This window comes from Ambystoma mexicanum, chromosome 13 (genome assembly GCF_040938575.1).
Source record: "Ambystoma mexicanum isolate Mex_15411 chromosome 13, UKY_AmexF1_1, whole genome shotgun sequence".
NCBI lineage: Eukaryota > Metazoa > Chordata > Amphibia > Caudata > Ambystomatidae > Ambystoma > Ambystoma mexicanum.
In genome coordinates, this window is record NC_090938.1 from 691,211,608 (window position 1) to 692,365,040 (window position 1,153,433).

At 47.7% G+C, this 1,153,433-nt stretch overlaps 1 protein-coding gene across 2 annotated transcripts; it reads left to right on the forward strand.

The window, feature by feature from the left end:
- Positions 1-53,386: 53,386 nt before the first annotated feature.
- ZPBP2 (zona pellucida binding protein 2) lies at positions 53,387-907,534 on the forward strand. 2 transcript variants are annotated; one of them, XM_069634766.1, is made up of 8 exons: positions 53,387-53,567; positions 227,774-227,845; positions 333,753-333,878; positions 389,668-389,829; positions 429,690-429,908; positions 487,659-487,744; positions 678,243-678,420; positions 906,314-907,534. In XM_069634766.1, the coding sequence occupies exons 1-8, from the start codon at positions 53,444-53,446 to the stop codon at positions 906,409-906,411; spliced, it is 1,065 nt and encodes a 354-aa protein (XP_069490867.1). In that variant the 5' UTR covers positions 53,387-53,443; the 3' UTR covers positions 906,412-907,534. The 2 variants fall into 2 exon arrangements, with proteins under 2 accessions (XP_069490867.1, XP_069490868.1); XM_069634767.1 differs by lacking the exon at positions 678,243-678,420 and having other exon boundaries at positions 53,395-53,567; positions 906,314-906,588.
- The last annotated feature ends 245,899 nt before the right edge of the window (positions 907,535-1,153,433 follow it).

Genomic DNA, 1,153,433 nt, shown 5'->3' on the forward strand with positions numbered 1-1,153,433 from the left:
TCCTCAATTCACACGGCTTTGGTGGGTGTCACGCCCGCCTTGCAATCAGCGGACTCTTCCGCCAAGCCTTTTGTACGCCCTTTCACTTCGGTGGGCTCTTACCCAACCCCGTCAAAAAATCCGGTGTTTTCACCCGCCCTTTGAAAACAAAAAGTTGAGAATTATGTGACAGCCTGGTGAGTGTCCAGGCAGGGTGAAGTCAAATGTTTGGGAGGGTAACTCTATTGATGTGTATTTTAGCGTGATGATTAAGATGATCCTTTTGAAGTTTACAGACGTCACATTGCATTTTGTGAGGCTGTTAATTCAAGGTGGGTGACAGCCTTCAGGTGAGGGTAAGTCGGGAGTACTCTGGCAATATCTCAGAACAGGCCGCTGAACAGAAAACATCACTTCCTGTAGCATAATGTAGGTAACTCATAATAAAATGTAAGGGTCGCTTTGCCACAAGCATACAATGAAATAAGTAAACCTCTGCACTATGTTGATGTACAATAAAATTAAACACAACACTAATATATGTGCACAAAAAGGTCTGGGTGGGACCAGACTGATATGCAAATGGGTATTTCTTCTCTGTCAAGGGGGCAGTGAGCTAAAACGTGGTTGTAGACCTTCATGAATGAAAGACATTCCATAGAACTAGGTACTTGACCCATGTTAATATCAGCAGAGGGGCTCCCACACTCTTGTTTAATTTGCAAAACTTGGGGTTTCACACTAAGTAAACCAGAGCAATCTAGGCGTGGCCCCCTTGCTCATTGTGCTTCAGAGAGGCTCAGCTTCACCTCACTGAGGAGCCTCAACAAAGCCGAAACACAATGGTGATGGTACTCTTGTTTAGAGGAGAGTTGCCTAGCACTTTAGTGCTGGAGTGCCCTTGTTGGTGGGACCAGACTGATATACACATGGCTATGTCTTCACTGTGAAGGGTGCAGTGAGCTAAAATGTGGTTGTACACCCTCCTCAGCGCAAGAAATGCCATAGGGTATTTGTCCCATGTTCGTTTTCAGTAGAGGGACTCCCATGCTCTTGTTGAATTTGTGACACTCATAAGAGAAAAACATATTATTTATTTTTATTAAATGTAAGTAGAAAGGTCATTGGAAATGGGATTTATGGAAATATACACAAGGTGATGTGCCCTGTAAGTGTTCTAACTGGAATGTATATAACCGGTTTCCTTTAAAAAAGACTTTGTTCCTCTAGGGACAAACACATATACAAAGTCACCATTTTAAAAATGGCACCTACTTACCTTATTGGTCACTTCTCATATTAGCTGACGTTTCTGTCCCAGCTGGGGGACACATCTTTTCGTGAGGTGAGTTATTTCTAATGCTGTCACCCTTTCGGGGGCAGTGCCTGAAGGCGCTGCACTGTGTTGTGTGCTTAGTGATTTCTCACAAGTCTGGAAAAGTTTTTATTTTTTTAGTATCAAGGATAGAAAAGGGGACCCTGCCTTGCCCTGCCTCAGCTCACAAACTTCCACCTTCGAATCCCTGTCAGGTTGTCTCATGGCGCAGGACTGTGACACCACTAGGTTCCATGGCTCATGCACCACATACATGTATCAGACTACAACACAATCTTTCCCATAACATTTTAAATGGTGAAACCCATGTGCAGAACAATAATTAAACCATAGCTAACACACTATGCAATGCATACAAATCTAAACTAAAGGAATTAAAACTACAATACTAACATTGCTAAAACTATATCACACTAAAAGAAACTAAAACTACATTGCTAAACTACGTTGCAATAGTATACATATAATCTACTATTTTGAACTGTGAGATGGTTTAACAATCTAGGTAGATCATCATGTAATGGCGAAATCATGGAATTTGTCAGGCATTCTCCTGTTGCGCTTAATTCTCTTCCCATCTTCCTTTTCTCTACCATCTCTGTCAGTAAACCTAACATCGCTAGATTATTTATCTTTAGGTGTCTCATCTGCAACACTGCTTGCAGACTCACACGGTGCATCTGATGATAATGTGTTGCAAGGTAAACTAAAAGACTCATTGGATGGCACATTCCATCCATCACCCCAAATCGCCCATCTCTGATCTTCTATTTCTCTACACACTGCTAATCCTTTGCTTTTCTTTACTCTATTAAAATTCCGCGTGAGTCCATCTTGTACTCTTACTGCATCAGTAAATACTTCTGTGATTTGTTTTGGCTCAGTAAACTTAGCTTGGACTCTCCCATAAATCTGGGTTAACCCTTTTTTATTCTGACCCGACCCCCTGGCACAACATTCTTGGTAAATGGATTTTCCTACAGTCATGGTACTTGTACTTTGCTTGGGCATCACACAACAGTTCCTTTATAGTCTGATCAGAAATCTTTACTTTACCAAACATTTATTTACCCAATTCAGATTAACAGGGTAATTCATAGATTTCAGCGCAGAGGCAGCGCATGCGAGCAGCGCAGAGAGCTAGCGTGCGCCAGCCGTGTGCGCTAAACAGCGTTCTGGTGCACCGCGTATTCATGCAATATCAAAGCCATTTTGAGCTCTGGCGCAGAGAACATCCCGCAGCGCCAGTTACGCCCCCAAGAACGCCCCTTGCGCAAGGATAAGGCATTGAAATCCCCAATGCAGTGCAATTGGCCGCGCTAACCCTGCACCAGTTCACAGGACCGGGACAGTGCATTTGGGGGGTGCGCGATAGGCTTTGTGCGAGCGGGGTACGTGTATTCCGAGGGGTGCGCGGGGAGACTCACACGCGATAGGCCTTGTGCTAGCGGGGTACATGTATTTTGGGCATGCGTGTGAAGTATCACACGTGATAGGGCTTGGGCTAGCGGGGTACGTGTATTCTGAGCAGTGCGCGGGGAGAATCACATGCGAAAGGCCTTGTGCGAGCGGGGTACGTGTATTCCGAGGGGTGCATGGGGAGAATCACATGCAATAGGCCTTGTGCTAGCGGGGTACGTGTATTTCGGGGGTGCACATGAAGTAACACACGCGATAGGGCTTGGGCTAGCAGGGTACGTGTATTCCGAGGGGTGCGCGGGGAGAATCACACGCGATAGGCCTTGGGGAGCGGGGTACGTGTGTTCCGAGGGGTTCGCGGGGAGAATCACACACGATAGGCCTTGGGGAGTGGGGTACGTGTATTTCGGGGGTGCGCGTGAAGTAACACACACAATAGGGCTTGGGCTAGCGGGGTACGTGTATTCCGAGGGGTGCGCAGGGAGAATCACAAGCGATAGGCCTTGGGAATGGGGTATGTGTATTCCGAGGGGTCAGCGGGGAGAATCACACGCGATAGGCCTTAGGGAGGAGCGGGGTACGTGTATTTCGAGGGGTGCGTGGGAGAATCACACGCGATAGGCCTTGGGGAGCGGGTTATGTGTATTTTGGGGGTGCGCATGAAGTAACACACGCGATAGGCTTTGTGCGAGCGGGGTACGTGTATTCCGAGGGGTGCGCTGGGGGACTCACACGCGATAGGCCTTGTGCTAGCGGGGTACATGTATTTTGGGCATGCGTGTGAAGTATTCCGAGGCGTGCGCGGGGAGAATCACACGCGATAGGCCTTGGGGAGCGGGGTACGTGTATTTGGAGGAGTGCGCGGGAGAATCCCACGCAATAGGCCTTGGGGAGCGGGTTACGTGTATTTTGGGGGTGCGCGTGAAGTAACACATGCGAAAAGTCTTGGGGAGCGGGGTACGTGTATTCCGAGGGGTGCGCAGGGAGAATCACACGCGATAGGGCTTGGGGAGCGGGGTACGTGTATTCCGAGGGGTGCGCGGGGAGAATCACATGCGATATGCCTTGGGGAGCGGGGTACGTGTATTCCGAGGGGTGCGTGGGGAGAATCACACACGTTTTCGCTGCCACGGGAGGGGTACGTGTACTCCTGGTGTGCCCCAACGCGAATTGGCAGTGTGTGTCCTCCCAGGTGTGCCCTCTCACCCCTCCCCAGGCCCTGCAGACAGCCCACAACACAGGGGACTACCCTGCACCCCTGACCATGCCCCGCAGGCAGCCCATCCACCCTGGCCATGCCCCCCAGCCACCCCACATGTCACCAGGCACAAGTGAGCACCGACACATGTCCCCCTGCACCCCACCCACCCAGCAGTGACAGGCACCTGCCAGCAGGCCCTGACTCATGTCCCCCTGCACCCCCACTCACCCAGCAGTGACAGGCACCTGCCAGCAGACCCTGACTCATGTCCCCCCACCCACTCACCGACCCAGCAGTGGCAGGCACCTGTCAGCAGGCCCCGACTCATGTCCCCCCACCCACCCACCCAGCAGTGACAGGCACCTGCCAGCAGGCCCCGACTCATGTCCCCCCACCCACTCACCCACCCAGCAGTGACAGGCACCTGCCAGCAGGCCCTGGCTCATGCCTCCCTGCACCCCCACCCACCCAACAGTGACAGGCACCTGCCAGCAGGCCCCGACTCATGTCCCCCCAACACCTCATGACGATCCACACTCATGGGCCTTATGGCCACCCAAATCACACCCCACGCCACCCCAGTCCAAACACACAACCAGGTATTACATCCACCCCACAATTAAATCCCCATCACATGATACATCCCAAATGGCAAGTATGCACATCAACATATTTCCGTCACACCCACACAATGGGTGCAGGTGATTGAGAAAACACACATTGTGACATGCATGAAACCAAAGAGAAAATACCACACATTGAAGTAGGAAATAAAAATGCATTAAACACAAAAGCAAGGGAATGAAATGAAACACACAAAAATGGAAATAAATAATGAAAACCTGCATGTCCAAAATATAAACCAAAATGCATGATAGCAAAATCCAAATCAATCCAAAAGCACATGTCCAAAGTGTCAGTCTGGCAAAACAAATCCAAAGTGCAAAAACAAGAAAAAACCATTGATCCATGGAAAAAAAGAAATAAGAAGCCAAATCCATTGTCGAACTATTTACCAAGTAAAAATCCAGGGTCCATGTGCCCAATCATTGAAATGAAACCTATAAATAAAACCCCTACCTACCACAAAAACGTGGGGCATTGTCCAAGCTCCCCAAAATAAATAAAAACAGAAAGGAAACCTAACACTAACTAACTATATACAATGGCGGCGGGCAAGTCCTACGGCTCACTCTGTGATGTTCCGGACCATGGCATCATCGAACTCCATGTCGATGTCTCGGAGGCGGGCCTCTGTCCTGGCCCCGAGGTCTCACAGGGATGCAGTCATGGCCTGTTCCAACTCCCTGCGAGTTGCCTCGAGGCACTCAGCCCGCCTCAGCGCATGGACAACTCCGCCCTGACCATGGTGAGCCGCGCCTCTTCCGCCCGCCGCCGCTCCACATCTATCTGCTGGCCCAACCGCTGCCACACGGAACACACTCCCATTCCAGGGTCCTCCTGCCCTCTGGCCGATGCCTGCCCCTCTGATGTTGATGGTCGCGAGCCATCATTGCTCCCACCTTGAGCCTGCTGCTGCTGTCCATGTGCCCTGCCCGATGAAGCCGGCACATCCTCCATCTGCTGGTCTCCAGTTGGTGGGCTGTCCACCCCTGCTGGACCTCCGACTCCCGACTGTGGCAGGGATGGGAGCTCCACCAAGCTGGCTGCGTTGGTCGGGCCAGGTCCACAGGGGGCCCTGGTGGAATCTGGGCCGGAAGACGGCAGGGAGAACGACTGGCGCATAGTCTCCACAGAGGAGTAGAGGGCCGCCAGAGTGCTTGACACATGTAGGAACCCTCCGACCAGGGCCCCTCCCAACTGTGCCACGTTCCCACGCAGCTCTTCGTGATGGCGTGCGTGGTACCCCCAGGAAGCAGGCACGTCAACACGAATGACACGCGTGTGCAACACGACACCAATCAGGACGGAACCCACACGGTCAGGGGTAATGGAGTTCCAGATGACGTAGGCCTCCCCCTACCTGCGGACGAGCCTGGGACGGGGCATCCCAAGTGGTGCATGGTGGTGCAGTCACAGGGTCAGGGACAGTGACATGCACAGGCCCCTCCGCGGCAACCTGTGCTGCCTCCTGCCCATGGCCCTGGACGGCACCACTTGCACCAGTGGTATTACCCCCACCAGGCCCCATGTGCGGCTCAGTAGCGGCCTCCTCCTCCTCTGTGGAGACCACCAACCTGGATGTCTCAGTACCGTCTTTCGCCATCGCAAGCCCATGTGGGGGTTCACCCGGCCCTTCTGCTACATCCGTAGTGGCAGACGCGGCACCAGTCCCCTCGCTCCCAGATGATGGCAATTCCTGGGAGGGTGGCTGGGCCTTGCGTCGCTGCCCGGTGGAGGCATCCCCGCCGTTTTGCTCCACAGCGCCGTCTCCACCCTCTTCTTCACTCGACGCTGTGTAGAGGGAGACATAAAACACAAGCATCTGGGTACTATACAATAGTCCCCTAGAAAGGAAGCAATAACACAGGGTCATGCATCAGGGCTTGTACACCACAGACACAGTGGATACAAGGATGACTAGACTACATAAGTGAATCAACACATCGTCACGGACATGTGTCATGCATCCATGGCGTTTCAAAATCACACACACGCTACTCAGACACACAAACATATACACCATACATGTACATGAGAGCAGCACCCATCTCTCACTCCCCATCCATGTCCAAGAACAGAGACAGGCATGCATTCATGTGTGCATTCCACATGCTGCTCCCCATGTCGCATTGGAACCCATGCACCATCCATGTGGTTCATGCATGACTGGTCTCACATGCGTTACCATGATGGCCCTGCACACACACATCCATACATGGCCTATGTCACACATACAGGCAATTAGCTGACTACCAGCATACTGCAACATGCCCTGTTTCACATAGCAATGCATGGCCACTTACCGCTCAACTCCAGACGGGTCTGCCTCTGAAGGATCTGGACGTGGAGTGCTGGGCTTATGCGTTCCAGGACCCTCATCTGGATGTTGGTCAGGCTGACCCGGCACCCCTCTGCATCCTCTGCCTTCAAGAGGCGCCGGGCCTTGTTGAGGGTCCTGGACCTGAAGTCCTCCCAGCGCTTCCGGACGTGTTTGATGTCACGGGTTGCCACCCCCTACGCGTTGATGGCAACCACTACGTCCTCCCAGATCCTCTCCCGTCCTTCCTTGTTGGTGCGCAATGGTGTGAAGAGGGCATCATAATGCCCCAGAACTTGCTCCACCAGGGTACCAACTACCTTATCGGTGAAGCTGGTAGCCCTCTGCCTCTCTGGCTGGGGGTCACCAGTGGTCTCCGATGGTGTTTGCCCCGACATGGCGACCCCCGAGGCAGGTGTAGGTGGGCAACTGGGTGCTGGGGCTGGGCTGTGGAGCGATGGTATCCCAGTCGGGAGTCTTCTGTTCCAGCAGGGGTGGACACAGCAACTGGACCCCTGCAGATGCTGATGTGCAGGCAGCAAATAGCAGGGCACGTGGGCAGCAGACAGGCAGCAGCAGATGGCAGGTGGGAGCGTGCTCAGGGCTCTGGGGGGCAGGAAAATGGCCTTTTGGGCAGGAGCGTGGTCTTTCGTGTGTTGTCGCCTAAGTGATGTTGCACGTGTGGGCTGGCTCAAAAGGCACGCGTATGACGCCATTTCTTGTACGTGCTTTTTGTGGAGAGCGAGCGGGTGATTCTTGTACTTCTTGTCGGTTCACACGCGATTACTTCACAACGGTTCCAGTTCGTACTCCCTGTTTACTCAGACAGCGTTCAATTCTTCTTTTGCCGGGGGTGTTGCCAACGTGCATCTTTTTCACGTTCTTTTTCCAGGCAGACGGTGAGTCACGCACGTATTTTCCAACTGTGGTTGCCCCCGTGTGTCGCGTACCCCTTCAGAGGTCATTGTAGGCTGTGTGTATCACGCGTATGCTTATTTTTGTGTTTCTGGGTGCCACAGTGTAGTGCGGGTTAATTTTTCCACGCACGTGGTCTACCAGGGGTTGCATGCACGTTTAATATTGTTTTTGGGGTGCCTGTGCATTGCGTGACCCGTCATCTTCCCCCAGGGGTCACAGACAGCTTTGCTAGAGCACTAGGGTACAAATTCCATCTAGTACCCTACCCCTTTCACCCCAATTGCCCAGGACAATTGTTAACTGCAACTCCCATACGCACAACAACATCAGTGCCATGGTTGGGAGGCGACCAAGCAGTAAGGGAGGCAAAGGCGGCCGAGCTCAAAGAGGTGTGCGCGATAGGGGACGTGGCCAGGATGTGCAGGGTGGCCCAAGAGGCCAGTGTGTGGAGGACCAATCGGGGACACCTATGCCCCCCCCAATGGTTGGGGGAAATGTAGCTGACACCATCCCAGCTCAGCCCTTGTTAAACCGGCCAGTATTGTCAACTGAACCGGCACAGGATGACTCCCAGGTTGACGTCCGTGTCACCAAGTCTAAGCCACGTGTGGCGGTGAAAGTTGCTGTCACCAGGCCACGTGGACCTGGGGCAGCAATGTCCTCTGCTGCCCCAAGTAGCCAGGGTGAGGAGGCTGCAGGGGCAGCTGCAGCTCAATCCACCCCAGCTCTGAGTCTCCCAGCCGGAACAGTGTCGGTCCAAGTCCATCACACTGAGGTTGGTCCTGCCAACATCACCCTTCAGCCAATGCCTGCAGTGAGACCTTTGGTCATTGTGCCTTTGGAAACTTCCAGTGCCCAGTCCACCTGCGCTTCTGCCCCTACCAACCAGAGCGGCATAAGCCACTCAGGGTCCGCACCACCTTCCAAGAAGAAGAAGGGTGCTCTTGCAGTACAGGCTGGGACCCCAGACACGGCTACACACTCTGGCACGTCAAGGAAGCCTAGTTTCAATGATGCCGAACTAGATGCACTCGTGGCCTATGTGTTGGCACATAGCCGCAAAATGGTGGTGACTGCAGGGTGCAAGACCACGCCTGCTCAACGTAGGGCCCACTGGCAGACCATCGCGGACCACATTAGTTCCCTTGGATTCGTGAAGCGCACAGCTGATGATTGCTCTAAGCGGTGGACTGACCTGAAACGCAGAGCAAAGAACAAGCTGGCTTCCAATCATGCCTCTACTCTGGTGACTGGCGGTGGGTCTCCACCAGAGGACGACCAACTCACTGAACATGAGTCTGTCGCTGGAGGCTTCATCACAGAGGATCAGATCCGAGGCGTGGGAGACCTACCAGATCTTGAAGCATTGTCCGGTGAGTGCCCATGCATGTGTGTGCAATCCATGTGTATGTTGCTTGGGTGATGTGTTCTGATTGAGTGCCAGGTGAGGCTGTGTAGTCATGACTGGTATGGGTCACCCATGTGGTCCCTCCAAACCATTCCCCGGCCTTGGGTCTGGGTATGACAGTATCCCTTCTGAGCACAGTTGCCAATTTTCACCAGATTATTGCAGTTGGCCTTCAACTGTCATCTTGCAACAACATTGTTCAAAATGTTTTCCTGTTCATTCAGCCTGATTGTTTTAATCCTTGCCATTTTTACCACGAATTTATTTGCTGTACTGCCACAAATGTAACATACTTCTGTCATAGATTACACCCCACAATGGCCCACATTTATTACCTTGTTATGGGAATTATTTAACCATTCAGGCTGATTGAGTAATGGCCTGCACAGAATCATTTTTGGGCCCTGTTTGAATGTTGAACATGACTGTTGTCGTCTGTCATGTTGAAGTGACCAACCATTGATGTATCCATCTGCCTGCCATCCCTGCATCAGTGAACACTGGATTTGTTGCAGCGTGTGGCACATGCGTGTTTTGTCACACTGTTTTGCATGTTTTATCTCATGATGTCCATCTCACATGGATGGGTGACAGTACTTATTTCCTACCATATGGCTGTACTTGTCAAATGTACCATGGCTATGCTACCTGCCATCTGTGTGCTGGCATGTGTCGTGTATGTGTATTGGACATGCCACTCACAGGCTAATGTGTGATGCCAGTGCTATCCAGCATGCAGCACATGTGTTTCATTTCCATCTTGGAGTCCTCAGTGTCTGCTTTTTCCCTCCCCTTCCAACTCATTGACAGTGCATGCATGCCAGGGTTATTGTCATGTGGGACATGTGTAATTTATGTACTGGATCTCTGCCTCGTCAGGCCTATGTGTGTGTGCTATGGTGCTCATGCCTGTTTCCATTTGTCATCTTTCATGTTTTTGCAGGTGATGAGGCACTTGATGCTGTTGAGGAGGAGGAGATGGTGCAGACCCAGGAGGAATCACAGCCACAACCGGGCACAACTGATGGACGTGGGGTGGTGTTAGGGGAAAACCCATTTCTCCTACAGACCATGCTGTCCACGGGTCTCTGGGTACACCTCCGGAGACCTCTATGAATCAGGTGCTGAATCGGACATTGAGACATATGTGCCGTCGCAGGTGAGTGTTTCTGGCAGGGATGCTGTTCTGTCCAACCCACCTGCACCGGGGTAGACCCCTCTATGGGGATTTCAGTGTTGGAAAGTCCGCCTGTGGCGGTTACGGATGCAGGATCACACTCCACATTATTTGCCCCTGTTCCTGGGCCAGTAGATCAAAGGAGGAATGCAGTCCTGCTGCCTCAGGCAGTGCCAGCACAGCAAGGTGCACATCGCCTTGCCCCAAACAGGTGCGGTGCCCGCCAACCCGGTGGCCGTGCGCCACCATGCAATACTGTGAGGGAGAACTCCATGTACAGTATAGCAGCACAACAGGGGGCATCGTGTGAAATGATGGCTCAGGCAATGGATAGGGTGGCCACTTCCATTCTCCCCCCTGAAAGGCAGATGGAGCTCCAGCAGCAGGCAACAGACTCCATTTGACACTCACACAGGGAGGACATGTTGGCGTCCAACAGGGACCGACGGGCTGGACTGGAGACTCTGCGCACAGCCATATCTGTAGAGTCACAGGCCCACAGGGCAGCCCTCAGGTTAGAACACAGCTCCCTCAGAGATACTCTGGGTGAACTTGAGGTGTCCCGGAGTACAAGGGCAGAACAGCAGCTGGAGCAGCTGACACGTACACTGTCAGCTGAGCTCCAGGCAACCCGTCAGGAGATCCGGGCATCACGCGAGGCCATGCAGGCAGAAATGCGTGCTACCCGTGAAGTGCTGCATGGGGATCTCCGTACCATTATCCTCCAGAACCAAACCTTCCACACCTGCATGCTTGCTGCCATGCAGGACCATACTAGGGCTTTGCATGGTCAGCCTCCCATTTCACGGCCACCTCCTGATGTAGCAGCAGAGGGTGATGACAGCGACGACAATTCTCCCACTGGAGCGTAGCCGTGCAGGCCTTGAGCCCATGGAGGGTTTTTTTTTCTCTCAACATCCACGCATGTGGGTTTTGGGGTGCACCCTGTACCTCGTCCCTCCTGGGTGGCCTACCCCCCTGGTCCACACATGGCTATTTTGATTTCTTTTAAACATTTTTCTACAGTGTGTTGCTTTGTGTGGCTCCCGTAGGCATCCACTGTGTATTCCAGCTGGGCACATGCTTGTCCTGTCTTTGGGTTAGATGCTTGGGTTCCTGACACACCCACCCCTCCTGCTTCCCCTTTCCATGGGCTTGCAAAGGGTGTGACCAAGTGACAGTAACTTACACAGTGACATTGGGCTCCCATGAGTTGTGTGGCCAGTCTGTAGTGAAAACTGTGTGTACATCCCTAGTGGGGATTTTTGTTCTATTCTCCACTGCATGGGGGATTGATATTTGCTTGTGCATCCATGTCTTTATCCTTATATACATGTAGCTTTTTCATGTCTTAACAAGCCCATCACCTTTGCAGATGCAGTTCATGTTGTATGTAGTACACTGACACATTTGCCTGACAGCAACACTCTGCAGTTGGAAGGGGTCGATGTGCTGCCTTAGTCAGGTTGTGACACTTGCAGTACTTTTTACTGTCATATATTGCCACTGTTTCATCCTGTACTGATGTTTTGTGTTGCTGGTAAGTATATGTTCATGTGTGCTGTTTCTTATTGATTACTGAGAGCATATTGTCTGTGGCCTGTTTACATTAGGGACAGTGCACTTTGTGACACTTGTGTCATGTGTTGTGCATTCATTTGATTGCTTTCATATTGCATGCTATGCCATGGTGTGTTGGGTAGCTGAGATGGGGAGGGGTTGGGTGACATGGCACTATTTTGATGTGGTATTTTGCAAGGGGGTAGTCATTCATGCTGCATGAATGTGTGTCTTTTTGTGACACAGCATTGGGTGTCTTTAAGTAGCTAGGGATGCACACAATGTAACACTTCCAGGTGAACAATCACAGGCTGGTATGGTTGTGACAGTTGACTGTCCCTTTTGCCATCATCATTGATTGTCAGCTGGTATGTGCCAGGGCTGTGTGCACTCCGCAGGGGTGGGATTTTAGGTGGAGTAATTTGCCACCAGCTGGGTACGGGCTGCCTCACCACATGCCCTTTCACCTCCCATGCGCAGCAGCCGTGCATGTGGTTGGGGATATGGGGTCACCACCATGTCCACTGGCACGCCCCGGCAGGTTGCAACGTTGTGCAAGACACATGCTGCCACTATGATCCTGCACACTACTGGGGGCGCATATAGCACCTGCCCACCAGAGCGGTCAAGGGAGGGAAAGCATGACTTGAACACTCCAAATGTGCGCTCCACTATGCCCCGGGTTGCAATATGGGCTGTGTTGTATCTTACCTCGGGTGGTATAGTGGGGTTCCGAATTGGCGTCATCATGTAGGTGCCGAGAGGGTAGGCACTGTCCCCTGGGGAGGTGATAATGGCTATCATTAGTGGGGTTTTCACATTACTCAGTGTCTGACATGCATGCATGTGCAGAGGCATTTATACTCACCAATCAGCCATGTGTCGCCATGCCGGATAGCTTCCAGGTCCCGGTTTAGGGGTGACATTCTGAAAATGAAACTATCATGGCTTGACCCTGGATAGTTGGCATATACTGAAGTGATGATTCCCTTGGCATCACATACTACCTGCACGTTGATTGAATGCCAGTGCTTGTGGTTTTGAATGCCAGTGCTTGTGGTGCTCAGTGGCCCTGGGAGGACGTAGAGCCACATGGGTGCAATCAATGGCACCTAGCACTTTGGGGAAGTGTGCCGCCCCGTAAAAGTCCTGGACCATGGCCTGCCTTTCTGCAGGTGTTCTGGGCATGTATATGTGCCTGCGGACTGAGGGGCGTGCGGTCATGATGGCCACCACCTGGTGTAGGCAGCGTGACTGCATGTCCTGTGACACACCCCCCACTATGGCACTTGTCCGCTGAAATGAACCAGTAGCCAAGAAGTGCAGTACATTGAGCACCTTTTCCAAGGGGCTCAGTGCTTGCGAGCACAGGGTGGGTGATGTGAGGTCATCCTCCCACTCCCTCACCAGGTCTAGGTTTATGTGTGGTGGAAACCTGTACCTCCCATACACCTGGTCATCAGGCATCCCAAAAAGGCTGGTCCTGGGTAAAAAAATGCGGGGCCTGGCTATCCTCCTCCTCCTGCGGTGTCCCACGACCACTGCTGCGAGGAACGGTATATTCATCGTAGCGTCTGAGCTTGTTCGTTGTTTGCGCACACTTTTATGCTGCGCGGGGCCGCTTACGCCTGCTTCCTGCTGGCGTACGTGTTTCCGGATTAACGCTTTTTTTTTGGTGCACGCCTTTCCCCTGTTCAATTACACGAATACGTGTTGTTAGCGCGCGTGTGGGCATTGCAAGCATTTACCTCCTGTACTTCCCCCTTAACGCCCACATTTTCATGCGTTGTTCCCCATTCCGCGTGTTTCGCCCTGTGTTCCGCCCACTTTTCTTCTGTGTGCTGCGCTATTTGCGCTTTCCCTGTGTGTGTAGCACACGCCGTTTAGTGACGTGTGCGCCCCCGTGTGCCACCAATGAATTTAGCGCACATCCCAGGATTTACACGCTCACTGAATTCCATGAATCGATGTGCGCGGCTTTGGCACGCGTGCGCTGTGATTTTCAAGCTTGCGCTCCCCTTTTCGGCGCACATTTATTCTATGAATCGGCCCGCATATCTTTTAACGCTGGGTGGATCTCAATGTTGTTCTTTAATGCCTGTTCTATGGTTCCACTGATTACTTGATTTAACCTTCTATGATTGAACCTTTCAACTAAACCATTATACTCTGGACTGTAATTAGATGTAAACTTCTGTTTATTCTTAGCATATATAGATACATTGTCACTTCAGAATTGTGGCCCATTATCACTCATCATTACACTGGGATATCCTTCTCTCCTTAAAATTTGCTCCACAAACTGTATTATTTCATATTCTGTAAATGGCTTAATTATTTTTACCTCTGACCGTTTAGAAATATGATCCACTATTAGCATGATGAATATTGTGCCTTCTTTAGCCATTTGATATGGCCTGAGTATATCAATCCCCAAACGCTCCCATGCATCGCTAGATGGAACTATGGGGCATAGTTCTTGCTTTTGTAATTGTAGTAAGTGGCCAGTAACGAGATGAAACTTCAAGGTACGTAGAAAGTCTTTATTAACAGACGACCCAGCGCTCCCTCTCCAACCACCTATCCACCTCCAACCATCAGCTCACTCTCACACACTCCACCTGAACCTTCGATTCCAGCACCCCACATTCTCAGAATCCGCACACTGGAGGAAGCGCTAGCCCAATAGAAAGAATAACAATGAGAACACAACACACCCCTACCCCTTTTCAACAAAACAACAAATTGAATAAAAACAACCTGAAATACAACTAAGAAAAATTATGAAGAGAAACAAAAAAACTGGATACTGCATTTCAATCATCATCAGTTCATGACAGAGTCTCTAGAGCATACCTCGTACCAGCCAACAAAAACAAGTAAAGAACTAAACAAAATATGATTGTTCATCATCAGTTCATGATATTGGGCCTCATTACGAGGTGGGCGGTAAGGGATTACTGGTACCGGTAAGGGCACCGGTACCGGTAATCCCTTACCGCCCTATTACAAGTTCCCTTTGCGGGTCCTCCCTTGACGCCTAGTTTTACCAGGCGTTAAGGACGGGACCCACAAAGGGACTTTGGTGCTAATAGCGGTACCACAATTTGCGGTACCGTTATTAGCGCCTACCCCATTCGCATTGAGCCCTATGGGGGCTCAAATGGGAATGGGGAAGGGCCCTGGTGAATGGGGAATTACCGCCCCCGCCAACCTTGGAATGGGGCGGTAATAGCTCCATTCACCAGGATGGAGTCGGTAAGGATTTGGAGGCAGCCAAGGCGCTAATAGCGCCATGGTTACCTCCAAACTCCTAATGAGGCCCATAGTCTTTAGACCACGCTGGAAGTTTCCTAATCCTACTCCTCGATATACCTGTCTTCTCGTTCACATTATCCACACCCACTCCTGTGGACTCACTAGCATGCTCTCCTCTACTCCAACTTCCTTGCCTTCCACCTTCTTCTTCAAATAACTCAATGCCATTCCTATTTCTTTCCTCAATCCTCACAGTCTCTCCTTGCATCTCCATTTACTTCCACAATCCCAATTCCATATGGAACTATCTTGGATCCTGACTGCATTCTTGAACACTTCTTTGACCCTCACAGGCTTGGTGTACTTCGACTCCCCCTTTCTCACCATCCTCCCCTTTCTTATTCTGACAAAATTACCGGGCACTACTCCCATTCTACAGGAACGCTCAGTCTCCTTATAATCCACACTCTTACCGTCATTGATCTTTAATTTCCTATGATTTACCCATATCGGATTCAATACAGTATTAGGTTCCCTACCTCTCATCAACTCGAACAGTGATTTGCCAGTATCAGCACTAACCGATGTTCTGCAACTCACAACTTCTGCTCTAGGGCCCTTTCAACTGACACATTGTTGCTCAAAGCTTGTTCCACAGTTTCCACGATTAATCTGTTACACCTCTCCACTAACCCATTAGTTTGGGGATGATAATTGGCAGAAAATCTCCATTCAATACCTACCAATCTGGCAAATTCCATCATCTCTCTGCTTCTGAACTGCACACTATTATCACTGATTATCACCTTAGTATATCCTTCTTTTCTGAACACATGCTGCATGAATCTAACCATTTCACGAGTGTCCATTATATTTACCAATTTGATCTCCATCCATCTAGAGCAATAGTCCACCATGACAATCAAAAACCTCCTTTTATTCGCTAGATTATCGTAAGGACCCACTAGATCAATACCAATCTGCTCCTATGGCTGCTGGCTTATGCATGTTAATATGCGATGTTTTCAACACCTCGCAACTTTTATATCACAATTTTGGCAAGGCCAACTACACCTCAAAAACCTCTCCACCATGAGATCAACTCCAGGCACCCAATACTTGAAACGAACATTGCGTTTGGTGCCTGAGGAACCCGGATGTCCCTGATGGGCTTTCTCTACCAACCCTTCTCGCAAACTCCGGGGTGTTATTAATTTGTCTCCCCTCAACAATAAGTCATCCTCCAAGGAACTTTCGTCTTGATTTCCCAAAATGGAAGACACTCTTCATCTACTAGTCTCTTATCTGGCCAACCATTTCTAGTATACACAATAAGTTTACATAAAACTTCATCCTTTTGAATTTCCTGAATCCACTTTTCTCTCGGAGTGACTCGCAAAACCACAGCTACACCTCCCACATCTTCACCCTGTACTGCCTCCTCCATGTCGAGCGGCAATCTTGCAAGAAAATCTGCTACTTGGTTCTTTTTCCCAGGAACATATCTCACTTTCAAAGTGATAATCTTGTAGTTTCAAACTCAACCTAGCTATCCTGGGAGATGCCTTACACATTCCTCGCACTGATAACACTTCCACCAATGGCTTATGGTCCGTACAAACTACAAACTTACTTCCCCATACATACTTCCTGAAATAATTTACTGCCCACACACAAGCTAGCATTTCTCTCTCAATCAGAGAGTACCTGCTCTCTATCTCTGTTACTGCTCTTGACGCATGACATATGACCTTCTCACATCCACTTCCAGAAACGTGTGAAAGAACTGCTCCCAAACCAACCCCACTAGCATCGACAGTTCTTTTGGTTTGGTTCCCAAACACGAATCCACCTAGCTCAATAGACTCACATTTGCCTCTCCTGATGCATTCTGCTGACATTTCGCACTCAGCATCCCACTCAAACTTGGCTTCCTTTTTAAGTAACCTTCACATGGGTTCTGCTATACTGACAAAATGCTGCACAACTTTGTTATAGTACTCACAAAGACCCAAACATGATCTGAGTTCTTCCTTACTCCTGGGATCAGGTGCCTCTTTGATAGCTTTCATAGCCTCTAATTTAGGTGCATACCCTTTTCCACTAACCACATGTCCTACATACTCAACCTCCACCTTTTTTAAACTTACATTTGCTCTTCTTCACTTTCAATCTCTTTTCATTTAACCTGGACAACACACTCTGTAACCTCTCATCATGTTCACTTTCCCCTCTTCCAAACACAATGAAATCATCTTGGTAAACTAATGTGCCTTTAACTCCTTTAAGTACTTGGGTCATGACCCTTTGAAATACTGCAGCCGCAGAGGCCAGTCCAAACGGCATCCTTTTGTACTGGTACAATCCAAATGGTGTGATAAACGCAGTGTGGTCTCTACAGTCTTCAGTAAGACTAATTTGATGATATGCATTTGATAAGTCTAACGTGGTAAATGTATCCGCTCCCTCTATGCAGTTCAACATCTCCAAAATTATGGGCAGGGGATACTTGTCCACCCATATGTTCTTATTCCCATTTCTGAGGTCCATACAAATCCTCAACATGCCGTTCTTTTTCACTGCCACCACAATGGAACTTACCCATTGAGATGATTCAATTTTCTCTATTACATTCTCCCTTTCAAGTCTGTTCAACTCTTGTTCAGCTTCATCCACTAAAGCCAATGGTATGGGTCTAGCTTTGTTATGCGCTACATGTCTTGCTCCTTGTTTCACCACTATCTTGTGAGCATAATTTTTCAATAACCCCAATCGCTTTTGAAACACATCACCAGTGTCTTCTCTTGAGTTCCTTTCCACTCCAGTGCCTTAGCTGCTCTCTACTAACAAGACAGGTTCCTTTTCTCATGGATCCAGTCGTATTCTCAACGCTGCTTGATCCTTCCAACCAAGTACATTCACACCCCTTTTGGCTACTTAAACCTTGATGTCTGCCTGGCGATTCTTGAATTGAACTGTACTCTTAAACCAACCTCTGGTGTGAATTCTCGATCCTTCAAATCCCCCAGGATTCTTGATATCTGGTGAACGCATCTTTGCTTTCAGTCCTTCATACACCAACCTTTCCTGTGTCTTGCTCGTTATTATGGTGTACGGTGAGCAACTATCCACTGTCACAGAGAGCTTCCAATTCTCCAATAATATATCACATCGGGGACACTTTAATTCATTACCAGGTGGTTCACAATCTACCACTACTCTCTCCTCGTCAGACTCCTCATCATCCTGTATCACTGACACCCTTTTCTTGTTCCTACACACCACAGCAAAATGTCCTCTCATTCCGCAATTTGCACAGGTCTGATTGATCGCCGGACAGTTCCTTGAATTTGCATAATGCCCCACTCTGCCCCACTCTGAAATGGGAATACGAACTATGGGTGGACAAGTATCCCCTGCCCATAATTTCGGCTCAATTTAAAGCACGTGTCTTTTTCTCTGCCTTCATTCCTGAACCAAGGCCTTCTCATGTTACTCTTGATTTTCTTGCGATCTTGTTCTCTAGGCTTATGGTTTCTCCTATTTGGATCATCCATTTCTTCCTTTTCTCTTTTGCTTCTAACTAAACTCACAGAGGAGTGCTCTCCTGACTCTTGGGCCAGCTTAGTCATACTTTGTCCAACACTTTGAGTTTGCATTGCCTCCAACTTTCTGCTCTTCATCGCTCATGAACATAAATGCATGTCTTCCACTCTTTTAGCTATGGCTATAGCTTCCGGCAATGTGGGATTTCCCACCATCCACAATCTGTCCTGTATCAGCAGATCTCTGGTGTGTATAATTATTTGGTCTCTAATTAGCTCATCCAGTGTTATGCCTGTGACGAAGCAGCAAGTCTGAGACAATTTCCTTAGAGCTGACACTCTTCAATTGAATCTTCCTCCTTTTGTACTCTTGTGTAAAAGTTATATCTGTTTATTGCTACATTCACCTCTGGAGCATAGTACTTGTCCAATTGTCTCAATGCTCTCTCATACTCATCCACATCACCTGTTTCATCTCCCGACAATTCAGGCAACTCTCTATACTTCTGCTGACCTTCAAGGCCCGATGCATCTAACAGCAGCAACCTTTTCTTTTACGGCAACAACCCATCTTGTTCCACTGTCTTCATATAATTCTTCCAGTACTCCCTCCATTCTGGCCACACTACACTCGGCTGCCCTGGATTCGGTAAAAAACTTGCTGGAGGATGTACTGTCATTCCTTGCATTTGTTGTCTGTAAAAAATATTCTCTTCCTCTTAATGTTCAAGTCTCTTCTTATTTTATATGAGCCATATTTGAAATCAATTAAGAAGAGAGAAAAAAAACTTTTCTTACAATGCCAACACACTCTCGCTACTCTTTCCACCTGCATGTCAACCTGAGGTCACAAATACCTATGTGTCACCTTCCTCTGGGTTCCTGTAATGCCTGGATGGCCTTTGTGTGCCTTATGTATTAACTTGTTTCTGAGTGACATAGGTACTACTGCTCTCTGATCACACAATAGTATTTCATCTTCAATAGACAATTCGCCCTTAAACTCCCAATATGGATTATCTCTTTCTTCTACATCCCTTTCGATGGCCATCACTCTTGGGTCTACCTCAGAACTTGTTTTGCGACTGGGTCACTTTTGAGCTCATTGTCCCATTCTATCTTTCAAATGAATCCATACATCTCTAATTCAGGATCAAACAACCTGGCTATTGATATTGATATTGATATTGATATTGATATTTTATTCGCGCTCATACACATGTGTTTCAGAGCATGACAAGGCAAGGGAGGGGAACAAGTAAGAACAAAAACAACGATCTTACTAGGTCCCGTGACAATGAGACCGCTCAAGTGGGGGGGGAGAGGGAAAGGGGGAAAGTGCAGGGGGGAGGGGGGAATTGGAAAGTGATGAGCATAGCCGGTCAAGTGGCACAGCAAGTAGAGCGCTCGCTTTGACACCCGTGCAGAGCTTACTAACGCAGGTTTGAATTCCGGCAAGGCCAAACTCAGCCTTTCATCCTTCCGAGGTCGATAAATGAGCACCACACACCGTGGGTAATAATAAGCAGTGCTCAGATACCTGAGGGTTCATAGCACTATATAAATACCAAATTATTATTATTATTATTATTAAATTATTATAGGAATAGAAAACAAAACAAACAAATGGTAGTGCAGCCAGCAAGTGGCAAGTGCTAGGTTAAAGGTACAGATCAGGGGTGTCTGATAAGTGCAGGGAAAGGGGGGGACTGTAGGGTTACAGAGACAGACCCAAAGTGCAAGGGTTGCCAGGAGCCAGTGTGGGTGCGTTGCAGGGTGGGCAAGTACCTGGGCCTGAAATCAGAGGATAACCAGGTGCACGATGCCTAAGAAGAACAGGTCGACGGGGAGAGGAGGAGAGAAGGCAGAAGCAAAGCGAAAGGTCTTGAGGTGCTTTCGGAACCGGAGATGGTTCTCCTCAAGTTTCAAAGTGGCAGGGAGGCCTTTCCAGAGGGAGGCCCCAGCCAAAGACAGATCTACCCCCAGCATGTTTCTTTGAGAAACGACTGACCGTGAGAGAGTTGGAGGTGGAGGAGCGAAGCGCTCTAGAGGGAAGGTATTTGCGGAGGGAGAGTTGAAGATATTTTGGACACAGGCCCAGAAAGCCTTGTGGACAATGCAATGGGTCTTGAACTAAATCCTTTGAATTTAATGGCTATCATCATTTATTCTCTTTCATCTTGTTTCTCATCCTGTAACTGTAATCTTGATTAAAAGTTTGCCAAAAATGTCTTCACTCCTGGAATTTTTTCAATCTTAAACTCTTGTAACTTGAAACTTCTTCTCGCTCTCCTCTAAGTCCCTTTGACATCCCTTCAACAGACAACACTTCTAATAATGACTTATGATCTGTTTGTATGACAAAAGGTTTGCCCCATATGTACTTTTAAAAAGATTCAACTCCCCATACAAATGCCAATAGTTTCAGCTCTATTATAGCTTTACAGAACTGCAGCAAGGGCTGTACCAGGCATTTTGTGCCCTGAAGACCGAGTTAATGGCCCGAGCGAAGGTATGAGGGCCCGTTAACGACGGTACAGCACGAGGGTGAGGTCTATAAAGCTATTATAACCCATGGGCAAACACACAAAAAGTTTATGTAAAAATATATATTTTTAAAATATTCGTTTTTTGGGGGGGAGCTTAAATATTCCATGTGGAATATTTAAGTTTATAAATGGGCACAGTAGGGGGGGGTGGAAATATGCCGTCAGAGGGAGTAGTTACCAGGTGTGAGTGTGGAACAGAGCACAAAGAGTGGTGACCGGAGGAGTACAGGGGTGGCAAGTGAGGTCCACCGAAAAGTGAGGGATAGCAGAGAAAGGATAGTTGAGGGGGCACAGGGAAGGTAAGTGAGGGAGCACAGCCTGAGGTGAGTGCTCGGGCTCACGTAATGTGGGGGAGTGAGGGACAAGTAAAGGGTTCCCTCTCTGACTTCACTGAGACCCCCATCCATCATGCATTTAAAGAAAATGAAAAAGCATGGTATTTGTAGAAAAATGTTATTTTAAAGAAGGCCACTAAAGAGGGGGTGAAGCACCGTTACTGCTCGACTTTCCAAGCTACAAAAAAGCAAAGGCCACATTTGCAGGCTATAATGAAATGGCAAGCTATACCGTTTCTTATAGCTCGCAAATCGACCAATAGGAAAGGGGTATTCACTGGCCCAGGGTTCTAATACCGAATATCCATATTCCGTTTTTGATAGTGCTCTCGAGGGATAGCAAACTATTTTCTCCTCAGCCATGTTCAACTGCACCTAAACCCATCAGGTTCACATCAACGGTAGTGATTACCTTCCTTCTAACATCAAATTCCTGTAGATTTAGAAGCCTGTAGTACCTCAGTGAACCAGGTATGGAGTCAGAGGTACATCTAAACTCTTTATTTATGCCAACGACCCTGCGCTCCCTCCGCATCTACTCTCAACCGTCCTCTCTCCACTTCTCCCGAGCCTCTCGTTCCATTCAATCTCCAAACGCCAAATTCCATCCACACGCACACCGGAGCGGAGCACAGGCACTAGAAGAACACAAAACATCCCCCTCCTTCCAAACCTAATAAACAAAATTACAACCTAATTGAAAAGGCCTTAATGAAACAGTATAAACTGAAGTTTTGCAATGTAAATAACAAGTGATACATTTGGTAAAGATTTGATTCTTCACCATTAGTCCATGACGTATTCTCTTGATCACGCCAGGGGTTTCCTAACCCTACCTTTCGAGATGCCTGTCATCTCATTAACATTATTCTCCCCCAGTTCACTACAATTATTGCCATTCTTTTCCCCCAACTCTCTTCCACCACATCTTCCTCAAACAACTAATTGCCATTGCGCTTTACTCCTTCACCTTCTTCAACTCCCATGGTCACTCCTTGCCATCTCCATCTACTCACTTCATCCAGATTCCATGTGGAACCATCTTGAATCCTAATGGCATTTCTGAAAACCTCCTTAACTCTCACAGGTTTGGTGTACTTTGATTCCCCCTTTCTCACCATTCTCCCTTTTTTTATCCTGACCAGATCACCAGGTGCTACTTTTACTTGCAACGGACAGTCAATCTTCCAACAATCCAACTTTCCACCGCATCCAACCCTTGGTTTCCTTTGATTCACCCATACCGGATTTAACACAGTGTTAGGTTCCCTGCCTCTCATCAACTCGATTGGCGATTTCCCTAAATCAGCTCTATCTGATGTCCTGCAACTCCACAACATTTCCTCCAGCAGAGCCCTCTCCACTGACATATTATTGCTTGTTCTACTGCCTCAACAATCACCCTGTTGCATCTCTCCACTAACCCATTGGTTTGGGGATGATAATTAGCTGAAAATCTCCAGTAAATAATCAACGATCTGGCATACTTCATCATCTCTTTACTTCTGAAATTCATGCCATTGTCGCTGACAATCACCTTGGGATATCCTTCCCTTCTAAACACTTGTTTCATGAATCTAAGGATTTCACATGTGTCAACCGTATTCACCATTTTAATCTCCATCCACCTTGAACAATAATCCACCATCACAATTAAAAACGTCCTTTCTCTCACTAAATTACCATATGGACCCACTATGTCAATTCCAATTTGTTCCCACGGTTGCTCTGGCTTATGCATGATAATAGGCACCGCTTTCAACACTTTACAGCTCTTGTCAGAATTCTGATAAGGCCAACAACACCTCAAGAACCTTTCGACCATAAGATCTACACCAGCCCACCAATATTTGGAACAAATATTGCGTTTGGTGCTGGTGGAGCCTGGATGCTCCTGATGTGCCCTCTCAATCAACCCCTCCCTAAGACTCCGGGGTGAAATCAACTTGTCTCCCCTTAGTAACAAATCATCCTCAATAGAGCACTTGTCCTTAACCTCCCAAAACTGAAGACAATTCTCATCTACTAATTATCTGGCCAACCTTTCATCGTATATTCTATAAATTTGCACAAAACTTCAGCCCCTTGTATCTCCTGAATCCATTTTTCTCTAGGAATCACTTCTAAAACTACAGCAACACCTTCCACATCTTCAACCTGCTCTACCCCTTCAACATTGAGAGGCAATCTTGAAAGTAAATCGGCAACCTGATTCTTCTTCCCAGGCACATATTTCACTTCAAAATGATAATCTTGCAATTTCAAACTCAACCTAGCAAGTCTGTGGGGATGCCCTGCACATCCCTGGCACCGACAAAACTTCAACCAAGAGTTTATGTTCCATACACACTATAAACATATTTCCCCACACATATTTACTCAAGTAGTTCACTACCCACACACAAGCCAACAACTCTCTCTTGATGACAGTATCTACACTCTATATCAGTTACCACCCTAGACGCAGGGCAGATGATTTTCTCACATTCTTTCACAAGACTTGTGATATAACCGCTACCAAACCAACCCCACTGGCATCAACCGTGATCTTGGTCTGGTTTCCAAATACAAATGCACCCAGATTCATTGACTCACATAAACTGTTTCTGATGCACTCTGCTGTTTTTGCGCACTCTGCATCCCACTCAAACTTGATCTCCTTTTTTTAGTAACCTTCTCATGGGTTCTGTTGGACTAGCAAAATTCTGTACAAACTTGTTATAAAATTCACATTTTTTTTATACTGTGAGGAGGAAGAGCTGGATGAATGCTGATTTCCGTCTGACTTCTTCCTTAATGTATTCAAGATGGCGGCACGTTTTGTGACATTTTAGGTCTTTTCCTCTAGCATCTAAGACAACATCATAGAGTTTTAAATGATGCAAGTACACTTGCACTTTCTGTGACAATTTATGCAAGAAGACTTCATAATTTTTTTATTTCTTGTTGCCGCCTGCCACCTATGTAAGTGATTTCAACCCGGCACTCCACCTAAGTCAATGCCTAGCGTGTGATGCACAGCTGGAACCCTTAATTATTTATTTATGTCTATAAGTTCTTTTATTTCTGATTGATATACTCTTATATCACGCCCCTCTCTTTTAATCCCCCCGCCCCCCGGTCACACTGAACCAGGAAGCAGGCTGTTTTGCAAAGTTAAAAGGATTTATTTTATGGATTTCACAATATATATATATCACACTATTTAATATTTACACAATGATCACCAATGGGGTGATGTCGCAATAAATCTCTTTAATCACACGGAGTAATAATAAGGAAAATAATGCAGCATAGAATAATACTTTGTGTGGGTTCAATCAAAAATGTAATGGGACACTCTTTCCCCCTGCACACTACTCAATCCCCCCAATATGCAGTATAAAGAGATGGAAGGAGAGAAAACAGGTTTCTGGAATACACACTCAACAAATACAGTATCAATCCCAATTTCCCCCAGCAAACACAGTGAGAAACAGGAATGATTGCAACTTGTCAAAATGGTTTTGAATGTGGCTTTAAATGAATGGGAAAAACAATGAAAATGGATTTAATTCACTAAAATTAATTCACTACTAGTGGGAGCCGCTTTGTATGGTTTCAGATAAACACTATCAATGATTATTGAGTAACTAGCAGGTTGAAAACTTAATTCTGAGGTCAGATACAAAGAACAGCTATTTCACACGTGATGGATTCGAGCCAAACGAAGAATTTGCGGCAAACTTTTCCGCGCGCGGTATGCGCGTATGCGTAAAAACTATAAGGAGTTGGAATACGGTTTTAGGTTTGTTGGAAAGCTGAGTATGTTAGCTTCAATTTGACACTTGTTTCTAGCATATACGGTGAAGAAGTTATGAAGGTTTTTGTAGAGGTCGTTTTTTTTTCAGAAAGAGTCAAAATTTGTAAAACAAGGTAGCGCTTTTTTTAAAATTACAAACAATGTTTCTTATACTAAGGAGACTATGAAGCCACACGCTATACGACAGCACAGCCACCAGTCCAGCAACGCCTCCAGCTGGGTTTTGCCCACCGAGACGCTTGTCTTTCTTCAGCAAATATATTAGCGCAAAGATGATTTTAACACTACTATTACCAAAGGACTATAGGGATGAGAGAAAGATTCAGGTAAGACAAGAGATGTTCTACAATGCAGTTCTGGATATAAGAAAGTGGGTTTGGATAGGATTACTTATGGATCAGATATTTGCTAGCGACAATCCTATGCTATGGATACTCACTACCAATGTTTGGAATGGACCCGTCAGGGATCTGGTCAAAGATTTCTGAACTGGAATTTCTGCTAGCACACCGGACTGGACTCAAGGCACTCTGGTTCTGCACTAAGCACGGCACTCTGGACACTGCACGGCGGGATTGGACTGGATCTGACGGGTTGGTTCTGGTTCACAGCTATCTGGTCATAGCTCTGCTCTACTGGGATGGATCTCTGGATTCTGGCACAAATTCTTAGCAAGAAAGCAGCACAGCTCAGCCAGGCTGTTCTTTTTGTTATTCCCCTTGGAGGTCTGGGGTAAAATCTGGTTTCAGGATTTATTAAAGGCCAAGCTGAGAATGTGTCAGCTTTGGAAGTGGGCCTTTCTGCTTTCAAAGTTCTGGAGTCTGGAATATGGATTTCTCTCGCCAGCAATCAAATGGTGGGTGAATGTGTGTTCCTCTGGGTCCTAAGCTATCTCTATTTATGTATTTTCTAAAAGGGTGGGTATGCTGACTTCTACTAGGCACCCCCCCGAGTATTCTATTGATTAGGGTCTTTCCTCTCCCCTGATTTGAGAAGAAAACATGGTGTCATGATGACGCTGTATTTTGTAACCCAGGGAGTACTTCCCCTTTGTTTCTGCACATGAAATCTATTTTTCATACAAGACATATTTACAATTTTACAAACTTGCTAGCAAAAGCATATTGATATCACAGATTTGGTGGAGCAAGTATTCATCCCAGCCCCGTCTCGGCGAGAGCCTGGGTCTAGATTTGGCAACTTTTCACACTTTTGGTTCGGTACCCAATGTCAGATTTGTCCACATTTATACACATATGTACGCATGACATCTGGGCATAATCATGTGAAGTTTCATGTTTCTGGCATCACCACAATTGCTACAAAACCACAAATTCTGTAGGCATGTCCCTGAACATCACAGAGAGTTCTGAGTAGTTTTAAAACGTGACTAGAATTTTCATATTAGCAATACTGTCATTTTACAAATTTTTACAATTTTGCACAGTCCTCTGTCAGTCCTTTTCAAAAATAGACTTTCTTGTGCTTTAAGAATACACATAACTGTCTGTCCCGCCTCCAAAGTTTTGGTGGGTCAAGAGCAATCCCCCCTGTGTGTTTGGCAGGAGTTTCTGTTGACAGTGACATCTGCATATCTTTTCAATCAAGGCAGTCTTTTGTCTCTCCACAGAGCAGCAGAGCAAAATCTCCTCCCCTCTTCATTAACACCTGACTGGGAGTTCCTGGGCTTTAATGAGAAGCAGGAGAGATGCCTTTTGTTGAAGCAAACTGTGGAATTTGCTTTGAAGCTCCTTGGCTGGCATCAGAGGTTGACTTTAAAAATCCACTTTGTTTAAAATTTTCTTTGATGAAAATAAACTTACATTTTCAAAATAGGCAAACATATCTCCAATTCCAGTCTTTTTAAACATAGACATTAAATAGTGGCAACCTATATTGTTTTTGATAGCAAGTCCCTTAATTTCATCCATGTGATTTTAACTGCACAAGTTAAGCTTCCAATGTAATTGACAGCTTTCATACAGGCGGCCGACGGTACTGCGCCCATATCTAACAGATTTTCCCAGGCAAGCACTTTTTTTTAATGTGGATATTCTTGTGATGAAATCTGCTTCTCCTGACATTGTGTGCTTATGGGGATTCTTTAAATAAAGTGACGGGTAACACCCAGCAAGGATGTTGGATCTTTTCTGATGTCTGGGGACCATTATTTTGTAATTTCAGCAACCAAGGAAAAACGGATTTCAGAGCACTTCTGGGTTTCCTTGCAATGAAGCACTGCCTTTCATGTAGTTTCCATTTTCCCTCTGTGGGCAGCCTAATGACAGGTTTTGACAGTGTAGTCTCCTGTTCCACCACTGACACAGGCAAAGTAGATTGTCAGCCAACGTTCTGGTTTCGCAGAACAATTTTCATAGGTTTAGCGTGCATAGGGCTTCTTGCTGCCATTTTGCTGGTTCTGGTGCCACCAGCACACAGTAATGTCGCAGAGCAGAGCCTAGTGGGTCAATGCATCCCACAAGCCCCCCCTCGCTATTTGGCTTTTGACCATCCGTCAAGGGAAATAGCGTGATTGGGATGATCAGTTTCTTTTCTTTATGGTCCAAATGGCAAAATTCATCAGCGGTGGATCGACCGGTTCTCCTCGCCAATTCCTGATGAGAGTATGGAGTGATACCCCGGGCCCCTTGGATCTTTGCTTCTGGTCCCTGGGTGGTCCTCCTTGGTTTTGGTCTCCACGGTTTCCAATTCTAGAATGACAAAGCAAAAGCATATTTGTAGACATTTCCCCACCACTATTTATGTAGTGGGGCAGATACATACATTATGACAAATCAGGACAATTCCTTTTTTATTGGCAATGTAGTGATTATGTGGATGGAATCATTTTTATAGTTGGAATTCTAGGGAGCTGGAGTGACCCCCTCTAGTTGCTGCAGAGTGTGCCTAGGATGGTAACACTTCTGTTGGTTGATATGGACCCACTTATCTTCCCCCTCTACCAAACTGCCTTTGGGGATACAGATTTTGTAGGCGACTGGTGAGATTTTGTCTACAATTTCAAAAGGACCCCTCCAGGTAGGCAAACATGTGTGCTGTTTGGCCTTGTTCCTTTGGAAATTGTATAAGTAGACCCGGTCTCCTACATGGTATTCTTTTCTAGTCTTCTTCAAGTCATAGTGGGTCTTCATGCTGTCTGCAGATCTTTCTACAATTCGCCAAGCATAGGCAAAAGCATGTTGAAGGTGTTTTCTCAGATTTTCAACATACTCATGAGTTGTGGAGGCATTGATCAATGTCTGCTCTTGGGTACTGTAGAGCAGATGCTGGGGAAGCAACATCCTTTGTCCAGTCATCAGCTCAAACAGTGACATTTTAGTTGCAGATGAAAGGGTAGATCTGATGGCCATCAGGACAAGGGGTAATCGAATATCCCAACTTGGCCCAGAATCTTTAATATGCTCACAATTGTCTTGTTGTATCTTTTCACTGCACCACTAGAGGCTAGCTGATGTGTAATTTCCTTTTGAACCCAAGTATCTCCCACATCTTTGTCATTACTTCGCTAGTGAAGTGGCTACCTCGGTCTGACTCGATCCTTTGGGGTAGTCCAAAACATGAGAAGATGTGGTTGATCATCAGGGCAGCTGCTGTTTCTGCCTTGCAATTGGGGCCGGGAGACATTCCACCCATTTAGTAAACAAGCATGTCACGGTGAACATGTACTTGTTCCCCCTAGAGGAGCGAATCACGGGCCCGATAAAATCAACTTGCAAATCTGACCATGGCAGTGTCATCACCCTCTTTTGGAGAGGCGCACGTTGTGTGAGGGATGTTGGCTGAAATTGTGCACACACAAGACACCCCTTCAAGTATTGGTCGAGGTCCTGTCCCATGTGTGGCCAGTATGCAACCTCTCTTAAGATTTCAAGTGTGTGGGGGTGTGAGGTACTGGAAGGCCGGCTCGAGGGGCACTGCTGAGGGATAGTGGCCGGACAAGCGGGCAGCAGGTACAACGCGGACACCGCACCTGGAGGTGTGAGAAGGCAGGGTTACCATAATGGGCAAGAGCCAGCAGCGAATGGATAGATATGCGGAGCCTAAGGACGCTGTGCAGCGGCAAGAGGGCACAGATCGACAGGAGACCCCGGCGGGGGAGGACAGAAGTGAGGTGACCCTGGATGCGTTGATGGAGGCGATAAAGGTCTCGAGAGACACTCTTCAGGAGAGCATCAAGGAGGTGGGGGTTGATGTCTCTCTGGTGCGGGCGGACCTACGCAAGGTATCTGAGCGAGTAACCGAGGTGGAACAAAGAGTCAGCACGGTGGAGGATGAGGTCCAGAAGTTGAAAAACCAGGTGGCGGGTCTGGTGGGGGGCGACCCGGCAATTGGAAGTCAGAGCAGAGGATGCCGAAGGGCGCTCTAGGCGAGGCAATATCCGCCTGGTTGGGGTCCCGGAGAAGAAGGAAGGACCTAGCACCAAACTTTTTGTGGAGAACTTGATATTGAAGGTACTGGGGATTAAAGGTTTGTCGAACTTCTTCACTGTGGAAAGGGCCCATACTCCGCCGAGGGTGCTGATTGCTAAAATTATGAACTTTCGAGATCGGGATGCTATCCTGCAGGATGCCCGCAGGCGCGGCTATTACGAGATCGGAGGAGCGAAGTTGCAGATTTTCCCAGACTTTACGCTTGAGGTGCAGCGACAGAGGAGGTCCCTTGATGCAGTCCGCAGTCGCTTGAGGGAGCTCGATGTGAAATATATGATGTTTTTTCCAGCTAAGTTGAAAGTGCTGTCTGGGGGAAGGTCATGGTTCTTTACTTCTCCGAAGGAGGCCTGGGCTTGGTTGGAGGCGGGGCATTGTCGGGAGGAGGTGCAGAAGGGGAGTACTAAGAGGGGGATAGATCAGGAGTTGGGAGGGAGTGGTTGATGCCGGAAATATTGTTATCGGTGGAGGCCCCAGTGGATATGGGCCCTCTAGCAAGGGTGGGGGCCCCAGGTGGTAAGGAGGGGTATTGACTGATGAGCTGCACAGGGCGGGTAGTAGCGTCCCTATTTGGCGTGACACCATTGACCACTGGTCCACAGGGGACGGAGGAAGACGGGCAGTGTTGGTCATTGGGTCTACAGTTTAGGAGGGGGGAAGGGGCAGAGGGGAAGCTGGGGGAGGATACGCTGGTTGTAGGGGGGAAGAGGGGTGGGGAGGGGAGGGAGGGTTTGGAGGCACCAGGTTGGGGGGCGGTGTCTGGGAGTGGGGGTACCACAAGGGTGGGAAGGGGGCAGGGCACAGCAGTTGAGGTGGGGGAGGCGTTGGGAAGCTGGATTGGGTCAAGGAGAGGGAGGTGGGATGGGGGGAGGGGGGAAAATCTTGAAGAACTGCAAGGAGTAGGATGGGGGTCTGAAGATTGGGACATGGAATGTCCGTGGGTTAGGGAATTACCAAAAACGGAGGAAGGTAGGGGAATACTTAAAGAGACAGGGAATACAGGTGGCTCTGTTACAGGAGACACACGCGAATGGGGAACTCCGGGGGAAGCTGGAGAGGCAATGGGGGGGTCAGGTGCGGGGCACTAAATACTCTATTCAAGCAAGGGGAGTCCTCATCTGGGTGGCACGGGGGGTACCATTGAGGTTGGAGCGTGTGGTAGTGGATGAGGGGGGTAGAACGGTCTTGGTGCAAGGGACATGGGGGAACAGAGAGCTATGTCTGGTCAACTCGTATGCGCCTAATGTGGATGACAAGGAGTATTTCCCCTCTGTGCGACGTATGATGGGTGCTTGTAGAGGGGAAATTATACTATACGGGGAGACTTTAATTGCCATCTAGATGAGCGGCTGGACGGGCACAGGGCTCGGGGGGGCGAAGAAGTACATGGCGGTGTCACTGCGGGAGGTCATGCGAGAACTGGATCTGGTAGAGCTCTGGAGGGAGAAGCATGGAGAGGAGAGGGGATTCTCTTATTATTCGGGAGTGCACGGCTCTTACTCGCGCCTAGACTATATGGTGGTGGGAAGGGAACACTGTCATTACTTTGGGGAGACCACCTACTTGGGACGTGTTCTTTCGGACCACTCCGCTTTGGTGACAACGTTTTGTGAACCCAGGGAGGCCCCGCCGCGGCTGTTATGGCGGCTGAGGATGGAGACGCTATGGGATGGGGCCTTTGTGGCGGAGCTCAGAGAGGAAATCGGGCTGTATTTTGAACTGAATGAGGGCACGGTGGAAAATAGGGGGATACTCTGGGACGCCTTTAAAGCGACCATTAGGGGGAAATGTTTAGCGATGGTAGTCGGGACGAGGAAGCGCCTCTCAGAAATACTGAAACGGATGGAATCCCAGATAGTGGGTTTGGATAGGGAGGTGGCAGACGGGATGGCAGTGGGGGATGCCCTGGCGCAGGAGCTGGAGCTCCACCGGAAGACCCTGACAGAACTGGCCCACTTTGATGATAGTAGGCAGGATACGCGGCTTCATGGTGAAGGGGACAAGGCAGGTAAGCTCATTAGTAGGGAGGCCCCGAGTCGGGTTATAACGCAGGTTTGGTCTGGTGGGGGAAGGGTGGTAGGGTCGCAGAAGGAGATCAATGCAGCATTTGGGACATATTATAAGGAACTCTATACGAGTGAGAAGGGATACGTGGAGATGGAAGTGGAGGATCTCATGGAGATGATTCAGCTGCCGAAACTGGGGGGGATCAGCGGGAGGAACTAGATACCCCCATAGGGGAGGAGGATATACGGTGGGCAATAAGTGCCATGCGGAGGGGCACGGCACCAGGTAGCGACGGGCTCCCGGTGGAGTTTTACGCAGAATTTGCTGACTTACTGGTCCCACAGCTGCTGAAGGTATATGAGGAGGCGTTCCGAGAGGGGTGTCTCCCAGAGTCGATGCGGGAGGCGATAATCACGGTACTCCTGAAGGAGGGGAAGGATCCGAGGGAATGCTCGGCGTATAGACCCATATCGCTTTTAAATGTAGACGGGAAGATCCTGGGGAAAATTCTGGCGGCCAGATTGGCGACGGTGGCGCTGACTCTAGTACATCCGGACCAGTGCGGGTTTGTAGGGGGCAGGAGTACGTCGGGTAATATTTCCAAACTCCACCACGTGATGGATCGGGTGAAATTGCAAAAGCGGGACATGGCCATAGCATTGTTTGATGCTATGAAGGCGTTTGATTCGTTGGAATGGAAATGGTTATTTCGGGTGTTACGGGAGTTTGGGTTTGGGGAGGGTATGCTTAGATGGCTAGCCCTGTTATACACGAAACCACAGGCGATGGTGAAAACTAACTGTTGGGTTTCAGAGACATGGGAGTTAGAGAGGGGGACTAGGCAGGGGTGCTCGGCTTCCCCAATTTTGTTTGCCCTGGCTCTGGAGCCACTAGCGGCGTATCTGCGGCAGGAGATGGGGGAGGCTGGAATCGAGGTGGATGGGCAGAGGCACATTGTATCCCTATAAGCGGACGATTTGTTATTATACGTAGGGGATCCCCGATTATATCTTCCTGACCTTTTGGAAATCCTCCGTAATTTTAGAGCCATGTCGGGGTTTCGTATAAACCCGGAGAAATCGGTCCTGTTTCCGCTGGGGGGGTTGCAGAGTCGCTCAGTGGAGGAACGCCCGCAGTTGGGAATAAGGTGGGAGCCGGAGTCCTTTCGGTACTTGGGGATTCAATGTGTTCCATGACATTTGTACGCAATACGAGGGGGGCGTTGTCCAAGATAGGGGACTCCATTCAGTTTTGGAAGGATCTACCACTCTCGTTGATGGGTAGGGTGGCATTATGTAAAATGGTAATTCTCTCGAGGCTGCTCTATTTTTTCGTGAATATACCGTATGTGGCAAAAAGGGTGTTTTTTAGAATGCTGGATGTTAAGGTCAGGGAGCTGCTTTGGAGCTCGGGGAGGAGGCGGGTGTCCTTGCAGACGTTGCGGAGATCGAAAACGGACGGGGGGCTGGGCCTTCCGGACTATGGGAAATATTATGTAGCGGCACAATTACAATCGGTACTGGTGTGGGATCAACCGGAGGCGGAACTCCTAGACAGGTTGGTGGGAGCGGGGCAGCGCGAGTGGCACCCGGCGGAGCTCCTGTGGTACCCGCGGGGTAGTGTGGGGACATCAGTGGTTTTTGGAGCGGTACGAGAGACATGGAGGAAGTATGTGGGTGGGGCGGGGATCAAAGGCCGCTATGCGGCTGACCTCCCGTGGGGAGCCGACCAGAAGCTTCGACAGGCAATCGGGAGGGTAGGGATACGGGGCTATGGGAGAAAGGATGTGAAAAGGTGGGGGACTTGTTTGAGGGGGGGCGGCTTCTGACCTGCAAGGAGTGGTGCGAAAAGTTTAGCCTACCGCAGGGGGTCTTCCTGGCATATGGGGCGGGGGTTTCGGAGGTTAGCAGAGTTATGGGAGGGGATCCCCGAAGAGCCGGTGTCACGCCCGGTACTCCAAGTTTTTCTCGATCGAGTAGAGGGGAGGAGACGTATCACACGACTATGTGGGGCCCTTGGGGAGAAGGAGGAGAAGGAGGAGAAGAGGGAGTTGAAAGTGAAAGAAAAATGGGAAGCGGATATGGGGCGCACAATCTCGAGTAAGGAGTGGGAGAAGGTCTGGGAGCAGGTGCAGAAATCCTCGAGGAATGCCCGCTTTCAGCTGGTTCAATTTAATATCCTACATAGGGTATATGTTACCCCTCGGGCGCTTAAAGCGATGAACAAGGAATATTCGGGTAGGTGTCCTAGATGTGGGTTAGAGGAGGCAGGGTTTTGGCACATGGTGTGGGAATGTGGGACAATAGTGGAGTATTGGGAGGAGGTACTCAAGGGTCGTAAACGGGTTCATGGAAGTTAATTTGGAACGCTCCCCAGAGGTTTGCTTGTGGGGGATCCTGTAGGGGAGAAACGGAATAAGCTACGGAATAGGATGGGCCGGTTTCTCCTGATATTGGCCAACCGCCGTATGGCGATTGAGTGGAAGTCCCCGTCGGGTCCGACAATCCAGTTATGGAGGAAGGATGTAAGGAGGTGGGGTCAGGCGGAGTTGACTGTGCTGCAAGCATTGACGGGGAAGGAAGATGCGGGAGAGGTAACGGTCCATTGGTCCCAATTGCTGAATGATCTGGCAAAAGATAATGACCTATGCCCACCGTGAAGTGAAAGATGCTGAGGGAAGGTGGCGAGGGGGGGAGGTTTGGAGATTGGTGAGCCAGAAGAGGTCTTTCTAATGACCTTGGGTTGTGATCTTTTGATGATCGACTGCTGTGCCTTATGGACGAAACGGGATTCAGAGGGGACTTGGGTGGGAGGGGAGGTGGGGGAAAACATGGGGGGATGTTGGTTGAGTCATGACGGTTGGGGGAAGGCAGGGGAGAATTTTCTGGGGCTGGGGAAAGTTGGGTGGGAATGTTGACGGTTGTTATCTTAAAATGCCAATAAAGTGTTCTTAAAAAAAAAAAGATTTCAAGTGTTGTATGAAACCCCCTATGACCGGCTGTGGCCGCATCATGGGCGTGACTTAACATCAGGCTTCGGAATGAGGTAGGGACCACCCACTGATCATGGCCAGCTAGGGATCTCCTTACCAACAAACCGTCTTGGATTCGGAACATTTTTGGACATTTCATCAACACTCTAAGGTCCTCTTTCCCTATGTAATAGGTATCCGTCAGGGGAAAGTTCTCAGGGTCCTCAATGTGTTGGTAAAACTTACCAATTATTGCATCCCCTTTTTGAGCCGTAATCAAATCAGCATCTGGGGTCTCCTTACTCCACTGTGCAGTTGAGAGTTCATTGTGAGCATTTGTCTGGGACCTAGTGATAGCAGTGACCTGGATTTCCCCCAACAGGGACTCAATCTCAAGTAGATCCCCTTGGATGGCTCTGGTTTTGGCCAGTTGATCAGCTAGGTCATTTTTCCAGTAGATGGTCATCCCATTCGAGGTGACCAGATCATCAATAATTTGAATTCATTTTCCATGTTTCAATGGTTTGTTGTTAGCACATAGCATGCCTCTGGTTTTCTAGTTAACCAGGTGCTCCACGAACCCGTTCCGTACATAATCCGAATCAGTGATTATGACCAGTTCGTGGAGTTGATGTTGGACAGCAGTGAGGATGGCTTGTTGCACAGTCATCAACTCTGCCTCTTGACTACTTCAGGGACCAATCTTGTACCCAGCAGAGGGTTCTGGGGCATCGTCCACCCATGCATTCCCTACTCCGGCCACAAGTTCTTTTTCCCCGTTGTTTTCAACATGGTAGGAGCATCCATCCACATAGACAGTGGGCATTCCCTCACGCTTGTCTTCTTCAAAGATTTTGTGTGGGGAATAAAGGTATGCCTCCATGTTGTCCTTGATTTTTAGACTTTCATCCTCGAGACAGTTTTCTCTGGCACAATCATGCAAGTCAGCCAGACCTTGCGCAAGGGGACTCTTCTTCTTTTGGCCATAAGCATTTAGATGAATATAGGCGTCAGGATTTTTCAATTTCTGTCCTCTTTTAACTTTCACTTCCAGGGAGAATTGTCGGGTCCTTTCTGGGATGGTGACTTCCTCTCCAATCTGAATTTCAACTGCATAAGGCAGCAGTTGAGCTGACCTAAATGCTTTCTCTGGGTCATCAAAGCCCATGGGATTATCCGCTAATCGGGACCAAGCTTTGAAGTTTATTAGGTCCAAACTAATGGCAAAGCGATTGAGAATGTCACTGCCTAAGTAAAAGGCGGCAGTGACGTCTCGCACGACCCAGCAATTATGGACTATGCTCTTGTTGCCTATGGAGATTTTGAGCATACACCTGCTTGGCAGCAGATGTTTGGAATTGGGTGTTTCCAGATCCATTTCCCATTTGTCTCTGAGTTTAAATGTGGGAATGGCTGGATCTTTTGGGAGTTTGCGGAACATGGCTTCGCTGATGAAGCTCTTACCGTTGTTCACACACACTCGGGTGAGAACAGAGTCCTTCCCTTCATTTAACTGAATAGGGATGAACAACTGCTCTCCAATTTTCTGAATATCAGCCAGGCTTTGAGCTGATATTTCATCCTTCTGGACTATAGGAGTGGGAATTTCTGATTGTGAATTTGTAAAGAATTTCAGAGTGTTTCCTTCTAGTGTGGAATGCCACCTTAGACTGGAAGGAAGGTTGAGTTTCAGAAATAGAGAGGACCCTCCATCACCAGTTTGTTGTCCTACTGCTATTACTGTCACGTCTGGGATTTGATTGTTCTGGAAGTGAAATTCTACTTGGTCAGATTTTTGCTCAACCATGTGGCATGTGCCGTTTAAACTAACATGGTTGAAACTCTGTTTCAATTTTATTGGTTGGCTAGTCTGGGTCCAGAGGACCTTGTTTACACAATCTATTAGGGGTGACAACCTTCGTAGGAGGTCATTCCCTAGTAAATAAGGGGTGCCCTCTGGAGTTACAACTATGACCGGGTGCTTCACCTTGTGTTGCCCCATTTTAATATCCAAATCCGCAGTCCCCTCGACGGGAATTTCCTTCCCGTCGAAGTTCTGAAGTTGTCCAGGAAGAGGGGTGAGAGGAATTTGGTATTTCTCCCACCTTCCCGAATTCAGTTTATCAAAGGCCTTTTTGGACAGAAGGGTGGCTCGGGATCCAGTGTCCACCAGTGCCAGAATTGTACACTGCCCCTGTTTTTGGACCGGGGCATAGAATCTTCCCCCCTTCTCCTCAAGGGTGTACAGATAATGTACATTTTTGGACAACTGGTGGGTTAATTTCTTGGTTGTGGACTCTGATAGAGAAGATGTTTGGGCAGGATTCTGTTTGGAGTCTTGGGAATCTGAAAAGAAAAGGTGACAGCTAGATATGGGAGAGGTTTTGGGTTCCCCTGGTTCTGATTCTGGGCTGCCCCCCCCCCTTTTTGGAGGCAGTCACCAGGATGGGTTTGAACCAGGGGATTTTCATGCTGTTGGTTCTGGGGTTTGATGATGGACGGCGCTAGCTCAGTCCCCACATCTACCCAGTCTGGATTTGGATCATTTGGGACCCATTTTTCTTCGGGAGGAGTTCCCCTATCTCTGAAGGAGAAGATCCTTTTCCCAGAATCCTCTGAGGACCCCACTCCTTCAAATTGGAAGATTTGTACCTCCTCTTCAAAATGGGTCTTTTTGGGCTCTTTATTTCTCCTACCCCCCTCTGCTCCTTGGGTGGCAGACTTTCAGGGGCAGGAGATTTTGGTTCTGGTTCCTGGGTTTCCAGGGGCTTTTTACAAGTGGGGAAGGAAGCTTCCTCTAAGGCTTTACACCCCCCTTCCCCTGAAGGGACCCCTGAGGGACCCTCAAATGTGGAAACAAGGCAAAGTCACCACACGAATAGATACACCAAACACGAGGTTCCGTTCCCAAAATCTAGGGTTTATTGCAATACAAAATAGTCCCAATTGGCCAAGTGGTCTCCCGCGCCGCGACGTGTGTTTAAACAGACCTCAGGGGACGCAAGCAAGCAAACGACGTACATCAGTTACATATATACAAAAAGAGCACCTTACAATCAGCAATGACACAGTATGACACATTTGATACCGCCCCCAATTCTTTTCCCTTTGAATTAGAGGCGATGATTGAGCAGTGTGGCAAATATGACACCTTAGATCACCATATTTAGTAACAGGTTGCAATCTCCAGTTTTACAGACATCATTCTTTGTTTGCGAGAACACAGAGTTTCTGTTTCTCATAGGCAAGCTGTGCGTAGGAGACTGGCGCATACCAGGCCACCCAATCTCTAAGTTTTTATTCTCGCTCTGGAGGTCAGCCCGCTCTCCAGGGCCTCACTGGGCTCAGAAAGGGGGGCCGTAAAGAAGAACATAATTCAACTCTTCAAATGCTAGTTTCGTACATTGCTATTCTTTCAAGAGACTCGCTGGCTGCATGTACTGATTAAATGCCTTGCTCCCTGTCTTCAAGGATATATGAGGGAGGGAATCAGGCATTTCTGTCTGGCTCTCCAGTGTAATGTTTCAACATGTTTTCGTAGCCTTGGACCATTGAAGCAAAATAATATCTACAGCAAAGCAGTTTTACATGAGGCAAAGAGGCAACGTTAAAGAGAACAGAGAAAAACAAAATGGCGATTCTAGTCATCTTAAAATGGCCGCACTCTAGCTGGGCCAATAGCTACGTAATAACTAATGATCATGTATTCTTAACACTTTAAATGAGGCTTCGGCCAACCAATTATCCTAAATCTCCTTCCACTCAAGGGGTGTCCAGTTTTCCTGGACTGACAAACCCTCCTCTTGGCCGTATGCCAAACGCCTCATCCATACATTGCATCCTCCTCCGACCAAGTACCTAGATCAGATTCGGAATCTGATTCGAATTTTGACTCATATATGATTGTTGTCTCCTCCTTATTATTATCAATGTCGATTGCCATGAACTCTTTGATCGTTCTAGATTCATCACCTGTGTGGGTGTCTGGCCTGATTACATTCTTGTGTGTTACCATCTGCACACATTCTTCACTGATTGCAGTGCACACTATGGGAAGACAGTGTATGCAACAACAGCATGTCATGAATATTTCCAATATTGCTACTAAGACTGCAAACAGTTTCCATCCCCAGGACCGCAACACGCCCCAGAACCAGGAGCTTATGTTCAATTCCCAGCCTCCTTCAGGGGGGTGAAGATCCGAGCTTAACACATGCAATTTTCTTATCGCCTCGAAAATCGTGGGGGAGGAATCACTTACGAATACGCAACACGTTGATCCCACAATTTTGCAAACACCGCCACGATCAACTAAGATTATATCAAGGGCCATTCTATTTTGTAGTGTCATTAATCTAATTCCTTTTTCTTCAAGAGTCATATTATATAATTTATTAGTAGTTCCATTTATTGTTTCTTCTAATATCCTTGGCAGTCGTCTTATGTTATAAGAGTTTATCACCTGGCCCCAAAACGGTATGAATGATTTTGCTATGTCCTCTACAATCAACCCTTCTTCAATATTACGGCGAGGTCGTGACCTAGTCAATTTGGTTATGTCTGATGTTTTTAAAAGAAACACCCCAGGGAACCGAAATCCCAAATAACACGTACCTCCCCAGTTCCTATGTAACCAAGGATATGCTTTTTCTCCACATATGAAATACACAGGATCGCCCACATATATTGGTTCCACTTCTTTATCAAGGAATGCTATATTCCTGCATCTGGCAAATGTTCCTACCTGGAAAGAACCCTTTTTCTTTAGACAGAATGGGACAGAATGAGGGTTGTAATTCACTGGATATGAAGGGGGTTCCGCATCCTTATTCCCATGTGGGTTCATGTGGAACGTGATCACAGAAGTTTTATAAGGTACAGACAAGCTATCCAGTGGCATTCTTGCTGGTGTAATTAATCGTCTTTTTTGGAACACGGAGCAACCCACCGGTTTCATAATTACTTCCTCGAATTCATTCATATTTGTTTTATCTAGTTGACCAGTTTCACTTTCATTCCATTTCCTGTAATATAGGGCACTCAGAGAAGCATAACATGCAGAAGTTAAGGGAAGGGGCTGTGCATACCATCCTATTCCCTGACCACCATGCTGCGGGAGGTGGGCACAAACCCAACAATTATTTTTTCTTAGGATTGAGTGTGTCATATTCATTATTAACAGCAATGTGTTGTTCCCATATTTTTCCCTACGTTTCTCTTCCATTGGGGACAAGGTATAGGAAATCACATGGACTGGGCTTTCTGTTGTCGAAATGTTCATAATTGGCAAAAGTACTTCAAGAGGGTGCATTTCCTCTAGATACCATAACACAGATATGGTCAATACTGGGGCTATTATACTCATTATGCACATTACTATAGTTAGACACAGCATACAATTTGTTTTACCATGTCCTTTTTTTCACTTTCTTATGCACTACGTTTAACTCACTATCAGCATTGGTGCAAGAGGAGGCATTTGCAGGTTCCGACATTCTTCTCTCATCCTTCTTCTTCCGTTGTGCTCGTCGTGAATATTATTTGCTCTTGTGCTTCTCCGGATGTTGAAATAGTTCAATCAATGTCTACAATCTTTTTATGCCAGTTTTCTGTCTGCCTGGATTGCTTATTCATCTGGCAAGGCCTCCGTGCATTTTGCACATTGCTCTAGAATTTCAGAGCTTCCTTTGTACCACGTGCGCCCCGCTTGTTCACTCGGGTTCCTGACACATGGATTTAGCACCGAGGAGTTTCACAAAGAGATGAAAATGTGATCACTCCTTCTTTCTGCTCCGCAGGTTGTACCGATTTGCTCCTGGTACCGGGTGATCAACAAAATAGTGCGGATGCACCTCCAGTTTCAAGCTCTGAGTCAGCCTGGGGCACAATGGCAGATGATGATGAGTGCCCAGGCGACAATGCAGGCTGTGGCACAGCAGGAGATGGTGGGTGCCACAGATGTATGCGCTCGATGTTCGCAAGCAGTGATGCGCAATCTGCTGGATAACGTTGAGGCACTCTTTGTCCTTCCGCTCTTATGGCAATCTCATCAGGCTCTGTGCTTCGTTCAGGCAGCTTTCGTGGCACAGGACTGGCAATGGCATTTTTCATTTCTGGAACCGTTGCTGTCTCTTTCTTGCCTTTGTCTCGATGAGTTGATGAGCCGAATGGCGATGGCACTTTCTTGGCGCCTTGCGTCCATCCACGCGTAGTGCTGTCTGCGTGGTTAAGAGAACTTCATAGGGCCCACGCCACCTAGCTTTAATGCATGTCCTGGGCCCATATCACATCGCTAATGCCTCCTGCACCTGCTGATGAATCAAACGTAGTTTTTTTTACTTAACAAATTACAATAAATGCTGAGTACAAGGTCTTTAACCTTCGTCTTTCTCCTTGACTGAGGTGCGTACCACACATTCATTTGTTTCCCCACTTTTTTATTTTAATGAGTGGAAGAGACCCAGTCCCGTCCCATACTAACATTCACATGCCCTACCCCAACCTAATTTTCTAAATGCACTTCTCACTGGAGTGACTATTCCTTTTCCCATATTGTGCTATATTGACAATATCCTGTTCACCCAACTACTCGATTCTGCATAGCCCTTGGCCCATCCCTGTATTTCGTCGGGAGTGCCCCCACCTGTATTTCTTTAACCATCATAATTCTATCATTTATTATGCAGGGCACTTCCTCCGATCGTACTGTCAACATTTCTGTATTTAAATCAGTGGTAGTTTGTTTCAATGTCTGCAAATGCATTTCCTTTTCCCACATTACATGTCACTTTTTATGTGCCTCGCATTTCATTATTGCCACGTGTTTTGGACACGTAAGTGCAGACAGTAATCGCACAATCATAGGGCCATGTTGTATTTTAGCCCCCATGCGATGTTAAGAACCCTCTCTCGGCCCATAATCGGCCAAAGTTATGGATTACACCAAAGGCATACTGCCTATCAGTATAAATATTTACACTTAAGTTCTCTGAACTTTCACAGGCTCTTGTTAAGGCAATTATCTCTGCTGCTTGGGCAGAATTCTATTACTCTCCACGACACTTTCTTAATGTGGAGACAGCGTATGCAGCAGTTGATATGCCGTCAGGTAATTTAAAACAGGAGCCGTCACAAAACAGTTCCCCTTCTGATTCTTTTAGGGGTGTATTACTTAAATCAATTCTCCCCTTCGTTTCTTCCCCTGTAACCATTAAACAATCGTGGGGAGGCAATTCAGTCCCATAAATGTTTTCTCCGGGTATGGGCATTAGTTCTGCTGATTTCAAAAGCGCTACACCTCATTATTTGGATGTGGGGCGCGACTAAGACAATTTCATATCTAGTCAATCTGGCAGAGGTGAGGTGTTGCGTTTGTGTTCTATTGAGTAGAACATTTATGGCATGTGGCACCATCAAAATTAAGGAGTGCCCCAATACCATTCCTTCTGTTTGTTTCACCGCCGCAGCAGCCGCTGCCACAGCTCGCAAATGCTACTACGGTGGTAACAACCCATCATCTGATGTGTAATGACCACTGTTATTGCAGTATGCACCTGTCTGAGTATCAACAATGTTCCCCCTTCCTTCTCTGTTTCCCATTTGTGCACCCTGCTCATTTTCACTCCAAGTAGTTACATTGAACGCCTGGCCTCCATTTTGTATCTCATTGTTTCCCGCACCACCTCTGCAATCTTGGTCTATCTCCTATCTGTCCCGGGGGCGGCAACGATCTCTGCATATATCGTCCTGCCGCTTTCTGCCTCCCTCAATATTCCTTCTCTTTTCCTCCGGTCTGACAAATACTTCAGAATATTCTTCATCAAGGTCATTCTTTATTTCAAACAGTCTATCTACATGTTCTTTTATTTCCTCATCTCTCCCTCTACCACGGGCTAATGCATTTAAATCCAACAATCGTTGCGGTGGTAGCTTTCCAATCAACTTTTTCCATTCTCCCAATAAATATTCCCCCATGTATTCCAACAATACCTGTCTTTCATTGTTCCCTCTGAAGTCGTGCAGCGATACTAGCGTAGACGCCTCATCATTGTCCTCTATATACATTTCCGCCTGCATTTGTAGCCGACGCTTTCTTTCCTTGCTAATCGCGCTGCAAGTTATTCTCTTACATTCATCTTGTTTAATTCCACTCATGGGAGGGGCAGTTGGAACAGTGACACTCTCTGGATCAGGAGGTGCGAAGGGATACGCCCGCTGAGGCTGTGATAACCGCAAAACACTCGGAGCTTGCTGGCTAGTGGGTAGTGCAGTGTCTGATAAAACCTGTGGCTGTGCTGGCGCTGGGAGGGGCTGAGCAACGGGAGGGGGTTGAGCGACGGCTACTGACGTACTCTGTTTGGTTCCACCCCTCGGACCCTGTTTTGTTTCAGTCAAAATTTTGTTCGTTAATTCGTCTGATGTGTGTAGCTCTCTTTGTGGATATATTTTTTCTATTTTTAATTCATCGCGCCGTCTTGCCTTTCGCAAGCTATTACTCCACTCATCCTCCTCCTTTTCCTCAGCCTGCTCTGTTTTTGACTCACGCCTGCGCTCATATTCCTCTCCACTTCTAAATCTGAGCATCGCTTCCCTCTTCCAGTCCCTAAGGATGTCTAGTGCCTCAGGGCGTGCTCTTTTACTTATCAACGCCTTTTCCAGGTTATCTATACGTCCCATCTCAAAACTCCCATGGCTCGGCCACTGAAGGTCTGCCTGTTTTCTGGTTTGCTTATGCCAAGTCTCACACAACATTATCGCTCCCATACCATACTTTATGTACTGGGGGTGCTTCCTGGCCAGTTTTCAAAGATTGTTCACAGCAGTGGAAAAATCCTGCTAAAGTGGACAATACCCCAGGCATGTTTTAACCTTACCCTTGGCTAATCAAACTTACTCTGGGTGTTTGATTTTGCAAAATCAACTCTCAACCAATATCAGGATTACTTACGAATCGGGGCACGACTCACCTGATCAATCAATTTGTCTTCTTCAAGACAGGATTTGTCCGTATACTGACGCAAACCAATGACGTTGTGTCTGCGTATCTCGGCTCTGCCTCGTTTTCGGGACCCTTGCCCCCTTGTCCGCTGGCCAGGGGCGTCGATCAGGGATCAGCGGTGGACAGATCTGCAAAAAGAGTCTCTCATCACTTTCACAGGGGCCCGTATACCTCTCGATCCCGGCTCGATCGCTCCCGTCCTCGACGTACATCCGCCTTCCTTATGTCACAACGTATACGATGGAACAAGTGGGGGAGGGTCCCTATTCGGGCGCCATCTTGAAGGGGCCCCTGAGGGACCCTCGAATGTGGAAACAAGGCAAAGTCACCACACACGAATAGATATGCCAAACACGAGGTTCCGTTCCCAAAATCTAGGGTTTATTGCAATACAAAATAGTCCCAATTGGCCAAGTGGTCTCACGCCCCGGGACATGTGTCTAAACAGACCTCAGGGGACGCAGGCAAGCAAACGACGTACATCAGTTACATATATACAAAAAGAGCACCTTACAATCAGCAATGACACATTTGATACCGCCCCCAATTCATTTCCCTTTGAATTAGAGGTGATGATTGAGTAGTGTGACAAATAAGACACCTTAGATCACTATATTTAGTAACAGGTTGCAATCTCCAGTTTTACAGACATCATTCTTTGTTTGTGAGAACACAGCTTTTCTGTTTCTCATAGGCAAGCTGTGCGTAGGAGACTGGCGCATACAAGGCCTCCCAATCTCTAAGTTTCGATTCTCGCTCTGGAGGTCAGCCCGCTCTCCAGGGCCTCACTGGGTTTAGGAAGGGGGGCTGTAAAGAAGAACATAATTCAACTCTTCAAATGCTAATTTCGTACATTGCTATTCTTTCAAGAGACTCGCTGGCATTCATGTACTGATTAAATGCCTTGCTCCCTGTCTTCAAGGATATATGAGGGAGGGAATCGGGCATTTCTGTCTGGCTCTCCAGTGTAATGTTTCAACATGTTTTCGTAGCCTTGGACCATTGAAGCGAAATAATATCTACAGCAAAGCAGTTTTACATGAGGCAAAGAGGCAACGTTAAAGAGAACAGCGAGAAAATAAAATGGCGATTCTAGTCATCTTAAAATGGCCGCACTCTAGCTGGGCCAATGGCTACGTAATAACTAATGAGCATGTATTCTTAACACTTTAAATGAGGCGATTGGTCTTCGGCCAACCAATTATCCTACATCTCCTTCCACTCAAGGGGTTTCCCGTTTTCCTGGACTGACACCCCTTGTGCCTCCTCCCTGGGAACAGGTAGGTTGTCGAGGTTCTTCCCCGTCATTGCTCTGTAGCACCAGGTCCGGAGTTTGAGGCATTCTGCGCCGGCATGCTCATCTGAGGGTTCTGTTGAGCCCTCAGCATGCGACCCAGATCCTGTGCCAAGTTTTGGACCTGGTGCTCTAGTTGTGACACTCGCTCAGGCTGATACGGGGTTCTGTTGTCTCCCTTGGGCTGATCCCGGGAAGGGTAGCTATCCCTTCTCTGAAAATACCCCTGGTTCAGAAAATTTGGGTACCCCTCCACCCTTGGTCTCCCCTCTCCCGGATTGGGTTGTCTGGGCTCAGGAAATTGGGAAAAGAAGGATGGATGGTTCTGGGGTTGAAAGTTTTACGGGTACCGGGGGAAGAAGTTCTGTCCAGGATTTGGGGAATTACTGCCCTCCTGGGGGAAGTGCGGAGGGAAGTTTCCTGGGTTAGCCGCTGTTTGGTTGGATCTACCCCCTTGGGCTGGAGGAGTCCACACATAACCCAGGATGGGTCTATTCCCCTTGTAGCGGGGACTGATGTAGTCAGGGGAGTTAGGGGTCCCATTTGTGGGGTTGCCTCCCTGGCTCCCTGACTGTGGCTTCTGGGCTTGGGATTGCTCTGATTCTGTGCAGGCAGGTTTTTAGGCCCCCCATCTCCAATTATAAAATGGGGGCAACCTTCACCTCTGCCACCTTAGCAGCAGCAGGGGTGTTGGTTGGTTTGGGGCTTTTAGGATTATTTTTGTTTTCTATGGGATTTTGCACCTCATAAATTTGTGTGGCCTGTTCAATAACCAGTTTAGTGATCTTTTCTCATGAAAGTCTCTCACTAGCTCGGTCATGATGTGCTTGGGGAGAGCGTGGAAGAAAGTATTCACAAACTCTTTGCTGTCAGTGCGCACCCTTCTGGTGGTCTGCGCAAAGGCAAGCTTTAATTCTTGAACAAATTCTTGTGGGGCCTGATCTTCCCCACATTGCAAGTTGTAGGCTGCCTTGCGAGCCTCCTAAGGATTTCTGTGCACAGAAAAATGTTTCAAGATGGCCGCCCTACAGGTGGACCATCTAGAATGATTTTGGTCCTCCAGCCCCGCAAAGAAGCTGGAGTATTCTGGAGAGAAGGTCCATTTCACATATTGAATACAGCTTTTGCTGTCCTTCAAATGGAAAGTTTCCATCATCTATTCAAAGAGCTCTAAGTGCTCCCAAACTGAATACTTTGCGTTCTTATTATAGGGCGTGATGACGCTCCTTATCGCTTTGATTTGCTTTAGGGGATCCTTGAGCAAGGCCCTTCTGACCTTGCTTGCTTTTTTGGTTCGGGTAACCCTGGTCCACTCCTCCTCTGACCCAGAGGCACTGCTACCTGAGGTGTCTGTCTGGGCCTCTAGGCTCTCCCGGATTCTGCGAGCCTGGGAATGGCTGGCAGAATGTGGGAACCTAGTTTCCTGTGTCCTGGGGCGCTCAGAGGAGTCTTCTGATTCCTCCTTGCTCCCAGAATTTGATGAGCACCCCCCACCCCACTGTCCTAGCTGGGCAGAGGTTTTCAGGATGCCCTTAGTGGGCCTACTCTCATGGAGTTCCCCACTAAATTTTACAGTACTTGGGAACCCATACCTCGATGCCCGCCCATCCATTCCTGGGAGGTGCTGGTCTATGAGCCCCATATTCCTCATTGGATTGAAGTCTGCCACCCCCGTGGCCCTTGGCTCATGTGCGCCAGTGGACATGGGGTTGGCAGAGTCCAGGGATTGGAAGAGATGAAGGCCTCTGCTACTAGGATTCCTGAGGTTATGCTCAGGTGTTTCCCTTTCCCAGCAGACCTCATCTCTCTCAGCCCCTGCTCCCTGTTGCCAGGCAAGAACTTGAGCTTTCTGTTCCTCTATCAAGGCCTTGCTAGTTTCTATCAATTGCTCTTGCATAGCTATCTGTCTGTGGAGCCTCATGGTCTCTCTGTGCTTCCTGTGTCGTTTTAGAGTACTGGGCCAGTCTTTGCTACAGGAGGGTTACCTCCTGAGTCCTGTCCATACTGGCCTGGTCCTTCCTTGCTAGAGCATCCTCCACCCTCCTGGTGTGCTCTAACAATTGTTCATAGTCTTTTTGGAGGTCACCCAGTCCCTGAAGGGCCAGGTGATTTTCTTCTATCTTCTCTTTTAAATAACAGACTTCCTGGCCTAAGGTGTCCCTTTCCTGAGCAAGAGTATGCCTCTGTGCAGTCAGGTCGTCCCTCTGTCTTTGTAGCGCACCAGCTTTCTGGCGCTCTTCATCAAATTCTGCCTGGGTGTCCAGGTCTTTCAGAATTAGTTTATTATTCTCTTCCTTTTCTTTGTCTAGGCAGCTTTTCAGGGTGATTACCTGCTCTGTGCATGCCCTGTTAAAATGTATTTGCTGTTCCAGCTTTTTCTGGCTCTGCAGTAGAGAGTCCAAACTTTCTTGGTACTCCTTCTGCAAGGCCAGCATTCTGGTATCCTGTTCTACTTCTACCTTCTCCTGCTGCAGGATACCCATGTCTTCTTCTATTTTGGTTAAGTACTGACTACTTTTATTTTCTGATTCCTGACTCCTCTGCAGCCTCTGCTTTACAGAGTCCAGATCAGTTTGGGCTTTTTCTAATGCCTGCAGTTGCTTGTTTGCCAGATCTTGGCCCTCGGCATATTTGACCTTTATTGCTCCAATATGGAGGTACAAATATGCCGCTATTTTGGCAATCTTGCTTTGCTCTTCCTTTATTTTAGGGGCCATATACAGTTCACTCAGGGCCACATGTAATGGACCCTGATCTTGCCATATGTCTAATCCTGTTGCAGTGGTCTGTTCTGTGATTGCCTGCAACCACACATTCTGGTCCTGCTCTGTTCATCCACCCGTTACAAATAATTTATGCAGTAGATGTTCTTTAGCCATATTGATCTCTACCAAGGTCGCCATTCTAGAAATATTAATTTCCTTTCTGACTTACAGGAGTTTATTTTATTTTTGCAAAACAGACCAAGTTCCTTAGAGCGTTCCTATTGAGGGGTGCTTTTCACAGTGTAACACAGCGTGGTGCCCAACAGGGATTATGTACCCCGTTAGTTAGCACACTCTATTAGACTGTCACAAGTGGTATGTCTAATTCAGAAATCTTGTGACGAGCCCCCAATCGTGTAAGTGATTTCAACCCGGCACTCCACCTAAGTCAATGCCTAGCGGGTGATGCACAGCTGGAACCCTTAATTATTTATTTATGTCTATAAGTTCTTTTATTTCTGAATGATATACCCTTATATCAAGCCCCTCTCTTTGAACCCCCCCGTCACACTGAACCAGGAAACAAGCTATTTTGCAAAGTTAAAAGGATTTATTTTATGTATTTCACAATATATATGTATATGTATATATATATATATCACACTATTTAATGTTTATACAATCATCACCAATGGGGTGATGTGACAATAAATCTCTTTAATGACACAGAGTAATCATAAGGAAAATAATGCAGCACAGAATAATACTTTGTGTGGGTTCAATCAAAAATGCAATGGGATACTCTTTCCCCCTGCACACTACTTAATCCCCCCAATATGCAGTATAAAGAGATGGAAGGAGAGAAAACAGGTTTCAGGAATACACACTCAACAAATATAGTATCAATCCCAATTTCCCCCAGCAAACACAGCGAAAAAACAGGAATTCTTGCAACTTGTCAAAATGGTTTTGAATGTGGCTTTAAATGAATTGGAAAAACACTGAAAATTGATTTAATTCACTAAAATGGATTCAATACTAGTGGGAGCTCCGTTGTATGGTTTCAGATAAACACTATCAATGATTATTGAGTAACTAGCAGGTTGAAAACTTAATTCTGAGGTCAGATGCAAAGAACAGCTATTTCACACGTGATGGATTCGAGCCAAATGAAAAATTTGTGGCAAACTTTTCCGCGCATGGTAAGCGCAATTGCGGAAAAACTATAATGAGTTGGAGGATGTTAGCTTCAATTTGAAACTTAAATCTCGTTTCTAGCATACACGGTGAAGAAGTTATGAAGGTTTTTGTAGAGGTCGGGTAGAGGTCGGTTTTTTTCAGAAAGAGTCAAAATTTGTAAAACAAGGTTGCGCTTTTTTTAAAATTACAAATAAAGTTTCTTATACTAAGGAGACTATGAAGCCACAAACTACACGACAGCACAGCCATCAGTCCAGCGACGCCTCTGGCTGTTTTTTGCCCGCCGAGACGCTTGTCTTTCTTCAGCAAATATATTAGCACAAAGATGATTTTAACACTACAATAACCAAAGGACTATAGGGATAAGAGAAAGATTCAGGTAAGACAAAAGATTTTCTACAATGCAGTTCTGGATATAAGAGAGTGGGTTAGGATAGGATTACTTATGGATCGGATATTTGCTAGCGACAATCCTATGCTATGGATACTCACTACCAATGTTTGGAATGGACCCATCAGGGATCTGGTCAAAGATTTCTGGACTGGAATTCTGCTAGCACACCGGACTGGACTCAAGGCGCTCTGGTTCTGCACTCAGCACGGCACTCTGGACACTGCACAGTGGGATTGGACTGGATCTGAGGGTTTGGTTCTGGTTCGCAGCTATCTGGTCACACCTCTGCTCTACTGGGTTGGATCTCTGGATTCTGGCACGAATTCTTAGCAAGAAAGCAGCACAGCTCTGCCAGGCTGTTCTTTTTGTTGTTCCCCTTGGAGGTCTGGGGAAAAATCTGGTTTCAGGATTTATTAAAGGCCAAGCTGAGAATGGTTCAGCTTTGGAAGTGGGCCTTTCTGCTTTCAAAGTTCTGGAGTCTGGAATATGGATTTCTCTTGCAAAGTGCTTCACCAGCAATCGAATGGTGGGTGAATGTGTGTCTCTCTAGGTCCTAAGCTATCTCTATTTATGTATTTTCTAAAAGGGTGGGTATGCTGACTTCTACTAGGCACACCCCCTAGTATTCTATTGGTTAGGGTATTTCCTCTCCCCTGATTTCTGAAGAATACATGGTGTCATGATGACGCTGTATTTTGTAAGCCAGGGAGTACCTCCCCTTTGTTTCTGCACATGAAATCTATTTTTCATACAAGACATATTTACAATTTTACAAACTTGCTAGCAACAGTATATTGATATCACAGATTTGGTGGAGAAAGTATTCATCCCAGTCCCGTCTCGGTGAAATCTTAGGTCTAGATTTGGCAACTTTTCATACTTTTGGTCCGGTAGCCAATGTCAGATTTGTCCACATTTTTACACATATGTGCGCATGACATCCGGGCATAATCATGTGAAGTTTCATGTTTCTGGCATCACCACAATTGCTACAAAACCACAAATTCTGTAGTCATGTCCCTGAACATTGCAGAGAGTTCTGAGTAGTTTTAAAACGTGACCAGAATGTTCATATTAGCAATACTGTCATTTTACAAATGTTTACAATTTTTCACAATCCTCTGTCAGTCCTATTCAAAAATATACTTTCTTGTGCTTTAAGAATACACTTAACTGTTTGTCCCGCCTCTAAAGTTTTGGTGGGTCAAGCGCAATCCCCCCTCTGTGTTTTGGAAGGAGTTTCTGTTGACAGTGGCATCTGCATATCTTTTCAATCAAGGCAGTCTTTTGTCTCTCCACAGAGCAGCAGAGCAAAATCTCCTCCCCTCTTCATTAACACCTGACTGGGAGTTCCTGGGCTTTGATGAGAAGCAGGAGAGATACCTTTTGTTGGAGCAAACTGTGGAATTTGCTTTGAAGCTCCTTGGCTGGCATCAGAGGTTGACTTTAAAAATCCACTTTGTTTACATTTTTCTTTGATGAAAATAAACTTACATTTTCAAAATAGGCAAACATATCTCCAATTCCAGTCTTTTTAAACATAGAAATTAAATAGTGGCAACCTATATTGTTTTTGATAGCAAGTCCCTTAATTTCAACCATGTGATTTTAACTGCACAAGTTAAGCTGCCAATGTAATTAATTGACAGCTTTCATATAAGCGGCCGATGGTACTGCGCCCATATCTGACAGATTTTCCCAGGCAAGCACCTTTTTTTAATGTGGATATTCTTGTGATGAAATCTGCTTCTCCTGACATTGGGCCTCATTACGAGTCAGGCGTTAAGGGGTTAACGGCGCCGTAAACGGCGCCGACCCTTAAAGCCTGATTCCGAGGTCCCTTTGCGCCATGGTGAGTTTAACGCCTGCTTTTTGCAGGCGTTAAAATCCATGGCGCTAAGGGACCATGGTGGTAATTACCCCACCGTAATTTACGGTGGCATAATTTGCGCCTTCCCCACTCCCATTAAGCCCTATGGGGCAAAAATGGGAATGGGGAAGGGTAAATGGGAAATGGGGATTTACCGCCCCACTCACCTTGGAATGGGGCGGTAAATCCGCCATCCACCATGGTGTAAACATAGTTTACACCATGGCGGTAAGGGTACGACCCAGGCGGTAACTTACCGCCTGGGTCGTAATGAGGCCCATTGTGTGCTTATGGGGATTCTTTAAATAAAGTGACGGGTAACACCCAGCAAGGATATTGGATCTTTTCTGATGTCTGGGGACCATTATTTTGTAATTTCAGCAACCAAGAAAAACCGGATTTCAGAGCACTTCTGGGTATCCTTGCAATGAAGCACTGCCTTTCATGTAGCTTCCATTTTTCCTCTGTGGGCAGCCCAATGACAGGTTTTGGCAGTGTGGTCTCCTGTTCCACCACTGACACAGGCAAAGTAGATTGGCAGCCAACTTTCTGGTTTCACAGCGCAATTTTCATAGGTTTAGCGCACAAAGGGCTTCTTGCGGCCATTTTGCTGATTCTGTTGCCACCAGCACACAGTGATGTCGCAGGGCAGAGCCTAGTGGGTCAATGCATCCCACACCTAGCGTTGCGCCTTACCTGGGACAGTAATGACTCTTGATTCTTCTGGATCACCTCAGAGGGAGCATCTGCTTGTTTGTGACTGCAGAGGCTGCAGTGCACTGTGCGCGGGTTTGGTGGGGTCGTTGGCCTCATCGCCAAATTTTAGTACCTCAGTGAATCGGGGTAGGAGTCAGAGGTAAGTTTAAACTCTTTATTTATGCCAATGACTCTGCGCTCCCTCCGCATCCATGCTCAACCGTCCTCTCTCCACTTCTGCAGAGCCTCTCGTTCCATTCAACCTCCACATTCTATCTACACGCACACCGGAGCGGAGCACAGGCACTAGAAGAACACAACAAGGCCACTACGTGGCGCGTGGATGCTTGCAGCCTAGCTGCCGTTCTCGGAGTCCCGTGTTTCACCCCCCCCAATGGTGGAGTTTGACGGTGGTCATGGAGTTTGACGGTGGGGCTAACCTGCCCCCCCCTAGTGACCCTGCAGCCGCGACCCAGATGAAATTGGTGCAACAGGAAGCCGACCAGGGCTTTCTGAAATATTGCTGAGGTTACAGTACGGAAAGTCGCTGACAGCAGTACCAGTGGGTAGCTACGCTGCCCCGGGGTCTTGGAGCCATGCTAATTGGTGAAAGTGCGATCCAGTGAATTACCCATTCAAGACTATGGCAGGCTTCACTGCACCTGTCGGAAATTGAACCCTTTGGCACCTCTTGTGTATTCCCGCGTGTTTGATTCCAGGGACACCATCATCACTGCGTAGTCCCTGAGCACGATCTAGACTCAGCAGGATTGTCATATCTCCTCAAGATCAACCAGGGCGGCTGAAGATGTGCCATGGCTCTTGGGACCCCATTTCAAAATGCTGCTTGCCTCCTTCCCAGTTGCTCAGAGTGGAACAGTCTGAGGAAGCTTAGATTGGGTACATACATTACAATGGAGAAAAGGGAATACAAGGGTGTTAATAGCCGCCAATTGTCACCAAAACGCCTGTAACTCAACGTCCAATGAAAAGGTATTAATCCTTTGTCAGCAAGGGGCGAATGTACAGAAACTGGCCGAGGGAATTGACGCCGTTCAGGGCTGCAGCAAACGCAGCTTGTATAACGTGCGCGTCAAACGCACACTTAAAGTCCCAAATGAAAGACTGCTAAGTGGCAACAGATTTTTAACAGCTCCTCAGGTCCTCGGGCTCCTTTCAACTGAAAAGGTTAACACGCCCATTGGTCACCCCGTTAACTTTTTGCGCTATTGCTTCTGCGCTGAGCTGGAAGCCCGTCTACGCCTTCACGCATATGAACTAACCAAGTCTCGGGCATCGCCACCCGCCCCAATGTTTACGCAGAATGCGCAGAGCATGCGCACTGAAACGGCACGTGCTTCGCGGCGCGCACCTCATAATGGATTCACTGGACTTGCTCTGGAACGCTTGACGTGCCGCGGCGGCGGCGAGAATGTTTGGCACACGAAGGAGCTCCATGGCGGGGCCCAGGCTCCTGCTGTGGGGGCTCCTACTCACCTTGGGACCGCAGCCCGGCCTCTCAACCGAGAGTGGCTCCGAGGCGACTGAAGATGGAGGTGAGGAGTGCCCACTACGCTGGTGGTACAGTAGGTGTTGGATGGCTTGAGAGACGTAGCTGGGTTTCCCGGGTGCTAATACCCGAGAGATGGTTGAACGCTGGAGTACGATGCGTTTGGGCAAGTTAAGGGGATCTTGATAAGGCCTGGAGAAAATTGGGGGAGGGGTAGGGTGTGCAATGCGCTGTGTAAATTAAGCATGGGTAGGAACGGGGCTGTTAGTTTGCCCCTGATAAAGGATTGTCACAGGTGCAATGTAAACAACACTCCCCTGAAGCAATGCCATAGCCTGATACTACACCTTGACAACATTGGGGGTTAGAATGGGATGATGTGATTAGAACTGTGATTGCTTTTCTCAGTCTATGTGGTCAGTTTACCCCTTTATGGGAATGAAAGAAAGACCAGCTTGTGTCCCTGCTAGTTTTATAATTGACATCAGAATTGTCATCACGTGTTTTCTTACAGTGCAGGTAATGTTCCAGGAGCAAGTGAATTGCACAGAGGAGCCTATTAAAGTGCAAAAAGAAGGAGAAAGAAAGCAGGTAAAATTGTCTTTACTCCTTCTTTTTGCACTTGGTAGTGTAAATCCAATCGAACTGCTGGTAGCAGGTAGATTCCATGGAAGCAAAATTCACTTGCACCAGCTTTTTAAACAGTTTTTTTTTTGTTGTTTCGATCTTTCAACATGTACAAACGTTTAAAATAAAAAAGTTCAAATATCACTCATTACAAGACTACATACATAATATTCTTTACAATTTAAAATTGTCATTCCATAATTATTTTCTTAGCTCAAACAACCATTTAACCAACCAGACTACTAAATAAAAAAAAGAGAAAAAAAACATATAACATTATATAATTACAATTAAAACTCCTCATCACCATGTAGATGATTCTATTTTAGCAAGGAGTTAGAAGCTGCTGTTCTCTCAAGTAATTATATTGTTATTTAAACATTCTTTAAATTCAAACTATTTAAGTAACCAACAATCGCATATTGCACACATCTTCTATTAGTATGAAATCGTTCATGCCATAAGGCTTCTTTTGTCAAACCCACATAGTCAGTAAAATATCTCTTAAGATGAACAATTCTAGTTTATAGCAGCTTACCACATTCAACCATCAAATGTTTTAACGTCTCTGGGTATTCATCACAAAATCTGCAGTTTATGGCTTGCATTGGTATCTTCTGCCATTTTATCAAGATCTCCTTAGTGAACTATATATTCAATCTAAATCTTAACTAATCTGCTCTATGTGTATGATTAGGAGATCGCTGCAGATATGCTTCCACTTGGCTGTGTGGTTTTAAACAGAATGGATCTATTTGACATTTTTGTAATTTCATACACTTAGATCTTGTTTTAATCCAATCCGACAGCCATAGTTTTTGCTTGGCTTTATCCGGATTCTCGATCAACAATCTCTCTGTTATCCTGGCACCTTTTAAGGACTTGCACACAAAGTTACGCCAACTCTTCGCAAACACCTCATTATCTTTTCTTAGATGGGCAGAGATTATTTGTAGCAATTTCCCTGAATAATACATTTCCTGTATAATTAAAGGGGATATCGAAAACTTGCAATATTTGGCCCTTATTATGCTCATTTCAGATTTTCCAGTCTGTTGTTTGGATTTCATGTGATCTTCATATGGCTTATCATAATCATTATGGACACACACCCCCAAATAGATGTATGTCCTGACTGTTTGCAATATGGTATCTTGAAGTTGCCATTGATACTGTTTATGTTTAGATTTACCAAACTGCATTATTTGAGATTTGGTGGTATTGATACTAATGCGGTTTGCTATGGCATATTTATCTAATGCAGTCAGCAACGTTCTTAGCCCAGACAATGTTTTTGATAGGAGGATCATATCATCCGCATATAAGAGCCAATGAATCGCCATCCCCTGTAATTTCGGTGGATCTGTGATCAGGCCTGTTAAACTGTGACATACATTTGCTAAAACGAAATTAAATAAAGCAGAGGCTAACAGACAACCTTGTTTTAATCCTCTGGATGTCTCAATAGGGTCAGACAACCAACCATCATTTCTCACACAAACCTGGATTGAGGTGTTCGTATGTAATGCCACAATCCACTTCATTATAGACCACAGACATTTATGATCACATAACTTTTTAAACAATAGTTATCTTGGGACTAGATCGAACGCCGATCGAAAATCTATGAATGCAATATATAAGGCTTGTTTTTGCTGTTTGCTTTGAGCTATAATGGATGTCAATGTTATCAGGTTTATTGCAGTGCCCAACCCTAGGATAAATCCTTTTTGAAAAGGATCTCAAAGTTTTTTTATATCTAAGCAGGTATTAAATTCATCTAATATCAGGCACGCAAAGATCTTGCCAGGACAGTCCAAAAGGACAATGGGCCTATAAGAGGCTGGGTTGGTTCGCGAGCCCTTTTTGAATATGGGTAATATTATGGAGGTTTTCCAGGAGCAAGGGACCATGCCTGTCTTTATGATATTTCTAAATATTAGGTGCAAAATATGGGCCCATGCTTCGGGATTTTTTTAAGCATGGAATTGTGGAGTTGCTCTGGAATTACTCAATTTGCCTATGTGATATTGAATGTCAGTTATATCAAATTCTATATTACTTTGCTGTATTGGACCATATATTTCAACATTAAGGCCATTAAAATGAGATCGATAGGCATCACCATAGTACTTACGCCAAACTTATTCAGTAATGGGGTTAATTTGTAAAATAGATTGGATCTGTTGGGAGGATCCATTTAGCAACGCCCATATTCATACCAAAGTAGGTGAGTGCATCTCCTCTACAGCACGCCCCCATTTTGTGTATTTTGGTGATATCGTGAGGCCCTGAGCAGCCATTAGCAGTCCTCTCCCTCCCCGCACCCGCTTCCTGCTTCCCAGCTCCCTCCCGACCAAGAGCCTGGGTCGTGATTGGCCGAATCTGTGGACCGAATAGAGTCTAGCGACTCGTCGCCCTCCACCTACTCCTATTTTCATACCAAAGTAGGTGAGTGCATCTCCTCTACAGCGCACCCCCATTTTGCGTATTTTGGTGATCCCGTGAGGCCCTGAGCAGCCGTTAGCAGTCCTCTCCCTCCCCGCACCCTCTTCCTGCTTCCCAGCTCCCTCCCGCCTCCCGACCCGCCCTGGGCCGTGATTGGCCGAATCTGTGGACCGAATAGAGTCTAGCGACTCGTCGCCCTCCACCTACTCCTATTTTCATACCAAAGTAGGTGAGTGCATCTCCTCTACAGCATGCCCCAATTTTGCGTATTTTGGTGATCCCGTGAGGCCCTGAGCAGCCGTTAGCAGTCCTCTCCCTCCCTGCACCCGCTTCCTGCTTCCCAGCTACCTCCCGCCTCCCGACCCGCCCCTGGGTCGTGATTGGCCGAATCTGTGGACCGAATAGAGTCTAGCGACTCGTCGCCCTCCACCTACTCCTATTTTCATACCAAAGTAGGTGAGTGCATCTCCTCTACAGCGCGCCCCCATTTTGCGTATTTTGGTGATCCCGCGAGGCCCTGAGCAGCCGTTAGCAGTCCTCTTCCTCCCTGCACCCGCCTCCTGCTTCCCAGCTCCCTCCCGACCCACCCCTGGGCCGTAATTGGCCGAATCTGTGGACCGAATAGAGTCTAGCGACTCGTCGCCCTCCACCTACTCCTATTTTCATACCAAAGTAGGTGAGTGCATCTCCTCTACAGCGCGCCCCCATTTTGCGTATTTTGGTGATCCAGTGAGGCCCTGAGCAGCCGTTAGCAATCCTCTCCCTCCCCGCAGCCGCTTCCTGCTTCCCAGCTCCCTCCCGCCTCCCGACCCGCCCCTGGGTCGTGATTGGCCGAATCTGTGGACCGAATAGAGTCTAGCGACTCGTCGCCCTCCACCTACTCCTATTTTCATACCAAAGTAGGTGAGTGCATCTCCTCTACAGCGCGCCCCCATTTTGCGTATTTTGGTGATCCCGCGAGGCCCTGAGCAGCCGTTAGCAGTCCTCTCCCTCCCTGCACCCGCCTCCTGCTTCCCAGCTCCCTCCCGACCCGCCCCTGGGCCGTAATTGGCCGAATCTGTGGACCGAATAGAGTCTAGCGACTCGTCGCCCTCCACCTACTCCTATTTTCATACCAAAGTAGGTGAGTGCATCTCCTCTACAGCGCGCCCCCATTTTGCGTATTTTGGTGATCCAGTGAGGCCCTGAGCAGCCGTTAGCAGTCCTCTCCCTCCCCGCAGCCGCTTCCTGCTTCCCAGCTCCCTCCCGCCTCCCGACCCGCCCCTGGGCCGTGATTGGCTGAATCTGTGGACCGAATAGAGCCTAGTGACTCGTCGCCCTTCATCTACTCCTATTTTCATACCAAAGTAGGTGAGTGCATCTCCTCTACAGCGCGCCCCCATTTTGCGTATTTTGGTGATCCCGTGAGGCCCTGAGCAGCCGTTAGCAGTCCTCTCCCTCCCCGCACCTGCTTCCCAGCTCCCTCCCGTCTCCCGCCCCGCCCCTGGGCCGTGATTGGTCCAGCTATCCTCTGCTCAGCTCATCCCTGACCCCCGAAGGCAGCCCTCTGCCCGGCAGCCCCATCGGCTAAGGACCACGAGGCAAAGGACAGCTCCTACAAAGACGGATCCAGATCGTATCTGCAGGTATCTGCAGGAGAAGCAAGAAGCCAACAACAAGTAAGTGTGGCAAGGGCGGGGCCAGAAGCAACTACTTCACGCCATACCACCTTACCACTCTTCTAACAAAGCATCACCACTGTAAATTCATTATATCTGCAGTATATTTGCATTTGGAAACTCTGTCCTATACATGTGAAAGTTGCATTTAGAAGTTGTGCCCAATAGCCTCTCTGAGAAAAGTTGCATTTAGAAGTGTGCCCAATAGCCTATGTTTGTACTTAGAAGTGTGCCCAATAGCCTCTCTGAGAACATTTGCATTTAGAAGTGTGCCCAATAGCCACTCTATACAAAGTTGCCTCTAGTAGGGTCCCATTTGCCCCACTGTGAAAGTTGAATTTAGTAGTTGAATTTAAAAGTGTGCCCCATAGCCCCTCTGTGAAAGCTGAATTTAATAGTTGAATTTAGAAGTGTGACCAATAGGCTCTCTGTGAAAGCTGAATCTAGAAGTGTGCCCAATAGCCTCTGTGTAAAAGCTAAATCTGAAGTGTGCCCAATAGCCTCTCTGTGAAAGCTGAATTTAGTAGTCCAATTTAAAAGGGTGCCCAATAAACTCTCTGTGAAAGCTGAATTTAGAAGTGTGCCCAATAAACTCTCTGTGAAAGCTGAATTTAGAAGTATGCCCAATAGCTTCTCTGTGAAAGCCGAACTTGAAGTGTGTCCAATAGCCTCTCTGTGAAAGTTGAATTTAGTAGTTGAATTTAAAAGTGTGCCCAATTGCCTCTCTGTGAAAGCTGAATCTAGAAGTGTGACCAATAGCCTCTCTATACAAAGTTGAATCTAGTAGTGTCCCATTTGCCCCTCTGTGAAAGTTGCATTTAGAAGTGTGCACAATAGACTCTCTGTGAAAGCTGAATTTACAAGTGTGCCCAGTAGCCTCCCAGTGAAAGTTGCATTTGAAGAGTGCTCAATACCCTCTGTGAAAACAGATTATAGAAGTGTGCCCAATACCCTCTGTGAAAACAGATTCTAGAAGCGTGCCCAATACCCTCTGTGAAAGCAGATTATAGAAGTGTGCCCAATAGCCTCTCTGTGAAAGCTGACAATAGCCACTCTAAATTCGTCTTATCACTGAATTTATAAAGTCCAATAAACAATAAATTGCTCTTTAAACTACACCTAACAGCTACTAAACATGAGTGCATCTACTCCTCCAAAGTTTGTTGGAAACGAGCACCATGGACTGCCCCCACTTCCCGATCTGCATTCCCTCCCGTACCACCCCCCTACCCAAATCAACCCACCCTCCTTCGCATTCCCTACCATTCCCCTCTCCAAACACCAAGCCAGAGGGGCACGATGGCGTGCCAACCACCCTAAAACCACTCCTCCCCTGAACCCCACCAGCGACCAGCCAAGGATAACCATGCCCGTTCCTCTCACTATCATACCAGGGACATCCCACTCTGCAACCATCCACCCCCGCCTTGCCCACAAACCCCCGCCTCCTTCCACCACTGACCACACCCTTTCCCCTCCCTAAAAACGACACGCCTAGCCTTAGCAAGAACCAAAGCCGCATCCCTCTCCCCCTCCGACCTCCCTACCCTCTCTCACACTCCAATCGCAACAAAGAAACTAAAGAGGAAACGTACCTGGTCCCCCTCAATCTCTCAACACTCTTCGCCTCCCCTGTCTCGACCCACCTCCTCTCACCCCCAATCACCTCCTTCCCCCATGGCTTCACCCTGCCTGAAACCCCTCTCTCTCGACTTCTCATCAACTGCAACTGAAACTCCTAACTGCCCGCAACCCACCTTCAAATCCCCCGAGCCAAACCCGAGCATCCTAAAACATGCAATCACCCAATCCGGCCCGAAGCACACCAATTTGTCAGCGCGCCCTCTATTCCCAACGAACATCGCCCACACTACCCAGCACCCTCTCCAGCCTGCACTCGCTCCGTCACCACCCCCTTCCGCTCCAGCTCCGAGACCTTCCTCGCCTGCCGATGTGAACTGCATCCTATTAAATGCCCGATCCGTATCAAAAAACAGACACTGCATCTATGACCTCCATGCCTCTGACAAACCAGACCTGGTTTTCATCACCGAAACTTGGTTCTCTGACGACTTTGCCCCAATTGCCAATGAAGCCTTCCCCCTGACTACTCCCTCATCGTACTGAACCGTCCCGCTAGAGGAGGGGGAGTAGCATTCGTCTTCAAGTCTCTCTTCCGCGCCTCAATCATCGAAAACCAGCCTTCCATTCCTTCCTGCGAATCTCTCCTCATTAAACTATCCCTCTCCCCGTCGCTCTCATAGCTTCCTAATTATCTACAGACCCCATGGCTACGATGGACAATTCCCAAACAACCTCTGCGACTCTATTGCCACCCTCCAATTAAACCATCCCAATCTCACCTTTCCTGGAGACTTCAACATATGGCTCGATATCCCCACCAACCCTATGACAAACTCTTTGGTTGACGGTTTAGACGCAATGAACCTCCAACCCCGCATAAATGGCCCGACTCACTATAAAGGGCACACTCCTGATGCCATCTTTAGCTCCAACACCCAGATTCATTTAAACCCACACACCCCTATCATCTGGTCCGACCACTTCATTCTCTCTTTCTCCATTCACTCACCTGGCCCCCTTCCCGTACTCAAATCCGAATCTCCAAATCTACGCAAATGCTGGAAAAAACTAATAATCATGCCGGACCTAGCCCACGCCCTCCTCCAGTCCTCACCACCTACCTGCCAACTCAATAAACCACTAACCCCTTACGCCTTCGACTCGTGGCTCAACGCATCTCTGATGCGGCTCACACCCTCTTGCAAACCATCAACATGCCTTGGCCTTTTCCCCAGATGGTTCACTCCGGAGTTGAAGACCACTAAACAACTATATAAATACCTAGAACGCAAATGGCAGAATAACAAAACCCAAGAGAACAAGGCCACCTTGGCCCGACACCTCTATCAGTACAAGGCAGAAATCCGGAAAGCAAAAAAATCCCACTACAACTCCCGAATCCTGAACTGCAAAAATCCCTGCAAAGAACTCCACAAAATCATCTCCGAATTCTCCAAGCCTGCATGCACCACGACCATCCCGACCCCCTCCCAATCACTGTGCGACTCACTCTCCCTCCACTTTTACACCACGGCTCTTGAAAGAACAAATACTCTAGCCACCAAACTAGCTCTCTTACATCCACCAGACAATACTCCCACCATACCACCCAGTGCATCTGCTGCGACCACTACACAACCAACATGCGAATCCTTTAGTCCAATATCTCCAGAGCAATTTCTCAAACTTCTATCTGCATGTAAACCATCTGGATCTCCACTGGACCCCTGCCCAGCCACAACCCTCAAAGAAATTTTCGCTTCAAGTTGCGCAGGAGAACACGCAAGATCCATCATAAATGCCTCCTTATCCTCTGCTATCTTTCCCGACGCATTCAAAACGGTTCATGTCAAACCTCTAATTAAAAAACCTTTGCTCGACCCTCTCGAGCCCAGAAACTACCGCCCCATCTCAAACACCAGGTTCCTTGCCAAACTCATTGACCGAACCGCCTACTCCCAACTAAATGCCTTTGTTGAAGCCAACAACCTCCTTGATCCCGCACAATCAGGTTTCAAAGCCTGTCACAGAACAGAAACCACCCTAACCTCAATCTGGGATGACCTTAAAATGACAGCAGACTCTGCGGGATGCGCCACACTAATCCTTCTTGACTTATCCGCCGCCTTTGACACAATCAATCACTCAATCCTCCTAGACCGCCTCCACTCCCTAGGAATCCGTGGAACAGCTCTTAAATGGATAGCTTCATTTCTCAAAGATAGGTACCAAATAACGACACTCTCCACCTATACCTCCCAAGCCAGACCAGTCGACACAGGAGTCCCACAAGGAGCATGCCTATCCGCCCTCCCATTCAATCTCTACTTGATCACCCTCCCACCGATAATTCGTTCACACAACATCCTGTGCTATAACTACGCCGACCACACTCAACTAATTCTAAAACTCCTGAACTCAAAACCCAACTCCTGACCTGGCCTTCTGCCTCCTTGACATAGAACTCTGGATGTCCCAAAGTCACCTCTTGTTAAACCCCTCCAAAACGGAAATCATGATATGTGGCAACGCAGAACTTCTTCCGCACCCGCTACCCTGGCCATCTGCCATGGGCAACTCACCGACCCCCTCCAACTCAGTGAAAATCTTGGATGCACCTTTGACTCTGATCTAACACTCTCGTGCCAAGTCAACAACGTCTCAAAGTCCTGCCACTACCACCTTAAAACCCTTAGGCGCATTTTTCCATATCTCTCCTTTCCCAACAGACTCTCCGCAGTCCAATCAATCGTTATATCAAGACTGGACTATGCAAACCCCCTATACCTCGGAGTCCACGCGTACCAACTGAATAAACTCCAAAGGGCACAAAATGCGGCTGCCAAACTGCTACTTGCGCTCGGCCCGAGAGACCACATCTCCCCTGCCCTTAAGACGTTGCACTGGCTTCCAGTAGCCCGAAGGGTGACCTTCAAAACCTTATGCATCTCCCATCGAGCACTGCATAAAACCGGACCTCAATATCTCCAAGACAAGCTAAAACCCTACCACCCCCCTCGCACCCTAAGGTCAAGCTCAGCCGGCCTCCTAGTCATACCTAGGACAAACTCAGTCAGGTTAGGTGGGTCATCATTCTCAACCTTGGCCCCCATGCTGTGGAACTCACTCCCACCCCACATCCGCCTAACTGAGGATTTAGCGTCCTTCCGCAAACTGCTGAAAACCTGGCTCTTCGCCTAAAACCAACCGGTATTATACTAACCCAAACAGCATCTCAATGGCACAAATCCAACAAACTCCCTGATGCAAGAAATTGGCAGCTAATAACCCCTAATATAAACTAGAAGGACAAATAGAATTAAACGAATAAAGTAGATCAAAGCAGTGAAATGGCTAATAAGAGTAAATCATATGGAATCAGTAACAAGAATTAAACTGCTAAAATTGACAGAATGCATGTGGAGCAGATGGGTGTATGGAGCGGATGGGTGTATGGAGCAGATGAGTATATGGAGAGGATGAGTGCGCAGAACAGATGAAGGTATAGAACAGATGAGTGTATGAGATGAATTTATAGAACAGGATATTGCTGTTGGATGCATGAGTGCCTAAAGCGGATGAGTGCGTAGGAGGGGGTGAGTGCGTAGGAGGGGGTGAGTGCCTAGGAGGGGGTGAGTGCATAGAGGGGGTGAGTGCGTAGAGGGGGTGAGTGCGTAGAGGGGGGGTGAGTACGTAAATTTCAGAGCAGCGAGTAGAATGCAGGAATGCACAAACCAGATGAATGTGCAGAACGGATAAGCGTAAACCGGATGAGTGTGTAGAACTGATGAGTATGCGGAGCGGATGGGTATGTAGAGCCCACAAGTATGGATAGCGGATGAATACGGAAGTGCGGAGAGTGTGTAGATCGTCAGAGCAGATGAATATACAGACCTGACGAAAGTATAGAATGGATGAGTGTATATAGCACATGACTGTATAGAGCACGCACTTAAGTGTATGGAGTGGATGAATGTACGGAGCGGATGAATGTACGGAGCGGATGAGTGTACGGAGCGGATGAATGTACGGAGCGGATGAATGTACGGAGCGGATGAGTGTACGGAGCGGATGAGTGTACGGAGCGGATGAGTGTACGGAGCGGATGAGTGTACGGAGCGGATGAGTGTACGGAGCGGATGAGTTTATGGAGCGGATGAGTGTATGGAATGGACGAGTGTATGATGCAGATGGGTGGATAGAGCAGAGCAGACTAGTGCATGCGCAGCGGACCGGAGTGTATTAGATTAGATTGGGATGCACGGAGTGGATACGAGTGCTCGCTACGGACTGGAGCGCATAGAATTGCGGGATGTACATAGTATGGTTTGGAATGCAGAGAACATTGAAAGAGCATATAACCCATCATATCACACCACCACGCTTACTCTCTCCTTTACATCACCACTCAACTAGAACACAGAGATACTATGACATCATTCGGTATAACTGTTCTCATACCAACATCCGGCGCTTACTCCACATCATTCTGAATAAACACTGCTGGTTTCACACCCCCAGCCAGGCGTTCTCCTCAGGCCTAACACAGCCACAACCGTTCTGGATAAATCCTGCCAGAACTAACACATTCTCCTGATCCCTCAACCACCACACCTACCGCTAAGAAGCAGCAATTACACGAATACCGCATGAGCTGCACACATACCCGGTGCTCTCTACTGATCTGAACTTCGGTTCCCAAGGGCGTTCAACCTACCAGCTCCTTCAGACTATACCAATGGTATATAAGGCGCTATATAAGTGCAAAATAACATAACATATACCTCCCGAAAACTTGAGCATCAGTTGTTTAAGCATCCTCTTTGCCAGTGGGTATACGCCCTCTTGAGTTTTTTTTATCTTGTCTCGGTTGTTCCCAGCCATTCTAGCCTCACATATGTTTTTCCTTAATTCACTTTTTTTAGTTTTTACCTCATAATCAAAAGCATGTACGTGATTACCACGATTTTGCCAATCAATCATCCCTTTAGACTTAAATATCTGCATGCACTCAACATAGTGAAAGCAAGCGTCCCCAAACAGCACGATCCTCCCCGCAATGAGAGACAATGAAGGACTCTCCCAATATGGGAATAAGGCCAAGACAGAGTGCGGGTGAGCGTAAATGGGAGTTTATCAATCAGAATAGGGCATGCAAAGAACTCTGCAAACTCCGAGAGCGCTCTGTCCGACAATAGCAAAGACAGGCGTATATATTTACAAAAAACGTCATAAGAACCTACACACTATAGGGGGCACAAGTTCAAGGGGATTGGGTGGCGACGACTAACTATAGGTGCTGCTGTGATGTGGTTGGCTTTGGCTGGAAGACGTCACTGGTCAGCCTCGTGGGTTGGGCTGGGCCTGGCAGGGTGGCAGAGTTCATCCGGGCGGTGTTGTTGTGCCATCGCGGCCAGTGTCAGAGATGAATGTCTTTTCCTGACTTGTTTGCCCTAGGCCATGCACACCGCAGTCATTCAGTCATTTCAATATTATCTTCTTTAGTAAATCTTCCAATAGGTTATACTACAGGTTAATGCAACACAGGAGGAATGTACCTTGTGAGGGGTCTGGAGGTAATACGTCAGGACATGGTTACCAGTGTCCTGTTGACCGGGGCCATAGGTCGAGGGGCTAAGCTTCAGGGCCTGGGACGGGCGGTACAGGTCTTTCTGCCTTGTTAGAAGTTGTTATGGATGTTCCGCTGTGTGTTGTCAAAGTGTTGGGTGTCCTGATTGCACAGGGCCATAAGTCTGAGATGGTCCGGTGGGTTGCGAGGTTTACGAGGGGGCGCGTGTGTGTCAGGCAGAGGTTTACTGCTGTGCTGTAAATAATGCAGGTGGCGGGTGGCGGCCTTGGGTGCTACAGAGGGGGTTACAAGTCTTTGAAGCGGCTCCAGTCTGGTTGGGGGAGGTAAAGCAGCGCGGCGCGGTCTCTGCTCTCATGCCTTGGCAGCCTTCGCAGGGTGGGAGGGGGAATGGCCTTGCACGTATTTCACAAAGGTATCTCCCTCGTGTGTTGCCGATTTAGGTAAAAACATTTGAACACTCTATAATACTTATTGTAAGCAATACAAAACATGCATTTAAGCTTTGCTGGATGTGTCTCGATTATACCCAGTCTGAGCACCTTATTCATACATTATGTTTTAATAAGTACAGTATTTAGTTATATGCATATATATATTTGCAATAAGTGAGGTAGAATTAGGATTGGTGGAGAACATAGAAAGTAACCCGCCACTATTCGTGACGGTGGTGGCACATATGGGGCCTGGACATGCACACATGACATGCGCCTTCTCGTGCATCCTTCACATGGGCCCTCGGTATGGTTACATTCGTCTTTCTTGTGTCCTCTAGCAGCATTAGTTCAGTTATGGCGCGAGCCCATGGGGTGTAAGTTTCCCAGTGATACACGTAACAAATAGATTCCTGGTGCGTTCCTTTATTATTAGCACCCAACTGAAATGGTGTGGGCTCGCCATTGCTTATATCATGGAAGCATGCTTTCTTATATTTTATACATTTTACAGGCTTTTGTAATATAAGGCATTTTGTGGAAGAAAGCATACTTTACGAGTGGTCTTAACCTTAATATATAAAGGCTGTCTGCCACCTGATGTCTATTTTACTGTTCTTTTCATTGCCCAGGCCTGCTGGCCGGGTCATGCTGGGAGCGATGATACACTGCGGGAGGTGAACTGTTACAATGTTAGTGTATTACGCTAGCTCATGTCCGTCTTGTTCGTGGGAACGTGCTCGCAGCGGATCTGCCAGGGTGCTGCAGCAACAAGGATGACTGAAACCCTCCAAGGGTGGGGGCCGCGCTACAGTGCGCTGAGCTCACACCATCTTTACCAGACAAAATGGTTTCTGGGCCTAGCTAAATTTTAATACATGTGGGCAATTAATACGTGCGGGCAATGTCTCCAGTGGGTGAACCCTCCACCACCTGGGCCCGGGTGGCATGAGGGGACGCCCAAAAGAGCCATAGCCCTCACCTGGGGAGAAAGCGCAGGCGAGGGGGGTCTCCTGGACCAGTCCTCCCCTACATTTCCCCCCTTTCGTTACTAAAGTAACGAATTCTTTAAATCTTCTATCCTCCTACATTCTGCCTCGTCCATCACCGCCTCATCCCATGCAGGAGTTCCTTTGATGGGCATCCATGCTCTGCACACCCCCCTTAAGCTCTCACCTCTCCGGGCGTATTCATCTGGGGTACACATTAGATATATGCATCCACCATCTCCTTCCAAATCTACCCAAACTTCCTCATACCATTCTAGTATACGGGGCTCTTTGATGGTGGTGTGCCACAACTTATCTACAATATCCTTATCGTGGTACATAGGCACCAGTTGGTACCTGGGTGAGTTATCTATCCCTGTTTGTACTTGTGCTTCTTGCATCGTTTTTATTGTACCGTGTGAGTTGCCCATTGTCACCATCATCATTGCACCATTTGGTACTGCGTTAGCACAAACTCGAAGACCCACCTGGCACAGGCAAAAAAGTAAAAGGAGGAACACAACAGCTGGTATCAAAAATTTCAGTCGTTCCAAGCCATGAGGGAACCCAGGAGAAGATGTTGTCGAACCATGTACTCTCTTCTGCTCCACCTTCCATTTTCATTTTTTCTCCTAGGTTGTGGACTGCTTCGATCACATGGGACAGGGAGCCATTCTCTGCGTCTTCAGAAGGTACGAAAGTGCAGCAGGCACTTCCTATTTTTCGGCAAACGCCGCCGTCCATCGCCGTCAACAGGTCCAGGACATACCTGTTTTGCATGGTCATTAGTCGTAAAGCTCTTAGTTCCACCTTTATTATATTGAATCCTTCTTCAGTGTCGTTTGCCAGCTGAATCAATTCCAAGCGGGTTATCTGGAGCCATTTTGCGTTTGCCCTTGCTTGGACACTTGAGACGAGCGAGGCAAAAAATGTTTCTGCTGAGCTGAATAATCGATATTTGTCTGGGATCTGAGCCAATAGTTCTGATGATGCCTTTGATATGTAATTTGATGCTCGTCTGTTACGGGTCAGCACCTCTCCCTTGCTTCCGGAAGACAGGACATATATTTGTGACTCTGCAGTTGGTTGAGCCACACTCTGCATGCGTTCCTGTGTCCTTTTGCTCCCATCGATGTGGCTTTCTGGTATCACCATTAGGGCTGAGTGCAGAGTGGCCATTGAGCAGCTGCCACTCCATGACTGGGGGAGGTGTAGGTATGCCTGGTTGCCGCATACCCAGTACGTGTCCATCAGGGCCGCTGTCCCTTTTCTCAGATCTGGGATGGTGAGGGTCTTGTTACAGTTCTTGTTTGTTCCCATGGGGGTTCTCCCTTCTCCTTTAAAACACAGTCCATAGTCCATTTCGCTCTGCAGTTTGAACGGTTTTTCGATGGCAGTTACCCATGTTAGTTTTGAAATGTGTTCTCTCCATACTGGCATACATGTTTCTTCTATCCACTGCAATTTCTCCGGTGCCACACCTCTCAGTGCTTCCGCTTTGCACAGTACTTCTTCATCCTTCCGCTTGTTGTCCGAAAAAAGTGTCCCTTCTATTACAAAAAATGGTTCTTTCAAACATAACACCCCTGCCGTTTTTGGGTAACACGTTTTCTCGTTCTGCAGCATTTGAAAAGTCACTTCGTGTGCCTGGAAGGTGTTCTTAATCCTGCACAACGTGAGATGAAGGAGACACTGGGCATCTACAATTGGCAACTCTTTGGGTAATAATACTTTGGGTGTACCTGATGCGTGAGGGATGAGGGAACAGACATAACAGCTCTCGTTTGTTGTCTGTTTAGCTGTGGCACTCATGTCTGCATACCACTTATTTGTTTGATGGGGGTGTCGTGGGTCTTCCATCTTATCTAGACCTAGCCCATAGTACTCATCATACTTCCTCTTCCCTGCTTCCCTCTTCCGTCTGTTGTTCTTGTTCCTCATGTACTTCCCAACTCCCTGGGCAGTGGACAAACTAGACCCCCCTTTCTCATTCCCGCCCCCCTTGGCCCATTTATCATATAATATTTCGTGCATTTCTAGTAGCTTTTCGTCTTCTTTCCTGACGTTAGCTGGCAGGTTGTTTTTTAGTATGGGGGCAGGCTGGCTGGTGAGGGTGTTGTACAACCATGATATGGCAGACGGATTTCGGTCATTTAGACTGTGGGCATTGTAATTAGATACCCCTGGTGGAGACACTGTGTTGTTCTGCATTCCACCTTGTGGCTTTTTTCTTTGTAAGGTGACAACACTGGATGGTGTGGTATGATACCCCCATACAAGTTTAGTTCCGTCCCATATCAAAAAATCACCTTCCCTGGTATTGACGCCTGTAGTTGCATTCGGCCCGGTGGTGCTGTTAATCCGTCCAGTAGTGCCGTTACTCCCTCCCCCCTCGTACATCTCGATAGAGATGAACGCTATAAACCAATACGTAACCAGGCCAAACATTATCATAAAAAACAATGTGATGCATACAGATAATCCACACTCATACGAATATCTGCATCTCTCATGTACTAATTCTCTCATTCTACTAATTCTATCCGTTGCAGGCTGCCCGTTAGATGCCATGGAAGCTCCTGTTTGGGATATAAAAGTGCATTAAGTGCATGTGTGTAAACATTTTGCTAGCACCATCGGTGCCAATATATATTTGACGGGGAATGGAAGTGGGTGGGGATGCGGGGAGGGGTATTCACAGACAAGGGTGTATACAGGCTATAATTTTGTTATTTCATTAATTACATACCATTCAACAAGATAAAAACAAAACGCACATTGTCTCTTTTTTTTTTGAAATATCTATATCAGTTATTCTCCCACTCTAGTCCAGTGCTGACACACACACACAAGTTCATATTTAGACATTCTACTCAATGTCATCGTTTGCTGTTGTCTGTGCCTCCTCATCTATCTCCTCTTGTACATTGCTGTATGCCTTCCGTACGTCGGTCAAGTGCACCCAGTACCTCAAGCCCTTCACCTTCACTGCCGTGGGCGTGCAAAATATTACCTCGTATGGGCCATGGAATCGTGGTGCATTCCACCGACGCACAAAGCTTCTGACATAAATTGAGTCGCCTGGCATCAGCTGTAGCTGTTGCTCTGGCTCCGTGACAGATCCTGTTACGTTTCCCTCTTCTCTAGTGAAGGGTGGGGAGAGTTGCTTTGATATGGCGCGCGCTGCTCTTGTCAATTTTCGCAAATAGTCTGTAAACTCATCTCCCAATATTGCGGCGCTTCTGTGAGCATCTGAGTGTTCGCGCAGTGGAGAGTGTGCTGTATTCATTCGTCTCCCGGTCACGATCTCGTGCGGGGACAAATGGTGGTCTTTGCTTGGCTGATTTCTCAATTCAAATAGCGCCAGGGGTAGACAGTAAATCCAATTTTTCTTTAATGTAAAACATAGTTTTGATAACCTGCCCTTTAACAGTCCGTTCATCTTTTCCACTACGCCATTACTTTGAGGATGATAAATCGAACACAATTTATGTTTTATTCCCAATAATGTAGTAACTTCCTTGAAAAGCTCATTCACAAAATGAGTGCCGTTGTCTGAGCGAATCACGTCACAAATTCCCCAGCGCGGGAACACTTCCCTTACTAGGAACTTGGCGGCGCTTTTGGCGTCAGGTCGCGCACATGGTCCTGCTTCCACCCACCTTGAAAATGGGCACACAACCACGATCATGTACCGTGCGCCATTGCACCTTTCCCCCATGTCTGCGTAATCTATATGCAGTTCTCTGAATGGGCCAATGGGTTTAGGAATTGTTCCCCTGAGCGTGCGTAATGTCATTCCTGAATTGTATATTTGGCATGTTGTACATTCCATTGCTAATCGAGACACATGCTCCTGGAGACAGGGCACGAACCATTCTTCCTGTATTTCCGCTGCGATGTGCTGTTTGGTATTATGTGCAGGGAAGTGTAGCTGTTGAAATGCAACTTCTAGTAACTGTAGAGGCATTACCACTTTCCCTGAGTTACTTTGCCGCCATAGTAGGTCTGTTCCCGACTGGCTGCACCCCCGTTTTGTCCACGTCAATTTTTCCTCTGCACTAGCTCCTTCCTGCAATTCTAGTATTTGTGGTATGGACATCATGTTGTACCCTTCTGGGGGCTCTTCGGTTGTCTTGTTCTTAAGCATGTACTCACCTGTGTCATATTTCTGAAAATAGGAAGCCTCCTTGGCGGCAGCGTCCGCTGCCGCGTTCCCCAAAGACACGACGTCTGTGTTGGATGTATGGGCTTGGCACTTCACTATTGCTACTGCAGTAGGGTTTTGTAGGGCCTCAATTAACTCTTTTAACAATTCTGCATGCTGTACTGGTGTTCCATCTGCCCGTCTGAATCCCCTACGCCCCCATCTTGCTAGACCTCCATGTACTGTCGTCGTCATGTAAGCTGAGTCTGTGTATATTGTCACTGCACAACCCTTTGCTGCATGTAGTGCTTCTATGAGCGCAATCAGTTCTGCTGCCTGTGCAGAGTAATGTGACGGGAGGCGGTACTGTACTAGTGTTTCATACTCACCGTCTTCTAGCCTCACTACTGCCATGCCAACGTGTTTTTCTCCCGTGTCCACATCAATCGATGCAGACCCATCCACAAAGTACACTTCCCCCTCGCTTAGAGCGTTCTCACACACCACTGTGTCCTCCCCTCCCCTCCTTCTCCTGTGTAGGTTGCGCAATCGTGGTTCTGCATATCCTCTAATGTGCACGCTTCTGTAATGAATGTGGCGGGGTTCACTGTCTTGCATCTCACTATATGGATGTTGGCACTGGATAATATCTCGTAGGCTGTTGCCCGCTGTGTGGTCAGTGTGCTTTTTGATCTCTCAAGTATTGCAAATAATGAATGTTCCACAAACAATGTCACAGGGCAACCCATTACTATTGTGGCACTTTTCTCAATCGCGAATGCGGCTGCAGCGAGTGATTGTTCGCACGCGAAATGACCCTGCATCACTGCATCTAAAGTACCACTATAGTAAGCCAATGGCTTGTGTCCTAAAGATGTTTTTTGTGTCAGTACTGCTGTCATAAGTGTTCCCTTGCAGTGTGAAAATAGGTAAAATTCGCGTCCATAATCAGGGTTTGCTAGTACTGGAGCGCTTGAAATTAGCTCTTTCAATGATTGAAATGATGTGCTCATTTCTTCTGACCATTTTATTTTTTCATTCTCCTGTTGTGCTTCCTTCAGTGCTTGTAGGAGGGGCCTCGTGTATGCTGCATAGTCTAGTATCCATGCTCGGCAATAGTTGCACATCCCCAAAAATTTCTGCATATCTTTCACTGTTGTGGGTTCTCCTACTGATCTTATTGCCTCTACCCTGTCGGGAATTATTCTTTTTCCGTCTTTTGATATGAGCTGTCCCAGGTATAAGACCTCAGTCAGGCAGTATTGTAACTTCTCCTTGTCTACCTTGTATCCCTTGTTGGCTAGTAAAGTCAGGAGCGTTGTTGAATCATTTCTACATGTTGCCTCGTCTTGTGCACACACTAATAAATCGTCTACATACTGAATAATTGTACTCTCAACTGATAGGTTTCCCAAGTCTTCATGCAATATGCGGTTGAATATGCTCGGGCTCTCACAGTACCCCTGTGGTAGTCTGCAGTGTTCATATCTCTTACCCCCCAGTGTAAAGGCTGTAAGGTATCTACTTTCTTCAGCCAGGGGTATTGAGAAAAATGCATTTTTCAAGTCCACTACTGTGAAATGTGATGCCGCTTTTTGGATGCTGCATAGTATTGATGCAGGGTTCGGGACTAGAGGGAACTCTTTCTGAATTACGTCATTGAGGGGGCGTAAGTCCTGTATCATCCTCCAAGATCCCCCTTTCGCTTTTTTGATTGGATAAATACATGTGTTACATGGGGAGTTTGAAGGCACTATTATCCCTTGTGCTAGTAGTGCATTTATTGTTTCTTTTATCCCTTCTTCAGCTTCACGGGACAATGGATACTGTTTGACTCGGGGTAAGATTGCTCCTTGCTTTAGTTTTATTATCACAGGTTGTACTCCGTGCAACAGCCCTACATCATGGGGGCCTGTTGTCCATAAATTGTTTGGTACGAGCCTCATGTCGTCATCAAAAAATGACGGTGGTGTTCCTACCACTGCCATCAATTGGACGGGGATCTCCCTGGCTTGGATCAAAATGTCACAGGGCATCGCTATTTCCATTACTATCTCACCATCCCCTTCTGTGTCTGAAAAGAGATCCTCATCTGTTACCTCGCGTAGGGCGAGGTTGGCGTTTGTACACAGCACTGTGCGCCACTCACATCCTTCCCTGTCCACTCCAATCACAGCGATCCTTTTCGTTGATACCTGCACAGCGTGCAAATCCAACGATACCACTGATCCTGGCGCTGCGTTTGGACACACTATGGGGCGGAAGAGGAACTCTGCTGGAATCCTCCAATCCATGCTCCTTAGCTCTGGAATTACGAGGGCCAAAGTCTTTAGCCCTTCAATAAACATTTCCTCATTTTGTGGCAGCCCTCGTATTTCCTGTGTGGTTGTGTAGGCTTGCACTACCAACATCGCACGCAAGGGGCATATCCCGGGTGTAGAACACACTATTCCTCTTTCAGTAAATGATATGGTCATGTTAAGTTTACTCATAAGATCCCTCCCCAACAAATCTATTGGGGACTGTTCGTAATACAGTAAGGGTGCCTTCACAGTCTTGCCCCCCACTGTTACATCCAAAGCTTCTGTGTAAGGAACTTCAATTACAGCCCCAGAGAACCCCTGCGTCTCTAACTTCCTGTTAGATAACGGGAACCGGCCCTCTCTGACACATGATTTCTCCGCTCCCGAATCAACCATGAATATAAACTGCTTGTCTCCTATCTGCGCCCCTACCAATGGTTCCTCTGCTGCACTGTAGGTGGTAGATAGAACTGGACACGCAAGTGTTCTCTGTGGGCTGTCCTATGCGGGGTGTCTCATCGCCCCCCCCCTCATTAAATACATTTCCTGAAACCACTGACATGCCGTTGTAAGGGGCTGGTGCGGGGGCCCCGTTTGCTGTCGTCGCGAAAGGGTTACCTGGCGTATATTGCATACTGTCGTTGTTTTGTGGGTGGTTCTGTGTTCTATACTGGGGTCCCTGTTGCTGGCCGGCATTACCTTGGCCTGGGTTTCTTAGTTGTTGTTGTCCCATTGGGAGGCCATATGGGCTTCCCGGGTGGGGATGGCCATATTGTTCTACCTCTTGGAACCCGTTATTGGGTCTGTTTCTGCACTCTCTAGAATAGTGCCCCCATCGCCCGCAGTTCCAGCAACTTCCTTGTGCACCTCTAGGACCCTGCCATCCATTTCCTCCCGTTCCCCCGTACCCCATTCCGCCTCCTCTTCGGCCCCTGTACCCACCTCGTCCCCCTCGAGGGGTCCACTCTTGCCACTGCGGACCTCCACCTTGCTCTTGCTCATTCCACTGCCGCTGTCCTGCTCCCGCCCAATTAGCTGCCATCCTTCCTTGTATTACTATCAGCCCCTCCTCCTCATCGTCTCCCTCCCTGCTGTGTGGGAGAGCAGCTACTGCTGCTGCGACCTTCACCAATTTTGTCTGTACTAACTTCGCTTCGTCTGCCAATCTTTTCTGCGCCACCTCCTTCTCCCTTTCCTTTATTCGTTTACAATGGTGTACTATTATGCTCTGAATTTCTGGCCATCCCTTTGCTTCAATACCTGCTATCTTGTCGAGCGCTTTCTGCACTTCCTTTGGGAGCCCTCTTTTTATAATGAAGTAAAATAAAGATGTCGATTGATACCAAGGCGTGCCCGTCTCCGCTCTCCACATCTCTTGGACCCGAAAAATGTAATCCATAGCCTCCTCCCCGTCATTCATTGTACATTGCATCACTGACTGTAAGTCCGGTGTATATGGGAATGTTTCGCGTAAGGCGTCCCACACCCTAGCCCGCACTGTGTTAAAGGAGGCCCCATCATAGCGGTCACAATCTAACGTTACTCCCGGGAAACCGGCTTTAACCCATACTCTTTCAGCCTGATCGCCCACCGCTGATACGAGCAGACTTTTCACATCTCCTATAGCTAGGGGTACCCCAGCAGTATGTTTTTCAAAGGCGTATATCCACTTACTTGCCCCTCCTGATAATGGGGGCAATAGCTTTAATAAATTGGCTTTATCCATCTGTGCCCATGGGATATAGTTAGGCCTCCCTCCTCCTCTGTGTATCAACGGGAGCTGTAGCTTTCCTTTCGTAATGGCATCCGGACCCGATTTTGATGCTGATGTTTCCAGTGATGCCATTTTCCCCACTCTGTTCCTTAGTCGTCCCGTCCACTCATCGTCCAGTGTTCTCACTGAACATGTGCCATCCCCCCCTTCGCTTCCCCCTCCCATAGCCATGCTCAACCTGTCACTTTCTTCTAACTCGTCCCTTATGTCGCATAGTAATTTCTCTCTGTCCCCCATAGGCCTTTCATCATTGTCAGTATCTCCCTCGCGTGTCTCTATTTCAATTATTCGTGTCGGTTCTTCTTCAATTCTGAACAGTATCTCACCTTTTTTCCACCCCTCTTCAGGTTTTCTATTCTCACCTGGCGCTCTAGACGTGCGCCCTGATCTAGCCGCATTAAGTGCTGTTTGTCCGCACATGTCTTTTATCCTCGAGAGCTCATCTTTTGCTATTGACAGTCTTGACTGTAAATCATCTGTAAGTTTTTCTATGTCCACCCTTTGTGTATTCGCCTGGCCTCGCTCCCTCGTACTTTCATATGGTGGGGGTGCAGTGGGCCGGTGGGGTGTAGTAGCTGTCGGGGGAGGCACATAAGTCGGATCACTGTATCCTTCTGCGGGTACAGGCTTTTTTAATATCGGGTACAAACTTATTACCTCTACTGGTGGCGCTACACTTGACAATTCTTTGATATCTTTCTGTATCATCAGTGGATTGTCTGTGGTGGATGGGAGATCAGGATTTAATGCTGGTGTTTTAGGCGGTGGTATCTCTTCAAATAACCTCCAAAGATCTAATATTTCCCTCCTATTTTGCAACTGCTTTCCTTTGTACTTCAAGAAAATGCATGTGACCACCATATCCAGAACACTTTTATCAAATGACCCTCCCTCTGGCCATATCTGGGGTAACCCCTCTCCCTTCAACTCAGTTACCCATTGGTCGTGATATTTCTTAATCCGCTCCGCGTACCCTGGAAGACTCTTACAAATATGTGATAAGGGTGTTTCAGCCCCCATCTCTGTGCCCTCCTAGTGCTTGTGTGTCTCTGTGTGTCTGCAACTACAATGTAAATGGAGTATCAATATTTTTTTTTATGCTACTTCACATTCAATGTTGGGCTCGTTTGGGCTCTCCCCCCTTCCCCTGATCGCACGATACAAAACTAGCTATACACAGCCTCTACTCTGTTCTCTTGGGGGGGCACATACAAGGGCAACCCATCATTTATTTCGACAATATCAATCCGGAAATCAAAACATTCACATCACACTTACCATGACCATTTAACTATTATACATTTATAACCGTCATGCACATTCACAACCTCAAATCGTCCCCTGACACATACGAGGTGCACACACCTCTTGGTAACACTCAATGCACCATTCAAGCTGCCCTCCCTTTCCTCCCTAGCCGGCTGTCCCTGTCCGTCTTACTTAGATAGATGGATGCGCATATGCATATATTTATATGTTTTAACCTGCTCTTCCCCTTCTAGTAGGACCCTTTTTCTCTTACTTTCTTCCCAAGTTCGTGCTAAACTCGTTTTTTATTCTCCCCCTACCCCTAAAGAAAAAGAAAAGAAAGAAGTAATAGCGATCACTAATATATTCTCAGTGCCCCCTTTTGCTGAACACTTTTATCTTGTATTTCACTTCGTCATATATTCCCAGTACTAGTCAATATAGCACTATGCGGCGCCGCCTTCCACCCCCTTTCGGAGCTAGGTTCCCGTCACTTTTATCTCTTATTCACCTCTTAATCCTAATGGCCATATGCAAAGAAAAAGCAAGAAAATTTTAGGATGATCTTTAGTATATCTTCGTACCCCCTCTTCGTTCCCTGTCCTACACTTCTCTCCCCGCTCCCTTTACAATCGCTCACACTCAGTACTCACGTGCCCGTCTTGAACCGATAGTCTCCGAAACTGGGTCCGTCCAGGCAGTGTCGCCGTCAGCTCAACAGTCAGCCCCGGCTCCGGCGAGCGGTACTCAAAGGGGATTTTTCAACCGGGATCCCGTACCCTCTCTCTATTGAGTGCGCACTTCTTAGTGTACCGGTCGCCGTTGGCGGGCAGCCTCCCGGAGCCGGCTCACCGTGCGTATCCCTTTTCGACCGGAGATTCTCGTGCCAAAAGGGGACGGTTATAACGAGTTAGGAAGAAATAAAAATCACGCTATCGGGGTCACCACTGAAAGCAAGCGTCCCCAAACAGCACGATCCTCCCCGCAATGAGAGACAATGAAGGACTCTCCCAATGTGGGAATAAGGCCAAGACAGAGTGCGGGTGAGCGTAAATGGGAGTTTATCAATCAGAATAGGGCATGCAAAGAACTCTGCAAACTCCGAGAGCGCTCTGTCCGACAATAGCAAAGACAGGCGTATATATTTACAAAAAACGTCATAAGAACCTACACACTATAGGGGGCACAAGTTCAAGGGGATTGGGTGGCGACGACTAACTATAGGTGCTGCTGTGATGTGGTTGGCTTTGGCTGGAAGACGTCACTGGTCAGCCTCGTGGGTTGGGCTGGGCCTGGCAGGGTGGCAGAGTTCATCCGGGCGGTGTTGTTGTGCCATCGCGGCCAGTGTCAGAGATGAATGTCTTTTCCTGACTTGTTTGCCCTAGGCCATGCACACCGCAGTCATTCAGTCATTTCAATATTATCTTCTTTAGTAAATCTTCCAATAGGTTATACTACAGGTTAATGCAACACAGGAGGAATGTACCTTGTGAGGGGTCTGGAGGTAATACGTCAGGACATGGTTACCAGTGTCCTGTTGACCGGGGCCATAGGTCGAGGGGCTAAGCTTCAGGGCCTGGGACGGGCGGTACAGGTCTTTCTGCCTTGTTAGAAGTTATGGATGTTCCGCTGTGTGTTGTCAAAGTGTTGGGTGTCCTGATTGCACAGGGCCATAAGTCTGAGATGGTCCGGTGGGTTGCGAGGTTTACGAGGGGGCGCGTGTGTGTCAGGCAGAGGTTTACTGCTGTGCTGTAAATAATGCAGGTGGCGGGTGGCGGCCTTGGGTGCTACAGAGGGGGTTACAAGTCTTTGAAGCGGCTCCAGTCTGGTTGGGGGAGGTAAAGCAGCGCGGCGCGGTCTCTGCTCTCATGCCTTGGCAGCCTTCGCAGGGTGGGAGGGGGAATGGCCTTGCACGTATTTCACAAAGGTATCTCCCTCGTGTGTTGCCGATTTAGGTAAAAACATCACAAACATTTGAACACTCTATAATACTTATTGTAAGCAATACAAAACATGCATTTAAGCTTTGCTGGATGTGTCTCGATTATACCCAGTCTGAGCACCTTATTCATACATTATGTTTTAATAAGTACAGTATTTAGTTATATGCATATATATATTTGCAATAAGTGAGGTAGAATTAGGATTGGTGGAGAACATAGAAAGTAACCCGCCACTATTCGTGACGGTGGTGGCACATATGGGGCCTGGACATGCACACATGACATGCGCCTTCTCGTGCATCCTTCACATGGGCCCTCGGTATGGTTACATTCGTCTTTCTTGTGTCCTCTAGCAGCATTAGTTCAGTTATGGCGCGAGCCCATGGGGTGTAAGTTTCCCAGTGATACACGTAACAAATAGATTCCTGGTGCGTTCCTTTATTATTAGCACCCAACTGAAATGGTGTGGGCTCGCCATTGCTTATATCATGGAAGCATGCTTTCTTATATTTTATACATTTTACAGGCTTTTGTAATATAAGGCATTTTGTGGAAGAAAGCATACTTTACGAGTGGTCTTAACCTTAATATATAAAGACTGTCTGCCACCTGATGTCTATTTTACTGTTCTTTTCATTGCCCAGGCCTGCTGGCCGGGTCATGCTGGGAGCGATGATACACTGCGGGAGGTGAACTGTTACAATGTTAGTGTATTACGCTAGCTCATGTCCGTCTTGTTCGTGGGAACGTGCTCGCAGCGGATCTGCCAGGGTGCTGCGGCAACAAGGATGACTGAAACCCTCCAAGGGTGGGGGCCGCGCTACAGTGCGCTGAGCTCACACCATCTTTACCAGACAAAATGGTTTCTGGGCCTAGCTAAATTTTAATACATGTTTGCAATTAATACGTGCGGGCAATGTCTCCAGTGGGTGAACCCTCCACCACCTGGGCCCGGGTGGCATGAGGGGACGCCCAAAAGAGCCATAGCCCTCACCTGGGGAGAAAGCGCAGGCAAGGGGGGTCTCCTGGACCAGTCCTCCCCTACAATAGCTTGTATTAATATTGGTATTGGGAGTCTGGAAAGAGGTAACCAATATTTCTCCATACTTGAATAGTTTTGAATTATTCCAAGCCACTCTGGTTCTAGCATTATTAACAATTATATCAGCCATGTCTGGGTGAATTAAATTCTCTGTCGGGGTTGTAGGCCAACCGTATACCATACATAATTGATCACGATCACTTTTATCTGTGGTTTTGATATTTAGTGATCTAACTTTGTCTAGAAAGTGACAATTTACATAAATATAGTCCAAAATAGCATGTTGGCCATTTCTGTACCATGTCATGCAAGGCGGTACATCACCTTGAATGGTGCCATTTAACATAATATAATTACGTTTGTCCGTGATTAACAGCCATTTATGTTCCTCCATGGTTTTTGTGGTTTGCACATTAGACAACAAATGCATATTTAAATCCCTCATAATTAAGGTGTGCATTATCGTCTGATCTAGTACTAGGCTGTCAAGGATGGATTGTAGTTCATGAAAAAAATCATCTACAGACAGATGTTTCCTGCCCCAATAAATGTTAACAATAGCAATCATGTAGACTCCTCGTTGTACTTTAAGTACTTGTAAACATGGAGATGAGGTGAATATGCTAGAAATTCAAACTTTTAATCTTTTTTAAATGCCATAAGTAGCCCCACCATAGGTCTTCCTTGAGGGGCTGTGATAGCTTGTATCGTATGAATGTAGTATAGGTCCCATATTGGGGCAGTCAATAACCACATCTCCTTGAATACTATAATATCATAGTGCTGTAAAGCTGCACCCTTGGTATTAATAAAATGATATACCCTCTTGTATTCCAGGAGATAACATTTATCTTGTCACATAGCTGGGATTGTTACGATCTGTCTGCTTGATTTTGATTTAGCCATAATATATCATCTATTGCTTGAGTTACATGGTTCCCCTGATTTTATTTTAGTCATATATTTGTATGCTTGGCTGGGCTAATGTTTTACCCATATCTGCATTTAAATGTGTGTCCTGATTTACAATAAAGCTTTTTCTGGGCATAGGGACTCTTTCACAGTGTCCCCACACATCTCTGACTCATCTTGTTGTAACGGTAAATGGGTCTTGATACTTGGATTTTTTTCAAAGTTTTCAATCTCAATGTTATTAATTTCGAGATTGTTTGGTAAGGACTGTATCTTCAAAGGCAAGGTTTGTTCATTTAATTTTGTCATGATTTGCATCAGAATAGATGTGTGATTATTTTTTCATCCAAGGCTTCATATAATTTAGCCATCGAGAAAAGTGCTGTGTTCATGGCCCCTAATGTATTGTTTAAAGCAGGGGCTTCAGGGAAAGAAAACCTATGTCCCGCATTCAGATTTGATTGTTGATCTCTGATGAAGAAAGGTTGTTCTCCTAACGGGGCATCAAATTTTGTTCGCCTTTGTGTAGGGGCAACAAAGGATAATGACCTATTAGAGGCGCTCATGTCTGTTTTGTCAAAAATGATAGGCGACCCCGATAGTTCATGATCCTTTGCAAACTGAGGGGCCAATTTGGCCACGCTCTCTTTTTTATCTTTTAGGTTTTCTCCTGTTGCAATATATTCCTGATCAAATTGCATCAAGTCACCAGTGTTGGAACAGATGTATTTTACCTCATGGAAACCTTCTCGATCATCATTAGAGGTGTTCATGAAATCCATAATTTCATCATTAATTTCTCCAACCATTGTTAACCTATCATACTCTTTTCTCAACTCATGTTGAGCTTGTACCGTGCATATTCGCGGATGTTGAGGTGATGAGTTACAATTAAAAACTATTTGCTGCGCATCCATTGGCACACTGTGGGTTACACACAAATCCCCTACTGGTTGTTTTGTACATAAATCACCTGTTTCACATGCACATTCTATCATTCTATCCGTGATTTCATTCACGGTAAGCGCAATATAGTTCGTATTAGGTGTGTTACTTTCAATTGCGTTGGTTACCACACTATTAGGCAATACCTCTTGATTAGTCATTTTCTTTTCTACAATCTCAGGTACGACTGAAAAGACCACGTCCTTAGCTCTCGTATCTAATGAGCAATAGGAGCGGATGTCAACAGTAAGAGAAGCTGACCGTTGCACTGTTGACAGTTTTTTTTCCTTCCGTTTAAGCATCATAGTATTTTTTCGTAAAACGGGGGGTTCACCTACATTACTCCCCTCAATGACTCTTAAGGGCATGCCAGTTTTTAAAGTGTACCCATTGGAAAGTTAATTTGATATTGGCCTTGAAGGTGTAACATACTACGTTTTTATCTACCGGTAATAGTATTGGCAAGATCGCTGCACCGTTTGTATAACTTACCGACCAAAGGCGCTTGATTCCCACGCCCCACGCTATCTCGCTAGACAGCAATACAGCCACACACTTGCAGCCAACACACTTCAGCACACGCGCGCACTCACGAGCGGTCACATCGTTTTTGAAGGTGTCGGGCTGACATAGGGGCGGGGTCAGTATCTGTATCGAGTGGAAAATGTGGAGGAGTATTAGTTACACAATTTAGTAGTCCTCAGTGTCCTCAGTGTTACAAGGGAGCACAGCCAAAAAGTCCAATCCGGATGTTATGTCTTCACTGTAGGCTTACCACGAGCACCAATCAATGCAATACCCAGGATCCGCAAAGTCCACAAAGCTCACAAGTAGAATCTCTTGAGCAGCAGTGTTCTCGGACAGAAAGACAGCCGCACACTTGCAGCCAACGCACATCAGCTCACTTGCACCAGCATGATAAGATCACCATGGCGTAAATGTATGCAGATTTATATGTCAGAGTGGAAAGAATTGGTGCAAACGGTAATTCCATTCTGTGCCCCTGCTCAAAATACAGATCAAGGAAAATACGCAGTAGAGTAAAAAGCAGGCATAACATGTTCATGCATGCCTTTCTTAAATGCTTTTTATACTCTACTCCATAATGAACATGACAGCCAGACTATACTGTACTTCCAAGCAAAGTGCATAGTTGTACTACATTGTACTGTAACAGAGGCTACCTTATAGAGTATCTGAAACCTCCACATGGTTTACTTGAGGCTTCTCATGGAGGTTTCAGTACCTCTCTTTGAGGTATCTACCATGAGAAGTATCAATTAACTCAATTAGGTGGGTACTTTTATTGAAAGATGTCTGAGGCCTTATTTGATACTTTGCTGGACGGTATCCATATCAGTGGCCTCAGTGGAATTCGAGTCTTCTTTGGGTGGTATATGTTGCAGTGAGAGGCATCAGTTGTTTTGCTGATGGACATCTGTTGCTGTCTTTGGTGGTATGCATGATCTCACAGGGGTGTTAGCACCATTCGGTTGGCGGTTTTAGTTGCCTCACTGTGGGGTATCAGGCCTCACTTTGGAAGTGATGCTTCAATATGAAGCATTGGCAGCAGCCTTAGGAAGTATCACTGGTTTCACTGTGGGAACTTTGGCACTTTTCTTGGAGGTGTCGGTGGCCTCACTATAAAGTATCTGCAGCTTCAACTGGAATCATCACTGGCTTCACGTTCGGACAGGGATCAACATATAGTTGTTAGAAAGAGTGTACCGAACTTCTGCTTTGAGTAAGTATTCAGCCGAATACTTTGTTAATTTGAATGCAATGTAATATCTCGAAGAGACAAAGATATCGTGCTAATTGCAAATGACAATTGAATGGAACATTATATGACAGCATTTCTGATTACATATCAGAATAAGGTGTGTATATTTGTGTACAAGAGACAAGAAGTGGCGAGAATGGGTGAGAGGAGAGCATGGTTCCTAGGGGAATTATCTGTGGAGAAAACTGAAGAATTCACAAAATGTAGTGGAGTGATGTTGGAGTCGGCACACTTTATTTTCATCTGTACTCATGTCTGGTCCCATAGCCCATATGGGCTCTCCAAAAAGTTCCAACTCCCAATAGTCCTCCCCACATTCCATCTCCATCACATTCCACGCATAGCGTAGGTGGTTACACTGCCACATTCAAGGATACAACACATCTTCCCCTTCTAAATCACTGCACTAAATAAAGCAGAAAACACAATGGAACTAACATGGTAGCGAAGAGGACAAGGAAAGGGAGTGAAGGAAGACCTATACATATGTACACATAACATTTCCTTGAAATTAAACATTTTCATATCCTAAAGTTTTGGTAGCGAGCTGGCAGCTTATGATCCGTCTGGGACGCACCACCACCTCCCTTTCGTCATTTGCGGAACGTCATATCTTTCTGTTAACAAAGGATTGTCCGTCCTGCTGTCAATTTCGCCACCTCACTATATCTCACCATATCTCCTCTTCCTAACATACGTGTTTCTTTTCACTCCCTTACACTACCTGTGCACTTTCACTAACTTTATCACTGCCCCTACTTGCACTTGCTCTATGACACAGGTGAACTCTATCCATATTCCATATCGAGCCATCTTCCATTCCTACTGCCTTACTGCCTTGGTGAAAGCTTCTGCCACTATCATGAGCTCTGAAAATGTAGGCATCCCCTTTTCCACAAGCCTGCCTTTCTTTATCCTAACTAGATACCCCACTCCAACACCTGGCTCTGCCTCTATGAACAATCCTTGTTTGACAATCTTCTCCTGCGCCTCCATCAATTTCTCTCGCACACTTTTACCCTCACCTTTATCCTCGGTACAGGTGGAATATACCCAGTATGAATGCATCATAACATTTGAATGTCTTCTCAATCGAAATGGAGCCCCCCTATGTTATCCTATTGGGAGAGGACCTTACACTCCAAATCATCTCTTCCAATGCATTGACTACTTCCATTCCATTACTCCTTGCAAGTTCCAGTTTCTCCGACAACCGTTTTGAACGTTTCTGTGAACCAATTGGTTTCTGGGTGATTATTTTCTGCAAACCTCCACTATAACCTCCTTTTCTTGGAATATTCAGCCATTTCCTTGTTCCTGAACTGTGGGCCATTGTAGCTGATTTTTGTTAGCCGATAACCTTCCCTTCTAAAAATATGTTCTATAAAGTATATGCTGTCTGTAGTATTGTATTGGGGATCTGCTTGGAGTAGAATGTAATGTATGCAATGTTAGAATGTGGAAGGTGGAATCGGCAAGTGTTCTAGGTGAAGCCGTTAGAAGGGAGTAGAGGGTGGGAAGATATAACGTGGCATTTGTGGGCAAGGCATAAAATAAGCAGTGTCACATAGCAATTTGCTATGGAATTCTGTAGTTTTGCTAATTAAATTGGCACTCGTGTAGCAAAGTTAGCTATTTAAGTTACCCTGTTCAATAAAACGCACCGCTCACCCTGAATTCCTCTCTGGCTCTCAAGACTCTCACCACCCTCTTCTCCGTTCACTGCAAGTTCAAAGGGGCTAAAGGAGAGAGAGTGCAATAGTAATAATTTCCTTCACTCTTAAGTGCCAAATGCCTGTGTGGGGTGCTAGGCAACATTGTTTTTCTTTTTCAAACAATTGAAAACCAGAGGTAATCTGGATGATACTTTTATTAGGTGAACTATACCCTCTTTGGCAAAGATATATTCTTTGGCAAAGACCAGTATGTGTAACTTTATTAAAAAGTCATGCAATTCCATTCCTAACAATTTAAGTTGTTGCATAATGTAGAACCACAGCATTGCTTCTGTAAAACACTGCATTGTCTCTCTGGTTTACAGTAAAGTTTAGGTTAGTGCATCTAAATCCCATAGTGTCAACCAGATTTTCTTTTGATGGGGTAGATGCATCACATTGATGAGTGAACACTTTTGAAAATGTAGACGACAGGGCCAACTGCTTTTTTTTTTAACAACAATTTTTATTTGTTGTACAAATGAGAAATCATACAGCGGCACAATTTACACAATAAAAGAAACATTTCTGGCAGATACATAGACATGTTAAGCCCACCCAGACCCGCCTCACAGCCTACTCGCTACACCATGAACTGGCCACCATGACGTTCAGTGGCCCTGCAAGTACAGTTTTGACATTTTGGGTTTAAATGTTAGGGCTGGGAAGTCGTGGTCATACTCCAAAAGGGGGGCCCAAATGTTCGTGAACTGGTGCAATACCCCTTCCTTTGCAGCAGTCACTTTCTCTGCAACCATAATGTCCCAAACCTTGATCCACCAAGGGCCAACTGCTTTTAATGGCAAATCTAGTTCTGTGACCTGCTGGTTGCATTCATTTGTGCAACTGGTGCTCAACACATGAAACATTTTATACCAGTTACCGTTAAAGTGAGATGGCAGCAAACTACAATATTCCACCTAGTTTGACCAGTTCTCTGCCTGCTACGCGAGCCATACATACTGTACATTGACACATCTACTGCAATACCACACACTGTAGTTGGCCTCCAGAGCTCACATTGTTCTATGATTATATTTGCATTATATATTAGTACCTGCGTGAGAGAGCTGGACAAACTGTTTGTTTTCAGACCCTTTTTATCATATCTATTAATTTGTGCCCATTCATGCAGCTAACCTTTAACATTTTACAAACCCTCAGCCAAAGCTTGCAAGGTTCACTCACATAGTCCAGTAGATTTTAGGAAGTGCGAGTAGCATTTGCAGGGGATGTTTGAAACTTGTTTGTAACATTTTGTTTTTGTGCAGGAAAAAGTCAAATACGTTTCACTGTGCATAGCTGGCTTCTGGGTGGCAGCAGTGTGGAAAACATAAAGTGGGTTTGAGGTGACATGCACCATTTTACAGAAAGCGCATTTACATTTTATTACCTGTTGCTATGGGTCGAGTGCATTTCTTTTAGGTTGAGTAGGTTAACTAAATTACTTAACCTGCTGGTCTAGTGGAATTTTAAAGAATTTGCAAGGCCTGATTCGTCTCACTAATATTTTACTTCAGCGTTACACAAATGCTGCATTGATGCTAATTTTATGTTTTGGATCCAAATAATTTCTGGTGACAAAAATATGAGCAAACTTTGCTTGTCAATTTTTGAAAACTAATTTATGCCTTGTGTGGAGCTTATTATTGTATCCCTCTCGTGTCTCAGTTCCTTCAAGTGGCAATGATGATGGGATGCGGTTTGTGTCCTCGGAGATTCTGGAGAGCCAGGAAGGCCCCACAAAGCTGCCGGTACGTAGTTGAACTTGCGCTTGCCAGTGAGCCAGCAGTGCTCTGCTGGCAATTATATGCTGGTGATTGTGCGAAACGGAGAGCCGTTGAGGCCAATAGTTCGCAAACCTCCCTAATTTAGGCTTCGTTATGCAACTAAAGGCGAGTGCGCGTGCCATTGCTACTATGCCTGTCTATGCCTGTCAACCCATGCGTGGGGCCTTGGCGGAGTGAAAGGACCGGGAGGTGGGAATGTGCGTGTGGCGGCCATTTTTTAAGCAAGCAGAAATCAGTTATAGGCACGGGACATTGTACTAATGTGTATTGGATAGCCATATTTAAAGCAGGCAAGCAAATACGACTGTTTATACAAAACGTTACACAGCAGCACAAGCAATACTGTCCCTTATTACAGCTGTAACTATCTGAAGGGTAAACAGTTGCTTTTACAACAAGGAAGGCTTGCATTGTTATTATGTGACAATAAGTGTTATTGCTTATCTCTATGTTTATAAATATTAAGACAAACTTCATTGTTTATCGTGACACAAAGGAGTGTGTTGAACATTAAATGCGTTACTTAATTATTATTGTTCTGCACTTGATCACCATCAGATGCAATGAGTAACTGTTCACCCTCCTCAACCATTTTTGGCTACAATTGGTGAACCCCCCATTCCATGGAGGGAATGGAAAGAATACTGGAAACATTATAACGATATCATTGATAATGGGACATTCACAGCAAGTAAAAGGAAAACATTATTGCTGCATTTCTTAGGCCCAGAAGGGCATAAGTCTACAAAAAGCTGCCTCCTCAAAGAACTGAAGGTGATGATGGAGACGGTGATGGAGATGGTGATAGTGCAGATGTGTACATATTGGCTTTGCAAGCCCTGGGCATTTACTACCTACCCAAGACCAATGTTGCTGTCAACAGATTTACAGGGTAATTCATAGAATTCAGCGCACAAGTGGCGCACGCGGCTGGCACACAGTGTGCGCGTTTGACTTTCTGCGCCAGCCGCGTGCGCTAAAATCTATTTCCGCGCACAGCGTATTCATGGATTTTAGCTACCAAAACCAGCCGTGGCGCACAGTGGCGCAGCGACCCTGCAGCAGTGCCAGTTATGCCCCCAAGAACTCCCCTCGCGCAAGGAAAAGCCATCAAAATCCCCAATCCAGCGCAAGGGCTGCGCTAACCCTGTACCAGTATACAGGGCCGCACACAGCACACGGCAAGTGGGGAACGTGTATTGCGGGGGTGCGCGGGAAGTTTCACACGCGATTGGCCCTGTGCGAGTGGGCTACGTGTATAACTGGGGTGCGAGGGAAGTTACACACGCGATAGGCCCTGTGCGAGTGGTGTGCGTGTATTCCTGGGGTGCGCGGGAGGTTTCACACGCGATCAGAGCGGTGTATGTGTAAATCGGGGGTGCACTGGAAGTTTCACACGCGATTGGCCCTGTGCGAGTGGGCTACGTGTATAACTGGGATGCGCGGGAAGTTACACACGTGATAGGCCCTGTGCGAGTGGGGTACGTGTATAACTGGGGTGCGCGGGAAGTTACACACGCGAATGGCCCTGTGCGAGTGGGGAACGTGTATTCCTGGGGTGCGCGGGAAGCTTCACACGCGATTGGCCCTGTGCGAGTGGGGTATGTGTATTCCTGGGGTGCACGGGAAGTTTCACATGCGATTGGCCCTGTGCGAGTGGGGTACGTGGATTACTGGGGTTCGCGGGAAGTTACACACGCGATTGGCCCTGTACGAGCGGGGTACATGTATAACTGGGGTGCGCGGGAAGTTACACATGCGATTGGCCCTGTGCGAGTGGGGTACGTGTATTCCTGGGGTGCGTGGGAAGTTTCACACGCGATTGGCCCTGTGCGAGTGGGGTACGTGTATTCCTGGGGTGCGTGGGAAGTTTCACACGTGATAGGCCCTGTGTGAGTGGGGTACGTGTATTCCTGGGGTGCGTAGGAAGTTTCACACGTGATCGGCCCTGTGCGAGTGGGGTACGTGTATTCCTGGGGTGTGCGGGAGGTTTCACACGCGATCAGAGCGGGGTACGTGTAAATCGGGGGTGCGCGGGAAGTTCCACACGCGATTGGCACTGTGCGAGTGGGGTACGTCTATTCCTGGGGTGCGCAGGAAGTTTCACACGCAATCGGAGCGGGGTACGTGTAAATCGGGGGTGCGCGGGAAGTTTCACACGCGATAGGCCCTGTGCAAGTGGGGTACGTGTATTCCTGGGGTGCACGGGAGTTCTCACACGCGATCAGAGCGGGGTACATGTAAATCGGGGTGCGCGGGAAGTTCCACACGCAATTGGCCCTGTGCGAGTGGGGTACGTGTATTCCTGGGGTGTGCGGGTGGTTTCACACAGGATCGGAGCGGGGTACGTGTAAATCGGGGGTGTGCAGGAAGTTCCACACGCGATTGGCCCTGTGCGAGTGGGGTACGTGTATTCCTGGTGTGCGCAGGAACTTTCACACGCGATCGGAGCGGGGTACGTGTAAATCGGGGGTGCACGGGAAGTTTCACACGCGATAGGCCCTGTGCGAGTGGGGTACGTTTATTCCTGGGGTGCGCAGGAGGTTTCACACGCGATCGGAGCGGGGTATGTGTAAATCGGGGGTGCGCGGGAAGTTCCACACGCGATTGGCCCTGTGCGAGTGGGGTACGTGTATTCCTGGGGTGCGCAGGAAGTTTCACACGCGATCAGAGCGGGGTAAGTGTAAATCGGGGGTGCGCGGGAAGTTCCACACGCGATTGGCCCTGTGCGAGTGGGGTACGTGTATTCCTGGGGTGCGCGGGAAGTTTCACACGTGATCGGAGCGGGGTACGTGTAATTCGGGGGTGCGCGGTAAGTTTCAGACGCGATTTTGCTGTCAGAGCGGGGTATGTGAATTTCGGGGGTGCGCGGGGAGTCCTACCCGTGAATTGGCAGTGTGGGTCCTCCCAGGTGTTCCCTCTACAGCCTCCACGGCCCCTGCAGGCAGACCACACCACAGGGGACTACCCTGCACCCCTGGTCATGTCCCGCAGGCAGCCCATCCACCATGGGCATGCCCCCAGCCAAGCCACATGTCACCTTGCACTACTGATCACCAACTCATGTCCCCCAGCACCCCCACCCCAGAGCAGTCAGGGGCACCTGCCAGCAGGCCCCCACTCATGTCCCCCAGCACCCCCACCCCCCAGCAGTCCGGGGCACCTGCCAGCAGGCCCCCACTCATGTCCCACTCATGTCCCTCTGCACCCCCCCCAGCAGTCAGGGGCACCTGCCAGCAGGCCCCCACTCATGTGCCCCAGCACCCCCACCAGTCAGGGGCTCCTGCCAGCAGGTCCCCACTCATGTGTCCCTGCACCCCCACCCCCCAGCAGTCAGGGGCACCTGCCAGCAGGCCCCCACTCATGTCCCACTCATGCCCCCCTGAACCCTCACCCCCCAGCAGTTAGGGGCACCTGCCAGCAGGCCCCCACTCATGCCCCCCTGAACCCTCACCCCCCAGCAGTTAGGGGCACCTGCCAGCAGGCCCCCACTCATGTCCCCCAGCACCCCCATCCCCCAGCAGTCAGGGGCACCTGCCAGCAGGCCCCCACTCATGTCCCACTCATGTCCCCCTGCACCCCACCCCCGAGCAGTCAGGGGCACCTGCCAGCAGGCCCCCACTCATGTCCCCCTGCCCCCACGTCATGACGATCCTCAATCATGGGCCTAATGGCCAGCCACATCACACCCCATGCCACCCAAAGACCCAACCATGTATTGCATCCACCCACATAGAAATGCCCATTACATGATACAACCCGAATGGCAAGTATGTAAATGAACACATGTCCGTCACAGACACACAATGGGTGCAAGTGAATGTGAAAACCCACATCATGACATGCATGAAATCAATGAGAGAATACCACACACCGAAGTATGAAACAAAAATGTATTGAATCCAAAATGAATGTAATGAAAAGAAAACACACAATAATGTGAAGAAGAAATAAAACGCAGCATGTCCAGAAAATAATGAAAAATATGAAATCAGAATCCAAAGAAATCCAAATGAAAATGTGTCCAAAGTCTCAGTCCAACAAAGCAAATCCAAGGGAAAAAAATAAGTGAAATCCATTGCTCCATGGTGAAATGAAAAGAAAAAAAAGAAAATCCACTGTTCAACTTTATACAAATCACCAATCCAGGGTCCATGAGCCCAACAAATGAAATGAAACCTACAAAAAAGACTAACTAATAAAGAACTGTATACAAAAACGTGGTGCATTGTCCAATCGCCCCAAAATAAACAAAAACAGAAAGGAAACCTAACACTATCTAACTATTTACAATGGCAGCGGGCTAGTCCGACGGCTCACTTATTGATGTCCCGGGCCAGGGCATCATCGAACTCCCGCTCAATGTCCTGGAGGCGGTCCTCTTCCATGGCCCCGAGGGTTCGCAGGGACGACGACATGTTCACCTCCAACTCCCTGCGAATTGCCTCGAGGCACTCGGCCCGCCTCAGTGCCCTCCGCATGGAGTTCTCCGCCCTGACCATTGTGAGCCGTGCCTCTTCCGCCCGCTGCCTCTCCGCATCTATGGCGTGGCCCAACCGCTGCCACACGGAAGACACTTGAAATCCGGTGTCCTCCTGCCCTATGGCCGATGCCTGCCCCTCCGATGTTGAAGGCCCCAAGCCATCATTGCTCCCACCATGTTGCTGCTGCTGTGCCTGTGCCTGCGCCCTGGCTCTTGCTGCCTGCACGTCCTCCTCCGGCTGGGGTGCAGTTGTCGTGGTGGCCACCCCTGCTGGACGTCCGACTCCCGACTGTGGCAGGGATGTGTCCTCCACCAGCCTGGCCGCTGGGTCAGGGGCAGCTCCACAGTGTACCCAGGTGACACATGGGTGAGAAGATGGCATGGAGGACGACTGGCACGTAGGGGGTTCAAGTGAGGAAGGGGTCGCAAGAAGGTCCAGCACACGGAGGAATCCAGCACCGGTGACCCGTCCCAGTAGGTCAACGTGGTCAAAGAGGCATGCGAGACGACGTGGAGTCTCTCCACGAAAAGACTGCAGGTCACCTCACATGCCCCTTTGACGCAACGCTATCCCACTCAGGATTGGCTCAACACTGTCCCGGATAGCCACGTCTGCAGGGAGAGGAAGGCCAGTTGTGCGCTCATCCCCTCCCTGAAAACGGGTCTGGACGTAGGCATCCCTGCTGGTGCCAGACGATGCAGTGACAGGATCAGGGACAGGATTACACACAGGCACCTCTGCGGTGGCCTGTGCTGCCTCCTGTCCCTGCCCCTGCAATGCACCACTAGCACCAGTGGAATCCCCACCTCCAGACCCCGTGTGTGTCCCTTCCGCGGCCTCCTCCTCCACCAACCCCCCCACCAACCTGGATGACTCTGTGCCATCTTCCTCCGTTGGACCCTGTGGGGTCTCAGCTGCCCCTTCTGCTGCCGAGGAGTCCACCTCCGACCTCTGCCTCTTGGACCTACCCTCGGCAGCTGTGGCCTGGGACGCGGCACCAGACTCCTCACTCCCCGACGAGATGACAATCTGGGAGGGGAGCCGGGCCTTGCGTCTCAGGCTGGTTGTGCGATCCCTGCTGCTGTGCTCCACAGCAACCTCTCCGCCCTCTTCTTCAGTTGATGCTGCAGACAGGGAGAGATAAAACACAGACATCAGGGCACTGTACAATGGACTGATACACACATGACAGTTGCACATGAGTGGCATTGTCAAACTTCAGACATGGCATCACACTCCACGACACACATGTCATTTCAACTCACACACATGAGCATTTCCACAGCAATATTGCACCAGGCAGCAACAGCCATACACATACAACAGCATGAACAGCCGAAGGTGAGCCTGACATCACATGAATCACAGGGAGTGCACTAGACACGCACACACGCCACCACACTTACATGCATGTCTACATCTCCTCCAACTGTCACAGTGATGCGATCGCCATACATGTCACATCTGGCATTCAGCCTTCTACATATCAGTGTCACGTTCATCCATGTTGCATCACAGTTGCACACTTGTCAAATACACACACATGCACATGTACACAGTGCCGATACATGCAGCAGGAACCACCATCCATGTGTGACACCACAACCATGCCATCGTACATACACAGAAATTCAAACATGTGTGCTACCACACCTGCATTTGCACAGCATGCTTACCAACACGAACACCATCGATGGGTGTCTCACACCTAAGAGGACTCACATGTGGCAGCCTACCGCCCCTGTTCATACACATCCCTACATGGCCCTACGAAAACACATGTGCAACCTGCACACTACTGGCACACCACCACACGCACAGCGTCCAATCAGTATGCATGTACACTTACCGCTCGACTCCAGACGGGTCTGTCTCTCAAGGACCTGGACGTGGAGTGCTGGGCATGTGTGTTCCAGGACCCTCATCTGGTGGTCGGACAGGTGGCCCCGGCGCCCCTTGGCATCCACTGCCTTCAAGAGTCGCCGGGCGTTGTTGAGGGTCCTGGACCTGAAGTCCTCCCAGCGGTCTTCCGTGTGTTGTTGTGTGGCCAGCTTGATACGGAGTGATTTGGCACGTGAAAATCTTGCACGTCAGCGTGTAATTCGAGGAAAGGCCCTTCGCGCGTAAGTGCGTCAGCACACGTATGCGGTTTCATTGGACCAAAGGCCCTTAGCGCATAAGCGCTTCTGTGACGTGACTCGCGCAGGCGTTTCCCTCGTGACGTGGCAGCGCAGATGGAAAAACTGCACATCTGCGTGTGGATGCGTGTAATCCGAGGGAAGGGCCTACGCGCGTAGGTGACGTGACGCATGCGGGCGTTTCCATCAACACGGGTGCATGTTCATCGTACAAGTCCAAAAACTGCACGTCCGAGTGTCAGCTCGTGTAATTGGAGGAAAGGGCCTTAGCGCGTACACGCTTAAGTGATGCTGTACGTGTGGGCCGCTTTAAAAGGTACGTGTAGGACCCCATTCCCTTGTACATGCTTTTCGTGGAGAGCGAGTGGGTGCATTCTGTACTTCTTGTCGGTTCACACGCGATTACTTCATAGCGTTTCAAGTTCATACTCCCTGTTACCTCTGACAGCCTTCTTTATTCTTTTTGGGCCTGTTTCCTCAAACAGCGTTCACTTCTTCTTTTGTCCTGTCTCCTCAGACAGCGTACAATTCTTCTTTTGGCGGGGGTGTTGCCAACGCGCACACGCGCGTCTTTTTCACGTTCTTTTTCCAGGCAGATGGTGAGTCGCACACGTATTTACCAACTGTGCTTGCCCCGTGTGTCGCTTACCCCTTCAGAGGTCATTGAAGGCTGCGTGTATTACGCGTACGCTTATTTTTGTGTTTCTGGGTGCCACAGCATAGTGCGGGTTCATTTTTTCACGCACGTGGTCTAAGAGGGGTTGTGTGCACGTTATTTTTTGATTTTGGGCTGCCTGTGCGTTGCGTGACCCGTCATCTTCCCCCAGGGATCACAGACAGCCTTGTTAGAGCACTAGGGTACGAATTCCATCTAGTACCCTACCCCTTTCACCCGCAATTGCCCAGGACAATAATTTACTGCTACTCCCATACGCACAACAACATCAGTGCCATGGTTGGGAGGCGACCAAGCGGAAAGGGAGGCAAAGGTGGCCGACCATCAAAAGGTGGGCATGGTGGGTGCGGTAGGGGACGTGGCCGGGATTTGCAGGGTGCCCCTAGACCCCCATGTGTGGAGGACCAATCAGGGACACCCATGCCCCCCCCCATGGTTCAGGGAAACGTGGCTGACACCATCCCAGCTCAGCCCTTGTTGGACCAGCCCATTGTGGCACCTGACCTGGCACAGGATGACTCCCAGGCTGACTTCCAGGTCAGCAAATCTAGGCCACGTGTGGCGGTGCAAGTTGGTGTCACCAAGCCACGTGGATCTGGGGCAGCTATGTCATCTGCTGCCCCAAGTAGTCAGGGTGGGGAGGCTGCAGGGCCAGCTGCAGCTCCATCCACCACAGCTCTGAGTCTCCCAGCCAGGACAGTCTCGGTCCAGGTCCATCAAACTGATGTTCCCCCTGCCAACATCACACTTCTGCCAATGCCTTTAGCAAGGCCTATGGTCATTGTGCATTCGCACACTCCTACTACCCAGTCCACCGGTGCTTCTGCCCCTACTGACCAGAGCGACGTAAGCCACTCAGGATCCGCTCCACCTTTGAAAAAGAGGAAGAAGGGTGTTCTGGCACAACCTGCTGAGACCCCAGACACGGCTACACACTCCGGCACGTCAAGGAAGTCTAGCTTTAATGACCCGGAACTTGATGCACTTGTGACCTATGTGTCGGCACATAGCCACGAAATGTTGGTGACTGCAGGGTGCAAGACCACACCTGGTCAACGTAGGGCACACTGGCAGACCATCGCGGACCGCATAAGTGCTCTTGGATTTGTGAGGCGCACAGCTGATGATTGCTACAAGCGGTGGAATGACCTGAAACGCAGAGCAAAGAACAAGCTGGCCTCAAATCATGCCGCTACTCTAGTGACTGGCGGTGGGTCTCCACAAGAGGAGAACAAACTCACTGAACATGAGTCTGTTGCTGGGACCTTCGTCACATAGGAACAGATCTGAGGCGTGGGAGAACTACCTGATCACGAGGCATTGTCCGGTGAGTGCCCGTGCGTGTGTGTATAATCCATGTGTATGTTGTTTGGGTGACAGGTTCTGATTGAGTGCCAGGTGAGGGTGTGTACTCCTGAGTGTTATGGGTCACCCATTTGCTTCCTCCCATACATTCACATCCCTTGGATTTGGGTATGACTGTATCCCTTCTGCCCACAGTTGCCATTTACGCCCAGATTAGTGCACTTTACCTTGTACTGTCATCTTGCAACTACATTGGTCAGATTTTGTAAGTGTTCATTCAGGCTGATTGTTTCCACTCTCCCATTTTTAGTACACATTATTCTGCCCTATTGCAACATATGTGATATGCTTCGGTCATTGTTTACAGCCCACACTGGGCCACTACTTTTACCTGGTTATGTTAAAGATTACACCATTCAGGCCGATGGAGTATTGGGCTGCAGACATTTTTTATTACGGCCTCTTTGCATGTGGAAGATGACAGGTGTTTCCTGTAATGTTAAAGTGACCAACCATTGATCAGCCCACAATGACTGTGTTATTGGACACTGGATGTGTTTCAGTGTGTGGCACATGCATATTTTGCAACACTATTCAGCATCAATCTTCGCATCATGTCGATGTGACATGTATGTGTGACAGTACTCATTCACTGACATATTGCTGTAGTTTTGTAATTTACCGTGGCTATGCTACATGACATCTGTGTGGTGGCATGTGTCATGTATGTGTATTGGACATGCCACTCACAGCCTGATGTGTGATGCCAGTGCTACCCAACATGCTGCAAATGTGTTACATATCCATCTTGCTCTCCCCAGTGTCTGCCTTTTTTACTCCACTTCCAACTCTTTGACAGTGCATGCATGGCAGGGTTATAGTCATGTGGGACATGTGTAATTCATGTACTGGATCTCTGACTTGTCACAGCCTATGTGTGTGCTATGGTGCTCATGCCCGTTTCGATTTGTTGTCTTTCATGTTTCTGCAGGTGATGACGCACTTAGTGCTGTTGAGGTTGAGGAGATGGTGCAGACCCAGGAGGAATATCAGGCACGACCGGGCACCAGTGGGGGATGTGGTGTGGTGGTGGGTAAAAACCCAATGTTACTGCAGACCATACTGTCCAGGGGTGCCTCTGGGTGCACCTCCCCAGACCTCTATTCAGGTGCTGAGTCGGATGATGAGACTTATGTGCAGTCGCAGTTAAGTGTTTCTGGCAGGGATTCTGTTCTGTCCAACCCACCTGGACCAGGGGTAGAACCTTCTATGGGGATGTCAGTGTTGGTAGGTCTGCCTTTGGCGGTTACGGATGCAGGGTCACACTCCACAGCATCTGATCCTGTTCCTGGGCCAGCAGATCAGAGGGGGAATGCAGTCCTGCAGCCTCAGGCAGTGCCAGCACAGCAAGGTGCAGATCGCCTTGCCCCAAACTGGTGTGGTGCCCGTCGACGCGGTGGCCGTGCGCCACCAGGCAATACTGTATGGGAAAACTCCATGTACAGTATGGCAACCCAACAGGCAGCATCAGTAGAAATGATGGCTCAGGCAATGGAGAGGGTGGCCACTTCCATTATCCCCCCTGAAAGGCAGATGGAGCAACAACAGCAGGCAACAGACTCCATTTGCCAATCACACAGGGAAGACATGTTGGCGTCCAACAGGGACCGACGGGCGGCACTGGAGACTCTGCGCGAATCCATATTAATAGAGTCCCAGGGCCACAGGGAAGCCCTGAGGGTAGAACTCCATAACCTCAGGCAGAGTCTGCTTGAACTTGAGGCTTCCCGAAATGTTAGGGCAGAACAGCAGCTGGAGCAGCTCACACGTTCGCTCTCAGCTGAGCTGCATGCAACACGTGAGGAGATCCGGGCATCACGCGAGGCCATGCGTGCAGAAATTTAGGCAACCCGTGATGTGCTGCATGGGGATCTCTGCACTTTAATCCTCCAGAATCAGACCTTCCAGACCCGCATGCTTGCTGCCATGGAGGACCATACCAGGGCTTTGCGTGGGCTGCCTCCCATAGTGCCACAGCCTCCTGATGCAGCAGCAGAGGATGAGCAGAGCCACAGCAGTTCTCCCACAATGGCATAGCCGTGCAGGCCATGAGCCCAAGGAGGTATTTTTTTTTCTGCAACATCCACGCAGGTGGGTGTTGGTGTGCACCCTGTCCTCGAACCTCCTGGGTGGCCTCCCCCACCCCCCCACAGCCCCCACATGGCCATTTTTTTTAATTTTTTTTTTTTTACAGTGTGTTGCCTTGTGTGGCTCCCGTGGGCATCCACTGTATTCCGGCTGGGCACATGCAGGCTTGTCCTGAGTTTGGGTTAGATGCTTGGGTTCGTGAGACACACACCCCTCCTGCTTCCCATTTCCATGGGCTTGCAAAGGGTGTGACCAAGTGACAGTGAATTACAGTGACGTTGGGCTCCCATGAGCTGTGTGGGCAGTCTGTAGTCAATACTGTGTAGACATCCCTAGTGGATATTGTTGTATTGTACACTGCATGGTGTATTGATATGTGCTTGTTCATCCATGTCTTCCTCCTAATCTGCAGGTTCCTTCCTCATGTCTTCACAAGGCCGTCTACTTTGCAGATGCAGTTCATGTTGTATGCAGTACACAGAGATTTGGGTGGCAGCAACACTCTACAGTTGTAAGGGGTCGATGTGCTGGCGTATTCCGGTTGTAATACTACCACTACTTGAACGTAGTACTGTCATGTTTTTGCATTTTTCCATGGTGTGTTGCAGCATTGTGTTGGTGTTAAGTATTTGGTAATGTGTGCTGTTAGTTATACATTACTGGGAGCATATTGTGTGTGGGCAGTTTCCATTAGGGACAGTGTACTTTGTGACACTTGTGTCAGGTCTTATGCATTGCTTTTCTTGCTTTCGCATTGCATGACATGCCATGGTGTGTTTGGTGGTGGAGCTGGGGAGGGGTTGGGTGACATGGCGCTGTTCTCATGTTGTATTTAGCAAGGGGGTAATGAATTTAGCAGCATAGATGTATGTCTTTTGATGACACAGCATTGGCGGTGTTTGGGTAGGTAGGGATGCACACAATGTAACACTTCCAGGTGACCAATCTCAGGATGGTATGGTTGTGACAGTTGAGTGTCCCTTATGTCATCATTATTGATTGTCTTCTGGTATGTGCCAGGGCTGTGTGCACTCCACAGGGGTGTGATTTTAGGTGACGTAATTAGCCACCAGCTGCGTACGGGCTGCCTCACCACGTGCCCTTTCCCCTCCCATGCGCAGCGGGCGCGCATGTGGTTGGGGATGTGGGGGCACCACCATGTCCACCGGCAGGCCCCGGCGTGTTGCAACGTTGTGCAGGACACATGCTGCCACTATGATCCTGCACACTACTGGGGGAGCATATAACAGCTGCCCACCAGAGCGGTCAAGGGAGCGAAAGCGTGACTTGAGCACTCCGAATGTGCGCTCCACTATGCCCCGGGTTGCAATATGGGCTGTGCTGAATCTTACCTCGGGTGGCGTGGTGGGGTTCTGAATTGGCGTCATCATGTGGGTGCTCAGAGGGTAGGCACTGTCCCCTGGGGAGGTGGTGATGGGTATCATTAGTGGGGTTGTGACATTACTCAGTATCTGACATGCATGCATGTGCAGAGGCATTTATACTCACCAAGCAGCCATGTATCGCCATGCCGCCCAGCTTCTAGGTCCCGGTTTAGAGTTAACATTCTGTAGATGAAACTGTCGTGTGTGGACCCTTGATAGTTGGCATATACTGAGGTGATTATTCCCTTTGCATCACATACTACCTGCACATTGATGGAATGCCAGTGCTTGCGGTTTCTATAGATGTGCTCAGATGCCCTGGGGGGACGTAGAGCCACATGGGTGCAGTCAATGGCACCTAGCACTTTGGGGAATTGTGCCACCCCATAGAAATCCTGGACGGCAGCCTGCCTTTCTGCAGGTGTTCTGGGCAGGTATATGTGCCTGCAGACTGATGGGCGTGCAGTCATGATGGCCAACACCTGGTGTAGGCAGCGTGACTGCGTGGCCTGTGACACTCCCCCCCCACTATAGCACTTGTCCGCTGAAATGATCCAGTGGCCAAGAAGTGCAGTACATTGAGGACCTTCTCCAGGGAGCTGAGTGCTTGGGAGCACAGGGTGGGTGATGTGAGGCCATCCTCCCACTCGCTCACCAGGTCGAGTATTATGTGAGGTGGAAACCTGTACCTCCCATACACCTGGTCATCAGGCATCCCAAAAAGGCTGGTTCTGGGTGTAAACATTCTGTGCCTGACTATCCTCCTCCTCCTCCTGCGGTATCCCACGACCACTGCTGCTAGGAACGGTATATTCATCTTGGCGTCTGGGCTTGTTTGTTGTTTGCGCACTTTTATGCTGCGTGGGTCCACGTACGCCTGCTTCCTGCTGGCGTACGTGTTTCTGGATTAGCGTGTCTTTTTTGGCGCACGCATTAGCCCCGTTCAATTCCATGAATACGTGTTGTAGACGCACATCTGGGCGTTCCGCGCATTTGCCTCCTGTACTTCCCCCGTGACGCCCACATTTTCATGCGTTGTTCCCCATTCCGCGTGTTACGCCCCTTGTTCTGCCTACTTTTGTTGTGTGCGCTGCGCTATGTGTGCTTTCGCTGTGCGCTTAGCGCACGCTGTTTGGAGACGTGTGCGCCACGCAGAATTTTAGCGCACATCCAGGGATTTCCACGCACACGGACTTCCATGAATCGCTGTGCGCAGGTTTTGCTGCGATTTTCGCACTTGCACTGCGATTCGCAAGCTTTCGCACGCTTGCGCCGAAAATTTGAGCGCACATTAATTCCATGAATCTGCCTCATTATTTCTATACCAAGAAACAGGAGACGAGCGAAAGTGTGGATGAATATGTCCATGAACTAAAGAAGTTAACTATAAGATGCAATTTTGGAAGAGGTGTAATGCAAGATGAATTGACCTGAGATCAAATTATCATTCATACTAACAGTACTGTAGTAGGCTATGGCTGTGTGGCGATCCGGCTCTAGAAGAAGCAATAGCCATTGCTAAGAAAGTAGAACACACAGTAACATGCAGTACAGCCATCAGAGATCATGAGTGATCTGGGGATCAAGATGACTAAAGTGAATGTTGTAAAGGAAAATTAAGTATCTAAGTTGATCGATTCAGTGAGAAGTAAGGAATGGAAGAACAAAGAATTGACTAAATACCCTGCAGAAAGGAAAGAAGAGGAGAACATAAAAAGAACATACACAGGGATATGTTTTAGATGCAGAAAAAGGGAACACTATGCAAATTCACAAAATTGCCTGGCATTGAACAAAAGTGCTCCAATTGTGGAATGAAAGGTCACTTCAGTGCCATGTGCAGGAACAAGCATTCAGCAAATGGATAGGATTGGAGAGAAAATATTAGTGATATATTGTGGAGCATAAGAATTACTCCACACAGTACCACAGGGCTCTCCCATTTCCGGTTGATGAGAGGCAGAGAACCTAACAGCAAATTGTGCCCGTTTTGGTTGAATGATAAATTGGGTGTACCAGTTGTTGACAAGGACTTGGTGGCTAACAGGATAGGACGTAGCCAACAGAAGTACAAAGAATATCATGATAATAAATTCAAAGGTAACATTACTTGGAAAGGAGGGAATATTTGTGTAGGATACTTGATGTGAGTGAAGAAGGGTAGGATGTGTAAGAAGGGTGAATCCACGTTTTCTAAACCTGTGAAAGTTATTGAATGTTTCAGGAATGCAGTTAGAGGTGAAGAGTTGAAGGTGGAACTGTTTGGAATTCTAACAGAGTTTTTAAGGAAAGGTTAAATGAGAATGAACATGTAATGATAAGGAAGTGGGATCATTGGGTTTGCCCTTTTAGTGCGCCAGACAGATGTGATAATAAGGATGTGAATGTAAACGCACAAGGTAATTGTGCTATGAACGATGAGTGTGGCAAGGAAAATGCAGAAGGTCAGAACAATGAGTTGTGCGATTCTTCCAACCAGATTAGATTAAAAAATGGTTTGAGGGTGAGTAAAGTACCGGCTAGGTTCAAAGAATTCATGATGTACAGATAAGTATGATATAGGTTTATACGTTGTTTTGCTTTTACCTTGTTTTATACTTAATGTTAGAAACCGTACTGTGACTGAATTATCTAGGTTATGTGAGTAATCTATAGTTCAGATATCGTGTAGGTTAAATGCTTTTATTTTTATTTTGATGTGTATATAGTTGTCAGTAAGTGTGTTATTCTTATTTACTTGTTCATTTTTTTGTGTTCTGGTTGGGGAGGGGGGTGTGTTGTATTGTACTGGGGATCTGCTTACAGAGTACAATGTAATGTATGCAATGTTAGAATGTTAGAATGGAAGATGGAAGCGGCATGTGTTCTAGGTGAAGCCGTTAGAAGGGAGTGGAGAGTGGGAAGATATAACGTTGCAGTTGTGGGGCCTATTATTGTATCCCTCTTACCTATTAATTAAAGGCTGCTGCAGCCTTCATGAAGACTGTGTCTCTGTTCCTTCACTGTCCTCCTAATGTGTGCAGGACACAGCACCAACTTAACTTCCAGCCATTTTGAGCAATGGTCGCCATGACCAAAATCAACCTCACTCTCGTCCCTAGCACATGGTATGGGCCCAATATATCGATGCCCAGACGCTCACACATCGCTGGAGGCGGTGGGATTGGGTCAATTTCCTGTTTCCACCCTTTGATGCTCTTATCTTAATTGTTGCAAGGCCAGGAGTCCCTGACCAACCTCTCTATGAACATCTCTATTCCTGGCCAACAGTACCTCTCCCTTTTCTCTTTGTACCAGTGATACCAGAGAGTTCTTCATGGGCCATTTTGGTTAATTACGTCCTTAAGGACACAAGTCGTATTAATGAATGTCCCTGAAGTAACAGTATGCCTTCCACCGCTGACAATTCTTCTCTCACTTCCAGAAAAGGCCAGCCATCTCCTCCCACCTGGTTTTTCTCCGGCCACCCATTATTAACCCAATCCCTCACCTTGAGAAAGGTGTTGTCCTTCTTGGATTATTTTTCCCACTCTTTCCTGTATGTCGCCACCCATGAATCCAGCAACCCACTGGCTATCACCTAATACATTTTTGTCTCACCATTTTATGTACGCCCTAGATGCATGCATGCATGATAAAAAAAGGCCACTCTGTTCTGAAGTCCTGGCACATATTCTATACTCAAACTCTTGCACCTTCAAGCTCAACTGGGCAAAACAAATGTGGGGTAACATTTCCCATATCCTTAATAGGTAACACTTCAGCCAACAACTTGTGGTTTGACCTTCCCACACAGGTACTTCCCCATATGAATTGACAGAAATTATGCATTCCCCACACACACACCAACAGTTCACGTTTGATCACTGAGTGGCTGGTGTCTGTCTCAATAATGCAACGTGATGCATGGATTTTAATCCTCCATTGATTCTTTGCGAGATCACTGCTCCTAGCCCATTTGCACTAGCATTAACCGTTACCATTGTTAGCTCCCCAATTATAAACACACACAGTCTCGTGGTGGAGCACATTCCTTCCTTAATTATACTGCCTATTCACATTGTTCTGTCCCTATCAAATCTTACATCTTTCTTAACAATTTGCGTAATGGCAAAGTAATGTCTGCAACATTCTTGATAAACTTATCGTACTGCTTAGCTCAGCCCAAAAAACGACCGTTCATCATCCTTAATCATCGGTCACAGGTCCTCCTTGATATCCTTCATAGCCCCTTCCTTCATCTTGTAGCCTTGCCAGTTTATGACATGACCAAGGTATTCCACTTCTTTGGCTCCAAATGTGCACTTGGTAGCTTTAATGGTCAACCCCTTCCTTTTAAGTTTATCTAATATTACTTGTAGTTGTGCATTATATTTATTCTTCCACTTTCCATATATTAGTATGTATTCATGATATATGGTGGTACCTTCAGTTCCCTTTAAAATGTGCCTCTTGGTTCTGTGAAAAACTACTGCTGAATATTCTACCTGAATGGGATCCTGAAAAATTTGATCTTCCCAAATGGCGTGATGAATGAGGTGAGTTGTTTATAGTCTCCTGCCAATTCAGTTGCATGGTAGGCTGCCAAAAGGTATAGAGTCATAAAAAGAGAGCCTGGTTAGCTTGAAACCAACTGCTACCAGGAGCGATTTTTGGCTCCCCAGGCCAACCGGTACCATACAAATGTTAGTAAAGAAGATTTAGGACACATGTAGTACACATTTAAACAATGAACCATACATAATGGGCAAAAAGTTTGCCTCTCCTGTCGAAGTTAATTTGTGGTGCACTGTGTACTCTCACTTCTAGTTCCCCAGTGGTAGCTCCTGCCTACCACGTGATGCCTGACACCCCGAAGCAGGCTTTAGCTCCTGCTCAGTGATTCTTAATTTCGTAACCTTGTTTGCGTGATGTGTGTTAGTGGGTATTGGCTGGCTAGAATGTTTAATTCAAATCTTAGCGGTCTACACACACTCTTACTTTGCCATGCTTCTTAAGGGCTTGTCACTCGGCAGGCTCTATCGGTTCTATGATCTTCTCATTAGTGAAGCATTCCAATTCCTTCTCTACCTTCACTTTCAATGCTAAGGGAATATTCAGAGCATTATGTGCCACTGGTTGTGCTCCTTCCTTCAATATGACTCAGCAGGTATATTCATTGAGGCAACCAATCGACGAAGTGGATACCACAGGATACATTTCTCTGAATGTAGTTTGTTCTGTTTGTAAACTCAACACTGGTTCTCTGTTGGATGAGTCCAATTTAGTGTTTAAAGCTGGCTCATCTCTCCACCCCTAATTGTCCCCTCCTTTCTTCGTCACATATATATATATTTTTTCCATATACATATTTATTAGCATTTTCACATTTTTCCAACTGTTTAACCCCCCCTCCCCAGTAGTCCCGTCTTAATCCCTCGATAAATATGCATTCCCCTCCTATCTCCAAGTTCTCCTTTCGTTTTGGCATTGCCTTGAACAAAGAAAACCCTTGTGGCTGGACTGCAGATGTCCATTTATTGTCACACCAGTCCCAGCAGTTTGATTCTCCTTGGGCATCATGCCGCCATAGATCCTCTCTGTAGGAACCCCATGGTCAGGGACCAATGTGCCAAAAAACCTTGATGGTCTCCTTGTATGGCGTAGGTTGCCCATTCCAGGGCTACAAAGTTCCAGACCTTTCCACCCATTCGTGCTCTGTGGGATGATTCTTTGTTTTCAACTTTTGCGCCACAACCAGCGCCCCTGCCTTCATCAAAATCATATATACTTTCCGTTCTGCTCTTGTGGTTAACTCCTCCCAGGCCCATCATTGCCATACCTCTGCTGCCCTCCCACCTTATTCCAAAGGTTACCTTTATTGCCTGCTATATTACCCCTCAAAATTCTTGAATTCGTGGGCATTGCCACCAAATATGTTTCCATGTTCCCACCATACATACCACATTGTCTCCAACATTGTCTCCAACATAGGTCGGATACCGTGGGATAAAATGTATGAATTCTTTCTGGGGGTTAGATGCCATTGTAACGTAATTTGTACCCATATCTCCTGGATCTGAAGGGACCTCGTTAGTTCGGGAATATAAGCCCACAGCTGCTTCCATTCTGTGTCGTTTATCAATTGGCCACTTAGCCCTTCCCAGCTCCCCATATACCTTATTTCCCCCGGCTCCTCCCCCTGTTTGGTGAAAAAATAGATTGCCCCCACTTACTGTTTGTCCCTGGATTCGAATACTAGCGATTTTTCAAAAGGTGTTAATATTCGCGTTGCTGCTTCTCTCTGGGAGAGTTGCATTAATGTGTCTTAGTTGGGCATATCTATATCTTTCCCCTTTTCCAACCCAAAATCCTCCTTATATTGAAGGAACGATTTTATTTCTTTCCCTTCAAACATGTCTCGGATTTTGTGGCAGCCTCCCTCCCGCCATTTGCTAAACCCGTCTCCTCTAGCTCACGGGCCGAATTGTGGATTGCCAAAAATTGGCGAAAAATGCAGATGGAAAGGTAGTAATTCGGGCCCGCCTAATAAGTTCATCCCAGGATTTCCCTACTACGGATGTAATTATGCTACAATACATATTTATTGGCCTGTCCTCCTTTGGCATCCATAGAACCGCTTCCAGATTCCCTCCCACCACCGCCTCATCCATTGGCCTCCATATCTTATTGCGGTCATCCCTCAACCAGTCCCTTAACACCTTGAATTGTGCTGCTAAATAGTACACCATAAAGTCTGGCTCCCCCAGTGCGCCCTTATTTTTGGCATCTTCATGACAATATTCGCTATCCTCTTCTTTTTATTATTCCAAACAAATCTCCCCGTGTTAGGATAGGGATAGCTCGGAAGAATGACTTCGTAACTCGCATTGGGAGAGTCCTAAAATAGTACAGCATTTGTGAGATGATAACCATATTTAGGGTGTTTATTCTACCTAACCATGTTATTGCCAGGGGACCCAATCAATCAGTTTATTCTTTATATAGCTCAGTTGATTTAGTTAGTTTGACCCCTAGATATGTTATGGCCTTCTCAACCCACCTATATGGGAGCACCTTTTTAAATTCATTCTCCATCTCTCTCGTTAGCATCAAATTCACGATTTCCAATTTTTGAGTATTTATTTTCAGCCCTGCTACTGCCCCAAACTCCTGCATCTCTCTTTCCATAGCGTTAAGGGATATTTCTGGGTTTGTTATTGTCAGTAACATGTCATCTGCGAAAGCTGTGATTTTATGGAATTTTCCCCCCAATGGTATCCCTACCATTTCCCCATTTGCTCTCTCCAGTAGAGGTTCCCAGTGAATTGCATGAAGCAAGGGTAAAAGAGGACCACCCTGTTTTGTGCCCCTTTGTACATTAATAGAGTCTGATAAGAACCTGTTAATTGCTAACCGTATTGATGGATTCTGATAGTTAGACTTAATCATTGTTACGAAATTGACCCCAAAACCCATTTTCCTCTTGGTAAGGAACGAGAACCTCCACTCTACTCTATCGAAAGCCTTTTCAGTGTCCAATGCTACCAAAAAGGCAGGGACTTTCTTTTTTCTGACTTTCTCGATAAGATGGGTTATCCTCCTTGTGTCATTTGTCTGTCTACTCCTAATGAAACCTGACTGATCTTTACTGATGATTCTCAGGAGAATTTGATCTAGTTGATTCGCTAGGACCTTCGTATATATCTTATAGAGTCGACCTTTATTAAAGCGATCGGCCTATATGGGCCGCATGAGGTTGGATCTTTGCCCGCTTTTGGCAAGAGGACGACCTTTGCCTCTTCCATTAAAGGAGTGATTCTCCCTGCCTTCCCAATTTCATTTAAAAGAGGTACCAAGTAAGGGAGTAATCTTTCCCTCAGTGCTCTATAAAATTCTGAGGTGAAGCCGCCTGGACTTGGAGATTTATTAAGTGGCTGTGTCATTATGACCCTTCGTACCTCTTCTATTGCGATATCTTGTTCCAGAGCCAATGTTTCTTGTTCCGTTATTCCCGTCGTCTCACATTTACCTAAATATTCAAGCTGTTTTGATTCCAGAGGGTTCATTGAACTATATAACTCTGTGTAATATTTGGAAAAGTTTTGGACAATGTCCTCGGTTTCTGTGCTAATACCGCCCCATCCACCCTAATTTTTAGGATAGTCTTGGCCTTCTCATCGCTTCTCAACATCCTAGCTAGTAGCCTATCTGTTTTATTCGCGTTAATGTAATATTTTTGTTTCAGGAACAAGAGGGATCGTTCTGCCGCCTTAGCCTGTATTATTTCCAGTTGACCTTTTATGGCCCTATATTCCTTGCTTGTCTCCCCGCTCAGTCCCACTCCCATCATAGTCATTACCTCCTTTAGTTTCTCCTCCAATTCCCTTTCAACCTCCCTCAGTTCTCTATCTCATGAGCTTTGGTCGCTATAATTTTCCCCCTGATCGTTGCCTTGAAAGCGTCCCACCTCATCTGCCAGGATGTATCTATGCAGTTAGTATACCCCTAAAAAATTCTCAATCGCTTCCCTGATCTTCTCCCTTAGTGTTATCCTTAAACAAGAATTCTGGGTACCTCCATTTCCAAAGTCCTAACAGGGCTGGCTTCCTTTGAAATTTCAAGATCAAGGGAGCATGGTTCGACGGTGCTATTGCCCCCACCTCTATACCCGATACACGCCCCTTTAGCACCTTAGAGGACCACATATTATCAATCCTTGATGAGGAGCATTGAACATGTGAAAAAAAGGTGAACCCGTCCTTTTCTCCTTCCCTTTGAAAGTGAGCGTCCCCTGAAAATGCAATGATAACTCTCCAGTGAGAGTCAATAATGGACACACCTCAGGAGGGAATGAGACCAGGACCAAGTGCGGGTGAGAATAAAAGTAAAGTTTATCTAAAGTCAAACTAGGGCAAGCAGAGAACTCTGCAAACTCCGAGAGCGCTCTGCCCAAACATCAGAAAATGCACATTATATTACAAAATCATGTCATCTATGACGTGTGCTATAGGGGATACATTAAGTTATGGTCATTGGACGAAGGGGACAGGACTGTATCCATGCTGTAGGGGTAGTGCTCCTGTATTGGCTGGCATAGAACTGGTTACTTCATGGAGCATATGGGTCAGCTGGGCTCATCTGGGTGGGGTGCAGGGTCAGGCGATGTCCAAATCGTGAAGATATATACTGTTTAACATTTGGCCTTGTGGCCACACATACCTTGAATATTATTTATACATTTAGGCATATAAGAAGAATATCACTGGACATTTGACCGGGACAATAAAAGTGAGACTACATGGGACCAGGTACCTAATCTATTCACAATATTACATTGACACATTCATCAAACATTCTCTTAGATCCCATGAAAGAATGGTTTATTGTTATCGTGAAGGGAATATATTGCCACACATGGGATTAGGGGTCTGGGGCGAGCTGGGGTGGTACACCGATGAGGGGCATGCAACTTTTACAGGTGAAGGGTTTATTGCCTATATTTCTTTAAACAGAATCTGTGGGTGTGAGGCGGGTTTGTGGAGACATCGTATAACGGGGCAGATGCTTAGTGCGGGCTCAGCGTTGGGGTGAGAGGTTACATTTGTTGCATTAATGCATCAGTAAGACAATGGCCTTTGGCCATCAATCCGGCATGAGAGGGAGAATGGTGGGGGGTGAGTGTGCGGTGCTGCTAGAGACGGGAGAGAAGGCCCTTAGGCTTCTTAAGTTTGATTAGTGGGATTATACGTGAATCATTAGAATTAGGTAAAGACAAGTTATTGCCACTTCACTTACAACAAATAATAAGCAACCTCTGATTACATTCTAGGTTATACCTTCGCATTTACCATGATCATCGTGCTTCAGAATGCCTCTATTTACATTAGCCTTGTGGCCTCACCGTTTGTATTGTACACATGAGAATCTTATACCATTTGAACACAGTTGCGAGTATACATAGTATTGAAAAGCCAGTGAGCATGTGGACCATACATTTTGCATCATATCGGACGGTTCACTTAGCATATCATGCATTGGCGAGGGTCTTTGGTAGGGAACGATGTGTAACCAACAATGTAGGACTCAGACATATGGATCATAATTCTATGTTCATTTCAATTTGATTTAGACATGTTAATAAATGATCGTCCTGTTGCATCTCATAGAATCAGCCCCTTCATACACAACCACAGAAGGGGATGTATAACCTTTACAGAGGGGATTAGCAGTGTGGGTGAAACAGGGTCCCACACAGTCGCGGGGTACGTGTCTCTTACATCAAAAGAGGTGTGAAGTTGGGGTGGTCATCCACAGTATATGTCTTAAATGTAGGGTCTGCAAGTGATGAGACATGTTTGTGGAGATAAATTGTTACCCGGTCATTCACAGGTCAGTGATGGACGGAGGAAGGCGAAAGATATAGTGTTTGACTTGTAGCTCGTTCGCTCCTAGACTCCTGTGAGAAAAGGACTGCTGCAGGGACACAGAGGGGAGGAGGTGGGGGAAATAACTGGCTCACTGTGTGCGATTTCAAGGGAGAGCTGCAGCCATGCAGGCTGGCTTTGCTATGAAGCCTGTTTTAACATGTACAAAATGGAGTCGGGTTTGGTACGAAATTGAGTCAGTATTCGGCCCTCTGATTGAGCTTTGCATCCATATGTGTAGTTGCACGGCTGTCCAGCACCTCTGGCCACAGGCGCGTGGGCAGCTATAGGACGAGCATAGTGTGCAAGAGGGTCGGAATGGAGGGGAGGGGGCCTAAAAGACCTTTCATCCCATACATGCCCCCCTTTCGTAACGAATATTGTAATTCACCCAGTCTTTTACGCTCCTCCTCCTATGCCACTGCCTCATCCCATGCAGCTGTTTTCCTTTTCGTGGCATCCATGCACTGCACACCACCCTGAGACTCTCCCCAGCCCTAGCATACTTATCTGGAGTACAAGTCATGTAGATACAACCCCATCCCCCTCCAGGTCGACCCACACCTCATCATACCAAACTAGTTCACAGGGCTCTTTTATTGTTTTGTGGTATAACTTATCTACAATGTACCCATTGTTGTATGTGGCCGTCAGCCTATATTTTGGCTCTGAGTCATCTCCTGTTTGTACTTGTGCCTTGTGCGTCATCTGCACCACTCCTCTTACACTGCCCATTGTCACCATCATCATTGCACTGTTAGGTACTGCATCTGCGCAGCACCTAAGGCCTAATTTGCACATGCAAAAAATCAAAAGTAGCAAAACGATGGTGGGTATTAATAGTTGGACAGTCATTCCGAGCCAGGAAGGCACCCACGAAAACAGGTTGTTGAACCAAGTGCTAGGCTGTACCCCTCCTTCTTCCTTCATGCGCCTGCCAAGGTTATGCACGGCTGCTATGACATGCGAAAGGGTTCCGTTGTCCGCGTCTGCAGAAGGTATGAAAGTGCAACATGCGCTCCCAATTTTTGGCAAACACCTCCATCCATGGCTGTCAACAGGTCTAGAACATACCTGTTCTGCATCGTCATCAACCGCAGGGCCCTTAGCTCCACCTTCATCACATTTAACCCTTCTTCTGTGTCATTGGCCAGTTAGATCAGTTCCCAGCGGGTGATCTGGAGCCACTTTGCGATGGCAAGTGCCTGGATGCTTGGAACGAGGGAGGCAAAGAACGTGTCAGCGGAGTTAAAAAGCCAGAACAGATCTTGAATTTGCGCCAAATGTTCGGAGGATGCCTTGGAGATATAGTTTGACAACCTTCTTTTTCTCGAGACTGTGCTCTGCAGTTTGTCCTCGGATAGAGCGAATACGGGGGCGGCTTCAGTTGGTTGCAAGGGCTCTGGATTTTCCATCAGGGCGGAATGCAGCATTGCCAGAGAGCATGTGTCCCTCCATGACTGTGGAAGGTGCAAGTATGCGTGTTTGCCGCAAACCCAGTAAGTGTCCATCAAGGTAGCCGTTCCTTTCTTCATGTCTGGAATGATGAGAGTTTTACTACAGTTCTTATTTGTGCCCATATTCACTTTCCCTTCTCCATGGAAGCACAGCTCATAGGATATCTCCTTCTGCAATTTGAATGGCTTTTCAAGTGCTGTGCCCCAGTTTAGCTTTGTGATGTGCTGGGTCCATATCGGGGCACATGTTCTTTGGATCTACTGCACATTTTCGTCTGACAGTCCTCCTAGTGCCTCTGCCTTGCATGTTATTTGCTCGTTTTGCCACTTATTGTCCGAATATAATGTTCCCCTTATTACTAATAAAGGTTCTTTCAGGCAAATTACTTCTTGGGGTCTCGAGTAGCATGTCTTCTCATTCTGCAGCATTTCAAAAGAAACTGTGCGCTTGAAAAGTATTTTTTATTCTGCATAGTGCAAAATGAAGGAGACACTGTGTCTCTGCAACAGGTGATTCTTGTGGTAACAGCACTTTAGGAGTACCCGAGGCATGGGGTATTAGAGAGCACACATTGAAGCTCTCATTAATTGTTTGCTTTGCAGTGGAGCTCATGTCTGCGTACCATTTATTAGACTGGTGTGGGTCTCCTATTGTGTCTAGTCCCAGCCCGTGATATTCATCATACTTCTTCCGTCCCGCCCCCCTCTTCCTCCTTCTATTCCCTCCCGGGTGCCCCAGAGCTTTTCTTTCATCATGCTGGGTTAAAAATGTTCTGCCTGCCCCCCTTTTCTCCCACTCGTTATATAGGGCAATGTACCTTTCGACGGTATTTTCATCATCTCGCTTCGCACCCTTAGGGAATGATGCATATTGTTCGGTTGCGTCGGGTACAAGTGATACAGTTGAATCGGGATCATCATATAGCCAGGGTAATTCAGAGGGGTCTGTGTCATTCATATCATAAACACTGAACTCAGATTTGTTATATCGGGCAGTGGGGCGTACTGATACAAGAGTGCTGGTTGTGTTGTTTTGTCCTGTGTGCCGTTTCTCTCTGTCCCGTGCTTCCAAATAAGTTTGAACCCGTCCCATATGAGGTGGGTGCCCTGTTTTACCAAGTTGCCCCCTCTCATTTAGATCGATAGATATAAATGCTATGGCCTAGTACACCACTAGGCCAAACAACATGGAAAAGAAAATAACTGCACAGAAAAACAACCCGCACTCATACGAGTATTGTCTTAAATTAAACCCATTATTCCTATTTCTATCTAATCTACTGTAGTTGTCATCGAAGGCCCCCTCCATTGCCATGGTTACTCCTACAGAATGAGACGTAAAGGTGGGTTAAGCATACATATATATATATATATATATATGTAACTGTTACTTGCGTTATTGTATATACATTTTGTTTCATTCCATTTTCATTCTTATTATTTTTTGTCTTTTTATGGGAATCATTTTTTACCCTATACCATTAATATAGAGATAGAGAGAGAGAGCTTTTCGTCATCACTGTTATTGCAATCTTATTATTTTTTTAACACATACTACTTCTATTTTCTTCAAATATTTTACAATACAACATTCATATCTCATTTTGTCATAATCAGGTTATTTCTCCTACTCTTTTGTTTCACGTATCTCATCAGTTGTGTCTGCTTTTCCTTTTACGTCTGTGTCTCTCCTTCTGACCTATTTGTTTCTTCATTTTGTGCTACACTGTCATACGCTTTGCATACGTCGGACCAATGTATCCAATATCTCAGGCCCTTCACTTTCACTGGTGTGTGTGTGCAATACACAACTTCATATGGGCCATGAAAGCTGGGGGCATTCGACCGACGTACCAAGCTCCTCACGTACACCATCTGTCCTGGCATGAGCTGGCAGCTTGGGCTATCTGTGGCTGGCGTTACCGTGTCATTCGCTGTTTCTTGTGTGAATGGGGGTGCTAGCTGTCTTGCAATCATACGCGCTGCTTTTGTAAGTTATTTCAGATACTCGTGGAACTGTTGCCCTAGCACCGTTGCACTTCTGTGTGCATCTGATTGTCTTCGTAGTGGGGAGTGTGCTGTGTGCATGCGTCTGCCTGTCACTATCTCGTGGGGGGACAAGTGGTGGTCCTTACTGGGTTGGTTCCTCAACTCAAACAGAGCCATGGGTAAACAATATACCCAATTTTTCTTGAATGTGTAACATAGTTTTGACAGTCTACTTTTTTTTTTAACATTCAAAATAAACTTTATAATTAGTTCAAAACAAATTCCAGAAACATGTCCTGTAAGTGCACTGCTGAACTAGAAAGAACCCCACTGTGGAACAAGAACAAAATGTAGTGATTAAACCGAGCAATGAACAGGTAACTCGTATTGTGAGGAAAAATAACTAAACCGATGTAGACACTAAAATACAGTAGTACAGAGTTACTGTGGAGGGTTATTCAATTGAACAATACCATAAAATGTAAATGAACAGTTAGCGAAATGAGGATTAGTTGAAACATTAGTAAAGGACGTAGAAGAGGCAGTAGTGAGTTAAGTAGAATTCGAAGGAAGGAAGAAGGTTAATGGGGGATTAATGGAAGGACACTCAGAAGTAGGTGAAGGAGAACCAGCATGATGGAAGACCATTTATTACGTTCATTGGTCAGAGGTTTCCAATAGCTTTCAATAGACGAGGCACTTCTATGGCCAGTGACTGACATGACTAACCAGCTTTGACTAAGAGTTGGACAGATGTTGCCCGAATAGAATTATTTGTGTAAATAGCAGGTAGATTAGCACGTTTACAAATTATGGGCACACAATTGCCAAGAATATTCTTTCCCAGAGGACGGTTGATGTACCAGATATTGTGCAGATGTATACTCTTTTGCTTTGAAAGAACGTGCCATGACAAAGAAACAAGGAGCCTCTGGTGCTAGTTTAGAAATATAAAACAAAAGAGATTTTACAGGAGAGTCAGGGTCTTTGCGGGCTTCATACATTCTCCCTCGCAAGTGACTTCGGTGGCGTTCAAAGGACGATGATTTTGGGTCACTCTGTTGTAGGATATAATGGCGTATTTCCATTTTCATCAGATAAAATCTGAAAAGCATGAGCAGGAAGCAGTTGTTGACCTTCGCGTCCATGACGAGCGAAGTGTAGCTGTATGTCAAACCACACCTTGAATTGCAATGTGGTGGGATTATTTCCATTGAAAATGCCTGAAATGTTGTGAAGGTGCATGTCATTAGAGTTTATGTGTGCTTTAGGAATGGATAAGTCTTTACCGTCACAGCAGAGATGTTTGATTATTGACAGTCTACTTTTAAGGAGTCTGTTTATTTTCTCAACAAAGCCATTCGATTGTGGGTAGTAAATAGTGAATAATTTGTGAGTAATGCCCAACATTGTTGTTACTGCTTTGAACAGATCATTGACGAAATGCGTCCCATTGTCGGAACGTATTAAATCACATATCCCCCAGAGGGAAAATACCACCCGCACTAGGAACTTGGCTGCACACTTCGCTTCTGGGTGGGCGCAGGGGCCTACTTCCGACCACTTTGAAAAGGGACACATTACCACTATCATGTATCGGGATCAATTGTATATTTCTCCCATATCTGCATAATCTATGTGTAGTTCCCGAATCGGTCCAACTGGCTTAGGCAATGTTCCCCGTAGTTTTCTCAATGTCATCCTGAATATGTTTGGCATGTAGTACATTCTATCACCATTTTGGATATTTGTTCTTGTAGGCCTGGCACGAACCAATTTTCCTGAATTTCCGCTGCAATATGTTGTTTGGCATTGTGGGCTGGGAAGTGAAGCTGCTGAAATGCTATTTCTAGTAGTTTCCGTGTTATTACTACTTTACCTGTGTTATGCTGCCGCCAGAGAAGGTCGGTGGATGATAGGCTACACTCTCTTTTTTCTCATCATTCTTTTTCCTCAACTGGCGCATCCTGCTGTAATTCTAATATCTGAGAAACTGGCATGGAGTTGTATCCCTCCCTCTGCTCTTCTACATGTCTTTGTAATATGTACTCAACTGTTGTTTCCTTAGTTAAATAGGACGCTTCTTTGGCGGCAGCGTCCGCTGCCGCATTCCTTAATGAAATGTCGTCATTTTTGTTGGTGTGGGCCTGGCATTTTACTAATGCTACAACCGTTGGCTCTTTTAATGCCTCTATTAATTCTGCCAGTAATTCAGCATGTTGCACCGGGGACCCATCTGCTCTTCGAAATCCTCTCCTTCCCCAGCGGGCTAGTCCCCCATGCACTGTTGTGATGAATGTGGAATCAGTGTATATTGTTACAGCGCTCCCTTTCACTGTATGCAGTGCTTCAATTAGTGCCACTAGTTTGGCTGCCTGTGCCAAAAAATGGGCGGGTAATCTTTTTTGAACAATTACTTCATATTCTCCTTCTTCCAATCATACCACTGCTGCCCCCATGTGTTTTTCCCCTGTTTCACAATTTATTGATGCTGACCCATCTACGAAATATACCTCTCCTTCAGACAGTACATCCTCATTGGCTGTGGGTGTATCATCTTCCCCTCTGTATGTGGCACAATCGTGTGTTTGCTTATCTTCCACTGTGCATGCCTCCGTGAGAAAAGTGGCTGGGTTCACTGTTTTACATCTTACTATGTAAATATTTGCACTTGATAGTATTATTTCATATGCTTTGGCTCTCTGTGTTGTTAGTGTACTTTTGGACCTTTCCAGTATGGCAAACAGTGAGTGTTCCACGTACGGAGTCACGGAGCATCCCATCACAATTGTTGCACTTTTTTCAATGGCGAACGCTGCTGCTGCGAGAGCTTGTTCACACGCAAAGTGTCCCTGCATTACCGCGTCTAGTGTACCACTGTAGTACGCCAGAGGCTTGAGACCCAATGATGTTTTTTGTGTCAGTACTGCTGTCATGAGTGTTCCATCACAATGCGAAAATAAGTAAAAGTTGCACTCATAATCTGATGTGGCTAGGACAGGTGCCATTTATCAGTTCTTTCAGTGTGTTGAAAGCAGTGTGCATTTCTTGTGTCCATTTTATTGCTATGTTTTCCCTTTGTGCTTCCTTTAGGGCCTGTAGGAGAGGTTTTGTGTATCCTGCGTATTCTGATATCCAGGCGTGGCAATAATTGCACATGCCGAGAAATTTCTACATCTCCACTGTTCTAGGCTCACTCACAGCTCGTACCGCACCTGCTCTGTTGGGTATTACTCTTTTGCCATTTTTTCATATCAGCTGACCCAAGTACAACACCTCTGTTAAACAATATTGTAATTTCTCCTTGTCCATTTTGTAGCCCTTGTGTGCCAACAATGTCAATAGTGTTATGGAGTCCTGTCTGCACTCATCCTCATTCTTTCCACAAATTAAGCGGTCATCTACGTATTGAATGATCGTGCTCTTTGTGTCAATTTTTCCAAAATCTTCATGGAAAATTCTGTTGAATATACTCAGGCTCTCACAATATCCCTGGGGCAACCTACAATGCTCATATCCCCCCCCCCCCACGGTGAAGGCTGTCAAATATTGTGACTCGGGATCTAGTGGCACTGAGAAAAATGCTTCTTCAGATCCACCACTGTGAAGCATGACGCATCTTTGGGAATGCTGCACAGTATCGATGTAGGATTTGGGACAAGTGGGAATTCCTTTTTATGACATCATTGAGGGGGCGTAGGTCCTGTATCATCCTCCAAGCCCCTCCCTTTGCCTTTTTGATGGGCTATATACAAGTATTGCAGGGAGAATTTGAAGCTACTATGATATGTAATAGGGCATGTATTGTTTCTTTTATCCCTTCTTTTGCCTCTCGTGGCAGGGGGTACTGTTTTACCTGGGGCAATAATGCCCCTGGCTTGAGTTTTATTTTTTACGGGTGTCACCTCGCGCAACAATCCCACGTCATGTGGGCCTGTTGTCCATAGATCTTCTGACACTTGTTGCATGTCATCATTAAAAAATGCTGGTGGTGTGCTCACTACGGCCATAAGCGGATGGGGCACTTGTCGATTCTGAATCATTATGTCACAGGGAATTGCTATCTCAGTTATTATTTCCCCGTCGCTGTCTGAGTCAGTAAAAAGCTCCTCGTCAGACAAATCTCACAATGCTATATTAGCATTTATGCACAACACTGTTCGCCATTCACATCCATGTATGTCTAGTCCGATCACTGCTATTCTTTGTGATGATACCTGCACCCCATGTAAGTCTAGGGACACCACCAACCCTGGCATTATCTAGGGACGTGCTACAGGACGAAACACAAATTCTGTTGGCACTCTCCATTCTTGGCGTTTCAACTTAGGTACAACTCGCACCAAGACCTTTAACCCTTGGATAAACATATCTGGGTCTACAGGTATTCCACGCACCTGCTGTGCCTTGGCTTGTGAGTGTATTACTAGCATGGCTCGCAGTGCACAAATCCCAGGAGTTGAGCACACTATCCCTCTTTCTGTAAATCAAATGGTCATATTGAGCTTACTAAGGAGATCCCTCCCCAGCAGGTTTATGGGCAGGTTTATGGGCAAGTTTTAGTAATACAATAGAGGTGCCCGCACTGTTTTTCCCCCTACTGTTATTTCCAATTCTTCTGTGTATGGAACCTCGAACACCTCCCCAGAAAACCCCTGCATCTCCATTTTATGATTAGATAGCGGAAACCTGCCTTCTCGTATGCACGATTTTTCTGCTCCTGAATCTACCATAAAAATGAAATGTTTGTTTCCTATCTACGCCCCCACCCGTGGTTCCTCAGCCGCATCGAGGTTCATTGATAGTACTGGACACGCAAGTGCTCTCTGTGGGCTGTCCTATGCTGAATATCTTGTGTTCTCCCCATTATCAAAAACATTGCCTGACGCCACTGCCGTTCCTCTGAAAGGCGGGGGGGCACCATTTGCAGTTGTAACAAAGGGATTACCGCGAACAGGGGCCGTGTGTTCTCAGGACTGTGGGTGTTGTTGTGCGTTCTGTGGAGGTGCTCTGTGATCGTCTATGTACCTGGGATCGGGTTGCTCTTCTCTTCTGCCGCCACCCATAGCCATGTGGGCTTCCTGGGTGGGGTGACCATACTGCTGTTAATTCTGATAGTTGTTCATGGGGCGGCTTCAACATTCTCTTAAGAAACGCCCCCACCTCTCGCAGTTCCAACAAGCCCCTGGTCGTCCTCCTCCTCTTGAAACTTGTCCTCCATACCCTCCGTACCCGTACCCGCCCCCTCTGGACCCTCTCTACCCACCTCTTCCTCCATGGGCGCTCCTTACTTGCCATTGTGGCCCTCCCTATTGTTCTTCACCATTCCACTGCTCCTGTCCATTTCCTGCCCAGTTTGCTGCCATCCTGGCTTGTATTGCTATAGGCCCATCCTCCTCCTCTCGTTTTCTGTCTACAGGAAGGGCGGCTACTGCTGCTGTGGCCTTCACTAATTTTGTTTGAATTAATTTAGCCAACCTCTCTTGGGCTGTTTCCCTTTGCCTTTCTTTAATTATTTTGCAATGATGTACTATAATAGCGTAAAATGAAGGCCTTGCATCCTCCTCCTCTCCCATTGTCCACTGCATTACAGACTGTAAATCTGGTGTATCTGGAAAAGTGTCTCTTAGTGCATCCCATACTCTTGCTCTTACTGTATTAAAGGATGCCCCATCATGGCGATCACAGTCTAGTGTTATTCCAGGGAAACTGGCCTTTTCCCACATCCTGTTTGCTTGGTCACCTACTGCTGACACTAATAAACCTTTGACATCACCTACTGCCAAGGGAACCCCAGCAGTGTTTTTCTCAAATGCGTATATCCACTTACTTGCCCCTCCTGAAAACGGGGGTAACAGTTTTAACAAATTAGCCTTGTCCATTTGCGCCCAGGGTATATAATTGGGTCTTCCCCCCTCTGTGTATCAATGGTAACTGTAACTTGTTTCTTGCTACCTTCCCTGTACTTACCTTTGCTCCCTTTTTGCCGAACACTGCCATTCGTCCCATCCTATTCCTCAGCCTTCCATTCCATTCTTCCTCCATTACCCTCCCCACGGGAGTCTGTTCTACTCCTGTTGACACCCCACCTGTTGCACACCCCAGTCTCCTCTCTTCTTCTTCTTGCTCTTCTATATCGCACCAATATTCTTCCTCTCTATCTGATGCCATGCCCCCTCCTTCAGCACCCCCCTCACTTGCTGCTTGATCTATTTCTATTATTCTTGTTGGTGTATCATTAATTCGGAACAATATTTCTCCCTTCTTCCACCCCTTCTTGACCTCTCATGTGGTTGTGACATCTGCATTCTGTTCTACCCTGGAGGTACCGTAGCCTCCTTGTTCGCATATATCTCTCAATCGTGATAGTTCTGTCCGGGCCATTGTTAATCGTGAGTCTAAATCTTGTGTGAACATTTCGATATCTATTGCCGGGGTACTTACTTGTCCACCTGCTCTTGGACACTCATATGGGGGAGGTGCTGTGGGTTGGGGTGTGGAGGGGGATGTCGGCTTTGACACGTACACTGGGTCACTATACCCTTCAGCTGGTACTGACTTTGGTAAGAGGGGATATAGTCGTGCGATTTCTATTTTGCCCTCCTTTTCTTCCCCCTCGTTCTCACTACTATTTGCTGCCAGGGTAGATGTGATCTGTTCCTTGCTCTGTTCCTTTCCTTTGCTTGGAGGTACTTCCTCAAAGAGCCTCCATAAATCTAATATTTCTCGTCTATTGTGCAATTGTTTGACTTTATACTCCACAAACAAACAGGTGGCTACCATGTCTAGGATGTTCTTGTCGAACGGTCCTCCTTTGGTCCATACCTGGGGTAGGCCTTACCCTTTTAACTCTGTGATCCATTGATCATGGTATTTTGTGATTCTATCTGCGTATCCTGGCAAACTTTTACAGATGTGTGACAACAGTGTTTCTGCACCCATTCTGTCTTAACAATTCCTTCCCCACCTTGTGAGTTTGTACAACAATAATGCAATTTACAATACTTCAATACCTTACGTCTTCGTATGTCACTTCCGTGACACTGTATTGGGTACTCTCCAACTTGTCACACTTACTATGACAGAAGGTGTAAAAAACAATCATGCAACACTGCCTTTTGTCACAGCTTGTCCGTGTACACTATGCGCAACAAACACAACGAGCCAATTACATAACAACCATTAAACATATCACATGTAACATTTAACATAAATCCTCCCTACCTGTCCCCTTTACCCTTGCAATGTCTTCCCTTAATATGTTTGGCCGTTCCCTATCTTGATCTCTCACGCATCACCACCCCTACCCATAGAAGAAAATAATGAAGCGTTTCAAAATTTTACGCCAAGCTCCTCATACAAGACTCCTACTGATTCCACTTATTTTCCTCATTATATCCAGCACTAATCGAGATAGCACTATGCGGTACCACCTTCCACCCCCTTGCGAAGCTAGGTTCCCATACACCTTTTACACCTTTTACACCTTTTACACCTTTTACACCTTTTAATCTCCTTAACTTGTCTTAATGGCCATATGCAGAAAGAAAAAGAAAACAGATTAAGCCCACGAGATCTCCCTTTACGATATTAACATTTACTCTCCTCTGGTTCCCCTTCACTTCATATGACTCCATGCACTACATCTGCATTCCTCCCCTAGCTTCTTTTAGTGTCGCTCGCACTTGATACTCACGTGTCTGTCTTGATCTGAGACCCTCCGGACCCGGTCTGTCAAGGCGCTGCCCCACACTCAATGGCCGCACCCTGCTCAGGCGAGGGGTACAGTGGGTTTTTGGAAAGCCGGGACCCATACCCTCTCGCCCTACTGCGTGCGCATGTCTAGGTGTACCGGTTGCCGTAGGCGGGCAGCTCTTTTGCAGGGGGCGCGCCCTGGGTCTCTTCTGTGGCCGGGGGCGTCTCGTGCCAGAAGGAACAAAAAGAACGCAATTGCGTCGGGGTCACCAAATGAAAGTGAGCATCCCCCAAAAATGCAATGATAACTCCCCAATGAGAGCCAATAATGGACACACCCCAGGAGGGAATGAGACCAAGACCAAGTGCGGGTGAGAATAAAAGTAAAGTTTATCTAAAGTCAAACTAGGGCAAGCAGAGAACTCTGCAAACTCCGAGAGCGCTCTGCCCAAACATCAGAAAATGCACTTTATTTTACAAAATCACGTCATCTATGACGTGTGCTATAGGGGATACATTGAGTTACGGTCATTGGACGAAGGGGACAGGACTGTACCCATGCTGTAGGGGTGGTGCTCCTGGATTGGCTGGCATAGAACTGGTTACTTCATGGAGCAAGTGGGTCAGCTGGGCTCATCTGGGTGGGGTGCAGGGTCAGGTGATGTCCAAATCGTGAAGATATATACTTAACATTTGCCCTTGTGGCCACACATACCTTGAACATTATTTTTTACATTTTGGCATACAAGAATTATATCACTGGACGTTTGACCTGGACAATAAAAGTGAGACTACATGGGACCAGGTACCTAATCTATTCACAATATTACGTTGACACATTCATCAAACATTCTCTTAGATCCCATGAACGAATGGTTTATTGTTTGTTATTGTGAAGGGAATATATTGCCACACATGGGATTAGGGGTCTGGGGCGAGCTGGGGTGGTACACCGTTGAGGGGCATGCAACTATTACATCAAAGGGCTTTGGGGTGAAGGGCTTATTGCCTATTATTCTTTAAAGAGAGTCTGTGGTTGTGAGGCGGGTTTGTGGAGACATCGTATAGCAGGTGGCAGGGGGGTAGATGCTTGGGGCGGGCTCAGCGGAAGGGTGAGAGGTTACATTTGTTGCATTAAGGCATCAGTAAGTCAAGGGCCTTTGGCCATCAACCCGGCATCAGTGGGAGAATGGTGGGGGCTGATTGTGCAGCGCTGCTAGAGGGGGGAGAGAAGGCCCTGAGGCTTGTTAAGTTTGATCCAGTTTGATTACTGGGATTATGCGTGAATCATTAGATCGAGGTAAAGACAAGTTATTGCCACTTCACTTACAACAAATAATAAGCAAGCTCTGATTACATTCTAGGCTATGCCTTTGCATTTACCATGATCATCGTGCTGCAGAATGCCTCTATTTACATTAGCCTCATGGCCTCGCCGTTTGTATTGTACACATGAGAATCTTATACCATTTGAACACAGTTGCGAGTATACATAATATTGAAAAACCAGTGAGCATGCGGACCATACATTTAGCATCATATCGGACGAGTCACTTAGCATATCATGCATTGGCGAGGGTCTTTGGTAGGGAACGATGTGTAACCAACAATGTAGGACCCAGACATATGGATCATAATTTTATGTTCATTGCAATTTGATTTAGACATGTTAATAAATGATTGTCCTGTTGCATCTCATAGAACCACAAAAGGGGATTTATAACCTTTACATAGGGGATCAGCAGTGTGGGTGAAACAGGGTGATACACAGTCATGGGTACGTATCTGTTACATCAAAAGAGGTGTGAGGTTGGGGGGTCATCCACAGTATATTTCTTAAATGCAGGGCCTGCAAGAGATGATACATGTTTGTGGAGACAAATTGTTTTTTCCAGACCCAAGCTCTTACCCGGTCATTCACAGGTCCGTGAGCCTCCCTACAGTGTTTGACTTGTAGCTTGTTCGCGCCTACTCTCCCGTGAGAACAGGACTGCTGCAGGGACACAGAGGGGAGGAGGTGGGGAAAATAACTAGTTCACTGTGTGCGATTTCAAGGGAGAACTGCAGCCATGCAGGCGGGCTCTGCTATGGGGCCTGCTTTAGCATGTACAAAATGGAGTCAGGATTCGGTACAAAATGGAGTCAGTATTCGGCCCTCTGATTGAGCTTTGTATCCATATGTGTCGTTCCGCGGCTGTCCGGCACCTCTGGCCATAGGCGCATGGGCAGCCGTAGGACGAGCATAGTGTGCAGGAGGGTGGGAATGGAGAGGAGGGGGACCAGAAGACCTTTCCTCCCATACACCTTTCCGTCCACACATCCAGTAAAGCGAGCCTATCCGCCTTCTCTAGTAATTCTTTTGAGGGTTTAACCTGTTTACCCTGGCCCTTCTTACTCCTATCCTTAACTGTGTCCCAAGCCAAATTAAATTCCCCTCACAGAACTACAGGGCCTTTAGCAAATTTCACCAACGATTTTCGAATACAGGCATCTTGTCCTGTGTTAGGTGCATAGATTGTGGCCACTGTATATCGCTCCCACTCCCCCTTTAAGTTCATCGCTAAATATCTCCCCTTGGCATTCCTCTCAGTGTCCGTAACTATGAGATCAAACTTTTTCCGAAGGGCCAACAACGCTCGCCCCTTTTTGCTTTTATCAGTAGCATGATACAATTGGAGGTACCTGTCCCGGGTCCCGGGTCTGCACACGAATCCCTTGCAATGTTATTATATCGGGAGCCTCCCTCCAGATATATCTTTCCAACTTTTTCTTCTTCATAGGGGAGTTTATCCCATTAATGTCCAAGGAGATTACAGTGAGTTTATAATGCGTATCCATTGCCAACGGGGAACAACAATATCGTGCCACCTCACAGGATCGTGATCCGATGTCCTCCCCCCACCTTTCCCCCTGACCTCTTCACCCCTTTCCCCTTTGCGTCCCTTCCCCCCAGACCTCCTTCACTGAGAGAGCTCAACCAGCCGTTAGCACCCCGATTTGTCCTCTCGAGAGTTGAGGCCCTTACTAAACCCAGTGTGTACTCCTGCGGGTTCTCCCAAACCCATTGCAGATTCCACCACTCCCCTCGGGACCTGTCATGTTGATCCCATTGTTCGCCCTCCCCAGGCTTACAAATCGGTTAGCCCCTTGTACCTCTTTGTCACTTTCAATGTCTCATGTCCGTTGCAGGAAGAGTCCCCCATTCCTGCCCTTCTCAATGTGCTGGGCCTTTCTATTGTGGTTGATAACCTCCCTTCTTGTTTCTTTTTGGTTTCGGCATGGACCATTCCCAACTCTTAAGTGTGCACAAACCTTTTGCTTTAGGGATCCTTACTTCCTGATCTTGCTGCTCGATTCCCAGCACTCTTGGTCCTTCTTCAAGAGATGATATATCCGATACTGCTTCCCTTGCCACCAGACCAAATGGGAACGTCCAGTGATACTGAATATCCTTATCTTGAAGTACCCTCAGGGCCGGGGCCATTTTTCTCCTTTTAGACAATGTTATCTGGGATAGATCCTGGAACAGCATTATTTCCGCCCCATTAGAAGTTATTTGTTTCGCCTTCCTTGAGGTCTGCAATATCTTTTCCTTTGTCTTGTAATCCTGCAGTGCACCCAGGACGTCCCTCGACCTAGCCGCTGGTTCCGTTCTTCGGGGCCCAACCCTATGGATTCTGTCAATCTTCACTTTCGGCTGTTCTTCCAGTTCTAATAGGCCATTGAAGATGCATTTGACCGCTGTTTCAAGGTCCTTATCTGGGACTTACTCTGGCAAGTTTTTATTTGAATATTAACTCTCCTTGACCTGTTTTCTAAATCTTCCGCCTGGAATTCAAGGGTGTGGGTCGCAATTGCCAGTTGTTACACCAAAATGCCAGTCTTCCTTGAGTCCTCTGTCAGTTCTTGAATGGCTTTCTCATTGGTGTCAACCTGCATTTCTGTCCCCAAAGTCCGTAAAGTATTGTTTAATTAGTGACTGCGTTACTGGTTGATCTTGTCCCTCTTCTGTTTGGGGGCCTCCTTGCTCCGTGTGTTCCTGGCTCTGCTGTGCTCCTAGCGGTGAGTTGCCTTCTTTGCTCCACATCTTTTGCAAATTACTTTCCTGGGATTTCTTGGTGCCCTTCGAGGATGATAGAGCCTCATTTCCCTTGTTTTTAGACATTTTGTTTCTCTGCCCTTCTTCTTGCTTCTGTCTTCCCATGCCAGCGCCTGGTTTCATTCTCCTTCACTTTCTCTCCCGTCTCTCTTCCTTTACTATATTGGGCAACTTCCAAAGTGTCTCCTTTATTATCCTTTCACCAGGAGACTAGCAAGCCCCCTCTGTTCTTCTTGGGTCAAGAACATATGACTTGTTGATAGCTCTTGAGAGCTTGCTCTTTCGGGTTTTCCTTCCCAAGGAGAGACTCTTTTGAAATAGTGGGCGTGTAATTAGCCTTTCCTCCTTAAGGAAGTATGCTCCTCCAGTCCTTGATATGACCCAGCTTGATGGGAAGGGGTCTGAATCCGTTTTGAGTTTGGTACAGCCCTTCATACCGGCCCTGGCTCCCCTGCCTCCTATTTTCCTCGCATGCGGCGGTCTGCTTCCCTCCTCTAATTCACTCTCCTTCTCACCTCCATGTTCCATTCTGTTCGATGCCTAAGGTGCGCTCTCATCCGCTCCGGTTTCCTGGTTGGGGTGGGATGTTCCTTATCCCCTAGGTAGCTGCACTGCATGAATTTTTCGTTTCAATCCAAATGACTCCCAGTTATTGTATATCTAGAGGTTCATACTCTATCACAACATATAACCTGGTTTCAAGATGGCCGATCTTTTCTGCCTAATTGCTTATTAGTCCCTCTTCTTTATCTATAACTCTAGTCCTCTATTTATCTCCATGGTCACATGCTGTTTCCATGGTTCGTGAACAACAAACCGCTCGGCTGGACAGACCCTGTTCAGGATTGTCCCCCCACGCTCTAGGTAAGCACGAATGCATTGGCATTTGTCTATCTAGGGACCAGGGATAAAGTTCCTTAGTCTCATTATTCTTTTTTCTTTACACTTTCTTTAGTTGATACTCTACCTAATCCATTACTGCTGGATTCTTCAGCTGTTGACTGGCTGCACTCTCTTAACATCAGCTTCACATCAGCTTCAAGAATTGTGCCATGTGCACATACATCCTTATCGTGGTAATTTTTTACATTTCAGTTTGCCTTTATTAAACATCACGTTATGTTTTCACTACTCCATATCAGATTGCAGAGTATTTTATACTAATCAGGACTCCATTCCTGTTCAGCTTGTTTATTTGCGTGACAGAACTCCCGCATTCTGAGGCACTGCTGCAGCGACAGCGGGATATTTGGGGTCCACCCTTTACGTGGGTTCCTCTTTTGACTATTTACCGTCATCCACATTTTGGTTAGGTATGTTATTAGTTTTTTTCATACTAATGTCCGTTTCTTTTGAACATTGAACTTGACACTGATCAGGCTCTGTTATTTACAGATTTCTAGTATCCTTTTGGGAATTGGCCGTGTCTCTAGGAACTAACTGTTATACAAAGACAGTCTGTCTACTTATTTTTCCTGCACCGTCGGATTCTTTGTTTCCGGCACTTTCCACTCACAAAGGTAACGACTTTCGCATTACTTCCCCACTAGATCGATTGAGTTTAGGAACTACTAACTTTTTTTCCCTTATATTCCCTTTAGCTTATGTTTCACCATTCACTTGACAAGTCCCATTAGAGGGATCATTCCACGGAACTATAATATGATGTACATTTTACTGTCTATTTTACAAGAAGGGGTGTATTAATTGACCTTCAGTTTCTCTCTCAAACATGGACCACATAATTCACCTTATAATGTTGCATGTATTACAACGCATATTATGACATGTTACAACAAATGTCACTAAATTTTCTAAATTGTAAAATTGAATATGTTAGGAATTGTGTCTACAATATTTTCTTTACTGAATTTGTGTTTTTCTTTTTACGTTAAGAGTCCAAGTTTGGCCTTTTGAAGAAGAGGAGAGCTTCCTCGAAATGCGTCGTCATTTAATTTGGACTCCATTTTTTCTCAATTTGAGCTTCATCTATTGATTCCATTTTATTTCTATGCACTGTAAATAATCTGTCTCTAAACTATAATTCTTGTTGAAAATAATATAGCTTGGCTATAAATATATATTTTTTATCTCACACTTCTGTGACCATATTTGTTAGAAACAAAAATATGTACAATGTGTATAACTCAATTTAAACAACTGTATTGGATTAATCCAAACATTTGAAAGTGTGCAGGGGACGGGAGGGTTCCCAAGTTGAATCCTCTTTCTTTTTACTGTTTATTGTCGGGGTCTTGTGCCATGACCCCAGTTCCTCCCCCGCACCTAAAAATTATTTAAAATAATCCTCGAATTTCTTTACTAAACTTACTTACCATAGGTGTGCACTTCTATCTAAACCCTTGGCGATGTTCCTTATCCCCCTCACTGTAGGCTATTGCTCTGCCTAGTTTACCCGTAGCGTTTCTGTCCCCTGTCCGCGGCTCCTTAACCTCTCCGCTTGCCACTGGGTCTTTAGCAATCTGAGGGATATAACCCGCTGGATCTCTCCCTCTGATCTTCCGCCTTTTGTGCAGTTTCAGTTTCGGTGACTGCTTCACCTTCTTCTCTCTTTTCTTTTCCCTGTCGGGTCTCTGGTGTTTTTCACTAAGAGGTCCCTGGTTCCCCTCGCTCGTCTCCGACTTTTCATTGGCGGTCCTGCCTGCTGATGGCCAAGCCGATTTCCCTCAATCACGGTCATCACGCCGTTACTTCTGGCAGGGGGGGGGATATTTTAGCCCCCACCAACTCTTCCTCTCCGACAGATGCCTAGGGAGGGCGTAATTCCTCACTTAATGTAACTTGCAGTCCCCGAGGTTCGGGAGAGCATCGCTTACGGTGCTCTACTACTGGCGCCATCCTGGAATCTCTCGTCACATATATTTTGATAGTATGCCTCCTGTTGCAGAATTTCAGCAAAGCATGGAAATAGCCTATTGTTGTTATTTGTGTACTTTCAAACCGCCCAGGATTTGTTGACTTGTGTAAGCATGCTTTCATTCCTTATTTATCTTAATCCCTTCATTTATTTACCATGACAATGAAGTAAAGTGAGCAGCTGTCGTCCATCATAGAAACTGGTATTCCTGCTAGTTGCGATATGCAGCTGGGACACTTAATTTCTGCTAGCTCTGGCTATTCTCTGCATCATCATTACTCGTTTTTCATCTGCTATGTTGTTCTCCTGCACATATGCTTTTTTATTTCTTTCTGCGACAAACTGTAGCGAAATGGCCTTTGAAGCCATACCTTGAACAAGTTTGATTTAGTGCAGGACAAAAACGTGAACTAGCATAATGTCCAATTCTTCCATTCTTGGATCGCCACATTGTTGGTTTATTATTTGATCTCGAAAATATTTGTCGGATGTGATACCAGCACGACAATGCCAGCTTGCAAAGTGCTGCGACATATTCCTCCGTACTCAATTTCTGTCTTTGTTTTCTTTCATAAATATTAAACTTGTTGTTAGGCACGTTTGTCTTTGGTTTTTAGTAGGAACCTAGTTTCTTTAATGCGGCCTCATATATATCCATGTCACCTGCTCCTGCAGATTGTATTTGGGGAATTTCCCTAAACTTTCTTTTACCTTCTGGACGCAGGGCATGAAGTATGATATTTTACTTTTTCTCGGCTGTCATTCATTTGTGCTCTACTGCACCAAGATAGTTCCCCAATATTCTTTCAATCCAACCAAGAGAGGACTGGTTCCCCTGGATTCAGAAGAAAACACGCTGGTAGATGCACAATGAGAGCCTGCATGATGATCACTGTTTTAAGAATCTTCCTTCTTTTCTTCTCAAACTCATTTTCTAACACAGGAGACACAATTTCAAGTTGCACGTTACTAGCCAGGCATACAATGTCACTTGCCACCTTAATTCTACACATACAGCACACCATTTCTTACTAGCTAAGAGTCAATTATCACTAGCCAATGACTAGTTCCAAGTGTAAAATGTAAGCCCTGCTGTAACCTCTGCATTCTGAATGGCTGTCCTCTTTATTTATTACTAAGCTGAGCTTTTAAATTATCCTTCTCAGTTATTTTTTTCTCTGTACACCCTCACAGTCTGGGTTTGCTTGTGGCACACCAGCAGTTCTCTGCCTTCTGTGCTCCTTTGTTTACCTATAACCCGGCAACCTGCTTGTGTTAGGCATCTCTCAGGGTGCACGTCTCGGAAGTTGTTTCGCTCACGGCAGCAGGCCGCAGAGCTCCGCTATTCCCTTTTCTTTTTGTTTCATCGTCACCTGCTGTGATAGTGTGTAGACCATCAAGATGAGACACTTCATCTTCTCATGGGATTTCACACATTGTTCAGGGCTCAAAATTGAGTGGTGCTGGGAGTTATTTAGCTCCTGCTTGTAGCCTAGAAGATCCTGGTTAGCTTGACACCAACAGCTACCAAGAGCTACTTTTGGCTCCCTAAGCCAAATGCTGCCAAGCAGACACAACTATGTGACTTTAACTCTGTGCATTTGGGACAATCTATAAATAAGCATCAGGTCACATCTATGTGACATTTAAAGCATAAGGGCTCATTAATAGTGGAGAAAATCAGAAGTTTACATCTTATGTGGAAGTTAGCTTTGCAGAACGCTGTGTATTAGCACCTCGCTCCATCGTGTTAGCTCCTGGACACTGGTTAATGCTGGATTCCCAGGAGCTGCTTTTAGCTCCCGCATACCCAATCTAAATTCCGATCCCTATTGTTTGATATATGTCAGCCTTGTTGTAGCAGCAGATTTATTGATAGGGTGCAGTGCCCAGCATGTGTCTCGGTTGAATATGTTGTGACCAATTGGCCTCTCTCTACCAAATGAAAGTTCATAGTTCAAACTGCAAAAGATTCAACAAAACCATAATAGATTGGCAATATAGGTGCATTCTCCCTCCCTCCATATATTAATGCATCTGCACTCGTAAGTTGGATAAAAATCTGAGTTACCATCTATTGCCATGTCGGGAAAGGGGTAGGTCAGGAAAGTGGTAGGTCCTTAGGCAGCTCTCCTTAGGTTATCCGATACTTCCAGAACAATTTTCGTGAGCTGGTTCTAAGGGTGCAGAAGTAAGGCTCGGACACAATGGTGGCATATTTTTGTGTACAAACATTTATTAATCAAGAAAGGGTTGGACAATTGCCGCTTTCCATAAAGCTAAGAAAGGATTCCCAGACTCAAAGAAAACAAGTGAAATTGTCAGCATGTCCAAAACTAAAAGGTCTGTCACTGTCGTGTCTCAAAAGCCTACCTCTGTCCTTAACACACATAACTTAAATCAAGTGTTCAGGGATGATCTCTTCCCAAAGTAAAATGTTCATAGTAGCTCCAACCAATAGAAAAGTTTCCTGTCTTGGGTAATCCAAAAGTGATGAAATAAACACATTTCACAAATGTAACACTCCAAGGCTAGGATTGTGCTCCTTTCCCATATAATTCTTCTTGTTCTACTTTCCTTCCTTTTGGGCTCTTGAGCCTTGTATCGTCTTTGGTAAAAGTCACTGGCAATTCACAAGCATATGCTTATTGGATTCACAGTTCTTTATACCACCAACTCGACACACACTCCTTACCAAGCGTAGGATTCCTTCTAAGTCCTTTTTAGTTCCCGGGTTCTTGACAGACTTATTCTCAGACTCTCATTAATTAGTCTTCTTCAGTTCCAGGGTTCTTCACTCTTATTCTCAAGCTCTCATGTCGGTGCGGGTCCCAGACATGCAATATTATGAACGGCTTGGTTTACTCTCCTGGCACGGATGGGCTCTCCTTCTCTCACTGGGTTCCAGACCCTCTTATTCTTCGTTCCATTAGACTTTTGTCTCTCATATGGGTGCAGGTCCCAGATCCGTAATGTAGCATTGCATCCGCTTGGTTTACTGCCCTGACAATCATACAACTCTTCCTTGTTTGCTTCTTTTACAATCAGGGTCTCTTATTTTCGGCTTCTCATTGTCATGACCCTTAACCCTGGCCCTCACTGGCAAGTCAGCCTTCCAGTTAGGGCCAGGTCAAAGGCCTTAAAACCTTATCTAAGACATTCTTGGAGTCAATCCTGGCGCCTTTGGCGCCACGCTCATAACCATCATGAAGACCAACATTAGAATGGGACTATTTACTTGGGACTATTTAACTTGGGGGCGGGGGGTTCAGCCAACATGGAGCACACACATAGCTCAGTTACAAGGAACTGAGCTATGCGGTCTAGTCTTTTGGGTGTGGCAGGCCTGGGACTACTTTCCCTAGACTACTTTGGGTGTGGCAGGCCTGGGACTATTTTACCTGGACTACTTTACCTGAGACTATTTAAACCACACCCAAACAGCAGAACACGCTTTGTGTTATTCTGCTGTGGGCAGCATAACGCTCTCTGTGTCCAGTTCTTGATGCCAGCTTACCTGAAACCAAGGACCTGCAGAGAGAGAAAGAACACTACGAAACTTACCTGGAATAGTATCCTATCTTCAATCCATCGCCGACTTCAGTTCCACTCACCTGAAGGTACAAACCATCATCTGGCACCACATGCATCCTGGAATACCATAACCTGGAAAGAGGAGGAAGAAAGACTGCATTAATAAGCATTTACTCACGTTTCCTCCTGAGCGAAGAAAGCCACACAATTCTTACCTGGGTAGTCATCTCCTGGTCAGTATCATTGCTGGAACATCACGGCACTCGGCGAGGAACATCGCGACCTGCAAGGAGAGAAAAGACACAGGTTAGCAATATAAAAGGCGAAACAGCGCCGCGCATCGCGCATTACTCACCGAACAGCATCGCGCACACCACGCTTTCGCCTACCGGCCCATGCTCATCTTCAAACTGCATGACAACACCAAAATACCTTTCCATACCTAAAAGGAAAGAAGCAAGACATTATTATTCGAACTAAGAGGAACATAAGAACTGTATATAAAGACTGTAAAGCAGCAAACCTACGAAGTCGCAGCAGGCCTGGATTCCCACAAGGGGCTTGCACCAGTGAAGTAACTTGGTCGCTGCTCGCCCCCCCACATCTACGCGCCCCTGCCACGAGGAGCAGGACAGAAAATCCACCTTTTACAATATTAAGGATAGGAGAAGGCCCAAGGGGGAGGAAGGAGTTGAGGCCAAGGGAGGTGGGAAAACAAATACAATCTGGTATTAAATCCAGCTCTCCTATATTGCAGACCCATCTTTAACCAGAGGCCTTACCAAGGGACCGGGAGAGGGTTCAAGAGTGCAAATCATCCAACCAGGGCTGTTTGGTCCAGTCCCGGTGGATACCAGGTGAGCATAACACTCATATGGGTGCGGGTCCTAGACTCGTAATTCAATATTTTAGCTCTGTGGTTCACTCTCCTGCCACACATACGATTCCTCTTTGTCTATCTTGGTTATTCTCTGGTTCCCAGACCTGCTTATACTTTGACTTTCATATGGGTGCGGGTCCCAGACCTGCAATAACTTCTCTGGGTACCAGACACTCTCATTCCAGCTTCTGCTTTCACCCCCTTGCTCTAGCACCTCTCGGGTAACCCGCGTATCTGTCTCTTCCATGCTGGTACCAGCGTTTCCCTAGCAGCTGCATCCCTTCTTAAGTCTCTGGTAGCGTTCGGGTAACCTTCAGGATCAGTAGCAGCTCTGCAGTCCTCTCGAGTCTTCCTGGCTGCACGTCCTCTCCTGCGCTTTGTTGAGGCCGAGGTACCCAGAGGTTCGACTCAGCACTAGCCAGAGTAGTCTTTCCGTCCAGGACCTCGTTCAGGTTCTCCTCATTTATTCACAGCTTCCCTTTCGGCTCCCGTCTGCTCGCCCGAGGCACAGGTCCCGCAGTTCCTCCTCAGAGGATAGGTCTCAACCAGTGTTGCAGCTAAGTTGCCTTTAAACTCCTGCAATGAATGGTTGTACTGCTTTGGGACAATTGCATACTGTGAGAAGCTTGAGCGCGTACTCTGGTTCCCTAGAGTAATCCTCTGACTTCCTGTCATCTCATACTTCACAGTACCTATTTTAAAACCATATGGGACATACTTTGTGTCTTCTAGTATTTTAGTCTTGTCAAGTATATTAGGTTGACTGCCTTGACAGCAGAACCCATTGGCTCTATCTATAGAGGGAGGAGTAGGATTTGGCAAAGGAGAAAGGGTTGGGTATATTGAAGCAGGGGTATACCGCGTTCTCTGAGAATGGTCATCCCCAATCCCATGAGGGGCTTCCTTCTCCATGGGATCCTCCCTCTGTGCACCACCCCCAGGGAGATTATTTTACTGTGGACTCACATCCATGGCCCCATGGGAAAGGTCTCCCCCAGGGGAGAAGAGACGACATCCTCAGATTCGTCACAGGGTTAACAGTGCTGAGCAAGGCTCACAACAAAACCTTGGCATTGTAGTAGGCTTTAAAGTTTCCCACTCCTGAGCCAAACGTGTACTCACTTTATTAGAAATGTTTGCAGAAAAGGGGTGCCAGACTCCCTGCCTAAAAGGACTGACATCTATCCAGCCTCTCCCCATTCTGACAATGCCCCCACGTAGATGTGTGTTTTTCCTTCCGACACCTTTGACTTCACTCCTCATTTCTGCACTCCTATAATCTACCTCTGGGTGTACATGCACATAAGCTATCACAAATGCTGTTCTTCCTTTAACCTGACCACCTCCATCTGTCACACGTTTGTTTTATTTGTTCCCATTTTCACCAACTTCCCTATTCCTTTCCTCCTCGGACTACAGTCTGGATACCCTGGGCCAGATTTAATACACCAACCTCCAGACAAGCCTCAGTGCTTTGAAGCCATTATGGCTGTGATTTTATTCACTTAGCAGCAATGGCAGTATACCATAATTGCTAATTTAACAATGTAAAAATGCCTTCTTCCAAATTGTGGGATGACAATTAAAGGGCCACATATATCTACTTGTAAGGAAGGCATGGTTATCAGAAGTACGACAGACACAAGGAGTACAGTCCAAGGGTGTTTATTGAACAGTATAGGGTGAGAAAAACACGTAATCTAAACCAAAATCTAAGATGGGAGCAAGCTACGACCATCAAAGTAAAGAAAATTCGGTCCTAGTGGTGTTGTGTCAAAGCAAAATGGCCTATACTAATAAGCCTATTGCCAAATCCTTACTCTATTTAACAAAAGAGTGTGGGACCCAGCTTTCAAAACATAGATGAACAAAAAGTTCACGTCTGGCTCCCTCGACTTCTCGTACTTCTCAAAGCAACAAGTTAAAGTAGGTCTCCTCAGTCGGGCTCGGACCTTTCAAACACTGCAATTGCAGAGGTTCCTTTCCCCAAGTTTAATTTGCATCCTTTAGATGTTCCTTTCCCCTAACTTATCACACTTCCAGTCTCCCTCAGTCAGGCTCTCACCTTTTCCTGATGTTGAAGACTTTCAAATATGCGTGGCTTTTGCTATCGACCTCCGCAGGACCACTTCGACTTTACCTTTAACTCGCACTCTTGTGCTATTTGCCCCAGTGTCTCTTGGTCTGGGTAGTTCAATGTCATAAGCACAAAAGTTCAACATTCACCTTTTTACCCCACCCCCCTTTTTCCAGGGGTTAATTTTGATCACTTTTATAGTTCATTTACTTTATCAGTTTATAATAGACTTTCACAGAGACTTTTGAATGGGCTACTTGCTTTCGCCGGACCACTCCGCTACTCGGTATCGCTTGTTTCACAGCTTGCAGTAATTCAAAGGTCACCACAGGCCTGCCTTCCTTCGCGTCTCATCTACACGCGTGTAGTCTTCAATTGTGCGATATACTGTTCCAACTTCAATCTTTGACTAACACACCCCGCTCTTTCATGTTGCTCGTCAACTCACCGGCTGTGTGCATTCCTTTCTTGTCTTCGCAGTTTTAATTTACGAGTCAGGGTTAATACCACAGGCTTGGCCTCGCCTCCCCATCGCTGCCGTTCACCCAAGAGGGCCGCTGGCATCCTTGAAATACAATGCAGTCTTCTTGTGTTGGATTTGGCCTTCTCCACGTGTCTTTCACAGCTATTTGGAAGCAACAACCTCCTGCAGGGAACTCATGGGGTTCTCCACCCTTTGCTCTGTCCATCGCTCTGCTCCAATAGGTTCGCCCTCGCCCCGGAAGTTCTGCTCATGCTCGTGTTCCACCTTGCTCAGAGTGTGTCTCTATGTTCCGCCGTTTATTTGTGTGGCGAGAGCTAATTGGTATCGGATGTATGTACTTAAATTCAAGTGCCTGACTTTGCCAGACCCGATTAGCGGGACATGTCCAATGAGATATGTATGGGTTAGCCTCTTTACTCTCAATCACCCTCGTCCTCGCCCCAGTGTTTGAGTTGGGACATTGTATACAGGAAAGAGGGGAATGCTGCGTCTCACCATCGGTAGCCCCACTCCCCGAAGATCCCTCAGCCAGCTGATCCTCCCGTTCTGGTCCACCCCCAGGGTCTGGATCCAAAGGCAATGGCCATGCCCTGGCTATATGAGAGAGAGATCCCTGGGGACTAGTAGGTGAGACACCCTTGGGTTTCTCATAGGTTGCACCACTATATGAAAACATAAACAGGAAAACCACCAACCCTTGTAAGACTCTTGCCGTGCTTGGAACCAAGCTGAGATCCTCGTTCTGATGTCTTCTGATTTCTACCCCTGCTCGGACATAACTTAGTTCTGAACAGGAACCCGCTTTGTAGCGGTACAGTCTTTTGGTCTCTGTTATGCCTGTGCCATCCAATCATAGGCGTCAGTGGCTCCTCGCTTTATACAGCAATGGTCATGGTTGTGGTGCTTTCCTGTTTTGGATGCACTATGCTCTTATGAAAAATCCGAAAATATTAATTCAGCATGCAGTCAATTCTTGGTTATTTTTAGCATCACTCACATTTTTTCAATTTCTTCATCATGTTCATTCCATAGATCTGAAAGAACTACTTCTAGCCCGGCCCTTAACTAGAGCTGGAGGTCTATTCTTGCCTAAGCAGAGTATACTGTAGTCTGGGAAAACACAAGAAACTTTATTTCATGGATAATTAATCCCCATCATAGCAAACATTTCCACAACAATTCTTTTTATTGTTCTCTGCCACTCACGATCATCTAATAAAACAGCGAACATTCCATATGCATTCACATGTAGCACTTTTGAGGGACTTCTTCAGCAGCAGCACCAACAACAGGAGAACATAATTACGGTGGTTACTACAGTAACTGTACACACAGCGCCCACATATATTGTCGTGATTGCATAATGACTTGGTGACGAAACATGGGATATCTTTTGGAGTACAGAGGTACATTGAAAACATTTCTTTCAGTGTCTTGTCAGACAAATATTTCCTTTTCAAAGGGATTGTGTCCTCCGACGTATTCCTTATCTTAGATATCTCCTTCCAGCTCTGCTGGCCTCGGAAAATTTTTCTCTAGAGGGCGCTGCGCGTCGACATCCGCCGAGTCGATGTCCCTCGACAGCCGCCGTATCGACGTCATCCTGCCTATAAAGGCCACGCGCAGCGTCCGTTGCTCAGTTCCGTTTTTCCGCGCTTACTCAGTGCCTCGGAATACCGTTGCTCAGTTTCGTAGACAATTTATCCTATTTACCTTGAGATATTCGATCCGTACTCAATGGCTTCCTCGTCGGAACCGACGACCCCTCGGTCCGGCTTCACAAAATGCCGAGATTGTGGGAAAAAGATGTCGCTGACTGACCCTCACAGAGTTTGTCTGTGGTGTTTGGGAGCTGAACACCATTGTTCGGAGTGCGAGGACTGTATGTCCATGACAGCTAAGGCCCTGAAGGAGCGTAGGGGGAAGCTGGAGAAAGGTAAGACTTCAAAAGCTTCTTCTTCCTCGACGAAGTCGAGACATTCGTCTCCTCGTCACCATTCGCGCTCCAGATCTCGGAGTGGGTCCCATCACTCCTCGAGATCGAAGCACTCGAAGAGGAGACGTCGAAGATCCCCTTCTCCGTCCTCCTCTTCCTCTGTTTCTCCTAAGAGAATCCCTTGCCCCACGAAACATAGTTCCCGGGCTGAATGGGAGGAATTCCGCAAAAATATGATGAGCGTATTCGAGAAAGCGGCCTCGACCCCCTCGAAGACTGCCGAGAGCGATGCTCTGGTCGAAAGACCCAAAGGTCAAAAACGCCGCGAGTCGCAGTACCCAGCGAAGGAAGCTTCTCGAGCGCGTCACGAACCCTCGAGTAAAGCTATGACCTCGAAACCTTCTTCAAAGGTTCCGTCGACGCCGTCGACGAAGGTTCCGTCGACGCCGAGGTCGGTGTCTTCGACGCTGTTGTCGAAGGGACCTTCGACACACGGGTCTGTCGACTCGACGCCATCTTCGACACCGGCGTCGACGGTTACAACGCACCCAGTGACTATCCCCAGGTCCTCGATGACGAGGGCATCGAGATTGTCGACTTCCTCGAACAGAATCCCAATTCTATCGAGGACCTCGAGGCCTCCGCCTTTGTTTTCGACGCCACGCCCGAAGCCTTTCGACGTCGACGACATTGACGTTTGCGAGGCCGATTATGACAAGTTTGGCACCCTCTGCCTTAGAGATGGGTTTTACACCCTTTGTGAGTTCAGAACAATTGAGAACTATGTGCTCAATTTTGGAAGAGGGAGAACTTTCTGAACAGGAAGACACATTTGAGTTGCAAGGACCTGCAACCCCAGTTAGGGAGGAGTTATCCTCAGAAGAACGCAGGTTAAAGGATCTTCATGATTCCTTACATGAGGCAAGTGGGTTAGACACTTCCCCTGAGGTGGAGTTTGCTAGGCCAGACCCGGGGGAGCATGCTGAAACCCCCTATAGAGCCTTAATGGCCAGGATCACAGCATTTATGGGGTGTCTACACCTTCACAGGCTTTCCAACAAGATGACCTCACGGATATTCTTGACAAAGGTCCACAGGAGGATCCTGTAGTGCCCTTTCGTAAAGCTCTTCAGAGGAAGATTATGACGAACTGGGAAACCCCAGATGTCGGCCCGGCAGTAAATAAAAAGCTGTCTACAAAATACAGGGTATCTTCTGCAGACCCGGAGTTTTTGTCAAAACACCCATCCCCAGAAAGTCTGGTGGTACAGGCAGCATCTTCTACTGACGTCAATACTGCTTACCCTACGTCCCACAGGACAGGGACGATAAGAAATATGATGCTATGGCAAAGAAAGTTTTTTTGGCATGTAGCATGGCGTTAAAATCTGTTAATGCTACTTGCACCCTTGCTAGATTCAGCCATACACTTTGGGAGTGTGCTTCTACAGCGGCTGACTGCATCCCGGAGGAAGAAGAAAGGGAGGCGTTCCTAAATATCATACAGGACGGTAAAGACGCTATGTGCGAATCCCTCCAGACGGGCATTGATTCGGCTGACAGTATCAGCAGAGCAATGGCGGCAAGTACAACAACCAGGAGATTTGCTTGGTTGAGAAAGTCTGGTTTTGCCCCAGATGTGCAAGCCAAGCTCTTGAACATGCCATTCGATGGCTCTTCTTTGTTTTGGAAAAAGGCGGATGACAGTTTAGAAAAACTGCAGACATCAAAAGCAGCAGCAAAATCCCTAGGCGCTGCAATCCGTCAGACACCTTTTCGTCCCACAGGAACCTCTGCGAGGGGCAAGTCCTTTCGCTTCTACTCCGTATTCGGAAGCGGTAGAGGACGACCGGCTCAAAGGGGACAAAGAAGAACTACCCGAGGTGGACGGGGTAGATATTCAAAAGCCGCAGCAACAGCAGGTGCCTCTTTACCATCGGCATCTGCATCAGCCGCCCCAAAACCACTCTGAGGACTTCCCTCACAGGACACCTGTAGGAGGCAGGTTAACTCAACATCTGGCGGAATGGCAGGCTATCACGTCAGATGCTTGGGCATTGGAAACAGTTGCCCAAGGTTACTGCCTGCCTCTCCTACGCATACCTCAGAGTCATCCACCGGGGATCAGCTCTCAGAAAGCTCCAGATCCGCTCCTCTTGCAGGAAATTTTAGACCTGCTAGAGAAAGGTGCCATAGAACCGGTACCTGTAGCGGAGAGGAACAAGGGCTGGTACTCCCCTTACTTTCTCATTCCAAAGAAAGACGGAGGACTGAGACCCATCTTGGACTTGCGAGAATTGAACAAATTCCTCAGGAAAGACAAATTCAAGATGGTAACTCTTTCTCAGATCCTTCAGGCCCTGCAGTTCCAGGACTGGTTGGTATCTCTGGACCTCCAGGACGCTTATTTCCATGTGCCTATCCATCTCAAACACAGGAAATACCTGAGGTTCGCAATTGGCAACTCTCATTATCAATTTCGGGTACTGCCATTTGGGCTGACCTCCGCCCCAAGGGTTTTCACCAAGTTAATGTCGGTAGTGGCGGCAAGTCTAAGGAGGGAAGGGATTCACGTCTACCCCTACCTGGACGATTGGTTGATCAGGGCTGTATCTTCGGAACAAGCTCAGATCCAGCTAAATCACGTTTGCCACTCCCTTCACAGACTGGGCTTCTCCCTCAATTTAAAGAAGTCACAAATGATACCATCACAGAGACTCCAGTTCATCGGAGCGATCCTGGACACTTCCCTGGGAAAAGCCTCGCCACCAGAGGTGAGGGCTCAAGATATTCTACAGATGGTTACCAAGTTCCAAAATGCCCAACGTCTCCCAGCCTTCGACTTTTTGAGGTTGCTAGGCCTCATGGCATCCTGTATTTTCCTAGTGCCAGAGGCTCGCCTGAGAATGAGATCTCTCCAGTGGGCACTGAGGACTCAGTGGTCACAATTCTCAGGAAGAATGACAGATCTTCTTCAGGTTCCCGACAGGGTGGCTCGAGACCTTCAGTGGTGGGCCTATCAGGAGAACATTCTGAAAGGAGAGCAGTTTTGGCAACCTTGGCCGGAGATAACAGTAGTCACGGATGCCTCACTCACGGGGTGGGGAGCCCACGCCAACGATTTGACCATCAGCGGTCGTTGGTCTCCATCGGAGTCCAGACTACACATCAACCTGTTAGAGCTGAGGGCCATCAGACTCGCGCTGAAGGCTTTTCTGCCATCTGTACAAGGAAAGAATGTCCTGATAATGACGGACAACACAGTGGCCATGCATTACCACAACAAAAAAGGAGGCGTAGGATCACTACCTCTGTGCAGAGAGGCGATGCAGCTCTGGTTTTGGGCAATCCAAGAAGGAATCTCTCTATCGGCAGTTCACCTAGCTGGAGAGAAGAACTTGACAGCGGACGCTCTGAGCAGGCAGAGCACAGTCTCCCACGAGTGGGAACTAGCTCAGGAAGTCCTTCAAGAGATCTTCGCCCTTTGGGGAACCCCTCAGGTGGATCTGTTCGCCACCAGTGTCAACAGGAAGTGCGACCTGTTCTGCTCAAGGGAATTTCCCCCGAGAGGAGCTCTGGGAGACGCGTTCATAGTGGACTGGGAGTTTCCACTTCTGTACGCGTTCCCACCGGTCCCTGTCATTCCTCAAATGATCAGGAGGTTGAGAAGATTCCGGAAAACCATGATCCTAATTGCCCCGGATTGGGCCAGGAGAACGTGGTACCCGGACCTTCTAGACTTGTCCATCTGCCCTCCAATTCGACTTCCACTCAAAGAGAACCAAATCTCACAGAAGGGAGGTCAGGTTCTCCATCCAGACATCAAAACCCTCAACCTTCACGCTTGGCTTCTGAAAGGCTGAGGTACAAGGATTGGGACCTCCCTGATGATGTTATGGAGGTGTTGCTTTCGGCAAGGAGGCCAGCAACAAAGTCTTTATACCGCTGCCGTTTTTCATGTGGTACACCAATGGTTTTGTCCTTCCTACTCTATTTGGCGAATTCAGGCCTTCAAGTTGGCACCATTAAGGGCTATCTCGCAGCGCTATCCATCTTTAAGCGCACTGCGGAAGAACCATCCTATTTCAAGTTACCCTTGGTAATACAGTTTCTAAAGGGGTTAACCAACGTTTATCCCCCAAGACCATTCCAGGTTCCCCTATGGGTTTTAAACTTAGTCTTAACTTTCCTAATGGGCACACCTTTCGGACCACTCCATTCTTGTTCGTTAAGATTTCTTACCCTTAAAACTGTTTTATTAATAGCACTTACATCTGCTAGAAGGGTGAGCGAGTTACAAGCTCTTTCTTGTAAACCCCCACATACAATCTTTCACAAAGACAAAGTTGTCCTGCAAGTGAAGCCTAATTTCCTCCCAAAGGTAGTTTCTGAATTCCATATCACTCAGAAGATTACCCTGCCATCTTTCTATCCTCCTCCTCATCCGGGGAAAGAGGAAGAGAGGTTACACAGGCTGGACCCTAGAAGGGCTTTAAGTTTTTACATCAGTAGACTAGCCAGGATAAGACAAGCAGACCAGCTGTTTGTAGGCTACACAGGTCACAAGCTGGGGTTACCGATAACTAAGCAGACCATTTCCAGATGGATCATTCTAGCCATTTTGGAATGTTATAAACTGGCAGGAAAAGAGCCCCCTCAAAACCTTAGGGCTCATTCGACCAGAGGTATTGCAGCTTCATCGGCCCTCAAAAGAGGAGTGCCGGTTAAAGACATTTGTGCGGCCGCCACATGGTTGTCCGTCCATACCTTTACACGATTTTACAACTTGGATTCCTCCTCCAGTCAAGAGACTAGGTTTGGAAGGGCAGTATTGCACTCTATTCATCAATAGAAAGCAGCATGAAGTCAGTACTCCCACCTCCAATAATAGAATACTGCTATGGGAACCTATCTAAGATAAGGAATACGTCGGAGGACACAATCCCTTCGAAGAACAAGTTACTTCTTACCTTGTAACATTCCTTCGATGGGATGTTCCTCCGACGTATTCCTTATCGACCCTCCCATCCATCCCCGCAGTTCTACTTCCCTTGTTGTTGCAGCTTACGCTTCTTCAGGGTGATTAGTCTAGTCCAGACAGAAATACTGTGGGCTACAAAACGAAACTGAGCAACGGACACTGCGCGCGGCCTTTATAGGCAGGATGACGTCGATGTCGATATGGCGGCTGTCGAGGGACATCGACTCGGCGGACGTCGACGCGCAGCACCCTGTAGAGAAAAATTTTCCGAGGCCAGCAAAGCTGGAAGGAGATATCTAAGATAAGGAATACGTCGGAGGAACATCCCATCGAAAGAACGTTACAAGGTAATCAGTAACTTGTTCTTCTATGTTATTAATCCCTTGTACTTGGGGCAACAGTTCCAATAAGTTATTGAATCATTGAAGAATTGGGAGGACCAGTCAAAGTGAATTTCATAGAGCACATTAACTTAGAATTCTTGTTCTGCTGGTCAATAGATATGTGTATCAGTTTGGGTAAGAAGCACACAATTCACATATTGCTACAGTTTATTGATGGGATGAATGCAGCTGTCATTAGCCATGAACAGTCATGTTCTGAAGTGTCAGTCCTTCTGCTTCTCCTTCCCATCAAACTCTTCTTCCGACTGTCAACACCTTGGTTTGAGTCAGTTAATTCACTGGAGCTGTGGTGGTTTAATTGGTCACAAAGTCCACTCAGTTACAATACCTATTCGTACATCGGGGGTCAGTACAGTGGCCCTTATGATCACCTGACTAATTGTTAGGAGTCCTTATCTCTCAGGTATCTCTGTGAATGATCCAATCCCCTTTTCACAGAACACGTGGTCCGTGCTGAACTCGATAGAGACCCTGATTTCATAGAAAGGCCCATAAATGAAGAAGGAACTCTTTGAGAGCTTACAATGCCCTAGATTTCACCACAACCGGAGTTCAAGAGGGAAGCCAGAGGCTTTAGTCAGGACTTTGGGCCAGGATTGATGCATGATGTATCAGGAATAGCTCCCAGTTTGGTAATCCTAGGTCTATAAACATGCAACATCCAACGCTACTTGTCAGCCTTCATAAGTGATATTCTTCGGTGTGACAGTGCGCATTTGTTCAGTTACTTGCAGCTCTCCTAAACTCTTTCTATGCTGGAATCCTGTCGTTAGTCATATAGCCTTTTCTACTTGTCCCAGCCTATCCTTATGGACTAGACCCCTTTATATTCCAGGCTCAGATTATCAAAGTAATACCACCTGAATTTCGACCTCCAAAGTCCCTTGTCTTTCTGTGAGTATATCCTTCTGTTGCACCAGACAAATTGCAGCTTCTGTGAACTGTTTGGAAAGTGAGGTGTTATTTGGAAACTTGATAATGATTGGAAAACTGGAACAGAGCCGAAAGTTACATTCAGCACATTCCGCCTGTCGGGCCAACCTTTTTCTTTGCTTTATGAAGATTACCAGAACTGCAGTTGCTGAGTGATTGTAAACTTATCTATATGGTTAGTTCTTGGAGTGGTAGAACGCACGCATAACTCCATAGGAAATCGACAAAAATTCTCAACATTGAACCTTCTCATATTTCATACAAACCCTCTTGGCGGTTATTTAATTGTGCACCAAGTTCGCAACTGAATAGCATTCACTTGGTTTTTGGTCTTCGTTATCTGGTATACACAACCTTGGGGCTATCATAGCTACAGCTGTCCTTCTTAGTACAGCATGCATGATAGAACAACTCACCTTCTGCTGTAGGCTCTATATTTCTATTGTTTCCGTTCTTACCGTTCCATTGGGTGTGCAATAGATTCCTCTTTGGTGGAGTTTGCCTCGTTCTGGATACTTTCGTTGAGTGGCATAGTAAGACCACAGGTTAGTTATTTGCATAGGTCTCTTGTTTGGGGAGTAGTATCCCTAAGAGGGACATAAGCTGGGACTGGGGTTACCTTTTCATTGCTCTTATGTTTTGGGTGTTGCTCTTTCAGCAGGGCTTGCAGGAACTGCAAGTAAATGCAATCAACCTTTTTTTTTTTAGGTAAGAGGTTTGTTGACCAAACGTAGGTTCATAAGTGACAATTAAATAGGTAGCTAATAAGTGCAGGCCACATTAAAGGCCATACCAGCCTCAGACTAGTGAAGAACTGGGGTGGATGTTAGTTATGTTTCTTGTGTCTAATTCGCTAGTGTCTGATTGGTTTTCAGTAGTTTTTTAAACTTCATTTCATTTCATGTCTATTTAGGAACAAAAAGAAATGTTCCATAAAAACAAATGCACACAATAAGACATCAAACACAGAATTACAAATAAAACATTTAATTACCACATCTTAATTAACCATAAAAGAAAATTTAAAAGCATAACAAATCAGCCTTAAATGGAATAATTAAAATAAACTCTAGAATCCGCCAGCATACCGCCAAACGTACCTAACGTTTCCTCTGCTTGATATCCCGGTTTTACTGGGATATTGCAGATGGCGGAAAGGGTGGTAAAAATCCCCATTTGTTGGATTCCAATACAACTCCATGGGGGGGATTTGCTGTTTATTTCGGCACCAGCAATACCAGTTCCGAAAAGACTGTCTGTTTTATGCTTTTGGCTGGAGGTAAGTCTGGGTACCCCCACTGGCATACTTGTACTCTGCCGGTCCGGTAAAGTGCCAGTATTTTTTTTTAATGTATTTTTATTTTCCAACAAAACAATACAACACAGTGTCATGCTCGAAGCAATTATATGATTATATTAACTCCCCCTTTCCCTCCCTCCCTCCCCCCTTAGACCAAAACCACATAGGTGGGCTGCAGTTCAAACACGACGGGGTTCAATGCTGGCTGTCTGAGTCCTCTCCGGAGGGGCTGTCTTCAATGCTATAGAACAGTGACGTAGTGAGGGCCACCCATTGTAAAAGGTCATCAGAGGTGCCTGTGCTTGTTGTCGCTGCGCCATTTCCCATGCCCGTGTTTCAGCTGCGGACCATCTTTGTAGGTCCGCCCACCAAGTCGTGATGCTGGGGGCTACGGGGCTCTTCCAGGCCATCGCGATGCGTCTTTTGGCCAAAATGTACATTAGGTCCTTAAGCCTGTTCAGGGGCCTGTTCTTCTTGCTCCTAGGGTATGAGCCCAGAATGCACGCCTTGGGTGATTGCACGTCCAGTATAATGTTTGCTTCGGCTGCTTTTTCATTGATTAGGGCCCAGAAGGCGTATATGGCCGGGCAACCCCAGAACATGTGAGACATTCCGGCTGAGAGTTCACGGCATTTGGGCCAAGGCACGGCGCCGGTGCTACTGAATCTGGAGATGATGTCCGGGGTGAGGTAAGCCCTATGGATGATGTGGAACTGAATGAGTTGGAAGCGGGCGTTCCTGGATACCTTTTTGTGGTAATATGTGTTATTGTCTCCCACTCTTTGTCTCCGAACGAAGTGCTGAGTTCTTGTTCCCATTTTGCCTTGCTTTTAAGCTCGTGTTGCGAGGCACTGTTGAGCATGATCTCATAGAGCCGTGAGGCTTCGTGACCGCCTTCTGCCGTGCTCAGCAGGTTCTCAATAGCCTCGTGCCCGGTATTGAGGGTCTCTATCTCGGGCCAACGTTTCATGAGGTTTTTCACTGTCGCTCCATGCAGGAGAAATTGGCCTGGTGGCATTCCTGCAGTCTCTTGCAGTTCCACAAACGGTAGGATGCCATGATCGTCTAGTAGGTCTCCCAGGGTGGCGATGCCAAGGAGTTCTCATAAGTTCCTGATCACCTTCTCGTCTTCTGGTCTGGTCGACATAGTGGCGGCTATTGGGATCTGCGGGGAGAAGGGGTCGGCCACTTTGGCGAGCATGCAGGCTCTTCTCCAGATCCTGGTGCCTAGCGTGATTAGGTATGGATTTTGTTGATTTGCGTCTGGCTTGATCCAGAGTAAGTCCCTTAGCAGTGTCTGGGGGTCTGAGGGTCGTAATAGGCTTGTGTCCGAGGTGGGGTACTAGCACTTTATTATCGCACTGGCAGGGTTATAAAAAGGCCCATTATTTGTTAAGAACTCAATTTCAGTTAATACAATCCATGAGAGCTTCAAACAACGTATATCAGCAATTGTCCGTGGGATTGAATCCCCTTGTAAAATCATACACCAAAATTGATAAACTGAAACTAACTCAAAAGTTTCATTAAATTAAAAAAGATAGTTCATCCTAATGTGCAGTGTTTCTTTACATTCTAAAACAAAATGTTCAACATTCTCAATTGTACCATCTACCTCACATAGCGTACATATTCTCAGGGCCCTAGAGATCTTGGCTGTGGCTCCCAGGACATCCAACGTGGGGTATAGGTTGAGCCTAAGCTGCATTAACTTTTTCCAGAAGAACGCACATGGGAATGTCTTCATATAATTTCCTGGGGGATTGTATTTTTTTTCAGAAAGGGTTTGAAATCTGTATAATGTAAAAGCATTAGTCTCTTCAACTGTCAAACACCAATCATACTCCCAAATGGTGGCTTTGATTTCTTGCATATTTTGGATCAGGGCCCCTTTGCTTTTTGCAATCTTGTCCAATACATGTTGACAGTCAGAGATTCAAAAATAGACCCATAAACATGATTCCTTCTTCAAAACGGAATTCAGACGTAAACATAAGGATTAGCTTGGCAGAAGCAACATTTTCCGATAAACTGTTCGCACCCACCATTGTACCGTATTACAAAGAGAAAGGAGTCCCAATTCCCTTGTAATGGATGCCATCGGTATGCACTCAGGCAGACCCAAAACCCTACGCCAAATAAGCTCCTCCAATTTTTGCCATTTGTACTCAGTAGGTTTATAATCTCAATATCATACATCAGAGCAGGAATCATTTTGGCCTTGTAGTATTTAAGAGAGTGCACAGCCCTACAGATAAGGGGTGTATTGGCCACTTTTACTCCCTTAAAATAGGGAAATTGTCCCGAAAAATTAAAATAGGGTGTAAAAATACTCCCAACAAAAAATAGGAAACAGACGTGTAGAACCTTTTGCACCTGCTTTCTCTCCCACATACATGCATGGCAATGTTTGGACCTGTAGTGCACTTAGTACCACAGGAAGAAACTACCATTATTACTGCATGATTGGAAGAAGTAAACTTGTATCTTGTAATGTGCATGAACAATTTGGTGCAAAGAATTAATGATTATAATAACATTTCCATTTTCCAGTAAAAACATATTTTTACTCGCTTAATAAATGCTCTCATTAGAAATTGGATGTACATTTTTACACACAAAAAATAATTTTACTCCCAACTCTAAAAAAATAAGAAGGAAAATACTCCCACTTTTTTTTTATTTTATTGATTTGGTTGATAATATCAACCTTACAACTGATATTTATACAAAAAGTACAAGAAAAACCAATAAAACAAGTCAATCAATAAAACAATCAAGTATACAGTCTACCAGTTCATAAACAACAATTAGGCAATAACGACCAAGAGAATAAAAAAGATACCCTGATAAACAAAATAAAACCAATCTACAAATCAAACAAAACCAAAGTCAAACAAAATTGAAGGGTACAATTATTCACTAATCACAATTAGTGTGTACATATAAATCAAGTGTCTTCAAATATATATTTATCCTTCGTATGAAAACCTAATATCTCTTGATCCTGCCTAAAGATAGTAATATGGCTATAATTTCAGAGTCTTGTCATCCAACATTTAGAATTACATCTTAATCTAATTGTAGGGCTCCCAAAAAAATGAACAGCTGCAATTTTCAACGAAATTCGTTTCATATCAAATATATGCTGCCAGAGAATTTTAGAATGAAGACTTCTAAACTGCTTAAAATAGTTTCTCAAATAAAAGGTGCATTTGCCGCTAAGTTTTATACATTCATTCATCAGATGTTTTAAAGTTTCAGGCTGACCTATCTGCTTACAAAAGAGACACATTTCTTATCAATAATTCTTCGTATTGCTAATACATCATTAGTCTTCCACAAATTAAGTTTTAAGCGCAAAAGTGCATTCCTAAAATGAGAGGACAACATTTTGCTGGGTACGGTACCATTGTGCGATACCTTTTGTTATTAAAGGGATTATTTTTGAAGTCTACATAAATTAGGCATGTTTGCCTTGTTTTAATCCTGTCAAATAGTAACAATTTCTGTTTAGCACTTGTTGGGTTACCCAGCAAAAGTTCCAACGATAGGTTGGCAGCATTCAAGATTTCTATAGTCATGTTCTTCCACACAGTTACAAATTTATGATCTGATGTTTCAACATATGTAGCCAGTTTATACATAGGGTGATCTGATTTTGGTGCTAAGAGACACTTTCTTTCTAATGCACACAATTTCCAAGTGTACATGCAAAAAAGCGAAATCAGACCCAGTTCAAACCTGATCATTGCAGTCGGCACACATTGTGGTAAATTCAGAACTCGCCTCCAAAATGTCCCCTCTGTTCGGAGCCAAAAGGCTGCCGAAAACACACTATTAGTTTCTGCTCCATATAGCATTTGTGGTACAGCCTTCTGATTGGAATAACATCGACAGCAGAGTGCAAGAGAATTTACCATATACTCTAGCCTGAGAGATAGCCGTGGACAGCTTCTGGATTATAGCTGCCAATTATGGAAGGTCGCATGATTGATCATTTATATTAACACCCAGATAGATGTACTCATGCACTACCTCAATGTCAGCATCATGTAGGGTCCAGGTGAATGATTTAACAGTATATAGAGGTCTATTGCAGCACATACGTTTTGTCTTGTTCAGGTTAATCTGTAGCTGATTTTCCACAGCATAGATATTCAAGGCATCCAGTAACCTCTGGAGACCCTTTGGAGTCTTTGACAGTAGCACCAGGCCATCTGCGTATAATAACCACAATATTAGCTATTTTCCCAATTTTGGAGCATCAGTGAGGATAGTAACAAACTTTTCCTTTAGGTCTAAAATAAAGAAGTTGAAGAGGGCAGATGCAAGGATACAGCCCTGCTTCAATCCTCTGAATGTTGGAATTGGAGTAGACAGAAGGTATTGGTGTGTATCGATGCAGTGAGATACTTTTTGTTTTTGTTTTTTGTATAGACGCATTGAGAGATCTTCTAGTCGACGGGCAATTTGCTTTGTCCAATTTAGTCAGTAACAATTGCCTGGGAACAGTCAAACGCAGATCGGCAGTCTACAAAGGCTAGAAAAAGGGTCTGATGCCGTGCCGGACAATGGTTTTTAAGGTCTGTAATTTTCATAAGATTGATTGCTGTACCCACACCTGCAATGAAGCCCGTTTGGAAAGGGTCTCAAATCGAAGTTTTCATTGTCCAGTTGTTAAAGTCTCGCAAAATAAACCAGGCACATATTTTGACAGGCACATCAAGTAGTGCAATATGTCTATAATTAGATGGGCACTGGCGATCGCCTTTTTTTGTAGATTGGCACAATGATAGAAGTGAGCCATGAGTTCGGAAAACGCTTTCTTTTTAATGCATAAGTAAAGATGTTGTAAAGGATTGTAGCCCAGGCTTCTGGATGCTCCTTGAGCATGGCGTTATTTAATCCATCAGGGCCCGGAGCTCTCAAACTGCTGGATCCTTGGATATAGTACAAGATATCTTCCTCAGCGACCTCGAGTTCAAATTCTTCAGGTGGATTATTTAGATCTGCAGTTGATTGGATGATAGGCGTAGCTTTTGGCAAGGCATATAAAGTTGTAAATTAAGCTTCCCATGTTGATCTGAAACTCTGTTGATCTAGATGGGCGTTTGTGTGAGGTGACTAGCCCGGTTGAGTAGTTTCCAGACTTCAGCTGAGTTCTTGGAAGCAATAGTAGATAACATTAACCCTCCATCCTTTTGGAATAATAATGCTCTACGAGTTTTGATCCAGTTCTTATATCTAGATTTTATTTGTCTCAGAACTTTAGTTCTTTTATTTGGAGAGAGTAAGCGAGTTGCTCTTTTATCGCGACAAAAGATTGCTTTTCTATTCTTCATTTCTGGGTCATATATATGTCTTTGTTTATATATTTGTTTCACTGTTGTTGATGGATGAAGAACAAAAAAATTGCAATGCTGCCACATAATTCTTTCCTAGATAATTTACATGTTCATCCAGGAAGTTTTGGTTCCGAATAATATACTCATTTAAGTCATGCAGGGAGGAGTCGCACCATCAAAATCGGTTTCTGCCACTAGTTACTGTCAGTTGACCTCCATATGTGATCATAGAAGGTTTGGCAGAGATAATATTCCATAGCCAAGTCAAGGTTAACATTTCACGATCACTATAAGTCTGTTTTTTAATTTTAAATCTTATAGCTTCTGAAAATAAATGTTGATCAATGTAAATGTGATCAGTTTATCAATCTTGAGAACCTCTACGCCAGGTGTTTTGAGCATGCAGATCACCAGGAAGAGCTCCATTGTTATACTCCTACATCTTTCCTCTATACTTTTGGGACATTCCGTCCACTGGGACGGGACCGGAGCACTTTTTTAAGAGCATCAAAAAATCGCTGCAGGCCGCCCTGCTGAGCTCCGCCCCACGCATCGCCCTTTAGTCCTTTTCACTGCGTGGTGGGACGCACTAGCATCACAAGGAATATTTTTCTTTTTGTTCCCTTGTCCTTCATTCCTGTTCTGGTTCTGCAGTCATCTCTTTTTCCATCTATGCCGGACCATCTAGGATTCGTGTCCTAGTCATCTCGCAAACGTCTTTTTGCTAGGGCGGATCCCCACTCCCTTTGCCTGGAGTGCCTAAGCCTGAACTTAGTTGGGACGCATGCTTCTACTGCGACTCACTCGCCGTCTGGGCACTCCAATGGCATCTTGTCAGGTGGGAGGAAGTGTTTCAGCTCGTTCTTCTGGGTCTGGTGGGGGAGGGGCACAAATGGCTCTGTTACCGGGGATATCCCTGAGGTGTCCCGCAAGGAATCTAATAGGCACACTGCAGTACTTTCCGAGGCCTCCTGCCGAGGGGCTGCCAAGACCGGATCTTCATCTGAGGTGCCCCTTTCGGGGACTAAATGCTTCTGGTGCTGTTTTCACGGGGTCAGCCCAGATGTTTCCACTCTTGGAACTAAGCGTACAGAGCGTCAGCTCGAGGTCCCTCTCAAGATGACTAAACATACCGGGGTCACTCCTGAGGTTCCCCTTCTTGGGGCTACAAATAAGACTGGCAAGATTGAGGGGCCCCCCGTCAGGGTCCTGTCTTTGGGGGGGTGACTCCAAACCTGGCCACATTACCGGTGGTGTTACCAATCTTGCTGAGGGGGCACAGAAGCTGGTAACGCACCATAAGTCTTCTTCTACCGGCTCTGCTGAGGCTCCTCTATTTGGGATTAATTTGTCAGAAAGGTTTCTCAAAAACACCCTAGGTCTACTAGTACCGGCTCTGCTGAGGTTCCTTGTCTCAAGGCTAAAATGGCACATAAGTCCCCTGAATCCCTGTGGTGTCCAGTGTCTCACTGACTCCTCTGACGCAGTTTACCTCAGGCAGGCGTGGACAAAATGCTGGTCCAACCCCCGCGTTCTGCGGTGGCCATTTTGACTAACTCTCTTACACGAATGTTCACCACGGCTGGTGCTGAGGGACCTGTTTTTGGGGCAGATCAGCCTTTCCCACGTTTCATGGACAATAAGAACCCTTTCCGCCCTCCAATGGATTGGCGTGCTCGGTCTCCGCTGCCGCATACAGTCTCGTTCCCTCCTGCTTCTGCGCCTTTGGTCTTTGTAGATCCAGCTGGTGGAGGGCCATCCCCGCAACCACCCTCATTGCATTCTTGGGGATATGCCCCTTCCGAGCAGCCTCTGCCCACTCTAGTGCCCAGACCCTCATGTGAGGATGCGTTTTTCCAGAAGTTTCAGACGCTTATGCATTCTGATCTCATGACGGCATACTTTAAGAATTTATTTAAGGAAATGTACCCTAAACCTCCTCAACCGGTCCCTGTTCCAGCTATACCTATGCTGATTCCGGTTTCGCCACCTCTGGCTGCGGGGCCTCCGCCCCCACTGCCACCTCCACCTCCTCTTTCCCCAGTGGAAAAGACTCCAGTGGCTCTGCCAAACACCACCTTAGGACCTGAGGCACCACATGCAGTGGACCAGTCCTCTGTTCCCGTTTCACTGGATGGGGCTCAAACAGACCAGGACAGCGATGACCCGCAACGCTCTATTATAGCCTTTCATGACTGGCTGTTGTATATGATGGCGCTGCTAGACATTCCAATACCCGAGCCCCCAACTCCTCAGGAGGGGGGGTACTTTCTGGAGCCTTCACCTTGTCGCCACAGGAGCGCACCAGCTTTTTCCTACAGAAGGACGTTCTGGCCGAGGCCCGTAAAGTATGGGAAAAACCTCATACTGAGCAGCAACTTAACAAGAAAATAGACGCTCGCTATAAGCTTCATGCGTCTGAAGACATATCCTTGTTTTCATGTCCGCTCCCCTCCTCGACGGTGGTGGCTGCGGCTACGCTGCAGTCAAAGCCGGCCTCTACATCTTCTACGGCAGCATCCTTGATCCTTTCCAAGGAGGACTAGCTTCTGGATGCCATTCGGAAGAAGGTTTTTTCCAATTCGGCTCTTCAGCTACGTCAGGCTAAGTCTTATCCTGGCCGCTGCCAATGTGAAACTTTGGAAAAAGCTAGCTGAGTTCCAAGAATGCATTCTTGCGGAGAGGCTGCAGCCCATCACCTAGAGACTTCCGCTTGAGGCCTTATGGTCGGAGTTGACATCTGCCGGCAGGCGTGGCTGCATGCTACCAGTTTTCAAAGGAAGTCCAGGACAAGGTGCTTGATCTCCCTTTCAAGAGGAAGGAACTGTTTCACGCCTCCACAGGCGAGGAACTGACGAAGACTAAGGCCAGTACTCAAACTGCATAGTCGTTGTCTGTCCTTGCGAAGACACCTGCAAAGGCATCTTACACTGAGAGGTCGGGGTCTCAGACAAGGTCTTCAGAGGGTTTCCGGACCAACGGCACGCCGCTCTGATGTCCCCAATGGCAGCACCCTCCGTAAACAGCAACGCCAAGGGGGCCGTTTTTCTCTCGGCCAGCAGCCTCCTCCACAGCAACGGGTGTCCTCTCCGCCGATTAAAAAAAATGAAAGGATGTTTTCCATCGGTCGCATGAGACTCCGGTGGGAGGATGAAATTCGTCTCATCTGGAGGCGTGGCAGACCATCACCGAAGATGGATGGGTTTTGTCAGTCGCTCGGGCGGGCTTTTGTTTGCCGCTCCCACCTACCCCACATTCGCACCCTACTTCGGCAGACTGGGACACCCTCCCTCAGAGCGGAAATACAGACGCTGCTAGACCTCGGGGCAGTGGAACCTGTTCCCTTGGGCAGCAAGGGGAGGGCTTTACAGTTCAATGTAGAGTAGAGATGCACACCTCTATTGTATTCCAGAAATTAAATAATCAGTCAATTCGGAAATAAGTAATGCTGCTTAAAAACCTCTTTAGGTGCTCCCAGAAAGTAAAGTGCTACCTTTACTGAAGAATATGTGTACTGGGAAGATTCACTGCACAATCACTGTGAATAAACTGGGGCACAGCAACCAGCAAGTATATTGCAATATCTTATTTCAATGTGAAAGACATTTGCATTCATTCAATAATTCAAACAATAGAAACTTTCAGTTTTTCTGTTTAAATAAATCACATCTGTGTATTGTTCCACATCATACACAAATTAAATTAATTCCACAGATTCAGTCTGTTCTTATGAACAAAAATAATTTCTTTTAAGCAAAATGTATGGTAAACATGCACTTTGTGTATATACCACTTTCAATAAGAATACACATTTGTCATAAAATGTATAGATGAGTCCCAATATTTGAGTTGACAGAAGTTGTTCACTGTTAGTATAACCGTGGTGCCCTCTTCTTAACTACGCGTTTCGGGCGTTTAACGCCCTTCTTCAGGTTTTAAATATTGGGTGACTGTTCTTTCTATTTCACCTGCAATTAATTATAAAGAAAGCTAAATGAATATTTAGAAAATCATATCCATAAATTCAAGTACTAAGGAACATGAGGGTACTATATAGCACTAACCTTTGTGCTGGACTTGGAGTGTAGTCCGAATATATATTCAGATGGATTTGGTAATCACTGAAAAAATATATATGTATATCAGTGTCAGACAAACGTAATACATGGTGTGGCTCAGGGGGAGCAAGCGCCATACCATAGCGCTGGGTCCCCCTATCACCACACAAAATTAAATATATCCTGTTCCTAGTTATAGAAAATCAACTTCCAGCTTACCCAAAACAGGTGACAGTAGTTAAACTGTAGGGGTCAGTAGTGAATAACCAATGGAATCCTGGCTTCTGGGGAAGTTATGGCGGTACTGCCCTGGAAGATATATTGAACGTGTAATTAGGGGCTGATTAAAGCTAAAAACTGCCTGATAGATTCGTTATTTTTTGGTGGAACTGCCTACCTGTGGTCAGCGTTAGCACTCCACATTCAGGTATCCAGGATTGTTTCAATGTGCGCTCGATCACTCGCTGGTAAGCATGTTTTCGGCAAGTTTTCTGTGCGGCAATAATAAAAATGAAGTATCGGGTGTTGATCCTTCCTGGAACTATTTACTTTGTTATTGTAAAGCCCGTAACGGAAATGTACCTTTGTTACTTGCTACGATCCTCGCGCCACTCGAGAAACACTTCCTACATCTGTTCTTCTCTGCCGTCTCGGGTAGAGATGCTGATTTCCCGCGAGACTACTAACTTAAGTTGTCCTTCTATTATGTTAGTGGCGTCTCAAGCATGAGCGCCATCTTTGAATGGCTTTGGAAGGCTATTACATGTATTAAATAAATCCCGCTATTATATTTGACTCCGATAACTCGGACTCCAATATGTTGACTAAATGGGTGCTTTGTATCACTGTCGCTAAGATATCTAATTTGGCTTATCAAAGCTATTTGATACATCAAACAAAGACTACTCTTTTATTTATTGCCGGTAACTCAAGCTTCGATACAATATCTATTTGATACTTTGTAATGCTATCTACTAGAGCCTCACCTTACCCCGTGTGATGCACATTGTGTCTCCCTACGTAGTGCATTAAATTGTTACCCTGGTGATATGTTTTAAGAGTTCAACCATATAAAGCTACGTGTTGAATTCATAACACGGAGAGTCACCCCTGCATGATAAATGTTGATAAATTACACGGAAACAAAGCCTTCTAGAATATGTAAATAATACCATCGTAATTTTCAAAATATAAATCACATACCTCCCAATCTGGATAAGTTGAAACTAACACATAAATTCTCACAATATTTTACAAAATCAAAATTCATAAAAAGCAATTCAAATCCCAATCAATGTTCATTCCACAAGGATGCATAGTGTCCAATTTTTCGATCCAAAAGATCTCTCTCTGTTGTAACAGTTTTGTCAGGTTCCCCCCCTTCTGGGAAGTTTAACAGATTCAAGAATAACAAATTTCATTTGTGCAATGGTATGTCTTTCTGCAATAAAATGTTGTGCCACAGGTGATTTCGTGGAACGATTCCTTATATTTGACTTATGTTCCCCCCATCTCACTTTGGCTTTCCTATGGTAAGTCCCACATAATACATGCCACAAGGGCATTTGATACCGTAAATCACATTTTTTGTATCACAGGTTGATGTATGCATTAGTGAAATTTTTCTGCCGTTGTATGAATGGTAGATAGAGTCTCCTTTCAATACATTATTGCAACAGTTAGTTATTGCATGTCAACGTGCCTTTGTATGTTTTTTTACTTGTGTTTTTCTTGTAAAGTCAGATTTTATTAAATAATCTTTCAAAGACCTGCTTTTGCTATACGCAAAAAGTGGAGGATTTGGGAATATTTTCTCTAATGTAGGATCCAATGCTAGTACTTCCCAATTTTTCTTGATGATATTTTTGATTTTGCCACTCTGTTGGGAATAAGTAGTGACCTATACCATCTCGTCTTCTTTCAGTTTCACTTTAGGTTTTAATGCCTCTGGTCTGGGAATATCTTCTACCGTAGAATAATGCTCAGACAGAACTTGTTCACTGTAGCCTCTGCTGATGAATTTCTTTTTCAACTCAGTCGATTTGGTCACGAATTCTTCTTCAGATATAATCCTCTTATAGCGTTTTCTTTGGGCGGAAGCTTGTAGCTAGAAGTAAACTGTTCCTTTCCGTTTCCTTCGTGTAAATTGTCGTTGCCAATTTGTCAATCTTCCAGTATATTTTAACATCCAAGAAATCAATATCTGTCTTGCTGGTCTTATGTGTAAACTTGATCCTTGGTGCTAATTCATTCATGTAATCAAAGAAATCTGTGATTCCATCTTCAGTCCCTTGCCATACACCGAATAGGTCCTCAATAAATCTCATGAAACATTTCAACTTGTTCCTCCATCTTGGATTATTTATGACTCTCGTTTCCTCCAGATATGCCATATATATATTGGCATAACTTGGGGCCATCGCTGCACCCATTGAGGTCCCAGAAATTTGAATGAAGTATCTGTCTTCGAAGGAGAAAAAGTTATTCTCTAATACTATACTGAGTAGCTTGAGAATAAATATGTGATCACCTTTCACTAGTTCACCACTTTTCAGTAACATCAATTCCATTGCTTCTAGCCCAGCTTGATGTGTGATGTTGGTATATAGGCTAGTTACATCCATAGTAAATAGTAAATCTGTTTCAGGATTAAAGGTAATAGTATTTAATCTTCTCAAAAAATCATTAGTGTCTTGAATGTATGTGCTACAGTTACGAGTCAATGGCTGAATAATCTTATCTACATACTGTGCAATCGGTTCAAGGAGGCTATTGTTAGCTGCAATGATGGGTCGTCCGGCGGATTTATAAGGTTTTTATGAATCTTGGGTAATATATAAATTACCGGCATAATTGGATATAAATTGTTCAAAAATCTTTTGGTTTTTACTGGTATGATATCTGCGTCCATTGCTTCATCTAGGGTTTTATTGATTATTGATCTGACCCTTTCTGTTGGATCTTCAAAGATTTCAAGATATGTATCCTGATCTTCCAGTTGTCTTAATACTTCCATCTTGTATTTCACGGTGTCCATGATGAGAAGAGCACCCCCTTTATCTGCAGGCTTCAGAATAATATCTGGATTTTGTCAAAGCTGTTCCAATGTTTGTTTTTCTCTGTGAGTTAAATTGCTTTTCCGTCTGCTCTGAAATTTGAGTTTCTTTAAATCTTTGAGCACCAGTTTTTGGAAAGGTTCTAACGTGGAGTTCTGTACAGGTGGTGTAAATGTGCTCTTAGGTTTCATTTCCAAATATCTAGGCTGTTGAATATTTTCTGGGATATCAGTAACATCAAAGAACAATTTCAATTTCATTTTTTCATCAATTTGAAAAAAGCTATTTTCTCTTTTAACAAAGTAGTGTTGTATTGAGGTACAAATGAAATACATTTTTGCAATGTTTCACACTCAAATTTTGATAATCTATATTCCGAGATATTAACCACTAAGTTTTCTTGGTTGGATGGTTTACTTTTCTCACTGGATTTTTTCTTTTTCCCTCTTCGTGTCTTATTCTGTCTAAAAAAGAATATGAGGTAGGTGTGGGTTCAACTGGAGTTTTTGAGCTGCTTGGGGTCTGACTTGCTCCTCTTGTTTCCCTTGTTTCTTCTCTTCTTTCTTCTGACTCAACTTCCGTTGGCACTTCAGGATTGTCTACTTCGCCACTAGAGGCGTCTGAGGATGTGGGTGCTGACTCTGCGTTCAGTGGTTTCTTGTTCTTGTGCCAGGCTGGTCTAGACCCTCTTTGGTTGCCTTTTTCTAGATAATAGGCTTTCCACGTATAAACTATATCTAATTAGAAGCCTTAAAGATTTTGAAATTAATAAAAGGTACGGAACACGATCGAGGTGCTACAGCTAAACCTGAGGAGCTGGTATACCAATTGGAGCGATTAATCGGGCGAGAAATCAGTCAAAGACTTCATACAACTACATTATCACAATATTACAAATCCCAACGCATACCTCGAGGACTTAGAATAGACCTGGAACTAACTCTCTGTAAAGAGATCCCAGAATTTGTGAAACGGTGGAGACTTATTTTAAATAGTGTTCATTAGAACTTATCATCTTGACTATAGAGGAATTATCCAAATCCCTAACAAGTATAGAGGGGGACCTTGAGAACACCAAAAAATCATTGGCAACTCTGATGACTAAAGAGGAACTTACATCATTATTGGCAGAAGTTGACAATAAATTAGATAAATACAAAAGGGAAATCGAATCGAAAAAAATCAGAAAATTCAGAAGGGACACGTTAGATTATAAACTAGATATAGTTTATACGTGGAAAGCCTATTATCAAGAAAAGGACAACCAAAGAAGGTCTAGACCAGCCTGGCACAAGAAACCACCGAACGCAGGATCAGCACACACACCATCAGACGACTCTAGTGGCAAAGTAGACAATCCTGAAGTGCCAATGGAAGTTGAGTCAGAAGAAAGAAGAGAAGAAACAAGAGAAACAAGTCGGACCCCAAGCAGCTCTAAAACTCCAGTTGAACCCACACCTACCTCATATTCTTTTTTAGACAGAATAAGACACGAAGAGGGAAAAAGAAAAAATCCAGTGAGAAAAGTAAACCATACAACCAAGAAAACTTAGTGGTTAATATCTCGGAATATAGATTATCAAAATTTGTGTGTGAAACATTGCAGAAAGGTATTTCATTCGTACCTCAATACAACACCACTTTGTTAAAAGAGAAAGTAGCTTTTTTCAAATTGATGAGAAAAATTAAATTGAAATTGTTCTTTGATGTTACTGATATCCCAGAAAATATTCAACAACCCAGATATTTGGAAATAAAACCCAGGAGCACATTTACACCACCTGTACAGAACTCCACATTAGAAGCTTTCCAAAAACTGGTGCTCAAAGATTTAAAGAAACTCAAATTTCAGAGCAGACGAAAAAGCAATTTAACTCACAGAGAAAAACAAACATTGGAACAGCTTTGACAAAATCCAGATATTATTCTGAAGCTTGCAGATAAAGGGGGTGCTCTTGTCATCATGGACACCGTGAAATACAAGATGGAAGTACTAAGACAACTGGAAGATCAGGATACATATCTTGAAATCTTTGAAGATCCAACAGAAAGGGTCAGATCAATAATCAATAAAACCCTAGATGAAGCAATGGACGCAGATATCATCTCAGTAAAAAACAAAAGATTTTTGAACAATTTATATCCAATTATGCCGGTAATTTATATATTACCCAAGATTCATAAAAACCTTACAAATCCGCCGGGACGACCCATCATTGCAGCTAACAATAGCTTCCTTGAACCGATTGCACAGTATGTAGATAAGATTATTCTGCTATTGACTCGTAACTAGCACATACATTCAAGACACTAATGATTTTTTGAGAAGATTAAATACTATTACCTTTAATCCTGAAACAGATTTAGTATTTACTATGGATGTAACTAGCCTATATACCAACATCACACATCAAGCTGGGCTAGAAGCAATGGAAGGGATGTTACTGAAAAGTGGTGAACTAGTGAAGAGTGATCACTTATTTATTCTCAAGCTACTCAGTATTGTATTAGAGAATAACTTTCTCCTTCGAAGACAGATACTTCATTAAAATTTCTGGGACCTCAATGGGTGCAGCGATAGCCCCAAGTTATGCCAATATATATATGGCATATCTGGAGGAAATGAGAGTCACAAATAATCCAAGATGGTGGAACAAGTTGAAATGTGTCATGAGATTTATTGATGACCTATTCGGTGTATGGCAAGGGACTGAAGATGAAATCACAGATTTCTTTGATTACATGAATGAATTAGCACCAAGGATCAAGTTTACACATAAGACCAGCAAGACAGATATTGATTTCTTGGATGTTAAAATATACTGGAAGATTGACAAATTGGCAACAACAGTTTACACGAAGGAAACGGACAGGAACATTTTACTTCTAGCTACAAGCTTCCACCCAAAGAAAACCATCAGCAGTATACCTCTGAGCCAGTTCTTACGCTATAAGAGGATTATATCTGAAGAAGAAGAATTTGTGACCAAATCGACCAAGTTGAAAAAGAAATTCATCAGCAGAGGCTACAGTGAACAATTTCTGTCTGAGCATTATTCTACGGTCAGAGATAATCCCAGACCAGAGGCATTAAAACCTAAAGTGAAACTGAAAGAAGACGAGATGGTATATGTCACTACTTATTCCCAACAGAGTGGCAAAATCTAAAATATCATCAAGAAAAATTGGGAAGTACTAGCATTGGATCCTACATTAGAGAAACTATTCGCAAATCCTCCACTTTTTGCGTATAGCAAAAGCAGGTCTTTGAAAGATTATTTAATAAAATCTGACTTTACAAGAAAAACACAAGTGAACAAAAACATACAAAGGCACGTTGACATGCAATAACTGTAACTGTTGCAATAATGTATTGAAAGGAGACTATCTGCGATCCATACAACGGCAGAAAAATTTCACTAATGCATACATCAACCTGTGATACAAAAAATGTGATATACGGTATCAAAGGCCTGTGTGCCATGTATTATGTGGGACCTACCAGTAGGAAAGCCAAAGTGAGATGGGGGAACATAAGTCAAATATAAGGAATCGTTCCACGAAATCACCTGTGGCACAACATTTTATTGCAGAAAGACATACCATTACACAAATGAAATTTGTTATTCTTGAATCTGTTAAACTTCCCAGAAGGGGGGGGAACCTGACAAAACTGTAACAGAGAGAGATCTTTTGGATCGAAAAATTGGACACTATGCATCCTCGTGGAATGAACATCGATTGGGATTTGAATTGCGTTTTATGAATTTTGATTTTGTAAAATATTGTGAGAATTTATATGTTAGTTTGAACTTATCCAGATTGGGAGGTATGTGATTTATATTTTGAAAATTACGATGGTATTATTTACATATTCTAGAAGGCTTTGTTTCCCTGTAATTTATCAACATTTATCATGCAGGGGTGACTCTCCATGTTATGAATTCAACACGTAGCTTTATATGGTTGAACTCTTAAAACATATTACCAGGGTAACAATTTAATGCACTACGTAGGGAGACACAATGTGCATCACGCGTTGTAAGGTTAGGCTCTAGTAGATAGCATTACAAAGTATCAAATTAGATATTGTATCTAAGCTCGAGTTACTGGCAATAAATAAGAGTAGTCTTTGTTTGATGTATCAAATAGCTTTTATAAGCCAAATTAGATATCTTAGTGACAACGATACAAAACACCCGTTTAGTCAACATATTGGAGTCCGAGTTATCGGAGTCAAATATAATAGCGGGATTTATTTAATACATGTAATAGCCTTCAAAAGCCATTCAAAGATGGTGCTCATGCTTGAGACGCCACTAACATAATAGAAGGACAACTTAAGTTAGTAGTCTCGCGGGAAATCAGCATCTCTACCCGAGACGGCAGAGAAGAACAGACGTAGGAAGTGTTTCTCGAGTGGCGTGAGGATCGTAGCAAGTAACTAAGGTAAATTTCCATTACGGCCTTTACAATAACAAAGTAATTAGTTCCAGGAAGGATCAACACCTGATACTTCATTTTTATTATTGCCGCACAGAAAACTTGCCAAAAACACGCTTACCAGCGAGTGATCGAGCGCACATTGAAACGATCCTGGATACCTGAATGTGGAGTGCTAACGCTGACCACAGGTAGGCAGTTCCACCAAAAAATAACAAATCTGTCAGGCAGTTTTTAGCTTTAGTCAGCCCCTAATTACACGTTCAATATATCTTACAGGACAGTACCGCCATAACTTCCCCAGAAGCCGGGATTCCATTGGTTATTCACTGCTGACCCGTACAGTTTAACTACTGTCACCTGTTCTGGGTAAACTGGAAGTTGATTTTCTATAACTAGGAACAGGATATATTTAATTTTGTGTGGCGACAGGGGGACCCAGCGCTATGGTATGGCGCTTGCTCCCCCTGAGCCACACCATGTATTACGTTTGTCTGACACTGATATACATATATATTTTTTCAGTGATTACCAAATCCATCTGAATATAAATATTCGGACTACACTCCAAGTCCAGCCCAAAGGTTAGTGCTATATAGTACCCTAATGTTCCTTAGTACTTGAATTTATGGATATGATTTTCTAAATATTCATTTAGCTTTCTTTATAATTAATTGCAGGTGAAATAGAAAGAACAGTCACCCAATATTTAAAACCTGAAGAAGGGCGTTAAATGCCTGAAACGCGTAGTCAAGAAGAGGGCACCGCGGTTATACTAACAGTGAACAACTTGTGTCAACTCAAATATTGGGACTCATCTATGAATTTTATGACAAATGTGTATTCTTATTGAAAGTGGTATATACACAAAGTGCATGTTTACCATACATTTTGCTTAAAAGAAATAATTTTTGTTCATAAGAACTGACTGAATCGGTGGAATTAATTTAATTTGTGTATGATGTGGAACAATACACAGATGTGATTTATTTAAACAGAAAAACTGAAAGTTTCTATTGTTTGAATTATTGAATGAATGCAAATGTGTTTCACATTGAAATAAGATATTGCAATATACTTGCTGGTTGCTGTGCCCCAGTTTATTCACCGTGATTGTGCAGTGAATCTTCCCAGTACACGAGGGCTTTACAGTGCCAAAACCCAATGAGGCTGGCCTGCGCACTATCCTCGACCCCCAAGTTCAATCTCTTCCTACCCCAAGAGAAATTCAGGATGATTACACCCAGCCAGATGAAGTCCTCTCTCCGGAAGAGCGATTGGCTCAGCGTAGTAGACCTTAAGGATGCTTACATGCATATTCTGATCTTGAGCCCACACCAAAAATATCTGCAGTTCTCTGTGGGAACGGAACACATAGAGTATCGTGTGCTCCCGTTTGGTCCCACTTCAGCACCACGTGCCTTTACGAAGATGATCTCAGTCATTGCGGCATTCCTCAGACTGCGGGGTATTCATGTGTCCATATTTGGATGATTGGCTTCTGCACAGTCCTTGCCCACAAGCCTCCTCGACCAATCTGCAGTCATTTCTTCAGCTCTTGTTCCATCTTGGGCTGTCAGTGACTGACAGAAATCTCTGATGACGGTCTCAAGACCTAACCTTTCTAAGTTTCCTTTGGGACACCGTCAGTACCAGAGTCTTCCTGACAGAGGACAGGATTACAGACCTTTCGGCCATGTGCCAGCTCTTCCTGCAGTCCTCCCACATGTTGGCCTTGTGGTTCCAGAGGCTTCTGGGCCTCATGGCCTCTTGTTTGTTAGCTCTGCCTCTCGCATGCCTGAAGATGAGGCGTACGCAGCTTGCTCTTTGAAGCTGATGGTCCCAGGCTACGGACTCGGATTCCAAGATGATTCCAGTCCTTTCCAGCATGACGGCGGGCCTTCACTGGTGATCATCTGCTGACAGCCTCTTAGTGCTGACCTCCTTCCAGTAGCCCTGCCCACATGTAACGGTTACAACGGGCTCCTCCATCTTGGGGTGGGGTGCTACACTGCTTCACCTCAAAGTGTTCGATTTGTGGACGCTCCAGGAGAGGCGTTTCCATATCAATTAGCTGGGGCTTCTGGCGGTTTTTCTGGCGCTCAAAGCTGTTCAGCCCTCGATCAGACTCCCGACCTTCTTCACCAGAGCAATCATCAGTTGTGGCACCCCTCCCCACAATCGCTCAGCGTGGTGGCCAGGTGCCTGAGTTCCGGTCTTTAGCGCGTTTCAACCTCTTTGAGGATAACGTGCGTATTATACAAGCGGCACAGAAGCCCTCTATGAGAGCTCAATACAGGAGCAAATGGCTCCGCTTCTGTCACTGGTATTTGGCCAAGAGCCTTGACCCCATACAGGCATCTATTGATACTGTATTGTCTTTCATATCGGACCTGGCGGCCCCTGGTATACACGTCCTGTCTTGCAGGACCTACTTGTCCTTCATTGCGGCTTATCTGTCTACAGACAGCTGCTCTTTTTCGCTGACTAACTCTGTCATCAAGAGACACTTTGCGGGTCTTTGACACCTTTTCCCGCTGGTTCGGACTCCTCACCCCAAATGGGACTTGAATGTGGTCCTCACTGTTTTATGCCATAAACCTTTTGAACCAATCGCCACTTCCAATCTCAAATACCTTTCTTGGAAGTTTTCCTTTCTGATTGCAGTCACATCGGCAAGACGAGTAAGTGAGCTCCAAGTTCTTTCTGTGGAGCATCCATGCCTCACTTTCCACATGGATAAGGTTGTGCTTCGCACTCGTCCTTCCTTTAGAAGAGCTCTAAAGTTCTACCTTGATAGAACTAGTGTTTTCAGAAGCTCCTCACAAGTCTTCGTCACGTTCGGCAACCCGAAAGGAAAACCAGCCTCCAAAGCTTCTATTTCCCGCTGGATTGCGTCATGTATTTTGGAAGCCAACAGTGCACCAGGTCTTCAACCACCAAAGGATATCCATGCACATCTGGTCTGCGGAAAAGCGGTCGCTGTTGCTTTTCAAAAGTATGTTCCTTGGGAGTCCATTGCCAAAGCAGCTATGGCATTATTGCCTCGATTTCAGCTCCCGGGCTGGTGCCCAATTTGGTCAGGCAGTTCTCAAGAACATATTCCAATGAGGGAATTTTCCATCCACCTATAATACCTATGGTTAGTGCTTGGGGAATCTTCCACAAGTATGGAGGAAAGGGGGCGGGATGTAGGAGTATTACCGTCTTACCATAGTAACTACCTTACTCCTAGTCCATAGTCCCCTTTCCTCCATACGCCCGCCGTCCCCTCTAAAAAGTATCCTCTATTATTACTAAATGGTCCTAGACCTGGCGATGGAAAAGGACTGATGGACGATGCGCAGGGCGGAACTGAGGAAGGTGGGTCTGCGTAAAAATGAAAGAAGGACACAAATAATTATTTTCTTGATGCTTTTAAAGTGCTCCGGTCCCGTCCCGACGGACGGAATGTCCCTCAAGTATGGGGGAAAGGGGACTAGGAGTAAGGTAGTCACTAGGGTGAGTAACTTTGTTAATTGCCTGCAATTTTGTGTTTGTGCCTCACTCTGAAGCGCCTAGCGGTCTTTGTGTACACAGTGCATGTGGACAACCTGCAGGCCACATGTGGGTGTTGGGATTTTTGCGGAAGGCTTTTCTTGGGACTTGACGTGTTGTGCCTCCTGATTGATGTGTGTTTCATGTTGCATGTCCTTGTGGCAGCTGCTTGTTGCCAATGCAGTGTGCATGTCTGATTGACATGAGATGGCACCATGTTGATTTTGTAATGCTCTTAAAAAAGTGCTCTGGTCCCATCCCGATGGACGGAATGTAACACAAGCATGGAGGAAAGGGGACTATGGGCTAGGAGTAAGGTAGTCACTACGGTGAGTAACTTTGTCATTATCAACTGTCTGTCTTTTATGAGCGCGGCCCATCGTAGACAAGCTGGGATTTCGCTTGTGAGATCCTTCAATAAGCAATGAAGATATAAGTATCCAACCACTATAGTATGATCAATAAGTGGAGTCTGCATTACAAGATCTAATATCATATATAGATCCACAAAGAATTTTTGACTATCTATTCCTACGTTCCAGTAAATGTTAATCAGAGCTATCTGTTTATCATAGTGCCCAATTTTCACTAGTTGGATGAAATGGTTGGGAGCTGCCCAGGATTGTAACGTGAATCCAGTACTTAATTTGGTTGCAACAAGAAGGCCTGCAGACGGTCTCTGCCTTTGGTAGATGTTTTATGATATGATATAGATATTTTATTTGTATTGCGCTAATACACAAGTGTTTCAGAGCGTGACGAGGCAAGGGAGGGGAACAAGGGAGAACAAAACAACGATCTTACTATGCCCAGTGACATTGAGAACGCGCAAGTGCAGCGGAGAGGGGGAGTGCTGGATGTAGCACAACTTGATAGCTATCCCAGAGAGGACTTTGAGATAGCCATGTTTCCTGTAAGGCCACAATGTCGAAGGTGCTTAAATTGTTGTTGTAACTACTCATTAGATGGGTAAACCCTCTAGTGTTCCAACTGGCTAATTTGATAGTGCCCATTGATTGTTGCTTGGGTTGTTATGCACGGGCATTCTGCCACCTTTGAGGTTGGTGTGTTTGCTCCAATCTTGATATGGAATGTTGAAAGGTGTGTCCTTGCACACCAGAGCAGATGATTTTGAGTGGTGAGAATGTTGTTTTTGTTTGTTGCATTTCCTAAATATGTGTAACAGAAGGATCAGCAGATAGATCTTGAAAGATCTCAAATCCTAGGGCATATTAGTCCATTTTCACTTTCCAAATGGTGTTAAGTAACACTCTTGACTGAATTCACAGGCGCGTTACCAAAAGATCTTGTTCCTCTATAAATTCGACTTGATGTATGTCTGAGGAGGTTAAGTCCTCAAGATATGGAATATCACTAAATACGTTAAGGACACAAGCTCAATTTAGGTCATAAGTCGGATGCGTAGATGGTCTACATCTTATGATCAAATGATGGTAATATGGTTGATGTGCTTTGTGTTGTTCTTGAGCTATTAGGCTATCTTCCTTGTTTATTTTAGATAAGCGCACTGGTGGAGCCAATGATTTTCTCTCAGCGCTATTGCCTATGTCTGTATTTGGTACCCATTGTTCAAGTCCAGAATTGGATTTTGAAACATTGATGTTCATTTATTGCTTGATGTCATCTTTTACTTGATAAGATGTTGATATATGATGCGTAGCTAAGTAGAGCTGAACTGATTCCTGAATTTCAACACGTCTTTGTTCTAGGGTGAGTGTTGTGTGGCATTGCAAATTGACAGGGATGAGTTGAATTTCTTTTTAGCAAAAGACCTGCGATGGCGAATGAATCAGTGAAGGGATGTTATTGTTCGTCTTCTGCTGCGCATCCACTGCAATTTTAATGTCGCTCAGTTGCTCATAATCTGGTATTGAGTTGTCGTTTTTACTATTATTACCTTTTTTCAACCGTGCAATCTTCTGTGACAGTCTTTTTTGGGAGCGCAATAGCTTGCATGAATTGTTTTGAGCTTGAGGCTGATTCGACGTCAGAATTCTTTGTTTTTCTTTTTTCTTTCTTGCTTTGAGGATTTTATAGTGACATTCACTTTGTTTTTCATATTATTTGAGCACGAGGTAACTATGGTATAAATCTTTTTTGCCATTGACGATTCAGACGTATCTGATTCCAAGTTCATAGGAGGCGTTTTTACCTCAATGTTGAACTGCTGCGAATCCATTGCATCTGCTTCTTGGGGCCTAATTACTTCGCTTTTCCTTGAGTTGTACACATTGTCGGCACCTGTGCAGGCTGAATCAAACACAGTGCCTGTCTGCATGATGGGTCTCATCACAGTTATCAGTGGTGACAAAATTGTTAGATCAGGCTTACCAGCTGGAGCTAGGTTTATTAAATGTCTCACGTTGTAGAAGCTGTGAGATAAGTGCTGTCTGATGTTTAATTTTGTTGTCCAGTATTTCAAACAGTTTAACTAAAGAAATCAAAGCTGTCTTCATAGCAGTCAAGGGTATATCTAGAATCAGAGAAGACTGTGGAGGGCATTGAGCCGTGGGTTGAATATGTGGTACACTTCCTACTTTACGACGAGTTGAATAAGTAAATGATATAGATACCGCTGTAGAGTTCTGAAGGGAGTGTGCAAACATTAGATAAGTTGAGATTGTTGGTTAGAGGAGGAGTTGTCGATAGTATAGGCTCTGCTGGTTCTGGCACTAAGACATGTACAGCTACTGTCTCTCCCTGGATTTCCGCCAGCACATTTGGTGGTTCTATATATGAACAGTGAGGTGTGTTCGAGTTGCATAAGGGATCCGATTCACTGGTTGGGTCATAGATAGGTATTTCTTTGTCTATATGAACCCTGCTGTCAAAATCAACAGCTGAATGGTTTTCCTTGATTGACGTAAACGCCTTTTCAGCCACAGGGCTGAGATGCATCAAAACGGAATTTGTCTCAGCAGATGTAAGGGCTGGCGTGATGGTAAATCCGGCTGCCACCAAGGAGCCAGGTACGCTAATAGAAGTCTCCCTGTGGCGATCAGATACGTAAGAAAGCGAAGGCACAGAGGCTAAGGTTACGGGCAGCTTTGCAGTTTCCTCCTAAGTTTGAGATGGAGTGTCTTGTTCTGGGGTGGTAAAAATTCAGACTATCCGGCAATTGTGTTTTCTTTTTTTTTGTAATGCGGAATCCGCGATGATTGTTCTTTTCATCACTGTCGAGGCAGAGGAAATTCTAAACGGTGTTTGCAGCAATTGCATGGAGACCTGTCAGATTTTAATGTATAAGTCCCCTTTGACATGCTCTGATTACAAATCGAACTGAGACGCTAGAGTTAGAGCAACTAGGTTTAAGCCGTTATGACAACCACTATGCTTACTCACCTATCACCCAGGGTCTCAACGAAAGTGACCGAAGCAGCACTTCCGGGGCTCTTCTGCAGATGCGCACGCTAGTTAAATAGTAGTTGGGGTGAAAGTGGGTGGAGCTTAGCGCTCAATGTAGCGAGAATACCAATTTTACAACAGTAAGCACGGAAATCTAGAAAATAAGATGAAAGGGATTATTATGTAGGGAAGTCCACAACTAGCAGAGGATCATGTTCACAATTAAGGCTCCATTGGAAACCTTCTGTGCATACGGCAGAAAGGTGTCCAGTAACGTTCCAAGGCAAGAAGTCCTCACAGCTAAGCAGCACCTCCAGCACTTCCACGGATGCACGCATGCAGATGCATGCACGCGTTAGTTAAATAGTATGTGGAGTGAAAGTGGCCAGAGCTTAGCGCTCAATGTAGCGAGAATACCAATTGTACAACAGTAAGCAAGGAAATCACAGACAAGTGTCCAGTAACAGGGGAGCCGACTTATGAATTTCCCGGGGGGTGCTCAAATACAGGAAGTGACATCACTGGCCATGACCGAAAATGTGCATATTGTCGCCAACTTGGTGCAACGGCGCGCAGGGGTGGGGTCGCGCGCAGCGCAGAACAGTGGAAACATTGGCTAGCATGTGCTGCATATACTAAAGTCAAGAAAGAAGGAGATTTAAGCCTTCAAGTTGCATTCCAGTAAGCTATCACTGCCCCTACTCCACCCCTCTATAATCATCCAGGTTGTAGTAGCCCTCCCTCAAAAGGCAGAGCAACGTGGGAGAATGAAATGATTGCTAAACAGAAGGTACAGCTGCAAGGTGGAGCACCACCACCACAAAAAAAGTTACCAATTCAAGGGAAACGAGAAGTAAAGACGTTTACCGATTAAAAACTACCAAGCAAGTGCTGCAGTAGAGGAGAACAGGTGAACTATTTTCATTGCAGCACCTTCCCCAGGCTAAATGTATTTTTACGGACAACAGTTCGTTGAATAAATTAATCTGCAATGGCCTCAACATCCAGATGTGCAGCTTCATCTTTGTGTCCATGCAGCAAAGCAACAGCATTTAATCGAGCTTGGCCCATTGTAGCCCTCAGGTAGGTTTTGATGCGCCGAAGGCATGAAAATGAACGCTCCGAAGAACAAGAGGATACAGGGATGGTTACTGCAATTTGAAGCAGTCGTGCCAGTTCTGGGAACAAATTGCGCATAGGACGACCCCTTTCACCTTGGAACAAGTCAAAGACATCCTGAAAACACATAACCGGAGTCTTATCCCTCTGTATAAGTTCAAGGAACATATTTCTATGCAACTCTAGATTGCATTCATGGAAGTCAGTCTTATAAAAATTCATGACATAATCACTGGAGGCATTCCCTGTAACAAATTGTTCAATGTTAACCATATGGTCACATGCAGTTGTATTGAAACGTTCTGACAAAGCTACCAATGTAAGGTCCATGAGTTCATAATCACCTTGTCTATAGAGGTCTTTGGGAGACTCAAAAACATGAGGAACTGACCCTTCATCCAGGCGCCGTGGGATTTTCCTGGCCCTTCTTTGCACAAAATGTTCCTCTAGTTCCACATCTAAATCATTGGCCGCTGATGTGGTTTTTGAGAAGAAGTCTTCAAATCCCTCACGCAGTTGTGCAACTATGGTCTTAAGGTTTTCAATCATAACCGCTGCTTCATGGAACCTTAAATTGACCTTCTGTAGAGCAGTGTTCACAGTTTCAACACGGGAAAATACCAAGTACAGAAGATTAAGACCTAGATAGGTTTCGAGTTTATGGAGCTGCAAGTGCAACCCATGGGCTTTTGCTCCCGCTTCATTGTGGTCACCGGCTGCAAGTCCCAGAAATTCAATTACAGAACTGTAGTTAGCTAGTACAGTCGTCAAAGATTTTGCTCGAACGGTCCATCGGGTAGGGCAGAATGGAAGCAGTTTGACACTCCCTTCTTCTTGACAACGTTCAAAACAAGCAAGCTGTTTTGGGGAATTTCGAATGAACCCAATCAATTCCCTTACAAAAACCAACAGATCCCTGAACTTGGCAATGCCCATAGCTGCATCCTGAACTACTAAATTCAGATTGTGTGCAAAGCAGTGCACATAAATAGCTCGTGGTGCCACCTCCTGCACCAATGTCTGCAAACCATGTCGATGTACAGCCATATTGGAAGCACCATCATAACACTGCCCCCGACAGTTTTCCATATCATAGCCTAACCTCAGGAGAACATCTTTTAAAATGGCAAACAGAGTTTGTGATGTAGTGCTAGACGTTTGATAAAAGCCCAAAAAAATCTCCTCTACCTGAAGATCCTCTTTTGCAATACGAAAGACTACAGAGACCTGCTCTTTTATTGACACATCAGCAGTCTCATCCAAAATAATCGAAAAGAATTTTGCATCATGAATCTCTTTCATTAGGCCACGGAGCAAATTATGTGACATAATTGCCAGCATTTCATTTACTATGTCATGCGACATCCATTTGTATTCTGTTCTTTGAAGCCAAGTTTGAAGTTCTGGGACATCTCTGCCACGAAGCGACAGAATTGCATTTAAATTAGAATCCTCATCAGTATGGCCCCGAATTGCAAGACCTTGCCGAGCTAAAGCCAACAATGTGGTCAAGATATTCAACAGCACACTTCTGTTATCCCTCATCTGCTTGAGGTGGCCCAACGACAGAGCTGCTACAACATTTGTACCCCTTTCCACAGATACTAGCACCACTGCAGCCGCCCGATGAAGATTTGAAGTCTGATGGCCGTTACATCTCTCTATGGCCTTCTTAAAATTATTAAAGCCATGTTTAACAAAAGCATTCCAGGCATCCTTATCACGGCTACTTTTTGGCAATGGCACGCCCTTTTCATCAGCAGACTGACATACCTTACAGAACATTTTTTGAACAGACTCATCATATTTAAGCCAATTATACGTTTCTAACCATTTCCTTTGAAAAGTGCGGCCCTGCTGGGACTTAAAACCATTCGAATCACTCATGTTTGGGCAGCATTCTTGTGTCACATTGCTGCTGCCAACATCAATGACTGTAGGCGCATCTGGTATACTTTCCACGCATTGTGCCTGGCAGATTGATGCAACTGTGGAGCTCGAAATTGCTACAACTGCTTCGTCAGGCACATGGGAACTCTGCTTTGGTTTAGCTGGGGTTCTTGTAATAAACCTCTCCATGATCACTTTGCGTCTTTTCCAGGGGACGTGGGTGAAGCGGTCGCTGCTATGTATAATGTCTCAAAACGTCTAACTGGCATACAACTGCAAGAAAGAAAATTGGTTGCTATAATCCATGCAAAATGTATTTCTTGATGCAAGACATTTTCTTATATTTCTATTTGAGCTTAGTGACTTTGTTGTATTAGGTTTAGTTCATCACCAATCAATGTATCACCTTCAGGGGGTGATCTTTAGTTTTGTCTTTTTCCAAGGGCCACGAGGTCCAGATGCCTGGTAATTTCACAGTAGATATCCATAGGTTTCTCATGATTTGATGACATGATTCTCCCACTTGGAAACAAGAAGCTAGTACATAGCATCCCGCACATTGTGCATATCATTTTGTCCATTATTTATGACCCCATACACTTCAAATGCTGTATAGAGGCACCCTGGCTATTATGGCTGGCACCTCTTGCATTAACCTACTGTAAAGATGCTGTGCCCAAGTGACATTTGCTAAAATGTTACCTCTGGGTAACCAGATAGAGTTAGGGATTTATGCTTAATAACATCTTACCTTCCAAGAAACAAGCATACACCTCTTTATACTGCCTTATTGCATTCACAACACAGAAGCCACTGTTTCAAACAAGCATCTAGAGAAAATATGAAGCACACAATGCATTATTAACAGTTTACATATCCACAAATTAGACACTCAAGCATCTGCTGCCAACTTTTCTTTCCACTGCACCACCCCACTCGGCTACTGAGCCAGACAAATACTATCTTGGGAGTGGGCTGTGGGGAAATATCCATAAAACTCCCTCCCCTCCCCACTTCCTCGGTCAAAAACGTCTCACAAACAAAATAGAATGTGTTCAAAGAACGCATCAGAGAACATCTAGACCTGAACAGCCGTAAAATAGAATGTTTTCTCTACAGGACATAAGCATCATTCACAGCAAAGCATGCAGGCATAACAAGGCCGTAAAAAAAGACCCCCTGCCTGCCCTCCCAGCATTGGTCTCTAGAGATAGGCCCCATATCGCCATCTCTCTCTTACCCATCTCTCTCTTACACAGAGTTTACACTGGGAATAGGCAGATGAGGGGAGGGGGAGCAGGCTGACTGGACTCCACACACCACCCTACTGCAAGCGCTAGCTGCCAGATCTTCATGGGCTCAGCGGAACTCATCAACCACAAAACGGTCCTTCTACACCATGTGGGTGCATGAGCTCTGCATGTATGCAGTCTCTTGGAGCATTTGAAAGCAGAACGCTCCTCTCTTGGTTCAGTCTATCCCTCCCCTGTTGCTTTCATCCTCCCTCTTGTGCACCCGCTCTTACCCTTAACCTCAGAGCTATGAGACTGCTCTACCACTGTGCGAGTGCTGTACAACCAACATAACCAGCCTAACATGATATAAACACACTTGATTGGCCACTCCATTCCCGTGCCTCCTGTTACCAACATCATTCACCTTTATACACAGTCTGTCCTGGACTGCCACTCATGGCACAGGCGTCTAGTCGTTTTGACCAGTGTTACTGAATGAATGTTCTCAAGTTGCATCACATTTGACACAAGGCAAGGTGGGTGAACCGGGAACAAGGGTGGAGCCGGGCTGGACGGGGGCACAAACCCTCCTACCCCCCTGTATTCCACCACTGCATTAGTCTCCTGCCCCCCTGTATTCCACCACTGCATTAGTCTCCTGCCCCCCTGTATTCCACCACTGCATTAGTCGGCCATTGTGCCTCTGAATTTTCTTGCATGCAATTCAATGAATCTTGTAACAGTTACTTGTCCTTTTATATTTCTACATCAACAATGTTTAAATACGTTAACGCAATACACATCTAACGCAGGTCACCATTGAAGGGCACTTGCTAGTCATGAGGTGACAGCCTAGGCCTGTGCACTTGAGGCTGTACTGAGGACTCCCCCCCCTTCCCCCAGCCAAACGTCTGCGCTACTGCCAAAAATAGCGGAATCGGTTGTGCTGCAACGAACGACGCTGCTGCTCCGTCTATGGCCAACGTTTGTGGTGCGTTTGCCTATTTGGGCCCTTTCATAGCTCCTCCATCTCTCCGTATTGATCACAATTTGCAAATGCGGATTGCCTGCATATTTGTCTCAACGCCTGCAGACGGGAGATGCCTTACGTACAAAGTGTACTCCTTAAGACTACATTCAGAACATGAGGATGCAGAGAAAACCAGCAGAATAGCCTTTTCCCTGATTGTCCCTGCATCCTCGGATTTAAGAATGAGGGAATTTACTCGCAGGTTAACTCTGGGTACAAGCTCAATCCAGGAAGTTAGTCCATCCTTGGAGCTCTCATTTCTTGGGCAGGTAATGTAACTGGTGCACACCAGGGGCGCCGAGTACGGGGGGAGGGCTCTGGGGGCCGAGGCCCCCGGGCCCCCCCCCCCCCGGCAAAATCAACAAAAATTCCCGCCCACCCCCTAACCATGGCAACAAAATAAAAATAAAATCACTTACCTGCTGCTGCCGTTTTCCGAACGTTCTGCTCTCTCTGCTTCTCTGGATGAAAACGTCTGCTATTGCTGCCGCTGCCGCTCCTGCTTTAAACATGGGCGAACCGGAAGCAAAACACAGAAGCTTCCGGTTCGCCCCTAAGCCCTCCCCTCCAGGACCATACACCAATAGGAGTCCTAGAGGGGAGGGCTTAATCCGACATTCTCGCGCTTTTACCCGGGCCAGATTGAAGTGCTGCAGTATCGATGGAAAGGGCCATCGATACTGCATCACTTCTCTCCGGCCCGGGGGGGGCTCAGCCCCCACTCGATTTTGCCGGGGGGGGCTCGGGCCCCGGAGCCCCCCCCGTACTCGGCGCCCCTGTCCAGTAATGTTCGAAGGAAAGAAGTCCTTGCAGCTAAGCAGCACTTCCACTTCCAAATCTTATCTGGAGCACTGACCGGGCATTAGGGAAAAACGGACATACTTGTTGGACAATTTTCTCATCTGCGCAGAGAATATCCTGCATTTTTCCATTGAACATCGCAAAGCTCTTCCTTATGTGGTTTTTTATACACAGTGTATCCCAGATATTCATAACGATCAGCGCAGTCCAGCATTTTATTATGAAGCTTCCACACAAACGTACACCCCACCTTCTTGATGGAACAGACCATACATTTGGTCTTGTTTATATTCATTTCAAGATTGTTTTCTCTCATAAGAGAGGCTCCTCTGTAGCCTAACGGGGTAAGGTCCATAAGTACCAAATCATCAGTGAATGCCATATAATGGACTGATTGCTGACCTATCTGGGCAGGAAAAGCACCAATATTATTGAGATAGGTGTCCAAATCTGACAAGAAAAACTTAAAAAGGAATGGGGCGAGGACACAACCCTGGCGCAACCCTCGTTTGGTAACCACCCGGTTAAAAAGGTGTCCCCACTCACTCAGTCTAACGTTCACCTTTGTATCTTGATGTAAGGCCTTGAGAATTTCAACAAGAGCTGTTGGGACACCCCTAGATCTCATCTTCTTCCATAGTTGTTCCCTGTTAACCTTAACAAAGGCTGAAGTGAGATTCACGAACATAAAGTACAACTGATTCTTGTCTTTTACTCTCTGTCTGAGGAGGATAGACAAAATAAAGCTAGTAAACTGAGTTCCTAGTCCTTTCCTGAACCCGAACTGACCAACGTCCCAACCCTCAGTCTCAATCAAATCCTTCAACATAATCATTGAAAAAATCATGCTCCCGACACCAAGAAGGGGGAGACAGGGCGATACGTTTTACTATTGGCCCTATAACCCATCTTTAAAATAAATCTGGATCATGTGAGACATCCTTCATGAGGAATGTATCTAAACTTAAGAATGTTTTTATAGAGTGTGGATAGTATCTCTGCCCACATTTCACTGTTACCTTTCAGAACATAATTTGAAAGGACATCTGGTCCAGGAGCCCTAGAGGCATTAACCCACCTTAACCAGTATTCCACCTTTGTACTCCTTACCTCTAGGTACCATATTGTGGTCATTAGATGAGTGGGGCCCTCCATGTTCTGAACTTCCTCTATCGGAGCTTAGAGCATAGGTAAATAATCTATCCAAACACCTTCAGCAATAGTATTTACTTGTTGGACCAACTGCGCATATCCATCACCATTCATATGGGCGGAGAAATCTTAGTATTATTATTACAAAGGGCTCCCCATTGTATTAAAGGTGCTTATTCTGCGCCAGATATGGGGGGCGCACCCAACGCCTACGGGAGTAAGCTAAAGGGGATGGGGCACCTCCTAGGGGGAAAAACACAGGTACACAAACAAACTGCAGTCACACCATGAAAGAAGGCCTCGCTGGGAAATGCAGGGTTAGGGGTGCACTGCGTATGCCATCGGCCCAGCAAGCTTTTGTGTATTATTACGAGAAAGGGAAAAATCCCAGGTAAACACATTTAGCTGGGATGCCTCCAAGTTGGGCCTTGCACAGTAAATTCTGATCTGAACACATGATCAGTGCACCACGAGTTAGGGAAGAGGGAGACGGAGCTCAAGCTGCGTGTCGTGGGCAGACCGAAGCAGCCAAGACAACTCTGCGTGATGTAATGACAGGGCGGCAAGCCAGTCCTATGGGCACTCGGGGGTAGAGGGGAAATGGACCTGAGCCAGAAACCCACCGTTCACATAGCTACGAGTGCCTGTCAGCAGGTGGTTATGGGACTAGGAAGCTGAACAGAGTGGCGTTTCTGGGTGGACCAATCAAATGGTACGTTTCTATGTCCCTGGGAGGTGGCCAGTCTTCAGAGTATCCACCACAAGGTTTGAGAAGGCTGTTATCCAGCAGGTACTGTGTGAATGTCTCCCAACCCACCAAAAGCAAGGTTTCTCGTGTTCCTTTCACAATGGTGCTGACCAATGGCAGGATAATAAGCTCCTAGCGGTCAGCACAAATGTTATTTTACTAATTGCAAACTGTTCACGGGAGGGATGAGAAGCGATATGGCGTCACATTGGGGGCGATGAGGTGGGATACTGTTGATCTGTTGGCTCCAATCACATTCTACTAACATACGTTTAGCTCTAAGGATCTGATGTAGTTTAACCAATGATTTTCGTGGGAAACATGGAAAATATGAACATCATGAGCTGCAACTGTTACTAATGTTTTGACCATTGTATTCATAGTATAAAAATAATACTCACTGTATGCCCAGATATTAGCTCTCATCAATTAGTTCCAGTCTCACTGTTCTGTTTCATTTGTGCTCCCCCAGCTTCTTGCCCAGTGTGTGCTCCTTTTTGATCGCAATTTTTATATGGTGGGATCAGAGGACCCCTGATACACCATCATGTTGCCTTAATTTCGTTTTATGCCATTTTAACCAATTTCTGTAACCCTGTTTCAGTTTTCTAATTTTTCCCTCAATTGATCCATGCACCGCTCGGCTTTGCAGTCCCTGCATTTGGTTCTTCAAAGCTGCTTTTCTTTCTGCACTTCCTTATCAGAATATGTGTTATGGAGAATTCTCTGTTTAGGCTGCATTTCCTAACGTAGTGAGTCCCCCAGCAGCTTTGCTGGATTTCTGGAGTTTGTTTTTTTCTCCTGCCAAGAGTGAGACTCTTTTTCTCCCACTCTTGGACATGATTTGTGGTGTTCCTTTGACTGTTAATGTGTTTTATGGGCTATGGGGTCCTTTACTCCATAGGGTCTCATGTGTTTGTACTATGTGTGTTACACAGCACCCTCCGTGCAGTGACACAGGGGTGTCATAGTGACTCCCCACCATAGACTCCATACCCTGGGACTGACTACTGTCTCCCAGGGCATGTAAAGTCACCATTGGCTTTACTAGTCCCAAATTATGAACAGAAACCAGTACAAACCATCATATTGTGGACATACTGGTCGGGGCAATTCGATTGCCCTGGGGTCTGTTAGTCGAGGGGGCACGTCTCCATCCCCCCTGATCGAGTTTTGGCTGGTGGCAGTGGATACTACTTTTTATATTCGACCGCAAATATAACTCTATGGGATTTTCCCATTGTTCGAGGCTACCAACTTTAATTATTTAATTCTCATAGCCTCGAACATACCACCGGTTTATTTATTTAATATTAATTCGCCGGTTGGTATTTTTTGCCAGGACTCGATTCTAAAATGGCGTTTGTGTTCTCTTCTGTGACTCCAACACAAGTCGAGCCCTTTGTTCCACTTTTTGGCGGGCTTCTCCACAGAAGCCTCCAAAAGTGGTGCCACTCTGTCTGGGTACCACAGGGAGTGTGTGAGGGGGTTTAGGCACCCTGGACTGAGTTACCTTGGTAACTCAAGTCGCACTCTTGTGCGATTGGCCCAAGTGGTGAGCCGGCCGGTTCACCCCTTAGCATGTTTGATTGACAGCTAGGCTCAGTGAATGGGGGTGTGCTGCTTAAAAGCAGGGCTTTGGGGACTGGAACTTCAGAAGTCGCCACAGGACCTGAGAATCCGACGAGGGAGAAGCTGAGCCAACCTGCTATGACGACATCACCGGTGGAGCCCTGCGGAACCGACTCACCACTTCCCGACGACAGAGAAGATCTCCTGGCTGGAGAGTCTTCTTCCCCTGACTGGTGGGCACAACCAGTTTACCTTCTTTTCCTCGCATCCCAGGACGTCTTGTGGTCGAATTGCCCGTGCAAAGCACCCCGGCAACCGGATAGCCACTGACCACTGGACCGCGAATAAAAGGACCGCTCCTTTTAACTGAGAACTCCGCGGCTGGTTTCTTCGCTGGCAGTGCAACAGACTCCTGTCTTCCTCCCCGACGAGATCCTCTCTTCCCCCGGACGAAGCACCGACTTGCATCCGCTGCCAGGAACAACTGCCCCCGCTGGAGTATTCTCACCACTTTAAGGTACCGTGTCCGCCAGGCCTCCCTTTCTAAAGATTGCTACAAGGTAATAATAATCCCTTAACCTTCTGGACTGATCTGGCTGCCTTGACCATCTAACTGGTCCCTTTCTGTTGGTCCAACTCTTTCTGAACCTTTTCGAGACTTTTGTGCACTTTTCAACCGTGTGACCTTGGACACATTTCGTTCTGATCCTGTTAAAGTGGATCCGGCTTTCTGAACTCTAACTTCACGGTTTGATTCTGCCTTCCTCTCTTGCTGTGTTCTTGTGAAAGTGTTGGGATCTGTTTCAATTTATACTCTGCCTGTCTCTCCCTTTTAAACCGAATTATTAGAGTGCCATCTGCGTTAAGCGCTCACCGCTGTCTGAAAATAAGTGGGGCTTTACTTAAGACTTGTCTAATATTCTTTTAAGGGAGTGTCTATCTTTTAGTGACCGTGTTTTTGAACTGCTTAATATTAGTGCCTGTGTGTTTTATTAGATGTGGTTTTAAATAAATAATTATATCTCTTTTACACCAAGCTCTGGTCAGTGTTTGCTTGTTCTACTGTGTTCTTTTTGACCTATTGTGAATACTCTGTATACTGCCTAACTCTTCTTGAGGGAAGTCTTACTGCTCAGCCACAGCTACCAAGTGAATCTGTGTGGTACAGACTGCTACCAAGTGGGTTTACTGCCAAACACCTGTAGTCTTAAATCTTTTGCAGTGGTCCCAGAGGGAACTGCACAGGTTTCTGCCTAACAATATGTAAATGTGGCACAGAGTTCTTTTTCAAGTCGGGCATACTTCTAGAGATTTTTCACAGAAGACTACAGCAAAGTGGCGTGGAGAAAAGAAGGTTGAACATTCCTCGTCTCTCATATTTTCCTAACATTTTGATTGACATGTAATCATTGAACCTCTGTCTACTCTGAAAAATGCACCTAATCCTATTGCCTGCATTGTTCACAACAGCCCCAGTTTCCAGAATCTTGTCCCTAACCATATTGTTCTTGGTTTCAAAAGAACCCCTAATGATCAACTGATCACTGTTTTCAGTTTGGAGTATATCGAAAGCTAAGCAATCCTGAAGAATGGAGTGGGAAACAAAAATGTAGTCAATCAACGAGGTCAAAGGCCCTCTTTTCCAGGTATAACTATTATGATCTTTTTCATGGGAGATTACGTTTAGAAACTTCAGATTCCAATTTACCATCAATACTATCCATCTACGGCCATTGGCCTTCTTCCTTTTGCTACCAACTCTCAGATGGTCAATCGGGATATCTAAAAAGAGACCGCAATCACAATTTCCGTATTATGGTTGGCAGCAAACCAATCTTCCAACAAAGTGGCTACATGATCAACAAGGTCAGTTTTATGTTGTTCAGCAGGGTTCCAATGAACATAATCAATAAGTCCCCTTGTCTGGAATAAAGATCTGAGTTTGTACAACGGGACAGTGCCAACACCCCAGGGTGAGACGCAGCTCAAACTCGACTGTCACTCCCAGCTCATTTCTGATGGCTGTGATGAGCACCCCAACAGGTCTACCAATCCTGCCCTGTCTAGCCAGTTGTATAAACATAGAGACGCCATTCAATATAGGGGCATCTTTCAACCAGACTTCTTGTAAATTGAATATACTAGCTTGCAGTAGGCGAGGGTCAAGCGATCCTACTTAGAACAGATGTGAGAAGCCTCGTGTTGCACAAGAGGATGTTAGCAACTGCATCCTATGCACCATAACTGATACCTGTAGTGGCTTGGTCAGCCCCCAAAAATGGGCAGATTGTCAACTAAGGAAATATTAATGGAAAGGAACCAAAGAGACCTCTAACAGCCCTTTATTTAAAAGGAAAGGTTTTATGGGCTCTTCGAAACTGGTAAAAAGATTCAAGGGCTCTAATTTCTCAGGGGATGCTATTCCACAACCTTTTGGACTTAAACGGCGAATATTCTGTCTACTCTTGTAACACAACAGGATCAAGCAATTTTGGACGGCAATTGATCCTCGAGCGTAACACCCTGGTCAGTTGGTACTGACTAAGGTTGTCTGCTAAATATAATGGAGCGGAGCCCTTCAGACTCTTAAAGATCAGGCAAGCCACCTTAAAGTAAATTCTATTATCCACTGCCAACCAGTGGAGGGTCTGGCAAGCAGCCGAAAAATGGGCCGACTTACTCAGTAGACAAACCAGTCCTACTGCTGCATTATGTGCCCTTTGCAATCTCTGACACTGCTTTGCTGGAATTCCAGCAAGGAGGCTGTTGCAGTAATCCAGATGAGAATTTACTAAGGAACGACCAAGGAACGCACTGCAACATCGCTTGGAATAAACAGCAAAACTTGTCGTAGCAGATGCAGAGAGTAAAAGACTGCCTGGACCTTGGCACTGACCTTACATTCACAGCCAAGGTTGTCCTGCCATATACAGCCAAGGTTTTTAATTTTAGGGGCTAACTTAAGTTCAGCCCACAGGAAGCGTGGATTTTGGGGATGGTTCCCTCCAGCGAGAAGATGTTTCGGCCCAAACAGGGCATTCTCGGTCTTGGCCGGATTAAGCTGCAACTGATTTTCCGACATCCGGAGGCTGACTTTGTCGAGACACTGGTTGATCCCGAGGAATGTTTCTTCAACATTCTCTATTTTGATGAACACCTGGGTGTCCGCATAAGAATGGAAATTAATGGCGTGCCTTGGAGCCGAGACGATGCAGTCGCTCCTCTAAAGCCGCCCGTGGACGACCCGCTGCTTTAGCTAAAATTCTGCGGTTCCTGGGGCCTATACGATCTACCGACGCCAGCTATGTGGATCGGAACTGATGGAGCACTAGCGGCTCAAAGATGAAAGCTGGGAGAGGGAGCACTTTATCCATACTCGTCGCCTGAATCCTGGTCCCCCCTCTATGGCTCAGAGAATCCAAGATGGCGGGTGCACGTATGATGGCGGCCGCAGTCACAAGTCGAAGGCGCTCCTCCCCGTAACACTTGAGCCGGAGGGGACGACCGGACATCCGGATATCCAGACAAACGGGGATTATTTCCATCGGCCGGCGAGGGCCCCCCCCCCCTGGAACCGGCAGGGAGCCCCGCATACATCGGCCCCGTTTTGCGCACCCTCTCCCCTTTTCTTCCTGGGGCTCCCCGGCCCACGCCGCCTACACACTTCCAGCGGACAGAGATCTACGCGGCTGCGTTAGTGGCCCACTTGGATGCTTGGTGGGGCATACTTTCCGGCTTATGGACACAGATATCGGCCCTAAGAAACTATTCAATTCCTGGAGCGAAGATGAGAAACCCTCCCCCCAACGGTTGGCGGCGGGAGCCTTCAGCGGGAGCCCCCTGAGGGATTTAAAGTAGGCCTAGCTCGCATGCGCTTCTCCCTGAGCGCTTCCTGGGGCGCCCCGGCCCACAGTCCGGCTCCTCCTCACCACTACATCGCTCCCGGCGGCCATTGCCCTGCCTCTAACAACTAGCGCGATGTCCAAGCAACCAAAGACCACCAAGTCTTCGGACATAGCAACTCTGCTGACCGCTTCTGACAAAGCTAAAAAACAAGATTCCGGCACCTCTCTCCCACGGGAATCCCTGGATAACAAGGGACCTTTGGCAACCAAAGAAGATATTTGTGAATTCATGGCAGATATCAAATCAGAATTCCGCTCTTGTATGGCAGAACTCACAACTAAACTGGAAACCACAGACAAAAAGGTCTTGGAGGTTGAACAAAGAGTAGGAGTTGTTGAGGAATCATATCCAAGACCATGCCTCCGCGCTAACAGAGGTCCAACGCTCAATCGGACTACTGCAGGACAGGTGCGACATCCTGGAATACAAGCAAGAAGACCTCGAAAATAGGGCCCGGCGTAACAACCTCCGGATTCTGGGGGTTCCCACCTCAATCCCAGACAAGGGGTTAGCTGAATATGTGGGCCTCTTTTTCCAATCTCTTCTCCCCGACTTCGAAGATTCACTGCTCCTCCTGGATCGCACTCACAGGCTGAACCCCCGATGCGGAGTGGAATCGGATGGCCCCCCCGACGTCATTACTAGGGTGCACTTCTTTACTACGAAGGAAGCCATCTCGGCAATAAGCCGCTCCAAATACGAAATTACATTTCAAGGGACTTCTCTCCAGATCTTCCAGGACATTTCTCCGCTTACTCTCCAAAAGAGGCGAGCCCTTCGCCCTTTAACCGCCCTTCTTCAGGCTCAAAAAATCCGCTACAGATGGCTCTTTCCTACAGCTTTGCAATTTTCCTACAAGGGTTCGCTCAGGAAAATTAGCCACCTGGAAGATGCTACCGACATCCTACGTCCAGATGCTTCCAACCCCTCGTCTCTCCCGCCCTCCGAAGCAGCGGCTGATTCGACCCTGGTGGCCTCCCCTAATCCCACACAAAACTCTTGGTCGAGGGTTCCCAGATTCCGGAAGAGGAAATAGTTAGATGCGACCCCATGGTGGAGCTTCTACCTCGATCCCAGCTTACAGTCCGGCACCATGATCCGATCTACACCCTCAGGAACACAGATAAGCTTTATTCTTTAAGCAGCGGGCATTATTCCACGGCCCATGCCCGGTTCCAAGGCACAATCCATCTACGAGTCCTTGGAACAACCACTACGATTGCTCATAAAGTTAGCCATGTTGGCTACACACTGTTCAATGGCCCCGTTGGCCAAGGGAGGCATTAGACCCGCAAAAGGTCAGCCACCCTCAGTTAAAATTCGGTCCCCCCGTTGGCAGCCCGAGAAAAAACCCCACAGGCAGGTTGGGGAATGGCTACACACTCCGTGAAATGATGGCTGATTCCTCTATATCTCCCCCTCTCCCCCAAGACTCGTCAACCTCCCCGGTCCTGGCCCTGGAACAATCGAACTTTAAGGTTCGTCTCCCTGAATGTCAAGGGACTAAATTCACCTGCCAAACGCAAGTCTATCCTACAGAAGCTTCAGAACGACGGTGGAGCTGTGGCTATGCTACAAGAAACCCAACTGCTGCCGGCAGACCACAGCCGCCTGCGCTCCCGAGACTTTCCAAAGCAACTTTTCGGGTCTGGGAACTCGAAGAGGGGTGGCACAGCTATCCTATTTGGGAGGGGCCTGAACCCTCAGATTCTGGACTCTATAAGCTGCCCGGAGGGGCGATATATGTCGGTGAAATGCCTATTACTAGGACAACTCTACTCTATAATCTCTGTATACGCACTCAACTCAGGCCAGGCGCCGTTCTATGAATCCCTGTGTACAACCCTCTCCTCGTTTTTGGAAGGCCAGATAGTGATCGGAGGGGACTTCAATGGGGTCCCAGACTCCTCGAAAGACAAGTCACACCCACCCAGCGCTGGAGACCTCACCATAGCCCTGGCTCTCTTACAACTATTTAGAACCTTGGGGGTGGTGGACTCATGGAGAGTTCTCCACCCAACCGAAAGAGACTTTTCCTTTTATTCCTATGTCCACCGGACCTTCTCCAGGATAGATCTTCTCCTAGTGTCCCCACAAATCTTTACGTTTACAAACGATGTGACGATTGGCTTCAGAATCTTGTCTGATCATGCTCCGGTGACCCTGGAGATCCGAGTCCAGGAACCAGCTAACCCCCAACAGCGCAGATGGACCCTATATGATCCAATTCTCAACAAGATGCCACTCAGGGACGCAATCGCAACCACGATCTCCAACTTCTTTAAGGAAGACCCCATTGAGGACACCTCTACCGCCAACACTTGTGACACAATGAAGGCAGTAGTGCGGGGTGAACTGATTGCGCAACGAGCGGCCTATCATAGACACAAGCGTCAAACTCGCCAGAGCCTTGAGGAAGATCTTAAAAAGGCAGAAAGGACCCATAAGGAGAAGGGCTGGACCCCTAAAACCCAGCGGGCCATCCGGATAGCACAGAAAAAGATTGAGGCCCACTATGCTGAACACACTGCCCACCAAATGGCAAAACCAAAACAGTTTTATTATGCTAAAAACAACAAAGCAAATAAGCTACTAGTGGCCAAACTCGCCAAAGCGAAGAGGAATAATACAATTGTGGGACTGCGGGACCAACGAGGCAAGGTCCATTACGCTGACCAGGACAAACTGCGGCTCGCTGTGGCCCACCTAACTCAGGTGATGACCGCTCCAGCGCGGGACACAGAGGAACAGAAGGAATACTTGTGGGGTGTGGCACTTCCCCAGCTAAAAAGAACAGCCCGTGACTCTCTGGAGGCGCCGATCACTTACGAAGAAGTGGACAAGGCAATAAAAGCTCTCAAATCCCGAGCCTCTGGTCCTCATGGCTATACAATCAGGTTCTACAAGATTTTTAAACCCCAGCTATTGGCTCCTTTGGTACAGCTGTTTAACTCGTTCAGGACCACGGGCACTGTAACCCCGTCCATGCAGGAGTCAATTACGGTCTTACTACCTAAACCGGGGGGCGATCCGAAGAACCCTGCATCATATAGACCCGTTGCCCTGCTTAATATAGATGCCAGCATTTACTCTAAAATCCTGGCGTCTCGTCTGTCTCGATTCTTGCCGGAGATAATCAGTGCGGATCAGAGTGGCTTCCTCAGACACCGCTCCACGGCCGACAACATTCGCAGATCCTTGGATCTGGTGGAGCTTGCTTCCCGAGATTCCCGGGAGTTGGTGCTCCTGGCCCATGACGCGACCAAGGCGTTTGACAAAGTGGATTGGACTTTCATGAGGCTTACCGTGGAGGCTTTTGGATTTGGCCCGCAGTTCTGCACCATGACGCTGGCAAATAACAAAGCCCCCAAAACCCTTCTTAGAGTTAATGGCACCCTCTCCTCCCCCATCAACCTAACTTGCAGAACCCGACAGGGATGCCCGCTGTCGCCGCTTCTCTTCGCTTTAATTATGGAACCGTTTGCCCAGCGGATCAGGTTGAATCCTGCAGTCGAAAGCTTTCAATCAGGCTCGGTGCACCACAAGCTGGCCCTCTATGCAGACGATGTCCTCCTGACTATCACGAAACCCCGCTCCTCCCTCCCTCAAGCCCTGGCTGAGATAACGAGCTATGGCAGGGTCACAGGCTTCAGTTAACTACCGGAAATCAGTCGCCATGGGAGTGGGCTTATCCCGAGAAGCCCTGGTTCCGCTGTGCCCAATACACTGGTCGACCAAAGAACTTAGCTACTTGGGAGTTCAGATCCCGGCCAGTCCAAGCGAAATTTATCGGGCTAATTTTTCCCCATTATTTACGAACTTGGAGGCAGATTTGAGACGGTGGGCAACACAGGAGATATCGCTGATGGGCCGTATTACAGCCTGTAAGATGAACTTACTGCCGAGATTTCTGTATGCATGCTCCACACTACCGGTGCAGGTCCCGGCGCCAGCCCTTCAACGCTTACAGAAGAAAATGCTGCAGTTTATTTGGAGGGGGAAAAAAACCCAGGATCCCTAAATCCACGATGCTGGGCGACGCGAAACTGGGTGGGCTCGGGGTCCCTGACTTGCAGAAATACCAAATGGCGGCTCACCTGTCTTGTATCCAATCATGGCAAGTCCTTACCAACCGCCCTAGATGGGTAGACCTCGAACAAGCGCAGCTGCCCCTCCCACTACGCTTTCTCCCACATGTCCCCCCTCCGTAACGGCGACAGTGGCGGAATCTCCTGGCATCCACCAAACACACCATTTTGGTGTGGGACAAGGCGTTGAAACAGAAGAAGGTCCCGACGAGGCTCAGCTTCCTCTACCCAGTGTTCATGAACCCGACCTTCTCTCCTGGTCTGTCTCCCCGGAATTTCAAGGCCTGGATTGCAGGAGGCCTAGAGACCCTGGGTCAACTTTTTGAAAGGGGCCAACCCTGCAACTTTGAGCAATGCAAAGAACTTTTTGGGATCCAGGAACGAGATAGGTTCACATATACCCAGCTACGCCACTGGTGCACTTATCCTCAGACGCGCCAGGCGGCTACTCGCCCCCCCCCACAGCCATCGAATTGACCCTTAAGGAGCTTCCGCCCCGAAGGAGAATCTCCACTCTGTACAAGCGCCTCCAAACGGACTTCCTAACCCTCAAGACCCAGTATATGGCCCTATGGGAGGCAGACTTGGGCCATCCGATTGAAGACCAACAATGGGTCGACATCTGGTCCCGGGCTCACACCTCCTCATCATGCATCACGAATAGAGAGTGCGCCTACAAAATCCTCTTCCGGTGGTACTAAACTCCCCTAAGATTCCACCACATGAACTCCACGATCAACCCGCAATGCTGGAGGCATTGTGGCCGAATAGGCTCCTTCTTCCACATGTGGTGGTCCTGCCCCAAGGTCCAAGCCTTTTGGAAACAATGCCTAGTGACGATAGCAGACATCACTCAAGTGTGACTGCCCTTGGCCCCCGAGCATATCCTCCTTGGAGCACCGGTCCCTGGGATCTACCCCAGGTCTGGCCCCAAGGCCAAACTATTGTCACAATGCCTACTTGCGGGTAGGAATGTGATAGCCCGCACCTGGAAAACGAAGGAAGGCCCTCTCATGCCTTTCTGGTGGATGAAGGTCTGGGACATCCTGATCGCCGAGAAGGTGACGGCTGCTGGAGCAGGCACCTTGCATCGCTTTCGCAACATCTGGGGTCCGGTATTGGAGTTTGACCAAAGGTTCCCAGCCCGACTTTCAAACCCCAACTGGCCAGAAGAACTATTCGGGATGGAGACCCCCTACAGGGAGGTGAAGAAGGAACTTGAGCCCGAGGGGTGGGGTGGGAGGAGCATCAAATGGGATGACTGTATGCTACATATCGCAAGTGATTAAGCTTTGTATTGCCATAACCTGCCTGTTTAAAATTAACACGTTTAAAAAAAGAATGCAAATTAATCTCAGAATGCTCATCAATGGCTGCAAATGCAGATTGAAGAGCAATGGGGACAGGGAAGATCCCTGTGGAAGTCCACAGCCCAGATGAACAGGATGTGAGAGAAAGCCCCCTATGTTTACCTGCTGGCATCAGTCTGAAAGAAATTAGCCAAACCATTTCATGGCATGTTCAGAGATCTTACCAATTTCTCTCGGGCGACTAACAAGGCATAAAATAAGCAGTGTTGCATAGCAATTTGCTATGCAATTCTGTAGGTTTGCTAATTAAATTGACACTTGTGTAGCAAAAATATCTATTTAAGTTGCACTGTTCAATGAAAGAACAGCTCACCCTCCATTCCTCTCTTGCTCTCATTGCTATCTCCATCCTCTTTTCTCTGTTTACTGCAAGTAAGTTCAAATGGGCTAATGGGGAGAGAGAAAGAGTGGAGCAGCAATCATCTCATCCACTCTTAAGTGCCAAAGACCTGGGTGGGAGTGCTCGGCAAGACATTTTTTCTTTCTTTTTCAAATAATTGGAAACCAGAGGTAATCTGGATTGTACTTTTATTAAGCTAACTATATCCTGGGTGGTAAAGACCAGTATGTGTAAACTTTATTTTTTGTAAACGACAGTTATGCAATTTAAGTTTTTACATAATACATAATTACATTATTGCTACTGTAAAACACTGCATTGTCCCAATACTTTAAAGTAAAGTTCAGGTTAGTGTAGCTAAATCTAATAGTGTAAACTCTATTTCATTTTAGTGGGGAAGATGCATTACATTGACATGTGAACACTTTTCAAAATATACACGATCAAAAGGCCAAATGCTTTTGATGGCAAACCTAGGTATGTGACTTGCCGGTTGAATACATCTGTGCAACTGGTGCTCAGCCCATGTGCTAATCCCACTGACATTCTATCTTATCACCCTGTTGCTTTATACCAGCCACCCTGAAAGTTAGATGGCAGCAAACTACAATATTCCACCTAGTTTGCCCGGTTCTCCTGCTACTACGCCATCCACTCTTCGGGCCCGATTCATGGAACGTTTAGCACGGTTAAAAGTGTCTTTTCACTGGTGCAAGGAGACTGTACACTGCCAACAAACACAATGATTCACAGAGTAGCGCAAAGTGTATTTTTGCAGTGCAAAGTGCTCTGTGAATCTGGGTGTTTAATGGCAATACAAAGTCATTTTGCACCGCTCTGTGAATCAGTGTGTTGTTGGCAGTGCAAAGTGACTTTGCACTGTGCTAAAAGTTCAATGAATCGGGCCCTTAGTCTCTTACTTTCTTTCCTCTTACCTAATGAATACCCAAAGCTTAATCAGTGTTTACGCAAAGTAGTAATCAATAATTCCATCCAGTCTGTACATAAACAGATCTACTGCATTACCATACACTGTAGTTAGCCTCCAGAGCTATCTTTGCTCTGCGATTATGATTGCATTATATATAAGCACCGGCGGGAGAGATCTGGCCACACTGTTTTCAGAGCCTTTTTTATCATTTGTATTTATTTGTGTCCATTCATGAAGCTAATCTTTTACATTTTACTGACGCTAATCCAGGGCTCGCAATGTCAACCTCCCACTAGCATAGTCAAGTAGATTTTATGAAGGGCGAGTACCATTTACAGGAGATGCAGTAAATGTCAAATAAATGTTTCACTGTGCATAGTTGGCATCTGAGTGGCAGCATTGTGCCAAACATCCACTGGGTTTGTGGTGACATGCACCAATTGACAGAAAGCACGTTTACAATTTTTGTCTTCTGCTGCTATATGTAAAGTGCATTTCTTTTAGATCGAGTAGGTAAACTAAGTTACTCGACCTGCAGATCTGGTGAAATATGAAAGAATTTGCAAGACCGGACTCGTGTCACTAATGTTTACTTCAGCGGTACACAAAAATGCTATATTGATGCTCATTTTTATGTCTTGGGTACAAATAACTTCTGGTGAATTTAAACATATTAGTATAATATTGCTAATCAAATGGGTTAGTTTGCTAATCAAGAACATTTTAATTAGAAAACTCTGCTAATCAATTTTTGGAAACAAATGTATGCCTTGGGCTAAGCAATATTGGATGGTCAACTTTGTCAAAGGCCGTGTAAAGGTCCAACTGTTACCAATAGTGAGAGATCTCCTCTATCCGCAGCCTCCAACAGATCATCCTGAACTGCCAGAAGAACTGTCTCAGTTCCAAACTTGGGTCTGAATCCAGACTGAAAAGGGTCCAACAGACTCCTTCTCTACATACCCCTGCAATTGTCTGGTGACCACTTTCTCAAGCAGTTTACCTGGCAACGGAAGACATGCAATAGGTCGGTAATTCTGCAGCAAGGATGAATGTAGATTGGGTTTTTTCAATAGGTGCATGACAATAGCTTTCTTGAGGTCCAAGGGCACAGTGCCCTCCTTAAAAGATGTATTTATAAAATCTGTCATGAATGGAGCAATCTCTAATGCCAAACGCTTTGCAGAACACACTGGCAATGGAAATAACAGATTGTTGTTTGGTTTAAGCAGAGCAATTAGTGAGTGCACATCTTCCTCTGATACAGGGCTGAAATCATTAGGCACCACCGACTGCACTGAAGAAATATGTCCAGTCTGATTCAAACCCATATTAGGGGAGGATTGGAGATTCAGCAAAATATTACCCTGATTGGTTTCTATTTTTTCTTTAAACAATGTATTAAATAAATTAGCCGGCCTTAACTACGGATCCATAGAGGAGGAAGTACACTTTGTATGACAACGATTTGAGATAACTGAGAACCGTTCTGTTGGAGGATTTTTTGTCTTATCAATTTTCTCGTGAATATAAGCAGATGAAGCTCTAAAGATCACTTGCTTATACTTCTTCAGTGCATCCTTGGCCCTAATATTCCCATCTACAGTTTAAACTCTCTCCACTTCCGCTCTGCAGCTCCACACTGTCTCTGCAGGGTGATTAGATCCTCAGTAAACCAGGGTTTAGATTTATTTGTCTTTAGTGGTTTGAGTGGTGCCATCTGAGCGCAAATATTACTCAGAATAGTGGCTTCAAAGGAGAACAAATCATTACATTGTAAAGCAGGCACAATTGTCGCTAAAACTTGCTTAACCTTTAATCCGGAAATATTTGCCAAGTCCTTCATTCTGTGCGATAATACCATAGATCTGTCATTGGGCGTGGATGTCTTCTCAACATCTTACCTCAACAGAAATATCTGAGCACAGTGATCTGACCAATGGGCTAATAACATGTCTGTCAGGGTCACACTGTTCACTCTTAGTGTTAGGCAAAGTTTGAATGCAGTACCCTCTGGGAACACTACAAACAACTATGACTACAGGTATAGGCAACCCAACCTTTGGTATAAGCTTGTACTACACAGTTTTGGTAGCGTTTTGAGCAGCCAGGCTTATCTCAAGAGGGGAAATGTGGGCTGTATTGGAGTTACACAAAGGTTCAGAGTTACAGGTATTCAAATAAACTCTTGCACTCAAGGTTTCTTGCATAAACAATTATTAATGTATTTATCAGTCAGTTATAAAGCCTTCTTCAGAAGGGAGCAATAGAATAGTAACACACACATATACTTCAATACTGTACACTTTGAGTTTCTGAATCAGACAAGACCCTTTTGGGATGGCCCACAGACACAACCTACACCCACATGTGACTTCAGTAACAAGGGTGCTGGGGACATTAACATCTTAGTGTTGGCATTCAGAAAACTCTTTAAAAAGTGGTAAAAGGCAAAGGTTATTAGAACATAAGAGACCACAAATGTCTTAAGCAGTGCATATACTTTTAGAGTTCACTAGAAGAGTCATTCAATGCAATAGGCTAAGCCAAATTCAATGGGCAAAAGTCTTGGATAGGATAAATCACTTTTGGTAAGTCAATGGAAAAGTCTTTGCACAAGTTCTTAGGAGTCTTTGATGAAAAGAAGAATCAAATGTAGGGCCACAAGCTGATTTAGTCTTCTGAGTTGTTGAAGTTACAAGCACTTCTGCAGTATGAGGTAAGTTCTCTTAGATGTGTTTTACTGTACCTTGGTAAAGAAGAAAAGATGCAGCTGAGGACTTCTGTCCCTGTGCGGCTCTGCAGATCTCACTGTTCCAGGGCCTCAGTCGTGGGGACAAGAGGGAGGATGTCGGGGGACTCATGCACTGCAATGGGACTGCCAAAACCCGCAACCGGCAAACTTCACTTTCAGTGGCTGTTTAGCGTTTCAGCTACCGCAAATAGCAACAACGTGGTTCCTGGCTGTCAAGGTGGACTGTCCTTGCTTCTGGGGTCCCGCACTCTGCTGAGGGGGTTCAGGCTTGGTCAGTCCTGCTTCATGGGAGTCCGGAGGATCTTCCAAAAGCTTTAGGCCAGCTTACAAGTAACGCACACAATATGGTATCCCTCTCCCTGGCTATACGGTTTCCTGCAGCAACTCTGAGGAAATTCAACCAGCTCCGAGATGGGTGTCCATGTGGCTTACTTTGGAGTTGATTGGTCCCACCAACTCAAAGGGAGAAGTCGTCCTTGCAGGGGCTTCTCTGTCGATACGAACTTGGCAAGTTGGCCCTGCAGCAGTTCTTCACCGGGCAAACCAACGGTCCAGGAGTTGCAGCAGGCGTCCTCTTCAAACTCTTCTTCGGTTCCTTTGTCCAGTGGTCGACTCCGCCTTCCAAGCCAAAAGACTATCCTTTTATTTAGTTCTCTCCCATTCATTCCAGCCTAGCTGTCACTCTCCCAGCATGGTGACTGTCCTTGCCGGACAGTCAGCCAGCCAATCACCATAGAGTGCATTTGGGTCTCCTAGGAGACTAAGCACAGGGAGTTTCGGGCACCTCCCTCACTTCCTGCTTACCCCAGACACTCTGGAGCCAGAGGCAGGTTTCACTCCTGAAGCCCGCCAAAGGCGAAATGAACAAAGAGACCAAACCTCGTTTGGTGCGCAGAGAAAATCTCTAGAAGGACCTTGCCACAAAGACATAGTGAAAAAAGAAGACCAGAGACCATTTTGTCAAAGATGGCTCAGTGCCATTTTGAAAAAGATGGCTCCCGCGGTTAGCGTTACCGGAGCTGCGAACAGTCGCAGTAAATGCAAACCCTGGTAGTTTGGAATGAAACCACTGCCACCAGCCATTCTGTGAGGAAAGGGTAACATAAAAATGTTACAGGAGCATTTAGACACAGGGGATACTAAGTAACACCTCAGCACTCTGTGCTTGGTCTAGCAAGTACAATGCTAAGTAAAGTCAATTTCACTTTACTGTTCTGTGAAACAGTAGTTTATCCCACAGAAGGTATTTAAACCTTGGGAAATCTATAAGACTTCCCTGTGCCACTGCACTGAAGGTGCTTTGTGACACAATTGTAAAAGATGATGCCTATGGAGTATGTCAGACTCCATAACCAAAAGAAACAAACACAGAAAACAAATGGGATTAAAAGTACAAAGTCTCAAAGTTCAGCAAAAAGAGCTGGGGGTCTCTAAGGTAGAGAGGAATTAGCAAATGTTTGAGTATTCTCCCTAACACTTAGCAATAAAATATCTAAACAGTGTCCTTTAATATGGGAGGGAGATGTGGTTAATGAAGATAGACCATGGCTATCAATGCACCTGCGCGTTCTTCAATGTCACTGGGCCTAGTAAGATCGCTGTTTTTGTTCTCCTCTGTTCCCATCCCTTGCCTTGTCGCGCTCTGAATCACATGTGTATGAGCGCGATATAAATAAAATATATCATATCATATCAATGATCTCCCAAAGTTCCTTAGCATCCAGATTAGACTGATTGTATAACTATATATTGAAATCGCCTGAAAATAAATATTTCTATATTTACTCCCCGATGAGGAGAGGAAGACATCTAGCTGTTTTAAAAGGCCATGGTCTGACCTAGAGGTCCATACCCGTACACAACTTTCACTGAGGATGTGGGGATGGTCCAAATTACCAGCTGACCCACTTGTGACACTTCATCCCAGTCTAGTGAGTCTAGATGGGACAATTGCAGAGATGATTTATACATCACTGCTATACCTCCCTCTCTCATGCCTCACAATGAATAGATTGATTTAGGAAACCATCTGGAATCATGTTATGAAAAAATGCTTGAGAGCTATTAGAAAACTATGTCTCTGTTACAAATAAAATGTCAATCTCGTGCTCCTCGATAAAGTCATGTATTATACAGGATCTCTCTTACTGCTCCTTCCTTACGCATTTGCAGCGTTTCTTACACTTGGGCAGACTTAACCTCAGATGCATAAAGACATTACTCCTACGTCCCGTCCCCTTTCCTCCATACTTATGGGACATTCCTCCGTCCTGTGGGACGGGACCGGAGCACTTTGTAAAAAGCATCCAAAAATGTTGCAAACATTTTTAGTCCTTCTTCTCTTTCTGCGCGGGCCCGGCCTGCGGCCGTAACCCCGCCCATCTCAGCTCCGCCCCACGCATCGCCCATCAGTCCTTTTCCCTGCTCGTTCGGGACTGGACGCACTTGCATCCGTGGAAGATTTTATTCCTCTCTGGCTCTCACTAGCGATCGTCTACTAGTCTGTCTATGTCGTTCAAACTAGACTTTCCAGATTGTTCGTGTCACCGATGCTTCGCGAGGGCGGACCCCCATCCTCTTTGTCTCGAGTGTTTGGGTCCGGACCACCGTTGGGACTCCTGTTTTTACTGTGATTCCCTTTCGGTCCAGGCACTTCAACGTCGGTTGGAGCGCTGGGAGGAGGAGTTTCGACATGCCCCTCCCTTGCATTTTCAAGCTTTTATCGACAAAAAGAAGAAACGCCGGTAAGTTCTTTACTTTTTAGAGCACCCTGGCCGGGAGATACCTTTCCGAGCTCTTACCGAGCCGGGAGGAGCGTTAGTCGCTCTGTCACCGGGGATTGCCCTGAGGTGCCTTCTGGGCCTAAAAATTGTACCAGAGTTTTCTCTGAAGGACTCCGTAAGGGTCCTGTGGATACCGGAGTACACTCCGAGGCCCCTCCTGTGGGGGCTGCTTGCAGACCCAGTTCTACTAAGTTGTGGGGTACCGAAGCTAGCTCTGAGGCCTCTTTATTGGCTTCCCTCAAAAATAAAACTGGGGTGCGCCCGAGGCCTTGGTTGGGCTTGGTGTTACCGAACGGATGTTCGAGGCCCGCGCTTGTGAGGCTGTTACCGGACCTGGGTCCGAGGTCCCTCGTAGAGAGGCTAAAGTTACCAACATTTCTTAGAGGCCTGGCAAGGCCTTATCAGTGAAAGTTGTTTCTCACCGTTCCCGCTCTTGTGGCGACGCAAGAACTGTTGAGGGGGCAAAGAAGGAAAGTTCTTCCTTTACCGGCAGCGCCGAGGCCCTTCCTGAGAGGGCTAATTTGGCTATTGGTATGTCGCAGAAACATTCCAGGCCTCATAGTACCGCTCTGCCGAGGTTCCGTACGTAAAGGCTAAAGTTAAGACCCCTGATCCATCGACGGGGACCCCTGCCTCACTTCCTCACGTGCCGCAGTTCCCCTCAGGTGATGGCAAAATGGTGGCCGTTCCCGCCACGACCACGGCGTTCATTTTGGGTGCTTCCCCTACAACTACACCATCGGCCTCCAGTGTAGGGCTTGGTTCTGTGGGTGAACATAAAATTCCTTGTGCGCATCCTTTTCGCCCAGTTTACGACTGGAACGCTCGGATGCCCCTTCCGCACAATGTTTCGTTGCCTGTGGGGTCGGCACCTTTGATTTTTGTGGACACTTCGGGGGATGGGCCTGTGTGGCAACCCTCCCCGTTGCGTCCCTGGAATTATCCTCCTCATGAGAGGCCTCCTCCGGTAGCTCCAAAACAGTCCATGGAGGACGCTTTTTTCGGCAAATTCAGACGCTCATGCGTACTGACCCCATGAGGGAATATTTCAAGGGGCTTTTTAGGGAGATATGCCCACCCGCTCCTCCGGTGGCTCCGCCGGCGCTTCCCTTGCCTACGGTGCCTCCCCCGACCCTTCCGCCATTGCCCCATTGTCCCCTGTGGACAAGGAAATGCCTGACACGGTTTAGGCATTCTGACCTGTCGGATGAGGCGCAGGGCGATCAGGACAACGAGGACGTGCCCCGCTCTATTAGAGCTTTTCATGACCGGGTACTGGACATGATGTGCTTTTTGGATGTTCCGGTGCCCAAGGCACCCGCTCCGCAGGAGGGTGTGCTTTCTGGGGCGTTCACTCTGTCTTTTTTGGAGCGTACCGGCCTGTTCTTGCAGAAGGATGTTCTGGCCGAGGTCCATAGGGTCTGGGAAAAGCCACACTCTGGACTTTTCGTCAATAAGAAAATTGACGCACGATACAGGCTGCATTCTTCGGAAGAGCTGGCCCTGTCGTCTTGTCCGGCCCCCTCCTCCACAGTGGTGGCTGCGGCCACTTTACAGTCCAGGCCTGCAACATCCTCTTCTACGACGGCTACTCAGGTTCTGGGGAAGGAGGACAAGCTCCTCGACTCCCTTGGGAGGAAAATTTTCACTAACTCTGCCTTGCAGCGCCGGCAGGCCAATGCCGAACTAGTGTTAGCGGGGGCGAATATGAGGATGTGGAAAGGTCTGTCGGAGTTCGAGTAGTTCATTCCGGTCGAGAAGCTGGAAGACTTTAAGGCGGGATTGTCCGATGCCAGGGTCTTGGCCCAGGATCTGCTGGAGGCTGTGGTTCACCACGTAGACACTCGGCTTGGGGCCTTTTGCTGGGAGTTGATACCTCCCGACAGGCATGGTTGCATGCCACCAAATTTTCAAAGGAAATGCAGGACAAGGTGGAGCTGACCAAGACGAAGGACAGCACCCAGACAGCAAACTCCTTGTCAGTCCTAGTTAAAACTCCTTTTAAGAGCCAGAGACCGTTATCGCAAAGCCGGCCCTCTTCTGGTTTTGGAGGTTTTCTAGACCGGAAATCTGGTAGAGTGGATACCCCTTCGGGTAATAGCCGCCAGAGGCAGCAACGGACTAGGTTTTTCTCCCCCTCCCCAACATCCTCCTCAGGTTCAGGTGGTAACACCACTGAAAAGCCTGCCAAATTAGGGTTTTCCGTGCTCGCACGAGACCCCGGTGGGAGGACGCATTGCATCTCATTGGGAGGCGTGGCAGACCATCACCGAAGACAGGTGGGTCTTGTCAGTCACTCGGGCGGGCTTCCGTTTACCCTTACCCCCTACCCAGCCTTTCAACCCTCCTTTCCAACAGTCAGGGTTACCCTCCCTAAAAGCCGAGATTCAGAGACTTCTGGATCTCAGAGCAGTGGAACCCATTCCCCTTGGGGAACACGGGGAGGGCTTCTACTCCCATCTGTTTACGGTGCCCAAACCCAACCAGGCTGGCCTGCGCACCATCCTAGACCTTTCCCAGTTCAATCTTTTCCTACCCCAAGAGAAGTTCAAGATGATCGCGCCCGGCCAGATACGGTCCTCCTTGCAGATGGGCGATTGGCTCAGCGTGGTGGACCTTCAGGATGCGTACATGCATATTCTGATTTGGAATCCACACAGGAGATATCTCCGCTTCTCTGTGGGAGAGGAGAACTTCCAATTTCGAGTGCTTCCTTTTGGCCTCAGTTCGGCGCTGCGTGTCTTCACGAAGATGATGTCGGTGATCGTGGCCTATCTTCGTCTACAGGTTATTCATGTGTATCCGTATTTGGAAGACTGGCTCTTACGCAGCCCGTGCCCTTTGAAAGCCAGCTGCAATCTTCAGTCTCTCCTCCAGCTCCTGTTCCACCTTTGGCTGTCGGTGAACTGGCGGAAATCTTCCATGACGGTCTCTCAGGACTTGATTTGGATTGGATTGGAGCACGATCGACTGCAGAGTGTACCTGACCGGGGACAGAATGGCGGATCTGTTGGCCACATGTCAGATGTTTGCGCAGTCGGAGAGCATGTCGGCCTGGTGGTTCCAGCGGCTTCTGGGCCTCATGGCCTTGTGTGTGTTGGCTCTTCCTCTTGCCCATCTCAAAATGAGGCGGACGCAGATGGCTCTTCGGAGTTCTTGGCTTCAGGCTGTGGATCCGGACTCCAAGTTGATAACGATTCTGGCTTTCATGAGAGCAGACCTAGACTGGTGGTTGTCTCTCAGCAACCTGTCGGTAGGGGCGGGGTTTCAGGACCCATCCCCGATGGTAACGGTCATGACGGACTCCTCCCTTCTGGGGTGGGGTGCGACGTTGGACCTTCTTCAGGTCTCTTATTTTTGGTCGCCTCAGGACAAGCTCCTTCACATAAATCATCTGGAGCGTCTGGCGATTTTCCTAGCGCTCAAGGCGTTCAGACTGATCATTGCCAACAAAGTGGTCCATATCTGCACGGACAATGTGGTGTCGATGTATTACATCAACAAGCAAGGGGGAACCAAGTCCCCCCCCCCCCCCGTAGACCTGTCCATCCAGACTTGGGAGTGGGCGGTTCTTTATGGTGTCTGGCTACTTGCAGTACACACCCCAGGCAAGCTGAATGTCACAGCAGATGCCCTCAGCCGGCAGACGATGGTCAGCTACGAGTGGGAGTTGAAGGCGGAGGTCCTCTCATGGATTTTCCTGCGTTGGGGCACACCGGAGGTAGACCTTTTCGCTACGACAGCAAACAAGAAGCTTCCTCTGTATGCCTCCAGAAGCGGGCTGGGAGCCTCCTCTCTGGGGGATGCTCTCAAGATTCCATGGCACAACATGAGGCCTTATGCTTTCCCGCCTCTGCCTCTAGTTCACCGGACGATTTGCAAATTGAAGAACTCGGTGAACTGTTCTCTTCTACTCATAGCCCCGTGGTGGCCGTCCAGGTTTTGGTTCTCAGAACTTCAACACCTGTCGGTGTATCCGCCGATCAAGTTACAGGTGACCCCCGATCTGCTTCAGGGGGAATAGCAGCTGTGACACCCCTCCCCACAAACGCTCAGCTTGGCAGCATGGTGCCTGAGTTCAAGTCTTTAGAGTATCTTGGCCTGTCTGCGGATAACATGCCTATTATCCAGGCAGCCATAAAACCCTCGACTAGGTCCCAGTACAGAAGCAAATGGCTCAGGTTCTGTCATTGGTGTTTGAGCAAGCAGCTGGACCCAAGGGGGGCTACAATTGACACAGTACTGTCCTTTGTATCCTACTTAGCAGAGTCAGGCGTTCACGTTCTGTCATGCAGAACTTATCTTTCGGCAGTTTCCGCTTACCTATCTACAAACCAGTGCTCTTACTCTCCGTCTAACCCAGTGGTTAAGAGGCATTTTGCAGGTGTGACGCGCCTTTATCCTCTGATTCGTAGTCCGCACCCGACGTGGGATCTAAATGCGGTCCTGGCGGCGCTGTGCCATAAACCTTTCGAACCAATGGCCACGGTGGACCTCAAGCACCTGTCGTGAAAGATGTCCTTTTTGGTCGCCGTTACTTCAGCAAGGTGTGTGAGTGAGCTCCAGGCTTTGTCAGTGGAGCATCCCTTCTTGGTCTTTCACAAGGATAAGGTGGTCCTATGGACAAATCCTACTTTCCTGCCGAAGGTGGTATCTGAGTTCCATCTGAACCAGTCAATCTCCCTGACGGTCTTTTTTCCGAACCCTGCCTCAGAGGCAGAAAGGGTTCTGGATTGCCTCGATGTTAGTAGGGCTCTTAAATTCTATCTGGACAGAACATCCGAGCTTAGGAGTTCTTCTCAACTGTTTGTGACCTTTGGTAACCCACAAGGTAAGCAGGCCTCTAAGGTGACTATTTCTCGATGGATCGCTGCCTGCTTTACAGAGGGCTGAAGCCTCCTAAAGGTATTCACGCACACCTCGTGCGGGGCAAGGCAGCCGCGGTTGCCTTTCAGAAATATGTCCCCTGGGAGACCATTGCAAAGGCGGCTACTTGGGCCACCCCATCTGCTTTTTGTAAGCATTATTGTCTAGATATGAGCTCAAGATCTGATGCTCAGTTTGGTCAGGCTGTGCTGAAGAACCTTTTTCAGTAAGGGGTTTTCCATCCACCCATAGTTGCTGTAAGGAGTGTTTGGGAATCTCCCATAAGTATGGAGGAAAGGGGACGGGACATAGGAGTATAACCAGGTTACTCACTGTAGTGACCACCTTACTCCTAGTCCATAGTCCCCTTTCCTCCATACGCCCACCCGCCGTCCCCTTTAATAAGGTTCCCCTGTTATTGCTAAGAGGTCTTGGACCTAGCGATAGAAAAGGACTGATGGGCGATGCGCGGGGTGGAGCCGAGATGGGCGGGGTTATGGCCGCGTGCTGGGCCCCACGCAGAAAGAGAGGAAGGACTAAAAACATTTGCAACATTTTTGGATGCTTTTTACAAAGTGCTCCGGTCCCGTCCCACAGGACGGAGGAATGTCCCATAAGTATGGAGGAAAGGGGACTATGGACTAGGAGTAAGGTGGTCACTACGGTGAGTCACCTGGTTATTTTCCATGACCAGCTCTGGATTTACGCTGGTGTGAATATTCTCAAATGAAAGTCTCCTGTTTTCCAAAATGAACCCCGGGGCTTCCTCAACTACAATCCCAGGCGAAACCCAGGTTCTACCAGCACTTTGCTTTCTACTCGCTTATCACATTTCAAGGTTAAAAATAACACAAGTCAAAATGTTTTTGAATAAAAGAACACAATGTCTCCTCCCACGCTGCATGGGATCCCAGGTCGTCATCTAGATTCCTCTTTTTTCACCTGCGAGTCTCCTTGGAATTCCGGTCCAGCTGAATCCCGTTCATCCAGGGGCCTCCTCCGTCAACACCCAGCTCCAGGGGCGGTAGTGAGGGAATCAAGTTATCAAGCAAAGTATTTTTTTTTACAACTGCCCTTTTCAACTACTGAATATGTGCATTACATAACATACAAACTAGCAGGCCGATTAATGGAATTTATGTGCGCCGAAAATCTCTGCGCAAGCATGCGAAAGCGTGCGAATCGCAGCGCAAGTGCGAAAATCGCAGTGCAAGCGTGCGAAAGCCGCGCACAAATCGATTCATGGAAGTCCGTGCGCGTGTAAATACTGGGATGTGCGCTATAATCCTGCGTGGCGCACACGTCCTCAAACGGCATGCGCTACGTGCACAGCGAAAGTGCACATAGCGTGGCGCACACAACAAAAGTAGGCGGAACACAGGGCGTAACACGCGGAATGGAGAACAATGCGTGAAAATGTGGGCGTTACGGGGGAAGTACAGGAGGCAAATGCGCGGAACGCCCACACGCGCGACTACAACACGTATTCATGGAATCAAACAGGGGAAACATGTGCGCCAAAAAAGACGTGCTAATCCAGAAACACGTACGTCAGCAGGAAGCAGGCGTATGTGGACCCACGCAGCATAAAAGTGCACGCAAACAACAAACAAGGTCAGATGCTACGATGAATATACCGTTCCTCGCAGCAGTGGTCATGGGACACCGCAGGAGGATGAGGATAGTCAGGGCCAGAATTTTTACACCCAGGACCAGCCTTTTTGGGATGCCTGATGACCAGGTGTATGGGAGGTACAGGTTTCCACCTCACATAATACTCGACCTGGTGAGTGAGTGGGAGGATGACCTCACATCACCCACCCTGTGCTCCCAAGCACTGAGCCCCTTGGAAAAGGTGCTCAATGTACTGCACTTCTTGGCCACTGGTTCATTTCAGCGGACAAGTGCCATAGTGGGGGAGGGTGTCACAGGCCACGCAGTCACGCTGCCTTCACCAGGTGTTGGCCATCATGACTGCACGCCCATCAGTCCGCAGGCACATATACCTGCCCAGAACACCTCCAGAAAGGCAGGCTGCCATCCAGGATTTTTACGGGGTGGCACACTTCCCCAAAGTGCTAGGTGCCATTGATTGCACCCATGTGGCTCTACGTCCTCCCAGGGCAACTGAGCACATCTATAGAAACCGCAAGCACTGGCATTCCATCAACGTGCAGGTAGTATGTGATGCCAAGGGAATCATCACCTCAGTATATGCCAACTATCCAGGGTCCACCCATGACAGTTTCATTTACAGAATGTCAACCCTAAACCGGGACCTAGAAGCTGGGCGGCATGGCGATACATGGCTGCTTGGTGAGTATAAATGCCTCTGCACATGCATGCATGTCAGATACGGAGTAATGTCACAACCCCACTAATGATACCCATCATCACCTCTCCAGGGGACAGTGCCTACCCTCTGAGCACCCACCGGATGACGCCAATTGGAACCCCACCACACCACCCGAGGTAAGATACAACACAGCCCATATTGCAACCCTGGGCATAGTGGAGCGCACATTCGGAGTACTCAAGTCACGCTTTCGCTCCCTTGACCGCTCTGATGGGCATCTGCTATACACGCCCCCAGTAGTGTGCAGGATCATAGTGGCAGCATGTGTCCTGCACAACGTTGCAACCCGCCGGGGCCTGCCGGTGGATATGGTGGTGCCCCCACATCCCCAACCACATGCACGGCCGCTGCGCTTGGGAGGGGAAAGGGCACGTCGTGAGGCAGCCCGTACGCAGCTGGTGGCTAATTACTTCACCTAAAATCACACCCCTGTGGAGTGCACACAGCCCTGGTACATACCAGCTGACAATCAATGATGATGACATAAGGGACAATCAACTGTCACAACCATACCAGCCTGAGATTGGTCACCTGGAAGTGGTTTAAATTGTGTGCATCCCTACCTACCGAAAGACAACCAATGCTGTGTCACAAAAAGACACATTTATGCTGCATGAATGACTACCCCCTTGCAAAATACAACATGAAAACAGCGCCATGTCACCCAACCCCTCCCCATCTCCGCTACCCAACACACCATGGCATGTCATGCAATGTGAAAGCAAACAAAGGAATGCACAACACATGACAAGTGTCACAAAGTGCACTGTCCCAAATGGAAACAGGCCACTGACAATATGCTCCCAGTAATCAATAACAAACGGCACACATGACCAAATACTTACCAGCAACACAATACAGCAACACAGGATGAAACATTGCCAAAATATGACAGTACAAAATAAAAGTAGTGCAAGTTTTACAACCTGAATAAGCCAGCACATCCACCCCTTCCAAATGCAGAGTGTTGACATCAGGCAAATGTGTCAGTGTACTGCATACAACATGAACTGCATCCGCAAAGGAGACGGCCTTGTGAAGACATGAAGAAGGTACTTGTGAATAAGGAGGAAGACATGGATGCACAAGCACATATCAATACACCATGCAGTGTTCAATACAACAACAATCCCCACTAGGTATGTTCACACAGTTTTGACTACAGACTGACCACACAGCTCATGGGAGCCCAATATCACTGTGTAAGTCACTGTCACTTGGTCACACCCTTTGCAAGTCCATGTAAAGGGAAGCAGGAGGGCTGTGTGTGTCAGGAACCCAAGCATCTAACCCAAACACAGGACAAGCCTGCATGTGCCCAGCTGGAATACACAGTGGATGCCCACGGGAGCCACACAAGGCAACACACGGTAAAAACAAAAAAAGAAATAAAAAATGGCCATGTGAGGGCCAGGGGGGGGGGCCACCCAGGAGGTTCGAGGACAGAATGCACACCAACACCCACCTGCATGGATGTTGCGAAAATAAAAATACCTCCATGGGCTCATGGCCTGCACGGCTACGCTATTGTGGGAGAACTGCTGCTGTCGCTCTCTTCACCCTCTGCTTCTGCATCAGGAGGTGGTGGTGCTATGGGAGGCAGCCCACGCAAATCCCTGGTATGGTCCTCCATGGCAGAAAGCATGCGGGTGTTGGTCTGATTCTGGAGGAGTATAGTGCGGAGATCCCCATGCAGCACCTCATGGGTTGCCTGCATTTCTGCACGCATGGCCTCGCGTGATGCCCGGATCTCCTCCCGAGTTGCCTGCAGCTCAGCTGAGAGCAAACGTGTGAGCTGCTCCAGCTGCTGTTCTGACCTTAAATTTCGGGAAGCCTAAAGTTCACTTAGACTCTGCCTGAGGAACTGGAATTCTAACCTCAGGGCTTCCCTGTGGCCCTGTGACTCCACAGAAATGGCTTCCCGCAGAGTCTCCAGTGCCGCCCGTCGGTCCCTGTTGGATGCCAACATGTCTTCCCTGTGTGATTGGCAAATGGAGTCTGTTGCCTGCTGTTGTTGCTCCATCTGCCTTTCAGGGGGGAGAATGGAAGTGGCCACCCTCTCCATTGCCTGAACCATCATTTCAACTGATGCTCTCTGTTGTGCTGCTATACCGTACATGGAGTTTTACCATACAGTATTGCCTGGTGGCGCACGGCCACCGCGTCGGCGGGCACCACACCTGTTTGGGGCAAGGCGTTCTGCATCTTGCTGTGCCAGCACTGCCTGAGGCTGCAGGACTGCATTCCCCCTCTGATCTGCTGGTCCAGGAACAGGATCAGATGTAGTGGAGTGTAACCCTGCATCTGTAACCGCCAAAGGCGGAGTTACACACACTGACATCCCCATAGAGGGTTCTACCCCTGGTGCAGGTGGGTTGGACAGAACAGAATCCCTGCCAGAAACACTCACCTGGGACAGCACATTAGTCTCATCATGCGATTCAGCACCTGAATCATAGAGGTCTGGGGAGGTGCAACCAGAGACACCCCTGGACAGTATGGTCTGCAATAAGATTGGGTTTTCACCCACCACCACACCACGTCCTCCACTGGTGCCGGTCGTGCCTGAGATTCCTCCTGGGTCTGCACCATCTCCTCAACAGCATCATCACCTGCAAAAACATGAAAGACAACAAATGGAAACAGACATGAGCACCATAGCACACACACAGGCCTGACAAGCCAGAGATCCAGTACATGATTTACACATGTCCCACATGACAATAACCCTGGCATGCATGCACTGTCAATGAGTTGGAAGGGGAGGCAAAAAGCAGACACTGAGGACACCAAGATGGAAAAGCAACACATTTGCTGCATGCTGGGTAGCACTGGCATCCCACATTAGCCTGTGAGTGGCATGTCCAATACACATACATGACACATGCCAGCACACAGATGGCATGTAGCCTAGCCATAGTACATTTGACAAGTACAGCCATATGTCAGTGAATGAGTACTGTCACCCATCCATGTGAGATGGACATGATGAGATTAAAAATGCTAAATAGTGGGACAAAATACGCATGTGCCACACACTGCAACACATCCAGTGTACAATAATACAGTGATCGCAGGCAGATGTACACATCAATGGTTGGTCACTTCAACATGACAGGAAACAACTATCACTTTCCACATTCAAATAGGCCCCAAAAATTAATGTGAGCAGGCCAATACTCAATCAGCCTGAATGGTCTTATCATTCAAATAACAAGGCAACAAATGTGGCCCAATGTGGGGTGTAATCAATGACAGAAGCATGTCACATATGTGGCTTTAGGGCTGAAAAATGCGTTGCAAACATGGGAGAATTGAAACAATCAGCCTGAATGAACATAATGAGCACTGAAACATTGAGAACAATGTTGTAGCAAGATGACAGTTCAAGGGCAATTGAAGTAATTTGGCGCTAATTGGCTACTGTGGGCAGAAGGGATACTGTCATACCCAAATCCCAGGCCGGTGAATGTTTTGGAGGAAGCACATGGGTGACCCATACCACTCAGGAGTACACACCCTCACCTGACACTCAATCAGAACCCGTCACCCAAACAACATACACATGGATTACACACATGCATGGCCACTCACCGGACACTTCGTCGTAATCTGGTAGGTCTCCCACGACTTGGATCTGTTCCTCTGTGACGAAGGTTCCAGCAACAGACTCATGTTCTTTGAGTTGGTTGTCCTCTGGTGGAGACCCACCGCCAGTCACCAGAGTAGAGGCATGATTTGAGGCCAGCTTGTTCTTTGCTCTGCGTTTCAGGTCATTCCACCGCTTGTAGCAATCATCAGCTGTGCGCCTCACAAATCCAAGGGCACTAATGTGGTCCGCGAAGGTCTGCCAGTGTGCCCTACGTTGACCAGGTGTGGCCTTGCACCCTGCAGTGACCACCATTTCGCGGCTATGTGCCGACACATAGGCCACAAGTGCATCAAGTTCGGCGTCATTAAAGCTAATCTTCCTTGAGGTGCCGGAGTGTGTAGCCATGCCTGTGGTCTCTGCCTGTAGTGCCAGAGTACCCTTCATCTTTTTCAAAGGTGGTGCGGATCCTGAGTGGCTTACGCCGCTCTGGTCAGTAGGGGCGAAGCGCAGGTGGACTGGGTACTAGAAGTGTGCGAATGCACAATGACCATATGTCTTGGTGCAGGCATTGGCTGCAGGGTGACGTTAGCAGGGCCAACGTCGGTTTGATGGACCTGGACCGACACTGTCCCAGCTGGGAGACTCAGAGCTGGGGTGGATAGAGCTGCAGCTGCTCCTGCAGCCTCCCCACCCTGCCTGCTTGGGGCAGCAGATGACATTGCTGCCACAGATCCACGTGGCCTGGTGACAGCAACTTGCACCGCCACACGTGGCTTAGACTTGATGACCTGGAAGTCAGCCTGGGAGTCGTCCTGTGCCGGTTCCGGTGCCAAAATGGGCCAGTCCAACAAGGGCTGAGCTGGGATGGTGTCAGCTACGTTTCCCACAACCATGGGGGGGGCATGGGTGTCCCTGATTGGTCCTCCACACACGGGGGTCTAGGGGCACCCTGCAAATCCTGGCCATGTCCCCTACCGCGCCCACCATACCCACCTTTTGGAGGTCGGCCACCTTTGCCTCCCTTACTGCTTGGTCGCCTCCCAACCATGGCACTGATGTTGTGCGTATGGGAGTTGCAGTAAACAATTTTCCTGGGCAATTGGGGTGAAGGGGTAGGTTACTAGATGGAATTCGTACCCTAGTGCTCTAGCAAGGCTGTATGTGACCCCTGGGGGAAGATGACGGGTCACGCAACGCACAGGCACCCCAAAAACAAAAGCACACGTGCACGCAACCCCTGGTAGACCATGTGCGTGGAAAAATAAACCTGCACTACGCTGTGGCACCCAGAAACACAAAAATAAGCGTACGCGTGTTACACGCAGCCTACAATGACCTCTGAAGGGGTACGCGACACACAGGGGCAACCACAGTTGGAATATAGGTGCGCGACTCACCGTCTGCCTTGAAAAAGAACGTGAAAAAGACACGCGTGTGCGCGTAGGCAACACCCCCGCCAAAAGAAGAAAAGAACGCAGTCTGAGGAAACCGGGAGTACGAACTGGAAACGTTTTGAAGTAATCGCTTGTGAACCGACAAGAAGTACAAGATACACCCGCTCGCTCTCCACAAAAAGCACATACAAGGAAATAGCGTGATACTCGTACCTTTTAAGTCAGCCCACACATGATACGTCACTTACGTGCTTACGCGCTAAGGCCCTTTCCTCCAATAGCAGGGTGACGTGCAGTTTTCTCACGTGCTAATTCACAATGCACCCGTGTTGTGGGCAACGCCTGCGCGCCTAACGTCACTGATGCGCTTACGCGCTAAGGGCCTTTCCTCGAATTACACGCTGACGTGCAATTTTTTCACGTGCCAAATCACTCCGTATCAAGCTGGCCACGCGAATACACACGGAAGACCACGCTCCTGCCCAAAAGGCCATTTTCCTGCCCCCCAGTGCCCCGAGCATGCTCCCAACTGCCATCTGCTGCTGCCTGACTGCCTCCTGCCCACGTGCCCTGCTATTTGCTGCCTGCACGTTAGCCAGGGGTGCAGTTGCTGTGACCACCCCTGCTGGAACTGAAGACTCCCGACTGGGATACCATCGCTGCCCAGCCCCAGGACCCAGTTGCCCACCCACACCTGCCTCTGGCGTTGCCATGTCGGGCACAACACCATCTGACACCACTGGCAACCCCCAACCAGAGAGGCAGAGGGCTACCAGCTTCAGTGCCAGGGAAGTTGGTGTCCTGGTGGAGCAAGTCCTGGGGCAGTATGATGCCCTCTTTGGAAGTTTGCGCACCGACAATGAAGGACGGACCAGGATCTGGATGGACATCGTGACTGCCATCAACGAGGAGGGGGTGGCAGTCTCCGACATCAAACATGTCCAGAGACGCTGGGAGGACTTCAGGTCCAGGACCCTCGACAAGGCCCGGCGCCTCTTGAAGGCAGCGGATGCCAAGGGGCGCCGGGGCCACCTGTCGGACCACCAAATGAGGGTCCTGGAATGCACACGCCCAGCGCTCCATGTCCAGGTCCTTGAGAGGCAGACCCGTCTGGAGTCGAGTGGTAAGTGTACATGCATACTGATTGGACACTGTGCGTGTTGTGGTGTGCCAGTAGTGTGCAGGTTGCACATGTGTTTTTGTAGGGCCATGTATGGATGTGTATGTACAGGGTCGTGAGGCTGACACATGTGAGTCCTCTCGTGTGAGACACATGGATGGTGTATGTGTTGGTAAGCATGCAGGCCAAATGCAGGTGTGGGAGCACACATGTTTGAATTACTGTGTATGTACGTTGGCATGGTTGTGGTGTCACACATGGATGGTGGTTCCAGCTGCATGTATCTGCACTGTGTACATGTGCATGTGTGTGTATTTGACAAGTGTGCAACTGTGATGCAACATGGATGCATGTGACACTGACATGTAGAAGGCTGAATGGCAGATGTGACGGATGGCGATCTCATCATTGCGACAGTTGGTGGAGATTTACACAATAATGTAAGTGTGGTGGCCGTGTACATGTGTTGTGCACTCCCTGTGTTCATGTGACATCAGGCTCACCTTCGGCTGCTCGTGCTGTTGTTTGTGTATGGATGGTGCTGCCTGGTGGAATAATGCTGTTGAATTGCCCATGTGTGTGAGTTGAAATGACATGTGTGTTGGGGAGTGTGATGCCATGTCTGAGGTTTGACGCTGACACTCATGTACAACTGTCATGTGTGTATCAGTCCATTGTCCAGTGCCCTGATGCCTGTGTTCTATCTCTCCCTGTCTGCAGCGTCAACTGATGAAGAGGGCGGAGAGGGTGCTGTGGAGCAGAGCGGCAGGGATCGCACCACCAGCCGGAGACGCAAGGCCCGGCTCCCCTCCCAGGTTGCCATCTTGTCGGGGAGTGAGGAGTCTGGTGCTGCGTCCCAGGCCGCAGCTGCCGAGGGTAGGTCCAAGAGGTGGAGGTTGGAGGTGGACGCCTCGGCAGCAGAAGGGGCAGCTGAGACCCCACAGGGTCCGACGGAGGAAGATGGCACAGAGTCATCCAGGTTGGTGGGGGGTTTGGTGGAGGAGGAGGCCGTGGAAGGGACACACACGGGGTCTGGAGGTGGGGATTCCACTGGTGCTAGTGGTGCAGTGCAGGGGCAGGGACAGGAGGCAGCACAGGCCACCGCAGAGGTGCCTGTGTGTAATCCTGTCCCCTATTCTGTGACTGCATCATCCCGCACCAGCAGGGATGCCTACGTCCAGACCCGTTTTCAGGGAGGGGATCCGCTTACAACAACTGGCCTTCCTCTCCCTGCGGACGTGGCTATCCGGGACCGGGTTGAGCCTGTTCTGAGTGGGATGGCGTTGCGTCAACGGGGCATGCGAGTTGACCTGCAGTGTTTTCGTGAAGACACTGCACGTCATCTCGAATGCCTCATTGACCGTGTTGACCGACTGGGACTGGTCACCAGGGCTGGATTCCTCCGTTTGCTGGACCTTGTTCCGACCCCCTCCTCACCTGAACACCCTACGCGCCCGTCGTCCTCCATGCCATTTCCCACCCATGTATCACCTGGGTTCCCTGCGGAGCTGCCTCTGACCCAGCGGCCAGGCTGGTGGGGGACACATCCCTGCCACAGTCGGGAGTCGGACGTCCAGCAGGGGTGGCCACCACGACAACTGCACCCCAGCCAGAGGAGGACGTGCAGGCAGCAAGAGCAGGGGCACAGGCACAGCAGCAGCAGCAACAAGGTGGGAGCCATGATGGCTCGGGGCCATGGACATCGCAGGGGCAGGTATCGGGCAGAGGGCTGGAGGACCCAGGATTACAAGTGTCTTCCGTTTGGCAGCGGTTGGGCCACGCCATAGATGCGGAGCGGCAGCGGGCGGAAGAGGCACGGCACACAATGGTCAGGGCGGAGAACTCCATGCGGAGGGCACTGAGGCAGGCCGAGTGCCTCGAGGCTTTTCACAGGGAGTTGGAGGTCAACATGTCATCGTCCCTGCGAACCCCTCGGGCCATGGAAGAGGACCGCCTCCAGGACATTGAGCGGGAGTTCGATGATGCCCTGGCCCGGGACATCGAAAAGTGAGCCGTCGGACTAGCCCGCTGCCATTGTAAATAGTTTTTAGTGTTAGGTTTCATTTTCATTTTCCTTTGATTTGGGGTGATTGGACTATGCCCCACACATTTGTATATAGTATTTTTTCTTAGGTAGGTCTCATTTCTTTCGTTGGGCTCATGGACCCTTGACAATGGATTGAACATAGTTAGACAATGGATTTATTTGAACTTTTCATTTGGATTTGAACATGGATTTTTCTTTTTGACAATGGATTGTACATAGTTGGACAATTTGTTAATTTGAACTTTTTCTTTGGATTTCACCATGGATTAATGGATTTTTCTTTTTACGTTTCCTTTGGATTTGCTTTGGTGGAGGGAGAGTTTCATTTACTCATCTTTTGGACATGCTTTTCATTTCATGTTTGCTATTTTTTTATGCTTTCATTTCATTGCTTTATTTTTGTTCATAATACATTTTGATATTTTACTTCCATGTGTGTGATTCGCTCATTGGGTTCATGCATGTGAAAATGTGGGTTTATGCAATCAATGCCAACCAGTGTGTGTGTGTGTGTGACGGACATGTGTTGATGTACATAGTTGACCTTTGGTTTGTGTCTTGAGATAGGCATGTCAGTGTGGTGTGGATTGGGAAATCATTGCGTCTCAAGACTGGGGTGGCATGCTGTGGTAATTTGGTGTAGAAGTGGCCCATGATTGTGCATCTTTATGTCATGTAGGGGAGGACATGAGTGGGGGCCTGCTGGCAGGTGCCCCTCAATGCTGGGTGGATGGGGGTGCAGGGGGACACGAGTGGGACATGAGTTGGGGCCTGCTGGCAGGTGCCCCTCAATGCTGGGTAGATGGGGGTGCAGGGGGACATGAGTGGGACATGCGTGGGGGCCTGCTGGCAGGTGCCCCTCACTGCTGGGGGTTGGGGGCGCAGGGGGACATAAATGGGACATGAGTGGGGGCCTGCTGGCAGGTGCCCCTCACTGCTGGGGGGTGGGGGTGCAGGGGGACATGAGTGGGGGCCTGCTGGCAGGAGCCCCTCAATGCTGGAGGGGGTGGGGGTGCAGGGGGACATGAGTGGTACATGAGTGGGGGCCTGCTGGCAGGTGCCCCTCAATGCTGGGGGTTGGGGGTGCAGGGGGACATGAGTGGGACATGAGTGGGGCCTGCTGGCAGGTGCCCCTCACTGCTGGGGGGTGGGGGTGCAGGGGGACATGAGTGGGGGCCTGCTGGCAGGTGCCCCTCACTACTGGGGATGGGGGTGCAGGAGGACATGAGTGGGACATGAGTGGGGGCCTGCTGGCAGGTGCCCCTCGCTGCTGGGGGTGCAGGGGGACATGAGTAGGGGCCTGCTGGCAGGTGCCCCTCAATGCTGGGTGGATGGGGGTGCAGAGGGACATGAGTGGGGGCCTGCTGGCAGGTGCCCCTCACTGCTGGGGGGTGGGAGTGCAGGGGGACATGAATGGGACATGAGTGGGGGCCTGCTGGCAGGTGCCCCTCACTGCTGGGGGGTGGGGGTGCAGGGGGACATGAGTGGGGGCCTGCTGGCAGGTGCCCCTCAATGCTGGGGGTTGGGGGTGCAGGGGGACATGAGTGGGGGCCTGCTGGCAGGTGCCCCTCACTGCTGGGGGGTGGGGGCGCAGGGGGACATGAATGGGACATGAGTGGGGGCCTGCTGGCAGGTGCCCCTCAATGCTGGGGGTTGGGGTTACATGAGTGGGACATGAGTGGAGGCCTGCTGGCAGGTGCCCCTCACTGCTGGGGGTGGGGGTGCAGGGGGACATGAGTGGGACATGAGTGGTGGCCTGCTGGCAGGTGCCCCTCACTGCTGGGGGGTGGGGCTGCAGGGGGACATCAGTGGGACATGAGTGGTGCCCTGCTGGCAGGTGCCCCTCACTGCTGGGGGTGGGGGTGCAGGGGGACATGAGTTGGTGATCACTAGTGAAAGGTGACATGTGGCCTGGCTGGGGGGCATGCCCATGGTGGATGGGCTGCCTGCGGGACATGACCAGGGGTGCAGGGTAGTCCCCTGTGGTGTGGGCTGCCTGCAGGGCCCGTGGAGGGGGTAAATGTCACGCTCACCTGATTCCCATGGAGGCGCAGGTCTGGCTTCGAGTGCTGATACTTCTTCAATGGTGAAGCGCAGGACTCTGATGATGGACAGGAAGGGCCCCTCTACTCTGGCTTTTCTGGCTCGCAGGAATATTCCCCTGTGCGTGAAAAGGAAGTATTACCTACTGACGGAATAATGCTCAAGCCTCCTACTCCCTTCCAACCCTCCTCGATACCCTTCCACGATTCCCCGTGAAGTCTCACCTTAGGGTCTGGAAGGATGAGTTCTCCATCCTGCTTCTGATGCAGGGGCGCGTTGAAACCCAGTTACTTCACTGGATTCAGGTTTGATGGGAGTTCAAAATAAGCTTGACTATTCAGGTGAGGCGCTGTAAGAGTTCTGTTGCAAGTTCAAAAGTTCAAGCTTAATAATAATGTTCATTGTCTTATTGCAGCAAGCGCTAATGCTTATGTCTTTTTCCCCTTAGGGGCCGGGGTTCGGAATGCCGGAGATATGGCGCCGACCCGAAGTGTAAGTTCTGGATGAGCGTTCAGGTAATGTCTTTGCATTCGCTCATTCAATGTCATTGTCTTTTTTCCCCATTGGGGCCGGGGTCCGGAATGCCAGGAAGCGGCAGGACCCGAAATGAAATGGGAATGACCCAACAGGTAAGTCTTAGAAGGAAACTGAGCTTTTCCTATTTCCCTTCCTTCTCTCACCTTGTTTTCTTGTCTTTTCTCTCTAGGCTCTGGGAAGTGGGTGCGGATCCGGATGATCGCTGCTGAAGATGGAGGCGCCCAGGAAAGGTGAGTGAAATGCAGCGCTGCAGCGATCGAAGCGAAATGCTTTTAAAATGATGTCTTCCCTTTCAGGATCGTCGGTTTGATGTCCCCGTGACGCAGCTTTAGTAGGTAAGGTCTTCTTTCTCTCCAATTCTCTCTTATCTCCCTTTGCAGGCAACCCAGGATGCTGACAGGCGTGGCTGAAGTCCAGATGCAGGAGCTGACACGGTGAGTGTCCAGCTGCGAGGAGCAGAACAACGCGAAGCGTGAGTTGTTGATCGGGCGTGGTTTAAATAGCTTTGGAAGAAGTTCCAGGCATGTATCCTTCCACCGATCAGGTATGTATCCTTCCCCGACCACACCCAGGTGGAAAGTAGTCCCACAGGTAAAGTAGTTCCATTCAGGCCTCAAGAGGGCCTGGATGTAGCAGCATGGTCTGCATCAGGTAAGTGCACATTAAAACACTTGAACACATGTCTAGCTTTATGAGCCTGGCGCCTAAGGCGCCAGGACAGGGGTCCAACATGAGCCTGGCGCCTAAGGCGCCAGGACTGTGTCCAAAGGGCCCCAGCTTGGGCCCGCTGGCACTTCCCTGGGGGGAATGATGCCTGCCTCTGGGGTTGCTGGGTCGGACCTGGCTCCTTGGAGATAGGCATCATGACAGTAAAGGGCACACCTGGGAGGACCCACACTGCCAATTCACGTGTGGGACTCCCCTCGCACCCCACTGGATACACGGTCCCCCACTCTGACAGCGAAATTGCGTGTGAAAATTCCTGTGCACCCCCGAAATACACATACCCCGCTCGCACAGGGCCAATCGCGTGTGAAACTTCCTGCGCACCCCCGAAATACACGTACCCCGCTTGCACAGGGCCTACCGCGTGTGAAACTCCCCGTGTTCCCCCCAAATACATGTAGCCTGCTCGCACAGGCCCAATCGCGTGTGAAACTTCCCACGAACCCCCGAAATACACGTACCCCGCTCGCACAGGGACAATCGCGTGTGAAACTTCCCACGAACCCCAGTAATACACGTACCCCGCTCGCACAGGGCCAATCGCGTGTGAAACTCCCCGCGGACCCAAGTAATACAAGTACCCCGCTCGCACAGGCCCAATCGCGTGTGAAACTCCCCGCGCACCCCCGAAATACACGTACCCCGCTCGCACAGGGACAATCGCGTGTGAAACTTCCCACGAACCCCAGTAATACACGTACCCCGCTTGCACAGGGCCTACCGCGTGTGAAACTCCCTGCGTACCCCCCAAATACACGTAGCCTGCTCGCACAGGCCCAATCGCGTGTGAAACTCCCCGCGAACCCCAGTAATACACGTACCCCACTCGCACAGGCCCAATCGCGTGTGAAACTCCCTGTGCACCCCCAAAATACACATCCCCGCTCGCACAGGGCCAATCGCGTGTGAAACTTCCCGCGCACCCCCGAAATACACGTACCACGCTCGCACAGGACCAATCGCGTGTGAAACTTCCCGCACACCCCCGAAATACACATACCCCGCTAGCACAGTGCCTACCGCGTGTGACACTCCCCGCGTACCCCCCAAATACACGTAGCCTGCTCGCACAGGCCCAATCGCGTGTGAAACTCCCCGCGAACCCCAGTAATACACTTACCCCACTTGCACAGGCCCAATCGCGTGTGAAACTCCCTGCGCACAACCCCGAAATACACGTACCCCGCTCGCACAGGGCCAATCGCGTGTGAAACTTCCCGCGCACCCCCGAAATACACGTACCACGCTCGCACAGGGCCAATCTCGTGTGAAACTTCCTGCGCACCCCCGAAATACACGTACCACGCTCGCACAGGGCCTACCGCGTGTGAAACTCCCCACGTATCCCCCAAATACACGTAGCCTGCTCACATAAGCCCAATCGCATGTGAAACTCCCTGCGAACCCCAGTAATACACGTACCCCGCTCGCACAGGCCCAATCGCATGTGAAACTCCCCGCGCACCCCCGAAATACACGTACCCTGCTCGCACAGGGCCAATCGCATGTGAAACTTCCTGCACACCCCCGAAATACATGTACCACGCTTGCACAGGGCCTACCGCGTGTGAAACTCCCCGCGTACCCCCCAAATACACGTAGCCTGCTTGCACAGGCCCAATCGCGTGTGAAACTCCCTGCGAACCCCAGTAATACACGTACCCCGCTCGCACAAGCCCAAGCGCGTGTGAAACTTCCCACGTACCTCCAAAATACACGTACCATGCTCGCACAGGGCCAATTGTGTGTGAAACTTCCCGCGCACCCCCGAAATACACGTACCACGCTCGCACAGGGCCTACCGCGTGTGAAACTCCCCGCGTACCCCCCAAATACACGTAGCCTGCTCGCACAGGCCCAATCGTGTGTGAAACTCCCCGCGAACCCCACTAATACACGTACCCCGCTCGCACAGGCCCTACCGCGTGTGAAATTCCCCACAAACCCCAGTAATACACGTACCCCACTCGCACAGGCCCTACCGCGTGTGAAACTCCCCGCAAACCGCAGTAATACACGTACCCCGCTCGCACAGGCCCTACCGCATGTGATAATTTCAGCGCACCCTAGGAATACACGTTCCCCGCTCTGCGTTTGCTGTGTAGCGGCCCTGTAAGCTGGTCCAGGGTTAGCGCAGCCCTTAGTGCTGGATTGGGGATTTTGATGGCTTTTCCTTGCGCGAGGGGCGTTCTTGGGGGCGTAACTGGCGCTGCGGGATGTTCTCTGCGCCAGGGCTCTTTTTGCCTTGGGAATTCCATGAATACACGGTGCGCCAGAAGGCTGTTTAGCGCACACGGCTGGCGCATGCTGGCACACGATCCCTCTCTGCGCTGCTCGCGTGCGCTGCCTCTGCGCTGAAATCTATGAATTACCCCGTTAATATTTGTAAGCCTTTACATTTTTTATTTTTGAATATATAAACCTTTCATTCATGCTTTCATGCACACAACACACTTACTTACATGCTCTGATGACCCCGTCTATTCTTCGCGTGGGTTACTTACCTCACTTCCATTCACTGACCTATTCACCTTGATTTTTATGGAACTGTTACACCTCTCATTCCCTACTGGTTCCTCAAGTCTGTTTCAGTCTCCTGAATTCATGTTTTGGGTGGAACTGTTTTATCTGGATCACATGGATAAATAGTTCCATAGGCAGATCTCCTTCCTTCATCATAATCCTGTATATGACCGGCAAAACCTTGTTCACGATTTTGAATGGGCCGCGCCAGGAAGCCAGGAATTTGGCATTTTTGTTTTTCCCTTTCAAAAATTGTGTACACCTAATCACCTACTTCATACTCCTTAACAGATGTTTTCCTGTCATAGTATGACTTGGCACCCTCAGTTGCCCTTTCCAGATTCTGCTGTGCAAATACAAACGCGTTCTGCAAATGCTTTCTCAATTCTTCCAAATATTCATGAATTGTGGATGCATTCATTGGTCCTGTACAATAAATTTTGGGGCAGAACCATTTTCCTGCCTGTCATAATTTCATGTGGACTGAGGCTTGTGGACTTTGATGGTGCTGACCGAATGGCCATTAGGGAGTATCAAATCACAACTGGACCCTGCTTTGGTCACACATTTTTTCAGACTATCAATGATTGATCTATAGCAACGTTCCACACCACCACTAAAGGATGGCTGGTAGGAAATATGTAGCTTTGTTTTCACTCTCAAAATCTGCCACATCTTAGTCCTCACTGTGCTAGTAAAATGACTTCCAGAGTCTGATTCTATTCTTTGTGGAAAACCGAATCTAGAAAATATGTGATGCACTAGCAAAGTAGCTGCTGTTTGTGCACTGCAGTCAGGTGCTGGTATGCACTCCAACCATTTAGACATTAAACAGGTAACTGTTGACATGTACCTGTTTGCCCGTGCTGATCTTTGGACTGGGCCAATGAAATCTATATGCAAATCCGACCAGGGTAGTGTTACACCTCTTTTCATCAATGGTGCTCTATGTGTTGGGGGGGGGGGCAGGCTGAAACTGCACACACCAGACATCCACAGGTATACAACACTACATCCTGGGACACAGCCAATAAGCATATTCTTTCAGTATCTCCAATGTTTCTGTGAACCTCTGTGTCCCGCTGTTATTGCATCATGGGCATGATGTTGCATCAAACCCTGAAATGACAAGGGGACCACCCATTGGATTCAACCTGACACGGATTCTCAAACCAATAGTCCATTTTGCAATTGAAATCAACACCCCCAATTCTTCCCTCTTTGCAATACTCTTCTGTTAAAGGATTTTGCTCTGAATCTAATAAATGGTTGTACAAGAGATCTACGATTGGATCCCCTTTTTGTGCCTTGATCAAATCCTGATCTGGCGTATTGAAACTCCATTGTACCACTGGTTGATCACCGAGATTTGGAACACGTGTTACCACATCTACTTGGATCTCACAGAGCAAGTGCTCAATGGGAAATAACTCCCAAATTCCTGCCCTAAATTTGGCCAACTGGTCTGCTTTGTTATGTTATGTTATTTTGCACTTATATAGCGCCTTATATACCATTGGTATGGTCTGAAGGCGCTGGTAGGTTGAACGCCCTTGGGAACCGCAGTTCAAATCAGTAGAGAGAGTAGAGAGAGTCAAAAAGGTGCGTGTGAGCACCAGGTATGTGTACAGCTCGTGCAGTATCGGTGTAATAGCTGCTTTCTAGCGGTAGGTGTGGTGGTTGAGAGGTCAGGGGTATGTGTTCGTTCTGGCAGGATTTATCCAGATCGGATGTGGCTGCGTTAGGCCTGAGGAGAACGCCTCGCTGGGGGGTGCGTAACCAGCAGTGATTACTTAGAGTGATGTGGGGTGAGCGGCAAATGTTGATATGAGAACAGTTATACCGAATGGTGTCATAGTATCTCTGTGTTCTATTTGAGTGATGGTGTAAGGAGAGAGTAAGCGTGTTGGTGAGATATGATGGGTTACATGGGGTACACTTCTATATTCAACTTTCCACGGGAGGCTCTTGGGCGTACTTCTTAATTCACAGAGAGGCTACAGGGCACACTTCTAAATTCAGCGGGTTGTTGGGCACATTTCTAGAATCACAGAGAGGCTATTGGACACACATCTAAATTCAACTTTCTAAATGTACTTCTAAATTAAACTTTCCACAGACAGGCTATTGGGCACACTTTTAAATGCAATTCTATATTCAACTTATCACAGAGTGGGTACACTTCTAAATTCAACTTTTCACAGAGAGGCTGTTGGGTACACTTCTAAATGCTGCTTCTAAATGCACTTTCAATGCAACTTTCTAAATGTACTTCTAAATGCAACTTTCTACATAGAGGCTATTGGGCACACTTCTAAATGCAACTTCTAAATGCAATTCTAAATTCAACTTTCACAGAGAGGCTGTTGGGTACACTTCTAATTCCCTTTTCACAGAGAGGCAATTGGGTATACTTCTGCCCCTTGTCATTTCCCTCTTTGTCTTGCCCTGGTGTTTTCAGATGTTCTTGTATCTTTCTCCAGTGAATGATCTTGTCATTCTCTGAAACAAGATTATCAAGGGCCTGAATCACTTTCCCATGTTTGAGTGGCTTTTTGTTACATTTGACCATTCCTCTCTACTTCCACGCCGGTAAATACTCTAGAAAACTGTTCTGTGCATAATCAGAATCGGCAACCAAAACTATTAATTTGAATTTGTTCTCCACCGCTGTGGATATTGCCTTGTAAATCACAGCCAAATCTGCCACTTGACTACTTCTGGAGCCTAGATTTATGCTTACTCTTGGGATACCGCCACACTTGACCCACACATTAACCTATTCCTGCTATCAATTCATTTTCAGAATCACGCCCACGTGATATTCACATCCACCCACATATACAGTTGGGTGATCCATGCACTCTTCTTCATCGGAGGCCTTGTGTGATAGCAGGTCAAATTTAGCCAAATATGTTTCTAACTCTGCATCATCTGTATTTAATTTATTTCTTTAAATTTGTATAGCGGACATGCAGCCCTCGGGCATTGTGGTGCTGTTACTTGTAGGGATCTTAGTTACAAGGAGGGGTAACAGGGATACATGACAACAATACTGTTTTGGTTACATCGCATGAATGAATACTTTCTTAGTTAAATGACAGGCATACTTTTCTTTTACGTTATGATAATAGTTAGTTTGTTACATTTACAAGAATACTTTTATAATTGCACGGCCGGCATACTTTCTTAGTTTCATCATAGGACAGCTTACTTAGTTACATTATGGTAGCACATTTTAGCTAAATCACAGGAATCATGGTTACGTTACAAGAACATTGGTGGTTTGCACGGCGGCGGCCTTACCGGTGGAACATGTACATGATGGAGAAAGGAGGAGGGTGGTCCTGAGAGAGGGTGGCTACATCCTCTCAGGCGGTTGTAGAGTTAAATCCCGTAGTGGGAGAGTTAGACATTGGTAAAACAAGTGGTAGTATAGTGAGGAATTGCATAGTGTTTGTGGTATGTCGCTAGAGCACATGCTAGTGTAGCAGTAGGGCAGAGTTGTATAGTCCTTTTAGGGTTTGTTCGGGTTCCGAGGTGAACCTTACCGTTGTGTTTCGAGTCCTCTGTGGTTTGGACTGATTATGTGAAATTGTTGATCGTTCCCGAGGTCGGAGGGTCCCTGGTGGGCTCACGATGGCGAACAGGGGCAAACAGGGGGTGATGGCCTTTATCCTGGCCTTGTTCCGCCGCCGGCTTCCGCCTGCCGGTGGGGCGGTCCTGCAGATGTTGATTCAGGTTGCCTAGCAACCGAGAGCCTCGCTCTCATGCCGCGTTGCGCCGGCCATTTTGGAAGGTCAGGCAGCAACGCGGTCTGAGATCGGGTGCCTGGGGGTGATTTCCAGCACGGAAGAGGTGTGCACTTCAATTTGAATCTGCTTGGGCAGATAGGTGGCACGTGCTGCTGGGGCTGTAAGTGTAGATCCAGGTGGATCTTCATCGTAGCTGCAGTCGTCGTGGCTGTGGTCTCGTGTTGTGGGGTATGTCCGCAGGGGCACACGAGGGAGATGGGCTCCTGCCCTCACACGAGGGTGATGGGCTCCTGCCCTCTCGACCTGTGGGGGACTCACTGGGGCAAACAAGGGGTGATGGCCTTTATCCTGGCCTTGTTCCGCCGCCGGCTTCCGCCTGCCGGTGGGGCGGTCCTGCAGATGTTGATTCAGGTTGCCTAGCAACCGAGAGCCTCGCTCTCATGCCGCGTTGCGCCAGCCATTTTGGAAGGTCAGGCAGCAACGCGGTCTGCGATCGGGTGCCTGGGGGTGATTGCCAGCACGGAAGAGGTGTGCAATTCAATTCGAATCTGCTTGGGCAGATAGGTGGCACATGCTGCTGGGTCTGTAAGTGTAGATCCAGGTGGATCTTCGTCGTAGCGGCAGTCGTCGTGGCTGTGGTCTCGTGTTGTGGGATATGTCCGCAGGGGCACACGAGGGAGATGGGCTCCTGCCCTCACACAAGCGAGATGGGCTCCTGCCCTCTCAACCTGTGGGGGGCTCACTGGGGCAAACAGGGGGTGATGGCCTTTATCCTGGCCTTGTTCCGCCGCCGGCTTCCGCCTGCTGGTGGGGCGGTCCTGCAGATGTTGATTCAGGTTGCCTAGCAACCGAGAGCCTCACTGTCATGCCGCGTTGCGCCGGCCATTTTGGAAGGTCAGGCAGCAACGCGGTCTGCGATCGGGTGCCTGGGGGTGATTGCCAGCACAGAAGAGGTGTGCAATTCAATTTGAATCTGCTTGGGCAGATAGGTGGCACGTGCTGTTGGGGCTGTAAGTGTAGATCCAGGTGGATCTTCGTCGTAGCTGCAGTCGACGTGGCTGTGGTCTCGTGTTGTGGGATATGTCCGCAGGGGCACACGAGGGAGATGGGCTCCTGCCCTCACACGAGGGAGATGGGTTCCTGCCCTCTCGACCTGTGGGGGGCTCACCCACAGCTGCACAGTCATGTATTTCTGACAGCCATTGAGCAACTGACTCTTTTTATTCTGCCCATATCTTCCACTGGGAATCACTGCAATGCCAATGTCCATGATGTGATTCTTGACCAAGCTAAGTTCCCTGACCTGATCCTTTTACTCTGCAAGAATTGCAAGGGATATTGATTAGTTTCAACAGTTACCCGCTCCCCCTGAATAATGGGGCGGAAATGTTGCAGTGCCCAGACTGTGGTCAACAGTGCCTTTTCACATTCACAAAATGTTGTTTTTACTTGTGACAATGCTTTTCTGGCATATGCATTGGTTTTGTTATTTAACTTGTTTTTGATATAAGACCGCTGACGTATATTCATCTGTGAACCCTATCTCTATAAAGAAACCTTGGTTCTTCTTTGGATAAGCTAAACATGGGGCTTTTATCAGACATTTTTTCAATTTGGCTACCGCCTCACATTGTTTCTTTCGCCATTTCCAGGACACTCCCTGCTTCAATAATTTCATCAATGGTTGTGTGATTTCTGCATATTCTTCAATGAACCTCCTGTTGTAACCTGTCATCCCTAACAAATTCTTCAAGCCCTTCAGATTTGTGGGATCTTAATTTTTGGATGGCTTCCACCTTTTTCTATTGTGGGTTTAACCCTTGCTCTGTCACATCATGTCCCAAGAAATGTACCCTTTTCGGAAACCACTGCACTTTCTGCAATGATACTTTTGCCCCAGCATTTTACAACTGGTGAGTACATGTCTAATTTCATTGAAATGGCTTTTTATGTCTTTGTTTTGTATCAGGATATCATCCACATAGATTACAGTGCCTCACTTCGCTGCATCTGGCAGTGCTTTGTTAAGGAAGATCCCAAACTCACTTTCACTATTGATATACCCGAAGGGAGTATGATTCCAGGCATACTGTAGTGCATTAAATGAAAAGGGCAAATAGATTTTGTATATCTTCGGCCAGCAGCACACACAATACCCTGCTGTTAGATCCAAGCTAGTAAACATATTTGACCCATGGATCTGTGTAAGGCCTTTATCAATAAATAGAAGCATCCACCTTGACACAGGCACCCTTTTATTTAGTTCTCTCAAGTCTGCACACAAACGCCATTGACCGTTGGGCTTCAGCACACCTATTATTGGCGTATTTGAAGTACTGTGGATGGTCTAATGAGTTCTCTGGACTCTAAATTCTTAAATATTTCTGCCAAGGACTCCAAGCATGACAAGGGCAGCCTATATTGTTGCACAAATTGAGGCTCCCTACTATATCCTTCTGGCAATGTAGCAACATGCACATCTGCACGCCCACAATCATAGGCGTCTTTGGCAAATACCTCCTTGAATTCAATAAATATTTTCCTCAATTGGTATTTCTCTTCATTGGTGCAAGCAACTGCAGCCTAAATTTACTCCTCAACTCTTTTAGAAAATTCTGGAATTCAAGGCCTTCAACCACCAAAGGGCATTCATGCATATCTGGTACAGAGCAAATCGGCTGCTTTTGCCTTCCCTTGGGAGTCCATTACCAGGGCGGCTACCTGGGCTTCCCCTTCTGTTTTTCAGCAGACATTACTATCTTGATCTGAGCTCCCGGGCTGATGCCCAATTTGGCCAGGCAGTTCTAAAAAATGTATTCCGATAGGGTAATTTCTATCCACCTGTAATACCTATGGTCAGTGCTTGGGAATCTCCCACAAGTATGGAGGAAAGTGGACTGGACGTAGGAGTATGACAAAGTTACTCACCGTAGTGACTACCTTACTACTAGTCCATAGTCCCCTTTCCTCCATACGCGTGCCGTGCCCTCTAATAAGTATCCTCGATTATTGCTAAATGGTCCTGGATGTGGCGATAGAAAAGGACTGAAGGGCGATGTGCGGGGCGGAGAGCAGGAGGGTGGGGCTACGGTCACGTGCGGGAGCCTCGCATAAAAATAAAAGGACAAACATTTCATTTTTGTTGCTTTAAAAGTGCTCTGGTCCCGTCCTGATGAACGGAATGTCCCACAAGTATGGAGGAAAGGGGACTATGGACTAGGAGTAAGGTAGTCACTACGATGAGTAACTTTGTCAGAACTACCACTGCAGAGTGAGCAGCAGCAAATCTAACTTCTGCATGAGATACAAACCTTGTGTCCATTATATGTTGTCCATTATACCTTAAATGTCTTATATTTGTGTCACAATGTTCCTTTATATACATTCCCAAAAACGAAAGAGTTGATGTTGCATAACTATATTTGTATGGCGCCAGTTGGTCCGTAGAGTCAGAAGTAGCTTCTTGTAGCTTTTGATAATAAACTAAGCAGGCTTTTCTAGGTTACAAGCAGGGGCTAAATAGCTCCCAGCAGTTTCAATACTCGTCACTTGGTTTAAGGCCTCCCCAGTATAGGGATGCCCCATATACCTGCTTCGGCCCAGCATCGGCCAGCTCGGGGTTGCACCTGGCTCCGTTTATCCCCCCCAGTGTGGATCTCAAATGTCTGGGAGGGACGTGACGTGTGGCTTAACAGGTGCCACCCCCAGCTAGTCTAGGCGGGCCGGAGCAGTTATATGGGGGAATCCCTAGAACAAGCCCACTGGCATTGCACACTAATTCAGGGGACAGTTATAGTAAAGTTAATGACCCGCAACCCAGCTGGTGGGTATGGATATGGGGAGTGTAGTCACAGTGAACGCTACACTTCCTTTGTTCCCCCATCTCTTGCCAGTAACCAGAGTCAGGAACAGTGATTGCCCTGTGATAAATGCTTCCAGAGTGCCATCCAATTTCCTTAACCAGACCCTTGTCTCCAGCGTAGCAAGGTATGCCTCTCCTATAAAAGAAGCAAAGTTAAAACAGTTGGCAATCCCTAATAAATAGGGAAGTACAATCTCTATTGTAGAGCGGTTCCACAGGAATCAGCCCACATGATGACTCACACTTATGCAGACCACAGAGTTCCTAAGGTTGCAAAGTCAAGCTGGGACGATGTGATCCTTGTGGAATGTGCGAACAAAGATAAATACAAAGCATTCCCTACACGTCGGGTGAGTTACAAACTCGCGCTTCCTTCAACAAAGAGTATTGAGCTTAGAAAATAGCCTCCTCCGCTTACTGAGAATTTTTCCAATTGAAGTATCACACACTAGCGGAATAGATAGCCCTTGAATAAAGAAATGAACAGAATCTAGTCCTGGAAACCTAATTTGTTAAGTAGACCTGACACCCCTGTTTTAATGCCCTCTATTAACAGGACACAGTAACTGCAGCCCAGGGTGAGAAGGCTGGATTATGTCAGTTAACTCTGATAAGTGCCCAGCCTCAGCCTGATTCCTGCCTTACACACCAATGTAACCATTCCCATAAAGGTCCTAGCAGGACTCAGGAGCCTCCAGGAAAACCGAACCAGCACTTTTGCTTCCAAGGAAGCCGTGGTCGAAATACCACTCTTAAGTTAAATGTGCCCATATTTCCTTCCACCTTTCCCAATTGTAGAACATGGCCCTTTATGATCGTTTGAGGCTTAGGCAAGTGATTAAAATGGCTTTTCATGCTGTTTTCCTGGGCATGGTTCCTTCATGCGTTGGCCCACCATAACACTGTGGATGGCTCAAAGCCTGCCCACTGCAAACCCAAAGACAGTCTTAACCACCTTTCACAGAACCACAAGCTTATGGTTTTGGTATTAAAAAAATAATTTTGGTAACCATGACATAAATGAGGAAACCCAAAAAAATGCAAGTATGTTTTTCCTTGCTTTTCAGGGAGCTTTTTTCAAACTTGCCAAATTCGCATTCCTGACATGCAAGTCCTCCCAAATGTTTGTTGTGGGCCTAGGGAAGGAAGTAAGTAGAAGGGCTTTGCATCTGTCTTCTTTGGTATGACTTCAACATGCTTTGACTTACCATGAGATGAGATACCCGCCTGCACAGTGAACACCTTTCTCCAGCTGTCTCTCCTTTCGGCGCTAAGCCCCATAGAATGGATTTGCGTCCCACAATAAATTTAGTTTAATTGTACACATAGCTCCTCCACCTTTTGCTTTCCATGCCTTCATGAACACCTTATCTATCCCTCGTCCTCATCCCAACTATCTCCCCATCTTTGTTCCTCTCTACCACTACTGAATGTTCTACCATACCCCTCCTTTGCCTCTCCAACAGGCAAAAAGCACTCTAATGCCATAATCGATGGCAGGAGGCGCTATACAAATGCAAGATAGCATAACATACACCAGCAGCAGGGCTTTAAGAGGATGGGAGGGAGACTTGTGGCCAGCCCATAACCTTTCTGAAATCCCAGTTGGCAAGCAGAAGGCCTTCTTATAACCTTAGGCCAGCTACCTTACAAAACATATGACCCTCAGCCTAAGACCCAATTAGAAACAAGCACAGCTCTCAGCAGACAGGTGTCAAAAATATCAGGGAGCCGCATCAGTTTCGCTGTTTGGGTTGTTGGTGGTGAGTGGTGAGATACAGTTATATTGAGAGGAAAGCAGGTGTAGAGAGATTGCAGTTGGGGGAGAGTCTGGAGGAGGTTGACGGGAGGAAGAAGTTTCATGAGGAGAAGTGTTGTTGAAGAGGGGCGGGGGATACGGGGAGAAACAAGTGTCATCTGGAGAGGCAGAGCTGTTGGAGATTGGACGAGGTAAGAGAAGGAGTTTGGCACCTTCAGGAGAAGACGTGGTGGACTGGAGGAAGTGAACCATCAGAGAGAGAATGAGATAATGTCAGAGGGGAAGATACTCCTACTGGACTGGAGAAGGGGAGGAGCCCAGGCATTCCCAAGAAGCAAGACCATCTAGCTTCTGGTGGGCCAGTTTGGTCGAGGGCAGAACTTAGCCAAGGTAGGAGGTGGTGTGAAGTTGTGCAATATCAGGTCTGGCAAGGAAGTGTTCGTATTGTATTTCTATTGTATTTGTCATTTATATAGCCCCTTTTACCATTATTATAGTCTCAAAGCGCTGGTAGTGGGAACGCCCTCGGTGGTCTGAAGTCCAGAGGGATGGAGATCACAGAACTGCATTAGAATGCATGTGTGCATTTGGCCACCATAAGGCTTAGCAGGGCTGGCCAGTGTCCAGTAGAAGCAACAAACGAAGTACAGGCATGTGGATGCTAGAGACTCAGGATGTGTCCAGCGTGCCATATCTGTCATATGTCTTTGCTGCATACTAATGTCAGGGGTGTTGAGGCATAGTCTGGTGTGAGTAGGCTTAAAAACATTAAGTGACCAGCCAGCCGACATTTTTTCATAGATCGTAGCTGCATTCTACTGTGAGTGGATGGATAGCCGTGCCTGCGGCAGGTGTCCACCGAAGTGGCGCGTTTATACATACCAAGCATGGAGCATATCTTTGATGTTGCTGTGTCGTCAGAAAGTCTGTGGAAAAAGACTAGCCCCCGTCGTTGACTCTTCCATGCACCATAAGGGGCTATCCTCAAGTCTACATAGCGTAAAAGACTAGGGGCCTCAAGAGGTTGGGCGGAGTGCTAAAAATGCAGCAGTAATGCGATCTGCCCAATCCCGAGTTTGGGCAGAAAGTGGGAAGTTTACCTCCTGCTTTTTGATGGAGGCAAAAACCTCTCCTTTCCGCCGCCGGTAATAGCACTGAGAAGCCCCATAGAGTCTTATGGACTCAGAATAAATGGGGATTAACAGCGCCACTGCAACTCGGGATCCGGCACAAATTGCGCTGGACTGATTTGCAGTAACGCTAGTAGGGTTGAGCGGTATCCCGGCGCATTTACCGTCGGGATACCGCCCAACTGGTGATGAGGCATCTACCATGGAATTTAGGATAGTAGGATTCTCTAGGCGCTTTAACCAGGCTCTCTTTATAGTTTTACTAGGTATCTTCCTGGTTCTATGTACACTTCTAGCAGCTGTCTACTAACTGCGATATCAGGATACCAGGGCAGAGTTATCTTCCCAGACATTGTGCACCCACCAAACCTTCAGAATTGCCACCCCACCATGGGTGGCCAATCACATAGCCCATCCAGGTGCGACACCTGGTGGCAATCAAGCAGGTGTTAAGAGAATGGTGGTAGTTTGATAGGGAGAGTGGGTCGAGGCTGTTTTTTTTAGTAGTGGTTTGCCATGACTGGCTTTGACGGCCTCCAGTAAGGAGTGAGATGAGAGGGAGTTATTGATGATGGAGCAGGCGACACTGCCTGCACAGGTGGTGGTAAGGATCTTTTTTAGAAGGGAGGGGGGGTGGGCATGGATCTCCAAGTGAGCTCAAGAGTCGGCTGAGTGTTAAAAGGTTTTAGAAATCGGATTGGGCAATAGGTTTGAACGAAGGGCAGGTTGGTAGTTGGGCATAGAAAGGAAACTGGGCCGTAGAGTGGGAAGGTGGTTCAGTGTCACAGATTAAACCAGTACCCTTCCCCAATTCCTGAGGGAGGGAGGCATTGCTGAAAAAACATGCCTGTTGCCTGGGCCTGTTAGGCTTACCTAAGTTGAGAGACCCTGGCTTTGGAACGTCAAGATCTACCTACTCAATGCATTAGGGTTCGGGAGCCCCTTGAAACCCACTCCCCCAAGGCAAAGGCAATGGTTATCATTTGATAATTAGATGTAGCGGGGCACTCAGATCTTTAAAAAATAAATATGACTTTTTGGGGCTTTAGTGTAATTACTCTTAATTTTCCCGGTGCTCCCTATTAGATCTGTACTACTGGATCAAATTACATGTGCAAAGGATAGGTACCCCGTGGTTGAACGAGGTACAAATAGAGGCACTCACAGTAACCCTAAGGTTATGGTAAATATTCAATTAAATTCACTTTTTAGTATGCAAAACTGTTTATATGTTTTTTTGAAACAATTCACAGAAAAAGAAAAACTTTTTCAAACCAAATACATTCAATAGTAACAATCGTTTCGAAATGAACACTTTTTCCTTGAAAGACCTGATAAATAATCAATCACATTTCATTGACATTTATATCTAAACAATTTAGTGATTCACATCATTAGCATGTGTGGTAGACATATGTTTAATTGTCAAAGTCTTAAATAATGTGTCCTGATATCTTGATAGGTAGTTTGTAGATCTTCATATTAGTTTGCACTTACACTTACACTTACAGAACTTAAACGCCTCCAGATATCTTTACCTGAAGAAGAGCATAGATCGCTCGAAACGCATAGTAAACTGATAGGAAGATCTACAAACTACCTATCAAGATATCAGGACACATTATTTAAGAATTTGACAATTAAACAGCAGCACAACATCTCAACCTCTGGCTTGAATACCCAGCCACATCACTACAAATACATCAATGATTGCACATTTGAGTGAGAGGGAAGCAAGAGGAGCAGATATTTGTAATTTTCTTATTAATTTTTTATTTTTTATTGGACATTGGGAATGATAAGTATAAAACAACAAAGAATAAAGAAAGTTATATTGGCCTTGAGACAATCCTACCGTGCAAGTGCATGACAAGGTGTTAAGTGCAAGGGGGTTGAGGGTTTGAGGGAGAAGTGCAAGAGGGGGGTACCCCCACAGGTGGGAGAGGTTAAGTGCTGTTTAGGCCAATGTGGCAAGTAGCCGGGGAGGGGGAGGAATAGCCTTGCAGTCACTGGGAGCCAGTGGAGAGATATTAGAGCTGGAGAGATGCGGTCCCTGTGCTTGAGGCCAAGGGTAAGTTTCACAGTCCAATTCTGGATTAGTTGGAGGGGGCGAAGGGAGGAAAGAGGAAGGGTGAGGAAGACGGTATAGCACTAGTCAAGCATAGAGAGACCAGGGGCTCTGGAGGCATTGAGCTTCTGGGGGAAGGTGAGGAAAGGTAGAATGCCCCTGAGGAGATGAAGATGAAAATTGGACTTCTTGGCAAGGCCTGTGATGTCTGGGGAGAAGGAGAGGGAGGAGCCAAATATGATCCCAAGGTTTTTTGCCTCACAAGAGGGTGAGGGGACGGGACCCAAGTTGTCTGGTCAGAGTGTGAGAGGGAAACTAGGAGCTGGCATCCCAATGAGATTGATCTCTAACTTGCTGGCGTTGAGGCAGAGTTCATTGGCAGAGCACCATGCCTGAATAGCTGTCAGGAATAAGGAAGGAAGAGGAGGAGGAGGAGGAGGAAGAGGTAGGGGAAGGAAGTTGGAAAGAGAGCTGTGTGTCATCTGCGTAACACTGGAAATGAGAATAGGTGATCAAGTGGGCCAGAGGGGCCAGATAGATGTTGAAAAGCCACAGGTAGAGTGGGGTGGAGGAGAGAAAAAGACCAATTTGAACTTGGCAGGGCCTGTTAGAGTGGACACTTTTGTTGTGCCACCTTGGATATGAGGCATTAGGTGGCCTGTGATTCCACATCCCGTCAGTGCAGAAGATGGGTGTGAGGTAGACTGCAAAGGCCTATCCAATGTGTAATCAAGAATGGGTACAGGGCAGACTCTGGAGTGATGTCTTTTATATAATTAGAGGAGAGTTACTGGTCAGCCTGCTTACATCAGTCCTTCTTTTATACAGATGAATCATCTACACAAAAGGACTCCAAGTCTCCCAACCGACATTTTGTTTATGGCAGAGTGGATCAAGAAGGTAACTTTCTCAACAGATGCTTTTGTGGTTACTAATATGTATTTAACTAGATCTCCAACCATAATGGAATACCAAATGCTGCTCTTGTAGAAATTGGTGGCTTTATTTTCACATTGACGGTAAATAATACCACACGCACACAAATTGCCTGAATTGTCATTTTGTGGTAATATGGTCTTAGAACTGTAACACTTAAAGATGTTTACCAAGTCTATTCCCAGAATGTATGATATTTGTTTTCCATTTCTCTGAAAATAAGGTAATTTTGCACTTTCTGCACAATGCATGATGTGTGCCTCCAGAAACGTCCTCTTGAATGGAGAGGGAAATTGGAATTCAACATATAGTTATCATCATGCAGTGCTTGTTAACATTAAGGGGTCATTCTGCTCTTTGATCCTTCTTGGCACGTAGCAACGGGTGACCCAACCATACATTTTTAGGCTACCTCTAATGTAAATAAGGAGGTATTCGAAGCAGCCATGGGTGAGCCATGTATATGAAGTCAAAAACACTGGGCAGAAAAATACACCAGTTGATTTTAGCCATCGGTCTGTGCTAACAAGAGGAACCACAAGAGTTCCAGCAACAAACTTTTGTATACCTACCATGATGGTGGTGAAGTAACCAGAAAAGTTGATATGCAACTTCCTGCCTGGTGTGCCCCCAGAAACCCACCAGATGTGAATGAAGTACACAAATGCAATGATGTCTTGGGACGCTTCCTAGCCATACCAATGCAGTTAAGTAAACAGCACAAACTGTAGCAGCCATCTTAGAATTGGAAACCCACTTGAAAAGCTATGAAAGCAATTCAAGGCACAAACCCCAGTTTTGGCGCTAAACAGACCCTGTAAACTGGGATGTACCTGAACCACAATACCATAATCGAGAAGGAAGGTATGGTCCTGGGATCAGCACACTGCTTCGGTCTTTATCAGTTTATAGTGTGAGGGCCAAAAGTAGGGTTTTCTTGACACAGGACGATGGACACTTTTACTTTAACAGACATCCTGACAGTCACCGTAGATCTTTAGTTGAGGCAGGGAAACATCTCTTAGTAATGGGGACATATAGGTTTTCTCTTGCTTTACTTTTACTAATAAAAATATAGCCCCAAATAATATGCAACCATTGTGTCAAAGTCCTTCTTCTGCACCCTTACATATCATAAGCAGACTGTGTTCTGCTTTTTGTCTGAAAAGTAACTTGTACTGTTGTGCACTGGAGTCAGTTTGGCAGCCCACTGTATTCGGGCGGCCAGGCCTTGGTGAGTTGCTGTGCGTTTATCCAGGTACATCCCAGAGCCACGACCAACCTGACGCTTTTCAGAAAAACACTGAAAACATACCTTTTTAGGTAATTTCTAGGACTTTCAGTTACACTCATTGATCACTGATAAACCCAGTGTCAACTTTTTCTATTGTCTACTGTGCCGTGTATTTGTTTGTCCTCTTGTGTTGTTGTTGCACCCTGATGTCTATGGGCTTTCGGCGCATTATAAATAAATGTCTCCTTGGTGGGCTATGTTATGAATCCAATGGAGTCATCACAGAATCCCCGGTGGGATTCTCCTCCCATGTGGTCAGGGGACGGCAGCCGTTACCTGATCCTGACCCTGGGGGCGGTTTTATGAGGGAGGATCACATGGGAGGAGACCGCTATCGGGGAGATGTCATGACTTCATTGGATGAGGCACAATATCCCCCCCTTCCCCATGAGGAAGACCCTCTGGCACCCAAATCCTTAATGGCTTATTGTCAGCTGGCAGCCCCCCTTTTACCTCTCTAAGAGGAAGTCATGCAACCTTTTCCTCACATAGTCCTGGACAGGCCCCCACCTTTGGCTCTAGCACCCACTATTCACTCATAAGAGTTAAAAGTCCTAAGACAACTATGGACTCCAACTCCCATAACCAATCAGGTACTGGGACGAGGAGGAGGACAAGGGAGTTTGTGTAGACTGACAGGTGCTTGAAGTTTAAGATGCAGACTAATTGTTTTTTCAAACCTGCAATGAGCGGGACGTTTAAAGCCGGCAACCGCACTGTCGATTCGAGCAATGCAGGAGGAGACGCCTCCCACGCTGAGGCTCAGGGACATGAGGCACACCAATGGAGCTGGTGTAACAGAGAGACCCGCTGGGAGAAGAAGAGAAGTACCGCATGCGGGTTAGAAGGGCTGTGGAGACGCCGGGAGCCACACCGGTGCTCCTGGAGGTCTGGGCCACTCGATGCAACAGCATTTTCTATCCTGGCCGAGTAGGAGAGTTGGCTGGGGACCACGGAGCCGCACGGAGAACGTCTGCATACTCTGTACTGGAAAGAGGTTGAAGGAGTCACCCTGCAGAGACGTGAGCAGCATCGGAGGCACTGGAAGGAACCAGTGAGTCTGCCCAAAGCAGCTTGGGACCCCGGGGCGTTCCGGCAAGTGCCCCATCAAGCGTTTGAATGCTACAATATTGCTGACGCAGAAAATGCACGAAGGTTGTTTAAATGCAGTCAAGGCAAACTATAAACTCAGCACTCAATAAGAAGAATGAATGCAGACATGGTAACGTTCAAAGGCCAAGGTTGTTGGAATGCAGACACGACAAAGTATAAAATCAATAAGAAGAATGTTTGAATGCAGACAAGACAACGTATGAAAGTAAACCCCAACCAAGTATAGAGGCATGAGATGCCAAGGTGGTGAGAAGATTGTAAAGAATTTTGACACGCATTAAGAAAAGTCGTGGCAGGCGAGTGCAGCAGGCAGCTCACATTGAATGAAGATTCCTGGCAGGAGAGTATACCAGGTAGTCTACGAAGTATCAGAAATACTACAGAAAGACTGTCGCAGAATGTATTTGTTTAAACAAGAACTTTGTGAGTCCAGTGAAAATACGAAGGAACTATTTGCTAAAGGGAAATATTTCCAATTGATATAATAATCCAGGGGAAGAGGAACAATCCCTAGATCAAAGGTTCTTTACATAGGAGAACATTTTCAGTGGAGTCATCCTTTGTTTTTGGTTTTGAACCCTTTTGGCCAACATCCAGACATTTCCTTGCAGCTTTTGTTGTTTTGTTTGTAAGGTCAGAATAGGACTTTGGTTTTGGACACAAGGACGGCCTTCTTTAATAACTAACATCCTGAAACAGACAGACACTTCATTTTAGTTTCTAGGTAGGTAAGTCTCTCTTTAGAATAGGGCTAGAGAGGTAGTATACTAACCCTTATTTTGTTTATTAAAATGTTTGATTTTGAGGAAGAAACAACTTTGCTTCCGGCTCTCATTTCTGACCTCTCACAACAAGGAGAATGCCTCCCTTGTCCTGGCATTCAGTCTCAAATAACCTGGCGGAATGACTCCCTTCCCCAGGTCACAAAACTCCAAATAAAGTTCCAAATAATAGGTCTGGCAGGACGATTCCCTTCCCCAGGTCAGAAAGTTCCAAAATAACATTTATTTCATAAGCCAAGAGAATGTCTCCCTTCCCCTGGCTTATTGGAGATTCCTTACGGTCCACGTTACCAGCAGAATGACTCCCTTCTCTTGGTAGTTATGATAGTTTCCCACAACCAGGTGGAATGATTCCCTTCCCCTGGTCTTCTCATCTGGACCCTGCCAAGTACTGCCACGAGCAAGATGACTTGTATTGCACTCTTGGGTTGGGTCCTTGACACTTGTTTCTCATCTTTGGCTTGGCCGACTTCGTTCACTTCCATGCCAAGTACTGCCATGATGTGTCATGATCTACCGACCCTGGTGACTGTGGTCGTCATGGAGATTGACATCACATTTATCTGGCGCCATTGTTTATTACAACATGGTGCCCCTTTGTTCTTCACGGAACCAGTCAGCACGCTCTAATTGTTTCTTGTGCTCCCAGCAGTGTGTTGCTGTTTCCAGCTTTCGCTGTCATATTGTTGGACGCAGTGCTTGGGACCTCATGTCTCAACGCAAGGTATAGTTACCTTACTCAATGCTTTTGTGATTCTTTTTCCTGGTATTCTAAGCCTTGCTTTTCTTTTTAACTGGCTTCCTACTTCCTTACTTACCTCTGCATTTGTGTACCTTGGTCTGGCTTCCCTTTTTCCCCTGCATTGTTCTTTGTTTCCCGAAAAATGTTCTACCTTATCCCTGCCTTGGTTATGAATTACTGAAAGCCTTCTGGATAACAACATCTCAGCGCTCCAGTCCTCTGACGCACAGGTTTTTTCTTTTCTGCTGGGAGTCTTTTTTTCCTGTGTATTGACTTTCTGCTCCGGTGGTCACCCAGCCTGTGTAGTTCTCTTAACTGGCAGGGTGGCGTCTGAAGAGTCTCTCCCCTATTTGCATGACACTCGCTCTTGACAGAAGACATGCCGCAGATTGTCTTCAAGCAAGCCGTCTCAGAAAAAATCTCAGGTGGGCCCAACCACTGATTCTGACACGAGGAAGATGACTTATATCACTCTCTTGGGTTGGGTCCTGAAACCTTGTTTTTATTTATTTATAAAGCGCTGAAGCCCGCAGGCATCAGGGCGCACCAACCTAGACACAAGTGAGATAGACACAAAGCAGACGAGATACCAAGAGCTCCAGCAGGATTAAGAGCAGGAGGGGATTTATTCAAAGAGGTAAGTTTTCAGTTTACGGAGAAAGCTGAGATGGTTTTCCTCAAGTGTCAGATTAGAAGGAAGGGAGTTCCATATTTTAGCTGCCACAACTGGAAAGGATTTAATTTACCTAGGCCATTGGTCCGATTGAAACATAAAGATCTTACTAACCCCATCTCGGAGGAGCGCAGAGATCTAATCGGAACATAGGGAAGAATCATGGATTTAAGGTAAGCAGGGGGGTGCCATAAAGACAGTTATGCACCAATATTGCTAATTTGAAGGATATACAAGCGGCGATGGGAAGCCAGTGGAGTTCTTGCCCACTCTTAGAGATGTGGTCTCGCTTCGATTTGCTTTTGACAATTCTAACTGCATCGTTCTGGGAAGTTTCGACAGGCATTTCTTATTAGCTCCAATCAAAAGTGAGTTACAATAATCTGGTCTAGACAAGATTATGGCCCCGGCAATAGAGCCACAGTTTTTCTCAGATACGAAGGCCAGGTCTTCCTCAGCAGTTGGAGATAGTAGGAGCAGTTTTTAGACACTTGGTTTACGTGAAGGTCCACAGAAAGAGATGAATCCAGGTACGTGCCAAGCATTCTACAACCGAGATATAACAATTGTCAAGGCGAAAGTGTGAAATTTGGTGTCCAATTTAGCGTTCGTTTGGGATATACCAAAGATCATTAAGGCACATCCATTTGGTAGTCATCCAACACTCAATTGAAGCATAGATGTACCCTAGATGGTTCGAGTCCAAAGAGTAGTCACCCGATAGTTCCATCACCAATTGGGTATCATCTGCATAATTTGTAAAGTAGACACCCATATCTTCCAGAAGGCTACACAAGGGCCTGATGTAAAGATTGAAATGTATGGGAGACATGCAGGCTTCCTGTGGGACACCACAGGTGATCGGAGCTTGAGAGGATGTTGCCTCTCCCCAGCACACTCTGAACATCCGATGTGTCAAGAAGGAATACACCCAGTCAATAGACCCTAACCAAATAAACCCACATCTTTTAGTGCGTGAAATAGTTGTTTGTGGTAGTCGTTCATGGTTTCTCTTCTTCTTATCACTCTCTTAGCTAGGGTCCTTGACCCCGGTTTCTCGCTCCCTCGCTTTATGTCTGCTTGGCTGCCTCGTCCTGTTCGTAATCTCGGTACAGGGCTTGTGCCTGCCGCATCTTTTCGGCCCCTACCCGTCCCCACGCCTCTCCCGTTACCTTGTCTGCACCAGGGATGCATGGTGCTTCCTGGGGTCCTTCTCTTGCCCGGAGTGTTGCGCTGGTTTATCCATGTCTCAGTTCCTTTGCCTTGCGGATCTCCTGCCCGCCATTGAAGTGATGGTATGGATGCTGCTTCCTGCGTTTGCCTCGTCTGCCAGCCTCCCCATACTGTCTAGACGCCTTTGGGTGAAGTAGTCCTGTTGTCCTCTTGACTCTGGGAGCAGATTGCTCTCGGCTCTTTCCTAGCCTTCTCTGCATCTCCTTTGTGCTTCCCAGGTGCCACTGTCTCTTTTCCTGGTTGGCTGTATCTTTTCGACAGGCATTCCTTCTTTGGTCTTTATCGTGTAAGCAGGACCATGCCTCTGTGGAAGTCTATACTGCTGCAGTTCCTTCTTAGCATTGTTCTTCATTTCTCCTGTGTCCCACCTTGTCCCAGTACTTTAGTTAGCTATGTTCCTGATGTTCTTCTTCATCTCAGCACTTTCCACAACTTTCAGGTCATCTACCTTAAAACAACACATAGTCTTGGTCTCTACAAAGAGATTAGCAGAGGAAGAAGAGGCTAGAGTGCGTGGGGGTGTTATGTTCCTATAAGGGCTACATCTTAGATGGTCCTTCTTCTCCCTGGTGGGGTCCCTCCCCATGAGGTCCTCCCTCATTATACCACCCTCATGGGGACTATCGGGTAGCAGCCTCACCTCCCTGGCCTCATGGGAAGGGGTCCTACCCTGGGGAGAAGTGAGGTCATCTAACGATTCGTCACCAATACTTCTTTTATATGATTCACATTTCTGTTTTGAGGTCGACAACCTGTATTTTATTCTGCAAATCTACTCTCACCAGAGCTTGCTTACCTTTGAATTGTGCAGTAAGGGCCCTGGATGCTGCTTTAGCTCTCCTCTTGGAACATTCCTTTTGGCTCAACCAATCAGGAAAAGGGATTGCAAGCAAATTCCAGGCACTATGAGCAGCAATGTGCTTGTAATCTTAGTTCATGTGTGCCTGAGCCAAACAAAAGGTCTTCTGTAATTCATGTCTTCTGTTTGTGTTCCCGCTGGCTCCCATCACTCTTCGTCTGTTACCACTTCTCCTGTTCTGGGGGCCATGCATTTCCCCACTGCTCCCACCTCATCCAGTGTACAGCTCTTCCTTCTCCACAGTGTACTGGTGCCAAACTGTTGCATGTCCCTACTTGGGACCGTACAAGTTGGCCTTGGCTCTCACCTTTCCTCGTCTCCTGGTCTAGCCGAGAGCCAATTCTAGCGCCTTGAAATGACAAGGTGGAGAACAGAGACTGAATGAAAACATAGAGAACGTTTTCCCACTCCATCATTCAGCTCCAAAAGTGCCTTCGCTACGATTTGCATTAATTTATGCGGGCCTAAAGATGTACCCCCTCCCAACCTCATTAATTACCTTTATTGTATTTGTCATTTATATAGCGCCCTTTCCCCACTTGTATTGTCTCAATGCCTCATTGCGCTTTGTGGTTGGAACGCTCTTGGGGACCAAAGTCCATGTGTGGGAGATACTAAGAGTTAATTTTTAAGATGCGTGTGTGCATTTTGCCCGGTTAGGACTTAGGTGGGCTGGGTAGGCTCCAGTAAGCAGCCCTGAGGTCAGGCACGTGGGCAGGTGCTGTTGGTGGTTTAGGATAGGGTGCAAGTGCTGGAGACTATGTGTGCCCAGCTAGACCAACATTTTTCTTAGGTTGTTGCTGTATACCAATGGCAGAGCTGTTGAGGTGTGTCAGGGGTTTCAGTGTGGACATCTATGCCTGCTGCTAGATCAGAATTGCAAAGCCATAGATGCATTCTATAGTGTATGGATGTGTGGTCGTGTCTGCGGCCTGTGTCCACAGATGTAGTGCAAGGTATTCATAACTTAAACTCGGATGGAGTTCATCTTCATGTCATTTTCCTAGGTCCAACACGATCGGCTGGTCTCGCCAGTTGTGGTCTCCCTAGATTGAGAGTCTGAGCAGTGGGGTAGAGCCCCGGAAGGATTGGGACGGGGGGTGATGCACGATCATCTGATGATGAGCGGGGGCCGACTTTGTCAGTGTGCCGCTGCGAACGCTGCCGGCATCCATTGCGGTGTGTTGTCGGGGTTCGGCCAGTGTTTCTGTACATCATTGTGTAGCGGGGATCGAATTTGGAAAAGTGGAGCAGAAGCTGCAAGTAGCTCCTGAGTGTGTGGAATTTTCTTGTAACCAGGAGTTACTCATCACGACTCAGGTGCTATTAGTCTCATGAACAAGTACAGGACTGGGTACGTTCAATGGAAGACTTAAAAAACGAGCTTGCAAATAAGTTTAAAGAAATGCAAAGCTTGAAAAATTATACTTTTTGTTTAGCGAGTTAATATTTGGAGATGTGCATATTAGAAGGGCCATTCTAGTGCCTGAAAGATGGTGGAAAATGCTTTTTCCCACATAACAGGAGTCTGCAACCAGAAATGCACACGCCCTTCAGCCATCTTTCTATGCTGTCTGTCACTTAGTTGATTAAACTGAGTCGTCTGCCATGTTGCTGTACATTTCTTTAGATTGGGATTTCAATCCTGTCGGGTCTTCCGTCTAGCTGCTAGCTGTCTTTGCCGATACTAACATACCTGTCACTACATCTTTGTTAATAACTGTCTCCTTACGGCCACATTTGTATCGGACACCTCTTTTCTGTAATTCTCCCTCACTCACCTTCTCTGCGGCAGAATGAGAAGCAAATACAAAGAGTGCCATAAATTGAAATTCCACATGAGTTGCAAACTAGAACACTGTGGTCCAATACATGAGCCATTTTGCATGAAATATTTTCTAGGTGTTGTTACCCAATACACCTTGTATGCAAATTCCCAAGTTGTCACCAGTTGGCTTCCTGAGCCAAAAGTAGCTGCTTGTAGCTGTTGGTTTGAAGCTAACCCCGCTATTCTAGGCTATACCTAGAAGCTAGATAGCTCCCCTCAGTTTCGGACCCTGCATAATGATGACGTTTTGGCATAATGACACCACCGTTGATGAATGCAAAAAGGGAAAGATGGCATCTGTTACCAACAACAAACAGCAGGACGAACAAGCATGCCGCGTGTGGGAATTACAAGTCCAAGAATCATAAGGATTATAAATGTTTTTTCTTTCTTCCCTAGATGGAAGAAATCTAAATTATTTTTTTCGCTACTAGATAGAATCTTACCAGTTTTAGGGTGGGTTTACTACTATTTAAGAGTTTTATGAGAATATCACTTTTTATTGCATTAGCCCGATAATGAGCCATAGGCACAAGAGACTCAAAACCATTAACGTTTATGCTTTCTTTTTGGTAGTTTCAGTAAACTAGAAGAAATGGAAAAAAGATAAGAAAGTTGAAAAGTTGGAAAGAAAACAAAGAAAGATTAAATTAAATGAGATGTGAGCAGATGACCAAAACATCTGCAATCATGACCCAGAACAAAGAGCAAAACTAATCTTAGGTCCCGATATATTGTATACAGTTGCTATTTATTTATTTATTGCATTTGTTAGTACGCCCAAACCCGGAGGTATTACAGCGTAGGTTACAGGATTAAGGCAGTACTTGCTGGTTACAGAAAAGGGTAGAAGTAATTGGAACAATATACAATGGCATTGTGATTACAAAAAAATCAGTTTAACAGTGTTAAAAAAAATTACAGTTACAGAGTTATATCAGTGTATATACAATGGAATTGTGGTTACAGAGAAGTCAAATTAACAGTGATGGAACATTTACAGTTGCCGAGTTATATAAAGGTATAGTTACATCAGGAAAGAGTTACATCAGCCCAATGGTTAGTGGCACAACAGGCATGGGGAGGTTAGAATTGTTGAACAACCATGTTTTTAGGAGTATTTTGAAATTGGTATGGGATGGCTCGTTAAGTTAGCTGGGAGTGAATTCCATAGTCTGGGGGCTGCTACAGGGAAGCTGGATGCTCCTGCTCTAGAATTCCTAAAATGGGGGATAACTAAATCAGTACTAGTATTCGACCTAAGGAGTCTGGTTGATGTTTTTCTGGTGAGGCATGCATTCAGGTAGGTAGGAGCATTTTGGGAGATGCATTTGTGTGCGGTAGTAAGAGTTTTGTACAGTATTCTAGCTTGTATAAGCAACCAATGACTTATCTCCTAGCATATGATATATGGTCCCTTTTTATAATCCCTAGAGCTGCTCTAAGAGGTTTATTTTGTAGTAATTGCAATTTGGCTAGATTTTTCTTAGTGGTGCCTAGCAAGAGTATGTTACAGTAGTCTAATTTAGACATGATAACCCCTCTTGCATGGGTGATGCAGTGCTGCGTAGTAAGAAATTGTCGGCTGAAGGAAATAAGTTTGGCTATGTAAGCTGTGGAGGAGGCGAGCGAATTGATGTGTTTGCTGAAGGTTAGGCTAGAGTCTAGATACGCTCCTAAGGTCTTGGCTTGGTTAGAGATGGGAATAGGGGTACCATCTATGACAATAGTGGTATAAGCCTGATGCATTTGTTTTAGTTGTGCTGGGGATCCTACTATGAGGATCTCAGTTTTATCACCATTTAGTCAGAGACTGTTTGTTGCCATCCAGTTCTGGATGAGCGAGTAGATTTTGTGTATGAGAATGGTGTCTTGTTCTTGATTACCAGTGATTGCAATGAGTATCTGTGTATCATCCGCAAAGTTGGTATAGATGACTCCCATGGCATCTAGGGCTGCAATTTTAAGTTTTGTATATGCGTTATAGAACGTGGGGCAGAGACAAGAACCTTGTGGTACACCTATGGGGACTGGTATAGGATCTGGCGCTTCCTCGCCTATGGCTACTCTGGAAGTGCGTTCTGAAAGGAACGATTTAATCCAGGAGGTAGCGTTATGTGAAAATGGAAAGTTATTGCATAATGTTAGGCATAATTTGTTGTGGTCCACTAATTCGAATGCGGCGACAGGTCAAGTTAAAGTAATATGCAGAGATTACCTGAATCTCTTACCGCGTCCATCTGATTTTTTAAATCAAGTAGAGCTGTCTGGGTTCTGTGTTTGGGACGAAAGCCAGATTGTCTATTGCCTAGTAGATGGTTGTTTTCTAAGTGTGTTTGTAATTAGGCGTAAGCCATTTTGTCGATTATTTTAAGTAGGAAAGGGACCGTGGTGATGGGTCTATAGTTAGTGGGTATGGTAGGGTTTACGTGTTTTTTTCAGTAGGGGCGTGACCCAAGCTTCTTTGATGTGTGATGGGACTGAGTTGGTACTGAAGGAGATGTTGATAAAATTGGTGATGATGGGTGCTAACATTAAGGTGCAGGTCTTCACTAATTTAGCAAGGAAGGTATCTCCTTTACAATGAGATGGTTTGAGAGAGGAGATTGTCTTAATTACTTGTTCTTGTGTTACTGAGGCGAAGTTGAATTGGGTTGCTGAGGTAAGTTTCTCAGTCATGACCACCGGTTTGGTGTCAGCACTCTGGACCAGTAGTTTTCTTTTTTATGATCATTTTGTCTTGAAGGGATTTGATTTTGGTGGATAGGGCATTCTGAATGGTGGTGCACCATGCTTTACTAGCAGCGGCTGGACTCGATGGGGGGATAGGTGTTTCCAGTTCTCTGAGAATTGTACACAGTTCTTTGCTGTTGGACGCGGCATTGGAGATACGCGAGTTCAGGGTGCTAGCTTTATGTGTGGTAACAGTGAGTTTATATTTCTGGGATGCTAGCTGGAGTTCTTTTTTGGATTCACTGGTAGGTAGGGTTTTCTCTTGTGAGATGTTCTAGGGCTCTTTAATTTCTTCTGAGTTCAATAAGTTCGTCATTGAACCAAGAGTTGCTACGTTTAGATCTAGGTAGTTTGGATTTAAGTGGGGCTGCTTCATCGATAGCGGTTTTCAGACAGGAATGGTAGAAATGGGATATGCTATCTGAGTTTGAGCATGTTTTAGGCTGTGCCTACAATAGTTTGTTGAGGATTGGTGTCAGAATTTCTGGAGTGAGCTTACGTGAGTTTCTCGGTGAGTTTGGGGTTTAGTGATAGATACGTTGAATCGAATTAAGAAATGGTCTGACCAAGAGCTTTTTGTAATATCTTTAAGGGATACTTTAGCGTTCAAGGTTAAAATCCAGTCTAGGATTCTGCCTTTGGTGTGGGTAGGTGCATTGACAATTTAGGAGAATTGCATTTCTTGTAATGCAGTGTGGAAGGCTGTGGCTTTATGGTCATGGGAGTCGTTGAAGCCCAAGTTTATGTCACCTAATGGTACAAATTTGGTTTTGGGTTTGAGTAGAGGGGTAATGAGTAACAGGATATCTATATCTGGATCATTGGAATGGCTAGGTGCTCTGTAAACTAAGAGGAAATTGAGGGTGGTTTCAGAGTCGGTGGTTAGTCTAAGGGCTAATAGCTCGTATCCATCTATACTATCTGTGTTACACGCTCTGAACTGTAGGGAAGATTTGGCAATAATGGCTACTCCTCCTCCCGAGGTATCTTGGCGATCGGTTCTGAGGATGGTGTAGTCCGGTGGAATGGCTAGTGTCAGTGTTGGACCTGAAGCTGGGTGTAACCAGGTTTCAGTCAAAGCAAGGAAGTCTAATTGGTGTTCCAGTAAGAGGTTATGTACATCAATGGCATGTGCACCTAGTGATCGCACATTCAGTAGTCCTCCTTTCAGATGAGTGATAGGGGCCGGGTTGTGTGGTCAAGGGGTGCGGGGTGAGTCTGCGAGTACTATATTTGTAGGCTACACTTTGGAGTGAGAAAGCTGGGAGTTGGGTTTACCTGAGAGGGTCAAGTTGGTTAGCTTTCGGGTAGAAGTTGTGCGTGGCTTGAGTAGGTAGTTAATATTGGTCTTGGGTGAGGTAGGTGCTGGGTTGCTCTGCTACTGGTATAACGAATACGCTGGTAGGTACGTGAGGATAGTCTGTGTCTCCTGGAAGCTCCTAGTAGTGGTCTCGTGAGGAGAGGGATGTGCGCTGGGGTTCTTGCTTTTAGGTGCCAATGACGCATGGATCCTAGACATGGAGCGGTAGAATAGCCGAAGGTAGGAGTGTTGGTAGTACTTGCTATGATAAGGTGGCGTAGGGAGGGGGCGGTGGGGGCTGAGCCTGGTGTGTGTCTGTGGGGAGGCTTGTGCTGCATTGGAGGTTTTGTTGAATGTGCTGGGGGCGGTGTCTAATCCAGGGGGGAAAGCGGCTGTTTTAGGGGGAACTGGCGTAGGGCAGGGGGTGGGGTGATGTCTTGGGCAGCAGATATGGGCAAGGCCTGAGTTTTGAAAGATGTAGATGCCTTTGGTACAAATTAGCATGTAGTCCATGTTGCTAGGTTGTGTTGAGGTCATAGTTATCTGGTGTAGTAGGCTGGGGATTGTGTGATCACTAGTGTGGAAGGCTGTGTGATGTTGTAAGCTTGTAAGCAAAACACAGTGAGAAGATAAAGCATTGCAGTGGTAGTTTGGTGTGTTAGGCCAGTAGATATACAGGGCGTGTAAGTCACCATGGGGTAAGTGGTGAACTGGATAACCCAGTCCTTTAAGATGAGTAGCAATTACCCTAGAGATGGACGGGGATGCAGATTTCTATTCATACATCAATAATCAAAACGACTCAGGTAGTTGGCAAAAGGAAGACTGTTTTAATATCAATTAGCTAAAACAGGGAGCATAACGAACATCAACGAATTTACTCGATCCTCTTACTCAATGCATTCTAGTAAAAACTGAGATCTTATACACAAAATTCGTCATCAAGGACGTTGACATGCGTCACTACCAACGTCATCCTACGTGGCAAACTACAAAAACCTATGAGTATGGGTGATTGGCTCTTAGTGAACATCTAAGTATACTATCCATACTAGTCTAAAAAAGTGTGAATATGTGATTGGTTACTTAACATCAGATGGGGCAACTAAGCCCGCCCCTAAAAATGACCACTATGAATGTCACTAAATACACGACGTCCCATTGGTTTACACAACTATAGGACCCCTAAATACGCGGTTCCCTATATTTGGTTGGCACTCTAACCTTCGTCAGTACTTTTCCATCTACGTCTAGCTTCATACAAGCTGGCCATCCAGGTGCTGGTGAGCTTGCCTTAACTATTGCTTCCCACCAATTAGCATATCAATCTATCATCACCTCAGTGGTCTACTGTCAATTAGGCTTTGAAGCTTGGCCTTGAGCGTGTTCTTAGCTTTGAGAAATTCAGGGAGTGAGGCACGCTCTGCCCTCGTGCGTACGCGTGACCATCTCGTTCATCCAACTTCATCCTTCCATGTGACTAGAGACGAGCTTTTAGTGCATTTTAATACTATTTTTTACTAGACCTCTGACGTCTTCCTTGTCTGGTTCATGCCTTCTGAAGAGGAGTTCTGTTCTTTCACACGATTTGTATCCAATGTCAGGTTACACCAGTTTGGTAAGACCTTGGCTTCTTTGGCTCGTCCAGCCTTGTCTGCTGAGATTCACTTTATAATTCAATTTGCTTTTTAACTGCGACACTCTGGAAATGAGGCTTTTTTTCCCTTTTTTTTTAAAGTCCAGTTTATATATATATTTCTGAGGCTTGTGGAATCTGCTTAGATCACATGCTGTGCATAGGCCGACATCTAGTGGAAGCTGCGGAGTATTACAGTTTGTTTTTCGAAACTCGAAAATGGGCGTCGACACAGGTGTGCCAGTAATACTATCCCTAGTGTGACGTCCACTGTACCCAAGATCCCTCACGCGTCTAGGATCCTCAGATTGCTTTTTTCCGCCATACTGGTCGGAAGCATCTTGCGGAGTCCCCTGGCCTTAGCCATACTTTTGCTAATAATTGAAATTTATTATTCTTTATTGACATCCTTCCCCACACCAACGTCGACCCTCGACACTCGACGACGGCTGGAGAAGACATCGACCGTCGGCTGCTGCACGACGGATCTGGGCCTCGGAAGGCCGCTGGCCTCGGCCCGGGCCTAGTAGGCCGCTGGCCTCGGCCCTGCAAGTAGGGAGAGTGGGGGGTGGTACATACTCTTCACTCTTGGTATATACATACACTTATATATTTCCTACACTTATCAGCCCGCTGCCTCAAGGTGCGTATGGAGGGTACCCCTTTCCAATTCTGCCCCAAGTGCAACCGCAAATACCCTTGGGTCGACAGGCACGCCACGTGCAACCTCTGCTTGCCGAGGGACCACCCCGAAGCGAACTGCAGAGCGTGTAGTTTTAAACCTAAGACACTTAAGGACCGTTCGACAAAGCGTTGGGCCCACCACGCCAGGCAGGCGGCCATGGCAGCGGAGGGCACCTTCAGCGATGGCAGCGACGCCGTACTTTCAGACGGCGAGGGCATTACGGCGTCGAAAGACAGCCGAGCGCAGGTCCCCGACCTCGGAAGGTTGTCCGGCAGGGCGGCTATGGGGAAGACCCCCAGCGACGCAAGCGCTACACACCCTACACACACTAAGCACACTAAGTCCAACCGAACCTCGACGACGTCGACTTCTCGGAAAGAGGCACAGATAGAACGGTCCGACTCGGTGTCCTCTGGGCGCTCTCGATCGAGATCGCCTCATGACGCAAGGCAATCATCCACTCTTGCCAAGAGTGCCTCGCTCCCTAGACTAATGGAAGTTCGATCGTCGGAGGACGAAGACGACTTCCACCCCCAGGCCGCGCTCCAAGAGACGGAGCCCGCAGTTAACACCAGCGAGGCCCCACGCTCGAAAGACACAGATACCTCTCCCGATCCTCGACGCCAGGCGTCGAAAGTCCCCGGGGCCTCGAAGGGACAGGGAAAACATTTTTCCACGCACGGGGAGGGGGGGAAACAGCGGAAAGCACATTCTTCCACTCCTGTAAGACCATCCTTCCCCCCTAAGCAGACAAACAAATACAAGTCTACTGAGAGATCAACTTCCAGCAAGGGTACCCTTGATAAGTCCCCTAAATTGCCTACTAAAGTCATCCCCTGCTCCAAAGAATGGTCCAGCGAAGACATAGACAGGGTCATGTCAAGGATGTCTTCCTTGGCTGATTTTTACGACAAGAATCCAGAGCATTTCCTCTCGTATGACCCTCAGGGGGCCACACCCTCAGGTTCCACTGATCCCATCCCCCTAAGTAAAAGGGCCAGGTTCGAAGGACCTGAACCCTTCGAGGTACAGCCTTACTCTACTCCATACTCTACTCCACACCCCAGGTACCAAGGAGAGCCTTTCCCTGAGGGGGACCAGGAGTTTGGAATTATGGAGGAACAAACCGGGACGGAATACTATGCGGATGATGAGGACCAGGGGAAGGAGAAGATGAGCAGGAAATTTACAGAGTAGATTCCCCGGTAGAGAACGAAGCCCCAGTTACCGACTCGCCAGTCGATAACCAGCCCCTCCTTAATGAGGTTCTCGCTCGCGCGGCAGAACATTTTCACATCGACACCCACGGTGTACAGGAGGAAAGGGACTTCGCAGAAGAGTTGGTGGGAGAGAGGAGGCCGGTCGCTCAGACCATCCCTATCCTTAAATCTATCCAACGAAGAATAGACCCGTCCCTGGTGAACCCAAACCTCACCAGAGCAGCCAACCCCAGGGTCGAAAAACTTTTCCGGGCAGCCGAGTCTGACCCTCTCTATATAAGAGGACATCTTAAACCAGACTCCCTAGTTGTTACCAACACTCGGAAGAGGGCTGGAACACCCTTATCTTCGTCAGAAGCTCCTCCCGACAAGGAGAGCAAGAAACTTTACGGGTTTGGCAGGAAGGTAGCCTCAACGTCCGCCTACCAAGCAAGGATTGCTAACTCCACCACCCTGTTGGCCAGCTACAACTGCCATCAATGGGAAGAGGTCGCGGCACTCATAGCCTCTGCTCCTGAACCGTTAAAGGGCCAATTGGCTCGGATCTCGGCAGAAGGGAGAGCCGTGTCTGGTTGCATATTGAAAGCAACTTTCGACGCCGCGGACAACGCAGGGAGATTGATAGCAGAAGGTACTGTTATCAAGAGACATGCGTGGTTACAGCAGTCGGGGTTCAAAACAGAAACTCAGGCTTCATTAATAGACAAGCCGGTGGAACCCGATCTATTGTTTGGGAAAGCGGTCGAAGACGCACTGAAAAACGCCAAGGACGAATACGAAACACTTAAATCCCTTGGCCAACTAACCAACAAACCCCCTAACCAGAGGGGGAACAGTAATTTTCGTCGCCCACGCGGCCAAAATTCACAAAGAGGCAACTATGCCGAGGGACAGGGTACACAGTGGAACAACAGCCAGCAGTCTACCCAAAGTTACGGCAGGGGTAACAAAAGAGGTCGTGGGAGAGGCAGAGGCAGCCCCAACAAGGGAGGTGGCACGCCTCCACCAAAGCAGTGACGCTCAGTTCAGGGTCCCTTCTCACGCAACCCCAGCAGGGGGACGCATTTCCAACTTCACCCAGGCTTGGGAAGGGATCACCTCAGACAGATGGGTGCTGTCAACAGTGTCCACAGGATATTGTATAGAATTACTGCAGCGTCCCCGGAACCATCCTCCACGACAAAAAGTACACTCCCTAGAACATCAGAAAATCCTTCTCGAGGAGATCGCCATTCTGCTAGAAAAGGACACGATAGAACTCGTCCCAGGACACCAGGTAAACAAGGGTATCTATTCAACTTACTTCCTTGTGCCAAAGAAAGATTTGACAATGCGCCCAGTATTGGACCTACGGCCTGCCAACAAGTATGTCAAGCCCCAAAAATTCCGTATGACCACGCTACAAGAGGTAATCCCCCTCCTAAAAAAGGGGGATTACATGGCAACCTTGGATATGAAAGATGCTTATTTTCATATTTCCATGCTCCCGGCGCACAGAAAGTACCTGCGCTTCAAGGTGGACAGTCGCCACTACCAATTCAAGGTACTGCCCTTCGGGATAGCTTCAGCACCAAGGGTATTTACCAAGGTACTGGCGGTGGCAGCGGCACACCTACGCAGGGAGGCAATCCCAGTGTACCCTTATCTGGACGACTGGCTCATAACGGGGGAAAGGTTAGGCTTCTCAATCAACGAGAAAAAGTCAAGCACCTCAAAACAGTTCCTAGGAGCAATCCTAGATACTCAGGAAGGGTTGACCTTCCCTTCGGAAGAGAGAATTCGGAATATACTACTGCAAATTCCACATTATCAGTCCGGTCAACAAATAACGGTACGCAAAGCAATGCGGTTACTGGGCATGATGGCGTCATGCATTTACCTGGTCCCCCACGCGCGACTGCGCATGCGTCCCATGCAGGAATGGTTGGCGAAACAGTGGTCTCAGGCAAGTGGTCAGTGGGACGATCTAGTGGTCGTTTCGCCAACACTTGTACAGAGCCTACACTGGTGGACAAGAGAGAATCTTGCAAGGGGAAAACCCTTTTACGATCCCGAAATACAGGCAGTGGTGACTACAGATGCATGCCTGACTGGGTGGGGAGCTCACCATCTCCACCACACAGCTCAGGGTCTCTGGTCTCACTCAGTAGCCAAGAACCACATCAACCTCCTAGAGCTTCTGGCAGTATTCCGAGCGCTTCGGGCGTTCGAGCCCCATCTACTAAACCTGTCGGTGCAGATCCGGACGGACAGCACGACAGCCATGTTCTATCTGAACAAGCAAGGAGGGACTCGTTCGCCAAATCTGTCCAAGCTTGCCCAGAAAATCTGGATATGGGCACTCAGACGGAACATCTTCCTGTCATCGCAACATGTTCCAGGGGAGCTCAATTCCCTAGCGGATGCTCTAAGCAGAGACTCCCTCCCAGAAGAACACGAATGGGTACTTCACAGAGAGATCGTAGAAGATCTCTTCTCTCGGTGGGGTTTCCCCACTATAGACTTATTCGCCACAAGCGAAAACAAACAATGCCCAGGATTTGCATCCAGGTTCCCCCAGCCAGACTCCCAAGGGAACGCACTGTGGATGAACTGGTCAGGGATGTTTGCGTACGCTTTTCCACCAACTCCTCTCATCAGGAAGGTGGTGTACAAGATGAACAAGGAATCGATGACGCTCATCCTAGTTGCTCCCATGTGGGCGAGACAACCATGGTTTCCACACCTACGCAGGATGGCGGTGTGCGAGCCCATCAAACTTCCAGCCTGGTACAACCTACTGTCCCAGCAACAAGGTCAAACAGTGCACCAGCAACCCAACTCAATGAACCTGGCAGCATGGCTCCTGAGGTCATAGAGTTTGGACATCTCAATTTACCACAGAGGTGTATGGACATCCTAAAAGAATCCAGGAAACCAAACACAAGGCACTGTTACTTTGACAAGTGGAAGAGATTCGTTATTTGGTGCCAGAATAAACAAATCAACCCTGTTGATTGCACTCCTTCCAACGTCGTGACATACATGCTCCACCTGCTCGATGCAGGATTGGTTTTTAACTCTCTGAAAGTACACCTGGCAGCCCTCTCGGCTTACACCACATCCCATAACAAGGTGTCGTGGTGGAAAGTACCAGTAGTTAAAGCCTTCATGGAAGGAGTAAAGAGACTTCACCCTCCTATTTCAAACCCACCGCCAGGATGGGACCTTAATGTGGTGCTAGCTAAGCTCATGGGCCCCCCTTTCGAACCCATGCATAAAAGTAGTCTCAAACACCTGACTTATAAAACGGCCTTCTTAGTAGCCATTACCTCTATAAGAAGGGTCAGTGAAATTCAGGCTCTGTCAGTGCAGGATCCGTTCTTTACTATCCACAAAGACAAACTGGTTTTACGCACACACCCTAGGTTCTCACCTAAATTTATATCAAAGTTCCATGTAAACCAGTCCATCGAGCTTCCGGCTTTCTTCCAGAACCCGCAAAGCTCGGCTGAGGTGAAACTACACACCCTAGATGTGCGTAGGGTGGTCCTCTACTATATAAATAAAACCAGACCGCTAAGGAAAACAGATCAACTGTTTGTCTCCGTAGCTACAGGCAGAGAGGGAGATCGCGTCTCTAACGGCGCTATCTCGAAGTGGATTATCAACTGTATACAGCTGTGTTACTCTCTTTCTGAAAGAACTCTGCCTTTTACGCCAAGGGCCCACTCTACTAGAGGCATTGGGGCCACTCTGGCTTTCATTGCAAATGTTCCCCTCGACACCATTTGCAAAGCAGCTACTTGGAGCTCTATTCACACTTTTACTCAGCATTACTGCATTGACACTCATTCCAAGACAGATACACAAGTGGGACAAGCGGTTCTAAGACACCTGTTTGCTCATGACCCTTCTCACATCCCACCTCCTTCTTCTGGTCCTGCTCGCTAATCTATGCACAGCATGTGATCTAAGCAGATTCCACAAGCCTCAGAAGGGATACATTACTCACCGTAATCGTATTTCTGATGCTTGTATCTGCTTAGATTCACATGCGACCCACCCTTCCTCCCCTCCGAGAGAAGGAGCATGATTGCTTGTAGTCTTACCTTTCTGTCTATCTGCTTGGATTATCTGTACTCACGCTACTCCTCATGCTTCCTCATGTCAGAAAAAATACAATCTGAGGATCCTAGACGCGTGAGGGATCTTGGGTACAGTGGACGTCACACTAGGGATAGTATTACTGGCACGCCTGTGTCGACGCCCATTTTCGAGTTTCGAAAAACAAACTGTAATACTCCGCAGCTTCCACTAGATGTCGGCCTATGCACAGCATGTGAATCTAAGCAGATACAAGCATCAGAAATACGATTACGGTGAGTAATGTATCCCATATATATATGTGTCATGACCCGGCAAAATTGCCCCTTCTGGACCTCATGGTCATTGTCACGAAGGGCTTGTACTCCTTGTTCCTCCCAACATGGCCGTACCAAGCTCCGTGCTACGCACTAGCTTTCACGTCGTAGCACGTACTATAAATTGGTCACGCCCTTGCGGGTCCGCGCATCTCAACGCTATCTTCGATAGTGACCCGACGTGTGTTTGCTCTCTACATTTGCTTCCTTGATCCTCATACTTCCTTCCTTGCCTTTTTTCCTGTTCCTGGACTTCCCCCCTACATTGCTTGTTTATCGCTAATCCTGGACACCCTGGAACCACGAACTTCCCGGAACTCTGAACGCGCTCTGCAACCTGACGAGGCTTTGGCGAGCCTATTCAAGACCCGAACCACCCACAGGAAGAGTCCTGCGGCCGAACAAGGGAGATCCCGATCACAGGTGAGACGGGAGGAGATTTGACAATATATATATGTTGGCACTTGCCGCAATCTATTCACTATAAATCCAGACTTAAGATTACTTTGTCTGCTTGCGTTTCTTTTGCATCTGTACACGTGTGACATAGCCTAATGTCTTCATCTGTTCTGTGGCATAAGCTTCTTCATCTTGATCCCAAAATGTCACTTATCCTTGATACTGTCTTGATGCCTTATAGAATATCTGCATTCTCTGGGCTCTGCGTCTCTTCTCGGTACGTCAGTTCAGCTCTAGGTGATGTCACCATTCGTCTTGACCCTTCATTTGCTCTGCTTCTTCAGGAATCTCATTTAAACCACCATCAAATGTCCTTGTATGCAGGTATGGTTTCCTCAATGGGAATCTTGCCTCTAGGATTCCTTTTTGCCTTTGTTGTTTCAACTGCTCCGTGTATGTCACATACCCTGGTTTCCAACATACAGGCAATAGGGGCGGAATGGTTGCAGTGGGGGTACGTGGCTCCTCCTCTACAGTGGTATGGAGTAATCTCGCTGGTGTAGTTTGTAGAAAAAGAGGTGGAGCTTGTGAGAGCAGGCAGAGTCTGGTGGTAGAAATATGCAGTGGTATGAGATACAATAGGTACAGGTTACCAGATGGTACTAGGGAACAAAGGTAGTGAAGTGTCTACTGCAGTATTTGAGGCGACATAGTTGTAATTAGGTGCAAAGTCCCAGGAGGTGGTACTGGAAAAACAATAAGCAGCGGTGTATCTACTGCAGTGTATACGACAAACATAAGATCAGCCGGTGCGCGATTCCAAGTGGTGCTGAAGTAAAATGGGCAACGATCTGAGGTGTCCCAATAAATGTAATAGTGCTCGAGAGAGAGGCATGGGTTGGTTAAACATATAAGTGGTTAAACTAGAACATAATCACAGGAACCATTCAGCGAGAAAAACATGCAGGAAGTACATCCCTAAGGGCGGTTTCACCTTATGAATCGTAGTAGCACTAAATGAAAATGTTTAATACAGTTTAGCGGAAAGAAATCTGACTATGGCTTATATATAGTCGGTACCGAGGTAGTGCGGCATGGCATTAGTAGTAGTAAAGGCACTTGAGAGGATACATTTGTACAACGTGAACACGGTAGATTTGTGCATGCTTACCTCATGATGAAGTCAGAGTGGCAGCCGTCTATAATGGTTCTTGTCAGGGTTGCGTTTATATTTACAGAAACCGGTCGAGCACCTTTAAGGGACACCCTTTGTGTGTTTTGTATTCCCTTCTTTATCTAATTACTTTTACTATATATAAACTGAATTCAATTGAGGGTAAAATGTAAAAAATTTCTAAATCACAGTATTACTGTGCGTTTCTTTTTTTTAACACTAGCAGGTTGAGTTTCAACGTTGGGTGAAGTTGTACAAACGTGTGCTTAATATATCTTCTCAAATTCGAGATATTGGCATGCAATATATATATACTGGAGAGGTATAGATTTAATTGAAGAGAAATGTCTTCCTATCCCTATCCCTATTAGAGAGGGCTGGGAGGATAGCTCCAGGGCAACAGGTTTGTCTTGGAAGCCAGACAACGCAGAGCAACACAGGATCGAATCCCAGTTCTGCGCTTAGAGACTGGTTCCCGGTATGGAGCACAGTATAAAAGATTAAGTCAATTTTTACTTAATAGGCGGCACACCACTGTAACCAAGGGTCAGCCCCCTTCTTCCTCGAACTAGGAAATGGTTGGTGCTTCTGAAAGGCAGCTTTGTGACAAATATACCACAAACATTACAATTAGTTCTATGTGATAATGACTTGCAAACATACGCAGGGATCAAAATTAGGATTTTATTCACCAGAAGCCAAAAAACACTCCTGGTTATCGGTCATCACTCATTAAGCAGGAACTGGTTCTGGGAAACCACGAGCCAGCACATAATTCATTGCAAATCTAACTTGCGTGCAGTCCTGTTTAAATAACAAAACATCTCGCTTGTAATAGTGTTCTGCTAATTTTACAACCTTCCAACCAACCGAACTGCTTACTTATGAGCTTTCGAACTCTGCACACCCATTTATGAGACTGTACCCAATGCATACAACAGATGGATAGATGGAGAGAGAGAAAGGTAGAGAAGCATAATCCGCATCACATAACACTGAAAGGTTTGTCATTTTCTCAATATACTGCAGTCACAAATGACCATGTTACAAAAAGAAAAGTTTTATTTACATATCACGTATTTACATATAAATATCAAATCCTCAATTAATTCTCAGTTCCATAAATAATAAACATATTGTTATAACACATCTTTTTGTTTTCGTCATCAGATGACCTCCAAAGTCCTCTCTATTTGCACATAAAACCAATCACATTTTGTTAAGGGTGATAAATAACATCACTGTCCTTGAATCAGTCTACAATGACCCAAACATGGGCTTCAAACCATATGAGCTTTTCAACACTGGGTCCAGTTTAGCCCCTCATGAGCTCAATGACACTAAATCCTTTTTGTCCAATCCAAAGACTCTGCTCAATTTAAATCACAATTCACAGTAATGCTCTGAAAAACATTTAAAAACCTGCTCTCCAGTTACCCAACTAAACCTAAAGTTTAGATCAAAACGGTAACCAACACAAGTCAATATACTTTCATCACATATAATGCAAGCACATTTTTTACTGCATTAAAATAAAAGAAGACCATACTTTAGAGCAGATCATTCAAGTCAGCAAAACCCATTGCAAATAAGGTATAGCCCTAAGGCAAATACCCCCTGTAATTAGACCCTAGGGCTACAGGACTTTAGGACCTCTGGACACAGCAAGACCCCCAACCAGCCAGTACCCACGCTCCTTGCGTTTCTTTAGTAAATGTGGAAAGTCCTTAATGATAAAATCTACTTGTCACTTGATTGACAGTCTCTCAGGTTCTAATGCAAATCTATGTTGCAGGGACGTTAAGGTCCCGCCCTAAGGTGTGATGTGTATCAACAATCTAATTAGTACATCTCTTCAGCTTTAAGCTTGGGTAAACAAGTCCAATGCTCATTGACTTATCTGTCGCACACAAAACGCTTGGAGCATTGTCTGTGTCTGGTTATCAATCAGAAGCAAAATGTGTCTTGCGTGTCTAAGGCCACTGTAAAGACTGGAGGGGCGGTATCTGGACTTCTGACTTCAGACCTCTATATGGTTGGGACAGAGGCACAGAACACCCCAGCCAAGGCTCTCATTTGGTAACATTGGGCGAGCAGCCAGGCTTAATCTCTCAGGAAGTGATGCAGGCTAGTTCTTAAGTATGTGATTCTCCAAGCCCCCACAAAGATCCACACACAATGTTAGGTGATAACACAGCTTCTTTATTTAAAATAAGGGTGAGTAAAATATATACATAGAAATAATACCACTTTGTACTTTGCAATTCTATTAAAATATTGGCAATATGATATAAACATTGGTACCACACAATACATAGATTCATAACAAAATGCACCAACTGCTGACAGTCTTTAAGAAGCATGTGAATTACAAAGCAAGAGATGGCTGCATCAATTGAGGCAGAAAGTCAGGTTAATTTCAGAACATAGGCAGTATACTTTCTTTAGGCCTAAATAGTGATACTGTGTGAGTATCCCCCACCTCGGCAACCTGTAAAGGAAATGTCAAGGTGTACTTTATCTTGTCTATTACAGCCCAGTCCAAATAAGTTCAATAAAGCTCTGCTTTTCTTTTATAGGTTCCACCACCCTAAGGTACCTGAGATACCACAGAAGAACAGGATCCACAATGAATCTGGGACCCTTGAATGATTCCTGAGGCTGGAGGACGCTCTTCCTCATCACAGTACTTTTGGTGCCATGGCAGGCGAAGGGGTAGAGTTTCTTGGCTTTACTCGACAGGACCCCTGAAGGATGGACCCCCTTTGCAAGAAGGAGTTGCTGGGATGCTGAGGTCAAGAGAAAAGGACGAAACAGGCCGCGTCGGAAAGGCAACCCTTTCGGGCTTTGTGATGGTCTCCTTTAGCAGGTCGTTACTCTGGCTGTGGATGTCCCACGAAGGTGAATCTTACCGTGGACTCCGAAAAGGCCTGGCTGAAGAAGATAAGACCCGTGGGGACCTTGGATGCCTTTCATTGGCAATGGGTGCAGTGGCAGAAGTAGGTGTCGGGTTTCAGGATTTTGTGGATTACCGACTTTTGGTTCTTCAGTGCTACAGTCTCAGCACAGACCTCTGGATGGCTTCTGGTGACCTTCACTTGACCACTGGACTGGACTACAGACCCTAACTAAGGCTGGACTCTCGGGACATCTTCTTTGTATTTTGTTGGCGGGAAACACACTAGTGGACCTTCCTCTGCACACAGCAAACTGAGATCTTCTTCATTGAGAAAAAGTGGTCAGCTGTCGTGGCAATGATGTCGCTTGAAGATTTCTCAAGAGATTTGGAACATTCGCAGCTCCGGGTGTCAAGCAGCACTATGCCAGGGTACCCAATCTTCTGGGCGGTAGACCGCAATCTGGATTCCAGTGGTCATGAACACTCCTCTGGATCCTAGGCAACACAACTGAACTTTGTTGGATCAAGATGTCCAAACATTCCTCTTTTGGACTCACGAAGACCCCTTCTTTGAAGGTGTCTCCCTGACTAGTCCCCGGAGATCTGTCATCCAGGTGGCCAGGACACGTCCATCACTATTGGATCCAGTTCCTGGGGGTGGACTAGTGCGGGAGAATCACCTGGATGGAAGGTCCTCGGGGAGTGGAAGTGGGACACCGACGGGTGAGACGCGGTACCCCCTTTCTTATAACACCTTTTCCCCATCCTACCTCATAGGATACTCAGACATTCTACCCCTCGCCCCTCTTTTCCAACACAAACACTTTCCTACACTGAGAAAGACAATGGATCAACACCATGGCCGTTTACCGGACAAGGGTCAGGCAGAGTCAGGCAATTAACCATAACTATGCATACCCAGCAGCCCTTTCCCTTGCCCACAGGGATAAAAGCGATGCACGAAAGCACACTTCGAGCAAGGCTGAAAAGGAAGCAGCTATTCCGGACCGGCAGTTCAAGCGGAGGAGAAAGGCGGAGAGACCTGGAGGGACGACGAAGAGGGAATTGCCCTTGCCCTTTACAACTTAGACCTGCGAAGCCTTCGAAAGGGAAAGCATAAGACCGGGAAGTCCAGGTGGTGTGACAGGTGTCAGCGGCACACAGGGCCCTCCCGTGCTGATAGTCAAAGCGGGGAGAAGCGCTTGCCGCTGTGGTGCCGTCCTTGACTCCCGAGACAAGAAACCTTCAACAATTCAGCACAGCCGGTGAGTCTGAGAAGACAGATAGTAAAACCAAACTGTGCTGGGCTCAAGGTTGCAGGCGGCAACTTTGTTGAGCAAAAAAAGTGTGTAATTGAACTTCAAAGAAACTCTAGTAAAAGCTTCAGAAGCAGAGTGGTCAGGCATCACGGGACTCTCATTCGAAGGACTCTGACTGAATCCTTTTTTTGGGTTGGGTTGTTTTGTTGAAACTATGAAAAACAGGAGAAGCTAGTGTGAAGTGTCAAAGTGGTCCTACGATGGTCAAGCAAAACCCATCGTAAACTCGAAAGTCTTTGACACATTGGAGAAAACTGATTGCACTGGGAAACTGTCAAATGTGAACCTGACAGAGGGATGCCTGCGAGTTGAGGGTAAAACAGTCATATACCCACCCGTGAACATTGTGACGACAAGTGTGAACCTGGCTGAGGGAAGTCCACAATGGATAGTTGGTTGAAAAGACATTAAGACTGTTGAGTAATACGTTTTTGAGTGAAAGACCGTAGTGAACCTGATTTGAGGGAGGTTAACGTTGCAAGAAGGATCAGAGCCCGGCTGAGGGGGATCCAATGGGCAAAGAGCAATCCCCCAAAGTGAAAGATTACCAAAGGAACATTTGTTTTGTTTATTGTTTATGGTTCAGCAGACCTTCTAAGGCAAAAGACTTTGCTGGAAAGAGACTTGGCCCCAGAAGGTCCTGGCATTGTTGAAAGAAACGTTAACCTTGTGTTGGCGAGGCCCAGGAGTGTGCTATGCTGAAAGGTCCTGCCTTGTCCTGTGCTAAAAACGTGGAGGAGACCCCCGGCTATAACATCCTGACTTATCATTTGTGAACACTTCTTTCTTTTCTTGAGAACATTATCCCACACTCTTTTTGAAATTAGCAGTAAGGATTGGCAATAGGTATTTTAGTATAGGCCCTTTTATTTGACAGGATGCCAGTAGGACTGCCTTATTATTATTTGATGGTCGTAGCTTGCTCCCATCTCAGATGTAGGTTTAGATTAGGCGTTTTTCCAACCCATTTATATAGTTTATTAAACACCCTCCAGAACAAATTGGTGAGGTGAGAGGTCCCGAATTATACACATTTGTTCCCCATTCAATCCGGCTGAGCCAGGCTCAGTCAGCCGATCATTCACAAGTGCATTCATGCAGGTAGGCAGCCAATCTGGCTCACATGCATTGAAGCCATTCACCCCACCCAAACCAGACCCCATTAACACAGAAAGTGGATTGGAGTAAGCACCCATCCTTTCAGAACACTACACTGCATTCACTCCAGTGTCAGTCAGGGCTGGCCCTGGCGTTGTGCCACACACACCAAAACCAGACACCCACCACAAAGAATGTGAGTTGACTTCAGACTCCATTCATACAGGTGCCACCCCAAGGGTGTACACACTACACATAGCCACTGGGAAGGCTCCAGTCAGTCTGACAGGAGGCAGCCCCAGAGCCATGTATGCTCTTTCCACCCAACATCCAGTCGGGGAGAGAGGGACAGAGTCGGGGCTTCCCTGGACTTTGGGAAACAAGGTGTAAAGGCAATATAAAGCAAGAGGCTACAGTGTCCATCTTGCCTTTGTCCAGGAAACCATTGACTCCTATGGCAGAGCCTGGGTGTCCCAAAAATGGAGGACACTTAAAGCCACTGTCAAGCCAGCATGTAGCTGCCACCAGCCCATAACCTGATCTGTGGGCAACACACAGTTTCCTAAAAAGAGAAACAAGGGGTACAGGGGCGTGCCCCCACCCATGGGTGCCACAAGGGTATCCCATGGGTGTTGTTCACCAAAAGGAAAAACGATGCAATGAACTGCTGGAGGTCCAGGCTGGACTTGCAAGGCAGAAAACATACTGAAAGCACACACATAGAAGTGGTATGACAAGGACTAGGAGGCCTTGTCCCTCCAAAAGGCATTCCCAGCATCACAGCCACATTTTATCTGTGGCCAGAATCATATTCCTGGGACAGGCTGATCTAAAGGAATTATAGGCCTCATCATGAGTTGGGCAGAGCAGTAAAATGCAGCGGTAATGCTATTACTGCCAGATTTACGGCTCCGCCCAATCTCGAGTTGGGCGGAAAGTGGGAGTTTTACCTCCAGCTTTTTGCTGGAGGTAAAAATCTCCCCTTACTGCCTGTTTTCAGCGATAATAGCGCAGGCACGAATGGCGGCAAGTAACCCCTATTGCACCCAATGGGAATGGGGATTTACCTCCCCACCGCATCTCAGGATCTGGGACAAATTGCGACAAACTGAGCTGCGGTAACGCTAATAGCGTTGGGCGGTGTCCTGGTGCAATTACCACATACTGCCCAACTCAGGATGAGGCCCTATGTGTTTTCTCTATCGGTTTCCCGCTTTTCGCTTCCGATGACTGATATCCTAGTCCTGTTATCATAGCACAACTAAAAGCTTGTTTGTATAAAGGGCAAGTAAGGCCCTTTGCACAGTGCATCTATAGAGAACCGCTGCTCTTTTCCTTTTTATGGGGAATCAAAAATGTATTTATTTATTGTTTATTTTATTTATTGTTTATTTATATAGTGCTTATACACAAGTGAAGCGCTTCACGGCGGGAAGGGAACAAAGGAATGCAGTAATCATTCTTAGGCCTTGAAGATTCCGAATGATATAAACAGAAAATCTAACATACTAGGCCTGACGGCATTTCTCGTACTAGGACCTAGTGCAAGTGCATGAAGTGGTACTGTTGGGACCAAGCTCTGGGGGGGGGGGGGCGTTAGGGAGGAATGGAAAAATGGTGGGGGGGCAGACGAAGTAACTGGTCCTAGTACATTTAGGTCATGCATGCATACAGACGGAGGTGCAGTGGCTGGGTGGGGTGGAACAAAGTGTCTGGTCTAGCAGAGCCCTGGGTTAAGTGCAGAGAGGTTGCCCCGCTCAAGGAGCGTAAGCTGAAATTGCAGTAATATTGAACAAAGTGCAGCGGCTCGGAGGCAAGTGCAGGAGACTGGCGGGGGTAGCCTGGCACCTGTAGACTCTGGAGGTGAACCAGGCAACCAGTCAGCAAAAACTGAACAAAGTTAGGGAGGAGAAGGAGGGTGGAGAGAAAAGAAAGTCAGTTAGCAGGGGAGAGGGAGAGTGAAGGAGGAAGAGAAAAGATCGGTCTTGAGGAGTTTCCGGCACTTAAGGTGCTCCGGCTCAAGACGGAGGGAGGCAGGGAGGCTGTTCCAGTGGGAGGCACCTGCAGAGGATAAAGATATACCCCCAAATATGTTGTTTGTGAAAGCGGCTCGCCCACAGCGAGTTGAAGGAGGATGAGCGGAGGGCTCTAGATGGAGAGTATTTAGGAAGAAAGTGTTGTAGATAGTGCGGGCCCCCGCCCCAGAAAGCCTTGTGGATTATCCAGAGGGTCTTGAAATTGATCCCTGCAGCCACTAGGAGCCAGTGGAGGGATTTTAGCGCCAGAGAGGTGTGGTCCCAGGGTTTGAGGCCAAGCATAAGTCTTGCTGTTATGTTCTGGATGAGTTGTAGAGGACAGAGAGTAGAAGTAGGCAGATTGAGAAAAGCTGTTGCAACAGTCCAGCATAGAGAGAACCAGGGCTCTCGAGGTGATGAGCCCCTGGGGGAAAGTGAGAAAATGTAGAATACCTTGGCACCTTGGAATTCACTGGCATGACTTGCTGGCTCAGTGTGTAAGCATATATAGACTATGTCGATCTGACTGTGTACACAGTACGCACTACACAGATTTGGCTGCTTGCATCTATGTATATCTAAAAATTATACTAAAAATTGATGGATTATATGTAGAAATGAATGTAAATACATTACATGTCTGCATTTACAAAATGAGGCTTCTATATGCACTGCAGGCCTATAGCACATTGAGTGCTTCTTGCTGAATAAAGCGCTGTATTGCTATGCAGTGTAAACTGGGATTTTGTCTAGGCGCTATATTCTAACAATGTTATTGTGCGCTGCCCTTTAAGCGTTTAGCACCTTGATAGCTTACTTGCTTTAATGCACGATATGAGGGGAATACTGTCATGAAATGGTATCTTATGCGCTATTTTACCCCCTGCGGGGCAAAATGGGTTCTACTACATCACATCTCCCCTTCAGATGCCATTAATTGGAAACATTATACTAATCATATCTATCCATCTACATCTATTAGAGTTTTCAAACATCACTGTTTTCTACTTCTCCCCTCGCATTATGCAACCTCCTTTCTAGGCGGTTCTAGATCTGAAAAGAACATTTCTTTGGGGTATTCAGCGATACATTGGTCACTAATTAGTGCTTAGATTCCTTTTGTATGGGGATTTTCAGGCAGAAAGGCACACAAATCTGCGTTTTTCACACAAATAATTCCATGAATCAGGCTATCTATTGCATATGTATTCCAGACATGTTTCATAAAGTACCCATCAGTCATGTACAGGACCAGGATATTGTTCAGGTCCCAGGGTACACTCACATCATTATTATCTGTAGGGGGCTCCCTCCCATTTTAACTCTGAGGAGCATACAACTTAAGTGTCCACATTTAGATTTAAAGTATCATCATTATTAGATGTACCAGCTTGATTATCTTCTGTATCAGAGAACATGTCATTTTCTACTTTGAGATCTTGTCATTATCCTTCTGCATCTATTACTTGTATCTGATGTTCAAGTCCACTATGACTACTCTGACTCAGTTCATTAGCAGCAGACTGGTGTATAGATGGTTTACCAACCGCCTCACTTGGTTCTTCTGGTTCCAGGTTCTCTAGGGCAAAAAGGAAGCCCTGACAACATGGTTGTTTTGTAGGGGCACACATCACAAAACACCATACCCACATGACTCCTGTTTCTTCCATGTTGTAGTGCGATTGTGTAATGTGCTTTCATGCTTTTGATCAAATTGCCTCCCCATTTCCGTATGTAAGCTGCTTCAGGCTGCATTTTTAACGGCTGCCATCGAAGGATTAGGCGGAGCAGGTCTATGCATTGCCAAAGCTGTGGTAAATGAACACAGAAAGATGAGGCCTTGCTATTATGTTACTCAAACCACAGAGTAGGCCCCAAAGCATGCAGTGTGTTCTTGATGGTGCGTAACAATGCAGAAGCCTCTAAGGTAGACCTCAGATCACATCTTCTTTTTCCTGCCTTTGCAATAAGCCTGTCACTTGCCAGTTGTGGATCTGAGGCTGGGTGCACCGAGTCAGGAATGCTGTTCGCTGTTGCAGGATTGTCTAAGACAGCTCTCGGCATACTCAAGCCTTGATTTGTGTTTAACAACTGCACTGCTGTTGGAACTCGTACCTGCCAACCGTGGATGCAAGTCTGAATGCCCTGGCACAGAAACACTTTAATTACGAAAACAATTCCTTTCTTCTTGCAGTTTGTGACAACATAAAAACTTCACACGTAGGCTGCATGTTACCTTATGAATAGCTGCTCTTTTTCCTGGCACAAAACAGATGCTGTTGTTTCAGCTGCAAGGACTCATTCTTTCCACTCATAGCAGGATAAAAGGCAGATTACTTGCTGCTCTGGACAACAACAGTGATAAGGAATTCTCCTTTTGAAATTGGTGGCAATGTGTGCCACACAATGGCTTCAAGATGGAGGCAGGTGCAGCTGAAGTAGCTGTAGCAAATGGCAACTCTTTGCCAGGATGCCTTCGGTTTCTTGGCGCTGTCCTCAGTCTGAGGCAGCAAACACTTTTCTTTTCATCACTCGTTTGGTCTGCGGATGTTCAGCAGGGCTTGTCTGGATGCAGCTGTTTAGGAATCTTCTGATGATACTGCAAGACCTTGCTTCTTCCCAGCAAGTGGCACTTGCATGACTGAGAAGAGTGCGTGCAAGTGTGGCATTTCTGGAAACGATGCAGAACACAAAAAGTAAGTTATCTACTCTTGACCTGTTTGCGGGTACATTTCGAAGGGATTGTGTCCTCCGACGTATTCCTTATCTTAGATATCTCCTTCCAGCTCTGCTGGCCTCGGAAAATTTTTCTCTAGAGGGCGCTGCGCGTCGACGTCCGCCGAGTCGATGTCCCTCGACAGCCGCCGTATCAACGTCGACGTCATCCTGCCTATAAAGGCCGCGCGCAGCGTCCGTTGCTCAGTTCCGTTTTTCCACGCTTACTCAGTGCCTCGGAATACCGTTGCTCAGTTTCGTAGACAATTTATCCTACTTACCTCGAGATATTCGATCCGTACTCGATGGCTTCCTCGTCGGAACCGACGACCCCTCGGTCCGGCTTCACAAAATGCCGAGATTGTGGGAAAAAGATGTCGCTGACTGACCCTCACAGAGTTTGTCTGTGGTGTTTGGGAGCTGAACACCATTGTTCGGAGTGCGAGGACTATATGTCCATGACAGCTAAGGCCCTGAAGGAGCGTAGGGGGAAGCTGGAGAAAGGTAAGACTTCAAAAGCTTCTTCTTCCTCGACGAAGTCGAGACATTCGTCTCCTCGTCACCATTCGCGCTCCAGGGCTTGGAGAAGATCCCCTTCTCCGTCCTCCTCTTCCTTTGTTTCTCCTAAGAGAATCCCTTGCCCCACAAAACATCGTTCCCGGGCTGAATGGGAGGAATTCCGCAAAAATATGATGAGCGTCTTCGAGAAAGCGGCCTCGACCCCCTCGAAGACTGCCGAGAGCGATGCTCTGGTCGAAAGACCCGAAGGTCAAAAACGCCGCGAGTCGCAGTACCCGGCGAAGGAAGCTTCTCGAGCGCGTCACAAACCCTCGAGTAAAGCTATGACCTCGAAACCTTCTTCGAAGGTTCCGTCGACGCCGTCGACGAAGGTTCCGTCGACGCCGAGGTCGGTGTCTTCAAAGCCGTTGTCGAAGGGATCTTCTACACACGGGTCTGTTGACTGGACGCCATCTTCGACACCGGCGTCGACGCCAAGGAAAGTCACGGTTACGACGCACCCAGTGACTTTCCCCAGGTCCTCGATGACGATGGCGTCGAGATTGTCGACTTCCTCGAGCAGAATCCCAATTCTATCGAGGACCTCGAGGCCTCCGCCTTTGTTTTCGACGCCACGCCCGAAGCCTTCGACGTCGGCGTCGACGACATCGACGTTTTCGAGGCCGATTATGACAAGTTTGGCACCCTCTGCCTTGGAGATGGGTTTTACACCCTCTGTGAGTTCAGAACAATTGAGAACTATGTCCTCAATTTTGGAAGAGGGAGAACTTTCTGAACAGGAAGACACATTTGAGTTGCAGGGACCTGCAACCCCAGTTAGAGAGGAGTTATCCTCAGAAGAACGCAGGTTAAAGGATCTTCATGATTCCTTACATGAGGCAAGTGGGTTAGACACTTCCCCTGAGGTGGAGTTTGCTAGGCCAGACCCGGGGGAGCATGCTGAAACCCCCTATAGAGCCTTAATGGCCAGGATCACAGAATTTATGGGGTGGTCAACACCTTCACAGGCTTTCCAACAAGATGACCTCACGGATATTCTTGACAAAGGTCCACAGGAGGATCCTGTAGTGCCCTTTCATAAAGCTCTTCAGAGGAAGATTATGATGAACTGGGAAACCCCAGATGTCGTCCCGGCAGTAAATAAAAAGCTGTCTACAAAATACAGGGTATCTTCTGCAGACCCGAAGTTTTTGTCAAAACACCCATCCCCAGAAATTCTGGTGGTACAGGCAGCATCTTCTACTGACGTCAAGACTGCTTACCCTACCGTCCCACAGGACAGGGACGTTAAGAAATATGATGCTATGGCAAAGAACGTTTTTTCGGCATGTAGCATGGCGTTAAAATCTGTTAATGCTACTTGCACCCTTGCTAGATTCAGCCATACACTTTGGGAGTGTGCTTCTACAGCGGCTGACTGCATCCCGGAGGGAGAAGAAAGGGAGGCGTTCCTAAATATCATACAGGACGGTAAAGACGCTATGTGCAAATCCCTCCAGACGGGCATTGATTCGGCTGACAGTATCAGCAGAGCAATGGCGGCAAGTACAACAACCAGGAGATTCGCTTGGTTGAGAAAGTCTGTTTTTGCCCCAGATGTGCAAGCCAGGCTCTTGAACATGCCATTCGATGGCTCTCCTTTGTTTGGGAAAAAGGCGCATGACAGTTTAGAAAAACTGCAGACATCAAAAGCAGCAGCAAAATCCCTAGGCGCTGCAATCGTCACACCTTTTCGTCCCACAGGAACCTCTGCGAGGGGCAAGTCCTTTCGCTTCTACTCCGCATTCGGAAGAGGTAGAGGACGACCGGCTCAAAGGGGACAAAGAAGAACTACCCGAGGTGGACGGGGTAGATATTCAAAAGCCACAGCAACAGCAGGTGCCTCTTTACCATCGGCATCTGCATCAGCCGCCCCAAAACCACTCTCAGCACTTCCCTCACAGGACACCTGTAGGAGGCAGGTTAAATCAACATCTGGCGGAATGGCAGGCTATCACGTCAGATGCTTGGGTATTGGAAACAGTTGCCCAAGGTTACTGCCTGCCTCTCCTACGCATACCTCAGAGTCATCCACCGGGGATCAGCTCTCAGAAAGCTCCAGATCCGCTCCTCTTGCAGGAAATTTTAGACCTGCTAGAGAAAGGTGCCATAGAACCGGTACCTGTAGCGGAGAGGAACAAGGGCTGGTACTCCCCTTACTTTCTCATTCCAAAGAAAGACGGAGGACTGAGACCCATCTTGGACTTGCGAGAATTGAACAAATTCCTCAGGAAAGACAAATTCAAGATGGTAACTCTTTTTCAGATCCTTTAGGCCCTTCATTTCCAGGACTGGTTGGTATCTCTGGACCTCCAGGACGCTTATTTCCATGTGCCTATCCATCTCAAACACAGGAAATACCTGAGGTTCGCAATTGGCAACTCTCATTATCAATTTCGGATACTGCCATTTGGGCTGACCTCCGCCCCGAGGGTCTTCACCAAGTTAATGTTGGTAGTGGCGGCAAGTCTAAGGAGGGAAGGGATTCACGTCTACCCCTACCTGGACGATTGGTTGATCATGGCTGTATCTTCGGAACAAGCTCAGATCCAGCTAAATCACGTTTGCCACTCCCTTCACAGACTGGGCTTCTCCCTCAATTTAAATAAGTCACAAATGATACCATCACAGAGACTCCAGTTCATCGGAGCGATCCTGGACACTTCCCTGGGAAAAGCCTCGCCACCAGAGGTGAGGGCTCAAGATATTCTACAGATGGTTACCAAGTTCCAAAATGCCCAACGTCTCCCAGCCTTCGACTTTTTGAGGTTGCTAGGCCTCATGGCATCCTGCATTTCCCTAGTGCCAGAGGCTCGCCTGAGAATGAGATCTCTCCAGTGGGCACTGAGGACTCAGTGGTCACAATTCTCAGGAAGAATGACAGATCTTCTTCAGGTTCCCGACAGGGTGGCTCGAGACCTTCAGTGGTGGGCCTATCAGGAGAACATTCTGAAAGGAGAGCAGTTTTGGCAACCTTGGCCGGAGATAACAGTAGTCACGGATGGCTCACTCACGGGGTGGGGAGCCCACGCCAACGACTTGACCATCAGCGGTCGTTGGTCTCCATCGGAGTCCAGACTACACATCAACCTGTTAGAGCTGAGGGCCATCAGACTTGCGCTGAAGGCTTTTCTGCCATCTGTACAAGGAAAGAATGTCCTGATAATGACGGACAACACAGTGGCCATGCATTACCTCAACAAAAAAGGAGGCGTAGGATCACTACCTCTGTGCAGAGAGGGGATGCAGCTCTGGTTTTGGGCAATCCAAGAAGGAATCTCTCTATCGGCAGTTCACCTAGCCGGAGAGAAGAACTTGACAGCGGACTCTGTGAGCAGGCAGAGCACAGTCTCCCACGAGTGGGAACTAGCTCAGGAAGTCCGTCAAGAGATCTTCGCCCTTTGGGGAACCCCTCAGGTGGATCTGTTCGCCACCAGTGTCAACAGGAAGTGCGACCTGTTCTGCTCAAGGGAATTTCCCCCGAGAGGAGCTCTGGGAGACGCGTTCATAGTGGACTGGGAGTTTCCACTTCTGTACGCGTTCCCACCGGTCCCTGTCATTCCTCAAATGATCAGGAGGTTGAGAAGATTCCGGAAAACCATGATCCTAATTGCCCCGGATTGGGCCAGGAGAACGTGGTACCCGGACCTTCTAGACTTGTCCATCTGCCCTCCAATTCGACTTCCACTCAGAGAGAACCTACTCTCACAGAAGGGAGGTCAGGTTCTCCATCCAGACATCAAAACCCTCAACCTTCACGCTTGGCTTCTGAAAGTCTGAGGTACAAGGATTGGGACCTCCCTGATGATGTTATGGAGGTGTTGCTTTCGGCAAGGAGGCCAGCAACAAAGTCTTTATACTGCTGCCGTTGGAACAGATTTTGCAGCTGGTGTAGAGAAAAGAATATTTAGCCTTTTTCATGTGGTACACCAATGGTTTTGTCCTTCCTACTCTATTTGGCGAATTCAGGCCTTCAAGTTGGCACCATTAAGGGCTATCTCGCAGCGCTATCCTATTTCAAGTTACCCTTGGTAATACAGTTTCTAAAGGGGTTAACCAACGTTTATCCCCCAATACCATTCCAGGTTCCCCTATGGGATTTAAACTTAGTCTTAACTTTCCTGATGGGCACACCTTTCGAACCACTCCATTCTTGTTCGTTAAGATTTCTTACCCTTAAAACTGTTTTATTAATAGCATTTACATCTGCTAGAAGGGTGAGCGAGTTACAAGCTCTTTCTTGTAAACCCCCTCATACAATCTTTCACAAAGACAAAGTTGTCCTGCAAGTGAAGCCTAATTTCCTCCCAAAGGTGGTTTCTGAATTCCATATCACTCAGAAGATTACCCTGCCATCTTTCTATCCTCCTCCTCATCCGGGGAAAGAGGAAGAGAGGTTACACAGGCTGGACCCTACAAGGGCTTTAAGTTTTTACATCAGTAGACTGGCCAGGATAAGACAAGCAGACCAGCCGTTTGTAGGCTACACAGGTCACAAGCTGGGGTTACCGATAACTAAGCAGACCATTTCCAGATGGATCATTCTAGCCATTTTGGAATGTTATAAACTGGCAGGAAAAGAGCCCCCTCAAAACCTTAGGGCTCATTCGACCAGAGGTATTGCAGCTTCATCGGCCCTCAAAGAGGAGTGCCCGTTAAAGACATTTGTGCGGCCGCCACATGGTCGTCCGTCCATACCTTTACACGATTTTACAACTTGGATTCCTCCTCCAGTCAAGAGACTAGGTTTGGAAGGGCAGTATTGCACTCTATTCATCAATAGAAGGCAGCATGAAGTCAGTACTCCCACCTCCAATAATAGAATACTGCTATGGGAGCCTATCTAAGATAAGGAATACGTCGGAGGACACAATCCCTTCGAAGAACAAGTTACTTCTTACCTTGTAACGTTCTTTCGATGAGATGTTCCTCCGACGTATTCCTTATCGACCCTCCCATCCATCCCCGCAGTTCTACTTCCCTTGTTGTTACAGTTTACGCTCCTTCAGGGTGATTAGTCTAGTCCAGACAGAAATACTGTGGGCTACAAAACAGAACTGAGCAACGGACGCTGCGCGCGGTCTTTATAGGCAGGATGACGTCGACGTCGATACGGCGGCTGTCGAGGGACATCGACTCGGCGGACGTCGACGCGCAGCGCCCTCTAGAGAAAAATTTTCCGAGGCCAGCAGAGCTGGAAGGAGATATCTAAGATAAGGAATACGTTGGAGGAACATCCCATCGAAAGAACGTTACAAGGTAAGAAGTAACTTGTTCATCTACAGAATACCTATGTTATTTTAAAGCTGCACTGCTTGATTTTTTTCTGAACATGAAGTGGGCTTGCCCCAAGATCACATGGCGTTAATAGATTCTTCTAAACTACAATCTTTCCTGTAAGAGATTGTTTGCACAATATCTATCTGCTACTGTGATGTTAAATATTTTACTTTTCAGTGAATTCTCTTCAGTATCTGGATAGGCTTGTCCTACTTGACATGTTTTCCTCATGCTATTCCTGACAACATGCCTATTATATAGGGACTGTTATTTGCGATGTTGATTGCATTCATTTCACAATCTAGAAAAATGTATTGTGCCCTCTGGTCTTTCTTACCTCCTCTGTATTTGAGCTGTACAATACTTACAGAAAGTACTTTTGGAAGGTATGTATTTCGAATCGGATCTGCGTTGTAGATGTCTATCTCCCCTTTCTCTGGCAAAGGAGGGACAAAAGTCATAAAGATCGGATTATACATATATACACGTTATATGTATCTTAAGGCAATTACTTAATAGTACTTTACCATGGATTCTCTTCAGTGAATTACACAGTCGCAAATTAAAAACAGAAGAGCTAGGATCCGTTAGACCCTTTGCACAATAAATATATCAGACTTTGTATTACTCCTACGTCCTGTCCCCTTTCCTCCATACTTATGGGACATTCCTCCATCCTATGGGACGGGACCGGAGCACTTGGTAAAAAGCATCAAATCTTTCAAAAATATGCCCTTCCTCTCTTTTTACGCAGGGTATCGCACGCGGCCGTAACCCAGCCCTCTTTAGCTCCGCTCAGCGCATCGCCCATCAGTCCTTTTCTCTGCTCGATCGGCACTGGACGCACTTGCATCTTGGGAAGATTTTTTACTTCCAGTGTCCTCCTACTCTCTATGCCGTTTCAGTTAGATTTTCCTACTTGTTCTTCTTGTCAGCGACGCTTCGCTAGGGCGGATGCCCATCCTCTTTGTTTAGAGTGTTTGGGTCCGGACCGCTGTTGGTACTCGTGCTTTTACTGGGACTCCCTTTCGGTCCGTGCGCTTCAACCTTGTTTGGAGTGGTGGGAGGAGCTGTTCCAGCGCGCTCCCCCATTGAATTTTCTTACATTCATCGAAGAAAAGAAGAAACGCCCGATGAGCTCTTTACTTTTTAGAGCACCCCGGCCGGGGGACTCCTTCCTGGGGTCTTCCCGGTCCAAGAGGAGCATCAAAAGCTCTATTACCGGGGTTTGCCCTGAGGTGCCTTCTAGGCCTAAAAAGTGTACCAGAGTTTTCTCCGAGGGTCTCCGTAAGGGGCCTATTGACACCGGATTACTATCCGAGCCCCCTCCTGTGGGGCTATCTGTGGGCCCAGCTCTACTGTGGTGGCGGGTACCGGAGCTTGCTTCGAGGTCTCCCTGGCTGGAGCTTCCCGTAAAAACACCAGGATACGCCCTGAGGCCTCAGTTGAGGCTGTTAGTACCGAACAAAAGTTTGAAGTCAGTGGTAGGGCTTTAGATACCGGGCTCGGGTCCGAGGCCCCTCGTTTGGTGGCTAGGGTGACCAACAGTTCTGAGAGGCCTGTTAAGGTTTTGTCGGTGAGGTGTGTTCCTCATCGCTCCCGTTCAAGCGGTGACCCCAGACCTGTTGAGGGGGCACGGAGTGAGGTCTTGGACCGTAATTCCTCAGTTACCGGCAGTACTGAGGTCCTTCCGTTGAAGGCTTCTCTGGCTGATAGCATGTCTCAAAAACATTCTAGGTCTCACAGCACCGGTTTGGCCGATGTTCCTTGTATCAAGGCTAAAATGAAGACCCCTGACCCACCTGTGGAGACCCCTGTCTCACTCCAACACATGTCGCAGTTCCCCTCAGGTGCTGACAAAATGGCGGCCGCTCCCGCCAAGACTCGATGGCCATTTTAGAGACCTCCCTTGCAACTACGCCATCGGCCCTAGGTGTGAGGAGTGGATTTTCAGGTGAACATAGTTTTCCTTGTGAACATCCTTTTCGTCCAGTTTATGACTGGAATGCTCGGATGCCCCTACCACACAGTGGGCCTCATCACGAGTTGGGCGGTAACGCCGGCGTTATTAGCCCTACCACCAAACCCACCAGCGCTATTAGCGCCGTATCACGGGTTTGGCGGAACGGGAAATCCCCATTTCGGGAATGCCCCATTCCCCATTGGGCTCAATGGGGAAATTTCGCGCTATTACCCCTGGTGGATTTCCCGCCGGCGGTAAATGTGACGAAAATCGGCAATTTTGCCGCGGAAATCCGCCAAAGCCATGACCTGGCAGAACTTTAAATGCGGCGGTAATAACGCTACCGCCGCATTTAAGGGTTACCGCCAGACTCGTGATGAGGCCCAATGTCTCGATTCCTACGGCATTGGCGCCCCTGATTTATGTGGACACCAGTGGGGAAGGGCCTTCTTGGCAACCCTCTCCCTTGCGTCCCTGGTATTACTCTGCTCATGAGAGGCCTCCTCCAGTCGCACCTAAATCATCGACGGAGGATGTCTTTTTCGGCAGGTTTCAAAGACTAATGCATTCCGACCCCATGAAGGAGTATTTTCAAGGCTTGTTTAGGGCGATATACCTGCCTGCTCCGACGGCCCCAGCTGCGGCACGTGTGATTCCGCTGGCGCCACCTTTACCGGCTGGACATTCCCTGACTCTTCCTCCCTTGCCTCTGTTATCCCCATTGGACAAGTCTACAGTGGTGCCTGATGCATCTCAGCCCGAACCTGCTGGACGAAGCACAAGAGGATCAGGACAGCGATGACCAGCCCCACTCTGTCAGAGCCTTTCACGACCGGGTGCTGGACATGATGTGTTTATTGGATGTTCCAGTACCCGAGGCACCCGCTGCGCAGGAGGGCGTGCTTTTGGGGGCGTTCAACTTGTCTCCTTCAGAGCATACCGGCTTGTTCTTGCAGAAGGACGTTTTGGGCGAGGTCCATAAAGAGTGGGGAAAAACCACACTCTGGACTGTTTGTCAACAAGAAGATTGACGCGCGTTATAGGCTCCATTCTTCGGAAGAGGTGGCTTTAGCGTCATGTCCGCCCCCCTCCTCCACGGTACTGGCTGCGGCCACTTTACAGTCCAGACCTGCTGCATCGTCTTCCTCAACGGCTACACACGTTCTGGCTAAAGAGGACAAGCTTCTTAACTCTTTGGGAAGGAGGATTTTCGCTAATTCAGCTCTGCAGTTACGTCAAGTGAACGCAGAACTGGTGTTAGCGGGGGCGAATATGAAAATGTGGAAAGATCTGTCTGAATTTGAGGAATACATTCCCGCCGAAAAGCCAGAGGATTTCAGAGGGGGTTTGTCAGATGCTAGGGTCCTGGTGCAGGACATGCTGGAGGCCACGGCGCATAATGTCGACACCTCAGCCCGCAGCCTCATGCTCGGCGTGGACACCTCTCGTCAGGCTTGGCTGCACGCCACCAAGTTCTCTAAGGAGGTGCAGGATAAGGTTTTGGACCTGCCCTTTGATGGCAAGGAGCTTTTTCATTCCACAACGGATGTTGAACTGACCAAAACTAAGGATAGCACTCAGACCGCCAAGTCTTTGTCGGTCCTGGTGAAACCGCCTTTCAGGGCACAGAGAACGCCCTCGCAGCCTCGGTCTTCCTCGGTCTTCGCGCCTTGAAACACTTGTGTTCGCGCCTTGAAACACTTGTATTCGCGCCTTGAAACACTTGTGTATAGGCGCGTTACAAATGCCATATCATATCATGTTTCAGGGGTTTTCTGGACCGAAAGTCCCGCAGGGTTGTTACCCCATTGGGAAATTCCCGCCGAAGGCAGCAACGGAGCCGGTTTTTCTCCCATTCCTCAGCCTCCTCTTCAGGTTGAGGTGGCGCCGCCACTGAATAAAACAGCTAAATGAAGTTTCCCTGCGCTCGCACGAGACCCCGGTGGGAGGATGCATTGTGTCTCATTGGGAGGCGTGGCAGTCGCTCGGGCGGGCTTCTGCTTACCCCTTCCCTCTACCCCACACATCAATCCTCCCTTCCAGCAGTTGGGGTCGCCCTCCCTCAGAGCCGAGATTCAGAAGTTGCTGGATCTCAGGGCGGTGGAACCCGTTCCCCTAGGGGAGCAAGAGGAGGGCTTCTATTCCCGGCTGTTTACGGTGCCCAAATCCAACCAGGCTGGCCTGCGCACCATCCTAGACCTTTCCCAGTTCAATCTCTCTCTACCCCAAGAGAAATTCAAGATGATCACGCCCTGTCAGATAAAGTCCTCTTTGCAGAAGGGCAGTTGGCTCAGCGTGGTGGACCTCCAGGACGATCCTGATCTGGAATCCACATCCGAGATACCTATGGTTTTCTGTGGGAGAGAAGCACTTCCAGTTCTGAGTGCTCCCTTTTGGCCTCAGCTCGGCACCGCGTGTCTTTACGAAGATGATGTTGGTTATTGCAGCATATCTTCGGCTTCAGGGTATCCACGTGTATCCTTATTTGGACGATTGGCTGCTGCGCAGTCCTTGTCCTTTGAAAGCCTCGAGCAACCTTCAGTCTCTCCTCCAGCTCCTGTTCCACCTTGGGCTGTCGGTGAACTGGCGGAAATCCTCCATGACAGTCTCTCAGGACCTGATTTTCCTGGGTTTTCGTTGGAACACGATCGACTGCAGGGTATACCTGACTGGGGACAGAATGGTGAATCTGGTGGCCACGTACCAGGTCTTTGCGCAGTCGGGGAGCATGTCGGCCTGGTGGTTCCAGAGGCTTCTGGGCCTCATGGCCTCATGTGTTTTGGCTCTTCCTCTTGCTCGGCTCAAGATGAGGCGGATGCAGACGGCTCTTCGGAGTTCCTGGCGTCAAGCTGTGGATCTGGACTCCAAAATGATATGGATTCCAGCTTTCATGAGAGCGGACCTTTTGTGGTGGTTGTCTCTTGGCAATCTGTCGGTGGACGCGAATTTCAGGACCCCGTTCCGCTGGTGACGGTCACAACAGACTCTTCCCTTCTGGGGTGGGGTGCAACGTTGGATCTATTTCAAGTTTCCAATCTCTGGTCGCCCCAAGACAAGCTCCTTCATATAAATCACCTGGAGCTTCTGGCGATCTTCCTGGCCCTCAAGGCGTTCAGGCCGTTCATTGTCAAACAAGTGGTCCGTGCCCGCACGGACAATGTGGTGTCCATGTTTTACATCAACAAGCAGGGGAGTACCAAGTCCCCTCCTTTTGTGGATCTTGCCATTCAGATTTGGGAACGTGCGGTGCAGCATGGCATCTGGCTGTACACATCCCAGTCCCGCTGAATGTTACTGCGGATGCCCTCAGCTGACGAACAATGTTCAGCTACCAGTGGGAGTTGAAAGTGGAGGTTCTCTTACAAGTCTTCTAGTGTTGGGGCACTCCAGAAGTGGACCTCTTCGCAACGCCAGCCAACAGGAAACTTCCTCTGTATGCCTACAGAAACGGACTGGGGGCCTCCTCTCTGGAGGATGCTCTCGAGATTCCCTGGCCCAATATGAGGGCCTATGCTTTTCTGCCCCTGCCTCTCATTCATCGGACAATTTGCAAACTGAGGAACACGGTGAACTGTTCTCTTCTGCTCATAGCTCCGTGGTGGCCAGCCAGGTTCTGGTTTTCAGAGCTTCAGCATCTGTCGGTGTGTGCACCGATCAGGCTTCGTTGGTTCCCGACCTGCTTCACCGGAGAGATCGGCAGCTGTAGGACGCCCCCCCCGCCCACAATAATTCAGCTTGGCGGCATGGTTCCCGAGTTCAGATCTCTAGAATATCTCAACCTGTCTGCCGATAACATGTGCATTATTCAGGCAGCCCTCAACGAGATCTCAATACAGGAGCAAATGGCTTCCGTTCTGCCACTGGTGCTTAGCTAAACAATTGGACCCCAGGGTGGCTACAATCGGCACAGTGCCGTCCTTCGTCTCTCATCTTGCGGAGTCGGGCGTTCATGTCCTCTCATGCAGGACTTATCTTTCGGCTGTTGCCGCCTACTTATCCACAGACCATTGCTCTTTTTCACTATCAAATCCAGTGGTAAGAAAGCACTTTGTGGGTCTAATGCGTCTTTACCATCCTGTTCGCAAACCGAATCCGACGTGGGATCTGAACGTGGTCCTTACGGCATTGTGCCATAAGCCCTTCGAACCAATGGCTACGGTAGATCTTAAGCACCTTTCGTGGAAAGTGTCCTTCCTTCGGCAAGACGTGTGAGTGAGCTCCAGGCTCTGTCGGTGTAGCATCCCTTCTTGGTTTTCCACAAGGATAAGGTTGTCCTGAGGACGAATCCTTCTTTCCTACCGAAAGTGGTCTCGGATTTTCATCTAAATCAGTCAATCTCCTTGCCTGTCTTCTTCCCAAATCCGGCTTTGGAAGCCGAAAGGGTTTTGAATTGCCTGGATGTTAGAAGAGCTCTTAAGGTCTATCTAGACAGAACATCTGAATTTAGGAGTTCTTCTCAACTATTGGTGACCTTTGGTAATCTGCAGGGTAAACAGGCCTCCAAAGCGACTATCTCCAGATGGGTTGCTGCATGTATTATGGAGTCTTACACTGTTCAGTGCCTCCAACCTCCTAAAGGAATTAACGCACACCTGGTACGGGGCAAAGCAGCTGCGGTTGCCTTCCAAAAGTATGTCTCCTGGGAGACCATCGCAAAAGCGGCTACATGGGCCTCCATCGGCTTTTTGTATACAGTACTGGTTGGATCTGAGCTCCAGAGCTGATGCTCAGTTTGGCCAGGCTGTGCTCAAAAACCTTTTTCAGTAAGGAGTTTTCCATCCACCCGTAATTCCTGCGAGGAGTGCTTGGGAATCTCCCATAAGTATGGAGGAAAGGGGACGGGATGTAGGAGTATAATAAGGTTACTCACCGTAGTGACCACCTTACTCCTAGTCCATAGTCCCCTTTCCTCCATAAGCCTGCCCGCCGTCCCCTCTAATAAGGTTCCTCTGTTATTGCTTAAAGGCGATAGAAAAGGACTGATCGGTGATGCGCTGGGCGGAGCTAAGGAGGGCAGGGTTACGGCTGCGTGCGCTACCCCGTGTAAAAAGAGAAGGACACATTTTTGAAAAATGTGATGCTTTTTACAAAGTGCTGGGGTCCTGTCCCACAGGACGGAGGAATGTCCCATGAGTATGGAGGAAAGGGGACTATGGACTAGGAGTAAGGTTTTACAAAGTGCTGGGGTCCTGTCCCACAGGACGGAGGAATGTCCCATGAGTATGGAGGAAAGTGGACTATGGACTAGGAGTAAGGTGGTCACTACCGTAAGTAACCTTATTATTCTCCTACAAAGAACTCAGCATTGTAGTGAAAAGCACAATTCTGCATTGCAATAATTACTGTGCTAGATCAACAAAGACACAGCCTTACCTACCCCTTTCCACACATGTTTCAATACTCACTCTTTTATTTTGGATTGCTGTGGGTCTAGGATCTGCGATGGCTGCAGATATAGTTCTCCTCTTGGCTTGGAGAGGGAATAAAAATGACTAATACCAAATGCGCATTTAACCATGGGAGGTTTGGGGAGTGTTGGGGTTTTCCGTGGTATTTTGGTGAACCTGTGGGGGTATTTTGGTGTATTTTGGTGAGCCCGAAATACATAGGACTACCTGATATTATTCTTATATTTTGGGATCATAAGCGGTAAACCAGAAAACCGGACGTGGTACGCTCTAGAGCACAATTTCATTATCATGTGGTGATTGGGGTCTGTCTGGCGGTATACCAGAATACACTTACCAGGACACCTGAATACTGCCATCTATTTAACCAGTCCCTTAGGATATGAACCCATTCATTGTCCTGTCTTACCTTGAATTTTACCACACACAGTAAAATGAAAATACCCCACGTGGTAAAACGAAAATACTTTAGCAGCTTCACACCTCTCTGTATGCTATCACAAGTAACTAGGACACATAATAAACAGACTGAGGCTGACTTACTTCTTTCTATGTGCTTTATAAGTAATTAGAATGTATGAGAAATACAAACAACACATGCAATGTACTGAGTTGTCACATGACTTTCCCTGTAATTCAAAATGAAAATGAACATAGCTGCAAACATATTTCATTTGTAATGCTTTTCCCCACGGTATGGAGCTTTTCCTCACAATGGACTTCAAACACACCATTTTTGTGTTGCAGTTCAAAACATGTTTATCAAAAGGTCTTCAAAGATAGCATTTGCTTTGCACAGCTTAATGCCTTCGGTTAGATTTGAAGCTTGCTACTTGGAAGGTGAAGAACACATGAAAAATAACTACCTATTATTTGTAAATGTAGAACAAAACTCTTCATCCTGTAACTGCCTGTAAAATGCACCCACAATTAACCAGATCGCACACTTCACTTGGACCTGTGAACTCAACTAAAACACATTTGGTTCTGTGTGCCCTCGGGATGCAATGCAGGAATTCTCTCCACTCGGACTGGTAAGAATCTCTTCTCCCCCCACCCCTGTCTGCCTGGGCAGCCCTCACTGGAAAGTTTCTTTATCTGATTTTCTCTCCTGTCGGCATGAATGAACTTCGCGAAGTCATCCGAGCTAGCCTGCCTGCACAGTCAGTAAATGCAGCACACTCCAAGAGCCCAGGAAGAAAGACAACCCCCTTTCACTTCACTGCACATCCCTTTTAAACCAGCCTCTGAGATCTGACCATGAAATGTATGTTTGTCTAAAGAAAGTGTAAGAAAATGCCTGCCTCTGAAAGTGATGTCATGTGCCAATCAAAAACCACCTCCCTTAGTCAAGCCTCCAGAAGATTCCAGAAAGCACATGTTCAGCCTATACTTTTGCACGGAGATTCAGGCAGCAAACGGATGAAAAAGAGTTACATTTCTCTGCATTGGGTTCCTGCGGGAGAACATGAACAATAGAGCTACTTCGAGCAAAACGGATTTTACATTCCTCAGCTCACATCTTCCTTGCAAAACAGCTTTAATTCTGCACATTTATTTTCTTATGCGTTCTGGAAGCACATTGCACAGCTTGAGCCATCTCATTTAGTGTGCCAATTTGTACCCATGATCTGCACAAACATTTTGAATCAAAAAGATATGGACTGAGCTGCCTTGAACATTAGTCAGGGGATAGTTTAATGGTGTTGGGGTATTAGTAGAGTAAGTAAACTGTTCATCGTATGCTCCATTGCAACTCATTCCATGCATTCACAATACTGACTCACACCAGATTCACATCAGAGCCTCGCCAGAGTCTCACACCTCTTGCTGTCAGACTCTCAGTTTGCTAACATTCTGCACCTGCCGAAATTCAGAGCCTCATTTTCCCTACATATACTCCCCGCTTTGTTTCTGTGGGGACCTGGCCTACCTATAAGCTTCTATAGAAGCAATAAAACAAAGTTGGCAACATCATTTAATAGGCAAGTGTGATCTTCTGCACATGGAATAAAATAAAGACATTTTCATGCTTTAACTTCAGGATATCGTACACCAAAATATTCACACATTTTCATGTTATCAAATATCATGCGTTTCGTGCCCAAAATCTTAAAATAACATACATTTTGGAATGGTTTTTATGGGAGAATTTGTTTGAGAGATTTTTTTATCATGAGACTTTTTTTAGATTCTAGATCTTATGGTCTTTACTTTTGATCACATTCTTGTTTTGTTTAGAAGTGATCTTTGTTTTTTTAATCTTTTTTTATGACACCCCATTTTTTAAATCAATCATTAAAATGCAGGTAACATTAGGTCCTTCTGCTACCTGAAACGAAGAAAATAAGAATGAAAATATTAACTTGTCCATAATGTTCAGAGTGTCTATTCCATTCCTGGATGGCTGAATTGTTCCAACCCTAGCAATGAATATGGTGAAGTCAATGGGCCTCATTACGGGTCAGGCGGTAACTGTGCCGATAAAACCGGCAGGTTGCCGCAGGACCCGTAAAAAATTACTGACGCCTGACTTCCCGGTGCCACCGGGCTATTCCAAGTCCGGTGGCCGGGAAGTCAGGCGTCGGTAATTTTGTTAGACCCCATTCCCATGGAGTCCCATATGACTCCATAGGAATGAGGACACAGGAGCACTGGCACCGTTAACAACGGTGCCAGTGCTCCTGTGAGAACTCTGCAAGCAGGTGCCACCCTGCCAGACAGGTCTGACCCTGGCGGGCAGAACGGCACCCGCCCGCAAAGTTGGACTGTGCCGGTCCAGAAACAACAGTGCCTCACGTTAACGATGCCAGTGCTCCCGTGTCCTCATGGGACTCCATGGGAATGGGGACTAACAAAATTGCTTGCGCCTGACTTCCCGGCAGCCGGACTTGAAATAGCCCGGTGGCACTGGTAATTATTTACGGGTCCGGTGGCAACCTGACAGTTTTACAGGCACGGTTACCGCCGGACCTGTAATGAGGCCCTATGTCTCTTTTGAAAATAACCAAGTCAGGGAAAGATATGGTGCATAATATCAAATATCAATTAACATATTCTTCAATTTATTGGTGGTATAAGCGCCTTAAGTTCCAATTCTGATTGTGGACTTTTTCAACCAGGCCTGTGCACACACCACAGCTTTCTATAAGGTTAAGCAAGCCTCCATCCTCAGCAAGTGCGGCTTCCTTAAGGGAACTCCATCTTTTCCCCCCTTCTTCAGTCCAGGGGGTTTTGTCCCGGGGACTCCCGTTCATCCGGCGGACTCCAGGCTCCTAGGATCCGGCAGCCAGCTCCAGAATCGCTGGAGGGTCAATAGGTTATACTCCTACGTCACGTCCCATTTCCTCCATACTTTTGGGACATTCCATACTCCAGGACAGGACTTGCACAATGTGAAGCATCAAAAACTACTTTTTGTCCTTCTTTTATTTTTATGTGGGGCCACCACATGTGGCTGTAACCCCGACTTCCTGAGCTATGCCCCGCGGATCGTCCTTCCAGTCCTGTTCTCCGCTGGGTCAGACATACTTGCATCTTGGGGAATTTCTTTGTCTTTTTTCCCACTTGTCCTTCATCTTCCTGCTCCGGTTCCACAGTTTTCTTCATCTCTGTTTATGCCAGAGCGTCAGGGATTTGTACTCTGTTCTTCCTGCGAACGTCGCTTCGCTAGGGTGGATCCCCACTCTATCTGGAGTGCTTGCGCCCAGAACATCGGTGGGACTCTTGTCTCTACTGCGACTCACTCTCCATCCGGGCTGTCCGGCATAGGCTCGTCAGGTAGGAGGAAGTGCTCAACGGCTACCTCCTCCTCATGTACAGCAGTTAATAGACGAAAAAAGGAAGTGTCTGGTAGGTTGCCTCCTTATTAGGGCACCCCGGTGAGGGGATTCCTTCCCAAGGTCTTCTGGGTCTGAGAGAGGTCCAATTTGCTCTTGTACCAGGGATCTCCCTGAGGTATCCCGAAAGGGATCTAACCTGGATACTGGAGTTTCCTCCGAGGCTCCCCGTCAATGGGCTAAAACTGCCAGTTTCCTGCGAGATTTCCCTTCTGGGAACTAAAATTAAGCCCAGGTTTTTTTTGGGCTACTTCAACTGGGGGTATTCCCGAGGTTTCCCAGTCTCAGACTAAACATACAGAGGCTAGTCTCAAGGTTTCCTGTAAAGTGACTAAAAATACCGGGATCACTCCTGAGGTTCCCCAAATAGGGGCTATTATAAAAACCAGCAGGATCGAGGTGTCCCATTCTGGGACTCTGGCTACTGGGTGCCAACCTAAGATTTCCCACAAGCAGTCTTGTGGTCGTACCGGTTCTGCTGAGGGGGCAAAGAAGGAGGGCAAAGGAGCTAAGTCATTACGCTCCGGTCCTGCTGAGGCTCCCTCACAGAGGGCTAAAACCTTTTTTGAGGCTGAAAGGGCTGAAAAATGCTCTAGGGCTTCCAGTACTGGCTCTGCCAAGGTTACCTGTCAGAGGGCTAAAATCGACTCCAAAGCTCCTACAATTCCTGTGGTGACAATGGCTTCACAAAAACATGTGACGCAGATCGCTTTGGGTAGTGACACAATGGTGGGCCGGACCCACGCAGCCAAACGCAGCCATTTTGACAAGCTCGTCCAAACCAATGTTCTGAAAGGCTGGGACAGGAGGGCCTACGTTTGGGGCCGAGCAGCCTTTTCTGCAAAATGTGGATAATAGAAACTCCTTTTGCTTGCCAACTGACTGGCGTGCCAGGTTCCTGCTGCTACACACAGTCTCACTTACTCCTACATCCGCTCCTCTAGTTTATGTGGATCCAGCTGGAGGGGGGCCATCTTGGCAAACTGCCTCAATGCAATCTTGGGTATATGCCCCTCCAGAGCGGCCTCTACCCAATCCTCTGCCTAGACCTTCCTCAGAGGACGCATTCTTTGGCGGATTCCAGGCTCTCATGCTCTCAAACCCGATGAAGGCTTACTTTAAGGACCTGTTCAAAGATATATATCCTAAACCTCTTGTGCCGTAACCTGCTCCTCCTTCTCCTCAGCAGGTTCCGGTAGTGCCTCCTGCGCTTCCAGTGGAGCCTCCTCCAACGCTGCCACCATTGCCTCCGCTTTCACCGGTTCTTGCGATGCCAGTTGTGCAAATGGCGATGCCCAAGGTGTCTGAGGTACTGTGTGTCACGGATCAGCCTACTATTCCTGCCAAAACAGACGAGGAGCATGCGGACCAGGATAGAGAAGATCCGCCCGACTCCATCAGAGCTTTTCGTGACCAGGTTTTGGAAATTATGGCATTGCTAGAAATTCAAATCTCGAGCCTCTGACTGCACAGGGGGGAGTTCTCTCAAGAGCTCTAACCCTTACATCACAGGAGCGCACAGGTCTTTTTCTTCAAAGAGATGTACTTGCCGAAACCCGTAAGGTCTGGGAAAAACCTAATTCCAGGCAGTATATAAGTGAAAAGATTGACGCTCGCTATAAGCTCCACGCATCGGAGGACATACCTTTGGCTGGTTGCCTCCCCGCTTCCTTCATCAACGGTAGTAGCAGCAGCTACACTACAGGCTAAGCCTTCTTCAACCTCCTCTACAGCTGCCTCACAGGTCTTATCCAAGGAGGACAGAATTCTGGATGGCATTGGGAAAAAAGTTTTCCAATGCAGATCTTCAGCTGCGTCAGGCGAATACTGAAGTAATTCTGTCCGCTGCCACCCTCGAGCTATGGAGAGAGCTTTCGGAGTTCCGAGATTGTATCCCACAGGGCTGGCTGGAAGATTTTAAAGAGGGCCTATCTGACACCAGGGTTCTGGCTCAGGACCTACTGGAGGCGGCCGCCCATCATGTGGACACGTCCGCTTGGGACCTTATGATCTGAATCCATATTTCCGGCCAGGCGTGGCTTCATGCTACAAAGTTCTCAAAGGAGGTTCAAGACAAAGTACTCAACCTTCGTTTTGAAGGGAAAGAGCTTTTCCACTCCTCCACTGACGAGGAACTCAGCAAGACAAAAGCAAGCACATTGATGGCTATATCTTTGTCAGTACTAGCAAAGGAGCCTCCACCTAAAGCGACCTATACACAAATGTCGAGGACCCAAACAAGATCCTTTTCACGTTTTAGAGGTTTCCCGGAGCGTCGAGCACGCCGATCAGAAGGCTCCTCTGGTGGGCCTCGATGCAAGCAGCAGAGACAAAGTGGCCGGTTTATCTCTCTGTCTTAGGCCTCCCCCTCTGCGATGGGAGCTTTCCCTCCCCCCACCCCTGATAAATCATCCAAATGTTGTTTTCCATCGTCACTGGATATTCCAGTGGGAGGACGTATATCGTATCTGGAGGCGTGGAAGACCATAACAGAAGACTGATGGGTTTTGTCTGCCGCTGAGCAGGCTTCCGTCTTCCCCTTCCTCATACCCCACCATCTCACCCTCCTCTTCAGCAGACTGGGTCTCCCTCCCTCAGAGCCGAGGTACAAAAACACTGGAACCTCAGAGCAGTGGAACCTGTCCCCTTGATGGAGCAAGGGGTGGGCTATTACTCCCGTCTGTTTACAGTGCCCAGACCCAACCAGACTGGCCGGCGCACTATCCTAGATCTCTCCAGCTTCAACCTTTTCCTTCCACCAAAGAAATTCAAGATGATCACGCCCAGCCAGGTAAGGTCCACTCTCGGGAAGGGCGTTTGGCTCAGTGTGGTGTATCTTCAGGATGCTTATATGCACATCCTAATTTGGGCCCCACATCAGAAATACCTTCGGTTTTCCGTGGGAACAGAACATTTCCAATATCGAGTGCTACCGTTTGGTCTCACCTCGGTGCCACAAGTCTTTACAAAGATGATGGCGGTCATCGCTGCGTTCCTCAGGCTGCAGGGAGTTCACGTCTATCCATATTTAGACGATTGGCTTCTGCATTGTCCTTGCCCCTATACTGCAGCAGTCAATCTTCCGTCTCTTCTCCAGCTCCTGTTCCAACTGGGGCTGTCGGTAAACTGGCCTTAATCGTCTGACGGTGGCTCAGGACCTGATATTCCTAGGTTTCCGTTGGGATGCTGTTGCCAGGGTTTTCCTAATGGAGGACAGGATTACTGATTTGTCAACAATGTGCCATCTTTTGCTAAAATCCTCCCACAGGTCAGTCTGGGAAATCCAAAGACTCCTCTGCCTCATGGCATCATGTGTTCTAGCTCTGCCTCTTGCAAGACTCAAAATGAGGCGCTCACAGCTGCTGGTCTCAATCTTTGGACCCAGACTCCAAAATTATACCGATCCCATATTCCATGACGTTGGATCTTCAATGGTGGGCAACCTCCAACAACCTCTCAGTGGGAACCTCCTTTCAGGAGCCTTTACCACAGATCAAAATCACAACCGACTCCTCTCTTCTGGGGTGGATGCTATGCTGGGTCATCTTGAAGTCTACGATCTTGGGACACCCCAAGACAGGGGGCCTCATTACGACCCTGGCGCTAAGTGTTTAACGGCGCCGTAAAAGGCTGCGGCGCCGTTAAACACTTAGCGCCTTACTACGAGGTCCCTTTGCGGGACCCGACCTTAACGGCTGGTCTACACCAGCTGTTAAATTAGGGACCCGCAAAGGGACCTTGGTGCTAAGTACGGTACCGCAATTTGCGGTACCGTACTTAGCGCCTTCCCCATTCCCATAGAGCCCTATGAGGCGAAAATGGGAATGGGGAAGGGCCATGGTTCAATGAGGAATTAGCGCCCCGCCAACCTTGGAATGGGGTGGTAATTCCTCATTGAACCATGGCGGACCCGTTACAACACCGGCACCAACCATGGTGCTAATAGCGCCATGATTTAGCGCCGGTGTTGTAATGAGGGCCAGGATGTCTTATATCAACTACCTGGAACTCTTGGCAGTTTTCCTGACATTGAAAGCTTTCCGGCCTTCCATCATCAATAAGGTAGTATGCATTCACACAGACAATTCTGTGGCTATGCTCTACTTGAACAAACAGGGGGGCATTTGGAATTCGACAGTCCAACACAATGTCACATTCTGGGATGGAACAATGTTGCGGTGGATTCGCTGAGCCGCCAGTCTATGGCGAACTACGAGTGGGAAATGAATAACGAGGTTCTCGCCAAACATTTCCAGCTATGGGGCACTCCAACCATGGACCTCTTTGCAATTGCAACCAACAGTAAACTGCCATATTATGCCTCCAGGGAGGCTTCACAGCATCTTCCTTGGGGGATGCGTCAGAGATTTCGTGGGACAACCTGAAGGCTTGTGCCTTCCCTCCTCTGCCGTTGATTTTTTGTTCTCTCTGGAAGCTCGGGAGTGCCTCCAACTGCACTCTCCTGTTAATAGCTCCATGGATAGCCAGCCAGGTTCTGGTTCTCTGAGCTTCAACACCTTTCAGTATGTGACCCAATCAGGTTATGGCAGATCCCCAGTCTCCTGCACCAGAGCACCGCCAGGTGTGGAACCCCACCCACAATCCTTCAACTTGGCAGCCTGGTACCGGAGTTCAAGTCCTTAGCGCAGTTAAACCTTTTGGAGGATAATATGCGCATAATCCAGGCGGCACTTAAGCCTTCTACAAGAGCACAGTACACAAGTAAATGGCTTCATTTTTGTAATTGGTGTCTTGCTAAAAAGCTTGATCCTCGGCATGCTTCTATTGACTTTGTACTGCCATTCATATCGGCACTTGTGGCCTCTGACATCCACGTCATATTGCAGAAGTTATCCTTCAGCCATTGCAGCTTATCGTTCAACAGGTAATTGCTCTTTTTCTCTAGCAAACCCAATAATCAAGAGACATTTCGCAGGTCTCCTTCACCTCTTTCCGCCATTCAGGCCTCACCCAAAATGGGATGTAAACATGGTGCTTACCACTCTGTGTCACAAGCCATTCAAACCACTGGCCACTACGGAGCTCAAGCTTCTCTCCTGCAAAGAGGCCTTCTTAATTGCAGTTACATCTGCTAGAAGAATAAGCAAGCTGCAAGCTCTCTCTGTCGTACACCTGTTCTTGACCTTTCACAAGGATAAGGTTTTGCTTCGCACTCTTCCTTCTTTCCTTCCGAAATGTTTCTCAGAGTTATGATGTGATATGACATTTATAACACGCCTATACACAAGTGTTTAAAGGCGCGATGAGGCAAGGGAGGGGGAACAGAGGGAGGACAGACAACGATCCTACTAGGCCAGGTGTCATTCAGATTGCGCAAGTACGTGGGAAGGGGACAGGCACAGGGCAGTACATGGGAATAGATAAACAATAAGTAAGTAACGTCCAGCATGTGGCAAGTGCAAGGGGTAAGTGTAGACAACTAAACCAGTCAGTCTACCTCCCGGTTTTCTTTCCGGACCCGGTCTCGGATGCAAAGAGGGTACTCCATAACCTGGATGCCAGAAACTCCCCACAACTCTTTGTTACTTTTGGGGACCCAATAGGGAAACCGGCTCCAAAAGCTTCCATTTCATGATGGATTGCTTCGTATATCTCAGTGGCCTATACAGTTCAAGAACTTCAGGCACCAAAGGGTGTTCATGCACATGTGGTCCGAAGCAAAGCAGCTGCTGTTGCCTTCCAGAAATATGTCCCTTGAGAGTCCATAGCCAAAGACTGCTACGTGGGCTTCTCCCTCGACTTTTTGTAGACACTATTGTCTTGACCTGAACTCCCTGGCTGATGCCCAGTTTGGCCAGGTAGTTCTTAACCTGTTCCAGTAAGGGACATTTCCATCCTCCTGTTTCTTTGGTTAGTGCACGAGAATCTCCCAAAAGTATGGAGAAAATGGGACGGGACGTAGGAGTCTAAAGTTACTCACAGTAGTGACTACCTTACTCCTAGTCCATAGTCCCCTTTCCTCCATACGCCTGCCTGCCTTCCCCTCTAAAAAGTTTCTTCTATTTGCTAATGGTACTTCTACTTTGGTGATAGAAAAGGACTGAAGGGCGATGCGCGGGGCAGAGCTCAGGAAGGCGGGGTTACAGCCGAGTGCTGTGGCCCTGCACAAAAATAAACGAAGGACAACAATTTGTTTGTGATGCTTTAAAGTGCTCTGGTCCCATCCCGAAGGACGGAATGTCCCAAAAGTATATAGGCAAGGGGACTATGGAGAAGTAAGGTTGTCACTACGGTGAGTAACTTTGTTATTTTATAAAGCAAAAGAGAAAAAGACAGATTAAGAACCATGTATGTCAAACCAATTCATTTTCCCTTTCCTTTGAAGTTTACCTGAAATACAACTGTGGATTGAGCAATATAAAATATGCTATATGTACATTTATGATTCAAGGATATTTCTCCACGACCACCTGTAAATAACACATGGGATTAAGCACAAGAATACAATATGGCACCTCTTTTAATCTCTGGCTGTAAATAGGCATGTAGGTTAAACATAACAAAATTCAACACAGCACTTTCAATCAAGAAACAAAAGAAACAAATTAATCATTGCTCCAAAGATTCAGCAATGAGACCAAAATGATAGAGTATACAGCTACCCCTCCCTCTTGTGTGCAGGCCTTGTGGTCCCTCTCAGACTCGTGCAGATGTTGAATGAATACTGCACTATGCAACACTCACCCTTCGGTGTTAAAAACCTGATAGTTTATTAAACAATTTCCAATTATAAATTATAAATACAACTCAGGAAACATATGTGGTCCATTTTGGACTTTCTATTCTGTGGGCCTTGGTTCATCGGTTTGTCTTTTGGGGGCAAGCCAGAGTATTTGTTTGAACTTGTCTTATTGTTTAGTCCATTTTTAGATTCCCTCTGGGGAAACCATTAACTGGTCGATTCATGGAAATAATGTGCGCTGAAGTTTTCAGCGCAAGCGTGCGAAAGTGTGCGAATCGCAGTGCCAGTGCGAAAATCGCAGCGAACCCCGCGCACAGCGATTCATGGAAGTCTGTGCACGAGGAAATTCCAGGATGTGCGCCAAAATACTGCTTGGCGCACGCTGGCGCACACGTCTTCAAACCACGTGCGCTAAGCGCACAGCGAAAGCGCACATAGCGCAGCGCACACAACAAAAGTAGGCGTAACACGGGGCGTGACACACTTAATGGGGAACAACGCGTGAAAATGTGGGCGTCACGGGGGAAGTACAGGAGGCAAGTGCGCGGAACGCCCACACTCTCGCCTACAACACGTATTCATGGAATCGAATAGGGCAAACCAGCGCACGGGCAAAGACGCGCACAGGCCTAAACACGTCCGCCACACGAAGGCAGGCGGTAGCGTCCCTGCGCATGAAAGAAATGTGCGCCAAAATGTGCGCTAACAAAAAGCACGTATATACAGCCATGATGAATGTCCCATACTGTGGCCCTCTAGGATAAATGAAGTGCAAAAGGGTACGCGACAAACACTGAAACCCGCTGTGTGAAAAATAGCGTGTGCGTGTATTTCGGGGGTGCGCGGGAAGTCCTACACGTGATTGGTCCTGGGGGAGCGGGTACGTGTATTTCAGGGGTTCGTGTGAAGTTTCACACGCGATTGGCCTTGGGCGAGCGGGGTACGTGTAAATCTGGGGTGCGCGGGAAGTTTCACACGCGATTGGCCTGGGTACGTCTATTTCAGGGGTCCGTGGGAAGTTTCACATGCGATTTTGCTGTCAGAGCGGGGAACGTGTATTTCGGGGGTGCGCGGGGAGTCCTACACGTGAATTGGCAGTGTGGGTCCCCCCAGGTGTCCCCTCTACCCCCTCCACGACCCCTGCAGGCAGCCCACACCACAGGGGACTACCCTGCACCCCTGGTCATGTCCCGCAGGCAACCCATCCACCATGGGCATGCCCCCCAGCCAAGGCACATGTCACCTTGCAATATGATATGATCAACAACTCATGTCCCCCCTGGACCCTCACCCCCCAGCAGTGCAGGGCCCCCTGCCAGCAGGCCCCCACTCATGTCCCACTCATGTCCCCCTGCACCCCCACCCCCCAGCAGTCAGGGGCACCTGCCAGCAGGCCCCCACTCATGTCCCCCAGCACCCCCACCCCTCAGCAGTCAGGGGCACCTGCCAGCAGGCCCCCACCAATGTCCCCTTGCACCCCCACCCCCCAGCAGTCAGGGGCACCTGCCAGCAGGCCCCCACTCATGTCCCACTCATGTCCCCTTGCACCCCGACCCCCCAGCAGTCAGGTGCACCTGCCAGCAGGCCCCACTCATGTCACACTCATGTCCCCCTGCATCCCCACACCCCAGCAGTCAGGGGCACCTGCCAGCAGGCCCCCACTCATGTCCCACTCATGTCTCCCTGTACCCCCACCCCCCAGCAGTCAGGGGCACCTGCCAGCAGGCCCCCACTCATGTCCCCCAGCACCCCCACCCCCCAGCAGTCAGGTGCACCTGCCAGCAGGCCCCCACTCATGTCCCCTTGCACCCCCACGCCCCCAGCAGTCAGGGGCACCTGCCAGCAGGCCCCCACTCATGTCCCACTCATGTCCCCCTGCACCCCCACCCCGCAGCAGTCAGGGGCACCTGCCAGCAGGCCCCCACTCATGTCCCCCAGCACCCCCACCCTCCAGCAGTCAGGTGCACCTGCCAGCAGGCTCCCACTCATGTCCCACTCATGTCCCCCTGCACCCCCACCCCGCAGCAGTCAGGGGCACCTGCCAGCAGGCCCCCACTCATGTCCCACTCATGTCCCCCTGCACCCCCACCCCGCCGCAGTCACGGGCACCTGCCAGCAGGCCCCCACTCATGTCCCACTCATGTCCCCCTGCACCCCCACCCCCCAGCAGTCAGGGGCACCTGCCAGCAGGCCCCCACTCATGTCCCACTCATGTCCCCCTGCACACCCACCCCCCAGCAGTCAGAAGCAGCACCCCCACCCCCCAGCAGTCGGGGGCACCTGCCAGCAGGCCCCCACTCATGTCCCACTCATGTCCCCCTGCACCCCCACTCCCCAGCAGTCAGGGCACCTGCCAGCAGGCTCCCACTCATGTCCCACTCATGTCCCCCTGCACCCCCACCCCGCAGCAGTCAGGGGCACCTGCCAGCAGGCCCCCACTCATGTCCCACTCATGTCCCCCTGCACCCCCACCCCGCCGCAGTCACGGGCACCTGCCAGCAGGCCCCCACTCATGTCCCACTCATGTCCCCCTGCACCCCCACCCCCCAGCAGTCAGGGGCACCTGCCAGCAGGCCCCCACTCATGTCCCACTCATGTCCCCCTGCACCCCCACCCCGCAGCAGTCAGGGGCACCTGCCAGCAGGCCCCCACTCATGTCCCCCAGCACCCCCACCCTCCAGCAGTCAGGTGCACCTGCCAGCAGGCTCCCACTCATGTCCCACTCATGTCCCCCTGCACCCCCACCCCGCAGCAGTCAGGGGCACCTGCCAGCAGGCCCCCACTCATGTCCCACTCATGTCCCCCTGCACCCCCACCCCGCCGCAGTCACGGGCACCTGCCAGCAGGCCCCCACTCATGTCCCACTCATGTCCCCCTGCACCCCCACCCCCCAGCAGTCAGGGGCACCTGCCAGCAGGCCCCCACTCATGTCCCACTCATGTCCCCCTGCACACCCACCCCCCAGCAGTCAGAAGCAGCACCCCCACCCCCCAGCAGTCGGGGGCACCTGCCAGCAGGCCCCCACTCATGTCCCACTCATGTCCCCCTGCACCCCCACTCCCCAGCAGTGCAGGGCACCTGCCAGCAGGCCCCCACTCATGTCCCACTCATGTCCCCCTGCACCCCCACCCCCCAGCAGTCAGGGGCACCTGCCAGCAGGCCCCCACTCATGTCCCCCAGCACCCCCACCCCCCAGCAGTCAGGTGCACCTGCCAGCAGGCTCCCACTCATGTCCCACTCATGTCCCCCTGCACACCCACCCCCCAGCAGTCATGGGCACCTGCCAGCAGGCCCCCACTCATGTCCCACTCATGTCCCCTTGCACCCCCACCCCCCAGCAGTCAGGGGCACCTGCCAGCAGGCCCCCACTCATTTCCCACTCATGTCCCCCTGCACCCCCACCCCCCAGCAGTCAGGGGCACCTGCCAGCAGGCCCCCACTCATGTCCCCCAGCACCCCCACCCCCCAGCAGTTAGGTGCACCTGCCAGCAGGCCCCCACTCATGTCCCCTTGCACCCCCATCAGTCAGGGGCACCTGCCAGCAGGCCCCCACTCGTGTCCCCCTGCACACCCACCCCCCAGCAGTCAGGGGCACCTGCCAGTAGGCCCCCACTCATGTCCCACTCATGTCCCCCTGCACCCCCACCCCCCAGCAGTGAAATGGCGATTCCATGACACAAACCAAAAGTCAACTATGTACATCAACACATGTCCGCCACACGAAGGCAGGCGGTAGCGTCCCTGCGCATTAAAAAAATGTGCGCTATCAAAAAGCACGTATATACAGCTCTGATGAATTTCCCATACTGTAGCCCACTAGGACAAATGACGTGCAAAGGGGTACGCAACAAACACGGACACCCGCTGTCTCAACAATAGCGTGTATTTCGTGGGTGCGCGGGAGGTTTCACACGCGATTGTGCCTGGGCGAGCGGGGTACGTGTACTTCAGGGGCTTGCGGGAAGTTGGGCTCGCGGGAAGTTGGGCTTGCGGGAAGTTGGGCTCGCGGGAAGATTTACACATGATTGAGCCTGTGCGAGCGGGGTACGTGTAAATCTGGGGTGGGCGGGGAAGTACAGGAGGCAAATGCGCGGAACGCCCACACGCACGCGCCAAAAAAGACGCGCTAATCCGGAAACACGTACGCCAGCAGGAAGCAGGCGTACGTGGACCTGCGCAGCATAAAAGTGCGCGCAAACAACAAGCAAGCTCAGACGCCAGGATGAACATACCGTTCCTAGCAGCAGTGGTCGTGGGATACCGCAGGAGGAGGAGGAGGATAGTCAGGCCCAGAATTTTCACACCCAGAACCAGCCTGTTTGGCATGCCTGATGACCAGGTGTATGGGAGGTACAGGTTTCCGCCTCACATAATACTCGACCTGGTCAGTGAGTGGGAGGATGACCTCACATCACCCACCCTCTGCTCCCAAGCACTCAGCCCCCTGGAGAAGGTCCTCAATGTACTGCACTTTTTGGCCACCGGATCATTTCAGTGGACAAGTGCCATAGTGGGGGGGTGGTCACAGGCCACGCAGTCACGCTGCCTACACCAGGTCTTGGCCATCATGACTGCACGCCCATCAGTGCGCAGGCACATATACCTGCCCACAACAACTGCAGAAAGGCAGGCTGTTGTCCAGGATTTCTACGGGGTGGCACAATTCCCCAAAGTCCTAGGTGCCATTGATTGCACCCATGTGGCCCTACGTCCTCCCAGGGCATCAGAGTACATCTATAGAAACCGCAAGCACTGGCATTCCATCAACGTGCAGGTAGTATGTGATGCCAAGGGAATCATCACCTCAGTATATGCCAACTATCCAGGGTCCACCCACGACAGTTTCATTTACAGAATGTCAACCCTAAACCGGGACCTAGAAGCTGGGCGGCATGGCGATACATGGCTGCTTGGTGAGTATAAATGCCACAGCACATGCATGCATGCCAGATACTGAGTCATGTCACAACCCCACTAATGATACACATCACCACCTCCCCAGGGGACAGTGCCTACCCTCTGAGCACCCACATGATGACGCCAATTCGGAACCCCACCACACCACCCGAGGTAAGATAAAACACAGCCCATATTGCAACCCGTGGCATAGTGGAGCGCACATCCGGAGTGCTCAAGTCACGCTTTTGCTCCCTTGACCGTTCTGGTGGGCAGCTGTTATACGCTCCTCCAGTAGTGTGCAGGATCATAGTGGCAGCATGTATCCTGCACAACGTTGCAACACGCCGGGGCCTGCTGGTGGACATGGTGGCGCCCCCACATCCCCAACCACATGCACGCCTGCTGCGCATTTTAGGGGAAAAGGCACGGGGTGAGGCAGCCTGAACACAGCTGGTGGCTAATTCCTTCACTTATAATCACACCCCTGTGGAGTGCACACAGCCCTGCCACATACCAGCTGACAATCAATGATGATGACATGAGAGACAGTCACCTGTCACAACCATATCATCCTGAGATTGGTCACCTGGAAGTGTCACAATGTGTGCATCCCTACCTACAGAAACACCACCAATGCTGTGTCATCAAAAGACACATATGCTGCTAAATGCATGACCCACTTGCAAAATACAACATGAGAACAGTGCCATGTCACCCAACCCCTCCCCAGCACCGCCACCCAACACACCATGGCATGTCATGCTATGTGAGAGCAAACAAAGCAATCCCAAAAACCTGACACAAGTGTCACAAAGTACAGTGTACCTAATGGAAACTGGCCACACACAATATGCTCCTAGTAATGTTAAACTAACAACACACATGACCAAATACTTACCAACTAAACAATGCATCTAGACAAGTTCAAACATTTCTAAAACATGACAGTACTAAGTTAAAGTAGTCGTAGTCATACAACCTGAATATGTCACCACATCGCCCCCTTCAAACTGTAGTCTTGCAGCCTTCAAAACTGGTCTGTGTACTGCATACAACATGAACTCCATCTCCAAAGTAGACGGCCTTGCGAAGACATGAGGAATGAACCTGCAAATTCAGAGGGAGACATGGAAGCAAAATCATACATTAATACACCATGCAGTGTACAATACAACAACTATATACATAAGGAATGTCTACACAGTATTGACTACAGACTGCCCACAGCCCAACGTCACTGTGTACATCACTGTCACTTGGTCACATCCTTTGCAAGCCCATGGAAACGGGAAGCAGGAGGGGTGTGTGTCTCACGAACCCAAGCATCTAACCCAAACTCAGGACAAGCCTGCATGTGCCCAGCCGGAATACAGTGGATGCCCACGGGAGCCACACAAGGCAACACACTGTCAATTTTTTTTTCCAAAATCAAAAATGGCCATGTGGTGGCCGGGGGGGGGGGGAGGCCACCCAGGAGGTCAGAGGACAGGGTGCGCACCAACAGCCACCTGTGTGGATGTTGGGAAAAAAAACACCTCCATGGGCTCATGGCCTGCACGGCTATGCCAATATGGGAGAACTGCTGCCGTCGCTCTCATGACCCTCTGCTGCTGCATCAGGAGGTGGTGGTGCTATGGGAGGCAGCCCACGCAAAGCCCTGGTATGGTCCTCCATGGCAGCAAGCATGCAGGTGTGGAAGGTCTCGTTCTGGAGGATTATAGTGCGGAGACCCCCATGCATCACCTGGCATGATGCCTGGATCTCCTCCCGAGTTGCCCGCATCTCAGCTGAGAGCGTACTTGTGAGGTGCTCCAGCCGCTGTTCTGCCCTAAAATTAGCGGAAGTCTCAAGCTCAAGAAGAATCTGCCTGAGGTTATGGAGTTCTTCACTCAGGGCTTCCCTTCCCATCTGTTGAGATGGATTGGTGCAGTCTCCAGTGCCGCCCGTCGGTCCCTGTTGGACGCCAACATGTCTTCCCTGTGTGATTGGCAAATGGAGTCTGTTGCCTGCTGTAGTTGCTCCATCTGCCTTTCAGGGGGGATAATGGAAGTGGCCACCCTCTCCATTGCCTGAGCCATCATTTCAACTGATGCTGCCTGTTGGGTTGCCATAGTGTACATGGAGTTCTCCCATACGCTATTGCCTGGTGGCGTACGTCCACCGTGTCGACGGGCACCACACCTGTTTGGGGCAAGGCGATGTGCACCTTGCTGTGCTGGCACCGCCTGAGGCTGCAGGACTGCATTCCCCCTCAGATCTGCTGGCCCAGGAACAGGATCAGATGCTGTGGAGTGTGACCCTGCATCCGTAACCACCAAAGGCGCCTCTACCAACACTGACATTCCCATAGAGGGATCTACCCCTGGTGCAGGTGGGTTGGACAGAACAGAATCCCTGCCAGAAACACTTACCTGTGACGGCACATAGGTCTCATCATCCGAATCAGCACCTGAATAGAGGTCTGGGGAGGTGCACCCAGAGACACCCCTGGAAAGTATGGTCTGCAGGAGGATTGGGTTCTCACCCACCACCACACCACGTCCCCCGCTGGTGCCCGGTCGTGCCTGGGATTCCTCCTGGGTCTGCACCATCTCCTCAACCTCAACAGCATCAAGTGCGTCATCCCCTGCAAAAACATGAAAGAGAAAAAATGGAAACAGGCATTAGCACCATAGCACACAAATAGGCCTGTCAAGCTACAGAACCAGTACATGATTCACACATGTCCCACATGACTATAACCCTTCCATACCTGCACTGTCACTGAGTAGTAAGGGGAGGCAAAAGGCAGACACTGATGACACCAATATGGGAGAGCAACACATTTGCTGCATGCTGGGTAGCACTGCCATCACACATTGGCCTGTGAGTGGCATGTCCAATACACATACATGACACATGGCAGCACACAGATGGCATTTAGCATAGCCATGGTACATTTGACAAGTACAGCCATATGTCAGTGATTGAGTACTGTCACCCATCCATGTGAGATGGACATGATGACATGAAAAATGCTGCATACTGTGACTAAATACACATGTGCCACTCACTGCAACAAATGCAAGGTACAAGAATACAGTAATAGTTGTCTGATCTATTTTTCGTCACATTGACATCACAGGAAACATCTGTCATTTTCCACATGCAAACAGGCACTCATCTAAACATTTGTGCTGGCCAATACTCCATCAGCCTGAATGGTCTCATTGTGTACATAACCAGGTAAAGCATTGCCCCAGTGTGGCCAGTAAACAATGACCGAAGCATATCACATATGTCACAATATGGTTGATAAATGTCTAGCAAAAAAGGGGAAAGTGGAAAATATTATCCTGAAGGCACACTTACAAATTCTGACCAATGTAGTTGCAAGATGGCAGTACAAGGTCAACTGCACAATTGTGGACCTAATAGGATACTGTGGGCAGAAGGGATGCAGTCATAGCCAAATACAAGGCACGTGATCCCATGTGAGGAAGGAAATGGGTGACCCATAACACTCTTGAGTACACACCCTCACCTGGCACTCAATCAGAACCCAAAATACATACACATGCACTACACACACACACGCATGGGCACTCACCGGACAATGCTTCGTAATCAGGTAGTTCTCCCACACCTCGGATCTGTTCCTCTGTGACGAAGGTCCCAGCAACAGACTCATGTTCAGTGAGTTCGTTGTCCTCTTGTGGAGACCCACCGCCAGTCACCAGAGTAGCGGCATGATTTGAGGCCAGCTTCTTCTTTGCTCTGCATTTCAGGTCGTTCCACCGCTTGTAGCAATCACCAGCTGAGCGCCTCACAAATCCAAGGGCACTTATGCGGTCTGCGATGATCTGCCAGTGTGCCTGACGTTGACCAGGTGTGGTCTTGCACCCTGCAGTCAACAGCATTTCGTGGCTATGTGCAGACACATAGCCCACAAGTGCATCAAGTTCCGAATCATTGAAGCAAGGCTTCCTTGAGGTACCGGAGTGTGTAGCCGTGCCTGGGGTCTCGGCCTGTTATGCCAGAGCACCCTTCTCCCTCTTTTTAGAAGGTGGAGCGGAGCCAGAGTGGCTAACGCTGCTCTGGTCAGTAGGGGCAGAAACACTGGTGGACTGGGTAGTTGGAGTGTGCGAATGCACAATGACCATAGGACTTGGTGCAAGCATTGTCTGAAGTGTGATGTTGGCAGGGGGAACATCAGTATGATGGACCAGGACCGACACTGTCCTGGTTGGGAGAGCCAAAGCTGGGGTGGATGGAGCTGCAGCTGCCCCTTCAGCCTCCCCACCCTGCCTACTTGGGGCAGCAGATGACATAGCTGCCCCAGATCCACGTGGCTTGGTGCCAACAACTTGCACCGCCACACGTGGCTTAGACTTGCTGACCTGGAAGTCAGCCAGGGAGTCATCCTGTGCCAGGTCAGGTGCCACAATGGCCTGGTCCAACAAGGGCTGAGCTGGGATGGTCTCAGCCACGTTTCCCTCAACCATGGGGGGGGGGGCATGGGTGTCCCTGATTGGTCCTCCACACATGGGGGTAAAGGGGCACCCTGCAAATCCCGGCCACGTCCCCTACCGCGCCCACCACGTCCACCTCTTGAAGGTCGGCCACTTTGCCTCCCTTACCGCTTGTTCGCCTCCCAACCATGGCACTGATGTTGTTGTGCGTATGGGAGGAGCAGTATGGGAGGAGCAGTAAACTATTGTCCTGGGCAATTGGGGGTCAAAGGGGTAGGGTACTAGATGGAATTTGTACCCTAGTGCTCTAACAAGGCTGTCTGTGACCCCTGGGGGAAGATTACGGGTCACGCAACGCACAGGCAGCCCAAAAACAAAAATAAAAGTGCACGCAACCCCTCGTAGACCACGTGCGTGGAAAAATGAACCCACACTACGCTGTGGCACCCAGAAACACAAAAATAAGCGTATGCGTAATACACACAGCCTACAATGACGTCTGAAGGGGAGTGCGACACACGGGGCAAGCACAGTTGCTAAGTACGTGCGGAACTCACCGTCTGCCTGGAATAAGAACGTGAAAAATACATGCATGCGCGCGTTGGCAACACCCCCGCCAAAAGAAGAATTGTACACTGTCTGAGGAGACAGGACAAAAGGAGAAGTGAACACTGTTTGAGGAAACAGGCCCAAAAAAAGTAGAAAAATGAAAGCTGTCAGAGGTAACAGGGAGTACGAACTTGAAACGCTGTGAAGTAATCACGTGTGAACCGACAAGAAGTACAGAATTCACCCACTCGCTCTCGACGAAAAGCACCTACAAGAAAATGGCGTTCTACACGTACCTTTTAAACCGGCCCACACGTACACGTCACTTATGCGTGTACGCGTCCTTTCCTCCAATTACACGCGCTGACACTCGGACGTGCAGCTTTTCCACGTGTGCTCTGTCATCACGTGCTATGAGGGAAACACCCGCGCGTGTCACGTCACAGACACGCTTACGCGCCAAGGGCCTTTGGTCCAATGAAATCGCGTACGTGCGCTGACGCGCTTACGCGCTAAGGGCCTTTCCTCGAATTACACGCTGACGTGCAAGATTTTCACGTGCCAAATCACTCCGTATCAAGCTGGCCACGCGTTCACACACGGAAGACCACGCTCCTGCCCAGAAGGCCGAATTACTGCCCCCAGAGCCCCGAGCACGCTCCCACCTGCCATCTGCTGCTGCCTGATTGCCTGCTGCCCACGTGCCCTGCCATTTGCTGCCTGCACGTCAGCCAGGGGTGCTGTTGCTGTGACCACCCCTGCTGGAACCGAAGACTCCCGACTGCTATTCCATCGCTCCACAGCCCAGCCCCAGGACCCAGTTGCCCACCCACACCTGCCTCTGGGGTTGTCATGTCGGGCACTACACCATCTGGCACCACTGGCAACCCCCAGCCAGAGAGGCAGAGGGGCACCAGCTTCACTGCCACCGAAGTTGGTGTCCTGGTGGAGCAAGTCCTGGGGCAGTATGATGCCCTCTTCGGAAGTTCGCGCGCCGACAAGGAAGGACGGACTTGGATCTGGACGGACATCGTGACTGCCATCAACGCAGAGGAGGTGGCAGTCTGCATATTCCATCATGTCAAGAAGCGCTGGGAGGACTTCAGCTCCAGGACCCTCAACAAGGCCCGGCGCCTCGCGGAGGGGGGCCGGGTCAGCCTGAGCAACATCCAGATGAGGGTCCTGGAATGCGTAGGCCCAGCGCTCCACGCCCAGATCCTTCGGAGGCAGACCTGTCTGGAGTTGAGCGGTAAGTGGCCAAGCATTGCTGTGTGAGACAGGGCATGTTGCAGTGTGCTGGTAGTCTGATACTTGCCTGTATGTGTGACATAGGCCATGTATGGATGTGTGTGTGCAGGGACATCATGGTCATGCATGTGGGACCAGTTATGTGTGAACCACATGGTAGGTGCATGTGTTTTAATGCAACATGGGGACCTCTATGCAGAATGCACACCTGAAAGCATGCCAGTCTCTGTTCCTGGACATGGAGGGGGGGTGAGGAATGGGTGCTGATGTCATATACATGTATGGTGCACATGTGTGTGTGTGTGTGCGCCAGAGAAGTGTGTGTTTGACTTTGAAACGCCATGGATGCATGTGACTTTGAAGGCAACATCTTGGTTTACAGGGGCCCTTGTACATGGGTGTTGATGTTGATTGCAGGCGCCAGGAGTGTTTCTGCATGTGTGTTGCATGAATTGACCCATGTGTTGTGGAAGGACAGGATGGAAGTGACATTTGACAGTGCCACTCATGTGTTATTGCTTCCTGTCTAGGGTATTTTGTGCTGTACCCTGATGCTTGTGTTCTATGTCTCCCTCTACGCAGCGTCAAGTGAAGAAGAGGGCAGAGACGGCGCTGTGGAGCCAAGCGGCGGGGATGCCTCCACCGGGTGGCGACGCATGGCCCAGCCACCCTCCCAGGAATTACCATCATCCGGGAGCGAGGGGGCTGGTGCCGCGTCTGCCACAACGGCTGTGACGGAAGGGCCGGGTGAGCCCCCACAGGGGCTTCCAATGGCGGAAGACGGTGTGGAGACATCCAGGTTGGTGGTCTCCACAGAGGAGGAGGAGCCCGCTACTGAGCCGCACATGGGGCCTGGTGGGGGTAGTACCACTGGTGCAAGTGGTGTAGTCCAGGGCCAGGGTCAGGAGGCAGCACAGGTCACCGCGGAGGGGCCTGTGCATGTCGCTGTTCTTGACCCTGTGACTGCACCATCATGCACCAGCAGGGAGGCCCTGTCCCAGGCCCGTCTGCAGGTGGGGGAAGAGTGCCATATCACCTGCCTCTCCACTACCTGCGGGCGAGGGGTCCCGTGACCGTATGGGATCCGTCCTGGTGGGTGTCGCGTTGCGCACGTGTGTCATTCGTGATGACGTGCATTTTCCCTGGGCGGAGAACGCATGCCATCACGAAGAGCAGCGTCGTGTCGTGGCACTGCTGGGAGGGGCCCTGGTCGGTGGGTTCCTACATGTGACGCGCACTTTGGCGGACCTCTCCTCCTCTGTGGAGGCTATGCGCCGGTCGTTCTCCACATCGTCTTCCGGCCCAGATTCCACCAGGGCCCCCTGTGGACCTGGCCTGACCAACACAGTCAGCTTGGTGGAGATCCCATCCCTGCCACAGTCGGGAGTTGGCGGTCCAGCAGGGGTGGACACCACAACTGGAAACCAGCAGATGGAGGATGTGCAGGCAACATCGGACAGGGCACATGGACAGCAGCAGCAGCAGCAGGAGCAGGCTGTAGGTGGGAGCAATGATGGCTCGGGGCCATCAACATCGGAGGGGCAGGCATCGGCCATAGGGCAGGAGGACCCAGGAATGGGAGTGTCTTCCGTGTGGCAGTGGTTGGGCCAGCAGATAGATGTGGAGCGGCAGCGGGCGGAAGAGGCACGGCTCACGATGGTCAGGGCAGAGAACTCCATGCGTAGGGCCCTGAGGCGGGCCGAGTGCCTAGAGGTCATTCGCAGGGACCTGGAGATCCAGATGTCATCGTCCCTGCGAACCCTCGTGGCCATGGAAGAGGACCGCCTCCGGGACATCGAGCAGGAGTTCGATGATGCCCTTGCCCGGGACATCAACAAGTGAGCCGTTGGACTTGCCCGCTGCCCTTGTAAATAGTTAGTTAGTATTAGGTTTCCTTTCGTTTTTTCTTTATTTTGGACCGCTTGGACAATGCACCACATTTTTGTTTATCGTTCTTTTATTAGGTAGTAGTTTTTGGTAGGTTTCATTTCTTAAGTTGGGCTCATGGACCCTGGATTCTTCAATTGTACATAGTTCTACATTGGATTCATCTTTTTTTATATTTTTTTTGTGTTCACCATGGAGCAATGGTTTTTACTTTTTATTTTCCCTTGGATTTGATTTTTTGAACTGTGACTTTGGACAACATTTCTTTTTGGATTTATTTTGCTTATGTTTTCTTGATTTTCATAATTTATCGGACATGGACCATTTATTTTGTTATTCCCATTGTTGTGTGTTTAATTTGATTTACGTTCATGTAATCTTTAATATATATTTTTTTATACTTCCATTTGTGGTATTATCTCATTGGTTTCATGCATGTCATGATATGGGTTTTGACATTCACTTGCACCCATTGTGTGTGTGTGACGGACATGTGTTCATTTACATACTTGCCATTGGGGTTGTATCATGTAATTGGCATTTCTATGTGCGTGGATGCAATACTTGGGTAGGACTTTTGCACGTGGTTGCTGGCCATAAGGACCAGCGATCTAGATTGTGATGACATGTTGGCTGGGGGACATGTGTTTGGGCCTGCTGGCAGGTGCCCTGCACTGCTGGGGGGTGGGGGTGCAAGGGACATGTGTGGGGGCCTGCTGGCAGGTGCCCTGCACTGCTGGGGGGTGGGGGTGCAGGGGACATGTGTGGGGGCCTGCTGGCAGGTGCCCTGCACTGCTGGGGGTGGGGGTGCAAGGGGACATGAGTGGGACATGAGTGGGGGCCTGCAGGCAGGTGCCCTGCACTGCTGGGGGGTGGGGTGTTGGGGGGACATGAGTGGGGGCCTGCTGGCAGGTACCCTGCACTGCTTGGGGCGTGGGGGTGCAAGGGGACATGAGTGGGGGCCTGCTGGCAGGTGCCCTGCACTGCTGGGGGGTGGGGGTGCTGGGGGACATGAATGGGGGCCTGCTGGCAGGTGCCCTGCACTGTTTGGGGGGTGGGTGTGCAAGGGGACATGAGTGGGGGCCTGCTGGCAGGTGCCCTGCACTGCTGGGGGTGCAAGGGGACATGAGTGGGGGCCTGCTGGCAGGTGCCCTACACTGCTGCGGGGTGGGGGTGCAAGGGGACATGAGTGGGGGCCTGCTGGCAGGTGCCCTGCACTGCTGGGGGGTGGGGGTGCAAGGGGACATGAGTGGGGGCCTACTGGCAGGTGCCCTGCACTGCTGCGGGGTGGGGGTGCCAGGGGACATGAGTGGGGGCCTGCTGGCAGGTGCCCCTGACTGCTGGGGGTGGGGGTGCTGGGGGACATGAGTGGGGGCCTGCAGGCAGGTGCCCTGCACTGCTGGGGGGTGGGGGTGCTGGGGGACATGAGTGGGGGCCTGCTGGCAGGTGCCCTGCACTGCTTGGGGGATGGGGGTGCAAGGGGACATGAGTGGGGGCCTGCTGGCAGCTGCCCTGCACTGCTTGGGGGGGTGGGGGCGCTGGAGGACATGAGTGGGGGCCTGCTGGCAGGTGCCCTGCACTGCTAGGGGGTGGGGGTGCAAGGGGGTAATGCGTTGGTGATCACTAGTGCAAGGTGACATGTGGCTTGGCTGGGGGGGCATGCCCATGTTGGATGGGCTGCCTGCGGGACATGACCAGGGGTGCAGGGTAGTCCCCTGTGGTGTGGTCTGCCTGCAGGGGCCGTGGAGGGTGTAGAGGGAACACCTGGGAGGACCCACACTGCCAATTTACGTGTAGGACTCCCCTGCACCCCCGAAATACAGGTACCCCACCCGCACAGGGCCTATCGCGTGTGAAACTTCACGCTCACCCCAGTAATACACATACCCTGCTGAAATCGCGTGTGGAACTTCCCGCGCACACCAGAAATACATGTACCTTGCTGAAATCGTGTGTGGAACTTCCCGCGCACCCCTGTAATACACGTACCCTGCTGAAATCGCATGTTAAACTTCCCCGCACCCTAGAAATACACGTACCCTGCTGAAATTGCGTGTGGGTCTTCCTGCGCACCCCAGTAATACACGTACCCTGCTGCAATCATGTGTTAAACTTCCCCGCACCCCAGAAATACACGTACCCTGCTGAAATCGCGTGTGCCACTTGCCGCGCACCCCAGTAATACACGTTCCCCGCTCTGCGTTTGCTGTTTGGCAGCCCTGTATACTGGTCCAGGGTTGGCGCAGCCCTTTGCGCTGAATTGGGAATTTTGGTGGCTTTTCCTTGTGCGAGGGCGTTCTTGGGGGTGTAACTGGTGCTGCTGCAGGGTCGCTGCGCCACTCTGCGCCACGGCTGGTTTTGGAGGCTAAAATCCATGAATACGCTGTGCGCGGATATCGATTTTAGCGCACGCGGCTAGCACAGACATTCGCACGCGCACACTGTGCGCCAGCCGCGTGCGCCACTTTTGTATGAAATTCTATGGATTACCCTATAAGTCTTTTTGAGGCCCTTTACTGATGTGCTGACTTTACCCATTCATCCTGGTGACGGTCAGGAGCCTCCAATAGATAACTCTCAGATTCAGAGGATCCTTCCCTTTCACCCTCCTCACCTTGTTCTTCAGAAGAATTCTCTGGAGTCTCACTCTTCTTCCTTCTCCTCCTTCAGACTTCTTGACCTTCTTTTCCTTTTTATCGAAGAGATAAGGGCGAGCTCCTCCAGAGGCCACTTTGCCTGGATGTGAAACACGCTAGGCAGTGGGGACTCTGAGGAGCCAACCCCTACCAGGGAAAAAGCCTTATGGAAGAGTAAACCCTAGGATTCTGTTGGAGCTGCGAGTTTCTTAATGTGGATGAACTCCAGATGAAAGAAGTACACAGCTTCTCATGAGAGTATTGGGTGTGAATTGGCTGGAGGTTGCAGTTCCACTGGGCACGTCTGGTTACCCTCAATCCAGTATAGGGTAAGGGTGTGTCCAACCAGTAGGAGTGAGTGTAGCCCAATAACAGCCCACCAAAAGGAGCACACACACAGATAATGCAGGCATGTAAGAACGGCAAGACAAATGAGTAAGGAAAAATGCTCCGGCAGCAGAGGATAAACACAGCAGCTCAGCGAGTCTCCCGAAGGACAGGAGAGCGCCATAGCAGATAGTGAAGGGAATCAGAAAGAAAGGAAACACAGCGTACCGCAAGGTACACAAGGAGGGATAGAATACCAACCGCAGAAGCGGAATGAAATTGTGAGGACGGCGCCTCTGTGGAAGACAGAATGCTGGGAGGATTGAAGGAAAGCACAACAGGAGACACATAGCAAGCTAGAGAGCGAACTACGGGCGTCTAACCTGAGAATCAGGTTGCAACTCTCAGACCGGCGGGTTGGAAGCCGGTTTGTAGTGGCCGCGGCCATCTTAGAAATAAACTAGACCGCTAGATAGAGCCGCGGGATGGAACATTGCGGAACAATCAATGGAGTCGCCAGCGTCTCCACAAACTCCACGGGCAGTGCATGACAGTATGACCTCCTCCTCATCGGGAGTGGATGCAGTCTATGAAACTGATGTATAAGTCGGGGGGCATGAATGTTGCATATGGGTTCCCAAGTTCTTCCCGCTGTGGAGTACCCTTTCCAATGCACGAGGTACTGTAATGTTCCTCTCTTATATCTGGAATCAATGAGTCTTGATACTTCGTAGTCCTCAGGTGCACTGTCCTTGGGAATCCCTTGTCCCTTTACCTTATGTGAATATGGGCCGGTGTGTATACACCTTAAGGAGGGAGTTATGGAATACTGGGTGTATTCTCCTTAACCTGTGTGGTAGTGTCAGCCGAAAGGCCACTGGGTTTACCTTGGACTCAATGGAGAAAAGACCGATAAAGCGAGGGGAGAACTTGCCAGCGTGAACCCATCTAGGGAGGAACTTTGTAGACAACCAGACTTTAGTCCCTTTGTCCCAAGTGGGATTTTGTCTTCTGCTCTTCAACCTATGTCATGTAGTTCTTCTCACTTTTAGACTTCTAGACTTCTAGCTTCTTGACTTCATAGCAGTGGAACCTGTTCCCCTAGGGGCGCAAGGGGAGGGGTTTTATTAACATCTGTTTACAGTGCCCAAACCCAACCAGGCTGGCTTGTGCACTATCCTCGACCTCTCCCAAGTTCAATTTCTTCCAACCCCAAGAGAAATTCAAGATGATTACGCCCTGCCAGATAAAGTCCTCTCTCGGGAAGGGCGATTGGCTCAGCATAGTAGACCTTCAGGATGCTTACATGCATATTCTGATCTGGAGCCCGCACCAATAATATCTGCGGTTCTCCGTGGGAGCGGACCACTTCCATTATCATGTGCTTCCGTTTGGTCTCAGTTCAGCACTGCGTGTCTTTACGAAGATGATGTCGGTCGTTGCGGCGTTCCTCAGACTCTGGGGATTCATGTATATTCATATTTGAACGATTGGCTCCTGCGCAGTCCTTGCCCACAAGCCTCCACCAATCTTCAGTCACTTCTTCAGCTCTTGTTCCATCTTGGGCTGTCAGTGAACTGGCGGAAAACTTCGATAACGGTCTCTCAAGACCTGATCTTTCTGAGTTTCTGTTTGGACACCATCAGTAACAGAGTCTTCCTGACGGAGGACAGGATTACAGACCTTTCAGCCACATGCCAGCTCTTCCTGCAGTCCTCCCACATGTTGGCCCGGTGGTTCCAGAGACTTCTGGGCCTCATGGCCTCTTGTGTGTTAGCTCTACCACTTGCAAATGAGACGCACTCAGTTTGCTCTTCGGAGTTGCTGGTCCCAGGCTATGGACCCTGTTTCCAAGATGATTCCGGTTCCGTCCTGCATGATGGCAGATCTTCAATGGTGGTCATCCGCTGACAACCTCTCAGTGGGGTCCTCCTTCCAGGAGCCAATGCCACAAGTAACGGTTACCACTGACTCCTCCCTCTTGGGTTAAGGTGCTACTCTGCTCCGCCTCAAGGTGTTTGATTTTGTGGACGCCCCAAGAGAGGCACTTCCATATCAATTACCTGGTGCTCCTGGCAGTTTTTCTGGTGCTCAAGGCTTTCAAGCCCTCGATCACCAACAGAGTGGTACGAATATGCACTTACAATTCTGTGGCGATGTTTTACATCAACAAACAGGGGATCACCAAGTCTCCCCTCCTGGTGGACCTGGCTATCCAAATCTGAAATTGGGCCATCCAGCACAATTTCTGGCTCCCAAGCTGTGCATATCCCGGGCCACATCCATGTGACTGCAGACGCGCTCAGCCGTCAGTCTACCGTGAGTTATGAATGGGAGTTGAACACGGATGTTCTCAAAGAGATCTATCAGCAATGGGGCACCCCGGAGGTGGACCTTTTTGCAACATCTTCGAACAAGAAACTTCCTCTTTATACTTCCAGGGACGGGCTTGGAGTGTCCTCCTTGGGGGATGCGCTCAAGATCTTGTGGGACAACTTGAGTGTGTGTGCATTTCCTTTTCTGTCACTAACACATTGGTTGCTTTGGAAGCTCAGCAGTGTATCCAACTGCACTCTCCTCTTCATAGCGCTGTGGTGGTCAGCCAGGTTCTGGTTTTCGGACCTGCAGCACCTGTCGAGATCCTCTCCGATCAGGCTACCGCAGATTCCCGACCTCCTTCATCAGAGCAATCACCAGTTGTCGCACCCCTCCTCACAATCGCTCAGTTTGGCGGCCTGGTGCCTGAGTTCCGATCTTTAGCGCAGTTCAACCTCTCCGAGGACAACATGCACATAATACAAGCCGAGCGAAAGCCCTCTACGAGAGCTCAATACAGGAGCAAATGGCTCCTTTTTTGTCACTGGTGTCTGGCCAAGAGCCTTGACCCCAGGCAGGCGTCTGTCAACACTGTTTTGTCTTTCATATATTTCATATCGGACCTGGCAGCTTCTGGTATACGCGTCTTGTCTTGCATGACTTATTTGTCCTCCATTTCGGCTTAACTGTCCACAGACAGCTGCTCTTTTTCACTGACTAACCCGACACTTTGCGGGTTTCTTCATCTTTTCCCGCCGGTTCGGTCTCCTCATCCCAAATGGGATTTGAATGTAGTCCTCACCGCTTTATGCTATAAGCCTTTTGAGCCCATGGCCACTACCGATCTCGAGTACCTATCTTGTAAGGTTGCTTTTCTGATTGCAGTAACTTCAGCAAGGCGAGTTAGCGAACTCTAAGCTCTTTTTGTGGAACATCCGTTCCTCACTTTCCACAAAGATAAGGTTGTGCTTTGCACTCATCCATCCTTTCTTCCTAAGGTGGTTACTGACTTTCATTTGAACCAGTCAATCTCTTTACCGGTCTTCTTCCCAAAACCGGCCTCTGATACTGAGAGAGTTCTGCGCAATTTAGACGTTAGGAGAGCTCTGACGTTCTACCTTGATAGAACTAGTGAACTCAGAAGCTCTTCACAACTCTTTGTCACATTCGGCGACCCGAAAGGGAAACCAGCCTCAAGCATCAATTTCTTGCTGGATTGCGTCATGTATTTCTGAGGCCTACAACATTCGGGGCATTCAGCCACCTAAGGGCATCCATGCACATCTGGTCCGTGGCAAAGCGGCTGCTGTTGCTTTCCAAAAGTATGTCCCTTGGGAGTCCATCGCCAGGGCAGCTACGTGGACCTCTCCATCGGCTTTTTGCAAACATTACAAATACAAAAAAATACAGAAATTACTGTCTCAACCTGAGCTCCCGGGCTGATGCCCAATTTGGCCAGGCAGTTCTCAAGAATGTATTTCAGTAAGGGGGTTTTCCATCCATCCGTAATACCTATGGTCAGTGCTTGGGAATCTCCCACAAGTGTGGAGGAAAGGGGATGGGACGTAGGAGTATGACAGAGTTACTCACCGTAGTGACTACCTTACTCCTAGTCCATAGTCCCCTTTCCTCCATACGCCCGCCCGCCTTCCCCTCTAATAAGTATCCTCGATTATTGCTAAATGGTCCTGGACCTGGTGATAGAAAAGGACTGAAGGGCGATGTGAGGGTGGAGCTCAGGAGGGCGGGGCTATGGTCAGGTGCGGTAGCCCAGAGTAAAATTAAAAGAAGGACAAACATTCTTATTTTTGATGCTTTAAAAGTGCTCCTGTCCCATCCCGAAGGACGGAATGTCCCATAAGTATGAAGGAGAGGGGACTATGGACTAGGAGTAAGGTAGTCACTACGTGAGTAACTTTGTCAATGTAGATTACTCCAAGTGTATAGCACTTCACTGGTTTCTAGGTGCTACCTTCTACTAACAGGCCTTGCCCAGCCTAAGCTAGGTTACATACATGAGGGGAATTCTAGCATAACATGGTATCTCGTATGTTGCTCTTATACTCCATAGAGGGGCAGAATGTGTGCCTACACATGTCACCATGTCAAAGGACACAGAGATATGTTGATTGCAGGGACAGGGTCTTCAAAGGGGAGTATGGAGACACTGGATCTGGGGCGGCCATGTGGCCAATGGTCCCCACGCTGAAGATCCCTTTGAGTTGTACATGGTACATGGTATTCAACACCTTGTGCCTTCCCATCCACCCACCCCCATTGTGAGCACATGGCACCACGTTAGAACTGCCATTGATATGGGGGCAGTATGGATTTGGATGAAGCTAGCTCAAAAGGCCCACCACCTTGTCAAATGACACAGAGATGTGTTGACTATAAGGACAGGGTCTTCAAAGGGGAGTATGGAGACACCAGGTCTGTGGTGGCCATGTGGCAAATGGTCCCCAAGCGAAAGACCCCTTGAGGTGTACATGGTATTCTGCACCTTATGCCTTCCCATCCACCTAGCCCACCAGCATTGCGAGTGCATGGCCCCAAGATAGAACTACCTTTGAAATGTGAGGGAGATGAATGTGGATGAAACTAGCACAATAGGCCTGGTACCTTGTCAAAGGACATAGAGATATGTTGATTGCAGGGACAGAGTCTTCAAAGGGGAGTATGCATACACCAGTTCTGGCTTGGCCATGTGTCCAAAGGTCCCATGCAAAACACCCCTTTGAGTTGTATATGGTTTTCGGCACATTGTGCGTTCCCATCCACCCACCCCCATTGTGTGTGCATGGTCTCAAGTGAGAACTGCCTTTGATACAGGAGGGGGGTGGATGTGGATGAAGCTAGCGCAATAGGCCCAGAACCTTGTCAAAGGACCCAGAGATACTTTGATTGCAGGGACTGGGTCTTCAAACGGGAGTATGGAGACACCGGGTCTGGAGTGGCCATGTGACCAATGGTCCCCATGTGAAACACCCCTTTGTGTTGTACATGGTATTTGGAACCTTGTGCGTTCCCATCTATCCTCCCCCATTGCAGGCGCATGACCCCAAGTGAGAAGTGCCATTGATACTGGTGGGGAATGGATGTGGATGAAGCTAGCGCAATAGGCCTGGCACCTTGTCAAAGGACATAGAGATATGTTGATAGCAGGGACAGGGTTTCACAGGGGATTATGATGACATTGGGTCTGGGGTGGCCATGTGGCCAATGGTCCCCATGCAGAAAAATCCCTTTGAGTTGTTCATGGTATTCAGCACCTTGTGTGTTCCCATTGCCTCACCCCTCCCCCCCAGTACGAGCACATGGCCCCAAGTGAGAACTGCCTTTGATATTGGGGATGGTGTGGATGATGGGGTCTTCAAAGAGGAGTATGGAGACACCGGGTCTTAGGTAGACAATTGTCACTAGACGTAAGAACACGTTGAGTTGTACATTCACTTACACTCTGTTGAACCTGCTGACCCAAAAACAAACAAAAAGGAATTGAAAATATAATAACGGTGTATTGATAAGGATACATTATGATCAAGTGCGAATGATATTTGAAAACATATTGATGGCAGTAACAATCTGTTCATCTTGATGGTATAGTATACTATTTTTATAAGTATATTTGGTGGTGTTGGTTGCTTGGATAATCACTAATTTGTCATCATATTACTTCATTGCTTTTGTTTCCTATGACTGTCAAAGTGAGATCATTGTTACCATTTAATAAAATAGTTATGTGTTCCTAAATAGGATCATATTAAATCTAGAGTACCTGAAGCCAAGAAGTAATATGTGAAGAAATAATAAGAAATGCAATCACCTTTATGTTGCTTTTAAGTACTGTGCATTTTGTATTTTGACTTTAGGGTTTGTGCCTTATATGTTGTTGTTGAAAATATGAGAAAACTTAAAATTCGCCAGGAAAACTAAAAACTTGATATCAAACACACTAAATTGAAATAATTCAAAAATAAACTGTAACATTATTAGATAGATATATTTTTAATTGAAAGTAAAATATTTTAATAAAATGCACATTTACGATTTAAGATGGCTGCCGGCACTGAGTAGACGTGCTGACAGCTCTCCCGCGGCTCAAAACTTGTCTGGCCGTCCCACCACCCCTCCAGAGCCCCCAAAACACTCTGCCAGCTGCTGTGGGAGCCGCGCGATGTTGGAAGCGCCCGCGGGACACTGAGTACTTTGAGGCGGTGGCAGCGAAGTGAGCGGCCCATAGTGGAAGCGTTCGGGAAGAAAGGAGAGGGGGCCGTGAGCTGAGACGGGCAGCAAAGCGAAGACCGCGAGCGCGAGGAAGCGGCTCTTTCCTGACTTCAGAGGAGGAGCGCCACGCGGGGGAGACCAGGACCTGCGCGGAACTGAGGATGCGCAGGCGACCGGTGGAGCGAAGCGGGCATAGGAGTGGTGGCGCAGAGCCCTCGGGCTCGCACAGAGGCCGGCGCGGAGAGCAGGCCGCCTGAGGTGGAGGAGGGGCGGAGAGCGGCTGAGTACCGGGCGTCCTACGGGGCAGCTGGCCCAGCGGTGTCCCGCAGTGGGGCCGGACCCACGGAGAGAGAGAGAGAGACGGGAGGAGACCCTGAGTAGAGGAGGTAAGGCGCACCCCAAGGAGACCGGAGGAAAGCCCCCCCCCCTGTTTTTGTTTCAGGGAAGAGGTGGCTGCCTCTATCACATAAAACTAAGACGCCGTTGCAGTGGGAAGCAAGTGGGAAGGAGGCATCAGCTACGGTACCCCCCTGGAGGAGGAAGGGAAGAGGAAGGAGGACTTTAAGCCCATCGGTGGGAGGAGGAAGGTTGCGGGCAGACCCGGGCCTGCAGGCACATTTGGACAGAGATAGGAGGCCTCTCCACAAACTAAAGAAGCCGGAATTTGGGGGACTGAGCAGGGCTCTGACGTGTGCAGTCTCTTTGCAGCCTGGGCCCCTGTGGGTCCTGTGAACTGGGCGCCCAGCTTGGGCCCACCGTGAGTCGGCACCAGTTTTCCTTTTGTGCGTGCCGCCCCAGTAAAGGCTGTTCAGAACTGTTGGATATGGGGAGAGAATCTCCCGCGTCAGAGCGCAGGGAAAGGTCGAAGGAGGGAAAGGAGGCTCAGGAAGCTCCGCCGGGCAGAAGAATAGTGCGAGAGGAGACAGAAAGCAGGAGAGTATGACCACGAAAACAAAAGGATGAGGAGGAAAGCCCTCCCAAGTTTCAGGAGACACATCGGGCTCCCTCCACGCAATGTGGTCTGCGCAGAACACCAGGGATGGAGCCAGCAACAGCCAGGAAGAGGTCTGGGAGGGCTCACTTCATGGAGTTACGGAAGGTTTGACTCTGATGTCCCGACAAGGTCTCTTCGGTGAATTCCAGGCGTTGCAGACTAATTTGACAAAAATATTCCAAGACCAATTTCAACTTATGCGAGCTGATCTTAAAGAGGCCCTTGGAGGGATCAGACAAGAGATGAGGCAACTAGGCGAGAGAACAGATCTCTTGGAAAAGAGCCTTCAGGAAGTGGATAAGGAAGCCACTGCAAATAGCGAAGCTATTGAGAGGCTCGATGTAGCAACACGAAACCTAGAAATACAAGTGGAAGATCCGGAAAATAGATCCCGAAGGGCAAATATAAGGATAAAACTGCTGCGGGAATCGGTGATGGATAAAGAACTAAAGACAGTGGTCCAGGAAGTGTTCGCAGAGATATTGAAGGAAGAGAATTGGAGCAGGATTGAATTGGATAGAGTACACAGAGTGGGCAGACTGGTTAAGGGACGGGCGGCGAGACCAAGAGATGTCCTTGCAGCATTCACCAGATGTGCCCAGAAGGAAGCAGTCCTTCTGGCGGCGAGAAAACAAGAGCTGAAAGTTAAGTTTAAACCTTTGTAATGATTTGCAAAAAAAGTAAGACTCAAAGTTACTGTTGTTTTTCAACAATGATTTTTATATGTCAAAACCATAGTTTTCTTATGAAAAGAGTAGTCACTAATACCTATTGTCTATAAGGGGCAACAGATTGCACTGTATCAAGATCTGGCGAGTATTACGCTCACAAAGAGGAGGCAAATGAGCCCAGTGCTGAGAGCGTTGAAGGAGAAATACATCCGGTACAAATGGACTTTCCCGTTTGGAGTGGCTTTTGAATCGGAGGGGAGTCAAAAGCGCATTACCTCGGTGCAGGAAGGAGTGGACATCTTGCGCATAGAGCTAGAAGGTACTGCCTCAGGATCCGGCCTGCAGAGTGTGAGCTACTAGCCCAGACCGAGACCATGGGAATGGTTGATGGCCGGGGAGAAAAGGAGAAGGGCTCTGCAGGAGAGAGGACCAAAACGAAAGGAGAACATCGAAGGGATGCCGAAGGGAATGCAAGAGAGCCCTTCATGTCATATGGTGGTATAAGGGGTGGTGGGCCTCTAAAAGGAGTAATGAGATTTTTGGGCTTTGTGGGGGAGAAACCATTTTGCAACAGAATGGGCGGGAATGCCCGAGTTAGGAGTGGAGGAGAAGCGGGAAGGAAAAGTTCTTCCAGGGGGGAGGGGGAGGGAATGGGGGAAGAGGAGGGCAGGGGGGAAGAAGGGGAGGTAAAGGGGGCGGGACGGGGCAACTCTTCCGGAAAAGGAGGTGAAAAGGAGGGACGAACAGCCGGGAAACAGAAGTGGGTTGGTGATCCTTCAAGTGGTTAACACATAATGTACGAGGGCTGAACACACCTCTTAAAAGGAAGAAGTTGGAACAGTTCACAAGGAAAGAGGATATCCTGGGGCTTCAGGAAACTCACCTATTGTCCAAGGATCAGGGGCGGTTGAAACTGGGGGTTTGATCGGATCCTTCATGCAACTAGTAACGGCAAAACGAAGGGAGTGGCTCTGGCTTTTAGAAATACCGTGGACTTTAGGATTGGGGAAATCATACGAGACAGGGAGGGGAGGTATATAATAGTCAGGGGGAAGTTTCAGGACATCCTCTATACCATAGCAGTAGTGTATGCACCAAACTCGGGTTAGGAGCAGTTTCTACAGCGAGTGCTGGGGATATTGGAGGAGAGGGCCTGGGGCCAAGTGATCCTGATGGGAGATCTTAATATTGCATGGCACAAGGAACGGGATAGACTTGGGGGCCAGGTAAGAGGGGGGGGGGCGGTAATGTCAGCGGCTTTGAAGGATAGGATTGAGAGGATGGGATTGCGAGACACGTGGCGGGAGTTGAGGGGAGAGGAGGAGGGATTTACATTTCTGTCGGGGGTCCATGGGTCGCAGTCCAGAATTGACTACATCTGGGTCTCCACGGGACTGGTCAGTGGGATTCGGGAGGTGAATACGGGCCCTATAGGAATAGCAGATCACAAGACAGTCTCTATCATTTTGGATTTAGGGCAAAAAGAAAGGAAGGTATGGGGATGGAAATACCCTAGAGCTTTATTAAGAGATATGGTGATTTGGGAAGAAATGGAAGAAAAGATCAAACGTTTTTTTGCTCTTAACAGGGAGGGAGATACGAGCGAAGAGGTCAGATGGGATGCATTTAAGGCTACTCTTCGGGGGGGAATTAAAAGCGGCAGCCATCCTACGGACCAGGCAATTTAAGACGCTTGAATCACAGCTGGAAGCGGAGGTAGAGGCAGCTAGGCAACAAATGGGGGTGACTCCGTCCAGGTCTGCCATGAGGGAATACAGGAGGGCGGTGTGGCAATTAGAGGTTCTCCGGACCAAAAAAGTGGAGGGAGCTCTGCTTGCGGTGCGCCAGAAATATTATCCAAAGGCGGGTAAAGCTGACGCGCAGCTGGCACGCCTCCTTAGAGGAGTGAGATCGAGGAATGCAATCATGGCGTTAAAAACGGGAGCAGGGGAAAGGATGACACGTCTAGAGGAATTACAAGGATTCACTCTACGCCTCGCAGAACCCTCAGGCTGACCTACAGGAGAGGTTTTTGGGGAAGGTGCAGTTGGGGAGAATAGGGAGGAAAGTGCGGGAGGCCCTAAATCAGGAGATTACGGAGGAAGAAGTAGGGAAAGTGATTGGAGGAATGCAGGCTGATAAAACCCCAGGTCCAGATGGGTATACAGGAGCCTTTTATAAAACATTCAGCACACTGCTAATCCCGCACCTGACCTCACTCTTTAATACATTTAGGCGGACAGGCAGAATAACTCCTTCCATGCAGGAGGCTAAGTTAACCCTTATTCTCAAGCCTTATAAGAACCCAGAGGAAAGAACGTCCTATAAATACCGACGGCAAGATCTTTACTAAGGTCTTGGTGAATAGGCTCGAGAATTGTCTGCCGGATCTGATACACCCGGATCAGGTGGGCTTGGTAAGGGGCAGGCAAACGGCGGATAATATAAGGCGGGTCACCCATTTAATAGAAAAGGCACAGAAAACGTACACTCCTGCGGTCCTTCTTGCTTTGGATGCAGAAAAAGCATTTGATCGCGTGGAGTGGTCCTTTCTGTTTCGGGTGCTGCGGCAGATGGGATTTGGAGAGGAATTCTTAACGATGATACAAGCCAATTATCAGGCCCCGTCCATAAGGATAGCGGTAAACGGAGTGATGTCCTGAATCGTCGGATTGCATAGGGGTACGAAACAAGGCTGCCCCCTCTCCCCAATGCTTTATGCAATTTATTGGGAGCCTCTCCTACAGGTGATAAGGGAAGCGGGGAGATACAGGGCATACCTTTCAGGGGGAGGTAACAGACGGTAGCAGCGTTCGCTGATGATATGCTGCTTACCCTGATAGATCCAATTAATTCGATACGGGCTAGTGCGAACCTGCTAGAGGAGTTCGGGGAGGTTCGGGATTAAAAATCAATAGTGGCAAGTCTGAAATCTTGAACCTCACGCTTAGGGGAGGAGAGCGTGATACGTTAAGGGTGAGTACTCCCTTTCTGTGGAGCCTGGGGGGCATTAGGTATTTGGGTGTCAGGATTACGGCATCCCTTGCGGGCTGGTATATGGCCAGCCTAAGTACCCCCCTCTCCTGAAAGAAATCAAGATGGATTTCCAGAGATGGAGAAACCTCAGGGTTTCATGGCTGGGGAGGATTGCAGCGGTCAAGATGGTCACGCTCTCAAGACTCCTCTACTTATTTCAGGCGATTCCGCCGACAGTGCCTTCAGGGTTCTTTGGGGCTTTGGGGACACTAACCAATGAATTCCTATGGGAAGGAAAGAAAGCTAGAGTCAGCAAGCGCTTGTTAATGGCGCCCAGAAAGGAACGAGGGCTGGGGCTACCGAATTTCAGGAGGTATTTTGAAGCGGCCCAGTTGAGAGTGATTAGGGAATGGTTGAAGGGGGATAAGGGGTCGCAAGATAAGCTGTGGGTAAAGATGGATAGGGCGGTTGCTCACCGTAATTTGGCAGAAGTTTTTTCGTTGCCTAAGTCTCACAGGCCTACACATCTATATGAGAGCTCAATAACTAAACTTATGGCGGATACTTGGGATAAACTCTCGGGGTCCAAAGGGATTACGACATTCCCCTCCCCATTCACGCTGATTTTTGGTAATATGGACTTCATGCCAGGAATGGAGAAAGGGGCGTTTCATCAGTGGCAGGATGGAGGCTGCAGGAATTTATGCGATATGTTCCGAGGGGGGGAATTGTTGACTTTTGACGACTATAAAAGGGAGTTTGCGATACAAGAAGGGGAAAGGTTAAGATACATGCAAATAAGGCACTGGGTGTTGCACCGGTGAACAGGAAGGCGGCAACCAGGGAGCTAACAAAATTTGAAGTCTTTCTCCTATCCAATGCTGGGGAGAAGGGTCTGATCTCGAACCTTTATAAGATTTTGGATAGTGAGAATGCAGGCCAACGGTGGGGGTATATGCAAAAATGGGATCACGTCCTGGGGAGAGAATTAGAAAGGGAGGAATCGGAAAGTTTATGAAGCAGGGTTCCCAAGCTGGTGAAAGCTTCCCAGCTGCAGGAAGCTTGGTACAAAATTCTGGTTGGATGGCATTATACACCATATCGTCTTCATAGAATTTACCCGGGAATTTCGGGAAGATGCTGGAGGGGATGTGGGCTGGAGGGCACAGCAGATCATATCTGGTGGGTATGCCCAAAAATTGTACCGTTTTGGAGGTTGCCTTAGGCGGGAGGGGGAAAGAGGGGAGAGGGGGCATTGTTGGAAGAATGGTTGAAATATGTTGTAAAGCTTAATAAAAAGAGTTTTAAAAAAAATGCACATTTAAAAAAAAGGTTGATGGTATATACTAAATACAAATTATAATGATCTGGTAGTTGTACTGTCTTTAACAATCCCTTGTATTGTCCGGAGAACCTAGGAAATTGTTCACGGATGGCTCCAACCACACAGCTAGGCATGACTTGTCAAACGCGGAATCAGTCGTTCATGAATCCACCATGTAAATGCTTAATAGGCCACAAGCCTGTACCATTATGTAAAAGACAGAGAAACAGTTTTGTTGAACGAATCCAATAATTGAATTTATTTAGTTTGGCCTATCTTGTAAAAAAGGCATTGGTAAGAATTCAAAAGCATACTTTTTTAGTAAAGTAGTCACACGCCAATTCTTTTGAGGTAAGGGTAATATAATAATGAATATGCCCTTTTAAAAAAAAAGGTAGGAAGATGATTTTGTAATAGCTTTAAAGTAACTAAAATGTTATTGTTAACTCGCAAAATAGAAGATGGAATAGTTTGGCATGCACAAAGAACAATACATTTCCCAATATATCAATATTTATGAGGCTTTTGGAATCTGCTTAGATCACATGTTGTGCATAGGCCAACATCTAGTGGAAGCTGCAGAGTAATACAGTTTGTTTTTCGAAACTCGAAAAAGGGCGTCGACACAGGGCGTGCCAGTAATACTATCCCTAGTGTGACGGCCACTGTACCCATGATCCCTCACGCGTCTAGGACCCTCAGATTTTTTTTTTCTGCCATACTGGTCGGAAGCACTTCGCGGAGTTCCCTGGCCTTAGCCATACTTTTGCTAAATATTGTTAAATTTACCCGTTTCTCCACCCCAACGTCGAGTCACCGAACTTCCACACTCGACGCCGGCCCGGAGAAGAATTCGACCGTCGACAGCTGCACGACGGATTTGGGCCTCGGAAGGCCTCTGGCCTCAGCCCGGGCCTTGGAAGGCCGCTGGCCTCAGCCCTGCAAGTAGGGAGAGTGGGGGGTGGACATACTCTACACTCTTTTGGTATATAGGTACATTCTTATATATTCCTACACTTACAAGCCCGCTGCCACAAGGTGCGTATAGAGGGTACCACTTTCCAATTCTGCCCCAAGTGCAACTGCAAGTACCCTTGGGTCGACAGGCACGCCACGTGCAATCTCTGCTTGCTGAGTGACCACCCCGAGGCGAACTGCAGAGCGTGTAGTAGGTTTAAACCCAAAACACTTAAGGACCGTTAGATCAAGCGTTGGGCCCACCACGCCAGGCGTCAAAAGGCCATGGCAGCGGAGGGCGCCTTCAGCGATGCTGTGCTTTCGGACGGCGAGGGCATTATGGGGTCGAAAGACAGCCGAGCGCAAGTCCCCGACCTCGGAAGGTCGTCCGGCAGGGCGGCTGTGGGGAAGACCCCTGGCGACACAAGCGCTTCCCACAGCACTTCCACAAAACACATGAAGTCCAACCGAGACTCGACGTTCTCGGAAAGAGGCACATAGAGAACGGTCCAAATCGCCGTCCTCTGGGCATTCTCGATCAAGATCGCCGCATGACTCCAGGCAATCATGCACTGTTGCCAAGAGTGCCTCGCTCCCCAAGGTAACGGAAGTTCGATCGTCGGAGGACGAAGCCGACTTCCATCCCCAGACCGCACTCCAGGAGTCGGCGCCCGGCAGACCGCGTTACGGCAGCCCCTGAGCCCCTACCTCCATGCTCGAAGGATAGGGACAGGCGTCGAAAGGCTCAGAAGGGGCGAAAAAACAAGGAAAACACTCTTCCACTCACCGGGAGGGGGAAAACAGCAAAGGAAGCAGCCTCTGCCTACTTCCACACCTTTAAAACACTCCACTCCTCATAAACAGACAGATAAGTTCAACTCTAAGTCCCGGTTTGAAACACCAACACGGTCTTTGGACCCCTTCCATGTACAGCCCTACTCTCAGTATCAAGGAGAGACATCCTTTTGTGAAGATCCAGATTTGGGCATGTTAGAAGAACAAACTGGTACAGGCTACTATGGGGATGATGAGGACCAAGAAGAGGATGAGGACGACCCGGAAACCTACAGAGTAGATTCCCTGGTAGAGAGGGAACCCACGGTTACCGACTCCCTGTCGACAACCAACCTCTCCTAAATGAAGTTCTGTCTCGAGCAGCTGAACATTTCCACATTGACACCCAGGGTGCTCAAGAGGAGAGGGACTTCGCCGAGGAGTTAGTGGGAGAAAGGAGGCCTGTTGCTCAGGCCATCCCTATCCTGAAGTCTATTCAGAGAAGAATAGATCCTTCACTCGTAAATCCTAACCTCACCAGGGCAGTGAACCCCAGGATTGAGAAACTTTTCAGGGCAGCACAATCAGACCAACTGTATATAAGGGGGCATCTGAAGCCGGACTCCCTGTTTGTTACAAACACCTGTAAGAGGGCTGTAACACCCTTGTCATCGTCCGAAGCTCCTCCCGACAAGGAGAGCAAGAAACTGTATGGTTTGGGCAGGAAAGTAGCCTCCACTTCTGCCTACCAGGCAAGGATTGCCAACTCCACCACCCTGTTGGCCAGCTACAACTGCCATCAGTGGGAAGAAGTCGCGGCACTCATAGACTCCGCCCCAGAACCCTTAAAGAGCCAGTTGGCACGAGTTTTGGCAGAGGGAAGAGCCGTGTCCGGTTGCATTTTAAAAGCAACCTTTGATGCCGCGGATAACGCCGGCAGATTGATAGCAGAAGGAACTGTTATCAAGAGACACACTTGGTTACGGCAGTCTGGATTCAAGGCTGAAACCCAAGCATCATTGTTAGATAAACCGGTGGAGCCAGATCTGTTGTTTGGTAAGGCGGTCGAGGACGCGCTGAAAAATGCCAAGGACGAGTATGAAACACTCAAATCCCTAGGCCAACTAACCAATAAACCCCCTAATCAGAGAGGGAATGGCAATTTTCGTCGCCCACACGGCCAAAATTCCCAGAGAGGATCTAACTATTCCCAGGGGCAGGGTACACCGTGGAGCAATAATAACCAACAGTCTACCCAGGGTTACAGCAGGGGTAATAAAAGAGGACGTGGAAAAGGTAGAGGCAGCCCCAGTAGAGGAGGCGGCATGCCTCCACCAAAACAGTGATGCTCCGTTCAGGGTCCCTTCTCACGCAACCCCAGTAGGGGGACGCATTTCCAACTTCACCCAAGCTTGGGAAGGGATCACATCAGACAGATGGGTGCTGTCCACAGTATCCGCAGGGTACTGCATAGAACTGTTAGAGCGTCCCCGAAACCATCCTCCACGACAAAAAATACATTCTTTGGACCACCAGAAGATCCTCCTCGAGGAGATCGTCAATCTGCCAGCAAAGGACGCGATAGAACCCGTCCCGGGACACCAGGTAAACAAGGGTATTTATTCAACTTACTTCCTTGTGCCAAAAAAAGATCTGACAATGCGCCCAGTATTGGACTTACGGCCTGCAAACAAGTATGTCAAGCCCCAAAAGTTTCGCATGACTACTCTCCAGGAGGTGATCTCCCTCCTAAAAAAGGGGGATTACATGGCAACATTGGACATGAAAGATGCCTATTTTCATATTTCCATGTTCCCAGCGCACAGAAAGTACTTGCGCTTCAAGTTGGACAGTCGGCAATACCAGTTCAAGGTACTGCCCTTCGGGGTAGCTTCGGCTCCAAGGGTATTCACCAAGGTACTGGCGGTGGCGGCAGCACACCTACGCAGGGTGCCAATCCCGGTGTACCCTTACCTGGACGACTGGCTCATCACGGGGGAGACCCCAGTAATTTGCACAGCAAACATTCAAAGGACTATCGACCTCCTCTTCGAATTGGGCTTCTCAATAAACGAGAAAAAGTCAAGTCTGGTGCCAAGCACATCCAAACAGTTCCTAGGAGCTATCCTAGACATTCAAGAGGGGTTGACCTTTCCTTCCGAGGAAAGAATTCGGAATATACTGCTGCAAATTCCGCAATATCAGTCCGGTCGCCAGATAACGGTACGCAAAGCAATGCGTTTGCTGGGCATGGTGGCGTCATGTATTTACCTGGTCCCCCACGCGTGCCTGCGCATGCGTCCCATGCAGGAATGGTTGGCGAAACAGTGGTCTCAGGCAAGTGGTCAGTGGGACGATCTAGTGGTCGTTTCGCCAACACTTGTACAAAGCCTTCACTGGTGGACAAGAGAGAATCTGTCCAAGGGGAAACCCTTTTACGATCCCGAGATACAGGCGGTAGTCACAACCGATGCATGCCTGACGGAGTGGGGAGCTCACCATCTCCACCACACAGCTCAGGGTCTCTGGTCGCACTCAGTGGCCAAGAATCACATCAACCTGTTAGAGCTTCTGGCAGTATTCAGAGCACTTCAAGCGTTCGGGCCCTACCTGTTAAATCTGTCAGTGCAAATCCGGACGGACAGCACTACAGCCATGTTCTACCTGAACAAGCAAGGAGGGACTCGGTCGCCGAATCTGTCCAAGCTTGCCCAAAAAATCTGGATATGGGCACTCAGACGGAACATCTTCCTGTCATCGCAACATGTTCCAGGGGATCTCAGTTCCCTAGCGGATGCTCTGAGCAGAGTCCCCCTCCCAGAGGAACACGAATGGTGTCTACACAGAGAAGTCGTAGAAGAGATCTTCTCTCAGTGGGGTTTCCCAACTATAGACCTATTCGCCACAAGCGAAAAAAGACAATGCCCAGGATTTGCATCCAGGTTCCCCCAACCAGACTCCCAGGGGAACGCCCTGTGGATGAACTGGTCAGGGATGTTTGCTTACGCTTTCCCACCAACTCCTCTAATCAGGAAGGTGGTCAACAAGATGAACAGAGAATCGATGACGCTCGTCCTAGTTGGTCCCATGTGGGCAAGACAACCGTGGTTCCCACACTTACGCAGATTGGCGGTGTGCGAACCCATCAAACTTCCGGGCTGGTACAACCTACTGTCCCAGCACCAAGGTCAAACGGTGCATCCTCAACCCAACTCAATGAACCTGGCAGCATGGCTCTTGAGGTCATAGAGTTCGGACATCTCAATTTACCACAGAGGTGTATGGACATCCTAAAGGAATCTAGGAACCCTAACATGAGGCACTGCTACTTTGACAAATGGAAGAGATTCGTTATCTGGTGCCAGAATAAACAAATCAACCTAGTTGATTGCACTCCTTCCACTATTGTTACATACATGCTCCACCTGCTGGATGCAGGACTGGTTTTTAACTCACTGAAGGTACACCTGGCAGCCCTGTCAGTATACACCACTTCCCATAACAAGGTGTTGTGGTGGAAAGTACCAGTAGTTAAAGCCTTCATGGAAGGAGTAAAGAGACTTCACCCTCCTATTTTAAACCCACCACCAGGATGGGACCTTAACGTGGTGCTATCTAAGCTCATGGGCCCCCCATTCGAGCCCATGCACAAAAGCAGTCTCAAACACCTGACTTACAAAACGGCCTTCTTAGTAGCAATTACATCTATAAGAAAAGTCAGTGAAATTCAGGCTCTGTCAGTGCAAGATCCCTTCTTTACTGTCCATAAAGATAAACTGGTTTTACGCACACACCTTAGGTTCTCACCTAAGTTTATTTCCAAATTCCATGTGAACCAGTCCATCGAGCTTCCGGCTTTCTTCCAAGACCCACAAAGCTCGGCTGAGGTGAAACTACACACACTAGATGTGCGTAGGGCGGTCCTAAACTATGTAAACAAAACCAGACCGCTAAGGAAAACAGATCAGCTGTTTGTCTCCGTAGCTACAGGCAGAGAGGGGGATCGCGTCTCTAAAGGTGCCATCTCTAAGTGTATTATTACCTGTATCTAGCTGTGTTACTCACTTTCTGAAAGAACTCTGCCTTTCACGCCTAGGGCCCACTCTACAAGAGGCATTGGGGCCACTCTGGCTTTCATTGCAAATGTACCTCTTGACACCATTTGCAAAGCAGCTACTTGGAGCTCTATTCACACTTTTACTCAGCACTACTGCATTGACACTCATTCCAAGACAGATACACAAGTGGGAGAAGCGGTTCTAAGACATTTATTTGCTCATGACCCTTCTCACATCCCACCTCCTTCTTCAGGTACTGCTCGCTAATCTATGCACAGCATGTGATCTAAGCAGATTCCACAAGCCTCAGAAGGGATACATTACTCACCGTAATCATATTTCTGATGCTTGTATCTGCTTAGATTCACATGCGACCCACCCTTCCTCCCCTCTGAGAGAAGGCGCATGGATGCTTGTAGTCTTACCTTTCTATCTATCTGCTTGGATTATCTGTACTCACGCTACTCCTCATGCTACCTCATGTCAGAAAAAATACAATCTGAGGGTCCTAGATGCGTGAGGGATCATGGGTACAGTGGACGTCACACTAGGGATAGTATTACTGGCACGCCCTGTGTCGACGCCCTTTTTCGAGTTTCGCAAAACAAACTGTAATACTCCGCAGCTTCCACTAGATGTCGGCCTATGCACAGCATGTGAATCTAAGCAGATACAAGCATCAGAAATACGATTACGATGAGTAATGTATCCCATATATCACAAGTGAACCCATGAGATCACAATGTACTAGGACAAGAACATAAAAGGCTATAGTGCAAAGCTGTTACAAATTAAACCTACATACACAATACATACTCATTACTAGGAGCATGAGGGCGAACAGTTGCTATAAATTCATGCATCTGCACCATCAGCATTCTCAACAGAGACCTTGTAAGGCAGGCTGCCCTGAAATCATTCAGCTGGGTAACACATAGTGATGAAGGCTCTTCTTTGAAGAAGAAGAGCTGATCTGTAGGCCAACCAGCCAGAGTTTTCTCTACAACAACAGTTCTCCACCAAAGTTGGCATTACCTCACATTGATGGTAGGTACACCAAGTAGAAACGTCTTCCATGTGACGAGAATCAGGAACCTGGGAGCGATCGTCACGGTTTTCAATCGATTCACCATCTTTTTGGCTACTTTCTCTCTCAACCATTTCCTCTTCGATATACTCCGGCTTGTGAAAGGATGGCTGAATGGGTGCTATAATTATTGAGGATTGAAGCAATAAAAAATAAATTATGGGTGAAAAATAATAAATTAGTCATTTGGATAAAGTAAAGAATTGTGGTTTCATTTAAAATGCCATGTAAAAGAAAATGGAAGAAACAAACATGTTATAAAAACCCATAGTGAAAAGACAACAGGAATAGTTCCAAAGTTGGAAATTTCCCATTGTCAGATGCAAAAAAGAACTGATGTAAATATACAGTTTAAATATGGTTTAGTAAAGACATTTGACAATTATGTAATAAATATTGAAAGTGAAAGCGCATACATAGTAAATTCATTTGAGAAAGTGTAAGTATCTTTTACAGTTTAATTCATCATAGTTGTTAGGTAGCTGAACAGAGAAAAATAGGTTGTGAAGGGTCGTAATGAAATAGGTGGACACTAAGGCAACATAAACTCCAATGTTGTCTGATCAGAAATGGTTTGTGATACTTATCGAGGAAAGAGGCGTCTTGAAATGTCCATGGAGACACGTCAATAGATTGTGCACAGAGGACGTTCGAAGGAGACGTGCACTGGTGTTGTGACATGGGGAGTAAGAGTCTCATGATATCAGCTTGAGGGGAGGGTGATCTGATTAACTGCTGCATGGGTAGTTGAACGTAGGGCGGTGGATCAACAGATAAGATTATCATAAGATGGCGGTTTCTGACCCATGAGTTTCGCATCTGTAAACATCAGACAATCGAAAGTAGGAAGCATTTGAAAGAAATTCTGATCGGTCAATATATGCTCAGAAATACATGCCCTGTCCATTGGGCCAATAACATTCCTGAGAGAACTTCCCCCTTAATAGGCACCTTCCAAAACCAACTGGAGGAAGTGACAATGGATGCAGCATTGTGTCTTGCATCCAGTGTTTTTTGACAACTTTAGGCTGTATATTTCAAATCACAACTGAAAACTTTAAAAAAAAAGATTCAACAAAGGGTAAAAGGTGGGGCCAAAGGGTTTGTTTATATTTATTTAATGTTGGAGCCACACCTTGAGACAGAATTATTAAACATTTTGGTTTATTTGTCTGCAATTGACCTTTACTCCTAAGTCCTGTCCCCTTTCCTCCATACTTGTGGGACATTCGGTCCTTCGGGACGGGACCAGAGCACTTTTAAAGCATCAAAAATACGACTGTTTGTCCTTCTTTTATTTTTATGCGGGGCTACCGTACGTGACCATAGCGCTGCGCCCCGCGCATCGTCCTTCAGTCCTTTTCTTCGTACGGTCGGGGTCGGACGCAGTAGCATCACAGTGTCATGATGCCTACCTCTAAGGAGCCAGGTCGGGCCCAGCAACCCCAGAGGCAGACATCATTTTCCCCAGGAAAGTCTCAGCGGGCCCAAGTCGGGGCCCTTTGGACTCAGTCCTGGCGCCTTAGGCGCCAGGCTCATAGCGGACCCCAGTCCTGGCGCCTTAGGCGCCAGGCTCATAGAAGAGGATATGTGTTTAAGTGCTTGGGTGCACACTTACCTGATGCAGACCTTGCTGCTTCATCCAGGCCCTCTTGAGGCCTGAATGGGACTACGTAACCTGTAGGACTACTTCACCACCCGGGTGTGGTCGGGGAAGGATACATAACTGATTGGTGGAAGGATACATACCAGGAACTTCTTCCAAGGCTATTTAAACCCCACCCGAACAGCCACACATGCTTCGCGTTGTTCTGCACCTAGCAGCTGGACGCTCACCGTGTCAGCTCCTGCATCCTGACTTCAGCCACGCCTGCCAGCACCCTGGAACACCTGCAAGGGGAGAAAGGAAGAGAATAGGAGAAGAAAAGCCATTACCTGCTAAATCTGCATCCCAGATTCATTTCTCCAACGGCCCTGAAAAGGAAGACATCATTTTAAAGGCATTTCGTTTCGATCGCTGCAGCGCTGCATTTTACTCACCTTTGCAAGGCGCTTCCATCTTCAGCAGCGATCTTCCGGATTCAGCTACGCCCCGGCACCTAGAGGAAAAAAGACAAGAACAAAGGTGAGAGGGAGAAAAGGAATAAGGAAAGCTCAGTTTCCTTTTAAGTCTTACCTGTTGGATTATTCCCACTGCATTTCGGGTCCTGCCGCTTCCTGGCATCTCCGGACCCCGGCCCCTATGGGGAAAAAAGACAAAGACATTGAATGAGCGAATGCAAAGACATTACCTGAGTGCTCATCCAGAACTGTTTCACTTCGGGTCGGCGCCATATCTCCGGCACTCCGAACCCCGGCCCCTAAGGGGAAAAAGACATAAGCATTAGCGCTTGCTGCAATTAGACAACAAACATTATTATTAAGCTTGAACTTTTGAACAGAACTTTTACAGCGCCTTACCTGAACAGTCAAGCTTACCTGAACTCCCATCAATCCTCAATCCAGTGAAGTAACTGGGTTTCAACGCGCCCCTGCATCAGAAGCAGGATGGAGAGCTCATCCTTCCAAACCCTAAGGTGATGCTTCACGGGGAATCGTGGAGGAGGTATCGTGGAGGGTTGGAAGGGAGTGGGAGGCTTGAGCATTGTTCCAAAGTTGGTAATACTCCCTTTTCACGCACAGGAGGGTATCCAACGAGCCAGGGAAGCCAGAATAGAGGGGCCCTTCCTGTCCATCTTCAGAGTTCTGCGCCTTCGACGCCGCGCCTCCGTGGGAACCAGGTGAGCGTTACAGAACGCGAAGCCTCACCACAATTTCCCACCTGGGCGCTATGGAGACTTCCGAGACAGATCAGCTGGCCCATCTTTTAGGGGAATTACGGGCAGAAGTGCACTCAGCCCGCCAGGAGACTAATGCTCTCAGAAGGGAACTAATCCTATCCAAGGAAAGAACTGATGATCTGGCCAAAAGGTTATTGCAGGGCCAGGCAGAGCACACTCCTTTTTCCGGAGATATTTCTACAACAATGGGTTCGAATAACCCAGTACAAATCAATCTACCTGGACACATGCCTTTGGCCCCGCCGGAACGTTTTGCGGGGGATCCCAAGAAATATGCCGTTTTTATGAACCAATGCCGTTTACACTTTTTATGCAGGCCCGGGGCCTTCCCCAACGACCAGACCAAAGTAGTCTTTGTACTATCTTACCTCAGTGGCTGTGCTGCCGATTCGTCTATTCCATTGGTAAATCAGGATGATCCCATTCTCCGGGATTTCCAGGGCTTCCAGGCCAGCATGGAAAGATTGTTCGCTCGACACTCGCAGGGACAGCCCTTGACAACGAACTGCTATCCTTACGACAAGGTAATCAGGATCTTTTGTCCTATATCGCCACCTTTAATAGACTAGTTGTGGAAACCGGATGGCCTGAAAATAAAAGGATCAAATTGTTTCATCGAGGCCTGCGCGGAGAGCTTAAAGATGTTATAGCTCAGATAGTAGATCCACCCCAGGCCTGCGCAGACTACATAGACTTAGTGGTTCAACTTGATCACAGACTTCAAAATAGAAAAGCAGATCGGCTCAAGTATGAAACCAGAGTACCTATCAAGACCCACGTTAACTCCAAGAGTACTGACGTTTCCGAACCTATGCAAATTGGCAGTGTTAAAGGACCATTAACGCAGAAGGAACGAGAGAGAAGGCGACAAATGCAACTTTGTCTGTATTGCGGAACTTCCGGTCACTTTCTTCAAAGTTGTCCAGTTAAACCACCCAAGAAGGTGGTTGGAGCCACTGATAACGAGTTATTGACACCTGGTTCGGGAAACGACCTAGCCCGACAAGCGTAGGGGTCCGCTTGCCGAGCTTGAAAACAAACTCTTTGACCTCGCATTTTGTCATGCCAATGGTGCTTGTGAACCCAAAACAGCCTCAGCAGTTGCATGCTATAAAAGCATACATAGACAGTGGAGCTATTGGAAATTACATAGACCGTGAATTGGCTTCCAGGATTAAGCTTCCTCTCCGCCCGAAAGTAGCCCAAGATGTAATTACTACAGTTGATGGAACCGAAATAGCCTCAGGGCCTGTAACGCATTCCACAGTTGAAATCACTCTGGTGGGTCAGGACGGACATCGGGAAGCAATCGTGTTTGATGTGATCAAGGCCCCACAATTTCAAGTACTTCTTGGAATCCCTTGGTTAGAAACACATAATCCGAGAATAGACTGGCGAGCAAAGAAGATAACTTTTCCTGATTGTGAACCAACCTGTTACCCAAGGAATCCAGCTATGGGTCTAGCCTCTGTAACTTCCACCCCTGTACAGCTACCATCTGAATACCAAGAATTCCAAGACGTTTTTCAGAAAGAGCAGGCTAACACCTTACCTCCCCATCGATCTTACGATTGCCAAATCGACTTGGTACCCAATGCACAACTACCTTGTAGTAGGATTTATGCTCTTACTGAACCTGAGAACCTGCATTTGCGCCAGTATTTGGATCAATACCTGGCCAATGGTTTCATTCGCCCATCAAAGTCACCAGTCTCTTCCGCTTTGTTCTTCGTACCTAAAAAGGAAGGAGACCTTAGGGCCTGTATTGACTACCGCGCCCTAAATCAGATAACGATTAAGAATCGTTACCCTTTGCCCCTGATACCTGAGCTTATCGACCAAGTAAAAGATGCTCGTGTGTACACCAAGCTAGATCTCCGAGGAGCTTACCACCTGGTACGTATAAAAGAGGGCGACGAGTGGAAGACTGCATTCCGCACCAAATTTGGGCTCTTCGAATATCAAGTAATGCCCTTCGGTTTGTGCAACGCACCTGCCGCCTTTCAGTACTTCATGAATGATGTTCTTCGGGAACTTATCGATGTTTGTGTCATCGTTTATATTGACGACATCCTGGTGTATTCCTCCTCAGAATCTGATCACAGAAACCATGTTAGGGCAGTTCTTGAGAAATTGCGCCAGCACAAATTATTTGCCAAGCTCGAAAAATGTGTTTTTCATACCACAGAAGTGGAGTTTCTCGGATTCATCCTGACACCTCAAGGAATCCGAATGGACTCGCGGAAAGTGGACGCCATTCTCAAATGGCCATCTCCTAGCTCTGTGAAGGGAGTGCAAAGCATGCTTGGCTTTGCCAATTTCTATCGAAGGTTCATCCCGGAATTTTCTCGAACTGTTCAACCCATCACAGCTCTCCTAAAGAAAAACAAACGCTTTGAATGGACTCTTGAGGCTGAACAAGCCTTTCAGGACCTGAAAACCAAATTCACCTCTGCACCTGTATTGAAGCACCCGCGCCCAGATCTCCCTTACATCGTGGAAACCGATGCATCCAGTTCGGCCATGGGAGCTGTCCTGTCGCAAAGAGACCCAGAAACTAACCAACTACACCCTGTAGCCTTTTGGTCCAGAAAATTCTCTCCACCTGAACTCAATTACGCAATTACCGACAAAGAACTACTGGCTATTAAATCAGCTTTCAAGGCTTGGCGTCACTATCTTCTCGGTGCAAGACACACCATCACCGTAATTACGGACCACAGAAATTTGCAGTATTTAAAGACGGCCAAAGCTCAATCTTCGCGACAACTCCGATGGGCTTTATTCTTTGCGGAATTTGATTTTGTAATTACCTATCGCCCTGGCTGCAAGAATGGTAAGGCAGATGCCTTATCCCGGATAGGCATGGAAGAACCCAATTCGAGTTTAGAACCTGTGTCAATCATACCGGAACAAAGAATTCTGGGCTTGACTTCATTGCAAACCATTGAGGACATCCAAGCTCAAGTAAAACAGCTTTTTGACTCTTCTGCCTTACTGGAATGGAGTCAAAAGGGTCCTCACTACACCGTTAAGGATGATTTACCCTACTTCCAAGAGCGGTTATTTCTGCCAAGTAAAGAATTGCAGGAACTTGTCATTACCCGTCATCATGAATCATTAATGGAAGGACACCCCGGTATCGCGAAAACAGAAGAAAAGATCAAACGCCACTTCTGGTGGCCTTCTTGGAGAAAAGACATAAAGTCATTTGTGTTGTCTTGCGGAATCTGTGCCCAAAATAAGAGTCAAAAGAAAAGGCCAGCCGGCCTACTTCAACCTTTGGACATTCCACCAGCACCTTGGCACACCTTGTCAATGGACTTTATAACTGACCTGCCTCCTTGTGGTGGTTACAACACGATTCTCGTAATAGTGGATCTATTCTCCAAAATGGCCCATTTTATCCCTTTAAAAGGATTGCCGTCAGCTTCCACCTTGGCCAAGGAATTTATGGAAAATATAGTGCGGTTACATGGTTTCCCTTCCATATTAGTCTCAGACCGTGGAAGTCAATTTATCTCCCACTTTTGGAAGAAATGTTGCCAACTAGCACAAATAGACGTGCGGTTATCCACCAGCCACCACCCCCAGACCGACGGACAAACCGAGAGAACCAATCAGAATCTCGAGCAATATCTGCGGTGCATGTTACACCAATCCGAGTTGAATTGGAAGGACATCCTTTGGATTGCAGAATATGCATACAACAATTCAGTGCATTCTGGAACCGGACAGACTCCTTTTTATACCCTGTATGGTCACCATCCTCGGACCTCTGACCTAGATCCACCTCTGACCCTGGAGATGCCTGCAGTAAATCACCTACATTCCACAATAACCCAAGCCTTCAAAGAAGCTACAACCCACTTACAGCAAGCCAAGAAAAAGTATAAAGAAAACGCTGATTTGCACCGAAGTAAAACTCCTCCTTACCAAGTAGGAGATCAGGTATGGCTAGCAACTAAACATCTACCCCTCAAGGGTCAGCAAACTTTTAATCCCAGATTCATTGGGCCTTACCCCATCAAAGCTATTATCAACCCAGTGGCCTTTAAACTCGATTTACCATCCAACATGCGGATTCATCCCGTTTTTCACGCATCTCTTCTAAAACCAGTACAACCTGGAACCAGACTGTCTGAGCCCCCAGGCCCTGTCCAGATTGATGGAGAATTAGAATTCGAAGTGAAAGACATTTTAGATTCCAAGATAGTTAAGTCGAAACTCTTCTATCTTGTTGATTGGAAAGGATATGGACCTCAGGAAAGATCTTGGGAACCCAGTAACTATGTTCACGCACCACGATTAATTCAAAGATTCCATCGAAGATTCCCGCACAAACCAAAACCCCCGGAGGAAAAGACCTTGGGAGGGGCCTTGATGGGGGGTACTGTCATGATGCCTACCTCTAAGGAGCCAGGTCGGGCCCAGCAACCCCAGAGGCAGACATCATTTTCCCCAGGGAAGTCTCAGCGGGCCCAAGTCGGGGCCCTTTGGACTCAGTCCTGGCGCCTTAGGCGCCAGGCTCATAGCGGACCCCAGTCCTGGCGCCTTAGGCGCCAGGCTCATAGAAGAGGATATGTGTTTAAGTGCTTGGGTGCACACTTACCTGATGCAGACCTTGCTGCTTCATCCAGGCCCTCTTGAGGCCTGAATGGGACTACTTAACCTGTAGGACTACTTCACCACCCGGGTGTGGTCGGGGAAGGATACATAACTGATTGGTGGAAGGATACATACCAGGAACTTCTTCCAAGGCTATTTAAACCCCACCCGAACAGCCACACATGCTTCGCATTGTTCTGCACCTAGCAGCTGGACGCTCACCGTGTCAGCTCCTGCATCCTGACTTCAGCCACGCCTGCCAGCACCCTGGAACACCTGCAAGGGGAGAAAGGAAGAGAATAGGAGAAGAAAAGCCCTTACCTGCTAAATCCACATCCCAGATTCATTTCTCCAACGGCCCTGAAAAGGAAGACATCATTTTAAAGGCATTTCGTTTCGATCGCTGCAGCGCTGCATTTTACTCACCTTTGCAAGGCGCTTCCATCTTCAGCAGCGATCTTCCGGATTCAGCTACGCCCCGGCACCTAGAGGAAAAAAGACAAGAACAAAGGTGAGAGGGAGAAAAGGAATAAGGAAAGCTCAGTTTCCTTTTAAGTCTTACCTGTTGGATTATTCCCACTGCATTTCGGGTCCTGCCGCTTCCTGGCATCTCCGGACCCCGGCCCCTATGGGGAAAAAAGACAAAGACATTGAATGAGCGAATGCAAAGACATTACCTGAGTGCTCATCCAGAACTGTTTCACTTCGGGTCGGCGCCATATCTCCGGCACTCCGAACCCCGGCCCCTAAGGGGAAAAAGACATAAGCATTAGCGCTTGCTGCAATTAGACAACAAACATTATTATTAAGCTTGAACTTTTGAACAGAACTTTTACAGCGCCTTACCTGAACAGTCAAGCTTACCTGAACTCCCATCAATCCTCAATCCAGTGAAGTAACTGGGTTTCAACGCGCCCCTGCATCAGAAGCAGGATGGAGAGCTCATCCTTCCAAACCCTAAGGTGAGGCTTCACGGGGAATCGTGGAGGAGGTATCGTGGAGAGTTGGAAGGGAGTGGGAGGCTTGAGCATTGTTCCAAAGTTGGTAATACTCCCTTTTCACGCACAGGAGGGTATCCAACGAGCCAGGGAAGCCAGAATAGAGGGGCCCTTCCTGTCCATCTTCAGAGTTCTGCGCCTTCGACGCCGCGCCTCCGTGGGAACCAGGTGAGCGTTACACACAGGGAATATTTTTCTTTCTGTTCCCTTGTCCTTCATTCCTGCTCCGGTTCCACAGTCATCCATTCTTTCGTCTATGCCGGAGCATCTGGAATTCGTGTCCTGGTCATCCTAAGAACGTCGTTTCGCGAGGGCGGATCCCCGCTGCTTTTGCGTGCCTAGGCACAGAAAACTGTTGGGACGTGTGCTTCTACATCGACTCCCTCTCCGCTCAGGCACTTCAACGTCAGCTTGTCAGGTGGGAGGAAGTGTTACAACGCATTCTTCCTCCGCATTTGCAGCTCTTCATTGAAGAAAAAAGGAGACGGCTGGTAAGTTCGTTCCTTTTCAGGACACCCCGGCCGGGGGAATACTTCCCAGGGTCTTCGGTGTCCGGGAGGGGCTCAAGTAGCTCAATTACCAGGGATCTCCTTGAGGTATCCCGCAAGGGATCTAAGAGGCGCACCAGAGTTTCCTCCGAGGCCTCTTGTAAAGGGGCTGCCGAGACCGGATCTTCATCTGAGGTTCCCCCTTTGGGGGTTAAGGCTAGGCCCAGTTCTTCTGGTGCTTCTTTCACCGTGGTCAGCCCTGGGGTTTCCAGTTCTGGAACTAAGTCTACTGAGTCTCGGCTCGAGGTCCCTCTCAAGGTGACTAAACTTTCCAGGGTTACTCCCAAACTTCCCTGTCTTGGGGCTATTTCTACCGGCAAGATTGAGGGCCCTACTCTGGAGGCCCTGGCTTCGGGGGGGGACACTCGGACCAGTGGTGGAACCAATCCTGCTGAGGGGGCACAGAAGCCGGTAAAGCACCATAAGTCTTCTCGTACTGGCTCTGCCAAGGCTTCCCTATTTCGGGCTAACTCATCAGCAGTCTCTAAGGTGTCTCAGAAACACGCTAGGTTTGCTAGTACCGGCCCTGCCGAGGTTCCTTGTCACAAGGCTAAGATGTCACATAAGACCCCTGACTCCCCGATGGTGTCCACTACACCTGTGACACAGTTCGTCTCAGGCGTGGACAAAATGGCGGTCCAATAACCGCGGTCCTCGGCTGCCATTTTGACTACCTCTCTTACACCAAAGTTCACCACGGCTGGTGCTGAGGGGCCGTTTTTGGGGCAGTGCAGCCTTTTCCACGTTTTGTGGACAATAAGAACCCGTTCAGCCCTCCGATGGATTGGCATGTTCGAACTCCGCTGCTCCATACAGTTTCGCTCCTTCCTGCGTCTGCTCCTTTGATCTATGTAGATCCAACTGGTGGAGTACCTTTCTGGCAACCATCCTCTTTACATTCCTCGGGGTATGCCCCTTCCGAGCAGCATCTGCCCACTCCAGTGCTCAGACCCTCATCCGAGGATGCGTTTTTCAGAATGTTTCAGACACTTATGCATTCTGAACCCATGAAGGTATACTTTAAGGATTTGTTTAAGGAAATGTATCCTAAGTCGCCTGAACTGGTCCCTGTTCCAGTAGTTCCTATGCTGATCCCGGTTGGGCCACCTCCTCCACCTCTGCCTGTGGGGCCTCCCCCCCCACTTTCTCCTCTGTCTCCTCTTTCCCCCGTGGAAAAGACTTTGGTGGCTCTGCCAAACACCACTTCAGGACCTGAGACGCCACGTACAGTGGACCAGTCTTCTGCTCCCCTTCGCTGGATGAGGACCAGGCGGACCAGGACGGCGATGACACGCCCTGCTCTATTCGAGCCATCCACGACCAGGTGCTGGATATGATGGCACTGCTAGACATTCCAATATCCGAGCCCCAGCTCCTCAGGACGGGGTTCTTTCTGGAGCCTTTACCTTGTTGCCACAGGAGCGCACCGGCCTGTTCCTAGAGAAGGACCTTCTGGCCGAGGCCCGTAAAATATGGGAAAAACCTCATACTGGGCAGCACTTAAACAGAAAAATAGAAGCTTGCTATAAGCTTCACGCGTCTGAGGACATATCCATGTCTTCATGTCCGCTCTCCTCGTCGACTGTGGTGGCTGCAGCTACGCTTCAGTGAAAGCCGGCCTCTACATCTTCTACTGCAATGTCCCAAATCCTTTCCAAGGAGGACACGCTTCTGGACGCCATTTGCAAAAAAGGTATTTTCTAATTCAGCTCTTCAGCTACGTCAGGCGAATGCTGGTCTTATTGTGGCCGATGCCAATGTGAAACTTTGAAAAGAGCTAGCCGAGTTCCAGGGATGCATTCCTTCGGATAGGCTTGAAGACTTCAAGGGTGGCTTATCTGACGCCAGAGTTTTGGCACAGGATCTACTTGAGGCTGCAGCCCATCTCCTAACAGGCGTGGCTGCATGCTACGAAATATTCAAAGGAAGTCCAGGACAAAGTGCTTGACCTCCCTTTTTGAGGGTAAAGACCTGTTCCACGCCTCCACGGACGAGGAACTTAAGACTAAGGCCAGTACTCAAACGGCCAAGTCGTTGTCTGTCCTTGGAAAGGCACCTGCAAATTCACTTTACTCTCCAAGGTCGGGGTCTCAGACAAGGTCCTTCTCTGGCTTCAGAGGATTTCAGGACCGCCGGGCACGCCTCTCTGATGCTCGAAATGGCAGCCCCCGTCATAAGCAACAACGCCAGGTTGGCCGATTTTTCTCTCGGCCAGCAGTCTCCCTCCTCCGCAGCAACGGGTTGTCTATCCGCCAGTAAAACTCGGGTGGGGGATGGATTTCGTCTCACCTGGAGGCGTGGCAGACCATCACCCAAGACCGATCGGTTTTGTCAGTCGCTCGGGTGGGCTTTCGCTTGCCCCTCCCCTCTACGCCACCTTCCCACCCTCCTCTCCAGCAGACGAGGTAACCCTCCTTCAGAGCCGAGGTACAGAAGCTTCTAGACCTCATAGCAGTGGAACCTGTTCCTCTCGGGGAGCGAAGGGAGGGGTTTTATTCCCATCTGTTTACAGTGCCCATACCCAAACAGGCTGGCCTGCGCACTATCCTCGACCTTTCCAAGTTCAATCTCTTCCTACCTCAAGAGAAATTCAAGATGATTATGCCCTTTCAGATAAAGTCCTCTCTCCGGAAGGGCGATAGGCTCAGCGTAGTAGACCTTCAGGATGCTTACATGCATATCCTGATCTGGAGCCCGCACCGAAAATATCTGCGGTTCTTCGTGGGAACAGACCACTTCCAGTATTGTGTGCTCCCGTTTTGGTCTCAGTTCAGCACTGCATGTCTTTACGAAGATGTCAGTCATTGTGGCGTTCCTCAGACTACAGGGGATTCATGTATATCCATATTTGGACGATTGGCTTCTGCACAGTCCTTGCCCACAAGCCTCCTCGGCCAATCTTCAGTCACTTCTTCAGCTCTTGTTCCATCTCGGGCTGTCAGTTAACTGGCGGAACTCTTCGATGATGGTCTCTCAAGACCTGATCTTTTTAGGTTTCCGTTGGGACACCGTCAGTACCAAAGCCTTCCTGACAGAGGACAGGGTTGCAGACCTTTCAGCCACATGTCAGATCTTCCTGCAATCCTTCCACATGTCGGCCTGGTGGTTCCAGAGACTTCTGGATCTCATGACCTCTTGCGTGTTAGATCTGCTTCTCGCACGCCTGAAAATGAGACGTACTCAGCTGCTGCTCCCAGGCTACTGACCCGGATTCCAAGATGATTCCTATTCCGTCCAGCATGACAGCAGATCTTCAATGGTGGTCATCCACCAACAATCTCTTGGTGGGAACCTCCTTCCAGTAGCCCCGCCCACAAGTAATGGTTACCACAGACTCCTCCCTCTTGGGGTGGGGTGCTAGGCTGCTACACCTCGAAGTTTTCGATTTGTGGACGCCCCAAGAAAGGTGCTTCCATATCAATTACCTGAAGCTTCTGGCAGTTTTTCTGGCGCTCAAAGCCTTTCAGCCCTCGATCACCAACATAGTGGTGCGTATACACACTGACAATTCTGTGACAATGTTTTACATCAACGAACAGGGGGGCACCAAGTCTCCCCTTCTGGTGGACCTGGCTATCCAAATCTGGGATTGGGCCATCCAGCACAATGTCTGGCTCCAAACTGTGTATATCCCGGGCCACATCCATGTGACTGCAGACTTGCTCAGCCGTCAGTGTACAGTGAGTTATGAATGGAAAATGAACACAAATGTTCTCAGCGAGATCTTCCGGCAATGGGGCACCCCGGAAGTGGACCTCTTTGCAACATCGTCGACCAAGAAACTTCCACTTTATGCATCCAGGAACAGGCTCAGAGTGTCCTCCTTGGGCGACACCCTTGAGTTCTTGTGGGACAACAAGAGTGCGTATGCATTTCCTCCTCTGCCACTAATACATCGGTTTCTTTGGAAACTCAGGAGTGCTTCCAACGGCACTCTCCTCTTCATAGCGCCCTGGTGGCCAGCCAGGTTCTGGTTTTCGGACCTGCAGCACCTGTCGAGGTCCTCCCCAATCAGGTTCTGCAGATTCCTGATCACCTTCACCAGAGCAATCATCAGTTATGGCACCCCTTCCGACAATCACTCAGCTTGGCGGCCTGGTGGCTGAGTTCCGATCTTTACCGCAGTTCAACCTCTCTGAGGACAACATGCAAATAATACAAGCGGCATGGAAGCCCTCTACGAGAGCTCAATACAGTAGCAATTGGCTCTGCTTCTGTCGCTGGTGTTTGGCCAAGAGCCTTGACCCCAGACAGGCATCTGTCGACACTGTTTTGTCTTTCATATCGGACTTGGTGGCCTCTGGTATGCACGTTTTGTCTTACAGGACTTACTTGTCCTCCATTGTGTCTTACCTGTCCACGGACAGCTGCTCCTTTTCACTGACTAACCCTGTCATCAACAGACACTTTGCGGGTCTTTTACACCTTTTCCCGCCGGTTCGGACTCCTCATCCCAAATGGGACTTGAACGTGGTCCTCACTGCTTTATGCCATAAGCCTTTTCAACCAATGGCCACTACCGATCTCAAGTACCTTTCTTGGAAGGTTGATTTTCTGATTGCAGTTACACCGGCAAGGCGAGTAAGTGAGCTCCAAGCTCTTTCGGTGGAAAATCCGTTCCTCAATTTCCACAAGGATAAGGTTGTGCTTCGCCCTCATCCCTCCTTTCTTCCTAAGGTGCTTACTGATTTTCATTTGAACCAGTCAATCTCCTTAACAGTCTTCTTCCCGAACCTGACCTCGGATGCACAGAGAGTTCTGCACAATTTAGACGTGAGAAGGGCTCTAAAGTTCTACCTGGATAGAACTAGTGAACTCAGAAGCTCCTCATAACTCTTTGCCACTTTTGGCGACCCGAAAGGGAAACCAGCCACCAAAGCTTCTATTTCCTGCTGGATTGCCTCCTGTATTTCTGAGACCTACAGCATTCAGGGCCTTCAGCTACTAAAGGGCATCCACGCACATTTGGTCGGCGGCAAGCCGACTGCGGTTGCCTTCCAAAAGTGTGTCCCTTGGGAGTCTATCGCCAGGGCGGCTACGTGGGCTTACCCATCGGCTTTTTGCAAATATTACTGTCTCGACCTGAGCTTCCGGGCTGATGCCCAATTTGGCCAGGCAGTTCTCAAGAATTTATTTCAGTAAGGGGGTTTTCCATCCACCCGTTATACCTATGGTCAGTGCTTGGGAATCTCCCACAAGTATAGGGGAAAGGGGATGGGACGTAGGAGTATGACAAAGTTACTCACCGTAGTGACTACCTTACTCCTAGTCTATATTCCCCATTCCTCCATACGCCCGCCTGCATTCCCTCTAATAAGTATCCTCGGTTATTACTAAATGGTCCTGGACCTGGCGATAGAAAAGGACTGAAGCGCGATGCGTGGGCCAGAGCTCAGGAGGGCGGGGCTATGGTCACGTGCGGTAGCCGGCGTAAAAATAAAAGCAGGACAACAATTTGTATTTTTGATGCTTTAAAAGTGCTCCGGTCCCGTCCTGAAGGACGGAATGTCCTACAAGTATGGAGGAATGGGGACTATGGACTAGGAGTAAGGTAGTCACTACGTTGAGTAACTTTGTCATTCTGAAAAATAGATTTGATATTTGGTGCTGTCTTTTGCCTTTCAGTTAAAGTTTATGTCAAAATAAATCGTGATAGCCCATTCCTAGTATGCATGGATGAAAAGCTTGCTCATCATGAAACCATCGACCCTTTCTACCTGTGGATTGGCCCTGATGGAAGGAACGTTAAAGGCAAGTGGCATGCTTATCACATTCCTCATCATATTTTGAACTCTATTATATTAATACAGCTAAGACAAATTTCATTTGTCCATTTTCCATTTTGACTTATGCTGCAGTACATGAGTAATGAATTTGTATTATGCATACATGATAATATTTGCTTGTATAGATTGCAAGCACAGCATAAGCAGAACAGTAGTACTAAAAATGTGTGATATTGTATAGTGTTGTGGATTACTGCGCTGACAATGAGTCCGCTCTTTGCAGGAGATGAGTGTAGGTGTGTCACAGAGGGAGAGTTTTTGGGTTATATCCCAGTTGATAGACTTGTGACTGACTGCCATTCTCTGGTGATAAGTTGTTTGACAACAACTGGGAATAGGTGAAGGTTCCAATACTAGGTTCCAATAACATATACTACACCAAAAAACATTGTTACAGTCTCCACTCAATTTATGGTGCAGTTTAGAGGCTGAATACAATGGTCATCTCAGCAATATGCATAACTCAGAAGCTCCAGAACTTTTTCAGAACAAATTTCTTCTTTTTTTGTACCAAACAGAAAAACAGGCATTAGGGTTGTGACTACCGTGGTCCCAGAGGCTTAGTCCACGGTTTCATACATCTTTCAGCTATTCTTGGGGATCCTGTTGCTCAGTCCTCTCTCCTGACCCACTAACAGTCCACCTCCTTAGCAGCAGTCACTCAGTTGTTGGAATTTATAGTGTCCTGCAGTTCTTTCTTGGTCTTCACCATGTCTTTCTTCTTCATTCTTGATGGTTTCAGGATATGGCATTGGTCGACCAACACTCTGTTCTCAGGTACACCCACTTTGTGCCATTAAGTCATCCAATGAGGGTTGGGTGTCGGGCATTTGTAAACATTGTAAGACCCTACGATTTTTAATAAGCTTTTCGCTGCTGGTAGTGATGAGCAATCTTGGCTGGTGACCTATAAGGTCTTGGGTTATTGTGTAAGGCCCTTGCTTAACTATATAGTCTTGCTTGGAAGTTATGTTCTGGGAACTGCTTTGTGCTTCCCTTCTTAATCCTACTTCTTGTCCCCGTTCCTCCATATTTGTGGCAAAGTGCGCCCTATAGAGACTGCAAAGAAGTGATATTTACAGCACCAAAAAAAATGTGTCCAGCTTTAATTTCTTACTCAAAGCTGGGAGCACATGCAGCCATTGCCCGCCTTCCTCTGCCTTGTCTTACGCTTCATCCTTTTCTTCACCTGTTATGTACTGGACGAGTGCAGCACTGTAAGATTTTTAATCCCTCTTTTCTGTCATTTTTTTCTTAGATTCTGTTCTCCCCTTGCTCACTAAGGTTTTCGCCGTGATTTTCCATCTGTCTATTCTGGGGATAAAGGGATTCTCAAGCTGTTCGTCCTACGTGCAGCATTTCTCCCTATCTGGTCCTCATACACTCTGTCTCGAGTGTTGGGGCCCAAAACATTTCTGGGATTCATGTTTTTATTGCAACTTCCTCTTGGTTGGGACAGTCGGTTGTAGGCTAGGACGGTGGGATGAAGTATTGTGCGACCCACAACACTTTCATGACTTCATCATGAGAAAAAGAAGAGGCCAGTATCAATGTTCCCTCTCATTATTTTTCTCTAAGTGTGGAAATGGTTTGCTTTGGTGCAGACATTGGCCCTCATTACGACCCTGGCGGATTTTTTCCGCCATCGACGGACTTTTCCGCCATGGCGTAAAGTCCGTTTACGCCATGGCGGATGGCGGACTTACCGCCCCATTCCGAGGTTGGCGGGGCGGTAAGTCCCCATTGACCCATTTACCCTTCCCCATTCCCATTTCGGCCCCATAGGGCTCAATGGGAGTGGGGAAGGCGTTAATTACGCCACCGTACATTACGGTGGCGTAATTAACACCAAGGTCCCATAGCGCCATGGATTTCTACGCCCGCAAAAAGCCGGCGGAAAAGTGACCATGGCGCTTTGGGAACTCGTAGTTGGCGGTAAGGGGTCGGCGCAGCTAACGCTGGCGTAAACCCCTTACCGCCAGGGTCGTAATGAGGGCCATTATCTTTCATGTGCGCACCTGGCTAAGAAGTTCTCCAGCATGGGGTCTGGCATGGATTCACATGCTCATGAATATTCCCCGTCGTCAGGCTGGGAATCCTCAGTAAAGAAAAAATCAGTATCATTTTCGTTTCTGATCCGTCTTTCTTAGTAGTAAGCAATCACTGGTCTCTGGGTCATACTGCCCCCAGCCAATGACTGCCCTCTCCCTAAGCCCCGCCCCTGGCAGCCATCCTGAGCACATTCAAGTGTTGGGAGTCCTCGTGCTATAGCTCTCGAGCTTTTACTGCGTTTTGCATTTTTTAAAGAGTTTAATCTCATTTCTTTAGTCAATCGAGCCTCAAGCTCCACAGTTTCTACTTCCGATCAACGGGGACCCGTTTCGGAATTTTCTACGCCCCTCAAGGGCGAAGTTTCGCCGAGTTACGCTTCTTGGAGGATTCCAGAAAATCTGAGGCCTACCTCGTGGACATGGCCAAGGACAAGGGAAGCTCGACGCCCGGATCCAAGCTGTTCAGGAACTGCCCTGGATGCGGATTATAGAATGTTTTCAAGGAGGATGAGCATTCAAGATGTCTCTACTGCCTTCACGAAGACAAAACGCACGTGGAGAAGGACTGTGCGTTTTGCAAGAACTTGTCGGAACAGACTATGAGGGATCGTCGGACCCGCCTCGCCAGCTGGCTGGAGAAGGGCCCAGCAGGTGAGAAGAAGAAGTCCGAGCGGTCCTTTAAGTCCTGTGAGGGCGCCCCGGCGATGGGGGCCCAACAGAAGGCAATGCATCGCGAGTCCGCAGGCACCAGGAGCACCGAAGGGTCGGGCTCCTCGGCTGCCAGGCAGTGCGCGCTTTCACCGACGCCATCAACCACGAGCCAACACTCTGGCTCGGGGAAGAGAACATCTGAGAACCCGGCTAAGCTTCTGGAGAGGCCCCGGTCGATCTCAAAGGGATCAGCTGAGGGGGAGCGAGGCGGTGACCCCTCCCCCAAGGTGAAGGCCTCAAGCGTGCCCAAGGTGGTGAAGGCCTTGATTCATCCGGCGAAGGCCTCTATTGAGGGAGTCGCAGCGGCCCTGGCGAAGCCTGTGGAGGCTAACCCAGTGGAGGCGACCTCGAGGCCCAGAGTTTCCCTGCCGCCACGGAGGGAATCCTCTTTTCAGCCCATCGATAAGACCCCCGTGAAGACCCCGGTGAAAAAAGAGGGGGGGCGGTGGCCGTCACAGACACGGATACAGCCTCTGAGGAGGAGCTGGTTGAAGTCGTGAAGGGCCTCAACAAGAGGTCCGAGGAGGTCCGGTCCCATGGGGGGAACCCTGAGGAGGCGGACGAAGAGAGCGACGGTGGCGCCGAAGAGACTCCCGTGGAGGAGGAGCTACCATCGCGCCCGTCGCAGCCAGTACCCGAGCCTCAGGACAACTCGGTGGCCATTTTGATGGCAATCCAAACCTTATGCGCAGAGATAAGGACGAGATTGCCCCTCACCCCAACAGGCGACCCAGCAGAACCGGGCCCGTCTGGAAGCCCTCCAAACAAGCGGAGGAGAGTTCATCCCCCCCGCCTTTCCAGCCCTCGTGCAGACTGTCGACGGACGCAGATCTTCTCTCCAGGGAAGGAGGCACCATCCTCCATCACGACCCGGAGTTGCTGAACTTGCAGGCCTGGCTCCTGCAGCAGTAGAGTTTGGAGGATTCGATATCCCGGCAAACTGCAAGGAGGTGCTTGCAAAGGCCAGGGTGTCCTCAACTCTAAAGTGCTACGGACACAAGTGGAAGAGATTCTCTGTCTGGTGCCGTGCACAGAAGATTAACCCTCTGCGAATTACGGCCCCTCAAGTGCTGCCGTACCTGCTATCGCTGGCCAAGGCGGGACTAGCTCACGCTTCCATCAAGATCCCCCTTGCAGCGATTTCCCGTTACACCAGAACTACGGGACGGTCATCCCTGTGGTCTCATCGCCCGGTGAAGGAATTTATGAAGGGACTGTTCCGATCGTTCCCGCCGGTGAAGGCCCCGGCCCCGGCGTGGAAGCGCAACGTGGTGCTGACCAGGCTCATGGAGCCGCCATTCGAGCCTCTGCATTCGGCACCGTTGAAATTTCTGTCGTGGAAAACAGCGTTCCTTGTGGCCATCACCTCCGCTCTACGAGTGGGAGAGATCCAGGCCCTATCCTGCAAATCTCCATACTTGACTTTCCACGAGACGAGGGTGGTGCTGAGGACGCACCCCTCCTTCATGCCCAAGGTGCCGTCGGACTTCCACCTCAACAAGACCTTGGTGTTGCCAGTTTTCTTCCCGTCGCCTCCATCGCCGGCCGAGAGGACTTTGCACTCGCTGGATGTAGCTAGAGCGCTGAAGTTCTACGTGGACCGCACGAGGAGTTTTTGGAAGACATCACAGCTTTTTTTGAACTTTGGACCTGTGAATCAAGGGAAGGCCCTCTCGAAGGCTTCCATTTCCAGATGGCTCTCCGGCTGCATCATGCAGTGTCATTGGTTGGCAAACCGACCGTTGCCCGGCCGTCCGAGAGCCCACTCGACCAGAGCGATCGCTGCTACTACGGCGTTCTTGTCTGATGTGCCCCTGCTGGACATCTGCAGGGCTGCTACGTGGAGGTCGACGCACACCTTCACGAAATTTTACTGCGTCGACCGGATTCCAGGGAGGAGTCCAGAGTCGGCCAAGCAGTGCTGCGCAACCTGTTCGCCTGAAGGTGGGCCTGGTGAGGAGGTAAGTGTTGCTTAATATTGAGTTTATGTAATGCTTAATGTTGAGCCTTGCCACCTCCCGTGGTTGTGCATGTGTGTACTGCTATGTATTCTTATATTCATGAGCATGTGAATCCATGCCAGACCCCATGCTAGAGAAGGAACAAGTTACTTACCTGTAACTGTTGTTCTCCAGCATGGGTCTGGCATGTATTCACATACGAACCCTCCCTCCTACTCCTCTGCAGCTCTTCACTTAGTGATACTGCCACTTCACGTGCCACCAAATCTGAGGAAGGCTTTCAGGGGCGGGTCTTAGGGAGAGGGCAGTCATTGGCTGGTGCCAGTATGACCCAGAGACCAGTGATTGGTTACTACTAAGAAAGACAGATCAGAAACGAAACTGATACTGATTTTTTCTTTACTGAGGATTCCCAGCCTGACGACGGGGAATATTCATGAGCATGTGAATCCATGCCAGACCCATGCTGGAGAATGCGACTTGTGAGCATGCAAAGTTGAGGAGAGAGTCAAAGGGAATTTCTCCCTCCAATCTCTGCAATTATTTACAAATTGGTGCAAAAGGTGCACCTTAAAGCATTATGAAAAGTCATAAACCAATCCAAACATTCAAGAGCTGACGCAGTATCTTGAAAAAAAGTACCCCAACACGGAGAAAAATACATGTACTCAAATAAAGCATTGTATGCTCACTATAAAAAATGCATTCTGTTGTGGTTATTCATTTGTCGAGCTACAAACTCTGCTCAGGCATTCCAACATGTTTTATGCTACTGGGAAAAAAACGCTTATGTGCTATAAAGAACAAATATTGCTTATAACTAATTTTGCTGGGAAAGAATTTATACATTATGTCATTTGCTAAAAAGAACAATCACAACCAAAAAGAGTGTGTCAGAAAATATGCCAATGAGAGTTCATGTGCTACTAGAACAAAATAATTTAAGGGCCAGTTGTAAATGCCTTTCATAATTTGTATCAGATGAATAATTACATCAGAGCATGACAATCTGAATTCCTGTGCCACTGCTTGCCATCACCATTACATTGCCCTCAGAACAGAACCAAAGACAACACAAACTTATAACCAGCCCTACTGATAAGAGGCGTAGCAGTCAAGTTTCTTCCACAAAAACTGGGACTACTTATAAAATATAAATGAGCAAAAATATGCCCAGCAACAATTATGAAACAAAATGGACCGAGGCACATATACCTGCCCAGCTTCCACCCACAAAGTTCCACTGATATTTTCAGATCAGTTTTACCAGCAGAGCAGATGCACAGGTAGGAGCTCCAATAATATTACTGTCTGATTTGGAGAGAAACTTTGAGGGAAATAACATATCTTAATGGAAAGAAGCTTATATTATTAATGATCTGTTCTACAGTTAAAATACAAAATACAGAAAATTAGAATCTAATCTACAGCTCATTTGCACACTCTCACCCCTGCCCTCACCACACCAAAAAAAAAAAAAAAAAAAAAAAAAATAGAAGCCTCACCTCACCGGGGCTCCCAGTTAAACAAGATGTTGGGGATATCAGAAGCTAATCTCAAAGTACATGATTCTATTAAAAGGGTATTGCGAGAAAATAACAGAAAGAAATGCAGAATGTGCATTTACTGCACATTCAGCAGGAACGAAAATGCCAAATCCCATCATTGTATTTATTTATTTCTTTATATAGCACCGAAAACCCATGAGCATCAAGGTGCACAATTACAGACTTTTACCAATATAAAAAGTGGGACAAGTGAGATGAGTGGCAGGGGGTAGACCCACTAGATCCTATGAGTGATTGCTTCAGCTAAGAGTAGAGTTTTCAGAGTTATGTTTACTTCCTGACGTAGATTCTGTGGTAGTGTGATCCAAACATGGGCTGCCAAGAAAGGGAAATTCCTGCCTAGGATATTTGTTCATTTAAATCTGGGGCAGCTAACCAGTGCCAGGCTAGATGAGTGTAGAGTTCTATTAGGCTCATATAGGGACACCCAGGTTTTCAAGTATGCTGGAGCTATTGCATGTAGGCATCTGTGGACAATGCTGGCTGCCTTAAACTGTATGCCTGCTGGCATATCATTCATTAAAGTCTTTGCTCAAAGGTTTGCTGTAAAGGGTAAAAGATTGTAGATTTCAGAATATCTGTTTCGCTAATGCCATCCATGAGTAGTGCCTGGAATAATCCCCTGCCCATAATTCTTTGTAGGCCACGCAATGATATTGCAATGTTGCTCTCGCCTTAAAGGGTAATGTTAGCACTGAAAATAAGAGGCTGACCATGAAATGTGCCTACACAACATTCTTAGAGGAAACAAATTAGGTTTGTAAAGTCAATCTTGCATAGTGGGGTTAATATAAACTCGGCTATACCAAAATATCGGGACTAGTTAGTATAACGTAGCTTGCTTAACAGAGAAAGCAAATGGCAGGTAACTTTTGTGGCTTGTGCCTTACAAATGCTCTAAAAGGTGGAAGTTGGTATGTGCGCTGCTAATGCTCTTCTGACCAGCACTCAGAAGGAAGCTGGCAAAGCATGCAGCTTAGAAGGAACATAATCTGGTAGGCAACTTTCGTTTCAGGGCACTCTGGGCCACTGCTCTCTTCCAATCCGGAAGGGATCATCACCGTTGTAGCAACACTGCATCTATTCTCTAGGTCCCTCTCCCCTAGTCCTGGGTTCCCCACTCCGGGCCTAAAGAAGCATGAGATTTCCCAGAGGATCTCCATTGAAGGGCCAAAGTTTATACCGATTCTCCCAAGGTAACCCAACAAAGTCACTGTCGCACATCCCGAGGGCAAAACTTGACACTGACTCTGCACAGGTTCCCCGACAAGGGTCTAAAACTACTGGCAGCACCCTGAGGCTTCCTTTTCAATGCCTAAATCATTCACCAGTGCTGACGGGACGTCCCCGCCAGGACTCAGAAGTTGCCCATTGCAGCTCAGGTTCCATGGTCAGGAGCTAAGTCCCCAAGCAGGACATTGCAGATTTCAGCATTTGCACTTGAGGATCCTTCTTAAAATAGGTCTAAGGCTGAAAAAAGGGTGGAAGATGTAAATGTTCAGCACGCTTGCTGACGGCTATGCCCATTGTGATGCCATTGCCATTGCACTGCCACAAAATGGCGGGCATAGGGAACATATCAGATGCAGGCATTTTGTGCCAAGATTGACGAAGGAGACGACGGCGCAGGGCCTAGTTTTCCAATCCCACCAGCTCAACCGAGGGATGGGTCTCTGACCATTCTGTCGACCCATCACACCTTCTTGTCAGAGATCCAGGTGTGGTCCACCAGGTCCCAATTCAGCCTCCAACTAAGAAAAGGAAACGTCATCCGATGCCCCATTGCAGTCTCCACATCAGCGTCGGAACCCCTCCCGCCAGCAGACTCTCACACAGGAACGGACACGACCACAGGTGACGGCGACGATCATATCGTCGGAGCGGCCGGCGGGTCTCCGCATTTGGATGCTCCACCTAGGGTGTCCCCACCGGACGAAGTGGGGTCATTCCATTCCATGATCGCGAGAGCCTCCAAGCTTTTTCAGCTTGTGGCTGAGGAAACCAGGAAGGAGGGTTTCTTGTACCAGAGGCGCGAGTACAGGAGGAAGACAATAATGGCAGTGCCCCTTCTGGACGACGTGTGGGATGAGGACCTGGTCTTCATGAAGAACCATTGCATGACCCCAGCCAAACGAGCTGGAGAGGAAGTACTGGGTGCCGGACTCCGCACCCAAGTGCCTGAGGTCGCAACCTTTGCTGTATTCGGTGGTGTCGGCGGCCATGAGGTAATGGTCAGCTAACCCGTCCGCGTCGTCTTCGGTCCCTCCGGACAATTAGGGGAAGAAGCTGGACTCCATGGAAAGGAAGGTGATTTACACTGTGGCGTCCACCATCAGATTCAAGGCGGCCAATGCACTGGCGAACCTAGCCAGGTATGACTGGGAGCTGTGGTACAAGCTGGGCCCTGTTCTGGAGTTCCTCCCTGATGATAAGAGGATGGAGGCAATCGCTGTTTTCCAGGAGGGGGACGTTGCGTCTGATCCCGCCATTACATGGCGTTGGACGTCGCCGACACAGGGTTCTGCCATATGGGGAACAGTTTCTGTCTTTGACAAGGCTGGATGTAGGCCACTAATTTCCGGCAGCAAGTTCAGACGAAGGTGTTGGACATGCCCTTCGACAAAGAGAACTTGTTTGGGAAGGTCGTTGACGAGTCCCTCCCAGCCATCAAGGTGGATACGGAGATGGCCCGTTCCTTGGGCACTCTCCAGCAGCAGCGCTCTTCTTTTCGCTCCTCCAGGGGAACGTCGAGCAGGTCTTCCAAGGGTTTCTCCTCTTTGTACCATCAGCCCTCCAGATCCACGACCCAGGCAGCCTACAGAGGCCGTTCCCAGGCCTACGGTAGAAGAAGTCGTTGCCTGCAGGGCAGAACGCTGGCTCTGAAACAGGCCTGAACCGGCTGGGACGTTGGTCTCCACGTGTGCACCCCGGTATGCGGCCAGCTGCCAAAGTTCGTCAGCGAGTGGAAGAAGGTAACCACCGACAGATGTGTGCTGGACGCTCTCGCCCAGGGACACACCCTGGAGTTTCAACGCAGGTGTCCACGGATTCCTCCGGTTGCCTGTCAGGAGCAACACATTCCTCAGCTCCTGGAATAGGTACGGGCAATGCTGCAGAAAGGGGCTATTGTGCTAGTTCCCCAACGACTGCGGGGCGCCAGAGTCTATTCCTGCACTGTTCCTATGAGCCAGACTCAATACGGTGTCCTGCCTGGCATCACCCTCGGAGGAGAGGGTAGCGGCCAATCAAGGGATATGCATCGGCTGTTGTCGATAAAGACCGATGCGGTGCGAACCATCAAGTCGTTGCTGGGCATGATGTTGTCCTGCATCTACCTCATCCGGCTCTGCAGGTTACAGATGCAACTTCTTCAGGAGTTCCTGGATGCTTGCTGGATACAGGTGTCCGGAAGCTTTGTGGACAAGATCCCGTTTGACAAGGAGTTCCGTTGGGTGATAAGGTGTTGGGGCATCCGCTCTAACATCGCCCAGGGCACAGGGTTTCAAAACCCTCCATACTAGGAGACGGTCACCACAGGTGCTTCCCTGGAAGGCTGGGGAGCCCACACCAGACGTCTGCATGCCAGAGGCCTGTGGCTGTCGGAGAAGGATCTTCATATCAACATCCTAGAGCTAGGGGCAGTGTTCTGGGCCCTCAAGTTGTTCCTTCCGTCTCAGAAGAGCAAGGTGGTGAGGATCTTCACAGACAACACCACCCCGATGTTCTGCATCAGGAAACCGGGAGGCACTCTATCCTCAGCGCTCTCCAAGTAAGTGCAGGATTTGGGGTGCTGGTCTATCGGACAAGAAATGTTCCTCGTTCCTCTTCACCTAGCGGGAGTCAAGAACACCATTGCAGACTCCCTCAGCAGGGAGTTGCGCTCCTGCCACGAATGGGACCTTCGGCAGGACCTGGTGGACTGCATCTTTGTCAAGTGGAGCAGGCCCCAGATCGATCTGTTTGTGACGGCGGCGAACTCCAAATGCCAGAGGTTTGCCTGCAGATTCCACCAACCAAGCATCATGGGGGACTTGTTCTCCTTCCCGTGGGAAGGCCTGTTCCTGTATACGTTTCCTCCGTTGCCTCTCCTGCTACGAGTCATCAACACACTCCGACAGTGCCAATGCAGGATGATACTCATTGCCCCAGGGTGGCCAAGGCAGATTTGGTATATGGACCTTCTTAGTCTGTCAGCACCACCCCCGGTCAAGCTGCTGCTAGTTCCTGATCTTCTCACCAGAGGAGGCGCAATACTGCATCACAACCCAGGGTCGCTGAACCTGAAAGCTTGGCTCCTGCAGCCCTAGGGTTTGGTGGATACAAGTTGCCTGTGGACTGCAGAGAGATCCTCGACAAGGCCAGGGCGTCATCGACTTTGATGTGCTACGGCCACAAGTGGAAACCTTTCGCTACATGGTGCTGCTCGGAGGAGATTGCCCCGCTGAGGGTCAAGGCCCTGCAAATTCTTCCTTCTTGGCCAAGGCCAGCCTGGCACACGCTTCTATCAGGGTGCATCTGGTGGCTATCTCCCGCTACACCAAGTCTCCGGGAAGATCTTGACTGTGGTCTCACTGACTCATCAAGGAGTTCCTCAAAGGACTTTTTCGATCTTTCCCGCCGGTCAATAATCCTGCCCCAGCATTAGAACTCAACGTGGTTCTGACAAGGGTCAGGGGGGGCCCCCTTCGAGCCGATGCATCAGGCCCCTCTAGTTCCTTGCGTGGAAAACGGCTTTCCTTGTCGTCATCACCTCTGCCAGGTGGGCGGGTGAAATCCAGGCCCCATCCAGCAAGCAACCATACATGACTTCCCACGAATCGAGGGTGCTGCTGCGGACGCACCCCTCTTTCATGCTGAATGTTCAGTCGGAATTCCACCTCAACAAGCCTTTGGTGTTACCTGTTGTTTTCCCCAAAACCTTTGTCACCATCTGAAAGGGCCTTGCACTCGCTGGATGTTGCTCGTGCCTTGAAGTTCTATGCGACGCACACAAAAGGTTTTTGGAAAACTTCACAACTGTTTGTGAACTTTGGCCGTGTGAACCATGGGAAGGCCTTGTCAAAGGCTTCTATTTCAAGGTGTCTTTCCGGCTGCATCATGCATTGTCATTGGTTGACAAACCGATCGCTGCCCGGCCGTCCGAGGCCCACTCCACCAGAGCGATCACTGTAACGACAGCGTTCCTGTCTGTTGTGCCCCTGCTGGACATCTGCAGAGCTGCTACATGGAGGTCCACGCACACTTTCACAAGGTTCTACTGCGTCGACAGGGATTCCAGGGAGGAGTCCAGAGTCGGCCAAGCAGTGCTAGGTAACCTGTCCGCTTGAGGTGAGTCTGTTCCGGAGGTAAAAGTTCATTGCTTCTGTTGAGCCTTGCCACCTCCTGTGGTTGTGTAATGTTGTACTGCTATGTATTTGTTATTCATGAGCTTGGGAATCCATGCCAGACCCCGTGCTGGAGAAGGACCAAGTTACTTACCTGTAACTATTGTTCTTCAGCATAGGTCTGGCATGGATTCACATGCAAACCCTCCCTCTGACTCCTTTGCGGCTCTTCTTGGTCATGCTGCCACTTTACGTGCTTACCAAATCTGAAGATGGCTGCCATAGGAGGGTCTTAGGTAGAGGGTGTCATTGGATGGGGGCAGTACCCGTTTCCGCTCTTTCCAACTCCTAGCCCCCCTCTACTGGAACTCCGTTCCTCTTGCAATCTGCTCTACCACCACCTTTTCCTCATTCTGCACCTCCCTTAAATCTCTCCTTCTCCACTCTCCTCCTTGTAACCCCTTTCTTTCCTGCCTCCCCTCCCTCCTTTACCTTCCCCCTTGACCATCTCCCTCCCCTCCTGTGCATCCCCACTTTCGCCTTCCCCTTCCCTCCTCCTACTCCCCTTTAACCCTTCCCCCCCCCGACCCAGCCCTATCCCACTATTCTCCCTATTCCCTTTAGTTAATTGCTCTTCTTGCTGTTTTGTTGATTGATTCATATTGTTATTTGCTTCTACCGTTATACTGTTTTATGTATTAAGTTGTTCAATTGTACAGCGCTTTGGTGTAAAGCGCTTTACAAACCAATAAATACAAATACAAATACAAGACAGTGATTGGTTTAAAGGAGAAATACAGTTTGTAAGTGAAAGTGAAACTGTTTCTTCTTTTACCGAGGAATCCCAGCCTGATGACGGGGAATATTGATGAGCATGTGAATCCATGCCAGATCCATGCTGGAGAACAATAGTTACAGGTAAGTTACTTGTTCCTTATAAGGCATCACTGCGTCATCACCATGTAGTAAAATTCAGCATGGCTGGTTGGTGAGACACTATACATGGGCCTGCTCCATAGGGGATACCACGCTGCGATTGGTTCCAGTCTCTCCCGTCTGTCTTCTCTCACGTGGGGTCGGCTGGGCTCATCTCTCAAGGGACTGAATGTCAGGCGCGTCACATGTTGCTATTACAGAGTGCCTATTGCAAGATAATACTAATACATCATTATGGCATGCACCTGGGAAACTTCTGGACTGGCACAGGGGGAGGAACACGTTCATGCTGACCCACACTTTCTTTGCTCGGTTCATATCGCACTCTCTGCACCCAAGGCTTCTGCCCTTGTTTTGAACTATAATTTATTTTTCCCAGTACCTCGTATTACAAAGGGTGTATTTAGGGAATAAGGTGAAATGGTTGTGTTCGTTTAGATCTGTTATGACCATTGGTTTTATGGGCGGTGGTCTGAGCTCACCCACTATCACGGAATTCAGGGGTTCTGGGACTGGGTTAGTGGTGGGTGCAATTATTCCTGGTGGGCTGGGTTGGGGTTGGAGGTCTGCTGGTGGCCTGGCTGTGATGAATATGTGCCGCAAGGAGCCTGGGGCTGTCTCGTGGCGTTGCAGGACGTATTCCTCTCTGGGATATTTTATTTTTTATTTTATTTTATTACATTTGTTACTCGCCCAGACCCATAGGTATCAAGGCGAGGTTACAGACAGCTTGGTGATGCAAATATTACGTCGAAATAATGGCAATTAATGCAAAAATAGCACTTAGTACAGTTATTCATAAAGCAAGCATATATACATAGTAAAAAATAATTACATCACATTGATATGACTAAATTGTTCTTATTGATTAAATAGCCAAGTTTTCAGAAATTTTTTGAAACCCTTGAGAGTTGTCTCATTTTTGATAGAGAGCGGCAGAGTGTTCCAGTGTTTGGGGGATAGATGCTGAAAACTGGCGCCTCCTGCTCTAGTCTTTTTGAAATGGGGTATTGGGAGAAGTGAGTGGTTATTCAATCTTAGGGATCTGGTACTTGTTTTTTTAGTTATTACGTGGTTTAAGTAGATGAGGGCATTTTCGTGTATGCATTTGAAAGTGGTGCACAGTGTTTTGAATAGGATTTTGGCTTTGATAGGGAGCCAATGGTGCTTTCTTCTGATATTGGAGATGTAATCCGATTTTCTCATTCCGAGTGCAGGCCTAAGGGCTTTATTTTGTAACATCTTCAATTTATTGAGGTTGGTGGCTGAGATACCTAGAAAAAGGACATTGCAATAATCGAGTCTCGATAGGATCAGAGCCCTTGCTAGAGTGATGCAATTGGAGGGGGTCAGGAATTGATGGCTGAGTGAGATGAGCTTAGAAGTATAGGACATGGAGGATGAGAGTGCGTTGATGTGTTTGGTCAATGAGAGATTTGAGTCTAGGTAGACTCCTAATGTTTTTACATGTTTAAGTACTGGGATGATGGTGCCGTCTATGTTGATGGTGGCATAGTCTGGCTGAAGGACATTTATTTTGGCTTGTGAACCCACAATGAGGATCTCTGTTTTTTCATCATTAAGACAGAGGCTATTTAAGGCCATCCAGTTTTGAATTATGGAATAGATTGTATTTATGGTGGAAGTGTCTTGTATGTAATCCCCTGTGAGTGGGATGAGAATCTGGGTGCCATCTGCAAAATTGATGTAGATGACACCCATGTTTTGTGTAGGTGTTGTAGAGAGTGGGAGATAGGCAGGATCCTTGAGGGATACCTATGGGGACTGGTATGGGGTCTGCAACTTCTTTGCCTATGGATACTCTAGATGTTCGTTCTGCTAAGAAAGATTTGATCCATGTGGTGGCATCCAAGGAGAAGTTGAAATCTTTAGCTAGTGTAGTACAGAGTTTGTTATGGTCTACAAGGTCGAACGCTGCAGAGAGTTCCAATAAGAGAAGGATACAGAGCTTTCCTGAGTCTCTGATAGAGTCCATTTGGATTTTGAGATCCAATAGTGGTGTTTCTGTGCTATGGTTGGGGCGGAAGCCAGATTGTCTGGTGCCAAGGAGTTGGTTCTGCTCCAGATGTGTTTGGACTTGGTTTTAAGCTATATTATCAAGGATTATTTGATTTCACTACTTTAGCCGGAACAGAGTCTCCCTTGCAATTGGATTCTTTAAGATTGGATATGGTGTTAAACACTAGATCTTGTGAGACTGGTGTGAAGTGAAAAGTTGGTTTAGTGTTGCCATTGGTGGTAGGTGGGTGAAAGTCAGTAGAGTGTTTATCAGCTAGGAGTTGTTTTTTAGTTTGGATTTTGTCTTGAAGGAGGTTGATCTTGGCAACAAGAGCGTCTTGGATAGTGGTGCACCATTCTTTACTAGAATTGGTGCAGTTGGTAATTTGAATTGGATTTTCCAATTGTTTTAGAATTGTGAAAAGTTCTTTTGAATCGGATGCGGGATTAATTATCTGAGTATTGAAGGTATTTGCTTTGTGTTTGATGATGGCTTTTTTGTAGGTCCTTTTTGCTTCTTGGTAGGCTGTTTCAGATTCTAGTGAAGGGTGTTTTCTAGAAGTGTGTTCAAGGGCTCGTTTGGTTTTCCTGAGAGAGACCAGTTCCTCATTGAATAATAAGTTCTTGCAACAGTTAAAGAAGAAAGGGAAGTTTCTATGGGAAATAGCAGCGCAGGTTGTTCCGCCCCCGGCATTTGGGCCTGTTCAGGTTTCTCCACCGGGCCTACATTTTCCAACGCAGCCATGCATGACTGAATGTGTCTACCAAAACTATAAAATGGCGTCACTTTATATTTGCAGACTAAGTCTATGCATCTATAATTCCTGCAATATTGTGTTATTTCCCCTAATACAATATTGTTAATTCCCCTAATACATTGCACATCTGTCAATGGGACTCGCCTCACTCTAACGCGCTTAGGGGGGTGTTAAAGGCTCATTTCCTTCCCAAGATTCCCCCTTTAGTTACTTCTACAGTAATGAATGCCACTGCATACTTGTGCTCATTTTCACTCCTCACTGCAGCTTCATATGGTGGTGTTCTTTTTATTGGCATCCACAACCTATATACATTTTCTCTCGCTTGCGTATATTCTAAGGGAGTACATGTCATATAGATAACTCCCCTGCTAAATCTACCCACACTTCCTTATAATTTTCATGGTCTTGGGGGTGTAGAAAACCCAAGGGTCTTTTTCCCCTCTGCCGCGAACGGAGTGGAAAGATCGGGGAAGAATGCCAAGAGAGAAGAACATCATTGAGCCAAATTTACCCTTCTCTATTGTAATTTCCTCTCCTGATGTTCCCTCAGTTTGTGAAGGATGCTGTCATTCCATCTCAAACTCATCCCAATCATGTCCTCCTATGAAATATAACATCTGCAATCCCAATCATTCTTCTCCCCATCCCTCTGACTATTATCTTCCGAATTCCCGATCTACTTTTATAAACCACTACAGTTCCCATAACCCCTCCTTATTCATTCCGCCACCCCGATATAAAAAATTGTGAAAAAGCTAAAAGAAACACCTCTGGCTCTTTTCTGTCATGTCCCAACAGAAGGGGAGGCAAAGTCAGGCAATTGACCAGAATCACACACACCTGATGGCCCCTTCCTTTCCCCACAGGGATAAAAGGTGGAGCACGAGAGCACACGGTGAACAATGCAAACCTCACAACGAGCCAGCTATCCCAGTATGGCAATTCAAGAGGAGGAGAAAGGCGGCGAGTGTTACGCTCACCTGGTATCCACGGGGACGCCAACCAGCCCTGGTTGGATGATTTGCACTCTCGAATCCTCTCCCGGTCCCTTGGTAAGGCCTCTGGTTAAAGATGGATCTGCAATATAGGAGAGCTAGATTCAATACCAGATTGTCTTTGTTTTCCCACCTCCCTTGGCCTCAACTCCTTCCTCTCCCTTGGACCCCCTCCTCACCTAAATATTGTAAAAGGTGGATTCTCCGTCCTGCTCCTCGTGGCAGAGGCGCGTAGATGTGGGGGGCGAGCAGCGACCAAGTTACTTCACTGGTGCAAGCCCCCCCTGTGGAAATCCAGGCCTGCTGCGATCCGTAGGTTTGCTGCTTTACAGTCTTTATATGCAGTTCGTATGTTCCTCTTAGTTCGAATAATAATGTCTTGCTTCTTTCCTTTTAGATATGGAAAGTTATTTTGGTGTTGTTATGCAGTTTGAAGATGAGCATGGGCCGGTAGGCGAAAGCGTGGTGTGCTCGATGCTGTCCGGTGAGTAATGCGCGATGCGCGGCGCTGTTTTGCCTTTTATATTGCTAACCTGTGTCTTTTCTCTCCTTGCAGGTTGCGATGTTCCTCGCTGAGCGCCGTAATGTTCCAGCAATGATACTGACCAGGAGATGACTCCCCAGGTAAGAATTGTGTGGCTTTCTTCATTCGGGAGGAAAAGTGAGTAAACGCTTACTAATGCTGTCTTTCTTTCTCCTATTTCCAGATTATGGTATTCCAGGATGCATGCGGTGCCGGATGATGTAGTTCGTACCTTCAGGTGAGTGGAACTGAAGTCGGCGATGGATTGAAGACAGGATACTGTTCCAGGTAAGTTTCGTAGTGTTCTTTCTCTCTCTGCATGTCCTTGGTTTCAGGTAAGCTGGCATCAAAGAACTGGACACGGTGAGCGTTACGCTGCCCACAGCAGAATAACACAAAGCATGTTGTGCTGTTTGGGTGCGGTTTAAATAGTTCAGGGAAAGTAGTCCAGGTAAAATAGTCCCAGGCCTGCCACACCCAAAGTAGTCCAGGTAAAGTAGTCCCAGGCCTGCCACACCCAAAAGACTAGACCGCATTGCTCAGTTCCTTGTAACTGAGCTATGTGTGTGCCTCCATGTTGGCTGAACCCCCCCAAGTTAAATAGTCCCATTCTAATGTTGGTCTTCATGATGGTTATGAGCCTGGCGCCAAAGGCGCCGGGACTGACTCCAAGAGAGTCTTGGATGAGGTTTTAAGGCCTTTGAACTGGCCCAAACTGGAAGGCTGACTTGCCAATGAGGGCCAGGTGCAAGGGTCATGACAGCGAGAACCAAAAGGGCGACAAGGAGAGAAGCAATCTTGCCCTTTCCGACCAAGACCCGCAAAGGCTCCCAGAAAGGAATCATAAGACTGCGAATAATAGCCAGCGTGTGTTGCAGCAGATGTCAATGGTATATGGAGCACGCCTACCCTGATAATCAGGAAAGGTGGAGACGATTGCTACCGTGGTACTGTCCTTGACTCCAGAGACAAGAAAAGCCAAGCGGTTCGTCACAGCCGGTGAGTCGAGGGGAGAACCGATAAGAAACCAAACTGTATTGAACAAAAGTAGCGAATAACAAATTAATGGAAAATCAAAGAACTGTTAACTCCTAAAGGGAAAACCAGCTGCAGAGGGGTCTGATACCACATGGGTACTCACTTGAGAGACTATTGCTAATACCCCATTGTTGAAACTACTGATACCAAAAGGTTTTAGGTAACCCTCCAGGAAAAGGTCAAAGTGGTCATACAGGGGCCTAGCAATATCCTCTGTACAGTCGAAAGTCTTCGACAAGTAATGGAAAAGCTAAGGGAGATGAGTCCTGCATAGTGAGAAATGAAAGGAACATTGTGTTGGCAAGAGTGAACTCGACGGAGGAATGCCGACAGAAAAGGGCGAAGCATGATGCCCCAGTGAACATTGGGGTGACAAGAGTGAACCCGATGGAGGGATATCCACAGTGGATCCTTTAAAAAGACATTGGCCCTCATTACGACCCTGGCGGAAATCGCGGTGCAAAATGCACCATGGAGCACGGCGGAAAGCTGCCGATAGCGCCATGGGGGTTGGCGGATTTTCCGCCCCATTCCGACCTTGGCGGGGCGATAAATCCCCATCCCCCATTTTACCCTTCCCCATTCCCATTTTTGCCCCATAGGGTATAATGGGAGTGGGGAAGGCGTTAATTACGCCACCGTAAAATACGGTGGCGTAATTAACAACAAGGTCCCGTAGCGCCATGGATTTCTCCGCCCGGAAAAACCAGGCGGAAAACGCTCCATGGCGCTACGGGAACTCGTAGTAGGGCGGACGGGTCCGCCGCGAATAACGCTGGCGTAAGCCCACTCCGCCAGGGTCGTAATGAGGCCCATTGAGACTTGTGAATGCGAAAAGTTAAATTATTTTGACACCAACTCGTAGTGAACCCGACAGAGTGAGGTAAACATTCTAGAAGCGTCTGAGCCTGTAAGAGGGGGATCCAGCGGTGAAGACCATCAGCCTAGTGCAATCAGAAAGGAACTTTTGGTTTATTATTTTTCACCAATCGGGCCCTTGGAAGCAATAAACGTAACCACCAAAGGTCCTGATATCCCTAGGAACTTTTTGTTGATCTCAGCCCAGAAGAGAGGGATCTAGGGGTAAAAAGTCATCACTCAACGTACATACAGAACAGAACTTTTTGTTTGTTATTTTGAACACATCAGGTCCTCGGAGGCAAGAGACTTTTTGTATAAAAGAGATTTTACCACTGGAGGTGCTGATACCTGCGAACGGAACTGTGATCTGGTGCTGGGAAAGCTTGAGCTTGTGCTGTGCTCAGGAGTCCTGCCTTGTCCCGTTCTCAAAACAAACTAACTAAGTTCTTATATAACGCACACTAACCCGGAGGTCTCGGGACGCTCACATAACAAAAACAAACAAAGAGACATACAGAGTTGCAAGTGCAACTGCATGGACTGAGTATGACAGTCAATCCAGGATGTCATTTAGTGAGATTAAGGGTTCAGTTACACCTCAAAACGTGAGGAATGGAGACCCCCAGGTACCACATCCTGACTTATCATTTGTGAACACCTTTTTCTTTCTGGTGAATCCTATCCCACACTCTTTTTGTATTTAGTTGTAAGGATTGGCAATAGGGACTGCCTTATTATTATTTGATGGTCGTTTCTTGCTGCCTTCTTAGATTTAGGTTAGATTACGCATTTTTCCACCCTGCATGTACAGTTTAATAAACACCCTGGAACTGTGATCACTTGTGTCTGTCTTTACTGTTGTCACCATGAGTTCTTTACAGGGGGAGGAGGGCAATGACCGTTTGGTACAGTCTGTCTACTTCATCTCCATAGGGTATCAGGACCATGCATGGAATGGAGTTGTCAGTTTGTATTTCTATCTCCTTTGTTCTGTGGGGAACTATTGAAACGCCAACTGAAACCATCATCATTGCGCTATTAGGCAGTGCTTTGGCACAACATCGGAGTCCCAGTTGGCAGGGTCAAAAAAGGACCAGAATGAACACGATGACAGGTACCAGCATCTTCACCAGTGCTCCCAACCAGGATGGGGCCCAGCTGAATGCCATTGTAAACCAGTCCTCTTCTTCAATGCAATCTTCCCTTTTCATTTTGATCCCAGGTCGTGCATTGCAGCTATGACGTGTGACATGGACCCATTTTCTGCATCTTCAGAATACACGAAAGTGCAACATGATCTCCTGATCTTTTTGCACACACCTCCTTCGTTCTCCGTCAGCATATCCAAGACGTAGCGGTTCGGTATCGTCATCAGTCTTAGGGCGCGCAGCCCAACCTTTATGACGTTGAACCCCTGCTCAGTGTCATCTGCCAACTGGACCAATTCCCTGCGCACGATTTGGAGCCATTTGCCATTAGCTTGTGCTTGTACGCCAGGTACCAAAAGTGATGCAAAGAAAGTTTCTGCTGAGCTAAACAACTTGTATTCTTTGGGTATTTCCTCAAGCATTGCTTATAAGTCTTTGGATAGATAGTTTGATGTTTTCTTTTTTCTTCGCAGTTGGTCATATTGGTGCTTCCCAGGGAGAATGCAAAATTCTGGTGGTGGCAGTGGCTTTTGTTCTTCAATCGTTAGGGACACTGTTGGTGCTTCATCAGGCATTGGCCCCCCTTTCAGGTGTTCTTCTGGGACTACTAATAGCGCTGAGTGTAGTGTGGCCAGCAAACAAGAGCCCCTCCATGATGGTGGTAGGTGCAAGTATGCTTGTTGGCCACACACCCAGTAGTAGTCCATCAGTGCTGCCAGACCCCTCTTCAGCTCTGAAATCAACAATGTTCTGTTACATCGCTCGTTAGAGCCAACAAAGACAGTAGTGGGCCTATTTAGGAGTTTGGAGGTAACCATGGTGCTAATAGCGCCATGGCTGCCTCCAAACCCTTACAGACTCCGCCCTGGTGAATGGAGCTATTACCGCCCCATTCCAAGGTTGGCGGGGCGGTAATTCCCTGTTCATCAGGGCCCTTCCCCATTCCCATTTGAGCCCCCATAGGGCTCAATGGGAATGGGGAAGGTGCTAATAATGGTACTGCAAATTGCGGTACCATTATTAGCTCCAAAGTCCCTTTGCGGGTCCCGTCCTTAACGCCTGGAAAAACCAGGCATTAAGGGAGGACCTGCAAAGGGAACTCGTAGTAGGGCGGTAAGGGATTACCAGCACCTCGTAATGAGGCCCAGTTCCTAAGCTGTGGAAACGCCGTTCATAGCTCTCCTCTCTCTGCACTTTCACTGGCTTCGCCATGGCTGCAATCCATGTCAGTTTTGTGACATGCTCTGTCCATATTTGTGCACATGTTCTTTCCACGAATGCCATGGTTTTCCCTTCATATCCCATGAGGCCGTCAGCTCGGTAACTGAGCGTTTTTTCCTGCCACTTGTTATTTACATATTTCGCTCCATCAATCACTAAATATGGCTGTTGATGTTCGTCGGGTTGTTCTTGCATTTCAGGGCATCTGGATCGACAAGCTCTAGCCGCACGCTGTGCGCCTGGAAAGTGCCTTTTAGCCTAGGTAGCGTAAGATGAACCTGGCATTGTGCCTTTATAATTGGGACTTTGTGTGGTACTAAAACCTTGGGTGCCCCTGATGTGTGTGGTGTCAATGAGCATACATAGCAACTGCTATTGGTTGTTCGTCTTCCCACCACACTTTTGTTAGAATACCAAATGTTTGGGTGCTTGGGATGACAAATATCTTCGATAGCATCCAGGTCTAGGCCATGGTATGCATCGTATTTGGGCCTACGCGCTTGTCTTTTCTATCATGGCGCAATATATAACTCCTTGAAGGTATACTACTGCTAACATTGGCACTACTGTTACTATTTGCGCTACAACTGAGGTTTTTAATCGTGGGAAGTAATATTTCAAACATTTTACTCATGCACACACTCATTCGGGTACTGGCGTTACTTGTTTGGGACATATTGTACATATTGTACATATAACACAGTTGTGTTTAGCAGTTCGGTTATATTGAGAGATGTACTTTCATTCAGGAGGGGTGTAAGGAGATGTGTACTTCTATTCAGGTTCCCCCTCCCCCCTCGTTTAGATGGCTTGCCCAGTTAAAAGACGAACCCCAATAAATTCCTAATGTAAACAGAATGATGGTGAACAGGATAGCAGTAAAGTGCAAGTCGCAGTCATATGAATATGACCTAGTAGAACTAATAACATTTGTATCGCTATGCAATTAACATTTTGATTTTGAACGCTCCATTTTCTTACTCCTGTAATGGGAACAAAAATGGATGGGGAAAAAGGGGGAAGACGGGAGGGGGCGGGTAGGGAAGGTGAAGGGAGGGAGAGGGTAGGAAAGGGGAAGGGAGGGCAGGGAAGGGCAGGGGGCCGGTCGAGAAGGGAAGAGAAAGGGAAGGAGAGAGTGAGAGAGAGGGAAAGAGAAAGTTCATTTTAATTTACAGAGCTTATGCTTTTAGCAGCAATGCATGTTTGGTGGCTTGTACATGCACTTATATTGGCAGCATTAAGCTAAGGATGGTGAGGTAGATTGGTTGTTGTTTTGCTTTAGGATATTGGGGAGGAATTTGGTGGTGCCTTGCGAATGTCTGAGAAGTGTATGCAATATCGAAGCCCTTTCACCTTTACTGCAAGAGGGATGGAAAACACCACTTCATAGGGCCTGTGGAACCTAGGATTTTTCCCCTTGCGCACAACGCTCCTTACATACACTAGCTTCTCCAGCAACAATGGTTGGGTGGGCATGGGTTCTGAAGCAGGTTGATCTGTAATGGTTTGAGGACTGTCTGGGCGAGGTGGTGCGATCTGTCGCGAGACACATTTGATAGCATGTGTTAGATTAGTTAAGTATTCTTTGAACACCTTGCCCAGAACTGCTGCAGCTTGATGGGCATCTGATGCCCTCCTGATAGGGAAGATGGGTGTGCGCGTGCATGCGCCTGCATGTTATTATTTTGTGTGGTGAGAGGTGGTGGTCCTTATTTGGTTGAGTTCCAAAATGGAACGGGGCCAGTGGCAAACAATGCACCCAGTTATTTTTCACAGTGGTGCAAAGTTTGGAAAGCTTGCTTTTGAGAAGGCTGTTGATTTGTTCCACAACTTCATTTGCTTGGGGGTGATAAATTGAACACATGTGGAGCTTGATGCCGAGAAGTGCTGCGATTTCTTTGTTGAGCTTGTTGAAAAAGTGGGTGTCATTATTGGATCACAAAACATTGCACACCCCCTATTGTGGGCAGACCTCATGGACCAGGAATTTTGCGGCACATTTGGCAACTGGGTGGGCACAAGGGCCGGCCGTCAACCCACCGGGAGAAGGGGCACACTACTACAGTGAGATATCAAGCTCCATTACATCTGTCACCCATGTTAGCATAGTCAATATGGAGCTGGCGGAGCAGCCCGATGGGGCGGGTTAGAGTCCCTCGTAACGTGCAGAGTGTCATTCCAGTGCTGAATACTTGGCATGTTGTGCACTCTACGACCATCGTTGTGAGATGTTCCTGGAGGTTCGGTATGAACTAGTCCTCCTGGATGTCTGCTGCAATGTGTTGCTTCGAACTGTGAGAGGGGTAGTGCAATTGCTCAAATGCCGTGTGCAGTAGTTCAGTGGGCATTACTGCCTTGCCCGTGCATTGCTGTCTCCATGAGAGATCAGTTGGTGATTGTACGCACCCTCGCTTGAGCCAAATATCTTTTTCTTCCTGTGGTGCTCTATATTGGAGCTCAATTATTTGTGCTGCGGGTAGTGTTGTGTATAGGTCCTTCTCTGGTCATGTCGAAATGGTAGTGACAACGTATTCGGCAGGTGTGGGCACTGGGAGGAATGCTGCCACTTTGGCCACTGCATCCGCAGCTGCGTTTCTCAACAACATTTTGTCAGTGTTATTGGTATAGGCGGCACATTTGACGACCGCCACTACAGATTGCTCTGTCAGGGCGGAAATTAGGGCATTTAGTACCACTGCATGTTGCACGGGTGAATCACCTGCCCGTCGGAAGTCCCTTCTTTGCCAGCGCTAGAGACCAGCGTGCACTGTTGTTGTGACGTATGCTGTCTGAGTAGATGTTCACATGACAGTCCTTCGATGATCTAAGAGCGGTATGAGCTCTGTTGCTTATACTGAATAGTGCATAGGCAGTCTTTTCATTACTAGTGTTTCATATTCCCCCGCTTTTAAGCACACCACTGCTGTCCCAGTATGTCTTTGTCCTGTGTCCTGGTCAATTGTCGTTGACACGTCAACAAAGAGCACCTCACTCTCTTCTAGTGGACTGTCTTTGGCTTTGGGGATGTCATCCTCTTCGCCCTCATATGCGGCGCATTGGTGTTGTTCCAAATCTTTGTCTGTGCACGCTTCTGTTAGGAACGTGGCAGGATTTACTGTTTTGCATCGTACTACATGGGCATTTGGCCTTGAGATGGTAATCTCGTATGCCGATGCTCTCTGGGTGGTGAGGGTGGACTTTGATCTTTCTAAGATTGCAAATACTGAGTGCTCCACGTACAATGTTACTGAGCAACCCATCACACTTGTGGAGCTTTTTCCGACGGTGAAGGAGGCTGCAGCAAGAGCTTGTTCGCATGCAAACTGTCCTTGTATCACTGAATCTAGTGTACCGCTGTAGTAGGCCAGTGGCTTGTGGCCCATCGTGCTCTTCTGTGTCAGTACTGCAGTCATAGTTGTGCCATTTGAGAGTGAAAATATGTAAAATTCCTGTGTGTAGTCTGGATTGGCGAGAACTGGGGTTGTGGAAATCACTTCTTTTAGGTCACTGAAACTTTGTATCATGTCTGCTGTCCATTCTAGCTTATGGCTGCCTTTTTGTGCTTCCTTGAGGCCCTGTAAGAGTGGTCTTGTGTATGCTGCATAGTAAAGAATCCAAGCCCTTTAGTAGTTGCATAACCACCAGAATTTCTGCATGTCCTTTACTGTAACTGGCTTGGACGTGGCGCGCACAGTCGCTGCCCTGTCCGGTATGATTCTTTTACTGTCTGCTGAAATAAGCTGTCCCAAGCAGAGTACCTCAAGCTGGCAGTATTGGAACTTGGCCTTGTCAACCTTTTATCCCTTACAGGCTAACAGTTCCAGTAGGGTAATGGAGTCTTTACAGCAGTTTTGCTCACCGTCACTGCATACTAACAAGTCGTCCACGTACTGGATGACCGTGCTGGGCACATGGATGTTACCTAACTCTTTGTTCAGTATCCTGTTAAACATGCTAGGGTTCTTGCAATACCCCTGGGGCAAACGACTGTGCTCATAGCACTTCCTGCCATGTGTAAATGCTGTGAGGTACTGTGAGTTTGGCTGCAATGGTGTTGGGAAGAAGGCATTCTTTAAATCGAACACTGTGAAGCGCGTCACTTCTTTGGTGATGCTACACAAAATGGAGGCTGGGTTCAGAACTAGGGGAAATTCTTTTTGTACTACATCATTAAGTGGGCTGAGGTCCTGGATCATTCTCCAATTACCACATTCACCTTTTTGACAGGGTTATATGGCTGTGTTGCATGGTGAGGTATAGGGCACTATGATCTCTTGGTGCAGTAAGGCCTGTATTGTGTCCTTTATCCCTTCTTCTGCCTCCCTTGATAGGTATGCAAACTATCCATCGCACATTTTTTCATCGAATGCTTTTCCATCAAATTTGTTCCAATGAAAAAATATGCATTGAATGCATATTTTTTGGTGGGTAAAGGGTTACATTTGTTTTTGGTGTGTTTTTAAGGGTTAAAAACAGGTTAAAAACTGGGGGTTGGGGGGAGCACTCCCAAAAAACATGCTTTGGTGGGATCAATGCACAATACAGTGTGCCACGGGCATCCCTGGCTGTCTGTTCCTAGGACGACAATTCTTTCTGCCTACACCAACAAGCCTTGCAGCTCTAGGGACAGTATGGTGCCTGCTACTAACTCTGCGGACACTACAGGGCCGAAAATGAAATCAGCTGGCACTCTCCAACAGACTTTGGTAATTTGCAGCATTGCTTGCACAGGCACTGTTATGCCATAGATGAACGTGTCTGGGTCCACTACGTCATGTGCCATGGCGTGTATTACAAGCATCACCCTCATTGAGCACATGCCTGACGTGGCGTAGACAATGCTGTTGTCTGTGAATGAGATTGTCATGTTCAACTTGCTAAGCAGATCCCGGCCCAGCAAGTTGAGAGGAGAGCTCTCAGAATACAGTAGGGGAGCATGTACTACCCTTCCTCCCACCTTTACAATTAAATCCTTTGTGTAGGGAACCGTTAAAATAGCCCCAGATAATCCCTGCGCGTTAAGAGTTTTGCCAGATAGCGGAAAGTCATCTTCACTGATGCACAATTCCTCAGCTCCTGAATGGACCATAAAGATTAATTGTTTGTTTCCTATCTCTGCCCCCACCAAGGGTTCCTTTTCTGGGTTCAGGGTCATTGGCAAGACTGGACACGCAAGTGCTCTCTGTGGGTTGTCCTAGTCAGGATAGATGTCTATTCCTGGGAACAAGAAAGGGTTTTCTCCCCACCACTGTAGTGCCTTGAAACGAGGCCACTGTACCAATTGGCGCACCACCAAAGCCGTTCTTGTTCCCCGCCTGCTGCATGTTGGTATGAGGCTGGTAATGTTCCATTGCTTGTTGGGGGTGTCGCAGCAGGGGGAGGGCCTGGGATCTGTGGGGTTCACTGAGTGTAAGCTTGGTGTATTTCATATGGTTTTGAGGTAATTCTAGTGGTCGGTCCTTGAGGGGGCCCTTGGGGTGGTGGGCCATAGTTATATCCCATACCTTGTCTACTCCTGCACTCCCTCGAGAAGTGCCCCCACTTACCACAGTTCGAACATTGCCCCATTCCTCCTCCTCTGGGTCCCATTCCCCTGAACGCCCCTCGCCTTGATCCTCTGAACCCACCTCATCCTCACTGCTGTCCTCCTTGCCACTGTGGCCCAGAGAACTGCGGGTTTCCTTTAGCTAATTTATTCTGTGCCATTTACGCTACCTCTGCCTGTCGCCTCTGAAGCGTTTCTTTCTAGCGCTCTTTTATTCTCCCACAATGATGCAGTATAATGCTTTGAATCTCAGGCCACCCCTTCGCCTCGACCCCCACAATTTTGTCCAGCGCCTTTTGCAGTCCTTTGGGCAGACCTTGTTGTACTATAAAATAGAAAAAGGGTATTGACTGGTCCCTGGCGTTACCCGTTTCTGCACTCCAAATCTCTTGTACTCTGAGAATGAATTGTGCAGCCTCCTCATCATCGCTCATTGTACATTGCATGATGGACTGCAAATCTGGCATGTCTGGGCATGCTCGCCACACCGCATCCCATACTTTAGCTTTGATCTTGTTAAATGATTCTCCATCATGAGCGTCGTTACTCAGGGTTACTCCTGGGTACCTTGCCTTCACCCACACATCGGCAGCCTGAACCCCGACCACAGCCACCAATAAGCTTTTCATGTTATGTTACTTTGCTTTTATATAGCGCTGGTAGGTTGAACGCCCTCGGGAACCGAAGTTCAAGTCAGTGGAGAGAGTATAGAGAGTCAAAGGTGCGTGTGAGCACTGTATATGTGTGCAGCTGGTGTGGCATTCGTATTCGTGTAATAGCTGCTTCTTAGCATTAAGTGTGGTGGTTGGGAGATCCGGAGTATGTGTTTCGTTCTGGCAGGTTTATCCAGATCGATTTTGGCTGTGTTAGGCCTGAGGAGAACGCCTGGCTGGGGGGTGAGTAACCAGCTGTGTTTAGTTAGAGTGATGTGGAGTATGAGGAGGATGTTGGTATGAGAACAGCTATACCGAATGGTGTCATAGTATCTCTGTGTTATAGTTGAGTGGTGGTGTAAAGAAGAGAGTAAGCTTGGTGATGTGATTGTTTACATTCTCTTTCAAACGTTCTGTGCACTCTAACCCATTCCATGTATGTCGCGTACTTCTATGCGCTCCAATCTGTTCCAGGCACTCCAATCCGTTCCAGGCATCCAATCTGTTCCAGGCACTCTAATCCGTTCCAGGCACTCTAATCCGTTCCAGGCACTCTAATCCTCCGTTCCAGGCTCTCAAATTCGTTCCATGCTCTCAAATGCGTTCCATGCTCTCAAATTCGTTCCATGCACTCTAATCTGTTCCATGCACTCTAATCTGTTCCATGCACTCTAATCTGTTCCATGCACTCTAATCTGTTCCATGCACTCTAATTTGTCCCATGTACTCGATCAGGTTGGTGTATTCCAAGTTGATTTATGCACTCTAGCCATATATTTCACACGTACCTTTCACATATTATACCAGTACCTTCCATATACTTCATCCGTTCCATCCACATACTTCAACCGTTCCATGGACATACTTCACCCGTTCTATCCACATACGTCATCCGTTCCGTCCCCATACTTCACCCGTTCTATCCACATATGTTCTGTTCCGTCCCCATACATCACTCAATCCACCCACATACTTCGCTGTTCTATCATTCACGCATTCATCCGCTCTACGCACTCCTCTGTCTAGGCACTCGTCCGCTTGACACATTCATCCCTTCTAAGCATTTGTTTGTTCTGCACACTCACCCGCTCTACGCACTCACCCGCTCTATGCATGTCCCCTATTGCTAGGTGTATTCCCACTGTGTGCTTTTCAAAAGCGTACATCCAATTCCCTGCGACCACCGTAAGGGCCAGAAGCGCCTTTATTAGATTATTCTTGTCCATATGTGCCCATGATACATAGTGTGGCCTCCCATGCCCCCTTGTATATTAGGGGCATTTCCATTTTCAGTCTGTTCTTTCCACCCATTGTTGCACTTCCCTTTTCCTTGCTACTGCCATCCGGCCAAATCTCTCCCTCAACCTGCCGTCCCATAAGCTTTCCACTCTTGGGGTTTGTTGAAGCGCTTGCTCTGCCTCTCCATCCTCACCGTCCTCAACCTCAGCAAACTCGCTCCACTCATCTTTGTCTCCCCTACAGGGCCCAACATTCTCATAACTCAAGCTGTCCGCTTCGCTGTCACGCTCTATGTGTACGGTTCTTATGGATGCGTTGTCTATCCTAAATACAAAATATCCTGACTTCAATTCATCTGTCCCCTGCTGCACTGGCGAGTCTGCCTTGGTCACGTCACACGCCGCCCGCAGTCTGGCTATACTACTAGATCCTGTCCCCTTTCCTCCATACTTGTGGGACATTCCGTCCATCAGGACGGGCCCGGAGCACTTTCTAAGCATCAAAAATAAAAATGTTGTCCTTCTTTTATTTTTATGCTGGGCCACAGGGCGTGACCGTAGCCCCGCCCTCCTGAGCTCTGCCCTGTGCATCGCCTCAGTCCTTTTCTCTGCGCGGTCGGGGTCGGACGCACTCGCATCACAGGAAATATTTTTCTTTTTGTTCCCTTGTCCTTCATTCCTGCTCGGCTCCACTGTCTTCTCTTCTTCTGTCTATGCCGCAGCGTCTGGTATTCGTGTCCTGTTCATCCTGTGAACAGCGCTTCGCAAGGGCGTATCCCCTCTCTCTTTGCCTAGCGTGCTTATGCTAGGAACACCGTTGGGACTCGTGCTTCTACTGCGACTCCCTCTCCGTCCGGCTGAACTCCGGGCCTACATTTACTGCGCAGCCATGTAAGAATGAATGTGTCTACCATAACTGTAAAATGGCATCTCTTTATATGTGCGCACTAAGTCTATGCATCTATTACTCCTACGTCCCATCCCCTTTCCTCCATACTTGTGGGACATTCTGTCCCTTGGGACGGGACCGGATCACTTTAAAAGCATCAAAACGTTATTTTGTTTGCCCTGGAACTAAGTGTACTGAGTCTCGTCTCGAGGTTCCCGTTAAGGTGACTTAACGTACTGGGGTTACCCCCCCGAGGATCCCCGACTTGGGGCTATATCTAAGACCTGCAAGACCAAAGGGCCCCCTTCGAGAGTTCTGGCTGCCGGGGTTGGGGGGGTTGACCCTTAGCCTTCCCACACTCAGGCCTGTGGTCGAAATGTTTCTGCTGAGGGGGCAAAGAAGCCGGTTAAACACCTTAAGTCTTCGAGTACCAGCTCTGCCTAGGTTTCCTCAATGAGGGCTAATTCTCCAGCAGTCTCTAAAGGGTTTCAAAAGCACTCTAGATCTGCAAGTACCGGCTCTGCCGAGGTTCTCTGTCACAGGGCTAAAATGGAACATAAGTCCCCTGATTTCCATGTGGTGACCACAGCTTCACTGACACCTGTGACGCAGTTCACCTCAGGCAGTAACAAAATGGCAGTCCAACCCCCCCGGTCTGCGACTGTCCATTTTTACTACCTCTCTAACACCAACGTTCTCAGCGGCTCGTACTGAGGGGCCTGATTTTGGGGCTGAGTAGCCTTTTCCACGTTTTGTAGATAACAAGAATCCGTTCTGCCCTCCAATGGATTGGCATGCTCGTTTTCCACTGCCACACAAAGGGGCTCATTACAATACTGGCGGTAGCCGTACCGGTATTACAGGCATGGATGCCACCGTTATAATTTTTTTTCTGGTGCCCGTGAATGGGCAATTACCGGGTCATTATGGCACTGCCGGACCCAGTAATTGCCCATTTGCAGGCGCCGGAAAAAAATGCTCCCCATTCCCATTTGAGCCCCTCTGGCAATCCCTCTGAAGGTCCTGGTAGTGCCACCTCCTCCTCCACGTCAGTGGGGCCCACGCCTCCACTGCCTCCTTTGCCTCTATTTCCACCTGTGCTAAAGACTCCTGTTGCGCAGTCAACCCTGCCCACGGGGCCTGAGGTGCGACATGCTGCAGATCAGGATTCTGTTTACCCCGTACTGGATGAAGATCGCGGACCAGGATAGCGACGAACCGCCCCGCTCTATTAGAGCCTTTCACGACCGGATTGTGGATATGTTGGCGTTGCTAGACATTCCAATACCCGAGCTTCCGGCTCCACAAGGTGTACTTTCTGGAGCTTTTACTCTGTCGACACAGGAGCGCACTGGCCTGTTCCTTCAAAAGGATGTCCTGGCCGAACCCTGCAAGGTCTGGTCAAAGAATCTCATTCCGGGCAACATCTAAACAAGAAAATTGACCCTCGCTACAACCTACACGCGTCTGAAGACATATATCCTTGACTGCATGTCCACTCCTCCTAATCGACGGTGGTGGCAGCAGCTTCGCTCCAGTCTAGGCCGTCCTCTACACCATCATCTGCAGCTTCTCAAGTCCTTTCTAAGGAGGACAAGCTTCTTGACGCCATTGGGGAAAAAAGTATTTTCCAATTCGGTTCTTCAGCTGCGTCAGGCAACTACCAAGGTCATCCTGGCGGCTGCTAATCTCAAGCTGTGGAAGGAGCTTGCAGAGTTTCAGGAATGTATTCCTCCTGACAAGCTTGAAGATTTTAAGGGCGGTTTATCCGATGCCAAAGTTCTGCCGCAGGACCTGCTGGATGCCGCGGCCCATCATGTTGACACTTCTGTTACAAATATTTCAAAGGAGGTTCAGAACAAATTACTTGATCTTCCCTTCGAAGGTAAGGAACTATTCCACTCCTCCACTGATGAGGAACTCACCAAGACCAAGGCAAGCTAAGTCATTGTCAGTCCTTGCCAAAACCCCAGCTAAGGCAGCTTATACACAGAGGTCAGGGTCTCACATGACGTCCTCCTCTGGTTTCAGAGGGTTCCAGGACCACTGTGCACGCCGAGCAGATGCTCCCACTGGTGGCCCTCGCTGCAAGCAGCAAAGGAAAGGTGGCTGGTTTTTCTTTCGGTTAACAGCCTCCTCTTCAGCAATGGGTGGTCTCCCTGCCGATAAACCATCTAAATGATGTTTTTCATCGGTCGCACAAGACTCCAGTGGGGCGACGAATTTCGTTTCATCTGGAGGCGTGGCAGAGCATCACAGAAGACTGATGAGGTTTGTCGCCCGGTGGGCTTCCGGTTGCCCCTCCCCCGACCCCACCCTCTCGCCCTCCCTCAAAGCCAAGGTACAGAAACATCTAGACCTCAGAGCAGTAGGACTAGTACTCCCGTCTGTTTACAGTGCCCAAACCCAACGAGACCGGCCTGTGCACTATCGTCGACCTCTTCAGCTTCAATCTCTTTCTACCCCAAGATAACTTCAAGATGATTACGCCAAGCCAGATAAAGTCCTCTCTGCGGAATGGCGATTGGCTCAGCGTGGTAGACTTTCAGCATGCCTACATGCATTTCCTGACCTGGAGTCCACTTCAAAAATATCTGCGGTTCTCAGTGGGAACGGAACACTTCCAGTATCAAGTGCTATCGTTTGGTCTCAGCTCGGCACGACGTGTCTTAATGAAGATGATGGCGGTCATCGCAGCATTCCTCAGACTGCATGGAGTTCATGTATATCCATACTTGGATGATAGGCTCCTGCGCAGTCCTTGACCACAAGCCGCAACGCCCAATCTTTAGTCACTCCTCCAGCTCCTGTTCCATCTTGGGCTGTCGGTGAACTGGGGGAAATCGTCAATGACGGTTGCTCAAGACCTTTCTAGGTTTCCGTTGGAATACTGTCCGTACCAGAGTGTTTCTGACAGAGGACAGGATTGCAAACCTTTCAACCACGTGCCAGCTTTTCCTGCAGTCATCCCACATGTCGGCCCAGTGGTTCCAGAGATTCCTGGGCCTTATGGCTTCTTGTGTCAGCTCTACCTATTTCACAACTTAAAATGAGGTGCACTCAGCTTGCTCTTTCGAGCTGCTGGTCTCAGGCTACGGATCCGGACTCCAAGATGATTCTAGCTTCACCCTCCATGACGGTGGATCTTCAATGGTGTTCGTCCGCCAGCAACCTATCACTGGGAACCTCCTTCCAGGAGCCTTGCCTACAAATAACAGTTACCACAGACTCCTCTCGAGGTGTACGATTTGTAGACGCCCCAGGACAGGCAGTCCCATATCAATTACCTAGAGCTCCTGGCAGTTTTTCTGGCGCTCAAGGCTTTTCAACCCTCTATCACCAACAGTGTGGTTCGAATTTGCATGGACAATTCCGTAGCAATGTTCTACATCAACAAGCGGGGGCACCAGGTCTCCTCCCCTGGTGCACTTAGCTATCCAAATTTAGAATTGGGCCATCCAGCACAATGTCTGGCTTCAGGCAGTGCACATTCCGGGTCACATCAATGTGGCTGCAGACTCCCTCAGCCGCCAATCTGCAGGAAGTTACGAGTGGGAGATGAACACTGATGTTCTCACCAAGATCTTTCTGCAATGGGGTTCTCCAGCAGTGGACCTCTTCGCAATGTCAACGAACAGGAAACTTCCTCTTTATGCTTCCAGGGACGGTCTCTGAGTGTCTTCCTTGGGGGATGCTCTCGAGATCCTGTGGGACAACATGAAGGCTTACGCCTTTCCTCCTGCTTCCAACTGCACTCTCCTCTTCATAGCTCCTTGGTGGCCATCCAGGTTCTGGTTTTCAGAACTGCAGAACTCTTCACCAGAGAAATCACCAGTTGTGGCACCCCTCCCCAAAAATCCTTCAGCGTGGCCGCTTGGTGTCTGACTTCCGGTCATTAGCACAGTTTAACCTCTCCGAGGATAACATGCTCATAATTCAAGGAGCGCGTAAGCCTTCTACGAGAGCTCAGTACAGGAGCAAATTACTCCGATTTTGTCATTGGTGTCTAGCCAAACAGCTTGATCCCCGACAGGCTTCTATTGACTATGGGCCTCATTACACGGAAGGCGGTAAGGGTTAACGGCCAGCGGTAATGCTACCGGTGACTGTTAACCCTTACCGCCTTATTACGAGGTCCCTTTGCGGGTTGGTACTTTAACGCCTGCTTTTAGCAGGCGTTAAAAAAACGAACCCGCAAAGGGACCTTGGTGCTAATTACGGTACCGCAATTTGCGGTACCGTAATTAGCGCCTTCCCCATTCCCGTTATGCCCTATGGGGGCAAAAATGGGAATGGGGAAGGGCTTTGGTGAATGGGGAATTACCGCCCCCGCTCACCTTGGAGTAGGGCGGTAATTCCGCCATCCACCAAGGCGGACACGGTAAAATACCGGCGGCAACCATGACGCTAATAGCGCCATGGTTACCGCCTACCGTGTAATGAGGCCCTATGTCTTGTCTTTTGTATCAGACCTTGCAGCCTCTGGCATTCATGTTTTATCATGCAGGACATACCTATCCGCCATTGCAGCATATCTGTCCACAGACAGTTGCTCTTTTTCGCTGGCAAACCCAGTCATCAAGAGACATTTTACAGGTCTTCTTCATCCTTTTCCGCCGGTTTGGCCTCCTCATCCCAAATGGGTTCTGAATGTGGTTCTTATTGCCTTGTGCCACAAGCCTTTTGAACCTATGGCCACTACCGAGCTCAAGTACCTTTCTTGGAAAATGGCTTTCTTGATCGCAGTAACATCTGCGAGAAGGATAAGTGAGCTTCAAGCTTTCTCTGTCGAACATCTGTTCCTAACTTTCCACAAGGACAAGGTTGGCCTTCTGACTCACCCTTCTTTCCTTCCCAAAGTTGTTTCTGAATTCCACTTAAACCAGTCAATATCTTTACTGGTTTTCTTCCATAACCCAAACTCCGATGCAAAGAGGGTTTTACACAACCTAGACGTCAGACGTGCTCTGAAGTTTTACCTCGACAGAACAAGCAAACTTAGAAGTTCTTCCCAATTCTTTGTTACATTTGGTGACCCAAAGGGGAAACCTGCATCCAAAGCATACATTTCTCATTGGATAGCTTCATATATTTCCGAGGTCTACAGAATTCAAGGCCTTCAGCCCCCAAAGGGCATTCATGCACATCTGGTCTGTGGCAAAGCGGCTGCTGTTGCTTTGCAAAAATATGTTCATAGCCAAGGCTGCTACGTGGGCTTCCCCCTTTGGCTTTTTGCAGACATTATTGTCTTGACCTGAGCTCCCGGGCTGATGCCCAATTTGGCCAGGCAGTTATTAAGAATTTGTTCCAATAAGGGAAATTTCCATGCACCCGTTTTACTTTGGTCAGTGCTTATGAATCTCCCACAAGTATGGAGGAAAGGGGAGCGAACGTAGGACTATGACAAGGTTACTGACCGTAGTGACTACCTTACTCCTAGTCCATAGTCACCTTTCCTCCATGCGTCTGCCCACTGTGCCCTCTAATAAGTATCCTCTATTGTTGCTAAATGGTCCTGGACCTGTCGAAAGAAAAGGATTGATGGACGATGTGCGGGGCGGAGCTCAGGAAGGCGGGGCTGCAATCCCGTGCAGTGGCCCAGCGTGAAAATAAAAGAAGGAGAAAACAAGTTATTTTTTATGCTTTTAAAGTGCTCTGTTCCTGTCCCTCAAGTATGGGGGGTGAAAGGGGACTATGGACTAGGAGCAAGGTAGTCACTACGGTGAGTAACTTTGTCAATTTCCTGCAATATTGTGTTTGTGCCTCACTCTGAAGCGCCTAGCGGTCTTTGTTTACACAGTGCATGTGGACAACCTGCAGGCCACATGTGGGTGTTGGCATTTTTTGCGGAAGGCTTTTCTTGGCACTTGACGTGTTGTGCCCCGATTGATGTGTTTTTCATGTTGCATGCCCTTGTAGCAGCTGCTTGTTCACAATGGCAATGTGCATGTCTGATTGACATGAGATGGCACCATGTTATGTAAGTTGTGCATCACATGCCTGTCTCCCCAGATCTGGTGATCGGGTGTGTAAGGGGGAGTGGAGCAATGGTTACTGGGTGGTACTGGGGATCTCATGGACGTGCCAGGTCACACGGTGCATCTGTGAAATATTGATTTAGGGCAATTGCTGACATTTGTGAACTGCATGTCAATGTGCTTGGCTATGGCCTGTATTCTGCACTAATTGCTAGGGCCACATAATTGATGGTGGACTTTGTGCGTGTGCTATGGTAGTAACAGTAATTGGGTTCCCATTGTAGATTAGATACTTTAGAGTATGAACTTTTACTCACCATGGTCTGCAGGTGTTACGCCACTGATCTCAGCCACACATATACCCTCCGGGGCTACCGTATGGAGGATGGAGCTCACTGTCTCCTCCCATGGGGTGAGCTTAGGGGGCTCAACAGCGCCTCTGCCTGTGGCTGCTATGTTCCGGTGGTGTTGCACCAGTAGTGACTGTACCCTGGCCTTTAAATCGTTCCACCATTTTTTGATGTCCTAAACGTGTCTAGGCACGGTCCCCAATTCCACCACCTTGTACTGCACTTCAATCCAGATGGCAGCCTTCCTGTAGTGTGTGGATTTCTTACTCTGTACACCATACAGCTCCTCTGAGTAGGCCACAACCTCCTCTGCCAGAATAGGCAGCACCTCCTCAGTAAATTTGGGCTTCCAGAGGTGTTTTTCTGGGACTTTGCTCCTTCCCTTTTTCTTTTTTTTTTCCACTTAATTTTGATTGAACATTTTCCAGACAATAGTTTCATATCACAAAAAATACACCAACAATATCCTCAGTAAAACCACAAGCGGAAACCCACAACCCACCACCCTCACCCACCAGCCCGCTCAGAAACAACTGAATCCAACAGATAAATGGAGTCTCGAATTCGAATCAGTCAAGGACCTAACACTTCACACAACGGCTGACATATCGGGCTCGAACTGAAAGAGAATATGAGATAACAGACACTTGAATGCGCACACATAATGAGTACCAAACTATATCAAGAGGATTCATAGTCTCATTGATTCACAGCTTTCGTGGAGCAGCACCACCATCCAGTCTTGGAGGAACGAGTTCATAGTATCGTGAGTCAAAGCTTAGAGTTTCTCATAAGTAAAAATCGTCCAGAGCTTGGCCATCCAGTCTGACTTTACTGGCGCCAAGCGGCTTTCCCACTTCTGGGCTAAGGCTAGTCTCCCTGCCCGGAGCATGGCCTGAACCACCCGGGTAAGGGAGCCGAGACCACATCCGGGGACGGGATGCCAAAGAGGAATTCAAGGGGGAGCAGGGACAGAGGAACACCCGCAATCTCATTAATACAACTCTGAAGGTCTGCCCAAAATTCCAGAATAACCGGGCACTCCCACCATAAGTGGAACCATGTCCCTTGTTGACCACACTTCCTCGGACAGACTGGGGACACACCGGGATACAATTGAGCTAATCTCTCTAAAGTTGTGCTCTATCGCTGCTGTGTACCAGCGGCCAGAGAAAAGGGACCTAAAAATAGCTGCCCAGGTAGCTTCTTCCACCTCCATCCCCAACCTAGCCTCCCACTGCATCTTGAATCTCTGTCTACTCCCAAACTCTGCTGTAATTAAGACCTTATAAAATCTAGACAGGAACCCCCTCCTTGATGTGGATTCAACAATTATTTTTCCTAGTGGCATAAGGGGAGGGGCCAGACTATGCACCCATTGGCTATCAGTCAAGATCCCTTTCACTCGAATATAATCGAAAATTGACATTGGCGAATCTCCCATGGTCTCTGCCAGGCTGGCATACTCAATGAATTCTCCCTACCAGAAGAACTGCGCCGCACGCTCGAGGCCCACATCTGACCATCTCTGCATCCCACGCAGATCTCTTTTGTCCAGGTCGATCGGGGGGCCCCACAGAGAAGACAAAGGAGAGGGCCAGGAGGAGAGAGCAGAGTTTTCTTTGTCGTCTTTCCACAGCGCCCACAGCACAGACAGGGTAGGGTGAGTCCTAATTTTATACGGGAGGTCTTTGGTAGGGGACCACAAGAGATCTCTCACCTTCCTGGGGTGAACTTGCACATCTTCGATTTAAGACCAATAGGTTCTCATGTCATCTCTCGAATGCTCCAACATTACCTTAATTGAGCAGCCTTGTGGTAGAGCCTGATGTCTGGTAAACCGAATCCCCCATACTTTCTCGGGAGCGTTAAGGTTCCATGTTTAACCCTTGCTTTTTTCCCCTTCCAGATAAAGCGCTGGACCATCAAATGGAGGGATCTAGAAAAGAAATGCTTAGAATGGCGATCGGAAGGGCAGAGAAGAGATAAAGAAGCCTAGGCAAAATATTCATCTTGACAGACACCATACGCCCAAACCATGAAAGGGTCAAGGGAGCCCAACGAACTAAGTCAGACTTTATCTTGGCTAGGATGGGAGGATAGTTTACTTCAAAGAGAAGGGGCAAGTCTCTTGGACGAAGAACCCCCAGATAGGATGTAGTCCTACGCTCAACTCTAATTCCCCCCAGTGACTCCCTCCCCTCAACTTCAGCATCGGCTCTACCCATTGGCATCAAGCTTGACTTCCCTAGGTTGATTCTCAGCCCCTGAAAACAGACCAAACTCTCGGATCAAGTCTAGAAGGTTTGGAAGCGAAGTTGGAAGGTTGGTCAAATACGCTAGGACGTCATCCGCGAATAAGGAGAGTTTAAACTCGAGCTCCCTACGGCGAACACCCGTAATCCCCTGGTGCTGCCTTATAGCTATCGCCAGGGGTTCCATCGCCACAGCGTAGAGAAGGGGCAAAATCAGACGGGTCCCCTGGACAGCGAGAATGTGTCCGAGACCGTCTTGTTTACTGCCACTCTGGCCGTTGGCCCATTGTAAAGGGTTGCGATCCATCCATAAAAATCTAGCCCCCAAAACCATCTTCTGCAGTACCTTGCCCAAGTAAGCCCACTCAACCCGGTCAAAGGCCTTCTCCGAGTCCAACGACAGAAGATAGGCCTCCTCACCTGATGTCATGATGCCTACCCCCGGGCATCCGGATCAAGCCCATCAGCCCCGGGAGCAGGCATCCAGACATTTACAAAAACCCCAGCAGCCCCAGCTAGGGGCTGTCTGGGTTCAGTCCTGGCGCCGTAGGCACCAGGCTCACAATAAAAATCAGTCCTGGAGCCGTTGGCGCCAGGCTCATAGACATTACTTACCTCATGCAGATCATGCTGCAAATAAATCCAAGCCAACGTGAGGCCTGGATGGGACTATTTTACTACAGGGACTATTTTTTACTCGGGTGTGGTCCTGGGGAACTTCTTTCCTGGGACTACTTTGGAGGCTATTTAAACCACGCCCGAACAGCAGCACATGCTTCGTGTTATTCTGCATCCAGCAGCGTGACTCTCACCGTGCCTGCAGCCAGCATTCAGTCTTCTGCCACGCCCGCGTGCCTGCAGCCAGCATCCAGTCTTCTGCCACGCCCGCCTCGAATCCGGAGCTCCTAGAATAAAGAGGAAGAAAAGGACAAGGTTAGAAAACAAACTTATTTCAAATTCCTCACCTGATTCCGGATTCATTTCATCTCCCGACCTGGAAAGTACGTCAGTCCTGCACGCGTCGCTTCGCCAGCTCCAGCACGGCGCCATACTCACCGGTTCTCACAGCATCTTTCGATCCGGCACTGTCTCCATCATTTCTTTGCCGTACTCCGGCACCTAGGGGCACAAGAATAACAAGGTGTGCCAAGGGAATCAACAAATACCTCTTACCACCATAGACTTACCTGATTTACCACCGGCGGTATTATTCTCCATATCTTCATATGCCGCATCTGTAAAGAGGGAGACAAACAACACGTTAACGCATGCAATAGTTACCGGACAGCGTTGGGTAACACAGACTCTTACCTGAACGCCAGCAGCAGCTACGAGACCTTCTTCTCACGAACTCAGTTGCAACTTAAGGAAGGAAGGGGACAAGAGTGAACATCAGGCACATTGAACTCTTTGAACTTGATACTTACCAATCCCGCCTGGGACTTCAGAGTCAATGCTTACCGGAACTCTCCCAACGCCTTCAAACCAGTGTAGTAACTGGTATCTACGCGCCCCTGCAAGACACGCAGGATGGAGAGCTCATCTTTTACAAACATAAGGTGAGGTTACTAAGGGGATATCGGAGGTGATTAGTGGGGGAGAGCGAGAACAGTTGGGAGGCCATCACTAAAACCCACAGGTGGCTAATCCCTGTCTCCACTTGCAGGAAAATACTTCTTCGGGTCCAGCAGACAAGACTAGGCGGGCCAGTCCAGACAGTCATCTCTGCACTACGCATCACGTTGACGGAGACCGCAGCTGTCCGGGTCCGATCGACACCCCTGTGGGGTCCAGGTGAGCGTAACACCTGAAACCGGTACTTCATGCATTAAGTCCAGTGATTTCCTGATGTTGTCCCCTCCCTGCCTATCGGGAATAAAGCCCAGCTGATCTCCGTGCACCAGCGAAGGGAGAAGCTGGGCCAACCTATTTTCCAAGAGTTTGGCCAACACCTTCACGTCCATGTTGAGTAGTGAAATGGGACGGTAGGTTTGGCACTGTTTCGGGTCTTTACCTTCTTTCGGGATGACAACAATACGAGCTGAGAGCATTGATTGCGGAAGACAACCTGACTCCAAGACTACATTGAAGAGTTTAGCCAGGAAGGGTGCAAGGACGAGGCAAAAGGATTTGTAGAAGAAAACTGTGAACCCGTCGTCCCCCAGTGTCGTACCTGCCTTCATTGAGCTGATAGTCTCGATTACTTCCTGCTGTGTAATGGGTCTCTCCAAGGAGTCCGATTTCTCGGGGGGGGGGGGGAACAGGAAGTGGTATGGAGTCCAGGAACCTATCTATATCCGCCCCATCCCCACCATATTCTGAACTGTACAGGTGTTCGTAGTATAGACGAAACGGCTCTGCAATCACTGGGTCATCCCTACAGCTCGCCCCGCCCGCAAGGATCAGAGAATCCACCCTCTTACTTCTAAGCTCCCGAAGCCTCCAGGCTAAGATTTTATCAGCTTTTTCACCCTTCTCCATGTACCTTTGCTTAAGGAAGGAAATCTTTCTCTCCGTTTGCCCGACTAACAAAGATGCAAGTTTTGCCTTTCATTGTTGCAGCTTAGCCCACTTGCCTGGGGACATCTGGGACCTAAGCTTACCCCTTGGTTGCAGGGCCTCGATTTCGTCCCTGAGGAGCTTCTCTTCCCTGCACCTCTCCTGCTTCCTCGTCGCCTGCACCTCTCCTGCTTCCTCATCGCCCCCAGCCCAATGAGAACACCCCTAATTGTGGCCTTAAAGGCCTCCCAAACTCCTGCCGTCCCCACTTGCCCATCATCATTAATTGCAAAGAACTCCTTATTGGAAGCAAGGAGGGACTGGAATAACTCCTTATCCTTCGCAGGAGATCGTTGCAGGTCCATCTCCCTGGGCCAGTAACTCGCCTCGGCACCCCTAATTGAACCTTAACTAAGTTGTGGTGTGACCACAGCGTCACTTCCACTTTCGTTCCCGTGATCCTCTCACTGAGTGCCTTGTCGACTAGAATGTAGTCAATTCTAGAAAATGACAAATGGGTTCTAGAGAAGAATGTAAATAACGGGTCTTGGCCCTCCCGGCCCGTGTGAGAATCCCGAAGCCCCAACTCGTCATTAGTGCTCTGGAAAGAAGCTGCTAGATGTCTCTGCATCAGAGAATCTCTCTCGATCCGGGTCCAAGACCATATTAAAATCCCTTCCCACCAAAAGGGCACCCTAAGTAAAGGACATGATTTTGGACTTCATCTCCAAGCAAAAGCGATCCTGGGCTTCGTTGGGGGCGTAGATGGAGACTAAGGCCCTCTTGGAACCCCTCACTTCCCCTTTGACCATTAAAAATCTACCCTCCGGGTCCCTGGTTTGGGCTTTCGGGCTAAAATGAGCCTTCGGAGAAACCACTATTGCCACCCCCCTCTTCTTGGCATGACAGGATGCATGAAAAACCCTCTGTATTGATCTAGCTTTTAGGGACGGTTCCCCACCCCTCACCCAGTGAGTTTCTTGAAGAAAGAGAAAATCAAGTTTCAATCTGTTGAATTCTTTCACAGCCAGGGATCGCTTCTGGGGAGAGTTGAGACCACGTGCATTGAATGAGCCCAGAATCCGCAACAGATCGGGTTCAGCCGTCGGGGGTGCAGAATCTAAGCTCTACTTCACTCAGCATGCAAAATCCCCCGAGACTTCTCCCTTAATAAACATTTCTCTCTCCATTGAACAGAGACTCCAAACGGTTGATACCAACAGTAAAACCCTACCTTAATAAGAACTCCCCCTCCCCCTCAACCCCTCTCCCTCCCTTTTCCCGAGCGCCTGGAATACCTGCGACATTCAACCTGACGCACGACCAGGCCACCAGAGATCTCCTCCACCAGGGCGATTAACAACATAACAAGCCCACAACATTCTGAGCCCCCCCAACATTGAGTACAAAACCAGCTGCATCCTCCATTCCCACTCCCTGCCTCCCAGAAGGCATCATTAAAGACAGAATCCTTTTGCCGAAGACCGAAAGACCGGGTTACCTCTCCAGCAACCTAGAGATAACCCCTTGTATCAAACCTCTCTCCCACTGAGCCCAATTTAGAGCAGCATGGATACAGGGACCAGTCAGGTTGCTGGCTGCTCGGGAGAGGAAGGCGCCACCTTTCTGAATTTTCTATGGCCTCGAACTCAGTGCTTTTCCACAAATTTGTTAGCATTACGAAGCTCTGACAAAACCTTCCCTCTATTTGGCTCTCTATCCCTCGTGTGGTATCACCGGGGAGCCCCTGGGTCACTCTCTGTATGTCGACTTCCGTAACCAGTGAGCACTTGTAGCTCTCCACTTCAAACGAGAGAGAAAATGGATGGCCCCATCTGTATCTCACGCCTCTGGACTGGAGCCACTTCGTTAATGGGCTGCATAACCACCTGCGCGACAATGTGAGGCCAGATAGATCTTGGTAGATTGAGACTTTGGAGCCTTCCCACTCAATGGGCCCCTTCCTCCGTGCAAGCTCCAGGATCTTGGCCTTCTCAGAGTAATAGTGGAATTTCGCCAGGATCGGACGAGGCCCTCTGGCGGGCGCACCTGCCCTGTGTGCTCTGTCAATTGTTGGCTCACTGGTATTCCCCTCATCAAAGAGGCTCCTTACAACCGCATTTACTATTCTAGTAATGTCTGCCGGCGTCTCCCCTTCACGATTGGGAACACCCATAAATCTCAGGTTACAGCGCCGTTCTCCAAGTCATCCAACTTGAGAGCAACCTTCTCCTCTCTCCACTCCAGCTCCGACAGACGCATATCAAATTGTGACTCGAGGATGTCGATTGAGGATTGGTTGGCTTCCAGGGCTTGGACACGGTCGTCCGCGGAGTCTACTTTTTTGTCTAATTTGTCAAGTCTTTTACTAATGTCAGCCCTGAACCCGCGGATCTCCTCCAACAGAGTCGCCATGGCACTACTCATCCTTTGGGGTTCCATATCTTCTGGATGGCCGATATCTGACATCGTAAAACTTTCCTTTGCCGCCACGGGAGATTGGCAGAACCTTTGCAGAGATTTCGCCCAGTCCATTGGGGGTACGGTGAAGGATATCAACAAAGACGCCCTTGGGGCCCTCAGAAGAGCCACAGAGGAGATCGCAGAACGGAACTGTTGAGGCACAGGGCCCCCAGAGCAAAGCCAAAGAACCCAGACACCGCTAGGACCTGGGGGCTCCAAACCACTCGGGATGGCACCTGCCTCAAAGGGTGCTTTACACAACCTCACCCCCACCCTGAGTTCTGACACAACTCCAAGGGGGCTGAGCCTGCAGGAGAACAGAGAGCAGACTGCACCAGGGGCCCAAGGGGAAGGCTATCACCATGAGACGTGATATGGCAGGTAAGGGGGAAACTCCACAGCGCTCCGGGGCAGCAATTCAAGGGTCACTCAGATAACCCACCTTTCAAATCTGTTGCCAGACCAGACAATGGCGAATAGGGGGGTTCGTGGGTGAAGACTGGTGGTCGAGGGGTAGGCAGGAGAAAGGTGTTGATTTAAAGCGAGGCAGCAGCTGAGAAGTCGGCGCCGGTAAAAAAGGTCCATCCAAGCACGAGCTTAACCCCCCAAGTGCACCCAAAGAGTGACCCTTGGGAACTCCCAGTGCCAAAGTGATGAGCTCCAGTGGGATTCCTGCCCTCCCCCAACGCAAACTGGAGTGGGCACCAGCCCCAGCTACTCAGAGGCCAAGGCCGCCACAGGTTGAGGCCAGTCCAAGGGGGCGACGCATGAAGCCAAGGAGCCTGAGGGATTCAAATTGCACAGTTCGAGGACCCCCCGGGGCTAGGGGGGCCCCCTCTCCACCACAATGTGCCAACGGGTACAGCCCAGTCAGATAGGCTCCTCTCCTATGATCAGAGGAGGGCTCCCCCGTCGACACCAACCTATGCTTCGGGGCAGAGAGTGGGCACCCTCCAGCGCCGCGGCACCTCACTCCCACCAGGCAGAGGCACACCAGGGCGGGCCGCACACTAAATTAATGCCCCCGGGGGAGAGGCACTGCCACAACCAAGCTCCAGGCCAGTCCTCCAGCGCCAACCGCTCTCGCCCGTATCTCTCCCCAGCCGTGGCTCCTCCGCTCCGCGCCTCAGTGACCCCCGGCACCCGCCCGCAGCAGCGGCCCCTCCAGGACACACACTCCTCAAGCTGCTATGGCCAGATGGTCCTCTGTGGGCTCGCGGGGTTCAAAGCCCTGCCAGCTCCGGAAGACCAGTGACAGGCTCGGCTCCGGGACCCCTCTCCTCTGCAGCGCCACTGCCACCGACAACTTCAGGGGGGAGAGGAGAGGGCGCGAGCTCTGGCCACAATCCTCAGTGCCCCCTGGCCGCTCGACGAGTCCAGAGGCCCCTCCCCCACCAGAGGGCAACCTCAGCTGCCATGGAACCGCAGGTGGGAAATGGGCCACCAGTAGCTTCCCCGGCAAGCGAAACCAGCACAGATCTCAGGAGCCCCGTCACCGTCGCTGACCGGATTTTCGGCCAGCTGGTGCCTGGGGGGTCCGCACAGCCACCATGGGGGTCAGATCTCCCCTGCAGGGGGCTTAGATTGCTTTTTAGTTGCCCTGGGGGGAAGATCAGCAGAGGTGCTTCAGCACATCTCTGCGCCCCTTGGTGGCGCCCCCTCCTTCCCTTTTTCACAGACATTTTTCAGTGTCTCACCCTCGGGTGGCTGCAGGAAATGGGTGATTTTGAACGGATTGAGTTTCCATAGAGGGCCACCGTGCATCTTACGGTTCCTTTCATGATGATATTTCCGCTGGTGCTAATTCTGCTACTAATTGGCAGAATTACCATTCAGTAATTCCGTAAAATCTTTGACGGTAGCAGTAATTCCGACAAATATTGGCAGAATTACCACTCGATAGTGGATTTTGGCAGTAATTCCACTAGGCGCAATTACCATTACTGCCAATGGTTGGTGCGCAGACCTGCCCACTTAAAATGTGGTGGTATTTCGAGTGGACACATTGGCGGTAACAGTAGTTCCGGCTGGCAAAGTTACTGCCATTTTTACAGCCATACTCCGAATGAGGGCCAATGTTTTTTGGTGCTGCAAAACAGATTCCACAATTGTCCTCGTAGGCCCCACAAATACGGAGGAAAGGTGACTCTTGACGACGTGGATAAGTCACTATTGTGAAGAACATTTTCTTTTACTCCACCATCTTTCCTTTATCCTCTCCTCCCATTTAGCTCCTCCCTCTCCTTCTCTCTCCTGTCCTCCCATTCATTTTACTCTCTCATCCACTCATCTGTTTCGATGCCACTCTTCCATGCTCTCTCCTTCCTCCTCTCCTTCTCATTCCCCTCTTTTCTATTCATCGTTACTTCGCCACACTCTTTTTTCCTCCTTCTCCATTTCTCCCTCCCTTTTCCACCTCTTTGACGGTCTGCCACCAGCTCTCTTTCTTGATATGTCTTCATGAACCTCCTCCATCTCTAATCCTCGCTGCTAATGTCCAACTAAGAGTGGAAGCAGTATCAGCATCAACACCGGATCACAAGGGCAAAATACAGAGAACATTTAAGTCGGGTGAAATTCTCACCACAGCATGTAACCCCTAATATACAGGTGAGCATACCTATTTGCCACAGTTAATTCCCATCCCTGTTGCAGTTCTAGAGAAGGTTTCATTTGAGAAGAAAGGGCATACTATGTAGATGAATGAGGTGATATACCAATTGGCCATGACATTTGTCGGAGGAAGGTGAGGTCAACTATATTGTCAAAAACAATAACCTTGTATCAGTATATGTACTTATTCTATTTCCACGAAATATAATGAAAGATTACAGTACCTGTAGGTGTGAGGAACCTGAGGGCATCCTCACTTCTTTTCCCCCAAGAGCTTCCTCTCAGGTGGCCAGGGAAAGGCAATCGCTTCTGCATCCGACCCTGGGGGTCGATATGCAATGGAAGATCACCTGGGTGGAGGGAGCTTGGGGAGTAGGGAGAGGACGTCTTTAGGTGAGAGATGGTATCCCCCTTTCCCATGTTAAAGTGAACTCTCTATTCCCCGGGCCTTTGTAGGCTACTATCAGTCTTTATCCCTTTCTTCTGCCCAAAATGTCCCACAGACATATCACATTAATGCTGGGTCGAGGAGGAAACCACTAGGAGTTATGCACACTTCCATTCATTCAAACCTCCCTAAACACCACTTTGGCACTGAGACGAGGAAGAGGGCTTTAGTGGATTTCAGTTGGAATAGCCAGGCATGTCCAGCTAAAAGTTTTCACGAGGGTCTGGCAATTAAAGTCAATGAGTCGCACCTGTAGTCATTTAACAAGTTCCCAGTGTATAAAAATGGTGACCGCCCAGCACTGAGAGAGAGACGGCCTAGAGAGAACTAAGCGGCCTGGATTAGTGGAGCGGACTGGAGAGAAACAGGCTTGCGAGAAGCTGTGCCCAGAAGGAGTGAGAGAGCGACGCCAGTGCCAAGGCTGGCTGTGAGAGGGGGTCTAGGATACTGCTGTCCTACCTGCCCGGTGTCTGCAGCAGGAGCTGTGGGGTGCCGAACCCTCTCGATCGCAGCAGGTCCCAGAGAGAGCGAGTGATGCTCTCAGTAGCTGCCGCTGGATGCTTCCAGGACGTCGACCACTGCTCACTGTGGCTCCTGTGAATGGAAGGCAGAGCGAATAGAAGCAGAAAGCCAAGTGGAGAAACCCAAAGGAGCTGATGTATACCACCAGAGAGTGAAAAGAAGGGAACACTCGTACCGGGGCGGCCCGGGGACTAGAAACCAGGATGTATGAGTGATGAACAAACTGAAAACTGTTATAATACTATGGAAGGCCAAAACAAGGGTATTTGAATACAGAAGAAGCTGCAAGCTATTATAAGTACTTTTGAAAGTTGAAACAATAATATTGTATACCGATTTGACTGAACAACATTGTGAGCATATTTAAATAGAGCATGATGAACACTTATGAATGAAGTGAAAGCAAGGTGGTGCTAATGGTAAACACCATGGAATGAGTGGGGTGAGCCACAAGCGATGGCACAGCCAAAAGATTGCCAAGGAGAATATAAAATGAGAAACTAAGTATTGGCTAAAGATACAAGAGCCCAAGGAACTACAGGATATAAAAGAAACCCTGTGTTGGAAAAGCCAGAAGAATTCAGAAAGCATAAAAAAGTGCATACGGGTGTTGGTTGCGTCACCTGTGATGGGTAGACCGTGTGGTCTGACAACTGCACCTAGATCAAGTATAATTATAATTGGTTATTTATAACGCCCTTAATCCCAGAGGTTTGTAAGCGTGGACCTGGGGATCAAACCTGTGTTGCTCCACGTCGTCTTGCTTCCAAGGTGAGCATGTAGCTCCTGAGCTATCCTCCCGGGCCTGCTACTTGCAAAGTACCCCCTACTTGCAAAGGACCAAGGAAAGTAAAATATAAAGAAACTTAACTTGTGTTTTGCAACAGTTGCTGAAGTGAGTTTGAAATGAAGAAACTGTGAACCATTGAAAAGCCTGGATGACCAAAGATTTGAACTGGTATTGTATTTTGAAAGCTAAAAGATTTGAACTAGTATTGGTTCTTTGAAAGCTGGATGATTTGAACTCTTGGGGAAGGGAACCCTGAGACTTTGAAGATTTTAACTGGTATTGTGCCATAGGAAGTCATGTGGTCTACCTAAACATCTTACCACCTCTCTCACTCTGGGTCCTACTTCTGCCGCCTCCCAGCCCAAAGTCTCACTCATCCTGGGCATCCCACATGAGTTCCTACCTCAGTGACTTTCTCTTGTTCCTTTCTTCTCTTTACATCCTTGAGCTTTTTCTGGATCTCTTTGATGCTTCACCTTAGCCTTGTTCCTACACCCATCCCAGGGGTCGTCTTGCGTTTTCTTTCAGTCCTGATCTTCTATTCTCCTCCTGATCTTCCCAACCTCCTAATGATCTCTGCTAGTCTTGGCAACTCTCTGCTTCCCCTCTGTGATCACCCTTCTCCTTAATTGTCTACTCGGTACCTCGTTAGGCACTTAGATATTATTTGTTGGCTTCTTTACCACCTCCTCAGTGGTTTCTCTCACCACTTGCTTCTTTACTTCTCTCACCTCTACCTCTGTCCAAAGCTAATAAAAAACTTCAGCTATATCCTGTAAATCCCTCGCCTGCAACACTGGTTCTCCAACGTTAGAACCTTTAATGAAGTTGCATGTTTCTGAATATCTCACTTCTCTAGCATTGGATCTTTCATAGATTCACGTGATTGCATATCTCCAGTTGTCAGACTGGGAATCCTCTGTAATTTAAAATGTATTATATAAATACATTTTTCCGTAGGAAAAAAGCAATACAGATTGCCCATTATGCCTGAAAGGGCACTCACTTGTGTAGTCCCTCCACCTCACGTTGGTCCTTTATGACCCCAACCAATGAGGTGGTAGGGCTTAAGCTCCAACCCAGGCAGCCAACTTCAGATGTTTCACCAGTCTGTAAGATAAGTGGAATCCTCTTTCATCTGTTTATTTACTTCCTACCTTCCGTCACATTTTGAACTATTTTGAGAGTTTCTTGGGCACAGGGTACTCATTTTTCCTGTTAAATCGTTGAGTGAAAGGTTTCCTCGAGGCACCTCATGGCAGAGGCAGAGGCAGTCATGGAAGGATCGACTAAAGGGAAAGCTTCCCTGTTTAAAGACTGCAGTAGATGCAAAAACAAGGTCATCTTTGTGAGGGACCCACATGAGTACTGTATTTATTGCTTATACCCTCATAATATTCAAGCCTGTCATATCTGCATGTTCTTCTATCAAACAAACATTACAAGACAAGCACAGAAGGCTCCTGCTTCATCCGGAAAGCAAAGAATATTCATCACATGAGGAATCATCCAAGACAGCCCTTACCTCTTCTCACAGGGGTACTGAGAAGCATGCTACAAAGATAAAAGCTTCTTCAATAAAAAGGGGGGTCTCTACGCCCATTAAGGTCAAGAAGAAGGATGACAAGAGCGTTCTCATGCCCATAAAAGGGTCTACAAACAGACAAAAAGGTAAAGAACCTAATTTTAAGCCTTTGTGATTGGAAACGGTCATGGGTGGACCAGCGTCAATGGGTATCTCCTCAACGCCATCCACGAGCGGCAGTGGGTGGCCAAAACAAAGTGGACCGTTGAGGCCGATGCCGTCCACAGAGGGTCGTTTGTCTACGGTAATGATTAAAATGTCTTCATCTACGAGCAAAGCTTAAATTCTAGAAGGCTTTGTCTATGGCTAAAGAATCTTCATTCACGACGAAACACCATTCATCCAGGAAGAGTCCACAATGCAGCCGTCCGCCGGAAGACCGCTGACAGAGGGTTTGTCCATGAAAACCAGTATGGTGAGATCGTCCACGGACTTACCGGTAATGGGAAAATCTTTGTCTTTGGAAGAAACAAAGTCTACATCACAGGGTCAACCATCCACTGTCAATGACAAAAGATATTCCCCGTCCACCCAAGGTAGACAGGAGAACATCACAGCAATTTCAGGCAACCTGGAAACAGCTGGAAGCCTGTGCCTGATCAGGAAATGGTGAAACTCCCAGACATCCTCCAGGAAGAGTTTTCGGATACTGAAGAAGGGGTTGGAACACTCTTACAGGAACCAAAAGAACAAAGCCCACCTTGGCAACCAACCATGGAGGACATTTCTGATCCCTTTGACGCTGCACTCATGCAATCGATGCATAGGATCGTTGAAGAATTCCAAAGGCGGTAAAGAGCTCAACTCCGAGCACTACCAACCTCAAGACAGGAAAGTGTCTCACTGCCACCAAGAAGAGAGGAAAGGAACACAGAAGTAGATCGCCTGCAACAGTAGGTGCAGAATCACCATTGCGAGGCACATCTCCGCAACGCACACATTCCTCTCTATACCATTAATCTCGGAGCAGATCTCCACCAGCACCTTACGACAGGTCATCAACTCTTAGTAAGACTCAAAAGCGGAAGCGTTCCCCTACACCACGAACAAGGTCCTGAGAGCGGTCGTTACCAGGAGGTGTATCACCAAGGCAATCGCCGTCTCCAAATATACAGGACACTGCAGCCCTGTCCACAGTGTCAGTCTCAGACTGGCAAGAGGATCCTTATGACCCAGATCCTATGGATGACCCATATAGGGACTTCTCTGATCCGGATGCGCAGGACGATGAGCCAGAGGAAGGGGATCTTCCCAGGGATACACCGGATCAAGGTACTGACGAATGGGACACCTATATTATTGAGAAACAACAAAAACATGACTCAATGGGGCACTTTGCCACTGGATGATGTTATGTCGTTTGACACAATAATAGCTAAGGCAGCTGAGCTATTTCATCTTCAAGTTTCCTGTGAAGAAAAGAAGAAGTCTGTGCTCTACGAGCATAGGGACAAATGCAGATGATCAGTGACAACCAACCCAATTAACGACAATAAATGGGAAGCGGTGGAGAAAATATTATCTAGCCCCTTATCTACCTCCACTCAGCTTTCTCATCCAGAGAAGAAATATAAGGCTCCTGATATGGTGCCCTTCTGTGTAAGGGGACACCCTGAACCTGACTCTGTAATTACAGTTGCAGCAAGGAAAGCTAGCTAACCCGTCCTAACTACTGACAGCCACTCCAGACAAACAAGGTCGGAAACTGGAAACCATGGACAGGAAAGTGTCACCCGCAGCCTCGCTCACTGTAAGAGCAGCTAACACGCTGGAAATGACGGCAAGGCTGGACAGGGAGCTCTGGCTGAGAATGTCAAAGTTGGCAAAACATTCCAGCAGACACCCAAGAGGAGGCAAAGGCCATTGTGGCGGATGGGCAAGCCACATTCGATCACATGATCGACACAGCAGTAGACGTGGCTGAATGTGGTTTCATGACAGATGGCCCACAGTATGGTGCTCAGAAGACAGGCTTGTATGAAGGCAACAAACTTCAAGCCAGAGGTGCAGGTCCAGATCTTGGACATGCCTTTTGATGGGCATGACCTTTTTGGCAAAGAAATAGATGATCCCCTCAAAGGGATCAAAGCTGATACGGATACAGCAAGGGCTATAAAGACCCTGAGGGATAAAGACATGGAGTGCTGTCTCTTTTATGCCTTTCACAGCTCCACTGCGAGGTACAGGGGGTATAACACATCTTTCAACACCCAAATATCTTCCTACACCTCGTACCAAGAGGGCAACAGGTATCAACAATCAACAACCAGATACCACACGCAAAGCGACAAGCAGGGGCTGGGCCAAGAAAGGGCCTAGTCTAAGCAAAATTGACAACAGATCTCTGCGCCCCCCACATCGCACCCCTGTGGGAGGGCGAATAAGCCAACTGTTAGCAAAAATAACGTCAGACAGGTGGGTGCTACAGATGCTGCAAACAGAACACACAATCGAATTTCTGGCCCGTCCCCCTTCTCTACCTCTGCAATCTCAAAGTGTCCATATGCTGAAGCATCTAAAAGTAGAAGTGGACATGCTTCTAAGAAGGCGGCCATAGAACTTGTTCCACAAAATCACAGAAGAAAAGGGTTCTATTCTCGGTTCTTTCTAATCAAGAAGAAAAACGCAAAGTGCGCCCAATATTAGACCTAAGGGCCTTAAACAAATTCCTCAGACACATACAATTCAAGATGACTTCTCTTCAACTGGTTCTTCCATGGTTAAACAAGAACGACTTCCTGGCAACCCTAGATCTGGATGATGCGTACTTCCATATTCCGCCCCACCCATCGCACAGATGGTATCTCAGGTTCTCTGTCGGGCAAGCACATTTTCAGTTCCACGTGCTCCCTTTTGGTATCAATTCAAGCCCAAGGATATTTACGAAGTGCCTAGCGCCAGTGGCAGCACACCTCAGGGATAGAGGTGTTTCCATATTTAGACGACTGGCTAATAAAGGCAAACTCCCAGAGATGCACAGCCGTGGCAGTCGCAAAGACAAGATCAATTCTAGAAACCCTAGGCTTCTCCATCAATGAGACCAAGTCCACCCCTGTACCGGCCCAAACCACTCTCTTCCGCGGGCAGAGTTGGACCCTCACATCCCCAGAGTACGACCCTCAATGGAGAGAACTAAGATGATGTTGTCTGGTCTCATGGTTTTTCGAAAATGCCTTTCCCACGGTACGTCGGTTCACATCCCTCCTGGGCATGGCGTCCTCTTGTATATACCCAATTCCCAACTGCAGGTTTCGAATGAGGCCAATTGAGGAGACACTGGACCACCAATGGACACGTGGAAGATGTTGTTTGCCTCACACCATCCTTCCAAAGGGTACTGCAATGGTGGACCAGCGAAAAACATCTAACTGAAGGCATGCTGTTTCAAGCACGCACCTCAAAATTGCTCATTAGAACGGACGCATCCCTCTTAGGTTGGGGAGCAAATCTATGGGAGCTTCAGGCGAATGGCGCATGGTTGCCAGAGGACTCTTATCTCCACATGAATGTTTTAGAATTCGGAGCTTTCCGCTTGTCGTTGAAATCATTCCAGCCAGTACTGGAGGTCCAGGAAGTCACAGTCCAAATGGACAATACAACCTCCATGCATTACAACAACAAACATGGAGGCACACAATCAAATCAGCGATTCTCTCGGCGGAAGCACAGAGGCTATGGAGTTGGGCCTTCAAATACAAGGTTCAAGTGAGGGTGGAACATCTGCCAGGAAAGGACAATGTCCTAGCGGACAAGCTAAGCAGAGACTACTCATCGTCCCATGAATGGGAGCTGGATAACAGAGAACTAAATTGAATCTTCCGCAAATAGGGCCAACCGCAGATCGATTTATTTGCAACAAACAACAACGCAAATTAATGATGCAGTGAATGATGGAGCAACCTTGCCAACTGATCCTCATAGTGTCGGCTTCGGCACGTCCGGTTTGGTACCCAACCCTCCTACGACTGTCACAAGAGACGTCCATTCGCCTCTGGCCGCACCAGCACCTGTTTACTTAACAGGAAGGCACCATAATCCATCAAGACCCGGCAAGTCTTCCACTCAAAGCATGGTTCCTGGAGAGCGAAGGCTGGCAAATCTGACGAAGTTCGTGGAGTGCTGGGACATCATCAGAATTTACAGGGCGCAATCCACCCATTTGAGATATGGCAAGAAATGGACATGCTTTACCACGTCACAACTGAACATGCTTACGGTATCAGTATACCCAGTCACCCAGCCAGTGCGCTCTCAGGGTTTGAAAACCGTGCTTTCAGCACTTATGGCATCACCTATGAACCCATCAATAGATGCTATTTACGATTCACCTTTTTAGTAGCCATAACGTCGGTAAGATGAATTAGGGAGCTACAGGTCCTCTCTACAGAACCGCCATACACAATTTTTCAGAGGGACAGTGTGATTCTCAGACCCCATTCCAAATTCATTCTGAAAGTGGTTTCTGAGCTGACATTATTGGAGCAAATAGTACTCCCTACCTTTTTCCGCAAACACTCAGCGGCGGAGTGCACCCTTCACTCTTTGGATCTCTAATGGGTGCTGAAGTTCCACATTCAACAAACTCAAGATTTTTGTACCTCTTCCAAGCTTTTTGTGGCTTTCTCAGGCCGCACTAAAATGCAGCTCATATCAAAGCAAGGTCTATCACGTTGGGCGACAAACTGCATCTGCCACTGCCACCAATGCAGCGTCGATTCACTCCCTGTCGCACCTACTGCACACTCCATCGGAGGGAGGATAGTGACAACAGCGTTTCAAGCGGGAATGGCGATAAAATACATTTGTAGAGCGGCGAACTGGAGCACGCTCCATACGTTTGCCAAGCATTACTGCTTAGCAGAAGAAGTTGGAAGGGAGTCAGCAGTCGATCAGGCAGTCCTCCGCCACCTGTTTTCGTAAGGTAGGAGCAGTCTATGTTCTACCCTCCTTCCCTTATGTTGTAATCTAGCATGCATGAAATTCCAAGTGCTCTGCTTTATGCGGACAGGTACATGGCATGCTTCAATGCTTGGTATTCTATTCAAGCATATGAATCTATGAAAGATCCAATGCTGTAGAAATCTTTGCTACTTACCTGTAACTGTATTTCTCCAGCATTGGTATCTTACATAGATTCACATGAGTCCACCCTCCTCCCCTAGTAGGCTGCTTCAAAGCCAGTCAGTTATCGTATTGAGCCACTACAGCTCACATTCTGAAAACCGCTGTATGGGGTGATGGTTAAGCCCTGCTACCTCACTGATTGGGGTCATAAAGGACCAAATGAGGTGGATTAACTACACAAGTGAGTGCCTTTTCAGGCATAATGGGCAATCTGTATTGCTTTTCTCCTCTGGTAACATTAATATACATAATTAATTGAAAATTACTGAGGTTTCCCAGTCTGACGGCGGGGATTATTCAAGGATGTCAATCTATGAAAGATACCAATGCTGGGGAAATACAGTTACATGTAAGTAACAAATACCTCATTTTCAGCTTCTCTCTGCAAATCCTTAACTTCTTTCATCACCCCCTTAGACACCTTTGTAACTAGAGCTTATTTTTTATTTGCACCCGGGAAAGGCGGTCTGCCTAATCATAATCCGCCTGTCCCCGGTGCGATTCTGCATTCATTGCCCGTGGCGGTTCGGAAAAGAAAGCCTGAGCTGGCGGACCGATAAACTCTGTGTCCGCCGCCCAGGTGGGGCGTGAAAGCCATAATCTCTCACTTCCAATTTCCCAGTCCTTCTGTCCCCAACCTTCTGGTACTCTCTCTCACTTTGTGGGTCTCCCTCTTCCCAGCACCCTGGGTCTCCCGCTATCCTCAGCCTCTTGGGTCTTTCACCAGCCCTAGGTCTTTCTCCACTCATCCTCCTGTGTCTTTACTCTGCTGTCCTTGCTTCAGCTCCTTCACCACACTTCGCCAGCCATCTCCAAATGGGCTCCTTCTGTGTCTCCCTCAGCCTTCTGCCACGGGTCCTTTCTTTTATAGGCATTGACCCAACCTTTCAGTATGTCTCCCTATGCAATTGGTATGGAGTTTGGCTGATGGGCCCTGTACCTGTGTCTTTCAGCTGGCCTCACCCTTGGTTGAAGACTCTTACCCTAACAGGCCTTAGGTTATGTGTTTGGAGACCTTGTGAAGTCAGTAGTTGACTGTTCTTCACCCTGGGCTGATTCTCTTCTGGCTCTGTGGGACTGCCCTCACATAATCTGTTTCAATAACTAGACAGTAGCTTCTACAGCAGCAATTTTGACACAGCCCTGCCCCATTTGAAAGTCATGGTGGGGTAGTCCGGGGATTCTCTCTATTCCACCCCTACATCCGCTATCGCCTGACTTACAACACTTGGCCTCCTTGGTGACCTCACCTTCTATCAGTAAGTTCAAGCAAGGGGAGTTGTCACAGAAAACAAAATGGACCTGCCAGGTCTGGCAAAGAAGGAAAGGAAGCTTTTGAAATTGGAAAGACAATTGGCAGAATTATGGCATACACAGCCGTCAATACACCTGGAATATTGCCTTTCACACATATTAAAAGTCGCTGATTTTCCAAGGGAAACAAATGTGATTTTCAATGGCACAGAAAGGCACCATACAACAAGGTATTGTTTCAAGTTTAGGTATTATTTCCACCTTTTGGCAGTGGTACACCCAAAATGTCATGAGTTGCACCTTAGACGCACAGTGTGCGGTGTGGCTGTTTGCTGATCATGTAAAGCCAAATTCCAGTATGTTGAATTTTCTGTTCTGTAAATTCGAATGTAAAATGTTACATATTAACTTGTGTCATTTCTTATTTTCAGGGCACAGTTATGTGAATTTAACAGACACTGGAAAGATTGCTCTGAAAACATTTGCAAAAGATATGTCCGGTGCCTACATGTGCACTCTTTCTTACACAAGCTTTAAAAATGAAGTATTGCAGGAGAAGGAGAAATTCAGGGCCTTTAAATTTATTGTTCTTGGTAAGGGCATTTCATTGCTTTTCTATTAAGCTTCCAATGTAAAGATTTTGAGTATTTCATGGTGGGAGATTACATCGATTATAACTCACCTAATTACCACATAGCTGCTTAAAATCATGGAAACATAAGCCATTGTTAATCTAAGAAGTGAAGATTAGTTGCTTTGCTTGATTGATAAGTGGGTCTTCTGTGATACACTGGTGATCAGTCTGTTGCATTTTACACAAAGCCATGTGCTATTGAGATACCAGGAAAACCTTGGTACTGTAACTTGTGGCACATTTGATCAGTTCATATAATTAAGTTGAAACACAGTATTGTGTGCAGTCTAATTGTGTTGAAAACCAAAATATTTAATTGTTAAGTATGGACAACTTGGAATCTGCCCCTTTGTACCATTTTCCCAAAAAGGTCAATCTCAGGATCTATATTAATATTCATAAGCATTGAATATCTACACCTAAGAGCGGGGTCTCTGAACACTTGTTTTTTATAGTATATATATCTATGAATATATGTATTTATTTCCAACACACTCAGAATGGCATGTAATAGCAAAACCTTCAGTCCAAATTAAGGATGTGCCTAATAAAAACAAATGAATCCTTATCTCACACTGCAGGACTATGTCATAGCACCCGCTTTCATATACATGTTAATGTGAATATTGTGATATAGTGGTGAGTTCTTAAAATTTTATTGATAGCGTAATGTGCTGTAATTGATAGCATAATGTGCCTTTTTTGTATTGAGGAAATACATTATTTATACTCAATTTCTGTACCTTAATAGTGGCTTTCCCAACGTTTGTAGAATTTACTGTAAGGGGGGCAGCAGCACTTTGGAGTGCACTTTTCTTCTTTTGTGTAAATGTATTTCTCTTTCAAGGGATCTTCATTGTAATTAGTAAACACTGAATTTCCCCACCTGCTCTAGAGCAAGGCCTCAAAAGTTCTCGCCACAGGCCGGATATAATCAGTATGTACAAATTAATTGAAGATTCCCATGATGGAGAAGTTAGACACGCACGCACGCACGCACGCACGCACGCACACACACACACACCTCTCCTTCTCAAGTGGTTGGGTAAGCATGCACTGTGGCTGGATGAGAGAAATGTTTCACTGTAAGAATGCTGCGTCTTTAGAAATTTAGAATGGGACTGAAGTTGTGTCTTGTCTTCGTGGCAGTCCTTTGCAGATCACCTGCTGGCCATTCCTCATTGTTCTAAGAATGCTACTGATTGTGGGAGATTGACAGCTCAAGGAATTTTAGATGAATCATAACATGTTTGTGTTCTGAGAATTGCTAGCTGAAACCTGGACTCAGATGCATCAGGGTGGCCGGTGCATGTGCCCCGGCTACCAACTTAGAAGAGTAACCGGAACCTGCAAATATGTAAATAAAGCTATGTACTTTTCTACCATGGAGCCTGGAGCCATCTGTCCTGGTGTCCTTTTCTGGAGAAGGTCACTTGGTAGCAGAGGCCATCCTCAGGCATCTCAGCTCAGGTCTCAACTAACACTTCTCAGAACACTTACATGTTATGATTCATCGAACATTCCTTGAGCTGTCAATCTCCCACACTCACCAGCATTCTATCAACAATGAGGAATGACCTGCAGGTGATCTGCAAAGGAACATATAATACATTGCCATGAAGACAAGCTGAGATTCCTGAGGATGGCTGGTGGGTGTGCCCATGTCAGGATTCATCTTCAAATCCAACGCGGGAGCTGCTGAACCCCACAGACCCACCAAAGCGTAGCGTTCTCAACTAACTATTTAACCAGTTGAGCTTGTGACACCCCGGGGGGAAAGGGGAAATTGGATAAAATAACAAATTCAGACACAGGAACTGGATCTCCCTCAGGAAGACTGTATCTGCATGGGCGAGAGATTCACAAAGATTCTTTTACAAATAAATATCAAATACACTATAAATAACTATATTTGTTAACACATGAATTAAGTTACCTGAGAAACCCTCTGCTTAAGCCTAGAGTATATTATTATAGTATTACTATAATATTCAATTGTAAATAGATTCCTTTCTAGGAATTGTTGTGCTTTGTTTTCACTGACTGTAATAACTTTTACTGAATCAAAGTGTGCACTCTTCAGTTCTCAATGAGTTACTTTTAAAGTTCTGGCAAAGAGAGACTCTGCTGACTCCAATAGTTCATCTGATTGCACTTAACCAACTTTCTTTTCTTTAATGAGTTTATTATTTGTAGTGTGAAATATATTCTTTCCAGGAATTTCAATCACAAACTATTCTTCTCTTTTTAGATGACTCATATTTACTATTTATGAAAACAATTCTGAGCTCCTTCTAACTGTTTCTCAAATGCATTCACTTATTTGAACACCAGGAAATGAATGCGTCCTTGTATTTCCTTTCATTGAAGTTTTTAAATTGAATGAGCTGCTTGCAGATTGTCACAAAAACGTTTTCAACTTTAGTTAAATGTTTAGCTTTCATGCACATCCAATATGAATCTGAAATCCAATAGTTACTTCCGCCACAGCGTGCACCTTAAAAAATGATCTTCTTTAAATGCAATGCAAAAAATTGTCTTTTACTTTAACTGTCGCCGCGCACGCGCAGTTCAACAAAAACAAGCTGTCTGTGATAATACGCGACGTCTTGTAACAAAGATAAACAGGAAAAATCATGCAAACCGCTGGAAAAAAAACAATCGCGCAAGCCTGCTTACCTTCTTTCCATAGGAAACGCCTTCAGAAGAATCTTGACCCTCTCACCTCATACGAGCGTACGACAAACCTCCATGACTCGATATTTCTCCGATCCAGGAAACAATGAACGCGACACATGAACCGCCTTCTTAACAGAACGAAAACTTCAGTAGATCTCCTGTGAAGGTAAGCGCATAATGAGAGAGGAAACGAAACACGCAACACTCTCTCTCAGAAAACCAGAGCGCATACATGTACACGCGGCAACTGTCAGGAAATAATAGTTAACCCTTAATTAACCGGGATCACTATCTTAAGTCTCCAGGTTACAAACTAATCCTAAATAAACTAGCAAGAGCGGCAGAAATATTTTGCAGCAAACAATAAAGTACTTGCTGCCATGAGCACTACTCCCGAGGAACCAGGACTGGCCCAGCGCCCCCGGAAGCAGACCCTTCTTCCACATCTCCGGACCCAGCAGACCCCTACAGGGGCCCTTTGGACCGTGTCCTGGCGCCTTTGGCGCCAGGCTCATAAAGGACTTCAGTTCCGGCGCCATAGGCGCCGGGCTCATATTGATAAACTGTGTAATAATGCTTGGGTGGACTTACCTGAGGTAGACCATGCTGCATACTTACCCAGAACAATCCAGTCTGGCTGAAGTCCCCAGCCATCAGGGCTGGGAGGAACTATTTCCTCTATTCAGGAACTCTTTTCTTACCTGGGTGGGGCCGGTGGAAGAACACACACCTGAAGCACTTCTCTGCTATTTAAACCACGCCCGATGGAATACACGTGCTTCGCGTTATTCGGCATCAGCAGCAGGACGCTCACCGAGTCGGCTCCTGCATCCTGGCTCCTGACACGCCCGCCAGCACCCGGAACACCTGCAAACAGACAAGAAAAGAGAAGGCGAGCATTAGAAATTACTTACCGGAATCCGGCCTCAGCAATCCTACCTCTGACGATCCTGCAAAGGAAAGGTACAAGATTAGCAGCGCTCTCAAACGCTCGCAGCCGCGCCGCCTTGCCTTACCCATCCGGGGCCTCGCCGAACTCCACCGCGGCCACGACGCCGGCAGCATCTCGGCACCTGAAAAACAGAAAAAGACAGTCATTAGAGGTGCCCGCTCTAAAGCGGCCACATTTCTTCCACTTACTTACGTGCCTCATCACGCGCGACAGCGGCTATGTCGCCGGCAGCATCTCGGCACCTGTAAGCAGAAAAAGACAATCATTAGAAGTAAGCAGTCGCTTTTCTTTCACTTACCTTCCTCCACCGCGGCTACGACGCCAGCTACATCCCAGCACCTGCATAAGAGGAATACATGGTGAGCACTAACTAAGCACGGAGAACAAATACTCACCAAGAGACTTACCAGCTTTAGGTTTCTGGGCCCCGGCTCCTGCAGAGAAAAGACACTCATACTTACGGCTAAAGTAGGAGAAACGAAGGACACAGTGTCCGCAACTATTTCCCATCCAGTGACGTAACTGGATTCTACGCACCCCTGCACCTGAAGCAGGATGGAGAGCTCATCTTTACAATACCTAAGGTGAGAGCTCGCAGAAACCAAGTTGGGGGTCAAGAAGAGTGAGAAACGGGAGATTGGTGGGAACACATATCCACCCCAGCTGGTAATCAATCCCTTTTCTTCCACCTGCAGAAAACTTACTCTACAAGCCAGGCAATCCAAATTCGGAGGCCCCGTCCAGAGCATCTTCCGGGCCCTCCGCCTCACGATAGAAGAAACGGTAGCAGTCCAGTTCGGGTCAGCGTCTCTGTGGTAATCAGGTGAGCGTTACAGAACGCGAAGCCTACCAATAATCTCCTACCCAGGCGCTATGGAAACTTCTGATACAGATCAACTGGCCCAGCTACTGGGGGAATTAAGGGCTGAAGTTCATGCTGCTCGCCAGGAGACGAACGCCCTCAGGAGAGAGTTAATAGTGTCAAAGGAACGAACTGACGACCTTGCCAGACAGTTATTACAGAGCCAATCGGGGCAAACCCCTCTGCCCAATCCAGGGGGGAATTTTACCCCAGTTACTTCAACCAATCCCGTTCAAATCAACCTACCTGGAAATGTGCCACTGGCACCACCTGAACGTTTTGCTGGAGACCCTAAAAGATTTGCAGTGTTCATAAATCAATGCCGATTGCACTTTCTCTGCAGGCCCGTGGCCTTCCCGAATGACCAGACCAAGCTAGCATTTGTACTTTCGTATCTTAGCGGCAGTGCTGCCGATTGGTCAATTCCACTGGTTACACAAGATGATCCAATCCTTCGGAATTTCCAAGCCTTCCAGACGAGTATGGAAAGACTTTTTGCAAGGCATTCCCAGGGGCAGGCCCTGGACAATGAACTCCTTTCCCTACGACAGGGCAACCAGGATCTCTTAGCCTACATTGCATCCTTCAATAGGTTAGTTGTGGAAACTGGATGGCCTGAGGAGAAAAGAATCTCGCTATTTCACCGAGGTCTACGCGGCGAACTCAAAGACGTCCTGGCCCAGGTCGTAAATCCACCTCAGGACTGTTCGGATTATATTGATTTGGTGGTCCAATTAGATCACAGGCTTCAAAACAGGAAGGCGGATCGATCCAGGTTTGAAACCCGAATCTTCACTAAGACTCAGAGCAACTCCAAAAGTGTCGATGGCACCGAACCTATGCAGATTGGGGTTGTAAAGGGCCCCTTAACCCAGAAAGAGCGTGACAGAAGACGGCAAATGCAACTGTGTCTCTATTGTGGGAACTCGGGACATTTCCTTCGAGACTGCCCTGTAAAACCACCTAAGAAGACCGTAGGAGCTTCCGACAAGAATTCCGAAAAGTCTGAGCCGGGAAACGACCTTGCCCGACAAGCGTAGAGGTCCGCTTGCCGAGCTTAAAAACCAGTTATTTGACCTCGCACTTCATTATGCCAATGGTCCTCGTTATTCCGAAGCAGCCAGAAAGATTGCATGCAATTAAGGCATACGTGGACAGTGGAGCTATAGGAAATTACGTGGACCGCGAGTTGGTTTCCAGGATGAACCTACCTCTTTGCCCAAAAGCTGTTAAAGATGTCATCACCACTGTGGATGGACTGAGATCGCCTCCGGGCCGGTAACCCATACCACTACTGAAGTGACATTACTAGGCCAAGACGGGCATCGGGAGGTAATAGTGTTCGATGTGATCAAGGCTCCGCAATTTCAAATAATTCTGGGAATCCCTTGGTTGGAAAAACACAATCCTCAGATTGATTGGCGAGCAAAGACTATAACGTTCCCAGAGTGTGCACAAACCTGCTATCTACGATCAGACATTGGCCTAGCGTCAGTAACGGCCGACAGTTTGCAATTACCGCTAGACTATCGAGAGTTTCAAGATGTTTTCCAAAAGGAACAGGCTAACACCTTACCGCCCCACAGGTCATACGATTGCCAGATAGATCTACTACCCGGTGCAACTCCTCCTTGCAGCAGGATCTACGCCCTTACCGAGCCCGAGAACCTTCACCTGCGACAGTACGTGGACCAGTACTTGGCCAATGGTTTTATTCGTCCATCGAAGTCCCCTGCATCCTCGGCTCTGTTCTTCGTGCCAAAAAAAGGTGACCTCAGAACCTGTATAGACTACCGCGCTCTGAATCAGATAACGGTAAAAAACAGATACCCTTTACCTCTGATCCCGGAACTCCTTGACCAGGTGAAGGATGCTTGCATATATACAAAACTAGACCTACAGGGGGGCTTATCACTTGGTATGGATCAAGGAAGGCGATGAATGGAAGACGCCGTTTCACACTAAATATGGGTTATTTGAGTACCAAGTGATGCCTTTCGGACTATGTAATGCACCGGCCGCCTTCCAATATTTTATGAATGATGTCCTCAGGGAGCTCATTGACGTCTGTGTTGTCGTCTACATAGATGACATTCTTGTTTACTCCTCTTCGGAAGCAGATCACCGAAATCATGTTAGAACAGTACTTGAAAAACTTCGCAAACACAAACTATTTGCCAAACTTGAAAAATGTGTTTTCCATGCCACTGAAGTCGAATTTCTGTGTTTTATCCTGACACCCAAAGGCGTCCACATGGACTCGCGAAAGGTGGACGCTATTTTCAAATGGCCATCACCTACTTCTGTAAAAGGCGTTCAGAGCATGTTAGGCTTTGCCAATTTTTATCGCAGATTCATTCCGGAGTTTTCACGAGTGGTACAACCCATCACGGCTCTCTTAAGAAAGAATAAACGTTTTGAGTGGTCTGAAGAAGCTGAACAAGCCTTCCAAGAGCTAAAAGCCAAGTTTACTTCTGCGCCAATACTGAAGCACCCACGCCCAGATCTCCCTTATATCGTCGAAACCGACGCATCCAGCTTAGCAATGGGAGCGGTCCTCTCACAAAGAGACCCAGAGACTAACCAATTACATCCCGTGGCGTTCTGGTCTCTCAAATTCTCGGCGCCTGAGGTTAACTACGCCATCACAGACAAGGAACTGTTAGCTATTAAATCCGCCTTTAAGGCCTGGCGTCATTATCTCCTTGGGGCCAGACACACCATCACGGTGATCACCGAGCATCGGAATTTACAGTATCTCAAAACCGCCAAGGCTCAATCCTCTCGACAGCTCCGCTGGGCCCTGTTCTTTGCCGAATTTGACTTTGTGATCACTTACCGCCCCGGCAGCAAAAATGGCAAAGCAGATGCTCTTTCCCGGATTGGAATGGGAGACACCATTGTCAACCCAGAGCCTGTACCAATAATTCCAGAACAAAGGATCTTGGGCCTGATTTCTTCACAATCCATCGAGGACATTGAGGCAAAAGTTAAACAATTTCTGAACCCAACAGACTTGCAGAACTGGCTACAAAAAGGAATGGATTTCACTTTAAACAATGACTTGCCTTATTTCCGAGGACGATTATTCCTACCACACGCCGATTTGCAAAGGCGAGTAATCTCCTGCTATCACGATTCATTGATAGAGGGCCACCCTGGCTTTGCCAAAACAGAAGAGAAAGTGAGAAGACAATTCTGGTGGCCTTCGTGGAGAAAAGACATAAAAGAATTCGTGATGTCCTGTGGTGTGTGCGCTCAAAACAAGGGTCAAAATAAAAGACCGGCTGGTCTTCTCCAACCATTAGACATTCCACCGTCTCCCTGGCACACCCTTTCTATGGATTTTATCACAGACTTACCCTCCTGCTCCGGGTACAACACTATTCTCGTTATTGTGGATTTGTTTTCCAAGATGGCCCACTTCATTCCGTTAAAAGGCTTACCCTCAGCTTCGGTACTAGCCAGAGAATTCCTTGAAAACATTGTTAGGTTACACGGATTCCCATCGGTACTAATCTCAGATAGAGGAAGCCAGTTTATTTCCCATTTTTGGCGTAGTTGCTGTCAATTGGCTCAAATCGATGTAAGACTCTCAACCAGCCATCACCCCCAGAACGATGGTCAAACTGAAAGAACTAACCAGACTCTCGAACAATATTTACGATGCATGCTACAACAGTCAGAGAGCAACTGGAAGGACATCCTTTGGATAGCTGAATATGCATACAATAATTCTGTTCACTCTGGAACCGGGCAAAGCCCCTTCTACACTTTGTATGGAATTCATCCTCGAACTTCCAACCTCGATCCACCTCAAGATCTTGGAACACCCGCCGTGGATCAGTTACACACTGCTATTACCAAAGCCTTCAAAGAAGCTGCTGCACATTTACAACAAGCTAAAGAAAGGTACAAGAGACGAGCAGATCAACACCGAAGCGAGGCCCCTCAATACCAGATTGGGGACCAGGTCTGGTTGTCCACCAAACACTTATCACTCAAAGGACCTCGCACTTTTAATCCCAAATATCTGGGGCCATATCCAGTTACGGCCATAATAAACCCAGTGGCCGTTAAACTAGGATTGCCAGCTCATATGCGAATACATCCTGTTTTTCACGTATCGCTTTTGAAACCCATGCAATCTGGAACCAGACTAACCAAACCTCCAGAACCAATTCAAGTGAATGGGGAACCTGAATTCGAGATTAAAAACATTTTGGACTCCAAGATCATCAGATCAAAGCTGTTCTACCTGATTGACTGGAAGGGTTACGGGCCTCAAGAGAGGTCATGGGAACCCTATGACCACGTCCATGCTCCTCGTCTAATCAAGAAATTTCACCGAACCTTTCCGGATAAACCAAAACCCCCGGGGAAGACAATTTTGGGAGGGGCCTTGAGGGGGGGTGCTGTCATGAGCACTACTCCCGAGGAGCCAGGACTGGCCCAGCGCCCCCGGAAGCAGACCCTTCTTCCACATCTCCGGACCCAGCAGACCCCTACAGGGGCCCTTTGGACCGTGTCCTGGCGCCTTTGGCGCCAGGCTCATAAAGGACTTCAGTTCCGGCGCCATAGGCGCCGGGCTCATATTGATAAACTGTGTAATAATGCTTGGGTGGACTTACCTGAGGTAGACCATGCTGCATACTTACCCAGAACAATCCAGTCTGGCTGAAGTCCCCAGCCATCAGGGCTGGGAGGAACTATTTCCTCTATTCAGGAACTCTTTTCTTACCTGGGTGGGGCCGGTGGAAGAACACACACCTGAAGCACTTCTCTGCTATTTAAACCACGCCCGATGGAATACACGTGCTTCGCGTTATTCGGCATCAGCAGCAGGACGCTCACCGAGTCGGCTCCTGCATCCTGGCTCCTGACACGCCCGCCAGCACCCGGAACACCTGCAAACAGACAAGAAAAGAGAAGGCGAGCATTAGAAATTACTTACCGGAATCCGGCCTCAGCAATCCTACCTCCGACGATCCTGCAAAGGAAAGGTACAAGATTAGCAGCGCTCTCAAACGCTCGCAGCCGCGCCGCCTTGCCTTACCCATCCGGGGCCTCGCCGAACTCCACCGCGGCCACGACGCCGGCAGCATCTCGGCACCTGAAAAACAGAAAAAGACAGTCATTAGAGGTGCCCGCTCTAAAGCGGCCACATTTCTTCCACTTACTTACGTGCCTCATCACGCGCGACAGCGGCTATGTCGCCGGCAGCATCTCGGCACCTGTAAGCAGAAAAAGACAATCATTAGAAGTAAGCAGTCGCTTTTCTTTCACTTACCTTCCTCCACCGCGGCTACGACGCCAGCTACATCCCAGCACCTGCATAAGAGGAATACATGGTGAGCACTAACTAAGCACGGAGAACAAATACTCACCAAGAGACTTACCAGCTTTAGGTTTCTGGGCCCCGGCTCCTGCGGAGAAAAGACACTCATACTTACGGCTAAAGTAGGAGAAACGAAGGACACAGTGTCCGCAACTATTTCCCATCCAGTGACGTAACTGGATTCTACGCACCCCTGCACCTGAAGCAGGATGGAGAGCTCATCTTTACAATACCTAAGGTGAGAGCTCGCAGAAACCAAGTTGGGGGTCAAGAAGAGTGAGAAACGGGAGATTGGTGGGAACACATATCCACCCCAGCTGGTAATCAATCCCTTTTCTTCCACCTGCAGAAAACTTACTCTACAAGCCAGGCAATCCAAATTCGGAGGCCCCGTCCAGAGCATCTTCCGGGCCCTGCACCTCACGATAGAAGAAACGGTAGCAGTCCAGTTCGGGTCAGCGTCTCTGTGGGAATCAGGTGAGCGTTACACTTATCTCAAATTCTTCTTTAAATGAACTGAATTACATTGTAGATCACTGAAGCACAAGTTTCTTTTTACAGCAGATTGAAGATTGGAACTTCACAATTGACTTCTTCTTTGTTCAGATTTCTTCTCAGATTACTTTTGGCCTCAATACTCAGGAGAACACAAAAACATGACCTGGACACACAGAAAACTAAATGAAAGGCAGTTTAGAATGTTCAGAGAAAGCCTTTGTTTCCCTTTCAACCAATCATGGCTCCTGCTCCTTTCCACCATCTTTGTTTGGGCTCTCAGCTGATTTCTGAAAACTAAAGTTAAGGCCTGATGAAACCAGAAATTAAATATTAAAATAAAATTTGACTTTCTCTTTCCCATGAAGCCGCATTTAGTCCTGCATTCACTTTCTCAGAGACCTGCATTTACCCAGAGACCTGACAGTACCCCCTCTCCAAGAACTCCCTCCAGGTCCAGACTTGAAAGGGAACTTTTTATGAAATCTAGAGACCAACAAAGGAGCGTGGACATCACTAGCAGCATCCCATGATCTTTCATCAGGGCCTAAACCCTTCCAATCAATAAGATATTGTAATCTTCCCTGAATCTTTCTGGAATCCAATATTGCTCTTACTTCAAACTCTTCAGAATGATTGTCTAAAATAACTGGATTAGGGGGAGTCCCTAATCATGTATCATTTAGAAAAGGTTTCAATTGACTTATATGGAAAGAAGGATGTACCTTTAGGTGAACAGGTAATTTGAGTCTTACAGCTGCAGGATTTATAATTGCCTTCACATCAAAGGGTCCCACAAATTGTGGACTAAACTTATTTTTTCCTTTTATTCTCAGATGTTTTGTAGATAACCAAACCTTATCTCCAACTTGAAAAACAGGACCTGGTTTACGCTTTAAATCAGCATAATGCTTGTAATTAGATTTATTAATCTGAAGTGCCTTAACAGCTTTTCTTAAATTTTCTTTCATTGCCTGTAACCTAACCTCAACAGCTGGACAATCAACTTCAAGATCAACTTGTTCACTAAGAAAACGGGGATGGAAACCACGACTGCAGAACAATGAAGACATAGAAGTAGAATCTTTAACTGAGTTATTGTAAGCAAACTCCGCTATCCAGATAAGATCCACCCAACTATCTCCCTCCTGGAAATAACATCTTAAATATTTCTCTAGTTCCTGATTAACCCGTTCTACTTGGCCATTGGTTTCAGGATGATATCCAGATGTCAACCTTATCTCTACACCCAAATTCTTGCAAAATGCTTTCCAAAACTTTGACACAAATTGTGATCCTCTATCTGAAATAACTTGATTAGGTAGACGATGCAACCGCACTATTTCTTGACAATATCTTTGTGCCCATTTTTCAGCAGAAACTGCCCCTTTGACAGGAATACAATGTCCTTCCTTAGTAAGCAGATCAACAACCACTAGGATTGTCGAACAACCCTTGTCTTTAGGAAGATCTACTATGAAATCCATGGCAATAGTATGCCAAGGATGGGGTGGAATGGGAAGAGGTTCAAGAAGACCCATTGGTTTTCCCACTTGAGACTCAGCTCGAGCAGATATTTCACATGTTTTAACAAAATTTAATGTATCTATTCTCATTGTTTCCCACCATAATTGCCTCCTAACCAGTTCTAATGTAACTCACGAAGCTTCACTGTAGGTAGATATAATCTAGAATCAAAATAAGGTAATCCACATTTTATTTCTCTAACTGGATCTTGTCTTTTCCAATTTTCTAACTGTTCAGGATTCATACAATCTTTAATTTCTTGAGAAAGACTTTCATCAATTGAAGTTCCTGCCACAATGAAACATTCAGAAGGAATTAACAGTTGTTTATTCAATTCTTTTTTTTGTTCACAACCAGGAAAATTTCGGGATAAAGCATCTGCTTTTCCGTTCAGTCTACCAGGTTTAAAAGTTACTACAAAATCGTAGTCAGCAAAAAATAGAGACCATCTTAATTGTCTAGGTGTTAATGTTTTTGCTGACTTCAGAAATAACAAATTACGATGGTCAGTTAAAACTGTAACTGTGTGTTTAGCTCCCTTTAAATAATGTCACCATTCTTCAAAAGCACTCTTAATTGCCAGAAGTTCTCTATCCATGATCGCTTCAGCTGAAGAGAATTTTTTTGAAAAATACGCAATTGGATGTAACTGTCCTGACTTCTCATGCCTTTGTGACAAAACTGCCCCCGTGGCTAAATTGTAAGCATCCGCTTCCACAAAAAAATGGTTTCATAGGATCTGGGTGAAGTAAAATTGGACCTGAAATTAAAGAATTTTTAATAGACTGAAAAGCTTTTTCTGCATCTTGGCTCCAAAGGAATTTTTCACCTTTTCTTAAAAACCTTGTAATAGGGGTAATAATCTGTGAAAAACCATCAATAAATCTTCTGTAAAAATTAGCAAACCCCAAAAAACTCTGCACCTCCTTAACCTTTGTCGGGGAAGGCCAATTTCTCACAGCTCGTACTTTCTTCGATCCATCTCCAGACCCTTAGGTGATATTACAAAACCAAGAAACTTAACTGACTTTTTATGAAATTGACTTTTCTCCAATTCAGCATACAGATGGTTTTCACGTAATTTCTGAACAACAGCCTTGACATGACTTTGATGTTGTTCTAGATTCTTGGAATAAATCAAAATATCATCTATGTAAACAACAACAAAAATATCTAATAATTCTCTAAGGACCTCATTAATAAAATACTGGAAGGCAGCAGGAGCATTACATAGTCCAAAGGGCATAACTTGGTATTCATATAGTCCATATCGAGTCTTGAAGGCTGTCTTCCATTCGTCTCCTTCTCGAACTCAGACAAGATGATATGCCCCTCGAAGATCTAATTTAGAGAAAATTTCAGCTCCCTGGATATGATCAAGCATTACAGAAATTAAAGGTAGTGGGTATCTGTTCTTAATAGTCACCTTATTAAGAGCCCGATAATCTATACAAGTCCGAAGTGTGCCCTCCTTTTTAGGTACAAAAAATAATGGGGATGCAGCTGGGGATTGTGAATTTCGAGTAAACCCTTTTGCCAAATTTTCAGTCAAGTATTCTTTCAAATAATCATTTTCCTTTTCAGTAAGGGCATAGACTCTACTACAAGGAAGATTAGCTCCTGGTTTTAGATCTATCTTGCAGTCAAAAGATCGATGTGCAGGTAATTCACCTGCAATGGTTTCATCAAAAACATCTTTAAACTCCCAATAACAGCCAGGCAACACTCCCATAACTGCACCAATAGAATGGGATTTTAAAAGGGGTCCTACCTCACCTAAACTCTTAACTACAGAATCCTCTTGAGTTTGTAGACTCTCTTGAAAATATGAGATTAGACAATGTTCCTTACAGAATTGAGACTTTAAATCAATCACTCGTCTTCTCCAATCAATTATACGATTCTGAAATGTTAGCCATGTAATTCCCAGAATGTTCTTCAAATGTGGCGCATCAATAATCTCAAATACCAACTCCTCTCCATGACTTCCTGCCAAAATCATCTTTAAAGGTGATGTTTCATGAGTAATAGGACCCGATGTCAAATTTGAACCATCAACAGAACTAACTTGTTCTACCAACTCCTTCTTGATCAAAGGTATATTTAATTTCCTTGCCACTTCCCAGTCCATAAAATTTCCAGTTGCGCCTGAATCAATAACCACTGGACCACTTTCTACCAATCTCTCATCAAAAAACAAGGATACATTTACTGTAATATGCGGCACAGCCGCCTGGAGAGTATTTGCCACTTGATGGGTCTGGTTCACTGTAGACTGATTCTTTTTTGGAGTATAGGGACAGTTACCCAGGAAATGACCACTTCTACCACAATAGAGACAGAGATTATTTGTATGTCTTCTCTCCCTTTCTTCCTTAGTTAAAGGACCTCTTACCTTCCCAAAAGTCTCAGAAACCTTAGACTTAAATTCTTTTCCAACAAATTCTAATCTTGGTCTCTCAATTTTTGAATTGAATCTCCCATCCCCTAAACCTCTCCTACGCTTCAGTCTTCTTTCATTTAAACGAAAAACTAACTGTATTACAAGATCCATCAGAGCCTCACAAGGAGAAGGTCTATCTACCACAGCTGCTAAAGCATCTTTAAGTTCATCTCTCAGTTCTCTATAGAATAAAGAAGTCGTTTTTTCCTCTGGCCATTGACTTTCCAAAATTAAGGTTTTAAATTGAGTAATATAACTTACTAAATCTCGACTACCTTGCTTTAGTTCAAGCAACTCACCATCTACCTGAAGGGACATCTGGTGTTTATCAAAAGTTTACTGAATTCTTCTTTAAAAAGTTTTTAAAATTATGCAAGACCGGATCTGCTTGCTTAACTAACAACCCAGCCCAACTTGCAGCCTCACCAGAGAGATATGATAACATAAGTTACTTGGAAGAGTCAGATTTAAATACCTCATGTCTGCTCAGGAAATGTAATTCGCGTTGAGTACTAAATGTTTGAAATCTTCTAGATTCACCACTGAAACGTTCTGGTGGAGCCAAGGGTACGGGCAAAATCAAGGACTTTAAACCACCTACTGCTCCCAACTCAGACTCAACTCTACCTCCTGATCCTTCTCTCTCCAAAACTGGTGGATTATCCTCCTCATTATGTAACAACCTTCTACCTAAGATTCTCCCTTCCGTAGCCTCCTGAATACTAGTCATCTTATTACTCATTTCTTCAACTTTCTTATTTAAAAGAACATTTTCGTTAATAACTACTCTCAACTCATCTCTCAATTCTTTTATCATTTCCCCAATTGCTTCCATGGTGGTCTAAATGGGGTTTCAGCAGTTCAGGCGAAGTTAATTACTTGGTCCTTTCATTCTGTCAGGATTCTTCTTCAAATCCAACGCGGGAGCTACTGAACCCCCAGACCCACCAAAGCGTAGCGTTCTCAACTAACTATTTAACCAGTTGAGCTGCTGACACCTCGGGGGGAAAGGGGAAATTGGATAAAATAACAAATTCAGACACAGGAACTGGATCTCCTTCAGGAAGACTGTATCTGCATGGGCGAGAGATTCACAAAGATTCTTTTACAAATAAATATCAAATACACTCTAAATAACTATATTTGTTAACACATGAATTACGTTACCTGAGAAACCCTCTGCTTAAAATCCTCTGCTTAAGCCTAGATGATATTATTATAGTATTACTATAATATTACATTTTAAATGGATTCCTTTCTAGGAATTGTTGTGCTTTGTTTTCACTGACTGTAATAACTTTTACTGAATCAAAGTGTACACTCTTCAGTTCTCAGTTAGTTACTTTTAAAGTTCTGGAAAAGAGAGACTCTACTGACTCCAAGAGTTCATCTGATTGCACTTAACCAACTTTCTTTTCTTTAATGAGTTTATTATTTGTAGTGTGAATATATTCTTTCCAGGAATTTCAATCACAAACTATTCTTCTCTTCTTAGATGACTCATATTTACTATTTAGGAAAACAATTCTGAGCTCCTTCAAACTGTTTCTCAAATGCATTCACTTATTTGAGCACCAGGAAATGAATGTGTCCTTGTATTTCCTTTCATTGAAGTTTTTAAATTGAATGAGCTGCTTGCAGATTGTCACAAAAACGTTTTCAACTTTAGTTAAATGTTTAGCTTTCATGCACATCCAATATGAATCTGAAATCCAATAGTTACTTCCGCCACAGCGTGCACCTTAAAAAATGATCTTCTTTAAATGCAATGCAAACAATTGTCTTTCACTTTAACTGTCGCCGCGCACGCGCAGTTCAACAAAAACAAACTGTCTGTAATAATACGCGACGTCCTGTAACAAAGATAAACAGGAAAAATCATGCGAACTGCCAAAAAAAAAAACGCGCAAGCCTGCTTACCTTCTTTCCAGAGGAAATCCCTTCAGAAGAATCTTGACCCTCTCACCTCATACGAGCGTACTACGAACCTCTGTGACTCGATATTTCTCCGATCCAGGAAACAATAAACGCGACGCATGAACCGCCTTCTTAACAGAACGAAAACTTCAGTAAATCTCCTGTGAAGGTAAGCGCATAATGAGAGAGGAAACGAAACACGTGACACTCTCTCTCAGAAAACCAGAGCGCATACACGTACACGCGGCAACTGTCAGGAAATAATAGTTAACCCTTAATTAACCGGGATCACTGTCTTAAGTCTCCGGTTACAAACTAATCCCAAATAACTAGCAAGAGCGGCAGAAATATTTTTCAGCAAACAATAAAGTACTTATCTCAAATTCTTCTTTGAATGAACTGAATTAGATTGTAGATCACTGAAGCACAAGTTTCTTTTTACAGCAGATTGAAGATTGGAACTTCACAATTGACTTCTTCTTTGTTCAGATTTCTTCTCAGATTACTCTTGGCCCAAATACTCAGGAGAACACAAAAACATGACCTGCACACATAGAAAACTAAATGAAAAAAGGCAGTTTAGAATGCTCAGAGAAAGCCTTTGTTTCCCTTTCAACCAATCATGGCTCCTGCTCCTTTCCACCATCTTGGCTTGGGCTCTCAGCTGATTTCTGAAAACTAAAGTTAAGGCCTAATCAAACCAGAAATGAAATATTAAAATAAAATTTGACTCTCTTTCCCATGAAACCGCATTTAGTCCTGCATTCACTTTCTCAGAGACCTGCATTTACCCAGAGACCTGACAGCCCCTGCTACCAACTTACAAGTGTAACTGGAACCTGTAGCTTCGTAAATAAAGCTATGTACTTTTCTACCATGGAGTCTGGAGCCATCTGTCCTGATGTCCTTTTCTGGAGAAGTTCACTATATAGCAACTGGCATGAAGGAACAATATCCCAAGCACCCAGCCTTAACCTAACACATGTGACACCAACTATCTCCTCCCAGTTCCTGTTTTTCCTTCGTTTGGTGCCAGAAAGTGTTCCTCCCAGTGCTGCCTCTTTTTTGGTTCGTGTTTCAAGTTTTGCTCTAGTCTGTATTTTTGTTTTGAATTAGCTAACATTTATTTTCAGCACTGAATTTCTCTGTGCATGCCATTGATGATAGGATTCAAACCATGTATAGGGTCTGAAATTTAGATTTTGGGGCTAAACCACATAGAACATGTGCAAAGTGTCTTGGGACCTTTCATCTGGTAAATTCCTGTCTGTTCTTACTAGGAATTAAGGTAAATTCACCAGAATGCCCTTTGTCTCCATGCTAAAGAAGAGTCTAGTGCAAGAGGCCATCTTAATGGAAACATCGAAGACTACTTTGATGAATCCAATGATCTCATCACTCCTTTCCCTTAGGTAACCTTCCCTCATGTGGCTAGGGCGAGGCAGATGCTTTCTTATTCAAACCCTGGGGGCGGTTATGTTAGGGAGGATCACATTTGTATTTGTATTTCTTTATTTGTATAGCGCGCCTGGCCCAAGGGCATCTGAGCGCATATCTTAGGTTACATAAACAACATCCATATACAATTACACCGCAGCATATACAATGACAAGTACTTACAGGTAAATTGTACAGGTTATTTATACAATCCGTCTTTATAAAGGAGACTCAGGAGGCAAAGGCAGAAAGAAGAGGTGGAACTGTTTGTATTACTAAGGTTGAGGAAGTGTGTTGTGTGGATCTTGAGAATAGAGCCACAGTTTAGCTCTGCTCTTGAAGGCATGGAAGGAGGGTTCTAATCTATGTGTGGTGAGCAACGAGTTCCAAAGATTGGAGGCGAGGACCGGGAAGCTAACACCCCCAGATTTCTGTAATTTAAATCTCGGTATGGATAGGCAGTGCTCTTCGGCTCTTCTTTGAGGTCTGGTAGATGTCTGCGGAGTGAACCGGCAGGCCAAGTATTGAGGAGCTTTGTCAGCCAGGCATTTATTAGTGAGGGCAAGGGATTTGAGAGAGACTCTATGTACAAAGGAGAGCCAACGCAGCTTGCGTCGGGTATCAGATATGCGTTGTTGTCTAGGGATGTTCAAGGCAGCCCTAATGGCATTATTTTGGGTGACCTGAAGTTTGCAAAGGTTGCGCTGGCTAGTCCCTAGGTACAGGGCATTGCAGTAGTTTAACTTGGCCATAATTAGAGTTCTGGCAAGGATAATGCAGTTTGTGTAGTGAGGAAAGGGTGGCAGGCTGTAATGAGCTTACATGTGTAAGCAGATGCTGAGGTAACAGCATTAGTTCATCTCGAGAGAGATAAGGAGGAATCAAGGTAGATGCCTAGAGTTTTGGTGACAATCGTAACCTTGATAGTGTTGCCATCAATGATAAAAGATTTGAACTTGTGGTTGAGTTTACTAAGTTGGTTAGGGGAGCCCAAGATGAGACGCTCTGTCTTGTCATCATTAAGACAGAGCTTGTGTTGAGCCATCCAAGCCTGGATGACCTGATATACATTGTTTAGGGCTTTAGTGTCCACAGTATGATCACTCATGATAGGAATGAGTATCTGAGTGTCATCCGCATAGTTCGTGTAGGTGACACCCAGATAGTTGAGAATATCAAATAGAGGTTTTGTGAACACATTGTAGAGCGTGGGTGATGCACAGGATCCTTGTGGGCCCCACATAGTACTGGCGATGGTGGTATGCAGTGATGAAATCGTGGCAAAAATGTCGCCTGAACAAAAAAAAAATTGCGGCAAAAAGGCTGTGGTTTGACCCGTTAAAGGTATACCCCATTACACCATTTAAGGGGAGCTGGGGTTGCTGGGGTGTCCCCAGCCCCCCCTTAAATGGTATAATGGGTCCAGGGGTTGCAGGGGTGTCCCCTGCATCCTTTACATGGATTGCGGCGGCAAAACCACTGCCTTTTTGCCGCAATATTTTGTGTTCACCAAGATTTTTGCCGCTATTTTAACACATGGAACCACAATGGTTCAGCGGAAGCAGTGGGGGAGAAGACCCTCATGGATCTATTGGCTAGAAATGATCTGACCCAGGTAGTGGCGTTGTCTGAGAAGTGAGCAGACATTTTGAGATGTCGAGGAGGACATTTTGAGATGTCTCCCGAGGATCACCCACATGGGTGTGAGTGATCCTCAGGGAGAGGACACGGCATTGTTGGAGGAAGACACATGTTTCCTCCCCTCCTTTTAGGTAAGTTCCTTCTTCTCCCCAGGCCCTGATGGCCTATTGTACTATTCTCCCTCAACCCATCTCCACTGCCAATAATCTCCCACATGACATAGGGAACGATATGTCCACAACAGGAACGAGGAAGAGACAGGGAGCAATAATGATTACTCTCAACAAGGTCCGACATCCGCTTCCCCAATATCATATGTTAAAAGGACCGGGTGACATCAACATGAATCCTTGTGATTGTCTAACATATATTTTTTGTAACTTTAAAGCTACTGGAATTATAGAACCAAACCTCCCCAGTAATACCAGCTTTTCTGTCCATAGTTGTGGAAAAGGAGGACAGGGTTTTGCATGCATGTTACTGAGCACTGACGATCATTGCCATATATGTAAAGGTGTTGTAACAAAGAAGCTGAACAGAGCAGTGAAGATCAGTGAAGGCCAGAAGTCCAAGGTGCGCTCTAGTGTTTGTAGAACCCACCTGTGCCAGGGCATTAAAACCACAGGAGCAGGAAGAGAGACTGCTAGCAGAAGCGAGTTGCTCCTCTACGTACAAAGGGATGTTTGGAAGGAAGTTGTTGGAGCCAACCAGCTCGGGAACCGGAAGGGCGAAGGCTGCCGGAAGTGGACAACAAGTGGCGAGAACAACAGAAGTCAGTGGGGGCCTCCTGGGCCTTCGCTGGTGTTGGAGAACAACACTTTGCTCACCAGAATGCCAGGCGAGGCAGACGGGTGCAGCACTGGTCTATGTGGACCCGATTGGTGGTGGGCTTTCCTGGCAACCATCCTCATTGTGTTTGTGGGGTTATGCCCCATATGAGAGGCCTTTGCCTACCCTAGCACCTAAACCTCCATCAGAGGATGTGTTTTCCAGGAAATTTCAGAGGCTCGTGCACTCTGACCGTATGAAGGAGTATTTTAAGGGTCTTTTCAAGGAGATCTACCCTGAACCTCCACCTCCACCTTCCAATCCGGCAGCTCCAGCAGCTCCTGCGGTGGTACCACCTCTTCCTCTTGGTCCGCCTCCAGCTCCTCTTCCCTACCCCGTTGTCTCCCATAGAGAAGACACTGGTAGAACGGGATAGCACTTTAAAACCTGCGGCGGTACAGCCGCCTGCTCCCGATTCGCTGGATGACCCTCAAGCAGATCAGGATAGCGATGAGGAGCCCCACTCTGGTAGAGCATTCCATGACCGGATCCTGGATATGATGGCCCTCCTCGACATTCCAGTAGCTGAGGCCCCCGCTCCACAGGAGGGGGTGCTTTCGGGAGCAGAAGGACGTTTGAGCAGAGACCTGCAAGGTCTGGGATGAGCCCCACAATGGACTACATATCAAGAAGAGAATTGACGCTCGTTACAGGCTCCACATCTCTGAGGAGACAGTCTTGGCGTCTTGTCCGCTCCCTTCCTCGACGGTGGTATCTGCGGCCACGCTTCAGTCCAAGCTGGCCTCTGCGACCTCTACGGCTGCAGCTCAGATTCTCTCCAAGGAAGATCAGATTCTGGACTCCTTGGGCAATAAAGTCTTTGCCCACTCAGCACTGCAACTTCACCAAGCAAATACCGAGCTGATCCTAGCAGCAGCTAATATGAAGCTGTGGAAGGAGTTGACTGATTTCCAGGAGTGTGTTCCTGCGGATAGGCTAGACGACTTCAAAGCCGGTTTGTCGGACACCAGTGTGTCGGCACAAGATCTCCTGGAAGCTGCCGCACACCATGTGGATACTTCAGCTCGAGGCCTGATGGTGGGAATTGACACCTCCCGCCAGGCGTGGCTCCATGCAATAAAGTTTTCGAAGGAGGTGCAAGATAAAGTTCTGGACCTTCCCTTCGATGGCAAGGAATTGTTTCATTCTTCTACGGATGACGAACTTTCAAAGACCAAGGCAAGCACCCAAACCGCCAAATATTTGTAGGTCCAGGCAAAGGTCCCAGCTAAGGCCCCTTTTACACAGAGGTCAGGGCCTCAGTCTCGATCCTTCTCTGGCTTCAGGGGGTTTCGGGACCTCTGGGCACGCAGAACTGAACCTGCGGTTGGCTGCACCCATCAGAAGCAACAACGTGGTTGGTTTTTCTCTCGCCCATCACCCTCCTCTCCAGAGGCAGGCAGTCTCCCTGCCACCAAATCTGCAAAATGATATTTTTTGTGGGTTGCATGAGACTCCGATGGGAGGATGAATCTCGTCTCATCGTGAGGCGTGGCAGACCCTCACCAAAAACCGGTGGGTTTTGTACATCGCTTAGGCGGGCATTCACTTGCCCCTACCCCGCCCTTCAACCCTAACTTCCAACAGACCGGGACACCCTCCCTCAGAGCTGAGGTTCAGAAGCTTCTAGACCTCAAGGCGGTGGAACCTGTTCCCCCTCGGTGAACAAGGGGAGGGCTTCTACTCTCGTCTGTTTCACAGATATTTGATCTTGCTGCAAGTGTTGACACGTGCACATTGTAACTGTCACAATCAATATGTGAGATGTTATAACTTACAGTTCCTGAGTCCCTAAACTAATAACATCCAAAATATTAAATGTTAATGCATGTAGATGCCTGCTCGTGCCGCGAGTGTTACACAATCAACATGTGAGATGCTGTAACTTAAAGTTAATGCGTGTGAATACTTGCTAAAATATTAATGTTATTGCGTGTGAATACTTGCTTGTGCCGCTAGCGTTGTTACACAAACAATATGTGAGATACTGTGACTTAAAGTTAATGGGCCTCATTACGAGTGTGCCGGTCGGGTAGCAACAGTGCCAGTAAGCGTACCTGCACCGTTGTTTCCGGACCGGCACACTCCGAGTTCTGTGGATGGGACGGCAGCTGCTCACAGACTTTGACGGAAGCACCAGCACTGTTGCACACAGTGCCAGTGCTTCCATCATCCCCATTCCCATTGAGTCCTATGCGACACAAATGGGAATGAGGATTTACATTTTCCAGCAGCCTTTCTCCTCCACCACCTCACTCTACCTGCAGCGTTCCCCAGGGCTCTATCCTATCGCCGTGGCTCTTCAATATCTATCTTGCTGCTTTGGCTCACCTGATCTCATCCTTCCCTCCTCATTTCCAGTGATATGCTGATGACACACAGCTTTCCTTCAAACTTCCCTCTACTACCTACTCCTCTCTCATTCACGATTGTCTGACCGCCATCCAGGCATGATGTGCGGCTAATGATCTCTGTCTTAATACCAGTAAGATGGAGATAGCTCTTATTGGGACTCCTGTGCCCCGTTTCCTTCCTAAATTCTGGCCGCCCTACGTGGGCCCTCTATCCTCACCATCCTGTGAGGCCAAAAACCTTGAAGTCCTCTTCGACTCCTCTCTATCCTTCACCCCTCACATCTTGGACCTTGCCAAGAAGGCCCACTTCAACCTTCTCCTCCTTTAGAGGCATTCTCCCTTTCCTCACCTTTCCACGGAAGCTCAATGTCTCCAGAGCTCTGGTCCTCTCCAGGCTGGACTACTGCACCAGCCTCTTCCTCAATGTCCGCCATCCTCCATATGCCCCCTTCAGCTAATCCAGAACAGGCCTGCAAGATTCATTTTTGGCCTCAAGCCCAGGGACCGTATCTCTCCAGCCCTAAAATCTCTCCACTGGCTCCTGGTGGCCGCAGGGAACAAATTCAAGACCCTCTGCATCATCCACAAGACGTTCTGGGGCTTGGGACCATGCTATCTCCAACTTCTTCTCCCTAAATACTTCCCTGCTAGAGTCCTCCGCTCCTCTAACTCCAACTTTCTGGTTGTCAAACACTTCTCCAAACAGAGTGGGGGGCAGGTCTCTTTCTTCGGCTGGTGCCTCCCTTTGGAACAGCCTCCCTACCCCTCTCCGAGTATAGCCAGACCTCCTTAAGTTCTGGAAACTTCTCCAAACTCTTGTCTACCTCTTTCTCTCACTCCCTTCCCTGCTAACCACCCCACTGCCATTGAGACTGGTGGCCTGGTTCCTCATGAATGTAACAGGTTACCAGGCCCCTACCCAGTCTAAACCGGCACCCTCCACCCCTCAGCACTGCCCGTGCGGGCCCCCTGCCTGGCAGCTGTGCACCTCCCATTGGGATTCCTCCACCTTAGCACTTGGCCAGTGGCCTGCTCCATGTGGCACTACACTTCCAGACTACCACCAGCACTTGTCCATTCTTTGCCCCTTCTGCTCCTCTCTTCTCAATCTCCTGTACTTCTCCTTGCTGCACTTGCTCGTCCAAATGTCACAAGGCATAGTAGGACCACGATTGTATATTTACTGTTTTTGCCATTGTTATTTACTCCCCTTGGTCCCTCCCCACTTGTTTTATGGCGCCTGGAAACGCCATCTTGTTGTATAGACGCCTAACAAATGCTCAATAAATAAATACATAAAATAAGGTACACAACCGAGAATGGTCAGACAGTCATGCACTCCAGAACCAATTCCGATGGCACGTAAATGCCACCAAGGTGATGGTGGGAGTAAGGAGTCGGTGTGCAGAGTTAGTGTAGTGCGTGGCAGTGTGGGGATGAGGAGGAGAGATAGAAGAATAGAGGTGGTGTGAGAAAAAGAAAGAGAATGAGGTGGAAAAGGAGGAGAAGAAAGAAAGAAGCCTGGGAAAGGAGATAGAGTGAAAGAGGTGTGGAAGACTTGGATAAGAAAGACAGAAAAGCAGAAAAGGTAGAGTGAAGAAACAGAAGAGCGTAGGAGACAAAATCAAAGGAGTGGTAGAGAGAGTTAAAGAAACTTTGGGACTAGGGAGATGAGCCTGCTACGTTTAATGCCCCCTAGGGACAGGGCATGCAGGATCCCTTTGGGATGACACCCGGTTTAGGGAACAGGAACCCAGAGAAGGTTATAAGTCACCATCCCTCCCCTACAGCTAATAACTCCTTTGTAGGATATCTAGGGGATAGGGTTTTAATAATCCTATTCTCCTTTTGCAATGCCTGACTTTTGTTTATGACTTTTCCTGCGCCCAGTCTCATGCCAAGGACAGAGGAGAAACAAAGGAACCAGCCACCTGTAGAAGTGTACCACCATGAACCAATCACAGATGAGCTCTGGCAAGCCCCAGAGAATTTTAATAGTGGCAACCTGAAAGGAAAGGGTGTGCCCGGGGAGAGAGAATGCCAATATCAGCGGTCCGTCCAAGGACGCCCACCTGAGAGGGGAGAGACGCTGACGAAGAAAGGCCGCAGCAGCCACAAAATGCTGCATGAATGAGGCAAGGAGGCTTTGCATGGCCAAAGTCGAGCCCAGATGACCCTTCATGTAAGAGACTCCACCCAGAACTCAAAGCTAAAAGAGCGAAGATGGAGAGCCTCTCCCAGCCGGTGTGGAGCCCAGCTGACAGGTCACATAAGAGTCTCTGCACCAACCTGGAAGCCCTGAACCCCAGGATGAAAGACTCTGAAAACCGAAGGAGACCCCACCTGAAAATCTGCACCCATGTCTACAAGTTAACCTACGAACCATCCTTACTCCACACCCATCCCAAGGAGCACCGCAAGAAGCAAGCAGATACGTGGTGGGTCCAGGGGCATAGGAGGCGCACAAAAAAAGTGAAACAGAAAGCATCCCAGAGGGAGGAGTGAAACAGAGAAGACCCCCAGAGTGCAGAGAGAAAGAGCACATTCTAGAGTGGGGGAGTGAAACAGAGTGGAGCCCCAAAGAGGGGAGAAGCGGGAAGCTTCCTAGAATGGGGAGAAACAGAAAGCATCCCAGAGTGAGGAGTGAGAGCGAAAAATGTCCCGTAGCGGGGAGAGGAAAAGGACATCCCGGCTTGGGATCTGAACATGAGTAGATCCCCAGAGTGGGGGAGAAAGAGAGAATATCCCATAAGCGAAACTGCATAAGAGGAGTGCCCAGCGCGGAGAAAGGATAGCAAATACCGTAGGAGGTGGGAAGTAAAAAGACCCTACAGTGAGGGGGGAGGACTGAGAAAACCCCAGAAGAGGGGGAAAGAGAAAAGGTTGAGAGGCTCCCAGAGTGTGAGAATACTGAGTGAGACTTGAACTCGAATCCTTGTGCAGTTCCCAGCTTCCAGGACTTCACTTGCACAAACTGGAACTGTGAGCAAAAATCCTTCACTGAAAAGCGACAGGAGTTGGGGTCACAAGCTAGCAGCCAGCCACTCACATTCATAAACAAGCCTTCTATTACCATTTTTTGTAATTGAAATGCTTTCTTTGAGGAACAGGGACAGCAATAGGTTACAATAGGATTCTGGATGGAGCACCTTTTTTCTATCTTTCTTCATTTGAATAGGCAAAGTAAATAGGGAAATATTGTTTGAAGCTAATTTAAAAAAATAACTTTGCACCATGTGTCGTTGTCTGCACAGCAAGCAGTGCACATACATCCCTACACTATCTAGATGACTGCCTGATAACAAGCAACAGTGCCTACTCATACAAAGAACACACACAAATACTAATTCAGCTACTACACCATCTGAGGTTCCCCATTAAATGTCCCAAAGTCAGGTCTAAACCCTTTTAAGTCCTAGACATTCACAGGAGCTATTATAAACTTAAATTAGCCATTGCCCTTCTCATAGCAAGAAAGGATTCAACCCTTTTTAGAAACGGTTCCCCTTTACCAGCCATCACAGCCCATAACAGCATGAATAATGATTAAACTGTTGGGGTTGGTGTGTCATGCATCACATTCTACTAGTACCTCTTGCACATCTTCACATGAAACCATTCTAAGAGTAGCCTGTTGCCCAATGGTCACAGGCAGAGGGGGGTTGGGAAAATCCAGTGATTGTAACACAAAAGGTCATCCAATCCCTCAGGTGGTCCAACAAACAACATCTGGCCTTGGCTTTCTCCTGACCTCATCTCTCTCCGCTGCCATCTGCGTAAAGCTGAGCAGCACTGGAAAATATCTCTATCTCCCTCTGACCTCATCGTGCTTTCATCTCTACATTCCTCTTTTGACTCTACTTTACTTCCTGCAAAATATCTGTACTAATCGAAACTCAGTTTTCCTCTCCCATCACCCTCATCGTCTCTTTCAACTCCTCCACAATTTCCTTTCTCCTAAAACTCCTGACCCATCCGCACTATCATCCTTTACCTCCTCTGACTTTGCCAACTACTTTACTTCTGAAGTAGCTAATCTTTGCTCTGCCTTTACTCTCCCTGGTACTCCTCCCTCTTCCTCCTCTCCTAGTTTATCTTCACATTCTCTTTCCTTGTATTCTGCTCTTGCTGACTCATACCTCTGATACCTCTGCTCTTCTTCCTCACGCTCACCCTGCTGCTTCCCCTTTTGATCCTCTTCTCTCATTTCCCAGGTCTATCGTCTTCTTCCCTATCTTACTTCTCCTATTAATTCTTGTTTCTCTGTTTTCCTACTACTTTTAAGCATGCACTCATTGTCCCAATTCTGAAGAAGCCTACTCTCGATCCCGCTACTCCTGCCAATTTACGCCCCATGTCACTTCTTTCTTTCCTCTCTGAAATCAAAGGGCTGCCTACGATCCGAATGCTAGTTATTTAAATCTTCATTCTCTTCTCCCACCTCTTAAATCTGTTTTTCGTCCTTCTCATTCCACAGAGACTGCCCTTTTGCATGTCTCTAACTCTCTTCTGTCTGTTCATCATTGCAAGCTTTTATCTATCCTTATTCTTCTTGATCTTTCTGCAGTGTTCGATACGGTTGATCATTCTCTTCTTATCTCTTCTCTTTCCACTTTGGGCATCTCCGGTTTTGTTCTTGAATGCTTTTGCTCCTATCTTTCTCAGCGGTCCTACTCTGTTACTTGGGCTGAAAAATACCTTCGCTGGCAATGCGTCTTAGACTCAACTGCTTGTTAAGATGCACATGTAAACCAACATTTCATGTGGTTCTGTATATAAATGGGCCATGGTTTCATGTTTTCTGCTTTATATGGGCCTTTCTCGCTTTCCGTAGCGATGAGCAGAGGAGAAGCTCTCAGGGGACTTGGTATGCTCCGGCAACAGGGGGAGCGTGTATGAGGCTGAGAAGTTTGGGGAATTATTTTTGTGAGGAGGCCCCTGCAGTGTAGGGGCTGGTGGGCAGGCCAGAATTGTATCCCAGCGTGGCGCGAAGAGAGAAGCTCCGGGGGGAACCAGAGAGAGCAGACCGGCTCTCAGTTGCTGGAAGGGACGTCCCCTGAGGCCGTTCTTGTTCCAGGCTGGACTGACTTACTCTCCCCATTCCTGGGTCAGGGGGTTTGAGCCCGGCTGGAGGCGAGGGAGTATGGTCGGGAGGAGTGCGCCTCCACTGCTACTGCTGCTCTGCTAGACCAGAGCCAGGGTGCTGTCACGCGTGACCTCCGTGTTTGCTGTCTGTAATGTAGGAGGTAGAAAGTGATAAAGAGGATCGGACAATATTGAACTATTTAGAGGTATATTCACTCGCCAGCCCCGCACAGGCGGGTCGTGGCAAGTGTATATTTTTTCTGTCAAAGTTAAGGGGAAGGAAGGAACAATATTGAACTGTTTATAGGTATTAGAGGTAGTCGCGTGCCCCATTGTTACCCCCCTCTAACCCCTGGGATTGCTGCAGAGCCAGGCAAGCTACAGTGTGTAGTGTTCTAACCTACGGTGTGATCTGTTCTCAGTTCCCTCTCAAGGGGAAGTTTCTTTGTACATACGTTCACAGAGGAAGGGGTGAGAGCCAGTTTAAACGAAACACTCATGCTAGGAAAGGCCAGGTGACCCTAGGCATGATATTCAACCATTTATGTGACAAATGTGAACTGACTGGCTTACCAGTGATTGAAGTGTTAATATTTAATTATTTATGTACCAGAGGTGAATTGACTCACTCCCAGGTGACCCTATTTATGATATTCAACCATTCATGTGACAAATGGGAACTGACTGGTTTACCTGTGATCCAAGTGTTAATATTTAATTATTTATGTACCAGAGGTGAATTGACATACTCCCAGGTAACTCAATGTATGATACACAACCATTTATGTAACAGATGTAAACTGACTGGCTTACCCTGAATGTTAGGAACTGTTTAATGTAACAATGTTCTATTTGCACCATATCTGGCACATATAAAGAAAGCTGTCAAGCTGGTAAACTGAGATAAGTCTGTATCTGTTTATTTACACTAGGTACACCCTAACTAAAGTTAGCAACCAGGTCTAACATATCTCATAGAAGAGGGCCTACGCTGCGCAGAGCCTACTATTCTCTCTGAGGGCAGACCATGGTCATCAATACAGAGCCCACTCATCACCCCCAGGAATATCATTTTGCACATGTGTGTGATAAGGTGTGAGTATCCCATTCCCAGGACTACTACAGGTTCAGCACACGCCACTTTTCAGATACCTTAGGGAGAAACACCTTACACTACGTTGGAGGCACTGCTGAGATTCCAGTTGGTCATTCACCCACAGTCAAGGCAGGGGAACTATTTCATTCATTTAGTGTATAATTTTATACAGAAGCAAAGGTGGCACACAAGTATGTAATACACTGGATACACGCTGAAGGGCTTGGTCCTAAGGCCTGCTTCATAATAGGTGATGACTCTTTACACATTACCACAGATGAAGTGCTAGCCAAGACTGGTACCTTGGAACCCATTACGGGTAAAGTGAAAAGTGTGGGCCGTATACCTGATCAAGACACCAAATGTTATGTGCTATGTTATGGTGGAGTTTCTCTTGCAGGTAAAATCTTGCCCAAGGAGTTTCAAGGCGGGGAACCTGTAATAATCTGCCCAGTCTGGAGCTTAGATGCTTGGCCCGGCATACCTCCACGCTCAGAAGACACCACCCCCACTAAAGAGGCCATCATCATCGCTACTGCAGTGGCTAAAGCAGTTAAAGTCACCAGGGAGCGGCAATGCCTGTCACCCTTCCTTAGTGAACATGGGGCCTAATCCCGCCTAAGACCCTTTTCCGGAGAAAACCCTAGCCTAAAGGAGAAGAGGGGTATGAACTGTGGGCAGATCTCACGCAGCTCATGCTACAAGACTGGAATGTGTCCGACCAAGAAAAGAGGAGACAAGTGATAGAGGCTTTGCGCGGACCTGCATTACAGAAGGTACAGTCCCTCCGAACACCAAGTCCAGACCCGGCTTCCCTGCAAGTGATGAGCGCACTGGAAGGGGCGTTTGGCACTACTCAACCGGGAGGAGACTTAATGATGAGATTCCATGCTACCTCCCTTAAACCAGGAGAGAGACTGTCTGACTACCTTGTGGGGATTGAACAGATTCTACGCTTGGCACACCATAAAGGAGTAGAGACTTCACAACTGAACAGATGCCGATTGAAACAGATACTCAGAGGAGCGAAAGAAGCTGCCATACCCATTTTGCAACTAAGACTGCGTGAAAAATTGGATACACCTCCCGCTTATGAAGAACTATTAAGGTCAATAAGGGCGCTGGAAGAAGAAGCGGGTGACATCAATATCCACAGGAACCCTGTCTAAGGCAGGAGCCCAGCACCCAACCATACCACTCCCGAGCAGAAACAGATTGACGAGCTGCAACAATTGGTAAAGAAAATACAGGCCCAGCTGTTAATCAGGGACAGGTTGAATGCCAATCAGCAGAGAGGCGTTTCCACCCTCTTGTGACTGAGAACATCAGATGTTTCGACGAACTCGGGAGCCTCGAGACTACGTTACCCAATCATCTGCACCCTTACCCCCTGGAGATTGTGTCATAGATGTGGGGATGAGAGGCTCTCCACTCGTCTGTGTGATCAAGACCATGACTATGCCTGAGTAGCTGCTCCATTCGAGGCCCTGAAACCAGCTTCCTGCCCGATCCGTGTCGGGAAACGCCCAGGAGGTTGTAGCGGAGGAGCAGCTAGAACCTCAACCCCAAGAGTAAGCTCCACTGCAAGAAATTCCTGCATCTCCATAAGGACATTAAACTTTGAAGTGCCAACTCCCAAGCATCAAAATAAGGCTCAGGAGGGTCCCACAGCTGACCACCTCCGCTTAGTCTGGGAGCTCTGCAACCCCAACAAGACACTACCAGCATCCTGCAGCTGCCCACAAACTCAAGCCAGTTGTCATCGAGGCATTCCCGCTGGCTTTATAGGGCCCACCAGGACTATCTCTGTTGACCTGGAAGGGAGGAGGACTACAGCACTGCTGGACAGTGGTTCCCAGGTCCCACTTGTCTAGGGCCTCATTACGACCCTGGTGTAAAACCATGGTGCTATTAGCACCATGGTCGATGCCGGATTCCGGCATGGTGGATGGCGGAATTAGCGCCATATTCCAAGGTGGGTGGGGGTGCTAATTCCGCCATCCACCATTGCCCCTTCACCATTGCCAGTCAGCCCCATAGGGCTCCATGTTAATGGTGAGGGTGCTAATTACGGTACCGCAAATTGCAGTACCGTAATTAGCACCAAGGTCCCTTTGCGGGTTGGATTTTTAAAGCCTGCTAAAAGCAGGCGTTAAAGTCCAACCCGCAAAGGGACCTCGTAATTAGGCGCTAATGGTTTAACGGCGCCGCAGCCTTTTACGGCGCCGTTAAATCATTAGCGCCTGGGTCGTAATGAGGCCCTATGAGCCATATTATCGTCAACATATGGCCCATCTACCCTTGGAAGGGTTAAACCTGATGGGAGTAGGAGATGCTGCCTGCAGATATCTGGGGTATACCTGTGTTAAGATCCATTTAAGTCAGGAAGTAGCTGAGGCGGGCACCACCTTAACCACCTTGGCTCTAGTGTGCACCACAAAGAACCCAGACCCAGAAGTACCCTTAGTGATGGGCACCAACTCTGCTCTGTTTGGAACATTGGCCAAGATGTGTGTGGAGATGGCTGGTCCACGTTTTGCACAAACTCTGAAGATGCACCCAGCTTGCCGACAGGCTTATCTCAGAAAAAGCCTGATCAAACCAATGAGCCAGTGGAAGAAGTACTCGCTCCCAACCACGGTCAAGCTGACCTATTGCCTGGGCAGACGATGATGGTGCCCAGCCATATGCAAACTCATTGCCGGAGATTGGTGATGGAGGCCCCTGAGGGTGAAGAACTGCCGGGAGGACTAATGGTCCAACGCACCCTGATCAGCGACGCTGGCCAAGGACATTAAAGTGCCCATCACAAATGTTACAGACAAGACCGTGTTCCTACTCGGGGGGGGCTGAGAATTGCACAGTTCCATTTTGCAGACTGTGGCCCAGGCAGCTGGCACCCGAAGCCTATATCATCCCTTGGATATGAGAAAGATAAACTTTGGGGAGTCGCCCCTGTCAGAACGTAAAAATGATCACCTTTGAGACCATCTATCCCTGCGAGCAGAGGTGTTATCGATCAGTGACTGGGACTTGGGTGAGGTAAAGAGTGTAAAGCATCACATCAGTTTAAATGATACCACCCCTTTTCGAGAAAGGTTGAGACGACTGCCACCTGCTCATGTGGAGGATGTTTGGCATGATCTGGAGGAATTGCTGCAGGCAGGTATCATCCAAGAGTCAAGAAGTTTGTACGCTTCACCCATCGTAGTGGCACGAAAGAACAATGAGGTGCGGTTGCACATTGACTACCCGCGGCTTAACAACAGAACCGTGACGGACCAGTAGACCACCCCTCGAGTGGATGTAGCACTTGACTGTCTGATAGGAAGCAAGTGGTCCTCCATTTTAGACCTACTGAGTGGATACTATTTGATTCCTGTGTTACCCGAAGACAAGGCGAAGACGGCTTTCATCTTTCTATTGGGGTTTTATCAGTTTACCCGAATGCCCCAAGGGATATCGGGAGCACCTGCCACGTTCCAACGTTTGATGGAGAAAACTGTGGGGAACATAGTTGCGGTACTAATTTACTTGGATGATATAATCGTGTTTTGCAGGACTCTAGAAGAACACAATCAGAGGTTGCTTGACGTTCTGGACCGTCTCCAGCAGCAGGAACTCAAAGAGTCCTTAGTTTTGCCGGACCAGTGTAACATATATTGGCCATGTAGTGTCCGCGGACGGCATACAGGTTGATCCTGCCACGATAGAAGCCCTGGACTCTTGGCCCTGGCCCAAAAATATGCGGGAGATGAGAAGTTTCCTGGGGTTCTGCAGTTATTACCAGCGGTTTGTGCCCAGATTCGCAACCATTGCCAGACCACTCACTGACTTGACCAAAGGCTATCCCTTGCCACAGAAGTGAGCGACCAGAAAGGATACCCAGTCCAAGACCCAATACCACCCCAAAAAGGACTTTGGCCTGTGATGGGGTGTGGAGTGCGAACAAGCCTTTGCTCACCTAAAAAAGACTTACTGAAGCTTGTGTGCTGGCCTACACTGACCCACAACTCCTGTATATTCTACATGTGGATGCCAGCTCCAACGGGCTAGGCGCTGTGCTCTACCAAGAACAAAAGGGAACTGTCAGACCTGTGGCCTTCGCCAGCCGGCGACTAAGCCCCTCTGAAATTAACTATCCCACCCACAAGATGGAGTTCTTGGCACTGAAGTGGGCAGTGACTGAAAAATTGCATGACTACCTATATGGAGCAACCTTCACCGTGAGGACGGACAACAACCCACTCGCACACGTCCGCAGGTCCGGCAAATTGGACGCTACTAGCCATAGATGGTTAGATGCTTTGTCTATGTATACTTTCCAGTTGGAATATAGCCCTGGAATCAATAACCTAGATGCTGATGCACTGTCCCACAGACCCCACTCCGAGGACAGTACGCAATCCATTACTATTGAAATGGCTTCTGTGGCCACTATGAAAGCTTTTTTGAGGAAAAAAGCTGTTCCACCAGAGGAACCAGAGCATTTCATTGACTGCCTGGGAGGAACCACCTAGGGCATGCCTGCGAGCTATTGCGACGCAACCAGTCTAATGGCTCCTGAACTGCCGCACATGAACCAGGCGGAACTAAAACAAAGATGATTACAAGATTCAGAGCTATGTGAAGTGCTGCAGAGCAAAGAGAATGGTGCGACAGGGTCGCCTGAGCACAGAAATATACCCAAGTATCAGATATATTGAAATAAGTGGAGATCCCTACTGATGAAGGGAGGCATGCTATTATAAGAAAAGTCAAATCCAAGGGCGCCAGATACACAGGCTCGTGCTACCAAGGTCCTTACCTACACTGGCGTTGCACGCCTTTCATGACCAACATGGACACTTGGGAAGTGAGAGGACCATAGAGTTGGTACGAAGCCGATATTACTGTCCGGGCCTGGGCCCAGAAGTAGAAGAATACTGCTGCACTTGTGCCCGACGCATCGCCCGAAAAAGCCTCAGCCATCCTGCAGCAACACTCCATCTCCAGAGCTCTGGACCCATGAACTTAGTTTGTGTGGACTTCCTGAACCTTGATGGACAAAAGCGGGATTCAGAACATCTTGTTAGTAACAGACCATTTTACTCGATATGTCCAAGCATATCCCACCAGAGACCAGAAAGCGACCACCATAGCAAAGGTACTTTGGGACACATTTTTTATGCATTACGGATGACCTGCTCGCGTTCACTCGGATCAAGGATGAGATTTTGAGTCCAAACTCATTAAAGAACTCATGCAGATGATTAGGGTGAAGAAAACCAGGACATCCCCCTAGCACCCCCAAGGGAATGCCCAAGCTGAACGCTTCAATCGCACCTTGCTATGTATGCTGGGGACACTTAATGCCAAAGAGAAACTCAAGTGGAGGCAACATGTATCCGCCGTGGTGCACGCCTACTACTGTACTTGGAATGACAGTACTGGGTTCGCACCCTATCAGCTGATGTTCGGGAGGGATGCTCGTCTACCCATAGACATGCACTTTGGAACATCCTCTGACGGGACAGGAGTAGAGAGCTATCGCAAGTATGTGAGGGACCTGCAGGAACAGCTGGCGCTGGCATTGCAGCTAGCACCATCCGCTTCTGAACAGTGTGAGCAACAAAACAAGAGGAGATATGATGAAAAAGTCATGTTCTACAAGTTACAACCTAGTGATCGTGTACTCGTCCAGAGTTTAGGGAGAAGAGCTCGAAATAAGTTGGGTGACCGCTAGGAATTTCAGCCCTACCTTGTGGAGAAACAGTTGACAGGGTTGCCTGTGTACGGACTGAGAAGGGAAGGCACCCTGAGGGATGTGAGGACCCTCCATCGAAATCACCCCCACCCCTGGGGGATGGTGTGGAAATGGATCCTATGGTTGCTGAATTTCCTTCTTCACCCAGTAAGAGAATCACTTAAACTCAGCAACCGGAGTCACCCCATGGTAAAGAGCCACGCCCCGCAGTACCTATATCTGTACCGCCTGTAGCCTGGAGTTCAAACGAGAACTTAAATAATAAGGACAAAGAGCTGCTGACCATTCAAGCGGCCCACCGGCCCTCAGACGTTCAGGGGACGAAGGTCCTGAAAGTTTAGACTTAGCCTACTGGAGCGAAAGGGCAGATCCGACTCTGGGTCCATTCGGACTGTCGGTGAGCAGGAGAGAGGTATCAGCGTTTGGAGACACCGACATGATTGTAACGATCCAAGATGGGAACATACCCAGACCCACCTCTGTGACGTTGCACAGGGCTCCAGCACCAATAGACTCTCAGGAAGCATCCTCCGAAACTCATCCGGAGCTTGTGGGGAGCTCCGCCGATCTCAACGAGAGGTCCGGCCATTCTGAATGTTGAGTTATGATGCCCCTGGGGCCCAAACTGAGACTATCGGGAGGGGATTTACTGTTCAATCTACTGCATGTACAAACTTAAATGCTAGTAGACCAAATTGTAATGCTCAACAATGATGGACTGTACCATTGTTATGGGATGGAAAATGGCAGTTTGTGTTGTCTTCACCATTAGGGCATATAAACCCTTAGGGACAAGGGTTTTTCAAGGAGGGGGGAGTGAGTGTAAACCAGCATTTCATGTGGTTCTGTATATAAATGTGCCATGGTTTCATGTTTTCTGCTTTATATGGGCCTTTCTCGCTTCCCGTAGCAATGAGCAGAGGAGAAGCTCTCAGGGGACTTGGTATACTCCAGCAACAGGGCGAGCGTATATGAGGCTGAGAAGTTTTGGGAATTATTTCTGTCAGGAGGCCCCTTCAGTGTAGCGACTGGTGGGCAGGCCGGAATTGTATAAATTGTATCCCGGCGTGGCGCGAAGAGAGAAGCTCCCGGGGGAACCAGAGAGAGCAGACCGGCTCTCAGTTGCTGGAAGGGAGGTTCCCTGAGGCCGTTCTTGTTCCAGGCTGGCCTGACTTACTCTCCCCATTCCTGGGTCATGAGTATGGGTGCGGCTGGAGGCAAGGGAGTAAGGTCGGAGGAGTGCGCCTCCACTGCTAATGTGGCTCTGCTGGAGCAGAGACAGGACGCCGTCATGCTTGAGTGCGTGTTTGCTGTCTCTGTGGTAGGGGGTAGAAAGTGAGGGAGAGGATCAGACAATATTGAACTGTTTAGAGGTGTATTCACTTGCCAGCCCTGCACAGGCGGGCCATAGCAAGTGTACATTTTTTCTGTCAAAGTGAAGGGGAACGAAGGAACAATATTGATTTGTTCAGAGGGATACTCACTCGTCGGCAACGCACATGCGGGCTGTGGCAAGTGTACATTTATTCTGTCAAAGTAAAGGGGAACGAAGGAACAATATTGAACTGTTTAGGAGTATATTCACTCGCCGACAACACACAGGCAGGCTGTGGCTACTGTACATTTTTTTCTGTCAAAGTGAATGGGAACGAAATAATAATATTGATCTGTTTAGAGGTATACTCACTCGCCGGCAACACACAGGCCGGCTGTAGCAAGTGTAAATTTTTTCTGTCAAAGTGAAGGGAAATGAAGGAACAATATTGAACTATTTAGAGGTATACTCACTCGCCGGCAACGCATAGGCGGGACGTGGCAAGTGTACATTTTTTCTGTCAAAGTGAAGGGGAATGAAGGAACAATATTGAACAGTTTAGAGGTATATTCACTCAACAGCCCTAGTCCCCTGGATGGCTACAGAGGCAGGCAAGCTTCTATAAGTGTGGTGGTTTAGTCACTACTGTTTGTAGTGTTCTCAGTCCCCTCTCAAGGGGAAGTTTTGTTGTACATACGTTCACGGAGGAAGGGGTGAGAGCCAAGTTAAGTGAAACGCTCATGCTAGGAGAGACCAGGTGACCCTATTTATGATATTCAACCATTTATGTGACAAATGTGAACTGACTGGCTTACCAGTGATCAGTGATCCAAGTGTTAATATTGAATTATTTATGTACCAGAGGTGAATTGACTCATTCCCAGGTGACCCTATTTATGATATTCAACCATTCATGTGACAAATGTGAACTGACTGGCTTACCCGTAATCCAAGTGTATTTGTGTACTAAAGGTGAATTGACTCACTCCCAGGTGACCCTATTTATGATATTCAACCATTCATGTGACAAATGTGAACTGACTGGTTTACCCGTGATCCAAGTGTTCATATTTAATTATTTATGTACCAGAGGTGAATTGACTCATTCCCAGGTGACCCTATTCATGATATTCAACCATTCATCTGACAAATGTGAACTGACTGGCTTACCCGTAATCCAAGTGTTAATATTTAATTATTTATGTACCAGAGGTGAATTGACTCACTCCCAGGTGACCCTATTTATGATATTCAACCATTCATGTGACAAATGGGAACTGACTGGTTTACCTGTGATCCAAGTGTTAATTTTTAATTATTTATGTACCAGAGGTGAATTGACTCACTCCCAGGTGACTCAATGTATGATACACAACCATTTATGTAACAGATGTGAACTGACTGGCTTACCCTGAATGTTAGGAACTGTTTAATGTAACAATGTTCTATTTGCACCATATCTGGCACATATAAAGAAAGCTGTCAAGCTGGTAAACTGAAGATAAGTCTGTATCTGTTTATTTACACTAGGTACACCCTAACTAAAGTTAGCAACCAGGTCTAACATATCTCATAGAAGAGGGCCTACGCTGCCCAGAGCCTACTATTCTCTCTGAGGGCAGACCATGGGCATCATAAGAGAGCCCACTCATCACCCCCTGGGATATCATTTCGCACATGTGTGTGGTAAGGTGTGAGTAGACTCCTACAGGTTGCAGCACACGCCACTTTTCAGATACCTTAGGGAGAAACACCTTACACACAGATTGCACCAGGCAGTGCTGATAACTATTTTGTTCAGAGGACTCCTGCCCTCCATCTCAGGTATGAAAGCAGTTTGGGGTATTTCGTTGCTTTGTGTGTTCCGGTTGCATGTATTTGCATTGCTTGCGTGACTGCTTGGTATTCTGTATTCTAAAACTTGTGTATCTATTAAAGACCCATCACTAGGCATGGTTTAGTTACCTACCTGTAGGTGTAAGTCCCCAGTATTGGTGTAGATTCATAAATGTCCACACTCATCCCATAGGAGGTTGGGGTTCATGGAGCTAGGAAAAGAACTTGCATCAAGAATCTTAAAGTAAGACTGTAATCTGTATAATCTGGGCTGGCAGCCCTGGGTGTGTCACAATGCCTTGGCTTTGCATGAGTTGTAAAAAAAGCAGGAGCCTGCCAATGCAGTCTCATTCTGATTTTAAAATGTTTTAAAATGGAATAAGGTTTCCAATGGTTTCCACGCTTCTTGTGAGAATATTCATATGTATGTGAATCTATATAAGACACAAATAATGGTAATCTACACTTACTCTTTCCTTGTCCTTTTTAATTGTGTTGTAAACTCTGGAACCACCTCCCTGTCAACATCAGACTTGCCCCTCACTTTTACAGTTCAGGAAGGAGTTCAAGACCCTCCTATTCAAGGAATGTCTCCTCCATAATGCCTAGGTCCACATACCTACCACTCCCCACCCTACCTAAGATGGTTTGATCTGCTTCCCATTCTTTCATCCCCTGGTTGCATGTAGATTCCTTGCTACCAATTGGCCACACCCCCCTCCCTTGTTGTTAGATTCCTGCTTCCTGTTTGTCTTCTTCTTTCACTATGTTCTTCCCTCGTATGATTGTTAAGTGCTCCGTTGCTTCCCAAAGCTAGGTTTGTGCTCAATAAATACCTTATATAAATAAAAGTAATAATAATAATAATCATCTACAACAGATACAAGCGAATGAAAGACTATTATTGGTATGTAGAGTTTGTTTATGTTATGCTAACTAGGGATTTCCACTTTGACGTCAGGGAATATTCAAATAAGCTTCTGTGTTTAAAAGATACAAATATCGTAGAATTATACATGTATGTAAATACCTTTATTTAACTTAACTTAGTTACAGCTGTGCTCTTAAGCCAATGTTATTTGTTCCCTCTAGGCCTACAAATAAGGGTCCAACTGGTTGTCATATTGATAAAAGGACTAGTTTATGCGGCGGTTGGGTGAATGCGCAGGGATGGTTCTGTCTAGGGATAGTGGACAAACATGCAACCAGTACTCCTTTTAAATTCAAACTTTCTGCGGAGAAACTCTGGCCCCTCCCTTCCCACGGAGGGAATCACATATATATGGAGGCAAGGGAATGATGGAATGAGAGTAAAGTTGTACCTTCTGTGGGTAACTTTTTTCTGAGCTACTATTGGGACTCATTATGAGTTTGCTGGTATTCCGGCGGTAAATCCACCGAAATACATGCAAACGGAATTACTGATACTGCCACTTGGTCATGCAGTGTTCGCACTGGCCGTATTAACTCTGGCAGTAATACCGCCAGATTGCAAGTGGTGGTTTGGTGGTGTAAACCTTAATTTTAGGGATTTTTGCTGGCATTCCCTCTGGCGGATGGTGGGGCCAATGCCTCAGTTTTTCCCTCCAAAAATTGGCAGTACTACCAACAAACTTGTAGTTTGGCAGTGCGGGAAAAATAGTGGTAAACGGAATTACATTCACTTGTTTCCTGCACCGCCAAACTCATAATGAGCACCAAATTGTCATATCATTTTGAGTCTTGATAACAGACAGGCGTCGCTAGGGGGATGCTGGAGGGGCTATAGTCCTCAGTCTTTTGGTTGTAGCCCTGTATAGAAGCTCAGGAGCTACAAACAAACTAGCTGGCCCTGAGTCCTGACAGTCTCTACATTAGCATAGCCCCAGATCTTTTCCAAACCTAGCAACACCCCTGACAACAGACACAATTCCTTGGAGATACAAAGAGATGTCTAGATTGCAAGACAAAATTCAGTTCCTATCGGTTTTTGTATTTCATTGGAACACTGTGCAACGGCCCTTCCCACCACACAACATTTGTATATTAACAGACAGAAATTATAGGTAGCATTTTAAATGTTTATTTAAAATTGAGTTGAAAATGTTAAAAAAAAGTTATTCGAAAACCAAATAAAGAACACTAAAAATTAGACCGCTTTTTTCCAATGAGCTCTGTTTTTTTGTGATCTGTATTGTTACTTTGTTTTCAAAGCACAATTAATTTTTGGACATGGTAAAACTGTCATCCTTTGATCATGACTAAGCTTCTTTCTGTCTGTCCTTCCAGCATACCGTGAGCCGGATTATACATACCAGATAACTGTTCGCTACTCTGCATCACAATGTGATGTGCCTGCCAATGACCGATTCTTTGAGGAGCTGAAGACCATTTTGGATGACCTGATATTCGGTTTAACCTGCCAATTGACAGATGCATACTACAAATGTCACATCATAAAAGCCCCGAAGCATGGCCTCCAGAATGAGATATTTATAACTTTCAGATGTAAGCATTATGTTTGCTTGTGTAGCACTGCTATTTCACTGTAAATGCAATGGTTTTGATAATTACTGTGAAGGCATCACGAAGCAAGACACAGACAACATACTTGAAGTTCAAACAAAAGATATTTATTAACTTCACTATCAGGATGGCTGAATGCCTAACTTGCCCTTTGCTGAAGTGGTATTTCCTTACCTGAACGTAAGTAAGGAAAGTCTGAATCAAAGAGTTCAACTTAGAAGTCTGTGTCCAAAACCTATACTTGCGCTCACAACTAAAGCTACACAGTGCGTAGGGATGTCAATAATCAAAGTAATGGCGATCAACACAAAGTTCTGAGCTTCTTCCAGCTCTTAGCTTCCTTTTCAGCTCCCCTTACCAAGGTTCAAGAAAGTTCCACAAAAGTCTCAGAATGACCTTTCTTTTGTTCAAAGTAACACTGTTCCACACAGTCCCTTCCCAAAGTTCCAAGCAACACAGTTCAAAAGAAAAGGGGTTTGAAGCTTTTTTCTCAAGACAATATTTGCAGTTCCTCAAGTCTCAGGGCTCCCTTCTCCAAGACTTTAGTTCAACCACTTGTACTTGTTTCAGTCTTTCAAAAAGGTTTAACACAACTCAAGGTCACTCTTTCTGGATTTCCTCACCAGTTCACTTGCAGTGTTTTTTTTTCTTTAGTTTATTTCACAATGTCTTCAGATCTCACAGTTCAGGGCTCACTTGTCTGGGTGCAGTTCTTAGAGCACACAGTCCACCTATTACATGTCGCATAACCAGGCTCCTCAGCCCACACAGGTTCTTCTAAACTTGTCTCTGTGTACAGAGTTACTTTCCTTGGTTTCCTCTTTATTGGCCTCTTGGCTTTATGTGGAGTATTTGCAATCCTCTGGCTTCTCCTGAGCCTTTTGGCTCTGCCATGACATGCGCACTGCATTTACTCATAAAGTTCACTTTGTGGTGGCCTTGCTCATGTCCCACCTTTTATGGCACTCTTTCCCACTTGCGATCTTTCATCAATGTTATTTTCATATGTACACTTTCTCTTTGGCTGTTCTCTTTTATCTGCTTTTGCCCATAAAGTTGGACTCAATTCCAGATTCAATAAGCTTAATTGTAAGGTTTCATTCAGTTCGGTATTCAACAAACATTCAATTTACTTAATTTCAAGTTTCTCTTCCGTTCGGTATTCAATATGCATTTGATATGCATGTCAAGTTTACATTCATTTCGGTATTAGATATGTATTAGATATGCTTAAAGTCAAGTTTCTATTCAGTTCGGTATTCAATACCTGGTCGCAGCACGCTAGGAAGGCCCCTGGTTGTCGAGTGTCTCTCCCCGACACTCACTGGTCCTCGGCGCTGTTCCTCTGTGGCTCCGGCTGCTCCTTTCCTGCTTCCTAGGCCGGCGGGCCAGCTCTTGTGTTCCCCGCTCGCAAACCAAGGTCTGCCTGACATATGCTGGTTGCTCCGCTGCCTTTGGATGGACATGGACAGCGTCCTGCTTTCTTCTGCACTTCGCAGCTCCGGCTGCTGATTACTCGCCACAGAGGCGCCATCTCTGGACTGCTGGCTGGCGTCCTAGCTCCTCCACAGGTCCCACCATGACTACCTCCTGCAAAAACGGGTCCCCTGCTGGTCTCCTTCCTACAGGCCTCCCTGATTCTCCCTGTGGTGTATTCTGGCTCTCTCTTTATACACCTGCAACCTCTTAACAGGCTGCAGGCGTAGATCCTTCATTAAGTTTGCCTGACCATGATTAAGGGGACATGCCTGACTCTCACCATACTCTGCAGGCATCTTCCTTGTCCCAGTACCACAGTGGTAAAATTAAGGTGTAGTGTTCATTACTCTGTCATTTCTTCCTCATCCCAGTACGTTCAAAGATTAAATGTGGGGAAATGAGGGGAGGAGTCTTGTAGCAGCCCATAAAGGATGGGGGAGAGTTAGGTTGGTCATTTATAGGGAAAGGGGGATACCATGTCTTGCCTGTGGGTGCCCCATTCCCAATCTTTGAGGACCTTCCACCCAGGTGATATTCCCTCGCTTCTCCACCCCCAGGCTCAGGATCCAAACGCAATGGCCTCTCCCTGGCCACCTGAGAAGAGGATACAGGAGGTGTAGGAGTAAGGGGTGGTCAGTCATAATTTTGAAAACATTTTTTCGAAAGACAATAATGTCGAAACAATAATATCGAAAAAATATATCGTTTTTTTAAATTATATATTTATTTTGGGGTCTGGGAATAAAAACAAATGGGTAAAACAAAAAAATATATAAAAAGGGGGGGTTGGGGGGGAAACCCCCACATTTCGAATAAAAAATGTAATTTAAAAAAAATGCGACTTTTTTCCATATTTTTTTTTCCATATTTTGACTTTCGAAATTTTTGTTTTCGAAATTATCACTATAAACCGGAGTAAGGATACCCTCAGGTTTCTCACATACTCTTCGCCAATGGGGGTTGGCCCGAGATGCCTCACAGGGAAACCAGGAGAGAAAGTCTATATATTACCTTGCTCTCTGCCCTTCCCGTGTTCCACTGTGAAGCAACAAGGTTGACGGTCCAAGAAATCCTGCATATCCCTTAAGTTGGATTCTTCTCTCAGGGATATCAGGTCCACTTTTACGAAAGTGATACTTTCCTCCCCACTAGTTCTCTTTTCAGACTTGTTTTTTTTTTAGTTTCGTTGGGTGATGAAGCCTAATTCTAGGAGTCTTGGATTTGACTTGAGTCACCTGTGAAACCCATTGATCGAATTGGGATAACTCAGTTCCTAGGATTAACTGGGCCGGTAAGTTGGAAATCACTGCTACAGTTAGGTTTATTTTTCTTCCCAAGATGATAATGGAGATTTGGGCTAATGGGTGATTTTCCATATGGCCATGTACACTGGTCACCCTCTCTTTTCCTATTTCTTTCCACCCCAGGGGAAGTACCCCGATTCTTATGTCACTTTTCTTCCTTCCTGTATCCAGTTTTGCCTAGACAATCATTCTCCCTAAAGTAACCAGGATCTTGTAATTGGTTTTATCTCCAGTATATAAAAAGACCTGGGGTTTTCTCTGGTTCTTATAATTACTTCCCCTTTTTCCAGACTCCTTTAAGCTCGTCTCCCCCTCTAACATCATATCTTGAGGTTGGGTGTGTAAGATGGTATTATATGATGACTCAATTCTTTCTTATTCTCTTTATCCTGTCCCCGTTCTCTTAATGATGGTGTGGTGGGGAGATCAATTATGTTTAATGGACAATATCTTGCGACATGTCCAAATCCTTCACAGGAGAAACATTTTTGGTCTTGGACAGGAGAAAGGGGTAAAGAAGATGGACATTTTCCATCCCCAGCTCCTATCATGAGGTTGTCGGAACCTGATCTCTCTAAAGTTTCCAACTCTTGATACTTAAAAGGCATTTGGAGATCCAAATGACAGGATTTATCTAGGTGACTAACTTCTCTGAATGAATAACAGAAGCTTTCAAACTCTAATGATGCGGGATCAGAAAAAAGACTCACTCCTTCTTCGCTTAATACTTGCCTCGATATCGTAGGTTCCCAGATCTTCTGGGGAAGTGGATGGTTCTTACTGAGTGTCCTTCCCAAGGGAGACTCTCCTTTCCCTTGCTAACAAACCAAAAAAACCTCCCTGCCAGATATCTTCTCATGGGGCATCATGACAAGTTTGCCTGTCTGGAAATAAGGGTTCCGGTAAGCTCACCGGCACCCTTATTTCCGGACCAGCAAACTACAGGTTTGCATGCCGGAGCGGCATCGGTCACGGTAAGCAAACCGGTCAGGGAAGCACGGGCACCATTATCAACGGTACCAGTGCTTCCGTGTCCCCACTCCCATAGAGTCCTATGGGACTCTATGGGAATGGGGATTCACAAAATTACCGGCGCCTGACTTCTCGACTGCTGGACTCGTAATGAGCCGGTGGTACCGGGAAGTCAGGCACAGTACGTTTTTATGGGGCCGGTAGCCCCAGCACGGTTACAGCTGGACCCACAATGAGGTATCTTTCTCTCATAGGATTATGGGTCAGAGGTTCCCATAGATTTTCATACATCAAACTTCCCACCAATTGTCCCTGTTCGATCTCAGTGGGATTTTCAGAGAAATTCAAAAGAACATACTTCACTTCATCTCCCCAGGAGAGTAGCGGTAGTATCTTCAATACTCTTCTTTAGGGGGTAGCACATAGATGCCCACGCCATTGGGGAAACTTAATTGTGAACCTAAACAGATTATTATCTTGTCTCTCCATGGTACTCGACAATCTTGTGGCCAAAAAAATGGAAATCATTCCCCTCTATATGGTCTTTCTGATGCAGAGAATAGCTTTTGAGTTCAAAACCTGGATGTTGACCCCTAAATGACTATTTACATGATCAGGGAAGTGGGTGACCCCACCCTGACTCTCATTGCGTAGATTTGGCCCGTTGAAGGAGTTTGGGTTGGTATTTACCTCTGGGGATTTTAGTCTATTGGTGTAACAGGTAGGTGGTATATGGGTATTAGTTTTCTGGCAGATCCGTCAGATGTAAATGTGCTATCTCTAAGACCACCTGCTTGTGATTTTTAGGGACTACCACTTGGGTTTTTACCAGACCTTCTGAAGTGGTGTCTTCTCTATAAAGATGTCCATGATTCAAATAGAAAAATCCCCCCCTTTCTCACGACCCTTAGGTTCTGATACCACTTACGAGAATGCTTCAGCTATCCATGGGTCGTTTCTTTGGGCACAGGCTAAATCTGGAAGTATTGCAGGCTCCTCCTCATTAGGCTTACTGAGTTCAGGGTTGGGAGGGCAATCAGATGTCTCATCAGCCTCCCCAAAGCTTTAAGTTCCCCTGTCTGCGCTTTCCTTCACAGATTTTCCTTAAGCCTAGGGAACATTGCTTTCTGAAGTACCCCTTGAGCGATTTTTATCCCCTTGATGAATTTGGAAGGGGTCCTTTCCATGATTTGGTAGCATTACCTTAACATCACCTCTAAAGTCTGGGTCTATTGCTCCCGCTAATACATCAATTCTAAATCTCCACGCCAGCCCTGACTTCGGTGTTAGTCTAACGTATGTATCAGGGGGTGGAATTAATATGAAATCGGTGGGTATCCATCTTCTTTCACCTGGAGGAATTGTCTCATTCTTACTACTACAAAAATCAAACCCAATAGAGCTCTTGGTAGCTAATGAGGGGTCTGATGCTCTGGCACATAGGTTTTCGAAGTTTAGGGTCCTCCAACTTGTATCAGTTGAGTCACATCCCACCTCTGACACCATTTATGAAGGCACCATGAAGCAAGACACAGACAACGGACTTAAAGTTCAAACAAAAGATATTTATTAACTTAAATGTCAGCATCGTAGAAGGCCTAACTTGCCCCATGCTAAGGTGGGATTTACCTACCTGAATGAAACTAAGGAAAGTCTTGAGCCAAAGAGTTTAACTTAAAAGTCGGTCTGTGTCCAAAACCGATTCCCTCACAACTAAAGCTAAACAGCATGTAGGGATGTCAATAATCAAAGTAATGGTGATCAACACAAAGTTCTGAGCTTCTTCCAGCTCTTAGCTTCCTTTTCAGCACCCCTTGCCCAAGTTCAAGAAAGTTCCACAACAGTCTCATAATGACCTTTCTTATGTTGTAGGTAACACAATTCCACACAATCCTCTGGCTTCCCTTCCCCAATTTCCAAGCCACACAGTTCAAAAGAAAAGGGTCTTGAGGCTAGGTTCGCAAGACAATACTTCCAGTTCCTCAAGTCTCAGGGTTCCCTTCCCCAAGACTTTAGTTTAGCCACTTGTACTTGTTTCAGTCTCTCAAAAAGGTATAACACAACTCAAGGTCAGCCTGACCCTCTTTCTGGATTGCCTCACCAGTACACTTGCAGTTTTTCTCTTTAGTTTATTTCACAATGTCTTCAGATCTCACAGTTCAGGGCTCACTGGTCTGTGCGCAGTTGTTAGACCACACGATCCAAATGAAACCCCTTTCCCCGCAGTCATTCTCCCTTTTCAAAGTCCAACCACCCCTCCTTGTCTGTGAAACCAATTAGGAACCTGAACAAAGTTATTGTGGGTAACTACATCTCCCAGAGTCCCTATTTTCTTGTTACCTACCTGAGTATTCCCAGTCATTCTTCTCCCCGTCCCTCTGATTATCATTTTCCAAACTCCCAATCGACTGTGACAAAACACTATAGTTCCCACAATCCCTCCTGCTCATTTCACAAACCCTCTAAAACCCACCCTTCCGATGTCACCACAACCCCTAGGATGAGGGATGTAATTTCCTATGACACGTTTTCCCCATCCTGCCCAGCTGGATATTTAGAAACTCTACCCCCTGCCCCTTTCCTACTCGAACACTTTCTCACACTGTGACAGACAATGGACTAACAACAAAGCCGTTTACCTGATATGTCCCAAAACAAGGGTCAAGCAGTGTCAGTCAAGTGCCAATAATTCCACACAACTGACGGCCCTTTCTCTTCCTCACAGGGATAAAAGGCAGAGCACAAAAGCACACTTGGAGCAAGGCTGAACGCACGAGGAAGCAGCTTTTCCGGACAAGCAGTTCAAAAGGAGGAGATAGGTAGCGAGACCTGAAAGGATGACGCGGAGGGAATTGCCCTTGCCCTTTTTAACTCAGACCCATAAAGCCTCTGAATAGGAAATCATAAGACCAGGAAGTCCAGCTGGCGTGTTGTGTGACTGGTGTCAACGGTACACGAGGCCCTCCCGTGCTGATAGCCAAAGCGGGAAGAAGCGATTGCCGCTGTGGTGCCGTCATTGATTCCAGGGGCAGAAAACACCAACAGGTTCAGCACAGCTGGTGAGTCGGAGAGGGAGCTGATAGAAAACCGGACTCTGTTGAGCCCAAGGTTGCGCACAGCAACATTGTATGTACTTTTGAACAAAGAACTTGTGTGTGAAAGCTTGAAAGAAAGTACTAGTGAAGGACCAGCTGCAAAGTGGCCAGGCGCCACATGGGTGCTCATTCGAAGGACTCTGGCTGGTCCCCTTTGTTAAAACTACAAATACTAGGAGGCCTTAGGAGAGGCCAACGCGAGGAGTCAAAGGTGTCATACAAGGGTCGAGTCAAACACCTTGTACAATCTAAAGTCTCTTACGCATTGACAAGAAGGAAAGTAAAGGGAAGCCTGGCTGGGGGCTTAAAGGAAAGCCTGGCTGGGAGCAGAAATCTGTACTTAGGTAAAAGGAAGAACCTAAGGGGAACCTAAGGGGTCTAAAGAAACTGTTGTGTGAATTGTGACAAGTGTGAACCCGACGGAGGAATGCCAAGAGAAAGCTAGGCAAAGGGAACCCTGCTTTCTGATGAGATGCCAAGTACTGCCATAAGGAAGATGACTTGTATTAACTTGGCTTCACCTGTGTTCGGGTCTCAGACCCTTGGTTCTCTTTCCTTCTCACTAGCCAACTTGGTTGACTCTCCTACCAACTACTGCCACGAGGAAGATGCTTTGTATCATTATTCCTGTGCGGTTTCTCTCTCTCCCGCACCTCCAAGCCCCTTCTGATCCCTGTGACATGCCAGTTACCTCTGTTGGCTTAGGGACTCTTGGCCGTCTCTTCCTGGGTGCTTGCATCTTCTCGCCAGGCTCTGCGTGCCTTCTTCCTGGTCTCTTCACCAACAGTGTTGAAGCAGATCTCCGGACTGTGGAATGACAGGATAGCTCTCAATCAAGCTTCCCGCCAAGCCTTACACTGGTGGCCCATTCGCCGTCACATTTCACAGGGAGCTCCCTTCAGGACCCCTGTGCATCAGGAAGCAGTCATGACCGATACCTCACTAGAAGGTTGGGGCGCCCACACGGGCCAACTATATGCAAAAGGCCTATGGCTCCCAGAGGAGACAGGCATTGCAAATTAACATACTGAACTATGGGCAGTTTTTTTGGGGTCTCAAGTCTTTCAAACCTCAGCTCTTGGGAAAGGTGGTCAGGATCTTCACGGACAACACAACCACCATGTACCACATCAAGAAGCAGGGTGGGACGAGGTTGTCCATGCTCTCTGTGAAGGTACAGAAACGGTGGCGCTGGGTCATTGGTCACCGGATGTTTCTAGTCCCGCTCCACCTGGCAGGCTTCTAAAACACCATTGTGGACGCTCTCAGCAAGGAGATGCGGTACCGCCACGAGTGGGCACTCCAACAAGCTCAAGCCTTTTGGATCTTCGGCGAGTGGGGCCAGCTTCAGATCGACCTGTTTCTGACCGTGCCAGTAGTTTGCCAGCAGGTATCCTCAGGCAAGGAGTATGGGGGCTGCCTTCTCATTGCTATAGGAAGGCCTTTTGTTGTACACATTCCTGCCAATTCTGCTGCTCCCAAGTGTGATGCACACACTCAAACTATACTGCTGCAAGATGAGACTCATTACACTGGTGTAGCCCAGACAGATCTGTTACCCATACCTTCTTCACCTGTCATTGGTGCCATAAAGCTGCCTCCTCTTGGGGATCTGCTATCCAGGGAAGGATGGGCAATCCTGCACCACGACTCAACGTCCCTGAACCTGTCAGCCTGGCTCCCGCAGCCTTAGAATTTGGGTATTTATTGTTTCTGTTGTAATTCATGAAGATTCTAGCCAAGGCCAGGTCTCTGTCTACACTTGCATGCTACAAACACAAGTGGAAGCATTTTTTCTGGTGTGGTGCCAGTCACAGAAGATCTCTTCACAGTGCTGCAACCTTACCTGCTCTCGCTAGCTAAGGCCAGCCTTGCCTACTTGTCCATTAAGGTGTACTTAGCTGCAATATCCCGGTATAGCCGGGCTGCTGGCAAGCTCTGCTTGTGGTCTCACAAGCTTGTGAAAGAGTTTCTCAACGGCCTCTTCAGAACATTCACCTCAGTGAAGGATCCTGCCCTGGCGTGGGAGTTGAATGTGGTCCTGTCCAAACTGATGAGTGCTCCGTTTGAGCCTATGCATCAGACATCTTTGAGGTTCCTCGCATGTGAGACCGCCTTCCTAGTGGCGATCACCTCAGCGAGGCGTTTTGGAAAAAGGTCCTTTCATTTATTTGATGTGTCGCGTGCCTTGAACTTTTATGTAGCATGCACTAAAGAGCTTCGGAAGACTTCTCAACTTTTCATCAATTTAGGACGTGTGGGACATGGGAAGGCCCTATCGAAGGCTTCCATCTCCAGGTGGCTCTACAGCTGGATCATACATTGTCATCAGTTGGCCACCCATTCCACCAGAGCCATCGCTTCGTCTACTGCGTTCTTCTCTGGTGTTCCCCTGTTGGATATCTGCATGGCTGGTACCTGGAGGTCTACCCACACCTTCACAAGGTTCTACTGTGTTGACAGGGATTCCAGGGAGGAGTGTTGTGTCGGCCAAGCAGTGCTTCACAACCTGCTTGCATGAGGTAAGTCTGTTCCAAGGGTGAGTGTATTGTTTCTGTTGAGCCTTGCCACCTCCTGTGGTTGTGTAGGTGTACTGCTGTGTAATCATATTCATAGCATGTGAATCCATGTAAGACCCGATGCTGGAGAAGGTACTTGTTACTTACCTACAACTCTTTTTTTCTTCAGCATGGGTCTTAAATAGATTCACATGCAAACCCTTCCTCCTTCCCCTCTCTGGCTCTTCTTGGTTCCTACTGCCACTTTACATGCAGGATCAAATCTGAAGATGGCCACCAGGAGTGGAGCTAAGGAGGTCCAATGTCATTCACTGGGGCAGTATGATCCAAAGTGACAACAATAGGCTATGCATCCGACAAGCAGTTTTAGCTTAAAGCTATACTGCTCTATATTACCGAAGATTCCCAGCCTGACAACTGTGAATATTCATAGCATGTGAATCCATGTAAGACCCATGCTGGAAAACAAGAGTTACAGGTAAGTAACTTGAACCTTCTCAGGACGACCCCCCCTGTGGATGTCTATACCGTTCCGGTATCTTCTCTGTGCCATTCTTCATGACTCCTGGTGTCCACCCCGTCTCAGTACTGGCCTTACTGGTAATCTTCATGCTGTGGGTGACCTTTTTCATACCAGTACCGGAGTTAGGCATACTATCGGTATCGTTAGCAATCATCTCAGTATAAGTAACTGGTATAAAGTTACAAAAACAAATAGAAGTGCTATCAAGGTGGGGGGGTGGACAGGTAGTAACGGGCTTGAGAGAGTTCGGTTCAGGGTGTTGTGCTGACTTTTACCCAGGTGATTATTCTTATCCCCAGCAGGGGAGTCCCTCCCCATGAGGTCCTCCCACATTAAACCACCCCTTGGGGGAATATTGGGTAGCAGCCTCGCCTCCCTAGCCTCATGGGAAAGGTATCTCCCCTGAGGAGAAGTGACGACACATAGTGAATCGTCACAATACACAGAAAAATGAAACACTACCAGTGTATACACCTCAGTTTCTAAAGGCATAATTTAAAATCTGGTTTAGTACATATTAATACGTTGCATGCATTTATAAGAGGCATATGTCACAGAGTTGTTAATATACACAACATATAAAGATAATTGTTTTATCACATGCATGTAAGTATCCTGTATTATCCTTTTATAAATTTGAACGCAGTTTGTGATTGAACTTCTAGGATGACTGAAATCTTTTCTTTCTTTTTATAAATCTGAACGCAGTTTGTGATTGAACTTCTAGGATGACTGAAATCTTTTCTTTCTTGTTATTTAATGTGATCAGTATTACAAAACCATGAGCAAGCAATAAAAAATAGTATAGTGCAACATAAGATACTAGAAACAGCAAATTGCATTGGTATAGCGCAAGGAAAATTACAAACAATACATGTTAATAAAGCTATGGTAAGTAGTGTGTCGGAGCTCAAAGTACATCGTTGTATTTAATGATAGGGATGTGTAGAGGAAAAGCCATTAAGAAGAGATGGAAGGCCAGTTTAGACTAAAATAAATGACAGTAGATTCCAAGCTCTTCGGTAGGTGGCTGAGCAATCATTCTGTTGCTTATGCTAAATAAAAGGCCACCAAGTTTTAAGGTATTTTGGTATCTCATTTTGTAGAGTAGCTGTGATTATATCCATAGCAATAGTAAACAGAATGGAGACTACCAGTTGCAGGCTATTTATAATAGTGGGTGAATATCATTTGACCAGCCACAAGTAAATGTGTGAACAATTTAGAACGTCCACCAATTAATTTACATTGCCCTTTTGGGGTCTCACTGCCCACAAGAATGACCGGGGATAAAAATGGCAAGTGTTTGCTCCTCATTGATTTAAAAAGGGAAATCATCTCATTCCAAAATATGAAACAGCATTCCATGGACAAGCAAGCAGTGCCAACAAAAGGAGAGCGCTGTGGGAAAGATCCTGCTTGTTAGAGAGATAGTGAAATAAACATGAAAGAGAAGTGTGTAGAGGAGCAGTTATATGCCTCTGCAGGAAATCCCGCCCCCTACCTCCTACATGTTGGAAGCCTGAGATTGTGCCATGCTTAACCCCAGCACTTGTGACCATACCTCAGGGAGTATTCGAAAGAAGGTACCCACTGGGACAGTCCGATCGAATGTATCCCTGAAGAGACGATAATCTGAGGGAGGACGGAATATGAAAGGAGCAAAAAGAGGAGCTGGTTACGTCCAGAAGGACGAGCGTGACGTCCTAAGAATACTGGCTGAAGAGAATGCATGGATCTTACAGAAACTGATGATGAAGTTAATAATCGAGTAAACTTTCATTTGCGGAAAGAAGATTGCACATGTGTGAAGCACTGCAGAAAATGCAAGCTGTTCAATAACTGTACAGATGCTGTAATGCAAGTAGATTAAGTCATCTTAGAAGCTGGCTTTATGTAGTGAATAGACTGCAGGCAAAGCCACCATTGTATAGAATCTGTACATCAGTGTCATGAGTTTAGTATGCCAGGACCCATGGAGAGAAAAGGCAAGAACTGTGTTGCAGCAAAAATAGGCTGATATCGTGGAAACGAAAGGCGAGGCTGTCTGGCCTGGTATCAAAGTTGAAGCAGCCAAGGTTGGTTATCTATTCTTGAAGGCAGTGAACATGCAAAGCTAAATCCTCCCTTGTTAAGGTGCAACGAAAGAACACCAAGCGTGCCACATTTTATTCATTGAAGACATTTAAATGCTGCAAAATTGACCAAATCGTGGTCTCCTGTCACGTGAGCCAAGGATGGAAATAGAGTTGAGCGTGGAGTCTTAGAACAATGATAGTGAGTGCTCGCACCCCCATATATTCTCAGAGACAATAATACTTTGCAAGGCCAAGTTCAAAGACAATCTTCATGGCAGAAGGCATGGGTGATGAGAGATGTTGGGCTAATTGGGTGGGGAGGTAAAGTCAAGTCCACCTCCTGGGATTAAGCTTATGTGCTGCTAAGTGAACCGAATGTTCCAGACATGGCACGAGCGTGCCAACCAATTATAGAGGGCCGAATAATGAAGGGCCTTATAGTTTGCAGACCAATAATAAACGGTGTACTTAATAGTGTTGGAGATTACATGTTTTAGAGGTAGGCATAAGTGTCCACCTGCTAGTGGCCAGCCAATCACAATCCTAGTTCCTATGCATGTATACTTAGATGTTCCCCTTAAGCCTATCACAGCCTTTGATAGGTTTTCTATTACTTGCCATGTAATGCGACGTTGTGTCTGATGTATCTTGTTTGCATATAAGGATGTTTTTATGAGAAATGCACTGAGAGCTCGAGCGAACGTCCGTTGATGGCCGTTGTAACTCCCTGTTTTAGATAATTGTTAATAAAACAGCACCTTTGCTATCTTCCTGAGTTGGTTCGATTATATGATGCCAGCGTTATTCTGCATCCCCTTCCATTGCATGCACGTTACTAAAAGGGCCATATGCTCAAGCGTATAACTGTTTTCTTTCACTTGAACACAATCAGATGATGCAGAAGCTCCTGCCCAGATATTAAACCAGGGCTGGTCATGGCTGGAGTACCCAAATTGTCTTCCTCTTTGGACATATATGGATGAGGAGTTGTATTGCGGGAGGAGATGAAGATAGTGTAGAGGAACAATATTTTCTGGGCTATTTTGACTGAATTAAGTTGCAGGTTGCTTGAAGTAGATCTGCATAGGTATCATCATGTTTATTAAACAGTGTTAGATCTTTCAACCATGCATTATGTGTTGGGCGATGGACTCGGTACCATGTTTTGGCAGGTCTGTCACTATGGAGTCTGCACTCAAAAACCTGTGGCGTACAATATTTTCATGTTTGAATGTACTAAAGATCCACATTTGTGGATCAATCTGTATATCTTCTCTTGTGGTAGTATCCATAGTGTGAATCCCTCCTTCCCAATATGTTTTTAACCTGGGGCAGCACCATGCCAGATGTATAAAGTATGCCTCTACAAGTGGGCATCTTGAGCACGCATCACCAATCTCCAGCATTAACACATATATATTATTTTGGGTATATGATAATATTGTTGTAGGAACATCTAGCGTGTCAGTCTATAGCGGTAGTTAAAGGATATATTTCTCATCTGCGTACAGGCTATATTCCAGTATTCAACTGATATGGGTGCCTCCAAGGTATTTTCCCACATGGTCCTGGCTCTATCCCCAGTGTTTGTTTTAGATTCAAGGCTATTTCATACATTGTAGAGAGTATACGTGGGAGAGCTTTGTTGAGGCAGTTATTAATTGTGCAAGGATGGATGGCGATGGTTGTGCCGGCATATGTGATTTATTGGCTTTTAATGCATGTAATATTCTGAAACATAGATACCCCTTCAAGGGAGATGGGTCTTATTGTTTCTTAATTAGTCCAATGGTAAAAATGTGCCGCAGATATAGAGATCACCCAATGTATGAATACGTAGTCTTCTGAAATGTAATTGGACCTGCATTTCAAAAATGAAGTCAGCACTGGGCCTCATTACGAGTTGGGCTGTATTCCTGGCTGTAATACCGCCGACTGTAATAGCCCTAGCACCAACCGATCCGGTGGTATTACCACCATATCACGGGTTGGGCCTTAACGGTAAATCCCCATTCCTGATTGGTTCCATTGGATCCAATGGGGAATTTTGGGTGCTAATACTGCGGGCTAATACAGCCGGCTGTATACCTCTGACAATAGGGTTTTTCACCTCCAGAAGAAAGCTGGAGGTAAAACAGCCGATTTAGCGCCCAACTCGTGATAGGGCCAGCCCTTAAATGCGGGGATAATGCCATTACCACCGCATTTAAGGGCTACAGCCCACCTTGTGATGAGGCCCTTTGTGTGTTGAACCGAGTACATACTGGTGAGTACAAAAATCGTTCTCAAGTCTGTACTGTTAATTTAAATCAAGAGGTCCATTTTGTATGTGCGGTTTGCATTTCGCCACTTTATTTTCTGCTTGTTCCCTGCAGTAGCAATGTTAATAAATAAGAGTGTGGCACTGCTTCCTCAATCCCAATGTGCAGATAACATATTGTGCTTGAGACACTAGATTGTAGGGGACAAGGTCAGGCACTGCAAGGCCCCCCTTTTTGTATGGGCGAGTCAAAGATACATATATGCCACCCTTGTCTGATTATTAGACCACATCAATGGCGTTTAAAGTAACTGCATGGTACTGATACCTTAGCATTCTGAAATATATAAAGCAATTTCGGGATTAGCACTGTTTTAATGAATTAAATACATTCCATAAGCGTTAGTAGCAGTTGGTTCCATCTCGCAATTTTACTTTCCAAAGCATTCAGTGCTACCACTTCATTATTTTTTTACAGAAAGATACCCCCTTCTTGGAAATTTCTCTGACCAGGTATAGAATGGTGCCTGCCTTTCAACTAAAGCCCAGCTGCATTTCCACCTGTATCATGCTGTCGGTGAGCGGGAACAGCACTGATTTGTCTCACTTAATGCATAGGCATGAGAGGTGATCAATCTTTTTTTTATATTAAGGACAATGGGTGCTCAGGGTATTTCACAAATAGCAGCATATCCTCTGCATAAAGCAAAATTGTTCAGTTCAGTACATTTGTATGCCACCATTGGCATGGTAATCAATGGCCTAACAGGCGATTGGTGCTATGGTCTATGCAAATAATAAGAGTGAGTGGTGGCAACCCTGTCTTGTACCTCTGGAAAGCGTGAACTCCTCAAAGTGTAGTGCTGGTTAGAAATATGGCTATGGCAACTCGATAGAACCACTGAATCCCTGATATCTCCTATCCAAGCCAAATTCTTTGAGGATCTCAAAAAGGAATGGTCATGCAACAGAATCAAACATCTTTACAGCATCTAAATGTCGCTCTCACAGCTGGATTGTCTGGATTGGCACTGATTATTTTGGCAAAGCAGTGTCTAAAATGTTTTGCATTAAGTAGCCTGGGATGAATCTGGCCTAATCCCTCAAAATCAATTTTGGCATCAGGGAAGAAGATACGGCTTTAATATTTTTGGCAAAACCCTATTATCACTGTTAATGAGAGACTTTAGTCATTATGTGGAACACTTAGGACCTTGTTTCTTAGGTTTGAGAAGGACAGTGGTCAAGGCTGTTCATGTTGTCTCTGGTAAGGTTCCCCTCATGGTGCTGTCTGATACATCTTCAAACGCCGAGGGGCTGTTTTTTGTGCAACCTCTATACAGATTTCTATTGTGGGTCTATCAAGACCTGGCACCTTACCGTTAAATATAGAGTTTGTAGCAGCCTTGATTCCCTCTCTGTTAATTGGCATACTTTTTTCCATTGTCCTGTTCAGGTTAAACCATCCCAAAGCAATTTTATTGAAGAATGATTACATTTGAATTCCTGTGTTATCTACTCCAGATTTGTAAAGGGTTTTGTAGTTCTGCTTATTGGTGCCATGTATGTCCTTGTCCCTAGTTCACTTTGTACATTCTGCCATTTTTTATTACAGGGATTGAGGTGTCCCCCCTCTAATTCCTCTAACAGCCGCAATGTTCTTTCATGCTCTGCAGGGTTCGAAATTGCCTGGAACTGGGAGCTATTTAGCTCCAGCTTAAAGCCTAGGAGAGCCAGGTTGGCATGACACAAACAGCTGTCAGAAGTTACTTTTGGCTCGCCAGACTGACTGGTGCTATACTAATATACTTAAGGGATGTTAACTTTGTGTACATGAGAATGTGTAAAAAGAAGCATTAGGACACATCTAGAAGACATTTAAAGCATAATGGACAATACATAATGGACAAAAGATAAAGTTTGCATCTCATGTTGAAGTTATATTTGCAGTGTTTTATGTGCTAGCTCCCCGCTGATAGCTCCTGCCTACTGGGTGATTCCAGATACCTACCTATTGATTTTCAAGTTATTTAAGTTGTTTTACAAAATCATTAAGCATTTTCTCAAGGCTTTTCGTAGTCCATGCTCCTTGCTTTAAGACAAAGAGCCTCATTACGAGTTCGCCGGTCTGTAATCCGTTGATTCTGTAACGACGGTGACACCGTTTCCGCGACCGCAACCTTGCGGAATCAACGGCTGATTACGGCTTGTCGGTCGCGCGGACCAGAACAACGCTGAAACGGTGTCACTGCCGCGACGGAAACACCCACGGACACCGACATAACACCAATAATAGCAGTGGAATTTCTATGACTGCACCCGCCGACACGGAAATGGAAATACCGGAAGCGGAAACACTGTGATCGCGAAAACCGGAAATAGAGAGGCGGCATTACTTAAACCACAATCCACTGCCATCCTCACAGACCACAGGCCACATCCCCTCCTTCAGTTGGAAAAACCAACCACCACAATGGCATCCTGTATCCCTGATACAAGACAGCGAAAGCAGAGGTTCAGTGAGGCGGAGCTCACAGTGCTTGTGGAGCACATTGTAGGGAATGCAGACATGCTTTTCAGCGCAGACGAGCGGCGCAGCACCCAGCAACGCTGTAAGTAGGCCTGGGCAGAAGCTGCACTCAGGTGCACAGCCGTTGGGGTGACCATACGCACCGTAAAGGACTGCCACAAAAGGGGATGACCTACGGCTGCGAGTGCGGAATCTTATTGCTGCACAACACCAGCACAGCACTGGCACCGTTGGAGGCCCAGCGTCCCCGTTGAAACTCCAGTCGTGGGAGGAGTGGTGCAGCAGTATCCTGCACCTCGAGGGGATACAGGGCGTCGGCGAGGCAGAGGTTGGAGTATGCCCACCTGCTGATGCTGGTAAGTGCACAGAGTACAACGCTATGGTTGTGAACCCACCCCACCCCCCAGCCAGGGCCAGGGTGACCTAATGCATCTACCAATGTACCCCCCCCCCCCCCCCAGCAAGGGCAGGAGTGACCCAATGTATCTACCAATGAACCTCACCCAGCCAGGTCAGGAGTGACCCAATGCATCTACCAATGAACCCCCCCCCCCCAGCCAGGGCAGGAGGAACCCAATTCATCTGCCAATGTACCCCACCACCCCCCAGCCAGGGCAGGAATGAGCCAATGCATCTACGAATGAACCCCCCCCCCCCCCAGCCAGGGCAGGAGTGACCCAATGTATCTACCAATGAACCCGCCCCACCTCTCAGCCCAGGCCAGGGCAGGAGTGACCCAATGCATCTACCAATGACCCAGACAACAAGCAACACGCACTCAAGACATGCCCCCTGGACATGCACACAGTGTGTGAATGAGTACAGGCTGAGACACACACACCTGAGTGCTTCACCTGTCAAATGTGTGTACATGCAAGTGGGCAGACAACGTTCAATGTGATGGACCCATCAAATTCCACCACACAACTAACAGCATGCCCTCTATTCCCCCACAGGCACGTCAAGTGACAGCGACATGGCACAACAGACAACGCCACGTCCACCCGCACGTGACCGACGCAGCCGTCCTGCCCAGGATGCCTATGCCACCACCTCCGGGACACAGGCACCTGCACCAGCAAGATCTGGCACGATGCCCCAACCTAAGTGGCCAACCCTGTACAGCCACCTGCACCAGCAAGATCTGCAGCAGCAAGATCTGGCACGGATGCCCCAACCCACGTGACCAACCCTGTATAGCCAACTGACACACAAGTAGCATCCATCACCACTGTGGCCACCAAAACCATCGATCTGGAAGTGTGCACTGAGGAGGATGCTGCATCCTGTGGCGACAGTGCCCCAGTTGTGAAGATGCAGGACAGGAGGAGGTGTATGACATGGGTGGCCTCTCATCCCTCCACAACCTGCAGTTTAGCCCCCCAGACCTGCACAGCCCCATGAGATCACCAACACCCTCAATGGCAGACTTAAGTGCACGCATTCAGCGTATGGAAGAACAGCAGGCCAGCATTGCACAGCTGGTGGAAAGCCAGTTGGAAGAGGCTAGGCTGCAGTGGGAGGAGGCGATGCAGCAGCGGGAGGAGGCAAGGTTGCAACATGAAAGAACTGCCACGTCAGTACGTTGCCTGTCCAGGGCCATCGGCCGTTTTGCCACACCTATTGTGACCTTGTCACGCCATGTCAGGGGGAGCAATAGCATAATGTCCACCATTGCTGAGTCCATGTTGGTGGCCCAGCAAGCGTATTCTGGTCGTGTGCCACCTGTCAAGCCACCAGTGCCGTCCACCAGCACTACCCCCTCAAGTTCCGTCTCAAGCAGCCCACCGAGGCACTCTGGTCGGCTGGCTGGCCCCTCTGGCAAGGACGCTACTGCACATAAGCGCGGCCGGAAATAGTGTCCACTATGATTGACTGTGCACAAGACATTTTCGGATTATTGGGTGTATGGGGGTGGGTATGTTTGGGAGGTCCATAATGGGGGTAGTGTGTTGGGGGCTGGGTGGGGGTGGGTACGTTTGGGGGTTGGGTGGTCACGGGTGTACATCTTTCCTGTTGATACCATCTTCTTCTTGCCTGATTAAATTGAAGTGACAAGTGGACAACCATTATTTGATGTACAGTGACTCCATTTATTGTCATGCTACATTAAATGCATGCAATGCTGTTCATGTAGAGTCTCTCAAAAGAAACTGCGAATGAGTGCATCCCGTGCAAGTTGTCCATCTTGTGCACCCCTGCCAGGGAGTGCAGCCATCCCATCCCCATCGTCGTCTTCATCATCCACTTCATCATCATCCTCTGTGTCTGGGGGCAGAGGGACGTTCCTGTGCATGCACAGATTGTGCAGCATGGCACACACAACCACTATTTTACCCGTCTTCACATGCTTGTACAGCAATGATACCCCAGATCTGCTCAAGCATCTGAACCTTGCCTTCAGTAAACCAAATGTCCTCTCGATCATGCCACGTGTGCGAAAGTGTGCCCTGTTGTAGGCCTCCTCATGCCTCTTCCTTGGCCTCCGTATGGGCGTCATCAGCCATGGCGTGAGTGCATATCCTGCATCACCTACATGGAATGGGAGGGAAGGGGACATGTCATTGTTAGTGGCATCCATCTGTGGATAAGATAAAGTTAATTCATGTACCATTAGTGATTCATTCATATGGGGCATTGCGCTGATCTGACTAGTGGGTGAATCCCATTCCTGGGTCATTGTTTTTCATATTGGTGCTTTGACAGTGGTCAATGACTCGCTATGCATTAGATGATGGCCTTATGCTCATTTGTGGTAGGTAAGTATGTCATTGTGCAGTGATGTACACGCAGAGCAATCTGTCAATGGTCACTGTGTTAACGTGGATCGATGCACAATGTCAGATATGCACTCATCATGTGCATTGTGGAGGCACAGGTGCATTGGATGGGTGGGGGACTCACTCCCTCATTACGTGTTTGGTTGTGGTGCTCCGACATGTCTTGGTTGTGCATCTCCTTTGGCAGGGCTTGTACAGGCACACTGGCCAACTGTATTGTGAAGCGTTGCAGTGTGGTGTGTGGAGACAGTCCGTTGCATAGGTCAGGGGGCCATGCATTGGCAGTTATAGCAACCCAAACACAAAGGTCATTGCCCTGGCAAACCCCCCGCCCCCCTTTAACAGGGGTCATGCATTGGCAGTTGTACTCACCCAATAGCCATGTGCTCTGTCCAGCATAGCGTCCCATATACCGTGGCAATGTGGAATTCCGCAGGACCATTGAGTCATGTGTCGACCCCGGGAAACGTGCACAGCAATGGGTTATCATTTGTGCGTCGTCGCATACCATCTGTACATTCAGTGAGTGGTATAGTTTCCTATTGCGGTACACCAACTCCATTGCACGTGGTACTTTCAGCTCTATGTGGGTGCAATCTAATGCACCAATGCAATTTGGCATGCCAACAATGGCACGGAAGGCCATCTTGGTGGCAAAAACCTGTGCTGGGGTATAAGGGAGGGCAATGTGTTCCGATGCATGGCGCAGCAGGGCATCCAGTACCTGGTCGAGTATCCTTGAAAAACAGGGTTGTGACAGCCCTTGCAGCTCACCAACAGTGTGCTGATACGTTCCAGTCCCTAGGAAATGCAGCACCGGGACCACCTTCAACAGGGGTGATATTGCCATCCGAATTTCAATGTGGCTGCTGATGTCCTCAATCATGGTGACGATGGACATGATTGTTCGATGGTTAAGCCAATATAATGTGTGGATCTGGCCTGGGGTCAGGTTCTAGGGTGAGGCCCTGATGCAGGGTATTGCAGGCTGCCTGCGGGGTCGTGCCGGCTGCACATTGGGATTTGGTATGGGTGCCAGGTTTACTATCTGCTGCCTACGCCTCCTCCGCCTCTGCCTCCTCCTCCTCTGCTGCATTACTGCCACTATCTGCGCTGCAGCCTGTAGGTTCATTAGCCCCAGGCCCAATGCTGCTACAGCGGCTGCCTGCATGACTGTGTCTGGAGTTGGCCTGGGTGTGGCCCTTTTGTAGGCTCCCAGTGGCCTGCTGGGTGCAGCTGGGCTCATTTGGTGCACCTGTGGCCTGATTCAGCTCACCTACCACTGTTTAGCGCCATGTCCGTGGTGGCGGTGGTACCACCACAGTGTTCACAGTGTTTCCACAACATCGGTGGCGGTGTTTCCGTGTTCATGCCACTCGTAATGCGCACAGTGTTTCGTGTTGCCGCTAACGGGGATGTCGACGCGTTGTATCTTCCGACGCTTTTTCCGAGTGCGTTGTCTGCGCAGGGTGGATTCGGGTAGATGGTGTTTCTGGAATCGCAGGTCAGAATGAGCCGGTCCTGTAAACGTTGCTGGTACAGTTTTAACGGCAATGTTAAATCCAGACAGGCAGACTTGTAATGTGGCCCAAAGTCTTCCCATAATGGTCTTCTCATAATGTACTAGCATATGTTACTGGGCCATGTTCGGTTTTAAGGTATAAATCTATGTCTTGTTTAAACAAAGGGTCAGTTAAGGATTCCTTTTTATAATGCCACTGTTTATGTAATTGCATGATGTGTGGAAACCATATCCCGAGGGCAACTGTGGAGTGATCCGACAATGTCTGGGAGAGTATATTGCAACTATTTGTAACTTGCAGGACCTGTCTGATATTCATGATGTAATCTATCCTGGACATGGTATGAACTAAGAAGTAATATGTAAATTCTCTCACCAATGGATGCAAGATGTGCTAGGTATCTTGCAATTTATAGCTTTTTGCTCCAACCAAGGGACATCCACCCTTGAAATTCCCGTTTTATGTGCATGACTTGTCAACCTAGCACGTGAGGGCCATATTGTACTGCCTATATAATTTCATACGCAATGTACCTATGCAGTTTTGCTAATGAGTTAAGTAGGATCTCAATGCAGTTGGTTATTAGGTGTATACGTGGTAATAAAAGGGACCGATAATCCCTGACATGCTCCTGCCAAAGGTAGAAATCTCCCTTCAGCACCCTTTCCTACAATACAGAGTCCAGCAGTCTGCTGTGAATATACCAACACCTTTAGCTTTAGAGTGGTTTGATCTGAAATCTTTATGCCTACTCCAGTTAGCTGCATTTGGAGGTTGATGGTCATCTTAGAAGTGAGTCTCTTGTAGAATTAAAACATTTCCCTTATGTTTATTATTATAGAATAGGATTTGCAGATTTGTAAAGCGCGGCCAAGCCCAGGGGCATCAGGGTGCTGAAACTTACATGTTGCACAGGCATGAATATACAGTCAATATTACAAGTTACATGGGTATTATATTACAATATTACAAGTTCCATAAGTATTATATTACAACGGCTGGAAAATTGGCAGTATGCTACAAGGAATAGGTTAGTCAAGCAGATTAAAACAAATTAAATCGGTTGTTGACATGAATGATACACAGTAGCAGTTAAATATTAGGCAATTAGTAATATATAGGGCCTCATTACGACCCAGGCGGTAAGGGGTTTACGGCAGCGTAAACAGCGCCGACCCTTACCGCCTGAGTACGAGGTCCCTTAGCGCCATGGAGGTTTTAACACCTGCTTTTAGCAGGTGTTAAAATCCATGGCGCTAAGGGACCATGGAGTTAATTACGCCACCGTAATTTACGATGGCGTAATTAGCGCCTTCCCCACTCCCATTATGCCCTATGGGGCAAAAATGGGAATGGGGAAGGGTAAATGGGGATTGGGGACTTACCGCCCCGCCGATCTCGGAATGGGGCGGTAAGTCCGCCTACCACCATGGCGTAAACATAGTTTACGCCATGGTGGTAAAGTCACGGCCCAGGCGGTAACTTACCGCCTGGGTCGTAATGAGGCCCATAGACAATATACAGTATCAATGCATATATACAAAGGATACCAAAACCCTAGGCATTTACATTGACTCCACCCTTTCTCTCTCTAGGCAAACACATGCAGTATCATCCTCAGCTGCTTACACATGCAAGCTCATTATAGCCTGCCGCCCCTTCCTATCCCCATCCAGCTGTACTACATTAGCTAGGACCCTGGTCATGTCTAAAATTGACTATTGTAATGCCCTCTATCTCGGCACTAACCAAGGGAATCTCAACAACCTTCAGATTGTCCTGAACAATGCTATCAGAGCTGCTCTAAACATCCCCAGGAACCATCACATCTCCGACACTAGAAAAAGTCTCAGCTGGCTATCAGTCCCACAGCAAGTATCCTTAAAAACCCTTGCTCTCACGCATAAATGCATTGCGAACCAAGCACCTAGTTACCTAGCCAGATTCACTATCCATACCGCTAACAGACCGCTCAGAAGTGCCCTCTCCAACTGCCTATCCATACCTCGCTTCAACCTGCTTCGATCAGGGGGAACCAGCTTCCCTGTTATGGCAGCTAAACTTTGGAATTCAATACCCAACCCCCTCTGATTTAGACAGTTCACTCCACCCACTCGCCTAGACCTACCATCTTGGCCTGTTGCACACTTGTAAATTCTGATGTGTATTATTCGTAACTGTCTATCCTTTGTTTATTTGACCTCCGCCTGTTTATAATCTGCAAATCCCTCGTGTACATTAACTGTAATTTACTTATTATGTTTGCATACAAATCTGTAAATGTGTAAATACTTCCATGTATAGTAACTGCCTCAGATAACTGTGCCTGTATCTCAAATTATGCGCCCGGATGCCCTTGGGCCAGGTGCGCTTTATAAATAAATAAAAAATAAATGTGGCATGCAATGCTACTAGGTAGCAATCTGATATAGTACAGATAGTTTACACAGTGAGTGGGTTCTGGTCCTGCTCGGAGAACCAGGCTTTTATTTCGCTGCGGAATAGTGAGAAGGGTGGTGCATCTCTAATGGAGATAGGAAGAGCATTCCATTTTTTTGCAGCCCGTACTGGGAAGCTAACTCCACCCGCACGTTGTTGGTTGAAACGTGGGATGTTAACGCAATGTGATTGCGCGATTCTAGTTGGTCGGGTTGTGTTGTGACGTGAGAAAGTATCACAGAGATATATGGGTGCTTGGTTATTGAGGCACTTGTCGGTGAGTGAAAGAGATTTAAGATCTATTCTTTGCTTAATGTTAACCCAGTTTATGCTCTGTCTTGTTGCAGTGATATGCTGTTGCCTCGCAATATTGCAGGCTGATCTAATTGCGTTATTTTGCATAACTTGCAATTTATTCATATTTTGTTGGGATGTGCCCAAGTAAAGTGCATTGCAATAGTCAAGTTTAGATAAGATTAAAGCTCTTGCTACTGAAATGTAGTTAGTAGTAGTCAGGTAGGGACGGCAAGCTGTGAAAAGCTTGCAAGTATAGGTGGTGGATGAAGCTAAGGCATTAGTTTGTCTTGTGAGTGAGAGTGCTGAGGCAATGTAAATTCCTAAGGTTTTCACATCATTGGCTACTTTAATGTTATTGCCTTCGATATCGAAGGATTTGAAGATGGTCACTAGTTTGTTCAATTTGTTGGGAGAGCCAAGGAGGAGTAATTCCTTTTTGGTCGTTGTTTAGACATAAACCATGCTTAGCCATCCATAATTGTATCGTACTGTAGATATTGTTGAGGGTTTTACTGTCTGCAGCGTAGTCACCAGTTATAGGGATGAGTATCTGGGTGTCGTCCGCGTAATTAGAATATGTGACACCCAGATAATGAAGTATATCAAATAGAGGTTTGGTGAATACGTTGTAGAGAGTAGGGGACATGCATGAACCTTGTGGGACTCTGCAGGTGACTGGTGATGGTGAGGCGGATGCCAGGGTGCAAAGACCCTCATAAATCTGTTGCTGAGGAAGGATTTAATCCAAGTATTAGCTTGGTCCGAGAAATGTGCAGCCGATGACAAATGTTTGCATAAGATTTCATGGTTCACCAAATCAAGAGCCGCTGATAGGTCAAGTAGTAATAGTAAGGCAGATTTACCTTTATTTAAAAAAAAATGTAAACTTATTGATTTCGCAAATAAACAGGTTACATAAACCAACATTTCCCCCAAACAGCCCCTCCCGCCTCCCTCATCCCCCGCCTTCTGGCAGAGATCACAGTGATCAATTGTTCTCAGCATCCACTATGAAGTGAATAAGTCCGTAATTCTGATGATGTGCGGGCACCATTGAGCCATATAGTCCGAATGTAGATAATCCAGTACTCCTCCCCATTCTTTTGTGAAAGTGTCTTGCGTTCCTTGAAGATTATGTGTAATCTTTTCCATGGTCATTTGCGACCAGACCTTTTGTAACCACGTAAATAGTATAGGTGGGTCTTGTTTCTTCCAGCCTTGTGCAATTGTGGCCCAGGCAGCGATGATCAGGCCCATTAGACTTCTCCATTGTGCCTTGGTGAATGTTTTGGCGTGCTGCCCTTTCAGACTGCAAAGCCAGACCCTCTCTTCGAGTTGATCCACCTCTGGAAATAGTTTTTTCAATTCGGATATCACTTCTGACCAGAAGCCGGTGACCTTTGGGCAGTCCCAGGAGATGTGTCTCCATGTGCCGGCATCCGTACAGCCCCTCCAGCACTGATTTGACGTGTGCGGGTACATGCTGTTTAGCCTCTCTGGTGTGTAGTGCCATTGAGTGACTATTTTGATCCATATTTCTCTGGTCTTGGCCTCACGTGTTAGTTTGGGGATGTCAGTCCAGAGTGTCTGCCACTGTTGGATCGCGATGTCTTCTCCCAGTGTTTTTTCCCATTTTTTCATGCATGCCCATTTCAGGTCCTCTTCCTGTGAGTTTATGAAATGATATTGAATGGAGACCAGCTTTCTCTCTCCTGAGTTGGTGAGAAGACATTTTTCGAAGGCGATCAGATCCCTGGTCGCCGCCTGTGTTATCTCGGGCGTTGTCAGCCAATGTCTAAGCTGTTCATATTTGTATCTGTCCGCGTTTGTGAGGTTCCAACATGACTTGCAGTCCGCGAAAGTTCTCACCTCCTTCTCCACAAACATTTTCCCTATTTTCCTACATCCAGCTTCCTCCCAATTCTCGTATGCGCCGTGCTCCAGCCCAGATGGAAATTGCGGATTCCTGCATATTGGTGTAAACGGGGCCGTTGCCGTGGTAATGTTCCCTTTCCGTGTCTGCTCATCCCAGGCGTTCAGTGAGGCCTTCATGATCTCACTAATGCGCAAGTTTGGATGTCTGTGCGGCTTTAGTTTCCATAACAGTTCTTCTAGCGGAGTTCTTGCGACCGCCCTGTCCTGGGTCACCCAGATTGTTCGCTGATTGTCCCCTAGCCATTCTTTCAGGATCCACAATTGTGCCGCATGATAGTAATTCCTAAAGTGCGGGAACGCTAGGCCCCCCTCTCTTACGTGGTAAGTGAGAACTGTTCTGGCGACTCTTGGGGGTTTCCCGTTCCATATGAATGAGGAGACTGTCTTTGTCAATGTTTTGAAGTATGACTTGGGGATTGAAATCGGGAGGGCTTGAAAGTAATACAGCAGTTTTGGGAGGGTGTTCATTTTTACCGATTGGATTCTACCCCACCAGGAGATATTTAGGGGGCACCACCGCTCTAGATCTTTTTTAACCTTGGACAGGAGTGGGGGGTAATTCCTTTTATATAAGGCGTCTACCTTATGCGTGAGAGTTATGCCTATGTATTTAATACCATCCTCCGCTATCTTTAAGCCCAAGAGCTCTGCTTCCCTGTTCAGTATATCTCTGCTCCCAGCTAGGTGTAGGGCTTCCGATTTCTTCTTATTTATTTTTAGGCCCGATATATTCCCAAATGACTCGAGCAGTTGGATAGCCTCAGGCATAGAATGACTAGGGTCCTCGAGGGCCAATAACATGTCGTCCGCATAGGCTATTACCTTATGTTGTCTACCCGCCATCTCAATCCCCCTGATTTGGTTCGATTCCCTTATTTTAATTAGTAATGGTTCCAGGTATAATGCATATAGAAGCGGGGAGAGCGGGCATCCCTGTTTCGTTCCCCTAGAGATCTGCACCCTCTCCGTGACTTCCCCATTTACCGCTATCCTAACCGTAGGGGAGGAGTAATTGGCCTTGACCATGTTAATATATTGGTTCCCAAATCCCATGTATGCCATGGTTTTAAAGAGCATGGACCATTCTACCCGGTCAAAAGCCTTTTTGGCATCCAGTGATAGTAACACTGCTGGGGTGTGGGTTATGTTTATTTTTTCTATTAGGTGTATTAGCCTTCTCATGTTGTCATGTGTCTGCCTCCCTGGAATGAATCCTGACTGATCCCGGTAAACTAGGGAGTGTAGCAGCGGGGAAAGCCTGGCTGCCAAGATTTTCGTGTAGATTTTTGAGTCTAAGTTTATCAGGGCTATAGGTCTATACGAGCCCGGGAGGGAGGGGTCTTTCCCTTGTTTATGAAATACCAAAACTTTAGCCTCGTTCATGGATGGAGTGACATTCCCAATGTCTCAAAAGGAGTTCAGTAGTCTAGTAAGGATGGGTGTTATGAGGTCTTCATACTTTTTATAGAAAGAGGCTGTGAATCAATCGGGGCCAGGTGCTTTGTTGAGTGGGAGATCCTTTATAGCCTTCTTCACTTCTCCTTCCGTTATTTGGGCATCAAGATCCCTTCTGGCTTCTTCTGATATTTTGGGGAAGGGGATCGAGTCCAAAAATCTGTCTTGGTCTACTTCGTCTGGGTGTTCTGATGTATATAAATTCTGGTAGAACATCCTGAATGAGTCCCCTATATCTTCGGTGCGCGTCAGCGTGTCACCTTGCGTGTTTTGAATGTTCCGGATGGTCATTGACTTTAGCTTCGAGGAGAGTAATCTAGCAAGATATCGGTCTGCCTTGTTGGCTTTGATGTAGTATCTTTGTTTGAGGTATAGAAGGGAGCGCTGTACCTTTTTATTACGGAGTAGTTCAAGTTGCCCCTCTGGGTGCTTCAATGCCCTCTTTAAGTCTCTAGTGGGGTTTGCCACTAATTCTTCACGGATGTCCGAGAGTTTCTTTTCCAGTTCAGTTTCCCATTGATGTCTTTGTTTGTCCCTCGTAGCCTTTAGGGCGATCATGTGACCCCTGATTACCGCCTTAAATGCCTCCCAGACTGTACCCAGGGAGACCTCTCCAGTATCATTGAGTTTGAAGAATTCTACGATCTTGTCTCTTATAGATTCTCCCATAACTGGGTCCAATAGCACATCCTGCGGGAGCCTCCATCTCCATATGCCCCTCTCTTTCCCTGGTGTGGACATTTCCAGCCAGAGGGGTGCATGGTCTGACAGAGAGATTGGGCCGAGCTCCATGTCTTGAATTTTCCCCAGAATCCCCACAGAAACCCAGAAGTACTCAATTCTTGACATCGTATTATGTACTTGCGAATAATACGTGTATCCCTTAGTTTGACCTTTATGTTCCCTCCATGCATCACACAATGCCAGGCCTTCCATCCGTCTTTTAAGGCGCTCTGACGGGGTGCCCTGATGGTGGGGTCCCCCCGTGCTCCTGTCCATCTGTGGATGCCAAGCCATATTAAAGTCCCCCCCCTGGGATTATCTCACCTTTCGCATACCCCTCGAGCCTTCCCATTGTGTCTCTCAAGAAGCCATCTTGGCCCGTGTTTGGAGCATATATAGACGCCAATGTCAGAGTGGCGTTGTGTAATTTAATATTGGCAAAGACGTATCTTCCTTCCCTGTCTGTCTGTTTGTCCACCACTAACGCATCCAATCCCCCCTTCACTGCGATCAACATCCCTGCCCGTTTCTTAGGTGCATTTGATTGTGTGCAATTATATCGTAGCCTCTAAGGCGTATTTCCCCCTATCCAGGGCTTTAATGTGGGTCTCCTGGAACAGTAGCACTTCAGCCTTTTCATTCCTTAACATGTTCTCCACTTTTTTCCTTTTTACAGGGGAGTTCAGGCCCTAACATTCAAGGTTACTATTCTTATCTTCCCCATTGCAATTTGCCTATCTGGGTGAGCCTTTTGCCCGAGCAATGTAATCCCCCCTCTCTTCCGGATATTCCTCCCTCCCACCCCACCCCCCCATATCACCAAACAGTCACCCAACCATTAACTGAACTCCAACTATGCTCCCGAGGAGGGCCCGGGTACCTATGTTAGCTCTGGCGTTCCGCCTATCGCTCCCTGCCCTCTGTAGACTCGAGGCTAACGTTGCGGGGAGTCCTAAACCCCGCATTTCTCTCAGGCCGTGATGTGAGTCTTGCCTATTAGACACCTGGGCCAATGAATTTGTTGAGAACGAAACCCCTCATTGGGTGCCGTTCCGCGAACTTTGTTTAGTAACCAGACCATAAATCATTTAAATTATGCATCCTCCATTCATCTATTCTGTTGCTCTTAACTTATCGTTTCCCCTTACATGCCGTTTCCTTTTCTGACGGACCCTTTCCCAGCCCCCTGGTCTGCTTGGCTGTTCCCCCGTCGTCTTCACATTCCTGGTCTGGGTCTCCCCTGCCTGGATGTCCATGATACTTAGCCCCTCTTCCCTGGTGGTCACCCTCCGTTGCTTTCCTTCCCAATCGAACAAGAGCCCGAATGGAAATGTCCATTTATATTTTATCTCTCTCGCGATCAGTTCCCTTATGAGTGGGGCCATTTCTCTTCTCTTTAGGAGTGTTACGGCTGACAGGTTTTGAAAAAGCTGAATATCCACATCATTCATCCTGATTTCATCAAGCTGCCTCGCACTCCTTAGTATAAGTTCTTTTTGCGGATAGGAGGATAGAGCTGCCAGCACGACTCTAGGTCTCTCCCCAGGTGCGCCTGTGCGTTTAGGGCCCACTCAATGGTCACGGTCAATCCCAATTGCCTCCGCATCTTGTTCTCCTATGATGTCCCTAAAGACTTCCTGCACCGCTTTCTTCAGGTCCTTATCCGTGACCGATTCTGGCATGTGTTTTATGCGGATATTCCATCTGCGGGATCTATTTTCAAGATCCTCGCACTGTATTTCCAGATTGTGGGTCAGGCGGACTAAGTGCTCTTGTGTTTCGCTGTTCTGTAGGGCCTCCTCCTCCGCATTTTGCACTATTTTCTCTAAGATATCCGTTCTTTCTTCCAGATTGGCAATATCATGTTTGACGACTTGGATTGCTTGCTGCATGTCGTGCTTAATCGCAGCAAATTGGTCCTGGACTGTCGACATGAGCTTTTCTTGTAGCTCAATGAACCAGGCGTGCATGTCCTCTTTTGTCGGGGGTAAGTTGCCGGGGGTGGATTGACCCAGGTTCTCCCTCAGGCCGGTTGAGTCATCCTGTGATCCTCCTCTGGCTGTAACCGGGGTCTCCGCGGCCCACATCTGTAATATGATGGAGTCCTGTTTGGATTGCGGGTTCTGTTGGGGGCCCCCCCTTCCCTTTTGCTCTAGACATTTCCCCTTCAGTGAACCAAAGCCGCTGTGTGGACCCACGTCCTCCCCTTCCCTGTGGAGTGGCTGGGTAGCGCTCAGCCACGTGGTCCCCCTGTTGTTCAGCTTCTGAGCGTTTTGCACCAGTTCTTGATCTGAAATTACTGCTGTTCCACTAGTCTCAATCACGCGATCACATCTACCACGAGTCTAGTGTTGCACTCTGCTGGTTCATTGGGGGGGGAGGTTCCGTTGGTCTTTTCCCTTTCCTTTGCCCCTCACTGTCCCCTGGCTGATCAGCAAAATACGTGCTGTATGTGGGAGGAAAGGGTTCGTCTTGCCTGCCGTGCGATCCCTGCTTCCAGTTGGCACCGGGGGCGTTCGCCGTATCTCTTGGGGCCTTGAAGGAGGGGGAGGAGCGGGGGGGCTCTCACCTCACAGTCCGCGGGCCGGGGACTGCCACTGCTACCTCCGCCTCGGAGCACAGACGGAGCGTCTCCGGCTTCTCCCCCGCTCCCGCCGCGGGATCGCTGGGTTCAGGTGGTGCTAGCCTCGTCCCGCAGGCCGCCGCCTGCCTGGTCGCCCTGTTCGTCCCAAAAGGCCCTGCAGTGCTGTGGTTCCCGACTGTGCCCAATCTCTCCGCCGCCGCCAGGAGTCTCGGGGGTTGTAGCTCCCCTTCGCCTTGCTTTGCGGCCCACACGTCGCCGCCTCCCCAGACACTGGGCCGCGTAGGAGTGCTCGCCGTCTCGGGGAGGGAGGGGCGGACCACTCCTCCGTTACGCTGGGGGTCGGACCTCGGAGCAATTGCCTCCCGTGTGTGTCCGGTGACTCTTGGCGTCGGGTGGTGCACGAAGATGGAACGGTCCCCCTCCGGATTGTAGCTTTATGAAGTGCTGCTGAGTGGCCCGGCGGGAGCGAGTCTCATACACGTCTCCCTGCTCCGGCGGCCATCTTGGAATCACCTTTATTTTTTGAGATCTGAATTTGTGTCTTTAAGTCAATGAGCGCTGTTTCAGTCCCATGTCTAGGTCTAAATCCTGACTGTCTTAATCCTATCAGATTGTTTGTTTCCAGAGACTGCTGTATCTGGATGTATGCTGCACGGTCAAGTATTTTTTAATTGGAAAGGGACAGTAGTGATCGGTCTGTAGTTAGAGGGGTTATTTGGATCTAGGGATGGTTTTTTCAATAATGGAAGTATCCAAGCGTCTTTCAAGTTAGTAGGTACGGTGTTAGAGTCAAATGATGCATTAATTAATGATGTAATGAAAGGGGCAAGTGCATTAGCCGCCTCCTTAATAAGCGAGGCCGGCCAGATGTCACCCTTGCAATTAGACGGTTTGAGTTTACGTATGATTGTTTCTACTTCTTTGGTAGAAAGGGGCTTGAAATTGAATTGAGGCATATTGGTAGAGGGGGGAGCGGGCAGGTTTTGTGGGATGTCATTGTCGATGAGGTTTTATTTGGTTTTTATTTTATTTAGTAGCAGTGAAATTTCATCTTGGAGGGCATTCTGTATGTTAGTACACCATGCAGTGTCTTTTGTACATGAGTCAGGTATAGGGGCAGGAGATTCGAGTTCTTTCATAATGTTGAATAATTCTTTAGTGCTGGAGTTAGCTTTGGCTATACGGTCGTTGAAATTATCTTTTTTTGCTTGAATAATGACTAATTTATAGTTGATTGAAGCTGCAGTAAAATTTTCTTTGTTGGACTCGGACGGGGAGTTTTTCCAGGTGGTTTCCGCTGTTCGTTTCACTTTTCTAAGAGTCTTGAGGTGAGTCGTGTACCATTTATTGATATGGGCGCGCGGTTTGGATTTCTGCAATTTAAGAGGCGCTATAGTGTCAATGGCATTGAGGATAGTGTCATTATATAGGTTCACTAATTCAGAAGGGTCTGAATGCGAGGCACTGGGATGGGTGATAGGACATAGTAGCGGTATCAGGTTCTCTAATGTGAGGTTCCGTTTGCTTCTTGTCATCATGGCTGGGGCTTCAGTTTGTGTATTGAGGGGGGCTGTCTTATCAATGGTGAACATGATTAGGTGATTGTCAGTCCATGCACATGGAGTATTAGACAGTACGTTGATGCTGCAGTTAAGATCAGCTAGCCAATTCAGTATTCTGCCTTTATTGTGGGTAGGGTGGTTTATACGATGTGTGAACCCTAGTTCTGAGATTGTGTCCTTGAGGGCAGTGGCTTTGGAATCTTTAGGATCCTGGAGTCCTAAATTAAAGTCACCTAAGATGATAACTTGGGATTTACTTTTAGTATTGGCTGTCAGTAGATGTGATATATCATTTTCAAAGGTTGATGTAGTGCTGTGTGGTCGATATATCAAATGCATGGTGATAGTGGATGTGGCCGAGGTGGATAGTTTAATTGAAAGTAGTTCCGCGGATGGTAAGTGTTGCTTATTGATCATTCTTAATTGGGGCTCTGTTTTGTAGATGAACGCAATACCACCTCCCTTAGTAGTATTAGCCTCTCTATCCGTACGTAGGATGGTGTAATTGTCTGGAATAGCCAGAGCTAGTGGTTCCATGTGTTAAAATCCCCGCAAAAATATTGCGATACAAAAATATTGCCATATTTTTGCAGCGATATTGACCCATGGACCCTGCGGGGGACACCCCTGCGTTATTTTAAAATGTGCGGGGGATAGCCCCGCAACCCCCGCTCCCACAAATTATCCCTCCCAAAAATATTGCCTATGGCGAGACAAACGGCCATATGTACGGCGATATTTTTGGTGGGGATATTTTGTAGGGATACCGAGCTAGTGAAGGCCCTGGTGTGGAATTTAGCCAGGTTTCCGTAGTGGCAATGACATCAAGGTCGTGGAGAGTTAGGATGTCAACTATGTCCAAGGCATGTGCTTGGAGGGATCTAGTGTTAATGAGTCCTGCTTTGATAGTGTTGGTAATGTTGCTAGGTGATGGTGTTTGTAATTTACAATTAGTATCCATTTTTATAGGTCTTGAGGTAGAAGAGCCATTGGGAGTGGTAGCTGTTATGTTAATTATAGGAATCTGTGTGTGTTGTGTATGTGAAGATCTAGAACCAAGTCTACAGTTTCTCAGCGTAAGGCCTAATGAGGTAGATTTTGGTAGTGGGGAGCATGCAGATGCAGAGTACGGAGTCATAGTATCAGTTATGACATTAACTTTAACTTTAGGCATCTGTGTGAGTTGGCGTGATAATCTGCTGCTAAGTCTGGAATTTCTCAGTAGTGTATTACATGAGGTGGTAATGTTAGGTAAGGTAGCACATACAGGAGCTGGATGCAGAGTCATAGTGTCATTTATGGGCAAGGTAATATGAGGTTCAATCTTTGTGACATAGTACGATACTGTTTTAGGAATGGGGTCAATGTAGTCTGAGATATGGATAAGCGGTGGGAGCCTCTGTGGGTTCTGCGGGTAGATGTTGAGGCATGGTAATACAAATTTTAACAGAGGGATATCAACCGATCGTGGTAGGCTGGATGCCATAGTGAGGTGTGTGGTGGGTGAGATGTGAGGCAGGTGAAGAGGGTCTTTAGGTTGTAGGGTGTCAGTTCTGATTACTGATTTGGATATGATATGGTGTGTGAAGCCGAAAATGAGGTGTATAAAAAGCACTATTTCAAAAAAGGTAGCAGGCGCTCCTCTCCAGAAAGAACATGGCATGATACCCTGTTCTGAGATGAGAGTTTGCAGCACATGCTTTTTGCTCACTGTACCTTTCACAGATGGGAAATATTAATTTGCATATCAGTCTTTTTCCCGCCCACATGGACAGTCCAGCACCGAAATGCTAGGCAATTCCTCTCTGAACAAGAGTACCAACAGCAACCCCATACACGTGTTTCAGCCTTGTTGGGCCTCATCAGTACAAAAAGCACTAATTGAGGATGCGACATGGCTGACATTAGATTAAACAGTGTGTCCTTAATTGGTACCTTTGTATAAACATATTAAGAGAAGGTAAGTTAAATTGCTCAGTATATTTGATAAGGCATAGGCATACCCAGGCTCCTTAGAGGAGTCGACAAACAACGAAAGTAATGTAATTTGTGATACAAAAAGGCCACCAGTCATGCAGAGTGTGCTACAAATTGCAGAACAAGCGTAGATAGCTTCAGTACGGGCAGAGTTGACATGCGTTCGTAGGTACTTAGTAGTCAAGCAGTACTAGATACTAACAATTTGCGGATCTAATCATAACATGGGCAATCAGAGTGGGATAGTGACAATTTGCGGGATTAATCACAACAGGTGCTGGAAGATATAGAATGCACACATAGGTGGAGGGCCTTACGGACAATAGGAACTATACAGATCAAGATTGGAGCACAGATTACAGTGTAGACGGACATAATTTCAGCATAATGTAATGAGAAGACACGAGTGCAGTGTGCCGTTCAAGGGCAGGAGGGAAACGGCCAGGACGTTTGATATGCTAGTTTGCCGCACGAGCCAATGCCGTAACAGCACGTCGGGTACCTAAATCCAAAGGTTAGGACGCAGGTACTACCGAAGTGCAGGACGGGCATAATGCATGAATGAACAGTTACCGGGCATGCAAAATAAAGTGCGGATCAGATCCCGATACGTACGATAAGGAAGATAACATTGGCAGCGGTATGGTATATACTAAAGTATGTGTGATACTTGGTGTTACACATTGATATTGCGATACATTACTGACGAATATGCACAGCATGGGGTCGCCGTATATTACACTGTAATGATGCAGACAGAAGGTTCGAGGCAGTTTGAGTTGCTCTGGACACATGGAGTTTGAAGAAGTCTCACCTTGTTGTCAGGGATGTCGGATGAATCACCTCTGTACTGAGTGCACTAATTGCAAACAAACGAGCAAGGTTTCCTGGCAACTCTCAGCTGTTGGCTGACGCCTTCCGGCTACTGGTGGTTGGCTAAGGCAGGGAGCAGCACCAATCCTCTCGCTCCTGCCGGCCAGGCACTTGATGATGTAGGTCATGCACAAGATCTTTCCAGGACGGCGGCCATCTTAGAATGAGATTGCTTCAAGGATTCCAAATAAATGAAAAATTAATTCAGGGAAGTAACAGCGCATACGGTCGGATGAGATGGGTGCGACTCATCTAGTTGTATGGAGCGCAGGATACACAGCGGAAAGACAGCAATTATGTGGCGCAGGTTGACGGGGGTCGGCGGAGCATCTAAGCAGCTGGTAAAGTACCAGGGGCTTACCTCAACGACACGGGCCAGATATCAGATGGTGTGCTGCTCCTGCAGCACACAGCAATGCTAAGGAGCTCCAGCTCCGTTGGGGGGGGCAGAATAAAGATCCAGCTCCAGATGCTTCCTCTGATCCCATAAACCTTTAAAATTCCACATCAAAACATTTGTATGGACTGTACAGGTATGTGATTCAAACTTTTCCAGCCTAGAGGTTAACATGTCATATTGACTAAAACCAGACCCAACATTATAGAGAGCAAAAATCATGTCAGACCGGTAGAAATGCTGCTTTAGTTTGAGTGCAACTGAACACTGACCTGCCTGAATATCCAACAACCAAATGTACCCAACTCTGCAAATTGCAACTGATCATTATTTCCATTCGGTGAACAGCCTCCACCCTGATCCATGAAACTAAAACCCTGAAGAAGGCGTTACACTCTGTAGGGACTGACAGAAGCAATTCAACAGCCACATTCAAACCTAGGCAGTAACATCTCTCACTTCTCAGTGAGGCTAATATGTAACTTGCCAAAACATTTCTACCTCACTCTCTCTGGGTTTTTTCCCCTTCATTTTTCTTATTCTCCATATCTCCCGGCAGTTCCTGTTAGTTTTGATGTCGTGTGTAACAGGGTGGCGGATTCACATAGTCTTTGCCTCAAGTGGCTAGTCCTTCAGCGTAGATGGTTCGACTGCGTGTCTTGTCACGCTTTTTATCCCCACATATTGTGGCTAAGACATCTGTGCTGGCAAGCCATTGTCAATAGGCCTCCTCCTTGACATATCACTGACTTCATCAACAATAAATGAGGATGTTCACAGGTAAGTGCAACTTCTAATTCTTCAGCACCCCGTTCATCCTGCCCTAAAGGGAGAGACACACGTTCTTTCATGACTAGCCACCGCACTACTGGGGCTTGCCTGAGGCCTCAACAGCTTTTACTGATGCTTGCTCCAAGGGCCCATTAGGGTCTGGTACCGGGTGTGAGAGGCCCGAGGTGACGCCGGAGCGTCTGGGAAACTACTAGGCCTGCAGAGCCTGAGTGTCACTGACTTTCTGCCAGAGCTTGCTCCAAGTATTCAGCGATAGCCAAAGTACGCCCTGAGGACCCGGCTCGCTCCTCGTCACGCAAGCTTCTTTGCGTCACCAATAAGATACGTCACGTTCCATCAGTAACCATTCATTGAGGCCTATAACAGGCGTTTCACAACAATAGAAAAAACTGTGTCACAGCTCCCACAAGATGGCGGCTTGAAACTCAGAGAAGTAAAATAATTCCACTGTGAGGGTTACTGCAGGAGTGGTTCTTGAGGTATCATCTCCTAAGTCTCACATTGCTGAGGCTTCCACTAGTTTTTCTCACCAACACCCATGTCAAATTTCCATGCCCCCAACTGTTAGAAAAGAGGCCTATATATGGATGGAGTGGTCCCCTGTGACTATTTTGTGGGCAATCTCCTATCCTATACCGTTCTCTTTAATGAGATACAGCACACCTTCTATAGGTGTACCGTCACCTGACCAGCATCCAACATGGTACCCGGTCTGTACTTCTACCTGGTCGCCGGCAACGTCATCAACTGCTGCCTCAGAAGACCGATATTTTTGATAGATTTCAGAGACTAACGCAGTTAGATGCATTGGTGGACTATTTAAAAAATCTTATTAAGGAGGTTATTCTGAAAGACCAAAATGAGGCTTTCTACAAAGAACTGGAAATAAGCCAGTCACAAGGTCAAGGAACAACGTTTAATACAATTGCGCAAAGGGTCTCAGCACCCCACGATGCATGCGCGCAGACACTGTGGAGGGAGAGAGAGCGACTTCCAGAAACAGCATACATGTATACACTTTAGAATAACATACAATACGTTTGTCCATCCCCTTCATGTGATGGGGATCATAGGGTCTGTGACCTATCCACGGCGATGGTATTACCATGACAACATGCTTGCATATTTCCCCGTCTTCCTGCAGACAATTTACTGTCTGGGAGCAGGGCATAGCAGTACGTGGGGGCATATTGTGTTCTTAAGTAAAAGGTAACATTCTTTGTGCAGCTTATCTGTGTTGCACCTAGAGCCTTAGGTCAGTCTGCTCTACAGCTTGGAAATATGGTTTCTCTGAAGGAGCATGTTTCAGATGCACATAGTTATAATCACAGTCCAGCTGGGAAAACATGGCAAAGACAGGAAGGCACCTAACTTGCAGATTAGCTATGCTTCTGCAAGGACTTCAAGGTTCTACAGTGTAAGACAAACAACACACTCAGCAGAATGTGCATTCCTGTCTTTAAGTGTCAGAAAGTTCATGCAGCGGTCTGCGACCGCGCTTTAAGAGAAAAGGCAGAAGGAGCAAGGAACTAAATAATGTAGCCAAAATGGCAGATAAAACAAAATGGCAACGTGGCCATTGTTATTGCGGCAACTGTGGCGTGATGCGAATGTGCTTAGGCCAACATGCATACATTATGAGACACCAAACTGAATATATTTTCACAAAACAACAACCTATTATTACACAGCCTTTGCAACCACAACCTTTTCAACCTCATGTGATGCGTCCACTCCAGGTAGGCATGATGCACCAATAGATTAAAAGTCTTCAGCCCCTTTGCCACTGTCTGGTTCAGGCTCTGGAGGGGATCCATTGCCAGGCACGCCTGATGCTTCAGCTGCCCTTGCCTCTGGGGTATCCACTTCAGATGCTGCCTGTGCACATGGTATTGGAGTGAACACGGATGATGACTATGACAATGTGGAGGATGTTCCATGAGGAGGATGTTCCAAAGCTTTTCATAGCCACATGTGGAGAGTGCAGGAGTTTTTAGATCTCCTGTGCCTGAAGAAACCTCCACTGGACCGGGGATCATTTGGGAGTTCTCTACTGCCAGTATCAGGACAAATTAGGGGTACTGGGAGAGGCTGAAAACTTGTGGAGAAATCCACAATCTGTTCAACTTGTCAGTAAAAAATTGGAATCTAAATATCGCCAATTTCAATCACATTCAGCATGATTATCTACCAATACTCAGCCACAGTCCTCTGTTGTTGGAGTCTTCTATTATTGTGGCAGCAACATTATTTGCAAGATCATCATTCTTCATGGGACAGTCTTCTACATCTCTTTCTAAGGAGGACAAACTTCTCCAGCATTGGATCTTTCATGGATTGCATGGATGCAGGTGAATATTCCCAGTTGTCAGGCTGGGAATCCTCAGTAATATTAAAGCAGTTTGCTTTAAATCTTAAAAAACTGCTTGGCTCTCATGTAGCCTATTGCTGTCATTTTAGGTCATACTGCCCCAGTCAATGACCTCAGTCCTCCTTAGCTCCACCCCGGGAGGCCGTCTTCAGACTGCCTCACCTCTGGAACACTCACCTCTGGAACACTCACCTAAAACAAATAGGTTGCGAAGCACTACCTGGCCGACAAGGACTCTGCCCTGGAATCCCTTTGAATGCAGTAAAATCTTGTGAAGGTGTGGGTAGAACCTCCACGTAGTCGCCCTATAGATGTCAAGCAGGGGAACACAAGAGAAGAACGCCGTAGTAGAAGCCATGGTCCTGGTGGAATGAGCCCTTGGTCCACCTGGTAGGAGCCTGTTTGCAAGCCGATGACAATGCGAGATGCAGCCAAATATCCAACTGGAAATGGAAGCCTTTTGACATGCCCTTTACCTTTTTAACTGGCCCAAATGCCACAAAAAGTTGTGAAAGTCTTTTGTGCGTGCTTCAAGGCACAGGCAACTTCAAGCGAGTACAATGCCCTCTCAGCAGGAGAGGTGGGAGAGCCAAACAAAGTATACGGGCAGAACCAGTGGCTCATTTAGGTGGAAGGCTGATGGAACTTTCGGCATGAAGGAGGAATGCGTGCCTAGCACCACCTTGAAGTGGTGAAAAGTTAAGTATGGAGGCTTGCAGGATAGAGCTTGTGGTTCATCAACACTTCTGGCTGATGTAATAACTACCAGAAAAGCAGACTTACATGATAGAAACTTCAACGGAGCCCTGTGGACGGGCTCAAATGGAGGACCAATTAGCTTGTAGAGAACCACATTAAGCTCCCACAGTGGCGATGGGGCCATTACCGGAAGGAATGTCCAGAACATACATTTGATGAACTCCTTCACCAACCTGTGAGACCACAGGGAGGGCTTGCCAGCTGTGCGAGTATAGAGAGAGATGGCCTCTATCAGGTCTGTCAGGTCTAGCAGGTTGCCTGTGGTGATCCATAGAGTGGGAGGATGTTTTTCATCAAGGAAAAGTGTCAGGTGTTAGAGGGACTTTATTTCTTGTATTCGCCATGTTAAGAATGACAGGTTTCCCAAGCCAAGATGGTGGAGTAGAGGTTTAATTTGATTGATTGAAAGAACATTAGCCTGAAGTGCCTTCCTTGAACTCAGAGTTCTATAACTTTCTTTCATCCATAGAAGTTTCTTTACAGGCTGTGTGTTTATTGAGCTCCTTAACTTAGGCCCTATTTCAGAGTTCAGAGTTCCAGCAAAAGAAGTAAGAAGTCAATTACAGCTGAAGAGGTTCGGTAAGTAAGAAGCCCACCGGTGGGAACACAGCAATTTGGAATACTATACTGAGTTTTCAAGAATTAGACTGAACTGTAAATAATATATGCAGCAGCGTTCATTGGAAGTGCACATTTGAATGTCAAGTTAAGAAAAGCCTTGTTGCGGTAGGCAGCAGAACTGTGTTACCTTTGCAAGTGTATTTTAGTTTGTTACGCATTGCAGTGTTTAGTTATTCTGTGAAGCGCTGTGTGTGTGTGAACATTCAGCGTGTAGTGGTTGCAGCATGTGCTCTTTCAGTGGAAGCGTAGCAGAGAAGACCAGTGTTGTTCGTTGTCTTCGTGCGGGGGGGAGGGAGAAATTGCACGGCAACCAGCGGCGGTTTCCATTGAGAGGGTGAATGAGGGATGCAGCGGTTACCCAGAGAGTATAACTGATCAAGGGATTTTCAGCGTTCGTTCTTCAGTAAGGATTTGCGTCCTTGATTATTCAAGGATATAGAAAGAGGACTACGGACTCCACTGTAGTAGTTTTAAATGAATGACATTTCTCTGCGCAAGTGCACCTGAGAAAATTAACAATCTAGCTTGCGTGAACATTTAAAGTCCACAGAAGGCTTTCAGCTAGTACAGTGGAAACAAACCTTACTAGAAATATAAAAGAACTTGTTCAAGTAGATAAAGGAAAGTTTGCCCTTGCAGCAAGTAAAAGAAGGACATTTAAGATTGGAAAAAAGAAAGAGTCTTTGTTTCATAGTTCAAAAGCTAGATCGTTAGTTAGGGTACTATTGAATACATTCTTTTCACCAAAAGAAAGTTCAGGAGCATAATAAAGTTTTAAAGTGACTGCAAACACCTTTTTAATACCTCTTGGCAAATAGCAGAGGCAAAACAAGTAATCAAGAAACATATTAGAAATATAGCAATAATGTACATACTCTGAGTAGAATAAAAGTAACCTGGTGTATTTATTTCACTAAAGATACCAGAGGGTGTCTCTGAAGGTTGGGAGCCAGCATTGTATGAAGTTTATTTTATCCACTACCCCTTTCCCTTCCTAGGGGTTCTCGATTCAGCTGTTGTTTAGGGGTTGCAGCACATGGACGTCCTTTGCGTTAGTCTTACATGTCTTTGTGTTGTCTTCCACCTCCTTCTCTAGGGTTCCTGTGCGCTTGGACAATGCTCGTACATCTTGTCACAGTAAGTTCACGTCTATACTCACTGCGTCAATTTTGGTCTCCAGCGCGGTCCTCAAGTTCAATATGGCCGTGTCCATCTTACACTCCCACTATACTTTCAGTTCTGCTATGGTGTCTAATATCTGTTGGTTGTTAAGTGCCATCTTATCACTCTCTCGAGTGCCTTGTCCTCTCCCGCTGGACCCTTCTGTCACTTGTGATGATTTAGCAAACTCCTCAATGGTGGATCATTTCCCTTTAACTTTGGGCAGTTTGTTGGCCATTTCTCTCTGTAAAGGGGCCCCAAGTCAGAGTACTCCTTTGGACCTGGCACTCCTTGTTCTCCTTGTTGGGGGGACGTCCACCCCTATCTGTCTCCTCTCTCGATTGTTCTGGAGTACCTCTGGTCCACCTCAACCCAAAGGCCCTCAGGGTTATGTACAGATCATGGTGTCTGCCCGGCCCTCCCTGGCTGGTGTGTGTCCCGTTGCAACTCTTGCTCCATTGTCAGTGTTCAGCGTTGTGACTGTGCCGCTTTCTCAATGCTTGTGATCTATGGTTCCATCGTCAGCCGGCACCACTTTCGGTGTGCCTCTGTACTACACCGGCCACATCTCCATCTTGCCAGTTGCCAGTGGCCATGCTTGTATCACCTCCCACTGCAGTCCTTTGTTTACCTTTTGTGTCCCCCTGGTCTAGTTCGTCTCCCTTAAACCTCATTGAGCGCCTCTGTCTCCCATCCAGCTCTTGCACCACGCTCTCATGTTTGTTGCAATGTATCTCTCTGTAATGGACAATTTCGTTTCACATTGCAGCCTCCGCTCGTATCCGTGGAGCGCTGCACATTCATTCAGGTCGGATCTCCCCGGTGTTTTAGGCCTTATCGGAACGTATGTGGGCACATCCGCTTTGCCTACCACACTTGCGTCCCGTTCGCCTGTTGTTACAATGGCCCTCATTACAACCCCGGCGCTAAACCATGGCGCTATTAGCACCATGGTTGGTGCCGGTGTTGTAACGAGTCCGCCATGGTGGAATGGGAAAATACCGCCCCATTCCAAGGTTGGCGGGGCGGTATTTCCCCATTTCACCATGGCCCTTCCCCATTCCCATTTTCGCTCCATAGGGCTCAATGGGACTGGGGAAGGCGCTAAGTACGGTACCGCAAATTGCGGTACCGTAATTAGCACTGATGTCCCTTTGCGACACCCTACTTTAACGGCTGGTAAAACCAGCCGTTAAGGTCGGGTCCTGCAAAGGGACCTCGTAATCAGGCATTAAGGGTTTAACGGCGCCGACACCTTTTACGGCGCCGTTAAACCCTTAATGCTAGGGTCCTAATGACCCCAATGTGTCCCGCGAAGTGGCTATTTCGTTTCGTTCTCGTCCAGCCTCTTCTGATGTTCGCTGTGTTTATGGAGTGCAGTCCGGTCGTACGGGACTCCGCTTCTGATCTTTGCAGTGCGCCTCTTATCTTTAGCTCCATCCGGTGGCCAGCTGTGGCATTCGCATCCGCGCAGCCTGTCTCTGCCCGCAGACGCTTCCAACGTGGCTCTTTTACCATTCTGTGTGCCCCTCTCTGGTGCGCACACCCGGCTCCTGCTAGCAGTAGCCCTTGCAGGTCGCAGATCCGTGTTCCTTCCTAGTCAGGTCCACGATTTGAGACCAGGTCTCTCCTCGTTGCTTTCCAGCATGCGCGTCTTGTCTTCGGGTGCCACAACTACAGATCTCTATGGCAGACCTCAGTTTCACTTCGGTGTGGCTGAACGGAATTCAATGTTCCGTGCGTGAGCTTCATGTGTGGCGCTCAACCTCGGCTCATCTGCCACGCGGGCCTGAGCGGAAGTCCTCCGTGTCCTCCGTGTCAGCGGTTCCTTTGTTCGGTCCCTTTGTTGTCCGGGTCCGCCGTTCTTGTTCTGTGTGCGGCTGCACCCACGAAGGCACCGTTTCACACGAATTCAAGTCCTGATTCACTCGCAAGCTCCAGCTAATGTAAAGCCCACCTTCCGACGCACATGCCTGCAATTTCAGTGTTCTAAGGCGGCATTTGACATGTTTTTATACAGATCGCTTTCGGATCTCAGGATATCACGTCCTACCCCATGGTTCGATAGCCATGCCCCTCCCCTTTGTTTTTTCATTGAATTTCAAGGGTTTTGTTATAGTATCGTTTCTTAGGGGCCCACTAGCCATGGCCTTCGGCAGTGGCCACTGTACATGTTACAACACTAATTTCTTCCCAAACACCCATTGCCACCTGCCTAGTAGTTGTGATTTTGCTGCCCCTTCCTCACAGGTACTCACCATGCACCCTCTCCTCTTTTCCTGGTCCCTCCGCACCCGTCAAGTGCCTGTTCATACACTAACCTTCTCCCTTACCCGCATCACTTTACGTGATGTGTGAATCATTTTCTGTACCGGACCCGTTACCTCAGAAATCTCACAAGATTCCGCCGGCATTCCCCTGATAAGCCCTAAATGTTCTACCACGGATTCACTCCCCAGACCACCCCCAACTTCATATGGTCTCCTCTGTCTCCCTCGCCCCGCCCCTGCCATCTTTAGCTTGATGGCATTACACCCTTTTTATGCCTCCAAGTAGCTTTTTCAGCACTTAAATCTTTGTCTTCCGCCAATATTACCGTGGTAATTGCTTGAATCGAGCAACAACAAAAAATAGAAAATGGCAGCTTTTTTTCTGAAATGTCTCTTTCATGGGAGATATGGTTCTTTTTTTTAGCAGGGAGCATCCCCTTCCCCCGTCGAATATTTTAAGAACTACTGGACAGATTTACCCCAAACCAGTCCCAGGAATCGAGTCAATGCTTCATGCCCAAGTTGTTTCTTATTTGGTCCAATTCCATCGAGCAGTTTTTTGATCTGCGGCTACCAACAAATTAGACTTTTTCTCAATGGGAAAATGAATGGGAGCAGGCCTAAAACTGCGTTTTTTGTTTTCTTAATAACGTTTTCAATTTTTTATGATCTTTCCCAAAATGTCCGGCATGGGGAGAGGGGGGCAGGGGTACCTGAAAATATCAGCCAAAACCGTCCTGCAAGTCAAAGGTTATTAGCAATAGAATTTTTGCATTTCCTATGGATCATACATTTCACCTTAACTATACAGCGGCTATTATATATATATTTCTGAGACTCATGGAATCTGCTTAGATCACATGCTATGCATAGTCCGACATCTAGTCGAAGCTGCAGAGTATTAGTTGTTTTTGAAACTCGAAAAGGGACGTGTGCCAGTAATACTATCCCTAGTGTGACGTCCACTGTACCCATGGTCCTTCACACGTCGAGGTCCCTCAGATTGTTTTTTCACGCCATTGCGACGGACGTTAAATCGCAGAGTTCCCATTCAGCTTACGCCATTGATTAAAATTTCATTAGAGTTAGTTACTTTTTCTATCCTTTAAATCGCCGACCTTCGATGAATATCTTTGACGGTGGCGATTGGGACAAACGTCATCGGACAAACATCCAATCTTGTGGACACCTCTTCAGCCTTGGAAGGCCGCACCGGGCCTCGGCCCAGACAGTAGGGAGAGTGGGGGGTGGACATTTCTTAGGGCTATAAGAGAATGCATGTTCCCTTTACCCTCTCTATTTTCGCCTAGCTGCCCTTCCATCCAAATATGGAAAACACACCATTTAAATTCTGCCCAAGTTGCAACAAGAAGTAACCCTGGAAAGACAAGCACCGGAACCACAACGAGGGCCATTGTCGAGCTTGTCAGCTCTTCAAACTGAAAACACTAAAGGACCGAAACACCAAACGTTGGGCCCACCACGCCATGCAGGCCGAGGCTTCCTTGGACGTGGAGGATGCATCCAGCGATGGCAGCATCACCGTCTTTTCGGACGACGAAGGCGATGGGGAACCGATCGATTCCCGCGTGCTAGCCCCCGACCCAAATAGACAGGCCAGCGGCGCTGTTACGGGGACGACACCCGGCGGCAGTAGCACACACAGTGCAACTCACACAAAACACATACCCCATGGCCGAAAGTCTACGAGGCCATCGTCGCCACGGCCACACACAGCGTCAAGGGGTAGCTCCACAAGCTCCCTGTCCTCTGGGCACTCAAGATCTCGATCGCCACACGACAGGCCCCCAAAGTCGCATGACAAACGCGACGCGGATGCCATGTCCAATCCAGCGGCCGAAAGCTGAGCATCGGAAGACGCAGCTTCGGACCTCCCATCCGCCGAGACTTGACACTCCACACAAAATGTCGAAATCGGTAGAAAGCACCAGTTCTTCTAAAAAAGCCCAGCTGGTGCAAAAACATGTGCTGGAGACGCTCCTTAAATGGAGAACGTCAACAATCCTCTAAGAGTCACCATTCCCATAAGGATAAAGGTATTACACCTCACAAGGAGAAAGAGAGTGCTTCCCAAGGGGAGGGTACTTTAGCAGGTGCTATGAGACATAAGCAGCCTACTCCAGAAATACCACACTGTACCAAGCTCCTCTCACTGGTCCTGTGAAGACATTGATAGGGTAATGCGTAGAATGTCTTTCATGGCAGATTTCTTTGAAAATAATCGCCAGGCAGTACACAGTCTACAGAATACGCCAGCCACTAGGTGCGCATCCACCTCACAACCCCCAGCAAAGAGGCCACATCCTGACACCCTTTTAATTAGTCCTCAGCAAGACCCTGTCCAATTCGATCACTGAGGAGCAGGATACCCAAGGGGGGAAGATCACTATTATAATGAGGATGATGAGGAGGACGTTTACATCCTACCCTCTCCCGATCACCTAGCCCCACCAGTGGCATCTCACCAGTGGACAATCAACCTCAGTTTAATGATATGCCCATAAAAGCAGCAGAGCATTTCCAAATCCAGACCCAGGAAACACAATTGGATAAGGATTTTGTAGAGTTTATACTCCTCCAATCAATACCAAGGAGAATTCAGCCCTCACTAGAAACGCCAAGCCAAACGCGGGCTGTGAACCCATGTATTGAAAAGAAATTCTGCCCTGCACCCTCAGATCCACTTTACATAAGAGGTCAACTCAAACTAGACTCGCTAGTAGTGACCAGTACACGAAAAAGGGCAGGAACTCCGCTAGCTTGATCTGAAGCACCCCCAGATAAGGAAAGCAAGAAGCTTTACACTCAAGGGAGGAAAGTGGCCACCTAAGCAGCCTTTCAGACAAGGATTGCAAACAATACCACATTATTGGCAAGTTACAACTGCCATAAGTGGGATGAAATTGCAACTCTAATAGCCTCAGCCCCAGAACCCCTCAAGTCCCAGCTGTCCCTCGCAGTAGCTGAAGGAAAGGCGGTGTCGAACTGCATTCTAAAGAATAACTTGGATGCTGCAGATAACGCAGGCAGAATCATCGCAGAAGGGACAATCATACAACGCCATGCATGGCTTCACCATTCAGGATTCAAACTGGAGACGCAGGCAACACTCGTCAACATGCCAATAGAACCCAATGTCCTATTCCGGGAAAGCCGTTGAGGATGCTTTAAAATCTGCCAAAGAAGAGTATGACACTCTTAAATCATTAGGCCAGCTAACTAATAAGCAACCAGGCCGAAGAGGCTGAAACAATTTTTGTCTCTTTCGAGGACAAAACTCGCAAAGAGGTTCCGGCTATGGCCAAAGTCGGGGCTCATCCTGGGGACACAATCCGGGACAAGCCTTGCAAGGTTTCCAGAGGGGCCAGCGTAGATCTTGTGGCCGGAGCAGGTCCTCCTCTTCCAGAGGTGGAGCAACACCTCCTAAACAATGACCACCCGCTTCAGGTCCCCTACCATGCCTCACAAGTAGGAGGGCATATAACACATTTCACCCACGCATGGGAGGGAATCAACTCAGACAAGTAGGTGCTATCAACCGTGGTGGGCGGTTATTGCATGGAGTTACTTCAGCGACCCTCAAACCATCCACTGCATCAAAAAAAAACACAAAGGAGGAACAACTCATCCTTCTAGAAGAGGTTGCAATGCTGCCGCTCAAGGACGCCATGGAAATCGTACCAGAGAATCAGGTAAACAAGGGTATCTATTCAACCTACTTCCTTGTGCCCAAAGAAAGATCTAACAATGCACCCAGTATTAGACCTACGACCTGCAAACACCTATGTCAAGGCACAAACATTCTGCATGACAGCGCTGTGTTAGGCAGAATCCTGTGCAGTCAGTGGCGTAACACAAGGTCTGGGGGCCCTCCTGCAAGCCATGCTGAGGGGCCCCCCCCAACTCGGCAACAAATCACGAGTCGCACCACACTCTGGGCCGCCCTAGATTACCACGCTTGCGCAATACGCACAAACGTGTTGCTGAAGGGGTATGCCACACACTGCACTAGGAGAAAGATATAAATATGTGTTTTAATGCAATATACAACACACTTTCTGAGAAAAATTTACTGAAAAGCCACAGTGTTTGTTATTGTTGTGTAGGGTAACAGCAATCCAAAACATGCAAGTCACCAACAGTGCACATGAACATTAATGCTTTGCTATTAAAAATGCCATGCCACAATGAAAACATGTCCAACTGGCTGCACAATATAGACCAGTGGAGACACATAATAACATTACAGTAACATTAAGACATACCTAGACTGGTTGCACCAAAATGCCAGTCGAAGCAATAAGACTCATCAAGAAGAGAGCACACATTCAAGCCTGCGTCTCTACGGCCTCTAACAACACAGCCAAACTCTTTAAAATCGGCAAGCAACTTGCCAATCCTTTTGCGATTTCTACCTCTCCTGTTCCCTCAACAAGCCCTCTGTACTGCTTTGGCCTCTCGCTTCTCCGCTAAAACACAGGACATCCTGTCCACTATCTCCTCTTCCTCTCTCGGCCCCCTTTGGCCATCTCTCCCTCTCCTCCTCCTTTTTCCTCTTTGTCTCTAACACCTGACAAGGTTTCTAGACAAGTCCCATCTATGGAAGTGCCGTCGAAACAGGTGCTCGCCTGCTCCTCCAGAACCATCAAGGACCACATTGACACGATCTAGCCTTGGCCGATTTCTGTAATCATTCATTTGCCACTGTAACTTTCCCCTCTCCCAAATTTTTGGAAAAGCTGGCCAACTGCCAGTTTACTCTCCACACTGAATCTGTTGGTTGTCTCCATGACCATCAGTCTGCCTTAAGAGCTGCCAGAGGCACGGAAACTGCTCTCCTGAGCACCTGTGAAGATCTGATCTCTAACCTTGATTCCAGCATTCCTTCTGTCCTCAACATCCTGGAATTTTCCTCTGCTTTCGACACAGTCAACCACACCATCCTGATCAATTGACTCCGTGAGAACCTGGGCATCATGGATCAGGCCCTGGAGTGGCTGACCTCCTTCCTCTTGGACCACCCCTCGCAGGTCCAACTTTGTCCCTTTCACTCCGCACCTCTCTCTACATGTGGCGTTCTCCAGGGCTCTATCCTCTCACCCTGGTTTTTCAACCTCTACTTTGCCCCTTTGACCCACCTGATCTCTACCTTCTCCTCTAACTTACAGTGTTATGTGGATGACACTCGGCTTTTCTTCAGGCTCCCCTCAGCCTATTCTCCTCTCTTGCTCATTACTGGTGTCATCTTCAACTCCACTCTCTTTTTCTCTCCTCACATCTCGGACGTCGGCAAGAAATCCCACTACCAGCTGCACCTCCTCAAAGGGACTCTTCCCTTTCTCACTTTCCCCCAGAAGCTCACTGTCTCCAGAGCTCTGGTTCTCTCTAGGCTGGACTACTGCAACACCCACTTTCTCAATCTGCCTTCCTCTACTCTCCACCCTCTTCAACTAATCCAGAACAGGACTGCAAGACTTATCCTTGGCCTCAAGCCCAGGGACTGTATCTCTCCAGCCATGAAATCTCTCCACTGGCACTCGTTGGCTGCAAGGATCAAGTTCAAAACCCTTTTCATTGTCCACAAGGCTTTCTGGGGCTGGGATCCGTAGTACATCCAACGCTATCTTCCAAAATACCTTCCTTCTCGAGCCCTAAAGGTTAGATACTTCTCCAGGCAGAGAGTGGAGGGTAGATCCTTCTCCCCTGCAGGCGCCTCCCTCTGAAATGGCCTACTGACCCTCCCAAACTTGAGCCGGACCACCTGAAGTTCCGGAAGCAGCTCAAAATGTTCCTCTTCTCCTCTGCTTTCTCTCTCTCCCTCCCCTGCTGACCTACCTGTCCGCTGCACCAACTGGTTGCTTGGCTACCCTCTGTCTCACTGAGTCCAGGCTCTTTCTTGATCAGTCACCCTTGCACTGCCTCCAGGCCTACCACGCAGATAGGGGCTGTAACTGTAACCCTACAGTCCGTTGTTCTCCTTGCACTACCCAGAGCCACGCTGCTCTGGCGGCGCTTACTCAGAGCATTGCTGCCCTGTTTTCCCCTCCCCTCTCACTTCCCCCCTCCCTTTCCCCTTGCACTTCTCCTTCTCGCACTTGCACGATCTGAATGACACAAGGCTTAGTAAGATCATTTGTCTTGTCTTCCCTCAGTTTTCCTTCTCTTGTCTTGTCGTGCCTAAAAACACTTGTGTACAGGTGCGTTATAAATGACTTATCATATACCATATCATTTTATCACAGATGCCCAGAAATATATACAGTGCCACAGTAAGAAACGGCTAGACTGGCAGAACCCAAATGCCAGTCTAGCCAGGTAATTACACTTAGCAGGACTGCTTTATCAAAAATTCCCAGTTAAAAAAAGTCATACCAAACTGAGGAATGACTAGACTGGCTGCCCCAAAATGCCTCTGCAGCCACTAATACCACATATCATGCCTGATTAGCATGGACATGGACGATCATTATGATTTATTGCACAATCCCAACCCCCCACACATCCCTTCTCCCTCCCATCCCCTAGCCCAACCTCCAAAACCAGCTAATTGGCCCAGAATTACCTCCACGTCCCTCTTCCTTGTCCCAGTGCTTACATATGAGGCTCCTTGCCTCACTGGTAAGTAGTGGAGGAAGAGTGGGACTAGGAGTAATGAAGATTACAGGTAGCTAAGTCAGGCATTACCTTCATGTACCTCTACCTTATCCCAGTACTTGTGTATGAGGCATAATGCCTCATACACAAGTACTGGGATGAGGAAGAATAGGGCTAGGTGTAAAGAAGATTACCAATAATTAATCAAGGCATTAAACACAAGTAGTGGTGCAACACCATTGAGCTGACTGGGCTTCAACACTCCCCCCCCCCCACTGAAATTGTGGGCTATGTTGACTTGACCTGGCTGACCTTCAGAGCAGTTGCCGGACAGAAAAGGACACAGATGTTAAACGGCACCTGGGTTTTGCAGTTCACAAGGGCCCGGCCCAGCAATTACTAATGTACATCATTTCACTGTTAGTACCTGCATTCAAATGCCACATTTTTTAAGCAATTGAAATTGTGATGTGGGTTTAGTACTTGCATGCCAGGGGAGTGATTGGAAGGGTAGAGCGGAAACAGGGGACCAGTCATTCTCACAGCAGCCCATATGTGGGTGCTTTCAGACCTAAAGGAGAGAGTTAACTGCTTGTAACATTGAAGCTGCACTAGAATAGTCTCATTAAAATGCGTAAGGAAGTTAGATGCCCCCACACAAATAAGTTTGCTCCTCCCCACCACACGTGAAGTTAGCACCTCTCCCAACATTTGAAAAGTTAGCCCCCCTGAAATGTAGGTTTTGTTGCGCCCCTGAACACAAGCACACATACCATTCACCATATATACACACACACATGCCCTATCAAAACTTCCGATCTAAGGTTGTCTTATGGTTGAAAACGTAGGCCTTCAACCACATCCAGGTGTCAAGTCCTTTCATATTCCTGCCATATGTACATACTGTTCCTACATGTGTTTATCTGTATATATGTATATAATCGTGCTATAACTATGTGTATGTATATATTGTTGTTGTAACTAAGCTTCGCATATACATGTAACTGCTGCGCACTGTTACCTTATGGTATCCTCGCGCATTACAAACAATAAAACAAACAAACAAACACGCACACCCAGCCATCCATATATTTAAGAGTGCACTCTTACACCCAGGCAGCCACCCATACATTTAAGTGTGCACCCTTTCACCATAGCGCCACACCCAGGCAGCCACCCATACATTTAAGTGTGCATCCTTTCACCATACACGCACACCCAGCCACCCATGCATTTGTGTGCACCCTTTCTCCATACACTCACACAGGCAGTCACCTATACATTTAAGTGTGCACCCTTTCACCATACCCTCACACAGACAGTCACCTATACATTTAAGTGTGGACACTTTCACCATACAGGCACACCCAGGCAGCCACCCATACATTTAAGTGTGCACCCTTTCACCGTACACGCACACATGCATACCCAGCCACCCATACATTTGTGTGCACTCTTTAGCCATAAACTTACACACGCACACGTCATGGGTTGAGGGGAGCCATAATACTTCAAAGATACATTGGGCCTTATTAGGACCCTGGCGGTGACGGTATGAACGGTGCCGGTAAGGCACCGGCAACGTTCATACCGTCCCGCCGCATTACGAGTTCTGCTCGCAGGTTCCTGACAACACGCCATGTCTTACCTGGCGGGCTGTGCGGCACCTGCGAGTATAACTCGTAATTGCGCCGGCACCGTTATCAAAGGTGCTGGCGCAACCATGCTCCCTACCCCCATTCTGCCCTATTGGGCAGAATGTGGATCGGGAGCCCGGCAATACTGCCACCCGCGAATGGGCAATTTCCGGCCCATTCATCTTGTAATGTACCGGTTATTGCCCAATCGCGGGAGGCGGTGCCTGTAGCGAGCATGGCAGTAGCCGTGACTGCCATACAGGCACAGCTACCGCCATGCTCGTAATGAAGCCCATTGTTTCTTTTTGAAGTCACTCTGACTTCATAAAGAAATTATTTCCGTTAAGGACTGAACCGTAACGGAAATAATTTCTTTCTGAAGGCAGAGTGACTTAAAAAATAAACTATTTATTTTTGAAGTCATAGGGCTTCCCCACCCCATGACATGGAGGCCTCCAGCCTAGGGCCTTCATGTCATGGGGTGGGGGTAGCCACCGGACTTTTTGTATTCACTCGGCCTTCATAAAGAAATTATTTCTGTTACAGAAATAATTTCTTTAGAAATGCAGAATGAATTCAAAAAGAAAATGTAAAAAAAAAAATATATTTTTCTTTTTTTACTCCAAGTGGGGCCCCCTTCCAGAAAATGTGGTCATGGGCCCCCCCCCGCACCGCAGGGGTTGCGGGGGCCCCTGTTACGCCAGTGTGTGCAGTGCCCTTAGGGACCACTAAACACAATTAAGACTACAAGTGGTAATACATGTTCACCTTTGGTACAAGCCTGTACTACACTGTTAAAGTGGTAGCAGTAGCGGACAGCCAGACTTATCTCAAGAGCAAATGAGCAGTAGTAGAGATTACACAAAGGACCACAATTACTGTGACTCAAGCAAACACTGACTCAAGGTTGAAAAGTAAAAGTAAATTTATTTCTAGACCATCTGTTTGCAAAACACTTCACTTCTATTAAATTAAAACTACACGTAAAATACACTACACACAACCAATTCACTTTGTGCAGCACAATTCAAGGTAAGTACCTTTGATTTTGACAGACCGATGTTGTGAAACAAAGACGTTACCGGAGGGACAGATGCGATCACTTTTTGACAGTAATGACAGTTCGGTCTTACTAAAGATACGCGTACCCACGGGAAGAAATGTCACCGGAGTTAAAACACACTTAGCACATGAATCAACACAAGAGAGTTGGGGACAAAAATCATAGGCAATACCTTTATCAAGGCAGATAGAATCAGAGGACACTTTCCTACAAGTGAATAAAAGTCAATAGGCCTGCGCCAGTGTCAAGTGGAACAGGGTTCCTGTTGTCGAGGATCACACGGTTAGTACAGTTCACAATTCGAGATTGCCAGGTGTACTTGGATATTGTCACAAGAGGAAGCAAAAGTTATAAGAGGGAAGGAAGATAAGGACAAGCCTTTGGTGAGGAGAAAAGGGATTCACCCTAGTTCCTCGAGGTCGGAAACAGTACCTTGTTCAAGTGAAGAAGAGCTGGTGCCACGGCAGTTGTTCCTGGTAGTTCCTGCAGACTGATGGTTCCTGTGCCTTCAGTCGTGGGGACAAGAAGGAGGACGTCTGGAGCGATTTGCACTACCCAGGGATGAGGCCAGCAGCAGCAAAAACAATAGTGAATAAAAGGTGCGCTCCTTTAAAACAGGAGCGGCTCTTCAGATGGCTATCTGGACCACTACAGCTGTGTGCAGAGATTTCGATCAAGAAAAGGATCCTCTACCTGTGGAAGATGAGCTGGTTAATCCCACCAAGCTCAAGGGAAGAAGACTCCGGACTGAATCTTCTCTTGTCGTCGAAGGCTAGATAGCTTAGGACTGCAGAAGGGCTCCACCAGCACTCGGTAGTTGCAGCAGCCGTCTTCGTCTCCGCTTCTCTTCGGTTCCTTGCAGTTCCAGTGGCAACTCTCACTTCCAGCTCAAGAGTCCTGCCTTTTATGCGAAAATCCCCCATTCACACAGCCTGGCTGTCAATCACCCAGCAGGGGGTTTGTCCGGCCCGGACAACCACCTTAGCCAATCATGACAAAGTGCGACTTGGGTTTCCAAGGATACCCTGTGCAGGGGGTGACAACACCGCTCCCTCACATACAGCCCACCTAGACACCCACGCGCCAAGAGGAGGGCTTCTTGGAAGAAGCCCGCCAAAAGACGGTGAACAAAGAAGGCAAACCTGGTTTGCCGCGCAAAGTAAAACACAAGAAGGACTTTAACAAAAAGAAATGGCGAATAAACCCGACCGGAGCCAAAAGAAAGAGTATTTGGTCAAGTGGGTTTATAATAATAATAATAATTAGCCAGTCAAGTGGCACAGCGAGTAGAGCGCTCGCTTTGACATCCGTGCAGAGCCTGCTAACGCAGGTTCGAATCCCGGCAGGGCCAAACTCAGCCTTTCATCCTTCCGAGGTGGATAAATGAGCACCACACACCGTGGGTAATAATAAGCAGCGCTCAGATACCTGAGGGTTCGTAGCGCTATATAAATGTGAAATTATTATTATTATTATTATTAAAAAGGGATAGGAGTTAACCCTTTCCAGTACTCCATGTAAAATGGGGTGTACTGGGTCTATAGTTTTAAATGACTATGTAAAGTAAATGGCAACTTTACCTGTTTTCTGGGGGACAGTAGTCAGCCCCGGAAAAATTGAGTCAGGGGGAAGTCTCAAAGACAACCCTGTGTTACTGCACGGAAGGTGCTGTGTAACACACATGAAAAGTGGGGTTCATGGAGTGGTGTCCTCCAGAGCCCACTATTACACAAACAATAAAAATACACAAGGCAAAACACATGTAAGAGGGGGGAAAAGGCTCACTTTCTTACTAAGTGGAAAAAATAAACTCCAGAAATCGAGCAAAGCTGCTGGGGGACTCAGTAGGGGAGGGAAATTAGCCATAGAATGAGAATTCTCCCTAACACGCTACAAGGAGTAATCCCACTGCTAAAGTGGGGGGACTACATGGCAACATTGGATATGAAAGATGCCTATTTTCATATTTCAATGTTCCCAGCGCACAGAAGATTCTTGCATTTCAAGATAGCAAACCAGCACTACCAATTCAAGGGGATACCCTTCGGCATAGCATCCGCTCCAAGGGTATTCACGAAGGTACTGGTGGTGGTGGCAGCGCACCTGCGCAGGGAAGCAATCCCATGGTACCCCTACCTGGACGACTGGGTGATTACAGGGGAGTCTCCCCAAATGTGCATGCAAAATACTCAAAGAACTATAAACCTTCTTTTCCAATTGGGCTTCTCAATAAACGAGAAAAAATCAAGCCTTGTACTAAACAAGATCAAACAGTTCCTAGGAGCTGTCATAAACATGGAAGACAGGTCAGTCTTTCCATCAAAGGAAAGAGTCAAAAATATGCTACTGCAAACCTCATTATCAAGACCTTCGCTGGTGGACAAAGGAGAATCTGTTAAAGGGAAAACCATTCCACGATCCGGCGGTGCAAGCGGTAGTTACAACAGACGCATCACTCTCCGGCTGGGGGGCACATCCGCTTCATCTCACAGCACATGGTCTGTGGACTCACATCACGGCACAGAACCACATCAACCTGCTGTAACTTCTAGCGGTATTCAAAGCACTCATTTTAACCGTCTGCACCACTGCAATGTTTTACATCAACAACAAGAGGGGGGCACACATTCTCCAAATCTGTCCAAGCTAGCACAGAAAATATGGATATGGGCACTGAAACCGGGGATGTTCCTATCTTCCCAACCTGTTCCAGGGGAACTCAAAACCCTAGCAGACTCGCTGAGCAGAGATCCCCTCCCAGAGGCACACAGATGGCGACTAGACACAAATGTTGTAGACCACATCTTCTCACAGTGTGGTTACCCCACACTGGACTTGTTCGCTACAAAAGAAAACAAGCAGTGCCCAGACATTGCGTCCAGTTTTCCCCAACCAGACTTCAAGGGGAATGCCCTATGGATGAGCTGGTCAAAGAAATTTGCTTACGCTTTTGCCCCAACTCCTCTAATGAACAGGGTGGTGAACAAGATTCACAGAGAACATGATGACGCTCATCCTAGTTGCTGCATGTGGGCAAGACAACCATGGTATCTACATCTGCGCAAACTGGCTATGTGCGATCCCATCAAACTCCTGTGCCAGACCAATCTGCTGACCAACACAGGGGAATAACCATACACCCTCAACCTCACTCAATGAACTTGGCAGCATGACTCCTGAGGTCATAGAGTTTGGACATCTAAATCTACCACAGAGGTGTATGGATATCCTCAAGGAGGCATGTAAACCAAACGCCAGACACTGTTATTTCGACAAGTGGAGGAGATTCGTAATTTGGTGCCAGTCTAAGCAAATAAACCCTGTAGAATGTACTCCATCCCACATTCTTTACTATATGCTCTACTTGTTAGACTCAGGGTTAGTATTCAACTCTATAAAGGTTCACCTTGTGGCTCTATCTGCTTACACCACCTCTCACAGTAAAGTATTGTGGTGAAAGGTTCCCGTCTTTAAAGCATTCATGGAGGGATTAAAGAGACTCCACCCTCCAATTTCAAACCCACCGCCAGGGTGGGATCTCAGTGCAGTACTCGCAAAGCTCATGGGACCTCCCCTTGAGCCTATGCATAAGTCCAGTCTTAAACACCTTACTTACAAGACTGCCTTCTTAGTGGTTATTACATCCATAAGAACAGTTAATGAACTTCAAGCATTGTCAGTGCAGGACCCATTCTTTGTCATCCACAAGGACAAATGGGTTTTACAAACACAACCTAGGTATTCACATCAATTCAGTTTCAAATTTCACGTGAGCCAATCCATTGAGCTACCGACCTTCTTTCCCAACCCAGCGAGCTCAGCTGAGAGAACTCCATACACTAAATGTAAGGAGGGCAGTCCTTTACTATGTAAACAAGACCAGACCACTCAGGAAAGCAGACCAACTGTTTGTCTCTGTAGCACCAGGCAGATAAGGAGACCGTAAGTTTCAAGAAGGCCATCTCCAGATGGGTAGTCAGATACATACAGCTCTGTTGCTCATTATCAAGTAAGACACTGCCTTTCACACCAACAAGGGGTACAGGAGCTAATTTGGCCTTTATCGCAAATGTCCCGCTGGACACCATTTGCAAAGCAGCTACATGGAGCTTAGTACACACTTTTACTCAGCACTACTGCATTGACACTCATTCCAAAGCAGATACACAGGTGGGACAAGCGGTTCTAAAACATCTATTTGCTGCAGGACCTTCTCACAACCCACCACCTCCTCGTAACGCTGCTTGCTAATCTATGCATAGCATGTGATCTAAGCAGATTCCACAAGCCTCAGAAGGGATACATTACTCACCGTAATCATATTTCTGATGCTTGTATCTGCTTAGATTCACATGCGCCCACCCTTCCTCCCCTTGGAAAGAAGGTGCATAGATGTTTATATGAGCTTTATCTGATTCATATCTACTTTAATACACCTGTACTCACGCTACACTTCATGCTACCTCATGTCAGAAACAATCTGAGGGACCTTGACGCGTCAAGCACTGTGGGTACAGTGTACGTCACACTAGGGATACTATTACTGGCACGCCTTGTCGATGTCCCTTTTCGAGTTTCGAAAACAACAACTGTAATACTCTGCAGCTTCCACTAGATGTCGGCCTATGCATAGAATGTGCACCTAAGCAGATGCAAGCATCAGAAATACGATTACGGTGATTAATGTATCCCATACACACACACATACATATATGTCTCAACTGAGAGGTGGCATTAAGCCCTGTGCCCACGACCCCAAAGTCCCAGGGGATTGTCAAGCCGATACGTTTATTTTGTCCCGCCACTTTGATATAATATGATATTTTATTTTTATCGCGCCTATACACAAGTGTTTCAAGGCGCGACGAGGCGAGGGAGGGGAACAAGAGGGAACAAGACAACGATCTTACTAGGCATGACCAGGTCTCCAGATTATAGCTATTTCTGATCATTTGGTTGAAATCTTCAAATCAAATATGACTATATACCCTAAAGGGCAATTATTAAATTAATGCCATGTCTTCTGCAATCTGGCATTCATTAATAACATTATTCAGATGGGTTGCTGCTTTTTTGGACTTTGCTATGAATTAGTTGACTGTTGTCTCTTCTCTGCTTTCTTTTGCCCTTCATCTTAGTAAGCCCCTTTGGTGCTGGCTGGGAAGCTGTCTGTCGTCAACTCAACTATGACTGTGAAGATGAGACCAACAAGCGAGTTATGAAGGTTTGGCTTTTTATTTTACTGTAACAAAGACATATAGTGAATCTAAAACAAATTATGTCCTTCATTCAGATTGGGGCAGAGGAGGTTATCTCCTTTTATGAATGTTGTTTATTTAATATAGGAACTGGCGTGAACCTAGTTGGGTCGATTATAAGTAAATAAAAAATGCTGTGACAATGGCATCTTTTGTGCTTTGCCCCTTAAATTGTGTGACTTGTTGCAGTGGTCTGGCCACAGAAAAGTAGTTGTGCCAATTGCACTATAAGGTTTCCCAAGGTGTGTGCAATATCGAACAATACAAAGGCTCAAGGATCCATATTTGCGCAAGGAATGTGCCTTACAAACAAAGTAGAACTACATTGGTGGCCCAAGGACATGGACACTTGGAAATATGGAGGGCCTCATTATAGGTTTAGCAGTGCTGGAAAGAACGTGTTGGTAATACCGTTACCAACACTTTCTTTGGTGGTAACACAATTACTGCAGTGTTTACTGCACCACAGAACTTCTAATTTGACCTTGCAATGGCGGATATTCTTCCAGCATGATCTTGGAGGTAAATCTTCATCTTTCAGACCAAATACTGGGGGAATTACAGTGGCACATGAATTCACAGAACAGAGGTCTTGTACAACTCAATAAATTGCTTAAGCAGGAATCCTAGCGGGCTGAACCAGAATTTTGCAAGGGCTTCTCGTCGTTACGATTCCTTGCTGATGCAGAGATTCAAAAACAAGTTTCCTAATATCTTCTTCTTCTCTGAACGTAACTTATTGTGTGATACCGGGAAGCAGTTTGTCTGGGATCGTTGTGATATGTACAGATTCTACATTCTGTTTTGTCAAATGTGAAATAAATGGGAAAAATATAGCATGCCTAATAGACACGGCATATTGTTTAGTAATCAATGTTAAAGACTTTCCAAATGTTCCATTGCATCCAAAATTATGGGAGCTGCAGGTATTGCTAATAATCCAGTGATCCAGTCTGTGACCGAACACCTAACAGTGTCTACTGTCCCACTGCCAGATAGCCACATTTTTTCTCTTGACTCCTTTGACATGTGGTAATGTATTAGGAAAGGACTTGTGTAAATTAACGTGCAGCATCTACTGGTTTGCAGGCAGAGATTTTCTAGAAATTGCAAATTGGCGCATGAGAAAAATAGTAGCAATATTTCAAACAAAATAGCCCTTGAAAGAAAAAAGGGATGGGACGTTGAATCGAAACAGGCAGATTTAGAGCATTTACTAGCAAAGGTGCCTCAGAAACGATGGTTGCAACATGCAAATTAAGTGCAACTACTACCTAAAAGAGAGCCAGTGCACATTCTAGTTGACATCATAAAGCCCCTAGTAGGGAAGCCCCAATATACCTTAAAGTCAGAAGTTGAAGCAGGTATTTCCGTGGTAGTCAAGTCATAATTAGAACAAGGAATAAACATCCCCACAAACCAGCCCTTGAAACACACCAATTCTACATATAAAGAAACTAGGAAATGATAGCATGGAGGTCTGTGCAACATTTGCAAGCAGAAACCATTAACCATCCTTAACGTATCTGTCAGTTTCACTATCTGAAGAGCACTCCCCCAACTCCTCACCTGAACTGCTGGAGCTGATGGCCGGTGTCTTCTTCCGTCGGAAGTCCTTTTTTTTGTGGAGATATGGTCTTCCTCGGGAAGCCGCCACTGTGGATGCTTAAGGTGCAAGCAGGCCAGTGATCCGGCTCCCGAGGCAACCTGAAAGGGGAAAAAGCCAGAAAAGGCACAAAAAACCACTTGAGTTTGCTGTGTTTAATCCAGGAAATGGGAGGATGGTAAATCAAATCCAGTGGGGATCCAGGGAATACGGACTTCAGACGATGCACAGAAAAGCCCCAGTTACCTAGGGAATGTAATTCCAGTTGGCAGCGAAAGTGGCGCTGAGAGAATATCCTGGAGCGTCCTTGACAACCACCAAAGGAAATGGGAGGAACCAGGAGCATCCAGCAGGCGATCCGATGAAAGAGACCCATCGCTGACAAATTAGAGATCAAGCAGGCAGGCAGTGCCGCCAAAGGAGCGGCACACAGGAGAGGACCGGGAAATGTGAACCCAGGTAAGAAGCAAGGTGGGAGAGAAAAGAGAGATAGATAGAGAGGACCAGCGGAGTGCCAGACAGAGTGAAGCGAAGGAATCCCAGAAGCCGCTCTGGGAGGCAGAGAAGAAAGATAGAGAGAAAATGACAAGGAGAGCGTTGTGGAAAGCAGCGGCTAAAAAAGGGGGCAATGACTGGGCTCGGCAGAGCCAAGAAGGAAAACGAGCGTTGGGACCCAAAGGAGAGAGAGTGAATCTCACGGGTTGAAACGCGCCGGGCGCCGGGATTTCCGTAGTGAAGTACCTCCCGTCGGCGGCCATGTTGGAAAGAGCTAGGCCGCTAGCGCAGTTTAGTGGAGCAGCGTATTGGAAACTTCAATGGCGGTGCATGCGCCACCTATACCACAGCCTCCAGGATAGTGGTCGCGTGACAGTATGCCCCCTTCTGCCCCTGGGTGTCCCCGGTTTACCCGGATGGCCACAATGAAATCTGCGAAGAAGCTCGGGGCATGTAGAAAGGACTTGAGTTCCCAGGAGTCTTCTGAGTCGGGGTATCCTTTCCAGTGCACTAGGTACTCCACTCGACCCCTGCGATATCTGGAATCTCGAATCTGGGAGACCTCTTATTCCTCAGTGCTGCTGGTCAGCTGTGGCAGTATCCGGAGAATGGGTTGAGAACAGGCATTGGCATCAGCAGGACGAAGCAGGGAGGGGTGAAAAACAGGATGGATCCAACTGAGGCTTTTCGGTCACCTGAGGCGATAAGCAATAGGGTTGATCCGGGCGATGATTTCATACGGACCCAAGAATCTGGGGGAGAGTTTAGAGGGGCGAACCCAGCGAGGAGGATACTTGGAGGATAACCAGACTTTGGAGCCTACATCCCATTGGGGTCCTGGAGCTCATTTGCAGTCTTATTGGGTCTTGTTGGTATGCTGAGAGTCCAGAAGATTGTCTTTAGCGAGAGAGTGTTCTTCCGAGATCTCCGCCAATCATGACTCTATGGACGGGATGTTTATCGGACACAACACCATTGACAGCAGGCCGTGGGGGTGTATACCGTAGGTACAATAGAAGGGACTGATCCCGAGAGTTGGTGTAACATCTCAAGTATTGCTCCAAACGTACCATTGAGCCGTTCTGTCTGCCCATTGGTTTGGGGATGGAAGCCTGAAGACAGAGCTCTCTCAATGCCTAGTCTGGAACATAAGGCTTTCCAGAACCAGGAGGTGAATTGGCTTCCTCTGTCGGAAACTATCTTATCAGGCAGGCCGTGCAAGCAATCAATGTCCCGGATAAACACTTCAGCCATGGCAGATGCTGTCGGTGGACCAGACAGGTGGGAAAAGTGAGCCAGCTTATAGTAGGAGTCCGCCGTCACCATGATACACGTACACCCCTCTGAGACAGGAAGCTCAACTATAAAGTCAGTGAAGATGTGGCTCCAGGGTCTGGATGGTAGTGTGACTTGTTCAAGCAGACCAATGAGCCTTTGTTTTCGGTTCTTGCTCCTGGAGCAGATTGAACATGCATTGGTGTACTTCTCCACATCGAATGCCATTCCTAGCCAGCAGAATGAGCGTCTGACTAGGTCCAAAATCCCCTTTTTGCTGCGATGTCCCGCAGACCTATGGTCATGACACCAGGATATGGCCTTGAGGCGTAGTGCTTGTTCTGGTGAGTATAGTAAGTTGACAAAGACAAGTCCTTCTCTGTTCTCAATGAGGGAATGGAACCTGTTGGGGATTGACAGTCTGGAGCGGATGGTAGCCCCCTTGACTTCTTCCATGAAGGAGGAGACCTGCAGTATGATTTGGTTTCTGGGAAAGAAAGTATCAGGTTGGTTCTCTGATGTGGATTCAGATGAATCATGGCAGGAAAGTGCAATCGCTAGAATGTTCTGGCTCCCAGGTAGATATGTAATTTCGAAATCGTATTGGGCAAAGATGTGTGCCCATCTTGCCTGACGGGAATGAATACAGTCCATGCGCTGTAGCACCTTCAGGTTCTTGTGGTCCGATGATAAACGGGTAGGTGCTGCCCTGGAGTAGGTGTCTCCATTCCTCACAGGCTATTTTCATGGCCAAGAGTTCTCTCTCTATAACCGAATAGTTACAGTGGGTTTAGGTGTCTTGGACAGGTATCCTACTGGGTGTTCGACACCTTCGTGTTCTTGGAGCAAAACAGCACCTACAGCTCTGGCAGACACGTCAGCCTCTACGCTGAAAACCTTGGACTGGTCGGGTTGGCAGAGAATGGGGGCAGAGGAGAACAATTCCTTGAGGTGTTGTAGACCCATATCTGCTTCTTCCGTCCACCTGAAAGGCGTTGCAGACTTCTTCAGGAGCCCTGTAATGGGTAGGACTAAGTCGGAAAAATGGGGTATGAATTTGCGGTAAAAATGTGCAAAGCCCAAAAATCTCTGAATGTCTTTGACAGTGGACGGAGTCAGCCAACTCAGTATGGCGGTAACCTTCCTGTTATCCATCATAATTCCACTGCTGGAAAGTATGTAACCTAGGTAATGAACAGAGGTCACCCTAAACAGACATTTCTCTGGCTTGATGAGGCGGTGATGAGCTTGCAAGCAAGTCAATACTGTCCGGAGATGATGTATGTGTTCTCGAGCAGAGGGTGAGAAAACCAGGATGTCGTCCAGATAGACAATGACTGTGTGGAAGAGGGTGTCCAGTCAAAGGATTGAAAATAAAGGATCGAATGACCTTTTGCTCGAATACAAAAGGATCGAAAAAAAAGGATCACATTTTTTTTATTTATATATTTTTTTAGTTTGGGTTGGTTAAAAAAGTGTTTTTAATAAAGAAAACGGGGTTGGGGGGGAACCCCCCCATAAAAATGTTTTTTTTAAAAAATGCAATCCTTTTTTTCGGTCCTTTGACTGCCGAACAAAAGGCATTCGATCCTTTTGTTTTCGAAACTTTGACCTACAACCGTGGAAGAGCAGGTCGGAGAACAAGCGATCCATAAAACGCTGGTAGATGGCTGGGGCGTTTACTAGACCGAAGGGCATCACCCTGTATTTGAAGTGGCCATTTGGTGTTCTAAAGGCCGTCTTCCACTCGTCGCCTTCTTTGATACGGAGCAGATGATATGCGCTCCTCAAGTCCAATTTGGAAAAGATTGAGGCTACTTGGACGGCTTTGAGTATATCAGAGATGAGGGGCATTGGATAGTGGTCCCGGATGGTGACTTTGTTGAGTCCTCTGTAGTCAATAAAGGGCCGGAGTGCGGTGGAATCCCTCTTTGGTATGAAGAACAGTGATGCACCCGCTGGTGAACGGGAGGGCTGGATGAGACTGTTTTCCAGTTATCTGTGCAGCTCGGTCCGCAAGGCCTTCTGTTCTGGTAACGACAGTGAGAACATGCAACCGAACGGAATCAGGGCATCCTGTACCAAGTCAATGGAGCAGTCTTCTGGTCTGTGTGGAGGGAGAGCAAGAGGACCTTTGTCGACAAAGACCTCTTCGAATTCTCTCAGGTCAGCTGGAATAAAGTGTACCGTGCGGGTTTCCTGGGGAGAGGCAGGCAACACGGTTACTGTTTCGTATTGCTTGCAAAAGGAGGAGTGGAAGCCCAAGACATTGGTAGACCAGTTCATTGACGGATTATGCTTCCGCAGCCACGCTATTCCCAATATGACCGGGAAATTCAAGACGCGTATTATGTCGAATGCCATTCTTTCTGTGTGTTGCATGATAGTAGCTTGAAGGAGTTCGGTCGTGTGAGTGATGGGACCGGAACTAAGTGGAGTGCTGTCCACCCCTTCAACCTTTTGGTCTTCCTCCTTTTCCACCCGCAGTATGCCAACCTTACGAGCCCATAGGGTATCTATAGGGTGTCTATAAAATTTCCGGCAGCGCCACAGTCGATGAGAGCAAGGGTGTCGACATTCTGTTTCTTCAGGTGTATTTGCAGGGCCACCACCATAAGGCGACAATATTCCTTGTTTTCTGATGGGCTAACTGCAACTGAGACATGGGGACTGCTGACTGAACCTCGGTAACCCGTCCATCCTAGGACCGAGGTCGCCTGTTTCCCAGCCGTCAGGCGGGTCTTCAGGACAGTCCCTAAGCAAATAGCTGGAGGATCTGCAGTATATGCACAGTCCTGCATCCCTCTGACGTTTTTACGCTCTTCCGGAGTAAGGGGTGCTCTGGTGGTACCGATCTGTATAGGTTCGTCCCTTGTTTGACAGAGAGTAGCTGGTGAGGAAGACGCCAGGGCAGGTGGAGGGTTGTAGGGAACTCTGCCTTTCTTCCTTTCTGATTTACGCTCTCCTAGACGGTACTCAATTTGGAGAACCGTAGAAAGCAGATGGGAGAAAGTGGTCGGCTGGGGAATCCTGGCTAGCTCATCCTCCAGCTCTTCTCTGAGCTCTCGTCAGAAAATCGTAAATTATGCCTCTTCAGGCCATCCAGCCTCTGCAGCCAGACGCTTGACTTGTGTTATGTAGGAGAGTAAGTCCGTAGACCCCTGTTGGCCATCTAGTAGCTCCATGACAGGCACTAAGGTTGATCTCGGGGCGTTCGAATATTTGCTTGAGTAATTTCAGGAATGCCCTGTAGTCATGTAAGGCTGGATCATTGCAGGTCACCAGTGGGTAGCCCATGCAAGGGCATTAACTGCCAGGTTGGAGATCATAAAGCCCACCCGAGGGTGTTCTGATGCATAGGTACTGGCGAGAAAGGCGAAATGTACAATACAAGCCTCTATGAACTCTTTAAGTCTTTTAGAGGACCCATCGAATTTCCCTGAAGAAAGAGCCTTGGGCGGTAGGTCCGATGGATGGTGGTTTCTAGCGGATACCAGTTGTCGGAGTACCGAGTTTTCTGACTTTAAGTTCTGAACCTGCAATGTTAGGCTCTGAATCACGGTCACCATTTGCTGCACTTGTTCTGCTGTGGCCATCGTCTCTTTGGTAAGTATTTGGTGTTTCAAACTGTTAGGTTCACTATCTGAAGAGCACTCCCCCAACTCCTCATCTGAGCTGCTGGAGCTGATGGCCGGTGTCTTCGTCCGTCAGAAGTCCTCTTTTTGTGGAGATATTGTCTACCTCGGTAAGCCGCCACTGTGGATGCTTAAGGTACAAGCAGGTCAGTGATCCGGCTCCCGAGGCAACCTGAAAGGGGAAAAAGCCAGGAAAGGCAGAAAAAACCCCTTGAGTTTGCTGTGTTTAATCCAGGAAAATGGGTGGATGGTAAGTCAAATCCAGTAGTGATCCAGGGAATACAGACTTCAGACGATGCACAGATAAGCCCCAGCTTCCTAGGGCATGTAATTCCAGTTGGCAACGAAAGTGGCGCTGAGAGAATATCCTGGAGCGTCCTTGACAACAGTGAAGGAAATGGGCGGAGCCAGAAGCGCCCAGCAGGCGATCCGCTGAAAGAGACCCAGCGCTGACAAATTAGAGATCAGGCAGGCAGTGCCCCCGAAGGAGCGGCAGACGGGAGAGGACCGGGAAATGTGAAGCCAGGTAAGAAGCAAGGTTTGAGAGAAAAGAAAGAGAGAGAGAGGGGACCGGCGGAGCGGCAAACAGAGTGAAGCTAAGGAATACCAGAAGCCGCTCTGGGAAGCGGTGGAGAAAGTCAGAGAGAAAATGACAAGGAGAGCGTTGCGGAAAGCGATGCGAAAAAAGGGGGCAATGACTGGGCTCGGCAGAGCCAGGAAGGAAAATGGGTGTCGGGACCAAAAGGAGAGAGAGTGAATCTCGTGGGTTGAAACACGCTGGCCAGTGCAAGATCTACTGATCGTGTCGCCTTCCTTTGAGGTGTATCAGAAGCACACATTGGTGCTGTTGAAATCATTGACAGAAAAAGAGCATAAAGCGTCCAAAGAAAACTTGCAGTTGTGTAAATAAAATGTGAATTATCTAGAGAATTATCTATCAGCAGGAAGTTGGAATATTACAGATTTCCGAATGGAAACCATTCTGAAATTGCCCTAATCGCAATTAGCCAAATTAGATCCTATTTTGCGGGCAACAGCGTACTGCTGTTAATGGATGCTGAACTTCGCTACGATTTTTATCCTATTGCAAGAAATTACTTGTTTGCATACACCCAAACCATTACAATGGTAGAAGATGGCAGAGAAAGCCTTTGTGGAAATAAAGCAAGCCATAGGCAGTACAACTGCAGTTGGGTAGCCTCATTACCAAAGTCCATTGGTTTTTATTGTCTCGATAAAGAGGGGATATGCACAAGCAGTATTTACACAAAAGCACAGTGATAAATATCAACTAAATGCCTAATTTAACTGCGTATGATCTTTTGGCAGCAGAGTTACTACTTTGTCTGGTGTCACTGGCTGCAGCCGCATAAGCACTCCAAACCTCTGAGAACATAGTGCTGGAATCGTCTCTCATTGGTAACCGCACTATAGCTCAAAAACAGATGCAACATCTGTCAGCATCCAGGCTCACTGAATATTAAATAATTGCATTTAATTCAGCAAATGTGACCCTTACACAATGTTCAGTATTAAATCCAACCTCACTTTTGCCATGCCCAACAGCTGGGAAGCCCCATTATTGCCTCTTAATTATTACCTGGACGGTTCTTGCTTGAGGAATGAGAAAGTGGAGCTGAATTTGGGTTACACAGGGTCTACGACACATATGGGGATTGAGAGTGGCCAACTCCTAGAAGTGTACTACGGGCAAATAGTTGAGCATCTTGTCTAGACACGGTCGTGCACTTTAACAAAAGGCAAGCGAGTGACTTTTTTCATTAGCTCCCACTATGTGTTTGGCAAAGTGCATGATTACAGGATGCTTTCGAAAGAAAGAGGTTTATTGACATTGGCTGGCACACTTATTAAGTACACAAAGTATGTAAAGGCTCTCCGTAAATCATTAATGATGTCCAAAGTTTAGCAATAGTAAGTTCCTTGCACACCAAGTCCCAAGGAACGACTTCAGCAAGGGAAATGCCCTTGCAGATGAAACAGCAAGGAGGGCTGCACTTTCCTCTGTTACCCCAGCAGAGAAGATAATGCCTGAAAGAAAAGTTCAGTCTATTTTTCCACTTTACTCAAGCCTTGATGAGTTCTCAGCAAAACAAAATTGTGGCCCAGAAATGAAGATAAATGCGTGGAGCAGAGTTGGGTGTCCTCTTCCCAGCTGTAAGCTTTGGCAATTGTGTGAAGAAAATGTTGTTGTTCACAGGGCGCTTTGTCTTATTTTGTACGCATGCTTCAGGGGCATGGCGCACATTGTGAAAGGGTATTGGTTGAACTGCTACAGAAGGAATAGTACGCCCCAGGTTTTTCATAAGTGGCTGAACATTTATGTCACCATTGTTTAACCCACCAACAGCAGAACATGGTCAAGAGCATAAATGTGGAGCACGGACCACAATGGGCACCATGGATCCCCTTTGCCCAGAAACATTGTGATTGAATTCAGCTGCCGGAAGTAGCAGTCCAATGGGTACAACTTTGCTTTGATTGACATTTTCTCAAACTGGGTAGAAAGGTATTTACCCCCAAAGCCGACCCACTGGCTGAGGTAAAGGCTCTGATTTTCAGCTTTATTCCTCATTTTGGAATGACAGTGAGAATTAACAGTGATAAAGAAAACCACTTCTTGGGGAAATTAATAAGGAGCTCTGTACTTTTCTGAATATTCAACATAAGCTCCATTGCCTTTATCACCGAAAGTCAGCAGAGACAGTGAAAGAAAAAATGGGATCCTAAGGAATAACATTAATAAAATATGTGCAGAGACTGATTTAAAGTGGGCAGGTGCGCTAGCATCAGAAACCATAGAAATACCTCCAGCAACTGATAGCGGCTTAAGCCTTAAACCAAAATTTTCAGTATCTGGTATAATGGGGACAGAAAAGCAAAAAAGTGCTTGGCATCCTCTACAACACCCCGAGCAAAAAGGGCACCATGGAATCGTAGTGAGTGCTTTATTCAGTTTGCAAGTATATCTATTAATAGGGACAATCCCTAGTTTAAGGCGACTATGCAGATCCCTGCTAATGCAAGGCATAACATTATCAAGGTAACACTAAGTACCTTTTTGAGCGCAAATACTTTACCAATAATCTGTTGTTATGGGTTGGTAGTAAATTTACATTTTTTAACCATTTGTGATAACCCTCATTAACAACACTTCAATCACTACTACAAATCACTGTGTAAAATGTCTAGAAACATTGGAAATATTATATAAACACTGAATGTAAACTAATTATTCCTTCACATAACTATTGTATCCCCCCTACAAATTAAACCTTAGCTCACACGGCTGGGCCTCCCTCTGGAACAGCTTCCCTGCCACTCTGAAACCTGAGGAGAACCATCTCCGGTTCCGGAAGTACTGCAAGACCTTCCTCTTTGCTTCTGCCTTCCTCCCTCCTCTCCCCTGCTGATCTTCTCTCTCGGCACTGTGCACCTGGCCTACCCTCTGACTTCCGGGCCCAGGTACCTGATCACCCTGCCACCCACCTGCACTGCCTCCGGGCAACCCCTTGCACTGGAGTCTGTATCTGTAACCATACAGTCCACCCCCCAGCCCCTGCTTTTTCCTGGACATACCCTGTCTGCTGCCTTAAACCCAGCACTGGCCACTTTGTTTGTTTGTTGCCTTTATTATTTATTTATTTGATTATTTATCTGTTTTTCCTTTACACCGCACTTCCACTTCTCCCCCTTTCCATGCACTTCTCCCCTTTCCCTCTCCCATGCACTTGCATGTTCTCAATGTTACTGGGCCCAGTAAGATTGGTTTTGTTCTCCCTTGTTCCCCTCCCTTGCCTTGTTGGCTCTGAAACACTTGTGTACGAGCGCGATACAAATAAAGTATCAATTCAATTCAATACACCATATCACTATTTCACAACAATCTCTTAAAATATAAGGTTTGTTAACATCAGGAGTATACCGTTGTAAACCTATGTATTGCGAAGTAGAGGTGCAGTGTGAATTAAGATTTAATTTATAGTGTAGAGACTATGGGCCTCATTACGAGGTCGGCGGTAAGGGGTTAACGGCGCCGGTAAGGATGCCGGTGCCGTTAACCCCTTACCGCCGCATTACAGGTCCCTTAGCGGGAGCCGCTAAAGGACCAGGGAGCTAACAACGGGCCTGTTAGTAACAGGCCTGTTGTTAGCTCCCTCCCCATTGAGCCCTATGGGGATGGGTAAATTGAATGGGGAATTACCGGGTCCTCCAAGGTTGGAATGGCCCGGTAATTCCTCATTCAAGGAACCCGGACCCGAGTTTGGAGGCAGCCATGTCGCAAATAGCGGCATGGCTACCTCCAAACTCGTAATGAGGCCCTATGTGTATGAATATTTAATTTACATTGAGCGTTTATAGGAACCGTGATTTTACTTTACTTTTATTCCAGTATATATATGTACAGTGTAGAGCGAAACACGTTGTTTGCAGGTCTTGCCCGACGGCGTCCTGCCCCTGTCTGTTTGTTGCTGTCCTGTGCCCTTTCTTTTTGCTTTTTTATACCAATAAAATACTTGTATCTAACATGATGTGAGTTTTCCTTTTTTCATTGATTTTGGAGATCCTTGTGGCCCGCGGGGAGTGCGGTTAACTTTTTCCTCCTTGTTCTTATATATATTTAAACACTTTTACTTAACAGTTGTGGTCATGACAAACAACATAGACTCATAGAAAGCAGGCTTCTATAACTTCTGTTGCAGATAACAAAATACAGTACCATGCAATCCCTCCTCCTCCTATTTTCTAATATATTTTCATTGAAATTATTTTCATTATTTTTCAAGTCAACTGAAACAAACAGCATCTATATTGCATGTGGTTATTACACAACTGGGATGAACAAAAAAATGATGACTGTCAATTTACAATAAAGTTCTGCAGTGCTACCTTTTCCTGGGTATTTTTAGAACATAGGTTCTCCAGCATGGGGTCTGGCATGGATTCACATGCTCATGAATATTGCCCGTCGTCAGGCTCGGAATCTGCGGTAAAACAAAAAACAGTTTCACTTTCACTTTAAAACTGTATTTCTCCTCTAAAACAATTACTGTACTCTGGGCCATACTGCCCCATTTAATGACATTCCTCTCCCTAAGCTCCACCCATGGTGGCCATCTTCAGATTTCTACCGCATGTTTCATCGTTGTGAGTCCTCATGTTGCTTTCTGAGCTAATTTTGTGTATTTAGTGATTTTTTTTCAAAATAGTTGGAATATTGACCGATTTTTGCTTTACCATCTTTGACGAAGGACAACGATCGGCAGGGGGGGCTCTGCTACCCGCAAAGATCTTCATCCATCGTCAGATCATCAAAGTTTCGAGAAGGCCCAGCCTTGGGCCTACTTCGTGCCTTTTCAGCATGGCTGAAGAGAAGAAGGAAGGTCATCTTTGTGGAAGATCGGCACCACAAATGCTTATACTGCCTGCATCCAGATCACGATGAGGAGGGATGTGAGGTGTGCTAAGGTTTCTCAAAGAAAACCAAAAAAGACAGATACAGCAGATCGTCGGCGTAGCTTAAGTCGAGCAATGCCACTGACGCACCCTTGGGGCAGAGTCAAGCCTCATCCAGGACCGGCTAGTCCGATGAGCGTTCTCCCTCTGGGAGGAGGTTGAGATCCTTTGAGGACCCCCCAGTTGTGGGAGTCCAAGAGAAGGCCAAGCTCTGCGACACTAGCTCTGCTGGGTTCACTGCTGATGCGGGTCACGATTCGGACAAAAGGAGATCGCCATCACCCTCATCTTCCATGGTGAGCCTGCCAACGAAAGGAGCGTCTTCGAAGAGAAATTCACTAACCCTGTCCAAACTATGTGTGTCCGTGGATAATCCAACGAGGGAAAAGTCCAGGGAGGACTCATCGAAACCAGCTAAGACTTTGCACAAGGCCAAGTCAACTGACTTGACGACTGCACCATCGACGAAAGTGACTACGAGCACTTTGTCGTCTAAGTCAATGATGTCAACCACAGCTCTGAAAGAGAGTGGGTCCAGAAAAGAAGTGGCGGTCACTCCACAGGTGTCCTTGCCCCTAAGGTGAGATACGGCTTTGGAGGCAGCGGCGAAGGAACCAGTGCCAGGGAAACACCAGGTGGCCACTTCCACCCAGTAACCTCTTGAAAGGGCAGGGAAACGGTCCCACCTGTGGAGCCTCCCAGAAATGTGGACTAACAGGCTACTGCGGATAGACCGGAGCAGATCTACTCGAGTGCAGACAAAGACAATGATCCACACAATGGGTGCTGCTAAGACCACAAAGGGGGAGGAAATGGGGGAGGAGGACCTTAGTCCCCTGTGCGGAAGAGGAGATGCATCAGTCCAGATGCCACGTGTTTTTGGACATTCTATCTACCCTACATACACTGGTCACTGAAATCCAGCAACGGATGCCTTCATCAGGGCCTGCACCTCCACGGGTGGTGCCAGATCCTTCGCGGTTAAACTCTCCCCCACGGAAAAGGAAGTCCAAAGTGGGGTTATGACCATGAACTCTGGTACAAGCGGGACCCTATCCTGGACTTCTTGCCCAAAGACAAGAAGGTTGAGGCACTAAAGCTCTTTCAGGAAGGGGAAGTGGCCTCAGATCACGCCATCACGGTGGTGGTAGACATCGCAGACACAGGTTTTCGCCAGATAGGGAACTGGGTGTCTCTGCGCCATCAAGGTTGGTTAAAGGCTACAAACATCCGCAAGGACGTTCAGACTAAGGTTTTGGATATGCTGATCGACTAGGTGTAACTCTTCGGAAAAGAGGTTGATGAGTCTTTGCAGGCGATAAAGACCAACACGGAGACAGCACGCTCCCTTGGAATGTTGCAATAGCGACGATCGTTGTCCTTTCTCTTTTCCAGAGGAAAACCAGGAAGATCTTCAAAGGGTTATAGTACCCCATACAGTCAGCCTTCCCGCTCTTCCATGCAGGAAATGTACAGCGGCTGCTCTCAAGGCAGAAGAGGTCAGTAGCGGCGTTATCCGCAGGGCATCGCCCCTGCCCCCAATCAGGCCTGAACCGGCCGTGGCTCCGGTCCCCCACCTACGCACCTCGTCGGCATGTAGGAAAAGATCACCACGGACAGATGGGTGGGTTCTGGATGCTTTCGGACAGGGGCCCACCTTGGAGTTCCAAAGCAGGTGTCCTTGTATCCCCCTGATTCAGCGACAGGAACTGCACAGGCCCCAGCTCCTGCAGGAGCTGCGGTCCATGTTACTGAAAGGGGCAATAGAGCCCCTCCCCCAGTGGCTCCAGAGTATATTCCAGAAACTTTCTAGTTTGATAGAAGACAGGGGGTTGGAGGCCAATTCTGGATCTATGTCGTCTCAACAAGTACTTAAAGTCCCAAAGTTCTGGATGGTCACGTTGCAGCACATGCTTGGCCAGCTGGAAGAAGGAGATTTTCTGATGTCGTTGGACCTGGAGGACAGTTACTTCAACATCCCCATTCACAAGAAGCACTGCAAGTTCCTATGTTTCGTAGTTCAAGGTCAACACTACCAGTTCAACGCTCTGCCTTTTGGCCTGAAGTTGGGCCGAGGGTGTTTACAAAGTGCCTGGCCCTGGTGGCGGCACATCTTCATCTGCAAGGCATCCACATATACCTCTACCTGGACTACTGACTGGTGCATTCCGGCTCACAATCTATGGCATGCGAGCACACTGCATAAACTGTACGTCTGTTGACAGAGCTGGGGTTCTCCGTAAACTATCCAAAGTCTTGCTTGAAGCCATCTCAGGATGTTCGATTCCTGGGTGCACGACTCAACTAGGTGACGTGCTTGGCGTCTCCTTCGGAGAAGAGGGTGAAAACCATACAAGGCAAGGTGCAGCCCTTGTCATCGGCCCAGACAGTGACGGTGTGGTCCATCAAGTCACTTCTGGGCATATTGTCCTCCTGCATCAACCTTGTTCGCCTCTGCATATTGTGCATGAGACCTCTCCAGGAGTTCCTGGATGCGAGGTGGAACTTTACGGACAAAATCTTCCTCAACCAAGAGTTCCGTCGGGCGATACGGTGGTGGGGTTTTCGGCAGCATCTTGTCCAGGGAGCTCCATTTCAGGCTCCTCCTTACCAGGAGATGGTCACCACGGATGCCTCTCTAGAGGGATGGGGAGCCCACACCGGTCAGTTGCATGCCAGAGGCCAAGGACCTACACATGAACGTCCTGTTATGGGCCGTCAAGTCTTTTCTGCCGTCATTGAAGGACAAGGTGGTGAGGATTTTCACAGACACCACCACCATGTTCTACATGTGGAAACGGGGGTGGGGGGAGCCCACTCACTGGCACTCCCCAAAGAGGCCCAGGACTTGTGGCGGTCGGTATTCGCCATGGCATGTTCCTCGTTCCGTTTCACCTGGCGGGACTCAAGAACACCATTGCAGACTTGCTCAGCAGGGAACTGCTCTCTTGCCACGAGTGGGGGCTTTGCCAGGACCAAGTGGATCTTCTGTTCGACAAATGGCGGTGGCTCCAGATCGATTTCTTTGTGACGGCACCGTACACCAAGTGCCAGAGGTTCGCCAGCAGATTCCCTAAGCCAAAGAGCATGGGAGACATGTTCTCGTTCCCGATGGGAGGGACGGTTCCTGTGCGCTTTTCCTTTGTTTCCTCTCCTACGATCTCCTACTATGTATGATCAACACACTAAGACAGTGCCACTGCAGGATGATACTCGTCGCCCCAGCGTGGCTGAGACAAATCTGGTATCTGGACCTGTTGCGTCTGTTAGTGGCCCTGTCCATCAGGCTGTCACTGTCCCCGAACCTTCTTGCCAGAGATGGGGCGGGGGGCATTCTGCATCACGACCCAGAGGCTCTGAACCTGAGGGCATGGCTCCTGGAGCCCTAGGGTTTGGGGGTTATGCTCTACCCGACGAATGTAAGGACATCCTGGCCAGGGCCAGGTCAACCTTGAAGTGCTACGCGCATAAATCGAAACGCTTCTCTGTGTGGTGCAGGACTCAGGAGACTGTTCCGCTGCGGGTCTCGTCCCCTCAACCTGTGCCATATTTGCTTTCCTTGGCCAAAGCGGGACTGGCTCATGCCTCTATCAAGGTGCATCTCGCCTCCATATCCAGGTACACAAGATCGTAAGGCAGACCTTCGCTGTGGACTCGCAGATTCGTCACGGAGTTCCTCAAGGGACTTTTCAGGACTTTCCCTCCTGTGAAGGCTCCTCCCCCGGCTTGGGAGCTCAATGCAGTGCTGAATAAGCTCAGGGGAGCGCCTTTTGACCCGATGCATCAGGTCCCACTCGAGTTTCTCTCGTGGAAGACAGCGTTCCTCATGGCTATCACCTTGGCCAGGAGGGTTGGGGAGATTCAGGCCCTGTCTTGCAAGCAGCCTTACTTACTTGTCTTTCCATGCTTAAATAGTGGTACTGCGCACACTCCCCACCTTCATGCCAAAGGTGCCTTCGGAATTCCACCTCAACAAGTCTTTGGTGTTGACCGTCGTCTTCCTGAATCCGCCATCGCCGGCGGAAAGGGCTTTGCATTCGCTGGACGTTGCTCATGCCTTGAAGTTCTACGTGGCACGTACTAAGAATTTTCTAAAGACTTCTCAGTTGTTTGTCAACTTTGGACTTGTAAATCGGGGAAAGCCTTGTCGAATGCTTTCATCTCTAGGTGGCTCTCCGGCTTCATCATGCACTGTCATCATGCACTGTCCACCAAGGGTGGATATAGGGAGAGGACTGTCATTGGATGGGGGCAGGATGACCCAGAGTACAGTGATTGGTTTAGAGGAGAAATACAGGTTTAAAAAAAATGTGTTGATTTTATTGAATTTATAGAACCACAACAAATACAAGCATCAGATAGTTCGTCATGTGTATCACAGTAATATAAAAGGAAAACATGTCACTGTATTGAGCGAACAAACTGTGCACGTGCATTTCGTTTCATTCTCCCCTTCCACCATGTTAAACCCTCCCCCCTTCACGTTTCACCACTGGTTCAAATCTACAACATCATGTTGAATAACACCTTCAAAGGGACTTCCGTACCACATTAGCTAGTTACACCTCATTTTGCACATGTACTTTTTCAGGGAATTCTTATACACTACGATAAGACGGTATCCAGGCATTGTTTTTCGAAAAAAATAGTTTCGAATGCCAAAAGTTTCGACAAAAATGCATTGAAAAAAATGCATTTTTTTGTGGGTAAAGGAGTTGGGTGGGGGGGACCCCCCCCCCCCCATAAAAAAAAGCATTTTTTTGACGCGTTTGTTGTCGAAACTTTGCCATTCGAAACTAAGGCTGTCGAAATAATCACTATAAACCCAACAAGACTCCTGTCACTGGAATAAGTCTGTGACCGATGCTCCAAGGAATGCATTTTGTACAAAAGTCAAACCATGCCATTTCAACTGATCCATTTTCCCCGTGAATGACGGCGGTTAGACAGTCCATCCGATACAGGTTCCGTGCGACATTGATCCATTCAGTTTTACTCAGGAGAGCTTTCCTTTTCCAGTGTATTGCAAGACATGCCCTTGCGGCAAGGAGCAAGCCATGAGCCATCCTTGGTAGTTTTATAAGCTTGTCGTCTTGTTCTTCTAGTCCAAATAGTATCAGCATTGGTGCTTTCTCCCTTGTCTCCCCATCTTGATCTTTAATCCAGTGGAGGACCTCATCCCATTATGAGTGAACCGCTGTGCACCCCCACCACATGTGTCAGGAGTCAGCTTTCAGCCTGCATTCATGCCAGCAGAAGGGACTCACTCCTTGGTACAATTTAGCGAGTCTGTCTGGGTCGTATTGCCATCTATAAAGGGGTTTAATACAGTGTAGTTTGTATTGGCACGCAATGGATGTTTGTGCGGTTCTCCTGCATATTTGACACCAAGTGTGCGGGGCCAACTCCCTTCCCAAGTTAACTTCCTATTTTTCTTTTAGTTTGTCGGCAGAGGATTTCTTCATCTTTACCAAGGCTTTGTATAATACACCCATCAGACCACTTGAGCCTATGCCAGTGTCCAATATCTACTCGAAGGAAGTGAGTTCTCTTTGCAATTTGGCTTTCCAAATTTCCCTGGTCATGACGCACTTCAGTTGTAGGTATAGAAATACTGGAAGTGGTCCAAGCCCAAGTGCTTCCTCACGTTCCTGTATCATTACATAGACTCCCCTTTCCATAATTGCCCTGCCCTTTCAAAGCCAGCCTCAAACCACGTTTGAAACCTCTCTGGGCCTGGGATGGCATCTCTAATTCCTGGTACCCATAAATGTCCCAGAGGGGATGGCCATGTCGTAATCCCATTCATCCCTGTTTTTTTTCGCTGAATGCTCCACAAGGTTCCTAGGATTGGGTTCTCTTATATTCTCCTAAGTAACTTTGGTCTGGGTACCCATAACGATTCTCCTACAGTTGCAGGGTCGAGATGTTGGTTGTCTAGACTTACCCATTGTAGATCCTTCCTCTGTCTGAGTTGTGGGATCACGATTCGCAGTTGGGTGGATTTATAGTATAGATGTATATCTGTGAGTCCCACTCCTCCACTATCCATATTGAGGAGTAGCAGTGTGTGGGGGACCCTGGGTATTTTGTTTTTCCAGAGGAAGCTCAATAGTGAGGCCTTTGTTTTTACGAAGTAGTCATCAGGTATCTGTATGGGGAGCATTTGGAACAGGTATAAGATTTTTGGTAGCATCATCATTTTGATGGCGCTGAGCCGCCCCATCCATGAAAGCGTGAGCTGATTCCACCGAGCTAGGTCGTTTTCTATCACCGTCATCAAGGGTGGGAAATTTGCCTCATATATATATCTTTAAGTTCTCTGGTGACATGGTGCCTAGGTATCGTAAAGTCCCTAGACTGATTTTCATGCCCAGGGGTATGAAACGCCCCACATCTTCATCTTTATTTTTGTCTATTGGGAGAAGGACCAACTTCCCGGGGTTTATTTTGAGCCCTGCCAGTTGACCATATGTTTCAATGATCTCAATCGCTGCTGGAATCGATGTTAGGGGGTTGGGCACGTGCTGCAGCTTGTTATCTGCGTAAAACCCTAGTTTCTGATGTTTGTTAATCTGCTTAGAATCACATGCTGTGCATAGGTCCGACATCCAGTGACCCTAGTTTATACATCTCACCCCCAACCGTGATTCCCTCTACCATGCGATCTTGTCGTAGTCTCTGAGCGAGTGGTTCTAACGAGAGGACAACGAGTAGTGAGGACAATGGGCACCCCTGTCTAATCCCTCTTCCCAGGGCGAACCATCGAGAGTACCGCCCATTGACTGCTACACATGTCTTTGGGGATGCATTTAGTGCTTTAATACCCCAGAGTAGTCTTGGACCCAGCCCAGCTTTTAAGAGAACCCTGTTTAGGAAGTCCCAGGCTACACTATCAGATGCCTTTTCTGCATCTATCGAGAGGAGAGTGGGGTCACCCCGCATTCCCTGAGCTTCATTTACCAGATCTTGATGTCCTAGTACAAATCCTACCTGGTCAGAGTGTATTAGTTTTGGGAGGTGTCTTTCTAGTCTAGCTGCTATGACCCTGGCATATATCTTAGCGTCAATATTAAGGAGCGATATTGGGCGGTAAGAGCCACAACCTCTGGGGTCTCTGCCTTCTTTGCGAATCACTGCGAGGAGGGCCTTGGTGAATGAAGCAGGTGCCTTACCTGTTTCCATTATATCATTGAAGAGTGTTGTAAAGAAAGGGGTCTGGAATGGCGAGAACGTTTTGAAGAAGCCCTTGGTGAAACTGTCTTCACCGGGTGCTTTCCCCAACTTGAGGCGCCCGATGGCTTTGTTTAATTCGTCTTCCGTAATCGCGGCCTTGAGGACCTCTGCCTCTATTTTTATAGTGAGGGAAGATGAGATTCTGTAAGGTATTTGTCTATGGTTTCTGTGGGTGCGGTCTCCGCTTTAGTGTATAAGGTTTCATAAAAAGAGGCAAATGCTTCCTGAACACCTTCCGCTGTGTCCGTGCTGATGCCATTTGATTGCTCTATTTCATTAACCCATCACTCGGCCCGTTGCTTATGTAGCCGCGCTGCTAAAAGGGAGTCTGCCTTGTCTTGTTTTTGTTGAATTTTTGCTTAGGAACTGCAAGTTCCGAACTATTTTGCCCTCTTCCAGTATCTTAGTTCCTCTCTGAAGCCTCTGGCTTCGATAAGATATTTCTGTCTGTCACTTGGGGAGGACTGTGCAAGTCTCTCTGCTTTTTAGATTTCACTTCTTAATTTTCTTTCTACGAGTGTGCGTTCTCTTTTTTTTGGGACCCTTCCCTTATGAGGACACCCCTCCAAATGACTTTGGCCGCATCCCACACTGTGCCCTTTTTTACCTCCCCTGTATCATTGGCAATGAAGAATTGTTTGATCTCATTCTCAATTTCCTCTCTAAAGATGGGGTCCTTCCATAGCGAGTCATTGAACCTCCATTTCGAATTTCTGGGGCATAGACTTTCTCAGAGTATGTCAGCTGATACCATGTTGTGATCTGACCACGTGATCGGGTGAATGTGGGAGTCCCCCAATACCGCTTGCAGTTCCCTTGAGATGTATGAGTAATTGATTCTCGTGAGGGTGCTGTGCAGGGTAGAGTAGAATGTGAAGCCTCTTTCCTGCGGGTGAAGAAGCCTCCAGCTATCTTTTAAACCATGCATCCCCATAGCCTTGTCAAAGTCAGTTTCCCATTTGCTTTGTGGTTTGTGGCGTCCTTGGTCTGTCTATCCAAGGTTACATCCATCTATGTTTTAAAATCTCCTCCGAGTATGAGGTGTCCCTGTGCTTCGCCTATTATTTTCTCAGTGATTCTTTGCAAGAATATCTTCTGACCTTGGTTGGGTGCATAAACTGTTGCAAGAGTAATCTCAGTGTTCTGGATATGTCCTGCTGTCAGTAGCGCTCTACCTTCAGTGCCTGCCCATGTTCTGGTGATCTCCATACATATTCCCTTCCATAGCAAGATGCCCACCACCTTTTTCTTGAGGATCCCAGAGTTCCAATATGTACCCCCAATAAGGCCACTTGGTATTCTGCGTTCCCCTCTTTTTTGATACCTGGTGTCTTGTAAGAACAGACTATCAGTTCCCGACCTCTTGAATTCTCTGGCAACTAGGGATCTTTTTGTGGGGGAGTTTAGACCCTTGACATTCAGTGTATATATTCGGAGTCTGCCGCCTGTATGTGACCCCTTTAACGCCGCCTTTTATGGTGCTTAGGTTTTTCACTCATTCCCGTGTGTCGTGTCAGTCCCTCGGGTGTAGTGTTCTTGGTTACGGTAGATAGTTATTCCTTCAGCCGTATTGCCTGTGAGGTTTTCCTTAGAATCCCGCCTCCTCCTCTTCCTCTTCCCTTCCCCCTTGCCTTCCCATGTGTCCCTCCCTTTGAGGCGCCAGGTCCCTCCCAGTTGTCATCACTAGGCGAGTCCGAGCCATCAGCTGGGTCCCTGTTCCAGACCACTGCGCTTTGTATCTCTATGTTGGGTGCCCCCCCTAGTCCCTCAGCATTTATGCTTCAAATAACTATAACAGTTCAAACATTTTGTAACATTATCCAACTTTACAAGATTACCAGTGAATCCCAAAGCATCTTGCAAGGTGATTCAACGTTTTGTGTCTCTGTGGTGCGTAGGGTATCTCCCTGCTCGCCACCTCTGGTTCACCGGTGTGTTCATTCATGTCCGTATTTCTCAGTGTCAATGTGTCCTTAATTTTGCTGTGTTCTTCACGTTGCGTTTGGTAGGGTTTCGTTGAGCTTCATACATTTTCTTGATCCCGGTACCATTCTCCTCTTTGGTCCTTTTACACACCATCTTGTGGCTTCTCGATCTCATGTTAGACTTTCAGTATTGTGTTCTCTCCTTCTAGTTCAAAAGTGATCGAGAATGGGTAACCCCATCTGTTGCATACTTCCTTTTCTCTTAGCCATTTGGTCAGTGACTGGCACATTCATCTCTTGGCAAGGGTGAGAGACGACAGATCTTGGAATATGGTGATGCGTGTTGTGCCCAGCATCACTGCCTCCTTTTGGAGCCTTTTCGAGGATTCAGAGTTTGTCGAGGTAGTTGTGGAAGCGCACTAAGACCGATCTTGGGCCTCCGGGCGGGCCTCCTGCTCTGTGGAGTCTCTCAATCTTCGTAAAGTTGATTGAGTCATCATCCAAAAGATGTTTCATGATCTGATGGATTACATTTTTAAGGTCTCCTTCCGTCTCACCCTCTTTTTCTGAGATCCCAAAAAAACAGAGGTTATTCCATCTTTCTCAATTTTCAAAATCGGCAATTTTTAGGATCATGTCATCTTCGCTCCTTTCAAATTCATTCAGCCGGACGTCTATTTGTGTTTCCTTGGTATCCAGGGATGACTGGTTGTGTTCCACCTCCTAAAGTCTCTCTTCCATTTTGTCCATTCTAGTGTTGATCTTGTCCACTTCGCTGCTTATGTCTGCCCTCATGCCCCTTATCTCGTCTAATAATGAGGTGAAGTCCGCTTTGGTGGCCGCTGAGTCCTAACTGCCCGAAGCCATTGCTGTTTTATCGTTGAGGGCACTGTTGCCTTTCCCACCAGAGTATGCAAGTGCTGCTAGCCTTTGTCTGTGTTCCATAAGCCAGTACTCTTTATTTGAGGCACTTAGTGGTGTCTCATTTACTGCAGTGTCCCTTCTGTACTCTGCAGGCCTCTTGTCTACTATGGTCGGGCTGTCTGTTCCATAAAGTGGGCGCATGCCCCTTGAAAGGGGGCCCACACCTCACTTTCTATGTCTGGATGCCTCTGCTTCTTCCTATTGTGCTCCAGGTATCTCACCTGCTGCCTGGTTTTCCGTGTCCTGGGTCGACGGAGCTGTGATAGAGAGCTATGATACATTGAACCACTATGATACCCTGTCGCCTGGTGGTGGTTTACGTGATTATTGGTTGTGTCTGTTAGCTGGAGAACGTTGGGAGACTCCTACGTTGCGGCCTGGATCTGCGCGCTTCGTGCTGCGTGTTCATGCAGGCTACCGGGTGGTTCATCTGTTGGTGAGAGGTGGCCGCTGACTGTCAGTGCAGTTTATTTGCTATGCAATAGGGCTTCTCTGCTGGTTGGTACCCCCTTTTGTGTCTTGCTGCTGCATTTGAGCTCTATGCACCTCAATCTCCAGAGGTTCACATCAGGCCTGAACTGGCTGCGCCATGGAGGGCCGCCTGTGGATTTCTGGGCGGCTCCTCTACTGTGTGGGGCCGTGCACCTCTCTCCTTTGCGGTGCCCTCTCAATGTCTGGTGCGCTGGGGAGCGGTGTCCAGTGGAGACGTGTACTGTTGGTGCCCCCGTCAGGGGGTGAACCCTCCAAGCCCCGTTCACTGGTGATGCGAACACTGTGAACGCTCTGTTGCGGACAGGCATTCCAATGCGATCGGGGTGGGGGGGAGCAGCTCCTCATGTCAGCGAGGCGGGGTAGGAGACATGAGCAGCTGCCATCCTTGGTTGCTGTTTGAACGTGGGTCTCCCCCTGGGTTTCCACTTTCGCGACCGGGCCTGTGTCTCCCCCCACCAACTGTGCAGATGTCTCTGGGCCGCTGTTTGGGGGTCTTCGCTTACCCTCTCTGGGCATCACGATCCTGTGTTAGGCCGTTCAGCCGCCGTAATGAAGGCGCGTGTGGCAGAGAGGGAATCTCGCCACGTCGGAGCCTCGTAGTGTGCAGCTTCTTGATCGGTACATTCGTAGGGGGTGGGACGTTGTTGGCGTACCAGAGCTTTTATGTGGTACGCCTCCGGGAAACCTTGTGTAGTGACGTCTTGGGTTGTGTTTCGCCACCTCTGTCTCTCCTGGGAGCACGTTTCGCCATCTACTTTCACTTCGGAGTGAAGGACTGTCAGTCCAAATGGCGTATCTCTGGGTTCCCTTGTCTGATTTTGCCTGGGTTTTCGCCTGTTGTACGCTCTGTAAGTAGGGCTTTGCGTCTGGCGTTACAGTTCCATCATGTCAGGGGAAAATGGGGGCACATTTGCTAAATTTTGGGGCCCGAAGCACGGAGGAGTTGTATCTTGCGTCCTCCATCCGTGCGCCCCCTGTTGGCCGTCCAGAAATACAGTTTAAAATGAAAGTGAAACCGTTTTTTCTTTTACTGAGGATTCCCGGCCTGAGGATGGGGAATATTCATGAGCATGTTAATCCATGCCAGACCCATGCTGGAGAACAATAGTTACAGGTAAGTTACTTAAACCTTACTATACATTAGTTACCTACCAAATTCAAATCTTTGGCGACATGTTATCCCTCTTCCAATTCCCCTCGACCCCTTAGTGTATGAGGCACCATAAATGAATGGCTCCAGCTTATTAAGATTCCTTCAAAGCGTCCTAACAGTGGGTATTTAATCCTTGCTCATATACTTTGTTATAAAGGTGTGTGCCATTCCTCTTCTACGTAGAATCCCAATCTGTTGATTATATATGTTAGTTCCTCCATATTTTAGATATCCCTTGCCATGGATATCCACTCCTGTTTTGTTGATGAACCACTTTTCTTCCACCCTTTACTGCCAGGAGGATGTTTGGAGTCATATGGTGGAGTGTTGTATATTTGACTTCCTCCTGGTTTAGTCCAAAAAGAATGAATAGGGGGTCTAATTTATTTTCCAAGCCCTCCAGATCATGGACCCATGAAAGTACTTTCCTCCAGTATCTTTGCATGTGTTTGCACCATATATGCACCAGATATGCCAGTAAGTACATGGGATTTGGCATCCTCTCCAGCAGTGAGGGCTGTTCCGAGAGTGCATCTGGGCTAGTCTTTTCAGGGGCTATTGCCATTTATGAAGAGATTTCAGGCCATGGAACCTATAATGAGCTGTTATGGAAGCACATTTTACAGATGTTCAAACCTAGGACCACAACTCGTCATCAGTTTCTTTCTCAATGTTGGGTTTCCCAGCGTGTCCTGACATTTAGTATTTAGTTAGGCGCAGACCCCTGGATTGTTTTGTATAATTGTGTTATCTGTCCTTTTTCCCTGCCCCCAACTATCAGCAACCTCTCGAAGTAGGTAAGTTATCGGGAGAGGTTATTCCCCCATTTTGTATCCACAATGGCACACTTTAACTGGAGCTATGCAAACATTGACAACAGGCCCATGTTTAGTGCATCCTGGCTTATACCTACCCTTCACCCACAACTGCCTTTCTCTTGTCCTCTTGTCAGGCCACCATCATGCCACAACTGGAATCTCCCTGCATCCAGTAGCTCATCTCTGATTCAGCTTAGGGGCAAAGGTCATGTTGATAGCCACCTGTTGTCCGCACATCCTTCCACAATTTTCCCAGGACCTTCCAAATCCCATGCTGAAGTACCCTCCTCAGTAGTTTGTTTCTGGTGACCCACATCATTCATTGTGCAGGACTGGGGCAAGTAATGTGCTCTCTAGTGATACCCATTGCTTGGTGGTCTTTGGGTCAAGATGCTCTTTCATGACTCTCAACTGGTATACCTTATAATAGGCTTCCAAGTCTGAAAACCCCACTCCAGCCTGCTCCATGGGGAGGACAAGAGTCTTATATGAGGTGTTACTTTTATCCACAAGAAGCTCAACAGATTTGTACACATTCGGGTAATAAAGTCCTTTAGAACTTCAGTTATAAGCATTTTGAAGATTCAAAGAAGCATGGGGCATACATTCATTTTAATTACATTTAGACGCGCCAGCCAGGCATGAGCCTTCCTTGACCATCTATGAACCGTAAGTCTGTCTTCAGTTGTTCCGATAGTGGAGTTAAGATTAGCTCAAACAGGGTACCCAAGTTATTACCTAACCACATTCCCCAATATTTACTATTTTCTGAACAAACTATAAAGGAGAATAACCCCACGTTCTTCATTGACTCCGGCTTATCCAGGCATAATGAGAGAAGACATGATTTGTCCACCTTCACTTTATAACCTGCAGGAGAGCCATACCTTTCAATCTCCCCCATAAGAGTCTAAAAGGAAGTGGCTGGGCTGGATTTGAAGAGTAAAATGGATATATTGCTCTTCCCCAGTTCGTATATCCCTTACTTCTTCAGCGTTATGTATTCCTTCAGCAAATTGTTCAATTACCATTGCAAATTAAAGCAAGGGAAGGGGACAACCCTGCCTTGTCACTCTACGCAATAATATTCCTTGAGAAGAAACCCCATCAACTCTAAATGCTGTCAATGGTTTTTGTTTAACTTCCTTTGTTTTATAAAAAATTTAAAAAAACAAGAGCACAAACATTACCCCATCCGCCCCCCCAAAAAAAACTTGACAGCACCGCTAGGCACAAATAGACAGGAAGCACACCCAAATTGGAGAGGATGACAAATACTCAGTAATGGTTCTCCCTCCCATTCATCCACTAAGCCCATCAATTGCAATTCCATAACATGAGGAGACTGCTCCACCCCGTACCCCACCCACTACCCACGAGCCCAACCAACAGCCTTACATTGGTACCTCTGTTAGTCGAGCCGGCAAAGAGCCACATCAGTATTAGGCTGAATCGTCTTGAGCTGACCTTTTGGATAATACCTATGCAACCGGGTGGGGGAGTACTATATCTGATCTAAAGATTAATTTCCGTTGTGATTTTGATAGACTCCTCCCCAGCGCAGCCTCCCGCCGAGCCGTAAATGTGATCTGCTTATCGGGATTTCTGTTGCTTAATAATTCTGTACAGTGAGGACACAAGTTTGTTGTATATCGGGGGTTCCTTAACATATTAGGAAAATTAAGATAGCTGGGCCAGTTAGCCCGCAGCACTTCCCGTAATCTGAAATACAGCAACGTGGTCATTGCCGTCCATTTTCCTGTGCCCTTAAGAGTGCCCCACGTGATAAATGTACCCTCTTGTGTCATGTCTCGCAGTGTGTACACCCCCAGCTTCTCAAAGGGAAGACGAAATATCTTTTCAAACGTAATGTCCAACCCCCGTACCGAGTATATGGAAAATCATCAGGCATATAGCTCCTTGACCCCTACAAGCATCCTCACGCACTCCAAGGCCTTGCATGTCATATTCACAGGCTGTATCTCTGCCTTCCCCCCTGGGTTCAGCGTCCCCCACAACAGATTCCTCAAATCATTTGGATAAGATATCACTCTTTCTAATTTAACGTGTGTGAACTCTGGGGAGGGAGACCACCACCAAACAGAGTATTTATTTATTTATTGGGTATTTATAATGCGCCTATACAGCAAAAAGTTGTTTCAAGGCGCAACAAGACAAAAGAGGTGGGGGAACAGGGATGAAGAAAAACAAAAAACGGTCCTAGGCCTTGTGACATTCGGATCGTGCAAGTGCAGCAACAAGAAGTGCGGGGGAGATGGGATGGGGGAAGTGCCGGTCAGGGGGAAAAAGAGCCCATGGGTTAGGCGAGGGCTAAGGGGAAGCAAGGTGGACAAGTTCTAGGGGAATGCAGAGAGTGCAAGGTAACGAAGGTCCACATGTTAAGTGCGAGGTACAGGGCTGGGAGGGCTCAATGGGGTGCAGGCCCAGGCAGGCTAGTGCAGGGGATCAGGAGCCCGGAAGGGCAAGCGCAGATTAGGGGGGGGATGTCAGTGGAGACCAAGTGCATGGGTAGACTGGTCGAGGAGGACCTGGTGCCCTTTACGAATCAGAAGGAAGCAGGCAGCTGGTTAAAAGAGGCAGAGGGGGACATTAGCAGGGGAGGGGATAGGAAAGGAGGAAGAGAAAAGAAGGGTCTTGAGAAGCTTCTGGAACATAAGAAGATCTGGCTCAAGTCTGAGAGGGGAAGGGGGCCATTCCAGAGGGAGGCACCTGAGGAGGAGAGAGATCTACACCCCACTCTCTGTTTGGCCAAGTGTCTGATCTGCAGAGAGTTGGAGCTAGAAGACCGAAGGGCTCTAGCAGGGAGGTATTTAGGGAGATAGAGTTGGATGTAGCAGTGTCCCAGGCCCCAGAAACTTTGTGGATGATGCAGAGGGTCTTGAACTTGATCCTCGCAGCCACAGGGAGCCAGTGTAGCGATTATAGGGCTGGAGAGATGCGGTCCCTGGGTTTGAGGCCAATGATCGCGTGTGTGTTTTTCCTCCTCCCCCCTCCCCTTGCAGCCTCTTCCTGGTGCCCCCCCTCCCGCCTCCCTGCCCGCCCATCCCCCCCCCACTGATTGGATCCCTCAGGTGTCCCTTCTGGACTACCCGATGGGTGCTCTCCCCGCTCGCCTCTTTGTGCAGAGCTCTGGGGTTGCGAGCAGCTCGCCGGGCAGCCCAGTGCAGGAGTGACTCCTTGCCAGCCCATCCAGCCCATCCTGGGCCTCGAGTGAGTGGATTATTGTTTTTTCTCCTGCTTTTCACGTGTTACTTATCTCCCTGCGCTCTGAGCGCGTGTGTGTTTTTCCTCCTCCCCCTCCCCTTGCAGCCTCTTCCTGGTGCCCTCCCCATTCTGCCTCCCTGCCCGCCCACCCCCCCCCATATACTGATCCCCCTGGGCAGCCCCCTGCCCGGCAGCCCCCACGGCTAAGGGCCCCTCAGGCAAAGGGCGGCTCCTACAGCTGCGGCTCCCACTGTGTCTGCTCTGCAGGTGTCCGCAGGGGACGCCTGGCACTGGTCCACCTTGTGAGCCTCACCTGCTCCCTCGGCCCGCCGCACCTACTCCTGTTCACTTCATTTGCATGGTGCCCTGACCTCACTTGCCCTGCAAATAGCGGTAAACTAGGGTTTTTCTCTTCCCTCGCAGGATTTTCAAACCTAGGTGGCCTCTCCGCTGGTACCTGTTCAGCATTACTGTGTTCACTGTGTTCTGATTTTGTGGTAAACTAGGGATCTTCTCTCCCCTCGCAGGATTTTCAAACCTAGGTGGCGTCTCCACTGGGTACCTGTTCAGCATTACTGTGTTCACTGTGTCCTGCTTTTGTGGTAAACTAGGGCTTGTCGCTCTCTTCCTGTGTGCTTGCGCTTGTCCTGTCCTCCCCCCCCTCCTATCCCATGGTGCTCTCTATCTCTCCTATTTTGTCTAACTGCTTCTCCATTGACTATCCTGCTCTCCTCACTAAATCTGGTAGGAAAAAGTTTAAAAAGGACATCCTGGTCTCCAACCCAGGCCTCCCTATCGCTGACACCTACACCAGTGCCTCATCTAAGGAAACTCTCACTGACATCCTCTTTTTCGTGCCTTCACCTGACCTATGGACCCTTCATATGGTCTCTGTGCTCTCTCCTTTCTCCTCTTTTCCCATTAATGGTGGCACCCGCTGGGATGTCCTCTTGGCCTCCTTCCACTCCTCTAAGGCCATCATTAATGTCTACGTTAATGGGACCATCTTGGTCCAAGGCCCTCAGGCCAACCTTCACCTCTTTGATAGACGCTTCCCGCGCCTAATCAACTTCCTTCCCTCTCCTGCTGTCCCCCCTTCTCTGTCCTCGGCTACCTTGCCTCTACCCTCCCTCCCTGCTGTCACGCTCACCTGATTCCCACAGAGGCGCAGGTCTGGCTTTGAGTGCTGATGCTTCTTCAATGGTGAAGCGCAGGACTCTGAAGATGGACAGGTAGGGCCCCTCTACTCTGGCTTCTCCGGCTCGCAGGAATATTCCCCTGTGCGTGAAAAGGGAGTATTACCTACTGCCGGAATAATGCTCAAGCCTCCCACTCCCTTCCAACCCTCCACGATTCCCCGTGAAGTCTCACCTTAGGGTCTGGAAGGATGAGTTCTCCATCCTGCTTCTGATGCAGGGGCGCGTTGAAACCCAGTTACTTCACTGGATTGAGGTTTGATGGGAGTTCAAAATAAGCTTGACTATTCAGGTGAGGCGCTGTAAGAGTTCTGTTGCAAGTTCAAAAGTTCAAGCTTAATAATAATGTTCATTGTCTTATTGCAGCAAGCGCTAATGCTTATGTCTTTTTCCCCTTAGGGGCCGGGGTTCGGAATGCCGGAGATATGGCGCCGACCCGAAGTGAAACGTGCAGTTCCAGTAAATGACAGGTAAGTTCTGGATGAGCGTTCGTGTAATGTCTTTGCATTCGCTCATTCAATGTCTTTGTCTTTTTTTCCCCATAGGGGCCGGGGTCCGGAATGCCAGGGAGCGGCAGGACCCGAAATGAAATGGGAATGACCCAACAGGTAAGTCTTTAGAAGGAAACTGAGCTTTTCCTATTTCCTTCCTTCTCTCACCTTGTGTTCTTGTCTTTTTCTCTCTAGGCTCTGGGAAGTGGCTGCGGATCCGGATGATCGCTGCTGAAGATGGAGGTGCCCAAGAAAGGTGAGTGAAATGCAGCGCTGCAGCGATCAAAGCGAAATGCTTTTAAAAATGATGTCTTCCCTTTCAGGATCGTCGGTGTGATGTCTCCGTGATGCAGCTTTAGCAGGTAAGGTCTTCTTTCTCACCAATTCTCTCTTATCTCCCTTTGCAGGCGACCCAGGATGCTGACAGGCGTGGCTGAAGTCCAGATGTAGGAACTGACACGGTGAGCGTCCAGCTGCGAGGAGCAGAACAACGCGAAGCGTGAGTTGCTGATCGGGCGTGGTTTGGTGGAAGTTCCAGGTATGTATCCTTCCACCGATCAGGTATGTATCCTTCCCCGACCACACCCAGGTGGAAGTAGTCCCACAGGTAAAGTAGTTCCATTCAGGCCTCAAAAGAGCCTGGATGTAGCAGCATGGTCTGCCTCAGGTAAGTGCACATTAAAACACTTGAACACATGTCTAGCTTTATGAGCCTGGCGCCTAAGGCGCCAGGACAGGGGTCCAACATGAGCCTGGCGCCTAAGGCGCCAGGACTGTGTCCAAAGGGGCCCAGCTTGGGCCCGCTGGCACTTCCCTGGGGGGAATGATGCCTGCCTCTGGGGTTGCTGGGTTGGACCTGGCTCCTTGGAGGTAGGCATCATGACACCTGCCCCCTCCCTTGCTCCTTCTTCACCTCCGCAGGGCGTACCTCTGATCTGTACCCCTCCCCGGAAGTCCTTTAAAGATGGCAACCTTCTCCACATTGCCACTCTTAACTCTCGCTCTGCCGTCAAACATTCCTCTGATATCTGCCGCCTTCTTGAGGAACTGGACCTTGACGTACTCGGTCTCACTGAGACATGGTTCACGGCCAGCTCTGTCACCAGCTTTGACATACTCCTACCTGACGGCTACAAGATCCTCTCTGTGCCCAGGCCCAGCCGTGCTGGGGTGGTGTGGCCCTTATCTTCCCTGAGTGGATTCCTGCCATGGCTATTCCCACGCAGACCTACTCCTCTTTTGAATGTCTTGTCTGCCGACTCTCTCTCTCTCCTAGCCATTCCCTCACCGTGGCTACTGTCTATCGGCCACCTGGTCAAATTTCCTCCTTCCTCTCCGAGTGGGCGGACGTCTCCTCCTCACTCCTGTCCTCAACCACTCAACTCCTCACTCTTGGTGACTTCAACATCCACCTGGATGCCTCCTGTCCCCCCTCTGGACTCTTTCGCGACCTCTGCGACTCTCTCTCACTCTCTATTCTCCCGTCTGGGCCGACCCATTCTGCAGGGCACACTCTAGATGCCCTGATCTCTTCTGCCCTTCCCCTCTCTGTCCCTCTCTCCACTCCTCTCTCCTGGAGTGATCACTTTCTCCTTTCTTCCCATCTCAGCCTCCCTACCCCACAAGCAAAGCCACCCTCATCACTGCCACCTTCCTTCTCTGTCATCCGACCCATGAAGCGTGTGTCAGTTGAGGCTTTCGCTGCCACCTTCTCGCCCCCTCCTCCCCCCTCGGCTGACTCCCATCCTGACACAGCCCTCTCCTCTCTCCACTCTGCTATATCTGATACTCTTGATATCCTTGCCCCTGTCATGAGAATCCGCCTGAAGCCCAAAGCCAAATGTAACTCCTGGTATGACTCTGATCTCGTCACCCTTAAACGCAAGTGCAGGGTGGCAGAGAGGAAATGGCGTGCTTCATGTTCATCCTCTGACAAACTGGCCTGTCGCCTGCTCCAAAGGCAATACTGGCTCTCTGTTCTCACCAAGAAGAGAGCCCTTATCCAAGCCCGCATCACTGCGGCATCTAACAATTCGGCCGAACTCTTTAAAATCTGCAAGGAGCTGGCCAATCCTGCTGCAGTATCTACCTCTCCTGTCCCCTCCCAGGCCCTCTGTACGGCACTGGCCTCCCACTTCATTTCAAAAACTCAGGACATCCTGTCCTCACTCTCCTCCTATCACCTCCCCCCCTCTATTCCCTGCCCATCCTCTGGCCCCTCTGCAGCCACCCCTCCTCTCTCCTTCTCTGCCTTTCCCCTTTTTTCTGCTGACAAGGTTTCAAGACAAGTCTGATCTATGAAAGTCTCGTCAAAACAGGTCCACCCCTGTTCCTCCAAAACTATAAAGGACCACATCGACTCCTTGGCTCCTGCCCTTGCTGACGTCTGCAATCACTCCTTCGCCTCTGGAGTCTTCCCATCCCCTCTCAAGCACTCCCTTGTGCACCCCCTTCTTAAGAAACCCTCTTCTGACCCTTCCTGCCCAGCTAACTATCGCCCAATCTCTATCACTCCCTTCCTGGGCAAGCTCCTGGAGAAACTGGCCATCTCCCAGCTTAATCTCCATGCTGAAGCTGTTGGTAGCCTTCATGACCATCAGTCTGGCTTCAGAGCCGCCAGAAGCACGGAAACTGCTCTCCTGAACATCCGTGAGGATCTACTCTCGAACCTTGACTCTAACATTCCATGTGTTCTCATCTTGCTTGATCTCTCTTCTGCCTTTGATACTGTCAACCATACCATCCTGCTTAACCTGGGTATCACTGGTCAGGCTCTGGCTTGGCTGACCTCTTTCCTCTCAAATCGACCCTCCCAGGTCCAACTGGGGTCTTTCCTCTCTGACATCTTTTTCTCTACCTGTGGTGTCCCCCAGGGTTCTAACCTCTCTCCCTGGCTGTTCAACCAGTATCTGGCACTTCTTGCCCCCGCATCGCTGCTCTCCGCCCCAACTTTCAGTGCTATGCGGATGATACCCAGCTCATTTTCAGGCTACCCTCGGCCTCCTCTTCTCCTTCCCTCATCTCTGACTGTCTTTCTGCTATCCAGGAATGGTGTGCCGCCAACGACCTCTGCCTTAATGCCAGTAAGACTGAGATTCTACCCATCGGCACACCCACTCCCTCCTTCCCTGCAGCTCTCTGGCCGGCCTCTCTTGGCCCTCTTCCTGCTCCTACCTGCAAGGCAAAAAACCTCGGGGTCATCTTCGACTCCACACTCTCCTTCTCTCCTCACATTTCTGACGTTTCTAAGAAGTCACACTACCAGCTGCACCTCCTCAGAGGTATCCTTCCTTTCCTCTCCTTCCCCCAGAAGCTCACTGTCTCCAGAGCCCTGGTTCTCTCGAAGCTGGACTACTGTAACAGCTTCTATCTAAATCTGCCTGCCTCTACTCTCCGCCCGCTGCAACTCATCCAGAACAGGACTGCGAGACTTGTCCTTGGCCTCAAGCCCAGGGAACGTATCTCTCCAGGACTGAAATCGCTACACTGGCTCCCTGTGGCTGCGAGGATTAAGTTCAAAACCCTCTGAATTGTCCACAAGGCCTTCTGGGGCCTTGGGCCAAAATACCTTCAACTCTCTCTTCCTAAATATCTTCCTTCTCGAGCTCTTCGCTCATCCGCCTCCAACTCCCTCAGGGTCAGTCGCTTCTCCAAGCAACGAGTTGGGGGGAGATCTCTCTCCGCAGCAGGGGCCTCCCTCTGGAACAGCCTTCCTGCCTCCCTGAAACTTGAGGAGAACCATCTCCGGTTCCGGAAGCACCTCAAAACCTTCCTCTTTGCTTCTGCTTTCTCTCCCCCTCTCCCCTGCTAAATCACTGAAACTGTACTGAATCAGCAACTGGGCCACTCGCCAATCTCGGCCCTTGGCCCAGCCACTCTCCCCTGCGCTGCCTCCCTGGCAACCCCTGCACTACAGGACTGTCTCTGTATCCCTACAGCCCCCCTTCCCAGCATTTGTCTGCACTTATCCTGCACTTGCCACCAGCTGGCCCGTATTATTTATCTTGTATTTTACTAATCACTTTGTACTGCACTTTCCCCTCTCCCTTTCCCCCTTCCACTTTTCCCGTCCCCCCTACCCATGCACTTGCGTGATCTGAATGACACCTGGCCTAGTAGGATCGTTTGTCTGTCTCCCCATGTTCCCCCCTCCCTGCCTCGTCGCCCCTTGAAACACTTGTGTATAGGCGCGTTACAAATGCCATATCATATCATGATACGTTTCACAGTCCTATTCTGGATTGATTGAAGGGGGTGAAAGGAGGAATTAGACAGATGGAGGAAAAGGCAGTCGCAGTAGTCCAGCCTGGGGAGGACCAGAGCTCTGGAGACATTGAGTTTCTGGGGAAAGGTGAGGAAAGGGAGAATGCCTCTGAGGAGGTGCAGCTGAAAGTGGGTCTTCTTGGCAAGGTCTGTGATGAGAGGATAGAAGGAGAGAGAGTAGTCAAAGATGACACCAAGGTTTTTTGCCTCACAGGAGAGTGAGGGGAGGGGGCCCATGGATGACAGCCAGAGAGTAGGAGGGAAGGAGGGAGCTGGGGTCCCAATGAGAAGGATCTCAGTCTTACTGGCATTAAGGCAGAGATTGTTAGCAGTGCACCATGCCTGAATAGCAGACAGACAGTCAGGAATGAGAGACGAAGAAGAGGAGGCAATAGAGGGAAGCGTGAAGGAGAACTGTGTGTCATCTGCATAACACTGGAAGTTAGGAGAGAAGATAGAGATCAAATGATCTAGAGGGGCAAGGTAGATGTTGAAGAGCCACGAGGAGATTATAGAGCCCTTAGGGACACCACAGATGGAGAGTGTGCTGGAGGAGAGACAAGGGGTCAATTGAACCTGGGAAGGTCGGTCAGAGAGGAAGGAGGTCAACCAGTCCAGAGCCAAGCCTGTGGTGCCAAGGGTATCACAGAGTCGATTTATAATGGTGTCATGATTGACCATATCAAAGGCAGAGGAAAGATCAAGAAGGATGAGAACGGAGGGAGAGTTGGAATCGAGATTAGTGAGCAAGTCTTCACAGGTGTTCAGAAGTGCAGTTTCCGTCCCTCTGGCTGCTCTGAGGCCAGACTGGTGGTTGTGGAGACAACTAACAGATTCAGTGTGGTGGATAAGCTGGGCAATGACCAGCTTCTCCAAGAGCTTGCCCAGGAAGGGGGTAATGGAGATAGGGAGGTAGTTAGCTTGACAGGAGGGCTTGGCAGAAGGTTTTTTTGAGTAGAGGGTGCACAAGGGAGTGCTTGAGGAGTATTGGGAAGGGGCCAGTGGCAAAGGAGTAATTGCAGAAATCAGCCAAGGCTGGAGCAAGGGAGGCAATCTTGTCCTTGATCGTTCTGGAGGAGCAGGGGAACACCTGTCTGGATCAGACTTTCATAGAGCGGACTTGTCTAGAGACCTCATCAGCTGAAATGGGATAGAAAGTGGAGAGTAGGAGGGAAGTGGACAGGGGAGCCAAGGGAGGCCTGAGAGTGGGTGAGGGAGAAGGGTGTGGTGCAGGGGAGAGTGAGGACAGGATGTCCTAGGTTTTAGTAATGAAGTGAGAGACCAGCGCAGTGCAGAGGGCCAGGGAAGGCATAGGAGTAATGGAGACTGCAGTAGGATTGGCGAGTTCCTTGCATATTTTGAAAAGTTCAGCCGTGTTAGTGGCCCCAGAGATGCGGGCATGGATATAAGCCATCTTCCTCGAGCAGATGGATAGTCTGTATTGCCTTTGGAGCAAGCGACAGAACAGTCCATCAGAGGATGTGCTTGAAGCCTGCCACTTCCGCTCAACAGCTCTGCACTTGCGTTTCAGAGGGGCTAGGTCAGAGTCATGCCAGGTGTTGCACTTGGAGGCAGGCTTCATGCGGATCCTCATGACAGGGACAAGGATGTACAGAGTGTTGGAAATGGGAAGTTGAAGGTTTGTAAGTGCTGTCTGTGTGAGAGTCGGTGGCAGGAGTGGGAGCGGGAATGAAGGTGGTGGCAAAAGCAGCAACTGACACTCGCGTCATTGGTCGAATGACAAAGAAGCAGACTGGCAGTGTGGGTTGGGGCTTAGCCTGGGGACCCAGGAGGTCCAGGTGAGAGGACAGGAGAGCATGATCAGACCAGGAGAGAGGTTTAGTGAGAGGCTTAGAGATGGGGATGTCTGCTAAAATGAGAGCATCCAAGGTGTGTCGGCTGAGTGCGTCGGACGGTAGGGGGAAATGGAAAGGGAAAGAGAGTCACAGAGGTTGTGGAAGAGTCCAGAGGCCGCATCAGGGGACTCAAGGTGAATATTGATGTCTCCAAGGAGGATAAGCTTTGAGGTGGAGGCCAGGAGAGAAAAGGTGAGGTCAGACCACTCTGAGAGGAAGAGGGAGACCGGATCACGGGGCCTGTAGATGGTGGCAAGAGTCAGCGAGAGGATAGTAGAGCCACCAAGCCTGCAGACGAGGTATTCGAAGGAGGAGTAGGACTGAGTGGGTATGATAGTGGCAGGGACCCATTCAGGGAAGATCAGGTCCACTCCTGTCAGGCCTGGACTTAGAGACGAGCTTTTAACCCTATAGGAGGAGAATGTCAAAACTTGCGACAGAGTTGGCTGTGAGCCACTTCTTGGTGATAGCGAGGATGTCGAAGTCAAGGTCTTCAAGGAGGTGGCAGATGTCAGAGGAGTGTTTGACGGCAGAGCGAGAGTTGAGGGTAGCTAAGTTGAGCTAGTTGCCATTTTTGAAGGTCTTCCGAGGAGGGGTACAAGATTGTGGTACACCTGTCGGTGGTGGCAGAGGGGCCAGAGGGATGGCAGAAGGAGGAGTGGCAGGAGAAGGGAGAAAGTTGATGAGAGACGCAAGACGCCTATCAAGAAGGAGGAGGTTGGGCTGCAAGCCCTGGACCATGACACTGCCATTCAGGTAGACATTAATGATGGCCCTAGAGGATGGAAATATGCTAAAGAGTACTTCCCGATGGGTGCCACCATTAATAGGTGAGGAAGAGAAAGGGAAGAGCACTGAGACCATATGGGGAATCCATAGGTCTGTATAGGGAGCGACAAAGAGGATATCAGTGACAATCTGCCCAGAAGAAGCGTTGACATAGGTGTCAGCGATTGGCAGGCCTAGATTGGAGACCAGGAGATCCTTCTTGAAATGTTTCTTACCAGACTTTCGAAAGAGAGATCGGATAGGTGATAGAGTAGGTGGTAGAAAAGATAAGGAAGATTGAAAGCACGATGGAGAGAGAGCGCAGAGAGAAGAAGGAGGGAGAGAGGGAGGTAGAACTGCAGCATACAACGCCCAACTTCAACACAACAGCAATGCAGTCATCTAGATTCAAGTGTCCAGGATAAAGGGAAAAAGCCTAGGTTTCAACTAACAGCAGGAAAGGCAAGAACACCTAGATGCGAGTTTCCTGGATAGAAGGAAAAAGCCTACATATCAAAAACACAGAGCAGATGCTAAACACCCAGATTCGACTATCCTAGATATAGGGGGAAAAGCCTAAATCTTAAGCACACAGAAAATGCAAAACACCCAGAATCGACTATCCTAGATAGAGGAGAAAAAACCTAAATTTCAAGCACACAACAAATGCAAAACACCCAGAATCGACTTTCCGAGATAGAGGGGAAAAGCCTACATTTCAAACACACAGCAAATGCAAAACGCCCAGATGCGAATTTCCTAGATAGAGGGAAGAAAGCCTACATTTCACACACAATAAATGCAAACACAGAGAATGGACTTTCCTAGATAGATGGGAAAAGCCCAATATGGCTAACTAAGACAATTCGCCTAAAGGCCAGATAAGGATAACATACAAAAGTGGGTGAGGTGCAGCAGACTGCAAGCTTTGCTAATAGGAGTAATAAGAGAGGAGGGACAGTTAAATAGCGAGCAGTAATGGCTGCCCCCCGCCCAAATCTTTCTTACCTTTTCAGTCGCTGCTGGTGGATGGCTGCGCTGCATGCTCCACCGACAAAGGCAGGCAAACATAATATGGAGCTGCTACTGCAGGAGTGGCCCCTTTGCCTGTGGGCCCTTCAACGAGGGGCTGCACGGGCAGTGGAGCTTTTCAGCTGGGTTCACTTAAGTGCAGCCTGCCCAATCAGGGATCGGGGTGGGGGTTGGGAGGCGGAAGGGAAGGAGGAAGAGGAAGGGATCAAGTTCCAATAGGCTGCAATGCGACGAAATTCACCAATTGTTCCCAGCACAAGAAAATACTTTACAAAAATAGAGCAGGAGCACAGGATGTTAAAGGACTTACCGCAAGCACATTCTGAGCCGAAAAATACACATACATACACCCTCACCAATTGTTACACACCGAGCAGCACACCCAATCAGGGGCCCGGGATGAGGTGGGAGGCAAGGAGGAAGGGATCATGTTCCAATAGGCCACGATGCGTCTAAATGCACAAGTTCTTCCTAGCACAAGGAAATACTTTAAAGAAATGTAATTGTAATTGTGCAGCCTGGTAATATGCATAGAGGTTGGGGTATTCCAGGCCACCCCTATCATATGACTGGGCCAGTGTATCATACGGTATCCTGGCCTGTTTGCCTGCCCACACTAATCGCATCATCAGACTTCTCAAATGTGACCAGAAGTTGGTAGGTGGGGAAATCGGTATGCTATTGAATATATACAGGAATTTCTAGAGGACCACCATTTTGGCAAGGGAATTCCAAGCAGCCTACGACAGAGGAAGAAGGATCCATGCCTCCACCTTATGCTTCAACTGCCAGTAGATAGTTCTTAGCATAAAGATCAGATAGTGTCATAGCGACCAATACTCCCAGATGACGAACACCTAGAGGGCACCACCTGTAGGTATCTCGTACATCAGCCTCTTGCACCCCGGGTGTCAAAGGAAGAATCTCCGATTTGGACAAATTGAGCTTTAGACAGGAGAGGTTGACGAAGCAGCAGATCTCCTGTACAAAAGGTTTGGGATGTTTAACATACAAAAGTATGTCATCCGCATATAGAGAGATAGTAGAAACATGAGAGATCTTAACACCCCCATTGGGTGTGGTACTCCCTGATACAGCAGGCCAAAGGTTTGACTGCAAGGGCAAAAAGAATGGGAGATAGGGGGCAACACATGAATTGAATGGACACACACGAAATGAACAATGTCCAGGCATTAAATGATTTTGCACACAACGGGTGTATTAATGAAAATTACAAAATAGTGCTTCCTCCCTCCACCACTCACACGCCCTCCCCTCTTCCCCCAAAACACCCAAACACCCCATACCTCCCAATAAACACCCCATACCCCCAATAAACATCCCCTTAATCCCCTTTACACCACCAACACCACCTCCCCCCTCACCCATTGTCATCCCACACTATTTCCGGGATTTTTTCGTGTCCGGGGGCAGCATTTTGGTCTGCCTTGCACTCCACCTTGTCATCCGCACAGGACTGGAGGGAGCGTGAGGATGCAGGTGTGGACGATGGGGTGGATGCAGATGGGATTTGCACCGCCAGTGCAGGTTGTTGGCGCTGCATGTATTGGAGCATGCTGGTTAGGACCTGCGTGGCGGCCCCCAAACTGTCACGGATCATGGTTGCACTAGAATTAATGGCCGCAATGGACCCAGCATTGGCCTCACAGATCTCGCGGCGTGTCTCCTCGCCGTCAGCCACATATTGGCGCACCAGCTCGATCATCGAGTCCTGCCGTGCCTCCACCCTTGACAGGCGTGCCTCCATGTCAGTGTTGGCTGTGGAGGTAGAGGGTGCGGCGGCTGGGTGGGCCATTGCAGGGCTGGCCTCTGGGGTGGTTGTCAGTTCTGGACTGTGCAGTAGAACTGCAGAATCCAGCATGGGGCTGGACAGTGTGCCCTGAGTGGCGTGTTGGGGGGTGCACAGGGGGCTTGGGGTGTGTGGACATTCCACATGGATTGTGTCATCAAGGTCCACGTACACCTCCGCTTCCACATCCACATCACTGAGTGGGGCTGTGGCTGCTGCCTCACCCACTGAACTTGTGGCAGCGGACTGGGTGCCATCAGCCTCCCCTTCAGCTGTTGTTGGCAGCTCAGTGGTCGCAGTCTCGTCCGCTGCTGTGGTTTCCTCATGAGCCTGCCTGGCCTGTGCACATGCCCTTAGTTGCACTGTATGCCGCGGTCCTGCCCTGGAGGTGGAATGGCCAGTCCCCTGTGGTCTGGCCCTGGATGTAGATGGCCTTGTGGCAGGGTTCTGACTTCCACCTTCTGCATCGGTGCCTGTGAGGGAAGAAGAGATGCAGGACATCAGTGATGGTGTTACATTCAAGATGCATGAGTTTGTGCTGTACAGTATTTCATTTTGCATGCATTGCAATCGTATAGGTGTGTCACACTGGGTAGTTTCAAGGGGGGGCATATTGGCATAAGCCGTGGCGTCTCCATTCGGCACTGATGCGTACCAGGTGGCATGCCATTGTATTGAGGTTTGTGTGATGTATGACATGCAAATGGTCCCTGTGTGTTGGGTGTATGTTGGTAATGGGATTGGCACACAGCATGCATTTCATTGTGACAGGGTTTGGGCCTCCGATCTGGACATGGATCTGTATATGTGTGTATGATGGGCCATGCATTGCCTTGGCTCACTTTCACATCAGTTGTACTATGTCACGGTTTGGCCTACTGGGGTTTGCAGGGTCACTCACCTCCATCTCCAGATGTCGCGGCACCCGTCTCCATTTCCCCAAAGCCCTCTATGGACTCCATTTGGATCGTCGTGCTGCAGGTTTCCTCCCAGTGCATGAGTTTCATTGGTGAGTGGGCACTCCGCCTGTGGCCATGGCCTCCCTGCGATTGCTGGACAGGATGTTCGGGACCCTGAGACGGAGGTCGTCCCATCTTTTTTTACAGTCTTTGACTGTGCGGGGGTGGTGCCAACCGGTGACACCTTGCGTGCAACCTCCTCCCAGATCTCTTTCTTCCTCAGCTGGACCTTCCTTTTGAGGTTATTAGTGAAAACCTCATCTGCATGGGCAGCAAGGGTATCTGCCAGCATGTTTAGCTCCTCATTGGAGAAGCGCTTCTTGCGCAGGCGGGGGTGGTTTTGCAGGTAGCCTTCGACATGCTGGATGCTATCGCCCTGGTCTCTCCTCTGTAGCTCGGCTCGATTGAGAGGATTGTAATGGATTGTGTTTGTAAAGATGGCCGCCTGCGCATTTCCTCGTTCCGACTCGATGACGTTACTTCCGGGTCCGGTATTACGAGCCCGGTATTAGCATGTTGTTATTAACGGGTCGTTATTAAGGGGTTGCGCCTTGGCGGAGGCGGTATCGTTGGGTCCCGGGATGGCGCTATCGGGGGCTTGGAGGGCCTTTAGCGGCATGGCGGTGTAGACATTACCAGCATGGGGGTTCACGCGTGCTCGTGCACTCGCAGTCAGCCGCTATTAGCGGCGTCAAGGGTGCACGGACGCGCTAATACCTCCATGCCAGTAATGAGACTGTTTTTAGCGGGCATCTTGTAATGAGGCCCTTAGAGTTTTCTCTCCTCAAAACTTCACTGTCCTTCGTTTTCAGGTATAACATTCACTTTGGGTCTGCCTCAGCTGGGTTCGGACCCTTTTCTTACACAATGTCTCAACGAGACTCCCTTGATCTGGCTCGGACCCCTTTTTGACAACTCAAAGGCACAATACGTCTCCCACAACCGGGCTTGGACCCACTTGTGACTTGCAACCCAAATAGGCCTGCCTCAGCCGGGCTCGGCCCTTGGTAGGGTTCACTTTAATGAGTAGTTCACTTATATCAAAGACTTTCGATTGTGCAAAGGATTTTTGTGAGACCCTTGCATGACCACTTTGTTTTTCTCGTATCGGATTTTCATTTGCAATGTGGCTATTCAAATATCAACGTTTCGCTGCTTTGTTTCTTTGTAAGACATCTTGTGCCAGAGACCTTCGATTCAGCACCCACGCGGTGCCAGACCACTCTTCAAACCTTTGTTTGTTTGTTTCTCTCATTAAATGTTCAATACACTTATCAGCTTTCCGTATTTTACTTGCGTCTTTCATCAAATGCTTCAACATTCGCTCTCTGAGGATACATTGTCGCCTCTCGTAACCTTAATTTAAACACAGAGCGGCCTTGTAAAGTTGCTCCTGACTCACCGGCTGTGTTGAAGGTTCTGCATTTCGGCTTTGATCCGGTAGCCAAGGACGATACCACGGCAGCTGCTGTTCCTCCCTGACTCGTCCAGTCTTGCAGGAGGGCCTCGGGTATCTCGGAAACACAGAATAGGATTCTCTTGCTTCACTTCCTGGCTTTACACGTGCTGCTTTCAAATCCTCAAGAGTATAACGATCACTCATCGAACAGATCAAGGGCATCTCCCACCTTTCTCTCTCTTCTCAACCTGTAGTCTTCCTCCATCGATTCAGCTGTGGCCTGGAAGAAACTGCTCCTTCGCTTTCTCTGCCTCGCTTAAAGTGTGCTCCGCCTTTTATCCGTGTAGGGAAGTACGTAGAAGTTCAATGGCGATCAGGTGCGAGTCGTTAACAGCGATTGCCTGACTCTGCCTGACCATGGTAATGGGACATGTCCGGTACATTGTTCGGGTACTAGTCTGTTTTCTCCCAGAGTGGGCTGTCTGTGTAGCAGTGTTCGTGAAGTCAATGGGGGGGGGGAGTTACAGTCCCCAGATATCCTACCTGGTAGGTTGGGTCAAAGGGATTATAGTTGGGGGGATACCGTGTCTCTCCACAAGGTGTCCAACTCCCACTTCCTGAGGACCCCTCACCCAGGTGATCCTCCCGCACTGGTCCACCCCCAGGGTATGGATCCAAAGGCGATGGCCGTGCCCTGGCCACCTGAGAGGACAGATCCCCGGGGACTAGCTAGGGAGAGACCTTCAGGATTCTCACAGTACCCATTGAAGGAACACAATGCCCACCCAAGTTCGCCGGAAGACCTCAAAAAGAAAGGGCCACTCCACGGAGTCAAAGGCCTTCTCAACATCCAGGGCGGCAATCACAATCGGCGCACGGAGTCTACATTATGCATGGGGGTGAACAGGCAGCGCAGATTATTTTTAGTGGACCTCCCAGGGATGAATCCCTCTTGGCCGGGAAGGACCATGGCAGCCATATGTGGTAGTAATCTATCTGCCAACATATTAGCTATAATGTTATTATCTGTATTGATCAGGGACAGCGGCTGTATGAGGCACACCGCTGAGGATCTTTGCTTCAGCAGGACCATCACTAGGACAGTTCTGTTGGATTCAGGCGGTACTCCGGTCGCCAATGCAGACTCATACATATTACATAAGTGTGGTATGACCAGGTCAGGGTATTCCTTATACATTTCCGCTGCTATACCATCCAGCCCGAGGGCCTTACCATTGGGAAGGGAAAGTATCACCCAGCAAATCTCCTCAACTGAGGGGGGTTCATTCAGTCTATCTGCTTTCTCAGGGTCCAGCCATCCCAGGGCCACCCTATCGACATATTGTGCAATCGAACCATGGTCTGCGACTGTTTGGGAAGAGTATAGGTGATTATTTCATTTTTTTTTTCTCAGTTCTTCTTTTCAGGTATAGGTGATTATAGTAATCGCGGAAGACTGTTTTAATCCCTTTAAGATCTTTAATGTTCTCTTCAGTGGGGCTCACCATCTCAAGGATAGAAGCCTGCTGCTGTTTTCGTTTAGTTGCCCAAGTCACTGTGCGGCTGGGTCGGCTGCCGTCCCCATACGTAGTAGCTGCCAACGGGCCCAGAGGAACCTTTCCTCTCTTCCGGCCAGCGAAGCAAAGTCTCCCTGTTTTTCCACAACAGAGCCCCGATATTCGGGTCATCATGTTGCACCTGCTGCAGTTCAAGGTCTTTGATCTCAGCTTCAAGCAATGCCATGGATCTCCGCAGTGATTTCAAAGCACCCCCCTTCTTAGAAATACAACACCCTCTAATAAAAACTTTAAATGTTTCCCAGACTGTCCTGTGGTTTGGAACTGAACCCACATTCGTCTGGAAAAATGTATGTATATCATGTTCAATTTCATCCTGGATTACAGCATCCTCAGGAGCATGCCCCCTAAAATGCCATCGAAGAAGCCTGGGGGATCACGCAGGTCTGAGAAAGGAGACCACCACCGGGGAGTGATCTGACAAGGTCTGGGGTAATATCTTGGCCTCCACCAGGGACCTGACAATGTCTGCAGTTACCATCACATAATGTATTCTGGACAAGCTACCATGCACCCCAGAATAAAAGGAATATTCGCTGAGTACAGGGTTCCTGAACCACCAGGCTGCGATCAACCCATGGTATTCAGCTATTACCCCCCGGCACCCAACTAGTGGCAGCTCTAGACAGCATGTTTTGGTTGGTGGAAGACCGGTCCAGGTCCAGTGACCGAGCAAAATTCAAATCACCTGCCCAAATGACATTGTAAGTCGGGAATTTATGGAGATAATTGGCACGTGTCTGGAAAAACTTAGGGGAGTCGATATTAGGAGCATAAATATTGATAAGAAGAACCTGCAGACCCTTAGATTCTCCTGCTGGAGTTATATATCGACGTTCTGCGTCACCAAATTGATTGTGAAGGTGAAAGTCTAGAGACCGGTGAAGATACATGGCGACCCCTCTGGAATGGGAGGAGAAGGAGGCAATATACCTATGTATCCTAGACCCCGTGGCCCCCGGTAGCCTGCTGTCTCTGGCCAAATGGATCTCCTGCAGAAACAGTATTTCTGATGCTTGTTAATCTGATTAGAATCACATGCTGTGCATATATGTAAAGACTGGATGGGGTGATCTGTACTCCTGCCCTCTATATGGCAGAGTAGAAGCACAGAGCACCTCAGACACGATTCTCTAAGCGGTAGCAATAGACGAGCAATCAAGGCTTAAGCTCTCAGGAGGTGATGCGGGCTGGTTCTTAAGTACAGTGTAGTCCCCAAGCACCCACAAAGGAATGTCCACACACTATGTTAGTGATAACATAGTCTTTATATAAATAAGGTTCAAGGTTATGTACATAATCACAATAACACACTTTGTACTCTGGCAATACTATAATGGCAAATATACACAGGTCTACGTGGTACCACTCTTAACTATTGATTCCTTTGAAATGCATCAACTGCTAACAGCTCAAATGACATACGAATCAGATTGTATGATGAATCAACGAAAGACCACAGAAAGAAAGCAAGTTAAATCGAGCAATGGCAGAACAGTCTCCCGTCTACCTATAGACAGTTTGGTGTGTGGATCCCCCCACATGGGCAACCTGTAAATAAAGCGTATTGACAAGCCCAGTTCAGATATGCTTAATATAGTCTTGATTCCTTCTAAAGGTTCTACGACCCCAGTGTACCTGGTTTCGTAGAGTTCTTCGATGAGTTGTCGACGGGCCCTTCTTGAGTGACCTCCCTTTAAGGCAGGAGCCACAGGTTATCGAGCTTCCAAGTGAAGAAAAGGTGTTGTCAGGGAAGCAGCTTTTATCCTCGTGGTGCTTGTTGACGAAAGCTTGTGAACGTCCTGTGAAGATGAGGCATGCAGTATACCTCGACGTGGATAGTTTGTTGCCGCAAAGAGTTAATGAAGAACTTTGCCCCAGCAAGGGTGTCAGGTCGTCAGTGTCTGGCGTCAGCGATCGAGATGTGACCACGGCTGGCTGTCGGATCCTCGTCAGCGTCTTTGAGGTCTTCGGGTGGTTGGAAACCCACTGGCAGATTCTCCTCAGTCGTCAACGACCTTGGCTTTCTCCAGCTGCACAAAGCAGTCGACGATGATGAGCAAGGGAGTCCTTGAATAAAATGTCTTAGGAAAAGGTGGAGCGTAGCAGCTCCGGGTATTGAATAGCACAACGTCAAGTCGTCCCCGCGTCTGGGCAACGCACTTTGACGGGCATCCAGCGGTTATAGCATACCTGCAAACCCTGGTCAACGACGATGGACGGATGTCCGGGTGCTTCACTTCGGATTCCTCTGCAGTGCCCTTCTCCGGTTGGCAGCCTTTCGAGGGTCTGACTTCTAGGGAGCTTTGGCAAAGATCAGCTGGTGCACAATGGTCCCTCGTAGCTCGGGAAGAGGTTTCCTAGCCAGTTCCTCTCTTGGATCAGTTTCTTGAAGGCACAGCAGCTTTCAGATCACGTTGAAGGGAACAGCGATTCACCTTCTTCTTCCGGTTCGTCTTCGCTAGTAAGCATCAAGTATCGACTTCATCTTCTGAACGATTTTCATCAGTGAGAGGTCCCCAGATATACTGTTGGTCTCTCATTCATTCTGCTGGGTCACACTCAGGCAACCAATCATTCAGAAGGGCATTCATGCGGTCAGACAGCCAATCAGGCTCACAGTGCATTCAGGCCATTCTTCTCCATCCAGACAGTCACAACACGGAATGTGGATTCGGACAAGCACTCAGCCACTCAGCACTCCCCACTGCATTCTTCCCAGTTTCGGGTATGGCTGTCTCAGTGTCACACACCAGATACTAGATACCCATAACATGAAATTAGTATTTGTTACACACTCCATTCACCCAGGTCCCACCCCACGGGCGTACCCATAACATATAGTCATTGGGAAGGCTCCAGCCAGTCTGGCCTGGACTTCCCCACAATACTATATATGGAACTTCCACCCAACAGCCAGTCAGGGGGAAAACAAGGTAACAGGCGATAGATAGAAAGCAAGAGGCCACCGGGCCATCTTGTTTCCTATCAGGAATCCACTGATTCCAATGGCAGGGCCAGGGTATCCCAAAATGGAGAATAATCAGAGCACCTGTCAAATTCAGCATGGAGCTGCCACCAGCCCATACCCTGCTCTGTCTGCCACACACAGGTTCCCAAAAACATACACTAGGAGTACAGGGTTATACTCCCACCCATGGGTGCCATAAGGGTATTCCAAGGGTCTGTTCATCACCAAAAAGAGGAAGAGCCGCACTGCCAGGAGTCCCACACGAACTCCTGCGCAGAAAACAAGACAGAACATACATGATAAACAGACTAAAAGACAAGGACACGGAGGCCCTGTCCCTCCGATGAATTTCCAGCATCACAATCGCCCCCCAGACTGAGGTTAGGGTGGACTAATCTCCCACGAGATTGACACCCTCATCCAGACGGTCAACATACCTTCTGGAAAGGCCTCTGCATTATATTGACTCTTCTCTGGTCAATGCTCAATGGTGAAGTCTAGCCCTTGCAGGCTAATGGACCACCTGGGCAGTATCAGGTGTTCACCCTTCATCTGCATAAACCACTATAAGGGCTTATGGTCTGTTTGGACTTTAAAGGTAGACCCCGTAAGGTGGGGCCTAAAACGCCTAAGGCTCCAAATTATACTGAAACATTCCTTTTCAACAGTAGCCCACCTAAGTTCTCTACCCTTGAGTTGTCTACTGATGAATATGATTGGATGTTCCCTCCCTTTGTCATCTAACTGGGACAAGACAGCTCCAATTCCAGTGTCTCAGGTGTCAGTTTGAACGATAAAGGGTTTGCTGTAGTCAGGTGCACACAACACAGGTGCCCTACACAGACTTTCCTTCAAGCCAGTAAAGGCCTTCTGACAGTCTTCCGTCCAATTAACCGTCTTCGGTTGTTTCGGCAAAGTCAGAGCTGTCAGAGGGGCAGCTATGGTTCCATAGTCCACCATGAAGTGTGGTAATACCCAGTGAGGCCCAAAAAGGCTCTTACCTGGGTTTCAGTAGTGGGAGTCTCACAGTCATGTACATCCTGTACCTTACTGGGAGAGGTTGTATTAGACGCCCTCCTACCCCATGACCAAGATATGTGACTTTCCCCTGAGCTATCTGGCACTTGGTGGCCTTGATAGTGAGGCTAGCCCTTTTCAAGCCCTGCAACACCTTATCCAGTAGACAGCAATGTCGTCTAGGTAGGCCACACAAAAGGCCTGCCAGCCACTGAGCACATGATTGACTAACCTCTGGAAGGTGGCAGGTGCATTTTTCAATCCAAAAAGCATGACTCTAAACTGGTAGAGCCCCTCAGGTGTTGAGAATGCAGTCAGTCCTTGGTATGGCCCGTCAGAGCAATTTGCCAATAGCCTGAGGTAAGGTCAAAGGTGCTCACAAATTTGGCAGCACCTTTGGTGTCCACAAGCTCATTAGCCCTGGGCAACGGGTGCGCGTTAGTTTTGGTGACAGCATTGCCCCTCTGTAGTCCACACAGAACCGCCAATCCCTGGTACCTGCCTGGGAACTTGCCTTGGGGACAAGGACTACGGGACTGGACCAGGGACTGGTTGAGGGTTCAATAACGCCCAGATCCAACATCTTGGCGACCTCAGCCTGGATGTGGTTCTTCAGTGTAGGACATCCTGTAGCATCTGCTTTTGACAGGTACGCTGTCACCAGTGTCAATTTCGTGCCTGCAACACGGGATCAGGTCTGGTGTCAGCGAGAGCAGAGGGGCATACTGCCGGAGCAACGCCCTGCAGGCCCTCTGCTGCTCTGGAGTGAGATCTGGAGAGAGATGTACTCCCTCCACTGAGCCATCCTGAGGGTTGCTATGCAGCAAATCAGGAAGGAGCTCACTCTCATCCTCGTCTTGCTCTGAAGCCAGCAAGAGACATGAGACTTCCGCATGTCTATGGAAAGGCTTGAGCTTGTTGACGTGGAATACCTGAGGGGCTGCCCCAGGGATTCCCATGTCAACCAGATAATTGACTTCGCCCATCTTGGAGATGATGCTGAAGGGTCCAGTCCACTTATCTGCCAAAGCTCGAGGTTTGGTAGGCTCCTTCACAAGGATCTCCTGTCGTGGGGTCCAATCCACTTGCAAGGCTTTAAGGGCATGCCAGAATTTGTTCAATTCCTGGCTTGCCTTAAGATTTGCTGTCGCTTGGCCCATCATCTGTGTAATCCTCCGTCTGAGGCCTGACACATAGTCACCCACTTGCTTGGCAGGACCGGGAGGGGTGGCTTCCAAACCTTCTCTGATCAAGTCAAGGGGCCCCCTCACTGAATGTCCAAAAAGTAACTCAAAGGGGCTGAAACCAACACCCTCTTGAGGTACCTCTCAGTAAGCGAACAGCAGGCATGACAGGAGGAGATCCCATTTCCTCCTTAGGGGCTCTTCCAAAGCACCCAGCATGCCCTTGAGAGTTTTATTAAATCTCTCGACCAGACCATTGGTCTGGGGATGGTAGGAGGTAGAGAACTTGTAGGTTACTCTGCACTCTTTCCACATCGTTTTCATGTAACTAGACATGAAGTTGGATCCTCCGTCAGAGTCAACTTCCTTAGGGAATCCAACCCTGGTAAAAATGCAGAGAGCCCTGGCAACCAACCACCTTGGCAGTAACAGTCCGAAGGGGTATAGCCTCAGGGTACCTGGTGGCATGATCTACCAAGACCAGGATGTACCAATTTCCACCTGAAGTGGGAGGGTCAAGGGGACCGACAATGTCGATGCCCACCCTCTCAAATGGTGTGCCAACCACTGGCAACGGCTGCAGTGGGGCAATGACACTGCCTCGAGTCTTGCCAGACAACTGACAAGTTGAGCAGGTCCTGCAGTGGGACTCCACCTTTACTCCCATCCGGGGCCGGTAGAAATGTGCAGAGAGCCTCTGCCTAGTTTTATTGGTACCAAGATGACCAGCAAGGGGTAACACATGCGCCAACTGCAACAGGAAGGGCCTGTAAACCTGGGGTACCACCAACCTCTTGAGGGCACCAGGTTCAGGCTTAGTGGGCTCCCAATAAATCCGGAATGTCCTAGGCACTTCACTTTGTGCCTGAGACAGGGCATGTTTTGTCAGACCCGAGAGAGAGAGAGAGGCACTCTCTCTGATCCTTACAGAAGTCCGCCCGGGACGGTCCCCCTTCAGGTCGATTGGTCCTCCGGTTTGAGCACCTCTCCCTCAGGAGGGTCTTCTGGCTCTTCTCCCTCCGGAGTCGAGTCTTGGGTCACCACTGGATTCAGCCCATCCGGAGCTGAATCCCTAGTGGGTGCTGCTGAAGCAGCAGGAAGAGAAAGAGCCCCCTTCACAGAGGTGGCCTTCTTACTCCTCCATCTTCTTGCCTTGGGTTTCACTGTCAGTTTGGGTACCGGACTCTAAGCCGGACCCCGGTGTGACCTGTGATCGGGTGACTGCCGCAGCAGTCATGGGTAGACTGTCCATGATCATCCCCAATTCCATCAAATCATTGCCTAACAAAATATTAGCAGGTACGTTTGTCCTGAACCAAGACAGGAAGCTTTGCTGTCTTGTCTCCAATCGTAATGTTGACTAAGGCTACAGGCGATAATTTGGGAGGCCCACCAGCTAACCTGGTAGTTCTCAGAGTCATAGTCCTCTGGTTTGAGCAGGGTCCTGTCCACCAGTTTATATACGTGCCCCAGTGTCTCTCAAACCAGTTGAAGGCTGGCCATTCAAGAGGACACTTCTCAAAAACCTACGGGTGTTCTGTGGGATTGTCGCCAGTACTTCTGCGTGCTGGTCCCAAGCCCCAAGGCACACTAGGGAAATCTCTACAGGAGCACCAAATGTGATCCCTGTAGAGAAGGGGAGGACAGTGGCCTCCACCTCAGATATGGGGTAAGGGTAGGTCAGGCTGACAGCCTGGATTCCAAGTGCCTTACCTTTACACTTGGGGTCACTTCACTTGTGGTCCAGAGCCCCACAGTCCCAACAAGTTCCACGAATGCGGGGGTACAGTACTGGTGCCACTGGGACCGTGCTTCGCAGCAGGCAGACCACTACTCTTACTCCCACCCACATAGAACTTATCCCCACTAGATTTCTGGGTCTTTGGAGAGGAAGGTTTTGGTTTACTCGACTGTGATTGCTTCGGGGACTCCTCAGCTTTCTGAAAGGTCCCCTTTTCTTTGTCTGTGTCCTTCCCAATGGAGTCCTTTGGAGACACCTGGTGGGAGACCCACTTGTCAGCCAGCCTGGTCAGGTTAAAGGGATCCAAAATGTTCTGGTCAGCAGCATACTAATGCAGCTCTGTTGAACAGGCTTCCGAAAAATGCTCAAAAAACAAAAGGTGGGACAATTCAACAAACGTTTTCACTTTGTAACCATGAATCCACCTCATCATGTTCATGTGCACAGCACTCACCCAGTCAATCCAAGACACATTCTCTCGTTTCTTAAATTCCCTGAACCTTTTAAGGTATTGGGTAGGTGTCTTGCCAAACTTGGCAATCAAAGCAGACTTCATGCACTCATATTGACCCCTTTCTTCCACACTCAGTTTCAGAATACAGTGTCATGCCTGCGCCATGGGCGCATACATTGGCGATCAATATGGACAAATTGTTATTAATTTATCTACAGAAAACTCTTGGATCAACCGCTATTCACTTTTTGGACCTTATTTCCCATTTGCGAGACTTTGGTGCTTTTGTACTTTTCCCAAAAAACTACACTTACCACAATGCACTTGGCTATAACCATCTATTCCTGGCTATTCCTATTTTTCTTCATCAGAACTACAATCCCCAGAAGCCCTAGGGATTTGCTCTGCTTCCACCAGCTCAGGAACAGAGAGGGAGGTGGCCGATTGTCTGCAGGTGTGCTGAGCCAGGTGCAACCAATTAGCCTGCCTCTGTGCTGGGCTGGGCGGTATGAAAGCTGCTGCCTGCAGGAGCTCAGTCTCTTGCTTGGAGACTCCTTCCAGCTCCTTTTTCCTCCGAGCCACAAACTTTGTATGCTGTTTCCTGCTTACACCTGTTTTTGTTCCAGTGCCCTGGCGGGCTCCAGCCTTGCAGCCGATCACGCTCTGCTGCCTTCTACCTTCCGCCCTGGGTCTTTTTGGCTCCCCGCCTCAGCCCTGCTCCTCGGGGCGTCCTGCCTTGCAGCTTGCTACACCCTGCTGCCTACAGCCCTAGCCTTTTGGGCTCCCTGCCTCAGCCCTGCTCCTCTGGGCGTCCTGCCTTGCAGCCTGCTACACCCTGCTGCCTACAGCCCTAGCCTTTTGGGCTCCCTGCCTCAGCCCTGCTCCTCTGGGCGTCCTGCCTTGCAGCCTGCTACACCCTGCTGCCTACAGCCCTAGCCTTTTGGGCTCCCTGCCTTACAGTCTGCATCTCTCTGCTGCTTACAGCCCTTGTCCTCTGGTACCCCTGTCTTGCAGATTGCTACACCCCTCTGCCTTCAGCCCTTGTCCTTTGGGCTCCTTGCCTTGCAGCCTGTTTTCACTCCGCTGTCTACAGCCCTTTTCCTTTGGGCTCCCTTCCTTACAGCCCTGCTCCTCTGGGCCTGCTCCTTGCTGTCCTGCTCCTCTGTGCTCTATACCTTGTCCCCTACAGCCCTCAGCAATCCACAACAGTTTACCTGCATTCAGTTATTGCAGCCTCCCTGTTTCCTGACTGCTGCTCCCTTGCTTTCTTTCTCATTTTCAACCCTCAGTTCTTTATCCCTGTCCAATTCAGTTATACTGCTTTCCTTTCATTTCCTTCTGCTAGTTTGCTTATCGACTTCCCTATTTCCCTGGATTTATCTGTCAGTGTCTTCTCTTGTACTGTTTGTAGACCCCTTGTACAGAGCTTGTCCGTTGGTTTCCGTCAGGCAACCTCTGCCCCTTCCCTTGTCTCGTTTCTGCGTTACAGACACCCTTAGCTGTTGTTCCAAGCTATGAGCAAACAGCGAGGGCCTGTTATAGCAAACTGTGCAGAAGGCTAGAGTTTTCCTAAGGTTCGTGGAATACTCTTTCCCTATATCTGCATACACCCCAAGAGGGAATTCATTCTGTACCTTTTTCCTTGCTACTCTTGCCTACTCTTTGTTCTCTTTCCTTTCAGCTGTGTGTGTACTTATCTGTCCACTTTACTTTGGCACAGCCACCCAAACCTTTCCTGGGTGTCCTGTGCCACTCTTTATAGAGTGCCATCCTTGACAGAATGCAAGAGCCAAAAATGTCTTGTTCCATAGGCAGGAAAGGCACACACAGACCAAGGATGCTTTCATTTCGGGTTAAGAAACCTTTGCAAAAATCTATACTTTCCCTAAAGACAGCAAACAAGAACCTTAGTCTAAAGAACAGTCTCGCCTTAGTAAACAAAGATTTACAAGCACGGTACTACACTCACTGGCTTGCTGACCCTTCTTCCATGTATAACTATTATGACATTTGCGACTATAATCCGCAGTCCTTATCGGTTGAAGAGCTACAGCAAGATAATGAATTCTTACAGATCTTGTTAGCCCAAACAGTGAAAGACACTCCTGCGTCTGATAATTGTTCTAACACTGTTACAGCCAAGGATATTGCACTCATTGTGGGGGTCTCTAAACCAGAGTACGCTGTTGCTAGAGTGATATGTTCAAGATCTGCTTGGCAAGCTCCCCAGTCTACTGGAAACCCTCATTTGACAGGACACGGCATTATATATCCTGAGGTTAGTTCACCTAGTCCTGGGTACAAAAGACCAATACTGACCATCGGTGGTCTTAATACTTCCCCAGTATCTACCAACCACAATAACCTTAAGGTCAGTCTTCCCATTGCTACAACCGAATTTTCTGCCACACCAGATTCTGAAGCTTTAGATCAGGCTAATGATACATACCTGCTACAAGAACAACTCCTACGCCTTAAAAGAAAGACCGAAGATCTCTATGATGACTTTGTTTATTTTCATAGTAAAAATTCTATGAAGGGACACAATATTCCAGACCTTTTGACACAATGTCCTACACCCGACATACTGTCTTTAGAGATCGACATGGTAAGGCCTGGAATTGCCACGCAGAAAAGGATACAGATTTATACCAAGCAGATGGAAGACCTAAATTTAGCATATGCATCCCTTCTAAAGTCTGACACAGCTCTTTCACTTCCCAACCACAGTAACTCAGGTTCTGGTACTCTAGACCATGATTCCAATCCTGAACAATACCCGGTACCTGCCTGGAATCCAGCCTTTCCATCAGTCAATACCCCAGACCCACCAAGCAATCTGAGCACACCAGACTTTGAAGATCAGCCTTCAGAACGCCTACCCAATCATGACCCCACATCTGTCTTATTACCTGTTACTGTATCTGCTAGCCCAATCTCTGCTGCTCCTCCTGCTAATACTTCTAAATCTGCTACTGTTGCAGCATCTCAAATCACTCTTTTAGCAGCAGAAGCGCCCCCTTCCTCTCTGCCTGCAAGGACAGAACCTGTTGCTAAACCGGATAACAACTTTTCTTTTGGGACTACAGCTCCGGTTGTTCTTGCTGGTGCCTCTGCAGCACTAAAACTACCAGACTCTACTCTATCAGTCTCAGGTGCGTCACTGCCCGCTGGTTCTTCAATGGCACCCACTCTCCCAGTTGCTACAGCATCGGAACTATCCACAGCCATTCATGATCTCTCTGCTGCGGTGGCTTCTGAAATTCCTACAAATCATGGAGAACCCGCCACTGTGACTCCTGACGTTTCTATGGCTAATCTTGACTCTGCCATTGCTGCGTCTGATGCCTTGGAAAACCTTCCTAAAGCAACCAACTCTGCTGTACCTCTGGCTCCACCTTTCACCACCTTACTGTTGCCTTTCAAAGCAAGCTTTGCCATGGAACCTGCAACAGACATTCACAGTTCCTCTATTCATGAACACTCTGTTGGGTTTTGTGCTCCAAAGACTTTGTCTTTTCTGATTTCTACCGCAAAGGTTCAGCACATTGATACCGTCTCCACCTTTCAAGACTCCCACCTTACAACCTTAAACAGTTTTTGGTGCTTCATGATGTGCCTTTTTGGAATAAGACTCTTTCACGGTGTGACAGACCTTCTTGTTGGTCAGTCTTCAGGGAGCCTGGAGAGGGGCCTGGAGAGGGGCATACTGCCATGCCTGCGCCATGGGCGCATACATTGGCGATCAATATGGACAAATTGTTATTCATTTATCTACAGAAAACTCTTGGATCAACCGCTATTCACTTTTTGGACCTTATTTCCCATTTGCGAGACTTTGGTGCTTTTTTACTTTTCCCAAAAAACTACACTTACCACAATGCACTTGGCTATAACCATCTATTCCTGGCTATTCCTATTTTTCTTCATCAGAACTACAATCCCCAGAAGCCCTAGGGATTTTCTCTGCTTCCACCAGCTCAGGAACAGAGAGGAAGGTGGCCGATTGTCTGCAGGTGTGCTGAGCCAGGTGCAACCAATTAGCCTGCCTCTGTGCTGGGCTGGGCGGTATGAAAGCTGCTGCCTGTAGGAGCTCAGTCTCTTGCATTGAGAGTCCTTCCAGCTCTTTTTTGCTTCGAGCCACAAACTTTGTATGCTGTTTCCTGCTTACACCTGCTTTTGTTCCAGTGCCCTGGCGGGCTCCAGCCTTGCAGCCGATCACGCTCTGCTGCCTTCTACCTTCCGCCCTGGGCCTTTTTGGCTCCCCGCCTCAGCCCTGCTCCTCGGGGCGTCCTGCCTTGCAGCCTGCTACACCCTGCTGCCTACAGCCCTAGCCTTTTGGGCTCCCTGCCTCAGCCCTGCTCCTCTGGGCGTCCTGCCTTGCAGCCTGCTACACCCTGCTGCCTACAGCCCTAGCCTTTTGGGCTCCCTGCCTCAGCCCTGCTCCTATGGGCGTCCTGCCTTGCAGCCTGCTACACCCTGCTGCCTACAGCCCTAGCCTTTTGGGCTCCCTGCCTTACAGTCTGCATCTCTCCGCTGCTTACAGCCCTTGTCCTCTGGTACCCCTGTCTTGCAGATTGCTACACCCCTCTGCCTTCAGCCCTTGTCCTTTGGTCTCCTTGCCTTGCAGCCTGTTTTCACTCTGCTGTCTACAGCCCTTTTCCTTTGGGCTCCCTTCCTTACAGCCCTGCTCCTCTGGGCCTGCTCCTTGCTGTCCTGCTTCTCTGAGCTCTCTACCTTGTCCCCTACAGCCCTCAGCAATCCACAACAGTTTACCTGCATTCAGTTATTGCAGCCCCCCTGTTTCCTGACTGCTGCTCCCTTGCTTTCTTTCTCATTTTCAACCCTCAGTTCTTTATCCCTGTCCAATTCAGTTCTACTGCTTTCCTTTCATTTCCTTCTGCTAGTTTGCTTATCGACTTCCCTATTTCCCTGGATTTATCTGTCAGTGTCTTCTCTTGTACTGTTTGTAGACCCCTTGTACAGAGCTTGTCCGTTGGTTTCCGTCAGGGAACCTCTGCCCCTTCCCTTGTCTCGTTTCTGCGTTACAGACACTCTTAGCTGTTGTTCCAAGCTATGAGCAAACAGCGAGGGCCTCTGTTATAGCAAACTGTGCAGAAGGCTAGAGTTTTCCTAAGGTTCGTGGAATACTCTTTCCCTATATCTGCATACACCCCAAGAGGGAATTCATTCTGTACCTTTTTCCTTGCTACTCTTGCCTACTCTTCGTTCTCTTTCCTTTCAGCTCTGTGTGTACTTATCTGTCCACTTTACTTTGGCACAACCACCCAAACCTTTCCTGGGTGTCCTGTGCCACTCTTTATAGAGTGCCATCCTTGACATACAGTCATAACCAGTCTGAGGCACTCTGCTTAACAAACACTTAGCCCAATCTCTTTTATCAACATCATGTATTCATCAAGTCATTTCAAACGCTTCAATCCACTGGAGGATATCAGAACCCGCCGCATACACACCAACCAAATTTTTCATAAACTTGGTGGTAGCGGCCCTGACACTCTCAACTGGTTTCGCTGAAGTCTCCAATCTAGCTTTCTCTAGCTGGATTCGTGTCATGACCCTTGCCCCTGGCCCTCAATGGCAAGTCAGCCTTCCAGTTAGGGCCAGGTCAAAGGCCTTAAAACCTCAACCTTTGGCACCAGGCTCATAACCATCATGAAGACCAACATTAGAATGGGACTATTTACTTGGGACTATTTAACTTGGGGGGGGTTCAGCCAACATGAAGGCACACACATAGCTCAGTTACAAGGAACTGAGCTATGCAGTCTAGTCTTTTGGGTGTGGCAGGCCTGACACTACTTTACCTGGTCTACTTTACCTGACACTATTTAACCTGCACCCAAACAGCAGAACATGCTTTGTGTTATTCTGCTGTGGGCAGCGTAACGCTCACCGTGTCCAGTTCTTTGATGCCAGCTTACCTGAAACCAAGGACCTGCGGATAGAGAAAGAACACTACAAAACCTACCTGGAACAGTGCACCGCATGCATCCTGGAATACCATAACCTGGAAAGAGGAGAAAGAAAGACAGCATTAGTAAGTGTTTACTCACGTTTCCTCCCGAATGAAGAAAGCCACACAATTCTTATCTGGGTAATCATCTCCTGGTCAGTATCATTGCTGGAACATTATAGCGCTCGGCGAGGAACATGGCAACCTGCAAGGAGAGAAAAGACACAGGTTAGCAATATAAAGGGCGAAACAGCATTGCGCATTACTCACCGGACAGCATCGCGCACACCGCGCTTTCGCCTACCGGCCCATGCTCATCTTCACACTGCATGACAACACCAAAATACCTTTCCATACCTAAAAGGAAAGAAGCAAGACATTATTATTCGAACTAAGAGGAGCATAAGAACTGTATATAAAGACTGTAAAGCAGCAAACCTACGGAGTCGCAGCAGGCCTGGATTCCCACAGGGGGGCTTGCACCAGTGAAGTAACTTGGTCCCTGCTCACCCCCCACATCTACGCGTCCCTGCCACGAGGAGCAGGACGGAGAATCCACCTTTTACAATATTAAGGTGAGGAGAGGGCCCAAGGGGGAGGAAGGAGTTGAGGCCAATGGAGGTGGGAAAACATAAAGACAATCTGGTATTGAATCCAGCTCTCCTATATTGCAGACCCATCTTTAACCAGAGGCCTTACCAAGGGACCAGGAGAGGGCTTGAGAGTGCAAATCATCCAACCAGGGCTGGGTGGCGTCCCTGTGGATACCAGGTGAGCGTAACAATTCGCTGCCATTCAGAGTCCTTGGTTTTAAGTTCATGATCGCTATCCTTGAGTTCTAGATCTCTAGCTTTGAGTATCACTTGCTGTGCCAACTCCTCTTTCTTAAGTTCAACTTCAGTTTCCAACTTTTTCTATTGAAAGGCCAATTTCATCCTCAATAATTCAAGTTCCAAGGCATTCCCTGAAGAAACATTGCTGGGTTTCGGAACAGAGGCAGCAGGCGTAGTGGCATTGCCAGAAACGGATTTGACAACAGCCCCAGGGGCAGGGGCCACAATGGTTGCAACCCCCCTTCATCAAGGGCTTTACAATCAGTCTGGTAGTCCACCAGGGCAGCTATCAGCTCAGCCCTAGACTTATCCTCAAGGTATAACTCCCTGGCTTCACAAACACTCTGGAGAGTCTCTAATCTCATCCTAGTCAATTTACCATTTGCAATAGATTCGATTGCTTGTAATGTAGTTATCTTGTACACAACTAAACCTCAGTTTAACATACTGCAAATATTTTGTAAGTGGCAAGGTTACATACTGATCCTTAAAACCATAAGCATCCCACCCTGCCACCAGTGTAAAGACTGGAGGGGGTAATCTGTACTCCTGCCCTCTATATGGCAGAATAGAAGCACAGAGCACCCCAGCCAAGATTCTCTAAGCGGTAGCACGAGATGAGCAATCAAGGCTTAAGCTCTCAGAAGGTGATGCGGGCTGGTTCTTAAGTACAGTGTAGTCCCCAGCACCCACAAAGGAATGCCCACACACTATGTTAGCGATAACACAATCTTTATATAAATAAGGTTCATGGTTATGTATACAATCACAATGACACACTTTGTACTCTGGCAATACTATAATGGCAAATATACACAGGTCTACGTGGTACCACTCTTAACTATTGATTCCTTTGAAATGTATCAACTGCTAACAGCTCAAATGACATACGAATCAGATTGTAAGATGAATCAACTAAAGACCACAGAAAGAAAGAAAGTTAAATCGAGCAATGACAGAACAGTCTCCTGTCTACCTGGAGACAATTCGGTGTGCGGATCCCCTACCTGGGCAACCTGTAAATAAAGCGTATTGACAAGCCCAGTCCAGATATGCTTAATATAGTCTTGATTCCTTCTAAAGATTCTACGACCCCAATGTACCTGGTTTCGTAGAGTTCCCCGATGAGTCGTTGATGGACCCGTCTTGAGCAAACTCTCTTTAAGGCAGGAGCCACGGGTCGTCGAGCTTCCAAGTGAAGAAAAGTTGAACGCTTTCGTCGGGGAAGCAGCTTCGATCCTCCCGGTGCTCATTGATGAAAGCTTGTGAACGTCCTGTGAAGATGAGGCATGCAGTATACCTCGACAACGATAGTTTGTTGCCGCAAAGAGTTAATGAAGAACTTTGGGCCAGCAAGGGCATCGGGTCATCAGCGTCGGGCGTTGGCAATTGGAACGTGACCACGGCTGGCTGTCGGATCCTCGTCGCTGTCTTTGAGGTCTTCGGGTGGCGGGGATACCCACTGTCGAATTCTCCTCCGTCGTCAACGACCATGACTTTCTCCAGCTGGACAAAGCGGTCGACGATGATGAGCAAGGGAGTCCTTGAATGAAATGTCTTAGGCAAAGGCCGAGCATAGCAGCTCCGGTCGTTGAGCAGCACAACATCAAGTTGCCTATGCGTCTGGGCAACACACTTTGACGGGCTTCCATCGGTTATAGCAAATCTGCGAACCCTGGTCAACGATGATGGACGGATGTCCGGGTGTTTCACTTTGGATTCCTCAGCAGTCCCCTTCTCCGGTCGGCAGCCTTTCGAGGGTCTGACTTCCAGGGAGCTTTGGCAAAGATCAGCTGGTGCACGATGGTCCCTTGTAGCTCGGGAAGAGGTCTCCTAGCCAGGTCCTCTCTTGGATCAGTTTCTTGAAGGTGCAGCAGCTTTCAGATTACGTTGAAGGGAACAGCGGTTCATCTTCTTCCAGCTCAGCTTCGAGAGTAAGCATCAAGTATCGACTTCAGCTTCTGAACGATTTCCGTCTATGAGAGGTCCCCTGATATACTGTTGGCCTCTCATTCATTCTGCTGGGTTACACTTAGGCAACCAATCATTCAGAAGGGCATTCATGCAGTCAGGCAGCAATCAGGCTCACAGTGCATTCAGGCCATTCTTCTCCATCCAGACACTGACAACACGGAATGTGGATTCAGACAAGCACCCAGCCATTCAGCACCCCACACTGAATTCATCCCAGTTTCGGGCAGGGCTGTCTCAGTCATTGTGTCACACACCAGATACTAGACACCAGTAACATGAAATGCGTATTTGTCACACACTCCATTCACCCAGGTCCCACCCCACGGGTGTACCCACAACATACAGTCATTGGGAAGGCTCCAGCCAGTCTGGCCTGGACTTCCCCACAATACCATATATGGAACTTCCACCCAACAGCCAGTCAGGGGGAAGGGACAGAGTCAGGGCTTCCCGGGACTTCGGGAAAACAATATAACAGGCGATAGAAAGCAAGAGGCCACCGGGGCCATCTTGTTTCCTATCACGAATCAACTGATTCCAATGGCAGGGCCAGGGTATCTCAAAATGGAGGATAATCGGAGCACCTGTCAAATTCAGCATGGAGCTGCCACCAGCCAATACACTGCTCTGTGGGCCACACACAGGTGCCCAAAAACATACACGGGTCGTACTCCCACCCATGGGTGCCATAAGGGTATTCCAAGGATCTGTTCATCACGACCAAAAAGAGGGAGAGCCGCACCGCCAAGAGTCCCACACGAACTCCTGCGCGGAAAACAAGACAGAACATAAATGATAAACGGACTAAAGGACAAGGATACAGAGGCCCAGTCCCTCCGATGCATTTCCAGCATCACAATATAGTCCGACATCTAGTGGTAATCACAGAGTATTGCATCTTTCTTTCGAAGATCGAAAGGGGACGTCGACATGGGCGTGCTTGTAACACTATCCCTAACGTGTCGTGTAGTGTACCAGAAATCCCTGACGCGTAGAGGTCCGTATGATTGTTTTTTTCCACCCAGCTAGCTGGTCACCATGGGCGGAGCTCGTAAGAGCTATATTGCGAAGGCGTATAACTTCTTTGTCCCATGACCGTTGGTAGTTTAGTCTTCGACCTTCTTCTTCGATGACTACTGTGGACCCCTACGCCTGAGACGTCTATGACTTTCGCCGGCTGGTGCTTCGGTCGACGCTGTCAACCGCGTGGCTTCGGCCCTCCGGACAGGCCTATACAGTAGGGAGAGTGGGGCCTCAGGGTGTGAGTCTTTAAAAATGCATTTCCTTTTCCCCTCTCTTTTCCCTTATCTGGCTGACGCCCTTTACCTCTACAATGGAGAGGACTCCCTTTAAGTTATGTCTGTCCTGTAACAGAAAGTACCCGTGGAAGGACACTCACCGAAAGTGTAACAAGTGTCTGCCTCATGATCACGACGAGCAAACCTGCAAGTCTTGGCAACTTTTTTGTCCGAAAAGGCTAAAAGATCGCCGGATGAACCGCTGGGTGGCCTACATCATGCAGCAGGCTGAGGGTAGTTCCTCTGTCGGCGCAGGCGCCTCGATTGATGAGGATTCAAGCGGCAGCTATGGCTCCGATGTGGAGGCCATAGACTTACCCGCGAAATTCTCTGGTTCCCAGTTGCCCATCCCCAGCCCCGTCAGGCAGGCCGCCGGTACTGCTATGGGGATCCTCTGGATCAGCCGGCCTCCCCGCATCCGACGTCTCAGCATACGTCTGGGCATTCAACACATAAGGGTGTCTCTGCTAAAAAACACAAGAGCGCCGGCACGACATCTAAGAGCGCGTCCGCCACTGAGGTTTTGGCAGTGCCGAAGACCTTGACAACGCCTACAGGCGCGTCAAAATCTCTCCCGAACCCACCGGAGCTGTCTTGCTAACATTATTTTGCCGGCGAATCATCCAAAGACTACATCCTCTCATCGAGAGGAGTATTCAAATGGGTCCCAGCCCCTCTCCAAAACTTTGTCTGACAAGGCAACTCCTTCTAGAGACTCCTTTTCTCTTGGAGAGCCTTTCCCTTCTCCTGACCCCTCTGGTTCATCTCCATGGGCCAGAGTAAGGTTTGAGAGCTGTATGGACAAGCTGTCTAAGTTTGTAGACTTCTTTGACAAATATTTTAACCCTAAGAGACCTAGGGAAGAGGATTCCTTCCCTAGTTTTCTAAAGGTACAAAAACTCTCCAGCCAGACTCTACAGGAAGAGGTTTTTGAATACTCCGAACCTGAAGAGGTCTATGAGATCCTTATGACCAACAAGACAATCTTTTTGGGCAGGATTCACCGGACCCATTTCCAGATTGGGGCCAAGATCAGCCTGCAGAGGATACACCTTGGCTTTCACCCACCCCAACACCTGACCCAGACAACATTTGTCTTGATCCCCCCCTCCTTGCCTCCACAGAGACAAGCTTCACCCATTGATGATCAAATGGCATTTAAGGCAACCCTGAAGAGGGCTGCAGAACATTTGTGGAGGACATCCTAAAGGAAAAATCACCCGCAAGTCAGGCAATCCCCTTGCTGAACTCAGTCAAGAAGCACTTTGCACCATCTTTACTGTCCCCTTCAATTACAAGGGCTGTCAACCCCTGGGTCGAAAAACTGTTTCGCCCCTCCCTTTCTGACCCATTGTATATTCGGGGGCATGCCACTCCAGACTCCCTAGTAGTTACTACTACCAGGAAGAGTGCCGGCGTGCCATTGTCTACTTCGGAACAGCCCCCCGACAAAGACTGTCAAAAGCTGTACGCCCTCTGCAAACGCCTCACCACCTCAGCTGCATATTCCACCAGGATTGCTAATAACACTACACTTCTTGCAAGTTGTAGTGATGTGCAGTGATATTTACTTCAGGAGGGTCTCCAGGAAGTCCCAGAACCGGTACGGTCACGCCTGCTGGTGGTTGTCTCAGAAGGGAAACAGGTCACCCATAACATCCTAAAAACACATTGGATGCAGCTGAGACGGTGGGGTGGACCCTGGCCCAGGGTACTCTTCTTAAAAGGCATGCCTGGCTCAAAAACTCAGGGTTCAAACCGCAAACCCAGGCCTCACTTATAAACAAACCAGTGGAAGACTCAAATTTGTTTGGGAAAGCTGTGGACGATGCCAACAGTAAAGGTAAACGAGATTCTCCTCATCGGCACACCTGCTCCCTCCTTTCCTGTCACTCTCTGGCCGGCCTCTCTTGGCTCTCTTCCTGCTCCCATTTGTGAGGCTAAAAACCTCGGTCATCTTCGACTCAACACTCTCCTTCTGTCCTCACATCTCTGACGTCGCCAAGAAGTCACACTACCAGCTGCACCTCCTCAGAGGTACACTTCCTTTCCTCTCCTTCCCCCAGAAGCTCACTGTCTCCATAACTCTGGTTCTCTCTAGGCTCGACTACTGCAATAGCTTCTTCCTCAATTTGCCTGCTTCTACTCTCCGCCCTCTGCAACTCATCCAGAACAGGACTGCAAGACTTGTCCTGGCCTCAAGCCCAGGGATCGTATCTCTCCACAACTGAAATCTCTGCACTGGCTCCCAGTGGCTGCGAGGATTAAGTTCAAAACCCTCTACATTGTCCACAAGGCCTTCTGGGGCCTGTGGCCTCAATACCTTCAACTATCTCTTCCTACATATCTTCCCTCTCAAGCTATTTGCTCATCCGCCTCCAACTCCCTCAGGGTCAGTCGTTTCTCCAAGCAACGAGTTGGTGCTAGATCTCTTTCTTCAGCTGGGGCCTCCCTCTGGAACAGCCTCCCTGCCTCCCTGCCTCCCTGAAATGTGAGGAGAACCATCTTCGGTTCCGGAAGCACCTCAACACCTTCCTCTTTGCTTCTGCTTTCTCTCCTCCTCTCCCCTGCTGAACTCCTGGCTGAAACTGCACTGGTCACCTGGCTACCCTCTGATCTCGGGCCCAGGTCTCCTCCACCGCAAGTTGCACTTCTGCACTGCGTCCCTGCCTCTCTGGCATTCCCCGCACTTGGGGACTGTTTCTGTATCCCTACAGCCCCCTACCAGCACGTGACACCTGATGTCTGCACTTACCTTTGCACTTGCCACCAGCTGGCCGCACTTTACTTATTACTTATTTATTCTATTTATTTTACTGTCGTTCCCATGTACTGCACTGCCCGCTCACCCTTCCCCCCGCACTTTTCCCTTTCCCCCTTCCCCTGCACTTGCACGATCTCGATGTCACCTGACCTAGTAAGATTGTTGTCTCGGTCTTCCCTTCGTTCCCCCTCCCTTGCCTCATCGTGCCTTGAAACACTTGTATATAGGTGCGTCATAAATGCCATATCATATCAGTAGGGAGGTAACTCTCGCCGTTCCTTTCGGGGGCAATCTTTTTCCCGTTCCCCACATAACCAGTATGGAACAGGGGGTACGCCATGGTCCTACGGACAAGGTGCAGCTGCCACCAGTCAATACCAACAGAGCGGTCAGCAAAGAGGCAAAGCCAGGGGTAGGAACTGCACCCCTAAAGGCTCCCCGGCCTCTGCTCAGAAATTACTCGCCAGTCCGGGTCCCCTCCCATGCCTCCCCGGTTGGGGGACATTTAACATCTTTTCTTCACGCATGGGAGGGGGTCACTTCAGACCAATGGGTGCTCAAGACCATAGGCCACGGTTACTGGATAAAGTGCCAACGAGCACCTGTGATGAATATTTCCAGCACTTACCTGAATAATGACTCCGGAGGGTGCAAATCCAAGATGGAGACCTGCTATGCATCAGGTATCGGTCTAGTGATTCTTTCCACAGAAGTCCCGCCGAAGACTACGGCCACTTCCGGTCCAGTATATCCCAAAGGCAGATCCTGTACTCGTCGCGTTGCTACTCTCGTAGGAGTTGTCATGCTCTGTTAGTTCGCATAGCGTTTCGTTACTAGCATTTATCCCTTAGCCTTTCATTCCTCCTGCATAACTAATCTGTCATTTCTTTCTTGATGCTTGTTGTTTAGTCCGCTCGTCATTTCCTATTGGAGATGCTTACTTTTTCCTGTCCTCAGACACCGTTCTCTTTATTATCCGTGAGCTGTTTTCAAACGCCGCCGCGGTAGGTTTTGACCCCTCCTTCTTTTTCCGCTTGGCGTCTGACTTCCGCTCTCTCCCGAGAAAACATTAACTTTGTTCCTCCTCTTAGGAACGGCTCGAAATCAACACTTCAGCGTTCGCATTCGGTTCACAACGTTCCGATAATTCGAACGCATCAGACCTGGGAACACGTCCCTTCTGTCGGTCGGAAATCTTCCTTGCTGTATAACCATAGAACTTCAGGCTCCCCTCTCTTCGCTCATTACTTCTTCACTTTCTCTGCCTCTACTACATAGAGGAACTCCAATCTTCCCTGTATCTTGTCTGGGTTTTCCAGCTCTGTAGCTGCCATACAGGGATAAGAAAGGGTAGGGTGCGGAAAGAAAGATTGTAGAGGTAGCAAAGGGATATCAGTTGCCTTGTTATAACTTCCCTTCCTCTTTACTTGATTAACTCCAGGATCAGAAACACGTTTACCAGCCAGAAGGACCAGCCACCTGACCCGCACATCTCCGGTCAGTACCAAGGGAAAACTGCATCATTGATTATGCAAACCCTAGCAGCTCTTCTCAGGGTATTTTACCTTCGGGGTTTCCCTGGAGGTCACTCTGGGTATAAAATTGATTCCTAGCATAACACCACCTCAATACCGTCCACCAACATCCAGACACCTGTCGCCAGCACACCTGCAGATTCTTCTGCAAGAGGTGCAGATACTTCAAGAAAAGGGCACCATAGAAGTTGTCCCCATTCATCAGGTAAACAAGGGTATTTATTCAGTGTACTTCCTTGTACCCAAAAATTATCTCACCATGCGCCCTGTGCTAGACTTACGCCCAGCGAACACATTTGTCAAACCACAAAAGTTCAGAATGACGACGTTGCCGGAAGTAATCTCCCTGTTAAGACAGGGGTATTACATGGCCACATTGGATATGAAAGATGCATACTTTCATATTTCAATGTTGCTGGCATATGAAAAGTACCTAAGATGTGTGATAGCAGACGAGCACTATCAGTTCAAGGTCCTTCCCTTCGGCATTGCCTCAGCCCCAAGGGTGTTTACGAAGGTGCTGGCGGTAGTAGCGTCTCTGGGGATCACAAAAAACGGCATCCTGAAGAATCAACAACCTCCAAAGGTAAGGAGGCGTTTTCAAAAGACCTGGGCAATCGTCCTCGGATAAGCCGTCTACTAGCGGCCATAGTGGTAAAGGTCCATCGACGACCAAGCTGTCGACGAATCCCTTATCGTCCATGACAACGGCACTTCAAACCTCGTCATTGATGAACGAATCTTCGTCGTCGAAATCAGCCTCCACAAAACATTCGTCGATGGAGTCCCATCGCTCGTCTACGAATCTCTTGTCCACGAAGATCCCATTGACGGAGAAACACACTCAACCGTCGGCGAAGTCATCGTCGTCCACAAAAATACCGCTGACGAAGCATACATCAGCATACATCAGCGCCATTGAAAACAAAGTCCATTCCTTCATCCACTGAGAAACCAAAGCCCAAAACAGCCGCTGCAGACGCCACTGTTACTCCAACCAATGAAAAAATAGTACCTCCTATATCAGTGACTCATGAACCAATAGGAGCACAACTTTCTCCTTTAGGAGAAATGACAGAACTCCCAGACATCATTCTTCAGGAGGAGTTTTCAAACAAAGAATTTGTTGGCGGGCAACCTTACCTCACCCCCAAGGAACACAGTCCTCCGTGGCAGCCAACTATGGAGGAACCTTACAATCCATCATTGAAGAATTCAACAGACATCAAACAGAAAAGAATAAGTCATCCATACCAAAAGAGGTAACACCTCCACAGAGGAGCATCTCGCCTAGGCATAGCACACCTAGAGACTCTCCTTCCAGGAGCAGGCCACAAAAAAGGGCACATTCACCTGAGCCTCCTCGCAGTTCTAGGAGCAGGACGCTCAGTGCTTCACCGACAAGGGTCCCATGTTTAAGATCGCCTAAGCCAAGATCACCTGTTCCAGATCCTTCAATTGTGCCTTCAACCGCATCGGTCTCAGACTGGCAAGAAGATCCTTTCTGAGATTTTTCCGACCCAGAGGAAGGAGAGATTACTTATGAGCCTGACACTCATAGTGAATGGAATGATTAGGTTGAAAAACCTAGAAAGAAAGACTCTCCAGGAGATTCTTCTCCACCAGACGATGTGGTATCATTTCATACCCTTATCGGTAAAGCTGCAGACTTATTCAAGTTACAAGTCACATCTGAAGAGAAAAAGTCAGTGCTTTATGAGCACAAGGACAAACGCAGAAGGACAGTCACGACTATACCTCTTCTTGATACCATCTAGGTCAAAGATATTGGCTACGCCTTTATCTACTCCCGCTCTGATTTCAAGACCGGAAAAGAGATACAAACCTCCTGACACCGTGCCGCTTTGTCTAAGGGGATATACTAAACCAGATTCTGTCATCACGGTGGCAGCCAGAAAAAAGTTAGCCAATCCTTCATCGCCCTTATCAGCACCTCCTGACAAGGAAGGCCGTAAATTAGAGGCCATGGGCAGGAAGGTATCCTCGTCAGCCTCTCTCACCATCACAGCGGGCAATGCACTAGCCATGACAGCGCGCTTTGACCGTGAGCTATGGTTGCTTATGTCTAAACTAACCTGGCATTTACCAGCGGATCTCCAGGAGAAGCCAGAACAATCATAGCAGACAGGGAAGCTACCTCAGATCATATGATTGACGCAGCAGTGGACGTGGCAGAATCAGGTTTCAGGCAAATGGCTCCTGGTACTGTTCTTAAGAGACAAGCCTGGATGAAAGCTACAAACTTCAGACTGAAGGTACAAGCTCAAATATTGGACATGCCCTTCAATGGGCAAGGCTTATTTGGTAAGAAGATCGATGACCACCTCAAAGGAATAAAGATGGACATGGACACTGCTCGAGCCATCAGTTGACTTAAAGACAAGGACAAGAACTGTAGATCTTTTCATCCCTTTCGGGGTTCATCATCCAAATTCAGAGGCTTCGGTCGTCCCTCTTATGGCCAAAGAATGCAGGGAAACACCTTCCAGGACAACAGATACCACCAATCCTCTGGCAGGTACTCCCAGAGGGGAAGGTGTGGCTCTACCCAGGGCAAGACCCAGGGCAAACAAAATTGACAGATCATGTCTTTCCCCTCAACGTCACACCCCAGTGGGGGGGAAGAGTAAGCCGATTTCTCCATTCTTGGCAGTCAATAACATCGGACAAGTGGGTGTTACAGGTGATCCGCAAGGGTCACACAATATAATTTCTAGATCAACCTCCATCCTGTGCTCCCACTCCTCGCAAGGTACATCTTTTAAGACATGTTATGTCCGAAATTCGAAAACTTCTAAAAGCAGCTATCGAACCAGTCCAAGAACAACAGAAGGGAAGAAGTTTCTACTCCCGTTTCTTCCTGATCAAAAAGAAAAACGGTCAGTGGAGACCTATATTGGATCTAAGAGCGCTCAACAAGTTCATCAAGCGCATCAAATTCAAGATGATATCCCTGCAAAGTGTCTTACCTTGGCTAAACCAACACGACTTCCTGGCCACTCTAGATTTGGAAGACACCTACTTCCACATTCCCATTCACCCTGCTCACAGACAGTTCCTCAGGTTCGCAATAGAGGAGTTACACTTCCAATTCCGTGTACTCCCGTTCGGGCTAAAGTCAGCACCAAGAGTTTTTACTACGTGTCTTGCACCAGTAGCGGCAAAACTCAGAAGGACGGGAACAGAAGTCTTCCCATATTTGGATGACTGGTTGATAACGGCAAGTTCATTCAAACTCACACGCTTCGCAGTTACGAGAATAATAAACCTCTTAAAAGGGTTAGGTTTCAGTCAACGAAACGAAATCCTGCTCTGTGCCCAGAAAGACAGTTCTCTTCCTGGATGCAGACCTCGACACCTGCATCCCCAGGGTAAGACCCTCAGCGGACAGAGTAACAGCTATTCTCCACTTGACTTCATGGTTCCTAAACAGAGTGGCGACCACAGTACGCTCTTTCAAATCTCTCCTGGGCATGATGTCCTCATGTATATTCCTCATACCAAATTGCAGACTTCGCATGAGACCAATCCAGGAGGCCCTGGACCACCAATGGAAACAAGCACTTGGTTCATGGGAGGCTACCGTCCAACTACCGCAGACATTACACAAGGCACTTTGATGGTGGAATACACCTTAAAACCTGTTACAGGGAATGCCCCTTCAGGCACCAACATCTACCCTTTTACTCAGGACAGATGCATCTCTGTCGGGCTGGGGGGCTCACCTAGAGGACCTCCAAACCAACGGCACATGGTCTGCTCAGGAATCTCAACTGCACTTCAATGTCTTAGAGCTCAGGGCGATACGGTGGGCACTGAAAGCTTTTCTCCCAGTATTAGCCGGCCAGGTGGTGACCATCCAGACAGACAATACGACCTCCATGCATTACACGAACAAACAAGGAGGCACCAAGTCAGAGGTCTTGTCACAAGAAGCTCAACTGCTATGGGCATTGCACCACAGAGTCCAAATCAAAGCGGAACATCTTGCGGGAGTGGACAACGTCCTAGCGGACAAACGAAGCAGAGAGTTCACGACATCTCACGAGTGGGAACTAGACGAGAAAGAAGTCTAACAAATATTTTCCGAGTGGGGTCATTCGCAGATCGGCCTGTTCGCCACCAAAGCCAACAAGAAATGCCACGAATTCGCCTCCAGGTACCCAGAACATTGGTTCAATAGGAGATGCGTACTCGGTGGATTGGACACAGAACTCCAAGGTCCTCCACCACGACCCAGCAAGCTTATCTCTCAAGGCCTGGTTCCTGAGAAGCGAAAACTAATGAATCTGGATCTCCCTGCAGATTGTTGGGACATCATCAAGGCATCTAGAGCTCCGTCTACTCGGATCACCTATACCAGGAAATGGACTTGTTTCTCCAAGTGGTGCGAAACATCTTCAGTGAACCCTCTCACAGCATCGGTCGAGCAAAGTGCTACCTTACTTACTATACTTGGCCAAAGCAGGATTATCTATATCCTCTATTAAGGTTCATCTATCGGCCATAGCAGCATATACTACGCACCCAGATAAACAGTCTTTGCTCACTCTACCAGCTGTTAAGATTTTCCTAAATGGTAATGCATACTTTCTCACCTACGCCTGCATCAGTACCATCCTGGAGCCTAAACACGGTACTTTGAGCTCTAATGGAACTACCTTACAAGCATATTCATAGATCTGACATGAAATTCTTATCTTGGAAAACAGCTTTCTTGATAGCCATCACATCTGCCAGGAGGATCAGTGAGTTACAGGCTTTATCATCAGAACCTCCTTTCACCTTGTTCCCTTGTCATTCTGAAAACCAATAAAAAATTCCTCCCAAAGTTTTGTCGGAGATGACTCTCACGGAACACATTGTCCTACCAACTTTCTTCCAGAATCACACATCTGATGCAGAAAGATCTTTGAATTCATTAGATGTGGTGAGGGTTCTAAAGTTTTACTTACAGTGAACTAAGGAGTTTCACTCCTCCAACAGATTGTTCATTGCTTTCTCTGGACGCACTAAAGGTCAACACATTTCAAAGCAAACTTTGGCACATTCGGTCTCTCTATGTATCACCCAGTGTCATCAATCTAAAGGCGACCCCCTCACCAGATCTCCTTCGGCGCACTCCACCAGAGGGAGGGCAGCTTCAGTGGCTTTTCACGCAGGGGTAGCATTGAAGGACATTTGCAGAGCCGCTACCTGGAGCCCGCCGCACACGTTCGCCAAGCATTACTACCTAACATAGAATCTGCAGTTGGCCAGGCAGTGCTCCGCCACCTCTTTGCATAAGGTTGGATCAGCCTTCCTCACGCGTTTCGGAATAAATCCTTCTTCAGGGCGATTGTTGTTGTGCTGTATTTTTCATTTACACTCGTGACGTGTATCTGTAGATAACACATAAATATAGTAGTGGGTCAAAGAATATAGTAGTGGGTCAAACAATATAGAATCTCACTAATCTACACTCAAATCTTGTGGGGAACATAGGACTAACTGGGAATCATGAGTAAAAACTAACCTTCTGTAAACTCGGAGTATAGACCAGCTCGGTCACACCAGGGGCGGTGGTAGATGAAAGTGGTTCATTCAGGGCTGTAGATGGTACATCGCTCAACCTTCTCCAAATGGCCAGCTTGTCCGGTCTGGATTAAGCATACTGCAAAGGAAGGGGAGGGAAGGTGTCAATGTGCTCGAGATGCCACAGAAGTTAATGTGTGAACAGTGCACTACTGTCGTATGCGCCTTGCTAATGTGGCTCAAGATATTTGATATGTAATATACGGGGTCCATACAATCCCAGATTGTGCTCAAACTAAGCGGCGTCTATCTGCACATCTCTACTTACGGTCATCACAGCCAACTTGGTGTAACAAGGTTCAGGGTCCTACGGTCTCACACTGCCTCGCTCCTGCTGTTAGCTGAATAGAATCAAAGGAACGCTATCTACCCTCCTTAGTCATAAGTGGCTAACTGAACACTCAGCCACTGTACTAACTTCTAATCTCTTACACAAGTTACTCGAAATGGAGAAAAGAGCCGATTAGAAACTTACCGCTGAAGAAGCAAAACACAGCGCGTCTCTCTGCTCACAAAGCCGGGCTGCAGTGGAAACAGAGTATACATATCATGGAGATCAGGCGCGCATGCGTACAGAGTAGCGAGTGCGCCATATTGGTTGGGGCTTTCTCGGGTCGTTATGGCAATGTGATAGTGTTTCACAACCTAAGTAACGCAAGTTAATTCCGAAGCTCAAACACGTATTCACTTGTTCCCCAAACTTGACAATGGATATGTCATTGTTGATATCAAAATCTTCCCTCGGATGTCACGTCGGCCTTACGTTGCCTAAATCCCTTCAACATCAATACGCATGTATGTAAGTCGAGATGCTTAAATGGTCGGGCGGGAGAAGGGACAACACGTCACACAGAGTAGACGCTTGTGTCCCTTCTCACCGTCCTAGTGTTACAGATGCCATGGAGGGCCGGTGGGGAAAATCTCTACACCGGCTCAGGCATAGCAGGTGTCAAACCAATTCTAAGTAACTTCACTGGTGTTGTGGAGCCGCGTGTGCGGAATCCATCTATATCTATAGCCATCTAGTATATTGTGTCTCCCTGGGTCCTCCTGCGGCTTAGTAATATGGATAGAGTGTGAATAAAAACCTACATCAACACATCTTTGAACAAGTAAGTGCCACTACAGTGCAATCAGGCAATATCCACATAAGTACCACAACAGTACAGCATGAAAATAAGGTAAAAAATTAGGTAAAAAACTACACATTTCGATATATATTTTGGTCAAGACTTTGGTCAATGTGGACTGTGCAGTACTATAACTCGCTATGCACAGTTATTGGGCAATGTGAACCACTCTCCATTGCACGTCTAATGGGACTCAATTTGAAAAGTACGCGTGTCACACAAAGCACATAAAGTTTCACAATTCATTCCCCTAGGGTGCATTGAGTCCAGCAAATGAATCCACCACACTTCTCTCTGTTGTAATTTCCTGGTAATGTCCCCTCCTCTATTACCCAGGGAGACCTGTTCTAATATCACACATTTAAGCTGCGCTATTGTGTGTCTTGCTTCAAGGAAATGTGATGTCACTGGAGATTTGAGGTTTCGTGTCCTTATATTTGACTTATGCTTGGTCCAGCAAAGCTTAGCTTTTCTTGTTGTGATCCCTACATAATAGAGTCCACATGGACATTTCAATGCGTACACTACATTTTTTGAATCACACGTGCATGAGTGTTTCAAAGCAATTGTTTTACCTGTGTGGGGATGTGTAATCGTGTTACCCTTCATGATATTCCCACAATGCGGACAATTGTGGCATGGGACAGTGCCTTTGAGTTGCTTGTTGGTGGAATCAGTCGTGGATATCTCGGCTTTAATCAGGCTCTTGCGCAGAGATTTGCTATTGCGATAAGCAAACAAAGGAAGTTCCCTGAATAGATGTTGTAATGTGGGGTCCATCTGCAACATGGGCCAGTAGTTCTTTTTGATTATGCCTTTGATCTTGCCGCTTTGTAGTGAGTGAGTAGTCACATAGACAAGTGATTGTCCAGTTTTAGGTGGTTTGGGAGTGAGTAGAGTCTCTCTCTCAGTAGCTTCCACTTTTCTCGCAATTTCTGCAATCAGAGTTTGATTATAGCCACATTCGTGGAACTTCGTGCACAGCGTCTGGGATTGTTGTCCATATTCTTCTGGTTCCAAAATGTTATGTCTGTAACGTAAAAATTGACTAAGTGGCACACTCTCTATTGTGCGCTTCGGATGAAAACTGGTTGCCATTAATAAACTGTTCCAATCAGTAGTTTTTGTGTATATCTTTGTGGCTAGTCTGTTGTTCTTCACATAGATTTCTACATCGAGATAGTTTATTCTAGTTCTACTCGTGATGTTTGTGAATTTGATTCTTGGATGCATATTATTCATTGCTTCTAATATTTCTTGCAGTTCATCTTCCGGGCCTGACCAAATTCCAAACACATTGTCGATGTACCTCACAAAAACAGGTAGATGTTGTGTCCATCTCGGTGGTGATAAAATATGTTCCTATTCTAGAAAGAACATATAGATGTTCGCATATGCGGGGGCCATCGCCGCCCCCATACTGGTTCCAGATAACTGAAGATAGTACTTATCAAATTTAAAGAAGTTATTAATTGGAACCAATTTCAGGAGGGTGAGTACAAACAATCTGGCTCCCTGGCAGTCCGGAGATCGGAGCAGGAACCATTCAACAGCCTCTATGCCAGCCTCATGTGCGATGTTGGGATATAATGATGTAACGTCCATCGTAAAAAGTAGATCTCTGTTCTCAACAAAGTTCACATCTTTTATCATACTAAGAAAATGCATAGTGTCCTTGACGTAAGTATCTGTCTTTTGTACTAATGGTTGAAGGATCTTATCCAAGTATTTCGCTAGAGGTTCTAATAGGCTGTCAGTTGCCGCAATGATAGGACGTCCTGGTGGCTTCAATAATCTCTTGTGTATTTTCAGAAGGATGTATATTACCGGTGTGATGGGATGTTTGTTCTCTAAATATGTTCGTGTCTTCTCCGTAATCACTTCCCTCTCAATTGCTCCATCGAGTACTTCCGAGATCAGCGACCTGACGTGCTCCGTTGGGTTGAACTGAATTTCTTTGGCGGTCTCTTGATCGGCCAACTGTCGTTCAATCTCTTCTATAAAGTCTGTCTTGTTCATAAACACAAGGGCACTGCCCCTTGTCTGCTGGTTTGAAGATAATGGGGGTCATTACGACCCAGGCGTTAACCATGGCGCTATTAGCGCCATGGTTGATGCCGGTATTTTACCGATTGTGCCATGGTGGATGGCGGAATTACCGCCCCATTCCAAGGTTGGCGGGGCGGTAGTTTCCCATTCACCATTGGCCCTTCCCCATTCCCATTTTTGCCCCCATAGGGCTCAATGGGAATGGGGAAGGCAGTAATTACGGTACCGCAAATTGCAGTACCGTAATTACCTCGAAAGTCCCTTTGCGGGTTCCTTCCTTAACGGCTGGTAAAGCCAGCCGTTAAGGTGGGGACCCGCAAAGGGACCTCGTAATTAGGCGGTAAGGTGTTAACGGCGCCGCCACCTTTTACGGCGCCGTTAACCCCTTACCTCCTGGGTCGTAATGAGGCCCAATATCTTGATTGTTCAGTAGTTTTTCTAGAACTTGTCTTTCTCGCTTAGAGAAGTTGCTTGCTTTATTAGTTCGAAAAGACAGTTGTTTAAAGCCTTCTAGCACGCTATTTTTCGAACACTGATAGAATGTGGTTTTGGATAGGCGGATTAAACAAGCTCTTTGGTGACATCTCTAGGAACTCCGAGGGTAGGTCTCCTTCGCCTGAATCTTCTTCCAGGGAGTTAATGAAGACTTTCAGCTTCAATTTCCTTATTAATTAAAAAAAATAATTTTTTTCTTTAAGGAGGTTGCTGCTGTATTGTGGAATAAAAAAAATAAGCCTTTTCTCAAGATGGAGAGCTGCAAAGCTGTCAATGTATGTGTAGAGATGTTGACCAGTAAGTCTTTTTGTTGTTCTGTTTCTTTTTTTTGTGGATTTTTTCTTGTGGGGCCTTTTCTAAAAACTCCCTAGAGGTTGTTGCTACTTCTATGTCCAAATCTGGTGTTGGGGTGCTCCCAACTAGATTCACATGCGTCCAGCCGCCTCCCCTTGAGGCTGCTCCTGCGTTCAGCTTCCATCAGACTGTAGTCTATATGGTGTAGAGTAGGTCCCTAATAAAGCCTGCACTCCAGTCGCCCATTTTGAAGTACCAGGAGATATGTGACGTATGATGAGCAAATAAACCAGCAGAGAGCCGCATTAGGGCTCTGCCCAGTGCCTATCAGAAGAACAATACCTATTGAAGTACCAATAACCAGACAACCATGGACAGTAAGGTATCCATTGAGACAACCCTACTAACAAATGACACGAAATGAAGATTGCTTAAACACTGTCCCAGAAGAAACTCAACAGGCCTTAATTGAAGACGAATGGTGACGACACGAGGGCCCGAACAGACTCACAGATGAAAGAAACGACAATCAAAAAATGATACACAGAGACGAAACGCCATGAATAAGGACATCATGACATTGACATATAAAGAAACTTAAACTGTAAAGCAGGATGAAGATATTCAACTAGCTAACGCATTTACATATGCTTGTAACCGCAAGAAGCTAAGAAAACAGTGCAGCTTGCTATGCTTAGTAGAAGAATAGAGCGGCAAGCGCCACCTATATATATATTTCTGAGGCTTGTGGAATCTGCTTAGATCACATGCTGTGCATAGGCCGACATCTAGTGGAAGCTGCGGAGTATTACAGTTTGTTTTTCGAAACTCGAAAATGGGCGTCGACACAGGGCGTGCCAGTAATACTATCCCTAGTTTGACGTCCACTGTACCCATGATCCATCACGCGTGTAGGACCCTCAGATTGTTTTTATCCGCCATACTGGTCGGAAGCATTTCGCGGAGTTCCCTGGCCTTAGCCATACTTTTGCTAAATATTGTTATATTTACCCATTTCTCCACCCTAACGTCGAGTCACCGAACTTCCACACTCGACGACGGCCCGGAGAAGAATTCGACCGTCAACAGCTGCACGACGGATTTGGGCCTCGGAAGGCCTCCGGCCTCGGCCGGGGCCTTGGAAGGCCTCCGGCCTCGGCCTGGGCCTTGGATGGCCTCTGGCCTCGGCCCTGCAAGTAGGGAGAGTGGGGGGTGGACATACTCTACACTCTTTTTGTGTATAGGTACATTCTTATATATTCCTACACTTACTAGCCCGCTGCCACAAGGTGCATATGGAGGGTACCCCTTTCCAATTCTGCCCCAAGTGCAACCGCAAGTACCCTTGGGTCGACAGGCACGCCACGTGCAATCTCTGCTTGCCGAGGGACCACCCCGAGGCGAACTGCAGAGCGTGTAGTAGGTTTAAACCGAAAACACTTAAGGACCATTCGATCAAGCGTTGGGCCCACCACGCTAGGCGTCAGGAGGCCATGGCAGCGGAGGGCGCCTTCAGCGATGGCAGCAACGCCGTGCTTTCAGACGGCGAGGGCAACGTGGCGTCAAGAGACAGCCGAGCGCAAGTCCCCGACCTCGGAAGGTCGTCCGGCAGGGCGGCTATGGGGAAGACCCCTGACGACACAAGCGCTACCCACAGCACTTCTACAAAGCACATAAAGTCCAACCGAGACTCGACGAGCACGTCGAGTTCTTGGAAAGAGGCATATAGAGAACGGTCCGAATCGGTGTCCTCTGGGCGTTCTCGTTCTAGATCGCCGCATGACTCCTCACCTTGCTGCGGTCCAAAGATCCCTATGACTAACCCGGCCATCTCACCTGCCCATGCCTTTGCTCAAACCGGACTGTTATGCACAGCATTAAATATGTAAATATGTAAGTTCAAACGCACTGTCTATAGGCACAGCACAAAAAATGTAAATATGTAACTATATGTATATATGCACATTCCTCGCATTGTAATGCTATGCCACTTTTTCATGTGTATCTTATCCTGCAACTAAGTTTTTATGTAATCATACCTTCCTGTTCTCTGTTGCGCCCTGTTACCTCTGGGTTTTGCGCGCCATACCAAATAAATAAACAAACAAACTCCAGGCAATCATCCACTGTTACCAAGAGTGCCTCACTCCCCAAGGTAACCGAAGTTCGATCGTCTGAAGACGAAGCCGACTTCCATCCCCAGACCGCACTCCAGGAGTCGGCGCCCGCAGACCACTGTCGGCGGCTCCCGAGTCCCTACCTCCACGTTCTAAAGATAGGGACACTACCCCCGAACCTCGACGCCAGGCGCCGGAAGGCTCCGGAGGGGTGAAAAAACAGGGAAAACACTCTTCCGCCCACAGGGAGAGGGGAAAACAACAGAGGAAACAGTCTCAGCCTCCTCACACACCTCAAAAACTTCCCACTCCACATAAACAGACAGACAAGTCCCAGTCCTCTGTTATCCCAAGGACACCTGCCAAAACCAGTAAGTCTAGTCAGGATAAGGCGGAGAAAGCCCCAGAAAAGATCATTCCCAGTTCTAGAGAATGGTCTAGTGAGGACATAGACAGGGTGATGTCAAGGATGTCTTCATTGGCAGATTTATACGCATAAAACCCTGAACACTTTCTCTCCTATACTCCCGACGGGTGAGCACCCTCAGGCTCTAAGGATCCAATACCTCCAAGTAAGAAGTCCCGGTTTGAAGCCCGAACACGGTCTTCGGACCTTTTCTATATACAGCCCCACTCCCAATATGAAGGGGAGACATCCTTTTGTGAGGATCCAGATTTGGGCTTGTTGGAAGAGCAAACTGGTACGGGCTACTATGGGGATGATGAGGACCAAGTAGAGGAAGAGGAAGACCCTGAGACTTACAGAGTAGATTCCCCGGTAGAGAAAGAACCCCCGATTACCGACTCCCCTGTCGACAATCAACCTCTCCTGAATGAAGTTCTGTCCCGAGCGGCAGAACATTTCCACATTGACACCCAGGGTGCTCAAGAGGAGAGGGACTTCGCCGAAGAGTTAGTGGGAGAATGGAGGCCTGTTGCTCAGGCCATCCCTATCTTTAAGTCTATTCAGAGAAGAATAGACCCTTCACTTTTAAATCCTAACCTCACCAGGGCAGTGAACCCCAGGATTGAGAAACTTTTCAGGGCAGCCCAATCAGACCCACTGTATATAAGGGGGCATCTGAAACCGGACTCCCTGGTTGTTACTAACACCCGTAAGAGGGCTGGAACACCCTTGTCATCGTCCGAAGCTCCTCCCGACAAGGAGAGCAAGAAACTGTATGGTTTGGGCAGGAAAGTAGCCTCCACTTCCGCCTACCAGGCAAGGATTGCCAACTCCACCACCCTGTTGGCCAGCTACAACTGCCATCAGTGGGAAGAAGTTGCAGCACTCATAGACTCCGCCCCAGAACCCTTAAAGAGCCAGTTGGCACGAGTTGCGGCGGAGGGAAGAGCCGTGTCCGGTTGCATTTTAAAGGCAACCGTTGATGCCGCAGATAACGCCGGCAGATTGATAGCAGAAGGTACTGTTATCAAGAGACACGCTTGGTTACGGCAGTCTGGATTCAAGGCTGAAACCCAAGCATCTTTGTTAGATAAACCGGTGGAGCCGGATCTGTTGTTTGGTAAGGCGGTCGAGGACACGCTGAAAAATGCCAAGGACGAGTATGAGACACTCAAATCCCTAGGCCAACTAACCAACAAACCCCCTAATCAGAGAGGGAATGGCAATTTTCGTTGCCCACGCGGCCAAAATTCCCAGAGAGGATCTAACTATTCCCAGGGGCAGGGTACACCATGGAACAATAATAACCAACAGTCTACCCAGGGTTGCGGCAGGGGGAACAAAAGAGGACGTGGTAAGGGTAGAGGCAGTCCCAGTAAAGGAAGCGGCACGCCTCCACCAAAACAATGACGCTCCATTCAGGGTCCCTTCTCACGCAACCGCAGTAGGGGGACGTATTTCCAACTTCAACCAAGTTTGGGAAGGGGTCACATCCGACAGATGGGTGCTGTCCACAATATCCGCTGGGTACTGCATAGAACTGTTAGAGCGTCCCCGGAACCATCCTCCACGACAAAGAATACATTCTTTGGAACACCTGAAGATCCTCCTCGAGGAGATCGTCAATCTGCTAGTGTAGGTGCCTTTCCCCGGCTTACTACGTGTGAGAGAAAATAAAATAACCAACACCACCCCTGTCGGGGAAGGAGGCACTGAGAGCCGGCTGCAAGTGTTCAAAGGATGGTTTATTTCTCCAGCTAGGAAATAACCCAAAAAACCCTTCCCAACATTTACATCATTGCTCGTATATATATCAATTAAAGTAACTCTAACAAAAAATACTAAATGGACACGATTGGCCAGGTGGTGTGGTGCTGTAGGTGTGGGTGGCATCTCTTCCTTCTGGTTGGCTGAGTGGCTGACGAGATGATGGACGTCAAATATCTTGTGCTCCACGCAGGTCAGGGTCCGGTCACTGTGGTCACTACCTAAGCTAATATGTTGCATTCGAAAAACACTAAATAACCAATTATCTAAACATTTTATGCTACTTTTAATATTTCTTACACAAATCACTCATAGTTTTTATTGTTCGTACAGTTGGGTCATTCGTGGCTTTAATTGGAGGCCTTGACCTTTATTGTGCATGTGAAAAGAGTCAAGCTGTGTTTCACATATCTCCTAAGCTTTAGACCTATTAGTATAAGTAAAAACATATATTGTGGTAAGATGCTTAAGGTTAGTAGTGGGTGTGTTGGGTGGGTTTCGCAGCACAGGCGAGGGTCTGGCACTTGAAAGAAATACCTTACAGGGAGCGCAGGGTCAGGATGGCAATAAATTGCTCTAAATGGGGGTGGGTGGCTTGCACGTTTATGGGGACGAACGAGCAGAAAGTGCTTAGCTCATCCTGGTTCACATGCTGGTTCACATGCTAGCAGTGATCTCAGAGGAAGAAAACGGTATCATATTGGTTGTTGCAACTTTCTCCAGCTTCAGCGTGAGAATGGGAGCGCAGAGCTTTCTTCGCAGGGGGAGTGCAAGGGTGGGGGCCAGCCAGCTGCCGGCGCGCCTTGTGTGTGTGTGTCTCTGTCCTTGGCTGCTGCGGTGGAAGGGGAGCTGAGCATTGCTGTACTATCGCAGTGAGGCCTGTTTACCCAAGATGGAGTCGAAAGGGGGCACAAAAGATGGATGCCCCGTGTCCTGCTCAGTAGTCCCATCTATGTAGCACTCAACCGTGGTTAACTTTACATAAGGGCAAGGGGCAATCCCACTACCGGAGGCAAGTGGTCCAAGCCTTGTACTGAGGAGTGTAGGGCGCGAGAGGGCCTGGGGGCCCCTCACTCCCATACATTCCCCCCTTTCGTTACATCTAAAGTAACGAACTACTTATCTTGTTCTTTCCGTTCTCCCTTCGGTAGCGCTCAGCTTCAGCCACAGCCTCATCCCAAGCGGTTGTACCCTTTATTGGCATCCATGCTTTGCACACACTTCTTAAACTGTTACCTCTTCTTGCGTATTCTTCTGGGGTGACCATTAAGTATATCCCACCATCCCCATCTAAATCTATCCAAACCTCGTTATACCACAGCAAGTCTTTTGGTTCTTTAATGGTAGTGTGATGCAGATTATCAACCACGTCCCCATACTGCCTATAGATGGCAGTCATTCTATACTGCGGTGTGGTGTATTCTCCAGTTTGTACTTGGGCATCTATCATGGTAGTCACCGTTGTCTGTCGGCCCACTGTTACCATCATCATCGCTGAATTAGGCATATTATTTTCACAGAATCTTATTCCCAGTTGGCATATTAGGAGAAGAAAGACAATAATGGGAATGAGTATCTTCGCTGCTATGTTCACCCATGATGGTATCCAGCTGAACAGATTGTCGAACCACGTGTTGTTGTCTGCTCCACCTTCTGTTCTCATTCTTTCTCCTAAATTATGCACTGCTGTTATCACGTGTGACAGTGTCCCGTTATCAGCATCTGAAGTTGGTACGAAAGTGCAGCACGCCCCCCCCAATTCTTTTGCAAACACTGCCGTCCATCGCTGTGATAAGATCTAAGACATATCTGTTTTGCATCGTCATCAGGCGCAATGCACGTAGCTCTATTTTTATGATGTTGAATCCTTCTTCAGTGTCGTTAGCCAGCTGGATGAGCTCCCAGCGTGTTATCTGCAGCCATTTTGCGTTTGTCCTTGCTTGAACGCCTGGTGCTAGAAATGATGCAAAAAATGTCTCTGCAGATGAGAAAAGCTTGTACTGCTGCGGGATTTCAGCAAGGAGTTCTGACGATTTGGACGAAATATAATTGGATCTTTTTCTGCGTGACAACTTGGTTCTCAATGTTTCTTCTGACAATAGTTCGTATGCTGGGGGCTCCGTTATTGTCTCATCGGGCGCTGTCGATGGTTCAGCCGATTGCCCTGCTGCCGATATGTCAGTCGACTGGCCTGCTGTTGAACTGTCAGCCAAAGGCCTTGCTGTAAACTGAACGTGGCTCTCTGGTATCACCATTAGTGCTGAGTGAAGTGTGGCTAGGGCACAAGTGCCTGTCCAGGATGCTGGGAGATGCAGGTAAGCTCGTTTGCCACAGATCCAGTATATGTCCATTAATGCAGCAGTGCCTTTTTTCATATCTGGTATTATTAAAGTCTTATTGCACTGCTGTGCGTTTCCCATATTCACCTTCCCTTCTCCATGGAAGCAAAGTTTGTGCGGTATTTTCCTTTGAATCTTTATGGGTCTCTCCAGGGGGGTGACCCATGTCAGCTTGATGACATGCTGTGACCAGATGGGGATGCACCTTTCTTTTGCCCACTCGTATGTTTCGTCTGGCAGCCCTCGAAGCCCCTCAGCTTTGCATTTAATCGTTTCATCATGCCACTTGTCGTCTGCATACCTTGTCCCTTTTATGATGAAAAATGGCTCTTGCAGGCAGATTACTCCTTGTCGTGACTGTGTGTGCCTGAAATGTCTTTTTTATTCTACACAGCATCAGATGAATCAAACATTGGGCCCCAGACAAGGGTACTTTCTGTGGAACTAACATTTTTGGGGTTCCAGTTGCATGAGGAATAAGTGAGCACACGTAGCAACTTTCATTACTTGCTTGCTTTGCTGCGGTGCTCATGTCTGAATACCATTTATTTTATTGGTCAGGGTGTCGGGGGTCCTCTATTTCATATAACCCCAGGTTGTGATAAATATCATATCTGTTTTTTCCCGCCCCCCTTTTTCTCCTCCTTCTGTTTTTTAATTGGGTACCAACTCGTTGATATTGCAGCGGGAATATTCTGGACCATGCATCATCAATGTTGTACATGGTGACATGTGTGTATTCAGTAGTGGTTTCTGGTGCCGTGTGTGTGTGCATGCTTTTATTTCTGGAGTTAGTCAACCAATAGTAATCGTCATTTACATTCCATCCAAGCTCTATTTCCTTGGCCATAGTATTACTCAACAATGGAATAGCAGTTTTGTTCACATGCAATTGTTCATAGGGTGGCGTTGCATTTATGCTATTTGATTCAACGTTATAAGTGTCCTTCAAAATAGTTGTTACGCCAGTCCATATTAGTTTAGACCCTGGCTTTGTCATGTTAGCCCCGCTCCCCCCTTTGTTCATTTCATTTGCCACAAATAAAACAACGTTATACCAAATAAAATAAAACATCATTATTACAAATAGTATGGCAGCATATTTTATAACGCATTCTACATTGCTCATTCTACTGGCCCAAGTGGCATCCCTATTTCTATCTAACATTTCAGCCTGCTCAGCCATTTCGTCGCATTGGCTCATGTTGAACCTATGTGGGCGAGACAAATTCGTTAAGTCATCATGAAAAGAAACATATTTGCAATTGTTCATTCTTTTTAATCTTTTTGCTCAATTAGGCATTTAACAATTACTTTCCATTTATCATAAAAACAATGAAGAAAAATAGAAAAAATAACACTATTCATATGAGATTTAAAAAGAAAAAAAAGAAAAAAGAGAGAGAGAGAGAGAAAGACAGAATATTTAAAAAACATTTTGCTTTTTCACTATACTTTCCCTGTCTTAGTTGCAGTTTTCATCCTGTTAGACTGTGTTAGCGATGCCATTCACACAATCTGTTTCATTTTTGGGGGAATGCGACACCGCGCGCCCTTCTCACGTCTGAGAGGTGCACCCAGTATTTCAGTCCCTTCACTTTAACTGCAGTTGGGGGGCTGTATACCACTGTGTATGGACCATGAAATCTTGGTGAATTCCACCTTCTTACAAAACTTCTAACATAGATGTGTTCCCCTGGCATTAAAGGCCCCTCCGGGCTATCTGCTGCCGACATGGAGGTGTCTGTAGCTACATCTTCAGTAAATGGCGGAGCAATTTGTCTTGCTATGCTGCGTACTGCGCGCGTTAGCTGTGCTGGGTATTCCTTAAACTCTTCCCCCAACACTGTGGCAGTCCTGTGTGCATCAGACGCCCTACTAACAGGAGAGAGCGGCGTGTGCATTCTTCTCCCCGTTACGATTTCGTGCGGGCTCAAATGGTGATCCTTGCATGGTTGATTTCTGAGCAGCCCGTTGATCCTCTCCACAACTCCATTGGCCATTGGATGATAAATCGAACATAGTTTATGTTCCACCCCCAGAAGGGAGGTTACTTCTTTGAAGAGATCATTCACAAAGTGCGTGCCGTTGTCTGAACGGATCACGTCACAGATTCCCCACCGCGAGAATACTTCTCGCACAAGGAACTTGGCAGCACATTTTGCATCAGGATGGGGGCAGGGGCCCGCTTCCACCCATTGTGAAAAAGGGCATGCCACCACAATCAAGTATCTCGCTCCATTACATCTTTCTCCCATATCGGCGTAGTCGATATGTAGTTCTCTAAATGGACCTGTAGGGCGTGGCAAAGTGCCACGCAGAGTTCGTAATGTCATTTCTGAATTGTAAGTTTGGCATGTAGTACATTCAATCACAAATTTAGACAAGTATTCGTGCAGATTGGGAACAAACCAATCCTCCTGAATGTCTGAGGCGATGTGTTGTTTTGCAACGTGAGCTGGGAAGTGCAGTTGTTGGAACGCTACTTCTAATAATTCTACAGGCATCACTACCTTGCCTGTCGTTTCCTGTCTCCAAATGAGATCTGTGGCTGATTGTTTACATCCTCGTTTGCCCCACAACTCCTGCTCTTCCGGTGGGGCCTTTCTCTGGAGTTCTATCAATTGTGCTATGGGCGTGTTACTGTATGCTTCTGCTGGTTGTTCTGCTGTGGCTGTTTTTACAACATACTCTGATGTTGATGTCTTATTGAAGTACGAGGGTTCCTTCGCTGCTGTGTCGGCTGCCGCGTTCCCCAATGAGACAGCGTCTGTGTTATTGGTATGGGCTTGGCATTTAACCACTGCTACTACCGATGGCTCTGCTAAAACTTCTATTAGTTCATTTAGCAACGTGGCGTGTTGTACGGGGGACCCGTCTGCTCTTCTAAACCCTCTCCTTCGCCAGCGTGATAGCCCTAAGTGAACTGTGGTGGTGGCGTAAACTGAGTCTGAATATATTGTTACGGCACAATCTTTGGCTGTATGTAACACGCTCATTAGTGAAGTCAGTTCGGCTGCTTGTGCAGAGTAATGTGAGGGGAGGCGCTTTTGAACAATCACTTCGTATGTGTCTTCCTCCATGCGCAATACTGCCATCCCCACATGTTTCTCTCCTGTCTCTGAGTTTATGGATGCTGACTCGTCTATGAAATAGATTTCTCCTTCTGTAAGGGCATTTTCTCTTGCTTTGGGAATGTCGTCGCCCTCTCTCTCATACGTGCTACAATCGTGTTCCTGTAAATCTTCAGTTGTGCATGGCTCTGTAATGAATGTGGCTGAGTTCACTGTCTTGCATCTGACCACGTGTACATTTGGACTGGATATTATTATTTCATAAGCAGATGCTCTCTGTGTTGTGAGAGTAGATTTTGATCTTTCCAAGATAGCAAATAATGAGTGTTCCGCATATAGCGTCACTGAACATCCCATTACGATCGTGGCACTTTTCTCAATGGCGAAGGCCGCTGCAGCGAGGGCCTGTTCACAAGCGAAATGCCCCTGCATTACTGGGTCTAATATTCCACTGTAGTACGCTAATGGTTGGGGCTTGCAATGTCTTTTGTGTCAATACTGCTGTCATCAATGTTCCATTGCTGTGTGAAAACAGGAAAAATTCCCTTTCATAATCTGGATTTGCAAGGACTGGGGCGTTGCAATAAGGTCTTTTAATCGGGAGAATTGGGCAATTGTCTCATGTGTCCATTTTATTGGGGCCCTGTTCTTCTGTGCTTCCTTCAGTGCTTGTAGCATTGGCCGTGTGTATGCTGCATAATCGAGGATCCATGCTCGGCAACAGTTACATATGCCAAGAAATTTCTGCATATCCTTCACTGTTTGTGGTATGATAATGTGTCGAATGGCAGCAGCTCTGTCTGGTAGTATTCTTTTTCCATCTTTAGATATTTGCTGGCCGAGATATACAACGTCTGCAAGGCAGTATTGTAACTTTCCTTTGTCCACCTTGTATCCCTTGGCAGCCAATACGTTAAGCAGTGTTATCGAGTCTTCTCTACACTCTTCTTCTGTTTTGCTGCAGACGAGCAAATCCTCTACATACTGTATAATGGTGCTCCCTACATCTATGTTGCCGATGTCTTCTCGTAGTACTCTGTTAAAAATGCTTGGGCTCTCGCAATACCCCTGTGGGAGTCTGCGGTGTTCATATCTGCTGTTCCCTAATGTAAAGGCTGTAAGGTACTGCGATTCTGGTGCAAGTGGCACGGAGAAAAAAGTATTTTTCAAATCAATGACAGTGAAGCAAGTTGCCCCTTTTGGTATACTGCACAATATTGATGCCGGGTTAGGTACTAATGGGAACTCTTTTTGGATGACGTCATTGAGTGGGCGGAGGTCCTGGACCATTCTCCATGCCCCTCCTTTCGCTTTTTTAATCGGAAAAATCGCTGTGTTGCATGGGGAAGTTGATGGCACCGAGATACCTTGGCTTAGGAGTGCATTCACTGTTTCTCTAATACCTTCCTCTGCTTCTTTGGATATTGGGTATTGTTTCACTCTGGGTGGGAGGGCACCTGGTTTCAGTTTTATCTTTATGGGAGTCACCTCATGCAACAATCACACATCGTGTGGCCCTGTAGTCCAAATTTCAGGTGCTACCCTGGCCATGTCTTCCTCAAATATTGTCAGTGGGGCCTTTATGTTAGCCATGAGTGGGCTGTGTATTTCCCTGTATTGGATCATAATGTTACATGGTATGCTTATTTCCATTATTATTTCTCCATTCCCCTCGTAATCGGTAAACAATTCTTCATCAGTTATATCTTTTAGCATTATGTTCGGCTCTATGCATAGCACACTTCCCCACTTGCGTCCCTGTGCGTCCAGGCCTATGACCACAATGCGTTTGTTGGAAACTTGAACTGCCTCAATGTCTATAGATATAATTGTGCCTGGCACTACATCTGTTGGTGTGATTGGGCGGAATATGAAGTCTGATGGTATTCTCCACTCTTTTTGTGTTATTTCAGGCACTACTCGGGCTAATACCTGTATTCCATAGACGAACATGTCCATGTCAATGGGGATCCCTCTTACTGCAACTTCCTTTGTAATCGTGCTTATTATCAGGAGTGCTCGTACGGGGCATACCCCTGGCGTCGAGCACACTATCCCTCTTTCAGTAAAGGCTATGGTCATGTTTAACTTACTGAGCAAGTCTCGTCCCATCAAATTGATTGGCGCATCTTCGTAATACAATAAGGGTTCGCGCACTGTTTTTCCCCCTACTGTTACATCAAGATCTTTTGTATAAGGAACTTTTAAAATGGCCCCAGAGAACCCCCGCGTTTCCAAATTTCTTCCCGAGAGCTGAAACCGCCCTTCTGTGAGACATGATTTTTCTGCTCCAGAGTCTACCATAAAGATAAACTGCTTGTTTCCTATCTCTGCCGCCACTAGTGATTCCTCATTTGCACTTTGTGTGGTGGATAGGACTGGACACGCAAGTACTCCCTGTGGGCTGTCCTAGTCTTGGTATCTTTGCTGACCTGGCACTGAAAAAACGTTGTCACCTACGACCGTTACGCCACGAAATGGTGCAAGGGCACCGTTTGCAGCCGCTGCAAAAGGGTTATTGTTTATGTTCCCTACTGAGTTTTGTCTTGCCATGGGTTGTAGTGCGTTTTGATGTTGTGGCTGCTGCTGTTGCTGCTGTTGTGGGGCTGGCTGTCTTTGTTGCATTTGGGGGTCATAGCAGTACTGATCTTGTTGTCCCCCCCTCCCAATTGGAGCTCCACAAGGACTACCTGGGTGTGGGCAGCCCCACCCCTGTTCATTGTTCATGGACTGCTGCTGCCCCTGAAGATACCCTGATGGTCGCAGTCTACAATCTTGTGAATAATGTCCCACTTTCCACAATTCCAACATGACCCCTGTTGTCCTCCTCTTGGTCCTTGCCCACCATACCATCTGTTTCCCATTCCTCCGTATCCTCCCCTCTGCCCACGGTACCCACCTCTTCCTTGGGCCGGCCTGTTCTGCCACTGTGTTTCTTGGCATGGCTGTTCCTCTCCGTTCCACTGTCCTTGATTCTCTCCAATCCACTGCGCTGCTATCCCAATGGGTCTTCCTCCCGCGTTTTCCTCTCCTTCGTTTCCCCTGTCTGCGGTTACACTGGCAGTTATGGCGGCGACCTTCACTAATTTTGTCTGCACTAGTTTTGCTTCGTCAGCCAGCCTCTTTTGTGTGACCTCCTTTTCCTTCTCTTTGATTCTCCTCCAATGGTGTACAATTATGCTCTGAATTTCAGGCCACCCTTTGGCTTCGATCCCAGCTATTTTGTCCAAGGCCTTCTGCACCTCTTTCGGCAACCCCTTTTTAATGATAAAATAAGGCTGTTGATTGATTCCATGCCGTACCAGTTTCACTTCTGCATAAGTCTTGCACTCGCAAAATGAATTGCGCAGGATCCTCGCTCTCCTCCATCGTGCACTGCATCACTGCTTGTAAGTCTGGAACGTCTGGAAATGCACGCCGCAATGCATCCCACATTTGTGCTCAAACATTGTTGAATGGTGATCCATCGTGGCGATCACAGCTCATTGTTACTCCCGGAAACCCTGCCCTTTCCCAGATTGTGTCTGCTTGGTCCCTGATTGCTGATACTAATAAGCTTTTCACATCACCTATAGCTAACGGCACGCCTGCCGTGTTCTTCTCAAATACGTGTATCCACCTACCTGCTCCTCCCGTCAGCGGTGGGGGGGAGTTTTAACAGGTTGTTTTTGTCCATTTGGGCCCACAGAATATAGTTTGGCCTACTTGCTCCTTTATGTATCAGTGGCATTTGTAGTTTCTGTTTCTTTCCTGTTTTGCTCGTTCTCCCTTTTTTCGTTTTACTTACCAGTATGTTCCCTGTCCTCTCTGTTCGTTGTCTTAATCTACCCTGCCATAATGGTGGTGATAGTGTGTCTGGGTAACGGCAGTTTGGCAGTGGGGAACCCTTTGCGGCAGCTGCCTCTTCCTTCCTTGCCTTTCACCCTGATCTCCACTTTGTTTACTCTCTGGTGTATCTGGGCGTATAATGCTCATTGGCTTGTTATTCAATTGGAACAGGAACTGTCCTGTCTGCCACTCTTGTTCTTGCCTTTGCTGTGATGACGTCCCTTGTGATGCTATAGATTGTCCTGATACTGAGACTGCTGGGGTTGTATTGCTTGCTGCCCCTATCGGGGGTGTGAGATCTGCCAGTGACAGCGGGGGTACCTCCCCTCCCCCTGGCAGCATTTGCCCTTTGTCACATAGAGCTCTTAACCGTGTTATTTCCATTTGTGCGTGTGCTAGCTGGCGATTTAAATCGCCTGTTAAACGTGCTATGTTCACAGGAGGCGCACTCGTGGGGCCGTACAGGCCTCCTTTGTCATATGGTGGGGGTTCAGGGGCTGTTGCCCCGCACTGAGCAGTGGGGGTGGGTGGTATATACAGGGCCTCACTAAACCCTACTGCTGGCCTGGTCATTAAGGGATAGATTTTTGTTACTTCGTTCTCGGTTGTAGTTGTTGAGCACTCCCCTTTTGGTGTCCCGCTTACTTCTTCAGGTATTTTCTGCTTTTCTACCATTCGGCTTGTACCTACCTCTGCCGTGGGGGTAACTTCCTCGAACATTCGCCATAAATCTAACACTTCTCTCCGGTTCTGTAATTGTTTCCCTTTGTATCGTGCTAGAAAATGTGTTGATACTAGGTTCAACACTCTTTTGTCGAATGACCCTCCTTCTGGCCAAATTGGTATAACCCCATCTCCTTTTATCTCAGTGATCCACTGATTGTGATACTTCTGTATCCTGTCTCTATATAGTGGAAGGTGCTGGCAAATATGTGCCAGTGGCGTTACTCCCCCCATGGCAATGCTTTTTTTTTTGCTTTTTTTTTCTTGTGTGTTCTGGTACCCTTGAGTCCCTTCCCACCTCTCACTTGGTATGTCAGTTACAATATGTGAAAATACGTTCTTTATCAATGCTCGTAATTATGGTATGTCGCATTAGCTGTTCTTCTTGAGAGGTGTTACCTGGTCACCTCTCACAATTTATTTCTTTGCCTATTATTCATTAATCACAAGTTACTTGAACTGAAATACTTTGGCGTGTTCAACAGGACATATACACAAAGCAGACAGACAAACATATAATCATGCAACATACACATGCACTGCCTGCGCGCGTTTGTTCTTTCCCTATTCCCGTTACTTTCCCCGGTTTTTCTTCTTCCCTATTCTACCTACTATTTCGCATTCATTCCCCACCTCTTTCACCTTTATTATGTCTCAAGATTTCTTACCTCCACGGAAAAAGAATATTCTAAAACTCCCTCCGAGTCTACTCAATATACGAGACCCCTACTATTTTCTCTTTATCTCTATTCTGCACTTGATCGGGACAAATGCTACGCGGCGCTGCCTTCTACCCCGTACGGGCTAGGATACCGCTTCTCTTCTTCTCACTTCTTACAACACCTAATGGCCATATAAAGGATAGATCAGAAAAGCCTCGCCGTCACTCACACAGACCCTATTCTTAACTACCTTCCCTTTGTTGCTAATTCCCTTCTTCCCGTATTTCCCCTTACCTTCCTTTGGGGTCTTTGCAACTGGGACTCCACGTGTTCAGTCATGTACTCCGAGGGTCACCGGTCACGGCCGGACCTCGCTCAGGTCCGTCCCCCAACCAAGCCGTGGCCTGCCTTGGCGAGCAGCCTTTCCGATCGGGTATTCGTCAACCGGGAACCCTTGATCCTTTCTTCTTGGTGTGCACAGTCTGGTCAACCGCGGAGGCGATGGTTTTGCTGGGGGCGTCCTGGATCTCGCTGCCGGGCGGCGCAGGCCTCGAGGCACCTCTCCAAATCACGTTGCGGGGGTCACCAAAAATGTAGGTGCCTTTCCCCGGCTTACTACGTGTGAGAGAAAATAAAATAACCAACACCACCCCTGTCGGGGAAGGAGGCACTGAGACCCGGCTGCAAGAGTTCAAAGGATGGTTTATTTCTCCAGCTAGGAAATAACCCAAAAAACCCTTCCCAACATTTACATCATTACTCGTATATATATCAATTAAACTAACTCTAACAAAAAATACTAAATGGACCCGATTGGCCAGGCGGTGTGGTGCTGTAGGTGTGGGTGGCATCTCTTTCTTCTGGTTGGCTGAGTGGCTGACGAGATGATGGACGTCAAATATCTTGTGCTCCACGCAGGTCAGGGTCCGGTCACTGTGGTCACTACCTAAGCTAATATGTTGCATTCCAAAAACACTAAATAACAAATGATCTAAACATTTTATGCTACTTTTCATATTTCTTACACAAATCACTCATAGTTTTTATTGTTAGTACAGTTGGGTCATTTGTGGCTTTAATTGGAGGCCTTGACCTTTATTGTGCATGTGAAAAGAGTCAAGCTGTGTTTCACATATCTCCTAAGCTTTAGACCTATTAGTATAAGTAAAAACATATATTGTGGTAAGATGCTTAAGGTTAGTAGTGGGTGGGGTTCGCAGCACAGGCAAGGGTCTGGCACTTGAAAGAAATACCTTACAGGGAGCGCAGGGTCAGGATGGCAATAAATTGCTCTAAATGGGGGTGGGTGGCTTGCGCGTTTATGGGGACGAACGAGCAGAAAGTGCTTAGCTCATCCTGGTTCACATGCTGGTTCTCATGCTAGCAATGATCTCAGAGGAAGAAAACTGTATCATATTGGTTGTTGCAACTTTCTCCAGCTTCAGCGTGAGAATGGGAGCGCAGAGCTTTCCTTCGCAGGGGGAGTGCAAGGGTGGGGGCCAGCCAGCTGCCTGCGCGCCTTGTGTGTGTGTGTCTCTATCCTTGGCTGCTGCGGTGGAAGGGGAGCTGAGCATTGCTGTACTATCGCAGTGAGGCCTGTTTACCCAAGATGGAGTCGAAAGGGGGCACAAAAGATGGATGCCCCGTGTCCTGCTCACTAGTCCCATCTATGTAGCAGTCAACCGTGGTTAACTTTACATAAGGGCAAGGGGCAATCCCACTACCGGAGGCACGTGGTCCAAGCCTTGTACTGAGGAATGTACGGCGCGAGGGGGCCTGGGGGCCCCTCACTCCCATACACTAGCAAAGGACGCGATAGAACTCGTCCCGGGACACCAGGTAAACAAGGGTATTTATTCAACTTACTTCCTTGTGCCAAAAAAAGATTTGACAATGCGCCCAGTATTGGATTTACGGCCTGCAAACAAGTATGTCAAGCCCCAAAAATTTCGCATGACTACTCTCCAAGAGGTAATCCCCCTCCTAAAAAAGGGGGATTACATGGCAACATTGGACATGAAAGATGCCTATTTTCATATTTCCATGTTCCCAGCACACAGAAAGTACTTGCGCTTCAAGGTGGACAGCTGGCTCATCACGGGGGAGACCCCAGTAATTAGCAGAACAAACATTCAAAGGACAATCAACCTCCTCTTCGAATTGGGCTTCTCAATAAACGAGAAAAAGTCATGTCTGGTGCCAAGCACCTCCAAACAGTTCCTAGGAGCTATCCTAGACACTCAAGAGGGGTTGACCTTTCCTTCTGAGGAAAGAATTCGAAATATACTGCTGCAAATTCCGCAATATCAGTCCGGTCGCCAGATAACGGTACGCAAAGCAATGCGGTTGCTGGGCATGATGGCGTCATGTATTTACCTGGTCCCCCACGCGCACCTGCGCATGCATCCCATGCAGGAATGGTTGGCGAAACAGTGGTCTCAGGCAAGTGGTCAGTGGGACGATCTAGTGGTCGTTTCACCAACACTTGTACAAAGCCTAAACTGGTGGACAAGAGAAAATCTGTCCAAGGTGAAACCCTTTTAAGATCCCGAGATACAGGCGGTAGTCACAACCGATGCATGCCTGACAGGGTGGGGAGCTCACCATCTCCACCACACAGCTCAGGGTCTCTGGTCTCACTCAGTGGCCAAGAATCACATCAACCTGCTAGAGCTTCTGGCAGTATTCAGAGCGCTTCAAGCGTTCGAGCCCTACCTGCTAAATCTGTCAGTGCAAATCCGGACGGACAGCACTACAGCCATGTTTTACCTGAACAAGCAGGGAGGGACTCGTTCGCCAAATCTGTCCAAGCTTGCCCAAAAAATTTGGATATGGGCACTCAGACGGAACATCTTCCTGTCATCGCAACATGTTCCAGGGGATCTCAATTCTCTAGCGGATGCTCTAAGCAGAGACCCCCTCCCAGAGGAACACGAATGGTGTCTTCACAGAGAAGTCGTAGAAGATATCTTCTCTCAGTGGGGTTTCCCCACTGAAGACCTATTCGCCACAAGCGAAAACAGACAATGCCCATGATATGCATCCAGGTTCCCCCAACCAGACTCCCAGGGGAACGCCCTGTGGATGAACTGGTCAGGAATGTTTGCGTACGCTTTTACACCAACTCCTCTCATCAGGAAGGTGGTTAACAAGATGAACAGAGAGTCAATGACGCTCGTCCTGGTTGCTCCCATGTGGGCGAGACAACCGTGGTTCCCACACTTATGCAGATTAGCCGAGTGCGAACCGATCAAACTTCCGGCCTGGTACAACCTACTGTCCCAGCACCAAGGTCAAACATTGCATCCTCAACCCAACTCAATGAACCTGGCAGCATGGCTCCTGAGGTCATAGAGTTCGGACATCTCAATTTACCTTAGAGGTGTATGGACATCCTAAAAGAATCTAGGAAGCCAAACACGAGGCACTGCTACTTTGACAAATGGAAGAGATTCGTTATCTGGTGCCAGAATAAACAAATCAACCCAGTTGATTGTACTCCTTCCACTATTGTTACATACATGCTCCACCTGCTGGATGCAGGACTGGTCTTTAACTCACTGAAGGTACACCTGGCAGCCCTGTCGGCATACACCACTTCCCATAACAAGGTGTTGTGGTGGAAAGTACCAGTAGTTAAAGCCTTCATGGAAGGAGTAAAGAGACTTCACCCTCCTATTTCTAACCCACCACCAGGATGGGACCTTAACGTGGTGCTATCTAAACTCATGGGCCCCCCATTCGAGCCCATGCATAAAAGCAGTCCCAAACACCTGACTTATAAGACGGCCTTCTTAGTAGCTATTACATCTATAAGAAGGGTCAGTGAAATTCAGGCTCTGTCAGTGCAAGATCCTTTCTTTACTGTCCATAAAGATAAACTGGTTTTACGCACACACCCTAGATTCTCACCTAAATTTATTTCTAAATTCCACGTGAACCAGTCCATCGAGCTTCCGGCTTTCTTCCAAGACCCACAGAGCTCGGCTGAGGTGAAACTACACACCCTAGATGTGCGTAGGGCGGTCCTCTACTATGTAAACAAGACCAGACCGCTAAGGAAAACAGACCAACTGTTTGTCTCCATAGCTACAGGCAGAGAGGGGGATCGTGTCTCTAAAGGTGCCATCTCTAAGTGGATTATTAACTGTATCCAGCTGTGTTACTCCCTTTCTGAAAAAACTCTGCCTTTCACGCCAAGAGCCCACTCTACAAGAGGCATTGGGGCCACTCTGGCTTTCATTGCAAATGTCCCCCTTGACACCATTTGCAAAGCAGCTACATGGAGCTCTATTTACACTTTTACTCAGCACTACTGCATTGACACCCATTCCAAGACAGATACCCAAGTGGGACAAGCGGTTCTAAGACATTTATTTGCTCATGACCCTTCTCACATCCCACCTCCTTCTTCAGGTACTGCTCGCTAATCTATGCACAGCATGTGATCTAAGCAGATTCCACAAGCCTCAGAAGGGATACATTACTCACCGTAATCGTATTTCTGATGCTTGTATCTGCTTAGATTCACATGCGACCTACCCTTCCTCCCCTCTGAGAGAAGGCGCATGGATGCTTGTAGTCTTACCTTTCTTTATATCTGCTTGGATCATCTGTACTCACGCTTCTCCTCATGCTACCTCATGTCAGAAAAAATACAATCTGAGGGTCCTACATGCGTGAGGGATCATGGGTACAGTGGACATCACACTAGGGATAGTATTACTGGCACGCCCTGTGTCGACGCACATTTTCGATTTTTGAAAAACAAACTGTAATACTCCGCATCTTCCACTAGATGTCGGCCTATGCACAGCAGCATGTGAATCTAAGCAGATACAAGCATCAGAAATATGATTACGGTGAGTAATGTATCCCATACATATATACCTCAACGAAGCACACTATATAAGTGCAAGTCCACTTTACACAAAAGCAGGATTAACTGAGGTTACTAGGGGTCAAAGAGGACAGGATTCATGTTCCAGCTAAAAAGAGTAGAGACAGCTGAATCGAAACTCAGCAGGAGCAGCCCGTGCCTGGGAAGTCGAGGTCAGACCAAGAGAGGAGGCGAACAATAGCTTCGCAGAATCAAAACTTAAGAACTGAACAGCCTGCCCCAGGAAGGCCGAGATAAGGAGGCCCAGGCAGGTGGCGAGCCAAATAAGAATTAAATGCGCAAATAGAAGGAAAACTAAGCAGATTCACGGTGTGCTAGCACGTGACCAGCCAAGCGAGAAGGGGCACCTACGCCTGGCTGTCTCCCGAACACAAGACACCATAACTTTCTCTGACAATAAGCTACAGTTTCGAGGCCAATCACAGCGAACTAATTGACACAGCCACTAAAGTACTGATTGATGGAAGGGAGGCCGGGTGAATCTTGGGGCATCCTGCACCTGGTTGACCATTCTGCGTGCTGCTAATTAAAGTGGAGATTTATGCATGGGGTTGAAGCCAACCCAATCACAATGGACCAAATAATCTAGGGTCCTATAGATAGTGGAACCAATGGGACGTCGTACTTTTAGTGACGTCCACCGTAGTCATTTTTGAAGGAATGGCTTAGACGCCCACCTGATAATGTTTATCCAATCCTCATACTCCGTTACCATATATAGATATAGCACCTATATTTAAGTTACCTTTTCCACCCAATAGAATTGCATGATCATTTTTGAGTGTTACACGTCAATGATGATGAATTTTGGGTATAACTTTTACTGTTTGCATGTAGTTGCTGGAAGTTGAAGCGAGACAAGCTATTGCATCACTGTTGATTTCCATGTTTCCCTGTTTTTTGTACTTGTCATTAAACGTACTCCCCTTTGCCAAACCATTGAGTTGTCCTTATTGATTGGTGTTGGAGTAATATACCTGCACTCCGATCCACCTCATGGTGCAGCTATTTCGTCTTGAGCAAACTCTGACTCTATGGACCAGTCAGGGATCTCTCTAGTACAACAGTTCAAAATCTGAAGATGGCTGACTGGGGCGGAGCTTAAACCCTGCCACCTCATTAGTTAGGGTCATAAAGGACCAAAGTGAGGTGGAGGGACTACATACGTGAATGGCTCATAGTACATAATGGGCAATCTACAGTCATATTTCTATAGAAATAATGCATATAATTTAAAAATTTTAATAATTTTTAAAAGATCACTGAGGATTCCCAGTCTGACGATGGGGAATATTCAAGCATGTGAATCTATGAAAGATACCAATGCTAGGGAAATACAGTTACAGGTAAGTAACTAAGACTTTCCTGGTATTGGGAGGATGCAACAAAGCACTGCGCCTCCACCATGGGAATCCACTGGCTCATGAGCAGAGGGTTGCTAGTCAATTGTACATCATATAATGTATTGAGTTGTGGTCCGCGAGGTGATCGCGGTGAGCCCCCAGGACCCGGTAAAGCAGAGGCAAAATGTTCAGCGGCCTCTGGTGGCGTAAAATCATGGATATGGAGTTGGGTGTGGGAGGCACAACCGTGTGATTCCAGGTGCAATAGGGAAAAGAGTCTCAAGGCCACTTCAGACTAGGAGAATGTACGCAAAACACAACCGGTTGGTGCCAATCGGTAACCCTAATATGCACTCCTCAGAGGACTTGTGGTCCCAAGTATTCTTGAGGTCTAGGATGGTAAATACCCACACCGGGTTTCTCGTAGTAGACCAGTTCTGTAAATAGTTCAACAAGTCATATTTAAAAAAAGCAATTTTAAGGTAAGGAACAATTTATCTAGATATAGGTCATTGATTACTTTCAAGAAACAGAAATACCCATAAATGAGTACCATCAGTCTTCATTAAGTTCAAATATTGTAATCAGAGTAAAACAGTAGTGATACATATCAAAACCTATGTACATGTGTTTTAAGCGTGCACAGAACTAATCAATTCAAATCAAGATAAATCAAAAACATTAATTGAGTAAGATTTGTGTTGTATTAATCACACAAATTTGTATTGTGATATAAAGCCATTAGTTCAAATTGTCCAATATGCCCCTCTTAGATACAAGATTGCCAACGCGTTTCGGATTATTGAACATCCATCCTCAGGGCTTGGGAGCTCATAGTTCCATAGTAATACATAGTGTAGCTTTTCTATTCTTGTGATCACATAAGGGGCAACAAGTAGACTACTTAGTCCAATCACTTCTATATAGTACACCGTGAGGGCATATTCATTCAATAACTAACCTTCAAACCCTATCGATTAGGGGCAAAGGATGAGGTAGAGTCCTGCCTGTTTAAAAGAATATATATGTCACTATGCATATCTAACAAAGCTCTATACCATGATAAAGAGTAAAATGCCATAGAGTGACAAGCTACTCATCCAGCAGTGGGGGAATCTACAGCTGCCGGGCAGTGTGTACAGTCCGGTCGCTGAAAGACTGTGTTATCTGGTGAAAATAGGAGAAAAATGCGTACGTAAAGATGGTATCTGAAGGGATACCTTGGTATCAATACGTGTGGGTATGGAAAGTCCAGAACCTAGTGCATAGAGCCACTCGGTTCTGTCAACAAATGGCTTCCTCTGTTCAATTTAAAAAAATGTAATCTAAGTTCAAGCGGATAAGACAGATGCAGCGTGGTGATTCCACGTGAGAACGGCTTTGTGAACGCGCTGTATTTAGATATCCATGAGCAAATGCTCAGGGGCAGCGTAACCTGTAAAAATCAATACTCTTGTGTGTGTAAGCGCGAACTTGCAATAACTGTGGAAATGGTACTGTAAAGAACGAACTGCGTGCTTCAGTGTGTTAAACTTACGCCTGCGGTATGTACAAAGGTACGTCCAGGACTGAAAGCAAGCAGCGTCATTATCAGTAAAATGGCATAACGAATGCTAATTTGATTGCACTATTCCTTAAGCTCTACTTACACCATACCTTTGCTGGACACTTACCTAATGTGACACAGTGAGGGATCGTAGCCGACCGTCTGTACGATGCACGGCCCGATCCCCCTTTGTGTATATGGTAACCATGGCACTGATGCGCGTCGGTGCAACGTAGCATGGACACCATCTTGGTATGGGACTCAAGGTTTAGTACATAGGCGCAGTCGTTGGGTGTGCCATTAAGTAGATGCGTGGCAGCACTGCTAGTGATATAAATGAAGTATGAGGCTGTACAGATTATACAGAGGAATGCACAATAATAATATACATATGGGCCCTTAAAACGAGTTTGGCGGTAGCCATGGAGCCATTAGCTCCAGGGCTGTCACCAAACCGGGCTCATTTACCGGGTTCCTGCAATGAGGAATAACTGGGTTATTCCAACATTGGAGGATCCGGTCATTCCTCCTTGCAAGAACCATTCCCCATTCCCATTTGAGTCCCCACAGGGCTCAATGGGAATGGGGATGGAGGTAACAACGGGCAGATTACAACTGGCCCGTTGTTACCTCCTTCTTCCCCTCGCAGGACCCAAAAAGCACGCCTGGTTTTACCAGGCGTGCGGGTCCTGCGATGGGAAGCTTGTAATCAGCCCTGTCGGAATGAAGGGGGCCGGCCCCGTACCGGCCCCCTTCATTCCGACACCGCACGGGTAGTAATGAGGCGCATGGACTGCTAGAGAGCTCGCTCCAGATGTAGGCACTGTGTAAATCCTTTGGGTGCTAAAATGGGATGGCTTGTCTGCCGAAATACCTACGGCTGATGGCCAGGGAACTGTGATTTGTAAAGAGTGGAACGTGTAGCTCTAAGGCTTAAAAAACATGGCCTTGCCCTTGTGTATCACTCCCAATTTCGCTGGAATTATCATTGAATATCTAACGTCCTTCCTCCTCAGGATGTTCACCACTTAATGGGTTTTCCTCTGCTCCTGAACCTGTGGACTGAAGTCTGGGAAGAGACAAATCGTCACAGAACCCCTTCGCAGATCGCCTTTCTCTCTGGCAGCTTTAAGCAGGATGTTCTGTTTCCTGTAATTGAAGATTCTGGCGATGATAGCGTGTTCTGGTGCCCGGGTTGGTGTCTGGAAGCCAAGGAGCGATGTGCTCTTTCAACTAAGAATATGTTGGAGACTGGAGGGCCCTCCAGATTATGCAGGAGCAGTTTTTTGACTGTTGTCTATTGTGGTGGACTTCGGCACACCTAGAATTCTCAAGTTATCTCTTCTCAATTTACCTTCCAGGTAGTCATTCTTTTCCACAACCCTCTTCACTGTCTGTTGGAGAAGTGCCACTTCCCTTTGCAGAACCGCCTCTTTATCCTCCCCATCGCTGATCCACTGCTCAGCATCTGACATGCGACTGCATAATTTGTTGATCTGCATCACAGAGACATCGACCTTACACATGAGGCCGTCTATCTTTGCCCTGAGGTTATCTGTGTTGTTTTGTAAAGCCAAAAGGGTATGATTGAGGGCTGTCACATCAAGTTGGGATGGGCCCAGTGAGGGGACCGAAGCCTGTGGGGGCTGATCTGTCCTGGCAAACTAGTCCATTTTGGCTTGTATTTTGTGGTTGCCCATAATTGAGCATGCACCCAGAAGCCCCAGGGGGTCAGCACGAGATGGGACAATAATGGCAGTCACTCAGGCGGTCGCTTCTCCCAATCTCCCACTTGCTCTGGCATGGGCAAAGACCTAATGCACTATAACAGCTGTATCAGACCCTCAAACAGACCTCCAAGTAGGTGAATAACAAAGGGAGACCAGCTGTCACACTCATCGGGATAGCACACCTATGCAGGGAGCATAACACCCCCAGTCTAGGCTTCTAGGAGGAGGAGAGATCAACCTCTGTTGTATTAAAAGTGCTCCAAGTGTGGTGCTCCAGGGAATCACCCGCCGCGCTGCAGGGAGGGTGTACATCCCATTACAGGGCCTCCAGTGGATCCAGCAAGGGCTGCTCCCCTGTGACTCTCCCAGCGTGTATATAGCCAGCACCCCCAAGCCCCCGAGGTTGGCAGTGCTGATTCCAACACCAGCACACAGGCCCTGGATGCGACCTGTAGCACAACAGTGGGCTCACCTCTGTCTGATCTGGGCAAGGCTCAGCTCTGCGGCACGAAACCGGCCTCCCAGTGGGATCCTTACAACCACCAGGGGCTGGAAGCGCTGTGGTTGAGGACTGCACACTGCCTCCACACTTGGCAAATAAAGTTGTCCCGAGGGGGCTCTCCTCACAGAGTATACATTTTCCTCATCCAGTTTTGCCCAAAACCATATGCCTCCAATACCCCTACCAATAATTGACATCCCTCCCTATCAAACGCTTTTTCTGCATCTAGAGAGAGGACTATGGGGTTTCCCTGAGCGCCTTCGGCTTAGAGGATCAAATTCACAGCATTCCTGATATAGGGCCTCATTATAACCCTGCCGGTATCCTGGTGTTAAGCCCGCCACGATACTGGCAAAGGCTATTACCATTTCCAATGCTGCCGGATTACGAGTGCCGAAGTGACAGTGTAAATCCCCATTCATGGAGTCCCTGTGAACTCCATGAATCGATTTGCCATCATTTTTGGCACCGGCAATATCGGTGCTGGTAATTACAGCATTTTTTGCCGGTAGGGTGCCTGCCTTACCTCCAGCTGGAGGTAACTCAGGTGCCCCACCGGCAAACTCATAGTTGGCCGGTACAGTAAAGTACTAGCACTTTAATACCGGACCGGTCGGCTCGGAATGAGTCCCATTGTCTGCCCTTTGCAACATTGAAACAAAACCCACCTGGTCAGAATGTATCCAACTAAACAGTATCCACATGCAGGAGCATATTGTCGGCCTGTAAGCTGCACAGTCTTGTGGTCGCTAGCCTCCCTAGTGTTTACTGGGATCATGGATTCTAGGGAAGATAACGGAAGCCTTTTACCCACTGTGAGAAACCAAAGAGTGTCTCACCTGCTTGTCCCCAGGGATCTCTCTCTCAGGTGGCAGGGGAACGGCCTTCGCCTTTGGATCCAAACCCTGGGGGTGGACCAGTGCAGGAGGATCACCTGGGCGAGGGGTCTTCGGGGAGTGGGGGTAAGGCAGCCGTTGGCGAGACGCGGTTTTCCTCCCTTTCCCGTACCTATGATCCCTCCAATTTCATATGATTCTCCAATGTCCCAACTCCCCACCCCTTTCAATATAAACCCTCGGCCGAGGAAGAGGGCGACTGAGAATAACACATCACATTGGACATGTCCCACTAATTGGGTCAGGTACAGTCAGGCTGTTGACTCTAAGTGCATACACCTGATGCCAATTAGCTCTCCTCACACAGATAAAAGGTGGAATATAGAGACACACTCTGAACAAGGTGGAACACGAGTAAGAGCAGAACTTCTGGGGCAAGGGCAAAACTACTGGAGAAGAGCAATGGACCGAGGGACGAGAGCCACGAATGGAGAATCCAAGGTGTTCCCTGCAGGAGGTTGTTGCCTCCAAAAGGCTGTGAAAGGCACATGGGTATGCCTGAGTCCTAAACAAGAAAGCTGCATTGTGTTTCAAGGACACCAGCGACCCTCCCGGGTGAACGGCAGAGTTGGGGAGGCGAGGTCAAACCTGTGGTACTAATATTGACTTGAGAATCAAAGCAGCACAGAACAGAAAAGAAACTCACACAGCTGGTTAGTTTGCAAGCGATGTGAGATACCGGTGTGTGCTGAAGAAAGGTTGAAGTAGCAATTATCGCACAATTGAAGGCTGCACGCATGTGGATGAGACGCAAAGAAAGGCATCGTGCGAGTGAACTTTGAAATAACGATAGCTGGAAAGTCAGTGATACTGAGTAACGGAGTGGTCTGGCGAAAGGAAGTAGCCCACTCGAAAGTCACTGTGAAAGGTGAAAAGATTGTAGCGATAAAGTGAATGAACTGTAAAAGCGAGATGATTGAAATTGGTCCTGAGAAAAAGGGAGAGTAAAAAGGTGAACGTTGAACTTTGGTGCATAATACAGTGAACTACCCAGACCAGAAAGCACTGGGGCAAATGATAAAGAAGTGTGAGTTACATGTTGGAAAGTTGAAGTGGTCCTGCGGAGGTATGAAGAAAAGCCAAGCACATTCAAAAGTCTTCGACATCAGGAAACGGTCCGAGCCGACAGAGGGAGACCGAAGGTGTAATAAGTTTGGGGAAGGGAACCCCTAAAGGAAGTGAATGGAGCTTGGGGAAGGAAACCCCAGCATGTGTTTTGTTTTGATGTGAAAGGTTCAAGCCCGACAGAGGGAGACCGACAAACTTTTGGATCTCAACTTTTGCTTTAAGAGGTTGGAGCCCAGCTGAGGGGGACCAACGTGAATGGTTTGATGAACTGTGTTTGAAAATTGAAAAGAAAGACTCGTGAAATGCCAGGCGGGCCTAGATCCACATATTGAACTGCCTCTATGTTAAGAGCATGAGCCAGACTGTGGCATCTTGCCTACAGGGACTACTTTACTCTGCACTGTCCAACGTGGGGAGGGGAGCTGACTCTGCCTCATTTAATCTTTATATTTGGAACACTGACTTTCCTTTACATACATATTTCCCTTTCACACTTTTTGTACAAAGATATAGGGCAGGCATTAGGATTTGTTAGCATAGCCCATTTTGATTTGACAGACTCAACCAGGACTGTTTTGTTTATTATTTGATAGTTGAGACTACTGCCATTTTAGCTATACAGCAAAGCAGGAGTTTTTCCAACCCTACTGAAACTACAATAAAGGTTTTACAAATTGTACCTTTGCATCAATGTGTCATGAGGGCTGGAGGCTGGAAGCTTTGGTCCCGATGGAAGCACCATTAACATACACATTACGGCGCCTCCTGCGCCGTTCTAGTAGTTACGTTTTGTGGCATTCATAACGAGGTTAGCCACGCCCCCTCAGTGCGTTGCAACAATCTTCGTTTCCTCGCTCCACTGAAGCCGTTTACTTCAGTGCTCCTAGCGTTTCCAGCTTCGGATTCTCCTTCCCTCCTGTGTCTCCTTTCCCATCTGATTCTTTCCCACTTTGCCTACCAGACTTTCAGCTCCATTCGTTCATCTGTATTTTTCCGTGTTACCTTCCTTTTTTTTTCTTTCCAGGCTTGCGTTTGGTCTATCCCTATAGCTTTTTTTTTCCACCGGCATCTTTCTGCCATCTTTACCACCTCCCATTCTTTCCCCCTGCTCTCTCTCCTGTATTTCACGACATTCGGTTTTCACTCTTATCTCTAAAGGCTCCGGTTTCATCACGGCTCGGTGAGTTTTTTCCGTGGAGATTGGGGGTATCCTTTCTCTTAGTCCGTTTTCTTTCCTTAATCCTTTCTTTTCTCTTCTGCTCACGCAATTTCTTCTGTTATACTCGTTTCGCCTGTTTGCTTACCTGAAGCCCCTCCTCCTAAGCTTCCTGTGTCACCGGCTTGCCTTCCATCTGGATACCGAGTGGTTTTTGAATGCTTCAGCCCCTGGTAATACAGTCTGCAGACTTGGGAGACTCCTGCCCAGCCTCTGCTTAAGGACATTCTTGGAAATCTCCGGCCCAACCTTTGTTTAAGTACTGTTTGCGGAATCTCTAGACCAAGACTTCGGACATTCCTCTTCCTTCGGTCTCGGAGTTGAATACTACTGGGGTTTTTTATGCGACTGGCTTTTTCCCCCATATTGGGCTGTAGAGGGAAGTGCCATAAATTATTGCAGTCTGTTTCCTAATAGCAACCATTGTGGCGCATTCCCGAAACAGACCCTATCTCTTCTCTAAAAAAGGAATTTCCGAAGAGACAACAGAACTATCTGGATCGGAATTATCCTCCAGTGAATCAGACCCCGAGATACAGGTGAGATCCACTCCTGACACAATGTCATACTTGTGATACTGTACCTCCCTTACATATTGTGTCAGAAGTGGGATACGACTCAATTGAGACAAATTGGGGCACCCAAAAATTCGAGAAACATAGTCATAGAGCCTCATACCGCTCTTCCACCACAAAAGAATCCATAGTCTTTGATATTTGTCCTAGCAGAGAAGCCACTATCCCTCCTGGGAAAAGAGGGATGATTCCCACCGACTTAATTCTGATACCCCCCCGCGGGTTGTTATATAAGATTGGCTCCAAAATCTGGCCTGGCCTGGAAGTTTGGTCTAGATGTCCTAGCAGGTGTTATAGATCCAGACATTCGGGGAGACATAAAGGTTCTCCTAAAGAACCATGGCGAAACTCCATTTGAAATACGACTTGGGGACAAAATTGCACAGGGAATTCTTGAGAAAGCTCCATTTTGCCTTTTTCAGGAAGAAAGTGAACCCGAGGAAACTGAGGGAGGTAGCTTAGGCTTTGGAGAGGCCAATGAACACGTATCACTGAGGCAAAAAAAATGGAAGAAGAACCTACAATCCTTCCCGATCTAGTCTTTGCCCAGCGTAATGGTCCATTACTCGCAGAGGCTTTCTTACAAGTAGTGATTCCTGAGGGAGAAGGACAAGAGAAGGGAAGCCCACATTTTTATTCCTGAAGCAGGGATTACTATATAGAAGGGAACCCTCCAGGGAACGCCTAAGTAAAACTCAGTAATACCTAAAACCTATTGCAAGATTGTGCTAGAGATCGCACACTCTCATTTGACAGCGGGACACTTGGGACAATTTAAAACCCAAACTCACATCAGTGGGAAATTTTATTGGCCGGGTACCCATGCTGACGTAAAGAACTTAATTCAGACATGTGAGATAGGCAAAAAAACAGCTCACATATTCCCTCACTTGCCCGTCTAAACCCGATAATAGAAAACCCTTTCTCCCGAATTGGGATGATATCATTGGACCATCGGAAACTTCTAGACTGGGCAGTAAATATGTTCTTGTAATCGTTGATTACGCTAACCAGTACCCAGAAGCCTTCCCTATGTGGATCCAATTCCATGAGTAAGCTTATGGGCAAAGTCAAGGAATTACTACACATTACCACCTTAATAACCTCAGTTTACCACCCACAAACTGAGGGATTGGTAGAGAGATTTAACAAAACCCTCAAAATGATTTTGAGGAAATTGGCAGATGAGGATGGGAAGGACTGGGATCGTATGATCCTGTGGGCCCTATTTTGCAGTAAGAAAGACCCCCCCAGGCATCCACAGGATTCTCCCCGTTTGAGTTGCTCTACGGTAGAGAACCAAGAGATGTCTTAGACATGTTCTGGGAGACCTGGGAAGAATGAGAAGAGGCACCTATTCCCCTCTCACAGACAGCTACCCGACTGCGAGAGCACTTGAAACTCGTCTGGAGTCTAGTACACACTCACATGGAGAAAGCTCAAGCCCAACAAAAATCCACCTATGACAAGAAGGTACATTTAAGATAATTTTCAGTAGGACAGAAAGGATTAGTCTTCTCACTTACCTCTGAAAATAAACTTGTTTGAAAGTGGCATAGGCCCTATGAAGTGCTAGAGCAAATGGGAACCTGCACCTATAAAATAGCCCAACCTGATAAAAGGCAAAAGACCCATCTCTACTATGTAAATCGCCTAAAAGAGTGGAAAGAGAATCCTTCCGCTACTACCTCCTCTATATTGTCCTATTTGGTACCCGAGGAGATGGACAACTCTGTACTTATTCCCCAAGAGCTTTCTAAACAGAAACAAGAAGATTTGAACGACCTTATTATGGCATTCCCAGATGTATTCTTTGAGAAACCAGGGAGAGTACATGGTACTTGTCATTATATCAGAACCCCAAAGGGAAAAGTGGTCCATTTGAAACCATATACACTCCCAGAAGCACGAAAACAGATAGCAATTGATGAAGTTAAGAAAATGCTGAAGACAAACATTATCGAACCCTCTTCAAGTCGATGATCCTCCCCTATTGTGTTGTTGACTAAACCTGATTATTCTTGGAGGTTTTGCATAGACATCCGTCAAGTCAACGCCATCTCCCCCTTTGATGCCTATTCTATGCCACACATCGATGAGTTAATAGATACACTTGGATATGCCACATTCCTGTCAACCCTAGATTTAACCAAGGGATATTGGCAGGTCCCGGTACATGGACCTGATAAGGAAAAGACAGCTTTCTCAACACCAATGGGACTATTCCAATTCAAAGTCCTCCCTTTTGGCCTGCATGGGGACCCAGCCACTTTCCAATGACTTATGGACAGGGTGTTACAACCGTACTCCAATTTCTGCGGGGCCTATATTGACGAGATAGTAATTTATACCTTGAGCTATACCTCCGTGAATACCTCCCCTCTCAAGCTCTTTGCTCCTCTACCTCGAACTCCCTCAGGGTCAGTTGTTTTTCAAAGAAACAAGCTGGGGGTGGATATCGGTCTTCGGCTGGGGCTTGTCTCTGGAACAGCCTCCCTGCCACTCTGAAACTTGAGAACCATCTCCGGTTCCGTAAGCACCTCAAGACCTTCCTCTTTGCTTCTGCCTTCGTCCCTCCTCTCCTCTGCTGATCTTTTCTCTCTTGGCACTGTGCACCTGGCCTGCCCTCTGTCTTCCGGGCCCAGGTACCTGCTCACCCTGCCACCCACCCGCACTGCCTCCAGGCAATCCCTGCACTGGGGTCTGTATCCGTAACCATACAGCCCCCCCCCCTTTTATTCCTGCAATTATCAGACATACCCTGTCTGCTGCCTCAGCCCAGCACTTCCCACTTGCTGGCTGCACTGCCACAGTTTGTTGCCTTTATTATTTATTTATTTATTTTATTATTTAACTGTTTTCCTTTGCCCCGCACTTTTCACTTCTCCCCCCTTCCATGCACTTTTCCCCTTTCCTTCTCCCATGCACTTGCGTGTTCTCAATGTCACTGGGCCTAGTAAGATCGTTTGGTTTTTGTTCTCCCTTGTTCCCCTCCCTTGCCTTGTTGCACTCTGAAACACTTGTGTACGAGCGCAATACAAATAAAATATCACATCATATAATTTATAGTAAAACTTGGGAAGACCATCTTTTTCATCTTTCTACTATTATGAGAACCCTCAGGCTGGCTCGACTGTCAATCCATCAAAAGGCAAGCTGGCTCAATCGGCTGTGAAATACCTCCACTTCTTTGTATGGAATGGCAGTTTCCAGCCCCAGCAAGAAAAAGTGTAAGACGTCCTAGATGCCCCCACGCCCACGACCAAGAGATACTTTGGGGCATTCCTAGGATTCATTGGTTATTATCGTAGGTGTATGCCACATTTTTCAGATAGAACAGCTAGACTCACAGACAAACTAAGAAATGCGGAGCCCCATAACATGTGTTTGACTGATGAGGATGATATGTGCTAGAATAATCTGAAACAAACCTTATGCCAAAACCCAATACTAAAAGTGGTGGATTTCTCATATTACAGACTGATGCCTCCCTCACGGGTTAGGAGCAGTATTGTCACAAATATGCGATGGATTAGAACACCCCATCCTAATCACCAGTCGAAAACTCTTCCCACATGAGAAAACTACTCTGTATTGGAATTAGAGGCCCTTGCCATCAAATGGTCAATTGTTCATCTGAGGTACAACAGGGGAGAAAGTTCTGACCACTCACCTTTGGTATCGATAAGTCAACGAAAGGACTCTAACCCTCGAGCCATGCAATGGTTCTTAGACCTGCAACCCTACTGTTTCACTGTGGAACACCGAAAAGGAAAGGAACAGGGGAACCTCGATTTCCTTTCCCGGTTTCCCAGTGAAACAGAAGCAGCTACATCGCATAAGGGAAGGGTATGTGAAAAGCCAAAGGGTGTCTCACATGTTAGTCCCCGGGGATATCTCTCTCAGGTGGCCAGGGCACGGCCATCGCCTTTGGATCCAGACCCTGGGGGTGGACCAGTGCGTGATGATCAAATGGGCGAGGGGTCTTCAGAGGCTGGGTGTGAGGTAGCCGGTAGCGAGACGTGGTATTCCTCCATTTCCCGTACCTATGATCCCTCCTATTTCATAGGATTCTCCAATTACCCAACTCCCCACCCCCTTTCAGCACAAACACTGGGCAGAGGAAGAGGGCGACTGAGAGTAAGAACACAAACTCTTGCACATCGCATTGGACATATCCCACTAATTGGGTCAGGCACTTGACTCTAAGTGCATACACCTGATGCCAATTAGCTCTACTCACATGGATAAAAGATGGAACGTAGAAACACACTCTGTGCAAGGTGGAACACAAGTAAGAGCAGAACTTCCGGGGAGAAGTCGAACCTACTGGAGCAGAGCAACCGACCAGGGGACGAGAGCCACAGGTGGAGAATCCCAGGAGATCCTTGCAGGAGGTTGTTGCCTCCAAAAGACTGCGAAAGGCATGTGGAGAAGGCTGAGTTCCAAACAAAGCTGCATTGTGTTTTTTTTTTCAAGGACGCCAGCGACCCTCCCGGGTGAACAGGCAGAGTTGGGAAGGCGAGGTCAAGCATGTGGTACTAACCTTGACTCCAGAATCAAAGCAGCACAGAACAGAAAATTAACGCACACAGCCGATGCGTTGGCAAGCAACGTGAGAGACCGTGCATGCTGAAGAAAGAGTGAAGTAGCAACATATTATCGCACAATGGAAGGCTGCATGCATGTTGATGATTCGCGAAGAAAGGCAGACCTGCAAGTGAACTTTGAAATAACGATAGCTTGAAAGTCAGTGATACTGAGTAACGTAGATGTCTGGCGAACGGAAGTAGCCCACTCGAAAGTCTCTTTGAAAGGTGAAAGGTTTATAGCGATAAAGTGAATGAACTGTAAAAGCGATGTGATTGAAATTGACCCTGAGAAAAGGGGAGAGTAAAACGGTGAACATTGAACTTTGGTGCATAATACAGTGAACTACCCAGAACAGGAAGTACTGGGGCAAATGATATAGAAGTGTGAGTTACACACTGGAAAGTCAAAGTGGTCCTGCAGAGGTCTGAAGAAAAGCCACGCACATTTGAAAGTCTTCGACATCAGGAAACGGTTTGAGCCCGACAGAGGGAGGACGAAGGTGTAATACATTTGGGGAAGGGAACCCATAAAGGAAGTGAATGTAGCTTGGGGAAGGGAACCCCAGCAAGTGTTTTGTTTTGCTGTGAACGGTGAGAGTCCGACAGAGGGAGACCGACAAACATTTGGATGGGAACATTTGCTTTAAGAGGTCTGAGCCCGGCTGACGGAGATCGATGTGGACTTTGCTTTAAGAGGTCTGAGCCCGTTAGGAATCCCAACTCCCTCCGGCCTCGCAAGTCCAAGTACTGCATAATAGCCCCGTAAAGACTTAATGTAAAGTGAAAGTTAAGCTATGTAAAGCCACTCTACATCGTCCCTCTGTTAAGTGTTTCCCTCATACTCATAGAACGCTCTGTCTCCGGTCATGGAGGTTGCCATGGCGACGTTGGATGCCTCTGCATACACATAGTTGTGTAGCAATGTGTATGGAAACCAATAGGAAGACCAGCTTCCATGCTCAGCTGATCCGGAATGTTCTGTGACTCTGGAAATAAGTAGTGTCTTCGTCGCCTATACGACGCTTCTGATTAGAGTTTGTTCCGTGACTCTATGTTTGCTTGTTTTCTGCTGAACTCTTTGTTTATCGACCTGATATGCTGCCTTTCCAGACCTTCCTCTGCCTAACCCCTGTATCTGCCAGACCCTGGTGTTTAACTCGACTCAGAATGGCTTACGGACTGCCTTGATACTTCCCCTATCTCACGCTGCCAGACCAATGCTGACTTCTGCTTCGTCCTCGGACTGCTTTTGCCTATCGTTTTGTCCTGGACTTTGCCTGCACGTTGCCATACCTGTTTCTGTCTACGGATTCCACGCCGCTACTGAACCACCACAACCTACACAAGAGATGCTTTGCTGAACCTTCCATCTCCACAGGATTGTTTGGACTTACTACGCGTTTGCGCAGGTGTTTACAGTGCATGAACTAAAGATGCTTGCTGTGTCGTTCGCAAAGGCGTCCTCGTGCCATCGGGATAGCATCCACTTCCCATTCCATCACCGGCATACCTTCTGACCAGGATTGCATTACCGGAGTGACTCTGCTCTCAGTTCTTCAACGCTGCTCATACTTGGTTAGACATATTCCCTGTATGCTTATTATCTGCCTATCATTCTTTACTTGTTCTTTTTTCTTACCTGAGGTTCTGTTCTTCCAGACATCCTTTGGGTGCATTGGGGAACTCCAAGAACCCTACCACCTCACCCGACACGCATACTTGATTCAAGGTGGCACAGCAGTATCTACCACAGAGGTCAGCCTTGTTCCTCTTTTTCTGCTAACCTACATAAGGGGAAGAGGTGTGGGAAGGTGTTTGTTATTAACCGCGCTGTCTTTCTGTGTTACAGGCGGTGGTGTTCTTGTGGTGCTTTCCTGTATCTTCGATTAATAGGTTCCTCTGATTGTGAATTCATTACAACAGTGGGTCACATTGATTGGAAGAACTTGTCCTTAAATTGCGAAGTACGGCTTACAGAGGACTAGGGTACCACTAGGCGGTGAGTCATAACAGAACCAGACAGAGGGGGACCAACGTGAATTGTTTGTTGAACTGTATTTGAAAGTTGAAAAGAAAGACATTAACGTGGAACGCCAGGTGGGCCTTGATCCACGTACTGAACTGCCTTTGTGTTCAGAGCCTGAGCAGAGTGTAGCATCTTGCCTACAGGGACCGCCTTACTCTGTGCTGTCCAACCTGGGGAGGAGAGCTGACTCAGCCACATTTATTCTTTTTGTTTGAACACTGACTTTCCTTTCCATGCATATTCTCCTTTTCACACTTTTTGAACAAGATCTAGGGCAGGCATTATGTTTTGTTGGCATGGACCATTTTGATTTAGCAGACTCAACTAGGACTGTTTTGTTCATTATTTGATGGTCAAGACTACTCCCATCTTTGCTATTCTGCAAAGTAGGAGTTTCTCCAACCCTATTGAAACAACAATAAAGGTTTTACAAATTGTACCTTTTGTGTCAGTGTCATACTTTTGATACCATGCCTCTCTTAAACCACAAACACTGAATTAAAGACCATTACGAATTTAGGGGCCAAAAAAGAAAAAAATCTTTTTAAAGTAGATTTTATACTCCCCTCCTCTACACCTTGCCCCCACCAGGGGTTCCCTGATTTAATTCCCTGTATGGCCATTTTCACATCAGCTTCCGTAATGCGGCTCTACAGCCGCTGGATTTGCTCCACTTTAGCTTTTAGGTCTCGAATTACGTCTGTCTTGCATAATATTTTGTGAAAAGTTCAGCTATCTGCCTAGGCTTTGTCATCATCCAATCATCATCTCTAAGTTAAACGACTCGTCTTTCAGCCCTTTATTTCCTTAGGCTATATGCGATAAGCGTATCCGCCTTCTCTCCCTTCTCGTAACATTTTTGCTTGAAAAACTTTATTTGCAGTACATTTCCTCTATTAATGATTCACCCAGTTGCCCCCTCAAGTTTTTAATTGTACGCATTAAACCAAGTTCTCGCATTTGATGAGACCCCAACTCAGTTTCAGCTTTCTAAATCTCATTCCTCAACCTTGACTCGCTTTCCCTTTTTCCTCCTCACCCCAATCTTAATGAGAAGTCCTGGATATGGCTTCTGTCGCATTACATACAATGCAAGGAGTCAACTTTCTGGTATCACCTTATTTGTAACAAACATCCATTTTCTCCTCAATGAATTCCTTTAACACTGGGTCTTTCACCAAAACTTTATGAACCTGCCATCTCTCTTCCTTTCTCATCTTTTGGGATATTCATTTGCACTTTAACCATATAATCATCTGGCAAAGTAATTGGAATATATTTGCCTCTTCTTCACAGTACTGCTTGTGTTCCTCAACACATATAAAGTCCATATGAGAGTATCTCTAATGTGTTTGAGAAAAAAGGTATATACTCTCTCTTTCTCTCTCTCTCTCTCTCTCTCTCTTGTCCTCTCGCACCCTCCACGTGTCTACCTATCCACACCTTTACAACATCAAGCTAAATGTAGTAGATTCTCCCTCTTCTCTGTAACCCTCTCTCTACCAATTGTCAGCCTATGTTGACTTTGACACATGACCTGGTTTAAGTCCCCTCCTAATATCACAAATCGTTCTGCCCAACCTTTAGACTTTTCCATCACCCATATTCTGCCACTGATTAGGCACATAGCAGGTGCCTATTGTGTTTTGGTTGCATTAACTGCAGCTGGTTATCTTTGGCTCTCAGAACTTTTACCTTCTCAAAGGCAAGGTCGTTTGCCAGTATAATACCAAGACCCATTTTCTTGGTGTGCTGCAGCAGCCAGAAAGCCTTACCCACTGCTTTATTATTTATTTTTTTAACCAATCTATTCAGAAATGTTCCATAAACATGAACAAATTGAAGCAATAATATGCAAAAATATTCCTAAACCCCCAGCCCCCCAAATGTAAAACAACATTAGTATTTAAACCCCCCACCCCCGCAAATAAGCATCTATAATATAATGAACATATCTAACAAGGAGGAAAGGTAAGGGAAAAGAAAAAAAAAACTATCTGAAGCCAACCAGGAAAGATTTTGCATATCATAGAGATTCACAGTATACAAAAATCAGTAATCACAGAAAATGTAAGTTTACATGAGTATGTCACATAAATATGGAATAAAAGGAAGAGTTACTTATGTTAGCAGCAATCTTCTCAAAAGGAAACATGGTTAGGCCAGGTACAAGCTCAAGATACACTTACCCACTGCTTTAAGTTGTAGCTCTTTCTCTTCTCCCTCCTTGAAATGCTTTTCTTGGACTATTCAAATTTGAAAGGAGCATGTCTCGAATTGTTTCACCAATAAGCAACCCTTTTGCTCTGCATTTAAGCCTTTAATATTCATAGAAACAACATTCCACACCTTTCAGTTATACTTGCTACCCTTCCCCTCGCTGTCCCTTCCTTACCACTCAAGTCTGATCCTGATACAATGGGCCTCATTACGAGGTAAGGGCACCAGTGCCGGTAATCGCTTACCGCCCTACTACGAGTTCCCTTTGCGGGTCCTCCCTTAATGCCTGGTTTTACCAGGCGTTAAGGACGGGACCCGCAAAGGGACTTTGGAGCTAATAACGGTACTGCAATTTGCGGTACTGTTATTAGCGCCTTCCCCATTCCCATTGAGCCCTATGGGGGCTCAAATGGGAATGGGGAAGGGCCCTGGTAAATGAGGAATTACCGCCCCCACCAACCTTGGAATGGGGCGGTAATAGCTCCATTCACCAGGGCACAGTCGGTAAGGATTTGGAGGCAGCCATGGCGCTAATAGCGCCATGGTTACCTCCAAACTCGTAATGAGGCCCAATGTATTTAGGCAGTACAACTCGGACCTCTCTGACTTAGGGCCTCATCACATGTTGGGCTGTAGCCCTTAAATGCGGTGGTAGCGGTATTACCGCCGCATTTAAGGGCTGGCCCCATCACAAGTTGGGTGCTAAATCATCTGTTTTACCTCCAGCTTTTTTCTGGAGGTGAAAATCCCTGTTTTCGGCAGTATTACAGCTGGCTGTATTAGCCTGCAGTATTAGCACCAACAAATCTCTATTGGATCCAATGGACCCAATCAGGAATGGGGATTTACCGTTAAGGCCCAACCCGTGATCCGGTGGTAATACCACCGGACCGGTTGGTGCTAGGGCTATTACAGTCAGCGGTATTACAGCCAGGAATACAGCCCAACTCGTGATGAGGCTCTTAGTCCGATCAAGCCCGTTCTCATCCCCGTTCCACCTCATCTGCCTTCCCTACTCCATGCCTCCCTTTCCAATCATTCCCCTTAATTTGCTGGGATTATTCCACATCTCCTTCTGATTTTCCATCCCAAGTCTCAATGACTTCACCCTTCCCGGCTACCTAGATTACCCAATCGTGCTGCAAAACCCCCGCCCCCCAGAAGAGACAGTTGAGAGTCCTGTGAGGAATCAGTAATGCAACTCTACATTGGTATATTTGTCAGAATGTTTTCTTTATGTTGCTTCTTCCACCTCTATAACCACACTTGTACTGTTGGTACTATGAGAACGGTCACCTTTGTCCCACAGTACATTATTGGCTTGTACCACTTCAAGGTTACATATGCTGACAACTTAGTATACCACTACAGTTAAGTATTACTGCCATAGCTCAATACTTTAAATTGTTAGACAGGCTTCAACAAGATACACTTCAACCTCTTCAGGTAGGCAATGCACTCTTCCTTTTTAATGACTTTCTCAAAAATGGGCAGCCTCTTTGCCTCTCCTGTCGTCTGCCACCATAACAACCTGCTTCTGCTCATAAGACTCACTTCCCTGTAACTTCAGCAGTCTGAGGCACCACAGGACAGAATAATCTTAAGAAGCATTTAGTTGCCCTTCCCCATCTTTGCTCACCCCCTTCTGCCAGTTATCCGCCCAAGCAAACACCTAGAAGCTGAGGTGCCAGTCTCTCAGCTTCAGGTAACAAGGGTACACTTGTATTTTAGTCCACTTGACTCTTAACAACCTCACAGTGTAGTTGGATGGCTCTCTAACTCTTGGCAAGGGTAGTTTTATGATCAGAAGGGGTTGCCTCTTGGCTTGTGTAATGATTGTTCTTCTCTTCAAATGTTTAGACTCTTTACTCAGTAGAAATGTAAAGAATGTCACTTCTGGATACAGTATAGGATTCAGACTTTCAAGTGAAAACACAATTAGGCACACACCACCTTTCTTTAAAGTAGATTTTAAACTTTAAAGTTGAAAAAACACTTATATTACCATGTAACAGCAAAGGATGATATTCTGACTTCTTTTGGGAATTATTAATAGGTACAGGCGACTTCCTTTTGATGTCGTTTTTCACTCTTGTAACTTGTAATTTAGTTATTGTTAAAGTTAAGCATTCGGGAGTGGTTTAGAAAGCTTTCCCTTTTGCTTAATCAGGGACACATGACCACTCTGTTATACAGCAACAGTTTTTAAACAGTTCAACAACGGATTTCAATGTGCTTTAACTTCTCACGTGAGTGTTAAATCTTTCACGGTATACGCAAGTGCTACGCAAGTGCTACATTTCCATTGTTATTAAGACTTTGGATATAACTAACAGCTTTCACTTGTTTAAAGCAATATACGATCCACTTAGGTGCTGGCTACAGTTAACGGCAAGGCTTGAGCAGTGTATTTAACACTGTACTTCACTTGCTGGGGGCCCACACCCTTCACCTCCACTGGTGCATCCGGTCCAGCCACTCAAATTGTGAATTCCTTTTCCTCCCGAGATCCTCGGCTTGCCTTCTGGCCTTGGATCCTGCATCTTCACGGCTCTGCAATCACGGCAATGAAGCTTACATGGGGAATACTTGGCCTCCAGCCCGTCTTTTGCAGCACAGCCTCTGCATCTAAGATGTTGGGAAAACAGGACTCTCTCAGAACTTGCAGGTGAAATTTGCCGTCTCCAGTCCCAGTCTTCCTGGCCCGTTCCTACAGTACACCACCCCCAGGGTCGGGATCAGAAAGCATCTGCCTTTCCCTGGCCACATGAGGAGGGTCCCAGATCAGGTTTCTAGGGAGAATCATCTCTGATTCTTCACAGTCCCTCCTCCTCTGGCAATGGGGACTCTGCCTCGCTGATCAAGACCAGGTACACCAGAGATCAGTTCCCTTATTGCCTCTCCACCCCTAGCCCACATTATCCTAACATTATAATGCTTACCCCAACTTTTCCTTATTAACAGAACCTTCAATGCCTGTTAACTCAGTGCTGTATTAGACCTTCGGCCTTGGTTTATGCTCAGTGCTTACACTATGTTTCAGCTAGCATTTTAGCTCCTCCTGACTAACACATTTTATCCATTATCTACTTGCCTCCCTCATGTTTAGTACAACTCTTAATAGTTTGCCCCCTTTGTCTTGGAATCCATGTGCAATATTGCCTATGGTGGCGTAGTTCAATTTTATTTTCCAGATCTCTGCTCTTATTGCTCTGAATTCTCCCAGCATGTCTTTAATATACTATCTTTTTACGACCTCTCTGCCCTCTGTCGCTGCCTTGCTTTCCCCCTCTACTTGTGTCATCATAACAGTTTCTGCTGGTCCAGAAACGACTTAAGGCCTGATTCAGAGAAGCATTTTATAATGGTGTAATCCCATAGGTAAACACTCAGTGAATCAGTTCCTTAGCGTGCAAGTTTGTGAAATCTTTCCTTCCACTCGGTTGATGTTGACTCACCATGTGGTCTTCCACCAGGTTCTAAGCTTTTATCCAGAGTTCGCCACCGAACCTCTCTCATCACTTTTCCAGCTGTAATGCACTCTCCGTATCAGTGTTTTGGCTAGGCTCCCTAATGCACCCAGGGTTTCAGGCTTATTCAGCTTATTTTATTTATTTATTTATTTGTAAAGCGCTGAAAGCCCACGGGCATCAGAGCGCTGACAAGAAGACAGGACAACGAATAGTGATAAACAGGACACAAGTAGATTGACCGATTTCCTCAAAAAGATTTAGCCTGTTCCGCGGAGTTAATTGAAAAGTAATGTTTTCAATTTTTTACGGAATGAAATGTAGTTGGACTCGAGCTTCAGTGAGTTGGGAAGTACGTTCCATTTTTTTATACTTAGAGTCGGAAAAGCTTTTCCAAGTCCATGCTGCTTTTTTGTTGTATATGTTTGTAGTTGGCCTTTATTAGAGGATCTGAGCCGCCTAAGTTGGGGCATACCAGTTGAAATGTTTCTTAAGGTAGGCTGGCGCATTGCCGTATAGGCAGCGGTGAACCATCGTGAGAGATTTAAACGTGATTCTTTCTTTCATGGCCAACCAGTGGAGGGCCTTCCTTTCACCAGTGATGTGTTCCCTCCAAGTTCTTCCTGTGATGGTCCTGATGGCGTTATTTTGAATCACTTGACATTTCTTCACGCAGTTGCTGTTTTCTCCTAGAAGTAGGGCATTACCATAATCCAATCTGGATAGTATTGTGGCCCTAGCGATGGTCGTGCTATTCTTTTGGTCTAGTAAAGGTCTGATTCTTTTTAGTAATATCTGATGATCTTGACAATTTTTCTTTGGGTAAGCTGTGTGGGTTTCTGCACCTAATGAAGCTTGAAGGTATACTCCTAAGGCCTTCACTTTTTCAGAGATCGGTATTCGGGTGTTTTTAATGGAAAATGAGGAGTAGAGTGGACTCAATTTTCTTCTGGCCTGTGTGGAAACGAATATAATGAGCTCTGTTTTAGAGCCGTTTAGACACATCCAATTTGCTTTCAACCCCCATTCTATGATGTCCTTGTCGTAATCCCCACTAAGTTCTAAGACCAGCTGGGTATCATCAGCAAAGTTCGCAATGAATATACCCATTTGGGAGAGCATGGTACAGAGGCAGTGCATGTAAAGGTTAAAAAGAAGTGGCGAAGAAGAAGCTTGTACTCCTTGACCATTCCCTTCTGCATCCCTTCTCCCACAGTTAATCTTTGATGCACCCACCACTATCTGTGCCATAGTTGTTTTTTTCTACTTCACTGCTGTAACTCTAACATGCTCTGCCACCTTGGGCCTGCAGGGCAAAACTCTCATGATGATGTTGACGCCTGGCTGTCCTCTGCCTTGTGGGCACTTCCTCCGGTCCCTCCCGGTGTTCCCGGTCAACAGCACTGCAGGCTTCCTCTGCTGCTAGCAGTGTGTCTTCTCATGTCAGGTGACTGTATGTACTCCTCTCCTCTCTGGTTTTCTCGCTAACAGCCAACTTGCCCCAAGTCCTCTGCCTCTCTTTGGTGCTGCTTCCTGGGGAATGCATCACTCCCGGCACTCAGGCGCCTCCACACCTACCAGAAACCCCTTAGCCCTTTACTTCTGTGTTCATTCCTTACTTCAGAGAAGATTATAGAATAACCCATGGGAATAGAACGGGACACTTGCAATTTACTCTGTAGTTCCTGGGGGCTTCCCGCTGTTATTTCTTTAAGATTACAGTTTAGGTTCATACTAGTGGATTGTGCTGGATGGTATTGTGTGGCATGGACCATGAGGATTGTGGTGAAGGATGCGTATTGTGGCAAACGGTATTGATTTTGTGGATGATTGTTAATTGTAGCAAAGCCAGTAGGTTTTAGAAATGGCTATTGATGTTGTGGATGGTCGTAGATTGTGGCGGAGTGTGTGCTTTCTGACAAAGTGTGATTAGCAGCATGGTAAGTGTGGATGGTGGAATAGGGCATGTATGGTGCCATAAGCTGATGGTGGGTATGTGTGGATTTTATTGTGTACTACAAATAGGCTGATAGTGGGTATATGTGGATGGTAGTGTGGGCGGTGACACAGACTGATGGTGGGTATATGTGGATGGTCGGACGTATGATGCTGATGTTATGGATGGTGGAAGAGGGTGTTTTTTAGGTAGAAAGTGACCTTATGGCTCTGTGGATGGTAGCATAAGGTGTGGGTGATAGCTATGGAGGAGGGTGCGTATGTTGATTAAGGTTGTTGAGTGAAATGGGGCATGTTCCGGCATGTATGGTGCCATAAGCTGATGGTGGGTATGTGTGGATTTTATTGTGTACTACAAATAGGCTGATAGTGGGTATATGTGGATGGTAGTGTGGGCGGTGACACAGACTGATGGTGGGTATATGTGGATGGTCGGACATATGATGCTGATGTTATGGATGGTGGAAGAGGGTGTTTTTTAGGTAGAAAGGGACATTATGGCTCTGTGGATGGTAGCATAAGGTGTGGGTGATAGCTATGGAGGAGGGTGCGTATGTTGATTAAGGTTGTTGAGTGAAATAGGGCATGTTTCGGCATTGTTTGGATGGTGGCATATTGCACCAATGGTCGCAGAGGCTGATGGTGTTGATGGTGGAGCAGGGTGCATATGGTGGTGAAGGATATTCAGTGGAGTGGGTCATGATGTGGATCTATGTGCATGGTCACATATGAGAAATGACAGAACATTTTCTAACTGTGAGCAGCCTTAACTATATTAACTTGTCTTGTCAGCACAAAACATATTTGTTGTGTCATAGGAAAAAATACAGCAGAAAATCAGTGGGCTGTTAGGATGTGACCTGTATTAATTACATCAGCATATCTCATCATCATCTTATCATGATCATGTCCGGTGGGGGCAGCAAATCTGTGCAACTCGTTAGATAACAAGGTTAGCTGGTATATTCCAATTATCTGCTTATATTAATAATCCATGGCCCTCATTACGACCCTGGCGGAAATCGAAAAACGATGGCGGAAATGCAATACCGCCATCGAATAGCGCTCGGTGCGACTATGACCCGTCACCGCAAAGTACGAAGCCATTAGCGACACCGTAGTGAACGCCAACGCTAACTGCACCAAGCACGCGCGCGCGCGCCATGCCAAACCGCAAACACCACCATGGTGCAACGGTACGCCAATTCCGACCCTAGCGGACATGTACCTAACGCCATCAGGCACGGCGTAATGTACCATTCCGCCATGGCGAGAAGTACGGCATCGCGAATCAACCGTAAACGGCCCCACTGAGTGCCTGTACACCGCTCCCTGCCCACAAAGTACAACTCCCCGTAGGTGCAATGAAGCCACAATGCAACCATTGAAATGTACAAGTCACCCATGCATGCCAACGAACAAAAGAAACACAAGAGGGGCCAATGGGAGCTGCAGGGCACAGATGGCACGAATACAGAAGCCATCCCAATGGACATGACCACAGTCCCCCACCAAGAAACGCACGCAAACACAGGCACCTGTGACCAGCAATATTCCGAAAACCACATCATTCCACCAGTCCACCTGGCTGACCGGCATCTGTTACACAAAACCCAATCCCCCGCCCCTGAGCATGACAACATTCAAACTGGCATATTGGCAGCCCCCATCCCTGACCTCACTGGGCTTCGTAGGCAAACGCGCACAGCACAGTACCACGCAACTAAACCCCGAAGCTGGAACCCAATGCAGATCTCCTCACAATACATCGCCCCCCAAATAGGCATATGCCACATCACTTGCAAAGAAAAACGCTACACGGGCCAAATCAGAATAGAAATTTTATGCACATCAAAATCACCAAGCCCATACAGCCATCAGGCCATGAACTCCAAAACACTAATCACCATTGTGGGCTGCTTCCGCAAGAAATGACCAGCCACTACCTGTGTGTCGCCCTGTTCCCCCATGGTACACAGAGCCACATTCACGTACGAAAAGGCAACATGGAAGCGCACAGAACCGCAGGGCCGTCCCAATGGGGAGGCACTAGTCCAGCTGAAAGGCCGAAATGTTGCTCCGAGCCACCAGTACTGCGTAAGGGCATGTGGCCCATTGGCGATCGTCCCATAAGATCGTAATGCTGCTCCACTGATTAACACGAAGCAGCAGGTGTCGGGAGTAAAATCCATCAGCAGGAGTGGCATACAGATGGCAGTGGCAAAAGGGGAGGAGATACCTGTCAACCAAAAGAAAAGAAAAAGAACAGAATGGCCATCAGAACTACATACCAACAACTCACTTCAATGATCACACGAAATCCACAGCCATATGCATGCTAGCCCACTCCAAAGGAACATCACCACCCCAAAACCACTTGCGACTCATAACCATCTATATCGAGGTGCAAACACCATCACAAACGAGTGTCTGAGGGCGCCTCGAGACAGGGAGGGCTCAACAAGGCCAGATGGACGATGGTCCCACTATGGCAGCCCTGCATCACATAGCGTAGGGGAGGCGGATAGATCCCAAGAAGCCCTGTACATGGCAAACTCTGTATCAAATCACCTGCCCATGCATCCATCCATCATTCCCTCATCCCGGGATCAAAATGCCTGAATAATTACTCACATAACATTAGAAACATCCATTGAGTCTGTGCGTTATGCAGCCTGCTAAATCCACAGTGCCCCAGCCCGTAATTCCAGTGTTGTGAAGTAACATGTATTTGGGAACGGACGGCCTCATCGCCCACGTAGCTATTGCGCATCCCAAACTATTCATATCAATCATTGCTCCCTCGCCATGGGCCCTGTCTCAAGGACATAGAACAATAGAACGTTACATTTGCAGTCAGACCTGTGGGCATCTCCTCGCCGCTAGCTGGAAACCGAAAGCGCCGCCCTTCGAATTCCTCATTTGCAACATCACGTCGAAAAGGCATCTGTGGCCGTTTGAAATCACTAATTATTCCATCGAGTGCGGCTGTGTGTGAAAATGGCAACTGCCTTCACCCACGAATGGGACGCCCCGCCCGTCGTTGCAACTCGGTACAGTGATGCATGAGGGCCCACCGTTACTCGAGTACTACGTCCCACTGACCCCTCACAAGTCTGTTCGCGACTGCACAGATAGTATGTGAAACAATGGGACCACAGCAGAATGAACATATCAACCAATCTTACACGGCCATCGGGTACAAATACATGATTGCAATAGCAAGATACAATTCCCCGATTTGCAGCGTTGTGCGCGGGACGTGCTCGGCCAAAGGGGAGAGCAGTTTGCACAGGTGGAATCAATCACCACAGGTGGAGGCCATACAGCCTGAAAACACATAAATTGCACAGCCAGTCTCCTCCCACAACCACACCGAAATGCTACCGGCAGGACTCGCGATGTTGGCCCTGGGGGACCTGATAGCACTGCAAGTGCTCCGACTCCAAGAAGTAGACGAACACCAACTACAACCAGCCGCACGGAGGAGACGCAGGAGGAGGAGGAGGCTAAGGCAGGGCCAGCAAGGCCCACCAGCACAGCCACTACCACCACGCAGGCAGCCCGCAATTCCACGCCTCCGAGCACATCCGTTCAACCTCACTGATGAGCAGATCCACACCCTCTACCGTCTGGACCGGGACACCATAGCCGCCATTGTGGACATGACACAGGCTGACCTTGTCAGCATGATAGATAGCCCAACCGCCATCCCACCCCTACTGAAGGTGGTGTCTGTACTCCACTTCCTGGCCACAGGCACCTACCAGCACACAGTCGGACAGTTGCATGGCATTTCTCAGCCACTGTTCTCACGGACACTATTGCAAGTGCTCGATGCCCTCCTTAAGCACGCAGACGACTACATCTCTCTACCACGCTCGGAGCAGGAAATAACCAACACAAAAGTGGGATTCCATGCACTTGCCGGCATACCGGGTTGCATTGGTGCCATCGACTGCACCCATGTTGAATTGGTCGTCCCACATGCCATGGAGGCCCAGTACCGCAACCGAAAACAATTTCATTCCCTGAATGTACAGATGGTGTGTGACTCCAACAGGATCATTACACATTGTTGTGCCCGATTCCCTGGATCAACCCATGATTCTATGGTCTTGAGGAACTCTACAATACCACGCTACATGGAGCGACACGCAGGGAACAGATCCTGGCTACTCGGTGAGTCTCATTACATGCATGATGATGTGGGGTATGTGAATTGGCAATGACCTGCCAGGAAGGGGGGGGGGTGTGCGTACGTATCAATGGCATTCCACATCATACGTTTCTCGTCCACATACAGGTGATGCTGGATATCCACTGAAGAGATGGCTCCTCACACCAGTCCGGAACCCACGGGACCAGCATGAGGAGGACTACAACCATGCCCACTCACGTACCCGTGTAGTCATTGAACAGGCATTCGGCCTACTGAAGACCCGTTTCCGCTGCCTCAGCAGGTCTGGCGGGGCACTCCTGTACCGCCATGAGAAGGTTGCAAAGATGGTGATGGCATGTGTCATGCTCCACAACATGTGCGTACGTAGAAATGTGCCCATGCCCCCTGACGCTGAACTGCAAGCACCTGATGATGGTCATGATGAGGGTGGGGATGTGGCAGCACCTCATGGAGTCTGCGAGGCACCGGAGGCCCGTGACATTCGTCAGCATCTCATTGATGTATGCTTCTAGCACTCACGCCTGGTGGCTGATACATGGACACGGGACTCGTGGCACTGCGTGTGTCTGGGACATGCACAATATGGACTGTACGCCTATGATGGCCTAGTACACAAAGATCAATGTCCACACTTCTCATTGGTTGATCGTGCACTTTTTATGGCATATGTGATATCATGTTGAACACCCTATCGACCCGCCACCCAAGTGAGCCCAACACACCCCCTCCACCCTCCTACCTCCCCCCCGAACACCAGTGTCCAAAGATGCTCATTGTCAGTGGGCTGTCGCTATTGCATGCCCCCTCTGCGGGTATCAGGGGCACCCCTGCCTGTGGAGCGCAGGTTCCTTCCAGATCTACGTTGGGGGCTGCCCTGGACGGAACTTGCAACGGATGATGTGTCTGCCTGCTCACGTCCATGCATGTCCCTAAGGGTTTGCGAGAGCTCAGTGAGCACACGGCGCACTGCGGCAAGTTCGGCACATACGTCTTTGGACGTCGCATGCAGTTCCCCCCTCAGGCTCTCGGTGCTTCTCTCAATTTGTGCCCTTAGCGTCTCTGTACCTCTCTCCATTTCTGCCCTAAGTGTCTCAGTTGATGTTTCTATGTCTGCCTTAGTGCCCCCACATTCATCGGCATGGTCCTTGAGGAGTGTGGCCAGTTGCTGCTGTTGTTCGATCAACTGGTCGAGGGACTGTTGCCTCTGCTGGGCCATGGCCATTTGCGGGGGTGTCACAGAGGGGCTGTTGTCCTCATGTTGCCTTGCCACAGGGCTTGTGGGGGATGGCCAGTCGTCGTCTTGTGGGTGCCCCTGCGTGGTATCCTCATGTTGTACGGGATGGGACAGACAGGGGGATTGGGACAGGTCATGGATGGATCTGACTTCGGCATCCCCGTTTTCTGTGTCCGAGCATGCTGCCATCAATGGGGTGTCACCTATGGTGCTGCTGCCACCAGAGGCAGTGCCTTCTGTGGCATCCATTGGGGGGACCTGTGGTGGTGGTGTTGTGGGCATGCTGGCTGCTGGGGTGCCTGTTGATGTTCCCTCCTCTGTGCTGCCACCTGATTTGTGCTGCTGCCGTGTCTTGATGCGTGCAGCTGAGGTGGAGGGTCTCTGGCCGTTGGTCTTGGCCCTCTTTGCAGGTGTGCTGGTAGGGGTGTCCTGTAGCTCGTCGTTTGGATCGGACCCTGTGGTGGAGTAAAGGAGGGCGAGGGTTATTGATGGGTCAGTGGGAATTGGAATGGCATTGTATCACATGCATTGGGGTGGTACCTGAGGGTGATTTGGGTCGGGGTCTTGGAGGTGCTTTGATTTGTGTGTGGAGTGAGGGTGCAGTTGTTTGGCAGCCTGCAGTTAGGGTGTGCCTGCTGCACGTGTAGTGCGTGTATTAGGGGTTTTTAATTATTTATGTATTTATTGTGGGTTTTGACGTGCGCTTTCAGGCCGATGTGTGTGGACGTTCTCCTGGACATGTGTTTCTGTTGCACTATGTGGACGCATGGTACTTCACATGGATGGACTGTGTGGATTTGGCATTGTTTTATCTGGCCCACCTACCTGAATCTTCGGATGTCTGCACTCCTTTCTCCATCCCTCCGACTCCCTCTATGCTCTCCATTCCGATGGTGGAGGCACAGATTTCTTCCCAGGGGGTCAACTTGATGGGTGATTCAGGACCTCCCCCGGTGGCTGTGGCAATGTTGCGGTTGGCAGAGAGTATGCTGCGGACGCGTATCCGCAGGTCGTCCCATCGCTTGCGGCATTGCTGTGGGGTGCGGGGTGCGGTCCCCACCGCACTTACCCGCTGTGCCACCAGAGCCCATATGGCCTTCTTGTTTGCAAGTGCCGTCCTGGTCATTTGCGTGGAGAAGACGACGGCAGCATTCTCCTGGAGGGTCTCTGTTAGCACGGTGAGTTCCTCACGGGAGAAGTGGACCTGCCGCTTGCGGTCGCACGCTTTCTTCGCTACTTTTCCCATTTTTCTTGGTTTCGCTAGGGTGGTTGACGGGTTGGGGTGTGTTTCAGGGTAGTGATTTTAGTGGTTGTGTGGTTTTAGTGTTTTTATAGGTGTACGCCGGGATGTTTCCCGTTCCGGGCCCATGTTTTAACTTCCGTTTCCGTATATTTCCGGGCACCGTACTTTCCGGTAGGCGCACACTGCGGTGACCGCTAAGAGGGGTGGCGGTATTGCACCTAGGGCGCCGTACGGCGGCGGTGTGGGCCGTTTTGGGGTCATTTCCGCCATCGCGAACTTTGCACTTCCGCCGTGGCGTGGTGCTCGTGCCCGATGGGTCGGAATGGGCCGCACTTTGCTCCTTCGTACAATGGCGGAAACGCTATTTACGCTGTGGCGCTCCGGTCAGTCGCTTTCCGCCAGGGTCGTAATGAGGGCCCATGTGTTTTATAATTAAACCAGAATGTGCTTACCATGCTTATATAAGTGGTGTTTTAAAGCCTAAGAAATTCAAATTTGTACGGTTTTTCTGATGTATGAATATATTGCGTTAGCAAAGCATGTGCCTTCATTTGTGTGTCATATTTCATCTACCTAGCTGTCTGTAGTTCTATCTTCTCCGCCTTTAGGTATATCTATCTTTCTATGTGTCTTTCTATGTATCTATCTATCTTTGACTCTCTGTTGGTCAGTCTTTGGCCCTTTGTGTATGTGACTCTAAATTCTCCAGCATTGGATCCTTCATAGATTCACCTGCTGTTTGAATATTCCCCATTGTCATGCTCGGAATCCTCTGTAATATTAAAGCAGTTTTCATTTGAATTTGAAAACTGCAGTCACTTTAGTGTTCTCCTAGTGTTGTTTTGGGTCATATTGCCCCATTGCCTATACGCTGTGTCTCTTTTAGCTCCACCCCTGGAGGTCATCTACAGATTTTTTACTGCACCTTTTTCATTTAATGTTTTTCTCTACAATATTTGATAAAAATTGTAGAGATTGCTACTCACAGAAAAGCCTCAGATAGGTACTTTCTTTCTTGGAGGTACAGGACACCCTACGTTCAGTTAGTGCTCCCCTGTATCGCTCAACTCGTCACCTCAGGGTTGAGGCCTAGGAAGGGTGGTTCCTTATCCCATTATGGCTGATCCAAAGGCTAAGAAAAGCCTTTTCCAGGTATCTTTTGCTGCCATCTAAATAATATCTATGTTGAGGAATGTAAGGAAATCATGGTGGCAACAAGTAAGACAGACACAAGTGATCACAGTTCAGGGGTGTTTATTGAACAATTAATTTCGTATGCAGGATGGAAAACCGCCTAATCTAAACCTAAATCTAAGATGGGTGCAAGCGTCGACCATGAAATGAAAATAAGGCTGTCCTAGTTGCGCCGTGTCAAATAAAAAGGGCCAAACCATAGAACTAATACAGAAAAGGGTGTGGGATAGTTCTCAAGAAAAGAAAGAAGTGTTCTTAAATAATGCACCAGGATGCGTTAGCCTGGGTCTCCCTTCCCCATGTTTTGAGCACGGGGTAAGGTAGGATCATGGAGCACAGCACACTCTCAAGCTTTCCCAGCACGAGATGACAGTTCAGTTTTTTAGCTATCAGTGCTGTCGATGGCCAAGTCTTGTTTTACTGAAAGTCTCTTGCCTTCGAGGACCTCATGTCTTCAAAATAATAAAATAAAAGTTCCTTCAACAAATGAGTTATTTAGAATGATAATGGTTCACCCCTGAGTCCCCCTCTTCTGAGGGCTGACCCTTCTCAGTTGTTTTCCACAGTTCACATAGGGTGATAGTTTCATCCCTGGGTCCCCCTCTTCTGGGCACTGACCCTTTACGTATCGTATTCCACAAATTATATATCACTTCCTTTATAAATCAGCTTTGGGTGATAGCTTCACCCCTCGATCTTCCTTGGTCTGGCTGAGAGCCCTCTTCTCTTTACGTACTTGGTTGATGACTTCACCTCTGGACCTCCCTTGGTCGGGCTCGGATCCCTCTTCTCTTTTGCGGGATTTCTCCTCCCTTCATTTCTCAATGGGCCTCATTCTAACATTGCTGGTCCAGAAACAACGGTGCCGGTAAGCTTATCGGCACTGTTGTTTCCGGACAGGCAAAGTACAAGTCTGGTGGGCGGGTGTCCGGCAGCTCTGACATGCCGGGCGGACCGGCACCCGCCCACAGACTTTCACCGAAGCATCGGCACCGTTATTACAGGTGCCGAGGTTTCTGTGGTCCCCATTCCCATAGCCCTATGGTACTCTATGGGAATGGGGAACAACATATTACCAGCGCCTGACTTTCCGGTTGTAATACCGCAGTGTTACCAGCAAGCCAGGCTGATTTCTGCCAAGATGCCACCAAACTTATAATGAGGCCTCATGTCTGCAACCACAATAACTTCTCGAAGGAAAGAACTTTGTTGACATTGACAATGGTCTCGTTAGTGACTTAATCTTCGGCTGTCATCATTGTTCACATTGGCGCCTAACCTCCCCCTTTGCTATTTCATGTCTTTCCCACATGCCTCCGGAAGACATTTTGGAACACGTCATCGATACTAATTTTAAGGGCCTGGAAGTTTTATTTTCAGATATTGAGGCGGAGGAAGACCTCGCATTGGTGCCTCCCGGTCAATCACTTCCGCAGCCCATGCATCTACTGCTCCTCAGCTGACTGCTGCTCCCAGTTACCCCAAAGCCTAATATCTGTTGATTGATATATTTTCCACGTAGACACTGGTTTCGGAACTGCAGCCCAGAGTCTCTGTTATTGCAACCATTTCTCCTCCACTGCATCTGCCTTCTGCTCCGCCTAGACACCGTAGTGACCCCTCGTCTGCCCACAGAGCTCACGGAGCTCTCTGAGTCTGAATCAGGGGTTGACGCCTCACAAGAGGGAGCATCCACTCCATCACTACCACGTATGAGTTTGACGACTTAGTCCCTTGTGAGAAACGTTAGTGTTCTCTCACCTACTCCCTCGGGATCTTCCATTCAGATGGCCAGGGAAGGGCCATCGCTTTTGGATCCTGACTGTGGGGGTGGACAAGCGAGGGAGGACCACCTGAGTGGCGGGTCACAGGGGATTGGGAAGAGAATACCTGAGGGTGAGACATGCAGCCTCATTACGAGTTTGGAGGTAGCCATGGTGCTATTAGCGCCATGGCTGCCTCCAAACCCGTGTCCGGGTAGTCAGAATGGTGATTTAACGGGTCATTCCAACCTTGGAGGACCCGGTAAGTCCCCATTCTGAAAACCATTCCCATTCGAGCCCCCATAGGGTTCACTGGGAATGGGGAAGGAGCTAATAACAGGCCCGCAAATAGCGGGCCCGTTATTAGCTCCCTGGTCCCTTAGCGGCTCCCGCTAAGGGCGGCTGGTAAAACCAGCCGGCCTTAGTGGGACCTGCTAAGGGACCTCGTAATTCGGCGGTAGGGGGTTAACGGCACCGGCATCCTTACCGGTGCCGTTAACCCCCTACCGCCATACTCGTAATGAGGCCCATGGTATTTCCTTCTCCCCATTTTCCATCAGAAACCCCTTCCTCAGATTTTGTGAGATATTTGCAATCCCATTCCATCTCCCCCTCCCCATTTCTAACAAATACTGGGAAGAAGAAAAGGCAATCAAGAGTAGTGAGGATTACCTGCATGAAACACCTTAAGTAACAAAAAGAAGACTGCCACCTACTGCCATTAGGTTGTCCCATTAATAGGGTCAGGCAGGGTCTGGCATTTCACACTGACTACTCACACCTGACTCCACTTGACTCCTGTTTTAAGTATAAAAGGTTTGGTTTTGCGCATTTATGCGAGTGAGTTGTGTATCCAGAAAGAAGCCGAGAAGCCAAGGAACCAAGGAGCAGGGAGCTGAATGGAGAGGAGCCTGGAGTCTCGGGACCCGTGTCTTGAGGGAGCCGGATTGAGGCAGCCTGTATCCTGCTGGCGGCGTGTGGAGAAGTGCTTGTTACCTTGCAACATGTGCCAGTTCCAAGGGGGTCTGAGGGGCAGGTGGTGAGATTCAGACCTCGATCTCATATGCCCTGAGAGCACCGCTCGCCATTGCAACGCTACCCAGTGAGTTTCAAACCTGAAAGCGAGAGAAACTCAGGAGCGTGCGGCTAGCTGGAGCGGGAAGGGAGAAAGACAGATTTTGCAAGCGACATGTAGTGGAAAACAAGAAAGATAATGTAAAGTAAAGGGAAAGGGAGAGAGGTGCTGAGAGAGCAGAAAGAAAGAATAAAATGGCTTGAAAGTAACTGAGAAGGGTGCGAGTGACCCGAAAGTGAAAGAAAGGTGCAAGTGAATACCAGAGAGCGAATCAAGTGTGCAAGAGGCACGGAAAGGAAAAGGACAGGTGCAAGGGTGCACACACTTAAGGAAATGAATGTGCAAGAGGCACAATTAAGAGGAATAAACACAAAGGAAGGTACCAGGGGCAGGGCAAGCCTAGAGAAGAGAAAGACATAGAAGGTGCAAGTGTGCACAACAAAGTGGAAGATAACAAAGAGGTGCAGGAAACACCTGGAAGAGGAAAGTATAGAAGAAAAGCAAGTACAGGAAATATAGAGAGGGGCCGAAGATCAGAGTGGTCGCGGTTAGGAGGACCCAAGAACCTTGCGTTTTCGAAAGTCTCTGATATTCTCCAGCATTGGATCTTTCATGGATTCACATGCTTAGAATATTCCTCGTCGTCAGGCTGGGAATCCTCGATAAGTTATATAGACATTTTCCATAGGAAAAAATTCCGACACTTTTGTGTCCTATCTATGTCGTTTTGGGCCGCGCACGCTGGCGCCACTAGAACGTAGAGGTATATATAGCCCCGCCCCCGCGGCTCCCTCAGATTTCAACCGTCTTCCAAAGTAGTGGGATTACCTCGCGTATCTGCTATTTGGTTAGGTTGTACTTTCTACTTCTGCGACTGTTTTTTCTTCTCGGAAAAATGTCTGGAAAGGCGTTGTTTCGTCCGTGTGCTACATGCGGTCTTAAGAAGGTGTACGAAGGGGATGGTCATATGGACTGCATTTACTGTCTTCATCCTCACCACACAGCGGACACATGTGAAATCTGTCAGGGCTTCTCCCAGAAGACCCTCAAAGACCGAAAAAGACACCTTGTTGATTGGCTCAATGACGGGGCGGGTGCGTATCCGGCATCGGAGGTGGGCTCCACGGCCTCGAGAAGTAAGTCGGAACCCCCGACGAAGAAGGCGTCGTCTTCTTCCTCCTCGTCTAAAAAGGAGAGAAAGGAACCATCTAAATCCTCCTCAGGAGACCGTCATAAGTCTACCTTGAGTCGAGAGGCCTCGGCCAGCAAGTCGGCCCCGAAAGTGGCGGGAACACCTCAAGGCCCTGCGCCACTTGCTTCGTCGACGGCCCGCTCATCGACACCTGCGTCATCAGCGGCTCCTCCCACGGTTCAGGCTGCGGCTGTAGGAAACATATTGTCGTCGACGGTGGTTCCGTCTATGGGATGGCAACCAGAGGTTTTCGACCCGTTCCGCCTGAGGCCCTACTACAACCAGAGGTGGCTTTTTCCATCTCGTCGGCTGACGAGGAACGTGGCCCGGTCGCGCACCCAACCGATCTAGGGTTGCAACCAACCAGTGCGGTGACGCTCTTGAGTGGGGGTACCATCCCTGGGACCTCGTCATTACTGAACCCCCAGGCAGTTCTGTCCTTGGAGGTGCTAAATACGCTACAGAAGCTGTAAGAGCGTTTGGACACGCAGATACCTCAGTCCAGTGCCCCGGCACGGCTACAGTCTACGCCACTCGTTGACGAGCCCGGCTCCTCGCTCGACGACCAGGATTACTGCCACTTCCCAAGCTGCGGAAGATCGCCCTCACCCACAAGAAGAGGGAGAACTACCGGACTCTGATTCAGACCGCAAAGGGTCGGGTTCAGACATCTCACTATTCCCCTCAAGGGACCCAACATGGGACTCCGAAGCGGAAATGGAAGCTCTGAGAAGTCCGGCGCAGCCATCACCACCTGACGACGGGGGGGCATTCCATGCCATGATGAGTAAGACGTGTGCTGAGTTTGGCCTAGTCCCTGAAGAAGAGAAAAAGGATTGTTTTCTTTTTGATCATATGGGCAAGAGAAGAAAATCCATATTCGCCATCCCTATTTTAGACCATGTCTGGCAAGAGGGCCTGAAGACCATGCGTTATCCGTTCTCGGAACCGGCAGTAAAAGGCTGGTTGGAGAAGAAATTCAAGGGTCCGGAATCAACTCCCAACTGCTTGACGTCTCAACCTTCGCCAGAATCGGTGGTATCTGCGGCGGCGGCTAGAAAGGCCAGGTCTCAACATAAATGCACGACCCCGCCGGACAACGAAGCCAGGAGGCAAGACGCTTTTGGCAAAAAGGTGCTGTCGGTCGGCGCGACTACAGTTAAAACAGCCAACTCCTTGGCGATTATGTCTAGGTATGACAGGGAAATGTGGCACCGGCTGGCTCCTATCTTGGAACATTTGCCTGAAGAACATAGAAAGTCCGCCATGTTGCTAGTACGGGAAGGAGAAGAGGCCTCCAACCATGCTATAAACATTGCTGTCGACCTAGCTGAGTCTGGATTTAAGCAAATAAATAATGGCATAGTACTACGAAGACAAGCCTGGCTCAAGTGCACTACGTTCAGACCGGAGGTGCAATATAAAGTCTTGGATATGCCGTGTGAAGGGGAACAACTGTTTGGTGAAAAAGTTGATGAGGCCTTGAAGGGCATGAAAGAGGATACTGACATGGCGCGGTCACTCAGAGCCCTCCAGAGTGGTAGGAATTTTCGTTCCTTTCGTCCTTTCAGAGGGGCTTCTGGTAACTCCCGGTTTGGGTCATCTAGAGACCGAGGTTTCAACAGACCCTCCTACTCGTCCCAAGGCTACAGACGTGCGGCCCAGTCTTCTCGTAGAGGCAGAGATTACCAAACCTCCAGACGGCGGGGTGCCTACCCTTCGTCGACGAAAGATAAACAAGCCAAGAACCAACAATAACATGTTTCAGAACGTCCTGGGGAGCCGAGTGTCTCGTCACGTCGATGAGTGGGAGCGCATAACAGACCAATGGGTTTTGGACACGATTCATCTGGGCCACTCTCTACAGTTCAAGGACAAGCCACCACACCTTCCACCGGTGTTCTCGGCTCAGCCCCACCTTCAAATACTACTGCAGGAGGTGGCGCTTATGCTGCAGAAAGGGGCTATAGAACTGGTCCCGGTGGCAGAAAAAGGACAGGGAGTGTACTCCCGTTACTTTGTCGTCAAGAAACCAAATGGAAAATGGCGTCCCATTCTGGATCTACGAGCACTCAACAAACTGCTCAAGAATTTAAAATTCAAAATGCTTACGCTCCAGGAGGTGATCCGATCGATACAACCTGGAGATTATTTGTCGTCGCTATACCTTCAAGACGCATCCTTCCATATCCCGATGCGTCGACGACACAAAAGATTTCTGCGGTTCGTCGTCGGACGAACCCACTATCAATTCAAGGTCCTCCCGTTCGGACTAAAATCGTCCCCCAGGACGTTCACCAAATGTCTGGCTCCAATAGCAGCCTGGTTAAGAAAGGAAGGTCACCATGTGTACCCTTATTTGGACGACTGGCTAGTGAGGGGATTGTCTCCGGAAAGGGCACAAGAAAGCCTAGGTGCCACCATGTCCCTCCTACAACGTTTGGGTTTCGCAGAGAACTTCGACAAGTCCTCATTAAAGCCATCAAGGACTTTGGTCTTTTTGGGGGCAGAGTTCCACACACAGACGGGGCTGGTGAGGCCATCCCTCGAAAGGATTCACAAACTGCAACAAAAGGCATCGGAATGGAAGGTCGACACCAGAGTGTCAGTGCGAAGGTACATGTCCCTGCTGGGGACCATATCGTCCTGCATACCCTTGAGCGACAATTGTCGCCTCTTCAGGAATTCTTGGCGGATCGATAGGCACAGAGTCAAGGGCGCTGGTCGGACAAGTTGACCATCAACGGCTAGCTCGTGCAGGCTCTTCAATGGTGGAGAATTTCCATACATCTGACGAAGGGAATGCCCCTGCTGGAACCTGCGTGCCAGCAGACAGTGGTGATGGATGCTTCTCTAACTGGGTGGGGAGCTCATCTGGAGTCCCTACAGGTTCAGGGTCGTTGGTCATCGGAAGAATCCGCCCTTCACATCAATCTGCTAGAGTTGAGGGCGGTTTGTTGGGCCCTGAAATCCTTTCTACCACAGATAAAGGGCTCAGTGGTGAGAATCATGACGTACAACACGACAACAATGTTTTATCTAAGAAAGCAGGGAGGAACTTGCTCCAGGATCATGTCGACGGAAGCCCAGGAGATCTGGCACTGGGCCCTCCAACACGACATACATCTGTTGGTGTTCCACTTACCAGGAGTAAAAAATGTGCAAGCAGACTCTCTCAGCAGGGAGATGAATCGTCTACACGAATGGGAACTGAACGACCAACAGCTGCACCGTGTCTTCGCGAAATGGGGGCATCCGGCCCTCGATCTCTTTGCGACGAGAGACAACAAGAAATGCTCACAATACGCGAGCAGGTGGCCACAACAAGACTCGCTAGGGGACGCCTTCTCCTTCCCGTGGACGGGCAAGTTTCTGTATGCCTTCCCCCCATTTCCTCTCATCTGTCGAACTCTGCAATGGATCCACAGATATCCATGTCGGGTGATCCTGGTGGCCCCGTATGGGCCAGACAAGTGTGGTTCTCCGATCTACTTCACCTTTCAGTGGCAGAACCAATGAGGTTCCAGAAGATTCCCAACCTTCTGTCTCAGGAGAAAGGGGTCGTTTGGCATCACGACCCAGACAGTCTCAGTCTGACGGCCTGGCTCCTGATTTCTCCGAGTTTGGCGCGTTAGCGATCCCGGCGGATTGTCGTCGCATTTTGCAAGCTGCAAGGGCACCTTCCACAAACGCTTCATATTCATATAAATGGAAAAGGTTCTGCATATGGTGCGCAGGTCAACCAGGTTTGGTCCCGCTGACGATCACACCGGAACAGCTCCTACCATACTTGTTGCTCCTGGCTAAAAACGGTTTGTCTGTTTCATCCATAAAGGTGCATCTGGCTGCCATCTCGAGATTTACTCGGAAGAGACATTCAACTCCATTGTTCAGTGACCGCCTAGTTAAACACTTCCTTAAAGGGTTGTTTCGAACCTTTCCTCCCACGAAGAAGTTTCCTCCGATCTGGAGTCTAAACCTGGTTCTGGCAGCCCTGATGAAACCCCCTTTTGAACCAATGTCGTCAACATCATTAACATTTTTGTCTTGGAAATTGGCTTTCCTGGTGGCCATTACTTCAGCTCGACGTCTGTCAGAAATACAAGCTTTAGTGATCGACCCTCCGTATCTAAGGTTTTTCAGTAGTAAAGTTGTGCTGGCCACTAACCCGCATTTCATACCTAAAGTGCCTTCCATGTTCCATAAACACGCTTCTATAGTGTTGCCCACATTTTTTCCAACACCGTCTTTGGTGGCGGAGAAGACTCTCCATACATTGGACGTGAAAAGAGCTTTAAAATGTTATCTCCATCGCACTCAAAGCTTCAGAGACACGAGCCAACTTTTCGTAGCTTATGGTCCTGCGGCTAAGGGTAAGGCGATCTCCAAACAAGGACTATCCAGATGGGTGTCTTCGGCCATTTCTTATTGTCATTCCAAGGCCGGAAAACCGCTAGAAAAGCATCCAAGGGCTCATTCGACGTGATCTACATCGTCGTCGACGGCGTTGTGGTCCGGAATTCCGCTGGGGGATATGCCAGGCGGCTTCCTGGTTGGTACCACACACGTTTACCCGGCATTACTGTCTTGCACAGCAACATGCTGAAGATACACAGATGGGTCGTGCAGTACTACGTCACCTGTTCCAATATGGTAAGCCCCAAGTGGGGGTTACACCCTTCGGCAACTATGCTTTAAAGTGTTGTGTCTTTCACTGTTAACATACTATAATGTAATGTGTTGCCATGGTAAATATGCATTGTGATTATTGTGATGTTGGTTTGCATACACGCCTCCAATGTTGGGGGATACTGCTATACAATCTATTCTAAGCATGTGAATCCATGAAAGATCCAATGCTGGAGAAGGGAATAGTTTCTTACCTGTAACTCCATTTCTCCAGCACTGGTATCTTTCATGGATTCACATGCACCCGCCTGCCTCCCCTGAGCATACAAACCAGAGATCCCCCCATACTACTTTGGGGGCCGAAATCTGAGGGAGCCGCGGGGCTATATATACCTCTACGTCCTAGTGGCGCCGGCGTGCGCGGCCCAAAACGATGTAGATAGGACACAAAAGTGTCAGAATTTTTTCCTATGGAAAATGTCTATATAACTTACCGAGGATTCCCAGCCTGACGACGGGGAATATTCCAAGCATGTGAATCAATGAAAGATACCAATGCTGGAGAAATGGAGTTACAGGTAAGAAACTATTCCCTTACCCCATACAAAGTTTGTGTGTGAAAGGAACTGTAAATAAGAGAAAGGCACATCTTGACAAGTTGAATTTTATGTTTGGAACTGAACTTGTGTTTGAAACTGAAGGGGCCTGAGCTTGGGGAAGGGAACCCTAAGAGGCCTAATAAAGGTGAACTCTTGTTTGGTGAAACAAGGAGGCATAAGCTTGGGCAAAGGAACCCTGAGATGCCTGAATTAATCTGTGTTATATTTTTGTTTGATCTGAAATCTCAATGGATTGAAGCTTGTGTGAAGTGAATCCCCATGAACTGAAGACATTGGGAGTTGTTGGAATAGAGTGTAAGAAGGTTGTGGAGTAGAGCTAATTAACAACTTCTTTTTGATTGTGCTGAACTTTGATGATGCTAACCAAGCCATACCTGAGAAGACCACCTGAAACCAGCCTTAGTATATATTTCTTTTTGAATCACTATTTTCTCTTTTAAGAGACGTGCTACCACATTTTATCAGAGTGTGAGGGCAAGCCTAGGTTTAGATATAGACTTTGGTTTTTGATTTTCAGACTTTGACAGCCTTTAGAAACATCAGTTGAGGGAACAATCCCTTTAGTTATGGCCAATTAGGTATTAGACCAACCCCAGCATTGTAATAAAGGTTTTGAAACTATAACACTTGAGTCTGTGTCTCTCTTGCATGTCTTATACTCTGCAGATGGTGAACCTGCTGTCCCCCCTATCAAGGAGTCATCCCCTGACGAAATTGGGACGTTTCACAGCATCATGTCAAGAGCCGCCAGGATGCTTGACCTGCTTCCTACCGATCAGAGGAAATACGTTTTCCTATATCAGTGCAGGGAACAGGCGCAAAAGACCGTCATTTCCATTCCAATATTGGAGACTTCTGACCATAAAGAACCCATTCACGGCCCCTCCTAAAAAGGACACGTTTTTAAAAGAACTACAGGGCACCTGAAAATACCCCCAAATGCCTTCATAGCCAACTGAGCCCAGATTCTGTGGTTTCCGTGGTATCTCATAAACGGTCAGCCGATTCCTCTTCTATGTGTGCTGTGCCTCCTTTTAGACAATTTTGGGAAGTGCTTTTTGTCCACAGCAGCCACAACCATCAAGGATGCAAACTCCTTGGCAATCCAGTCCTGTTACGACTGGGAATTGTGTTTATGACAGGGCCCATATTAGACTTCTTGCCGGATGACAAGAAAGAAGAATCTTTCAGACTCCTTCATGTGGGTGAAGCTGCATCAGATCATGCCATATCTGCAGCAGTTGACATCGCTGACACTGACTTTCTCCAAATGGAGAATGGCATAGTTCTGCGCCCCCAAGGATGGCTCAAGGCAACTAACATCCATCCATATGTTCAAGTGAAGATTGTTCACATGCCTTTCGATGGTGAGGATCTCTTCTGAAAAAAGGTACAGTGTACCCTCCAGGCCATCAGGACTAACAGTGGGCCGCATTATAAGTATGCCTGTCCGGTAACAACGGTGCCGGAAAGCAACCAGCACCATTGTTACCGGACCGGCATACTCCCGAGTTCTGCAAGCAGGTGCCTTTCAGCCCGCCAGGTCTGACCTGGCGGGCGGAACGGCACCCGCTCGTAGACCTTGACGGATGCAACAGCACCATTCATGAATGGTGCCGGTGCATCCGTCCTCCCCATTCCCATTGAGTCCAATGGGACTCGAATGGGGAGTAATATTTTCTGGCGCCCCGGCAATGGGGGATTACCAGGACTGCCGGGGCTGTAATGCCCCGGTAAGTCCCTATTGCTGGGCGCCAGAAAGAAAACGACTCTGGCGCCAGCCTTGCTGTTTTTTCCCAGCACGGCTATCGCCAGAGTTATAATGCGGCCCAGTGTCTTGCAGCAGCAGTACTTATTGTTCTGGGAAATATCATTTTTTCCAGGACTTTCCGTGGCTACAGGCTGACCTATTGATCACAATTGTATTGTTCCAGTTCCTATGCCTCTGGAGCTTATTATTTCTGAGGAAAATATTAGTCCCACAGCGGACAAAAACGATGCCGGAGATCCTCCCAGATGAAAAGACAACCCAGCAAATAGGCCTGACCATGATGTGGGTTTGCCCCCCCCCACACCCAGACCCCGGTGGTCGGGCGTCTCTCCCTTTTCCTCGACCAGCGGCACAACAGCACCACATCCCCACAGAGAAGTGAACGCTCTCCTTACTCCAAGATTTGCACACACTAGAATGTCTGCCACAACCGCCCAACATTCCTCCCTCCTCAAAGGTGGAGAAAAATCGTTTGATACTATGAGGCGAAGTCTACGCCCTCCTTTGCAAGGCAGCAATAGAGCGCCTGCTTTGCGCCCAAAGGACTAAGGCGTTTACTCAAGGTACTCAGGCAGTTAGAGACCAATATTAGAACTTTGTCTCATGAACAAGTTAATTCGATCCCAGACCATCAAGATGGTCACTCTGCAACACATCGGGCAGCTGCAGCAAGGAGATTTCTTGTCATCATTGGATATGGAAGATGCATACGTTTGTTTTTGTCATTTTTTTCAGTCATAGATATTTTGAGGCGAAACATGCCGTCTCTGTTACAGATGACGGCTTCAAAAACATCATTGAACCCCCCAACACTACTTGAAGTTCATTATTACATAACATTCTTCCTCTAAACACTGTTCTCCCTATGTTAATAATTGCAGACTGTTGCTCATTACTGGCTTGTTGCTTTAGATCATCGCTTCAGTCTGGTGGTGGGGATGCGGGGGGTCGTGAAGTGATCTCAGTTGTACTCCCCCTCCTGGCCAGTTCGTGTTATGAGGTAATGTCTGTATGGTGTCCACATGTCTTTGGGTTGATTCTGTGGGTGCGTTAACTGCCCAAATTCCGTCTGTTTCTTTGCAGTATAGGATGTCTGTCTGCCACTGTTCCACTCTGGGAGTCCTTCCTTAGACCATTGCCACCTGCCTTTTAGCTAGTAGTAGTAATAGTCCAGCCAATGTCCTCGTGTGTTTGGGGATACGCCTGGTTTACCCCAGTAGTGCTATCAGTGGTGATATCCATGAAGGTCTTCCTCGATGTTTGCACGTTATCAGAAATGTCCGGAAAGAATGGGATTGGTACGTCCTGGCATGTTACAGATCCCAATTCTCTAGCTCTCCTGAGGGTCCAGTCTTTTTCTCGGTAATTCAGAAGGCGAGCTATTATGGGTCACGCCAGGGCTCCCGGCACCGGGCGCTTCCCGCTCGGGATTCGTTGGGCCCTCTCCACAATGAACACGTTAGAGAAGCCATTGCGGCTGAGGGACTCTGTCAGCAGATTTTCCACCAATGTTTTCATATTGCGCTGGTCCCCGACTATGGATACCCCAATGATCCTCAGATTATTCCTGCGGGAGCGGGATTCAAGGTTGTCTTGTTTGTCTGAGAGTTCCTTGAGGGTTCTCTTGACCAGGGCCATGTCCCTCGTGGTGGTGCGAGATTCATCCTCGATCGTGGACACCCTTCCCACCACTTCGTCCAGGCGGTCCCAGTGTTTATCCAGGCATACTTGCATGTGGTCGACCTTAAAAGTCAGTGTATCCAATTTCCCATCTAGAGATTGTATGCTCGCTTGCACCTGCCCCAACATATTCTTAATGTCGATTAATTCCCCACTTGGATCTATCGCAGGGGATGGGGTGTCGCCCGTCCGGGATTGCTCACCTCGTGGCAGTTGTCTGGATGTGGCCGGTTGTTCAAAGTGTAGCTTCGATTGGTGTTTGCTGGACTTTTGGGATGTTGACATGTTGATGCCGGTAGATGTGGTGTGTCATTTCCAGTTTACAATTGGTTCTTTAATCTTATTAAGTATGTACTATCTTTCTTTGTTGCGTTGTCCCCTCTCTTCAGTTGTGTCTCCCCTTGTGGGGTGAAGGGGATCTTCCCCCTCCTGGTGTTGTAGCGCCTACAGGGATTCCCCCTGCTATCTTGCCTACCCCAGAGCGGGTTGATGTTGTATCGAGTTTACCTGGGGGTGCTGTTTTACCTGATGTGGGCTGTGGCCCCACGCCCTCTGTAGAGTCTGTACTTTAGGGATGTTTTATTGCACCCCTAAGTGTGTTGCCGCTCTCCCTCAGGGGGAGGTTGTCTGGGTGAGTGCGGCCCCTCCAAAGGGCACTTCCTTTCAATCATCTCTCAGTGGGTTGGAGGGGGCGGAAAGCAGGAGACTATGGGGGTCATTACGAGTTTGGAGGTAGCCATGGTGCTATTAGCGCCATGGCTGCCTCCAAACTTGTGTCTGGGTTCTTTGAATGGGGACTTACCGGGTCATTCCAACCTTGGAGGACCCGGTAAGTCCCCATTCAAAATACCCATCCCCATTCGAGCCCCCATAGGGCTCAATGGGAATGGGGAGGGAGCTAATAACGGGCCAGTTAATAACAGGCCCGTTATTAGCTCCCTGGTCCCTTAGTGGCTCCTGCTAAGGGCGGCTGGTAAAACCAGCCGTCCTTAGCGGGACCCGCTAAGGGACCTCGGAATGCGGCGGTAAGGGGTTAACGGCACCGGCATTCTTACCGGCGCCGTTACCCCCTTACCACCGCACTCGTAATGTGGCCCTATGTCTCCATTGGCCCCAGTATTGAGGCACAAAGCTTTGCCTGCTCCCGGATCGTGTGGTGTCTGGTCAGCTGCAGCTGTCCCCCACTCTGTGTGATTTTGGTAAGTGGCGGCAGGCACTCGGCCGTGGCTTGTGCTGATTAAGTCCCCATGGTCCTGGCGTCCCTCCCTACCGCAGGACAGGTAGATCCCACTGACAATTGTCCCTCTCCGGTTCGGGCTCTGTTCTGGGGCCCTCGATTCAGCGTGCGTGTCACGCTTCAGTGTGCTGCTCCTCTGGATGTGCTGTGCACTCACGGCTCCCTCTGGCATCCAGGTGCCCAGTTGGCGGGGTCCTCCGACTGTGGTTTGCTCCCTAGGTCCACAGGGGGAGGAGGGCAGGGGTCACGCCTCAGTTGGTCCCAGATGCTGAGGCACTGAGCTCTGTCAGTCCCTGGATCGTATCGCGGCTGGTTCGCTAGAGCCGTCCCACACTCGGCGCAGCTTTCACATGTGGGAGGGAGAGAGGAGGCAGCAGGTGTTTAGCTGTGACCCTAGACCGGGTATGCCCCTCCTACTCGTGATCTCGGTGCTCCTTTTGCCGCCAGCCCAATCAATCCTGATGTTTTCCGCCCCTCTTTGGTCAGAGCACTGGTCCGGGCCCCCGAGTGAGCATGTGTCACGCTATATTGGGCCGTTCCTCTGGATGTGCTGCGCCCTCGCAGACCCCCACCCACGCTGGGGTGTTGGTGGCCCGGCTGGCCCTCTTATCCACAGCAGGGTCTCCCAGGATTGGGTCTCTCCTGAGGTCTCTGGGCTTCTTCCTTCCGCACTGTTGCTCACTCCTACTGTGTGAACGGCTTCCGCTTCTCTCAGGGACGGGCAGCCTCCCTACTTGTGCGCTCTGCTCTCTTGGATACATTGTTTGTGTGCCGTCACCCAGGCACCTTGATCGCTCTGATTTTCGCAGAGATGTTCCTTGTTAGGGCCAACAGCTTTTACGATTACACAAATTAGTGGTGGCAGGCTGAATGCAGCCAGATATTTACCAAACATCTGTGGTTGGGGGCAGGGGGTCCCCACAGGCTTGCGGTCATCTTGCCTGGGCTCTCTAGTGCCCCCGAAGGACGCATACTTTCATTTCCCTATTCATCATAGCCACAGTAAATTGCTGAGATTAACTGTGGCAGGACTACACTATCAGTTCAAGGCCTGATCCTTCGGCCTCAGATCAGCACCGAAGGTATTCACCAAATGCTTGTCAATCAACTGTTTTTCCTCGCTGTGATTCTCGGTCAATTACAGCAAATACTGCTTGGCTCCTGCCAGCGAATGCTGTTCCTCAGTGCACAGCTAAACAGACCATCCTGCACTACTAGTCCGTCGGCAAAGTCCATTCTTGCCAAAACCCACCTGCCCTCACAGAAGCAGATTACTTCACTAAGCATCCAGACCACGTCCATCAGCCCTGGGAGCAGGCATCATGTTGTCTTGAGAAAGCCCAGGAACCCCTGTTAGGGGCTGTCTGGGTTCAGTCCTGGCGCCTATGGCGCCAGGCTCATATGGGACATCAGTACTGGCGCCATAGGCGCCAGGCTCATAGGTGCACACTTACCTGATGCAGACCATGCTGCAAGAAGATCCAAACCCATGTGAGGCCTAGAAGGGACTACTTTACCTTAGGGACTATTTTGTTACTCGGGTGTGGTCGGGGAGGAATACCTACCTGGGACTACTTTGGAGGCTATTTAAACCACGCCCGAAGAGCAGCACACGCTTCGCGTTATTCTTCATCCAGCAGCGTAACGTTCACCGTGCCAGCAGCAGCATCCAGCCTTCTGCCACGCCCGCCTTGAACCTGGAGCACCTGGAAAGAAGGAAAAGAAGCAAAGGTTATAACAAGAGTATTACCTGATTTCTTACCTGATTCCGGATTCATCGCATCTTCAAACCAGAGGAAAGACTTTGGGCCTCATTACAACTCAGGCGGTAAGGGGTTTACGGCGCCGTAAACAGCGCCGACCCTTACCGCCTGAGTACGAGGTCCCTTAGCGCCATGGCGGATTTAACACCTGCTTTTAGCAGGTGTTAAAATCCATGGCGCTAAGGGACCATGGAGTTAATTACGCCACCGTAATTTACGGTGGCGTAATTAACGCCTTCCCCACTCCCATTATGCCCTATGGGGCAAAAATGGGAATGGGGAAGGGTAAATGGGGATTGGGGACTTACCGCCCCGCCAAACTCGGAATGGGGCGGTAAGTCCGCCAACCACCATGGCGTAAACGTAGTTTACGCCATGGTGGTAAAGTCACGGCCCAGGCGGTAACTTACCGCCTGGGTCGTAATGAGGCCTTTTGTTTTAAACGCGTCGCATCGCAGCAGCAGCGCCGCGCCATACTCACTGTTCCACGCAGCATTTCTTCGATCCGGCGCTGTCTCCATCTTTACATCGCCGAATCCCGGCACCTAAGGGGGACAAGAAACAACAAGGTGAGCAGAGAGAACAGACAGAGACAATGGGGGTCGTTCCGAGGTTGGAGGTAAGGGATTACCGGCGCCTGTAAGGGCACCGATGACGGTAATCCCTTACCTCCGTATTCCGAGTTCCCTTTGCGGGTCCCTCTTTACCTCCTGCTTTTAGCAGGAGTAAATTACGGGACCCGCAAAGTGACCTTGGAGTAAATTACGGCACCGTAATTTACGGTGCCGTAATTACCTCCTTCCCCATTCCCATTGAGCCCTATGGGGGCAGAAATGGGGATGGGGAAGGGCTATGGTGAATGGGGAATTACCGGTCCATCCAACCTTGGAATGGACCGGTAATTACTCCATTCACCATGCCGGTATTCCATGGAGTAAATAGCTCCATGGTTGCCAACCATGGAGCTATTTACTCCATGGTGTAGTCCTAACTCGGAATGAGGGCCAATCTCTTTAGCCGCCATATGCTTACCTGATTTTACCGCCAGAGGTATTATTCATCAGCACGCCACATCTTCTTATGCCGCACCTGTAAGAAAAGGAGAAAGCAGCAAGTTTAACCCTTCGCATTATTTACCTGACAGTGGCCCTCATTCCGAGTTAGGACTACACCATGGAGTAAATAGCTCCATGGTTGGCAACCATGGAGCTATTTACTCCATGGAATACCGGCATGGTGAATGGAGTAATTTCCGGTCCATTCCAAGGTTGGATGGACCGGTAATTCCCCATTCACCATAGCCCTTCCCCATCCCCATTTCTGCCCCCATAGGGCTCAATGGGAATGGGGAAGGAGGTAATTACGGCACCGATAATTACGGTGCCGTAATTTACTCCAAGGTCACTTTGCGGGTCCCGTAATTTACTCCTGCTAAAAGCAGGAGGTAAAGAGGGACCCGCAAAGGGAACTCGGAATACGGAGGTAAGGGATTACTGCCATCGGTGCCCTTACAGGCGCCGGTAATCCCTTACCTCCAACCTCGGAATGACCCCCAGTGTTGGGTAACACAGACTTTCACCGGAGCGCTTTCAGCAGTCAATCTTCTTATTGGGTCAAAGTTGCAAGATAAAAGAGGAATTGGGCAGGAGTGAATTCCAGACATTTTGAACTCTTAAGAACTATATACTTACGGCTCTTCGGCAGGGCCTTTTGGAGTCAGGATTCGTCTACAACTCTTCCAATATCTTCAGGCCAGTGAAGTAACTGGTCATCTACGCGCCCCTGCGTGCTTCGCAGGATGGGGGGCTCATCCTTCAAGAATATAAGGTGAGATTGCTGAGAGGGCACAGAGGTGATTAGTGGGGAGGACAGTGGGGGAGCTATCACTTGAATCCACAAGTGGCTAAATCCATCTCTCCACTTGTAGGAGAATATTTCTACGGGTCAAGCAGACAAGATTAGGAGGGCAGATCCAGTCAGTCATCGCTGCACTACGCATCACGTGAGTGGAGGCCGCAGCAGTCCGGGTCCGACCGACGCCCCTGTGGGAGCCAGGTGAACGTAACAATAGCCCGGAAGAAGCTGGAAGCACACTATGCGGAAGGCACAGCGCAGATGCTAGCCAGAACTAAACAAAGTTACTATGCTAAAGGAAACAAAGCAAATACATTTCTGGTGGAGAAGCTGGCAAAGATCAGGAAAAGAAACGCAATCCTAGGCCTCCGGGACTCGCAAGGTAGAGTCCAATTTGCATATCGCAGTGGCCCATCTCACAGATACGATGTTGGCGTCCCCTAGATCACTCCGAGACCAACAATCTTACCTCTGAGACGCAGCTCTTCCCAAGATCTCCCAAGCGACTAGAGACGATCTAGAGAGCCCGATCTCGAGTGAGGAGGTGGACAAAGCCATCAAGAGTCTTAAACCGAGAGCCCCAGGCCCGGATGGGTTTTCGACCCGTTTCTATAAAATCTTCCGCCCCCAGCTGGTGTCCCCTTTGACGACTCTTTTCAACTCCTTCGCTGTCACTGGAACAACTACCCCATCGATGCAAGAGTCGATCACAGTCCTCGCACTAAAACCAGGAAAGGACCCGAGAGATATCACGGCATACAGGCCGATCTCCCTGTTAAACCTGGGCGACAATTTATATTCGAAAGTCCTGGCCAACCGATTGGCGAAGGTACTCCCAGACATCATCGACCCGGACCAGACAGGTTTTATAATGAACAGATCTGCCCCGGACAACATACGCAGAGTCCTGAACATGGTTGAAATAGTGCAGCGAGACTCACGAAAATTGGCAGTGCTGGCTCTGGATGCGACTAAGGCCTTCGATAAAGTAGACTGGTCTTTTCTCCGACTCACTCTAGAGTCCTTTCACTTTGGCCCCGCATTTCAGAAATACATCCTGGCGAATTATCAATCCCCAAAAACTATGCTCCGAGTCAACGGCTTCCTGTCTAATCCGATCCCCCTATCCTGTGGGACCAGGGAGGGATGTCCCCTATACCCCCTGCTCTTCGCCTTAATCATGGAACCCCTGGCCCAACAAATCCGCCTCAACCCTAGAATTAAAGGCCTCCAAGTAGGCCCTACCCAACATAAAATAGCGTTGTACGCGGATGATGTGATTCTAACCATAGCAGACACTGCTCAATCGCTAAGGTCCTCCCTGGCAGAAATTCACTCCTTCGGCAAAGCATCAGGGTTCGCTATAAACTTCACGAAATCATCCGCCCTAGGGGTGAGACTGAATTCGGAGGATAAAATATCCTTCGGGGCCCTCTGCTCGATCCAACTATCGGAGAAGGCGATACCCTACCTGGGAGTCCAGATCACAGCCTGCCCGGAAGACACCTATCAAGCGAACTTTCAACCGTTATTTAAGTCCTTAGAAGAAGACCTCGAACGGTGGCGCTCACAGGAGATCTCACTGCTGGGCCGTATAGCGGCGTGTAAAATGAACCTCCTCCCTCAACTCCTCTATGCTTGCTCAGTCCTTCCTATTATGATCCCCAGGCCCCACTTCAACGTCTCCAGAGAAAAATGCTGCATTTCACCTGGAAGGGTAAAAAGCCAAGAATTCCACTGAAAACAATGCTGACCAGTCCCAACCTAGGAGGCCTGGGAGTCCCGGATCTCCAGAAATATCAGATAGCGGCGCAATTAGCCCGCTCGCAAGCCTGGATCATTAGCTCGAATCGATCACGATGGACGGAGATGGAACAATCCCGCTTACCCCTCCCCCTCCACTTCCTCTTACATCTACCTCCCGCCTCAAGGAGAACATGGCCGGCCACCCTATCCTCCACCAAGCACACCCTGAAAGCCTGGGAATGGACATGTAAATATAGGGGCATCCCGAGGGACCTGGGCCCATCAGCCCCAGTCTTCCATAACCCGGCGTTCTCACCAGGAGCGCACCCCGCAAATTTTAACAACTGGATCGCTGGGGGTCTCAGCTCCCTGGGCCAGCTCTTTGAAGGGAATCGCCCTCTCACCTTTGAACAATGCAAGAGTGCCTTCAGCTTAAGGGAAACAGACAGATTCTCATATACGCAGCTACGACACTGGTGCTCCCATCCATCAATTTGCCTGGCAGCTACTCGAGAGTTGGACCCCATTGAAAGACACTCGCACACCCCCCACACCAAGGTCGAATCTCGACGATATACAAGCTATTGCAGACAAACTCTCTCATTACCAGAGCGACCTATATGACACGATGGGAAACGGACCTCGATCATGCAGTAGAGGACCAGACGTGGATAGACATTTGGTCTCGTACCCGCTCCTCTTCATACTGCATCACTAATCGAAAGTGTGCCCATAAACTACTCCTAAAATGGTACTATCCACCACTCCGACTACACCACATTAACCAATCCTTAGACCCCCAATGTTGGCGTCAATGTAGCCTCCCAGGATCATTCATACATATGTGGTGGTCATACCCAGTGGTTGCTAAATTCTGGTCCCAATGCACGCTGGCGATCGCAGACATAACAAAGATCACGTTGCCCCTGGAGCCAGAATCAATCTTACTAGGAGCCCGATTCCAGGCTTGTACCCAAGATCTGGCAGAACGGCAACCCTCCTGACTCAGCTACTATTAGCTGCCAAGATCACAGTAGCACGAACATGGAAATCTCCGGAAGGCCCCCTGTTGATCCTATGGTGGCTAAAAGTGTGGGACATTTTTAATCCGGAGAAAATCACAGCGGCAAGTAGGGGGCCTACTTCATCGCTTCATGAACATTTGGTCACCTCTGATAGACTATGATGAGAGCTATCCGGCTCTAACATTCAATCCGCGGGCGATAGCAAACGCCCTATCGGCCGAGCGTACAGACTTGGTACAGCGAGCGGAGGAGCGAGAATTGGGTGAAGACTGAGAGTTAACGAGAGGAGGGTGGAGGGATGCCTGAAAGAAAAGGGACTATTGGGCTTGATAAATTGCTAAGAATTGCTTGTTATAATGTTCGTTCTCCTGTGTATCGAACAAAAATAAACACGTATAAAAAAAAAAATGACTAACCATAGTGATTAGTGTACTTATAGTCCATGCTCTCCCTTCTTACAAAGGCCCTCCCACCTTCCTCGCTAAACTAGATATCAGTGAGGTACAGCCTGGACAGATGGCTAGAAACTGGTGCAGCGAAACCAGCTTTGGCGTCTGGGTAGGTGGGTATGATTGTGTGCATGTGTTTATACACACTTAGTGGATACATGTTAAGTTTAATGCAAGGTTTGTCTGCTATGAAATGGCTCTGGTCCTGTCCCACCATGAACAGGTAGACCCAAGAGTAAAGGGGAAGGGGTAGTATGGAGAAGTATTGTATTAGTCACTATTGTGAGTATCTTTTACTTTTCCAACCCTGACATTTGAGTTGTACTCAATGGTTTCTTTGCCTGATAGTCCTGTTAAGGAGCTTGGGTTTTAAACATCCCTAATGCTGGGGTTTTGGGCACCGCTGATGGAATGATAACGCCCCTTTGGCGGGAGTGGCGAGTCTGGGGGATCCCACTCCTTCTACCATCTGGGAGACAAATCGGCCAACGGGCAGACCAACCCAGTGCCTTGCGGCTCGCCGCACTCACATAAAAGAATGGGTAGTTCTACCAACTGGCCGCAGTCACTTTCTATTTATCTGTGTTTCTCTCTTCCAGTCCAAATATTTGTCTGTTTATCTTTGGGTCCCTCTTTCTACCTGGTATTGGTTCTCTAGCTCTAAGATGTAATTTTGACTGCTTTTGTTTCAAGGTATAAATTATAATACAGTACAAGATATGGTGCTGCGATCATTTGTTTATGCTGCCATATGTTCTTATATCACATTCCACTTCATAAATAAACATACACTACTGGATTACATATGTTTAAAAATACACTGGTCCCTTTACATGTGCATGTCAGAAATATCAAAATAAGTTAATATATGGAGTTTGATCAGTGTAAATTTCCACAATTTTGAAGCATGCACAAACTTGAATATCGAATTGAACCACTGCATGTATTCCTATCAGGCTCGGCTTGCTTAATCGGATCGGTGAGGATCTGTTGCTTGCCAAATGTGGCGAGGAGCCATCCTAGGGGTTCATAGGTTATAAGAGAAAGCATTTCTTTTATTATTTTGGTATGTAAAGTGCAATGTAACCAAATGTTTGATTACCACATTGTTCCAATCTTGGTTGTCACAGTCCTCCACATGTGGGCTAATCCCCATGAGCCCAGAGCCTTAGTCTCTAATTATAAAATGGTAATTTGCTCATCCCCTTTTGGGGGTGTACGTTTATCAGCCCTATCTTACCTTTCTACTTGTTTAGTAGTCCCTATTTTGTATTTCAGTTTTCCTTGGAATATGGAATATGCGGTTGAGGGAGAGTGCAGATGTGTAAGGGATCTGACAGCAGTGAAATCTCAGTTGTTTCAGATGAGATCCTGGTGGTAGAGGATGTCCGACAACTCAGCAAAATCCCTGTGGCTGGAGCAAATAGTGCAACAAGATGAAGTAGTCCTTCATTAAGGTTCTCATCAGGAATGTCGGGCAGGAGGCAAAGCACAGCCCTCCCACCCAAGTTAAAGCCTGAGGGTCTGATAAGGTTGACACAGTGCCTGCTGATCGCTTGCAAAGGGGACTTCACATTGAGCAGATGCAAAGGTCAGTGTTGCTTTATATTGCCTGGGAAGAACTGCAAGGAGAAAGAACATATATACATTGAGCCATTGTCAGGAAACTGTTAATGATTTAACATTCCTTCATTATCTTATAACAGTTTGAAGGCTACAGGAAGCAGAGGAAGGAGAGCCACTTGGTCTCTCCCCAGAAGGGAGTGTGAAGAAAGCATACATCAGTGGGGTTGGTCTCCATACAGTAGATTGAGATCACACAGGCTAGGTCAAAGGCCCCTCATCCATACCTCTGCCTGCTCCTGCTGAACATGAGCTTGGCAACCTGTCTTCCACAGACGTCAACAAGTGAAAGCAGGTCACTGTTAACCCAGATCTGAACAAGCTCTTTCCTGGAGTCCCACAAAAAAACATGCAGTATCCCCTGAAATGTTTGGCTACCCTGCATGCTGCTGAAGGAAGTCGATTTCTGGGAACTCATAGGTGAAAGAATCAGAGGTCATTGATTGGGAGGCCTCTGGCAAATACTTCCAGAGGGAGGTGATTGAGTATGTTGCAGCACACTTGAGAGAGTGTCTGAGATTAGTGCATTCTCAGACTATTTCCTCCATTAGATGGAGGATATATATAGCAGGTACATCCCTCCATCTATCAAAGCCATGCTTCTCTTTTCCAGTGTGTGAAAAAGTATCCAAAGTACGGGTTGGATACAGGATATTCAGGTCAGTAGAGAAGGGATTGGCTCTTCCTTTCTTGGAAATGGGGAAGGGAGTCGTCCCAGTCCTCTTTCTAGTCTGCCAACCCTCTGGCTCATCCTCGCCCCCTCAAGTGGGTGAATCGCTCTGTGATAGCTGTGAGATTCAAGATGATTGTTCTTCAAGAAGTCATCACAAAGATTGCCTGACCTACACAGATCTGCAAGAGGACCACTTACAAGAAATCCTTTTGTTTTGCCAGACTACAGGCATAATTCCAATTCAGGATTGTTTCATTCGGGCTGAGGTCAGCTACTCTGGTCTTTACGATGATCTTGCCCCATTGGTGGGCCTTCTACATGAAGTGGGACACCTCATTCACGTGGACTCTGGGAGGATTTGCTCACTCCTGGAGCAGATCAGATGTAGGATAGAATACAAGTCCTCCCTCACCCCGAGCAGGATGCTGAAATTCAGTGGTGGAGACAGTGTCACACATTAAAGTAACAAGGCATGCCTTTGGCTCTGGCTTGCCTTCAGCTACTAGTTCAACCGTTATTTCACATCAGAGACTGGATTTGGTAGACTACAGGGTGCTCATTCCTGTGTCCCCTCAAATTCACGAACAACTCCAGTGGTGGTTAGCCCCATTCCTTCTTCTCAGGGTTATAAATCTGTGGTCACTTTCCCCATCTGTCACCACAGATGCCAGCACCTTGGGTTGAGTTGCCACCGTGGGCTTACTGTGACATCAGATTTGTTTGTTACAGGTGCAGGTTTGTGCCTGCTGCCTAGAGGACCGCTGACATGCCGATCGATTATCTGTCCAAGGGATACGAAGTACAGCTGAGTCCCACCCTCGGAGATAGGCCTTGTTCCCCCACCTACATGTTTTAGCAATGTGATTAAGGGCCTTAGAGTACTTCTGCTCAACACCAGATCCATGGTTAAACACTCAGTCGAAATATCGGATTACATCTTGGATCGGGATTTTGATATCTGTGCCCTGACAGAGACATGGCTGCATGATGCGGCTGGCCCCTCACTGTTGCTAGCTACCCCAAAGACTATTCCATTTTATGTATTAATAGGGAGAATCATGGGGCGGGGGGAGCGGCAATTATATTTAAGAATGATTTGGACATATGGAAAGTAGACGTCCAAGGCCCGAGCGGCTGTGAGAAAGTTTGTTTTAAAGTAAGAACTGACGCTTCCACAACATTGAACATGCTTCTGATTTATCGCCCAGCAGTGACCATGCCAGAGTTTGCTTCTTATTTGAATAGTATAGTGCTAGCACAGTGGAAGGGCGCTGTCGAATGGCTTATAATGGGGGATCTCGATCTTTGGAAGGACGATTCTAAAGACCTAGCAGCCGGGGAATCGGTCAGGTTCATGAAGGCACTGGGCTTTAACCAACGTATTGATGAATCCATACATAGCAAAGGTCATATCCTGATTGGGTTTTTTCACATAATATTAATGTTAAGAAGCCGGATATCTTGGCATGCCCATGGTCTGACCATTTCTTAATCGAGTTCAGTATAAGCCTAGACTCTAGTAGAAAAAAGGGCCTAGTGAAACAAATTTGGAACATGTCCAGAAATTTGAAGAGGGTCACTCCCGAGTCCATGAAAGAGTGGATCCGCCCCCTGCTACAGAAGGACCCCTCGTCCTCTGAGAATGTTGAAAGCCTGACTGACTCCCTCCTTGATGTATTGGATGAAGCCACTGACACATTAGCACCTCTAAAAAACAGGAAGGTGATTCCCCACCCCAAAAATATTTGATTCTCTGACGACTTTAAATTACTACACGTAGATAAGCGAAAGAATTTCTATCAGTGGAAAAGATGTAAAACAGAGGCGGATAAGTTTTCCTACCAGAAGTCTGCCAGGAATTTTAAACAGTCTATCATTAAAGGAAAGAAAACCTCCTAATCGCGCATAGAGGAGGCCCAACACGACAGTGATTTGAATTGTAAACACGTCCTTTAGAGAAGGACAGGTGCCCACAAGATTGAAGAGTGCCTGGATTACCCCACTGCTAAAAAAATAAGGGCAGGAGCCCAAAGTCGCCACCAACTATCGGGCGATATCTAATTCACCGTTTATATTGAAAATAATGGCTGGAGTGGCCTACGAACAACTTTTGAACCATTTAAAAGACTACCCTATCCTGACTGGCGGTCAGTTGGGTTTCAGACCAGGCTTTAGTACAGAATCAGCCTTATTGGAGCTGAAGTTTAATATGATGTCTAACATCAACAAGGGGAAAACCGTGCTGCTGATGTCCTTGGACTTATCATCTGCTTTTGACTTAGTGGACCACCCCTTGCTTTTGTCTCGACTGGAGGAGGTCGCCAACTTTAGTGAGCAAGCGAAAGAGTGGATGCAGTCTTTCTTAAGCAATAGGACTATGCAGGTGTGTAGCCAGCAAGCGGAAGCTGACCCGGCTCCAATATGCTGTGGCATCCCGCAGGGAGCCTCTTTATCTCCCGTTCTTTACAACATCTTTACGACGCCTCTGTTTCAATTATTGGAGCAAAAAAGGATATGCTTCTCTTATTATGCGGAAGATTTTCAATGTCTCATCCAGCCGACAGGTGACTACGAGAAAGATTCCATACTGGTTTCAGAGACCTACACATTGATACAAGAGTTGATGGATATGTGTGGCCTGGTCTTGAACCTTGAAAAAACGTAACTTGTGATCGTAGGTTCTAGGCCCAGACTACTTAAACTCAATGCAGAATATGATTAATTCCCCATTGCGAATGTTGACATCTATACAAAAGAAAAAAGAAAAATATTGGGGGTGGTATTTGATGAGACACTCAACACGATAGCACAGGTTAATAGCTTGGTATCAGTATCAGCCTACTACGTACGGCTTCCGTCCCACATTCGCCATTTTCTTTCCCAAAAGGGGTTTGAAACAGTGGCGCCTGCTATCATCTCCTCAAAAATTGACTACTGCAGTTCTCTACTAGTAGGCATTAGCAAAGGGGAATTGGCCAAACTTCAAGTGGTGCAAATAGATGCGTAAATGTGAGCATATGTCGGAGGTGCAGAGAAGTCTGCACTGGCTGCCTATTGTTTCCAGGATAGACTTTAGGCTTCTTACTATTACCTATAAAGCATTGGCAGGGCTCTTTCCTGAGTATATAGCACAAAGACTTAAAAATAAAGTTGAATCTCGCGCCCTACCCAGAAGTAGTCTTAAATTGTTGCAGATACCGAAAGTGTCCCTGGAACTGGTAAAAAAAAAGGTGCTTTTTGGGTGGCGACTCCCTATAAGTGGAAGGCCTCGCCGGTTGAATTAAGAAATTGTGTGTCCTTGGAGAATTTTGAGAAACTGCTCAAAACTTACCTGTTTGGGTAAACCCCAGGCCTGGGATTGTCTGGACTTTTCATCCAGATTCTGCCCCTTGCTCTCCTTTTTCGGTGTCTGTATGCCTCCGGGCCGCTTTGGTAGCGCCTAACAAATAATCTAAAGTAAAGTAAAGTGAAATTACTGAGATCCAAAAACTAGAGGAAACTTTTGGTAAGCATCAGAGCTTTTCTTGTCTTTCTTCCCATACGCCAGGCATCATATGCTCTAGTTTACTTGGACAAATACGTATCAGTCTGGTGTGTCAACAACCAGGGAAGGATAAAGTGACACTCTCTTGATAGAGTTGCTCAGGAAATCTTCACACTGGCAGAACAAAATCCCCTCTCTTTCTCTCTTTATATATCTCTTTGTGTTGTTCTCTCATGCTCTCTCTGTCTCTTCCTCTGTCTCTGCTGCTCAAATTCGCTAGCTGGATGGAGAATGCCTAGGCTGATGGACTGAGCAGAGTGTTCCCCTCCTCAGTTTTTTTTAATTAATTATTTTATTGTTGCATTCATGGTTTACAGAAAATCTTACACAACATAAAAATATTAGACACAATGTAACAAAAAAAACATTAACACTAGATGTTTATCAGCAAGAAGAATATACGCAAAAAAGAGAGAAAAAGAAGATGATTCATGCCATAATTCCTAAAAATCATACATACATTTTTTTCAATTCATTTAAAAGGAAATTCAGGAAAATGTTCAAAGCTAAAATAAGAGAAACATTGGTCCCCACATAAGTCGACACCATAGCAGGTTCATTGACACCTCCAAACTATTACCGTTTATGATTTATGTCCTTGAAACAGGAAGACCAAGTATTAGCAAAATGTTGACACATAATGACCAGATGTGTCAAAGTTTCTGATGTATCCGCAGGATCGCAAATCTAGAATTTAAGGTGAATTGTGGGTACGATGGATGGTCTTTCCAATGTTTAGTCCTTTCACTCGTATGGAACTGATTAAGTCTAAAGCGCATGTAGGTCACCTGTACTTTATCGCATGGAAAGCGTTGTAAGTATAGTGGGATACATTCTCTGGCGTGTATAAAATGTGAATTTTCAACGTAGGTAACATATGTCGCAATACAATCTGTTGTCTCAACCCAATCTGCCCTAAAAAGACTCTTCTTGACAACCCCCAGACGCTGCATTAGATCACTCACGGAAGCCCCAATAGAATCCAGTAGACCATGCATCCTAAGTTTGAAAGAATTAAGAGATAAAACGGACTCGGCATGCATACCTGTATTCAAAACCTCATATAATGAGTTCGCAGGAGCAAGAATTTTCCTGAAGGTAGAAAGTTGTTTCCACGTATGAAATAGAAATGAGGCATCATTCATGTCTAATGACAACGTTGGGAATTGCCAAGGACAGACCAAGGACCTCCTTCCACAACTTGCCCTGTATGGAATAAAGCAAGTTATCCAAGTCGTGGAGGGACAAATCCAGGCCATATAGGATGACAGGTTCTATCTTGGCTAGATAGAAATGATGTATCGGTAGCACAAAGAATGTACACATTCTATAAAATAGAATAGAAATTTCAATTGATAACCAATATTTTTGCTTTCGCCTAAGCATAAAGCCAAATTTAACATGATTCCGCGGTGGCCTTGTTGGTCAGATTATATCCCAGATATGTCACCGCCAAAACTTGTTCGACCCTTTCATGTCCCATGGCCCAAACTCCTATTTTTACTTTTGTTCCCCTAGAAAACACTAAGACCTTGGATTTAGAGGCATTCGGTAAGAGATTATTGGCTAAGGCATGATCAAAGAATAAGTTTATTTTACGTCTCAGGCCTCTGGGGGTTCTGTCGAGCAATATAAAATCATCGGCAAAAGCCAACCAGTCTAGTTTAGTGCTTCCCATCCAGGATGATGCAATCGCAGGACCCTGCCAGAATCCCTCCACATCGCACATGTACAAGTTGAAAAGTATCGGGTCCAGGGTGCATCCCTGTTTCACGCCAACGTGCGAGCTTATAATTTGCGACAATGACCCTTCTTTAGTCAAGCATATAGGTAGGGTAGTGTTGGTATGAAGAAGTGTTAGGAGCTGGACCAACTTTCTTGGAACTTTCATTCCAAGAAGTTTTTGCCAGAGCCTCGATCTGACCACACCATTGAATGCACTTGACATTTCTAGGGATGCTATAAATACTTCCCCCACTTGTGAGTGTTGCATGTGATGTCTTAGGTGGGCCATGACAGTAGCGTTAAGGGTGGTGCCCATATCCTGCCTGAACCCAACCTGAAATTGACTCGTGAGTTTAGATTTTTTGACTACGTGGTTTATATCCCTCAAAAGAAGAATAGCAAAGACTTTGCTGGTAGCATCGATCAAGGCAATCGGCCTATAGTTATTAGGGTCTAGTGCCTCCCCCTTTTTAAAGATGGGTATAATGATAGATTGGGCCCAGGAAGCTGGAACTACATGTTTCAAGAAAATATGATCGAACATTGGTTTCAATAGCTCAGACAATAGCTGCGGTGCTTCTTTCAGGACAAAAGGTGGAATGCCATCTGGTCCTGGCACGAGACAGCTTAAGTTTGTCAATGGCCCAGGAGATCTCTTCTCTGTCCCAGGGGAAAGTACCCTCAACAACGGGTCCCAACTCAGCACCACCCGTATCGCCAACATTTTCTGGCAAAGAATATTTCCTCACATAATAATCGACCCAGGTTTGATCCTGTATCGGCCAATCTATGCCCTTTTCTTTTAAACCCAAGGGCCGATTAATGGTGGACCAAAATTTAGTATCCTTGCCCTTGCATAAATAATCCAACGTAGTCTGGTGAAACTGAAGGTAGGATTCCCTCCTCCATGATTTTACCAGATTCTTGTGCGATTGGCAGATTTTTATTTTAGCAGCCACATAGCCCGATGTATACAAGTATAGCTTTTTTAGGGCAGCCAATTTCCTACGTTTAAAACTCTTTGACTGAGTGGCAACCAGGGGGCGCGCGGACGAGTTCCTCTCCTGCGTGAGCTCCCGTCCAGAGGTCCCAAAAAGTGGAATGAGCCCCCACTTTTGGACTCCCCCGGGGTTAAAACTCAAGACGAAGGTTTATGAAGGTATCGACCCAGGCTTCCAGTAAATATTGCCAAGAACCCATGGTGGCGAAAACGAAACTGGATTTGGCCTTGGTGCGGCCCGGAACTTCTAGCCGGACGGGAGCGACTGCTGAGCTGACAACAAGAGGAGTACGCGCCGGAGGCTGAGCCCCCACATTTACGCGACGCCACTCCTGGATGCGAGGAACCGGCGGAACAATCGGTGGGCCGCAGTAGCGGAGAAAGGGCCAGAGACAAACCAGGCGGTGCGAAGCCAGACGCCCCGCAGAGTCAACAGAGGCACGGGCCCTGTGCTCCCTCTTCCGCTGGACGTATTCCCGCGGAGGGATTAGTTCGCCTCCCTCTGCAAGGACCGCGAACCAAGAGTAGTAAGTGATTCCCGCTGCCCCCCCCATCGCTTGGCCGTAGGACATAGAGCCTTCAGCCCGAACCTGCGACACAGTTGATTGCGGCCTTGCCTGCGCCCTACGCCCTGGGGGAACCCTCGAAACCGAACAAAGGCAACGCGTTACCTTCCAGACGCGTGTTGCCAGCGGGGTTTCTTGATAATTAGCCCAATCGACACTATTGTGCCCTCCAGGGGTACCTGAAGAACCCGACCCTCCCTAAAGCGACAACGAAGGGGCGGGCACACAAAGGGTGCACTTTGCGTCTGATCTGCGGGCCCCCACGTGGAGGTGTCCGCGGGACATTGGGAGACTACGAACAACCCCGCTCCCGTCCTTCTCTAGATGATAAGGTCCTTGCTTGGACTGTAACAATAAACGCATCTCCCCCACAGAGGGAAAGGCCCCCGGAGAAACTCTTAAAACGGTCCGTCTCGGCCAGAAACTAAATTAAAAAAAAGAGGAAATAAATGGACTAGGGGCTTGTGCCTCCTCTGTGGTACCAGCTACTTGAGCTCCTGCACTCACGACACGTTGAAACTGCAACACCAGGCGCATGAACGCCCGCCAGAAACTTGCCATATACGCATACGGATCAGCACCCCGAATTGACGTCGGCCCCACAATGGCCACATCATCAATTGCTGGCGCAGAAACCGCCGCGACAAAAGGAGATATTGCAGATTTACTGGCGGAAATAAGGAATATGGGAGCCAACATAGGAGGAAAAATCGATAAACTCACACAGCGCCTTGACAACATAGAGGACAGGGTTGAGGGTGTTGAGAACAATCAGGCCTCAATTGATGTCTTGGAAACGCAGCTCACCCACAGAATAACTGAATTTGAACGGAGAGAGCAAGAATTCAAACTTAAGATGGACGATTTGGAGAATCGCGAAAGACGAAACAATCTACGCTTTTTTGGGATTCCTGAGAAGGAAGGGGAAACGGAGGAGGATCTAAAAACGACCCTTCACGACATCATCAAGCTCCTCGTTGCGGATGACAACATTGATGAACCCAAAACAGAACGCATTCACAGAGCGGGAGGCCCACCTGGAGGCCCGAGATCGGTGCTGGCACCGGTATCAAGATAGGATGAGAGTGTTGGAAAAGGCAAGAAGTGGAGGCACCATCCCCCTAAGTGGAGCCCAAATAACAATATATCAGAACCTCTCCGCCCTGACACTAGCCCTGAGGAAAATGTGCAAACCACTCACGACGTGGCCCAGATCTCGGGACACGCGCTACAGGTGGGGATATCCCTTTTATCTCTCCTTCGAACATGAAGGCACGAAGATCAGGTTGAGCTCTGAACAGCAGATCAAGGATTGCATTGCTGATTTACTAGGCCCGCAGGATTGCGAGGAATCCCGTGACCCTCCTCCCAGGGATGGGACGGAATGGCAGACACAGGGCCCGAAGAGGAAGAAGGTGAAAGGTTCGAGGAAATACCGCAGAGGGAACGGCTCTCCGGAGGGGGGCAGTTGAGCCTCGATAAGTATAGTACTCTTTGCTTGAATTCACATTTGATAAAGGGACAACATGGTTGCTTTTTGGTGAAATGCGATTGAGACCTCCACTCATCTTGCAGAATTGAGCTCACTCTAGGGGGAGGTTCCTGGGGGCTCATTAGTTATGTTGATATTTATTCTACGAGGGGACCGGGAGGTAACGGTCTCCACTGGTGGTTCGGTCCAGGGCTAGTGAATCTAACTTGGCCCGATCGGACGCCACCGAACTCAGGTAGTGGGAAGGGAGGGGGGGCGGGGTTGGGGTACTACGGCACATGTTGAATCAAGTGTAAATTTAAGAACTATGAACAGTGCAACGGTCATGTGGTTGTTTCGATATCAAGGAAGTGAGTTACAACGGTCAGAGAATATGGATGGTCTTAGATTCCGTTGCTACGATGACCGCTGAATCATATTGCAGGGGTGCCATAAGGGTGGGAACGTTGAATGTCAAAGGTCTCAATTCACCAACGAAAAGATCACTTGTCTTTAGAGAATTTCGCAGATCAAAAATTGATATATTTCTATTGCAGGAGACTAAATATATGAAGGGAGAGTAGAGGGTGGTCCTGGGGAGGCGTTCCGGGATGGAGTTCTGGGGTTTGGGACCATTGAGTGGGGGAGTGGGAATTCTCATTAAGACGGGGTTAGACTTTAAGATCACAAAGGTTTGGTCAGATGTTGAGGGCCGTGCCCTGCTGGTTTCGGGGACCATTGGGAATGTGTCCACCACGATTGCCACGATTTACTCCCCCAATGTAGGGCAAGTTAGATTTCTCTCCAAAACAATTCCCAAGATTATGCTAGAGTCAACAGGTCATGTCATCCTTGGGGGAGATTTTAATACATGGGCAGATCCCACGTTGGATTGGAAACCTGGTAATCCAGAAACGCGTGATAAACTCGGAGATCACGCTCAATTCAGGTCAATGATGGAAATGTGTGGACTGATTGATGTGTGGAGACAAATGCACCCTACAGAGAGAGCTTACACCTTTTTTTCAGCCCCACACAATACCCTCACCCGCATTGACCACCTCTACTTCTCAAGGGATCTATGCGGTACGACCTCACACACAGAAATCACACCAACCACATGGTCTGATCATGACATGGTGATCGCCGACATGGTATGGGAGTCCTTGCCAGTTAGAGGTGGGAAATGGAGGTGCAATGAAACCCTATGGAAAGACCCTGGGCCTCATTACAACCTTGGTGCTAAGTGCACCAACTTTACCACCATGGTGTAAACTCCGTTTACACCATGGTGGATGGCGGATTTACCGCCCCATTCCAAGGTGAGTGGGGCGGTAAATCCCCATTTCCCATTTTCCCTTCCCCATTCCCATTTTTGCCCCATAGGGCATAATGGGAGTGGGGAAGGCGCTAATTACGCCGCCGTAAATTACGGCGGCGTAATTAGCACCATGGCAGGTTAGCGCCATGGATTTTAACGCCTGCTAAAAGCAGGCGTTAAAATCAGAATCAGGCGTTAAGGGTTAACGGTGGCGTTAACCCTTAACGCCTGAGTTGTAATGAGGCCCCCTGTCTTTAAGTCGGAAATGGAAACTGAGATCACCGAATACTTTCGATTGAATGATACTGGGGAGGTCTCTAAACAGGAGGTCTGGGATGCGGGCAAGGCGACCTGAAGGGGAATCCTTATGAGGGAGGGAGCCAACAAGAAAAGAGAGAGGGCTCTGATCGAAAATAGACTCCGCAGGGAAATCACTCAACTAGAAAATGAGGCGAGGGATGTGCTAAACCGTGAAAAAGCCTGCCAAGCACGGACAAAAAGAGAGGAACTCTGTCTCCTGGAACATGACCAAATAACTCGCAAACTCCTCTTCCTCAAACAAAAGTTTTATGAGAAAGGAGACAAGGCAGACGCGTTGCAGGCGGCCAGGCTGCGAGCACAACAAGCAGAACGCAGAGTTGACGGAGGACCCAGCACAGCGATAAGTAGTACCACCATTCCCGAAGCCTTTGCAGACTTTTATGAAGCCCTGTACACCCCAGAGACGGACCCAGATCCGTCTGGCATTCGCTCCTACTTGTCTGACATTGATATGCCCAAACTGTCATGCATTGAGTCAGAGGCCCTGAACGCCCCCGTAACTGAGGAGGAGATTCAGGGGGCCATAAAACGATTAACACTAGGTAAATCCCCAGGCGAGGATGGGTACACTGCAGGTTTTTACAAGATGTTTGCCACACAGTTTACGCCCTTTCTAGCCGAATTATTCAATGAAATCCTAGAGACCGGGAAACCTCCAGATTCATTTGTTAAAGCACTCATAACTGTCATCCCGAAAGAAGGGAGAGATCCCAAAAAATGTGGATCATATCGCCCCATTTCCCTGATCAACCTAGACGCAAAGATATACACAAGGGTCCTGGCTGCTAGAATTGAGTCATTCATGCCCCGCCACATCCACCCCGACCAGGTTGGCTTTATATTGGGCCGCCAGGGTGCAGACACCATGCGTAAGACCCTGCACCTGGTACATGCCTCCCACAACTTGGATACTGATCCCTCATTATTTTCCATCGACGCAGAAAAAGCGTTCGATAGGGTTGACTGGGACTTCCTAATGGGAGTCCTTTGCAAGATTGGAATGGGCCCTAAACTTAGGAAGGGAATCCAGGCAGTCTACTCGAGGCCCACAGCTTCGGTATTCATAAATGGGACATATTCTAGGTGGTTCTGGGTGAAGCGAAGAACCCGACAGGGATGCCCACTATCGGCCATCTTGTTTGCCTTATCGCTTGAACCACTGGCACATAAAATACAATCAGACACTAGCATAGAAGGGATGCACCTGGGTCACACAGAGCACAAACTGGCATTATATGCTGACGACATACTCCTTCATGTGGTCAATCCCACTAGATCTATTCCGCGAGTTATATCTCTCCTTGAAGAATATGGCCAGTTATCAGGGTTTAAGGCCAATCGGTCCAAATCCATATTGTTTCCCCTCCAGGGGACACTAGAGGCAAATGAAACGAAATATTCCTCCCTTGGACTGACGTTAGAACATGACGCTATGCAATATTTGGGGATTCAAATTACGAAACGAATAGACACCCTATACGAGGCAGATTTCCCAAAACTCCTTGCCAGATTCCATGCGGACCTAGCAGGTGGGACAAATTAACTATCTCGTGGCTTGGCAGACTTAACGCCATAAAAATGACATGCCTCCCGAGGTTCCTCTATCCCTTTCAGATGCTCCCCATTAAAATTCCGGAGCAATACTTCACTGAGGTTCGAAAAGCGACCCTTAAGTTTCTGTGGCAGGGGAAAAAAGCAAGAATCGCCTACCACACATTGACGTTGCCCAAAGACAAAGGAGGGGTAGGCCTTCCAGATCTCAAGAAGTACTATGTTGCGGCTCAACTGCGAGTGCTCATCCCTCATTTACGCAACCATAAAGAACCACAGTGGATAGCGATGGACAACCACTATTTAGACCCAGCGACACTCTCGGAGTGGCTATGGACCCCACAAAAGAGAGTGTTGAGGAAGACAAAGGAGCATCCGCTCTTTGCCACCGAATGGGAAATATCGAGGGAGGGTCCAGAGATGAGAGAAATCACCACATGGCCGTCCCCCTTGAGTCAGCTGTGGTCCCCGGGCATTAATAACCACATCCCCAATGTTGAAAGATTCCAGGCGTGGTATGAGGCGGGGCTAGAGAGGGTAGGCCAGCTTCTCCGATGTGATTCCTTTATCACTCTCCCGGAACTAACAGAGGCCCTTAATATAGGCATGCTGTCCACTTTCCATTACCTACAGATCAAAGGGGTCTTAACGAAGGCGGTATGGAAGGCAAAACTAAGTAGAGAACTTACCCCCTTCGAAAAACTCTTGGACTCCAAGACTGACAGGAAAGGCCTGATTTCCGCCATGTATAAATTACTCGTAGAGGCGGGTGGAGGGAACACACATAATCTCAGAACGCGTTGGGAGAAAGACATGGGGTTGGAAATCGATGATGACATGTGGGATAATATGCGCCGCATGGCAACGCGCACGTCCATATCGTTCCAATACAAACTCCATTCCATCAAACTCTTGCATCGCTGGCAGTATGACCCTTATAAACTATCCAAAATGTATCAGTCATCCTCCCTCCTCTGTTGGCGTGAATGTGGACAAGTTGCAGACTATTGGCACATGTTGTGGGGCTGTCCTAAGATTAAGATCTATTGGGATGAGGTCTTGGGGTGGATTAGACACCTGGACGGGATTCAAAGGACGGCGGACCCTCATTTTATCCTATTTGGTCTAGAGAAAATAGACGATGAGTGGAAGAGAGTACAAGGCTTGGCCCACCATCGCTTGTGGCTCAAGCCTTATTAGCCACCAAGTGGAAATCAGCTATGACCCCAACTCAGAATGAATGGATTAATACTGTAATGAACATATGCACCATGGAAAAAGTAAATGCGAGGGATTCCCCCATCGATAGGTTTGGCCATAGGTTTGGCCATACGTTTGGATAGATTCACACCTCCACATGTGTTCCAAGAGAACACCATAACCTTAATATTGTCATGGATGTCCCGATCCTTGTCTGATGTTCTCAAAGATTTTCAGGGCTGGTTGAATCCATGACCAATCTTGTCACTTTCCAAAAAGATTCGCAATTAGAGACAACACATCCTGTGGATCCCTTGGGACAGTGTCGTTGGGCACCCTAGATACCTTTTTTAGTGACATGTCTATTGCTTTAAAGGCTAGGAAAGTTTTTGCATCCACAATGTTTTTCAGTCCAACTAGTTTGTACCCTAGAAACAATACATTCTCCCTCTGCGATCACACCATGTTGGCCACTAATTCTGAGTGAAAATAGCTGACCATACGCTGATTATCCACAATGAGCAATGATATGGCATCTATATCGTCTGTTGTGATAGAGCTCAAGAGAGGCATCTTTTAAAAATAGATAGTACACTAGCTCTGTTAAGCCTAGATTGTTTATTAAATGTGTTGTTAGTAACCCAATTCACATAAATGGGTATGCCTGGTTACTACCCAACCATGGCTTGCCTTAAAGACAGGTTTTGAACACATAAGAAGGGAAAGCACATCTATATGCTCGTACTGTGCAACAGGCTTCTCATTCACACATTGGTCAGATGAGGGAACTGGAACTGCAGTTACTACAAGAGACACAAGGATAGTCGGATTTTCTATCTAAATCTGCCTGATGTAACTAGGTAGAGCTGGTGTGCCGCTTATCTCAAAGTAGATAGAAAAAGAAAAGACAAGGGTAGCAGTAGTGCGCTGACCCAATTACTCTTTTAAACAATTTCTTGCTCTTACAGTGGAGTAAACAGAGAGAATATCTATGGTGTGGTTCGGAGGTCTATTTATGGATACAGAACAATGTATTTACCTGTAGAGACCAACTGAACTAGTTTCGTAGATTCTCAAGAATTAAGAATGAACTAACTAAATCCCTCCAAGAATGCCATGCGGGTCATAAGTTTGTTAAAGGCTGTCTGTTGACCGGTTAGCAGCCCCCCCCCCGCCCCCACCCCTCCTTCAACTTGTCCTGTTGTCTGCCAAAGTTTTTAATGCAAGATTGAGACTAATATGCAGGTTAGATAGTAATGGAGATAATACTAGCTCTCGAGCCCCCAGAGAACAACTGTGTACGGTGTGGTTTAAGTTTGACTGGGAATTAGACCCCTCTCTAGAAGTAGAAACCCCAGTCCTAGGAGGTACATTCAGCACTTTGTGCATGTTAGTAGAGTCAAACTGAACATGAGGCAGGTTTAAACAACTCTCCCTCTCCTCAAATGCACTCTGAATACCAGTTATTAGTGGCTGATCCGCCATAGTCCCCTGCACCACCCTGCATGGTCCAACCTGTCCCAAATCTTGAGCTATGGGTAATGCACACAGCTGCCGTCTATTTCCTTTACACCTGTGGTCCCCAAAGCTAGGCAGTCCTGTACTGGTATTGTGGGTTCAATCACCCTTGACAAGACCTCCCAAACTATTACTAGTATTTGGCCCATCAGGAGCACCAACACTAGACAACCGCCTGTGTTCTCTTGTTGTCATTGACTCATCCAAAATGGAGGGCATGTCCAGATCGATGATATTCTTTAGAAGCTCCCTAGTTGCAGTTGCAGCTAGGTGAAATTAATCCTCCATACAAAAGCTCTCCCGTTCCGATTCCTGTGATACTACCTCCACTAACCCCATCCCAGCACACCATAAGTGGGGGAGGGGTGGACCAAAGGACCCCCATCTCAGGCTGACGCTGTGGTCCAGATTTTAGCAAGGATTCTTCAGTCGTTTTAGCAAATACAAAGACATTGGGAAAGCAGGATGTAGAAGCAGCAGAGGGTCTACCAATTCGCTAGATAAGCTGCCAGATTCCTTGCTCTTAAGCGAAAGCGGGCAATGCTTAGGATCTAATTTCTTTGGTAGACTGGCCTGTGTGCTGGGGAGTTGAAGCATGACATTTTACCACCTTCCTGCTAATCAGTATAGGTGGTGCAGATAGACATTCCTGTACGCACTAAGCGTCTGTCAGTTCTAATACGGCCCTATCAGTATGAGTACTCTCCAGTGTTGGCAAAAGGCTTTTGGGTGGGAGCAATGAGTCCTTGGTTCTCCAGCATGGGGTCTGGCATGGATTCACATGCTCATGAATATTTCCCGTCGTCAGGCTAGGAATCCTCGGTAAAGAAAAAATCAGTATCAGTTTTGTTTCTGATCTGTCTTTCTTAGTAGTAACCAATCACTGATCTCTGGGTCATACTGCCCCCAGCCAATGACTGCCCTCTCCCTAAGCCCCGCCTCTGGCAGCCATCCTCATATTTTTACCGCACGCTCAAGTGTTGGGAGTCCTCGTGCTTTAGCTCTTCAGTTTTTTTCTGCCTTTTCACGCTTTTTCAGGAGATTTTCTCATTTTTTCGGTCTAATCGAGCCTCAAGCTCCACCGTTTCTACTTCCGACAACGGGGACCCGTTTCGGAATTCTTCTACGCCCCTTCAAGGGTGAAGTTTTCGTCGAGTTTACACTTCTTGGAGGATTCCGGAAGATCTGCGGCCTACCTCAACGGACATGGCCCAGGACAAGGGAAGCTCGACGCCCGGATCCAAGCTGTTCAGGTGCTGCCCTGGATGCGGATTCCAAAACGTTTTCAAGGAGGACGAGCACTCGCGATGTCTCTACTGCCTTCATGAGGACAAGACACACGTGGAGAAGGACTGTGCGTTCTGCAAGAACCTTTCGGAAGGGGGAGCGGACCAAACAAGATCGTCGTTCCCGCCTCGCCGCCTGGCTAGAGAAGGGCACAGCAGATGAGAAGGCGAAGAAAAAGTCTGAGCGGGCTTCTAAGTCCTGTGAGGGCGCCCCGGCGACGGGGGCCCAACAGAAGGCCAAGCACCGCGAGTCCGCGGGCACCGGGAGCGCCGAAAGGTCGGGTTTGTCGGCTACCAGGCAGGGCGCTACTTCCCCGGCAGGTTCGACCACGAGCCAGCGCTCTGGTTCAGGGAAGAGGAAGTCCGAGAACCCGGGTAAGCTGCTGGAGCGGACCCGGTCGATCTCGAAGGGGGAGCGAGGCGCTGACCCTCCCCCCAAGGCGAAGGCCCAGGTCGCACCTAAAGTGGTGAGGGCTTTGATCCGGCCGTCAAAGGCCTCTATCGAAGTGGTCGCTGCGACCCTGGCGAAGCCGGCTGAGACTACGCCAGTGGAAACGGCCTCTGGGCCCAGAGTATCCCTGCCACTGCGAAGGGAATCCTCTTTCCAGCCCATCGTTAAGACCCCGTGAAGTCCCCGGCGGAAAAAGAGGGGGGGGGGCGGTGGCCATTACAGACTCGGAATCAGCCTCTGAGGAGGAGCTCGTGGAAACCGAGAAGGGCCTCAACGAGAGGTCCATAGGCCTCAACGAGAGGTTCATAGGCCTCAACGAGAGGTTCGAGAAGGTTCGATCCCAGGAGGCGGTCCCTGCTGATGTGATCGAAGATAGCGACGATGGCGAAGAAGAGGGCCCAGTGGAGCGGCAATCCCGTCCGTCGCAGCCATTACCCAAGCCCCAGGATAGCTCGGCGGCCATTTTGTTGGCAATCCAATCCTTATGTACCGAGGTAAGGACAAGATTACCACGGACCCCGATGGAGGATCCAGAACCAGGCCCATCGGGAAGCCCTCCGAACAAACGGAGGAGAGTCCACCCGCTCCGCCCTTCGTGCCTGCGAGACCTGCGGACCCCTCATCCCCCTCGCCGGACCCTAGAGAGGATACGGCGACGGATACAGCGACGGGGACGGACGGTGACGGCGGCGATGACACAGCGGACATCCCGTCATCACCCACCCGCGGGCTTCTCCAGCCAACGAAATTGGCTCTTTCCACGCCATGATAACCAGGGCGTCCGAGCTCTTCCAGCTCTGCCCTGAAGAACAAAAAAAGGAAGGGTTTCTGTACCAACGACGAGAGGCCAAGAGGAAGACGGTCCTCGCGGTGCCTTTGCTCGACGACATCTGGGACGAGGGGCTTGCTGTCCTCAAGAACCCTTCCATGACACCCGCCAAGAGGGACAGGTACGAGAAGAAGTATCGAGTTCCCGATGCCGCCCCCTTGTGCCTCAGGGCCCAGCCCACGCCGGACTCTTTCGTCTCGGCAGCGGCTAAGAAGAAGGCAGCGGGTGCGGCGGCTTCAACTTCCACTTCCCCGCCGGACAGCGAGGGCAAGAAGTTGGACTCCATGGGACGACGAGTCATCTCATCGGCGGCGACGACGATTAAGGCGGCCAATGCCTTAGCTATCATGGCCCGCTACGACAGGGAGCTCTGGGTCAAGATAGCTCCCCTGCTAGACTTCCTACCTGACGACAAGAGGGCGGAGGCCCTAGAAATTCTGCAGGAAGGCGAGGTGGCGTCGGATCACGCCATAACGGTGGCAACGGACATTGCCGATACCGGATTTCGCCAACTGGGCAACGGAGTTTGCCTCCGAGGACGAGGATGGCTCAAGGCGACAGACTTTCGCCAGGACGTCCAGACGAGAGTGTTGGACATGCCGTTCGACGGCAAAAACCTTTTTGGTAAGGCGGTGGACGAGTCTCTACAGGCCATCAAGACCGACTCGGAGACGGCCCGGGCCCTAGGGGTGCTTCAACAGGGACGGCCCTTTCGGAGCTCCGGAGGCAGACAGGGTGCATCCAAAGGATCCAGCAGTGGCTCCTCCACTAACCGCCAGGCGGCCCGCTCCGCTTCCCAGGAGGCCTACAGAGGTTGCAGCAAGCAAGGGGGATCCCGTCGTCGTCGCCAAGGAGGCCAAGGCGGCAAGGCCGCCTCCAAGCAAGACTGGCCCGGCCGTGTTGTCGGGCCCCCACCGAAGCACCCCGGTGGGAGGCTGGCTGACGAAGTTCGTCAGCTTGTGGGAGTCCATCTCCACCGACTGTTGGGTGTTGGACACCCTGGCCAACGGGCACTCACTGGAATTCCAAACGAAGTGCCCTCGCATTCCTCCCGTGGCCAGGAAGGAGAATCACGTCCCTCAACTGCTGTTGAAGGTAAGGGCGATGCTCAAGAAAGGTGCCATCGAGCTCGCCCCCAGAAGGCTCCGGGGCTCCGGAGTGTACTCAAGGTACTTCCTCGTCAGAAAGAAGACAGGCAGTTGGCGCCCCATCCTGGACCTGCGTCGGTTAAACAAATACATCAAGGCGCAGAAATTCAGGATGGTCACCTTCCAGCACGTGCTGGGACAGCTGGAGGAAGGCGACTTCCTATCGTCGTTGGACCTGGAGGATGCTTACTTCCACATCCCCATTCTAAAAAGGCACAGGAAGTTCCTCAGGTTCGTGGTTCAGGGACGCCACTACCAATTCAGAGCCCTACCGTTCGGATTAAAGTCAGCACGCAGGGTTTTCACCAAGTGCCTGGCACCAGTGGCAGCGCGGCTGCGTCTGCAGGGGATTCACGTCTACCCCTACCTGGACGACTGGCTAATCCGGGCAAGGACAAGGGAACTCGCCGTCGAACACACGCGAGGACCGTCCGGTTGCTCACAGAGCTGGGGTTCGGCATCAACTACCCCAAATCCCACCTGGTTCCATCGCAAGTAGCACTGTTTCTGGGAGCGAAGCTCGATACAGTGGGGCAATTGGCCTCCCTTTCAGAGGAGAAGACCAAGACCATCCTGGGCAAGGTGCGGCGCCTGTTAGCCACGGACGTGGCCAGGGTGAGGTCCATCAAGTCCCTTCTTGAGATGATGTCCACATGCATCTATCTTGTACCCCTTTGCAGACTTCGGATGCGTTTGCTACAGGAGTTCCTCGACGCCCGCTGGTTTCATGCGACGGGCTGTTTCGAGGACAGGATCCATCTCGACGAGGAGTTCCGTCGGGCGATCCTATGGTGGGGCACCCGTGCTCACCTCACTACAGGCACGGACTTTCACACCCTGGCATTTCAGGAGACAGTGACGACGAACGCCTCTCTGGAGGGTTGGGGGCCCACACCGGAGATCTCCACGCAAGAGGCCTTTGGCTCCCGGAGGAGAGGTCTCTCCACATCAACATTCTGGAGCTCCGAGCAGTGTTCTGGGCTCTCAAGTCGTTCCTTCCGTCCCTCAAGGACAAGGTGGTGAGGATCTTCACCGACAACACCACCACGATGTTCTACATACGGAAGCAAGGGGGCACCAGATCCCCAGCCCTATCCAAGGAGGCCCAGGATCTGTGGCACTGGGCCGTCGCCCAGGGGATGTTTCTGGTTCCCTTCCACTTGGCAGGAATAAAAAACACCATCGTCGACTCACTCAGCAGGGAGCTGCGCTTGTGCCACGAGTGGGATCTGCGCCAGGATCAAGTGGATCGACTCTTCCAACGATGGGGCAAAACCCACATCGACCTGTTCGCGACGGCGACGATCTCCAACTGCCAGAGGTTCGCCAGCAGGTCCCCACAGCCGAGGAGCATGGGCGATGCTTTCTCGTTCCCCTGGCACAGCCTGTTTCTATACGCGTTCCCTCCGTTGCCGTTGCTGCTCCACCTCATCAACCAGCTCAAGAAGTCCAGGTGCAGGATGATCCTCGTCGCACCGGCGTGGCCGAGGCAAATCTGGTTCCCGGACCTTCTGGACTTGTCAACGTCCCCACCAGTCAAGCTGCCGGCGGACGCGGATCTTCTCTCCAGAGAAGGAGGCACCATTCTCCATCACGACCCACAGTCGCTGAACTTGCAGGCCTGGCTCCTGCAGCACTAGAGTTTGGAGGGTACGATATACCGGCTGATTGCAGAGAGGTTCTTGCAAAGGCCAGGGCGTCCTCAACTCTCAAGTGTTACGGTCATAAATGGAAGAGGTTCTCTGGCTGGTGCCGTGCACAGAAGATTAACCCTCTGCGGATTACGGCTCCTCAAGTACTGCCGTACCTACTGTCGCTGGCCAAAGCTGGACTGGCTCACGCCTCCATTAAAATACATCTGGCTGCCATCTCCCGATATACCAGGACTATGGGACGGGCGTCCTTGTGGTCTCATCGCCTGGTGAAGGAATTTATGAAGGGACTATTCCGATCATTCCCGCCGGTGAAGGCTCTTGCCCCGGCGTGGGAGCTTAATGTGGTGCTGACCAGGCTCATGGGGGCCCCATTCGAGCCTATGCATTCGGCACCTTTGAAGTTCCTGTCATGGAAGACAGCGTTCCTTGTGGCCATCACCTCCGCACGACGAGTGGGAGAGATCCAGTCCCTATCTTGCAAGCCTCCATACTTGACTTTTCATGACACGAGGGTGGTGCTGAGGACTCACCCCTCCTTCATGCCCAAGGTGCCGTTGGACTTCCACCTCAACGAGCCCTTGGTGTTACCAGTTTTCTTCCTGTCGCCTTCGACGCCGGCCGAGAGGACTTTGCACTCGCTGGATGTAGCTAGAGCGCTGAAGTTCTACGTGGACCGCACAAAGAGTTTTCGGAAGACGTCACAACTGTTTGTGAACTTTGGGTCTGTGAATCAAGGGAAGGCTCTCTCGAAGACTTCCATTTCCAGATGGCTCTCCGGCTGCATCATGCACTGTCACCGGTTGGCAAATCGTCAGCTGCCCGGCCGTCCGAGAGCCCATTCGACCAGAGCGATCGCTGCTACCACGGCGTTCCTATCTGGTGTGCCCCTGCTGGACATCTGCAGGGCTGCTACGTGGAGGTCGACGCACACCTTCACAAGATTCTACTGTATCGATCTGGACTCCAGGGAGGAGTCCAGGGACGGCTAAGCAGTACTGCGCAACCTGTTCGCCTAAGGTGAGCCTGGTGAGGAGGTAAGAATTGCTTAATGTTGAGTTTGTATGTAATGCTTAATGTTGAGTCTTTGTCACCTCCCGTGGTTGTGCATGTGTATACTGCTATGTATTCTTTTATTCATGAGCATGTGAATCCATGCCAGACCCCATGCTGGAGAAGGAACAAGTTACTTACCTGTAACTGTTGTTCTCCAGCATGGGTCTGGCATGGATTCACATGCGAACCCTCCCACCCACCCCTCTGCGGCTCTTCAATCTGAGGATGGCTGCCAGAGGCGGGGCTTAGGGAGAGGGCAGTCATTGGCTGGGGGCAGTATGACCCAGAGATCAGTGATTGGTTACTACTAAGAAAGACAGATCAGAAACGAAACTGATACTGATTTTTTCTTTACCGAGGATTCCCAGTCTGATGACGGGGAATATTCATGAGCATGTGAATCCATGCCAGACCCATGCTGGAGAACAACAGTTACAGGTAAGTAACTTGTTCCATATCCCCTCGTGACCATTTGAAGTTGACATATTAATTGGTATCACCTCTCCCTCCCCCAATCGGGACACCCTGCCCTGGCCAAAGCCGCTACTAAGACTGGGCATGTTCTGAGTTTCGGGCAGAGTCCCAGTGGACAGTAAAGATTTGCCGGTGGCAGATATGCGGATGGAACGTGCACGATGCAACAGCCTTAGAATAGCACAAAAAAGAATTTCCAAAAGGAAAAAGGCAAAGGCAAACTTGCAGCCCCCCTGGGGTTCTAAGGCCAAAAGCCCACAGTCACACCGTGGAACTGGACCCCAAAAGTTAAATTGCCTGCCTTCTGTCCTCCACAACATCTAGGCACCTGTACAGCTCAAAGGCACAAAGCCTGCAGTCGCTGCCTGCCCGATGTGGGAGACGTAGGACTAATCCAAAGGAGTAAATGGGCTGCCTTCTGTTTTTCCTTAACACCAGAGCGACTCAAAGGCACAGAGCCTGCAATCACCGCCCGGCTGTGGTGCAGCAAATACGCTGAATTCCACAAAGACTGGACGCCGGAGCCGCTCAAAGGCACAGAGCCTGCAGTCACCGCCCAGCTGTGGTGCAATAAATGTGCTGAATACACAGAACAGAGCAGCTACAGCGTAGATCAGTGGCCTTCACATTTTTTTGGCCTGGGCCCCCCCTGAGCAAAATCTGGGCAGGCCGGGCCCCACCACAAAAGTATGCACAAATGGCTATGAACTATTAAGCGCCGTCATTGCAACCTGCTCCCAGTATAGTCCCTGGGCTCCCTCATCCCACTCCTACCCAGTCCCTGGGCTCTCCCAACCACGTCACAGACCCTGGGCTCTCCCCATCCTGCTCCCAACACTATCCCAGTGCTCCTGCCCATCCTGTTCCCACCATAGTCCTTGAGCTCCCCCACCCCGTTCTCAACACAGTCCGAGGGCCAGTGGGAGCAGGTGTATTTTTTATGTTGAACGGCAAACATATTTCCCACAAAAATGCCATAGCGATTGAGCGTGCAGTGAGGGAGCCTGAACCAATAAAGAGGGGTTTGGGGGAGAGGGGGGGGTTCCCCCTGAATTTTTTTTTAAATAATGTGTTAAAATGTTGCAATTTAGAGCATACTTTAAAAGAAAATGGGTAAAAGCCCAAACAGTTTGCAACTGGAACTAGGGGGGCCAAGGGGGAAAGCATGGTATTTTTGACTCGACATCTATGAAAGATATCCAGTAAAAAAAATACCATCCCTGTCCCCTGGGCTCCACAGCGCCTCAGAAGGAGAGCTGATTTTGGCAGGTGGGTAGGGGGATTGTGCAACAAAGGCCTTTTTAAAATGCCTATGTTGTAAAAGCCTCCTTCCCTCCTGTACACCCCACTTGCCAAAATCAGCTCAACGGAACAAAACAAACACACACACACATACACATTCACACAGCAATCACTCTACCATTCATACAAGCACCCATCACCATACACTCACTCATAACACAATCATACACGCATCCATACACATATTTAAATAAAAAATAAATGAACATAAATGTACCTTCTGCAGGAGCCTGCGTGTAGGTGCTGAAATGCTCCAGGTTGCTCTGTCCGTATGTGCGAGTAAGCGCAGGAGCTCCCCCTCGCACATACAGACATGCAGTGCCCCAGCCAGCTTTCTAATGAGCTATGCCAGGCTGGCGAAGCAAAACGCCCCCAGCCTTGCATGGCTCAGTGAGAATGTGCGCTTGGGGAACTGAACCGTCAAAAAGCAGCTGAGGGAGTGCTCAGTGTTTCACTGGGCTGGCACCTCGGCTCCTGCATAATGGGTGAGGGGGCCACTGGGTGGACGCCCCCTTGCCCATTATGGATGAGCCGCCAGGGTCGGACTGGCCAGTGGGCCACTTTTCTGGCTAATGTGGGCCGGTTTGATGAGTTTCTTCACTATGCAGCTAATAGTTTCGACCATTGTTGCTGAATAAATATTTCTTAAATATCACAAATTGCTTACATTTTAACCAAAAACAGCCCCTTGGGTGCTATTCAAACAGTCTGTGACTTAAGGAATATCCATTTGCAACTGCGGGCCACTTTTACATTGGTGCCTGAGACAGTTTTATGGTCCAGTCTGACTATGTGTGCCGGACCTGCCCATTTCCACGATACTAAAAAAAAAAAAAAAAAAGTTTTTTTTTTTTTTTACACTTTTCATGCTGGGCTCTCGCGCCCCCCTCCACCCTGGAATGTGGCCGCACCCCCCTAGGGTGTAGATAGTGTACTTCTAGGCAGCAAGCGGATCCGTGATACAATGGCTCCCTTCATTTGATTAGTTATAATCTGGCAATGTGTTAATGAGGGCAAAGCAGATATTCAATTATTCAGTTATACCTATTTAGAAAATGAAACTCTTGAAAATGCGCACAAACTGCTACCTGAAGAAAGCAGGCTGAGATGTAAGGGCAGCAAAAGTGCTAGCTTATGTGGAACAATATAGCAGTGGAGCAGTCAGAGTCTCAGGCGAGTCTCAGGTGAGTCTCAGACAAGCAGGTCGCAATCTCACACACTAAACGACTTGTGAAAGCAAAGTTTTGCTGCTGTAGTATGTAAGGCTGGAGGCGTCAGGCGTGCACGGAGTACACGGACTGCTTCAATAATCCAACTCGCCCCACTCCCCACAGCACTACTAAGATAAATTGAGCTGACAATAAAAACAACAATAAAAACAGCACTGGCCTCCTGTATAAGTGAGAGACGGCTCACAGGCAAGCCCGCAGTCACCACTCTCACTCACCCTAATACAGGAGGAATCAAACCGCATCTTCTAAAGGTACTATGATAATAACATAATAAGTCCACTGAGAGGGAATGTTTGCCCCAAGGGCGCAGGATTTATCGAGTTCAAAATCTCAGGACATGCGTGGGTGACACACAAGAGGCTGAGTAGCACGTAATGAAGAAGTGAATGGAACGGTAAATGCAGTACATAAGATCTTCCCGGTGTGTATTAAAGCTGGCTCAAAGGGCGATTTTCAGAAAATGCCCTGCAGTCACTGATACAAGAGTTTAACAAGACAACGATATTAGAGTCTGGGAACAACTCAAGGCAGTAGCGTTGGTGCAGCGAGAACTGCACAATTAAAGTCTAAAATAGCAGTCTTTTCCCGTGACCAGGCAGTCACTCTTAAAGAACAGGAGTGCGGGCAGGGTCGGACTGGGACAAGAAATAGGCCCGAACACCCAAAAAAAGTGGCCCACCCCTCGTCTCAAAAAAGTGGCCCACCCCTCGCCTAAAAAAAATGGCCCTCAAACCATCATCTGTGAATCCCATCAATTCACGACTTTACAGAAAATACTACTTATGGAGGGTTCATGTGTCTGTTACATTACAACACAACTCATAAAATAACATCACTTAGTGGCATGAACATGACCTTTCACCACTTGGCAAAACAAGAAGTGGCATCAAATAGCATTGTTCCTAAGTACACTATGAAAAATATGGTTATGATTTCACTGTGATATACATTTCATGCAAGAATGAATCACCATATGTAGCATTAATATCTGTGTGTATAGATCCATATTGTCAAATTACTGTGAATGCAAGCAGACGTCCAAGGCCAAATGATAATATGTTATTGTTTAGCACTTACGCTTAAGCTCTTTTTTTGTAGAACAAATATGCATGCAATATCACCCAACCTGTATTGGTGTTACGCTCACCTGTTATTCACGGGGACGCCACCCAGCCAGACTGCTCGCTGGAATGCTTCTCAGTGATTCCCAGATGTGGTCTGCGGGGAAGGTTCTGCCTGGAAATACAGGAGGGCTGTTTTCAAGACTGGCTAATCGAGGTAATATCCTCCCTCCACCCTGTATGATATCAGCCCCTCTGGGCCCTCTCCACACCTTGTGGTAGAATTAGGCGTGCTCTCCGTCCTGCCTTCTTCGCAGGGGCGCGTTGTCGTTCATGGGTGTGTGCAGTCCAGTTACTTCACTGACGCCAGCCCGTTTGATGTCTTTCAGGTAGGTCTTATTGCTGTTCTTTCGTTTGTTTGTTTATTTTATTTGTATCGCGCACCTGACCCGGAGGTAATTGGGCGCTAGAGGATAGTAATGATTACATGGCATAGTATAGACAGTTGTGTACATTATTACAGTTTGAGCATTCAAGGAAAAATTACAATGGTACATATATACATATTAAACATACATATTATACATTGGGTCATAGCAGTAATACAGGATGGATGACACATATACAAGTTGTGCAGACCACCTAGCGGTTAGTGGTATCAAGAGCTGTTATTTTATGTTTTGTTAAGTATCCATGTGATAACATGGCTTCTGAATTTGTTGAAGGTTTGAATATTCTGAGGGAGAGTGTTCCAAAGCTGGGCGGCTAATACCGGGAAGCTAGAACCTCCGGCTCTTTTTAGATTGTATCTGGGCACCGCCAGACATGGTATGTTGGATGATCTAGTGATTCTTTTGGATACCTTCCATGTGAACTTGTCTGTGAGATAGGGGGGGCTTGGTATTGTTGTTATTCCTGCATGTCTTCCTTTGTTTAATAATGTCTCTTTTCTCCCTTAGATATGTGGAGCTTCAGCGTGGCGAACTGGTTTTGTTGAGCCTCGCTGGTAACTGATGGCGCATAATGAGCGCTATGATGCATTAAGTAAGCACTATGCGCAGCGTTGCGATGTCTTGCCTTTGCTAACCTGTTTTTCCTTCTTTTCTCGTAGGTCACGGTCTTCTCCCAGCGCGTGGTATTTCCGGAGTGATGCCAGCCGAGAGGCGACCAGCCAGGTAAGCCTTTTGAGCAGTTCCTAATTTGCAATGTCTTTAATGCCTTCGTTAATGTTGTCTCTACCTTCCTCTTTCAGGTCGTTCGGTCCGGGAGGTGTGCGGATTCGAGGAAGCTGTTCACAGGAGCTGCGAGAAGATAAAGATGAGGATTGCAGGTAAGATGCTGCTGCTAACGGTATTCCTTTTGTCTCCCTGCAGGTTCTGCATTTCCTGGCTCGTGGGTATAGCTGGACACGTTGAGCATCACGTTGCAAACTGCAAAGTAATGCGAAGCGTGTTGTCTTGCTCGGGTGTGGTTTAAATAGCCCCAACAAAGTAGTCCAGGTAAAGTAGTCCCTAGGCCACCAAACCCAAAACACTAGACTGCATAGCTTGGTTCCTAGGAACCAAGCTATGTGGATGCCTCCATGTTGGCTGACAGTCTCAATAAAGTAGTTCCAAGAACACATGTCTTTCATGGTGTATGAGCCTGGCGCCATAGGCACCAGGACTGGCCCCGGGAGGGCTTTTAAAGTGGATGCCAGGCCCTACAGACCCGAGTCCTGATCCCACCTGGCCGATGGGCTTGGCAGTGGGGTTTTGGGACGAGGGTCGTGACAATTGGTACTCATTTATCGACCTCAAAAGGATGAGATGACCTTGCTGGGATTTGAACCTGCAACCTGCAGATCACACACACATCGCAGCAGCAAGTGCTCAGCCCACTGAGCTATCATATCGGCTATAGTAAAATGAGTAATTTTTATGTAGTGGATACCATTAAACTGGGAACTGAGATTTAACAACAGACCAGTGAGTTAAATTCATCTGCAGGTCTGATGCAAATTTGGCCGCATTTCAAGTCTGCATGCATCTACTTTTCAGGCTTCAGCGGTTGGCAAAATAGGGAAAGCAGCGCACTCATAGGACATCACATACACTGAGCACTCGTTACCTCATACATGCAAACAAACATCCTGAACAGCATGCCAAGGAGATGGGAAAGATAGACACATTACAACAAAGCATTCATTGTAGTTGCCATGGTCAAATATTTCTACACTGTACACAAGCTTTTAGGCACAAGAATTTTGTCACAAAGCATTCATTGTAGTTGCCATGGTCAAATATTTCTACACTGTACTCAAGCTTTTAGGCACAAGAATTTTGTCAAGTGACCGAGGACACAGAGATGGAATGTCTTGTGATGATCATGATCGTACCTGAGACACAACGGCAGAAAGAACATGCTATTACTGCAACTTGCGAAAAGCAAAATACATTGGGTCCGGGTTCCCTGAATGCGGAAATACTGGGCCATTCCGACCTAGGAGGGCCCGGTATTACCCCATTCAAGGAACCCGGACCGAGTACATTCCCATTCCCTTTGAGCCCCTATAGGGCTCAATGGAAATGGGGAGCATGCTAACAACGGGCCCGTTGATGCATGCTGGGCCGCTCGTGGGACCCGGTAAGGACATCTGGTAAAACCAGGCGTCCTTACCGGGTCCAACAAGGAGACCTCGTAATGAGGCAGTAGGGGGTTACCAGGGCCGGCATCTCTACCGGCCCCGTTACCCCCTACTGCCAGGGCGGGCCGTTCCAATCCACTCGTTTCCCAGCTCCTGCATGAAAACATTGCTTCTTGACATCTGTTCAGAATTTGTTCTCTTTCATTTTCATTTACGCTCCTTATCAAACCCAGCATCTGTGCTTGTCTAAAAACTGTAAGTCAAACTGGTGTGGTCTGTGCAGCAATAGAGTTTTCGCGCTCCTTAGATGAAAGTGGAAACCCTGCTTTTAACAAGCTAGTGTGGTTTATTCTATGCAGACATAGACATGTCATTTCTAACCTATTTTCAGTTCAATATTAATGCGCCTGAGTCTCCTCTCTCTGATTAAAGCACGACTCTATCGATGCACGTGCACCTCAAGCTCACCCTAAAGCGCGCAGTGCTCCAACATTGCAGCACGGAGGCCTGCCACCCACCCACAGCTCCATGGGTACAGGCCGGCCAGTCATGGGCTGCTGCAGGCAGCCTCTCACGCGTGTACGACCTGGCTGAGGTCCACATGCAGCTCTTCAACCTTTACCACGGTTGACACTGATGACATCCCACACTGTCCAATAAAACCGAACAACACAATCCAGATATGTGACCAGAACTGTCAGCACTGATTCATACAGAGCAAATGAAATTAGGAAGACAAATATGCCATGAAATTCAATTTCTAGATTGCACAAAGGAATGATATAGTGACCTTGTAAGCTGCCTATAAAAGCAAAAGATAAAAAAAGAAGAAACAGTTTGTTATTTTTTCAGGTCTAAAATAAAGAATATTTGTTGTTTCCGGGATGTTCACATTTATTGTTACATATGTACACAATTTCAAGCAATACAATGGGGGGGGGGGCGTTTTAGCATGGACTCTGGACAATGACCTTGCACGAGCATTTACACTGCACTTAACGGGCTGCATACGAAGCTGCTCTGTGCCCCAGCCATGCTCACCCTGCACAGCCTACCGTAAGAGCGCTTGCATGCCATGATACTCCTGGTGATGATGCTACCAATATTAATTAAATACAGCAAAAGCACTCTTGCTATCCCCCCTGGGGGTACCAAGGCAGCGCTTCCCGCGGATGGTTTGCATTGCAGGCAGAGTAGTTTGTGTGGCGTGTGAAAAGTGAGTGCAAAGCGTTTAAGGAGCAGAGTGGAGGGCGTGCCGCCAGGTGGGCAGCGGGCCATGTCTTGGGGGCCTGCAGGGAAGGCGTGTAGGGAAGGCGTAGAGGGCTTGCGAGGAGGGGGGTAGCCTAGATGATGTGCGTCGAGAAGAGGTGAGCTGGGGCAGGGAGGTGTTTGACTGACGTGTGCAGGGACGGTTTAGGCGGTGTGCATGTGGAATAGAAAGGCTTGCGAGAAGGGTATAGCCTAGATGAGGGCTCTGCAACCTGCGGGTCTCCAGATGTTTTGGGCTACAACCCCCATGACCCCTCAGCATTGACTATGCTAGCTAGGTTGATGGGAGTTGTCCAAAACATCTGGAGAGCCAGAGGTTGCAGCCCTGTGGGATGATGTGCGAGGAGTTTTAAGAGGTGACACAGCACAGTGTAAGGTGCAGGGCGGTAGGAGATGTGCAGGGAGGTTGTGGGGTGTGCATAGAGAGAAGATGGCTCGTGAGGGGGGTAGAGCTTAGATGGTGTGCGAGGAGTGAAGTGAGGCGGCCTGGTGTATGGTGCAGGGAGGGTGTAGGGGTGACACAGCCTGCACAGTACAGGAGCGTAGAAGGTGTGCAAGGATGGTATAGAGGATGTGTCAGGCACTTGTGCTGAGGGGAGCAGGCAGAGGGTGCAGGCGGGATGTAGGGGATGCATAGTGAGGTTGTACGGGGTGTATATGGTGGAGTTAGGGAGTGTGCATGGGTTTCAGGGGCTATGGGCTTTGCAAGGAGTGTGTATGGATATATTTTTTAACTATTTGTGGCACGCTAAGTTTGAAGATAAATTGTGCTGCCCTTCGCCACCAAATAATGCTCATGTGTCCTCCCTGTGCAGGTGGTCTACTTGGCTCTATTGCTGGGGTGGGGAGGCAGGGGGCTTTATAGACAATTTGGGGGAATTGGGGCATATCCTCAGAGAAAATAACAGCTGCTCAGTAGCACCTGCTGCTATTTTCTCTCAAATATTTCCAGCGAGCGTGGCAGGCAGTCGTATTATCTGCAAGACAGTTCACATTTTGTTGTCCAAAAAATGATGATGGGTCTCAGGAGTGAGCGTCGCTGTCCCGCACGCCGGCGTGCGCTCCCACTGCTGGGCTGTGGTGTGCAGCAGAAGCACACGCGCCATGTAGGGCACACCGAGGCGTGTGGCCTTCTGTTCACAGGTGAGTAAGGGGCTGGTGCACAAAGTGTTACTGCCACGGGTTTAGACACATTTTTGAATGCGCTCTTACTTGCCACTCTTAATCTCATGATTATATAATGTGGAAAATACATGCAGATCGTATGTGCCTATTGCCTCTGGACTGCAAGAACACCAGAGAGATGCTCCTTGCGGGAACTTCATAATATAGTATTGCATGCTGACAAGGCACATTTAATTGCAAAGAGTGATGCGTCACATCAGATTTTTCACAATGCAGTCAACAATTGGTGATAAAGGCCAGCGACAAAATAACGACTCTCTACATATACAACACATATAAACCACAAATCATATTGGGTAAAAAACAAGTTTTACGTTTTTCATTCCGCGCCATTAAATATCTAGTTCAACGCTTCTTGTAAACGCACCACACAGACCCTTGTTCCTTGCCCTGTTAGTGCCTTCTGGCACATGTGCCACCATAGATCTGGCCATGGGCCATGCCTCCAGCAGGTTCTGTGTACCTAGTTTACCTCCCACAACAACCCCAGGCGGTCTCCTTCCTTCTCCTCTGCACAGCCTCAGGAAGAACCCTTTTTATGTGCCCTCTCCCTGTCCCTGACCCCCTCCCCTCCAAAGCCCCTCAACTAAGTCATGTTCCCAACACTTACCCCCTGGGCAAACTCACCTTATTCCATGCCCCCGCCTTACACTAGCGCCTGGCTGTACACTGCTGCTTGCGTGTCATCGTCACTCTTGGCATTGCTGCTGGCTGGCTGCCTCGTCGTGGGCAGAAAATAATGCCCAGGGTTAGGAGGAGGCCCACTAACATCCTCTCGAGTCAGAGTCACGTGTCCACCACTCCAGAATTGTGGCGGCACGCAGTCTGTGGCAGCCCCCAGCACCAGGCACAAGTTGCTTTCAACTTTGCAGGGCAGCAAAATCGTTGTGACTTCCTGCAAAGTTGACAGCAACTTGTGAACTTGGGGGCAGCCCTGCCCCCAGCCCTGCAGGCAGGAGGAACCGGAGCGAGCAGTCATCCAGACTCCTGCTGCAGAGGTGTTGTATTAGCATTTCACACATCATTCAGGAGCACGGCCAGTCGGCCACAGCCGGCCCTCCACAAACATATGCATGATGCTGCATCATGCATGCTGCATGCAATTTGCAAATCATCAAAGCAAGGTATCAACGTGTGTGTTGTTGTTACCTTGCTTTGATGAATAGTTATGCTCCAGGAACAGCTCCGCAAGGCAGCCCCTGGTCCCCTGCTGCCAGAGAGAGTGTCAGTTTCCTCCGGTGCTGCTGCCGAGAGGTGAGCTGCTAGGGCCGCGCCCAGTCCCACGGCACACACACTGACACTGTCGGCTCGGCAGCCTGAGCATCTTGTGACTCAAAGTAAAAACATCAATACAAAAAAAAAAATGTCCCAGCTTGGGCCGCGTGGCCCGCAGCAGAGTGGACTGTGAGTATGCAGTGCAAATGTTTTAATAAACATTAAAAAAAAACAAATAAACATAAAAAACGGCCCAGGGGTTGCCTCATAAAAACCGTCCCCCAGGTCCACAAAGGTCATCGCCCAGTGGCTGATGGGCCGATGCTGCCAGTCCACCCTGAGTGCGGGTACACGTTTCTGTTTGCTCAAGGTCTTTTGCTCAGACACCACCCTGTCCAGGTACCGGCCATCTCTCTCATAGACCAATTTATGACCAGGCCAGTTTATGCGCTTGTCAGGTAATATAACGGTGGTATATCAGTCAGTGGTTTCTGCCTGTATTAATTGGTATAGCACAGAGCTGAATGAGCTCTTCAATGGAAGGAATCAGGTCCAAAAACTGCAGCACAGCAGGATGCAGAATGCATTAGAGATGGGCACAGGGTGCAATGAATAGAGAAAGAGTTGGTGGTGCATAAACTTACGGGTAACGGTGCAAGGGAGATACAATGTCAGACATTAGCAGCCCGTTAGTTTCCCTCTGTTCTTACCGTTTTTGCTCACCGAGCCACCGAACACTCTGTCCGCTCCACTCTGCTGGGGGGATGTAATTTATACTGTTGCTCCTTCTCTTCCTCTAACACCGCAATACAGAACAGACTACATCAATGTATCCACTACACACCGAACACTCTGTCCTCTCCGCTCCGCTGGGGGGATGTAATTTAGACGGTTGCTCCTCCTCTTCCTCAACACCGCACTAGAGAACAGACTACAGCAATGAATCCACGACACACCGAACACTCTATCAACTCTGTTCGCCTCCTCAGTGTGTATTACCCTCACTCATTCCCTATTCCACCAGTTCTGTTTCAGTTTCAGTAGTCCGGTGTTTGACATTGTCACCTGGCTGCACCTACTCAGAGCATTGCTGCCCTGTTTTCCCCTTCCCTCTCCCTTGCACTTCCCCCTCCCTTTCCCCTTGCCCTTCTCGTTCTCGCACATGCACAATCTGAATGACACAAGGCCTAGTAAGATTGTTTGTCTTGTCCTCCCTATGTCTTCCCTCCCTTGTCTTGTAGTGCGTAGAAACACCTGTGTACTGGTGCGTTATAAACGACTTACCATATCACTTTCCGTCAGGATCATCATAATTGTTGGTGTTCAAGAGAGAGTGATCCTTACAAATGGGGGTCAGATACCTTGTTGCTCCCTTGGCCTCCTCGTTCCCTTTATGCTTTTCCTACTTTTACGCTCCTGCCACAAGTTCTCTGCACGACTAGATGGGAAAGAGCAGTATTCCCCATCATTGCTCAATATGCAAAATAAACCTTTGTTTCCCTTTCTCCTTTATCCACTCTGTTCGCCTCCTCAGTTTGTACTACTCTCACTCATTCCCTATTCCGCCAGTTCTGTTTCAGTTTCAGTAGTCCGGTGTTGGACATTGTCACCTGGCTGCACCTACTCAGAGCATTGCTGCCCTGTTTTCCCCTTCCCTCTCCATTGCACTTCCCCCTCCCTTTCCCCTTGCCCTTCTCTTTCTCGCACATGATCGATCTGAATGACACAAGGCCTAGTAAGATTGTTTGTCTTGTCCTCCCTCTGTCTTTCCTCCCTTGTCTTGTCGTGCGTAGAAACAGTTGTGTACTGGCGTGTTATAAACGACTTATTATATCATATCACTTTCCGTCAGGATCATCATAATTGTTGGTGTTCAAGAGAGAGTGACACTTACAAATGGGGGTCAGATACCTTGTTGCTCCCTTGCCCTCCTTGTTCCTTTTATTCGTTTCCTACTTTTACGCTCCTGCCACAAGTTCTCTGCACGACTAGATGGGAAAGAGCAGTATTCCCCTCATTGCCCAATATGCAAAATAAACCTTTGTTTCCCTTTCTCCTCAGGATGTCGATCAGCAGAGATGGTGCCTCCCCCTTCTCCCTCTGCCCTTATGTTGTATGTCCTTCAGTTCCATGCTCTGGAAGCTGAACTGTAGTTTCTTCAGTGACTCACCTCTCTAGTCAGATAGCCCTATCACTGCAGAATTCCAGAAGTCCCTCTACACTATGGGCCTCATTACGAGTTTGGAGGTATTTCAGAGGTAAATCCTCTGAAATACCACCAAACAGATCTACAGTTACCACCACTTGGTCCTATGGATTTACCACGGGAATATAAATGGCGGTAGATGGTGTAAATCCCCATTTTCACATTGGGATTTTTGGTGGAATTACCACCGGTGGAATTAGAAGTGGTAATTCCGCCGATTTTCGAGGAAAGGTGGAGGATTCACCTCCAGCATCATACTGGAAGTACATCCTCTACTTTTCCAGAAATCGGCAGAATTACCACTCATTGGGCCTCATTACGACCCTGGCGGAACGGGTTAACGGGTGTTGCAAAAGGATGCAGAGCCGTTAAACCCGTTCTGCCACATTACGAGGTCCCCTCGCGGGACCCGGTAAGCACGCCTGGTAAAACCAGGCGTGCTTACCGGGTCCCGCGAGGGGAAGAGGGAGCAAACAACGGGCCACTCGTAATCGGCCCGTTGTTTGCTCCCTCTCCCATTCCCATTCAGCCCTATGGGGGCTGGAATGGGAATGGGGAAGGTCTGGGTTCTAGGAGGGAGGAATTACCGGGCCCTCCGAACTCGGAATGGCACGGTAATTCCTCATTCTGTGAAACGGGATGCGATTTCGGTGGTAGCCATGCCGCCAATAGCGGCATGGCTACCGCCGAGGTCGTAATGAGGGCCATTATTCCACTGGTGGTAATTCTGCTAAAACTTGTAATTTGGTGGTGTGGAAAAAAGGAGGTAATGAAATTACCTCCAGTTTTTCCCACACTGCCCTATGGGCCTTATTACGAGTATGGTGGTAAGCAGTAAAATTGGAGGTAACTCTACCACTACGCCAAATTATGAGACACCCAAAATTGGTGTTAATTCCACAAGCAGAAATTCCTCCAGGAGAATTTACTTCAGAGGTAATTGCTCCAACAATTAGAGGAATAAAGGCAGTGGCCAAGCCCGTCTGCAGAATCCCCTCCCAAAAAATAACACCTTATTTCCACTAAATTACAAGTTGGGAATCCCCTAAATTTCCTCCAAAAATTGGACAATTTGAGCCAAAAACACAGAGGATTTAGCTCCACCAAAATGGAGCGTTTTGCAATTGACACAACACTGGCAAATTCACAATCATTGATCAATCCTCCAATGTGACTGACTGCAATTGTATCATGTTTGAAGTCACATCAACCTCACACAGTCCATGTATGTCTTGCATGGGAAGCTGACCATCCACAGTCACCATGGCTGAGGACCCATGTTTTGAAACATGGCAAACCACAGTAGGAGGCCTACGGTGATGCGCAGAGGAGGGCAAGGCCATGCATTGAGAGTACATTGGGATCTGTGAAAGCCAGAATCAGGTGCCTACGCCCCATAGGTGGTGCCCCCATGTGCAAACCGGATGAAGTCGGTAATATATTGTTCATCACTGCAAAGACGCACCACTTTTGGCCTTGAAGGAACATTTAAAGGCCACCAGATGAGGCCCACTGACACTCTAGCTCGGGTGAGGATGTAGAGGAAGGTGTAAACAGGTCACCACAAGGTATACGTTGTGAAGTGATGGAATGCATGATGTCCTGCAAGGACCCCATGGACAGATGGCCTTCACCATGTGCCCATGCAACTACACCACCCACCCCACACACTGATCCCCAACTCCACCACCCACCCCACACACCGATCCCCAGCTCCGCCACCCACCCCACACACTCATCCCCAAACAATCTTCCACCCCTCAACCTAGCCCCCTGGACATGAACCCTCTAGTGCAACATCTTGTGCCCCTTGTCAGCAGACATTGCGGCATCTGCTGCACAGCGCTGTGAGCCCATGGGTGGCACGCTGGCTAATGAACCCTCAGTAGGGGTAGTTGATTGCAAACTCCCCTGCGTGGCTCCACGGACATGGTCATGGTGAGGTGGATGACCCTGGCAATGGTCTCATGGGAGAAAGACAGCTGTTCAGCCAACTCACACACACTTTGCCTCATGAGACACTGGCTTGCGTTGCTGTGCTCCTGCACTGCTTGTCCATGGATCTTGACATCCACCTGGCTGCCCCCTGGATACAGTCCTGCATGGCCTGAGAATGACCCAATTGTTCCTTGGCCATGGAGTGCATCACAGCCTGCCTCTGCTCCATCCTGTTGAGATGGTCCCAGATGGCTGCATTTTGGGGCCAGGCAATGGCTGGGAGGAATGGCCGCTGCCATGGTTGGCCTGCGGCAGTGGAGGGGTTGAATGGAGACCTGTCCCAGCCTCGCCATCGGAGGAGGAATCATGGAGGAACTGGATTGCACAGCGTGATTCCCGATGGGAAGGCGGGGTGTACAATTGGGAGAGGCTATGCATGGGAGGGGATTCTTGGGAGAACTGGCAGGCAGGGGAATGTGGAGAACCTGAAGCGGGGGATGCAGGGTCCGACAGCACGTCTGCTGTGCCAGCTGTGGCCTACTGGTATTATGAGCTGTCTTAAACACTGGGTCCCACAAGAGGGGCTACAGTCGCCCCAGCTCTGGTTGTGTTCTGGCCTGTGGTGCTGTTTTGGTGATGGGCTTCCGTGAATGCGCCATGGCTGTGCCCTCCCCAACGCTTGTGGGCCTGTGGATAGCATACTCACAATAGGCCTTTTGTTGGGTGGCACTGTCCCACTCACAGGACTGCCTGGCTGTGTGTGCTTCCTGGCGCTGGTGTCCTGGATGGTCCTGAAAATGCATCCTCTTCCTGGGTGTCTTGAGTGACTGTTGGGGTATAATTAAGATGTCCTTGAACACATTGTTGCTGGGGTGCATGGCGATACAACATTATTTTTCACTTGTACAATTTTATTGCTGTGCATTGTTCCTCCGGGAAGGGCAGGGGCATGCATCATGTGTCTGCCACTGTGTTCTGACAATGCATTGTGTAGATGCAACCAGGTGACAGGTGTGGAGTGCACTGCTTACTATGCAACCCTGGCATGGGTTGACCAACAGGGTGTCCTGTACAGATGTGTGTCAGGACTGTTGAGACTTTTATTGTGGTACAGCAGTGAAGGGATTGCACTGCATTGATTTGTGTGTGAGTCAGACGGACGTGATGACGTGCATGGAGTGTGCAGTGAGTGCCTCTATTGCACATTGCTGCTGACGGGCTGTGTGACATTGATGCACATGCGATTGGCAAATGGTTGCACGATGTATGTGTTGCATGTGCATGGGTGCTTACCATGTGCCGGGGTTGGGGGTGTTGTACTGTGTGCTGTGGATGTGCATTGGGCCTTCAGGGTTGCATGCTATTGGTGTTAGTTGAATGTCATGTCATTCCTGCCACTTCCTACCCGGATTCCCTTTATGTGGGTCATTGGTTTGCTGACTGGTATCACAGTGGACTTTCACCTGGCCTGGATTGATTATTGTGGCTGGGCCTCATGTCACTTTGATGGGTTTATATTGTTAGCGACATACATGCAGGATTGTCCATGTCTGGACGCACATTCCACACAGGTACTCATCAGATTCTGGCTAGCCGCTGGCTCCAAACTTTGCAGTGCCCACTCCCTCGATGCCAACCATGTGTATGATGCTGCAACCATCTCCTCCCATGGTGTGTGTACAAGTGGCTCGACAGTCCCGCCTCCAGTGGTAGCTGTCTCCCTGTGTTGGATGGCAAGCAGGCTCTGTACCCTGGACTTTAAGTCGTTCCATTGCTTCTTCATGCCCGTTTCGTCGCGTTGGACATTTCCTACGGCCACCAACTTGTCCCGGATCTCTGCCCATATTGCCTTTTTCTGCTTTTGGGGGGTCTGCCGGTGTTGGTCTCCATATAACTCATCCAAGCGAGCCACCACCTCCATAGCCAATACAGTGAGCTCCTGCTCAGTGAATTACGGTTTGCGCATTCTGAGATATGGCACCCTTGACTTCCCTTTTCCATCTGACATGATTTCAGTTGTCAGTACACCTGAATGGCACTCAGTTTGACAGATATTCAATGGATTGTGATTTTCAAAATGGCCACTGCAGTGCTTCCTTTATAGGCCGCAGCGTATTTTCCGTCCACAGAATTTCCGTTGGTGGAAATTCCGGAGACGGAAATTCTGAGAACGGAAATTCCGGGGAAGGACACAGCGGTAACTCTGCTGATTTTTGCCAGATGTTCCGATTTCCGGATGTTTTTCTTCGGTAATTCTGGCTGAATTACTGTTACCGCCAATGGCCGGTGTGCATGCCGGCCAGGTTGTAATTGAGCGGTAACTTTGCTGTACAACACGGCCGTAATGGTAATTCCAATTTTGCAGTTTCTGACGAATTATCGCATAAGTCGTAATGAGGTCCTATGTGCCTACTGTGGGCACTCAGCCTCTTACTGGGGCTGGTATTCCAAGAAGGATTTGGTCCCCTTACCCCATGGTTGCCGCATGGATTCTGCATTTTCTTCAAAAGGAGTTTTACTTAAGGCTGTCCTGAACATCCCTTGGGGACAGCTAGCCGCTGTTAGATATTTTTTTAGAGAACCCTGGACCCATGTTTCCGTTACTGAGCCTTTTGTGACTTGTCCTAAAAGCTTTGACAACATTAGGCCTAGGGTCATGTCTCTTTTCTTCTGAAGGGTTTGGTCCTTTGTCCTTCCTTCTCTTTCAGGCCTAAGGTTCTGTCCTTTCACCTTAATCAGGACCTGATGTTACCATCCTTCCACTTGACTAGGGAATCTGATTCTCCACTTTTGGTTGCTTGATCGTACTGCATCCTTTTAGGTCTCTGACTCCTTGTTTACATTGTTCATCCCAGGTTCCCAGGTCAAGCAGCCTTGTTATGTTATGTTAAAAGATTTTATAGCGCGCTGATTCACCAATGGCATCTTGGCGGTAACCTAAACACTGCAAAGAACAGCCGACAAGATTTAATCCAAAGTTTTCAATTGACATCTAAAGGACGAATGAGTCTCGATGATCATAAAGGAGACAGGTAGGGCATTCCATAACTTAGTGGCTGCAACTGAGAAAACTCGACCACCCATTCTAGACAACTGCACCCGAGGGACCTGAATATGACAGCCATCTTGAGCGCGAAGAGGGCGAGCCGGTATATAGGGACATTATTTCTCCTACAGATGCTCTGCACCTTTATCATAAAAGGCCCGGCGAACAACACAGAGAGCCTTGAAATCAATCGGCTTCCCAACAGGAAGCTAATGTAGGTTATGCAGAACATGCAAAATATGGGACCGAAAGGGAGTAACAGTAGCTACTCTCGACGCCTGATTTTGTAAAAGTTGGAATCAACAAATAAGATAATTAGGCTGCCCAAGATGTAGCGAATTGCAGTAGTGGATCCGACTCCAGACAAGCGAAGCCACAACGGGAGCATGCACAGATGAAGGTAAAAAAAACAGCACAACCTTTCGCAAGATCTTAGGATGAAAATGTCCAGCATGACAGGTGGCAGCCACTTCAGTCCCCATCAATAGGGTGGAAGAGAATTTCACACCCAAATCTTTAACAACAGCAACAGGAGAAGGAAAGGAACCAAGAGATGAGGGCCAGAAAAGCAAGGTCCAAAGCGAAGGAACAGAAGCAGAAGTATGACCGACAAATAGGACCTTGGTCTTGTCCCCATTCAACTTTAGCCAGTTGTGGCTCATCCACTACTTCACAGCCTCCAAGCAATCCCTAAACTGAGATGCAGTGTCAGGTTGCGCCATATTAAGCCTAACAATAATCTGGGTATCGTCAGCATAGGAATAGCAAATGGAGGCCATGGGAGTGGATGAGGCCAACAAGAGGCTGGATGTATACATTAAGGAGAAAAGGGGACAAGACAGAGCAGTGGGGAACACCACAAGAAAGAGAAGAAGCTGTGGAAAGAACAGGGGAGAGAGAAAGAGTCGACTTCTACCTGATAGAAAGGACTTAAACCATAAGAGGACGGACCGGAGAGTCCCGCAGCGGAAAGACGGTCCAACAAGATGGAACGCCGCTGAAAAATCTAAAAGGGTGAGCACCAATGCCACCTTAGTCAACCAGACAGAAAATATTATCCAGAGCTGAGACATGAACACTCTACGTGTGCCGCCCTGTACTGAAACCAGATTGGTATGAGTCAAAGAAGTGGGAGTCCTCCAGAAATGAACTCAGCAAAGGGGAGATAAGAGAGTCCAACAGTTTCATAGAGAAAGGCAGAAGAGAGATTGGGCGAATGTTAGCCGCAGCACAAGGATCAAGGGTGGGCTTTTTCAGAAGGTTAACAGCCATGGCCAGCTTAAGCTCTGATAGAATTTGGCCGGTGTTGCAGGAGGAGTTAATGGCTTGGCTAACCTAAGGAGCAATATCAGGCATGTTCTCCTTTAACAGCTAGGATCAAGAGCGGAGGCCGACTTAAGTTTATTAGTAGCCAAAATATTATCTTCCATAGTGAAATCAGGGCAAGAGGACCAGGAATGCAGAGCCAGCCCTACGTAAAGGAGTAATAGCCCCAAGTTCAGAGGTGGAAATGTTAGCGTGAATGTCAGTGATCTTCGGAATAAAACAGCTTGGGAGAGAATTGCATAAGGCCTGAGAAGGTACCACCCCTGCAACGGCGTTGTCACTGGAAGACAGTGAGCGGACTAAAGTGAAAAGCGCCTTAAGTTGACTAAGCGCATCCTTGAACTTTCCTGTCAAAAAAGTACGCTTAGCTGCGAACATGACTTGATGGTAAATCTTAGTAGAATGCTGAAAAGAACGTTTATCAGCCGAGCAATAGGACAATTGCCATTTATGCTTGACGACGCAGAAGCCAGAGGGATCTCAAATGATCATTAAACCAAGGTGCTGAGGGATGCGTATGCGCCCTACAGGACCACAAAGGGGCATGAAGATCAGCTGAGGCCAGCAGGGACTGTGTCAAAGTTGGATGATCAACTAGTGATACATCGCCACATTCTAAAATGATGGTCGAAGTAATATCCCTCTTCTCAACTGAACGCCATTTGCGTTTTGAGATGTTAGGCAAACTGGGCATAGAGCGAACAGATGGAATCTGAACAGAAAAGGGAACCGCCATATGATCCGACCCTAACCTAGCGTGAAAGTCAGGTGACCCGCCAGGCAATTGGGAGCAGCAAACAGAAAGAAAATACTACCCTTATCAGAGGGCAAATTAAGTAAAGTGAAGCAAAATCAAATACAAACACACAAATAATAAATCTGGTTATTTGGCTGAGAGGAAGCACAATGAAATGCCCAGCAATAAGTTTTAAAAAGCTCTGAAGCGGACAAGCTTCTGAAACAATATTTTACCAGCCTCTTACTTTCACAGAAGCAGTGGCGGTACTGCTGGCACATAAAAGCCTAGCGCGAAGTCCAGGTGACCTGCGAGGCAATTGGGAAATACTGATGTTAACAGCGGACAAAATAATTAAATAAAGTAACACAAAATTGAAAAAAAAAACACAAAGAATAAAACGGGACATTTCAGGGGAGAGGGAACACACTAAAATGTCCAGCAATAAGTTTAAAAAAGCATTGAAGCAAGCAAGCTTCTAGAACAATATTTTATGAGCATCTTACTTTCACAGCCTTCCACCTTCACGCTTATTAGAAGGATTTCAGTAGCCATCTCTAGGACCTTGTACAATACTGTTCAGGGGTGTGGGTTCCTCTTGGTCAGCCTTCAGGCGTGTTGCTCTGAGCATTATTTCCATGGCAGTCACCTCAGTGTTTCCCAACACCTTTGCTACTTTCTACATGCTGGGTGCTGTTGCTGATTTTGAGTCTGCATAATATCCCTGTGTGGATTTTCATTAATTGGCTTGGTGTGGTGTTTGTTTGTTGGCTTCCATATCATCCACGATTTATGGTATGTCCTCTAGTTGAAGAATGGTATGAAGAAGAAGGTTGAAGTGATAATGCTCTGATTACTTACCGGTAATCTTCTTTACACTGAGTCCTACTTTAACTTTCAAGGTGTCTGGTTCCTGTCCAGGGTTCTTTGGGTGGATCATTTGTATAGCTTGCTTGACAATTGTGCATGATGTGTCGAGAAGTGTGGGGGTGGAAATATCTCCACCCCTTAGAAGGGTGAAGCTTATGTTCATTTTGAATCTAGAGACTAGTCTCACTCCACTGTTTTAAGGGGTGCACTGTTCATGTTGAGGACTGTGACAAGGAAGACAAGGGTTCATTGTAATGAATATTACTGGTAAGTAATCAAATGATTACATTACTGGCCCCGTTTATCAGTGGCATAAGGTTCAAACTGTTGCTTGTTAGAACACAGTGAATATTTTACCCCCGTGCAGTGCCAAATGCCATTCTGGAAAACGCTGATGCTGATATGTTTTTCCATTGAGACCCCAAAAGTGTGTACCGCTGCAACGCAGCAGTCCCTGCCATTGCAGACATTGTGCTTATACACTTTTGTAATATTTATCAAATTATAGGCGAGAGACCGGATAGAGGAGTTTTTCCAAAAGCAGCCTGCCATCATGAGGAGGGAGTTTGAGACTATTCCTGAGATCCATTATCTAGACAACAGCTTAGAAGTCACACGCCTGGACAGCTGTCGGCCTGGCTTTGGGAAAAATGAGGTTACTCATAATGACTGCTCCAGCTGCTGTGGTAATGTCAAGCCCTCACACTCCTGAATAGTAGGAAATCCGAGTTTCTTTTTGCATGTCATTGTCTTTATTTCGTATTTATTTGGTTATTTGTATCAATGCCCAAAACCCTAACTTTGCCTAGAAATGTTTTTTCTTTCCATCTTCCATATATTTGAACCTGGAACTGGAAAGGATGGTACTGTGCGAGGTGTGGCACAACACCTACTCAGCATGCACACATGGTATACACACATTTCGTCGAATGATTTTATATCGTGGGACTTTCCATAGCCAACCCTTTCATCGCCAAAACCCTTTTTTTAAAAACTTTTTTATGGGGGGGTATTTGGTGCGGTTTGGGGTATGATTATTTAACTAAGGCAGGGTTTGCGGCGGCGAAGCCCCCCCATAAATAAAAAAAAGAAGAAAAAAGGAGTTTTGGGCGATGAAAGGGTGGCGATGAAAAGTCCCACGATGTAAAATCATTCGGCGAAATAACGTAGAACCGCACACATACACCCTTCTGCAAAGTTTGAAGTCTGATTTTTGTGAAATGTTTACGATTCAGACTCATCATCTGCAAAGTGTCATTTTCTGCAAGAATAGGAAAACAAGTTAAAAACGTCTTCTAAGTTAGTAAATGTGTGCTGCAGCCTGACTGGTCTGCTATTGTAGATTTGACATGAAACTTGATGAAAAAATAGTTACCTTTTAATATAATGCTTCTACATGCTGGCTCTTTCCTGTTGCTAATGCTTGGGAATCTACCAAATTGCGGCAGCTACACAGTGCTTCAAATTAAATGCTCTTGTGTCCTGCACTTTGCTGCTTTCCAAAGAATCACTTATTTCCTGTCCTCTGGTTGGAAATCCTTTGTGCGTATGAATGTCATGGAGGTAACATAGAGTAACAGAAATGTTTAGCTTATAGTCTTCGCTAGCGGTACCACCCGGTGTTGCACGGGTCTGTAGCTGACACTCATGTAGGGGTATGTTATAGCCTTGTGTATGTTTTATTGTGCCATAACTTCCAGTTCTTGAAAATCGCAAAAAATAGTCAATCTCCCGAAATCGCCTACACTGATAGCACAGAGCCGGACCCCACCCTTTGTAGGGCGAATGGGTGGGGTTGGTCAGATTTCACTATTGCCAGTACACCCCAGACTGGTATGCTGACCGCGGGCCAACATTAGGCCCACCAACTGTTGTGGGGCTGGAGCCAACAATCGCAAAATCATCACTCTCCCGAAAATGCCTATACTGACAGCAGAGGACCTGACCCCGCCCTGTGCAGAGTGAATGGGTGGGGTTGGTCAAATTTAACTATCGCCAATACACCCCAGACTGGTATGCCGGCCTTGGGCCAAAATGTAAGCCCACCAACTGTTATGGAGCTGGAGCCAACCCCGAACATACAAACACACTTTCACAAATATATATATATATTTCTGAGGCTTGTGGAATCTGCTTAGATCACATGCTGTGCATAGGCCGACATCTAGTGGAAGCTGCGGAGTATTACAGTTTGTTTTTCGAAGTCGAAAAATGGGCGTCGACACAGGGCGTGCCAGTAATACTATCCCTAGTGTGACGTCCCCTGTACCCATGATCCCTCACGCGTCTAGGATCCCCAGATTGTTTTTTTCCGCCATTCTGGTCGGAAGCACTTCATCGGAGTTCCCTGGCTTTGCCATATTTTCACTCTAAACTAATTCTAATTTGCCCCGTTTGGCCAACCTTTCGTCGATCAACATCTCGACGCCGAACCGGGGAGGAGATCAACGTCGAATACCCGACGGATTGGGCCTTGAGGCTTCCGCCTCGGCTCGGGCCTGGGCCGCTAGCCTCGGCCCTACAAGTAGGGAGAGTGGGGGTGGTACACTTCCACACTCGACACCTTATTACCTACACACACTTGCCCGCTGCCCACAGGCGCGTATGGAGGGTACGCCCTTTCAGTTTTGCCCCAAGTGTAATAAGAAATACCCTTGGGTAGATAAGCACGCTACGTGCAACCTTTGCCTACCCAGAGACCACCCCAAGACGGGTTGCAGGGCCTGTAATAGGTTTAAGGCCAAAACTCTTAAGGACCGCTCCACCAAGCGTTGGGCCCACCACGCCAAGCTAGCAGCTATGGAGGCGGAGGGTACCTTCAGCGACGGCAGCGACGCCGAACTTTCGGACGGCGAGGGCACCAAGGCGTCGAAGGACAGCCGAAAGCACGTCCCCGGCCTCGGAAGGTCGTCCGTCCCGGCGACTATGGGGAAGTCCCCCGGCGACAAAAGCGTTACACATACACACGCTAAACACAAAAAATCCACCCGAGATTCGACGTCGTCGAAACCTCGGAAAGAGGCACAGAAGGAGCGGTCCGAAAGGACGTCCTCTGGGCGGTCCCGGTCGAGGTCGCCGCACGACGTCAGGCAAGCCTCCACACTTGCACAGAGTGCCTCGACCATTAATATCCCGGAAGATCAATCGTCCGGAGACGAACACGACTTCCACCCCCAGCCTGCACCCCAGGAAAAGGGTACATCACTTGGGAGTAAAGAGGGGCCAGTTTCGAAGGCTAGTTCGAAAGACAGGGATTCCACCTCCGATCCTCGACGCCAGGCGTCGAAAGATAAGGGAAAGGGGAAACACACTTCCACCCACGGGGAAGGGGGTAAACAGCAAAGGAAACAACCCTTGCAGTCCTCCACTACAAAAGAACTGACCAAGTCTTCTCAGGGCCAATCCATAGAAAGTCCCAGCAAGGTCACCCCAAGCTCAAAACTCTGGTCATGCGAGGACATTGACAGAGTAATGTCAAGGATGTCTTCCTTGGCGAATTTTTTCGAAAGACACCCTGAACAACTCCTAGCTTTAAACCCTCAGGAAGATTCTCCCTCAGGGTCAGGGGACCCTATCCCCTCAAATAAAAGACCCCGGGTCGAGACACCATTTAGGCCTTTAGACCCCATCGAGGTCCAACCCTATTCTTACCTCTTCCCTACAGACCAAGGAAACTCTTCCCTGATAGAAGGTCAGGAAATTGACACGCCAGAAGATCCTGCAGGATCAGATTATTACGGCGAAGACGAAGACGAGGATGAGCCAGAAAATAGCCCAGATATTTTCAGAATGGACTCACCAGTCGAAAGGGAAGCCCCAGTGTCTGACTCCCCAATAGATAATCAGCCCCTCCTGAATGAACTGCTCTTTCGGGCAGCTAACCACTTCCACATAGACACACAAGGTGTCCAGGAAGAAAGGGACTTTGCGGAAGAACTAATAGGGGAAAGGAAGCCAGTAGCCCAGACCATTCCCATCCTAAAATCTGTTCAACGCAGAATAGCACCATCCCTTGTCAACCCAAACCTGACAAGACCTGTAAATCCGAGAGTGGAGAAGCTGTTTAAAGCAGCCCAGTCGGACCCCCTATATATTAGAGGTCAACTTAAGCCAGACTCTCTAGTAGTAACCTACACCCGCAAAAGAGCTGGTACACCATTATCTTCCTCTGAGGCTCCCCCCGACAAAGAAAGTAAAAAACTTTATGGTTTTGGCAGGAAAGTAGCTTCCACGGCAGCCTACCAAGCCAGAATCGCGAATTCCACCACACTGTTGGCTAGCTACAACTGTCACCAGTGGGAAGAAGTGGCAGCACTAATAGACTCTGCTCCCGAACCCCTTAAAAGCCAGCTAGCTCGCATTTGTGCGGAAGGAAGGAACGTGTCAGGCTGCACTGTAAAAGCAACTCTGGACGCCGCTGACAATGCGGGTAGACTTATAGCAGAGGGGACTGTCATCAAAAGTCATGCTTGGTTGAGGCAGTCGGGATTCAAAGCAGAAACACAAGCTGCGCTCTTAGACAAACCAGTGGAAAATGATCTCCTGTTTGGGAAGGCAGTCGAGGACGCTCTAAAAAACGCTAAGGAAGAATTCGACACCCTCAAATCCCTTGGCCAGTTAACTACCAAACCACCTAACCAAAGAGGGAATGGCAATTTTCGTCGCCCCCGCGGCAAAAATTCCAATAGAGGAAATAGCTACTCCCACACCCAGGGTACACAGTGGAACACCAGCTCACAACAGTCTACCCAGGCGTATGGTAGGGGTAGTAAAAGAGGACGTGGTAGAGGCAGAGGCAGCCCCAGTAAAGGAGGAGGCACGCCTCCACCAAAGCAGTGACGCTCAGTTCAAGGTCCCTTCCCATGCAACCCCAGTAGGGGGACGAATATCAAGTTTCACCCAGGCATGGGAAGGGATAACATCCGACAGATGGGTGCTGTCAACAGTATCCAATGGGTACTGCATAGAACTACTGCAACGTCCCCTAAACCATCCTCCAAGACAAAAAGTCCACTCTTTACAACATCAGAAGATCCTCCTCGAGGAGATCGCCATTCTGCTAGAAAAGGACGCGATAGAACTCGTCCCGGAACACCAGGTAAACAAGGGTATCTATTCAACTTACTTCCTTGTGCCAAAGAAAGATTTAACAATGCGTCCAGTTTTGGACTTACGGCCTGCCAACAAGTATGTCAAGCCCCAAAAATTCCGTATGACCACACTACAAGAGGTAATCCCACTCCTAAAAAAGGGGGATTACATGGCAACCTTGGATATGAAAGATGCCTATTTTCATATTTCCATGCTCCCGGCGCACAGAAAATACTTGCGCTTCAAGGTGGACAGTCGCCACTACCAATTCAAGGTACTGCCCTTCGGGATAGCTTCTGCACCAAGGGTATTCACCAAGGTACTGGCGGTGGCAGCTGCACACCTACGCAGGGAGGCAATCCCAGTGTACCCTTATCTGGACGACTGGCTCATAACGGGGGAAACCCCAGGAATCTGCAGGTCAAACATTCAGAGGACCATCGACCTCCTCCACGAATTAGGCTTCTCCATCAACGAGAAAAAGTCAAGTCTGGTGCCAAGCACCTCAAAACAGTTTCTAGGAGCTATCCTAGATACTCAGAAAGGATTGACCTTCCCTTCGGAAGAAAGAATTCGGAACATACTTCTGCAAATTCCGCATTATCAGTCAGGTCAACAGATAACAGTACGCAAAGCTATGCGGTTACTCGGCATGATGGCGTCATGCATTTACCTGGTCCCCCACGCGCGTCTGCGCATGCGTCCCATGCAGGAATGGTTGGCGAAACAGTGGTCTCAGGCAAGTGGTCAGTGGGACGATCTAGTGGTCGTTTCGCCAACACTCGTACAGAACCTACACTGGTGGACAAGAGAGAATCTCGCAAAGGGGAAACCCTTTTACGATCCCGAAGTACAGGCAGTGGTGACGACAGATGCATGCCTGACGGGGTGGGGAGCTCACCATCTCCACCACACAGCTCAGGGTCTCTGGTCTCACTCAGTAGCCAAGAACCACATCAATCTGCTAGAGCTTCTGGCAGTATTCCGAGCGCTGCAGGCGTTCGAGCCCCATCTACTAAACTTGTCGGTGCAGATCAGGACGGACAGCACGACAGCCATGTTCTATCTGAACAAGCAAGGAGGGACTCGTTCGCCAAATCTGTCCAAGCTTGCCCAGAAAATATGGATATGGGCACTCAGACGGAACATCTTCCTGTCATCGCAACATGTTCCAGGGGAGCTCAATTCCCTAGCGGATGCTCTAAGCAGAGACTCCCTCCCAGAAGAACACGAATGGGTCCTTCACAAAGACGTAGTAGAAGATCTCTTCTCTCAGTGGGGTTTCCCCACTATAGACCTATTCGCCACAAGCGAAAACAAACAATGCCCAGGATTTGCATCCAGGTTCCCACAACCGGACTCCCAGGGGAATGCCCTGTGGATGAACTGGTCAGGGATGTTTGCGTACGCTTTCCCACCAACTCCTCTCATCAGGAAGGTGGTGTACAAGATGAACAAGGAATCGATGACGCTCATCCTAGTTGCTCCCATGTGGGCGAGACAACCATGGTTTCCACACCTACGCAGGATGGCGGTATGCGAGCCCATCAGACTCCCAGCCTGGTACAACCTTCTGTCCCAGCAACAAGGTCAAACAGTGCATCAGGAACCCAACTCTATGAACCTAGCAGCATGGCTCCTGAAGTCATAGAGTTTGGACATCTCAAATTACCACAGAGGTGTATGGACATTCTAAAAGAGTCCAGGAAACCAAATACAAGGCACTGTTACTTTGACAAGTGGAAAAGATTCGTTATCTGGTGCCAGAGTAAACAAATCAACCCGGTTGATTGCACTCCTTCCAACGTTGTAACATACATGCTCCACCTGCTGGATGCAGGGTTGGTTTTTAACTCTCTGAAAGTACACCTGGCAGCCCTCTCAGCCTACACCACATCCCATAACAAGGTTTCGTGGTGGAAAGTACCAGTGGTTAAAGCCTTCATGGAAGGAGTAAAGAGACTTCACCCTCCTATCTCGAACCCACCGCCAGGATGGGATCTCAATGTGGTGCTATCTAAGCTCATGGGGCCCCCCTTCGAACCCATGCATAAAAGTAGTCTCAAACACCTGACTTATAAAACGGCCTTCTTAGTAGCCATTACCTCCATAAGAAGGGTCAGTGAAATTCAGGCTCTGTCAGTGCAAGATCCTTTCTTTACTATCCACAAGGACAAACTGGTTTTACGCACACACCCTAGATTCTCACCAAAATTCATATCCAAGTTCCATGTAAACCAGTCCATCGAGCTTCCGGCTTTCTTCCAAAACCCACAAAGCTCAGCTGAGGTGAAACTACACACCCTAGATGTGCGTAGGGCGGTCTTATACTATGTAAATAAAACCAGACCGCTAAGGAAAACAGATCAACTGTTTGTCTCCGTAGCTACAGGCAGAGAGGGGGATCGCGTCTCTAAGGGCGCTATCTCAAAGTGGATTATCAACTGTATACAGCTGTGTTACTCTCTTTCTGAAAAAACTCTGCCTTTTACGCCAAGGGCCCACTCTACCAGAGGCATTGGGGCCACTCTGGCTTTCATTGCAAATGTTCCCCTTGACACCATTTGCAAAGCAGCTACTTGGAGCTCTATTCACACTTTTACTCAGCATTACTGCATTGACACTCATTCCAAGGCAGATACACAAGTGGGACAAGCGGTTCTAAGACACCTGTTTGCTCATGACCCTTCTCAGATCCCACCTCCTTCTTCTGGTACTGCTCGCTAATCTATGCACAGCATGTGATCTAAGCAGATTCCACAAGCCTCAGAAGGGATACATTACTCACCGTAATCGTATTTCTGATGCTTGTATCTGCTTAGATTCACATGCGACCCACCCTTCCTCCCCTCCGAGAGAAGGCGCATGGTTGCTTGTAGTCTTACCTTTCTGTCTATCTGCTTGGACTATCTGTACTCACGCTACTCCTCATGCTACCTCATGTCAGGAAAAACACAATCTGGGGATCCTAGACGCGTGAGGGATCATGGGTACAGGGGACGTCACACTAGGGATAGTATTACTGGCACGCCCTGTGTCGACGCCCATTTTTCGACTTCGAAAAACAAACTGTAATACTCCGCAGCTTCCACTAGATGTCGGCCTATGCACAGCATGTGAATCTAAGCAGATACAAGCATCAGAAATACGATTACGGTGAGTAATGTATCCCATATATATATATCAGTCTATCTAATTTTTGTCCTTTTCTCTATGGCCCAATGAACAGAAGATGCTTATGCTTCTAACGGAAAACCCTCTTCAAATTCAATGGGCAGTGATGTAGCATGTTGACTTGATGACCACCTAAAATTTGATGCAAGAGGTGGCATGTCACATGTGAATCCATGAAAGATATCAATGCTGGGCAACTACAATTACAGGTGACTACTTCTTCTCCAGCATTTGCTCTTTCCTGTGATTTGCATGCTTGAATAGATTAAAAAGAAGTATAACTTAGAGGAATAATGAAGGACTGACTGCTTTCAGGAAGAGTACATCTTGCAATCTGTTGTGAATTGCAACATCCATACCATGGCAACAGTGCTGGGGGATGTGTGCAGAATTCTGCATATTGATTCTCTTCAGCTTACAGTGTCATCCCAGCGTGGAACACCATCTTTGCTGCCTTGCTATTTGCTAAGCTGGCTGTACCAGGACAAAGGTTTTACTTACCTGTGGCTGTGTGACAATAATTCCAATTTCTGCAGGTTAGAATTCATCGTGGTAGTCCCTGCTTGGAAAGTGGCTGACTTTTACTCGACTGTCGAAAGGTGATGACAAGTTGATACGATCTTCTGAAGTACTTAGTTCTAACAGCGTAGAAATGCAATACCACTTTAACACCTAAGGGAGTGGAGAATGCTCTGATGGTGGTTCTCCAAAGAAGGTTAGAAACGAGATGTAGTAGTGTAAAAGGAAAAGGACTAAAACCAAACAAAACATCAAAGTTCTTTTTTCTGCATTTCTATTGATTTGAAACAGAATGAGCTCCCTCCAAGGGTTCCTCCCACTAAGGGGTGGAGAAAACTCTGAAAGGAAGTCTCTGGGGGCAGGGAGCAGATTTGCACAGCACTGAATGGCAGTAAATGTGTATATGTTTTGTAGGGGCCCCCAGTCTCAGAGGTGGGAGTAGTAAACCTATGTGAATCTATAAAAGACACCAAAACCGAGTAACTACACTTACTGGTAAATATTTTATTGTTTTTCATCCCAACCAACAAGAGTGACTCTACGAAACAGTGCTAGGTTTACTGTATTTCTCCTGAACACCTCCAAATTAAATTTTCAGACTGCAGTCCGTACTTTATTTCCATCGCAGTATTATGAAGTTTTTCAACACCGGATGATATTACTACTATGACGTTTATAGCAGCAAATATACATATCCACAACCTGACAATATAAAGTGTGTGACAAAATCCCCTGCTTAACTGTGTGGCCTTCTAGTGGGCCAGGTTCCTCCCCAGCAATGAAGATGATGAACCCAGATGTGGTGCATGGTAGATCCCTTGGTCACCCCACTTAGCCCCAGTTGTAAAGAAAGGGACAATCACAAGGGACACATTGGGTGCACGGGCCCTTTGTAAGGGACTCATAAACCCTACCAGGTCCCCAGATCACCAGCAGTTCAAACCCAACCTTGCGTGGATTCCTATGGGTATGTCACAGATGGCACAAGAATCACTCTGAGTCTCAAGGATGATTCCAGGATTTGTATGGCAGTCCCTCTCTCTCTCATCTCCTATGTCCCTTGACACATCCTCTCTAACACAGGTGTCCGTAACCCCTGGCTAGTGCTACCAAGCGGTAACTCCTACTGTCTAAACACTGCTTATGCTGTGAGTGACACCCTAAATCTTTGGCCCTCTAATCTCCCCCAGTGACGTGCTAACTATCTCTACTCTATCCAAGGTTTAATGTTGTAAAAGGGTAGGGATAGTTCATTGTACTACTGATGCGTCGCGTCCCCTTTCCTCCATCCTTGTGGGCGTCACCCAACATGGGGATGGTACCAGAACCTTTGGCAGTGAAAAATTGACTTCCGCTTTCAATTTAATCCAGTGCACGGGGGCATGGCCTTGGGACATTTGAACGCCCTCCTTACTCTCACCTCGGTCCCTTTTTATGCACAGACTGTGTCGGACCTGGCATCTAGGCGCAGAGACTTTTTAACTTTCCACTTGCTCCCAGTTCTTGTCTTTTTCAATCTTCTTCACCTTCGGTGCCTGGCTTCCCCCGGTGCATGTCGGCTGCAGGAGGCTTCACGAGATGCGCATCCTGCGATCGCTTGTTCCTGGCCCTCGGACCCCCATGCGCTCTGTCTTGAGTGTCTAGGGCCCGACCACCGCTGGGACGCGTGCGTGGCTTGCAGTGCTCTCGGTCACCGGATCTTGAAGAATCGTCTTTCATGCTGGAGGAAGATCTTCCATGCTTTTTCTCCCGGTCATCTTAAAGTTAGTCTCCAGGACCCCACGTCAAGATAAGGTAGGCCCTTTGTTTAGTACGGCTCCTCAGCGCAGACACTCCTTCCCACTTGTTTTCATAGGAAAGGGTACCTTGGATTCTGTTTCTGGCAGACACGAGCCCGTTCAGGCTATCGGCTCCCAAGCCGAGGGGCTCTTCCGGGTGCTCCGTCACAGACCCGAGGCCACCAAGGCTATTGGCTCCCAACCCGAGGGGTTCAGGAGCTCTACCGAGCGGTCCACGTAGGGTCGATCAAGTTCATCCTCATCTTCGGCCCCAGTGGGCAAGGGTTCATTGTGTTCTACCTCCAAGAGTCAGTCCATAGGACGATCTTACACGACTACTAGCTCTGCATCTGCGGGCGCTTAGCCTAGCGCATCCACCTCCGAAGTCGTCGTTCAGGGCGATTCAACTACTGGCCAACAGGCCAGGGCTCTAAGCCTACCGGAGCCATCTCTGAGGTTGACGCTTCTGATTCAGGTTTGAGGGCTAAGGGGTGTCCTTTCATGTCTGATCCAGCACGTGGCACAAGGCTTCGCGCCCTCCCGCCTAGGGCATGGCGCAAGGCCCGAAGATGGCAGACAAGCACGTGGGTGAGCCGTCTAGTCAGGAGGCCATGTTGGATTATGGCCTCCCCGGCCCTTTGCCCATGGTGTGGACCATGCATGAAGGTTCCAGTCCCCTTCCCTTGGGAAGCGGTGGCAGACTTTACGGTACAGGCGGGTGGTCTCTACAGGGTTACATCTACCCTTTGCAGCCTTATGGCTACATGCCACAGGTGCCTAGGCTCTTCGATCAGGAAAGGAAGCCCAGCACCGCTGAGGGACGGGCCCCTTGGGATCCTGCGTCTTATGAGGATCTCTATTTCGAGCACTTTCTTGTCCTCATGCGCTCACTGCAAATAACAAGGCTGTATCAAGGGTATAGTGAAGGAAGTCATCCCACATGTCATACCTCCTAGGGCTCAGCCTCCAGACCCTCCTCCAGGCCCTCCTCCGGTTCCTCCCGGTTACCGTTGCCTGTTCCTCCTCCAGTCCAGGCCCTGCCGGTGCTTCAACCCCTCCTCATCCTCCTGTACCACAAACGCCTCCCCTGCAACAGCCTGTAATAAAAATGCAAGTTCTGCGCTGTGAAAAGGTGCGCATGTATCAATTCCGAGAGTAGCACTGAAAAAGGGGAGTGGGATCCTTTTGTTCGTTTCACAAGTCAAGCCCAAAATAAAAGTAACTTGCATATAAAATAAATGCAGGGGCACCAGTAAGTATAACCAAACTTAGAGGTAGGCTGAAACGTGATAAATAGACCTTATAGCACACCTTTCCTGTATGTGTTAGCTTTTTTAATCTGCAATGAAATGGCAGTGGCTGGTAACACATCACAGGTCCCGCAATCTCAGGCTGCTATGGTAAGAAGCAAAACAATAGTTATTTTTTCAAGGTCACAGATTAGGACCCATGGGTCCAGCTGACAGACATGGAGAGCATAACCATTTTAATAATTGAAAGTGACTTGCAAAACATGAATTTTAGATGGAGTCAGAAGAGCCACAGTGGTTTTAAATTGCCCCTTCGTACGTTTTGCCTGGGAAGAAAGTAGACGAGTTCTTAATATGTAACATTTGTATTCATTGATTGATTGATTGTTTATTTATTATGCGCTTATACACAAGTGTTTCAAAGCGCAACCATGCATGGGAAGGGATGATTTAGGGAAAAATAAGACAAACAATCTTACTAGACATGGTGCATTCAGATTACGCAGGTGAACAGGAAATGAAGTGCGTGGGGGTAAATAGGGACAAGTGTGCCCAGTCCCATCAAAACATGGGTTAAGTGCAGAGAGATACCACTCTCATGGGTTGTAACCGAAGTGCAGTAGTGCTGTGGCAAGTGCAAGGCCCGGGGCAAGTGCACGAGACTGGCGAGGAAAGCTTGGGACCTGTGAAGCTCTGAGGTACACCAGGCAGCCGGTCAGCGAAACTGAGCAGAAGTAGACGAGAGAGTGTAGAAAGAGGTTGTTAGCAGGGGAGAGGAAGAGGAAGAAAGAAGGAGGAGGTGAAGAGGAAAGTCTTGAGGAGGTTCCTGATTCTAAGGAGATCCGGCTCAAGACGGAGAGGCAGGGAGGCTGTTCCAGAGGGAGGCACCTGCAGAGATTAAAGATCTCCCCCCAAGTCTCTGCTTGGAGAAGAGGCTCACCTGCAGAGATTTAGACGAAGACTAGCAGAGGGCTCGGGAAGGCGAGTATTTAGGAAGAGAGCGTTGCAGATAGAGTGGTTCCAGGCCCCAGAAAGCCTTGTGGATAATGCAAAGGGTCTTGAACTTAATCTTTGCAGCCACTGGGAACCAGTGAAGGGATTTCAGCCCGGGGAGATGTTGTCCCTGGGCTTGAGGCTAAGGATACGTCTTACGGTTCTGTTGTGGATGAGTTGAAGAGGATGGAGGGTAGAAGAGGGCAGGTTGAGAAAGAGGCTGTTGCAGTAGTCCAGCCTAGAGAGGACCAGTGCTCTGGAGATGGTGAGCCTCTGAGGGAAGGTGAGAAAAGGTAGAATACCCCTGAGAAGGTGCAGTTGGTAGTGTGACTTTTTAGAGATGTCTGCGATGTGAGACGAGAAGGAGCGAGTAGAGTCGATGATGACCCCAGGTTTTTTGCCTCGTTGGTAGGTGGATGCACAGGGCCAAGGGAGGGCGGCCAGTGGGAAAGAGGTAAGGCGAGAGCAGGGGTCCCAATGAGGACAATCTCTGTCTTACTGGCGTTGAGGCAGAGGTCGTTTGCAGCACACCATGACTGAATTTCGGACATACAGGCGGATATGAGTGAGGAAGAGGAAGAGTCTGAGGGTAGCCTGAAGGAGAGCTGTGTGTCATCCGCATAACACTGAAAGCTGGAGGTGGCTATTGTACGGGCTAGGGGGGCCATGTAGTCATTGAAAAAGCAGGGAGATAGGTTAGATCCCTGGGGGACACCGCAAGTAGAGAGACTGATAGAGGGGAGAGGAAAGACACCAATTCCACCTGGGATGGACCGTTGGAGAGAAAGGAGGTTAGCAACGCCAGGGCCTGATCAGTGATGCCCAGGGTATCACAGAGACGTTGCGATCAGGATGTTGTGGTTCACCGTATCGAAAGCAGATGAGAGGTCAAGTAGATTCAGGACAGAGGGAGAGTTAGAATCAAGATTTTAGAGCAGATCTTCACAGGTGTTCAGAAGAGCTGTTTCCGTGCCTCTGGATGCTGTACAGCCAGACTGGTGGAAGCATCCACCAGATTCAGTGTGGAGGGTAAGCTGGGAAATAGACAACTTCTCCAAGAGTTTGCCCAGGAAAGGAGTGATAGAGATTGGGCGATAGTTTGCCGGAATGGAATGGTCAGCAGAAGGTTTTTTGAGGACAGGGTGCACAAGCGTGTGCTTAAGAGCAGTGGAGAAAACTCCAGTGGCAAAGGTGAGGTTGCAGAGGTCGGCCTTGGCTGAGGCGAGAGAGTCAATGTTGTCCTTGATGGTTTTGGGGGGACAGGGGTCCACCTGTTGGGAGGAGGCTTTCATAGACCAGACTTGTCTAGTGACCTCCTCAGGTATGACAGGGGAGAGAGAAGAAGGAGAGGGGGTGGAGGTGGCCAAGAGTGGTACAAGAGATGTTGGTGCACAAGGTTGTGAGGAAGAGAGCGAGGATAGGATATCCTGTGTTTTTGAGGTGAAGTGTGTAGCCAGGGCCGAGCAAAAGGCCTGGGTGGGTGCAATAGTGGAGGAAGCTGTGGTAGAGTTAGGTAGTTCCTTGCAGACTTTGAAAAGTTTGGCTGTGTTATTGTATGCCGCGGAGATGCAGACTTGAATAAAGACTCTTTTCTTGAAGCAGATACAGAGTTTTTACTGCTTCTGGAGGAGGCGGCAGGGCAGTTTGTCAGAGGGTGTGCCCGAGGAATCCCATTTGCGTTTTCGGCTACCTTGCACTTGCGTTTAAGGGCAGCCAGTTCAGAGTCGTATCAAGAGTTTCACATTTTGGTAGGCTTCAGTCGTACCATCATGACAGGGGCAAGAATATAGAGTGTTGGAAACAGAGAGGTTAGAGTTAGAGAGGACTGTGTCAGCGTTTGAGTCAGCTGCAAGAGTGGAAGAAGCAAAGTAGGTAGAGGCAAAGGCAGCTACTGACACTCTTTTCATGGGTCGGATTACCTTGTAGACGGGAGGCAGTGCTGGGCTTACCGATGTAAGAGGAGAAGAGAGCTTCAAGTGAGAAGAGAGGAGAAAGTGATCAGTCCAGAAGAGAGAAGCAGTGAGAGGGATAGATAGAGGAATGTCAGCTAAGATGAGAGCATCCAAGGTGTGGCCAGCGCTGTGCGCTGGGTCAGAAGGTAAGATGGAAAGAGAGAGAGAGAGTCGCAAAGGTCGCAGAAAGGTCCTGAGGAATCAGTTGAGTTGAGATGGATGTTGAGATCACCCAGTAGGAGGAGTTGAGAAGAGGAGGAAAGGAAAGAGGAGGCCAGGTCAGCCCATTCCAAAAGGAAGAGGGAGGGCTGACCAGGTGGCCGATAGGTGGCCAGCCGGAGTGAGGAGCTAGGAGAGAGGGAGAGCCTGCAGACCATGCACTCAAAGGATAAGTAGGCCTGAGTGGGAATGACAGACATAGGGATACACTCTGGGAAGATCAATGCTACTCCCCCACCGGGTCTGTTTGGTCTAGGGAGAGAGATTATATTGTAGCCTTCTCGGAGAAGTGTGTCAAAACTCATGGCAGAGCTATCCTTGAACCAGGTTTCAGTGAGGGCAAGAACATCAAGATCTAGGAGTTCATGCAAAAGCTGTATAGCAGAATGACCGTGGTTCAAGGCTCTGGCAGTGTCATGGTAGGGAGCGCTTCTCACGAGAACTTAGATGAGATGACCAGAACAGATGAATAAAGTTTAGCTGGTCATCTGAAATGTTTCAATGAATTGTCATTATAATGTGGGAAGTGGGGGCTGGATTGTGACGTCACATATTTTTGTTGTGGGCAGTGTGGGAAGGTTTGTGGACCCAATTACAAAGCATAATGTATGTTTTTCTATAAGGACATAATGTACAAGCACCAATCCGCATGGTGTGGGGAGATATTTTTCTGTTGCAAAGTTACTAATATTAATTAGCTCGATTATTATAAAAGTCTTAGATTTAGGGGCATTTCCTTGACAGCACCTTTTCATGCAGTTCTGTTCCACGATTTGTTTGAATATAGCTGTCCAAGTTGCATCTGGGTCCTGAATAAACCTGCTTTACTTCTTGCCTGTTTACACTCCTTTTTTGATTTTTGTAATTTTTTATTGGTGGGTTCCGAGGCGACCCCGACACATTTTTGGAGGCCCCAGCGAGATATCACAGCCTTTGGACAGAATGGGAATTCCAGATGTGCTCCCGGAGGAGTGCAAGACAGCGTCCGATGGCCAGTACTTACAGCTCGAGCAAGAGGAGGTCACCGGATACCAATTTCCCAAATGTCCGCCTGGTCCGGCGATGCCTTCACTCCGACTGAAATGCAGGCCTTTAAAGGGTGACCCTGAGGTTGAGAGAAGTGAAGAATCTCTTAGAAGGATACGTGAGTGCGCTCATGCATGAAAAGTGCAAGGGGTGGGAGGGACTATTTTTCGGTGTATAGCGACGCACCGTCAGAGTGGTGGAGGGCGATTGGCTCTACTAGTCTTAGAGTTTAGCTCTAGCGATCCGATAGGGAGCAGGTGGATGGTGGCACATCTGCGTTAGATCAGAGGGTTGCGTAGTAAGTGGCGGTCCTTGTTAGACAAGAGTTGGGCGTAATGCAGGCAATTGGTATAGTTGCGTCATTTTATTCTCTTTGGGGAAGAGTTCTTGGAGGGATATGGCGCGCACGTGTTATGTGAGTAGTAGCATTTCATTTTTTAGTGGTGTGGAAAGTGATCATAGCATTTGTTTAGTGTGGCTATGGAGATGACGGAAGGGCCAGAGCCGAAATAACGTGTACATATTTACAGAGCTGCGTAGCGCAGTTAAAGGTGCAGTCGAGTGAAAGGAGGAGCAACTGTTCTTTTAACGTACTAACGTAGGGCATTTATTAAGGTGTTGGGCCTGGGGAGAAGGCCATTTGTGTACTAATACAACCTAATAAGACGGGCCTGTGCAGAAGGCCAGTGTATGCAAGTGTGGAGTGTGAGGTACGAAAGAGCAGGGCCTGTGGAGAGGGCCAGAATGAATGAAATAGGGCAATCGAGTAAGGGGTAAGTATACAATTGAGTGAGTGGGACTGATTGAATAAGGGTTGAGAGTTTAGAGGCTTAAATTATAAAGGAGAAGGAGAAGGGAGGGAATAATATTGCGACAATAAGGATTAAGGTGCGATAATGATGTCCTGTTGGATGGACGCACCACTTAATCACATATGTAGGAAACTGACCCAATATCATGACAAAATAACAAAGTATCATTTTAAATTGGTACATGATACCGTGGGGAAATGTTGCAAGCAAGGGCCTGGAGAGGGAACGTTCGACCAAAATATTATCGACAGTATGTTGTCGGCTACCCACAAAGGTGCAAAGCTTAAAAAGAGACAGGACATTTTAGGACTTTGGAATTTGTATGAACAAAATGATAAAGAGACAGAGAAGCGGAAGGAGGAGGAGGAGGAGCAGGGTAGTGCCCTACCCCCTCCATATACGATCTACCCATCACTAAAACCAGCTGCGGGATACACGAATCCTAAACGAGTGTCTCAAGATAAGGAAGGAACACATGAAAGGAAAGATGAGGGTGAAGGGAGTGCCAGTAGTAAGGATGAGAAGGGGAGGCGGAAATATTTAATAGACATTAAAAAGAGCACCCAGCAGCAACTTGACTCTGTGTTGAGGGAAGTCGAGAAAGCCATGGAAAAGGAGATGGAGAAAAAAGGAAAAGAACAAGGAACGGCAGCTGACTAACAGGGGTGGACAGCGGGATGCATACAATTTAGAATCGACAACTGGGGACAGGACTCAGACAATGATGAATATGACACAACAGCAGGTGTGCACACCGCATCAGATTGGGAGGACAGTACCGACAGCGATCATTGGGATGACGAGTTAGAGACGTGCAATTTGGCCGATGTGAGCAGGGTAAGGAGACTAAATGAGAGAGAAGAGGAGGAAAGCGAGGAGACATTAGGAGATTGGGTAAATAGGCTTTGGAGTAGGAAAACGAGAATAGCAGTCGCGACAAGACCATAACGTAGCAATAAACACAGAGCTTGCACACAGATGCCCCTTTTGCAGAAAGCGAGGGGCAGGGTTCACAACATACCATGGATAGGGACAATTTGGTTTACAGTCTACCTTCATTAATGGCAGAGGCAAGCAAGTGGATTTATGTTTTTGAGCAAGAGACAGCAGGAATTCAATTAGCTATAGGAGATATAAAGAGTTTATTGGCCGTGTTGGTTGGGGAGAGAAGTGACAAAATATGGCAACAGGCTGGATACGCTGGGGTAAAATTAAGCTATAAAATACATGATGGAGCACCCTTTAATAACTATCGATCACATGTTTGGAAGGCTCTAAGGGAGCTGTATCCATATACGTCAGACATGGGTTCAATATTGGCTCGTAAAATGAAGCCTGATGAGGACCCCGCAGAATATATAAGATCCAGAAATGTGGATGCAGGAAAATAAACAGTCTTGGGATGACAAGATACTTTTGTTTTATTACATTTTAGTGAGTGGGCTCCCCATAGATGTGCAGACATACTTAGAGAAGATAGCGGGAATTGAGGCAAAAGGGTGGCCTGAGATACAGGCGACAATCACACATTATTGCAAAAGAAAGCAAGAGAAGGATAAGGAGACAATCAACAATGCAACAAAAGCTGAAAACAAATGAGTTCAGAAAAAGCTGGCTAAAATAAACACGGAAGGAGCAGTACTCACAGGGCCAGTTATGGTTCCACAGGCACAGCAAGGGGGGGGGGTTCCCAATGCCACAGTAATGCAACCAGAAGGGTACACTCAAGTACCACCCAATCAGCAGTGGGGAATGATGCAGATGCAGCAACAGCAACAGCCTGTTTTTGTAAACGTGCAGCAACAGCCAGGGGTTGTGCAGACAGAGTAGTAAACCGTTACACAGGATCATATCAGACAGGAGCCCTCATTACAACACTGGCGGTAACCCATGGCGCTATTAGCACCATGGTTGCTGCCGGTGTTGTAACGAGTCCGCCAATGTTCAATGGGGAATTACCACCCCATTCCAAGGTTGGCGGGGCGGTAATTCCCCAATGAACATTGGCCCTTCCCCATTCCCATTTTTGCCCCATAGGGCTCAATGGGACTGGGGAAGGCGGTAATTACGGTACCGCAAATTGCGGTACCGTAATTACCTCGAAGGTCCATTTGCGGGTTCCTACTTTAACGGCTGGTCCAGACCAGCCGTTAAGGTCGGGTCCCGCAAAGGGACCTCGTAATTAGGCGCTAAGGGGTTAACGGCGCCGCAGGCTTTTACGGCGCCATTAACCCCTTAGCGCTAGCGTCGTAATGACCTCCAGGGAGAGGATATTACACATCTGGAAGGGAAATGGGGTACAGGGGCATGGGACCACGGTGCGGGGGACAGTGTTTTGCATGTTGAAGTTTTGGTCATTTCGCACGAACATGCCCACTAATAGCACAATCAGGGCAACAACAGCAATCTTATACACCAGCAACAAAGCAAATACAGGTGATGCTGCAGCGGCAATTACAGATGCAGCCCACACAACCACAGGGAATATCCACTTAGGGACAAGTGCAAGCGCAAGGTGGGACAGTGGCAGGAACCCCAGCTACAGTAAGCATACTGCAGGCACCAGTACAGACACAAGTACAAGAAAGGGTCACATTACTGGGACAGAACACTATGCCCCAATGCACCAGAGTGACAGTGGTGGGCAGTAATCTGTTTGCATTATCCGCCAATACATTTTCCCAATAGGGGTGCCCACGGGGAGTGCAAGTGTGTCTTGTTCTAACAGCAACTGAGGACCCAGAGGAAGAACCAGAGGTAGCAGTTCAAATAGGACAGAGGGGATTTTCCTTTTTTATAGATACTGGAGCAACCAGATCATGCATAAGGGAAGAAGGATTTCGATTATCTAACAAAGGTTTGGACACACAAGGCTTTTCGGGGACAATTTTGAAAGTTCCTCTGACAAAAGATTTACCCTTGACAATAGGGACACAGAATATTGTAACACCACTATTGTATTCAAAAGATACTCCCATCAACATTCTGGGAAGGGGCTTACTCTGCAAATTGAATGCCACAATCTCATTTTCGGAGAAAGGGATGGTGAGCTCCACACCCGGAATATATTCAGCTAGGGTGGTGGCAGTGTTGATTCAGGAATACTATGCACACAGAACGATGAGACGGATACCCACACATGGAGGTGTTTCAGTATGGGGTACATGTCTTGTTGGGATGGTTACCAGGAATTGAGGCAAGGGTGTTTCAGCTGCCTAATGAGTTTTTGTTCAGGCCACTGTGTCCTTCCTCTGTTAGTGAAGGCACACATGCACAGATCTACCTGGAGTAGTAGTGGTACAGAAGGACATGATCATATTGGTTGCCACTGATGAAGACAACATGGAATGGCGTTCAATATTATGTTTTGAGCCCACACTGACATTAAAAGGAGTAAGTGACGCAGAGTTATTTGCAACAAAAGACAATGAGGAAGGAGAGGTAGTGTTTGAATTTAGTATGCCTTGTCCAGTGCACATATTAGATAGGGCAGTTACCAATATGACCCAGATACCAAAAAAGAATGCAAAATATTTGCAGGAAGAATTGGGAATAGTGCCAAAAAGTTTATGGACAACAGGACCCCATGATGTAGGAATACTAAAAGGGGCCGGGCAGTACACATCAAATTTTAAAAAGGATCACTATTGCCACAAGTAAAGCAGTACCCCTTTCTTGGGAAGCTGATGAAGGGATTTATGAGACACTGCGTGCCTTATGGCAGCAAGTCATAATACAGGAGAGCACATCACCTTACAACACGGCTATCTGTCCGATCAAGAAAGCAAAAGGAGGGGTGTGTTTTTTTATACAGAATTTACGCCCTCTTAACAATATTATTGAGGCAGAGTATCCGTTGGTCCCAAACCCTGCAACGATTTTTTGTAGCATTGCAGCAAAGGCACACTTTTTTTTACAGTGGTAGATTTAAAGAACACATTTTTCTCCACTGCACTACACCTGGACTCCAGGTATCTCACTGCGTTTACTTATCGAAGGACCAGATTCGAACACTGTAGAATGCCACAAGGTTACTGTGAGGGACCCAGCATCTTTAACAGAGTTATACAAATGGATTTGAGCAACCTACAGGTTGCAAGCACAGTGATACAGTATGTTGACGACTTATTGGTATGTAGCATGACAGAAGAGGAGTGTAGAAAGGACCCAGTGACACTACCAACTTTGTTAGCTGAAAAAGGATACAAAGTGGACAAAGAGAAATTGCAGTACTGTCAAAAGGAAGTGTTGTACCTGGGTCAGATTGTGTCAGTAGGTGGGATAAAAATAATATCAGAAAGAGTAGAGGCCATACATAGAACTCCACAACCAAAAACAGTGAAAGAGATGCAGATGTTCTTGGGCCTGTACAACTACTGCAGGGCATGGGTTTTTGATTACTCCGCTTACACCAGACCATTGCTACAAGCATTAAAAGCAGCTCCAAAACACATAACTAACATAAAATGGACAGTTGAAATGGACAGAAGCTTTGGTGAACTAAAACATGAGTTAGCACATACACCAGTACTGGCTACACCCAATTACAAAGAGAAGTTTAATCTATCTTCCCATTCAGATGGAAAAGTAATGACAGCTGTGCTGACACAGAAAAGAGGACAGGGACATAAACCACTCGCATATTACAGTGGATACCTAGATGCAGTGATGGAGGGACATTTCCCATGTGAGCAAGTACTTGCTGCTGCTTCTGCATTTGCAATTGAGAAAGCTTGCACAATAACTATGGGGTTGCCCTGTGATTTTATATGTGGAGCATGCACTATTCGCAATACTGGAAAAAAACAAAATCAACATTGACAACTCAGGTATCTTCAGGGTATGAGGCAATACTGACAAACTCAGCAAAAGAAGTGATGTAGGACTATAAATCCGGCAGAGTTCATTCCAGAATATATTGTGGAGGGAGATTACATACATGACTGCATATCGTGCATTCATTGGAGCGAACAAAACCCCCTGGTTAAGGAAGAGGTGATTGAAGGGGGGGGCATGATTTGAATTGACGGAAGCTCAAGTATTGATCAGACAACAGAACAAAGGCATTAATGTTCTGCAGTGGTGGAGCACAGACATGGAGTACAGACAGGAGAGGAGTTGATAGTGTACTCACAGACATGACTACCAGACCACTTCACTGCACAGGCGACAGAACTTGTGGCCTTGATTGAGGCACTGAACATGCCAGAGGGCCAGGTAGTAAAGCATTTTTATGATTTGGCCTATGTTACTTCCACTGTGCACTCACGACTAGCAAGATCCTTCATGCCAAAAAAGCCCTCTTCAACAAACGTATAACGCAAGCAAAATCTACACTGATGAATTATTTAAGATTCTTAAGGAACTTGAATCGCCTGCTACTGCCCCTGATTCATGCATTAAAGACAGCAAATGGCGCTCGAATATACAGAAAGCACTCTTGGACAAAATTGCCACACCCAAACTTAAATCAAAGTTAAGCAAAACTGTCTACAGACAGACAAGTAACTTAATACTCCTACGTCTGTAATCCCACAGACCACTTCCAACATCAAACCTTTCACCTTCTCCCCACTCTCAATCGCTGAAGTTGAATGTATCATTAATAAAATCAAACCCTCCAATTGTCAAGGTGATTCGTGCCCAGCCCCCATTATCAAGGAGGCCTCCCACAAGCTAGCCCCATTCCTTACCGCCTTTATAAATTTATCGTTCAAAACAGGTATAGTACCGGACAACCTTAAAGACGCCTGGGTCATCCCTTTGCTTAAAAAACCCTCCCTTGATCCTAGCGTACCTACCAACTATAGGCCTATTACCACGGTCCCATTCTTGCTTAAAATATTGGACCGTGCCGTCTACCTCCAGATCCAGGACTATCTGGAAGCTAACAATCTTCTTGGTTTAAGGCAATCTGGTTTCCGGCACATGCATGGGACGGAAACCACCCTTATCGACCTAAAAACACAGATCGAGGTACTGAAACACAACAGGAAAATAGCCTTGCTGTTATTACTTGATCTCTCAGCGGCCTTTGACTTGGTCAATCACCACATCCTTTGCCAGCACCTCATATCAGCCGCCCACTTTTCCGACTCTGTCACTGCTTGGATCAGATCCTTCTTAAGCAACAGATCTATGCGGGTTTTCTCTCCGTCAGCATCTGCAGAGCCTGCTCCCATTAACTGTGGTGTACCACAAGGGTCTTGTGTGTCACCAACTCTTTATAATGTGTTTACCAAACCTTTGTTTGATGCTCTGGACTATCTTGGTGTCTCGTACACTAACTATGCCGACGACACCCAGATACTCATCCCCATCACGAGTGACTATGCAGTGGACACTAAAGCCTGAATGATGCCTACTTGGTTATTCAGGCCTGGATGGTGCAACATGAGCTTTGCCTCAATGATGACAAGACGGAACTACTTATTCTGGGTTCACACCAGCATCTTAATAAACTTGACCCGTCCTTCATGTCTTTCATCATTGATGGCAACACCATCAAGGTATCTAAGGACACCAAAACTCTAGGAATCTACCTCGATTCCTCACTATCACTATGCAGACAAACCAATGCTGTCAGTTCAGCGTCTGCATATACATGTAAACTTATCGCTGCATGTAGACCATTTTTTACTACGCCTAATTGCATCACTTTGGCCACTCGTTATGTCCAAGATAGACTATTGCAGCGCCCTTTACCTAGGGACTAGTCAATCTAACCTTAACAAACTGCAAGTCATTCAGAATAAGGCCATTAGAACGGCATTAAACATACCTAGAAACCACCATATCTCTAACCTCAGGCGCAATCTACATTGGCTTCCGGTTAAGCATAGAATCTCTTTGAAAACACTTGCCTTGACTCACAAGTGCCTTACCAACCAGGCACCTATCTACTTAGCCAGCCGACTTACACCACACACTTCCACCCAGCCAATGAGAGTGGCCCAAGCCCACAGTTTACACGTCCCGAGGTTCAAACTACAAAAAGTGGGCGGCTCGCGCTTCCCGGTCCTTGCCTCTAAACTAAGGAATACCCTTCCGAATGATATTAGAGCTGAGCCTTCAAGAACAGAACAAAACTAAAGGGTGGCTGGCTTTCAGCACAAAACCTTTGAGACACCTGATGTCACACTATGGCTCCCGCCACTCTTTCACACACCAGACCACGTTGCTGTTCCTCTCTGCATCTATTTTCTTGTATGTAGATAACTTAACTTCTTCTGCTTATTTTCTTGTTTGAACCTCCTTGACTCTTATGCTACACTGGTTAGAGGAACTGTCTGCATTTCCCTCGTGCTTGTACATGCCGCTTGCTTTCCTATATTGTACTTATTTGTGTCCTATCGGAGCCCTACCTGCATGTTAATGTAAGCTGGTATCGTCTTCTATCCCTTGTATGTAATTGTAACTTTGCCTCCTATGATATGCGCTGAGATGCCCTTGGGCCTGGCGCGCTATATAAATAAACAAAATACGAATACAAATAAGATGGGAAAGGAGAGGGTTCAAAAGAAGTGATGGTACACCTGTTAAGCATGCAGCATTACTAAGTAAATTATATTGGAAATGTTACCACTCCCAGTAGAACTAGCTTTAATAAAATGCAAAGTCCGCACAGGGGCAAGATTTTATTTAATTAGGAAACAATAGAGCACACAGAGCAGCAAAAGAAGCAGCATATCTACCAAAAGGTACACATGTGCTGTTGCCTGGTGAAAAGGAAACAATACCCCTACTGGCAGTGCTAAAAGTGAGCAAATAAAAAGATACATTACCAGAAAACTTGAATGCAACCCCAATCATGCAGATAATAGAGTTGCAGGGAAAAGCATCAGATGCGGAGAAAGAGTTGTGGAAGAGGAGAGGGTGGTCTTTAGCCCCAACTGATTTGTTATGGCGGCAGAATAGTACAGGAAAAGTGGTTATGCCAAAGAAATTATTGCGGGTGGCATTGGAACAGCTTCACTACCCTGCCCACATATCGAAAGAGCATGTGGCTGCAGGGATAAGTGAAGATTGGTTCATACCAAATTTGCATGAGAGTGTTGTGGAGTTCGTAAATAACTGCATGATATGCCAAAATTATTTGCCAGGTCATGCATTGAGAGTTGTGCAGGGACTACTGCTGTGACTGGAAGGCCCTTTCCAGAACTTGCATATTGACTATGTTGATATGCAAGAGAGATGTACCTCTTATAAGTACCTGCTAGTAGTGGTGTGTCCATTCTCACCTTGGCTTGAGGCTGGTCCCTGTGCCAATAATGACTCCCGCTCTGTGGCCAAATATCTTGTGTGGAAGGTGTTCCCAAAATGGGGAATTCCAAATGAAATTAATTCTGATAATGGTCAGCACTTTGCTAATGATTTAATAAAGGAGATAACAACACTCCTGAGGATAAGGCATAAACTATGCATGGTTTATCATCCACAAGCGTACACTTTGGTAGAGAAGATGAATGGACTGCTTAAAATGCGCTTGGCTAAGCTTACTCAAACACTTTGAAAATCCTGGGTGCACCACGTGCCTCTTGCGTTGTTTGCACTGTGCAATATGCCTGCAGGAGATCACTACTTGACTCCTCACGAGATTGTTACAGGGCGGAGAATGCATGTGCCTATTCAGGCGTCGCGTACAATCTCTGATGCACACTCTTCTTCTTGCATTTTGGGGGGGGAGAGAATTTGATACGTATCTCAGACAATTGGGACAATTCCCACCACCAGCACCTCTTTACCCAGGGGATTTGTCAAAAATCACGTTCGCTAATGAAAGGTGGAGCGCTTCACTGGCCCACATACCATGATCTATTCTACACACAAAGCTGTGAAGGGCAGCGAGGATGGGTTCACATCACTGATGTACGCAAAGACAAGAGCTCTGTCTTCCCAAGCACAACATGGTGGGAAGTATATGGGAGAATTCTTTAAACTTTATTTCTGCTTTTAGACTATATCGTAAACTTGCAAAAGAAAATTATGTAAATGGGCTTCATTCTAAGTTTGCCGGTCCAGAAACAACGGTGCTGGTAAGCTTACTGCTACCGTTGTTTCTGGACCCGCAAAGGACGGGTCTGCCTGCCGGAGCTGCTGTGCCCGACGGGTCTGTCCCTGCCGGGCACAGCGGCCATGGTAGGCAGATCGTCACGGAAGCACCAGCACCGACGGCAACGGTGCCGGTGCTTCCGTGTCCCCAATCACTCTATGGGAATGGGGAGTAACGGAATTGCTGGCGCCTGACTTCCTGGCCGGCAGACTTGAAATAGTTTGGTGGCACCGGGAAGTCAGGCACCAGTAACTTATAACGTCCTGGCGGCAACCCGCTGGAAGCACCGGCGCGGTTACAGCCGGACCCGTAATGAGACCCAGTGGGCCTCATTATAAGTTTGCCGGTCCGGTAACAACAGTACTGGTAAGCTTGCTGGTATTGTTACCGGACTGGCAAACTAGGAGTTCTGCTCGCTGGTGACGTCCCGCTCACCAGGTCTGACCTGGCAGGCATACCGCACCCGCAAGCAGAGCATGTCGGATGCACCGGCACTATTCTGAATGGTGCCGGTGCATCCGACCTCCCCATTCCCATTTTTTTCCGGCACCCGCGAATGAGCAATTACCGGGTTCGGCTGGGTCGTAATGACCCGGTAATTGCCCATTTGCGGGTTCCGGAAAAAATAGCAAGTTTGGCGGCAGCCTGCCGGTTTTACATGCAAGGCTATCGCCAAACTTGTAATGAGGCCCAATGTCTTTAAAGAAAATGTTTTAATGAAGAAGAAACAGAAGTTTTCAGTGTTTTGGAGTGAGATGATATTATTATGTTTTAGTATAGGATTTATGCTTTTGATATGTTTGGTTTTAAGAGAAAAAAGTAGAACCCTATTGAATGAGAAAATAAAAAAGGGAAAAGGAAGTTCAATGAATGAGGAAGGTTTTCATCATGGCACTGCGGGAGAGCCATATTCATCAACTGGAAAGGTTTGGTACGACGATATGTTGCATACGGGGAGAGAGAGGGCAAATGGCACTTGCTACGTGTGCTCTCTCATCCCTCGCGTGATAAGAACGCCCAAACCTTTTCTGCCCCAAGCTATGTCCTATGAGGAAGCAGAATGCCTAATGCACCTGTCACTCTGCAAGACTAGCTGTTTATTCCAGGGAAAAAAGGTGACGGTTCAGTGGGTGGAGGAAGAGGAAAACGTTTATGAAGACTATTTCATGAAATTAACAAAAATGCTTGAAAATTAGTAATCATGGCACATGGTAGTGGAATATGTCACTGAGGGGCCTAAACAAGGGAAATACAAATAAGCGACCACAAGAGAATATGGTGCACAGGTAAGGAGGGGCAAAGCATACCCTGGTGTCATTCAAAGCCATTGATAAGGATAGAGGGAGCAGTGTGGTACGGGGACTAGTTGGAGGGGGGTATAATGCAGTGTCATGCTGAAGGGTTGGTAGGTTCTGAAGAAAACGTTACTGCCGTGATGAATAACAGTTGCAGGGCAATCTGGGGAAAATATGTATATGTATTAACTTGGTTATACGAAAAGCATCAACCAGTTGACATCAAGAGCTTTACATGATTGCCTTTGTGCTTCAGATTGAGTGGGTCTAAATACTTGGGCACTAACTCTGAATGCACCAAGGTGATAGGGGATGTGGAATGCAGCACTGATGCACGGTACTGCCTTGATGATGGCAGTGTGGTGGGCTTATGGTTCGAAGTCTTATGCCCAGCTACCGTCTGACTGGAGTGGTGTTTGTGCCCTTGTCACCTTGCACAGCCCCGCACTGGTGGTGCCTTGAAATAGCACTACCTTGAAAATTGCGGGAAACATGGCACAGCAAGAGGAGGATCAAAAATCAATAATAAGAAAGAAGCGGGCTAACAATTATTTTTCGGAGAAAAGTGCAAACAACCTGGCCGCTATCCCTGATGAGTTCAGACTATTCTCCACAGCTGCAACATTTTTTACCTCAATACTGTGCCCAGGGGTCCAGGCCACCACTAATGCAAAGTGGTTGCAGCGGATCCGATATGAGCTGCTACAGTTGGCAAATTCTACAGCCAATGGTTTGAATGCAATTAATGAGGAGATGAGGGCGCCACGATTGGTGGCCCTCCAAAACAGGTATGTGTTGGACCTGTTAACGGCTATCGATGGAGAGGTCTGTGCTAAGCTCGGGAGCAGCTATTGCACAATGATACCCGATAGAGAAGCTTCAAATGGAACATTGAAAGCACCCATAACAGACATACGGACACTCCATGAAAAGATAAAGATGACCAGCGAAGTAATGGAGTGCAATCGAGTGGTTGGTTAGATAGCATTTTCACATGGGCACCCACCTGGCTTTACGGACTGTTTCGGGTGACTGTCTCCATGATGGTGTTCATTCTAGTCACCTTCTGCATCATTAAAAACATTTTTAGATTATCTTCTAACAAGAAAAAAGAACAATTGATGTGACTCTTAAGTGTTGATAAAAAGGATACTGAATAGAAGGGTGGTAATAAAGTAATTGGGGAAAATGAAGAAGGGGATCCTGATGGGTGGGTCTTTACACAACCAGCAGATTTAGAAACCTATCAACAATTTTGGATCTCATGCCTAAAGGATGGCACAAGGTGTATATGGGTGGGGGAAACTCTGGATGGTTGGGAGGAGATTGGGGGGAGATATGCCAAAACTGGACAAAATTTGGATTCACAAAGATAAAGTAGCAGAAAGGGAATGGGATGCACAAACAGAGTTAGTTATTGATAGATCAATAAAAGGGGGGAATCATGTAATACAAATGCAAGTTCTGCATGGTGAAATAGTGTGCACGTATCAATTGCGAGAGTAGCACTGTAAAAGGGGAGGGGGATCCTTTTGTTCATTTTCAACCCTCCCTCTGTTCCCCCTTTCTTGCCTCGTTGCGCCTTGAAACACTTGTTTATAGGCGCGTTACAAATGCCATATTGTGGAATCAGAAAAATACAATATTAAGGCTGTTACACCAAGCAAAGGAAAATTCACCGACACGGGTTTGTAAAGATTCCCAGAATCTTTATTACAAAACTGAACAGTATTCAACAAAGTACACAAATAGCTATTTGGCCGTCAATACATCACAGAGACCACCAGCAGGGTTCAATGTGAGCAGTGAACAGGATTTCCTAGCTGGACATCGACGTATTTATACAATTTGTAAAAAGGATGTCCAGCCTCTTACAAGTTAATAGTACATTGGGCTAGGGTCGCGCCAGGTTCACTTTCCTAATTTACATATCTCGTGCATGCGGTTTCCTTTTGAATACATTTACTAACATACTCCATTATTCTTCAATTTAACGTTACACTCTTTACGTATCGTTTTAATATAGATCAAACAAATGTTTCACATATCGTATTTGGATAGCTTTACTGTTCTTGTATACTTGTAGTTTAACATTGCTGATTCAGGTAATCCCCTGCTCCCGAGGTCAACAAAGGACAAGGTCTACATGACCCTAACATGTAGCCTGAAGGCAGGTTGGACATTAACTCTCCTACAGAGGTTGAAGAGGTTAGGGCAAGAACAAGAGCACACAAGACAGTCATTTTAGATTACAGGGTGACTTTGTACACAACCCCAAAATGGCGGTTCTAACCTAAAATGGAGGCTTGATTTAAGATGGCGGCTTTCATCAATTTCTAAGGTCAAGACCTTGCCGTAGAGAGTTATTTGCGTACAATTTTAAGCAACTTGGCGTAGGCCAATATACGTACAATCGTTACAATAGGAGGTATAATTAATATTCCAGTTTGACAAACCCTCCTTTTGGCCTATGCCAAGTGCTAACACTACTTCTGATCTCCTTGCAAGTAACTCCATACGTCATCGTCCATACACCCTGAATCATTGTCTGACATATCTATTGCCATTAGGTCTGACACCAGAGTTTCTTTTAACACATACTCTTTGGAAACCTTCTCTGGGGCGTATATTTTATGCCCTAGTACACTTGTTGCTTGCGCGCAATATCCCCCTAATACTGAGCATATACCAGGGAGACACTGTATACAACAGCAAAGGAACAGAAAACTTCCCAAGATAATCAGCAGGGCCGAGAACAACTTCCATCCCCATGACCGTAGGAGGCCCCAAAACCATGTACTAAGTTCCCAGTTTCCCTCAGGAACATGTACTTCTGAACTAAGAACATGTAGATTTTGGATAGCCCTAAAGATCGTCGGAGAGGAGTCTGGTACGTAAACGCAGCAAGCGGACCCCACTAATTTACATACTCCTCCACGCTCGGCCAGAATGACATCTAATGCCATCCGGTTCTGAAGAGCCACTAATCTTATCGCTCTCTGCTCTAACGTCATATTATAGAGTATGTCAGTGGTCCGGTTGATGGTTCTCTCCAATACTCTCGCTAGTCCCCTGATATCTTCTGAATTCGTAATTTGCCCAAAAAATGGCACAAAGGATTTCATAATATCTCCTAGAGTTTGCGCTGGAGTATCCCCTTTCACACCTCGTCGTGGACGAGTCTTCGAAATTTCTACAGTACTGGCAATAAATACCCCAGGTAATAGAATCCCTAAATAACAGGTTCCTTGCCAATCCCTGGGCAACCATGGAAATGCCACATTACCGCAAACAAAATAGACAGGTTCGCCTACGTACAGAGGTCTGTTTTCACTAGTCAAATTTGCAACGTTGGCGCACTTTCTAAAATTACCCATTGACTGTGTTCCATTTCTCTGTATGCAGAAGGATACTGAATCGGGGCTATGATTAACAGAATAAGATGGAGGCGTGGCATCCTTATTGCCTATAGGAGCCATTTTGAAAGAGATTAAAGAGTGAAAGGGACGAGACAATCTATCAGAGGGCCTAACAGAAGCAACGTTTGGCTTACTTCTATTTGCAAAAAGCGAGCATCCCAGGGGCATCAAAATATTCTTTTCAAAACTATTTAAATTTGTACCATCAACGTCCCCTGAGGTGCTGTCATTCCATCGACCAAAAAATAGTGCTCTAAGAGAAGCGTAACAGGCAGTTGTCAAAGGTAAGGGATAAATATACCAACCTAGCCCCTTATCCCCATGTTGCGGTAGATGTGAGCAGATCCAGCAATTGGTCTTATTAAAAATTGCATGAGTGGCATTCATTATTAACAAAAGAGTGTTATTCTGATTGTTCTGTCTATGCAAAGAATCTCTAGGCGATAAAGTATGCAATTGCACGGAAGGAGTAGGAATAACAGATACATTTTCAATAGGTAAAAAGTCCTCTAACGGATATGCTTCCTCCAGACACCATAACCCAAACCCAACAGTTACTAAAAATCCAGTAAGTATCACAAAAAGGCAACAATACACTTTGGGGGTCCCCTTACATGCTTGATCATTGTCTCTGCTAGTCAAATGTTTATCTAAAAGTTCGGTACGAGCGGTAGCGGGTGCAGGCATTGTCGTCTTTAACCGAAAAAACACCAATTGTTCGTTTGCTGGCGACTCCAGTCGCGCGTCTTATTAATGTCTTCCAACAGAATCTTCCCGTACAGTCGGGCCCAAAGGCAAGCCCTCAATGATTTTCTCAATCGCACAGTCAGACCATGCTGTACGTTTACTTCCTTGGGCGCAAATTATATTTTGCAGTTTCTGGTGAGGACAAAGTGCCGTCACTTCCTCCTGGAAGTGGCGAAATGGGATCAGAAAAGGATTGATCCAGAAGTTCCACTGTTGGGGAGTACGGAGACAAGATGGCTGTTTTGTCCGGCCTTGCGGATTCTGAAGCGGTCTCCGATTCTCCCTTGTTGGTTGTTGCTGTTTCAGGTATACTAGTTACAACAGTGGGAAGGGATTCTGTGTCTTCTGTATCGTATGGCACGAGCTGTGGGATCCGTTTGGTGTGCGTCGCATGAATCCAGTTCTTACGACCCGCTACCCGCACAGCAGTCTGGGTGACTAGCAGGACTTGGTAGGGACCCCTCCACCGAGGTGCAAGGCAAGACGACCTCTCAAAAACCTTCGTGAGGATCCAGTCCCCCGGTCGTAGACTGTGACCAGGACCCTCGTAGTGCACAGGTAATGCCTCTCGCACCTGGTGATAAATTGAAAACAGATTTTTAGTCAACTGGTTACAGTAATCTGAAAGAAGCACATCTTCTATGTCCCGCAATGAGCGACTTTTTGGCATACCCCAAATATTAGCAGGTCTCCCCATTACCACCTCAAAGGGAGAGAGCCCAGTCTTAGTTTGAGGGGTTGTTCTCATCGACAGTAACACGATCGGTAAGGCGTCTGGCCATTTTAGCTTGGTGCCAGCACACGTTTTAGCGAGTTTGTTCTTTATAATGCCGTTGTGCCTTTCCACTAATCCGGCACTTTGGGCATGTCTGGCTGAATGGAACCGCTTGTCAATCTGTAATCCTTTGCAAATTTGTAGGATTACAGTGGCAATAAAGTGTGGCCCATTATCTGACCAGATGACTCTCAGCAGCCGGAACCTAGGAAAAAACTCTTTCAACAGAGTTTTTGCCGTGGTTATGGCCGTTGCATCTCTAACCGGGAAGGCCTCGACTCATTTACTAAAGGCACAAATGACAACCAACACATATTTCAGATTGTTACAACGTTCCATTTCAATAAAATCAAAATGAATAACCTCCAACGGAACAGAAGGTGGAGCGAAACTTCCTCTAGGAGTCGAGGTACCTTTTCCTACATTGTGCTGCAAGCAGACCATGCAGCTTTGGACAAAATGCTCCGCAGTTTTGAAAATCTTATCATTGGCCCATACACTGTGTAGCATTTTTGTCAATTTTCGCGCACAAACATGTGTCGGACCATGAGCCATAATAACCATCATTGTAATGTAGGCATCGGGGAGTAACCATTTCCCTTCAATATTGTCTACCCAACACCCATCGTCATCTGATCTCCCTGCACCCTCGATCCATCTCTTAGTTTCCTCTATGGTAGCATCTGCTTGAATATCTTTTACAGCATCGATACTTTCACCCAAAGTGCAAACGTTTACAATTTCTTTTACAGCATACATTTCTGAACTGAAATCAGTGGCAGTTTGTTTAGCTATCTGATCGGCGAAAGCATTCCCTTTTCCTACATCATCTGTAACCTTTTGATGTGCTGAACATTTAATGATAGCTAACTGAACAGGGAGTGCGAGTGCTGAAAGTAATTGCACTATTAAAGTGCCGTGCTGGATTTTCGTTTTGTGCGAGGTCAAGAACCCTTGTTCTTTCCAAAGTCTACCGAAATTGTGCGCCACCCCAAAAGCATACTGACTATCGGTATATATATTCACTGTAAGCCCTTCAGAAAGTTCACGAGCTCGAGTTAACGCTATAAATTCTGCGGCCTGTGCAGAGTTATGCATAATTCTTTTAGTTTCCACAATTGTGCTTAGAGTGGTGACAGCATAAGCAGCCGTGGATGCACCGTCTGGAAGTTTAAAACAAGAGCCATCACAAAATAGCTCTCCTTGTGGGCTATTCAAAGGCGTGTCTTTCAGATCAATTCTGCCTTTAGTCTCCTGTTCTGTCATATAAAGGCAATCGTGTGACGTATCATCACCATCAACAGTATCTTGCGAAACAGGTAAAAGTTCAGCCGGATTTAATACACAACACCTCTGAATTTGAATGTGGGGGGCAAACAAGATTAGTTCATATCTTGTCAATCGTGCAGAAGTGAGGTGTTGCGTTAGAGTTCTATTCAATAAAATATCTACAGAGTGAGGTACCATTAGGGTTAACGCATGACCCAGGACCATTCCCTCACTCTGTTTTACAGACGCAGCAGCAGCAGCAACAGCGCGCAAACATCTTGGCAAAGCGCATGCTACAGGATCAAGGGCGGAGGAATAGTAACCGCACGGCCTATTCTTCCCTCCATGCTCCTGCGTTAATACAGCCAAAGCACATCCATCACGTTCATGCACAAACAATACAAAGGCCTTGTCATAATTCGGAGTTCCTAAAACCGGAGCTGAACACAGCGCAGATTTGAGCAAATCAAATGCTGTCTGGTGTTCCAAAGTCCATGGCAATGGCAAAGAAATGCCCTTCTTTGTCAAAGCCAGCATTGGTTTAATCGTTAACGAAAAGTTAGGGATCCACAATCTACAATAAGAAGCCATACCTATCAAGGCTCTAACTTCCTTCTGCATATTTGGGACAGACATGCCAGAAATAGTCTTTATTCGTTCAGGTGTCACCCGTCTTCCCTCCTTTGACAGGAGGTAGCCTAAATAGGCGACCTCCTGACAACAATATTGGAATTTTTTAAGAGAAGCTTTGTGGCCATGTTTTGCTAGATGACAAAGCAACAACACGGTGCCTTCTTTACAGGCGCTCTCAGAATCAGCAGCCAAGAGGAGGTCATCTACATACTCTAGTAATGTGCAAGTAGTAGGCAACTCGAGAGTATCGAGCTACTCTTTCAATGCCCTACTATAAATACTTGGACTCTCAGTGTACCCTTGTGGTGCACGAGTGAATGTAAACGAGCGTCCACCTAGGGTAAACGCAAACAAATACCTGCTATCCTTGTGTAATGGAATACTGAAAAACACGTTTTTAAGATCAACAACGCTAAAATGAGTGGCAGAAGCCGGAATCATGGTTAGTATCGTTGTAACATCAGGTACAATAGGAAATTGAGGAGCCACAATTTTGTTAATAGCGCGTAAATCAATTATAAAACGAAAGGAAATCGCATTATCACCTTTTTTTTATACTGGCAAAATGGGGCTGTTACATATGCTACCCGTAATCTCCGCAATTACTCCACGATGTACAAAATCAGAAACTATACATTTGAAAGCCTGTTCACCTTCAACTGAGATCTTATATTGTGGGATGCGAGGCAATTTAACTCCATGTTTCAAAATAATTTTAACAGGTTCAATTTGAAGAATGCCCACATCATTATCATCAATTGCCCATAAGCATTCTGGAACATTACTAAATTCTGGCGGTAAAGGTTGAGTCAAAAACTGAGAGGCGAGTGATTGCTGAGGTGAAATTGTTAACCGAACTCCGTCCGGGGAACAATGTATTACTGCATGCAATGCCTTCAACAAATTTAGCCCCAGCAAGTCAAGTTCTCCCCACAGTTTGTGGTAAGTAGAAATGGACACTGTTCCGTGAAGGGACCCAGTGTTATCGGTACCGGCAAAGAGACCGGACAAACTACAGATGTACCTGAAAACCCTACGGAAACATTGGACTGCCCTGACAGGGGAATATTTAGAACCCGTGAATGATCAATGGAACATTTCTGTGCTCCCGTATCTACTAAAAATAGATGCTTCCTATTTCCCACCGCCATCTCAACTTAGGGGCGTTTCTGATGAACGGGAATAGTCGTAGGTTCCAAATCCTGCTTCGGGCAATCCTAGCGAAACAGAATATTATCAAAAGGAAGCTCTTCAGAGAGGTACGTGGCAGAAGGGTGGTCAAAAATGTTTGTATTATCCATATTCGAAACTTGCTTATCTTGTGAAGGAGGTTGCTGTGATTCTGGTGCAAACTGACCTCTGCCAGGGCCCCCTGCACCTGGGCGACCTCTGGATCATCTACCCATGTTCCCAAATGACCTTTGCTGCAAGGTCGGACATTGTGCGCGCCAGTGGCCTTCCTGCCGACAATAGGCACACTGGTTAATGGTTACCGGAGCCAAGGGTGCACTTCCCTGTGGAATGTACTGACCTCTAAATTGATTACCCCCTCTAGGGCTTCTAACAATCTGCTGTAATAAAACTTTAGTTTTCAGGTCACCCTTCTTTTTCTCAAGCTTTTCCTTTTCAGTATTTACACGATTTTCAGAGTACTGAGCCATATGCAGTACTTCTGATTTAGACTTCGCCTGCCAAGCGCTTTCAGAAGACATAATCTGTAACTGGATGTCAGGCAGCAATCCACGTACAAATTTGTCGACAAACAGCCTTTTCCCTGACTCTGTGCCTAAGTCTTGTCCACTGAAATCTGAGAATACCTGCTCGAACCGATTGAAGAAATCGGTAGCACCCTCAGACTTTCCTTGGACACAGGCCGTAAGCTTGTCCCAAATGATTCTTTTTTCAGGAACCATAGTTTTCAATTTTACAATAATTCTATCAGGTAAGGTTAATATCACTTGAGGAGGTCGTTCGCCAGCTGGTCTTTCTCTATCTAGCCTAACCATGTTACCCATGTATCTCCCAACCCAGGTATGTCATCTATAGTCCTAATCTGTTTCCACAAATCAACTGGCAGGGGTACGGGAAATAATAGGTCAATATCACTTAGGGTGAATACCGACGACTGTAAGACCGACTCTATTTCTTTATAGAATCCGATCGGATTCTTTATTATAGCGGGAATAGATTGCTTTATGGTGTTCACTTCCTGTCTTGAAAACGGGACGTGAACAAACTGTGATACATAATGTGCGGGAATGTTCACAGTGAGTATACCCTGTGCAGCATCGGCCGCAACCTCAACCTTTGGGACAAATGTCGGAGGGACCTCTCTCATAGGCAACTGAGAAGTAGGCAGCTCCGAATGCTTACTAAGCAACAGAGCCAAATCAAGCGCTAAAGCAGTCGAAGAAGTATCAATCGAAAAGGCTCTCTTATAAACACTCAACAATTCTGCGGGACAACAAATCTTTCTTCTTACAAACTCATTCTGCAGGTGCTCTACCATCACCTGTATCACTTTCTTTTGCATTTCTAACGTATACTGACTATATGTGTCATATACTTCATCTGGAGTTATCGACATATCCGAAATCCATCTTATTGCATCCTTTATACAAATTTGCGCTTCCTCTCCTTTTAATTCTCGGCGAGGAGAAAAACGTTTCTGTAAGTACATAATACCTAAACTACCACCATCTGCTTCCTCATTCTGTAACTCTTCCAACTCCTTCCTATACTCAAAAATCCTCTCAACATACTCATATACCTTCTCTGCAGTATCTCTGGACAAAGCTAAGGTCAAATCCCGTAACCCCTGTGGGAAATCTACATAATTTAGTCTATTCCACATTAAACTCAAATGAGTCCCTAATCCTTCAATAAAAACATTTTTCTCAGGAATACTTTTTAAATTTTTGAGTGTGGAAAAAACATCGGCTTGTTCACCCTTCTTCATACAATGTTTAGCCCAAGCAATCAATTCACTCTTTTTGTCTCGGGACACAGTATTACGAGTCACAACCCTTGGTCTCGCTCCCTGGTCTACTATAAGCGATGCAGAATCACTTGGAAGAAGAAGAAGAGGCACATGCTGAATATCAACAGGTGAAGGCAAGGGGGCAGGCAAAGGAACGACGGCTGGAAAAGCAACAGGAGGAACAGCAGGGAGGTCCGGAGGAACTATAGGAGGGGAAACAACAACGGGAAGGGGCAAAGCGCCAGGAGGAGGGACGTACGGAAGTGGCGCGGAGGCATCGGGCCTTCGTTCATGCAAAAGTTTATTAATCAATTCATCTGATGTATGAAAATCTTTTGAAGGGTAGATTTTCTGAATGCCTAATTGAAACGCCCTGTCCGTGTTCCTAACTGACTCCAATTGTTTATTTTGATCCTATAACCGTGCCTTTTCGACACTTGTCATATGTCTACGCATATGTTTCTCTCTACTCTTTTGTAGCTGCAAAGCTTCTGTTTTCCAACTGTGCAATGCGTCAAATGCTGCAGGTCTAGCCTTTTTCTTTACTAATACAGTCTCTAAATTTTCTATACAAGGGATTTCAAAACTACCATTGGTTGGCCACCGAAGATTAGAATTATGTCTGGTCTGTCTGTGCCAAATGTCATTAAATGCTATACTACCAAAGCCTTTCTTACAGTACATAGTACATGACGGGGACCCCTCCTGTGGTGCGGGACGGCTATCTTCCAAAGATTGTCTGTCGCTGCGGAATAATGCCCTAAATCAGGCAGACAATTTCCCAGGCTTATCAAAGTTCTGGTGTTACCTGGTTAAATAATTGTGCTCGCGAGTACAATGCTCCAAATTCAAATTGTCAGGGTGAGATTAAGAATCGGGACACGATTCACCTGACCAAAGGACTGGGAGGCCAGATCGGGTTACTAAGGACAATGCTAAGGACCCACGTGTCTGGTGATTTTCGGCAAATTTACCCACCCCAAATATATGGACCCTCGTCAAGACGTCGTCTCTGGCTACAGCTCACCGTTCAGGGATCGGATTGTGCAGTTCCGTCGAGGAATTCGCTTCTCGTCTAGAGTGGCCGTTACTGTTGGCACCGTCCGATCTCGGTCCGATAGCCGAGCCAACCTTCAAAGAGACAAAGTCAATCTTGAGGGTCCCTATTCGGGCGCCATCTGTGGAATCAGAAAAATACAATATTAAGGCTGTTACACCAAGCAAAGGAAAATTCACCGACACAGGCTTGTAAAGATTCCCAGAATCTTTATTACAAAACTGAACAGTATTCAACAAAGTACACAAATAGTTATTTGGCCGTCAATACATCACAGAGACCACCAGCAGGGTTCAATGTGAGCAGTGAACAGGATTTCCTAGCTGGACATCGATGTATTTATACAATTTGTTAAAATGATGTCCAGCCTCTTATAAGTTAATAATACATTGGGCTAGGGTCGCGCAAGGTTCACTTTCCTAATTTACATATCTCGTGCATGCGATTTACTTTTGAATACATTTACTAACACACTCCATTATTCTTTAATTTAACGTTACACTCTACGTATCGTTTTAATACAGATCAAACAAATGTTTCACATATCGTATTTGGATAGCTTTACTGTTCTTGTATACTTGTAGTTTAACATTGCTGATTCAGGTAATCCCTTGCTCCCGAGGTCAACAAAGGACAAGGTCTACATGACCCTAACATGTAGCCTGAAGGCAGGTTGGACATTAACTCTCCTACAGAGGTTGAAGAGGTTAGGGCAAGAACAAGAGCACACGAGACGCCCATTTTAGATTACATGGTGACTTTGTACAAAACCCCAAAATGGCGGTTCTAACCTAAAATGGAGGCTTGATTCAAGATGGCGGCTTACATCAATTTCTAAGGTCAAGACCTTGCCGTAGAGAGTTATTCGCGTACAATTGTAAGCAACTTGGCGTAGGCCAATATACGTACAATCGTTACAATAGGAGGCATAATTAATATTCCAGTTTGACAAAATCATATCACAGGTCAAGCCCAAAATAAAAGTAACTTTCATATAAAAGAAATGCAGGGGCACCGGTAAATATAACCAAACTTAGAAGTAGGCTGAAACGCAGTAAATCGGCCTTATAGCATGCCTTTGCAGCAAACGTGTGTTCCCTTTTTTAATCTGCAACAAAGCCGCAGTGGCTGGTAACACATCGCAGGTCCAACGATCCCAGGCTGGTATGGTAAGAAGCAAAACGATAGTTGTTATTTTTTCGAGGTCACAGATTAGGACACATGGATCCCGCCAACAGACATTGGGCCTCATTACCGACCTGGCGCTAAGGGATTACCGGTACCGGTAAGGATACCAGTACCGGTATTCCCTTAGCGTCTGATTACGAGGTCCCTTTGCGGGTTCCCACCTTAACGGCTGATTTTACCAGCCGTTAAGGAATGGAGCCGCAAAGGGACCTTGGTGCTAATTACGGTACCGCAATTTGCCGTACCGTAATTACCGCCTTCCCCATTCCCATTATGCCCTATGGGGCAAAAATGGGAATGGGGAAGGGCCATGGTGAAATGGGGAAGTACCGCCCCGCCAACCTTGGAATGGGGTGGTACTTCCCCAATGGTGGACTCGTTACAATACCGGCAGCAACCATGGTGCTAATACCTCCATGGTTTAGCGGTGGTGTTGTAATGAGGGCCATGGGGTCTTATTACGAGTCGGCTGGAAACGCTGAATCTGGCACCTGACTTCCCGGTGCCACCTGGACATTACAAGTCCCGGCGGAGCAGCAAGTCAGGTGGGGGATTCGGTAAGTCCCTATTCCCGAGGAGTCCCATAGGATTCCACGGGAATGGGGACTTGGAAGCACCGACACCGTTGCTAATGGTGCCGGTGCTTCCATGACAACTCTGCCTACTGGGGCTGTTGTGCCCGGCAGGGTCAGACCTGCCAGGCGTGGTGGCCTCGGCAGGCAGACTTGTAGTGTGGTGGTCTGGAAACAAGGGTGCCGGTAAGCTTACCAGCACCCTTGTTTCCGGACCGCCACACTTGTAATGAGGCCCATGGAGGGCATAACTTTTGAATAATTCAAACTGATTTGCAAAACATGATTTTTAGATGTAGTCAGAAGAACCACTGCAGTTTCAAATTGCCCCTTCGTACGTTTCGCCTGGGAAGAAGGTTGACAAGTTCTTAATATGCAATATTTGTATAGCAGAATGTCTGTCGTTCAAGGCTCTGGCAGTGTCATGGTAGGGAGTGTTAGGCAGAATGCCGTGCAGTGCCCTTAAGGACCACTACACACAATTAAGACTACAGGTGGCAATACAAGTTTTACCTTTGGTACAAGCCTGTACTACTATGTTAAAGTGGTAGCAGTAGCGGAGCAGCCAGGTTTATCTCAAGAGTATATGAGCAGTAGCAGAGATTACACAAAGGGACCACAATTACTGTGACTCAAGCAAACACTGACTCAAGGTTTCAGGTAGAAAAACATAAGTGCATTTATTTTTAAACCATTTGTTATAAACACAACACTTCTATTAAATGCAAAACCACACGTAAAATATACAACAACTAACCAATTCACTTTGTACAGTATGACTCAAGGTAAGTACCCTGTGTTTGAATGGACCGGTGTTATGAAACAAGACACGTTACCGTGAATACGATTGCGATCACTTTTTGACAGTTCAGCCTACTAAATAAACGCATATCCGTAACAAGAAATGCTACCGGGGCAAAAACACACTTAGCACCTGAGATACCCAGAGGGAGTTGGAGGCAAAAATCATAGGCAATATTATAGTTAGGCAGACAGAATCAAAGAACAGTCATAGACAGGAATTCAAGAGTCAAAGGGCCGGAGCCAGGGTCAAGTGACACCGGGTGCCTGTTATCGAGGATGACACTATCGGACAGTTCACGATTCAACGTAGCCAAGAATACTTTGATATTGTCAATGTTCGGAAGCAAAAGTTATAAGAAGGAGGGAAGACAAGGGCAAGCCTTGGAGATGAAGAAAAGGGATTCACCCTGATTCCTCAAGCAGGATACAGTACCTTATTCAATGGAGAAGCTGGTGCCCTGGCAGTTGTTCCTGTTGGTTTCCCACAGACCCACGGTTCCTGGAGCTTCGATGTGAAGGAGGACGTCTGGAGGGGTCTGCACCACACAGGGATGAGGCCGGCAGCAGTGACTATGAATAAAAGGTGCGCTCCTTAAAAACAGGAGAGGCCCTTCAGATGGCTATCCGGACCACTACAGCAGTGTGCAGCGATTTCGACCAAGAAGAGGATCCTCTGGCTGTAGAAGATGAGCTGGTTATCCCCACCAAGTTCAAGGGAAGAAGACTCCGGACTGGATCTTCTCTGGTCATCGAAGGGTAGATAGCTCAGGACTGCAGCAGGGCTTCACCGGGACGGGGTAGTTGCAGCAGCCGACTTCTTCTCCGCTTCTCTTCGGTTCCTTGTAGTTCCAGTGGCGACTCTCTGACTTCTAGCCCAAGAGACCTGCCTTTTATGCAAAAAACCCCCATTCACACAGCCTGGCTGTCAATCATGGAGCAGGGGGGTTGTCCAGCCTGGACAACCCCCTCAGCCAATCATGGCAAAGTGCGACTTGGGTTTCCTAGGATACCTGTGCAGGGGTGACTACACCCCTCCCTCACATTCAGCCCACCTAGACACCCAGGTTCCTGGAGGAGGTCTTCTGAGCAGAAGCCTGCCAAAAGACGGTGAACAAAGGAGGCAAGCCTGGTTTGCCGCGCAAAGTAAGACACAAGAAGGACTTTAACAAAAAGAAATGGCGAATAAACCCGACCGGAGCCAAAAGAAAAAGTGTTTGGTCAAGCGGGTTTAAGTTCGAGGCTAATATAATAGCCTAAACCAGTACCACGGTTATCTAATATAATCGCGGTAGAAAAGTTAGGGTAGATACCACTGCCACCAGCCAAGTCTTAAGGGCCTCATTACACGGACGGCGGTGGACCAAGGTGCTATTAGCACCTTGGTCCATGCCGGTAAAATACCGGCACCGCCTTGGTGGAAAGGGGAATTACCGCCCTATTCCAAGGTTGGTGGGGCGGTAATTCCCCCTTCCCCCATTGCCCTTCCCCATTCCCATTTTTGCCCCATAGGGCATAATGGGAATGGGGAAGGTGCTAATTACGGCACCGCAAATTGCGGTACCGTAATTAGCTCCCTGGTCCCTTTGCGGGTTGGTTTTTAACGCCTGCAAAAAGCAGGCGTTAGATTCTCCAACCCGCAAAGGGACCTCGTAGTAAGGCAGTAAGGTTTTACCGGTACCGGTAAAATACCGGTACCGGTAAACCCTTACCGCCGTCCGTGTAATGAGGCCCTAAATGTTAAAAGAGCGAAAAAATGCTCTACGAGGTACAGATACAAAGGGATACGAAGTAACCCTTTCCAGTACTCCATGGAAGATGGGGCGTACTGGATCTGTGGTAATTTGACTAAGTAAAGTCAATGGCAACTTTACCATTTTCTGGGGGACTGTAGTCAGCCCCAGAAACGGAGTCGGTGGGAAGTCTAAAAGACAACCCTGTGTTACTGCACTGAAGATGCTGTGTAACAAACAAAGAAAGGGGCTACTGAAGTGTTGTACTCCAGAGCCCACAATCACAAAAACAGGAGAAAGACACATGGCAAAACACGGGTAAGAGTGGGGGAAAAGCTCACACTCTTACCAAGTGAAAAAAAATAAACTCCAGAAGTCCAGCAAAGCTGCTGAGGGATTCAGTAGGTGAGGGAAATTAGCCATAAATGAGAATTCTACCTAACAGGAAGCACTTCTCACGAGAACTTAGATGAGATGACCGGGACAGATGAATAAAGTTCTGCTGGTCATCTCAAATGTTTCAATGAATTGTCATTATGATGTGGGACTTGGGGGTTGGATTTTGACGTCACATATTTTAATTGTGGGCGGTATGGGAAGGTTTGTGGACCCAAATATAGAGCACAATGTATTTTTATCTATAAGGATATAATGTGCGAGCACCAATTAGCTTGGTGTGAGGAGATTATTTTCCTTTTACAAAGTTACTAATGTTCATAAGCTTGATTATTATAGAAGTCTTAGATTTAGGGGTGTTTCTTTGACACCACCTTTTCATGCAGTTCTGTTCCACAATCTGTTTGAATATAGCCGTCTCAGCTGCGTCTGGGCCCTGAATAAACCTGTGTTACTTCTTGCCTGCATATACTCCTTTTTTGACTACTTTTGTCATTCTTTACTGATGAGTTCCTAGGCGACCCCGGACACAAGCCAATGAATCCACAGCTATCTTAGAGTCTGGATCAGGTTGAGACCCCTCCTGTTCCGGTGTCTCAGGACCCGGACTCCCCTCCGTCTGGAAAAAAGGGGTGGTGTGGACGATGATGGCGATGATGATGACGACCCCCAGGATGACGGACCGTTGCTATCTGTATATGCTTTTCATGACCGCCTTCAGGGCCTTGCAGAGTTCTTGGTGGTCCCTCAGCCAGAGGAAGCTCGTCGGGCGTGCTAGCAGAGGTTTTGGCCATGTGCCTACTAGCCGCTCAGGCATTCCACTCAAGAAGGATGTCATGCAGGTGGCCAGAAAGGTCTGGGAGAAGCCCAGGGCCAAAAACCCAGATGAACAATAAACTGGACAGCCGGTTCAGGCTCCTGGATGGGGAGCCAGTCCTCCTGGCCTCCCACTCTCAGCTACAATCTTCAGTGGTGGCAGCGGCCTCCTTGTATTCTAAACTGTCCTCTTCTTCTCAAGGAGCCTCCTCCAGTTGTCTGTCTAAGAAGACAAAGCCCTTGAGTCTTTCAACAAATGTTGCTACTTCATCTCAGGACTGCATTTGCGGCAGACTAACGCTGACGCCCACCTAGCCGTGGCGAAACAGAAGCTGTGGCGAGAGCTTGGGGAGTTCCTGCTTCACCTCCCTCTTGAGAGGCAGGTCTCCTTTAAGGCCGGCCTGGCGGACGCCTGTGCAGTTGCGCAGGACCTCATGGAGTTTCCGATCTCCCAGATCCATACAGTCATCAGTGTGCTGTGCCTGGGGGTCGAGATGAGACGGATGGCATGGATGTATGCCACTAAATGCTCGTCTGATGTGCAAGAGAGAATCCTGGATCTTCCTTTTGAGGGCTTGGATCTATATCATTCGTTTACCTATGACGAGGTGACACAAAGAAGACCTCCACACAGACCACCAAGTGCTTGGCCATCCTGATTAAGGCAGGCCAGAAGTCCTTCCCTCAGTCTCAGGGCAGGACCAACTTCAAACCCTGCGCTTTCACACAGGGGGTTCGGGATTGTGGTGCACGGAGGCCTGACAGGTCGCCCAGTAGCCACAGGAGGAAGCAGCAGAGGACTTTGCACATTTTTTTCTATTCCTCCGCCCCCACCTCAGATGCCAAAAAGCAGTGACATGACGGTCAGGGTAACGCAGCTCGCCTGTAGGGGGCTGACTGGCTCTTTTCCAGGACAGCTGGAAGTGTTGTCTCAAGAGTCCTGAGTCCCTTTCCCCCCTGCACTTGCGCGGTCTGAATGACACCTGGCTTATAGGATCGTTGTCTGTCTTCCCCTTGTTCCCCCCTCCCTGCCTCGTCGCGCCTTGAAACACTTGTGTATAGGCGCGTTACAAATGCCATATCATATCATATCCTTTCTATAGTCTCTACAGGCTTCAGTCTTCCTCTCCCTTTTACTCTACCATCCTCTCCTCCTCTGCTTTAGATAGGGTCCCCGGCCCTTTCACGGGCGATCCTTTATCTCTTGGAGATGCAGGTGATGGAACCAGTTCCTCAGTCAGACAGGGTCTCGTCTTCTACTGCAGGATATTTGCGGAACCCAAGAACAACCAGGCTGGCCTGAGGGTAGTCCTGGACCTGTCATTTGTCAACCTGTCTTTACCGCTCAAATGCTTCAAGATGATTATTCACACGCACATAGCAGAGTCTCCGTATGCAGGGGACTGGATGTGTTCCCTAGAGCTCAAGGATGCGTACCTTCATGTTCCCATCTACCAGCCGCATCAGAAATGTCTGTGCTTCACGATTAAATCGTACCACTTCCAGTACAAGGTGCCGCCTTTTGGTCTAAATTCGGCTCCTTGTGTGTTCACGAAGCTGATGAATGTGGTGGCTGGTCTCCTCCACCTGAAGGGCTATCACTTATACCCTTATCTGGATGACTGGCTGGTCAGGGCCAGTTCTCCTGAGCGGGCGGTGCACTCCTGCCAATGGCTTGCAGACTTTCTTCATCAGCTGGACTTTTCCCTTAACTGGCAGAAGTTGCAGCTCACTCCCGCCCAGGATCTGGTGCACCTTGGAGTGTGCTAAGACACAGCAGTGCAATGCATGTTCCCCATGCCCTAGAGGCCCCTTTCCCTCAGCAAAGCGAAAGGGAACTTTCTGGCCAATTCGGCCACTTTGGCATATGGTTCCAGCACCTTCTGGGACTGATGGCATCATGCATGTTCTTCTTCCAGTACGCATTCCTCAAGATGAGGTGCCTCCTGCTTCATCTGGCGGCCAATTGGGACCAGGAGACGGGGTCTCAGTCGGATAGGATCCCAATTCCCCTGCTCCTCCTCCCGGATCTTCGCTGTTGGCTGATGGACGGCAATGTGGCAGTGGGAGCCTCCTTTACCTGGCCGGAGCCCACTCTGGTGGTGATGACTGATTCCTCGCTTTCAGGCTGGGGGCCGACACTGGAGGGCTACTCCATTCATGGCGTATGGTCCAGGGAAAAGGCCCTCCTGTATATCAATCTGCTCGAACTCAGGGCAGTGGGTCTGGTGCTTAAGGCTTTTCTTCCTCTCATCAGGAAAACAGTGGTTCTGGTCAGGACCGACAACACCACGACAATGTTTTACCTGAACATGCGGGTGGCACCTGTTCCCTCCTCCTGTGCATGGAGGCTGTGGTGATCTGGGAATGGGACCTTAAGGAAGGGATTTGAATGTCCTCAGTCCATCACCTGGGGCACAGCAATGTGGAAGTGGACCAACTCAGCCACTTGGGGTTCAACACCTACGAGTGGGAGTTACACATCAACTCCTTGTTGCCCGTGTTCCAGAGATGGGGGTTCCTGGATCTGGACTTATTTGCATCTCGTCTGAATTCCAAATGCCCCAGGTTTGACTCTTGGGCGGGTCGGGGTCAGGGGTCTCTGGGCGACGCATTCCAGCTCAGCTGGCACCACTGCAGGTGCTATGTGTTTCCTCCTCCACCGTTGCTCCAGCGGACCATCCGCAAGTTCCGGGTATCAGTGGGCTGCAGCCTCATCCTGATTGCCCTGCACTGGCCGTCAAGGGCATTGTGCTCGGATCTACTGCAGTAGTGCTCCCAGGGACCGGTCCATCTGCTCATCCCCAGCAGGGGCTTCATGACGCAGCGGGTGGGGCATTGGAGCAGCCGGACCCGGCCAGGAGGGTTCTATCGGCCTGGTTCCTGACCAGCTGAGACTGCACCATCCTCAGTTCTCTGAGGATAACTAGGACATCATTCAGGAGGCCTTCTATGTGGGCTCAGTACAAGAGTAAGTGGATGAGATTTTTCCACTGAGCTCGCAACAAGGGGCTTGTTTTTCTCACCTGCTCCCTGGACGGTGTGCTGGCTTTTTCCGCACATCTGGCCCGTTCCGGTCGATACCTGCTGCACCTATCTGGTGGCCCTTGGGACCTACAAGAATTCCCCAGAGCAGTCCTCAAGTTCTACCTCTCTCTGACAAAATCTTTCAGGAAGTCTGAGGCTGGTTCATAAGGTTTGGGGTCTCGTCTCCCGGCACCCAGGCTTCCAAAGTTTCTATCGACCGTTGGATGGTCAAGGCCATTTCGGAGGTGTACACAGCCATTGGCAAACCAGTCCCTGACGGGATTCATGCCCATGTGGTCCGAGCTAAGGCAACAGCCGTTTTGTTTCAGGGACATGCTTCCTAGGATGTCACCAGCAGCGTGGCTACTTGGGCCACTCGTCAGTGTTCTGTAAGCACTATTCCCTGGGAGCTCCAGTCGAGATGCAGAGTTCGGTCAGGCGGTTCTAAAGAACGTTTTTGCTTCATCCTAGATATGGGGCATGTTGTCACAGCTCCACCCTATGGTCTTGTTCGGTGGAATCACCCACACGGATGGAGGAAAGGGGACGGGACGTATGAGTAATTAAAGTTACTCACTGTAGTGACTAGAGTACTCATAGTCCTTAGTCCCCTTTCCTCCCTACGTCTCACCGACATTCTCCCGCTTGTATGCCAAGGGGCTAACACATTCAGTATAGCCAGGTATTAAAGCGTCTGATGTGTTAAAAAGGGGACTGAGGTGAGGCGCCGTACAGCGTGGCCTCAGGGGGCGTTCGCACGCCTAGTGCTTTGTCTCTGCGCGCTGGACTAAATGTAATGGGGAAGCGCAATTTTCGGCAGCTAAATGTTCTGGTACCTTCCCCATGTTGGGGGACGCCTACAAAGATGGAAGAAAGGGGACTAAGCACTATGAGCACTCTAGGCACTACAGTGAGTAACTTACATTTTTCAAGTTTCACTCAGCCTGTCCCTACTCCTCCACACTCACCTTGCTCTCTGTACTCTCACTACTATACCCCTCTCCTTGAGCCTTACATGACTCTTCTATCCCTCAGATGTTTCACTTCTCCTAGTTCTTGTCTCCACCCTTTGATGTAATCCCGCCTCCCATTCCCCTCCGACTTCACTTCCACTCTTCTCCCCCTACTACTATTACTGCTCTCCTCCTCCCACTATTACTCTCATCCCATTACTCTCCTTCTCCCACCTCTAGTCCTTTCCTCCATTTACTCTCCTCCTCCAACTACTACTTCTACCACTCCCACTACTACTATTACCACTGCTTCCACTCTCTACAACACTACCCCTCTTTCACACAAAGACACAATACACAGGCATGCCATACCCTAATTTACCCAAGTCACTTGCTACTCAGACATGCTCATTTACACTGCAGTAAACTTGCACTCAATAATACACAAGTACTTCACCTTCTCAATTAATAACCTCCACACTCTGCCACATCCCCCTTCCTCCTTCTGGTCTCTTGGTCCACCTCCACTGCTGACCTCACCCGAACCGCCTGGAAACTGACCTTCTGCTTCCTTTTTTATCTTCTTTCCCCTTCCTGAGTTGGATCTCTGGCCCTGGCCAATTTGGCCATGTCTTACCTTTCCGGGGCACGTTGTGTGCAATCAAGGTTACAAAAATGGGACCAAGCCCACAAACGTTTTCCGCACGGGCCTGCCGCGGACTGGCTGTGGCGTCTAGGTTGGCTGAACCGGGGCTTCAGAGTTTTGGCCCATAGGTGAGGTTTCTTATGGGTTAGTAGTTTCTTCTCATTTGTAATTGTCCCTGGTGATCTAGCGTCTCTGCTATTGGCCTGCCATGGTGGTGCGGCAGTAGCTGGCATCTCAGGGGTCCTCTGGGTCCCAGCGGGGAGGAGGCATGTCTCGTCCCCCTCCAATCTCCCACTCCTGCTGTTATGATGTGCAGCTCCAGTGAGCCGTCTGTTGATGTCAGGTTCCTGTCCACTGCCGGTTGGTAACCGGCGTGTCCCCACAGGTCTCACATGGTGGGAACATCTTCCCACCTGCTTGGAGGTCGACAATCCGAGGACAAATATCATGCCTAAGAGTTATGGCATGAGGCAAGCTGGTACTGCACCAATTTGTGCTGGGACAGGGGGAAAGGTTAGGAATTGGGCCCCCTCTTGCATCTCTTCCCTCATTGCAGGGGCTGGCTCTGGGCTGTTTTGTACCAGGCCTCCCGCTCTAGACAAGGCTAGGGTACTGGCCTTGTTACAGGTACATAGCACTCTCACCCTTGTTGCTGCAGCAGTCGAAAGTGTCCCTTTAAACAAGCGAGACCCAGAAAGGAACAACATATTAAGGTATTCAATTTCCACCACTATGTCAGAAGAATACTAGATTAGACACCCTAAAAACCCACACAGTATTAATTTGACAGTGGAGAGAAACATTGTAGCAAGTGATTTATTTCCTATTGCAGTCGCAAACAAAAATCTGAGCAAACCTTTCGAAGTGCTTCCTAAACTGTAGTAGTATATCATGCTTTATTTCGGTCAACATTAAACCATAAAAGCCATGTACAGATGAAATGATCACCAGGAAACAGAAAATATATCAAAGATACAACCTTCATACAAAGTGATAAAACATCAATATTTACTTTTAAACCACATCTTTTTAGAATAATATCCCCAGAATATAATCTTATCCTGACATTTTCAAGAACAAAATCCAACATAGCCAATACAGAATACAAAAATCCATAAAACAAAAAATGCAAAAAAAGACAGTTACAATGGGGCACGCTTCACTAAAAGCTGGAAGTTTAATATTAAAATATACCTATTTACAATAATATTGCTGATATCGCCAGGACTTCACAAGATAGCTTGCTACTTCAAATACCCTGGTAACACATTTTGGGTTTTTACAAAAATCAAGCGCTTCAAGCTCAGTGTCAATGTTGTTTGATTTGAAGAGAGGTAAAAGCTGCTTCCGCCTAATATTCCTCAAATATGGACAAAAGAACATGAAGTGGATTAGATCCTCCTTTACATTACCACACATAGGGCAGTTAGCAGATGCTTCAGCTGTCCAATTCTTAGTGAATTTGTTCAAGTGTAGCGTTTCCAGGCACAATTTTATATACAGAGAGCTCCCAGCTGGCCTTGTAATCCAGGTGAGATATTTTTCCAGGCCAAGGGTAGATTTATTGCACAGATATGTGCAAAAAAGACTTTTAGATCCATTACTGCGCAAGAGATCCAACGATGTCCTGTCCCAATCGACAGATTTTAATGTTTGCAAATTATCATAAACCAGATTCTATGGAGCATACCAGAAAGAGTTTGGCACAATCTTCAGTAATATAGACTTCTCATGTTTTAACAATGCCCAGGATTTTGAGTGGTTGTTATCTAGTACATCCTTTGTTGCCCACTTATAAATCTCCAGTTCCAGGCTCTTTCATTGCTTAGTCCAGAATATAATTGGCCTTACTTAGGCATGATAAACAATATTTGGCTGTCCCAGCTCCAGATTAAATGCCATACTCAGGGTACCAGTAGGTAAACTCCACAAACTTTTTAAAAATGTGCTTTCACTGATCTTGATTGTGGTGGTTTTATAACCATTCCAGAGTTCAGCGGCATACAGTGTAGCTGAGAGGGCTTGAGCAGAATGGCAGTAACGTGTTCCTTGTCCAGCATAGGGTCTGGCATGGATGTGATAGGATATCATGAGTTATTTATAACAAGCTTAATACCCAGATGTTTCTAGGCACGGACCCGGGGATCGACCTGGGTGGCTCTGTGTCGTTTTGCTTCCGAGGTGAGCACATTGCCCCTGAGCTATCCTCATGCTCATGAATACAATTACATAGCAGTACACATACACAACCACGGGAGGTTGCACGGCTCAACAGAAGTAAAACACACTACTCATACGTCCTGTCCTCTTTCCTCCGACCTTGTTGGCGTCCCCCAACATGCGGATGGTACCAGAACATCTGGCAGCGAGAAATTGAGCTTTCCCTTTAAATTTAGTATAGCAAGTGGGGACGAGGCCTCGGTGTGGGAATGTCCCCTTGACGCCCCGCCCTCCAGCGCCTCACCTTAGTCCTTTTTTCCGTACATAGTCAGTGTCAGACCTGGCAGACAGCGCAGAGACTTTCTTAGCTTTCCGCTTGCTCCATTGTTTTAATTTTTTCAATCTTATTTAACTTCCATTCGGTGCCTCGCCTCCTCCGGCGTATGTCGGCCGCAGGAGGCTTTGCGAGATGTGCTTCATGCGACCGCTCGTTCCCAGCCTCGAACCCCCATGCACTCTGTCTTGAGGATTTGGGGCCCGATCACCGCTGGGACGCATGTGTGGCTTGCAGCACTCTCGGTCACAGGGCATAGAAGAATCGGTTCTCGCAGTGGAAGGAGATCTTTCACACTTCTCCTCCACCCAACCTTAAGGACTTTGTATCCAGGACCTCGTGTCAAGACAAGGTAGGCCCTCTGTTCAGCACGGCTCCACAATGCAGCAACTCCTTCTGCGGGGTTCCCACGGATCGGGGTTCCTCAGATTCAGGTTCTGGCAGGCCCGAGGCCTCTAAGGCTACCGGCTCCCAAGCCGAGGGGCCTGGGGGCTCTTCCGGGCTCTCCTCGGTAGTGCGATCAGGTTTGTCCTCTTGTTCAACCCCAGGGGGTAAGGGATTGATTGATTGATAGTTTATTTGTATAGCGGCTATACACAATGTGTTTCAAAGCACTTTAAGGCAAGGGAGTGAGCAAGGGAAAATACAGTGACATTCCTACAAGGCCTTGAGACATTAAGAATGTGACATTACTATTGTACTAGGCCTGGCAACATTTCAGATAGTGCAAGAGCTATGACAAATATAAGGAGGAGAGGGGGGTGATAGGAGATGAGACAGACAAGCACCTACCGTACTAGACCTGATGACATTTCTGGTAGAGCTGGAAAGTTGACACAAGGTGCAGTAGGGGGAGGGGGAAGGAGAGGAACAAAACAAGCGGCTATCGTATTAGACCTTTACGACATTTACGGTAGTGCTGGAAGGGGAGGAAACAAACAAGGAGGGAGGGGGAGGAAGACAAACAGCTACTATCGTACTAGGTCAGATGACAATTTCGGATAGAGTAAGAGCTATGACAGGGATAAGGAGGGGAGTGGGGGTAGGAGATGGGACAGACAAGCAACTATCGTACTAGGCTTGATGACATTTCTGGTAGAGCCGGAGAGTTGACACAAGGTGCAGGGGGGTGAGGGAGGTGGAGGAGGAGAGCAACAAAACAAGCGGCTATGGTATTAGGCCTGACGACATTTCAGGTATTGCTGGAAGGGGAGGAAACAAACAAGGAGGGAGGGGGAGGAAGACAAACAGCTACTATCGTACTAGGTCAGATGACCATTTTGGATAGAGTAAGAGCTATGACACGGATAAGGAGGGGAGGGAGTGGGGGTAGGAGATGGGACTAACAAGCAACTATCGTACTAGGCCTGACGACATTTCAGCTAGTGCTGGAAGGGGAGGAAACAAACAAGGAGGGAGGAGGGGGGGAAGACTCTTCGATTGCCACCGCCAAGAGTCTGTCCATGGCACAATCCAGCATGGCTACTGGCATAGATGCCGAGGGCGTCCAGCCTACTGGAGCTCACGAGTCAGGACATTACAACTAACGACCAGCCGGTCGGCCGAGGGCTCAGCGCCTACAAGAGTGATCTCTGAGGTCGATGCTTCTGCTTCGGGTGCAACAACCAAGCTGTGTCCTCCTGTGTCTGAGGCCTCTAGTGGCTCAGGGCCTTCACGCTCTCCTTCCCAGGGCGTGGTGCAGGGCTTCAAAATTGCGGAGAGGCATGTGGGAAGCCTGCAAGTCTGGCGGCTATCTTGGATCCAACTCAGGGCCCACACGTGCTTTCGCGCATCGAATGGGCTTTGCAAGATGATCCCAGTCCCCTTCCTTCTGGAAGTGGCAGCATATTTTACAGTACAGGCATCTGGTCTCCTCAGGGATACATCTACCCATCACAGCCTTATGGCGACACGCTGGATTTAGGTGGGAACCCATTAGCACCTGTGTACCAGGGTTCGGACTCCCCTCGGTCTGTGAAAAAAGGTGGGTGATGACGACGGTGACACCCAGGACGATGAACCCTCAGCAGCCGTAAATTCCTTTCATTACAGCCTTCAGGGTCTGGCAGAGATCTTGGGGGTCCCTCTGCCTGAGGAAGCCCCCCAGGAGAATGTTAGCAGAGGTCTTGGGTAAGGGCACCACGATCCGGTCTGGCATCCCGCTCCAGAATGATGTCCTGCAGGTGGCGCAAAAGGTCTGGGAGAAACCCAGGGCCAACACTCAGATGAGCAAGAAGTTGGGCAACAGGTTCAGACTTACGGATGGGGAGCCAATCCTCCTGGCCTCCCACCCGCAGCCTCATTCTTTAGTGGTGGCTGCGGCCTCCTTGTATTCTAAACTATCGTCTTTGTCGTCTTCCTCCATGGGAGCCACCTCCAGTTTTCTTTCCAAGGAGAACAAAGTCCTCGAGTCTTTGGGAAAGCGATGTTATTCCATCTCAGGACTGCAGCTGCGGCAAGCCAACATAGACGCTCTCTTGGCTGCGACTAACCAGAAGCTGTGGCGGGAGCTCGGGGAAGTTCCGCCTGAACTCCCTTCAGACAAGTAGGCCTCCTTTGAGCCGGACTGGCAGATTCCTGGGCCATTGTGCAGGACCTCATGGAGTCTTCGGTCTCCCACATCGGCACAGCCAGCAGAGGGCTGTGCCTTGGTGTCGTGATGAGAAGGACGGCGTGGATGCACACGACTAAGTTTTCATCTGACATGCAGGAGCAGATCCTGGTTCTGCCCTTCGAGGGCATGGACCTTTTTCTTTCGTCAACCGATGACGAGTTGACAAAGAAGAAAACCTCCACTCAAACCACCAAGTCCTTGGCCAGCCTAACAAAACCTGGACAGAAATCCTTCCCGCAGTCCCAGGACAGGAACGAGTTCAAGCCCCATGCTTTATCCGGCTTCAAGGGGTTACGGGAACGCGGTAGAGAGAGGCCTGACAAGGTCGCCCAGCCACAACAGTAGGAAGCAACAGAGGACGTTGCACTGGTCTTTCCGCTCCCCCTCCTCTGCCATCGCCTCTGATGCCAAGAAGCAGTGGCGTCAAGGTCGGGGAACACAGCTCGCCTGTGAGGGGCCGTTTGGCCCTTTTCCAGGACACCTGGAAGCGTCTTTTCAGCAACCTGTGGATCCTATCCATAGTCTCCATGGGCTTCAGTCTTCCTCTTTCTTTGCCTCTACCATCTTCTCCTCTTCGTTAAATCGGGTCCCTGTCTCTTTTACGGGAGGTCTTTTCGCTCTTGGAGATGCAGGCAATAGAACGGGTTCCTATTTTAGACAGTGGCTCTGGGTACTATTCCAGGATTTTTGTGGTACCCAAGAACCAGGCTGCCCTGAGAGTTGTTTTGGACCTGTCATTTCTAAATCTGTCTTTACCGCTGAAACGCTTCAAGATGATTACTTCTGCGTACATAGCCGAGTCTCTGTGTGCAGGGGGCTAGATGTGTTCCCTGGACCTCAAGGATGCACACCTGCATGCACCCATCTACCAGCCGCATCGGAAGTTTCTGCGGTTCACAATTATGTCGTACCACTTTCAGTACAAGGTGCTGCCCTTTGACCTGAACTAGGCCCCTCGTGTCTTTGCGAAGTTGATGAACACAGTGGCTGGCCTTCTCCGCTTGGAGGGCCATCATCTGTACCCTTATTTGGACTACTGGCTGGTGAGGGTGGGGTGACCGTAAGGGATGGTGCACACCTGCCAGAGATTGACGGATATCCTTCCTCAGCTGAGGTTCTCCTTCAACCAGAGGAAGTCCTGCCCATCTCAGGACCTGGCCGTTGGAACTACTACCATTCAGCGATTTTTCCCTACGCCCGAGAGGCTCCTGTCTCTCTGCGAGGCGGTGGGGCACTTTCAGGCCAACTCGACCACCTCTGCATGGTGGTTCTAGCCCATTCTATGCCTGATGGCCTCCTGTGTGCTCACTGTACAGCACGCTCGCCTCCAGATCCACCTGGTGACCAATTGGGATCAGGAGACAGGGTCTGAGTCGGACAGGATCCCAATACCACCGCTCCTACTGCTCGATCTTCACTGGTGGATGATGCATGGCAATGTTTCAGTGGGACAAACCTTCACCCGACCGGGGCCTTCCCTGGTTGTGACGATGGATTCCTCTCTTTCGGGCTGGGGGGCTACTCTGGAGGGCTACGCGATTCATGGTGCATGGTCCAGGACGGAAGCCCTCCTGCATATCAATCTGCTTGAGCTCAGGGCAGTGGGCCTGGCCCTGAAGGCGTTTTTACTCTTATCAGGGACAGGTCTGTTCTGCTCAGGACAGACAATTCTACTACAATGTTTTACCTGAACAAGCAGGGTGGCACCTGTTCCCCCCTTCTCTGCATGGAGATGGTATCTATCTGGGAATGGACCCTGACACAGGGAGTTTGGATCTCAGTAGTCCACCTCCCAGGGGACAGCAATGCATAAGCAGACCAGCTGAGCCGCTTAGCGTTCAACACCTATGAGTGGGAGTTGCACGCCAAATCCTTGTTGCCCATGTTCCATTGTTGGGGGTTTGCGGACCTGGATTTGTTTGCATCCCCTCCGATTTACAAGTGCCCCCAGTTTGCTTCATGGGCAGGACGGGTCAGGGGTCTCTGGGAGATGCCTTCTAGATCTGTTGGCACGGATGTCGGTGTTATGTTTTCCCGCCCACCCCTCTGCTGCAACAGACCCTCTGCAAGTTTCAGGCTTCGGTGGGTTGTAGCCTCATCCTGATTGCCCTGCGCTGGCCTTTCGAGAGCCTGGTTTTCAGATCTGCTGCAATAGTGCTCCCAGGGTCCCGTCCACCTTCCGATCTCCAGCAGGGGATTCCAAACACAGTAGGGTGGACGATGGAACATCCAGACCGGCCAAGTTGGTGGCCTGGTTCCTGACCAGCTGAGGCTTCCACATGCTTAATTTTCGGAAGACAACTGGGACATCATTCAGCAGGCCAGGAGGCCCTCGACTTGGTCCCAGTTTAAGAGTACATTTACTAGGTTCTGCCATTGGGCTCGTCACAAGGGTCGGGATCCTGCCACCTGTCCTCTGGATGGCGTACTGGCTTTTTCAGCACACCTGGCTCATTCTGGAGTTCGGGTGGATATGTGGCACACTTACTTGGTGGCCATTTGGGCTTACAAGAATTTCCCTGAGAATTTGTTTTCTGCAGCCAGCCCGGTGGTTAAGGCCCACATTAAGGGGCTGTGTAGGTTTTTTACCGCCGCTGCATAGCGGCATCGCAAGCCTTTCGAGCCGATGGCCTCTGTGGACATCCGCTTGTTGACACCAAAGACAGTTTTACTGGTGGCTCTCACATTCAGGGTTAGCGCGCTGCAGGCGTTGTCCTCGTGCAAGCTCTTCACCACGTTTCACAATGACAAGGCTCTCTTGCCCACTCACCCAAATTTCTTGCCCAAGGTGTACTCTCCTTTTCACCTGAATCACGAGATCTGCCTGCCGGTGTTCTTTCCGTACCCGCAGTCAGAGGCAGAGAGGGCCCTGCATTCCTTGGACCTCAAGTTTTACCTCTCTCAGATAAAATACTTCAGGAAGTCTGAGGCATTGCCTGTGACTTTTGGGGGCTCCTCCCCTGGTGATTCAGGCTTCTAAGGATTCCATCCCCCGTTGGATGGTCCAGGCCATTTCGGAGGCGTACACGGCCATGGGCAGATCTGTTCCTGAGGGGATTCATACCCACGCGATCAGAGCCAAGACCACGGCCATCAAGTTTCAGAGACATGTTTCTTGGGATGTCATCAGCAAATCGGTTACTTGGGCCACTCTGTCGGTCTTCAGTAGGCACTCCTCACTAGAAACCAGCTCCAGGCTCGATGCAGAGTTTGGTCAGGTGGTTCTGAAGAACCTTTTTGCTTCGTCCTAGATAAGAAGCAGGTTATCACAGCTCTACTCTAGGCAAGTTATCACATCTCTACTCTATGTTCTTGTTTTGTGTAATCACCCACAAGGATGGAGGAAAGGGGACAGAACCTATGAGTAGTTAAAGTTACTCACTGTATGACTAGAATAGTCATAGTCCATAGTCCCCTTGCCTCCATACGTCCCACCCAGTAAGCGTAGCCCTGTATCTAAGCGTCCAATGTGTTCAAAGGGGACTGAGGTGAGGTGCCGGAGGGCGGGCCTTCTGCGGGGCGCTCCTATGCCGAAGCTGTGCCCCACGCGCTATACTAAATTTAAAGGGGAAGCTCCATTTTTTTGCGGCCAATAGTCCTGGTACCATCCCCATGTTGGGGTACGCCCTCAAGGATGGAGGAAGGGGAACTATGGACTATGAGTACTCTAGTCACTACAGTGATTAACTGTAATTCATCCCTGGAACAGACCCACCTCAAGCAAACAGGTTGCGTTGCACTGCTTGGCTGACCCGGGATTCCTCCCTGGAATCCCTGTCGACGCAGTAGAATCTCATGATGGTGTGTGTGGACCTGCACCTAGCAGCCCTGCAGATGTGGAGTAGGGGCACACCATAGAGAAACGCTCTCATTGCTGCAGTGGCTTTGTTGGAATGGGCTCTCGGCTGGCCTGGAAGAGGTCTGTTGACCAGACGATGACAATGCATGATACAGCCAGAGAGCCACCTGGATATGGAAACCTTTGACAGGGCTTTCCCGTGACTCACAGGTACACAATTCGCAAAGAGTTGAGATGTCTTTTGAAAGGCCTTTGTGCGTGCAACATAAAACTTCAAGGCACGAGTAACGTCCAGCGGATGTAACGTCCTTTCTGCCGGCTGGAAGAATTTTTGAAGGAAACTGGCAGAACCAAAGGCTTGTTGAGATGGAATTCTGAAGGAACCTTCGGCATAAAGGTGGGATGGGTCTGCAGCACCAACCTCGTAGCATTGAAGGATAAGAACGGCTGCTTGCAAGAGAGGGCCTGGATCCCCCCAATCCGCCTGGCTTAGGTGATTGCCACAAGGAAAGCCGTCTTTCACGGGAGAAACTTCAGTGGGGCCTGATGTATCAGTTCAAATGGGAGCCTCATGAGCTTTGTCAAGACCACGTTTAGCTCCCAAGCTGGATCAGGAGCCTTCACTGGTGGAAAAGGCCTGAAGAGGTCTTTGAGGAATTCTTTCACAAGCCTGTGCGACCACAGGGATGGCTTACCAGGTGCCCTGGTTTAACGGGATATGGCATCCAGGTGCACCTTGATCGAGGCATGAACCAGGCCAGCCTTGGCCAGGGAAAGCAGATACGGACAGAGCTGTGGGGCTGTGACTCGCACCAGTGTAATCTTCTGAGTCCTGCACCACACTGTGAAGTGCTTCCACTTGTCACTGTAGCATGACCGCGTAGAGGACAACCTGGCCTTTGCCAAAATCTTCTTGCATTCCAGAGGGAGAGCGTAATGTCCAAACTTTGGGGCTGCAGGACACAGACCGTGAAGCTCAGCGACGCTGGGTCATGGTGCAGTATTGTTCCGTCTTCTCTGCGAGATCGTTAATTGGAGATAGCTGGATGGTCGGAGCCACCGACAGACAGAGCAGGTCTGGGTACCAGATCTGTCGTGGCCATGTCAGAGCAATAGGGATCGTCCTGCAATGACAACGTCTGAGTGTGCTGATCACACGTAACAGGAGCCGGATCGTAGGGAAGGCGTACGTGGAGAGCTCCTCCTATGGGAACAAGAAGGCATCCCCCAGGCTCCCTGGCTGAGGGAAACTGCTGGCGAACCTCTGGCACTTGGAGTTGGCCGGCTCCACGAAGTGGGGGGACCTACCCCACTTGCTGAAAAGGTGAGTTACTTGCACTTGCTGAAGCTCCCATTCATGCCAGGACCGTGGCTCCCTGCTGAGTGAGCCTATGATGGTGTTCTTGATGCCTGCCAGATGAAAATGTATGAGGAACATGTGGGGTGCATTTACAGGCCCTAACAGAAATCCCGGTCACCTGAAAAACTGCATAAAACAGTGTCAACAAAAAAGATGTGCTTTGCTTTCCCTGGCACATGTGTGGCAAGCATTTGAACACTGCATTGAAAAAACTGCCCTGCGTTTGCTTCTCTTTCATCTGAATAACAAGAAGTTACGCACTGCATTGAAAACGGCCCTACGTTTGCTTCTTTTTCATCTGAATAATAAGAAGTTATGCACCGCATTGAAGAACGGCCCTGCGTTTGCTTTATTCCATCTGAATGACCATAAATTAAACATTTCTCCAAAAGGGCCCTACGTTGTTCTGAGTTCATCTAAATGACAAGAAGTCATGCCCTACATCCAAAATAATGGCTTGTTTGACTTTTAATGCACATGATGGGCAAGGATTTTAACATTGCAACTCGACAAGGCTTTTGTTTTCCCTTTCCTGTGAACCGCAGCGCTCTAAACATTGCAAATGAAAAAAGGCTTGGCTTTTTCTTTTATCCAGTGTCAAATCAAAGAACCCTATGCAGGGGGCCTACCCCTCCGGTATGCAGTAATAAAATTGCTGCAAAAATGTCACATTTAAAAGTAATCGTGGCAAAAATGCTGTGGTTTGACCCAGTAAAGGTGTACCCCATCATACCATTTAAGGGGATCGGCGATTGCGGGGGTGTCCTCCACGCTCCTTAAATGGTATAATGGGTCTGGGGATTGTTCCGGTCCCCCCCGCATCCTTTACATGGATTGCGGTGGCAAAACCACTGCCTGTTTGCTGCGATTATTTGTGTAAACAGCCATTTTTGCTCCGATTTTAACACATGGAACCATCCCTCCGTGTCAATGGACCAACAGCCAATGCAAAACCACTCAAAAGGGACAGATTAAAGAATCCCATGACCTACAGAACAGCATTTCAAACGTTAGATGAAACACGACTTGCACACGTGTGAAAAAATAATTACTTTTAAAAGCCACTGTGCAAGGATAGCTTTGCTCGCACAGAAATGTTAGTGAATATGTTGTGGTGGGGTGTTGACTAAAGCCATGTACACAATATTTCCCCCACAAGACTTTTTTTTTGCTCAGACAGGAAACTTCTCAATTGAATCTCTTGCCTCCCACTGGAAGTCACACCTATAAGTGAACTATTCCACAATGACATGTGATGTGACTGAGGGCGTTCTAATTTCCTGCTCTGCCAGACTGGAAGGCAGTACTAGCAGGGAGGAAAAAGAAAGCAAGTGTGGCTAGAGCTTGAGCAAGAAGTGTGAGTTCCTCCTGCACCCACTCCCAAGGACAAACTGACAAACTTCAAAGGGTATAATAAAAATCTTTGGTCATCGGCTGAGCCAGGGGGAGGCAGTTGGCTGTGGGGGATGAAGCACCGCCCTCCCATATGTGATAGATCCTCCAAATTGACATTAAAGGATTGATTCATTTTAGGCATTTTTCGCAGCACTCAGAATAAGAAATATTTTCATTTTAGGATATTTTTCCATGTGATTTCCAGGGGGTTCTGAAGAGGCTAAATGCATGTTCCTAGGACTTTGTGACTGAAATGGCCAGTAAAGACTTGTTTCTGGCTGATGTATAAATGGGACAAATATGTAAATCGGTGGAAAGATGGAAAATGAGATTATGAACATGCCTAATCATTTGCAGAGTAATAACTGTTATATATTTTATGAAAAGGACATAAATATACCAAAGGGCCATGCTACCTCATACAGATACGATGATCGGCTTGCCTAATTCCTATGACCCACTGAAACCACATATCTATTTCTTATGACGGTGGCTAGTATAAGTTTGAAGTTATGATAAATAACTCTGTTTTGCTAAAAAGTTGACCTGAGAAACAAAGAACTGTAATAAATGGCAAACAAACAGATGATTCTTTCTCCCCTTGAACCAATAAGGCCAGGGGCAGAGAGAGGAATGGTGAACTGTGCTATCCGGGGGTAGGGGTAATTATAGAGTACTCCCTCTAGATTGTAAATTGAATGATGTCATTTGGGCTATATATGGCGGACTGTACTAGACGGACACACACACAAGAATCCAGGGAGACAGGAGAAAGAGGACGGAGGGAAAGCTGAATCCCGCCAAGGCAGAGTACAGAGACCAGACCCCTTGCCTAGCTGTCCTGAGGGTCCTGAGATCCAGCTGCCTGTCCAGGATCCCAAACCAAGGCATACTTTGTAAGTAGCAAATAACCCCAGCCCTAAATTGCATAAGCCCTTCCTTTTATAGCATTGCATCCCATTGAAACCCCATTGAAAATCCCATTGAAATTTCAAAATTGTTGCCAGTATAATTCATTCACCTTCCCATAGTAGAATCTGTATTAGCCTGTGTATGTTAGCGTATTTCTTTGATAAATCTCTCCGTTTTCTGTATAAATCATTAGCATTATTTTGAAGTAAATTAATTAATTCCACCATTGAAATTCACGTTCAAAATTGTTGCCATTCGAAATCAACAATCTTGTCGAGTGTTTTTAATTATTATAGTCATTAAAGTATAGCCTAAAAAGAATTAGTCTCTGTGCAAATGAAAACCGAATTTGCCCATGTATTGTGTGCATTACCCCACAAACTCCTACCTTGCATCTGTTCTATTAAAAACCCAAACCGTAGTCCCATTGAGAGCAATCCCTTTTGTCTAGAATCCCATCTTTTATGTGCCTCTGTCCTTGTCCTTGAAAACCGATTTCCGATTTTTAAAGCAAAACCCATTCCTTGGCTGCCTATCATTGTAAATCCTGTGTCATACGAATTTCCATTTGCTGTTTGTATTTTTTTCTTTTTCATTAGCTTTTTCCCCAAAATCGATCTTCCTACCTTATTTCCATGTTTCCCTGGTGTGCTGATTAGTAGTCTCTAAGCTTCCCTATCTCCTCCAGTGTAGCAATACAAATTTCCTTTTATTCTGTCCCACTGCAGTTGTGAGTAGCCATGTGAGAAATAATCCAAATCCGATTCTGCCGTTTTTCTCGGAAAACGGGTTTTAACTTTCTTTTTTGGCTTCCCATCTTGGGGTGGTGGGCTTTATCCCAATTCCGACTTTTCTCTCTCTATCCTTTCTCCTTGCCACTGCCTTCCATTCAAAGAAATTAAGTTTGCTGATGTTTGGGGGGGGAGTGCTAAACCTTAGTGCTATTACTTGATTCAAAACTGTTTTTCCTGTTTTGCGATAAAAAATCTGTTTGAACTGTGTTAGGATTTCTGAACCAATTGTTCTGTAGAAATCATTGCATTTGTGTTGCCACAACATTGGTGGCTGTTGTAAAATTGTTTGATTTTTCTTTTTCATTAAACCATGAATGAATAACTATTTTATTGATACACACCGGCCTGGATCCTAGTCCATTGTGACACGGGGTGTTTGTGAAGGTTTGGTGCGAGACGGGTTGGAGGCCTACTCAAAATGAATCCATTTCTATTAAAAATAAAAAGCACTTTATTGTACGCCACATTCATTGACAGGGAGGGAGTCCCTGGCTGGAGTGTGCCGTGTTATAAACCGTGACAAAGTGGGAGCTCATGCCGTGATTGAGGTTAGAGTTTTCACCCGTCACAGTCTAACACCACAGATTAACCCATTGAAGGTAGTGTTACTTTTGGTGGCTAGAAAGCTGTGTTACAATATAAAGGCACCATCCAAAAAACGTGTACCCTAGGTATCAGGCCTGTGTCTCAAAATAAAATATTGTAACCCTTAAACTAGGCAAGAGTAGGGTGGAGATTTTGTCCTTGCATAGATAACCCACCAGCAGTAGAACACTCTTCATAATGAGCACTGTGGAAATTAACATGGCTAGGCAGCACCTTCTGTCCAAATCATTCATTAGAGGGGAATGGGCAGAACAAAAACATGAAACCTGGCTATCTAGTATGATGCAACAGGTGACCTCTATAAGCATGGATGTGTGGCAGGACAGTAGCCTGTTACATCTAGCCCTGACTGAGTCCTATATGACACAGAACATCAAAGATGAGCAGATTAAGATGGTCCAACTCACTGCGCACATGTAGTTCCACATGATAGTCATGGAAGAAAAGTAACAAGAAAGTGTAACCTCTCTGCATTATCAGTCTGAACTTTTAAATCAAACACAGAGTGAGTTAAGGCAGATAGAGGAACAAATGCGAGGGAGCCAACATTCTGAGTTACAGTTAGGAAACCTCATCAAGCAGCTAAAGAATGAATTGGCAGCTCAGCAACAAACTAATTCAGAACAGGAGGCCCAATTGTCTGCACTGAAAGAGGAGTGCCAGGAAAGGGTTGATTCCCTGAAAGAGTCAACTAAAATGAAACCAACAAGTGACCTATAATAGAATCTGTTTAGAGGACATGGGTGTTTTGAAAAATCTGATTAAGCAATTAGAAGATCAAAATAACCGGTTGATTATTAAGGAGGTCCATTCCCAAGAGGAATGTGACCAGGAGCGCCGGAAGTCAAGCGCTATGAAATAACAGAGGGACAACCTTAGTGAACTGAATAGCACACTGTATCAGGAAAAGGATGTCCTATGTCAGGAAATAGGCCAATTAAAGGCACACCTCGAGAAAGGTGAGTCATGTCTTCAGGAATTAACTGACATAAAATTATAGAATGATAAATTAAGGGGACATATAAGACAGATAGAATGTGATCTAGAGCAGACAACACAGGCCAAAACTGCACAGAGCGAGGAGATTAGTCTCCTGAAACAAAGATGGACTGAGTATTCCCTAACAATACAGGAAGCACAGAAAGAAAATGAGGCCCTTGGTGATGAGAACAGGATATTCCATAGCCAGGTAGTAGCACAAGGGAAGGTCATAGAAGTCAGTCAATCCCTTATAGCAGAGCACAATGCTCTTTGCACAGGCCTTTGCATACTATCAAGAAATAAGGGCTGAGAAAGAGAAATTTGAGATTTTAGAAAAAGATTATGCTAGGTTTAATAAGGACTTGAGTAATTCTGAACAGTTAGAGAGTGACAGGGCAATCCCTAATCATGGTGTAGGGCCCTCTGTACCAGGGGCCTCAAGCCAACTTACCACCCTATATGCGCAAGGCGCTTCTAACTTCGTGTCCACAGGTTCAAAAGAACCGGGACCCATGAGGCAGCCAGACACAATTAGGCCCAGCATGAGTGAGCCGGCAGGCCAACGTTCATCAGAGATTGATGGGCCGGCATCCCTGTACAGGTTCAAAACTATTGTGGCCGATGTATCTGACCAGGAAGACTCCTATGAAGAGAAAATCAGGGAGTTAGACTGGCAGAAACATCAGCTACAAAAGAACCACCTGGTCCACTTTGCAGATAAAAAGGAGTCTGAGTTTAGTCCCCAAAAGAGCATCCTGAAAACCTCCACCCGATCAGGGAGGTGGGGGTAGTTCTCCACCAACCTCGGAAGAAGGGAGGAGTCAGATGACTACTCCCCTGTGCGAAAAAGGGAGTCCAAGGGAAGTGACCCAGAGAGCCCACAATACAACGGGGGAGAAGACACTAGGCCCCATCTTTCTGGGAGTGACTCTCAGTCTCCAAGAATCAGGGAGTGCCTAGAGGATAGGGATGGGACCTCAATTGGCAGCAGCCTGAGTCTGAGGGCAAATGGACTCAGGTGCAGCGGAAAAAGAAGGCTGCCAAACAAAAGAGAACTCTGGTGAAAGACCCCATTAGACAGTTAACCGCCATTAGAAGTTTCATGACCCTCTACCATAGAAATGCCAAGTACTCAGTCTGGGAGCATCTGGAGCTGTATGACCAGAGGATGATGTCATTTGGCTTTAAAAATGACCAGAATTCTATGGAGTTTGCCAAATGTACATTCTCCCCAGAATAGTCCAGCTTCTTTACTGGGCTGGAGGATCAGAACCATTTAAGGTGGTCTCCCTACAAGGCGGCCACCTTGAAGCACTTCTCCACACACCCAAAACCCCTGGAGGCTCGCAAGGCGGCCTACAACCTGCAGTGCGCAGAGGATCAGGCCCGAGAGAATTTGTTCGGGAATTGAAGCGGGCATTTGCACAAACCACTAGGCAGGTGCGCACGAACAGTAGGGAGTTCATCAATACATATTTCCATGCGTTCCCCGAGTACATTATGACACAGCTGGTTAGGGACTTCCACGATTAAAGGACTCTGGACTGGGTAATAGAGCAAGCTACCTGGATCTATGAGGTCCAAAAGCCAGTAGAAAATAAGAATCCCCCAAACACCCCAAACAAACCAACACCCCCGCTGCTGCCAAGGTGGCAGAGGTGAAGGTTACCCCCATTTTGGACATAATGGGGGGCCTAAAATACACCTCCCACTAACCGACCAAACCAGAGGCAGAGAAGGCCCTCTGACCAGTCTCAAGTAGGTGGTAGCCAGGCATGGTACCCCACCAATGTGTCACCTGACTCTGCCACCTACATAAGCCCAAGGTACAAAGGGAACAGATCCATCTTGGGGTACGTGTGGACTCCCCCGGCTCAGAGGGGGGGTGATCCAATCAGGTGAGTATGGCCCCAGGGAACTTCCCTCCAAACTTCCCTCAGGAGAGCTGTAGCCTTCCATCCTCTAGTTTAAGTTTCTCCCTTAGGTACTCTCAAACCCCAACATTCAGAACAACCCTCCTTACTCTCCCCGCTTTCAGGAGTCTAGAGCACCAAATCAGTGAGAGGGGAGGCCAAGGAGGGAGGGCTACCAGGGAAACCCTCAATACCCAAGTTACTCTGGGAGAAGGGACAGTTACCCTTCCCGAGAGCAGCCAGGATTTGACTCTAGACCCTCATATCAGCCAGAGAGGGTGTCACAACTGGAGCGCCAGGTCCAGAGCTTGACCCAAGACCTGGCTTGCGTGCTGAGGACTCAGCAGAACCCTCAGATGAACATGGCTGCTCAGAACAGCTCGAACTGAGGGTCTGGCACCCCGTAACAATGATGGGTAGAGAACCCCGACAACCATCAGGTTCCAGAGGAGGAGGCTCGGGAGGAAAGGGGATGCAAAGCCCTAGAGGAAGCTTCCTTCCTCACCCGTGAAAAGCCCTGAGAAGCCTCTGAACCTGAACCCAAATCTCCTACCCCAAAAAGCTGCAACCTAGGAAACAGAGGGTAAGTAGGAGAAACAAAGGGACAAAGAAGACCCATTTTGTGGGGGAAGTTGGCGTCCTCCAGTTGGAAGGGGAAGAATCCTTGAAGGATTCTGGGAAGAAGGTCTTCTCTTTCAAGGATGGAGGGCTCCTCCCAAAGAAAAATGGGTCCCAAAAGACCATCACGCAGACTGGGTAGTTATGGGGACTGACTTGGAACCGCTGATCCCTGAACCCCAGAAATGTCATCCTGACAACACAGAATCGGGGGGAAAAAGGGGATTCCCAAATCCCCTAAACCAATTCGAGTGACTGTCTCCGGGAGAAGGGGGACAGCACAGAATCAAGAGAAAAAGAGGATTCCAAAATCCCACCAATCTCAGGATGCCAAATTTGATTTAAAGATTCCCGAACTTCGACACAGAAAACTGACCAAGATCCCATGGTGTCGAAGTCCAAAATAAAGAAATTAACTGCCCAGCGGACCCAAAATGCCCACTTCTTTTGCCCCCTGGAGGAGAAAGAAGGTAGGTTTTATACCCCTGTCAAGGACAGTGTGCAATTTCAGCACTGGTGGACAACGGATCCCAAGCGACTTTTCTGTCCAAAAGGACATTTGAGCAACTTAATTCAGGAAGGGGGGAGAGTCACCAAATTCCCCTCACACCGCTTCATGGACAACTCCAGAACTTCGACAGGAATGACATTCCCATCGAGGGGACTGCAGATCTGGAAATCAAAATTGGGTGACACAAGGTGAAACACCCGGTTATAGTCGTTAGTCCAGAGGGGACCCCCGGTCTCTTAGGGAATTACCCCCTTCAGAGGTTGTCTCCACTAATAGACTGTGTGAACAAGGTCCTCTGGACGCAGACTAACCGACCAATAAAATTAAAACAGAGCACCAACTATGTCAGTCTAAATGGCACATGCCACATGGTTGAGCAGTGGTCTGACAAAATTGAGTTCCATTTCTGGAACAATCAAGTCCCTGACATCACCATAAATGCTGTAGGACGACAAACTGGTGATGGGAACCCTTCTCCATTTCTGAAAATCAACCTTCCTTCCAGTTTCAAGTGGCATTCCACACTAGAAGGAAATACCCTGACATTTTATACTGATCCACAATTTGAAAACCCAAGTGCCATGATAAAAGGTGATGAAAAACCAGCTCAAAGCTTGGCCGATATTCAGAAAAGGGGTGAACAGCTGTTCCTCCCCATTCAGGTAAATGAGGGTGGGGGGCATGTTCTCGCCAGAATATGCCTGAATAATGGAAAAAGCTTCAGTGAAGCGTTATTCAGGAAGCTCCCAAAAGATCAGACCATTACCACATTTAAATTGATAAGTGGGAAATGGGCCTGTAAACTCCCATTTCCAAACATCTCCTCCCTAGCAGGTGCATGCTAAAAATTTCCATTGGTGATAAAAGCATAGAGCATAATTGTTGGGTTGTGCGAGATGTCCCCTCTGCATTCTACTTAGGCAGTGACATTCTCAATCGATTCGCAATTAATTTGGACCTCATTAATTATAAAGCCTAGTCCCGACTGGGGGGCAACCCCATGGGCTTTGACAATCCTGAAATGGCATTTCGGTCAGCTCACTTGCTACCGTATGCAGTTGAAATTCAAATTGGAGAGGAGGTCACCATCCCAGGACAGACCCGACAATTCCTAATTTCCCTAAAAATTAAGAGAGGACAGAAACTCACCACCTCCAACAGCAGAGGCTCGGTTTGAACCTGGCACCATTAGTTGACTTCGAACACAACACCATTCCAATAGGGATGGATAACAGCGACCCTAGGAGTATCACTCTGGACGCAGACACCTTTATTGAAATGGCGGTTGATAACCAGCATTTCTCCATTGACTTAGGGAATTAAATCATAGGACCGATCCCCAATGACTGCTATGACTGTGACAATGACATACCGCCAGAAAAGATCTTTACCGGTCAAGGGGGGAATTTCTTGGTGTACTCTCCCTGCCCTTACGGGGGAAGAGGGGTCCTTTGACTTCAGTGAGGATGAGGTGGTATTCCAGGTCCACAATGACTGCCTCTCCTACTTGAAACCTCCTGTCCAGGCCAACACCATAACCAAAGATCTCTCAACGCAGCTGGAGGATACCCCAGAGATTGCAAAACTCGAGGTCTTTCCAGGCTTCAGGCAGATGGTTGAGGAACGGGTCAGTCTCGCTGATGACTGTGAGACCGTGGAGCAAAAGCAAATGCTGAAGCAGGTGTTTTTAGATTTTCAAGAAATCTTTGCTGTGGACTCGTACTCGTCGTACCGAGATACATTCTGCATCCATACCCACGGATCCTGGGATGACTCCCGTATTCTTGAAGCAATATCGTTGCCTCTCGCATCTATGGAGTCCCTCACAGAAATCATTAAGAACCTAGAGTCCCGTGGGATAATTCGTCCAGTCCACAGTACCTTTAACAATCCGGTACTGGGGATTCTAAAACCTAATGGCCAATGGAGACTATGCGCAGACCTTAGGGAGCTGAACAGATGGGTCCACATGTCCGATGGCCTCTTCTCTACATTGACCAGGGACTGGCCCAGATCCAGGGGTCAAAGTTGTACACCGCCATTGACCTGACCAATGGATACTGGACAGTACCTGTAAGTAGGGAAGACCAGTACAAGCTGGCCTTCACCTTCAGGGGGCAGCAGTACACAATGACCCGAACTCCCTTTGGATATATAAACTCTGGCAATGAATTTAACATCTTTCTGCACAAGGTCATGTCTGACTTGGGTCAACAGGGTAACCTGGCCTACGTGTCCTTATTAAAAGCTCAACTGTGGAGGAACACAAAGCGGAAATCCGCTATGTTCTGACCCAGTTGATGGTTGCCGGAGCGAAACTGTCCTTTCAGAAGGTGCAGTGGTGTAGGACCCGCGTGAACTTCTTAGGGCATGAAATCACCCCTGGGGGTCTCTGTCCCCAGGCGAAAAAAGTGGAAGCACTACTAAAACTGAAAGACCCCACAACTCTGTGTGAACTAAGGAGCCTTCTTGGACTGACTAATTACAGTTGAAAGTTCATAGAGGATTACGCAGAGGTCACGAGACCCCATGCCCATTTATTAAAGGTCGGGGTCAAGTGGGAGTGGGTTCCAGAACAAACTGAGGCAGTGAAACAACTGAAGAGAAGCCTCTCACAAGCGCCCTGTCTAGCTTACACCGTCAAAAACAAGGAATTCTTCTCGGAGACAGGGTTCTCGAATACGTGCTTAACAGCAGTATTATACCAAAAGCATGACAAGGTCAATAAAGTCATCTCCTGTGCGAGTAAGACTTTATCGTCTGTGGAGGGAAAATTCAACAATTGTGAGAAAGCACTCCTGGCAACGGTGTGGGAATAAAAAAATTACCGCCCGTTCATCCAGGGGGAGCACATCATCGTCAAGACTCCTCACCAGCCTTTGCAATACCTCCAAAGTGACAGAATCCGGGCAGGAAATGTGAGTAATTCCAGTATTACTTCCTGGATTCTGTCCATGCAAGGCTTTCCTGTGGTGGTCAGATATGCCCAAAACAAGATGAGTCCCCTCGCGCAAGGTTTGGCTGACTTGCATGATTGTGACCGAGAAAACTGGCTTGAGGACAAAAGTCTCAAAAGACTAGACAACATGGAGGCGTACCTGAATTCCCTGCATACAGTCTATGAAGAGGACACGTGCCGGAGGATGCCCACAGTTTATGTGGACAGGTGCCCCTACCATGTTGATAACAGCAGGGAAAAGGAACTGGTGGTCGGTGTTTGGAATGCCTGGGTGAATGAGTCCCCAGAGTCCTCTGCTGGGTACAAGATCGGTCCCCGAAGTAGTCAGGTGGCAGAGTTGATGGCAGTTCACCAGGCCATGCTCACTGCCGTGCAACACCGACTCCACAAACTGGTCATAATCACTGATTCAGATTATGTCCAGAATGGGTTTGTGGAGCACCTGATTAATTGGAAAACCAGAGGCATGCTGTGTGCAAACAATAAACCACTCAAGCATGGCAAACTAATACAATCCATTGATGATCTGGTCACCTCTAACGGGATGACCATCTACTGGAAGAAGATCAAGGGTCATTCCAGAATAGAGGGACCAGTCAAAACCGGAAATGACCTGGCTGACCAGTTGGCCAAAACCGGAGCCATCCAGGGGAATCTCCTTGAGATCAAGTCCCTGTTGGGGGAAATCCAGGTCGCTGCCGTCACCAGGTCCCAAACACTTGCCCAAAATGAACTCTCAACTGCCCAGTGGAGTAAGGAGACCCCAGATGCTGATTTGATCATGGGACAAAAAGGGGATCAGATTATTGGGAAATGTTATCAACACATTGAAGACCCCATGAATTTTCCTCTGACTGAAAACGATTACATCGGGAAAGAGGATCTCCGGGTGTTAATGAAGTTTCCCAAAATGTTCCAAATCCAAGACAGTTTGTTGGACAGGAGAGCCATCTCTGGATGTGACCAGTGGGTGGTACCTACATCATTCCGAAGCCTGATGCTAAGTCACACCCATGACACAGCCACAGCGGTCATCAGGGGTTTCATACTACTTTGGAAATCTTGCGAGAGGTTGCATACTGGCCACAGATGAGGCAGGACCTCGACCAATATTTGAAGCGGTGTCTTGTGTGTGCACAATTCCAGCCAAGTTCATTTACACACCAAGCTCCCCACCAGAAAAGGGTGATGACACTGCCTTGGTCGGATTTACAAGTAGATTTCATTTGGCCCGTGATTCGCTCCTCTAGGGGAAACAAGTACATGTTGACAGTAACATGCTTGTTTAGCAAATGGATGGAATGTCTCCCGCCCTAAATTGCAAGGCAGAAACAGCAGCTGATCTGATGATCAACCACATCTTCTCGTATTTCGGACTTCCCCAAAGGATTGAGTCGGACCGAGGAAGTCACTTCACCAGCGAGGTGATGACAAAGATGTGGGAGATACTTGGGGTAAAGAGAAAACTCCATATTGCATACCGCCAAGCCTCTAGTGGGGAGTTGAGAGGTACAATAAAACAATTGTGAGCATTCATAAGAAGTTTGTGGCGGACTCTGGGCCTAGTTGGGGCATCCGACTACTGCTTGTCCTGATGGCCATCAGGTCGACACCATCTTCTGCAACCAAATTGTCTCCATTTGAGCTAATGACTGGACGAAAAAAATGGTGCTACGCGAGCATCTGCTCTACAGAACACAAGAGCAGACACTGATTAACACGTCCACAACACATGAATATATTGAGAAACTGAGAAAACACCTTCAGCATGCTTTTGCGTACACTCAGCGGAATCTGGAGAAATCGAAGGAGGGGATGAAAACCGATTAAGATTTAAAGACTACTAAAAAAGAATATCAAGTAGGAGACAGGGTCTACTTGTACAATTTTCAGAGGAACCAGACCAAGGAGTTCCTCCCCTCCTGGTGCAGCCGCTTTGAAATTGTAGACAAAATCTCACCTGTCGCCTATAAGATTTGCATCCCCAAAGGAGAACAGGCACAAGATGAATGGGTCCACATCAATCAGTTGAAAAGCTGTCATCCCAGACACGCTTTGCGACTGATTGATGAGCCAGATAAAAGTCGAGCAGAGGAACCATCTGAAGTTGCAAGTTGTTGCCGTTGTTACATTGTTGTAAATCTTCTGGGAAAATTGTTTGTTAAAAGTACTAAAACTTGTTTTTGTCTCTCTTCTGTGAGAGAATTAACATCATTAAATTCCAGCCTGGAGAGGAACACCCCAGGGCCTGGAAGGGAAGGAAGGAAAGAGGGTGCTGCACCACTCTCTCCAACCCAAAGACAGAAGGGGATACTGGAGTGCCACTATTTGATGAAGGAAAATTACGTCAAAGGAAACCCCGCACTGCCCTATTCTTCCCCAACAAAAAGTCATGGAAGAACAGGGGGGGTCTGTGGGATGCATTTACAGGCCCTAACAGAAATCCTGGTCACCTGATAAACTGCATAAAACAGTGGCACCAAAAACAGCTGTGCTTTGCTCTCCCTGGTAAGCATTTGAACACTGCATTGAAAAAATGGCCCTGCGTTTGCTTCTCTTTCATCTGAATAACAAGAAGTTATGCACTGCATTGAAAAACGGCCCTGCGTTTGCTTCTCTTTCATCTGAATAACAAGAAATTATGCACTGCATTGAAGAATGGCCCTGCGTTTGCTTTATTCCATCTGAATGAGCAAAAGTTAAACATTTCACCAAAACGGCCCTATGTTGTTCTGAGTTCATCTTAATGACAAGAAGTCATGCCCTACATCCAAAATTACTTGTTTGACTTTTAATTCACATGAGGGGCAAGGATTTCAACATTGCAACTCGACACAGCTTTTGTTTTCCCTTTCCTGTGAACCATAGCGCTCTAAATATTGAAATGAAAAATGGCTTGGCTTTTTCTTTTATCCAGCATCAAATCGAAGAATCCTATGCAGGGGGCCTATCCCTCCGTGTCAGCGGACCAACAGCCAATGCAAACCTTCTCAAAAGGGACAGATTAAAGAATCCCATGACCTACAGAACAGCGTTTGAAACGTTAGATGAAATACGGCTTCTCTAGCATGGCTGGCATGGATTCACATGCTCATGAATATTCACTGTCGTCAAGCTGGGAATCCTCAGTAAAGAAAAAATCAGTTTCAGTTTCGTTTCTGAACTGTCTTTCTACTAATAACCAATCACTGGTCTCTGGGTCATACTGCCCCCAGCCAATGACTGCCCTCTACCTAAGCCTCTCCTCTGGCAGCCATCTTCAGATTTTTACCGCACGTTCAAGTGTTGGGAGTCCTCGTGTTTAGCTCTCGAGCTTTTACTGCGTTTTACGTTTTATCCAAGGGTGAAAATTTGTCGAGTTTCACTTCCTTGGAGGATTCCGGAAGATATTTGAGGCCTACCCCGTGTGGTCATGGCCCAAGACAAAGGAGACTCGACGCCCGTTGGATCCAAGCTGTTTAGGAACTGCCCAGGATGTCGACTACAGAACGTCTTCAAGGAGGATGAGCACTCCCGGTGTCTCTACTGCCTGCACTCCGACAAGTCGAGTCGCATGTGGAGGAAGACTGTGCATTCTGCAAGAACATGTCTGCCCGGACCATGAAGGACCGTCGTTCACGACTCGCTAACTGGCTGGAGTCGGAGAGCCCAGCAGCAGCTGAGAAGAAGAAGTCTGAGTGGTCTTCTAAGACCTTTGAGGGCGCTCTGACGACGGGGGCCCAACAAAAAGCAAAGCACTGCGAGTCTGTGGGCACCGGGAGCGCCTTTGGTTCGGGCTCCTCGGCTGCCAGGCCGGCGCAACATCGGCAGCGCCAACCACGAGGCAACGCTCCGGCTCGACGAAGAGGAAGTCGGACAACCTGGGTAAGCTTCGGGAGAAGCCCCGGTCGGCTCCGATGGAGAAAGCCAAGGGGGAGCGAGATAGTGACCCTCCCCCCACGGTGAAGGCCTCAGACGCGCCTAAGGTCGTGAAGGCCCAGATTCACGACCTTAGGCTAAGGCCTTGATTGAGGGAGTCGTGGGGGCCTTGGCGAAGCCCGCAAAGGCGACTCCAGTGGAGATGACGTCCAGGCCTAGAGTTTCCCTGCAATCCCGGAGGGAATCGTCTTTCCAGCCTATCGAAAAGATCCCCGTCAAGCCCCGGGCCAAGAAGGTGGGGGGCGCGATAGACCTAACGGACTCAGTTACCTCCTCCGAGGACACGCTGTCTGGCCTCAAGTCAGTCCTCGACAAGAGGTTCATCGAAGTCAGGTCCTACAGGAAGGATCCGGACGAGGCGGACGTGGAGAGCGACGGTGGAGCTGATGAAGAGCGGCAGATCGACGAGGAACCGGACACCACGCCGCTGCAGACGCTCCCGTCGCAACCGATGCCACTACCGACGGACAGGTCGGAAGACATCTTGATGGCACTACACACCCTGTGCACCGAGATAAGGACAAGGTTGTCCTTACCTCTGGTGACAAGCCCTCGGCAAAGCAAGACTGAACCGGCCGTGACGTCGAGCCCCCACCCGAGCACCCCAGTGGGAGGCCGGCTGGCGAACTTCGTCGGCGTGTGGAAGTCCATCTCCACCGACCATTTGGTGCTGGATGCCCTGGCCCACAGGCACACTCTGGAGTTCCAAAGGAAGTGTCCTCACTTTCCAGCGGTGCCCAGGAAAGAAAACCACATTCCACAGCTGCTTCTGGAGGTACGAGCAATGCTGAATAAGGGCGCGCTAGAACTCGTCCCAAAGAGGCTCTGGGGCTCTGGAGTATACTTGCGGTACTTCCTCGTTCGAAAGAAGACCGGCGGCTGGCGACCCATCCTAGACCTCTCAGAAAATCCCAGAAGTTCCGGATGGTCACCCTTCAGCACGTGCTGGGACAACTGGAGGAAGGCGATTTCCTGTCGTCGCTGGACTTGGAGGATACCTACTTCCACATGCCCATAAACAAAGGACATCGAAGGTTTCTATGCTTCGTGGTCCAAGGGCGGCACTATCAGTTCAAGGCATTGCCCTTCCGTTTGAAGTCAGCGCCAAGGGTCTTCACCAAGTGCCTGGTTGTCATACACCGCCAATGGAAGTGCTGGCAAAAGTGGAAATACACGTAACATGGTGGTCCAGAGTTCCACAGTAACACTCTAGTCTTTTTCCAACAGGGCTGCCTACTGTTTATGTACAATGATCTGGGATACAATCCTTGCGTTATATCATCTATGGTTCCTACTCAGAGTTTCTGTGTTGTCCCAGTGACTCGCTTCGGCTATCCAGCACTCCGTTGCAACATCCTTCTCTGTTTTGTTTTCCCCTCGCTCTGTTTTTTCTCTGTGCACTCGGGTGATTGTTCATCTCATTGAGGTATAGTGGTTTACATACTTTCGTTTCGTTCTGCTTACTATTTCACAAATTCTCTATTCTACTTCCCTGTTGCCTTTCTCTACAGCTACCGAAGTCTTCTGACTCCGGTGGCTGTTATTTCTGATCTTGCACGGCGTTCGAATATTCTTACCTTTAAGTTTGGTGCCGTTGTCACGTTCTGTATTTCTGTCTTTCACAACGCCTTTTCCTCTGCCTTTGCTTCCGATACACTGCGTCCACGAGAGTACTGTTTCTTTTCTTCGTTTCCTTTCTGCTCCTTGGCGCCTGTTGTTCATCTCCTCCCTAAGAGCCATTTACTTCTGCTCCTTCTCTCTTAACGCCAAACCTCTGAATCATTACCTTTCACATATTGCATTCTATAGCAAGACTCATTTCTCTCTTACTGCTTTCCCTTTATCCTATTGGGTTTACTTACCTGTTCTTGCTGCAAGCCTTCTATCCTTCTGCAGTATAAAGAAGGTGTCGGGGGGAAATTCTGCCGGGGTCGGCCGGGCCGTCCGCAGACCTCCGGGCAGAGAGGCCCCAACTCCTCCCGTATATCCCAGATGAGATAGAGTATGAGACACACACAAGGAGCAAGGTGACTCTGCTGTTTATTAGACAAAACGGCAGGGATGGGTCAAGGAGCGTACGCGTTCGTCCTGACACACACACAATCGTGGGGCTCGCAGGCCCTTTTACTGTATTATGACGCGCTACTTGCGTCACTTCAGAAAGTTAACAAAAAACCTATCGCCACTCTTAATTGGTTGCTCGAGTGGTAGGGTTAGTATAGCACACATATAGAGAACGATGTTAGTGGACAAAGGGTAGTCAGGTGGTATATCTGGGTTGTCCCTACAATTAGATACATGAGAATTGTTACATGATGACTCCTGGGGATTGGTTAACATTACTGACGTCAGTGATAGGAGCCCCATGTTCTGATTGGTGCGCCTGTGAGCTTCCCAGCCTGGGACCACCGCTGTTCCCAGCTCTCGGTGTACCTGCAAGTTGCAACAATGTTTCACTATGGGTACGTGCAGACAATGTGAGGACTTATTCATAGCTGGAAGGCTGACCGCTCCCACTGTCGCAGATGTCCATTGAGCCTTTCATGTGTATCTGCCTGTGTCCCGTAGCGATAGATCCAGACGCCTCTACTCTCCTGGGTTTGGCATCTCGTCAGGTTCGGCTTGGTCACGTGGGGAGGGACCGTGAAAGAGGCAGAATTCTGCACAATTAATATTGTTTTTCCACTGCGCGTCTGGTTTAATTTGCCGGTGTGACTTTAACGTTGGTGCGCGGAGTACGAGGTTGCAACATCGTGCCTTTGATGATTTGTTCTTGGAATGTGGGTTTGCAACATTGCGACCTTGGCTGGTTGCTCCACCGGGCTCTTTCTGCAGGATCAGCAACCTGACTCTTGCTTTGTTAATGTCCACGGGAGCTCTTGTTTGAGGCCTACTCGGGCCTGGTGCATAAGTAGTCCGTTTGGTGCATAGGTGCTTTAGGTTATAGTAGCATATAGTTCCATGACCAGTATCGTGTCTCCATTATACCTCTCATGGTGGTAACGGGTTTCAAGAGAAGCGTGAGCAAGCGTTATAGATGAGTTCATGACGCGTCTTGCGTTTCTGCATTCTGAAAGCCTATGTAAAAATAATAAAGATGCACGTCCGTGAATATGCCTGTCGCCTACGTCATAGCACTGAGTATATTCTTCGTGTAGATTGGTGTGGGAATGTTCAGTGTGTATATTTGTACAGATGTGCTTCCCGTTGTCTAGGTCGTCATGGCATCTCTAATGACGTGTAGATTTTAGTCTAGCTGATCCGTGCCGCAGGTGTCGGCATGGCCAGTGCGGGCTGCTGGGCAGGCAGATGGACACATCCGTATGTTCCTGTACCAGAGTACCTGGTCGTCTGGTAAATGGACAAACTCTTCTTGCGGCGGGTGTCTGGGTCGTGACCCTCTAGGCCAAGCGCGAGAGGTGAAGGACGGGAGCCTGGTCTTCCATTCTCCCACTTCAGTCCCCCCTCTGGTCGACTTGTCGACCACAAACATATCCTTCTCGTTATCTCCTCTTACTCTCCATATCTTAGTTATTCCTCCGAGATGTCCATAATGGTTTACATGATCTTCAAATGACCAATACATATATTCACAGGTTCCTCCAGGAGTACAGTATACCCATCTCCCTATGTAGCTCCTGGGGTTCCTCGGGTTCTCGATCTTCACTGATGGTGGGTCTAGATGGTTGGTGATGATTTGGGTGCGCAACTTCTCCCTCTCCTGTATTATCACACCTGTATGCTGGCCGTCATCTGCTGGCATTAAGGGGTGCATTCCCACCATTTCCAGCAACTCGTCAGTCGTGCGTGCCTTCCGGGTCTTCCAAAATTTAATTATGATCAGAGTAGCTCCAGCCAAAATAGTACAACCCACTATTATTTTCAGTCCATCTGACAGCCAGGATGGCATCCATGACCATAATAGTGAAAACCAGCTCTTATCCTTGTTTACACCGTTACTTTCATCCATCATTTTGGAGTGCATCTGGGCCAATTGTGAAACTGCTTCTGTCAGTGTACCATTGTCAGCATCGTTGGCAGGTATGAACGTGCAGCAAGATTGTCCTATCTTTGCACAAACTCCTCCTTCCATTGCTGTGAGAAGGTCCAATACATATTTGTTCTGGAGTGCTACCATCCTTACAGCTCGCAGCTCCTCTTTAATTGCGTTAAACCCATTTACTGTTGAATTGATGGTCATCATTAGTTCCCATCTAGTTATTTGGAGCCATTTTGCGTTTGCGTAAGCCTGCAGTCCCGGATGTATTATTGAGGACAAGAACATTGCTGCTCTGCTGAATAGTCTGTGTTCTGGCGGTATTGATGTTAGTGCCGTTTCCGACCTTCCCCACAGGTAATTTCCTGTCAGTGGCTCTCCTTGTCTTTTTCTCCTATTTAGGACAGTATCATTGCTGTTGGTCCTGTTCCCTTGCTCCTCCTGAAGTGGTGCAGATCTCTTTCTTCTCTTATCCCCTTCATCCATTTTAGGAAATTTCGCCACATTGACATGCTTCTTAGGTACCACTAGTGATGGTACATTGACGTGTACCATTGTGCACACACCATTCCACAGGGGAGGCAGTGTATGGTATGCCTTTTCTCCACAGGCCCAATAATGGTCCATTATTACTGCTGTTCCCGCTCCCCCCTCAGGTAACTCCATCACGCTTGCACAATTGGTGTTATATCCTACGTCCACCTCTCCTTTATGCTGGTAGCATACCTTGGGCGCAGTCAATGGTAGTATTGTTAATGGGTCTTCATCTTCTTCTACCCACGTGAGCATTGGTACATACTTGATCCACGTCGTCCAACATCGGTGATTGTGTGTCTCGATGGTTGAGATAGTTTCTTTTGTTACCATGTTGCTGCCAATCACTCCTATCTCCCAGCTGTTGTCTAGATACACCTTTCCTGTTATCGTCACCAGCGGCCTCTCCCAGCATCCTTGTTTACCCAGAACTTCAGTGGCGTACCAATCACATGGTAGATACTGCAGTGTTACTTTCTTTGTTTCTCCTTTTGCAGGGCCACTTGTTATGTATTTGAATGCTTCAGCATGTAAACTGGTCTTGTGATAACTGAAATAGGTCTTGAGGAAGTTGTTTTCATATGGGTATGAGTCTCGTGTTTTCCATGTCATGTGCACTACTGTTCCTTGAAATCTTCCTTTCGTTTGGAACTGTGCCAAGTATATTATGCACTGTGCTGTCTTTTCATCTATTTCTGTGGCAACAAATGTTCGTGAAGCGCTCATGGCGTATGGTATTAATGAGCAAACGTAGCAGCTATCCTCAGTTGTCTGCTTACCAATGCGGGTCATGTGTTGGTACCATATGTTGTTTGTGACGTGTGCTGAATCTTGTATATAATTATCAATACCTTTATTGTCTGAGTATGTGCTGCGTTTAACTCTATTTTGCTTGGGTGCAATGTTACTATTACCACCTGACGTAACACCTGTTGCAGCAGGGAACGGGGGTATATTAGGTTTGGGTGCAGCAATAAAATTGATAGCATAGCTGTACTGCCAGACAGAGGCAGCCAAGAACCCGGTGATCATAAAAATCCCTATTATTTTTATTACATATGCTAATCTCACCGGCATTTTGCTCTTACCTTGCTGCAGTCCTGGCAGCGTATTCTTGCGACGTTAAAGTTGCCCGCCTAAAAATTCTCAAAAATGCTCGTTATTAAATGTTAGTTTTGTTTCCTTTAAGCTCTCCCTATCAAATAGTCATTCAGTGCCCAGGCGAAGAGCTGTTCCCACGCTACTCTAAGTGATCGGTCTCTTAGGACCGGCAAGTATGGGCGGAGGTGGGGCATGGAATATTCTATGGCCAGGAGGAAGGCTGTGTAGTAGACACGTACCCTTCTCCTTTTTAGGTATGTTGGCCTTTTTATTTCGTATACAAATTGGTGTGACAATTCTTCTGGGTAGTTATCGTCTGGGAGTACCATCTACGCCTGGACAGTGAACTTGTTAATTAGCTTTTTTCTTGACAATACAATATTACGCAGTTCCTGTATGTGCGAGAGAAAAAAGAGAACATTCACGTGTTTACATGTGTATTTGTGCAGGCAATGTCTTTCAGTTTAAGTTAAAATTGTACTTGGGAGTCAATGGGCGGGGGGTTTGGGCTCAGATGGCGGAAGTATTTTTACTCTTTGAACGTGTGATCATGGGGTGGGCAGTATGGGGATCACCCCTTTCTTCGTCAGTTATTGTCTCCGGGGTAGCTGGGTAGTGGCACGGTAAGGGAACAATTGGGTCGTTGTCTGTGGTGGAACTTCCTTCCGCTGTCGGGGATGTTGTTGCTGTTCTTCCAATGGACCTGTCGTTGGCGCTGGGGCGGGTCTGCAGTTTGTAGATCTTTACATCATGTAGGTGGTTCCAGGCACGCTTGTCCTTTAGTTTTACTGCTCTTGTTGATACGTCCTCTACCAGATGGGGTCCGGTGAACCTCTTATCGTTCCATTTTCTATTGAAATTGTGAAGTAGCACGTGGTCACCTTTGGCAAGTTTGCACAAGTTCTCCTTTTCCAATTCTGTACTTGCGCCTTCTTCTTGATTGCTGGTAGACCCGCCCCGTGTGCGCTCGAGCTGTTGAGACACAAACACGACACTAGTAATCAAAGAAGACACATATTGATACATTTCATCACCTAACACACTCGCTGAACTTTCGTGGTCAGTGAATGCCCTTGACGTTGGGGTTAGGGGAAGGCGCATTTGACGTCCAGTAACCACCTCGTGAGGGGTGAGGTGGTGGTCGGACCCTGGCCTATTCCTTAATTCGAATAGGGCTAACGGAAGGCAATACAACCAACTTTTCTTTGTTGTTTGTTGTATTTTTGCAATTGCCTCCTTCAATAAGCCATTCAGGCGTTCACATACACCATTAGCCTGTGGGTGGTATGCACATGCAAATTTGTGTTTTATGCTCAGCAGGGATGTGATATGCTGGAACATTTCGTTTGCGAAATGCGGGCCATTGTCTGATCTTAACACCTCGCACACTCCCCACCTGGGGAAGACCTCCCTTACTAGGAATTTGGCTGCTCTAAATGCATCTGGGTGTGAACAGGGCCCTGCTTCAATCCACCTAGAAAATGGGCATACTACTACAATCATATACCTATTACCTTGACATATGTTGATCATATCAACATAGTCAATGTGAAGGTGCCGAAAAGGTCCTTCTGGCCGGGGTATGGTACCTCTTATCACTTTTAGAGTATGACCGGCCGTAAACTGTTGACATGTGAGACAATTGCTGATAAAATTTGACACATGAGAATTTAACTCAGGACAAAACCAATCTTCTCTAATTCGTGCTGCAATTATTTCCTTGCCTGTATGGGCTGGGTGATGTAATTGGCTCAGGGCGGTATTTAAGAGTGCCAACGGTATTACAACTTTCCCAGTGCCACCCTGGCGCCATAGTGCGTCGGTTGGTGACATTGTACATCCTCTTTTTACCCATATTTCTTTTTCGGCCATTGGTGCAGCCGCTTGTAGCTCCATAATCTGTGTGGCTGGGAGATGGGTGTACCCTTCTCTTATTAACATCTCCCTAGCCATTCCCCTCCCTCTCCCTCTCTGTGAGTCTGTGGGGTTCCATATCTCACCAAAGTATGCAGCATATTTCGCATGTGCGTCTGCTGCTGCATTCCCTTTTGAGACGTGGTCTTCACCATTGGTGTGTGCGGTGCATTTGACTAGGGCTAGTTCTTGGGGGTCGTTTATTACTTCAATTAGTTCAGCCAACAAGAGGGCATGTTGCACTGGAGTGCCATCAGCTCTCCTAAACCCTCTTCTTCTCCATTTTGATAACCCTGAGTGGACAGTGGATGTAACATATGCACTGTCGGAATATATGGTTACTCGTTTGTTAAAACTTTCCTTTAATGCCAATATTAGTGCAACCAGTTCCGCGGCTTGAGCAGAGTAATGCTGTGGTAATTGTACACACTTCATAGCCACACACACCGGCGCCTCCATCATTTTTACTACTGCTGCCCCAGTCCTTCGTATCCTATCTCCTTGATCAATAGTTGATGACCCATCAATAAACAAAAGCTCACCTCCCTCTAGTGCGTTTTCTTCAACTTTTCTAGTACATGAGTACATTTCAGTTATTTGGGTGCAGTCGTGGGCGTAATCTCCCTCCTCAATTACTTCTGCTAGGAACCTTGCAGGGTTAACCGTGCTACATCTAACAATTGCTAGTTCAGCTCTAGACAAAATGATCTCATAACCTGATGCCCTCTGTGTCGTTAGTGTGGACTTGGGTTTATTCAATATTGCAAATAGTGCATGTTCCACAAACAGTGTAGTTAGACACCCCATGGTTATTGCTGATGCTTTTTCTACTGCAAAAGCAGCTGCAGCGAGACCTTGTTCGCAAGGGAAGTGGCCTAACATCACAGGGTCTAAGTGACCGCTGTAAAATGCTACTGGTTTATAGCCCATGCTCGTTTTTTGGGCCAATACTGCTTTCATCACTGCTGAGTCGCAATGTGAAAATATAAAAAAGCGTCGCTCATAGTCTGGGGATGCCAGTACTGGAGCAGTTGATATCGCGTCTTTCAATTCGTCAAAGGCCTCCCTCATTTCCATAGTCCACCCCAACTTTTTCTCCCCTTTATTGGCATCCCTCAAACCCTCAAGCAGGGGTCCTATGTATGAACTGTAATCAAATACCCATGCTCTACAGTAGTTGCACAGCCCCAGAAACTGCTGCAGTTCTCTCACAGTCTGTGGCACGGGAGTACTTGAAATGGCCTGTGCTCTTTGTGGTGCAATCTTTCTTCCATGTTGGGATATCAGTTGGCCAATGTAAAGTACCTGTTCCTGACAGTATTGTATCTTTTCCATGTCTACCTTGTACCCCTTTTCAGCCAATATTGTCAACATTTTTAAGGAGTCCTCTCTACATTTACTTTCGTTTGTACTGCAAATTATTATGTCATCCACATACTCTAACACTGTGCTTTCCACCTCAACGTTACCCAAATCCATCTGTATTACTCTATTGAAAATTGAGGGTGATTCACAATACCCCTGTGGTAATCTGGTATGTTTCCACTTTGTATTTCGGTAAGTGAAGCTTGTCAAATCTTGTGAGTCTGGGTGTAATGGTATTGAGAAAAAAGCATTTTTAAGGTCAATCACTGTAAATCGTGATGCTTCTGCTGGAATGCCACACAATATTGTGGCCGGGTTTGCTGTTACTGGATACTCTGCTTCTACTATGTTGTTCAAGGGCCTGAGGTCCTGTATGAAGCGCCAAGACCCCCCTTTAGCCTTGTGCACCGGGTACACAGCTGTGTTACATGGTGATTCTGAGGGGACCAATATGCCATTGTTTATAAGGGCCGTTATGGTTTCATATATGCCCTCATCTGCCTCTTTTGACAATGGGTACTGTTTCACTCTTGGTAGTATGGCACCTTTTTTCAATTTTATCCTTACACCCCCTATGCTTTTTATGCATCCCACGTCATAAGGGCTAATAGTCCATAATGATTTGGGCACCTTTGACATATCCTCCTTAAAGAATGGGACTGGGGTGCCTGCGGGTGCCTCAAGTGCCATTGCAATTTTCTGTGCTACTTGTTTGTGAGCCACTCTTAGCCATATTTCTACACTCATCATGAACACCATTTCACCTTCCTCCTTTTCTTCTGAGAACAGCTCTTCATCTGACACCTGGGTCAGCCTACATCCTTCTGCTAGTGCTATCACTGCCCTCCATGCTCTCCCTTCTTTATCTTGGGCGTGCACAGCAACATAATCAGCTGTTGCAATAATGCTCTCGATGTCCATTACAAACACCTTTCCTTCTGGTTCATTAACTGGTGTTTCTGGTCGGAACAGATAGGCTGCTGGCCTCCTCCATATTTTCCCTTCTATCCCTGGCATCCATGCAAATGCCATGTCTGTGCCATACTGGAATAGCTCGCCATCTACTGGCTCCACCCTAATCGCTGTCTGTCCACAGTATGCTTGCATAATCTGTCGTGCTGCGAGCATGTTAATCCCTGGAGTAGAGCAAATTATGCCATCCTCTGTAAAGGAGATCGTCATATTCAACCTGTTCATTATGTCCCTCCCCAGTATATTTACTGGTGAGGCACTATAATACAAAAGTGGGACTGACAGATCATAATCTCCAATAGATAAGGGAACGTTATCAGTAAATGGAACCAACCCTTTAGCCCCAGAAAATCCTTGGGTGTTCATGGCTTCGCCTGACATCTTAAATTTACCTTCCCTTATGCAAGACCGGGTTGCCCCGGTGTCAACAAGGAATGATAATTTTTTGTCACCTATCGTTACCTCTATGCGTGGCTCCTCCGCACTATTAGGTGTTACTGACAGGATGGGACACACCAAGGCCGTCTGTGGGCTGTCCTATTGGGGGTACAATGATTGGCCATTCCCTGTGTAAGGGTTGTGTCCCAACACCGTCACCCTACCCAATTGCGTTTGTTGAGTTTGGGGTGGTTGTATTAACGCTACTTGTTGTTGTGGCAGTGGCAGTTGTTGTGTTATTTGTTGTTGTGGCAGTGAATATGTTTGTGGCTGCTGTTGTGTTGTTTGTTGTTGTGGGTCACTTCCTTGTTGTGACATCTGCTGTTGTTGTATGCCCTGCTGTTCTTGTGAGGTCCTAGGTTGTGCTTGTTCATTCCATGCTGGTGTTCCTGGCCTGACCCTACACGTACGTGACATGTGTCCTAATAGTCCGCAGTTCCAACACACGGGTGGTTCCCTGCTTTGCCATGGGAAGCTCCCTGTGTTGTCCTGGTATACGGGTTGCCCTGTGGGGTAGGAATTTCTAAGTCCCCCCGCCTGTTGTTGGGTATTATATCCGTATCCTCTCCCTCTCATAAATCCTCCTCTCCCCCTGTTATAACTATAATACCCAGTTCCTTGCATTGGGTACCCTCCTCCCATGTTTGGTGCGTGTAATTGCAGAGGCGGCACTTGCTGTATTACACTTTGTGGAGGTGCTATTTGAGCGGGATCTTGTGCAGCCACTACTTGCGTGGGGCTTTGGGCCATTGGTGTGGGCGTAGTTATTAGTGCCCCTTCCATTGTGTATTTATTAAGTTTTTTCTGTACTAGTTTGGCCTCTTCTGTTTTCCTGTCCTCTTCCTTTTGTTTCATTTTTCCTTGCCATGTCCTGCAGTGATGTACTATAGTCAGTTGTATTTCTGGCCATGGTTTTGCTTCCATTCCCACTACTTTCTTTAGTTGTTTCTGAACTCTTTCTGGGAGCCCTTGTACTAGTATATGATAAAATATGGCTGGTGTTTTGTCCCATTGTTCTCTAGTTTCCATGCGCCACTTCTCTTGAATATCCTGGATATAATCAACAGGATCCTCATTCTCACGCATCTTACGGGAAGTAATGGCTCCTATGTCTGATGTGTCTGGGTATTGTACTCTCAGTGCCTGCCATAGCGCATGTCTGCAGTTTGCAAATGGTGCCCCATCATGCGATGTGTTCGTTATTGTTACCCCATGGAATCCCGCTCTCTTCCAAATGTCATCCGCTCTATCCCCTAATATTGATATTAACAGGCCCTTCACATCTCCTACTGCTAGTTTCTGTCCTGCGGTGTGTTTTTCCATTTCATATATCCACTTACCCGCACCTCCACTTAGTGATGGGAGCCTACATTTTATATTTTCTTTATCCGTATGTTTCCAAGGTACATACTGTGGTCTAACCCCTCCTCTCTCCAACAGTGGCATCAAGTTGTGTCTTGTGTCCCCCTTTACGTTCCATAATATCGAGTCCTCACACCCCTCCTCTTCTCCCGTTTCCTTTACCTCTTCAAGTTCGTCCTTATTACCACTGCTCCTACCTCCTTCTCCGTCCTTTCCCCTTTTTTCATCATTTCCTGTGTTTAATGTGGGCATGTTTATTTGTCTGTCTTGTCTGCGACTAGGGAGGTCTCTAAGCCGACATGCATAGGGAGTCAGTTGGTCCATGAAGGGCGCGAGCTTTATTGTGCGCAGCGAGCGTGTGGCGGTTGAGCATGTAGGGTGCGATGGGGGAGGGCGTGATGGAGATGGGGGTGGCGTGGTTTCATGGGTTTGTTTTTCCACTAGTTTTTGCACCCCCTCTTCACTTCTCTCCAACTCCTCCCTTCTCCTACTGATCCATGGCGAGTCTATGTTTGTTCGAGTGAGGTATAGCTTATCTAAGCTTTCCCTTTCACTCTTTCTTCCTTCCCTCTCTACTCCTTCTTCCTCCTCACTGCAAAAGTCAGTCATAAAGGGTATCCCCCACTCTGCCTTTTTCCCTTTTATTGTTACTGTTTCTAAGTCTATTAGGTCCATTTCTCCTTTTCCTTTGTTATCAACTGCTCCCCCTAGTGCTGATGTTGTTGCTACTTCTCTACTTCTATATAAATCCCCCCATTTTTCACTCTCCCTACTCCTCCCTTCTCTTTCTCCTTCACTCCTCTCCTCCATCTCCCTACTATTTTCCTCCCTTTTCCTTTTTAATTCCTCCATCACTTCGTTGCTCATCTGTTCCAATATTCTTTCATCCTCTTTCTTCCTTTCCCATTTCACCCTTTCTCTTTCTATTACTTTCCCCTCTTCATATTTCTTAGCTGTCTCTGATAGTACCCTCCTCCTCCATATTGCCATTTCCTTTTCCTTTTCTTCTTCTTCCTTCTTCTTTTCTCTCAGCACTACTCTTGACACCCTGTCTGCTGCTGCTTTTACCCTTTCAGCTTCTCTCCTTTGCTCCTCATTTCGTTCCCTTAATTTGTCCAATTCGTCCTTACCTTCTTTCCTTTTCCTCACTCTCTCTCTTTCCTTCCTCTCAAGCTGTTTGATCAATTCATTCTGCTCATCCCTTAGTTTAGCTAACCTTTCCTCCAAAATCTCTTCCCTTTGTCGTAATAGCTCCTCCCCCCTTATCTCACTCTCTCTTGTACTATCCTCGTCTGTTCTCTTTACTACCTCCCTCTCTTCTCCAGTTAGTGAACCTCGTAATTTTAATAATATCTGTGCAGCTACCCACTCATCATTTCCTATCTCTACAGTCTGCTCTTCTCCAATCCTCCCCTCCCCCATTGGTATCTTCCTATGAGCCACATATGGTGGAGGGCTGTATGCCGGGTTCGAGTATCCTTCAGCCGCCCTTAACTGTCCTTCTATTTCTCCTAATTCTCTTAAAGGGTACAACCCTCCTCCCTCTGTTTTCACTCCCGGTGTAATGGGTATCTCATTGCTCGGTTCCTTTTTTATGTCGTCTGATTTATCAATCTTTTCTCCTCCCTGTCCTCCGTTCCTCGTATTCTTTGTGCTCTCACACCCCTCTTCCCCATCCGTTCCTTCTTTCTTAATCTCCTTTTCTTCCGGTGTTTCCCCCATAGTGAACATTCCATTTGGTCCTTGTCGGGACCCCTGGAACATCCTCCATAAGTTAAACACCTCCACATGGTTTGCCAACTTCTTCCCCTTGTATGTATTGTGCAGATGGTTTAGCAGTGAATGTTGGGCATATGGATCGAAACTACCATTAGGTGGCCATGGTGTTAACATTTTGTTGTCCGTCCCCTGGGTCCACTCTATACTGTACTTAATTAATTTCTCCCTATGGGGTGGGAGTGTGGTGCATATGTGTTGTAGTGGGGTAGTGAGGGTGTTCCCCCACCCTCCCGACCCTGTCCCGTATTACATAGTGGCGCTCCCCTTGTTACCCTTCCCTTCACTAGCAGTTTACAATATACAACCTTATATTGTTTACCTGGCCCCGCAAGTGTGGGGACTTACGACAATCCTTTTACACAATATGCAGTAAAACTTATTAAAAACATAGAACAAAATATATATGTGTATCATTTTATATTCTATATTCCTTCCCCTACGGCCCCCTGCGGCCGAAGCGCACGCAGCCCCCTGCGGCTGCGTACCCCTTACGACGCTCTTATACAGTCGTCCTGTTTCCCCGTTCTCCTCCTCCTTTTACACTTGCCGTGGCCGGCATTCTCCGTGCGCAGCCACGCCCCTCTCCCCTTCTCCTCTTCCGATCCACTCGTCTATCGTTTATTTGCGTATCCGCTCCCTTATCATATTTCTCTTCCCCACCATTCTCAAAAGTTCCTTGTGCTCGCTATATCCTATTAAATCCCTACTGGTGACGTCACCGATTTCTTCGAGCTACTGGTACATTCTTATTATGTTCTTTAAGTTGAAAATACACTTGCAATCTACCCCGCTAACCCTACAGCTGTCTTCCTGTCTCTCCTGGAACAAGGTAATCAAATCAATAATATAATCGGACTGCGCACGCTGCGTCGCCTCGCGTGTGATACGCCCCTCAACAGGAGGGCTTAACCAGCCAATTATCTTCTGTATTGGGCAACTAGGCAACTAGCTACCGCCTACAGGGAAACGTCATCTACCTATCGAGTTTCTTGCTCGAACAATAGGAATCCTCGTCTACTCATTGATCAATAAATGCCAAATCGTAGGAAACCACACACCCCCACCCTCACACGTAGTCGCAATTTAGGCCAATCAGTGTCTTACGAGCGGCCGCACGTGATGTTTTCGTGCCCCGCCCCCCTCCAACTTGTCGGGGGGAAATTCTGCCGGGGTCGGCCGGGCCGTCCGCAGACCTCCGGGCAGGGAGGCCCCAACTCCTCCCGTATATCCCAGATGAGATAGAGTATGAGACACACACAAGGAGCAAGGTGACTCTGCTGTTTATTAGATAGAGTATGAGACACACACAAGGAGCAAGGTGACTCTGCTGTTTATTAGACAAAACGGCAGGGATGGGTCAAGGAGCGTACGCGTTCGTCCTGACACACACACAATCGTGGGGCTCGCAGGCCCTTTTACTGTATTATGACGCGCTACTTGCGTCACTTCAGAAAGTTAACAAAAAACCTATCGCCACTCTTAATTGGTTGCTCGAGTGGTAGGGTTAGTATAGCACACATATAGAGAACGATGTTAGTGGACAAAGGGTAGTCAGGTGGTATATCTGGGTTGTCCCTACAATTAGATACATGAGAATTGTTACATGATGACTCCTGGGGATTGGTTAACATTACTGACGTCAGTGATAGGAGCCCCATGTTCTGATTGGTGCGCCCGTGAGCTTCCCAGCCTGGGACCACCGCTGTTCCCAGCTCTCGGTGTACCTGCAAGTTGCAACAATGTTTCACTATGGGTACGTGCAGACAATGTGAGGACTTATTCATAGCTGGAAGGCTGACCGCTCCCACTGTCGCAGATGTCCATTGAGCCTTTCATGTGTATCTGCATGTGTCCCGTAGCGATAGATCCAGACGCCTCTACTCTCCTGGGTTTGGCATCTCGTCAGGTTCGGCTTGGTCACGTGGGGAGGGACCGTGAAAGAGGCAGAATTCTGCACAATTAATATTGTTTTTCCACTGCGCGTCTGGTTTAATTTGCCGGTGTGACTTTAACGTTGGTGCGTGGAGTACGAGGTTGCAACATCGTGCCTTTGATGATTTGTTCTTGGAATGTGGGTTTGCAACATTGCGACCTTGGCTGGTTGCTCCACCGGGCTCTTTCTGCAGGATCAGCAACCTGACTCTTGCTTTGTTAATGTCCACGGGACCTCTTGTTTGAGGCCTACTCGGGCCTGGTGCATAAGTAGTCCGTTTGGTGCATAGGTGCTTTAGGTTATAGTAGCATATAGTTCCATGACCAGTATCGTGTCTCCATTATACCTCTCATGGTGGTAACGGGTTTCAAGAGAAGCGTTGGCAAGCGTTATAGATGAGTTCATGACGCGTCTTGCGTTTCTGCATTCTGAAAGCGTATGTAAAAATAATAAAGATGCACGTCCGTGAATATGCCTGTCGCCTACGTCATAGCACTGAGTATATTCTTCGTGTAGATTGGTGTGGGAATGTTCAGTGTGTATATTTGTACAGATGTGCTTCCCGTTGTCTAGGTCGTCATGGCATCTCTAATGACGTGTAGATTTTAGTCTAGCTGATCCGTGCCGCAGGTGTCGGCATGGCCAGTGCGGGCTGCTGGGCAGGCAGATGGACACATCCGTATGTTCCTGTACCAGGGTACCTGGTCGTCTGGTAAATGGACAAACTCTTCTCGCGGCGGGTGTCTGGGTCGTGACCCTCTAGGCCAAGCGCGAGAGGTGAAGGACGGGAGCCTGGTCTTCCATTCTCCCACTTCAAAGGCAGTCAGCAGACCTTACTTCCTGTGGGACCACGATTCCCACAGTTCTTCACTAATTACCAAGACCCGGATTGTTACAAAGAAGGCAGTCAGCAGACTTTACTTCCTGTGGGACCATGATTCCCAGAGTTCTTCTATACTTACAAAGACGCGGATTGTCACAGTGCTTAACAACTCCACCTGAAGACAAGATTTGGAACCAACTTCCATATTCCATCTACCAGGGTTTTTTCAGCCAGGAGGCTTTTTCCCTGAGACTTCTGGGTCCTGCTCCCTGGGGTTCACCTGGTCTGGTTAAAACCTTCATTCATTGTGGCCTCCGAAGGAGCACGTCCTTATCTTCATCAGAAGGAGAAGAAACCTGCAGAACAAAGGAAACGGCGAAGAAAGAAGGCTTCAGAAGCATTGGACAGTTCAATAGAGGATACAGGTGAGGAGGAGTGTGGGGTATTCACTCAGGAGTTTGACAGTATACAACGCCCAGAAATCCAAATGGCCTCACTTGAACACTATCAAGAGTTGTGTAATGCCATTCAAGGTTTACGAGTCGAGATGCAGGCTGTTCATGCCGAAAATGCTGCACTCTGTCAACAGGTTGCTGCCCAGGAAGAGGGCAAGGGCGACCTGCCAGTTATGCCTTTTATGTTTGGCAAATATGATGGAACCCAAGACAATTGAAAGAATTTCTAGATGCCTGTTTGATCTACATTTCCTTCAGACCTAAAGCTTTTGAGACAGACAGGGCCTGTATGGGGTTCTTGGTGTCGAATCTGGCTGGCAGCGCATTGGCATGGGCTACACCATTGGTAACTGGTAATGATCCACTGATTGGTAATTACAACCAATTTATCCAGAGTTTCAAAGACAGATTTGAGAGACCTGAGGTCCAATTCTCCACCTTTGAAGCAATATTGGACGTACAACAAGGTAATCAGGATGTCCAGACGTATGTTTCCCAATTCCAGAGATTGGCACAGAATGCAGGATGGCCCGACACTGCTCAGCAGACCATCTTCAGGAGAGGTTTACAGGAAGAGATCAAGGACGAGTTGGCCCAGATTGCTCGCCCAAACTCCTTTCAGGAATTGGTAACGCTATCCTTGCAGATAGAATCTCGGCTCACTGAGAGAAGACTCGAGAAAAGGAAGAACCGTGGGTTTCCACCTCCTCTCAACATTCCAACTACTGCTAAGGAAAGACCGAACACCGAGGAAACCATGCAGATCGGTGCCACGAGGGGTCCTCTAACCTCTGAAGTGAGAAAGAGGCGAAGAGAGCTGAACCTCTGTACGTACTGTGGTTCTTCAAAACATTGGGGGGTCATTCTGAGCTAGGAGGTAAGGGAAAAACCATGCCGGTAATGATTTACCGGCATAGTTTACCGCTACAGGCTATTCTGACCTCTCAGACCGCTAATTACGGCACCATAAACTACGATGCCGTAATTATCGGTCTTGGGTCGTGCGCGCGCACCACCAAGCAGAAATTAGCAGCATGGCGTAAACCGGGGCTGATCACAAGTAAGGAGCACACGTAAATAACGGCCTCCTTAAGCCCGTAAAGTACCTTACCGGCATGGAGTACATAGAGGCATCTCAGAGAAGGAGTAAAGAACCCTGAGCAGTGGTTCCCAGAGCCACAGGTGCACACAATCAGCACAGGTTGAGGCAATGGAGTCTGCCACAGCAGAAAAGGAACACACCCACACACCACACCCCCTCCCACACCAAGATGATACCAATAGTGCCAGCAAGGGCACAACCACAATAACTACACCTACAACACCAGGCCCCCCCCATTGAGGAGACACAGGGGGAGAAGGAGGGGGGAGACAGGCCCAGCATGTAGCACCAGTGCAGCCTCCGTCACCACCCCAGCAGCCCCATTCCCACGCAGCATGTCCGGTACCTCAAGGAAACCCCTGAGCAGATACACACCCCCTACCAGCTTGACTGTGACACCATCACCACCATAATTGGGCCGAGAAATAACGAGAGAAGCGAGCAGCATACAAATACACACTGCCATCCTGGCACAACTGAAGGTGTTGCCTGTGCCCCACACCCATGCCACAGGTACCTACCAGCACACAGTGGGGCCCATGCATGGCATGTCACAACTGTCCATTACACGGACACATAAACAAGTGCTGGTTCACCTCCCCAAGCACACAAGGGCCTACAAATCCCTAACATGGACTACCCAGGAGATGTACAACACTAAAGTTGGCCCCCATGCATTGGCAGGCATGCCAAATGACATGGGTGCCCCTGACAGCACCCACGTGTCGTATGTGGACCAGCATGGCATGCAGGTGGCGGATAGCAACTGCAAGCAATACCACTCCCCCTACGTGCAGATGGCATGCAACGCTACCAAGAACATCACACATGGGTGTGCTCGACATCAAGGAACAACTAATGACTCAATGGGCTAGCTGATCACCACGCTACCGTGCTACATGGGGCTACCTGCAGGATGACGTGCCTGGCTGCCTGGTGAGTCGTCTGACTGTGTCATGCCAGTGCATTGGTGCCATGAGGTGGGTGCCTGCATGAACAAACTGGGTCGAAATGATGAAGCCAGTGCACGATGTTCACCCCACCAACCACCCTGCCACAGAACCAGTGCAACGGCACATCAGTACAGATTCCCACATCGATGGAGTAAGGCACACACAAAACACAACATTTCCAACATCTGACAAGGCCAAATCCCACAACACATGCACCACTTATTGGCGGCCACCACAACCGTAAGGGCATATAGGAAGACACACTGCATATGCACAATGTGGCTGCCCCCAGCATGGCACCACACCGGAGACTCATCCCTGGGAGTGGATTGAACTGAGGGCAGCAGGGATACCACACCAGGTCACCGGTTTGGCACACCCATAGGAGTGTTGGAATTCACCATAGTATGGATCAGAGCAGTATGAAGATTACGAGCCACTGACTACATCCAACACACCCAACTACGGATTCACACAGCACACAGCACTACATGGATATAACATCAGGACTGCTGCATGTATCAACGAAGCATGTACCACGAGATGTCCGTGCCATTGTTCATGGACCATCTTGTAGACGCACCCCCCTACAGCATTTTATTGAACTGGACACATAATGTGGCCATGAATGGGCGAAATGCATCCATGGACATGTGCGTATGGCCATCAGTTACACGCTGCCATGTCAGCCAAGTTCAGTTCTCCACCGTGACAGTTCAAACACTTACCTCAATTGGCTAGATATGCAGGTGTTGGTGGCTGTCCCTTGACACCATGGTACATGACCCCTGTTAGTAACCCACAGAACAGGCCCAGGGAGCACTTAAACACTGACCATACCCGTGCATGTGTGGAGATGAATCAGTCACCTGGCTTGCGTAAGGCACATATGAGTTGGCGAAGCTGGACTGGTGGGGGACCCTTCTACTGCTATGTGGTGTCCAAGATCCCCATGTCATGTGTAAAGCTGAACAAATAGTGCATCCCTTGGATTGCGTCTCTGTCCCCTGACATGGGACTGCTAGCAGTACATGAAGATGGAGTGAAGGAGGAGGAGGAAGTGGCAAGATGGCATCATGGATGCGGTGCACTTGAGGGACATGTCGTGTGCCAAACAATGATTGGACATAATAACCAGAACACAAGTCAGCAGAGGGTGGCATTACATGGGGGCACAGGGCACTGGGTGTGTGTATACTTGTAGACCATGCACTGTCAGACGTCATAATACACATGCTCAATGAGGAATGTCCACAACGGTTAAACTTTGCAACACCAATAGTGTATTGAAAATAAAGGATGAGTGTGAACATTCCCTCCAGCCACCCCCCTCCCCCCAACTCCACAACAAACCCTCACCCCCCACCTACCTCCCCCAACTCCACAACAAACCCTCACCCCCCACCCCCCTCCCCCCAACTCCACAACAAACCCTCACCCCCACCCCCCTGCCCCCCAACTCAACAACAGTAGTCCCATGTAGTACGTGAAGGCCACATGTGGCAGCATTGACTATTGATTCTTGCTCCCGGGGCCTGGGGGAGGCATGTCCATGCGCCGCATGGAACGCAGAGTGCGTCTTGGTGGGCTTGCTGGAGTGGCCCCACTGGAGGAGGGCGTTTCCTCCTGCTGATGCTGCGGATTTGATTGGGCAGCCTCAAGGGCATTGGCTATGCGTCCTAGGACGTGACACAAACGGTTTGTGCTGTCAGTGACTGTCTCACACAACCTGTTGGTGCTGTCAGTGAGTGACTGGCACATTTCCCTGAGTTCATTGTGCCATTCCACCCTGGCCTGGCGGTTGTCCTCAATGAACTCATTGATTTGATCAGCGAGCTGATTTGCACGACGTGTGCCAAATGATGGTGATCCATCGCTCAATCGACTTGGCCCTGCGTGCTCTGGCGAGGACTGTACTGGTGGACTTGGCCCACGATCTTCGTACCCCTGCGTGTCGGTAGGAGGACTACGGGCAGGTGTTTGTGGATCTCCAGAGTCACTGCATGAGGCCAGCGGGACATTGCAGGGCTCCGGGGTGTGGACTGTCCGATAGAACTCATCCTCGGACGCCCCACAGATGGATGGAGGGCTGTCCAAATTCTCCACGGGGCCTGTAGCTGCAACCTCCCCCGAAATGCTGGACTGTGCCGAGGTTGGGGTGGGCATTGTGGCAGGCGCCGATGCTGGGAGGGATTGGGGTGGTGCGGCCTCCACTGGCCTTTCCGGAGCCGGGGTAGGCGTTCTCTTCGGTGCAGGAATGCGCCGGACCCTGCCACTGCCCATGGAGGTGTTTGGGCAGCTGGACTGTGGCTCACCGCTGTCATGATCAGTGCCTGTGGGGGTAGAAGAGAGGGCCAACATGAGTGGTTGTATGATGTCCTAATTGCATACATGGCTGCATTCACATTTCTGTCATTTGGGCTTTGTGGCCTTTTGGGTGTAGCAACAGCAGTGGTACATGTGCATGAGTATGACATGTACGCAGGTTTCGGAGTGACTCATCATGGCCTGGTAATGTGCAGTCTGGCTGGCACACTGCCAAACTGGCTGCACAGTGTGCATGATGTGATGTCCAAGTTAATGCACTATGGTTGATGTGCGTTATGTACTTGCACTTGGCCCTTGATTGCGTGCCAGTTGGCTCTGCATTAGTTGGATGGGGGGTAGAGTTGGATGGGGGGGAAAGCAACATGAGAAAGTGCCTTTGATGGCCCTTGGGGGAGTTTTAATCATGCAATGGCCATTGGCAGTGTAGACTTTGGACACTCACCTCCTTCGGCAGACGACGTTGCCCCACACTCCATGTCGCCGACGCCCTCAATGGATTCGGTACCAATCAATGTGGCACATGTCTCCTCCCAAGGCTCATGTCTGACAGGGGAACTTGGGCTCCTTCCGGTCTGCGTAGCCTGACTCCGATTTGCGGAGAGGAGGCCCCGCACCCACAGGTCATCCCACCGCTTGCGACAGTCCCTGGGGGTGCGGGGGGTGGTGCCTACAGCGCTCACCCTCTGGCCGATTTGAGCCCAGATGTTTTTTTTTCGGATGATGGATTCTCTCCACATGTCAGGGCTGAACACAACGTCAGCATGCTCTGCCAGGTAGTCCACCATGGCCTGCAGTTCTTCAGGGCTGAATTTCTGCTTGCGGAGCCGGTCCGCAGTCTTCTTTGGGGCTTTTGGCATTCCTCCTTGTGGTGTGATCCTTTTCCCCACTTCAGTTTGCTCCCAAGGGTGCTGGCTGATGAGGATTGCAATGGATTGTGTTTTAAAGATGGCCGCCGCGCTCCTTCTCGTTCCTGTGCGATGACGAAATTTCCGGTTCTGTTTTTTTGTGGTGACCGTAATTTACGGAATCCGTAAATTACGGTCACCGTTATTTACAGATGCTGCTGCTTCCAAGGCGGTGTTGTTATTTACGTGTCGCAGCATGCCGGTAGGGGGTTTTGTGGGTCGTTTAGCGGCATGCTGCTCGGAACTTTTCCGGCATGGCGGAAAGCACGTGTCCGCGAGGTCGGAATGGGCCGCAAATAGCAGTCTGACGCCAGGGCGATGTCGTACTTTCCGCCATGCCGGAATTTACCGGTACTTACCTCCTAGCTCGGAATGACCCCCATTTACTGCGTAATTGCCCTGATGTCCCTCCACGCCGTCAGGGAAACAAACAACCCCGTACTTATGCAAGGGAAGCAACGGGGAGACAAGTTCAAACCCTTGCAGTTGCACCAGAATCAGAATCCAAGCGGACAACCGCTTAATGGTCTTTCAAATTACTTTATCCACATCTACCGGGTTGTCCGTTAAGGTGCTTGCTATGTTGGACTGTGGGGCCGCCGGCAACTTCATAGATGCTACTTGGGCCAAGGATCATGGCATTCCTCTGGTGCGGAAGGACCAAGTCATTCCTGTAGAAGGAGTTGACAGAAGGCCTCTATCTTCTGGACCCATAGAGATGGAGACTTATCCTGTCCAAATTGTGATGAAGGGTCACACTGAGAAAATCACCTTTGATGTGATCAGAGCCACTCACTTTCCCGCTATTCTAGGAATCACTTGGCTCGTCTACACAATCCCAGGTTTGACTGGAGTGCCAACCGACTCAGCTTTGATTCTGAATTTTTTGTGGTCAGAATTGTATAAAGGATCCTAGGAGAGAGACACACGCCGGTTGCTTGATTGAATTACCACATACTTCTATTTCCTCAATACCAGTTCATTATCAAGCTTACTCGGAAGTCTTTGAAGATGTCATCCCCCGATTCCTCCCACCTCACCGTCTCGAAGACTGTGCCATTGACCTTAAGGAAGATGTACCTCTTCCATTTGGCAGGATGTTCCCACTTTCCCAACGAGAGAAGACTGTACTTAAATACTATCTTGAGGTCAATTTAAAGAATGGACTCATCAAAGAATCCAAATCCTCTGGTGGTGCTTCATTATTTTTTGTGTCTAAGAAAGGATCTGAAGAGTTACGTCCATGCATTTACTATAGAGGTCTTAACAGTATCACAATTCGAGACAGGTATCCTATGCCTTTGATTCGTGATATTCTGGAGGCTGTACATGATGCTCGGATATTCTCCAAACTGGATCTGAGAGGTGCTTATCATTTGCTTAGGATAAAAGATGGTGATGAATGGAAGACAGCTTTCCGGACCCCACTGGGTCTTTACAAATACCGAGTGATGCCATTTGGCTTGGTGAATGCTCCAGCGGTATTTCAGAGGTTTATCGACAAAATATTCTCCGATATGCTGTGTATCTCCGTAGTGATCTATCTGGACGATATCTTAGTCTTTTCTTCTGATCTACAGACCCATCGTGTGCATGTGAAGGAGGTTCTCCATCGACTGAAGGCTAATCAACTGTACGCTAAGCTGGAAAAATGCATTTTTGATGCCACTGAGGTTTCTTACCTAGGGTACGTTCTTTCTGCAGAGGGTGTTCGCATGGATCCGGATAAGGTTAAGGCAATACTACAATGGCCAGAGTTAAAGTCTGTTAAGGAGGTACAAAAGTTTCTGGGGTTGGCAAACTTTTATCATCATTTCATTCCTGGATTCTCCAACGTGGTATTACCCTTAACCTACTTATTGAAGAAGGACATGATATTCTCTTGGAACCTGTAAGCACAAAGAGCCATTCAGCAGTTTAAGGAGTAGTTTACAACAGCTCCTATATTGATGCAGCCGGATCAATCCAAACCATTCATTTTGGAAGCTGACGCTTCGGATGGTGCTGTGGGTGCATTTTTCTACAGACGGATCAAACTGGTATCGAACATCCTATCGCCTATTATTCCAGGACTTTGACAACAAGCGAAAATAATTCTGTTCTGGAGCGAGAGTTGCTAGCCATCAGGTTGGCTTGTGAAGAGTGGAGACACCTACTTCAGGGCGCTTTGAATCCTTTTGTGGTACAAACCGACCATCGAAATCTCAAGGTTCTTAAACAGATGGAGTGTCAGAATGCCAGACATGCTAGATAGGCTTATTATTTCTCTGGGTTTGATTTCTCTATCACCTATATTCCTGGTTCACAGAACATAGTAGCGGATGCTTTTTATCTGGTTGTTGGGTGAAGGATATTGGCAAGCTACAGACTTCAGAACGCTTGATTCCTGAAGAAAGGATTCTGGCTCTATGCAATGTGTTTCTTAAAGAGGTCAAAGAGCAGTATCAGGTTTCAGCTCGACAGAGATTCTGCGTTACGCCCTTAACCGAAAAGATGGACTTCTCTTTCACGAATCAGCACTATTTCTACCTTCCCACACTTCGCGAATCCAGGCCCTACAGTTCTGTCATGATCTGCCTATGGCAGGACACAAGGGGGAAAGGGTGACAACTGAATTGTTATTTCCAGTCTTCTGGTGGCCGTCAATGCGGCGAGACGTACAGGCGTATGTATCCGCTTGTCCCATCTGTGCATCGCACAAAATATCTAGACAGAGACCGTTGGGATTGTTACAACAAGATGAATTGCTTTCTAGACCGTTGGAACATATTTCTATGGATATTTTAGTCGAGCTTCCTCCTTCTGAAGGAAAGACAGCGATTATGGTAACAGTGGATTCATACTCCAAACTGGCACACTTCTCAGCCCTACCCGGAGTTCCTTCTGCCTCTGAAACCTCTTCGGTCTCATTGTTCGACTACATTGTATTCCTGGTACTATAGTTACCGATAGAGGTACCCAATTTACTTCTCATTTTTGGTCTGCATTATGCGAACAACTTGGCATTCATAGAGCCTTGTCATCAGGATATCATCCACAGACTAACGGTCAGACCGAACGTCTCAATGCCAACCTTGAACAATATTTACGATGCTTTTGCAATAAAAGACAGGACAACTGGGCAGGATTGCTCCCATGGCTGAATTCACCTATAACAATACGTTCTACAATGCCATAGGAATGGGTCCGTTCAAGTGCACATATGGAATTCATCCTAGTTTCATACCCATGTCAGGCCTGGCAGCTTCCAAGATCCCAGCTGTGGAAGAACTTTTGTTCGAGTTCAACAAGACACACAAAGAGGCTTTGGTCACCTTAAAAGAGAGTCGGAAGGAATATAAAAGATATGCAGATCTCAAACGCAGGTCCAATGTCATGGGCACTAGACTAGGAGACATTATCAAGTCGCCCTCATATCCAGTTCATGGTAGGCAGAAGGGAAGACAGGCAGGTGCATTGTGGGTGAAAGCATGGAGAGCAAAAACAGGGTTAATATCCATGTCAGCCAAAGAAAACCCCTGCGGCCATAGAATAACATGAGACTTCCTGTTCCACTAGCATGGACCCCTTTTTGGCCAATCCAGAACTAATGCAACGCTGTAATCTTTGGTCGAGGCTCTCTATAAAAGCCACGCCCAAAGAACAAGACTTGCTTCGTGTATTCCTCTGTTGCATCAAGCACGCGCTTACCTGATCCCAATCCCCGGAGTCTTCTACTGCTTACCTGCAGTTCCGGCACCCGGCTGGGCCTCCGTCTTCGCTACTACGAGCTCCGCATCTGAAAGAGAAAAGAACAGAAGCATTAGTACAGCGCCAGTCTCTACTCACCTTTCCATGGCTTTCCGACGGCATCGGCAGCTTCATTCTTCACTCGCGGTCCTTCTGATCATCACCGCCGTCCGAGTTACGGGTCTTCTGATCTTCACCGCCCGTTGGACCTTCCTTTGGCAATCTGCAAGGAAAAGAAAACACAAGAGAAAGACAGGTTAGTCTCTATAGACACCCGGTGAGCAAGATTCACAAAGACAATACAAACGTGCACATATTCCTTTCGAACCCAGTGAAGCAACTGGGAAATCCGAGGACATTGGACATTATACGCACTAAGGGTCAGTGAAGTAACTGGCCCTGGAACTTTATTCGGGACTTTTGAATGTTTTCCAACCCTAAATAAGGGGAAACGGCTGTGCTATTCTTCCCAGCAGCATCACCAAAACAAATAAGGAGAACAGCTTCTAGCCAGCACGGCAACCATCCGGCCTGCACCATAGCACCCCTGCAGAGCCCACCTTCCTAAAACAAGAGGTGAGCCCCCCCCCCTTTAGACACTGCGCTTGAACCAACGGGGAGTCTCAAGGGAGGGTCTCTGGATCTGGGCACTATTCTAAACCCATTCTTTGTCTCACAGATAGAACCCCGGTGAAGGGAGAAAGAGCTGGTTTCCGGGTGAGGGGAGAGCAGAGCAGAGGTCGAAGGAATCCATCGCTCCTGCGGAGATTCAGGTGAGCGTGACATCCAACCATGAATGGAAATCAGGAATGAAGGTATGGCTACCCACCTGATATCTTCCACGTTGGACTCACTTGCAGAAGTTTTCCCCCAGATATCTGGGTCCCTTTAAGATTCTTTCTAAGATCAACCCAGTTACTTACAAGCTATAACTACCCAACAACATGAAAAGAATCCACCCGGTGTTTCATGTTTCCCTTTTGAAGGCTTATGTGGAAGACCCCTTTGAAAGGGCTGTTCAGAGAAGCCTTGTTCCCAAGCCCAAGGAACCTGAAGAGTACGAGGTCACCAAGTTAGTCGACTCCAGTTATCCCGATTCAGAGAGGTCTTGGGAACCCAGAAGGTATATTCATTCTCCCCGACTTCTCCAACAGTTTCACAGAAGGTATCCTGGTAAGCCGGGCGGAGCCGGTTACAGAAGGGGGCATACTGTCATACACCGCCCCTAGAAGTGCTGGCAAAAGTGGAAATACACGTAACATGGTGCTCCAGAGTTCCACAGTAACGCTTTAGTCTTTTTCCAACATGGCTGCCTACTGTTTATGTAGGATGATCTGGGATACAATCATTGCGTTGTATCGTCTATGGTTCCTACTGAGAGTTTCTCTGTTGTCCCTGTGACTCGCTTCGGCTATCCAGCGCTCCGTTGCAACATCCTTCTCTGTTTTATTTTCCCCTCGCTCTGTTTTTTCTCTGTGCACTCGGGTTATCGTTCATCTCATTGAGGTATAGTGGTTTATATACTTTCGTTTCGCTCTGCTTACTATTTCACAAATTCTCTATTCTACTTCCCTGTTGCCTTTCTCTACAGCTACCGAAGTCTTCTGACTCTGGTGGCTTTTATTTCTGATCTTGCACGGTGTTCGAATATTCTTACCCTTAAATTCAGCACCGTTGTCACGTTCTGTATTTCTGTCTCTCACAACGCCTTTTCCTCCGCCTTTGCCTCCGATACACGGTGTCCACGAGAGTACTGTTTTCTTTTCTTTGTTTCCTTTCTGCTCCTCGGCTCCTGTTCTTCATCTCCTCCCTCAGAGCCATTTACTTCTGCTCCTTCTCTCTTAACGCCATACCTCTGAATCATTACCTTTCACATACGGCATTCTATAGCAAGGCTCATTTCTTACTGCTTTCCCTTTATCCTATTGGGTTTACTTACCTGTTCTTGCTGCAAGCCTTCTATCCTTCTGCAGTATAAAGAAGGCAGTCAGCAGACCTTACTTCCTGTGGGACCACGATTCCCAGAGTTCTTCACTACTTACCAAGACCCAGATTGTTACAAAGAAGGCAGTCAGCAGCCTTTACTTCATGTGGGATCACGATTCCCAGAGTTCTTCTATACTTACCAAGACCTGGATTGTCACAGTGCTTAACAACTCCACCTGAAGACAAGATTTGGAACCAACTTCCATATTCCATCTACCAGGGTTTTTTTAGCCAGGAGGCTTTTTCCCTGAGACTTTTGGGTCCTGCTCCCTGGGGTTCACCTGGTCTGTTTAAAACCTTCAGTCAAGGTGTCCTCCGAAGGAGCACTTCCTTATCTTCATCAGACGAAGGTTAAGAAACCTGCAGAACAAAGCGAACCGCGAAGAAAGAAGACTTCAGAAGAATTGGAGAGTTCAATAGAGGATACAGGTGAGGAGGAGTGTGGGGTATTCACTCAGGAGTTTGACACTGGCATCGGTTGCGGCGCGGCTGTGCCTGCAGGGGATCCACATCTACCCCTATCTAGACGATTGGCTCATCGGAGCGAAGTCAAGAGACCTCGCCGTCGACCACACAGCGAGGACCATCCTCCTGCTCACGGAACTGGGGTTCTCGATAAACTTTGCGAAGTCCTGCTTGGTGCCATCACAGGACACCCTGGTCCTGGGAGCCAGACTCAACACAGTGGCGCAGCATGCTTCACCGTCGGAGGAGTGGATGAAAGCCATCCTGGGCAAGGTACAACGGCTGTTGACCATGGAAGTTGCCAGGGTGAGGTCCATTAAGTCCCTGCTCGGCATGATGTCATCATGCATCTACCTCGTGCGACTGTGCAGGTTGCATATGCGGCTGCTGCAGGAGTTCCTCGACGCCCGTTGGATACAAGTGACGGGAAGCTTCCAAGACAAGATCTGTGGCACTGGGCCGTTGCCAAGGGGATGTTCCTGGTACCCTTCTACCTGGCAGGAGTAAAGAACACTGTTGCTGAGTCACTCAGCAGGGAGCTGCGCTCTAGCCACGAGTGGGAGCTTTGGCAGGATCAAGTAGATCTCCTATTCCGACGATGGGGCAATCCCCAGATCGATCTGTTCGCGACGGCGACAAACACAAAGTGCCGGAGGTTCGCCAGCAGGTTTCCCCAGCTGGGGAGCATGGGCAATGCATTCTCCTTCCCCTGGGATTGCCTGTTCCTCTACGCGTTCCCACCATTGCCGTTGTTTCTGCGACTCATAGACAGTCCTGGTGCAGGATGATCCTCATCGCACCGGCGTGGCCGAGGCAGATATGGTTCCCGGACCTTCTGGACATGTCAGCGTCCCCCCCAGTCAAGCTACCGACGGACACAGATCTTCTCGCCAGGGAAGGAGGCGCGATCCTGCATCACGACCCAGGATCGCTGAACCTGCAGGCCTTGATCCTGCAGCAGTAGAGTTTGGAAGCTACGATATCCCGGCGGACTGCAAGGAGGTACTTGCCAAGGCCAGAGCGTCCCTGACTCTTAAGTGCTATGGACATAAATGGAAGCGGTTCTCTGTCTGGTGCCGTGCACAGAAGATCAACCCTCTACGGATTACGCCCCCTCTAGTGCTGCCGTACTTGCTGTTGCTGGCCAAGGCGGGGCTGGCACATGCCTCCATCAAAATTCATCTGGCGGCTATCTCCCGCTACACCAGAAATCCGGGGCGGTCTTCGCTGTGGTCTCACCGCCTGGTGAAGGAGTTCATGAAAGGACTGTTCTGCTTGATCCCGCCGGTGAAAGCTCTGGCCCCAGGGTGGGAACTCAATGTGGTGCTGATCAGGCTCATGGGCCCTCCATTCAAGCCTTTGCATTCAGCGCCACTGAAGTTGCTATCGTGGAAGACAGCTTTTCTTGTGGCCATCACCTCCACACTATGAGTGGGAGAGATCCAGGCCCTCTCCTTTAAGCCTCCATATCTGACATTCCACGAGACGAGGGTAGTGCTGTGGACCCACCCCTCCTTCATGGCCAAGGTGCCGTCGGACTTCCATCTCAACGAGCACTTGGTGTTACCTGTTTTTTTCCCGTCGCCTTTGTCGCCGGCTGAGAGGACTTTGCACTCGCTGGATGTAGCTAGAGCGCTGAAGTTCTACGTGGACCGCACAAAGAGTTTTCGGAAGACATCACAGCTGTTTGTGAACTTTGGCTCTGTGAACCAAGGGAAGGCCCTCTCCAAGGCTTCCATTTCCAGATGGCTCTCCGGCTGCATCATGCACTGTCACCGGTTGGCAAACCGACCGTTGCCCGGCCGTCTGAGAGCCCATTCAACCAGAGCGATTGCTGCTACTACGGCGTTCCTGTCTGGTGTGCCCCTGCTGGACATCTGCAGGGCTGCTACGTGGAGGTCGACGTACACCTTCACAAAATTCTACTGCGTCGACCGTGATTCCAGGGAGGAGTCCAGAGTCGGCCAGGCAATGCTGCGCAACCTGTTCGCTTGAAGGTGAGCCTGGTGAGGAGGTAAGAGATGCTTAATGTTGAGTTGTTGAAATGCTTAATGTTGAGCCTTGCCACCTCCTGTGGTTGTGCATGTGTGTACTTCTATGTATTCTTGTATTCATGAACATGTGAATCCATGCCAGACCCCATGCTGGAGAAGGAACAAGTTACTTACCTGTAACTGTTGTTCTCCAGCATGGGTCTGGCATGGATTCACATGCGAACCCTCCCTCCAACCCCTCTGTGGCTCTTCTCTTGGTCCTACTGCCACTTTACGTGCTACCAAATCTGAAGATGGCTGCCAGAGGAGGAGCTTAGGTAGAGGACAGTCATTGGCTGGGGGCAGTATGACCCAGGGACCAGTGATTGGTTATTAGTGGAAAGACAGTTCAGAAACAAAACTGAAACGGATTTTTTCTTTACCGAGGATTCTCAGCCTGACGACGGGGAATATTCATGAGCATGTGAATCCATGCAAGACCCATTCTGGAGAACAACAGTTACAGGTAAGTAACTTGTTCCTTGCACAAGTGCGGAAAAAAATTACTTTAAAAAGCCACTGTGAAGCGATAGCTTTGCTCGCACAGAAATGTCAGTGAATATGTTGTGGGTGGGGTGTTGACTAAAGCCATGTACACAATATTTCCCTCACAAGACTTCAATCACCTAGGAAGAGGCTCAGAGGACCGGAAAAACCTGTTTTTATTTTTGTCTCAGGCAGGAAACTTCTCAATTGAATGCCTTGCCTCCCACTGGAAGTCGCACCTATAAGTGAACTATTCCGCAATGACATGTGATGTGGCTGAGGGCGTTATAATTCCCTGCTCTGCCAGATTGAAAGGCAGTACTATCAGGGAGGACAAAGAAAGCAAGTGTGGCTAGAGCATGACCAAGAAGTGTGAGTTCCACATGCACCCATTCCCAAGGACAAACTGACAAACTTCAAAGGGTATAATAAAAATCTTTGGACATCGGCTGAGCCAGGGGGAGTCCGTTGGCTGTGGGCGATGAAGCACTGCCCTCCCATATGTGACAGATCCTCCAAATTGACATTAAAGGATTGATACATTTTAATCATTTTCGCAGCACTCAGAATAATAAATAAATTCATTTTATGATATTTTTCCATGTGATTTCCAGGGGGTTCTGAAGAGACTAAGGGGCCGATTCATGGAACCAACGTGCGCCGAAAATCTAGGCGCAATCATGCGCAAGCATGCGCAAGCGGAAAAAAACAGGCGCACGCGCACGCGTGCGATTCATGGAAGTCCCTGCGCGTGTTCACCGCGGGATGTGCGCCAAACCCGTGCATGGCGCACAAGTCACTGCAACATCGCGAAAGGCGTGCGCGGCGGTGCGCGACGCGCACAGTGAAAGCGCACAACCTCAGCGCACACAGCAGAAAGTGGGCGGGACATGGGGCGTAACGCGCGGAATGGGGAACAACACGCGAAAATAAGGGCGTAACTGGGGATGCACTGCACGGAAGCAGAGGTAACGCCCACACGCACACGAACCACACGTATTCATGGAATGGAATAGGGCAAACCCACGCACAGCCAAAGCCGCGCACAAGCTGAAACACGTCCGCCACACGAAGGCAGGCGGTAGAGTCCCAGCGCATCAGAAAAATTGGCGCCGCGGGAAGTAAAATACGCGATTGAGCGGGGTACGTGTATTCCGGGTGTGTGCGGGAAGTGACACACGCGATTGAGCGGGGTACGTGTATTCCGGGGGTGCGCGGGAAGTTCCACACGCGATTTGGCCGGGTACGTGGATTCCAGGGGTGCGCGGGAAGTTCCACACGCGATTTGGCCGGGTACGTGGATTTCAGGGGTGCGCGGGAAGTTCCACACGCGAGTTGGCCGGGTACGTGGATTCCAGGGGTGCGCGGGAAGTTCCACACGCGATTTGGCCGGGTACGTGGATTCCAGGGGTGCGCGGGAAGTTCCACACGCGATTTGGCCGGGTACGTGTATTTCGGGGGTGCGCGGGAAGTTCCACACGTGATTTGGCCGGGTACGTGGATTCCAGGGGTGCGCGGGAAGTTCCACACGCGATTTGGCCGGGTACGTGGATTCCAGGGGTGCGCGGGAAGTTCCACACGCGATTTGGCCGGGTACGTGGATTCCAGGGGTGCGCGGGAAGTTCCACACGCGATTTGGCCGGGTACGTGGATTTCAGGGGTGCGCGGGAAGTTCCACACGCGATTGAGCGGGGTACGTGTATTTCGGGGGTGCGCGGGAAGTGACACACGCGATTTGGCCGGGTACGTGGATTCCAGGGGTGCGCGGGAAGTTCCACACGCGATTTGGCCGGGTACGTGGATTTCAGGAGTGCGCGGGAAGTTCCACACGCGATTTGGCCGGGTACGTGGATTCCAGGGGTGCGCGGGAAGTTCCACACGCGATTTGGCCGGGTACGTGGATTTCAGGGGTGCGCGGGAAGTTCCACACGCGAGTTGGCCGGGTACGTGGATTCCAGGGGTGCGCGGGAAGTTCCACACGCGATTTGGCCGGGTACGTGGATTCCAGGGGTGCGCGGGAAGTTCCACACGCGATTTGGCCGGGTACGTGTATTTCGGGGGTGCGCGGGAAGTTCCACACGCGATTTGGCCGGGTACGTGGATTCCAGGGGTGCGCGGGAAGTTCCACACGCGATTTGGCCGGGTACGTGGATTTCAGGGGTGCGCGGGAAGTTCCACACGCGAGTTGGCCGGGTACGTGGATTTCAGGGGTGCGCGGGAAGTTCCACACGCGATTGAGCGGGGTACGTGTATTTCGGGGGTGCGCGGGAAGTGACACACGCGATTTGGCCGGGTACGTGGAATCCAGGGGTGCGCGGGAAGTTCCACACGCGATTTGGCCGGGTACGTGGATTTCAGGAGTGCGCGGGAAGTTCCACACGCGATTTGGCCGGGTACGTGGATTCCAGGGGTGCGCGGGAAGTTCCACACGCGATTTGGCCGGGTACGTGGATTTCAGGGGTGCGCGGGAAGTTCCACACGCGAGTTGGCCGGGTACGTGGATTCCAGGGGTGCGCGGGAAGTTCCACACGCGATTTGGCCGGGTACGTGGATTCCAGGGGTGCGCGGGAAGTTCCACACGCGATTGAGCGGGGTACGTGTATTTCGGGGGTGCGCGGGAAGTGACACACGCGATTTGGCCGGGCACGTGGATTTCAGGGGTGCGCGGGAAGTTCCACACGCGATTGAGCGGGGTACGTGTATTCCGGGGGTGCGCGGGGAGCAGCACACGTGAATTGCACGTGTGGGTCCTCCCAGGTGTACCCTCTACACCCTCCACGGCCCCTGCAGGTGGCTCACACCACAGGGGCCTACCCAGCACATGTCCTGCAGGCACCCCATCCACCATGGCCATGCCCACCAGCCAACCCACATATCAACTAGCACTACTGCCCACCAACGCATGTCCCCCTGCACACCCAGCCACCAGGGGCAGCCTCCAGCAGGCCCCCACCCATGTCTCCCCCCACCCCCACCCCCCACCAGTGCAGGGGCAGCCTCAAACAGGCCCCCACTCATGTCCCCCTGCACCCCCACCCCCTAGCATCCAGGGGCACCCTCCACCAGGCCCCCACTCATGTCTCCCACCACCCCCACCCCCCAGCATCCAGGGGCACCCTCCACCAGGCCCCCACTCATGTCCCCCTGCACCCCCACCCCCTAGCATCCAGGGGCACCCTCCACCTGGCACCCACACATGTCTCCCACCACCCCCACCCCCCAGCAGTGCAGGGGCACCCTCCACCAGGCCCCCACACATGTCCCCCTGCACCCTCACCCCCCAGCATCCAGGGGCACCCTCCACCAGACCCCCACTCATGTCACCCATCACCCCCACCCACCAGCAGTGCAGGGCACCCTCCACCAGGCCCCCACACATGTCTCCCACCACCCCCACCCCCCAGCAGTGCAGGGGCACCCTCCACCAGGCCCCCACACATGTCCCCCTGCACCCCCACCCCCCAGCATCCAGGGGAACCCTCCACCAGGCCCCCACCCATGTCTCCCACCACCCCCACCCCCCAGCCACCAGGGGCAGCCTCCAGCAGGCCCCCACCCATGTCCAACTCATGTTCCCCACCCAACATGTCATCACAGTCCAGATCCCTGGTCTCTATGGTCAGCCCCCAAATGCAAAACACCCACCCGAGTATTGCATCCACCCACTCATATTCTGCAATTACATCACAGAACACCAATTGCAAGTTCCAAAACAAACACATGTCCCTCACATACACCCAATGGGTGTCAGTGATTCTCTAAACACATAACATGAAATGCATGAAAACAATGAGACACCACACATTGAAGTGCAACAAATAAATAATGTATTAAAGGAAAGATGAATAGAAACAAAAATGAAGAAACAGAAATGTGAACGGAAAAAAATGAAAAGAAGCATGTCCGTTCAAAATAAAAAAAAAATTAAAGAATATAGAAATCCAAAGTAATGTAGTACAAAGTCAATGTCCACCAAACAAAATCCAATGTGAAAAAAAAATTATAAGCCATTGATCCATGGATAATGTTAAAAAAGAAAGTATGTACAAGTCCACAACTATGTACAATGCAAGAAGCCAGGGTCCATCATCCCAACAAAATAAAGGAAACCTAACTAACTACACTAACTAATAAAAAAAACTATATACAAAAATGTGGCCAATGTCCAAAAGGTCCAAATGAAATAAAAACAAAAATGAAACTTAACACTACCTACATAACTATGTACAAGGGCAGCGGGCTAGTTCCACGGCTCACTTCTGGATGTGCCGGGCCAGGGCATCATCGAACTCCTCCTCAATGTCCCGGAGGCGGTCCTCCTCCATGGCCCCGAGGGTCCGCAGGGCCGTCGACGTGTCCACCTCCAAAGCCCTGCGGATTGCCTCGAGGCACTCGACCCGCCTCAGGGCCCTCTGCATGGAGTTCTCCGCCCTGACCATTGAGAGCCGTGCCTCTTCCGCCCGCTGCCGCTCCGCATCTATGGCGTGGCCCAACCGCTGCCACACGGAAGACACTTTTTGTCCTGGGTCCTCCTGCCCTCCGGCCGATGCCTGCCCCTCCGATGTCGAAGGCCCCGAGCCTTCATGGCTCCCACCATGGTGCTGCTGCTGCTGTGCCTCTGCCCCTGCACTGCCTCCTGCTGCCTGCACATCCTCCGCCGGCTGGGGTGCAGTCGTTGACGTGGCCACCCCTGCTGGACGTCCGACTCCCGACTGCGGCAGGGATGCCTCCTCCACCAGCCTGGCCGCACCGTCAGAGGCAGCTCCACAGGGCACCCAGGTGACTGATGGGTGGGAAGATGGCACAGAGGACGACTGGCGCGTAGGGGGTCCAGCTGAGGAGGGGGTCGTGGCAAGCCCCATCAGACGGAGGAATCCGGCCTGGGTGACCTGTCCCAGCAGGCTGACGTGGTCAACGAGCCATTCGAGATGATGTGCAGTCTCTTCATGAAAAGACTGCAGGTCACCTCGCATGGCCCGTTGACGCAACGCCACTCCAGCCAGGACAGGCTCAACCCGGGCCTGGATAGCCACGTCCGCAGGCAGAGGAAGGCCAGTTGACGTCAGCTCATCCCCTGCCTGAAAACTGGTCTGGACATGGGCATCCCTGCTGGTGCAAGATGATGCAGGGACAGGATCAGGGACAGGATTGCACACAGGCACCTCCGCGGCGGCCTGTGCTGCCTCCTGTCCCTGGTCCTGCACTGCACCACTAGCACCAGTGGGATCCCCACCCCCAGACCCCGTCTCCGGTGCTTGCACGGCCTCCTCCTCCACCAAACCCCCCACCAACCTGGATGACTCTGTGCCATCTTCCCCCGTTGGGCCCTGTGGGGTCCCAGCTGCCCCTTCTGCTGCCGAGGAGTCCAACTGCAACCTCCGCCTCTTGGACCTCCCCCCGGCAGCTGCGGCCTGGGACGCGGCACCGGACTCCTCACTCCCCGACGAGATGACAACCTGGGAGGGGAGCCGGGCCTTGCGTCTCCGGCTGGCGGTGGGATCCCCGCCGCTGTGCTCCACAGCACCTTCTCCGCCCTCTTCATCAGTTGACGCTGCAGACAGGGAGAAAAAAAACACAGGCATCAGGGCACTGTACAATGGACACATACACACATGACAGTTGTACATGAGTGGCATTGGCAAACCTCAGACATGTCATCACAATCCCCAACACACATGTCATTACAACTTGCACACACGAGCCATACCACAGCCATGTTGCAACTGCCAACACCATCCATACACATACAACAGCATCAGCAGCCAAAGGTGAGCCAGACATCACATGCAACACAGGAAGTGCACCACACATGTACACACCAACCACCACACTTGCATGCATGTGTACACCTCTGCTAAGTGTCGCAGTGATCAGACGGGCATCCATGTCACATCTGCCAATCAGGCTTCCACATACCGCTGTCACATGCATCCATGTTGCATCACTGTTGAACCCTTGTCAAATACACACACATGCACATGTACACAGCGCTGATACAATCAGCTGAAAACAACATACATGCGTGACATCACGGACATGTCTACTCACATACACATTCATACAAACTTGTGTGCCCACACAACTGCATTTGGCATGCAAGCCCACACACACAGGCACCATCCATGTCTCACACATTACAGCCCTCGCATGTGTCAGCCCCACGGCCCTGTACACCCGCACCCATACTCGACCCCATACAAACAGATGTGCAACCTGCACACTACTGAACAATCACCACACGCACTGCTCACAATCAGGATGCATGTACACTCACCGCTCGACTCCAGACGGGTCTGCCTCTCAAGGACCTGGACGTGGAGCGCTGGGGATATGTGTTCCAGGACCCTCATCTGTTCTTCCGACAAGTGGCCCCGGCGCCCCTTGGCATCCGCTGCCTTCAAGAGGCGCCGGGCCTTGGTCAGGGTCCTGGACCTGAAGTCCTCCCAGCGCTTCTTGACATGTTGGAAGTCGCGGACTGCCACCCCCTCCGCGTTGATGGCAGTCACGATGTCAGTCCAGATCCGAGTCCGTCCTTCCTTGTCAGCGCGGCAACTTCCGAAGAGGGCATCATACTGCCCCAGGACTTGCTCCACCAGGACACCAACTTCGGTGGCACTGAAGCTGGTGCCCCTCTGCCTCTCTGGCCGGGGGGTGTCAGTGGTCACAGATGGAGTTTGCCCCGACATGACAACCCCAGAGGCAGGAGTGGGTGGGCAACTGGGTCCTGGGGCTGGGCTGTGGAGCGATGGAATCCCAGTCGGGAGTCTTTGGTTCCAGCAGGGGTGGTCACACCAACAGCACCCCTGGCTGATGTGCAGGCAGCAAATGGCAGGGCACGTGGGCAGCAGGCAGTCAGGCAGCAGCAGATGGCAGGTGGGAGCGTGCTCGGGGCTCTGGGGGGCAGTAGTTCGGCCTTCTGGGCAGGAGCGTGGTCTTCCGTGTGCTTACGCGTGGCCAGCTTGATACGGAGTGATTTGGCACGTGAAAATTCTGCACGTCAGCGTGTAATTCGAGGAAAGGCCCTTAGCGCGTAAGCGCGTCTGCACGCATACGCATTTTCATTGGACCAAAGGCCCTCAGTGCGTGAGCGCGTCTGTGACGTGACGTGCGAGGGAGTATCCCTCATTGCACGTGATGACAGTACACACGTGGATCCCAACCAATCGCGTGTGAAAGTTCACGGGACCCCGGAACACACGTACCCCGGCCAATCGCGTGTGGAACTACCCGCGCACCCCGAAACACACGTACCCAGGCCAATCGCGTGTGGAACTACCCGCGCACCCCGAAACACACGTACCCAGGCCAATCGCGTGTACGCTCGCTCCCCTCCGATCACACGCGATGACACCCGAATACGGGAAACCAACGAGTCCGCCCACACGGAGGCGTCCCGCGCCCGCGCACAGCATAAAAGTGCGCGCAAACAACAAACGCGTATATACAGCGACGATGAATGCCCCATTTGTTGCTGCAGTGATTGTGGGACACCGCAGGAGGAGGAGAATAGCCAGGGCACGCATTTTTGCACCACGGACAGGCCTTTTTGGGATGCCTGACGACCAGGTCTACGGCAGGTATAGGTTTCCACCCCATATCATCCTAGACCTGGTCAGGGAGTGGGAAGATGACCTCACATCCCCCACCCTTTGCTCCCAAGCATTGAGCCCCTTGGAGAAGCTGCTCAATGTCTTGCATTTCTTGGCCACTGGGTCGTTTCAACGGACCACTGCCATAGTGGGGGGGGTCTCACAGGCCACGCAGTCACGCTGCCTACACCAGGTACTGGCAATCATGACAGCGCGCCCCTCAGTCCGCAGGCACATATACATGCCCAGAACACCCGCAGAAAGGCAGGCCGTTGTCCTGGATTTTTTCAGGGTGGCACACTTCCCCAAAGTGCTCGGTGCCATAGATTGCACCCATGTGGCCCTACGTCCACCTAGGGCCACTGAGCACATCTACCGAAACCGCAAGCACTGGCATTCCATCAATGTACAGGTGGTATGCGATGCAAAGGGAATCATCACCTCTGTGTATGCAAACTACCCTGGCTCCACCCATGACAGTTTCATATACAGAATGTCCGCCCTGAGCCGGGCCCTGGAAGCTGGGCAGCATGGCGACACATGGCTCCTAGGTGAGTACAAATGCCCTTGCACATGCATGCAAGTCACACACAGACCAATATACCAACCCTAATAATCTGAACAATTATCACCTCCCCAGGGGACAGTGCCTACCCTCTGAGCAACCACATGATGACGCCAATCCGGAACCCCACCACACCACCCCAGGTAAGATACAACGCTGCCCATATTGCAACCAGGGGCATAGTGGAGCGCACATTCGGAGTGCTCAAGTCACGTTTCCGCTCCCTTGACCGCTCTGGTGGGCAACTACTCTATGCACCAGCAGTTGTGTGCAGGATCATTGTGGCAGCATGTGTCCTGCACAATGTTGCAACACGGCAGGGCGTCCCGGTGGACATGGTGGTGCCCCCACATCCCCAACCACAGGCACAGGCGCTGCCCATGGGAGGGGACAGGGCACGTGGCGAGGTAGCCCGGACCCAGCTTGTGGCCACATTTCTCACCTAAACTCCAACCCCTGCGGAGTGCACACAGGCCTGGCACATACCAGGTGACAATCGATGATGACAAAGTGATAGTCAACTGTCACAACCCTACCACCCTGAGATAGTTGCCATGGAAGTGCCACATCGTCTGCATCCCTAGCTACTTAAACACAAGCTATCCTGTGCAACCAAAATGCACACATGACATGTGACATGACATGAGCCATACACAAGTATTACAAGGCACAATGAGGCAGGGGGGGGAGAACAAGGGAACACAGAGAACGGTACTACTAGGCCAGGTGTCATTGTGATTGTGCAAGTGCAGGGGTAGGGGGAAGGGAAAAGTGCAAGGGTGGGGGGGAGTCCAGTACAGGGGAAGTAGGCCAAAAAATTATACATAGGTCGCCTGGTGGCAACTGCTAAGGTAAGTGCAGACGAGTGCTGGGAAGGGAGGGCTGTAGGGATAGAGAGACAGTACTGCAGTGCAGGGGTTGCCAGGGTGGCAGTGCAAGTGGACAGTGGCTGGGCCAGGGACCGAGGTTGGTGAGAGTGGCCCAGTTGCAGCTCCTGTGCAGTTCCAGTGAACAATTCTGCAAGGGAGAGGCAGAGAGTAAGCAGAAGCAAAGAGGAAGGTCTTGAGGTGCTTCCAGAACTGGAGATGGTTCCCCTCAAGTTCAAGTCAGGAAGTCTGTTCGAGGGGGAGGGCCCTGCTGCGGAGAGAAACCTACCCCCAGCTAGTTGCTCTGAGAAGCGGATGACCTGGACATGCAAGGTGTGCATCACACACACCTGCAAAACAGGCCATGGCCATCACTGTCATGTCAGTCAAACCCTCCCAAACATCAACATGACATGGCAAGCAATACCCATACACCGACCCAGTAACGATAAGGTACACATTTCCATGTCCTAAATGTACAGTGGCATCGGACAATGATGCCTGACCCGGAATCCGATGAAATGACAGACCAACAAAATGTCCCACCAAAAATAAGTCGATTCCAAATGCATTACAACAGTCGTAGACGTAACATCACAATGAATGCCTGGCTATATGCACATGATGCATTGCAAAATGAACACTGCAGCTCATGTGTGCAATGTCCTACTCCTGCATCACACTGCTCAGCGCACAGCACAGTGAACAGCCATTGCGTGTGATGCACACCCTGAGCATCACATCTAAGTGACAGACTACATCAAAAATCAAATTAGGCATGTACTCGAACCATAATCGGTCACAGAACATGTGCTGGCGGGACACAGTGGGCACCAGAAGGCAAACAGTGTACACGTGGATATGCAAGGGTGGGAGTACATGGAGTGCATCCGAGTGCAAGTGTGTGGTTCTGCAAGGACATGCACTCCACATATGCATGTGCACTCAAGTGACCATCAGTGTTCCCTACACATCACATGTGAACATCCACCATGTGTACACCCCAGCATGTCAAACCACTACTATCCCCTCGCACCTGAAAGGAAAACACAACACATGAACAGGCATTGATCAGCAGAACACAACATGTACATAGGACAACAACATTACAATGTCAGAGTTCCCATCACACTGCAGGGCAACGCAACTATCAACAACAACCCCCCCCCCCTCGCAAATGACCATGACCCACTGAACAACTGCACCTGGGTCATGGAGCCTCCAACCCTCATTCCCACCTGGCCACAGGATCACCTTTACCCTTCGTGTCCATCTCCCACCTTGTGTGTAAAGAGATGCCTGAACCCTCAGAATCCACACTCATTTCCAAAATCACATAATCCAAGGCATGAAAAGGAACCCAAACACCCTCCAGTAGATGACTTGACATAGCAGTACGTCTCAAAGGCCAAGTACTACCACAATGATGCAACAACCAAGGTAGCACAGCAAAACAATGTCACGACAGGATGTGAGACATGTGTGGTACATGACATAGGATGATGCACCATGAATGGATGTGTACTGTCACAGATCCCCTGTACAGGCGCTGGAGTCTCATGAAACAACCACCCACACCATGTCCCGGGTGCCTGCAAGGTCAAACTCACACAGGCCCCTGAGATCCTGGTGGGGAAAGAGGTTCAGGGATATGCAGTCGGGACAGGTGTAGACACACTGGATGACTGGAATGCGTGGCAGGTGAGGGGAGTAGGAATGACACATGAAACCAGGGAATGCACGAAAATGTACAACCTGCATGAACACATGCACAATCCAAACAAACTTGGACATCATTGTCATGGCCTTCTGTAGTCCAGGCTCAGGAGTGGTACGAACCAACCACCCCCTCTAGGGTTTTGGCGCCTGCAAGTTCGGGGCTTACACAGGCATCCGCAACCCCAGTGGGGAAAGAGGGTCAGGGAACATTGCTTGGATAGGCATGGGAAGCAGGAACACCGGGTAGAGGGTACAGGTTTCGAAATTGCATAGGATCACGGGTGATTAGGGTAAAAAACATACCAAATAGGACCACACATACATCCATGCATCAGTACACTCCCCAGCAAGCCTATGCAGGGCAGTTTGTAAGAAAATACAACAAGACACTTAGCTCTGGTTTTGAGTGCTGGCCTCCTGCCTGCGCACTCTCAGGTCCGGTTACAGGAGCACTGCAATGCTGCAAAGAGAGACACAGTCAGCAACCTGTACGTGCCAATTACACAAAAACACAACACAAAACATGCCCCATAACAACATACAACTCTACAAACAGACAATCTGTGCTCCATGCTTCGTACCCATATATAACATCACCCCTGTGACGGGTCATTCACAGTTAATGCAGTAAGTCAGCCGCTGGTGGGTGTGTGGCAAATGGAACACCAATGTGTCACAATTCACACAACATGCAATGTTCCCTGGGTAAGCAGACAGACCCATATGGCAAGCCATGACTACAGAGCAAGTTGCGTACCACCATGACCAAAACAAAGTTGCCAGTGCATTTATCATGAAGTACGTGGAATAGACATGCACTGCACCCGAGTATGTCCCTTGCTGTATGTCCCTGTGAGCTGCCCCTTTCCATGTCTTGGAAGGCTACATGGTTGATACAAGTGCCTCAATGAACCTTGGTGTACCGCAGGGTATGTGCCACTGCCCCCGCATGTGTCCCAGACAACCCTACTATCAACAGCCATCAGTCCACAAACACATCTGAGCTGCATTGTGTGCTTCAACACCAATATTTGTCTAAGCTCACCCTCAGTGCTCTGACTAAGCCTGCACGTGCAACTCGCCTGGTGCAAGCTTTGCTGTCTAGTGGCCCCCCTGTGATGCTCACCTTGCCTGGAGTTCCTTGGAACATGTCAGCAGTTCTAGGATGTGGGTCTGCAATCACTGTGGCTCTGCATGTGCACACATGTGCATGTGGGCACCAACAAACGGGTCAGGAATTACGTCGTCCAATGGGCCATGTCTGCTGGCAAAGGTGCTCTGGTGCCTCATCCCCCTGCAGAAAGTGCATGAAACACATGATTAATGCATCAAAGTGATCTGTGTGTGTCTCATCATGCATCTCATTACTTGACCATGTCAGAGAGTCACATCACAAATCACACCATCAGTCCGTCTTTCACCTCCAAAGTGTGGAACACTATCTACAGCATGATTTGCAACAAGCACGTGTACAGGAAAGATATGAAACATTATACACAATGCATAGCAATCAATGTCCACATTAATCATGACACGCCCCATCTAGCAAAAGCTGAACAGTGGACAATTACACCTAAATCATCCCCACTAGGGGTGTCAACACAAGTCAATAAGCACCAGACATGCCACAGATATGACAGTCCAAAGCCCTTGTGTAAAATTCTGTTACACCGAACCATCCTTGCGAGCCCATGGATAAGGGAGGCAGGAGTGGCATATGTGAGTCAAGGAACCCAAGCAGCAAACACATACACAAGACAACCATGAAGGGCCCAGCTGGAACAGACAGTGGATGCCTTCAAAAACCACAAGGCACCGCACTGTCACATGTAAGCACAATAGACTACAAATTTTAAACTAACTCAACTATTAACTAATTACACTAACTATGGAAAACCTACATTACCTATTTAAACTAACTATCAAACAGAAACTTAACTAACTAAACTAAAAGAAAAATCAAAAATGGCCACATACGACCCGGGGGGAGGGGAGGCACCCAGGAGGGGGGAGGTACAGGGTGCTGCTCAACATCCACATGCGATGATGCTGAGCCAAAAAAAAATACCTCCATGGGCTCAACGCCTGCACAGCACGACCTATGTGGGAGATAGATGGTCGTCCGAGTCTGGCTCATCCTGAATAGGAGGACGTGGCACAGTAGCCTGGCCACGCCTAGCCGCAGCTTGCCCCTCGTCGGCAGCAAGTCTGCCGGACAGGTGAGCCTGGTTCTGTGTGGCGATGTTACATAGGTCTGCATGCAGGACCTCACGTGATACACGTGCTTCCTCTTGCAAGGTAGCACGTGTAACACGGAGTTCCTCCTGCAAGGCCTGGCTGGACAACCGCTGCACCTCCCGGCAAGCCTGTAGCTCAGCCGAGATGGTGCGCTCAAGCTGTGCAAACCTCTCCTCTGCCTGCTGCCTCTGGGACATCATAAGGACACCCAGAGTGGATCTGAGGGAGGCATACTCCTCCCTCAGGGCATCCATGTGCGCCTCTGCGTGAGCAGCAATTGCTTGACGCAGAGACGACATTTCAGCCTGGCGTGCCCTGTCTGAGGCCGCCATGCCCAGCCTGAGTGAGCGGGCCGTGGACCGTGCCGCCTGCTGCTGGAGAAGCACCTGCCTAGCAGGGGGGAGCACAGATCGGGCCACACGCTCCATGCTGTCAGCGATGTTCTCCATTGCTGCCCCCTGCCGTTCTGAATTGGCAGTCATGTCTTGCTCCCACTCAGTATACAGCGGTTGCGCGCGGCGACCGCGTTGCCGGGCTTGACCCCTGCGGGACCCAAGGACCGGGGGTCCTCGCTGTGTTGGCACCGCCTGCGGCTGCACGACTACATGCCTCCGTCTACGTGATGTCCCAGGCACATCAGTGACTGGTGTGGAGGGTGACCCTGCGTCCCGATCCACCACGGGCGGAGGAACCAAGACTGTCTGATCCCTCAGTGCAGGGGTCGCAGACAGAGGAGTGTCCACATCAGAATCACTCACCCCTGACACATGGACTTGATGGTCATCCAACTCAACATGGACGTCAGAGTCGTCATCAAGGCTGGACTCATAGGCAGCCAGAGACAGGATGGACTGCAGCACTTGGGGGTTTTCGTGGCCTACCACCCCACGACCCCCACTAGTGCCGGGTTGATGTGGTCTTACCAACCCTGTGTCTGGCATGACAACACCATCCTCTGCATCCATTGCGTCATCACCTGAAAAATAGAGAGGAAAAGGTCAGTACACATGTCAGAAGCACACAACACACACACACACACCGACAGCAAAGGCATCTGGCAGACATGTGACACACAACATATGACCTTGCATGCATGCTGGGTCTACTTAGAATAGCTTCTGTGATCAGACCTGTTGAAAGGTGGCAGTTTGCATGGAAGTGGGTCTAAGCAGTGCAGAAAATGTGTACGCCACTCACTACCTACATGTACAAGCACTCCATGGTGTGTGCCAGGAAATGTGAAGGCAGTGCAATGTCAAAATCAGACATCACGTGCATTGTGTATTCAATGTGTACCATGTCTAGAAGGCAAGCACCCCTCCACCCCAGTACCAAAGCAGGGATGCCTAGCATGGTATCAAAAGGCTGACCATACACCTGTGTATTGACAAGCAGTGTTGACTGGCATCAACAGCTTAATGTGATTTCAATTACAACACTGCAAATGATGCTGGGACAGTGGGCAGGACACATGATGGAAGATCCGGAGGCCGGCCACGTGTGAAGAAGACACGGCAAGAGTTGGACAGAGTCATTGGCCATTGAACAGGCTGAGGCCTGTGAGCCACACAGATTGTCAGAGCCTAAACATGTGTGCAACGCAGGACTGAGCCACAGTTGACATGGGGAGGCCGATGATATGGCAGGCAATGTATGTAACCAAGGACTCATATTACAGTGATCATCCAGTCAAGGACACATAGGGGCATGTGTGCAATGCACATGGAGCATGAAGGGGCACTCATGTCCCTGCGGGACATCTGACCCATGCACAGTACAAGTGGGATGCCCTGCATCGAGTACTAAGGCTGTACCACACGGCATATGTCTGGCAGTTTCTAAGCTGGATGTTAGCATCTACACAGGACACATGAACATGAAACTACACATTGGCAAGAATGTAGCAGACCAGTGCAAAGGTGGAACTGGGGTGCAGAGTGGCGGAGGAGGGGCAAGGGAGCATGGCCACATGGAGTCCCGCATGCAGGCAGAGGAGACACGCATGACGGTGGCATTGCATTACTTACACATCAGAACCATGTACAGGTCACATGTAGCAGCAATCATGCACAACACATCCCACAAGTGAAACACACACGTCCTCAACAACTACGCATCAACACTCACTGGACTGGGCATCAAAGTCCAGCATCTCTCCCACACCTTCGACCAATTCTGGTGGTATGAACTCCGCAACGAGAGCCTCATGCGGAGTGAGTTCTTCCTCCTCTGGTGCAGGCCCACCGCCAGTCACCAGAGTCAAGTTGTAATTTGAGGCACGCTTGGCCTTAGTGCTGCGCTTGATGTCATTCCAGCGCTTTTTGCACTCCTGCGCCGTGCGCACCTCATGGCCGAATGAACTGACATGTTCCGCCACATGCTTCCAGTGGGTGTCACGTTGGGCAGCCGTAGTCTGACTATTGGCACCCACTAGCATGTCACGGCTGTGTCCCCGCACGTAGTCCACGAGGAAGTCCAGTTCCTGCTTACAGAAAGGCTTCTTCCTCGACGTGCAGGAGGTCGTGGCTGTGTGTGGGGTCCCAGCCTGTGCTGCAGATGCAACCTTCCTCCTCTTGGACTGTGGCGCAGACCCTGGCTGGCTAATGCCGCCCTGACCAGTATGGCCAGTGGGTTGGGTGGATTGAGCCGAGGAAGTGGCAGGTGGAGGGATGACCAAAGGCCTGACTTGTGTCAGTGGCAGCTGGGTGCCCACTAATGGACCCTGCGCAGCAACATCAGCTGTGGCAGGGTCATTGACCGCAACGGTCCTGGTTGGCAGACTCACAACCGGGGTGCTGTTGGGTGCATCTGCCCCTGCACTTGCCAACACCCGGCTGTTCGGGGCAGCAGATGACATGACTGCCCCAGGGACACGTGTCTTGGTCTGAGCAGCCCGGCCTGCCCCAATGGTTTCCCCCCTGGCCTGTTGGAGATCTACCAAGGGCTCTTCAAGTGCCAACGCAGCCTGCGCTGGCAGACCCTGAGCCTGGGTGGCGGTGTCCACAACTGCACCTGCAGCTACCGCTACCCTTGGGCCCGTGGCAGTCGATGAAACGGACTGCCGGGTCATACGGGTGCCAGTGCCAGATGCAGGAGCTGCATCCCCCTGAACCACAGGGGGTGGTGGCATGGCTGCACCAACACATGGCACAACATTGTGCTCAAGTGGCGCACCCCTGCCTCTTCCCCCTCTGTGGCTGCCCTGGACACCCTGGAGTCCCCCTACTCCCTGGTCACCACGGCCACGTCCCCGACCACGCCCGCCACGAGGAGGACGCCCAGCTGAGGCGCCCCTCACCTTTGGTAGCCTCCCTACCATGGCACAGATGTAATAGTGCTGGCACAGATGGAGTGGTGCCAATGGGAGGTGTACAGCACAATTGACCTGGGCAATTGGGGTGAAGGGGGTGGGAAGCAAGATGTTAACAGCCCCCCTGCACCTGCAAGGCTGTATGTGACCCCGGTGATGTGTTGACGGGTCACGCAACGCTCAGGCACCCCAAAACTGCAGTAAAACCGTGCACGCAACCCTGCAGCCTACGTGCGTGGATTAAACCTCCCGCAGTACGCGGTGGCACCCAGTAACACGTATAACGCGTACGCGTAGGACACGCAGGCTACGATGACATCGAAAATGGGTGCGATACACAGGGGCACCCGCAGTGGGAAAAGGAGCGTTTGCGACTCACCGTCTGACTAGCGCGATGCAGAAAAACACGCGTAGCCAATACCCCCGCCAAAAGAAGAGATACGTCCTTGAGAGCTGTGAAGTAGATGGCGCGCGAAACGACTGGAACCAGCAACACACGTCGGTCTCCACGAAAGGCACGTACAGCTCACCTTTAACCCGTGCTGAGGGAAACGCACGCGCGTGTCACGTCACATGCGGACGTGCACTTTTTCACGTTTGATTACGCGCATTACACGCGGACGTGCAGTTTTTCACGCGCGCACGCTTATGCATGGACCCTTTCCTCCTATTACACGCGGACGTGCAGTTTTTCACGCGCGCTTACGCGCATTACACGCAGCGTGCAGATTTTTCACATGCCTATTCACTCCGTATGAAGCTGGCCACGCGAAAACACACGGAAGACCACGCTCCTGCCCAGAAGGCCAATTCACTGGCCCCCAGTGCCCCAAGCAGCCTCCCACATGCCATCTGCTGCTGCCTGCCTGCCTGCCTGCTGCCACCGTGCCCTGCCATTTGGTGCCTGCACATCAGCCATCTGCAGGGGTCCAGTTGCTGTGTCCACCCCTGCTGGTACAGAAGAGTCCCGACTCAAATGACATCGCTCCACAGCCCAGCCCCAGGACCCAGTTGGTCACCCACTCCTGCCCCTGGGGTTGCCATGTCGAGCACATCCACATCTGACACCAGTTGCAACCCCCGGCCAGAGGGGCAGAGGGGCAGAGGGGCACCAGCTTCACTGCCACCGAAGTTGGTGTCCTGGTGGAGCATGTCCTGGGGCAGTATGATGCCCTCTTCGGATCGTCCCGCGCCAACAGGGAAGGACGGGAGAGGACGCGGAGGGGGTGGCAACCCGCACCATCCAGAAGGTCAAGAAGCGCTGGGAGGACTTGAGGTCCAGGACCCTCATGAAGGCCCGGCGCCTTGTGGAGGGGGGCCGGGGCCGCATGAGTTCCATCCAGTTGAGGGTCCTGGAACGCGCACACCCAGCGCTCCACAGCCAGGTCCTTGACAGGGAGACCCGTCTGGAGTTGAGCGGTAAGTGGCCAAGCATTGCTGTGTGAGACAGGGCATGTTGCAGTGTGCTGGTTGTCTGATACTTGCCTGCATGTGTGACATAGGCCATGTACGCATGTATGTGTGCAGGGACATCATGGTAATGCATGTGCGACCTGTAATGTTTGAACCGCATGGTTGTTGCATGTGTTTGATTGTGACATGGGGAGCCCTGTGCAGATTGCACACATGACAGCATGGAAGTCTCTGTTCCTGGACATGGGTGGGGGCCTGGTTGAGGCTGCCCCTGGTGGCTGGGGGGTGGGGGTGCTGGGAGACATGAGTGGGGGCCTGGTGGAGGCTGCCCCTGGTGGCTGGGGGGTGGGGGTGCTGGGAGACATGGGTGGGGGCCTGGTGGAGGCTGCCCCTGGTGGCTGGTGGGTGGGGGTGCTGGGAGACATGGGTGGGGGCCTGGTGGAGGCTGCCCCTGGTGGCTGGGGGGGTGGGGGTGCTGGGAGACATGAGTCGGACATGGGTGGGGGCCTGGTTGAGGCTGCCCCTGGTGGCTGGTGGGTGGGGGTGGTGGGAGACATGGGTGGGGGCCTGGTGGAGGCTGCCCCTGGTGGCTGGGGGGTGGGGGTGGTGGGAGACATGGGTGGGGGCCTGGTGGAGGCTGCCCCTGGTGGCTGGGGGGTGGGGGTGCTGGGAGACATGGGTGGGGGCCTGGTGGAGGGTGCCCCTGGTGGCTGGGGGGTGGGGGTGCTGGGAGACATGGGTGGGGGCCTGGTGGAGGGTGCCCCACAGTGCTGGGGGGTGGGGGTGGTGGGGAACAGGAGTTGGACATGGGTGGGGGCCTGCTGGCAGGTGCCCCACAGTGCTGGGGGGTGGGGGTGCAAGGGGACATGTGGCTTGGCTGGGGGCATGGCCATGGTGGATGGGCTGCCTGTGGGACATGACATGGGGTGCAGGGTAGTCCCCTGTGGTGTGGGATGCCTGCAGAGGTCGTGGAGGGGGTAGAGGGGAGACCTGGGAGGACCCACACTGCCAATTCACGTCTTGAACTTCCCGCACACCCACCACCCGCGCACCCCTGAAATCCACGTACCCAGGCCAATCGCGTGTAGACTTTCTCGCGCACCCCTGAAATCCACGTACCTAGGCCAATCGCGTGTAGACTTTCTCGCGCACCCCTGAAATCCACGTACCCAGGCCAATCGCGTGTAGACTTTCTCGCGCACCCCTGAAATCCACGTACCCAGGCCAATCGCGTGTAGTCTTTCTCGCGCACCCCTGAAATCCACGTACCCAGGCCAATCGCGTGTAGACTTTCTCGCGCACCCCTGAAATCCACGTACCCAGGCCAATCGCGTGTAGTCTTTCTCGCGCACCCCTGAAATCCACGTACCCAGGCCAATCGCGTGTAGACTTTCTCGCGCACCCCTGAAATCCACGTACCCAGGCCAATCGCGTGTAGACTTTCTCGCGCACCCCTGAAATCCACGTACCCAGGCCAATCGCGTGTAGACTTTCTCGCGCACCCCTGAAATCCACGTACCCAGGCCAATCGCGTGTAGACTTTCTCGCGCACCCCTGAAATCCACGTACCCAGGCCAATCGCGTGTAGACTTTCTCGCGCACCCCTGAAATCCACGTACCCAGGCCAATCGCGTGTAGACTTTCTCGCGCACCCCTGAAATCCACGTACCCAGGCCAATCGCGTGTAGTCTTTCTCGCGCACCCCTGAAATCCACGTACCCAGGCCAATCGCGTGTAGACTTTCTCGCGCACCCCTGAAATCCATGTACCCAGGCCAATCGCGTGTAGTCTTTCTCGCGCACCCCTGAAATCCAAGTACCCAGGCCAATCGCGTGTAGTCTTTCTCGCGCACCCCTGAAATCCACGTACCCAGGCCAATCGCGTGTAGACTTTCTCGCGCACCCCTGAAATCCACGTACCCAGGCCAATCGCGTGTAGACTTTCTCGCGCACCCCTGAAATCCACGTACCCAGGCCAATCGCGTGTAGACTTTCTCGCGCACCCCTGAAATCCACGTACCCAGGCCAATCGCGTGTAGACTTTCTCGCGCACCCCTGAAATACACGTACCCAGCCCAGTCGCGTATGGAAACACCCGCACACCCCTGGAATACACGCTCCCAGCTCTGCGTTTGCTGCTGCCCTTTGCGCTCGGTTGGGGATTTTGATGGCTTTTCCCTGCGCGAGAGGCATTCTTGGAGGCGTAACTGGCGCTGCTGCAGGGTCGCTGCGCAACTGTGCGCCACGGCTGGTTTTGGTGGCTGGTATCCATGAATACGCTGTGCGCAGAAATGGATTTTAGCGCACGCGGCTGGCGCAGGGATTCGCACGCGCACACTGTGCGCCAGCCGCGTGCGCCACTTGTGCGCTGAATTCTATGAATCGGCCCCTAAGTGCATGTTCCAAGGACTTTGTGGACTGAAATGGCCAGTAAAGACTCGTATCTGGCTGATGTGTAAATGAGACGAATATGAAATTGGTGGAAAGATGGAAAATGAGATTATGTACTTGCTTAATATTTGCAGAGTTATAAATGTTATATATTTTACGAAAAGGACAAAAAATACACCAAAGTGTCATGCTACCTTGCACGGAGTCGGCGATCGGCTTGCCTAATTCCCTATGACCCACTGAAACTGCATATCCATTTCTTATGGCAGTGGCTAGTATAAGTTTGAAGTTATGATACATAACTCTGTTTTGCTAAAAAGTTGACCTGAGAAAGAAAGAACTGTAATAAATGCCTAACAGACATATGATGGTCTCTCCCCTTGAACCAATAAGGCAAGGGGGCGGAGAGAGGAATGGTGAACTGTCCTATCTGGGGGTAGGGGTAATTATAGAGTACTCACCCTAGTTTGTAAATTGAATGTCATTTGGGCTTTATAAGGGGGACTGTACTAGACGGACACACACACAAGAATCCAGGGAGACAGGAGAAAGAGGACAGAGGGAAAGCTGAATCCCACCAAGGCAGAGTGCCAAGACCAGACTCTTGCCTAGCTGTCCAGAGGGTCCTGAGATCCAGCTGGCTGTCCAGAATCCCAAACCAAGGCTTACTTTGTAAGTAGCAAATCACCCCAGCCCTAAATTGCATAAGCCCTTCCTTTTATAGCATTGCATCCCATTGAAACCCCATTAAAAATCCCATTGAAATTTCAAAATTGTTGCCAGTATAATTCATTCACCTTCCCATAGTAGAATCTGTATTAGCCTTTGTATGTTAGCGTATTTCTTTGATAAATCTCTCAGTTGTCTGTATAAATCATTAGCATTATTTTGAAGTAAATTAATTAATTCCACCATTGAAATTCACGTTCAAAATTGTTGCCATTCGAAATCAACAATCTTGTCGAGTGTTTTTAATTATTATAGTCATTAAAGTATAGCCTAAAAAGAATTAGTCGCTGTGCAACTGAAAACTAAATTTTCCAGTGTGTTGTGTGCACAGTGCCGGCCATAGTGGCAGCAGCGCCCCGGACAGAAAAAAAGAAGCATTTTGGCACCCGCCCACCCTCCCGCTGCCCCCCTGGTCAATGGGGAGCGGGGGGCTGGAGGTCCCAAATGTTTCTTTTTGTGGTGGAAGAAATTACATTTTAACATTAAATACGCTCGCGGGGGGGGGGCGTGGCTAGAGGCCATGTAAAGAGAACATGCTCTCTGCGAGCTCCTGACGATCCGACTACTGATATGCAGCAAACAAATGCTTATTAAGATTAAAATATCTGCAAAATAGAAGAACGGCAGCTGGAAGCGCAGGCGAAGCTCCGCACTGCGTGGCATTGCTCACAAGGTCTGAACACAGGGCGATCTACTGGGCAGAAGAAGGGCCACGGCGGGGGTCGGGAAGATGGCGGCTGAGACCTAAAGGACAGCGTGTGCACTGGTGAAGTTACAGAACGCTCGTGAGAGGGGGCTGCAGCTGCACCGGCAGAGACGACACCACAGTACCCTGACTTTTGAGACTGCTAGAAGACTCATTGCAGCTGAGGAGGCGATGGAACATCGTTGCCAGAGGCAGGAAGGTCCGGAACACTGCGCAAATCGGGAACAAAGAGAGACTGGTGGCCATTGGAGTGAAGCTTCCGAGTAACCAAAATAATGTGACCAAAGAGGCCGGGGCATAGCGCCAAGCAAATGAGCATGGATCCGAAATAACTGGTGGACGTGAACGCGGGCCCTGAAGACATTTGCTGCTGGCAGACGCGAGGAGCGACCAGCTGAGTCACTGTGAGGGCTGCAGCGAAGCTACGTTGGAGGACCCCCTGCCATAGAACAGCAGGCGAGAGAAGCCGACGCCGAGTCGGAAGAGCGGAGGACAGAGGAGAATCCAGCTGGGCACCATATTAGTGATAAGGAGTCAGGGGGATGGGGGGCCCTGAATGGACTTCAGTAATCATCTGGCTAGGAAGCAGGCCCCGCCCACCACTCTCAGCACCCTGGCGTACGGCCGCGCAGGATATAAATCAGCCCAACAATAAGGGCGCCCACGTCTAAACTGCCCCCCCCCTGAAACGAGTCAGACCTTAGCAAAACCACCTCCTGGGGGGGCATAAGGGCGATAACAGCCCACATTACTCTGCACAAGCGGAACGGGCGGCGGGCAACACATTAGTGCTACGCCAGCACACGTAGCACAGCACCAGCCAAAGCGGCGAGCTCTCGCCCTTCTCAACAAGTGTGTGCCTGGTGGGGGTCGGACGAGGTAAACGGAAGCCTCACACGCGGACTTGCACAGCCGGTGCTGTCCACAACAATAGACGAGGATGGAATGAACCCACATGGTTACGTGGGAGGACACAGTCCATTCTGGAAATAAGATAAATTGCTGGAGGATACCCCTGACACGATTGGGCTGGGCCCGGACATTTTGGGCAACTTGGCACGCTCTAAAAGAGGGCCGCACGCGTTGGGGCCGGCCCACTTAACCCTGACACATCAAGATGTCCAACAAACCCATCAGACAGAAAGGCAAGCAGCCCACACTGGATGATTGTGCCAAAACACCACCAGGCGCTGAAGGGACCAGGAAGAAAGACAAGACCCCTGACGGGGGCCCAGATACTATGGGCAACCAGGAGATACTTAGGGCGATTGCAGACCTGAAAGTGGCCTGGGAGACTAAATTGGGTCTTGCAATGACCAAATTGAAATCTGCACTTGAGCTCAAAGTTGGAGCAGTGCAGGAGGACGTAAATCTTCTCCGACAAGATGTAAGGTCACTGGCTGAGCGCACGGGGAACCTAGAAAAAGTACGGCCCATAAATCGGGACTTCACGCCCTAGTGCAATGTGTAGGCAACCTAGAAAATAGGGCGGAGGAGGCAGAGGGACGCGCCCGAAGAAACAATATTCGCATAGTCGGATTGCCAGAAGAAGCTGAGGGAACTAACCCTAAGGAATACATCCAGTCTATGCTAGTGCAGGAGATAACTGGGGGAGCCCTGTCCCAGGGGTTCGCTGTAGAGAGGGCGCACAGGGCTCTAACGAGGAATCCGCCGCCGGGAAACCCTCCTAGGCCAGTGATCGCTAAGATCTTAAACTACCGAGACCGGGAAAAAATCCTTGAACACTTTCGGAAGGGTGGCACGATTCAAAGAGGGGCAGCGAACATAACGGCGTACCCGGATTATACCTTGCAAGTACAGCGCAGCCGCATGAACTTTGGGTCCGTGAAAAGAAGATTGCGGGAAGCGGGCTACAAGTACATGTTGCTCTACCCAGCTAAACTGAAGGTATTCCACAAGAGCAGAACCTTGTTTTTCGACACCCCAGAGGATGCCATGGGATGGTTGGACACGCAGAGCTGTCCCCAGGAACCGGATATCCAGGGCACCGAAGGTGGAGATAAGTAACACTCGTCTGTAGCGCCCTAGGCGCTGCAGTTTATGATAAAGGGACTTGAATATAGTATTGCATATAACCGGCGGAGGTGTATGCTTGGAGCTACAGTTATAAGTATGATCCGACGGCACTGGTAACTTTGATATTGACAGAGGAGCTACAGGGAGCATGACCTCATACCCCCATAACGAGAAGTTTAGTTAGGTCACTGGTAGTCCTGTGACACCCTGCTGGGTTCTGGGCCTTGGCTTTCTAGGGCAGAACCAAACGCGGGGGGGCCTGAGATCCTGGGATGGAGCTGGGCACTTGTTGGGGTTGGGGCCGAAGATGGTGGGGGGAGGGGGGAGCGCAGGGGGGGTGTGCAGTGGTTTGAAGTTGGGGAATGGGGTGTTGGGAAGTGGGAGGGGGGGAGTTGGATGGGAGGGAAAGGGTGTTTAGCCAAGACGTGAATCTTAACAGGCGGGATAAGAGGCGGAGAAGGAGAGCGGGATATCGTAGTTATGGCGCCAGGGTGCCTTAGAGTGGTTACCTGGAACGTCAGAGGCCTCAACAGCTATCTGAAATGTAACAAGGTGATGATGTATCTGAAAAGGATGAGGATTGATATAGCATTATTACAAGAGACCCACCTCATCAGGAAGAAATTGGAGGTGGTCAAGAAGAAGTGGAGGGGGTGCCTGGTGGGAGCCACATATTCGGCCTACGCTAGAGGAGTTATCATCTGTGTGGCGCCGCAGGTGCCATTTCAGCTGCTTCAGGTTACGGGAGACCCAGACGGCAGATTGATCGTTATGAAGGGTATATTGGAAAACCGAGAAGTGTGTATTGTAAACTCATACGCCCCTAACCAGGACACAGCGGCTTACTTTAGGACCCTGTACGGTAAAATCAGCCCTCTTCTGGGTGGCGGGATCCTGTGGGGAGGAGACTTTAACTGTGTACTTAATCCTAAAGTTGACAGATCGGATGGTAAAATAGACAAACCCACCCCAGCAGCAAAGGTGCTACAGGCCCTCCTGAGAGATTTCGACTTAGCTGACGTCTGGAGGCAGCTGCATCCAGTAGATAGACAATATTCGCATTATACGGCACCACACGACCTACACACAAGATTAGACTATGTGTTCGCTTCCACAGAGTTGGCTGAAGAGATGGAAGGCGCGGAATACAAAGCCAGGGTGCTCTTGGACCACTCCCCCCTGGTCCTGGAGTGGCGACACTAACCTCTCAGGACGCGGATTCCCACTTGGAAGCTCAGAGCCAAGGCTCTGCAGGACCCGGGATTCAGGGAGGATTTAAGAGAGGCGATCATTGAGTACTTTGAGATAAATCCTGGCAGTGTTAGCTCTATGGAAACTGTATGGGAGGCGTTTGAGGTGGTTTTGCGGGGGGTTGCCATATCGAAGTCTAGAGGGGTGCAGGGGGGCATAGAGGAGGAGTTGAAGGGAATTGAAGAGGAGCTAGAGGGCAGGATGCGTAAGGGAGACACCTCTAATGATGACAGAGACAGGATAAGGCAGCTACAACAAGCTAGTGGGGAACATCTTATGTAAATTAAGCTATAAGAAATATGTGGAGAGACAGCACATAGGGGGAGATAAGCCGGGCAGGTTGCTGGCCTGGCTATACAAGAGTGAGATGCTGTGAACGGTGATCAGGTTAATCAAAGGGGAGGGAGGGCGGACCCAGAATATGCAGGAGGGGGTGAACGAAGAGTTCCTGAGATTCTATAAACATCTCTATGAGGACCTAGGCGGTTCAAGAGACCACGAAATCCAGGTAAGACTGGAGGATATGGGCCTACCCACACTAGATGAGGCAGAACACGCAGACCTGGACGCCCCTATTACAATGGATGAACTCGAACTAGTGGTTCGCCACCTGCCCACCTGTAAGGCCCCTGGGTCGGATGGGCTTCTGAGTGAATTCTATAAAACCTATAAACAAGAGTTGCTTCCCCCGCTGCTGGCCATGCTCAACGAGTCGTACGAGCAGGGCAGGCTGCCGGAGACCCTGCGAGAGGCAGTGATTGTTCCGCTTCTGAAGCCAGGCAAGCCTAGCACGGACTGTGGATCGTACAGGCCCTTATCGATGCTCAATCAGGATAGTTAAATCCTCACTGCTGTACTGGCAAATCGGCTTAAGGCCGTCATTGGTAAAGTGATACATACCGACCAAATGGGCTACGTCCCCGGCAGGAACATAACTGATAATCTCAGAAGACTGCATCATATCATTGACAAAACAAAGGATGACCCAGGCGAATTGGCAATAGTTTCACTAGACGCAGTCAAGGCCTTGGATTCAGTGAGATGGCCCTGGTTGATCGTGACATTAAGGGCTATGGAATGGGGCCGGGCTACCTCAGGTGGGTGAAAATGTTATACAGCTCCCTGATTGCCAGGGTCAAAACGGGCGCTATCATATCGGACAAATGGCAACTAAGCAGGGGCACTAGACAGGGCTGCCCGTGGTTGCCCATGTTATACATATTAGCGCTGGAGCCACTGGCCATCTGTCTAAGACAGCAATACGAGGAGATAGGTATCTGTACCGCGGGTGCCATGCATCTTGTTTCTTTATATGCGGACGACATACTGTTGTATTTGCGCTACCCAGAAGAGAACATGCAATACATTCTGGACGTGATGGAGCAATTTGACGTTCTTACCGGCATAGCGGTTAACCCCAAGAAGTCTAGCGTGTTCCCCCTGGGGAGATACAAGCTTGTCCTTCCCGGGAGGTTGCCAATATTACCAATACCCTGGCACACCAAGTCGTTCCGATACCTCGGAATTGACATATATCATACGGCAGAAGAAGAACATAAACGCAATACGCTAAAAGCAGTATAAGGAATTAAAAACAGCATGGGATTTTGGTCCAGGCTACCCCTGGCTATGATGGGGAGAGCTGCTCTGCTTAAAATGGTAGTCCTGCCCAGACTGTTGCACATCTTTGTTAATATCCCGCATATGATCCCGAGGCGCTTTTTCGCTAGTCTCCATAGCCTGTGTAGGGGCTTCATTCTGAACAACTCCAGGAACAGGGTGGCCCTTTGGAAACTACAAAACTCGTGTGACAGGGGAGGGATAAACCTGCCAAATTTCGAGTTATACTATCTGGCAGGGCAGCTGCAATATGTAGCGAGATGGCTGTCCGACGAGGAGACGGCAGAATCCAGGCTGCTGTGCAAGGAACCAGTCCCCTTCTTCCTTAGGGAAGTGGTGTGGCTGTCCAAGCCAAGGGTCCTGGGGGTGGCGGGGCTGCTGGCACTGGGATGGGAGATATGGCACAGAGCGTGGCAGATAGCGGGATACTCGGTTCCGTATTCTATGCAGGTGCCGCTGGCAGCACTATGTGAGAGGATCCCCAGCTGATACAAGGGGTCCGCAACTACTGGGAATCAGTGGGCCTGGCCACCCTGGGAGACATATGGCTAGAAGGGGAGGCATTAGAGTTCCCGGACCTGATAGAAGATATTGGGGTGCATAAGGGGCAGTATATAACTTACACCAGAATTGTCAAGAGAGTGCGAGCGAAGTGGCCAACAGCGGTGCTCACCGGACAACCGGATGCCACCATGGAGGCGATATATGATATTTCAGAGGGTGGATACGAGATTTCCCGCATATACGAGCTGTTGGGGTCCAAGGTGGGGAAGGAATTGACCCAATTGAGGCAACTTTGGGAGGAAGAGGTGGGAGAGCCCATGTCGGATGGGCTCTGGGAAAGAGCCCAAAGATACCATAAAAAAGTGTTCCGGAACGCAAGGCTCCAGCAAATCCAATTATATGTCACACATAGAGCATACCTCACCCCCAGTAAGATCGCCAGGTTTGGTGGCCAGACGATTCAGAAATGTCCTAGGTGCGGGGAGGAGGAGGCTGGGCTACTACACATGTTTTGGGCCTGCCCTGAGGTGGGGAGGTTTTGGTTAGAATTGAAGACACGCTTAGCAGGAAACGGTATTACACTGGAGGTGGAGTCGGCCTGGGCATGCATGCTGGGGGGTTTTCCTAGGCAATTTAAGGCACATAAGCAAAATGAAAGACCTAGCATACATCCTGGCCATACGAAGGATAGCAATGTGCTGGAAGGCAGCCCAGAGGCCAAGGATAGAGTTGTGGTGGGCTGACCTCTTAAAGTGGGCAGAGGCAGAAACGGCTGTTTGGTTTGACACGGTTTGCACGGGAGGGGAGGAGGAGGTAGGACCCCTAATTGAATGGAGGCAGCTGGTGGCCACTATGAGAGGCCCCCGCCAGTCCGATCAGAGTGATGCTGATACGGATAAAGAGACGATGATAAACCCGCCTGAAGAATCACAGGCTGATGAAATGGACATATTGGCTCAAGTTGGGGGTGGGGGAGGAAGCGGGACTGAAGAATGCTGATTGTAACGTTATGATGTTGAATTTGAATACGGAAGTCCCAAGTATTGTAATGTTTGGTGTGTTGTTATATAAAATAAAAACTGTTTTTAAAAAAAAATACGCTCGCGGGAGTCGGCGCATTTAACAACAATAGGGTGCTGATGATAATCGCCCCACTCCTGCTCCGGAGCACGGTGGTAATTATCTCAATAGGGTGCCAGCACCCTATTGTTAAATGCACCTGTTCCTGCCAGCGCATTTAGTTTAAAAATGATACTTCTCCAACCATGCCAGCTCGGGGTAACCATTGAAAGGTTTTCCCGATCTGGTGCCCTAGGGGGCTAATGGCGCCCTGGGGGACTATGGTGCCCCGGGCCGTCGCCCGGCCCGCCCTGCCCTAAGGCCGGCTCTGTGTGTTCATTACCCCACAAACTCCCAACTTGCATCTGTTCTATTAAAAACCCAAACCGTAGTCCCATTGAGAGCAATCCCTTTTGTCTAGAATCCTATCTGTTATGTGCCTCTGTCCTTGTCCTTGAAAATTGATTTCCGATTTTTAAAGCAAAACCCATTCTTTAGCTGCCTGTCATTGTAAATCCTGTGTCATACGAATTTCCATTTGCCGTTTGTATTTTTTTCTTTTTCATTTGCTCTTTTGCCAAAATCGATCTTCCTACCTTATTTTCACATTGCCCTGGTGTGCTGATTAGTAGTCTCTAAGCTTCCCTATCTCCTCAAGTGTAGCAACACAAATTTCCTTTTATTCTTTCCCACTGCAGTTGTGAGTAGCCGTGTGAGAAATAATCCAAATCCGATTCTGCTGTTTTGCTCCGAAACAGGTTTTCACTTTCTTTTCTGGCTTCCCATCTTTGGGTGGTGGACTTTATCTCAAATCCGATTTTTCTCTCTCTATCCTTACTCCTTGCCACTGCCTTCCATTCAAAGGAATTAAGTTAGCTGAGGTTTGGGGGTGAGTGTCACATGGGGGAGTGCCAACCCTTAGTACTAGTACTTGATTCAAAACTGTTTTTCCTGTTTTGCCATTAAAGATCCGTGTGAACTGTTTTCGGATTTCTGAACCAATTGTTCTGTAGGAATCATTGCATTTGTGTTGCCACATCATTGGTGGCTGTTGTAAAATTGTTTTCTTTTTCTTTTTCATTAAACCATAAATTAATAAATATTTTATTGATACACACCGGCCTGGTTCCTAGTCCATTGTGACACAGGGGGCCTCATTACGAGAATGGAGGTACCCATTGAGCTATTAGCTCCATGGCTGCCTCTGTTCCGGGCTCCATTATCGGGTTCCTGCAATGGGGACTTACCGGGTTACTCTGAGATAGGAGGACCCGGTAAGTCCTCCATGCAGGAACCCATCCCCATTTGAGCCCCCATAGGGCTCAATGGGAATTGGGAGGGAGGTAATAACGGGCAGAGTACATCACCGGGTCCTGCGATGGGAAGCTCGTAATCAGCGCTCCTGGATTGAAGGGGTGAAGGGGGGCGGTCCCGTACCGGCCCCCTTCAATCCAGGAGCGCCAGGGTTATAATGAGGCCCAGGGTGTTTGTGAAGGTTGGGTACGAGACGGGTTGGAGGCCTACTCAAAACGTATACGTTGTTTATTAAAAATAAAACGCTTTATTGTACGCAGCATTCATTGTCAGGGAAGGAGTCCCTGGCTGGAGTGTACCGTGTTATAAACCGTGACAAACATGCCCTGAAGGATGCCCCAGTGCCACAGGGCCTGGGCTCCCCAGGGAAGCACAGGAGAGTGTGTCCTGCCCTGCCTCTGGATGTAGAAATTGGGGCGGGTGTTGTCCTTGAAGATGTGCACCACTTTCCCCTTCACCCGAGGTCGGAACTTCTTCAGGGCCCAGAAGACTGCCCGGTGTTCCAGGACGTTGATGGAACATCTAAAGTCCTTTTCTTACATGGGCCAGAGGTCCCTGGCATGGGACTGTCTGTGTGGGCCCCCCTCCCTTCCAGGGAGGCGTCTGTGGTAACCTTGGCCTTGAATGGAGGTGTGCCCCCCACCATCCAAAAGGTTGTCGGAACTCCTGATTGAGGACGACTTTGTCTGTCCCTGTGACTATGATATGCAGCCACCGTGCATCCAGAAACTCCTGAATGGGTCTCATCTGAAGTCTGCCCCTGATGAAGAACGCCCAGCACCCATTTGTCTGTGGTGATGGTCTTCCACTAGTCGACAAAGTTCACTAGCCGGCCGCCCACTTGGGAGCAAAAGTGGGGGCCCGGATCCGTGGCCCATTCAGTCCTGCTTTGGCATCTGTGTCTTGGCCTGTGGGCGACACAACGCTGCCCTCCACTGCCGAAGGCTTTGTGAGCACCCTCTGTAGGCCTCCTAGGTGGTAGTGCGGGAGGGCTCGCAGGAGGGTTGGTGCAGAGGGTATTTAGTGATTTTACTGAATAAATTACAGAGAATGCTTTTTTACCGAAAACATGAACAACAAAATAAATACCGAAATTTGGTAAAAATGTATGTTGGGGTGTGGTAAGGGGGTAAAACGGTTGGGGATGGGGTGGATTTAGGCTTGTAGAAAAATATGGCCCATAGTTTTGGGTTCGGATCTATGTGATTTGTTAAAATCACATAGATCCGGTGCAGAGTATCCCTTGGAGGATCTGCCTGATTTCCCTATTGATGAACGAAAGGACGATGACCTTCTCTGCCTCAATGTCCCCAGGGACAGTGCAGTCTCTGTGTCAGTCTTAATGGATTGGAGCATCAAATTGTTCCTGTCGAAAGGCATATCCACCACCTTGGACTGCATGTCTGCACTGAAGTCTGTAGCCTCCAGCCAACCTTGGTGTTGCAGGGCTACTCCGCTGCCCGTCTGGCAGAAGCCAGAGTCTGCAATATTCAGTGCCACCATAATGGCATGGTCCGAGGCCACCTCACCCTCTTGGAATAGGGCCAGGGCATTAGCCTTTTTGTCCTCTGGCAGGAAGTCCTGGATTGGACCAAGCTTGTACTTGAGTTCCCGATTATACCTGGACAGGTTGGCCAGGGCTTTGGTGGCTTTGATGGTGGAAGCTGCGCTGTAAATGATGCGCTCCCCCAACGCATCCAGCTACTTCCCCTCCTTGTCTGGAGGCACCATGGACGAGGAGGATGGGTCCGCCGAGCGCCTCCTGACGGCGGCAGACACCAATGAGTCTGGAGAAGGCTGAGAACTCAGGCACCTGGGGCCCGAGTCCAGCACCCTATATTTCTTCTCCAGCCTATCTCTTTTGGGAGAGCCGGTGTTCGGCATCTTCAGCATTTCCAAACCCTCCTCCCAAACATTTACTCAGTCTGTATAGGTAGATGCCGTGTCTGTGCGTGTGTCGGTATGCGTAGTCACTTCCCTCACCGCAGTCAACAGTCTCCATGGTGGCACTGGCGGCGGCCGGTGTTTCGGCCTTGATGGGCTAGGTTGACGCCTTGGCTTGGCTGGGCTTGATGAGCCCCTTGATCTTGTTGGGCTCATCTTAGGACTCCTACTCACTGGAGGACTCGTAGGGCTATTGACCGGTCCAGGAACCAGAGCAGCTGGTACCATCTACTGCATCTCCGACATCAAGGAGTGGAGGGCCGTCAAGATGTCCAATGACATTTCCCTGGAAGCTGGCTGAGGCGTGACTTTGATCGCAGGTGGCGGCTCTGGACTGAAACGTGGGCCAGACAGTGGCTCTGGCTCCCCTCTTGGTGATCCCTCCTGGGATACGGGGCCGATGCCTCCCTCATGATACGAATAGTAATCTTCGACTAGGTGTTCATCGTCGGAGCTGGTGTGAATTCCTGGGGATCTCCTCGTGACCCTTGCAGGCTCGTCTGGGACACCTTCCCCACGCTGGGGCGAAACTCGGTAGGCGACAGTAGCTCCCTCACTCTCCCGGAATCTTTAGGAAAGGAGGCGATGTCGAGAGCCTGTTCACACACAGCCGCATCCTCAGGAGTCAGGAGTCGTGGGCCCAACAGTTGGCGGGTGTGGAGGCAAAGACAGCCATCATCTTCACCGTGGACACCACATTCGTAATGGCCCCCTCTGTCGACGGGATGGCAGCCTGCCTGGTCGTCGACAGAATGGTCGTCGATGGGGTCACTGATGATGAAACAGATACCTTAGATGATGAAGTGGTCATCGACAAATACGAGGCCTTGGCAGATGGAGTCGTCCTCGACATGGTCTTGGGCCTCTCCTTCACACCTCTGTACTTAGAAGAGGAACACTACTTCGAAGGGGTCACAGACTTTCTCACGGAAAGGTACCCCTGACCCCCACCATTAGGCTCACCGTGGCTGGAGAAGGGAACATGTCGTTTCCAAACTGGGTCCTACCGCCGCAGAGAACCCCCGGGTTTCACAGGATAGAGTTTAGCCTTCTTTTGGATACTCTGATCAGAGGTATCCTCAACATACTTCGTCCTTTTTTCGGAGGGAGCACGCTCGTGGGACCGGCTGGTACTGGGTGAGTCAGAGGCCTTCCGCCCTTGAGCCACACTGCTAACCTGCGTTAACGGTCCTTGCTGGTTTTGCCCGGAAAACTGCAGCAAACCTTTGCATCCCTCCTCTTCATGGTCCGGATGCAGGCAATACAGGCACTTGAGGTGCTGATCCTCAACGTAGATGTTCTGCAGTCTACACTTGATGCAGAAATTGAAGACACTCCTCTCCTCCGAAGACATGATTGAGGTACGAACTAGGTCAATGTCTGGGCTTTCGAAAACTTCGAAGAGAAGATCCGCAATGGAAAGTGATCTTTGCCGACAACGGGTCCCTGTTGCCGGTAGTCGAGCAGCCGTTGAGGATGGAACGTTGGTCAAAAAAGACAAATTTTATCGAAAATCTCAGCATATGAAAAATGGCTCGAATAGCGTTATTAGAGGACTCCCAACACTGAAATGTGTGATAAAAATCTGAAGGTGGCCACGAGGGGTGGCGCTTAGGGGGACGACTGTCATTGGCTGAAGGCAGTATGACCGAAAGGACAGTGATTGGTTTATATGAGAAATTGAGTTTTAAGGCTAACGTGAAAATGCTTTTCTTTTTTACCGAGGATTCCCAGCCTGATGACAGGGAATATTCATGAGCATGTGAATCCATGCCAGACCCAATGCTGGAGGATACAAATGTACTTAAAAGGTCATCTTTATACCTTGAGGAGATGTAAAAAGTAACTCTTCATCATCTGCAAATAAAAGAATACTTGTATATTAATTCCCGTTAATGAGGTGCATCTGTTTTCGTTCCCAGGAGAGATATAGCGATACCGTTTATAAAAAGGATGAATAGGTAAGAGGCAATTAACACCCCTCTTTCACTCATTTATTAACTGGGAAAGCTTCAGTTAGATTTCCTTATTGACCCCATCTAACTGTAGCAGAGCTAAATGTGTATAGTGACTTTATATAGTTGAATAGCTAAAGTAGAAGTCCTAGATCGTTCAAGGTGCTACATAAAAAATAACATTTTACGCTATCGAACACGGCTTTTAGAACAATAAATGGTAAATATAGGGGCATAGCCTTTTGAACAACATAGTTTTGGACCATCAGAGATCAACGACAAGCTTGTTCAACCATACCCAAGCCTCTGCAGAAACCTGCTTGTGTATGATGGATGAGTTTAAGATCATCAGTGTGTAGCATAAACTGATTGGCAAGGATCTTAGAGTAGGTCTTTCCCAAACAATCTAGCAATGAAATAGGCCTTTAATTGGACAGATCATTATTGTCCCCTTTTTTTTAAAGATTGGAACTATGCAGATCGCCATGACCTTGGTGATTTATGGGATATTTTCACAAAGTTAATTATTTTTTATATTTATTATTTATTATTTTCATATGTACAACAACAACTGAACTAAGCCCCCCGCCCCCCGTACCCTTCCTCCCCCCACCGGAGAGTGTTCTCGGAGTCCTCTGGGAAATGATCATGTCCTGAACAAGTCCAATATTCTTATTTTGTGTGGGCATGTAGTCCAACTGAAGATATTCCAGCACCTTTCCCCAATCTTTTTCGAAGGACCCGGTAGCATCCTTCAGGGTGTGGGACAGTTTTCTCATTGTGATTTGTGTCCAAACCTTTTGAAACCAACTGAAAATCAGCGGGGGATCTGGATGTTTCCAACTCTGGGCTATAGCTGCCCAAGCCACTATTAGCATTCCCATAAAGCACCTCCATTGCGACCTGGTCAGTTCTTTGGCCACTGCACCTTAAGGCCACACATCCACACCCATTCCCCCATTAGAGCCACATTCGGGAAGATCCCCTGCAGCTGTACCTTTATATCGGCCCAGAAGCCCTGTATCTTGTTGCATTCCCACCAAATGTACCTCCAAGTGCCTTCGCCTCCACACTCCCTCCAGCACCGGATGGGCACCTGTGGAAACATCCCATTCAGTCTCACCGGAGTCAGGTGCCACTGAGTCATCACCTTAACCCACATCTCCCTCATCTGGACCGATCGAGTCAACCTTGGAATACCGCCCCAAAGTTCTTCCCAATGCCCGTCTACAGATGGGCTCCCCCAGGGTGTGCTCCCATTTCACCATATAAGACCAGCTGACCCTTTGCTCTTTCCTATTGATGAACCTATAGAGGGTGGATACCAACTTCCTGGTCCCCGGGTTTGTTATTGCGAACTTCTCAAACTGAGAGAGGTCCCGTGTCGCCGCCTGTTGGATTGATGGGGTGTTTAGCCAGTGTTTGAGTTGTTCATATTTAAATCTATCTGACTCTCTGAGTTTCAGGCTCTCTGTGCACGTTTCAAACGGAAGCACCACTTGGCCCTCCATCATTTCCCCAATTGTTGTACACCCCGCTAATTCCCAGCTTCTATAGGTGCTTTTTTCCATACCTGGGGAGAAATCTGGATTCCCGAACATGGGGGTGAAGGGGCCCGGCACCGTTGAAACTACACTGCGCCGTGTCAGTTCATCCCACACATCCAGAGGAGCTTTGATCACTGCGCTCACTTGTAGGTTTGTGCGTCTATGCCGCTTACTCTTCCACAATAGTTCCCTCAGAGATGTTCTGGCTACCGCTCTGTCTTTTTCGGCCCAAACCTTCTGTTGCTCCTCCCCCATCCACTCTTTGAGTGCCCACATTTGTGCCGCCTGATAATACTTGTAAAAGTGTGGGAGAGTCAACCCCCTTCCCTTATTGGGGCCGTTAACACCACCCTTGATATCCTCAGAGCCTTATTCCTCCATTTAAATGATGTAATTGCTTTAGTTAGTGCCCTGAAAAAAGACCTGGGTATCTTTATCGGTAAAGCTTGAAAGTAGTATAGCAGTTTCGGGAGAATGGACATCTCTATCAAGGCGACTCGCCCCCACCATGAGATCGCCAGCGGTTCCCACCTCTCTAGATCCCCCTTGATCGCCCCCAGCACCTCTGGGAAGTTCCCCCCGTACATCTGGTCCACCCTGCTCATAAGGGTAATACCTAAGTATTTGATCCCTTTATTCGCGCATCTAAGACCAAGTGATGCGGCCACCCTCCTCAGCTCCCCTATGTCCCCCGCCAGCAGGAGGATTTCTGACTTGCTCCTATTTATCTTTAGCCCCGCAATTGCCCCAAAGGATTACAGCTCCCTTATCACTTCTGGGAGAGTGTGAATCGGGTCTCCTATGATCATCAACAGATCATCCGCATACGCGACCACCTTATGTTGCTTCCCCGCCATTTCCATCCCCTCTATCGCCTTCGATTCCCTGAATTTGCATAGCAATGGATCCAGAAAGATAGCGTACAATAGGGGCGAGAGGGGGCACCCCTGCTTAGTACCCCTAGACAGTTCCACTCTTCCCGTGATCTCTCCATTAATGCCTATTCTGATCGAGGGGGAGTTGTAATTTGCCCTAACCATCTTCCGAAAATTATCCCCAAACCCCATCCGTTCCAAAGTTCTGAATAGAATTGACCATTCCACCCAGTCAAATACCTTTTCGGCATCGACCGCCAGTAGTGTTGCGGGGGTGTGAATGATTGATACCCACTTTTTCCACCAGATGCGCTATGCGTCTCAGATTGTCATGCGTTTGCCTGCCTGGTATAAATCTTGATGGAGTTGTACAGTTTTGTTAGGAATGGGACCAGATCCTCTGCATATTTTTTATAAAAAGCCGCTGTAAAGCCATCCGGCCCCGGCGCCTTACCTGATTGTAGCCCCTTTATTGCTAGCCGTACTTCTTCCTCCCTAATGTCTCCGTCCAAATCTTCCCTGTCCTTTTCAGATATATGCGGCAATGTGAGAGAATTTAGATAGCTATCTTGGTCATCCTCACACAGATTCCCTGTGGCATACAAGTCTCGTTTGAAGGCTCTAAACTCCTCTCCCATCTCAGTGATACTGGTAAGCTTCTCCCCCTGTTTGTTGCATATTTCCCTGATCGTCACCTTCTGCTGCTTTGCGCGCAGTTGCCTCGCTAATAGCTTATCAGCTTTGTTGACTTTCGTGTAATACCAATGCCTGAGACGTAGGAGGCTTGTCTCTGCTTTTTTGGTGCACAGCACGTCTAACTGTCCCTGCACATGCCTCAGGGCCCTCCTCAGGGAAAGTGTTGGCTTCTTTATGCGTTCCCCTTGAATATCTGCCAGTTTTTTTTCCAGCTCTCTCTGCCATGCATATCTCTGTTTGTCCTTGGTCGCTTTCATGGCTATGTACTGCCCCCTGATGACCGCCTTTAGGGCCTCCCATAACATACCCAGCTTTACCTCTCCCGTGTCATTAATGACTAAAAATTCTTGTATCTCCCCCCGATGTCTTCCCCCAAAACTGGATTGTGGAGAACCTCATGTGGGAGCTTCATCTCCAGGGCTTCATATTCCGGCTTAAAGTCTTCACATCTAACCACAGAGGGGCATGATCTGATACCGAGATCGGCCCAATTTCCATGCTCAGTACTTTTCCCAATAGTCCTGCCGTAACCCAGAATTAGTCTATTCGCGACATTACCACCGTCCCATTGCTACTTAAAATTATTGACAGTAGCCTACCTGCAAATTTAGGACTACTTAGAAACTAACAACTTACTAGGCTCACGTCAATCCGGCTTCCGTCCCCTTCATGGTACTGAAACAGTCTTGATTGACCTCAAAACCCAAATTGACGAGCTGAAGGACATTGGTAAATCAGCTATGCTACTCCTCCTTGACCTATCTGCGGCCTTCGACCTGGTAGATCATGCAGTCTTATGCAATCACCTTAGCTCCGCCGCCCATTTCTCAAGTGATGCCATAACCTGGGTACAATCCTTCCTTGCAAACTGGACAATGAGAGTCTTCTCCCCCTCAGCAGCCGCTGATCCCACACAAGTTTCTTGCGGTGTCCCTCAGAGATCATGCATATCTCCTACGATGTACAACATCTTTACTAAACCTTTGTTTGACAAGTTGGACAGACTGGGTATCATCTACACCAACTACGAAGATGACACTCCGATCCTCATCCGCCTTTCGGGCAACTTCCTGGAAGACACGGCTTTAGTAAACAAGATATATCTCCTCATTCAGGCATGGATGGCATCTCACGGCCTCTGCCTGAATGATGACAAAACGGAGTTACTGATTCTTGGCTCAGAAATGGCCATCAAAAAACTTGACCCGAACTATGCCTCATTCAACATTGACAACAATGTCATCAAAGTGATGCCTGCAGTCAAAACCCTTGAGTTCTATCTCGACTCAGCGCTCACCTTTAAGAAACAAACTAATTCCTTAGCATCTTCCACTGCATATACTTGCAAATTGATCCGAGCATGTAGACCATTCCTAACTGAGACCAGCTGCATCACACTAGCAAACGCACTAGTCATATCCAGGCTGGATTACTCTAATGCTCTATATGCAGGATCTAACAAGTACATTCTTGATAAACTCCAAACACTCAAAAATAACGCTATTAGAGCAGCTCTAAATATTCTTAATAGAGCCCATATCTCCACCTCCAGAAAAAATATCCATTGGCTAAAAATTAAAGACAGGATTGCCCTCAAAACCCTCTCTCTCACCTCTAAATGTCTCAACAACATAGCTCCCCCCTACATGGCAAACAGAGTCAACAAGAGAACCTCAAACCGTCCTACAAGAATGACTAATGCTTACACTTTAGTGGTGCCTAGATACAAAAAGATCACAGCTGGCGGCTCCAGCTTTCCGGTTTTAGCTGCACAAACTTGGAACAGACTCCCCGTAGACCTCAGAATGGTCCAACCTTACCCTAGCTTCAGGTGGAAGGTCCTTACCTGGATACGATCCAATGACATTTAGCTTGACCTCCTCCCCTTACTAGGACCCTCGCCTTACCCCTGCTACAGAAACCCCTGATGATTGTAACTATGTCAACTGGTTTCTGCTCAACTAGCTTTAACTTCATCTTCGTACTTAATTCCGTACATGTACTTTGCTTCTAATTGAACTGTATAACTGTAATTTCCTGCAACCAAGTTCTCAAGTATCCTTGTAATGTCTGCGCCCAGCTACCCTTTGGGTTTGGTCTTGCGCTATATCAAATAAACAAACAAACAAACAAACAGACATCGAGTTGTATACATGCGAGTAGTAGGTGTAACCTCTTTGCTGATCATTACGCACTCGCCATACATCTACCAGTGTCAGGTGATTCATCAATTGGCAGAGACGTTTCGAGGGAGCCCCCTGACTCGGGCCGCCTCCCGAACTCCTATCCATTACCAGGTGCCACGCCATGTTCAGGTCTCCCCCCAGGATTATTTCCCCCTCCGCGAATCCCTCCGGTTTCCCCAGTGCCTCCCTCAGGAAGCCGTCTTGCCCCGTATTCGGTGCATAGATAGCCGCTAGTGTGAGGCGGAGCCTCTCTATCGTGACTTTTGCAAATATGTACCTTCCCATCTTGTCCGTTAATGTCCCATGAAGGAGAGTGTTCTTACTTTCGTGGACCGCTATCAGGACTCCTGCCTTTTTGTCCTGAGCGTTGGACTGCCCTATCGGGCCGTATCCCTTTATGCCAGGCTTATCTTTATCATGCAGCCTTACGTCGGTCTCTTGCAGCATTATAACATCTCCTACCTCCCCTCTCAACAGTCCCTCCACCTTTTTCCTTTTAACAGGATTATTGAGCCCCCTAACATTAAAAGGTAGGATTCGTAACTTACCCATGGGCCCCGCTTCCTGGTGGAATATTGTCGCCCGTTCCCGACCATCTCCGAGCTACCCTCCGCCCCCCCCCTTCTTCCCTTCCCCTCCCCTCCCATATCCTCAACCAACATTGTATAACTTCCCCACCCCCCTTTCACCTCCCCCCTCCCCCCAACTTCCCCAGATAACCAACAACTGACCCTAGGAGGGTCCAGGGGACTATGGTTGCTAAGGCATCCCGCCCTTCGCTCCTGACCCTCTGCTTACTCAGGTATAACTGTGCAGGGAATCCTAAACCCCACCTTTACCTCAGGTGTCCTTGGATTCCAACTCTGCGGCCCTCCTCCGAACCGCCGCCTCTCATTCAGCGAGCTGCCATTGTCCTCTGTTTTACCCGCTTTGGTCCCAGCTCCTCGACTTGTGTCCTCCTCGAGTTTCTTCAAGAGTCAGTAGCGGGCCCCGCGCCCCACCTCCCCCCATTTTGTAGGGTTTTCTTGTTCTGCACCAATTTCCATTCAGACAGGTTTCTGCTTCGTTCTTCCCTTGCCCGTTGGAAGTTCTCAGCGTTGCTCTCCTCTTGGAGACCCATAACCTGCAGGCCTTCCTCACACGTTTGAACTCTCTTCTCTGCTTCCGGTCCCACGTAAATAGGAGGCTAAATGGAAAAGTCCACTTATATTTTATTTCCCTGGCGTTCAGTTCCTTGATCACCGGTGCCATTCTTCTTCTTTTCTGCAGCGTTACTAGGGCAAGATCCTGGTACAATTGAATTTCCACCCCGTTCATCCGGATGTGATCAATGTTGCGCGCCCTCCTCAGGATCCTTTCTTTTTGGGGATACGAGGAGAGGGCTACCAGCACATCTCTAGGGCGCTCCCCTGGTTCGCCTGACCTCCTCGGGCCCACCCTGTGAACCCTGTCAATTCCCACTTCTTCCTCTCCTTCGGCTGCCAGGATGTCTCTGAAGACCTCTTGGACGGCTGATTTGAGATCTTTATCCTGAACCGTCTCGACCATATTCTTGATCCGGATTTTCAACCGTCGAGAACAGTTCTCCAAGTCCTCACACTGCAATTCCAGATTGTGGGTTAGGGTCACCAGTTGCTCTTGCAGTTCCCCATTTTGTTGTGCTTCCTCCTCGACATTTTGGACTATCCTCTCCAGCGCGCTCTTCCAATTTTGACACATCTGTCCTGAGCTCCTGTAACGCTTGCTTTATGTCCTGCCTCAGCGTGCCAAATTGACCCTGCACCGTGGTCATGAATTTCTCCTGTAATTCCCTGAACCAGCTATGAAGATCCTCTTTTGAGGCTTGTGCTTGAGGTGTGAGAGACTGCTCTGCCTGCATGACCTCCTGCCCTTTCCCTTTTGGGTTTGTCGTGGATTCTGAGGCCCACATTTGTACTAAATTCGAGTCCTGCCTGTTAGAGGTGGACTGCAATTGGGGTATCCCCTCCTTTCTCCCGGGCATTAGACATGCTGTGTGGGGCGAGGGCTGGCTCTGCTCCTCTCTATGCTCTGCACAAAAGTCCCTTTTACCAGATTGCCCTACTATGGCCCCGGGCTCCTTTCATGGGAGGGCAGACCACTTCTCCCCCCCAGCTCCTTGCTGGGCTATTGTTGCTTTCCCTCCAGTCCAGAAGACAGCCCCGTTAATGCTGCACCGGGGCTACGCTCTCCCCTACTAAATTGGGGACTTGTGTATTCTTGCATGTTGGGGGCGCTTCACCACCCCTTCCTTCGAGTAATCTGTAGGATTTCCACCCCCAGCTGCGGAGGGGCCCTCCCCTCACCCGCCTTCCACTGATTGTCTTTCACCTCCAACTCCTCTCTGCCTCCTGCTAGCGGAATGGGGGGGGGGAGGGAGTCTGTAACAATCCCTTTCCCTGGTTATGCATTTTACAGTGGTCCTCCTAGGGAACCCCCAGCCGCCCCTGCTTTTTAATCTGTGGATCTGGCTGCAACACTCTAGGAGGCCAGGAGTCTCCATCTGCCCCCTGCTCCGGGTCCACGAGAACTTCAGGGCTCTCCCCGCCGCTCCTCACCTTCCTTTGCTTGCCAGGCAAAGCCGCCGATGGGGCGCAGACCTCTCTTCTGCCCGCTCACGGGTCCCGCTCTGAGCCGCCCGTTGTCTATCTGGAGGCAAACCTTTCCCAGCTGCGGAGCGTCCCCCATGGGAAACGTCCTCGCTGCTGCGGATTACCTGCGCTTGCTTGCGCTGTGGGCAGCGGTCTCACCTCCGTTGGAACAGGCGGCTCCTCCGCCCGGTCTCACTTGATTCCGTTGCCACACGATCTCTGCCGCACCGCAGCCCGATCCTCACCGCGGGGATTAGGGTGTTGTGGGCAGGAGGGCCACCCCCTTCTCTCACTGAAAGGGCTCCCAGCCCCTCCGGCGGTGCCCTCGTGCTGACCCGCTGCCTCGTTTCCCGCCACTGCAACTGTGGGGGAGGTGCGTCTGCTCCAATCCGTATCTCCACCAAACTGAGCGGTCCGCCGCCAAATTCTCTGCTGCCTTTCCTGCCCGTTACCGAATCAGAGGGGAGGGATGGGCACCATTTGGATCAACTTGCTGCCTTTTTTGTACACCTTCTTTGTAGTGGCCCAGAGGGAGAGACACCCAGACACGTCTCTACGCCACGGCTGCCATCTTGGATCTCCGTTAATGATTTTTAATGAGATAGAAACCCATAAAGAGGGATATGCTTTTAAAAGGTCAATAGGAATGCCATCTGACCCTGCCGCTTTATTATTCTTTTGTGCACTAAAAACCAGGGCTACCTCCTCAGTCAAAAATAACAACGAGGGGTCACTAGTAGTACTCCATCCCTCTTTGCCTCCTGGTGTTAAATTACTTGCTAGGTCTGATTCATACAATTGTTTAAAGTGATCATGCCATACAGAGTCTGGAATATGCATAATCGGACTAAGAATTCTATTTACCTTGCCATATGTGACAGTCTTGTTCTTGAGTAGCTTTCTTTAATCTTTCCCATCTATTTTCGATTTCTGCCTCTTTTTTCTCTTAACTGTATACTTGTACTTTTGTTTTACCATAGACCTTTTATCACTACTATTAGATGTAATGGCTCTTAGTGATTCTGTAATCTTCATCAAACCAATTTGTGACATTTCCCATTTCCGTCTAATATGATCCCTAGGCCGAGCTCATATAACTCACATATAGTTTTTTTTTAACAATTTTTTTATTGATTTTGACATGTACATCATACAATGTATCAACAAGGATGCATTCCTATAATAATAAACAGTTTCATGTCATTTTCTCCCCCCCCCCCCCCAACTGTCCCACCCTCTCCCTTAGCCTAACTCGCACATCAACCTCCTCCGACTCTTCTTCGGGAAACTCTCCTTCTTCCTCTCCCGTGGGGCTATCCTCTATTGGGTCAGCCTGTGTGGGCCCAAACAATGTGGTAACCAAGTGTCTCCAAGCCATCAATGTATCTCCTTCATCCTCCCCACCCCTGCTTACTGCTTCACTCCATACTCTCTCTCAGCATCCGCCCATTTCTGTAGGTCCCGCCACCAAGCCTCCACTTTCGGTCTGTTACTCGCTTTCCAACACATCGCTATCCTGAGTTTAGCTAATATATATGCCAGGTCCTTGAGTTTACTCACATGTTTGAGTTTACGCGGCCTGGGAAACCCCCCAACCACACATGCCCATAGTGAGTCCACTTCCAAATTGATTTATTTCCCCGCCAAGAGGTGAGCCACCTCCGACCAGAATCTCCTTATTTCCGAGCATGCCCAGAACATATGCATCATTCCTGCATCTGCCTCCCCACACTTCGGACATGTCTGTGTTCTGGCGTTTTTAAACTTGGATATCTGCTTTGGAGTCATATATGCTCTACGGGTGACATATAACTGGATCTGCTGCAACCTCGCATTCCTAGACACTTTCTTATGGTATCTCTGTACCCTAGCCCACAGTGCATCTTCCATTGGCTCCCTGCCTCCTCTTCCCACCCCCGGCTCGTCTGAGTGACCTCCTTCCCAACTCTGGACATCATAAGTTGATATATTCGGGAGACCTCATCGCCCCATACTCACATATAGTTGTATGATTAATAAAAGCAGACAACAAGTTCAATGCCCCAAAAATCTCACTCCTTTAATTGTTCATTGTTAGAAGGGTCCTATTTTACATTACAGTCATTATTTGAGATGGTAATATCAGGAGCATAGACTCTAGAATTTCTATTCTCTATGTCACAATTCATTTGGATTCCAAGATCATTATGATCGCTTTCCGTGCGTTCTATAACAGGTAGAGTTTTAAATAAGTGCCAAAAAGGGACACTTATCAGACATCGATCAAACTAACTATATTCATTGCCCTTAATGTAAATTTAGCAAGAAAATCACCCTTTAATCACCCATCTAATGCTCTTAAGCCTCTTTCAGCAAATATAATGGCCAACTTCTGTGCATAGCAATAATGTGTTCTAGTCGTAGTGTAAGGAACTCATGGTGGCAACTGTAAAGACAGACGCAAGTGATCACAGTTCAAGGGTGTTTATTGAACAATGAATGCAGGGTGGAAAAACACCTAACCTAAATCTAAGATTGTAGCAAGCGTCGACCATCAAATGAAAAATAAGGCAGTCCTAGTGGCCTTGTGTCAAAATAAAAGAGCCTATACTAAGAAAAACCGATTGCCAATTCCTTACAACTAATTATAGAAAGAGTGTGGGATAGGGTTTCATTAAAGAAAAGTGTTCCAAATAATAGGTAAGGATGTGATTGCCAGGGGTCTTCCTTCTCCATGTTTTCAGGACGGGACAAGGTGAGACCTTGGAGCACAGCACACGCTCGAGCTTTCTCAGCACTAGCCGACAGTTCCGTTCCAGCTAGCACAGTACGCTCTAAAGCTTTCTTGCATGAGCCGACAGTTCCGTTTCAGCTAGCACAGTACACGCTCAAGCTTTCTCAGCACGAGCCGACAGTGCAGTTCCAGCTATTGTGTTCTTCGATGGTAAAGCCTGATGTATCTAACAAACGAATGCAAGCAAAAACATATTTTCCACAGTTTACGTTCGGTGATGGCTTCACCCCTGGGTCCCCTTCTTACGGGCGCCGACCCCTCACGTACCGTATTCAACCAGTCAATTGAACAGTTCCTTTCTCAATGAACTTTGGGTGATGACTTTTCACCTCTGGATCTCCCTCGAACGGGCTTGGACCCACTTGACATGGCGGAAAATTCACTTCCCCTGGTCTTCCAATACTTCTTACTTTCACAAGTCTTAATGTGCTTTTTAAACAGTACCTCAGGCTTCGTTTCTGACTGTCGGCTTCCCTCTTCTGGGTTCACTTTTACCAACTTCTACAAACGGTTCCCTGTACTTCGGGACTTTGGACTTCACCCCTTTTTGTTAGCATCCCTCCGCTGGGTTTACTCTTGCCAACCATTTACTAAACAGTTCAATATGGGACTTTAGACTTCGTCCCATCTCGCTAGCATCCCTCTGCTGGGTTCACTTCTTGCCAACTTTACCGATATACAGTTCATGTATTAACTTTTCACCATGCAGGATTCACTTCCGTTAGCTTTCGCAGTCATCTGCCGGTCAAAGACTTTCAACGGTACAGAGGATTTTACAAGACCTCTGTATGACCACTTTGACCTCTTTTTCGCCTCTTCCCAAGGGTTTCTGGTTACAGTAGTCTTTCCACCATCGAGTAATCGTTCAGAGTTTTCTGCCTGAGCGCCCACCTGGTGCTGGCCTCCTCATGCTGGTTTTCCCCCTCTTTTGCTTCTCAGAGTTCAAATTAGCCGTTAGCTACTTTTCGTTCGACACATTTTTTTTACGATTCTCTTCTTGACTCAACGGCTGTGATGAACCGCTTGCCTTTCTTTATCCTTGGAGTCAATGTTGGTACCACCGAGACAGACGTCCTTCCCTGGCTTGGTTATCAGCGGAGGAGGGTCTCGCGTACCGTAGACATCTGCTGCAACATACGCTGGCCTTTGTCACAGTCTTATGCTTCCGTTTGCAGAGTTTTCACAAGCCTGGCTCGGAAAGGGCAAGGCCACTTCTCTCCTTGTCACCCCCTCGGTCTGCGCCATATTTGTCCTCCTCTTGAACTGCCATGCTGAGTTAGCTCTTACGTCGTGCTGACTGCTTTGCTCATCTTGTGCTCTTTTGCTCCACCTTTTATCCCTGTGGGGAAGGGAAAGGACCGTCAGGTGTGTGTGATTCTGGTTAATAGCCTGACTTTGCCTGACCCTTGTATTGGGTCATGTCAGGTACACAGCTTGGTGGTTAGTCTGTTGTATTTTACGGTGTAGGAATAGGTATTGGGAATTATAGTGTCTGTACCAGGGAGTTTGATAAACTTCAAAGGGTGAATCTGATAGGATTTGTGAAATAGACAGGAATGGCCGGGTTTACTATCTTGAAATAAACATGGAGGATTGTGGGAACGGTAGTGTTTTGTCCTAGTAGACTGGGTGTTCGGAAAAGAATAACCAGAAGGACGTGGAGACGAAGGATGGAGAGTATTTGAGTGGAAAGCAGGAAAACAAGGATCTAAGTGCAACAGGGTTTGGGCTCCTGGGGTATCTATGAGAGGGTTTGTGGGATTGGTTTAAGGGAGATCTTTTGGGTGAAAGGGAGGTTGAGTTGGTGCAACTTATAAAAGCTTCAGGAAGCTTGTCTTCCTCGTCCCTTTCTTCTGCATAATACTGCGTCTCACCTTGGATATTTCCCGAAGCACAACCCCTGTCTCCCCTACCCAGGTGATCCTCCCTCGCTCATCCACCTCCAGTGTTGGGATCTGAGACTGCCAGCCTGTCCCAGGCCACCTGAATAAGGGACTCCCGGGGTCTATTTGGGAAAATACCCTCAGGTTTCTCACAGTAGGTACTAGAGCCCTGGGAATACCCCAGATCTCGTCCCCAATTTCCAGTATGCCATTTAGCCATGACTGTGGCTTAAGATCACCAGTCACCATAATTATATCCACCCTATCACCGGGACCACTAGCTACCAGAGTGTCCCGCCAGTGCAGCAATTAAGCAACTGCCACCGAAGCGAAAGTTACTCCATAGGACCGGATGTTCACATTAAACAATAACAGCTTGAAGGCATCTGGGAGGTGAATTTTTAAAATGTGTATATCCGAACAGTTTGAGTCAATGACCTCTACTCTGGCATTTTTGTCAATTTTTACCCAGGTTAAGAAGCCTCCTTTAGGTCTTCCACAATCCCCCTTTAAGGCTGGAAGGTAACAAGTGAAATCGTTGCTTTAAAAAAAACAAGTAATCAAAATTCGCTGAAATTATGTCGATTTTCTTTATTTACGTTTAGATATTTCACTGATCATGTTAACATTGAACGCTTAACAAAGATTTAACAGAGGTCTGTCAATAATGTAAAAATCGAACGTTTAACCATCGTTTAAAAGAGGCTGTCATTTAGGAAGTACGCCGAAAACTAAAGTCTAGAGTGCGCTGTGGGTTCCATCTCTTAGCCGTAAGTTGATGAAAAACAATGCAAAGCTGCGATTTCTGAATGATCGGAGCAACAAGTGTTTTCAAAATGGAGAGGTTCCTGTTAAGAGGCAGCAGTGGGGAACGTGAAGAAAGGTTAGTGCATGCATTCAAACTGAAATAACAATGCGAAGATATGGCAATTCATTCTTTCATATGTTACGTTGAACGCAACACTTCTAAAAGTGAGCTATTCTTAATATTCATTCTAGCAAATTGATGATAGCAGTAGTTGTTTTAATACTGATATTTTTTCAGGTTCTATTGTTTTAATATGACACCCTTATATTAGTACTCAACAGTATTTTCACAAATCGATATCACAGTCAACCAGGCTTCACAGGAACCCCATTCACCCAAGCTTTCTGCAGGAATACGACTAGAAGGTCATCCTGGAAAATAATGCCAATTTGAATTACTAAATTAAATTGTAAACCTGCTATATTCCAAGATAGATTTTGTAATGGGTTTACCCTCCCATTGCCTACCACAGATGAAGCTTCGGTTGGGCGTGAAACCTGCTAGGGTGAAAAACATCATAGTATGCTAGAGCGTCTTTCTGGAGGGCTACTACTATTTAACAGATGAATGCACCGCAGTTGACCTGGCCTTTGTTCCTGCACAAAAGGGTTAGATCTCCTAATCTGTATAAATGACGGTGCAGGAGGTAGACTTCTGAAATCTGGAATCGATAGCTCTTCCGCAATTGTGCCTGGGAGTAAAAGTTCAATAGCATCAGAGCCATTTCCATCAGGGTCTTTGATTCTTGTAGTTTTTCTAATGTCTGAGCTTATGATCGATAGACAGCCCCTTATATGTCTTAAGCAATGGGTACATTTATTTTTTAATGAAGCCTTACTTTCAAAGACATCATTGGCAAGTCTAGGAACACCAGTTAAGAACACTCTACCTGTATTATCGATAATACCAGGTATGTTATTCGGTCTGTAAAATGATGGGGAATCTTGCTGCGTATACACTGTACCCTGAACCTTTTGTCTTGGGGTAAGAAAGCCCTAGTTTCTAGATTAGATCGCCTAATATAAGATGTAGGGACTGTGGTCTTTTGTACTTGTTTCTCAGTAACAGTCAACATGGGTTCCATAAACCTCCATGTGGCATTCCCCAGGTTCTGCAATGACATATGATTCTCTACGTCCTGATGCCGAGTTGCTGATGTTAATGGCATAGGCCCTTTATTTTTTAACCACTCCCTTAGATGGTTTCGACCACTGGGATAAGCTATGACATTCTTTATGTTCTATAGGTGCAGCCAGGCCCCTTGATTACATTTCCTCACGTAATGCAACCAGTTCCCTTTTTAGCTCACGCACCATGTCCTGTAACAAGAGGAAGCCCTTTTGAACATATATCCTTCTTCATGAGGGCACATCCATCGCAACCCTTCCTATCTATATTTTTAAATCCTGGGTACAGGGGTACAACGCTCACCATTTGATCCAACATAGATGTAGGTAATACTGGTTCTTGAGGTTTTTCTATTTATTAGCGGACAAGGGAACTTCCTGAAACTTCCACTGTGTATTCCGTGCACAAGGAAAATATTGTAGCAAAGGTCCCAACAGGCACCATGAAGGTCCCCCTAATCACTAGTGTAGCAAGTTAAAATTGCAAACAGTTGCAGGAGAAACAAAGTTGTGTTTCAACGCCTTACCAGCACACAAACCCCTGCGGAAAGCAGCTATGAGTTCCCTGATATAAAAGTTAGCAAGGGGGGATTGGAGACAGTCCCTAACTGCTGTATGTATAACACCACAGGTACCCTGGACTTCCAAGGTGTCAGATACACTTGTTGAAAGCTTGACACGGATCAACTAATCAAACCCCACCAATTCCTCATGAACTTTCCAGCACAGGTTCTGACCTTTCCAGGGAGTCCGGTCCAGGTGGAGGGGGGGTCACATAGTTATTTAAGTCCAGGCGTGCATTGAGATGGGGTGTGTGCTTGAAGAAAGGAACACAAGCAGAGACATTAGAGAGAAGGGACATGGGACATGCATGCATCCATGTAAAGATGGAGGGCTGCAAGGAGCAGGAAGTGAAGCCCAGGCATCTATAGACCCAGGGTTGGAGGTGAAAACCAGTTGGCTGGAAATAGCTGGAGGCCATGGAGAGGGCCATATAGCCAAAGGAATGGTGAGAGCTGTGAGGCGAAACGGTTGGAGACCAGACCAGAGGCCTGAAGGAAGGGGAAAAGCTAAATACCACAGATTGAACCAGAAACCCAAAAGAGGGGGTGAGGCTGGGGACCCAAGTGGCCAGGAGAAGAAGCACAGTAAGAAAAGAGCCAGAAGTAAGAGGCTATGAAGTGTTGGCGAAAGATAGTGAACATGAGCTTGCAGGCCGGGATCACCAAGAATTTAGAAAGGGAAAAATCAGAAGGGGCTAGATCAGGAGCCACCGAACATATTCGAACAAAGGAATAGGAGTAAGCTATCAAGCAAAAATGGGAAATGGAAAATATCAGTAGGTGGTGGAAGTGGAAAAACAAGAGATGACTGAGGAAAAGTGGAGTTTTCGTTTTTTAATAGGCCTGACATGCGTTAGAAGAAGTACCCAAAGGGAAGACGAGAAACATGTGAGGAGTATGTTTTAGGAGGTGGAGCTAGCCAAAATTGGCAAAGAACAATATGAAGGAGAAGAGACAGACCGAGAGGGAAACACAGAAGAAGGTAGAGTGTGGAGCAGATTGGGAGAAGTTGAAACACAATGTGGTGTAGTAACCCGAAGGGCTGAAGAAGAAAAAGAAGAAAAGAAAGACAGAGAGAAAGTGACACAGGCAAAAGATGGACGTGGAAGGAAAGGGAAACAGAACAGAAGGACACAGTGCTCATCAAATATTTCATCCATCAGACAGGTTGTAACTCCCAAGTGTGAAGATCAGTCAAGAGGATAGGGCCCAATGCTGGGAGAAGGGAGATTAACCTAGGGATCTGGAGTGCTGAGGTTAGGGACAGTTTTAGAGCAGTTGGCAACCTCATATCTTGCCCTCGCCTTCTAGGCTATTCCAGATACACTGATAGCTGCCATGCAAATGCTAGCCTATAGCTTTGTTTCTTTGGCTTTTTATCGCACATTTGTTCATCGTTGCTTTTTTCCCCGCTGATGTTTTATGGAATTTGTATACTGCAAAATGCAGGGGAGACCTCCCGCACCCTGCCTTTCCCCCCAAACGTCATCATCTCCCCCAAAATCCCCCTAACCCATATTTCCTTACCCAAACAACGTCCTTCATTTTGCAGTAAAATAATCCATAAACAATCGCTGGTAAAAAAGAGCTGCAATGAAACAAATGCAATAAAAACACTCGATGCTATACCTTTGTTGGCACTTAACAATAAACAGGAAATGAGAGACATGTTCTGAAAACTAGAAAGTGCACAAATGGGGACTAAACTGATTTCCACAGTGCAGGCTTTAAGAACCTTACTGCCTGGCACTGAAATGTAAGAGATCCCTGGAGACTGGAGAGGGGACAAGATTGAGTGGAGGAGACCCCTGTACAGAAGTTTGAACTTTGAGTTAATTGAACCTTTATATGGCTACAATACACCATGGCTCCTTCTGTGGCATGCCTAACTACATTTATTATTCTGGCCAAGAAATGTACATTTGTCCAGAATAAACAGAATGTAACTGAGCTTGGTGTCTGGTCTGCTCCACTGAGCCCTTTGTCTGGTATGTGACATGTGCTTGATCGGCAACTAACTTTCGTAAGGCACAACCATCGCTTGGTAAGAATAGCATGGGGAAGGATGAGGTAGGCAATTTCACTGCTCTAATATCTTCTTAGCCTGCATGACCAATCTCTGTGGGACCCATCAAGCATTTTATAGAGTTCATGCTGATAAGCAGCCCTCAAGGTAATTGGCCTTCCTGTCTATTTTGCTCCCAGTAATTTGGCAAATAACCTGTGATGAAATCTGCAGTCTCTCGCGGGTTGCCGCCAACCCTGTAACACTGTCTCCACCGCCTGACATCCCGGTGCTTTTCTGCCGAAGTTGGTCGGCAGAAAAGTTAGTTCAAGGAGAAGAGAAGGACAAGCCCTCGGATTGGAGAAAGATTTCGCACACTTTCCCCGCGGTTGAACGAAACGAACAATCGGATTTGCACAGTACCTTAAAACGGTGAGGGAGCTGTAGCTGAGGCGGACGTTCCTGGTAGTTCCTGCAGGCTCACGGTTCCTGAAGTGACTGTCGGACTGACAAGAAGTAGGAAGACTGGAGGGTCCTGCACTACCAAGGGAAGAAACCAGCAGCAGAGTAAAGCAACAAATAAAATGTGCGCTCCTTAAAACCCAAGCACGGTCCGACCTTCCTGGCTATCCGGCCCACTGTAGCTCTGTACAGCAAATTCGACCAGAGGAGGGGTCCTGGCTTAAAGTTTGGGCGAACTGGTTGGTCTCACCAGCTCAAGGGAAGAAGATTCCTGGAGGATCCTTTCTGTCGTCGGATTCTGAAGATTCGAACCTGTAGCAGGGCTTCACCGGGCGGTTCAGCCGTTGTAGGGGTCCTCTTCTGTCAGCTCCTCGTCGGTTCTTTCGTTCCAGTGGCGACTCTGCCTTTCCAGTCCCAGAGACCTGCTTTTTATGTAGTTTTCCCCCATTCACACAGCCTGGCTGTCAAACACATAGCGGGGTGGCTGTCCTGGTAAGGACAGTAGCCCAGCCAATCAAACAGGAGTGCGACTTGGGTTACCAAGGGAACCCATGGCAGGGGTCCTAAGACCCCTCCCTCACATCCTGCCTACCCAGACTTTCAGGCGCCTTGAGAAGGGCTTCTGTGCAGAAGCCCGCGAAAAGACGGCGAACAAAGGAACCAAACCTGGTTTGGCGCGCAGAGTAAAACACGAGAAAGACTTTTACAAAAAGAAATGGCGAATAAACCCAGCCAGAGCCGAAATAAAATATATTTGGTCAAGCGGGTTTATGTTTGAGGATAATAAAATAGCCTAAAACAATACCATGGCTATTTAAGATAACCGCGGTATGAAAAATAGGGTAGTTACCACTGCCACCAGCCAAGTCTTGATGAAAAGGGAGCGAAACAGTGCTCCAAGAGAAACCGACAAAAAGGAATAAGAATTAACCCTTTCCAATGCTCCATGTAAGATGGGGTGTACTAGGTCTATGATTAAAGAGACTACATAAAGTTAATAGCAACTTTACATGTTTCTGGGAGACAGTAGTCAGTCCCAGAAAAATTGAGTCAGTGGGAAATCTGAAAGACAACCCTGTGTCACTGCACTGAAGGTGCTGTGTAACATACAAAAAAATGATGCCCATTGGAGTAGTTGAGCCCAAGATCACACAATTGGTAAAAATACACCCAGCAAAACACATCTAAGAGTGGGAAAAAGGCTCACACTCTTACCAGGTGAAAAAAATAAACCGTAGAAAGCCAGCAAAGCTGCTGAGCGACTCAGTAGATAAGGGAAATTGGCCATTTCGGAGAATTCTCTCTAACACTCGCCCCCACCCCAGACTAAGGGACTGGAGGATTTAATCCACTTCTGATTGAATCTCTACCTCTAGTCGGTTAAAAACATGCTAGAGAGACCATCAGCATTTTGGTGGTGACATCCTGCTCTGTGCTCAATGGTGAAATCAAACCTTGCAGGCAGATTGACCATTTTAGAAGTTGTGGGTTCTCCCCTTTCATTTGCATTAACCATCTCAAGGGTTGGTGGTCAGTTTGAATCACAAAAGTAGATCCATACAAGTATGGTCTAAACTTCTTCAAAGACCGCACAATGGCAAAACATTCACGCTCTATGGTTGCCCACCTTGTTTCTGGTTCCTTCAGTTTCCTACTGATGAAGCAAATGGGTTGCTCCCTACCTTTATCATCCAGTTGACTAAGGACTGCACCTATACCTGTATTGGATGCATCTGTCTGCACAATGAAGGGTTGGTGATAATCAGGAGCTCTTAGGACTGGAGCTTGACAAAGAGCTTTCTTCAAGTTTTCAAAGGCTTGAGTGCACTCCTCATTCCATCTAACCTTTTTAGGGAATTCTGGAGAGGAGATCACATTCAAGGGAGAAGCTATGGACCCATAGTTCTCTATGAAACTTCTGTAGTACCCAGTGAGACCTAGGAAAGCTCTCACTTGGGTTTGAGTATTTGGGGTGGCCCAGTTTTGCACAGCTTGTACTTTGCTGGGCAATGGCCTTATTCCACCTCCTCCTACCTCATGACCAAGGTAAACCACTTTGCTCTGACTAATTTGACATTTGCTTGCCTTTATGGTCAGATGGGCCTGCTCAAAAGCCTGCAAAACATATCCAAGGTGATCAATATGTTCTTTCCATGTAGGGTTGAACACTGCAATGTCATCCAAGTGTTCCATGCAGAAGTCCTCCATCCCATTCAGAACTTGATCAACCATCCTTTGAAATGTACCAGGTGCATTCTTTAGTCCAAAAGGCATAACCTTAAACTGGTAGAGGCCTGCTGGGGTGGAGAAGGCAGTTTTCTCCTTGGCATGGTCTGTCAGTGCTATTTGCCAATAGCCCGAGGTTAGATCAGAGGTACTGAGGTACGTGGCTGAACCAAGTCTATCTACCAGTTCATCTGTCCTTGGCAAAGGATGGGCATCAGTCTTAGTGACTGCATTTAGAGCTCTGTAGTCCACACAGAATCTCAACTCCTTGGATCCTGCCTTTGGTACTAGAACAACTGGGCTAGACCATGGACTTGTAGATGGCTCTATAACCCCGAGATCAAGCATCTTGTTGATCTCTCGTTTGATGTGGGATCTCACATATTCTGACATTCTGTAACCTCTGCTTTTCACAGGTAAACAGTCACCAGTGAGAATATCATGCTGGCCCCAAGGGGTCAATCATGGTGATAGTGAAAACAGGGAGGCAAACTGATCCAACAGAACTTTGCACTCCTCCTGTTGTTCAGAAGTCAGCTCAGAAGAGAGATTAACTCCTATTTTTTCATCTAAAGGTTAGCCTCTGAGGAGGTCAGGTAGAGGTTCACTCTCCTCTTCCTCTTGAGCTGAAGCTAGAAGCAAAGCTCCCGCGTCTGGTCTCGAGACATAAGCCTTTAAACGGTTGGTGTGAAAGACTCTAGGAGCTTCCTTAGGTCTGCCTAAGTCCACTAAATAGTTCACCTCTCCAAGTTTGCCCACCACCTTGAAGGGTCCTATCCATTTGTCCTGCAAGGCCCTTTGCCTTGTGGGTACCATAACTAATACAAGCTGGTCTTGAGTAAATTCAACCACGCTGGCCTTATGGTCATGTGTCATGAACCGTATCACTTTGCCTGAAAAACGGCTTGTTTACAGGATACCATGGCGACCGCAGTGGCGGCTATTACATCGCAGCCATTTACTAGACTACAATTCCCGGCATCCTCGGCGCAAGTAAGGTCACGTGACTATCACCCTTGGGACTCATCTGGTGTGGATTGCACAATTCTCTGGACAGTAGTTGCACCCTCGTTCCGTTCAGGTTAGCTGTACAGGACATTTTCTGCTTGGAACATTGGGACTTGTTCACTGGACACTAACACCTGTTTCCAGCACTCCAGTAGGTCTATTGCTTTATCATCATACACCGCAGGTCAGAGTGGGAGAAAGAGGGTGGTGTGGCGGGATTGCTTGCTGTTGTACTATATATATGCAGTGAACCTGTGTTCTTTGTTTGTTTCCTTCCTTAGCTCTGTTGCTGCTCCTGACTTTGTACTTAAGCTCCTAGCCTGTCAGGTATTTTATTATCCTGCAAGCCGGGCTCTTGGGAAAAAGGTTTCCTGTCTGCGGTCTACTGTTCAGCTGACACGTTATTACAAGAGTGAACAGTCTGCTAGTGGGGTTACTAACAATCAACCTCCCTTGGATCACAACAGATTAAGGAGCCTTAATATTGCCTATCATTATGGACCTCTGTGCGGATCCTATGGCTGCCCTTATGCAGGCTTTTGCTGCCTTGCACACAGATATGGCTTCTGCCCATGCGACGCTTAATCAATGCATGGATGTGTTACAGAGCTTTGTACAGCCTCTACCCCATTGTCACTGGGGTCGGTGATATCTTCGTCCGACAGTGTAGATTCTGAGATCTCCCCCGACTCCTCACCTTCTTCTTCCTTCCAGGATCCCTTCTTTTCCTTTCTTCGAGCTTGCTCCTTTTTTTTATGTAGATAGGGACGACCCCGGAAGTAAGCCACCGTGCCCCCCAAGAGGGGAGACCAGGGGGCCCCTCCCCCGGGATCGACCAAGAGGGGAAAAAGCCCTTAGGCACAAAAAAAACCTGTGTTAACGTTGAGTGTCTTGGAGACGTGGAACTAGGAATCCTTGAAGGGTGAGAGCTGGTGGAAAGTGTCTGGAGGCAACACGTGGAGTGAATACCCCAGAACACAGGCAGTCCAGAAAGCGGTCCGAGGATCTGGTACACAAGGCTATAAGTGGAAGTATCAAATACAGCAAGCAAAGGCAGTCCAGGGGAACAGGCCGGAGTCTGGTACACGGAAGGTCACAGCAAACAATACTGAAGGTAGGCGAGAGAAGTCCAAAAGGACAAGGCAGGGTACTGGAACACGGAAGGGACGGAGCAGAGTGAGAGGAAGAAGGAAACAGAAGAGCGGAATAAGCGGAACAGACAAGAGGAGAAAAGGCGGTAAGTGAAGATGGGAAGGAGGGAAGGTAAGCAAGTTGGAAGGAGGGCAAGGGAGGCGGGCGAGTGAAAGCAAAGCCAAGGGAGTGAGAGAAAGGCAGATAGGACTAGCGGAAGGACGAAGGAAGAACAGAAGGGGCCGGACTGGGCACGAGGACCCGACCGGCAGACAAGCGAGAACTCGGAAGATAGCAACAGGCAGCAAGCAACTTAGGGCTAACGGACGAAACCGGAAGCGTTGCGACGCATCCGTGACCCGGAAGTGGCCTGTTAAAACACCGGGCCGCGGAGCGCCCAACCAATAGGAATCGGAGGAAGAGAAACCAGGAAACACGGGGCGTGGCTGAAAGCGAATGGTACTAAGTTCCGCGTCGCCAGCGGCTCCATAGACGCCAGGAACTCGGCGGCATGACACTATGCCCCCTCCTATAAGCTCCTCCCCCTGGTTTCCCTGGATGAAAGAAATGGTACTTGCGAAGTAGGACAGGAGCATTAATGTGTGTGATGGGTTCCCAAGAGTTTTCCGAGGAAGGGTAGCCTTTCCATTTAACCAAATATTCCAGCCTGCCCTTATGATACCTGGAGTCACAGAGTTGGGCGACCTCATATTCAGCCCGAGTGGAACCCTGAGGAATCGAGGCCTGTCTAACCTGTCGTGCCCATGTGTCAGCATGAAATGACTTGAGTTGGGAGGCATGGAAAACAGGCTGGACCCTTTTGAGGTTGTTGGGTAGTCTTAAGCGAAAAGCCACAGGATTGATTTTCTGTATGATCACATATGGCCCTAGATACTTGGGAGATAACTTGGAGGGATATACCCAGCGAGGTAAATATCTAGTGGAGAGCATGACTCTGGTACCACATCCCATCCTGGTACAGGTCTACGATGTTTGTTGGCTTCTTGTGTGTCTCTCTAAGGAGGGAGAGGGAAGAATCTACTGATGGTACGCTAGTAGAGAGGCCCGAGACAGGAAGAATGGAGTGAGGGTGAAAACCATAAGTACCAAAAAAAGGACTGAACCCCAGAGCGGCATGTGTGGAGTTATTGTAAGAGAATTCCGCTAGAGGGAGTAGCGTGCACCAGTTGTCTTGTTGGGAGTTGATAAAGCACCTTAAGTACTGTTCCAGGGTTCCGTTCAAGCGTTCAGTTTGCCCATTGGATTGTGGATGGAATCCAGAGGTGAGAGCTCTTTCGATACCTAGTCTGGCACACACGGCCTTCCAGAACCGGGAGGTGTACTGACTACCCTGGTCTGAAATTATCTTGTTAGGTAGACCGTGTAACCGGAATATGTCTTGGAGAAACACTTCCGCCATCTTGGCTGCAGTAGGAACGCCAGGCAATGGGGAGAAGTGAGCCAATTTGGTAAATGAATCCACTACTACCATGACACAGGTGCATCCTTGAGACGGGGGCAAATCTACTATAAAATCAGTAGATATCGTGCTCCAGGGACCCTTGGGTACAGCACTTGGTTCCAGTAGACCAATTGGTCGTTTACGGGATGACTTACTCCGCAGACAGACGATACATGACTGAACGTACCGCTCTACATCCCTTCTCATTGTAGGCCAGTAGAAATGTCTTTGAAGGTAGTCGAGAGTGCCAGCCACTCCCCTGTGCCCTGCTAGTTTGGAATCATGACACCAGACAAGTGCTGTCTTGCGAAAAGCCGGTGTGGGTAGATAGAGTTTTCCTCCGACAAGGTAAAGGCCGTTCCTGATTTCATAGGCCAGATCTTTAGAATGTCTTTCAACTTCAAAACGACCTCCAGAATCCTCCTGTACCTGCTGAAGGAATTTAGAAATAATTCCAATAGTCCTGGACTGGGGAAACATCTTTTCAAGATGCGTATCTGTCTCTGGCAGGTAATCACACCGGTGGGAAAGAGAGTCGGCTACAACATTCGTTTTGCCAGGGATGTAGGTTATGTGGAATTCGAATTGGGCGAAGAAGTGAGCCCATCGGGCCTGTCGAGTGTTGTAGCACTCGAACTGTTTGAGAACCTGCAAGTTCTTATGATCGGTCCTTATGGTGAACGGGAACCTTCCTCCTTGAAGCAGATGGTGCCATTCTACACAGGCCGCCTTCATGGCTAGAAGCTCTCGCTCAATGACCGAGTAGTTCCTTTGACTGGTGTTTAGGGTCTTCGAGAAATAAGCCACCGGATGTTCTGTACCCTGGATTTCTTGAAGAAGCACAGCTCCTATTGCGGCTGATGAAGCGTCCATCTCTAGAACGAAGGGTAGATGTTGGTTTGGTTGTTGTAAAATGGGTGCCGAACAGAAGGCTTCCTTAACATTACCAAAGCTGTCTTCCGCCTCCGCTGACTATTTGAATGGAGTTGCAGACTTCTTTAAGAGCGAGGTGATGGGTAGTATCTTTTGAGAGAAATTAGGGATAAATCTCTGGTAGAAGTTTGCCAACCCCAGGAATTTCTGTATCTCTTTGACTGAGGTGGGTGAGGGCCATTCAATGATGGAAGACACCTTGTTAGGATCCATGGAGATACCGTGGTCTGACAGAATGTATCCTAAATAAGGAATGGAGGAGGCTGAAAACACACATTTGGCGAGTTTAACAGACAACTGATTTCTCTGTAGCCTTCTGAATACTTCCCGGACATGTTCCACATGGTCTTCAGGAGTGCGAGAGTATATCAGAATGTCATCCAAATATACCAATGTGGTTTGGCACAGGAGATCGGAGAATAGTCTGTCCATAAACCGTTGGAATACCGACGGGGCGTTTATCAACCCGAACGGCATTACCTGGTATTCAAAAAGTCCGAAAGGAGTCCGGAATGCTGTCTTCCATTCGTCTCCTTTCTGCACCCGGAGTAGGTGATAAGCATTCCTCAGGTCGAGTTTGGTAAAGATGGTAGCACCCTGTACAGCTTATAGGATATCGGTTATCAATGGCATAGGATACCGGTCTTTTATGGTAACCTTGTTTAGACCGCGATAATCTATACACGGCCTCAACTCCTTTGAATCCTTTTTAGAGATGAAGAACAGGGATGCCCCTGCAGGGGACTTTGAAGGTCTTATGAGCCCGTTTTCCATGTTGCTGTCCAAGTACGTTCGGAGGTATTGTTTCTCTTCTAATGACAGTGGAAACATCCTACCGAAGGGTACCAATGCACCTGGGGTGAGATCAATGCAACAGTCTTCAGGCCGGTGCGGAGGGAGCTCGACGGGTATCTTTTCAGTTGCCACCTCATTGAACTCCTTCACTCCTTCAGGTAGTGTGGGAGACAGTGTACAGTTCTGACTTCGCAGCTATTTGTGGTCTTGACGGTCTCGAATCTTGGTTCTGGCAAGCATTCCGATTTGCATAGTGAGGACTGAAAACTAAGTAAGTTTCTAGACCAGTCAATACTGGGGTTGTGTCTGCGTAGCCAACAGATACCCAGGATAAGGGGGAAGTGAGCAGCCCTGATGATATTGAATGTGATACTTTCGGTGTGTTGTTGGATGGACAAAGTAAGTGCTTCAGTGGTGTGAGTGATGAAACCTGAGCTCAAAGGTTCGCCATCAACTCCTTCCACCTTTTGATCTTCTCGTTTGGCTATCCTTTTGACTCTGTGTCGTTCTGCCCAATGGGTATCCATGAAGTTCCCTGATGCTCCACAGTCGAGTAGGGCTAAAGTGGTTACTTCCTTGGGGCCTACTCTGAGAGAAACTGTGAGCACCATCAACCGGGAGTCCTCAGACGTTTCTGTAGAGGATACAGAAAGAGGCGCGTAGGGACTAAGAGCAGCCCCTCGGTAATGCGTCCCAATGTTTTTTGAGGGCTAGCGTTTCCCGACCTTCTGGGCGGTACTTCCGGACAATCTCTTAATAAATGTGATGAAGATCTGCAGTACATACACAGGGAACCCTCCCAAGAGGGGAGACCAGGGGGCCCCTCCCCCGGGATCGACCAAGAGGGGAAATAGCCCTTAGGCACAAAAAAACCCTGTGTTAACGTTGGGTGTCTTGGAGGCGTGGAACCAGGAATCCTTGAAGGGTGAGAGCTGGTGGAAAGTGTCTGGAGGCAACACGTGGAGTGAATACCCCAGAACACAGGCAGTCCAGAAAGCGGTCCGAGGATCTGGTACACAAGGCTAGAAGTGGAAGTATCAAATACAGCAAGCAAAGGCAGTCCAGGGGAACAGGCCGGAGTCTGGTACACGGAAGGTCACAGCAAACAGCGGCTCCATAGACGCCAGGATCTCTGCGGCATGACACCCATGACGAAGAGTTTGGGGATGCGGCGGTCGCAACCCCTCCCGCTGCGCAACCACCCGCTCCTGCACCGGTTATTCTCCCTGGGCCTTTTCCATTAGCCCCTCCAGAACGTTTCTTAGGAGAACCTAAGACCTATCGGACCTTTATCAATCAATGCCGCCTTCACTTTCTTTGCCACCCCTTGGCTTTTCCGGACGCCACTACTAAAGCGGCTTTTGTCCTGTCCCACCTAGGAGGGACAACAGCAGCTTGGGCTAATCGCTTGTTGGAAGCCGATGATCCGGCCTTGTACGATTTTGATACATTGATCCGGGCTATGAATTCTGTTTTTGATGCCCGGTATAAAGCCCAGGCTTCCGACTTGGAGTTGTTAGCCATTTCTCAAGGTAAACAAAAACTCCTACCATCTCTTGTCCATTTTAACCAATTGGCAGCCCAGACAACCTGTCCTGAACATAAAAAGGCTGCAGTCTTCTATAAAGGGTTATTCGAAGAACTAAAGGACGCCTTATCTGTTGTGCCTTCCATCCCTTTGGGGTTTCCTGAGCTAATGGACCTGGTGTTACAGGTGGATGCGCGACTACGGCAACGACGAGGGGAACGGCGAATACCTGATTACGTTCTTCCAGGCCTGAGCTGCCCTCTTCTTCTTCTTCAGGAGATTCTGAGCCTATGCAAATTGGGGCCATGCAAGGCCCTTTAACCAAGGCAGAAAGGGAAAGGCGATTGACCAACAATTTATGTTTTTATTGTGGTCAGCCAGGTCATTACATTCGGGTATGCCCCAGGAGACCTGCTAAACCAGCGTAAAATGCCAAGACTCGTCCTTCAACGAACCGAGGGGATGACTCTGTCTATGGATGGTTCGGAGGGATCCTCTCTGTTTTCACACATGTATTTGTTTATGTGTTTCTCTGCCTCGACCAATGTGTCTTTTTCCTGTCCAGTTATGCTAGACTCTGGTGCTAGCGGTAATTATATGGACATCCAGTTGGCCAAACATCACAGGCTACCTACATTTCCGAAAGCCATGCCTGAAGAGGTCCAGGCAGTGGAGGGATCAAGTCTAGTATCAGGACAAGTTACAGAACATACTGGTCCTGTTCTTATGTCCACACCGGAAGGACATACCGAATGGATCACTTTCGATCACATATCGACTCCCCAATTTGGGATCATACTAGGCTTGTCATGGTTGAGAGTACACAACCATGTTATTGACTGGGTGCATCAAACCGTCCGGTTCTCCTCAGAACATTGTGCCACGCAGTGTCTACCGACCCATCCTGTTACAACCTCTTCCCCCTGTCTAGCTATGGTGTTCTGTGTTTCTTCAATCAATGCTACACTACAAGCTCCTGTTTCCGAATTACCCTCGCTATATGCAGAATGTGCCGGTGTTTTTGATGTTGGTCTTTTTGAAAAGCTCCCTCCTCATCAGACTTATGATTGTCCCATTGATCTAGTACCTGGGGCGATCATTCCACATGGTCGCATCTACTCTCTTACGCAAAAGGAGGAGGAACACTTACGCGAGTATGTGGAGAAGGCATTACGTCTTGGTCCTATTCGGCCTGCTAAATCACCTGCAGCCTCCCCTATCTTTTTTGTGCAGAAAAAAGAGGGGGATTTACGCCCTTGTGTGGATTACAGGGCACTTAACAACATTACGGTTAAGAACCAATACTTGCTGCCTCTCATATCTGAGCTTTTGGATAAATTGTTTTCCTCCACCATATTTACCAAGCTCGATTTGAGGGGTGCATATAACCTTGTGTGGGTTTGACGGGGTGATGAGTGGAAGACCGCTTTTAAGACCAAATTCGGTCTTTATGAGTATTGTGTCATGCCCTTTGGGCTTTGTAATGCCCCGGCTACTTTCCAGCATTTCGTTAATTACATCTTTCGGGATATGTTGGACTGTTTTGTGGTGATATATCTGGATGATATTCTGATCTTCTCAGATACTTTATCCACCTATGTGCGACATGTTGGATCAGTTTTCAAATGCGTTTGGGAACACTCTTTGTTCGCGAATTTAGAGAAATGCGTTTTTCACTCCTCCTCAGTTGAGTTTCTGGGGTTTCGCATTTCTGCTGATGGGGTACATATGTGTTCCACCAAGGTTCGCGCGGTCTTGGATTGGCCTGTTCCCACCTCTGTAAAGGCACTCCAATCATTTCTAGGCTTCTCGAACTTTTACAGGCGTTTCATTGCCTCTTTTTGTAGTCTTGTTGCCCTGCTTTCACGCCTTACTAGCCCTTCAATCCCATTTCATTGGGATCAGCAAACACAGGCATCTTTTCAGGCGTTAAAGGAGGCCTTTACTTCTGCTCCTGTCCTACAGCATCCTAACCCGAGTCTGCCGTTCATCGTGGAAGCTGATGCTTCGGCTATCGCTGTTGGAGCTATTCTATCTCAGATATGTCCTACCACACAGCGTCTGCATCCTGTGGCTTATTCCTCTCGGTCCTTATCATCGGCTGAACGTAATTACACAATCATGGAGAGAGAGTTATTGGCCATCAGAGCTGCCTTTAAAGAATGGAGGCATCATCTTTTGGGCGCTCGGCATCCGGTTGTGGTCTATACAGATCACCGTAACCTGCAGGCATTGTCTCATGCCAAATGCACTAATGCCCGGCAAATACGATGGCACTTGTTTCTTACGTTGTTCGATTTCAAAGTCACCTATCGGCCTGGTCCTTTGCACAGGAAAGCTGTTGCTTTGTCCCGTAACAGTGTTGATTTGGACACGCCCAAGGTATGTCCGTCCATTTTGCCTTCCGGATCAGTAATTTGTGTCTGCTCCGTTTCCTCTTCACTGCTGGATCGGCTGAGAAAGTGGGCTAGAGATCATGCTTCCTTTCTTGTTAGCATAGGTGCTACACTCGTCTCTGGTCTTCCCTATGTGCAAGGTCTGCTGTACTTACCTGATACTCTTTCGAGGAACATGGCCTTGGAATGGTCACATGACTCACGCCTAGCTGCGCATCCTGGTCAAGCTAAAACCTATGATCTCTTGCACCGTTGGTGCTGGTGGCTGGGTATGAAAAATGACGTTAATCAATACGTCTCTAGATGCGCTACCTGCGTGCAACGTAAAAAACAGTCAGGCAAACCAGTGGGCCTCTTGATGAAAATGCCTTTGCCTCCACGTCCATGGCACACGGTTACCTTGGACTTCGTGGTCGAGTTGCCTGTGGTAAAAAACATGTCAGCCATTCTTGTAGTGGTGGATGTGTTCACGAAGATGGCGCGTTTTATCCTGTGTCCTGGCATACCATCTTCCACCAGGTTAGCAGCATTGTTTAATGAACACATAGTCCGGTTTTTTGGTCTTCCCACAGTAATGATATCAGACCGTGGTTCGCAATTCACTTCACGTTGTTGGCGAGCCTTGACAACTTCTCTGGGTATTGATGCCGTCTTTCTTCAGCCTACCATCCCCAGCCGGCCATCCGACCGATGGACAGACTGAACGCACCAATGCAGCAAAGGAACAGTTTCTCCGTTTTTCGTGTTTGCAACATCAGGCGAACTGGTTGTCCGTTCTAGGGACTGCGGAATTAGCATTCCTCTGTGGGCTGTTCTCCTATTTATGCTATTTATGGCCTACATCCGCGAATTCTGCCACCTGTCCTTCCCTCATTTGATCAGGTCCCCGCTGCCAAGTCTATTCGGGACTCCCTGGTGTCTGTTCGCCTGTCCGTTACGCAGCATCTGCTGGATGCGCAATCTCGGGCCAAGCTTCAGGCCGACAAACATAGGGCTCCGGCCCCCTCTTACCAGTGTGGCGACTGTGTCTGGCTTTCCCCAAAACATTTGTCTATCCATGGGAAGAGGAAGCTAATGCCTTGTTATGTGGGTTCTTACCGTATTACTCAATGTCTTAATCCAGTTGCTGTCCGGTTGGACATTCCACTCCGGTGGCAGGTTCACCTGGTTTTTCATGTTTCCTTACTACGCCCTTGTGTTCCGGGTACCTGTCTTCCCCCTGCCCCGGTCTCGGTGCAGGGTGAGGACAAGTACGATGTTAGTGCCATCCTCCACACTCGCCTTCGATGTGGCAGGCATTTCTATCTAGTGGACTGGAAAGGGTACGGTGCAGAGGAGAGGACTTGGGAACCTGCCTCGAATTTGCATGCTCCTCGCCTTCTGCATCTGTTTTGGTCTGAACGCCTCAGTGGTTGTCGGGTTGGGCTTTCTTTGCAGGGGGGTACTGTCATGCCCCGTATCACTTTGCCTGCAAAACAGCTTGTTTACAGGATACCATGGCGACCGCCGTGGCGGCTATTACATTGCAGCCATTTACCAGACTACAATTCCCGGCATCCTCGGCGCAAGGAAGGTCACGTGACTATCACGTGACATGCTTTTTCGTATTCTTGGTATGCCGCGTAATATACCTATAAGTATGATGGAGGTGCGCGACTCTGGTGCTCCTTAACTGTTGTCTTGTAGCACGTTGAGTCGAATCTAGTATCTTGCTTTGTTATTCTGGTATTTTGAACCCGGACCGCATTCCTGATTATGCTCACGGATTACCCTTACCTGACTCTGACGCCTGACTCCTTCCCGAATTGCTTTCCTGGTTACCGAACCCCTCGCTTTCCTTCTGACCTTGCTTCTGCTCAGCGCGACTTGGATTGTTTACCCCTTCCGAATCCGACGCCGCAGGCTGGTATACTCAAATTTTTTCTGTTTTTCAATATACGGCCACCGCGTATTGTTTCTTGGGAACTATTCCTTTTTTCTTTGAGTGACTTTGGGACGCTCTGCTGCTGGTTACTTCTTATCACTACACCAAAGGATTTCAATTTGGACGCTCTGCTGCACAGGGGGATTACTTTTGGACACATTTAGTTGGATTGCTCTTTCTTGGGACACTCTGCTGCTTTCAAGAGGATTTTCTTGGGACTCTTCTGGTGTGGATTGCACAATTCTCTGGACAGTAGTTGCGCCCTCATTCAGTTTGGGTTAGCTGTACGGGACATTTTCTGAACATTGGGACTTGTTCACTGACACTAACACCTGTTTCCAGCACTCCAGTAGGTCTATTGCTTTATCATCATACACCGCAGGTAAGAGGGGGAGAAAGAGGGCGGTACAGCGGGATTGCTTGCTGTTGTACTATACATGCAGTGAACCTGTGATCTTTGTTTGTTTCCTTCCTTGACTCTGTTGTTGCTCCTGACTTTTTACTCAAGCCCCTGGCCTGTCAGGTATTTTATTATCCTGCAAGCCGCGCTCTTGGGGAAAAGGTTTACTGTCTACAGTCTACTGTTCAGCTGACACGTTATTACAAGGGTGAACAGTCTGCTAGTGGGGTTACTAACAATCAACCTCCCTTGGATCCCGACATCATGCCAATGTTTGACCAGAGCCTGACCTGCTTTCAAGTTATCACTTGCTTCTGCCATCATGTGTGACATTCTCCTCCGGAGACCTATCACATAGTCAGTCACTCTGACTGGCTTGGGGGAAGGAGCACTCTCCAACTCCTCCTTAATCACGGCCAATGGACCTCTGAGTTGATGGCCATAGAGAAGTTCAAAGGGACTGTAACCAACTCCTCCTGAGGGACTTCTCTATATGCAAATAGAAGGCATGTATCATGCTCTTCATAGTACGATTAAACCTCTGTACCAGTCCATTTGTCTGTGGATGATAGGCTGTAGAGAACTTGTAAGTGACACCACAGTTTTTCCACATGGCTTGCATGTAGTGGGACATAAAGGTGGATCCCCTGTCCGATATCACTTCCTTAGGAAACCCTACCCTGGTAAAAATACCAAGTAGAGCCTTAGCCACAGCATGAGCCGTAACAGTTCCCAAAGGTATGGCTTCTGGGTATCTTGTAGCATGGTCTACTACAACCAGGATAAACCTGTTCCCTGAAGAGGTGGGAGGGTCAAGGGGACCGACAATGTCAATGCCTACCCTCTCAAAAGGAACTCCCACCACTGGGAGAGGCACCAGGGGTGCCACATTCTTGGCTCCACTCTTGCCAGAGGTTTGGCAAGTGTGACAGCTCCTACAGAATTTGTCCACTTCAGAACCCATTTTAGGCTAGTAGAAGTAGAGGGAGAGCCTTTCCTTGGTCTTCTTGAAACTCAAGTGTCCAGCCAAAGGTATCACATGGGCTAACTGTAGGAACTGGAGTCTGTTGGGAAGGGGCACTACAATTCTTTTGCAGTCCCCAGGGATAGACTCAGTTGGTTCACTGTAGAAGCGGCCATCTTCCCAGCTTAACCTGTGCTTTCCAACCTCTTGCGCATCAAGTTGGTTAGCAGCCTGTTGTCGAAGTCCTTCAAGAGTAGGACACTCTCTCTGTCCTTTGCGGAAGTCTCCCCTGTTGGGTCCACCTTCTGCCAGTAAAGTCTGCAGCTCAGGATGGTCAACAGGGTCAAGATCTCCAACTAAGACAGTGTCTTCTTCCAGATCTGATCCTTCAGAAACTGGCTCAACCACACAAGGTTGCACCTCACACTCTGCCTCAGCAGGTGGAGGAGTCACAGGTATGACTTTGGACAATCTTGGGGATGTCCTTGTGGGTAGCACAGGGGTGCCGTCTGACTTTTTCTTGGAGGTCTTGGGTTTCCCCTTTGCCTCATTCTTCTTAGAAATAGAAGTGAGCAACTCCTGTGGAGTGGGAGTGATAGTTTCCTCTATCAACTCCTATGGAGAGCCTCTCAAGGTTCTCTCCCTTGCAGACCTAGTGAGCTCCTGTCTCCTTTTACTGAGAGGCCTGTTTGACACAGCTCCAAGAGTTTTCAGGTCATTACCCGACAGGACTCTCTCAGGTACTTCACTCTGCACACAAACAGGTATCTTGACAGTCATATCATTACACTGAATGAGAACTGGTAACTGGGGAAGCATTTGCACAGGGCCTCCAGCTAACTTGGTGAGGCGTTTGGGTGCCTTAGCAACATCCTCCACCTTGAAAAATGATTCATCCACCACAGTTATGCTGGCTCCAGTGTCTCTGATGGCAGGGGTCTCCTGACCATTCACATGAACACTATCATTATAATACTCTTTAGTATTATCTGGGATGGAATTATAGACATCTAAATTCTGTTGTTCCCACAACCCCTGGGACACTAAAGAAATACTAGCTGACACTCTTATGGGTTCATAAGCCAATATGTGAAAGTTTCCACTTGCCATAGGTACTTCTTCCTCTGGAGAGAAGGCTAAGGAAACAGTGTGGACCCCTGAAGGTTTACCCTTGCATCTGGGATCCCCTTTCACATGGTCAGTTGACCCACAAACATAATATTTCCCAAATATCTTGATGAATGGGGGTTTGTTCTGACCTCCATCTGGTTTGGGTCCAGATGGTGCACTCGCCTGATTTGGTTTCCCTTGTGGTTTACCCTTATGTTGTTGTTTGTGGCCCTCTTTTGGATTGGAGGTATTAGAATTCTCCTTGTTATCTTTCTTTGGCTGTTTTCCCTCATCCTTCTTCTGAGTAGCCCCAGAATCCTTGTGAGTAGCCCTGTTGGCAGCCCACATGTCAGCAGCCTTAGATAGCTTCTTTGGATCTATCTCCTTAGAATCAGCCAAGTGTTGTCTGAGCTCAGGAGAGCAGACATCAAAAATAGACTCCAACATAACAAGATTTCTCATTCCTTCATAAGTGTTTACTCTGTAACCCTTAATCCAACCATCTAAGTTTTTCAAACATTCACATACCCAGGTAGCCCAAGGGGTACCATCGTGCTTTTCGAGGGTCCTAAACCTGTTAAGGTACTGGGAATGGGTCTTCCCAAATCTAGCAATTAAAGCTAGCTTCACACACTCATAATCCATCCTATCCACCTCCCCCAACTCCATCACAACATCAGATGCAACAGTGGGTAGCCTAGAGAAGAGCCGGGGAAGCAATTGATTCCCTGTAAGACCTTGAATACCATGGTTATATTCAAACATTGCCAACCAATCCAAAATGTCAAGCTTAACCTCATACATACCCAGAATGTCTTTAGGCATACGGGGTCTCTTAGGACTGGAAGACCTAGAAGACTCTGGGAGAGAAGCATTTTCAAGAGATAATCTTTTCATTTCTAGTTCATGATTCAACTCCATTTCTCTGAGCTTAGGTTCTTGGTGTTTTTGTTCAGTTTCAGCATTTAAAAGTTTGAATTCCAGTTCCAGCCTCATTTTCTCTAGAGCAATGAATTCAGGACTGAGTGTAGGACCTGTGGGGGTCCCAGTGGACAAGGGTTGAGGTTGCTGAGCAGGAAAGGGGGCAGAGAGGCCTTCATTAGGAGACACAGCTGCCTCTTCCAGCTCACCATTAACAGACATATTATCATCCTCAATACTTTCCACATTTGCTAGAGAGTCAGGTATTTCAGACCCACTCTCCTGACTTTGGTTCTTTAACAACTTTTCAATCAATTCAGACTTTTTGCCTTTGGCAGAGAGTTTCCTTTCTTTACACAGATTTCTTAGATAATCTGCAGTGTAACTCAGGAGGGTCTCCTAACTGTGGCTTTCCATACCAGACATGATTAATATTGCTTTTTAGTGATGTTAGTCTTGTGGTTAGTTGATCCAAGGTAATACCAGCACTCTAAGTGTAATTACTATACTTTGGTCCTCACCGCTGTACACCAGTGTTAGGCAGAATTATATGCACTACCCTTTGGGAACACCACACACAATTAAGACTACAAGTGACAGTACAAATTCACCTTTGGTACAAGCCTGTACTACACAGTAAAAGTGGTAGCGATTGGCTGAGCAGCCAGACTTATCTCAAGAGCAAGTGAGCAGTATCAAATAGTTACACAAAGGACAGCAATTACTATGATTCAAACAAACACTGATTCGAGGTTTTCAAGTAAAAGAATATACATTTATTTACTCTTCAGTTGTATAACATTTCACTAAAGTAAAGCAGTTTAAAAATCACACTCTTAATACACCACACCACTCCCAATACATTCCAGACAAGTTAAGCTCACAAAATGAAGTGGGAGCAAAATGGTACTCCAGAAATTTAAAAGGGAAGGAAAGACAAAGTTACTAGAAATTGAACCATACCAACAAGTAAGTACTCAGGGCAATTTAGCAAGAGGAACTACAGTGATAGGATCAGGTAAAAAAGGCTTGGGGCCAAAGTCAATAGGTCAAAAGTCTTTTGCTCAAGATTACACGCTTCAGGGTAGTTCGCATTAAAATTCGTGCCACGAGTTTCGGACAAAGTTGGTCGTCAGAAAAGTGCGTTCAAATAGAAGAGAAGGACAAGCCCTCAGATCGGAGAAAGATTTCACACACTTTCCCCGCGGTTGAACGAAACGAACAACCGGATTTGCACAGTACCTTAAAACGGAGAGGGAGCTGTAGCTGAGGCGGACGTTCCTGGTAGTTCCTGCAGGCTCACGGTTCCTGAAGCGACTGTCGAACTGACAAGAAGTAGGAAGACTGGAGGGTCCTGCACTACCCAGGGAAGAAACCAGCAGCATAGCAAAGCAACAAATACAAGGTGCGCTCCTTAAAACCCAAGCAGGGTCCGACCTTCCTGGTCATCCGGCCCACTTTAGCTCTGTACAGCAAATTCGACCAGAGGAGGTGTCCTGGCTTGAAGTTTGGGCGAACTGGTTGGTCCCACCAGCTCAAGGGAGGAAGATTCCTGGAGGATCCTCTCTGTCGTCGGATTCTGAAGATTCAGACCTGCAGCAGGGCTTCACCGGGCGGTTCAGACGTTGTAGGGGTCCTCTTCTGTCAGCTCCTCGTCGGTTCTTTCGTTCCAGTGGCGACTCTGCCTTTCCAGTTCCAGAGACCTGCTTTTTATGCATTTTCCCCCATTCACACAGCCTGGCTGTCAATCATACAGCAGGGTGGCTGTCCTGGCAAGGACAGTCGCCCAGCCAATCAAACAGGAGTGCGACTTGGGTTACCAAGGGAACCAATGGCAGGGGTCCTAAGACCCCTCCCTCACATCCTGCCTACCCAGACTTTCAGGTGCCTTAAGGAGGGCTTCTGTGCAGAAGCCCACGAAAAGACGGCAAACAAAGGAACCAAACCTGGTTTGGCGCGCAGATTAAAACACGAGAAAGACTTTTACGAAAAGAAATGGCAACTAAACCCAGCCGGAGCCGAAATAAAATATATTTGGTCAGGCGGGTTTATGTTCGAGGCTAATAAAATAGTCTAAAACAATACCATGGCTATTTAAGATAACCGCGGTATGAAAAATAGGGTAGTTACCACTGCCACCAGCCAAGTCTTGATGAAAAGGAAGTGAAACATTGCTCCAAGAGAAACAGACATAAAGGGATACGAATTAACCCTTTCCAATACTCCATGTAAGATGGGGTGTACTGGGTCTTTGATTAGAGAGACTACATAAAGTTAATGGCAACTTTACATGTTTCTGGGAGACAGTAGTCAGTCCCAGAAAAATTGAGTCAGTGGGAAGTCTGAAAGTGCTGTGTAACACATAAAAAAATGATGCCCATGGAGTAGGTGAGGCTCCAGAGCCCAAGATCACACAATTGGTAAAAATACACACAGCAAAACACGTAAGAGTGGGAAAAAGGCTCACACTCTTACCAGGTGAAAAAAATAAACCCTAGAAATCCAGCAAAGCTGCTGAGGGATTCAGTAGGTAAGGGAAATGAGCCATTTTGGAGAATTCCCCCTAAGAATTGGTTATCAGAAACCTGGACATCATGCATGCTCCATAGGAGTAGACAGTAGCCCTGGTTATTTTTTCTCGCAGTCTCCTCAGACTTCTGTCTGCCCATTACTCACCCTCCAGATACCTCTATGTCTAGGTATATGGAAAGCCAGCACCATAACACTGTACTTTTGTCCATACTGTCAAATGTCAGTGGATCAACCTATTTACATGACCTATATCGGTCACAGAAATTAAACATGACTGGCACTAGTACGGATGAGCAAAAAAAATATAATTATCCTAATGTACTTATCTGATGCGTGATTGGCAAACACATTGCAACATTCATTCATATTCTCTCTCTCTCTCTCTCTCTCTCTCTCTCTCTCTCTCTCCCCCTCCCCCCCAACCACATGGCGAACACCTGTGCAGGGTGCATTACATTAGGGACTCAAACTAGTCACACAGAAAACCGCTCACTTCCCAACCAAATAATACCAGAGGTCCAAAAGGTAAGTGTTCCTAAAATTAAGGAATCAAAATCCTTACTGGGTGCCTCATCCATACCTAAAGATATAAACTAACCCTTTTCAAGTGGCGTGCTGCTTATTCTAGCAGCCACCTAATGTCATGGGCCCTTCCATTTTGTGTTTAGGCCTCTCTCCACCTAGGGGAGTGGGCAGCTAATGATTTCAAAAAGCGAAACCCTTTAGTACAGGGAAATTGATCAATCCACATCTGTCCTGAAATGTGTCTGCCCTCGCTCATCTCTGGTCCCCTACTCCTATCTCTTCATAGAATCACTTCCTCAATCCCAGCAGTTCCAGCTCTCTTTCCTGTCAAAAGTCCTAACACTTAGTGGTCCAGTCTGCTTTAAGCCATGCAGTTACTCAGATGCATTTTCTCCCTTCCAGTCTGTCTGGGGACACCCTGCTGACACCTGCAGACCAGGCCATTAAATAAACAGCTAGCATGACATGGCAACCAGGAGCTACTGCACTGAAAGCTCAACTCCTTTTGTCCCGGGGAGCATTTTACGCTATCCACTGCAGGAAATCACGGTTCCAGGAAACAATAAATGACATAAGGCTGCAGCAATATCAATCAACCAATATTAACTGAATTTCAGAAAATGTTTCCATAAAAATACAATACAATATCATATATTACAAAACACATTTAAAATATACTACTTCAATGTTAAAGAATGAACAAAATCTTTACGCATTAATTCATGCCATTGCCTTAAAACTAGTGAGACACAGACGTTGCTCAGCAAGCAATAAGGATCTCCTATAACAGGACGTGTTTTCCTAATTTGTAATGCCTGTCTGGTTAGTTTAACTAGTGCCATTGCCACCTTTTTGTCAGGTACCATGAGTAAGTAGTAGAAGACGTGGATGAATTCTTTAAAATCTATTTCCATCAGTATGGGATGTAACAGGTTATCATTGCATTTTTGTATAGTGGACAAATCAGCAAGAAAACATGGTTGCCTACGTAGAGGAGTTATCATAAGGCAAATGAGCATTTATTCTGTTTTCCTTCCCTTTTGCCTGTCTGTTGGTACTTTATTTCAGCACATTTTGGCCAGTAACCTCCTGACATCTCATGATTATCCCATTTAACACGGTCCTCCATACCCTTTGATGTTTTCAGTCTTAGATATTGTTACATTTTAGGTTCAATGAGCGGCATTTTATCTCTGTTGCCCTTCAGCCTAACTACCTTTCTTTTAATATGCCTATTCTCCCCTGGGAAAGGTGGCTGCATGTGTATACTTGCTGCTCAGCTCCAGATTGGTTAGCCTTGCTTTTGTATATTAAAGCTATTAGACATTATTGACATAGTATGCCAGAGGTTGGCTCTTAAGATATCACCTGAGGAGCAGTGGAGACACTCCGTCCTTTTGAAAATCACGAGACTCCAATAGTACATCACGCACAAGCCCCTCACCCAGTTCAGAGGCCTCCTGGTTGCACATTTGATTCATTTCCTTTCACTCACCAGTCTTTTTGGATACCTCGTCTCCTTCATCTCAAAGGGGAATGTGCATCCAGAAGAAACAAATCTATTAAGTGGTATACCCTCACTCCAGACACCTGTGCTTTACCTGATGTTCTCAATCTCTATCCGCTGCTGGGAGCTTGGCTTTCAACCACGCTATTAGGTTGTTAACCCTGCTTTCATACTGTACTTGAAATCGTCATTTGTACATCTTGCTGTTTTTTTACTTGTCAAACCGGCCATCTCACTAACATATCTCAGCACTGTTTTGGGCCCAATTTATATCTGATACATACAAGACAATCTTCCAAGATGCTGTTTTTAATTTTGCCATTTGGTGGCTCATTGTCATGACGGCCGAAGCACCTGCATCTGCATGCCCTGGCCACAACACAAAAAGACACACCATTTGGAAGAGGACATTGTGAAGCAAGTGACTTTTCAAGCATATAGGCATTCAGGCCCCTGTAGATTTCTGTAACGTTGATGAATGTGAGGTTGAGCACCTGTCTGGTGTACCCAAGGTAGAATTAAAGGCCGAACACAAACAATACTGATTTGTTTTTGCCATTTTTGTGTGGCATTTAACATGCCAAAAAATATCATATATCCCCTCCTGACCTACCCACCCCCCTTTCGGAAGGTGATCCTGTCCCTACCCCCACCCGCTGGTTTTCCTGCTAATTGGGGGTAGGGGATTTAACTAACCCGAACGCCCCATTTTCTCATCCACCACCCCCTTCCCAGCCCAACACACACTTCTCCTCAAACACAAACACACACACTCACAACACATTAAACACACTTACCTCACTCGATGCTCCATTTCTCTCCTGCCCGCGTTTCTCAGCCCCTGCGCTTACTCTTGTGCGGCAGGGCCATGACAGTTCGATTTAGAAAGACTGCTCTGTGTGGTCACAGAGCGGTCTTTCTAAATCTTTTTTTTTTTTCCCGATTTTAGTAAAACTACTTTTTCACTTGATACCGTTAATTGATGCTGGCCTTCAAGGGCGACCCATGGCTTGGGTCTAACAATATCTAGATGTGATATGCACCCTAGTAGGGGGAGAGAAATGCTTGCTAGTAGGGAATTGCAAAGGAGGTGCAAGAAATACTTGCTGGTAGGAGTGTGTTGACAGATATTGATGGTGGCCTCAGAGGTTGACCTGTAGCTAGAAATTAGACTATTTAGGCATGAAAATATCATTAAGCAAGGGAGAAGTAATTTCTACTAGATTTCCAAAATGTGAATAGAGCTATATATCTCTAGGACCGAGATTGCCAAGAAGCAAGCAGGACACCTCATCTCTAGGACTGTGATTCCCAAAAAAGTGAGCTGGTTGCTATATCCCAGAGACTGTGATTTAAATCAAGGAGCATGCTGGGTGCAATAACCCAAAACTGTATACTGGAACCTTTACCAAAGTATCCTTTATTATTTCTAGATTGATTTCTGAAAAGCGTATAGGAGTTGCTCCCACCATTCCTGACAATACTAATAAAGATAATTTGAACAGTAGAGTAGTTCCTCTGTCACAGTGTCAAATGCCATGGCAGTAGAACTCCAACTTCCAGAATTTAGAGAGGCATACCCCTCGGGTACACCCAAGAAATCAAGATGGTGGACTTCCCTTAATTCAGTTTGCTGCATAGAGAGAAATGGTGTGTGGCCGAGTAGGTCCACACATGCCAGAGATGCTCATGCGCAGAGGACTATCATTCCAACCGAAAACATAAACTACTGACACCACATTCCCATAGTGACCTAAACCTCCCTTTGGCAGGGCCTTATGTGTATAATAGCCCTGTAGGAAAAGGCATAGGTGTAAGTCCAGATAAGGGCCGTATTTGGAGATGGGTGGTGAAAAGTGCAGAAGGAGCTAGAGCTGGAGGGAGGGTGCCAGGAAGAGACCCACAAGACTTTTATGAGAAAGGACCTAGGAGGCTGAGTGGAGGAAGATATAGGAGCCCATAGGAGAGACCCAGGATACCCAAGAGAGAAAGACCCAGGAGGCTAGGTAGAGAGATCCGGGAGGTTAGAAAGGGGAAGACCCAGGCGGCTGAAGGAAGAAAGCTGCAGGAGAGTTGTGAGTGTGAGACCCAGTGGGACGGAGAGAGAGAGACCTAGGAGGTGTGGAGTAAAGGAGGAGACTGTGTAGCTGACTCTGTATTTAGAGATGCCTAGGTTAGCAAAGTAAACAAGGTATTAATGAGAGTAGTCAAAGTGTAGGCAGTGAGAGAGACGCTGAGGAGGAGGTTAAGAGAGGAGTTCAGCCTCAGATAGTAAGAGGAGTCCAGGAGAAGGTGATGAGAGAAGTCGAGGACATGATGAGAAAAGTTAAGGAGGAGGTGGTCAGCAGAGCCAAGGAAGAGGTGGCAAAGAAACAGGCACTTGAAGTTTCTAAGGAAGAGGTATTTGCATAAGAGGTGGTGAAAAGAGTTGAGCAGGAGGGGTGAAGATGAGAGCTGAAGAGGAGGAAGTGGAAAGAAATGTTCTGATTGAGGAGAGTAAGGGAATTGTGTATCCCATGCTTATGAAGCGTGTCAGCAAAGTGGGTGAGGCTCTGAAGACATAGCAGAGTGGCAAAAACTGATACCAGAAGCCAAAACAATGTAGAAACGTGCGAAAAACGCAAGTAAACAGGCACCCTATGTACAAATTTTAAGCGAGCGCACGTGGAGGAGAGGCAGTTTAGGCTTTGCAGCTGCAAACCTGGGACCCTGAGAGGGAGGCAGTGAGAGGCCCAGTAAGAAACAGATATTCCAGGGTGGCCCTTGTGTTCCTGTGCTTCCAGACCTTGTTTACTGGCTGCTTGCTTGCAGCCCAAATTACAGAACCAGCCACCAGACCAAAGCAGACTTGAGAACCTGCCGGAGGTCTCCCGACCATACATTAGCTGACCCAGTCCCTAATACAGGAGGCTACGAACCTGAAGATTGACAGTATGATATGATATGGCATTTATAATGCGCCTGTACACAAGTGTTTCTAGGCACGACAAGCCAAGGGGGGGAAACAGAAGGAGGACAAAACAACGATCTTACTAGCCCTTGTGTCATTTGGATTGTGCAAGTGTTAGGAGAATACCAAGGGTGCTGGGGATGGAGAAGTGCAGGTAATCAAAAGTGCAGCCAGCTGGTGGCTCAGTGCAGGTGAAAGAAAGTGTAGCCACTGGATGGCTCTTAAGCGCAGAGAGGGGGGACTGTAGGGTTACAGATACAGACCACAAGTGCTGGGGGAGCCAAGAGGCAGTGTGAGGTGCAGCTGGACATGCAGGGACCTGGGCCCAAGTGTAGAGGGTGGCCAGGTGACAAGTGCGTGGACCAGAAGGGTCATCAGCATGGGAGAAGAAGAGAGAAAGTGGAAGCATAGAGGAAGGTCTTGAGTAGCTTCCAGAACCGTAGGTGGTTCTGCTCAAGTTTGAGAGAGGCAGGAAGGCTGTTCCAGAGGGAGGCCCAGCCGAACAGAGAGATCTGTCCCCAACTCTCTGCTTGGAAAAGCGACTGACCCTCAGAGAGTTGGAGGTGGATGAGCAGAGAGCTCGAGAAGGTAGATGTTTAGGAAGAGAGCGTTGGAGGTAGTGCGATCCCAGGCCCCAGAATGCCCTGTGGATGATGCAGAGGGTCTTGAAGTTGATCCTTGACGCCATTGGGAGCCAGTGAAGAGATTTCAGTGCTGGAAAGATATGATACCTGTGCTTGAGGTCAAGGACAAGTCTCGCAGTCCTGTTCTGGATAAATTGCAGAGGATGGAGAGTAGAGGTAGGAAGATTTAGGAGGAGGCTGTTGCAGTAGTCCAACCTAGAGAGAATCAGAGCTCTGGAGACAGTGAGCTTCTGGGGGAAAGTGAGGAAAGGAAGAATACCTCTGAGGAGGTGCATCTGATAGTTTGACTTCTTAGAGGCGTCAGAGATGTGAGGAGAGAAGAAGAGGGTGGAGTCAAAGATGACCCCAACATTCTTAGCCTCACAGGTATGACTAGGAAGAGGGCCCAGACTGGGCGGCCAGAGAGAGAGAGAGCAAAGGAGGGAGCTGGCGTTCCGATATGGAGGATCTCAGTCTTACTTTTATGAAGGCAGAGATCATTGGCGCCACACCACTCCTGATATGATATGATAAGGCATTTGTAACGTGCCTATACACAAGTGTTTCAAGGTGCGACGTGGCAAGGGGGGGAACAAGGGGAGACAGACAACGATCCTACTAGGCCAGGTGTCATTCAGATCGCGCAAGGGTAGAGGGGAAGGGAAAAGTGCAGTACAGGGTTAAGAATACAAGATAAATAATAGGGCCAGCTGGTGGCAAGTGCAAGGTAAGTGCCGGGAGGAGGGGCTGTAGGATACAGAGACAGTCCCGTAGTGCAGGGAGGCAGTGCAGGAAGAGTGGCTGGAAGAGTGGCTGGGCCAAGGACCGAGATCGGTGAGTGGCCCAGTTGCAGATTCAGTGCAGGTTCAGTGATTTTAGCAGGGGAGAGAGGGAGAGAAAGCGAAGGCAAAGAGGAAGGTTTTGAGGTGCTTCCGGGTCTCCTCAAGTTTCAGGGGGACAGGAAGGCTGTTCGAGAGGGAGGCCCCTGCTGCGGAGAGAGATCTACCCCCAACTCGTTGCTTGGAGAAGCGGCTGACCCTGAGGGAGTTGGAGGTGAGTGAGCGAAGAGCTCGAGAAGGAAGATATTTAGGAAGAGAAAGTTGAAGGTATTTTGGGCCAAGGCCCCAGAAGGCCTGGATTGCAGACAGACAGTCTGGAATGAGAGAGGGAGTAGAGGCCGCAGAGGAGAGCCTGAAAGAGAGCTGGGTGTCATCCGCATAGCACTGAAAGTTGGAGCAGAGAGCAGCGATGCGGTGGCCAAGAGGTGCCAGGTATTGGTGGAACAGCCAGGGAGAAGGTTAGACCCCTAAGGTACACCACAGGTAGAGAGCGAGATAGAAGAGATGAAGGAGCCCAGATGGACCTGGGGGGGGGTCGATCAGTGAGAAAGGCGGTCAGCCAGGCCAGTGCCTGATCAGTGATACCGAGGTTATCACAGAGGCGATTGAGCAGGATGGCATGGTTGACTGTATCAAAAGCAGAAGAAAGATCGAGGAGAATGAGGACAGAAGGAAGTTTAGAGTCAAGGTTGGAGAGCAGGTCTTCACGGATGTTCTGAAGAACAGTTTCCGTGCTTCTGGCTGCTCTGAGGCCAGACTGGTTCTCATGGAGACAACCAACAGAGTCAGTGTGAAGATTGAGCTTGGAGATGGCCAGCTTTTCCAAGAGTTTGCCCTGGAAAGGAGTGATAGAGATCATGCGATAGTTTTCCGGAGAGGAAGGATCGGCAGAAGGCTTCTTAAAAAGGGGGTGCATAAGGGGGGGTGGAAAGAGTCCAGTGGAAAAAGAGTGAGTGCTGAAATCTGCCAGGGCTGAAGCAAAGGTGGTCCTTGATGGTTCTGGAAGAACAGGAAAGAACCTGTTTTGACAAGACTTTCATAGATTGGACTTGTCTAGAAACTTTGTTGGTGTTGAATAAGGGAATGGGAGAGAAGGGAGGAGGAGAGGAGGCCACGGCCAGGTCAGGACTGGCGGAGGAGGAAGAGAGGGTGGATGGTCCTGACTTTTATTGGTAATATGAGAGGCCAAGGCCGTACAGAGGGTATTGGAGGAAACAGGAGAGGTAGAGACTGCAGCAGGGTTGGCCAACTCCTTTCAGATTTTGAAGAGTTCGGCCGAGTTGTTAGATGCCGCAGAGACGTGGGCTTGGATGTGTGCTCTCTTCTTGGTGAGGACAGATAGTCTACACTGCCATTGGAGCAGGCGGCAGGCCAGTTTGTCAGAGGGCGCACCTGTAGCCCTCCACTTCCTTTCAGCCACCCTGCACTTGCGTTTGAGGGTGACAAGGGTGACAAGGTCGGAGTTGTGCCAAGAGTTACACTTGGATTTGGGCTTCAAGCGGATCCTCATAACCTGCCAACCCTGCTGCAAGTACATCAAGAGTGTCAGAGAGAAAAAGATGGAGGTTAGATAGGGCTGTGTCAGGATGTGAGTCAGTCAAAGGTGCAGAAGGAGGAGAGAAAGTAGTGATGAAAACGGATGACCGAGAAGGTAGGTGGCAGTGCTGGAGTCGGCTTGGCCTGAGATGTAGAGAGCGAGAGATGGCAGGAGAGGACAAAGTGATCACTCCAGGAGAGAGGAGTGGTGAAAGGGTTAGAGACGGGGAGGTCTGAGGCAATCAGAACGTCTAGGGTGTGCCCTGCAGAGTGAGTCGGGCCAGAGAGAAGAATAGAGAGAGAAAGAGAGTTGCAGAGGTTGTGAAAGAGTCCTGCAGAAGGACATGAAGTATCCAGCTGGATGTTGAGGTCTCCGAGGAGAAGTTGAGAGGCAAGGGAGGAGGAGAGGTTCACCCATTCAGAGAGGAAGGAGGCTACCTGGCCGGAGGCCGTTAGTTAGTGACCACAGTGAGAGAAAGGCCAGGAGAGAAAGAGAGCCTGCAGATGAGGCATTCAAAGGAGGAGTAGTCCTGCATAGGAATGATAGAAGCAGGGATCTACTCCGGGAAGATCAAGGCTACATCCCCACTGGGACGACTGGTTGTGGGTGCGGAGAGGATCTTTTAGCCATCAGGAAGGAGAATGTCAAAGCTCGTGACATAGCTGGCCATGAACCACGTCTTGGTCAGATGGCAGATGTCAGATGAGACGAGAGTTGAGAGTAGCAATGTGGAGTAGGTTGCCCCTTTGAAAGACTTCCGTGGAGGGGTACAGGTCAGAGGTACGCCCTACAGAAGTGTTGTAGGCGCCCAAGGATGGACAGAGGAGGAAGGAGGAGAGGGCAAGGTAGCCAAGGAAGATGAGGTGGATGCCAAAGGGGTGGGGGAGGAAAGACGCAACAGGGTTGCCCGGAGAAGCAGAAGAGACGGCTGTAGAGGTGACAGAGGATGGAGGAGGCAGAGGAGCCAGAGAGGGAAGAGAAGGGAATGCAGGAGAAGAAAGGCGCGGGAAGCGTCTATCAAAAAGGAGGAGATTAGCCTGAAGGTCTTGGACCAAGACAGTGCCATTTAGGTAAACATTTATGATGGTCTTGGAGGAGGGGAAGGGGGCCAGCAGGGCCTCCCAACGGCGCCGCCATTAATGGGTGAAGAGGAAAAAGGAGAGAGAACAGAGACCATATGTGGGGTCCATAGGCCTGGAGAGGGATCAACAAAGAGGATGTCGGTAAGCGTCTGTCTGGAGGAAGCACTGGTGTAGGTATCAGCGATAGGGAGGTTGGAGTTGGAGACCAGGATATCCTTTTTGAACTTCTTCCTACCGGACTTAGTGAGAAGTATAGGATAGGCGATAGAAAAGCAATTAGAGAAGATAGGAGAGACAGAGAGCACCATAGAGGGTGCAGAGGGGAGAGAGGGTGGGAGAGTGGAGGGGTGGGCTAGGGAGCAGGCAAGCGGGAGGAACAATAGGGCAGGGGGAACACAGTAGGAGCAGGGAACACAGAGGACGGAACAATGACAGAAAATCTGATGCAGTATATAGACAAGTCAGTTGCCAACGGAACCTGGAAGTAAAGAATGGACACAACAGGGATGCAGGCAGTACAATGCAAGCAAACTACCAAAGATAAACAGAACAAAAGAACCAAACGATCATTTAGGTAACCTAGATTAAGAAGAACACAGCATGGATGCAGGCACTACAATGTGAGAAAAACAACAATGGATAACAAGATATGCCAAGTAACAGAACAATCGAACAGGGGACCTAGAGGAAAAGAATAAACACAACAGGTTTGCAGCCAATAACAACCATGGATAACAAAACACCAACAAACAGAACAATCGACCAGGGAACCTAGAAGAAAGCAATGAACACAGCAGGGATGTAGGCAATGCAAAAAAGCCAACAATGGTGTAGAACAAAACCTCTGAACAGTACACAATAGGTCAGGGGACGTGGCTAGGAAAGTGGAGGAGGCAAGGAAAGGGATAGGGGGATAGGAAGGGGAAAGAGTGGGCCTTCAGGAAATGAGGGGGGCCATGGCTGAGTGGAGACAGACCATCTTAGAGTTGCTAGGCGGCGCACACATCCGAAATGCAAGTGAGCGCATGCAATCTAGGATTGCGAGGGATCGCACACGGCCCAGGATGCCAGTGAGCGCACACAATCTAGGATTGCGAAGGATTGCACGCGCACTGGAATGTGAGGAAGCGCACACAATCTAGGATTGCCAGGGGAACGCACGCGGCCTAGGAAGCGCAGGCAATCTAGGATTGCGAAGGGTACGCACGCAGCCTAGTATGTGAGGGACCGCACATGGCCAAGTAAGCGAGGAAGTGCACGCAATCTAGGCCTAGGATGTAAGGGAGCGCCACAATCAAGAATTGTGAGGGGGAAACACACGTGGCCTAAGATGCAGGGGCACACAGGGAGCAAAGCCGTGGGAGTGGCAGGAAGTCCGGTCACAGGGTATCAACGCGTGTGCAGGAGTGAGAAGGGGCACTAGATCAGGGGGGATGCGTGGAGTGAAGCAAGCTAACTCTCCCCGCAGCTTCTTATCTGGCGGCCACAGACAGGAGGGTGATGTCGCCGGCACTCACTATCTACGCCACAACCCCATCGCCGCCAAACACCTGTGTCCCTCAACACTGCTGCCTTGTCCTGCGAGAGCTTTGCCGCATTGGGGAAAACAGCCATGATAGGGAGAATCGTGAGGTATATTTCCTTGTAATTCTTTGTTTATTTGGAGCAATTGAAAATTCCTTCACATTTATTTTGTTGTTTTAAGCCAAGCCTCAGGTTTGACCAGAACTGATAGACCATTTGCTTTCGACCCTTTTGAGAGACAATTATGATTTTTCTCACCAATATAGAGTTATTGTTATGGACCAGTTTTGCCTGGGAAGACTTATGCTGGTTTCCCCTTGAAAAGCTCACAAATAAAATAGTAGTGGGAGCCACAAGTTAGCCTGGTTTATGTTTGAGCTGTTTGTGCTTCATGACAAAACACATATGAGATCTACTATGGCTTCAATTACTGTGCCCCAGGAAAGGAAAACATGGTATAGAGACTGACATACGGGTAGAGATTCAAACTGCAGGGTTGTGTCTTCCTATGTCCACATCCACCAAACCTGTAAGGCTGCAATAGGATAATATCTAGAGCTTTGCCCCCCACCCCCATTTGCCAACAGGTAAACGTGGTAATGATCCTTATGAAATTTTCTAACCATGTAGTCAAGTGCAGAAAATTGTCTTGGTTGCAACTGGGAGAGTTTTTGATTCACATGCATCCCCCTTCCACACAGAAAGAGTATGGTGAAACACTGTAGATATATGGTGTCCCGAAGCGCAACCAAACGACAACCCAAGGCCCTCGCTGAAAGCCCAGCAGGAACTTGGCAGAATGGGCCGATTCTCCTGCCATAGCAGGAGGCATAGATAAAGAGGCAGAAATAAAGTCAGCTCCATTTACTCCTGAGTTGCTCCTAGGATATGCCAAAGAGGATCAAGCAGGGATGATTCCCCTCTATACAAGGATAGCCAACCCTGAGTAATCAACCCCACCGAAGAGTGACCCTGGTAAGGGAGGGGTAGAAATAGAAGTTACCTAGGCAAATACAGAGGTCCAAGACCCTTCTTTGTTAACCAGTCCAGCAAATCCAAGGTGGTCCAAAATGGCTCCGACTGAAGACATCCCGATCCTTACACAGAAGAATAATCCTTATGATAAGGTTAAATGTTCTACCGGTGCGTTCCTGGAGCCTGTGGCTATGCACCGACAGGAAATGCCCGTGTGGGCTGGGATTGACTCGGAATCTTCTACATTTTCTGCTAGTGTGTAGGGATAATATGGGACCCGAGAAAAAAATGGTTAAAATCGCACTTTCTAAAGAATAAAGTGAGTCATTGTGCGGAAGCAATGATTTTAATAATGAATTGATGAGGTTTTTATGTATGATCTTGTGTCATTTGTGAAAGAGTCTATGGGGGGTAATTAGGTATTGTGTGGTAGGACTCTGTTTTATTAAATGTCTTTTTAAATTTTGTATATGCAGGACGGACTCTACTAAAAGGAACCCCATCTGAAGTAATGTACCCTATTAATTCAGAATTAATCTCTGCAGATGATGATATTCTCCCAAAGTCCCAGTAGGCATACCCAATTCGACCATCAAGGTAGAAGAACCCAGGGTAGGTGAAAATCCAGAAATCTATTTTCAGAAGCATCCAGATTAGGAAGAAGCGGAGAAAGACTCTTGGTCGATAAGGCTAGCAAGCTTCTTCAATATACCCCTCCAAAGCTCTCCCAGGATGGTAGTGGATTGAAGGGGGTTTCTGAGAGGCTTTTGTTGAATCTTCGCTCTTATTGACCAATGGCCCTGATGAAGAGTTCAACCCAGAGCCACGCTTACTTAAATAGAGAAAATCACCAGTGGAACCACTTTTGTTAGAGGAGACTTATTTTCATCCCAACTCCCAGGATCCTTATTATTTTTGAAGAAAAAAGGAAACTGGAAACCTGTCTGTATACACCAACTGCCATCATCCCAGTAAAATACCATTTATCTGCTCTGATAGACCAGGTTCTTGAGGATACGAGGAATATACCAATTTCTCTGTCGTCCTGGCTCTCCTTCCTTTCCAACTGGTTGGGAACGCCTGCATTTGTGGGCGGGCCGTAAAAGCTAGCTGCAAAAGATAGCTGTCACTTTAAGAGTTTGGAAGAGGTGTGGCCTAGGTCATGCGTGCGTCCCTCCGCACGCCGGGCCCACACCTCACTCAAACGTCACCAACGTTCCACACCCAGTTCCTGTTTTTCCACCTACTGGGTGGGTTGGAATTTTTGTTGCACTGCGACTTCCTTTTTCAGGGTGTTTCGTTTCTGCTGTCCATCCCTTTTTTCTTCGTGATTGGTTCTTTATTGGTTCTTTATTTTTATTTTTTAAATTCGTGGTGCCTCCCTCTATGCATGCCGTATGCGACAGGTTTCAAGCAGTGCATCTGTTTTTCTGCGGCTGATCCCCATCATACCTGTGTCCGCTGTTTGGGTATACATCACCCGATGAGTACCTGTGTCTTTTGTATTTGTATTTATTTTAATTTACATAGCGCTTTAATCCAAGGCGCTTTACATGAGGAACAAGAAAATACAACAAGCAATACATGACATTAAATCTAAACCAGAAAACAGTACAAGGAACAATTTACATTATTAATGAGGTTAATTGCAAATGGAGAGAGACCAGGGTGAGAGAGGGGGGGTATGAGGTGAAGGTGGGGGTGGTTTCAAAGGAGAAAAGGAAGACAAAGAAGCTAATGGGGTGATTGGAAGAGATAGGATTTTAGGGAAGTGCGAAATGAAGGGTAGGAGGTAATAGAGCGGATGGGGAGAGGAAGGCGGTTCCAATGTAAAGGAGCGAGAAGTTGGAAGGAGCGGAAGCGGGAAGCCACACAGGGTGAAGGAGGAGAAGAGAGAAGGAAGTGGTCTGCAGAGCGGAGAGAGCGAGAAGGAGTATAGAAATTAAGAAGGGAGGATAGGTAGGGAGGGGCAAGACCATAGAGGGTTTTGAAAACCAGGCAGAGGAAGTTGAATTTGAGTAGGGAGTGAAATGGGAGCCATCCTAAAGAGTTAAGAGAAGAGGAGATGGAGTCGAGAGGTGAGAGAAGGCAGAGGGCATGGATGGCAGAGTGGTAGATGGATTTGAGGAGGGAGAGGTGAGAGGAGGGGAGTCCGAGGAAAAGAGTGTAGCAGTAGAAGAGTCTGTAGAAGATGTGGGAGGAGATTAGGAGTTTAGTGGCATGAAAGGTTAGGAAAGGCGAATTTTACGGATGTTGTAGAGGTGGAAGCGGCAAGATCTGGCAGTGAGAGAAATGTGGGATTCACCCGAGGTCTCTGCAGACTAGTCTTCTCTCCATGTCACAGCTGGGACCGGTACCGAAGATGACCGAAGACTTTGTCCGGAACAGGAGAGAGGCTGACATCGGTAAGAGAGGGACTGCACCTTCAGGTGAGGTGCTAGTTTCGGCACCGGCAGTTGGTACCCAGGGAAGACTGCCTCATCAGTTTTGGAGTCTTCACAGGACCGTTCGGGGGGAAATCCCCAGCCTATTCACCTGAAAGTACCTCTGTGTGGGAAAGCACTAGTACCTCCTGGTGGGAAAGTGTTAGTACTTCCACGTGGGAAAGGGTCTCAGAAGATCCACCCAGTACCAGAAGAGTTATTTACATCAGACAAAATAACAACGGTACTGGAAAAGCCCTTTATTGCCTCGGTAAGCCGAACAGGCAAGGGTACATGCAAAGAGGCCCAGGCCTCCAGGGTTCAATCGGTCCACTCTAATTCCCCTGTACTGGACAAATCCAAGTCGGCTTCTGCATGTAAAACCTCTGGTACTTCGGTACCGAAAGAAAAGGATGTACCCTCTACTACTGTAGTTGAGCATTCAAACTCCTCGGTACCGAGGAAATCACATAAGTCCTCTAACAAGAGGCATAAGCACTCTCATTAGAGATATAGGGCCTCATTACGAGGTTGGAGGTAATGGAAAAACCATGCCGGTAAAGGATTACCGGCATCGCTTACCACTCCGGTGTATTCTGACCCGGCAACCCGCTAATAGCGGCACCGTAAATAACGGTTCCTCTAATAGCGGCATGGGCGCGTACACGCGCCCCTTCGTGGAGCAAATACTGGCATGCCGGTAATAGGAGGACATCCCAACCCACGCGGACATGCAAATACCGGCATCAAGTCGGTAATCACGGCCTGCACAATGCCAGCCATACAGGCATCGCAGAACACCCGCAAACAGCAATCAGCAATCAAGCCAACTGCCACAGGTGCACACAATCACCACAGGTGGAGTCAGTGGAAGCTGGGCCAGTATTAAATGAGCACACCCACACACCACACCCCTTCCAACACCAAAATGCTACCACTAGCTGTTGCAATCATGGCGCTGGAGGACATACCTATACTGCTACAACTACAGCAACAACACCAACTACAACAACAACTACAGCAGCAACAACAGGCAGCACAGAGGAGACGCAGGAGGAGAAGGAGGGTGAGACAGGCCCAGCAATTACCACCAGTGCAGCCAGCAGTGCCTCGTAGGCAGCCACCAATCCCACGCACCAGACCCAGGCCATTCAACCTAACCCCTGAGCAGATTCACACCCTGTACCGGTTGGACCGGGACACCATCACCACCATAGTGGACATGATACACAACGACATTGCCAGCCTCATAGAAATACGCACTGCCATCCCCTGCTACTAAAGGTGGTGTCTGTGCTCCGCTTCCTGGCCACAGACACCTATCAAAACACAGTGGGCCAGCTGCATGGCATTTCACAACCACTATTCTCACGCATGTTGAACCAAGTGCTGGATGCCCTCCTGAAGCACGCAAGCACCCACATATCCCTAGCACGGACTGCCCAGGAGATAGCCGACACCAAAGTAGGCTTCCATGCACTGGCAGGCATGCCCAATTGTGTTGGTGCCCTGGACTGCACCCATGTGGAATTGGTAGTCCCCCATGCCATAGAGGCGGTGTACCGCAATCGCAAGCAATTCCACTCCATCAATGTGCAAATGGTATGTGACTCCAGCAAGATAATCACACATTGCTGCGCCCGATTACCCGGATCAACACATGATGTCATGGTGCTGCACAACTCCACGCTACCCCGTCACATGGAGCGACATGCTGGACCACGTGCCTGGCTGCTTGGTGAGTTGCCCGACTGACCCATGGTAGTGCTTTGGGGTACTGATGTGTAGGGATGCATACTCCGCCTGGGTGGGAAAGGGGGGGGGATGCATACTCCACCTGGGTGGGAAAGGGGGGGGTGCAAACTCCACCTGGGTGGGAAAGGGGGGATGCATACTCCACCTGGGTGGGAAAGGGGGGGATGCATACTCCACCTTGGTGGGAAAGGGGGGATGCAAACTCCACCCGGGTGGGAAGGGGGGAGTGCATACTCCACCTGGGTGGGAAGGGGGGGTGCATACTCCACCTGGGTGGCAATTGTTGGTGATTGGAGAATGCATGCAGAGCTAAACACACCTGACCTGAACCTACGAAACGGAACATGACACATCATTGGCACACATTTTACCAATTATGCATATCGATGACAACAAGTAAGAGGCACAACCAGGCTACCATGGTGCTGGCAAGCAATGCATGACTGGACAGGATTGCAACTGTGCCAATGTGGCTAGTGTGACCATGCATAGTGTAGAATACATAGCATGAATGTGAGGCTAAACATTGTCGTACTACCACAATACATCCGCCTCAGCATGCATTATCACACCCTGCACCATCTATTGAACACCATCCAGACTACCACACCACATAACAGTATAGTATGCATCTAGGTAACAATCTTGCATACGTACAGGGACATGTGCATGTCCACACCAAATAGCTGCGGCCATGACTGTGCTTCCTGAAGGTGGCAGCTCAGAGTGACACATACCTATTTGTATTTGCTTGCAGGTGATGGAGGATATCCCTTGAGGCCGTGGCTACTTACTCCTTTGCGGAACCCGCAGAACAGCCATGAAGAGGAGTACAATCGTGTGCACACCCGTACCCGTGTTGTGATTGAGCAGTCCTTTGGCCTGTTGAAGGCGTGTTTCCGCTGCCTAAGCAGGTCTGGTGGGGCACTCCTATATAGTCCTGAGAAGGTGGCAAAGATCACCATGGCCTGTGTCATGCTGCACAACATGTGCGTCCGGAGAAATGTACCACTGCCACCTGACATTGACATGCATGCCCCGGGTGAGGATGATGAGGATGGAGACGGAGGTGAAGTAGCCCCCCTGCAAGTACGTGATGCATGGGATGGCCATGCTGTACGCCAAGCACTGATTCACGAATACTTCTGAACCACAGGGACTATGATAGACATGTGTCAGTGACACACTGGCTCCATGTGGACATGCACACTTGGATTGTTGGGAGTTGGCCACTGAACACCATCACGCATTAAATGGATATGCACAAAATGAACAATGTCCAGCCATTGAATTTCTTGGCACACAACGGGTGTATTTCTTTAAACAGGGAAAAATGTGCACACTCCCCCCCAACCCCCAGTGAACTCCCTGACCCACCCTAAAAACCCCAAAAGTCCCCAAATGTACTCCATGAAATGGTTCCCTTCACCCACAACCATGTGTCCCACTCCCATTGTCTGGGCACTCTACTTCCTGGACTTTTTGTTGTCCGGGGGTGGCATCTCCGAGTGCCGTGAACTCCTCCAGGTCATCCGCACAGGGCTTGCGGGGACTGAGGATGCAGGTGTTGTGGCAGTGGATGTGTCCGAGGCAGGTTCCATGCCTGCTCCAAGGCGTGGCCGCTGCATATGGAGCAGGATGGAAGTTAGGACTTGGGTTACTGCCCCCAGGCAGTCCCTCATGAGCACAGCCGACGCATTCACTGTAGCTGTGTTCACTGCTATGGACGCTGTGGTCTGCCCAATGGCCGCTGTGGTCCCTGCAATGGCTGTTGCAAGTGTCCTCCCCATCGGCAATATACTGCCGCATGAGATCCAGCATTGCCTCCTGTCGTGCCTCCACCATCGACAGGCATGACTCCAGGGTGTTGGTGGGAGCTGGAGTGGTGGGAGCTGGAGTGGTGGGAGCTGGAGTGGTGGATGGTGCATGCATGGGGCCTACATCCTGGGTGCTGTCCTCCACAAAGGGGCACGCGTCCGAATCCCTGAGGTCGCAGTCATGGAGGCAGGGATCATCACTGCTGTAAGCCTCCATATGGGGTGGGGGGGTGGGCAGGGGGCTTGGGGTGGGTGTAGAAGTCACAACTGTGACACCCTCGGGGTCCACATTGGCATCCACAACATCCTCGGTGGTTGGTGGCGCAGGAAGGGATTCCCCTCCGACTGTTGTGGGTGTGTGCTACTGGTCCTGATGTGTGTCGGCCACACTGGCAGCAGGTGTTGTTGGCTGGCTTTCCACCCGGTCAGGCACACTGCCTGTGGGCCTGGTCTGTTTGTCTGGCTAGGGTGTGGTGGTGGCGGTGGCCCTTGTCATATGGCGTGATGTGGATGCCCTTGCGCTCCTCTCCTGACTGGCATCTTCCTCATCGGTGCCTGGGGGTTAGAAGAGATGCAGGTCATCAGTGATGGTGTCACATGCCAGCAACATACAATTGTGCTGTTCCATATTCATCCATTCATGCATCCATGTCTTACAGGTGTGTGGCACTTGGTGTTCTGAGGGGGCATTTTGGCAATCAATGCTTGGCAGGTGGCATGCCGTTGATATGGGGTTTGTGTGTTGGGTTACATGGGCACGGTCCTGGTATGTTGCCTGTGTCTTGGTTATGGGATTGGCACTCAGCATGCATTTCTGTGTGGCAGGGTTTGGGCCGCAATCTTGACTGGGATATGTTGATGTGGGTGTAGGGACATGCATTGCCTTGCCTAGTCTCACTTCCACGTCACTTGTGCTACGTCATGGTTTCCCCTACAAGGATGTGCAGGGTCACTCCCCTCCTTCTGGGAATGATACGGCACCCATCTCCATCTCTCCAAATCCCTCAATTGACTCAGGATCGATAAATGTGCTGGCAGTTCCTTCCAGGGCATCAGCTTTGCAGGTGAGTGGGGACCCCCGCCTGTTGCCTTGGCCGCCCTCCTGTTGCTTGACAGGATGTTTCTTACCCTCAAGCGGAGGTCATCCCACCTCTTGCGGCAGTCACGCACAGTACGTGGGGTGGTCCCCACGGCCGACACCTTCCGGGCAACTTCCTGCCAGATTTCCTTTTTCCTCATCTGGGCATCACGCTTCATGTCATTGCCTTTCATTATGTCTGCATGTGCAGCCAGAGTGTCCGCCAGCATATTTAGCTCTGTGTCTGAGAAACGCTGTTTCTGCTGCCGGGGGGGGGGGGTCATCTTCCGGGTGGCTTTGGACATCCTCAGGGTTTTCCAACACAGCACAACACGAATGGACTGGTGGTTAGGGAGGATGGCAATGGATTGTGTTTTAAAAAAATGCCCGCTGGCCAATTTCCCGTTCCTGCGCAATGACGGTATTTCCGGGTCCGGTTTTACGAACCCGGTATTAGCATGGTGGTATTACCGGGTCGGTATTTAGGGGTCCCTCCTAGGCGGTGCTGGTATCGGCGGGTCCCGTGATGCCGCTATCGGGTGGTGGGAGGGCCTTTAGCAGCATGCCGGTATGGGCATTACCGGCATGGGGGTTTGCGCGTGCTCGCGCACTCGTAATCACCTGCTGTTAGCGGGTTCATACGAGCACGGACCTGCTCTTACCGGCATGCCGGTAATGACCCCGTTTTTACCGGGCTACTCGTAATGAGGCCCATAGTCTAGTACCAAATTTTCCAAAAAAGCACAAACAGAAGAAATCTCCTGTGACTTCTGTCTCAGGCTCGGTACCGGAGAGTCAGAAGGATAATTCTACTCTAATTTCTGATTCGAACTTCTTTGATGCTGCACATTTATTTTCGGTTCCACCGGAACAAATATTCATCACTCCTGTGAGAGCTCAGTCTCCTCACATTTTGCCTCAATTCTCTCCTCAGTCTGAGGACAATTTGGGTCAACCTACTCAGGTACCAGCACAACCTGGACCACAGCTGGTTCTAACCAGTATCCAGGTGCCTAGACCTTTGGTTTTGAACATCTATAATCCTAGCCTACCACCTAACAGGGTTGATTCTTCAACTTTTCCTATCAGACTAGAAGACCTTCAACCTAGCCCTTCCCAAATGACGAACAACATCAACAATACTGCGCTGGAAACCATGCTTTCTGAGCCGTTCCTAGAAGTTCTGACTCAATGTATCAAGGACAAAATGTCACCTATGTTACCTCATGGATCGGCACCCATCGATCCTATTCCTGAGCCAATCACGCTACCAGTGGACATTGAGGACTCTGCTCCTCCTCCCAAAAAACTAAAAATGTCAAAGGACTCTGACTCAGATTCAGAGGAGGACACCACTCAGTCTCCATCTAAGGTGTTTCATGACATCGTGATTAAACAAATGCAGGCACTAGAAATCCTTCCAAAGGATAAGCCTGAAATGGCTGGTGTTTTTGGGAAACTGCCATCTCAGCAATCAAACATTCCACTTCACATGGAATTGTCTGTTTTAGAACAAAGCACTAGCTCGTTGGGGAAAGCCTCATTCCAATCCACATAACTTCAAGGCCCTAGATAACAAATACAAGATGCCTAATGATCAACCTTTCATACTCATGGGCAATCTTCTGGCTCAATCGGCAGTAGTCTCAGCTGCGCTTGGCACATAGGGTAAATGCCCTACCCCATCTCCAGCTTCAGTGCTAGACAAAAACACAAAAGGGAGACTCAAGGTAAGAAGTCTTATACCAACTCTACCTTACAACCTAGACAGGTTAACAATGCTACAGTTTTGGTGGGATTTAATATCCTTAATTTCACATGTCTTTCCTTCGGGCTACATTCTGCTCCCAGGGTTTTCACAAAAGTTCTGGGGTCAGTGGCAGCCTACCTTAGGTTATTCACAGTCCATCTATACCACTACCGAGACGACTGGCTTCTCAAGGCCCAGGCTCCAGAGGAATTGCTTCAGAAAATGCAATTAACTTGCCATACTCTTTTCAACCTGGGGTTTTCCAAAAATGTGATAAAATCCCAGCTCAATCCCTCGCATAGGATCCAATTTCTAGGAGCAGTTATAGATACTACTCTACTCAGAGACTTTCCACCCCTGGAAACGGTGAAAGCTATTCAACAAACCATCGTAAAGTTCAATAACCACCAGGTACTGACAGCTTGGTAGTTTCAAATGCTCTTGGGCCTTATGGCCTCTTGCATCAACCTGGTTCCCTTTGCAAGGCTCCATATGAGAACGGTCCAGTAGCATATTGCTCGCAACTGGAACCAGCTCTTGGATTCCCAGGAAATGAAAATCCAAATTCCAAAACAAGTTCAGGACTCTATACTATGGTGGAACTCCCCAGAGAACCTTTTAATAGGTTTTCCTTTTCAACCTCCTCCTCACCAAATAGTCATAACAACAGACTCTTCAGAGTATGGTTGGGGAGCCCATTGTCTAAATCTAACAGCTCACAGTCTTTGGTCCTATCAGGAAAAGGGAAAAGAAGGACCACATAAATGTCCTGCAACTAAGAGCCATATTTTTCGCTCTGAAATCATTTCTTCCCTCAATTCAAGGAAAGGTGGTGAACATTCTAACGGACAATACCACTGCAATGTTTTATATCAACAAGCAAGGGGCGTACTCGTTCCCTTCCCCTGTGTCTCTTAGCAGAGACGATTTGGTATTGGGCCATTCAAAATCACATTTTCTTGTTGGCGTCCCAAGAAGAAAGTCCTTGCAGACAAACTAAGCAGGTTACAGTCTGCTCTGCACGAGTGGGAGCTGAAACAGTCAGTAGCAAACATGATATTTCAGAAGTGGGGCCATCCATCAGTTGCCCTCTTTCGCCAACCAGCACAACTCTGTGTCCTCAGTTTGCATCAAGGCAAGGTCAGGGTCTTCAATTTCTGGGAGATGCTCTATATCTGGATTGGTCGAATCAAACACTTTATGCGTTCCCACCTCTCCCATTAATTCACAAAATATTACTCAAATTCAAAATGTCACAGAATCTGACAATGATTTTAATAGGCCCGTCCTGCCCTCGCCTGATCTGGTTTCCAGACCTTCTGGAGTTAGCGGGGACTTCCCTATTAGATCTTCCATTATCGAGAGATCTTTTGACTCAACAGAAAGGGCAGGTCCTTCACCCCTTCCCTCGATTGCTCAACTTGAAGGCTTGGTTCCTGAAAAACTAACATTTTCCCACTTACATTTGTCAGAGCAAAACATAACCATCATATCAGCTTCTAGAAAAGCTTCTACTAAGAAACAATATCATAGCAAATGGTTACGTTTCTGTCACTGGGCCTTGGACCCAGACCGTAACCCTCTAAAGGCCTCTATTGATAGTGTCATGTCCTTCATGTCTTATCTAGTTTGCACTGGTGTCAAAGTAGACACGCGCAAACACTACTTATCAGCTATTGGTGTTTACCTGAATAGAGAACACAAGTCTTTCTCTCTCTCAGGGTCTTGCTTCGCCTTCCCTAGGAGCTGCTGAACCCCACAGTCCCTAACCAGCTGTTCATTGCCTCACTTCTATGTTACAGTGCGGCCCTGATCAGATAGAGGGGGAAAGGGAAATGGGACAAAATAATCAACAACACAGGAGCTTCTTACTTCGGATTTGCACTCTGCATGGTAATTAAAAGGTATTAAAAATAACACAATTGCACATTTACTTCAAATGAACTTTACCAATTAACGTTTACACTGAATATACCTGTGACTCCTCCGCCTCTAGCCTGGAGAGAGAATTATTATTGTGCCTTTATGTCTTCTCAAGTCAAAATTCCTTAAATTTCAGTCTTTCTCATACTTTCTCCTTAAAACCTTCCAGGCAAATCAGTTTACATAGACTGGCGTCTAAAATTATTTTCCGGCGGTTCAAGTGTGAGAGGAAATTAAGTGCTGCTTTACCGGTGTTCTCTAAAGTTCAGAAGCTTTTCCACAATAATCTAAGTCCAGTCTTCTCCTTAAAATAGTGTTCATTTACTCATGTTAATTCATCTTGCTTTGTATCCCTAACTTCCTAAGGTGCGCACCCTAAACTACGTTTCCCAGTTTACACAAGAAAATGGCCGCCGCCTTCTCCACTAGGCATGCGCTTCCTCTGACACTCGTTGCAAGTGACGGCTTAAAAAAAGAAACTGCTTCACCATACTTAGCCGGTGTTCCAAGCCTTCACTTCATATGCGCGTTGAATAAAGGTACAAACTTAGCATTCACTGTCTGTAAAATTCTTCCACAGGCTGTACTTGCATCAGCACGCTTCTGAATACTGAAGCTGCATGCCCCAAATGAAACTCGAACTCTCGCTAGGAAGCGCTGTCACTGATGCGACTTAGAGCTGAGAAATTGACGAAACGTGGAGGTCGCGTTACAACAATTGCCTTACTAAGGCTGTGACACAGTTCAGCAAACAACAGGTTCCTGCCGATTCAAAACTACGTCGGGAGAACCGTGTTCTTAAAGAGGCGTCACTCGCCAAAATAAGTGAAAACAAATTCGAAGGAAATAAATAGGACGTTTACCCTGCGGGAAAGCCGCGTAACTCCTGAATGTTTCCCTGAGTGTCTCTGATTAATATTTTGACTCCAGAGGGCAAGGAAACGTGCGAACAACAAATTCTTTAAACATTTCACATTTTTACACGCACTGCATTGCCAGGCTAGAGTTTTAAATCACAGTCTAACAGAAACTTAAACATGACTTTTGCTCGCTAGACAGCTGCACTCCCCCCAGAGACTTGTAGACTTCTGAAGCTTCTGACTGGTGCAAATCTTCTGACTTCAATTGTCCACAGAAAGGGGTTATTTTACAGGAGCTAATTTAAACAAGTCCATCTACACTAAGGGAAATGATGAAAGGCAGTTAAGAATGGACTGTCAGGAAAAACTGCCCTCAGCATTCCAAATTGGATCTCAGCTAAGAAGATCCACCATCTTGGCTTGGGTTCGAGCCCAATCCACCATTTTGAGAACTCAATTCTGTAGATCTCTGGGAAAAGACATTAAGGAAAACAGATATCCATTTAACATTGCACCCCACACCCCAATCCTGATACGTAGGAGCTATACTAACTCTGTGTGTTCTAGTTCTTGACCTGACCTTTCCCGCATTACCCCTGATGACCCTGACGGTGGTCAGTCATAATATCGAGAAAAAAAATGTCGAAAGACAATAATTTAGGGGAAAAAAAGGTAAAAACAAAAAAATTATTAAAAAAGGGGGGTTGGGTGAGAACCCCCATTTCGAATAAAAAATGTAGTGAAAAAGAAATTCGATTTTTTTTTTCAACATTATTTTAAAAAAAAAATGATTTTGACATTTTTGTATTCGATATTATCACTATGAACCCTGACACTCTCTTTCCAACAAAGCCATTAAAAGGCACTTTGAGGGCCTTTTACGTTTACATCCCCCATTTTTGTGAACCTCCACCTCAGTGGGATCTCAACGTGGTATTATCAGCCCCAGTGCAAAAACCATTTGAGCCTATGGCCTCATGTAAATTTGAATTTTTTACTTGGAAAACGGCATTCTTAGTAGCCATTAGTTCGGCTAGAAGAATTGGAGAGCTCCAGGCTCTCTCCTCAAAGGAACGGTATATAGTGTTCCATAAGGACAAAGTTGTCCTACGTACGGTCCCCACATTTCTACCCAAGGTGGTCTCCGACTTTCATTTAAGCCAGGATATATGTCTTCCTGTTTTTCTTCTTTTGATTGTGCGGCCAGATGAAACATTGCATAACCTCGATGTTGTAAGAACTTTAAAATTCTATCTAGAAAGAACCAAACCGTTTAGAAAAGCAGACCAGCTCTTCATTACTTACGGTGGTCCTTCTCCTGGCAATAAGGCAGCTAAAGCTTCCATCGCTTGATAGGTTGTCTCCTGTATCTCCATGGCTTATGACATGAAAGGGCTCGCAACTCCGCAGAGACTTCGGGCTCATTTTACTAGAGCCAAGGAAGCATTGGTAGCCTTTACCAGTCATGTTCCTATTGTAGACATCTGTAAAGCGGCTACCTGTGCTACCCTTTTTGTTTTTTGCATGCACTATGCTATTGATACATCTAGAAATGTTGCAAGATTCGCCCTAGAGGTGCTCTGCAACTTGTTTGCCTAAATCCTGTACATGCTGACTCCTCCACCCTTACTTATGCTAAGGCTTTTTAGTCTGGTCCCAACAAGTTGGGAAGAAGACAGAGAAATGAAAAATTACCTTCATGATGATTCAGGTTCTCTTAGTCCAGACTCTCCCTCCTTCACAACACCCACCCATCCACCCCCTACAGTACGCAAATACTTAAATTCTACCGCCATTAGCAGAACCACAGGAACTGGGTGTGGAAGGTTGGTGACGTAGGGGTGAGGTGTGGGCCCGGCGTGCGGAGGGACGCACGCGTGACGTAGGCCCTACCCCTTCCAAAACTCTTAATGTGACAGCTATCTTTTGCAGCCAGCATTTCCGGCCCGCCTGTTGATGCAGGCGTTCCCAACCAGTTATGAAGGGGGAAGAGCCTGGACTAAGAGATCCTGAATCACCATGAAGGTAATTTTACATATATTCTCCAAATAGACAATGACAGTATGATATAGTAAATCTTAGAAAATGTGCTCCATGGATCTTTGGAAGACAGCCGTGGCATTGGTTAAGCCGAAGTGCATAACCCTGTACTCATAGTGTCCGTAGGGAGTTTGAAAAGACTGTCTTGCATTTGTCACCTTTCTTGATAAACAGTAAATGGTCGGCACTTCATAAGTCCAGCTTTGTGAAGATCTTCCTTCTCGTAGGGCTTTTAAAATGTCAGGTATCAATGGCAATGGATATTTGTCTTTTATAGTGCATTTATTGAGTCCTCGGTAGTCAAGGCAAGGGCATAACTCACTGGTCCCTTTCTTGAGCACGAAGAAAAGAGAAGCACCCATGGAAGATTTGGACTGGGTGATGAGACTGTTTTTAAATTGATATCAAGATACTCTTTTAAGGCCCTCTTTTCAGGTTCGGACAATATAAACATCCTGCAAAAAGGTATTGTGGATTCTGGAATAGTCTCAAAGGCACAATCAAATGGTCTATGAGGTGGGATAGACCTTTCATTGTTGTCCGAAAATACATCCACAAAGTCGGAGTACTGAACAGGAACTGAGCGACGGGTAGATAGCAAAGGAAGGTCCTGATGAGGCATCTGATGAAGAACGTGCATTTGACCGCTTTCTTTAGATATACCATTGTGCACACAATGTTCTGATCCCAGGAACAAAGTCTCAGAAGTCCATTTTATATATGGGTTGTGTTGGCGCAACCAGGGAATCCCTAATATCACTGTAAAATGTGTGGTCTTGATAAAGTCAAAAGTAAGGGTTTCAACGTGGTTGGCAATGGTCATCGTCAAAATATTGGAATGGTCAACCACTAACTCAGTGATCAAAGGTTCACTGTCAATCCCTTCAACTGCCACAGCTTCGGTTTTCTTTTGTGTAGGTAACTGATAGCGGTAAGCCCAAGAATCATCCATAAAAATGCCAGCTGCAGTGGAATCAATCAGTGCCCCAATAGAGGAAAGGATACCATCGCCCCATTCCAGCTTAATGCTGATCAGAAACAACCTTGTGGACGTAGAGTCCTTAGTAGAGTATGAAGTATGATGATTTTCAAGATGGAAACCTAACAATTTCTCTGGTGCCACAGTTCCCTTCATGGCTGGGAGATGAAGTTTCCCTGTTTCCTCCGCAGAGCCACAGGTCACTCACGTACTAGATGACCCCTGGAGCCACAATATGTGTGAAGAACCTGATCTCTGTGATGTGTTCTCTCCTCTGAAGTAAGCAGTCCTCGGGCTGCTCCCAGTTGCATAGGCTCTGGAGCATCTTGGTGAGACTTGGTCTTAATATTGGGACGCAGGGTTAGACTCAACAGACTAGTACGTGAATGTTCTTTCTCTGCTTTTCTTTCCTGGAGCCGGTATTCCAGTTGAAGAACCATGGTAAGTAGATCCTGGAACCTGGCTGGACGAGGCACTCTAGCCAATTCATCTTTAAGTTCGTCACTAAGTCCTCTTTGAAACAGGGTCAACCTGGCTTCATCAGGCCAATTTGTTTCTTCAGCAAGTTGCTTAAATCGAGTCACGTAACTTAGGAGTGATGAAGTGCCTTGGTGAAGTGCCTTGGTGTCAAACATCACAATTTTTCTTCGGCAGTGTCAGTGAGTTCAGGACGTCCAAACGTTCCTGAGCGTTGTGGGAATAGGAAATAAGAATGCCAAAAAAGAAACAGGAATCCAGGAAATGAGGCAAGAGAGAAACAAGAAATCAAAGAGACAGGAACGCAATAAGGCACACCTTACCCTCTCTGGAGCCGAGAATAAATACTGACGTTCAAAACATGCGAATCCAGAAACAGATGTGCTGTGGGATGGGAATCTGTCCGTTCCGGCATCCATCTTGGGTGTGGCGATGCACACCGGTTCGTGTAGACAGGGTTCAGACCACAGAAGGGTCTGAAATGCCAGCTATCACGGCGAGCGGACAGGTTAGTTAATTATTTCATTTTTATTTTATTGGGCATTTGTTAGGCGCTTATACATCAAGTAAATTGTGCTTCAAAGCGCCCGCAGGGCAAATGGAAGGGAATGAGGGAAGCAGTAAGACAATGGAAAATGCTTAATAAAAATAAAAAGCGGCTCTACTAGACCATGTGAACATTTGGATCATGCAAGTGCAGAGAGAGAGAAGGGAAAGGGCTAAGTGCTACAGGATCCACAGAGGGGTGAAATGCCAGGGAGACCATTGCAAGGCAACTGGTAAGTGCAAGACCTGGTTGCGAAGGCAACAGGTAAGTGCCAGGCAGTGACCACAGGAAGGAAGAGGGGTCACCAGCCCATACAATAAGCACAGGCCTGTCGGGCAGCACAGCCCAAGTGGTGCCCGAAGGCAAGTGCAGGGTCAGGGCGGATGCTGCGGGCAATCGGACAGAAGGCCAGGACCCAGAAGGACACATAAAGGCCCAGGTCATCAATCACAGCTACTGTGGGGTTTAGCAAGGGAGGGAGAGAGGGAAGGAGGAGGAGAAGAGGAAAGCCTTGAGGTGTTTGCAGAATTCGCAGAGATCCGGCTCAAGACGGAGAGAAAGGGGGAGGCTGTTCCAGAGGAGGGAGCCAGCTGAGGAAAGGGAACGCCCACCTGGTCTCTGCTTAGAGAAGCGCTTGACAAACAGTGTTGGAGCCGGTGGATCGGAGGGATCTGGAAGGAGAGTTTTTGGTGAGAGCAAGTTGCAGATAACGTGGTCCTCTGCCCCAGACAGCTTGGTCCCCGGCCCCAGACAGTCTGGATGATGCAGAGGGATTTAAATTTGATCCTTGCAGCAACCGGGAGCCAGTGGAGAGATTTTAGGGCTGGAGAGATACGGTCCATGGGTTTAATGCCAAGTATACGTCTTGCAGCCCTATTCTGGATTAGCTGGAGGGGGCGGATAGAAGAGGAAGGTAGAGTAAGGAAGAGGCTGTTGCAGTAGTCCAGCCTGGATAGTACCAGAGCCCTGGAGACATTGAGCTTCTGGGGAAAAGTGAGGAAAGGGAGGATGCCCCTGAGGAGCTATAGTTGGAAATGGGCCTTCTTAGCAAAGTCCAAGTTGTAAGGAATGAAAGAGAGAGTGGAGTCGAAGATAACTCCCAGGCTTCCGGTTTCAGAGGAAGGAGAGGGGAGAGCCCATCAAGGGTGGCCAGAGTGAGCGGAGAAAAGGGGGAATAGGAGTCCTGATGTAAAGAATCTCAGTCTTGCTGGCATTGAGACAGAGGTCATTGGAGGTACACCAAGACTGGATAGCAACCAGGCAATCAGTAATGACAGAGGAGACCAGAAGAGATGCAGAGGGTAGTCTAAAGAAGAGTTTTGTGTCGTCTGCATAGCACTGCAAGTGGGGTGAAAAGGTGGAGATAAGGTGAGCAAGGGGAGCGAGATGGATGTTAAAGAACCAGGGCGAAAGGATAGACCCCTGGGGAACGCCACAGGTGGAGATAGAGGTGGTGTCACGATCTCATCCCCACCGAGGGCTCACGGGGCCGTAAAGACCTTATTCGGTCCCCCTCGGATTCCTTGGAGCCAGTCCTGGCGCTGTTGGCATCGGAGACACATGCTGGGACGGGGTTTCAATGGGCTATGGACAAGCATGGCAGCCCCCATCTAGAATACTGGAACACTATATTCAGCGGTCTAGCATCCAGGGCGGGGCCCGCCCCGAAGGCACCTGGGATACCACCTGGCTATTTAAACTACGCCCTATCAGAGGCACACGCTTCGCGTTATTCTGCTTTAACAGCGTGACGTTCACTGGGTCCTGCTCTGCATCCTGGCCTTCCCGGGGCGAGACGAGGCAAGAACCATCGCCATCCTTACCTGCTCTGCAGCATCTTCTGGCGATCGAAGTCGTCCAACGCTCGGTGTTCCCCTGGGGACCATCCATCTTCAGATCACCTCGACCTGCAAGACAAACAATAGTGTAGGTTAGCCAATTGCAAGGACGCTCTCAGCGCCGCTTGGCGATCCATCTTACCTTCTCGAACCCGTCTCCGGCTTCCACCGCAGCTTCCAACACCTGCAAGAAGAAGCGAGAAGGTTACTTCCAAATCCAAATAAAGACATTGCTTTCACCAATAAAGATTTACCTGAAAAGAAGGAGTTGCAGCCGGTCTGGACTCCGACCCTGGCCAGTGAAGGAACTCGGCGGTACGGTGCCATTAAAGACGCGCCCCTGCCCAGCGTGGCAGGACGGAGAGCGCATCCTTATAGAACGCAAGGTGAGAGACGTCTCCTGGGGGGAACTGCAAAGGGAACTCGGGAGGTGGGTTGCAGCGGAAGGAACAGCAGTTAAACTTCACCCCCTATCTTCCAGAGCCGATCCTCGACAGCCTGAACTCCTGGAAAGATGAGAGGTCCCGAAGAGCTTCGGGCTTATCGTGAGGCATCCCCGTGGAAACAAGGTGAGCGTTACAGAATGCAAAGCCCATAACTTAACTATCCACCTGGGCCCCTGGTATGGAAACTTCAGAAACAGACCGGTTAGCCCAGTTGTTGGGGCAGTTGCACGCAGAGGTCCATTCTGCGCAGCAGGAAACTAATGCCTTGCGAAGGGAGCTAATTGTGGCCAAGGACAGGACGGATGACCTCGGGAGGCAACTTCTCCAGTCACAAGCAGGACAAGCCCTGTTGCCCGGAACTAGTCAGCCCACCTCAGCCACCGCAAGCAATACGGTTCAGATCAACCTCCATTGGGCAGTGCCACTGGCCTCTCCGGAACGGTTTGCGGGAGACCCCCGGTGATACGCTACCTTCATGAACCAGTGTCGCCTCCACTTTCTGTGTCGGCCTGGGGCGTTCCCACAGACCAATCACGTGTGGCCTTCGTGTTATCCTACCTTAGCGGGAGTGCAGCAGACTGGTCAGTACCGTTCATTAGTCGAAACAATCCTCTGTCACAAAACTTTGATGGATTTCAGTGAGAGCTAGAAAAACTCTTCGCCCGACACTACCATGGGCAGGCTCTAGATAACAAACTGTTGTCCCTTCGTCAAGGGAGCCAGGATCTGCTGACTTACATCGCAACCTTCAATAGGCTGGTGGTCGAGGCAGACTGGCCTGAGGACAAATGGACTACATTGTTCCACCGGGGTCTTCGTGGGGAGCTATAGGACGTTCTGGCCCAAGTCGTGGATCCACCCCGGGATTGTGCCAAATTTATTAGTTTGGTGGTCCAGTTGGATCGCCGACTGCAAGATAGGAAGAACGATCGGGGGAAATCGGATTTGCGCCCCTTATTCGTACGACCCAAAAATCAAACTCTGCGGGGCCCCGACGGGACCAGTGAACCCATGCAGATAGGAGGAGTCAGGCCCCCTCTAACCAAAGCCTAACGAGATAAAAGGAGGGAGTTGCACTTGTGCCTGTATTGTGGAAAAGCAAGCCATTTCCTAAAGGAATGCCCAGTTAAACCACCCAGACGAACCGTCGGAGCCACGGATAAAGAAACCCCTGAAGAAGAATCGGGAAACGACCAAGCCCGGCAATTGTAGGGGTCCAATTGTCGAGCGAAGAAATCCAGCTTCAGACCTCCCATTTTGTGCTACCTGTGATCTTAATTCCCCATCAACAGCCATCTGTCATGGATTCCTTGGAAGCCTACATCGACAGCGGAGCGGTGGGGAATTACATCGATCAAGACCTTGCAGCAAAGATAGGGCTAAACATTTACCCCAAGCCAACCGCAGAGGCAGTCACCACAGTTGATGGTACCGAAATTGCTTCGGGCCCTGTATCTGAGTGCACCACCAAACTCACCCTCCTGTGCGAAGATGGGCACCGTGAAATCATAGCCTTTGATCTGATGAAAGCCCCTCAGTTTCGGCTAATCCTGGGAATGCCAGGGCTGGTCGCTCATAATCCACGCATTAACTGGCGAGCTCGCGAATTGGTTTTCGCCTACAGCTGTACGCACACCTGTTACCCGAAAGGGCAAAAGGCAAAACATGCAAGTTTCCCGGTTCAGGAGGGAATGGCGCGTGCCCTCGGAGGGATCGTGACCCTGCCGGTCCATTACCAAGATTTCCAAGACGTTTTCCAGAAGGAGCAAGCGAATACCTTTCCCCCCCACAGACCTTACGACTGCCAAATCGATCTGCTGCCCGGAGCCCGGATTCATTGTGGGCGCATTTACGCACTCACTGAGCCCAAAAATCAGCACCTGAAAACGTACCTGAAGCAGTACCTGGCCAATGGTTTCATCCGCCCGTCCAAGTCATCAGCCGTGGCGCCGTTAATCTTCGTGCCAAAAAAGGAAGGCGATTTGAGGATGTGCAGTGACTATCGTGCATTAAACCAAGTTACCATCAAAAAACGCTATCCACTGTCTTTGATTCCGGAGTTACTGGACCAGGTTAAGGAAGCCCAGGTCTATACAAAACTGGATCTGAGAGGGGCCTATCACCTGGTGCGCATCGAAGAAGGAGATGAGTGGAAGACGGCATTCCGTACCAAGTACGGCCTGTTCGAGTACCAAGTAATGCCGTTCGGCCTATGCAACGCCCCTGCTGCATTCCAGTATTTTATGAATGACGTCCTACGAGAACTTATAGACGTCTGCGCTCTTGTATACATCGACGACATCCTGGTGTATTCAACATCTGAGCAAGAGCACATTGGGCACGTATGGGCAGTCCTGACCAAACTTACAGAACACCATCTTTACGCTAAACTGGAAAAGTGCTCGTTCCATGTTACGGAAGTGGAGTTTCTGGGCTTTATCCTTTCCCCCAAAGGCATACGAATGGACGCTCATAAGGTGGACGCAGTCCTCAATTGGCCAGCCCCTACTTCAATCAAAGGAGTCTAGAGCATGTTGGGGTTTGCAAATTTCTACCATCGATTCATCCCTGGATTCTCCCAAGTTGTACACCCGATTACCTCATTGCTCAGAAAATGCAACAAGACGTTTAACTGGACTGAGGAAGCTGAAAAGGCCTTTCAAGAACTCAAGACAAGGTTCACCACCGCCCCCATTTTGTGACATCCACGACCAGATCTACCTTACATTGTGGAAACTGATGCGTCCAGCCTGGCAATGGGGGCGGTTTGGTCCCAAAAAGACCCACTAACAGGCCAAATGCATCCGGTGGCCTTTTGGTCACGAAAGTTCACCCCAGCAGAACTCAATTACGCCATCACCGACAAAGAGCTACTGGCCATTAAAGCTGCCTTCAAGGCCTGGCGACACTACCTACTGGGAGCCAGGCACACTGTCACTGTGATAACGGACCACAGAAACCTCCAGTACCTAAAGGGAGCGAAGGCTCAATCGTCACGGCAGCTGCGCTGGGCCCTTTTCTTTGCAGAATATGACTTTGTAATTACGTACCAACCCAGAGTTAAAAACGGCAAAGCTAACATACTCTCCCGCATGGGCACAGACAACATGGCACATGCGCCGCCGGATCCGGTGGCCATCATTCCAGAGAATACAATCCTAGGAATCACAACCACCATGACCCGGAGTGAACTCTTACACGAAATTCGACAGGTGTTCACCCAGGAGCAGCTACAAGAGTGGGGTTCCAGAGGGGAGCGTTACTGTATCAAGAATCAACTGCCGTATTACCGAAACCGGTTATTCATACCAGTGAAGGAATTACAAGGACATGTCATCTCCAAGCACCATGACTCCCTCATGGAAGGCCATTCAGGAATCGCCAAAACCCTGGCCAAGATAAAAAGGAACTACTGGTGGCCAACTTGGCGTAAGGATGTAGTCGAGTTCGTGTCATCTTGCGGTATCTGTGCCCAAAATAAGTCTGTCAAGCAAAGACCCGCCGGGCTTTTACAAGCGTTGGACATTCCACCAGCCCCATGGCAGGCACACCCTGTCGCTAGATTTCATCAACGATCTTCCTCCATGTCAAGGCTATAATACCATCCTGGTGATCGTGGACCTATTCTCTAAAATGGCTCATTTCTTCCCATTTAAGGGTCTGCCGTCTGCATCCGGCTGTCATGATGCCTACCTCCAAGGAGCCAGGTCCGACCCAGCAACCCCAGAGGCAGGCATCATTTCCCCCAGGGAAGTGCCAGCGGGCCCAAGCTGGGGCCCTTTGGAAACAGTCCTGGCGCCTTAGGCGCCAGGCTCATGTTGGACCCCTGTCCTGGCGCCTTAGGCGCCAGGCTCATCAAGCTAGACATGTGTTCAAGTGTTTTAAGGTGCACTTACCTGATGCAGACCATGCTGCTACATCCAGGCCCTCTTGAGGCCTGAATGGAACTACTTTACCCGTGGACCTACTTTCCCCTTGGTGTGGTCGGGGAAGGATACATACCTGATCGGTGGAAGGATACATACCTGGAACTTCTCTCCCAAAGCTATTTAAACCACGCCCGATCAGCAACTCACGCTTCGCGTTGTTCTGCTCCTCGCAGCTGGACGCTCACCGTGTCAGCTCCTGCATCTGGACTTCAGCCACGCCTGTCAGCATCCTGGGTCACCTGCTAAGAGAGAATTGGAGAGAAAGAAGACCTTACCTGCTAAAGCTGCATCACGGAGACTTCACACCGACGATCCTGAAAGGGAAGACATCATTTTAAAAGCATTTCGCTCCGATCGCTGCAGCGCTGCATTTCACTCACCTTTCCTGGGCACCTCCATCTTCAGCAGCGATCATCCGGATCCGCAGCCACTTCCCAGAGCCTAGAGAGAAAAAGACAAGAACACAAGGTGAGAGAAGGAAGGGAATAGGAAAAGCTCAGTTTCCTTCTAAGACTTATCTGTTGGGTCATTCCCATTTCATTTCGGGTCCTGCCGCTTCCTGGCATTCCGGACCCCGGCCCCTATGGGGAAAAAAGACAAAGACATTGAATGAGCGAATGCAAAGACATTACCCGAACGCTCATCCAGAACTTACCTGTCATTTACTGGAACTGCACGTTTCACTTCGGGTCGGCGCCATATCTCCGGCATTCCGAACCCCGGCCCCTAAGGGGAAAAAGACATAAGCGTTAGCGCTTGCTGCAATAAGACAATGAACATTATTATTAAGCTTGAACTTTTGAACTTGCTACAGAACTCTTACAGCGCCTTACCTGAATAGTCAAGCTTATTTGAACTCCCATCAAACCTCAATCCAGTGAAGTAACTGGGTTTCAACGCGCCCCTGCATCAGAAGCAGGATGGAGAACTCATCCTTCCAGACCCTAAGGTGAGACTTCACGGGGAATCGAGGAAGGGTATCGTGGAGGGTTGGAAGGGAGTGGGAGGCTTGAGCATTATTCCGTCAGTAGGTAATACTCCCTTTTCACGCAGAGGGGAATATTCCTGCGAGCCAGTGAGTCCATCTTCAGAGTCCTGCGTTTCACCATAGAAGAAGCATCAGCACTCGAAGCCAGACCTGCGCCTCCGTGGGAATCAGGTGAGCGTGACACCGGCCCCGCTAAAGTCTTCTTGGAACACATAGTGCGCCTGCATGAATTCCCTTCAGTTCTAATATCAGACAGTGGGACACAATGTGTATCTAGCTTCTGGAAGAAATGCTGCTCATTGGCTCAGATAGACATCCGTCTGTCCACTAGTCACCACCCTCAGACCGACGGCCAAACGGAGAGAACGAATCAGACTCTCGAGCAATATCTGCACTGCATGCTGCACCAGGGTGAAGGGGATTGGAAAGAACTCCTATTGATCGCCGAGTACGCCTATAATAATTTACTACATAGCAGCACAGGACAAACCCCATTCTTTATGGTGTATGGAAGGCACCCACGCACGTCTGAATTAGACGTCCCCACAACCCTGGAAATGCCGGCAGTCGAGACCCTGCACACAACCATCACCCAGGCTTTCACAAAGGCTCAAGAACACCTACAACAAGCTAAAGCACGTCAGAAAAGATGCACGGATCTGCTCCGCTCCGAAGCTCCTGTCTACCAGGTGGGAGATATGGTGTGGCTTGCCTCCAAGCATATACCAATAAAAGGAATGCAAACGTTTCACCCACGGTTCCTGGGACCATACCCAGTGGAAGCCATCATTAACCCAGCAGCTGTGAAACTGACACTGCCAGCCCACATGCGAATAGATCCAGTATTCCATGTATCGCTCTTGAAACCAGTCAAGCCAGGTACCCGTGTAACTACTCCACCCGAACCGATCATCATTCAGGGAGGACCGGAATACGAGGTAAAAGACATTCTGGACTCCAAATATGTGAGGTCTAGACACTACTACCTAGTAGATTGGAAAGGATACGGACCCCAGGATAGAACGTGGGAACCCAGCGAGTACGTCCATGCTCCGCGCTTACTCCAGCATTTCCATCGAACATTTCCCTCCAAACCAGGACCAGGCCGGAGAACCACTTTGAGAGGGGCCATAGCGGGGAGTGCTGTCACAATCCCATCCCCACCGACCTTATTCGGTCCCCCTCGGATTCCTTGGAGCCAGTCCTGGCGCTGTTGGCATCGGAGACACATGCTGGGACGGGGTTTCAATGGGCAATGGACAAGCATGGCCGCCCCCATGTGGAATACTGGGAAACTACATTCAGCGGTCTAGCATCCAGGGCGGGGCCCGCCCCGAAGGCACCTGGGATACCACCTGGCTATTTAAACCACGCCCGATCAGAGGCACGAGCTTCGCGTTATTCTGCTTTAGCAGCGTGACGTTCACCGGGTCCTGCTCTGCATCCTGGCCTACTGGGGCGAGAAGAGGCAAGAACCATCGCCATCCTTACCTGTTCTACAGCATCTTCTGGCAATCAAAGACGTCCAAGGCAAAAACCATCGCCATCGTTACCTGCTCTGCAGCATCTTCTGGCGATCGAAGTCGTCCAACGCTCATTGTCCTCCTCCACCACCTTTAAGACATCTTTCCTCCCCTTGGATTCCTGGGGACCATCCATCTTCAGATCACCTCGACCTGCAAGACAAACAATAGTGTAGGTTAGCCAATTGCAAGGACGCTCTGAGCGCCGCTTGGCGATCCATCTTACCTTCTTGAACCCGGCTCCGGCTTCCACCGCAGCTTCCAACACCTGCAAGAAGAAGCGAGAAGGTTACGTGCAAATCCAAATAAAGACATTGCTTTCACCAATAAAGACTTACCTGAAAAGAAGGAGTTGCAGCCGGTCTGGACTCTGGCCCTGGCCAGTGAAGGAACTCGGCGGTACGGTGCCATTAACGACGCGCCCCTGCCCAGCGCGGCAGGACGGAGAGCGCACCCTTATAGAACGCAAGGTGAGAGACGTCTCCTGGGGGAACTGCAAAGGGAACTCGGGAGGTGGGTTGCAGCGGAAGGAACAGCAGTTAAAATTCACCCCCTATCTCCCAGAGCCGATCATCGACAGCCTGAACCCCTGGAAAGGTGAGAGGTCCCGAAGAGCTTACCGGCTTATCGTGAGGCGTCCCGTGGAAACAAGGGGAGCGTTACAGGTGGGTAAAGAGAAAGAACCCAGTGTAACCTGGGAGGGGTGGTCAGTGAGGAAGGAGGTCAGCCAGTATAGTGCCCGCTCCGATATACCAAGGGTATCATGGAGCCGTTTTATGAGGATGGCGTGGTTAACCGTGTCAAAACCAGAGGAGAGATCGAGTAGAATGAGAACAGCAGGTGAGTTGGAGTCAAGAGATGCAAACATTTCTTCACAGGTGTTCGGTAGATCAGTTTGCTTGCCTCTGGATGCTCGGAATCCAGATTGATGGTCATGTAGACAACCAACAAGTTCAGTAAGCTGGGTCAGTTGGGGGAAGACCACCTTTTCCAGAACTTTCCCAAGGAAGGGAGTGAGAGAGATGTGGCGGTAGTTAGCCGGTGTCATGCAACCCTTTTTTGCCGGTCATTGGCACGATGGAGGTTCGGTCGCCAAGGAGTGTCGCGCTACGTTTGAGACGTATTCCGAGTGCGGTCTAGTCTTTTTCTAACATGGCCGCCTCCAACATATTGGCGTCCAGTTGCTGCCGGCTCGCTGCGTTGCAACTGCTACTCTTCGCTACCTGTGGTTGTTGCACTCAGTGCTCCGCTTGGCTCTGCTGAGCCCCCCCTGTCCTTAGGGCTCTCCGCCCTCCTCTCTACGCTGCCTCTCTTTTTCCTCTGCCTGCCTGGCCCTCGGGGTTGCCCTCAGTGCCTTCTCTCTGCCTGGTTTCCCCGCTTACTCCTTACCTGTTAGGGGAGATTGGCCTTCCTTTTTTTTTGTCTCCTGGTTTTTTCCCGTATCTCCTCTTTGGCGTCTCCTCTTGACTACGGCTTCTCTTCTGTCTCCTGCCAGCGATCTTCGCTCTTCGGATACCTTTACTCTCTCCTACCTCCGTGGATTTAATACTCACCGGACATCCAAGGCTGCAGGATTCTTCTCTTGGCCAGACCTCCTGGGGTTTTTTGCCTTCCCGGCTTTTTCCCCACTGGATATCACGGTTCCGGGGCCACTGGTTTCCGGAAACTTCGGCAACCATTGTGGCGTCGTTCCGTGGTAGACCGTATCTCCTAAAAAAGAAATCCGCCACCAGAGAAAGAAGAAAGAAGCTTTCCAAAGATATTTCCTCAGGTGAGGAGGAGGGGGAGGAGACTGAAGTGGGAAGTGACTTGGACATAACAGACAAACCCGATATTTGTGACAGTTTGCAACGCCAAACCCACACTGAAATGGCTACTCCCGAACAGATTCAGGAATTAGTTTCCGCTGTCCAAGCACTTAATTTGGAGGTTCGCAACCTTAGTCAAGAAGTACAGAATCTTAAGGTGGAGAACAACGTACTCCGTCAATTGGTGAGCGATCGGGAAACCCGCTCAGATCTCCCTTCTATGCCTCTGTCAGTTGGTAAATTCGACGGCACTCCCAAGTCACTTAAAGAGTTCATTGAAGCCGGCAACGTATATTTTGCTTTCCGGCCCATCGCCTACTCGTCAGGGCTGAGCAAGGTAGGCTTCGCAGTGTCTAACATGTCCAGAAATGCCTTGGCCTGGGCCAATCCACTAGTCACTGGAAATGATCCGGTTCTACAAGATTGGGTAGCACCCTGTGAAAGACCAGAGATTACATATATGGCATGCGAGGAATTGTTAGAGGTCCACCAAGGTCAGATGGACCTTTTGTCTTACATCACGAAGTTCAAACGACTCGCCTCAGAATCGGCCTGGTCAGAGCAAGCGCAGTTTACAATATTCCGGCGTGGCCTCAAGGAGGAACTGAAGGATGAGTTGGCCTGAGTTCCCCGTCCGGCTTCTTTCTCAGAACTTTTGTCAGTAGTTCTACAGATCAAACATAGGATCAATGAGCGTAGACAAGAAAGAAAGAAGGTTAAAGGAACGACCGGTCTCCCGGGCCCCATTCTGTCTCCCTCACCTTCCTCAACCTGACCCAGCCAAGAAGAACCAATGCAGATCGGGTCTATGAGGTCTTCACTTACTCCAGAAGAACGGAAGAGACGCTGAGACTCGGGTCTCGGTATGTATTGCAGATCTTCCTCACATCTATTACGGAATTGTCCAGAAGTCCCTCCAAGACGGTCGGGAAACGGTGAGCCTCGAACCTAGGGGGGACTATGGTTCGAGGTATTGTGGAAGGTCCCTATGTATCGTTATCCATCACTCCATCTGCACAGCCAGAAGACACCCGCTTGATGGTGGTTACCATACAGTTGACATGGGGAGAGCAATCAGTGGAAACATTAGCCCTAATAGAATGTGGTGCCGCTGGCAATTTTGTAGATACCTTATGGGCCGAGAAGATGGGTGTCCGTCGAGTCCAAAACCAAGTAGACCTAAAAGTAGAGGGAGTAGACGGAACCCCTCTTTGCTCTGGTCCCATTACCCATTCCACTGAACTTCTCGGACTTACCATTCAACAACATCGGGAGGACATTTCATTCAAGATTATCCGGGCAGCTCATTTTCATATTATACTGGGTATAGCCTTGCTCCGCCAACACAACCCTACGATAGACTGGGCTAAGAATACCCTCAGTTTCCTCTCATCTCATTGTCAACAATTCTGTTTACAATCCTCAGGCTATAAACCAGCTGTTATACAGGCCATGGAAACCCAACCCAGAAGTATCCATCTGATCCCTCCGCAGTTTCAGGTCTATCATCAGGTCTTCTTGGAAAAGGCCGAACATGATCTACCCCCACATCGCCCGGAGGACTGTGCCATAGACTTAGTACCAACTGCCCTGGTTCCCTTTGGCAGAATGTTCTCCCTCTCAGTCAAAGAATACTTGGACGCCAATTTAAAGAATAGCCTCATCCAACCTTCAAGATCTCCCGCAGGGGCCCCGCTGTTTTTCATTGCCAAAAGAGACTCCACGGAACTTAGACCCTGTATCGACTACCGCAGGCTTAATAAGCTCACTGTCCGGGATAGATACCCGATGCCCCTGGTCTCCGACATACTTGAAGCAGGGCGGGGCGCTACTATCTTCTCTAAGTTGGATCTCAGAAATGCCTATCATCTCCTGCGCATTAGGGCAGGAGATGAATGGAAAACAGCATTCAGAACACCCTACGGGCTGTACGAGTACAGGGTAATGCCTTTCGGCCTGGTGAATGCCCCAGCGATTTTTCATTCATGGATCGCACATTTTCGGATATGTTCCGCTCCGTAATTATTTACCTAGATGACATCCTGGTATTTTCTAGGACCCCTCAAGAGCACTCCGTTCATCTTCATGAAGTTTTCCATCGCCTTCAAGAAAATCACCTTCTAGTAAAACCTAAATGCAAATTCCAAGTCTCATCTGTTCAATACTTGGGGTTTGTCCTATCTCAGGAGGGAATTAAGATGGACACTAAGAAAGTCGCAGCAATCATGGAATGGCCTTCCCCGAAGACCACCAAGGAGGTACAGAAATTCCTGGGGTTCACCAATTTCTATCGTAAGTTCATTCAAAATGTTTCTGCAACTGTGGCCCCATCACCTCCCTTTTGAAAAAGGAAAACCGACCCTTTGTTTAGTTCCCTGCTGCAGAAAAAGCTTTCCATGCACTGAAACAAAGATTTTGCTCTGCCCCTATTCTTATCCAGCCCAACCAAGCTAAAAGATTTATCGTGGAAGCTGATGCCTCGGCCAATGCAGTGGGGGCGGTTCTCCTGCAAGAAGAGGCTGGCGCAGAACATCCCATCGCTTATCTCTCGAAAACCCTCACGACCAGCCAAAGGAATTATTCCGTGATTGAACGAGAATTATTAGCCATTAAGCTGGCCTGTGAGGAGTGGAGGCATCTCTTACAAGGAGGGGGACACCCCTTTCTTATTAGAATGTATCACAAGAACCTCAGAACCCTGCAGAATATGGAGTGTGCCAACTCGCGTCAAGCCAGATGGGCACATTTTTTTGCCCAATTTGACTTCGAGATCACTTATGTACCAGGAAGTCAGAACTTGATCGCAGATGCACTTTCTCGCCTATACACTACAGAAGATCCTTCTCAGAACCTAAAGGAGAAATTATTTTCCAACCGAGTGTTTATTGCCTCGGTCACATCCTTTCTCTCTCAAGTGAGATCAGCTACCACTAAAGTGCCGTCTCCGGCTCCTCCGTCACCCCAAACTCAGGTTAACATGAAGGAAGATTTGTGTTTTGTGGACAAGAAATTGTTTGTGCCCACGGTTGATCTACAGCGAAAGGTCATATCCTGGTGTCATGACCATCCCACAGCAGGACATAGGGGTATATTAAACACCGAAGATCTGGTCCGAAGATCTTTTTTTTGGCATGGAATGACCTCGGACATTAGGAAGTATGTCCAAGCATGCGCTCACTGTGCCCGAAGCAAGAATTGTTTAAAAAAACCCATAGGACTGCTACAACAGATTCCCCTGCCTCATAACCCCTGGGAGCAGATATCTACGGACTTTGTGGTGGACCTTCCAGAATCTCGAGGCCACACGTGCATTATGGTTACCATAGATTCACTTACAAAGTTAGCGCATTGTTCCCCATTCCCGGATTTGCCCTCGGCCTCTCAGATGGCCGAGGTATTCGTGAGAGACATTTTTTGTCTGCACGGATTGCCCAACAAGATCATCTCGGACCGGGGAAGTCAATTCACCTCTAAATTTTGGACCGCACTGTGTCGGAAACTAGGTATCAGGCAGGCATTGTCCTCTGGCTTCCATCCACAAACTAATGGGCAAACCGAGAGACTGAATGGGACATTGGAGCAATACCTTAGATGTTATACCAACCATGCACAAGACAACTGGTACGACCTGTTACCCACCGCTGAGTTTGCCTATAATAATTGTACTCATTCTGCCACGGGTCTCAGTCCTTTTTTCGTTACCTTTGCAAGACATCCGAGGGGTATCTTGCAACCGGTACCACCTCAGTATGCCCCACCATTGATGACCGATTGCACAAGATTGTGGAGGGACACCGAGCCGCCAAGACTGCCCTGGCTCTAGCCCGTGACCGATACAAGCGCCTGGCAGATAGGAAACGGGTTAATAAACCTCTTATAGAAGAAGGCTCAAGGGTCTGGCTGTCTACCCGATTTCTTCCCAGGTGGATTCACCCGTCTAAGCTGTCACCCAGGTTCATAGGACCTTATACCATGACTTCCGAGATCAATCCCGTGGCCTTTCGCCTTCGGCTGCCTCGCTGCATGAAGAGAATCCATCTTGTGTTCCATGCATCCCAGTTACGACCGGCCTCTGCCGACATTCCTGCTGCACCCTTGGTTCGCTTGGCTAATGAACAAAGACTAGAGAAGGGGGAGTACGAAGTGGCGGACATTAAGGATTCCCGCTATCATCGGGGGAGATTGGAATTCTTGCTCTCCTGGAAAGGCTAACCACCATCCGAAGATTCTTGGGAGCCCAGCTCCAATGTTCATGCCCCCCGTCTGGTGAGGAAGTTCTATCGGACTCATCCCAGTAAACCCGGTTTCTTCCGCTCTGGAGGGGGGCATACTGTCATGCGACCCTTTTTTGCCGGTCATTGGCACCGATGGAGGTTCGGTCGCCATGGAGTGTCCCGCTACGTTTGAGACGTATTCCGAGTGCGGTCTAGTCTTTTTCTAACATGGCCGCCTCCAGCATATTGGCGTCCAGTTGCTGCCGGCTCGCCGCGTTGCAACTGCTACTCTTCGCTACCTGTGGTTGTTGCGCTCAGTGCTCTGCTTGGCTCTGCTGAGCCCCCCCGTCCTTAGGGCTCTCCGCCCTCCTCTCTACGCTGCCTCTCTTTTTCCTCCGCCTGCCTGGCCCTCGGGGTTGCCCTCAGTGCCTTCTCTCTGCCTGGTTTCCCCGCTTACTCCTTACCTGTTAGGGGAGATTGGCCTTCCTTTTTTTTTGTCTCCTGGTTTTTTCCCGTATCTCCTCTTTGGCGTCTCCTCTTGACTACGGCTTCTCTTCTGTCTCCTGCCAGCGATCTTCGCTCTTCGGATACCCTTACTCTCTCCTACCTCCGGGGATTTAATACTCACTGGACATCCAAGGCTGCAGGATTCTTCTCTTGCCCAGACCTCCTGGGGTTTTTTGCCTTCCTGGCTTTTTCCCCACTGGATATCACGGTTCCGGGGCCACTGGTTTCCGGAAACTTCGGCAACCATTGTGGCGTCGTTCCGTGGTAGACCGTATCTCCTAAAAAAGAAATCCGCCGCCAGAGAAAGAAGAAAGAAGCTTTCCAAAGATATTTCCTCAGGTGAGGAGGAGGGGGAGGAGATTGAAGTGGGAAGTGACTTGGACATAACAGACAAACCCGATATTTGTGACAGCCGGACATGAGGTGTCAGCAGAAGACTTTTTTAGGAGGGGGTGCACAAGAGAGTGCTTGAGGGAAGAGGGGAAAGACCCAGAGGCAAGAGAGTGGTTGCAGAAATCTGCAAGTGCAGGGGCAAGGGAGCCTAAATTGTCCTTAATAGTTCTTCATAGAGCGGACAACTCGGATGACCTCGTCCGGTGTGATAGGAGAGAAGGAGGAAAGAGTGGATGTGGGATGGAGGAGGGGCCGAGGGCGGCACAGGGATGGGGGAGGGTTAGAGGGAAGAGGAGGATGAGAGAGAGCTCAGGATGTCCTGAGTTTTAGCAGTGAAGTGGGTGGCCAGTGCAGTGCAGAGAACATGGGAAGGAAGAGACTAGGTCGAGACTGCAGATGGGTTGGCTAGTTCCTTGCAAATTTGAAAGAGTTCAGCCGTGTTGTTAGAAGCTCCAGGGACTCGGCCTGGATGTGGGCCCTCTTCTTGGAGTGAATGAGAGACGATATTGCCTTTGAAGAAGGCAACAGGCCAGTTTATGAGAGGATGAGCTTGAGGTCTGCCACTTCCGTTCAGCAGTTCTGCACTTGCGTTTCAGGGCTGCTAAATAAGAGTCATACCAAGTGTTACGCTTGGAGGCAGGTTTCAGGCGGATCTTGTTGAGAGCGGAGTCAGTAGTTAACTCGGCAGTTGAAAGAGGGGGTGGGGGGATGAAGGTGGAAGAAAAACCAGCAACTGACACTCACTTCATTGGGCGGATGTTCGCAAACGAGACTGGCAGAACTGGGCGAGGTTCTGTCAGAGGGCCGAGGGGCCCCACATGGGAGGAAAGGAGAGTGTGGCCAGATCAGGATAGCGGGGTGGAGAGTGGGGTGGACAGCAAGAGATCGGAATGGATATATGCATCGAGCGTGTGTCCAGCCGAGTTGGTGGGGCCGGAGGGGAGAATAGAGAGGGAGGGAGAGGTGCAGAGGTCACGGAAGGGAGGCTGTTATTGAAGAGTCTAAGGGGATGTTGAAGTCACCCAGAAGGAAGTCCTCAGCCCATTCTGCAAGAAAGGAGGAGATAGGGTCCGGGGGCCTGTAGATTGTTGCAATGGTCAAAGAGGAAGTGGGAGAGATGCCAAGCTTGCAGACCAGGCTTTCAAAGGAGGAGTAGGGCTGGGTGGGTATGAGGGAAGAAGGGACCTACTCAGGAAAGGATGGTGTTAAGTAGACTGCGAGAGGTACCGTTTTTTGTGCATGGCTGCTAAATCCCTGCCCAGACTTGGCCTGTCATAAGCCAAGGAAGCCTAATGTAGAGGAGCACTGTTTTGCTAGCCTGTTAGGGATTTTAACCAGGATCAGGTTGAAAGGCAGAGAACTGGGAAATAGATGGTCTATTTCTATCCTGCCTGCTATATCCAAGACCCTTGTGAATTCCAGTGTATGTGTGAGGAAAGCAGATCATAGCCTATAGTTTGCTCACCCCTTGGCAAGGGATGATTGTTTTATGGATGAGAATAACGGCAGTCTGAAAAGCACCCAAGTGGAGTGAGGGGAAGCAAAATGCCTGCCTGTAACTATTTTGAGTATTTTGAATATCCCCTAAGGCAATGTGGAATCATAAGTACTTTCTGGTGGGTGTGTGCTGTGTCCGAAATCCAGGACCCTAAGGATGTAACCCACAGTCAGGAGATCCTAATACCTGATCCAAGAAGCAACCTCAAGAGAGCCTCAGGAGTGCAGGGGTTCTATAAATATCCTGTCAATGTGAGTGCCTGTAGAATACCTAGCAGAGAGCTGTATCCTTTTAACTGTGTTTTTGTAGAATGTGTAATTGGATCTTGAACTGGGACATAGGTCAGGTTTGACCCTTGCACCTGTTTTGTTCAACCTCAATCCTGACACTGTTAGACAAAGCTATATCCCTGGTTTGTTCTATTTGAAGCCCAAAGCCCCTGTAGCAATTTCACCTAACCTGCATACCGGAAACCGAAGAGGTTTGATTAAACCATAGGAACATTGAGACCTCTCGAGAGTTAACAGGTAAAGTATAGAGACTTTTGGAAATCATTCTCCATACTTCTGTTTTGCTACTTCCCTCCTCCACCAATCACAGTTTGCTTGTGCAGACAGATTTGCCAACTCTTTCTTATAACTTCTATTATTCCTCGTAGCCCTTCATCCAACACCTCCAGTGTTAGAAAAACAGCTTTTGAACCATCATTTTGGTGCACATAGTGTTCGGTTCATGCTCCATTGTGGCAAGACATTCAGGTGCAGGATCTATTTTCTCAGAAGAGGGTCTCCATTCTCCACCCCTTATTCCTGAAATGTAACTTAGCTTACACTTTGAGATTTATGGTTCACAATCTAGACTATTGGAATGCTGTTTTTTGGCTTGCCTAAACCTCATACATTTGAAGTTGTGAAGATTCCAGAACATGGCAGCAAGACCCCTTCTCATCTTTTGAAACACATGCACATTTTACTGAGGCCTTCAAAATCCCAGAGGGCAAATAATGTAATTGAAAATAACATTCCCTCTAAACACAGCCTTCATAGGTGGAGGACCCAGATCCTCAACCAATGGTCAACCCAGTAAGACCCTACCAGTCTGAGCAGGTTCAGACGAAAGAAAAGGAAGCTAATGAAGTACTTTGGGACACAACTTTGGAACAAAAGGCTTCACCTACTGAGAGCATTTCCAGAAGAAACTTAAGACCTTTTTCTTAATACAAACCTTCAATTACTAATATTTTGCAAAAGGACTCTCCACAGAGGGATCGTGTCCTGATCAATCCCTTGACTGCCAAATCCATATCAGCACTCACACGTTTAAATGGCACCCTACTATCATGATAGAGAGGTCACATTTTGACCTTTAAAATTGCTGGATATTGAAACAAATCAGACTGTCTGTTCCTCATCTCCAGAGTCCAGCATTTACACCACACGGAAGCAACTGCAACACTGCATGCTAAGACTTACAAAAACTATCTTTAAATAATTAACAAACAAATATGTGTTTTGTGTTCAGCAAGGAAGGCGTATACCCAAAAATGGTACAAAAATAAATTGCTTTGTATTCCAGACAAATCTTCTCCTTTCTGGCTTGCACAAGGTAATTTCCTTCTCTACGTAATGGGCCAATACAAGGATGCTAGTCAGTTCTTGTAAAGATCCTCTCCTTGCTACTGCTGCATACCTAGTTCAAAATGTTTTATTGTATTTCAACAGAGATAACAGTAGACATTACGTATCTAATGCCAAGGCCCTTGCAGAGGGAGACAATTTGTTAAATGACAAAGTGAGAAAGTATATACTACATAAGTAAATGACCAGGCTGTAGGTACGCAGGGAGGAGCCACAACATGCTAAGAAAAGGCATAGAATGTTAGAAAAAAGAAAACATTAACGATAATCCGTTCAAAAGAGAAAGGCTCTATTACATAGTGTCGGAAAGGTCGGAATACATTATATAATACAGAGAAGTGTGGTGTTTATTACAAAAACATTCAAGATACTGTTTATATGTGCGGTTGCGCTCCTGTGCCTAGAAACTAAGGTACAATGAAAACTCTGATTGTAATGTTACTACTGAAAAGAGGCTTGGAGAAAGAGAAATGAGAAGAAGGAAAGGAAGAAAGTAGAGGTGTAAAGGAAGGGAGTATAAGGAAACCCATCCTATGTTAACTACTATAAGGTTCAGTAACTGGCGCTAGTAGGTTTTTCTGCGATGGTGAAGGTGTATGTGTCACAAGTCTCTCCCCTTCCCACCTGTCTTTCCTGTTTGCTTGCTACTTTGTTTTGTGACTTCCTCTGCACGGTCCGGGATTTATATATGCCCGCGCGCGGGTCTTTGGATTCCAGCGTGCTTCGTTCAGTTTGTCCAGGACGGAACCAGGAAGGAAAAATGTCCGCGCGCGGAGGCACGGAACCCGTGGCTCGAGCGCGGGCGAAAATCCAGGAAGTTTGGTAAGTTGAGGGATGAAAGGAAAAAAGAGGAGGAATCAAGGAACCGGGAATAGGGAGATCAGGAAAATAGCCCCGACGAACTCCAGCAGCACACGTCCAGCTACGGCGAGCAGTAGCGTTGAGACGCGCAGAGCCGTGGGTGAGTGTCTGTTTTGTAGAACGTAGAGCATGTAACGCAGAGACTGGTAAGCAGCGTTCCGCATCAAGCGGCCATGTTAGAAGGATTACTGAGTTCAATCCCCTATGTGTCAGGGACCACAAAGTCCAGAAGGGACGCAGACAGCGGTTCATGACAGTATGCCTCCTCTGAAGTCCAGCTTCTCCGGGTTTGCCTGGATGTATAAGATGGTATCTTCGAATCAGCTTGGGAGCATTCATGTTTGACACAGGTTCCCAGGTGCGCTCACTGGGAGGGTACCCTTTCCATTCGACCAAATATTGTAGTTGACCACATCGGTATCTAGAGTCACAGATTCTGGAAACCTCATATTCGAGTTGGTCATTGATAATCACAGGGGTAGATCTTGGAGCCGTTCGAGAGGTCTGAACATATGGTTTCAATAGAGAGGTGTGGAAGACAGGATGGATCCTTTTCCATGATTCTGGTAGCCGAAGTCGAAAGGCCACTGGATTGACGATTTCTTTTATAGAAAAGGGCCCGTAATACCTGGGAGCCAGTTTATTTGGTCGCAGATGTCGAGGAAGGAGTTTCGAGGATAACCAGACTTTATCGCCTACTGAGTAAGAAGGCCCAGGTCTTCTTTTGGAGTCGGCATGATGTCTAACGTCTTTTCAGGCCTTTTTTAAGTGTTCCTTTGCTTCTTTCTTTACATTAATAAGGGTTGCAGTCCAGGAATCAACCGTAGGAACTGGGGTAGGGTGTAGGAGATTCCGGCGAGTTCAGATGAGGATGGCAGTTTGTATAAGGTGTAAAATGAGCCATATGAGTGAACATATCAATGGTAAACATGATTGTTGTGTATCCCCTGGAAGATGGTAGTTCCACGATAAAATCTGTGGCGATGAATTCCCAGGGTCTTGTTGGTATTGTTGGTTGAAGCAGTAGACCTGCCGCTTTCTTATTATCATATTTGTTCTGATTGTAGACTGCACATGCCTGGATATGGATCCGGACATCCTCTTTCATCCTCGGCCACCAAAATTGTCTTTGTATTGAACAGAGGGTGTTGGTGATGCCACGGTGTCCTGAATGAAAAGTATCATGACATAGGCTTGTGATCTTTTGCTGCAGTCCAGGAGTGGGGATAACCAAGCGATTGTCCTTGAACAGATGTCCGTCCCTTGTCTTGAGTTTCCATTGATTGTTTCTCTTAAACTCCTTCCAGGTTTCAGAGGACTGAGTTTGAAGTCGAATATCCTCCAGGAGGGTGATTGCTTGGGCAACAAATATTGTGTGGGGAAACATTTTAGGAAAAGTCTGATCTTCAAGGGTTTCGTAATCAGGACGTCTGGATAAGGCATCGGCTATTATGTTGTGTGTTCCAGGGACATGATGGATTTGAAACTGATATTGAGCAAAAAAGAAGGCCCAACGGGCTTGACGACTGTTTCTACATTCTAGGGATTGCAGGACTTGAAGATTCCGATGGTCTGTGCGGACCTGTACCGGGTGTTTGGCTCCCAGGAGAAGATGACGCCAATCAGTGAAGGCTTGGCGGATGGCTAGCAGTTCCTTTTCCAGGACGGAATAATGAGTTTCACTGGGAGTCAAGGTGCGAGAAAGATAGGCGATGGGGTGTTCTAACTCATCATCAAGTTCCTGTTTTAGGACTGCACCGATGGCGTAGTTGGAGGCATCAGTTTCCACAAGAAAAGGGCGATCAATGTCGGGTTGAGCTAGGATGGGAGCTTGAGTAAACTCCAACTTCAAGCGTTGGAAAGCCGTATCTTGGGCTGAGGTCCACTGAAAGGGGGTATCCTTCCTTAGCAATGTAACAATAGGATGTACAATCTCCGAAAAGGCTGGTATAAATTTCCGATAGAAGTTAGCAAGCCCCAGGAAGGATTGAATTTGTTTTACAGTAGTTGGAACGGGCCAGGATAGTATGGAATCTACCTTTGAGGGTTCCATTCCAATCCCCTTAGGGCTAAGAACGAATCCGAGATAGTGAACAGTTGATACATGGAAAAGACACTTCTCGGGTTTGGCCAGGAGCCAGTGGAGTAACGTTGTTAAAAATGTTGAGCGGGACATGACATCTGAAGAAAAGGTGCCCCAGCCAAATGAATGGGGACAAAATTGTGTGCCATGAAAGTTGGGGGGGGACAAACACCCCCGCCCCCCCTAAAATTACACCCATGCCAGGAGCTTATGTTCACGTAGATGTTGTAAAACTGCCTTTACGTGTTCTTCATGTTTCCGATGGTCCTTCGAGTATATCAGTATGTCGTCCAGATATACAATGACGAAGAGGAACAGCATGTCTGAAAACACCCGGTCCATAAAACGTTGGAAGACCGCTGGGGCATTAGCAAGTCCGAAGGGCATAACCAGGTATTCAAAATGGCCAAAAGGTGTTCTAAAGGCTGTTTTCCATTCGTCACCTTCCTTTATACGAATTAGATGGTAGGCACCCCTGAGATCTAATTTTGTGAATACTACTGCACCTCTTACTGCTTCCAGGATATCCGAGAGGAGAGGCAATGGGTAGCGGTCCTTGAGAGTACACTGGCTAAGGCCTTGGTAATCTAGACATGGTATAAGCTCTTTGGTATCTTTCGTGGGAACGAAAAATAACGAAGCGCCCGCCGGGGACTTGGATGGTCGTATGGTGCCATTTTCCAAGTTAGTATCCAGGTATTCCCGGAGGGCCCTTTTTTCAGGTTCAGATAAAATAAACATTCTCCCCAAAGGGATCACTGCTGAAGGCTCAGTATCGATGGCACAATCCTCGGGCCTGTGAGGAGGAAGAGCTTGAACGATGGCAGTCGAAAATACATCTGTGTTAGCCTCATAGGCCCTGGGAATTCGGATGATGTTAGAGACAGTGACTGGACTCTGCTGGTTTTCTTGCGAGTTTTCAGAGGACTTTGGTAAGGAATCTAGGAATAAGCAGTGGGACATACAGTGTTCAGAACCAAGAAACAAGGAGCCTGCTGCCCAATTGATGTAGGGGTTATGCTTCTGTAACTAGGGCCTGCCTAGAACCATCGGATAATGGGCAGATCTTATGATGTCAAATTTGATCCTCTCTTGATGGTGATTTATAGAGAGTAGGGCTTCTTTAGTTTGAAGGGTTATGGGTCCTGAAGATAGGGGTCTTCCATCAATTGCCTCTACTGGTTGCATCGTCTCTCGAGTTTTATGTGGAATGTTGTGAGTAGTGACCCAATCATGATCTATGACTGTACCCATGGCTCCGCAATCTACTAATGCCAGAATGCGGTAAGATTCTTTCTTGGAAGGCGATAGAAAGGCCTGAAGAATCACAAGCTTGTTTGGTCCAGGAGAGTTCAAGGAAGGAATTGATGTGGAGCAGACATCTTTCTCCCGAAACTGTGCCCCATCTAGGATCGGGAGCTGCCGTTTCCCGAACGCCGTGGAGGAGCAATAGGGCACTCTCTGACAAGATGTTTATCAGAGGCGCAATACATGCAGAGACCAGTGTGAATATGGAGCATCCTTTCTTGTGGGGTAATGGGTCCACGGAATGCCCCCAGTTGCATGTGTTCTGGATCTGAGGTCGGAGAAACTGCGGGTTCTGGGCTAGAAGGATGGTCTACGACAGCTTTTTGGAATGATGATTTCGACTTCTTTTTCTCTGCCTTTCTTTCCTGGATTCGGAAATCAATTTGCAAGGAAAGGTCCAAGAGGGCCTGGAAGGAATTAGGGCGAGCTACCCTGGCTAGCTCGTCCTTTATTTCTTCATTCAAGCCTCTGCGAAACAGAGTGAAGCTAGCGTCTTGGGACCAATCAGCTTCCTTCATAAGTTGTTTGAAACGGGTGACATGGGTAAGCATATCCTGGGATCCTTGTCTAAAATCAAGTAGACTTTTCTGAGTGCTGTAACCTGCTCAGGACGATCAAACATGGCCTTTAGGGCTTCCACAAATCCATTGTAATCATCCAGGAGGGCGTCGCCCGAATTGACTAGGGGAGGGAGTTGCCCAGGTTAATGCGTTGCCAGTGAGGTGTGATATCATAAACCCCACCTTTGTTCTAGGGGTGGAAAAGTAGTAGGGCTTGAAGGTGAAATGCGCCAAGCATGAATCAAGGAAGGCACGAAGGGTCTTTGGAGAGCCATCATATTTGTCCACCACTCCTCCCAATGACACACTTTCCTTGGTAGCAGAATCACGAGACAATACCAGCTGCCTTAAGGCAGCATTCTCAGCCTTAAGGTTTTGCACTTCTGTGGTGAGTTCCTGCATGCCTCGCATGAGGTCTTTAACCGCAGCTTCCATCCCTGTATCCGTATCGATTTTTAGGCGTCTCAATCTGTCACAAGTCCCTCCCCTTCTCACCTGTCTTTTCTGTTTGCTTGCGACCTTCTTTTGTGACTTCATCTGCACGGACCGGGATTTATATAACCCCGCGCGTGGGTCTTTGGATTCCAGCGTGCTTCGTTCAGATTGTCCAGGATGGAACCAGGAAGGAACAATGTCCGCACGCGGAGGCACGGAACCCGTGGCTCGAGCGCGGGCGAAAATCCAGGAAGTTTGGTAAGTTGAGGGATGAAAGGAAAAAGGAGGAGGAATCAAGGAACCGGGAATAGGGAGATCAGGAAAATAGCCCCGAGCGAACTCCGGCAGCACACGTCCAGCTACGGCGAGCAGTAGCATTGAGACGCGCAGAGCCTCGGGGGCGTGTCTGTTTTGTAGAACATAGAGCGTGTAACGCAGAGACTGGCAAGCAGCGTTCCGCATCAAGCGGCCATGTTGGAAGGATTACTGAGTTCAATCCCCTATGTGTCAGGGACCACGAAGTCCAGAAGGGACGCAGACGGCGGTTCATGACATTATGTTAAATTGATAGGGTCTCTTTAATGCATTAGACCGGTTGAAGGTAACTCAGAGATCCATGTGCCTTATGTGCTAAGGGTTGCAGCATGGAGTCGAGGGGGTGGGGCGGTGAGCCCAGCTAGGACCGGTAACGAAATAACCCACGCTCTAGAAAATATTGTGCTAGATGGAACTGTCAGGGGGGTCTCTAGCTAGAACTATTGCCACATAATAATTACAGAGGTTTGCGGACTTCTAGGAAATTGTTATTAGATGTGAAGCTGGGGAGGGACTTGCATATGAAATTATCCAGAGGACTCCAGACTTCTGAGAACTTCAGAGTTTCAATGGTATCTCCACATAGTTCTTTTTCCAATCTGCTGCATACCTGAACTCTCCAGAGGTCTGATTCGTTTTTTACTTTCTGAATTCATGTGTTTGGCAGTTCTTGGTTAAAAGAATGCCTTCTCTTCATCGTGGGGTGTCCGCTGTGTCATACTCTCAACAAGTCTGTGATTCTTTCAAAGAGAACTCTTAAGTCATTAAAAGACCCTTTAAAGTCCTCATAGAGAGACATTGTTATTGGTATCACGGAATTGGCACTGGTGTGTCATTATAGGCCGCCTGGACATCATTTTGAGAAGAGCCTAAAAGGACCCCCTAGAAGCCAGATGATTCTTTTTCGTTTTTTGCACTTATGGCCCCTCTGTGCCATGAAAGCTGGTCCTGAAGTTGGCACTAAGTGGTGCTTAAAAAGAATTCTTGCCACAGAACAGAGGCATTGGACTGGGAAATAATTACAGGAGCAGGTGGAAGGTTCACCAGGGACTTACCCAGGAGATACAGAGACCTAGAGAGCACAGCTGTGCCATTGAAGGTAAGGACACTGTCCCTCAATGTGATGTTTTGAAAAAAAGAAACCCACATAGGCCTCAAATCAGCCCAGGAGGCCTCTGCAGTTCACGGGGTCTTTTCTTATCATAGAACATAGAAAATACCTTAATCTAGTGTTATTTTGTATCCCCTGGCTTCGTGATCAAGCATTGATAACATGCTGAAGTATTGTGAACTGGAGGCACATATTCTAGACCCCAGGGCTCCCCTTCCTTGTTTGGCATCTATTATTATTATTATTATTATTATTATTATTATTATTATTATTATTATTATTATTATTACAAACAAAACAGTTTACAATCATAGGAGAAAGAACACAGTGGGGAAAGCAGAGAAAAAGGAGCGCAGCCAATTGGCAGAAAGGGATCTACAAGCTACCAGGCGAGGGAACAGTGGGGAGCAGATCACTGACTCTCAGGTAGGGTGGCAATGGAGGGTGTGTGGGCATAGGTGTTAGGGGGGAGCCATTCCTTGAAGAAGAAGGTTTTGAGCTCTTTCCTAAACTGTAGAAGTGATGGGACGAGTCTGGTGTTGATGGGGAGAAGGTTCCAGAGTCTTGGGGTGTAGACAGAGAATGCCTGTTTTCTAGTTCTTTCCTTCTTGCACCATCGGAGTTCAAGTCTGCAAATGGTCTTACTTCTGGTTAGATCACAGGCCTCCAGAGATGCAGAGTTTCTCAGTGGGGTAGCTTGGGGACTTCAGGGTGACAGACTTATAAATGATACAACAGGGTTTGAAGATGATACAGGGTTGCAGCGAGAGCCAGTGCAATTTGATGAGGGTCCGGGTGATGTGATTGGATTTGCTGGGGTCCTTCGATGAGTCATACTGCAGCATGCAGGTCACATCTCAAGGGTGCCAGGGTAGTCGCTGGAAGGCCTTCCAAAAGGCATTGCCACCATCCAGGTGGGGGAGAGGACCAAGGCTTGAACTGCGGATTTGAAATGATTTTCTTGGATGAAGGGCGTAGGAGAGAAAGTTGGTACCGAGCCGTTTGTGTCTTCCTTGCTATGTGCTGCTTGAAGGTGAGGTGTCTGTTGATGTTGAACCTAAGGGACTTGGCGCAGGTGGCCAGTTGGGGTGTGAAGCCCTTGAGGATAATAGCAGAGAGCCAGGCCTGGATTTCAGAGTGTTCGGTGTTGTTGGTCATCAGTAGGAATTCAGTCTTGAAGGGGGCATCTTGCTGTCATATTTAGCTCATTGGCACATTGTGCTCTGCCATCCGGATGTCAGTGTGTAGAGAATGTGGGTTTAATTTGGGAATATAGGTTTGTGTTTCCTGCTCAGGTGCGTTTGATTTCTGCAACCATTGATGCCCCAGTCATCCACCTCACAGGCAGCCTGGTTGTAAGCATGCCTGCATGACCACAAGTGTTTCTGCCATTTCCACACACTCCTCTGTGCCAAGTCTATTTCTTTTTGTTATTAATTACTTCCACACCATGCACCAGGCTCCTGCAAGGTGTTAATTGTGGTATTGGATAAAGCCCCAAGCTGTAGTGGCTGGTAATGGCACTAAGCCCCTGTTAAACTCAGGCTAGCAGGCAGTTACCGGCCCGCTCAGACTGCCGCCGCAACAATTATTACATCCGAAATAATGCCTTGAAATTGCCTTTAGGCCTCTTGCAACTTAATAATGTCTAAGATTTTAAATAGTGTTGCACAAAGTGGAAACAATTGACAACCAATATCTGAAAATAAACCTGAAAGAGCAGAAGAGCAAATCTAAAACCGCATTCTTTGGTGATGAGCGGTCTGGAACTGTACCCAATTTTAACAGGTTCCTGGTGTATTTTGTTTTTTAATTGCCAATTAAAAATACATTATTTAAAATAATGTTTAAAACGCGTTCCCATGTTCAAGCCTGGCTAGCAGAGAATAAATATGCTGAGGTTATGATTCTGCTGGAAAAGTACAGATTATTGTTTCATGCTGTCATGTAATATGCTCTTATACTGTACCAAATCATCACTGTAGTAGTGTCTGAGCACCCAGGCTTGTCCGTGAAGTGGCATTATGGTTTCCTGTTTGCGCAGTCATTGTCTAATTGATGCCAGTAAAGAATGTTTACTAGCTTCTCTGCATAGTAAAGTTGATAATATTTTCATATTTATTTTCTTATACAGTGGTCTGCGATCCTGGAACATACAGCTCTGACAACAGTGCCCACTGTAAGATCTGCTCAAGCATTAGAATCAGCTACTATGGATCAACCGCCTGCTAACAAAACAATGTACAAGACAATCCGTGGGTGTGCTCTAGTGTGTTCAGAGATGGCATCATTATCATGAATGTAAACATACTCGCTGCTCTAAACCTCTCATCTATACATTTTTCTGCTGCATGTTTTTTTCACAACCCAATCAAGTCTTTACCACACCATCCCAAAGGAATACTACAGTGTAAGGTATTATTGTGTTTTGTGTGTGTATGTGCGTTTGAACGATCAGTGAAAAAAACAGCCCATGAAAATAAAGACTGAGCAGTTCTAGGATCCAGGGCCCTCCGCACATCTGAGCTATTTGAATGGCCAAGAGCGAGCAGAATTGAGTAACTGAATAACTCATACTAATAAACAGTTATGAGCATCATTGTGTAACAGAAAATCCTACACTACAGGACATCTGCACAACCACAAGGCGTCTTTCTGCGACTTGGAGCAGCGCTAAGGAATGGACCCAGATTATAGGCTATCTAGAAGTGACTAAAAGAAGCACTTAGTATCCTGCACTACTGGGTATTGAGCTACACTGGCAAACCTGTGAGCAAGTGTTACTAAACTGTGCTGAAAAAGCCTTGATTAACACTATGAATGCCAATTCACTTTGAGAAACACAGAACTACTGTGAGTATTGTACTGAACTGCAAAAACCTTGTAACCTGTGACTATTAGGTTTTTCTGACAATCTATGAGCAAGTTTAAGTTCTGAACCGACCCAAGAATTCTTTAACATTAGTGGCCACAGAGCAACTCTGAGCATTGTTGCAACCAGTAAGCATTGTCAAGCATGGAACCTTCTTGGGCATGGACCAGCCTGACTACAGTTTGTATTCCGTTTAAGAAAAAGTATGCGAAGTACCTAGCCACGTGCATTGAGCAAAGTTTGAGCACCTTTGAGTGGGTTCGAGTCTCACTGAGAAATACTTTCACAGAACAACTATGCTAGGAGCCATGGAAATCTATCAACACTGTGCAGTTATTTGCCTGCCTTTTAATGATGCTCTTTATTGGAAGAAGTGACGTAGTGAACATCTTTTCGTCTCATATCATTGTTGATGAACCTATACCTCTCTCTCTACTTGAACTTCCAGAGTAATTAAAGCTCACCTGCATGACCATTTATTCTAGAAAAGTAATAACTGATAGTTTATCAGAAATCTTGGACAGCTTAAATCGGGGAACAGTTGCAACAAAGACATGATTCCATTTGTATAGATTTATTAGAAGTTTTACAGATAAATAGTGTCTATGGCAGCTGGAGCATTCCATCAGAAGTGCCTAATTATGTAATAAACTGGCGAGCGCATACTGCTCTCGCACAGGCCTCTTCATTGCCATGAAAGCATAAAATAGTAAGTAAAAGGCTCAGGGCAACCACTCTTTTTAAGTGCTTCCATTCTCTTCTCACTCAGGCCCTACGTGTGCTCCAGTGTGCACCTGCTTTATGGTGATTACCTTAGTCACAGTAGTGGTGAATATCTTAACTTCTCTCAATTGTGAATACCCCCTTGAGTCCTAGATTGTTCCTCCCATTCCAGTTCTTGTAATCTTGCATTTAAAACAAGAAAGAGAAAAAGTAAGTTGCAGAATACAAACATCAAAGCATGATTGGATGGACTGCTCACACCTGACATTCAGACTCTCTAAAGCCTAGATAAGTGGTATATCCCCATCCAATGAGCCGGGACCAAAGAACCTTTGTACCTTTCAGGTCTCTAATTCACAGTTTGATGCACTTGCGGTCATGTCCCCTCCCATTTCCCAACAATAACATTGGCTTCCAGAACGTCAGTTCTTTATCCTGTGTCTATATTAAAAGTCAAAGACAGATGCAGGGAGGGCATTGGCATATATATTGAGAGAGGGTGGTGGGGGGCTCACATGTATTAAGGGGGATTGTGGACTAGGATTAAAAGAGTCACTACTTGTATGTACTCCCATGTCCACCCCTTTCCTCCAACAGGTTTGTGATTTGGAAGGCCATTCAGTCAAATGTTTTAATTGGGCTCGATTAACTGAGTGTGGCATAATGCCTAATATTCACAAAGGGTGTATGGAGCAGCCCACGAACTAGCCTTGCAGATAACCTCAAGGGGGCTTGTGTTTGAAAGGCCACCAATGCCATGTTGGCCCTGAACCCATATTCATTTAGGGATTTAGGAATTGTAGAACCCATGCCAGATTAGTATTTTGGAATGCAGGAAACAGGTATGTTGGCTATGGGGGATTTAGTCATCTCTAAAGTAGATAAGACCCACCAAAAGTGTATGTCTGATAGAGAATCGCAATACTCTAAATTAATTTTTAGCACCTTTTCACATCACATCTTGATTGCATTCCTCAAAGGAAACTGAAAAATTGTAGACAGTTAATTATAATTGCATCCACATGTTGTATAGCCATTAGGATATTCCTAAATCCTAAATCTTAATACTAGTAACTGAAAAATGAATTTAAAACATAACGTGTCTTTTTTTTTTAAATCGACAGCAGCTTGACCTTGGTAAATAGAACTCTCGCCCTTTAAACTACCTCTCAGACAGTACCCACAATGCCCTTCATCTGCCATCTCAGCTCGTTTTCGTGTTGGTGCTTTTGTGTGGTGCAGAAAGTGGCATGCTGAATGAGAGAAAGCTTTTAGCATAGAGAGATATGACCTGTGGATGCTACTGGGCAGTGCACAGAATATTAATCCAAGATCCATATCTCTCTGTAGGACTAACATTTGACTTTTATCACTCTTTAAAATTGGGGTTGGTTGTCAGATCATATGGTTGCGCTTGTCAAGGGAAATGGGTTCATAATGATGCAGCTAACGGCGGGGGCGAGTAACACACAACCATGTGTTGCCTATATCTAAATGTGAGTTTGTCGAGGTTCCCCCCCAGGCAGGCGGTCCAAATCAGATTATTGTAAGAAAGGTGTGTTTTGCCAAGTTTATTGGCGACATAAACTCAAAAACTAGTTTCAATTTACACAAACACTCATATTTCCATCTGGGTGAAAGTGTTAGTAAGTGACTTGTTGCACTTTCTTACTCGAAGTACATATTGTATAGTGACATAATTAACAATTGACTCTTATTGGTGGCAAACAGAAAGAACTGCCAACTGTGTGGCCAACAGTTTCACCCACCCGGGATTTATCAAGGCAAACAGATCATTAAGTCAATTTAATATTTTGAGGAGCCGTAACGTCAAAGGAGAGCTAATCGAACATATCAGCTGGTAGGTAATGAGACTTGTATGATCCTTGTTTGCTGCATGCATATGTTGGATGCGGATACCCTTGTTTACAATATTTTTTAAAGGGTAGTTTGAGGAATGTGTTTGTGTTGCGTTGTCTAAGGGTGATACATCAGAAGCCAATGCGAAGGGCTGCTTCCCATGTGAAATATATGTTGTAATATTTATTTATTTGCACCTAGTTAATTCATGTACTTCGTTTCTTCCTGTGGCACTACATGCATGACTGTTCTTAACATATCCATTGAGCTGTGAGGGGGGGAAAGCAGGGGTGCACGATTCTATGGGCCTCATTACAAATCAGGCGGTCCAGAAATAACGTTGACGGAAAACCCGCCGCCACCATTGTTTCCGGACCGCCTGATCCCAACTCCTGCGGGAGGTGATGTTCCCGCCAGGTTTGACCTGGCGGGTTTAACACCGCCCGCCTGCAGGCGGACGAGGAAACACCGGCAGCATTACGAGATGCTGCCGGTGTTTCCATGATCCCCATTCCCATTGAGTCCCAGAGGACTCAATGGGAATGGGGATTAACACCATTCCGCATCCGTGATTCCCGGGAAACCGGGGTTGTAATGCCCCGGTAATTCCGGGAATCACGGAGGCGGAATGGTAATACGAGCCCGGCGGTAACCAGGCAGTTTTACCGCCTCGGTTACCGCCGGACTCGTAATGAGGCCCAGTCTTTTTCCTATTTTCTGTTGGGAGTATTTTTACTCCCTATTTTTTATTTTCTGGGAGTGTTTGCCAATTTGTAGGGAGTAAAAGTGGCCCATACACCCCTTATCTGCAGGGGTGCTTCTAACGTGCACCAGCATTTTAGATGGGCTTTGGGGAGGTGGGAGGGTGAGGCAGGAAATGAATGAAGGACCTGGGCAGTTGAAGGCCGTCCTTGGCAAAAGGACAAGTATCTGGGCAGCTTATGGCGATTTTGGCAAAATAATTCGTACACTGGTATATGATGGCAATGATATAGGTGGATTACTCTTACATCCAAGAAGGCTCTCCCTCTTTGCCAACTAATTGGGGAAGGCTTGCAGGTGGGCCTGAAAACTGCTTTACAGCTGCTGCAATAAGCCATTAATGAAATTTAGAATAAAGAATCCTGAAAACCGGACCCTCCAATATGCACCCCAGTACCTACATTTCCCTATTTAAGAGTTTTTCATGCCCTAAACAACAGTTTTAGTTTTTCCATCAAGTGGTTGCGCCAGGGAACTACTCTCTTCTCCCTCCTTTTTGAGGGTGTCCCTTTTACCTATTTTCAGCCCCATTTAGTGATTTTTAAACTAATTCAAATTATTTTATTTTTTCCGAGTGGCATTGCCTCTTGCAGTGTTTTTGTTTTTAACTGATTTCTCTGGATTTTTTCAAAACATTTTCATAAAACGTTTTGCTACAACTTTTTACAAATTCCTTCTCACTACCAGGGGCATATGCTATATGTCACAGGTTTTAAGGCTTTCATAGAGTGTAGGCGCTCTTTCTTGGCTGACAATCCTCACATGGGCATATGTTACGTGACTCCGAAATCTGCATCCGGTACAGTACTGCACTTCCTTTACAGGCAGCACACTGAGGTCCCTGCAGAGTTGCCTTCAACATTTTCAGGCCGAGTAAAAAGGTCCAGTGCCAAGTTCACTGTATAGTTCATACTAAACTGGCACTGGGCAGACATAGTTACGGGTGTGTCTAAACCGGCTTCAGTGGAGTTCGGCAGAAGGTTCTGTCAGTACAGGTCAGGAAATCACATCCCCAATTCATGGGCTTCCTGCGGACCATTCAGGGACTTGGTGCTCTGGCCTTGCAGTGCACACGTAACCTCTAGGCCTACCAACGGGTTGATGTCACCAACACCACCTGTCCTTTAGTGCCAGAACTCCCTTTTCCCCTGTACAAGGTTATAATGGTACTGAAAAGGGACACTAAGACCTTGGTTCTGCGCCACACGGGTCAAACTTGCTGAAGGGCTCGACAGGTTTTGGCACAATCCCCATGAATGGGCACGGGTTGCAACATCCTTTGGCGGTTGAGCCGGGCTCTCTCCATAAACATGACCCCTTGGCGTTTGGGGCTCTGGTGGTGATAGAAGATTGCTCGGCCAATGCTGTTAAGGTCTTCTTCCGCCCTGCCTTGGGGTGCTGACAAAAACCAGAGTAGCCACAATTGGAAGCACAATACCTAGTATAAAAAGGCCTGATTCCCCAGAACTGGATTAACACTTTCTGAAGAAACAGCACCACAAGAGCTTCAGGATTCCAAGAAGGATCATCTTTTTTCCTTTGCAGGAACTGATTCTTTCCCGGTACCTTAAATCGTTTTTTTAATGATGTGGTTTGTCTAGAAGATTCTGGAATCCCAAGACTTGTTGATTCCAAGCTTTTCTGGACGTTTATTCAGCTGTCTCTGCCTGTGGCCACCATACCAAATGTGTTTTTTTTACCAGATTTCAGTGTCATAGGCTGGTGATTAATAACTTGAAGCAGTTGGTGGTGCCCACAGGTATGATTTTCACAGAAGCCTCTTACAAGCCTAGGCCTCTGTGATGGACTTTTGCTACCTGTAGTGTGGCCTTCTGCTGTTCTTACTTATGGTTGGACTCGGTTACGCTCCTAGATGTTTTGTCTACGGACAAGTTCCTAGAACTTCTAACAGACAAACTTAGTGACAGGGCCCTTCATGACCCAGTCGAGTCAGTGTCTGGTCTTTCTCCAGCAGCGAACAGACAGTTTACAGGTGTTATGTTAAAGGTCTTGGAGGCCTTAGGTCTCGCCCCCACCCTGGAAAAGGCTCTCTAGCTCTGAGTTGTTTGCTAAGCCCAGAGAGTCAGACACATGTATTACATTGAATGCTTCACTTCTTTAGTCTGTCACACCTCCTTGGAGGGAGGCTTTTTTCTGAGCTTACTTCATCTAAACGTTTAGGTGCCAAATACAGGTCCTTGAAGGTGAAAGCTGTTGTCGTGCTGGCTAATTTATCAGGCCTCAGGTAAAGGGAAGTTACTGGCTTTTTGAGTTTCTCACTCCCATAGTTTACTCTTGTGGCTAGTCAACTCTGCCTCTGTTTTGTCATGTTATTTTTCTCAAATTCTTGAAGAAACTGATATATTAATAGATCTTTTATATCAGGATGGATCTGAAGAATTTGCCTTCCCTTTGAGTTTGGCCAAAGAGATGTCTCGTCAACAACTGTTACTCAGAAGAAATATGATGGTCAGACACATTTCCCGAGGTAGGGGACATCATCTACTTGAAGTCTTGTGATTTAAAGTCTTATGTACAAGATAAGGTCCTTGACCTTCCCTTTGCTGAGAAAATACACTTTGCACTGAACACGGATGGTTGCAGCAATGCAAGTCCAACTTGCAGACCAGCCGGTCTCTGGCCTCTATTTCTGCGTCAGCTAAGACCTATGGGACATTTTTCACAAGCCTTTAAGGCATAAATGTCCAGGCAGCAGGAAAATCTAAATTTGGCAATGCTACTAAGAAATGTGTCGTGTCCAGGAACAAGCCTTCTATCATTGTGTCAACTGACCACAACTTGACATACACACTTAAATGTCAGTTCCTGAGCCTCCTTTTACTGTAAATGTGTTACTGGATGTTCCTCCGATAGATGTATTTGCTCCAAGACATTTCAAGAAGTCTCATTCATGGACGTTTTAGATGGGGAAAGCTCAGAATTTCTTAGTGGACCCTTTTCTTTTGTATTGACCAGACAAAGTGCCCCTATGCCATCCCTATGACACTGTTGAACCACATAGTCGCGCAGTACAAATGTTTATCTGATTTTGATCACCCCGAACTGGCCACACAAGTTCTTGTGCTCAGATCTACTATTGTTGGATTTAATTGAATTGATGTTTCAGAGCACGACAAGACAATGGAGGGGAACAGGGGAGAACAAAAAGAACGATCTTACTAGGCCCAATGAAATTGAGAACGCACAATAGCATGGAAAAGGGAAAAAGGGAAAAAGTAGGAAAGTGCGGAGGAGAAAACAGATAAATAATAAGAAATAAAATAGATAAATAAAGGCAATAAATAGTAGTATTGCAGCCAGCAAGTGGCGAGTGCTGGGTTTAGAAGACAGGGTATGTCAGATAAGTGCAGAAGAAAAGGGGATGGGGGGCTGTATAGGTACAAATACAGACCCCAGTGCAAGGGGTGGCCCGAAGGCAGTGCAGGAGGGTGGCAGGGTGAGCAGGTACCTGGGCCCGGAGGACAGAGGGTGGACAGGTGCACAGTGCCGACAGAGAAACAGATCAGCAGGGGAGAAGGGGGGCAAAGGCAGAAGCAAAGAGGAAGGTCTTGAGGTGCTTCCGGAACCAGAGATGGTTCTCCTCAAGTTTCAGAGTGTCAGGGAGGCTGTTCCAAAGGGAGGCCTCAGCCGAAGACAGAGATCTACCCCGAGCGTGTTTCTTTGAAAAACGACTGACCCGGAGGGAGTTAGAGTTCGAGAAGCAAAGAGCTCGAGAGGGGAGGTATTTATGGAGGGATAGTTGAAGGTATTTTGGACCCAGTCCCCAGAAAGCCTTGTGGACAATGCACAGGGTTTTAAATGTAATCCTTGCATCCACTGGGAGCCAATGAAGGGATTTCAGAGCTGAAGGGATACAATCCCAGGGCTGGAGGCCAAGGACACGTCTCACAGTCCTGTTCTGGATTAGTTGTAAAGGGCGGAGAGTGGAGGCAGGTAGATTTAGATAGAGGCTGTTACAGTAGTCCAACCTAGAGAGAACCAGAGCTTGGGAGACAGTAAGCTTCTGAGGGAAGGAGAGGAAAGGCAGAGTACCTCTGAGGAGGTGCAGTAGAATGTTTGACTTTTTAGAGATGTCAGAGATGTGGGCAGAGAAGGAAAGTGTGGAGTCAAAGATGACCCACAGGTTCTTAGCCTCGCAGCCAGGGCTAGGAGGAGGGCCAAGGGAGGCCGTCCAGAGAGTGAGGGGAAAGGATGGTGAAGGTGTACTGAGGTGGAGGATCTTAGTCTTGTTGGCATTTAGACAAAAATCGTTGGTGGCACACCAACCTTGAATGGTAGTTAGGCACTCAGAGATGAGAGAAGGAGAGGAGGGGGCCGAGGGCAGCCTGAAAATTAGTTGAGTGCCATCAACATAGCACTGGAAATTTGAGCAGAAAATGGCAATGCAGTGGGCGAGAGTTACCAGGTATTGGTTGAAAATCCAGGGCAAGAGGTTAGACCCCTGGGGAACACCACAGGTAGAGAGAGAGATAGATGCTAGGAAGCACCCAGGTTGGACCTGGGAGGGTAGATCAGAGAGGAAAGAGGTCAGCCAGGCCAGAGCCTGATCGGTGATACCCAGGTTATCATGGAGACGGTTGAGCAGGGTGATGTGGTTGACCGTGTCGAAGGCAGAGGAGAGATCGAGTAGGATGAGGACAGAGGGAATGTTAAGAGTCAAGATTGGAGAGCAGATCTCACTGATGTTCAGGAGAGCAGTTTCTGTGCTTCTGGCAGCTCTTAAGCCAGACTGGTGATCATGGAGAGAGCCAACAGAATCGGAATGAAGGTTAAGCTGAGAGATGGCCAGATTTTCCAGGCGTTTACCCAAAAAGGGAGTAATGGAAATAGGGCGACAGTTGGCCAGACAAGAAGGGTCAGCTGTGGGTTTCTTGAGAAGAGGATGCACAAGGTAGTGTTTCAGAGGGGAGGGGACAGATCCTGAGGCAAAGGAGAGGTTGCAGAAATCGACAAGGGCCGGAGCGAAGGTATCGATGTGGTCCTTGATGGTTTTAGAGGAACAGGGATGAACCTGTTTTGACAAAGCGTTCATAGATCGGATTTGTCTAACGACCTCATTAGGGGAGAAAAGAGGAAAGGATGGGAAGGAGGGTGGGGGGTGGTTGAAGGAGGGTCATCAAGCGCAGACGGAGAGGGGAGAGGAGGAGGAGGGGATGAGATGGTGGACAGGATGTCTTGGGTTTTAGAGATAAAGTGAGAGGCAAGGGCATTGCAAAGAGCATGGGAGGCAAGAGGAGGGGTAGAGACTGCAGCAGGGTTGTCCAGCTCCTTGCAGATTTTAAAGAGTTTGGCCGAGTTGTTAGATGCCGCAGAGACACGGGCTTGAATGGGAACTCTCTTCTTGGGGAGGGCAAAGAGTCAGTATTGCCTTTGGAGCTACCAACAGGCCAGTTTGTCAGAGGATGAACAAGATGCCCTCCATTTCCTCTCAGCCGCCCTACACTTGCGTTTAAGTGTAGCTATGTCGGAGTCATACCAGGAATTGCACTTGGCTTTGGACTTCAAACGGATCCTCATGACAGGGGCAAGAACATCAAGAGTAGTAGAAATAGAAGAGTAGAGCAGGGACAGGGCTGTGTCAGGGTTGAGTCAGCCAGGGGTGGAGGGGGGAGAATAGGTGGCAGTGAAAGCCTCAACTGACACGCGCTTCATGGGCCGGATGTCTGAGAGGGTAGGTGGCAATCTCGGGGTAGGCTTGGCTTGGGGGTAAGAGGGAGAGGTGAGAGGAGAGGAGGCAGTGATCGCTCCAGGAGAGAGGAGTGGTCAGAGGAATAGAGAGGGGGAGACCAGATGAGATCAAGACATCCAGTGTTTGTCCTGCAGAGTGAGGGGAGGATAGAGAGGGAGAGGGAATTGCAGAGGTCACGAAAGAGCACAGATGAGGAACAGGGAGAATCGAGATGGATGTTGAGGTCACCAAGGAGTAGGAATTGAGTGGTTGAGGCCAGGAGGGAAGATGAGAGGTCTGCCCACTCATAGAGAAATTAGGTGACTTGACCAGGGGGCCGCTAGAGAGTAGCAACAGTAAGAGAGTGGCTAACAGATAGAGAGAGCCGGCAGACAAGGCATTCGAAAGAGGAGTAAGTCTGAGTGGGGATGATAGAGGCAGGAATCCACTCGGGAAAGATCATGGCTAAACCCCCTGCAGGTCGGGTGGATTTGGGCACGGAGAGGATCAGCGATGGAGAGACCTGGGTTTGAGGCCAAGATATCCTTTTTAAACCTCTTCTTTCCAGACTTAGTGAGAAGGGAAGGATAGTTGATAGAGAAGCAGTTGGAATAGATAGGAGAAACGGATAGCGCCATGGGTGAGTAGAGAGAGGATGCAGTGGGAGAAGTATGCAAGTTCAGCGGTTGGGAGCAGTCACTGGGCTACAAATTAATGGCCAAAGTTAAATGAAAAACACACCCAAATTTGACTTTCAAAGTTAAATGGAAAACACACCCAAATTTGACTTTCCAAAGTTAAATGAAAAACACACCCAAAGCGGACTTTCCAAAGGTAAATGCTAAGGCACTGTAGGTAGAGAAGCAGAGCATGAATCAGAAGTTAGACGTGGGTGCCGAAATGAGTGCACTAGAGAGCATAACAAGGAGAACTGTTAGGACAAGCAGAGAGGAGAGTGAAGGTCCCAAGAAGGTAAAGAAGGGAAAACAGAAGGAGGGAAGGGAACTAACCCATGGAGAGTGAGGTAAGAGAGTCTTGGTAGTCCAGTATCCAATCAGAGTGAGGTAGCAACCTCAGGGAGGGCCATGTTGTGGCAGTAGCTTCGTGTAGCGTCATGGTAGGGGACAGAGAGCAGACAGGGGCCTTTGCCGAGGGGGCCGGCTAAAACCTGCCCGTCACTCGTTGGTCCAAAAAAAGCAACTCCGCAGCCAATCCCTAGGCAGCTTGCGGAAAGGCAGAAAGGAAACACTGCCTCAGATGTCGAAAGGGCCCGGGTGGCCATGTTGAAAGCACCACATGGTGGCAGATTCTTGAAGGCAATAGAACACAACACAGATTTACTCCATGCCAGGAAGCAGGAACTAAAAACAAAACTGCCCAGAAGCGAGATGATGAAGCACTGTAAATTTAGGCTTAAATGCACCAAATAAATTAAAGAATTATTTTTTGCAGATTTTTCCAGATAAATGCCCAATATTCTTTGGAGGAGCAGGGATGGATCAAATAATTGCTCCTACCTCAACCAGTGGGCCGAAAACAGAACTGCACCATCATAGATTCCATGGAAACAGGCAGGCAGGGGATGTGTTGCAGGACCTCGCGGTCCGATGCGTTAAGTAGAACAGGGTCTTCTTGGATCTTCTCCGAGGAAGGACCTCCTGTCCCAAGAGAAAGAGTTGATCCTCCACTTCGCTTACCATTGCGCGGCTTGACAGCCTCATACCTAAGGTGCTAGTTTACAGTCTGGAGAGTATTTTCTGGCCCAACATTAGGATTGCCAGTATGGCCAGGAAGAGGTCAGCCATGAAACAATATAAAAGCTAGTTGCTGTTTGTCTGTCTTTGGGCTTTAGAGAGTCTCATCATACCACTGACAGCATCCATAAATAATGTCATGTGCTTAATGTCACATGTGGCCATTACTGGAGGTAAAATTGACTGTTTCAAGCATTATCTTTCATTTTTTTTGTATTCGGATCTCTTCATTAACAGTTTATAAGATCACCATGTCGTATACATCTATATGTGAGCTTATTGATAATTGGATTGACATTGGACTCTGGAATAAAATAACACATGGATGCACAATACACAAATGCTGCATTTTAGGTGGTGGGCATTGTGATGCTGGAAATGCATAAGGGCCTCCATATCCTTGTCCTTTATTTTTTCATCATGTGTGTTCTGACTTGTTTTCCACGCAGGAGTTCATGTGGGACTCCTGGCGGTGCGGCTCTTTCTCTTTTTGTTTTGGTGAACAGACCCTTGGGATACTCTTATGGCACCCATGCGTTGGAGTACAACCCTGTTCTCCTAGTGTATGTTTTTGGGGCACCTTTGTGTGGCCCACAGAGCAGGGTACGAGCTGGTGGCAGCTCTGTCCTGAATTGACAGATGCTCTGAGTATCCTCCATTTTGGGATGCCCGGGCCCTGTCATTGGAATCAGTGGATTCCTGATAGGAAACAAGATGGCCTCTGTGGCCTCTTGCTCTCTATTGCCTTTTATCTTCCCTTTCCCAAAGTCCTGGGTGAATGGAGTGTGTGACGAATACGCATTTCATGTTATGGGTGTCTAGTATCTGGTGTTTGACACAATGACTGAGACAGCCCTGCCCGAAACTGGTATGAATGCAGTGTGTAGTGCTGAATGGCAGAGTGCTTGTCCGAATCCACATCCCGTGTTGTGAGTGTCTGGATGGAGAAGACTGGCCTGAATGCACTGTTAGCCGATTGGCTGCCTGAATGCCCTTCTGAGTGATTGGTTGCCTGAGTGTGACCCAGCAGAGTTAATGGGAGATCAACAGTATATCTGGGGGCATCTCACTGCTAGAAATCATTCAAGTGAAGTAGAAACTAACATCGAAACTAACGCCATTCAGAAGCTGAAGTCGAAGAAAGTCAAGGCCGCCGACGACCGAGGAGAATCCGACGGTGGGTTTCCCGCCACCTGAAGACTGCAGAGACAATAACGAACTGACGCCCTTGCTGGGCCAAAGTTCTTCATTGACTGTTTGCGGCAACGAACACTCCTCGTCGTGGTGCACCGCACGCCTCAGCTTGCAGGACATTTTCGACCGATCATCAACGAGCACCGCAAGAACCGAAGCTGCTGCCGCAACGACAGTGATCACCCTTTTTCCTTATGGGATCTTGCCAATCCGTGGCTCCTGCCTTAAAGGGAGCCTCTCAAGAAGGATGCGACCCGACATCAAACTCTGCTTTTCCAGGTACATTAGGGTTGTAGAACTATTTAGAAGGAAATAAGACTCATATGGAACAATATATGGACTGGGCTTGTACGATATATCTTTATTTTCAGGTTGCCCAAGTGGGGGGATCCTCATACAGAACTGTTCCTAGTGGTAGGGGCCCAGTATTCTGCCTATTGTTCTAACCAACTGCTTTCCTCCTATGTCTATTGTTGGTTCCCTTTATTAATTGATTTGTGTGACATTTGACCCAAGTACAGTTGATGCACTTTAATGAAATCTGATAGTGATTGTGGTACCACGTAGAACTTTGTATATATTTGCCATTGTAGATTAACTGAGCATAAAGTGAGTTATTGTGATTGTGCATATAACCGTGAACCTTAATTATATAGACTGTTTTCCCTAATACAGTGTGTGGACATTCCTTTGTGGGTGCTTGGGGACTACACTGTACTTGAGAACCAGCCTGCATCAACTCCTGAGAAGCTAGGCCTTGATTGCTCGCCACATTTTACTAATATAGAGAATCTTGGCTGGGGTTGTCTGTGCCTTTCCTCTACCTTTTAGTGAGCAGGAGTACAGACACCCCCCTCCAGCCTTTACAGGCATAAGGAAGGGGGAGCAGTCAGGGTGTTGTAGAGCCACTTACTCCTGGGTGAATATCCTTACGGTCCACTGGTGGGTGCTAGTAGGAAAGCAGCTGTTGATGGCCAGTTCATGACCAGATGCCTTATATAGTCATTCCATTAGGCTCTCCCAACTCGTTTTACCACATAAGAGAATTAAGCATACTCTGACAAGCCCAAGGATCTTGAGCGCTTATTGTTGCCTCTAACTTATTCCAAAAAGCAGCCCCACTTTGCGAAGAAGGATGACCGTCTGTCACGCACATCATATAAAATCTTTTCCTGAATCAACAGTGCCCAGATGCACAGCCACAAATCATCAACAGTAGGAATTTTTTCGGATTTCCACAGCGGCTCTAACAGGCCTTTCCATTACAACATGGCTAAAATCATAGACTCTGTCATTCTGCTGGTGTTGGCTTGGTTCTTATCCCAAAGGCCCAGCAAACAGACAACGGGTCCACAGGTAAAGCAGAGTCAGTAATCCTATTAAGTAGGCAGACCAGCTCGGTCCAATACCGATTAAGCTTAGGGCAGTGCCACCAATGTGAATATACACAACCCCTCCAGCATAAACCACCTCCAGCATAAACCACTATCCCCAGATCCCATGTGTCTTGTTCGGTCATGTGTAATATAAGCCCTGGTTAAGAATCTATACCCTCTGCCAGAGAACTGGACACTAGGGGGGTAGCCTTGTGAAATCCTCTCAAGAGTTTGACCATTTCCTTAAACGGAAGGGGCCTCCCTAAGTCTTTGTGCCATGCTAGGGTGAAAGCAGGTAAGGCTTCATTTAGGTCAGAATTCAAACAAGCATACAACTGCGATACCATCCAGCCGGTACCACTGACGAAGATCCACACTCTCTCGAAGCCCCAATGGTCGAATAGCTGCCCCCTTAATGGGGGGCTGCTGGACCCAGTGCGCAACTGCCAGTAGTGATATTGCTCATGCTTGTCTAAGCTGAAGGTCTCTTTATAAGACTCGAAGGTCCTAACCTGCCCCCGATCAAAGTGATGCAACACAAATTTGCAACCTCCTAGTCTCCATTTATCAAATTCTTTCCTCCATATGAGGGCTGGAAGCTGGGGTGAAAGTGCACAAGGGTGATCGAGGACGGGAGCGACGAGAAGCCTAGTCTAACACAGAGACTATCCCATACCTGCAAAGTAACATTAGTGACAGGGTATTCGTAAAGACTTAAGGATCTATCTTTCTTCGGGAGCCAAGGCATGTACCTAATGGATCTGCCAGCCACATCCTCCTCCAGTTGCCACCACACTCTACTCGAATATGGATTAACCCAGTCATGTAGGAGTCGTAAATGAGCCGCTGGTAATACCTCCTAATGTTTGGCAGCACTAATCCCCTTTTTCCTTGGAACTGCATAATGTTGCAAGCATTATCTTTCAACAATTGCCGCTACTTTAACGGCAGCAAGGATCTCTTCTCTCTGCAAACAGACTCCATTAGATGTCACTTTGACAGCCTCCTTCATCTTTACCTCCCTATCATAAACACTCCATTTCAGTGGGACCTGAATGTTGTTTTGGATTCCTTGATGAGAAAACCTTTTGAGTCTATGGCTTCCTGTTAACTTGAGGTCCTCTCCTGAAAAAACTGCCTTCCTAGTTATGGTCTCTTTCGGTCACTATTGCCAGGTGGGTTAGCGATTTGCAGGCTGATTTTCATGCCAACAAGGTGGTTCATTGGATCATTGCATCCTGTATATGCCACGGTTCTCTCGGATTTTAATTTTAGTTAGGAGATTTGTTTACCTGTTTTTCTACTTTGCACAAATGGTTCTGGCTCAAGAAGTCCTTCACAATTTAGATGTGGCCAGAATGTTAAGTTTTATTCAGATAGAACTATACCTTTACACAGATCGGTGTTTCACCTGTACTCAAGCCAGCCCTAGCCACCATTTCCAGATGGATTGCTTCATGCATCACTGGGGCAAATACCCTCTATAGTCTTTCGGTTCAGGAGAGATTCGATTCCTGTTCCACCAAATCTGAGGGAGCAAAGCAACATTCCAGAGGCATGAACCCATTCCAAAGTCCTGTCTGGCAACCACCTGGGCTGCTCTGCATTTGTTCTGCCTGCACTATACCCTGGACGTTTCCTCCAGACAAAGTGCTTCTTTTGGCCAGGAAGTGTTTTATTTAAAATAATAAACCAAAACATTTTACATGGTCGCCTAGATTTCAACACGGGATGTTACCCACAATATTCCACATAAATACAAACAGTTTGTCTACAGAAAAGAAATGGAACCTGCCTGCTATTATTTTGCTAATGTTTACATTCACAATGCACACAAACATCCATATGTATGCAAGCAAATTTGAATAACTGTTCTCGACAAAAGTATAACATCCTCTTCAATATAAACATACAAATTGTCAACTGACATTAAATTAAGAAAACACGAACCATTCTTGGAATATAATTTACTACAATACACCTCGTTGTCTCTACAGCTATCAACGTGTGTTGGCAACAGGTGACTCTTATTCTAGGAATTATTCAACTCTAAAATGTTGGATGCAGTTGGTTTTAGCTTGGACATAGATACAAGAATATGTGGTTAACCTGGATATATCAATTCTAAAGGTTTGGTTTTGGGGTAGAAGCTTTTATTTTGGAGAACAAAATATCTTGATACATTAAAGTGGCCACACAAATGTAAGATTCGAAAGTTTAAAAGGAAACAGCAAGTTAACCTTAATGAGTATTAGGAGTCTACTTAAGGCAGAACCAACCATACCTTTTCTGCACAATATTATCTGGAACTGTGGTATTAATTATTTAATTAGACTTTATTTTCTTGGCAGTAAAGATTCCAAACTAACTTCTTTCCTATTCCACTTTGTGGGGTATACAACTATATTCAGGATTTTTCTTTAGTGTAAACTATGGTTTGGTTTTCACATGTCAAGAGGTTTATTAATTGCTGTAAATCTATGACTCCATGCTCAGAATATATGCGTTCCTGTATAAACTCTGGCAATTAATTGTTCGGTTACCGTCAATGAATAACAAGCCCAGCACAATTTTGGATTCTGGTACAATCTATTTCAAGTATACTTCCCCAAGGTTTCAGTTACAGGCCCAGTCCCCATTTAGTGACGCTTGTAACAGGTCTCCCACAATTTGGGATTTAATTAATTCTTGCAGAATTTATCTCAGTGCACTGGGGTTATTGTACTCAGGTTTGGTTTGTCTTTTAATGGCCCAGGTATGGACATCAACAGGTCAAGGCAACTCTGCCAGGTAATCTCTTAATTTCAATCTATCACCCTGCTCCGAGAAACCTCACAGGCAATTTGGTTCTGTCTTAAAGAGGATTTCCCTCAGCTGCATCCAGGTGGAACCCTAATCAGGTCTTCTGCTGTTGGAAAAGCTCTCTTCCACAGCTGCTTTCCTAAACACTCGCCCAACTCTCTTAATCCCTCACAGGACAAGGCTGCAATGCTGAGCGATTCAGGTGGGCAGGAGACGCTGCCCGACGATACATAGTGCACATCGCTATGTCCACGCTTCTGAGCCTTTAAGTACTGAGGTACTGACAAGCTGCGGCAAAGCCGTTGCAGGACAAGGCCGCGGTGTTGAGTAGCGCAGGAGATGCTGCCATGATACGTAGCACGCAGCGCTACGTCCACGCTTCCGAGCCTTTAAGAACCGAGGTTCGGACCCTCTGCGGCAAAGCCCTTACAGGACAAGGCCACGGTGTTGAGTGACACAGGTGTTTGGCAGCGATGCGGCAGCGACACAGATTGTCAGCACAGACTACTTCATCTTCCGTTCTGCGACCGCAAGGTTGATACCATCTTATTCTCAGAGGTGGGTAAGAGGACCAACACTTTATCGCTGACTGAGAAGCATCTTGCCAACACCTGCTGGTCATAAATGTCCTTGTGTGTTCCTCTTCCCTTAAGAGTTATAGATTCACAATCTCCCAGACCACTTTCATATGAGATGTTAACTTATGAGCAGCTTGGAATATGGGCAAGTTTGCCTCTTCCCTCTCCTCCCAGGTCTCCTTTAACATATCAAGGGTATCTCTGGGCTCTCGTCCTTTCAAGTGTTCAAATGGGAAATATCCAATGAGGATTAGGGAGTTTTCTGCATGGCAAAATGAGGCCAGTGTATCATTAGATCCCAATTGCGTCCATCCGTTTCCAACAGTTTACAGAGAATATGGTTCCCGGTCTGCTTAAAACATTCTACACAACCATCGGTCTGGGGGTGGTAAATGGAGGGTCTACAGGTTTTTATGGTCAGTACCTCCTTCAACTCATGCATGAGACAGGACATAAATGTTGTGCTCTGATCAGTGAGGATGTCCTTCTGGAAGCCCACCCGCGAGAGGAAGGGAATAAGATGCTTGAGGATTTGTTGACTTGTGGTGTTCCTCAAAGGTAATGTCTCAGGGTAACAAGTGGCATAGTCCACAATAACAAGGTTATATTTATTACCCAACTTGGATGGTTCAAGGGGCCCCACTATATTCATTGCTATTCTTGAGAAAGGAACCTCAATAATGGGCAAAGTTTGCAAATGAGCTCTTGGTACTGTGTAGCCAAGGTCTTTTGGCACAACTTGCAGTTGTCTAGATAAACCTTAATGCAGCATATATGCCTGGCCAGTAAAACCTATTGAGAACCTGATCTTGGGTTTTGGCCATCCCCTGTTGACTGCCCGTTACACGCGAATGTGCCAACTCCATAATTTCCCTCGTATGGCTCTGAGGAATTACCAGGTGTTCCTGGTACCACCTCATTCTTGACATACTCGATACAGTAAGCCCTTTTTTGAAGACGAAGAAGGGTCCATTCTGATCTTTTACCTCATCTTTTGGGACAGCTCTTTCAAAGGCCTCTGTCAGATTTTGATAATTCCTTTTGGCAAAGGCGAGATCTGTCAATGTGGCGGTATTGTCCCCCTCATTCTGGGAAGGTGGGGTTAGGTTTTTATCAGATTCCCCAAAAACTAGAGAGCCTTGAGATGTTTGGGACAGATGGTCTACCTCCTGTACAGCTCAGGTAAGAGCTTTTTTGAGGATCCCCTGGGCAATGGGTTCCCTTTCCTTCATAGTATAACTCTGGACCCCTGAATTGTGTAACACTACTTGAATCTCCCCTCGATAATCTGGGGTGGTGACCCCTGTGGCTAAATCGAGAGAATACCAACGAGCTAGACCAGACTTGGCCGCCAACCTAAAATAGCTTCCTTGTGTAGGGTAAATGCTAACCCCGGTAGGGATTGGCCATCTGTCTCTGCTTGGTATTTCAATTTCCTGGGTGCTACAGAAATCAAAGCCAATAGATTCACGAGTGTCTGTTACAGGTATTTTGGCTGTGGACTTCAAGTGTCGAACTAACATGGGTCGTTTGAATCCATCTTCTGACGCCACTTGTCAGACATATGAGACAGACAAAAAGGCATGGTTCAATACATTTTATTAAAGAAAAGAAGGCCTCAGCTACCCCTGTAGCTATGACAATGGGGTTCCCTAACTTCAATGAAAACAGCAAACTGGTGCTCGTCAGTATGTCTCACAAAAATTCCATCCTCTGTCCAAGCATATTCTATCCTATCCCTATCACTAACAAACTAAACAGTATAATCTTAGCCCAAGTAAGTTTGCTCTTACCCTACCTGGTTTCTGGTGGCTGTTTTCTGACTCCCACCCAATTGTCGATGCTTCTCTCTCTCTCAGGCTCAGTTCAAAGTTGGCTCCTTTAAGTCTTCCTATCTTAGAGAAGGTTGCTCGGGGGCCCCCAGGCAGGCGTTCTTATCAGTTCAAAAAGTTAATCTCTACATTTGAGTAGTTGGTGCTCTAAACCTGTTCCTTGTTTGCAGTAACAATATTGATGAGTCCTGTCTGTTTTGATTGAATATTCAGTCTCTTGTTAACCCATGCTCACGGGAGGATAGCTCAATGGCAACGTTCTTGCCTTTGAAGCAAGACGACGCAGAGCCGCACAGGTTCGATCCCCGGGTCCGCGCTTAGAAACCTCTGGGTATTAAGCGCATTATAAATAACCTATTATATCATCATATCATACTGGGTCTTTTAACCTCTTCTGGCTTTTCACATCTTTTAGCCCAGCGTGGAGTGTCTGATCCTTGAGGTCATCTGGATACGGTATGGCATTCGCCTCCTCATGAGGTATTCTGTGTCTCAGCCCCTCGTGGGCTAACCAACCTCTCAGGTCATCTGGATATCATATGGCTTTCACCCTGTCTTGGGGTATTATCTGAGTCAACCCCTCCGAGGCTGTCTGACCTCTGAAGATGTCTGATTCTCTGATTGCACTCACCCCCCTCGTGTGTTATCCTCAGGATGAGCCCCTTGTGGACTGCCTCAGTGCCTCACCGACCTCCTCCGTCTTTGCGGTTGGGTCTCTTCTCTCGGTTCCTCCTGCCTGCGACTAGCAAGACTTCGGCATCAGGATCGTTAGACACTGGTGTGCTACTCCGGTGGTGAATCGCTTCTCCCTTGGTTTGGCGGTTCAGCGTTCCTCTGGCTCTCCGCCTTGTTGGATTGGGTATTACCTAAATTGACCTTTTACAATTGACCTTTTGTATTGTATTGTATTGTTTATTTGTAGAGCGCACCGGGCCGTTAGGCAACTGGGCGCTTGCGAGAATCTTAGGTTACAGTTACAGAGAAATCTTACATTTCTTGTGATAGGAAGTCTTAGGTTACATTTACATAAATATCATACATTTCTTATATTATGGTTTCATAGGAATCTTACATTTGCATACAGGGAATCAATTACAATTGAGGTTCTGTTAGTATTAACAGGGAGGAGCATCTATAGACAGCGTTTAGCAGTGGAGACGGGTCGTTCATGGGGTGTGGCATCAGCGGTTGTTGGAGAGTAGCCAGAGTTTAGCGTTAGTTTTGAATACGTGAAAGGAGGGAGTGGCTCTTAGAGAGTCTGGGATAGAGTTCCAAAGTTGAGCTGCCATTACTGGGAAGGTTGAGCCTCCAGTTCTTTTGCGATTGAAGTTTGGGATTCTGACACTGTTAGTTTGGGCTTTTCTAATGGGGCGTTCAGATGTATGCTTGGTGAATTTCTCTGTGAGGTATGCAGGTGCCTTATTGTTGAGACAGTTGTGTGTAATGTTCAGCATTTTGAGTTGGATGCGGTCATTGATGGCCAACCAGTTGGCGGCTCTTCTTTGGTCAGATATGTGTTGTCCTTTAGGAATGCCTAGTGCTGTTCTAAGGGCATTGTTTTGCAAGGTTTGTAGTTTCTTGGTGTTGTGTTTACTGGTTCCTAGATAAAGTGCGTTGCAGTAGTCTAGTTTCGAAAGGATAAGGGATCGAGCAATGGTGATGCAACTATCCGTGGAGAGAAATGGTTTACATGCATGAATACGTTTACAGGTGTAGCTGGTTGCTGACGCAGTGGCATTTACTTGCTTGTCTTAGTTAAGAGCTGAGTCTAAGTAGAATCCTAAGGTTTTGACTTCCTTGGCTACCTTAATTGTGATACCGTCAATAGTGATGGATTTGTACATGTGGGAAAGTTTGTTTAGTTTATTAGGGGAACCAGTGATTAAAAGCTCGGTTTTATCTTCGTTAAGACATAGGCCGTGAGTGGCCATCCATGTTTGAACGATTTGATAAATTTTGTTTATGATGATAGTGTCTTTGTCGTAGTCTCCTTGGATTGGGATCAGGATCTGGTTGTCATCCGCATAATTAGTATATGAGACACCCAGTTTGTCCAAGATATCGAAGAGTGGCTTTGTAAAAATATTATACAAAGTCGGGGAGACACATGACCCCTGAGGAACCCAACATGTGATGGGCACTGGGTCGGCAGCTGAGGTGGGTGAGAATACGCTTATGGTTCTGTTGATCAAGAAGGAGTTGATCCAGGCCGTCGCCTTGGTGGAGAAGTTGGCAGCCGATTTGAGGTGGTTACATAGAACTTTGTGATCTACCAAGTCAAATGCAGCTGATAGATCTAGGAGTAGAAGAATGGAGTAGTCACCTCTATCTTTGCGCTCAACTAGTTGGTTTTTGAGATCAAGGAGCACTGTCTCGATTCCGCGTCTCTGTCTGAATCCAGATTGTCTTGTGCCCAGTAGGTTATTAATCTCCAGGTACGCTTGAATCTGTAGGTAGGCAGCTTTATCTAAGATTTTAAGGAGGAAGGGAACTGTAATTATGGGCCTGTAGTTTGTTGGGACATTAGGGTCTAGGTTGGCTTTTATTAAGAGGGGTAGAATCCAAGCATCTTTAAGGTTGGTAGGCACACAGCATGATTGAAAGGATGAGTTGATAAAGGAGGTGATGAAAGGGACTAGTTCTTGTGCAGCTTCTTTGATAATAGGTACTGGACAAGTGTCGCCAAGGCAAAGTGAAGGTTTAAGGGAAGTTATGATGTTCTTAGCTTCTGCGATGGAGATAGCTCTAAAGTTCAAGTATTTAAGTGGTTTAGTTTGGGGAGTGGCAAGTTCTTGTAGGATGGCATCTTGAGTGGAGAGTGCAATGTTGTGGAGGGAGGATCTTTTGGCTGATATTTTGTCTTGTAGCATGGTGATTTTATTACATAGGGTGTTTTGAATGTTGGTGCACCAGACTTTATCTTTAGTACATGATTCTACAGGTGCAATGGGTGATTCTAATTCTCTAAGAATGGAAATGATTTCCCCGATGTTAGAGTTTGCTTTTTTGATTCTGTCGTCAAAGGTCTCTTTTTTTGCCTGAATGATTTGTTTCTTGTAGCTATTAGTGCGGGCAGTAAGGAGATTCTTGTTCGTCAGAGAGGTTTTTTTTTCCAGCAGGTTTCTGCTTGTCTTTTTTCTTTGCGTAGGGCTTTTAGGCTAGGGGTGAACCAGGTGTTGAGATGGGCAGGAGGTTTAGTTTTGGTAAGTTTCAGCGGCGCAATGGGGTCAATAGCTGAGTTAATGGTGTTGTTTTACAGGTCCACAAGGTCATTAGGGTTAGTAATCAAGTTAGAGTGATTAGTGATGGGCTGAATCAGGGGGATGAGGTTGCTGACTGTAATATTTTCTTTACAACAGGTGAGGGCTGGAGGTACCAGTGGTAAGGTTGTTTTAGATTGGGGTAGGTCTGAGATGGTTAACGAGATCAGGTAGTGATTGGTCCAAATGCACGGTTCGATAGCCGTTATAAGGGTAACGCAGTTGATATCTGCTACCCAGTCCAATGAATAGCCTTTAGCATGCGTGGGGCCGTTATTACATATGGTGAGGCCTGCTTCCAATATTGTGTTGGCTAGGATAGAGGCATTAGTGTCTTTAGGGTCATTGTAGCCTAAGTTGAAATCGCCAAGTAGGATGATTTGTGTCCCCGGTTTGGCATTAATATTTAGAAGGGTGGTTATGTCTTCTTCAAAGGAACCTAGTGGGCCCGGGGGTCTATAGATAAGGTGCACCGTAATGGTACGTGAGGCGGAGAATCCTAATTTTAGGGAGAGTAGTTCTGCTGAAGGCATAGTCATATGACCTATTTCGTTGATAGTGAGGTCGGCTCTACAGATAAATGCTATACCGCCTCCTTTGGAGGTTTCTCTATCTTTTCTAAGGATAGTGAAGTTTAGGGGTATGGCTAGTATTAGGGCAGGGCCAGCCTCTTTGTGTAGCCATGTTTCAGTCACTGCTAGGATGTCCAGCTGGTTGCAAGTAATGATATTGGCAATTTCAGAAGCATGGGCTATCAGCGATCTGGCGCTGATGAGGCCACCCTTGAGGTTGTGTGTTACTTTCATGGAATCACTAGTGTGGTCATTGCTGATCAGGGTTTCAGATGGTTTAGTGCGAGGTTTCTGAGTATAGATAGGTTTAGTTTTAGATGTGTTGGGGTAGGCTCGTGGAGGCTTAGGCAGTCTAGATCCAAGTCTATAGTTTCTTAGGATGGTGGGGCAGATCTGATTCTGATGGGTCAGAGTATAAGGATCTAATGACTGCTGGTCAGGGGGCTTGATATGTGTCTTGCTAGTCAGTTCCCTAGCTGAAGGGAGTCTATAGTGGAGAGCTGCCATTGTGGATAGGGCCATAAGTGCGGAGAGGATGGCTAATGAGCAGGTGGATGGATTGGACATAGGAGATGTCATATCAGAGTTGGTCGGGGAGTTGGCCGATTTATCGGCAGGTGTAGGGAAAAAGGGTAGGCTAGTTCAGGATGGCAACAGTCGGCAACAGACTAGACTAGTATAGTATGACGACAGTCAGCATAGGGCCAGGCTAGTACAATATAGCAGTAATTAGCATAGGGCCAGGCTAGTACGATATAGCTGTGATCAGCATAGGGCCAGGCTAGTACAATATAGCAGTAATTAGCATTGGGCCAGGCTAGTACAATGTTAGCATAGGGCCATGCTAGTGCAGCGTAGCAGTGATCAGAATAGGGCCAGGCTAGTACAACATATCAGCAATCGGCATAGGGCCAGTCTAGTACAATATAGCAGCAGTCAGCATAGGGCCAGGCTAGTACAATGTTAGCATAGGGCCAGGCTAGTGCACCGTAGCAGCAATCAGCATAGGGCCAGGCTAGTACAATATAGCAGCAGTCAGCATAGGGCCAGGCTAGGACGGTGTTAGCATAGGGCCAGGCTAGTGCAGCGTAGCAGCGATCAGAATAAGGCCAGGCTAGTACAACATATCAGCAATCAGCATAGGGCCAGACTAGTACAAAGTTAGCATAGGGTCAGGCTAGTGCAGCGTAGAAGCGGTCAGAGTAGGGCCAGGCTAGTACAACATATCAGCAATCAGCATAGGGCCAGGCTAGTACAATATAACAGTAATTAGCATAGGGCCAGGCTGGTGCAGCGTAGCAGTGATCAGAATAGGGCCAGGCTAGTACAACATATCAGCAGTCAGCATGTGGCCAGGCTAGTACAATATAGCAGCAGTCAGCATAGGGCCAGGCTAGTGCAGCGCAGCAGCAATCAGCATAGGGCCAGGCTAGTACAATGTTAGCATAGGGCCAGGCTAGTGCAGTGCAGCAGCAGTCAGCATAGGGCCAGGCTAGTACAATATAGCAAGAGTCAGCATAGGGCCAGGCTAATACAGTGTTAGCATAGGGCCAGGCTAGTGCAGCGTAGCAGCGATCAGCATAGGGCCAGGAAGCTGGTGCAGTGTAAAAACAGTGGTCAAGGGTCTATGAATTGTTAGGTAATTATAACAGTTTTACAGAACAGAGAGCAATGGCAATGCAAGACAATGCAGACTGAGCATAATCACATGGAACAGTTAGCAAATACAGGCACTATTATTTGGAATGGGAGATTTAGTAAGGGTCTTTAGTGAATTTATTGCAAACAGCGTCTGGTATTATGTGCAGGTCAATGGTATCAGGGAGTACACATGTTGAAGCAAACGTACATAGTGTGGCACAATGCGATATAGGTGGATTACTGGATGGTAAGTTTGTCGTGAGCAGATGAGTGCACCAGGCGGCAAGTGCAACTCAGTGTCTCATAGTCTAGACAACATCAAAGCTTACCGGTGGAGCTCGATCATGTTGGTATCACCGGAGGTAACAGGGAGATGGATCTGCAAGGCGGGAAGGTCCTGTGGCTTGGATAGACGTAGCAGGGGGGGTAGGGGCACAGCGGGGAGATGTGGATCGAGATGTAGGGTTCATGGCCCTAGGCTCGTAGGCTCCAGACAGGCTCCGGACAGAAGTGGTGCCTTGGATGGTGTGCCTTTGATTGTGGGCCGGCTTGAGCCTGCCGGCTCGTGATTGGTTCTCAAATGAGAACGTGCAACTAATCAGGGTCAGCAGCTCGGCCTGATGTGGTTCAGCCCCTGGTAGTGGCAGAAGGATGGCGGGCGGCCATTTTGGAATGGGTGCTGCCTCGTGGTTCTCTATGGAGGATGTTACACTCCGGTGTAACAGAGCACAGCTGATTTATAAAGAAAATCCATTCTGAAGTCTGGTGTAAATGTAGTTTTCTGGCGGGGCTCCGGCGGAATTTGTCCTAATTGACCTAATTATAGTGGTCCTAATTGACCTTCTGCACAATTGACCTTTATATTATTTTAGTTATTTTATATATGTATTGGATTGGTTTAGGATTATAAATAGTATAAGGGGATTGGGTGGGGTTTGCTGGGGGGGTTTTGGATTGGGCGGGGGTTTGCAGGGGGTTTCCCCCCGCATATATGTCCTAATTGACCTTTTAAATTAAGTCAATTCTCCCGAAGGTCATTTCTCCCGAGGTCAATTGTGAACAGGTCAATTAGTAATCAACCTTGGATTCAGCAGCATTCCATGGGCTCGAAGTTTTCTCCACCCACCACGTTCTTTGCGTGTTCCTTCCAGGCTCCTATTGGAAGGGAGACGTCCCCATCTCTGCGTTCCAGAGCAGGCTTCTGTGTTTCATCCTCAGGCTGTCTCTCTCTGTTTCTTGATGTGTCTTTTGTCTTTTTAAATTCCTTCCTGGAACGAGAGAGCAGGCACTTTTGATGCCGCTCTTCAGAGATGGGCTTTAACAAAACAGGGTCAGAAACCAAGCCAGTCACCTTTAAAGGGCCCTGCATATTATGGTACTGCTCAGCCCCTATATAGCCAACAAATTCTTAGGACTCTGAGTTAAATGGAGGTGTGCTAATAGCTTTACTTGGGGATTCCTTGTCCTCTTAAAGGGGAGGGGGGTCACCCCCAGTGAGATCCTGCTTGCCCTGTCCCCAAGGTGGTGTTAAATGGAGCAGGCTCACCTCCCTACTCCCAAAGGTGGTGGCCCCCCTTCGGGGAGAAGGAACGAATTCCTGAATTCATCACAGTGTGGTGCTTTTAGAAAGCCCACTTCACTCAATTGCTTTTTTCTCTAAAAAGTCGTCCAGCAATGGGGCTAATTAAAATATCTTTAATAAAGAAGGTTTAGTGATTTGGGCTGCATTCCTGGAGAGGGGCATTATCCTCTGGGATCCAGGCACACAGCATTGATGTATACAGAACAAAATGGAATGGCAGATGAGCTACTTACACAGATTCCAAGAAATGCAATGGCTGGTGCAGGAGATACAGGTCTAGTAATTTCTGTAGAGCATTTTGTAGCAGTAGTAAGTAGACATAATGGGCCAGATTCACCAAACAATTTGAGTCTCATCTCACTTGCGCCAAAAATAGTGGCAGCCCAATTCACACAGATCATGGGAATGAGTGCATCATAGATGCACTCATTGAGATGCTCTTTTTGCCCCTTAGCACATTTGCGTAACTGAGGGGGCGTTTCTGGGCAATTTAAGGTGCATCCCCAATTCTTAGATGGGATACACTTTGAAATGCCCAGAAAGGAGGTTCTTCCCCCGGCATCTGTTCAGAACTTGCACAGGGGGAGGCTTAAATCATAGCAGGTAGTGTCTAAGACGCCATGCTTTGTTTTTGAAGTGTGACAGCTGCGAGGAAACTGCTTTAACGGCCCGTGCTGATGAAATGTGCTCTCAGCAACCACGTGGTTGCTGTGAGCCTGTCATGCATTAGTGTTGGGAGCATGCTCCCTACAGCACTGAATGTAAACGGGCTGGTTAGTGCATCTTTGCGCCCCTCCTGAAAAGCACAGGACACCTTTGAGACAAATGTGACATGCGTATTTCTAAAAATAGCTCTAATGAAACAAGTGCATTCTCTGTGCACCTTTCATTTGTGGTATTTTTTGTGAATCTGCTCCTCAGAGTTTGGAAGAGGTGGTGCGTGAAAGTATTTGTGAGAATCAATTGATGACGTCGGTGCGTCAGGACCTTATGCAGAAAAGACAAGGACTTATCTTCCTTCTGAAGATTTATGTACGGGGGCTTGAACATCACAACTCCTCGCTGGCTGTACATCCAGGTTGCCGAAAAACTCTAGTGCTTCTGCAGAGAAATATTTGGTGAGAAAGATTGAGAATTCATGCTTTACATCACATCTGAACCTGTGAGATGTGTGCTAGAGCTAGCGTGGAAATGGGGGAGCCAGCGGGATTACCAGTGCCTCTTAGGCCATTGTATACCGTGTCGATAGATTGCATAGTTGATCTTCAACATGGCAAAGGACTTAAGTGCTGTCCTAGTAGATGTATATCTGAATTACATTTGGTCCATAAAATCGGTCTACAAACATGTACAGTGGACATTCAGCAGCTAGGTTGGTGGATGTATATTCACTTGAAGGATCTCACATAGGTCATGATGATGGTCTGCTGCAGTATTGGTCCAGTAACCTGCTCACCTGGTCAGCAGCACTTGTAAGAGTTGCCACAGAATGCCTCAGTTGCCACCTGCCAGAGATTAGACCTTGAGTGTTTGGTGCTGCCGGGGCTATTGTATCTGGACGCAGGAGAAGCCTTCCAGCACCCCATGAAAGAGACCTATCACCAGATCACCACTGTAAGGAACTCCTGGTGGCAACAGTAAAGACAGACACAGGTGATCACAGTTCAAGGGTGTTTATTGAACTTTATAATGGGTGAGATAAACACCTAATCTAAACCTAAATCTAAGATGGGAGCAAGCTACGACCATCAAATAATAATAAGGCAATCCTAGTGGCATCTTGACAAATAAAAAGGGCCTATACTAAAGAAAAAAAAATATTGGTAATCCTTACTGCTAAATTCCAAAAAGAGTGTGGGATAATGTTCACCAGACAAGAAAGACGTGTTCACAAAATGAAAAGTCAGGATGGTATGGCTGGGTCTCCCTTCCGCACGTTGTAAGCGTGGGACAAGGGGGTACTTCTGAGCACAGCACACTCCTTGGCCTCGTCAGTGCGAGGTTCAGAGTTCCAGTTCAACGATATCAAAGACCTTCAGAGGCTAAGTCTCTTTCCTGCAAAAGTCTCTTGCCTTAGAAGGCCTGCTGATTCAAAGTGACAAACAAAAGTTCTCTCCAGGAAATGGAATGGCAGCTTAGTTGCTGTACTCCTGCCCTAGGCCTTAACTGATCCTTACTTGGAAATGTCTGCACCAAGTAGCCCATAGGCAACACAACCGGCCAACAGACAGAAAGGAATTCACAAGAAGACAAAGAAGAGAACAAGGAGGATAAGCTCTTGGAATTGCTTAGCAAGATGTCATTGGACATAGCTGAGTTAAAAGCAGCCCTCTAAGTCAGAGGAGAGATTTGAAGCTGTGAACAGGAGGGTAGACACAGCTGAGAATCATCTAACTGTTGTGGATGAAAGAACTTTGAAGTTGATGGACCAGATTAGAGACTTAAGAACAGTTAATGAAAGGATCACCTCTAAATTGTCAGAGCAAGAAAACTTTTCTCGGAGAAATAATCTTCGCCTGGCTGGCTTTCCAGAAAATGCAGAAAAAGGTAACATAATTTTTTTTTAAATTAATTTGTTTAGTTGAATATACAACTTTTCAAATTATTATTATTTTTTGATACTTGCTGTCCTTTTCTGTTTTTGGTCCTATGAATATGCTGTATGAATCCATAATAGTATTTTACTCGTGTAATTTGATTTATGTTATGTGAAAAGCTTATGTTAAGCTATAACACATTAAATAAATTAAAAAAAGATTATTTTTTTTCCTTTATGCAAAAAACAGAATACATGATGCAGAAGAAAACATGAAGCAACCCAACATCAAAAGAAACCAGAATACATGATGCAGAAGAAAACATGAAGCAACCCAACATCAAAAGAAACCAGAAGACGCGCACTGACATAAGGACACATAAGGTAAAAAAAAACAGTATTATACACATAAAAAACAATATGATACACATAAACGTTTTCACAGCACATTAAAAAAAGGAACCACATCGTCAGCATTCTTGATGTAATATGGTACATACATAAGAGAACAAACTTAAAAATAAGATGAATTCATTAGGCCCAGTTTATGGATAGTAATGCAACACAATGTATTACTTCATAAAAATAATAAGAAGGTATCAGGCATTCCCTGAATGAGGTGACCATTTCTTAATTATTCCGGAGTGCATTAGTTGGTAAGACAATATCAAGAAACTGAACTATCTCTATTTGTATTGTGACTCGTGGATTTGAAAATAAAAGGTACCATAATTGCTCTCTATCCAAGTACCGTTGTATGATCAACTTTTTTTCAAAACATCTGCGTCTTACATCATTCAATGCGGTGCAGTCAATTATAAGATGCTGCAAAGTTTCTTTCTGATTGATGTTTAAGCAGTAGCGACAAAAGTTTAGCTTTGAAGTGATTAACTTCCTTCTACACAGTATATCCCTGGTGTTCCACTGATTCAACCTAAACTTCAGAAATGTACTCCGAAAATGCTGAGAAAGGCATTTTGCAAGATAATTCGCCATGGTACCATATTTTTTGGTGCCAAATAAGTGGATATTGGAATCCTTATGATTAAAGCATTTCACTAGAGCCTCGGACCAATCATGCTGAAAAATCTTAACCTTCACCCTATCTGGATTGGTTATTAGGAGGTCTATTGTTACCGCAGCATCAGCTACTGCATTCAGAACATGAATCCGCCACCTCATTGCAAAGGTTTTCTGGGAAGTCATTAAGTCCTGTGCTAATGCTGCAAGGATGGTTGTTTTCCTTAAACCCTCCAACATTTTGCGAACAAAAGCACATTCCTTCCATTTCACCTGTGAATACAGCGATAAAGCACCCAGCTCATATCGTAATATCCCTGTTGGAGTACTGCAAGGTAGATGTAAAAGCGATTTCCAATATTTGGACTCAATACGATCCCAGAACAAACGACTTTGTGGGAGTGAGGCTTCCGCTCAATACAAGATGATTGGTATGACTTTCATTTTGTAAAAACTTAAGGTGTGCCTTAGCGAAAACTTTCCAAACTTTGCTTGTATTATTTTTGATTGAGATATTAAAGATTGTAATTTGTTTTTAATTTCACAAGTGAATTGTTTGACTGTTTTCTTGTGCTGAATGGTTACGCCCAGGTACCTATATGGTACCTATATTGATCCACACTTAAGAGTTCACATTGCTGTAATTGCCATTTGTATCTATTTTTCCTCACACAATTGCTGTTACAAACCATGATTTGCGCTTTTTTTGTGTTGATGACTAAATTGTTGTCTAATGCATAGGAGCCTACCTGTTCGAGCATGTTTTGAAGACCCTTAGGGGTTTTAGACAACAATATCAAGGTAACATAATGGACTTTCTACTGAATAATGTACCAAAAATTTTGAAACTGGATTCTGCTGTCAACTTGGAAATTGATCGAGCACTTGGACCTAAATCCTCGCTAGGTGAGAGACCAAGACATATTATTGTAAAGTTCTTGAGATTCCCAGTGAAAGAACTTATTTTTAAAAAAGCCAGTGAACTTAAAGACCTTGCTTGGGGAGGAAACAAAATTATGGTATTTGTGGATTTAAGTAAGGATGTCCTAGAAAAAAGGAAGATATTTGATAAGGCAAAAATAAAGGCTCTGAAAAAGGCTTCAAATATTATATGGTCTATCCTGCCATTTTAAAAGTTGTGATTGACGGACAATTATACACATTCAGTGAGTATATGTCAGCAGAGGCCTTTTTGACAGACCTAGATCTAGATCCAATGGAAGGTACTTCATCAGATCTTAAAACAACAAATACAATGTGGAAAAAGAAGAAAGGAAGATCAGTGCTACATTGAATGGAGATGAAACGTCTTCCTTTCTATTTCAGGTTTGTTTGGTTTCATTTAGCAATTTTTAAACAATTTTATTGAATAAATAATTAAAATCGTTATATATTCAAGATGGCCGCCGGCATTTTGCTGTTATTACAACTGTTTGGAACTTTACAAAACATTTGGAAACACACAGAAATGTATTTTCATGGAGTAGCTCGTTGTATGAAACAATCTGAGGAAAGCACCTTGTTCCCTGGAAAACATGTGATGTACGTGAGGCAGACGTGAGGCAGACGTAATGTGAAAGAATACTGCGATTCAAGAATAGGACGAGCGCTGTGTAGCTGTGGCTGATGGTGAGAAGGCGGCTCTGACCATTGAAACGGTGAGTCAAGGGCTAAAGGGTGGTTTATACAATCGATTGTGCTCCGTGGTGACGTGGAAATCCCTGTGAAAGGTACGGCTACACGATGACGTTGCGGACAGTTGTCCTCAATGGAGTGTTGGTTCTCGGCTGTAACCTCGACATGCACGGAGTAGCCTGCAAACCTTTCTTGGATCCCATTGGAGGAAATAATAATACTTACTGACCTGCAGCCCTCCATAGCGAACATGGTTACAATGGAGGCCATGCATGGATCAGTCGAGTCGAAGGCGAGACTAGGTTAGAGCAGGTAATGAAAGTTTGGGGGTGTTGTCAACATCAAGAAAGCCACATTGCTTGATTCATGTGCTTTTCTTGAGCGCAGCAACTTGATCGGAGGCATGCAAGCATATGATCCAATAAGAAGAAATGAATTCAGGGCACCATATTACTCATAGTTTTACCTGTTAGATACCATTAGTTACCATCATCTACAACAAATAACTGAGACACGTCGCTTTATTCCCTTCATTTTGTAAAAGTCCGCAGATTGTGTAAGAGAGAGTGATTAGTAGGAAAATATAAATGACATAAGTTCTTCTAAAATGCCTTTCAAGAATGGTGGACATGCTAACTTCCAACATGGAAACTGCCGCAGACAGACTTGAAACCAACATGTAGGTGGTGTGAAAATGTGCTTTTGCAACTGAAAAATGACTCTGCAACTAAACGAAATGTTAATGGAGTCATACAGAGTTAGTTAAGGATAAGTGGGAAAAAGCACTACCTACATTCAATATAGACCATTGACAGCTCAGATATTGTGCTGTAACCTGAAAATATGCTCTCTTGGGAGCATTGACTACTGCATATCTAAATGGACAGAGAAACAACTGGATTTGATGTGTGTCCAATGTGGGTTCGGCTGACTGATTCTATACAGGGGAATTTGGATTGGGGCACATGGAGGAATACATGGTTCTTTTTTTTTTTGGAGGAGTCATTTTTATTGAATACAAAAAAGTAGAGTGGCCCCTGGTGAGTACGGGGGGTCTTAGACTACTCACTGATAATCCTGGTGAAAGCTGCACTCTTTCTTACTAAGTCAACCAAGTCCACCATCGGGCCCACACAAGCGGGCGCGCAAGTTGTATTTGTACTGTATCTTGAACATGCAGCGTGACTCGTTTGGCATGGAGAGCGCAGTAGTAGGAATCCTGGAGCAGAAGCACTGCAAACGCTTCCGTGGCTTCTTGAAGTGCAAGAAGTGCTTGTGCCTGCCAGCAGAGATCCACCCCCCTAGTGTACGGTAAGCATATGTCACGGACCAGTCGCGAGAACGGAAGCTTTTGGATAAGCAGGCCTGTGCTCTTCTGATACTTCCGGATCTCGTTTAGCGCCAGAGCAGCTGACAGATATCGCCTCATTCTCAGAGCTTCTCTGGAACGTTTTGCTGGGCGGGTCCACCTCCGTCGGGAAATCCTGGGGTCTAGTGGAGGCATGTGCGATGAGGACTGTGGTGCAGGCTGTTGTTGGGGGTCCAGAACTTTATTTGGCACTCTGGACTTGCGCGTAGAGGCAGACGGGCCAGGGGAGGACTCCCTGTGCCTCATGGATGATTCACGTGACTGGTCTCATTCCATTCAGGAGGGCCTGTGAATTGTCGGTGAATCTTTCTGCAAACACCTCAGGACGGCACTATGGATGAGATGAGGCCGCGTGAGGAGGCGCTAGGCACCAGCCCAAACTGAGTGACAGAACACAAGCCAGGTATGGGAGCTGGGTGCACAGGAGACAGCAAGGCCCAAAGCTCTCGAGCCAAGGCCACACCTGGGAAACAGCTTGCACGTGCCTCTGCTCTAAACTAAAGCGGAATACATGATTTTTAAGGAATCTTTGTGGGGCTAATAAGAAATAGTCATGTAACACAATGACTCATTGTATGAGAATTTTCAGTCTATCTCAAGGGAATTGCATAATGGTGATCATCTGGTAGTTACATTGTATGAGCTACATCTGGTTTGCCTAACTTCTACGGATTTTTTGTTACACTCCAGTTGTTTTGTCAGATAAAATATTTTTGATATACATTTATTTAGCCCACATGACATATGGAAGAGATTAAGTTTGGATATGCTGAATAAAACTTCTAAGGATAACTCAGCGAGTAGATTACATTCAAGCTAGAGGGCGCTATACATCATCGTAGATATCGGTCTCATTTTACCATATGTGTCCTGGATTGAACGGAATATGTGACACCAAATGTACTGTTTTCTACTGAAAGGTATGCTCCACTGGGAATTCTAAACGGTCATCTTTGTATGGCAGTTGGTGTGATAAAACACTACATAATGGTAAATAGTTGGTTAGATTCTGTAGTTCAATGTGTTTGTTAAGGTGAATGTTAAGATGTGCTTGAGTGGCAGGATGGTAAGATGTAAATTCCATCAAACAATTGAACTTGCACATGATTCTTTTTGTGTTAAAAGATGTGATGCCAGAGAAATCCTAATAAAAGAACGGGTTACATGCTAAATCTGTAAGATACATGGGGCCTCATTACACGGTAGGCGGTAAAAAACGGAATTTACCGGCATGGCGCTATTAGCGTGTCCGCCCTCGCAGGCGACCGTTAATAGCGCCCCATTCCGAGTACGCGGACACGGGCATAGTGCCATGCCGGTAAATGACCCTACCGCCATGCCGCAAAAGTCCCCCAAGAGCACCTTACCGGCTTTGACCAAAGTGCTGATAGCACCTCCGCCCTCACACTACATGGAAATAGCGGTTACCGCTAATAGCGCTTACCGCCATTAGCGGTCACCGCTATTAACGGTCACTGTAAAAAAGCGGAACCGGAAATAGCGTCATCGCACAGGAACGGGAAAGAGCTCGGCGGCCATCGTTAAAAACACAATCCATTGCCATCCTCTGCACCCAGGACCTGCAGCAACACCATAGCTGGAAAAACTTCTTCCCACGACATCAAAGAATGCCCAAGGCCCTAAAGAAAGCTGATGTGCGCCAGCACAAACAACGCTTCTCCGACGAGGAGTTGACAATGCTAGCAGACACACTAGCTGAAAACGCAGATGTAGTGTTTGCAAGCGACATGCGGCGTCCCGCACTGCTGAGAAAAAAGGGGATCTGGGCAGAGGTGGCGCAGAAAGTCAGTGCGGTGGGCACCACCCCCTGCACCGTAAAGGACGTGCGCAAGCGGTGGGACGATCTGCGCCTCCGTGTACGCAGTATACTATCGGCCAACAGGAGTCTGGCCATGGGCACAGGAGGCGGAGGAGGATCCCCGATGAAGATGCATGAGTGGGAGGAGACATGTGCCAGCATCATTGGCATTGAATCCATCGAGGGAGTGGGCCAAATGGAGCGCGGTGTGGCAACAACGTCAGATGGAGGTGAGTGTCCACGCAAAACACTGCAATGCAAAGCATGAGGTCCTCCCCCAAATGTGACATGGGAATTATCTAATGGATGGTGGCATCACACACACATGTATAGAACCCTGCACATATGCCGTGCACATCCCCACACAACCACATGCATGCAGCACCTCACACACGTGTCACCCTGACTCATGTCTGGATGACCCACCCATCTGGCCAACAACTGCATGTCCAAACTAGATGTCCAAATCCATAGAACTGCAGCAACAACAACATATGCATGATGCACGTTGACCCATCACTGATGCTATCCCTGTCTTGCTCCCCCACAGGCTCACAATCTGACAGTGAGGAGCTGGACTCTGCAACGCAGGCCCCACCACCCAAAAAGAAGGCCAAGGGCAAGGATGCAGGCACCAGGCCCAGTACATCGAGGGGCACTGGGAAATCTGGAGTGGCCCAGCGGTCCAAAGCCACACACGCACCGACTACACCAAGGGTTGATATCCCATCCGACACTGTGGTAGCACCCACACCACCCACCCCCACCACTCAGGAGCCAGTGGCAGAAGGCACGCTGTCCGCAGCCAATAGCTCCGTCGGGGAAGCAGCTACCACGGCACCCATGAGTGATGTGGAGGACCCATGTCCGACACCGGAAGTGCAGCGTACACCCAGTCCCCAGCTGTCTTCACACCACAGCCCATGCAACACAACAAATGGCAGCATCCATGAGGTGTATGCCGGAGAATCACTGGCAGGGTTATTGAGTCCCGTGGCGAGCTCCCCTGATGGCGGCCACATGCAGCAAGCTGCGCCGAGGAGAAACAGGGGCAGGGCCACAGACGAGAGCATAAGCCTAGTACGACAGCGCCAGGAGGAGCTCAATGCCCTGGTTGGCCGGCAAGTGAGCGAGGCTGCCTTGTCCAGGGAGGAGATTCGGGACTGTTCAAGGGACATGAAAACAGCCATGGACAGCAACACGACGCGCTTATGTAATGAGATGGCCGCTGTGAGGCAGGTCCTAACCCGCATTACTGAGGCGATGGAGAGCATGCGTCACACACAGGGACCTGATCAACCAGGCACCTCATCGTCTGCCAACTCCGACCAAACAAGCACCCTGCTCAGGTCCAGCCGGTCCTTGCAGCGGCCAGACTCACAAGCCCCCAATGGTGGTAGTGGGGGAGGGAAGTAGGGCCAGCCTGTCACTGTTGACACTTGCAGATTAATGCAGCACTGATGTGCACACCATGTTTGTGGGAGATGTGGAGGAGGGGGTGAGGGTGTTTGGGGGAGTTACGGGGGGAGGGGGGTGAGGGTGTTTGGGGGAAGTTGTGGGGGGAGGGGGGTGAGGGTGTTTGGGGGAGTTGTTGGGGGAGGGGGGAGGATGTTTGGGGGAGTTGTGGGGGGAGGGGGGTGAGGGTGTTTGGGGGAGTTATGGGAGGAGGGGGGAGGGAGAGGATGTTTGGGGTGGAGGGTACATGCAATTTTGATTCACATAATGCTCAATACACACGTTATGGCATGGATAATCACATGACTGGACATTGATTATTGTGTATGTGTGCTTTATTGGTGAAGGGTGCACAGTGTCAATGTCCTCCCAATACCCAGTGCCCTGAGCTCCACATCAATTGCACCCTCCTAATCCATGTGTATCAGAAACAATGGTCTATCAGGTGCTGGCGCATAGCACGTCCCTCCTGGGCATCGCCACCTGCATGACCTGCAGCCCCCTCTCCTCCATCCTCATCCCCGTCATCATCCTCAGCAGGTGGTTGCAGTTCAATGTCAGGGGGCATTGGCACATTCCGTCTGATACATATATTGTGCAGCATGACACATGCCATGGTGATCTTGGCCACCTTCTCATGCCCGTACAGGAGTGCCCCGCCCGACCTGCTGAGGCACCGGAAGCGTGCCTTCAAAAGGACAAATGTCTGCTCAATTACCACGCGGGTACGGGTATGTGCACGATTGTAGTCCTCTTCGTGCCTGTTCTGTGGGTTCCGTACAGGGGTAAGGAGCCACCTCTTCAGGGGATAACCGGCATCACCTGCATGGGTGCAACAATGGGTATGTGTAAGTGTTTACATCAAGTGGAACCTGTACATATCACACAAACAATCATAGCATTGTGAATGACATCCACTGATCCAAGCACGCATGGCAATCAGGGTAACTGCAATGTGGGAAGGTGAGGTAGTCCTTGCAAGTGGACATGCACCATGCATGCATACGGCAGAGATTGCCATGTCCTGGCTGAGTTTAAGTCATTCATGTTTCCCGGCCCTGGCAACGTTTGTACCACACTGCTAGTATACTACCATTCCTCATTTGAAGTCACCATGCTGTTTAATGGCAATTCAGTAGTGTTGTACGGGTGTGGCTCACTTCAATGGCTACAGGAGATCCATTTGTATGCACTCATGGGCGCGGATCATTTCTGATGTTGTTCAGCGTACATTTCTGATGTGATTTTTCCATGCATGTTGCTGATTTGTGTTATGGGGCAAATGGTGTGTTGTGCGGTGTGCATGTGGTTGGAAATGGCATGTTTGGCGTAATGGATTGATATCTTTGTCCGGCAAATCACACCTTGCATGTGGTTTTGTGTCTGGTCCATTGTGGGCTGCCTCACTGGACAGTGATGCTAATATGTATGTCCATTCTTCTCCTGACACCAGTTCACATCCAGTTGGAGTATGCATCTCCCCCCCCCACTCACGCCCAGTTGGAGTATGCATCTCCCCCCCCCACTCACACCCATTTGGAGTATGCACCCCCCCACACTCACAATCCACATCACACTGCCATGTGGTTGGCCTGCTACTCACCAAGTAGCCACACACGTTGTCCAGCATGTCGCTCCATGTATCGTGGTATTGTCGAGTTCCGCAGGACCATTGAATCATGAGTTGATCCGGGATATCGGGCACAACAATGTGTGATGATCTTGTTGGAGTCACATACCATTTGGACGTTGATGGAGTGGTATTGCTTTCTGTTACGTTAGACTACCTCATTGGCATGTGGGACCACCAGTTCAACATGGGTACAGTCGATGGCCCCGATGCAACTTGGGATGCCTGCCAGTGAATGGAAGCCAACTTTGGTGTTGGAGATCTCCTGGGCAGTCCGTGGCATGGCTATGTGTTGACTTGTGTGCTTCAGGAGGGCATCGAGCACCTGGTTCAGCGTGCGTGAGAATACTGGTTGTGATATGCCATTCATCTGACCTACCGTATGCTGGTAGGTGCCTGTGGCCAAGAAGTGGAGCACAGTTACCACCTTCAGTAGAGGGCGGATGGCAGTACGGATGTCTATGAGACTCACAATGTCGTTGTATATCATGTCTACAATGGTGGTGATGGTATCCCGGTCCAGACGGTACAGGGTGTGTATCTGCTCAGGGGTTAGGTTGAATGGACTGGCTCTGATCCTGGGAATTGGTGGCTGCCTCTGTGGTATCACTAGGTGCACTGGTGGTGCTTGCTGCGCCTGTCTTGCCCTCCTCCTCCTCATTCTCCTCCTGCGTCTCCTCTGTGGTGCCTGTTGTTGTAGCTGCTGCACTGCAATCATGTCCTCCAGCCCATGTAATGCTGCTAGTATTGCATCCATCTTGGTGTGGAAATGGGTGTGGGAAGGGGTGTGGTGTGCTCTTTTGTGCTGCCAGTCTCCATTGCCTCCACCTGTGCTGATTTTGTCAACCTGTGGCAGGTGGGAACACTGCTCAGGTCTTTTAACGGGTGGTTCGCGATGCCGGTATTAGCGCCTTGCCGGTAAGGGGTTTTTGGGTCTTCGCCATCCCGGTATTGCCATGTCCGCATGGCTTGTGATGGCGTGCTATTAGCGCTATGGCGCTATTTCCGGACTGAGGGTTCGCGCGCCCACGGACTTGCCGCTAATAGTGCCACCGTACTTAGCGGTGCCGCTAATAGCGGTTTGCTCGGGTCGTAATTGTGGAGGGGATTTAACGATACCGGTAATCCCTTACCGGTACCGGTAAATCCCTACCGCCTACCGTGTAATGAGGCCCATGATCTTTATTGTGATATGCGATTAATGAGAGTGAAAAGTGCATGCTCTACTTTATAGTTTGGTAAGAGTCAGTATGGTTGTGATGGGCTAGCATTGCAGAGGCTTTGAAAATAGCAGTGATACTATAAGGTTTGGGAGGGATTTAAAGAGACATAAGTGATATGGAAAAATAAGGTAGATATTAACCAAGAACTGTGCAGTCATAAAGGACGAAGCACATTTGACTACTTTAGGTTCTTGAATGGAAGGGTGACTGGGAAGTAGTTGGAAGAATGCTGGCTAACTATAGTTTGATAAATGGTATTGCAGAGTGATAGTGCATAGGTCAATATAAAATATCGCTAAAAAGGTGTGTTTAGTAAACAGTAGTTATTGATGGCTAACTAATTTGTGGGAATGAAGCAGCAGATTTGAGACCCTACATGGTATCATAATATTTGATGATAAGGGAAAATGAAGAGTGTTGATTGATGTATGGGTGAGCGGATAAGAATACCGTTATAAAATTGAGGTGACAGTTTATGGCGATTGCTGTAAATCCTGGTTTAAAGTTATATTTGTATGGTTTTAAAGTTATTAAGTAAGCTAAATAGATCATAGGAAGTTCTTTTTAATAGGGGGTTGATTTAAAAATGTTAAGGCTTTAAAGTAAGGTAAGGGACTAAATTGTAATATGAGGCTGGGGCCACTGGTGAGTATAGTTCAGGATAGATGTTTTGATTTATATATTTCTACTTATTATAAATCTGATGGCTAGTGGACCTTTAGAATTGATAAATGCATATGTGTAACAAATGGAGTTTTATGTGTGTGTTGGTGTGGGTTTTTTTATTTTCTGTCTCTTTTCTTTCTCTTTTCTTATTCCCATTACTTTGTCGAGTGCTTGTACATCACAATTGTTATTAAAGATAAAAAAGTTTGAGATTATGGAAAGTAATTTCATATCTGCAGAAAAGAACATATGTACCGCTATAGTGAGATATTGAACCGTTAAATTTTGTTTCATGGAACGTTGAAGACATTGGGTGTGTAATTAAGAGGAGAAAAGTCTTGGCACGGATATGGAGGAGTAGAGGTGATGTAGTATTTCTACAGGAGACACATTTAAATGAACAAATTGGGGATTATTTGTCAAATCATAGATATCCACAGGTCACTTCAAATTTCTATGACACTAAATCAAGAGGAGTTAGTAAACTGTTCAGAAGAGGATTATCAATTAAAATAGAAACGACAGTAAAGGATCAAGAAGGACGTATTCTACTAATTGATGTGCTGTATAAAGGGAAGAAGATAACAGTCGGGACAGTATATGCTCCATGCACACCGAATATAAACTCTTTTAGAACAATGGATAGCCTTTTGGATGAGATGGAGGGGGAAGATATAATTTTGGGTGGAGATTACAATTTAGTGATGGATAGTAAACTAGACAGGAGATTGGAATGCAAATACAATGATGGAAAATTGAGTGAAGAATTGAAACAGTTTGCTTTTAAATATAATCTTGTTGATATCTGGAGGGTGCATCATCAAAGGGATAGAGAATACTCATTCTACTCAATGGTACATAATTCATACTCACAGATAGATTTTTTCTTGATTAGCGATAAGTTAGTCAATCAGACATTTTGTTCAAATATTAGAGAAAGAAGTATTTCTGACTGTAAAGACGCCGGTGGGGGGTGTCTGTACTTCCGCTCTCTATATGGTAGAGGAGAAGCACAGAGGACCCCAGCCATGATTCTTTATTATTGGTACATGGTCGAGCAATCAAGGCCTAGCTTCTCAGGAGGTGATGCAGGCTGGTTCTTAAGTACAGTGTAGTCCCAAGCACCCACAAAGGAATGTCCGCACACTGTATCGGTTAAAACACAGTCTTTATATAATTAATATTGAAAGGTATATACAATATCACGATAACTTACTTGGTACTCCAAAAATCAACAATGGTAAATATATACAGTTCTAAAGTGGTACCACTAACGTTATCAGATCTCATTAAAGTGCATACGGCCTGAATGACACACAAATCAAAATAAAGAGGAAACCAGCAGTAGAGAGAGGAAGGAAAGCCGGATGGTTGAACAATTGGCAGAATACTGGTCCCGATACCTAGACACAGTTCTGTGTGGAGATCCCCCCACCTGGGCAACCTGTAAAGCAAAGAGATATCACAAGCCCAGTCCATATATTGTTCCCACTAGACTTTCCAATAGTTCTGCAACCCCAAAGTACCTTGGCGTTGTAGCGTTCCTCGTCGGGGAATCAACGGCCCTTATTGAGTGCCCTCCCTTTACGGGCAGAAGTCACGGGTCGTCGAACGTCTGATGGAGAACAGGTCGAGCTATGACGTTGAAGTGTCCGCATCATTCATAGCGGTGCTCGTTGACGGGGAAGCGTAAACGTCCTGCAAGGAAGAGGCGTGCGGGGCACCTCGCTGTCGATAGTTCTGGACCGCAAAGAGTTATTGAACTGTGGCCCAGCAAGGGCGTCGAGTCGTCGGGGTCTCTGTGGTCCTTGGGTGGCGGGAAACCCACCGATGGATGCTCCTCGGCACGTCGACGGTCAGGCCTTCTCAAGCAGGATACAGCGGCGACGATGCGGACGAGAGCGTCCTTGGATCAATGAAGTTCTTAGGCTAAACGGGAGCACGACGGCTCCAGTCAGTGACGGCGGTCATCGACAGTGGCGGACAACAGTCCGGGCGCTTCTTTTTGTGATTCCGCGGCGTTCCCCGTCTCGGGTTGGCAGCCTGCCGAAGGTCTGTCTACCAGGGAGCTTTGGCAAAGGTCTGCTGGTGCACGATGGTCCCTCGTAGCTCGGGAAGAGGGCGCCTTACCAGGTCCTCTCTGGGTCAGTCCTTGTAGACACAGCAGCTTTCAGATTGTGAAGGAGAGCAACAGCAATTCCTCTCGTCCAGCAGGGCTTCAAGGTCAAGCTTCACTCCAGTTACTCGTTTTAGTGGACTTCACCTTCTGAACATGATTCCTAGCAGTGAGAGGTCCCCAGATATACTGTTGATCTCCCATTCATTCCGCTGAGTCACACTCAAGCATCCAATCACGACTAAGGGCATTCATGCAGGCAGGCAGCCAATCAGGCACACGGTGCATTCAGGCCATTCACTTCTCTCCAGACACTCACAACAAGTTATGTGTATTGGGACAAGCACCGAGCCATTCAACACTCCATACTGCATTCATACCGGTTTCGGGCAGGGCTGTCCCATTCATTGTGTCAACCACTAGATACTAGACACCCACAACACAGAATGCGTATTCGTCACACACTATTCACCCAGGTCCCACCCACAGGCGTACCCACAACATACGATCGTTGAGAAGGCTCCAGCCAGTCTGGTCAGCACTTCCCCACACTACCCTATATGGAACTTCCACCCAACAGCCAGTCAGGGGGAAGGGACAGAGTCAGGGCTTCCCGGGACTTCAGGAAGATCAAGGTAACAGGCGATGGAAGGCAAGAGGCCATGGGGGCCATTTTGTCTCCATCAGGAATCTACCGATTCCAATGACAGGGTCTGGGCATCCCAAAATGGAGGATGCTCAGGGCACCATCGATTCAGCACGGAGCTGCCACCAGCCCGTACCCTGCTCTGTGGGTCACACACAGGTGCACAGGGTTGCACCCCTATCCATGGGTGCCATAAGGGTATCCCAAGGGTCTGTTCACCAAACCAAAAGAGAGAGCTGCACCGCCAGGAGTCCCACATGAACTCCTGCGCGGAAAACACGACAGAACACATGATAAAAAGCAGTAAAGGACAAGGATACGGAGGCCCTCTCCCTCCGATGCATTTCCAGCATCACAGTTGCCCCCCCCCCAGACTGAGGTTAGGGTGCCTAATCTCCCACGAGATAGACACCCTCATCCAGATGGTCAACATACCTTCTGGAAAGGCCATCTGCATTATCGTGACTCTTCCCTGGTCTATGCTCAATGGTGAAGTCTAGCCCTTGCAGGCTAATGGACCACCTGAGCAGTTTCGGGTTTTCGCCCTACATCTGCATAAGCCACTTCAGGGGCTTATGATCCGTTTGGACCTTGAAGGTACACCTGGTAAGGTAGGGTCTAAAACACCTAAGGCTCCAAACTATACTAAAACATTCCTTTTCAACAGTAGCCCACCTAAGTTCCCTACCCTTAAATTGTCTACTGATGAATATGATCGGATGTTCTCTTCCTTTGTCATCTAACTGGGACAAGACAGCTCCAATTCCGGTGTCGCAGGCGTCAGTTTGAACGATAAAGGGCTTGCTGTAATCGGGCACACACAACACTGGTGCCCTACACAGACTTCCTTTCAAGCCATCAAAGGCCCTCTGACAGTCTTCAGTCCAATTAACCTTCCTAGGCTGTTTGGGTGAAGTCAGAGCTGTCAGGGGTGCAGCTATGGTTCCATAGTCTGCCATGAAATTGCGATAATACCCAGTGAGGCCCAAAAAGGCTCTCACCTGGGTTTGAGTAGTGGGAGTCTCCCAGTCCTTTACATCCTGTGCCTTACTGGGTAGAGGTTGGATTTGGCCCCCTCCTACCTCATGACCAAGATAAGTGACTTTCCCCTGAGCTATCTGGCACTTGGTGGCCTTGATATTGAGGTTAGCTCTTTTTAAGGCCTGCAACACGTTATCCAGATGCGTCAAATGCTCTTCCCATGTGGAACTGTAGACGGCAATGTCGTCTAAGTAAGCCAGGCAAAAGGCTTCCAGCCCACTGAGCGCATGGTTGACCAATCTCTGGAAAGTGGCAGGGGCATTCTTCAACCCAAAAGGCATGACCCTAAACTGGTAGAGTCCCTCTGGTGTTGAGCACACCGTCTTTTCCTTGGCATGGTCCGTCAGAGCTATTTGCCAATAGCCTGAGGTAAAGTCAAAGGTGCTCAGAAATTTGGCAGCACCTATGGTGTCCACGAGCTCATCAGCCCTGGGCAATGGGTGCGCATCAGTTTTGGTGACAGCATTGACTCCTCGGTAGTCCACACAGAACCTCCAATCCTTGGTACCGGCCTGGGTACTTGCCTTGGGGACAAGGACCACAGGACTGGACCAGGGACTGGTTGAGGGTTCAATAACACCCAGATCCAACATCTTGGCGACCTCAGCCTGGATGTGGTTCTTTACAGTTTCTGATATACGGTAGCACCTGCTTTTGATAGGCACACTGTCACCAGTGTCAATCTTGTGCCTACACCACGGTGCAAGGCCTGGTGTCAGTGAAAACAGAGAGGTATACTGCCGGAGTAAAATCCTGCAGGCCTTCTGCTGCTCTGTCGTCAGATCGGGAGAGATGTGCTCCCTCCACTGAGCCATCTTGAGGGTTGCTATGCAGCAAATCAGGAAGGGACTCACTCTCATCCTCTTCTTGCTCTGAAGCTAGCAAGAGACATGAGACTTCGGCTCGCCTTTGGAAAGGCTTGAGCCTATTAACATGGAATACCTGTGGGGCTACCCCCGAGGCTCCCATGTCAACCAGATAATTGACCTTGCCCATCTTGGAGATTATCCTGAAGGGTCCAGTCCACTTATCTGCCAAAGCCCGAGGCTTGGTAGGCTCCATCACGAGGACCTCCTGTCCCGGAGTCCAATCCACTTGCGATGCTTTAAGGTCATGCCAGTACTTATTCAACTCCTGGCTGGCCTTAAGATTCGCTGTTGCCTGACCCATCATCTGTGTCATCCTCCATCGGAGGCCTAACACATAGTCCCCCACTTGCTTGGCGGGACCTGGAGGGGTGGCTTCCAAACCTTCTCTGATTAAGACAAGGGGCCCCCTCACGGGATGTCCAAAGAGTAACTCAAAGGGGCTGAAACCAACACCCTCTTGAGGTACCTCTCGGTAAGCAAACAGCAGGCATGGCAGGAGAAGATCCCACTTCTTCCTTAGGGGCTCTTCCAAAGCACCTAGCATGCCCTTGAGAGTTTTGTTAAATCTCTCAACCAGACCTTTGTTCTGGGGATGGTAATAGGTGGAGAATTTATAAGTTACCCCGCACTCTTTCCACGTGGTTTTCATGTAACTTGACATGAAGTTGGATCCTCTATCAGAGAGAACCTCCTTTGGGAATCCAACATGGGTGAAAATGTCCAGGAGAGCCCGGGCAATCACCTTGACAGTTACAGTCCGAAGGGGTATAGCCTCAGGGTACCTGGTGGCATGATCTACCAAGACCAGGATGAACCGATGTCCACCTGAAGTGGGAGGGTCAAGGGGACCGACGATGTCGATGCCCACCCTCTCAAACGGTGTGCCAACCACTGGCAATGGTTGCAGTGGGGCAATGACACTGCCTCCAGTCTTGCCAGACTACTGACAAGTTGGGCAGGTCCTGCAGTGGGACTCCACTTCTACTCCCATCTGAGGCCAGTAGAAATGGGCAGAGAGCCTCTGCTTAGTCTTCTTGGTACCAAGATGACCAACCAAGGGCCCCTCATGCGCCAACTGCAGCAGGAAGGGCCTGTAAACCTGGGGTACCACCAACCTCTTGCAGGCCCCAGGTTCAGGCTTAGTGGGCTCACTAACAAGGAGCTCACCCTCTCAATAAATCTGGAATGTCCTAGGCACTTCTCCTTGTGCCTGGGACAGGGCCTGTTTCCTCAGACCCTCGAGAGAGTGGCACTCTCTCTGTCCATTCCAGAAGTCCGGCCGGGAGGATCCCCCTTCAGCTAACAAGCATTGAAGGTCGGGATGATCCTCTGGGTTGAGAGCCTCTCCCACAGGAAAGACTTCTGGCTCGTCTCCCACAGGAGTTGAGACGGGATTCACCACTGGACCCAGCCCGTCCAGAGCATGGATCCCAATGGGTGCTGTCAGAACAGCAGGAAGAGAAGGGGCAGCCTCCACAGAGGTGTCCTTCTTACTTTTCCGTTTCCTTCGTGCCTTAGGTTTCCCCATCGGCGAGGGTACCGGCTAACCTGGTGGTTCTCAGAGGAGCACCTACATAGTCCTCTGGCTTGAGCAGGGTCCTGTCCACCACTGTCATGCTTGCCCCAGTGTCTCTCAAACCAGTAGAAGGCTGGCCATTCAGGAGGACACTTCTCTAAAACCTACGGGTGTTCTGTGGGATAGTCGCCAGTACTTCTGCGTACTGTTCCCAGGCTCCAAGGGACACTAAGGAAATCTCTACGGGAGCACCGAAGGTGATTCCAGTAGAGGAGGGGAGGACAGTGGCCTCCACCTCAGGTACGGGGTAGGGATAGGTCAGTCTGACAGCCTGGACTCCAAGTGCCTTACCCTTACACTTGGGGTCACCCCTTTGGTGATCCTGAGCCCCACAATCCCAACAAGTGCTGGGAGTGCGGGGTACGGTACTGGAACCACTGGGACCCTGCTTCGCAGCAGGCGGACCACTTCTCTTACTCCCACCCACAAAAGACTTATCCCCACTAGGTTTTTAGGTCTTAGGAGAGGAAGGTTTTGGTTTACCCAACTGTGCCTGCTTTTGGGACTCCTCAGCTTTCTGAGAGGCCCCCTTTTCTTTGTCCTTGTCCTTCCCACTGGTGTCCTTAGGAGACACCCGGTGGGAGACCCACTTGTCAGCCAAACTAGCCAGCTTAAAGGGATCCAAAATGTTCTGGTCAGCAACATACTGATGCAGCTCCGGTGAACAGGCTTCCGAAAAATGCTCAAAAAACAAGAGGTGGGACAATTCAACAAACGTTTACACTTTGTAACCATCAATCCATCCCATCATGTTCTTGTGCGCAGCACTCACCCGGTCAATCCAAGACACATTGGGCCTCACTACGACCCAGGCGGTAAGGGGTTAATGGCACCATAAAAGGTGGCGGCGCCGTTAACCCCTTACCGCCTAATTACGAGGTCCCTTTGCGGGTCCTTACCTTAACGGCTGGTTTTACCAGCCGTTAAGGATTGGACCTGCAAAGGGACCTTGGAGGTCATTATGGTGCCGCAATTTGCGGTACCGTAACTACCGCCTTCCCCATTTCCATTGAGCCCTATGGGGGCAAAAATGGGAATGGGGAAGGGCCAATGGTGAATGGGGAATTACCGCCCTGCCAACCTTGGAATGGGGCGGTAATTCCGCCATTCACCATGGCGGAATCGGTAAAATACCGGCGACAACCATGGCGCTACTAGCGCCAGGGTTACCGCACGGGTCCATTTCTTAAAATCCCTGAACCGTTTAAGGTATTGGGTAGGTGTCTTGCCAAACCTGGCAATTAAAGCAGACTTCATGCACTCATACTGACCCCGTTCTTCCACACTCTGTTTCAGAATACAGTCATATCCAGTTTGAGGCACTCTGATTAACAAACACTTAGCCCAATCTCTCTTATCAACATCATGAATTGCACAAGCCATTTCAAACGCTTCAATCCATTGGAGGATATCAGAACCCTCCGCATACACACCAACCAAATCTTTCATAAACTTGGTTGCTGGGGACCTGACACTCTCGACTGGTTTAGCTGAAGTCTCCACTCGAGCTTTCTCTAACTGGATTCGCTGACATTCAGTGTCCTTGTCTTTGAGTTCAAGATCCCTATTCTTGAGTTCCACTTGCTGTGCCAACTCCTCTTTCTTAAGATCAGCATCTATTTCCAACTTGCGATATTCAAAGGCCAATTTCATCCTTAATAACTCAAGTTCCAAGGAAGTGCTGGGGTTCGGAATAGAGGCAGCAGGAATGGTGGCATTCCCAGAATCAGATTCAGCGACAACCCTCGGGGTAGAGTCCTCATTGGTTGCATCCCCCCTTCAATAGTTTTACAATCAGTCTGGTAGTCCACCAGGGCAGCTACCAGCTCTGCCCTAGTTTTATCCACAAAGTCTTACTCCATGGCTTCACAAGCACTCTGGAGAGCCTCTAAGCTCATCTGAGTCAATTTACCATTCGCAATAGATTCCATTGCTTGTAATGCAGTTATCTTGTACACAACCAAACCTCAATTTAACAGAGTGCAGATATCCTTCGTAAGTGGCACGGTTATACACTGATTCTTAAAACCATAAGCATGCCACCGCTGCCACCAGTGTAAAGACGCCGGTGGGGGGTGTCTGTACTTCCGCTCTCTATATGGTAGAGGAGAGGCACAGAGGACCCCAGCCAAGATTCTCTATTATTGGTACGTGGTCGAGCAATCAAGGCCTAGCTTCTCAGGAGGTGATGCGGGCTGGTTCTTAAGTACAGTGTAGTCCCCAAGCACCCACAAAGGAATGTCCGCACACTGTATCGGTTAAAACACAGTCTTTATATAATTAATATTGAAAGGTATATACAATATCACGATAACTCACTTTGTACTCCGAAAATCAACAATGGTAAATATATACAGTTCTAAAGTGGTACCACTAACGTTATCAGATCTCATTAAAGTGCATACGGTCAGAATGACACACAGATCAAAATAAAGAGGAAACCAGCAGTAGAGAGAGGAAGGAAAGCAGGATGGTTGAACAATTGGCAGAACACTGGTCCAGATACCTAGACACAGTTCTGTGTGGAGATCCCCCCACCTGGGCAACCTGTAAAGCAAAGATGTATCACAAGCCCAGTCCATATATTGTGCCCACTAGACTTTCCAATAGTTCTGCAACCCCAAAGTACCCTGGCGTTGTAGCGTTCCTCGTCGGGGAATCGACGGCCCTTCTTGAGTGCCCTCCCTTTAAGGCAGGAGTCACGGGTTGTCGAAGGTCCGACGGAGAACAGGTCGAGCTACGACGCTGAAGTGGTTGCGTCGTTCCTAGCGGTGCTTGTTGACGGGGAAGCGTAAACGTCCTGCAAGGAAGAGGCGTGCGGGGCACCTCCGTGTCAATAGTTCTGGACCGCAAAGAGTTTGAAGAACTGTGGCCCAGCAAGGGCGTCGAGTCGTCAGCGTCTCTGAGGTCCTTGCGTGGCGGGAAACCCACCGGCGGATGCTCCTCTGCGCGTCGACGGTCAGGCCTTCTCCAGCAGGATACAGTGGTGACGATGCGGATGAGAGCGTCCTTGGATCAATGAAGTTCTTAGGCAAAACGGGAGCACGGCGGCTCCAGTCGGCAACGGCGGTCGTCGACGGTGGCGGACAACAGTTCGGGTGCTTCTCTTTGTTATTCTGCGGCAGTCCCCGTCTCGGGTTGGCAGCCTGTCGAAGGTCTGTCTACCAGGGAGCTTTGGCAAAGGTCTGCTGGTGCACGATGGTCCCTTGTAGCTCGGGAAGAGGGCACCTTACCAGGTCCTCTCTGGGTCAGTCCTTGTAGACAGAGCAGCTTTCAGATTGTGAAGGAGAGCAACAGCAATTCTTCTCGTCCAGCAGGGCTTCAAGGTCAAGCTTCACTCCAGTTACTCGTCGTAGTGGACTTCAGCTTCTGAACACGATTCCTAGCAGTGAGAGGTCCCCAGATATACTGTTGATCTCCAATTCATTCTGCTGGGTCACACTCAAGCATCCAATCACGACTAAGGGCATTCATGCAGGCAGGCAGCCAATCAGGCACACGGTGCATTCAGGCCATTCACTTCTCTCCAGACACTCACAACAAGTTATGTGTATTGGGACAAGTACCGAGCCATTCAACACTCCACACTGCATTCATGCCGGTTTCGGGCAGGGCTGTCTCATTCATTGTGTCAATCACTAGATACTAGACACCCACAACACAGAATGCGTATTTGTCACACACTCTATTCACCCAGGTCCCACCCACAGGCGTACCCACAACATACGGTCGTTGAGAAGGCTCCAGCCAGTCTGGTCAGCACTTCCCCATACTACCATATATGGAACTTCTACCCAACAGCCAGTCCGGGGGAAGGGACAGAGTCAGGGCTTCCCGGGATTTCGGGAAGATCAAGGTAACAGGCGATGGAAGGCAAGAGGCAATGGGGGCCATTTTGTCTCCTTCAGGAATCTACCGATTCCAATGACAGGGCCCTGGCATCCCAAAATGGATGATGCTCAGGGCACCAGTCAATTCAGCACGGAGCTGCCACCAGCCCGTACCCTGCCGTGAGGGTCACACACAGGTGCCCAAAAACATACACTAGGGGCACAGGGTTGCACCCCTACCCATGGGTGCCATAAGGGTATCCCAGGGGTCTGTTCACCAAACCAAAAGAGAGAGCTGCACCCCCAGGAGTCCCACATGAACTCCTGCGCGGAAAACACGACAGAACACATGATAAAAAGCAGTAAAGGACAAGGATACGGAGGCCCTGTCTCTCCGATGCATTTCTAGCATCACACTGACCATGCGTTAATAGACTTAAAAATCAGTTTGAATAATACATGTAGAAAGAATAACAGAAGGAGAATGCAAACAAATTCCCTTAATGATTCAACAATAAGTACAGGCTTAGATGACTTCATAAGGAAATATTTTGAGGAAAATGATGGCTCGGCAGATGTGAAGATAGTATGGGAATGTCTTAAAGCAGTTCTGCAAGGAGAAATGATTTGTAGAGTTTCACATGCTAATAAGAAAAAAAAGAAAATATTGAAATGTTAGAAAAAGAGGTGGTGGATTTACAAAGAAGTTGTGCACAGGTGGACTCAGAATTCAAAAAATTTAAACTGAAAGGACTAGAAGAGAAGTTAAAGAATAAAGTGCAGACACATGCAGGGAAAGGGTTGTTTCATACAAAGCAGCTATTTTGGGAATTTGGGCACAAGAATGGCAAACTCTTAGCAAATAAGCTCAAGGGACTAATAACTGACACATGTATCTCATCTATTGAAAATGAGGAAAGAGAAACGTTTTATAGAAGTGAAGATATTTGTGAAAAATTCAGACATTTATATGAGAAGTTATATAAGGAAGAATTACATCCTGATGAAATTGAGCTGCAGACTTTTTTGGATAAAATAAAACTTTCAGAAATTCGAAGAGATAAACAATTAATACTTGAATCTATGATAAAAGTGGAAGAGGTGAATAATGCTATATTGCAAATGAAGGATGGGAAATCACTGGGGACAGATGGGATTATTACGGAGTTTTATAAAAAAAAATGCTAGTTTATTATCACCAATTTTATGTGCACTTTCTAATGATTTTTTGACATCGGGAACAATATGTGGATCAATGACGGATGCCATAATCATTGTAATCCCTAAACCTGATAAGGATCACAAAAAATGTGGTAATCATAGGCCAATTTCGTTGCTAAATGTAGACGTCAAGATATTTTCAAAAATACGGGCAAACCGGCTTATGATGAATATGGGGGATCTGGTTGATGAGTCTGAGGTGGGCTTCATCCCGGGGCGGTATGGATATGATAACATCAGGACAGTATTGAATGTAATAGGGATGCATCAAAATAAAGATTCGAGGAAGATCATAGGTTTTTTGACGCAGAAAAAGTGTTTGATAAGGTTAATTGGAAGTTTTTAGGACACACCTTGTTTAGAATGGGTTTTGGACCAATTTTTATGAAAATTATCAAGTGTATTCATCATGAGGTTAAAGCTTAAGTGACTGTAAATGGTGTGATTTCTGAGTCTTTCCCACTAACTAAAGGCACGCGACAAAAATGCCCCCTGTCACCTTTTTTATTTGACTTGGCACTTAAACCACTAGCTGCTTATATCAGACAATGTAGACAAATTAAAGGATTGTGCTTTGAGAGGGTAGAAGTTAAAATCTTATCCTATGCAATGACATGTTGGTTTTATTGTCAAACCCGGAAAAATGTGGATTATTACTGAAGCAGATGTTTGAGGAAGTAGATATGCTATCTGGTTATAAAGTAAACTGGGACAAGACTGAGATTTTCTCATTGTCAAAAAATTGTAACAGAAACATTCTGGAATGGTGGAATTGTAGATGGTCATCTAATAGTGTAGTATCTTGGTATACACATCATTGGTGATTTGAAGAAAATTGTCCAATATAACATTGATAAGGTTATAGATACGTTATTTACTATATAAGAAGATGGGAAAGATTTAAAGTGTCACTATGGGTGAAATTCAATGCAATTAAGATGATTTTATTGCCAAAAGTATTGTATATTATCCAGTCAATTTCGCTATTAATTAACAAAAAGCAAATAACTTAGATTGATAAGGTTTTGCAAAGCTTTTTATGTGGTTTGGGTAAAAGACCTCGAATGCCAAGATATATCTTGATGCAGAAGGTTGATGAGTGTGGATTTGGCTATCCAGACTTGAAAAAATGTTGTAAGGCATTTCTACTTAAGAAAGGTTCTTATTATTACAAAAATGATGATTTTAAACGTGCACTTTGGTTGCGCATGGAGTGAGACATTTGCAGTCCATTTCATTTACAAAACCTTTATACTATGGGAAAAATGTCAGACTGTAGATTGAAGCTAAAACCAATAATGGCAACTAGACAAGTTATTTAGATGTGGTTGGGAGAAAATAAACAGACATATGGTTTCAGTAGAGATGCTTCACTTTGGTATAATGAGACACTACAACTTAACAATAGATGCCTCACTTGGCAGAGTTGGATTAAGAATGGTATTTTGACTTTGGGTGATATTCTAGATGGAGGTCGTTTTTTGTCATTTGAGGAGATTCAGAGGAAATATAATCTAAGTACAAGAGAAAGAAGGAGCTACATGGATTTAATCTCATTAATTAACATCAGGAAAATTATGGTCAACGATTCCTTGGGGGTTAAACCTGAATTGTGTCGACTATTTATGGGACAAGAATATAATGTATGTACATACATGAACTTTAAGCAATTAGAAAACAAACATGTTGTGGCATGGGAAAAGCTAAGAGCTACATGGTGAATAGATATGGATACTGTCTTCACAGATAAACAGTGGAAAAGTATACTTAAAGTGAGTGCAAATGTGAGTTTAGATTTAAATGTGCGTATGATTCGACAGAAAATAATAGGTAGGGTATACTGGACACCAGTAAAAATGTACAAATTGAATCTACAAACGTATGAGTTATGCTGGGGATGTAAAACTGAAAGCGGTACCCTGTTGCATCTTCTTTGGAGCTGCCCAAGAGTCCAAAGATTCTGTAATGTGGTGATTGATAGAGTTGAAATTATTTTAGATATAATTTTACAGAGATCGGCAGAGAATATAATATTACTTCTACATCGCGATAAGTGTAAGAAATTTATAAAATATAACCTTTAGATAGATAAAGTTATATTAATAGCAATGAGATTGATTCTCTGGGTTAATGTTAATGTTAAAGGTCATTTGTACCGTGCACTATCACCACCGGAGTGGTCCCCTGGCGCTCTGGCGGCTCTGAAAGAGGGAGGGAGGGTGGGTTAGTGGGTGGAGGCTGGAAAAGTGCAAGATTGCAGTGTTGTGCTGTTGGCAGCCTCAGCCCGGTGGTTCCGTCGGCTGGGCCTGGGGTGTATGCGGCCGGTAGTCGTTGCGTGCTGATGTGCGAGTCTATGTGTGTTTTTGTTTTGTTGTTGCAGTGTAGTGAAGTTTGTGAGGTTTGCTGCGCTAGAGGTTTGTGGTTGTGTTTGGTTTGGAGTTTGAGAGGTGTATGCAGAGAAGGAAATTGTTAGTGGTATTGGTTAGTTTGTATCTCTATCCTGGACTGAACCGGTTGGGCTCGTGTAATCTTACTCGACGGGATGCTTGTACATCCTGAGCCTCAGGAGGTACGTGCCCGTTTTTGCATTCAAGGCCGTTTGAGGATTTAGCTGTCCCCTCCGCCCGCTCCCTTAATAACCTTGCATGCTCCTCACCCCCTCCACATGACTAGCGCCGCTGCTAGTGTCCATACTTCCGATTGTGTGGTGATTGGTGGTATCTTGTCCGTTCCACAGCCCCGTGGTACCTAGTTGTGGCTGTACGGGCGGTGGGGGATGGTAAGGGTTGGCTGGAGTAGTTGCCTCCGTTTCTCTGGGTCTCGCGGGTGGACCTCTGTGTCCAGCATCAGTCCTACTGGTGCTCAGGGTACTTCTGTCGGATTCTAGGGGTTTGTCAATGTCCTTTTTTGATGAGTCGTTTGTCTTAGTGTTGTTTCGGTTTTAGTCTCTGGTGTTGAAGAGGCAGGTTTTTAGTAATTTTCTGAATTTAAGGTGATCTTTGGTGTTCCTTATTACTTTTGGGATGTTGTTCCAGGTTTTCGCGGCTAAGTGGTAGAAAGCGGTGCCTCTGGAAAGCCTTTAGTGGAAGATTGGTTAGTAGATTTGAAAACATTATCGAATTATGAGAAACTATCATTCAAGGCAAGAGAAAAAGAGGAAGAATACCTTTTGATGTGGGAGCCATTCAATGACTTATATGACTGATCATATTAAATGTGGATAATGATGAAGAGTGGGATTATTTTGTTTTTTACTCTTCTCTCTTCCTGTTCTACTTCTTCTTCTCTTTCTTCTTCATCTTCTTTGCAGGGGGTTTGGTTTAGTGTTTGTCTGGGTGAAGTCTTGTATTTGTGTCTGTGTCCTACAATAATTTATGTATATGTCTTTTACAATTTTTTCTCTATTGCTTGCATAAACTGAAATGAGCTTAGTATGTCTTTGGGGGTGATTTTGATTGTAATGTTTACTTAGTGTTATGTAATTATCAAAATGTTGGTGAACTGGTTATTTATGGTCTTGCTAAACACCCCTGTACTATATTGTGATGAAATGTATTTGTTGCAATACTAATAAAAATATGTTTAAAAAAAGAAAAAACAAGAAAAAAAGTTCTCTCAGTGATCTTGCACCTTGGGCGATTGCTCTTCGACCCCAGGATCTCCCTTCGCCGGTCTCGGATCCTCCTTGCAGTTTGGGCCTCCCCCTGTCGGTTTCACTACAGCCTCTCTTTAACACAGTTATGCATTTCTAACACACTTCATGTATTGCTCATTTTCATCAGAAAGCAGGGTTTTCCTTCTAGCTTTCTTTTGCCATCCCTCTGTCGGGTTCACACTTGCCTTATTCCACACTTCACAATCTTATCGGAAAGCAGGGTTTCCTTCCCATAGCTTTCCTCTGGCAACGGGTCAGAGACTTTCGATTGTGCAAGGGATTTGATGTGACCCTTGTAGGACCACTCTGATGCCTCCTGCTACCCCATCCTAGGGCCTTCTGGTTCTTGTAGTTTGAAAAACCGGTCTCGGTCAGAGTCTTTCGAATGAGCGCCCACGTGGCGCCAGGCCCCTCTGCACCTGGACCTCAACTGGTCTTTCTTTGAAGTTCAAACACAAACACACAAGTTCTTTCTATTTCAACTTCCTTGCGTTCAAAATGTTGCTGCTTGCAACCTTGGGCTCAACACAGTTCGGTTTGCTATCAGCTTCCTTCGTCTCACCGGCTGTACTAAACCCGTTGGCTTCTCTGATCTCTGGAGTAAAGGATAGTACCGCAGTAGCCGCCTTGCCTCTCTGTCTGTGTTATCAATATGGGAGGCCCCCGTGTACCATTGACATCTGCTTCTTCGCACGCCAGCTGTAACTCCCGGCCTTATGATTTCCCTTTTGGATGCTTAGCGGGTCTAAGTTGCAAAGGGCAAGGGTAATCCCCCCTTTGTCATCCTTCCAGGTCTCTCTACCTTTCTTCTCCATTTGAACTGCTGATTTAGTGTAGCTGTCTCCTCATGCATTTGGCCTTGTGTGCTTTCGTGCTCTTCCTTTTATCCCTGTGGGGAAGGTAAAGGGCCATCAGGTGTGCGTGGTTATTGTCAATTGCCTGACTCTGACTGACCCGTGTGTTGGGAGATGTCAGGTAAATGGCTCTGGTGTTAGTCCGGTGTCTGTTACCGTGTAAGACAGTGTTTGTGTGGGAAAAGGGGGGGTTAGAGCTTCTAAATATCCTACAGGGTAGAATGGGGAAAAGGTGTTACGCGGAAGGGGATACTGCGTCTCAACCCTCAGTGTCCCACTTCCACTCCCCGAAGACCCCTCGCCCAGGTGATCCTCCCCCACTGGTCCACCCCCACGTACTGGATCCAATAGCAATGCCCGTGTCCTGGCCACCTGGATGACAGATCTCCGGGGACTAGTGGGTGAGACACCTTCATGTTTCTCACACCACATTGAGGAAGACTATGGCAAGACACATAGCCATAGCTAACACAGCAGCTCCAATGAAGTTATCTATTTCAAGTCACACTGAGAAGTGGCTTATTTATATATAAAAAGAAATCAGGGTGTGAGATCGAACAGCGGGTTTCTTAATATATGTATTTAATTTTTAAGAAAACAATTTAGTTTGTATACATTCTCTTCTTGATGAACCAAAAAACAGAAACGGACAGTATTTTTGTTTACACAGTGTGGGGGCACTGCTGAGTACCTCCCTCTCAAGTATCGAGGGAATTTCCTCACATATATACACAATCTCTTTACAAATAATACATTTTGTTAGTGAAAAAAGATGAATGGGTGTTGCCTAGGACAACTGTTTGTCCCTGGGTCTCAAAACATAACACACAACAACATCTGAGACAAGATAGTGGGACAAGGTGTTGTGTCATATATCGACACTGTAGTGTTTCGGCCAACAGTAGCGATTGATTGGAGCTTGTTGGTGGGGTGGCCTTCTTCAGGATTGGGGCGAGGGAATCTCTCTGTCCGTGTGGTATCTGTCAGAGCAAAATGGAAATTGGAAAAGCTGTGAGTGATCTTAGTGGTGTGTTACTTAATATATTTAAAGGTACTTATTATTAGCTTAGTCTATGCTGACATTGCAACCAAGATGGTGCAATGATTGGAGCCTTACCGTCAAAGAAATATGGCGGTGAAACTTCATGGATGATCCCTCAGCTTCTGTAGGGGGTCATCGGTGAGGCAGTGTGATAAATGCACTGCCTAAAGAAGTGGGTATGGAAGGATTCCCACTAGGTGGCCTGGGCATGGGGTGGCAGCCAGGCTTTGACGGTGGCAATAATGGCGAATTACGGCCACGGATCTGGGGAGAAACCAAACAATGGATGTAGTATGGTCATATCTCATAGATATTATTGAGTTAGAAGGTGAGGCATGCATCGTGTCTCTTAGTTGTAGTGAGGCGTGTGGGGGACACTCGTACTAGTGTGACAATGGTGGAGTATCAATCACTCTGTGAGTAATTTGTATCAAGTGGCTGCTGTTGGTTAGTGCAGGGTGGCAAGTGTAGATTCTGTAAACAGGGATGCGTCTCAGGATCCCCAGTACATGTGAGGTGAAATCAAAATGGATGCAGCACTCAATCACAGCGGTATGTGCAGCAAGACCATGTGGATACGGTCCTGAATCGTAGAGAAAATCCACAGAGATCGGTGCTTCGTGATACGATGTGGACTGGTAACGCGACCTAGTCCGGAATCGAGATGCTACTTACAGCGGAGAAGAGCTGCGGTAGTAAGCGACTCTTTGGGCAGCGATGTAAACCATTGCGTTGCCCAGGTGATAGAAAAGCAGCTCTCCGTGGGAAAGGGGCACACCCCCAAATCATTCCGTCCAATCGGGGTGTGACTGGTGAATCAATGAGGAGAGGGGTGTGCGTGTGCCGTGGTGTACGGGGGAGGGAGTATCAGCTACATAGTTGCTGAGATCCAATGACGATACAAAGGTCTAGCCAATGGAAAGAGAGGTGTGTGTGTTGAATCCCAGCAATTGGTGGGGAATGCTTAGTCATGTTTACGTGCAGGGAAGGAGCTGCATGGCAGGGGAGGCCAGGATGTCTTGACATTCCAGGCCTTACCGAGTGTGATGTATGCTGGGCTAAGTAGTCCAGCTGAAGCGTGACACATTGTTGGATACGTTTTCTGCGGCTAAATGGAGGCAGATGAGCCGCATGTTCACAGTATGTCAAGCGGATATGGAGTCAATACAACCTGAGTGTTGCCAGTCCGGAACAGAAACTTAGAAGCATATATTACTGAATGCTGGTGTTGATGCGTGTAGGCAATAATACAGCATCATCTGGTAATCTGGTGCAGACAGTTATATGAAACGGGTGCACATTTCATCATGTATACATATAGTTGTATATATATATTTTACAGCATTGTCTGGTGGCCTAGACATGGATAGCTGGCGCAAATAATTCTATGGGCCGAGTACATATTTCATATGTATACATGCAGTTGTGTATATCTATTTTGCAAGCCGTGCATGGCAGTCAAGAAGATGGACTGCAGTCTACAAATGGAGAGACACATATGCGCATGCATTTCAAAAGTGCTGGTATACATACATGTTTGTGATAGTACAGCATTGTCTGATGGCCATGACATGTATTGTTGATGCAGTCAGTTATCCAAACGGGTACATATTTCATCCTGTATACATATAGTTGTATATATATATTTTTCGAGCAGAGTATAGCATTTAAACGTTTGAATATATATATTTTTTGAGCAGAGCATAGCATTAAAATGATGTCCTGTGTGTGGGTCTAGATAAACCTGCGGACCCTTTGCTACATACCGAAAAACTGGCGGTGTGTGAGCCCATACTATGTGTTCATGTAGTCTGCCTTTTCGAGGAATCATAGTCATCGGGTCTAAAGTAAATAGATGGTGCGGTCCCTGCTAGTTGTTGGCTGAGCACGAGAGATGGTCAGGAATGTGCTGGACCGATATGAATACTCTATATTTCGTACTGTAGAGTAGAATCAGTTCCAAAAGTCCTTCCATTCGACTGTTATGTTCAGTCAATTTTTTACTGTATCTAGTCTATGAACCGTTTTTTTGTTCCAACTTAGTGAGGGATAGATTAATGTACCCGCCTCTCTTTTGGGGAGTTATTTGTTGTATGATTGTCCACGTGAAATATTCATTGGTGTGTTTCTTCTTGGTGAAATGTTGAACAAGTGGTTTTTCAGCCACTTCATTTTTGATGCATGACCTGTGCTCATTGATTCGTTGTTTTATGGGGCTGATCGTTTTTCCGATGTAAATCAAGTCGCAGGGACATCTGATGACGTAGATTACGAATTTGCTTTCACAATTTGTGTGATTTCTCAGGGTCCAGTGGAAGGTCCTTATGGGTAAAGGTTTTAGTTGTTTTTGTGTATTTACATGCAACACACCGGCCACAACAAAAGTGTCCAACTACTGGAGGTAAATCCCATAGGGTATTTGGTTCTTTTTCTGGTTCCAGGAATGTGTGTACCAGAGTATCTCTCACGTTTTTGTTTTTTTTAACACGAAAAGTGGTTTTTTAAGAGGTACCAATGGTTGTTAATAGCACTCTTGGTGAGGTTGCTGATCGGTGACACATACCACCCTATTGATGTTTTTTTTTCTGTGGTGGTAAGGCAGATTGACCTGTCTGTGTTTGCAGCTCTTTTCTTTGCCGTTTTTGTAGATTTCTTAGGGTACCCTCTTTCTGTGAGGCGTGTTTGCAGTTGTTTGGAGTGGTATTCAAATCTTTCTTTTTCCGTGCAGTTTCTTCTTATACAAAGGAATTGGCCATAGGGTAGGTTGTATTTGAGTCCTTCAGGATGAGAGCTTGTGAAATGTAGAAGACTATTGCTATCTGTGGTTTTTCTGAATAGTTCTGTTTTTAGGGCATCTCCGGAGCGGTGTATGTGGAGGTCTAGGAAGTTGACTGTCTGGAAATCCCACTCTAGGGTGAATCTGATATGTTGGTTTCGTAAGTTCAACCATTGGTGGAATGCTACAAGATGATCCTTAGGGCCTCCCATAGCAAGAGAATATCGTCTATGTAAGAACGCCAGAGTAGGATATTTGCTTTGTATAGATTGCTGTTGTTGTAGATGTGGTCATCTTCGTATTGTGCCATGTATAGGCTTGCCATGTCCTATATCGTCTATGTAACAACGCCAGAGTAGGATATTTGCTTTGTATAGATTGCTGTTCTTGTAGATGTGGTCATCTTCGTATTGTGCCATGTATAGGCTTGCCATGTCCGGGGCGAAGGTGGCGCCCATGCTTACTCCCTTGACTTGTTGGTAGATCTGTTTCTCAAATAGGAAGAAGTTTTCCGACATGGCTAAACAGATGCATTCTAGGATGAAGTCCGTTGGTGTGTTGGTGATGTTGGTTCTTTTGTTGAGGCAAATTGTTAAAGCTTCTAGTCCCTCTCTTTGGGGGATGGAGGTATATAAGGATTCTACATCCATGGTGGCCAAAATGCAGTTCGGGTGAGCACAAGAGTTTGTAGAATCTTGATGGTATCGGTCGTGTCTTTCAAATAGGACTGCATCTTCCCTAAAAATGGTTTCATGAAGAAATCTGTGTATAGCGACAGAGGTTCCAGTAATGAGTCGCAGGCAGAGACAATAGGTCTGCCAGGGGGGTTGGTGGCATGTTTGTGTACCTTTGGTAAGATATAGAACGCTGGTATCCTGGGGTGTGTCTTGTTCAAAAATCTGCATTCATCATCACAGATCCAGCCTTCTTCTTTTGCATGTCTCATGAGGCTAGTAATTTCCTCTTGTAGCCTTTGTGTAGGATCTCTATTCAGTTTCTTGTACGAAGTGACATCTGCAAGGAGTCGTAGGCATTCATTGTTGTAGGCGATGGTATCCATGATCACTATCCCACCCCCTTTGTCAGCTGGTTTGATGGTAATTGATCGGTCCGCGTTGAGTTCACTTATTGCTTTTGTTTCTTCTTTACTGAGATTGTCTTGATAGAAGTTTTTTTGGGCTAGTCTGAGAAGTGGAGCAGGATTGTTTAGTGGGACTTGTGATTGTGAAACAGAAAGCTTGAGTGACTGACTGCTGGTGGATGAGATTCAACTTTCATATCATAATAAGATGCCATCAGCATTTGTGTTAATACTGTTCTGTTCTCAAGTGCTGATCCAGTAATTTTTTTAAACCAAAGTAGTATAAGGGAGAGCTGCCTTTCAATAGGGCTGAGTGCCGCTAACATGCCAATTGTTCATGTTCTCCCCATATACAAAGGAGAGACACAGACCATTTTTCTCAGGGTCTCCCTAGTAGGGGTGGGCAAAAATGTCACTGGCGAAGCGGAATTGGTGAAATTCACCAACAATTCCATTTCACTGGCTGGGTGATTTTCCACTGCACTTTACTTTTCGGCTTTTTTTGGCAGTGGAAATTTCATTTTTCACCAAGATTTCGTTTTTTGTGTGGTCCAAAACACATACAAAAATAACATTTTGGGGGAAAACGAAATGTAAAGTGTTTCTTGACCGAAATTTCTATTTTTAAAAACAATTGGCGGCTTGGGTGAAATTTGCCAGATATCCAACAAATTTCCCGCGGAATGGAATTAGCCATTTCCGCACACCCCTACTCCATAGTTATGGTAGGTGAAAGTTAGGACATTAGTTGTAGACCATCAGGGGAACAGGAGTATTAGGGAGACGTAAGCATATAACTAGTGCTGGTAGGGTTGAGGGGGTGAAGGGGGCCATGAATGTGACTGAAGAGTGTGGGACCCCCTTCGAGGTATAGGAGATGGGCTTTGAGAGCTGGCTTTTAAAAATTATATTTATTGAGCAAAAATATGTATGTTGTGCTTTTTGTCAGGGGCTTGCAGAGTTTAAATGGTGGAGGCAAGGAGGGAGAAGTAGAAGATGGTAGAGAATGCAAAGGGCTGACAATGGATATAGAGAGTGGGGAGGGTACTAGATTGTATGATTAAGGAGGAGAGTGGTGAGAGATTGAAGCAGCCAAGTGGGAGGCCAGCACATGTAAAAATAGGGAATCATGCTTGCTGCTTCCCACCTGCATCACCCTAAAACCACAATCCCTGCATTGTTCGATCCAGTGGGGGATATGGGGTAATGGACATGCAGCAGAGCCCCCAGAGCATCCTGGCCTGCACTGCCTTCCATCTCTGCAGGCAATGTGTGCCTGCATTATGGAAGAGGGGATCATGCCAGCTGTTTCTGTCTGTACACACAAACAACATTACCACCACAATGTGGACAAGAACCAGCCAAGCCAACACCATCCTGATAGCATGACCAGTGGCACTCACTGTACATGGGCCACTTCCTCACATTGTCGTACTCTGCTTTGTAGTAGGAAATGTCCTGCATCTCCACACATGATGGCAGATGCGTCCTCTGAAGAACTGGAGGAGGATGGCATAGTAATGGGGTGGATGGATGGCACACAGATATAAAATAATACTGATTGTACTCCATATCAGGGCAGGATGCTTAGTTGGGTCAAGTCTATCAGATGAGGAATCCGTTGGAGGAGGGAATACATTAGTAGAACACATTACTTACCTCTCTGCAATGTTTTTTTCTTGATTGTTCCTCCCTTGGATTCCTTCTGCAGAAAAAGGGTATTTCTGAAGGCCTAGGGAGCAGGGGTTCCAAATATACAAGTCTCAACGTCACGTCTGGTGCTGGAGACAGAAAGTCATAGATGAGGAATCAATGGGAGGAGCATCCATCAGAAAGAACATTAACCAGAAGTAAGTAATTTGTTCACCTCCTCTTCCACTTCTTCCTCTTTCTCCTGCCCTGCACCTGCTTCTTACTGCTCCCCTCCTGCTGACACTCCTACTCTGCCCCCCTTTTGCTTCATATTCTGCTGACACCCCACCTCTGCGTTGTGTTTCAGTTAGATGGTATTGCTCTGTGCCTCCATCATTTCTACCCCCTCCTGCCACTGTTTCTTCATAGAACGACCGCAACGCACAATAAAATGGCAAAGACAGGCTATGAGATATCAAAAAGGCAGAAGTTCATCTAACCTCATTATTGAGCATTGTGCTGTAACGTCCATGAAAGTCACCCCATATGGTGAAAGTAAGATCTTGAAAAGCATGTTGCCTAGCAACATTCGGCTGCCATTCAAGCTTTGTGCCCAGACTTTAGTTATATGTAGCATATATCCTTCACTACCTGTCCACAAGAGGTTTCAGAACATAGTTCAGGAAAATGCTCAAATATTTAAGGTTATTCTAGATTATGGACCCAAATGGTAGCTGAACATGGACAATAATTCTTCAAAATAACAATATACATTGTTGAAGTACCTTAAGTTGTTTTCCTATTAAACATTTTAATTTTGCAGACATTAATATTATGTTAATTCAACATAGAATTCCCACAAACGAGCATCTTTTCGTTAGAATATCACATAGTTGGAGTTTTCAACCTATGACAATTTGCTGATGTTGTCCGATGATATATTGGAGAGAGACTTGCCCTTTAGATCATGCATCAGGATATTGTTACAATTTGTTTTTTATCATATTGTGTGGCAAATTTCACTATTACCCTCTCCACATAATATATTTGGAAATGGCATTTGTGGAATCTGACATAGGAAAAGAAACCTTGACGATATCAACATGTTAACCAAATCTATTTTACTTATGCTTGAAACATAATTAGTATAGCATCTTTTTTCTTTTTGTCGCATGTGGCCAAAACAATGCCACAGAGAGGAAAGAGAAGAAAAGGGTTGTTGCGAAGCATAATATTTGGTTGGCAGCACAAGCAGCAATGCTTTTGATATCCATTGGCTGCATCACAGAATGTTATATTTTATGTTTCTGCCATATTAAACAATGATTTTTTAATTCTATTTATTATGTGCCAATCAGGAGTCATGCTGTAGGATTGTTCACTATTCCGGCCACCCATTATATGTTCTTCTGCAAGCATGCCTCAGCGCAGACTGTTATTTATGGAGTCAAAGTCTCTCATTCTAGCACTAGTCTTGCATTCTAGTCTCTCATCCTAGACCTAGTCTCTCAACCTAGTCTAGACCTGTTCTATCCTCCTAATCCTACTATATTTGCTTAGTCTTTCATCCCAGTCTTTCATGCTAGTCTTCGCGCCTCATCCTCGTTACTCATCCCAATCCGTCATACCAGTCTTGTTTAGTATCTCAACCTGGTCCTTTGTCCAGTCCTACTTTCTTGTCTTTAATCCTAGTACCTTGTCCTTGTTGTACTCCTAGTCCCTCATCCACGTCCTAGTTTGTCATCCTAATTTCCTATTTTAGAATCTCCTTCTAGTCCCTCATCCACCAGGTCTCTCAACGTAGTCCCTCATCCTAGTCCTTGTCCCTTGTTCTAGCGTTAGTCAATTTTCCTAGTCCTTCCTCTAAGTCTTAGTGGTAGTCCTATTCTCTCATCCTACTCCCTCGCCCAAGTCCTCATCCTTGTCCTAGTACAGTTGCACCTTTTGTTCAAAACAATTCTTCAGAAGGGAGATACAAAGTAACGGGTGCTGCGAAGATTGTTGTTTGGCTTCTCTGCTATAGTAACCAAAGAGGGATTGTTTCATGAATGGGTGCCAATCAAGCAGTAAGAATGTTTTCTGTTCCTGCCACTCAGCATGCTTTTCTCTACCGGCATTCCTAAGCACAGGCATGAGTAAGCAAAGAAAACTGTGGAACCTTGTGATTAATGCAATCAGAGTCACAGTATTTCACGGTAGCCCTAGTCCTCTATCCTAGTACTAGTCTTGCATCCTAGTCATCATCTTTCCCCCTATTCCTAGTCTCTTGTCCTAATTTTAGATTATTCTCCCATATTTAGTCTCTCATCCTAGTCTTCATCTCTCACCTTAGTCCAAGTCTTTCTTCCTAGTCCTAGTTTCTCATCGTAGTCTTCCGTCTTAGTTTCCCATCTTAGTTTGTGTGTCATACTAGTCTTTCATTTTAGTTCTACTCCTTCATCCTCATCCTAACCCCTCATCCTAGTCTTTGCCTTAGCATCTGGGCCAATACCACATCCTAGTCCATTGTCCTAGTCCCAAGTTCTTGTATCTCTTCCTTCTAGTCTCTCATCCTAGACCCTTGCTTAGACCCTTGTCCTAGTCACTCATACTTCATTTGACCCTCAGCCTAGTCCTTTATCAGTTCCTCAAACTATTCCTAGTGTCCCAACATAGTCCTAGGATCCCTCCCAGTCTCCTGTCCTAGTCTCTCATATCTCACTCCAGTCATTTGTGCTTGTCCTAAATCCTCATCCTTCTTCCTACTCTCATCCTAGTCTTTCCTTCTTGTCCTTGTGCTCAGCCTAGTCCTTTGTCTAATCCCATGTCCTAGTCTCAGATTCTAGTCCCTTGTTCCTCATCCATCCCTCATTCTAGTGTTTAATCTGTCCCTCGTCCTAGTTACAGTCTCTCATCCTAGACACTAGTTGTAGTACTTTGATAATTGCCCTAGTCATTCGTCCTGTTACCCATTCTAGTCCCTTGGCTTTGTCCTTCATCCAAGTCCCTCGCCCCAGTACACTCTCCTGTGAGTCCTTCTTTCGTCCCTCATCCTAGTCTCTCATCCCCACTTTAGTCGATCATTCAAATATTAGTACTTCTTCTGTGTGCTCTAAATCACTGTTTGCGCCTTCTTTTGGCATGCTTTTATGGGGATTTCTATTTTCCTTATGTCTCCATAATATCTCGTTCAGGGTATCATCACACCTCGAGTACTTTGTTAAAGGCAGCAAATTCACACACCACAGAGCTATCACGTTCTTTGCTGGATTAACTGATGAATCTGAAGACTCTCTTGATATCATCACATACCCATTTTCGTCCATTTGGTGACCATTCAATTGTTTGTTGCAAACCTTAAAAATATGAATTGCTTTCTTGGCCAAATCCTCCCATGTTGGTTGTAGCATAGATGCGTCTCCAACATAGTTTTCCTCAAGAACATTAAATTTTCTGGCACCAGATGTATTGTTAAGATGCATAGACAAGCTATCTTTATTTACCTTGATAGATTCTTGCACAGATAAAATATTACTAATACTTTCTACATTTTGTGTGTAGTTCATCTTGGTACCTCTCTCAACGAGTAATTGATTACGAATTGAAAAGGTTGATCCCATTAATGCAGAGTGTTGTGCAGTTTCACCAGCAATTTCCACGCAAAGTCCTGGGTCCAAGGGTGGAAAAGCAGCAGGAGTAGGCCTGCTAAAATGGTTAGATTCACCTTCTTTGTTTAATTTTTTCATTTGACTGTTCTCTGTGTAGTAGTGTGCGGAAAATTAAATTCTCTACTGTTGCATTTGTAGAATTATCTGTAATAGTTTCGTTTATTCTTACCCTGACAAGCAAACAATTCTGTGCAATTTTGTCAGCAGGTGACCTCCAGAAGGGGTGATGTGAGGAAAGCACAAACTTCTAAATTGATGGATAATGAGTTATTTTTTTTGAAAGAGGTTTACTGCATCTGCTTGCTCACCATAGGAGCTACTATAATGTCACAGGAAGTGACGCCACATGACCGTTGTGCATGATAACAGGAAGTGACATAACTGATGTTTAAAAGCTATGATCAGTGTAAAGTTAATAAAATAAGACAGTCACTAAAGCAGGCAAACATCTATTTCACTTAACAGCCATGTCTCAACGGAGCGACTCCCCTGATATGCCTTGGATACAGATAGGATAGGCCAGAGACACTGCCTTCCTATGCCAATCTGGTAACATATTACCAGGAACAACAATCGTATGCCAGTTATGTCCTCACATGACATGCCCTCACTTGACAGGTAAAGTCAGCACATGCTAAAAGATCGCCTGAAATACCTGGTTGCTGTAAGAGTACACAACATTTAGACTCCTATGCCCAGTTAATCGTTACAGCCTCACGTGTATCCATAATATACAGCCTTGCATAGGTATTATCTATTTGCCAACTACTGCCATATTATGCCAAGTAAAGCCTCACATGTAAGGCACAGTCATGATATGTAAAGTAGAGTGTCACACGGCCTGGTGCTGCCATCATATTCTAAGTGAAGCCTCAAATTCCCAAATAACACCTTATTATGACAGTTATAGCCTCATTTGCACGGTATATTAATCACTTTTAAGGTAAATCCCTGCATGTCCATGTGCTGTCATCTTTTCCCACTCTCATTCCCTCCAGACTTCCTGCACCTGTCTGTGTTCAGTAAAACGCTGTGATATCCCCGGGTCTGGGTGTTACATAAATGTAATAAATAAATAAATTAAATATGCCAAATGCAGTCTCAGATGAGCATGTACTGACTTTTCTTTTAAAGCTGAATGTTTTAGGTATATTCATCATATGCATGGTGATGCCTGAGATGCCCAGGTGCAACCTTCCTAGGTTAGGTGTGACCCGTTTATAGCCTCGGTTTGTCTTGCTTCACTAGGCCCGGCCTGCTCCTGCCTCTACTTCTCCAGCATTGGCAGCTTTAGGGCATATAGATCCATAAAGTTCCTAGCAGCCCCAAGAGCTTCCAGAAAGATCCATCCATGGCTTTGCTCCTAGAGAAGTTATGATTCAAAACCCACTCTTATTTAACAGGTCCCATTTTTTCTTCCAGCTTTCCTGTCTCTAGAGCTTGACCATGTGTGGCTGTTTGCAGCCAAGGGGTGTAAGTCTGCTGGCTTTGCCCTTCTGTTTTATTGGCTATAGTTTCAACATACCCAGGCTCACAATGGACACCCTGCCTCTGTGGAAGGCTTGCAAGACAGTGACCAGTGCCATGAAGCATCTTATTGGGTGTTCTGAGACTGCTGTGGTGGTGATCTGGCAGTTTTGGTGCAAAATACAGATTTTCTTATAAAGGGGGAACAAAATGTATAGTTCTGCTTATTTTTCAGAGACTTGCAAACATGGCAAAGCCACCCTTCTGATATTGAACCCCTGCCGGATGTTTGTATGAAAAGGGTTTCCAGGTGTATAAGATATGCAGATCACTATTTCTCTTTCCTGTGAGTACATTCTCTTTGAGCACATAGTCTTCTGTTTCATGCTCATTCTCTCCATTTTGGCTGGTTGGGTGAGGGCACCTCGTTGCTGAAATGTGGGTTCACTGGGTGCACTTTGTTGGCTTGCCACCTTAAAGATTCCCTCCCTGCCCCTGAGTCTTCTTGTGAGGTGGCGTTTTGGTGCAAGCCAGAAAGCTTGCCATAGTCTTAGGGTAGCAGTCAAAGCACGGCAGCATAACGGGAGGGTGCCAGGCTGACACTCCAAACAGACAAACAGGCACTCCATACCTTCCCTGTTTTGTCTCACAACCACCTCCAACTTTCATACAGTGTAATGAACTCAGCCTGCAAGGATAGCTCAGGCTATGTTTTCTCATAGATGTCTTGTACTACTATACTCCGATAGCCCACTCTCAAGTAAGGCACCCACCTGTCTCACTGTGAACTCAAATAAAGCCTGGAACAAACTCCTGTTAATAACATTTTGACCTCAAGGTGGCAGGCTTGTTTTCTATTTTATCATACTAGTTTGTCCACTCCATTCCGTTACTTTCTATTTACCAGCAACAGTCTCCTTTGTGCACAGTCTATTCTTGACCACGGCATACTTGCATCAGGCTTGGCAGTCACAGAATTAACATTCTGGAGTTTGCCCATGGGGTACAGCGTATAGAGATGACCGGGTAAATAAGCCTCTAACCTCTAAGCTTCCAGGATTGCCTGAGCACACACTCGAGTCATTCCTGCATCCAACATTACTTTGTGGGCTAACTTACAACTCTCCAAATCTGCCTTGGAAACACAACCAAATTATGACAACACCCAAGGACATATCAGCCACCCAGCTTTTTCAGGACTATGGTCTACTTCACAGGGCTCACATGCACCCATGCTATCACAAATCATTTGCACTATGGAGAAGGGCCACTGGCCAATCAGATGGCTGGAACAGCGGGCTAGAATATACATTCTCCACCCACTTTTCCAGAAACCTGTGGCCCTTCCCTGGATGGTGCTATCTTATTTTCTTTTTTTATGTGGGTAGGCAACAATGAGCCTATTCCTGTTGCCTCTACAACCCCCAAAACCAACTAACCCTCTTTGCCACACCCTGCCCCCTACCAACCTACCTGGGGGTGCGTAGCTGATGTCCGGTCCCTGCTTGTCTTCCAATCCCGGCGGCCATCTTTTTTCATTTTTTATTTTGTTCTTCCCTCAGAAGATAGGCTGCGCAAGCAGTGAATCTCAGGAGAGAAGAAAAAACATCCACACCCTGGCTAAACCCCAGGGTACGAACGGCTTTCAACCTCACGACAAGGGTGCAGACATGGCCAGTAACGTCCCACAGCCCTTCCCAAGGCCCAAACTGGCGGGCCGTTAACCGGCTATGTCTGCCCCCGACTAGGCGGTGAAAGCCATATTATTCTCCTGCTGCATCCCTCCCTCCATGTGTTTGAAGCATCTCTTTCCTGCTTCCCTATTCTCTTTTCTCTCCTCACTCATTTTCCTTTCTCCAGCAGACCAAGGTCTGGATACCCCTTGCGAGGACACAATACGCCACTCTACGACACCCGGAGGTGCTCTAAAACCACTGCAATGATTGTTTGTAAGAGTATAAAAGTAGATAAACATTATTTAATTTACAGATGTCTGTACATTGCAATCGCATCCATTGTGTTCCTTAAAAGTGTCCTCAGGGCCAACCAGTTAGCTGGTCCATAAAGGCATCTGCACTTCTCAGGGTCTCTGTCAGGGTCCTAGTGCCTGGAGACAATACCGGTGGTGCTCTAATGTCTCTTTTATTTGGTGCAGCCCTCCCAAATGTTTTTTTGGATACCTGTAATTTTACCAAAAACGTTTTCTCTGAGGCAATTTTTACCGAAACAATAAATCATTGCATTCTTTTTTTTTTATGGTGGGGTCCCCCTCCCCAAACCCTCATTTCCCTATGTTTTAACCCAACCCCCTCCCCAACCCACCCTTTTAAATCCCTTACTCCCCCCCTTCCCTATTTATTTTAATTTCAGTATGTTTTCGGTAAAAAATACCTTCGGGAAAATATTTTCGGTAAAATCAGTAGGTTCTGTGTTTTTTACGATGGTTTTCAGATGTAACTCCCTCACACCATTTATGTGCACCTCAGCTTGAAGCCTTGTTGATGTTTCAGCTCACAAATCATAAATGTGTGGCAATTCAATCTTTAAAATTAAATAAATTGTAAAATATAATGTAACACTGCCTAATTTGAATGAAAACCTGAGTCCGCCCTGTCAATATTCAAACCTGTGATCTACAGGTCATGCACAGAAAACAGTAGCCAGCATTTAACTAACTCAGCTGGCTGACCTGTCTGCTAGCAACATTACTTTCTGCCTTGTCCGAGAATCTACTTCTAAGCCAAAAAGAAGCAAGTTTTGAGTTCCCCTTGCTTCGCCGCTTCCCCTTTTCAGTTCAGGCAATACAAGTAATCTTTCTGTTTTTCAATGCTAGCTGCTAGCCCTGCCGCAGGAGGCAGCCTATCACTGGCCACTGGCACTGCCTTTGCGACCTGCCACTCACAATACCTTTGTGGCCAGTGGTAACAAAGGAATTGCCAGAGGTAGCAGATGGTTCCTGCTGGTACCCATGGCAATCTCCAAATGACGGCCATGGTTTAATTGCACCTTTTTCTTTGGTTAGATTATATATGTTCACATTCACACCCCGGGAAGGGTGCTCAGCCAATCAGGTGGCTGGCACAGCGGGCGAGAATACACAATCCCCACCCGCTGTCCCAGCCACCCATGGCTCTTCCCTGGGTGTCAATTTTCTTTTCATTATGTTTTATAATGTGGGGAGGCAACAGGGAGCTTTTCCCTGTTGCCTCCCCAAATCACCCGATTCCCCTTCCCACCCCCCACTTACCTGTGGGACGGGAGCCTTGGGTTCCAGTCCCTGAGCTCCTCCCGTCTGGCCGCCATTGAAATAGCAAAGGACTAGGACACTTTCCATACGACGGTGGCCATTGTGGATCATGTTTTCCATGGCTGCCGTCATCCGAAAGTCCCTTTTCCATTACAATGGTGGTTGCCATTTTTTGTAATTTTTTTTTATCTCCAACGAGAGATGGGCTCGTGCTGAGCTAATCTCCTATCGGAAGGAGAACTATCCGCACCCTGGCAAATCTAGGGGTGCGAATATCTTTCACGCCCCAGTGGGGGGCGGACATAGGCTTTAACAGCCCACAGCCCGAGCTGAGGGCCGAGCTTTGCTCGGGCCTACCAAAGCTCGGGCTAGTGGGCCATTAAACCCAATGTCTGCCCCCCCCCACCACCCCCCCTGAACCTCTGCCGGGGAGTGAAAGCTATATTCTGAGTGTCAGGGGCAGCAGAAAAATCTTTCGTCCCTGTGCCAATGTCTGCAGCTGTTGGCTTTTCAGAGAGATGCAGGTTGCAGATCCCTGATCAACTCCCATGAGTGCCACATAAGCATATCAGCCACGTTTGTAGCAAGCTGGATGAGATTGTCTCCAAAAGTGCTGCACCAACCCCCAGAGTCACCACCGGCTTTACCCAAGCTAACGCAGGCAGACTGGAAGACCAGGGGAGCTAAGATCAAAAGTCTAAAGTCTAGGGACGGCGTTGAAATGGTCTGCGGGGCACCTGAACAGCTGTCCGCTGCTGGCAGTCTTATGACATAGACACATACGCGTTTAATTCAGACATTAAACTTGCAAAGAATGCACTTTACAGGCTGCCTTTGCTCGTGACCAGGCCTGTCACCTCTTTGTTGGAGCATGTAGCAACGTTCTTATCACCTTGTTTGTCTTTTTACTCTGGTTTCATCTACATTAGCAACCTACTGTCGAATGTGTTTAATAGTCTTTCAGTAGACATTTAGTGTTTCAGTTCCCTGCTGGCTGCCTGTCCCGTGATAATCTGCAGCTATTCACTACCCAGCTGCATTCCTTTGATTTTATTGTAATTTAAGCACCCCACCAGTGTTGTTAATACCAGATGTAAGGTGGGTTGGGGGGACAACAAACATCAAACATCTAATTGGAATGGGCCCACACCAAGCCTGACGCATCTTCAGTCGGCCCTGCTAGTCTAAATGTAGGGCTATTCTAGTCCTGGGGCCAGGCGTGGATGGCAGACTGCTGCCTGAAAATATAACTGTAGCTGGCTAAGCTAGTGAACTAGCTCAAGCACTCCTCTCATGCTGCCTCGCCTTAAGACACTGACCCTGTGCCAGCTCATTTAAACCCTCACGCCCAAATCACAATTGGCGTTTTCCGCTTGTACCTCCGCACTTCACTTCCAACAATGGTGAGAAGAGCCCTTTCTAGGGGAAAGCCAGGTGGACGGCTGCCCGGGTCACAGAAGAAAGATGGGCACACCAGAGGCAAGTGTGTATTTGTTTAAGGGTGTCAGGCAAAAAGGCGCCCATTAACGCAGGCACCTTTGATGTGCAGTGGCTGTACAAGGTGGGTAGCATGCTGCTGAAATGTCTCATGGGGAGTGCCATTGTTTTTTAAATTTTTATTTCATATTAGTTTAATACAAAACGTTTGCAAAAAAGAACAAGAACTCTTCCTGCTTTCTAAAAGGTCCTTAAGAAAGAAAGTGTTCTAATTTAGTTTAATACCCCACCAATCCACCACAAACCAATAAATCAAAACATGCTCTTCAAAATGTCACTGCTGTAAGTGTCAGAGCAGGCGTCTCCCCTCTCAACAGCAAAGGCCACCACTCCGCTGCAGATAGTGTTGCATAGCCTTCCAAGAAGCCCCCAAAATGTCTTGTCCTTATCGATGGGTTCAGAGAGAGTCACGGTACAGAGACAGAGCTGTTAGACCCAAAATCCATGCTGCTTCGACTTATGGACAATTGTCAAATGGCTATGCTCATGTTTCTAGACCTATCTGCCGCCTTCGACCTGGTGGACCATGCACTACTGGTCACCAGGTTGGAGGAGGTAGCAGGGTTTTCCGGGTCAGCAGCTTGCTGAGCTAGTTCTTTTCTCAGTGAACGTCAATGTAGGGTAAGTAGCGACATAGCTGAGGCGATACCTATTGAGCTTACACAGGGAATACCACAAGGAGCCTGTTTGTCTCCAATCTTTTATAATATTTGTACTGTTCCCCTTCTTGACTTTTTGGAAAGCAATAAAATCGAGTTTACAAACTATGCGGACGACACACAATGTGTCGTCCCGCTTTCTGGCAATTTTGTGGAGGACTAGACCAACATCAACAGGATCTATGGTTTGATCCAAAGTTGGATGTGTAAGAATGGTCTCACACTAAACACCAGCAAAACCGAACTGATGCTGGTGGGCACAGAAGCAAAAACCCCAAAAGTGGAGCTAGAATATGCTCAGATACAAATAGATGGATGTATGATTACAACAAAAAACAAAGTTACGACCCTTGGGGTCTTCAACCATAATCTGAACATGAAAGCCCAAGTCAGTAGCTTAGTTTCCTTAGCGTCATATTATATTAAGCTTAGGACCCATGCACTTCCATTCATTTCCAGAGAGAACCGTGTAATACTCACCAGGACTATGATGGTCTCCAAAATAGACTACTGTAATAGCCTATTAGTCGGTCTGCCGAAAACCGATGTCAACCCGCTTCAAGTAGTTCAAAATAACGCTGTCGGAGCCATTACGGATCTTTAAAAAAGGGACCATATCTCGGAGGCCAGGAGGAGTCTTCATTGGCTTCCCATAAAAAACAGAATTTTGTTCTGTCTCCTGCTGATTACCCACAAATGTTTAAGAAGCACAATCCCAGTTTATCTGAAGGAAGAATTGACACAAAAAGCTAATATCCATAATCTAAGATCAAATAATACCAGTCAATTAAAAATCCCAGCCTGCAGATTGGCGCAGGTTAGGAAGGGAGCGTTCTTCGCTGCGGCTCCATCTGCCTGGAATTCTATCCCTCATAGTTTTAGAGAGAAAACCTCCACTCCGGTCTTTAGACAGAAACTAAAGACATTTTTTGTTTAGTTAGTGTGATCTCTCCCTGCCCTGCTATGGCATCTTTGATGATACCGGCCTGGTTAGGGTTCTCCTTGGCCAGGGCCGATGTATATTTCTGTCCCACTGTGTGTTTGGCACCCTCAAGCATCCAGGTCAATGGTGTGCGATATAAATTAATTAAAGTTAAAAAGTAAAGATGTTAAAGCTGTGCATCTAGTGAACAGGTGAGGTAGATTTTCAACCAAACCAGTGATTTTACAGAATCTACAACTCATTGAGGTTGAGCCTGTCACGTCTCTAACTGAGAGGATTTCCATTGTTTTGAACAGGTTCAGTCTGATCCTCATAAATTCTGCCCTGTAGAAAGGTGCCAGGAATTTGTTCAGGTACTCTACTATGTCGCCCCTGCATCTGGCTTTCACAAGGTTATAGAAGAGTTTGTATTCATTAGCTTTGTCATTTGTCACTATCCAGTCTCTCACGAAATTCAAAGTGGGAAAAAACCACAGAACAGGTTATCATGCCATGTTCTTTCTAGAGAGGGGCGCCTGCTACCTTTTTTGTATTTTTGTAAGGAAGTTGGGGTTTATCTCCCTAAATTACCTGGGGGAACCCAGACGTGGACCCCTTGCTCACTGTGCTCAGAGAGGCACAGCTCCACCTCACTGTTGAGGCCCAACAAGGCTGAAACACGTGTATGGGGTTGCTTTTGGTACTCTTGTTTAAAGGAGGTTTGCCTGGCATTTCGGTGCTGGACATCCCTTTTGGGCGGGACAAAGACTGATATGCAAATGGTTATTCCTCCTTTGTGAAAAGTACAGTGAGCTAGAAGCAATGGCTGTGGACTCTCAAAGTGGGAAAAAACACAGAACAGATTATCATGCCATGTTCTTTCTAGAGAGGGGTGCCTGCTACCATTTTTTGTATTTTTGTAAGGAACTTGGGGTTGGTCACCCTAAGTTACCTGGGGGAACCCTGACGTGGACTCCTTGCTCACTATGCTTAGACAGGCACAGTTCCACCTCACTGATGAGGCCCAACAAGGCTGAAACACGTGTCTGGGGTTGCTGTTGGTACTCTTGTTAAAAGGAGGTTTGCCTGGCATTTTGGTGCTGGACTGCCCTTGTGAGCATGACAAATACTGATATGCAAATGGATATTCCTCCTTTGTGAAAAGTACAGTGAGCTAAAAGCGATGGCTGCAGACTCAAAGTGGGAAAAAAACACAGAACAGGTTATCATGCCATGTTCTTTCTCGAGAGGGGAGCCTGCTACCTTTATTTTGTAAGGAACTTGGCGTTGGTCCCCCTAACTTACCTGCGGGAACCCAGACGTGGACCCCTTACTCACTGTGCTCAGAGAGGCACAGCTCCACCTCACTGATGAGGCCCAACAAGGCTGAAACACGTGTATGGGGTTGCTTTTGGTACTCTTGTTCAAAGGAGGTTTGCCTGGCATTTCAGTGCTGGACTGCCCTTCTGGGCGGGACAAAGACTAATATGCAAATGGATATTCCTTCTTTGTGAAAAGTACAGTGAGCTAAAAGCAATGGCTGCAGACTCTCAAAGTGGGAAAAAAACACAGAACAGGTTATGGTGCCATGTTCTTTCTCGAGAGGGGAGCCTGCTACCTTTTTTTGTACCAGTCTAAAGTATGTAGCTTCTTATTGACTTTCCTTGGAGTGCTACATAGATCTTCCACTGAGGCACCTAGCCGTCCCAAGGTGGCTCTACAATCTGCTCGCCATTTCGCCAAAGCACTCCTTTGTTCCTTCAGCAGCAGCTCTGCTCTTACAATGGTCGGAATTGGAGCCAGATTCTCGTCCATACGTTTGACAGTGAAGATTAAAAGTTTCCAATCAACTGCTGCTTTCAAAGCGTTTAGGCCCAATTCACGTCTAATTACCTGAATTGGGACTGATCTTGATAGGTCCAAGACCCGTTTTTCCTAAAGGTCCCCTCCAGGAAGGCCCAGTGATTTTTAGGAAACCAGAGCAAGACCTCCGCTCCATAGGCCAAAGACCATCTAAATGGTTGCTTCTTCAGAGAGCTTCCCTTTTTTATTATTAGGATCTTTGTTTTTGCAGTGTTAATTTGGAGATCATTTTCCAATGCGAATTCATTCAGAGTCTTTAATTGTCTCTGTAGTCCTATAGTTGTTTGATCTAGGAGCATTAAGTTATCTGCGTATAATAGGTGGAGCACCTTAACTCCAGCAACTGACGGTGGAAAGCATCTGTTTTTTTCCATAGATTTAGCCAAGTCAGAGATGTAAAGGTTGAAAACGGCCGGAGCCAAAGGGCACCCTGCTTTACTCGTCTCCTGGTTGGGATGTCCTCACTTAGCCACCCACGAGCATTTAAACGCACTCTGATTTTGGTGTGGGTAATGAGGGACCTTTACTGTGCCACCAGGTCTTCTGGGCATCCCCAGGCAGCCAGTTTGTTCCATGGGTGCTGCCTATTGATGCTATTGAAAGCTTTTCTGAAGTTCACAAAGGCCAGGTAGTTTGCCATTCGCCCTGAGAGTCTTATCCTTCAAAATCGATAGTATAAAGATCGGGGGAGCATTCCCCAAGCCCTTGACAATTCCACTTTGGAAGACGTTGTTATAGCCTTCACTTCTTGACCACTTGTTCAGCCTCTTTAAAAGTAGGGCTGTGTAGATTTTTCCAAGAACATCCAGGAGGACAATGGGCCGGTAGATGTCAGATCATGTCACTCTTAAAAATCGGCACCAAGCTGGCCGACTTCTACGAGTCAGGGACCTTTTGGGCCGCCAACACGTTCTTCAGAATCAATTGCAGCATTAAGGCCCATTCTTCCGGGGTTTCCTTCAAGAATGTGTTGGAAAGACCTTCCAGGCCAGAGGCAAGTGAGGGGTTAGTGCAGCTGGTTAGGTTGGTCAGGTCTTCCTGGTCAAAGGCTAAACTCCAAGGGCTGGATACAGACCACTGGACATTCTCTTCAGGAGATGGGGCAGCATACAGAGATCTGAAGAAGTTGATCCAAATGGCCTCCGCCACTCCATTTATTTGGGTGAGTCTAAAGTCCTGGGTCGACTGATTAATAAGACACCACATTTCAGCTGTATTCTTATTGCTGATAGCTTTCAGCATCTGGAACGCGTCTGGCTGAATGATGGTACTTTTATATCCTAGAAGGCAGTTTCTGTAGCTGTTTCTAATCTGTTTTATATCCGGTTCCCAGATCAACGGGCTAGCTCTCTTGACCATCCGGACCGCCCTTTTAATTTCTCGTTTTTTTAAAGCTATCAGCTGGTTATGGGTATGTAGGTGTCTGCTCGGTGTTTTCCTATTTGCTCCGTTTTTGACCATAAATGGTTCCAAAGATGGGACATAGTCGACAACACCCATTAGATTTAAAGAGTCTAAGCTTAATTACGGGCCTGGCGGTAACCGCGCCGGTGATAGTTGTTGCTGGACCCGTAATGATTTACCGGCGCCTGACTTCTCGGTAACACCGGAGGATTACAACCCCGGTTGCCTGGAAAGTCAGGCGCCGGTAAATTGTAAGTCCCCATTCCCATAGAGTCCTTTAGGACTCTATGGGAGTGAGGACCACAGAAGCACCGGCACCGTTAGTAACAGTGCTGGTGCTTCCGTGAAATCTCTGCTGGCATGTGCCGTTTCGCTCAGCAGGTCTGACCTGCCCGGCGGGACTGCACCCGCCCGCAGAGTTGTAGTGTGCTGGTCAGGAAACAACAGTGCCGGTAAGCTTACCAGCACTGTTGTTTCTGGACCGGCACACTTAGAATGAGGCCCTCTGTCTCCCTAAGTTTGCCATGAAAGCCAGCGGTTCCGTGTTCCACATCTACTTTTGTCATTTTTAGGCGACACCCGTTGTTTACTGTCCCTAGTTTAGAGTTCATTGTTTGTGGCTGCGGCACTACCTGAGTGGCCCATGCCATTTTTAGTATGTCATGATCGCTGGAGCTAACAGGAAGTACTTCTAGGGCTTCCATGGTGTCAATCAGATCCCTGGATACAAAAATATAATCGATAACTGTTGTTTGCAAACCCTGTTTCCAGGCATGATGGCAGCGCCCGGCTGTTTCAGAATGACCATTTAGAATATGGAGGTGCCTACTTCCATTAGGGCAAGCCAGAGGATTCCTCTTTGGGGGGGTGCATACTGTTTGAGTTCTGGTCTCCCTGGATAACTTGCCCATTCCCATCAGTTCAAGTCTCCACAAATAATTATTGAGGGTTCATCCGGCTGTAGGCCTCATCAACTGCCTGGCTGACTTCATCAAGCATTTCTTTTTCACCAGTTTGTAGCTTGTTCCAGTAGATATTTATAATGATCAGGTTTTTAGACCACCCTTCAATCGTGCTCAGGCACCCTCCCCTGTTCAGCAAAGTAGTTTACTGAGTAAACCACCTCTTATGCTGTGAGATCTCCCTTCGTATCCTTTCCCGCTCTTAATTAGGGTCAGTAACCAGGTTGTAGGGGGTGCCCTGCCACGCCCATTATAGCTGGGTTTAAGAGCGCAGTAAACCCGTCAATAACTGGGCATTCTCTTAGCCAAGTTTCTTGCAGGCATGCAAAATCCCGGTCACTGCATTTTAGGTCCCCTTTAGAGAACAGGTGATAAATCCCCCTCTGGATTCCATGAAGCCAATGAAAGGGTCTTCTTCCCTTTCCCTTGGGGATTCCGCTAGTGTTTGTCCTCATTTGATAGGCTGCTGTCAGCCACACCCAGGATTCATCCTCTGGCAGTTCTGAAGGTTTTTGTTTTTTTAAGGCACGAAATCGATCCTCAGTTGTGCCTCCTTGATGTTTTACTGTTCATGTCAAGTTTATCCTTAAGTACTCTGAGGCAGATCCTCACTGGCCAAGGAGTCAAGAGAAATTTTAGGTTGAATAACTCCTTTTGTCCCTTGAGGTCGCCTTTCCGGATGGAAGCATCCCTGGTAGTGCATATAGCGGAGCTTCTGGACCCAAGTTTATCATGCCGTGGACTCTTTAATGACGATTGATCAGCATCTGTGGTACGCGATCGCTCAGATCTGTAAAGCCAAATCCCAGGACCAAAATGCTCGGTGCAGCAGAGAGCATCAAGTTCTTTACCACAGTGGAGCGAAGGTGAAGATGCACCAGGTCCATACATTCTACCTGTGTAAACTCCATAATGCAAGGTCATCCGTGTAGATTTGACGGAGTGCAGGGATGCAGTGACACAGCCTCAACACGTTAGCTCTGTTTAGGATAACTTCCACTCCTTTCGCCACAACCTTCTCTAGTCTAAGGATTCTCGTGTGGATTCTGTTTGCAGCATTGATCTTCTTAGTTTCAAGAGAACCTAATTTGCTGTGTCTGCGCCCCGATGGGAAAAAGTGTTTCTTTCTATGAATCACACGGTCCAACAAGGTGCGAATGGCCAGCCTAGAGTTAGTGATGAGGGCCGGACCGTTTGATCCTTTACCGGTGAGGCGTAGTTGGTCATCGTGCTGAAGTCTTCTAACCTTTTTTTTATGGTAAGGGCTGAGTTACTTTCCTGGTGCAAGCAAACCTTAGCATCCCTCTTCTCCTGCTCAAAGGCTTTTGCCACCGCTGTCTCCCTTATTTCAGTCAGGTTTAAAATGGCTTTAAATGAGTGCACAACACTGGTATCCACTGTCCTTTGGCTGTCATCCTGGGACCCTGAGTAGATCGAATTTTGTCCTCTGCAGCACAACTCGGGGTGTCCCCTTCGGCCTCCTCAGAGTAGGTGGATAGATTTAGAAGTATTCTTAAAGGATAGTTCCGGGACTTTTTTTTTTTTGTCCCTACGGTTCGGCCATGTGTTTTTAAGCATAAATCGGTAGATCGTAGAAAACTTTCCTATGGACCTTACCCGACTTTTCGCCCATTATCGCACTCGAAATCAGCCTCCATTTTGTGATAATCCTATCATTTCGCCCCATCGACCTGGCTCACCTGCCTTTGCGGCACTAAATCAAATCCCCCGCCCCTGAGCCTGACATCAGCAGACGCGTACTGCCCATTTCAAGCACGTCTCGTGTCAACAATCGCTGCGCCTCAGCTATTGACGTGTTGCCATGGAAATGGCAGGACGCCTCTTTCCCCAATAAGTATAAACAGACCGTTTCACAACACACAGCAGCAGATTTTCGATTCCATTCCTCTCTCTGTGTTACTTTGAGTATTCTGTGACTCGTTTCAGTGCTCTGGTCAGCTACCTTCGCCGCTTGTAGCCCGTGTGAACACCTGTACCATCTCTGTAAATTATTTTACTATCTTTACCGCACAATGGCCACAATAATGCCGTATATGTACGAGCCCGAGTACACCGAGGAGGAACTACTGGAAAGGCAAGCACGCGAAAACGATGGGGATTCGGACGGCAGTTGGGAGGACCAGTCAACGGATGAAGAGCCTGGACCATGTCGCATGGACGGCGTCTCCACCTGGTGCACGTGCAATCGGTGCGAGCTAATGCCAACTGAGGAGGAGAACTGCTGCTGCCGTGAAAATTCCGGGTGCTTGGCCTACATTTCGGAAAGCGAGCAAAGTCTGCAGGAAGGCGAGCAAAGTCCGCAATGCATCACCGAGCTGCCAGAGTTCAGGGAAGCCTGCCTCTCACGGACCGTGTTGAGGATGATGATGGTGCTTATGCACGAACTTCGTGGCACTGTTCGTCCGCGTAATCCGAGTAACAAGTAAGTATACTCTGTTTGTGATGTCAGTGATGCCACTACTATTTCATGGTCGTCTCCCACATATAAAATTACATTTACATATCATTCGAACGCATGTAAATTGGTTCCATATAGTGCATTTTCTAGATATAATTTTTTTCTAAGAAAAATGACATGTGTTACCTGAATCGACATTGATAAGAAAGTTTTGTCAGTTTAATACAGTTTGCATCTTTTTTTTTCACAGGTGGTACAGGCTGGTGGCCTATCGTTGCTTCACTTGGTGGCTTCACGGGAGGCTCGGACACAGCGTTCGGAGAGTAATACCTGCCTGTGCGGTACTTGCCATTAGACAACATTTCCCCAGTGACAGTGGACAATACCGCGGATTTTCCCTCGATGTGCTGCAACCTCAACTTTACAATGTGTAATGTTTATTATTTATGTTTAATTAAAATCTAAAATAAAGCCCAACATATATTTTAACAATGGTTGTTTTGATTTTTTAAATGAATCTAGTGTGTCTCCGTTGAATAGCCTTCCAGTGCCTTGTCTTGTCACACCACATGTCTCCGGCCAGCATCCTCCCTCACGCTGGCCGCACACCTTCAATCCACATAACCGTTGAACCCATATATGCAGCAGTCATACATATATTATTTTGTGGGTTGGCATCAAGCGTTGGCAATAAAAAGCTGTTGGATTTTATTGATACAAAACATGGTTATAGGTAAATAGTAAATATGGTTGATCATAATAAATCCTCTTTTTGGGCACCGGGTACAGAGATGACCCCCATATATTCTCCTGGGAGGGTGAGGTATTTATAAACTCACCCCCCTGCCTTCCATGTAGTAGATCCTGCAGCCATCCTCTTACATTCAGTTAGATGGCCTCTCCTTGGTGAGGCCCTGCGGCAAACGGGTCTTGTCTGCACGACCACCGCCCCGATCCACCCCCCGCCCTATCAAAGGCAGTTCGCACCAGGGAACTTGCGCTGCTGGCAAGTGGAGCTGTCAGGGAGCGATAAAGGCCAAGAGGTGGCAAAGACCATGTACACTTCAAAGTGGTCTATAGAGCATGGGTTGTTGTTCCCATGTCTACCTCCAGACCCCGTGTCTCCTGCCAAGCATCCCCCCTCACGCTGGACGCCCCCCTGCAATCCACATAAGTGTGTCTCCATTCACGAGTCTTCCTGTGTCTTGTCTGCACGACTACCGCCCCGATCCACCCCCCGCCCTATCAAAGGCAGTTCGCACCAGGGTACTTGCGCTGCTGGCAAGTGGAACTGTCAGGGAGCGATAAAGGCCAAGAGGTGCCAAAGACCATGTACACTTCAAAGTGGTCTATAGAGCATGGGTTGTTGTTCCCATGTCTACCTCCAGACCCCGTGTCTCCTGCCAAGCATCCCCCCTCACGCTGGACGCCCCCCTGCAATCCACATAAGTGTGTCTCCATTCACGAGTCTTCCTGTGTCTTGTCTGCACGACCACCGCCCCGATCCACCCCCCGCCCTATCAAAGGCAGTTCGCACCAGGGTACTTGCGCTGCTGGCAAGTGGAGCTGTCAGGGAGCGATAAAGGCCAAGAGGTGGCAAAGACCATGTACACTTCAAAGTGGTCTATAGAGCATGGGTTGTTGTTCCCATGTCTACCTCCAGACCCCGTGTCTCCTGCCAAGCATCCCCCCTCACGCTGGACGCCCCCCTGCAATCCACATAAGTGTGTCTCCATTCACGAGTCTTCCTGTGTCTTGTCTGCACGACCACCGCCCCGATCCACCCCCCGCCCTATCAAAGGCAGTTCGCACCAGGGTACTTGCGCTGCTGGCAAGTGGAGCTGTCAGGGAGCGATAAAGGCCAAGAGGTGCCAAAGACCATGTACACTTCAAAGTGGTCTATAGAGCATGGGTTGTTGTTCCCATGTCTACCTCCAGACCCCGTGTCTCCTGCCAAGCATCCCCCCTCACGCTGGACGCCCCCCTGCAATCCACATAAGTGTGTCTCCATTCACAAGTCTTCCTGTGTCTTGTCTGCACGACCACCGCCCCGATCCACCCCCCGCCCTATCAAAGGCAGTTCGCACCAGGGTACTTGCGCTGCTGGCAAGTGGAGCTGTCAGGGAGCGATAAAGGCCAAGAGGTGCCAAAGACCATGTACACTTCAAAGTGGTCTATAGAGCATGGGTTGTTGTTCCCATGTCTACCTCCAGACCCCGTGTCTCCTGCCAAGCATCCCCCCTCACGCTGGACGCCCCCCTGCAATCCGCATAATGCCACGACATATACACGTCATTCATTCACAAACACACCCCTGTTTCGAATTCTTTATAACCCACTTCATATTTCTAATGAGAACTTCTTTGCGCTTTGCTAGTCAACCCGTGAAGGTGCTGGTTATCTGCTCTTCGTCTCTGTGAACTTCCGTGACCACTTTGAGCAAACTCGTCAGTTTGCAACCTGTGAACTGCTCCCTGTTCTACGACAAGAAACTACTCTGATCCCTGCATCTAACTGTTTGTTCGTCAAGGTAAGTCCATGTACCATAATCATTTTGCGTCCAATTTTTTAATTTATATCTATTTGCTAGTAGTCATCAAATTTCATCCATGTTTTCTTTTCGTTCACGACAGTACATGCAAGGAACTAGTCACATGTTCTGAGTTTAGTCAAATTACTTTTTCTATTTTTTGAAAGTTATTGAAATACTTATCCGCATGTGAATAACGTGTATAGTTCCAAGAACCAAAACGGACCTTGCATTGAACCTTTTATGTGTCATTTAATGTTTTAACACATTGGTATTCATAGAGAATTGTTGATCTTTACTTTTCAGAACTTTCCATAATGCCTGCCTGTTCCATTGGCGGTTGCCCTTCGAAGACCCATAACAAATCTGAAGGTACTATAATGCATGTTTTCCCTAAGACAATAGATCAGATAAGAGAATGGGTCCGATATTGCGGATATCCAGCCTCTGAGCTAGAAAGTAGAGTCCTAGAAGTCTTTGCGGACAAGAGGGGTGATCGATACCGCATCTGCAGCAGGCACTTTAGCCCAGACATGTACTCCACATCATTGCTAATAAAGAAGAAAACACCGCGAGCGAGGCGAAAATTGCTCTCAACCGCTATTCCCACTCTATTCGTCCACATCCCTCCACTGGTGAGTCAAGTTTACGTATTTATCTCTCGGCCTTGCGGTAGTGTGTAGCATTAGCTAACAATAATTTCCCCATTTATGTATCCACTCAATATGAAGGCGGAAGATTCTCCATCCGTGTCGTTATTGCAGTCATCAGCCACTTCAAGCGCCTATCGGGTAATCTTACTTAGCTATTCTGACACTGACTTGTTTTAGGCATGTAAATCAATAGTTTTAATTGATCGTGTAATTATTTTACCTAATGGTACACCACAGTACTCGTCCTCTAGTCTTTGTTTTCAGTTATAATTATTGTTATCCAAAATAATGCAAGTACTGTCTTTCAGGGAGATGCTGAGGAGTCCAACGTATTGACGACTACCGTTGATGTCACTCAGATGCTCGAGGTACGTTTCAGGACAGTTCCATCGATGGAGATCATCAGATCTTGCATTCTTGTAGCGTGATTGTTACAAACAATGTTTCTTTCGTTTTTAGCCATTGATATGTCCTTCTGTCGTCGCCCTCCTATGTGTCTTCTTTTTTCAATATTGTGTTCATTACTAATGAAAGTCCTATGTTTCAGGGAGTCGATGGAGCATTAGTCCAAGAAGAAGGGGGAGCGTGCAGTTACGGGTCGGCGCAACAGCTTGCAGAAGTGTGCACCGCAGTTACATCGTCCCTTGATGTTCTTATGCATTTCGAGGTATGGATACTGACAGTTCGATGAAGCGAAATCATATGACGTGATTACATCCGCTATACTTCCTTCTTTATTAACGCAAGTACTATGTTTCAGGGAGATGACGGAGCTTCTTCTACAAGAACATCACCCCTAGTAGTTGATGCAGATTTCTGGGTGGTGACACTTCCAACGATCGAGCAAATCGAATCATATTTAGATATCCATTATTTATTTTAGACAACTGATCATTTGTGCAGGTCTATTTAGATGAGCCGTTGACGCCTGCAGAAAGTTTATGTTCTTTTAAACAAAATAGAAAACCATACTAATGCAATTACTGTGTTTCAGGGAGTTGCTGAAGCGTCATCTTCAATAATATCATCAATGGAAGTCTATGCGGAGCCCGAGGTATGGATCTTGACAGTTCAATCTAACTAGATCAACAATGCGTGAACTATTGTCGTTTGAATGTTCTACACAATGCGTTCATTCGTGTTTTGCTATTGAGATGTACGTATGGGTATTGGTCCCCAAGTACATTTTGTGTTTTCAATATTATTATACATACTAATGAAAGTTCTATGTTTCAGGGAGTCGATGGAGCCTCAGTGAGTAATGGATGTGCTTATCATGAAAATATAGTCGTTGCAGCGCGAGAGGAAGTGGAGACATGCACACACGAGTCGGAGCAACAGCGTCCAGATGTTGAAGTTCGAGGCAAGAAAGTTTCAAAGAAAAGAAAGCAAAAGAAGGTTAGTGTCCTGTTCACTATATTATGTTGTCTTTCACTGTCAATAGTCCAATACTGTAAGTTGTGTTTAAACTGAACATCCCTTTTCTAATCTGTCCTCTAGTTGCGAGTGGGTGTAAGAACTAGATCTACACAGACAGTGAAGCGAACGAGAGATGTTGCTTGTCAAACCTTTTGGCAGGGACTTGAGACTGGAGATGCATCGTGCCAATGGGAAGAATATGAAGTGATTGACAACGGAGCTATACCACCACCAGCCATTGATAGTGAATGTCCTCCTGGTAGTTTGGATGCAGTCGGAGATCAATTCACAGAATCCACAACCGCAAAAAATAAGAGCGCGCGAAAGTTGAAGACATTGTTTTTTTCTCCCATCTCCGGACAAGGAACAGTTGTTGCAGTGGAAGAGAATGACATGGACGACAATGAAACACCATCAATATCACTCAGCATAGCGGAAGACGATATCAGAGATTGTACCTTTCATGCGAGTGACATGTCCTCAACGTTACAGGCCGAACCAGCTGGGATGCAGAGTGACAGTATAAGGAAAGAGGCCAAATTCATTGTATTCGATAGCTGTTTGATGGATATTATTATGATGATGAAATGTGGGCATTGGGTTGGTGGGGAAGTATGTGGGGAGCCATTGATTAATGTGACTCGTGCAATTCGAGGCACTAACCTTAAAATACATGCCACCTGTACACAATATCCGTTCGCATGGTCTGCACAACCCATGCTGGGGCAACTGCCAGCAGGCAATCTACTTTGTGCAGCGGCCGCACTTTTTAGTGGTTCAAGTTTTAAAAAGTTACAGTATTTCTTTCAGTTTGTGGGAATCCATTTCATTGCGAAAACTCAGTTCTACAAATACCAAACCGATTATCTATTTCCAGCCATCAGCGAAGCTTGGAGAATGGAAAAAATGTCAATGGAAAGTACATTCGCGGGCAAACGCTTCAGGCTAGCCGGTGATGGACAGTGCGACAGCCCAGGATTTTCAGCCAAGTACTGCACCTACCACTTTCAGGACATGGAAAGTAAGAAAATTGTGAGTTCGGTGGTCGTGCAGGTGTCACAAAGTACATCCTCAGTGGCCATGGAGAAAGTTGGCTTTGTAGCATCATTGCAAGAACTACAATCGCGGGGAATGGTGATCGACCTGATAGCCACGGACAGACACGTTTCAATTGCCAAGACAATGAGAGAAGAGTACAAAAATATAAATCACCAATTTGACGTATGGCATCTTGCAAAAACAATCAATAAAAAATTGTCGGCTGCAGGAAAAAAAAAAGATATGCAAGGTATTTCACAGTGGTCCAAGTCAATCAGCAACCATCTTTGGTGGAGCTCAAAAACATGTGAAGGGTCGTTGGAAATTCTACTGGAAAAATGGCGGTCAGTAATGTTGCACTGTAGCAACGTACATCGATGGTCGACAAATGAACATTTCCACAAATGTGAACATGGCCATTTGTCCACAGAGGAGGCACGGAAGGAGAAGTGGTTGATTCCTTCATCACCCACTCACAAGGCCATTGAAAAGATTGTATTTGATAAAACTATAACAAGAGATTTGAGGGGACTCACGGAATTCTGCCACACAGGAGATTTGGAGGTGTTCCACAATATGTGCCTAAAGTACAGGCCCAAAAGATTGCATTTTGGCATGGAAGGCATGATAAATCGGACTCTTCTAGCGGTCTTGGCACATAACCATAATGTTGGCCGTCAACAAAGTAGGACGACCGGAACTTTAGGGACGCTTCGCTACAATAAGGCCTTCACTAAAAGAAGTAAACAATGGGTGATCAAACCAGTGTTTGAGGATATGCAATATGAGTTTATTGAGAGACTTATCGTAGATGTCCTCGATAGGCACATACATGGAGTGGTGAACGAACCTATGCAGGGGACAACTGCATTGCCACCCAACATTGCCTCTGTTCCATGTCCACCTAAAGCAGAGCTCATTGAGAAATACACATCACGGTTTAAATGATTGTAATTTGATTGTCTGTTCTCTCGAGTCTCCTCATGTTGCAGGCCCAAACTAGAAATGTGTGCTCGCTCAAAGTGAAGGTCAGCTGCTTTGATGTTTTGCTCGGGTGGCGGAACGGCCCACGACCCAGTATAAGGTTCTATTGTGATTTGACCTTGACAGGCCGGGACCATCCCGAAAGACTAAGAAAAGATAATGAATAAAATTTCAGAAACGAAACGATGAGCCACGTTCATTAGAAGAAGTAACGTCGGCAAAGAAGGAGTGGTGTTTCGGGTCTGCCCTACACAGAGACACAATGGAAAATGCAAATATAATGTAAGTAACTTTTGATGAGTTTATACCGCAATTTCATTACTATACAGTGGCTTTAAAGACGGGTTCAGTTGTACTTGTTCGTTCTATGTGGCATATTGTTTTCTACCGCGCACTATCTTGAGGAGAAACATCTGCTTTTACTGAAGTACCTCAAAACCTTCCTCTTTGCTTCTGCTTTCTCTCTCCCTCTCCCCTGCTACAACTGGTCCACTGTCTGCGACCTCGGTCCTGGGCCCTTCCACTCTCCACCTGCACTGCCTCCCTGTCAACCCCTGCACTGGGGGACTGTCTCAGTATCCTACAGCCCCCCCTTCCCAGCACTTGTTCTGCACTTACCTTGCACTTGCCACCAGCTGGCCCTATTTATTTATTATTTTATGCTACTTATCTTGTACTCCACTCCCCCCCCCCTCCATGCCTCGCCACGCCTTTAAACACTTGTGTACACCCAGTAGCGCTGTCCTCGCTATGAAATGAATAATTTTAATAAGGATCTGATGGTGAGACTAATTTCATTTTTTATGTTTTTAGGTACATCATTCACTACTGTCTGTGTCACGAGTACCAGACACCGGCGGACGGCTTATTCAGCCGCCAGTTGCTTCTCCGCGTGAACAACGTTACCACCCTGACCATTTTATGGGACGATCGCCAAGTACAAGTATGCCCTTACGCGGTACTAACGGTTAGATGCAACATACCTACCGTTGTGGTGGCCTAGTGCCTCGTTGTTGGAACAGCCATGCGATTATCAGTGCGACCGAAGAGCTTATTTTTATCGTAAACCAACACCCTGTGTACTGCACACGAACATCGCTTCCCTCAAGACGAACTAATTTGGATCGAGAGCAAAGAAAAATGCAAATCGCTGAATATTCTCTAAACATTTGATGTCCAATAAATGTACTTTGCCAAATGTACAATCTTGCCGTTTGCTTTTAAACCACGGTTTCACATTCCGAATTGTGGCGCTGTATTGTGAGATGCTCTAAGACCCTGTGTACAGCAAAGGACAATCGGGTTCCTCAATACGAACTTTTTGGAACATGAGCAAATAAAAATGCAAATCGCTGAATATTCTCTAAACATTTGATGTCAAATAAATGTACTTTACCACATTTACAATCTTGCGGTTTGATTTCAAAGTACAGTTTCATATTCCGAATTGTGGTGCGCTGTATTGTGAGCTGATCTGTGTTGATTTCCGGGGTCTGTGTGGAGTCGCGTAGAAGACGCCTGGGCGCGTTTGCCTACGCAGCACAGTCACGTCACGGATAGAGGCGGGGAATATGAATGTTTTGATAAAGTCTGTTTCAGGGGCGGGGGATTTGATTTAGTGCCGCAAAGGCAGGTGAGCCAGGTCGATGGGGCGAAATGATAGGATTATCACAAAATGGAGGCTGATTTCGAGTGCGATAATGGGCGAAAAGTCGGGTAAGGTCCATAGGAAAGTTTCCTACGATCTACCGATTTATGCTTACAAACACATGGCCGACCCGTAGGGACAATAAAAAAAAAGTCCCGGAACTATCCTTTAAGCCCTCAGCGTCTGGAGCGTCCTCTCCTCTGTTTACAGTTAAGTCCTCAAACAGCTTTAAATCTGCTTTCCTCTGGGGTGTTGTTTTATTGTTGTTATTTTCTTGCACCAATTGCGGGAGAAAGAACTTTCTCGGGAAGCTTCGGGAGTCCTTTGATTTAACCATTGGGGTTTGAATTTGGGGATTGTGTAGTGTCAACCTCGGTGGACTTCTCTTCCATTTGGTAGCAAAGAGCAGAAAGATTTGTATTGCTCTTCTTTCTATATTTGGTTTTAGAGCTATAGCTGCTGCATTTAAGTTTGTTCCCCCATCACGCGCTGGCGTTCCAAGAATGCCACCCTTTTTTGGCAGCAGATCATTCTGGCTTCCGTCATAGGTGTAAAGAGACCCAAGACTTTGCCCGCCATAGTTGGCCTTTGCTCCACCACCTGGGCCAATCCAGCTGTTGGTGATGTTCTAACCAGTACCTTTCTGTTTTGATCTGTCCCTCTGGATTCCAGAGTGGCAAGCTCATGCTTTTTAGATCTGTCCCCCTCATGCAGGTCATCGTAGCAGCTCCACTCGCCTGTTTTCTTTGCCTCTGTAATGTAGCCTTCCATAAAGATCATCTTGGAATGTAGCATAGCCAGCAGAGTCGTTTAGTCTGTTAGTGTGTCGTTTAGTGACTCGTACAGCTTCATGAAAGGGGCATTTGCAATTGTCACTACTAACATCTGACTGAGAGGTTCCTGGCCTGATTTTCTTGAGTGACCACTCACCTTCGGGATCTGGGGCTTTCGAGTTCTGCTACCAGTAAGTTTGTATTCTGGGTAGGCCTCAGTAAATAAGGGGAAAGGTCATTTGCTGTTTTTTTGGATGATCCCTGTCTTATGCTTGAATCGTTATTTCCACAACGCCTTTGGCACCTATTTACTGAGGGGTTATCAATTAATTAATCTTGCCGTTCAGCGTTTTGCTCAAATGATGAATCGAGAAACGATATATTAAATCGGCCTTTCTGCCTCGCTTAAGATGAGGCCATGAATTTCGTTCTCAGGTGTAGTTGAGGCCGTTGTTGGTCTCATGGGTTCGGCCGAGGGTGTCTCCACCCAGGAACCATCGGGTTGTTGACCTGGTGTGCTCCGGGTAGGGCTCTCAGGCCGTTTGTCTCGCCCCTTCTGCTGTGTTTAAGCAGCTCATCCTTCATCCAGATGAGGTATCGAGTTCTTGTTGTAAGTGGCCCTGCCCTTGACTGGATTAGGCAGTAGGCCAGCCCTGCCATTTAAATTCCTCGCTTTCTCCTGGTAGTTGGCTCCTTCGAAGCAACTATTAGATGAGTACAGCCTTGGTCTTTACTGTGCGGGGGTTCTCCCCCAGTCGGTTGGATCTTTGGCTGATGGTGAATTTGCAACCCCTCTTGAAGTCCCACTCCCACTGAGCCCACCAAATGTTCCACGTCTGTGAGTTCCCCAACCCTTGGGCCAGGGAGACTTTGCCTGCTCTGCGTGTTGTTAGGCAAAGCCGGCCTTAGGGTAGACTTTTCCAATCCAAGCGGCGCGGCAGAAGGTGCCTGAGGGACCAAACACGTCGAGTTTAGGTGCTTTAATGCCCCTCCACCTCCATTTCACCGGAGCAAGAGACATCTGTGAAGGTGGATGGTTTGTCTTCGTGGCAGTGGCGGCTGGTGACTTTGAAAGGTGGTGGGGCGTACATTTCTCCGGGCGAATTTGGGAGCGAGCGCAGCACCCGAGACCAAACTACATCAAGGTGGGTGCGGAGGGGTTCTCCCCAGGCGCAAACATGTTTGAAAAATGGCTTTCAAAATGTGCAATTTACTGTCCAAACCCACAGAAATATGACATAAAAAGCATTAGGTTTTACATACTAATGGTGGTACATTAGTCTTATGCGTGCAAGTGTGATAGTGTATTTTACAGCAGCTTGTATTGAGAATATCTGAAACTATGGTGTAATGATAAAGAAATGGTTCTAGACATAAAGGAGAGAGTTAACTGCTTGTAACATTGAAGCTGCACCAGAACAGCCTCATTAGAATGTGTAAAGTTAGATGCACCCACACAAGTAAGTTTGCCCTTCCCCCAAAGACTTTGAAGTTACCTCATCTCTCTACATTTACACTAAGGCATGATCAAAGCGTTTTCTGGCAGTACTGAGCAATCTAGCTTTGGCTCAATTACAGCATTTCATGGTGCTTGAGCACAGAGTCCTAACACATCAGCCAAATGCAGCATTTGGCTGTCAGTGATGTGTAAGGACTCCATGCTCAGCCAGCAGAAAGGCTATGCTAAATGCATACTCCATAGCAAGACATGGTTACTAGAGAGCGCCGAGCTATATTAACCGTGGATCACAGGAAAACAGGAGATTACACAAGCACTGTGCGGCCAAACTAGGTGCGGAACCTCTGCCTAACATCTGCGATAAATAACGTAATCATGTATGCAACATTGACATTATTTTCAATGTTGCCCAAACCCAAAGGCCAAGCATAATTGATTCTGATGATAATTGCCTGCAAGGGAAGATCTTTTAACAATGACAAATTGTGATGGGAGTGGGACTCTGCTAACTTATGGGCAGTAGCTTTTAGTATACGAGCTTTGAGTATACGAGTGAACAGAACAGTTCGATCTAGAGCTGCAGCGCAGGAAATAAAGCTTCATCAAAGCATCATATTTGAATGTTAAAAGATGGAAGCAGTCTGCTGAAACATTTGACATGTTGTCACACCCTTCACCTATTGATAAAGTTTTTATGAGCAGAATCTAAAAGCAGCCGCCAAGTATCAGGCAGCACCCCGTGAACAGGACCTACATAGCAACAAAGAACGCAGAGACTCAAAAATACTGTCGACTAATTTCATTATGAAAACAATGAATGCTGAACTCTGCTCTGAAAGCAGCGTTCACCATTTTCCCTCCGAGATAGTTTTTAAATTGCTGGCAACCTTATTTCCACGCCACCTACCTTCCGCCATTTAGATCTAGGCAGTTTCCCAAGAAAGGGTTTGACCCTGTGTACACATTCTTCCAAAATATTGCGGAGTGAGGGGATAAGAAAGCTACAGCACACGACGCAAAGGCCTTTGTGTCTAGTAATCTGTAGTCACTGTTAGGGATGGCCCCTTTGACAATAGCCGGATGGGGTGTGTTCGCTAAATCAACTGAGAACATATTTGTTCTCCAAAGCGTTTGGGAGGTGGCAATCAGACAACACTGGATTTTCTAACTTGAATAGCATCTCACACGCATTTGCGAGTTACCATTTGGCATTCACAGTAAATACTTTGCAGTCCTTAAGGGTGTAACACTGGTTGCACACCCATGGCAAATATAACGCTAGTCTCCAACGAGAAAAATGCCATCAAAACACTTGCCAGTAAAATGCAACACGTCTTGAACATTCCAAAACGCGAGGGAGAATGGCGCTCTAAATTTGACAGCGGTCTGGGGCACAATTTAGTGTCACCACCACAAGTGAAGTTGAAACGCACATTCGCTTGAGGGGTTCTTAGTAGTTTCCTTTTAATATGCTGTGATCCAGAAAATCCTGACACTTAGAACATCACAATTAAGTAAAGTAGTGCACTTAAAGTCAACCGCATGTTTATATGACTGTGTCATTCTAATTTGCATTCTGTGTATGTGTCCTGCTAATAAGCGTTTCAAAGCTCAGAAGCGCCCAAACCCATGCGAGAGGAACCTTATGTTTATAACATTCCTACCTACGTGCCCCTACTCCAAATAGGCATCACTGGGGTGTTGTTGTGAATAAATGCATGGTGTAAAATTCAAAGCAGCATTGGTCCATGACCCCAGGCCCAGCCCTTGAAGACTCAGCACCGGGTGACCTGGGGCACTGGCATTCTGACTGCACTGACTCATGGCCCTAGGGCAGCCTATGGCTGCTTAAAGTAGCTGATATTCCACTTTACAATCTGTAAATCAGAATATCAGCTACTTTAAGCAGCTGAGGCTCTAGAAGAGCCGCGAGACTAACTCGATTTATTTTCAGGCCAAGGGAACGCCAAATACTATAGTTGGGTGCCACTGGTCACATTCACTTAACTATTTGGCCTTCACTTGATCTGAAAATAATTGAGTTAGTGGTTCCAAAGTTGCGAACGTATGGCTAGCGCTTGGTTGAGGCTCGTGAGAGCCGCCCGAGTTTCAATGCAGGGCCTACTACCCAACCCGACGCAGTCCAGATGGCGTCGATAACTAGGCCCTGCATTCCCCAAAGCAGGGCTCCTGGACGACGGTCCTGTGGTGCACTGTCCTGGGGAGTGAATGGCCAGCCAGGCATAAAAATGTACTTAATTAAATGTACTTACCTAGTTGCTGGCAACAGGCCCTGCACGTGGTGGGCCTGTATTCTCTGGACAGCTCTTCACAGTCCACAAACCAAACTCAGCAGTACCGTTTACAAAGTAGGTGGCACGCACGCACCGTCACCATGCGTGCGCCCAATGCTCATCACCCCACCCACACTCAATCTCATTGGCTGGCAAACAGCCAATGAGATTGAATATTCTGTTGTTGCTAAGGGCCTAACTGCAGGTCAGATGTAATCGGATCTCTGGTGCGCTGTTTGCGCACAGAATATATGCTGGCGGGGCCACCCCTCTAGCGCCCCACCAGCAATCCAAATTGTGATGGTTTACGTAGCGTGCGTGGAGCTACGCACTCCACGCACTCTTCAGTAGAATAAAAGCTCCGTAAAATGGGACGCGCCCCTCTGTGCCAGCTGGCCTGAGCCTAGCCATTAAGATGCAAAGCGGCAGATAAATATTTATTTACAGTGATGTTTATATTGCGGCCACGCTGTGCTCCTGCATGCAGAACAGATTCAAAACTTCAGAATCTGTTCTGCTGCAGCCGTTCAAAAACTTGCACACTCCCAGGGGCACTGTCTGGGGGGGCGGCGCCCCCCCCCGCCCAATGGAAGCAGCCACCACTGCTTCGTGGTTAGATTGGTCTTCTTTACGGTGAGATCAGTAAAAGAAGCCGTTTCCTTTGGTAGACATGGCAACAGAGCGGTACTCGATGCTGGTAGGGGGCGGGATTAGCATCTTTCCCGTTCTAATACAGGACCCCCTCCGATTCCGGCCACTCCTGTGGCAACAGAAGTGGGCTTGCCCGCTCTTTTGGCAAAACCATCTGTCCTTTTATCTCTAAAGTTAGTGTTTCAGGGGTCGAAACCATGCAACCTGTTGGCTGAGTGATGGGTTTGTCAGGTGTTTCAGTACGGCCATCATAGTGCTCCGTCACACTATCGGAGGCATGAGAGTGCTCTGTTTCAGGCCTGCAAGCCACCAGTTCAGTTCTGACCGCCAGACTCAAGATTGTGGGGCTGGCGTAGGGGCTGTCAGGCCCTGCCTCCACCAGCTCCACTTCTAGTGCAGATTTCCCGCCGGCACCAAGGTCCCTGCCAACATCCACAATTCCCATACTTAGGCGGTGCTCCAGCCAGGCTGGATTTGCCGCCTGAGAATTTGGAGCAGAAACCGGGCCTGATTCAAATAGAGCTTCCACGCTGCCCAAGTCCAAAAGGTGTCATTGTCTGTACTATAGTTCGGGTCAAAAGCGGCTGATGATCTAAAGGCAGGAGCTTTGTGTGTTCTTGTTACACACCGTTGCTTTGTTTATACTGCTGACAAAAGCAATGCATTTCTTCAGCTTTGTCCTCATGCTTTTCATTTCACAGATTAACCTCAGGAGTGTGAAAGGGCAGGATCAAAAATACATATACTACCAGTACTTTAAATGGGCAGGCCCTCGGTACCTGAACTTCTTATTGTTGAGCATGTGAGTACTGCACTTCTCAACACCTGAAAGAGAGTACCAGTACTCAACTGTGTTGTGAGAGGAAAATGAAAGAGTTTGATTTCACTTTATCTAAACTTAAAGGCCTAAGTTTCTGCAACCTTTGCTGGGGAAAGCAGCGCCCCTCCCTCCTCCTCTCTCCACCACCCGCAGTGCCCATGATGTCTCTTTATGTCCCACCCTGCAGAAGAAAAGGAGAGACACACATGCAGCCACTGTGCTCTCAGCACACCAGGCGCAGAACACTGCTTCGCTAAGTGGGCTTCACCTGTTACCATCAGTGTCCTTTGATCGAGCAGGGATTGATTTGGAAAGCCTGGGTAATCAATTAAAGATGTTTCTTTGTTAATAGCAGTGACTATTCTAATATGCAAATGTTTAAGTAATTGGAGTTGTGATGGAACGTTTTAGACTGAAAACTCGCACAGAGCTCCAGTTACCTACCAGATTTCTTATTAGGCAATACAAGTGAGCAATAATGTTTTTTAAACTTCTTAAGCTTAGTTTACAGCTATGATATCTGCTAATTTGATACGCAAGAAAGGATGTCTCTAATATAGATATTGCAACTTTCTTAACACAACGCATAACAGCAAACTGGAAGTTTGTGTGAAAGGATCTCAGATGCACTGCTTTACCAAAGTGTGTGCTCCTTGGCACATAATGTAAGTTTTCCCTGGCCATGTGTGAGAAAGCCAGCCTGTCCTGTTTTTTTCTCTTGAATTCTGGGACTAGTAGTGCTTTCCTCATTGAAATTAAGGAAAAGGTCAAGTCCAGAATTCCAAGCAAAACAGGACTGGCTGTCCTCAGGCCAGGCCTTGGGACAATTGAGAGCTCTGCCCTTTTAGTGAGCAGTGAGGGTTGTTAGTTCTGCAGCAATGATATGGGAAAGGTGATCCTGGTCAGAGAGAAGTGGGAGAGGAGATGTTCAATGGGAGAGATAAAGGTGGGAAGTAGGAAGGTGATGGAGGTGAGAACAAGGGGTTATATTGAAGAGAAAGATGCATAGCATGGAGGAGGAGGAGAAAGGAGGGATGGGACAGAGAGGGCAGAGAAGACCAGTGCTGGTAGAAGTGTTAAGGAGACTGGCCAGCAGAGATGCATAGATGGAAGGGGAAGTCAATAGTGAGAGGGAAACGGGGAGAGATAGTTGAAAAAGCCAATGATAGGTTGTGTGGGAGTGGTGGGTGCAAGAGAAAGCTTGATGATGTGGATGCTTATGCCGGAGACAGGACGGAGAGAGCGAGAGATGCTGCATGTGCACTCAGGAAAGGAGATGGAACAGGAAGTGGATGGGAGTAGACTTTTAAGGACACAGCCCACAATCCACCACCCAGGTGTACAGAAAAAGCATCACCCATACACAGCTTAACGGACTGCAGTATTTTCCATATATATCATGTTGCACATGGCAGGCTAAATTGTCCCTTGGCTTACTCGTGCCCTTGTCATTTGTGGCCAATCGCCATAGCCTAGCAGAATGGGGAAGTAAATGATAGACTCCATGTTTGGAGGATTAGTGGGGAACTGGCTGGGGCTTGGCTCTTGATTGAGAGTTCAGTCTGCCTACATGACAGCCTTTGCCACTCCAGCACCCAGGTCTTTGGACCTGTAGGTGTGGAGTCGCCACCTTCTACAATGATTGCGCCTGCGGCGAAAGGGACACACTGATCATCATGGGAGGTAGATGCAAACACATGAGGGAGTGGGAGCATTTTGGTTTTGTGCCCTGGTCATCAAATTGCCTAGAAACTGCCCTGGCGGTGAGCCCCAGACTCTGCTCAAAGCTGGGGCGATTATCTGCAGGGTCTTGCAGTCCGGCGATGGTTAAGCCACCCCAGCCCCCAGAAGGCTGCGTTTTCCTTCCTCCGAGGCACCAGACACAGAGCTAACAATATATTAACAGATTTTAAATGTCCCCAAATGTTGAGAATGAGAATACAGCATTCTAAAATAAATGTGCACGACATGTTTTGCCTGATCCCGGATGATCCCGCCCAATACCAGCACTAATAACGGTAATTAATATGTTACTCATTTTATGCAGTAAACATATTAATTATTCCCAGGTCCCCACAATCAACAGCACCGCCAGGTTCAATTACCGTGATCAGTCAGTCTCCTTGCTGCTGGGGATGCTATTGGTGGCAAAGCATTTCCTCTGCTTTAGCTTTGACGTAATTTCGCTACCGTGCGCTAGGTGGCAGTGTTCCCCCACGTTCTGGTTTAAGGTGACTTCTTTTGGTCACATAAAAGTCTGACTTCAGGTTAACCCCTTTCAGGCATCACTCCGTCACGCAAAAGAAATGATCAAGCAAAGCACCAAGCGCCAAAACCGCAGCGTTGCTCCGAAATATGAAAAGCAATTTAAATTAAACGAAATAAGGCAAAGATGTGTGAAAACAGCAGACACAGCCTAACCGGAAGTGCATTCCTGAGCCTAGTGAAAGAAAAAAATGCAAAGCATGGTAGATTAAAGAGCAGAGGAAGAAGTAAAGCCAAACTGCAATGGTCGTATGAAGCCCAAAAGCCACGTTTAAATGAAAAGTCCAATAAAGATGGAGTGGGAGGATGTTGGGATGAGACCAGAGGGTCCAGGTAATTCACGCCTAGAGCCAGGGGAGGGTTTGGACGGGAACAAGACGGAGCTGCGCTCCTGCAAAAACGGTCTTGGCAGCAGCCAGCATGCTATATATATTCAGGGCACACTGTTAAGGATTTCAATCAGGCAACACAAACCTTGTTCTCAGCCTGGGGTGTAGCGCTCACTTGATATGACTTTCTCCTTATTTTATGTGGATTCAATTTGAGATGAAACACTACTCGTATCACACCCCCTCTTTCAAATACCCCGGGTTACAATGGACCAGGAACCAGGCCGGTTGGTGAAAATACAATATTTTATTTATTTTTAAAATTCAAATGAAATCATACACTTTTTAATAAGGGGCAGCAATCACCAATGGGGTGATAATTACAGTGAAAATGGAAGCAATGCACTTGGTAAACCTTCTCCTAGAACATATACACAGCACACGTGAATAGGAGCACTTTTTGGGTTAGGATAGATAGCACCCAAGTTAAAGTTTCCACCTGCAATGTTCCCTCAACCCACAATCAATTGAATTCTGAGTTGAGTAGTTAGAAAGAAACAGGAGGTAGTCAGGAATAAAAGGCAGAAAACAGGATCCAAATACGACCTTCACTCACAGAATAAGAGGCAAAAACGGACTTTAAACCCTTTGCAAAGGCCTAAAATAACACTTGAATTTTCCAATTATTTAATTAATGTGTGGTTGAATTATAATATAAATATTTTTTATCACAATAGCATGTATGTTCCATCACTGGCAATCACAAGGGAATGGATCAGCAAAAGGCATACAATTCGAAAATGAGGGGAAAGTTTAGAGCATGCTGCAGCCAAATGACACGTTTGAAAACTTGTGATATACTCTGATTTGCAGTGTGATGTGGGGGGTAGATATATATCACAGGTACAACATAGAGGTGAAAATAGTTATCTAGCTGGTGAATTGAGAGAATTTTGGACGGTAGAGTGAGGTTCGCTTTTAGGAAAATAGAGCAGTTAAAAGTGAGAAAATCGGTTTTGAAAGAAAGGCAAAGGTTACTTAAAACGACATTATCTAGACTATTTAGTTAAAGAGGAACACAGTAAGCTCCAAGGTTGATTTGTGAGGTCAACCTTGTCCCCCCAGTGCTCAACCCCAACACCCCAACAATAACATTTATGGAAATTAGTTTGATTACTTCAAATATAACTAAGGGCTTATAATTTACACCAGACAAAATTGAAAAGAGATGGCGCTAGAACTTAAACATTAAGGACAGGATATGAGGATAATTCTAACAGTTTCAACAAGTTACCAGGGTATAAATATGACTACTTAGAGAGTGGGATAAGGACAAAGGCAATGCAAGGTAAGCTATGTGTTTCTGTGGGGTGGGGATTATACTCACAGTCCACTTTTTAGCTTTGGGATTTTTGGACAGTCAACAGGGTCTGGTCACCACACGGCGGGCGCGCCTTACAGCAAAAAGCTGGAAAGTTCTGGTCACCGGATGGCAAGGACAGCTGGATGGCAATTCTGGTCACTGGATACTAAAGGTCAGCTGGATGCAGTTAGTGGGCAAGCAGTGAAAGGGCAGCAAGCCAGGCTGATCTCAGGATGCAAATGGGAGATTATTGGGTTTTTCTGGGTCAATGGCCTTGCTGGAGTAGGAATCAGCTATGCTTGGGTTTTGCAGTGGGCTCTGGAGTTCGGTCAGCAATGCTTAGGCCTTGTAGTTGGAGTCAGCAAGATGAATGGAGATCAGGAACGCAGCGCAGGAACTTCAGGAAGAGAGTGTGTCTAGAGTCCTGTCATGGACTCTTATTTATAATGCCTGCTGACATCATAGAAGTATATGGCTGGGCAGGCTTAGCTAAACACACCTCTAACCCACCGGATTGGTCATGGGTGCTAGTCTCCGCCTCGTTCTCAGCTGTGTAGAGGAGGTCCCAAGTACCAGGAACGTTCACACTGAGATATGTGGCGTATGATGAGCAAATAAACCAGCAGAGAGCCGCAGTGAGGCTCTGTCCAGTACCTATCAGAAGAACATGTCCTATTTAAGTACCAGTACCAAGGAAACCATGGACAGTAAGGTATCCATTGAGGTAAGCCATATCAACCACTAAAACGAAATGAAGATCGTCTGAGTACAATCCCGGAAGAAACCAAAAAGGTCTTAATGAAAGACGAATGGTGACATCACGAGAACCCGGACTGACCCACATATATAAGAAATGATGACCAGAGAATGACGTAAAGAGACGAAACGCCATGAGACAAGGATATCGTGAACCTAAAGTGAAAGGACTATGTCAAATGTAAGAAGCTTAAGCCACGAGCAAAATGAAGATATTCAACCAAGTTTACACGTGTACATATGCTTGGAACCGCAAGAAAGCTAAGAAAATCATGTGGCTTGCTATGCTTAGTAGAAGAGGTATGTTATATAAGTATACTTCCACTTTGCACAAGAAGCAGAATCAACCAAAAGGTTACTAAAAGGCCACACGAGAAGAGTTTCATATTTGGTGAAATCGAGACTACAGCGGCAGAAACGAAACTCATCAGAGGCACATCGTGCCTGGAGAACCAAGGTCGTATCTGTCAAGATGGACGAACAGTGGCTACAATTCATTGAAGCAAAGAACAGAATACACTGCTCTGAAGGGCCAAGATAAGAAGCCGGAGGAAGGAGGTGGGTGAAACGAAAGTCAAACACACAAATTGTACGAAGAAGAGGCAAAATCACAGTGTCTGAACCACGTGACCAGCTGAGGGAGCAGAAGTAAGCCTTTCACACCTACGCATGGAGCCTTATCGTACCCATCCTCCTTAAACTTTCTCAGACCAAGAGGCAGACACAAGGCAGTAATTGACACACGGCCACTAAGGTGATGAATGGCTGTAACATAAATTGAAGGAAAGCTGGGGTACAGACTTACTCCCTGCACCTGGCCTCATTATTTTGCGTGCTGCTAAGCGAAGTGGAAAAGTACGGGTGGGGTTGGTGCCAACCCAATCACAAGGGACCAAGTAATCTAGGGTCCTATAGTTAGTAGAACCAATGAAACGTTGTACTGTTAGTGACGTCTACAGTAGCTAGTTTGAAGGTAGTGCTTAGATGCCCCACCTGAAAGTGTTTACCCAATCCCCTTACTCCGTTATCATATACAGATATAGTACCTATAGTAAAGTTACCTTTCCTGAACCAATAGAATTGTATGCCAACTTTTAAGCGTTACACGTCAATGATGACGAGTTTTCAGTATAAATGTTATGATTTTTATGAAGTACGTTGGAGTTGTGAAGCGAGAAGGAAGATCACGCATCTGCTGATGTTCATGAGCCTCCCCGTTTTTTGTACTTGTCATTAAATGGACTCCCTTTGCCAAACCGTCGAGTTGTCATTATTGATTTGGCGTTGGGAGTATTGAATCTGCACCCCCATCCATCTCACTGCTATCTTGTCTTAAAGTGCTTCTGGGCAAACCCCGACTCTATGGGCCGTTTGGGGGTCCCAGAGCACAGCTTGTTGGATCAGGGGGCAGATTTATGATGGGAGTTTTACAATGTCCAAAAACCTCCCACAGTTACTTTAGTTAAAATCCGATTTTGCCAGAAATGGTACATTTCTACAGTTGAAGTCTCTTAGCAAATTACATAAACAGGTTACATATTTTATGCAGATCATTGCAGTCCAACCCTGCAATCTGTGAGACAATGTTTTGTACATTTAATAATCTTTGGTCATTTTCAGTGTGAAATGTCCGGCCTAAAATTCTGTGACTTTACACGTGCGTACATACTATCATGGGGCCTATTTCTGTTAATTTTTAACGTTCCATCATATGTCCTTTCCCCATGACTCACATTCTTCTGGCATTCGTGTCCCATACATGCTATTGACAGCCAAGACCTCTTATTTGAAAGCCACAAAAATCACATTTAAACTACTACATTTTTGCAAAGTCCTGTTGCAAAGATAACCGTCTTCAAAGTTTCTTAAAAAAATAGTCTTTTGAAACAAATGGGCATCCTTTGTTCTTCACTGGACCATTTATTTTCTTCTTCAGCTCCCACCAACTGTCACTTCCCCCAGAGGGAGGATGGGCTTTTCCAGCTTGATTGAAGGTTTATTGCCACTTCTCCACTTCGCACTTCTGTGTCCTGGAACTTCCATTGTAGGGGGCTCAGCCCAGACCAGATTCTGTCCAACCTAGTAATTATCGCTGGGGTGTTAGTATCTACTAAGAGAGGCCCCCTTTGTTTCTGTCATTCTCTCAGCAGAAAACCTGTCTTGGGCTGATTCCTCCCCCCATGCAGTCACTGAAGTTTAATTTAAATGTATTTATTTTTGTTCTGAATTGGAAGGAAACCTGCTGAATACAACCATTTCCTTCATTGTATTTTCACAGTATAATCCCCTTTCACATTGCTAGGCAAGAAGAAGTTTTTGTTCAACATAGTATTCTCCAACAAGCATTTTTCTTCTTTAGTTGGCCAGGGCCATTTTTACACATGTGGTGCAAGCTGCTAGCATTTTGCCTTCAAATTTGTTTTTTGACTTTCCATTTGGATTCCCGCACTGTTTTGCAGCCATAGTTATTTTCTTCTAGTCAGTAGTTTATTTGAACCACCTATGCACTGAAATTGACATCCCAGAGCTGGAGTTTCTTTGAATTACTGATCATTGACACTTTGTAACTTAAAAAGTGAAGCTTTTCCCGTGCAAATGGAGTTTCTTTGTTGATTTTTTTCAGATTTGGTTTGACATGGCCTGTCATTCAGGGGTCATACTTGGTTTTGCTGAGCTCAATGGGGATATGAATGGGCATTGCAGGGCCTTGTTAATAACAGTAATTTGAGGAAGAACAGATAAAAATAGTGTCAGCGCAGCATCATTTTAAGGTAAAATACCCCCTTTTTCAATGGGGACTTTGGGCTTGCAGCAAAGCAGCACTGCTTTTTCACTCTATTTCTTTTGTATGTGTAAGAACACACTGGCAAGCTCCTTCAGTGTGTGCCCTTGTTTCATCCCGCCCAATATGTGCTTGGCAAGATGATGCAGCGATCATTTTGTTGCTGCAAAACACAGTTTTGAGGCCATGGTGCTCACAGGAGCCAGCACAGCCATTTTGTTGTTTCTGCTGAAATGCAGCTTTGTTATGTGGGGAAGCACTGCTGAGTGGGTAAATATATACCAAAACACACATCATTCCACACTTAGCTCCGCCCCTCAGTTCTGCCCACACCACTGACAATCCAGCCCCAGTCCTGCCCACACCACTGACAGTCCAGTTCTGCTCATACCATTGACAATCCAGCCCCACTCCTGCACACACCACGGACAATCCGGCCCCCTGCCCGCATGCAAAGCTAAAGGGGGCTAGGAGGGGAGTTTCCCCAGTAAATTCTGTCCATTTCCAGAACTGCGTATGGCCAGGCCCTGGCTCGCGAATACGAGACAAAGAGCCGAGCCAGCAAAATTAAACCACTGCCCACTGTTCTCACTTAACAGCACTACAGAGAAGCAGCTGGTCCTATTCTGCAGCCCTAGCTTCTTTCAGAACGTGGTATTTTGCATCCTTGTACAGTACTTATAGTTTGTTCACATCATACATGAGGACTACAAGTACCACAATGCAACATGAGGGGAGCCTAAAAATCCAGGAATGGCTGAATATCTCATGCCTGATATGGCGCACTTTGATTGCTGCAAACTTCCCAATGACTTATTACTCATTCCTCTTTTAAGCCGCAAAGCCCAGAAGCACATATGTAATAAAGTCACCGGCTTTAATTATGACTTATTTATTTGACACAGGCCTCCAACTTGATTGTTGCTCTGCTTATCATGAAAGAAATGTGCCATGCCGCCAAAAGGTGAGGGCGTTTTTCTGCATTTACCAAGCAATTATCATGCTCTACTCATCAATTCCAGAAAAAGAGGTATTTGGCGATTTAGTTTTGAGGGAACAGATTGACCAGTGAACCATTGCAATGCCTATCTGTCAGGGGCAGTGCTCATTGCCAATCTTAAACAATAACAACTGCAACTGGTGACAAAAAGGGGCATTCCCAGACTCCACTCAACACCGATTGAGGCGTCCACTGCAGCGCCATAGCACAAAATCAGTGCTTAATCAGAGAGAGTCTGTGAAAAGCACAGCCATTTTTCCCAGGCTGCTGCAGAACATACGTGGGCCATTTGACTGCTCTCCTGGGGGACATCTGACTGCTCTGCTGGGGGACATCTGACTGCTCTGCTGTGCGGCCTATCTGACAACATTGTTTCAGTTGAATGGTTTTAAGGTAAACACGGCACCATCTGTGGAAGGACACACAAGATAAAGCAAACTGCTCTACTTAAGCAATGGCTTACTGAGTAAAACCTGTGCTCTGGGTTCTATCCATGCAGCAGGTTTGGATCCTGTTGGGCCGCAGGCAAGGTGTTTCTTTTGGTGCGGGTGCAACGGCAAACCTTTCACGTGCACTGTGCAGCCTAGCATTTTTTGCCAGCACACAGGCTCTGGGTTGATCTTTGGTTTGGGCCAGGACCGGCTTGACAATGGGGTTGAGCTGGTGCTTATCCCTGGGCCCAGGTTGGCCCGGGCCGCTCATGGCTTCCCCAGCTCCAGTTATATGATAAGCCATTTATAACACGCCTGTACACTAGGTGGGACAAGACAAGGAAGGGAAGACAGAAGAACGACAAAACAACAATCTTACTAGGCCTTGTGTCATTCTGATCACGCAAGTGCGGGGTCGGGGGGTGAGGGGAAAGGGTACCAGGGGGGGAGGGGAGAGTGCCAAGGAATTCATAGGTGCTGCCAGGGAGGTGGCTCATAAGTGCAGAGAGTTAGGGGACTGTAGGGTTGCAGATACAGTCCCTAAGTGGTTGGGAGGCCCGAAGGCAGTGCAAGGGCAACTGGTCCTACAGGAGGCTGGTCTCGTAAGTTCAGTTGGTGGCCAGGTGACCAATGCGCGTAGCAGACAGGGACATCAGCAAGGGAGAGAGAAAGTGGAAGCGAAAAGGAAGATCTTGAGCTGCTTCCTGAACCTTAGGTGATCCTGCTCAAGTTTGAGAGAAGCAGGAAGGCTGTTGCAGAGGGAGTCACCTGCAGGGGATAGAGATCTACCCCCACTCCTGGAGAAATGTCTGACCCTCAGAGAGTTGGAGGCGGATGAGCAGAGCGCTCGAGAAGAGAGCGTGCCACCCATATCACCTCCTGCTTCATGGGCTAAATGTTCCATTTGGCCAGACACACTGCCATCCCCATCCTCCTTACACATGTCCTCCTACCCAGCCAGGGACGGGAAAAGCCCACTATGTCCTCAAGTGGCTCCTTTAAGGACTTCCCCTTGGAAGAACTAGAACACAACGTATCAAGTCTCACCAACGCCACTGCCTCAAAAGTCGATGCTCTCTTATCAACTTTCAGCTAAACCAGAATGTAACTGGTTAATACACATGCCCCCTTTAAACTGCATCACACCAGGGTTGGGCCCTCTGCTACCTGGTACAACTAACCAAAAATAAGCACACCTTCGAGCCATTCGAAAAACTCTGGCATAAAACGCAGAGGAACAAAGACATCCTCACGCTCAAGGCCTCGCACAGTATGCGCCGGTCTGTAATCATCAAAGCTAAAACCGCATATTACTCATTAACTATTGGTGGAGGCCAACAGGAGTAAAGCTCCCATCACAGCAGTCAAACACTGTTCAAACCCACTACCCGACCCAGTAATTCCTGAGTCTACAGAACAATAAAAAGAAAAAATGGTGCCTCAGAGTCACGCCGAGACACAAATATGTGCACGTAAAGACTGCAAAAATGTTTCTAATGTCATTAAAATGTTATTTAAATGTCAGACACATAAATCATAACCATATAGATTTATAATTTTGAATCAAATGCATTCATCATCAACATTGTAAGTGTTCTTTAATCAACTTTTGCATAAATCCACAATTCATTTAAACAAATTTAAATAATAAAGACTGTTCACAATCACAGTGTTACAAAACACAAGAAAATGAATTAATGTGTTTCCAAAACTTGTAATTAACAATCAACTTCCAAGTAAATCTTCATATCATGTCACGATATCTGGACCAGGAATCTCGTTAATGATGATTGTCTAAACATGCTCCTCTGGTCTTAATACTACGTGTTTCGGGCCAATTGCCCTTCTTCAGGTAATAGATATCGTTGTTTGTCTTCCTACAAATTAATGACATTAATAAATTGTATCAGTATTATTTAAATAATAACTATGATTATTATAAAGTTAAAAGAAATAAAAGTCGTGTAAAAGTTCCATAGACTGACCTGTGTCTTCTACACTCATCAATTGGATATCTCTACTGTTATATGTCGGGTGCCCTGGTTAGCCACCCTAGAAACAAATCAAAGTAACAGGATTATGTTTTAACCTCAGGGTTTAATGTTTGATGTTGATATATAAGCTGTACCTAATGGGAGACCTGAGGCGGGACATCACGCTAAACAAGCGCGGTGTCCCGCACAGTAAACAGGTCCTCCACGGTGCAACAATTAAATATGGTTGTTCACAAATCATCACTTTTAACAAAGGGCTCACCTCCAGATGTATGTAGAGCCCTCAAGGGGATACGTTCAATTGGCCGGGTACTCTGTAAGTTTTAACTGTAAAAGAAATATATGCATACTTTTACCGCTTCTCTGGGCCACGTAATTCTAAATTAATTGATCATTCCAGAGTCAAATTAAGACATACCTGTGAGGTACTCCAATCGGATACCTTCCAAGTTGGCGAAATTGTAGATGGACAAATATCCGGGTTATTGTCTGTCCGAGGCTTTATATCTTTCACCACCAATGATTTCAGTCCCTGTTTAGAAAGCAAGGGTACACGCTGCTAGTCTACTTTATAATTTGTGTCATTCAATTATTACCACAAAGAGATACGATTCCCACTAAACATTTACCTGTAGATAACCCTGTCGTTGTTCCAATTCACGAACCCACAATTGTTCAGCCCTTGCGCGATATTTGTAACATTTTTACCCTGGCTGATACGTATTTAGTCGCACACTCGAGTGTACACGGCAATCCGTCTGCCGCGAAGTAACGGTAAGCCGTTCTTCTTCCCTTTACCCGGAAACGAACACGACACAAAGTAATTCGTTCTGGGTTACTGTCTAAAGACTAGACCTTTCACTGTACTTACCCCGAGCTACTTACTCGACGCCATTTTAGAAGGAAAAATGGCAGCTGCGCTCATGAAACAAATTATGTAATATATCACTGTGTTCCTATATTCACCACGGGTTGGACAACGGTAATATTAGTTTATGGGATTTATTTAGTAGCCATATTATTGTACCTTTCTATTCAGGAACCGCTTCCTCTCATATAATTAGATGTCATATAACCTAAATGCGTATGTTTCCTAACTTAAATTCGCTTTCGATGTTATAGGGTTAGACTGTCATCATAAGACTCAATGATCCATATATCATTTTACGTTATCTGATCTGCCCATAATATTTAATTTTTGAACCACATATCTAACAATTTAGTTCCCATATTGTATGCATTTGAACAAACTGGAAGAAATCATGAAACCGTTATTCTTCAATCACATTTGTTTCTTACCACCTCAGGTGTAATTCAACCTAAAGGCCCGTTTTTTTACCCATAATTTAAAACATTAATGATTTACAACCAGATCGTCAAAAATAGAACGTCAGACAATATCAAGTGCAGAGATAAATTCCCTGGATTTCCATGATTTTCACAATCCTTTTAGTATCACATGTCACAACAAATCAGATCAGGAGGAGCACAACAAAACAGTGTCCTGAATTATAAAAAGCGATATAAGTCCCATTCAAGATTCATTCCCCTGGGGTACATTGAATCTAACCGCTCAATCCAATATGTCTCTCTTTGTTGTAGGAGTCTCTGAAGATTGCCTCCTCGTCTAGGTAACACTACATGTTCAAGAATGACAAACTGCAATTGGGCTACTGAGTGTTTAAGGTCTTTAAAGTGTTGAGCAACTGGGGATCAAACTGAGCCAGTCCTCACATTGGATTTATGTTCCACCCATCTTTGTTTGGCTTTCCTGCACGTGAAACCCACATAATATAATCTGCATGGGCATCTTATCCCATATATAACACTCTTTGTATCGCACGTGTTAGTGTGTCTAAGGAAGATTTTATTACCTTTATGTGGGTGATGTATGTAGTTGCCTCTGATTATATTATGGCAACAACTACAATTGTTACAGAACAATGCAACATGTTAAGTTAATGAATCTCCAGCAACTGAGATATATATAAGTATTTATTTAGTGGAGTAAACGCGACAGCAGGCAGGACCTCAACTGACTCAGTTAGAATTATACATAAAGGAAAACATTCCAGAGTGGAAATATATGACATAGTGCAACCAGCACACATAAGTAAATAAGTAGAACACTCTAGTTCATAATACATATAACATCCTTTCCTATGTTTATTCTAATCAATGAAATGTCTAGACAAGTAAACAAACTCAACACATCTCCTCCCTTACAATAATGCAGAATTACTCAAGATAATAGTCTCTCAACCAGAGAGGTTTGCTTCTTATCCTCTCTGAATTTATATCCATGTCACTGTCTCCTTGTACACTTTTGTTTGCTCCTGAACCACACAACAGCTCATTGTTAATGTTATTTGCATTTCCTTCATGGTCTTCTGCTTCACCATTATTGTTGCATTTTACTAACCTGGACATGGACCTACACTCTCCCCCTTCCATTATAACTACATTGCCTCTTACCACAGCAATTCTCTTTACTTCCAATGCATTTGGGAGACAACCTGGGATTTTTGACATATACCAGTTCACCATCTTTCCAAACCAATCACTTGGATTTCCTTTCCCTGTCAAACCTCTCCTTTTATTCATGTTGGGCCTCCTTAATAAGTGTCATGATCTTATTTCTATCCACATTTGCACTCCTGGCAAAATTTAGGCAACTCGGGCAAAGTTTTGTGCCCGGCTGTCTACCCTTGAGGGACATGAAAGGAGAAACCTTAGTAACTGTATGAGGTGTCGTGCAATAATTCCAAATCATCTCTCTCAGCACCTTCTGCCAATTCAAACCCGCTGCCATTGCCAGTTGTAAACCTCCCTTCATGAACCTGTTGGCCCTCTCTACCAAACCATTTGCCCTGGGTTGATAGAGAGCCGTTCTATAGTGTTTTATACCAAATTTCCTGAGAAATCCACCATCTTATCAGAACAGAACTGGACCCTGTTATCCGAGATCAGTTCTGTGGGGAAACCCTCCCTATAGAATACTTCCTCAAAAAATAAAATCATTTGGGAGGTGGTAGCTTCACGAATCGCCTTCCACTCAATCCACTTTGAGTGGTAATCAACCAGAACAACCAAATACTTAAAATCTTCCCCCAAATTCTGCAGTGGGCCCATCAAGTCCACAGCAACCTTTTTCCAGGGCTCATCAGGAACACTCACAGGTCTTATGGGAGCTTCCCTAAGAACTTTGCTCTTGTCACTCCTCTCACACTCCCTGCAGCTCTTAACGCACTTCCCTACATCACTGTCAACTCCCGGCCACCAAAAGGATTGTCTAATATATCTCTTTGTGCCTCCCATCCCTAAGTGTCCTTGATGCGCTATGCCCACTAATTTGAACCTAATGTTACTGGGGGGAACCACCTTAGTGCCTTTCCTGAGCTTGAGACCATCTTCTGATATACTCAGTTCATCCTTTACCCCATAATGGCAGTCACATTTTTTTCCACAAGATTCTTATAAGGCCACCCTGTTCTGGTCCACGCCTTGACTTGCGTTACTACAGCATCCTCACCATCAGCAACCTCCCACTTATCCTTACTTGTGGCTTCATATTCGACTTCAGAAATACTCAGACCATGTTCTGGCAGCACCTCCCCAGTATCCTTGTCTTTCACAGGTAGCCTAGACAGACAATCTGCTACTACATTGTCTTTGCCCGGTATATACACCACCCTGAAGTCATAGGCCAACAGTTCTATCATCCATCTCAATATCTTGGGAGATCCTTTGGCCCACTCTACACTACCCAACAGCTGGACCAAAGGTTTGTGATCTGTTCTGACTGTAAATGTGTGACCCCAGAGATAAAACTTAAGGTGTGCCACAGCCCATGAAACTGCCAATGCTTCCCTTTCAATAACAGAGTAATTTACTTCTGCTCCCTTCAACGGTCTGGATGCAAAAGCAATGATATGTTCAATTTTTCCAGCATCATACTGGGACAGAGCATCACCAAGACCCAGAGTGCTTGCATCAACAGCCAACACTGTTTTTCTGCCTGCCACAAACCCCCCCAAGGAGGGCGCACGTACCATACACTCTTTAATTCTTTGGAAAGCTTCCTGGCACTCACTCGACCACACATACTTTACACTCTTCTTCAACAAATGTCTCAGCAGAGTGGATATGGTGGCAAAACCACTGACAAACTTATATTAGTACTCCGCCAGCCCCATAAATGAACACAACTGATCTTTGTCCTGGGGCTGGGGAGCACTGCTAATGCTGTCAACAAGAGATCTCTTTGGAGAAATACCAACACTAGAGATTCTGTGGCCTAGATAGTCCACTTCCCCCACAGCAATTTACACTTATTCCTCTGCACAGTCAAGCCAGCTTCTCTGAGTCTGATCAGAACAGATCTTAGAGTCTCATTGTGTTCCAATTCATTGTCAGCAAATACCAAAATATCATCCTGGAAGACTGACCTTTCTCAAACCCTTGAACACCTCCTCCATCACCCTCTGAAACACAGACGCCGCGGAAGCCAGACCAAATGGCATACAACTGTATTTAAAGACACCCTCAGGAGTGATGAAGGCGGTTAGGTGCTGAGACTCCCTGGACAATGGAACCTGATGATAAGCTGCTGACAAGTCAATGATTGAAAACACCTTTGGCTCGCCTAGCGTGGAAAGAGTCTCCGAAATGTTGGGAAGAGGATGTCTCTCAACAACAATGTTCTGATTCAGACTGCGCAGGTCAACGCATAACCTCAACTTTCCATCGGCTTTAGACACCAGTACAATAGGTGATAGCCATTCGGTGGCTGTCACTGGTTCAATTACTCCTTTGTCAACCAGATCATCCAACTCGTTTCAAAGTTGACTCCTCATATGTAGTGGCACTTGCCTCACTTTGTGCACCACAGGCTGTGCCCCATATTTAAGTTTTATGTGATGTTCGAAACTCCTGAGTTTCCCTAATTTATCAGAAAATACCTCAGGAAACTCCCTAGCCCAAACATCCTCAATTTCTACAATTGTCACTGCGTTGGGCGCACTTGCTTGCACTCTAACGCCCAAACTCCTCTGTTCTTCCCAACCCAACAAGGAAACCCCTTTCTTGGCTACTAGAATGTTGGCCTGACACTCTCTTTCCTTGTAAAGTACTTTTGCAGGAAATTCACCCAGAATCTCTATTGCAGATTCCCCATAACCACATGCTCTAATATCAGTGGGGCGAAGAATATCATCACACTTCTTCAAAGTATTCACCAAAGTGTCATGAGATATTATAGTCCAGGGAGGGCAGGTGTCTACCTTCATAACCAGCCTGCATCCATCTATAAAGAAGATGTCTACCGGTCCTTTTGCCTCCCCAGACATGGCCGAAATTTCAAAAACAAACTTGGGGCCTGGTTCCTGAGTGCTCGAGACCTCTTGAATATTGTAATTCCTCCTAACACTTTCATCATTGCTGGGCCTGCTCTCAATTCTGGGTTCTACAAGGTTAATGGAAGAGGCTTTACAAACATTTGCAAAATACCCTCTGCTCTTACATTTGAAGCACTCAGCAAACTTGGCAGGACAAGATGGAAAATTGGCACCATGCCTGGCATTACCACAACGAGAACATGAAACCCATGAATTCCACACATTCCAACCTCCTCTTCCACCTGCCAGAACATTCGTTTTCTTCCTCTGATCAATGGCACACACTGAGAGAGCTGGGGAAACTTGTTTATCAATCCTGAGTTCTTTGACGTACTGGGACGTCTGCTCAATACTCCTTGCCAACTCAATTGCTTCTTCCAGTTTCATATCCTTGGTCAGGAGCTTCTCTTGAATCTTTGCATTATTGGTGCACCTGACTAACTGATTGCTGATGAGAGAGTCAGCCAAGTGCTCAAATTCGCAGGAATAACTTAACGACCTCAAACAGGCACCATAAGACTCTACGGACTCCGACTGTTCCTACACTCTCAGAAAAAACTTGTGCCATTCAAAACTGATGTTTTTCCGTGGTTCAAAATGGTCCTGTAACTGTTTGAGGGCTAAGGTATATTCGTCTGCATCACCAGCCTCCGGCACCTGGTTCCTGGCCAAACCATCAAAAATTCTGCACCCCTCCACAGCCAGATTGTGGAGCAAAAGGGCTTTCTTGCGAGCAGAACAGAACCTTTCACCTCCCATCGCCACCAGATAGTTCGCAAAGATGTCCTTCCACCTGTCCCACCTGATGGGGGGGCGACCTGGTTCATTCAGGAAATAAATGGGGGGAGGAATGGATGTGGCCATGGCGATGTGAAAGAAGGCAGAATAAGGAAAGGAATCCCACTTCTTTCTCTTTTAGCAGCAGCAGATCAACCAGTCTGTACTATCACAAAAAAATAACTCAGGATGGTAGAAGAACAGTGTCACAGTAGATGAGTCTTCCCTTTGAATATGCTGAGTAGCACAATAAAAGAAAATCAGCCTTTCCAGTCTGTCAGGCGCAGCGAGCGGCCAAAATGAAGAACGCCGCTCCCTTTGCCTCTTCCAGCAGCCACGTAACAATGTTGCCGCAGCTCCGCACGCCGTTCCAAGCGTGAGAACAAGTTACTAGGCAACCGCGTCACAAAGGGAAAACCGGGGCTTGACTGGAGGCAGGCACTTCCTGCTTCTCGCACGTCACCACGTTGAGCGCGAGGCGGGGCTGAATGCTCACAGGCACCGCTCGCGCACAGCCCCTTCACGAAGACCTCTGGAGCGGCCTCGCCACCGCTTGCACACAGTCTACACAAAACGGCCACGGCCCTCTCATGGGGACTACTGGAGTGGCCTCGTTGGGCACGCCGCCTCCCCCTCTCGCCGATGCAAGGACCCAACTTGCCTGACAATCACGGGGAATTCCGCCAACTTCGCCCACCTCCCTGTGCGACCGCCTGCTGTCGCACACACGCAGGTGGAGCGGAGGCCTGGATGATGAGCGGCCGGCGAGCCAGGTGTGCCAAATGCGACTCAGAGGAAGCTCCAAGGTGGTCCGCTCAACGAATCCTCATCGCCAATGTTAAGTTAATGAATCTTCAGCAACTGAGATATATATATAAGTATTTATTTAGTGGAGTAAACGCGACAGCAGGCACTGCCCTTCAAGGCAGAACCTCAACTGACTCAGTTAGAATTATACATAAAGGAAAACATTCCAGAGTGGAAATATATGACATCATAGTGCAACCAGCACACATAATCAAATAAGTAGAACACTCTAGTTCATAATACATATAACATCCTTTCCTATGTTTATTCTAATCAATGAAATGTCTACACAAGTAAACAAACTCAACACAACACTATCAATAACTTGTTCATCAACAAGATAGATAACATATGACAACGGATCAATACCGCAAAATTGACTGCACTCACTCTCGATCGCAAGGTGTATAACACACACCTGAAATGTATTCACTCTACTCACCCTCAAGGAACTTGCAGCCACGCTTGCATCACGCATACAAAGGCTGACGCCCTCCCCGTTGCCACCTCAAAGGAGCTCAAGGGGGTCACCCTCACATCCTCCTCAAAATAGTAAATGCCTCCCCCCCAAAAGGCTTCTTCCCAAGCAGCCTAAAAAACAGGAATAACCCGCCCTCTCCTAAAAAAACGCTTTGGACCCAGACGATTTTACAAACTATGGACCAATCACTAGCCTTCGGTTTGTTGGAAAAATCCTTGAGAAATCAGTTGCCAACCAAATCTGTGATTGGATCAACCAGCCCAGCCCACTCCATGAATACCAGTTTGGGTTCAGATCAAAACTTAGCACTGAAACAGCCACCATTCAATGCACAGGCAATAATCTTCAAATTATAGATACAGGATACACATGTTTGCTGGTCCTCCTCAATCTCTCTGCCACGTTCGACACAGTTGACTACCTCATATCGACTAGCCTATTTGCGAACAGAATGGTCTTTTTAGGCAGAGTTCTCAACTGGATTACATTTTACTTCTAGTACAGGCAACAAGCTGATTGGATGGACAACTTCAGGTCAGACAACCACCCGGTGAACTGTGAAGTCCCAATACTCTGTCGGGAGATCTTTAATCTACACATGGAGTCATTGGGATCCATTCTCAATAACTCCAACATCTCCCTCCACCAATACACTGATAATACCCAATTATAACTAAAGGTCAGTGGCAGACAGGACAATTTATGCCTCAGGGATTGCATCACCTCCATCTAAGCCTGGAAGACAAGCACATACCTGAAGCTCAATCCCACAAAGACAGAATTTGTCGTACTCGGTCGCTCTTTTAAGCAGGATAACATTCAAGAGAGGCTAAAGGCAATGTACCTTGATGGCTTCACGCCTCACCTGGCCTGACTGCTAAATCACTCATGCTCACTATAGACAGTACTCTCTCCTTTGGACAACATAGCAACACGAAGGCCCACACTCAGTGATAGCATCTAAACCTTCTCCAGAAGACAAATCCCTTCTTTTCACCCGACTGAGGACTTCAGAACCGCTGTCCAGGACCTTGTAATTTCCCACATCGATGCTGGATTCCCCTTCCTCACTTATATTCTGGCAGTGCACCTGACACCACTTAGGACCACCCAGCACGGCATGGCATGACTCATGATGGGAACCACAAAATTCAGCCACATTTCCCCCATCCTAAGGCAGCTGCACTGGGTTCCCAACCCAGCCAGAATACTCTCTAAGACCACCTGAATGACCTATAAGCAACCACCCCTCACACACCCACCTACCAAGATACAAAACTCTGTAGTTCAGGTGGGTAGAGCTATATGGCAGCAGTGATAGCCCCTTACACCTAAATTGGAGCGATGCCGCAGCCTTCCCGTTGGAGACTTCCAACTCCAATGACAGTAACTGATGCATCTCTATGTCAGCGATGTCTCCACCGCCCACTCCCATTTTGAATGACGCCCCTCCTTCCACCTGCATGGTCCATATGAAATACCCTTCAATCTTAGGCTGTGAGGCTGTGAGGAACTTCCAAGCCTCCACCTCTCTAAGCCCAAGTCAGGTTCAGGTTGCCATAGTGTGGATGTATTGTGCCCCTAAAAGCATTCAATTGCAATTGTGTAATGATTACATATATTGGTCTTTTTTGTATTCTGTAGACATGTCTTGCATATGATATGATATGATATGATATGGCATTTATAACGCACCTATACACAAGTGTTTCAAGGCGCGACGAGGCAGGGGAGGGGAAACAGAGGGAAGACAGAGACAACGATCCTACTAGCCCAGGTGATATTGAGATCACGCAAGTGCAGGGGAGGGGGGAAAGGGAAAGTGCAGGGGGAAAGGGGAGGGGGCAGTGCAATACATACTCTTGTGCAATACTTCACCCAATTAATAGTTGCTTAATCATACCTGAATAGATTCCTCTCTTGTATTGTTATGATTCTCTTTTATTGTCCAAAGATGCACTTCAGTTTTCAGTCTTACTTTTTAATTAAACATTTAGCTTTTTTATTGTGCTGATTTGAGTTGTTATGAATATTTACAGACTAGAAGATCCTTGAGTATTTTCCTCATTGTATGTTTGCTAAATAGCCATTGTATTTTATTGTTTTATTCTTTTCTCACAAACTTTTCATAGTCCTCAAATAGTAAACGGCCTCATTACGAGTTTGGCGGTATTCTGGCATCTTTACCACCGAAATACTGCCAATCTGTATTACTGTTACCGCCACTTGGTATGGCAGAATTATCGCTGGATTACAAGTGATGGTATTAGTCCCGATTTATATTGGACTCCTGGGGGATTTTAGCAGAATTAATTCCATCGAAATGGCTGCATTTTGGAGGCAAGGTGGCGGAAATGCTTCCAGCATTTTGCTGGAGGTTTATCCTCCACCCCACTGCCAAAACCATAGTTGGGCAGTGCGGTAATGCTGCATTACCACTGAATTTCACCACCCCGCCCAACTCGTAATGAGGCCCATTCTTCTGCAAAAATTCTTAAATCCTTTACACGTGTTACACCACAGCTGTGCCTCATCGGGAGGATAAACAGGCCTTTGAGGAACCATGTATATATTTGTTTTACTTTGTAATGAAACTGCACACAAATACAGATTCTATTTTTTAAGATAAAAAAAAAATAAAGCCCACATTCAGAAGCATGTCAATGTCGGAATGTCCCAGCCTGTCCTAAGATAGTAAACTTTACGTCCTCGTGCTTGGATGTGCGTCACTTGGTTTCGGCATCACTGCTCTCATTTCATACATACTTTCTTTGGTGGCTATTATCGCCCGCTACTGTGGCTTATTCTGAGCATTTCAGTAGGCCGGGGGAGACGAGCACAACCAATACCACATCTGATGGTTGGGATATTACCAGCCAATTCAGATCCTTTTCCACAGCCGATGGACACTGTGATTAAATGACTGCTGCTCAGCGGGAGTACAGGTATGAGTAGCGGATAAACTCCTACTCAGACCAACACTACTACTAAACCAGCAGTGATCCCAATCATGACGTGGAATCAGGCCGAACCCGACAGCATGACATCCTTGGCATCTTGTTGAAATGTGGGCCGAGGGCAGACTATTCTCTTCAGGACGGGTGTGAGCTAGAAAGGAAGCATCCAAACAACAATAATATTATGGTACCAAAATAAAAGAAATGTCTAATCAAGGTTCTATAAAAATAGAAGACTTTCATTAAAGTAAAAATATAAAACACTCTAATGAAATACGAATGATGCATACACCCCTGTAAAAGAAAACACAGAATAAGCATACTTTAGATTGAAAAAGGCACTCTAGGTCTGAAGACAGGGGTAGACCGGCATTAGTCTCTGCAGCCATATTCAAGTTCAAAGGCTATATTCTTCACAGATGAAGAGTGGCCTCTACGGCCCTCAAAACCAAGCCAGGGGGGGCATACCTACTATCAGTACCTCTTGGGTAGCACAACAGTGTCGAGTCGGGCTTCTTGAGTGTTTCCAGTGGTTCAGTAATGACCTCCTGCTGACCCACTGCCATGATTTTGAGGCACAACAGTCAGACAGAAATTAGTTGATAGACATTAGTTAAGGCAAGAGGCATCTCCTCTCATATATTGACCAGTTTAAGGGTTTTGTGTCACAGACCGTGTGGCCAGTAGATGCATAGTTAGCAGTGCTCTATGGGGGTTTAAAGGATGGCCTAAATGATACCCTAAGCCAAGTACCATAGTGCCCGTTCCTTCCCAGTACAGAAAGAGGATCCCACAGCTCAACTCATTTGTGAGCATATATGTAACCCTGGTACAGTGGAGATATCTGATATACCAGCTTCAAGGAGAGGGCTAAAAGGGCATTAATCCATGCACCGTAAGAAAGCACTTATTCACTGCCCACTCTTAACCCCCTTGTGTCGGTGAACATCTTACAAGAGTCTCCATTCACAGTCACTTAGAGGAACAACTCTGCTCCCAGAAAGACATTTGAACAAGTCATCAACGTAACCAAGGGGAAGTACAAACAAAGCTCCTATGTCGTAGAGAGACAGGGTCTAGTAACAAGGCCAAAGGGGATGGAGAGACTTAGTACCAGCAATTGGCTGGTCAGCCATTCCAGTGGACGGGTTTAGAAATGGCCCATTCAACCCACACAGCAGAGCACATAGGGCTGCCAAAACTCAGGAACGTGCGTTGTTCATGGGTTTTCAGGCCTGGCATTTACCATCATCTAAGGGAGTAATGCGCCCACTGCTAAATCCGCCAGAAAAACTCCTGAGCCAATGTTCCAAAGCTTCCCTTTAAGTCCTTAGTCACACAGATAGGGATGGACATCATGGACCGTCTAGAATCTGTCTTAACCAGAAATAGACACATACCGGTAAAAGTCGATTACAAGATTATTTATTGTAAATCCCAAAACATTTTGTTCCATATTTCACTAGTTTGGGTTTTCCCAAGAAGATGTTCAAAAAACAGGGAATGAGTTTCATGTCGAAGTTACTGATAGAAATTACATTTCTTCTTCACATTAAAATCTTGTGCACCCCCCATATATAGTCCTCAGACAAATGGCATGGTGGAACGATTTACCACACTTTAAAGAGTCTATTGCAAGAATTGGCCAATTCGGATCTGAAAAAATGAGATGATTTATTCCCATGAACTTGGTTTGCTGTGTAGAAGACTCCACCAAGCCTTCCCTAGTTTCACTCCTTTTGAATTGGTATATAATTGGGATCCCTGAGATATCAATATGTTAAAAAATAAAAGGGATGAGAACAACATGGGAATCAAATACCAACATCGCTCAACTTGTCCTAAAGGCCTGTTACCAACAATCATGGTTCCAGCATTGTTACAAAAATAAATTAAACAGTCTCAGGAAAGCAGGGATGCTTTTTTGACTACTGTGCTAGGTTACACAGATTTAAAGTGAGAAACCAGGTAATGATCTTATTACCCACTACAGATAATGTACTATTTTCTCAATGACATGAACCATGGGTCGGTAATCTGTAGCTCTTCAGATGGTTTGGACTATTACTCACACGATCCATCACCATTGACGATGCTGAATAGGATGGGTTAGAGCTCTAGTATAAGTCCAAAATATTTGGGAAGCCAATGGTTGTATACTTCTGTCATGGACCCTATGTAGTCGCTGAGGTCGTAAGGAACCTTAGTTATAGAGCCAAGGTCTGATGGCCGTATGAAATTAAGGACTGAATCTATGACATCAATTAGGGAAAGGTACGAATGCAAAATAGTAATCCCACACTTATGGCTTAACCCCTTAACTGCCAGGTTATTATGCAGGTCTTTGCAAAAAGGACAGCATACTCATAGTTGGCACTTAGAAGGCTAAAGACCAAGGCAGCCAGTCTTCAGATCTAAATGATGCCTTAATACCCAATGCCATGACCCCAGGACAAGACCTGCAAGATTTCTTAAGCCACTTCCCGGACATCTGTTCTGGGTTAACTGTTAGGATTAGATATGTTTCCATTATATTTATACACACCCAGAAAAGTCGGCCCACCTCAGACCATACAGACCACCCAAAGCTCCTAGGTCAATCATACGGGAAGACATTTAAGAAAATGTTAGACCCATAGTCAGTGGAATTCACTGATTGTGCTAGTGGAGAAGCCTGGTGGGAGATAGCAATTCCTTATCAGCTCCAGAAAGGTCAACCCGTTCACACAGTTAAGATGCTTGGGGTTGAAGAATTTATAGCAAAAGTTGGAGCTGCCAAGAAAACTCTTACAAAGAGGTATTGGAAGATTCCACTTGCACCTGTGGAAAGGAAAATACAGCGTTCTGTACACCTTCAGGTTTATTCCAATGTATAGTCCTGCTCTTCATCACTTTCCAATGCCTCGTGCATTCTTCACACTGTATTGAGAGTTTCCAGGCACTTACATTGATGACATCACAATACATAGCAAGATCTGGGAGGATCACTAAATACCACAATAATAATCAGATCCATCAGGTTGGTCAGACTCTGTGAAAAGCTAGGCTATTGGCTGATTCCAAAAGAAATGGTTGGCTAATGCGTAATCAAATACGTAGGGGTTGTGTGGGAAATAGCCTTGTGCAACCCAAGGTGGCAAAGTGCTAGCCATAGAAAACAGCCTCCCCCCGCCAAAAATGAACCATGAGCATTCCTAAGGTTGTGCATGGTATTATTGCAGATGTATCCCTAACTTCTCTACCATAGCACAGCTCCTCTTTGGCAGGTTATGAGACACCGCTTTAATGACCAATACGTGCAGTCCTCCATTGTTGATTATGTCAATTTTTTCTTAACCCAAATAGAATTGTGGGACAAAGACTGATATAGAAATGGATATTTCCCTTCTGTGAAAGGTACAGTGAGCTAAAGTATGGCTTATTGTTTAACATACTTGGGTTTATAGTCACTCTTAGTTTCCGAGGGTCATCCAGATGTGGACCCCTTGCTCACTGTGCTCAGAGAGGCACAGCTTCACCTCACTGATGAGGCCCAACATGGCTGAACCACGTGTTTGTGGTTGCTGTTGGTACTCTTGTTCAGAAGAGAATTTCCGTAGCATTTGGGTGCTGGACAGCCCTTGTGGGCGGGACAAAGACTGATATGCAAATGAATATTTCCCTTCTGTGAAAGGTACAGTGAGCTAAAGTGTGGCTGCAGACTCTCGAGTGAGTCCCTTCCCAAAGAACAGGTCATTTAGCCGTGTTCGTTCTCTCAGAGGGGCGCCTATGGACTATTTTTTCAAATAGGATTGCTGACAGTATTATCCCAAGAAAGAATGGACCTAGTATAACTCAGTGTGGTGGTACTCTATTTCTGAGGGGGGAAAAATTACTGTCATAGAGCTACAGTACCTCACAATCAAGGGAGTAGTTGAGGCCACTTGATGGGTTGGAGGTTTTGCCTCATTACATATCACACACCCTTAACACTGCTGGCTAGAAACAAGGCTAGCAAAAGTCAAATCATGCCTTGGCTCTCAAGTCTGAAGCCCTGGGTTTTCTCTGTGGAACATATGGAAAGCAAGCTTCAGCCTGACTTGGACTTTGTGAGTAGGCATCCACTTCCCAGACAAGACGATTCTAGGGGCAGATGTTGAAAGAGGCTTAGGTATGTGAAGGCAGTAGCTTTATGGTCTGAAGGGTCTTTGACGCCCAGGTTGGTGTCATCGAGGAGGACAAGTTTGGTGGAGGGTTTGAATAGGTGGGTGAGGAGCAGGGGAATGTCGGATTCAGGGGATTCGTAGCTGTTCAGGTGTCTGTAGGAGACAATAAGATTGAGGGTGGTTGGTGAATTAAGAGAGAGTTGGACAATGAGGATTTTATAGCCAGGCAAAGTTGGCGAGGGGAAAGCTCTGATGGATTTGATGAGGAGTGTTACCTCGCATCCGTGGAGAGCCTCTCTGTGCGGAGAATGGTGAATCCATTGGGGGTGGCTAAGGAGAGGCAGGGACCCGCTGCATCGTGTGGCCAGGTTTCAGAGTCGGCAAGGAGATCCAGATCTTTTTCTTCGATGAGGTTGTGGATATCGAGGGCGCATGCGCATAGTGAGCGAGCATTAATGAGTGCGCAATTCAGGTGAGAGCTATGCTTGGAGGTTTTGGGCGAGGTGTTGGTGGGTGGGGCTGTGTATCTGGTGGGTGAGGCGATGCAGTTGGTGTGTTGCACCCGGTCGTTTTAGGCAGGGTGGGAGGGGGAAAGAGGGAGGGTGAACATGATGGGCCATGAGAAAAGTGCAAGCTCGAATCCGGGTGTTTCTGGGAGAAGGTGGCCATGGTTTGGTGGGTCTTAGTTTGATAGGGGTGTGGGAAATGGAGGTATGGAGGGTGGTTGGTTGAGAAGACAGGTGGTTGGTGGTAAAAAGTGGGTGGGTTTAGGTAGGGTGGGAGCAATGTATGTGGGTGGTGGCTGGGAAAATCTGTGAGAAAGCTAGTGAAAAGAAGGGAGGAAGGGTGTTGGGGTGGAGTGGGTATGTTGGTAGTGCAAGACAGGATTATCACATTACGCAAGCTGTGGTCGCTGCAGCGTTTACCTGTAGTGTGGCCTGAAGGCAGTTGCTCGATGTGAATGGGTCACCCAAAACTGTTGGCATTGCCAGTGGTTGTTTTTAACAGGACTTCAGTGACGCACACGCAGAGTGCTTATAAATCGAGTGGCTGTAGGCAGACCTGGTTAAGACATTTTTATTATGCCAGTAGCATTGTTTACAGCTCCCATTACGTCATTAATTCTCAGAAGACTGCTTTGGAAAAACATTGGCAGGCACTTTGAGTGTAATGTTTGATGGTAAGGCTTGATTAAAGGGAGCTCAAAGGGTTCCAATGAAGAGGTGTTTTGGGCAGGAACTGGGTAGGAATGGCCATGGGATTAGCATGGCCTGCGTAGTCAATGGGTGGACAAATGACCAATTAACACCTGCAAACTTTGTGTCCCTTCTCATGTGCCATTTCTCCCTATCTGAGCTCTAATGTAACAGTTTTGTCTGGCATTCCAAAGTAAAGAGGCCTCTTTTTATATCTGATCCTTCATGTGACACAGTGAGGGTTTAAGGGCAACCCTTACCCAGCATTCCACCAATCCATACTTTTATCAATAAACCTCTCTGCAGTTTTCACCAAAGGGCGTTGTGGAGAGGAACCTAGTACTGGGTCAAGGGTAAGGAAGACTCAGAGTAACAGGATTAGTGGTAAGTAATCTTGACATTAATACCTCACCCTTCTTCCTCATCCTCTTGAAGGCTACTTAAGCAGCATGCATAGTTCAGGTAAATCATGAAAGATTGAGCCAGGAAGAGGCATCCCAGATGCCTCTTGTGCCATGTCAGTGCCTGTTCTATGCCACCTGCTCTGTGTTGCAGTGTGAAGAAGACCATGCAGCTTCAGTGTCCAGGCAGAAGGAAACCAAACTGCTTCAGCATCCAGGCAGAAGGAGACCAAACAGCCCCAGCGTCCAGGTAGAAGGACATGCAACAGCTCCAGCATCCAGGCAGAACGAAACCAAACAGCTCCGGCGTCCAGGCAGAAGAACACCAAACAGCTGTGTGCACTGTATGGTACTTACAGCATGATCCAGATAGAGCCCACCCCCAACATCCAGGGGTGAGAGGGAGAGGAGGCAGGACACCCAGGAGTCTCGCTGAAGGTAGGAAGACCCAAATCCTCGTTAAGATGCATGTCTGAGAGGAGCTTAGGCTTAAGGCGAGGAGACGGCTGCAGCAGAAGACCCTCAGAACAACCTTAGGCCGGGTCCTGAAGAAATCAAAAGGTCTATTGATAAAGCATGGACTGATGGAATGCTGGGTAAGTGGTGTCCATATACCCTCCCCGTGTCAGTGGACGGGTCAAGAGTGGCATATAAAAAGAGGATTACTGAAGCAAAGGTGGCTGCCTATTTCGGGGGGGGGGGGGAGTGGATGCCTCAGAGGTTGGGGACTTGGACGAGGAGGTGATGTGCTTCAAGAGCAGACAAGTGCAGTTAAACGCTGAGCCCAGCGCTTGAGATGGCGCCATACACATGCACCTAATGAGTTTGTTCCAAATGACGTAAACACGCTGTCCCAGTTGTGGGGGTGCCACATGCAGAGAGCTTAAACCTGTGTCCCTGTGTGGGACTGTGAAGGGACTTCAAACTCCCCTAGTCTACCGCCCTGATCGCCTAACTGCCCAACCTGCTTCAAACGACACTCTTGCCCCAGGCCCCGTACCGTACAAAGTACGGCACGATGGAGGGCCTGGGGGGTTAGGCGCAGGGTGGGGGTCGAAACGGCGCGAAAAGCAAGGGGAGGGGCAGCCAGGCGGCGCCCCCACCCATGGTGCTGCCAGGAAACAAGAAACACAACAGGGAAAGGTGCGAAAGAAAAGCAACGGGGGGCCAGGGGAAGCCCGGCCCCCAAAGGGACAACAAAGGAACAGGGGAGTATAAGTAACCCCACAGAAACCAAGAGAAGGACAAACCAGGAAGGAGCTCACCTCATTCGGGTAAGCTCCTAGGGCCTGGAAAAGGGGGAGAAGGAAACATTTTGACGTTTTGCCTCTGCGGGCTTTTCGTGTCTTTTGGTTCTCCCCCACTGCAGGCAGAGCGGCGTGAGCAGAGAATCCCAGTGGAGGAGTGGGTCCGAGGATCGTGCAGTTTTCCTCACGGCTGCTCACCTCTGCGGGTAAGCAGGAAGGAGTCATCCAGGAAAGGAATAGAAGCGGCCGCTCACCTCTGCGGGTAAGCGGAAGGAGCTCATTGTGCTAAGGACCGGAGAAGGGAGTCGCCGCGGTTGAAGGCACAGTCCGGACCGACTTCGAGGGAAGAAAAACGTCGGGAAAGGAAAGCAGCTGACGAACCAGACCGTCGCCAGCGATCGGAGGGAACAGCGTGAGGAGCGCGGCACCGTCCAGCAGCAGGGAGACGGAGCACCGCGGGGAGAGGCAGCTGGAGGACAGCGGAAGCAGAGCAGGGAGGCGGACACAACACACAGCCACAGTGAGCAGCCAGGAAGGAGGGGCCGCACCGCCCACACAATCGAAGGAGGTCTGCAACTTTTGCCCGGGAGGCGTTGCCTGGCAACCAGCACAGCAACAGTGGCTCAACTGGTAAGTGCTTGGTCTTGGAACGCTGGGGACCTGAGTTCTAATCCAATGTCCGGAACCTCCTGGGCATGCTTTTAACTATCGTTTAAAACGAAAGAAGTAATTCGGAAAGGGGGAAAGCAGACACAAGGACACCGTGGCACAACAGTGGCACCACTGACTTCAGATCAGAAGGTTGAGCGTTCAAATCACGCGGGGGCCAATTAAATCTCACATTTTTTCACAAAGAGGAGCCGCAATGGGCGGAAAGAGGAGCTTTACTGGCAGAAGAAAACGACGACTGGCGAGAAACGGACTGGAAAATTAAGCAAATTCTGCCACTTGCTTTTCAAGGGACGTGGCTACGGACGGACACACGTGATCGGAAGGAGCGGGGACGTGCCGAAAATCTTTAAAGGGACAGCACACAATTAATGCATTGTGGACCAAAACGAAGCAGCACGAAGCCCACACAATAGTTCAAAGGAGAGGCACGAAAAACCAACAATAAAAGACATTCAGTTCATGGGCCAAGGAAGCAGAAAATGAGTATGGAGCACAAGGGGTGCTGGATGTGATGAAGACGGAGGAAAGGGCAAGGGCAATGTCGCCTTTGCTGCTAGAGCATTACAGCGGCAGCGACGACGAGGCTGCGATACCACAAGGCCGGAAAAGGGCGTGAGAGGCGACAAGGAGATTGCAGGGCCAGCCGGAGGTGCTTAGGAAAAAGCAAAAGAAAAACGTTCACGAAATGGCAGAAGAAAGGGCGAGAAGAGCGCAAGTGTTCATGGGCCAAGGAAGCAGAAAAAGAGTATGGAGCACAATGGGTGCTGGATGTGATGAAGACGGAGAAAAGGGCAAGGGCAAGGTCGCCTTGGCTGCTAGAGGATTCCAGCGGCAGCGACGAGGAGGCTGCGATACCACAAGGCCGGAAAAGGGCATGAGAGGCGACAAGGGGATCGCAGGAGCAGCCGGAGGTGCTTAGGAAAAAGCAAAAGAAAGGAAACAAAAAAGGTACTGTAAAGATTGTTAATAATATTGGGGACAAAATTGTGAAAATGTTGAAAACATGCATCACGGTTCAGGGTAAGTTGCCCAGAGCCCATGGAGGGAAGGAGAAGAAGCAAAGGGTGGTAACATCTGAAACAGAGAGTAGTGAAGATGAAGAGAGGGGCCACTTGCAGGCATGGGTGAAATGGAAGGAGGTAATGAGTAAAGAGAAACAGAAAAGGGCAAAGGTAGAAAGTGCACAGCAGACAACGGGGTCCCCAGACCACAGGGGGTGGCACAAGGGATTCCGTCAGGGTTTATTCCCCAGGGGATGAACCCCAGCTTACCGGTGACCCCCACAGGGTTCACCCAGGTAACAATACAAGGGACAGTCATAGTCCCAGCAGGGCCACTCACTGGCACAGCAGGAAAGGAGGGTGACCCAGTATGGTAGGCCCACGGTTGGTAAGGACACCCAAGGCCGGTCCACGAAGGCACAGGCATGGCACATTAAGTAGAAGGTAAAGGTGAAAATGGGGAGAAAAGAGTTCATAGATATTTTTTGAAGGGCCTGGATAGCTCAGTCGGTAGAGCATCAGACTTTCCCTGCTAGAATGCCAAAAGAGAGGACAGTATGCATCAATAGAGGACATAAACATACTTAAGGTTTTAAAGGAGAAATGGGACACCAGGGAACAAATTGCGGGAGGATATCAGAGAAAGCAATACTGGCAAAACAAGTAAAGAAGTGATTACAAATAGAATAACAAGGGTCTCAGAACACCCCAAATAATCTGAAATCCACCTTAGAGAACAAAGAGTTAGTGGGCAAGGGGTTTCATCATCCGAAACAGAGAGAAGCGATAATGAGGAAGGGGATCATTGGAAGGCATGGGATAAATGGAAAGGTGTCGTGAACAAGGAGGGGGAGGCAGGGTCGGAACTCAGAGGGACTCCGGCCCCAACACTTCAAGGGGCCCCAATAGTGCCAAACTCAGGAGGGGTACCGCAAGGTACCAATCCACAGCCAATAGGACCTTTGGGAGCAACAGCAGTACCAGTGGCAGGGAACCCACCGCAGGGGGTGGCACCAACAGTGGTAGCAGCTGCAGTTAAAGCAGACAAAGAAAGGGGACCCTCATGACTAAATACGGCAGACCAACAATGACCCACAGGGCAGGTCCACGAAGGCAAGGGGATGGTATATAAATGACATGGTAAAGGGGGAAAAATATGGAGAAAAGAGGTGGTTGACATTTATTCTCTACTAAGAAGAGTGATGAAGGGGTCAATAGAAAATATAAAAGAGGACGAGAAAGGCGCACTGAGGAGGGCAACAGTAGTAAAGAGCTTCGACAGCTGGATGACTGCCTTCCAGACAAATGGCCACCATTATGTTACAGAAATTCCCAGAGGACGGGATAGCATTGGTAGCATATCAGAAAAGGCCTCAAAAGTATACAAGGCATGCGGGGGGGTTGCATGGAATGAAGAGGACCACGAGTTTAGATGAGACATGGTTTGCTGTCCGGATATGGGATGGGACTTTTTTAACCTGACATATTTAAACGTATTAAAAGAAGAGTTGATGTCAACCTCCGGAACCTTGGAAGGCCTATCAATGATATTAACTACCTCCTTGGCTTCCTCCTCACCTGAGTCTTCTGGAGAAGTGTCGCGGCGGTAAACCTTTTTCCCAATCTTCTTTTTCTTAGAGAAGAGGTATGGCCGTCCGCGGTGAGAAGCCACCCTGATTCCCTGCCAAGCAGGGAAGCAAGAGGCTTCCTTCCCGCAGGGACTGGGCAATGAGGGAAAAAAGCAGATGCTCAAAAAAACCCTCGGAGAAACAAAGTCACGGTCCTGTAGTTTCGGAGAGTGATGTGAAGTAATTCAGCAGATCCGATGTAAGAAGCAGGATGACTGGAGCGAGAATCTTGAGCAGGAGACGGAAGGCGAGGCAGGTCCTTGGAAGAATCCAGGAGTGAAGGATGAAGGAGTAAGAGAGGGCAAGAAGCAAAGAGAAAACCAGAATGGCGGCGGAGCGCCACGGAAGGGAAAGGAAAGGAGAAAGCGAACGGCGAAGGGACGCCGACTGGAGACCAAAGGGTAGCAAAAAATAGCACGAAGGAAAAAACACACAGAGCCAGCAACTCGGGAAGAAACAAAGTTGCAACGCACCGAACCGGAAGTGGGCGGTGCTTAAATAGAGAAGCCGGAAAAAACAGAGAAAGACTAGAGCGGTAAACCTGGAAATGGACAGGGAAAAACAATGGATGACCTAATGGCGCCGCCAACGCCAGGCGTTCCATAGCCCCCACCGGCGACTAGACGCTGGCGGCATGACAGTATGCCCCCTTCCAATGGGATACCTCCCCGGCTTGCCTGGAAAGAGACGGTGAAACCTCTGAACCAAAGACGGGGCATGGACATGGGAGACAGGTTCTCAGGAGTCCTCAGAATGGGGGTAACCTTTCCAATGGATAAGGTATTCCAGGCGCCCACCCCGTAAGCGGGAGTCCAAAATGGAGGCCACCTCATACTCTTCCGGGGGTAAAGCAACCGGAGACGGTACAGCCGGAATGGAGCGGTGATAGGGATCTGGCCTAAACTCCCTCAAGAGAGAGGAATGGAAAACAGGATGTAAGCGGTGCATGTGTTTGGGCAAAGAAAGCCGATAGGCAGTAGGGTTGATCCTACGCAGGATGGGAAAAGGACCCAGGAATCTGGGAGACAACTTAGAGGGGTGAAGCCAACGCGGGAGGTATTTAGTGGATAACCATACCTTGGTTCCCTTCTGCCAAGCGGGAGAAGGCAAGCGCTTGGGGTTAGTCTGGTTACAATAGCGCTGGCTACTTGCCCGAAGACTATTGATGGCAGTCTTATGGGCTTCTTGCAAAGTGAGGAGAAGGGAGTCCACAGAAGGAACAGTAGAATGAGCAAGAGACAAGGAAGGAGTGAAACTGGGATGCTACCCACAAGAGCAGTAGAAAGGACTAAGACCAGTGGCACTGTGAACAGCATTATTGTAGGCAAACTCTGCAGTCGGGAGTAGACTAACCCAATTGTCCTGCTGGTTGTTGGTGAAGCAACGTAGATATTGCTCAAGAGTAGCGTTTGTCCTTTCTGTTTGTCCATTGGTCTGGGGATGGAAACCAGACGATAGTGCACGATCAATACCCAGCCTCTTACATAGTTCTCTCCAGAAGCGTGACGTATATTGTGAACCTCTGTCTGAGATTATTCTACTGGGGGTTCCATGTAAACGGAAGATCTCTCTTGCAAACACGGTTGCCATCTCCGCTGCCGTGGGTAACCCAGCCAAGGGTGTAAAGTGGGCCATCTTAGAGAAACAATCAACCGTGACCATGATACAGGAACATCCCTCTGAAGCGGGCAGTTCCACGATGAAATCTGTTGAGATAATACTCCAGGGTCTTTTTGGTGCCTCACTCTGCTGTAGGTAACCAATGGGTCGTTGGGTAGAATGCTTAGATCTACAGCATGCAGGGCAGGAGCGGACATACAAGTCCACCTCTTTCGACATATCTGGCCACCAGAAACTCCGTCGAAGAAGTTCCAGAGTGTTCTTCGCCCCCCGGTGACCAGCCACAAGATCGTCGTGACACCATCTTAGTGCGGTGCGTCGAGTCTGGGAATCAGGTAGGTAGAGACGTTGTTGCTTGAATCCCAGGCCATCCTGAATGGAGATGTCGTCTGAGTGGGGAACGGTATGGGGAATTCCCTCAGATTGTGTGCCTTTACGTACCTTCTCAAAAAGGCATCTACAGTATATATGAATTTTACGTCAGTTAGCAGTAAACTGGGAAGTTCCCTGTTCGCGCCACCTGAACATGGCCTCCGAGAAAGTGCATCTGCTAGAATATTCTTAGATCCCGGGAGATAGGTCAGGAGAAAGTCGTATTGGGAGAAAAAATGGGCCCACCGGGCCTGGCGTGAATTGACGCACTCCATATTCTGCAGGACCTTGAGATTCTTGTGATCCTTTCTTATTTCAAAAGGGTGGATTCCCCCCTGCAGTAGATGACGCCATTCTTCGCAAGCAGTCTTCATGGCCAGAAGTTCCTTCTCAATGACGGAGTAATGTGATTGGCTTTCATTCAAGGTCTTGGAAAGATAGGCTATTGGGTATTCGAGACCAGCATGTTCCTGCAAGAGGACTGCACCCAAAGCAGCTGACGAGGCATCGGTCTCAACAATGAATCTTAATCCTTGGTCCGGTTGCCGGAGGATGGGTGCAGAACAAAATTTCTCCTTTAACAATAAGAAGGCTTGATCAGCGTCTTGAGTCCAGGAAAAAGGTTTGGAAGTCTTCTTGAGTAGACTAGTAACAGGGAGAACCGTCTCCGAGAATCCCTGAATGAATTTGCGATAGAAGTTCGCAAGCCCAAGGAACCTTTGGATGTCCTTAACAGATTCCGGAGTAGGCCAATGCAAAATAGCTTCGGTCTTAGCTGGGTCCATGCGGATGCCTTCCGCGGAAAGAATAAACCCAAGGTAGATCACCTGAGAGACTCCAAAGACACACTTCTCTACATTGGCCTTGAGATGGTGGTCCTGTAGCCTTTTAAGAACTTGAATGAGATGAGTACTATGGATCTGTGCGGTTTTTGAGAATATCAAGATATCATCGAGGTAAATTATGACACTATGAAAAAGAAGATCAGAGAATGTTCTGTCCACAAAACGCTGGAAGATAGACGGTGCATTAACCAAACCGAACGGCATTACTCGATACTCGTAATGACCGAACGGAGTCCGGAACGCAGTCTTCCATTCGTCCCCAGGATGGATGCGTAAAAGATGGTAGGCTCTTCGAAGGTCGATCTTAGAAAAGATCCGTGCTCCCTGCACCGCCTCTAGGATATCCTTCATGAGAGGCATGGGGTAACGGTCTCTTACTGTAACTTGATTTAGGCCCCGGTAGTCAATGCACGGTCTTAATTCCTCCGAACCTTTTTTCGGAACAAAAAACAAAGATGCCCCCGCAGGCGAATGGGAATGTTGAATGAGACCGTGTTGTAAATTGGAGTCCAGGTAGTCTTTGAGAACTCTCTTCTCCTTGAGGGAAAGAGAAAACATGCGGCCAAATGGTACTACCGCATTGGGAACCAAGGTGATATGGCAATCCTCAGGTCGATGTGGGGGTAGTTCTTGGGGACCTTCACCCTCAAAGACATCCGGATAATGAAGACACTCCTTAGGAATATTGTTCAAGGACCGAACATCCGTCAGGGTAAGAGGATCTGGAAGGGTATGGATAGTTGCAGCCAAGGATTGTATTGAGCAAGACTTCTTGCAAAAGCTAGAAGAAAAAGACAGTTGGTTCTTGGTCCAATCAATAGTAGGATAGTAGGGTTATGTTTCCGGAGCCAGGAAACCCCCAGCATGACAGGAAAGTGAGCTGCTCGAATCAAGTCGAATTGGATGGTCTCAGTATGATGGAGAACCTTCATGATCATGGGTGAGGTGGCATGAGTGATAAGACTGGAGCTTAGAGGTGTACCATCAGCGCCCTCAACCTTTTGATCTTCCTCCTTCTCCAGACGACTGATACCAGTCTTGTCAGCCCAGACGACGTCCATAAAACATCCAGCTGCCCCGCAGTCTAATAGAGCTAGGACTTCGAATGTCTGATGTAAGTGGTTCAACTGGACTGCAATAACCATGAGACGATTGTCTTCGGAGGAATTGATGGTAGGTGTTATGGACAAAGAGACATAGGGACCAGAATAGCCCCCTCGGTAACTGGTCCCTACTAGTTCCGAGGTATGGCGTTTCCCGATCTGCGGGGAGGTACGTCCGAACAGTCCCTCAAAACATGGGTGTTGGAACCGCAGTACATGCATAGATTGAGGTCTCTGCGCTGCTTCCGTTCTTCGGGGGTAAGTGGTCCCCTGGTAGTTCCGATCTGCATGGGCTCGTCTTTTACTCAACCCGAGGGAACGGAACAGGACGTAGCTGGGTTAGCGGAAACGGGGAACCCACGTTGTCTCCGCCGCTCAGACCGCCTTTCGGATAACCGAAAATCGAGCTGGAGAACCGTGGCCCAAAGCTCCGAGAGTGTAGAAGGGCGGCTAACCCTAGCAAGTTCATCCTTAAGGTCTTCTCTGAGGCCTCGACGAAAGATTGTGTATTGGGCATTCTCTTGCCAGCCTGCATCAGCCGCCACCCTTTTAAATCGGGAGATATAGGACAAAAGGTCCATGCTTCCCTGACGGATATCTAGTAGCTGTTCACTGGCTACTAATGTAGTCTCTTGTTGTTCGAACGCAAGTTTGAACTGGGCGGTAAATCCAGCATAATCCTGAAGGAGAGGACTGGCACTGGTTACCAAAGGGGCTGCCCAAGACAGGGCATTCCCGGTCAAATTGGAAATGAGGAACCCTATGCGGGCTTGGTCTGAGGCGTAAGACTGAGGTCTAAATGTGAAATAGATCACGCAAGCCTCCATGAATTCCTTAAATTTGTTAGGTGATCCGTCGTATTTGCCACAGGATAATGGCATAGGAGGGAGATCACTGCGTGACTGCTCGAAGCGGTCCAACCTCTGTCTAAGGGTAGTGTTCTCCGTTTTTACTGCCTGTAACTCTTGAGTGAGGTTATGTACAGCAGTTAGCAGTTCTTGCACCTGCTCAGGTGAGGCCATGGTTCTTAACTGTGGGCGTTGCAAACTGTCAACCTCCGGAACCTTGGAAGGCCTATCAATGATATTAACTACCTCCTTGGCTTCCTCCTCACCTGAGTCTTCTGGAGAAGTGTCGCGGCGGTAAACCTTTTTCCCAATCTTCTTTTTCTTAGAGAAGAGGTATGGCCGTCCGCGGTGAGAAGCCACCCTGATTCCCTGCCAAGCAGGGAAGCAAGAGGCTTCCTTCCCGCAGGGACCGGGTAATGAGGGAAAAAAGCGGATGCTCAAAAAAACCCTCGGAGAAACAAAGTCACGGTCCTGTAGTTTCGGAGAGTGATGTGAAGTAATTCAGCAGATCCGATGTAAGAAGCAGGATGACTGGAGCGAGAATCTTGAGCAGGAGACGGAAGGCGAGGCAGGTCCTTGGAAGAATCCAGGAGTGAAGGATGAAGGAGTAAGAGAGGGCAAGAAGCAAAGAGAAAACCAGAATGGCGGCGGAGCGCCACGGAAGGGAAAGGAAAGGAGAAAGCGAACGGCGAAGGGACGCCGACTGGAGACCAAAGGGTAGCAAAAAATAGCACGAAGGAAAAAACACACGGAGCCAGCAACTCGGGAAGAAACAAAGTTGCAACGCACCGAACCCGGAAGTGGGCGGTGCTTAAATAGAGAAGCCGGAAAAAACAGAGAAAGACTAGAGCGGTAAACCTGGAAATGGACAGGGAAAAACAATGGATGACCTAATGGCGCCGCCAACGCCAGGCGTTCCATAGCCCCCACCGGCGACTAGACGCTGGCGGCATGACAGTTGACCAAATAAAAGGAATCACAGAAATGGCTAGGTATGCAAGGGGATGAGGAATATTTCAGGGGCAAATGTCTACATATGGGGCATGCCAGCTCATGGCATATGGATAGAGGGGAGGTTCAGTCCGGCAAGGGGCAGTCAGCTAAAAGGAAGGAACAAGGTCACCGTGACAGAACTGCAAGCATTAGCTGAAAAACTAAATACGGCGGGAAGGTTCATAGAACAAGGGAAAGTGGTTTTCTAAAGAAGCATTGAGCCAAGGACAAGGGGGCTAGGATGGGGCTCCACATAGGTAGGATACGAGGAGGTACCAAGGGGAAAAGAGTGTTGCTCACGGGTGCGGCAAGGGAACTTGGCGTCGGCGCAACACTAGGGTGAGAGTGGTGCACAGAGAAATTACCAAAAGCAGGGCAGGAGGCTGCATGAGATAGGAATAACACGCAGGCATGAATTGTTTCCTAGCTGGGTAGCATTATGTGCAGCGGGGGAGGAGCTGAATAAAAAAGAAATAGTGGTGCAGTCGGATAACATGGCAGTGGTGCACGGGTCGAGGATAGGGGGTACATCATGCCCAGTGGTATTAAAAGTGTAGCTGTCACTTTGGTGCATTTTTCAGTGGCGAGAGATGCAGGGATCCAAGGCGGGCGCCAGAAAGGAGAAAACGCCCACGCCAAAGAAGGCATGGGTCCCATCAAAAACTCTGGAAAGGGAAGAACGGTTGACTATAAGGTTAACTCAAAAAGTATACCAAAAAATAAATAAATAAATAAGTAAATAAATAAATAAATATTTTTTTAATTTTTCAGCTGAGAAAAGGTGTGAATGCTTGGTAAGGGCATTGGCCAAAGGGAAAAGGAAAAGTGGAAATGTTCACGAAAAGCTCTGGAATGATAAGAACGGTTAACTACAAGGTTAACGCAAAAAGGAAAAGGAAGACCGCAGGGGAGTGCAATGGGGAAGAAAAAAAAAAAAAAATAAAACTAATAATAAATTGCGCCAGAAAAAGGGTGTGAAGGTTTGGAAGAGGCATTGGCCAAAAGGAAAAAGAAAAGTCCATTAAAAAACTGGAAAGTGTTTTTGTTATAGCAACATTCTCAGGGCAGATAGGGACGCTTTTGGGGGGACCTGAGCGGCTGAGGCAACATCCACTCAGGTGTGGCGGCACGTGTCCGGGGTCGGATGCCCAAGGGTAACAAAGATTTGCTGAGAAGAAGGCTGGGCATTTTCTCCAACCCTGGACACGATGTGCCCAAAAGCATCTGGTGTGATGTTTTCTGTTATGTTATGTTTTGATGTTATTTTCGGTAGAAAATAAATAAGCCTACGGCCTATACGTTTTCCACACCCAAGTCTGCTTGTCATATTATTCCAGAGTCTGGGTACAAGGAACAAGAGCGAAGGGGGGGCCCACACTACTCAGCCTATGCCCCAGGCCCCGTACCGTACAAAGTACGGCACGATGGAGGGCCTGGGGGGTTGGGCGCAGGGTGGGGGTCGAAATGGCGCGAAAAGCAAGGGGGGGGCAGCCAGGCGGCGCCCCCACCCATGGTGCTGCCAGGAAACAAGAAACACAACAGGGAAAGGTGCGAAAGAAAAGCAACGGGGGGCCAGGGGAAGCCCGGCCCCCAAATGGACAACAAAGGAGCAGGGGAGTATAAGTAACCCCACAGAAACCAAGAGAAGGACAAACCAGGAAGGAGCTCACCTCATTCGGGTAAGCTCCTAGGGCCTGGAAAAGGGGGAGAAGGAAACATTTTGCCACCCAACCCACCCTGCAAAAAGGAAGGAAAGGAGGAAGAAGGAGGAACCGGAACGGCGAGTACTTTCTTCGGTACACGGTAGAAGATAGTCGTAGGCAGCGGCACGTGTCCGGGGTCGGATGCCCAAGGGTAACAAAGACTTGCTGAGAAGAAGGCTGGGCATTTTCTCCAACCCTGGACACGATGTGCCCAAAAGCATCTGGTGTGATGTATTCTGTTATGTTATGTTTTGATGTTATTTTCGGTAGAAAATAAATAAGCCTATGGCCTATACGTTTTCCACACCCAAGTCTGCTTGTCATATTATTCCAGAGTCGGGGTACAAGGAACAAGAGCGAAGGGGGGGCCCACACTACTCAGCCTAGGAGACGCGGCGCCTAATCAAAATAGAAGCCGTGGAATGTGTCCGATGAGCCCTATGACAGCCCTGACATGGGCTCTGCCACTCCTGATTGCACTATTGATTCCTGATTAGCTACCACTCAGCAAGCAGTAGTGATTTGTGTGGCGTAGGACCAATGGATTCCGCCGTGTGGCTTTCATCTGCCAGGGGACAGCGAGAAGTGCAGCCTATTGGCTCTTATAATGTAACCTCTTTTAATGTTGTGTAAAAGATTATGTTTGTAATTGGTTATTTATAACGCGCTAATACCCAGTGGTTTCTAAGCACGGACTCTGGGATCGAACCTGTGTTGATTCGCGAGTGCGTTGCCTCTGAGCTATCCTCCCGGCCCCATTGGACGTGAGCGAATGGTTTACTATGAAATACAGTAACTGAAACTTCAATTTAGAGAATTGCTGCTGATTAAGGGCAGGCCAGCCTGGCATACCCGTAGGGTTTTGGGGTACAACTCCCCTCAGCTCTAGGTAGCATATTCAATGATGAGGGATCATGGGAGTGATAATACAAAACATCTGGGGAGCTACAGGTTATGTTACCTGAATTTAGAGAGCGCGACGTCCACCAAAAAGGCGTCTTAGCTCTAACAAACCTGAAACAGGGCGCCAATCAAACAGGGCGCCGATCAAACAGGACGCCGATCAAACAGGACACCGATCAAACAGGGCACCAATCAAACAGGACGCCAATCAAGCCGAAAGCAGAGATGATCTAAAACTTAAAGGTTTTCAACGAACATCTAATTAAATAAAAGATAGTTCTCTGTGGCCCGAATAGAACGCAGCAATCTCGCAAACCGCCACTGAGAAACACAACCCCCAATTTCGGGAGTATTTGACATGAGGGGCCTGAATGAGATCAGCATCTTGAGAGCGAAGAACTCGAGAGGGCACACATGGGCTGAATTTCAGATGAAGATATTCCACACCCCTACCATAGAAAGCATGTTTAGCTACCGGGAGCCAATGGAGTGGCCTAAGACTGGGGGAGGTATGGACTCAAGAAAGAGATTTAGTGGTGACTCCAGCAGCAAGAATCTGAAGAACGTGAAGACGTCGATTGAGGTATGCAGGCTGTGCTGAGAAGAGAGAATTGCAATAATCCAAGAAGCTGAAAAAACAACAAAGCCACAACAGGGGCCTGTATGTGAGATGCCAAATACGGAAGAACTTTCTGAAGCACCTTCAGTTGTCGATGACCAGATTGGCACACTGCAGTCACCCGGGCCTCAGCTGACAAGGAAGCTGAAAACTTGAAACCCAAATCTCCATAAGGAAGTAGCCAAAGTGGGTCCTACCACCAGCACCTCTGTCTTGTCACTGATCAACTTCAGCCAATTGCTACTCATCCAGTTTCCCACGGTTTCCAAACAGGACTCCAAGCGGGCAGCTGTCTCAGATTGAGCAAGATCCAGTTGGACAATGATCTGCGTGCAAGAAATAGCAGAGCCCCGAGGGACCCCACAAGTCAGAGGCGCAGGGGCAGAACGAAAAGGAGGAAGAGAGAGTGATTGCGAAGGGTCAGTTGTAGAAGATCTAAACCAGGACAGCACTGAACCCTCTAGTCCCGATCCAGTCAGACGATCCAACAAGGCCGAATGATCAACGGTGTTGAATCAAGAAAAATCAGCGGCCCGCACCACCCTGCTCATGCAGCCGTGCTAGGTCATCAACGACTGAGATAAGAACAGATTCCGTGCCACGCTCCGGTGGAGTCCAGACTGACAGGAGTCAAAGAAGGACGAGTTTTCCAAGAAAGCACTTAACGGAGGGATAACCATGCACTCCAAAAGTTTCATTAGAAAGGGTAGTAGGGAGATGGGCCGAAAGTTGCCAGGAACTGTGGGATCCAAAGAGGCTTTTTGTAAGAGGGGGATCACAAAGGCACGATTCACATCAGGCGAAATAGACCCTGGTGTGAAAGAGCGATTAGCTGCCTGCGCCACCAATGGTGCAATAGAAGGTATAATCTCTGTCAACATGACATGGGGAGTAGGATCCAAGGGAGACGCCGATTTCATTCTACTTATAGCCATTGATATGCTAGCTGAAGTAAAGCAATGAATGAAAGCCGCACCACATAGGTGATCAAACACTCGTTAGTGGCCCTTCCACCACGCTCCCCGGGCTTCGACCAGATGATGACATTTTCTCTCAAATGGTCGCATAATACCTGCGAAGGAGGAACCACTCCAGAGGAAACCGGAGCAGAGGATAGAGAACGTACCAGGCTAAAAAGCTCCTCAGGCTGATAAATGGAAGTTTCAACTTGATGAGTGTAGAAGGTGTACTGAGCATCCACATGAGAAATAGTTGTGGCCTGACGGAGTAAGGCTTTGGCTGCTGGACAGTAGGCTGTCCACCATTTACGTTCAGGTTGCAGACCCCTGGTGACTGAGCCAGGACTTTGTTATTGAGTGAAACACCCATTACCCTCAGTGGCCCTCCGTCGTCCACGTCCTCAAACACCGATGAGGTTTACCTCCTTTCTTCAGAATACACACAAGGCCTCTTTTACTTCCTGGTACCACTGTTGCCCTTCCTCGTACAGCACTGGGCCTATAAGAGGTGCTTGGCACGTCGCTTCGTCCCTTTTTTCTCTCGGCTGAATTGATATGCATCAGCACGTCCCCAGCTGCTCCTCAAAAATGTCATGTACACAATGCGACACAGGCTGCAACATAACACTTTGAAACGCTGCCGTTGTGCCAAGGGTTTTGCCACAGAACACACAGGCTGGCCCCAGCATTTATTTATTTATTTGAATGCCTGCAGGCCTCAGGGACAGCATGACCACAAGGTTGATATCACACTCCTGTGAATGTTTCTTTAGCGCTGAGAAGTGGCCAGAGGCTTCCTAATGCCAAATGATTCCACATCGTAGGTGGCAGTATAATGGGTACCGGGTAGTGTTTATAATAATAATAATAATGTATTTCTTATATAGCACTACACACCCACAGGTCTCAGAGAGTTCATATAGCAAAAGACATTATTATCCCACAGAGTGGTACCACATTTATTGACCTTGGAAGGATGAGTTGACCCTGCTGGGATTCGAATCTGCCACAGCAGGCTCCGCACAGGTGTCAGGGGCGAGCGCTCAGCTGACTGTGCTATCTGACCGGTTTGCAACCTTGCGTAGGCATGCCCTTGCATGCATGTGCTGCCCTGGCCTGTGATGAGGGCATCAGTCTGCTCCTGTACCACACTCCCTGAAAGCAGATCCCACTATGCGGGGAGCTGAAAACTCCAACCAGGACCCCGGTATATTGTCCACTGGCAGCTGGCGAATTTTTCTAGCGCACGGCTGTAAATATGTTCCCTGAATTTGCAACAAGCCAGTGGAGCGTGTGCACCAACACCCTCAACCCCACTGAGGACATTTTTTAAATAATGTGTTGAAATGGTGCATTTTATAGCTCACATTTCTGAAAAATTACGAAAATGGGAGAAAACATAATTTAGAATTTGTTCTGTGGGGCACCACCAGAAATAGGCAGAAATTGTAAGCAGGGATGCAGTCACTTTGGCAGGTTATCATACCGTTGAAAAATCAATATGGGTGCCTCCCTGGCTCTTCCTGCCATCCTCCCTGCCCTTGGTCACATCAAGAAGCGGGTGAGACTTGCTTCTATTTAATACCCTGGATGGAAGTGGAGATTTGGGAGTGTTCCATTTCCTGGTATCGCCCAGTGCGGGTTCTCTGAACATACAAGCATATGCTTTGTGTTGGCATCTGCATAGTTGCCAATATGACCCATTCCAACCCGAAGGTGATTATCCAGTCCTGTTTTTTTTCTTTTCATTCTGGGATCTGCAGTTCCACATAAACTAGGACTACAAGTCCCAGAATGCTAAGAAAAAAACAGGACCGGATAAGCACCTACAGATTGGAACGGGCCATGTTGGCAACTATGCATTTGGTGACCCCCCGTAGTGGGAACTGAGAGAGACAGTCCTCAAAACCATCTTCAGAAGCTGGGCTCTTCCTCTAATATAGGCCTCAGCTATTCACCAGGATTCGAAGGGCCACACACAGGGCATGTGGTCCTGGATGGGAAAGGGGCTGACCCGCTTAGGGGACCAAAGGGCCATACACAGGGCATGTGGTCCTGGATGGGAAGGGGGCTGACCCGCGTAGGGGACAGCTTCATGACAGGGGCCTTGCAAACGTTATGCCCTTTTCCGGCCCACCTCAGAAAGCCAGTACAGCCATGGCATCACTATTTCTCATTCCCAGGAGAGAGAGGAACTCTATCCAATCTCTGATCACTTAATCCTACGCCTTCCCACCCATCCCGCCTTGCGAGCCCGGAAGTTCTGGCTGCTGCTGGGAGTTCTTGAGGCATGTGGAAGTATGAAGATTTAACAGAGCGCCGCATTCCCCAGACATGTGAGGGGCGACCTTGCCTGGGACCCCGCCAGAGCAGGTGCATGGGACATACAGTCTCTACGCCCACGACTTCCAAAGGCCATGCTTCATTTGGTCCGGAAGTTCTTTGACATGTGCCCTGTGTTTCTCAACCCTTCTCCTGACCTCACTCCTTACCTCAGCCTCGGATGGGAGGCTTGGAATATTATGGGTCGGGAATAGGACAGGAGACAGTGAGGGAGTGGGTTACATATGCTGTTTATAAACATCGGCAGTATTAAGTATCACCGCTAGGTGGCAGGGCATGCCACACGGAAACAGCATAGGAAGCATACTATTTAAATGTAGGATTTTTGTTCACCCATTGATATGATATGATAAGTCATTTACAATGCGCCTGTACACGAGTGTTTCTAGGCGTGACAAGGAAAGGAGGACAAAACAACGATATTACTAGGTCAATTACTAGACCTTGTGTCATTCTGATCCCGCAAGTGTGGTGAAGAGGGAGGGGAGAAATGCAGCTAACTCAATTAGTGCAGCCAGAGGGCGACTCATAGGTGCAGAGAGAAGGGACTGTAGAGTTGCAGATACAGACTCTTAAGTGCTGAGGGAGCCCGCAGGCAGTGCGAGGGCAACTGGACATGCAGGAGCCTAGCCCGAGATCAGTGAGTGGCCAGGTGACCAGTGCGCGGAGCAGTCAGGGACATCAACAGGGGAGAGGAAGAAAGAAAGCAGAAGAGAATAGGAAGGTCTTGAGTTGCTTCCAGAACCGGAGGTGGTTCTGTTCAAGTTTGAGAGAGGCAGGAACGCTGTTCCAGAGGGAGGCTGAACCCGAGGAAAGAGATCTGCCCCCACTCTCTGCTTGGAAAAGCATTTGACCCTCCGATAGTTGGAGGTGGGTGAGTGGAGAGCTCGAGAAGTAAGATGTTTAGGAAGAGAAAGTTGGAGGTAGTGCCGTCCCAGGCCCCAGAAGGCCTTGTGGACGATGCAGAGGGTCTTGATCGTGATCCTTGCGGCCACTGGGAGCCAGTGAAGAGATTTCGGTGCTGGAGAGATACGATCCCTGGGCTTGAGGCCAAAGACGAGTCTTTCAGTCCTGTTCTGGATAAGTTGTAAAGGTGAAAGAGTACAGACAGGCAGATTTAGAAAGAGGCTGTTGCAATAGTCCAGCCTAGAGGGAACCAGAGGTCTGGAGACAGTGAGCTTCTGGGGGAAAGTGAGAAAAGGCAGAATACCTCTGAGTTGCAGCTCATAGTGTGACTTCTTAGAGACATCAGAGATGTGAGAAGAGAAGGAGAGGGTGGAGTCGAAGATGACACTAAGGTTCTTAGCCTCACAGGAAGGAGCAGGAAGAGGCCCCAGGGTGGGTGGCCAGAGAGAGATGACAGGAGGGAGCAGGTGTCCCGATGAGGAGGATCTCGCTCTTACTAGTATTAAGGCAGAGATTATTGGTGGCGCGCCCATTCCTGAATTGCGGCTTGCCAGTCTGGTATGAGAGAAGGAGCAGAGGTGGCTGAGGGGAGTCTGAAGGAGAACTGGATGGGTGTCATCCACATAACACTGAAAATTAGAGCAGAATGTAGAGATGAGGTGGGCAAGAGGTGCCAGGTAGTGGTTGAAAAGCCAGGGAGAAAGGTTAGACCCCTTGGGAACACCACAAGTAGAGAGAGATATAGAAGAGGGGAAAGACCCCAGTTGGACATGGGATGGTTGGTTAGTGAGAAAGGAGGTCAACCAGGCCAGGGCCTGACCAGTGATACCCAGGTTGTCACACAGGCGATTGAGCAGGATGGCATGGTTGACCGTGTCAAAAGCAGAGGATAGATCGAAGAGAATGAGTACAGAAGGAAGATTAGAGTCAAGATTAGAGAGCAAGTCTTCACGGGTGTTAAGGAGAGCAGTTTCAGTACTTCTGGCAGCTCTGAAGCCAGACTGGTGGTCGTGGAGACAACTAACAGATTCAGTATGCAGATTAAGCTGGGAGATGGCCAGGAAAGGAGTGGTGGAGATCGGGTGATAGTTAGCCGGAGAGGAAGGATTGGCAGAGGGCTTCTTTAGAAGGGGGTGCACAAAGGAGTGCTAAAGGGGGAGGGGAAGGTTCCAGTGGCAAACAAGTTATTGCAGAAATCGGCTAAGGCTGGCGCAATGGTGTCGATGTGGTACTTGATGGTTCTGGATGAGCAGGGGAGAACCTGCTTTGATGAGACTTTCATAGATCAGACTTGTCTAGAAAAAACATCAGGGGTGAACAAGGGAAAGGGGAGAAAGGAGGAGGAGAAACGGCAACAGATGGGCTAAGGGTGGTAGAGGAGGAGTAAAAGGAGGTAGAGGAAGAGAGGGTGGGCAGGGTGTCCTGAGTTTTAGTGGTGAAATGAGAAGCCAGGACCATACAGAGGGACTGGGCGAGAACAGGGGAGGTAGAGACTGCAGCAGGATTTCCCAGCTCTTTGCAGATTTGGAAAGGTTCGGCTGAGTTCTTAGATGCCGCAGAGATGCAGGCTTGGATGAAGGTTCTCTTCTTAGAATGCACAGAGATTCTGTACTGCCTTTGGAGCAGTCGGCAGGCCAGTTTGTCAGAGGGTGCGCCCGATGCCCTCCTCTTCCTCTCAGCCACCCTACACTTGCATTTAAGGGTGGCGAGGTTGGAATCATACCAAGAGTTTCACTTGGATGTGGGCTTCAAATGGATCCTCATGACAGGGGCAAGGACATCAACTGTGTTGGAGATAGAGAGATGAAGAATAGAGAGGGCTGTGTCAGAGTGTGAGTCAGCCAAAGGTGTAGGAGGAGGAGAGAAAGTAGCGACGAAAGCCTCAACTGACACACACTTCATGGGCCGCATGACCAAGAAGGTAGGTGGCACTGCTGGGGTCGGCTTGACCTGAGGGTAGAGAGAGAGATTGGTGGGAGGAAAGGAGAAAATGGTCACTCCAAGAGAGAGGAGTGGTGAGAGGGCTAGAGAGGGGGAGATCTGAGATCATCAGAACATCCAGGGTGTGCCCGGTAGAGTGAGTCGTGTCAGAGGGAAGAATATAGAGAGAAAGAGTCGCATAGGTTGCGAAAGAGCCCCGAAGAGCGGCTAGTAGCATCCAGGTGGATGTTTAGGTCTCTGAGTAGAAATTGAGAGGTAGAGGCAAGAGGATTAGAGGTCAGCCCATCAGAGAGGAAGAGGGGGCACATGGCCAGGAGCCCCTTACTTTTGCTTGTGGATCCTTATGTGCGCTCCCTCCATATGATTCCTGCAGAAACCATTGATAATTGTCTTGGCCTAAAATTCTCCTGCTTGTTGCACTTGACACTCCGTGAATTAGTAATTCTGAGCGGAGGGCGGAGCATTGTATTATGACAAAGTTCAAACAGACCCACAGCATGAGCATAAGGGCCAGTTGAATCAATGCTGCTCTTGTGGCTCAACATAATATTCAACACCTTAAATTGATGGATGATTCCTTCTTTAATTAGATCCAGAGCATCAACGTTCACACATGCATAGGATTAGTTAGACTCACTGTCCATATTTATCACTGCACCTCTCTGGAAACTTCTCCAGCATGAGAACCGGGGGCTGGGCTGGCTTAGACTCTATTAAGCAGGAAAGCCAGGGTGCAACTTCTCTCTGCACCTCCCCGCGCCAGAATCCCGCTCGCGTGTCACTCGTCCGTGGCCGCTCTTATGAGACCATTACTCTACATACCTCCTTTTCTTGAGCAGCATTGTCCTACTCCATCCATCACAAAGTCTTGGTATTTCACATGTCTCTTTCTCTCCAGCTGTGGCTGCCCAGTCTCACTCCATACACAGAGTGAGGGTTCCTCTACTTCATCTTCTCTGCTGCTTGTCGATGTCGAGGGATTGCCCTCACCCTGCAGATCCTCTTCTCTCATCTCAATCTCACATTGACATGACTGGTCGTTCTGGGTTTGCTTGCTTCTATGGTGACGCCCCTTTCCTTGGCTGCAACCTTTCCCTTGTGGCACTTGCGTTTGTCCTTGCTGTCCCCATTTCAGCAGTCGTTTTTCAAACATTGCCACCCTCTCTAAGTTCCATTGTTTCCCTTCTTGCATACGCACAGGATTGGTACCTTTCTGCACCACTTTGATGGGTTGGCTATACTCTGGCTATACTCTGTCATGTGGTCCTTGTGCGGCAGGCGGATCTTTACCATGTTCCCTTCTTCCACCTCTGTTCTTCGCACTGCTCTACGATTGTCACTCCATATTTTCATATGGTCTTTGCTCCTCTTAATTCTCCACACCACATCTTCCATGTTTAGGGAGTCGTCCTCCCTTACTTTGAATAGCCGTTGAGGAACTAGGGTGGATGCGGGCCCTCTGCCTCTCAGCATGTGGAAAAGTGACACATTGGTATTCCATTTGGCGTCAATCGGTGTGCAGCCACTGCTTCTTTCAACACCTTGTGTGGATCCATGCCTGATGCCCTGGCTAGTTGCAAGGACCCTTCTATGAAAGTATTAGTTCTTATTGGCTTGGGGATGCTACAGGGATGCTTTTATTTGTTTGATGTTGTTCTCCTCATGAATTTCTTAATTTCTCTTGAGATCGACTGAACTCTGTTGCCTGCCACAATTTCTTCTGGCAGCCTTTCCCCTTGGAACAATGATGTGAGGACAATTATTACTGTTGCCATGGTGATGTCAGGCACACATTCTGCCTCCACCCACTTTGACAGGTAATCTACCATCACCACACCATATCTGTGCTCAGGTGTCATGGTTTCTAACGGCCCTATAAAGTACAACCCCAATTTCTGCCATACCCCTTTGGGTATCTATGTGGGAATTAATGGTGTTTGACTCACTGTCAGGTACTTATTACTGTGGAGGCCCTCATAAAATCTGTCCATCGTTGTCCGAATGTCCTGGTCCAGGCAGGGCCACCAGTATGGCTCTCTAACCCTGCACCTCGTCATGTTGCTCCCTATGTGTCCTGAATGGGCTCTGCACATATTGATTTTCCTAATACCCATTGGTGGTATGACTTGATCACCCCGGAACAGCAGACTCTCTGCTTCACAGATCTCTTCTGCTACCTTCCAGTACAGTCTTAAACCTTCTGGAATCAGCCTTTCGCTTGGCTATCCATTTTTGGCCCATCTGGTTACTTGCGTCACAACCTCATCTTTGGCTGATTCTTCTAGCCAGTGCCTCTCACTCATTTCCAGCAATTCTGTACTCCTCAAGTCCCCAAGTGATGCCACCACACACTCGTCTTGCAGGAACGTGGTAACTTGATCTCCTCGCTCCGGCGGGCGTGATATGCAGTCAGCTTGCGCGTTCCTCCAGCTGGGATATGCATTATCTCGTAGGTATGCTCCTGAAGCTTTGCTGCTATGCGTGCCAACGTTGGAGTAGATGTCTTTGTGCCTGTCAGACTTGGGCAGATCTCACCTGAGCTTTGGTGTCGCTTCCACTGGTCGAGGCGTCAGATGTGGAAAGTTCAGTGAAGATTTCCTCAGGACGTCCCGTCTTCTTCTTGAAGAGGTAGGGGCTGTTCTAGGAATTTGCCACTGTCGTCTGATGTAGCACAACCAAGACAAGACTGGTGTCTGCTCTGCGCAGCCCAGGTATGGGGAAAAGTCAATGGCAGAAAAAAAACCAAGAGCTTGAATGTCCCCAATATTGGTCAGATGGGAAGATATTCCTTGGAATTGTTGCAGGAGTTCCTTGTAGAATTTGATGGGAGGCGATGGACACATAGACTACTGAAGGGCAGTGATGGGATTGAGTAAGGCCAGAAAGGAAAGACCAGAAGGAGAATATCCAGAAGGGGAAAGTAGAGGGACCAATTACAGAAGAAAACGTAATGATATGCTAGAGAAAGAAAACACGAATGTGCAGCGGCTATGAGGTAAGTAGCTCTGAAGAAGACAGCTGCGCCAGAAAAGTCAGAAGAATAACAAAAGAAAGGGAGACAAGAAACGGGTGAGCAGACCTGCACCTAGCTCCTCGGGTTTGACCAACAAGAAAAGCACTGAGGGATGGAACTCTTTACAGGAGCTGAGGTGAGGGAATGTGCAACAGGAGACGTCACTGCAAGGTAAAGGAGAAAGGCGCTGGGCGAAGAGAAGCAGGCAGGGAGACCTTCCCAGCCCAACGTAGAACGCCAAAGCCGGCAACAAAATGAACCAGAGAGCAGAAAGTAAACAGTAGGCCCTGAGGCAGTAGACAGCAAGGAGAAAAAGGGAAAAATAAGGCAGAGGCGGCGGAGGACGCAAAAAGGCAAAATGTAAGTAAAAAACAAAGGAACGGAAAAACCAAATGGCTGGGAATACCAACGGGAAGCAAAAAAAAGGAGCGCAAAGGATCAAAGGGCTGAAGCAGGAAGGCTACGGGGGAAAAAGGCAGCTTAGGATGCAGAGCGAACAAGGCAGCAGCGTTAGTTTAGATTAGACTAAAGTTGCAATGCGTAGAGGGCGTGGCCAGGGGGAGATATGGAAGCAGGTCACAAAAGACTAGACCGTACTGAAATAACGTGGTGGCACATCAATGGTGGCTCCTCCATCTGCTCCACAATTTCCATGCTTGGACTCTCATGACAGTGCCCCCTGGGCTCAGTATGTGCACCAATGGCTTGTGATCAGTGACCAGGTGGAATTCTGTACCCCACACATACCTCTTAAAGTACTCCACTGCCCAGCTACACGCCCACATCTTTCTCCACTGTGGAGTAGTTTATTTCAACAACCGACAGTGCCTTGGATGCAAACGCCACAACATGTTCTGACTCTCCTCTTTTCTGCGTGAGTGTGGCCCCCAGCACGTATGCACTTGCATCCGTGGTGATGTACATTTTCCACATCAGGTTGAATGGTCGTAAGCAAGGAGCCTCAATTATTGTTTTCACCTCTTCAAATGCTTTCTTCTGTCCGGCTAGCCATTCATTCTCTGCCCCTTCCTTCAGGAATTCTCTCAGTGGCGCTGTCGTTTCAGATAAATGGGGTACGAATTTCGCATAATACTCTGCCAACCCTAGGAACAATCTTAGTCCCTCCTTTTTGGTTGGTGCCAGGGCTTGCAGCAGATTTTTCTTTGAACGCATTACTTCCCGTGAGATCTTATAACCCAAGTATTCTACTTCACATGCCTTGATTATGCATTTCTCATATCTCATTTTCCCTCCTGCCTCTTGCAGTTTGGCAAGTACATTTCGCAACACTAGGTCGTGGGTCTCTTCATCTTCATCATAGATGAGGATGTCATTCTGGAAATACGCCACATTACCAATGTTGTGCAACAATGGTTCATCATCCTTTGCAATACTGAAGCGGCAGAGGAGTACCCCATCATCCTTTGCAATACTGAAGCGGCAGAGGAGTACCCAAATGGTATTCTGGTGAATTGATAGGTACCAAACGGGGTAATGAACATTGTCAACGGCCTTGATTCTTTATGCAAACTTATTTGGTGATGAATCCCTCATGTCCAATTTTGAAAAGTACCTGTCTTCTTTCATCATCAGAATCAGTTCATGTATGCATGACAATTAGCTGTCTGCTTTTATTTCCATATTTAGGCTGCGCAGAACAATGCAGATTCGGATGTCATTGGACCGTTGCTTTTTATCAGTACCACTGGGCTTAACCACTCTGACGATTCCACTGTTTCAATCATGTATTCTTTGACCATCTTCATAATTTGGGATTGCACTGCACTCCTCGCCGTCGCAGGAACGGGTCTAACTTTGTGCTTGACAGGCACTGCAACCTGCTTCAGCTGAATCCTGTGTGCGACATTCTTTATCTTTCCCAGATCTTCTGAAAACAGCTTTGGAAACTCATCCCTTGACACAGACGCTCCCCTGTTCTTACTGAGAGTGCTTGGTCTTCTGTGCTGGGATCCAGCTTGATGTTCAACTTTGCCTGATCATCCCACCCCAGCACTGCTGGACCCTCCTCCGAAAAAAACACTCTCATTTCCGTTTGTCTGTCTTTAAATTCTATGGTCCCGTTGATGTAGCCCAATAGGCATACTGAAGCCCCAAGGAGCACTGTGGCTGGGTGCTTTAATCTTCGAATGTCCACTTTACTTGGACCTCCCATTTCCTTGTATGTGCGAATGGGCAGTACAGTTAAGTCTGATCCAGAGTCAGCCATTACTTTGGTCTCATTTCGATCCACCTTTATTACACAGTATGGCTTCTACCTTCTGGCCATCGAGCTGTTTACCATGACGATAGTTGGCTTGTCTTCTTCGGAGGACTCTTTGTCTCCTACATCTTCCGTCGCTTCTATGGACGTCACTTTCTTCTCTCTCCAGTGGCACGCAATCGCAATATGAGCAAATCTCTTGCAGTTCATGCATTCTTGGTTTCAGGCCTGACATGCCTGGTCATTTGCCAGATGTCGAATGCTGGTGGATCTGTGACATTTTAGAGGTTCCATTTGCTTCCCTCTCTCTTCTCTGGCATCACCCCTGGACCTCCTTCTATGCCCTCTATATAGAATGCCATGTACCTCCATGTTTTGTAAGCTTCCCGCTATTTCTTTGCGCCACAGCATGGGCTCTTCTGCCGCCCTGGCGATTTGAATAGCTTTTTCTAACTGTGGTTTCTTTTCCAATATAAGTTTGTCTTGTACCTTTCTGCTGTTTGTGTGCACAGTCAACATATCACATATGTTTTCCGCGTTGTCCCCAAATTCACACAGCACTGCCCTGTCACGCATCCTTGTGACATAGTCATCTACTGTCTCTGCACGTTTTTGACTCCTGTTATTAAATCTTATTCTGTGTAACATGTGTTCTCTTTATTGGAGAATCTTTTTACTATCCTGATCGCTTCCTTAAACACATCATCTTCATCCTCCTCACTCGGTTCTGGCTTCAATCCTGCAAAGATCCTTTGACCTTCCACCCCCATGGTATTAAATAGCATGGCCTTCTTTCAGCCTGGAGCATACTCTGCCCCACCTCCCCCCAAAGCATCAAAATATGTCCTGAATAGATGTTCCAACTGGGGTCACTGACTTTTTGTCCTACCTGGTGTCTGCAGGAAGGCTGGGGGTGGCATTGCATCTTGCATCTCTGCCGTGCTGGGCTCGATCCTTAATCCTTGTCACCAATAATGTTGTGGCTCAACATAAAACTCAACACCTTAAATGGATGATTGCTGCTTTATTTAGGTCCACAGCATTTCACACATGCGTAGGACTAGCTAGACTCACTGGGCCTCATTACAAGTACGGCGGTAGCCTTGTCGGTAAAACGGGCAGGCTGCCGCCGAACCTGCAGATTTTACCGGCGCCCGGGAATGGGCAATTGCCGGGTCATTACAGCCCCGCCAGACCTGGTAATTGCCCATTCCCGGGCGCCAGTAAAAAATGCTCCCCATTCCCATTTGAGCAGCGTAGGTCTCAATGAGAATGGGGAGGCCGGATGCACCGGCACCATTCAGAATGGTGCCGGTGCATCCGACATGCTCTGCTCTTGGGTGCCGGTCCGCCCACCAGGTTAGACCTGGCGGGCGAAAAGGCACCCGCAAGCAGAATTTGTAGTTTTCCGGTCTGGTAACTACGGTACCAGCAAGCTTACCGGTACCGTAGTTACCGGACCGACAAACTTGTAATGAGGCCCACCGTCCATATTTATTAATGTACGTCTCTGGATACTTCTCCAGCATGGTTCCGTGGGCTGGGCCTGCTAAGCCTCTATTAAGGCGGCGCGCCGGGGTGCGACTTCTCTCTGCACCTCTGCGCGCCAGACTCCTGCTTGTGCTCTCGTGTCGCTCGTCCCGTGGGGACGTCTCGCGAGATGACGACCAGAGCTGCTGTCACAAGACTATGCCTCTACAGTCGGTCGCTCATAGTGGGCAGGGGGTAGCTGTGGGATCATTCGGCATTCCATTCGAGGGACAGCCGTCCGGTACTGGCTTTAACTTTGTACTCTAGAACTTGTAGTTCAGGGTTTATAGCGGAGAAATCTAGGACTACAAGCCCCAGAATGCAAAGTTAAAACCAGGACTGTCTTGTGAATGCAAGGCATCATATTGGCATGTGTGGTTCCCAGAGCTCCACGCATTACCATGACCCAGGGCCAGAATTGGCAGAAAACACCTCGCAAAATGGTGGCACCTGGCATGTAGGCACATGCTACCCAGCTGTTTCAAGGAGTTGGGGATGCATCATGCCAGTGGGCATAAGTAATCGTTAGACGCTCCTACTGCACCGGAAGTAGTTATTGTTTTCATATCCAAAGGATGGCGCAGGATGGGAGGTGGGGGGGTGCATTTCTTAGCCGAACAGTGATACTGCATGGTTGAATGCTATTCAATGACACGGTGGGCACCTTTTGGGTCCATCATAGTCTAAGCAGACTTGTGTTCATTGTCGCAAGGCCATGCCCGCCTGCACATCATGAGCCATCCGGGAGCCACGCGACCAGAACACTGCTTGACAAATCTCATGACATCTGCAGTCAGGGGACAGTACCCTGCCTTTTCTGGTAGTTTCCACCCATCACCCAAGGCCGCATAACTTTTGCATAAGGCATATTTCAAAACTGAAGTCAGCAAAGGGGCCGCATTTCCCGGCTCGTTTCCAGGCACTCCTTGGCAGCACTTTCTAATGGGTGTGGCGGGGCCTGTTTAGGCCAACTCTTATCTTGACATCGATCGCCCTGAAGATTGGCTAACTCTTTCCTTGTCCCCCAAATTAGTAGCACCATAAAGGGCGGAGCAGTCATGGGTGAAGCGGCAGCCCATCCTACATCATGGCCTCCTATTGGGTGTTCAGCATGACTTCCTCACTCACCCTTCATGTCGTGGTGCAAAGCTGTGTGTAGGGAATAGGCACTGCCCATTTCATGGGTATGGCCTTGGCTAAAGGGCTCAAGTCCATGGTGCACGAGGGTGGACGGAGTCCCCCCACTTTTTTCAGGCGCCTCCCCTACTTTTTTACAGAGGGTACCTTGATATGCTAACTTCTGGCGACGCCACATTCAATTGGTATGTTAATGAGCTCCCCCGCTTTTTTTTTTTAGGACTTGACTCCTGCATGGCTCGCACCATGTGTTAGGTGGCAACCATCCATGTGTTAAAGCTCATCTTCCACCCTGGCCCAGACCTAGCTATCACACCTGAGGACGTTGATGCACGCTTCCGCACTTGTATAGAACAGAAATTCCTCTTTACACCTCCCTACAAGAGGCGTAGCCAGGGTTGTCTAACAAGTGGGGCCTGAAGCTAATGGGCCTGATTCATGGAAAAGGGCACATTTCTCCCGCAATTACCACGCGCTGAGAACAACATTGTGCAAGTCTTCATGCAGAATAAAAAACGCATACTCCGCATATTCCTGGAATTTACTGCGCAAAGTAACCATATTTGCAAGTCGCGCCCGGAACACCCCAGACATGCCCCCATGCAAAGCATAAACATCCAGAACAGCTACATTTGCACGCTCACCCTGGTGCGAATACATGCATCCTTCAAACAATTTGTGGGTTCCCCAGCAAGCAGGCCTGCATCTTGGGGACCCTGCGCAGGGTCCCCCATAACTGTTGGCAACGCCCCAACAACATGCGTATGACACTTCATAACTCGGGTATAACTCGAAATATGTGCGTGTGAACCCCCATAAACTGCCCAGCACCCCACTATGCAGCATACGTGCACCCCTATGTCCGATGGGAACCCCGTCTGCATGCACGCACCCCTAAATCCGATATGCAAACTCACCTCTGGACTGCGAATCCTATGCCAATGCACAAGTGTCCTTATGCCTGCCTTTGGGTGGTGGAGAGATCGAGGGATTTGCGTGGGCATTTTGCAAGCGAGAGGTTCCACGGTCACATCCATGAATACGCTTTGCCATGCGCATTTGTGGGCATGCTTTGGACCGCCTGCCGCCTGTCCTCCGTAATCACCACTTTCTTTCTTGTTCTTTCTCATTTTCCGAGTTCTGTCGCCTCCTCCGCCCTCTGCGCAGGCCTCGCCCATTCTCTGCATGGAGTCTCGCTTAAGGCACTCAGCCACTCACAGAGACGTGCCGAGCCTGCGCGAAATCCACACAGCTCCAAGGAATATCCAGCGCATTCAATTCCATGAATCGACTAACGGGATTTTGCACTCAGTTTGGCGCGCAATTGCCCTATTTTCCAAGCAAATATTTCCATGAATCAGGCCCAATGTAGTTGGGCCCAACACAGTGACGTTAACATCTGTAATTGCTGACACAGCGCTGCAGAGTGGGCATTTAAAGATTTTGGGTGGGCGTTGTCCGCTCAGGCCATACCCTGTCTACGCCTCTGCTCCCCTCCCAATGCAACAGTGGAAGATGCACTGTTGTGGTAACGCGTGTGGGTTCAGATAGTGGGACTGATCACAAGTTGGGCAGTATCCCAGCTGGGAGTAAACACACCAGACTCGAGATTGGGCGGACCCTTAAATGTGGCTGTAACGCAGTTTGCGATGCATGTAAGAGCTACCGCCCAACTCTCGATCAGGCCCACTGTCTCCAAGCGCTATCTATTGTTGCACTTTAGTTGTGGTGTAATTTTTAGTAGTTGGCAGCTAAACCTCCTACGCGGACCTGTCTTATTCCACTAACGATTCACAAATCTTTCAGAGTAAAGTAAAGGGAAGGCTCCACAATAGTCAGGAATCTATTTGTGGTCTGGTGTTGCCCGTCTGCCAATACGTGTTTTGCACTTGAAACTGGTTCAGTTCATTCGAGAGCCCACACTGGACAGTAACCCAGTTTCCATGCTGGTACAATATCGTCACATCATGCATTAAAATGCGCAGGCCCTGGGAAAGCGCTATGTAAAGTGCGAAACATGTGATGGCAAAACGGGCGCACCAAATCAAAAGTAAACGTCTATTTAGCGCACGGCAGGCAGGTGTGGCGGCCTTCCCTTTCTTTTATTGAACACTTGGAAGATGTCGGGCACAGCTAGAAGGCCAAAGGAACTTCTTTGTGCCGATTTGCATTTGCTCCCATGGACTTTGTCAGGGGTCTGCAACCTGTGGTTCTCGAGATTGTTTGGACTAGGGCTCCCATGAACCCCCACTATTGACGATGCAGGAGTTGGGTGGTGAGAGTTGTGATCCAAAATGTCTGGAGAGTCAGAGGTTGCAGACCTGATGCCAGCTTAGTCACCCCTCTTCCTCCCTGCTTTTGCAGCTCGGTGTCTTTCATAGGTTTTCATTGTCCCCTCATGCTGACTATTAAACAATGCCTCTTTACATCTGTTTAAATAGTACATTGGTGGCCTCCACAGCGTTGACCATCCTTAGACTTCGGCTAGTGGTCAAGAATGCCAACATCCCGAAATCCCAAAATCCATATCAAGAATGCCAACATCCTGAAATCCCAACATCCATATCAAGAATGCCAACATCCTCAAATTCCAACATCCATGTTAAGAATGCAAACATCCTCAAATGCCATCATCCTCAATTTCCAGCATCCATGTCAAGAATGCCAACATCCTCAAATGCCAACATCCTCAAATGCCATCATCCTCAATTTCCAGCATCCATGTCAAGAATGCCAACATCCTCAAATGCCATCATTCTCAATTTCCAGCATCCATGTCAAGAATGCCAACATCCTCAAATGCCAACATCCTCAATTTCCAGCATCCATGTCAAGAATGCCAGCATCCCCAAATTTCGACAGCACTTTTAGATTGTGGTCTTCCAATCCTTGTCCCCCTAACCCACCATCCTCCACCCTCGTCTTCCGGTTTGAATTAGTTTCGGGGCACTGTTAGGGGCCAACCGAGCAGTGTAACTCGGCTAATATAGCTTGACTCTGCCTCCTTTCCCACCCCTCCTACATCCTCCTCTTAGCACCTCGTTCCCTCCTTTCCCTATAATGCTTAGAAACAGCCTCTGGACGGTGTTGAACACCTTATAGGAAATTTAACATAGAAAATATAAATATATTGGCTGAATTTGTTGGTTTTCCACTTCAGGATCAAACGATGTGCATGTTACTCTCTTTAGACATGTAAAGAATTCATAAGGCGCTAAACTGGCTTCCAGACAATGGAACCCTATATATCATTTAAAAAAAAGGGGGGCAAGGGTTACCTGTGATTTTACCAAAAAACTATTTTTCGATGGATTTTTTACTGAACAAAATCTATTGAAAAAAATACTGAATTTATTTAATTTTTTGTTTGGGGGTCTCCCCCCAAGCCCCTGTTTCCCTATATTTTAACCCCACCTGCCTCCCCACCCGTTTTAACCCCTTACCCCTCCACATATATATATATATATTTTAAATCTGTATTATTTCAATGGATTTTCTTCGGTAAAAAATTCACCGAAAATCTTTTTTCTTTAAAATGACTGGCTACCGGGGGCAATGCATTATTTATGCAGTCCAGCACAGGTGAGCGATACAACATGAGAGTGAGCGCGCATTAGTGGGTGGGTGCAGGGGGCTGGCCAGCCTAGAGGGCGTCTTGTCTATTTTTTAGGGAAGGGGTGAAAAGGAAGTGAACAAGGGCAGACATGTTGCAGTGTCTGTTCCATCAAGATGCCAGTCTCTGACCTCAGTGTCTCAGTCAAAGAGCTGTGCAGCCTGCCAAAGTCTCAAACCACAGACCTTCGAGGGGAGGCAGGCGGCTTGCCCGGCGGTGGCGGTGAAGGATCGATGATGAGTGTGAACCTCCAGTCACCTTATGTTCAGAGAGCGAGCGTGACATTATACCGCGGGCACAGGATCGTGCCTAGCAGAACCCGTGCACCCCGAGAAATGTACTGATGCTGCAGCGTGCTTCGCCTGCCCGCATCATCTCCAAAGCAGTCACAACCAAAACACCACTCTACCATCTCCCGAGGCCACAGCATCACCAGGCTGGAAGCAAAGAACTGAAAGAGGGAAAAGACCAGGGACCCGGCCTTCTCCGGCTATGCACCGCATCTCTGGAGCAAGCTACCCATGCAAATAAGGACTGGCCCCTGGAGGACCTGAAGATCCTGCTCTTCTAAGAGCATGCAACCAATTGCTGATCACTCCACTCAACTCTACTCCTCCCCTCAAGTGCGCCCTCATTGCCCCTGAACCCCTAATCCCCCCAGCTCCTCTGCAAACCCTGCACCCTGGGTGTGCCCCCTGTGTACAGCTCCTTGTTGCTTCTTAGCTAAATCTGTGCCTTATAAATCCCATAAACACGCATGTCCCATGCATACGTACATGATTTGAAGAAAGGGCTGTGTAGAAGGTTGACATTGGCCTCAACGCGTAGACACCACAACTATGTCAATACCCCCTTTACCAGCGCAGAAGCAATCTGCGGCATGCGGGAGGATGGAAAGGCAAGCAATGTCTAAATGCTCGTTGACGACATAAATCCGTGCAGCGCTGGCAAAGATCACAGCCCTCTAGTGCCAATGGAGCAGGATGTACTTCCGGTATGCAGTGTTTATATCGAGCATTTTAGATAGAAAGATCATATACTTACATGTTTTCAGCCTAAGCCCAATAGTCTCTCTCTCACCCATAGTGCCTCGATACCTTGCAGTCTTTGTGCACTCTACAAATATCAAGTTCCACCTCGGGATTTATATCCGGGGTACTTAGTACCTCCACCAGTGCTTTCCAACTTCAGTACTCTTGGCTCTGAGAATTTTTTACTAACCATCTCTGGAGGGGGTTCTCCCTCCCGCAAATCTGCACTAAACCCTAAACCAGTGGTGTGCAACCTGTGGCTCTTCAGATGTTATGAACTATGACTCCCATGATACCTCACCAGAGACCAGGCTGGCTAGGGCTGATGGGAGGTGTAGTCCAAAATAGCTGGAGAACCAAATGTTGCAAACCACTGCCCTAAGACATGTATAAGGTGCACGAACGCTGCATAAATACAAATGAAAGAGAAGGGTCATAGGGCAGTGCCAAATCAGAAGTCAATATTTAATCATCTGCCGAGCCAGGAGGATCTAACTGACCTCTAATTCGAGGGCATGTCTCCGAACATGGGCAGGTACTTGATGCCTGTGACCACAAAGTAGGCACATTGACAACTCCAACCCTGAACACACTACAAATGCTGTTGCCTTGTGAGAACAATGCAAACAGAGGGGTGTGCAACAATATCTGTTCCCTACGGAAACATCTGCTTGAACAGAGGTTCCACAAGAAGCCCAGGACACCATTGAAATTATTGGAGGTGACCGAGCTACCGGGGGTTGGCATTGAGTCACCCTGAGAAGACACCCTGCACTGTGTAAATGGCTGGCCTAATGTGCAACACATGGCACAGTGTTATTTCCAGCACACAGTGCTGTGACTTTGGGAAATAGAAATGTGGAGAGAGAACCAGCAATGACCATGAGAGTGCTGTACTGGGGCCGCTCTTTCCAGAGACCCTGTGGAACCAGCAGCAAGGCTGCATAAGTCCTCGTATCAATATTACCAAGGCCACAAGACCACCAGTAACCACGCATAATGAGGACACTGGAAGTGACAGAGGAATACTGACTATACCGAGCCAAAGCTGCAGCCAGGCACAGAGCCAGCGAGTAGGCATGTCATTGTCAATGGGCAGCTCCCATTGCCCCTCTGTATCCTACCCCTGCTGTATATCTGTTCTGTTGTTACCTCCGTAAAGCGCTCTGTTATGCAGCTGTACTATTGTAGACCTCTGTAAAGTGCTCCATTATGCATCTGTACTGTTGTATACCTCTGTAAAGCGCTCTGTTATGTATCTGTATTGTTGTATACCTCTATAAAGCACTCCATTATGTATCTGTACTGTTGTATACCTCTGTAAAGCTCTCCGTTATGCATCTGTACTGTTGTATACCTCTGTAAAGTGCTCCATTATGTATCTGTATTGTCGTATACCTCTGTAAAGCACTCCATTATGCATCTGTACTGTTGTATACCGCTGTAAAGTGCTCCATTATGCATCTGTACTGTTGTACACCTCTGTAAAGCTCTCCATTATGCATCTTTACTTGTGTATACCTCTATAAAGCACTCCATTATGCATCTGTACTGTTGTATACCTCTGTAAAGCTCTCTGTTATGCATATGTACTGTTGTATACCTCTGTAAAGTGCTCCATTTTGCATCTGTACTGTTGTATACCTCTGTAATCGCTCCATTATGCATCTGTACTGTTGTATACCTCTATAAAGTGCTCCATTATGTATCTGTACTGTTGTATACCTCTATAAAGCTCTCCATTATGCATCTGTACTGTTGTATACCTCTGTAAAGCTCTCTGTTATGCATATGTACTGTTTTATACCTCTGTAAAGTGCTCCATTTTGCATCTGTACTGTTGTATACCTCTGTAATTGCTCCATTATGCATTGGTACTGTTGTATACCTCTATAAAGTGCTCCATTATGTATCTGTACTGTTGTATACCTCTATAAAGCTCTCCGTTATGCATCTGTACTGTTGGATACCTCTGTAAAGTGCTGCATTATCCATCTGCACTGTTGTATACCTTTGTAAAGCACTCCATTATGCATCCGTACTGTTGTATACCTCTGTAAAGCGCTCCATTATGCATCTGTGCTGTTTTATACCTCTGTAAAGAGCTCCATTATGCATCTGTTCTGTTGTATACCTCTGTAAAGCGCTCCATTATGCATCTGTGCTGTTTATACCTCTGTAAAGAGCTCCATTATGCATCTGTTCTGTTGTATACCTCTGTAAAGTGCTCCATTATGCATCTGTACTGTTGTATACCTCTGTAAAGCGCTCCATTATGCATCTGTGCTGTTTTATACCTCTGTAAAGAGCCCCATTATGCATATGTATTGTTGTATACCTCTGTAAAGCGCTCCGTTATGCATCTGTTCAGTTGTATACCTTGGTAAAGCGCTCTGTTGCGTCTTGAAGCCAGGTCCACGCTCAATAAATACCATAATAATAATTGCACTTTATGGATTAATGCATGAATTGCGCTTTTAAAAAAATGTTACAAAAAGGTTTGCAAAGCTAAAGCCTGCGTGCAACTCACAATGTATGTTTTTTCAAATGTTTGTATGGCCAGGGCCAGTGAGCAGCTCACTGTTCACATTTCCGATGGACAAATTCAATGGATGAGTGAGTACCCCCACAGATCACAGCTTTCATGCATTACCCAGCCCCCCTTCCTCGCCACACGCCAGAATAGTGAAGTAGGACTGTAACGAGGAAGGTAGGACTAGGAGTAATGAAGATTACTGGTAAGTAATGCGGGCATTACCACAGATCTAATTATCAAATGAAGATGTGTAACGCAAGACGGCACTGGTGTGGTATCCTTAAAGGGACTCAGACCACACGACAGGGATAGGGCCGAAGAGCAGGGCAGCGCTGCAAGGACAAGAGCTGGAGATTGTATTACCAGGCGCTTTGTTCCCTGGAGGCCGCCATGTCAGACGATCCCCTGCCTCCATCTTTCCAGGGATCTATAATTAATCGACGGAAGGGATCCTAAAAGGGATTCTTTACCAGGTCCCTTGAGGTTTTGGGCTTTGTTTGCAGCAGGCGAAGGGTTGCCCCGGGGCTTACAATGCCTTGCCTGGCGCACGTGAATGCTCTCATAACTGCCTTACTTCCCCGAATGTCATGTGATCCCCTCAGCGATGCAGGGGTGGGGTGGTACCGCCTGACCTAGTCATTACAGCGCAGCGCCGGGATTCAATGTCGCAGCATGAAAATCTCTGCTCTGCTAAAGCCGCCTAGTGTCATTTTGACAGAGCCTCAGATTAGAGGCTTAAATTGTGTTTCATAAGCAAGTTTGCTCTTTTCTTCCCTACAAAGTGCAAACATGCACAGGGCAGATTCTAGACAATATTGCTTCCAGGGCGAAACATTGGAATACGCCCCCCACCCTGCGTTGCTCCTCTACTGCAACCCTGGATGACACTCCCTCTCCAAAATCATTAAATCATTGCAATTTAAATAACGTTTTATTGACTTGTACTCAAAATCAATAAGCAGACGAGCAATATTACAAACAAGAATTCATTTTCATTATCCCGTGTTTGTTTTCATTACCGTATAAACAAAGTTCACTCTCCTGGATGTTGTTGCCACAAAAGCGTCTATTGCTGCTGCATAATCTATTTTTCCAACAATCTTGCTCTCAATTGACAGTGTAGCAAGGCGCAATAGGTCTCTTCAGTTGGTGAACATAGCACTCAGAGGCTGTTCCATAAGCTTCAATGGAAGAATAGAAAGGGGTGAGAAAGAGTTAGGGTGTGGTGTAAAAGGAGGCAGTTTCCAGCTATTGTAAGCAAGGTTGGGTCACCTACAGTTCCTCTAAACTATTCCCAGTCTCCAAAAAGTGGGGCCCCCAGGTCCCAGTCTCACCATGCCATGGCAGGACACATTATCCCACCATGGCCGTAGCCGTGACGGGAGATGCGCCTGCCATTTTAATGTCAGGCAAGCTGACAGAAGTGCCAGCAACCCACAGTCGCTGCGGCTGGCTGGCACTTCTGTCAGTCACTGTAATTTCCTCTTGAGACCCCTCGCGTGAGGCGTCACACGAGGAAGTTATGGTGCCTTTGTTTGTCCTTCCAAGGTCACTGACCCTCAGCGAACCTGCAGGCTCTGTGATCTAATCTGAGGATTAGATCACGGAGCCCACGGGTTCCTAGTGGGTCAAAGACGCCTCGGCCTCTGTGATCTATCTGCTCTGCAGAGCAGAGCACGGATCACTGAGCCCGAGGCGTCTTAGTCCGTTGGCAAAGCTTTATAAAAGATGGCTTGAATTGTGTACGTTTCAAGCCACCTTTTATAAACATAGAAATATATTACATATTTCTATGTTTATAAAATTTTGCTTGAAAAATACACAAACCATAGTAAGGTACGCACCTAAATATATTAATGCTTACATGCATTTATATATTTTCTTGCACACCTTTCAATGGTTTGTGCATTTTTTAGGCCACACCCACCATGGAAGTCACGCCCCCAAATGAAGGCCCCCCACACCCCTCAATTTCTTACCCCACCTCAAGCACTGGCTAATCCACAGCCCTATAGGCAAGACCAGAGAAGCAGGGCAGCTGGGAGGTGAAGCAGTCATGTTGTCATATGATCTGAGCACCCAAGCACCTTTTAAAAATGGCTGCCGAATGGTGTGAGGGCTTGAGTATTCACTGGCAAAACCTGGCATGTGCTGAGTATACCTGGATATGGGATGCCGCTAGCTAGAAAATGCCACAAGTACTTGGGCATGTGATGGGCAAAGCTGCGTGATGGTCAGGGTACATTGGCTATAATGCTTACTTTTGGATATATAGCATATGTGCACCTTGCACGTGTCAGGTGGGGCTATGTCAGGTGACAGGTCTGAAAGGCTGGTTGGGCTGACAGACCCTTCTTCCTCCTAATGCCGGCAAAGAGCCATCAGTGGCTAATAATACTCCTTATTATTACAGAGCCTAGAAATAGTCCATCTCCAGAGAGCTCTATGGTAAAATTGTCAAATGATGGACATAGGATGCAAGTGCAATGGCAACATATTGAAATCCCTAGTATATTCTACTAGTTGCGGTTGTCTGATAGCAAAATCTGGCCATTTGTGTGAGTCTCTGGCAATAGTGCGAGTATGATGGCAAAACCTGTAATAGGCTGTACGTTAACATATCCTGGTAAAACTATCAAACGACGGCAACCTGGACATATGATTATAACCCTGGGGTAAACGTTGGGGTACAAGGGCATTAGATCTCAATACTTAGAGTAACAACAAAGAAAAATGTTTCACTACAAACGCGTCAGCACTTTTGGCTTTGTTAATGCTTGTTTTCCACCTTTGCACATACAGCCTTTTGACAGTAAAACACACACACACACACACACACACACACACACACACACACCCACCCACCGCCCCTCCCCCCCCTGTGACAGTGCTATGCAGCCATGTTCACTCTCCATTCTGCCGTGCCAGGGCTATTGATATTTTATTTGCATCAAGCTCGTACACAAGTGTATCAGAGCGCAACGGGGCAAGGGAGGGGAACAAGGGAGAAACAAAAACAATGCTCTTACTAGGCCCAGTGACATTGAAAACGCGGAAGCGCATGGGAGAGGGGGGAGGGGAAAGTGCATGGGGGGGTGGAACGTGCTGAGCAAAGGAATACAAACAAATAACATAAAAATAGATAATAAGTAAATAAATAATAAAAGCAAGAAACAGTGGTAGTGTAGCCAGCAAGTGGCAAGTGCTAGGTTTAAGGCAGCAGACAGAGTGTGTCTGTTAAGTGCAGGAAGAAAGAAAAGCGAGGATGGGGGGGGGACTGTATGGTTACAGATACAAAGGATTGCACAGAGCCAGTGCGGGTGGGGGGCAGGGTGAGCAGATACCTGGGCCCGAAAGTCAGAGGGTGACCAGGCGCACAATCCCGAGACAGAACAGATCAGCAGGGGAGAGGAGGAGAGAAGGCAGAAGCAAAGAGGAAGGTCCTGAGGTGCATCCGGAACTGGAGATGGTGCTCCTCAAGTTTTAGAGTGGCAGGGAGGCTGTTCCAGAGGGAGGCCCCAGCTGAAGACAGAGATCTACCCCCAGCTCGTTTCTTAGAAAAACGAGTGACCCTGAGGGAGTTAGAGGTAGAGGAGCGAAGAGCTCAGGAGGGAAAGTATTTACGGAGGGAAAGCTGAACGTATTTTGGACCCAGGCCCCAGAAAGCCTTGTGAACAATGCAAAGGGTCTTGAATTTTATCCTTGCAGCCACTGGGAGCCAATGGAGAGATTTCAGGGCTGGAGAGATACGATCCCAAGGCTTGAGGCCAAGAACAAGTCTCACAGTCCTGTTCTAGATCAGTTGCAAAGGGCAGAGAGTAGAAGCAGGTAGATTTAGAACAAGGCTGTTGCAGTAATTCAACCTAGAGAGAGCCAGGGCTCGAGAGACAGTGAGTTTCTGGTTGAAGGAGAGGAAAGGCAGAATACCTCTGAGGATGTGCAGTAGGAAGTTTGACTTTTTAGAGACATCATAGATGTGGGCAGAAAAGGAAAGCGTGGAGTCAAAGATGACCCTGAGGATCTTAGCGTCGCAGGTGGGGGTAAGAGGAGGGCAAAGGGAGGCCGGCCAGAGAGTGACAGGAAAGGAGGGTGAAGGTGTGCCGATGAGGAGGATCTCCGTCTTGCTGGCATTCAGGCAGAGATCGTTGGCGGCACACCAATCCTGAATGGCAGATAGGCAATCAGAGATGAGAGTAGGAGAGGAGGCACACTTGTGGGAGTACTGGGAGAGTACCGCTTGGCCGCTACACTCTGCTGCTGCTGCCGGATTCGCCTTGCTGTCTGCGCTTGATTGTGCCTGTTTGAAGGACTTGAAGGACACAGCGTGCGCACTCGTGGGAGTACCGGGAGAGTACTGCTTGGTCGCTACACTCTGCTGCTGCTGCTGCCGGATTCGCCTTGCTGTCTGCGCTTGACTGTGCCTGTTTGAAGGACTTACGAGTGATTACTGTGGCTGTCAAGGTGACTATGGACTATTGTGATTGGGCTCTGCCTCGTTCACCAAGCTCTGTGTTCCTTTACTGAATACGTTCTTTGTGTTTCCCTATAGGAACGCAATGCCCACTCCCAACGTCATCACCAACTCCCATATTAGAGCGCGCACAGCGAGTGCACGAGTACCGCTTGGCCGCTTAGCCGTGCGGCGGTGCCGTGGTGCAATGCAAAACGGGCGTGTGTTCATTATTTTGCGGGTGCCGTTCGCTTATGAGCTGATATTTGGTTGACAGTAAGACGTAAATTATTGCTTCCAAAATTCATTTACCGATTGCTTCCTCAGTGCATACCTTGTTTGATTTGTGAGCAATTTTGTTCTTTGTCTTGTTTATTGTGACCTGCATTTAATAATGGCATATAAACTAACAACAAGTATGCCGTTTAATATTCCACATTTATTATTAATTTCTAGCCAATCCAGCCAGGCAGAGTCTGAAGTCCCCCCCCAAAAGTTTACACCCCTATTTCTATCACACCAACCTGTGTGTCTTCTTGCCCAAAATCTAAATTCACTTTTGACGAGCATACAAATGAATCTATTGTTTCTATATCGTCTTTGTCAACCTCTCCTATTGCAAGTAATGACATATGTTGCCCTTTAGTGGTTAACAATGTGCCAGCTCCTTTGAACACACCATGTGCTAGAGTAAACCCCCAACCACTCTCTGACAACACTATGTTAGCCTCTACTAAGAATTGCCCGAGACTATCATCCTCACATATTGTCATATCCCCAATCAATTTTCCACCTTTGTCCCATGAGCAATCTGGTCTATCTATTCATGCAAGTCAATGTGAATCACCAATTTCATGGAGGGGAGATGACCGGCCCAGTGAGGGTTCATATGAAGGTGAGGACAATGCAATTAACCTCCAGTCCCAGGCAGACATCCGCAATTCCATTCTCCATTTTTTTGCTTTACCCACACCCAGACCAACCAAATCAGTTCCGTCTGATTTATTTCTACAACACTCACGTTAATGTTAATGTTAATGTTAAAGGACATTTGTACCGCGCACTATCACCACCGTAGTGGTCCCTTGGCGCTGTGGCGGCTCTGAAAGAGGAGGGGAGGTTGAGTTAAGGGGAGGAAGCAGGAAAAGTGCAAGAGAGCAGTGATGTGCTGTTGGCAGCCTCAGCCCGGTGGGTCCGTTGGCTGGGCCTGGGGTGTTTGCGGCCAGTAGTCGTTGTGTACTGTTGTGCAAGGCTATGTGTGTTTTTGTTTTGTTGTTGCAATGTAGTGAAGGTTGTGCGGTTTGTTGTGCTGTAGGTTTTGGTTGTGTTTGCTTTGGAATTTGAGAGGTGTATGCAGAAAGGGAAATTGTTAGTAGTGTTGGTTAGTTTGCGTCTCTATCCTGAATTGAAGTGCTCGGCTTGCGTAGTCTCCCCTGTTGCGGCTCTGTCCTGATCTGGGTCTGACTGGCATACAGGTTCCATACTCCTCTAGTCCCCGCGTTTAACATGCTCTCTCATGGCTCCCCTTATCCTCCATTTAGACTCTAGTGGCCAGTGCATCTGCTAATGACAACCTCTCCGGTAGTGGGTAGATTGCCAATGTCTCGATAATTCCACACCAACGTGGTACCTAACAGTAGTTAAGTTACGGGGCGGGCGAGAGTGTTGGTGGGATTGTCTGGGTTAGTTGACTCAGTCTCCGTGCGTGTCGCCTGTGCTCCTGTCTATCCGATGTCACCCGTCTAGCTGCCGTGGGCTTTACTCTACCCGGTCAGGGATGTCCGTGTCTTTCCGGTTTAGTTATCCTTTTTACCAGTTTCCTTTTTCCGGTTTAGTCTGCGGCGTTGTAGAGCCAGGTTTTTAGTGATTTCCTGAATTTTAGATGCTCTTCAGTGTTTCTTATTTCCTTTGGTTTTTGCGGCTAAGTGGTAGAAGGAGGTGCCTCCAAGTTTTTTCTTGAGGTATCTATGATTCAACCTGCCCTTACTGCTATTAATACCACCATTACGAGTTTGTGTAAACTCTTTGAGTCACTTGATACAAAGGTTTCTCATCAGTCAAAACAATTTGATGAACTGACGAAGTGGTTATCACTGCGTTACTCGTCCATACAGTCTTAAGAGTGTTCATTTGTCTAATGATTCTAATGCATTGGGTAATTCGGTGGAATATGTTGATGTTCAGAATCTTTCCAAGTCCATCACACAAGCATACACCTCCAATCATGAGATAGTTCCTAGTTCTTGTGTTCTACCTTTGATTGATGGCATCATACGCCCTATTACCAGCATGTGTTCCCCCATCCCTAATACAAAGAATGTAACCATTGCTCACCCGCCCCATGTTAGCTCTGAAGAGGCAGAAAATGTGAACTCGGTACCAGTAACTGAGCCACCATCGGGCCAATGCTTAAGCCACTCAGATGCGCTCAAAGTCAGGAATCCCAAATTTGCTAAAAAAGAAGCCCCTGTCTCGGTTGAAGAAAACAAAAAATATGGCAAATGTGAAACACACCAAAAAAACACTCAATTCCTTTTTTAAGGCACTGAGCAAAATGACTGTGTTGCATGCTAAAGTGGCTGCTTTGACTGAGCAGGTACCCTTCTCACCTCCAGTGCCTTTACCCCCCACAACCTTACCACTGGTGACCTCAGCTACTTCAAGCTCACTCAATAAAAATCAAGTAGGCGGATCTCTTTCGCCTCTTTCACAGTTAGTACTATCCATTCAACAAACTAAGGAGGCAGAGAACCATCAAGCCCCATTAAACAACCAAAATGCTGCTTTGTTTCTCCCCACTCCTAATATGCTTAACGGCCTGATACCGGCTTCCACAGTTCAGAGTCCATTAACTATGCCAATTCAGCCCTCAACTGTACAGGACTTTTTGCCTGTCACTTTGCCACCCTCTAAGCAATCTGTAACCTTTTGTCCGCAAGTTCACGTAAACACAACAGGCGCTATACCAACGTCATAAGATGTGTTTGAGAACTTCAAACAGAGAGTGGATGAATACCTAGCCACAAGCATGACCAAAGTTCTTTCTACCTCCTCTAATCCACAAAGAGGAGTGCAAACTACTCTTCCTCCCTCCCCGGTTGGTTTCAGTGGTCACATTCCACATACCCCTTTATATACTGATCAAGCCGTGTGGGAGGAACCTAGTCGCGCACACTCCAGAATAAGCCCAGGCTCAGACCCTTCAAAATTGAAATGGATGCCAAGCAAACATAGCTTGAAACCAGCCTCATGCCATCTGCATCCACGCCGAGCAAATTTTCATACATTTATTTTGAAATGCAGAGATGGGAATTTCCCAGTCTATGACCTGAATCGTCAGAGTGTCCTGAACCTCTTTGGTGATGTCCCTGAATTGCACAAGACATCAACCAAATTGAGTTCATCTCTGATCTCACACGTTCAGTAGTGCGACTATGGATCCCTTCTGGAGTAGTTTGGGACTCTATCTGGCGATGCAGGATGCAGTTGTTTGAGATGGGTTTTCTCTTAGCAGAGGATCCGGAATGCGTCCTACCCAAAACTCAAAATACCATCTTGAAACCGAGTATTTACCAAGGCGCGAATAGAGCCAGCCAAAATACCCAGTGTGTTTCCACCCAACAGCTTTAACCACCAACATCGGATGCCCCTTCCATCCTGAAAATTGCAAGCTGGAACATCAGAGGCCATTCACATCTGCACTCATCCATTGCTAATTTGACAGGCATCCATCATGTGATAGCACTACAAGAAACTTGGCTCGTCACTCCGCCACTATGGGATGGTTATGATATTACTCTGCTTCCAGCTCTCCAAGGTGAAGGCAGACCATCTTCAGGCCTTCTTATAGCAGTGAACATTTCTAGTGGTTTCACTGTTAAGCCCTGGTCATCCGTTGGTGCTCAGATCAAGCTAGTCCAAATTATTAGTAATACCCAGGTGATTGCACTAAGTTAACATCTACCGCAACACCACCACAATGTCAGATGACCTCTTCTATGGTGGTTTAACCACGATTTTGGACATGATATTGTTGAAGCATATAATCACCCACACAATTAGTGTGGGTGACCTTAATTTGGACTGCTGGAACCTGCCCTGTAATAACCGTGACGTGCAGAGATGGACCAATGTTATGAAAGATCAAAATTTTTATATGCTCAATGGTTCTGTCAATGGGGACTTGCCCCCTTACCACACGTGGCTCCGTGGGTTGAGCACATGTACCATTGATTATATATACATGAGTGCCCAACTCTTTCAAAGTGTAAAAAAATGAAACATTAGTGATCAATCTCATAGTGACCACAGACTGCTAGTTGCACACATTGCTTGGGATTTTTCTAAAATCAGAGCAAAGACAGTTTTGCAGGCAGAGGCGACAGTCAACTCAGCAAGATGTCGTCTCCGGTGGAACACAATCACGCTAACTGCCTTTAAGAACATAGTTGATTTTAATGCATCACATTCCAATACTGAGCAATACTCTGATCTATTAAAACCATTTATGAAGACTGTTACAATTCCACTTCATAATCAAGTTCGACATTTTCATACCTTTGCTGCAGATACTCACCGAGTCAAAGCTGAGTTAAAAAAACTAAAGAAAAAACTTTCATTATCACAAGGCCCGTACTGCTGGCAACATCTGAAAACGGCTAAATGCCGTTACAGAAATTGGTTGAGAAGTCGGAAAGCTTCTCAATTTCAACAAGACAGTGAAGCGATGCAAAGCGCCATGTCCAATAAAAACTGCTCTGATATGTGGCAATTGCTGAATACCGAAAATGCCATCTACAGGGAGACGCACAAATCAATGGCGTCCATGAAACAGACTGGGTCAACCATTTTTTATCTTTTGCAAAAATAGTTTATACATCTACATCTCCATCTTCATGGCACCTACAGATGTCTCCAGACACTGTTCGAGTCATTATAATGCAGGCTAGCTCATCCAAGGCAATGAGCCCAGATGGGTTATCAAACTTTATGTTCAAATCTCATCCAGATGAATGGGCTAACATTCTATCCAAAATCTTCCGCGAAATATTAAGAACACGCTTCATTCCACCGTCTTGGAAAACTTCAATAATCATTCCTATTTTTAAAAAAGGTGATCGCAGTGTGCCCTCTAACTATCGGGCCAACGCCTTACTAGATGCGCCAGGAAAAGTTTTTACTAAACTGATCCTTTCTGAATTTAATGCCTGGACTCTACAATCCCAGCTCCGTGACCCCCACCAGACAGGATTTGTTGTGGGCATGGGTACAGCCATAAACCTTTTTGCAATTAAATTCCATCGAAATGCAATGCCACATGCATAAGCAGCAGGTTTTATTTCGCTTTCGTCAACCTAAATGCTAGCCTTTCACTCAGTGAGTTGTCTGATCCTGTCACTCAGTGAGTCGTCTGATCCTGTTGTCAAAGCTCTGCAAAGATCATTGTCCTGCAACCATGGACATACAAGACAAATGAAAACTTTTGGCCGTAGCAGATCATTTCTGACGATTTTGCCTAGTGATAGACACTCGTGAAACTTTAGTGCATCTTATTACAGAATGTAGTGCACTACGACCTGCACGAGAAATACACTTTTCAAGACATTGCAAATATTTGTATTCAACAGATCCACATTTTTGTTGGTCATTAATCTTGGGTTCATGTTATCTACCACTACAAATTGCAACCGTAAATTTCTTGTCAAGTCTAAAATTGGATAGTACAGGAAATTAATGCTATTGATGCCCAAACTAAGGCAAACCATGCAGTATGCAACCTTCATGTACTATATTCTCAAGTATTTAAGTTAATTGCAATGATAAAATGGCAAATGGCCAAAGATGCTAAATCTATTCATTTTAGTATGTATTGTCATATGATGGTGTTTATCTTTGTGATTCTTTTTTATCTATGTTAAACGTAAATAATCCTGATTTTGTATTTTTATGTATTTTGTATTTGAAAGGTTGATTTGATTCAGCCAAAAAAACAAAACAAAAAAACAAGTAGGAGAAGAGATGGCTGAGGGAATCCTGAAAATGAGTTGAGTGTCATCGGCATAGTACTGAAAATTGGAGCACAAAATGGCAATGCGGTGGGTGAGAGTTGCCAGGTATTGGTTGACAAGCCAGGGTGAGTGGTTAGACCACAGGGGAACACCGCAGGTAGAAAGGGGGATTGATGAAAGGAAGGACCCAAGTTGGACCTGGGAGGGTCGATCAGAGCGGAAAGAGGTCAGCCAGGCCAGAGCCTGATCAGTGATACCCAGGTTGTCACAGGGATGGTTAAGCAGGATGGTATGGTTGACCGTGCCGAAGGCAGAAGAGAGATTGAGTAAAATGAGGACAGAGGGGATGTTTGAATCAAGGTTAGAGAGCAGGTCTTCACAGATGTCCAGGAGAGCAGTTTCTGTGCTTCTGGCAGCACTAAAGCTAGACTGATGGTCGTGGAGACAACCAACAGAATCAGAGTGAAGGTTAAGCTGTGAGATGGCCAGCTTTTCCAGTAGTTTGCCCAGAAAAGGAGTGATGGAGATTGGGCGGTATTTACCAGGGCAAGAAGGGTCAGCGACGGGTTTCTTGAGAAGAGGGTGCACAAGAGTGTGTTTCAGAGGGGAGAGGAGGGGAAGGTATCAGAGGCGAAGGAAAGGTTACAGACGTCAGCCAGGGCAGGAGCAAGGGTGTCAATGTGGTCCTTGTTGGTTTTGGAAGAACAGGGAGGAACCTGTTTTGACGAGGCTTTCATAGATCGGACTTGTCTAGAGACCTCGTCAGGGGAAAAAAGTGGAAAGGATGAGAAGGAGGGTGGAGGGGGTGGCTGTAAAATGGCCAGAGTTCACAGAAGGAGAGGGGTGAGGAGGGGGAGGGGACAAGAGGGGGGACAGGATATCCTGGGTTTTTGAGAGGAAGTGAGCGGCAAGGGCCGTGCAAAGGGCCTGTGAGGCGACAGGAGAGGTAGAGACTGCAGCAGGGTTGGACAGCTCCTTGCAGATTTTGAAAAGTTCGGCCAAGTTGTTAGATGCTGCAGAGACATGGGCTTGGATGTGGGCTATCTTCGTAGTGTGGACAGAGAGACAGTATTGCCTTTGGAGCAGGCAGCAGGCCAGTTTGTCAGAGGATGAGCAGGAAGCCCTCTATTTCCTCGCAGCCGCCTTACAATTACGTTTAAGTGTAGCTAGGTCAGAGTCATACCAAGAATTGCACTTGGCTTTGAGCTTCAAACAGATCCTCATGACAGGGGAGAGAGCATCAAGAGTATTGGAAATAGAAGAGTAGAGCATAGACAGGGCTGTGTAAGGATGTGAGTCAACCAGAGGTTGGGGGGGCAGAGAAGGTGGCAGCGAAAGCCTCAACTGACACGCTTCATGGGCCGAATGTCCAAGAAGATAGGTGGCAGTGTTGGGGTTGGCTTGGCCTAGGGGGGAAGAGAGGGAGAGATGAGAGGAGAGGAGAGGAGAGGAGGGAGTAATCACTCCAGGAGAGAAGAGTGGTCAGAGGGTTGGAGAGGGGGAGGTTAGAGGAGTTCAAGACATCGAGTGTGTGCCCTGCAGAGTGAGTCGGGCCAGAGGGGAGGATAGACGGGGAGAGGCAATCACAGAGGCTACAGAAGAGTACACAGGAGGAACAAGGACAGTCACTCGATACTCTTCTTGAATGGCAATAATCGCACACCATTGTCTGCCTTCATCGTCATATCCTTCAACCAATACCACTTTTCCTCGCACTGCGGCAGATTGTATTACCAAGGGAAATACTTGTCCCTCCTCTTCGTGCATGGGTATTCTTGGCCTGAATAGAAACTCATCAGGTGTCCTCATAGATTTATCTGCGAGGCCTGGCAGTCCCGCCATAAGCACCCGCACCCCATGTGCGAAGACTTCTGGTTCTAACGGTATAGCTCTCATAGCTATACGTCCTGAGTATGCTCTGATCATTTCGCACACGTTTGAATAATGCATTCCTGGAGTGGAGCATATTATACCATCCTCGGTAAACAAGATGGTCATGTTTAGTTTAGTTATCAGGTCCCGACCCAGAATATTTACTGGGGTCTGGCATGAATATAATATAGATACATTAATTTCGCGCTCTCCCACTGAGACTGGGAGTGCATCTGTAAAGGGAACTCTACTATGCGCTCCAGTGAAACGCTGGGTATCTACGGCCTCGCCGGGCAAGGAAAATTTGCCTTCTCGTATGCACGAACGCGTTGCACCCATGCCAAATATGAAGGAATATTCTTTACCCCCTATGGTGACATTCACCCTAGGTTCCCTATTAGGGTCTGGTGTCACTGATAGGATAGAACACATCAGGGTCTCCCGTGAGCTGTCCTATTTTATATATAGGTTCGGTCCACTGTACACTTGTGGGTTTCCCCCATTTCAAGGGTTAATTCCCCCTCCGGGATTATTGCCCTGAGCCATCTGTGGCGGTACCTGCTGGGGTTGTCCTTGTGGCATATTCCCCATGTTCGGTGGTTGAACCACTTGCATTGCACCTTGCTGCAAGCCTGCTGCCTGCTGCTGCACTGTGTAATTTTGGGCACCGCCCTGTTGCGGGATGGCAGGTTGATTTGCCATGCCTACCCCCATCCCTTGGTTATTTTGCCACATGCCATGACTTCTGCACATGCGGGCCACGTGTCCAGTCATTCCACACAACCAACATACTGGCGGTGGTCGGGCCATCTGTCCATCTGGCATAGTTGGATTGCCCATCTGTGTGTTCTGGAAGCCACCTTGAACATTCTGAAACCCTCCTTGGTTACCTTGAAACCCTCCCTGATTACTCTGCCATCCTCTATTTCCAAACCCTCTTCCCCTCGGGTAAAATCCCATGCTACCTTGATTATTCTGCGAGGAGTTAGTCGCTTGCTGTATGCTTGGTTCGGGCAGGCTGGTGAGCATTGCTCCCTCGAGAGCATACTTCGAGAGCTTCCTTTGCACCAGCTTTGCCTCCTCCCCCTTACGCATTGCCTCCTTTTTCCGATTCTTTTCCTGTAGCAATCTACAATAGTGCGCAATTGTCAATTGTATTTCGGCCATGGTTTAGCTTCTGTTCCCACCAATTTCTTGAGCTGTTTTTGCACCGATTCTGGTAACCGTTGGCACAATATATGATAGAATACAGGGATGGATTTCGTCCAAGATTCATGCGTCTCGAGCACCCACGCGTCTTGAAAATTCTGGATATTAAGCAACAGATCCTCTGACTCTTTCATTTTTCGGGTCATTATAGCTCCCATATCAGACGTGTCTGGATATAGCGTACGCAGCGCTTTCCACACTGCTGCTCTACAGTTATTAAATGGAGCTCCATCATGGGAAGTGTCAGTTAGGGTTACCCTAGGGTAGCCTACCCGTTTCCATACATCATCGGCTCTTTCACCAAGGATGGCAATTAGGAGGCCCTTTATGTCTCCTATAGCTAAGGTGACACCCCCCGTCATTTTCTCTAACTCATGTATCCACTTTCCGGCTCCCGATGTCAACATTGGAAGTTTATTTTTAAGGTTCTCTCGGTCCATGTGTGGCCATGGAATATATTGTGGTCTTGCTCCCCCCGTTTCTAGCAACGGGAATTGGAAAGCACAGCCCTCCTTCTCTTTCCCCATAGTTCTCTGGTCTACCACCGGGGTTACATTCCCGCCTTGCCATCTGCTTGGCAATGCCCTTAACCAGTCTGCATAGGCAGGCGCCGATGCCCCCCCCTCTGACCGTGGGGTGTTTCTTCATGTCGGCTGGATTTTCCAGCGGACTTCGGTGCCCTACTTGTGGACCCTCTAGCATCCGACCATCGTACCTCTCGATCCCTTGGGAGCCATTTTTCGCACCGTCTCCCTTCGTCATGTGCCACTTCCTCCATTTCCTCACCGGAGTCAGATCCTGAATACTCCCAGTTTACACAACTTCTTGCATCTTCTTCGTTCTGCCCAATCTCTAGCCTGTCTAGGGACAGTCCCCTGCTCCCAGTACTTCAGGTGACATCCACAGTGTCATATAGCTGAGTGCTCTCTAAGCCCTCATCCTCCCTTCCCCCTTGGGAAATTAGTTCCAGCCCCATCTAATCATAAATTCTATCAATCGTTTCCCCGATGCTTCTGGTGTCGAAGTCATCTTCAATATTTGTCCCGCTTGTACCTGGTACCACATCGCTTGCAGGAAAGAATTCTTCTATGTCTTCCCATTCTACAACCGGGTTGAGTTTTTTAACTTCCCGTTGCAAATATTCTAGATCTCGTGCCCTCTATCTGCACTTACGTTCTGCTTCCTCATCTATTTCTTTTTGCTTCTTCTCTAGCCTTATCTACTTACCTCATCCGTCCATTTCTACGTTCTTTTGCCCTTCTACTTTCCTCATCTTCCCGCGCATTTACTTTCCTTTCTTGCACTCTCCTTTCTTCCTCTAACTTTAGCATATTCTGCCTGTACTTCTCATAGGCTGCGCATTGTGTGTGACTAAGCGGTATTCCTTGCTCTTCGCGATATAGTTGTTCTTGCCTCAACCTATTCTTCTTTCTTATCCTCTCATCTCTCATATCCTTTTCCTTCTCCTTTTCCTTTCTCAGCACCTCATCAGACTATTCCCTCGGTCTTATGTCATCACTCCCTTTACCATCAAGTTTTAGCAATATCTGACCTCCCATCCACTCGTCCTTTGCGAATGCTAACTCGCTACTACCTTTCTGCTTCTTTCCCTCTCTCTCTCTCTCTCTCTCTCTCTCTCTCTCTCTAGAGAGGGATGTACTACTCTGTGCCTGATCCTTTCCTTTATCTCAGCATCTCTCCTTGTCCCTTGGGACTACAGAGGCAAGATTACTTTCCTGCCCTTTTTCTTTGATGTCGTCACCACTGCATGCAGGCGACTCATATGCCGGGTTGCTGTACCCCATGGATGCCTTAAGTTCTCTTAGCGGGTAAAGACCCTCTGACTTACTCCCTTCGATTACTGGTTCAGGTGGGGCAGGTGGCGCGGTAGGCGTCTCACCCCCCTCTGTACATACATTTAATATCCAATCTGCGGGTGGTTCTTCCACCTTCGTTTCTTCAAACATTTTTCACAGTTCCAGCACAGCAAGATGTTTCTCTAGCTTTTTGCCAGTATATGTGACATGTAGGAAGGTGGTCATGTGCTGTAAAACAGCCTTAGAGAGTGACCCGTTCTGGGGCCACGGCATAAACATCTTATTTGCGGTGCCCTTAACCCACTCCTGGCTATATTTCTTCAGCTTTGTTGCATGCTTGGGCAGTTGCTTGCATAAATGCGCAAGCGGGGTAACTTCCTCCATTCTTAATTCCATCACCAATCAATAATTATACAGTTCTTTTACTCTTTTAATAGTATGAGCGAGCACCAAATACGCAAGCTCCAATCCAATCTTTTCCCGCCAAATTTTAGACCAACAATTTACTCAAAACTCATCAATTCAGTGGCGATTCCCTCTCAGTTACAGAATCGCGTAAATCCAAAATGCATTTTAAACAATCACCAATACAATTATTTTACATTCGACATACAACAGAACATATATGACAGACGTTTGACAGACTAGACAGACACCAGCTGGTCATACGTATACCTGCCTTCTAATTAATACCCAGTCATGGGATTTGAACGAACCCCCTTTATGACGTCTTTAAACGTCATTGTAGCCCAAATTGTCCCCCCACTGTGGGTTCTGGGTTCACGTTCCTTCTGACCACTCTTTAAAATGCAGGAACAAGACAAATCTTTATGTTTTTGCTCAGGTGCCCCCCTGGTATTCCTTACGTTTTATTCTTCTCGGGTGCCCCTCCGGTATTCCTCACGTTTTTACTTCAGGTGCCCCCTGATATTCTTTTACATTTTTACTTCAGGTTCCCCCCTGATATTCTTTACGTTTTTTTATTTCAGGTGCCCCCCTGATATTCTTTACGTTTTTACTTCAGGTGCCCCCCTGATATTCTTTACGTTTTTTATTTCAGGTGCCCCCCTGATATTCTTTATGTTTTTACTTCGGGTGCCCCCCTGATATTCTTTACGTTTTTACTTCAGGTGCCCCCCTGATATTCTTTATGTTTTATTTCTTATGCTCGAGTCATTACCCCCTATATATATACAGTCTTCTCTACTTCTAACTATTTTATTGTTTCTTCACCACCCTCCGTTACCTTTCCCTTACTGGCTCTAATGCCTACACGACATTTGCCAAAGTAACAAGTTTTATTGCTTTACTCACTGATCGCATCATTTCCTCTCTGGAACTTCGGGATCACCGCCCCTTCCTCTTCCTGCTTTTAAGGTTTTCGTCCGATCCGCTGCCCGTGGGAATGAGAAGGGTTATGCTTGCAAAGGCGGGTTCCTTCAGACCCACTGCAGATTTTTTGAAATGTTTTACTCGATCATTGTCCACGGGAAGCTTCTCAGTCTACTCAGCCGGAATGGCAAAAGGACTCGTGATCGTACCGAAGGCCCAGAGTTACTTTGTGCCTTCGGTCTAAGGGTGTCTTACACTATATCAATCGATAATCTATAATCGATGGCCGGAACCATCCTCTGCTACCAAGTGTTCAAGAGGAGAGGAATTCGCTGACGGGCCCATTGGTCAGCATTCACCCTCTAGAACTTGTAAGACAAGATAGCTGCACCATGTGAGGACAGGGGGTGCAGGATTCACTTACTCCGACACGACTCAATAACGAGGACTCAGTAGTTTGGCAAAAAGAAGTCTGTTTAATGATACATACATCAAACAGGGAAACAAATGGGAATCAGCTGTAGTGCGATCACCGGTCTCTCTCCGAGTTCCTTGAACTTCAATTGAACAGAGATTCTTATAGGCAATGTTCGTCATCATTGACGTCTAACTTTACAAAACTTGATATGCAATATAATTGGTTAGGAAAGGTAACCTAAGTATAGGTGTTATATCTGTATATGATAATAGGGCATACGGATTGGATAACTCTTATCGGGTGGGCGTCTACGCCCATCCTTCTACATCACGCGTGATAGACGTCACTACAACTACGACGTCCTATTGGTAACAATATCTATAGGACTTAAGATAACTTGGTCCATTGTGATTGGGCAGGTTACACCCCTAGACATAAATTTCCACTTTTAATTAGCAGCATGCAGAATGGACACCCCTGTGCCTGGTGTCCCAAGTTTCACCCTGCCTCCCTTCTATCAATCAGTGTTTTAGGGCGACGTGTCAATTAGTTGGCCAAGGATGGCCTCGAAACTGTAGTCTCTTATCGGGAAAAGTTATGGCATCCTCGGGTCCTGGATGACATCAGGCGATGGTACTTCTTCGCGCCTGGCTGGTCACATGTTAGTTCACCATGAATCTGCTTCAGTTTCCAGTTTTTAATGCATTTAATTCTGTGTCGGCCTAGCCACCTGCATGGGCCCCCCTTATCTTGACCTTCATGAGGCAGGCTGGTATGCTCTGAAGTTGATGGGCCTCATTACAACTCAGGCGTTAAGGGTTAACGCCGTCGTTAACCCTTAACGCCTGATTCCGATTTTAACGGCTGCTTTTAGCAGCTGTTAAAATCCATGGCGCTAACCTGCCATGATGCTAATTACGCCACCGTAATTTACGGTGGCGTAATTAGCGCCTTCCCCACTCCCATTATGCCCTATGGGGCAAAAATGGGAATGGGGAAGGGAAAATGGGAAATGGGGATTTACCGCCCCACTCACCTTGGAATGGGGCGGTAAATCCGCCATCCACCATGGTGTAAACGTAGTTTACACCATGGTGGTAAATCTGGCGCAATTAGCGTCTGGGTCGTAATGACCCCCGATGTCTTGTGAGCTGACGCTCTCCTCCCCTTCTCCGGTTGACCTTGATTTCCTAGGCATGAGCCGCTCTTTGTTGAGTTACGATTTGGCTCCTTCTCTTGCCTTTGGCTGGGTTTCGAAACATGGCCTGGCAGGCCTCTGGCCGCCTGTGTACCTTTCTGCTTTTACAAAATGGAGTCGCACTTGTATAATGTGCCTTATTGAGGTAGATATACGGTTGGCGCTTGCCGCGCTATCTTCTACTAAGCATTGCAAGCAATATCGATTTCTTAGCATCTTGTGTTTCAAGCCTATTTACACACGTTTAACAGGACGGTTGATTCCATCTTGTCTCGTAATACTGTTTCCTGGCGTTGTAACATTGTCTCCTCTCTGTGCCTATTCCATTCAATTTCGTAGTTACACGCACTGGCGCGTTATCTTCGATAGCTGCTCTTGTTCATTCTCGAATCTGTTCAGGCCCTTGTGTCATTTCCACTGGCCTTCCAGTAAGGCTTTTGGAGTCTCTTTGTCGAACGTGTGTAGGTACTCCTCATTTCGTATCAGCGGCTGGTATGGCTGTCTGATAGGGTACCGTGCTGCCCAGGGTTGTCTGGTTATGGGTGCTTCAACCGGTATGGATCTTCTGATGTATACTGGGCAGAGTCCCACTGCAGCTCTTTGTAGGTTCATTTGCTCTTCATACATCACATACCTTGGCGAGCGCATTCATGGTACCTCGAAATGAGGGGAAGGGGTGCAGGCCATGTCTGGGACCTCCTTTATACCAAAACCCCAAAAAGTGTGAATATGATGCTCTCATTTAACAGCTGTATGCAAGGGACAACTTACAAGTGACATTTATATGTATGCTGAAACTGTTTGCCTTCTAAAAGCTTATTTAAACGAGAAATGAGAGTTTAAAAGGCAATTTGTGGCTCGGTGCATGAAAGTTCAGTTTCTTCAGAAATAAAACTGACCTCCGGCATTCTTCCCCCTGCTGCCCTGAAGATCTGGCCTGGGTGCCATCATCAATGAAAGCCAGTACTTCACTATATTGAAAGAAATACAATGCTTTAAATGGAGAATATGGTCGGGAGCTGATAAGCCCTATCTGTTCTGGCAGCACTTGTGACCTTCAGGTCACAAGCCCCATAAAAAGTGTATTAGCTTGGCCATTAGACCTTGAAGGGGAGGCGAAATCTAAACACAGACCTCTATGCTTATGTCATGTGCTCGAGGAGAAGTGAAACTTACAAAAAGATGGGTGCCCAGCAAATGAGAAGTGAAACTGTACATTGACTTAAAATGGGAGAAATGCATTTTATCGGGTACAATGGACAGTGTACCTCACACAACAGTAATTCCAGGCTTTTATGAAAGGTAATATGTAACCACTTCTAACCATGCTAAAATGATTTTTGTAGGATAAACACAACTAAAGTTATTCATGAAAATGTGATTTGGGCCTCCTCGTAATTTCCAGAGATGCAAAAATGTGATAAAAACATGCCCATCATAATTAATATGATGCCCATAAAAGCGGCATATTTCTCACTGATATGGTTCCTGAGGCTATGAGGAAAAACTGTATCCCTGCACAGAAAGGAAGTACGAAGTCCAGGTTAGTTTCTTTTTATTCGCTTTAAAATGTAGTTCTCAAAACATTTATTCATATATGCCAACATGTGAAAATTAAGGTTACTTGCCATGTGGTGAGATTTTTGATTCAAAAACATGACCAAGCCCACCTGTCAAAGTGAGATGATGAAACTCTCTCCTCCCTCAGCTAACCCAAAGCAGTCGCACATCCCCTTGTCCTATCAGCACACAGGTGGGAGGGGGCAGTGGAGGCTAGCCAATCCCTTTTGCGGGAATCATGAAAAATGTCTGATGTCATTTGCCCTATAACTAATCCAGTTTGCCTCAGAGCTGGACTTCTCCCACGAATTTCAAGAGGTAACCTGCTACCGAGCTCTATGGAGAAACATCCCAGCACAGAGAGGCCTAACCTTGCAGTGGAGATAGGACATTTAGAGACTGATAGGGACCCCTTGGAGGACTCAGAGGAGACTTTGTCTGACCCCTCCCATTGCTGTCCCAGCGGTGCCCTGATGCTCCCTGATGCCCAGTTCCAGACCTCTCCTCTAGGTAGAATTACCCCAAGCCATAGATTGTGTAGGCCCTATATTTTTCCAGCATTGTTTTAATTAATTCCCCCATTGACAATATTCGGTTTGTCTGTGTACATCCCTAGCATATTTAATGAAAGTAAATCAATGAATTCCCCCATTGAAATCACGGGATCTGATTGTTGGCATTCGAAACCAACAACCTTTTTCCCATTGTGTTGTGTGCCGGTATGGTCATAAACATTTGCCAAAAGAAGTAACCCCACAACCCTGTTCGACGTGTGTGCGCAAGGGCGTAAAAACAAAATTTGCCATTGATCCCCTTTATGTTAAATCAGGCGTGGGAAGCCTAGTAGTGCCTGTGCATATGCAAAGTGCAAAACGAAATTGCCCCTGTGTTTCCTATTGTGCTCTGCAAAACGAATTTCCCCTTGCTGTTCATTCTTTTTCCCATTGCAGCCGTGCTAAATAATTCAAAACCGGTTTTCCATTATGCTCTGCAAAACGAATTTTCCCATTTGCATTGCCAGTCTTACATTGCATCTGTGAGCTACACTTTAAAAGTGATTTCTGCGTAATTATCAGGTGTAGCAAAACAAATTTGTCCCATTGCATTTCTGTCTTCCCTATTGGTTCTGTGACCCACTATTCCAAAATATGATATTTTTCCCTTGTGTTTCCACTCCCTGCCATTGCCTCCCATTCAAAAGAGTCAAGCCTAATTGATGTTTGGGGGGTGAGGGTTGCTGGGAGAATATAATATAGATACATTAATTTCGCGCTCTCCCACTGAGACTGGGAGTGCATCTGTAAAGGGAACTCTACTATGCGCTCCAGTGAAATGCTGGGTATCTACGGCCTCGCCGGGCAAGGAAAATTTGCCTTCTCGTATGCACGAACGCGTTGCACCCATGCCAAATATGAAGGAATATTCTTTACCCCCTATGGTGACATTCACCCTAGGTTCCCTATTAGGGTCTGGTGTCACTGATAGGATAGAACACATCAGGGTCTCCCGTGAGCTGTCCTATTTTATATATAGGTTCGGTCCACTGTACACTTGTGGGTTTCCCCCATTTCAAGGGTTAATTCCCCCTCCGGGATTATTGCCCTGAGCCATCTGTGGCGGTACCTGCTGGGGTTGTCCTTGTGGCATATTCCCCATGTTCGGTGGTTGAACCACTTGCTGTGCACCTTGCTGCAAGCCTGCTGCCTGCTGCTGCACTGTGTAATTTTGGGCACCGCCCTGTTGCGGGATGGCAGGTTGATTTGCCATGCCTACCCCCATCCCTTGGTTATTTTGCCACATGCCATGACTTCTGCACATGCGGGCCACGTGTCCAGTCATTCCACACAACCAACATACTGGCGGTGGTCGGGCCATCTGTCCATCTGGCATAGTTGGATTGCCCATCTGTGTGTTCTGGAAGCCACCTTGAACATTCTGAAACCCTCCTTGGTTACCTCGAAACCCTCCCTGATTACTCTGCCATCCTCTATTTCCAAACCCTCTTCCCCTCGGGTAAAATCCCATGCTACCTTGATTATTCTGCGAGGAGTTAGTCGCTTGCTGTATGCTTGGTTCGGGCAGGCTGGTGAGCATTGCTCCCTCGAGAGCATACTTCGAGAGCTTCCTTTGCACCAGCTTTGCCTCCTCCCCCTTACGCATTGCCTCCTTTTTCCGATTCTTTTCCTGTAGCAATCTACAATAGTGCGCAATTGTCAATTGTATTTCGGCCATGGTTTAGCTTCTGTTCCCACCAATTTCTTGAGCTGTTTTTGCACCGATTCTGGTAACCGTTGGCACAATATATGATAGAATACAGGGATGGATTTCGTCCAAGATTCATGCGTCTCGAGCACCCACGCGTCTTGAAAATTCTGGATATTAAGCAACAGATCCTCTGACTCTTTCATTTTTCGGGTCATTATAGCTCCCATATCAGACGTGTCTGGATATAGCGTACGCAGCGCTTTCCACACTGCTGCTCTACAGTTATTAAATGGAGCTCCATCATGGGAAGTGTCAGTTAGGGTTACCCTAGGGTAGCCTACCCGTTTCCATACATCATCGGCTCTTTCACCAAGGATGGCAATTAGGAGGCCCTTTATGTCTCCTATAGCTAAGGTGACACCCCCCGTCATTTTCTCTAACTCATGTATCCACTTTCCGGCTCCCGATGTCAACATTGGAAGTTTATTTTTAAGGTTCTCTCGGTCCATGTGTGGCCATGGAATATATTGTGGTCTTGCTCCCCCCGTTTCTAGCAACGGGAATTGGAAAGCACAGCCCTCCTTCTCTTTCCCCATAGTTCTCTGGTCTACCACCGGGGTTACATTCCCGCCTTGCCATCTGCTTGGCAATGCCCTTAACCAGTCTGCATAGGCAGGCGCCGATGCCCCCCTCTGACCGTGGGGTGTTTCTTCATGTCGGCTGGATTTTCCAGCGGACTTCGGTGCCCTACTTGTGGACCCTCTAGCATCCGACCATCGTACCTCTCGATCCCTTGGGAGCCATTTTTCGCACCGTCTCCCTTCGTCATGTGCCACTTCCTCCATTTCCTCACCGGAGTCAGATCCTGAATACTCCCAGTTTACACAACTTCTTGCATCTTCTTCGTTCTGCCCAATCTCTAGCCTGTCTAGGGACAGTCCCCTGCTCCCAGTACTTCAGGTGACATCCACAGTGTCATATAGCTGAGTGCTCTCTAAGCCCTCATCCTCCCTTCCCCCTTGGGAAATTAGTTCCAGCCCCATCTAATCATAAATTCTATCAATCGTTTCCCCGATGCTTCTGGTGTCGAAGTCATCTTCAATATTTGTCCCGCTTGTACCTGGTACCACATCGCTTGCAGGAAAGAATTCTTCTATGTCTTCCCATTCTACAACCGGGTTGAGTTTTTTAACTTCCCGTTGCAAATATTCTAGATCTCGTGCCCTCTATCTGCACTTACGTTCTGCTTCCTCATCTATTTCTTTTTGCTTCTTCTCTAGCCTTATCTACTTACCTCATCCGTCCATTTCTACGTTCTTTTGCCCTTCTACTTTCCTCATCTTCCCGCGCATTTACTTTCCTTTCTTGCACTCTCCTTTCTTCCTCTAACTTTAGCATATTCTGCCTGTACTTCTCATAGGCTGCGCATTGTGTGTGACTAAGCGGTATTCCTTGCTCTTCGCGATATAGTTGTTCTTGCCTCAACCTATTCTTCTTTCTTATCCTCTCATCTCTCATATCCTTTTCTTTCTCCTTTTCCTTTCTCAGCACCTCATCAGACTATTCCCTCGGTCTTATGTCATCACTCCCTTTACCATCAAGTTTTAGCAATATCTGACCTCCCATCCACTCGTCCTTTGCGAATGCTAACTCGCTACTACCTTTCTGCTTCTTTCCCTCTCTCTCTCTCTCTCTCTCTCTCTCTCTCTCTCTCTCTAGAGAGAGATGTACTACTCTGTGCCTGATCCTTTCCTTTATCTCAGCATCTCTCCTTGTCCCTTGGGACTACAGAGGCAAGATTACTTTCCTGCCCTTTTTCTTTGATGTCGTCACCACTGCATGCAGGCGACTCATATGCCGGGTTGCTGTACCCCATGGCTGCCTTAAGTTCTCTTAGCGGGTAAAGACCCTCTGACTTACTCCCTTCGATTACTGGTTCAGGTGGGGCAGGTGGCGTGGTAGGCGTCTCACCCCCCTCTGTACATACATTTAATATCCAATCTGCGGGTGGTTCTTCCACCTTCGTTTCTTCAAACATTTTTCACAGTTCCAGCACAGCAAGATGTTTCTCTAGCTTTTTGCCAGTATATGTGACATGTAGGAAGGTGGTCATGTGCTGTAAAACAGCCTTAGAGAGTGACCCGTTCTGGGGCCACGGCATAAACATCTTATTTGCGGTGCCCTTAACCCACTCCTGGCTATATTTCTTCAGCTTTGTTGCATGCTTGGGCAGTTGCTTGCATAAATGCGCAAGCGGGGTAACTTCCTCCATTCTTAATTCCATCACCAATCAATAATTATACAGTTCTTTTACTCTTTTAATAGTATGAGCGAGCACCAAATACGCAAGCTCCAATCCAATCTTTTCCCGCCAAATTTTAGACCAACAATTTACTCAAAACTCATCAATTCAGTGGCGATTCCCTCTCAGTTACAGAATCGCGTAAATCCAAAATGCATTTTAAACAATCACCAATACAATTATTTTACATTCGACATACAACAGAACATATATGACAGACGTTTGACAGACTAGACAGACACCAGCTGGTCATACGTATACCTGCCTTCTAATTAATACCCAGTCATGGGATTTGAACGAACCCCCTTTATGACGTCTTTAAACGTCATTGTAGCCCAAATTGTCCCCCCACTGTGGGTTCTGGGTTCACGTTCCTTCTGACCACTCTTTAAAATGCAGGAACAAGACAAATCTTTATGTTTTTGCTCAGGTGCCCCCCTGGTATTCCTTACGTTTTATTCTTCTCGGGTGCCCCTCCAGTATTCCTCACGTTTTTACTTCAGGTGCCCCCTGATATTCTTTTACATTTTTACTTCAGGTGCCCCCCTGATATTCTTTACGTTTTTTATTTCAGGTGCCCCCCTGATATTCTTTACGTTTTTACTTCAGGTGCCCCCCTGATATTCTTTACGTTTTTTATTTCAGGTGCCCCCCTGATATTCTTTATGTTTTTACTTCGGGTGCCCCCCTGATATTCTTTACGTTTTTACTTCAGGTGCCCCCCTGATATTCTTTATGTTTTATTTCTTATGCTCGAGTCATTACCCCCTATATATATACAGTCTTCTCTACTTCTAACTATTTTATTGTTTCTTCACCACCCTCCGTTACCTTTCCCTTACTGGCTCTAATGCCTACACGACATTTGCCAAAGTAACAAGTTTTATTGCTTTACTCACTGATCGCATCATTTCCTCTCTGGAACTTCGGGATCACCGCCCCTTCCTCTTCCTGCTTTTAAGGTTTTCGTCCGATCCGCTGCCCGTGGGAATGAGAAGGGTTATGCTTGCAAAGGCGGGTTCCTTCAGACCCACTGCAGATTTTTTGAAATGTTTTACTCGATCATTGTCCACGGGAAGCTTCTCAGTCTACTCAGCTGGAATGGCAAAAGGACTCGTGATCGTACCGAAGGCCCAGAGTTACTTTGTGCCTTCGGTCTAAGGGTGTCTTACACTATATCAAACGATAATCTATAATCGATGGCCGGAACCATCCTCTGCTACCAAGTGTTCAAGAGGAGAGGAATTCGCTGACGGGCCCATTGGTCAGCATTCACCCTCTAGAACTTGTAAGACAAGATAGCTGCACCATGTGAGGACAGGGGGTGCAGGATTCACTTACTCCGACACGACTCAATAACGAGGACTCAGTAGTTTGGCAAAAAGAAGTCTGTTTAATGATACATACATCAAACAGGGAAACAAATGGGAATCAGCTGTAGTGCGATCACCGGTCTCTCTCCGAGTTCCTTGAACTTCAATTGAACAGAGATTCTTATAGGCAATGTTTGTCATCATTGACGTCTAACTTTACAAAACTTGATATGCAATATAATTGGTTAGGAAAGGTAACCTAAGTATAGGTGTTATATCTGTATATGATAATAGGGCATACGGATTGGATAACTCTTATCGGGTGGGCGTCTACGCCCATCCTTCTACATCACGCGTGATAGACGTCACTACAACTACGACGTCCTATTGGTAACAATATCTATAGGACTTAAGATAACTTGGTCCATTGTGATTGGGCAGGTTACACCCCTAGACATAAATTTCCACTTTTAATTAGCAGCATGCAGAATGGACACCCCTGTGCCTGGTGTCCCAAGTTTCACCCTGCCTCCCTTCTATCAATCAGTGTTTTAGGGCGACGTGTCAATTAGTTGGCCAAGGATGGCCTCGAAACTGTAGTCTCTTATCGGGAAAAGTTATGGCATCCTCGGGTCCTGGATGACATCAGGCGATGGTACTTCTTCGCGCCTGGCTGGTCACATGTTAGTTCACCATGAATCTGCTTCAGTTTCCAGTTTTTAATGCATTTAATTCTGTGTCGGCCTAGCCACCTGCATGGGCCCCCCTTATCTTGACCTTCATGAGGCAGGCTGGTATGCTCTGAAGTTGATGGGCCTCATTACAACTCAGGCGTTAAGGGTTAACGCCGTCGTTAACCCTTAACGCCTGATTCCGATTTTAACGGCTGCTTTTAGCAGCTGTTAAAATCCATGGCGCTAACCTGCCATGATGCTAATTACGCCACCGTAATTTACGGTGGCGTAATTAGCGCCTTCCCCACTCCCATTATGCCCTATGGGGCAAAAATGGGAATGGGGAAGGGAAAATGGGAAATGGGGATTTACCGCCCCACTCACCTTGGAATGGGGCGGTAAATCCGCCATCCACCATGGTGTAAACGTAGTTTACACCATGGTGGTAAATTTGGCGCAATTAGCGTCTGGGTCGTAATGACCCCCGATGTCTTGTGAGCTGACGCTCTCCTCCCCTTCTCCGGTTGACCTTGATTTCCTAGGCATGAGCCGCTCTTTGTTGAGTTACGATTTGGCTCCTTCTCTTGCCTTTGGCTGGGTTTCGAAACATGGCCTGGCAGGCCTCTGGCCGCCTGTGTACCTTTCTGCTTTTACAAAATGGAGTCGCACTTGTATAATGTGCCTTATTGAGGTAGATATACGGTTGGCGCTTGCCGCGCTATCTTCTACTAAGCATTGCAAGCAATATCGATTTCTTAGCATCTTGTGTTTCAAGCCTATTTACACACGTTTAACAGGACGGTTGATTCCATCTTGTCTCGTAATACTGTTTCCTGGCGTTGTAACATTGTCTCCTCTCTGTGCCTATTCCATTCAATTTCGTAGTTACACGCACTGGCGCGTTATCTTCGATAGCTGCTCTTGTTCATTCTCGAATCTGTTCAGGCCCTTGTGTCATTTCCACTGGCCTTCCAGTAAGGCTTTTGGAGTCTCTTTGTCGAACGTGTGTAGGTACTCCTCATTTCGTATCAGCGGCTGGTATGGCTGTCTGATAGGGTACCGTGCTGCCCAGGGTTGTCTGGTTATGGGTGCTTCAACCGGTATGGATCTTCTGATGTATACTGGGCAGAGTCCCACTGCAGCTCTTTGTAGGTTCATTTGCTCTTCATACATCACATACCTTGGCGAGCGCATTCATGGTACCTCGAAATGAGGGGAAGGGGTGCAGGCCATGTCTGGGACCTCCTTTATACCAAAACCCCAAAAAGTGTGAATATGATGCTCTCATTTAACAGCTGTATGCAAGGGACAACTTACAAGTGACATTTATATGTATGCTGAAACTGTTTGCCTTCTAAAAGCTTATTTAAACGAGAAATGAGAGTTTAAAAGGCAATTTGTGGCTCGGTGCATGAAAGTTCAGTTTCTTCAGAAATAAAACTGACCTCCGGCATTCTTCCCCCTGCTGCCCTGAAGATCTGGCCTGGGTGCCATCATCAATGAAAGCCAGTACTTCACTATATTGAAAGAAATACAATGCTTTAAATGGAGAATATGGTCGGGAGCTGATAAGCCCTATCTGTTCTGGCAGCACTTGTGACCTTCAGGTCACAAGCCCCATAAAAAGTGTATTAGCTTGGCCATTAGGCCTTGAAGGGGAGGCGAAATCTAAACACAGACCTCTATGCTTATGTCATGTGCTCGAGGAGAAGTGAAACTTACAAAAAGATGGGTGCCCAGCAAATGAGAAGTGAAACTGTACATTGACTTAAAATGGGAGAAATGCATTTTATCGGGTACAATGGACAGTGTACCTCACACAACAGTAATTCCAGGCTTTTATGAAAGGTAATATGTAACCACTTCTAACCATGCTAAAATGATTTTTGTGGGATAAACACAACTAAAGTTATTCATGAAAATGTGATTTGGGCCTCCTTGTAATTTCCAGAGATGCAAAAATGTGATAAAAACATGCCCATCATAATTAATATGATGCCCATAAAAGCGGCATATTTCTCACTGATATGGTTCCTGAGGCTATGAGGAAAAACTATATCCCTGCACAGAAAGGAAGTACGAAGTCCAGGTTAGTTTCTTTTTATTCGCTTTAAAATGTAGTTCTCAAAACATTTATTCATATATGCCAACATGTGAAAATTAAGGTTACTTGCCATGTGGTGAGATTTTTGATTCAAAAACATGACCAAGCCCACCTGTCAAAGTGAGATGATGAAACTCTCTCCTCCCTCAGCTAACCCAAAGCAGTCGCACATCCCCTTGTCCTATCAGCACACAGGTGGGAGGGGGCAGTGGAGGCTAGCCAATCCCTTTTGCGGGAATCATGAAAAATGTCTGATGTCATTTGCCCTATAACTAATCCAGTTTGCCTTAGAGCTGGACTTCTCCCACGAATTTCAAGAGATAACCTGCTACCGAGCTCTAGGGAGAAACATCCCAGCACAGAGAGGCCTAACCTTGCAGTGGAGATAGGACATTTAGAGACTGATAGGGACCCCTTGGAGGACTCAGAAGAGACTTTGTCTGACCCCTCCCATTGCTGTCCCAGCGGTGCCCTGATGCTCCCTGATGCCCAGTTCCAGACCTCTCCTGTAGGTAGAATTACCCCAAGCCATAGATTGTGTAGGCCCTATATTTTTCCAGCATTGTTTTAATTAATTCCCCCATTGACAATATTCGGTTTGTCTGTGTACATCCCTAGCATATTTAATGAAAGTAAATCAATGAATTCCCCCATTGAAATCACGGGATCTGATTGTTGGCATTCGAAACCAACAACCTTTTTCCCATTGTGTTGTGTGCCGGTATGGTCATAAACATTTGCCAAAAGAAGTAACCCCACAACCCTGTTCGACGTGTGTGCGCAAGGGCGTAAAAACAAAATTTGCCATTGATCCCCTTTATGTTAAATCAGGCGTGGGAAGCCTAGTAGTGCCTGTGCATATGCAAAGTGCAAAACGAAATTGCCCCTGTGTTTCCCATTGTGCTCTGCAAAACGAATTTCCCCTTGCTGTTCATTCTTTTTCCCATTGCAGCCGTGCTAAATAATTCAAAACCGGTTTTCCATTATGCTCTGCAAAACGAATTTTCCCATTTGCATTTCCAGTCTTACATTGCATCTGTGAGCTACACTTTAAAAGTGATTTCTGCGTAATTATCAGGTGTAGCAAAACAAATTTGTCCCATTGCATTTCTGTCTTCCCTATTGGTTCTGTGACCCACTATTCCAAAATATGATATTTTTCCCTTGTGTTTCCACTCCCTGCCATTGCCTCCCATTCAAAAGAGTCAAGCCTAATTGATGTTTGGGGGGTGAGGGTTGCTGGGAGAAAAGCCTAACCCTGTTTGAAATCATTATATGTCTTAAACTGTTCTTTTCCTGTATTGGTGATTGATTTAAAAGAAATTGATTGTGACTGCATATCTCTATGTCAGTGCCTTTACGGAAGCTACTGTTTTGTGTTGCCACAAATTTGGTGGTTGATGTAATCTATTTGTTATATTTGGCAGAATAAATTAATTAATAAATATATTCTTAATACACACCGGCCTGGTTCCTAGTCCATTGTGACACCGGGTATTTGTTGAGGTTGTATGCAAGATGGGTTGGAGGCATCATCAAAAAGGACCTGATATAAAATCAAAAGCGTTTTTATTGTGCGCAGCTAAAATGGATTTCTGAACTCTGACCTGGTGGGCTTAGGTTCAGAAGGCCAGCCTAGTTTCTTGGAACAGAGTAACCTTCTGGACAAGCCAGACCAATCAAGGTAGCATTGGCGGCGGTCAAGACTAGATCTCAGGAGGGGTGAGGGTGACTGAAAGACCTCAATGAGCACACAGAGTAAAGGACACTTACAAATCACTCCCAGTCAGGTGTATATATATATATATATATATATATATATATATATATATATATATATATTAAAAATCCAAATACATTTATTCAAGGCCTTTGAGTTTCAACACAATAGTTATTAACAGTTAACACTTTTAAACCAACACAATCCTACTAAAATACATATATACACGACCAAGTGGCCTAAAGGGTTAATGCACGAAATGGGTCCACAACCTAGAAAGGGAGGGAAGCAGGTAGTGCAAAGAGTCTTTAGGCAGTTCTGCAGTAATCACAATCCTGACTGAAAGGCAGTCCAGTCCCTAAGAAGATGGGAGCCTATTGCTCAAATGTACTTGCAATGCTGGCGCACGCGGTAGTGCAGATGGGCGAAAACGGAGTCTCTGGTAGGGTCTGTAGCAGCTCAGGAAGGTGTGGGAGGTGATGCAGACTAGGTTCCCCCTATTCGTGGAGGGTCTCCCCGAGAGGGCAGAACAGGTTCCAGGAGTTGGGAATAGTTTGATAGCTAAGGTTATCTTGTGGAAAGGAGAGGGGCCCTCAGGGGCCACTCATGCATAAAAATTGATGGATGTGCTAGGGGCCACCGGTAAGGGTTGCAATTACTCACCGACCCCTGGCGCACTCCGGACCAAACTTCGGCAGTTGAGTTCACTTCGGTTGCAGGTTCAAATGCAGCAATTCTGCTGCTCTGCAGCTTTCAATGATGAAGTTACAGCGTCGATTCCCAAACGGGACAGTGGCGATTTCTCAGTTACTGGTGGATGGATCAGGCCGGTTTCACTGTAGCAGGCTTCAGGGCACAGAGTGGCACAGCTGCAAGGCACCTGCAACATTGGTCACCATGGCTGGGCGACACAGTAACCTTGTGTACTCCGGTTCGGGCGCTCTCTCTTTACTCCAGACCTGGGAATGCCAAATGTACGAAATTCGGTGTGAAAGTGCCATGAACACAGAGCTTGCGATGTACCAAGTTTCAACGTCCTCTTTGAAACGGTGGCGGTATCAGAGCAAAGGTCCCGCGCAAGCTGGTCGTCTGACCACTGGTTGGCCCAGGAACACTTTTGAGAAGGCTTACTTGCAGGGTTTGATGAAGGTGCTGGGAATAGTTAGTCCCACTATTCCAATGGGTCGAAGCATTGTCGCAGACCTTCTAGTTCGATCAGATGCAGAGGTGTGCAGAGGGACAACAGCGGGCTGAGGGTGCCAAACCTTCCAGCGGGTCACCAGCGGTTCCTCAACTCGGCTTCTTAGTTTCAGGATACTTGGATCCTATCCTTCGTTCAGTGAGTACTCAAGAGATTGACCTGATATGGGTGTTTGGAGCCTTCTCTTATCCAGAATCTCCTTCGCGCAAAAACAAAGAGGACCCAATGGGAGATCTGCTCACATACAGGCACACCATACGTGGACCAATCATGGACCACTGTGGTCCCAGGCATTCACAGCACACCAGCCTCTCTGGCACGCAGGATGTGTATTGGAACCAGACAGTCCAACCCACATCCTGAAAGCACACACACAAGGCATGCAGAAACCCATGAAAGCTTGGCGTTTCACGGGAGAATGCAAGCCCAAATAAGGACTGACCCAGGTCGGCTCGATCTGGGGAAGGTGAAGAGGCAAGATGGCCAAAGGACAGGACACAGAACCTCTTGGAATGGCCATTTTGGAGCCAGACCACCTATTTGTGCCAAACGCGGTACACACGGTTTACCTGGCAGAAAAGGGTTCAAAATACATGAAAAGATAAGCTGCCACCAGCCATGTCCAGGGCACATCGGCACTTCTCCTAAAAAATCCTTTGCGAGTTTCTAGGGCCTTTAGAAATGATAGGTCGACCCAAGTGCACTATACTGTAAGGTACATTGTGCACTTGCAATATGTTGCAGAAAAGTTGCAACATTGACAAGGACTAAGGGAAACAAAGTCTCCCAGTACTGACTGTCTTTAAGGGCATGTCAGTTTCATCATAATAAAGTGAGTGAAAAGCCCAGGAGTGTAGTTGAAGGCTGTGCTCCTCTGGAAAAGTCAGACTAGGGTGTAAAACAGCAGCAAAAAGTTGGGGAGGGGTACATAAATGGGAATCTTTCCTAACATGCGCCACACTCCTTGTGGGGGAAGAAGCTCCCTGATTTGGGTGTAACCGTGTAATAAACCGTGGCAAGCCTTAGTCGGGGTCAGAGTTTCTACTTGTGTTGCAAATAATGTGGACTACATGATAAAACTTGGAAAAACTACAAGTGTGGTCCTATCAATGTGGCAGGCCTCTCAATGCCTGTCACAGAACAGACTGTAAGGGGGCCAGGCAGGTCAGGAAGCTTCCTATAGAGGTATATCTGTTTATAGGCAGGCGAGCACGGTGGAAAACAATACTCACTTGCTGTACACTCTTTGTTCATTGTTAAAGCCGGTCCACATTGCTGTCAGGGCTGAATGCAGATAGCCCCAAAGTCCAATAACTGGGCAGACCACAGGACTGCAGCGTCGAAAAGATTCCTGCATGCGTGATACCAGTCTGAGGTGAATCAGTCAGAAATGGTGACCTGGAGGTGACCCGGTTTAGTCAAGGACGATAATCTGTGAGTACTATGCCGCTGGCACTGTCCTCAATCGCAGCATCTGCGCTAGGCGGGTATGCTTCCAGGTGCGCCAGGATGTTGGCATGTATGCAAGAATAGCAGTCATACAGCATATACGGGCAACCTCACACCAACAAATATACATTTTTCTGAATCTTATACGTGCTTGAACCATACCATATGTCATTGTGAAGTGCAGAGTTCCTTCTGCCAGCGTTCGTGAAATGGAATTCCAAGATGGCGGCCGACTTTAATTAAGGCTGAGATTGTGCCTCAACGCAGGGTGTGCGATCAGGCCGAAGAAAAGCTGCAAATAAATACTACATTGCCATGGCAGGACAGGACCTGACAAACAGTGCTTGGGTGGGGGAGGGGTGCAATTTTAACAAAGGCCTGGCAATTAGTAATAATTATACGCATTTCATTGTTAGCACCTGAATTTGTATGCATACATTTTTAAGCTATTGAAATCATGATGGGTGACTTGGTACTTGCAGGGCATGGGAGACAGAAGGCAGCTCATTCTCACAGTTCTTAAGTGTGTGTTTCTGACACAGAGAGTCAACAGCTTTTAACATTTAAGCAGACTAGAATAGTCTCATTAGAATATGCAGATGCACCAGCAAAATGTGCCGCTCTCCCGGCGACTCCCGCTGTCTCTAAAAGTCAGCCCCTCGTTACAGGGTTAGCCCGCAGTCAGGGCCAGCCCTAGGATTTGCGGGGCCCTGGGTGGCGAGAGATGGGGCCCCTCGCAGAAAATGTCAAAAAATGTGTCAATATCCATAGGGATACCATAAACTGATGTTTAATATCTAAATCGTAACTGTTAATAGGATGGTTGTAGCAATATCAGGAGCAAGGCTTATTTTGGAGTAGCCGACGAGTGATCTGAATCATTTGTAGAGAGGGGGACCTCAAAAGAAAATACGGTGACGAGGAAGAGCAGGACAAAGAGTAATGATGATCACTGGTAAGTAATCCAAACATACCTAATATGACTGCACATTTCAAGGATGTAAGGGCAGGGATTGGCCATGGGCTAGACAGGGCCCAGTGCTTTTGCTGCAGGATAGTGCAATCATAACAAAGTCTATTTATCGGAAAGGTACTGAGGCAGTCGGAGTAAGCAACTCTGCAGGTCTTCAAATGTCATCAGTAGGGCTCAAGACCAGAAAAAAGTGTGGGGGTCATTAACATATGCACAGGGACTGAACGTATCCTAAAGTGGAATACGCAAATTTATTTCGACTGGCCTTTCCTAGAAATTATCATTGTCGTTCACAAAATTATTCAATACCCGAAAAAAAGAAAGAAAAAAAAATCAGCTACAGGATATTTTCCTAGACCACTGCTCCAAAGTATAAATGATGTGCACCCTTTTAACCCAAAAATCTATATTGACATATTCTATGGAAAGCAAAATACCAATACAAGACATGTGCTTTGAAGACACTTTCAAATCCTGCTGGTCGAAAACTTGAGCAAACAAGCTTTTTTACACGCTAGCCTGAAAAACACACAAAGGGGATGGAGTCGGCACTGTGAAAAAATTGAGCGGACACAGTCAACCCACATGTAATCTCAACTTGTACCCAGAGAGAACATCTTCAGTCCAGCAACCTCTCTTCCCACATCCATGGACCTGGTAAATCATCACAACAAATGTGCCCTCTGATCCTTTCCCCTCCTCACCACAATGTTTTGCTTGCAACAATACTCTCTGTTATAAATCGGACCTGAAAAGTACACACATTATAATTAAAGTACTCCAGCAATATAGGAATCCTTATTGAAATATGTCAAACAATAAGAGTGGATATGTTGCGTTATTTCCCCCCCCCATCTTGAAGACTACAAATACCAGAATGCAATTCCACAAAATTATAAACAATGGCTTGTAGGCTGTCTTTCAAGACTTAATCATAACAAAAGATCATGTGAAATGGTAACCTTTTGCGTCGTTTGACAAAGGCATGCGTTATATGATGCGAGTGAAATGTGACATTCTCCCCAAAAAATAAAAAATGTATTTAACACACTAAATGTGAACATATGAATACTTTCGATGAACACTATGAATACCACCTAGTCCAGCACCCTGGCAGTGGTTGCTGACTTTGAGTCAGGCCACCAGCCGCCCACTTTATGTAATGGACAGTGCGAGCCTGGCTGGGCGCCCTAGCAAGGCTTGCACTGTCCAATTACTTGATGCAGTGTAGAAATGTTTGACCATAGCACATAAAGTGGCCCTTGATTTCATTGTGCCACAATTAATGTGTTGTTGTAATGTATCTATCTTTCCTATCTCCCTGGCGTGCTGTTCAGGGTGTTTGTTTGAATGTATGAGGTAAAGAGTGCTCAGAGTACGGGATGCCGTGTGAGTGCGCTGCTTTCCCTGCGCTACTCTAAATTCTTTAATACACAGTTATGAACCCTCCCAATGGTATGTATTTTGCCAACCTCTGAAGTCTGAAAAGTAGATGCACACAGGCTTGACATGTGGCCAACTTCACACCACACCTGCAGATGAACTGGCCTGCTTTTAAATCTGTTTCTTAATGGTATCCACTGCAGAGTGTAATTTGCTTTCTGACTTTGAGACCATTCAGGCATGAAATTGCTCATTTTACTATAGCCGGTAAGATAGATATAGCTGATAAGATAGTTCAGTGGGTTAAGCGCTCGCTGCTGTGATGTGTGTGTGATTTGCAGGTTCAAATCTCGGCATGGTCAACTCAGCCTTTTATCCTTCTGAGGTCAATAAATGAGTACCAGCACAGGTTGGGTGATATTGTATGTATATTTTTTCGATATAAAGTACTTAGCGCAAGTGCCATAGAATATCACATAATAATCATTCAGCCTTGGACGTCTGCTTGCATTCACAGAAATTTGCCAATATGGGCCTATACACACTGATATTAACGATACATATGGTGATCCATAATTGTATGAAGTGTGTATCATATCACATTACAGTGATATCGTAACCATATTTTCCGTAGTGTACTTAGGAACAATGCTATGTGATGCCACTTCCTGTTTTGTCAAGGGGTGAAAAGTTGTGCTCCATCGCTTCCCGTAATGTCACTTCGGGGTGGGGTCAAATGACATCACTTCTAGTGATGACATCACTTCTAGTGATGTCATCAGAGGTCAAGGGTCGTGTGATGTCACTTCCGCCACCCCTGGCATTTTGTAGTAATGACGTCCCTGAGGGGATGAAGGAAGGTGTATAGATAGGGTTAGAGGTGACATCAAGAGTGGTGATGAGGAGTGTATTCCGGGAGGGTCTTTGGGAGGACATCAAGAGAGGAGTAGTGGAGAGCACTAAGAAGGAGGTTGGGGGAAGTAGTTGAGTATGGAGGAGGTAAATGGAGGAGGTGTCAGTAGAAATGAGGAGTGGAGTATTCAGGAGACTAGGCAGAGTAGTGGAATAGCACAAAGAAGGCTGATGGAGTTGAGGAGCAGTCAAACTACATGCCTGAAGGGAGGGAGCTGAGGAGCTGGGAGGCCCGCGCATGTGGTGGAGTGTGGAGGAGGTACAGGTGGAGGTTAAGGAGGATTACAGTGGAGAAGAAAAGACAGGAGGAATAGGAGAGGATCACATAGGCAGAGAACATGGTGTGGGGGAATACAGCCAGGATCCTGATGCAGGAAGGTGGCAAGACTTTGTCAAACTTGTGAAGAAACTATAAATGCCTGGCTCCTGGTTGCAGCTCTGGGTGCTGTCCTACCCCTATTGGAACTTGGGGCTGCTCTGCCAGGCCTAACACACACATAGGGCCCTGGGACTAAGGCGAGGGCACTCCCGGAAGTTGAGTGCGAGACGTGGAGGACCTGAATCATGAGAACAAAGAGCCAAGAAGTTAGTGTTGGGAAACTCAAACCCCAAGTCTGTGGGAGACCGAGTCATGAGAATATACCACAGGAAGGAAACCTTGCACTCGGAGAATGTGTTGTTTAAACCCCAAGCCGAAGACCTTCTTGGAAGGGATCCCCAGATTGAGGGATACAGAACACAGAGATTTGCTGTTTTCCCTTGAGAAGTCATCCTCATTTTAGGTTTCAGAGTTTACACCCGGAAGAGACCATTCCATGGATTCCCAGTGCTAGCTGCTTGAAGAAAGCTTTTAGCAATTTGGGAAGTGGTTAAGTGGTATTGTATTTACCTTGCCCTAACGTAACTACCGTCAATAAGTCTTTATTCAGCCTAGCTGTATGTCTGCGTGGTGGTGGAGTTGCGAATAGTTTCAGGGCACTTCTTCCACTTCCAAGTGCCATTGGATAACCACAACGGAGACCCCCAAACAGCAGAAGACGACCCTGCGAAAGGCTCTTCTCTGCGACTGCCCTGTCCAGTGACGGGGAACATTCACTGGACGCCAACATTGCTTATGGCTGTTCTGGGTTTTCTCATCATGGAAGGAACTACAGACTGAAACAGCTTCAGGACTGCTGCTCTTCATGGAGCCCCGAGTGAACCCAGCCTTGGACTTACCCTTCTGGTGAGGTTTCTGCTCCATGTCATAGACTTGGTTCTTTATGAACACCCTGAGCGGGTGCCGCATCCAATCAGTTTGTCCGGATCATGGGTTGAATCCCACAATTGAAGTCCATGTTCTGAGCAAGCTTGGAGCTGCGAGCGCCTGTCCGCCATCGCCCCCCACCTCCCTTTCATTCTCCGCTCAGTCCTCCCCCGGCATCACCCCATCGCAATTACCTGTTTGCTCTGCTGGCATTGGTGCCGCTCCTGCCTCTGGGCCACCATGGAAATGGAAGAGAGGCTCCACATGGAGCTCCACCTTCCATTTCCACGGTGGCCATCTTAGGTACGTTTTTTGTTTGAATGAACGAGACGCAGTGAGCCGGTTTCATTCATTTGTTTATTTATTGTTCATTTATTTAGCACTTATAACACAGGTGAAGTGCTTCAAAGCACTTCAAGGCGGGAAGGGAAAAAAGGAATAAAGTAATAATTCTTAGGTCTAAGATTCCGAATGATATAAACAGAAAATACTAGAATATTAGGCCTGATGACATTTCTCCTAGTGCAAGTGCATGAAGTGGTACAATTGAGACCATACTCAGGGTGGGGAACGGAAAACGGTGGGAGGGGGGGACAGGACAGACACAATAACTGGCTATAGCACACTTAGGTCATGCATACGTGCTCTCAGAGGTTCAGAGACGGGAAGGGCGAGTGGCTGGACGGGAGGGAACAAAGAGTCTGGTCCTGTAGGGCCTTGGGTTAAGTGCAAAGAGGTTGCACCGCTCAAGGAGCGTAAGCTGAAAGAGCAGTAATGTTGAACAAAGTGCAGTGGCTCGGAAGCAAGTGAAAAAGACTGGTGCGGGAGCCTGGGATCTGTTGGCTCTGGAGGTGAACTAGGCAACCAGTCAGCAAAAAACTGAACAGAGTTAAGGAGCAGGAGGGCAGAGAGAAATGAAGGGAGGTTAGCAGGGGAGAGGGAGAGAGAAGGAGGAAGAGAAAAGGAAGGTTTGAAGAGTTTACAGATCTTAAGGTGCTCTGGCTCAAGACAGAGAGAGGCATTCAAACAAAATAGATTGCTATTAGCACCCTGGCTTTCGGACTTAAAAACCCAGGGTGCTAACAGCAACAATAACCGATCCTGGTAAAGACACCGGGGCCCACCATTTAGGCTCTTGCTGTGCGTAAGCCTATTTCATGGGCCCCTGGCCGTTACCACCCAATCTGGTCTGCTGGATGCAGTGTTATTACTATATTCATGTTCTGACGTGTTCTTTCTGCCAAAGAAACCAATTTTAACTGTAATCCCATTGACTTCACTGGAAAAGTGGAGGTCATTTCACATGGGTCCAATTTTATTGTTTTTTTCCTCTCTCTAACCTCGATATGGTTATTCAAAAATATAATTGGGTTATTTGTATAACTTGGTTTGACGAACAATAGCTTTTGATGGCTTTTCTTCTTGAGATTGTGAACTGGTTGCGCCTCTGGCGCTTTTTATGTGTAAACCTTGCCCTCAGGCCTCGTTACTAAAGGGAAGTCAGGGGCTACCACTCAGGTATCTTGAACGTGGGTGAAACCCTTGAACAGAACTATTGCATGTTTCTGCTTTGTAAAGTTGAAAGGCAATAGCATCTTGTCAAGGAAGTATGAGAGTGTCAAAGTGTTTATAAGCACTTTAAGTCATGCAACAGCCGAGTAATTTTTCTTCTCTCTGCGGTCGGAGCGGGACTGGACCTAACATTTAATGAAGTGTTCCTTCCAAATAACCTGCTTTGCTTGATGAAAGAGAAGGCACTTTGCTTCTACCAACTGTTTTTAAGGCAGGAAGTCTTTGCACTGAAAGCCACCTTGTCCTTTGTTCACGTGACTTTGTTTTTATTCCCTGTACCAGTGCAGGCCAGATTCAGGGCTAGAGGAACAGCAAGTGGACTATGTTCCAGTATTATATGACAGGTTATTTATAACGCGCTTAATACCCAGATGTTTCTAAGCGCGGACCGGGGATCGAACCTGTGGTGCTCTGCGTCATCTTGCTTCCAAAGCGAGCGCGTTGCCCCTGAGCTATCCTTCCGAGACATGTCAGTATGATGTGCTTAAAGGCTTTCCATATGGTGGGAGGTCTCCATAGCGATCCTTGGTGTGATAAAATTCTTGTAAAGCGCCAACTCGTCAAGACCGGCACCCAAGCGCCGAACCAGAACCTCAAGGTGTCTGATAGGGCACTCGCTGGGGAAACAGGAAAGTCAATGGTGTGGCCAATGACTTCTTTTCATTTGCCACACCAACGCTGCGCGATGTGTTCCTACTCCCTCAAGACACTGCATACATCGAAGTGGGGTGGGGTACCTCCATACTGTGCATTTATCCAGATCCCATCCCCCTTCGCGCCCACAAACCTCGGCCTACTTTTTACATTAATGTAAACAATATGCATTTTTCGGTAACATACCTTAAAATGTAAATCTGTACAAATAATCAGTAAAAGCACTGCATCCCCTCCTTGCAGACATCAAATAATATAATGAGTGTATACACGGCAAGTACTGATTTAGAAACCTTGTCTCTCTCTTGATAAACAAATACCACATGCTCTCTTTCTTATCTCTTAGGACCAGCTGAAAGTCTTTTGGGAAGAAACACGTGGTCCCTGCCGCATAAGCCCTGTCACCATAGAAATGTAGGGTTCCGTGACAGAAAGTGTTGGGTGGCCTGGGGTGACCAGCTTTTCAAAACCAAAAGATGGGACAGGGCAATAACATCCAGAAGTAGGACTGCAATTTGGCAGTGGCTGCTGACACAAATGTAGGACTACATTTCAATGGGTGTCGCCAGCACAAAAGAGGGGCTAAAGAAAGTACCTACAAACATAAATCAGACTGAACCAGGGGTCAGGGGTCTGGCATCATTTTTATGTTTCCAGGCTCGAGTCCTAAAATAAAAGTGGGGGTGTCTGAGGTACCCAGTAGGAAGTGACATTAGATGAAGTGAACATATCCTGAAATGAAATATGCAAATTTAATTTAACTTGTCTTTACCAATTGAAGAGAGTCCCCCCCCCATGTGCACCTCAGTACATCAGCCTGGCAAGCGCCCTCACCATTGCAGCTAACTATGTCACTATCTATCTCTCCTATCTTCTCTAACTGCTTCTCTATTTCCTATCCCTCGCCTATCACTAAATCTGGGCGGAGACACCTATGTCACGGCTTCTGCCAGAGAGACTCTCACAGACATCCTCTTTGTCATTCCCTCACCCGACCTATGGACCCTGTACATGGTCGCCTTTCTCTCTCCTATCTCCTCTTCTCCCATTAATGGTGGCACCCGCTGGGAGGTCCTCCTCGACCTCTTCACCATTTCCAGGGTCATCATTAATGTCTATCTGAATGTAACCATCATGGTTCAGGGTCCTCAACCCAACCTTCCGCTTTTTGACAGGCTCCTACCTCACCTCTCAAACCTTACCTCTCTCTCTGAACAGGCTCCCTTGCCTGTTGGGCCATCCACCTCCTCTGCACAGGCTCTCTTGCCCACTGTGCCTTCCTCTTCCTCTGCACAGGCACCCTTGCCTGCCTCACCGGCCCGGCTCCCTTATCAGCCTTGGCCCTCCGCCATCCTTCACTATCCTGCTGGCTCGCTTGCAATACCCGGGGGGGGACCACCATCCCCTGCACACCCTTGCGGGAGACCCTCAAAGATGGCAAGCTGCTTCATATTGCCACACTTAACTCTCGCTCGGCTGTCAAACACTCATCTGACATATGCAACCTCCTTCAACGCAATGATCTTGATGTGCTCGCCATCACAGAGACATGGTTCAAGGACAGCTCTGTCACAAGCTTTGACACACTCCTCCCTGAAGGATATAAGATCCTCTCTGTGCCCAGGCCCAAGGGTTCAGGAGGGGGAGTGGCGTTGGTCTTCCAAGAATGGATACCTGTGTCCATCATCCCCACTCAGGCCCACTCCTCCTTCAAATTCCTAGTCTGCTGGCTCTCACTCTCTCCTAAATCTTCTCTCCTTATAGCCGCCTTCTAACGGCCACCAGGACATTTTCCTCTGGGAATGGGCTGACCTGGCCTCCTCCCTACTCTCCTCCTCCTCTCAACTCATCCTGCTGGGTGACCTCAATATCCATCTGGACTCTCCTGAATCCTCAAGACCTTTCCGCAACCTATGTGATTCTCTCTCCCTCTCCATCTTACCTTCTGGCTCCACGCACACAACATGCCACACTTTGTATGCTCTCATCTCTACCGACATCCCCCTCTCTATCCCTCTTACTACCTCTATCTCTTGGACTGACCACTCTCTTCTCTCCTCGCATTTGAAACTCTCCTCTCCCCTTTCATCGGCACACCCGGCGCGGCCACCCGGTTTCAAAGTCACCAGACCCATGAAAAGAGTGACAGCAGTTGCCTATGCCTCCACCTACTCTCTTCCTCCTACTCCTGTGACTGACTCCCACCCTGACACAGTCCTCACTAATTTCAATCTCCCTATCTCTAATACCCTTGATACTCTTGCCCCGGTCATGAGGGTCCGACTGAAGCCTTCCAAGCGCAAGTGTAGAGCAGCCGAGTGGAAACGGAACGTGTCAGGTGGACCCTCTGACAAACTGGCCTGCTGCCTCCTTCAAAGGCAATATCGACTCTGCATCCACAACAAGAAAAGAGTATTTACTCGAGCCTCCATCTCCACGTCATCAAACAACACGGCGGAACTTTTCAAAGTCTGCAAGGAACTGGCCAATCCTGCAGCAGCCTCCTCTTCTGTCGCACCCACCCAAGACCTTTGCTCGGCACTGGCTGCACACTTCAGCGCAAAATCCCATGACATCCTTTCCTCTCTCACTTCCACACTACATCATACACCAACACCTCTGGAGGCTCCCTTGCCCCCTCGACTACTTCTCCGCTCTTCTCTTACTGCCATCACACCTGATGAGGTCACCAGACAAGTCCAGTCTATGAAGGCCTACCAAATTAGTCCGACTCGTAATCAGGAGGCCTGGTAGAAGCACTCGAAGAGTACCCGTTAAGTTCTTCCTACCAATGTGTCCATTTGTATTTCCAAGTAAAACTACAAAGGAACCAATTAGTCGAAAGATGGATCTACCGCCGTAGCTGGAGATGGACACAGACACTGTGGAGCGTAGACAATGCAGCCGATCAAGGAACGCTGTAGTGGGTGTTGATGTACACTGAGAATATGGGCTGTAGGAGGAAAATTGTATATCAGAAGATTCAAGAGATAGAGCGGGAAAGACAAGTTCAGGAAGTGACAATAAATGACAATAACAAATTTCTATGATGGAGAAATAACAGACAGAGAGACTTACCAATGGGTAGACAGTGGGAAGGCACTACTGAGAAAACTCTGCAAACCCAACCTATCCCTAACTCACGACGAAACAAGGACTCCTAGACGGAAATTTGGCAGTCTCTAGTCCCAGACTATCCCGACGAAACGAGGACACCTAAAGACCTGAGCGCAGGGTGTAGTCTCTAGTTTGTGCGCTATTCTCTTGGGTAAGCAGATTTACTCAGGTAAGGTGATGATGATGTCACAGTGTAGAGAATTTGATTGTTGTCCCTTTGGAGTCGGCGTGATGAATCCAAGGTGTTGAAGAAAGGTTTTGTGGAAGACTGGTGCGAACAGTAGAGGCAGAGCAGGTCAGATCACGTTCCGGGATTCGGCAGCGTACGGACAGAAATGCAGAACAGAACGGCAGGCAAGGCAGGTCAAATAGTGTTCCGGAGCCCGGCAACGTGAAAGCAGTTCAGGAGGTAACAAACAGTAGACAAAGGCAGGTCGATTAGCGTTCCAGGGTTTGGCAATGTGTAAACAATCCAAGTGCAGGTAAACAAGGAAGCAAAAGAGTTCAAGAAACACATACTGCGGTCAAAGGCCAGGAAAAGAACAGGCGCAGTCAAGGGGGTCAAGACATGGGAATAAGAGCTTGCTGTGATTCAGACGAAAATCAGAAGCAGCGAGTACGGCTACCCGGAAGCGTTATAACGGGTATCCGCGACCTCGTTTGGCTCCTCCTCCTTCGTACAGCGCAGCAGTTTTGTTTGTGGAGAGGACGCCATAGTCGCCATGGCAACATGGCAGCACGGGTTCGGAAAGGGCATTTTGGTTCTTTAACAAAGGAACATAGTTTCCTTAAAACGGGCAACACCCGTTGTCGAACACTTTGGGCTGGATGTCTTGTGGCAATCTTGACAGTTCCCTGCCCCAAAGAAGGTCTCCCTTTCCCGGACCAGAAATCCGCAACCAACCGGGGAGCATTTATATTCACCGCAGGCTCCCAGGTCCTGTCCTCCGGACCAAAACCCTTCCAATCCACTAAGTAAAGAAAGTAAAGACGAACCCCTCTACAAACTTTGGTATCCAGGATGCGGCTTACTTCGTATTCATCACATCCTTGAACGTTGATCGGAGAGGGACGCAAAGGCAACCTAGTGGAAGGAAGACAAGGTTTCAACAAAGAAACATGAAACACGGGATGGGTATGCCAACTATCCGGCAGATCCAGACGTACTGCAACATGATTAATGATAGCAGTAACCAGATAGGGACCAACAAAGCGTGGCAAAAGGAGACGACGACCTGGAGTATGAAGATTCCTAGTTGCCAACCAGACCTTGGAACCCACCCTATATTCGGGCGCTGGGAGTCCGTGAGCGTCGGCTTGAGCCTTCTGTTGTAACTTAGCCTTCTGCAAATGTGAAGAAACCTCATCTCGAATTCTAGCCAAGTCCCGTACTCAGGCCCCGGCCGCAGGGCTAGAGGATGACAGGTTTGGCTGCATGGGCAGGGTACAAGGATGACGCCCATACATAGCAAAAAAGGGTGATGTTCCAGTAGACGAGTGCACTGAATTATTGTATGCAAACTCTGCCATTTCCAACAAGGGCAACCAAGATTCCTGGTGTTGCAAGGTAAGACACCGAAGGTATTGTTCTAGAGTGGCATTCAGCCTTTTGGAATGCCCATCCGTCTGTGGATGGTATGTGGTAGAGAAACGATCTTCGATCCCCAAGGAGGCGGTACGAGCTCACCAGAAACGGGACGTGAATTGTGATCCACGATTCGTTACAATCACGCAAGGAAGACCAAACAACCTGAAAACATGGTGCAAAAATAGTTTAGCCAAAGCAGGTGCCGTAGGAAGTCCTTTGCAGGGCACAAAAAGAGCCAACTTCGTGAAGTAATCAATAATGACCCAAATAGTATTGTGGCCTCGATCACATGGCAATTCGACAATGAAGTCCATCGAGATCATGACCCATGGTTCTCCAGGAGTCGGCAATGGTTGTAACAGGCCAATGGGTTTGGTTGGAATACTCTTGCATTGAGCACAAATGGCACACGTGGCTACATATTCCAGAACGTCCTTAGACATTGTTGGCCACCAAGACCAGCGTGGTAGTAACTCCAATGTTTTACGACTGCCAGGATGAGCTGAGAACTTGGTCTCATGACACCAGCGCATAGCAGTGGTACGTGTTTCTGAGTCAGGGAGATACACCATTCCATCATGGTAAGGAATGCCATGAACCACAGTCAGATTCAATTCTTGGATGACTTGCAGATTAGAGTTAGCCCATCGCATCAGGGCTAATCGTAAAGGTTTTTGTATTCCACAAGCACATGCTACCTGAGCAGGTCGAAGAACAGTTTGTTCGTCCCCTGACGAGTGTGAAACACCATGTAACCTGGAAAGAGCATCTGCTTTAGAGTGTGGGGAGCCGGGTCTTTAGGTGATATGGAAATGATACATGGAGAAAAACTTATGCCAACGGGCATGTCTAGCGGTAGTGCATTTTACCGACTGCAGAGCCAAGAGGTTGCGGTGATCTGTGAAAACCTGAACTGGTAGAGCAGTCCCCAAGAGATAGTGACGCCATACGAGGAATGCATCCCTAATGGCCAATAGTTCCTTTTCTGTAATAGTATAGTTCGCCTCGTAATAGGTGAGTTTCCTGGAACGAAAAGCTACCGGATGTAGCTGACCACTGTCTTTGCATTCCTGTGAAAGGATGGCCCCGACCGCAATGTCCGAGGCGTCAGCCTCTACCACGAATGGTAGGTTATGATTAGGATGCATTAAAACAGGGGCGGAGGTGAAGGAGGACTTTAGATGGTCAAAAGCCATCTGAGCTGCTGGACTCCAACGGAAGGTTTGTTTAGAACTGATCAAGGAAGTAAGGGGAGCAGCGATACTAGAAAAGGATTTTATGAAACGCCGGTAGAAGTTTGAAAACCCTAAGAAGGATTGTAATTGCTTAAGGGTAGAAGGAACCGTCCATTCCAAAACCGCCTTGACCTTGGTGTCGTTCATTTGTACGCCCTTGTCTGTGATGTTATAACCTAAAAATTCAATTGAGGTAGCATGAAACACACATTTCTCTAACTTTGCGTACAATTGGTTTTCTCTTAATTGTTGGAGGACTGCAGACAGATGTTCAATGTGAGTCTGGTACGATGGAGAATAAATGAGGATGTCATCGAGGTATACCACCACATAAGTGTCCAACATGTCCCGCAAGACATCATTGATGAAATGCTGAAAGGTAGCAGGGGCATTGCATAGCCCAAAGGGCATAACACAATACTCATAGAGATACAATTGTATGCCACACCAAATCTATGGGGCATATACCTGGTCACTCTAATCGAGAAATAATCTCTTCAAGATATTTCAATTATTCAAAAAAATTCCACTTTTAAATCAAAATTTCAAAGAACATGAAAAACACATACTCCATAGGTGTCTTTTAGTAGGTAATTATATTCTACATTCCCACAGAATTCTACAAAAGTTTCAATTTCAAAGTATTCACTAAACACATCAAAAGTGTTTAAAAAGAAAAGATCAGAAACTTTTCTTATAGCCAAAAGCAATCTTTTTATAGAAGATTTCAAAAGGAAATATTTTTCAACAATATTTCACAACATTTGCTGAATATGTACTTTTTATACTGAATTTCAAGAAAATGGGTTTTATTTCCCCACAAAATCACAATCACATGATGTTAGTCCACTAGGCGTTTCGGGGTCATTTATACTTCTTCTTCAGGTGTTGATGTGATGTTTGTAACCATGTTCTCGTGTCCTAAAAATAAATTTCACCAAAAACAAAAATGTATGTCAATGTTGTCTCTAAAGCACAGCGAGCGCTAATGTCCCAAAAAATGAACTTTCAGCCACCAATATGTAAATTTAACTGACCTTGGAATTAGCTAGGGTCTCTTTTAGTCTCTTCCGACTACCATCTCGCTTTATGAATAGTATTCCAAAGGTATGCCCAAATTTTCAGACACCCTACAAAAGATGTAATCATAGTGGTGAGTTACTTGACAACCCCCACCTAATAGTCACTCAATCCATCTCTAAATAAATACATCTAAAAAAGGGGGCCAAAATCCCTTTTCCCAAACTTACCTGCTTGTCACTTCAGTGATGTCCCAAACGCAATGCGATGACGGCAAAAAGGCTGCAACCACAGCCTCCTGTTCCGCGGTGCTCTTTAAATACAATACAAATAAGTCACGTGATCACAATCCCGATCACGTGACTTAAGGTCCGTATCTTCCCAACCTAAACCTACAAAAAGGTATTTATCAATCGACTTTTTTCACATACGCAACGCGGGAACGGCATACTGGCTGTAATCACAGCCTCCCGTCCCGCGAGCGTAAAAAGGTAAATTTTTACATGGTCACGTGATTCACCCGATCACATGACCATTAATGAATATACTGATTATCTGTTCATTCCGCACGACATGATAACAAAGTCAAATTATAGTGAAAACGCAACGCGGGAATGGTGCGCTGGCTGCAATCACAGCCTCCCTTCCCGCGATGCGTTAAAGGTAAATATTTACGTCGTCATGTGATACACCCGACCACGTGACCATATTCAAAAAAACTTTCAATCAAAACCTGTACTGATACATTTCCAATACAAACGTATCTCTCTCCCTGGCAAATTAAACAATCAGAGCAGACAAGCCATGATCTAATGTTTCCAATATAATGCTCACTCAGCAGAAAACTATTCTCAAGGGAGGACGCTTTATTTAGTAAATGCAAATTTGGCCAACCCTGTTCTTACAATTAGATCAACTAAAGCATACTTCCCAGGTGTTAATCCTCTCTTCACCACATAGGGATATGTCACTAATAAAAGTCAAATGATTGAATGACCAGAATTCTCCTATCTATTCGATGTCTAAATTCGTTTAGGTACCATGGGTGCTCGCCATGCTGCCGGAGACAATTAACAACATTTCATTTGTTCATTTTACCACTTACAATTCTTCATTCTTTTTGTTAACATATCCTCTCAAATAAATCAATACTACAATCACAGTTAGCAAAATTCTACTTACATTTTAAGCCCAAACACAATGGACAATTCAAGAAATGAACAAAAAAGAACAAAAAAGCAGTTATACTCGTAAAAATCATTCAAAAAGAGCTAAATCAGATAAAACAAGTCAAATCAAAATCATTATTCATACCCTTAGGCTCAAGTGTATCTAGCCGCTCAATCCATTCCACCTCTTTTTGTCTCAGTAACTTGTGTATATCACCCCCTCTTTTAGAGCATTTTACTTGCTCCAAGATAACCAATTTCATCTGTGCCACCGAGTGTTTATGTTCTTTAAAGTGCTGTGCCACCGGTGAGTGGACTGAGCACAATCGAATGTTAGATTTGTGCTCAGTCCATCTCAGTTTGACCTTTCTTGATGTTAAACCAACATAAAATAGCCCACATGGACATTTAATTCCATTCACTACATTACTTGTGTCACACGTGCTAGTGTGTCTAAGAAAGATCTTTTTTCCTGTATGAGGATGGTTAATACTGGGTCCCTTAATCACATTATGACAATGCTGGCAATTATTACAAGGTAAAGTACCCCTAAATTTATTCGAGCTGATAGCCGGTGTTTGATAATCTGCTCGAACCACAAAATCTCTTATTGATTTGCTCTTTCTGTATGCAAAAGTAGGTTCTTTCTCAAACAACTGTGCTAGCAAGGGATCCATTTTCAACATTTGCCAATTTCTTCTAATGATTTTCTTGATCTTCAAACTCTGTTGAGAGTATGTTGTCACATACACCATGGCTTTCGACTCTTCTTTCGATGACCTCTCTAATGTATCGGCTCTTGGGACTGCTGAAGCTTTTGTTAAGGCACTTTCTAAAGTGGTTGTTGTGTAACCACGTTTAGAAAATTTCTCTTTCAATTTGTTTAATTGAATCTCGAACTCTTGTGGCTCTGAAATCAGTCTGCGATACCTTAACAATTGACTATAAGGTATACTTTGGATTGTTGTAGATGGGTGAAAACTGGATGCCATCAATGTGCTGTTTCTGTCCGTGGGTTTGTTGTAGATGGCCGTGTGCAGATAATTATTCTTGACATAAATTTCCATGTCCAAAAACTGGATGCAATTTTTATCAACCTGAGTTATAAACTTGATTCTTGGTGCTAACTGGTTCATGTATTCAAAAAATTGCAGGAGACTTTGATGAGAACCTCTCCATATTCCAAAAATATCGTCTATAAATCTCAAAAAACTTCTTAAATAAGGTTGATATTGTGGATTATTCCGCACCATTGTTTGTTCCAAGTAAGCCATATATGTGTTCACATACCCAGGTGCCATCACGGCCCCCATAGATGTTCCTGCAATCTGAACAAAGTATCTGTCTTCAAAACGAAAAAAATTATTATTCAAGACCAATTTCAACAAATTCAATATGCACATGTTATTAGCCTTGCACTCTTGTGATGATAATAATAGCCATTCCATTGCCTCCAATCCTGCATCATGTGTGATGTTTGTATACAAACTGCAGACATCCATTATAAAAAGGATGTCTGTAGTTTCTTCAAATTCAAGGTCCTTGATCTTAAGTTAAAAGTCTGTAGAATCCTTAAGGTATGTTGTGGTATTTTGAACAAGTGGCTGGATCGCTTGATCAATGTATTGAGCCAATGGTTCTAAAAGACTGTCCGTTGCTGCTATGATGGGTCTCCCCGGAGGGTTCTGAAGATTTGTATGTACTTTTGGTAAAATATACAGAACCGGCATTATTGGATAATCCTTGATTAAAAATAATCTTGTTTTGTCTGTTATCCATTCTTGCTCCACTGCTTCATCCAAAAATTCATTGATCAATGTTCTCACACGATTTGTAGGGTCAAACGTGACCTCCAGGTATGTTTCTTGATCATTCAATTGACGTTCAATCTCCAATTTATATTTCACTCGATCCATTATTACTAATGCAGCACCCTTATCGACTGGCTTCAGTATAATATCTTGATTCTGCCACAATTTGTCCAATGCTGATCTTTCATTTTTAGAAAAATTACTCATTATGTTTCTGTTTTTAAAAGAAATAGATTTGAAATCTCTCAATGTTTGTTTATAAAAGACTTCCAAAACATGATTCTGCGTGTGTGGTGTGAACACACTTTTTGGTAAAATTTCCAAATATTTTGGAGGTTCCAATGGTTGTGCTCCTTCTGTAGTAGCAAAGAATACTTTTAATTTCATCTTTCGTATTAACCTGAAAAGGTCAATTTTCTCTTTCAGAAGATTACTTGAGTATGTTGGGACAAATGATAACCCCTTTTGAAGAGTCTTTGATTCAAAGTCACTCAATTGATATGATGATATATTAATCACTAGGTTTTCTTTTGAGGTATGTTGACTTGACGAGTTGAATTTTTTCTTTTTGGATCTTCGGGTTTTCTTTTGTCTAAAAAAGACCCTCTTCCACTTGTTCCGGGTTGATTTCTCAAATCTTCTCCACCCTCTGTCGAATCTATTTGTTGTTGTCTCAAATGAACTTCTTCTTCCGTTTCAGTACCTGAAGCCTCTGATGACGTATGTGAAACTGACGTTCTCCTTGGTCTTGCAGGAAAAGGTTGTGGATTCCTCTTATTATAATACTCTTTCCAAGTGTATACAATGTCAAGTTTATAGTCTATTGTGTCTCTCCGAAATTTCCTAATTTTCTTCGTTTCAATTTCAGATTTGAACTGATCCAATTTAGTATTGATATCTTCCAATATTAAAGAAAGTTGTTCTTTAGTCATAAGAGATGACAAACTTGACTTAAGTACATCTATTTCTTCTTTCAATGATGTTAATGATTTCGATAATTCCTCGATAGTTAGAAGTATGAGATCTAATGAACAACGATTTAATATTTGTCTCCACTTTTTAACAAATCCCGGACTTTCCCTACAAAATGTTGGTTCCAGATCCACTCGTAGACCCCTTGGTATTCTCTGTGAATTATAGTACTGTGCCAAGGTACTAGCATGCAATTTCTGATTGATTTCTCGCTTGATCATCCTTTCTAACTGCCTGATTAGTTCTTCTGGATTTTTAATAGCCTGTGTGTTTTCTTTTTCTGTTGTAGTAATCAAATTGAGGATACGTTTGGCTTCTTCCTCCGAGAAGCCCAATATTTCTGCTCTATTACTAGTCAATGATTCTATTTTCGAAAATGACATCCTATATTAGATTACAAAACGTATTAACAATACTCTTCGTATTGTAGAAATAGTTCACAAAGTAATAATGTTTAAGTAAGTGTGTGCAACCGTGCCTAGGAAGTAGCAAACAATGGGAATACCCTCAAAACAAATTCACGGTGCACTACAATCAATGGTCTTATTTATAATTCTAAGACAAAAAATTAAACATATTTGTTCATTTCACGGTGCTCCAGGTTTAACTCTCGCCACTAACAAAGAGAGAACAAAATACAAATACAATTGTATGCCACACTGAATCTATGGGGCATATACCTGGTCACTCTAATCGAGAAAAAATCTCTTCAAGATATTTCAATTATTCAAAACAATTCCACTTTTAAATCAAAATTTCAAAGAACATGAAAAACACATACTCCATAGGTGTCTTTTAGTAGGTAATTATATTCTACATTCCCACAGAATTCTACAAAAGTTTCAATTTCAAAGTATTCACTAAACACATCAAAAGTGTTTCAAAAGAAAAGAGCAGAAACTTTTCTTATAACCAAAAGCAATCTTTTTATAGAAGATTTCAAAAGGAAATATTTTTCAACAATATTTCACAACATTTGCTGAATATGTACTTTTTATACTGAATTTCAAGAAAATGGGTTTTATTACCCCACAAAATCACAATCACATGATGTTAGTCCACTACGCGTTTCGGGGTCATTTATACCCCTTCTTCAGGTGTTGATGTGATGTTTGTAACCATGTTCTCGTGTCCTAAAAATAAATTTCACCAAAAACAAAAATTTATGTCAATGTTGTCTCTAAAGCACAGCGAGCGCCAATGTCCCAAAAAATGAACTTTCAGCCACCAATATGTAAATTTAACTGACCTTGGAATTAACTAGGGTCTCTTTTAGTCTCTTCCGACTACCATCTCGCTTTATGAATAGTATTCCAAAGGTATGCCCAAATTTTCAGACACCCTACAAAAGATGTAATCATAGTGGTGAGTTACTTGACAACCTCCACCTAATAGTCACTCAATCCATCTCTAAATAAATACATCTAAAAAAGGGGGCCAAAATCCCTTTTCCCAAACTTACTTGCTTGTAACTTCAGTGATGTCCCAAACGCAATGCGATGACGGCAAAAAGGCTGCAACCACGGCCTCCCGTTCCCATGAAAAGAGTGACAGCAGCTGCCTATGCCTCCACCTACTCTCTTCCTCCTACTCCTGTGACTGACTCCCACCCTGACACAGTCCTCACTAATTTCAATCTCCCTATCTCTAATACCCTTGATACTCTTGCCCCGGTCATGAGGGTCCGACTGAAGCCTTCCAAGCGCAAGTGTAGAGCAGCCGAGTGGAAACGGAACGTGTCAGGTGGACCCTCTGACAAACTGGCCTGCTGCCTCCTTCAAAGGCAATATCGACTCTGCATCCACAACAAGAAAAGAGTATTTACTCGAGCCTCCATCTCCACGTCATCAAACAACACGGCGGAACTTTTCAAAGTCTGCAAGGAACTGGCCAATCCTGCAGCAGCCTCCTCTTCTGTCGCACCCACCCAAGACCTTTGCTCGGCACTGGCTGCACACTTCAGCGCAAAATCCCATGACATCCTTTCCTCTCTCACTTCCACACTACATCATACACCAACACCTCTGGAGGCTCCCTTGCCCCCTCGACTACTTCTCTGCTCTTCTCTTACTGCCATCACACCTGATGAGGTCACCAGACAAGTCCAGTCTATGAAGGCCTACCAAATTAGTCTGACTCGTAATCAGGAGGCCTGGTAGAAGCACTCGAAGAGTACCCGTTAAGTTCTTCCTACCAATGTGTCCATTTGTATTTCCAAGTAAAACTACAAAGGAACCAATTAGTCGAAAGATGGATCTACCGCCGTAGCTGGAGATGGACACAGACACTGTGGAGCGTAGACAATGCAGCCGATCAAGGAACGCTGTAGTGGGTGTTGATGTACACTGAGAATATGGGCTGTAGGAGGAAAATTGTATATCAGAAGATTCAAGAGATAGAGCGGGAAAGACAAGTTCAGGAAGTGACAATAAATGACAATAACAAATTTCTATGATGGAGAAATAACAGACAGAGAGACTTACCAATGGGTAGACAGTGGGAAGGCACTACTGAGAAAACTCTGCAAACCCAACCTATCCCTAACTCACGACGAAACAAGGACGCCTAGACGGAGATTTGGCAGTCTCTAGTCCCAGACTATCCCGACGAAACGAGGACACCTAAAGACCTGAGCGCAGGGTGTAGTCTCTAGTTTGTGCGCTATTCTCTTGGGTAAGCAGATTTACTCAGGTAAGGTGATGATGATGTCACAGTGTAGAGAATTTGATTGTTGTCCCTTTGGAGTCGGCGTGATGAATCCAAGGTGTTGAAGAAAGGTTTTGTGGAAGACTGGTGCGAACAGTAGAGGCAGAGCAGGTCAGATCACGTTCCGGGATTCGGCAGCGTACGGACAGAAATGCAGAACAGAATGGCAGGCAAGGCAGGTCAAATAGTGTTCCGGAGCCCGGCAACGTGAAAGCAGTTCAGGAGGTAACAAACAGTAGACAAAGGCAGGTCGATTAGCGTTCCAGGGTTTGGCAATGTGTAAACAATCCAAGTGCAGGTAAACAAGGAAGCAAAAGAGTTCAAGAAACACATACTGCGGTCAAAGGCCAGGAAAAGAACAGGCGCAGTCAAGGGGGTCAAGACATGGGAATAAGAGCTTGCTGTGATTCAGACGAAAATCAGAAGCAGCGAGTACGGCTACCCGGAAGCGTTATAACAGGTATCCGCGACCTCGTTTGGCTCCTCCTCCTTCGTACAGGGCAGCAGTTTTATTTGTGGAGAGGACGCCATAGTTGCCATGGCAACATGGCAGCACGGGTTCGGAAAGGGCATTTTGGTTCTTTAACAAAGGAACATAGTTTCCTTAAAACGGGCAACACCCGTTGTCGAACACTTTGGGCTGGATGTCTTGTGGCAATCTTGACAGTTCCCTGCCCCAAAGAAGGCCTCCCTTTCCCGGACCAGAAATCCGCAACCAACCGGGGAGCATTTATATTCACCGCAGGCTCCCAGGTCCTGTCCTCCGGACCAAAACCCTTCCAATCCACTAAGTAAAGAAAGTAAAGACGAACCCCTCTACGAACTTTGGTATCCAGGATGCGGCTTACTTCGTATTCATCACATCCTTGAACGTTGATCGGAGAGGGACGCAAAGGCAACCTAGTGGAAGGAAGACAAGGTTTCAACAAAGAAACATGAAACACGGGATGGGTATGCCAACTATCCGGCAGATCCAGACGTACTGCAACATGATTAATGATAGCAGTAACCAGATAGGGACCAACAAAGCGTGGCAAAAGGAGACGACGACCTGGAGTATGAAGATTCCTAGTTGCCAACCAGACCTTGGAACCCACCCTATATTCGGGCGCTGGGAGTCCGTGAGCGTCGGCTTGAGCCTTCTGTTGTAACTTAGCCTTCTGCAAATGTGAAGAAACCTCATCTCGAATTCTAGCCAAGTCCCGTACTCAGGCCCCGGCCGCAGGGCTAGAGGATGACAGGTTTGGCTGCATGGGCAGGGTACAAGGATGACGCCCATACATAGCAAAAAAGGGTGATGTTCCAGTAGACGAGTGCACTGAATTATTGTATGCAAACTCTGCCATTTCCAAAAAGGGCAACCACGATTCCTGGTGTTGCAAGGTAAGACACCGAAGGTATTGTTCTAGAGTGGCATTCAGCCTTTTGGAATGCCCATCCGTCTGTGGATGGTATGTGGTAGAGAAACGATCTTCGATCCCCAAGGAGGCGGTACGAGCTCACCAGAAACGGGACGTGAATTGTGATCCACGATTCGTTACAATCACGCAAGGAAGACCAAACAACCTGAAAACATGGTGCAAAAATAGTTTAGCCAAAGCAGGTGCCGTAGGAAGTCCTTTGCAGGGCACAAAAAGAGCCAACTTCGTGAAGTAATCAATAATGACCCAAATAGTATTGTGGCCTCGATCACATGGCAATTCGACAATGAAGTCCATCGAGATCATGACCCATGGTTCTCCAGGAGTCGGCAATGGTTGTAACAGGCCAATGGGTTTGGTTGGAATACTCTTGCATTGAGCACAAATGGCACACGTGGCTACATATTCCAGAACGTCCTTAGACATTGTTGGCCACCAAGACCAGCGTGGTAGTAACTCCAATGTTTTACGACTGCCAGGATGAGCTGAGAACTTGGTCTCATGACACCAGCGCATAGCAGTGGTACGTGTTTCTGAGTCAGGGAGATACACCATTCCATCATGGTAAGGAATGCCATGAACCACAGTCAGATTCAATTCTTGGATGACTTGCAGATTAGAGTTAGCCCATTGCATCAGGGCTAATCGTAAAGGTTTTTGTATTCCACAAGCACATGCTACCTGAGCAGGTCGAAGAACAGTTTGTTCGTCCCCTGACGAGTGTGAAACACCATGTAACCTGGAAAGAGCATCTGCTTTAGAGTGTCGGGAGCCGGGTCTTTAGGTGATATGGAAATGATACATGGAGAAAAACTTATGCCAACGGGCATGTCTAGCGGTAGTGCATTTTACCGACTGCAGAGCCAAGAGGTTGCGGTGATCTGTGAAAACCTGAACTGGTAGAGCAGTCCCCAAGAGATAGTGACGCCATACGAGGAATGCATCCCTAATGGCCAATAGTTCCTTTTCTGTAATAGTATAGTTCGCCTCGTAATAGGTGAGTTTCCTGGAATGAAAAGCTACCGGATGTAGCTGACCACTGTCTTTGCATTCCTGTGAAAGGATGGCCCCGACCGCAATGTCCGAGGCGTCAGCCTCTACCACGAATGGTAGGTTATGATTAGGATGCATTAAAACAGAGGCGGAGGTGAAGGAGGACTTTAGATGGTCAAAAGCCATCTGAGCTGCTGGACTCCAACGGAAGGTTTGTTTAGAACTGATCAAGGAAGTAAGGGGAGCAGCGATACTAGAAAAGGATTTTATGAAACGCCGGTAGAAGTTTGAAAACCCTAAGAAGGATTGTAATTGCTTAGGGTAGAAGGAACCATCCATTCCAAAACCGCCTTGACCTTGGTGTCGTTCATTTGTACGCCCTTGTCTGTGATGTTATAACCTAAAAATTCAATTGAGGTAGCATGAAACACACATTTCTCTAACTTTGCGTACAATTGGTTTTCTCTTAATTGTTGGAGGACTGCAGACAGATGTTCAATGTGAGTCTGGTACGATGGAGAATAAATGAGGATGTCATCGAGGTATACCACCACATAAGTGTCCAACATGTCCCGCAAGACATCATTGATGAAATGCTGAAAGGTAGCAGGGGCATTGCATAGCCCAAAGGGCATAACACAATACTCATAGAGATACAATTGTATGCCACACCAAATCTATGGGGCATATACCTGGTCACTCTAATCGAGAAATAATCTCTTCAAGATATTTCAATTATTCAAAAAAATTCCACTTTTAAATCAAAATTTCAAAGAACATGAAAAACACATACTCCATAGGTGTCTTTTAGTAGGTAATTATATTCTACATTCCCACAGAATTCTACAAAAGTTTCAATTTCAAAGTATTCACTAAACACATCAAAAGTGTTTAAAAAGAAAAGATCAGAAACTTTTCTTATAGCCAAAAGCAATCTTTTTATAGAAGATTTCAAAAGGAAATATTTTTCAACAATATTTCACAACATTTGCTGAATATGTACTTTTTATACTGAATTTCAAGAAAATGGGTTTTATTTCCCCACAAAATCACAATCACATGATGTTAGTCCACTAGGCGTTTCGGGGTCATTTATACTTCTTCTTCAGGTGTTTATGTGATGTTTGTAACCATGTTCTCGTGTCCTAAAAATAAATTTCACCAAAAACAAAAATGTATGTCAATGTTGTCTCTAAAGCACAGCGAGCGCTAATGTCCCAAAAAATGAACTTTCAGCCACCAATATGTAAATTTAACTGACCTTGGAATTAGCTAGGGTCTCTTTTAGTCTCTTCCGACTACCATCTCGCTTTATGAATAGTATTCCAAAGGTATGCCCAAATTTTCAGACACCCTACAAAAGATGTAATCATAGTGGTGAGTTACTTGACAACCCCCACCTAATAGTCACTCAATCCATCTCTAAATAAATACATCTAAAAAAGGGGGCCAAAATCCCTTTTCCCAAACTTACCTGCTTGTCACTTCAGTGATGTCCCAAACGCAATGCGATGACGGCAAAAAGGCTGCAACCACAGCCTCCCGTTCCGCGGTGCTCTTTAAATACAATACAAATAAGTCACGTGATCACAATCCCGATCACGTGACTTAAGGTCCGTATCTTCCCAACCTAAACCTACAAAAAGGTATTTATCAATCGACTTTTTTCACATACGCAACGCGGGAACGGCATACTGGCTGTAATCACAGCCTCCCGTCCCGCGAGCGTAAAAAGGTAAATTTTTACATGGTCACGTGATTCACCCGATCACATGACCATTAATGAATATACTGATTATCTGTTCATTCCGCACGACATGATAACAAAGTCAAATTATAGTGAAAACGCAACGCGGGAATGGTGCGCTGGCTGCAATCACAGCCTCCCTTCCCGCGATGCGTTAAAGGTAAATATTTACGTCGTCATGTGATACACCCGACCACGTGACCATATTCAAAAAAACTTTCAATCAATACTAGTAAAACCTGTACTGATACATTTCGAATACAAACGTATCTCTCTCCCTGGCAAATTAAACAATCAGAGCAGACAAGCCATGATCTAATGTTTCCAATATAATGCTCACTCAGCAGAAAACTATTCTCAAGGGAGGACGCTTTATTTAGTAAATGCAAATTTGGCCAACCCTGTTCTTACAATTAGATCAACTAAAGCATACTTCCCAGGTGTTAATCCTCTCTTCACCACATAGGGATATGTCACTAATAAAAGTCAAATGATTGAATGACCAGAATTCTCCTATCTATTCGATGTCTAAATTCGTTTAGGTACCATGGGTGCTCGCCATGCTGCCGGAGACAATTAACAACATTTAATTTGTTCATTTTACCACTTACAATTCTTCATTCTTTTTGTTAACATATCCTCTCAAATAAATCAATACTACAATCACAGTTAGCAAAATTCTACTTACATTTTAAGCCCAAACACAATGGACAATTCAAGAAATGAACAAAAAAGAACAAAAAAGCAGTTATACTCGTAAAAATCATTCAAAAAGAGCTAAATCAGATAAAACAAGTCAAATCAAAATCATTATTCATACCCTTAGGCTCAAGTGTATCTAGCCGCTCAATCCATTCCACCTCTTTTTGTCTCAGTAACTTGTGTATATCACCCCCTCTTTTAGAGCCTTTTACTTGCTCCAAGATAACCAATTTCATCTGTGCCACCGAGTGTTTATGTTCTTTAAAGTGCTGTGCCACCGGTGAGTGGACTGAGCACAATCGAATGTTAGATTTGTGCTCAGTCCATCTCAGTTTGACCTTTCTTGATGTTAAACCAACATAAAATAGCCCACATGGACATTTAATTCCATACACTACATTACTTGTGTCACACATGCTAGTGTGTCTAAGAAAGATCTTTTTTCCTGTATGAGGATGGTTAATACTGGGTCCCTTAATCACATTATGACAATGCTGGCAATTATTACAAGGTAAAGTACCCCTAAATTTATTCGAGCTGATAGCCGGTGTTTGATAATCTGCTCGAACCACAAAATCTCTTATTGATTTGCTCTTTCTGTATGCAAAAGTAGGTTCTTTCTCAAACAACTGTGCTAGCAAGGGATCCATTTTCAACATTTGCCAATTTCTTCTAATGATTTTCTTGATCTTCAAACTCTGTTGAGAGTATGTTGTCACATACACCATGGCTTTCGACTCTTCTTTCGATGACCTCTCTAATGTATCGGCTCTTGGGACTGCTGAAGCTTTTGTTAAGGCACTTTCTAAAGTGGTTGTTGTGTAACCACGTTTAGAAAATTTCTCTTTCAATTTGTTTGATTGAATCTTGAACTCTTGTGGCTCTGAAATCAGTCTGCGATACCTTAAGAATTGACTATAAGGTATACTTTGGATTGTTGTAGATGGGTGAAAACTGGATGCCATCAATGTGCTGTTTCTGTCCGTGGGTTTGTTGTAGATGGCCGTGTGCAGATAATTATTCTTGACATAAATTTCCATGTCCAAAAACTGGATGCAATTTTTATCAACCTGAGTTATAAACTTGATTCTTGGTGCTAACTGGTTCATGTATTCAAAAAATTGCAGGAGACTTTGATGAGAACCTCTCCATATTCCAAAAATATCGTCTATAAATCTCAAAAAACTTCTTAAATAAGGTTGATATTGTGGATTATTCTGCACCATTGTTTGTTCCAAGTAAGCCATATATGTGTTCACATACCCAGGTGCCATCACGGCCCCCATAGATGTTCCTGCAATCTGAACAAAGTATCTGTCTTCAAAACGAAAAAAATTATTATTCAAGACCAATTTCAACAAATTCAATATGCACATGTTATTAGCCTTGCACTCTTGTGATGATAATAATAGCCATTCCATTGCCTCCAATCCTGCATCATGTGTGATGTTTGTATACAAACTGCAGACATCCATTATAAAAAGGATGTCTGTAGTTTCTTCAAATTCAAGGTCCTTGATCTTAAGTTAAAAGTCTGTAGAATCCTTAAGGTATGTTGTGGTATTTTGAACAAGTGGCTGGATCGCTTGATCAATGTATTGAGCCAATGGTTCTAAAAGACTGTCCGTTGCTGCTATGATGGGTCTCCCCGGAGGGTTCTGAAGATTTTTATGTACTTTTGGTAAAATATACAGAACCGGCATTATTGGATAATCCTTGATTAAAAATAATCTTGTTTTGTCTGTTATCCATTCTTGCTCCACTGCTTCATCCAAAAATTCATTGATCAATGTTCTCACACGATTTGTAGGGTCAAACGTGACCTCCAGGTATGTTTCTTGATCATTCAATTGACGTTCAATCTCCAATTTATATTTCACTCGATCCATTATTACTAATGCAGCACCCTTATCGACTGGCTTCAGTATAATATCTTGATTCTGCCACAATTTGTCCAATGCTGATCTTTCATTTTTAGAAAAATTACTCATTATGTTTCTGTTTTTAAAAGAAATAGATTTGAAATCTCTCAATGTTTGTTTATAAAAGACTTCCAAAACATGATTCTGCGTGTGTGGTGTGAACACACTTTTTGGTAAAATTTCCAAATATTTTGGAGGTTCCAATGGTTGTACTCCTTCTGTAGTAGCAAAGAATACTTTTAATTTCATCTTTCGTATTAACCTGAAAAGGTCAATTTTCTCTTTCAGAAGATTACTTGAGTATGTTGGGACAAATGATAACCCCTTTTGAAGAGTCTTTGATTCAAAGTCACTCAATTGATATGATGATATATTAATCACTAGGTTTTCTTTTGAGGTATGTTGACTTGACAAGTTGAATTTTTTCTTTTTGTATCTTCGGGTTTTCTTTTGTCTAAAAAAGACCCTCTTCCACTTGTTCTGGGTTGATTTCTCAAATCTTCTCCACCCTCGGTCGAATCTATTTGTTGTTGTCTCAAACGAACTTCTTCTTCCGTTTCAGTACCTGAAGCCTCTGATGACGTATGTGAAACTGACGTTCTCCTTGGTCTTGCAGGAAAAGGTTGTGGATTCCTCTTATTATAATACTCTTTCCAAGTGTATACAATGTCAAGTTTATAGTCTATTGTCTCTCTCCGAAATTTCCTAATTTTCTTCGTTTCAATTTCAGATTTGAACTGATCCAATTTAGTATTGATATCTTCCAATATTAAAGAAAGTTGTTCTTTAGTCATAAGAGATGACAAACTTGACTTAAGTACATCTATTTCTTCTTTCAATGATGTTAATGATTTCGATAATTCCTCGATAGTTCGAAGTATGTGATCTAATGAACAACGATTTAATATTTGTCTCCACTTTTTAACAAATCCCGGACTTTCCCTACAAAATGTTGGTTCCAGATCCACTCGTAGACCCCTTGGTATTCTCTGTGATTTATAGTACTGTGCCAAGGTACAAGCATGCAATTTCTGATTGATTTCTCGCTTGATCACCCTTTCTAACTGCCTGATTAGTTCTTCTGGATTTTTAATAGCCTGTGTGTTTTCTTTTTCTGTTGTAGTAATCAAATTGAGGATACGTTTGGCTTCTTCCTCCGAGAAGCCCAATATTTCTGCTCTATTACTAGTCAATGATTCTATTTTCGAAAATGACATCCTATATTAGATTACAAAACGTATTAACAATACTCTTCGTATTGTAGAAATAGTTCACAAAGTAATAATGTTTAAGTAAGTGTGGGCAACCGTGCCTAGGAAGTAGCAAACAATGGGAATACCCTCAAAACAAATTCACGGTGCACTACAATCAATGGTCTTATTTATAATTCTAAGACAAAAAATTAAACATATTTGTTCATTTCACAGTGCTCCAGGTTTAACTCTCGCCACTAACAAAGAGAGAACAAAATACAAATACAATTGTATGCCACACCGAATCTATGGGGCATATACCTGGTCACTCTAATCGAGAAAAAATCTCTTCAAGATATTTCAATTATTCAAAAAAATTCCACTTTTAAATCAAATTTCAAAGAACATGAAAAACACATACTCCATAGGTGTCTTTTAGTAGGTAATTATATTCTACATTCCCACAGAATTCTACAAAAGTTTCAATTTCAAAGTATTCACTAAACACATCAAAAGTGTTTCAAAAGAAAAGAGCAGAAACTTTTCTTATAACCAAAAGCAATCTTTTTATAGAAGATTTCAAAAGGAAATATTTTTCAACAATGTTTTAGAACATTTGATGAATATGTACTTTTTATACTGAATTTCAAGAAAATGGGTTTTATTACCCCACAAAATCACAATCACATGATGTTAGTCCACTAGGCGTTTCGGGGTCATTTATACCCCTTCTTCAGGTGTTGATGTGATGTTTGTAACCATGTTCTCGTGTCCTAAAAATAAATTTCACCAAAAACAAAAATGTATGTCAATGTTGTCTCTAAAGCACAGCGAGTGCCAATGTCCCAAAAAATGAACTTTCAGCCACCAATATGTAAATTTAACTGACCTTGGAATTAACTAGGGTCTCTTTTAGTCTCTTCCGACTACCATCTCGCTTTATGAATAGTATTCCAAAGGTATGCCCAAATTTTCAGACACCCTACAAAAGATGTAATCATAGTGGTGAGTTACTTGACAACCCCCACCTAATAGTCACTCAATCCATCTCTAAATAAATACATCTAAAAAAGGGGGCCAAAATCCCTTTTCCCAAACTTACTTGCTTGTCACTTCAGTGATGTCCCAAACGCAATGCGATGACGGCAAAAAGGCTGCAACCACAGCCTCCCGTTCCGCGGTGCTCTTTAAATACAATACAAATAAGTCAAGTGATCACAATCCCGATCACGTGACTTAAGGTCCGTATCTTCCCAACCTAAACCTACAAAAAGGTATTTATCAATCGACTTTTTTCACATACGCAACGCGGGAACGGCATACTGGCTGTAATCACAGCCTCCCGTCCCGCGATGCGTAAAAAGGTAAATTTGTACATGGTCACGTGATTCACCCGATTACATGACCATTAATGAATATACTGATTATCTGTTCATTCCGCACGACATGATAACAAAGTCAAATTATAGTGAAAACGCAACGCGGGAATGGTGCGCTGGCTGCAATCACAGCCTCCCTTCCCGCGATGCGTTAAAGGTAAATATTTACGTCGTCATGTGATACACCCGACCACGTGACCATATTCAATAAAACTTTCAATCAATACTAGTAAAACCTGTACTGATACATTTCCAATACAAACGTATCTCTCTCCCTGGCAAATTAAACAATCAGAGCAGACAAGCCATGATCTAATGTTTCCAATATAATGCTCACTCAGCAGAAAACTATTCTCAAGGGAGGACGCTTTATTTAGTAAATGCAAATTTGGCCAACCCTGTTCTTACAATTAGGTCAACTAGAGCATACTTCCCAGGTGTTAATCCTCTCTTCACCACATAGGGATATGTCACTAATAAAAGTCAAATGATTGAATGACCAGAATTCTCCTATCTATTCGATGTCTAAATTCGTTTAGGTACCATGGGTGCTCGCCATGCTGCCGGAGACAATTAACAACATTTCATTTGTTCATTTTACCACTTACAATTCTTCATTCTTTTTGTTAACATATCCTCTCAAATAAATCAATACTACAATCACAGTTAGCAAAATTCTATTTACATTTTAAGCCCAAACACAATGGACAATTCAAGAAATGAACAAAAAAGAACAAAAAGGCAGTTATACTCGTAAAAATCATTCAAAAAGAGCTAAATCAGATAAAACAAGTCAAATCAAAATCATTATTCATACCCTTAGGCTCAAGTGTATCTAGCCGCTCAATCCATTCCACCTCTTTTTGTCTCAGTAACTTGTGTATATCACCCCCTCTTTTAGAGCATTTTACTTGCTCCAAGATAACCAATTTCATCTGTGCCACCGAGTGTTTATGTTCTTTAAAGTGCTGTGCCACCGGTGAGTGGACTGAGCACAATCGAATGTTAGATTTGTGCTCAGTCCATCTCAGTTTGACCTTTCTTGATGTTAAACCAACATAAAATAGCCCACATGGGCATTTAATTCCATACACTACATTACTTGTGTCACACGTGCTAGTGTGTCTAAGAAAGATCTTTTTTCCTGTATGAGGATGGTTAATACTGGGTCCCTTAATCACATTATGACAATGCTGGCAATTATTACAAGGTAAAGTACCCCTAAATTTATTCGAGCTGATAGCCGGTGTTTGATAATCTGCTCGAACCACAAAATCTCTTATTGATTTGCTCTTTCTGTATGCAAAAGTAGGTTCTTTCTCAAACAACTGTGCTAGCAAGGGATCCATTTTCAACATTTGCCAATTTCTTCTAATGATTTTCTTGATCTTCAAACTCTGTTGAGAGTATGTTGTCACATACACCATGGCTTTCGACTCTTCTTTCGATGACCTCTCTAATGTATCGGCTCTTGGGACTGCTGAAGCTTTTGTTAAGGCACTTTCTAAAGTGGTTGTTGTGTAACCACGTTTAGAAAATTTCTCTTTCAATTTGTTTGATTGAATCTCGAACTCTTGTGGCTCTGAAATCAGTCTGCGATACCTTAAGAATTGACTATAAGGTATACTTTGGTTTGTTGTAGCTGGGTGAAAACTGGATGCCATCAATGTGCTGTTTCTGTCCGTGGGTTTGTTGTAGATGGCCGTGTGCAGATAATTATTCTTGACATAAATTTCCATGTCCAAAACCTGGATGCAATTTTTATCAACCTGAGTTGTAAACTTGATTCTTGGTGCTAACTGGTTCATGTATTCAAAAAATTGCAGGAGACTTTGATGAGAACCTCTCCATATTCCAAAAATATCGTCTATAAATCTCAAAAAACTTCTTAAATAAGGTTGATATTGTGGATTATTCCGCACCATTGTTTGTTCCAAGTAAGCCATATATGTGTTCACATACCCAGGTGCCATCACGGCCCCCATAGATGTTCCTGCAATCTGAACAAAGTATCTGTCTTCAAAACGAAAAAAATTATTATTCAAGACCAATTTCAACAAATTCAATATGCACGTTATTAGCCTTGCACTCTTGTGATGATAATAATAGCCATTCCATTGCCTCCAATCCTGCATCATGTGTGATGTTTGTATACAAACTGCAGACATCCATTGTAAAAAGGATGTCTGTAGTTTCTTCAAATTCAAGGTCCTTGATCTTAAGTTAAAAGTCTGTAGAATCCTTAAGGTATGTTGTGGTATTTTGAACAAGTGGCTGGATCGCTTGATCAATGTATTGAGCCAATGGTTCTAAAAGACTGTCCGTTGCTGCTATGATGGGTCTCCCCGGAGGGTTCTGAAGATGTTTATGTACTTTTGGTAAAATATAAAGAACCGGCATTATTGGATAATCCTTGATTAAAAATAATCTTGTTTTGTCCGTTATCCATTCTTGCTCCACTGCTTCATCCAAAAATTCATTGATCAATGTTCTCACACGATTTGTAGGGTCAAACGTGACCTACAGGTATGTTTCTTGATCATTCAATTGACGTTCAATCTCCAATTTATATTTCACTCGATCCATTATTACTAATGCAGCACCCTTATCGACTGGCTTCAGTATAATATCTTGATTCTGCCACAATTTGTCCAATGCTGATCTTTCATTTTTAGAAAAATTACTCATTATGTTTCTGTTTTTAAAAGAAATAGATTTGAAATCTCTCAATGTTTGTTTATAAAAGACTTCCAAAACATGATTCTGCGTGTGTGGTGTGAACACACTTTTTGGTAAAATTTCCAAATATTTTGGAGGTTCCAATGGTTGTACTCCTTCTGTAGTAGCAAAGAATACTTTTAATTTCATCTTTCGTATTAACCTGAAAAGGTCAATTTTCTCTTTCAGAAGATTACTTGAGTATGTTGGGACAAATGATAACCCCTTTTGAAGAGTCTTTGATTCAAAGTCACTCAATTGATATGATGATATATTAATCACTAGGTTTTCTTTTGAGGTATGTTGACTTGACGAGTTGAATTTTTTCTTTTTGGATCTTCGGGTTTTCTTTTGTCTAAAAAAGACCCTCTTCCACTTGTTCCGGGTTGATTTCTCAAATCTTCTCCACCCTCTGTCGAATCTATTTGTTGTTGTCTCAAACGAACTTCTTCTTCCGTTTCAGTACCTGAAGCCTCTAATGACGTATGTGAAACTGACTTTCTCCTTGGTCTTGCAGGAAAAGGTTGTGGATTCCTCTTATTATAATACTCTTTCCAAGTGTATACAATGTCAAGTTTATAGTCTATTGTCTCTCTCCGAAATTTCCTAATTTTCTTCGTTTCAATTTCAGATTTGAACTGATCCAATTTAGTATTGATATCTTCCAATATTAAAGAAAGTTTTTCTTTAGTCATAAGAGATGACAAACTTGACTTAAGTACATCTATTTCTTCTTTCAATGATGTTAATGATTTCGATAATTCCTCGATAGTTAGAAGTATGAGATCTAATGAACAACGATTTAATATTTGTCTCCACTTTTTAACAAATCCCGGACTTTCCCTACAAAATGTTGGTTCCAGATCCACTCGTAGACCCCTTGGTATTCTCTGTGATTTATAGTACTGTGCCAAGGTACAAGCATGCAATTTCTGATTGATTTCTCGCTTGATCACCCTTTCTAACTGCCTGATTAGTTCTTCTGGATTTTAATAGCCTGTGTGTTTTCTTTTTCTGTTGTAGTAATCAAATTGAGGATACGTTTGGCTTCTTCCTCCGAGAAGCCCAATATTTCTGCTCTATAACTAATCAATGATTCTATTTTCCAAAATGACATCCTATATTAGATTACAAAACGTATTAACAATACTCTTCGTATTGTAGAAATAGTTCACAAAGTAATAATGTTTAAGTAAGTGTGGGCAACCGTGCCTAGGAAGTAGCAAACAATGGGAATACCCTCAAAACAAATTCACGGTGCACTGCAATCAATGGTCTTATTTATAATTCTAAGACAAAAAATTAAACATATTTGTTCATTTCACGGTGCTCCAGGTTTAACTCTCGCCACTAACAAAGAGAGAACAAAATACAAATACAATTGTATGCCACACCGAATCTATGGGGCATATACCTGGTCACTCTAATCGAGAAAAAATCTCTTCAAGATATTTCAATTATTCAAAAAAATTCCACTTTTAAATCAAAATTTCAAAGAACATGAAAAACACATACTCCATAGGTGTCTTTTAGTAGGTAATTATATTCTACATTCCCACAGAATTCTACAAAAGTTTCAATTTCAAAGTATTCACTAAACACATCAAAAGTGTTTCAAAAGAAAAGAGCAGAAACTTTTCTTATAACCAAAAGCAATCTTTTTATAGAAGATTTCAAAAGGAAATATTTTTCAACAATATTTCACAACATTTGCTGAATATGTACTTTTTATACTGAATTTCAAGAAAATGGGTTTTATTACCCCACAAAATCACAATCACATGATGTTAGTCCACTACGCGTTTCGGGGTCATTTATACTCCTTCTTCAGGTGTTGATGTGATGTTTGTAACCATGTTCTCGTGTCCTAAAAATGAATTTCACCAAAAACAAAAATTTATGTCAATGTTGTCTCTAAAGCACAGCGAGCGCCAATGTCCCAAAAAATGAACTTTCAGCCACCAATATGTAAATTTAACTGACCTTGGAATTAACTAGGGTCTCTTTTAGTCTCTTCCGACTACCATCTCGCTTTATGAATAGTATTCCAAAGGTATGCCCAAATTTTCAGACACCCTACAAAAGATGTAATCATAGTGGTGAGTTACTTGACAACCTCCATCTAATAGTCACTCAATCCATCTCTAAATAAATACATCTAAAAAAGGGGGCCAAAATCCCTTTTCCCAAACTTACTTGCTTGTAACTTCAGTGATGTCCCAAACGCAATGCGATGACGGCAAAAAGGCTGCAACCACAGCCTCCCGTTCCGCGGTGCTCTTTAACTACAATACAAATAAGTCACGTGATCACAATCCCGATCACGTGACTTAAGGTCCGTATCTTCCCAACCTAAACCTACAAAAAGGTATTTATCAATCAACTTTTTTCACATACGCAACGCGGGAACGGCATACTGGCTGTAATCACAGCCTCCCGGCCCGCGATGCGTAAAAAGGTACATTTTTACATGGTCACGTGATTCACCCGATCACGTGACCATTAATGAATATACTGATTATCCGTTCATTCCGCCCGACATGATAACAAAGTCAAATTATAGTGAAAACGCAACGTGGGAATGGCGCGCTGGCTGCAATCACAGCCTCCCTTCCCGCGATGCGTTAAAGGTAAATATTTATGTCGTCGTGTGATACACCCGACCACGTGACCATATTCAAAAAAACTTTCAATCAATACTAGTAAAACCTGTACTGATACATTTCCATTACAAACGGATCTCTCTCCCTGGCAAATTAAACAATCAGAGCAGACAAGCCATGATCTAATGTTTCCAATATAATGCTCACTCAGCAGAAAACTATTCTCAAGGGAGGACGCTTTATTTAGTAAATGCAAATTGGGCCAACCCTGTTCTTACAATTAGATCAACTAGAGCATACTTCCTATGTGTTAATCCTCTCTTCACCACATAGGGATATGTCACTAATAAAAGTCAAATGATTGAATGACCAGAATTCTCTATTCTCATCTATTCGATGTCTAAATTCATTTAGGTACCATGGGCGCTCACCATGCTGCCGGAGACAATTAACAACATTTCATTTGTTCATTTTACCATTTACAATTCTTCATTCTTTTTGTTAACATATCCTCTCAAATAAATCAATACTACAATCACAGTTAGCAAAATTCTATTTACATTTTAAGTCCAAACACAATGGACAATTCAAGAAATGAACAAAAAAGAACAAAAAAAGCAGTTATACTCGTAAAAATCATTCAAAAAGAGCTCAATCAGATAAAACAAGTCAAATCAAAATCATTATTCATACCCTTAGGCTCAAGTGTATCTAGCCGCTCATAGAGACCATATTTAGTCTTAAATGCAGTCTTCCATTCATCCCCTGAACGCATTCTCACAAGATTGTATGCACCTCTTAGATCCAATTTCGTGAATATCTTGGAACTGCCTAATTGGTCTAAGAGTACCGCAATCAATGGTATTGGGTATTGATTTCAGACAGTGACTGCATTTAAATCCTGGTAATCAACACAGGGGCGAAGATCCCCTTCTTTCTTTGGTACAAAGAACATAGGTGAGGCCACAGGAGACCGAGATGGACGGATAAAGCCCGTACTGAGGGCCTTATCGATATATTCCTTTAGGATAACATCCTCTTTGGTGGTTAGGGAATATACCCTTCCATTAGGTATTTTAGCACCAGGTATTAAATCAATTGGGCAGTCATAGGGTCAGTGGGGTGGTAGAACCTCGGCTCCTTTGGCATCAAAAACATCCTGATATGCCGAATATTCGTGAGGCAAGGACGTGACAACAAGAGCACCCACCGCGGATGCAACGTCCATGAGTGCTCGACAAGGACCTTCTTTAGTCATTTGGTGTTTTTTACAATGACTTTCACAGTACTTAGAGTCAAAGGAAACCGTCCCTTAATCCAGTGAACAGTAGGGTTGTGTGTTCTGAGCCAAGGTAAACCAAGGATGATTCTGAACTGTGGTGCTGTGATGACATCAAAGGTGATAGTTTCAACATGACCTGTGGGTGTGGTCATAACCAAGGGCACTGTTTGTTCAGTGACTAAGCTGGACAATAATGAGGTACCATCAACGGCATTCACAACCTCTGGGTGGGTTTTGGCTACAAAGGTCATGCCTTTCTTACGAGCGTAAGAGAGATCAATATAGTTTCCAGTGGCCCCCGAGTCCAGAATCGGATCACCAAACCAAGAAGAACCCGACATGGGTTGAAAACAGGCATTGAGCGTGACTGGAGAGTACATCATGGAGTCATGGGACGCTGGACTCAGTAGGGGGACCCCATCCACTACCGAGTCAGTGCGTTTCCCGACTTCTTGGGTTTCTTTGGACACGCCTTCAAAAGATGGTCGGGAGACCCGCAATAGAAACAAAGATTGTTCAAACGTCTCCTTTCTCTTTCCATGGACGTTAAAGGACCCCGCACGGCACCGATTTGCATAGGCTAAGGTGTGTTAGGGGACGCAAGAGAAGGGGTGACCAACACAGGCATTGTGCCCCTTTTTTCGTCCTTCCTTTCTGCTCTCCGAGCATCTATCTGGAGGACGAGGTCTAACAACTCATGGAAGGCCGTAGGCACCACTGGAACCGTAGCAAGGATGTCCTTGATATTATCCGATAAGCCCTTATAGAACAATGAGGCCTTCTTGTCCTCAGGCCAACCTGTTTCGGCTACCAGTTGGTTGAACTTAGCTATATATGATAACAAAGGCGAGTCCCCCTGTTGAATAGCCAGGAGTTCTAGTTCGGTGGCTTGGGTTCTATATCGAGTATCAAATACCCGACCCATAGCCTCCAGCAAGGCATCACAATCAAAGAGCAGCGGGCTGCCATCCTCCAATAGGGGGTTAGCCCATGTGGCTGCAGTACCGGCTAAATGTGACAAGGCTGCCTTTGTAGCCGAGTCAGGAAAGGCCGTGGGGCGATACAAGAAATGCAGGTGACATTGGTTTAAAAAGGTCCGGTATACTTTAGGGTCGCCATGAAATCGCTCAGGAGGAGCTAATGGGAAATATGTGGCCATGACCACCGAAGGTTGTACGGCTGGCTGAGGATTCAGAGAAGCAGAACCGGAGGCCACTGCCGGTGAGGGCACTGGCGCCATAGAAGGGGCACATGCTTGTGGTTTGTCAATCCTTGCTTGAGTGGCATTATGAGCGGCCGTCATATCGGTCCTCAATTCAGCCATCAGTTGCATATGATTGACCAAAGTATCATTAACATCCATCTTTCTATTTATATGGCTTCTGATTATGTCAAATTAGTCCGACTCGTGATCAGGAGGCCTGGTAGAAGAACTCGAAGAGTAGCCGTTGAGTTCTTCCTACCAATGTGTCCCTTTGTATTTCCAAGTAAAACTACAAAGGAACCAATTAGTCGAAAGATGGATCTACTGCCATAGCTGGAGATGGACACAGACACCGTGGAGCGTAGACAATGCAGCCGGTCAAGGAACGCTGTAGTGGGTGTTGACGTACACTGAGAATATGGGCTGTAGGAGGAAAATTGTATATCAGAAGATTCAAGAGATAGAGCGGGAAAGACAAGTTCAGGAAGTGACAATAAATGACAATAACGAATTTCTATGATGGAGAAATAACAGACAGAGAGACTTACCAATGGGTAGACAGTGGGAAGGCACTACTGAGAAAACTCTGCAAACCCAACCTATCCCTAACTCACGACGAAACGAGGACGCCTAGATGGAAATTTGGCAGTCTCTAGTCCCAGACTATCCTGACGAAACGAGGACGCCTAACGACCTGAGTGCAGGGTGTCAGTCTCTCGTTCGTGCACTATTCTCTTGGGTATGCAGATTTACTCAGGTAAGGTGATGATGATGTCACAGTGTAGAGAATTCGGTTGTTGTCCCTTTGGAGCTGGCGTGATGAATCTGAGGTGTTGAAGAAAGGTTTTGTTGGAAGACCGGTGCGAACAGTAGAGGCAGAGCAGGTCAGATCACGTTCCGGGATTCGGCAGCGTACGGACAGAGATGCAGAACAGAACGGCAGGCAAGGCAGGTCAAATAGCGTTCCGGAGCCCGGCAATGTGAAAGCAGTTCAGGAGGTAACAAACAGTAGAAACAGGCAGGTCGATTAGCGTTCCGGGGTTTGGCAACGTGTAAACAATCCAAGTGCAGGTAAACAAGGAAGCAAAAGAGTTCAAGAAACGCAAACTGCGGTCAAAGGCCAGGAAAAGAACAGGCGCAGTCAAGAGGGTCGAGACATGGGAACAAGAGCTTGCTGTGATTCAGACGAAAATCAGAAGCAGCGAGTACGGCTACCCGGAAGCGTTATAACGGGTAGCCGCGACCTCGTTTGGCTCCTCCTCCTTCGTACAGCGCAGTAGTTTTGTTTGTGGAGAGGACGCCATAGTTGCCATGGCAACATGGCAGCACGGGTTCGGAAAGGGCATTTTGGCTCTTTAACAAAGGAACGGAGTTTCCTTAAAACGGACAAGACCCGGTGTCGAACACTTTGGGCTGGATGTCTTGTGGCAATCTTGACAGGCCTCATCCAAACAGGTGGACCCCTTACCCTGCAAAACCATTAAGGATAACATTGACTCTCTCACTCCAGCCTTGGCTGATCTCCGTAACCTCTCTTTTGCCACTGGAGTTTTCCCAACTTCTCTTAAGCACTCCCTTGTGCACCCTTTGCTCAAGAACCCTCTGCCAACCACTCCATTCTGGCAAACTATCGCCCCATCTCTATCACCCCTTTTCTGGGCAAATTCCTGGAGAAACTGGCTATCTATCAGCTCACCCTCCACACTGGATCTGCTGGTTGACTCCATGACCATCAGTTTGGCTTTAGAGCATCCGGAGGCACGGAAACCGCTCTTCTGAACACCCGTGAAGACCTGCTCTCAGATCTTGATACCAATACTCCCTCTGTCCTCATTCTTCTTGACCTCTCCTCTGCCTTGACACAGTAAACCACAATAGCCCGATTGCACGGCTCCGTGACACCATGGGAAGCACAGGTCAGGCTCTGGCATGGTTAACCTCCTTCCTTTCCGGCTGCCCATCCCAGGTGGAACTTGGGCCCTTTCTCTCTACGACCACTTTTTCAACCTGCGGCGTTCCCCAGGGTTCTAACCTATCCCCCTGGTTCTTCAATGTCTACATGGCTGCCCTGGCACGCGTGATTGCCACTTTCATCTCTAACTTCCAGTGTTATGCGGATGGCACACAACTCTTTCAGGCTACCCTCAGTCACCTCTTCTACCTCGCTCATCTCTGACTGTCTGCAATTCAGTCATGGTGTGCCACAAACAACCTCTGCTTCAACGCCACTAAGACTGAGATTGTGCACAATCGGACTCCTGCTCCCACTTTCCCACTGTTACTATGGCTGGCCTCCCTTGGTCCTGCGCCCGCACCCACCTGCGTGGCAAAAAACCTTGGGGTCATCTTCGACTCCACTCTTTCCTTCTCCACTCACATTTTGGATATCTCTAAAAAGTCCAACTACCAGCTGCACCCCCTCAGAGGTACTTTACTCACCTTCCCCCCAGCAGCCACTATCTCCAGAGCCCTGGTTCTCTCTAGGCTGGACTACTGCAACAGCCTCTTTCTCAACCTCCCTGCCTCTGCTTTGCGCCCTCTACAACTCACCCAGAACAGAACTGCAAGACTTATCCTTGGCCTCAAGCCCAGGGACTGCATCTCTCTGGCGCTGAAATCCCTCCACTGGCTCCCCGTGGCTGCAAGGATCAAGTTCAAGACCCTCTGCATTGCCCACAAGGCTTTCTGGGACGTTGGACCTACCTATCTGCAACAATGCCTACCTAAATACTGTCCCTCTCAAGCCCTCCGTTCATCTACTTCCAACCTTTTGCGAGTGAGCTGGTTCTCCACGCAGAGATTTGGAGGGAGATCCTTTTCCTCAGCAGGGGCCTCCCTCTGGAATAGCCTCCCTGCCGTCCTCCGTCTTGAGCCTGATCTCCTTAAATTCTGGAAAATCCTTAAGTCATTCCTCTTCTCCTCCTCCTTCTCTCTCACTCTACCCTGCTAACCGCTCCGCTCTACCCCTCTCTCCCTCCTTCCTCGCACAGCTTGCTGACTGGCCGCCGGGTGTACCTCAGAGTCTCACAGGTCCCTGGCACCCTCGCCAGTCCTCTCGCACTTGCCTCTGGGCCTTGCACTTGCCTCTGGGTCTTGCACTTGCCTCATCGCTATTGCACTTGGTCCATGACCCATGAGAATGGCATTCTCTCAGCACATACCCAGTTTCTGACTAACTGGGTGCACTTGGATTACACCCATCCCTCTCCTGTACCATCTGTGCACTTGCACGATCTGAACGTACCATGCCTTGAAGATTGTCTATCTCCCCTGTCTCCCTTCCTTGCATGGTGGCACCTCAATGCACTTGGAAACACTGCAGGATTGTCGTCAGACCTATTTGCTGTTATCTACACTGTAAATTGTATTATATGCACTTACTCTGCCTGTGCAGACTTGTATCGTTCAAAAATTCAAGGGCTCTGAATGACAGTTTTTTCCCCTTGTTCCCTCCCTCCTTGAGCGCTTTGAAACACTTGCCTTGTGTATAGGCGCTTTACAAAGAAACATTACCATACCACAAGAGTAACAAGCTTTTGCCAAGAAAACAAATTGTCCTATTACATTGCTTGCTAAGTATAAAAGGTACTCCCCTTTAACAATCTGTAACAAAACATTTTCTGTATGGTAGACTTTCAATGAGGCTGAACAATATCATGGTCAGTTATACGCGTGGTTGTGTTCCTAAGAGTCTTGCTTCACAATCGTATGAGCTGGGTTTGAATCCTGGCCGCGGCACTATAGGTGCAGCATATTATTCTCACGTAATTCCTTAAACACACAGGGGAGACCGCGTCCACACTCTGCAAAAAGTGTGCAGGTCCTGCCCACCTGCGTGTTCCCACGACTTGTGCCCTGTAGTGTATCATTAACACTGATAGCATGCATGTCCTGGGAGCAGTAACAACACTGCTTGGGTGGTACCACATTTTGGGCTTTTATGCTGAATCAAATCAAGAAAGTAATGAAACCAATGATGGACTTTGGTAGTGTCACTTCCTGTTCCAACATGACTGCCTCCCACTGACAACCAAAGAGATGCTGTGAACAACTCGAGTGAAACACAAAGACAGTCTCCGGGGGTGTGCACATTTGTCTGTAGGCGTCCTTCGGCCAAAGTCTGGCACTGGCGTGGCAGCCCCATAACTCTCTCGCTGTCCCAGCTACCCTGCCGCACCTGAGGAGCATCCATGCAGCGGCTTTGGTGTGTGACGATGCGCAAAAAGGCTGCTGAGGCGAGCCCTCCTCACACAAAGAGACACGGACACACAGTGTTCTTGTTATGGGGTCCGCTTGTGCTCTACAGCTCACGTAGCGCGACGCCCCTTTTATTTAGAAGACGCACAGACGTCTCAGCAGCGTACCTCTTAAAGGCACCATCACACTCCTCCTTTTTCATAACGATGAACAAACATTAAACATTCCCCAAGATGTAAACAATCCCAACCCTGTTTACTATCCTCTAGCAGGCCAACTGTCAACAATTCATGACTATCTAGGCGAAACCGCGAGGAGAAGGCCAGAGGACAAGGCCTGCACTCCTCTTTGCAGCCCTTCGCTGCTCGGCTGCCATTTGCCACGATACTATGCAACACCACAGAGGTAAGGAGCCTGCCCACTGCCTCCTCCTACACCAAGACTTGGCCACCAGGAGCTCCAGACTACGTGCTTGCACTATTGAGCCCTCCATCAGCTCCAATCCCCTTCCCACTAACATCCGCAATGCGCGGCTATGCTCCCGTATCTCGCAACCCAACCCACCCACTTACATGGCCATACCCAGGCGGTTAACCACAAAGCCTAAAGCCTTCTCAATTACCCCCTATACAGCAGCAAATGATACACTCCACCCCACCCCTAATTGTTCCACCTCTACCTGCAATTTCTCCCCATCCGTGCCCACCACCACTGAAACTGCGCCCCCCAGTGCAAAATGTGTGATATGCAATTCTTCTACCCCCATTGTGAATGCTATTGTGCCAAATGTGATCTCACCTGTGCCCACCACTCCCAAAACTGCGCCCCCCAGTGCAAAATGTGATATGCAATTCTTCTACCCCCATTGTGAATGCTATTGTGCCAAATGTGATCTCACCTGTGCCCACCACTCCCAAAACTGCGCCCCCAGTGCAAAATGTGTGATATGCAATTCTTCTACCCCCATTGTGAATGCTATTGTGCCAAATGTGATCTCACCTGTGCCCACCACTCCCAAAACTGCGCCCCCCCAGTGCAAAATGTGTGATATGCAATTCTTCTACCCCCATTGTGAATGCTATTGTGCCAAATGTGATCTCACCTGTGCCCACCACTCCCAAAACTGCGCCCCCAGTGCAAAATGTGTGATATGCAATTCTTCTACCCCCATTGTGAATGCTATTGTGCCAAATGTGATCTCACCTGTGCCCACCACTCCCAAAACTGCGCCCCCCAGTGCAAAATGTGTGATATGCAATTCTTCTACCCGCATTGTGAATGCTATTGTGCCAAATGTGATCTCACCTGTGCCCACCACTCCCAAAACTGCGCCCCCCCAGTGCAAAATGTGTGATATGCAATTCTTCTACCCCCATTGTGAATGCTATTGTGCCAAATGTGATCTCACCTGTGCCCACCACTCCCAAAACTGCGCCCCCCAGTGCAAAATGTGTGATATGCAATTCTTCTACCCCCATTGTGAATGCTATTGTGCCAAATGTGATCTCACCTGTGCCCACCACTCCCAAAACTGAGCCCCCAGTGCAAAATGTGTGATATGCAATTCTTCTACCCCCATTGTGAATGCTATTGTGCCAAATGTGATCTCACCTGTGCCCACCACTTCTAAAACTGCGCCCCTCAGTGCTAAATATATTATATCCAACTCCTCTACTGCCGTCCACCACAACACCACTGGAGCCCCCAGCTCCACACCGACCATGCCCATCACCTCACCATCTCCTCCCACATACCCCTCCCTAGTCGTCACAGAACCCCACCTCAAATGCGCCATGATCAATGCTAGATCCATCAGCGCCCACGCTCTAGACATTCACGACCTCATAACCACCCATGACCTTGACCTGCTCATGATATCAGAAACATGGCTGCACGATGCCTCTGGCCCTGCGCTCTCCCTGGCACTCCCTTATGGCTACTCCATCACCAGACAAGATCGCCCCTCTAAAGGTGGAGGGGTCGCAATCATCGCTAAGGACTGCTATAGTATTAGAAAGGTAGAAAAACCCCTACACAGCAACTATGATTACCTCCAAGTCAAAATTATCCTCTCCCCCAACTGTACCATTACCGCTCATATTGTCTATCGCCCTCCTGGCCCATTAGAAGACTTCCAAGCCGCCCTCATCCATCTCCTATCTGACAACCTCAAAAAACATTCAAAAGCCATTCTCCTTGGGGACCTCAACTTAGGCCTCCAGGATAAAAAGGACCCAGCAGCCAAATCCTTTGACTTAGCCCTAACAACACTAGGCTATAAGAACACCATCTTTAGCCCAACGCACACTCAGGGCAGAACACTCGACTGGATTGCTCAGCACAACTGCCCACTCATCATCACTGGAAACACTCCCACCCCATTGTCTGACCACCATATCATCACATTTAGCATCCTCACCACCAGCTCCTCTACCCCGCCACCCCAACCCCTACCACCTTGCCTCACAAGAAGCTCCCGCCAGCTCACTAAGGAAAGACTACTGCCCTTCCTACAAGGCCCAGCTTTCAGACCACCTTTCTCCGCAGACCCAGAAACTCTTGCATCAACCTACGATGCTGCCATTAAAGCAGCTATCAACTCCATTGCCCCACTAAAACCCCGTAAATACAAACCCACCACCCACTCTAACTCCTGGTTCACCCCAGACTTGCTCGCACTCCGTAACGAGAAAAAGGCTGCACTTACTCAGTGGCAAACGTCCCACACTGACAAAGACAAGCTGATCTTTAAAGCCTGCTCCACGGAGTACAAAAAAGCTATCACCCGGGCAAAATCCAAATCCTTTGAATCCAGAATTTCGGAAGCCCAATCCAGCACAAAAGAAGTCTTTGCAATTTTTAGGGAGCTAGAGACTCCTACTCCCACCCCCCAGAACTTCACCACAGACAAAGCCTGGTGCGACGAAATTCAAACGGCAATGCTAACAAAACTGAGCCGCCTCCAAAGCAAAATACTAGCTACCAAACAAGCCCTGCCCAATACTTATATCCCTGTCCCACCACCAGCCCAAGACCCTCCCCAACCCTTCTCCTTCAAATCCATACAGGAAAAGGACATCATTAACATAATGAAGAACATCAAAGCATCCAACTGTAAAGGTGATGCCTGCCCAGCCACTCTCATCAAGGACTACACTGAAGCACTTGCTCCCTTCCTTACAGCATTTGTTAATGCCTCCTTCGCAACAGGGAAAGTCCCCACCTCCCTCAAGGAAGCATGGGTCCGCCCCCTCCTAAAAAAACCTACTCTCGATCCCACCTCCCCCAACAACTATAGACCCATCACCACTGTCCCTTTCCTCCTCAAAATACTCGACAAAGCAGCCTATCTGCAGGTTCAGCACTACATCGAAGAAAAACTCCTGGGACTCCGCCAACCTGGCTTCCGCCCTAGACATGGGACTGAAACCGCCCTACTTGACCTGAAAAACCAAATGGACGATGCCAGAGACATGGGCAAATCAGCTCTTCTCCTACTCCTTGACTTATCTGCAGCGTTCGATCTCGTAGATCATGACGTCCTTTGCCATCATCTCTCCTTCACTGCCAAGTTCTCCCCTGACGCCACAGCATGGATCAAATCCTTCCTACAGGACAGAACCATGCAAGTATTCTCCGACCTAGCCTCTGCCTCACCCACTACCATACTCTTTGGCGTGCCCCAAGGCTCATGCCTCTCCCCCACACTCTACAACATCTTCACACGACCCCTCTTCCTCATCCTCGACGCTATGGGTATATCCTACACTAACTCCGCGGACGATACCCAGATTCTCCTTACCCTCACAGGCAACTACGACACCGACTCCATGACCCTTAACAACCTCTACAACACCATCCAAGCCTGGATGGCAGACAATGGACTATGCCTCAACTCTGACAAGACAGAACTCCTACTGGTAGGTTCCCCCGAAACGCTAAAAAAACTTGACTCCCAATTCAGTCACTTCACCATCAACACCATCAAAATACCTGTTTCAGACTCAGTCAAAACTCTTGGAGTCAATCTAGACTCTAACCACTCCATGGACAGACAAGTCAACGCCATTGCCTCCTCAGCCGCATATCATGCTAAACTGATCAACGCAGTCAGGCCTTTCCTCTCCAAAGAGAACTGCACAAACATAGCCAGAGCCATCACCGGCTCCAGGCTAGACTACTGCAACATACTCTTCCTAGGAACCTCAAAAAAAAACTTGGAGAGGCTACAAGTCATCCAGAATAGTGCCCTCCGAGCAGCCCAAGGTATTGCCAAAAGGGACCACATCTCGGAAGCCAGAAAACTAGCCCACTGGCTCCCAATAAAGGAAAGAATAATTTTCAAAGCGCTCACACTGACACACAAATGCATCCATCTCACTGCCCCCGATTACCTCTCACAAAGAATCCACTCCGTCGCCTCTACAAGACCAACAAGATCACCCTACACCAACATGCTCTCTGTGCCATTAGTAAAAAGATCCAGAGCAGGTGGATCCAGCTTCCCCTATCTCGCACCCACTCACTGGAATGCCCTACCTCCCACCATCCGCGGTGAGCCCTCCCTCCTAGCCTTCCGCAAAGCGCTGAAAACCACCCTCTTCTCATAAGGTCCCTCGCAGCTGCATAATACCAACCATATGACCCATTGCCTAAGTTGTATTGACCAACCGCATAAGCTGTAATGATAACCTTGCTTGTTCCTATCTGTATTATGCCTCTTACTGATACCATGCCTGTAACTAAGCTCATGCAAGTAACAGCGCCTCAATGCCCCTGGGCTGCCTGCGCGCTATACAAATTTAAATAAATAAAAATAAAAAATAAAAACATCCCCTTATTCGTCCAATATTTAGTCCTCTAGAGACTCTGGACGACTTCTAGGGCTTGCAAAGGAAACCTTCTGTTCACCTCATGACTTGTCGGAACAAAATGCCATTCTCTCTCTCCTTTACCATAATGAAATTATTATCCACCACTTCATCACTCATGCTCCCATCACTGTCATCCTCCAGGTGGATAACTGTCCCAGGAACAAAACCTTCCTCATCACTTGAAGGAGGGCTCTCTTCTTCCTCAATGGAGCAACCCAATTTGTGAAAGAAAGAGCAATTGCTGGTTACCGTGCTCTGCCCATCAGACACAGTGGCTATGGACCCATTTGTGTCCACCACCTAGAATGGACGCGGTTCATATGTCAATGAGAGCTTGCCAGTGTGACGTCGTGACCGTACCAAAACTGAGTCACTGATCACCAATGGATGATCGTGCGGCCTCTTCTTCTGTTTAACTTATTGTTCACTGCCCTCCGCTCTTCCTCTACCATCTGATCGTCAATCCCCTCTGGCCTCCGCAATACATGGTCAGGAATCACCCCTCTCAGACATCTCTGAAATAACACCTCAGCTGGACGAACTCCTGCTGAACAATGCAGGGTGAGCCGATAATCAAACAAAAACTGGTACACTGCTAGATGAAGGAAGCCACCCTGGTGACTACCAATTATGAACATTTTGTTCAAGGGCCTCAAAGCGTTCAGTTTGCCCATTGACCGTTGGCCATAATGGATTAATCTTCCTATGGTGAATACCACAAGCCACCAGGAACAGTCGAAATCCTTCACCTTGTAATGGACGGCCTTTGTCCAAATAAATCTCAGAGGGGTACCCATGGGTGGCAAAGATCTTTTCCATTGCTGGAAGCACATCAGCCAGCGCTGTTGATGCCACAAATTCCACTCCATGGTACCGTGACCACTGGTCGATCATCTCTCAAAAGTGATCATCCTGAGTCGTTGACCCGAAATCAATGTGTACCTTATCCCAGGGCTTGCAGCTTCTCTCCATGGACTGGGTTGTCAGCGATCTTTACTCTAGAGAGGCTACCAGGCACCATACACATGATTTTGCAAAATCATCTACCAGTCCCCCAGGATCTACATTAAAATAACAAATCCCAAAAGCTCGAGTTACAAAAATGTGAAGCCGACTTGTTCGCAATTTGTAACTCAAGCATTTGGGATTTTCTTCTTTTTTCCCCTGTTCTACATTTAATGTATGCGGGGGACACCCCTGCAACCCCCACACATCTAATTCATCATTTTTGGCTTCAACATTTTCTACAATGCTGAATGCGCAACAAACACGCATTCAGCATTTTCTTTACAGTATTTTGGTGCAATACCGTTCCTCAAGCCCTGGAAACCACAATTTGTTGTATTCGTGCCTTTGTCTTGGCAGTCCTTGATGAGCCCATGATGAGCAAGGCCAATCACTTTAGGAATTAGCTTGGAGGGGATGACCATACGCGATACTTGAAGTAGCAACCCATCAGCTGCGAGGGTCAACTCATGTTTTACTTTCCACAGTTGTTCAACTGTCAGCATATCCTCATAGGTGCGTTTGTCTATATGTGTTAGTAACTGTTTCCAGTCGCCACTCATGATCGCTCTTTGCATGATCCTGAAGCACTCATCGGGCCTCATTACGACTAATGTGGTAATTCAGCAAAATCGGAATTACTGTTACCCCCGTGTTGTACAGTTGAATTACCGCTGAATTACAACCTGGCGGGCATGCGCACCTGCCATTGGCAGTAATGGTACTTGTCCAGAATTCAGAATATCTGACAATAGTCAGCGGAGTTACCGCTACCGCCGTGTCATTACCCAGAATTTCCATCCATGGAATTTCCATCTCTGGAATTTCCACCAGTGGAAATTCTGCGGGCGGAAGTACGCTGCAGCCTATAAAGGAAGCACTGCGGTGGCCATTTTGGAAATTACAATCCATCAAATATCTGCAAAACGGAGCGTCATCCAGGAGTACTGACAACTAGAATTATATCAGTTGGAAAGGGGAAATCAAGGGTGCCAGATCTCCGAATGCGAAAACCAAAACCCACTGAGCAGGAGCTCACCGTATTGGCTGAGGAAGTGGTGGCTCACTTGGATGAGTTATACAGAGACCAACACCGGCAGACCCCCCCGCCCCCAGCAGCAGAAAAATGCCATATGGGCAGAGATCCAGGAAAAGGTGGTAGCTGTAGAAAACAACCAAGGCGATGAATGGAGAAGAAAAGATGAAAAAGAGCTGCAACAACCTCAAGTCTAGGGTACAGAGCCTGCTTGCCATCCAACACAGGGAGACAGCTGCCACTGGAGGTGGCACTGTCGAACCATTTCTGCTCGCACCATGGGAGGAGATGGTCGCTGGCATCATACACATGATTGGCATCGAGGGAGTGGGCACTGCAGAGTTTGGAGCCAGCGTCCAGCCAGTATCTGGTGAGTTCCTGTGTGGAATGTGCATCCAGACATGGACAACCCTGCATGCATGTAGCCAACAATATAAATCCATCAAAGTGACATGAGGCCCAGCCACAATACTCAATCCAGGCCAGGTCAAAGCCCACTGTGATACCAGTCAGCAAACCAATGATCCACATACAGTGAATCTGGGTAGGAAGTGGTGGGAATGACATCCAACTGTCACCAATGGCATGCAACCCTAAAGGCCCAATGCACACCCACAGCACACACTACAACCCCCCACACCCTGGCACATGGTGAGCACCCATGCACATGCAACACATACATCATGCAACATATGCCAAATCGCATGTGCATGAATGTCGGACACACAGCCCATCAGCAGCAATGCGCAATTGAGGCACTCATTGCACACTCCATGCACGTCATCACATCCGTCTGACTCACACACAAATCAATGCTGTGTAATCACCACTGCTGTACCACAATCAGAGCCTCAACATTCCTGACACACATCTGTAAAGGACACCCTGTTGGTCAACCCACGCCAGGGTTGCACAGCCATCGTAAGCAGTGCACCCCACACCTGTCACCTGGTTGCACCTACACAATGGGCCTCATTAGGACCCAGGCGGTAAGGGGTTTACGGCGGTGTAAACAGCGCCGACCCTTACCGCCTGATTCCGAGGTCCCTTAGCGCCATGGAGGATTTAACACCTGCTTTTAGCAGGTGTTAAAATCCATGGCGCTAAGGGACCATGGTGCTAATTACGCCACCGTAATTTACGGTGGCGTAATTAACGCCTTCCCCACTCCCATTATGCCCTATGGGGCAAAAATGGGAATGGGGAAGGGTAAATGGGGATTGGGGACTTACCGCCCCGCCAACCTCGGAATGGGGCGGTAAGTCCGCCAACCACTGCATGGTCAGAACACAGTGGCAGACACATGATACATGCCCCCCCCCCGGAGGAACAATGCACGGCTATGAAATTGTACAAGGGAAAAATAATGTTTCTGATGCTCGTGAATGTGCTTAGAATCACATGCTGTGCATACAGTCCGACATTTAGTGGAAATCGCAGAGTATTGCATCTTTCTTTCGAAGATCGAGAGGGGATGTCGACATGGGCGTGACTTTAACACTATCCCTAACGTAACGTGCAGTGTACCCAAAATCTCTCACACGTCAAGGTCACTCCCTAGTTGGTCGCCTATGCAGAGCTTGCAAGAGTTTTATATTGCTAAGTTGCCCTCACGAACTGCGGTCGTCTAGTCTCCTGACAGACCTTCTCGACGACTGACTGCTTTGTGGGTTTCCTGTCGCAGACACATCTACAACTGCTCGGCGACTGCTCGACGACTGTCGACTGCATGGCCTCGGCCCTCCGGCCAGGCCCTTACAGTTGGGAGAGTGGGGCCATGGGTTTCTTCCTCTCTGTGAATGTGTTCCCTTTACCCCTCTCTTTCTCTTATTGGTCTGGCTGCTGCTACCCACTGCTATGGAGAGGACTCCATTTAAATTCTGCCTATCGTGTAACGGCAAGTTTCCTTAGAAGAACACCCATCGCTGATGCAAAGGGTGTCTTCCTCACGACCACGACGAGCGTTCATGCAAGGCCTGTAAGCTCTTTCGACCAAAAACGTTGAAAGACAGGCGGACTAACCGGTGGGCGGCTTACGCTAGGCAGGCCGAAAGCCTTTCCCCCATTGGCTCCGTCGCTTCCATCAATGAGGAATCCGTTGGCAGCCATGGCTCTGAATTGGAAGCCATCGACCCCTCAGCGGAGCCCTCGGCTGCCAAATGCCCAGCCCCAGCCCCGACAGACAGGCCACTGGCACTGTTATGGGGAAATCACAACCCGGCGACAAGGGCAACCACGTGCCACGTGTACACAAGTACACAACCCCTAAGGCCTCTTCGACAGAGTTGTCAAAGAAGTGCACAACGCCCACAGCGTCGCCGAAGATTTTGATCGTGCCTTCCGAACCTCGCGGTTCAGCACCCTCCACGCAACCGCCTTCGCAGCATGCGACTGGGCATACCTCTGGAATGGGCGTTCACCCTAAAAAAAACACACCGTTCTCAACACACAAGCACCTATGGCCTCGGTGGAGTCACCGACCACGACTGCGCTTTCATGTGTGTCGAGACCTTCAATACAACCTCAGAAAATATGCGAAAGCCTTGCAGCTATCATTTCGGCAGCCACAGAGCACAAGAGCACCCCCTCTCATCGAGAGGAGTAGTCTGAGGCCCCCCAGCCTCTCTCTAAGGCCTTATTGGGAAAATCTCCCCCTCCTGGGCAGCCTTTCCTCCTCCAAACCCTTCTGCCACTTCTCTATGGACTAGGGAGAAGTTTGAGCATTACATGGACAAAATGGCCCAGTTCATTGACTTTTCTGGCCCGTACATTACACCCAAAAGACAAAGGAAAGAGAACTCCTACCCCATTCCTTACAAATTGCAGAAATTACCCATCTCTGCACAGGGACACCGGGAAGATATCTTGGAGGTCCCAGATGACCCAACACAGGAGGTTTCTTATGAAGACCTTAATCCTTTTGCACAAGACCCGACTGATCAGGAACCAGCCTGGGATCAGACGGAGGATAGGGACCTTGGCCATCACCAACGTATACCCCTGACCCCGACGCTATCTGCAGAGATCCCCCTTTTTCTCCTCCACAGATGGATTTGTCACCTGTGGACGACCAGATGTTGGTTAATGCCATTTTAAAAAGAACAGCTGATCTTTTTCAAATAGCAACACATGAAGCTTCTCCAAACTCAGACTTCGTTTAGGATATCCTCAAGGAGAAGGTGCCGATTTGTCAGCCCTTGCCCTTACAAAACTCTATAAAGAGGTACCTGGATCCTTCCTTGCTGTCCTCATCTCTCACATGGCCAGTCAACCCCCGGGTTGAGAAATTATTCCGCCCATCACCTCCTACCTCCTCTACATAAGGGGTCATGCTATAACGGACCCCTCGGTGGTTACTACCACTCGGAAGGGGTATGGGGGTTCCACTGTCCTTGGCGGAAGCCCCTCCAGGCAAAGACTGTAAGAAGCTTTATGCCTTGGGTAAGCGGGTTACCGCCTCTGCGGCCTACTCCACAAGGATCGCAAATAACACCACTCTGCTGGCAAGTTACAGTGATGTCCAATGGGGCCTAGTTCCGGATGGTCTTCAAGATGTTCCAGAGCCCACCCGATCACACCTGCTGGCAGTCGTGGCTGAAGGCAGACAAGTAACACATAACATATAGAAGAACACACTGGACTCGGCTGAGACCGCTGGGTGCACCCTAACCCAGGGGACCTTGATTAAAAGACACGTCTGGTTGAAAAACTCTGGCTTTAAAGCCAAAACTCAAGCCTCTCTAATCAACAAGCCGGTGGAGGACTCCAACCTTTTTGGGAAGGCGGTTGAGGATGCCCTAGAGACGGCAAAGAAAGAACACGAAACACTAAAGTTGCTTAGGCAGATCACGGCTAAACCCTTCCACCAGTGTGGAGGCTCTAACTCACGCCAGTCCTTTCATGGCCAATCTTTTTCCCGCTCTCCACAAGAAAAATATGCCCCAGGAAATATCCCTTGGTCCTTAGGCCAAGGCTCCTCTGGTAGCCACCAATACCAACAAAGAGAGCCTTGTAGGGCAAGGGTAGAGGCAGGAACTCCTAGAGGTTCCCCGGCCTCCACCTCAAAGTGCCTCATTGGTTTGGGTCCCCTCCCACGCTTCCCCGGTTGTAGGTTGATTGTCATCATTCATCCACGCCTGGAAAGGGATCACATTAGACCAGTGGGTACTAAAGACTGTTGCCCACGGTTACTGTATTGAGTTTCTGCGGCCACCTCTATACCACCCACCGAGAAGCAAACGTCTGTCCCCCGAATACCTGCGTATCCTGCTGGAAGAAGTTCAAGTCCTGCTAGAAAAGGCCACCATAGAAGTCATCCACATTCTCCAGGTAAACAAGGGTATTTATTCTGTGTACTTAATTGTACCCAAGAGGATCTCACCGTGCGCCCTGTTCTAGACCTGCGCCCGGTGAACAAGTATGTCAAACCTCAAAAATTCAGGATGACACTGCAGGAGGTAATCCCCCTGCTGCAGCAGGGGGATTACATGGCCACATTGGGCATGAAAGATGCATACATTCATATTTCAATGTTCCCAACACACAGAAAGTACCTCAGACTCATGACAGAGGACACTCACTATCAGTTAATGGTTCTCCCCTTTGGCATTGCCTCAGCACCACAGGTATTCACAAAGGTACTGGCGGTAGTAGCTGCTCACCTGCGCAAGCAGTCCATCCCAGTCTACCCTTACCTCGATGACTGGCTCATAACAGGGGATTTGTACGGAACATGCCAAACAAATACCCAGAAGACCTCCTCTTCAACCTAGGTTTCTCTATCAATGAGAAAAAATCCAATCTAGACCCCAATCAAGTCAAACAGTTTCTGGGGGCTCTAATACGGACCAAAGACGGCCTTGTCTTTCCCTCCAACGAGAGGGTTCAAAACATGCTGTTCCAGATCCCTTACTATGTAGCCAGTCACAAGGTGACTATATGCAAAGCCATGCAACTGTTGGGGGTGATGGCTTCCTGCATCTACCTAGTTCCTCACACTCGTCTCAGCATGCGCCCCATGCAAGAGTGGCTCTCGAGCCAACGGTGTCAGGCCAGCGGCCAGTGGAACTATCTAGTGGTTGTCTCAGCAGCCCTTGTTCAGTCTCTGCAGGGGGTGGTCAAGGGAAAACCTTCTGCAGGGGAAAACCTTCACCACCCCCACAGTAGAAGCCACTCTCACCACAGATGCACCTCTGACGCGGTGGGGGGCTCACCTCCTTCAACAGGCGGTACACAGCGTGTGGTCCCCAGTGGTAGCATTCAATCACATCAACCTGTTGGAACTGCTAGCAGTGTACAAGGCCCTGAAGGCCTTCCAGACACACCTCCAGGGGAAGACAGTTCTAGTCCTCATGGACAGTACTACGACCATTAGTTACTTAAACAAACAAGGGGGTACTCACTTTCTAGGGCTGTCCAAACTATCCCAGAACATATGGAAGTGAGCTCTCAAACACAACATGTTCCTCCTTTCACAACATGTTCCAGGGGAACTCAATCTTCTGGTGGACGTACTCTGCAGAGACTCCCCCCCCTACCCATAGAGCATGAGTGGCGGCTACAGGAGGACATTGTACTCAATGTCTTCGCAGAATGGGGCTTCCCAGAGATTGCCTTTTTTGCCACTCTTGAGAACGCCCAATGCCCAGATTACGCCTCCAGGTACCCCCAGAACCGATTCAAAGGGAACTGGCTTTAGATAATATGGTCTGGGAAATTTGTCTACGCTCGACCTCCCCCCCCCAGCCCCCACCCTGGTTCCTCTGCTCAACAGAATAGTCCACAAGATGCACCAAGAACAGTGATTCTAGTGGCCCCTATGTGGGCCCGCCAGCCTTGGTTCTTCCATCTCATGGCAACATTAGTCTCCCCTCCCAGGAAGCTGCCGTGCCCGAACAATGTGCTGTCTCAAGAGCAGGAGGAAACACTACATCCATGCCCTCAAACTCTCAGCTTAGCAGCCTGGCTCCTGAGGTCATAGAGTTCGGGCACCTCCAGCTCCCACAAAGATGCATGGACATACCCAGAGAGGCACGGACACCTAACACCAGGCATTGCTACTCTAGCAAATGGAAACACTTTGTCATTTGGTGTAATGGCAAGGGCATCAATCCTATTGAATGCTCACCTAAAGATATCGTCCTTTACCCAACTCCCCCGTTAGATTCAGGACTGGTTTTCAATTCTCTTAAGGTCCACTTAGCCGCGCTTTCGGCATACACCACGTCCCAGAGCAAGGTTTCATGGAAGGGTAAAAAGGCTTAATCCCCCTATCTCCGACCCAGCTCCCGGGTGGGACCTGAATGTTTTTCTAACCAGAATAATGGGGCCACCCTTTGAACACATGCACAAGGCTAGCCTTAAAGCACTCATCCACAAGACCGCCTTCCTGGTGGTGATCACCTCTATAAGGCGAGTTAATGAACTGCAGGCCCTTTCAGTTCAAGACCCATTCGTCACGATTCACAAAGACAAGGTGGTTTTGCGCACACACCCGCGCTTTGCGCCCAAATTTATCTCAAAGTTCCATGTAAACCAGTCCATAGGACTACCCACCTTTTTCCAAAACCCCACCAACGTGGTGGAAAGAAGCCTCCACACAATGGATGTAAGGAGAGCGGTTATCTACTATCTGGAAAAAACAAAGCCACTAAGAAAAACAAACCAGTTCTTCGTCTCAGTGGCAGCTGGCAGAGAAGGGGTATCCTGTCTATAAATAAGCTATTTCTAAGTGGATCGTAAACTGCATCACACTGTGTTACACTCTTGCCAAGAGAGTTCTACCCTTCATGCCTAGAGCACACTCTACTTGGGGCACAGGGGCTACCATAGCACTCATTGCAAATGTTCCTCTTGATTCCATTTGCAAAGCAGAAACCTGGAGTTCTATACACACCTTTACATAACACTACTGCCTAGATAGACACTCTATGGGCCTCATTACGACCCTGGAGGAACGGGTTAAACAGCGCCGTAAAAGGCTGCGGTGCCGTTCAACCCGTTCCACCACATTACGAGGTCCCCTCGCGGGACACGTTAAGCACGCCTGGGAAAACCAGGCACGCATACCGGGTCCCGCGAGGGGAAGAGGGAGCAAACAACGGGCCATCTCGTAATGGCCCGTTGTTTACTCCCTCTCCCATTCCCATTCAGCCCTATGGGGGCTAAAATGGGAATGGGGATGTACCGTGTCCGTGTCCTCGAGTGAGGAATTACCGGGCCATCCGAACTCGGAATGGTCCGGTAAGTCCTCATTCCGAGGACACGGACACGGTTTTGCCAGCAGCCATGCCGCCAATAGCGGCATGGCTACCGGCATACCTCGTAATGGGGCCCAATGTCTGATTCTCAGGTGGGACAAGCAGTGCTAAGACATCTCTTTGCTACTGTTCCTACACACATCCCACCACCATCTCTGGGTACTGCTCGCTGGTCTATGCACAGCATGTGATTCTAAGCAGATTCATAAGCATCAGAAGACAAGCATTACTCACCGTAATAGCATTTCTGATGATTGTATCTGCTTAGATTCACATGCGCCCACGTTCCTCCCCTGGTGGAGTAGAAGGAACATAGACCTCTTACACCTTCTCTCTTCTGTACTCGCTCACGCGGACTAGCAGGCTCCCTCAGGGCAGAGAAAATACAACCAGAGGGACCTCTACGAATGAGGGATTTTGGGTACACTACATGTCACGTTAGGGATAGTGTTACAGTCACGCCCATGTCGACGCTCCCTTTCGATCTTCGAAAGAAAGATGCAATACTCGCCGATTTTCACTAGATGTCGGACTATATGCACAGCATGTGAATCTAAGCAGATACAATCACCAGAAATGCTATTACGGCGACTAATGCATGTCAGCGCCATGCACTTCAGCAACAATGTGTTCATGGATATTTGAATTATACCCCAACAGGCACTCAAGACACCCAGGAACAGGATGAAGTTGCCGGACCCTCCAGCACCAACCAGCGCCAGGAAGCGCACATAGCCAGCCAGTCCTGTGAGTGGGACAGTGCCACCGAAAAAAATGCCTATTGTGGGTATGCCATCCACAGGCCCAACAAGCGTTGGGGAGGACACAGCCATGGTGCATCCACGGAAGCCCATCACCAAAACAGCACCACAAGGCAGAACACAAGCACAGCGGCGGCGACTGTAGCCCCTCATGTGGGACCCAGTGTTCAAGACAGCACACCATCCCAGCAGGCCACACCTGGCACAGCAGACATGCTGTCAGACCCTGCATCCTCCCGCTTCTAGTCCACCACATTCCCCTGCCTGTAAATTCTCCCCAGAATCCTCTCCCCTGTGTTTTCTCTCCCCATTGCACACCCCACCTTCCCATCTGGAATCACACCATGCGATCCAGTTCCTCCATGATTCCTCCTCCGATGGCGAGGCTGGGGCAGGTCTCCATTCACCGCCTCCACTGCAGCAGGCCAACCATGGCAGCGGCCATTCCTCCCAGCCATTGCCTGGCCCCAAAACAGGATGGAGCATAGGCAGGCTCAGATGCACTCCATGGCCCAGGGAAAATTGGGTCAGTCGCAGGCCATGCAGGACTGTATCCAGGGGGCATCCTGGCAGTTGTCAAGATCCATGGACAAGCTGTGCAGGAGCACAGAGCGCAGCAACACAAGCCAGTGTCTCATGAGTCAGAGTGTGTGTGAGTTGTCTGAACAGCTGTCTTCCTCCCCTGAGGCCATGGCCAGGGCCATCCACCTCGCCATGGACCATGTCCATGGAGCCACACAGGGGAGTTCACAATCAACTACCCCTACAGATGGTTCATTAGCCAGCACCCCCACCCATGTTCTCACAGCGCTGTGCAGCACATGCTGCAATGTCTGCTGTCAAGGGGGACAAGAGGTTGCACTAGTGGGTTTGTGTCCAGGGGCTAGGTTGAGGGGTTGGAGCTTGTGTTGGGGATCAGTGTGTGGGGTGGGTGGTGGAGTTGGGGATCAGTGTGTGGGGTGTGTGGTGGAGTTGGAGATCAGTGTGTGGGGTGGAGTTGGGGATCAGTGTGTGGTGGAGTTGGGGATCAGTGTGTGGGGTGGATGTTGGAGTTGGAGATCAGTGTGTGGGGTGTGTGGTGGAGTTGGAGATCAGTGTGTGGGGTGGAGTTGGGGATCGGTGTGTGGGGTGTGTGGTGGAGTTGGGGATCAGTGTGTGGGGTGGATGGTGGAGTTGGAGATCAGTGTGTGGGGTGGATGGTGGAGTTGGGGATCAGTGTGTGGGGTGTGTTGGAGTTGGGGATCAGGATATGTTATGTTCAATATAAATCAGTTTGAAGTGTCAGTGTAAGGTGATTATTCTATGGTTGAGTAAGTTGTGTATTCAGTGCTTCATCGATGCCCTCACTGTTGCATGGGT

What these genes read in the sequence shown, in the direction of transcription:
- ZPBP2 (XM_069634766.1), top strand. Translation starts at nt 53,444, where the DNA reads ATGTTTGGCACACGAAGGAGCTCCATGGCGGGGCCCAGGCTCCTGCTG. An exon ending in CTTTAAATTTATTGTTCTTG is followed by an intron (nt 389,830 to 429,689) that starts GTAAGGGCATTT and finishes CTGTCCTTCCAG; the next exon opens with CATACCGTGAGCCGGATTAT. An exon ending in TGACTGCTCCAGCTGCTGTG is followed by an intron (nt 678,421 to 906,313) that starts GTAATGTCAAGC and finishes TTTCTTATACAG; the next exon opens with TGGTCTGCGATCCTGGAACA.